The 1,153,433-nt window shown below is 41.1% G+C and overlaps 7 protein-coding genes and 2 long non-coding RNA genes across 12 annotated transcripts in view; 4 read left to right on the top strand and 5 right to left on the bottom strand.

The window, feature by feature from the left end:
• Positions 1-282,673: 282,673 nt before the first annotated feature.
• On the top strand, positions 282,674-599,954 carry LOC136872576 (uncharacterized). Of its 2 annotated transcripts, XR_010859955.2 has the most exons (6): positions 282,674-282,810; positions 284,629-284,707; positions 285,302-285,389; positions 289,270-289,370; positions 566,181-566,351; positions 598,833-599,954. It is a non-coding gene; the product is annotated as an uncharacterized lncRNA (long non-coding RNA). The 2 variants fall into 2 exon arrangements; XR_010859954.2 differs by lacking the exon at positions 289,270-289,370.
• LOC136871773 (tRNA (uracil-5-)-methyltransferase homolog B) lies at positions 501,981-560,118 on the bottom strand. Of its 2 annotated transcripts, XM_067145348.2 has the most exons (11): positions 559,969-560,118; positions 559,369-559,678; positions 542,575-542,745; positions 533,252-533,398; positions 532,837-533,029; positions 531,993-532,120; positions 530,861-531,111; positions 518,800-519,031; positions 505,930-506,122; positions 502,730-503,357; positions 501,981-502,618 (listed from the first exon to the last, which is right to left on the bottom strand). In XM_067145348.2, exons 2-11 carry the CDS (start codon positions 559,633-559,635, stop codon positions 502,318-502,320), a joined length of 2,511 nt encoding a protein of 836 aa, XP_067001449.2. In that variant the 5' UTR covers positions 559,636-559,678; positions 559,969-560,118; the 3' UTR covers positions 501,981-502,317. The 2 variants fall into 2 exon arrangements, with proteins under 2 accessions (XP_067001449.2, XP_067001448.2); XM_067145347.2 differs by having other exon boundaries at positions 501,981-503,357.
• Positions 599,955-600,241: 287 nt separating the features above from the next.
• Positions 600,242-735,411, bottom strand: LOC136872577 (ATPase WRNIP1). 2 transcript variants are annotated; one of them, XR_010859956.2, is made up of 10 exons: positions 735,187-735,411; positions 734,921-735,103; positions 734,416-734,613; positions 729,365-729,600; positions 692,659-692,821; positions 665,428-665,611; positions 664,735-664,849; positions 663,815-663,945; positions 633,642-633,902; positions 600,242-600,550 (listed from the first exon to the last, which is right to left on the bottom strand). XR_010859956.2 is itself a non-coding variant. In XM_067146379.2 (9 exons), the coding sequence occupies exons 1-9, from the start codon at positions 735,409-735,411 to the stop codon at positions 633,805-633,807; spliced, it is 1,533 nt and encodes a 510-aa protein (XP_067002480.2). In that variant the 3' UTR covers positions 625,338-633,804. The 2 variants fall into 2 exon arrangements, 1 of the variants encoding a protein (XP_067002480.2); XM_067146379.2 differs by lacking the exon at positions 600,242-600,550 and having other exon boundaries at positions 625,338-633,902.
• A 369-nt stretch (positions 735,412-735,780) lies between these two features.
• rt (Protein O-mannosyltransferase rt) lies at positions 735,781-856,478 on the top strand. The gene is made up of 13 exons (XM_067146380.2): positions 735,781-736,219; positions 767,778-767,971; positions 784,382-784,506; positions 784,595-784,771; positions 794,542-794,716; positions 800,670-800,919; positions 814,046-814,396; positions 817,571-817,684; positions 843,207-843,360; positions 848,208-848,425; positions 850,156-850,282; positions 850,366-850,540; positions 856,123-856,478. Exons 1-13 carry the CDS (start codon positions 736,058-736,060, stop codon positions 856,307-856,309), a joined length of 2,409 nt encoding a protein of 802 aa, XP_067002481.2. The 5' UTR covers positions 735,781-736,057; the 3' UTR covers positions 856,310-856,478.
• LOC137500439 (uncharacterized) lies at positions 802,063-807,394 on the top strand. Its single transcript, XM_068227334.1, has 3 exons — positions 802,063-802,625; positions 803,024-803,318; positions 807,135-807,394. The coding sequence occupies exons 1-3, from the start codon at positions 802,395-802,397 to the stop codon at positions 807,392-807,394; spliced, it is 786 nt and encodes a 261-aa protein (XP_068083435.1). The 5' UTR covers positions 802,063-802,394.
• Positions 856,479-903,625: 47,147 nt separating the features above from the next.
• Positions 903,626-983,360, bottom strand: Prosbeta2 (Proteasome beta2 subunit). Its single transcript, XM_067146381.2, has 5 exons — positions 983,216-983,360; positions 982,740-983,067; positions 950,132-950,299; positions 931,557-931,708; positions 903,626-903,977 (listed from the first exon to the last, which is right to left on the bottom strand). The coding sequence occupies exons 1-5, from the start codon at positions 983,275-983,277 to the stop codon at positions 903,851-903,853; spliced, it is 837 nt and encodes a 278-aa protein (XP_067002482.1). The 5' UTR covers positions 983,278-983,360; the 3' UTR covers positions 903,626-903,850.
• Positions 983,361-1,048,800: 65,440 nt separating this feature from the next.
• On the bottom strand, positions 1,048,801-1,056,044 carry LOC136872581 (NPC intracellular cholesterol transporter 1). The gene is made up of 2 exons (XM_067146382.2): positions 1,053,524-1,056,044; positions 1,048,801-1,052,812 (listed from the first exon to the last, which is right to left on the bottom strand). The coding sequence occupies exons 1-2, from the start codon at positions 1,055,934-1,055,936 to the stop codon at positions 1,051,956-1,051,958; spliced, it is 3,270 nt and encodes a 1,089-aa protein (XP_067002483.2). The 5' UTR covers positions 1,055,937-1,056,044; the 3' UTR covers positions 1,048,801-1,051,955.
• A 31,295-nt stretch (positions 1,056,045-1,087,339) lies between these two features.
• On the bottom strand, positions 1,087,340-1,088,185 carry LOC136872582 (uncharacterized). Its single transcript, XR_010859957.2, has 2 exons — positions 1,088,071-1,088,185; positions 1,087,340-1,087,560 (listed from the first exon to the last, which is right to left on the bottom strand). It is a non-coding gene; the product is annotated as an uncharacterized lncRNA (long non-coding RNA).
• Positions 1,088,186-1,126,114: 37,929 nt separating this feature from the next.
• The window catches only part of Golgin97 (Golgin 97), a 201,340-nt gene continuing 174,021 nt past the window's right edge, over positions 1,126,115-1,153,433 (top strand). The window contains exons 1-3 of the mRNA XM_067145349.2: positions 1,126,115-1,126,298; positions 1,126,383-1,126,628; positions 1,139,617-1,139,875. Of these exons, the coding sequence (XP_067001450.1) occupies positions 1,126,401-1,126,628; positions 1,139,617-1,139,875 (487 nt within the window). The 5' untranslated portion in view covers positions 1,126,115-1,126,298; positions 1,126,383-1,126,400. The remainder of the gene's footprint in view (positions 1,126,299-1,126,382; positions 1,126,629-1,139,616; positions 1,139,876-1,153,433) is intronic.

A 1,153,433-nucleotide genomic window follows, 5' to 3' on the forward strand; every position in this document is an offset into this window, starting at 1 on the left:
GAGCCAAAGGATCAGCACAATGTCATTCTCCTGTGTATCACAGCTTAAATAACATGAATTTCGAAGGCTCCTCCACCCTCCGTATATTAGCGGATGGATGATGATGATGATGATGCTTGTTGTTTAAAAGGGCCTAACATCGAGGTCATCGGCCCCTAATGCTACGAAATGAAATAACAAAAAATTCAGATTCATCCACTGACCAAAATGTAATAAAAAATGTCAGAGGTTGAAATAGCTAAGAGGGTGTTCAAGTACTGGATTAGATTGGAGGAAGGGAAGGGTGGCGCGTTAGTACAAGAAACGTTTAATTTTCAGAAAAGTATGACGAATGAAGGTTACTGGGTGAATAAGTGCAAAAAATGGTTACAAAAGATTGGATTGGGGGTATATGGAGAGGTCTGGGGGGATGGTAGGAATAAATGGGTATGGGAAAGGATAAAGGGAAGACTACTAGATATGGAAAGACAGAGCTTAATAGGGGAATGTAGAGAGAGAGTCTCTTTATCAGTTTTAAATAAATTGGTGGAAGTAATAAACCCGAAAACGGAGTTTGAGGGTAGAAGGGATAAGAGAGGTTTGTATTGGTGGTTATTGGGTGTTCCGAGGAATAGGGGTTGGGTAGGTAGTGAGAATAGGGATAGATGTGTGTTATGTGGAGAGAAGTGGGAGGACCTGCATATTTTTAATCAATGCCGACCTTTGGCGGAGATAAAGATCAAACTACTAAGTAAGAAGGAGCTGCATATGGTAGGGGAAAGCTATAAGATAACATCTTGGTTATGTAGAGAGTGGGAGAAAGGAACGAATATAACGAAATTCTTAAATGTGGCCAGAGCTATATTTATAAAGAAATTGAGGGAGTAACAGGGGTTGTGCAGATAATGTGGTTTGTGCTGAGGGAGAAAGGGGGAAGGCATTCTGCTCAGAGGAATGGATATCCGCCCTGAGCAAATGCGGGAAGGGTATCATGGTAATCATGATATCAGAAGAGGGGGCTTTAGTGTTAGGGGAAAGGGGGAGAGCACCTTGCCCTGTGGAAAGGTGATACGCCCGGGGCAAAGGGAAAGCCTGAGAAAATTAGGTAAGCGTTGAGAAAAGGGGAGGTTGAGTAGGTTTGAGGGTAGTGTAAAGCTTAGTAAAAAAAAAAAAAAAAAAAAAAAAAAAGCGAGTTGACTGAGTGAACTAATGGACTTGGAATGGAGTACTGTCTGTTGGTGTGTAAATGAGGAGTGAAAAAAAAAGGGATTGTTTGTGAGGAAGAAGTATAAAGAAGGTATATGTGATAGAATTGAGATAGATTTAGTGGGAATGTAGTTAAGGAGAAAATGTTGGCAGTATGGAAATTATGAAAGTAGGTAAAAAAATAAATAAAAATTAAATGGTGTAGATGCCTTGATGAAGGGTGTAAAATTGAGGGATTCTTGACGTTTATGTATTAAGTTTAATGTGTAATAGTAATTTAGATAGATGAAGGGGGACTGTAGTTAAGGAGAAAAGGTTGGAAGTATAAAAATTAAGTCCAACGGTTTGAGGCAAGTGTGGTGTTGTAGATTGTGAAGACTGAGTGAACTGATGGACTTGGAATGGAAACTGTCTGTTTGTGTGTAAGTGAAAAAAAAAAAATTGTTGATGTTTAAGTCTTAAGTTCAAGAAGGTGAGATGTAGTGGGCGGGAATAGTGCGAGAGAGGAGAAGGTGGCGTATCAAGGGAAGAGGGACGGGTTGGGGCTTGACCCAACTCAAAGAAGCTAGGCTTTAGCATGTCTGCACGGCAAGAAAAGAAAAAGAAGAGGGAAGGTAGTGAGCTGACAATGAACAGAGAAGGTGTGACGTATATAGCGGAAGTGTGTGACAAGCCATGTGATGGGTCCGGTTTCCGCCAAGCTGGCTTGGCACACATGGTAGGTAAGGAATACATTGTCAGCAGGTGTAGGTGAGAAATAAGATCAGTTCTCACGTGGCGAGGCTGGTCCCTGCGATCAACGGGTTGGTGGGCATGTATTCCATACCAGGGCTGACGCAGAGACCGGTCTACTATATATATTTTTTTTCTAGGTGGTTGGTAGGAATAGGGGAATAGGGAAATAGGGTAATTTGTAGTGCGGTGCTTCCTGCACGTTTGCCGGCTATCCGCGTGCGTGTGGGAGGACACTGAGTAGATTTAGAGGTAAATAATTTTGCTAAATAGTTTTAGGAGAGATGTAGTGCCTAGTGTTTGTTTGTTTGTTCTTTTTGTTTCTGGGTTTCGCTCTGTCTGTCTTTATTACCTGTAAAGCCGATGGTGTATTCTAGGGTGGGTAATAAAGATATGTATGTATGTATGTATGTATGTAATAAAAAATGTCATGAAGAATGAATGGATGGACATGTACTCTACAAAAAAACAAACAAACAAACAAACAAACAAACAAACAAAAAGAGTGGATCAGACACAAAAAAGATTGTGAATAATAGTATTACTGACCAAGGAACCACTTATAAAGCACAATGATGCTTGATGTCAATAGGGGTACAAAATCCACGACTAAGGCCCTACAGAATGGTACATGTCGCGAGTAAAGTAGAACCATGGTATTTGTCATTTTGGGGTACTAATCAAAAGTAGCGAAGACTCACGGTGTTCCACACAAGATGGTACTACTCACAAGTATTGTACTTCGTACAGGTAACGCAGACCTATGGTGTTTCGCACACAACGGCGCCACTTACAGCCAACGCAAACCGATGAGTTTCCTCACCTAAGTGTACTAGTCACTGGTGCCGGTCCCAAGGGCCCCGTGGTGTTCCTCACATAGTGAGTACTAATCACAGGCAACGCAGACCCACGGTGTCGCTCATATAGTGGTACAACTCATAGGCTACGCCCAGACCCGCGGTGTTGCCAATATGGGTACAACGCACGGGTACTGGAATCCAACAGGCCAGGCTATTTACTGCAACTAATCACAAACCTATTTCGTACCAAGTTAGTGATACTACTCGCAAGTACATGCAATCCATGGTGTTCCCCGCATGATGGTACGAATCAAGAGTAGTTTCATGGTTCTAATTCAATCATCCCTTGGTCGCCCCTTACAACAGGCAGGGGATACCGCGGGTGTATTCTACATGTGCGTCCCCCACCCGCAGGGGGTAGTGTGTTTGGTCCGCGAGAAGTATTTTATTTCCCTCAAGTCCGCCGGCAAGCCGGTTAGGACCCCCTATCCGCCACCTGGTTGATGATGATGCTTGTTGTTTTAAGGGGCCTAACATCGAAGGTCATCGGCCCCTAATGGAACGAAATGAAGGACATGAGATATGAAGTTAATATTTTAAAAAGTATCCACTGACTAGAGATAAAAAAGAATGGTGATGAAGAAAAATGAGGGTGAGATTAAAACAGTCAGTGGATCTAATACGCAATGCCTTATGATCTATTAAAATAAGAGAAAGTACAGGAAATCGAAGGAATAAGGCATCGCCCAGTAATAAAGATATTAACACATAATGTACGTTAGACGGTAAAATAACACATTAAAATGCGCAACACAAACTAAAATGGAGTCAATGAGATAAAAGCGCAACTGACATAAACAACACTAGGACAAAGGACATCATCACACACGATAAAACAGACCGCTATCCCTCATAAAGCGGATGACGAGGTCTGCTGACTGCTCGTCATCGCGCAAGATAAGGGAGATAGTACTCGGAAGGTTAATACTACGGCGCAGATCGACCAGGTCCACGCACTCCGTAAGGATGTGTACCACGGTAAGATGGTCGCCGCAGGTACACACCGGAGGGGGTTCTCCTTTCAGTAGATGGGAGTGCGTCAAGATACCGTGGCCGATCCGAAGGCGACATAATACCACGGCTTCCCTCCGCGAAGCCCGAAGGGAAGTCCTCCATACCTTCGTTGTTCCTTTTATCGCCCGCAGCTTATTGGGAAGTGGGATGGCCTGCCACTCCATCTCCCAATGAGACATAACCAGATGTCTCAGCTGAGAGCGAATATCACTTGCTGGAACCTTGAAAGGCAACGGGGGCAGTGTAACTGCCTCCTTGGCAGCCCGATCTACTAACTCGTTTCCTTCTACGCCCATGTGGCTGGGAAGCCACACGAACGTAATTCTGGTGCCGGCATCCGAACACCCGGCCAGCAGGTCCTGGATCCGCTGCACCAGAGGGTGTAGAGGGAAACAGGTATCAATAGACTGAAGCGAACTCAAGGAGTCAGTACACACGAGAAAGTGTCGGCGCACATTGTCTAGTGCGTACCGCAGAGCCTCACAGATAGCATAGAGCTCTGCCGTGTACACACTACAGGTGTCCGGGAGAGCAAAAAGAAACCGATCATTGTCGACAACGAACGCACAGCCCACCTTCGTATCTGTCCTTGAACCATCCGTGTAAACGACGACCGAACCTGGATAGCGGCCAAGAACGGACAGGTAGATCCTCCGATAAATCGAAGGGTCCGTGTCTCCTTTCGGGCCAGTGTGCAAATCCAGGATGATTTCAGGTCGTCGTACAACCCACGGAGGTACCCCACTTGGTTGTCTGACAAGGCAAGGAATCGAAGGTACGTCAAACAATTCATAACTGCTATCCAAGCGTATCCCAACCGGCCGCGTCGCACGAGGATGAGCAGCGTACAACAAACGGTTGCCATTGTTGAACACGCAGGGATAGCTCGGATGAAGTGGCATCTGTCGCAAATTCGCAGCATACAAAAGAAGCATTTGCTGGCGCCTCAGGTGTAAAGGCGGCACACCAGACTCAGCGAGCAGGCTAGCGATGGGGCTAGTGCGAAAAGCTCCCGTCGCCAACCTAACCCCGGCGTGGTGGATGCTGTTCAGCTTCGCAAGAACGCTTGGCCTTGCGGAGTCATATGCTGCACTGCCGTAGTCTAACCGAGATAAAATGTGTGCCCGATAGAATCGCAGGAGCACCACGCGGTCAGCTCCCCAATTAGTGCTGCTAAGAAACTTCAAGAGGTTAAGCCTCTTGGTGCATTGCACTTTTAGCTCCCGCACGTGTGGCACCCACGATAATTTACTGTCAAAAAGGAGCCCAAGAAATCGGTAGGTGTCAACAACTGGAAGAACGACATTACCTAGATAAAGCTCAGGATGAGGGTGAAGTGTACGTTGACGACAAAAGTGGACAACGGAGGTCTTTGCGGCAGAAAACCGAAAGCCATGTTCTAAGGTCCACTTCTCCACCCTCCTAATAGCTTGCTGTAACTGTCGCTCTGCGACTGCCATACTGCACGAGCTATAGTGCAGAGCAAAATCATCCACATATAGGGACGGTATTACGGCTGGACCAGCAGCAGCGACAATACCGTTTATGGCAATCGCGAACAGAGTGACACTAAGAACCGATCCCTGTGGTACTCCATTTTCTTGAACGTGGTATTGCGAATATGCCCTCCCTACTCGGACACGGAATAGACGGAGGGACAAAAAATTCGCAATAAATACCGGCAAGTTACCTCGGAATCTCCATTGATGCAGGACTGAAAGGATGCCATATCGCCAGGTGGTGTCGTAGGCCTTCTCCAAGTCAAAGAAGACAGCTACCAAGTGCTGTTTTCGGAGAAACGCATCCTGGATAGAGCTCTCCAGGCGTACCAAGTGGTCTGTGGTGGATCGAGCGGCTCGAAATCCACATTGGTACTCGGACAAGAGTCCTTGTTTCTCCAGACACCACACGAGTCTGCGATTTACCATCCTCTCAAATAGCTTACACAGGCAATTTGTAAGACAAATCGGTCTGTAACTTCCTGCATACTTAGGATCTTTGTCAGGCTTGAGGACAGGGATGACTATGCCCTCTCGCCACTGAGACGGAAAATCACCCTCTGTCCAGATTCGGTTGAACACACGAAGGAGATATAGTAAACTATCATCACTAAGGTGTTTCAACATCTGGTTCTGGATGTTGTCCGGTCCAGGAGACGTGTCCTTGCAAAGCGCTAAGGCGCTGCGGAATTCCCACTCCGTAAAGGGCACGTTGTAGTCCTCTGAAGCTTGGGTGGCAAAACTCAGGTGATGACGTTCGGCCTCCCGCTTCAGAGGGAGGAAATCAGGATGGTAATTCCCGGAGCCAGAGACATCCGCGAAATGACTAGCGAGATGGTTAGCAATCGCGAGGGGATCAGTGGCGACACTGCCTGCAATGGAAATTCCCGGTACAGCAGATGATCCTTGAATACCCGAAATTCGTCGAAGTTTCGTCCACACTTGAGATGATGGAGTATGTGACGTCATGGACGACACATATCTCTCCCATGAAGCCTTTTTACTTTGTCGAATAAGAACTCGCGCCTTAGCGCGGAATTTCTTAAATATTACCAAGTTGGCCACAGTAGGCTGTCTACGGTAACGCTTATGAGCGCGACGGCGTTCTTTGATGGCTGCTGCTATTTCATCGTTCCACCAAGGAACGAGTTTTCGGCGAGGAGTCCCCGAGAAAAACGGAATGGACTCCTCACCAGCAGCAAGAATAACTTGGGTGATGTAAGTTATTTCCTCGCCGACGGTCCGCCTAACATCTTCGCTAAAGACAGCTAGTGATGTGTACTTTGGCCAATCAGCATGTTGAAGAATCCATCGAGGGGGAGCCTCGACGGGTTTATGATTCAACAAAGTAAGAACGATGGGAAAATTGTCACTGTCGCAGAGGTCATCGTGTGCATTCCACCGAAACAGTGGAACCAACGTTCGGCTGCATAGACTAACGTCTATGCGAGAATATGTGCCGTAACGTACACTAAAGTGAGTTGGTTCCCCTGTGTTCAAAATACATAAATCCAGATCTGATAGGAGTGTTTCCAGCTCTCTTCCTCGGGGGCAAGACGTCTCAGAGCCCCATATGGGGTGATGGGCGTTAAAATCGCCCAATAAGAGGAAGGGTGGTGGAAGCTGATCTATAAGATCAGCGACATCAGTGATGTTCAGATGCTCGCCTGGTGGAAGATAAACATTACACACTGTGGCTATGATAGGCAGCGAGACGCGAACAGCTACAGCCTCAAGAGGGGTTCTTAAAGGAACCTCTTCGCTGTAGCTATCAGAACGTACAAAAATGCCAACGCCTCCGGAAGCCCGGTGAGCATAGTATCGTTCTGTCGAGTATAGTTTGAAATTCCTCAAGACCGTGTGATGACCAGGTCGGAAATTGGTCTCCTGAATACAGACTATACTCGCTGCGTACTCACTAATAAGCTGACGTAACTCAGAAAGATGCCTGTCATAACCGTTACAATTCCACTGTAACAGTGCCATAGTGTGGACTATAAAAGGAGTGTTAGGTTATGAGCAACAAAATGCTCGTTAGCCTAAACACTATCTAGTTCTGCATCCGTAGATGTAGAGGACAACGCGACATCCATCCCGTCATCAAAAGATGGCAGGGGTGCCGCCCAGAACTTCGACGCTTTTCGGGCGCGAGGGGGTCCCCTACGAGGAGAGCGCGCAGGTTTGGGAGCAGGAGTGCCTCCCGGCGCAGACTCATATCCCCCAGATGGAGGGCATGATTTCTCCTTCGCAGGGGAAGTCCGAGAGCGCTCAGGACGGGCGCCCTTCTTCCCCTTTTTCTTTTCAAGTTTAGACGGGCTGGGAGATGGTTTCCCAGCCCTGGTCAACGAAGCCGCCTCCGCCGGCTGGGGCACGACTTTCGTCGACCTCCTAGGGGGGGGAGACTTAGTCTTCCCCCCTTGCTGTGCCGGCTGGCAGTTCCCGGCAACAGTCGCCTTGGGCGCAGCGGTCTGGACAGGTGTCTTGGTCGTAAATGACGAACCTGGAAGACTCTGAGCTATCAAGCTATAGTCGAGTGTACGGGCAGGTGTATTCATAGAATGAAACTTACGGCGCGCTTCCTGGTAGGAAAGACCATCCAGGGTCTTGATCTCCTGGATCTTCTTCTCACTCAGGTATGTCGGACAATTCCGATCCCGAGGAGAATGAAAACCGGAGCAGTTAGTGCACTTGTATGGAGTTGTGCACTCCTCCGCGCCGTGAGCTACTCGTCCACATGTACCACATACAGCCTGATTCGAACAGCGAGATACCACATGTCCGAATCGCTGGCATTGATAGCATCGCATAGGGGGCGGGATGTACGGCCTCACATCGCAACGATAAGTTGTTACCTTGACTTTCTCTGGTAACACTGACAACTTGAAAGAGACAATGAAGGCACCAGTGGCAACGTCTTCACCGTTGACCTTGCGCGTAATGCGCCGGACGTGTGTCACGCCACGGTTCTTCATGTCTTCCATCAACTCGTCGTCAGTGTTCAAAATAAGGTCGCGGTGAAAGATGACTCCGCGAACCAGGTTCAAGGACTTATGCTCCTCCACTTTGACGGGGATTTCGCCGAAGTGCTCGCACTTAAGCAACTGATCAGCTTGCAGTGCTGTACGAGTCTTTAGAAGCAAACTACCGTTGCGCATTTTCTTAAGTTCCTCCAGTTCGCCATAGACGCCTTCGATGTGTCTACTAAACAGGATCGACTTCACCAGCTTAAAATCCTGCCCATCGGTTCTGGTAGCGACCAGAAACCTAGGGAAGCTGGATCCCATTCCTTCACGCTGCGCATGTTCCCAGGGAGCTGAACCTCTCAGGGAAGCAAAAGTTAAAGACTTAGGTGGGCGACCACCTTGTGAGAGCCGACTTCGTTTGGAAGCCATGCCCGATAGCATCCTCCCCGAATGCCACCCACTCCGATCAGGGGTCTCTGTAGCCGAACCAAGCAGCCAAGGCAATACCCACCTGGTCGTAGCAGGTATTGCCCGGGGTCCGATGTTGAACGATGCCTAATACGGGATGACTGAGGCAATGAGCACTAGGACTCCCTTCCTCCGGTCACCCGCAATAGCATGTACCCCATAGCGTGTACAGAGCACTAACAATAGAAAAAATAAATAAAAATAATTAATAATAATATGTCCTTCTGGCATTCGGCTGTGCGGGGACCTGCGTTGTCAGGCGGATACCACTGCCCGGGTACATGATACTCCCACCCGCCGCGTCCTGGGTGGTTGCTGGCACGGGCTTTCGAGCGTAGTCGCACACATAGGAGCTCCATCGCCGGGCAGCACGCGCATCAAATTTTGAATGGTCTACATCAGACCCTCAGATAAATAATAAAAAATAAAGAGGGGACCATGGCCACATGACCCTTTCAGTCGCCTTCTACGACAGGCAGGGATTACCTATGGATGTATTCAGCCTCTCCCATCCACAGGAGGTCCATCACATTATACCAACCGCAATCCATGTCCGCGCCAAGGTCGCCCCTTTTGGTCGCCTCTTACGACAGGCAGGGGATACCGCGGGTGTATTCTGCATGTGTGTCCCCCACCCGCAGGGGGTCCCGCCACCTGGGACGCGCCACGTGGGAGTATCATCTCTCCCCCTGCTACGGCAGCGTAGTAGGTTCGTGGTGTGGGGGGCGAAACAAAAATTATTTAATTATAAGTATGATCATGTACTGGCTTAAAAACTGTGCTCCACGCCACATGAGGGAAGTGCATGTGCTTTTTTCTGTGCCAGGACACTCCTACATACCGCCAGATAGGGTTTTTGGACGGATAGAACATGAACTCCGTGATATTGACACAATTATCAAGCCTGAAAGATACTGGGATGTCTTTGGTAACCATGGAACAGTTTTCGGAATGGGAAATGGTCGGCCTGTATATGACTGGAAGCTTGTGTCACAACAAAGCATGAAGAAACCTGGGCAATGGCATTTCAAATTTGCAACAGCAAAGAAATTCATCATTACCCAAGGGGTGACACCATCTGTTCCTATTCTAGTTATGATGATGATGATGCTTGTTGTTTAAAGGGGCCTAGCATCGAGGTCATCGGTCCCTAATGGTACGAAATGAGACGAAATGGAATGACAAATTAAAGGCCCAAAATTCTCCACTGACCAGAATTCAAAATATGAGGACGAAGAATGAATGGATGGATATGAATTTAAAACTATCAGTGGATGCGACCCGCAATACCTTACATTCATAGAAACTGGCGGAAAAACAATAGAATTACTGACCAAGGGACTGCTGCTAGAGGGGGTGATTATTGTTTTAAGAGGAAGTACAACTAGGCAACCATCCTCTATATAACACTAATCAGAGGGAAAAGTGGAATGGATCCGACACTTCGAAAAATGAAGATATCGGTCAAAGAAAGACAAGGCCCACGAAGGGCGTGAACGTGAAAGACTCCCTAGCCCTCGCAAACCTAATAGCGTCGGGGTCGGAAAAGAACAAGAATTGACCAAGACAGGTCGAATAGGATAGATGAAAGTGAGGAGCCTGGCAAAGTAAGTGGAAGCAATGCCAGGACTCAGCTAAGGGCCCCGTGGTCGCCGACCCATGCTCCAAAGTTCAGAGTCCCTGGGGCCCCTTTTAGTCGCCTCTTACGACAGGCAGAAGATACCGTGGGTGTTATTCTACCGCCCCCACACACAGGGGGACTGCAGCTAGAGCATAATACTGAATCGAGGATGCTTGCAGTCTAAAGTGGGTCCAAAATCCAAGTTATCGGCCCCTCATAACGGTAATTATCGCTAGGAAAGTGGAACCATGGTATTTGTCATGTTGCGGTACTAATCAAAAGTAGCAGAGACTCGCGGTATTCCACACATTATGGTACTACTCACAGGTTATGAAATTTGACATATAATACAGACCTATGGCTTTTCTCAATTTGCGGCGCCATTTACAGGCAACGCAACACTATGGTGTTCGTCACATAAGAGTACTAACCACGGGGACCTTCCCCTATCCTGTGGTGTTCCTCATATAGTGGGTACTAATCATAGGCAAGGCAGAACAATGGTAGCTATCATCCCATGGTCCTGCTCATATGGTGTACTAATCACACGTACTGCAAAAGCCGACCGAACGGTGCTCCTGTGTGCTACTAATCATAAAACCTATTTCGTACCTAATACAGTGGTACTAGGCGCAAGTAAAAGGCGACCCTTGGTGTTCTCCGCGTGGTGGTACTAATCATAAGTAGTTTCATAGTTCTAATACAATCACTCCTTAGTCGCCCCTTTCAGTCGCCTCTCACGACAGGAAGGGGATACCGTGATGATGATGATGATGCTTGTTGTTTAAAGGGGCCTAACATCGAGGTCATCGGCCCCTAATGGTACGAAATGAAACGACAAAGTAAAAGATCAAAATTATCCACTGACCAAAATAAAAAATTTCATGAAGAATGAATGAACGAATGAATGAATGAACATGAATTTAAAACAATCAGTGGATCCGACTCAAAAAAACTATCATAGTTAATAGTATTAGTGTCCAAGGGACCACTTCCAAAGCAAATCGAGGATGCTTGGTGTCTAAATGAGTCCAAAATACAAGTCAAAGGCCCCTCAGAATGATACTTATCGCTAGTAATGTAGAACCATGGTATCTGTCCTGTTGCGGTACTAATCAATGGTAGCAGAGACTTGCGGTATTCCACACACTATTGTACTACTGAGAGCTTATGAAATCCGACATAGAATACAGACCTATGTTTTTCTCACTCTGCGGCGCCATTCACAGGCAACGCAAACCTATGATGTTCATCACATAAGAGTACAAACCACAGGGACCTCTCCCTATACCGTGGTGTTCCTCATATAGTGGGTACTAATCACAGGTAAGGCAGGTCCATGGTAGCTATCATCCCATGGTCCCGCTCATATGGTGGTACTAATCACAGGTACTGCAAAAGCCGACCGCGCGGTGCTCCTGTGTGCTACTAATCACAAACCTATTTCGTACCTAATATATTGTTACAACGCACAAGTAAAAGCGACCCTTGGTGTTCTCCGCGTGGTGGTACTAGTCACATGTAGTTGCATGGTTCGAATACAACCATCCCTTGGTCGCCCCTTTTAGTCGGCTCTCACGACAGGCAGGGGATACCGTGGGTGTATTATTCGTCTGCCTCCCCCACCCACAGGGGGTGTGTGTTTGGTCCGCGAGAGGTATTTTATTTCCCTCAAGTCCGCCGGCAAGCCGGTTATAACCCCCCCCCCCCCTATCCGCCACCTGGGAGTATCACCTCTCACCCTGCTACGCCTGCGTAGCAGGTTCGTGGAGGGGATACCGTGGGTGTATTATTCGTCTGCCTCCCTCACCCACAGGGGGTAGTGTGTTTGGTCCGCGACAGGTATTTTATTTCCCTCAAATCCGCCGGCAAGCCGGTTAGGAACCCCTATCCGCCACTTGGGACGCGCTACGTGGGAGTATCACCTCTCCCCCTGCTACGCAGGCGTAGCAGGTTCGTGGCTATTCTTGTTAGAGGTGAACCCTGGTATAATACTGACAGGAATATCAATGTTATTTAATTTAGACAACTTCATTCTGAGAGTAACATAGAAACATAAATATTTGACTTTTGTATGCTTATTCATTAATAAAAGTTGTTTTCAGTACTATATCCTTCAATTTAATTTTAAACTCAATTATTACTTTTATTGCAATCATATTACTTACTAACCATGCTTAATATTGTGCAATTGCGTTTCTGTCCTCATTTTAGAATCACAGTCTCTTTTCCAATTTATTTGTTTTCAAATTTTCTCTTGTCCATACTTTAGTTTCAAAATGACCTTTGTCCAAATTAATTTCTAGCATTATAGCAGAACTGATGAGTCTGTACAGACAATATTGAGAAAAAATATAACTAATGATACAAAGAATATCAAGAAAGTATTTCCAAGGGGTCTGGTAGAGATTTTAGGTCTGAAAATGTGTTTCGTTATTTACCACAAATTAAGGAAAGTGGACAAGAGTCATTTTGAAAATAAGCTACGCATATGGTACTATCGATTTGAAAAAACAGAAAAGCAAAGACGATCGAAGAGCTCTATTACCAATATGACAAATCAATATTCCAAGTGTAGACATAGTATTATAAAGTGATAGTGATTGTAAAGTTTAGTGCAGCGAGTGAATCGATGATGATGCTTGTTGTTTAAAGGGGCCTAACTTCAAGGTCATCGGCCCCTAATGGTACGAAATGAAATGACAACAAAAAGTTCAAAAATCCACTGACCAAAATAAAAAATTCATGAAAAATGAATGGACATGAACCCCAAAAAAACAAAAACAAACAAAAATCAGTGCATCCGACTAAAAAAAAAGTCATAAGTAACACTATTACTGACCAAGGGACCACTTATAAAGCACAGTCGTGAATTGAGGGTGCTTGATGTCTAAAGGGGTCCAAAAACCAGGTCTAAGGCCCCTCAGAATGGTACATGTCGCGAATAAAGTAGAACCATGGTATTTGGCATGTTGGGGTACTAATCAAAAGTAGCGAAGACTCACGGTGTTCCACACAAGATGGTATTACTCACAAGTATTGTACTTCGTATAGGTAACCAAAACCTATGGTGTTTCACACACAATGGCGCCACTCACAGCAAAAGCAAACCGATAAGGCTCCTCACCAAGGTGTACCAGATGATGATGATGATGTTTGTTGTTTAAAGGGGCCTAACATCGAAGGTCATCGGCCCCTAATGGAACGAGATGGACGAAATGACATATGATAGTTAAAATTTAAAACGTAGCCACTGATTAGAGTTTTTAAAAAATGCGATGAAAAATGAGTATGAAATTAAAACAATCAGTGGATCTAATTCGCAATGCCTTATTTTGGAACAAAAGAAGAAAAATTACAGGAGATAATGGAATAAGGCATTGCCTGCTAGTACAGATAAATATACATACTTTACATTGGACGTTAAAAGAACACATTAAAATACGCAACACAAACTAAAATGAAGTCAATAGGATAAGAGCGTAATTGACACAAAGATACAAGCACAAAGGACATCATTACACACGATAAAACAGACCGCTATCCCTCATAAAGCGGATGACGAGGTCTGCTGACTGCTCGTCATCGTGCAAGATAAGGGAGATAGTACTCGGAAGGTTAAGACTACGGCGCAGATCGACCAGGTCCACGCACTCCGTAAGGATGTGTACCACGGTAAGATGGTCGCCGCAGGTACACACCGGAGGGGGTTCTCCTTTCAGTAGATGGGAGTGCGTCAAGATACCGTGGCCGATCCGAAGGCGACATAATACCACGGCTTCCCTCCGCGAAGCCCGAAGGGAAGTCCTCCATACCTTCGTTGTTCCTTTTATCGCTCTCAGCTTATTGGGAAGTGGGATGGCCTGCCACTCCATCTCCCAATGAGACATAACCAGATGTCTCAGCTGAGAGCGAATATCACTTGCTGGAACCTTGAAAGGCAACGGGGGCAGTGTAACTGCCTCCTTGGCAGCCTGATCTGCTAACTCGTTTCCCTCTATGCCCATGTGGCTGGGGAGCCACACAAACGTAATTCTGGTGCCGGCATCCGAACACCCGGCCAGCAGGTCCTGGATCCGCTGCACCAGAGGGTGTCGAGGGAAACAGGTATCAATAGCCTGAAGCGAACTCAAGGAGTCAGTACACACGAGAAAGTGTCGGCGCTCATTGTCTAGTGCGTACCGCAGAGCCTCACAGATAGCATAGAGTTCTGCCGTGTACACACTACAGGTGTCCGGGAGAGCAAAAAGAAACCGATCATTGTCGACAACGAACGCACAGCCCACCTTCGTATCTGTCCTTGAACCATCCGTGTAAACGACGACTGAACCTGGATAGCGGCCAAGAACGGACAGATAGATCCTCCGATAAATCGAAGGGTCCGTGTCTCCTTTCGGGCCAGTGTGCAAATCCAGGATGATTTCAGGTCGTCGTACAACCCACGGAGGTACCCCACTTGGTTGTCTGACAAGGCAAGGAATCGAAGGTACGTCAAACAATTCATAACTGCTATCCAAGCGTATCCCAACCGGCCGCGTCGCACGAGGATGAGCAACGTACAACAAACGGTTGCCATTGCTGAATACGCAGGGATAGCTCGGATGAAGTGGCATCTGTCGCAAATTTGCAGCATACATAAGTAGTAGTTGCTGGCGCCTCAGGTGTAAAGGCGGCACACCAGACTCAGCGAGCAGGCTAGCGATGGGGCTAGTACGAAAAGCTCCCGTCGCCAACCTAACCCCGCTGTGGTGGATACTGTTCAGCTTCGCAAGAACGCTTGGTCTTGCGGAGCCATATGCTGCACTGCCGTAGTCTAACCGAGATAAAATGTGTGCCCGATAGAATCGCAGGAGCACCACGCGGTCAGCTCCCCAATTAGTGCTGCTAAGAAACTTCAAGAGGTTAAGCCTCTTGGTGCATTGCACTTTTAGCTCCCGCACGTGTGGCTCCCACGATAATTTACTGTCAAAAAGGAGCCCAAGAAATCGGTAGGTGTCAACAACTGGAAGAACGACATTACCTAGATAAAGCTCAGGATGAGGGTGAAGTGTACGTTGACGACAAAAGTGGACAACGGAGGTCTTTACGGCAGAAAACCGAAAGCCATGTTCTAAGGTCCACTTCTCCACCCTCCTAATAGCTTGCTGTAACTGTCGCTCTGCGACTGCCATACTGCACGAGCTATAGTGCAGAGCAAAATCATCCACATATAGGGACGGTATTACGGCTGGACCAGCAGCAGCGACAATACCGTTTATGGCAATCGCGAACAGAGTGACACTAAGAACCGATCCCTGTGGGACTCCATTTTCTTGAACGTGGTATTGCGAATATGTCCTCCCTACTCGGACACGGAATAGACGGAGGGACAAAAAATTCGCAATAAATACCGGCAAGTTACCTCGGAATCTCCATTGATGCAGGACTGAAAGGATGCCATATCGCCAGGTGGTGTCGTAGGCCTTCTCCAAGTCAAAGAAGACAGCTACCAAGTGCTGTTTGCGGAGAAACGCATCCTGGATAGAGCTCTCCAGGCGTACCAAGTGGTCTGTGGTGGATCGAGCGGCTCGAAATCCACATTGGTACTCGGACAAGAGTCCTTGTTTCTCCAGACACCACACGAGTCTGCGATTTACCATCCTCTCAAATAGCTTACACAGGCAGTTGGTAAGACAAATCGGCCTGTAACTTCCTCCATACTTAGGATCTTTGTCAGGCTTGAGGACAGGAATGACTATGCCCTCTCGCCACTGAGACGGAAAAGCACCCTCCATCCAGATACGGTTGAACACACGAAGGAGATAGAGTAGACTTTCATCACTAAGGTGCTTCAACATCTGGTTGTGGATGTTGTCCGGTCCAGGAGACGTGTCCTTGCAAAGCGCTAGGGCGCTGCGGAGTTCCCACTCCGTAAAGGGCACGTTGTAGTCCTCTGAAGCTTGAGAGGCAAAACTAAGGTGATGACGTTCTGCCTCTCGCTTCACAGCGAGGAAATCAGGATGGTAATTCCCGGAGCCGGATACATCCGCGAAATGACTGGCTAGATGGTCAGCAATCAGGAGGGATTCAGTGACGATATTACCTGCAATGGAAATTCCCGGTACAGAAGATGATCCATGGATACCCGAAATACGTCGAAGCTTAGTCCACACTTGAGATGATGGAGTATGTGACGTCATAGACGACACATATCTCTCCCATGAAGCCTTCTTACTTTGGCGAATAAGAACTCGCGCCTTAGCGCGGAGTTTCTTGAATGTTATCAAGTTGGCCGCAGTAGGCTGTCGACGGTAACGTTTGTGAGCGCGACGGCGTTCTTTAATAGCTGAGGCTATTTCTTCGTTCCACCAAGGAACGAGCTTTCGGCGAGGAGTCCCCGAGTAGAACGGAATGGACTCCGCAGCAGCAGCAAGAATAACTCGGGTTATATAAGTTATTTCCTCGCCGACGGTCTGCCTGATATCATCGTTAAAGACAGCTAACGATGTGTACTTTGGCCAATCAGCATGTTTCAAAATCCATCGAGGGGGAGCCTCGACGGATTTTTGGTTCATCAAAGTAAGAATGATGGGAAAATGGTCACTGTCACAGAGATCATCGTGTGTATGCCACCGAAACAGTGGAACCAACGTTCGGCTGCATAGACTTACGTCTATGCGAGAATATGTGCCGTAACGTACACTAAAGTGAGTTGGTTCCCCCGTGTTCAAAATACATAAATCCAGCTCTGTTACTAATGTTTCCAGCTCTCTCCCCCTGGGGCAAGGCGTCTCAGAGCCCCAGATGGGGTGATGGGCGTTAAAATCGCCCAATAAGAGGAAGGGAGGTGGAAGCTGATCTATAAGATCAGTGACATCAGTTATGTTAAGAGCGTGACCTGGTGGAAAATAAACATTACACACTGTTGTTATGACAGGCAGCGGAACGCGAACAGCTACAGCCTCAAGAGGGGTTCTTAATGGGACCTCTTCGCTGTAGCTATCAGAACGTACAAAAAAGCCAACGCCTCCGGAAGCCCGGTGAGCATAGTATCGTTCTGTCGAGTATAGTTTGAAATTCCTCAAGACCGTGTGATGACCAGGTCGAAAATTGGTCTCCTGAATACAGACTATACTCGCTGCGTACTCACTAATAAGCTGACGTAACTCAGCAAGATGCCTGTCATAACCGTTACAATTCCACTGTAACAGTGCCATAGTGTGGACTATAAAAGGAGTGTTAGGTTATGAGCGACAAAATGCTCGTAAGCCTAAACACTATCTAGTTCTACATCCGTAGATGTAGAGGACAGCGCGACATCCATCCCGTCATCAAAAGATGGCAGGGGTGCCGCCCAGAACTTTGACGCTTTTCGGGCGCGAGGGGGTCCCCTACGAGGAGAGCGCGCAGGTTTGGGAGCAGGAGTGCCTCCCGGCGCAGATTCATATCCCCCAGGAGGAGGGCATGACTTCTCCTTCGCAGGGGAAGTCCGAGAGCGCTCAGGACGGGCGCTCTTCTTCCCCTTTTTCTTTTCAAGTTTAGACGGGCTGGGAGATGGTTTCCCAGCCCTGGTCAACGAAGCCGCCTCCGCCGGCTGGGGCACGACTTTCGTCGACCTCCTAGGGGGGGGAGACTTAGTCTTCCCCCCTTGCTGTGCCGGCTGGCAGTTCCCAGCCGGCACAGACTTCTGGTTGGTCGAAGTTGGGGTGGTCCCCCCCTTCGAGCTTTGACTATTTGCGACGTTGCTGGGAGCAGCAACAGTCGCCTTGGGCGCAGCGGTCTGGACAGGTGTCTTGGTCGTAAATGACGAACCTGGAAGACTCTGAGCTATCAAGCTATAGTCGAGTGTACGGGCAGGTATATTGGTAGAATTAAACTTACGGCGCGCTTCCTGGTAGGAAAGACCATCCAGGGTCTTGATCTCCTGGATCTTCTTCTCACTCAGGTATGTCGGACAGTTCCGATCCCGAGGAGAATGAAAACCGGAGCAGTTAGTGCACTTGTATGGAGTTGTGCACTCCTCCGCGCCGTGAGCTACTCGTCCACATGTACCACATACAGCCTGATTCGAACAGCGAGAGACCATATGTCCGAATCGCTGGCATTGATAGCATCGCATAGGAGGCGGGATGTACGGCCTCACATCGCAACGATAAGTTGTTACCTTGACTTTCTCTGGTAACACTGACAACTTGAAAGAGACAATGAAGGCACCAGTGGCAACGTCTTCACCGTTGACCTTGCGCGTAATGCGCCGGACGTGTGTCACGCCACGGTTCTTCATGTCTTCCATCAACTCGTCGTCAGTGTTCAAAATAAGGTCGCGGTGAAAGATTACTCCGCGAACCAGGTTCAAGGACTTATGCTCCTCCACTTTGACGGGGATGTCGCCAAAGTGCTCGCACTTAAGCAACTGATCAGCTTGCAGTGCTGTACGAGTTTTTAGAAGCAAACTACCGTTGCGCATTTTCTTTAGTTCCTCCAGTTCGCCATAGACGCCTTCGATGTGTCTACTAAACAGGATCGACTTCACCAGCTTAAAATCGTGCCCATCGGTTCTGGTAGCGACCAGAAACCTAGGGAAGCTGGATCCCATTCCTTCACGCTGCGCATGTTCCCAGGGAGTTGAACCTCTCAGGGAAGCAAAAGTTAAAGACTTAGGTGGGCGACCACCTTGGGAGAGCCGACTTCGTTTGGAAGCCATGCCCGATAGCATCCTCCCCGAATGCCACCCACTCCGATCAGGGGTCTCTGTAGCCGAACCAAGCAGCCAAGGCAATACCCACCTGGTCGTAGCAGGTATTGCCCGGGGTCCGATGTTGAACGATGCCTAATACGGGATGACTGAGGCAATGAGCACTAGGACTCCCTTCCTCCAGTCACCCGCAATAGCATGTACCCCATAGCGTGTACAGAGCACTAACAATAGGAAAAATAAATAAAAATAATTAATAATAATATGTCCTTCTGGCATTCGGCTGTGCGGGGACCTGCGTTGTCAGGCGGATACCACCGCCCGGGTACATGATACTCCCACCCGCCGCGTCCTGGGTGGTTGCTGGCACGGGCTTTCGAGCGTAGTCGCACACATAGGAGCTCCATCGCCGGGCAGCACGCACATCAAATTTTGAATGGTCTACATCTGACCCTCGGAAAAATAATAAAAAATAAAGAGGGGACCATGGCCACATGACCCTTTAAGTCGCCTTCTACGACAGGCAGGGATTACCTATGGATGTATTCAGCCTCTCCCATCCACAGGAGGTCCATCACATTATACCAAACCGCAATCCATGTCCACGCCAAGGTCGCCCCTTTTTGTCGCCTCTTACGACAGGCAGGGGATACCGCGGGTGTATTCTGCATGTGTGTCCCCCACCCGCAGGGGGTAGTGTGTTTGGTCCGCGAGAGGTATTTTATTTCCCTCAAGTCCGCCGGCAAGCCGGTTAGGACCCCCCTATCCGCCACCTGGGACGCGCCACGTGGGAGTATCACCTCTCCCCCTGCTACGCCACCGTAGCAGGTTCGTGGAAGGTGTACCAGTCACGGGTGCCAGTATTCCCGTGGTGTTCCTCACATAGTGGGTACTAATCACAGGCAACGCAGATCCACGGTGTCGCTCATATAGTGGTACAACTCACAGGCAACGCCCAGACCCGCGGTGTTGCTCACATGGGTACGACGCACGGGTACTGGAAACTCACAGAAGATTGATGATTGATTGATGATTGTTGTTTAAAGAGGCCTAACATCTAGGTCATCGGCCCCTAATGGTACGAAATGAGACGAAATGGAATGACATATTAAAAGTCTAAAATTCTCCACTGACCAGAATTCAAAAGCGTGAGAACGAAGAATGAATGGATGGACATGAATTAAAAACAATCAGTGGATGCGACCCACAAGCTCTCACATTCACAGAAACTGACGTGACAAAATAGTATTACTGACCAAGGGACTACTGTTATAGCATAACACAATCGATTATGCGTGCAGTCAACAGGGCGTCCTAAATCGAAGTTATCGGCCCCTCATAACGGTACTGATCGCTAGAAAAGTAGAACCATGGCATTTGCTCTGTTCCGGTACTAATCAAATGTAGCAGAGACTTGCGGTATTCCACACACTATTGTACTACTGAGAGCTTATGAAATCCGACATAGAATACAGACCTATGTTTTTCTCACTCTGCGGCGCCATTCACAGGCAACGCAAACCTATGATGTTCATGACATAAGAATACTAACCACAGGGACCTCTCCCTATCCCGTGGTGTTCCTCATATAGTGGGTACTAACCACAGGTAAGGCAGGTCCATGGTAGCTATCATCCCATGGTCCCGCTCATATGGTGGTACTAATCACAGGTACTGCAAAAGCCGACCGCGCGGTGCTCCTGTGTGCTACTAATCACAAACCTATTTCGTACCTAATATATTGTTACAACGCACAAGTAAAAGCGACCCTTGGTGTTCTCCGCGTGGTGGTACTAGTCACATGTAGTTGCATGGTTCGAATACAACCATCCCTTGGTCGCCCCTTTTAGTCGGCTCTCACGACAGGCAGGGTATACCGTGGGTGTATTATTCGTCTGCCTCCCCCACCCACAGGGCGTGTGTGTTTGGTCCGCGAGAGGTATTTTATTTCCCTCAAGTCCGCCGGCAAGCCGGTTATAACCCCCCCCCCCTATCCGCCACCTGGGAGTATCACCTCTCACCCTGCTACGCCTGCGTAGCAGGTTCGTGGAGGGGATACCGTGGGCGTATTATTCGTCTGCCTCCCCCACCCACAGGGGGTAGTGTGTTTGGTCCGCGACAGGTATTTTTTTTCCCTCAAATCCGCCGGCAAGCCGGTTAGGACCCCCCTATCCGCCACTTGGGACGCGCTACGTGGGAGTATCACCTCTCCCCCTGCTACGCCTGCGTAGCAGGTTCGTGGCTATTCTTGTTAGAGGTGAACCCTGGTATAATACTGACAGGAATATCAATGTTATTTAATTTAGACAACTTCATTCTGAGAGTAACATAGAAACATAAATATTTGACTTTTGTATGCTTATTCATTAATAAAAGTTGTTTTCAGTACTATATCCTTCAATTTAATTTTAAACTCAATTATTACTTTTATTGCAATCATATTACTTACTAACCATGCTTAATATTGTGCAATTGCGTTTCTATCCTCATTTTAGAATCACAGTCTCTTTTCCAATTTATTTATTTTCAAATTTTCTCTTGTCCATACTTTAGTTTCAAAATGACCTTTGTCCATATTAATTTCTAGCATTATAGCAGAACTAATGAGTCTGTACAGACAATATTGAGAAAAAATATAACTAAAGACACAAAGAATATCAAGAAAGTATTTCCAAGGGGTCTGTTAGAGATTTTAGGTCTGAAAATGTGTTTCGTTATTTACCACAAATTAAGGAAAGTGGACAAGAGTCATTTTGAAAATAAGCTACGCATATGGTACTATCGATTTGAAAAAACAGAAAAGCAAAGACGACCGAAGAGCTCTATTACCAATATGACAAATCAATATTCCAAGTGTAGACATAGTATTATAAAGTGATAGTGATTGTAAAGTTTAGTGCAGCGAGTGAATCGATGATGATGCTTGTTGTTTAAAGGGGCCTAACATCGAGGTCATCGGCCCCTAATGGTACGAAATGAAATGACAACAAAAAGTTCAAAAATCCACTGACCAAAATAAAAAAAATTCATGAAAAATGAATGGACATGAACCAAAAAAAAAAAAAATCAGTGCATCCGACTCAAAAAAAAGTCATAAGTAACACTATTACTGACCAAGGGACCACTTATAAAGCACAGTCGTGAATTGAGGGTGCTTGATGTCTAAAGGGGTCCAAAAACCAGGTCTAAGGCCCCTCAGAATGGTACATGTCGCGAATAAAGTAGAACCATGGTATTTGTCATGTTGGGGTACTAATCAAAAGTAGCGAAGACTCACGGTGTTCCACACAAGATGGTACTACTCACAAGTATTGTACTTCGTATAGGTAACCAAAACCTATGGTGTTTCACACACAATGGCGCCACTCATAGCAAAAGCAAACCGATAAGGCTCCTCACCAAGGTGTACCAGTCACGGGTGCCAGTATTCCCGTGGTGTTCCTCACATAGTGGGTACTAATCACAGGCAACGCAGATCCACGGTGTCGCTCATATAGTGGTACAACTCACAGGCAACGCCCAGACCCGCGGTGTTGCTCACATGGGTACGACGCACGGGTACTGGAAACTCACAGGAGATTGATGATTGATTGATGATTGTTGTTTAAAGAGGCCTAACATCTAGGTCATCGGCCTCTAATGGTACGAAATGAGACGAAATGGAATGACATATTAAAAGTCTAAAATTCTTCACTGACCAGAATTCAAAAGCGTGAGAACGAAGAATGAATGGATGGACATGAATTTAAAACAATCAGTGGATGCGACCCACAAGCTCTCACATTCACAGAAACTGACGTGACAAAATAGTATTACTGACCAAGGGACTACTGCTATAGCATAACACAATCGATTATGCGTGCAGTCAACAGGGCGTCCTAAATCGAAGTTATCGGTCCCTCATAACGGTACTGATCGCTAGAAAAGTAGAACCATGGCATTTGCTCTGTTCCGGTACTAATCAAATGTAGCAGAGACTTGCGGTATTCCACACACTATTGTACTACTGAGAGCTTATGAAATCCGACATAGAATACAGACCTATGTTTTTCTCACTTTGCGGCGCCATTTACAGGCAACGCAAAACTATGTTGTTCATCACATAAGAGTACTAACCACAGGGACCTCTCCCTATCCCGTGGTGTTCCTCATATAGTGGCTACTAATCATAGGCAAGGCAGAACCATGGTAGCTATCATCCCATGGTCTTGCTCATATGGTGGTACTAATCACAGGTACTGCAAAAGCCGACCGCACGGTGCTCGTGTGTGCTACTAATCACAAACCAATTTCGTACCCAATGTAGTGGTACTACGCACAAGTAAAAGCAACCCTTGGTGTTCTCCGCGTGGTGGTACTAGTCACAAGTAGTTTCATGGTTCTAATACAATCAACCCTTGGTCGCCCCTTTTAGTCGCCTCTCATGACAGGCAGGGGATACCGTGGGTGTATTATTCGTCAGCCTCCCCCACCCAGAGGGGGTGTGTGTTTGGTCCGCGAGAGGTATTTTATTTCCCTCAAGTCCGCCGGCAAGCCGGTTAGGACCCCCCTATCCACCACCTGGGACGCGCCACGTGGGAGTATCACCTCTCCCCCTGCTACGCCTGCGTAGCAGGTTCGTGGACTCACAGGAGAACCCCCTCTTGCTGCTACTAATCACAAACCTATTTCGTACCTAATGTAGTGGTACTACGCGCAAGTACAGGCAACCCATAGTGCTCCCCGCATGATGGTACGAATCAAAAGTATTCTCGTGGTCCTAATTCAATCATCCCTTGGTCGCCCCTTTTAGTCGCCTCTTACGACGGGCAGGGGATACCGTGGGTGTATTATTCGTCTGCCTCCCCCACCCATAGGGGGTGTGTGTTTGGTCCGCGAGAGGTATTTTATTTCCCTCAAGTCCGCCGGCAAGCCGGTTAGGACCCCCCTATCCGCCACCTGGGACGCGCCATGTGGGAGTATCACCCCTCCCCCTACTACGCCAGCGTAGTAGGTTCGTGGGCGAGTGAAATGCAACGTAGAAGTATCTTAAGACTCAAAACAATCATTCACTGAACATACGAAAATATCCGCCGTTTTGAGATCCAGGGTACATAGATATACCAGGCGACCAGGCAAATGACCAAAGTGTCGCCATGGAGAACGTGCTACACTGCACCACCTGTGCGAAGGAAGTTCACTCTAATGAAGAATCAATAGAATGCGAAGAATGCGATAGATGGCAACACAATCTAGCGGACTATCGAGAGCGGAACACAACATCAGCAGAGGGCGCATCGCAAGCTCACATGGATTTGTGTGGATTGCAAACCATGCACCATAAAAAGGAAAGATATAGAACAATCAATAATGATGAAACTCACGCAAAAAGTCCAAGATGTAATGAACAACATGATCGCAAATATTGGAATAATAATGAGAAAAGGGATCCAAATAGCCATAAAGCCAGAATTTGACCAATGCCTCCCAAGAGTAACTGCAAGACGAAAAGCACCAGACATACGATGATGATGATGCTTGTTGTTTTAAGGGGCCTAACATCGAAGGTCATCGGCCCCTAATGGAACGTAATGGACGACATGATACATGATATTTGAATTTTTTAAATGTATCCACTGACAAGAGTTAAAAAATATGGTGATGAAAAAATGAGTATGAGATTAAAACAGCAGTGGATCTAATTCGCAATGCCTTATTTTCTAATAAAATAAGAGAAAATACAGGGAGAAAAGGAATAAGGCATTGCCTGGTAGTGCAGATATGTAATTTACATTAGACGTTAAAATAACACATTAAAATACGCAACACAAACTAAAAAAAAGTCAATGGGATAAAAGCGCAACTGACACAAACAACACCAGGACAAAGGATATCATCACACACGATAAAACAGACCGCTATCCCTCATAAAGCGGATGACGAGGTCTGCTGACTGCTCGTCATCTCGCAAGATAAGGGGGATTGTACTCGGAAGGTTAAGACTACGGCGCAGATCGACCAGGTCCACACACTTCGTAAGGATGTGTACCACGGTAAGATGGTCGCCGCAGGTACACACCGGAGAGGGTTCTCCTTTCAAAAGATGCGAGTGAGTTACGATCCGAAGACGACATAATACCACGGCTTCCCTCCGCGAAGCCCAAATGGAAGTCCTCCTCACCTTCGTTGTTCCTTTTATCGCTCTCAGCTTATTGGGAAGTGGAATGGCCTGCCACTCCATCTCCCAATGAGACATAACCAGATGTCTCAGCCGAGAGCGAATATCACTTGCTGGAACCTTGAAAGGCAACGGGGGCAGTGTAACTGGCTCCTTGGCAGCCTGATCTGCTAACTCGTTTCCTTCGATGCCCATTTGGCTTGAGAGCCACAGAAACGTAATTCTGGTGCCGGCATCCAAACACCCGGCCAGCAGGTCCTGGATACGCTGCACCAGAGGGTTCCGAGGGAAACAGGTATCAATAGACTGGAGTGAACTCAAGGAGTCAGTACACACTAGAAAGTGTCGGCGTTCATTGTACAGTGCGTACCGCAAAGCTCTACAGATAGCATAGAGCTCTGCTGTGTACACACTACAGGTTTCCGGGAGAGCGAAAAGAACCTATCATTGTCGACAACGAACGCACAGCCCATTTTGTATCTGTCCTTGAACCATCCGTGTAGACTACGACTGAATCTGGATAGCGGCCAACAACGGACAGGAAGAGCCTCCGATAAATCAAGGGGTCCGTGTTTTATTTCAGGCCAGTGTGTAGGTCCAGGATTATTTCAGGTCGCCGTACGATGATTGATGATTGTTGTTTAAAGGGGCCTAACATCTAGGTCATCGGCCCCTAATGGTACGAAATGAGACGAAATGGGAGGACATATTAAAATTCTAAAATTCTCCACTGACCAGAATTCAAAAACGTGAGAACGAAGAATGAATGGATGGACATGAATTTAAAACAATCAGTGGTTGCGACCCGCAATGTCTCACATTCACATAAACAGACGTGACAATATCGTATTACTGACCAAGGGACTACTGCTAGAGCATAACACGGAATCGATTATGCGTGCAGTCAAAAGGGGGTCCTAAATCGCAGTTATCCGCCCCTCATAACGGTACTGATCGCTATCAGAATAGAACCATGGTATTTCTTCTGTTGCGGTACTAATCAAAAGTAGCAGACACTTGCGGCATTCCACACATTATTGTACTACTCAGAGCTTATGAAATTCGACATAATACAGACCTATGCTTTTCTCACTTTGCGGAGCCATTTACAGGCAACGCAAACCTATGGTGTTCATCACATAAGAGTACTAACCACAGGGACCTCTCCCTATCCCGTGGTGTTCCTCATATAGTGGCTACTAATCATAGGCAAGGCAGAACCATGGTAGCTATCATCCCATGGTTCCGCTCATATGGTGGTACTAACCACAGGTACTGCAAAAGCCGACCGCGCGGTGCTCCTGTGTGCTACTGATCACAAACCAATTTCGTACCTAATGTAGTGGTACTACGCACAAGTAAAAGCAACCCTTGGTGTTCTCCGCGTGGTGGTACTAATCACAAGTAGTTTCATGGTTCCAATTTAAACATCCCTTGGTCGCCCCTTTTAGTCGCCTCTCACGACAGGCAGGGGATACCGTGGGTGTATTATTCGTCTGCCTCCCCCACCCTCAGGGGTTGTGTGTTTGGTCCGCGAGAGGTATTTTATTTCCCTCAAGTCCGCCGGCAAGCCGGTTAGGACCCCCCTATCCGCAACCTGGGACGCGCCACGCGGGAGTATCACCTCTCCCCCTGCTACGCCTGCGTAGCAGGTTCGTGGGGTCGCCGTACGACCCACGGAGGTACCGGCCGCGTTGCTCGGGGACGAGCGGCGTACAGCAAACGGTTGCCATTATTGAAAACGCAAGGGTAGCTTGGATGAAGTGGCTTCTGTCGCAATTAGCAGCATAGGTAAGAAGCATTTGCTGGCACCTCAGGTGTAAAGGCGGCACACCAGACTCAGCGAGCAGGCTAGCTACGGGGCTTGTTCGAAAGGCTCCCGTCGCCAACCGAACCCCGCCTTGGTGGATGTTGTTTAGCTTCGCAAGAACGCTTTGCCTTGCTGAGCCATATGCTGCACTGCCGTAGTCTAAGCGAGATAAAATATGTGCCCTATAGAATCGTAGGAGCACCGTGCGGTCAGCCCCCCAAGAAGTGCTGCTGAGAAACGTCATCAGATTAAGCCTCTTAGTGCATTGCACTTTTAACTGCCGAGGGTGTGGCTCCCACGACAATTTACTGTCAAAAAGGAGCCCAAGAAATCGGTAAGTGTCAACAACTGGAAGAACGACAATACCTAAATAAAGCTCAGGATGCGGGTGAAGAGTGCGTTGACGACAAAAGTGGACAACACAGGTCGTTCCAGCAGAAAACCGAAAGCCATGTTGTAAGGTCCACTGCTCCACCCTCCGAATAGCTTGTTGTAATTGTCGCTATGTGACTGCCATGCTGCACGAGCTATAGTGCAGAGCAAAATCGTCCACATATAGCGACGGTATAACTGCTGGACCAGCAGCAGCAACAATACCGTTTATGGCAATCGCGAACAGAGTGACACTAAGGACCGATCCCTGTGGGACTCCATTTTCTTGAACGTGGTATTGCGAATAGGTCCTCCCTACTCGGACACGGAATAGACGGAGGGACAAAAAATTCGCAATAAAGACCGGCAAGTTACCTCGGAATCTCCATCGATACAGGACTGAAAGGGTACCATATCGCCATGTGGTGTCGTAAACCTTCTCTAAGCCAAAGAAAACAGCAACCAAATGCTGTTTGCGAAGAAACGCATCCTGGATAGAGCTCTCCAGATGTACCAAGCGGTCGGTGGTGGACGAGCGACTCAAAAACCACACTGGTACTCGGACAAGAGTCCTTGTTTCTCCAGACACCACACAAGTCGGCAATTTATCATCCTCTCAAATAGCTTACACAGGCAGCTTGTAAGACAAATAGATCTGTAACTTCCTGCATACTTAGGATCTTTGTCAGGCTTGAGGACAGGAACGACGATGCCCTCTCGCCATTGAGACGGAAAATCACCCTCCATCTAGATTCGGTTGATGATGCGTGTTATTTAAAGGGGCCTAACATCGAGGTCATCGGCCCCTAATGGTACGAAATTAAATAAAAAGTTAAAATGTATCCACTGACCAAAATAAAATATGATGATGATGATGATGCTTGTTGTTTTAAGGGGCCTAACAGCGAAGGTCATCGGCCCCTAATGGTACGAAATGAAAGAACAAAAATTACAACGGCATCCACTGACCAAAATAAAAATAAAAAATGTCATGAAGAATGAATGGATGGACAGGAACCCAACAAAACACAAAACAAACAAAATAAAAACCAGTGGATCGGATTCAATAGAGAACGAAAATAACAGTTTTACCGACCAAGGTACCACTTATAAAGCACAATGATGCTTGGTGTCTAAAGGGGGTGCAAAATCCACGTCTAAGGCCCCACAGAATGGTACATGTCGCGAGTAAAATAGAACCATGGTATGTGTCATGTTGGGGTATTAATCAGAAGTAGCGAAGACGCACGGTGTTCCACAAAAGATGGTACTACTCACAAGTATTGTACTTCGTACAGGTAACGCAGACCTATGGTGTTTCGCACACAATGGCGTCACTTACAGCCAACGCAAACCGATGAGTTTCCTCACCTAGGGTACTAGTCACGGGTGCCGGTCCCAAGGGCCCCGTGGTGTTCCGCACATAGTGAGTACTAATCACAGGCAACGCAGACCCACGGTGTCGCTCATATAGTGGTACAACTCACAGGGTAAGCCCAGACCCGCGGTGTTGCCCACATGGGTACAACGCACGGGTACTGAAATCCACCAGTCCAGGCTTTTTACTGCAACGAATCACAAACATATTTCGTACCATATTAGTGATACTACTCGCAAGTACATGCAACCCATGGTGTTCCCCGCATGATGGTACGAATCAAAAGTAGTTGCATGGTTCTAATTCATTCATCCCTTGGTCGCCCCTTTTAGTCGCCTCGCACGACAGGCAGGGGATACCGTGGGTGTATTATTCGTCAGCCTCCCCCACCCACAGGGGGTGTGTGTTTGGTCCGCGAGAGGTATTTTATTTCCCTCAAGTCCGCCGGCAAGCCGGTTAGGACCCCCCTATCCGCCACCTGGGACGCGCCACGTGGGAGTATCACCTCTCCCCCTGCTACGCCAGCGTAGTAGGTTCGTGGCAAAATGAAATAAAAATGTCATCAAGAATGAATGGATGGACATGAACCCAAAAAAAACCAGTGGATCAGACTCAAAAGAGATCGTAAATAATAATATTAGTGACCAAGGGACCACTTATAAAGCACAATGATGCTAATGGCACTTATCGGTAGTAAAGGAGAACCATGATATTTCTCAAGCTGCGGTACTATTCAAAGGTAGCGTAAACTCACGGTGTTCCAAGCATTAAGGTACTACTCACAAGTATTGTACGTCGTAAAGGTAACGCAGACCTATGGTGTTTCTAACACAATGACGCCATCATAGCCAACGCAAACCGATGAGGTTCCTCACCTAGGTGTACTAGTCACGGGCGCCGGCATACTCGTGGTGTTCCTCACATAGTGGGTACTAATCACTGGCAACGCAGACCCACGGTGTCTCTCATATAAAGGTACAACACACAGCTAACGCCCAGACCCGTGGTGTTGCTCACATGGGTACGACTCACGGGTACTGGAAGCCCACACTGAACCCCGCTTGAGTGCTACGAATCACAAAACTATTCAGTACCTAACAGAGTAGTACTACTCGCAAGTAAAAGCGACCCATGGTGTTCCGCGCGTGGTGGTACTACCAAAACGTAGTTTCATAGTTCTAATACAATCAGCCCTTGGTCGCCCCTTTTAGTCGCCTCTCACGATAGGCAGGGGATACCGTGGGTGTATTATTCGTCTGCTTCCCCCACCCACAGAGGGTGTGTGTTTGGTCTGCGAGAGGTATTTTATTTCCCTCAAGTCCGCCGGCAAGCCGGTTAGGACCCCGCAATCCGCCACCTGGGACGCGCCACATGGGAGTATCACCTCTCGCCCTGCTGCGCCTGCGTAGCAGGTTCGTGGCAGATTCGGTTGAATATACGAGGGAGATATAGAAGTCTGTCCTTACTAAGGTGCTTCAACATCGGGTTATGGATGTTGTCTGGTCCAGGAGAAGTGTCCTTGCAAAGCGCTAATGCGCTGCGGAGTTCCCACTCCGTAATGGAGCACGTTATAGTCCTCTGAAGCATGAGTGGCAAAACTGAGGTGATGACGTTTTGCCTCCCGTTTCAGAGCGAGGAAATCACGATGGTAATTGCTAGCTAGATGGTTAGCAATCGAGAGTGGTCCAGTGACGATGTTGCCTTCAATGGAAATTCCCGGTACAGAAGATGATCCTTGGATACCCGAAATACGTCGAAGTTTAGTCCACACTTGAGATGATGGAGTATGCGACGTCAAAGACGACACATATCGCTCCCGAGAAGCTTTCTTACTTTGGCGAATAAGAACTCGCGCCTTAGCGCGGAGTTGTTTAAATGTTACCAGGTAGGCCACAGTAGGCAGTCTACGGTAACGTTTAAGAGCTCGACGGCGTTCTCCGAAAGCTGCTGCTATTGCTTCGTTCCACCAAGCAACGAGATTTCAACGAGGAGGACCCTGGAAGGATGGAATGGCCTCCTCATAAGCAGCAAGAATAACTTGGTTGACGTAAGTTACTTCCTCGCCGAGAGTCCGAATGATACCATCATCAAAGACAGCTAGCGATGTCTACTTTGGCCAATCTGCATTTTTTAGGAATCCATCGAGGGGGAGCCTCAACGGATTTTTGTGTCAACGAAGTAATGATGATAAGAATGATGGAAAAACGGTCAATGTCACAGAGATCATCGTGTGTATTCCACCGAAACAGCGGAACCAACGTTCGGTTGCGTAGACTTATGTCTATGCGAGAATAGGCTATGTGCCGTAACATTCACTGATGTATGTTGGTTCCCCCGTGTTCAAAATACATAAATCCAGCTCTGTTACTAATGTTTCCAGCTCTCTTCCCCGAGGGCAAGGCGCCTCAGAGCCCCAGATGGGGCGATGGGCATTAAAATCATCCAACAAGAGGAAGGGGGTTGGAAGTTGATCTAGAAGATCAGTAACATCATTTATGTTGATGCTGGCCTGGTGGAAAATAAACGTTACACACTGTTGCTATGACAGGCAGAGGAACCCAGACCACAATTGCTTCCTGTGGGGGCCTTAGAGGAACCTCTTCGCTGTAAGTATCAGAACGAACAAAAATGCCCACGCCACCAGACGCTCAGTGGGCATAATATCGTTCTGTCGAGTATAGTCTGACATTTTTCAATACCGTATGATGACCAGGTCTGAAGTTGGTCTCCTGAATACAGACTATACTCGCTGAGTACTCAGTAATGGTCTGACGTAACTGAGCACGTTGCCTGTCATAACCGTTATAATTCCACTGTAATAGTGCCATAGTGTGGACTACAAAAGGAGTGTTAGGTTATGAGCGACAAAATGCTCACTAGCCTAAACACAATCAACATCTACATCCGTAGATATACAGGACAGCGCGATATCCATCCCGTCATAAACAGACGGCGGGGATGCCGCCCAGAACTTCGACGCTTTTCGGGAGCGAGCAGGTCCCCTACGAAGAGAGCGCGCAGATTTCGGAGCAGGAGTACCTCCTGGCGCAGACTCATACCCCCCAGATGGGGGCATGACTTCTACTTCGCAGGGAAAGTGCGAGAGCGCTCAGCAAGGGCGCTCTTCTTCCTTTCTGGTTTAGACGGGCTGGGAGATGGTTTCCCAGCCCTGGTCGACGATGCCGCCTCCGCCGGCTGGGGCACGGCTTTCGCCGACCTCCTGGGGAGGGGAGACAGCCTTCCCCTCCTGCTGTGCCGGGTGTCAGTTCCCAGCCGGCACAGACTTTTGGTTGGTCGAAGGTGGGGTGGTCCCCCCCCTTCTAGATTTTACTCTTTGCGACGCTGCTGGGAGCAGCAACAGTCGCCTTGGGCGCAGCGATCAGCACAGGTGACGATGTTGAAAATGACGAACCTGGAAGACTCTGAGCTATCATGATGTAATCGAGTGGACGGGTAGGTGTATTCGTGGAATTAAACTTACGGCGCGCTTTGCTGGTAGGAAAGACCATCCAGGGTCTTGATCTGCTGGATCTTCCTCTCACTCAGATATGTCGATCAATTCCGATCCCGAGGAGAATGAAAACCGGAGCAGTTAGTGCACTTGTATGGAGTTGTGCACTCCTCCGCGCCGTGAGCTACTCGTCCAACATGTACCACATACAGCCTGATTCGAACAGCGAGATACCATATGTCCGAATCGCTGGCATTGATAGCATCGCATAGGAGGCGGGATGTACGGCCTCACATCGCAACGATACGTTGTTACCTTGATTTTCTCTGGTAACACTGACAACTTGAAAGAGACAATGAAGGCACCAGTGGCAACGTCTTCACCGTTGACCTTGCGCGTAATGCGCCGGACGTGTGTCACGCCACGGTTCTGCATGTCTTCCATCAACTCGTCGTCAGTGTTCAAAATAAGGTCGCGGTGAAAGATGACTCCACGAACCAGGTTCAAGGACTTATGCTCCTCTACTTTGACGGGGATTTCGCCCAAGTGGTCGCACTTAAGCAACTGATCAGCTGTACGAGTCTTCATAAGCATACTACCGTTGCACATTTTCTTGTGGTCCTCAAGTTCGACGCAGACGCCTTCGATGTGTCTACTAAAAAGGATAGACTTCACCAGCTTAAAATCATGCCCATCGGTTCTGGTAGCGACCAGAAACCTAGGGTAGCTGGATCCCATTCCTTCAACCTGCGCATGTTCGCAGAGACTTGGACCTCTCACGGAAGCAAAAGTTAAAAGCTTAGGTGGGGGACCACCTTGAGAGAGCACACTTCGTTTGGAAGCCATGCCCGAGAGCGACCTCCCCGAATGCCACCCACTCGGATCAGGGGTCTCTGTAGCCGGATCAAGCAGCCAAGGCAATACCCACCTGGTCATAGCAGGTACTGCCCGGGGTCCGATGTTGGACGATGCCTTATACGGGATGACTGAGGCAATGAGCACTAGGGCTCCCTTCCTCTAGTCACCCGCAATTGCATGTACCCCATAGCGTGTATAGAGCACTAAATATAGAGAAATAATAATAAATACTTTATAATAATATGTCCTTCTGGCATTCGGCTGTGCGGGGACCTGTGTTGTCAGGCGGATACTAGTGCCAAGGTACATGGCGCTCCCACCCGCAGGAGTCCTGAGTGGCTAATTGCAGGCTTTTGGGCGTAATCGCATACGTAAGAGGCCCATCTCCGGGCAACACGCACATCAAAATTTTGAAATGGTCTACATCTGACACTCGGAAAAATAAGAAAAAATAAAGAGGGTACCATGGCCACATTATCCTTTAAGTCGCCTTCTACGACAGGCAGGGATTACCTGTGAATGTATTCAACCCCTCCCATCCACGGGAGGTCCAACACACTATACCAAACCACAATCCATGTCCGCGCCTAGGTCGCCCCTTTTAGTCGACTCATACGACAGGTGTATTCTACATGTGCGGTCCCCACCCGCAGGGGGTAGTGTGTTTGGTCCGCGAGAGGTATTTTATTTCTATCAAGTCCGCCGGCAAGCCGGTTAGGACCCCCCTATCCGCCACCTGGGACGCGCCACGTGGGAGTATCACCTCTCCCCCTGCTACGCCAGCGTAGTAGGTTCGTGGTGTGAAGAAATAAGTACGGAAAATAATTTGCCGTGTCTTGTCAAAAATAGGCCTAAATTTAAACGCGTTTACAACAAATTGCCAATGTTGATTTACTTTGGTATATTGTGTCGTGTGGTGGTGATTATTGTTTTAAGAGGAAGTACAACCAGGCAACCATCCTGTATATAACACTAATCAGAGGGAAAAATGGAAGGGGTCCGACACTTCGAAAAATGAAGATATCGGCCAAAGGAAGACAAGGGCCACGAAGGGCGTGAAAATGAAAGACTCCCTAGCCCTCGCAAACCTAATAGCGTCGGGGTCGGAAAAGAACAAGAGTTGACCAAGAGAGGTCGGATAGGATAGATGAAAGTGAGGAGTCTGGCACAAGTAATTGGAAGCAATGCCAGGGCTCAGCTGAGGGCCCCGTGGTCGCCAACCCACGCTCCGAAGTTCAGAGCCCCTGGGGCCCCTTTTAGTCGCCTCTTACGACAGGCAGGGGATACCATGGGTGTTATTCTACCACCCCCACCCACAGGGGGACCTGCTCTATGGCCAACTGCTTCTCAATGAGCGCCCAGCCTAAAAGTAGCCAGGGTGCTACGAGGTGAGGTAGATGAAGCATTTGAACTAAAACCAGATGAAGTGGCTTCATTGAAGTGTTGTCCAATCATTTTCTGTGATGCTCAGATATCCTTTTCTCAGTACAAAACATTCTGCCTGACAGGAGAACAAGACTGTTACCCGAAAACGTTGAAAAGTTGCTTGTTGTAAATTCCCTTTATAGTAATTGAGTGTGTTATTAAATTATAAGCATTTTTTCATAGCTATCTTGTTGCCTATTTTAACTGTTTTTAGTGTCTATACTTCTCATCTCTACTGATCACCTAGAAATGCAGAATACTGCTTCTACGGCTGGTGACACTGCAGCACCTCAAGAAAAAAAAGAAAGAAAATAAATATGTTATTCCTGAAAAAGCCAACTCATCGAATGTTGATTTGCTCATTTGAAAAAAAAAAAAAGTGGTGATACAGAGGCTACTAGAGAAGGAGCTTAGTTGAACTGTTCAAAATATTATTTGATGACACAGTTTTGGAAATGTCTTGAGACTACACAAATCTGTATACTTTCCAAAAGGGCTTAACAAATCTGAATGTTACATGTAAAGAATTTTTTTTTAAATACTGTTGGTTTCTGGTTAGTCTTAGGTCTCCAGGCTTAGAATTTACTGGGAACAGAGTCCAGACTGTCATAACAAAGCCACTGCCAATGCTACGCCCAGAAACAGACTCATACTAATTAGAACTCATGTGCATATTCGTGACAATAACAAATTAGAAGCAGGTGATAAATTTACCAAGGTCACACCTCTGTGGAATGCAGTGAACAAAAGGTGGCTTTGGTTTCACCATAAGGACATAAATACTGCAATGAAACTTTACTATTGTAGGCATGACTCCAAGCAACATTTACAAAGTAACTCACAAGTTTGATGTATGTGTAGACACTAAGAATACCTCATCCAAGGTACACCATACCAAAGAGCAAGGGGGCCTTCAGGTAGATGGGTCACGGATTGTTTTCCATACTTACACTATAGTACATGAAGGTGTACGCTCGAATATGAATATCCCAAAGCCATCCAGGCATTCTTGAGAAAATTGCCTTCAATACATTTCAATTGCCTTATATCAACTAAACATTAATGAAGTACATTTCCAGGGGTTAAACAATGCACTCTCTCTAAAATACATTTCACATGTTTTTCCTACATTGCAAGCAAGTCACCATTTTGTGTCCTGATCATACAAATTTCTTACATTTGAAAGAGTTAAGAGGAACAGAGTTGAAAAGACACCTTTGTCAGACCAAAAACAGCTTTCAAACAGGCCATGTGGTACCTCTGAACAAGTAACCCACAGCCATTCTGGCATCACTCTTGTACAGCACGACAATCGCGTGTTAACTATTGCATTCACGCAAGCTTGGGTGTGTCTTCTAGTGAAAACAAAGAAATTGAGCCATGTTGGGAAAAGGACCACTGAAATGGAACAGCTTTAAAGTGTGTCGCTCTACAACCATTATATAAAAGCGGAGACCATATGGATGATAAGTGTTTCTAAGCTGAGAGTGAATATATGGCAGCCCATTACATTTCCTATCAATGCATCAGTAAATAACGCCTGGCTTTTATAACGTTGGAAGCCTTCTTACAAATCAGAGCATTCAGATGATTTACCTGCAGAAATACAAGCAAAGATCAACTACTGGCAGACCACTCTTAAATCAGCAAGTACAGGCTGTAGAAAAAAGGATCACTAGCGAAGTGCATTATGACAACCACAGATATCTCATCATAAAGTCTGAGAAGCAATCTTGATGCAGCCAGTGCAAGAACTACTCCACCATGAAATTTAAAAGTGCAACATCTCTTTACATGCAAACTGCTTTGTTCGGTTCCATCATAAGTAGACTGTATGTGATACAATGCGATATTGATTTTTCTGGAAAGCTGATTAGTGTTTACGTTTTTGTCTTAGAGACCACAGGAGAATGTAACTTACCAGTATCTATTAACTTTTCTGTTTGAATTGCATAAAATATGGTTTCTTAACTAGTTTTCCTTTATAGAATAGGAAACCCTGACACTATTTTCCACAAGAAGTGCACATCGGTAATAGAGTGAACAAGTGCAATCATGTCACCCTCCTGGGTCTGCTGTTCCATTAATGAAGCATGCTACAAGAAAAAGTCACAGACTTCATAATGCACTAATATCACAAACGCCTGTTTTTTTTACATTGTGATTAATTATTTCAATAAGAAATGTTTTAAAGATTCTCAAATTAAATAAGTCGGGTACAAATGGTTTAACTTTATTAAAACTGGATCCAGTATGGGGATGCTGACTCTTATATGAATGTCACAATTTTTGATTTGTTGCTTGATCTTTTAGGGATTTTAACCAGTTTCCTAGAAAGAGAAAATACCTTGTAGAGAATGACTGCATATCTCTTCTGAATTATTTAGCGAATTGTACACCTATGTAATATTATTCTTGCAGTCTCAGTAATTGATCCTTTGCCCAACTTATTTCTAACTATGTAATCATGAACATTAAGTACAAGTATCTGGAAGCATTTGTTCAGTTTCCTATGTTTGGGGATGTGGCATTGTTTTTAGAGCTCAATAAATTTTCCTCTTCCGTAACACTAGTGTTGTCTTTGTGCACAGGATTGTTCATCTGTGGAGCAGCAACAGGCTGCTGTCCTTCCCCAGGTCTCTACATGTTTACTACAGGCAAAGTAAACTAACTGAATAACGCATTAACTGGTCTGGAGTTAATATGGGAGTTTCTCTCGAAGAAACAACTACAAGAATTGGAAAGTGTGAAAGCGAGGTTCCTCAAGCGAGTTCTAAGCACCTCGATATACACTCCATCTCGACTATTCTATGTACTGGCGAGGGAAACGTTTTTAGTGGAGGATGTAAGACTTCACCTACTGCTACCATCCACAAGTTATCAGGAACTCTTACAAGAACAGAAAGAAAAAAGAGTAGATATTGGGATGGATTTGTACGGGACAGACGCCATGATCAAAAGTGAATGGACACTCACAGGATACGACTTACGGCATAGAGTTACAAGGTTTGCCGTATATGGGTTTCACCATAAAGTAAGACCAGACCTTGAATTACCATGAACCAGGCTCGGATTGCGTGTGCAGACTTTATGACCAACACTGCGAGAAATATCATGCTTTACAGTGCAAGCGTAGGCAACAAATTATCACCCAGCTTGCCAATGAATAATGGACATGACAATTATCAAAAGTGCATACAAACTTGGTGACAATAAGTGGAAATATATTGTATTTACTTCTTATATGGCCACTGGCTGCAATAAAATTCTCATTATTAATTAACTCATTAACAAATTTTAAATAACGATTTATACCACCACCTCTCCTAACCTATCAGCCAACATTCTGATGGCGACATTTTTTTCCATCAACAGGACTCGAGCCAGCTAACGACGGTTTCAGATTTAATAGATTTTTTGCCTTGATGATAACAGCCACCAGAAGGGCTTTACATAACTAATAAATATATACAATACCTCTACGTGCATCGTGAAAACAAATATGACAGTACACTAGCACCATCTCTCACAAGGTACTCAGCTCAAGGAAAACCTGCACACACTAATAACTTTCTCTGAATGGCAGAAATATGACAAGAGATACCTACACTGTTAAACCTCTTAGACGAATTTGAGACTTGAGATGGAATGGAGTGGGGAATTGTTAATAACTTACATCACGACTCAGAGCAACATCACTTTGTTAGCAACTGGAAAGGTTATTGCTGAGGCCATAATACTGTGGATGTGATTGACTTTGTGTAGACCAGGATAATAATTATGTGGCTATGAAGAGTATTGGATCTGGTTGGTACAGCAAATTAGTCCAAGAAATTTGCTGATCCAATAACAGGCACACACATATGAATTTTGTCAACAAACAAACATGCTGCATAGGAAGTGCACGTCAGGAGGTGGTGGTGGTGGTGGTGATTATTGTTTTAAGAGGAAGTACAACTGGGCAACCATCCTCTATATAATGCTAATCAGAGAGAAAAAATGGAAGGGATCTGACACTTCAAAAAATGAAGGTATTGGCCAAAGAAAGACAAGGGCCACGAAGAGTGTGAAAATAAAAGACTCCCTAGGCCTCCATACGTAATACCGTCGGGGTCGGAAAAGAACAAGAGTTGACCAAGTGAGGTCGGATAGGATACATGAAAGTGAGGAGCCTGGCAGAAGTGGAGGCAATGCCAGGACTCAGCTAAGGGCCCTGTGGTCGCCAACCCACGCCCCCAAGTTCAGAGCCCCTGGGGCCCCTTTTAGTCGCCTCTTACGACAGGCAGGGGATACCGTGGGTGTTATTCTACCGCGCCCACCCACAGGGGGAAAGTGCACGTCAATTAATTCTTAAGGCGTGATTAGTACTCCTGCAATGACAAAATTTGAGTTGCATAATAAAGAAAACACTCAGTGGGTACGAACCCTGGCAAGCTGCTTTACAGTGTGAACTGCTTCAGTCACCGTAAGTCCTGAAAGCAGTGAATATCAGGTATAGAAAAATGATCTTGAATGCCAATACTTGCAGTTCATTTCTCACATTCCTTGCACCACAAGTTCATAGCAAACAGTTAACTAACCATGGCGCATGTTTAGAAAGGCGAAAAACCCTGCAAAAGTGAAGTGAAACAATACATGAAGTAGTAGAGGAGAGATCCTCCTTTTATGCTTGTCCAGGACCTGTGAACCCACCCCTAGAAGTGTTCTTATATTCAAAAATTAAAACCAGGTCATCAATCAATTAAATGCAACGTTTTCTGTGTTCCTATTGGCTGGAGAGAAATTAGCTATTGTCTCTGATAGAGCACACATCATGTGTGGTCCACAGTGGTCACATTCTGAGAAAATAATAAAACAGCAAAGTTTGAAAGTGACACGTCATGATGTGCCAGATAAAATGCTGTTTCTGCTACGTTGATATATTAAGCACACGAGTAAAATTCACCTATTAGTCACGAGTTAATTAAGCAAGTGTATTATTGTGGAGTTGTAACAGAGATCTGGAAGAAAGTGTAGGGAAGTAAATTTTTTGTGTCAGAAACGTACCAGCCAGTTCAAGCACTTGCCCAAGAGAGGTGGACTTTTTGAAAGGGACCTATCCGCAGTAGGCTTAATGGTAAGCTATAATTAGTAACCTACTGGTTCCTGGGCAACAACCCCCAGATGAATCTCTGGTAGCAGCAAGCATATTGTATCATTCACCCTGTCTGTCTGTTAGATCATCAGCCCAGAGGCTGGTTGGATCCTCAAATAGCACCACCAAAGGTTATGTGGTTATAAGGAAACCCCAAAAACCAATGGCAGCACCAAAATGAGGCGTACTAGGCAAGATGAGGAGTGACGTAGTTTGCCATTGCTTTCCTCACTGGGTCAGAAAGTACTATTGCAGCACGACTGACCCTGTGAGCAGCACCTTTCATAACACTCAGATGCAATAGTCGTGCTCTGAATGTCATAACTCAGCACTACCCATACCCCGGCAGCTTCCATATTGTCACAGCCATGGATGTTGACTGGGACTTCGGTGTAAGATACACTTTCTTATGACATCATAATCCCTTAATAACCCTGTAAACATGCTTGACACATGTTTCTACAAGTCCTATGTAGTGCCCGTGCAAAAACATAGTCATTTTTCAACATAATTTGTTCCTCAAACCTAATGAATACGTCTAATGGCATTTAAAAACACCTATAAATAAAATCTTTCATGACAGAGTTCTTTACGTACACTGTGAATATAGGCCTAATGCCATTGCTGTGTATGTATCCGAGACTGCTGCAAACATTTCCTAAGCACATGAGCACCTGGTTGGAGATGACAGACTTTACCAGTTTCATATTTCTACACCTCAGTTACTGCAGTAGTCCTATCACCTTGATATACGTTATGCAGGTTTCCTTCATAAGCGATGGGTCAACAATACAGGATATACATGTTTACCTTATGGCTGAAAGTCCATATTAATAACATAGTCAATTATAATTTTACCTTCCGCAGCCCAGCACTCGCTACATTCACCTGTGCGCAGAATGACTGTCGTTTGTTTATACGCTCGGGAAGGATATTGTCAAGAGGCGCTCAGTGCTGCCAACCCCTGTACTTAGGAACTAATGAGTGGTAGTTTAATAGCTAGTGCTGGTGACTACTGTTACATTGGTTAGACCTTTGGTCAGGATTGGTTCTTGCCGTGCGGACAGTTAGGACAGGATCTGGGCAAGCCCAACGATCTGGGCGGTTAGAAGCTGCAAAATGGCCCTAGGCCGCTAGTTTTGTGAGGCAACACGATTGGTCTGGACAGTTAGGATTCTTGTCATGGACAAGACGATTGGTCTGGACAGTTAGGATTCTTGCTGTGGACAAGACGATTGGTCTGGACGGTTAGGATTCTTGCCCTGGACAAGACCATTAGTCCGGAAGGTTAGGAGCTGTGAAGCGGCTCTAGGCCTCTATTTTAGTGTGGAAACACGATTGGTCTGGGCTGGTTCTTGCCGTGCGGACTTGGACAGTTAGAAGCTACAAAGCGGCCCTAGGCCTCTAGTTTCGTGAGGAAACACTTTGTGCTTTTATTCAGCCAGGTTTGGTAACGCAATGTATTTATCAGCATTGATGGCAATGACGTCACATTCTGTTCACAGTGACCAATGGGAATGCAAATAGTTTAGCCATGGCCGATGGCAGGTGCTGCTCTTATTAAGTTATAAAAGTAAATGTACTTCCGGGTTCCTAGACATCGCAATGAACACATCTCTCCTCTAAAAGAAATTCCAAGTAAGATTTGCATTATTTTCGCTTCCTTATAATGTTATAAACTCTGGGCTGCAGAAGGAAAAATTATACCTCATAGTCAATAATATATGAATCAGTGTTGTGGTTTAAGTAGTATTTAGAGATATTGCAAAGCTAACAGTAGTAGAGAGATCACAACTAATTATGTCACATGCCTAACACCATGACCATTAGAATTATAGTCAACAACATTTAAAGCTGAATACAAAGAGCAATTATGCTCTCAACAAAGCTGTTATAGACAGGCCTATGCATTATCTGCCATCAGGTTCATCAGAACCTACAGTTCCGGATTTGGAAACTGCCTCCACCGTCAAAGCTTCTACTGAAGAATGATCTACAATCACAGTTCTCTTCACAATTTCACCCTTTGCGGCCAAGATTTCTTCAATATTCTTCTTCCCTTCAAGTTCAGGAAACCAGTTTAAATTGTCAGCAATGACATGATCACTTTTACATCCATCACATGAGGCTATGACTATTCCTTTTTCATATGCAATTTTCGAAATTGTTTTTGCATTACGAGTGCCACATTTCTTACAAGTAAATTCCAATGACAGTCTCCCTTCTAGTTTGCCAAGCTGTACTTTTCGTAAAGATTGTGTGAAAAGAACATTTCTCACGCTATCACCCACTGGCCAATGACACTTCCTAACCGCGAAACTACTAAAAGTACGAAAAGGTGCAGTTGTTCTTTCAATCACCGGTGGACGTATTGGATTGGGACAGGTCGCCCAAGACGAATATCTACGAAATAAGCCATTTGAAAACTTGCCGAATTTATCCACATTTTTTAACAAAGCCATTTTGCGTTAAACTTCTACTTCAGTGATAATCCACATTCTTCATCCATAATAACTCACTTCTGCATTCCCAACAGCTGAAATTCTACACCGGGCAACACCACCTAGAAACGAGATAAAACGAACATTAGTTCAAAACTAACCTTCGGTCACAGCATTATGAGCTTCATACGTCACATCACTTAATATTTAATATAGGAAGTGGACTCAACTTTAACCTTGAACATAGACCACCGGTTTAGCGAACTAAAGAATTAACAGCTCTGTATCCATCTCTGAAACACGTACCTATGAATCTTCTGAATTAATACACTACAATGAATTTAGTTATTGTGTAAACCACACCAGATCATTAAAATGACGAAATACTTTTAAGATAATCAAGGGGTTTACTCCAAAGGCAATTGAACAAATGAAAATGCCTTCTTCTTCCTCTTCTCGGTTACTTGTTGGACTTCTTCGTGTTTTTTTCTTCTTCTTCTTCTTCTTCTTCTTCTCCTTCTGCTTCGAATTCTCTTGGGCGCTGCTGAAAAGCTATTACCCAATCACAACACTGACTGACTGACTGACTGAGAAAGTTTTCATTCCCCGTCCATAGGGCGGAGTGGGCCCCCTAGATACGCTCTCTCTCGGGCCGTGAGATGTGAAGAGAGAGAGAGAGGTGTGATGAAGGAGAAAGATGGGTAAAAGAAGGAGTGTGAAATGATAACGGATGGGGCCTCGTGGCTACGTAGATGGGATTAAAGGAATGATGTGTGCGAGGTGTGTAGGTTAGAAGAAAGTTCCAGGGTGGAGATGCAATGTGAAGAGATGAAGGGTAGCTGCGATGTTAGATAGGGAAGGGGCGAGAAAGCGAAGGATGTCTAATGTCAGAAGTGGTGGGAGGAAGAAGCTAGTTGGGGGAGGGGGTGGACGAACGGGTTGAGGGGGAGTGACAGGTGGAGGGTTTGGCCGGGGGCGACGGTAGGAAGTGTTGCGTTGAGAGCGAACAGTTGGGGGTGGACAACGAGAAGGCTCCACTCGGTAGTGATGACTGTAGATACGGGCGCCGGTGCTAATCAGGTGTTGGACATCTTCTTCAGTAGGAAGGTGTAGCCACACCATATATGTAGGTCCGTGGGTATTGTGAATTCGAAACGCGCAACGGGCGGGGACGCCTGCTGCTTGAAGTTCGCGTATTATGTCCCTTTCGGAGATGGCAGGTTCGATGCCACGGAGAACACAACTTGACATGGCATGGAATGACGGTGGAGGCTGCTGGGGCGATGAAGGTGTGGCGGCGGCTGCTACGGTGTCTTCTTGTGAAGATGGTGATGGCGATGGCGGTGCTGCGGCGGTCGAATCCAAGGAGGTGGTAGGGAGTTGCTGGGGACTAAGTTGTGCGGAAGTCGAGGAAGTTATGAGGGATGATGACATGATGGACGAAGGGTGGCAAGTTGTGGTAGTAGTGACGGGAATACGGGATGAGGTATAGGCGGACGTGGTAATGGTCGTGGTGGTGGTCGAAGTAGTTGTGGGGTAAGTGGAGAGGGAAGTCGATGGCGGCTTAGATTCGTTGACGGTTGGAAGAGAAGATGGGTGTGCGAAGAGCTGATCGAGGATGTACGAATGAGTATGCACTACTTCGTAGAATCTGTGGTGAAGAGTCGCGCCGACGGCTTGGAGGCTTAGCATTTCGTCCGCGCTGCGTAGATAGACCAGAATCTGCGTTGACGGTAAGGAAGTAGAGTCATCCAAGAGCCTGAAAACATCATGTGCTGGGACACCGGCTGTGTGAAGATCGCTGAGAATGTCTTCTTCAGAAAGGGCGGGATCCACACCGGGAATAAGGCAGGTATACCTTGTCATTTGGGGGGCCGGCTTCCAACTTGGTGCCAGCCGTTATGCTGAATTGGCTCGGCGAGGAGCGGAGTTATAGTTGTAGCGTCACCCCGGCCGATCAAAAATAGGGGATATCCTGCCACAGAGCTTCTAATTTCAACCTCTTCCGAGGTTACCGGTCAGTCGCGCCCCGACAACAAGGGGGAGGGGCCGCGGCGGACGGGGCGGAAGAGGACGAGGGGCAGCAGCAGCGGCAGCACCAGCAGCACCTCAACAGTAGACAAGGCGACCATTACTCCACCACCGGGCTATTTCCCCCGGGCCCAACGGAGTCCAATCCCATCACCAACCTCCAGCGATCGAGCTTCACCTCTTCAGCGGCCTCCCAAACGCCGACCTCGCCCAGCGCGGGGACGACCTCCGAGTCGGCGCAGTCCCCGGAAGCTGGCAGGACAACGCAAGGTGCCTTAAGTGAAGCAGTGTGTATCAGTGCATTTATTGTTTTATTCATTGTTGCTTTTACTTTATGGGTAATATTTATGTATAATCTTTGTCGTTTTTCTACTGTACCAATTAAATAAAACAGCATAGGTGGAACCACCCTTCAGGGGTTCTACGGCTCTATAGCCTCTTGCCCCATAAAACATAAAACACGGTCAATAATAAAGATATCCTGGAAAAGCAGTAAGTATGAGGTAAATAGACCTATTTATTATAGAATTGTTGAGCTAAGTAAATCATATCAAAAATAGAAAAATGTCTTTACATTAGTACACTTGATGAAATTAATGAATTCATCTCAAGGATTATTTTGTAATGTAATGAAATATACAACTATATAGCTATATGGACTTCAAGTGAGATAAAATAAGGTACATACAACACCCATCAATACTACACTTTCAATGACTTTCACATCATATGAAATAATGTACACATGACTAGGCCTAATATTTTACTAGTCAGAACACACAAAATACATTCTAATTAAATATGTTACAGTATGTGTGTCGCATACCAGTAGATAAAGAATTCATTTTCCCTATTGTCCAGAAAACAATACCAGTTTGGTAAAATGTTGACGAATTTGAGAGGAATACATTTGATCATTGTAGTTTCCACAAAAGTGGTGAAAACTTATGGTCAAATATCCGTTGGCAATTGCTTCAATTACCAATGGGAAATGATTAGTTTCAAGTTCCTGCTCAAGAAAATGGCTTTTAATATCCTCAAAAATGTCAGTTCCTATAACACTTTACAAACCAGATGCTTGACATTAAATGAACTCTGAGCAGAAGAAACTTTAACATCCCTAATACTCATACTTTGCCTGAATGCAATTTCACAAAATTTACAGATTTTGCAAACATCTCTTGATGGTTTCACTAAACCACCCCTATCTTTGACTGAAATAAGGACATTTAACTTATCACTAGTGTCTATAAGAATGCTGAGACATTATGGACATAGAATCTTACATTCTAAACTCCTGACTACAAATGCTGCAGTGTACTCAGGGATGCCCCATGTCATGTCGATGTAGTTTGTCTTTCCAGGTAATCCAATTTAGTCATGATCCAGAAGGCAATGTTGAAGAGATGTTTGGGACAATACCTTAAATGAATACTCTAGCATTCTTGCTTTAGGGAATGATGCATTTACCACATCCTCACGAGACTTGTTCGGAGCAGTCAAAATACTGATTTTGTCAAGTGGGAGAGCGTTGCCACTTCTGGATTCATGTAACTCAGAACTAATTAATATTTTCTTCAATGCAGCAGTGAATTGCCTAAGAGTGGGGTTATTAGTATGTCCACTCTGAGATCTAATATAACTAAACAGTCTCTCAAGATGGTCTTGACTTACTTTATACAGAGAAAAATACTTCAGTAAAACGTTTTCTGATAAGTCCCCAACAAAGAAATGGTACATTGAAATTGTGCTCTCAATATCAATTAGAAACCCCAAAAAACCTGTACCGGTATTTCTTGTGGATAAGTACATGGGATTATCACTGAATCCATCCTGTAACTGCATAATGTACTGTTTGGCCCTCACAACAAAATCATTGATTTCAGAAATATTCTGTAAATTCACGGCTTAAAGTATTTACCCCTTATACTCCTAGAATTTAGAACATGAAAGAGAATGTTAAATATCTGTATAAATTCTGCTGTAGCCTCACAACCCTGGAAACCTTCAATGTGTTTACTTAAACAATACAGGAGAACATCACAAACAGAATGACTTAAAACTTGTGCAGCTAATTTGACCTTCATTTTCATTTTTCTATAATGTATGTGTGAATTCCTGACTTTGTTCCCTAGATGCATACCTACCTTTTGTTGCAACTCGTTCAACATCTCAATAAAATTCCACTGTATTACCTGACCTGACCCATTACGTCAGTATTTCTTGTCACCTACAGTATTCCTAACCAATTTCAATAGGTATGTGGCAAGCATCCAGAAAAAAAATAAACTGGCTGTTTGGTAACTGGGTGAAGGAAATGAATAACCATGGTATTCACATCTACATAACAACTCAGGTTTTCAGCTGAAGCAATATTTGTTGCAGCAGCATCACAAGTCAATGAAGTCACTGTCACACCAGAATCATGCAGCAATGTCAAACACTGTTCTGTAAGAGCATTTATTTGTGCAGCTGTTATGCCATTCACAAAAAATTATCCTAAAGGAATTTTTCAGGAATTATTCACAAATACTAAATGAAAAACTAAGGCTTCTGAAGCTAATGGTGCTGAGTCATCTATGTTATTAATCCCAACATTTACAGACCTATGAATTTTTTTTCCATCCCATTCCAAATGTTTCCTTATAGCCATGGAATCAAATAAAAGTGCACAAATCTTAGTGCCTGTGTATGATTTAACTACCTGAAAAGCTTCAGTACAGAACCCAGGATTAGCATCTACACTTTGATACCATCAAGATAATGTTCTTGGGTGTGGAAGACAAGTGTCAAAAGTGTTCCTCACAAATGAATATGCCTTTGGAGAAAGAAAATGAAGAGTAATGGCAAATGCTTTTAACTCATCATACAGCTTTTGCACTTTGTTACATGAAGCCGTATCTTGTTGTCATTTATACAGATACAATGAGGTATCTGACAAACCACTTAACATTTCACAGTACTCATTATCTATCAGAGCCTTCTTCTTAAGACTATCTACAGCAGTACATAGTTCAGCCACCTTTTTTCCATTCGCCACTTTTTCTGGTGCAATAATTTTATTTTCTTTCTGTACGCAATTTCTTTGGTTTTCAAATGATCTATTTAGGCACTAAAACACGTTTCTGCACTTTTATTACAGATATATTTTCCAAAATAGGTACTTCCTGGCTGCTGTAGAGGAGTATAATGAAGGCATTTTCACAGTCCTTGCGATTTTAAGGACCCTCATCTCCTTAAAATAAATTTAAAATATAGCAGGCTTACTCTATACATGTATCCAATGACTCATATAAATACACTCGCACACTTATATTGTACAAAGAAACTAACATTTATCGTCAACTTTCATAAAACTACACCGACTAATGCTATAACAAGAAACCAAAAAGCCACATTTCCAACAATTCCGGCTACTCGATTCGCCATCTTTGAACGATCGAGAGTAGCATTAAGGTCTGAGGATTGGAGTCGGTCTTGTTTAAACAATGCCCTTTTCCCGTTTGGTCAGTGTTTGAACTAAGCCAAAAGTGTCAGGTTCCAAGTTACCCTCAATTTACAACAGTTTACCCGTTTCAAATCGGATGGTAAAATTATATTCTGTGACGTTTGCAGCAAAGAGATGATTGAAACTTGTTTTATATTTCCCCATAACGAATTATAATCAATTTAGCAAAATCAACATGTTACTTTCAATAATGCATATTAAGATAAGTAAAACTGCAACTGCCTAAAAATATTGTAGAGCCTATTTGACAGTCTGTTTTAGGCAGCTGAAATAACATTTCAGCACCTAAAAATCAGATGTCTAGTAATCACTATATCAAGTTCCTGTGATGGTTGGAAGTGTAGTGTGTTGTCTGAATATGAAAGGAACAGTGTTGGAACAAGCACAAAACCAGTCTCCGAGACGGAAGGATCAATTAGACGAGATTATAATCACCCATTCGGCCGGCAATCGAATCCGGGACCTTCTGAACAGAAGGCCTCAACGCTAACCATTCAGCCAAGGATTCGGACAAAACAAAATCATTATTGAGTTTCATTATTTCTATCAGTATTAACATTCAACTTTCGTAGTAGACGTCACCAGTAAGCATACAACGTGTAGAAATACCGCCAACGGAGGTGTTCACATGAGGTTGAATTGCAGCGCCTCTAGCCGCAAATTTAGCACACACAGGGCGGACAGCTATGAGTGGCTATTGGGTAGGCTTTGTATTCCTTGTAGGCTAAGCTCTAACAGCTACAAGGAAGGAGACGTTCCGCAAGGCACGTGATATATTTGGATTGCGTAACACCTATGCGCAAAATGGCACGGTTATCGTCCTCAGAGCCGATGGAAAGAAGATGCACTTAAACACTCCTGCAGAATTAAAATCTTTGATTAGACGGTTAGGCGAAAGTAGCACTAGGAAATAATTATGATTGTGTTCTTGTTACTGCTGTGGTACAGTAAGCCTATTCTACGTTTTAGATTAGTTATGATTAGTAAGTGTGTGTTTGTGTGAATCAGCTGGAAGTTATAATCAATCAATCAATCAATCAATCAATCAATCAATCAATCAATCAATCAATCAATCAATCAATCAATCAATCAATCAATCAATCAATCAATCAATCAATCAATCACTACTGATCTGCATTGAGGGCAGTCGCCCAGGTGGCAGATTCCCTATCTGTTGTTTTCCTGGCCTTTTCTTAAATGATTGCAAAGAAATTGCCGCAACCGGCTTGCCGTCGGACTTGAGGAAATAAAATACATCTCGCGGAGCAGACACACAGCCCCTTGTGGCTGGGGGACGCAGATGAATAATACACCCACGGTATCCCTCGCCTGTCATAAGAGGCGACTACAAGGGGCCACAGGGGCTCTCAACTTGAGAGCGTGGTTTGGCTAGTCCCGGCATTGCTTCTGCTTACTTGTGCCAGGCTTCTCACTTTCATCTATCCTGTCCGACCTCCCTTGGTCAACTCTATTTCTTTTCGGACCCCGACGCTGTTAGGTTTCCGAAGGCTAGGGTGTTTTTCATTTTCATGCCCTTCGTGGCCCTTGCCTTTCTTCGTCCGTTACTTCATTTTCGAGGTGACTGCTCCCTATATTTTTCCTTTTTTCTCTCTCTCTACCCCCCGTGGCTGGGGGACGCAGACGAAGAATACACCCACGGTATCCCCTGCCTGCCGTAAGAGGCGACTAAAAGGGGCGACCAAGGGATGATCGAATTTGAACCATGACACTACTTGTAATTAGTACCAGCACGCGGGGAACCCCATGGGTCCCTTTTACTTGCGCGTAGTTCCACTATGTTAGTTACAAGATAGGTTTGTGATTAGTAGCAACAGAGTGCGCTTCTGGCTTTTACAGTACCTGTGATTAGTAGCAATATATGAGCGACACCATGGGTGGGCAACACCATGGTTCTGGCTTGCCTATGATTAGTAACCACTCTATGAGGAACGCCACGGGATAGTACGAGTTCCTGTGGTTAGTACACTTCTGTGATGAGCACCATAGGTTTGCGTTGTCTGCAAATGGCGCCGCAATGTGCGAAACACCATAGGTCTGTAATACATGTGCGAATTTCATTATCTGTGAGTAGTACCATAATGCCACGAACCTACTACGCTGGCGTAGCAGGGGGAGAGGTGATACTCGCACGTGACGCGCCCCAGGTGGCGGATAGCGGGGTCCTAACCGGCTTGCAGGCGGACTTGAGGAAAATAAAATATCTTTCGCGGACCAAACACACTACCCCTGCGGATGGGGGACACACATGTATAATATACCCGCGGTATCGCCTGCCTGTCGTACGAGGCGACTAAAAGGGGCCCAAGGGGCTCTCAACCTGGGAGTGTGGATTGGCGACCACGGGGCCTTTACCTGAGTCCTGGCATTGCTTCCACTTACTTGTACCAGGCTCCTCACTTTCGTCTATTCTGTCCGACCTCCCCTGGTCAACTCTTGTTCTTTTCCGACCCCGACGATATTAGAGCATTCGAGGCCTAGGGAGTCTTTCATTTTCACGCCCTTCGGGGCCCTTGCCTTTCTTCGTCCGTTACTTCATTTTTCGAAGTGACGGATCCCTTCGTTTTTCTTTTTCTCTCTCTCTCTACCCCCTGTGGGTGGGGCGCGCAGACGAATAATACACCCACGGTGTCCCCTGCCTGTCGTGAGAGGCTACTAAAAGGGGCGAACAAGGGATGATTGTATTAGATCCATGAAACTACTTTTGATTATTACCATCACGCGGGGATCCCCATGGGTCTTTTTACTTGCGAGTAGTACCACTCTGTTAGGTACTCAATGGTTTTGTGATTCGTAGCAGTCAAGCGGGTTTCACTGTGGGTTTCCAGTATCCATGAGTCGTACCCATGTGAGCAACAGGGCGGGTCTGGGCGTTGCCTGTGAGTTGTACCACTATATGAGCGACAAAGTGGGTCTGCATTGCCTGTGATTAGTACCCACTATGTGAAGAACACCACGGGAATACCGGCGCCCATAATTAGTACACCTAGGTTAGGAACCTCATCGGTTTGCGTTGACTATGAGTGGCGCCATTGTGTGAGAAACACCATAGGTCTGCGTTACCTGTACGACGTACAATACTTGTGAGTAGTACATTAATGTTTGGAACACCGTGAGTTTACGCTACCTTCGATTAGTACCGCAGCTTGAGAAATATCATGGTTCTCCTTCACTAGCTATAAGTGCCATTATGCGGGGTCGTTGACATAGATATTGACCCATTCAGACAAGAATGATCGATTCAGGATTGGGCTTTGGAAGCAGTCCCTTGGTCAGTAATATTGTTTCTGGGAATGTGAGGCATTTTGCGTCTTATCCACTGATTGTTTTAAATTCATATTCATCAATTCATTCCTCATCATCACGTTTTGAATTCGGGTCAGTGGATGAATTTTGTACTTGTCTCATTTCGTACCATAGGGGCCGATGACATAGATGTTAGACCTCTCTAAACAACAACAACAATCATCATCATCATCACCAGTACCAAAATGTGTGGAATACCGCAAGTCTACGCCACTTTTGATTAGTACCGCAACATGACAAATGCCATGGTTCTACTTTCCTAGCGATAAGTACCATGATGAGGGGAGGATGACTTGGATTTTGGACCCCTTTAGACTGCAAGCGTTATCGATTCAGTAATATGTTATAGAATCAGTCCCTTGGTCAGTAATACTCTTGTTTTACGTCAGTTTCTGTGAATGTGGGGCATTGCGGGTTGGATCCACTGATTGTTTTAAATTCATTTCCATCCATTCATTCTTCGTCCTCATGTTTTTAATTCTGACCAGTAGAGGATTTTGGACTTTTAATTTTTCATTACCTTTCATCTCATGTCGTGCCATTAGGGGCCAATGACCTAGATGTTAGGCCCCTTTAAACACCAAGCATCATCATCGATATACACGCGTGCCAGAAAGAAATGTGCATGCTATGTTGAGAAGGTCGCATAGGAACACGTGATGCTGGATATGGTGGTGATTTCATCCATTTAAAACATATTGTAAAGGAGAAAGAGGAATAGGCCTTGATATCGTGTGATGAAAGTACACGAATATGGACTGTAAGGATTTAAGACTCCCTGGCGTCGTCAACGCAGACGGAAATAAACGAGAGATAACCAGAATTATTTGAAGGCTTTTGTGTTAACGCAATAACAAAAGTCATGAGGGAAGGAATTGGAAAATAACATACAACGAAACTTTCTTCTTAGCGAGAGAGAAACAGCAACCTAGGGTGATGAATAGTAATCAGTAAATATGCTACTAGTAATGTATAACAGTTATGAGGACCAACATATTTTATTGTACTCCAGCATTTGAACAACACTAGAATGCTTGTTCTCTAAACGAAGTTGAATGTGCTACTCCACTTTTTCCTCACCCGATGGACAGTCGTTACTTGGGTGGCTGTTCCATAGCCCCTTTAAGAACATCACCAGTGCTAACACAGATTCATCAACCGTGGGTCCGAAAATGTTACCCATATTTCTCAGTGTCGTCCTTACATCAAAATCGTCGTCGTGACCAGGTGGAGGACGTTCCTGCTCGCCGCTAACATCTTCAACAATTCCGCGTTGATCAACACGTTCAGTCGAGATTTTAACTGCTTTTCTTCCATCCTCTGCTGTTGAAACTCGATCCTCTAGTGTTCCTCTCGCAGACTCTTCAACGTCTCCTTTCCTTTTATCACGCGTGGTACTTGATTCTTTACTATCATCTATAGGTGAAAGGTCACTGCTTTTAACTCCTCCTGCACCTTCAGTTGAATCTGTAACGGCTGGTTTTGAAGCTTCATCTGTAGTTAAACTTCCTGCAACGGCTGTGCCTCCTTCATGACGAGGTGACTCTGCAACGACTGGTGTAGGATCTTCATATACCGCAGAACCTCTCACTTCTGTTTCTTCTCTTTCAGCTGTTGTTGGTCTTTCCACAGCTAATGTTCCTTCATCCTTCGTAGATGCAACTTTATCACCCTTTGTTCTTTCTCCATCAGTTTGAACACTTGAATCAGCTGTAATTCGTACATCTGGCGGACTCTTTTCAACTTCAGTAGAACGTTCATCAGGTTCTGGTTCGCCCAAATAACTTGTTATCAATTTTCTGATCTCTTTCCTTAGAGGGTGCATTTCATCTTTTTTATTTCCTCTTCCCATTGATACCAACTGTCCTTCAAGAACATTCTCATAGATGTCGTAGGAACTTCGACGTTTGGGGGAAACTGTAGACCATTCTTGACTACTTCCTGCTTCTTTAATATCTGATACTACACCTGCACCTCCTTCATGTTTAAGTGACTCTTCAACAACTAGGGTACCATATGCAGTACAACCTTTCATTTCTGTTTCTTCCCTTTCAACTGCTGTTGCTTCTTCCACAGCTGATGTTCTTCCATCCTGCATAGATTCAATTTGATCACCCTGTGTTCTTTCGTCATCAGTTGGAGTAGTTGGTGCAGCTGTACGTTGTACATCTGGCAGACACTTTTCATCCTCAGTAGAAACTTTATCAGGTACTGGTTCGCCCAAATGTCCTGTTACCACTTCTCCGCTGGTTTCAATCACAGGAGTCATTTCTTCTTCATTACTTCCTTCCACTGATTCAAGTTCTTGAACAACATGCTCATAAATGTCGTCCGAACTTTGACGTCTGGGGGCAGCTGTAGACCATTCCTGACTGCTTCGTATTTCTTTAATATATGATGCAACACCTGCTCCTATATCATGTCTACGTGACTCTGCAACAAACGGTGTAGTTTCATTGTCTGCAGTAGAACCTCTTAATGATGTTTCTTCCCTTTCAACTATTGTTGCTCCGTCCATAGCTGGTGTTCTTCCATCCACCGTGGATGAAACTTGATCAGCCTGTTTTCTTTCGTCATCAATTGGAGTAGTTGATTCAGCTGTACTTTGTGTGTCTGGTGGACTCGTTTCATCTTCAGTGAAACGTTTTTCAGGTTCTGGATCGCTGAAATATCGTGTTACCATTTCTGCGCTAGCTTCAATCAGAGGGTTAATTATTGTGTCTTCACTTAGTCTTTCAGTTGAATGAACTCGTTCTTCAACAGCATGCTCATAAACTTCGTCGGAATTTTGTCGTCCGGCGACAACTGCAGACCATTCTCTTTCAACTGCAGTTGCTCCTTCCACAGCTGACGTTCCTCCATTCTCCGTAGATGCGACTTGATCACCCTGAGTATTTTCGCCACCAGTTGGAGTAGTTGATTCAGCTGCAGTTTGCTTATCTGGCAAACTCTTTTCATCCTCAGTAGATCCTTTTTCAGGTTCTGGATAGACGAAGTATCTTATTACAACTTCTGCGGTGAGTTCAATCTTAGGAGTCATTTCATCTCCTACATTTGTTCTTTCAAGTTTTTCTTCAACAACATGCTCATAAATTTCGTCCGAACTATGAGGTCTGGGGATAACTGTAGACCATTCTCTTTCAACTGTTGCTGCTCCTCCTACAGCCGATGTTCCTCCATCCTCCGTAGATGCAACTTGATCATCCTCTGTTTTTTCGCCATCAGTTGGAGCAGTTGATTCAGCTGCATTTTCTACATAGGATGGACTCATTTCATCTTCAGTAGAACCTTTTTTATATTCTGGTTTGCCCGAATATCTCGTTACAACGTCTCTGGTGGCTTCAGTCACAGGATTTATTTCATTTTCATTTCTTTCCATTGATTTCAGTTGGTCTTCAACTACATTCTTATAATTGCGGTCGCAACATATACATTTGGGGACAACTCTAGACCATTTTTGACAATTTCCTACTTCTTTAATATGTGATGCCCAGTGTTGATCCGTTTGAGCATTTTCAAGATTTATTTTAGAATGTTCAGGTATTTGAACATCTGCAGTCGGCTTTTCGGTATCTGTTCTTCGTTCAACATCTGTTGCGCAGCTTTGCTCATCATCTGCATCTTTGAAATTAACATTAGAACGTTCACGCCTTTTATCCTCAACGGGTGATTCTTCTGCATCTTGTGTTACCACATCATCTTCGGTCAGCTGCGCAACTTCAGCATCTTCAAATGTTTTTTCAAAATTTACTTGTCTTTCAACTCCTTGTCTTCCTTGATTCTCATTTTGGCCTGCGATTGGTCCCGTACCTCTCCGTATCATCGAATGCTTTTCTTCAACTTTCTCGTCACTGCCATTAGCTTCTTTTCGCGTTTCTAATCGTGAAAACAGTGTTTCAGTTTTAAACGGCATAGTTGGCCGTTCGGTGGAAAATGGGCGATCGATATCCATATGCTTGTCTGCACTCCTCGTCTGTTCCTGTGTCATTGATGAGGTCCTGTCTTCATTTTCGGCTGGTCCAACATCGAACTTGGCACTGATGATATATCGTGTGTCCAATGCAGCAGTTGTATTAGTCTCTGGATGAATTTGTTTATCAGAAGACCCTGAAACATTGTCTTCTGTAAGTTCAGAAGTCTTCTGTTGCTTAGCAAGATCGTTATTCGATGGGAGATTCACGAGCACAAAACGTGGAGAATAGAAGGTAGTATCCTCACCATCTAATGCAGAATGTTGTTTTTGTTCTGTATGAGAAACAAACAGTTGAGATGGATGTTGGCCCTCTTCATTCCCTGTAAATGGTAATAAACATTGGATATTGAAAGCTTACCACAACTCGGACTGCATTTCTTATAGTAATAATAATAATAATAATAATAATAATAATAATAATAATAATAATAATAATAATAATAATTGTACCGGGAGGTACACCTCATCCCCGTGCATTTGAAGGAAGCGCCTTGAAGAACGCTATTTAATATACAAAACTTGAAACAACTAGTCCAAGAATGTGTTATTTTATGGTTTCCTAGACTCACTGGATTTCTTTTTGTTTGTTTGTTTGTTTGTTTGTTTGTTTGTGTGTATCACAGGATGTAACAAATATTTCAAGAAGTTTGGACTTTTCTCCATAGATGTCTCGATTAAAGAACTGATGTCATGCACTCTGGTGCAAGGTGAAGTAACTAGAAATTTAAAGAAATTTTGTGTTTATAGGTTTTATGAACTGCATTTTATTTCCTTATTTTTGATACTTCAAGGGTTGCAACACTTCTTACTCATCCCGCCAGCTTTGGAGTCTGGCCAATCGTAAATTTTGTGTATTTATTTTTCAGCCAATCAAACGTTTCTTGTACCTATTTTATCGTCCAATAAAAAGGAGAAGGTGTGTCCGGATTTAGTCCAGAGCCTTCTTGAACCTTCCTCTCGGGTATAAAAGCTGACGCCTTTTCGTGTTAATTTGTGTTATTGATCGTCGTATTACGGAGTGTGTGTGTTAAAAGAGAAGGTGAGGGTCCTCATTCTTCGGCAGGCAGAACACCAGCCCAGGTAATGGCCACCATATTTCTATCTCAATAGTTGTCTCCGCAAGCGAACCGAGGGGATGGTTCCCCGTCTTTCGTAATGTGACTGCAAATTTTCTAAAATGTAAACCTTTCTTTTTGCTCATGTAAAAGTTCAGTTAGTCAAAGGTACTTAATCGAAAACCAGGGATAGAGAGTACAGCGGTTGGATGAAAACATGGCAGACTTCATCCAAGATATTAAGTTCTATACTAGGGTGTTTGCTCTTCATTTTCCTGAAGACCAGATTGTACAGGCCATTGTGGAAGGCATTTCCCCATCGTACAGGTCATATTTGTGCTTTGCGTCGCGTCCGCAAACCTTTGCCGAGTTGGAAACTATGGCTGTTTCAGCCGAAGGGGTTAGATACGCCGACACCTTACGCGCCGCGAAAGAACTCCCTCCATCCTCTAGTTATTTTTGGTCTCAACCTCGCCGACCCGTCACACCCAGTAAATGTTATGCTTGCGGATCGTCTGACTATCTTCGGAACATGTGTCCATTAACTAAATCTAGCGGGACAAGGAATGGAGCAGTGTCATCTCAAGGCTGTTTTAAATGCGGCGCTTTCTCCCATATTGCCAAAAATTGCCCGAATTCGAATAGCACTCCCTCCTGCTCAACTTCGGGTGCAACTTCCACCTAGAATCATAAGTGACTAGTGGCTTCGGCTGAGTCGGATAACTCTTCTTTCCGAGGCTCAGCCCCAAGTAAACCTGCCGAAATCTCAGGGAAAACTTAGTCCTCTAATTTATCTTTCGAGGGTCCCAAAGAATGTCTTAGGATTGAGGCGGATACTCCCGCACCGGTCCCATTTCTCAAAATTGAATTGAATAATGAGCCCGTAACTGCTCTTTTAGATTCAGGCACTGTTTGTTCCATTATTTCGGCTGAATGGTATTCCAAATTAAAATCTGTTTGTAAACTTCCTGATTTTTGTTCGTCTTCGGTTCAATATGTTTCGGCTAACTCATCTGCATTAGAAATTTTAGGTTCTCTGTATGCCAAAATCCGCATTTTGAAATTCACTTGGAAAATAAAACTGTTGGTGGCTAAGCACTTGTCTTGCCCCATTATATTGGGAGCGGACTTCATGTCTCACACTGGTCTAGTGCTCGACCTTCAGAGCAAGTCGTGCACTTTCAAATTTGCTAGTGAATTCAAAATCCCTCTATTAAAATGTAGTTCTGTGTCATGTTCATCTATTTCGCCTACCCAGGATGAGATGTTTTTAGATCTTACACATCTACCGGAGGACCAGGCTGAGAGTATTCGCAAGTTGTGTCAGTCGTTTCCAGAGGTTTTTCTGATACTCTTGGTGTCACTGACCTTATCGAATACAAGATTGAGGTCACGGATTCGATTCCTGTCCGTTTTCCACCTTATAGGCTATCTCCACCTAAAATGAAGGCGTTGAAGGAAATCATAGGTCAGATGCTAAAAGATGGTATTATTCGCCCCTCTAAGTCAGCATACTCTTCGCCTATCTTTCTAGTCCCGAAACCCCAAGGTGGCTTCAGGCCTGTGATTGATTATAGGGCTCTCAATCGGAAGGTGATGTTACAATTTGTGCCCCTTCCAGACTTTCACTCTTGTTTTTCATGGTTTCGAAAGGCTAAATTCTTCACCTTCTTAGACCTCAATCAGGCTTATAACCAGATACCTCTGGCGTAAGAATCTAAACATCTTACAGCGTTTGCCACTGATTGGAACTTGTATGAATACAATCGCGTGCCTTTCGTGCTCCCCACGGGAGCAGCTGTGCTTACGAGACTGCTAGACAGGGTCTTCTCCGACATCAAATTTGAGTATCTATACCATTACCTTGATGATGTCATCGTATTTTCTGAGACCTTTGAAGAACATCTAGATCATCTGAAAGAGGTCCTGAGTCGCCTGCGTAAGGCAGGGTTAACGGTGAAGTTGTCCAAGGTTGCCTTCGCTAAGCCTTCCATGTCAATTCTAGGGCATATTTTATCGCCCGATGGTGTCGCTGTAGATCATTGTAGAACACAGGCCATCCGTGTTTTCAAACCTCCCAAGGACATCAAAGGTATCGCCAGGTTCATAGGCATGGTGAATTTCTTCAGGAAATTTATTCCTAACTTCGCTAATAGAGCGGCGCCCTTGAACCTTCTTCGTAGGAAAGGCATCAAATTTGAGTGGGGGCCTTCTCAACAAGCCGCTTTCGAAGACCTCAAATTAGCCCTTTGTAATGCCCCTGTCCTCGCTATGCCCGATTTCTCTAAGAAATTCATCGTCAAACCGACGCGTCGTCGTCGGCAGTGGCTGCAGTCCTTCTTCAAGAGACTGAACTAGGGAGGTAGATAGATAGATAGATAACTCTTTATTGCCACCCTAGTTTGCACCATCGGTTACAGACAATAAAGAGCATAAAATACACTTGAACCCAAAAAAAACAATATAAACCAAACAAAACAATATAAACTAACATACTATTATATATAATGTAAAACTCTAACTATCTACACTAAAACTATTAACTATGAACCCAAAAATACCACACAAAATAATATATTGAGATGCCTCTGGTATACGAGGAACACCTCCGCATGTTAGGGCATCCCCTACCTTAATTATAATATACTAACCCATATCTACTCTCTACAGCTAACTAAACATAAAGAAAAAGAAACTTTGGCTGCACGCGGCATTCCCTGTGAGGAGAGAGCCATCCCTCCCAGAGCACCGCTATCAGCCACTCCTCCCGGGTTAGATATTACCCCCACCTATAACTCGTACTTCTCTCCTCATTTTACGTGGCGAATCGTAGAGGCGGATGTCGGTCCATCATACGATCCGTCACGCATTTATATACTGCTCCGCCTATAATCGTGTCGTCTTAGTTCAATTCCTGCCACCATCTTGATTCACTTGTTTCACTTGTTATTCTGTGAGCGGACATGTTTCCTCTTTCACCTAGGGATGGGACTGTACCATCCCACCCGTCTGTCTCTTATACCCCTCCCCCCTTCCATCCCCAATCTTCCCCTCTTACTCTTCCTTGCCTCTGTCCATCTCTCTTATAATACTTATTCGCTAACTTTTACAGATAATCATCCACTATACCGTATAGTTAATATTTATACACTATATACAAACGTACTTGTTGACAATTTCCAGTTCCTAGTTCATCGCTTTTCTTTCTTATTCTTGCGTCTCTTAGACTAAAGTTACTTCCTAATTGCATTTTTTTAATAGTTTAACTTACATATTAAACCACCGAATTGCCACAAGTCAAATCTGTCTTTTCCTTGTTTCCTCACATCACTTATCAATCCTTTCCATGAACTAGGGAGGCGACCCATCGCCTATGCATCTAAGTCTCTTTCGGCTCAAGAAGCCAAGTATTCCATCTATGAACTTGAAGGTTTAGCAGTCTTATTTGCTCTAGAAAAGTTCCGCCTCTATCTGGAACATGTCAAGGTCGACTTGGAAACGGATAACCAAACCTTAAGTTGGGTCTTAGCTAGGCCGCGTCGTACTGGTCGTATAGCCCGGTGGGCCATCCGAATTTCTGCCTTCCAATTTGACGTTAGGCATATTAGAGGTACTGAAAATGTTGTGGCTGACGGATTAAACCGTATGTTTTCTAATGATGTAGAGCCCCTGGAACAGGAAGACTGTTCTTCACTTCCCGAGTCCATACCTGCTGGCGTAAATGCCATACTAACGGATGCTCCCATGTTGTTTAGGGATCTTGAAAAATATCAACGTGAAGATCCGACGCTGACCCCTATCATGGAAACCCTTTCTTCTGGGGAACATGTCGTCCCTTATGTATTGAGGAATGGTGTTTTGTGTTGCCAGTCGGGGCATGATAAGAAGACGAAAGTTGTGGTTCCAGCTGTTCTTGTGCCTATGATCTTCAAGTACTATCATGAGACCCCATTACGGGGGCATTTAGGCATCTTTAAAACTCGAGAAAAGATCCGAGAAATGTTCATCTGGAAAGGTATGGGCGGCGAAATTCGTGAATTAGTAAAAGCTTGTAAATCTTGTTGGCTTAGTAAACCCACCATGTCCACTAAGCAAGGGCTCTTGTCTTCTCATCAAGCGTCGCGCCCCATGGAACGTCTTTACATCGACTACGTAGGACCCTTCCCCCAGTCAAAGGGGAATGCCAACAAGTTCATCCTTGTGTGTGTAGATGGCTTCACTAGATTCTCATGGTTATTTCCGACTAAGCTGGCTACCGCTCAGTCCACCATTTCTTGTTTAAATTCTATCTTTGCTTCTTTTGGTCCGTGTCAATATAGTGTGTCTGATAATGCTAAAGCCATTACCTCTAATCTCTTTCGTAAATTCTGTTTTGATCTATCTATCTCACATGTAACAACTTCTGCATACTATCCTCAACCATCTCTGGCTGAACGGGTCAATCGTAATCTGAGGTCGGCTCTTATTGCCTATCATCACGACGATCATTCTAGGTGGGACATGTCCCTGCATTGGTTAGCTTTCGCTTTGAATTCGGCGGTTCATGAATCCCATAAGTTCACTCCAGCTTCTTTGATGTTTAAGTTTGTACCCAACACGCCGCTCTCTAACCTTTGGTCCCTTAGTGATATTCTACCCGAGACAATAGATCCAGATAATATTAAAGATCTTTGGAAGAAAGCTAAGGCCAACCTTAAAATTTCTCATGTAAAGGTTAGGGAAAGAAAGATATGATCGTGGACGGAGGCCCACCAATTTAAAAGTAGGAGACCAAGTTATTGTCAAGAATTTTGTTCCCGCGGGCAAGCTTGCCCCCAGATTTCATGGGCCGTGCACCGTCTTGGATTTTCTTACGCCGGTCACATTGTTAGTGAGCAATCCAGCCACCGAGAGAATCCTTAGGGTTCACCTGTCTCAGGTGTAAATTACTTGCTCATTGGATCTTTAAAATTTTGTAAGAATCCCAAAGGTTATATTTGGGGGGGGGGGTATTTTTAAGGCCTTCTTCTCTGTGTTTGTTCATTTACCTTGTAAAACCTTCCCCATAGTTACTCTGCTGTCCTGTCAATTCGGCCATTACCACGCTCCCGTCTCCTGCTAAACCACACCAGTGGGAAATTAAATAAAGTTTCCACGTCGCTGGCCCCTCAGCCTCACAACAAAGACTGTACCCTAAAACCATTATGGTCCAACACAAATTCTGCCGCCGAGATCTTACTGTTTCAGTGCCCCCGCAGCCGTGCGGCGCCATACCGCCACTGAGGTGGGGTACGGGCCCACTCCACTCCAGTGAGGTCAACCAGTGTACGGCGAGCCGGAGCCCTCCTTCCGGCCAAGGCTGATGTGCGGCGCACCACCCGCAAGCTACTCGAGGACTGTAAACAAACTTCGCATCTGCGGCGTGCTTCACCACGACTACCCCTCTCATAGCAGCGGGAGAGAGGTATCTCAGGGTACTTGAGGGGCCCGAGCGGCCTTCACTGGGCACAAGCAGCGGCGGCAGGTCTTGCCGTCAAAATTAATCGGCAGCTAAAGTATTTCAACAGTTTCATGGACACTTTATTTCTGCAATTAATAATTGCTTCAAATCAACCTTTGGTGGACTTAGAAAAATTTTACTTCCATGAATTAATGTTTTGTTTCGCTATTCTACAACAACAAAGAAATTCTAAAATTGGATTGAAACTAGTCCCACCCATCAATAACAAACAAATTAAGAGACCTCCGACTATGCTAAATTCTTCTTCAACCAATCAGCAACAAACTTGGACTTTGTTTTGGAAAAAAAAATTCTCTTCTGTGTCACCCCTTGGAAGTACTTGCGGGAGGAGGGGAGGTCTGTACCGGGCGGTACACCTCTACGACGCAAGTTCAAATCTTGCGCCAATTGAAACTCCTCTACAGGAGAAGCTCTGAACTTTAAAAACTGAACTAACTCTACTGGTTATCAGAAGATGTCACTGTGTGTTTTTGATTTGCTTTTGTTTTTCATTGATCAAGAAGTGTGGACATTCTCTAACAGATGTCTCGACCAAAAACTATGATAATGCGCTCTGGTGTGAAGGAATGAACCTTCTTGGAGGAATTTTGTATTCATAAGTTTTCTCTTTACTAAATTTTGTTCTGTCATTTGTGGATTGGCAATATTAATCCTTTCTTTCCGCCTGTTTTGAATGTAGCCAATCAGGAATTTCTGTAATTAATTTTCGGCCAATCAGGGGGTGTCTACTCATTCCTGAAAGGTCTCGAATTTTCCACGAGGGTATAAAAACTGCTGATTTTCTTGTCTCAGGGCCACTTCAGTAACATCTAGCTTAGTGTGTGGATATGTAGTAGGGGGCGGGAAGTGCCTCTTTCTTCGGGCAACTGATCTCCAACAAGGTAAATGGCCTTTTAACATCTTTATTTCGTGCTAGCTCAGCAGTTTAACTCTCGGGGAGGGTTCAAAACGTTTCATATGTAAACTATTAAACATGTAAACCCTTTTCCTGGTAAACTTCAGTTTCTTGAACTTTAATTCGGGGATAGAGAGTGCTTTACCCTCTCGAGCTCCCCTTCATTTGAAATTGAGGTGACTACGTTTTCGTAACCGTTTCTTCTCTTCCTTAATGTATTAAAGTCTTCTCATACGAGTCACCTCCCTAGCTTGGGATTAGCCCCTGTGTATCGGCCTAGAGCCACTTAGGTTTAAAAAGGTAGATTTAGGAGTGCAATTCACGCCTCCATCCTTTTTGTTTTGGGCCATTTAAATTAACCTGATGTTTTGTTTTCTTCATGCAAGGGCCCTGTAGGTTCGGTATTAAATACCCCTGTTTCTTTGTGTGCCGTGAGGGCAGATAGAAGTGAAGTTTGTTGCGGCCTTTGATAGGCTTGTAAAATTGAGAGCAGGTCCACTCTTTCTGGTATTATTAAGCGGGAGCAAGAGCTCCAGGTAATTAAGGGTTTTCTGCCCTTTGGTATTTTGTGATTGTGAGCTGAGAGCTCAAGAATTGATGAATTTGGGCCCGTAGCCCAGAATTTGTAAAGACCACTTAACTGGTGCTTTTCTTGTAAAGCGGCATTGTACCTGATTTTCTTTGTTATTTCCCCTAGTGGAAACTGGTTAAATTTTTCTCTAATCTTGGACTTCTTGATTGTGTACCTGATTTATCTTGTTGTTATTTGTTGTACGCTCAAAATTCTATGTTACCATTGTTAAGTTTTGAAAATATAACCTTTATTGAAATTTTAATTCATCTTTCGGAGTTGTAGTTAGACCCATTCCAGCCCGCACCTTCTTTCACCTCTGACTTCCACGGATAACTCCGTAACAATAATAATTGTACCGGAAGGTACACCGCAACGCCGCGCATTCGAAACTAGCGCCTAAATGAACTCCTCTATTGGTAAAACAGTTAAACTGAAACTACACCAACTTGGAACATTAATCAGAAGATGTCACCACTAAAATATTGAGTAATTTTGTTATTGTGCAGTTGCCTAACGTGAGTGAATTTCTACTTGTTTTGTTTGACATTCATCAAGAAGTTTGGACATTTTTTCACAGAGGACACCACTAAAAACTATGATCATGCACTCTGGTGCGAGTTCTAAGATGTTATAATTTAAAGAAGTTTTGTATTTCTAGGTTTTTGTAACTGAATAATGTTCATGAATATTGAATTTTCACGACCACATTGTAATCGAAAGCGACTTTCAACCTATTAGGTCGTGTTACGTACATTTAGTACGTGTTGAAGAGATGTTAAGTACAGAACAAAAATAGCCAACAAATCGGGAGGTTGTGGGTTCGGATCCCACTGGTGTCTGGTTGGCCATTTTTGTTCTGTACTTAACATCTCTTCAACACGTACTAAATGTACGTAACACGACCTAATAGGTTGAAAGTCTCTTTCGATTGAATGATGTTCATTTATTTTGGGGTTGGCAATATTTCCTGTTTCTTTCCGCCACTTTTGAATCTAGCCAATCCCAATTTCTGTATTTAATTTTCAACCTATCACAGGCTTCTTGTTCGATTCTAAGCGTAACTTTTAAATTTATCCAATAAAATTGAGAGGGTGTGGCTAGTTTAATCTTGAATGAACTCGAACCTTCCCTGTGGGTTTATAAACTGCGGCTTTTCTCGTTTCTTGGCCAGTTGATCGTCATCTCACTGAGTGTGTGTGTGTCAAAGCAGGAGGCGGCTGCCTCTTTCATAGGTCAACAGAACATCTACAAGGTAATGGCCACATAACTTCTTTCTTGCTACCTCCGCAGTTTAACCCAAGGGAAAGGTCCGACTCTTTAGTGATGTAACAAGCTTTTCTAAAATGTAAATTTCTTCCGGCTAATGTAAAAACCTTCATAAAATCTTTAACTATAAACTGGGGATAGCGAGTGATGTACCCTCTCGAGCTCCCCTTTCATCTTGGTTTGAGGTGGCTACGTTTTCACAACCTTTCGTTTCTGTAATGTATTAAAGTTATTTCCGTCCGTGCCACCTCAAGTAGTTTGGGAATAGCCCCTGCTTCATCGGCCGAGAGCCCTATAGATTTTAATGTTTCATTATCTGGGAGTGCAGTGTACGCCTCCACTCAGTTTGTGTTCGGGCCGTTTATATAACCTGTTCTTTTTCGTCAAGGCCCTTTAGGTTGGGTACTCGATACCCCTGTATAACATTATTTTTCAATTTGTAAGTTGTGCGAGTGATTGTAATTTTCTGATATTGCCTTGAATAGGCTAGAAGATACAGAGAGCCTCTTTGCTCTTTTTCAATGTTTTTGTAAGATTAAAGAGTGCCTTTGGAAGGCTAGATATTGTAATTTTGGGGGATTTCTGCCCTTGTCTTAATGGTTCCCAATTTTTTTGTAAACTGAATCCGGTATTTCCGGAATCGTAAAACTGATGGCTTAAGGCCCAAAGTATTACGGTTCTGAATCTTGGAATTTTCCCAATCTTGTTTAATGATTGCTGCTTGTCCCTGTAATATTGTCATGAAAAAATTGTTAAGTTTGAAGTTCTGAAAATATAACCTTCAGTTTAAGTTTCTATTTCGATATTGGAGTTGGACCCATTCACCCCGGCACCTTCTTTAACCTCTTTCTGCTCCATGGGTATCCCCGTATCAATAATGATAATAATAATAATAATAATAATAATAATAATAATAATAATAATAATAATAATAATAATAATAATAATCGTAGGTACTCCCTCGGTTATCGTGCATAAGCATTCTGATTTGAAGCCATCTCGGCTGCTCACGTGTCAATTTCGAAGTCTGCTTTACACTGCCAAATGGCAATATTCATGACCAAAGGAATCTATATAAATAAAAATGAATCGCTAAATGTGTTGCTAAGCGCAAAACTCGGGAACGGCTGGACCAATTCGGATAATTCTTTGTTTTAAATATTCGTCGAAGTCCGAGTAAGGTTTTTACGAAGAGAAAAATTAGAAAAAATGCCAGGAAAAACATAAAAACCCCATTTCTCTTTTTCCATTCAAACTGTTCGTCTCTCTTTCCTTCTCTCACGTTTGCGCTTAGCGCTGTCCTCCTCTAATCCAGCGCGTTTGCCAAATGTTCGTAAATCTCAATGATATCGGTTAAAATTGGTGAATATCGGATTATGTACAAAATTTCAAGCCGCATTTGATTCCGTTAACAAAAACAAGGTTTAGGAAATAATTGAGTGTGAAAATGTTAATATAATGGAATGTTACCTCAAATGCAAAATCTTCATTGCATAGAACTTATCATGTCATAACTCCTATTTTATATTCACTATATTTGTAATTTTTTTACTGCTGGTAAAGGAACATTTCAGCTCGACGTAGATAAGTTTGTTTTTAAATTTAAATTATAAGAACATGCACTATTTGTGTTTCTTTTCAGTCATGTTCAGAGAATTTTATGTGCAGGCACGAAAATGTCAGTCGCTGTCCAACTTCTTTGCTATTGAATTTGCATGGGGGGGTCAAAGCGAGGCAAATGGTCCTCAGATACGGAAGCAATTTTTCAAAACAAACCCCAAGTTCTTATCTCGCTTAGTTCTCAGTTTGTGACAGGAAGAATGTCTCCTTGGGTTTTGGTTTCGTGCGTACGCTCTCCAGACAGTCGCATGCAGTGTCGTGTTCTGTTATAGTTGGAGACCTTTGTCTTCCCTGACTTTTTAAATCTTCGCTTTTCAACGAACAAGTTCATCGATTTCTTTATTTTGTGTGTGCTTCCATATACAGTATACCCATTTCAAAACTCATGCCGCCTATAAGACGCGGGTGGAGCAATTTCGGTCGAAGAACTCGAAATGCTACAAGACAGGCTAATTTTCAGTCTAATCGGACTGCACAACAACGTGAAGAGCGAAATGAAACTGAAAGGATTCGGAATCACAAACCCGTGCAGCGCGTCGTTCAGATAAATAATAATCTTCCAAGTTTGAATCGAGCTGCTTTCAGTTACGATGTTTCAATTGACTACAGTTCCTACCAGTGCGTTGCTATTGGATCTATGAACTCTGCCAAAATTGTAAGGCATTGAAATACAAAAATGAAGCCGCTGGATTGTGTTGCCCAAATGGCAAAGTGAAATTAGTGCCATTGATTCCACCACCAGATCCATTAAATGGTACTCATTGGCTTCAGGAACAGGAACAGATTCCATACATTTCCTTACAAATATCAAAATTATAACAACTGCTTTCAAATGACTTCATTTGGGGCAACAAATGTACTTCGGGAAAATTTCATGCCAACATTCAAGGTAACATACAACAGACAGATTTATCCCCCATATTGCTTTCTTTTAACATATAACAAACAGACCTATCCCCCATATTGCTTTGTTTATTTTATTTTATAGTTTTTGTGACAAGAATAATTTGCAGATACAAAGCCAAATATATCACAGAGCAGGTTCACTGTTGCCGGTGTTAAATGGCGACTACAAATTCCTGCAAATATATTTCATCAGCAATTCAATACAAGAAATTGATCTGCGTTGTGCACATAACGGTTCAGTGAAGAGGTCTACTGTAGAACAATTACAAACTTTCTTTCATCAACACAATCAGTTGATTACATTGTTCAAAACTGTACTGGATCTCATGCCATCTGATAATCACAAAATTGTAATCAGAGCTGATAAAACTCATGTGGGCCAACATGCAAGACGTTTCAATGCACCAACAATTGATGAAGTTGCCATTGTTATAGTTGGAGAAAATTCGGAAGCCCGTGATATTGTTTTACATCGCCGGAATGTTCAGTTACAGCGAGAAAACAACGTGATCGAAGCAACCATTCTAACGGGGAAGTATAAAGGAGAAGACGTTTTGATACCACGCATTCCTATGATTCCGACTGACATATCATTTGAATTTAAACGAGTGCAGTTTCCAGTGCGGCTCGCTTTTGCTATGACCATAAATAAATCCATGGGCAGTCATTGAGTGTTTGCGGCATTAATCTTGAAAACCCACGTTTCTCCCATGCCCAATTGTATGTTGCCTATTCCCGTGTTGGAAAACCATCAACTTTGTTTGTTTATGCGCCAGGTTATCAAACAAAAAATATCGTATACCTTAACGTTTTACAATGAAAAATATCTTCATAGTGTTGATTGGAATCAGTGTTTTCTATGATAGTTATTTCCTACGAAGAAAGAGGAGTAAGTTTTGCCACATTATCTTCACGCCATCAACTATCAAATTACTTGATTTGCAACGGGTGATAATTCTGGCTCTGTGAAGGATTTGAAGACCTGCTGAACAGTTCAAATCTACGTTTCAGTCAATCAGGGTTATTTCTGGGTAGTGATATGTTGTGACCTATTTGAGAATTTCCTTATTCACAATCAATATATTAATATTGCAGGTAATGAAAACACGTGTTTCCAGTAGTTTGTTAGTTTGTTAGTAACTTTTGGTAGAAGTAGAAAATTAACTCATTTGATGTTGATAATGTAGTCATTTGCATTATTCTGATTTTTGCGTGCAGTCCAGATTGAATTTGAGTTCGTTCCATTGTCATTTATTTTTGACAGAACGACGTCTGTCGGGTCAGCTAGTGTTTAATGAATGTCAATATGGACATATTGTTGTGTGTCCCTTATATATGCATGAACTTTTGACTCAACGAAACTCTTGGAAACAAATACATTGGCGAGAACACCCCAGTATGACTGGAGAAGAACAAAAATGCCTCCAAAATATACAGCATCAGTGATCGAAAGACCGCTTTCGTAGTATCTTAACGTACGAACGGTCTATGAATTTCTTAGCCAGTGAATATTTTAAAAAACTTCTTGACATTAATATTCAGCCCAATGTCGTGTTGAGTACGTATAGTGACGTTCCAAACACCAGTGTGGAAACCAAACCCACAAACTTCAATAAGCACACGGCTCGCTGCAGGCGATAACCATGCACTCGACATAGCGCCCGAACCACCTGTGTGCGTCAACTGCACAGGTGCGCATCCTCCAATCTCCAAGAAGTGTCCCACATTCAGGGAGGAGTAGATAATCCGGGAGATCAAAACTCTAGATAAGCTATTTCGAGAGGCGCGGAGAAAGTTCTGCGGAGTTCTCCGTCTCCGTCGCTGAAAAGGTCACACAAGTGCGAGTAACAGCCGTAAGTTTTGTACCTCACACCAGTATACAACAAGCAGCGATAAGTCTCAGCCACAAACAAGACTGGGGTACCGTCAAACGGGGTGATTTCGGACGGTTTTGAGCTTATTTTCACCTTAACTCGCGAAGGGAATCTTAAATCGTATTGCTTATCATTCTAATAATGAGGAATATATCCAATTAATACGATACCCTACAATCGAAAAATATACGCCATCATTTATGTGTTCCGGAGAAAACAAAAAGTAGTGTTCGAATTCGGACACATCGGGGTGATTTCGGACTCACATACTTTTTAAACCGCTGTCAGGAAGTTTCAAAGGGTATTAGGTGATTTCGGGCACAACTAGTCCTTTATTTTAATTCTATGTTCTTTCTGCTTTAGTATTGTGATATCTAAAGTGTTCTGAAATGTGCCAAATAGGACTTATGGTTAAAACCAATGTAATGTTAAATTTAATGTTGTGCTGATCGATCCTTATTTTCTCACAAGGAAAATGTAAAATTTTCCGGTCTAATTTGAAATATTAATAGTTATAAACTGCACATAAATTCTACTGAAAAATATTAATAATTGTTCTTACAAACGTTACTAATCGTAATGCAAAAAAAAAAAAAAAAGTCGATACAATGAACATGTAGCCACCATGGCGTATAAATCTAAAATACATTTTCTCTGAAAATAAACATTCCTCTCTTCTCCCGCGAACCTGCAGGGGGAGAGGTGATACTCCCACGTGGCGCGTCCCAGATGGTGGATAGGGAGGTCCTCACCGGCTTGCCGGCGGACTTGAGGGAAATAAAATACCTCTCGCGGACCAAACACACAACCCCCTGAGGGTGGGGGTCGCAGACGAAGAATACACCCACGGTATACCCTGCCTGTCGTAAGAGGCGACTAAAAGGGGCGACCAAGGGATGATTATATTAGAACTATGAAACTACTTGTGATTAGTACCGCCACGCGGGGAACATCATGGGTCGCTTTTACTTTCGCGTAGTACCACTATATTAGTTACCAAATAGGTATATGATTAGTAGCAAACGAGGACGCGACAGGGTTTACAGTACCTGTCATTAGTAGCACTATATGAGCGACACCGTGGGATGATGGAACCCTTGGCTCTGGCTTGCCTATGATTAGTACCCACTATATGAGGAACACCATGGGATAGTACGAGTACCTGTGGTTAGTTGATGAATACCATAGGTTTGCGTAGCCTGTAAATGGCGCCGCATTGTGCAGAAACGTAGTTCTGTAATACATTTGCCAATTTCCTTACCTGTGATTAGTACCAAAATGTGTGGAATACCGCGAGTATCCGCTACTTTTGATTAGTACCTCTACATGACAAATACCATGGTTGTACTTTTCTAGCGATACGTACCATTATGAGGGGTTGCTGACTTGGATTTTGGACTCCTTCCGACTACAACCATCATCGATTCAATATTGTGCTATAGAAGCAGTCCCTTGGTCAGTGATACTATTATTTTACGCCAGCTTCTGTGCATGAGGGGCACTGTGGGTCGGTTCCACCGATCGTTTTAATTCATATCCATCCATCCATCCATCCATCCATCCATCCATCCATCCATCCATCCATCCATCCATCCATCCATCCATCCATCCATCCATCCATCCATCCATCCATCCATCCATTCAATCTTCGTTCTGGCGTTTCGAATTCTGATCAGTGGAGGATTTTGTACTTTTAAGTTGTCATTCCATTTTGTTTCATTTCTTACCATTAGGGGCCGATGACCTCGATGTTAGGCCCCTTTAAACAACAAGCATCATCATAATTGATTAGTACCGCAACATGACAATTATCATGGTTCTACTTTCCTAGAGATAAGTACCATTATGAGGGGCCGCTGACTTGGATTTTGGATCCCTTTCAACTACAAGTATCATCGATTCAGTATTGTGCTATAGAAGCAGTCCCTTGGTAACACTATTGTTCTACGCCAGCTTCTGTGCACTGTGGGTCGGTTCCACTGATCGTTTTAAATTCATATCCATCCGGTCATTCTTCGTCCTCACGTTTTGAATTGTGGTCAGTGGATGATTTTTGGGCTTTTAATTTGTCATTTCATTTCGTCTCATTTCGTACCGTTAGGGGCCGATGACCTAGATGTTACGCCCCTTTAAAAAACAAGCATCATCATCATCACTAATAACCATAGTTACAATGTATTTCTTCCGGTCGCGACAATCGAAAGTAACCACTTAATGATAATGCATGAAGTTTCAACCGTGCCAGTGCACACTGGAAATTTTCCAAAGTATGAAGTTTTACTCGTAACAAACAAACGTGGAATGCGAGAAACATAACGTCAATGTCAAACTAAAATGCGCGCGGAAGTGCAAAGCAGCGGCGACTCGTTGTTATGCAACAAAAAAAGGCAAATCCACCATACTGTCCGAAACCACCTCTGTGTCCGAAATCAACCCATTTGACGGTACCCAAGAAGACATGCGTATCTCTTGGGTAGCCAACAAGTGCGTCATTGCCGACGATGCCTGGGAAGGGCCTTTCCCAGGAATGTTCAGCTGGGAAGTCTTCCCCTACCAGGGTGGGGAAAAATACTTCCCCAACCCGGACTTCCAGCCCTCCAACCAAAGCCCAGGACAAACAGTGGGAGAAGGGGAAGCCCCAGCGCTCTCCTAAAAAAGACGCAGACGAGGCTTTCTACAATCCGATCGTGTTCACCGCATCCCCTAAGAAATCCGGCCACCCTCTTGCTGGATCTTGAATATATGCACATTAAAATCTTGAATCAATTAATCAATACTGATCTGCATTTAGGGCAGTCGCCCAGATGGCAGATTCCCTATCTGTTGCTTTCCTAGCCTTTTCCTAAATGATTTCAGAGAAATTGGAAATTTATTGAACGTCTCCCTTGGTAAGTTATTCCAATCCCTAACTCCCCTTCCCATAAATGAATATTTGCCCCAGTTTGTTCTCTTGAATTCCAACTTCATCTTCATATTGTGATCTTTCCTACCTTTATAAACGCCACTCAAACTTATTCGTCCACTAATGTCACTCCACGCTATCTCTCCGGTGACAGCTCGAAACATACCACTTAGTCGAGCAGCTCTTCTTCTTTCTCTCAATTCTTCCCAACCCAAACTTGGCAACATTTTTGTAACGCTACTCTTTTGTCGGAAATCACCCAGAACAAATCGAGCTGCTTTTCTTTGGATTTTTTCCAGTTCTTGAATCAGGTAATCCTGGTGAGGGTCCCATACACTGGAACCATACTCTAGTTGGGGTCTTACCAGAGACTTATATGCTCTCTCCTTTACATCCTTACTACAACCCCTAAACACCCTCATAACCATGTGCAGAGATCTGTACCCTTTATTTACAATCCCATTTATGTGATTACCCCAATGAAGCTCTTTCCTTATATTAGCACCTAGATACTTACAATGATCCCCAAAAGGAACCTTCACCCCATCAACGCAGTAATTAAAACTGAGAGGACTCTTCCTATTTGTGAATCTCACAACCTGACTTTTAACCCAGTTTATCAACATACCATTGCTTGCTGTCCATCTCACAACATTTTCGAGGTCACGTTGCAGTTGCTCACAATCTTGTAACTTATTTATCACTCTATCGAGAATAACATCATCCGCAAAAAGCCTTACCTCCGATTCCACTCCTTCACTCATATTATTTATATATATAAGAAAATATAAAGGTCCGATAATACTGCCTTGAGGAATTCCCCTCTTAATTATTATAGGGTCAGATAAAGCTTCACCTACTCTAATTATCTGAGATCTATTTTCTAGAAATATAGCAACCCATTCAGTCACTCTTTTGTCTAGTCCAATTGCACTCATTTTTGCCAGTAGTCTCCCATGATCCACCCTATCAAATGCTTTAGACAGGTCAATCGCGATACAGTCCATTTGACCTCCAGAATCCAAGATATCTGCTATATCTTGCTGGAATCCTACAAGTTGAGCTTCAGTGGAATAACTTTTCCTAAAACCGAACTGCCTTCTATCGAACCAATTATTAATTTTACAAACATATCTAATATAATCAGAAAGAATGCCTTCCCAAAGCTTACATACAATGCATGTCAAACTTACTGGCCTGTAATTTTCAGCTTTATGTCTATCACCCTTTCCTTTATACACAGGGGCTACAATAGCAACTATCCATTCATCTGGTATGGCTCCTCCGACCAAACAATAATCAAGTAAGTACTTCAGATATGGTACTATATCCCAACCCATTGTCTTTAGTATATTCCCAGAAATCTGATCAATTCCAGCTGCTTTTCTAGTTTACAACTTTTGTATCTTATTTTAAATGTCATTGTTATCATATGTAACTTTTATTACTTCTTTGGCCTTAGTCTCCTCCTCTATCTCGACATTATCCTTGTAACCAACAATCTTTACATACTGCCGACTGAATACTTCTGCCTTTTGAAGATCCTCACATACACACTCCCCTTGTTCATTAATTATTACTGGAATGTCCTTCTTGGAACCTGTTTCTGCCTTAAAATACCTAAACATACCCTTCCATTTTTCACTAAAATTTGTATGACTGCCAATTGTGCTTGCCATCATCTTATCCTTTTTTTTTTTTTTTTTTAATAGTTGCTTTACGTCGCACCGACACAGATAGGTCTTAAGGCGACGATGGGACAGGGAAGGGCTAGGAGTGGGAAGGAAGCGACCGTGGCCTTAATTAAGGTACATCCCCAGCATTTGCCTGGTGTTAAAATGGGAAACCACGCAAAACCATTTTCAGGGCTGCCGACAGTGGGGTTCGAACCTACTATCTCCCGAATACTGGATACTGGCCGCACTTAAGCGACTGCAGCTATCGAGCTCGGTCATCTTATCCTCAGCTGCCTTCTTTGCTAGATTCAATTTTCTAGTAAGTTCCTTCAGTTTCTCCTTACTTCCACAGCCATTTCTAACTCTCTTTCTTTCCAGTCTGCACCTCCTTCTTAGACTCTTTATTTCTCTATTATAATAAGGTGGGTCTTTACCATTCCTTACCACCCTTAAAGGTACAAACCTGTTTTCGCATTCCTCAACAATTTCTTTAAACCCATCCCAGAGTCTGTTTACATTTTTATTTACCGTTTTCCACCGATCATAGTTACTATATAGAAACTGCCTCATGCCTGTTTTATCAGCCGTATGGCACTGCCTAATAGTCCTACTTTTAAGACCTTCCTTTCTATCATATTTATTTTTAACTACCACAAAAACAACTTTATGATCACTAATACCATCTATTACTTCAGTTTCCCTATAGAGCTCATCTGGTTTTATCAGCACCACATCCAGGATATTTTTCCCTCTGGTTGGTTCCATCACTTTCTGAATCAGCTGTCCTTCCCATGTTAACTTATTTGTCATTTGTTGGTCATGCTTCCTGTCGTTCGCATTTCCTTCCCAATTGACATCTGGCAAATTCAGATCTACCGCTACAATCACATTTCTTTCCATGTCGTTTCCCACATAGCTGACTAACCTATCAAATAATTCCGAATCCGCGTCAGTGCTACCCTTTCCTGATCTGTACACTCCAAATATATCAAGTTGCCTATTATCTTTAGAAATGAGCCTTACACCTAGAATTTCATGTGTCTCATCTTTAACTTTTTCGTAGCTTACAAATTCTTCTTTCACCAGAATGAAAACTCCCCCTCCCACCTTTCCTATCCTATCTCTACGATTCACACTCCAGTGCCGTGAGAACATTTCTGCATCCATTATATCATTTCTCAGCCATGATTCAACTCCTATTACAATATCTGGTAAATATATATCTATTAAATTACTTAATTCTATTCCTTTCTTTACAATACTTCTACAGTTCAACACTAACAATTTTATGTCATCCCTACTTGATTTCCAGTTCCCTGTTCCCTTATCACCGCTCTCTCGTAAAGAGTAAGCAAACGGTGAGTAATAAGCCTAGGTCACACTTGGCGATATTCTCGCTGCTAGTTCTAGCTGCGAGTTCTCTCTGATAGTAAAATCGCTACGATAATTTATGTCACATTACAAAGACTCAAGCGAAGTAGTATATAGAGGTACAAGCAGCGATAATATTGTGTTTCTGCGTTTCAGTAGACTAGTTTGCTGAGTTTTGTGTAATTTTCGTGGTGTTTTATAATAATGTCGTCTGTTGGATTGCGGTGTAATGTTAAAAGACGTTTGTTGAGACTTACAGTGCATGAGGTCAGTCGCGAATTATTGACAGTGTTGACGAAATAATCAAGAGAATGTAAATGGGTGAGAGACTGGATAGAAAGGAGGGGTCAGATTGGAGCCTCCAACAGACTAATGCAAGAGCTTTCTGCAGAAGATCCGAAAGCGTACCGCAATGTTCTAGGAATGAGCCCTCGCAAATTCGACGACTTGCTTGAAATGATTACACCACTTATTTTAAAGCAAAATACGAAATTGCGTATAGCGATCTCATGCAGGACAAAATTGGAAATAACACTACGAATCTTGGCAAGTGGTGACAGCCTAACATCTGCTCTGTATGCGTCTTTTAGGTTTTTTATCTTCTTCTTGACCTCACCTAGCGTAACCGTAAATCCCAACTCGTTTAATTCACTGATGATTTTAGAATAAGCACTGTCTCTACGATCTCCTTTCATGTAATCACAGGTCGAAACGTCCCACAGGGCCTCATACTTCCGAAAATCCTCTAGAAATGGTATTATCTGATCACCTGACCACTTTATACTACTCATTTAAAATGATAACACTGGAAAGTATATAAGGTGTTTTAAGCCAAAACTTCTCGCTACTATGCGCTTCTGTATCAGTGATTACGCTGTCACACAAGGCGATGAGTCGCTGCGGGATGATCACGTGACTAGCTAGGATCGAGAAAAGTTAAACATGTGCTACTCTTCTCTCTGCCATTTTCCTTCTCGCTGGGCTTACGGCGAGTAGCGACTTTTTTAATCACACTGAGCGATTAAAACAGCGAGTACTCGTTGCTAGCTGACTCGCTGCTATAAAATCGCCAAGTGTGACCTAGTCTTTAAGAGGAGGCCTCGACGCTCTGCTTCTTGACCGCATTCTAGGGAAGCCGCTGAGGGTGCGGGACGCAAACCAAGAATACACTCTCTGTATCCCCTGTCTGTCGTAAGAGGCAACGAAAAGTGGGAGCCCTAGGCGCGGATATGGCTTTTGGTACCACGTGTTGGGTGGGATGGCTGAATACATTCACAAGTAATCTCTGCCTATCGTAGAAGGCGACCATAAGGGTTATGTGATCATTGGTCCTTTGGTTCTTCAAATTTTTTCCCCACGAACCTACTACGCTGGTGTAGCAGGGGGAGAGAAGATACTCCCACGTGGCGCGTCCCAGGTGGCGGATAGGGGGTTCCTAACCGGCTTGCCGGCGGACTTGAGGAGAATGAAATATCTTTCGCGGACCAAACACACTACCCCTGCGGGTGGAGGACGCACATGTAGAATACACCCGCGGTATCCCCTGCCAGTCGTAAGAAGCGACTAAAAGGGGCCCAAGGGGCTCTCAACTTGGGAGTGTGGATTGGCGACCACGGGGCCTTTACCTGAGTCCTGGCATTGCTTCCACTTACTTGTGCCAGGCTCCTCACTTTCGTCTATTCTGTCCGACCTCCCTTGGTCAACTCTTGTTCTTTTCCGACCCTGACGGTATTAGAGCATTCGAGGCCTAGGGAGTCTTTCATTTTCACGCCCTTCGTGGCCCTTGCCTTTCTTCGTCCGTTACTTCATTTTTCGAAGTGACGGATCCCTTCGCTTTTCTTCTTTTTTTCTTTCTCTCTACCCCCTGTGGGTGGGGCACGCAGATGAATAATACACCCACGGTGTCCCCTGCCTGTCGTGAGAGGCGACTAAAAGGGGCGAACAAGGGATGATTGTATTAGATCCATTAAACTACTTTTGATTATTACCATCACGCGGGTAATGAGTTATGTACCAAGAACTAGTAAGCACGTAGGATCTCATACGGCCATGAAAATGACGGCTGACAATTACGTGTTAGAAGGCGGTGATAAACTAACATCATAGTCTAACGGCAGCTACCAGGTGTATGCATAAGTCTTTTTCCGTTCCAATAAGAGATGGCCCAGCGAACAGTACGCAGCGTTTGAATTTGACACGTACGTCTGACATTAACCTACCAATACACACCACGAACCTGCTACGCAGGCGTAGCATGGGAAGAGGTGATACTCCCACGTGGCGCGTCCCAGGTGGCGGATAGGGGGGCCTAACCGGCTTGCCGGCGGACTTGTGGCAAATAAAATACTCTCGCGGACCAAGCACACACCCCCTTTGGGTGGCAGACGAAGAATTTACCCATGGTATACCCTGCCTATCGTAAGAGGCGACTAAAAGGGGCGACTAAGGGATGATTGTCTTGGAACCACGAAACTACTTGTGATTAGTACCACCAAGCGGAGAACACCATGGGTCGCTTTTACTTGCGCGTAGTACCACTATATTAGGTACCAAATAGTTTTGTGATGTGTAGCACACAGGAGCACCGTGCGGTCGACTTTTGCAGTACCTGTGACGAATAGCACCATATGAGCAGGACCATGGGATGATAGCTACCATGGTTCTCCCTTGCCTATGATTAGTACCCACTATATGAGGAACACCACGGGATAGTGCAGGTCCCTGTGGTTAGTACTCTTATGTGATGAACACCATGGGGTTGTGTTGTCTGTAAATGGCGCCGCAATGTGAGAAAAACCATAGGTCTGTATTATATGTCGAATTTCATAATCTGTGAATAGTACCATAATTTGTGGAATACAGCGAGTCTCTACTACTTTTTTATTAGTACCGCAACATGACAAATACCATGGTTCTACTTTCCTAGGGATAAGTACCGTTATGAGGGGCCGATAACTTGGATTTTGGACCCCCTTTAGACTGCAAGCATCATTGATTCAGTGTTATGCTATAGCAGCAGTTCCTTGGTCAGTAATCCTAATTTTTACGTTAGTTTCTGTGAATGTAAAGCATTGCAGGTCGCATCCACTGATGGTTTTAAATTCATCTCCATCCAATCATTCTTCGTCCTCACGTTTTGAATTCTGGTCAGTGGAGAATTTTGGACTTTTAATTTGTCATTCCATTTCGTATCATTTCCTACCATAGGGCCGATGACCTCGATGTTAGGCCCATTCAAACAACAAGCACCGTCATCATCATCATCATCATCATCATCTACCAACACATACAAATTGAGTCCGTCTAACCCTAGCGTCTGTGTTGTACTGTTCAGTGATCATGTCGACGTTTTTACCTGAAAAATAACATTTGCGGCATGTATTACTTTTCTTATTTAATCAAAAGGAAAAGGCTGTGGAAAGTCATCGTTTGCTGGTGGATACATATGGTGATCACGCTCCAACGAACAGAACTTGTGAGATATGGTTTCGACAATCGCTTCGGCAAGAAGACCATGCTTTGTGCCTGATGATGATGCTTGTTGTTTAAAGGCGCCTAACATCGAAGGTCATCGGCCCCTAATGATACGAGATGGACGACATGATATGTGACAGTTAAAATTTTAAAACATATCCACTGACAAGAGTTTAAAAAAAGGTGATGAAAAATGAGTATGAGATTAAAAGAATCAGTGGATCTAATTCGCAATGCCTTATTTTGGGATAAAATAACAGAAAATATAGGAGACAAAGGAGTAAGGCATTGCCTGGTAGTACAAATGTACATACATAATTTACGTCAGACGGTAAAATAACACAATAAAATGCGCAACACAAACTAAAATCAAGTCAATAGGATAAAAGCGCAATTGATACAAATACACTAGCACAAAACACAACATTACACACGATAAAACACACCACTATCCCTCATAAAGCGGATGACGAGGTCTGCTGACTGCTCGTCATCTCGCAAGATAAGGGGGATTGTTCTCGGGAATGTTAAGACTACGGCGCAGATCGACCAGGTCCACACACACCGTAAGGTTGTGTACCACGGTAAGATGGTCCCCGCAGGTACACACCGGAGGGGGTTCTCCTTTCAGTAGATGTGAGTGCGCCAAGATACCGTGGCCGATCCGAAGGCGACATAATACCATGGCTTCCCACAGCGAAGCCCGAAGGGAAGTCCTCCATACCTTCGTTGTCCCTTTTATCGCTCTCAGCTTATTGGGAAGTGGAATGGCCTACCACTCCATCTCCCAATGGGACAAGACCAGATGTCTCAGCTGAGAGCGAATATCACTTGCTGAAACCTTGAAAGGCAACGGAGGCAGTTCTGACTCCTTGGCAGCCTGATCCGCTAACTCGTTTCCCTCTATGCACATGTGGCTGGGGAGCCACACAAACGTGATTCTGGTGCCGGCATCCGAACACCCGGCCAGCAGGTCCTGGATCCGCTGCACCAGAGGGTGCCGAGGGAAACAGGTATCAATAGACTGGAGCGAGCTCAAGGAGTCAGTACACACAAGAAAGTGTCGGCGCTCATTGTACAGTGCGTACCGCAGAGCTCCACAGATAGCATAAAGCTCTGCTGTGTACACACTACAGGTTTCCGGGAGAGCAAAAAGAAACCGATCATTGCCGACAACGAACGCACAGCCCACCTTCGTATCTGTCCTTGAACCATCCATGTAAACGACGCCTGAACCTGGACAGCAGCCAACAGCGGACAGGTAGAGCCTCCGATAAATAGAAGGGTCCGTGTCTCCTTTCGGGCAAGTGTGCAAATCCAGGATGATTTCAGGTCGTCGTACAACCCACGGAGGTACCCCACTTGGTTGTCTGACAAGGCAAGGAATCGAAGGTACGTCAAACAATTCATAAATGCTATCCAAGCGTATCCCAACGGGCCGCGTCGCACGAGGACAAGCAGCGTACAACAAATTGTTGCCATTGTTGAACACGCAGGGATAACTTGGATGAAGTGGCATCTGTCGCAAATTTGCAGCATACGTAAGTAGAAGTTACTGGCGCCTCAGGTGTAAAGGCGGCACACCAGACTCAGCGAGCAGGCTAGCGATGGGACTTGTTCGAAAAGCTCCCGTCGCCAACCTAACCCCGCTGTGGTGGATACTGTTCAGCTTCGCAAGAACGCTTGGTCTTGCTGAGCCATATGCTGCACTGCCGTTGTCTACCCGGGATAAAATGTTTCCACGATAGAATCGCAGGAGCACCGTGCGATTCGCTCCCCAATTAGTGCTGCTAAGAAACTTCAAGAGATTAAGCTTCTTGGTGCATTGCACTTTCAGCTGCCGCTCGTGTGGCTCCCACGATAATTTACTATTGAAAAGGAGCCCAAGAAATCGGTAAGTGTCAACACCGGGAAGAACGACATTTCCTAAATAAAGCTCCGGATGAGGGTGAAGAGTACTTTGACGACAAAAGTGGACAACAGAGGTCTTTGCGGCAGAAAACCGAAAGCCATTCTCGAAGGTCCACTGCTCCACCCTCCTAATAGCTTGTTGTAATTGTCGCTCTGCGACTGTCATATTACGCGAGCTATAGTGCAGAGCAAAATCATCCACATATAGCGACGGTATAACTGCTGGACCAGCAGCAGGAACAATACCGTTTATGGCAATCGCGAACAGAGTGACACTAAGAACCCATCCCTGTGGTACTCCATTTTCTTGAACATGGTATTGCTAATATGTCCTCCCTACTCGGACACGGAATAGACGGAGGGACAAGAAATTCGCAATAAACGCCGGCAAGTTACCTCGGAATCTCCATTGATGCAGGATTGAAAGGATACCATATCGCCATGTGGTGTCATAGGCTTTCTCTAAGTCAAAGAAAACAGCTACCAAATGCTGTTTGCGGAGAAACGCATCCTGGATAGAAATCTCCAGGCGTACCAAGTGGTCAGTGGTGGATCGAGCGGCTCGAAATCCACATTGGTACTCGGACAAGAGTCCTTGTTTCTCCAGACACCACACGAGTCGGCGATTTACCATCCTCTCAAACAGCTTACACAGGCAGTTTGTAAGGCAAATCGGTCTGTAACTTCCTGCATACTTAGGATCTTTGTCAGGCTTGAGGACTGGAATGACTATGCCCTCTCGCCACTGAGACGGGAAAGCACACTCTGTCCATATTCGGTTGAACACACGAAGGAGATATAGTAGACTATCATCACTAAGGTGTTTCAACATCTCGTTATGGATGTTGTCCGGTCCAGGAGACGTGTCCTTGCAAAGCGCTAGGGCGCTGCGGAGTTCCCACTCCGTGAAGGGCACGTTGAAGTCCTCTGAAGCTTGAGAGGCAAAACTAAGGTGATGACGTTCCGCCTCCCGCTTCAGAGCGAGGAAATCAGGATGGTAATTCCCGGAGCCAGATACATCCGCGAAATGACTAGCGAGATGGTCGGCAATCAGGAGGGGTTCAGTGACGATATTGCCTGCAATGGAAATTTCCGGTACAGAAGATGATCCTTGGATACCCGAAATCCGCCGAAAATAGTCCACACTTGGGATGATGGAGTATGTGACGTCATAGACGACTCATATATCTCCCATGAAGCCTTCTTACTTTGTCGAATAAGAACTCGCGCTTTAACGCGTAGTTTCTTAAATGTTACCAAGTTGGCCACAGTAGGCTGTCTACGGTAACGCTTATGAGCGCGACGGCGTTCTTTGATGACTGCTGCTATTTCATCGTTCCACCAAGGAACCAGTTTTCGGCGAGGAGTCCCCGAGAAAAACGGAATGGACTCCTCAGCAGCAGCAAGAATAACTCGTGCGACGTAAGTTATTTCCTCGCCGACAGTTCGCCTGATATCATCGTTAAAGACAGCTAGTGATGTGTACTTTGGCCAAACAGCGTGTTTAAGAATCCATCGAGGGGGAGCCTCGACGGATTTATGTTTCAACAAAGTAAGGATGATGGTAAAATGGTCACTGTCACAGAGATCATCGTGTGCATTCCACCGAAACAGTGGAACCAACGTTCGGCTGCATAGACTTACGTCTATGCGAGAATATGTGCCGTACCGTACACTAAAGTGAGTTGGTTCCCCTGCGTTCAAAATACATAACTCCAGATCTGTTAATAGTGCTTCCAGATCTCTTCCTCGGGGGCAAGGCGTCTCAGAGCCCCATATGGGGTGATGGGCGTTAAAATCTCCCAATAAGAGGAAGGGTTGTGGAAGCTGAGCTATAAAATCAGTGACATCATTTTTTTTCAGATGCTGGCCGGGTGGAAGGTAAACATTACACACTGTTGCTATGACAGGCAGCGGAACGCGAACAGCGACAGCCTCAAGTAGGGTACTTAATGGAACCTCTTAGCTGTAGATGTCAGAACGGACAAAAATGCCAACACCACCGGAAGCCCGGTGAGCATAGTACCGTTCTGTCGAGTATAGTCTGAAATTTCTCAAGACCGTATGATGATCAGGTCTGAAGTTGGTCTCCTGAATACAGACTATACTCGCTGCGTACTCACTAATGAGCTGTAGTAACTCAGCAAGATGCCTGTCATAACCGTTACAACTCCACTGTAACAGTGCCATAGTGTGGACTATAAAAGGAGTGTTATGTTATGAGCGACAAAATGCTCGTAAGCCTAAACACTATCTACTTCTACATCCGTAGATGTAGAGGACAGCGCGACATCCTTCCCGTCATCAAAAGATGGCAGGTGTGCCGCCCAGAACTTCGACGCTTTTCGGGCGCGAGGGGGTCCCCTACGAGGAGAGCGCGCGGGTTTGGGAGCAGGAGTGCCTCCTGGCGCAGACTCATAACTCCCAGATGGGGGAATGGCTTCTCCTTCGCAGGGGAAGTCCGAGAGCGCTCAGGACGGGCGCTCATCTTCCCCTTCTTTTTTCAGGTTTAGACGGGCTGGGAGATGGTTTCTCAGCCCTGGTCGACGATGCCGTCTCCGCCGGCTGGGGCACGACTTTCGTCGACCTCCTAGGGGGGGGGGACTTAGTCTTCCCCCCTTGCTGTGCAGGCTTCTGGTTGGTCGAAGGTGGGGTGGTCCCCCCCTTCGAGCTTTGACTATTTGCGACGTTGCTGGGAGCAGCAACAGTCGCCTTGGGCGCAGCGGTCTGGACAGGTGTCGAGGTTGAAAATGACGAACCTGGAAGACTCTGAGCTATCAAGCTATAGTCGAGTGTACGGGCAGGGGTTTTCGTGGAATTAAACTTACGGCGTGCTTCCTGGTAGGAAAGACCATCCAGGGTCTTGATCTCCTGGATCTTCTTCTCACTCAGGTATGTCGGACAATTCCGATCTCAAGAGCTAATGAAAACCGGAGCAGTTAGTGCACTTGTATGGAGTTGTGCACTCCTCCGCGCCGTGAGCTACTCGTCCACATGTACCACATACAGCCTGATTCGAGCAGCGAGATACCATATGTCCGAATCGCTGGCATTGATAGCATCGCATAGGAGGCGGGATGTACGGCCTCACATCGCAACGATAGGTTGTTACCTTGACTTTCTCTGGTAACACTGACAACTTGAAAGAGACAATGAAGGCACCAGTGGCAACGTCTTCACCGTTGACCTTGCGCGTAATGCGCCGGACGTGTGTCACGCCACGGTTCTTCATGTCTTCCATCAACTCGTCGTCAGTGTTCAAAATAAGGTCGCAGTGAAAGATGACTCCGCGAACCAGGTTCAAGGACTTATGCTCCTCCACTTTGACTGGGATTTCGCCAAAGTGCTCACACTTAAGCACCTGATCAGCTTGCAGTGCTGTACGAATCTTTAGAAGCAAACTACCGTTGCGCATTTTCTTAAGTTCCTCCAGTTCGCCATAGACGCCTTCGATGTGCCTACTAAACAGGATCGACTTCACCAGCTTAAAATCGTGCCCATCGGTTCTGGTAGCGACCAGAAACCTCGGGAAGCTGGATCCCATTCCTTCACGCTGCGCATGTTCGCAGGGAGTTGAACCTCTCAGGGAAGCAAATGTTAAAGACTTAGGTGGTGGACCACCTTGAGAGAGTCGACTTCGTTTGGAAGCCATGCCCGATAGCTTCCTCCCCGAATGCCACCCACTCCGATCAGGGGTCTCTGTAGCCGAACCAAGCAGCCAAGGCAATACCCACCTAGTCATAACAGGTACTGCCCGGGGTCCGATGTTGGACGATGCCTAATACGGGATGACTGAGGCAATGAGCACTAAGCCACCCTTCCTCCAGTCACCCGCAATAGCATGTACCCCATAGCGTGTACAGAACACTAAATATAGAGAAAAAATAAAAATTAATTAATAATAATAATATGTTCTTCTGGCATTCGTCTGTGCGGGGACCTGTGTTGTCAGGCGGATACTACTGCCAAGGTACATGGCGCTCCCACCACACAATGGTCCTGGGTGGACAGTTGCGGGATTTTGGGCGTAATCGCACACGTAAGAGGCCCATCTCCGGGCAGCACGCACATCAAAATTTTCAAATGGTCTACATCTGACCCTCGGAAAAATAATAAAAAATATAGATGGGACCAAGGCCACATGACCCCTTAAGTCGCCTTCTACGACAGGCAGGGATTACCTGTGAACGTACTCGACCCCTCCCATCCACAGGAGGTCCAACACATTATACCAAACCGCAATCCATGTCCGCGCCTAGGTCACCCCTTTTAGTCGACTCGTACGACAGGCAGGGGGTACCACACTATGACACAGTCACAGTGGAATTGTAATGGTTATGATAGGCATATTGCTGAGCTTTGTCAGCTCATTAGTGAGTACGCAGCAAGTATAGTCTGTATTCAAGAGACCAATTTCAGTCTTGGGCATCATACGGTCTTGAGGAATTTGAGTCTATACTCGGAAGAATGATATTATGCTCACCGGGCTTCCGGGGGCGTTGGGATTTTGGTACGTTCTGATACAGCGAAAAGTTTCCATTAAGAACCCCGCTTGAGGCTGTAGCTGTTCGCGTTCCGCTGCCTGTCATAGCAACAGTGCGTAATGTTTATTTTCCACCAGGCCAGCCTCTAGACATAAATATCACTGACCTTATAGATCAGCTTCCAAATCCCTTCCTCTTGTTGAGTATTTTAACGCCCATCACCCTATATGGGCTCTGAGATGCCTTGCCCCCGAGGACGAGAGCTGGAAATATTAGTAGCAGAGCCGGATTTATCTATTTTGAACACAGGGGAACCAACTCACTTCAGTGTACGTTACGGCACATATTCTCGCATAGACGTAAGTCTATGCAGCCGAACTTTGGTTCCACCGTTTCGGTGGAATACACATATCATCTATGTGACAATGACCATTTTCCCGTCATCCTTACGTTGTGGAAACATAAATACGTCGAGGCTCCTCCTCGATGAATTCTTAAGATGATGATTGGTTAAAGTACACGTCACTAGCTGTCTTTAACGACGATATCAGTCGGACCGTCGGCGAGGAAATAACTTACATCACCCAAGTTATTCTTGCTGTTGCTAAGGAGTCCATTCCGTCCTTTTGGTGGACTCCTCGCCGAAAACACGTTCCTCGGTGGAACGACGAAATTGCAGCAGCTATCAAAGACCGCACTCGCGCTCATAAATGTTACCGTAGACAACCTACTGTGGCCAACTTGGTAACATTTTAGAATCTCTACGCTAAAGCGCGAGTCCTTATGCGCCAAAGTAAGAAAGCCTCGTGGGAGAGATGTGTGCCGTCTATGACGTCACATACTCCTTCATCCCAAGTGTGGACTGAACTTCGAAGAATTTTGAGTATCCAAGGGTCATCTTCTGTGCCGGGGATTTCCATTGCAGGCAGTGTCGTCACTGAACCACTCTCGATTGCTAACCATCTGGCTCCGGGAATTACGATCGTGATTTCCTCGCCCTGAAGCGGGAACTTAGTTGTGCCACTCAAGTTTCAGAGGAATGCAACGTGCCCTTTACGGAGTGGAAACTCTCCAGCGCCTTGGAGCTTTGCAAGTACACGTCTCCTGGACCAGACAACATCCATAACCAGATGTTGAAACACCTTAGTGAAGACAGTCTTCTATATCTCCTTCGTGTGTTCAACTGAATCTGGATGGAGGGTGATTTTCCGTCTCAGTGGCGAGAGGGCATAGTCATTTCTGACCTCAAGCCTGACAAAGATCCTAAGTATGCAGGAAGTTACAGACCGATTTGTCTTACAAACTGCCTGTGAAAGCTATTTGAGAGGATGGTAACTCGCCGACATTTGTGGTGTCTGGATAAACAAGTACTCTTGTCCGAGTACCAGTGTGATTTTCGAGCCGCTCGATTGACCACTGACCACTTGGTACGACTGAAGAGCTCCTTCCAGGATGCGTTTCTCCGCAAACAGTACTTGGTTGCTGTTTTCTTTTACTTAGATAAGGCTTACGACACCGCATGGCGATGTGGTTTCCTTTCAGTCCTGCATCAATGGAGATTCTGAGGTAACTTGCCGGTATTTATTGCAAATGTTTTGTCTCTCCGTCTATTCCGTGTCCGAGTAGAAAGGGCATATTCACAATACCACATTAAACAAAATAGAGTCCCACAGGGATCGATTCTTAGTGTCACTCTCTTCGCGATTTCCATGAACGGTATTGTCGCTGCTGCTGGTTCAGCAGTAATACCGTCGCTACATGTGGACGATTACGCTCTGCACTATAGCTCGCGTATTATGGCAATCACAGAGCGACAATTACAGCAAGCTATTAGGAGAGTGGAGCAGTAGATCTTGAAACATGGCTTCCGGATTTCTACCGCAAAGACTTCTGTTGTCCACTTCTGTCGTCAACGCACTCTTCATCCACATCCTGAACTTTATCTAGGAAATATCACTCTTCAAGTAGTTGACACTTACCTATTTATTGGGCTACTTTTTGATAGTAAATTATCGTGGGAACCACACGTGCGGGAGCTAAGAGCGCAATCCAGCAAGAGGCTTAATTTCTTGAAGTTTCTTAGCAGCACTAACTGGGGAGCAGACCGCGCGGTGCTCCTGCGCTTCTGTAGGGCATACATTTTATCCCGGTTAGACTACGGCAATGCAGCACATGACTCAGCAAGACCAAGTGGGCTTGCGAAGCTGAATAGCATCCACCACAGCGGGGTTAGTTTGGCGACGAGGCCTTCCGTACAAGCCCCATAGCTAGCCTGCTCGCTGAGTCCGGTGTACCGCCTTTACACCTGAGGCGCCAACAAATGCTTCTTTCCTATGCTGCTAATTTGCGACAGATGCCACTTCATCCAAGCTATCCTTACGTTTTCAACAATTGCAACTGTTAGCTGTACGCTGCTTGTCCTCGAGTAACGCAACCGGTTGGAAAACTCTTGGATAGCAGTCACCGTTTCTTTCACGTACATTCGGTTCCTTGCCTTGTCAGACAACCATGTGGGGTACCTCCGTTGTTAGTACGACGACCTGAAATAATCCTGGATCTGCACACTGGCCCGAAAGGAAACACGGACCCTTCGATTTATAGGAGGCTCTTCCTGTCCGTTGTTGGCCGCTATCCAGGTCCAGTCGTCGTCTACACGGGTGGTTCAAGGACAGAAACGACGGTGGGCCGTGCTTTCGTTGTCGACAATTATATGTATCCTTTTGCTCTCCCGGATGCCTGTAGTGTGTACACTGCAGATATCTATACTATCTGTGAAGCTCTGCGGTACGCACTGTACAATGAGCGCCGACTTTTTCTTCTGTGCACTGACTCCTTGAGCTCGCTCCAGTCTATTGATACTTGTTTCCCTCGACACCCTCTGGTGCAGCGGATCCAGGACCTGCTGGCCGGGTGTTCGGATGCCAGCACCAGAATCACGTTTGTGTGGCTCCCCAGCCACATGTGCATAGAGGGAAACGAGTTAGCAGATCAGGCTGCCAAGGAGTCAGAACTGCCTCCGTTGCCTTTCAAGGTTCCAGCAAGTGATATTCGCTCTCAGCTGAGACATCTGGTTATGTCCCATTGGGTGATGGATTGGCAGGCCATTCCACCTCTCAATAAGCCGAGGGCGATAAAAGGGACAACGAAGGTATGGAGGACTCCCCTTCGTGTTTCGCGGAGGGAAGCCGTGGTGTTATGTCGTCTTCGGGTCGGCCATGGTATCCTGACTCACTTGCATCTTTTGAAAGGTGAACCTCCTTCGGTGTGCTTACCGTGGTACACATCCTTTCGTATTGTTTGGACCTGGTCGATCCTCGCGTAGTCTTAACCTCCCGAGTACAATCTCCCATATCTTGCGAGATGACGAGCAGTCAGCAGACCTCGTCATCCGCTTTATGAGGGATAGTGGTCTCTTTTATCGTATGTAATGGTGTCCTTTGTGCTAGTGTCTTTGTGTCAGTTGCGCTTTTATCCTATTAACTTCATTTTAGTTTGTGTTGCGTATTTTTATGTGTTATTTTAACACTTAACATAAATTATGTATATATATATATATATATCTGTACAAGCAGGCAATGCCTTGTTCCTTTGTCTCCTGTATTTCTCTTATCTTATTAGAAATAAGACATTGTGAATTAGATCCACTGATTGTTTTAATCTCATACTCATTTTTATCACCATTTTTTAATTCTAGTCAGTGGATACGTTTTGAAATTTTAACTGTCCTATACCATGTCGTCCATCTTGTTCCATTAGGGGCCGATGACCTTCGATGTTAGACCCCTTAAAACAACAAGCATCATGATCATCATTATCATCATGTGTTACGCTGGAGGACAGAGCTAAGGATATATGTTGTGTACACAGTGAAGGACTCAGTCACTTACTTGCTACCTGCCAGTTCATTTGCTCACTTGCTGTAGGATTAAGCTGACCTGGCGTCGTTCAGTACGCGGAGAGTGATGTCATGTAGACCTGGACAGAGGTACTCGTCGCCACGAGGAGAGCATTCTCGATTCTCAATCGTACAAAGACCATCTACATTCACAAAGCAGACGTCAATAGTGTTCATGAAGGAAGTACGTACCATTACGTGTCAGTTGTGAAGCTATGAGTTGAGAATCATACTAATATTTTCGTGTAAGTTTCAGTGAACATCAAGAGGTACCAGTTCATTACCGGACGAGACGATGAAGACCAGCGTTAGGGAATATATTTACCCCGGAGACATCACCCATCTCATCATGCAGCACTAAGAAGAGGGACCGATGCCGACAACATCCTAATGTGGGGAATCCAGCCTAGAAGGAAACCAGGGTTATGAAGACATCAAGGTTAAGTCGACAATTCATTTTACTGGGTATTATCTGTTCTACGTAGCTGTAATAAGTAGTTAACTTTCTTCTTGAAGGGATTATTGATTGAACAGTAGTTTGGTTGAATTTTACCATGTCATTTTCTTGCGTTATACGACGCTGAATCTGCATTTTCTTCAATTATACGATTTTAATGTGCGAGGTGACTGAATATCAAGATTATTGACTGTGCGGTTTGGAATAATTCTTGTCATCGGGCTAACTTTAGTAAATATTTCTTTTCCATTCGATTACTATGATATTGAAGAATGTGTACGTGTAATAGTTTTATTCTTCGGAGTTTATTTCTCCTATATTTCCCCTAAAGTGTTTGCTACATTTTCATAAGGGATTAAGCTCATCTGACGTGCGAATGGTACGGTAGTGATATGGACAGATTTCTTTTCAATCTGATTTCTATGTTTTAAGGGAGGGCATTGTTATATTATTGCACTTGTGTGGTTCAAGTCACTTACGTGATTTAACCGTTATATTTGGACGGATGTTGCTCATTGTATTGATATCTTCCTCTCACATTGTACCATGTGGAGAGATGTTGTATCGGATTATGATAATTTTATGTGCTACTTGGGGACGAATCTTCACGTCATATGATCCTAAGCACATGTATTCTATTTTCTGCGATGTGGTGTATAATGATGAATTAATATTTAGAGATAATTTAGAGTCATTTAATATATCTGCAATTGGTTGTTTTCCATGAGAGAACCATAGACGGTAGCGTCTTCACAAAATATTATCGAACCACGAGGTATACCACATGTCTTCTTATGAAATGAAATAAAGCGTATGTGATTGTTAGAGCCTCTTGTCATACCTGGTGAGCACCGTCGCAATGACTTTAAATCGTAGCTGCATGGTACTGCCAAATTCCTCAATATTCGATAGATTTCGGTAACGACTTGCGTTCGATGTAGGTATTGACAAACTTATCACTCATCCTTACCCAGACTCTTTCAATCGGATTAACTATTGTTTTTCAAGTTAATATTTATCAGATTATTTCATCTCCATTAAATTGGATGAAACACGCGTGTCAAATGCTGGGGTTGTACCTTTATTAAGGCCACGGCCGCTTCCTTTCCATTCCTAAGCCTTTCTTGTCCCATCGTCGCCATAAGACCTATCTGTGTCGGTGCGACGTAAAGCAAATAGCAAAAAACAACACGCGTGTACACGTATTTTGCATTTGTAAGATAGTATTTTCTAGGCGTAGTTGGTTGGATTTATTTCCTTGGTAGATGATGGTAACGGGAGATTTATTACTTGAATTTTTTTAATTTCCACAAGTTGAGTGATTTTTATTTTATTGTAATTTATTGATGTGTATATCACCATCGTAGCCCTAAGTTTTGGCGTTGTTTTAAGGTCATTACACGTGGTTAAATATTAATTTTTATTTTCCTACTTTGGTCCCGTGAAGTTTCGTGTATTTTGAAATTACGCTGAACAGATAATAATTGAAATGTCGAGTTAAATTTGAAGGATGTATAATCAAGCATTAACAAGTGGAATTAAAAATTTAAACTGTTGTAGTTTCTTTTCTATATATTTTGACCATTCATGTAACTTAACATTTTAAATTTTGTCCCAGATTTTTCCGGCATTATTTGATATGCGCACGAGCATCATTCTATTAACAAATAAAAATTAACAGTCATACAATTCGAATTTGACGTTTACTGTAAAATTTGTCAGAATTAGCAGGTATTTATTACCACGTACCATCCCATTTTTTGGATGTACATCAAGATTGAGCAAAAAATTTAAAAATTTAGTGATCATATTTCATGATCATAGTTCTCAGGATGACGTAATTTTGTAATAAATCATCTACTATTGACTTTTATTTGAAGATTTGTTATTTGCCGTCATCTGTCCATTTCCTTTGACTCACACCAGTTTTGGAACATGTCAAATCCCTTACTGAGCACCCCTGAGTGTGTCTTGTGTTTCTCATGTAACTAGTCGTGCCCTAAACGGGCAGAATCTATATGTATGTATCTGTACTTCCAGGCAATGCCTTATTCCTTTGCCACCTATATTTTCTATTATTTTATTAGAAAATAAGGAATTGTGATTTAGATCCACTGATTGTTTTATTCTCGTAATCATTTTTCATCACTATCTCCAGTCAGTGGATACATTTTAAAATTTTAATTATCATATCATATCATATCATATCATATCATATCATATCATATCATATCATATCATATCATATCATATCATATCATATCATATATCATATCATATCATATCATATCGTCCATCTCGTTCCATTAGGGCCGATGACCTTAGATGTTAGGCCCCTTTAAACAACAAGCTCATCATCATCATCATCATCAGTACCATACTGTGTGGTATGCCGCGAGTCTACGCTACTTTTCATTAGTACCGCAACATGACAAATACCATGGTTCTATTTTCCTAGTGATAAGTACCATTATGAGTGTCCGATGACTTGGATTTTGGATCCCTTTAACTAAAAGTATCATCGACTCAGTATTATGGTATAGATGCAGTCCCTTGGTCAGTAATACTATTGTTTCACGTCATTTTCTGTAAATGTGAGGCACTGCGGGTCGGATCCACGGATTGTTTTAAATTCAAATCCATCCATTCATTCTTCGTCCTCACGTTTTGATTTCTGGTCAGTGGAGGACTTCGGACTTTTAATTTGTCATAATATTTCGTCTCATTTCTTATCATTAGGGGCCGATTACCTAGATGTTAGGGCCCTTTAAACAAAAAGCACATCATCATCAACAAACGAAAACTAGAAGCAGCCAAAAGGTACAAATAGAATTCCACCACTTACGTTTACCATTAACATGAAAATTGAAGAGCTGAGAACCATTGTGGGCCAAGTGCCATTTTTTAAATGGATAAAATTAGGATTAAAATTTAGTCACTGCTATAATTCACAGACAAGTACAGTATTACAGAGACTACAACAGTTGAATATTACAGTTAATAGATCCATTAATCACTATAAAACCAAATACAAAGTTTATCTGTCATTTGAATACAAATAAAAAGTAAATGAATACCATCATTTTTCACTGGAGTTGTTTTGGCTATAAACGGAAAGTATGAGTTTTAACAATACGCTAGTGGACCAAATCCACATGGCACTGTAAGATTCTAGGAACTTAAGATCAATAATTTTAAACTGGTAATAATAAACTAATATGGACCACAAAGATGCAATATATTGATTACTATTCTGACCACCACAAGTGTCTGAATAGGCTATTAATTGATTTGCTGTTGTGCTGACGTTCCTCAGGTAATGCAGAATACATTAACCTACTTTTATTGGGCTTTTTGTGCTGTATCATCACCCCACATGTGCATGTACCCTTTATCATTCTCACAGTTATATATTCCGATAAAATACACCCAAAACCTCCTTTTATAAACATAAACAGACATTCTTTTCTTCGAATTTGTATCACTGTTTATATTCTCCTCATGGCCGATGTCTGTCATGATACTGCGCGTATCACGTGACTCAGAGAAAGTGAGCGATTGGTCATGAGGATTCGGCCCGCTATGGTACGACATCCAGCGGCTAGTTCTATTTGGTTGATATTTTGTGACCCTGTAGCACATAAATGGGAAGACGTGGAGATAGCCCTGTTGAAGAGATAATTCCTGACTCAGAAATGAATCTCTAGATGACATTAATTCAATTTGGACGGTTGTTGGATTTGACTCCCTCTATGGTTCTCAGCCCTTCAAATCAAAGGGTATATAGCTGAAAACCACAGCCTTCTAGCTTGAAAACTTCCAAAGAAAGAGGTAATAAAGTAATTCAATGCAGAACGACTGGATTTTATTACATTTGTGGTAATAACTTTGAAATAATGAAAAGTAGGACATGAAATTTTTCTGGACATATCAAGTATCCAATCGATGTGCCTTAGCTACCGGTGAATTTTGAAAACTTTCTATGCGATCGTCATTTTAATGGGTGACGCAGTGCCTTCGGTCCAATGCTCACCACCTATGAAAACCTCTCGATGGACTTGAAAAGTAAACATATAACAGAACTTCCTGCTCAATTCCTTTATTGTGCTATTGGGTGAAATGAATATATTCTGATTTAAAAAAATTCAAGTTGCTATTGGTTTTTTAAAAGGAAAGTACGTCCCAGAAATGAAATGAGAAGTGTTTTATGTATTTGAAAACAGAACATAGGTGTGTTTAATGGGTCAGCCTGTATCTCTGTTGGCCATCTTTGCTGAATAACCCTACATACGCGTGAGCCAAAATAAACTACGCGTGCTAGACCATGAAGGTCGCTCAGAAAACCGTGATGATGGATCCCTTTGAAACATATTTTAAAGGAGAAAGCGAAATAGGTCTCGGTATAAAGTGAGTATAGGACAAAGATGTGTACTGTAAGGTGTGGAAGACTCCCTGATGTCGCCAGAGGAGACGGAAATGAACAAGAGTTCAGCAGCCGAGTCGGAGTAGAATCATCCACAAGTACTTGAAGGCTACTACGTGGTTGTAACTCAGTAGCAAATGATGGTAGTTCACGAATGAATGAGTGAAATGGAAAATGACATACAAAGTAACTTCCTTCTGAGCGAGAGAGAAAAACTTAGAGCAATGCATATTTTAAGAACTGTAAATATGCCACCAGCAATTTATAATAGTCATGAGAACCAATGTATTTTATTGTTCTCCAGCATTTGAACAATTCTAGAATGCATGTTCTCTAGAAGTTGAATGTGCTGCTACAGTTTCCCCTCCTCCGGCGGATAGGTGTTACGAGGGCGGTTGTTCCATAGCCGCTTTAAGGTTATCACCAGTTGTAACACAGATTCATCGACCGTGGGTCCAAAAATACGTCCTATATTTATTAATATCGTCCTTAGTTCAAAATCATCTTCGTGTCCAGGTGGAGGACTTTCCTGCTCTCCGTTAGTAGTTTCGACACCTCCTTGTTGATCAACACTTTCGTCCGAGGCTTTAAGCCTATTTTTTTCACCCTCTGCTGTTGAAACTCGATCCTTTAGTGTTCGTCTCGCAGAATCTTCAACGCCTGTTTCCCCTTGATCATCTGCGGTATCAATTTCTTTATCATCATCTGTAGCTGAAACCTCACTGCTTTCAAATGCCACAATATAGTCAGTTGAATCTGATGTAGTATATTCATCTTCCGTAGAACTTCCTACTTCTATTTCTTCTCTTTTAAGTTTTGTTGCTCCTTCCATAGCTGATGTTCCTCCATCCGCCGTGGATGCAACTTGATCGCCCTGTGTTCTTTCCCCATCAGTTGGAGTAGTTAGTGCAGCTGTACTTTGTATACCTGGCGGACTCTTTTCATCTGCCGTATAACCTTTACCAGGTACTGGTTGGCCGTAATAACTTGCTATCACTTCCCCGAACTCTTCGCTCGCAGTGAACAAGTCTTCTTCTTCATTTCCTGTTTCCATTGATTCCAATTCTTTAATATCATTCTCGTACTTGTCGTCGGAACTTTGACGTCTGTGGTCAACTTTAGTCCATTCTTGACTACTTGGCTTTTCTCTAATATCTGATGCCCAGTATTTACCCTTTTGAGTATTTTCTAGATTTTCTTTGTAACTTCCACGTATTTGAACTTCTGCAGTCGATTCTTCAGTGCCCGGTCTTCCTGCAACAACTGTTGCCCGGTCTTGCTTAGGTTTAGCATCTTCGAAATGTTCATTAGAATTTTGACGGCTTTGATGCTCCACGGGCGATTCTTGAATTTGAACTTCTGCAGTCGGCTGTTCAGTACGTGATCTTCGTGCAGCATCTATTATCCAGTCTTGCTCAAATTTAGCATCTTTGAAATTATCATAAGAATTTCCACGCCTTTGGTCTTCCATCGGCGATTCTTGAACATGTGTATCTGATCTTCTTGCAGCATCTGTTACCCAGTTTTGCTTAGGTTTAGCATCTTCGAAATTTCCGTTAGAATTTTCACGCCTTTGATGCTCCACGCGCGATTCTTGAATTTGAACTTCTGCAGTCGGCTGTTCAGTACGTGATCTTCGTGCAGCATCTATTATCCAGTCTTGCTCAAATTTAGCATCTTTGAAATTCTCTTTAGAGCTTCCACGACTTCTATCCTCCACTGGTGATTCTTGACCTTGAACTTCTGCAGTCGACTCTTCACTACCTGTTCTTCCTCCAGCATATTTTGCCCAGCTTTGCTCAGCTTTAGCTTCTTTAAAATTATCATTAGAACTTCCACGCCTTTCATCATCAACGGGTGATTCTTCTGCACTTTGCATTACCTCATCTTCGGACTGCTGTCCAACTTCAGCATCTTCAAATATTTCTTGAGAACTTGCTTGTCTTTGGACTGCTGGTCTTCCCTGATTCTCATTTTGGCCTGCGTTTGTCTGCATATGTCTCCATATCTCTGAAGTTCTACCTTGAACTTTCTCGTCACTGGCATTAGTTTCTTTTTTCTTTTGAAATTGTGACACAATAATTGTTTCAATCTTGAAGGGCATAGTTGACTGTTCGGTGGTAAATGGACGATCAGTATCTACATGTTTCTCTGCACTCCTCGTCTGTTCCTGCGTCACTGATGATGTCCTGTTTTCTTTTCCGACTGGTTCAACGTCGAACTTGGAACTATTAATATATTGTGCGTCAAATGCAGCAGTTGTATTGTTCTCTGGATGAGTTTGTTCATCGGAAGACGCTGAAATAATTTCTCTAAGTTCAGAAGCCTTCCCTCGCTCACAAAGATCGTTGTTCGATGGAAGATTCATGAGCATAGAACGTGGAGTATAGAAGGTATTGTCCTCACCATCCAATGTAGAATGTTGCTCTTGTTCTGTATGAGAAACCAGCAATCGAGGTGGATGTTGGCCCTCTTCATTTCCTGTAAATGGTAATAAACATTGGGTATTGAAAACTTACCACAACTCGCATGGCATTTCTTATCAAAATAATAATAATAATGATAATAATAATAATAATAATAATAATAATAATAATAATAATAATAATAATAATAATAATAATAATAATAGTTGTACCGGGCGGTACACCTCCACTCCGCTAATTTAAAATGTGCGCCAGTTGAAACTCCTCTGCTGGAGGAAGTCTGAACTTTATCTACGCTATTAATTCTCTACTTTCTCAGAAGATGTCACCACGTGGAAAATTTTGAGTTTTTGAACTGTGTCATTTTTGATGTGTTTTTGTTTCGCTTGAAGTAAGAAGTGTGAACTTTCTCTTCTAGAGGACACTACTGAAGATCAACAATAGTGCACCCTAGTGCGGAGTCAAAGAACTATTTTGTTGGAGAAATTTTTATTTCAAATGTTTGTTTCTTGCTAAATTTCTTTCTGTTATTGTTTAAGTTGGCTGTATACCCCTCTTTTCCCCCTTGTTTTAGATTTATCCAATCCCGAATTTCTTTTAGTAATTTCCGACCAATCCGATGTATCTTCCCTCATCTTGGATATGTTTCTGTACCCTAGCCAATAAAGTAATTGTGGGCGGGTGTTTTCATTCCCCTAACGCCTAGAAACTTCCGCGAGAGGATTTAAACTGCTGATTTTAGGGTCTCCGGGCCACTTCTGTTCCATCTTTCAGTGTATAAAGTACATAGCAGGAGGCGGGAAGCGCCTCTTTCCTCGGCAGCGGTCATCAATAAGGTAATGGCCGATTAATAAATTCTTTCTTTGCTAGCTCAGCAGTTTAACTCTCGGGGCGGGTGCGAAGCGTTCCACCATGTAACCTTTTCCTAAAATGTAACAATCTTTCTTCTATTCTCTTTTAAGCTACCTTCTGGGATAGAGAGTGCTAACCCTCTCGAGCTCCCACTCTTATTGTTTTGAGGTGAACTTATTTTCTCAACCTATTCTTCGTTAATGTAAAACAAATTGCTCTTTTCTAAAGTCACCTCGGTAGTATGGGATTAGCCCTTGCATTAGTGGCCTAGAGCCAGATTAGGTTTTTTTAAAAACAAGTGTATTAGGAGTGCAGATTGCCTCCTCTCAAATTGTTATTTTAGAGGTCATGTAATTGCCCCTTTTCATTTAATAGACCTCAGTAGGTTGGGTATTGTACCCCTGTGTCTATGTCCAGTGAGGACAACTTGAAGGTGGAGTTTGGTGTGGCCTGGGAGAGGCTTAAATTTTGAGAGCGAGTGGCTCTTTTGAAAATTAAGTGTTGTATGCCTCGTGGAGGCTTTTCTGTGTAATTTGGAGCAAGGGCTCCTAGGTATGAATGGGGTTTTCTGCCCCTCTGTTAAAACTCGTGTTTGGGGTAAAACTGAGCTGATTGCCCAAGCTGTGTAAAATCAGGGCGCGAAGCCCAATTCCTGTAAATATTGTAACTACCCTTTTTGACTTGCTACTTTGTACCTGCCATGCTTGTTATTTCTTGTTTTTGAAAAGAAAATATAACCTTGTTAAATTTTAAATTAATTTTGCTTTCGTAGTTGGAGACCTATTCACACCCGCACCTTCTTTCACCTCTACCTACCACGGAAAACCTCCGTAACAAGTGGTAGCAGAGCGTGGTTGAATGGGTCTCAATTTAGCCCCTTTTGACGGCTAAACATTGTTTGTTCCGAACTCTAACTATCTTCCCAGTTGCTGGAATTTTTTTGAGTTTTTCAAAATTGTTCTGTCACCATGCCCGGCCCTCGCGATGTTCTCCATCTTAACTATTTGCGCAAGGAGGAGTTGATCTATGAATTGACTATTAGAAATGTACAATCTGGAGGCACGGTTGCAGTAGACACAAACAAGCTTAGAGAGTCCCTAGATTTGCCCATTTCCATCCCCAATTTGGGAGAGAAAGAAATTGACGACTCTCTTTCCACGATCACGGAGAATATTACTGGGCTAGCTTCTGTAGTTAGTTTTTTTGATGAAAATGATCCTTCTCCTAATCAAATTAAGCGTGTGCAAGCTAGGCTATATCATTTTTCAAATAGGGTTAACGATCTGTTGTCTCTAAAGTTGAATGACGTTCAGAAGAAGGAAGCTAGTACGCTGCTTGAAAATATGTCTGAATTATCTAGCAAGGTCACTCAATTGTTAACAGGGGAGGTTCCTCCCAAAAGCGATCTACCCACCACAGTGAATGCAGGTAGTGAGGAAGCGCCTCCCAAGGGAGAAGTTAATAGGATAACCGTTGCTGCTCAAACTATCCCTGCCCCATTGGACAACGAATCTGAACGTCGTGCATCATTGAGTAACATCCGTTCTGAATTAACTTCCTTGCCATTGAAACCTTTACCTACTATGTCACCCGGGTTTAGCAGCTTGCCTCATCCATTGGCAATGTTGCTCAGAGGTATCTCTAAGTTTTCCGTTAATACCACCAGTGACGTAATTTCTTTTTTAAGATTTCTAGTTGAATTTCAGGATCATGCCCTTGTGTTTTCTCTTTCTCCATGTCAAATTTTGCAAATTATCTATCCGTATGCTATTGGTATTCTCTCAGATAAAATCGTAAGAGCCATTGCCGAGCAATCATCTATTGAGGATTTCCATGCCCATTTGCTAGCTAACTTCATCCCGGCTAGGGCCAGGTCCTCCCTTATTCAGAAGTACTATTACCGTGTACAACGCTTGGATGAAAACTTGGCTGATTTCATACAGGACATTAAGTTTTATACTAGGGTGTTTGCTCTTCATTTCCCTGAGGATCAGATTGTACAAGCTATTGTGGAAGGGATTTCACCACCCTACAGGTCATATTTGTGTTTCGCGGCGTGCCCGCAAACTTTCTCTGAACTTGAAGCATTGGCCGTCTCAGCGGAAGGAGTTAGAGACGCCGATTCTTTGCGTGTCGCGAAAGAACCCCCGCCTTCCTTTAGTAATACTCGGCCTCCACCTCGCCGACCAGTCAATCCCCGTAAATGTTATGCTTGCGGGTCGCCTGACCATCTGCGCAACAAGTGTCCACTGATCAAGTCAAGTGGGACAAGGAATGGAGCCGGGTCATCACAAGGCTGTTTTAAATGTGGGGCTTTCTCACATATCGCCAAGAATTGTCCCAATTCGAATAGCACCCCCTCCTGCTCAACTTCTGGCGCAAATTCCAACTATGCCAGTAATAAAAAGTGACTAGTGGCTTCGGCTGAGTCGTCTAATCCACCTTCCCGAGACTCAGCCCCGGGTAAACAGGTTGTAAATTCAGGGAACGAGCAATTTTCAAATTCATCTTTTGAAGGTCCCAAAGAGTGTCTTAGGATTGCGGCGGATTCCCCCGCACCGGTCCCCTTTCTCAAAATTGAGTTAAATAACGAGCCTATAACAGCTCTCTTAGATTCAGGTAGTGTTTGTTCTATTATTTCGGCTGATTGGTATTCAAAATTGAAATCTGTTTGTAAGCTTCCTAACTATTGTTTGTCGGCGATCCAATACGTTTCGGCTAATTCCTCTCCATTAGAAATTCTCGGTTCCTTATATGTCAAAATTCGTATTTTTCAATTCACATGGAAAGTTAAATTGTTGTTCACCGAGCTCGATAGCTGCAGTCGCTTAAGTGCGGCCAGTATCCAGTATTCGGGAGATAGTAGGTTCGAACCCCACTGTCGGCAGCCCTGAAAATGGTTTTCCGTGGTTTCCCATTTTCACACCAGGCAAATGCTGGGGCTGTACCTTAATTAAGGCCACGGCCGCTTCCTTCCCACTCTCAGCCCTTTCCTGTTCCATTGTCGCCGTAAGACCTATCTGTGTCGGTGCGACGTAAAACAACTAGCAAAAAAAAAGTTAAATTGTTTGTGGCCAAGCATTTGTCTTGCCCCATTATATTGGGAGCGGACTTTATTTCTCACACTGGTCTTGTGCTCGATCTTCAGAGTAGGTCTTGCACTTTCAAATTTGCCTCTAATTGTAATATCCCTCTATTAAAGTGTAATTCTGCATCATGTTCTTCTATTTCGCCTACCCAGGATGAGATGTTGTTAGACCTTAGGCATCTACCTGAGGAGCAGGCTGATAGTATTCGCAAATTGTGTCAGTCGTTTCCCGAGGTGTTCTCTGATACTCTTGGTGTTACTGACCTTATTGAATACAAAATTGAGGTCACGGATTCGATTCCTGTCCGTTTTCCACCTTATAGGCTATCTCCACCTAAAATGAAGGCTCTAAAAGAAATCATCGATCAGATGTTGAAGGTCGGTATTATTAGGCCCTCTAAGTCAGCGTATTCTTCGCCTATTTTTTTAGTCCCGAAACCCCAAGGGGGCTTCAGGCCTGTCATTGATTACAGGGCTCTCAATCGGAAGGTGGTGTTACAATCTGTGCCCCTTCCCGACCTTCATTCTTGTTTTTCATGGTTTCGTAAGGCCAAGTTCTTTACTATCTTGGACTTGAATCAGGCCTATAATCAAATTCCCCTTGCCGAAGAGTCTAAACATCTTACAGCGTTTGCCACGGACTGGAATTTATACGAATACAACCGCGTGCCTTTCGGGCTCTCCACGGGAGCAGCTGTACTCACTAGGCTACTAGATAGGGTCTTCTCCGACATCAAATTTGAGTACTTATATCACTACTTGGATGATGTCGTCGTATTTTCAGAGACTTTTGAAGAACATCTAGATCATCTGCGAGAAGTTCTCGATCGCCTTCGTAAGGCTGGGTTAACTGTTAAGTTGTCCAAGGTTGCCTTTGCTAAGCCCTCTATGTCTTTCCTAGGGCATATTGTGTCACCGGATGGTGTAGCAGTCGATCATTCTAGAACACAGGCCATCCGTGATTTTAAACCTCCCAAGGACATTAAAGGTATCGCCAGGTTCATTGGTATGGTGAATTTCTTCAGGAAGTTTATTCCTAACTTCGCTAATAGAGCGGCGCCCTTAAACCTTCTTCGTAGGAAAGGCATCAAATTCGAGTGGGGACCTTCTCAACAAGCCGCTTTTGAAGACCTTAAATTAGCTCTTTGTAATGCCCCTGTACTTGCTATGCCTGATTTCTCGAAGAAATTCATTGTCCAAACCGACGCATCGTCGTCAGCGGTAGCTGCAGTCCTTCTTCAAGAGACTGAACTAGGGAGGCGCCCCATCGCCTATGCGTCTAGGACATTGTCGGCTCAAGAAGCCAAGTATTCCATCTATGAGCTCGAAGGTTTGGCAGTCTTATTCGCCTTAGAGAAGTTCCGTCTCTATCTGGAACATGTCAAATTCGACCTGGAGACAGATAATCAAGCCTTAAGCTGGGTCTTAGGTAGGCCGCGTCGTACTGGTCGTATAGCCCGCTGGGCCATCCGTATTTCTGCCTTCCAGTTTGATCTTAGACATATCAGAGGTACCGAAAATGTTGTTGCTGATGGACTCAGCCGTATGTTTTCTAACGACGTCGAGACCCACGAACCGGTCGACAATTCATCACCTTCCGAGTCCATACTATCTAAGGTTAATGCCATCCTAACAGATGCTCCCATGCTCTTTAGGGATATCGAGAAATACCAACGTGAAGATCCGACGCTGGCTCCGATAATGGAAACCCTTTCTTCTGGGGAACATGTTGTCCCTTATGTTCTGAGGAATGGTGTTCTATGTTGCCCTTCGAGGCATGATAAGATGATGAAAGTTGTCGTTCCAGCTGTTCTTGTACCTATGATCTTCAAGTATTATCATGAGACCCCATTAGGAGGGCATCTTGGAATCTTTAAAACTCGTGAAAAGATTCGTGAAATGTTCATCTGGAAAGGTATGGACGGTGAAATCCGTGAACTAGTAAAGGCTTGTAAATCCTGTTTGCTTAGTAAACCGACCATGTCCACCAAGGTAGGCCTCTTGTCTTCTCAGCAAGCGTCGCGCCCCATGGAACGCCTGTATATTGATTATGTAGGACCATTCCCCCAGTCAAAGGGTAATGCCAACAAGTTCATCCTTGTGTGTGTAGATGGTTTTACCAGATTTTCTTGGTTATTTCCGACTAAGCTGGCTACCGCTCAGTCTACCATTACTGGCTTAAATTCTATTTTTGCTTCTTTTGGTCCGTGCCAATATATTGTATCTGATAATGCGAAGGCTTTTACATCTAACTTATTTCGTAAATTCTGTTTTGACTTATCCATCTCTCATGTAACTACTTCTGCTTATTACCCTCAACCATCTCTGGCTGAACGGGTTAATCGTAATCTCAGGTCCGCACTTATTGCCTATCATCATGAAGATCATTCCAGGTGGGACACGTCCCTGCATTGGTTAGCTTTTGCTTTGAATTCGGCGGTTCATGAATCTCATAAGTTCACTCCAGCTTCCTTGATGTTCAAGTTTGTTCCCAACACGCCGCTCTCTAACCTTTGGTCTCTGAGTGACATTCTACCCGAGACAATAGATCCGGATAATATTAAAGATCTTTGGAAGAAGGCTAAAGCCAATCTTAAGGTATCTCATGAAAAGGTTAGGGAAAAGTATGATCGTGGACGGAGACCCACCACTTTGAAGGTAGGTGACCAGGTGATGGTCAAGAATTTTGTTCCCGCGGGCAAGCTTGCCCCCAGATTTCATGGGCCATGCATCATTCTCGATTTTCTTACTCCGGTTACATTGTTAGTAAGCAATCCAGCCACCGAGAGGATATTTAGGGTTCACCTGTCCCAGGTGAAACCGGTGTAAATTTTGTGTCAACTTGCTTCATATAATTTGATAGGAATATGAAGGTTATATATTTTTTTTTTTTGAGTTCCACTCTTAAGGCATTCTGCTCCTTCTATTTTATTTTATATGTAAGCATTTCTGTAAAACCTCCCCCGATTTGTTAAACTGCCATCCTGTCCTTGCCACGGCCATTACCACGCTCCCGTCTCCTGCTCCACTACACACAGTGGCTGGCTTAGATGAAATGCCATGGATATCTGCACGCCGCTGGCCCCTCAATCTCTCTACATGCCTGTGCCCTCAAAAGAAACATGATGGTCCAACACAATTCTGCCGCCTAGCTTTATGTTTCAGTGCCCCCGCAGCCGCGCGGCGCTGTGCCGCGGCTGGGTTCGAGGACGGGCCCCCTCGGCCCCAGCGAGGACGACATGTGCACGGCGAGCCGGAGCTCTCCTCCCGGCCTAGGCTGATGTGCGGCGCACGACCTGCTACTTGCCCGCAGCCTGTATATGTTCACCGCGGGCGCGGCGTGTTTCAACACCTCTGCTCCCCTCATAGTGCGGGCGAGCGGTATCTCAGGGTACTTGAGGGGTCCGAGCGGCCTCCTTTGGACGCAAGCTGCAACGGCCGGTCTGGCCACCCAACTTCATCAACCTCAACTACATGGACTGTTACTATAAGCAATGACTACACTCGGGAATTCAACAGCAATATTTGGTGGACATTGCAAAATTTTTCATCACTTTTAAGTATTAAAAGTTTATCCTCAGAATTCCACTTCTACAAACTTAAAAACTATTCTTCATCTGCAACAACAAAATTTTGAAACTAAATCAAACCAAATTAAGAAAATCTTATAATTTTTTTTTGGCAATTAATCTCCATATCTACATCAAAACTTGGACCTTGTTTTCAAACAATTTCATGTGTCACCCCGGGAGGAACTTTTGGGGGGGGAGGTCTGTACCGGGCGGTACACCTCCACTCCGCTAATTTAAAATGTGCGCCAGTTGAAACTCCTCTGCTGGAGGAAGTCTGAACTTTATCTACGCTATTAATTCTCTACTTTCTCAGAAGATGTCACCACGTGGAAAATTTTGAGTTTTTGAACTGTGTCATTTTTGATGTGTTTTTGTTTCGCTTGAAGTAAGAAGTGTGAACTTTCTCTTCTAGAGGACACTACTGAAGATCAACAATAGTGCACCCTAGTGCGGAGTCAAAGAACTATTTTGTTGGAGAAATTTTTATTTCAAATGTTTGTTTCTTGCTAAATTTCTTTCTGTTATTGTTTAAGTTGGCTGTATACCCCTTTTTCCCCCTTGTTTTAGATTTATCCAATCCCGAATTTCTTTTAGTAATTTCCGACCAATCCGATGTATCTTCCCCCATCTTGGATATGTTTCTGTACCCTAGCCAATAAAGTAATTGTGGGCGGGTGTTTTCATTTCCCTAACGCCTAGAAACTTCCGCGAGAGGATTTAAACTGCTGATTTTAGGGTCTCCGGGCCACTTCTGTTCCATCTTTCAGTGTATAAAGTACATAGCAGGAGGCGGGAAGCGCCTCTTTCCTCGGCAGCGGTCATCAATAAGGTAATGGCCGATTAATAAATTCTTTCTTTGCTAGCTCAGCAGTTTAACTCTCGGGGCGGGTGCGAAGCGTTCCACCATGTAACCTTTTCCTAAAATGTAACAATCTTTCTTCTATTCTCTTTTAAGCTACCTTCTGGGATAGAGAGTGCTAACCCTCTCGAGCTCCCACTCTTATTGTTTTGAGGTGAACTTATTTTCTCAACCTATTCTTCGTTAATGTAAAACAAATTGCTCTTTTCTAAAGTCACCTCGGTAGTATGGGATTAGCCCTTGCATTAGTGGCCTAGAGCCAGATTAGGTTTTTTTAAAAACAAGTGTATTAGGAGTGCAGATTGCCTCCTCTCAAATTGTTATTTTAGAGGTCATGTAATTGCCCCTTTTCATTTAATAGACCTCAGTAGGTTGGGTATTGTACCCCTGTGTCTATGTCCAGTGAGGACAACTTGAAGGTGGAGTTTGGTGTGGCCTGGGAGAGGCTTAAATTTTGAGAGCGAGTGGCTCTTTTGAAAATTAAGTGTTGTATGCCTCGTGGAGGCTTTTCTGTGTAATTTGGAGCAAGGGCTCCTAGGTATGAATGGGGTTTTCTGCCCCTCTGTTAAAACTCGTGTTTGGGGTAAAACTGAGCTGATTGCCCAAGCTGTGTAAAATCAGGGCGCGAAGCCCAATTCCTGTAAATATTGTAACTACCCTTTTTGACTTGCTACTTTGTACCTGCCATGCTTGTTATTTCTTGTTTTTGAAAAGAAAATATAACCTTGTTAAATTTTAAATTAATTTTGCTTTCGTAGCTGGAGACCTATTCACACCCGCACCTTCTTTCACCTCTACCTACCACGGAAAAACTCCGTAACAATAATAATAATAATAATAATAATAATAATAATAATAATAATAATAATAATAATAATTGTACCGGGCGGTACACCTCCACGCCGCTAGTTCAAATATTGCGCCATTTGAAACTCCTCTACAGGAGAAAGCCTGAACTTTAACAAACTGTATTAACTCAACGGTTTCTCGGAAGATGTCACTACAGTAAATTTGGTAATTTTGAAGTGTTCTGAACTGTGTCTGTTTCGATTTGTGTTTGTTTGCTCCGTATCAAGAAGTTTGGACATTCTCTAACAGATGCCCCTACCAAAACTATGATAATGCACTCTGGTGTAAAGGAATGTACTCTCCTGAAGAAATTTTGTATTCCTAAGTTTGGTTTTTACTAAATTTTGTTCTGTGGTTTGTGGGTTGGCAATATAAATCCTTTCTTTCCACCTGTTTTGAATGTAGCCAATCAAGAATTTCTGTAATTAATTTTCCACCAATAAGGTGTTTCTTCCTTGTCTTGTGTATTAGTTTTTGCTGTTATCCAATAAAAGTTTGTGGGCGGGTTGTTATCATTCATGAAAGGTCTCGAACTTTCCACGAGGGTATAAAAACTGCTGATTTTCTGGTCTCGGGCCACTTCAGTAACATCTCTCTTAGTGTGTGAATATGTAGCAGGGGGCGGGAAGCGCCTCTTTTTTCAAGCAGAAGTTCTTCAACAAGGTAATGGCCTGTTAACATCTTTATTTCTTGCTAGCTCAGCAGTTTAACTCTCGGAGAAGATTCGAAACCTTTAAAATGTAATCCATCTTCCTTAAAATGTAATTCCTTTTTGCTATCTATGTAAAAACTACTATTTCTTGAAGTGTAAAGCGGGGATAGAGAGTGCTTCACCCTCTCGAACTCCCCGTCATTTTGAAAAGGAGGTGACTACGTTTTCATAACCGTTCTTCTCTTCTTTAATGTAGTAAGTTTTCTCATACGTGTCACCTCCCTAGCTTGGGAGTAGCCCCTGTGTGATCGGCCTAGCGCCACATAGGTTTTAGACAAAACCTTGTGTAGGAGTGCAAGTTATCGCTTCCATTCAATTTTGTATTTTGGGCCATTTACTTAACCCGTTTTGTTTTCCTTCCTGCGAAGGCCCCGTAGATTGGGCATTAGATACCCCTGTTTCACTGTATGTGTGCCTTGAGGGCAGTTAGTGTAAGGTCAGTTTATGGCCTCTTAAATAGGCTTGAAGACTTTGAGAGCGCATCTGCTCTTTTTTGTGTGTGAAACGTGCCTCTAGGAGGCTTAACATGGTAATTGGGAGCTAGTACTCCTTGGCATGATTGGGGTTTTCTGCCCCTTTGTATGAACTGGGTACATTGGTTAAGTTGGGCTCATTGCTCAAGGATTGTAATTGTGGGGCTCGAAGCCCAAAACTTGTAACGAACTGTAATCTGTAATTTTTTAATTTGTTGATTTGCTACTTGGTACCTGTTATACTTTGTTATTTGTTGATTTTGAAAAGAAAATATAACCTTTGTTAAAGTTTTAAATTAACTTTAATTTGGTAGTTGAGACCTATTCCAGCCCGGACCTTCTTTCACCTCTGCTGTTCCACAGATACCTCGGAACAATAATAATAATAATAATAATAATTGTACCGGGGTACACCTCCGTTCGGTTGAACTGCGCGCCTTCTAGAAGGCCATCTGTGCTATGAATCCCGAACTAATATAACTCAAGATACTTGGAACTTTAACCATTAGATGTCTCTACCATCCGCCTATGTGCCCCCTCTTGCGAGATTAAGGATAATTAATTCTTGAAGAAATTTATATTTTCAAAGTTTGCTAACCTCACTCTTGGTAGTTTTTTGATGTGTTAAAGTTGTCAAAACTGCTACTCCTTAGTTATTAACTAATCAGGAAATGTCTGTATATTTCTTTAGCCAATTAAAATTGAGGGTGTGCAAAGGCATCCAGCCTATCTATAAAGAGTTCTGTACATTTCCCCTCTGAGATGCTATAAAAGCTGGGCGCTGTTTGGGCCGTATTGTCATCTTCATCGATCTGGTCTAGTTAGTGGCGTGATTAGGGGGCAGGGGCTGCAGCCCGGCATTCGCAAGGCCTTACAACTGAAGGTAATGGCAGACATCTCTTAACATGTGATAGATCCAGGCAGATAACTTGAGGACAAGGTCTTCCTTTTCTCAAGCTCCTTAGTTTAATTGTAAGATTTCAGCAATCTCAGGATTCTGTTCAAATCCCTATTCGGAAATATGTAAATCAAGGGAACAAAGCGCGTTCATCCACTGTTGATTCACACTCAACTTGGTATGGGGTGACTAAAACTTTCTAAACATCTAAATTCTTCACACTGCTTTGGTACTTAATATTTCGCATTTAGTCATCCCCCCCCCCCCCCTGTAGTAAAGCTTAGCCACTGCAACCTAGGGCCATAAGCCCATTTAGGGCTTCAAGTGTTTTTCTCAAAGGAGTGCAAGTAATTCGCCTCGTAGCCTTTTGTCCATGGCCGTAAATGTTAAACCATTTATTTTAATTTGTGGCCATTTAGAATGCGCACTCATTTCCCTTGTTTATTTGGTAATTGTTTATAGACGAGTGTTCAACAGACTGTCGAGCAGAAGTGATTGTTACCCCCTGCGGGTGGGGGACGCACATGTAGAATACACCCGAGGTATCACCTGCCTGTCATAAGAGGCAACTACAAGGGGCCCAAGGGGCTCTCAACTTGGGAGCGTGGATTGGCGACCATGGGGCCCTTAGCTGATTCTTGGCATTGCCTCCACTTACTTGTGTCAGGCTCCCCACTTTCGTCTATCCTCTTCGACCTCCCTTGGTCAAATCTTGTTCTTTTCCGACCCCGACGGTATTAGAGCGTTCGAAGCCTGGGGAGTCTTTCATTTTCACGCCCTTCGTGGCCCTTGCCTTTCTTGGTCCGTTACTTAATTTTTCGAAGTGGCAGATCCATTCTTTCTTCTTTTTTCTCTCTCTCTACCCCTGTGGGTGGGGGACGCAGACGAAAAATACACCCACGGTATCCTCTGACTGTCGTGAGAGGTGACTAAATGGGGCGACCAAGGGATGTTTGTCATAGAACCATGAAACTACTTGTGGTTAGTATCATCACGCGGGGAACACCATGGGTCGCCTTTACTTGCGAGTAGTACCACTATATTAGGTACGAAATAGGTTTGTGATTAGTATCAGCAGAGAGTGGTTCCCCTGTGGGTTTCCAGTACCCGTGTGTAGTACCCATGTGAGCAACACCGCGGGTCTGGGCGTTGCCTGTGTGTAGTACCACTATATGAGCGACACCGTGGGTCTGCGTTGCCTGTGATTAGTACCCACTATGTGAGGAACACCACGGGAATACTGGCGCCGTGACTAGTATACCTAGGTGAGGAACCTCATCGGTTTGCGTTGGCTATGAGTGGTGCCATTGTGTGAGAAACACCATAGGTCTGCGTTACCTGTACGACGTACAATACTTGTGAGTAGTGCCATCATGTGTGGAACACCGTGAGTCTTCGCTACTTTTGATTAGTCCCCCAACATGACAAATCCGATGGTTCTACTTTACTAGCGATAAGTGCCATTCTGAGGGGCCTTTGACCTGGATTTTGGGACCCCTTTAGTCATCAAACATACTCGATTCAGGATTGTGCTTTATAAGTGGCCCTTGGTCAGTAATACTATTATTTATGATCCTTTTTTGGAGTCGGATCCACTGTTTTTTTGTTCATGTCCATCCATTCATTCTTTATGACATTTTTTATTTTGGTCAGTGGATGATTTTGACCTTTTTGTTTGTCATTTCATTTCGGACCATTAGGGGCCGACGACCTCGATGTTAGGCCCCTTTTAACAACAAGCATCATCATCATCATCACCATCATCATCAGAAGTGACTGTTAATACAGTATATTGAAATTTGTACGCCACCATTTTGTAAGAAGCTTGTGCCTCTTGGAGGTTGGACTACATTAAGATTTTGGAGCTGTCTCCTAGAATTTAAATTAGTGGAGCAAACATGCTCTTCGAAAAGTGTACCTATTTAGACCTATCCCACGTATATAGCACACTGATAATTCTCTCTAATTTTGTACCTGATTTTTGACTTTAAGTCATTGTTGTTGAGGGAGCTGACGAGCTCATCATTATATTGTTGAAGCTCATCAAGATTATATATGAAACTTTTAAAATCAGAAAAGAAAAGAAGGAAACAAACAAAATTTCACAATTTAGTGCTTTAACTTATACTCTGGACATATACCTGTCCACCCATTCACCCTGGCACCTTCTTAGACCTCTGCGTGAATAATAATAATAATAATAATAATAATAATAATAATAATAATAATAATAATAATAATAATCGTGCGGCCTCAGCTACCGTGTGCAGACAATTTGTTTCGACGCCATCTCGGATGCACGAATGTCAGTTCTGAAGCCCGCTTTACTTTGATAAATGATAATATTTATGACCAAAGAAATGAACCATGAATATTACTGTCGATACACTGTTGTCCTTCACTTAGAGATATATGGACTTCGGTCCAATGCCACGCTTGGAAACACCCGCTGTGGGTTGGGGAAGCAGACGCAGAATACAAACACGGTATCCCCTGCCTGTCGTAAGGGGGGACTACAAGGAGCGACCTAGGCTCGGATATGGATTGCAGTTTGGTATAATATGTTGGACCTCCTGTGGATGGGAGGGGCTGAATACCTTCACAGATAAACCCCGCCTGTCGTAGAAGGCGACTAAAAGGGTCATGTGGCCATGGTCCCCTCTTGATTTTTTACTAGCTGATGTACACGTGCTCGCTACGGGATTCTCAGAAAGACTGACTTTGTGGTTTTCCTAACTGAAGTCAATATAGGTCATTACAAAAACGTCAGTAGGAATGTAGCGATTAAAAGCAATGTTTTCATATGAAATACTGAATCAAGTGAAAAACTGCACATTTTTCTCACTTATAACGAACAGTACTACGGTGCCAATCTAACAGATCGAAGTTACGAAGCTGGAATGACCAGGCCGTAGACAGCCATGAATACTTCTCTGCCATTATTCCGTTAAATATGCACACTTCTCATTCCAATCAGTGCCTCAGAGTAAGGATTGAATTGCTCGAATATTATGATGAAGCAGTGTGTTACGTGCCAGTAGTATCTGAAAATGTATGAAACAGAGGAATGACATGCTAAAGAAGAAACTTATGTATCTAACTCCCCAGCTACTTCCCGCCAATATTCAGGCAAGCTATTACACTCGTACGACTGGGCGAGTTGGCCGTGTAGTTAGGGGCGCGCAGTTGTGAGCTTTCCTCCGGGAGATAGTGGATTCGAACCCCACTGTCGGCAGCCTTGAAGATGTTATTCCGTGGATTCCCATGTTCACACCAGGAAAATGCTGGGTCTATACCTTAATTAAGGCCAAGGCCGCTTCCTTCACACTCATAGCCCTTTCGTATTCCATCGTCGCCATAAGACCTATCTGTGTCGGTGCGACGCTGTGTTAGTACATATGTCACACCCTCGCACTAAATGTAGAAGTGAGAGATATTGTCAGTATTCAATTTATTAATATTATCTGCATTTCAATTGTATATTTTGTCATTAATATTTGTAAGCTGGGAGGACTCCATACATGGTAGATATGAGTAATTTGTTTTGTACAACGGCTCGGAAAACATTGCTAAATTGAACTTGGAAACTTTGCATGAGTCATGTCTATATCCCAGTCTGATGAGATGAGCTTGTTGTTGTACTCAGAAAGTTCTATGACTCATGTGAAACACCCCAGAGTTTGTTATTGTCTTGGGAGCAAGAAGAAGTCGAGGGCGTGGTCTTGACAAGAAGATCTACCATGATTGGCTAACCAGGATCAATCTCGGCGTATCATGTGAGAGCTGAGGTCTTTATATACTTCAACATCACAGCGGAAGTCAAATACACACACTGTATGGGAAGGAAGTAGTGCGGACACGCTTTACGGGAATGAAGTAGTGCGGACACACGATACGGGAGTGAAACTGGATATACGGTACTGGAGTGATACTGCTGCACTATACTGTACTGGACTTCAAACGCTCGTGGAACGTTGTCTGTGCTTTCGCATTGAGTATTGTATCACTTTGTGGTGGCCTGGTATTACATGTTGCTGAAAGCCGAGAGGTGCTGTATCTCAGACTTTCCATAATTTATGTTCAGGAACGACAAGCGTGTGTTGCTCAAATGTATGTATCTTTACAACAAGTGTTAAAGTCAGTGAACACAGGATTCTGAAGTACAGTATCTGTGTGATATTATACGTGCCGATTATGAGAATCGGCAAGTCGTTTTGATACAGAGACAGTGAAAGGTTCTTGATCTACATATATGTACATTGTTCAACGGACTAACCGCAAAAATGGAAGCTTAGGTCTCGCTTTCGTTTTCCCACTGTTTTCTTTGTTATTGTTGTAAATCTGAAGTCTTCCCGTAATATTTTGTTTGTGTAATATAAGTGTATTGTGGTGTGTGGATGAGGTGCTCATGCACGGATTTTATTGAGAATATAGTTATGTATATGTATGGAACACCGCGAGTCTTCGCTGCTTTTGATTAGTACCCTAACATGACAAATACCATGGTTCTACTTTACTAGCGGCATGTACCATTATGCGGGGCCCTTGACCTTGATTTTGGTCCCCTTTAGAAAACAAGCGTCATCATCATCATCAGGATTGTATTTTAGAATGTTCTCTTGGTCGGTAACGCTGTTTCTTTCTGGTAGATTTTGGATAGGATCCATTGAATGTTTTGGGTTCATGTCCATCCATTCCTTTCAAATTTCAAATTTCCGAATTCTCGTGATTTTCCGCTGTAAACGACATGTCAATTGGCGCCAAGTGTGATGCAGGGCAGGGCCTTTTGTTTGTAACGCTTTACTACTTTTGTTCTGTGACATTTTCCTCATATCGATTTGAAATAATAATCTTTGCTTCACGGAGAATTTATTTTACATCTATAATAATCTTTGAAATACAATGGAACGACGATACGTAAATATAATGATTTACTAAAATGAAATTATTGATAATAAAACTTGAGGAAATGAAATAATATTTCTTAATTCACGTCATGGTTTATGACACAATCGCCACATGGATAATTAAAGAAACTGAGTATGGAAACTCGATATTCAAATTATGACACGACTGAAGTTGTACAAACGCAGCAGGCTTATCCTACCCATTGATGATACAACACACTCTTGCCTTGGACGTGGAAAGGAACAGACGCAAGCGCTGAGCTTTGATACATTTTGTATTTTTATCGCCGTGTTCCACATTGAGATATCGTCGCCGTTGTATACGACAGAAGCGGCCGGTGACTGTCGTACGATCGGATTGATGGAATTTAACATTTAAGATGAATTATTAGCTGTGAAAATTTCTTGAAGGCTGTCATACTATTTCTCGACCGCGTGTATGTTTCATTCAAGTAACTCTTAATTTACATGTGCTTAGCTGAAGATAATGTGTACTACTCTGTTGCAGTGCGCAATTTACTCGAACTTGTATTTGTATAGTGCGTGCTACGTGAAGATGGGTTAAACATGTGAGGCACCAGGACAACGCCAGGATGGACTATAATACATCACCCGATCCTGCTGATGGTCGGCTCATCATAAGATATGTCCTTACTTCATTATTTTGTAGCTAGAACTCTTCTTCAGGTTTTATTTCAATTTAGTGTACGTATTTTTCTATTGCAATCAGCAGAACAGAAAGAATATTCGAAATATGAAATTGACATCGTGTCATCAAACATAAACCAAGACACTTATGGACGCATATCTTCAATTAGTAATCTAAAGCCACGCGCAATGTTGATAATTTAATTAGGTCTCATTCATTATTTTGAATCTCTGGATGTTAGTCGTCAGTAAATATTAACTTCGGTGAAGTTAAATGCGTCAGGCAAATAAAGATCTTCTTAATAAGTATGCATCGCTATATTAAGTGATGTTCGTACTAGTATTGCTGTGTAGAGTAGCAATTCAATATCAGAGTTATGCAGCAGATTTATAGGAGGATTGTACGGTAACTTTATTTACAGGAAAATCGACGACAGTGTAAGCTACCGTGCATATTATTGAGAGTGTATGTATCATTGAGGATCTACATGTTACTGAATGCATGTGTAATTGAGTCTACATGTTACTGAATCTACGTGTTTTACAAGTTACGGGTTATTATGAGTTGATATTTTATGAGAGGGTCATTTCTTGAATAGAGTCTTCGAATATAGAAATGAAGAGATCGCTTATAGTAATGAAATAATTTAAAGGTGATAGAATGAAGCAACCTTCGATATGAATCTATGGAATATTAGAAGCATTTATGTCAAGTTCTGCTCTCCACGAACCTGCTAGGCTGGCGTAGCAGGGGGAGAGGTAATACTGCTACGTGGCGCGTCCCAGGTGGCGGATAGGGGGATCCTAACCGGTCTGCCCGCGGAATTCAGGGAAATAAAATATCTCTCGCGGACCAAATACACTCAACCCTGCAAGTGCGGGACGCACATGCAGAATACACCTGCGATATCCCCTGTCTGTCGTAAGAGGCGACTAAAAGGGGCGACCTAGGCGTGGATATGGATTGCGGGTGGTATAATGTGTTCGACCTCCTGTGGATGGCAGGGACTGAATACATTCACAGGTAATCCCTGCCTGTCGTAGAAGGCGACTTAAAGGGCCATGCGGCCATGGTACCCTCTTTAACTTTTTATTACTTTTCCGAGTGTCAGTTGGAGACCATTTCAAAATTTTGATGAGCGTGCTGCTCGGAGATGGGCCTCTTACGTGTGCGGTTACGCCCAAAAGCCCGCAATTGCCCACCCAGGAATCTTGCGGGTGGGAGCGCCATATACCTTGGCAGTAGTATTCGAAGGGCAACACAGGTCCCCGCACAGCCGAACGCCAGAAGGACATATTATTATTAATTTTTTTATCTATATTTAGTGCCCTGTAGACGGTATGGGGTACACGCTATTGCGGGTGACTGGAGGAAGGGAGTCCTAGTGCTCATTGCCTCAGTCATCCCGTATTAGGCATCGTCCAACATCGGACCCCGGGCAGTACCTGCTATGATCGCATGGGTGGCATTAGGGGAGGAAGATTTCGGGTATGGCTTCCAACCTAAGTCGCCCCTCTCAAGGTGGTCCTCCCACAAAAGCCTTTAACTTTTGTTTCCCTGATAGGTTCAACTCCCTCGAAACATGCGCAGCGTGAAGGAATGGGATCCAGCTTCCCTAGGTTTCTGGTCGCTACCAGAACCATTGGGCATGATTTTAAGTTGGTGAAATCGATCCTTCTTAGTAGACACATTGAAGACGTCTACGGCGAACTTGCGGACCTCAAGAAAATGCACAACGGTAGTTTGCTTTTGAAGACTCCTACCGCACTGCAAGCTGATCAGCTGCTTAAGTGCGACCACTTTGGCGACATCCCCGTTAATGTGGAGGAGCACAAGTCCTTGAATCTGGTTCGCGGAGTCATCATTCACCGCGACCTTATTTTGAACACTGACGACGAGTTGTTGGAAGACATGAAGAAGCGTGGCGTGACACACGTAAGCGCATTATGCGCAAGGTACGGTGAAGACGTTGCCACTAGTGCCTTCATTGTCTCTTTTAAGTTGTCAGTGATACCAGAGAAAGTCAAGGTAACAACTTATCCTTGCGATGTGAGGCCGTACATACCGCCTCCTATGCGATGCAATCAATGCCAGCGATTCGGATATAAGGTATCCATTTGTTCGAATCAGTCTGTATGTGTTACATGTGGACGAGCAGTACACGGCGCGGAGGAGTTCACAACTCAGTACATGTGCACTAACTGCTCCGGTTTTCATTCTCCTCGGCATCGGAACTGTCCGACATATCTGAGTGAGAAGAAGATCCAGGAGATCAAGACTCTGGATGGTCTTTTCTATCAAGAAGCGCGCCGTAAGTTTAATTCCACGAATACACCTGGCCGTACTCTCGACTATAGCATGATAGCTCAGAGTCTTCCAGGTTCATCATTTACAACACCGTCGCCTGTGCTGATCGCTGCGCCCAAGCCGACTGTTGCTCCTCCGAGCAACGTCGGAAAGAGTAAAAGATCGAAGCGGGGGGGGGGGGGAACCCCACCTCCTACCAACCAGAAGTCTGTATCGGCTGGCAGTTCCCAGCCGGCACAGCTAGGGGGGGTATGACAGGCATCTTGCTGAGTTACGTCAGCTCATTAGTGAGTATGCAGGGAGTTTAGTCTGTATTCAGGAGACCAATTTCACACCTGGTCATCTTGAGAAAATTCAGACTATACTCGAGAGAACGATATTATTCCCAGCGGCATTCTGGTGGCGTGCCCATTGTTGTCCGTTCTGATACTTATAGCGAAGAGGTTCCTCTAAGGACCCCACTGGAAGCAATTGCGGCGCGGGTACCCCTGCCTGTCATAGCACCAGTGTGTAACGTTTATTTTCCACCAGGCCAGCTCCTTAACATACATGATGTCACTGATTTTATAAATCGGCTTCCACCTCCCTTAAAATTGTTGGGCGACTTTAACGCCCTTCACCTGATAAGGGGCTCCAAGACGCCTTGCCCCGGGGTAGAGAGCTATAAAGATTAGTAGCAGAGCTGGATTTATGTATTTTGAATACAGGGGAACCAACTCACTTCAGTGTACGTTACGGCACATATTCTCGCATAGACCTAAGTATATGCAGCCGAACGTTGGTTCCGCTATTTCGGTGGAATACACACGATGATCTCAGTGACAGTGACCATTTTCCCATCATCCTTACATTGCTGAAACATAAATCCGTCGAGACTCCCCCTCGATGGATTCTTAAACATGCTGATTGGCCAAAGTACACATCACTAGCTGTCTTCAACGACGATATCCGGCGGACCGCCGGCGAGGAAATAATTTACATCACCCAAGTTATTCTTGCTGCTACTGAGGAGTCCATTCCGTCCTTTTCGGGGACTCATCGCCGAAAACACTTTCCTTGGTGGAACGACAAAATAGCAGCAGCTAGCAAAGACCGCAGTCGCGTTCATAAACGTTACCGTAGACAACCTACTGTGGCGAACTTGGTAACATTTAAGAAACTCCGCGCTAAAGCGCGAGATCTTATTCGCCAAAGTAAGAAAGCTTCGTGGGAGAGATATGTGTCGTCTATGACGTTACATACTCCATCATCTCAAGTGTGGACTAAACTTCGACGCATTTCGGTTATCCAGGGGTCATCTTCTGTACCGGGAATTTCCATTGCAGGCAGTGTCGGCACTGAACCACTCTCGTTTGCTAATCATCTAGCTAGTCATTTCGCAGATGTATCTGGCTCCGGGTATTACTATCGTGACTTCCTCGCCCTGAAGCGCGAAGCAGAACGTCATCAACTTAGTTTTGGCACTCAAGCTTCGGAGGAACACAACGTGCCCTTCACGGAGTGGAAACTCCGCAGCGCCTTGGCGCTGTACAAGGACACATCTCCTGGACCAGACAACATCCATAGCCAGTTGTTGAAACACCTTAGTGAGAACAGACTTCTATACCTCCTTCGTGTGTTCAACCGAATCTGGATGGAGGTTATTTTCCGTCTCAGTGGCGAGAGGGCAGAGTAATTCCTGTCCTCAAACCTGACCATGATCCTAAGTATGCAGGAAGTTACAGACCGATTTGTCTTACAAACTGCCTGTGTAAGCTATTTGAGAGGATGGTAAATCGTCGACTTGTGTGGTGTCTGCAGAAACAAGGACTCTTGTCCGAATACCAGTGTGGTTTTCGAGCCGCTCGGTCAACCACTAACCACTTGGTACGCCTGGAGAGCTCTCTCCAGGATATGTTTCTCCGCAAACAGCATTTGGTAGCTGTTTTCTTTGACTTAGAGAATGCCTACGGCACCACATGGCGATACGATATCCCGTCAATCCTGTATCAATGCAGATTCCGAGATAACTTACCAGGATTTATTGCGAATTTTTCGTCCCTCCGTCTATTCCGTGTCCGAGTAGGGAGGACATATTTGCAATACCACATTCAAGAAAATGGAGTCCCACAGAGATTGGTTTTTATTCTCACTCTGTTCGCGATTGCCATAAACGGTATTGTCGCTGCTGCTGATTCAGCAGTAATACCGTCGCTATATGTGGACGATTACGCTCTGCACTATAGTTCGCGTAGTATGGCAGTCGCAGAGTGACAATTACAGCAAGCTATTAGGAGAGTGGAGCAGTGGACCTTAGAATATGCCTTTCGGTTTTCTACCGCAAAGACCTCTGTTGTCCACTTCTGTCATCAACGTACTTTTCAACCACATCCTGATCTTTATCTAGGAAATGTCGCTCTTCCCGTAGTTGGCACTTGCCGATTTCTTGGGCCCCTTTTTTGAAGTAAATTATAGTGGGAGCCACACTTGCGGGAGTTAAAAGTGCAATGCACCAAGAGGCTTAATATCTGGAGGTTTCTTAGCAGCACTAATTGAGGAGCAGGCCACTCGGTGTTCCTACGATTCTATAGGGTACACTTTTTATCCAGGTCAGACTACGCCAGTGCAGCATATGGCTCAGCAAAACCAAGCGTGCTTGCGAAGCTGAATAGCATCCACCACAGCGGGGTTAGATTGGCGATGGGAGACTTCCGTACAAGCCACATAGCTAGTCTAATCGCTGAGTGTGGTGTGCCGCCTTATTCACCTGAGGCGCCAGGAAATGCTTCTTTCCTATGCTGCTAATTTGCGAGAGATGCCACTTCATCCAAGCTATCTTTGCGTATTCAATAATGGTAACCGTTTGCTGTGCGCTACTTGTCCTCGAGCAACTCGGCCGATTGGAATATGTTTGGATAGCAGTTACAGATTGTTTCGCGTATTTTTGGTTCGTTGCCCTGTCAGACAACCAAGTGGGGTACCTCCGTGGTTAGTACGACGACCTGAAATAATCCTCAATCTGCACATTGGCCCGAAAGAAAACACGGACCCTTCGATTTATCGGAGGCTCTTCCTGTCCGTTGTTGGCCGCTATCCAGGTTCAGTCGTCGTTTACACGGTTGGTTCAAGGACAGATACGAAGGTGGGCTGTGCGTTCGTTGTCAGTAATAACAGGTTTTTTTGCTCTCCCGGAAACCTGTAGTGTGTACACAGCAGAGCTCTATGCTATCTCTGAAGCTCTGTGGTACGCACTGTCCGATTGACGCCGACACTTTCTTCTGTGTGCTGACTCCTTGAGCTCGCTACAGTCTATTGATCCTTGTTTCCCTCGACACCCTCTGGTGCAGCGGGTCCAGGAACTGCTGGCCGGGTGTTCGGATGCTGGCACCAGAATCCCTTTTATGTGTCTCTCAAGCCACATGGGTGTAGAGGGAAACGAATTAGCAGATCAGGCTGACAAGGAGGCATTTACACTGCACCCCGTTGCCTTTCAAGGTTCTAGCAAGTGATATTCTCACTCAACTGAGACATCTGGTTATGTCCCATTGGGAGATGGAATGGCAGGCCATTCCACTTCCAAATAAGCTGAGAGCGATAAAAGGAACAAGGAAGGTATGGAGGGCTTCCTTTCGGGCTTCGCAGGGGGAAGCCGTGGTATTATGTCGTCTTCGGATCGGCCACGGCATCCTGACTCACTCGCATCTTTTGAAAGGAGAACCCCCTCCGTTGTGTACCTGCGACGATCATCTTACCGTGGTACACAGCCTTACGGAATGTATGGACCTAGTCGATCTTCGCCGTAGTCTTAACCTCTCGAGTACAATCTTCCATATCTTGCAAGATGACGAGCAGTCAGCAGACCTCGTCTTCCTCTTTATGAGGGATAGTGGTCTGTTTTATGGTAAGTAATGATGTCCTTTGGGTTAGTGTCTTTGTGTAAATTGCGCTTTTATCCTATTGACCTCATTTTAGTTTATGTTGCGTATTTTAATGTGTTATTTTGACGTCTAACGTAAATTATATATATCTGTACTAGCAGGCAATGCCTTATTCCTTTGTCTCCTGTATTTTCTCTTATTTTATTAGAAAAAAGGCATTGCGAATTAGATCCACTGATTGTTTTAATCTCATATTCATTTTCATCACCATTTTTTTTTTAACTCTAGTCAGTGGATACGTTTTAAAATTTTGATTGTCCTATATCATGTCGTCCATCTCGTTCTATTAGGGGCCGGTGACCTTCGATGTTAGGCCTCTTAAAACAACAAGAATCATCATCATCAGTTCTGCTCTCGTTATTTATTACAGGTACATTTTTGCGAGAACCTGACCAGACCCAGTGACCACCGGCAGTATTATTGTAATAAGTACGTATGTGCATGATAATTTAATTAAGCTTTTCATCGTGGAGTGATCCAGAATCATTGATCCAGTGTGGCTATACATAATGCATATTTGGGATATGCTTTGTCCATTCTAGGAACGAGCTAATGACCCGTTCTTGTCATTTTATTTCCATGTTGGGGTGATTCATTCTTTACTTTGAGATGGTACCACATTTTCGTATTATCTTTGAAATCAATCCTTTTAAATTTCAAGATATCCACATATGCATTGATCACCTGCGGGTGGGGGACGCAGATGAAGAATACATCCACGGTATCCCCTGCCTGTCGTAAGAGGCGACTAAAAGGGCCCCCAGGGGCTCTCGACTTCGAAGCGTGGGTTGGCGACCATGGGGCCCTTAGCTGAGTCCTGGCATTGCTTCACTTATGCCAGGCTCCTCACTTTCACCTATCCAGTCCGACCTCCCTTGGTCAACTCTTGTTATTTTCCGACCCCGAGTATTAGAGCATCCGAGGCCTAGGGAGTCTTTCATTTTCATGCCCTTCGAGGCCTTTGACTTCGTCCGTTGCTTCATTCTTCGAAGTGACGAACTCCTACTTCTTTCTTCCTTTTTCTATTTGTCTACCCCTGTGGATGGGGGACGCAGGCGAAGAATTCACCCATGGTATCCTCTGCCTGTCGTAAGAGACGACTATAAGGGACGACCAAGGGATGATCAAATTAGAATCATGAAACTACTTGTGATTAGTACCACCACGCAGGGAACACCATGGGTCGCTTATACTTGCGCGTAGTGCCACTATGTTGGGTACCAAATAGGTTTGTGATTAGTAGCAAACGAGGGCTCGATAGCTTTTACAGTACCTGTGATTAGTAGCACTATATGAGCGACACCATCGGATGGAGGAACCCAGGGTTCTAGCTTGCCTGTAATTAGTTCCTACTATATGAGGAACACCGCGGGATAGTACGAGTCCCTGTGGTTAGAACACTTAGGTGATGAACAGCACAGGTTTGCGTTGCCTGTCAATGGCGCCGCAGTGTGCGAAACACATTAGGTCTGTAATACATGTGCGAAAATTATTACCCGTGGGTAGTACCATAAGGTGTGGAATACCCGCGAGTCTACGCTACTCTTGATTAGTACCGCAATATGACAAATGGCATGGTTCTACTTTTCTAGCGATAAGTACCATTACGAGGGGCCTATGACTTGGATTTTGGACTCTTTTCGTATATAAGCATTATCATTTCAGTATCGTGCTGGAGAGGCAGTTATACTATTCTCCGCCAGCTTCCGTGCATGTGAGGCACTGTGGGTCGGATCCATCCATCCATCCATCCATCCATCCATCCATCCATCCATCCATCCATCCATCCATCCATCCATCCATCCATCCATCCATCCATCCAGCCATCCGTCCGTCCGTCCATCCATCCATCCATCCATCCATCCATCCATCCATCCATCCATCCATCCATCCATCCATCCATCCATCCATCCATCCATCCAATCTTCGTTCTCACGTTTTGAATTGTGGTCAGTGGAGGTTTTTGGGTTTTTGATTTGTCGTTTCGTTTCGTATCATTAGGGGACGATGACCTAGATATTAGGCCCTTTAAACAACAAGCATAAATAAATCAATCAATCTACATATGCATTGAACTGAGTGTGTTATTTTTATAAAGGGAAAAATCTCTTTCATATTTTATGAGTGCCTTGATGTTGCTGCCATTGAAATATTGCTAACTTATATTTGCTTAAATGAAATAACGTGAGGATTTTTCTTAGAACCCGATTTCACCAACCCAGACCAACTCAAACCGACTCAAACCAACTCAAAGTAACTCAAACCTAAATTTCAAATGAAATTAAATTCAGTTATTGCCAAGATTGATGTAAACACTTAAGCCACGATTTTATGGCAAATTGTATATAATTTCCTTATGATATTTTTAAATATTCATTGGATCTTACTATTATTCAGTGATTGAATCAATGTACAGATTATCCGAATTTTCAAATGAACTACCATTAGAAATATTTACAAATTGTATTGTATATCACGGACGTATTGTTATATCCTTTAAAGAAGTCATTGTTTAAATACGCTATTGTTATAATCGAAGACCCAGCATTAGAGTCATCTTATCTTTCAACAATGCGCCTCCACAACAACACAACATGAAATGTAAATAAACCAGCCATCCTACATTTTAATTTATTATTTATAGTTAGGAAATCCTTCCCCATTCCTTCATTATGATCGTTAATCACTACCATTGCACGAGACACCTGTCTGTCTCAGGAATTCTTATTCTTGTTATTACGACGAATCTGATTTAGTGATGAAACTGTCGTGCGAACCTACCCCATGAGATATGAATCTTATGTTTTGCCGTAGATAACCTATAATAATATTATAATATGAGGAGATATGTTACGAACATGAGTATGCGTCAAACCCACTTATGATAGATTTATTTATGACATTCTATCTTAATAATGACGCTGATTTGATTACAATTAAATGATGTACATATTTGTTATTATCATATTACGTTTAATATGATTGCTGTATGATGAATGATATTGATTGTGCATATGAATAATTAATGGAACATTTAGGCCCCAATTTCACAGCTGAATGTGTCACATAATTTGACGCCCAACTTTGGGGCAGTTTATGACCATCTATGGACCAGTTTTTTCACAGTACTATTAGGAGGCAGGTAATTGAGCAGATAGAATGAAATATCGATTCACACACGTTCGGGACTTGGCGAGAAAATAAAATATCGTCGCCTTGTTAACATTTCCAATACTTTCGATAACGTTCAGTACTTCTCCCAAATCCGTGCCGGCAAATCATATTCATTCTCTTACTGTATTTTCTGGTTTTCACTGACGTATTTACTGTACTCTCTTCCACCTTCCCGCTTCTATATTTTCTTCGCGTGATGTATGTTTGAACTGCTCCTTACCGGTACCTCCTGAGATGAAGGACGAACTGCTGATTGAATTAATGAAAGCACACTGCTTTCTCTGTAATTTATCTGATCCTAAGTCGATGGAAAGTGGTTTTAAGAAGCGTGTATGGGACGAAATAGGAGAGAAAATGTAGGTTCAATATAGTGTACCATTACACTATTCCAGAAAAGAAAGTTCAATCAAGTCAGGGTAAACGCGATTACCCGTAGCGAAATTAAGTAGAACGAATAACATAGTATGTCACAAAAGTTCAGACTGACGAAATATCGAAGTATATAATCATGATGACAGTATAAAAAAGACATAAAACAGGGGATTTGGATTATGGAGAAGACCCAACGCTGTGAAAAGAATGTGACACAAAACGACTGACAATCTTAGCACATAGACCTATCGCGGATAAGAGTCGGAATTAATCAGATAAAACTTCAAAAACGGAAGAGAAATGGATAAAAAGGGTATACCAGCTGGAATAATACATTGTGTTATCGTGAAACAAAGCGAAGCATAATTATAAAACGCGTTATTTTCATCCCAAATACTTGATAAGAGTTGTAAACTGGCCATCTATTAAACGCTAATAGAATTTTAACGACCAAAGAAACAAGAAGCCACAATAACGCAATAACTTCGCCAGAACCTATAAAAGCAAACCAACTTAACATAGATTTCGGAGAGTATTGCGGACATTTTAACGTCTGGTAAAAAAAAATAGAGACCAAACCAAGGAGTTATAAAAGAAAGATAATTGTTCTATTAGAAGACTTGATAATACGTATTAACAAGCATCAGCTAATCTTATATATGTCTATTTCCATAAAGGAGCATCTCAAGATATCATCTCTTTAAGAAGATGGGCGACAGGCTACCTGGGGTTACCTGACCTGAACGTGATGAACTGACATCGCAGATGACGACCACATAGCCAGCCATAAACCACGAGGATCGCTCTCAGCGGCAGAAAATGGACGAGACCTAAACCATTCCAGAAGCGAAGGAAAGGAGAGAAGTTTGTTGAAATAAAGTACGTAGTTTGGTAGATAGTATTTGAGTACAATCTATCAATCAATACTGATCTGCATTTAGGGCAGTCGCCCAGGTGGCAGATTCCCTATCTGTAGTTTTCCTAAATGATTTCAAAGAAATTGGAAATTTATTGAACATCTCCCTTGGTAAGTTATTCCAATCCCTAACTCCCCTTCCTATAAATGAATATTTGCCCCAATTTGTCCTCTTCAATTCCAACTTTATCTTCATATTGTGACCATTCCTACTTTTATAAACGCCACTGAAACTTATTCGTCCACTAATGTCATTCCACGCCATCCCTCCGCTGACAGCTCGGAACATACCACTTAGTCGAGCAGCTCTTCTTCTTTCTCTCAATTCTTCCCAGCCCAAACTTTGCAGCAATTCTGTAACGCTACCCTTTTGTCGGAAATCGCTCAGAACAAATCGAGCGGCTTTTCTTTGGATTTTTTCCAGTTCTTGAATCAGGTAATCCTGGTGAGGGTCCCATACACTGGAACCATACTCTAGTTGGGGTCTTACCAGAGACTTATATGCTGTCTCCTTTACATCCTTACTACAACCCCTAAACACCCTCATAACCATGTACAGAGATCTGTACCCTTTATTTACAATCCCATTTATGTGATTAACCCAATGAAGATCGTTCCTTACATTAACACCTAGATACTTAATCTACAATGATCCCCAAAAGGAACTTTCACCCCATCAACGCAGTAATTAAAACTGAGAGGAATTGTCCCATTTGTGAAATTCACAACCTGACTTTTAACTCCGTTTATCAACATACCATTGCCTGCTGTCCATCTCACAACATTTTCGAGGTCACGTTGCAGTTGCTCACAATCTTGTAACTTATTTATTATTCTATAGAGAATAACATCATCCGCAAAAAGCCTTTCCTCTGATTCCACTCTTTTACTCATATCATTTATATATATATAAGAAAACATAAAGGTCCGATAATACTGCCTTGAGGAATTCCCCTCTTAATTATTACAGGGTCAGATAAAGCTTCACCTACTCTAATTCTCTAAGATCTATTTTCTAGAAATATAGCAACCCATTCAGTCACTCTTTTGTCTAGTCCAATTGCACTCATTTTTGCCAGTAGTCTCCCATGATCGACCCTATCAAATGCTTTAGACAGGTCAATCTTAATACAGTCCATTTGACCTCCTGAATCCAAGATATCTGCTATATCTTGCTGGAATCCTACAAGTTGAGCTTCAGTGGAATAATCTTTCCTAAAACCGAACTGCCTTCTATCGAACCAGTTATTAATTTCACAAACATGTCGTATATAATCAGAAAGAATGCCTTCCCAAAGCTTACATACAATGCATGTCAAACTTACTGGCCTGTAATTTTCAGCTTTATGTATATCACCCTTTCCTTTATACACAGGGGCTAATATAGCAACTCTCCATTCATCTAGTATAGCTTCTCCAACCAAACAATAATCAAATAAGTACTTCAAATATGATACTATATCCCAACCCATTGTCTTTATTATATGCCAAGATGAATGTGTAGTCAAATTGTTGTTATTGTGCCGTTACAATCATCAAAATTAACCTATATTAGGATAGATTCTCGCGAGTGATTTCTGTATATATCGATTTAAAGGGAGTAGGTAGTCATCTATACAAGGGAGCAAATCTCAGTTAAATATAAAGAGAAACATGTGATCCAACTAATGTTATGCCATAGCTGAAGACGAAATTCTTATAAGAAGATGTTATGAGATTATATAGACTCCATGTAATAGTTTGATACGAATGTAGGGGTTATATTCATACGTTGTTATTATGAGATAGGTTATGAAATATTAAAATGTCGCCAGACTGGAGAAAGGTTATTACGAATGAAGAAGCAGTTGAACCGATATTGAGAGTATATGATAATTAAACTACTAGTCCGTCATGGAAGGTTATTATCATTATGAAGAGATGAGGATAAGAAGAAGAAATATGAGTCGAAATGCATAATTTAAGAAAGTATATTCTTATAGGAAGGAACTGATAGATGGATTAAATGGAAGTATATTCTACGACGAAATGAAAGAAGACATGGAATGTTTAAAGTAATGAATGTAATGATTGACGCAAACTAGGATCACATGTGTTAGTAATTGAGTTACGAAATTTGTTTGGAAGGGTAATAGGGAGGTACGTTCAGGGAAATAGGGTGGCCTAGAGAGCGGTGATAAGTGTACAGAAATCTGGAAGTCAAGTGGGGATTACATAAAAATGTTAGTGTTGAACTGTAGAAGTATTATAAAGAAAGGAATGGAATTAATTTAATAGATATATATTTACCAGATATTGTAATAGGAGTTGAATCATGGCTGAGAAATGATATAATGGATGCAGAAATTTTCTCACGGAACTGGAGTGTGTATCGTAGAGATAGGATAGCAATGGTGGGAGGGGAGTATTCTTTCTGGTGAAAGAATAATTTGTAACCTACGAAAAAGTTAAAGATGACAAACATGAAATTCTAGGTGTAAGGCGCATTTCTAAAGATAATAGGCAACTTGGTATTTTTGGAGTGTACAGACCGGAAAAGGGTAGCGCTGACACGGATGCAGAATTATTTGATAAGATAATCAGCTATGTGGGAAACGACATGGAAAGGAATGTGATTGTAACGGGAGATCTGAATTTACCAGATATCAATTGGGAAGGAAATGTGAACGACAGAAAGCATGACCACCAAATGCCAAATAAGTGAATATGGGAAGGACAGCTGATTCAGAAAATGATGGAACCAATTTGAGGGAAAAATATCCTGTATGATGTGCTGGTAAAACCAGATGAGCTCTATAGAGAAACCAAAGAAATAGATGGTATTAGTGATCATGAAGCTTTTTGTCATAGTTAAAAATAAATGTGACAGAAAGGAAAGTCTTAAAAGTAGGATTATGGCTGATTAAGCAAGCATGAGGCAGCTTTTAAAAATTAACTATGATCGGTGGAAAATGGTAAATAAGTATGTAACAGATTCTGGGAGGAATGTGAAAACATGTTTGTACCTTTAAAGGTGGTAAGGACTGGTAAATCCCCACCTTATTATAACAGAGAAATAAAGAGACTAAGAAGGAGGTGCAGATTGGAAAGAGTTACAAATGGCTGTGGAAGTAAGGAGAAATTGAAGGGACTTACTAGGAAATTGAATCTATCAAAGAAGTCAGCTAAGGACAACATGATGGCAAGCATAATTGGCAGTCATACAAATTTTAGTGAAAATGTATAGGTACTTTAAGGCAGAAACAGGTTCCAAGAAGGACATTCCAGGAATAATTAATGAACAAGGTGAACAAGGGGAGTGTGTATGTGAGGATCTTAAAAAGGCAAGAGTATTCAGTCAGTAGTATGTAAAGATTGCTGGTTAGAAGGATAATGTCCAGATATAGGTGGAGACTAATGCTAAAAAAGTATTGAAATTTACATAAATGATAACAATGGCATTTATAATAAGATACAAAATGTGAAAACTAGAAAAGCAGCTGGAATTGATAAGATTTCTGAGGATATACTAAACACAATGGGTTGGGATACAGTACCGTATCTGAAGTACTTATTTGATTACTGTTTGGTTGAAGGATCTATACCAAATGAATGGAGAGTTGCTATAGTAGCCCCTGTGAATAAAGGATAGGGTGATAGACATAAAGCTGAGAATTACAGGCCAGTAAGATTGACGTGCGTTTCATGTAAGCTTTGGGAAGGCATTCTTTCTGATAATATTAGACATGTTTGCAAAATTAAAAACAGGTTCGATAGAAAGCAGTTCGGTTTTGGGAAAGGTTATTCCACTGAAGCTCAACTTGTAGGATTCCAGAAAGGTATAACAGATATATTGGATTAAGGAGGTCAAATGGACTGTATCGCGACTGACTTGTCTAAAGCATTTGATAAGGTAGATAATGGGGTTTTACTGGCAAAAAATGAGTTAACTGGACTAGACAAAAGAGTGACTGAATGGGTTGCTATATTTCTAGAAAACAGATCTCAGAGAATTAGACCAGGTGAAGCTTTATCTGATCCTGTAATAATTAAGGGGGAATTCCCCAAGGCAGTATTATCGGACCTTTAAGTTTTCTTATATGTATCATATATCATATATGAGTAAAGAAGTGGAATCAGAGGTAAGGCTTTTTGCGGATGATGTTATTCTCTATAGAGCAATAAATATGTTACAAGATTGTGAGCAACTGTAACGTGACCTCGATAGTGTTGTGAGATGGTCAGCAGGCAATGATATGTTGATAAACGGGGTTAAAAGTCAAGTTGTGAGTTTCACAAATAGGAAAAGTCCTCTCAGTTTTAATTACTGCGTTGATGGGGTGAAAGTTTCTTTTTGGGGATCATTATAAGTATCTAGGTGTTAATATAAGGAAAGATCTTCATTGGGGTAATCACATAAATGGGATTGTAAATAAAGGGTACAGATCTCTGTACATGGTTATGAGGGTATTTGGGGGTTGAAGTAAGGATGTAAAGGAGAGGGCATATAAGTCTCTAGTAAGACCCCAACTAGAGTATGGTTCCAGTGTATGGGACCCTCACCAGGATTACTTGATTCAAGAACTGGAAAAATCCAGAGAAAAACAGCTCGATTTGTTCTGGGTGATTTCCGACAAAAGGGTAGCGTTACAAAAATGTTGCAATGTTTGGGCTGGGTATGTTCCGAGCTGTCAGCGGAGAGATGGCGTGGAATGACATTAGTAGACGAATGAGTTTGAGTAGCGTCTTTATAAGTAGGAAATGTCACAATATGAAAGTAAAGTTAGAATTCAAGAGGACATATTTGGACAAATATTCGTTTACGGGAAGCGGAGTTATGGATTGGAATAACTTACCAAGGGAGATGTTCAATTAATTCCCAATTCCTCTGAAATCATTTGAGAAAAGGCTAGGAAAACAACAGATAGGGAATCTGCCACCTGGGCGACTGCCCCAAATGCAGATGAGTATTTATTGTTTGATTGATACCAGAAGGAGGAGGAAGAAGAACTACAGAAGAGGGACGAAGCAATAAAGAGTAACCAGGAAGAGATAGAAAAGACGAAGAGAAAGCAAAGAGGGATGTTAGAATTCTGAAGGAATAAGGAACCAGGAGGAGAGACAGCAGGAAATGATCGAAGAAATGAGGAAAGAAAGATGAGAAGATCAAGAAAAAGAAGATAACATGATGGAAGAAAACGGAAACATGAAAGGACAGCAGCGGCAGGAATAAACGTACAAGGAGGAAGTTGGAAACATGAAAGAAGGACAACAGAAGCAAGAATAATTACAGCAAGGGCAAGAGGAACTACAACAGAAGCAGATGGAAAAAATGAGAAGCACGGAGGAAAGGCAAAAGAAAATTGGAAAATAGAGATTGGGAAAATCAGATCATAAGTCACAGATATTAAGACCGATATAATAAACCTACGCAATGAAATAATGGAAAATAAAAATTAAGAGGTCTATGAAGATTCAACAAAATCAAAGAAGAACGGTCAGAAAACCGAAATTATATCCAAAGCTTGACAGGAGAAGAAATAAGGAAACGTAAAGAAGACATCGAGGGGTTGAAAATCAATTCGCAAGAAAAATGGAAACAATGTCAAGAGAGAATAAGCAAATTAAATGAAGGGATCGAGATCACAAACAAGTCCATGGAGGTCAATTTCATTTTAGTTCATGATCAGATCTGAGACAAGTCAGACATCATGGAAGAAGAAATGGAACGCAACAAAAATGAAGCCAACGAAAGGACTGAAGAGCCACGAGAAGGTTTAAGACAGATTCGGAAGGCCACGAACCTACTACGCTGGAGTAACAGAGGGAGAAGTAATACTCCCACGTAGCGCGTCCCGGGTGGTGGATAGGGTGGTCTTAACTGGCTTGCCGGCGGACTTGAGGGAAATAAAGTACCTCCCGCGGACCAAACACACTACCCCTGTGGGTAGGGGACTCAGACGAAGAATACACCCACGGTAACCCCTGCCTGTCGTAAGAGGCGTCCAAAAGGGGCGACTAAGGGATGATCAAATTAGAACCATGCGACTACTTGTGATTACTACCACCACGCGGGGGACACCATGGATCGCTTTTACTTGTGCGTAGTACCACTATATTGGGTACCACATAGAGTGCGTTGCCCACGAACCTACTACGCTGGCGTGGCAGGGGGAGAGGTGATACTCCCACGTGGCGCGTCCCAGGTGGCGGATAAGGGGGGGGGGGGCTAACCGGCATGCCGGCGGGCTTGAGGGAAATAAAATATCTCTCGCGGACCAAATACACTACCCCCTGCGGGTGGGGGACGCACATGTAGAATACACCCGCGGTATCCCCTGCCTCTCGTATGAGTCGACTAAAAGGGGCGACCTAGGCGCGGACATGGATTGCGGTTTGGTGTAATGTGTTGGACCTCCTGAGGATGGGAGGGGTTGAATACATTCACAGGTAATCCCTGCCTGTAATAGAAGGCGAATTAAAGGGTCATGTTGCCATGGTCCCCTGTTTATTTTTATTACACTGAAGAAAATGGAAATTGCATCACGCAGAAGGAGTGGTGCTACATTGCTGCAATTGAACATGCAGGACGAGTGTTCGGTTGTGATTCTATGATTACACTTTCAGGTCCCTCTGACCGCAAGTTTTGACAACAATCAGTACAGGATGTGCCCACCACGAGCTGCAATACATTGATGAATTCGTCGAGGCATGGAGTCAATAAGGCCCTGGATCGCTTCCTGAGGAATTGTGGCCTATGCTTGCTGCACTGCACGGGTCAGTTGTTCCAGAGTTGTGGGTGGCTGAGGACGGGTGGCCAGCAGTGGATACATTATAAATTTTTAACTATCGTATATCATGTCGTTCATCTCGTCTCATTAGGGGCCGATGACATGCGATGTTAGGCCCCTTAAAACAACACGCATCATCATCATCATCATCAGAGTGCGTTGCTGGCCTCTAAAATACCTGTGATTCGTACCCCTATATGAGCAACACCATGGTTTTGCCTTGCCTATGCTTAGTACCCACTATGTCAGGAACACCACTGGATAGTGTGGGTCCTTGTGGTTTGTTCACTTATGTGGGGAACGTCATAGGTTTGCGTTGCCTGTAAATAGCGCCGCAGTGTACGAAGCACCATAGGTCAGTGTTACATGTGCGAATTTCATCACCTGTGAGTAGTACCATAATGTGTGGAATACCGCGAGTCTACGCTACATTGATTAGTACCGCAACATGACAAATAACATGCTTCTATTTTCCTAGCCCTAAGTACCATTTTGAGGGGCCGATGACCTAGATTTTGGACCCGTTTCGCCACGAACCTACTACGCTGGCGTAGCAGGGGGTGAGGTGATATCTCACGTGGCGCTTAACAGGTGGCGGATAGGGGGGTCTTAACCGGCTTGCCGGCGGACTTGAGGGAAATAAAATACCTCTCGCGGACCGAATCCACTACCGCCTGCAGGTGGGAGACGCATATATAGAATGCATCCGCGGTATCCCCTGCCTGTCGTAAGAGGCGACTAAAACGGGCCCTAGGGAATCTCAACTTGGGAGTGTGGAATGGCGACCACGGGCCCTTAGCTGAGTCCTGGCATTGCTTCCACTTACTTGTGCCAGGCTCCTCACCTTCGTCCTTCCTGTCCGACCTCCCTTGGCCAACTCTTGTTTTTTGACCCCGACGGTATTAGAGCATTCGAGGCCTAGGGAGTCTTTCATATTCACGCCCTTCGTGGCCCTTGCCTTTCTCCGTCCGTTACTTCATTTTTCGAAGTGACGGATCCCTTATTTTTCTTTTTTCTCTCTCTCTAACCCCTGTGGGTGGAGGACGCAGAAGGAAAGTACTCCCACGGTATGCCCTGCCTTTCGTGAGAGGCGACTAAAAGGGGCGACCAAGGGATGATTGTCTTAGAACCATGAAACTACTGTTGATTAGTACCATCACGCGGGGAACACCATGGGTCGCCTTTACGTGCGAGTAGTACCACTATATTAGGTACGAAATAGGTTTGTGATTAGTAGTAGCAGAGAGTGGTTCCCCTGTGGGTTTCCAGTATCCGTGAGTCGTACCGATGTGAGCAACACCGCGTGTCTGGGGGTTGCCTGTGAGTTGTACTATTATATGAGCGACACCGTGGGTCAGCGTTGCCTGTGATTTGTACCCACTATGTAAGGAACACCGCGGGAATATCCCCGCCCGTGACTAGTACACCTAGGTGAGGAACCTCATCGGTTTGCGTTGGCTATGAGTGGCGCCATTGTGTGAGAAACAGCATAGGTCTGCGTTACCTGTACGACGTACAATACTTATGATTAGTACCATAATGTTTGGAACACCGTGAGTTTACGCTACATTTGATTAGTGTCGCAACTTGAGAAGTACCATGGTTCTCCTTAACTATAGTTACGTTTTTATGAGTTTCGACTTGACAGTTAGCCGGAAGTCAGCCGCTGGTGCCAAACTGCTACGAATACAAACAGCTGATTGATGATACACAACACGAACAGAAATGTAAATACTGGAATATAAGTCCATAATCAGTTATTCTTTGTAGCAGCATACATGATTCACACAAGATGAACAATAATACACAACACATTTAGGATGAGGCTACAAGATAAAAATATGTCAATGCTCGAACAGATAAAACGTGAGAAAATTAAATTAAATTTCTACTCACCATGTAGAAGATCTCGCGTTGCTGTTAGATTCAGTTTCCCATAACGAAGGAAATAATCCTACAAAGCGAATATACCCCTCATGTCTGAGTCACTATCGGCATATTCACTGTCTGTTGACGTTTCACTCTCGCTTGGCCCTAAAGAGATAATAAAGTCTTCAGCATAATCGTCTGTGAGACTTTCTTTCTCCCAAGCTTTAATCATCTCGCATTTCGTATGTCTCAGAACGTTGCTCCAGTCCTGCGCAATTATACGGCCTACGGCTTCGAAAATAAGCCTTTCAACTACCGAAACTGTGAAGAGTCGGTTATTCTCGGCTACATAATCCTTCACTTGGGCCCAAATCATTTCTATGGTGTTAAAATGGCAATGGTATAGTGGAAGGTGAACTACCTACTTTATGCCCGTTCCTTCTGGCTATTTCATCCACCACATAAACTGGGCACTGGGGCTTGTTTTGTTTGAAAAGGTGCATAAGATCCCCCTTCCCCATGTCATCGCGAACCGAAATATTGTGCTCCTTCAACCACTTAAACAACTCATTCTTTCTAGCCGCCATTGTTGGTGCTTTGTCAAGAATGACTCTCTAACATTACAAACAATTTCCCGGAACTGGCTCCTTAGTGGAGTACCGCGCCCGAAGGGCTTTCGTCTCTTGGGAGCTTCATCCTTAGACGTAGGCGTCAACATGACAGAATATCAAATTCATACACGGGTCTAAAATTAACCCACTATATAATTACCGAACGAAATATTAAACTAAGGTAATATATAAACTAGATAACCTGTTACACACTATTCACTACAATATAATGCGCTACACTATTAAAAATACTAAGCAATTCATTTATAATACACTACGAAATATAAACGAACAACAACCTAGCACAAAGACACACAAAGACCGCGAAAAGAACTGAGCACAATACAACACACAGCTGATAGCACGTGGTTACAGTAAACAACAGATCGACAACACCGATAACCGGAACTGGAGTCTAACGCGCTCTATCGAAGCGATCGGCTGCCTATGATTGGCTGTTGATTAATTCACTTACCCTCCGCCAAAAGGCAGCGCTCAAACGTCAAGTCGAAACTCATAATAATTGAACTATAGCGATAAGTGCCATTATGCGGGATCGTTGACATAGATATTGACCCATTTAGACAAGCTTCATCGATTCAGGATTGGGTTTTGGAATCAGTCCCTTGGTCAGTAATATTGTTTCTGGGAATGCGAGGCATTGCGCGTCTTATCCACTGATGGTTTTAAATTCATATTCATCAAATCATTCCTCATCATCACGTTTTTATTTCTGGTCAGTGGATGAATTTTATACTTTTAAATTGTAATTGCATTTCGTCTCATTTCGTACCATAGGGACCAGTGACCTAGATGTTAGGCCCTTATAAACAACAAGCATCACCATCATCATCATCATCAACGGGCCCTTTTCGACTACAAGCATCATCGATTCAGTATTGTGCTTTAGAACCAATCCCTTGGTCAGTAATACTATTATTTAACGGTAGTTTCTGGTAATATGGGGTATTGCGGGTCGGATCCACGGATTGTTTTAACTTCATGTCCAGCCATTCTATCTTCGTCGTCACATTTTCGAATCTGGTCAGTGGAGAATTCTTGATTTTTAAACTGTGATAATATTTCGTCTCATTTCGTACCATTAGGGGCCGATGGCCTACATATTAGACACCTTTAATTAACAAGCATCATCATCATGATTCGGAAGGAAATCCAAGAAATAAGAACGGAAAACCAGACGACGAAATCTGCCATATGAAATTATAATGAAAGACAAAGGGCGATTGAAGTCCAAATCAATGAGAGAGAAACCACGAACCTGCTACGTTGGCGTAGCAGGGGGAGACGTGTGTTGGGTTAGACACTCGCGCACTACCCGTGTCACAGATCCTTGCACCAACATTAAAAATCTACAGAACGTCATTTATACATGTAAACACAGTTCAAAACACAGAACATACTTTCACACGAGATTTAATTCTCCAGACATCTACAAACCACAAACAATCACACCATTTTCTTTTTACACACTCCCAGAGTTCTCCATTTCTAAAGAGTACATAACCAAGTTCAAGGAAGTAAACAACACAAAGAACACATATTACTGGTTTCTCACATCCTCGCCCTCGATTGTTGCACGAAGCAACAATCAACTATGCTCAAAGGTTCAGCTTCTCAGGAAATTTTATTCTCCTTCCGCTTCTCGTCACCTGTACCTCCCTCAGTGGAGACATTGAAGGTTGTCGGTCTCTGTCATCAACATCAATGACATGACTAACATCTGAAGGTGAGGATCCCTCCAACAAGTAGAGTCTCTGTAAAGGGCGGGTAAGTTCACCAGAAGAAGTCTTCAACCGTACCACTCGTACCACACCATCTCTTCCAGGATATACCTTTCATTTGTTTGTTTTGCACTATTCTTCACAAATCTGAATATCCATGCCACCATCCTCACTATCTTGGTATACTTTGAAAAGTACTCCAGAAACCATGAGGCAGTACTACCAACTGTCATCACTACCCCTCTCTCCTCTTCCTGACAAGAGGACTCTATGTCCACAGCCATATTACTATGCCATTCCTCCTCAGGTAACCTTAGCCATGCTGGTCCCTCCCACCAGGCAGATTCTAAGAGTTCTTTAGCCGAACATCCTCGCGACGGGAAGTCAGCAGGATTTTGCTTCCCAGGAACGTGGTTCCACTCATCCATTTGCGTGAAGTTTAGTATCTCCTTTATTCTGTTCTCTACGAAGGTTCCCCATCTTCCATCCCTCCTAATCCAACTCAATACAATAGTCGAATCAGTCCAACAAGATTGAGGAGTCTCCATGAGACCTAAACTGTTCTTGACAGTGACTAGCAGTCGGACACCAATGCAGCAAGATAACAATTCTAGTCTAGGCATAGTTACTTTCTTCACCGGTGCAACTCGTGACTTCGCTAGTAACAACTGCACTGTTATCCCACAGTTACTTTCACTTCTTAAAAATACAACAGCAGCATAGGCTGAAGCACTAGCATCACATAAGACAGGTAAAGTGTATGATGTTCGGTCGCTGCTTGAAGTAAATCGTCTAGGAATTTCAACATCAGCCAAACAATGCAATTCTTCTAACCACCTCTCGAAGTTTCTTTGCAGATCTTCCGAGACCTCAGCATCCCAGCTTGTCTTCTCTTTCCAACTTTCCTGCAATAGTTTTTTCGGTACAACAGTGACGGGACATGTATATCCTACAGGATCAAATACTGCCTGACAGACAGACAAAATCTTTCTTCTTGTTACAGGTGGCTCTATATTTTGTATTTTCCCTACACAAGACAGGCTATCAGTTGTTCTGTTCCACAGTAATCCGAGTACGGGTATGGTTACTTGGATCGCATCGCTTTCATTTAGTGCAGTACTGGCCCAACCTCTTAACTCAAACTTTGCCGTGGCCATCAAACGAGAAGCCTCTTGTATGAAAGAGTTTAATTCTTCGTCCGAACTGGCTGAAGCAACACAGTTGTCCACATAAAATGAATGCTTGAGTTTTTCTGCAGTTTCACGGTACCCAGCAGGACAGTTATCAAGATGATGCTCTATAACAGCTCCTAGAAAGAACGGGCTGCAATTTACACCAAATACCACGCGACAGTGGCGAAAAATCTTAATCTTCCTGGTCGCATAATCATCCCACCAAAGGAATTTCAGATAATTACGGTCCACTTCGTTCACAGAGATTTGCAGAAATGCCTTCTTTATATCTGACACTACTCCTATTTCCCTTTCTCGAAATCGCAGCAGGATGGATGGTAGAAGTTCCAGCAAGTTGGGGCCTTTCTCCAAACAGTCATTCAGGGACAGCTTTCCTCCTTGTTTACTGGAAGCATCAAACACGGGTCGGCACGTTGTAGTTGAATCACTCTTGAAAACTCCACGATGAGGCATAAAGTATCCCTGCTTGTTTCCAATGTCATCATCAACTTCTTCAATTATACTTTCTTTTAGTCAGTCTTGTAGTACTGAATGATATTCTTCGTATCTGTTCTCGGAGACAAGTTTTGAAGTCATCGATGCAAGTCTTTTCTCTGCCACCATTCTGTTATTCTCAAGATCCTCTCTTCTTTCACACCAGGGTAAGCAGACTTCATATCTACCATCTTTGTTAACAGCGACTGTTCTCTTGAAATGATTCAGAACTGCTAACTCCACCTCCTCTCTGTTTTTCCTGTCTGCTGGATCTGTAATCCCGAGCACATCTAACCTCCAGAGTCTTGCCAGATCTTCACTATGTGTTAGTAAGGATGTTACCAGGTTAGCCGTATTACCATGCCCTGCATTTTGGGTTGTTCCCATTATCACCCAGCCAAGACGAGTTTCTTGTGCCACTAAGCCACACTGTAGTCCTACCATATTTCCCGTGAATAAGCTTCCTGCATAATCAGCTCCAATTAAAATTTCAATAGTAGGATGACCAGCTCCAGTGTCAGATACTACAATGCCCTTCTCTTTTAATTCTTGCAGGCAAGCACTTTGATTAATGCGAGGAATTGAACCACATATAGAAACTTGATCTAAGGCTTCAATCTCACATGAATAATTTCCTATCATGCTCTGAAGTGATACCCGATATCTCTTGTGTACTTGTCTTTGCGACGAGATTCCCCCAAACAGAACTTGTATGAGATTCTCAGATCCAACACAAGAACAAGCCATTTCCAGAGCAGTCTTCTTTAGAATATAGGAACGCTGGGATCCAGTATCTATTATCGCCCTTACCACACGTTGACCACCCTTAGCTGTGATAACTACCATTAGAGTCTGCAACAGGACGTTTGGAGAACAACAGTGGTTTGCACCAACGACACTCGTGTTTTCCCTCCTATTTTCTTCTGACAATATTGGTTTCTCTTTATTTCTAGGCAGGTCAGAACACATTATCGGATAATGTTTTTTCCCACAGATCAACATTTTAGTGAGGATTTACACCTTACAGACCTGTGTCCGGGTTTTAAACATGTGAAACAAGCCCGTTTAGATTTTAACATGTCTGTCTTTTCCCTAAGAGACATCCTTTGGGCTTTAAAACACTCCTTACTCTCATGAAACTTCTCACAAAATACACAAACATTTGATCGTGTATTCTGTTTTTCACTAGTCAACAGATCATATGCAGTAGGTACACTTTCATCCTCTGAATCTTTTCTTTCATTGGAGGTTTTACCTGATCTATGAGTCAATTTAAACCCAGTTTTAGCTAACATTATCCTCTCCTCTCCTTCCACCTCAGCCTTTAGAAATTCTAGAAACATCTTCAATTTTTCACTGTAATCACTTGTCTGAGTCACACTTGAACTACTCCTCATCCAGATCCTCAAAAGCTCCTCTGGAATGCTTGATTCAACAAGTGGAAACAAAATTGCCGCATGCTTGTCAAAAGTCACTTCAATGGATTCCAGCGCTCTTAAGTAACACTCAAGTTTATCGTACAGTTGTAAAGTATGTTCCTTACCCTTCACACTGGTGGCATTTTTTATGACCAAACCTAGGAGCTCTCTGATGTAGAACTCTGTCAGCAACTCCTTCTTACCAAATCTTTCAGTCAGTCCGTCCACTGCCTTCTGATAGTTTTCTGCAGTCGGTGGATAGCTGTCGATGATCTCTCGTGCTCTTGTTCCTGGAACTGTCGCCTGGATCAGGTACTGGAATTTGTCTTCTGCTGCTACGTCTTCATCTTCATGAATTCTGCGAAACTGACACCAAAAGGAAAGCCAGTCCTTTATGTCACCACTAAATTTAACCAACTCTATTTTTGGTAATTTCATCTTCTTTTTATGTGACTCAACAGAACATGCCATCTCAAACCTATCATTTTCTTGGGTTACACGTAACCTCTGAGTGTGTGCTTCTATTTTGAATCTTACAGCGTCCATTTTATCCCTATATTCTTCAATATTGGCATACTCATCATCATATTTCTTATCACTGCCTTCTTCTTGCAAAACCAAGTCCAGTATTTGCTCATCTAACATCGAAAGTTCTTGAAATAACCGTTCCAATTTTACGGACATTAACCTAACATCTTCGTCATTTATCGCGTCTTTATTTAGCTCATCTAGTAAAAGTCGGGAGGTTTTCGTGAATGATATCCTCACAGGTTTCCGTTTCTTACACAAATTCTCCATTGTGGCACGTACAGTTATACTTATTACGTCGGGGTCACCAATTTAAATGTTGGGTTAGACACTCGCGCACTACCCGTGTCACAGATCCTTGCACCAACATTAAAAAACTACAGAACGTCATCTATACATGTAAACACAGTTCAAAACACAGAACATACTTTCACACGAAATTTAATTCTCCAGACATCTACAAACCACAAACAATCACACCATTTTCTTTTTACACACTCCCAGAGTTCTCCATTTCCAAAGAGTACATAACCAAGTTCAAGGAAGTAAACAACACAAAGAACACATATTACTGGTTTCTCACAACGTGATACTCCCAAGCGGCGCGTCCCAGGTGGCGGATAGGGTGTTCCTAACCGGCTTGCCGGCGGACTTGAGGGAAATAGAATACCTCTCGCGGACCAAACATACTACCCCATGCGGGTGGGGGACGCACATGCAGAATACATCCGTGGTACGCCCTGCCTGTCGTAAGAGGCAACAAACAGGGGCCCAAGGGGCTCCCAACTTAGGAGTGTGGATTGGCGATCACGGGGCCCTTAGCTGAATCTTGGCATTGCTTCCACTTACTTGTGCCAGGCTCCTCACTTTCGTCTATCCTGTCCGACCTCCCTTGGTCAACTCTTGTTCTTTTCCGACACCGACGGCATTAGAGCATTCGAGGCCCAGGGAGTCTTTCATTTTCACGCCCTTCGTGGCCCTTGCCTTTCTTCATCCGTTACTTCATTTTTCGAAGTGACGGATCCCTTCTTGTTTCTTCATTTTTCTCTCTATCTACCCCCTGTGGGTGGGGGCGCAGAAGGAAATTACACCCACGGTATCCCCTTCCTGTCGTGAGAGGCGACTAAAAGGGCAAGCAAGGGATGAATGAACCAGAACCATGAAGCTACTTGTGGTTATTACAATCACGCGGGGAACACCATGGGTCGCCTTTACTTGCGAGTAGTGCCACTATATTAGGTACAAAATAGGTTTGTGAATCGGAGCAGCAGTAGGTGTGGACTGTCGGTTTCCAGTACCCGTGAGTCGTACCCATGTGAGCAACAACGCGGGTCTGGGCATAGCCTGTGAGTTGTACCACTATATGAGCGACACCGTGGGTCTGCGTTGGCTGTGTTTAGTACCCACTATGAGAGGAACATTACGGAAATACCGGCGCCCGTGATTAGTACACCTAGGTGAGGAGCCTCATCGGTTTGCGTTAGCTGTGAGTGGCGCCATTGTGTGAGAAACACCATAGGTCTGCGTTACCTGTACGAGGTACAATACTTGTGAGTAGTACCATAATGTTTGGAACGCCGTGAGTTTACGCTACCTTTGATTAGTACCGCAACTTGAGAAATACCATGGTTCTCCTTTACTAGCGAAAAGTGCCATTATGCGGGATCGTTGACATAGATATTGGCCCATTTAGACAAGCATCACCGATTCAGGATTGGGCTTAGGAAGCAGTTCCTTGGTCAGTAGTATTGTTTCTGGGAATGTGAGGCATTGCGCGTCTTATCCACTGATTGTTTCAAATTCGTATTCGTCAGTTCATTCCTTACGTTTTGAATTCTGGTCAATGGATGAATTTTTTATTATTTTTTAAATTAAAATCGCATTTCGTCTCATTTCGTACCAAAAGGGCCGATGACCTAGATGTTAGGCCCCTCTAAACAACAAGCATCATCATCATCAATCAGAGGGAAACAATGCCTACAGTTACAGCAGAATCGAACCTGAATAGGAACGACGTAACAGTGGGGAACAACATCTACGGCAATCCCGCAATTATAAACATCATGAAAACATGTGACAGACCTAAACATTTCAATAACACTGCGAGCATATCACCAAAATAATTCCTAAGTGAGATGGAGGAATATTTGTGGGAAAATAGGATTCCTGAAGATAAGAAATTGTGCATAATTGGAAACCTTTTAGACTCGGATCCTAACGTATAATACCAAGCATTTAAATGCAGTTTCCCTGACTATGACGAATTCAAGATTGCATTCCTGAGAAGGGTTTGAAATTCCGAAGTACAGCTGAATCTGAGATTGGAGTTGTATTCCAGAAAATACGCATCCACTGGAAAAACAAGATTTAGTGACTACTTTGCATACCAGTTTTATCGATTTCAAGACTTGGATGTAACACCTAGTGAACTAGAGGCAATCAAGACGATCGAGATACAATTTCCACCAGATGTGCAAAGACTGTTAGCAGCTGCGAATGTGGAATCAGCAGTGGACATGGAAAATAAATGAATAATGAATCGGCTCTTGTCACGAAAAGTAAACTGTTGGGAAATTAAAAACTGTTTATTTTCCTTGGTATTAATAACTACGACATATTTTTATTCTAGTTATTTTGAGTCTACTAACCGCTAATAATGACGATGATTAAAAACAGTTATGTTGTTTATGTTGCATGATAGTGCATATCAAAGTTGTCTGACAAGGGTCCTTTCATAAACAAAGGGTTGAAAAGAAAAAGCTCATTCTTGGAGACAAAAGTAAAAAAATGCAATGATTGATAGAGACGTTATGAAGGCTATTTATTTTACATTAAACATTGTTTACACAAATGAGATTGGCCATAACAGATACATGAGAATGGGTTTTTAGCAAACACACAATTTACATTAATGTCTCATACCATTACATTTCACAGGTCTTTTTCAACTGTAGGCCACTGAATCACTTAATCATAAAAGAAACCATGTTCCACAGGGACGAACTTAACAAGGTTATTTATATCATCCATTTTCTTTTTAGGAATATGTATTTTATCTGTGTATGCTTTGTGTATGGGTAGAGAAATGCATGATTGTGTCGGGATAGCTAGTTTGAATGTTTTGTAGAGGATTGCACTAATAAAAGCTGATACTGTTACTTTTCCTTCACTTGATTTCTGGAACGAGAATTCATAGTAGTTAGAAATAGTAAAATATTCTCTTTTTCCCTTCTTTTCAGATTTGGTTTCTTCTGAAACAGTGCATGTTTTATACAACTGAGGCCACCATTTTTGAAAATCCAGAATATTTCCTGTTTCTATTTGTAACAGGAGGTACACCTCAACGCCGCGCATTCAAAATTAGCGCCTAAAGGAACTCCTCTATCGAACAAAAGTGGAACTTTGAACTTTAAGCAGAAGATGTCACCACCGAAATATTATGTAATTTTGTTATGTTCCAGTTTCCTAACCTGAGTGAATTTCTCCTTGTTTCGTTTGCCATTCATCAAGAAGTTTGGACTTTTTCTACAGATGACACCAGTAAAAAAAATTATGATCATGCCCTCTGGTGCAAAGTGAAAGAACTTGTAATTTAAAGAAATTTTGTATTTCTAGGTTTTTGTAACTGATGTACATTTATTTTTCGGTTGGCAATATTTCCTTTTTATTTCCGCCAGTTTTGAATCTAGCCAATCACTAATTTCTGTAATTAATTTTCCACCTATCATAGGCTTCTTGTTCGATTCTGAGTGTTACTTTTGAACTCTACCAATAAAATTGAGAGGGTGTGGCTAGTTTAGTCTTAACTGATCTCGAACCTTCCCTGGAGGTTTATAAACTGCGGCTTTTCAAGTTTCTTGGTCAATTGATCGTCGTCTATCTGAGTGTGTGCTTAAGCAGGAGGCGGGTGGCCCTTTTCTTCGGCAGCTAAAACATGTACAAGGTAATGGCCACATAACTTTTATTCTTTCTTGCTACCTCCGCAGTTTAATCCGAGGGAAAGGTCCGAATATTGAACTATGTAACCTAATTTTATAAAATGTAAACCATCTTTCGGCTAATGTTAAAACTTCGTAAAATCTTTAATTGTAAATCGGGGATAGAGAGTGAATTACCCTCTCGAACTCCCCTTCATCTTGGTTTGAGGTGACTTACGTTTTATAACTGTTTTTCATTCTGTAATGTGGTAAAGGAATTTCTATACGAGTCACCTCAGTAGTTTGGGAATAGCCCCTGTTTCATCGGCCTAGAGCCCTTCAGGTTTTTAAGTTTTCATTGTCTTGGAGCGCAGTGTAGGCCTCCATTCCTTTTGTGTTTGGGCCAGTCATTTAACCTGTTCTTGTCCATGAAGGCCCCGTAGGTTGGCTATTAAATACCCCTGTATTACATTATCTTTCAATTTGTAAGTTGTGCCTTGAGGGGCCAGTGATTGTACTTTTCTGATATTGCCTTGAAGAGGCCTGTTCGCTCTTTTCTAAGTTTTTGTAAGATTAATGAATGCCTCTGGGAGGCTTGAGATTGTGATTGAGGGAGCAAGTGCTCTTGAATTGGGGTATTTCTGCTTTTAACTAAGTAATATCACATCCATTTTTAAAATTGTAAAGCTAGGGGCTTGAACCCAAAAATTGTTAAGGTTCTGAATCTTGGATTTTTCCTAATCTGGCTTCAAGTTTGGCATTGTACCTGATGTTTCATTGTTATGAATAATTGTTAAGTTTGAAGTTCTAAAAAGAAATATAACCTTTGTTAAAGTTTTACATCAATCCTTGATATCGTAGTTAGACCCATTCACCCCGGAACCTTCTTTAATCATTTTCTGCTCCACGGGTAACCCCGTAACACTATTAAATCAATAGTAAACATTTCCTGTACTGAAGACGTTTATATAATTTCACATACGTCTTTTATTGTGTAATATCGGTCACATTTCCTTAATTTTCTTTTGACAATGCCAAAGACTCTGTCACAGGGCAGATACGAGTGGCCCCTTATGGGCAGTCTGTACACAATCTGTTTGAATCTCCACTGTCTGTAAGAGAAAGTATGAACCTAATCATTGTGTGATTTTTGCGTTGACCTGTACAGTTATCACTGTATATGTACAATTCACCAACATTTTCTGGTATATTTTCATTGATATACTTCATTATAAACGAGCAAACTTCATTGCTGCCCTTTCCTGCAACCCCTTAGTGGTACAAGTAAAAGGATGTTGTGTCAATACTGCTGTTGTGGATACAAAATAGATAAACTGACAGCTGCCTAAGGTAATAAACATCCTGAACTGGAATTGTGGGCAAAGAAATGTTTGCCATGTAGTCAAAACACAAAAGCACAGCATTATCATGTTCTGCACAGTATTGCTTTGTTTCACGTAACGAACTATAAAATTTGTTACTCTGCCTTTTGTGCACGAGTAACTGTGCAACAGCTATTCGTTTTGCTGTATCATTAAGCTGAGGGTTTTAGATTCGCGTATTAAGCATCTCACTCACAGCAAGTTGTCAATTCGGGGCCTTCAAAACCGGTAGTTAAAATGTTCTTTGAAAACCTTATAATAAAAACTGAATTTTACATCACTACCATGATATTTTTCTAAAAACATATAGTACAGTTTTTTATGTCAAGCCTTGTGTCCAAATATTGTATATATTTTGACGAGTAGTGACTAGTTTTTAGGGGGATAACTTAATGTGGTCTTCGATTTGGTCAGTATGATCTTGTGGAAAAGTCTTACGGTTCGTCTGTTTTCCTCTCAAATCTCTAGGTAACTCACCTTTTAAAAGTAGCTCCTTCAGTCTAACTTTTTTATCCCCTATGCCATACAAACTCAGAAACGCTTTTTTGCAAACCTTAAATCGTTGTTCACCAGCCATAACATGATACGTGAATGAGCTCACATGTTCAACAGAATGCGTAGGCTTAGCAAACTCCTCTTCTTTGTCATCTGTGAGGTTAGGTTTCAACCTAGACCTTCTACTTTTCACTGGATGGGCTTCTATTAATGACTGATAGAATAAGTCTTGTTGATCTTTGCTTGCAAAGCGGCCGTCTCTGCTAAGAATGTCAATTTGGTCCTCACCAGAAAACTTGTTAAAACATTCCATTCTGCACCTAAAAAATGCAGAATAAGTTAGTCACATTTCTTTTAAAATCAGTTTAAACACGTAAGACTTGAAGAAATAGGCTAATTTAGGGCTCATGTAGAACAACACAACGCAATAAATTGACGCCTAACCTACAATACTAACCTACAGAACTGTCTAGATCTAAGGTATTTCAAAATAAATAAATAAATAAATAAATCAACTTACAAGCATGGTGTCCCTGTTTTTCGTGCTTCAGAAACATTCCGTTTCTAAATAATATACTCATCATCACGGATTCTTGCTTTTTAAACGATTGACTTTGTAGTTCTCGATTTTGCGAAATCTCCTTTTACGTTTATTACCTTCCACGACTCCATTATCACTCTCTGACATCTTTAGGAGCACACCAAATCTTCTTAACAACTCTTAAATTAATATTAGGTTAAGGATATCACTTGAAACTAACCTACAACAATAACAGTCACAATGAATAGAAAGGAATACAACTGTACACTACACAGACAAGTGAACAGAAACAGCTGGTTACCAGACCACTGCTCCCAACCATGCTTTATCAGAAAGGGCTCTTGTCATTGAGATGAGCCGTTTCGTAACTAAACACAGATTTGCAATGGCTGTATCTTGGAAAGTATTGGTGCGACAAGAGGCCTTTCATAAGTAAACGATGCGTGGATGTTGGCACAATCCATCTTCATGATAAACCCGTTTTTGTACAAAAAGTGACATGAGCCCTTTCATAAATAACCGATTCAAACTTGGTAACACAAGAGAATATTGGTAAAAACGTACCAAGGGATCATGAGGCATTTCCAGGAGCTACGAACGAGAAAAATAGATGCCAATATAAAAGAGACAACTGATCTCATGAGAGGCATAATTCGAATAATGGATACATACCATATTATAGACCGAACAACCGACTCAAGGGGAACAGAAATCGATTCAACTACAGGAGAAAACCGATGTACGACGACAGGCAAGAACGAAATTTTAAAGAAAGAGAATATACGAATAAAAAGTATAAAGAGGATCTTCGAGAGGCTACCCAAAACAGAGAGGGATGGCAACATACCGTCAGAGACCAAGATGTTAACGGAGATATACAGGGCGCAGAGAGTCTTGAGCTCCAGAGACACAAGCGCAGGAAAAGAGAAGAGCGTAGATTGAACTCCAGTGCTCCAGTCTTTTTGCGAACTCAGAAAAGTCTGAGAGGAAAAACGCCAATTATAGAACAGGCAAGACCATAGAAAATTATAAGGAAGAAAAAAATGACAAAATTTCAAGTTGGATCATTGCACGAGACGACTCATGGGGAAAAGGACAAGACGAATTGATGGATGATATCAGAGCTAGTACAAGGAACAGCAGTTCAATTTATTAATAGTTATAGTCAAAGTAAACGGAATGAGGATACATTGTTTAATGTATTCCGCAGCAAGCACCCCGTGCGGGTGGAAGACGCACATGTAGAATACACCCACGATATCCCCTGCATGTCCTAAGAGGCAACTAAAAGGGGCAACCTCGGCGCGGACATCGATTGCGGTTTGATATCATGTGATGGACCTCCTGTGGATGGGAGAGGCAGAATACATTCACAGGCAATACCTGCCTGTTGTAGAAGGCGACTAAAAGGGCCATGTGGCCATGGTCCCCTCTTTATTTTTATTGTTTTTTGAGGGTTAGTTGTAGATCGATTTCAAATAATTGATTTGCGTGCTGCTGGGATGTGGGCCTCTTACGTGTGCGTTTACGCCTGAAAGCCCGTAGAGTAATCACCCAGGAAGCGGTGGGTGGGAGCTTCATGTACCCTTGCAGTAGTATCCGCATGACAACACAGGTATCGGCAGTGCTCATTGTCTCAGTCATCCTGTATTAGGCATCGTCCAAAATCGGACCTCGGGCAGCACCGGCTATGACCTGGTGGGTATTACCTTGGCTGCTTGGTTCGGCTACAGAGACCCCTAATCGGAGTGGGTGGCATTCGGGGAGGATGGCTTCGAAACCTCATGCACAAGCCAAAGGTGGTCCCCCAAAGACGACTTTCACTTTTGCTTCCCTGAGAGGATCTCAAGAAAGTGCGGAACGGTAGTTTGCTTTTGAAGACTCGTATAGCACTGCAGGTCGACCAGTTGCGAAAGCGCGACCACTTTGGCGGAATCAGCGTCAAAGTGGAGGAGTACAAATCCTTGAATCTGGTTCGTGGCGTCATCTTCCACCGCCACCTTATTTTGAACACTGAAGAAGAGTTAATGGAAGGCATGAAGAACCAAGGCGTGACACACGTCCGTCGCATCTCGCTCAAGGTCAACGGTGAAGACGTTGCCACTGGAGCCTTCATTGTCTCTTTCAAGTTGTCAGTGTTACCAGTGAAAGTCGAGGTAACAACTTATCGTTGCGATGTGAGGCCATACATCCCGCCTCCTATATGACGCTATCAATGCCAGAGATTCGGACATACGGTATCTTGTTCGAAAGTCTGTGTGTGGTACACGTGGAAGAGTAGCTCACGGCGCGAAGGAGTGCACAACTCCGTATAGGTGCATAAACTGCTCTGGTCTTCATTCTCCTCGAGATGGAACTGACCGACATATCTGAGTGAGAAGAAGATTTAGGAGATCTAGACACTGGATGGTCTTTCCAACCAGGAAGTTTAATTCCACGAATAAACCTGCCCGGACACTCGACTACAGCATGATAGCTCAGAGTCTCCCAGTTTCGTCTTTCACGACATCGTTACCCAAGATGATCGCTGTCCCAAGGTGGCTGTTGCTCCTGTGAGCAAAGTCGCAAAGGATATAAGCTTGAAGTGCGGATCGTTCCTTCGACCACCAAGAAGTTTGTGCCGGCTGGCAGTTCTAAGCCGGCACAGCAAGGCGGGAATGCTAAGTCTCCCCCTTAGGAGGTCGACGAAAGCCGTGCCCACGCCCGCGGAGGCGCCATCGTCGACCAGGGCTGGGAAATTAACTCCCAGCTCGTCTAAATTTGAAAAGAAGGCGGAGAAGAGGAGCGCCCTTACCGGATTCTCCCGCAATTCTCCTACGAAGGGTTAATCATGCCCTCCATCCGGAGGGTATGAGCCTGCGCTAGCAGATAATTGTATACCAAAACCTGCGCACTCCCCTTGTAGGGGGATTCCCGCCCCCAAAAAGCGTCGAAGTTCAGGGCGTCAGCCCCACCGTCCGTCAACGACGGGATGGACGTAGAGCTGTCATCCACATCTTCAGATGTAGATACTGATAGTGTTTAGGTTTAATAGCATCCTCTCTCTCATAACCTAACACTCTTATTATAGTCAACAGTATGGCTCTGTTACAGTGGAATTGTAATGGTTATAACGGGCATCTTGCTAAGCTGCGTCAGCTCATTAGTGAGTTCGCGGCGAGTATAGTCTGTATTCAGGAGACAACCTTCAACCCAAAGTCATCATATGGTCTTGAGAAATTTCAGACTTTACTCAACAGAACGATATTATGGCGTTGATATCTTTGTTCGTTTTGATACCTTCAACGAAGAGGTCCTCTATAAACCCCATTGGAAGCAGTTGCGGTGCGCAAACCACTGCCTGTCATATTAACAGTGTGTAACGTTTATATTCCACCAGGTCACCCCTTAACATAAATGATGTCACCGGCGTTAAAGACCAGCCTCCACCTCCCTCCCTCTTATTGGGATATTTTAATGCCCATCACCCTATGGGGCTCTGAAGAGCCTTGCCCCAGGGGAAGGGATATGGAAACATTAGTAACAGAGGTGGATTTATGTATTTTGAACACAGGTGAGCCAACTCATTTCAGAGTACGTTACGGCACATACTCTCGCATAGACGTCAGTCTATGAAGCCGAACGTTGGTTCTGCTGTTTCAGTGGAGTACCCACGATGATCTCCGTGACTGTGACCATTTTCCCATAATTTTTACTTTATTGAAACAAAAATCCGTCGAAGCTCCTCCTCGATGGATTCTTAAACATGCCGATTGGCCAAAGTTCACATCACTCGTTATCTTTAAGACGAGACCCTGCGGACTGTAGACGGCGATATAAGTTACATAACACAAGTTATACTTGCTGCTGCTGAGGAATCCATTCCTCGTTCTCAGAGACTCCTCGCCGAAACCTCGTTCCTTCGTGGATCCAAAAAATTGCAGCAGCTATCAAAAAAGCCATCGCGCTCCTGAACGTTATCGTAAGGAGGTACTGTGACCAACATGGTAACATTAAAAGAACTCTGCACTAAGTCTCGATTTCTTATTCGCCAAAGTAAGAAAGCTTCGAGGGAAGGATATGGTTCGTCTATGACCTCACATACTCCATCGTCTCAAGTGTGGACTAAACTTCTACGTATTTCGGGTATCCAAGGATCATGTTCTGTACCGGGAAATTCCATCGCAGGCAGTATCGTCACTGAATCACACTCGATTGCTCACCATCTAGCTAGCCATTTCGCGGATGTGTCTGGCTCCGGGAATTAATATCGTGACTTCCTCGCTTTGAAGGGCGAGGCAGAATGTCATTACCTTCCTTTTGTCACTCAAGCTTCAGAGGACTATAACGTACTCTTTACGGAGTGGGAACTCCGCAGCACCTTGGCGCTTCGCAAGGACACAACCCCTGGGCCAGACAATGTCCATAACCAGATGCTGAAACACCTTAGTGAAGATAGTCTATTATATCTCCTTCGTGTGTTCATCCGAATCTGGATAGAGGGTGAGTTTCCCTCTCAGTGGCGAGGGGCATAGTAATTCCTGTCCTCAGGCCTGACCAAATTCCTAAGCATGCAAGAAGCTACAGACTAATTTGTCTCACTAACAGCTTGTGTAAGCCATTTGGGAGGATGGTGAATCGCCGGCTTGTGTGGTGTCTGGAGAAGCATGGATATTTGTCCGACTACCTCTGTTGTTTTCGAGCCGCTCGCTCGACCACTGACCACGTGGTAGGTCTGGAGATATCTATCCAGAATGCGTTTCTCCGCAAACAGCATTTGGCGACTCTATTCTTCGACTTAGAAAAGGCCTATGACACCATATGGCGATATGGTATCCTTTCACCAATGGAGATTCGGAGGTGACTTGCCGGTATTTATTGCGAATTTTTTGTCTCTCCGTCTATTCAGTGTTCGAGTTGCGAGGGCATATTCACAATACCACGTTCAAGAAAATGGAGTCCCACAGGGATCCGTTCTTAGTGTCGCTCTGTTTGCGAATGTCATGAACGGTATTTTTGCTGCTGCTGGTTCAGCAAAAATACCGTCGCTATATATGGGGATTTTGCTCTGCACTATAACTCACGTAACATGGCAGTCGCAGAGCGACAATTACAGCAAGCTATTAGGAGAGTGGAACAGTGGACCTTAGAAATTGGCGTTCGGTTTTCCACCGCATAGACCTCTGTTGTCCACTTTGTCGACAACGCAGTCTTCACCCGCATCCTCAGCTTTATTTAGGAAATGTTGCTCCGCCTGTAGTTGACACTTACCGATCCTTTTGACTCCTTTTCGATAGCAAATTATCGTGGGTGTCACACGTGTGGCATTTCAGGGTGCAATGCATTAAGAAACTGAATATCTTTAAGTTCCTCAGCGGCACTAATTGGAGAGCTGACCGCATGGTGCTCCCACGATTCGATAGGGCACGTATTTTATGCAGGTGAGACTGCGGCAGTGGAGCATATGGCTCAGCAAAACCATGCTTCCTTGCGAAACTGAATAGCTTCCGCCACAGCGGGGTTAGGTTGGCGACGGGAGCTTTTCGAACCCGCCCCATTACTAGCCTGCTCGCTGAGTCTGGTGTGCCGCCTTTACATCGGAGGCGCCAGAAAAAGCTTCTATCATGTGCTTCAAATTTGTGAGAGATGCCACTTCACCCAAGCTATCCTTACGTATTCCATAATAGAGACCGTCGGCTACCCTGTTTGTCCTCGAGCTACACGGTCAGTTGAAATAAGCTTGGATAGCAGTCACAGATATTTTCACGCGACTTCGGTTCCTTGCCTTGTCAAACAACCAAGTGGGTAACTTCGTGGGTGATACGATGACCTGTAATTATGCTGGACCTGTATACTGGCCCGAAGGAAATCACGGACCTTTCGATTTGTCGGAAGCTCTTCCTGTCCGTTGTTGGCCGTGATCCAGTTTCAGGCGTCGTTTACACGAATGGCTCGAGAACAGGCACAAAATTGGGCTGTGCGGTCGTTATCGACACTGATAGGATTTTTGCTCTCCCGGAAAACTGTAATGTGTACACAGCAGAGCTCTATGCGGTCTGTGAAGCTGTGCGGTACGCACTGTCCGATGAGGGCCAACACTTTCTTCTGTGTACTGACTCCTTGAGCGGGCTACGGTCTTTTCATACCTGTTTCCCTCAGCACCCTCTGCTGCAGCGGAGGATCTGCTGGCCGGGTGCACAGATGCTAGCATCAGAATCACGTTTCATGTGCTCCCAAGCCACATGGGTGTAGAGGGAACGAGTTAGCAGATAAGGCTGCCAAGGAGACAGTAACACTGTACCCGTTGCCTTAAAAGCTTCCAGCAAGTGATATTCGCACTCAGCTGAGATATATGGTTATGTCCCATTGGGAGGTGGAGTGGCTGGGCACTCCACTTCCAAATAAGCTGAGCGCGATTAAAGGTACAATGTAGGTTTGGAGGACTTTCTTTCGGGCTTTTCGGAGGGAAGTTGTTGTATTATGTAGTCTCCGGATTGGCCGCGGTAACCTAACGCACTCCCATCTATTGAAAGGAGAACCCCCTCCGGTGTGTACTTGCAGTGATCATCTTACCGTGGTACACATCCTTACGGAGTGCGTGGACCTGGTCGATCTGCGCCTTAGGCTAACATTCCCGAGTAGCTTCTCCATCCTGCGAGATGACGTGCAGTCAGCAGACCTCGATATCTCTTTTATGAGGGATAGTGGCCTTTTTATCGCGTGTAGTTGTCCTTTGTCTTAGTGTATTTGAGTTAACTGCGTTTTTATCCATTTGCCCCTATTGTAGTTCGTGTTTGCGTATTTTATGTGTCATTTTAATTTCTGACATTATATATATATATATACTTCCAGGCAATGCCTTATTCCAATATCAGCTCTATTTTCTATACTTTTATTAGAGAATATGGCATTGCGAATTAGTTCCACTGATTGTTTCAATCTCATAATTTTTCATCGTCATTTATTTTTAACTCTAGTCAGTGGATGCATTTTAACATTTTAATTATCATTGCATGTCGTGCATTTCGTACCGTTAGGGGCCGATGACTTTAGATGTTAGGCCCCTTTAAACAAGAAGCATCCTTATCATCCGGAATCGAGAGGAAAATTAAATTACCGACACTACCAGTTTCAGGAATAAAAATCAGAGGAATTATTTCAGATAAACTGCGGATTGCAAGATGCGAACATATCTGAGGATCGGAACAGGAAACAGAAATTTCGAACATCCATTCATGATAATGAATATAATTAAATATAACTTTATTTTATTCATTGATTTCGCGATGGTGACAAGAATGACGATTGACATGGAAAAACTAGAAATCAGATTTCCAACTAGTGAGGATGACGGTAAAGAAATAGTCGAAGGAATTAGACTGAATAACAACGTGAATGGTAACGAACCTATGAGAATAGAATGACAAGTTATAGATAACATCTTGGTAGAACAGTTGAACCTAGATAAAATGCAGGATGATATCAATGATGTGGAGACAGAGATGTTCAAAACTATTGAGAAGATCATGAGCACCGAAGAAGAAGGAACGGAAAATGAATATTCGGACATACGGAAGAGTATTGCAGAAACTGGGATCGCGTTAGTGGAAAAAATGAAGCTATACTAAATGTTGAGGCAATATTCAGAAAATTTTAATAATAAACCAGGGAAAATTCCAAACTTTAAATATAAATTACTAGTAAATGACTGGAAAATATATGACATTCCGGAAAAAATGTCCATGAATTTAACTAAACAACTAGTCCGTATCTCAATCCTTTGGTGGTAGTAAGAAAAAGTAATGGAAGGTTAAGAATATGCCTAGATGACAGAACACTAAACGAAAACCTGAATCCAGAATACGACCCTGTGCCGAAAATAACACAGCGTAAAAAAATGAGGAACATGCGATATTATACTAGCATGGATTTCACATCATCATTCCATGTTGCTTACTAAATTCATGTTTAACAACGAAACATATGCGTACTGAAGGATACCGTTTGGTCTTAAGAACAGCTGTGCCGTGCTGATAAGGGCCTTGGAGAGAAACTTAATATCGAAGGTGAAGGATTACGTAACATGCTATGTAGACGAACTGCTATTCTCAACGCAAATAGCTGTGCCGTGCTGATAAGGGCCTTGGAGAGAAACTTAATATCGAAGGTGAAGGATTACGTAACATGCTATGTAGACGAACTGCTCTTCTCAACGCAAATATTTGAAGAGCGCTGTCACTTGTTAGCAAATCTTCCAGAAAATCTAAAGGACACATGTTTTAAAATAAACGTAGCAAAGCCAAAAAATTTCAAGCATAGATATTAATCGTAGGACACGTAATTGTTGGCTGCAAGGCAGACCCTCCGGTGAAGGTGGGCGGCATCTGCCATTTGTAGGTAACTGCGTGTTATTGGAGTGGAGAGTAATGTTATGAGTGGAGTGTGAGTTGCAGTGATGTTGGGGACAGTACAAACACCAAGCCCCCGGGCCAATGGAATTAACCAATGAAGGTTAAACTCTCCGTCCCTTCCGGAAATCGATTCGGGACCCTCTGAACCGAAGGCCAGTACCCTGACCATTCAGCCAACGAGTCGGTCGTAATTGATGGAGAAGAGGTGCGACCTACTCCGATCAAAATTAAAGCGATATGTGATTTCCCTCGTCCAATGAAAATTAAGCAATTAAGGCGATTTCTAGGGACGACGCATTTTTTCTCGGGCCATTGGGAAGGATACACTAAAGTAGCAGTACCGTTGCGAGAGCTCTTAAAAATAAACAACAGATGGAAATGGAGTGAGGAAACTGAATAGGCATTTTTGGAAATGAAAAAGTTAATCTGTTTAACAGTATAAAGCTAGGCTAACCAGATTACGAAAAAGAATTTATTATACAATCGGATTCATCGAATATTGGAATAGGAGCATGACTGTACCAAGAGGAAAAGAACGATTCTAAAAGACGTACATATTTGGCATTCAACAGTAGGAAATTAAGACATCATCAACAGCCCTATACGACAACAGGACAGGAACTGTTAGCAATAGTTCATACACTGCAAGAATGGAGAAAATTCATAAATAAAGATCATAAAGTGTTGATTTTTTGTTTGAAGGCTGCCATGACAAGCGAGAGAGTAACGAGATGGATGTTATTCACGCAGCAATTTGAACTAAAAATTGAACACTGAAGCGGCGAGGATATAATACTGGCAGATGCGTTAAGTAGGGACCCAGTGGAACATGAATAAATAATCCAAGAGATAGAACTAGAACAACAAGATGAATACTTGCTAAATAAATTGCGAGATATAAAGATAATACAAAGGTCAGATGAGAATCTTGTTCGTATCATCAGAAAAGTAGAAGCCAACTTCAGAGAATGGGGAGTGTCACGCATATATGTAATGAGGAACGTGATTCCTGACCATTTATGTAGATAAGAACTGGAAAAAAACGCAAATTGTTGTACCGAAGGAGCTACAGAAAGATATCATCTGGCATATCCATATAATTTCTTAACAAGACACCATCCTATTGCCATACTACCAAGCAAGCCCAGAGAAATGTACGCAATCGATATATTTGGTCAACTACCGACAGCAAGAAAAGGGGGAAAGCTCATTGTGGTCATCATGCATGTGTTCTCAAAAGATATATCATTGCAGCCAATCCAAAGGGCTAAGTATAAACAGGTCTTGCGATGTCTATCCAAAAATGTCCTTTCAAAAACGGGGAAACCAAGTAAAGTACTAACTGACCGAGATACACAATTTTCATGTATACAATTCCGCGAAGCCATGAGAGAATTAGGTATTAGGCATATACTATGCTTGGTTGGGCACCCATCTTCAACTCCAGCGGAAAGATGTATGAAAGAAACATCCAAATTCTGCAGGATTTACTGTGGAAACTGCCACTGAAAATGGATAGACGTTATTAAGTTAATTGAATAGAGAATTAACTCCACAATCCACGAATCTACAAACAAATTCCCAGCGTAATTCACAACAACGAATATCCAAGTAGACCATGAAATAGATGAAACAAGACGTAGTATCGAATAAATAAATTAAATGGTCAGAGAAAGAATGGAAGAGCAGTCCAAAAGAAGAATGAAGAGGATGCAGAATAAAAGATTCCATCCACCTTTAAAAGAAAATGACATTGTAAAGATAAGGAAATCACCAAATTCAAACGTAACAGCCAAGATATTTTCTAAGTTCGTACATTTATACCTTCGGACCGTACTTAATTAAAAGAGCACTTGGAAACAACGCTTACGAAGTCGAAAACATGAACGGTACTAATAGGCACATTCACAATGCAGCGAACCAGAAACTGTATTATAAATAAGACCAGGAACAGAAATAAAATAACATGTTGGATGTATCTGATGAAAAGAATTATTCTGATCTGGACTATGAAACAGACGACAGTAATGAGTAAGGGGAAGCGAAGAAACGCAGGCCATATGACAGCATAACCATTGCGACGTGAGCGTAATAAGAATATGCGTACGAAATAACATTATAAATCACTGTATATTCAAGCCTCATGATATGCCAGAGAGTTAAGATAACAACTTGGGAACAGTTCAAAGTTACGTTGTAATGGATATATATATCGCAAGCAATATATTTAGTCAAAGCAGGGGGAGAAATGTACCAGTACACTATTCCAGAAATGAAATTTCAATCAAATCAGAGTAAACGCGATTACCCGTAGCGAAATTAAGTAGAACAAACAACTTCATAGTATGTCACAGAAGTTCAGATTGACGATATATCGAAATATATAATCATGATGGCAGTGTAAAACAGTACAAAAAGCTGGGGATTTGGATTTTTGAGAAGACCCAACACTGTGAAAAGAAAATGACACAAAATGACTGACAATCTTAGCATATAAACGTATCGCGGATAAAGGTAGAAATTAAATCTGATAAAAACTTCAAAAAGGAAATAATTGGATAAAAAGGATATACAAGCTAAAATAAAGACTTTATCGCGGAACAAAGGCAAACATAATTATAAATCGCGTTATTTCCATCCCAAATACTTGACAAGAGTAGGAAACTATCCATATATAAGACGCTAATAAAATTGTACCGACCAAATAAGCAAGAAACCACAATAACACAATAACATCGCTAAAACCTATAAAAGCAAACCAACTTAACGTAGACTTTGGAGAGTATTGCGGACGTTTTGGATGTCTGATAATGAAAATTAGAGACCAAACCAAAAAGTTAGAAAAGAAAGATAATTGTTCAGTTAGAAGGCTTTGGTAATATTAACATGTATCAGCTGGTCTCATGTATGTCTTCAGTTTCCATAAAGGAGCATCTCAAGATGATATTTCTTCAAGAAGATGGGTAACAGGCTAAATGTGGTTACCTAAGCTGAACGTGATGAACTGACATCGCAGAAGACGACCACATAGCCAGTCATGAACCACGAGGATCGCTCCCAGCAGCAGAGAATGGGCGAGACCTAAACCATTCCAGAAGCGAAGGAAAGGTGATAAGTTTCTTGAAATGATACACGTAGTTTGGTAGAGTCGGTATCCTTTGTTACTAAAAATCATATAGGCCTATATAATATAATGATGACGATGATGATGATGCTTGTTGTTTAAAGGGGCCTAACATCGAAGGTCATCGGCCCCTAATGGAACGAGACAAACGACATGAGAGATGATGTTAAAATTTTAAAAACATATCCACTGACTAGAGTTTAAAAAAATTATGATGGAGAAAAATGAGGATAAGATTAAAACAATCAGTGGATCTAATACGCAATGCCTTATTTTCTAATAAAAAAGAGAATATACAGGAAACTAAAGAATAAGACATTGCCTGGTAGTACATAATTTACGTGAGACGTTAAAATAACACATTAAAATACGCAACAAAAACTAAAATGAAGTCAATGGAATAAAAGCGCAAGTCACACAAAGCACACTAGGACAAAGGACAGCATCACACACGATAAAACAGTCCACTATCCCTCGTAAAGCGGACGACGAGGTCTGCTGACTGCTCGTCATCACGCAAGATAAGGGAGATAGTACTCGGAAGGTTAAGACTACGGCGCAGATCGACCAAGTCCACACACTCCGTAAGGAGGTGCACCGCGGTAAGATGGTCGCCGTACGTACACACCGGAGGAGGTTCTCCTTTCAAAAGATGCGAGTGAGTCAAGATACCGTGGCCGATCCGAAGACGATATAATACCACGGCTTCCTCCGCGAAGCCCGAAGGGAAGTCCTCCATACCTTCGTTGTTCCTTTTATCGCTCTCAGCTTATTGGGAAGTGGAACGGCCTGCCACTCCATCTCCCAATGGGACATAACAAGATGTCGCAGCTGGAAGCGAATATCACTTGCTGGAACCTTGAAAGGCAACGGGGGCAGTGTAACTGCCTCCTTGGCAGCCTGATCTATTAACTCGTTTCCCTCTATGCCCATGTGGCTTGGGAGCCACAGAAGCGTGATTCTGGTGCCAGCATCCCAACAGCCGGCCAGCAGGTCCTGGATCCGCTGCACCAGAGGGTGCCGAGGGAAACAGGTATCGATAGACTGGAGCGAAGTCAAGGAGTCAGTACACAGAAGAAAGTGTCGGCGCTCATTGTACAGTGCATACCGCAGAGCCTCACAGATAGCATAGAGCTCTGCTGTGTACACACTACAGGTTGCCGGAAGAGCAAAAAGGAACCTATCATTGTCAACAACGAAAGCACAGCCCACCTTGTATCTGTCCTTGAACCATCCGTGTAGACGACGACTGAACCTGGATAGCGGCCAACAACGGACCGAAAGAGCCTCCGATAAATCGAAGGGTCCGGGTTTTCCTTTGGGCCAGTGTACAGATCCAGGATTATTTCAGGTCGTCGTACGACCCACGGAGGTACCCCACTTGGTTGTCCGACAAGGCAAGGAACCGAAGGTACGTCAAACAATTCGGAAATGCTATCCAAGCGAACCCAAACGGCCGCGTCACTCGAGGACGGGCAGCGTACAGCAAACGGTTGCCATTGTTGCACACGCAGGGATAGCTTGGATATAGTGGCATCTGTCGCAAATTTGCGGCATACGTATGTAGAAGTTGCTGGCGCCTCAGGTGTAAAGGCGGCACACTAGACTCAGCAAGTAGGCTAGCGATGGGCTTGTTCGAAAAGCTCCCGTCGCCAACCTAACCCCGCTGTGGTGGATACTGTCCGGCTTCGCAAGAACGCTTGGTCTTGCGGAGCCATATGCTGCACTCCCGTAGTCTAACCGGGATAAAATGTGTGCCCGATAGAATCGCAGGAGCACCGTGCGGTCAGCCCCCCAAGAAGTGCTGCTAAGAAACTTAATGATATTAAGCTTCCTAGTGCATTGCACTTTTAACTGCCGCACGTGTGGCTCCCACGATAATTTACTGTCAAAAAGGAGCCCAAGAAATCGGTAAGTGTCAACAACTGGAAGAACGACGTTGGCTAAATGAAGCTCCGGATGGGGGTGAAGAGTACGTTGACGACAAAAGTGGACAACAGAGGTCTTTGCGGCAGAAAACCGAAAGCCATGTTCTAAGGTCCACTGCTCCACCCTCCAAATAGCTTGTTGTAATTGTCGCTCTGCGACTGCCATATTACGCGAGCTATAGTGCAGAGCAAAATCGTCCACATATAGCGACGGTATAACTGCTGGACCAGCAGCAGCAACAATACCGTTGATGGCAATCGCGAACAGAGTGACTCTAAGGACCGATCCCTGTGGTACTCCATTTTCTTGAACGTGGTATTGCGAATATGTCCCCCCTACTCGGACACGGAATAGACGGAGAGACAAGAAATTCGCAATAAACGCCGGCAAGTTACCTCGGAATCTTGATGCAGGGCTGAGAGGATACCATATCGCCATGTGGTGTCATAAGCCTTCTCTAAGTCAAAGAAAACAGCTACCAAGTGCTGTTTGCGGAGAAACGCATCCTGGATAGAGCTCTCCAGGCGTACCAAGTGGTCATTGGTGGATCGAGCTGCTCGAAATCCACATTGGTACTCGGACAAGAGTCCTTGTTTCTCCAGACACCACACGAGTTGGCGATTAACCATCCTTTCAAACAGCTCACACAGGCAGTTTGTAAGGCAAATCGGTCTGTAACTTCCTGCATACTTAGGATCTTTGTCAGGCTTGAGGACAGGAATGACTATGCCCTCTCGCCACTGAGACGGAAAACCACCCTCTATCCAGATTCGGTTGAACACACGAAGGAGATATAGTAAACTATCATCACTAAGGTGTTTCAACATCTGGTTATGGATGTTATCCGGTCCAGGAGACGTGTCCTTGCAAAGCGCATAGGCGCTGCGGAGTTCCCACTCCGTAAAGGGCACGTATTAGTCCTCTGAAGCTTGAGAGGTAAAACTAAGGTGAGAACGTTCCGCCTCCCGCTTCAGAGCGAGGAAATCAGGATGGTAATTCCCGAAGCCAGGTACATCCGCGAAATGACTAGCGAGATGGACAGCGATCAGGAGGGGTTCAGTGACGATGTTGTCTGCAATGGAAATTCCCGGTACAGAAGATGATCCTTGGATACCCGAAATACGTCGAAGCTTAGTCCACACTTGAGATGATGGAGTATGTGACGTCATAGACGACTCATATCTCTCCCATGAAGCCTTCTTACTTTGGCGAATAAGAACTCGCGCCTTAGCGCGGAGTTTCTTAAATGTTACCAAGTTGGCCGCAGTGGGCTGTCTACGGTAATGTTTGTGAGCGCGACGGCGTTCTTTGATAGCTGCTGCTATGTCTTCGTTCCACCAAGGAACGAGCTTTCGGCGAGGAGTCCCCGAGTAGAACGGAATGGACTCCTCAGCAGCAGCAAGAATAACCTGGATGATGTAAATTATTTCCTCGCCGACGGTCCGCCTGATTTTGTCGTTAAAGACAGCTAGTGATGTGTACTTTGGCCAATCAGCATGTTTAAAAATCCATCGAGGGGGAGCCTCGACGGATTTGTGGTTCAGCAAAGTAAGAATTATGGGAAAATGGTCACTGTCACAAAGATCGTCGTGTGTGTTCCACCGAAAGAGCGGAACCAACGTTCGGCTGCATAGACTTACGTCTATGCGAGAATATGTGCCGTAACATACACTGAAGTGTGTTGGTTCCCCTGTGTTCAAAATACATAAATCCACCTCTGTTACTAATGTTTCCAGCTCTCTTCCCCGGGGGCAAGGCGACTCAGAGCCCAAGATGGCGTCATGGGCGTTGAAATCTTCCAACAAGAGGAAGGGAGGTGGAAGCTGATCTAGAAGATCAGTGACATCATTGATGTTAAGAGCCTCACCTGGTGGAAAATAAACATTACACAGTGTAGTTATGACAGGCAGCGGTACGCGAACAGCTACAGCCTCCAGCGGGGTTCGTATTGGAACCTCCTCGCTGTAGGTATCAGAACGGACAAAAATGCCAGCGCCACCGGAAGCCCGGTGAGCATAATGTCGTTCTGTCGAGTATAGTCGAAAATTTTTCAGTACCGTATGATGACCAGTTCGGAAATTTGTTTCCTGAATACAGACTATACTCGCCGAATACTCGCTAATGAGCTGGCGCATCTCGGCAAGATGCCTATCATAACAGTTACAATTCCATTGTAACAGTGCCATAATGTAAGTGTGGACTATTGTGGTTTAGGTTAGGAGCAGCGTAATGCCACCTAACCTAACCTACACTCACATCCCCATCCGAAGATGGAGATTCATGCTCCACGTGCATCTCCCCGTCACTAGACGAGGTGAAGCATGCCTTCAATTTCTTCGACGTTGTTTTGGGGTGGGGTTTCCTCTTACGAGGGGAGCGCGCAGGTCTTCTAGAAGGAAGACCCGCTGGCGTGGAATCAGGCCCTCCGTGTGGAGGGCGTGAAGCCCCATTCGTAGGAGAAGTGGAAGAACGCCTGCTAAGGTCGCTCTTCTTCCCCACCGTCGATTCTTGTTGAGACGGGCTGGGAGTTAGTTTCCCAGCCCTGGTCGACGATGCCGCCTCCGCCGGCTTAGGCGCGGCTTTCGCCGACCTCGTGGGGGAAGGAGACGTTGTCTTCTTCCCCTTCTGTGCCGGCGTAGGTTTCCTAGCCGGCACAGGTATATTGGTGGTCGAAGGCCGGGATGCACCCGCCCTCGAGCTCGTTCGTTTTCCAGCGTTGCTCCCAGGAGCAACTGCTGTCTTGGGCACAGCGATCTTCTGAGAAGGTGTTCCTGTTGAAAATGAGGAACCTGGCAGGGACTGTGCTATCAAGCGGAAGTCAAGTGTCATGGCCGGTGCATTCAGAGAATTAAACTTACGGCGCGCTTCCTGGTAGGAAAGACCATCCAGGGTCTTATATATACAATATAATAATGAACGAATAATAGCATTAAAAATTCATATTCTGAGAACATGACATCGGCCAATCACGAACTGACGTCATCGACAATTTGCCGGTTTATGGAAACAGCTTCTGAGCAGAATCACTCTTTTAACCATCCCTTACGCAACCGGCTCCTCTGGTGGAATTAAATCCGCAAGGGGCCAATTTCTGGAGCCGTGGATTGATAAACACCTTTTTCTGGAATCAGTTGTTTCATTTACAAGCGTGAAAGCCTTGTCATATTCTAATGAAATTGTATAGCACACAAGCCGCTAGTATTATGTTATCGACGATTTTCGGCTTTGATTGGATTCTTCTGTTGTAAATTCGGAATTTGTGAGTTAAGTACCGAAAGTGTTTTCAACTAACCGCCGAGCACGAGTGAGTCGATATTTGGTTACACCTTTTTTTTTATCCAATTGCTGACCTTGATAAGGCGTCATAATATATATAACTTCAAAAGGAATAGCTCGCAACTCACAATTACTTGTGGTACATCAACAGACCAACCTGGCAGTTGTTTAAATCCAGGAATTGATAAGGCAACTTGTTCAAACACTTTTCCAATATTGGAATCAGTCCAGACACCTCTATCGTTGTTCTTACCGTAGGAAGCGATGTCTACAGCAATGCAGTTGCAGTTGGCGTCTACAAGTGCTAATAAAACAGCTGAATATTTTTAAATAATTGATTTATGGCAGATTGTGCCGAAAGCCTGCAGTCTAGTATCTTGGAACCTGAAAATAGGTGCAATGAGTATGGTACGAAAATTAGCCTCTCGAAGACTAATTTGATGTCAGTTGGTAAGAAATTCAACGGAACTGAATATCAGATTGGTGATACAAAGCTTGAACAAGTCGATAATTTCAAGTATTTAGGTCGTATGTTCTACCAGGATGGTAATATAGTGAGATTGAATCAAGATGTCGTAAAGCTAATGCAGTGAACTCGCAGTTGCGATGGACAGTATTCTGTAAGAAGGAAGTCAGCTCCCAGACGAGACTATCTTTACATCGGTCTGTTTTCAGACCAACTTTGTTTTACGGGAGCGAAAGCTGGGTGGACGCAGGATATCTTATTCATAAGTTAGAAGTAACAGACATGAAAGTAGCAAGAATGATTGCTGGTACAAACAGGTGGTAACAATGGCAGGAGGGTACTCGGAATGAGGTTATAAAGGCTAATTTAGGAATGAACTCGATAGGTTACCTAGGAGAATAATGGACTAGTAGAAGTGGACCAAGAGGACGATGTTTAGACTCAGTTTCTAACAATTTAAAGATAAATGAGGCCACAACACTAGTTGCAAATCGAGGATTGTGGCGACGTTTAGTAAATTCACAGAGGCTTGCAGACTGAACGCGAAAGGCATAACAGTCTATAATGATAATGTATGTATGTATGTATGTATGTATGTATGTATGTATGTATGTATGTATGTATGTATGTATGTATGTATGTATGTATGTAAATACTGCGAGCCATTTTTCGGAGGATCCTGAATGACGACGTGTTTATCATCAACTGATTCCAGTCTGTTCGTAAAATTCCAGCGTTCTTGGAAGTTTTTCGGCGTATCTTTCCACAGTTCTTCTGCTGGATGAGGCTTACTTCGTGAATAAGTGCTTCAGTTATAGCTTCACACGTTTCTTTCACAGTCTTGTGTACAGTCGCATGCCCAAGATGGTAACTGAAATATGTTATTTTAATGAGTCCCCTGTTGCAATGAATCTCAAACAAATACAGAAATACCTAATTAGAGATGTTACGTACGGTGGAATTTAGAAGGTAAATTTAAGTTCAAACAAATACAGAAATACCTAATTAGAGATGTTACGTACGGTGGAATTTAGAAGGTAAATTTAAGTTCAGAAGATCATCTGAGATTGTATTTTCAAACATGCAAGTTGAAGACCCATGAGCGTGCCATACTCTTGTCATTCAAAGAGCCGATCTAGTATTCAACAGCAAAGTGTCCGAAAAATTCTCGAAACCCAGAGGGGTACGTGGTAGGTACAGAACTCTGTGAATATAAAGGAAATAAAAATATACACGAATCTCAACAGCAAAATATAGCATGTATTTAAAAGACAACAGGGAGTAACAGAATCAATAGCATTGAAATTGAAAGAACAACCTATATTAAAGATAGATTACGCAACTAACTAAATCGTCCACAGAGAATTACAATCGAATTAAACGGAAACGTGTTAAATAAAGCTTTTCCTACCAGCGGAGATGCCTACAATAGAATCATCTAAAACAACAAGTAGAAAAAAAGAAGAGGGAGGTCGAATCCTGCATCAATGTTTTTTTTTTTTTTAATTAATGCAAAAAAGAAATAATGTAGCACAGTTCACTGTTTAGGATTTGCTGTTGTGATATAGAAAACAAGTCCTTGTCCACATGTTTCCGCACTATGTGTTCCACAAAATGGATTTTAAATGATTGAAGAATAAGTTCTCGCAACTTAAGAACGAAAAGATAAAGAAAGGAAAAAGATTTCAAGTTAAAGCCTGAAGGGCCAAACGGGAGACAAGTTCCCAATGTTCAATGCTTCAAATAAACTTGACTCACTCAGCGTCACACGATGGAGAATTCCAGTTGTACGGAATTAAAAGGTACGTGCTCAAGACACGCACGTCTGCTAAAGGCCCTCTGCACCAGACCGCTATCGAAGCCGGGCTGATTTTAGAGGGAAACAATTAGCATATTTATAGGAGGACAGATGGAATATCCTCGCACAATGGAAGCATGGAGCCGCTTCAAGAATATTCGATAGCGTCACCAGTCACATGCGAGAAAAGCCGATGGAAGCTCAACATGCTTAGTAGGTAGCTGAAAGGCGAAGATGGCGGCAATACGAGAGTGTTGAGCAGGTAAAGAATATTTTTTCTTGCGATTCTTAGGGAACACACACATTACAGAAAAGAGAGAAATCCTTAACAAGGGGTACCGTACGTTAACAATATCAAATTACCGAGCTCGATAGCTGCAGTCGCTTAAGTGCGCCAGTATCCAGTAATCGGGAGATAGTGGGTTCGAACCCCACTGTAGGCAGCCCTGAAGATGGATTTCCGTGGTTTCCCATTTTCACACCAGGCAAATGCCGGGGCTGTACCTTAATTGAGGCGACGGCCGCTTCCTTCTACTTCCTAGCCCTTTCCTATCACATCGTCGCCATAAGACCTATCTGTGTCGGTGCGACGTAAAACAAATAGCAAAAAAAATATCAAATTGATAGGAATGTACTTAATGCCATTCCAATGTTCACACTATTTTATGATTATGAGCAAATACCGCAACATCTCTAATACAACCATTACTTATTTAATTATTAATTACGTTCGTACTTTATTTCAACAGTTTTTAGGCCTAAATAACTTAGCCTATGTTTGCTGGTGAAAAGTGCAAGGCAAGAAATAATAAGGAATAATTAGAAGAAGTCGATAAGAATGAAAACTAAAAGTGGGGAGGCAGCAAAAAATGTACATCGCTGCAGATTTGCGAAACCGCTTAAGTTTCTTGAACAAATATTTCAATGAAAGAGAAACTAAGGGAAATATTAATCTGTCAGCAGGTGACGATTGTGAAAGTGAAGACGATGAAGAACATTCATCAAATACGACAGAACAACCGCAACCCAAGAATTAGCGTATACCTTAGGAGGTAAACAACACGGGTATACCTGCAGAAAACGTGAGTGATAAAATTGACTCCTCGGCGTTTTCAACTCCTCGAAGGTATTCTAAAAAAAAAAGGAAGCTACAGGATGAACCAACAGCATCGTCATATTGATGAAGAACATCATCAAAAGAACTATGCCCAAGGCTCAACTACATCTAACCAGGCCAATGAACAACTGCAATACCCTTTTATTTGGTATTTCCCTTGTATTGAAGTCATTGTCTGCATGCTATTTGAGTTTAGCTAAAATTTTGCAACCACACATAAATATGAAATGCCCACCCTCTGTGGATGGGGGTTGCATATGAAGAGTACACCCACGGTATCCCCTGCCTGTCGAAAGATGCGACTAAAACGGGCCTCAGGGACTCTCAACTCGGGAGCGCGGGTTGGCGACCACGGGGCCCGCGGCCGAGTCCTAGCATTGCCTCCACTTACTTGTGGCAGGCTCCTCACTGCCATCTATCCTTCCGACCTCCCTTGATCAACTCATGTTCTTTTCCGACCCGGACGGTATTAGAGCATTCGAGGACTAGTGAGTCTTTCATTTTCACGCCCTTCGTGGCCTTTGCCTTTCTTCGTCCATTACTTCATTTTTCGAAGTGAAAAAAAATGAAATGAAATGAAAGGGCGTATGGCTTGGTAATCTTTGAGTACCTACCAGTAGTTCTTGCGAATATCTAAATTTAGGCCTAATTGGAATTTTCATTTCTATTTGTGCTTAGTAAGAAGCTAGGATACGTCTGAACATAGTTTTAACATTATTGTAGTGTAGTACCGGTATACTAACTTATTAGAAATTAGAGTGCCTATTCTATAATTTTGAGTAGTTTTGCGAATTTCGAACTTTAATGGTAATTTTCTTTTCTGTTTGTGCTTGGTAATAACCTGTTGTAATTAGAATACGTCTGAACGTACTTTAAAATTATTGTAGTGTATTATAGCATCTTATTAGAAAGTAGTGTGTTTATTCTATTACTGTGAAATATTTGTATTGTAACAGGAACGCCCGTACTTCAGTTTATCGGAGAGCATGAGGAACGACAAGGCGTGTACGGCCCATGCTAAGAGAGTGAGAGAGAAGGGTAGTGAAAAAAAAATTCATGTTTAAGTGGATCCTTCAGTTTATTCAATAGGTATGCAAAGAATTATGTCACCTTTTACAGCTGAATCGTGGAGTTATCCCTGAAGGCGTGGAGAGGACGTCGTCCTGCGGCGGCTGCGTCGTCTTGCGGTCGGCGTCGGCGTTGTCTTCCGTTGTTGGGGTTTTCTCTGTATTAGTGTTGATGACTCGAACCTGAGGCAGGAACGGGGAAATGTGGAGCTTCCACATTGGACGTCATGGGACACTGGTGTGACACTTCTCTAAGGCGAAGCACGCCGAAATAGTTCCCACAGTCAATGATGTTGAACGCACTTTAGCAGCAAGGATAAAGTTAGAGTCACAGTTCCACGAGGATAAGATGGAAGGAATTATCGTATTTGGAATAATAAACAAACGAAAACAATCTAGGACCTTCCGAGGTGCAGTGATTAAGCACTTCATAAAGAAAATTAAATTTACCGGGTACAGTCTCTGCACTGTACTCCACCAGCACAATACACTTGTTGAAATAAATGACAGTCCAAGTTTCATTACGTCGTAAATTTTAGAAGATTATCACTGGCACTTAAGGTCATACGTGATTCTGAACAGGTTATGGTGGGAATTGACATGGTTCCTCGGAAAGAAATCACGATACTGCATTCCACTGTCTTTAAGAGGGAATGTTGGCACAGTTTATGCGAGAACACAGTCTTTAAATGAAATCAAGGCTGGCTAGAAACACTACCGCTGTTTTCACACAGTCTTTAAATGAAATCAAGGCTGGCACAGTTTATGCGAGAACACAGTCTTTAAATGAAGTCAAGGCTAGCTAGAAACACTATCGCTGTTTTCACTCAGTCTTTAAATGAAATCAAGGCTGGCACAGTTTATGCGAGAACACAGTCTTTAAATGAAATCAAGGCTGGCTAGAAACACTATCGCTGTTTTCACACAGCCTTTAAATGAAATCAAGGCTGGCACAGTTTATGCGAGAACACAGTCTTTAAATGAAATCAAGGCTGGCTAGAAACACTACCGCTGTTTTCACACAGTCTTTAAATGAAATCAAGGCTGGCACAGTTTATGCGAGAACACAGTCTTTAAATGAAATCAAGGCTGGCTAGAAACACTACCGCTGTTTTAACAGTCTTTAAATGAAATCAAGCCCACGGAGAAAGCTCTTAACATGAACGTTCTGAACTCAAGTATACAGCCGGACCGAGTGACGAATTATGTCGCGACGTGCTTGCTTGCACACACTCACTGAACTCACGGCTTACTGCCGACTCCCTTCACTCTCTGCCTACAGCACATTGCCGCTGCGTATCGCACACTCTCTCTGCTTTACCCCAGGCTGGCGACTCGCTTATATTGCCGAAGGCCGGTGGGCGTGGCTACACATGTGGGCCCCAAGAAATTTTTTTTATCTTGGCCATCTTCACACCGATTGACACGAAATTTCGGCTAGCAGCGTTCATTATTCCTGCCTGCAAGGTGACGTTATTGAAATATTGATATTATATTTCGTTCATGCAGCAATGCTATGGAACACGAAGGAACCTTCTGCGTGACGTCGCTTGTCCTTGGCCGGTGTTCTAGAACATCGCGAGCTTGTTTGCAGCTCCCACTATGCCTATGCGCTCGGCGCAAGTTTTAAATGCTTACGGCCGGGTGTTAGCGAGCTCCTCATAATAAAAGAATGAAACGTGAATGCTCGTAGGGCGTTCCCGTTTCAGTATAGTATAGTACCGTTTTTGTGGTATCTGTAGTAACTCTCTTACTAAAACTTATGTTGTTGTAATTAGGGTAGACGTAACTGCAGTTAAGAATTGTGTAATTCTTGTGTATTATTCTCTGTTTCCAGTAATTAACAAAAATTTTCATCGTGTTAGCGTGTTGTAGGAATAAAATAGTACAATTAAGTAGTATTGTAGTGTAGTAGTAGCCTACATTAAATAACTTACTGTCGTGTGATCTTTGTGAACTAACCTAGACAATATTTCTTTCCTTTCATTTTTATTTAGCACAGAATAAGTTATCTTATTTTTCCTCTTATTTTCATTATTTAGTAAAAAATGACTAAGCAGTGCGAGTGTAGGAACTGTGGGTGTGGCCAGGGATTAAGGAGTATAAGGGAGGAGTTGGAGAGCTTGAGGGAGATAATTAGGATTCTCTCAGAGGACAGGAAGGAAAGTAGGCCTCCAAACAATGTACAGGATACAGTAGGTGTAATAGAGGGATTGGAAGGAAAGGGGGGAATTGTGGAAGACAGGTGGTCTAATGTTTTAAGGGGAAGGATATTTCAGGCTAAGGGCTTCATTCAGGATCAAAATTCAGGACAGGTGTCGGTGAGAAATCGGTACGAGTCACCCCAGGTAGAACAACCGAGGGAAGATAAAGAACAGGGAATTGTTGCCGAGAAGTTTGGAAGTAGGAGCAAGGAAAGAGAAATGTGGAGTAGTGGATAGGAAAACACAAGTGGAACAGGGTCATGGGATGGATAAAAGGGAGGAGGAAGTAGCTTCTGCAGCTGTCAGGAAAGGTAGGACTGACCAGGAGGGGAGGGATCAAATGAGGTGGGTAGGGTTGAGGCTCTGGTCGTTAGACATGTCGGGAAAGTGTGTGGAGGAAAGGGTAACAGAGTAGAGTGTTATCCAGGAATTAGGTTAAGGCAGATGTTGAGGAAAGTAGAAGAGAAGGAGGAGGGAAAGGAGAAGGTGGTAGTGTTTCACGTTGGTACTAACAACGTTAGACAAGCAGGTATAAGTACCAATATAGTTGGGGATGTGTGGGATCTGGTAAATGCAGCACGGGTGAAGTTTAAGGAAGCGGAGATTGTTATCAGTGGAATACTGTGTAGGAGGAATACTGACTGGAAGGTGATTGGGGATTTAAATGAGACTATGGAGTGGGTATGTGGGAAACTGGGAGTGAAATTTCTAGATCCTAATGGGTGGGTAGGAGATAGGGATCTGCGCTCAGATGGCCTTCACTTAAACCGCAGTGGTACACATCAGTTAGGAAATTTGTTTAGAAGGGTTATAGGGAGGTACATTCAGGGAAACAGGGTGGCCTAGGGAGCGGTGTTAAGGGAACAGGGAACTGGAAATCAAGTAGGGATGACATAAAACTGTTAGTGCTCAACTATAGAAGTATTGTAAAGAAAGGAATAGAATTAATTTAATAGATATATATTTACCAGATATTGTAATAGGAGTTGAATCATGGCTGAGAAATGATATAATGGATGCAGAAATTTTCTCATGGAACTGGAGTGTGTATCGTAGAGATAGAATAGGAATGGTAGGAGGGGGAGTATTCATTCTCGTGAAAGAAGAATTAGTAAGCTACGAAACAGTTCAAAATGACAAGCACGAAATTCTAGGGGTAAGGCTCATTTCTAAAGATAATAGGCAACTTGATGTCTTTGGAGTGTACAGACCAGGAATGGGTGGCGCAGATGCTGATTCAGAATTATTTGATAAGATAATCAGCTATGTGGGAAACGATAAGGAAAGGAACGTGATCGTAGCACGTGATCTCAATTTACCAAATGTCAATTGGGAAGGTAATGAAAATGACAGGAAGCATGACCAACAAATGGCAAATAAGTTAATATGGGAAGGGCACCTGATTCAGAAAGTGATGGAACCAACTAGAGGGAAGAAAATTCTGGATGTGGTGCTGGTAAAACCAGATGAGCTCTATAGAGAAACCGAAGTAATAGATGGTATTAGTGATCACGAAGCTGTTTTTGTGGTAATTAAAAATAAATGTGAAAGAAAGGAAGATATTAAAATTAGGACTATTAGGCAGTACCATATGGCTGATAAAACAGGCACGGGGGAGTTTTTAATAAGTAACTATGATCGGTGAAAAACGGTAAATAAAAATGTAAACAGCTTCTCTGGGATGGGTTTAAAGCAATTGTTGAGGAATGTGAAAATAGGTTTGTACCTTTAAAGGTGGTAAGGAATGGTAAGGATCCACTATATTATAACAGAGAAGTAAAGAGACTAAGAAGGAGGTGCAGGTTGGAAAGAAATAGAGTTAGAAATGGCTGTGGAAGTAAGGAGAAATTGAAGGAACTTACTAGGAAACTGAATCTAGCAAAGAAGTCAGCTAAGGATAACATGATGGCAAGCATAATTGGTGGCCACGCTAATTTTAGTGAAAAATGGAAGAGTATGTATAGGTATTTTAAGGCAGAAACAGGTTCCAAGAAGGACATTTCAAGAATCATTAATGAACAAGGGGAGTGTATATGTGAGGATCTTCAAAAGGCAGAAGTATTCAGTCAGCAGTATGTAAAGATTGTTGGTTACAAGGATAATGTCCAGATAGAGGAGGTGACTAAAACTAAAGAAGTATTAAAATTTACCTATGACAGCAATGACATTTACAGTAAGATACAAAATTTGAAAACTAGAAAAGCAGCTGGAATTGATAAGATTTCTGGGGATATACTAAAGACAATGAGTTGGGATATAGTACCATATCTGAAGTACTTGTTTGATTATTGTTTGCATGAAGGAATTTTACCAAATGAATGAAGAGTTGCTATAGTAGCCCCTATATATAAAGGAAAGGGTGATTGGCTTAAAGCTGAAAATTACAGGCCAGTCAGTTTGGGCATTGGGAAAGCATTCTTTCTGATTATATAAGACATGTTTGCAAAATTAATAACTGGTTTGAGAGAAGGCAGTTTGTGTTTAGGAAAGGTTATTTCACTGAAGCCCAACTTGTAGGATTCCAGCAAGATATAGCAGATATCCTGGATTCAGGAGCTCAATTGGACTGTATCGCGATTGACCTGTCTAAGGCATTTGATAGGGGTGGATCATGGGAGACTACTGGCAAAAATGAGTGCAATTGGACTTGGCAAAAAAGTGACTGAATGGGTGGCTCTGTTTCTAAAAAATAGAACTCAGAGAATTAGAGTAGGTGAAGCTTTATCTGCCCCAGTAAAAATTAAGATGGGAATTCCTAAAGGCAGTATTATCGGACCTTTATGTTTTCTTATATATATCAATGATATGTGTAAAGAAGTGGAATCAGAGATAAGGCTTTTCGCAGATGATGTTATTCTGTACAGAGTAATAAATAAGTTACAAGATTGTGAGCAACTGCAAAATGACCTCGATAATGTTGTGAGATGGACAGTAAGCAATGGTATGACGATAAACGGGGATAAAAGTCAGGTTGTGAGTTTCACAAATAGGAAAAGTCCTCACAGATTTAATTACTGCGTTGATGGGGTGAAAGTTCCCTTTGGGGATCGTTGTAAATACCTAGGTATTAATATAAGGAAAGATCTTCATTGGAGTAATCACATATATATGATTGTAAATAAAGGGTACAGATCTCTGCACATGGTTATGAGAGTATTTAGGGGTTGTAGTAAGGATGTAAAGGAGAGAGCATATTTGTCTCTGGTGAGACCCCAACTAGGGGTCCAGTGTATGGGACCCTTACCAGAATTACTTGATTCAGGAACTAAAAAAATCCAAAGAAAAGCAGCTCAATTTGTTCTGGGCGATTTCCGACAAAAGAGTAGCGTTACAAAAAAGTTGCAAAGTTTGGGCTGGGAAGACTTGGGAGAAAGGAGACGAGCTGCTCGATTAAGTGGTATGGTCCGAGCTGTCAGTGGAGATATGGCGTGGGAGGACATCAGTAGACGAATAAGTTTGGATGGTGTCTTTAAAAGTAGGAAAGATCACAATATGAAGATAAAGTTGGAATTCAAGGGGACAAATTGGGGCAAATATTCGTTTATAGGAAGGGGAGTTAGGGACTGGAATAACTTACCAACGGAGATGTTCAATAAATTTCCAATTTCTTTGCAATCATTTAAGAAAAGGCTAGGAAAACAACAGATAGGGAATCTGCCACGTGGGCGACTGCCCTAAATGCAGATCAGTAGTGATTGATTAATTGATTGATTGATTGATTGATTGATTGATTGATTGATTGATTGATTGATTGATTGATTGATTGATTGATTGATTGATTGATTGATTCCGGGAGTGCCCGAGGACAAGTTCGACTCGCCTGAAGCAGGTCTTTTGATTTGACTCCCATAGGCGACCTGCGCGTCATGGTGAGGATGAAATGATGATGAAGACGACACATACTCCCAACCCCCGTGTGGGCGAAATCAACCAATTATGGTTAAAATTCCCGATCCTGCAGGGAATAGAACCCGGGACCCCTGTGACCAAAGGCCAGCACGCTAACCATTTAGCCATGGAGCCGGACATTTTTCGAAGTGACGGATCCCTATTTTTCTTCTTTTTCTCTTTGTCTACCCACTGTGGACGCAGACGTAGACTACAACCACGGTATCCCCTGCCTGTCGTAGGAGACGAGTACAAGGGGCAACCAAGGGATGATGACTTTAGAACCATGAGATTACTTGGGATTAGTATCATTACGGACGGAACACCATGCGTCAACGATACTTGCGACTAGTACCAACTTGCGAGGGTCTATGTTATATAACTTAGCAGCAGTACCATTCAGTGCGGAACATTACGGATCTGAGTGTCGCTTGTGTAAGAGATCATCATGTGTGTTCCACTGTGTGCAGTATGGTCTACGTTACATATGAAACGTACCAATTTATGCACAACGGCATGGATCTACGTTTCCTGCGTTTAGTACTACTATGTGAGAAACACCACGGGAATAGTGGCGCCCGTGATTAGTACCACTATTTGAGGAAAGCGACTGGTCTGCATTCCCCGAGGGTATTATTATTATTATTATTATTATTATTATTATTATTATTATTATTATTATTATGTGAGGAACACCATGGGCTTGTGTTGCCTGTGGGCGTTACCGTAATGTGTGATGCACCGTAGGTGTGCATTGCCTATGATTATTACCACTATGTGAGCGACCCCATGAGTATACGTGACCTGTGATTGGTTCCATCAAGTGAGGAAATCCGCGGGAATACCTGCGCCCGTAATTAGTACACCTGGGTGAGGAGCAACATGGGTCTGCGTTGCTTGTGGGTGGCGCCCTTATGTGCGAAACGCCATGGGTTTGTGCTGCCTGCGATTGGTGCCATTTTGTGTGACATGCCATGGGTTTACATTACCTGTGATCATTACCACCATACGAGAAACACCATGAGACTACGTTACCTGTGATTGGTACCACTGTAGAATTAACACCGTGATTCTGTTTTACTAGTGGTTAGTACCATTGTGAGGGGCCGGTGACCTGGATTTTGGACCCCTTTAGATAATAAGCATCATCACAGTAATTAAGACATTCTGAATTGGATCCACTGACAGTTTTTGTCTCACGATCATTTTCTCATCACCATTCATTTTAGATAGTCAATGGATACATTTCGAAGTTTCATTTTCATTTTGTTAAACCTCGTACCATTTGAGGCCGATGACCTAGCTCTTAGGCCCCTTTAAACAACAAACATCATCATCTTCTAAATATGAAATGCTGATGCTAACTAAGCAAAGTACCAGCCCGACAACAGCCTCTGGCCAGAGGGCAATTGAGCCCTTAGAGACATTACCAGAAAATGCGAAAACAACCCTTTTCTGTTCTACAAACAACAACAATGAAGATAACCTACAGGCCTTTTATGGACATTCATCTCCGTAACATTACAGCTATTTCAGCATCCAAGAACATTCATGATTCCAATTAATTCCTTCCTGTTGTTTCTATTTTCCTCTTTAAGTTTACTTTTACATGTTATTTGGTAAAATATTGTATTTTGTACATCTACATTGCAATAAAAGTTTTGTCATGAACGTGAATATACCGACTTTACTTTTAATATCACTTAAGTCTACTTACCGTTGGCATACCGACAGTATTTCCCTCGGTATAATAGCAGTTCTCGAAAGTAAGTGCCGTTTTGTAATTAAAGGTTCCACCTTCTTCAAATAGCACACTGACTGTATTTATGCTCACTCCGAAATATCCGAGAAATCTAATTTCGTCGTTCATTAAGTTCTTATACAGAGTAGAAAACTCCCCTTCTAAACCCCTTCGTTTCCATGTAGGATGAACCCACCGTTTCTTCCTCCTCTTCAACGAATATTACATCATTGACAGCTCATCATCACTAATATTAATCATGGATCATTCGCTAACTGACGTTACTGCACGAAACTGAAGTGTGAGAACGCACGTGAAAAATGCATATCAGAAAGGATGGATACGAAAGGGAGAGCACCATCACGCCCTGGAGTTGTGTGAATCGACCTTAATTCTCTCTACATCACCGTCCACAATGGGGGACTCAGGTTTAAATTAAATAAGTCGTACCTGCAGATACATCGTCGTGTACCCTTGGTGCCTCCTTCATCAACTCTTTCCCGTCAAATTTGCCGATGTTGGGAGGATCTTCAGGTGCCGAAGACAAACTATGAAACGTTAAGTCTGATGCCAAGCTCTGGAATTCGGACTCTGGTATGCTGTGTGCTGATTTCTTTATAGTTGTAGAGATATCTGGAAAGGTATCTGACACTGGTTTCAATGCAGATTCGGCGGATGTAATGTGCTGCAGCGAATGTCCAGATTCAGTTGTAGCATCGGCTTTAGACATTTGCGGCACATTATCCGACCTCAGTATCTTCGCACAATGTCTCGGCTGTACTGAAAGGCTACCACCAATGGGAACAGTTTGTGTATCGTCTTTACTGCAAGAAGTGTTTAGGATAGTTTGTTCGTTCTGCAAAATCACGTTCGGTAAACTCGATATATTGGACAATAAATTCTGCTCCTTTAACTCTTGATTTTCACTTATGACAACAGAGCGATCCGGTACTGTTTCCTTCCCAGTAATCTTTTCGACTGATGCTGGGTTTGTAAGACCCTGTGCTTTACCCTCGTCTCTTCGCGGAGTTTCCAAACTGCTTTCTTGCTGATCCCTGTCCTGAGATAGCAACTGCGTCCTGTTATTCTCAGGGAGACCAACACCTTCCGGTAACTTTTGTACTTCAACCTGAGATGCATCAACATGCTGCTGTTCTGGAATATCAACTGCTGGGCCTACACTATGTGGATCATTCATACGATCAGATTTCTCATCCGCCCCATCGCTCATTTCCTCTGTCGATGAAGCACTATCACTTCCCTGTCTGTAAATTGCACCAAGTGTACTATGGAAACTATGAACCACTCCAGCGCTCTCCTGGGATGATATCGATGATTCCCGCTCTTCAGGAGTCTTTTCTGGCTCAGATTCAGGAGGTAGTAGTATTTCTGGTCGAGTCTCTGTTTTAAAAGATACGGATGGTGGTATTATAATAGCATAAGCTGTCACTTCCTGAACACTGTACGGAAGAGTTTCACTCTCGGGTGAATGTGAAGTATTTTCCTGTGCACCTGTCTCTTGCGATCTCTCATCATCACTTGATTGCGAAAATGACTTTCCTTCTGGAGCATTCACCTCCTCACGAGCAGATTCGTTTTCTCGGTCTGAAGTATCTTGAAAAACATTATGGGAACTGCTTGTGGTCTTGTGCATAACGACTGTTGGCGACCTCTTTATGTTCGATGTATCAACAATAAAAGGCCGTTTCCTTTTCCCATTCTCTTCTCGAGACTGAGAAGCGGAAGGGATTTTTACAACAGGTTTTGGAACAAATGCTACCTTCCGACACTCCTTCAGATTGTACTCGGGCATTGTTTTTGTAACATCTTTTTGTTTTTTTATTATTGGGGATACTTGTTGTGCATCATCTCTCAGTGGTTGACTAAGATATTTTTTTATCTCACTGCCAGACAAAGAAAGCGGCATATTTACTTTTATCACATTACCAGATTCGGACAGGAAAAAGTCAAACAATTCATCAATATATGATTCTGGTCCTTGCTCCGTAGATGGTCCATGTGTTACTGTAGGCCCATTCTCTTGACTATCACTCAATTGTCCTCTCGTCGCTGGAATGAAGCCTTCGCCATCAAAGGAGGATCCTATAGTTATGCGACTACCAACGCTTACAGTAGTGTAAATACTTTTGTCAATTAAGCCCTGTTCTTTTTGCATGACGAGGCTCTCCTCTTTTAACAGATCCACTCTACTACTGGTCTTTTCAACGTTCACATTCGGCAAAACTGAAGTATCTGCCATAGGAGCAGTATTGATTTCCAAGGCATCTGATTGAGGAGCTCCTACAATGAGCACTCCAGGAACTGTAGTCACTTCATTAACCTCTCGTTGTACTCTCAATTCCCTTTTAGATGTAGATTTCTGAGGAGCCTCAAAAATTTTCATCCGAAGAAGCGAGTCTGCAGAAGGTGGTACATCATCGCATTTTGTGTTTAATCGTTGATAAGATAGATCTCTTTCAGAACATTCTGCTGATACAAAAATGATGTTAGAGTCTGTGTCATATATATCCTTCAATGTAGAAGTTTTGTGAATGAAGGAAGCATCATCTACAAATCTCTTCTTTTCGAAATCTGTGCTTGTGTTAGAGAGTGTGCTTGACAGATTTGACAATACTGCAGGAACTGAGAACACCGTAGTTACTGGAAGTCCTCCAGTTCTGCCTTTTTCAGAAGGAACCAGGTGCACTTCTTTGTTGTCTGACTTCTCCGACAAAGAACGGGAAAGCGAGACAGCAGCGTTTGGCGAAAGAAACTGGATGACAGGTTTTCTCTTAGTTTCGGATTTGAGCTTAGGCTGTGAAACATGGTCCTTCGTTGCAGCACTGCCCTGTCTTGTCATGGTAGCTGGTTCTGATTGTTTTAAAACATGTGACCCAGAAGAAGTAGCGTTCTTTCGATCAGGATGTTGGCGTTTGACCCGGGCTTCGGTAACATCTGAATCATTCTCGCTTATAAGAGTAGCCATCGAATTAAGTAAGTTGTCCTCCTCAGCACTCGGGGAAATGTCTTCCTTAGATATAGAACTACGGGCAGACTCTGAGACATCTGGTTTAATGTCCCTGACTTCAGATTCATACGACAGAGTTGATGACGTACCTGCTGTTGATACTGCAGAGGAAGCATTTGAACGAGTGTCTCGACTTGTTAGATCATCTGTATCCATTTCTATCTCCTCCTCTTCGGATCTAGTTGAACGAATGGCATGAGAATGTTTAGAGTCAAGCTCTCCGAAAATTGACCCTACCAAAGGATCGGTTTCTACATCTATAGTTACTCGTGATTGAGTACGTAAACATTCTCGTGTTAGACTGGCCGCTGGTTTCTCGTTACCTGGAGATGCTTGAAGTAAATTTGCGTCCGGTTTACGGCTTTCTGAACATTCTTGGGAGAGGCTGTCCACAGACATCCCCGAACCCGAGCCTTCTTCTGAATTGTCTGTATCTGTTTCTCCTGAGCCACTTTCAATAGACCCTTCACCTTTCCAATGCTTGTGTGACCGTCCGACTTTACGTAATCCTTCGTGTGATAGAGAAGGCGCACTGGGTGCGTACTTGTTCACATGAGGGTACTCCTGCGATACCGACAACATCCGAAATGATTTCTTCTCATTCACACGTTCCTGCGGTACAGCATTTTTCGATTTTTCCTTGCTCTTCACAGATTCCCTCGTTATACCTTGCACTGTCTCAGTATATTCCGGACTACTGGCTACAGAAACATACGTATCTTCGCTTTTTGCGTGTGGGTCAGATTTATCTGGACGACATGCCGTTGCATCAGAGAATGACGATGTATTTGATGTTCTGCGATGGGGTTCTTGACGTGCCCATGAAACGGTTTTGAGGCCATCGGAGGTGGAGGAATTCTTCACTGCCTTCACATCTTTACGTAACATGTGGGGTCCCTCAGCAGCATCTGTGGGTATTCCAGACTTCAGATGATTTTCCTTATGAGTAACTTCACGCATACTTGGCATCCGAAATAGCGACGCACCAACCTGAAACAAAACGAATAAAATAAATCAATTTTTACTAGATCAAGGGAGGGAACATGTTTTTAACGGAGAAGCTACTTGGTCACCATCGAAAAGCGCAGGCAGCTGCGGTCATAGTTGCAATAAATAAGTCATTTATGTAGTAGAAGTTTCGATTATCATGTCCTGTATTTTAAACACTGTGAGAGCAAACAGTAAGTAGTAATAATAAAGGTAATTAAATCGCTCATTTGTAAAAAGGGATATCTCTTAGTTCGCAAACATTTCAGGAGAGGGAAACAAATATTCTTCAATCTGTTTGTATGAAAGCAATAACAATATTTCTTGGGTTGCTGACCCATGTTGAGACCCTTCAAACAGCAAGCATCATCATCTTATCGGACGCTTGTTTGATAAAGATATATGGTATCTACCGTAATTTATATGATGTGGAAATGTTCCGTTGTGCCAATAAAATTATATAAACAAGAAATATTGTAAGTTTATTGTAACCCGATGAGAACAAGGAGTTTATTAAAAACAGAAAACAGCATTTTAAGCGTACTAGGTAAACTCACCGGATAAAACGTTAGTCACCCCTGAAGAAATCATTACATGCATCATTTAATACCGTGTAACTCCGCCTCTGGACTTGATAACCGCCTGGATTCGGTTAGCAAGGGAATCCACAAGGTTGTGCACTTACATCGCATCCAGGTTAAGCCACTCGCTGAGGATTTGATCGTGTAATTCCATCAAATTGGGGAGATACTGATGTCTGCGTTTCACTCGCTGTTCCAACATGTCCCACGGATTTTCAGTGGGAAAGTCAGGTAATATTGCGGGCCAATAGAGATGTAATAGGATGGTGGAGTGTTCAACAAAACCAGTCACATATGCGTACAGTCCGACAAACTTCGCTGTTGTCATCTTGAAAAATCGAGGTGTCAATAGCATACTCATCATGCACCTCCCAAGGTATCAAAAGTTAAAGAATTCGGTGTGGGACAACCTTGGATACGCTGAAGAAGTTTCGAAGCCATGTCCGAAAGAATTTCCCCGAATGCCACCCACTCCGATCAGGGGCCTCGGTAGCTGAATCAAGTAGCCAAGACAATATCCACCCGGTCGTAGAAGGCATTGCCTAGAGTCCGAAAGTAGACAATGTTGAAAACGAGATTACTGAGGCAGTGAGCACTAGGGCTCCCGTCCCCCAATCACCCGCAACAGCACGTACCACATAGCGTGTGCAGAGTAATAAATATAGGTAAAATTCATTTTTAAAAATTATAATAATATGTCCTTCTGGCATTCGGCTGTGCGGTGACCTGTGTTAATCGGATTCTACTGCGCGGTACATGGTGCTCCCACCGGACGTGAGTTTCGGAATACCATCGGACTTTCGGGCGTACTCGCACACGTAAGACGCCCATCCCTCTCGGAACATGCGCAGGGTGAAGGTATGGGGATCAGCTTTCGCAAGTTTCTGGTTGTTACAAGAACTGACGGGAGTGACTTCAAGCTGGTGAAGACAATTTTATTTAGTAGATTCATAGAAGGTGTCTACGGCGAACTGGAAGATCTGAAGAAAATGGCAACGGTAGTTTGTTGTTAAAGACGCGCACTGTCGTGCAAGCTGATCGGTTGCGCAAGTGCAATCACTTTGGCGATATTCCCGTCAAAGTGAAAGAGTACAAAACCTTGAATCTGGCTCGCGGAGTTATATTTCACCGCGATTTCATCTTCAACACTGTCGATGCGTTGATGGTAGTCATAAAGCACCGTGGAGTGACACACGTTCGGCGCATTACCCGCAGAGTGGACGGGGGAGACGTTGCCATGGATGCGTTCATTGACTTCTTCAAATTCTCAGAGTTACCAGAAAACGTCAAGGTAACAACCTATCGCTGTGAAGGTGAGGCCGTCCATACCCGCCTCTCATGCGCTGCTATCAGTGCCAGAGGTTCAGGCTTATTGTATCTCATTGCACGAGTCCGTATGCGTGTGGTATATATGGCAGAGGAGCTCACGGCGTGGAAACGTGCATAACTCGCCACAGGTGCAATAAATGCCCTGGTCTCGTTCACCCCGAGATCGGAACTGTCCGGTATATCTGGGCAAGAAAAAAGATCCAGGAGATCAAGACCTCGGATGGCCTTTTACCAGGAAGCGCGCCGTAAGCTCAATTCAGTTATTGCACCTGCCAAGAGACTAGACTGCAGTAAGATAACACGGAGTCTTCCAGGTTCGTAGTTTACATCATCCACACCTCTTATGATCGCTGCGACATAGACGGCAGTTGCTCCTGTGAACAAAGCCGGAAGGAGTAAAAACTCAAAGGGGTGATCGCCCCACCTTCGATGACGAAGGAATCTCCGCACACGCTACAGTATGTGGTACATCAGGGGCCTCGGTAGCTGAATCAAGCAGCCAAGACAATACCCACCCGATCGTAGCAGGCATGGCCTAGAGTCCCATATTAGACGATACGTAATACGAGATGACTGAAGCAGTGAGCACTAGGACTCCCTTCCCCCATTCACCCGCAATAGCATGGGGAAGCAAAATCTCCCTCTATTTAAGAGGTCTGCCAAAGCTGTGTCCACGCCGCCAGAAGCGGTACAGTCGGCCAGGTGTGGTAAAATATCTCCCAGTCCCTGTAAACAGGAAAAGAAGGCGGAGACGAGCAGCGCCCTTACCAGGCGCTCTTGCAATTCTCCTGCGAAAGGGAAATAATATCCTCGGCCTGGAAGGTAAAAACCAGCGCCAGGAGGTCCGTCTGCTCCTAAACGTGAGCGCTCCCCTCGTAGGAGGAAATACAGCTCCCAAAATACATCGCAGTCCCACAGGAATCAGTTCTCAATTTCACTCTGCTTGCGAGTTGCTGCTGGTGGTTCAGCAGTAATGCCGTCGCCATAGGCAGACGATTATGCTCTGCATTATAGCTCAAAAATATGGCCGTCGCTGAGCGTCAATTACAGGAAGCAATTAGAAGAGAGACACAGTGGACCTTCGAACATGGCTTTCAGTTTTCAACCGCAAAGACCTCTGCTGTAAACTTCTGCTGTACACTACTCGGATACTGCGCTCTTCCTGTAGCTGACAGCGATTTTTTGGTCTTCTTTTCGATGGCAAATTATCGTTGAAGCCGAACATGCAGCAGTTAAAAGCGAAATGCTCTAAGTAGCAGGGATAAAAGGGGGACTCTGGGCCAGGGACTAATGCGCAAGATGGCCGCAGCGCAATACACTTCTAGGGCTAACGCGCAAGATGGCCGCCACGCGCAATCCACCTCTAGCTACGCGCTACGTCCTCGGATAACTTCAGACAATAGGATGTCGTCATCTTATAGAATACTGTGGTAAGAGGCTACTAAAAGTTCTACCTGACTTGTGAGAGCACGGGTTAGCGAACTAGGGGTCCTTAGCTGAGTCTAGGCATGATGTATGCTAAGTTGTTGTCCATCTAAACTCCCTTGGCCAACTCTTGTAGGACACTTTCTTTCAGGGTGGTTGGGGGTCGAGCAGAGTAAAGCTCCTCCAGGGGCACCTATGCCTTACGTAGGAACCGAGCAACCTGTGCTCTTGTTATGTCTGCATTGGCGAAATTACGGGGTCTTTACCTGAGTCTAGACATGTGCGCTAAGCTGTCATCGTCTATCTAACCTACTTGACCAACTCTTGTAGGGGACACTTCAGGCCTAGGGGAGCGGAGTAAATGTTACTTCTAAGGATTTGAAAGTGTGAAAATCAGAAAACTACGGAAACATATTTTTTATTAAACAATGTTTTAAAGAAAATTTACAATAAAAATAACAAAAAGCAATGCAATTTCATGATATAAAAACTGGCATTAAAATGTCCAGAACTATTCTTTTATAACATGAACACTACACTACACTACACTTCACTACACAAACACTAAGAACTCACTACATCGCTGTAGTCCGTCAAAATCGGGAAAGCAGTCTCTTTCTGCTTCACAGTCACAACCACGGCCTCAAGTGACCTTACTACCCCGGTGTTCACCTTGAGAGGCTGGGGGAAACCGTGGGAAAACCCCAGTCAGGGTACTTAGTCACCTCTGTCGGACACCGGTGATATGCTCCACATAGATGTCGCGCGTGAAGCTAATTGTGTCCGACACACACTACACATACCGCGTAGCCAAGTCGCTCGGTAATAGCTAATTTACAAAATATGAATACAAGTAACATACAACTTCTATAATTTGCTACGTGCGAAAATCAGAATCCACGGAAACACATATTACACATACCGCGTAACCAACTCTCACGGTAAACGATAATTTACAAAATATGAATATAGATTACGTACATCTTCTATCATTTGCTATGTGCGAAAATCAGGAACCACAGAAACACATAGTGCACATAATGCGTTGCCAAGTAGCTCGGTAGTCGATAATTTACAAAATATGAATACAGGTAACATACAACTTCTATGATTTGCTAAGTGCGAAAACCAGAAACCACGGAAAAATGTATTGCACATACCGCTTAGTCAACTCTCACGGTAAACGATAATTTACAAAATATGTATACAGCAAAAGTACAATTTCAATGGTTTGCCTAGTGTGAAAATCAGAAACTACGGAACACATTGCGCACATATCGCGTAGCTATCTCGCTCAGTAAACGATAATTTACAAAATATGTATACAGCAAAAGTACAACTACAATGATTTGCTTAGTGTGAAAATCAAAAACTACGGAAAAAATAGTGCACATACCGCGTAGCCAAGTCGCGCGGTAAACGATAATTTACAAAATATCAATACAAGTAACGTACAATTTCTATGATTTGCTAAATGCGAAAATCAGAAACCACGAAAACACATTGTGCAAATATCGCGTAGCTAATTCGCTCAAATATGAATACAGGTAACGTACAACTTCTATGACTTGTTAAATGCGAAAATCAGAAAACACGGAAATATACTGTGCAAATATCGCGTAGCTAACTCGCTCAAATATGAATACAGGTAACGTACAACTTCTATGACTTGTTAAATGCGAAAATCAGAAAACACGGAAACACACTGTGCAAATATCGCGTACCTAACTCACTCAGTAAACGATAATTTACAAAATATGTATACAGCAAAAATACAACTTCAATGATTTGCCTAGTACGAAAATCAGAAACTACGGAAACACACTGAGCACATATCGCGTAGCTATCTCGCTCCGTAAACGATAATTTTAAAAATATGTATACAGTAAAAGTACTACTTCAATGATTTGCCTAGTGCGAAAATCAGAAACTACGGAAAAACACATATTACACATACCACACAGCTAACACTCTCAGTAAACGATAATTTACAAATGATTTGCTAAGTGTGAAAATCAGGAACTACGGGAAAACACATATTACACATACCGCACAGCTAACACGCTCAGTGATTGCAACTTTAAAAAAATATAAATACATCACCACACGGGTTATCGACCAGAAGACTGATATACGCATACACGTCACTCTTTTTCTCGAAAAAACGGAACACAGGACAAGCATATTGCGAGATACCACTTACACACATATGTATGAATTACCTAAGATACTTACATGTAAAAAGGGTGGAGGAAAAAGAATGAATCATAATTGTTTGTATGCATGTTGTCTCCTCCACGTTATAAGACCAAATGGGAAGAGTACTGTGAGTTTCTACTACTGCTTGCGAAAACGTGAACGGAACTGGCATGTCATCTCAGCAAAAATACTCATTACCTTGTTCCTGCATACATAAGTCAGACACTTACATTTAGTTTGAAATAAAATGATGGATACTGCGATTCAAATCCCGGTAACTTAACGTCCTGTTACTTGTTACACCTTTGGCATCCGGCCGTAAAACAGATCCATATGTTTCTAGTAATTTCAACTTAGCGTTGTTGTCAGGAAGACCGACGATCGGGCAGGAAAGAGCTAGGAGCGGGAAGGAAGCGGCCGTCGTGTTAATTAAGGTATAGTCGCCCAGCATTTGCCTGGTGTGAAATTGGGAAACTATCTTCAGGGCTGACGATAGTGTAGTTCGAACTCGCTATCTCCCGAATACTGGCCGCACTTAAATGTAATGCATGCAGGCATGACGCTGTTGATGGTGATTCATCTGTCGGATGGGGACGTTAACGGTCTGACACCGAGGTTAGCCGGTTCGAGTCCCGTTGGTCGAAACTTCAGAATATTAACTGGCAGGGTGGGGGAGGTGGTGGTATACAATTTCTAATGACTAGATTGTGTGCCAAAAGCCTGCATTAAATCCCAAAATAGTGAAGGCATATGACGCTGTTGATGTTGATTTGTCTGTCGGATGGGGACGTTAAGCCTTGAGCAGGCCCCCTTGGTGCTATTCGACAGGAGTAGGCTATGTGCCGACACCGGGTTTTGCCCTCTCCCTACTGTCATATATTACGTCATTTATTTTATCTATTTGAACTTACACCAGCTAAATGATAGAGGGCTATACTGAGCGAATTTTCTACACGGTTAAGAAAATGCCATTGCACTATTAATTAAGCTACTTAGAGCTAGAATCGAACTTAGAGTTACAGGTGTGCAAACTGTCTGCCTTCTTTTTAATCATACACCGTGTCCTCGCTGCTTGCCCAAGGATACTACAGCCGGAGGAGCAGTGTACAATTACTATCGAACAGAAACAAACCTAAGTTCCTGAGCGAGAATAATTGTCTTTACGTCCTACTATCAAATCATAGAAGATGTACATAATCCGTATTCATATTTTGTAAATTATCGCTTACCGAGCGAGTAGGCTACTCGGTATGTGTAATATACGCAATGCCTTATTTTCTAATAAAGTAAGAGAAAATACAGGAAAACAAAGGAATAAGGCATTGCCTGGTAGTACAGATATATATACACATAATTTACGTTAGACGTTAAAATAACACATTAAAGTACGCAACACAAACTAAAATGAAGTCAATGAGATAAAAGCGCAACTGACATAAACAACACTAGGACAAAGGACATCATCACACACGATAAAACAGACCACTATCCCTCATAAAGCGGATGACGAGGTCTGCTGACTGCTCGTCATCTCGCAAGATAAGGGAGATTGTACTCGAAAGGTTAAGACTACGGTGCAGATCGACCAGGTCCACACACTCTGTAAGGATGTGTACCACGGTAAGATGGTCGCCGCAGGTATACACCGGAGGGGTTCTCCTTTCAAAAGGTGCGAGTGAGTCAAGATACCGTGGCCGATCCGAAGACGACATAATACCACGGCTTCCCTCCGCGAAGCCCGAAGGGAAGTCCTCCATACCTTCGTTGTTCCTTTTATCGGTCTCAGCTTATTGGGAAGTGGAATGGCCTGCCACTCCATCTCCCAATGGGACATAACCAGATGTCTCAGCTGAGTGCGAATATCACTTGCTTGAACCTTGAAAGGCAACGGGGGCAGTGTAACTGCCTCCTTGGCAGCCTGATCTGCTAACTCGTTTCCCTCTATGCCCATGTGGCTTGGGAGTCACAGAAACGTTATTTTGGTGCCGGCATCCGAACACCGATCCGAATAATTATGGAGGGATACCGTTGTTACGTGGCTTGTCTAAGGTGTATATAGGGATCTTGGCTAAGAGGATAAAGAAATGGGTGGAGCAGTATGGGAGGATATCGGATTTTCAGAACGGATTTAGGAAAGGGAGAAATAGGTCGATAATATGTGGATAATAGATGCGTTGATCACGAAACATGTGAAGAAAGCAAGGGCCAAATTGTATGTTGCGGCGGTGAATTCGGAAAGATCTTTTGATATATTGAGCAGGGAGGCGTTATTTACGAGATTAAGGGAGGGAGAAATGTTAGGAAGGAAGAAAAGATCAACCGCTATAGTGGTAGGAGAAATCTCATGAGAATTATATTTCACTGTCTATTCCTGGATAACTCAGGAGATACTAGAACTCACTGAAGAACGACGAAAATACAAGAATGCTAGAAAAGAACCGAGCAGAAAGGAATTCTGGCGATTAGAGAATGAAGTGCAAAGGAAGTGCAAGGTAGCTAAAGAAGAATGGCTGAAGGAGAAGTGCAAGGATGTCGAAGGTTGTATGGTCCTAGAAAAGGTAAATGCTGCATACAGGAACATCAAGGAGATCTTTGGAGAAAGTAAATCTAGGTGTATGCATATTAAGAGCTCAGATGGAAGGCCACTTCTAGGGAAAGAAGACAGAGCAGAAATATGGCAGGAACATATCCAACAGTCGTATCAAGGTAAAGATGTATACGATTTGGTTCTGGAACAAGAAGAGGCTGTTGATGTTGAAGAAATTGGAGACCCAGTTTTGAGCTCAGAGTTTGAAAGAGCTGTGCGAGACCTAAATAGGAACAAGGCACCTGGAATTGATGACAGTCCCCCTGAATTACTGAATGTCTTAGGAGAAACCAGCATGGCAAGGTTATTCCATTTAGTGCGTAAGATGTATGAGACAGAAGAAGTGCCATCCGATTTTCGGCAGAATGCTGTTATACCTATTTCCAAGAAAGCCGGTGCTGACAAGTGTGAAAACTACCGCACCATTAGTTTAATATATCATGCCTGTAAAATTCGAACACGTATTATTTACAGAAGAATGGAAAGACAAAGTGAAGCTGAGTTGGGAGAAGATCAGTTTGGCTTCAGAAGAAATGTAGGGACACGTGAAACAATCCTGACTTTACGTCTGATCTTAGAGGATCGAATTAAGAAGGATAAGCCCACGTACATGGCGTTCGTAGATCTAGAAAAGGCATTCGATAATGTTGATTGGACTAAGCTAGTTAAGATTCTGAAGGTGATTGGGACCAGCTACCGAGAACGACGAATTATCTACAATCTGTATGAAAATCAGGCTGCTATGATAAGAATCGAGGGCTTTAAAAAGAAGCAGCAATCCAGAAAGGAGTGAGGCAAGGCTGCAGTTTGTCCCCCTCCTTTTCATTGTTTACATAGAACAGGCGAGAGGGGAAATCAAAAAGGAATTTAGACATGAAATCACAATCCGAGGAGAGGAAATAAAAACCTTGAGATTTGCTGATGATTATGTTATTTTATCTGAGACTGCAGAAGATCTCGAGAAGTTGCTGAATGGTATGGACGAAAACTTGGGTAAAGAGTACAAGATGAAAATAAATAAGTCCAAAACAAAAGTAAAGGAGTGGAGTCGAACGAAGGCGGGCGATGCAGGACATATTAGATTAGGAAATGAAGTCTTAAAGGAAGTAGATGAATATTGTTACTTGGGTAGTAAAATAACTAACGATGGCAGAAGTAAGGAGGCATAAAATGCAGACTGGCACAACCAAGGAAGAGCCTTCTTAAAAAAGTTTTGCTCTCTTCAAACATTGATATAGGTATTAGAAAGATGTTTCTGAAGACTTTCATCAGGAGTGTGGCATTGTATGGAAGTGAAACATGGACGATAGCTAGCTCAGAAAGAAAGAGAATAGAAACTTTTTAAATATGGTTTTACAGACGAATGTTGAAGGTGAGATGGATAGATCGGATTACGAATGAAGAGATACTGAATCGAATTGGTGAGAGGAGATCGATTTGGCTAAATTTGACGAGAGGAAGAGATGAAATGAAATGGCGTATGGCTTTTAGTGCCGGGAGTGTCCGAGGACATGTTTGCTATTCCCAGACGATTTATTGATCCTAGCACTGACAGCAAGGGGTTTGCAAGGAGGATTAGATGAGGTGGTAGATTATACCAGGAGATGGTCTCTTAGAGTAAACGTGAGAAAGACCCACATAATAGTATGTAGGGAAAGGAGAGATAGGAAGGGAAAGGAAGTGTGGAAGGTAAATCAAGAGGAAATTATACCAGTAGAAAAGTAGAGTATTTGGGAGTAACAATAATTAACAGGGATCGTGGAAAGAACAGTGAAGGAGGGCCAAACTGAAAGGAACAGGAACGCTTGCAGCGTAAGGGTATATTAAAAAAATCCCAGATATTAAATACAAACTCCAGAAATTGGTATTTTAATCACTGGTCAAGAGTAAAATATTATTTGGGGTGGAGGTATGGGGATTGGAAGAGTAAAAGGTGAAATTAAACCAAGTAGTGACGAAATTCAGGAACATTATGATGGGACTATCTATGCACGGCGAATGTGGGGGCTAGATTACTTTGCAAAGAGTCTATGGAGGTAGAAATTTTAAAGAGTATTGGATAAGAATGGAGGAAGGGAAAGGAGTGGAATTAATACAGGAGGCTTATAGATTTCAAGAAAAAAGTGGAGGATGGAGGTTATTGGGTGAATAAGTGTAAGGAAAGGATGAAAAAGCTAGGGTTGGGGGAGTATGGGAGTGTTACGTGGGGGGGGGGGGGGAATCGGGGTGAGAGGAAAGAAAGGATATGGAAAAAGATACAGGGAAGAATATTAGATATAGATAGCCAGAGTTTAATAATGGAATGTAGGAATAGAGAATCTCGATCAGTTTTAAACAGATTAATTGGAAGTAACTAGTCCGAAAACGGATAAACAGCACCGCATGTTTGTATTTTGCCTTATTACAAAAGGCTCTACCATTCGTAGTAATTTCGCAAAAGTACTCTCACGCATTCGGAGATAGTTCTGATAATCTTCTGCTTCGGTATATTGTGTTTCCCTCAACACTTCACATGAGAATACTCTTCTCTTTTCCTAAGCCGATCTTTAACCCATCGTTTACGTTTAAAACTGCGTTTCGTACAGTACTAATATGATAGCTACAAAATGCCCGTCTTTTACGATCCATTTTGATAGAATATCGCAATTGCATGTTATAAATCTCATTCCGTAGTGACGGTTATTGAATTTATTTGTAAAGTGAGAATGCCGCAATGGTAAGCTAACGCACTGGTACTGACCAAAATATTGACAGTAATAATGATCGTGTAAGGTAGCTACAATATTGATGCGTACTGTCAGTATTATTGACTCAGTAATACTGATCAGTATTACTGACCGTGTAGGGTCTGCTTAAGATGACATCATGGTTATGTAGGAGTGGGAGAGAGGAACGAATATTTCTAAATCTTTAAACGTGGTGAGAGCAAAATTTATAAAGAAATTGTGTTAATAAAAGGAGATAGGGGAGATGAAATATGAAAGATATGAACATAAATGATATAATTATAAAAAATTATAGAAATGATGTGAAATGTAAGGATAGAAGTGTAAGAAATAGTAATAATTTAAAGACAATAGTGTGAAGAAGAAGAAGAGAGGCAGTGTGGAAGGAGCTATAAAAAGAAAGAGTGAACAGATTATGAGAAATGAAGAATGGATTGTTTTTATATGTGTAGTGTAAAGTCTATGTATAATATATTGCTGAGAGGATGGGTTGTGGCTTAGGTAGTAAAAGGTAAGGTGCAGATAAATAGGAAGAAGGAAGGAGTATTAAGGAGAGGTGTATGGACGTAATTTGGATGGTATGTACATAAAGAATAGAATGTTTATGTGTGTAGTATATGTTTATACAGTACATTGTTACGTGTATGTGTACGTAGAAATTGAAATTTTATGAATGTTAAGAGACAAGTATGAGGGCGGTTGTGAGGGGCTAAGTGTAAGGAGGGTCTGGAAATGTGCCTGTAATGTAAGTGAGAAAGGAACTGTTGATCGATTAGTTAGAAAAAAAGGAAGGAACGAGATGGTGGAGTTGTGTAACGTAGTGCTGAGAGAGGGAGAGACAGGCCTGACCTATCTCACGCTAAAGTGATGAATCAGAACGACTGCACGTGTAGAGTAGAATAAGGTAGAGAATAGTATTAGGTTAGAGGGAGTACGCTGTCAATGAGAGACAGAGAAAGAAGAGCCGAGTTATGGCATCCGTCTCGGCAAGAGAATGCAGGTATGGCAGGCTTCATGCAGAGCTGGCAATCCGCTGTTACACACGAGAATGGTGAGGAAGATAGCACTGACAGCTTAAAGGGTCTATGAGGGGTCAATTTCCGGCCTCATGAGACACGGCTGGTCGCGGCATCGCAGGGAAGGGAGGTAGCAGTTCCTCACCAGTGGGTGATGTCGCGACCAGACATATTCGTAGTATAGAATTAGTATAGGTTTAGTGTAATTAAGTAGTTAGTTTAGTTAGGTACTAAGAAAATGTAGAGGTAGCGTGTTGCATGTTGAGCTGGCTATCCTCCCATGTGTGAGCTGCTACAGTAGTGGATTTAATATGTATTTCGCTATAGATTTAGTTGTAGTTAAGTACAAAGTCCAGGCAAGTACTATTTTCTTTATTTCCTTACACCGATCCACGAACCTACTACGCTGGCGTAGCAGGGGGAGAGGTGATACTCCCACGTGGCGCGTCCAGGTGGCGGATAGGGAGGGTCCTAACCGGCTTGCCGGGGGACTTGAGGGAAATAAAATACCTCTCGCGGACCGAACCCACTACCCCCTGCAGGTGGGGGACGCACATGTAAAATACACCCACGGTATCCCCTGCCTGACGTAAGAGGCGACTACAAGGGGCCCAAGGGGCTCTCAACTTGGGAGTGTGGATTGGCGACCACGGGGCCCATAGCTGAGTCTTGGCATTGCTTCCACTTACTTGTGCCAGGCTCCTCACTTTCGTCTATCCTGTCCGACCTCCCTGGTCAACTCTTGTTCTTTTCCGACCCCGACGGTATTAGAGCATTCGAGGCCTAGGGAGTCTTTCAGTTTCATGCCCTTCGTGGCCCTTGCCTTTCTTCATTCGTTACGATACTTCATTTTTCGAAGTGACGGATCCCTTCTCTCTTCTTCTTTTTTCTCTACCTTTACCCCCTGTGGGTGGGGGACGCAGCCGAATAATACACCCATGGTATCCCCTGCCTGTCGTGAGAGGCGACTAAAAGGGGCGACCAAGGGATGATTGAATTAGAACCATTAAACTACTTTTGATTCGTACCATCACGCGGGGAACACCATGGGTTTCCTGTACTTGCGAGTAGTACCACTATATTCAGTACGAAATAGGTTTGTGATTAGTAGCAGCAAAGAGTAGGTTCTCCTGTGGGTTTCCAGTACCCGTGCGTCGTACCCACGTGAGCAACACCGCGGGTCTGGGCGTTGCCTGTGAGTTGTACCACTATATGAGCGACACCGTGGGTCTGCGTTGCCTGTGATAAGTACCCACTATGTGAGGAACACCACGGGAATACCGGCACCCGTGACTAGTACACATAGGTGAGGCACCTCATCGGTTTGCGTTGGCTGCAAGTGGCGCCACTGTGTGAGAAACACCATAGGTCTGCGTTACCTGTACGAAATACAATACTTGTGAATAGTACCATCTTGTGTGGAACACCGTGAGTTTTCGCTACTTTTGATTAGTACCCCAACATGACAAATAGCATGGTTCTACTTTACTAGCGACTTGTACCATTCTGAGGGTCCTTAGACGTGGATTTTGGACCCCTTTAGATATCAAGCATCCTCGATTCAGGATTGTGCTTTATAAGTGGTCCCTTGGTCAGTAATACTATTATTTATGATCTTTTTTGAGTCGGATCCACTGTTTCTTGATTTTTTGTTTTTTGGGCTCATGTCCATCCATTCATTCTTCATGACAATTTTTTATTTTGGTCAGTGGATGATTTTGTACTTTTTGTTGTCATTTCATTTCGTACCATTACTGGCCGATGACCTCGATGTTAGGCCCCTTTAAACAACAAGGATCATCATCATCCTTACACCGATAGTTTGTACTAAGGTGGGGTATTAAAGATGTAATGTAATCTATTTTCAGTAATTTTTACAAAATGTTTTTCGTACTTTACTTCCGGAAATAAAAATTGTAAAATAAGGCATTGCGAATTAGATCCACTGAATATTTTAATTTCATAATCATTTTTCATCATTATTTGTTTTAAATCTTAGTCACAGGATCTATTTTAAAATATTAATTATCATGTCTTTTCGTTCCATTGCGTACCATTAGGGGCCTATGACCTAGCTGTTGGCCCATTCTGAACAGCAAGCATCATCATCATCATCATCACCATCATCATTATCAAAACACATCGAAGTCCCGGGCGTGAGTGTCATTTTCCGCTGATGACGGGATGGAAGTCGAGGTTTCATCCACATCTACGTATGTAGATGTTAGTGTTTAGGTTTTAAAGCATTTCGCCACTTATAATCTGCAAAGTTCATGTACCGGAGGTTCATCCGCGCGCATTTAAAACGAGCGCTTTTTAAAAGGCCATCTGTGATATGAACTGTGAAAATTCTTGTGGAAGAAGTTTGGACGTTTATCATCAGATGTGCATACTGTCGACTTGTGCACCCTCTGGCGCGAGGATGAGCAATCAGTTTCCAAAGTAATTTTTGTATGTCAAGGTTTCCTAAACTGAATTCTTTGTAGATTGCTTTTGGTTTTCTAAGGTTCCTGATTTAAAGATTTACAGAGTTACATTAAGAAAAAATTCTGAAACCTTCCCCTCAAACTAGCATTCTGAGACCATTACATGATTAAAAGGTGTCTGCCATTATCTTGAGCTGGTGGGCATTGGGAACAAACGCAGCGTATTAGTCTGAGTTCCAGTTTCCCTAGGTTCCTGGTTGTTACCAGAACCGATGGGCAAGATTTCAAACTGGTCAAATCTATTCTTTCCAGTCGATACATGAAAGGTGTATAGGGTGAACTTGAGGACGTTACGAAAATGCGCAATGGCGGTTCGCTTTTGAAGACGAGCACTGCGCTCCAAGCAGATCGGTTGCTTAAGTGTGACCACTTTGACGACATCCCCGTCAAAGTGGAAGAGAACAAAACCTTGAATCAGGTTCGTCGAGTTATTTTCCACCGTGATCTCGCTCGGAACACTGACGATGAATTGATGGAAGACATGAAGCACCGTCGCGTGACACACGTCCGGCGCATCACGCGCAAAGTCAACGGTGAAGACGTTGCCACGGCTGCGTTCATTGTTTGCTTCAAACTGTCAGGTGTTGCCAGACAAAGTCAAGGTAACAACCTATCGTCGCGATGCGAGGCCGTACATCCCGCCTCCTATGCGATGCCGTCGATGCAGGAAATTCGGACACATGGTATCTCGTTGTTCGAATCCATCCATGTGTTGTACGTATGGAAGAGAAGCTCATGGCGCTTAAGAGTTCACAACTCCATATAGGTGCGCTAACTGCACAGGTCTTCATTCTCCTCGAGATCGTAACTGTCCGGTATACCTGAGTGAGAAGAAAATCAAGGAGACCAAGACCCTGGATGGTCTTTCCTACCAGGAAGCGCGCCGTAAGTCTAATTCTCTGAATGCACCGGGAAAGACAATAGACTTCAAGCATGATAGCACAGTCTCTCCCAGGTTCGTCACTTTCGACTGAAACACATTCCCAGAAGATCGCTGCGCCCAAGGCGGCAGTTGCTCCTGAGAGCAACGCCGCAAAGAGAAAGAGCTCAAAGGCGGGTCCATCCCGGCCTTCGACCACCAACTAGGCTGTGCCAGCTAAGAAACCTACGCCGACATAGCAGGGGAAGAAGACAACGTCTCCTCCCCTCACGAGGTCGGCAAAAGCCGCGCCTAAGCCGGCGAAGGCAGCATCGTCGACCAGGGCTGGGAGGTAATTTCCCAGCCCTGATTCTTGTTTAGACGGGCTGGGAAATTACCTCCCAGCCGGTCTAAACAAGAATCGGCGGCGGGAAAGAAGAGCACCCTTACACTACTCCTACGAATGAGGTCTCATGCCCTCCACCCTGAGGGTCTGAGTCTGCGTCAGCGGATTTTCCTCCTGGGAAACCTGCCCACTCCCCTCGTAGGAAGAAATCCCTCCCCGGACTACGTGGACGAGGTGATGCACATGGAGCTTTATCTCATAATAATTTTTATCACCATTTATTTTAAACTCCATCTCATGTCGTCCATTTCGTACTATTATGGGCCGATGACCTTAGATGTTAGTCCCCCCGTTTAAGCAACAAGAATCACCGAACGGCCAGTATCCAGTAATCGGGAAATAGTGGGTTCGAACCCCACTGTCGGCAGCCCTGAAGATGGTTTTCCGTTTTTTCCAATTTGCACACCAGGCAAATGCTGGGGCTGTACCTTAATTAAGGCCACGGCCGCTTCCTTCCCATTTCTAGGCCTTTCCTATCCCATCGTCGCCATAAGGCATATCTGTGTAGGTGCGACGTAAAGCAAATAGCAAAGAAAGCAAGCATCATCACCGTCATCATAACCTAACACTCTCTCTTTTAGTCCACACTGTGGCACGGTTGCAGTGGAATTGTAACGGTTATGACAGGCATCTTACTGAGCTGCGCCAGCTCATTGGTGAGTTCGCGGCGAGTATATTGTGTATTCAGTAAACTAATCTCAGTCGGGTCATCATACGGTCTTGTGAAATTTCAGACTGTACTCGACAGAACGATGTTATGCTCACCGAGCGTCCGTTGGCGTTGGTATATTTGTTGGTTCTTATACCTATAGCGAAGAATTTCGCCATAGAAACCCGCCGGAAGCAGTTGCGGTTTGGGTACCGCAGCCGGTCATAGCAACAGTGTGTAATGTTTCTTTTCCACCATGCCAGCCTCTTAATATAAATGATTAAAGTGACCTTATCGAACAGCTTCCACCTTCACTGGGCGATTTTTATGCCCATCGCCCTACATGGGGCTCTGAAACGCCTTGCCCTAGGGTAAGTTTTTGGAATTTTTGCCAAAAGAGCTGGATTTATTTATTTGGAATACAGATGAAGCTACCCATTTTAGCGTACGTTGCGGCATATACTCTCGCATATACCTTAGTGTATGCAGCCCAGCGCTGGTTCCTCTGCTTCGGTGGAATACGCACGTTGATCACTGTGACAGTGACCACTTCCCTACCTTCTTACTTTGTTGAAACAATAATCTATCGAGACTCCTCCTCGATGGATTGCTAAACGTGCTGATTGGCAAAAGTGCACAGCACTAGCTACATTTACCGCCGCAACTGACGGGAGCGTAGACTTATATCACACAAGTTATCCTTGCTGCTGCTGAAGAGTACATTCCGTCCTTTACAGGGACTCCTCGCCGGAAAACTCGTTCCTTGGTGGAATGAAGCCATTGCAGCAAAGGAACGCCGTCGCGCTCATAAACACTATCGTAGGCAGCCTACTGTGGCCAACTTGATGACATTTAAAAAACTCCGCGCTAATGCGCTTGTTCTTATTCGACATAGTAAGAAAGCTCCTTTGGAGAGATATGTGTCATCTATGACGTCGCATACACGGTCATCAAAAGTGTGGACTAAACTTCGACATATTTCGGATATAAAAGGAACATCTTTAGTACCGGGAATTCCCATTGTGGACAGTATCGTCACAGACTCATCCTCTATTGCTAATCATCTAGCCAGTCATTTCGTGGATGTGTCTGGTTCCGAGAAATACTACAGTGACTTCTTACCACTGAAGCGCGAGGTAGAACGTCATCAACTCAGTTTTGCCACTTGAGCCTCAGAACACTATAACGTGCCTTTACGGTGTGAGAAATCCGCAGTGTCTTGGCGCTTTGCAAGGACACGTCTCGCGAACTAGATAATGTCTATAACCAGGTGTTGAAAAACCTTAATGAGGATAGTCTTCTTATATCTCGTTCGTGTGTTCAACCGAATCTGTGTAGAGGGTGAGTTTCCATCACAGTAACTCCTGTCCTCAAGCCTGACAAAAATCCTAAGTGTGCAGGAAGTTACAAACTGCTTGTGTAAGCTTTCTGAGAGGATGGCGAATCGTCGACTTGTGTGGTGCCGGAGAAAAGGTGCCTTTGTCCGAACACCAAGACGTTTTTCGAGGCGCTCGCTCGGCCACTGACCACTTGGTAAGCCTGGAGAGTTCTATCCTGGGCGCTTTTCTCCGAAAACATAATTTGGTGGCTGTTTTCTTTGACTTAGAAAAGGCATATGACGCCACATGGCGATACGGCATCCTTTCAATTCTGCATTCGAGGTAACTTGCCTGTATTTATTGCGTTCCGTGTTTGAGTGGGAAGGGGATATTCGGAATACCACGTTCCGGATTCCCACAGGGATCGTTTCTTAGTGTCACTCTGCTCGCAATTGCCATAAGTGGTATGGTCGCGGCTGCTGGTTCAGCAGTAATACCGTCGCTATATGTTGACGATTTTGCTCTGTATTATAGCTCACAATATACGGCCGTCGCTGAGTGGCTATTACAGCAAGCTATTAGAAGAGGGGAGCGGTGGACCTTACAATATGGCTTTCGGTTTTCAACACATCTGTTGTGTACTTTTGCCGGAAGGGTACACTTCACGCGGATCCTGAACATTTCTCAGGGAATGTCGCTCTTGCTGTATTTGACACCGATTTCTTGGTTGTTTTTTTTTTTTCGATAGCAAATGGGATAACTGTCACAGATTAATTATTTGATATACCTTCGGTTTCTTGTCTTTTCATGATCGAGTAGGGTATCTGCATGGAAAATACGACGGTGGTGGTGGTGATTTTTGTTTTAAGAGGAAGTACAACGAGGTAATCATCCTCTCTGAACAAATTAGTGGAAAAGAAATTTAAAATATAAAACAAAATTATTTATTCAACGAAGGAATTTTGAAACTCAGTACAAAATAAAACAAAATACAATTATATAATTAGGCCGAAAAGGTTACTAGCGTATCAAAAGGGAACGTACATTCCCTGAGTAAAAGTAAACTTGTAATTTATATACCCTTGATAAGTCCACTGTCGCACATAAAGCGAATGACGAGATCAGCAGTAGTCGCGTCATCGGCTAGTATGCGTTCGAGGGTTTCCTGCAGACCGAGGCTCCGTCTTAGGCCAGAGAGATCGGCGCACTCTGTGAGGATGTGGGCCACGGTGAAGTCGGGGCCACAAGAACACACTAGGGGTTCTTCCCTCTTCAGGAGATAAGAGTGCGTGGATCGTAAATGACCTATCCTCAGCCTGCACAGTACTATGGCCTCTCTCCGCGAAGGTCGGAAAGAGGACCACCACACGGTAGTTGTCTTCTTAATTGCTCTCAGCTTGTTGGGAGTTCGGATATCTAGCCACTCCGATTCCCAGGACGCCAAGATGGTTCGACCTAGTTGAGAACAAATAGCCTTAGCAGGTACATTGACTGGTCTTGGAGGTAAAAGTACAGCTTCCTTTGCAGCTTCATCCGCAAGTTCGTTTCCCGCAATCCCAACGTGGCTTGGTAGCCACGCGAAAGTGATTCTGGTTCCAGCATCCATTAACCTGGCTAGAAGGTCATGTATCTACTGTACCAGTGGGTGTTGCGAGAAACAGGTTTCAATAGACTGCAGAGAGCTTAACGAATCGGTACACATAAGAAAGTGGCTTCTTTCGTCACGCAGTGCAAACTGCAGAGCCTCTAAGATGGCGTAAAGCTCTGCAGTATACACGCTACATACGTTAGGAAGCGAGATCTTCGTGCTCATATCATCAATGACGAAAGAGCAACCAACATTATCTCCGATTTTAGAACCATCCGTGAAGATCAGTATAGCAGCCGGATATTGGTGAACGAAGTCCTGGAAATACCTCCGATAAACGGAGGAATCCGTGTTCACCTTGGGTCCACGGAGCAGATCTAGACGTATATCCTGTCGCGGAACCAACCACGGAGGTACCTCGCTAAGCGTTTGTTCAAGACAACCACCGATATTGATATTCAAATCATAACACAAGCTATCAATCCGAAACCCAACCGGCCGTGTGGCATTCGGCCGGTCTTGGCACCTCTGGTGGTATTGGGTACGATAGATGCATTGATAGCTTGGATGTAGCGGCATTTCATGAATTTTGGCAGCGTACGTGAGAAGTAACAGCTGCCTCCTTATCCGTAAAGGTGGAACTCCCGCTTCAGCGAGTAAGCTGGGAATGGGGCTAGTACGGAAAGCTCCCGTTGCCAGCCTTACTCCAGTATGGTAAATACTGTCTAAAAGGCTCAGCGTAGATTTTGATGCCGAGCCATAAGCCTAGTCTATTCCATAGTCTATTCGGGAGAGGACCGTCGCTGTGTAAAATCGTAGCAGTACCGCACGGTCAGCTCCCCACGAGGTGCCGCTGAGAAACTTAAGCATGTTCAGTCTCTTCATGCAGGCAACCTTCAACTGACGGATGTGGGGCTGCCACGTTAGCCTCTTATCAAAATGGAGACCCAGAAATTTGCAGGTGTCAACCGCTGGTAAGACACTGTTTCGCAAGCGGAGCTCTGATTCGGGATGCACAGGCCGACGTCGACAGAAGTGTACAACTGAGGTTTTCGCTGCTGAAAATCGAAAACCATGTTGCAGGGCCCAACTGTCGACTCGCTTAATAGGTTGCTCTAGCTGTCTCTCAGCAAAGGCCACCCTTCCGGAGCTGTAATGTAGAGCTAAGTCGTCTACATACAGCGATGGAACGACTGCGGGCTCAGCAGCGGCAACTATGCCGTTGATGGCGATTGCGAACAGCGTGACACTTAGTACACATCCCTGAGGTACTGCATTTTCCTGAACGTAATATTGAGAAAATGCATTCCCTACTCGGACTGGAAAGAGACAGAGGGACATGAAGTACTCAATAAACGTTGGCAAATTTCCCCTAAATCCCCACTGGTGTAGTGTGGAGAGAATCCCATACCGCCAGGTAGTGTCGTAAGCTTTCTCCAGGTCAAAAAACACGGCGACTAGGTGTTCCTTCCAGAGAAAGGCCTCCTGAATGGCGCTCTCTAGTCTCATCAGATGATCACTGGCAGACCGATGAGAGCGAAATCCACACTGGTAGTTAGACAAGAGACCTTCCTTTTCCATGGCCCACACAAGACGCCGGTTAACCATCCTTTCAAATAGCTTACAGAGGCCATTTGTAAGGCATATTGGCCTATAACTCTCCAGGAGTTTTGGATCTTTACCTCACGCCATTGAGATGGAAATACTCCCTCATTCCATATCCTGTTGAACAGGGTGAGGATATCCTTGAGACATCTGCCACTCAAATGCTGAAGCATTTGATTATGGATTTTGTCCGGTCCAGGAGTCATATCCCTGCATAGCGCGAGAGCACTTCGCAACTCCCACTCCGTGAAGGGCACGTTGTAGGGATGCGAAGCACTGGAGGCGAAAGAGAGATGGTGTGCCTCTGCTTCGCGCTTAATTTGTAGAAATGCAGGGTCGTATCTTGCAGAGCTGGACGTATCTGCAAAATTTGACACGATGTGGTCGGCAATGACAGAAGGAATCGTAACTATATCTCCATTAATGGAGATTCCGGGTACTGAGGGCACATTCTGTACACCGACAATACGGCGGAGTTTCGTCCACACTTGTGATGACGGAGTATGTGCCGTCATAGAAGACACATACTTTTCCCACGTAGCTTTCTTACTTTCTCGAATCAAAAATCGGCCTTCGCGCGCAGAAGCTTAAATGTGATATGATTGGCCATCGTAGGATTCCGACGATAATGCTTAAAAGCCCGTCGGTGATCACGTATTGCTGCTGCAATTTCGTCCGTCCACCATGGGACCTGTTTCCGGCGACGAATATCGGACGAGGAAGGAATTGTTTCCTCTGCAGCAGCCAAAATTCCCGTAGTAATGGAAGAGACGTGGTCGTCAACAGACTCCAGCATATCATCGGCCATCACTGCGCGTTTTGAAAATTCTGGCCAGTTTGCCCGCCGAAGAAACCAGCGCTTGGGTACTTCGGACTGTCTTTGATTCAAGATAGATAGAATTATCGGGAAGTGGTCACTGTCACAGAGGTCCTCGTGTACTTGCCATCGTAGCAGGGGAACTAGCGCACGGCTGCACAACGTGGCATCCAGGTGTGAGAATGTGCCATGTGCGCTGCTGAAGTGTGTCGGTTCCCCTGTATTAAGCACGCAAAGATCAAACAGATTGATCAGTCGCTCGAGCATCCTCTCCCTAGCACAGGAAGGCGGAGAACCCCATAGTGTGTTACGGGCGTTCACATCTCCCAGCATGAGGAAAGGAGGAGGCAACTGAGCGATCAAATCTTGTAGTGCATGCGTTTCAAGATCGTAGTCCGGTGGAAAGTACACGTTGCACACCGTTGTCATTACTGGCAACGGAGTGCGAACTGTAACTGCATCTAGCTGAGTACGGAGCGGTACTTCTTCGCTGAAGATGTCGGAGCGAATTAGGGTACAAACGCCCTCAGTTGCCGCGCCATCCACAGCCAATCTGTCTTTGGAATAAAGACGATATCCTCTTATAGTCGCATCGTGTCCAGGTCTCAAACGAGATTCCTGTAGGCAGACTAGGGAGGCCGCATAGACGGATATCAATTGACGTAACTCAGCTAGGCGACAGTGATAACTACTGCAGTTCCACTGCAATAGTGCCATTGTGTGGATAGGTAGCGTTAGGAAACTAGGACAATTGCTTGCCCTTCTTTCTATCAGCTACCTGCCAATTTCCGCCGTCTCTGTCGGTGTCCGTTATGTCATCGTCACCATCTACAATAATAATGGCTTCAGTCTCCATTGTGTCCCCAGCAGGGGGTGACTTGGAGGTTGAGCCCTCCGTAGATGGCGTGTTCTCTGATTTTCAACGGTGGGCATACTTCCTGGGAGAACTGAGTTCCCCAGAAAGGGATCGAACATGAGACCGTCGGGGCCTCACGTTTTTACCCGCCGTTTCCTTATTATTTGAAGGAGAACCGGCAGATTGGTTGCCGGTCTTCTTCGGGGATCCTGTGATCCCCGATGGGGTTGGAGAAGACTTCTTCTCCAACTTCTTAGGGGAGCGCTGTGGCTTCCCTTTCTCCTCGTTCTTGACCTGTGCGTTGGTAGGAAGGCTGGAAGAAGGTTTTCCAGCCATATTTGGGGAAGTCGTTCCCCCCGCACTTGAACTAGAGGACTTTATAGCCGAAGGTGTCCGAGAAATGCTTTTTCCAGAATTTTTTGGCAATAACTTGCTTACCGATGCTTTTGTTGAGATTTGTTCTCTCTTTTCTTGGTTACTGGTGCTGTGAGGAACTGTCTGCTTGCTAGTTGATGGTTTCTCCGGAGCAGTTGCTACAAAACTTGTTGGAGTTATTGGTACTTTCGCTGCCTTCTCAGCAAAGGAGACGGAGAATTCCAGAGGGGCCATTGATTTAAATTTCCTCCGGGCATCTGGATAAGATAGTTTATCCAGTGTCTTAATCTCCTGGATCTTCTTTTCTTCGTTGAATATAGGACAATTCTCGGATCGCGGGGCATGCTCACCTGTGCAGTTTACACACACGGGTGGTGGTGTGCATTCTACACCGGTATGTGCCCCTTTTCCACATTACCCACAAGTTGCTGAGCCTTGGCAGCGCGGTGATGTGTGACCGACCGTTGGCAGTTGTAACAACGCATAGGTGCTGGAATATACGGTCGAACTGTCAGCGTATACATTGAAACTTTAATTAGTTTGGGCAGTGTCTGTTTGTCAAAGGTGAGTATGAAAGCACCTGTGTCGTGAAGATTAGCTCCGACACGCCTCTTGAGCCTCTTGACGTCGGAAACTCCCCGACGTGCAAGGCTTCGGATGAGATCATCATCAAAGGCTTTGACTAAGTCCCTGTGAAAGATGACTCCTTTAATGGAGTTCAGGGACTTGTGCTTTTCCACCTTAACAGGTACTGGTCCGAACATTGTAGCTTCCAGTAACCTCTTACTCTGTACAACCGTAGTAGTCTTGATAAGTACGGAGCCGTCTCGTAGCTTCCGCATCTTATCAACCTCTCCACCAACAATAACCTCCACAGCATTACTGATTGGAAACAGATTTTCTGGAAGGAAGCTCTGTCCATCGAGTCTGGAGGCAACCAGGAACCGAGGCAGATTTTCCTCAGACGTTTCCCTATTGAACAAATCATTGGCTCTGTTGAAGCGTTTGCGTTTCCTTGCGGTACAATTTAAAGACGCAGTTTTAAGGCCTGCAGCCTTCGAAGAATTAAAACCAAAATCAAACTCAAAAACCATACATGTCCCACGAGTACCCGGGATATAAAAGGTCGACCTTCGGCAGAGCCCTGACGTACCGAAGGCAAGGCTATATAATCCAGAGGGCGCCCGGTATCTGGAGGGGGGTCGCTAGGAACTACTCTCCCAGTAGCCATTCATCACCTCGCCACGACCCGAAACTTGTGATTGGGTTGGGCCGTTAAGAACTACTCTCCCAGTAGCCATGCATCACCTCGCCACGACCCGAAACTTGCGATTGGGGGAGGATAAAACCTCCATACTATCCTATTCTACCCGAGGCAGAGAGGTTGGCTGGACAGGAAGAGGAAAGAAATTTAAGAATGTGAGTATGGAAGGGTAGAAATAGTTATGAAATCTAAAGAGCACAGACACCTCTCAGGCAAGTCGGGGGACACCTTGTTAGTCTGGCCCTACACCGAGGCCAATCCAGCATGGGTAACCCTGAGCTGGCATAGCCCTCGGGATCAACAAGCACTCAAGCCCCCACACCGACGTCAAGGTCATGGTGTCCCTAGAGGGGGAAAATACGACGACCCGAAATCTTTCTTGATTTGCACACCGGCCTGAAGGCGAACACGGTCCCCTGCATTTATCGGAGGCTCTTCCTGTCCTTTTTTGGCCGGTATCCAGTTTCAGTCGTCGTCTTTAGGGATGGTTCGAGGGCAGAAACGAAAGTGGACTATGCGTACGTCGTCGACAATGATATGTTTCTTTTTGCTACTTTTTGTCTAATTTCGTACCATGCGCGGCCGATGACCTAGATGTTAGACCCATTTAAACAACGAGCATCATCATCACGATTTCACGACGAATCTTGTAAATGGAATCCTCATATAGCAAGGAGAAAAGAACGGTATGATAACATGGGCCCGGGAGTGCATAATAACAGAGTTATCGAATTTTTTATTTATTTATATTCAATAGCAGGCGGATATACGAGGGACTTTACACAGTAGTTCAAAGGGTTTAGTCAGAAGATTGTGGCGGCCACCTTAGGTATGCAGCGCTCAGGATAATATGCACTATGGTGTTTGCGGCCAATAAAGACTGAAATGTGTGGGAACACCAAAATTCATGAAGTACAGGTGTGGACGGGATGTTAGTGGCGTGTCTTCCAAATTGTCAGGCAATGTTGTTCTGTCCTGTAAGCCTGTCTTGAAAATCACAGGGTCGCAAAAAGCAATCACCGCGAACTGGAGCGGACAGAATAGGATATCAGGCCCGGGGAGTAGAGACATCACATTTAGTCGCGGTGTAATTATTTGTGTAACAATTACCAGTGTCTGGCGTTTTATTCAGGCAATCAGGACCTGTCGCCATGCATTCTGCAAGTACTTGCTCGGAAAAGTCTGTAATTACCCATTTCCGGACCACCCCCTATGGGTGGGGGACGCAGATGAAGAATACACCCACGGTATCCCTTGCCTGTCGTAAGAGGCGCCTAAAGGGGCCCCAGGGGCTCTCAACTTGGAAGCGTGGGTTGGGGACCGCGGGGCCCTTAGCTGAGACCTGGCATTTCTTCCACTTACTTCTGCCAGGCTCTTCACTTTCATCTGCCCTGGCCGACCTCCCTTGGTAAACTCTTATTCCTTTCCGACCCCGACGGTAGCAGAGCATTCGAGGCCTAGAGAGTCTTTCATTTTCACGCCCTTCGTGGCCCTTGCCTTTCTTCATCCGTTACTTCATTTTTCAAAGTGACGGGTCCCGTCTTTTTCTTATTTCTTCTCTTTGTCTACCCCTGTAGGTCGGGGACACAGACGAAGAATACACCCACGGTATCCCCTGCCTGTCGTAAGAGGAGACTAAAAGGTGCGACCAAGGGATGATTGAAACAGAACCATGAAACTACTTGTGATTAGTACCATCACGCGGTGAACAGCATGGGTCGCCTTTACTTGCAAGCAGTACTACTCTGTTAGGTACTTAATAGTTTTGTGATTCGTAGCAGTCCAGTGGGGTTCGCTGTGGGTTTCCAGTACCTGTTATTAGTACCACTTCTTCCGTTGCCCGTGACTAGTACCATTCAGTGAGAAACACCACGGGTCTGGGCGTTGCCTGTGGTTAGTAACACACTATGAGCGACACCATGGGCCTTTGTTACCTATGTTTGGTACCCACAATATGAGGAACACCACGGGAATATCGGCGCCCGTGATTAGTATAGCTAGGTGAGGAACACTATGGGTTTGCGTTGCCTATTAGTGGCGCCATTATGTGAGAAACGCCACAGGTCTGCGTTACCTGTACGATGTACAATACTTGTGAGTAGTACCATAATGTTTGGAACACCGTGAGTTTACGCTACCTTTGATTAGTACCGCAATTTGAGAAATACCATGGTTCTTCTTTACTAGAGATAAGTGCCATTATGAGGGACCGTTGACATGGATAATGAACTCCTTTAGACAACAAGCATCATCAATTCAGGATTGTGCTTTGGAAGCAGTCTCTTGGTCAGTAATATTGTCTCTGGGAAGGTGAGACATTGCGCTTCGGACCCACTGATTGTTTTAAATTCATATTCATCCATTCATTCTTCATCACGTTTTGAATTCTGGTCAATGGATGAATTTTCTACTTTGAAATTTTCATTGCGTTTCGTCTCATTTTGTCCCATTAGGGGCCGATGACCTACATGTTAGGCCCTCTAAACAACAAACATCATCATCATCATCATCATCATCATCATCATCATCACCATTTCCGGACCTATTTTGTCACACGCTTATCTCTCCATGTGAGGAATCCCTTCCTGAAATCTTGCCGTCGAGTTTTTTGTTTTGAGAGAAGGCATAGTGAGTTATCTCACTGTGTTTAAAGCCATACCACAGATAAAGATTTAGAGATTACCTGTACTTCTGAAGATACACGAGGCCGTATGCCATGCATGGATACAGCCTGATCTTTCCGCAGTGGAGTCTTCTCTGCACTGGACCCGGTACCGGCTTGTAGTTCAACCAACTGTTCCTTTTTTACTGTACTGGTCACCAGATTCGTCAGTCTTGGAAGAAGTCCGTGATGATCCTTTTCATTTTCTGCAGATGGTGTCGCTGAATGTTTGCTCTGAAAAGAAACAACGGTACAAAGTAAATTTCAAAACCTTTCGACAATCTTATTGTTGAAGTCTGTAAAGATGATGGCAGTTGTTGACTGATATAACACGAACCACTTTCTGCGTCTCACGAGATGTAGGTACGGCACGAGTAGCAGATACTACACTAAGCTATAAACATTAGTCGTGATAAACAGCGTGAGCTCTCTGAAACAGATGCATATTCATTATGCTTACCTTCCGCACCCTTCACCCCGCATGCACGCGACTTCTCGTGAGACGACCATAGTAAGTGCGAGTGAATCATCCCTCCGCTGGCTGAGTGTTTTCCTTGCTTGGCAACGTTTTCGTTTGTAGCAAAGTATGTGTAAAGTGGACCCCCTATGGTCGGCAACCCTCTGGTCCCTCTGAATCTACATTCATGTGCCTGCTGCGATTACGCGCAAAAGTCCCGTCTGTATCCACATCCCATCGGCTGGGAGCGTCATGAATACAGACAGTAGTATCCGCCTGTAAACACAGGCCTACCCAAAAACCCTTTGTATTCGCAATGCAAAATATGCCCGGGCGATGCTCCCACGCCTGGCGGCTACACAGACAGCCCGTAATCGAGGGAGATATTTTCGGACATAGCCAAACAAAACCATACCTGTCCAGGATTGTACGCCACCAAAGTCTTCACCTTGCGATTCGATGGGCTGCATTCCCTTGGTAGCAAGCGCAGCGTAGAACAATAGGATCCATCTTCTCCAGGTTATTGGTTTCTGTTAGAACCGATGAAAATGACTTCAGACTTGTTAAGTGGACACGTGGCGGGGGAGGGGGGGCGTGTGGTGGTTATTACCGTACCGCGAGGTACACCTCGACTCCGCTCATTCAAAATAAGCGCCTTAATAAACTTCTTTATCGATCAAAAAGGTGAAACTGATACTACATGATCTTGGAACTTTAAACAGAAGATGTCACTACTGAAATATTAAGTAATTGTGTTATTGTGAAGTTTCCTCAACTGAATGAATTTCTCCTTGTTTTGTTTTGCTGTACAACAAGAAGTTTGAACATTTTTTCACAGATGTCACTACCAAAAACTATGATCATGCACTTAAAGAAAGTTCGTAATTCTAGGTTTTCCATAACTGAATCCATGTTCATTTACTTTTTGGGTTGGCATTACATCTTTTTTCTTTCCGCCAGTTTTGAATCTGGCTAATCGTAACTTTTTGTAATTAATTTTCAACCAATCTCGCATTTATTGTTCACTTTGAATTTGCCAATAAAAAATGAGAGGGTGTATCCGGATTAGTCCTGAATTCTCTCGAACCGTCCCTGAGGGTATATAAACTGCGGCTTTTCATGTTTCCTTGTCAATTGATCGCCGTATTTCTAAGTGTGAGTGTTAAGGCAGGAGGCGGGGCGCCTATTTCTTCGACCGGCAGAACACCTACAAGGTAATGGCCACGTAAATTCTATCTTTCTTGCTGTCTCCGCAAATTTATCCGAGGGGAAGTTCCGAATCTTTAACTATGTAACAAACTATTCTAAAATGTAAATCTTCTTTCGGTTAATGTAAATTTCATAAAGTTTTTAACTGTAAATCGGGGATAGGGAGTGAGTTACCCTCTAGAGCTCCCCTTCATCTTGGTTTGAGGTGACTACGTTTTCGTAACTGCATTCTTCCTGTAATGTATTAAAGTTATTTCCAAGCGAGCCACCTCAGTAGTGTGGGATTAGCCCCAGTTTAATCGGCCGAGAGCCCTGTAGGTTTTAATAATTAATTATCTGGGAGCGCTGTGTACGCCTCCATTCACTTTGTGTTCGGGTCGTTAATTTAACCTGTTCCTTTTTCGCAAAGGCCCTGTAGGATGGGTACTAGATACCCCTATGTAAAACTATTTCAATTTGTAAGTTGTGCCTTGAGAGGCCAGAGATTGTAAGATTTTGATGTTTTCTTGAGTAGGCTGGAAGAAACTGAGAGCCTGTTAACTCTTTTCACAGTTTTGCAATAGCGAAGGGTGCCTCTGGAAGGCCAGACATTGTCATTTAGGGAGCAAGTGCTCTTGAATTAGAGGATTTCTGCCTTGACTATATTATTCCACATTTTGAATTGTAAACTTGAGCTACAGCTCAGAAATTGTAAAACTAGGGGCTTGAAGCCCAAAATTGTTAAAGGTCTGAATCTTGGATTTTTCCAAGCCTCGTTTCAAGATGGGAAGTGTACCTGATTTTACATTGTGATTTCACCTCGTGAAAATTTGTTAAGTTTATTTTTTTTATGTCGAAAGAAACATAACCTTTGTTAAAATTTCAATTCAATTCTTGATATTGTAGTTAGACCCATTCAAGCCCGCACCTTCTTTCACCTCCCTGCGTTCCACAGATACCCCGGAACAATTATTATTGTTTTAAGGGAAAGTACGGCTGGGCAACCATCCTCTATATAACACTAATCAGAGAGCTAAAATGCCAGGGATCCGTCAATTCGATACATGAATGCATCGGCTAAGTAAGACAAGGGCCGCGAAGGGTGTGGGAATGAGACTCCCTAGTCCGCGGAACCTTTTAGCGTCAGGTTAGGAAAAGAACAAGAGTTGACCAAGGGAGGTCGGAGAGGACAGATGAAAGTGAGGAGCTTGGCACAAGTAAGTGGAAGTAAAGCCAGGACTCAGCTAAAGAGCTCCGTGATCGTCAACCCACGCTCCTAAGTCCAGATATTCCGGGGTCCCTTATAGTCACATCTTACGACAGGCAGGGGGTACCGTGGGTGCTATTCTACCGCCCGCAACCCCGGGGATCACGTGGGAGGGGAGGGTCAAATTCGACGATCTTACAAAAATATACAATTTTAATTTTTAATTATCGTGCGCCTTTGAGTGCCGGGAGTGTCCGAGGACATGTTCGGCTCGCCTGGTGCAGGTCTTGCTATATGACGCCCATAGGTGACCCTAATGTGGCATGAACATGACAGTGAGGTACAGGAAGGGTGAAATACTGGACACATAGCCTACTCCAGTCGATTATCACCAAGTGTCCTGCTAACGGACGAATCATTATCAACAGCTTATTACGCCCGCACTCCATATGACCACTGCGGAAATGTTTGGAACTGAATCCAAGTTTTTGGCACGCACTCCAGTGATTGGAAACAGTATACTACCACCTCTTCTACCTTGCCGACTGACATGCGGTGAAATGATTTTCCACCAGCAGGACTCAAACTGATTAACACACTAAATTGTAATGTAGTCCAAGGCTAGGCTAATTATGCTACTCCAAATTATTCTTTACCCCCTGCGCGGACAAGGATTGCGGTTTGGTATAATGTGTTGGACCTCCTGTGGATGGGAGGGGCTGAATACATTCACAGGTAATCCTTGCCTGTCGTAGAAGGCGACTAAAAGGGTCATGTGTCCATGGTACCCTCCTTATTTTTTATTGTTTTTTCAGGGTTAGTTGTCGACCTATTCCAAAGTTTTTATGTGCGCGCTGCTCGGAGATGGACCTCCTACGTGTGCGACTACGCTCGAAAGCCCGTGCCAGCAACCACCCAGGAAGCAGCGGGTAGGAGTACCATGTACGCGGGCAGTAGTATCCGCCTGACAACACAGGTCCCCGCACAGCCAAATGCCAGTATGGCATATACTTATTAATTATTTTTATTTATTTTTACCTATTGTTACGGAGTTTTAGTGGACCAGCAGAGGTGAAAGAAGGTGCTGGGATGAATAGGTCTCAACTTACGAAATTAAAGTTAATTTAAAACTTTAACAAAGGTTATATTTTCTTTTCAAGGTAAAGAAATAACAAGTATGACAGGTACTAAGTAGCATATCAACAAATTAAGAATGTACAATTACAATTTGTTAATGGTTTTGGGCTTCGAGCCCCCAGACACACAATCCTTGAGCAATGAGCCCAACTTTACTTATGTATAAGGTTCAACAAAGGGGCAGAAAACCCCAATCATGCCAAGGAGCACTAGCTCCCAATTACCAGTTAAGCCTGCTCGAGGCACACAAAAACCAAATTTAAGAAAGAGCAGCCCGCTCTCAAAGTTCAAGCCTATTCAAAGGTCACACCAAACTCCACCTTTAAGCTGCCCTCCAGGCACATAAGAACAGGGGTAATAATACCCAATCTACTGAGGCCTATTAAGTAAAGAAACAGGTCAATTACATGGCCCCAAAATACCAACTTGAGTGGAGGCGTAACTTGCACTCCTAATACACCTTTTTAAAACCTATTTGGCACTAGGCCGCTTATGCAAGGGCTAATCCCATACTACGGAGGTGACACGATAGGAAAACTTTATTACATTATGAAGCGAAGAAAAACGGTTATGAAAACGTAGTCACCTCAAAAACAATATGAGAGGGAGCTCGAGAGGGTTAGGCACTCTCTATCCCGATTTGTAGTTAAAGAGACGGAATTTATACCAAGTGTCTCTTACATTTTAAAGGAAGGTTACATGATAAAAGTTTCGAACCTGCCCCGAGGGTTAAACTGCTGAGCTAGCAAGCAAAGAAGTTATTAAAAGGCCATTACCTGATGGATGAACTGCCGCCTGAAGAAAGAGGCGCTTCCCGCCCCCTGCTATATAATCACACTAGGAAAGATGTTACTGAAGTGGCGAGGAGACCAGAAAATCAGCAGTTTATATACCCTCGCGGAAAATTCGAGACGTTTCATGAATGATTACAACCCGCCCACAAAATTTTATTGGATAACAGCAAAAACTAATACACCAGACGAAGAAGAAACACCTTATTGGTGGAAAATTATTTACAGACATTCCTCATTGGCTACATTCAAAACAGGCGGAAAGAAAGGATTATATTGCCAACCTACAACTGACAGAACAAAATTTAGTTAAGACAAAACTTATGAATGTTAAATTTCTTCAGGACAGTTCATTCCTTTACCCCAGAGTGCGTTATTATAGTTTTGGTAGAGACATCTATTAGAGAATGTTCAAATTTCTTACTGCAGAGCAAACAAATACACATCGAAACAGGCATAGTTCAGAACACTTCTTAATTTACAGTAGAGACATCTTCTGAGAAACCTTAGAATTAATAAGGTTGTTAAAGTTCAGGCTTTCCCCAGCAGAGGAGTATCAACTGGCGCAATGTTTGAATTAGCGGCGTGGAGGTGTACCGCCCGGTACACCTATATTTAGTGCTCTGTACACGTTATGGGGTACATGCTATTGCGGGTGACTGAAGGAAGGGAGTCCTAGTGCTCATTGCCTCAGTCTTCCCGTATTAGGCATCGTCCAACATCGGACCCCGGGCAGTACCGGCTATGACCAGGTGGGTATTGCCTTGGCTGCTTGGTTCGGCTACAGAGACCCCTGATCGGAGTGGGTGGCATTCGGGGAGGACGATTTCGGGCGTGGCGTCGAAACAACTTCCGCCTGCCACCTCGGGTGGTTCGCTACCCAAGTCTTTAACTTTCTATTCTCTAAGGGGGCAAACCCGTGGGAACAAGCGCAGCGTATTAGTCTGGGTTCCAGCTTCCCTAGGTTCCTGGTTGCTACCAGAACCGATGGGCACGATTTCAAGCTGGCCAAATCGATTCTCTTCAGTCGACACATTGAAGGTACATACGGTGAACTTAAGGATCTGAGGAAAATGCACAATGGTGGTTCGCTTCTGAAGACGAGCACTGCGCTCCAGGCATATCGGTTGTTTAAGTGCGACCACTTTGGCGAAATCCTCGTCAGAGTTGAAGAGCACAAAACCTTGAATCTGGTTCGTGGAGTTATTTTCAACCGTGATCTCGTTCTGAACACTGACGATGAAATGATGGAAGTTACGAAGCACCGTGGCGTGGCACACGTCCGGCGTGTCACATTCAAAGTCAACGCTGAAGACGTTACCACAGGTGCGTTCATAGACTCCTTCAAATTGTCAGTGTTGCCAGAGATATTCATGGTCACAACCTATCGTTGCGATGTGAGGCCGTACATCCCACCTCCCATGCGATGCTATCAATGCCAATGCTTCGGACATTCTGTATCTCGTTGCTCGAATCAGTCTGTGTGTGGGGCATGTAAAAGAGTTGCTCACAGCACAGAGGATTGCGCAACTCCGTACAAGTGCACTAACTGCTCTAGTCTTCATTCTCCTCGAGATCGGACCTGTCCGATCTATCTGAGCGAGAAGAAGATCCGGGAGATCAAGACCCTGGATGGTCCTTCCTACCAGGAAGCGCGCCGTTAGTTTAATACTCTGAATGCACCGGCCAAGACACTAGACTTCAGCTTGATAGAACAGTCTCTGTCAGGTTCCTCATTTTCAACTGGAACACCTATCCAGAAAATCGTTGCGCCCAAGGCGGCAGTTGCTACTCTGAGCAACGCCGCAAAGAGAACGAGCTGGAAGGTGGGCCCATCCCGGCCTTCGACACCAATAAACCTCTGCTGGCTAAGAAACGTACGCCGGCACAGAATCGGAAGAAGTTATCGTCTCCTTCCCTCACGAGGTCGGCGAAAGCCGCGCCTAAGCCGGCGGAGGGGACATCGTCGACCAGGGCTAGGAAATCACCTCCCAGCCCGTCTAAACAAGAATCAACGGCGGAGAAGGATGCGCCCTTACCAAGCATTCTTCAACATCTCCTACAAATGGGGCCTCACGCCCTCCACCCGGAGGGTCTGATTCTGGGCCAGCGGGTTTCCCTCTTGGAAAACCGTCGTGCTGCCCTCGTAGGAAGAAACCCCGCCCCCAGACTACGTCCAATAAATGCAAGGAGCATTTATCTCAATCTTCGGATGGGGATGTGAGTGTAGGTTAGGTAGCATTACGCTGCTTCTAACCTAAACCTCAGAAGTTCATACCCACACTATGGCACTGTTACAGAGGAATTGTAACGGTTATGACAGGCATCTTGCTGAGCTACGTCACCTCATTAGTGAGTACGCAGCGAGTATAGTTTGTATTCAGGAGACAAACTTCAGACCAGGTCATCATACGATCTTGAGAAATTTCAGACAATACTCGACAGAACGATATTATGCCCACCGGGTGTCTGGAGGCGTGTGAATTTTTGTCCGTTCTGATACTTATAGCGAAGAGGTTCCCCTAAGCGCCCTACTGGGAGCAATTGCGGTGCGGGTACCGCTGCCTGTCATAGCAACAGTGTGTAAGGTTCATATTCCACCAGGCCAACCTCTTAACATAAATGATGTCACTGATATTATCAATCAGCTTCCACCTACCTTCCTCTTATTGGGAAATTTTAATGCCCATCACCCCATATTGGGCTCTGAGATCCCTTGCCCCGGGGAAGAGAGCTGGAAAGGTTAGTAACAGAGCTGGATTGATGTACTTCGAACGCAGGAGAACGAACTTACTTTAGTGTACGTTACGGCACATATTCTCGCATAGACGTAAGTCTATGAAGCCGAACGTTGGTTTCGCTGTTTCGGTGGAATACACACGATGATCTCTGTGACACTGACCATTTTCCCATCATCATTACTTCGTTGACACAAAAATCCGTCGAGACTCCCCCTCGATGGATTCTTCAGCATGCTGATTGGCCAAAGTACACATCACAAGCTGCCTTTAACAACGATATCAGGCGGGCCGTCAGCGAGGATATACTTACATCACACAAGTTATTCTTGCTGCTGCTGAGGAGTCCATTCCATCCTTCTCAGGGACTCCTCGCCGAAAACACGTTCCTTGGTGGAACGAAGAAATGGCAGCAGCTATCAAAGAACGCCGTCACGCTTATAAACGTTATCGTAGACAGCCCACTGTGGCAAATTTGGTAACATTTTACAAATCCGCGCTAAGGCTTCGTGGGAGAATTATGTGTCGTCTATGACGTTACAAACTCAATCACCTCAAGGGTGGACTAAACTTCGACGTATTTTGTGTATCCAGAGTTCATCACCTGTACCGGGAATTTCCATTGCAGGCAATATCGTCACTGACCCACTCTCGATTGCTAACCAGTTTCGCGGATGTGTCCGGCTCCGGAAATTACCATCGTGACATCCTCGCTAGAAAGCGGGAGGCAGAACGTCATCACCTCAGTTTTGCCACTCAAGCTTCAGAGGACTATAACGTGCCATTTACGAAGTGGGAACTCCGCAGCGCCTTAGCGCTTTGAAAGGACACGTCTCCTGGACTAGACAATATCCATAACCAGATGTTCAAACGTCTTTATGAGGACAGACTTCTATATCTCCTTCGTGCGTTCAACCGAATCTGGTTGGAGGGTGATTTTCCGTCTCAGTGGCGAGAGGGCATCGTCATTCCTGTTCTCAAGCCTGATAAAGATCCTAAGCATGCAGGATGTTACAGACCTATTTGCCTTACAAATTGCCTGTGTATGCTATTTGAGACAATGATAAATCGCCGACTTGTGTGGTGTCTGCTTTCGTGGCTTTCGGTTTTCCACCGCAAAGACCTCTGTGGTCCACTTTCGTCGGCAACGCACTCTTCACCCACATCCTGAGCCTTATTTAAGGAAAATTCGCTCTCCATGGAGTTGACACCGATTTCTTGGACTCCTCTTCGATAGCAAATTATCGTGGGGGTCACACGTAGGCAGTTAAAAGCGCAATGCACCAGGAAATTGAAATCTTGAAGTTTCTTCGCAGCACTAATTGGGAAGCTGACAGCACGGTGCTCCTACGATTGTATGGGGCACATATTTTATCCAGGTTCGACTACGGAAGTGCTGCATATAGCAAGACCAAGCGTCCTTGCGAATCTGAACAGCATCCACCACAGTGGGGTTAGGTTTGGTGACGGGAGCTTTACTATCGAGCCCCATTAGTAGCCTGCTCGCTGAATCTGGTGTGCCGCCTTTACACCTGAGGCTCCAGCAAATGCTTCTGTCGTATGCTGCAAATTTGCAACATATACCACTTCACCTAAGCTATCCTTGCGTATTCATCAATGGACACCGTCGGCTGTATGCTGCTTGTCCTCGAGCAACGCGGTTTTTTTAAATACGCTTGGATTGCAGACACTGTAACCGTACAACAGGGTTACAGATTCCATTCATTATTTCTTCTTCTTCTTCTTCTTCTTCTTCTTCTTATTATTATTATTATTATTATTATTATTATTATTATTATTATTATTATTATTATTATTATTATTATTAACCCGATTCATTAGATTTTATATTCTGTTTCTCATCACTTAGACTGTAATAATTAGGTATCACGTATTTTATTGTATTTAATCATAGGTTAAGTGAAATTTGTTTGTAATTATTCTGTATTGCTGTAAGTGAGATTTGTTGGTTTCATATAGTCAGGCTGTGGCTTGTGACTCTGGCTAGATGAGCTGGCATAGTATTTTGCAATCGAGGCTATGTTTAACTAAGAATGTTATGTGCAAGTAGATTTCCCGGTGACGCATGAAACTTAGTCATCTGCAATCCGCTTGGGCACGCTTAGACAACACTTGACTGATGACATCAGTGCGTGGGCACGTGATTGCGACCAAGTGTCAGTATTCGCCAACTACTGTATGTTGAAGTCGAAGGGATGAACAGAGAGTAGGGAGATGAGTTGTCATAGCGAGGTTATAAAAATCGATGCGACGGTGGTGAGAGGTATCATATCTATCAGACCATATCGTTCAGATCATATCGTGCAGATCATATGTAACAGTCAGATGTATCAAATGGAAGAAGTGGATTTAGTGTGATGGTCAGAGCTAAGAGTTGTGTTTTCAAGAGGTCTTGTAATAATTGAGGAGGTCTACATGTGGTGGTTGTATCCGAGCAGAGACGGGTGCTATGCTGATAAAGAAACATCATCTTCTTGTGAGGATGGACTTCACAAGATGTTTCAATAATATTTTCAAATTTCTTATAATATATTGAGTGGACGTAATTACATTGGAGCTCCCTACACGCGTACATGGTATGTAGGCCAACTCCTTGTTATATAAGAAGATAACAGCAGACGGCTCCCGACTTCAGCTCATAGGTTTTCCCAAGAATTTCAAGTTCAACAGCGGTGTATGCAGACATCAGGTAATTAAAGCATCAGACATGTTATGCATTCATAACATGAAGAAGAATGTAATCAGCGGCGATATCACATCTCACTTCAAGTTCATGCCAATAGCTTTTTTTGTTTATGTACCGGGTGGTACACCTCCACGCCGCTAATTCAAACTTTGCGCCAGTTAAAACTCCTCTACTGGAGGAAGCCTGAACTTTAACTTCCATATTAATTCAACGATTTCTCAGAAGATGTCATTACTATAAATTTTGAAGTGTTCTGAACTATGTCAGTTTCGATTCATTTTTGTTTTATTTGTAGCAAGAAGTGTGAACATTCTCTTCTAGAGGACACTACTTAAGAACTACAATTGTGCACCCTAGTGCGAAATGAAGGAACTTTTTTGTGAAGAAATTTAGTACTTATAAGTTTGTTCTTTATTAAATTTCTTTCTGCCATTGTTTAAGTTGGCAATATTAACCCTTTCTTTCCGCCAGTTTTGAATTTGACCAATAAGGAATTTCTGTAATTAATTTTTCACCAATAAGGTGTTTCTTCTTCATCTGGTGTAGTAGTTTTTGCCATTATCCAATAAAATGCGTGTGGGCGGGTGTTATCATTCACGAAACACCTCGAACTTTCCACGAGGGTATATAAACTGCTGAGTTTCGGGTCTCCGCGCCACTTCAGTAACACCTATCATTGTGTAAATTATGTAGCAGGGGGCGGGAAGCGCCTCTTTCTTCGAGCAGCAGTTCAACCACCAGGTAATGGCCGTTTTATAACTTATTTTCTTGCCAGCTCAGCAGTTTAACCCTCGGGGCGGGTTCGAAATCTTTACCACGTAACTTTCCTCTAAAATGTAAAAGACTTTTGATTTAAATTCTGCCTCTGTAACTACATATTGGGATAGAGAGTGCTTCACCCTCTCGAGCTCCCACTCCTATTGCTTTGAGGTGAACTTATTTTCACAACCGTTTCTTCCCTTCTTAATGTAATATAAATAATTTTCTTATATAAGTCACCTCTTTAGTATGGGATTAGCCCTTGCATTAGCGGCCTAGTGCCAAGTAGGTTTTAATAAGGTGTATTTGGAGTGCAGTTTCGCCTCCCCTCAAGTTGGTATTTTTGGAGGCCATGTAATTGTCCTGTTTCTTCACTGAATAGGCCTCAGTAGGTTGGGTATTTTTTTACCCCTGTGTGTATGTCCTTGGAGGACAGCTTGAATGTGGAGTTTGGTGTGGCCTTTGATAGGCTTGAACTTTGAGAGCGGATTGCTCTTTCTTAAAGTTGATTTCGTGTGCCTCGAGGAGGCTTTATTAGGTAATTGGGAGCAAGTGCTCCTGGGCATGATTGGGGTCTTCTGCCCCTTTGTCGAATCTCGTATTTGGGTAAAGTTGGGCTAATTGCTCAAGAATTGTGAGTCCGGGGCTCGAAGCCCAAATCCTGTAAAAACTGTAATTGTACTTTCTTAACTTGTTGATTTTCATCTGTGTTCCTGTTATTCTTGTTATTTCTTGATTTTGAAAAGAAAATATAACCTTTGTTAAATTTTATCTTAACTTTAATTTCGTAAGTTGAGACCTGTTCATCCCAGCACCTTCTTTCACCTCTAACTACCACGGAAACCTCCGTAACAAGTGGTAGCAGAGCATGGTTGAATGGGTCTCAAATTAGCCCCTTTTGACGGCTAAACATTACTTTGCTCTCGAACTCTAACAATTTTCTCTGTTGCTGGACTTTTCCTTTTCATTTTTCAAAATTGTTTAATTTTTTGTCAGCATGTCTGGCCCTCGCGAGGTTCTTCATCCTTTCTATTTGCGTAAAGAGGAATTAATTTATGAACTATCTCTCAGAAACGTTCAATCTGGAGGCACGGTTGCAGTCAACTCCAATAAGCTAAAAGATTCCCTTGATTTGCCTATTACCATCCCGACTTTGGGAGAGAAAGAGATTGACGACGCTCTCTCCACGATCAATGATAATACTACTGAGCTAGCATCTGTAGTTCGTTTTTTTGAAGAAAATAATCCATCACCTAATCAACTCAAACGAGTACAGGCTAGGTTGTACCACTTTTATAATAGGGTGTGTGATCTATTGTCTCTGAAGTTAAATGACCTTCAGGGTAAGGAAGCTAGTGCCCTTGCTGAAAACTTGTCCAAAATGTCTAGTAAGGTTAGTCAGTTGTTATCTGGATCTGCGACTCCCAAAATCGACCAGCCTATGGTCGTAAATATAGCAAATGTGGAGGATTCCTCTAAAGAGGAAGGAAGGGATACTGAGGCGACCACTCAACGAACATCTGTCCCATTAGGAACCGAGTCCGATCGTCGCACGTCCATTCCACCCTTTGTGTTAAATAGGGCAACTTCGGAATCTGCTTCTCCGCCACTTAGGCCCCTTCCTACTATGTCACGTGGTTTCAGCAGTTTGCCCCATCCTCTAGCAATGTTACTTAGGGGTATTTCCAAGTTTTCGGTTAACTCTATTAGTGAGGTAATTTCTTTTTTGAGATTTTTGGTCGAGTTCCAAGACCATGCCCTAGTATTTTCCCTCTCTGCTTCCCAAACTCTTCAAATTATTTATCCATATGCCATAGGTGTCCTCTTAGACAAAATAGTCAGGGCAATTGCTGAACAATCATCTCTTGAAGACTTTCATGCACACCTTCTCGCAAACTTCATTCCGGCTCGAGCTAGGTCATCCCTTATTCAAAAGCACTACTATCGGGTACAGCGGAAGGAGTTAGATACGCCGATACCTTGCGTGTCGCGAAAGAACCCCCTCCATCCTCTAGTACTCTTCGGCCTCCACCTCGCCGACCATTCTCACCCCGTAAATGTTACGCTTGGTGGTCGCCTGACCATCTTCGGTACAAGTGCCCATCAATCAAGTCTAGTGGGACAAGGAATGGAGCAGGGTCATCTCGAGGCTGTTTTAAATGTGGCGCTTTCTCACATATCGCCAAGAATTGCCCAAATTTGAATAGGACCCCCTCCTGCTCAACTTCTGGTGCAACTTCCACCGATGCCAATAATAATAAGTGACTAGTGGCTTCGGCTGAGTCGACTACTCCATCTTCCCGAGGCTCAGCCCCTTGTAAACATATCGAAATTTCAGGGAAAACTCAGTCTTCAAATTTATCTTTTGAATGCTCCAGAGAATGTCTTAGGATTGCGGCGGATACCCCCGCACCTGTTCCTTTCCTCAAAATTGAATTAAATAATGAACCTGTAACAGCTCTGTTAGATTTAGGCAGTGTTTGTTCTGTTATTTCGGCTGAATGGTATTCGAAATTGAAATCCGTTTGTAAGCTTCCTAACTATTGTTCATCTTCTGTTCAGTATATTTCGGCTAATTCTTCTCCATTAGAAATTTTAGGCTCCTTAAATGTCAAAATTCGTATTTCTCAATTCACTTGGAAGGTTAAACTGTTTGTGGCCAAGCACTTGTCTTGCCCCATTATATTGAGAGCCGACTTCATGTCCAATACGGGTCTAGTGCTCGATCTTCAAAGTAGGTCGTGCACTTTCAAATTTGCTTCTAATTGTAAAATTCCCTTATTGAAATGTAATTCTGTATCATGTTCATCTGTTTCGCCTACCCAGGATGAGATGTTGTTAGATCTTAGACATCTACCTGAGGAGCAGGCTGATAGTATTCGTAAGTTGTGTCAGTCGTTTCCAGAGGTGTTCTCTGATACTCTTGGTGTTACTGACCTTATTGAATACAAGATTGAGGTTACGGATTCGATTCCTGTCCGTTTTCCGCCTTATAGGCTATCTCCACCTAAAATGAAGGCTCTGAAAGAAATCATTGATCAAATGTTAAAGGACGGTATTATTCGGCCCTCTAAGTCGGCGTATTCATCGCCTATTTTTCTAGTCCCGAAACCCCAAGGTGGCTTCAGGCCTGTCATTGATTATAGGGCTCTCAATCGGAAGGTGGTGTTACAATCTGTGCCCCTTCCTGGCCTTCATTCTTGTTTTTCATGGTTTCGTAAAGCTAAGTTCTTTACCATCTTGGATTTGAATCAGGCCTATAATCAAATTCCCCTGGCTGAAGAATCCAAATATCTTACAGCGTTTGCCACGGATTGGAATTTGTATGAATACAACCGCGTTCCTTTCGGGCTCCCCACGGGAGCAGCTGTACTCACTAGACTGCTAGATAGGGTCTTCTCCGACATCTAATTTGAGTACTTGTACCACTATCTGGATGATGTCGTCGTATTTTCGGAGACTTTCGGAGAACATCTAGTTCATTTGCGAGAAGTTCTCAATCGCCTTCGTAAGGCTGGGCTAACTGTGAAGTTGTCCAAGGTACCTTCGCTAAGCCTTCTATGTCATTCCTAGGGCATATTGTCTCGCCCGAAGGTGTTGCTGTCGATCACTCTAGAACACAGGCCATCCGTGATTTCAAGCCTCCCAAGGACATCAAAGGTATTGCCAGATTCATTGGTATGGTGAATTTCTTCAGGAAATGTATTCCTAATTTCGCCAATAGAGCGGCGCCCTTGAACCTTCTTCGTAGGAAAAGCATAAAATTCGAGTGGGGACCTTCTCAACAAGCCGCTTTCGAAGACCTGAAATTAGCTCTCTGTAATGCCCCTGTCCTTGCTATGCCAGATTTCTCAAAGAAATTCATCGTCCAAACCGATGCGTCGTCGTCGGCGGTAGCTGCAGTCCTTCTTCAAGAGACTGAACTAGGGAGGCGACCCATCGCCTATGCCTCTAGGACTCTATCGGCTCAAGAAGCCAAGTATTCCATCTATGAGCTTGAAGGTTTAGCAGTTTTATTTGCCTTAGAAAAGTTCCGTCTCTATCTGGAACATGTCAAATTCGACCTGGAGACTGATAATCAAGCCTTAAGCTGGGTCTTAGGTAGGCTGCGTCGAACTGGTCGTATAGCCCGGTGGGCCATCCGAATTTCTGCCTTCTAATTTGACGTTAGGCATATCAGAGGTACTGAAAACGTTGTCGCAGACGGACTCAGCCGTATGTTTTCCAACGACGTCGAGACCCACGAACTGGTCGTTAGTTCATCACCTCCCGAGTCCATGCTATCTGAGGTTAATGTCATCTTAACAGATGCTCCCATGCTCTTTAGGGATATTGAGAAATATCAACGTGAAGATCCGACGCTGGCTCCGATAATGGAAACCCTTTCTTCTGGGGAACATGTTGTCCCTTACGTACTGAGGAATAGTGTTTTATGTTGCCCTTCGAGGCATGATAAGATGATGAAAGTTGTAGTTCCAGCTGTTCTTGTACCTATGATCTTCAAGTACTATCATGAGACCCCATTAGGGGGGCATTTAGGCATCTTCAAAACCCGGGAAAAGATCCGTGAAATGTTTATTTGGAAAGGCATGGACGGTGAAATTCGTGAACTAGTAAAGGCTTGTAAATCTTGTTTGCTTAGTAAACCAACCATGTCCACCATGGTAGGCCTTTTGTCTTCTCATCAAGCGTCGCGCCCTATGGAACGCCTGTATATTGATTATGTAGGACCCTTCCCCCAGTCAAAGGGAAATGCCAACAAGTTCATCTTTGTATGTGTAGATGGTTTTACAAGATTTTCCTGGTTATTTCCGACTAAGCTGGCTACCGCCCAGTCCACCATCACTTGTTTAAATTCCATTTTCGCTTCTTTTGGTCCGTGTCAATATATTGTATCTGACAATGCCAAGGCTTTCACATCTAATCTATTTCGTAAATTTTGTTTTGATCTATCCATATCTCATGTGACTACTTCTGCGTATTATCCTCAACCATCCCTAGCAGAAAGGGTCAACCGTAATCTGCGATCGGCGCTGATTGCCTATCATCACGACGATCATTCTAGGTGGGACACATCCCTGCATTGGTTAGCTTTTGCCTTGAATTCGGCGGTTCATGAATCTCATAAGTTTACTCCAGCTTCTTTGATGTTTAAGTTTGTTCCCAACTCGCCGCTCTCTAACCTGGTCTCTGAGTGATATTCTACCTGAGACAATAGATCCAGATAACATTAAAGATCTTTGGAAGAAGGCTAAAGCCAATCTTAAAGTGTATCATGAAAAGGTTAGGGAAAGATATGATCGTGGACGGAGACCCACCCATTTGAAGGTAGGTGACCAGGTGATGGTCAAGAATTTTGTTCCCGCGGCAAGCTTGCCCCCAGATTTCATCGGCCGTGCATAATTCTAGATTTTCTTACGCCGGTCACGTTGTTATTAAGCAGTCCAGCCACCGAGAGGATATCTAGGGTTCACCTGTCACAGGTGAAACCGGTGTAATTTCCATGTTAACTTGTTATGTATAATCTTGAAAGAATTAGGAAGGTTATATTTTTGGGGGGTTTCTTTTAAGGCCTTCTGCCCTTGGAATCTGGTTCCTTGTATGTAAGCATTTATTGTAAAACCTTCCCCGAACCGTTAAACTGCCATCCTGTCCTTGCCATGGCCATTACCATGCTCCCGTTTCCTGCTAACATAAAACTGTGGCTTATTGGAATGAAATAAATATCTCCACGCCGCTGGCCCCTCAACCTCGCCACAAAGACTGTATCCTAAAATAATTATGGTCCAACAAAATTCTGCCGCCGTGCTTTTATGTTTCAGTGCCCCCGCAGCAGCGCGGTGCCGTACCGCCACTGAGGTGGGTTATGGGCCCGCCCCTCTCCAGTGAGGCCAACCAGGGTACGGCGAGCCGGAGTCCTCCTCCCGGCCAAGGCTGATGTGCGGCGCACAACCTGCAACTTGCCCGCGACCTGTATGTTCGCCGCGGGCGCGGCGTGCTTCAACTTCACTACTCCTCTCATAGTGCGGGCGAGCGGTATCTCAGGGTACTTGAGGGGTCCGAGCGGCCTCCTCTGGACACAAGCAGCGGCGGCTGTGCTGGCCGTCAAACTTAATCAACATTGAATGTACTTAATCAGCTACATGGACATTACCTACATTTTTGGATTCAACTGCAATATCTGGTGGACTTAGAAAATTTTTCCTCACTTTTAAAAACTAAAAGTTTCCTTCTGAATTCAACCTCTACAAGCATAAAGACTTTACATCTAAAGTAACTACAAAGAATTTTGAAACTGGATCCAATCATTTAAGAAAATTTGGTTGTAAAGACTTCTGCAATTAACTTCTATATCAACATCATCATTTGGACCTTGTTTTAAAACAAAATTTGATATGTGTCTCCCCATGGAAGGACTTTTGGGGGGGAGGTCTGTACCGGGTGGTACACCTCCATACCGTTAATTCAAACTTTGCGCCAGTTAAAACTCCTCTACTGGAGGAAGCCTGAACTTTAACTTCCATATTAATTCAACGATTTCTCAGAAGATGTCATTACTATAAATTTTGAAGTGTTCTGAACTATGTCAGTTTCGATTAATTTTTGTTTTATCTATAGCAAGAAGTGTGAACATTCTCTTCTAGAGGACACTACTTAAGAACTACTGTGAACATTCTCTTCTAGAGGACACTACTTAAGAACTACAATTGTGCACCCTAGTGCGAAATGAAGGAACTTTTTTTTTTGATGAAATTTAGTACTTATAAGTTAGTTCTTTATTAAATTTCTTTCTGCCATTGTTTAAGTTGGCAATGTTAACCCTTTATTTCCGCCAGTTTTGAATTTGACCAATAAGGAATTTCTGTAATAAATTTTCCACCAATAAGGTGTTTCTTCTTCATCTGGTGTAGTAGTTTTTGCCATTATCCAATAAAATGCTTGTGGGCGGGTGTTATCATTCACGAAACGCCTCGAACTTTCCACGAGGGTATATAAACTGCTGAGTTTCTGGTCTCCGCGCCACTTCAGTAACACCTATCATTGTGTAAATTATGTAGCAGGGGGGCGGGAAGCGCCTCTTTCTTCGAGCAGCAGTTCAACCACCAGGTAATGGCCGTTTTATAACTTATTTTCTTGCCAGCTCAGCAGTTTAACCCTCGGGGCGGGTTCGAAATCTTTACCATGTAACTTTCCTCTAAAATGTAAAAGACTTTTGATTTAAATTCTGCCTCTGTAACTACATATTGGGATAGAGAGTGCTTCACCCTCTCGAGCTCCCACTCCTATTGCTTTGAGGTGAACTTATTTTCACAACCGTTTCTTCCCTTCTTAATGTAATATAAATAATTTTCTTATATAAGTCACCTCTTTAGTATGGGATTAGCCCTTGCATTAGCGGCCTAGTGCCAAGTAGGTTTTAATAAGGTGTATTTGGAGTGCAGTTTCGCCTCCCCTCAAGTTGGTATTTTTGGAGGCCATGTAATTGTCCTGTTTCTTCACTGAATAGGCCTCAGTAGGTTGGGTATTTTTTTACCCCTGTGTGTATGTCCTTGGAGGACAGCTTGAATGTGGAGTTTGGTGTGGCCTTTGATAGGCTTGAACTTTGAGAGCGGATTGCTCTTTCTTAAAGTTGATTTCGTGTGCCTCGAGGAGGCTTTATTAGGTAATTGGGAGCAAGTGCTCCTGGGCATGATTGGGGTCTTCTGCCCCTTTGTCGAATCTCGTATTTGGGTAAAGTTGGGCTAATTGCTCAAGAATTGTGAGTCCGGGGCTCGAAGCCCAAATCCTGTAAAAACTGTAATTGTACTTTCTTAACTTGTTGATTTTCATCTGTGTTCCTGTTATTCTTGTTATTTCTTGATTTTGAAAAGAAAATATAACCTTTGTTAAATTTTATCTTAACTTTAATTTCGTAAGTTGAGACCTGTTCATCCCAGCACCTTCTTTCACCTCTAACTACCACGGAAACCTCCGTAACAGTTTAGATTAAATTTTCTTTTATTTTTTACCGCAAATCTCACTATATATACGTTTTTGTTAAATTAAAAGACGTCAATGCTTGTTCATTGTGACGTAAATTATAGTCATAAACGCAGTTTTATTTTAATTAGAATAAGTGATTCCAGTTCCATGTACAATCCTCAATTGTGGAAATGCAGCAGTAAGTTAATATTGTCCTGATCCATATCCCTGTATATTGCCAAATATGTGAGTTTATCACCTCACGCCTTGAGATAATTGATATAAGAGGTATGCTCTACCAAATTTTGTTGTGTTTATTTAAAAAGCAACTGGCGCTCAAACAAATGTTATGTATATTGTGTGAAGGAGATGAAGGTATAAGAGTAGTGGTCGGTGTAGCCACAACACAGATAGTTTGAAGTACCTTCGGTTGCTTGCCTTGTTAGACAACCAAGTGGGATACATCCGTGGGTTGTACGACGACCTGAAATAAGCCTGGAACTGCACACTGGCCCGAAGGAAAATACGGAACCTTGAATTTATCGGAAGTTCTTCCTGTCCGTTATTGGCCGGTATCCAGGTTCAGTCGTTTACACGGATGGCTCGAGATCAGACACGAAAGTGGGCTGTGCGTCCGTTGTCGACATTGGTAGGTTTCTTTTTGCTCTCCCAGAAACCTATCCGCGAACCTAATACGCTGGCGTAGCAGGGGGAGATGTGATACTCCCACGTGGCGCGTCCTAGGTGGCGAATAGCGGGGTCCCAATCGGCTTACCGGCGAACTTGAGGGAAATAAAATACCTCTCGCGGATCAAACACACAACCCCCTGAAGGTGGGGAACGCAGACGAAGAATCCACCTATGGTATCCCTTGCCTGTCGTAAGAGGCGACTAAAAGGGGACCAAGGGATGGTCGAATTAGAACCATGAGACTACTTGTTAATAGTACCACTATGTTAGGTACGCAATAGTTTTGTGATTAGTAGCGACAATGTGCGAATCAGGATGAGGGTCTTAAGTACCTGTGATTCGTAATCCTATATGAGCGACACCGTGGATCTGCCTTGCCTATGCCTAGTTCCCACAATGTGAGGAAAACCACGGGATAGTCCGAGTCCCTGTGGTTAGTCGACTTATGTAAGGAACACCATAGGTTTGCGTTGCCTTTATAGGTTTGAGTTGCCTGTAAATAGCGCCGCAATGTGCGAAACACCATAGGTCTGTGTTACATGTGCGCATTACGCTAACTGTGAATAGTACCATTTTGTGTGGAATCCCGCCAGTGCACGCTACTTTGGATTAATACCGCAACATGATAAATAGCATGGTTCTACTTTCCTAGCGATAAATACCATTATGAGGGGCCAATGTCCTGGATTTTGGACCCGTTTCGACTACAAGCGTTGTCGACTCATTATTCTGCTTTAGAAGCGGTCCCTTGGTCAGTAATACTATTGTTTAACGCTAGTTTCTGGGAGTGCGGGGCATTGCGGGTCGGATCCACTGCTTGTTTTAACTTCATATCCATCCAATCATTCTTCGTCCACACAGTTTCGAATTCTGGTCAGTGGTGGATTATTAATTTTAAAATTTCATAACATGCCGTCTCATTTCGTACCATTAGGAGCCGCTGACCTACACGTTAGGCCCCTTTAACAACAAACATCATCATCATCGGAAACCTGTAATGTGCTACAGTAGAGCTCTATGCACTCTGTGAAGCTCTGCGGTACGCAGTGTCCGATGAGCACCGACACTTTCTTCTGTGTACTGACTCCTTGAGCTCGCTACAGTCTCTTGATACCTGTTTCCCTCGGGATCCCTCTGGTGCAGCGGATCCAGTACCTGCTTGCCGGGTGTTGGGATGCCGGCTCCAGAATCATGTTTATGTGGCTCCCAAACCACATGGGTGTAGAGGGAAATGAGATAGCAGATAAGGCTGCCATGGAGGCAATTACTCTGCTCCCGTTACCTTGCAAGGTTCAGCAAGTGAAATTCGCTCTCGTCTGAGACATTTTGTTATGTCCCACTGGGAGATGGAGTGGCAGGCCACTCCACTTCCAAATAAGCTGAGAGCGATAAAGGGTGCAACAAATGTATGGAGGACTTCCCTTCGGGCATCTCGGATGGATGCAGCGGTATTATGTCGTCTTCGGATCGGCCATGGTGTACTAACGCACTCCTATTTATTGAAAGGAAAACCCCCTCCGGTGTGTACTTGCGGCGATCATCTTACCGTGGTACACATCCTGACGGAATGCGTGGGCCTGGTCAGTCTGCGCCGGAGTCTAAAACTTCCGAGTACCATCTCCCTCATCCTGCGCGATGACGAGCAGTCAGCAGACCTCGTCATCCATTTTATGAGGGATAGTGGCCTTTTGTATCGTGTGTAATTTTTTCGTTTGTCTTAGTATATTTGTCAATTGCGGGTTTACCCCTCTGACTCAATTTTAGTTCGTGTTTGCGTATTTTAATATGTTGATGATGATGATGCTTGTTGTTTAAAGGGGCCTAACATCGAAGGTCATCGGCCCCTAATGGAACGATATAAACGATATGAGACATGCTGTTAAAATTTTAAAAACATATCCAGTGACTAGAGTTTTTTAAAAATGGTGATGGAGAAATACGAGGGTGAGATTAAAACAATCAGTGGATCTAATACGCAATGCCTCATTTTCTAATAAAATAAGAGAATATACAGGAAAACTGAAGAATAAGGCATTGCCTGGTAGTACATAATTTACGTGAGACGTTAAAATAACACATTAAAATACGCAACACAAACTAAAAGGAGGTCAATGGGATAAAAGCGCAAGTGACACAAAACACACTAGGACAAAGGACAGCATTACACACGATAAAACAGTCCACTATCCCTCATAAAGCGGACGACGAGGTCTGCGGACTGCACGTCATCACGCAAGATAAGGGAGATAGTACTCGGAAGGTTAAGACTACGACGCAGATCGACCAGGTCCACACACTCCGTAGGAGGTGCACCACGGTAAGATGGTCGCCGCAGGTACACACCGGAGGGGGTCTCCTTTCAAAAGATGCGAGTGAGTCAAGATACCGTGGCCGATCCGAAGACGACATAATACCACGGCTTCCCTCCGGGAAGCCCGAAGGGAAGTCCTCCATACCTTCGTTGTTCCTTTTATCGCTTTCAGCTTATTGGGAAGTGGAATGGCCTGCCACTCCATCTCCCAATGGGACATAACAAGATGTCGCAGCTGGGAGCGAATATCACTTGCTGGAACCTCGAAAGGCAACGGGGGCAGTGTAACTGCCTCCTTGGCAGCCTGATCTACTAACTCGTTTCCCTCTACGCCCAGGTGGCTTGGGAGCCACAGAAACGTGATTCTGGTGCCAGCATCTCAACACCCGGCCAGCAGGTCCTGGATCCGATGCACCAGAGGGTGCCGAGGGAAACAGGTATCTATAGACTGGAGCGAACTCAAGGAGTCAGTACACAGAAGAAAATGGCGGCGCTCATTGTACAGTGCGTACCGCAGAGCCTCACAGATAGTATAGCGCTCTGCTGTGTACACACTACAAGTTGCCGGAAGAGCAAAAAGGAACCTATCATTGTCAACAACGAACGCACAGCCCACCTTCGTATCTGTCCTTGAACCATCAGTGAAGACGACGACTGAACCTGGATAGCGGCCAACAACGGACCGAAAGAGCCTCCGATAAATCGAAGGGTCCGTGTTTTCCTTAGGGACAGTGGGCAGATCCAGGATTATTTCAGGTCGTCGTACGACCCACGGAGGTACCCCACTCGGTTGTCTGACAAGGCAAGGAACCGAAGGTACGTCAAACAATTCGGAACTGCTATTCAAGCGTATCCCAACAGGCCGCGTGGCTCGAGGACGAGCAGCGTACAGCAAACGGTTGCCATTGTAGAACACGCAAGGATAGCTTGGATGAAGTGGCATCTGTCGCAAATTTGCAGCATACGTAAGTAGAAGTTGCTGGCGCCTCAGCGAGCAGGCTAGCGATGGGGCTTGTTAGAAAAGCTCCCGTCGCCAACCTAACCCAGCTGTGGTGGATACTGTTCAGCTTCGCAAGAACGCTTGGTCTTGCGGAGCCATATGCTGCACTGCCGTAGTCTAACCGGGATAAAATGTGTGCCCGATAGAATCGCAAGAGCACCGTGCGGTCAACCCCCAAGATGTGTTGCTAAGAAACTTAAGGATATTAAGCTTCCTAGTGCATTGCACGTGTGGTTCCCACGATAATTTATTGTCAAAAAGGAGCGCAAGAAATCGGTAAGTGTCAACAACGGGAAGAACGACATTTCCTAAATAAAGCTCCGGATGAGGGTGAAGAGTACGTTGACGACAAAAGTGGACAACAGAGGTCTTTGCGGCAGAAAACCGAAAGCCATGTTCGAAGGTCCACTGCTCCACCCTAGTAATAGCTTGTTGTAATTGTCGCTCTGCGACTGCCATATTACGCGAGCTATAGTGCAGAGCAAAATCGTCCACATATAGCGACGGTATTACTGCTAGACCAGCAGCAGCGACAATACCGTTTATGGCAATCGCGAACAGAGTGACACTATGGACCGATCCCTGTAGGACTCCATTTTCCTGAACGTGATACTGCGAATATGTCCTCCCTACTCGGACACGGAATAAACGGAGGGACAAGAAATTCGCAATAAACGCCGGCAAGTTACCTCGGAATCTCCATTGATGCAGGACCTAAAGGATACCATATCGCTATGTGGTATCATAGGCTTTCTCTAAGTCAAAGAAAACAGCTACCAAGTGCTGTTTGCGGAGAAACGCATCCTGGATAGAACTCTCCAGGCGTACCAAGTGGTCAGTGGTGGATCGAGCGGCTCGAAATCCACATTGGTACTCGGACAAGAGTCCTTGTTTCTCCAGACACCATACGAGTCGGCGATTTACCATCCTCTCAAACAGCTTACACAGGCAGTTTGTAAGGCAAATCGGTCTGTAACTTCCTGCATACTTAGGATCTTTATCAGGCTTGAGGACAGGAATGACTATGCCCTCTCGCCACTGAGACGGAAAAGAACCCTCTGTCCAGATTCGGTTGAACACACGAAGGAGATATAGTAGACTATCATCACTAAGGTGTTTCAACATCTGGTTATGGATGTTGTCCGGTCCAGGAGACGTGTCCTTGCAAAGCGCTAGGGCGCTGCGGAGTTCCCACTCCGTAAAGGGCACGTTGTAGTCCTCTGAAGCTTGAGAGGCAAAACTAAGGTGATGACGTTCCGCCTCCCGCTTCAGAGCGAGGAAATCAGGATGGTAAATCCCTGAGCCAGATACATCCGCGAAATGACTAGCGAGATGGTCAGCAATCAGGAGGTGTTCAGTGACGATATTGCCTGCAATGGAAATTCCCGGTACAGAAGATGATCGTAGGATACCCGAAATCCGCCGAAGCTTAGTCCACACTTGGGAGGATGGAGTATGTGACGTCATAGACGACACATATCTCTCCCATGAAGCCTTCTTACTTTGTCGAATAAGAACTCGCGCCTTAGCGCGGAGTTTCTTAAATGTTACCAAGTTGTCCACAATAGGCCGTCTACGGTAACGCTTATGAGCGCGACGGCGTTCTTTCATGGCTGCTGCTATTGCATCGTTCTACCAGGCAACGAGTGTTCGGCGAGGAGTAACCGAAAAAAACGGAATGGACTCCTCAGCAGCAGCAAGAATAACTTGGGTGACGTAAGTTATTTCCTCGCCGACAGTTTGGCTGATATCATCGTTAAAGACAGCTAGGGATGTGTACTTTTGCCAATCAGCATGTTTAAGAATCCATCGAGGGGGAGCCTCGACGGATTTATGTTTCAACAAAGTAAGGATGATGGGAAAATGGTCACTGTCACAGAGATCATCGTGTGCATTCCACCGAAACAGTGGAACCAACGTTCGGCTGCATAGACTTACGTCTATGCGAGAATATGTGCCGTAGCGTACACTAAAGTGAGTTGGTTCCCCTGTGTTCAAAATACATAAATCCAGATCTGTTAGTAGTGCTTCCAACTCTCTTCCTCGGGGGCAAGGCGTCTCAGAGCCCCATATGGGGTGATGGGCATTAAAATTTCCCAATGAGAGGAAGGGTGGTGGAAGCTGAGCTATAAGATCAGCGACATCATTTATGTTCAGATGCTGGCCGGGTTGAAGGTAAACATTACACACTGTTGCTATGACAGACAGCGGAACTTGAACAGCGACAGCCTCAAGTGGGGTTCTTAATGGAACCTCTTCGCTGTAGGTGTCAGAACGGACAAAAATGCCAACACCACCCGAAGCCCGGTGAGCATAATACCGTTCTGTCGAGTATAGTCTGAAATTTCTCAAGACCGTATGATGATCAGGTCTGAAGTTGGTCTCCTGAATACAGACTATAGTCGCTGCGTACTTACTAATGAGCTGACGAGACTCAGCAAGATGCCTGTCATAACCGTTACAATTCCACTGTAACAGTGCCATAGTGTGGACTATAAAAGGAGTGTTAGGTTATGAGCAAAAAAATGCTCGTTAGCCTAAACACTATCTAATTTTACATCCGTAGATGTAGAGGACAGCGCGACATCCATCCCGTCATCAAAAGATGGCAGGGGTGCCGCCCAGAACTTCGACACTTTTCGGGCGCGTGGGGGTCCCCTACGAGGAGAGCGCGCAGGTTTGGGAGCAGGGGTGCCTCCTGGCGCAGACTCATACCCCCGGATGGGGTGCATGACTTCTCCTTCGCAGGGGAAGTCCGAGAGCGCTCAGAACGGGCACTCTTCTTCCCCTTCTTTTTTTTCAGGTTTAGACGGGCTGGGAGACGGTTTCCCAGCCCTGGTCGACGATGCTGCCTCCGTCGGCTGGGGCACGACTTTCGTCGACCTCCTAGGGGGGGGAGACTTAGTCTTCCTCCCTTACTGTGCCGGCTGGGAACTGCCAGCCTGCACGGACTTCTGGTTGGTCGAAGGTGGGGTGGTCCCCTCCTTCGAGCTTTGACTATTTGCGACGTTGCTGGGAGCAGCAACAGTCGCCTTGGGCGCAGCGGTCTGGACAGGTGTCGAGGTTGTAAATGACGAACCTGGAAGACTCTGAGCTATCAAGCTATAGTCGAGTGTACGGGCAGGTCTATTCGTAGAATTCAACTTACGGCGAGCTTCCTGGTAGGAAAGACCATCCAGGGTCTTGATCTCCTGGATGTTCTTCTCATTCAGGTATGTCGGACAATTCCGATCCAGAGGAGAATGAAAACCGGAGCAGTTAGTGCACTTGTATGGAGTTGTGCACTCCTCCGCGCCGAGAGCTACTCGTCCACATGTACCACATACAGCCCGATTCGAACAGCGAGATACCATATGTCCGAATCGCTGGCATTGATAGCATCGCATAGGAGGCGGGATGTACGGCCTCACATCGCAACGATAAGTTGTTACCTTGACTTTCTCTGGTAACACTGACAACTTGAAAGAGACAGTGAAGGCACCAGTGGCAACGTCTTCACCGTTGACCTTGCGCGTAATGCGCCGGACGTGTGTCACGCCACGGTTCTTCATGTCTTCCATCAACTCGTCGTCAGTGTTCAAAATAAGGTCGCGGTGAAAGATGACTCAGCGAACCAGGTTCAAGGACTTATGCTGATCCACTTCGACGGGGATTTCGCCAAAGTGCTCGCACTTAAGCAACTGATCAGCTTGCAGTGAGGTACGAGTATTTAGAAGCAAACTACCATTGCGCATTTTCTTAAGATCCTCCAGTTCGCCACAGACGCCTTCGATGTGCCGACTAAACAGGATCGACTTCACCAGCTTAAAATCGTGCCCATCGGTTCTGGTAGCGACCAGAAACCTAGGGAAGCTCGATCCCATTCCTTCACGCTGCGCATGTTCCCAGGGAGTTGAACCTCTCAGGGAAGCAAAAGTTAAAGACTTAGGTGGGGGACCACCTTGAGAAAGCCGACTTCTTTTTGAAGCCATGCCCGATAGCTTCCTCCCCGAATGCCACCCACTCCGATCAGGGGTCTCTGTAGCCGAACCAAGCAGCCAAGGCAATACCCACCTGGTCGTAGCAGGTACTGCCCGGGGTCCGATGTTGGTCGATGCCTAATACGGGATGACTGAGGCAATGAGCACTAGGACTCCCTTCCTCCAGTCACCCGCAATAGCATGTACCCCATAGCGTGTACAGAGCACTAAAAATAAGAAAAATAAATAAAAATAATTAATAACAATAGGTCCTTCTGGCATTCGGCTGTGCGGGGACCTGCGTTGTCAGGCGGATACTACTGCCCGGGTACATGACACTCCCACCTGCCGCGTCCTGTGTGGTTGCTGGCACGGGCTTTCGAGCGTAGTCGCACACATAGGAGTTCCATCGCCGAGCAGCACGCACATCAAAATTTTGTATGGTCTACATCTGACCCTCAGAAAAATAATAAAAAATAAAGAGAGAACCATGGCCACATGACCCTTTAAGTCGCCTACTACGACAGGCAGGGATTACCTATGGATGTATTCTGCCTCTCCCATCCACAGGAGGTCCATCACATTATACCAAACCGCAATCCATGTCCGCGCCTAGGTCGCCCCTTTTTGTCGCCTCTTACGACAGGCAGGGTATACCGCGGGTGTATTCTGCATGTGCGTCCCCCACCCGCAGGGGGTAGTGTGTTTGGTCCGCGAGAGGTATTTTATTTCCCTCAAGTCCGCCGGCAAGCCGGTTAGGACCCCCCTATCCGCCACCTGGGACACGCCACGTGGGAGTATCACCTCTCCCCCTGCTACGCCATCGTAGTAGGTTCGTGGTTTTAATATGTTATTATAACATCTGATATATATATATATATATATATATATATATATATATATATATATATATATATATATATATATATATATATATATATTTACAGGCAATTCCATTTTCACCTGTATTTTTCTATCAATTCAACAGAAAATAAGGCATTGCGAATTAGATCCACTGATTGTTTTAATCTCATAATCATTTTTCATGACCATTTGTTTCAAACTGTAGTCAGAGGATACATTTTAATCATTTCATCTATTTCGTACCATTAGGGGCCGATGACCTTAAATGTTAGGCCCCTTCAAACAACAAGCATCATCATCATCATCATCATCACTCGGGAAACTCATGTCGGCTGTCGAAGTCATCCTCGTTAAGAACTTGAATAAGCCGTGGATGGTATGTCTTCGGTTTCATGTCACGCAAAACTCCCCACACACTTGTCCTCGAAATACTTAGTACGGCCGATAAAAGGCGTGTAAACTTGGATTTCTGAGTCGATGATGGTAGTTGAGCAGCAACACGTTCTCGTGAATCAGCAGTTCGGACAGTTCTCGGCTGACCAGAATACTTGGGACTCAAAGCACTGGCAGTTTCATCAAACGGTTTTTTCGAGCGTTTGTGTTTCTGTGGACTTAAGTCATCCTGCGCTGGATCTGGTACATTATTACTAACTGAGAAAAGGCACAAACTTTTTCACGCTGTTCGATAATGAATCGTCTTCCGGCGATGATACTGATGTGATTATCTCATTCGCAGCATAACATATGATGCTGCCATCTATCGACAACAAAATATAGTTTTCCATTTTCCCCTGTGTTGGGATTGATTGGTTATTAATGATCAAAAACTGCTTAATTTAGTCTGTCCCACCCTGTATATAGATTTTATCGTTATTATTTTAAACTTTTCTTATATGTAAATTAATTTTACCTTGGGGAACTCTCTTAACTTGAAATACGCTTTTAGTCTTTTTATTGTGTTTTTATCTAATTATTCTAGTGTTTTAATAGTTTTAGCTTTTGAACTAGTAATAAATTATGTGATCTCGCTTTTTAAACAATGCAGTGTGGGATTTTATTACATATTCACTTCGTATTTATATCATTTTATAAAAGATAAGACATGAATCTGACCAAATGATTATTTTAATTTCATAACTTTCTTTTCATCCTAGTCAGTGGATAAATGATCATTCATCTCGTATCATCATGGGCCGATGACCTAATGGTTAGGCCCCTTAACGGAACAATCATCACCATAATCGTCATCGGAGTCTGTGGATGTCTTCTGACTCCAAACAGCAATCAATGTAATACACTTACCGCAACATATACTTGTTTGCTCAGTTGTTCATTCTGCGTCTGGTGTTCTTCATTCTCCGTCTGGTTTTCATTGTCTTCTGGAATCCCTTCCTTCATCTTGGAAGTTTTATCTTTCTGCCTCATGGACTCTGCTGCCTTTCTCTGTTAACAGGTAAAAATAAACATCACACTCTGCAAGTTTGAGCACATGAGATGATGGAGGTTTGAATGACGACATCTTCCAGCTAAATAGAACAATAGCAAAAATTACTCGCGTATTAAAGATATACAATCATGTTTAAGAAAATGTCAGTACTGAAGAGGAGATGGTTTAAATACATAAGAAAATTACAGCAAATGCAAAGCAGAGTATGATGTTGATGTGATGATCTCATTCGCAGCATAACATATGATGCTGCCATCTATCGACAACAAAATATAGTTTCCCAGTTTCCCCTGTGTTGGGAGTGATTGGTTATTAATGATCAAAAACTGCTTAGTGCAGAGGAGTTTTGTATTCTTGGGCGTAGCCATGAACACTGGACTGTCATGTTAGGTGTATAAATAGAAGGCTCTCGAGTTGCCAAATAATTAGTGCACCGAAGTCAACCTACCGCCGAGAGTCGAGCTAAAAGTGCGCAGTATGAACAAACTGAAGAATTTGAACGGGGAAGAATAATCGGTCTGTACAAAGGTGGGCATACGTTGCCTGTGATTAGTGCCATTATGTGAGAAACGCCAAGGGCCTGGGCGTTGCCCGTGATCAGTATCGCTATACGAGCGACACCGTGGATCTGCGTTACCTTTGCATAGCAATCTGTGAGTACTACAATGTGTGGAACACCGTGAATCTTACGTTACTGGTGATTAGAATCGCTACATGAGAAATACCATGGTCTAGTTTACTAACTATAAGTACCATTGTGAGGGGCCGCTGACCCGGATTATGTACCCCTTTAGACAACAAATATCATAGATTGAGGACTGTGTTCTGGAAGCAGCCCATTGCTCAGTATATACTATTGTTTTAAGGTACTTTCTGGCAAGGTGGGGCATAGCGGGTCGAATCCACTGATTGTTTTAAGTTCATAATCATTGTTCATCGTCCTCTTCTTGAATTCTAATCACTGGGTTGATTTTGGAATTACGTTTTAACTTTCAATATTGTGAGTTGAATCTGTTGATTATTATAAATTCATATTCATACCTTCATTCTTTATTACCCCTGCAGTTGAGGGACGCACATGTAGAATACACTATCGGTATCCCTTGCCTATCGCAAGAGGCGACTAAAAGAGGCGACTTAGGCGCGGGTATGGATTGCGGTTTGGTACAATGCGTTGGGCCTCTTGTGGATGGGAGGGGCTGAATACATTCACAGGTAATGCCTGCCTGTCGTCGAAGGCGACTAAAAGGGTTATGTGGCCATGGTCCCCTCTTTGTTTTTTATTGACTTTTGAGGGTTAGTTGTATTTCAAATGTTTGATGTGCGTGATGTGCTAGTTTGCTTTTGAAGACTCGTACAGCACTCCAAGGCGATCAGTTGCTAAAGTATGACCACATTGGCGAAATCTCCGTCAAAGTGGAGGAGAACAAATCATTGAATCTCGTTCGCGGCGTCATCCTCCACCGCGACCTAATTCTGAACACTGACGAAGAGTTTGTGGAAGACATGAAGAAGCGTGGCGAGACACACATCCGACGCATTACGCGCAAGGTAAACGGTGAAGACGTCGCCTCTGGTGCCTTCATTGTCCCTTTCAAGTTGTCAGTGTTACCAAAGAAAGTCAACCACGAACCTACTTCGCTGGCGTAACAGGGGGTAGGTGATAATCCCACGTGGCGCGTCCCAGGTGGCGGATAGGGGGTCCTAACCGGCTTGCCGGCGGACTTGAGGGAAATAAAATACCTCTCGCGGACCAAACACACTACCCCCTGCAGATGGGGGACGCACATGTAGACAACACCCGCGGTATCCCTTGCCTATAGCAAGAGGCGACTAAAAGGGGCGACTTAGACGCGGGTATGGATTGCGGTTTGGTACAATGAGTTGGACCTCTTGTGGATGGCAGGGGCTGAATACATTCACAGGTAATGCCTGCCTGTCGTTGAAGGCGACTAAAAGGGTTATGTGAACATGGTCCCCTCTGTGCTTTTTTATTGATTTTTGAGGGTTAGTTGCCGACCTAACCAAATTTTTGATGTGCGTGCTGCTCGGAGATGGGTTTCTTACGTGTGCGGTTACGCCCGAAAACCCGCATTTGTGACCACCCAGGGATCTTGCGGGTGGGAGCGTCATGTACCCTTGCAGTAGTATCCGCCTGACAACTCAGGTCCCCGCACAGCCGAATGCCATAAGGACATATTATTATTATTATTTATTATTTTTTCTCGATATTTAGTGCTCTGTACACGCTATAGGGTACATGCTATTGCGGGTGACAGGAGGAAGGGAGTCCTAGTGCTCATTGCCTCAGTCATCAAGTATTAGGCATCGTCCAACTTCGGACCCCGGGCAGTACCGGCTATGACCAGGTGGTTATCGCCTTGGCAGCTAGGTTCGCCTACAGAGACCCCTGATCGGAGTGGGTGGCATTCCGGAGGATTTTTTTTCGGGCATGGCTTCGAAACGTCATCGACATGCCCAAGTTAGTCCCCCACCGAAGTCTTTAACTTTTGCTTCCCTGAGAGTTTCAACTCCCTGGGAACATGCGAAGCGTGAAAGAATGGGATCCAGCTTCCCTAGGTTTCTGGTTGCATTTGAAATGTGGTGCTGGCGTCGAATGTAACGAATTCCCTGGACTCACAAGCTAACAAATGAAGAAGTTCTCGAGAGAGCTGAAGACACCGTCAGTCTAGTGAAAATAATCGCGGAAAGAATATGTAGTGGATAGGTCATTTACTCCGGCATTCATCATGGTGCACCACGCTGATTGAAGGGAAACTCGAAGGAAAGACTAGAAGAGGACGACCAAGAGCAGGGTTACTCAATGACATTAAAGGGCGACGTCCATATCAACTAATCAAGCAGTTGGCTCAAGATAGAAGGTCGTTCGACGAGGACAGTCATGCCACCCACCAACCATCAGTTTGAGGAGAATGAGAGAGGGACCAGAACCAATGGGCACGATTTTAAGCTGGTAAAAATCTACGTAGGTGCTTTGAAAAGTTCACGGAATGTACTAGAATTAAGTATCTTACTTCGGTGGAACTGCTTTTATTTTTCAACATGATCTCCCTGTAGACTAATGCATTTGGTCCAGCGATGTTCCAATGCCTTGATCCCATCTCGAAAATGAGATTCCTCCAGGCCTGCAAAATACCTCTCCAATTCGGCTGTCAGTTCTTCCCTTGTAGAAAATCTCCGTCTATCGAGGAAAATTTTCAGCTTGGGGAATAGATGAAAGTCTGATGGTGCTAAATCAGGTGAATAAGGTGGATGTGGCAACAATTCGTATCCCAGTTCATGAAGTTTTGGCATGGCAATAACACTTGTGTGCGGCGGAGCGTTGTCCTGATGAAAGATTACTTTTTCCTTGCCAAACCAGGCCTTGTTTCGCGTATCTTTTCCTGTAGTTGGTCTACGAGGTTTGCATAGTATTGCCCCGTAATTGTTTGGCCGGTAGGAAGATAATCTATCAGCAGAATGCCTTTTGCATCCCAGAAAACTGAGGCCATGACCTTTCCGGCTGAACGCACTGCCTTTGCTTTCTTTGGTGGTGGTGAATCAGCATGTTTCCACAGCTTTGACTGCTGTTTTGTCTCTGGGGTATAGTAGTGGATCCAAGTTTCAACTGTAGTCACAAACCGCGCAAAAATCTTGTTGGTTGCACTGAAAACGGGCCTGACTTTGTTCGCACATTTCCAATCCGGTGCGTTTATTGTCCAATGTCAAGAGTCGCGGCACGCATCTTGCGGATAATTTTTTCATACCCAATTCTTCGGTTATAATATACCCGTTCAGAAGACATCCCTACAGCTTCAGTAATCTCCCGCACTTTCAGTCGACGATCCTCCATGACCATTTTACGCACTTTTACAATACATTCTGGGGTCGTAACACTTTTCGGCCATCCACTACGCGGATCATCATCCAAGCTCTCCCGACCAAATTTAAACTCGCTGGTCCACTTGGCAACAGTTGAAAATGAAAGAGCAGAGTCCCCCAATGTGTATGAACGTCGGCATGAATTTCCTTTGCTTTCATACCTTTCTTTACAAAGTATTTAATCACTGCTCGATCTCAGATTTTTCCATTGTCACAAATCAATACGCGGGAACAACAACAAAGAGTCGTCACTACCACACTCCTGCAGCCAGAGCACTGACGCGCCACGTGTTCACTCATAAAGGATGTGTGATTATTGCGCCAGAACCTCGTTGCTCTAGCACTGACATCTAGCGGTGAACTCAGCCATCCCGTATTAGGCGACGTCCAACATCTGACCCCGGGCATTACCTGCTATGACCAGGTGGGTATTGCCTTGGCTTCTTGGTTCGGCTACAGAGACCTCTGATCGGAGTGGGTGGCATTCGGGGAGGGTGATTTCGGGTATAGCTTCGAAACTAGGTCGCCCCTCTCAAGGTGGTCCCCCACCGAATACTTTAACTTTTTCTACCCTGAGAGGTTCAACTCCCTGGGAACATGCGCAGCGTGAAGGAATGGGATCCAGCTTCCCTAGATTTCTGGTCGCTACCAGAATCGACGGGCATGATTTTAAGCTGGTAAAGTCGATCTTTTTAGTAGACACATTGAAGGCGTCTACGGCGAACTTGAGGCCACAAGAAAATGCGCAACGGTAGTTTGCTTATGAAGACTCGTACAGCACTGCAAGCTGATAAGTTGCTTAAGTGCGACCGCTTTGGCGAAATCCCCGTCAAAGTAGAAGAGCATAAGTCCTTGAATCTGGTTCGCGGAGTCATATTTCACCGCGACCTTATTTTGAACACTGACGACGAGTTGATGGAAGACATGAAGAACCGTGGCGTGACACACGCACGGCGCATTACGCGCAAGGTCAACGGTGAAGACGTTGCTATTGGTGCCTTCATTGTCAGTTGTCAGTGTTACCAGCGACTCTATCAGTGCCAGCGATTCAGACATATGGTATCTCGTTGTTCGAATCAGTCTGTATGTGGTACATGTGGACGAGTAGCTCACGACGCGGAGGAGTGCACAACTCCGTACAAATGCACTAACTGCTACGGTTTTCATTCTAATCGGGATCGGAGCTGTCCGACATATCTGACTGAGAAGAAGATCCAGGATATCAAAACCCTGGATGGTCTTTCATACCAGGAAGCGCGCAGTAAATTTAATCAACGTATACACCTGCCCGTACACTCGACTATAGCATGATAGCTCAGAAACATCCAGGTTCGTCATTTACAACAATATCACCTGTGTTGATCGTTGTGCCCACGGTGACTGTTGCTCCTCCGAGCAACGTCGCAAAGAGTAAAAGCTCGAAGGGGAGGACCAACCAGAAGTGGGGAAGGCTAAGTCTCCCCCCGCTCCCTAAGAGGTCGGCGAAAGCCGTGCCCCAGCCGGCGGAGGCGGCATTGTCGACCAGGGCTTGGAAACCATCTCCCAGCCCGTCTAACCAGAAAATAAGGCGGCGAAGAATAGCGTCCTTGCTGAGCACTCTCGCACTTCTCCTGCGAAGAGAAATCATGCCCACATCTGGAGGGAGTGATATGTGCCAGGAGGTACTCCTGCTCCTAAACCTACGCGCTCTCCTCGTAGGGGAACTGCTTGCCCTCAGAAGACCACACCCACACTATGGCACTGTTACATTGGAATTGTAACAGTTATGACTGGCATATTGCTGAGTTACGTCTGCTCATTAGTGAGTGCGGAGCGAGTATAGTCTGCATTCAAGATACCAACTTCAGACCTGGTCATCATACGGTTTTGAGAAATTTCAGACTATACCCGGCAAAACGACATTACGCTCACCGCGCTTCCGGTGGAGTTGACATTTTTGTACGTCCGACACCTACAGCGAAGATGTTCCATTAAGAACCGCGCTTGAGGAAGTAGCTGTTCGCGTTCCGCTGCCTGCCATAGCAACAGTGTGTAATGTTTATTTCCCACCAGGTCAACTTCTTAACACAAATGATGTCACTTATCTTATAGATCAGCTTCCACCTCCCTTCCTCTTCTTGGGAGATTTTAACGCCCATCACCTTATATGGGGCCCTGAGACGCCTTGCCCCCGGGGAAGAGAGCTGGAAACATTAGTGACAGAGTTGAACACAGGGGAACCAACTAACTTTAGTGTACGTTACGCCACATATTCTCGTATATGCAGCCGAAAATTGGTTCCGCTGTTTCGGTGGAATATACACGACGATTTTTGTGACAGTGACCATTTTCCCATCATTCTTACTTTGATGAAACAAAAATCCATCGAGGCTCCCCCTCGATGGATTTTTAACATGCTGATTGGACAAAGTACACATCACTAGCTGTCTTTAACGACGATATCAGGCGGACTGTCGGCGAGGAAATAACTTACATCACCCAAGTTATTCTTGCTGCTGCTGAGGAGTCCATTCCGTTCTTCTCGGGGACTCCTCGCCGAAAACTCGTTCCTTGGTGGAACGAAGAACTAGCAGCAGCGGTCAGAGAACGCCATCGCGCTCACAAACGTTACCGTAGAGAGCTTACAGCGGCCAACTTGGTAACATTTAAAAAACTCCGTGCTAAGGCGCGAGTTCTTATTAGCCAAAGTATGAAGGCTTCATCGGAGAGATATGTGTCGTCTATGACGTCAAATACCCCATCATCTCAAGTGTGGACTAAGCTTCGATGGATTTTGGGTATCCAAGGATCATTTCCTGTAACGGGAATGTCCATTGCAGGCAGTGTCGCCACTGACCCTCTCGCGATTGCTAACCATCTAGCTAGTCATTTCGCGGATGTACTTTGGCTCCGGGATTTACCATCCTGATTTCCTCCCTCTGAAGCGGGAGGTAGAACGTCATCACCTTAGTTTTGCCACTCAGGCTTCAGAGGTGTACAACGTGCCCTTTACGGAGTGGGAATTCCGCAGCGCCTTAGCGCTTTGCAAGTACACGTCCCCTGCACCCGACAACATCCATAACCAGATGTTGAAACACCTTAGTGTTGATAGTCTACTATATCTCCTTCGTGTGTTCAACCGAATCTGGAAAGAGGGTGATTTTCCAACTCAGTGGCGAGAGGGCATATTCATAACTGTCCTAAAGCCTGACAAAGATCCTAATTATGCAGGAAGTTACAGACCGATTTGTCTTACAAACTGCCTGTGTAAGCTATTTGAGAGGATGGTAAATCGCCGTCTCGTGTGGTGTCTGGAGAAACAAGGACTCTTGTTCGAGTACCATTGTGGTTTTCGAGCCCTCGCTCGACCACTGGCCACTCGGTACGCCTGGAGAGCTCTATCCAGGGTGCGTTTCTCCGCAAACAGCATTTGGTAGCTGTTTTCTTTGACTTAGAAAAGGACTACGACACAACATGGCGATATGGTATCCTTTCAGTCCTGCATCAATGGATATTCCGAGGTTACTTGCCGGTATTTATTGCGAATTTTTTGTCCCTCCGTCTATTCCGTATCCGAGTAGGGAGGTCATATTCGCAATACCACGTTCAGGAAAATGGAGTCCCACAGGGTGCGGTCCTTAGTGTCACTCTGTCTGCGACTGCCACAAACGGTATTGTTGCTGCTGCTGGTACAGAAGTCACACCGTCCCTATATGTGGATGACTTTGCTCTTCACTATAGCTCGCGTAATATGGAAGTCGCAGAGCGGCAATTACAGCAAGCTACAGTATTAGGAGAGTGGAGCAGTGGACCTTCGACCATGGTTTTCGGTTTTCCACCACAAATACCTGTGTTGTCTACTTTTGTCGCCAACGTTCCCTTCACCCTCCTATTGAACTTTATTCAGAAAATGTTGCTATTGCTGTAGTTGACACCTACCGATTTCTTGAGCTCCTTTTCGATAGCAAAGTATCGTGGGAGCCACATGTGCGGCAGTTTAAAGTGCAATGCATTAAGAAGATGAATATCATGAAGTTTCTTAGCAGCACTAATTGGGGTGCTGACCGCACGGTGCTCCTACGAATGTATAGGGCACATATTTGATCACGGCTAGACTATGGCAGTGTAGCATAAGGAGTTTCCACGAATTTATAAATGTCTGACTGAAATATTTCTTATACAGTGCAAAGGCGATGCGTTGATAGATCCTGTGGTATTGTGTGAAAATGCCTCATATTTGGTATTCATCAGTCGAAATTATATTTGAAACAGTTTGAAAGTGTTCCCCTCTAAATTTCAAGATGATATCCGTTGTGTTTTCTGATGGCCTTAAAACCAAAACAAAATTGTGGTCTCTGTAATTAAGTGTTCTTTCAGTGTTACATTTAAAGACTATTCTAGGCTTAGCTAATGCCTTATAGCATATTATTATCATTGTTAATATTTAAATTTGACGTTCTCAGGTGTGTTCTACTTAAATTAATTTTCTTCGTTTATTATTATTTCTAATAGGTTTTCTTGATAGCTAACTTATGTATTTTCCATATAATATTGAAGTTGCTATTATACTTTAGGATCTTAATTTGCTTTAAGGTTACGGATTTATTTCTGTTTCTTGTAACCTTAATTCTTGCTACTGTTGTTCTTGCTCCATCTTACAACGGTTATGTCAAGATGATGTGTATTCATAAGATATAATATAATTTGATATGCACTGCATCACCGCTACGAGTTGTAATTCCAGAAACGTTGTGGATCAGACGCTTGTGTGTTGTAGAGGTCATGACCTGAGTGATGATGACTGTGGTTTATTGTACGTCATATTAAGGGACTTTGCGATGTGATTTAAGGAGTGTGATCTCTGCGATATTCCTTCGGTTTCATTTGGGATGTGGATTTTTGAAATTAATTATTTTTGGTGTGAATACGTCGTGTTTCGACATGTCGCTGACTTATAAACTTTCTAGTTTCCTACTTCGCCTTCTACTAATTGTGGTATTTTGAATTTGTTCCTTGGAATGTCTCTTCCCTTCTAGTTTATTTTCTTAATTCTATTCGTTGTGTGACCTTTAGATTGTGTTGTTACTGTCAATGTTCTTCAATATTCAAGTAGAAAAATTTTGTCTACTAAAATGGGTACCCCGTTCTTTTAAAAACTTTGAGAGCTCTCAACCCAGTGTAGTCATATGACCATTGATTTAACGATTTTCATCTTACCAAAAAGGAACTGCAGTTCGCGTGAAAACTATTTTTAAAAATGTAAATGGTTTGTGATTTAAGATAGTCCCAGTGAACGAATTGATTTCTTCTTATACTTTATTTAATTTATTTCTTTAAATTTAGTTGTATTTTAAATTTTATTACTTATCTATAAGTGTTACTCTCGTTTTTAGATATTCTTATTTATTCCATTTTTACGTGGAGAGAACAATTTAGCGTTTCATGGTGTTTTGCATGAGGCACTGTGGGTCGGTTCCACTGATCGTTTTAAATTCATATCCATCCATCTATTAATTCTTCGTCCTCACGTTTTGAATTGTGGTCAGTGGATGTTTTGAGGGCTTTTAATTTGTCATTTCATTTCGTTTCATTTCGTACCATTAGGGGCTGATGACCTCGATGTTAGGCCCCTTTAAACAATAAGCATCATCATCATCATCATCATCATCAACATCATGGTGTCAATCTACTGGATCTACGTGGTTGACTAAGAACCCAAGAAAATGCCATATTGTCGATTTCAATCTCAAAGTGGACATGCTTGACATACATGCGAAAATTGTCGAGGGAGAAAAGGACTGCTAATCCCTCCAATTCATAGATGGAATGTTTACTTTCCAACGGTGACAAGCATCGTGAAGCAGAGGCGATTACTCTACGTCCAAGATCGGAGCCTTGCAATAGTACAGCGGCAACGGCTTTAGCTGAAGCATCAATTTGAATAATAAAGGATTTGGAAAAGTCAGGAACAGCCAAACCTGTTTTCAACTGATCAAAAGCATTTTGTTGGGATTCCTCCCAGATGAATTTTTGGTTCTTCTTACGAAGTTAATTTAAGGGTGCAGCAATATCTACAAATTTAGGGATGAACTTCCGGAAAAATCCAGCCATGCAAATAAATCTGCTTACACATTTTGCATCTTTAGGAGGCTTGAAATCCAGAATAGCCGTGGTTCTGGAATGATCGATTGAGACACCGTATTGTCATACAATATGGCCTAGAAATGAGATTAGGCTACTACCGGCGTTAACCTTGGAGAGTTTGACAGTTAATCCAGCCTTCCTGAATCGCTCTAACACTTCCTTGATATGTACGAGATGATCTTCAAAGGTCTCACTGTACGCAATGACATAATTCAAATAGTAGTATACGTAGTTAAATTTAATGTCCCCCAAGATATAATCCAAGAGTCTGGTAAGAACAGAAGCACCCGTGGAAAAACCGAACGGCAAACGATTGAATTCATACAAGTTACAACCCGTACAGAAGGCTGTGACATGCTTGCTTTCCTCATCGAGGAGAATCTGAGGATAGGCCTTATTCAAATCAACCGCGCTAAAAATTTAGCACCATGAAACCATGCGAAACATGAGTGTAGGTCGAGAAATGGTACAGATTGAAATATTACCTTACTGTTCAACTGTCTCTAATCAATGATCGGACGGAAACCGCCAGAGGGTTTTGGTACCAAGAATATTCGGGAAGCATTTGGTGAAGTGGAGGGTCGAATAATGCCATCGCGGAGCATGTCATCAGTGATACCTTTTAGATCTTACATTTGGGAAAGCCAAACGATATGGTCCTGATCTAACCGGGATATTATCAGAAACATCAATTTTGTAAGTAACTACGTTGGTACAACCTAAGAGATCAGTGAATACATCTTTAAATTGGTCACACATTTCACGAATTATACTAGCCTGGTTATCATTCAGATGACTAAAAATCTAGATCCACCTTATCGAGATCATCAACATCCGTGATAGACATAGCGGTACATGAAGTGCTGGCACGCATCGGAAAGCTAAGAGATGGGCAAAATTTGAAGCTGGGACACTTGTAAATTCAACAACATCCCTACATTAGATATAAAGTCAGCACCAATGATAAATGGTCAAAATATATTCCGAACCACATAACTTTTAATTTTCCAAGAGAAATTGAAGAAGCGAATTTTAATTAAAATAGATCCCAGCACTTCTGTCTAGCATCAGCACCGACACAATTGAGGACCTCGGGTTTAATGGAAGGAAGTTTACACGGACTAGGCATTCTTTCATACCATTCAGCATTCATCAGACATACAATGCTACCCATGTCAATAAGAGCACCAACAGGTCCGTTATTCATTTCTATGTCTACCATGGGCGCACACATAGAGATACCAGCAGAGATGCGATTACACTTCGGGGAAATTTGGGTTTCGTAAGTTTACGACAATCATTGGCAATTCTCGAACCCTTATTCGGAGTTACAGGGTTAGAGTATTCCTGCTCTAGTCAACTTTTTCCTGCATGATCAAGAGGTTTACTATAGTTGACCCATTTGGAAGGACAATACCTTTGGATATGTTATAACGAACCACAAACATAACAACCCGGATAAGATTGGTAAATAATGACACGCTATTACGCCGAATATTAGGGCAATCATTGCGCAAGTGATCCCGCGCACAAGGAGCATAACACTTCCTAACGGGTTTAGGTTTGGATGAAATCAGATGACGGTCATGACTGGTTTTAACAAGGGTTATAGTTGGGTGTAGAGGGAAACGAAATAACTGTTAAGGCCGCCAAGGGGCTGTTACACTGCCCCCACTGCCTTAGAAAGATCCAGCAAGTGATGTACGCTCTCAGCTGAGAAATTTGGTTATGTCCCGTTGAAAAATGGAGTGGCAGTCCATTCCACTTCCAAAAAAGCGGAGAGCGATAAATCGTACAACGAAGGTATGGAGTTCTCACCTTCGAGCTTCTCGGAGGGAAGCAGTCTTATTATGTCGTGTTAGGATCGGCCACGGTAGAGTAACGTAGTCCTTTTTACTGAATGGAGAACCCCCTCCGGTGTGTACTTGTGGCGTTCATCTTACCGTAGTACACGTCCTTACGGAGTGCGTGGACCTGGTCGATTTGCACCGTAGGCTAACACTCCCGAGTACCATCTCCCTCATCCTGCGAGATGACGATCAGTCTCCAGACCTCGTCATCCGTTTTATGAGGGATAATGGCCTTTTTATTGCGTGTAATAATGCCCTCTGCATAGTGTATTTGTGTTAACTGCGTTATCCCCTTGACTCTGTTTTAGTTCGTGTTCGCGTATTGTAATGTGTTATTTTAACTTCTAACATGAATTATCTATATATAAAAAATAAGAGTTTTGTCTGTACATTGCTCAGAATTTGAAAAGAATGGTCTGTATCGACCGTGTCCACAGTAACGGAAATGCACTTTTTACTTTTCCGTAATGTCTGTCTGTCTGTCTGTCTGTCTGTCTGTCTGTCTGTCTGTCTGTCTGTCTGTCTGTCTGTCTGTCTGTCTGTCTGTCTGTCTGTCTGTCTGTCTGTCTGTCTGTCTGTCTGTCTGTCTGTCTGTCTGTCTGTCTGTCTGTACACGCATCACAAGAAAACGGCTAAAGAGAATTTAATCAAAATCGGTATGCAAAGTTGGGGAATATCTCGCTACAATCTAGGCTATAAACAATTTTTTCACGCTGATTGAAATGGTAGTTTAGGGGAAGGCCTAAAATTTAATTTTCATATATTTACGTTATTAGTGGCCCTATTTCAATAAAAATTGGTATACAAAGTCGCGGAATAAGACGCCACAATCTATGCTATAAATAATTTTATTCGCGCTGTGTTAAATAGTAGTTTAGGGGAAGGACTAAAATTTGATTCTCAAATATTTATATTATTAATGCTCGTATCGATAAATACTACGTAACCAAAGTTATATAGAATTAAATTTCCGATCATTTATATCTTATACATTTTTACCGTACCGGCTATGGTAACACAGATATTCATGAATTTGTATTTTTGTTGCTAAGTCCTATCAACGCCGAGCCACGAGAAAATGGGTCAACAGAATTTAATGAAAATCGGGATTTAGAGTCGGGGAATAAGAAACTACAATCTAAGCTATAAACAATTTTGCTCGCCGTGGATGAAATTGTAGTTTAGGGGAAGGCGCCTAAAATGTAATTTTTAAATACATATGTTATTGATCCTATCGAAAAGTACTACATAACGAAAGTTGTAGAGAATACAATTTTCGGTCATTTATGTTTTATTCAGTTTTGACGTACCGACTATAATAAGAGTGGTATTTCAAAGTCGGAAGAAAACTAAATGTGAAGGCCTACAATATCGAAAGCGCATGACATTGATCAACAATAACATTACATTGATCATTGTTTGTTGCGATGTTCTTTGTCTCTTACGCTTCCTCTCAACTCCGATAGATGGGATTATTGCTGCGTACGAAGTACAATCGCCTGACCGAATAATGGCGGGAAATAGCCGGGGAGTTAGAAAACTTTCTTCTTTAGCATACCATTCCTCTGGTTTATACATTTTCTGATACAGCTGGTACATAACATACTGGTTCATCATAGTATTCCAGCTATCCGATCTCTACTCTGATGCGCTGTTTTGAATGAGCAGTGGGCATACTTAAGGCAGAGGCTGACTTAGTAGAGTAGCCATTGTAATGTACGTTCATTTCAGTTGGGAAAATCACTTAGACAGTTTTTTTAGGATGTAAAAAGGCAGGTGGAGAGTGAATGTCTACCATTATAATAAAAGCTCCCCAACCTGATTGTGACTGATGGTATGCAAGCGGGTCTACCGTTACAGTGAAAATTCCCTCAGTCTTCGTATGAGAAAAGATGTTTGGTGACTTCCCCGTCGCATTTGTAGGGTAACGTTAAAAGCTATGCAATTTCATACAGTCTTGCTCACAACGTGTACACTACCTAGCCTAGAATTCTGTATACAATGTAGAATTCCGTAGCGAAGCACGGGTACATCATCTAGTATATATACTTCCAGGCAATGCCTTATTCTATTATCGCCTCTATTTTCTGTACTTCTAGTAGAAAACAAGGCACTGCGAATTAGAACCACTCATTGTTTTAACCTCATAATCATTTTTCATCACCATGCATTTTAAACTCTAGTCAGCGGATACATTTTAATAATTTAATTATCATCTCATGTCGTCCATCTCGTACCATTAGGGGCCGATGATTTTAGATGTTAGGCCCCATCAAACACCAAGCATCATCATCATCATCAAACAACAAGCATCATCAACCCTTCGATTCCTTGTCTTGTCAGCCGACCAAGTAGGGTGCCTTGGAGGATAGTACAACGACCTGAAATCATTCTAGATTTGTACACCAGCCCGAAGGAAAACACAGACCCTTCCATTTATCGAAGACACTTCCTGTCCGTTGTGGCCGGTGCCCGGTTTCGTCGTTGTTTTCACGGGTGGTTCGACGACAGAAGCGAGAGTAAGCTGTTTGTTTGTTACTGGCAACAACAGGTTTATTTTTCCCATTACCGAAAATCTGTACTGTGTACACAGCAGAGCTCTATGCCATCTGTGAAGCACTACGGTACACACTGTCCGATCAACGCCGGCAATTTCTGCTGTGTAGCGACTCCTCGGGCGCGCTACAATCTCTAGGTACATATTTCCTTCGGCACGCTCTGGTTCAGCGGATGCAGGACCTACCAGCCGGGTGTTCGAATGCTGGCACCGGAATTAGTTTTACGTGGCTCGCAAACCACATGGGTGTGGAGGGAAACGAGTTAGCTGATAAGGCTGCCAAGGAGACTGTTACCTTCCTCTCGTTGCCTTACAGGGTTCCAGCCAGTGACATTCGCTCTCAGCAGAGACATCTGGTTATGTCCTACTGGGAGTTCGAATGGCAGGACACCCATCCTCCAAATAAGCTGAGAGCTTTAAAATGAAGTACAAAGGTATGGAAGACTTCGCTTCGGGCTTCTCAGAGAGAAGCAGTGGTATTATGTCGTCTTCGGATTGGTCATGGCATAGTAGCGCACTCCTACCTACTGAAGAGTGAACGTCCCCCGGTGTGTACTGCGGCTTTCATCTAACCGTGCTACACGTCTTAAGGACTGCGTGGACCTGGCCGATCTACGCCGTAGTCTATAACTCCCGAGTGCCATTTCCCTCATCCTACGGGATGACGAGCAGTCAGAAGACCTCGTCATCCGTTTAATGAGGGATAGTTGTATTTTTTATCGTGTGCAATAATGTCTTGCTATTAATGTATTTCTGTTCACTGCGCTTTTATCCCATTGTATGAATTGTAGTTTGTTGCGTATTATAATGTGTTAACTTGACTTATATGTTGTTGTTGTTTGAGTCATCAGTCCATAGACTGGTTTGATGCAGCTCTCCATGCCACCCTATCCTGTGCTAACCTTTTCATTTCTACGTAACTATTGCATCCTACATCTGCTCCTATCTGCTTGTCATATTCATACCTTGGTCTACCCCTACCGTTCTTACCACCTACACTTCCTTCAAAAACTAAATGAACAAGTCCTGGGTATCTTAAGATGTGTCCTATCATTCTATCTCTTCTTCTCGTCAAATTTAGCCAAATCGATCTCCTCTCACCAATTCGACTCAGTATCTCTTCATTTGTGATTCGATCTATCCATCTCACCTTCAGCATTCTTCTGTAACACCACATTTAAAAAGCTTCTATTCTCATTCTTTCGGAGCTAGTTATCGTCCACGTTTCACTTCCATACAATGCCACGCTCCACACTAAAATCTTCTAAAACATCTTTCTAATTCCGATATCAAGGTTTGAAGTGAGCAAATGTCATTTCTTAAGAAAGCTCTTCCTTGCTTGTGCTAGTCTGCATTTTATGTCCTCCTTACTTCGGCCATCGTTAGTTATTTTACTACCCAAGTAACAATATTCACCTACTTCCTTTAACACTTCATTTCCTAATATAATATTTCCTACATCACCTGCATTCGTTTGGCTGCACTACATTACTTTTGTTTTTGACTTATTTTCATCTTGTACTCCTTACCCAAGACTTCATCCATACCATTCAGCAACTTCTCGAGATCTTCTGCAGTCTCAGATAAAATAACAATATCATCGGCAAATCTCAAGGTTTTGATTTCCTCTCCTTGGACTGTGATTCCCTTTACAAATTTCTCTTTGATTTCCTTTACTGCCTATTCTATGTAAACATTGAAAAGGAGAGGGGACAAAATGCAGCCTTGCCTCACTCATTTCTGGATTGCTGCTTCGTTTTCAAAGCCCTCGATCCTTATCACTGCAGACTGATTTTTATACAGATTGTAGATAATTCTTCGTTCTCGGTATCTGATCCCTATCATCTTCAGAATCATAAATAGCTTGGTCCAATCAACATTATCGAATGCCTTTTCTAGATCTACGAATGCCATGTACGTGGGCTTGTCCTTCTTGATTCGATCCTCTAAGATCATACGTAAAGTCAGGATTGCTTCACGTGTCCTACATTTCTTCTGAAGCCAAACTGATCTTCTCCCAACTCAGCTTCCACTTGTTTTTCCATTCTTCTGTAAATAATACGTGTTAAAATTTTGCAGGCATGAGATACTAAACTAATGGTGCGGTGGTTTTCACACCTGTCAGCATCGGCTTTCTTGGGAATAGGTATAACAACATTCTGCCAAAAATCAGATGGGACTTCTCCTGTCTCATACATCTTGCACACTAAATGAAATAGCCTTGCCATGCTGGTTTCTCCTAAGGCAGTCAATAATTCAGAGGGAATGTCATCAATTCCAGGTGCCTTGTTCCTATTGAGGTCACTCACAGCTCTGTCAAACTCTGACCTCAAAATTGGGTCTCCTATTTCATCAGCATCAACAGCCTCTTCTTGTTTCACAACCAAATTATCTACATCTTTACCTCGATACAACTGTTGGATATGTTCCTGTCATCTTTCTGCTTTGTCTTCTTTCCCTAGAAGTGGCTTTCCATCTGAGCTCTTAATATTCATACACCTAGATTTCCTTTCTCCAAAGGTTTCCTTGATTTTCCTGTATGCAGCATCTACCTTTCCCAGGACCATACAGCCTTCGACATCCTTGCACTTCTCCTTCAGCCATTCTTCCTTAGCTACCTTGCACTTTCTATCCACTTGATTCTTTAATCTCCTGTATTCTTTTCTGCCCTCTTCATTTCTAGCATTTTTGTATTTTCGTCGTTCATCAATCAGGTCTAGTATCTCCTGAGTTATCCACTGATTCTTAGTTGATCTTTTCTTCCTTCCTAACATTTCTTCAGCAGCCCTACTGACTTCATTTTTCAGGACTCTCCACTCTTCCTCTATAGTGTTTCCTTCAGCCTTTTCGTTTAGTCTTTGTGCAACATGTTCCTTGAAACAATCCCTCACACTCTTTTCCTTCAACTTGTCTAGATCCCATCTTTTTGCATTCTTTCCTTTCTTCAATTTCTTCAACTTCAGATGGCATTTCATGACCAACAAGTTGTGGTCACAGTCCACGTCTGATCCTGGGAAAGTTTTGCAATCCAACACCTGGTTTCTGAATCTCTGCCTAATCATAATGAAGTCTATTTGATACCTTCCAGTGGCTCCAGGTCTCGTCCACGTATACAGCCGTCGTTTGTGGTGTTTGAACCATGTATTGGCAAGGAATAAATTATGATTAGTGCAGAATTCAAACAGCCGACTTCCTCTTTCGTTCCTTTGTCCCAATCCAAATTCTCCTACTGTACTACCTTCCCTTCCTTGGCCTACCACTGCATTCCAGTCTCACATCACAATTAGATTTTCGTCACCTTTTACATATTGTATTATATCTTCTATCTCCTCATATATTCTTTCGATTTCTTCATCACCCGCTGAACTAGTAAGCATATATATATGTATATCTGTACTTCCACGCAATGCCTTATTCTATTGTTACCCATATTTTCTATAATTCTATTAGAAAATAACGCATTGCGAATTAGATGCACTGATTGTTTTAATCTCATAATCATTTTATCACCATTTATTTTAAATTCTAGTCAGTAGATACATTTTAAAATTTGAATTATCATGTCGTTTTGTTCCATCTGGGGCCATTAGGGGCTGATGACCTAGCCGTTAGGCCCCTTTAAACAATAAATATCATCATCAACAACATCATCACAACAATCATAATCATCATCTCATTTTGCCTTGAAGGATCTCTTCTCAGTAGAATCTAAGTTTAAATTGATCATTCTCTTAAGCAGCTATATTCGGAATTTGTGGAAGGATATGAAGCATAGATCATATGGAAGTCATTCCGAAAACTGAGGATATAGATTTACCTGCAAATCATAATCCCGTTTATCTCAATCGTCATCCGATTCGGAAGGATGAGCTTGCTCGAGATCAAGTAAGAGTTGCCGATTCTCAAGGCATTTCTTTAAATGGTACATTGCTGTCTCGTCCTGCCATTCAAACGGATTTTTTCAAAGTTTCCAATTTTCTTTTGTTTACGGTCGCTGTCCTTGCTGACATTAATATGATGTTCGCCAGATTCTTATTGATCCCAGACAGAAAGATTTACAGCGAATCCTATGACGTTATGATGGCAAAAGGGCTGTAAAGGTCTTTCGCTTAAGGGAGGAGGTACTCATTTGATGGTTACAAAATAACTTTTTGGTCCTAAAATTGTTAATAGCCTTCGCTCTTTCTAGTGGTAAAAGACTTTTTAATATATCTGTAATAGTCTTCGAGATACAACAAAATATATATTTATATTTATAGGTGTCAGTTAATCTGAAGTATGCCACGCCCACGTGTCAGTGCCGCATCTGTTTGAATTATTTCGCTCCTTTTAAAATTTGGCGCTACGAAATCTCTCTCAAACATGCTCCGAATTACTTTTTCCTTTGTATATGAGGAACAGGAAGTCACGTGATGCTTTTGTTTAGAAATATATCTTGGTATCTTAAGAGAAAAAATTATAATAATTCGCCTGTGTTATGTACAGTTTTTGCAATTGGTTGTTTCAGAACATTGAAATGGGTAAGCACAAAGAAGTACATAGGCCTAAGAAAGAAAATTCCATGGAAATAGGCATACAATTTCAAAAACTAACATTCGTAATTCACACTTAAATAGTGCCTCAGATAAGAAGCTTCTGAAAGACTGGCAATAGCAGTAGTGGTTTAGTATGTAAATATTATTTTTAATGTAAATATTATGTTCGATTAGTTGGAAGATGTCTTCGGTGTGTACGTGGGGAAAATGTGAAACTCAGTATTCATAAAATAATAGGTTGAGGTTGTAATGTAACCATAGTGTGCAAGAAATGTGGTGTAATTGGTTCCTGTGACAGTTGCCATAAATTAGGGAAAAACAACCAGGTCAATTCCATAAACAGCCGTATAATACATGCTATGAGGTATTTAGGGCAACGTTTAGCAGGATTAGGTATGTTTTGTGGTCTAATGAATATACCACCACCTGTAAAGAAGTCTACTTACACACTGGTGTACCAGAGAATTCTTACTGCCACCAACCAAGTAAGGCAGCTGAAGAGAAAGCAAGTCTTACAGGCAGTAGGGACATATCTATAAGCTGAGATGGCACATGGTTAACGTGGGCTCACAGTTCATTACATGGTGTGTGCAATGCTATAGAAGCCAAACTGGAAAAGTGATAGATATTCAGGTTCTGTCACCCCCTGCGGGTGGGGGACGCACATGTAGAATACACACGCGGTATCCCCTGCCTGTCGTAAGAGGCGACTAAATGGGGCGACTTAGCCACGGACATGGATTGCGGTTTGGTATAATGAGTTGACATCGTGTGGATGGGAAGGGCTGAATACATCCACAGGTAATCCCAGCCTATAGATCCTTTTTAGTAGTCACATTGAAGGCGTCTACGGCAAACTTGAGGATCTCAAGAAAATGCGCAACGGTAGTTTGCTCTTGAAGACTCTTACAGTACTGCAAGCCGATCAGTTGCTTAAGTGCGACCACTTTGGCGAAATCCCCATCAAAGTGGAGGAGCACAAATCCTTGAATCTGGTTCCGGAGTCATCTTTCACCGCGACCTTACTTTAAACACTGACGAAGAGTTGATGGGAGACATGAAGAACAGTGGCGTGACACACATCCAGCGCATTAGGCGCGAGGTCAACGGCGAAGACGTTCCCACTGGTGCCTTCATTGTCTCTTTCAAGTTGTCAGTGTTATCAGAGAATGTTAAGGAAACAACTAACGTTGCGATGTGAGGCGGTACATCCCGCCTCATATGCGATGCAATCAATACCAGAGATTCGGACATATGGTATCTCGTTGTTCGAATCAGTCTGTGTTTGGTACATGTGGAAGAATAGCTCACGGAGCGGAGGAGTGCACAACTCCGTACAAGTGCACTAACTGCTCTGGTCTTCATTCCCCTCGGGATCGGAAATGTCCGGCAAAACTGAGTGAGCAGAAGATCCAGGAGATCAAGACCCTGGATGGTCTTTCGTACCAGAAAGCGCGCCGTAGGTTTCATTTCACGAATACACCTGCCCGTACACTCGACTACAGCATAATAGCTCAGAAACTTCCCGGTTCTTCATTCACGACAGAGTTATCTGTGTTGATCGCTACGCGCAAGGCGACTGTTGACCTCAGAGCAAAGTCGCAAATAGTAAAATTTCGAAAGGGGACCACCCCACCATCGACCAACCAGAAGTTTTGTGCCGGCTGGCAGTACTAAGCCAGCACAGAAACGGGGGAAGGCTAAGTATCCCCCTTCCCCTAAGACCTCGGCGAAAGCTGTGCCCCAGCCGACGGAGGCGGCATCGTCGACCAGGGCTGGGAAATCTTCTCCCAGCCCGTCTAAACTCGAAAAGAAGGTGGCGAAGAAGAACGACCCTACCAGGACATCCCGCACTCCACCTGCGAAAGGGAAATCATGCCCTCCATTTGAAGGGCTTGAGTCTGTGCTAGCAGGTACTCCTGTTCCAAAACCTGCGCGCTCCCCTAGTAGGGGAACTTCCCGTCCCCGGAAAGCGTCGAAGTTCTGGGCGTCTATCCAGCTGTCTGTCTGTCTGTCTGTCTGTCTGTCTGTCTGTCTGTCTGTCTGTCTGTCTGTCTGTCTGTCTGTCTGTCTGTCTGTCTGTCTGTCTGTCTGTCTGTCTGTCTGTCTGTCTGTCTGTCTGTCTGTCTGTCTGTCTGTCTGTCTGTCTGTCTCTCTGTCTGTCGATGACGGAATGGACGTCGACCTGTCATCTACATCTACGGCTGTAGACGTTAATAGTGTTTAGGTGAACGAGCATCTTGTCTCTTATAACCTAACACTCCTTTTATAGTCCACAATATTACACCGGTTACGACCTGTACATGCCGTATTTTTTGACTATTAATTGTACGTCTTCGTCACGCAAGACGTTCCGAGCGAAGTTGGTTTGTTTTCGTTCGGAGAAGCGAGCATGCGAGCCAGCGACTGTTGTGTGTGTGACGTAGCTGCAGGGACAGGATAGACTACCAACCTGACGCCACGTGCAGCCTGCATGGCCTGGTATATTCTGGATATGAATGTCACGCCTACGCGAACATTCGATTGAAAAAAATTCAAAACTTCTATAATAATAATCGCAGCGACTTGAGCGATACGTCATTTGAAGAGGATGACATAAACGTCTCAAATTGTGAATCTCAAGTAAATCCGTCGAGGGACTCACGAGATAATCCGCTTCAAAGGGATCACGTTATCTGATGAAGTAGGAGCCCCAAACTGAATATAAGCTGAGCACATTTGACCCTGATCAGACAGTCATAGCTGGGTGAACAGCCTGACTCTCCACGCTGTAGTGTTCGTAGAAGTGCTGACAAAGACTATCTTTGAATATTCAAAATCTTCATTTGGGACTTAAACTCTGACAGTCGTATTGAAATTATAAATTGTGCGCGTATGAACTCTAATGTATAACAAAGTCTTTATGATGGATTGAGTCTATTAGTCGAAAATGAACATAGAATTTTTGCGCGTGTTGAAGATCAAATTATTCAAAGTCTGTAGTAGACTTGGATTATATCCGTCAAGTTGAACTTATCATCTGTGCGCGTGTTTGAACTCTGATTATGACAAGTCATGTATTGGACTTAGGTGACAACAGTAAAGTATAACTTGTATTCTGTGCGCATGTAGAAACTTTTCGATATAACTTACTTTTGTTCTTGTGGAACTGAGTTCATTACCACGTTGTCTGTGTGAAACAATCTCCGAACAAACTTCTCATTAATTTAATAATAATAATAATAATAATAATAATAATAATAATAATAATAATAATAATAATAATAATAATAATAATGTTATTTGTTTTACGTCCCACTAACTACTCTCTTACGGTTTTCGAACACGCCGAGGTGCCGGAATTTAGTCCCGCAGGAGTTCTTTTACGTGCCAGTAAATCTACCGACACGAGGCTGACGTATTTGAGCACCTTCAAATACCACCGGACTGAGCCTGGATCGAACATGCCAAGTTGGGGTCAGAAGGCCAGCGCCTTAACCGTCTGAGCAACTCAGCCCGGCTATTAATTTCAGTGAGACACTACTACGTTACACTATTCTGTGACATTTTTCTTTAAATCCCAGTCAGCGTAAATTCCTTAATAGACACGAGTATTTATGAAAGTGTTGGAACTTTCCCATGGATGTTAATGCAAATGATTATCATGATAAAAGTATAATCGTGTGCTAGGACACAAGTGATTCACTCCGAACTCAAACGGTTTTCTTTACCCAATTCAAACAAAATTATGTATTATTTCTTCTGAACTGTGTGTAAATTATTTGCGTGTGACTGACAGCAGTATCTTTGATAAACTCTAGGGCAGTCATACATTTCTTTCAATGTCAAGTGCTACTTTATTTAGAGGAAAATCACCACGAACTGTGCCAAGTGCGTGAACAATTTTCAGTTTCATTATTTCTATTCATGAACTGTGCTTTATTTTCTTTCAATTTCGATGCTACCCACATCTTCATATTTAGTGAACTTATAAATTATATCTACAAGATTAAGAATGAATTCACCGGGCGAGTTGGCCGTGCGCGTAGAGGCGCGCGGCTGTGAGCTTGCATCCGGGAGATAGTAGGTTCGAATCCCACTATCGGCAGCCCTGAAGATGGTTTTCCGTGGTTTCCCATTTTCACACCAGGCAAATGCTGGGGCTGTACCTTAATTAAGGCCACGGCCGCTTCCTTCCAACTCCTAGGCCTTTCCTATCCCATCGTCGCCATAAGACCTATCTGTGTCGGTGCGACGTAAAGCCCCTAGCAAAAAAAGAAAAGAATGAATTCGACTGCATATCCCAACCATATTAAATGTAACAGTGCTGTTAAACCAAAGTGTCGGGGGACCGTGTAAATTTGGACACTCGTGTAAGTTATGAATACCCCGCAACATTGTCGGATAACGTCGGAGATCGTCCAGAACGTCGAAAGTTCGAGACTCAACCCATATCAAACTGACCTGGGTGTTCCGGCCTTAACTCAACGTAATATTGGCAACTTGCAGAACTTGTTCCAGTCCCGTTCAGCCTGGTGAACTGGGAGCACGGGTCATCAAAAGGCTATGTTGAAAACAGCGAATATCAACAGTAAGGTGATGTGCACTTTGAAATGCATTTTCTGAATAAAAACTGTTATTCAATCTATTTAAAAAATTTATTGTAGATAAGACCCTGCCTCCTGTACCAAGCTCTAGCTAGAAACCACCCAGAATTGCCCTGAGACCTACTTCGTGCTAACTTTAATATTAATCCATAAAGTCGGGCTATTTTATTGGTTCAGAGAGGAGGGTAATATACGTGGCACCCTACACAGGTTAATAGTGCTATGAAATTAATAGACAATCACAACACCCTGGACGTGGTGGTTTTTTTTACAGAGTGAAATGTATGCCCTGGACGTGGCAAATAATTATGTGTTTTATGTGTTCTTGATATATGGTTGATTTTCTATGTGTTAATATATGCTGAACTGAGTGCTTTTGAACTTTCAAAGCCACTGATATTTCCATTCATAATTGTAATATTGTAAGTGTCACATTTTGAGGTATTAAGCTTGCCATAAATATGGAAAATATACTAGCAGCAATTGAAACTCTTAGGCTTAATATGAGTGAGACTAACGCCAATTTAGGGACTAGGCTTACTGCAACATGTGCTAACTTAGAGCTACGTATTACAGAGTCCAACACTAATCTAGAGCGACGTATTACAGGGACTAATAGTAATCTCTCTAGCATAGCTGAGGCAAATGTTAACTTAGAGCGACGTCTCGCTGAAAATAATGTTCAAACTTACGCTATCCTTGCTAATGTCGACCAACGTTTAAATAACTTAGCCCAAGCGAATATTGAGTCTAATGCTAAGCTAGATAAGCGATTGGCGGAATCTAATGCTAAGTTAGAACAGCGTTTAAACAATTTAGCTGAATCAAGTACCAAATTAGAACAGCGGTTACATGATGTAGTTCAATCCCAATTTACTGAAATGAATGCGAACTTAGAATCACGCTTCAATCAAGCAAGTGTTAGGATATAAGAAAGATTCAGAGAGTCCAATAGGAAAATTGATGACCGATTCACTGAAATCAATTCTCAACTAACTCGTAATGTCGAGGAGATGAAATACACTGTTAAAGACCAAGTCATAGAAATTGTTAAGTAAGATTTGAAGTAAGTTCTTCCTTCAGTCCAACAGCTTTCGCATGACATTGAGGATTTCAAGGCTGAATTTCAGGAGTCACATGGTCAGCTTTCGCAAATGACGGCTAAAATTGTTTTTGTCCAAGATACTCTTAGGGACACGGTTAAGAATGACATTTCCAGAGTTGGAAACGAAGTTGCTTTATTCAAAGCTAAACAGGGCGAGTTTGACAAACGGTTCACTCAGCAAGCCGATAATACGACCACACAAATTAGTCGTATTTGCAAAGATGTTGGTGAACTAAAAACTGAATTAAAGAATGATGTCAAACAAGTTGAAGGAATAGTCCGACTCCACTTGGGGGATGTCAAGAATAATCTCGATCAACTAGCCACTAAAGTTGTTAATCTTGAATCTCGAGATACGTCCAGACCGATTCATAGTTCGATAGAGGGAGTCGGAGGAACGTCATACCAGACGACTATTGTTAAAGACCAAGAGAACCTCTTAAATTCTCCGGTAAAGAAGATTACACGGCTAAAGAGTTTCTGATCAATGTAGAGGAATATTTTCAAGAACACAAAATTAGTGAAGATAAAAAACTAAGAACAGACGCCCGATTGTTAGAAGGCAATGCTCTTTCCTTGTACGCCGTCTTCAAATTTAATTTTAAGACATCCTCTGACTTTAAGAAGGCTTTAATTTAATGTTTTTGGAATGCAGAAACTCAGCACCTTATAAAACTTCAACTGTATTCGAGATTGTATAACAGCTCCATCAACACCTCTCGATATGCAGATTTTTTATTATCTCAGTTGAAGACGATGCATTATTTATACCCTCCTTTGCCTGACAAGGAACTCATACAGGTCATTACGTTACAATATCCTTCTCACGTTCAAGAGATCTTAGTAGCAGCGAACATTCAGAACTTGGATCAATTACATGCTGTATTACGACGTCTTGATACTGTTCATGCGCAGGGTACTTTGAAACCAAGCAAGAGCAAGGACGTAGCCGCCCATCCGGTTCAGGTTAATGCTTCTGAACAACCACGACAAAATCCTGAACGAGCGGATAGAAGGGAAGAGAGAGATACTCAATGTTCACCTACGCGGTATAGATGGTATAAGAAACGCCCCTACCGTAGCCAGGCGCCGTACCAAACCAAACCTACCTGGTTAAAACAAGAAAAAAGACAAGAACAGAGTAGAGTCTCAAGCATTCTGACTTGCACAAACGGTGGAAGGAAACGCAGGACTATATCCATCAGAAGAAACAGGAGGGTCATCAACCTGGAGCGACTTCTCTTGAATACCAAGAATACCATAAGAAAAACAACATATTTGGTCAAAATCCAGAGTCCGCAGGTGCTGTTGCCAAAAAGTTTTTTTTCGGAAATAAGATTGCCTGAAAATGAGGAGGTCGGGTCATTCCATGTGGACATAGTTAATTATTGGCACATTGATGATGATAATTTAGTATTTGAAGACGAGTTATCCATTCTTCAACATGTCCAACGAAGTTTACCGATAATCAATATTACCATTGGGGAATTTCAAGTCTCATCACTAGTGGACTCGGGAGCGCAAGTTTCCCTAATATCTGACAAGTTGATAACATTAATCAATGACAGATACAACATTCTCATTTTGCCGGTAGCGCAAGTTAAGATCCAGGGCATTATTCCTGACAGGAATATCAAATGTAAGCATCAAGTCTTCCTTGAGTTTGCTATCAATGAAGAAATGTGTGAGCATATTTTTCTGATAGTCTCGCCTGTGAAGTTTAACATTATCTTGGGTTCAGTCTTTCTGTCTAAATATAAGGCTACCATTGACTACTCTGCCAACCCTATTCATCTATATAGGATTGGATCTGTAGAGTTACAGCTCGTAGATGGTGAAAATCGTAGACTTCAAGGGATTGATTTACCCCGTACACAAGTCGATGGTGTGATTGGCGATGCCGCTCCAGTCGACCACGTACAGAAAGAAGAGGGTGATCCCGAAGAAGAAGAAGAAGAAGAAGAAGAAGAAGAGGGACCCGTGTCGAAGGAAGAGGGTGATTCCGATGAGGAGCGACCCATCTATGAAATTTTGAATGACAAAGGACCTGATTTTCTCACCTACATCTCCAGTGTAACTGAAGCCCCAGATTGCCACCCAACATAGCAGCGGCGGAAGAAGAGATTTATCAGGCATATCCGGACGTCTTCGATGAGAATCCTGGAGAGATTAAGAATTTTAGACACCACTTCAACGTCAAGCATACTTCGTCCTATAAACGCAAGACATGCCCGGTGCCTGAGAAGTATAAGGATGAAACCAGGACACTGATTCGTCAGATGGGGGCTGACGGAATTATCTCCAAGTGCGTTACGCCCTATATTAATCCGCTCACCATAGTAAGGAAACCCAATGGTAACCTGCGATTATGCTTGGACGTTCGTATCTTGAATGATCGACTGGTACTTGTGTACGACCACCCTCCTTCGCTTAAAGGTGCCATTAAGCAATTTTATGGAAAACAATATTTTTCAGGCATGGACATGGCATCATCTTACTTCCATATTCTATTGGACGAGCACAGCCGGCTCTTTACTGGGTTTATCTTTGATAATATCATATATGTCTTCAACCGTTGCCCTTTGACATCAAGAACTCAGGAGCCGTCTTGATAAGAGTGTTGGAAAGCCAATTATCTGAAGAGGTAAAGGCCAACGCCAGTATTTATGTAGACGATATATTGGTAGCATCCGATACCTAGGAGCAACACTTAGAAGATGTGCATACAGTGCTCAAAGAATTGAGAGAAAATAACTTCAAAATTAATTTGAAGAAAAGCCAATTATTCAAGACGGAAGTTATTTTCCTTGGTCATGTCATCAGCGGTGAGGGCATCAGCCCAAATCCTGCTAAAATTCAGTGCATTGTGGATTTTCCTAGGCCGTGGAGGATTAAGCAAGTTCGGCAATTCCTTGGACTTTGCCAATTCTTTTCGCAACATTGTCCTCAGTACACAGAGACTGTAGCGCGCCCCCCCAAGGAATTACTGAAGAATAATAACCGCTGGAAATGGACTACTGAATGTGAGCAATCCTTTATTGCCACTAAAAGGATGCTCAGAAATAATGTGCAGTCCTGCTATCCTAATTATGAATGGCCTTTCCATATTGAATGTGATGCCAGCAGGAAAGAGATCGGAGCAGTTCTCTACCTGGTCGACCCTAGTGAGCCCAATGTCGAGCTGTTCATTTCGTTCCTAAGGCGGAAGCTAAGGGCGCATGAGAAAGTGTACACCGTTACAGAGCTAGAAGCCCTAACTATTGTATATTCGCTCCTATATTGGAAGAAAGTTGTCTTTGGGGTCCCGATCACTATCTATACGGACCACAAGGCACTAACTTTCACTCTATCTACCGACCTCACAAATGAACGTGTCACTAGGTGGGCGCTATTTATAAAGCAATTTAATGTCTTCATTGTGCATCGGCCTGGAAAGAAAAACGTTCTAGCCGACGCCCTTAGTCGGAATCTCGCAGATGCTGCCATAGCCTGCCCGATTTCAGTCACTGATAGTGATGATGAGTTTTGAGAAGAATTTGGTATCTATCCCAAGCCCAGCGGAGAGTCCACAGGCTAAGATAAATTATTCGTTTCTGTGAATGATCGATTCCACAGCACGATCCAGACCACGCCAGGATTAGGCAGGCAGCCCAATCTTTCTCTTGGGACAACAACCTACTGTATAAGTACGTTGACGCAACCAGGACCACTAAACGGATTTATGCCCCAGCCAAATTTCGAGAAGGCATCATCTGGCATTGCTGCTTCATCACAGGACATGCTGGAGTGGATAAAGTGGCCAATGTAATAAAGGAAAGGTTCATCTGGGAGTACCTCCGGAATGATATTAGAAGGACTATAAGAACTTGAGACTTATGCCAACGGATTAAACCGAATAATTATATTATGAGGGTATATCCAAGGCCCATCATCCCAGAGAAGTCACGGGAAGTGATGGAGCTCGACCTGTACGGACCACTTCCGAAGGCGACCAGAGGTAACAAGTACGTCTTAGTCATCGTCGACTTCTTCTCGAAATTCACCATATTGTTGCCTATCCAGAAGGCGAACACCGGGAATATTTTACGGAGACGCCGCAGAAATGTTTTCCTGAGATGGGAAAACCTGTATTCCTGCTGACAGATCATAGAAGCCAGTTCACATCCGCAGAATTTCACGCGTCTTTAGAAGAGCTAGAAATTCATCATATAATGAATTCCATTCGTCATCCAGAAGTCAACCCTGCTGAACGACTGATGAGGGACATCGCCAGATTCTGTCGGGTGTACTGCCAGGAAGAACACTGGAAATGGATATATGTGCTTCCAGTTATGCAGAAGATAGTCAACTCCACTATCCACGAATCTACTTGAGATATTCCAATGTTGGTGCATACGGGCATACTCCTGATCGTCCATGAGATGCTATTCTCCCTGCTTCGCCAGATGCAGCAATTGATCAAGAAGCGAACATCGCTAAAGCCTTAGGGAAATTGAGGCATGCTGCCGACATCAGACAGCGAAGGAATAGGAACCGTAAGTTTAGTCAGCCCTTGCAAGTGGGAGACAAGGTGTTAATTCGGAAAACTGCGATGTCGCGTCCAGAATTAAGGGTCTATGCAAAATTTTGTCCTTTGTATTTTGGTCCTTACAGGATTGCTGAATCCTTGGAAAACGGTACCTATAAGATCACCAGACTAGATGGCAGCCTTAAAGGAATCTACAATGCCTCAAATCTCTAAAAATACTTTGAGTGAGATGAAATCAAAAGAAAATCCCCATAGTATTCTCTTTTCCATGAGAGGGAGGGATATGTACCGGTTACGACCTGTACATGCCGTATTTTTTGACTATTGTACGTCTTCGTCACGCAAGACGTTCCGAGGGAAGTTGGTTTGTTTACGTTCGGAGAAGCGAGCAGGCGAGCCAGCGACTGCTGTGCGTGTGACGTAGCTGCAGGGACAGGATAGACTACCAACCTGACGCCACGTGCAGCCTGCATGGCCTGGTATGTTCTGGATATGAACGTCACGCCTACGCGAACATTCGATTGAAAAAATGTCAAAACTTCTATAATAATAATCGCAGCGACTTGAGCGACAGGTCATTTGAAGAGGATAACATAAACGTCTCAAATTGTGAATCTCAAGTAAATCCGTCGAGGGACTCACGAGATAATCCGCTTCAAAGGGATCACGTTATCTGATGAAGTAGGAGCTCCAAACTGAATATAAGCTGAGAACATTTGACCCTGATCAGACAGTCATAGCTGGGTGAACAGCCTGACTCTCCACGCTGTAGTGTTCGTAGAAGTGCTGACAAAGACTGTCTTTGAATATTCAAAGTCTTCATGTGGGACTTAAACTCTGACAGTCGTATTGAAATTATAAATTGTGCGCGTGTGAACTCTAATGTATAACAAAGTCTTTATGATGGATTGAGTCTATTAGTCGAAGTTGAACATAGAATTTTTGCGCGTGTTGAAGATCAAATTATTCAAAGTCTGTAGTAGACTTGGATTATATCCGTCAAGTTGAACTTATTATCTGTGCGCATGTTTGAACTCTGATTATGACAAGTCATGTATTGGACTTAGGTGACAACAGTAAAGTATAACTTATATTTTGTGCGCGTGTAGAGACTTCTCGATATAACTTATTTTCGTTCTTGTGGAACTGAGTTCATTACCACGTTGTCTGTGTAAAACTTAATCTCCGAACCAATATTAAATTAAATGTGACATTACTGCAATATTCTAGGAAATGTGATATTTATTTTTTAAATATCTGCCAGCAGAACATAATCTCTGAACAAGCATATCATTAATTTCAGTGTGACACTATTACGTTATACTATTCTGTGACATTTTTCTTTAAATCCCAGTAAGCATAATTTCCTTAATAGACACGAGTATTTATGAAAGTGTTCGAACTTTCCCATGGATGTTAATGCAAATGATTATCATGATAAACGTACAATCGTATGCTAGGACACAAGTGATTCACTCCGAACTCAAACGGTTTTCTTTACCCAATTCGAACAAAATTATGTATTATTTCTTCTGAACTGTGTGTAAATTATTTGCGTGTGACTGACAGCAGTGTCTTTGATAAACTCTGGAGCAATCATACATTTCTTTCAATGTCAAGTGCTACTTTATTTAGTGGAAAATCATCACGAACTGTGCCAAGTGCGTGAACAATTTTCAGTTTCATTATTTCTATTCATGAACTGTGCTTTATTTTCTTCCAATTTCGATGCTACCCGCATCTTCATCTTTAGTGAACTTATAAATTCTATCTACAAGATTAAAAGTGAATTCGACTGCATATCCCAACTATATTAAATGAACCAGTGCTGTTAAACCAAAGTGTCGGGGGACTGTGTAAATTTGGACACTCGTGTAAGTTATGTGACGAGTGATTACCCCGCAACGTCGGAGATCGTCCAGAACGTCGAACGTTCGAGACTCAACCCATATCAAACTGACCTGGGTGTTCCGGCTTTAACTCAACGTAATATTGGCAACTTGCAGAACTTGTTCCAGTCCCGTTCAGCCTGGTGAACTGGGAGCACGGGTCATCAAAAGGCGATGTTGAAGAAAGTGAATATCAACAGTAAGGCGATGTGCACTTTGAAATGCATTTTCTGAATAAAAATTATTATTCAATCTATTTAAATGTTTTTCATGTAGATAGGACACTGCCTCCTGTACCAAGCCCTAGCTAGAAACCACCCAGAATTGCCCTGAGACCTACTTCATGCTAACTTTAATATTAATCCATAAAGTCGGGCTATTTTACTGGTACAATATGGAGCTGTTTCAGTGGAACTGTAGCGGTTTTGACAGGCATCTTGCTGAGCTGCATCAGCTCATTAGTCAGTTCGCAGCGAGTATAGTCTGTGTTCAGGAGACATACTTCAGACCAGGTCATTTTACGGTCTTGAGAAATTTCAGACCATACTCAACAGAACGATATTATGCTCACCGGGCGTCTGGTGGCGTGGGTATTTTTGTTCGTTCTAAAACCTAAAGCAAAGAGGTTCCTCTAAGAACCCCACTGGAAGCAGTTGCGTTGCGGGTACCGCAATCGTGTGTAACGTTTATTTTCCACCAGGCCAGCCTATTAACGTAAATGATGTCACTGATCGTAGAGATCAACTTCCTCCTCCGTTCCTTTTTGTTGGGTATTTTAACGCTCATCACCGCATATGGGGATCTGAAACGCCTTGCAATTGGAAACATTAGTAACAAAGCTGGATGTATGTATTTTGAACACAGGGGAAACAACTTATTTCACTGTACGGTACGGCACATACTCACGCATAGACTTAAGTCTATGCAGCCAAAGATTGGTCCCGGTGTTTCGGTAGAATACACACGATGATCTCTGTGACAGTCACCTTTTTCCCATTACCTTTACTTTGTTGAAACAGAAATGCATCGAGGCTCTTACTCGGTGGATTTTTAAGCTTGCTGATTGGCCAAAGTTCCGATCACTCGCTATCTTTAACGACGAAACCAGGCTGACTGTAGACGCGATATAATTCATATAACACAAGTTATCCTTACTGCTGCCGAGGAGCCCATTCCCTCCTTCCCAGGGACTCCTCGCTGAAAACTCATTCCTTGGAAGAACGAAGAAATTGCAGCAGCTATCAAAGAACGCTGTCGCGCGCATAAACGTTATCGTAGGCAGCTTACTATTGCCAACTTGGTAACATTTAAAAACTCCGCGCAAAGGCGCGAGTACTTATCCACCAAAGAAAGAAAGCTTCGTGGGAGATATATGTGTCGTCCTTGACCGTCACATACTCCATCACCTCAAGTGTGGATTAAACTTCAACGTATTTCGTGTATCCAAAGATCATATTCTCTGCCGGGAATTTCCATTGCAGGCAGTATCGTCAGTAAACCACTCCCGACTGCTAATCATCTAGCTAGCCATTTCGCGGCAGTGTCTGGCTCCGGGAATTACCATCGTGACTTCCTCGCTCAGTTTTGCAACTCAAGCTTTAGAGAACTATAATGTGAGCTTTACGGAGTCGGAACTCCGCGGCGCCTTGGCACTTTGCAAGGACACGTCCCCCGGGCCAGACAATGTATATAACACCTTAGTGAGGATAGTCTATTATATCTCTTTCGAGTGTTCAACCGAATCTGGATAGAGGGTGAGTTTCCGTCTCAGTGGCTAGAGGGCATAGTCATTCCTGTCCACAAGCCTGACAAATATCCCAAGTATGCTCGAAGCTATAGACCTATTTGTCTCACAAACTATTTGTGTAATCTATTTGATTGGGTGGTAAATCGCCTACTTGTGTGGCGTCTGGAGAAAAACGGAATTTTGTCCGAGTACCAATGTGGTTTCCGAGCCGCTCGCTCGACTACTGACCACCAGGTGCGCCTGGAGAGTTCTATACGGGACGCATTCTCCGCAAACAGCATTTGGTGGCTGTTTTCTTTGACTTAGAAAAGGCCTATGACACCACATTGGATCCGGTATCCTTTCAGTCCTGCATCAATGGAGATTCCGAGGTAAATTGCCGGTATTTATTGCGAAATTTTTCCCTCCGCCTATTCCATGTCCTAGTTGGTAGGGCATATCCGCAATGTCACGTTCAAGAAAATGGGTCCTACAGGGATCAGTCCTTAGTGTCACTCTGTTGCGATTGCCACAAACGGTACTGTCGCTGCTGCTGGTTCAGCAGTAACACCGTCGCTATATGTGGATGATTTTGCTCTCCACTATAGCTGGCGTATTATGGCAAAACTTTCCCAGAGCAGACGTGGACTCTGACCACAACTTGTTGGTCATGAAATGCCATCTGAAGTTGAAGAAATTAAAGAAAGGAAAGAATGCAAAAAGGTGGGATCTAGACAAGTTGAAAGAAAAGAGTGTGAGGGATTGTTTCAAGGAACATGCTGCACAAAGACTAAACGAAAAGGCTGAAGGAAACACTATAGAGGAAGAGTGGAGAGTCCTGAAAAATGAAGTCAGTAGGGCTGCTGAAGAAATGTTAGGAAGGAAGAAAAGATCAACTAAGTATCATTGGATAACTCAGGAGATACTAGACCTGATTGATGAACGACGAAAATACAAGAATGCTAGAAATGAAGAGGGCAGAAAAGAATACATGCAATTAAAGAATCAAGTGGATAGAAAGTGCAAGGTAGCTAAGGAAGAATGGCTGAAGGAGAAAAGTAAGGATGTCGGAGGTTGTATGGTCCTAGGAAAGGTAGATGCTGCATACAGGAAAATCAAGGAAACCTTTGGAGAAAGGAAATCTAGGTGTATGAATATTAAGAGCTCAGATGGAAAGCCACTTCTAGGGAAAGAAGACAAAGCAGAAAGATGACAGGAACATATCCAACAGTTGTATCGAGGTAAAGATGTAGATAATTTTGTTGTGAAACAAGAAGAGGCTGTTGATGCTGATGAAATAGGAGACCCAATTTTGAGGTCAGAGTTTGACAGAGCTGTGAGTGACCTCAATAGGAACAAGGCACCTGGAATTGATGACATTCCCTCTGAATTACTGACTGCCTTAGGAGAAACCAGCATGGCAAGGTTATTTCATTTAGTGTGCAAGATGTATGAGACAGGAGAAGTCCCATCCGATTTTTGGCAGAATGTTGTTATACCTATTCCCAAGAAAGCCGATGCTGACAGGTGTGAAAACCACCGCACCATTAGTTTAGTATCTCATGCCTGCAAAATTTTAACACGTATTATTTACAGAATAATGGAAAAACAAGTGGAAGCTGAGTTGGGAGAAGATCACTTTGGCTTCAGAAGAAGCAATCCTGACTTTACGTATGATCTGAGAGGATCGAAACAAGAAGGACAAGCCCACGTACATGGCATTCGTAGATCTAGAAAAGGCATTCGATAATGTTGATTGGACCAAGCTATTTATGATTCTGAGGATGATAGGGATCAGATACCGAGAACGAAGAATTATCTACAATCTGTATAAAAATCAGTCTGCAGTAATAAGAATCGAGGGCTTTGAAAAAGAAGCAACAATCCAGAAAGAAGTGAGGCAAGGCTGCAGTTTGTCCCCTCTCTTTTTCAATGTTTACATAGAACAGGCAGTAAAGGAAACCAAAGAGAAATTTGGAAAGGGAATCACAGTCCAAGGAGAGGAAATCAAAACCTTGAGATTTGCCGATGATATTGTTATTTTATCTGAGACTGCAGAAGATCTCGAGAAGTTGCTGAATGGTATGGATGAAGTCTTGGGTAAGGAGTAGAAGATGAAAATAAATAAGTCCAAAACAAAAGTAATGGAGTGCAGTCGAACGAAGGCAGGTGATGCCGGAAATATTAGATTAGGAAATGAAGTGTTAAAGGAAGTAGGTGAATATTGTTACTTGGGTAGTAAAATAACTAACGATGGCCGAAGTAAGGAGGACATAAAATGCAGACTAGCACAATCAAGGAAGAGCTTTCTTAAGAAAAGAAATTTGCTCACTTCAAACATTGATATCGGAATTATAAAGATGTTTTTGAAGACTTTCGTGTGGAGCGTGGCATTGTATGGAAGTGAAACATGGACGATAACTAGCTCAGAAAGAAAGAGAATAGAAGCTTTTGAAATGTGGTGTTACAGAAGAATGCTGAAGGTGAAATGGATAGATCAAATCACGGATGAAGAGATACTGAATCGAATTGGTGAGAGGAGATCGATTTGGCTAAATTTGACGAGAAGAAGAGATAGAATGATAGGACACATCTTAAGACACCCAGGACTTGTTCAGTTGGTTTTTGAAGGAAGTGTAGGTGGTAAGAACGGTAGGGGTAGACCAAGGTATGAATATGACAAACAGATTAGAGCAGATGTAGGATGCAATAGTTACGTAGAAATAAAAAGGTTAGCACAGGATAGGGTGGCATGGAGGGCTGCATCAAACCAGTCTATGGACTGATGACTCAAACAACATTATGGCAGTCACAGAGCGACAATTATAACAGGCTTTTGGGAGAGTTGAACAGTGGACCTTAGAACATGGCTTTAGGTTTTCCACCGCAAAGTCCTCTGTTGTCTACTTTCGTCGGCTCCGTACTCTTCAACCACAACCTGACCTGTATGTGGGAAATGTCGTTCTTCCCGTTGTTGATACCGATTTCTTGGGCTCCTTTTCGATATAAATTTATCGTGGGAGCCACTAAGAAGAGTACAAAGAAACTGAATATCTTGAAGTTTCTTAGCAGCACTAATTGGGGTGCTGACCGTACAGTGCTCCTACGATCCTATAGGACACATATTTTATCCCAGCTAGACTACGGAAGTGCAGTGTATGGCTCAGCAAGACCAAGCGTCTTTGCTTCGCTGAACAACATCCATGATAGCGGTGTTAGGGTGGCGACGGGAGCTATTCGTACAATCTCCATAGCTAGCCTGCTCGCTGAGTCTCGTGTGCTGCCTCTACACCTGAGGCGCCATCAAATGCTTCTACCGTATGCTGCAAATTTGCGACGGATGCCACTTCATCCAAGCTATCCTTGCGTATTTAACAATGGAAACCGTTGGCTGTACTCTGTTGTCCTCGATCAACGTGGCCCTTTGGAATATGCTTGGATAGCATTCACAGATTGTTTCACGTACCTTCAGTTCCTTGCCTTGTCAGTCAACCAAGTGGGGTACCACCGTTGGTAGTACGACGACATGAAATAATCCAGGATCTGCACACTGGCCCGAAGGAAAACACGGACCCTTCGATTATCCGAGGCTTTTCCTGTCCGTTGTTGGCCGGTACCCAGATATAGTCGTCCTTTACACGATGGCTCAAGAACAGACAGGAAATTGGGATGTGCGTTCGTTGTCAACAGTGATAGATTTCTTTTTGCTCTCCCGGAGAAACATGTAGTGTGTACACAGTGGGGGTCTACGCCATCTGTGATGCTCTGCGGTACGCACTGTCTGATGTCCGCCGACACTTTCTTCTGTGTATTGACTCCTTGAGCTCGCTCCACTCATTGATATCGGAATTTGGTGCAGCAGATCCAGGACCTGTTGGCCGGGTGTTCGGATACCGGCTCCAGAATCACATTTATGTGGCTCCCAAGCCACATGGGTGTAGAGGAATACAAAGCAGATAAGGCTACCAAGGAGGCAGTAACACTGCCCCCCGTTGCCTTACAAGATTCCAGGCAGTGATATGCGCTCTCAACTGAGACATCTGGTTATGTCCCATTGGGAGAAAGAGTGGCAGGCCACTCCACTTCCAAATAAGCTGAAAGCGATAATAGGTACAGCGAAGGTATGGAGGACTTCCTTTCGGGCTTCTCGGAGGGAAGCAGTGGTATTATGTCGTCTTCGGATCGGCCATGGTATCCTGACGCATTCCCATTTATTGAAAGGAGAGCCCCATCCGGTGTGTACTTGCGGCGATCATCTTACCGTGGTACACATCCTTACGGAGTGCGTGGACCTGGTCGGTCTGCGCCGTTGCCTAAATCTCCTGAGTACCATCTCCCTCATCCTGCGCGATGACGAGCAGTCAGCAGACTTCGTCATCCGTTTTATGAGGGATAGTGGTCTTTTTATCGCGTGTAATGATGTATTTTTTCCTAGTGTATTTGTGTTACTGCGCTTTTATCCCATTGACTTTATTTTAGTTCGTGTTTCCGTGGTTTAATGTTTTATTTGAACTTTAACTTGAATTTATATATATCTGTACTTCCAGGCAATGCCTTATTCCTTTGTCACCCGTTTTTCTATTGTTTTCTTAGAAAATAAGGCATTGTGAATTTGATCCACTGATAGTTTTAATCTCATAATCATTTTTCATCACCATTTCTTTTTTTAAACTCCATTCAGTGGATACATTTTTAAATGTTAATTATCATCTCATGTTGTCCATCCCGTTCCATTATGGGCCGAATGTCTTCGATGTTAGGCCCCTTTAAACAACAAGCATCTTCATCACCATCACCATCGGGTTCTGTCATCTTCTTGCAGAGGATGTGATCAGGCTGTTTCTGATGACTAGCCATATTGGCCAGATATTCATATAGTGAAAAAGGAATGTGTTGGCCATATCCGAAAAACGATGGGGTCTCAGTTGAGGAAAGCGAAGGAGAATATGCGAGGACAAATCCGGAGCGATGGGAAGCCACTCGGTGGCAAGAACCGGCTGACTGATGCTGTGATAAATACTCTCACTGGCTATTATAGGAATGCCATTAGAGCTAATAGTTTATCTGTAGATAATATGAGAACAGCCATGAACTAGGATAATCTCTGTGACAGTCACCTTTTTCCCATTATCTTTACTTTGTTGAAACAGAAATCCAACCACTCTTGATAAGCTAGGGTGCTAGTCTTGCCTTTCCACTGATGGGGATGGAGATACCAAGAACATGAAGGGGTCTGTGACATCAACCACAAAGGAAGTGCATGAAGCATGGAGGTGTAGGGAATGAACAGGATTTTCAATCGAAGTGTAGCCAATCACAATTTTGGCATGAAATTTGAATTTGTAAACAAAGCAACGTGCTTCTTTTGATAGCCACGTGGTTTTCTTGACAGCCACGTGCTTTTCTTGACAGCCATGGCTTTTTGACAGCTGTCATCCGCCATCTTTAAACAACAACGCATCGCTAACCTCACTACTGCCATCTTGACGGCACTAAACCTCATGGTTACTGTCTTAGGCACGTGGGCCCTTGAATTTAGAAATTCCACGTGCTCTTCAAAGCTACGTTCTCTTTTGACAGCGACATCTTTAAACAAGAGAGCATCATTCTGCCATCATAACGGGGCTAAATCCTCATGGCTGCCACCTTAGTCACGTGGTAGCGGGCAATTTGAAATTCCACGTGCTTTTGTTTGTAAACAAAGCCACGTCCTTTTTGACAGCGGCCATCTTTAATCAACAGAGCACCGTTCTGCCATCTTTACGGCACTAAACCTTGCGGCTACTACCTTAGGCACGTGGTGGTGGGCAAATTGAAATTCCATGTGCTTTTTTGACAGCTGTCAGCGACCATCTTTAAACAACAACATCATTAAACAACAAAACATCAGTGCATCCTTGACGCCTAAGAGAGCGCGCTTAACCTCAGATCAACTATCTTGAAGAAGGCTATCTTTAGTTTTACGTCAAGATGACCATCTCGACGCCAATTGCGCAAGATGGAGGCTGCCCTTTTGAGACGGCTTAGGGGCGCTTGCGCAAGATAGCGGCTGCCCTTATGAGACGGCCATGGGTGATTGCACAAGATGGACTCGGCTCTTATGCACCGCCGTCTCGATCCTCTTATACTGCCTGCTCTATGCCACTAGTTTAACACAGGAAGGCGCGACTACCAATATTTCTCCATGTCGCCGTAAGAGTGCAGCAGTAGACGCACAATCTTCGCTGTCAGTGTGGGTGTAGTAGCACTGTGTTATTGGTGCATGAATGTGTGCGAAAACCTGAGTTATTTCGTACAATGAGTCAACGTGTCTGGTCACTTCTGTTCGTACAAGAGCTATTTTGTGTAGAACTGTGAAATGAATTAATCATGTTACGTTTATATATATTTCCAAAGTGATTTTAAGGTGTTAATACTTGTTTCTTTCCGTTTGTGCAAGGTATTTTTTTTTCGTAGAACGGAAACTTCAGATTCTTTCCCCAAAATATTCAACTGTTGTGTACCATTTTGCAAATCTCGGCATGGTGGTTCGCAGCCAGAAAAAATACGACTCCATGAAATACCGTCTAGAAGGGAATTAAGAGAAAAGCGCCTGTCGGCTTTATCTAGGCAAGGGCCTAATAAAGGAAGTAATTGGATATCCTCAGATTACTCTCGCATCTGTGCCTTTACACCTTATTACAGAAGGTGATGGAGCCTACGCGGCTCAGGTGGCAGCGCGCCGGCATCTAACCGCTGGGTTCTGTGGTTCAAATCCTGGTCACTCCATGTGAGATTTGTGCTGGACAAAGCGGAGGCGGGACAGGTTTCTCTCCGGATACTCCGATTTTCTCTGTCATATTTCATTCCAGCAACACTCTAGAATATCATTTCATTTCATCTGTCATTCATTAATGGGCCGATGACCTTCGATGTTAGGCCCCTTAAAGCAACAAGCATCATTCATTAATCATTGCCCCAGAGGTGTGCGACAGGCTTCGGCAGCCGGCACAATTCCTATCCTCCCTGCTAGATGGGGCTTCATTCATTCCATTCCTGACCCGGTCGAAGACTGGAAACAGGCTGCGTATTTTTTCAGAAGGTGATTAAAGCCGTAGAGGATAGTGGATTCCTTGTGATAAGAATTGTGACGGACAATCACAAAACAAACGTCTTCATGTTTAGACATTTTGGACAACTTCAGATATCCAGACGATAATAATCCAATCAAACTAGAAACAGGAAATCAAATCCTAATTTGCGGGTACTAGGTTCGTGTTGTTGAAGAGAGGATGGAGTGTGACATTTGTGTCAGCAACATCCCACTGCCTAGAGCTTCGACACCGCTAAATGGAACTGTTTATGCATCAGGACAGAGGAGGAGTTCAATACCCAAAACCTTGTTTTGATGCTTTGGTGAAACATCTGCAGGAGTTCGTTTAAGCTGTTGTGCCCTATTGTCGAAGTTCTTCAAACGTACGAGCGTAATACGAGGACTTGCGACGTCTTCCCTTTCAGGATACCGGGCGAGTTGGCCGTGCGGTTAGGAGCGCGCAGCTGTGAGCTTGCATCCGGGAGACAGTGGGTTCGAACCCCACTGTCGGCAGCCCTGAAGATGGTTTTCCGTGGTTTCGCATTTTCACACCAGGCATATGCTGAGGCTGTACGTCAATTAAGGCCACGGCCACTTCCTTCCCCTTCCTAGTCCTTTCCTATCCCATCGTCGCCATAAGACCTATTTGTGTCGGTGCGACGTAAAACAAATAGCAAGAAAAATCCTTTCAGAATGTGTTTTGTTACAGTGTGAGGTCAAAGAATATCAGCAAACTGTTAGGGATATTATCCTAACCAAGTTCGTAAGACCTCTATTATTTGATATTGCGTTGACAAGAACACAAAACGTACGGTAGCACCCCAATCCTTTGTCCAGAAAAATCTTTAAATTGTGCATGAAGAAGCCAACTGCGACTTCATACAGGTAATATTGCCGATATTTAATATTACTGATGTAATTTACGAGCTTCAGTGAACATATGACCATACTGCATAGTGTTTTGTAGGCTGTCGTCATTAGTATAAATTTAGAACATTATGCGTCTATGTCTGCCATCTAGTGGAGAAATTTTGTCGCAGCGTAGTCGCAAAACGGCTCGCATAGAGCAGGCAGTATAGGAGGATCGAGACGGCGGTGCTCTTATGAGACGGCTATGGGCGCTTGCACAAGATAGCGGCAATACACAGGCTCTTAAGAAGAAAAGATTAAATCATAAGTTTTTGCATGTAGTCTGCTGCAAGATATACGGACAAACGCGAACAGTACTGCTACTGCTTGCAAAATCGTGAACGGAAGTGACACAGCAAAAATACACATTACCTTGATCGCCTTCTGCTACTGCTTGCAAAAGAAACGTAAACGGAAGTGACTCAGCAAAAATACACATTTCTTCGATCGCCTACACATGATGGATACTGCGATTCAAAATCCCGGTAACTTAATGTTCTGTTACTTGATAGATCTTAGGAAGGGCATCCAGCTGTAAAACCGATCCTTGCGTCGTCGTCAAGAAGCCTATCTTTGATTATAGCTAAAAGCTGGCCTTGGTAGGGGATGTGAAGATTCGAAAGGTTAAACAAGGAAGCGGCCGTGGCCTTAAAATAGGTACCATCCCGGCATTTTCCTGGGAAAAACTACTTCCAGGATAGCTGAGGAGAGAATCGAACCTACCTCTACTTAGTTGACCTCCCGAGGCTGAGTGGACCCCGTTCTAGCCCTCAAATTTCGTGGCAGAGCCGGGAATCGAACCCGGCTTCCGGGTAGCAGCTAATTACACTAACCACAGAGGCGGAAGTAGGGGAGCTGTGAGAGTTCTGAACCCGCCTCCGCCTCAGGCTCTCCCCAGAGGGCTCCTCCGCCTCCTCCTGGGGGCCTCCCGAGGGGCCCCTTCCTCCACTTCCTCCGGGGGCCCTCCTCAGGGGCCTCTTCCTCCTTCCGCGAGAAATTTGAATTTTGGTACGAGATTTGAATTTGTAAACAAAGCCACGTGCTTTTTTGACAGATGTCATCGACAACAACGCATCGCTAACCTCACTGCTGCCATCTTGACGGGCCTAAACCTCAGTGCTGCCAACTTAACTTCACTATCGCGAGATTTGAATTGGTAAAAAAAGCCACGTGCTTTTTTGACAGTCACGTGCTTTTTGACGGCTATCATCGACAACAACGCATCGCTAACCTCAGTGCTGCCATCTTGACGGGCCTAAACCTCAGTGCTACAAACTAAACCTTACTAGCGCGAGATTTGAATCAGTAAACAAAGCCACGTGCTTTTTTGACAGCTGCCATCCGCCATATTTCATCGCTAACCTCAGTGCTGCTATAAACGACACACAAAACCTCAACAACAACGCATCACTAACCTCAGTGCTGCCCTCTTTATAGTACTAAACCTTATCGTGGTGGTGGTGGTGGTGGTGGTGGTGGTGGTGGTGGGAAATTTAAAATCCACGTGCTTTTTGACAGCTGTCATCCGCCATCTTGCATCGCAAACCTCAGTGCTGCACCCTTGAGCTACTTACCTTTGAAATGTGGTTGTGGCAATTTCCACGTGCTTTACAAACCCACGTGCTTTTTTGACAGCTGACAGCAGCCATCTTTTAATCAACAGAGCATCGTGCTGCCCTCTTTAGCTACTTACCTTTGAGGCGGGCAATTTGAAAAATTCTATTTGACAAGCTGCCATCTTTAATCAACAGAGCACCGTGCTGCTATCTTTAGCTACATACCTTTGAAATGTAGTGGGCGGTAATTGTTATCCGCCATCTTGCATCGCTTACTTTAGTGCTGCTATCTTTACGGTACTGCGGGTAATTTAAAATCCACGTGCTTTTTTGACAGCTGTCATCCTCCATCTTGCATCGCTAACCTCAGTGCTGCACTCTTTAGCTACTACCTTTGAAATGTAGTAGCGGATAATTTGATAAATTCCGTCAGCTGTCATCCACCATCTTGCATCGCTAACCTCAGTGCTGCCTTCTTTACGAGGCTAAACCTTATAAGCACATAGTGGTGGGCAAATCAAAATCCACATGTTTTTGACAGCTGTTATCCGCCATCATGCATCGCTAACCTCAGAGCTGCCCTCTATACGACACTAAACATCATCGTGGTAGCGGGCAATTTAAAAAATTCCTCGTGCTTGCGGCCATCCTTAATCAAGAGAGTACCGTGCTGCTATCTTTACGGCAGTAATCTTTATCGTAGTAGCGGTTAATTAAAAAATCCACGCGCTTGTGGCCATCTTTAATCATCAAAGCTTGGTGCTGCCATCCTTATACCACTCGTAGTAGCAGGCAATGTAAAATTCTACGTGCTTGCGGCCATCTTTAACCAACAGAGCACCGTGCTGCTATCTTTCCATCTTGAATCAACAAAGCCCCGTGCTACTATCTTTACGGCAGTAATCTTTATCGTAGTAGCGGATAATTTAAAAAATTCCACGTGATTGCGGCCATCTTTAATCAACAATGCATCGTGCTGCTATTTTTATGGCACTGGTAGTAGCGGGCAATGTAAACAATTTTACGTGCTTGCGGCCATCTTTAATCAACAGAGCACCGTGCTGTTATCTTTACGGCACTACCTTTGTCATGTAGTGGCGACAATATCAAGCTGCCATCTTTAATAAACAGAGCATCGTACTGCTATCTTTACAACACTAAACATTATCCTTACACATGTAGTAGCGGCAATTTAAAAAAAACTCTACATGTTTTTTTGACATCAGTCACCTGCTATCTTTAACTACATGCCCATAGCTTACACCTATCTTGACAGAAGTAAACTTTATAGTGCGGGACTTAGCCACGCCGCAAGCAAGCAAGCTGCCCTTCTTACGATCATAGTTATAAAGCAAGCTGCCCTTCTCAACATACTTACCGAACTGCCCTTCCTAAGTGGGGTAGGCGAGAATGCTTAGATTAACATGTGCACTCGCACCTCTTGCTATCTATCTACTGAGGGGGGCAGTAGAGTTCTCACTCCCAGAAATGAGTTACCATTTTTTTGTAGAATCAGCACCCAAACATCGTGAGTGAGTACGTGCTGCAGCGATGATGTTATTGTGCATGTTTAGACTTGTATAGCCAACTGCTATTTTGTATGGAATTTAACAGGACAAGCAAGCAAGCTGCTACTTGTTGGCACACTGCTGGCAAGGTGTCCTTATCAACATACTATTATCTTAGAGAACGACCGGATGCCCCTTCTTGGCGGTTGCAGAAAAACTACAGCCTTAGGCGACTGCTGCTCTTGCATGCTTTTGTGCAACGACGCATTTTTTAAGACCTGAAAGTAGACATCGGCAATCTTTAATCAACAGAGCATCGTGCTGCCCTCTTTACGGCACTCGTAGTAGCGGGTAATTTAAAATTCTACGTAATTTTTGGTAGCTGCCATATGTAATCAACAAAACATTGTGCTGCCCTCTTTACTACACTAAAGCTCACGGGCGGGAAATTTAGTAAGATGCTTTTTGACAGCGGTCAGCGGCCATCTTTAATCAACAGAGCATCGTGCTGCTATCTTTACTGCACTAAACCTTATGACTACTATAGCGTTAGCGAGACGATACAGAAGACAGCACAGTCTTTCCTCCTACAGTTCTGTATCTGACAGCGTAAAACAGTGCAATTCCCTCCTCCTCAAGGCTATCTTTAATAAGTCTATCCTTGCTGGGCTACCCTCCTCATGATCAGCTCAGTCCCTGCTCCTCCGTCGAGACTTAGCTGCATTCCTCTTCCTAACAGCGAGACGATACAGAAGACAGCACAGGCCCTCCTCCTCCTACAGTTCAGCGAGGGGTCTAACCTCGCTCGGCTATGATCAGAACATTAATTGATGTGTTCAAAACACTAAGTGATGAAGACTAGAATCGAACACTGTACTCCATACAACATGTGTTTAGAACATGTCAGGGGATACCTTTGTTCTAAGAAGATCAGATTGAAACATAGCAAGACTAGAATCGAACACTGTACTCAATACAACATATGAACAGAACATCGATTGATGTGTTTAGAACATGATACAACATGTCTGGGATATACCTTTGTTCTAAGAGAAAAAATAATAAGACTAGAATTCTGAACAGCTTGCGTAGTATAGGCGATTGTTATAACCTCCTTTTCCTCTTCCTGCTCTGTCAAGGCATAGCTTTATCGAACATAAAACGCGATCTTATGCATATCACGTAGCTAACTCGCTCAGTAAACGATATATAACTTCAATAATGTGCCTAGTGCGAAAATAAAAAAAACATTGTGCACATACTACGTAGCTAACTCGCTCAGTAAACGATATAGCAACACTTCAATGATTTGCCTAGTACGACAATCAAAAACACACTGTGCACATATCGCGTAGCTAACTCGCTCAGTAAACGGTATAGCAACACTTCAATGATTTGCCTTGTCTTGTGCGAAAATCAGATAAACCATACTGCCTAGCTAACTTGCTCAGTAAACGATATAGCAACACTTCAAATGATTTGCCTTGTCTTGTTCCAAAATTAAAAATAACCATACTGCGTAGCTAACTCGCTCAGTAAACGATGTAGCAACACTTCAAATGATCTGCCTTGTCTTGTGTTAAAATAAAAAACCATACTGCGTAGCTAACTCGCTCAGTAAACGATATAGCAACACTAAATGATTTGCCTTGTCTTGTGCGAAAATCAAAAAACCATATTGCGTAGCTAACTTGCTCATTAAACGATATAGCAACACTTTAAATGATTTGCCTTGTCTTGTGCGAAAATTAAAAAAGCATACTGCGTAGCTAACTCGCCCACCGCACTGCTAAGAAGCTTAGTAATTGCAAATACACTACAACACTAATATACGTTATTTAAAAATATAAAACCATACTGCGTAGCCAACTCGCTCGGTCACTTGCTTAATACATCACAACATGACTAGAACACTGATATTCACATGCACGTTACTCGAAACACACACACGGACAAGAATGTTGCGAGATACTACATACTTATATGTTTAAAAAAAGGGAGAATGAAAAATCATAAATTATTTGTACACATGTTGTCTCCTCCAAGTTGTAAGAGCAAATGGAAGAAGTACTGTGATTTTCTGCTTCGGCTGGCGAACGGAAGTGGCATGTTATCTCAGCAAAAGAATACGCATAACCTACACGCAAGTCAGACACAGTGATAGATACCGCGATTCAAATCCGGGCAACTTGTGCCGTCAGGAAGGGCATCCGGTCAGATCCTTATACACGTTGTCAGGAAGACTGACGATCGCGCAGGAAAGGGCTAGCAGCAGCTTGCCGCCCCCTAGCATTTGCTATTTTTAGGGCTGCCGACAGTAGGGGTTCGAAACCGCTATCTCTATCTTTTATTCACAGAAGTAGTGAGAATGATTGCGGGTACAAGATGTTGATGGTGATTCATCTGTCGGATGGGGACGTTAAGCCGTGTGCAGGCTAAAGCTCAGCGCACACTACATGCCTCTTACTCGAAAGCGTCGAGTACACAACTAGCTCAGGGCCTCGTGTTATTTTACTTACAGGGAATGTGTTGGCGTTGACACCGAGGTTAGCCGGTTCGAGTCCCGTTGGTCAAAACATTACAATGTTAGCTTGAGTCTAGCTAGGACACAGCTCAGGGGCCTGAAGGTTGCTTACTTACACTCTCGTAGTCCCCTGAGGTAAACCCCTCTTAGTTATAGCAGACAGGGAATACCATGGGTGTTATTCTACCGCCCTTACCGATGAAAGTAAGGAGTCTAGCCAGGTCTCAGCTCAGGGCCTGCTGGTGTTATATTGAGGTACAGCAACAACTTGTAAGAATTTCTACTTACTAAATTGTGCGAAAAGCCTGCATTAAATTCCAGCGACGTTAAGCGTTGAGCAGAACCCTTGATACTGGAGTAGGCTATGTGCCGGCACCGGGCTGTGGTTTCACACGAGCTAAATGCTGGGAAGCTTTAAGGGCATATTACGCTGTTAAGTCGTCGGATGGTGGGAGGGGGGCGTTAAGCTTTGTGCAGACGCCTTGTGCTGGAGTAGGCTATGTGTTGGCACCGAGTTTTACTCTCTCCGAGATGCATATTACTCTGTTGAGGACGTTAAGCTTTAAGCAGACCTCCTTGATGCTTCTCTGAGATGCGTATGTTTCGGGCAAGAAATACCGTGGGTGTTATTTTTTTTACCTCCTACAGGGCATGCGTTTGTAATCTGTTACCTAGTTCTACAAAAACGTTGTTGTTCGATGTCGTATTTGCTGTGAGAAGAAGTTAGAGATGTGAGTTTTTCAAGCAAAGACAAACTGCTGCTGGACTCGGCCAGTGCACATTCGCTTACCTCTGGAATGTCACGCACACAGCACTTTTCGCTGAGCTCGAAGTCCATCGCTCGCTCGCAACTGTATCATAAGAAATTACTCAACAGTAGCTCAGTCATTTGTAAAAAGTTCAGTCTAGTAATTCGTCAGTCGCTAACACAAAACCCTAGAGACTTATACTAAGCGCCTAGCTCAGAGCCTGAGGGGCTCTCCCAAGTTAACAGGCAGGAGATACCGTCGGCCGCGTCCAGCTCAAGGCTCCGAGGGTCGCACCCTAAGTTAACAGGCAGGGGATACCATCGGCCGCGCCCAGCTCAGGACTCGAGGGTCGCACCCTAAGTTAACAGGCAGGGGATACCGTCGGCCGCGCCCAGCTCAAGGCTCCGAGGGTCGCACCCTAAGTTAACAGGCAGGAGATACCGTCGGCCGCGTCCAGCTCAAGGCTCCGAGGGTCGCACCCTAAGTTAACAGGCAGGAGATACCGTCGGCCGCGTCCAGCTCAGGACTCGAGGGTCGCACCCTAAGTTAACAGGCAGGAGATACCGTCGGCCGCGTCCAGCTCAAAGCTCCGAGGGTCGCACCCTAAGTTAACAGGCAGGGGATACCGTCGGCCGCGTCCAGCTCAGGACCCGAGGGTCGCTCCCTAAGTTAACAGGCAGGGGATACCGTCGGCCGCGCCCAGTTCAAGGCTCCGAGGGTCGCACCCTAAGTTAACAGGCAGGGGATACCGTCGGCCGCGTCCAGTTCAAGACCCGAGGGTCGCTCCCTAAGTTAACAGGCAGGAGATACCGTCGGCCGCGTCCAGCTCAGGACCCGAGGGTCGCTCCCTAAGTTAACAGGCAGGGGATACCGTCGGCCGCATCCAGCTCAAGACCCGAGGGTCGCTCCCTAAGTTAACAGGCAGGAGATACCGTCGGCCGCGTCCAGCTCAGGACCCGAGGGTCGCACCCTAAGTTAACAGGCAGGGGATACCGTCGGCCGCGCCCAACTCAAGGCTCCGAGGGTCGCACCCTAAGTTAACAGGCAGGAGATACCGTCGCCCGCGCCCAACTCAGAGCCCGAGGGTCACTCCCAAGTTAACAGGTAGGGAATATCGTAGGTGTTGTTAAGAGCCCAGTTCAGAAGAGACCTCGGGGCACTAGGTAGGGAATACCGTCAGCCTCGTCCAGCTCAGAGCCCGAGGGTCGCTCCCCAAGTTAACAGGCAGGGAATACCGTCAGCCTCGTCCAGCTCAAGGCTTCGAAGGTCGCTCCCCAGTTAACAGGCAGGGAATAACGTAGGTGTTAAGAGCCAGTTCAGAAGAGACCTCGGGGCACTAGGTAGGGAATACCGTTGGCCGCGCCCAGCTCAGAGCCCGAGGGTCGCTCCCCAAGTTAACAGGCAGGGGGATACCGTCAGCCGCGCCCAGCTCATGCCCCCAAGGTTCGCTCCCAAGTTAACAGGCAGGGAATATCGTAGGTGTTGTTAAGAGCCCAGTTCAGAAGAGACTTCGGGCCACTAGGCAGGGAATACCGTCCGCCGCGCCCAGCTCAGATCCCGAGGGTCGCTTCCCAAGTTAACCGACAGGGAATGCCGTCAGCCGCACCCAGCTCAAGGCCTCGAGGGTCGCTCTTAAGTTAACAGGCAGGGAATATCGTAGGTGTTGTTAAGAGCCCAGTTCAGAAGAGACCTCGGGAAAATAGGCAGGGAATACCGTCAACCGCGCCCAGCTCAAGGCCTCGAGGGTCGCTCCCAAGTTAAAAGGAAGAGGATACCGTCGGCCGCGCCCAGATCAACACCCGAGGGTCACTCCCAAGTTGACAGGCAGGGGATACCGTCGGCCGCGCCCTGTTCAAGGCCCGAGGGTCGCTGCCAAGTTAACAGGCAGGGGATACCGTCGGCCGCGCCCAGCTCAAGACCCGAGGGTCGCTCCCAAGTTGACAGACATGGGATACCGTCGGCCGCGCCCAGCTCAAGACCCGAGGGTCGCTCCCAAGTTGACAGGCAGGGGATACCGTCGGCCGCGCCCTGTTCAAGGCCCGAGGGTCGCTCCCAAGTTAACAGGCAGGGGATACCGTCGGCCGCGCCCAACTCAAGGCCCGAGGGTCGCTCCCAAGTTAACAGGCAAGGGATACCGTCGGCCGCGCCCAGCTCAGGGCCCGAGGATCGCTCCACAACTTACACACTACAGCTCGACACAAGCAATGCGTATACTCAACTCACGGCCCCGAGGGTTCGCTTCCCAAGTTAACAGGCAGGTGTAGGCGTTGTTAACTGCCCTTCTCTTAGACCAGCCAGGGGATACCGACACGGGAAGGAAGAACTTTTACTGCTTACCCTGAAGGCCTGTGCTTTTGTAGTTTTTAACTATACCGACCGCTTCTTGTAAGCTGAAGGAAGTCAGTGTGTAAACTTTTGTTACAGCTGTACTGCAAACGTACGCACTTTTTCTGCTTTGTTCTCTAGCAGCAAGTCGCAGTCCACCGGATGTAGTCTGTGTGTAAGATGCATAACAGTTGCAATTTGTATGTGTTAAGTGCTGATGATATAAAATCGCGTGTGTATATAAACGAATAACCAATTTACTCAAATCTCTTACTTTGATTGAAGCTCATCATCGTGAACGATATCTGCCGTCTAGTGCTATCTGCAAAAAAGGTTAGCTTAATTCTTTGATGATGATGATGATTATTATTATTATTATTATTATTATTATTATTATTATTATTATTATTATTATTGTTGTTGTTGTTGTTGTTGTTGTACCGGGAGGTGCACCTCTAAGCCGCACATTTAAATGTGGCGCCTAATAGAACTCCTCTGAACAGTGAACTTGAAACTAGACCTACTCAAACCTTTACTCAGAAGATATCACTACAGTAATTTGACGTAATTTTCTTATTGTGAAGTTTCATGTACTGTGTGAAATTCTACGTGTTTTGTTTACCAGTTATCAAGAAGTTTGGACTTTCTTCAACAGAGTTCACTGCTAAAAAGCTATGATCATGCACCCTGTTGCGAAGTGGATGAACTTTGATTCCAAGAAGTTTTGTATTCATAAGTTATTTTTTTACTAAATTATGTTCATTCATTTATGGGTTGGCAACATTGATCTTTTCTTTCCGCCAGTTTTGAATCCAACCAATCAAGAATTTCTGTAATTAATTTTCTACAATCACCATTTTCTTCTTCGATTTTGAGTGTAACTTTTAAATTTTCCAATAAAATTGAGAGGGTGGGGCTAGTTTAATCATGAAATGTCTCTAACTTTCCCCGAGGGTTTATAAACTGCGGATTTTCACGTCTCTTGGCTATTTGATCAACATCTAACTAAATGTGTGTGTGTGTGTGTGTGTGTGTGTGTGTGTGTGTGTGTGTGTGTGTATGTGTCAAGCAGGAGGCGGGAGGCGCCTCTTTCATCATGCAGCAGTTCTTCAGCAAGGTAATGGCCTATTAACATCTTTATTTCTTGCTAGCTCTGCGGTTTAACCCGAGGGGGAGGTCCGAAACCTTAACTATGTAACCTACTTTTCTGAAAATGTAATTTCTGCCAGCTTATGCAATTTCTTCATAAAATCTTTAACTGTAAATCGGGGATAGAGAGTGATTGACCCTCTCGAGCTCCCCTTCATATTGGTTTGAAGTGACTACGTTTTGTAACTGGTTTTCTTCCTTTCCGTAAAGTCTTAATTTATACGAGTCACCTCCATTGTTTGGGAATAGCTCCTGTTTCATCGGCCTAGTGCCCTCTAGGTTTTAAGAATGCATATTTAGGAGTGCAAGTACACGCCTCCATTCATTTTGTGTTCGGGCCATTTATTCAACTGTTATTTCTTTTACACGAAGGCCCTATAGGTTGGGTACGAGATACCCCTGTACCAGTTTGTAAGCTGGGCCATGGAAGGCCAAAAGGTGTAAGATATTTTTGGTGTTGCCTTGAATAGGCGTGAAAACTGAGAGCCTGTTAGGTCTTTTTCAAAGTAAGATTGCAGAATGCCTTTTGAAGGCTTGATATTGTGAGTGGGGAGCCAGCGCTCCATGTATTGAGGGATTTCTGCCCTGATATAAATGTGTACTCTTTTGTAATTTTGAGCTGGGAACTCAAAAATTGTAAAACTAGGGGCTTGTAGCCCAAGAACGTGAAAATGCTGTAATCTTGGAGGCTAAGTCTTGTTTTTAAATTGCTATGTCATTGTTATCTTACTAAGTGAGAATTTGTTAACTTGTTGCTTTTTGAAAATATAACCTTCCATTTCAGTTTAAATTCTTTCTTGACATAGTAGTTAGACCCATTCACCCCGGCACCTTCTTTCTACTCTGCTGGTCCACGGGTAACCCCGTAACAATTATTATTATTATTATTATTATTATTATTATTATTATTATTATTATTATTATTATTATTATTATTATTATTATTATTATTATTATTATTATTTTTCGATTTTTTTAATTTACGATTTCTTTGTTTTTTAGAAAATCATCGTCTGCTGTCAACATTATTCCAGTGAGATCTGCTAAAGCACTCTTCAGTGTTGCACGTGCACATCTTAAGGTAAGCCTAGTGTAAAACTGTTGGTTAGTGCTTGCATTTTTTTTCTTTTGGAAAGCAACTTCTACGCTAGCTACTGAAGATCTAACTAACCTTCAAGCTGCATGTATTTTAGCTCAGTAAAGAAGGCTAGGCTAGCTGTTGACGATCCGAATAACTTTCGAACCCTACTCGTAGCCCTTTCCTGTCCTATCATCACAATGTGCGACACAAGTGCTTCTACGCCAGCAGTTGAAGATCTGACTAACCTTCGTGTTGCATGTATTTTAGCTCAGTAAAGAAGGCTAGGCTAGCTGTTGCCCTACTCGTAGCCCTTTCCTATCCTATCATCACAATGTGTGACACAACTGCTTCTACACTAGCTGATGATAATCTGACTAACCTTCGTGTTGCATGTATTTTAGCTCAGTGAAGAAACTTAGGCTCCCTGTTAACAAACCGACTAACCTTCGAGCCCTACTCGTAGCCCTTTCCTATCCTATCATCATTATGTGCGACGCAAGTGCTTCAAAAAGCAACTTTTACTTGGCTGCTTCACCTTTCTTTGTATGCCTACGCTATTCTTCAAGCTACAGATATACATTTTTTTTTTTCTAGGTACATCAAGAATTATTAACGTCGTCATCGTCATTCATCCGAGTCGCAGTTTGCAGTCTTCATTTACATTGAACATGCACATCTTAAGGTATGTTACGATCTTTTTATCGATCTCATATGTTTAAATTTTTTTAAATTCTAAAAAATTAGTATTTCGCTTTTTTGTATAAAAATCAAACGGATTAACCAGACGGCTCAGCAATCTTCTACTAAATCAGCGATTTAAAGTGATTGAAAAATTGGTGACGACTTCCAAGTATTTCTACCCAGTGTGCTAACCGAGTTGGTGTATAATTATGACAACGAATTGGAGAGCTATACATACATGTTTTTCATCGCGTATTCTAAGCGGCATTATTCGAATTTCATCAAATGTGTTAGATCCAAATTCTTTCTTATTCTCTTGCTATAATGTTTTCGAAGAAAAAGTCACTTCCTTGCTGTCTATGCATACGGCGCTTAAACTAAACGCTAGTCTTGCTTGTTCAAGTATTTTCAAAGATAATCAGAAAATTCAGGAAACATTTTACATTTCTTCTAAAATGACGAAACTCTTATGTTCAGACAATATTTCGGTATGGTTTCGCAAACACATCGTCGATACATTGCTGGCTAAATTTCAAAAGTAATCAAGCACTTGAAAGTATTTTGCATCTTCAAATTAATATGTGCAAATTCGACCCCTTCAATTCAGGTAGGGAACACATTAAACTTCCTCAAGCAATTATAAATAAGAAAGCAGTGATTCGTACTGAGAATAACGATGACTATTGCTTTCTATGGTGCATCGCAATGGCGTTGAAACCAGCAACAAATAATACACCATCAAGAAGATTTCAGTATAAGGATATGTTTATTCAGTTTGCAAGAGTCATTAAATTTTGAAGGTGTTTCTTTTCCTATAGATTTAACAAACATTTCTACGTTTGAAAAAACATCCCCAATTTTTTTCTTTTCTGTATACGGTGTTGACGGAGACCGTATTGTATGGCTACTTTACACTGCTTCTTCTCCAAAACACCACCACATTCATCTTTTATATGTTTGCAATGAAGACACACGCCACTACTGCTACATATCCAAACGTGCGCGTTTGTTAAAGTCACAACTTTCAATACACAATGGGAAAAAGTATATATGCGACCGATGTTTGCAGTATTTTTTACAGAAAGCATGTTAGCTACACACTTAGTTGATTGTGCAACACATCCTTCCGTAAAACTTGTTCTGCCAACCAAGGAAATGCAGAAATGAAGTTTGAGAATTATTATCGACAGCAACCTGTTCCCTTCACGATTTATGCGGATTTTGAATGTTTTACTGTACCTTTTGATCGTTGCCAACCCGACTTGAGCGAACCCTACACGGATTACGTGCAAAAGCACACTCCGTTTTCAGTAGCTTAAAAAGTCGTTTTTCGTACGACTTTTTAGGATGTATCGAGGCGAAAACTGTGCAGCATGGCTAATAAATGAATTAGAACAGTTGGCACAACGCGTTCATACGCTTATTTCACAACCAGTGCCCATTCAAATGACATTGGATGAGATGATTTTGCATGATGAAACTGATGAACTGTAAACAGCCGATTATTTTCCCACAGATTAAGGTTAGAGATCACTGTCACTTTTGGGGCCGATAACCTTCAATGTTAGGCCCCTTAAAAACAACAAGCATCATCATCAAGCAGCATTGTCACTTTACCAGGAAATATTGCAGACCTGCACATGATTCGTGCAATCTTTCACATCGTGTACCTAAATTTATTCCATGCTTTTTCCATAACTTGTCAGGCTACGACAGTCACTTCAATTTTCGAGAATTTGCACAGTTAAATTGTACAAAGTTCACTGTGATTGCGCAAAATCACGAACGCTTTATTTCATTCAGTTATCGTGTAGGCTATATTAGCACTCGCTTTCTAGATTCTTATAAATTTGTGAACTTTTCACTTGATACACTTGTAAATGGGCTTTCCAGCGACGACTTGAAAAACATTCGAGAGTATTTTTCAGATCCTGAACAATTTAAACATTGTATAAGGAAAGGTGTTCTGCCCTATGACTATATTCAGAGCTTTCAAACATTAGAAGAAACAAAATTACCTCCTCAGTCTGCATTTACAAGTGTGTTAAGTGAATGTAGCACGCCGCCACTCAGCTCATCGTTATACGATAAGCATACGGTATCTATTTCTGATGAAGACTATTTGAATGCCTACCAGGTGTGCTCAACGTTTCAGCTACAGACCTTAGGTGAATATGCAGACTTGTATTTGAAGATACACTTTTACTCTGTGATGTGATAGAAAAATTTCGTAAAGTGTGTTTATCTATTTACGGATTAGACCCTTGCTGTTTCTACACAACACCTGATCTGTCATGGGATGCGATGCTCAAGTGTACCGGTGTTCAACTTGATCTTCTAACGGATGTTGACATGCTTTTGTTTTTTGAACGCGGCATTCGCGGCGGACTAGTTTCGCTTGTCAACAGGCATGCCATCGACAACTATAATTCAGAGAAAGAAGATTCTCATCTGATGTATTTCGACGTCAATAATCTATATGGGTGGGCCATGTCACAGCCATTACCGTGTAAAGATATTGTATCGCTAACAGAAACTGAAATTCAACATTTTGATGCTTGAGGCTGCTAAAGATCCTCATCGCGGCTACGTGCTGGAAGCTTCTCATGCATACCCTTCTCATCTGCACGATTCACATTCCGACCTTCCTTTTGTGTTGAAAAAATTATTCCACCTAATGATACATCAAAACACACTAAACTGCTAGCCACCCTTTTTCCGAAAAAGCGCTATGTTATCCACATACAATGTCTTGTTCAATATCTCGAATACGGCTTACAGTTAGAGTGTATTCATCGTATCGTTGCGTTTAAGCAGTAAGCATGACTTAAACCGTACATGGATTAAAATACTAAACATCGACAACGTGCTACAACATTTGAGAGTACGTTTTTCAAACTCATGAATAACTTGATCTATGGCAAAAGCATGGAAAATGTACGCAAACATCGTGATATTCATTTAATTAGTCATTGGGATGGGCGGTATGGCGCGCAAGTACATCACAAAAACAAATTTCAAAACGTATCATGTTATTGATAGTGACCTTATTTCTGTTGAAATGAAAAACAGAGATCGTCTATGCGAAGCCAATTTATTTGGGAATGGCTATACTTGATTTTTCAAAATTAAAAATCTATGATTTTCGTTATGGATTTGCAAAGCAACAGTTTTCTGATCTTACACATTTATATATGGATACAGATATTCGGAAGACGGACGTCTACGATGTGATGTACTTTGACACTTCTTCCTTTTTACCTAGTAATCCATTCAACATTCGGCCATAGAACAAGAAAGTCATAGGGCTCATGAAAGATGAAAACGGCATGAATATCATGACTGAGTTTATTGGTTTACCACCAAAAATGTATGCCTATGATATTCAAAATTCACAGTCTGTTAAAAAAAGCAAACGGCGTACGTTCAAGCGTCGTTAGTCGTTTACACCTTAAACACTATCGCGATGTACTCACCTCTAGAAATGCCGCTTTCTGTACGCAAAAAAAGGATTCAATTACGTAAACATCATGTGTATACGATTAAATTAAATAAATGTTCATTGCTTCCTTTCGATGACAAACGTGTATGGGATAGTGATTCCCTTACCAGTGTTCCATGGGGAACAGCATCAAATAAAACTTGTACATACAAGAATTGAATTGTTAATTAAGAAGGGGAAAGGTACACGAACATTGAAAGATAAAATTCTACATACAAGAATTACATTATCAATTAAGAAGGGGAGAAGTACACGAACATCAAGCCGAAATTAGTACGGCAAACGATTCAAGATAAAACTTGTATATACAAGATGTAATAAATAATGTAGAATTGACATATTCTTTTATTTTGATGTGTATTACCTTCTCCTCCTCCAGTTCCCTTTCTTCTTTGCAAGATAAAGTTTGGTTAAATACTACATCACTCGAGGAAGAAGAGTGAGTATGTCAAGAAAGAAGGTGTTCAAAACAGCAGATTCGTAAGTATGTCATCGTCTCAGCTTGCTATAAAAACTAAGGGAAGAGCAGCTCAGTAAGAATGTTGAGAAGTGAATTGTTTTTTATCCATCTACAAAAGGTATCTCTCTGAACAGTGTTCTGTTGTTCGATTCTAGCCTTGTTTCTTCTACAAAAGTGTTTCTTGCAATGCAGTAAACATGTTCTGAACACTTGTTTTAGGTAACGACATGCGATTCTAGTCATGATATGTTCTAAACACAGCAATAGATGTTCCTAACAGCAGCTTCGTTAATATGTGATCAAGTCTAAACATGCACAACTGATAATGTAATCGCTGCGGTTTAAAAACAGAATAATAACACGTGCACACTCTTGCCTTCGCGATGCATGTTTAAACTTGTTCGATAGAGATATGCCTTGACAGAGGAGGCGGAGGGAGAGGGGGAGGAGGAGGTCTATGTATAGCCTATGTATAGCCGCCATCTTGTGTAGTAGCCTCTAATCTAGCAGCTGCTATCTTGTGTAATTAGCGTCGGGAAAGGGCATCATGTCGTAAAACTAAGGATATCCCCCTTCAAGATGGCGGATGTGAGGTTAGGCTCTCTTAAGCGTCCAGAATGCACTCAAGTTGTGATGTTTAAAGATAGCCGCTGACAGCTAACGGAATATTTCAAATTGCCCACTACCATGTGCCTAAGGTAGTAGCCATGAGGATTTTCCCCTGCCAGCACTGAAGTTTGCGATCGTCTGTTGTTTAAAGATGGCCGCTGACAGCTGTCAAACACACGTAGCTTTGTTTGCAAACAAGACCACGTAGAATTTCAAATTTCGTGCGCGCACGTGTCTAAGGTAGCACCCATGAGGATTTAGCCCCGTCATAATAGCAGCATGATGCTCTCTTGTTTAAAGATGGCCGCTGTCAAAAGAGCACGTGTCTTTGTTTACAAACAAGAGCACGTGGCTTGGTTTAAAGATGGCCGCTGACAGCTGTCAAAAAAGCACGCAGAATTTCTAATTGCCCGCCACCACATGCCTAAGGATAAGGTTTAGTGCCGTAAAAATGGCAGCACGGTGCTCTGTTGATTAAAGATGGCAGCTGTCAGCTTGTCAGCTGTCAAAAAGCACGTGGCTTTGTTTACAAACAAGAGCACGTGGAATTCCAAATTGCCCGCCACTACGTAGCTAAGGTGGCAACTATGAGGTTTAGTGTCCTAAAGATGCCAGCACGATGCTCCGTTGTTTAAGGATGTCAGATTAACAGCTGTCAAAAAGCACGTGGAATTTCAAATTGCCAGCCACCACGTGCCCAAGGTGGCAACTATAAGGTTTAGTACCGTCGAGATGGCAGCACTGAGGTTAGCGATGCGTTGCTGTTTAAAGATGGCGGATGACAGCTGTCAAAAAGCACCTGGTTTTGAAGAGCACGTGGAATTTTTCAAATCTCCCCCACCACGTGCCAATGGTAGCACCCATGATGTTTAGTACCGATAAGATGGCAGCGCTCAGGTTAGCGATCGTCTGTTGTTTAAAGATGGTGGATGACAGCTGTCAAAAAGCACGTGAAATTTCAAATTGCCCGCCACAACGTGCCAAAAGGTATTAGCCATGAGGTTTATGCCATCAAGATGGCAGCAGTGAGGTTAGCGATGCGTTGTTGTTTAAAGATGGCCGCTGTCAAAAAGCACGTGATTTCAAATCGCCCGCCACCACGTACCAAAAAGTGGTAGCCATGAGGTTTAGTACCGTCAAGATGGCAGCAGTGAGGTTAGCGATGCGTTATTTAAAGATGGCGGATGACAGCTGTCAAAATGCATGTGGCTGTCAAAAAAGCACGTGGCTTTGTTTACAAATTCAAATTTCGCGCCAAAATTCAAATTTACCGCGCTATGATGTCAGCATCACGTGGCCCTTTCCGCGGCCTCTGATAGGCTCGCTGTAGGACGCACATAGCCTCTCTACTGTCATCATCGGAGGCCTCAATCAAGTCCTTATGGAAAATAACTCCTTTGCAGGAGTTGAGGGACTTGTGGCTCCCAATCTTAACTGGCACTGGACCAAACATTGTGGCTTCCAATAACTTTTAACTCTGCACGAGCGTACTAGTCTTAATGAGTACGCTACCATCCCGCAATATCCTCATTTTATCTACTTCACCAACAAGACCTTCCACAGCATTGCTAATCAGGAACGGGTTCTCTTGAAGAAAACTCTGTCCATCGATTCTGGTCGTAACCAGAAATCGTGGCAGACGCTCTTCAGAAACTTCCTTACTAGACAGATTAACACTTTTACTTTTCAAAACTGAACAATTAAAGGACGCAGTTTCAAGGCTTGTAGCCTTCGATGAATCAAAACGAAACTAAAAAACCATGCATAGTCCCACGAGTAACCGGGATATAATAGATCGACCTTCGGCAGAGCCCTGATGTACCGAACGCAAGGCTATATACTCCGGAGGGCGCCCGGTATCTGGAGGGGGGTCGCTAAGAACTATTCTCCCAGTAGCCATGTATCACCTAGCCACGACCCGAAACTTGTGATTGGGGGAGGGTTAAACCTCCGTAGAACTTTACTACCCGAGGCAGAGAGGTTGGCTAGACAGGAAGATGAATGAAATTTAAGAAGGTGAGAATAGAAGGTTAGAAATAGTACTGAAGAATAAAGAGCACTGACACCTCTCAGAAAACTCGGGAGGGCACCATGATAGTCTGGCCCTACACGGAGGACAATCCAGCATGGGTAACCCTGATCTGCCACAGCCGTCGGGATCAACAAGCACACAAGACACACAAGACACACGCCGGCGTCAAGGTCATGGTGTCCCTAGATAGGCCGTAGACCTTGATTTTGGACCCCTTCAGACAAGGATCGTCGATTCAGGATTGTGCTTAGAAACATTCCCTTGGTCAGTAATACTGTTGTTTAGGACAGTTTCTAGAAACGTGGGACACTGCTGGTCGGATCCGCTGATTGTTTTAAATTCATATCCATCCATCCATTCTTTATCACGTTGTTTATTCTGGTCAGTGGATAATTTTTAACTTTTAAATTGTCATTACATTCCGTCTCATTTCTTACCCACCGGGCGAGTTGGCCGTGCGTTTAGGGGAGCGCAGCTGTGAGCTTGCATCCGGCAGATAGTGGGTTCGAACCCCACTGTCGGCAGCCCTGAAGATGATTTTCCGTGGCTTTCCATTTTCACGCCAGGCAAATGCTGGGACTGTACCTTAATTAAGGCCACGGACGCCTCCTTCCAACTCCTAGCCCTTCCCTATCCCATCATCGCCATAAGACCTATCTGTGTCGGTGCGACGTAAAGCAAATAGCAAAGAAAAGAGGATTTCTTACCATTAGGGGCCGATGACTTAGAGGGTATACCCCTTTAAACAGCAAGCATCACCAAATCTTATACCTAAGGAGCCACCAAATGCTTCTCTCCAGTGCTGCCAATTAGCAACAGATGCCACTTCACCCAAGCCATCCTTGCGTGTTCCACAATGAAAACAGTTGACTGTACTCTGGCTATCCTCGAGCAACACGGCGCTGGAATATGCAGTTACAGATTGTTTGGTGTACCTTCGGTTTCTATTCTTGTCGAACTCTTCCGGGTTGGGGACGCACATGTAGAATACACCCGCAGTATCCCCTGCCTGTCGTAAGAGGCGACTAAAAGGGGTGACCTACGCGCGGGCATGGATTACGGTTTTATATCATATATTGGACCTCCTGATACTCAAGAGAATGATATAGGACATTCGAATAGTTCAAAAAGCAGCCATGGATGACGGAAAATATTCTACACCTTATGGACCAAAGACGGAAAGTGAAACATGTAAGTAAAGTCCAATACCAAGAACTAAACAGGTCAGTGAGGAGGAAGTGTAGGGAAGCAAAAGAGCAATGGCTAGTGGAGAGATGTAGAGAAATAGAACTTCTCCAAAAGAAACATGACTTGTTTAATCTCCACAAGAAGATCAATGAACTTTTAGGGAAATATCACAGGCGATGTAAGGCTATACTGAGGGATGCCAATGATACCATTTTGGTAGGAGTTGAAATGTTGGAAAGAATATGTTGAAAACCTATTTACCGATGTAAGGCCAGACAAACCACCTTTTACTGGCGAAGGCAACGAAACAAGTTCAAATATAACCCAAAAGGAAGTACTGTGTGCAATCAAAATCCAGAAACATGTAAAAGCTGTAGGTCCGGACAAGATTCATGCAGAAACTCTCAAACTCATTGCTGAAGGTCATGGTAGAGGACTAGAGCTGCTAACTACATTATTCAACGCAATATATAAATCTGACAGAATTCCATCTGACTGGCTAAGATCTACTTTTGTCACCATACCTAAAAAGGCTAGTGCATCACATTGTGATGATTATCGTATGATAAGCGTAATGTCCCACGTGTTAAAGGTATTTCTGCGTATCATCCATATTCTAATCTACCTCAAATGCGAACGCCAAGTTGGACATACTCAGTTTGGCTTTAGGAATGGACTGGATACTCGTGAGGCTCTTTCCTCCTTGAATGTTTTGACCCATAGATGCCTAGATATGAATGTAGATGTGCACGCTTGCTCCATTGACTACCGAAAAGCTTTCGATTGCGTATCTCATGCAAAACTTGTTGAGATTTTAAAATCGACTGGTGTAGATGTTGGTGATCGTATCTTTACCCATCTGTACTGGAATCAAACGGCAGAGGTCAAAATAGAATGAACTACTATTGAGGACATAGCTATACGAAGAGGTGTCCGCCAGGGATGTGTCCTTTCCCCACTCCTTTTCAGCATGTACTCTGAAGCTGTGTTCAGAGAGGCTATGGAAGATGTTAATCTAAGGTATCGAGATCAATGGCTATGCCATTAATAACATCCGATTTGCTGATGACACGATTGTGTTAGCCAGCAATCCTAGTGATCTCCAAATAATTATAAACAACATCGTGAATACCAGTGAAAGCTACGGTTTATCCTTTAATATTAACAAGACAAAGCGGATTGTATTCTCGAAAACACCAAAACAACCCCCCCCCCTTTACATGAACAACAACATCGTCCAGAAGGTATCTTCCATCAAATATCTTGGAACTCTAGTGAACCAGCATTGTAATTCAAAATTTGAAGTCTTATCCAGGATTGGGCAAGCAAAAAAATATGTTCAATACCATGAGGACCTTATTGACCAACCGAGAACTCAACCTCCAGCTCAGAGTTCGAACTCTACGTTGTTATGTATTTCCTGTCCTTCTGCATGGTTTCGAAGGGTGGACGCTCGGCCCCCTATTGGAGAAGTTGATTGAATCTTTTGAAATGTACTTATACAAGAAAAAAGAGCTTCTCATAACCATCAAGGAGCGTAAGTTCAGCTACCTCGGGCACATCATGAGAGGTGAACGATATGATCGTCTCCGACTGATCATTCAAGGGAAGATTGATGGGAAAAGATCTGTGGGAAGACGGAGAAATTCCTGGTTGAAAGACTTGCGGCGGTGGTAGGGACATACGTCGATAGATATCTTCCGTGGTGCCGTTTCGCGTGTAATCGTAATCAGTTGGATCGCCAACCTTCGGAGGGAGACGGCGTCATAAGAAGAATTGGACTTCCAGTGGATGAGAGGGGTTGAATACATTCACATGTAAGCCCTACCTGTCGTAGAAGGCGACTAAAAGGGTCATGTGGCCATGGTCCCCTCTTTATTTTTTTGTTTTTTGAGGGTTAGTTGTAGACCGATTCCAAATGTTTTATGTGCTTACTGCTCGGAGTTGGACCTCTTACATGTGCGATTACGCCCGAAAGCCCGTTTGTGAACACCCAGGGATCTTGCGGGTGGGAGCGTTTTGTACTTGCGGTGGTAATCTTACCGTGGTACACATCCTTACTGAGTGCGCGGACCTGGCCAATCTGCGTCGTAGTCTACAACTCCCGAATGCTCATCCTACGAGGGGACGAGAAGTCCGATGACATCATCATCCGTTTTATGAGGGATAGTGGGCTGTTTTATTGTATACGAACGTAGAATTTCCTACTGGTCGTTATATTATTATTTTCTACGTTTTATTCTATTGACTCTGCTTTAGTGATTTTAATGTGATTTGAATATTAATTTTAACAATATGCGTTACTTCCTTCCAAGACAATGCCTTATTCCACCGTAATTTATATATTTTATCAGAAAAGAAGGCATTGCGAATTGGATCCACTGATTATTTTAAGCTCATAATCATGTTCCATCATCGTTTGATTTAAATTCTAGTCACTGGATATATTTAAAAATTTTAGTTATCAGGTAATTTCGTTTCACCTCGTACCATTAGGGACCAATGAGGTAGATGTTAGGCCCCTTTAAACAACATGTATAATCACGGACATCGCATCAAACTCTTCCATTCTACAATCCTTCACTTATTTTATGATGGAATTCAATTTTTTACCGTAGGGCTTTTGGACCCAACGTTTTCCAAAATCTCTCCAGCCAGCGACTCCTAAGGCGGATTTGGTGGACCAGTTGCATCTACTGAGGCAGGATCTTTCCCAGGAAGATATCAAAATGTCGGTATGCCTCCACGCCCAACCGTCTCCGTGCTAGGCGTGGTCCAGGATTGCACTGTCATTACTCTGCAACAAACGCTCGAAGTGGTACAATATGTTGACATTTTCTTTACCCCTACCTTTATATGTGTGCGTACCCTGTTACAAGCCCCAGCAACGGATTCTTCGTGGTGTGTTTTTTTTTTTTTAAATGGGTGGATATTGTGTGTTCGTTGATGATGAAGGAACTTTCTCAGATAACAGGTGATGAAAGTAACTAACTTCATCCAGCCCGAACCTGAAGACCCAGATTCTAGTACCATTGTGAGGGGCCTGTGACCTGGGTTTCGGACACCTTTAGATAATAACCATCATACAATTATTAAGATATTGTGAATTGGATCCACTGATTGTTTTTGTTTCACGATCATTTTCTCATCACCGTTCGCTTTAGATTAGTCAGTGGATATATTTTAAAGTTTTAATTTGCATTTCGTTACACCTCGTACCATTTGGGGCCGATGGCCTCGCTGTTAGGCCCCTCTAAACAACAATCATCATCATCATCACCATAATCTCTGTTGGGATACAGTGCGAAATAACTACATAGAAGTAATTCTACTGTGTATGTCTTAATGTGGAATACATACTCGGTGCGATTCTTTCAAAACTTAAAAAGTTACCAAATTTTGAATTTCTCCCTTTAAAAGCACGTAATATGAGTACCTGGCGTTAATACTTACTTTTTCCAAGCCGATGCTCCTCTTGGACGAAGGGATATCGTCGAAAGGATCAATCGGAAATGTACCAGTGAACGTTGTAGACTCTGAATCTTCTATCATTTCCACTGACAAACTGCAACATCACAGAAATGTTATTAATTGTACGATTATTGGTAGGAGAAAAGTTGTGGAAATTCCGAGGATATATATACAATGTAGAACAAGCATAGCGAGTAGAAGGGAAAAGTGTGATCTCTCCACTAGTTCATCGGTTCCTCCGCTTGGCCGCTCTTTCAGCAGTAAGTGAGCTTGAACTTACAAATCAGCAGGCAAATAAAATATAATTATTGCATGCAAAATATTATGCTTTGGCTTACCATTCCAGAAGTCAGTTGTCAGATAGTTCAGATAGCTTCCGGGTATACTTCGTAGATTTCAGTTCCTTTCTCATCTGTCTTGTTACAAAATACAATCGACACTTCATATAATGTACCACAAGTTTAGGGATAATGTCTGCAACATGGTCGTCGCAGTATACTGATTCTTTCAAAAAAGTAGTGATATCGTGCAAACTGTCCAAACACTCGTAAAATACATCGCCACCATAGGCTATGTTAAATACATTATAAACTGCTCTTGAAGGATAAGTGAGGAATGTTTTGTCAAAACTATATTTATTGCTATAGTCCCTAATAAATGTGAGGGCTGCGGCAAGTTTTTATGCTGTAGGCTTTCCGTGAAGCAAGCAGACACACTTATGACATTTTGTGACCTTGGCAACGTTGCGTATTATATATCCTCCTAGGTAATAAATCAAACATTCCTTTGAAATACCGCGGCTATCACTGTTAATTAGACCTAAATTGTTTCCCCAGGCAGGTAAGATTATTTATTTATTTATTTATTTATTTATTTATGTATTTATTTATTTATTTATTTATTTATTTATTTATTTATATGACGACGATGATGATGATGATGATGATGATGATGCTTGTTGTTTAAGGGGCCTAACATCGAAGGTCATCGGCCCCTAATGAAACGAGATGGACGACATGATATGTGACAGTTAAAATTTTAAAACATATCCACTGACAAGAGTTTAAAAAAAGGTGATGAAAAATGAGTATGAGATTAAAACAATCAGTGGATCTAATTCGCAATGCCTTATTTTGGGATAAAATAACAGAAAATATAGGAGACAAAGGAGTAAGGCATTGCCTGGTAGTGCAAATGTATGTACATAATTTACGTTAGACGGTAAAATAACACATTAAAATGCGCAACACAAACTAAAATTAAGTCAATAGGATAAAAGCGCAATTGACACAAATACACTAGCACAAAACACAACATTACACACGATAAAACAGACCACTATCCCTCATAAAGCGGATGACGAGGTCTGCTGACTGCTCGTCATCTCGCAAGATAAGGGGGATTGTACTCGGAAGGTTAAGACTACGGCGCAGATCGACCAGGTCCACACACTCCGTAAGGATGTGTACTACGGTAAGATGGTCGCCGCAGGTACACACCGGAGGGGGTTCTCCTTTCAGTAGATGTGAGTGCGTCAAGAAACCGTGGCCGATCCGAAGGCGACATAATACCACGGCTTCCCTCCGCGAAGCCCGAAGGGAAGTCTCCATACCTTCGTTGTTCCTTTTATCGCTCTCAGCTTATTGGGAAGTGGAATGGCCTGCCACTCCATCTCCTAATGAGACATGACCAGATGTCTCAGCTGAGAGTGAATATCACTTGCTGGAACCTTGAAAGGCAACGGGGGCAGTGTAACTGCCTCCTTGGCAGCCCGATCTGCTAACTCGTTTCCCTCTATGCCCATGTGGCTGGGGAGCCACACAAACGTGATTCTGGTGCCGGCATCCGAACACCCGGCCAGCAGGTCCTGGATCCGCTGCATCAGAGGGTGCCGAGGGAAACAGGTATCAATAGACTGGAGCGAGCTCAAGGAGTCAGTACACACGAGAAAGTGTCGGCGTTCATTGTACAGTGCGTACCGCAGAGCTCCACAGATAGCATAAAGCTCCGCTGTGTACACACTACAGGTTTCCGGGAGAGCAAAAAGAAACCGATCATTTCCGACAACGAACGCACAGCCCACCTTCGTATCTGTCCTTGAACCATCCGTGTAAACGACGACTGAACCTGGATAGTGGCCAACAACGGACAGGTAGAGCCTCCGATAAATCGAAGGGTCCGTGTCTCCTTTCGGGCCAGTGTGCAAATCCAGGATGATTTCAGGTCGTCGTCCAACCCACGGAGGTGCCCCACTTGGTTGTCTGACAAGGCAAGGAATCGAAGGTACGTCAAACAATTCATAAATGCTATCCAAGCGTATCCCAACGGGCCGCGTCGCACGAGGACAAGCAGCGTACAACACACGGTTGCCATTGTTGAAGACGCAGGGATAACTTGGATGAAGTGGCATCTGTCGCAAATTTGTAGCATACGTAAGTAGAAGTTGCTGGCGCCTCAGGTGTAAAGGCGGCACACCAGACTCAGCGAGCAGGCTAGCGATGGGGCTTGTACGAAAAGCTCCCGTCGCCAACCTAACCCAGCTGTGGTGGATACTGTTCAGCTTCGCAAGAACGCTTGGTCTTGCGGAGCCATATGCTGCACTGCCATAGTCTAACCGGGATAAAATGTGTGCCCGATAGAATCGCAGAAACACCGTGCGATCCCCTCCCCAATTAGTGCTGCTAAGAAACTTCAAGAGGTTAAGCCTCTTGGTGCATTGCGCTTTTAGCTGCCGCACGTGTGGCTCCCACGATAATTTACTATCGAAAAGGAGCCCAAGAAATCGGTAAGTGTCAACAACGGGAAGAACGACATTTCCTAAATAAAGCTCCGGATGAGGGTGAAGAGTACGTTGACGACAAAAGTGGACAACAGAGGTCTTTGCGGCAGACAACCGAAAGCCATGTTCGAAGGTCCACTGCTCCACCCTCCTAATAGCTTGTTGTAATTGTACGCGAGCCATAGTGCAGAGCAAAATCATCCACATATAGCGACGGTATAACTGCTGGACCAGCAGCAGCAACAATACGGTTTATGGCAATCGCGAACAGAGTAACACTAAGGACCGATCCCTGTGGTACTCCATTTTCTTGAACATGGTATTGCGAATATGTCCTCCCTACTCGGACACGGAATAGACGGAGGGACAAGAAATTCGCAATAAACGCCGGCAAGTTACCTCGGAATCTCCATTGATGCAGGACTTTAAGGATTCCATATCACCATGTGGTGTCATAGGCTTTCTCTAAGTCAAAGAAAACAGATACCAAGTGCTGTTTGCGGAGAAACGCATCCTGGATAGAATTCTCCAGGCGTACCAAGTGGTCAGTGGTGGATCGAGCGGCTCGAAATCCACATTGGTACTCGGACAAGAATCCTTGTTTCCCCAGACACCACACGAGTCGGTGATTTATCATCCTCTCAAACAGCTTACACAGGCAGTTTGTAAGGCAAATCGGTCTGTAATTTCCTGCATACTTAGGATCTTTATCAGGCTTGAGGACAGGAATGACTATGCCCTCTCGCCAATGAGACGGAAAAGCACCCTCTGTCCAGATTCGGTTGAACACACGAAGGAGATACAGTAGACTATCATCACTAAGGTGTTTCAACATCTGGTTATGGATGTTGTCCGGTCCAGGAGACGTGTCCTTGCAAAGCGCTAGGGCGCTGCGGAGTTCCCACTCCGTAAAGGGCACGTTGTAGTCCTCTGAAGCTTGATAGGCAAAACTAAGGTGATGACGTTCCGCCTCCCGCTTCAGGGCGAGGAAATCAGGATGGTAATTCCCGGAGCCAGATACATCCGCGAAATGACTAGCGAGATGGTCAGCAATCAGGAGGGGTTCAGTGACGATATTCCTGCAATGGAAATTCCCAGTACAGAAGATGATCGTTGGATACCCGAAATCCGTCGAAGCTTAGTCCACACTTGAGATGATGGAGTATGTGACGTCATAGACGACACATAGCTCTCCCATGAAGCCTTCTTACTTTGTCGAATAAGAACTCGCGCCTTAGCGCGAAGTTTCTTAAATGTTACCAGGTTGGCCACAGTAGGCTGTCTACGGTAACGCTTATGAGCGCGACGGCGGTCTTTGATGGCTGCTGCTATTTCATCGTACCACCAAGGAACCATTTATCGGCGTGGAGTCCCCGAGAAAAACGGAATGGACTCCTCAGCAGCAGCAAGAATAACTCGGGTGACGTAAGTTATTTCCTCGCCGACAGTTCGCCTGATATCATCGTTACAGACAGCTAGTGACGTGTACATTGGCCAATCAGCATGTTTAAGAATCCATCGAGGGAGAGCCTCGACGGATTTATGTTTCAACAAAGTAAGGATGATGGGAAAATGGTCACTGTCACAGAGATCATCGTGTGTATTCCACCAAAACAGTGGAACCAACGTTCGGCTGCATAGACTTACGTCTATGCGAGAATATGTGCCGTAGCGTACACTAAAGTGAGTTGGTTCCCCTGTGTTCAAAATACATAAATCCAGATCTGTTAGTAGTGCTTCCAACTCTCTTCCTCGGGGGCAAGGCGTCTCAGAGCCCCATATGGAGTGATGGGCGTTAAAATCTCCCAACAAGAGGAAGGGAGGTGGAAGCTGATCTATAAGATCAGTGACATCATTTATGTTCAGATGCTGGCCGGGTGGAAGATAAACATTACACACTGTTGCTATGACAGGCAGCGGAACGCGAACAGCGACAGCCTCAAGTGGGGTTCTTAATGGAACCTATTCGCTGTAGGTGTCAGAACGGACAAAAACGCCAACACCACCGGAAACCCGGTGAGCATAGTACCGTTCTGTCGAGTATAGTCTGAAATTTCTCAACACCGTATGATGATCAGGTCTGAAGTTGGTCTCCTGAATACAGAATATACTCGCTGCGTACTCACTAATGAGCTGACGTAACTCAGCAAGATGCCTGTCATAACCGTTACAATTCCCCTGTAACAGTGCCATGGTGTGGACTATAAAAGGAGTGTTAGGTTATGAGCGACAAAATGCTCGTAAACCTAAACACTATCTACTTCTACATCCGTAGATATAGAGGACAGCGCGACATCCATCCCGTCATCAAAAGATGGCAGGGGTGCCGCCCAGATCATCGACGCTTTTAGGGGGCGAGTAGGTCCCCTACGAGGAGAGCGCGCAGGTTTGGGTGTAGGAGTGCCTCCCGGCGCAGACTCATACCCCCCAGATGGGGGGCATGACTTCTCATTCGCAGGGGAAGTCCGAGAGCGCTCAGGACCGGCGCTCTTCTTTCCTTTCTTTTTTCAGGTTTAGACGGGCTGGGAGATGGTTTCCCAGCCCTGGTCGACGATGCCGCCTCCGCCGGCAGGGGCACGACTTTCGTCGACCTCCTAGGGGGAGGAGACTTAGTCTTCCCCCCGTGCTGTGCCGGCTGGGAACTGCCAGCCTGCACAGACTTCTGGTTGGTCGAAGGTGGGGTGGTCCCCTCCTTCGAGCTTTGACTATTTGCGACGTTGCTGGGAGCAGCAACAGTCGCCTTGGGCGCAGCGGTCTGGACAGGTGTCGAGGTTGTAAATGACGAACCTGGAAGACTCTGAGCTATCAAGCTATAGTCGAGTGTACGGGCAGGTGTATTCGTAGAATTCAACTTACGGTGCGCTTCCTGGTAGGAAAGACCATCCAAGGTCTTGATCTCCTGGGTCTTCTTCTCACTCAGATATGTCGGACAATTCCGATCCCGAGGAGAATGAAAACCGGAGCAGTTAGTGCACTTGTATGGAGTTGTGCACACCTCCACGCCGTGAGCTACTCGTCCACATGTACCACATACAGCCTGATTCGAACAGCGAGAGGCCATATGTCCGAATCGCTGGCATTGATAGCATCGCATAGGAGGCGGGATCTACGGCCTCACATCGCAACGATAAGTTGTTACCTTGACTTTCTCTGGTAACTCTGACAACTTGAAAGAGACAATGAAGGCACCAGTGACAACGTCTTCACCGTTGACCTTGCGCGTAATGCGCCGGACGTGTGTCACGCCACGGTTCATCATGTCTTTCATCAACTCGTCGTCAGTGTTCAAAATAAGGTCGCGGTGAAAGATGACTCCGCGAACTAGATTCAAGGACTTATGCTCCTCCACTTTGACGTGGAATTCGCCAAAAAGGTCGCACTTAAGGAACTGATCAGCTTGCAGTGCTGTGCGAGTCTTCATATGCAGACTACCATTGCGCATTTTCTTGAGGTCCCCAAGTTCGCCGTAGACGCCTTCAATGTGTCTACTAATCATAATCGACTTTACCAGCTTAAAATTATTCCCATCGGTTCTGGTAGCGACCAGAAACCTAGGGAAGATGGATCCCATTCCTTCACGCTGCGCATGTTCCCAGGGAGTTGAACCTCTCAGGGAAGCAAAAGTTAAAGACTTAGGTGGGGGAGCACCTTGAGAGAGCGGACTTCGTTTGGAAGCCATGCCCGATAACTTCCTCCCCGAATGCCACCCACTCCGATCAGGGGTCTCTGTAGCCGAACCAAGCAGCCAAGGCAATACCCACCTGGTCATAGCAGGTACTGCTCGGGGTCCGATGTTGGACGATGCCTAATACGGGATGACTGAGGCAATGAGCACTCAGACTCCCTTCCTCCAGTCACCCGCAATAGCATGTACCCCATAGCGTGTACAGAGCACTAAATATAGAGAAAAAATTAAAAAATAATTAATAATAATATGTTCTTCTGGCATTCGGCTGTGCGGGGACCTGTGTTGTCAGGCGGATACTACTGCCAAGGTACATGGCGCTCCCACCACGCAATGGTCCTGGGTGGACAGTTGCGGGCTTTTGGGCGTAATCGCACACGTAAGAGGCCCATCTCCGGGCAGCACGCACATCAAAATTTTGAAGTGGTCTACATCTGACCCTCGGAAAATAATAAAAAAAATAAAGAGGGGACCATGGCCACATGACCCTTTAAGTCGCCTTCTACGACAGGCAGGGATTACCTGTGAATGTACTCGACCCCTCCCATCCACAAGAGGTCCAACACATTATGCCAAACCGCAATCCATGTCCGCGCCTAGGTCACACCTTTTAGTCGACTCATACGACAGGCAGGGGGTACCGCGGGTGTATTCTACATGTGCGTCCCCCACCCGCATGGAGTTAGTTAGTTAGTTAGTTAGTTAGTTAGTTAGTTAGTTAGTTAGTTAGTTAGTTAGTTAGTTAGTTAGTTAGTTAGTTAGTTAGTTAGTTAGTTAGTTAGTTAGTTAGTTAGTTAGTTAGTTAGTTAGTTAGTTAGTTAGTTAGTTAGTTAGTTAGTTAGTTAGTTAGTTAGTTAGTTAGTTAGTTAGTTAGTTAGTTAGTTAGTTAGTTAGTTAGTTAGTTAGTTAGTTAGTTAGTTAGTTAGTTAGTTAGTTAGTTAGTTAGTTAGTTAGTTAGTTAGTTAGTTAGTTAGTTAGTTAGTTAGTTAGTTAGTTAGTTAGTTAGTTAGTTAGTTAGTTAGTTAGTTAGTTAGTTAGTTAGTTAGTTAGTTAGTTAGTTAGTTAGTTAGTTAGTTAGTTAGTTAGTTAGTTAGTTAGTTAGTTAGTTAGTTAGTTAGTTAGTTAGTTAGTTAGTTAGTTAGTTAGTTAGTTAGTTAGTTAGTTAGTTAGTTAGTTAGTTAGTTAGTTAGTTAGTTAGTTAGTTAGTTAGTTAGTTAGTTAGTTAGTTAGTTAGTTAGTTAGTTAGTTAGTTAGTTAGTTAGTTAGTTAGTTAGTTAGTTAGTTAGTTAGTTAGTTAGTTAGTTAGTTAGTTAGTTAGTTAGTTAGTTAGTTAGTTAGTTAGTTAGTTAGTTAGTTAGTTAGTTAGTTAGTTAGTTAGTTAGTTAGTTAGTTAGTTAGTTAGTTAGTTAGTTAGTTAGTTAGTTAGTTAGTTAGTTAGTTAGTTAGTTAGTTAGTTAGTTAGTTAGTTAGTTAGTTAGTTAGTTAGTTAGTTAGTTAGTTAGTTAGTTAGTTAGTTAGTTAGTTAGTTAGTTAGTTAGTTAGTTAGTTAGTTAGTTAGTTAGTTAGTTAGTTAGTTAGTTAGTTAGTTAGTTAGTTAGTTAGTTAGTTAGTTAGTTAGTTAGTTAGTTAGTTAGTTAGTTAGTTAGTTAGTTAGTTAGTTAGTTAGTTAGTTAGTTAGTTAGTTAGTTAGTTAGTTAGTTAGTTAGTTAGTTAGTTAGTTAGTTAGTTAGTTAGTTAGTTAGTTAGTTAGTTAGTTAGTTAGTTAGTTAGTTAGTTAGTTAGTTAGTTAGTTAGTTAGTTAGTTAGTTAGTTAGTTAGTTAGTTAGTTAGTTAGTTAGTTAGTTAGTTAGTTAGTTAGTTAGTTAGTTAGTTAGTTAGTTAGTTAGTTAGTTAGTTAGTTAGTTAGTTAGTTAGTTAGTTAGTTAGTTAGTTAGTTAGTTAGTTAGTTAGTTAGTTAGTTAGTTAGTTAGTTAGTTAGTTAGTTAGTTAGTTAGTTAGTTAGTTAGTTAGTTAGTTAGTTAGTTAGTTAGTTAGTTAGTTAGTTAGTTAGTTAGTTAGTTAGTTAGTTAGTTAGTTAGTTAGTTAGTTAGTTAGTTAGTTAGTTAGTTAGTTAGTTAGTTAGTTAGTTAGTTAGTTAGTTAGTTAGTTAGTTAGTTAGTTAGTTAGTTAGTTAGTTAGTTAGTTAGTTAGTTAGTTAGTTAGTTAGTTAGTTAGTTAGTTAGTTAGTTAGTTAGTTAGTTAGTTAGTTAGTTAGTTAGTTAGTTAGTTAGTTAGTTAGTTAGTTAGTTAGTTAGTTAGTTAGTTAGTTAGTTAGTTAGTTAGTTAGTTAGTTAGTTAGTTAGTTAGTTAGTTAGTTAGTTAGTTAGTTAGTTAGTTAGTTAGTTAGTTAGTTAGTTAGTTAGTTAGTTAGTTAGTTAGTTAGTTAGTTAGTTAGTTAGTTAGTTAGTTAGTTAGTTAGTTAGTTAGTTAGTTAGTTAGTTAGTTAGTTAGTTAGTTAGTTAGTTAGTTAGTTAGTTAGTTAGTTAGTTAGTTAGTTAGTTAGTTAGTTAGTTAGTTAGTTAGTTAGTTAGTTAGTTAGTTAGTTAGTTAGTTAGTTAGTTAGTTAGTTAGTTAGTTAGTTAGTTAGTTAGTTAGTTAGTTAGTTAGTTAGTTAGTTAGTTAGTTAGTTAGTTAGTTAGTTAGTTAGTTAGTTAGTTAGTTAGTTAGTTAGTTAGTTAGTTAGTTAGTTAGTTAGTTAGTTAGTTAGTTAGTTAGTTAGTTAGTTAGTTAGTTAGTTAGTTAGTTAGTTAGTTAGTTAGTTAGTTAGTTAGTTAGTTAGTTAGTTAGTTAGTTAGTTAGTTAGTTAGTTAGTTAGTTAGTTAGTTAGTTAGTTAGTTAGTTAGTTAGTTAGTTAGTTAGTTAGTTAGTTAGTTAGTTAGTTAGTTAGTTAGTTAGTTAGTTAGTTAGTTAGTTAGTTAGTTAGTTAGTTAGTTAGTTAGTTAGTTAGTTAGTTAGTTAGTTAGTTAGTTAGTTAGTTAGTTAGTTAGTTAGTTAGTTAGTTAGTTAGTTAGTTAGTTAGTTAGTTAGTTAGTTAGTTAGTTAGTTAGTTAGTTAGTTAGTTAGTTAGTTAGTTAGTTAGTTAGTTAGTTAGTTAGTTAGTTAGTTAGTTAGTTAGTTAGTTAGTTAGTTAGTTAGTTAGTTAGTTAGTTAGTTAGTTAGTTAGTTAGTTAGTTAGTTAGTTAGTTAGTTAGTTAGTTAGTTAGTTAGTTAGTTAGTTAGTTAGTTAGTTAGTTAGTTAGTTAGTTAGTTAGTTAGTTAGTTAGTTAGTTAGTTAGTTAGTTAGTTAGTTAGTTAGTTAGTTAGTTAGTTAGTTAGTTAGTTAGTTAGTTAGTTAGTTAGTTAGTTAGTTAGTTAGTTAGTTAGTTAGTTAGTTAGTTAGTTAGTTAGTTAGTTAGTTAGTTAGTTAGTTAGTTAGTTAGTTAGTTAGTTAGTTAGTTAGTTAGTTAGTTAGTTAGTTAGTTAGTTAGTTAGTTAGTTAGTTAGTTAGTTAGTTAGTTAGTTAGTTAGTTAGTTAGTTAGTTAGTTAGTTAGTTAGTTAGTTAGTTAGTTAGTTAGTTAGTTAGTTAGTTAGTTAGTTAGTTAGTTAGTTAGTTAGTTAGTTAGTTAGTTAGTTAGTTAGTTAGTTAGTTAGTTAGTTAGTTAGTTAGTTAGTTAGTTAGTTAGTTAGTTAGTTAGTTAGTTATCTTATGGCATATATACACATATGTACAGAAACAAGAAAGCAAGTACGTTATATTTCAATGTCCAAAGTTGTTATCCATTCTAGAGCCTCTGTATTGGCCTCTAGATAATCAAACCAATCTCCAGGGTAGGCTCTTCTGCTACACTCCTTTACAATGTGTTCGATGGTTTGAAAAGGAGCATCACAGTCACACTCGGGGGACTGTATCTTTCCCCATTTATACAGGGACGCAGCACAGACACTATGACCACATCGAATCCTATTAAGGATGGTCCAAGTTCTTCTTGGGAGATCAGACCTCGAATTAGGTGGGAAGAAAGGCCAGAGATGTTCACCTGTTTTTGAGATCCAATCTTCCTTCCTTTGGGCATAGGGGTTGAAATTGTCTTCTGTGAGCTTCTGAGAGAACTTAACTGGCGGATGTCTAGATTTCAACCGCTTCCTCTTAAGGTCAGGAATATTGGAGTGGATGGTTAGGTCAGGGTTCTCATTTATCTTGGAGTATTCTCTCAACAGTGCTTGTGCTCTACGGAATGAAGGAGGCATGAAGTTGCTCAAGACAGAAAACCAGTGGGTAGGAGTTTATCTTATTACGCCTGAAATAATCCTCATTGTGTTGTTGAGTTAAGTGTCCACAAGTTCACATGGCAGCTGTTGATCCACACAGGAGCACAATATTCTGCCGCAGAGAAAACTAAACTAAGGGCAGAACATCTCAAGGTAGTTGCAGAAGCACCCCAGGTTGTACCACACAGCTTTTGCAGAATGTTGTTACGACTCCTAATCTTGCTGCTGTCTTTACTAGATGTTGCCTGAAGGAGAGTGTCCGATCTAATGTTATACCTAAGTACTTTGGGTAATTATTGTGTCTGAGGACATAACCGCTAAAAGACACTTGGAGAGTACAGTTTGCCATTTTGTTATTTCGATGAAAGCAGGACACCTCAGTTTTGCCGGTGTTTGGTTGGAGTCCCCATTTCCGAAAATAGTCACTAAGATTGGAAAGGTCATCAGTTAAAATGTTCTCCGTTTCTTTCAGGTTACCATGACTTGTAGCTAAAGCTATATCATCAGCATAGCATAATTTTCTAGATTTCGTTGGTAGCAAATCTGATACATACAGATTGAACAGGAGACGAGCCAAGACTGATCCTTGAGGGAGACCATTGGTCAATCTTCTCAGCTTGCTAGTCCTATTCTAGAGAACAACCTTAAAGAGTATATTATTAAGCATGTTTCCAATTAATTGTACCGTGGTTTTGCATGGTAATACCTGAAGAGGTTTATACAGCAGCCAGTCTCTCCAAACCGTGTCATAAGCAGCAGAAAGATCCAGAAAAACAGCAGAGGACCCCCTGCGGGTAGGGGACGCACATGTAGAATACACCCGCGGTATCCCCTGCCTGTCGTAAGAGGCGACTAAAAGGGGCGACATGGGGATGATTGTCTTAGAACCATTAAACTACTTTTGACTAGTACCATCACGCGGGTCGCCTTTAATTGCGAGTAGTACCACAAGATTAGGTACACAATAGTTTTGTGATTAGTAGCAGCAGAGTGTGGGTTCCCCTGTGGGTTTCCAGTACCCGTGAGTCGTACCCATGTGAGCAACAACGCGGGTCTGGGCGTTGCCTGTGAGTTGTACCACTATATGTGCGACACCGTGGGTCTGCATTGCCAGTGATTAGTACCCACGATGTGAGGAACACCACGCGAAAACCGGCACCCATGATTAGTACACCTAGGTGAGGAATTTCATCGGTTTGCGTTGGCGTTTGCTATGAGTGGCGCCATTATGTGAGGAACAATATAGGTCTGCGTTACATGTACGACGTACAATACTCGTGAGTAGTACCATAATGTGTGGAACACCGTGGGTCTTCGCTACTTTTGATTAGTACCCCAACATGACAAATACCATGGTTCTACTTTACTAGCGATAAGTACCATTCTGAGGGGCATTTGACATGGATTTTGGACCCCTTTTGACATCAAGCATCCTCGATTCAGGATTGCGCTTTATAAGTGGTCCCTTAGTCAGTAATACTATTATTCGTGATCTTTTTTTGAGTTGGATTCACTGTTTTTTGTTTTTGTTTTTGTATTCATGTCCATCCAGCCATTAATTCTTCATGATATTTTTTATTTTGGTCAGTGGATGCTTTTTGTTTGTAATTTCATTTCGTACCATTAGGTGCCGATGATCTCGACGTTAGGCCCCTTTAAACAACAAACATCATCATCATCAAACAGCAGAGGTTTTCAACTGTTACGGAAAACATGCTTCAATGCATGTTGTGAGTGCAAGGACTTGGTCACAACAGCTACGATTCTGCCTAAAACCAGATTGGTCAACAGGAATATCTTGATTAATTACAATGCTAGTTCTGTTGTATAGTAGTCTTTCAAGGAGTTTATAGCAACAACTGAGGAGAGCGATTGGTCTGTAGCTTTGTGGTATATATTTTGGTTTCCCAGGTTTCAATATGGCAAGGATTTTAGTCTTCTTAAACTCCTTAAGAATAATACCTTTCTGAAGTATGTGGGTAAAGAAGCATGTCAACCACCCTCTCGCATCCCGTCCCATATTTACGGAAAATTCAGGATGTATTCCGTCAAAACCTGATGCCTTACCAACATTCATGTCCCTTAATGCTGTATCAACCTCAGTAGTATAAGTGGCGGGTTCGGCGGTCTTCACCTCCACAGGCCCTCCTCAGAGGCCTCCTCCGCACGCTCTCGGGAGAGCCCTCCTCCGCCACCACCGCCACACGCTCCCGCGAGAGGCCTCCTCCTCACGCTGGCTAAGAGCGCGACCCTAACCTTACTTCCGCCATCTTGGAGGGGCTTAACCTAACTTTTTATGCGTAAGAGAGCTAGCCTAACCTCACGGAAGGGCCTAATCCCAGTTTTAAAGCCGGATGCCCTTCCTGACGCCTAAGAGCGCGACCCTAACCTCACATGCACTATCTTGGAGGGCTTAACCTAACAAAGAGAGCTAGCCAAACCTTACGGAGGGGCTTAACCTCAGTTTTACGGCCGGCTGCCCTTCCTGACGCCTATGAGAGTGAGCTTAACCTTATATCTGCTATCTTGGAGGGGCTTAACCTAACAAAGACAGCAAGCCTAACCTCATGGAAGGGCCTAACCTCAGTTTTACGGCTGGATGCCCTTCCCGACATCAATTACACAAGATGGAGGCTATACATGGCTCCTTATCAGACACCGCCTAACCTCACATCCGCTATCTTAAAGGGGCTTAATCTAACACAAGACAGAAAGCCTAACCTCATGGAGGGGGCTTAACCTCAGTTTTACGGCCGGATGCCCTTCCCGACGCCAATTGCACAAGATGGTGGCTATACATAACTCCTTATGAGACACCTCAATGGTGCTTGCGCAAGATGGTGGCTGCAAGATGGCTGCTATACATAGGCTCTTATGAGACGTCCTTGGGATGCTTGCGCAAGATGGCGACTATAAGATGGTGGCTATACATGGCTCCTTATGAGACGCCTTAACGGTGCTTACGCAAGATGGTGGCCGCAAGATGGCTGCTGCTCTTATGATATGCCCTTGGGATGCTTGCGCAAGATGGTGTACACAAGATGGCGGCTATACATGGCTCCTTATGAGACGCCTTAAGGGTGCTTGCGCAAGACGGTAGCGACAAGATGGCGGCTATACATAAGCTCTTATGAGACGCCCTTTGAGTTGCTTGCGCAAGATGGTGGACACAAGATGGTGGCTATACAGGCTCCTTATAACACACCTCAAGGGTGCCTGCGCAAGATGACGGCTACAAGATTGTGGCTATAGATAGCTTTTTATGGGACTGCTTAAGGGTGCTTGCACAATCGTGTTGCTATCTTTAGCTATATACTTTTGAAATGTGGTGGCGGCACTTTGAAAAATTCCACGTGCTTTTTTGACAGCTGTTATCCGCCATCTTGCATCGCGAAACTTTGTGCTGCACTCTTTAGCTACTTATCTTTGAAATGTGGTGGCGGCAATTAAAAAAATTCTATTTGACAGCAGCCATTTTTAATCAACAGAGCATCGTGTTGCTATACCTTTGAAATGTGGTGACGGGCAAATTCCACGTGACAGCTGTCATCCGCCATCTTGAATCGCTAACCTTAGTGCTGCCCTCTTTATGGCACTGCTGGTAATTTAAAAATCCACGTGCTTTTTTTGACAGCTGTCATCCGCCATCTTGTATCGCAAACCTCAGTGCTGCCCTCTTTAGCTACTTACATTTGAAATGCGGTGGCGGATAATTTGAAAAATTCTTTTTGACAGCAGCCATCTTTAATCAACTGAGCACCGTGCTGTCATCTTTAGCTACCGCCATCTTATATCGCTTACTTCGGCGCTGCTATCTTTAGCTACTTACCTTTGAAATGTGGTGGTGGGCAAATTCCATGTGACAGCAGTCATCCGCCATCTTGCATCGCTAACCTTAGTGCTGCCCTCTTTACGGCACTGCTGGTAATTTCAACAATTCCGTCAGCTGTCATCCACCATCTTGCATCGCAAACCTCAGTGCTGCACTCTTTAGCTACTTACCTTTGAAATGTGGTGGCGGATTTGAAAAAAAAGCTTTTTGACAGCAGCCATCTTTAATTCACAGAGCATCGTGCTGCCATACCTCTGAAATGTGGTGGCGGCAATGTGAAATGCTATCCACCTGCCATCTTTAGCTACATACCTTCGACATGTGGTAGTGGGCAATTTTACAGCGACCATCAACAAAGTGCTAGCTAAATCCACATGCTTGCTACTTTACGCAGGCAATTTTTATGCGCTATTTTCTTTGTTGACGGTCCCTATGGTGGCTATACATAACTCCTTATGAGACACCTCAATGGTGCTTGCGCAAGATGGTGGCTGCAAGATGGCTGCTGCTCTTATGATATGCCATTGGGATGCTTGCGCAAGATGGCGGACTCAAGATAGCGGCTATACATGGCTCCTTATGAGACGTCTTAAGGGTGCTTGCGCAAGATGGTAGCGACAAGACGGCGGCTATACATAGGCTCTTGTGATACTCCCTTGGGATGCTTGCGCAAGATGGTGGACACAAGATGGAGGCTATATGGGCTCCTTATGTGACACTTTATGGGTGCTTGCGCAAGATGACGGCTACAAGATGGTGGCTATACAGCCTATTATGGGACTGCTTAAGGGTGCTTGCACAATCGTGCTGCTATCTTTAGCTACATACCTTTGAAATGTGGTGGCGGCAATTTGAAAATTCCACGTGCTTAACAAACCCACGTGCTTTTTTTGACAGCTGTTATTCGCCATCTTGCTTCGCAAACCTTAGTGCTACACTCTTTAGCTACTTACCTTTGAAATGTGGTGGCGTTAATTAAAAAATTCTATTTGACAGCAGCCATCTTTAATCAACAGAGCATCGTGCTGCTATACCTTTGAAATGTGGTGGCGGGCAAATTCCACGTGACAGCTGTCATCCGCCATCTTGAATCGCTAACCTTAGTGCTGCCCTCTTTATGGCACTGCTGGTAATTTAAAAAAATCCACGTGCTTTTTTTGACAGCTGTCATCCGCCATCTTGCATCGCAAACCTCAGTGCTGCCCTCTTTAGCTACTTACATTTGAAATGTGGTGGCGGATAATTTGAAAAATTCTTTTTGACAGCAGCCATCTTTAATCAACAGAGCACCGTGCTGTCATCTTTAGCTACCGCCATCTTATATCGCTTACCTCGGCGCTGCTATCTTTAGCTACTTACCTTTGAAATGTGGTGGTGGGCAAATTCCATGTGACAGCAGTCATCCGCCATCTTGCATCGCTAACCTTAGTGCTGCCCTCTTTACGGCACTGCTGGTAATTTCAACAATTCCGTCAGCTGTCATCCACCATCTTGCATCGCAAACCTCAGTGCTGCACTCTTTAGCTACTTACCTTTGAAATGTGGTGGCGGATTTGAAAAAAAAGCTTTTTGACAGCAGCCATCTTTAATTCACAGAGCATCGTGCTGCCATACCTCTGAAATGTGGTGGCGGCAATGTGAAATGCTATCCACCTGCCATCTTTAGCTACATACCTTCGACATGTGGTAGTGGGCAATTTTACAGCGACCATCAACAAAGTGCTAGCTAAATCCACATGCTTGCTACTTTACGCAGGCAATTTTTATGCGCTATTTTCTTTGTTGACGGTCCCTATCTAACGGATCTGTCTTAGGATTCGAGTTAAAGCATGTTGAAGCAACTACAGCCTTAGGCGAATGCTGCTTAGCATGACTTGCATCTGACATGCCCTTGTGCAAGCAAAACGGTAGTGACTTAGCAAAAATAAATCCAGGTTTTGTTACGTCAGGAAGGGCAACCGGTCGAATCCCGGTCCTGCGGTGTCAGGAAGGGCATTCGGCTGTTAAACAAGATTAGGAGTGGGGGAAGCAGCTAGGCGCTCCCTAGTGTAGTTCGGGCGTTATGCCTTGCGAGTAGGTATGTACCAGCACCGGGTATCCAATAAGCAGACTCTAGAGTTCTAGCACCGATGTGTAAGTCCCTCTCGAACAAGAAAAAATATCAGGGATGTGTTTTACTAAAACGTTGTATTAGAGTGAGCTTGAAAGCAAACCCACACACAAGCTACATCAAGTCAGCCAGCGCATGGACACTGCTGAAATGTGATGCTTCAGCGAGTTTCGCCCAGTACTACCCACTGCTCGCCTACAGCCTGCGTGAAAAGTAACAGCAGCGGCCTGCTCTCTCTCTCTCTCGCCGGGCTGAGTAGCTTAGAAGCGCTAGCATTATAACATAACAGGTTCGATTCTGGCTTAGTCTGGTATACGTCGTTACGGTAGAACTTTTGAGGGACTAAAGTCTTACACTTTGGCGTCTCCGGGTTCGATCCTAGCTTAGTCTGAAAGTGCTCGAAATAACTTCTGAGGGACAACATTCTAGCACTTCGGCGTCTCTAGGCTTAATCCTAGCTCAGTCTGAAGGTTCTCGGAAGAACTTTTAAAGGACTAAATTTTGGCACCTCGGCGTCTCCAAGTTCGATCGTGGCTCAGCCTGAAGGTGCTTAGTAGAACTTCTGAGGGACAACATTCTAGCACCTCAGCGTCTCCAGATTCGATCTTGGCTCAGTCTGAAGGTGCTTAGTAGAACTTTTGAAGGACAAAATTCTAACACTCGGCGTCTCCAGGTTCGATCTTGGCTTAGTCTGAAGGTGCTTAGTAGAACTTCTGAGGGACAAGATTCTAGCACCTCGGCGTCGCTAGGTTCAATCCTAGTTCAGTCTGGTCGTGCACGGCATAACTCCTGAGGGGCTAATTTCCGGCACTTTGGCGTTTCCGGGTTCGATCCTGGCTCAGTCTAGTCGTAAGAGGTCGCTAACAGACAGGAGATAATCCCGTAGATGTTAACTCAGCTCAACGCCCGATGACTAATTCCTCAATTCAGCTCAACGCCCCGTTTACGCTCTCCAAGATAACAGGTAGGGGATACCGTAGATGTTGACTCAGCTCAGTGCCCGAGGATCGCATCTAATGCTGTATATCTTCGACTATACACCCAGTAAGCTTACAATCCATGTATAGTAGAACCTCAATTTTCCACACTAAACAGGACCGAACGTGATGTGGACAAAAAATCTGAATTATGGAAAGATAATGAGAAAAACGCTATTATACAATATATATTCCTTTTCAGGAAAAATAACTGAGCCACTTCAAACAGCCAAGTTGTAAGACCAAAGGGACGCAGTACTGTGCACGTGGTCGTGACGTCACGGTCACGTAGTAGTCTACGTCAGCATGCGCGGACTTTGAACTTCGCGGACTTTGCTTTGACGTCACGGTCACGACCACGTGCACTTGTTGGTAAACAACGTCACGTGCTTTCTTGACAGCTGTCATCTTGACGGACCCTAACCTCACTTCGAATGACAATAGAGCATCGCTAACCTCACTGCTGCCATCTTTACGGTGCTAAACCTCAAGGCTGCCACCTTATGCATGTTGTAGCGCGGAATTTAAAATCCAACTAATGAACATCGCTAACCTCACTGCTGCCATCTTCAAACGTTCAGTGTTCCAAGCACTTAAAACTATCAAGTAGATACTGATTTCTCTTAGGTAAACGCAACTCATTGCACCTCGGGGATTTTATTAGGTAATTCTGATAAAACGTGACCCCTAGGTTCCATTCCTTGTTATGTGTAGCTTTTCTTCGGTTCTGAACACAAAACAATTTACCAAAAAAGATTAATTTGCTACACTTAACAAAATAGAAGCGTTCTTGCTGATAACAATCGATGAGGGTGTTGCTGCTATTAAAAATGTACCTACTTCAGCGAACTCCTTCCGGGAAGATGAGGGCGTGGTGAGGCGGTAGAGGAGCCCATTTTCCCTTTAGCCCATTAGCACTTTAGCCCATTAGCCCTTTAGCCCTTTAGCCCTAGGAGAAGGAGGAGGAGGACACAGTCAGGAGCAGGAGGTGGAGGAAGAGTCCTTTCATCCATTTGCCCTTATAATAAACCCTGATGCCCTTCCTGACACAAACTTTACAATGTAAGTTCCTCAGCGAGAATCATTGTCTTTACAACTACTTACACGGTTTTTAGAGGATAAAACCCGGTGCCGGCACATAGCCTACTCCTGTCCAAGGAGCCTGCACAAGGCTTAACGCCCCCATCCGACAGATGAATCACCATCAACATCTTGTATCCGCAATCATTCCCGCTACTTCTGTTACTTTTGAGGAGATAGCGGGTTCGAACCCCTACTGTCGGCAGCCCGGAAGATAGCAAATGCTAGGGCGTGGCTAGCCGCTGCTAGCCTTTTCCTGCACGATCATCAGTCTTCCTGACAACGTGTAATTAAATGAAGCATAAGGATCTGGCCGGATGCCCTTCCTGACGGCATAATTTGCCAGGATTTGAATCGCGGTATCCATCATTTTATTTTTGCAAGTGTCTGACTTGCGTGTATGCAGGAACAAGGTCATGCGTATGTTTTGCAAAGATAACATGCCACTTCCGTTTACGTTCTAAGCAAGCCGAAACTCACAGTACTGTGTCCATTTGGTCTTACAACTTGGCTGTTTGAAGTGGCTCATTATTTTTCCTGAAAAGGAATATATATTGTATAATAGCGTTTACCTCATTATCTTCCCACAATCCAGATTTTTTCAGTCCACATCACCTTCGGTCCTGTTTAGTGTGGAGAATTGAGGTTCTACTATACATGGATTGTAAACTTACTGAGTGTACGGTCGAAGATATACAGCATTAGCTGCGGTCCTCGGGCACTGAGCTGAGTCAACATCTACGGTATCCCCTACCTGTTACCTTGGAGAGCGTAAACGGGGCGTTGAGCTGAGTTGAAGAATTAGTCATCGGGCATTGAGCTGAGCTAACATCTGCGGGATTATCTCCTGCCTGTTAGCGACCTCTTACGACTAGACTGAGCCAGGATCGAACCCGGAAACGCCAAAGTGCCGGAAATTAGCCCCTCAGGAGTTATGCCGTGCACGACCAGACTGAACTAGGATTGAACCTAGCGACGCCGAGGTGCTAGAATTTTGTCCCTCAGAAGTTCTCCTAAGCACCTTCAGACTAAGCCAAGATCGAACCTGGAGACGCCGAGTGTTAGAACTTTGTCCTTCAAAAGTTCTACTAAGCACCTTCAGACTGAGCCAAGATCGAATCTGGAGACGCTGAGGTGCTAGAATTTTGTCCCTCAGACGTTCTACTAAGCACCTTCAGACTGAGCCACGATCGAACTTGGGGACGCCGAGGTGCCAAAATTTAGTCCTTTAAAAGTTCTTCCGAGAACCTTCAGACTGAGCTAGGATTAAGCCTAGAGACGCCGAAGTGCTAGAATGTTGTCCCTCAGAAGTTATTTCGAGCACTTTCAGACTAAGCTAGGATCGAACCCGGAGACGCCAAAGAGTAAGACTTTAGTCCCTCAAAAGTTCTACCGGAACGACGTATACCAGACTAAGCCAGAATCGAACCTGTTATGTTATAATGCTAGCGCTTCTAAGCTACTCAGCCCGGCGAGAGAGAGAGAGCAGGCCGCTGCTGTTACTTTTCACGCAGGCTGTAGGCGAGCAGTGAACTTTGTACTGGGCGAAACTCGCTGAAGCATCACATTTCAGCAGTGTCCGTGCGCTGGCTGACTTGATGTAGCTTTTGTGTGGGTTTGCTTTCAATCTCACTCTAATACAACGTTTTAGTAAAACACAACCCTGATACTTTTTCTTGTTCGAGAGGGACTTACACATCGGTGCTAGAACTCTAGTCTGCTTATTGGATACCCGGTGCTGGTACATACCTACTCGCAAGGCATAACGCCCGAACTACACTAGGGAGCGCCTAGCTGCTTCCCTCACTCCTAGTCCTGTTTAACAGCCGGATGCCCTTCCTGACACCGCAGGACCGGGATTCGACAGGTTGCCCTTCCTGACATAACAAAACCTGGATTTATTTTTGCTAAGTCACTACCGTTTTGCTTGCACAAGGGCATGTCAGATGCAAGTCATGCTAAGCAGCATTCGCCTAAGGCTGTAGTTGCTTCAACATGCTTTAACTCGAATCCTAAAACAGATCCGTTAGATAGGGACCGTCAACAAAGAAAATAGCGCATAAAAATTGCCTGCGTAAAGTAGCAAGCATGTGGATTTAGCTAGCACTTTGTTGATGGTCGCTGTAAAATTGCCCACTAGCACATGTCGAAGGTATGTAGCTAAAGATGGCAGGTGGATAGAATTTCACATTGCCGCCACCACATTTCAGAGGTATGGCAGCACGATGCTCTGTGAATTAAAGATGGCTGCTGTCAAAAAGCTTTTTTTCAAATCCGCCACCACATTTCAAAGGTAAGTAGCTAAAGAGTGCAGCACTGAGGTTTGCGATGCAAGATGGTGGATGACAGCTGACGGAATTGTTGAAATTACCAGCAGTGCCGTAAAGAGGGCAGCACTAAGGTTAGCGATGCAAGATGGCGGATGACTGCTGTCACATGGAATTTGCCCACCACCACATTTCAAAGGTAAGTAGCTAAAGATAGCAGCGCCGAGGTAAGCGATATAAGATGGCGGTAGCTAAAGATGACAGCACGGTGCTCTGTTGATTAAAGATGGCTGCTGTCAAAAAGAATTTTTCAAATTATCCGCCACCACATTTCAAATGTAAGTAGCTAAAGAGGGCAGCACTGAGGTTTGCGATGCAAGATGGCGGATGACAGCTGTCAAAAAAAGCACGTGGATTTTTTTAAATTACCAGCAGTGCCATAAAGAGGGCAGCACTAAGGTTAGCGATTCAAGATGGCGGATGACAGCTGTCACGTGGAATTTGCCCGCCACCACATTTCAAAGGTATAGCAGCACGATGCTCTGTTGATTAAAGATGGCTGCTGTCAAATAGAATTTTTTAATTAACGCCACCACATTTCAAAGGTAAGTAGCTAAAGAGTGTAGCACTAAGGTTTGCGAAGCAAGATGGCGAATAACAGCTGTCAAAAAAAGCACGTGGGTTTGTTAAGCACGTGGAATTTTCAAATTGCCGCCACCACATTTCAAAGGTATGTAGCTAAAGATAGCAGCACGATTGTGCAAGCACCCTTAAGCAGTCCCATAATAGGCTGTATAGCCACCATCTTGTAGCCGTCATCTTGCGCAAGCACCCATAAAGTGTCACATAAGGAGCCCATATAGCCTCCATCTTGTGTCCACCATCTTGCGCAAGCATCCCAAGGGAGTATCACAAGAGCCTATGTATAGCCGCCGTCTTGTCGCTACCATCTTGCGCAAGCACCCTTAAGACGTCTCATAAGGAGCCATGTATAGCCGCTATCTTGAGTCCGCCATCTTGCGCAAGCATCCCAATGGCATATCATAAGAGCAGCAGCCATCTTGCGGCCACCATCTTGCGTAAGCACCGTTAAGGCGTCTCATAAGGAGCTATGTATAGCCGCCATCTTGTAGTCGCCACCTTGCCCAAGCATCCCAAGGACGCCTCATAAGAGCCTATGTATAGAAGCCATCTTGCAGCCACCATCTTGTGCAAGTACCCTTAAGGCGTCTCATAAGGAGTCATGTATAGCCACCATCTTGTGTAATTGGCGTCGGGAAGGACATCCGGCCGTAAAACTGAGGTTAAGCCCCCTCCATGAGGTTAGGCTTGCTGTCTTGTGTTAGGTTAAGCCCCTTTAAGATAGCGGATGTGAGGTTAGGCGGTGTCTGATAAGGAGCCATGTATAGCCGCCATCTTGTGTAATTGGCGTCAGGAATGGCATCCAGCCGTAAAACTGAGGTTAGGCCCTTCCACGAGGTTAGGCTTGCTGTCTTTGTTAGGTTAAGCCCCTCCAAGATAGCAGATATAAGGTTAAGCTCACTCTCTTAGGCGTCAGGAGTGGCAACCGGCCGTAAAACTAAGGTTAAGCCCCTCCGTAAGGTTTGGCTAGCTCTCTTTTCTAGGTTAAGTCCTCCAAGATAGTGCATGTGAGGTTAGGGTCACGCTCTTAGGCGTCAGGAAGGGCATCCGGCTTTAAAACTGAGGTTAGGCCCTTCCGTGAGGTTAGGCTAGCTCTCTTACGCATAAAACGTTAGGTTAAGCCCCTCCAAGATGGCGGAAGTGAGGTTAGGGTCGCGCTCTTAGCCAGCGTGAGGAGGAGGCCTCTCCCGAGAGCGTGTGGCGGTGGTGGCGGAGGAGGGCTCTCACGAGAGCGTGAGGAGGAGGTGGCGGAGGAGGCCTCTGCGGTGGCCTGTCGAGGTGGAGGCCGCCGAACCCGCCACTTATGCTACTAATCTCATCAATCGTGGAGGCTTCAGAGTACTCTGAAGAGGTAGGAGAGGTACATTTAAGCATCCTTAGGTTTTTTTTCACCGTTTTTGTATAACCCTTGAAGTTAAAACAATATGGGAGGCTTGTTTGTTTGATGAGATAGTTGACTTCTCTCTAACTCCTGTTGAGCTTCCTCCAAGTTTTCTCAGTAAGCTCCAGGCGTCTCTACTGGAATGAGAGAAATCCAAGTTACTAACTGTTTCTGTCCATTTCTGTCTACGATTTTCATCCAGACTCCGTAATAGCTCCTCACCAGTCGTATGGGCACGTGTTTCAAGAAAATCTTTGTATAGGGCATCGCTCTGTTCACTCCATCCAGGAACGTATTCGTTCCTGTAGCCTCTTGGGATGTGCTTTTTGGCTACAGATTTCACAAGCCCTACAAATCTCTGATAATTATCGATGGTTGCCAGAATCCATCTGATGCATTTGTCCAGCTCTTCAGAGAATTTCGTCCAGTTTGCCTTTTTAAACTTCCAGCGTGGGCGTGGGAAAGTTCTAATTAAGATAACAGAGATGCCCATCTCAAAGAAGATTGGTCTGTATTGACTATTTGGGAAGTCCCCCAAAACTTCTCTCATCATGAGTAGAGGGTTGCCAACAGAGTCACATGTGACGAAACAGAGGTCTGGGGTTGGACTCTCGCTTCCAAGAAGCAGATCTAAACGTGCCTTTGTCTTTTGCATCAAATATAAGATGTATATTTTGGTCTTCTGACCATTCTACTAAAGCTATGCAGCAATCATCGTTTCTTGCATATTTCCAAGTTTCATGATGGCTGTTGAATTCGCCAGCATAGATAGTTGAATGACTTGCATCTGGAAGAGCTGGGGTTGGCCAGCAGATGGCTGGAGGTTTGTAGATATTTACGATGGTTACATCTTGCAGTTTTATTTTTACAGTATGAATATTATTGATTGTACTAGATGAGATGAATTACACCTGCTTCAAGTTGCTACGGGCATATGTAACAATACCATATACATTGTCAAAGGTACCACCAATAATACTATAATAGCATAACCATAAATCTTCCCTCGCTTGCTTAGCTCATCTTCTGTAGCAGGATGTGTTACTTCAATGAGTATCAGATCAATGTCATTATTACTTAGCAATATTGACAAAATGTCACACTTAGATCTACTGATACCTTCAATATTCAGTTGGCAAATTTTAATAACATGTCCAAGCTTTCGAGTCAATTGGCTCTTAAAAGAGCCGTTGAGTGGATTACCCCGTACAGTTTGCATATTTGCTGGGAGATCTTTAGAAGATAGGTCCAGCAGCCAATGTTGTTGCTTCCTTAGCACCACCCAGGGGTCACGTGTAGGGCTTTTTAAGGTTTAACCTACGGACGTGAAGCAACAGTACCCCCAGGCCGGTAAGAGGCCACCCATGTCCTCAGTGAAGTCTAGTGCTTGCCTTATTTTATTTTGTGCATTTTATACTACAGTCTCATTTGTCTCTTCTGTCTTCTTAGCCAGTGTCCTCATTTGATTGATGAATGAAGTCAATATCAGTTCAAATTTCGGCTCACAATTTCTACCCGATGACAGAACAAGTTTGGTTGGGATATAAATAGACTGCAACATGTGTAAATTCAGAAAATCTATTGTTGAAGGGTAGTCGTCACAACTTAATGAGCGTAGTGAACCAAAGTGCCGTCCTAGTGGATCTTGATTAAATTTGGCCTAGAGCACATATCGGAATCCATTATTCCATAAATATAAATATTGTTACTCTTAGGGTTTCAAGAGTTCTTTCTGAAGCAACGGAATTACTCTCCCCCAGTGTGGTTATCTCCATTTTATTAACGTTCGATGCCCTATTAAATCTTAAAAAGAGCCCCTGCTGGTGCACAAGTATTTAATACTATTACAATATTTAATTCCCTATTGAACGTTTATGTCGGTTCACTGTCTCCAAATCACTCTGAGTTTATCTGTTTTCGTTCGTTTAATTGTTTCGTGAAATACTGTGGCAAATTGGAGTATATATGACGGACAGCGCCAGATTTCAGTTTCCGTTTATCTCTAGGAATTTCTACCTGTTCGCCTTGCCTTACAAATGAATCTGCTTTGACAATAAATTCATCAGAAAAATGATGATGATGATGATGATGATGCTTGTTGTTTAAAGGGGCCTAACAGCGAAGGTCATCGGCCCCTAATGGAACGAGATAAACGACATGAGAGATGATGTTAAAATATTAAAAAACATATCCACTGACTAGAGTTTTAAAAAAAATGATGGGGAAAAATGAGGGTGAGATTAAAGCAATCAGTGGATCTAATACGCAATGCCTTATTTTCTAATAAAATAAGAGAATCTACAGGAAAGCAAAAGAATAAGGCATTGCCTGGTAGTACATAATTTACGAGAGACGTTAAAATAACACATTAAAATACGGAACACAAACTAAAATTAAGTCAATAGGATAAAAGCGAAAGTGACACAAAACACACTAGGACAAAGGACAGCATCACACACGAGAAAACAGTCCACAATCCCTCATAAAGCGCACGACGAGGTCTGCTGACTGCTCGTCATCACGCAAGATAAGGGAGATAGTACTCGGAAGGTTAAGACTACGGCGCAGATCGACCAGGTCCACACACTCCGTAAGGATGTGCACCACGGTAAGAGGGTCGCCGCAGGTACACACGGGAGGGGGTTCCCTTTCAAAAGATGCGAGTGAGTCAAGATACCGTGGCCGATCCGAAGACGACATAATACCACGGCTTCCCTCCGCGAAGCCCGAAGGGAAGTCCTCCATACCTTCGTTGTTCCTTTTATCGCTCTCAGCTTATTGGGAAGTGGAATGGCCTGCCACTCCATCTCCCAATGGGACATAACAAGATGTCGCAGCTGGGAGCGAATATCACTTACTGGAACCTTGAAAGGCAACGGGGGCAGTGTAACTGCCTCCTTGGCAGCCTGATCTACTAACTCGTTTCCCTCTATGCCCATGTGGCTTGGGAGCCACAGAAACGTGATTCTGGTGCCAGCATCCCAACACCCGGCCAGCAGGTCCTGGATTAGCTGCACCAGAGGGTGCCGAGGGAAACAGGTATCTATAGACTGGAGCGAACTCAAGGAGTCGGTACACAGAAGAAAGTGTCGGCGCTCATTGTACAGTGCGTACCGCAGAGCCTCATAGATAGCATAGATCTCTGCTGTGTACACACTACAGGTTGCCGGAAGAGCAAAAAGGAACCGATCATTGTTAACAACGAACGCACAGCCCACCTTCGTATCTGTCCTTGAACCATACGTGTAGACGACGACTGAACCTGGATAGCGGCCAACAACGGACAGGAAGAGCCTCCGATAAATCGAAGGGTCCGTGTTTTCCTTTGGGCCAGTGTGCAGATCCAGGATTACTTCAGGTCGTCGTACGACCCACGGAGGTACCCCACTTGGTTGTCTGACAAGGCAAGGAACCGAAGGTACGTCAAACAATTCGGAAATGCTATCCAAGCGTATCCCAACCGGCCGCGTCGCTCGAGGACGAGCAGCGTACAGCAAACGGTTGCCATTGTTGAACACGCAAGGATAGCTTGGATGAAGTGGCATCTGTCGCAAATTGGCAGCATATGTAAGGAGAAGTTGCTGGCGCCTCAGGTGTAAAGGCGGCACACTAGACTCAGCGAGCAGGCTAGCGATGGGGCTTGTTGGAAAAGCTCCCGTCGCCAACCTAACCCCGATGTGGTGGATACTGTTCAGCTTCGCAAGAACGCTTGGTATTGCGGAGCCATATGCTGCACTGCCGTAGTCTAACCGGGATAAAATGTGTGCCCGATAGAATCGCAGGAGCACCGTGCGGTCAGCCCCCCAAGAAGTGCTGCTAAGAAACTTAAGGATATTAAGCTTCCTAGTGCATTGCACTTTTAACTGCCGCACGTGTGGCTCCCACGATAATTTACTGTCAAAAAGGAGCCCAAGAAATCGGTAAGTGTCAACTACTGGAAGAACGACGTTGTCTAAATAAAGCTCAGGATGGGGGTGAAGAGTACGTTGACGACAAAAGTGGACAACGGAGGTCTTTGCGGCAGAAAACCGAAAGCCATGTTCTAAGGTCCACTTCTCCACCCTCCTAACAGCTTGCTGTAACTGTCGCTCTGCGACTGCCATACTGCACGAGCTATAGTGCAGAGCAAAATCATCCACATATAGGGACGGTATTACGGCTGGACCAGCAGCAGCGACAATACCGTTTATGGCAATCGCGAACAGAGTGACACTAAGAACCGATCCCTGTGGTACTCCATTTTCTTGAACGTGGTATTGCGAATATGCCCTCCCTACTCGGACACGGAATAGACGGAGGGACAAAAAATTCGCAATAAATACCGGCAAGTTACCTCGGAATCTCCATTGATGCAGGACTGAAAGGATGCCATATCGCCAGGTGGTGTCGTAAGCCTTCTCCAAGTCAAAGAAGACAGCTACCAAGTGCTGTTTGCGGAGAAACGCATCCTGGATAGAGCTCTCCAGGCGTACCAAGTGGTCTGTGGTGGATCGAGCGGCTCGAAATCCACATTGGTACTCGGACAAGAGTCCTTGTTTCTCCAGACACCACACGAGTCTGCGATTTACCATCCTCTCAAATACCTTACACAGGCAATTTGTAAGACAAATCGGTCTGTAACTTCCTGCATACTTAGGATCCTTGTCAGGCTTGAGGACAGGAATGACTATGCCCTCTCGCCACTGAGACGGAAAATCACCCTCTGTCCAGATTCGGTTGAACACACGAAGGAGATATAGTAAACTATCATCACTAAGGTGTTTCAACATCTGGTTATGGATGTTGTCCGGTCCAGGAGACGTGTCCTTGCAAAGCGCTAAGGCGCTGCGGAGTTCCCACTCCGTAAAGGGCACGTTATAGTCCTCTGAAGCTTGGGTGGCAAAACTAAGGTGATGACGTTCTGCCTCCCGCTTCAGAGGGAGGAAAACAGGATGGTAATTCCCGGAGCCAGAGACATCCGCGAAATGACTAGCTAGATGGTCAGCAATCGCGAGGGGATCAGTGGCGACACTGCCTGCAATGGAAATTCCCGGTACAGCAGATGATCCTTGAATACGCGAAATTCGTCGAAGTTTCGTCCACACTTGAGATGATGGAGTATGTGACGTCATAGACGAAACATATCTCTCCCATGAACCCTTCTTACTTTGTCGAATAAGGACTCGCGCCTTAGCGCGGAGTTTCTTAAATGTTACCAAGTTGGCCACAGTAGGCTGTCGACGGTAACGTTTATGAGCGCGACGGCGTTCTTTGATGGCTGCTGCTATTTCATCGTTCCACCAAGGAACGAGTTTTCGGCGAGGAGCCCCCAAGAAAAACGGAATGGACTCCTCAGCAGCAGCAAGAATAACTTGGGTGACGTAAGTTATTTCCTCGCCGACGGTCCGCCTGATATCGTCATTAAAGACAGCTAGGGATGAGAACTTTGCCCAATCAGCACGTTTAAGAATCCATCGAGGGGGAGCCTCGACGGATTTATGCTTCAACAAAGTAAGGATAATAGGAAAATGGCCACTGTCACAGAGATCATCGTGTGTATTCCACCGAAACAGTGGAACCAACGTTCGGCTGCATAGACTTAGGTCGATCCGAGAATACGTGCCATAACGTACACTAAAGTGAGTTGGTTCCCCTGTGTTCAAAATACATAAATCCAGCTCAGTTGCTAATATTTCCAGCTCTCTTCCCCGGGGGCAAGGCGCCTCAGAGCCCCACATGGGGTGATGGGCGTTAAAATCTCCCAATAAAAGGAAGGGAGGTGGAAGCTGATCTATGAGATCAACGACATCAGTTATATTAAGATGCTGGCCGGGTGGAAAATAAACATTACACACTGTTGCTATGACAGGCAGTGAAACGCGAACAGCTACAGCCTCGAGCGGGGTTCTTAATGGCACCTCTTCGCTGTAGGTATCAGAACGTACAAAAATGCCAACGCCACCGGAAGCCCGGTGTGCATAGTATCGTTCTGTAGAGTATAGCTTAAAATTTCTCAAGACCGTACGATGACCAGGTCTGAAGTTGGTCTCCTGAATACAGATTATACTCGCTGCGTACTCACTAATGAGCTGACGTAACTCAGCAAGATGCCTGTCATAACCATTACAATTCCACTGTAACAGTGCCATAGTGTGGACGATATAAGTAGTGTTAGGTTATGAGCAATAAAATACTCACAAACCTAAAGACTATCAACATCTACATCCGTAGATGTAGTGGACAGCGAGACATCCATCTCGTCGTCAACAGACGGCGGGGATGCCGCCCAGAACTTCGACGTTTTTCGGGGGCGAAGGGGTCCCCTACGAGGAGAGCGCGCAGGTTTCGGAGCAGGTGTACCGCCCGGCGCAGACTCATACCCCCCAGACGGGGGACATGACTTCTCCTTCGCAGGGGAAGTCCGAGAGCGCTCAGGACGGGCGCTCTTCTTCCCCTTTTTCTTTTCTAGTTTAGACGGGCTGGGAGATGGTTTCCCAGCCCTGGTCGACAAAGCCGCCTCCGCCGGCTGGGGCACGACTTTCGTCGACCTCCTAGGGGGGGGGAGACTTAGTCTTCCCCCCCATGCTGTGCCGGCTGGGGACTGCCAGCCTGCACAGACTTCTGGTTGGTCGAAGGTGGGGTGGTCCCCCCCTTCGAGCTTTTACTCTTTGCGACGTCGCTGGGAGCAGCAACAGTCGCCTTGGGCGCAGCGATCAGCACAGGTGACGATGTTGAAAATGACGAACCTGGAAGACTCTGAGCTATCATGCTGTAGTCGAGTGTACGGGCAGGTGTATTCGTGGAATTAAACTTACGGCGCGCTTCCTGGTAGGAAAGACCATCCAGGGTCTTGATCTCCTGGATCTTCTTCTCACTCAGGTATGTCGGACAGTTCCGATCCCGAGGAGAATGAAAACCGGAGCAGTTAGTGCACTTGTACGGAGTAACCGGAGCAGTTAGTGCACTTGTACGGAGTTGTGCACTCCTCCGCGCCGTGAGCTACTCGTCCACATGTACCACATACAGCCTGATTCGAACATCGAGAGACCATATGTCCGAATCGCTGGCATTGATAGCATCGCATAGGAGGCGGGATGTACGGCCTCACATCGCAACGATAAGTTGTTACCTTGACTTTCTCTGGTAACACTGACAACTTGAAAGAGACAATGAAGGCACCAGTGGCAACGTCTTCACCGTTGACCTTGCGCGTAATGCGCCGGACGTGTGTCACGCCACGGTTCTTCATGTCTTCCATCAACTCGTCGTCAGTGTTCAAAATAAGGTCGCGGTGAAAGATGACTCCGCGAACCAGGTTCAAGGACTTATGCTCCTCCACTTTGACGGAGATTTCGCCAAAGTGGTCACACTTAAGCAGCTGATCAGCTTGCAGTGCTGTACGAGTCTTCATAAGCAAACTACCGTTGCGCATTTTCTTAAGGTCCTCAAGTTCGCCGTAAACGCCTTCGATGTGTCGACTAAAAAGGATCGACTTCACCAGCTTAAAATCATGCCCATCGGTTCTGGTAGCGACCAGAAACCTAGGGAAGCTGGGTCCCATTCCTTCACGCTGCGCATGTTCCCAGGGAGTTGAACCTCTCAGGGAAGCAAAAGTTAAAGACTTAGGTGGAGGACCACCTTGAGAAGGACGACTTCGTTTGGAAGCCATTCCCGATAGCATCCTCCCCGAATGCCACCCACTCCGATCAGGGGTCTCTGTAGCCGAACCAAGCAGCCAAGGCAATACCCACCTGGTCGTAGCAGGTACTGCCCGGGGTCCGATGTTGGACGATGCCTAATACGGGATGACTGAGGCAATGAGCACTAAGACTCCCTTCCTCCAGTCACCCGCAATAGCATGTACCCCATAGCGTGTACAGAGCACTAAATATAGAGAAAAAATTAAAAATAATTAATAATAATATGTCCTACTGGCATTCGGCTGTGCGGGGACCTGTGTTGTCAGGCGGATACCACTGCCAAGGTACATGGCGCTCCCACCACGCAATGGTCCTGGGTGGACAGTTGCGGGCTTTTGGGCGTAATCGCAAACGTAAGAGGCCCATCTCCGGGCAGCACGCACATCAAAATTTCGAATGGTCTACATCTGACCCTCGGAAAAATAATAAAAAAATAAAGAGGGGACCATGGCCACATGACCCTTTAAGTCGCCTTCTACGACAGGCAGGGATTACCTGTGAACGTACTCGACCCCTCCCATCCACAGGAGGTCCAAAACATTATACCAAACCGCAATCCATGTCCGCGCCTAGGTCGCCCCTTTTAGTCGACTTATACGACAGGCAGGGGGTACCGCGGGTGTATTCTACATGTGCGTCCCCCACCCGCAGGGGGTAGTGTGTTTGGTCCGCGAGAGGTATTTTATTTCCCTCAAGTCCGCCGGCAAGCCGGTTAGGACCCCGCTATCCGCCACCTGGGACGCGCCACGTGGGAGTATCACCTCTACCCCTGCTACGCCTGCGTAGCAGGTTCGTGGATCAGAAAAATGTGAATCGCACACATAACACTTATCAGAAAGCTTTTTGTCTTTTCTGATAGTCGCCTTTTCCAATTTTTAAAATTCTGTTTCATTTGTAGGTGTTTTCAAGAAGTGTTTACCTTTTGTAGTTTTATAGCCAGACTTACATCCTGGAACGAAGCAAGTAGGCATTTTTCCTCCTCTTTATGTTTGTAAGTTTTATAAACTCACCATTATATTTACTGATACGAGGTTACCCGTGGAACGCAGGGGTGAAAAAAAGGTGCTGGGATGAATGGGTCTAACTACAATGTCAAGAAAAGAATTTGAAAACTTAACGGAAGGTTATATTTTTGAAAAACAACAAATTTAACAACTTTTCACTTAGTGAGATTACAATGACATAGCAATTTAGAAACAAAACTTAGGAAAATCCGAGACTTCAGAACTTCAATTCACTTGCGTGTCTGACTCGGCTGAATGGTCAGCGTACTGGCCTTCGGTTCAGAGGGTCCCGGGTTCGATTCCCGGCCGGATCGGGGATTTTAACCTTCATTGGTTAATTCCAATGGCCCGGGGGCTGGGTGTTTGTGCTGTCCCCAACATCCCTGCAACTCACAAACCACACATAACACAACCCTCCACCACAATAACACGCAGTTAACTACACATGGAAGATGTCGCCCACCCTCATCGGAGGGTCTGCCTTACAAGGGCTGCACTCGGCTAGTAATAGCCACACGAAATTAATTAACTCTCTTGGGCCACAAACACCTAGTTTAACATTTTTTGAGTTCCCACCTCAAATTTACAAAAGAGCACAAATTTGTTCAAAGGGCAGAAATCCCCTAATACATGGAGCACTAGCTCCTTACGCTACAATATAAGGCCTCCCAGACGCACTTTTACGACACTTGAAAAAGAGCAAATGTACTCTAAGGTTTCCAAGCCTACAACATGAAAATCTAACAATCACTGGCCTTACAAGGCACTATTTACAAAAGGAAATCTTATTACACAGAGGTATCTAGTACCCAACCTACGGGGCCTTCGTAAAAAAAGAACAGGTTAAATAAACGGCCCGAGTACAACTTGAATGGAGTCGAAGATTGAGCTTCAAAAAAAATGTAAAAACCTATAGGGCATTTGGCCAACAAAACAGGGACTAATCCCAAACTACTGAGGTTGCACGCATGGAAATAACTTTAACACATTGCAGAAACGAAAGCGTTGCACCTCAAACCAAGATGAAGGGGAGCTCGAGAGGGTCAATCACCCTCTATCCCCGATTTCTAGTTAAAGATTTTATGAATTAATTACATAAGCCGGTAGAGAATTACATAGTTACATAGTTAATGATTCGGACCTTTCCCTCGGGTTAAACTGCGGAGCTAGCAAGAAATAAAGATGTTATGTGGCCATTACCTGGTCGAAGAACTGCTGCCTGGTGAAAGAGGCCTCCCGCCTCCTGCTTGACACACACACACACTTGGTAAGCTGACGATGAATTGGTCAAGAGTCGTGAAAATCCGCAGTTTATAAACCCTCGGGGAAGGTTCGAGATCATTCATGAATAATCAAGACACACCCACAGAATTTTATTGGTTGAGTTCAAAAGTGACACTTAGAATCAGAGAAGAAGCCTGTGATAGGTGGAAAATTAATTACAGAAATTATTTATTGATTGGATTCAAAACTGGCGGAAAGAAAAGATAAATATTGCCAACCCAACAATAAATGAACATAAATTAGTAAAAAAAAAAAAAAATATGAATACAAAACTTCTTCTAATTAAAAGTTATTTCACTTCGCACCAGGGTGCATGATCATAGTTCTTTAGCAGTGACATCTGTTGAAGAAAGTCCAAACTTCTTGATGAAGGGCAAACAAAACAAATAGAATTACAGTCAGTTCAGGAAACTTCAAAATAACAAAATTTCATCAGATTTCTGTAGTGACATCTTCTGAGTAAAGGTTTAAGTAGGTCTAGTTTCAAGTTCACGGTTCCTCCAGCAGAGGAGTTCTTTTAGGCGCAAGATATAAATGTGCGGCGTAGAGGTGTACCTCCCGGTACATTTACACTAAATAAATGAATACCATCACCAAATCACACACTCTTCACTTTCACTTAACAATAATGCCTTCACAGCACTACCGAACATAACCGTTTTACAACTACAGATACCAAACCTCAGATAGTAACGGTGCACCTAGCGGACGATTCATCGCAGTCTCAACAGGGAACAACTTAAGAGCTCACACTTTCTCTTCCACTCGTTATGGAACAAGTATTAACATTATAATTAGGGTGGTTAATTTTGTTTTAAAATGGAACTACTCGGTAACCATTCTCTTTTAACACTAATCTTTAGAGAAATAATTCTCGGCCAGATAAAAGATGGGCCATGAAGGGTATGAAAATGAGACCTCCCTAAGCCGCGATAAATTGTTAATGTCTACCCCTGTGCGTGGGGGACGCACAAGAAGATTACACCCACAGTATCCCCTGCCTGCCGTAAGAGGCGACCAAGGGATGATTGTATTAGAACCATGAAACTACTTGTGGCGGATAGGGGGTCCGGCGGACTTCAGCGAAATACGAGGGTGGGCCAGAAACTAATGCACCATGTTTTTCGTACAACAATTGTTTATTAAACACAATGAAACTTATACACAAGAAAGAATGAAGTTTCATCTACACTCCCTATTTATCCACATTATCACCTTCCCGTTGTACGGTCTTCCTTCAGCGAGTCACAAGGGCGTTTATGGCCTGTCGGCACTACTCCTTGTTCAGTTGACTAAGCCATTTCTTCAATGTGCAAATCACCTTTTCGTCATCTTCAAAATGTCTCCCACAAATTGCATTCTTCAATGTCCCAAACAAGTGAAAGTCTGATGGAGCTAGATCAGGGCTATAGGGTGGATGCGGGTAACACATTCCAACCCTGTTTCGTGACGTGTTCCCACGTCCTCAGACTTGTATGAGGGCGTGCATTATCATGTTGAAGCAAACAATCGCCTGGGTGGTTATGCTGTCCAAGTCACTGGAAGCGCTCATTGAGTTTGATTAATATTTACACTTCTTCTATTTCTTCTTCTTCGTCTTCCCTTTGTGTATTCAATCCATGGATGGCCCCACGAACCTACTACACTGGTGAAGAAGAGGGAGAGGTGATACTTCCACGTGGCGCGTCCCAGGCGGCGGTTAGGGGGTCTAACCGGCTTACCGGTGGACTTGAGCGAATTAAAATAGCTCTCGCGGACCAAACACACTACCCCTTGTGGGTGGGGGACGCAGGCGAAGAATGCACCCACGGTACCCCTGCCTGTCTCAGGAGGCTACTGAAAGGGGTGACCGAAGGATGATGGAATTATAAACATGAGACTACCTGTAATTTGTACCATCACGCAGGGAATACCATAGTTCGCCTTTATTTTCAAGTAGTACCACTATGTTACGTACACAGTAGGTTTGCGATTGGTAGCAACAGAGTGTGAATCGGGGTTGGAGTTACAATATCCGTGATTAGTACCACTACATGCGGAAAACCACGGGCTTATGTTGCCTGTAATTAGTACCATTATGTAAGAAACACCACGGGTCTGGGCGTTGCCTGTGATTAGTACCATTATATGAGTGACACCGTGGGTCTGCGTTGCCTATGATTAGTACCCACTATGTGAGGAACATCCACGGGGTAGTACGAGTCCCGGTGATTAGTACACATATATGATGAACACCATAGGTTTGCGTTGCCTCTAATGGCGCCGCAATGTGAGAAACGCCTTAGGTATGCATTACATTCGCGTATTACATTACCTGGGAGTAGTACCATAATGTGTGGAATACCGCGAGTCTACGCTACTTTTGATTAGTTCCTCAACATGAAAAAAATCGATGGTTCTACCTTACTAACGATAAATACCATTATGAGGGGCCGATGACGTGGATTTTGGACCCTTTTAGACAACAGGCATCCTCGATTAAGGATTGGGTTTTAGAAGCAGTACCTTGGTTAGTAATAGTATTGTTTTACGATATTTTCTGGGAATATGGAGCATTGCGGGTCGGATCCACTGATTGTTTTAAATTCATATTCAACCATCCATTCTTCGTCATAACGTTTTTAATTGTGATCTGTGGATGATTATTGACTTTAAATTGTCATTACATTTCATCTCATTTTATACCACTAGGGGTCGATAACCTTTAATTAACAACCATCAGCATCATCATCACCATAGATTGGTCTGAGGTAGGTCTCAGTCGGCTCTATTCATAGCTTCAATGTTCATCTCCTCAAAGCATCTTCATCCTACATCAGGCATGGTTTGCTCTACATATTGTACGCGTGGTCTTCCTCGAAATCGTTTGCATTTAACCATTCCCTCCAATACCGTCTTCAGCAGGCTATCGTGGCTCAAAATATATCCTATCGGTTTAGACCTCCCCTCTATTCTTTTATAGGAGATCAAGACCCGGGATGGTCTTTCCTACCAGAAAGGGCACCGTAAGTTTGATTCCACATACATATTGATGCCAATACACTAGACTACAGCATGATAGCTCAGAATCTCCCAGGTACGTAATTCACGACATCGTTACCCGTGAAGATCGCTGAGCCCAAGGCGGCTGTTGCTCCTGAGAGCAGAGTCGCAGTGAGCAAAAGATCGAAGGGAATCTCACCCAAACTTTGACTCCACGAACCTGCTACGCTGGCGTAGCAGGGGGAGAGATGATACTCCCAAGTGGCGCGTACAAGGTGGCGGATAGGGGAGTACTAACCGGCTTGCCGGCGGACTTGAGGGAAATAAAATACCTCACGCGGACCAAACACAACCCCCTGTGGGTGGGGGACGCACATGTAGAATACACCCGCTGTACCCCCTGCCTGTCGTAAGAGGCGACTAAAAGGGGTGACCTAGGCGCGGATATGGATTGCGGTTTGGTATAATGTGTTTGACCTCCTGTGGATGCGAGGGGTTGAATACATTCACAGGTAATCCCTGCCTGTCGTAGAAGGCGACTTAAAGGGTCATGTGGCCATGGTGCCCTCTTTACTTTTTATTTTTCCGAGGGTCAGATGTAGACCATTTTAAAATTTTGATGTGCGTGCTGCTCGGACATAGGCCGCTTACATGTGCAATTACGCCCAATAGCCCGCAACTGCCCACCCAGGAACATTGCGGGTGGGAGCGCCATGCTCCTTGGCAGTAGTATCCACCTGACAACACAGGTCCCCGCACAGCCGAATGCCAGAGGACATATTATTATTATTACTTTCTTTTCTCTATATTTAGTACTCTGTACAGGGTATGGGGTACATGCTATTGCGGGTGACTGGAGGAAGGGAATCCTAGTGCTCATTGCCTCAGTCATCCCGTTATAGGCATCGTCCAACATCGGACCCCGGGCAGTACCTGCTATGACCAGGTGGGTATTGCCTTGGTTGCTTGGTTCGGCTACAGAGACCCCTGATCGGAGTGGGTGGCATTCGGGGAGGAAGTTTTCGGGCATGGCTTCCAAACGAAGTCGGCTCTCTCAAAGTGGTCCCCCACCACAGTCTTTAACTTGTGCTTCCCTGAGAGGTTCAACTCCCTGGGAACATGCGCAGCGTGAAGGAATGGGATCCATCTTCCCTAGGTTTCTGGTCGCTACCAGAACCGATGGGAATAATTTTAAGCTGGTAAAGTCGATTATGATTAGTAGACACATTGAAGGCGTCTACGGCGAACTTGGGGACCTCAAGAAAATGCGCAATGGTAGTCTGCATATGAAGACTCGCACAGCACTGCAAGCTGATCAGTTCCTTAAGTGCGACCTTTTTGGCGAATTCCCCGTCAAAGTGGAGGAGCATAAGTCCTTGAATCTAGTTCGCGGAGTCATCTTTCACCGCGACCTTATTTTGAACACTGACGAGTTGACGGAAGACATAAGGAACCGTGGCGTGACACACGACCGAGGCATTACGCGCAAGGTCAACGGTGAAGACGTTGCCTCTGGTGCCTTCATTGTCTCTTTCAAGTTGTCAGTATTACCAGAGAAAGACAACGTAACAATTTATCATTGCGATATGAGGCCGAACATAACGCCTTCTATGCGATGCTATCAATGATAGTGATTCGGACATATGGTATCTCGCTGTTCGAATCTGTATGTGGTACAGGTGGACGAGTAGCTCACGGCGCACAGGAGTGCACTTCTCCGTACAAGTGCACTAACTGCTCCTGTTTTCATTCTCCTCGGGATCGGAACTGTCCGACATATCTGAGTGAGAAGAAGATCCAGGAGATCAAGACCCTGGATGGTCTTTCCTACCAGGAAGCGCGCCGTAAGTTTAATTCCACGAATACACCTGCCCGTACACTCGGCTATAGCATGATAGCTCAGAGTCTTCCAGGTTCATCATTTACAACATCGTCACTTGTGCTGATCCTCCGAGCAACGTCGCAAAGAGTAAAAGCTTGAAGGGGTCCACCCCACATTCGACCAACTAGAAGTCTGTGCCGGCTCGCAGTTCCCAGCCGGCACTGCAAGGGGGGAGGCTAAGTCTCCCCTCCTTAAGAGTTTGGCGAAAGTCGTGCCCCAGCCGGCGGAGGCGTCATCGTCCACCAGGGCTGGGAAACCATTTCCCAGCCCGTCTATACCAGAAAAGAAGGCGGCAAGAACAGCGCGCCTGCTGAGCGCTCTCGCTCTTCCCCTGCGAAGGAGAAATCATGAACCCCATCTGGAGGGTATGAGTCTGCGCCAGGAGATACCCCTGCTCAAAAAACTGCGCGCTCTCCTCGTAGGGAAACTGTCCGTCCCCGAAAAGCGTCGAAGGTCTGGGCGGCATCCTCGCTGTCTCTTGATGACGGGATGGATATCGCACTATCATCTACATCTACGGATGTAGATGTTGATAGTGTTTAGGCTTGCGAGCATTTTGTCGCTCATAACCAAACACTCCTTTTATAGTCCACACTATGGCACTGTTACCGCTGCCTGTCATAGCAACAGTGAGAAACTTTTATTTTCCACCAGGCAAGCCTCTTAATATAAATTATGTCACTGATCTTATAGATCAGCTTCCACCTTCTTTCATCTTGTTGGAAGAATTTAACGCCCATCACCCCATATGGGGCTCTGAGACGCCTTGCCCCAGAAGACAAGAGCTGGAAAGATTTATAACAGAGCTGGATTTATGTATTTTCAACACAGAGGAACCAACTCACTTTAGTGTACGTTACGGCACATATTCTCGCATAGACGTTAGTCTATGCAGCCGAACGTTGGTTCCGCTGTTTCGGTGGAATACACACGATGATCTCTCTGACAGTGACCATTTTCCACCATCCTTACTTTGTTGAAACATAAATCCGTCGAGGCTCCCCCACGATGGATTCTTAAACTAGCTGATTGGCCAAGGTACACATCATTCGCTGTCTTTAACGACGATATCAGTCGGACAGTCGGCGAGGAAATAACTTCCATCACTCAAGTTATTCTTGCTGCTGCTGAGGAGCCATTCCGACCTTCTCGGGAACTCCTCGTCTAAAATTCGTTCCTTGGTGGAACGAAGCAATAACAGCAGCTATCAAAGGACGCCGTCGAGCTCGTAAACGTTACCGTAGATGGCCTGCTGTGGCCAACCTGATAACATTCAAACAACTGCGCGCTAAGGCGTGAGTCTTTATTCGCCAAAATAAGAAACCTTCTTGGGAGAGATATGTATCATATATGACGTCCCAAACTCCATCATCTCAAGTGTGCACTAAACTTCGACGTATTTCGGGTATCCATAGATCATCTTCGTTACCGGAAATTTCCATTGCAGGAAATATCGTCACTGAAACACTCTCGATTGCTAACCATCTAGCTAGCCATTTCGCGGATGTGTCCGGCTCTGGGAATTACCATCGTGACTCCTCACTCTGAAGCGGGAGGCAGAATGTCATCACTTCAGTTTTACTACTTAGGCTTCAGAGGACTATAACGTGCCCTTTACGGAGTGGGAACTCCGCAGCGCATTAGCGCTTTGCAAGGACACGTCTCCTCGACCGGTCAACTTCCACAACCAGATGTTGAAACACATTAGTGAGGACAGTCTTCTATATCTCCTGGTGTTCAACCGAATCGGGATGGCGGGTGATTTTCCGTCCCAGTGGCGAGAGGCATCGTCATTCCTGTCCTCAAGCCTGACAAAGATCCTAAATATGCAGGAAGTTACAAACCTATTTGTCTTACAAGCTGCCAGTGTAAGCTATTTGAGAGGATGGTAAATCGCCTACTTGTGTGGTGTCTGGAGAAACAAGGACTCTTCTCCGAGTACCGAGGTGGTTTTCGAGCCGCTCGCTCGACCACTGACCACTTGGTACGCCTGGAGAGCTCTATCTAGGATGCGTTTCTCCGCAAACAGCATTTGGTAGCTGTTTTCTTTGACATAGAGAAGGCCTACGACACCACATGGCGGTAAGGTATCCTTTCAGTCCTACATCAATGCATATTCCGAGGTAACTTGCCGGTATTTCTTGCGAATTTTTTGTCCCTCCGTCTATTCCGTGTCCGAGTAGGGAGGACATATTCGCAATACCACGTTCAAGAAAATGGATTCCCACAGGGATCGGTTCTTAGTGTCACTCTGTTCGCGACTGCCTAAACGGTATTGTCGCTGCTGATGGTTCAGCAGACATACCGTCGCTAAATTTGGACGACTTTGCTCTGCACTATAGCTCGCGCAGTATGGCAGTCGCAGAGCGACGTTTACAGGAAACTATTAGGAGGGTGGAGCAGTGGACCTTAGAACATGGCTTTCGGTTTACTACCGCAAAGACCTCTGTTGTCCACTCTTGTCGTCAACGTACTCTTCACGCCCATCCTGAACTTTCACTAGGAAATGTCGCTCCTCCCGTGGTTGACACATACTGATTTCTTGGGCTCATTTTGACAGTAAATTATCGTGGGAGCCACATGTGCGGGAGCTAAAAGTTCAATGCACCAAGAGGCTTAATCTCTTGAAGTTTCTTAGCAGCTCTAATTGGGGAGCTGACCGCGCGGTGCTCCTACAATTCTACAGGGCACACATTTTATCCAGGTTAGACTATGGCAGTGCAGCATATGACTCAGCAAGACCAAGTGCTCTTGCGAAGCTGAACAGCATCCACCACAGCGGGGTTAGGTTGGCGACGGGAGCTTTTCGTACAGGCTCAATTGCCAGCACCCTCGCTGAGTCTGGTGTGCCGCCTTTACACCTGAGGCGCCAGCAGCTCCTACTTTTGTATGCTGCAAATTTGCGACAGATGCCACTTCATCCAAGCTATCCTTGCGTGTTCAACAATGGCAACCGTTTGCTGTACGCTGCTTGTCCACGAGCAGCGCGGTCGACTGGAATACGCTTGGATAGCAATTACAGGTTGTTTCACGTACCTTCGGTTCCTTGCCTTGTCAGACAACCAAGTGGGGTACCTCCGTGTGTAGTACGGCGTCCTGAAATCATCCCGGACCTGCACAGTGGCCCGAAAGAAAACACGGCTCCTCCGATTTATCGGAGTCTCTTCCCGTCCGTTGTTGGCCGATATCCAGGTTCAGTCGTCATCTACACGGATGGTTCAAGGACAGAAACGAAAGTGGTATGTGTCGACAATGATAGGTTTCTTTTTGCTCTTACGGAAACCTGTAATGTGTACACAGCAGCGCTCTCTGCTATCTGTGAAGCTCTGCGATACGCACTGTCCAATGAGCGCCGACACTTACTTGAGTGTACTGACAGACTCCTTGAGTTCGCTTCAGTCTATTGATACTTGTTTCCCTCAGCACCGTCTGGTGCAACGGGTCCAGAACCTGCTGGCCAGGTGTTCGGATGCCGGCACCAGAATCACATTTATGTGGCTCCCAAGCCACATGGGTGTAGAGGGAAATGAATTAGCAGATCAGACTGCCAAGAAGGCAGTTACACTGCCCCCGTTGCCTTTCAAGGTTCCAGCAAGTGATATTTGCACTCAGCTGAGATATCTGGCTATGTCCCATTGAAAGATGGAGTGGCAGGTCCTCCAATTCATTATGAGCTGAGAGCGATAAAAGGAACAACGAAGGTATGTAGGACTTCCCTTTGGGCTTCGCGGAGGGAAGCCGTGGTATTATGTCTTCTTCGGATCGGCCATGACATCCTGACTCACTCGCATCTTTTGAAAGGAGAACCCCCTCCGGTGTGTACCTGCGGCCACCATATTAGCGTGGTACACCTCCTTACGGAGTGTATTGACCTGGTCGATGTTCGCCGTAGTCTTAACCTTCCGAGTACAATCTCCCTTATCTTGCGAGATGACGAGCAGTCAGCAGACCTCGTCATCCGCTTCATGAGGGATAGTGGTCTGTTTTATCGTGTCAAATGATGTCCTTTGTCCTAGTGTATTTGTGTCAATTGCGCTTTTATCCCATTGACTTCATTTTAGTTTGTGTTACATATTTGAATGTGTTATTTTAACTCTAATGTAAATTATGTATATATATATCTGCACTACCAGGCAATGCCTTATTCCCTTTTTCCTGTATTTTCTCTTATCTGACTAGAAAATAAGGCATTGCGAATTAGATCCACTGATTGCTTTAATCTCTTACTCATTTTCTCTTCATTTTTTAAACTCTTGTCAGTGGATACATTTTCACATTTTAAATATCTTATATCATGTCGTCCATCTCGTTCCATTAGGAGCTCGTGACCTTCGATGTTAGGCCCCTTAAAACAACAAGCATCATCATCATCATCATCATCATCATCATCATCGTACCATTAGGGACCGAAGACCTAGATGTTAGGCTCCTCTAAACAACAAGCATCATCATCAACAAACAAACAAACAAACAAACAAACAAACAAACAAACAAACAAACAAACAGCAAGAGTACGACAAGCAATTCCATGGAAGAAAATATTATAAGAAATACTACTAGTTTGACATTCTAAATCCAGCATAATCATATACAAATTCACACACAACTTAAGCATTTCCAGTGCTTAACACTACAGCGTACAATACTATAGGTTGAGCTTACTACTACCTTAACATTATACGTGTTAATAAAGTGAAGTTAAACCATAATTGGTCTGCTCGATGGGGCCTGTTAGGTTATGATGTAAGGATGAGGTGAGATGTCATTGCCCCCGGAGGTGACCTGATACCCGTTGGAAAACGCGACTCAGCATTTACTGTGTTTGAAATGTTATTATCCTACTACTCCTAGGTGTTCATATGCCATGCCATTAAAATACGTTCTGAATCATTCCTCATATAATTATACAACTGGAGGAATTAATTTTTCTGTCAAATAATTTCCGAAAGCGATTGAGTTGTTGCTGAGATTACCATCCACATACAACTATCAAACTTTCTTACTTTATATTATATTCGTATAGATTAAACAATTAAAAACCAAAAGTGAAATATTTCAAAAATATACCGCCACGAACCTACTACGCTGGCGTAGCAGGGGTAGAGGTGATACTCCCAAGTGGCGCGTCCCAGGTGGCGGATAGGGGGATCCTAACCGGCTTGCCGGCGGACTTGAGGGAAATAAAACACCTCTCGCGGACCAAACACACTGCCCCTTGCGGGTGGGGACGCACATGTAGAATACATCCGCGGTATCCCCTGCCTGTCGTAAGAGGCGACTAAAAGGGACCCAAGGGGCTCTCAAATAGGGAGTGTGGATTGGCGACCACGGGACCCTTACCTGAGTCTTGGATTTGCTTCCACTTACCTGTGCCAGGCTCCTCACTTTCGTCTATCCTGTCCGACCTAACTCTTGTTCTTTCCCGACCCCGACGGTATTAGAGCATTCGAGGCCTAGGGAGTCTTTCATTTTCACGCCCTTCGTGACCGTTGCTTTTCTTCGTTCGTGTACCGGGAGATACACCCCAACGCCGCGCATTTAAATCTAGCGCCTAAAAGAACTCCTCTACTGGTGAAACAGTGAAATTGAAACTAGACCAACTTATAAATTTACTCAGAAGATGTCACCGCTAAAATATGATATAATTTTGTTATTGTGAAGTTTCGGGAACTGACTGTATTTCTACTTGTTTTGTTTGCCATTCATCAAGAAGTTTGGACATTCTTCCATAGATGTCACTGCTAAAAACTATGATCATGCACCCTGGTGCGATATGAAAGAACTTTTGATTTAAAGAAGTTTGGTATTCATAAGTTTTTCTAAGTACGTTCGTTTATTTTTGGGTTGGCAATATTTATCTTTTCTTTCCGCCAATTTTGAATCCAGCCAATCCCTAATTTCTGTAATTAATTTTCTATCAATCACAGTCGTCTTCTTTTTCTTCTTCTTCGATTTTGAGTGTAACCTTTAAATTACCCAATAAAATGAGAGGGTTTGGCTAGTTTAATCTTGAATGGTCTCGAACTTTCCCCGAGGGTTTATAAACTGCGGATTTTCACGTCTCTTGGCCAATTGATCGTCATCTTACTGAGTGTCTGTGTGTCAAGCAGGAGGCGGGATGCCTCTTCTTCAGCTGCTAGAACTTCTATAAGGTAATGGCCACTTAACATCTTTATTTCTTAATAGCTCCGCAGTTTAACCCGAGGGAAAGGTCCGAAATCGTTAACCATGTAACCTTCTTTTCTAAATATGTAACCTTCTGCCGGCTAATGTAATTGATACAATAATTTACGATACGCTCATTTGTTGGACATATGTATTTGTGTGGGGCGATCTTATCTACCATTCTCGGCCATTGTTTGAATTGCCGTTAATTTATGTACCTGAACTATCCTATTTAAAATGCATTTTAAATCCATTGTTACGTCGGTAGTTTCGAAATTTCTGATTCGCCCAATAAACCAGTTGAAGTGCGTGGGCATCCGGTCTACTGCTTGAAACTGAGCGCTGTGTTTTTCACTGGCCTGCACGCCAGTCTGTTCCCGGCAGATTGCCAAGATGGATGCGTTTGGGGGAGTTGTGTACAAAATGCGATTTAAAGTTGTTGGAGTGGAGTCCGATAAACCAGACTAATAGCCTCGTTAATTAAGGCATTTGCCTTAGTTGTAGTGCAATAATGTCAAAGTATGTCTCTGATTTACTGTTCTTTAATATATTTGTTTGACCGAACTATCTGAAGGAGGGTTTTTCATTACAAAATGGGCTAGAACGTAAGCTATTGGATTACCGTATATTAAATTGGACACCCAAGGATGTAAGTACAAGTATCTTCTTAATTGTTTCGAAACTGTCTACTGCCGGATAATGTGGAGAAGAATGTGGGTAACAAGCAATTTGTGACATCTATTATACAAAAATTTCGGTAACGCTGCTAGTATAATTTCATGTCTACTCCGCAACTGTAATTTAAATTAGGCCTATAGTTATGGATGTGTCGACCACCGTTTATTAAATTAAGCTGGAATTTCTTCTGCATCGGACATTTTAATGATATAAATTGTATCTTCTAAATATTAAAATGTAACTTAACGTGATTTTGGTAAGGTTCTATATCCAAATTATTATAATGGAGTAATTCTGGAACATGGTATATGCGCGGGTGAGAGGCCTATTATTCTATTACTTTAATTTACTGAGATTATCGTTGTGCTGCCTTTTTCTGTTTCTTAAAGTTGTTATTATTAATTTCGTTGGTGGATTTCTTTCTACTTTTCTTGGTTCATATTTGTGGTTCCCGTTGGACTGTTGTCAATGTTTTGAAAGACGTTATGTGCTAGTTTTGTGTTCGTTATGGATCATTGTTTAATTACTTATGGGATGGTTTATTTCCGGTATTATTCGGGCATTACCGTTTTCCAGGGCCTCCTAATATTAAAATTTTATAACCGGCATTTAAATCCTCTGTTAATAGGTGGTTGGAGGAAATGTTAAGTTCAAAATATTATAATTATATTATTGTAATATCGTGGTTAACGAAGCTGAAATTTTCTAGCATTTCTTAAAGATACTTATGGTTACCATCCTCTGATTATTCGCGTCCGTGTTTTCTTTCTTTCATTATTGCGTGTCTTATTTTTATCTTATCTCCGGTACGGTACGCTGATTTTGTGTGGGCCTTGCCTATTGTCTTAAGTGGGATGTTTGCTTGGTTCTTGGGAAGCTGCATGCTTCGTGTGTACCATTGTTTGTTTTATGTGGAATTTTAAGTGTTTCCCTTCGTAATTTGTAAATTATTTGCGACATATTTTATTAGGTTCGTGCGATTTTCTCTTGTGTTCTCTTAATTATTTACGTGTGGAATATTTGGTTGGCTATCGTTGCCTTTAATATTCTGTGTGATTCCGTGTTTCTGGGATGATTGAAATCCTTGTGTACAGGTTCTAGAAACAGATTTCAGTTTAATGAGATTAATTGTAGTATACCTACTTACTAGGAAAAGTTGGCCAGTTGTGTAATTAATATTTAAAGCACGGATCCGTTTTAACATTTGTCATTGAGTGATTCTGATGCGAGCTGCAGACTCCGCTTATTTCTTGGTACTGTAAGAGTTACTTTAGTGTGTAATCTGAAGGTGTTTTCACGTTTTATTATCTTAAAAATAGACATTTGTCTCCTATTTTAATGAATTGAATTATTTTTTTTCTTCTTCTATTTACTTATTTATTACTACATATAAATTATTTTACGTTGTTATCCGAGTGCGCACTCATAATATATTTTGCTTTAAAAATTGATTTTTATCCATAATTCATAGAGGTTATTTACAAATTTATTATTTGTTCTTCAGTTTTCATTCATCAATTCTGTTTAAATTTTTCTAATTTTAAGTAAAGTTCAAGTTATTTAAACATTTATCTTACTTTCATTTAGTATTTAGTAATGTTGACCTGGCAACACCTCAAGAAGTTAGTTTGATCCTGCCCTTTTCCTTTATGTTCTGTGCCCTCCACGCTCGTTTTGTTAATGCTGCTGCTGCTCGATGGTAAGTATTTTGCTTCTTGTGCTAATTTGGTGATATTTTTGGGTTTTTATTATCATTCCTGTTTTTATCATTGTCGGGTTGCAGTAATAACTTCATAAATCTTCAACTGTAAATCGGGGATAGAGAGTGATGTTCCCTCTCGAGCTCCCCTTCATCTTGGTTTGAGGTGCCACGTTTTGTTTCTGCAATGTATTAAAGTTATTTCCATTCGTGCTACCTCAGTAGTTTGGGAATAGCCCCTATTTCGTCGGCCCAGCGCCCTACAAGTTTTTTTTTTTTTTTTTTTGAGCTCAGTCTTCGACTCCATTCAAATTGTACTTGGGCCGTTTATTTAACGTGTTCTTTTTCACTAAGGCCCTGTAGGTTGAGTACTAGCTACCTCTGTGTAACGCGATTTCTATTCGTAAAGAGTGCCTTGTAAGGCCAGAGACTTTTTATATTTTCATGCAATGTTGCCTTGAGTAGGCTTGGAAAACTGAGAGCCTGTTACCTCTTTTTCTATTTTGTGATTGTAACGAGTGCCTCGGGAAGGCTAGATATTGTATTATGGGAGCAAGTGCTCCATGAATTAGGGGGGGGGGGGTTGTCTGCCCTTGAGTAAAATTTGTGCTCTTTGTAATTTTGAGCTTGGAGCTCAGGAAAGGGGCTTATGGCCCAAGGTGTTAAGGTTCTGATTCTTGATTTTTTTTAAATATTGTTCAATGATTGCAACTTGTACCTGCAATATTGTCATAAAATCTTGTCATGTGTGGAGTTCTGAAAATATAACCTTCACTTTAAGTTTTAAATTCTATTCTTGACATTGTAGTTAGTCCCATTCATCCCGGCACCTTCTTTCACCTCTGCGATCCACAAATACCCTGGAACAGTCAGTTACTTCATTTTTCGAAGTGACGGATCCCTTCTTTCTTCTTCTTTTTCTCTCTCTCTACCCCCTGTGGGTGGGGGACGAGGACGAAAAATACTCCCACGATATCCCCTGCCTATCGTGAGAGGCGACTAAAAGGGGCGACCAAGGGATGATTATCTCAGAACAATGAAACTATTTTTAATTAGTACCATCACGCGGGGAACACCATAGGTCGCCTTTACTTGCGAGTAGTACCACTATATTAGCTACACAATAGGTTTGTGATTAATAGCAGCAGAGATTTGGTTCCCCTGTGGGTTTCCAGTACCCGTGAGTCGTACCCATGTGAGCAACACCGCGGGTCTGGGCGTTGCCTGTGAGTTGTACCACTTTATGAGCGACACCGTAGTCTGCGTTGCCTGGGATTAGTACCCACTATGTGAGGATTACCACGGAAATACCGGCACCCGTGTTTAGTACACCTAGGTGCGGAACCTCATCGGTTTGCGTTGGCTATGAGTGGCGCCATTGTGTGAGAAACACCATAGGTCTGCGTTACCTGTACGACGTACAATACTTGTGAGTAGTACCATCATGTGTGGAACACCGTGAGTCTTCGCTACTTTTGATTAGTACCCCAAAATGACAAATACCATGGTTCTACTTTGCTAGCGATAAGTACCATTCTAAGGGGCCTTTGACCTGGAATTTGGATACGTTTAGACATCAAGCATCCTCGATTTCGGATTGTGCTTTATCAGTGGTCCCTTGGTCAGTAATACTATTATTTATGATCTTTTTTAGTCGGATCCACTTTTTTTGGCTCATCTCCCTCCATTTATTCTTCATGTCATTTTTATTTTGGTCAGTGGATGATTTTGAACTTTTTGTCATTACATTTCGTACCATTAGAGGTCGATGACCTCGCTGTTAGGCCCCTTTAAACAACAAGCATCATCATCATCATCAAAATATTACCGTGCTGTTTCAAAATTGGCCTTACCTTCTCCGTCGGGGGTAATGACTGGTGTCCTTGTCCAGGGCGTTCCCGGACATGGAAGGTTCAGGATCCAGCCGAAGGGTAATGGTAACTGATTGGGGCTTCGTTCTGTCCTTTATTTTGAAGTCCATCTCCAAGGATCGGCCTCCAGGAAAACTACTGCGAGAAGGATTTCCTGCCGACGTTCCCGCCTGAAACAAGGGTACATTGAAGAGGGGGTGGTGTTGGTGATTAATGTTTTAAAAGGAAGTACAACTAGACAACCACCCTCTATATAGCAGTAACCAGAGGGGGGAAATGGAAGGGATCCCTCACTTCGAAAAATGAAGGTATCAGTCAAAGGAATACAAGGGCCAGGTAGGATATGAAAATGTAAGACTCCCTAGGCCTCGAGTGCTCTAATACCGTCGGGGTCAGAAAAGAACAAGAGTTGCCAAAGGACGTCGGATATGATAGATGAAAGCGAGCAGTCTGGCACAAATAAGTGGAAGCAATATCAGGAATCAGCTCAGGACCCTATGGTCAACAACCCACACTCCCAAGTTGAGGGCCCCTGGGATCCTTTTTTGTTGCCTCTTACGACAGGCACGATTGAATAATGGATAAGTAATACATAGTTTAGGAATGTTTTCAGTAGAATATTTGTCGTATGTGTTTCGGGGTTACCCGTGGAGCAGAAAGAGGTGAAAGAAGGTGTGGGCTTGAATGGGTCTAACTACGACATCAAAATTGAATTAAAACTTTAAAAGGTTATACTTCTTTCCCGAAAACAAACTTAATCTTTTTCACTGAGTGAACGTAACAACATCACAGGTACAAATAGCAATCTTCGAACATATTTTGGGCTTCAGCCTCTAGTTTACAAATTTAGAATTTCCAAGTGGTATAACTTAGGCAAGGGCATAAATCCCCCAATTCAAGAGCACTTTGCTCCAAAACACAATATCTAGCCTTCCAGAGGCACTCGTTACTATTACATAATTTGAAAAAGAGCTAACAAGTTCTCAGTTTCTTACTGCCCACTCAAGGCAACTTTACATCAAAATTTACAATCTCTGGCCTCTCAAGCCACCATTTACAAATTGAACTTATTTTTACAGGGGTGTTTAATACTCACCCTACTGGGCCTTCATGGAAAAAGAATAGGTTAAATAACTGGCCCAAACACAAAATGAATGGAGGCGTACAATGCGCTCCAAGATAATGAAAACTTAAAAACCTACAGGGCTCTAGGCCGACGAAACAGGGGCTATTCCCCAAACTACTGAGGTGGCTCGCATAGAATTTACTGTAATCCATTTCAATGGGTTGCAAAATCGCAGACACCTCAAACTAAGATGAAGGGGAGCTCGAGAGTGTAACTCACTCTCTATCCCCAATATACAATTAAAGATTTATGAAGTTTTTACATTAGCCAAAAGAAAAGTTACATTTTAGAAAATTAGGTTACATAGAAAACCCCTCTGAATAATTTGCAGAGGTAGCAAGAAAGAATGAAGTTATGTGGCCATTACCTTATAGGTGTTCTGCTGACCGAAGAAAGAGGCCGCCTGCCTCCTGCTTAAACACACACACTCAGAAACACGACGATCAATTGGCAAGGAAACGTGAAAAGCCGCAGTTTATAAACCCTCAGGGAAGGTTCGAGAGAATTCAAGACTAATCAGGACACACCCTCTTAATTTTTATTGGTTAACACAATGTGAACAAGAAATGCAAGGTGGTTGAAAATTAATTACAAAAATTAGTGATTGGCTAGATTCAAAACTGGCGGAAAGAAAAGGAAGTATTGCCAACCCAAAAATAAATGAACATAGATCAGTTATGGAAAACCTCGGAATATGAAACTTCTTTAAGTTATAAGTTCTTTCACATTGCACCAGGGTGCGTGACCATAGTTTTTAGTAGTGTCATCTGTAGAAAACTGTTCAAACTTCTTGATGTATAGCAAACAAAAGAAGGAGAAATTCAGTCAGTTTAGGAAACTGCACAATAACAAAATTACTTAATATTTCAGTGGAGACATCTACTGATGAAAGTTCCAAATTGTTGTGTTATTAGTTTCACTTTTTGATCGGTAGAGGAGTTCATTGAGGCGCTTATTTTGAATGCGCGGCGTTGAGGTATACCTCCCGGTACAGACCTCCCCACCACCAAAATGTCTTTCCTTGGGATGACACCGAAGAATATTGAGAAAACATTTCCAGTTGAAAAATATATGGTTTTTGAAAGAAAATTTGTATAAAATTTTAACCAACATAACTTTGGAATTCTTCTTGTGACAGCAGAAGTTAATTGCATGATGATTAGGTATGACGGTAAATCTTGCCGCCGCTGCCAATACCCGCGTACGGTCGCCCGGACCCCTCAAGTGCCCTCAGATACACCCCTCCCGCTATAAATAGAGGGATAGTCGTGGTGATGGTCGCCGCAGATGAGATGTTTATTTGCAGTCCCCAGATGAGTTAGCGGTAGGGTCACCGCACTTCAGCCTTTGCCGAGAAGATGGACTCCGGCGCGCCGTTCAGGAGGCCTTACTAGAGCGAAGTGGGCCCTTTCTCCTCTCCCGTGTTCCTCACAAGATGTTACAGTACGGCGGTAGACAGCTGAGGGGGCACTGATACAGTAAGATCTAGGCGACAGAGAAGTGTTGTTCCTTGAGATTGGAGAGTACGATCTTTATTTGAGGGGCAGTGGTGCGGGCGGCGTTGGTGGTGAATAGTTTGTAAACAATGCGTGGATGCAGGAGACGGGGGCTAGGTAATGGCTACCAAGGAATTGACAGCAGGAAAACCAGAGGGGAAGATCGTACATAACAGGTCATATACATAGTTAAATAAAACCCTTGGGGAAGAATCCCTCAAATAAAAAAAATATAACCTTCACACTCCTGCTAAATTTTAGTGGCAAAAAAAGTACTGCAATTATACAGGTTTCACCAGGGAGAGGTGCACTCTAAAGATCCTCTCTGTGGCTGGATTGCTTTCCAATAATGTAACAGGAGTCAAAAAATCTAAAATGACGCACGGCCCATGAAATCTGGAGGCAAGCTTGCCTGCAGGAAGAAAATTTCTAACCACGACTTGATCTCCGACTTTTAAATTGGTGGGCCTCCGTCCACGACCATATCTTTCCCTAACCTTATCGTGGGAAACCTTCAAGTTGTGCTTAGCCTTCTTTCATAGATCCCTAATATTATCGGGATATACTGTCTCTGGTAAAATGTCATTAATTGACCAAAGTCTAGAGAGCGGCGTATTAGGAAAAAACTTAAACATAAGAGAAGCTGGAGTAAACTTATGGGACTCATGAACCGCCGAATTTAAAGCATAGGCCAACCAATGCAGGGACGTATCCCACCTGGAATGATCTTCATGATGAAATGCGATGAGAGCCGATCTAAGATTACGATTGACCCGCTCAGCCAGAGATGGTTGAGGATAATACGTCGCAGTAGGTGCATGTGATATAGACAGGTCAAAACAGAATTTACGGAAGAGGAAAATCTCGTGAAACCATCTACACACACTACAATGAATTTGTTGGCGTTCCCTTTTGATTGGGAGAAGGGTCCGACGTAGTATATATAGAGGCGTTACATGGGCGCGACGCCTGGTGAGATGATAATAGACCTAGCATAGTGGACAATGTGGGTTTACTAAGCAAACAAAATTTACAAGCTTTTACCAATTCACGTATTTCTCCGTCCAAACCTTTCCAAATGAACATCTCTCGGATCTTTTCCCGAGTTTTGAAGATCCCTAAATGCCCTCCCAGTTGGGTCTCATGATATTACTTGAAGATCATAGGCACAAGAACAGCAGGAATCACTACTTTCATGTCTTGGTCATGCCTCGACGGGCAACACAAAACCCCGTTCCTCAATACATAAGGGATGACATGTTCCCCAGGAGAAACGGCTTCCATGATGGGAGCCAGCACATGATCTTCACGTTGATATTTTTCAATATTCCTAAACAACATGGGGGCATCAGATAGAATGGTATTAACACCCGAAGGTATGGGCGCGGGAAGAGAAGAACTATCTTCCTGTTCGGTGGTCTCTACATCATGAGAAAACATGCGGCTTAGTCCATCAGCAACAACATTTTCAGATCCTCTGACATGCTTCACATCAAACTGGAATGCAGAAATCCTGATGGCCCAACGGGCTATACGACCAGTACGACGCGGCCTAGCTAAGACCCAACTTAAGGCTTGGTTATCTGTTTCTAGGTTGAACTTGACATGTTCCAGATAGAGTCGGAACGTCTCTAGTGCAAATAAAACATCCAAATCCTCAAGTTCGGAACATTTGGCCTCTTGAGCCGATAATGTCCTAGACGCATAAGCTATGGGTCGTCTTCCGAGTTCAGTTTCCCGAAGAAGGACAGCAGGCACCGCCGATGATGAGGCGTCGGTTTGGACAATGAATTTCTTTGAAAAATCAGGCATAGCAAGGACAGGGGGCGTTGCAGAGAGCTAATTTCAGGTCTTGAAAAGCGGTTTGTTGAGAATGCCCCCATTCGAATTTGACGCCTTTCCTACGGACTAAGTTCAAGGGCGCCGCTCTGTTAGCGAAGTTAGGAATAAATTTTCTGAAGAAATTCACCATGCCGATGAACCTGGCAATACCTTTGATGTCCTTAGGAGGTTTGAAATCACGGATGGCATATATTCTAGAATGATCAATAGAAACCCCATCGGGCGAGACAATATGCCCTAGGAATGACATACAAGGTTTAGCAAAGGCTACATTGGATAATTTGACAGTCAACCCAGCTTTACGAGGGCGATTGAGTACTCCCTTTACATTATCTGGGTGTTGTTCAAAGGTCTCAGAAAACACGACGACATCATCCAGATAGTGATACAACTATTCAAATTTGATGTCGGAAAAGACACTGTCTAGCAGTCTAGTGAGCACAGCTGCCCCCGTGGGGAGCCCGAAAGGCACGCGGTGGTACTCATACAAGTTCCAATCCGTGGCAAAAGCTGTTAGATGTTCCGATTTTTCAGCTAGAGGGATCTGGTTGTACGCCTCATTCAGGTCTAAGATGGTAAAGAACTTGACTTTCCGAAACCATGAAAAACAAGAATGAAGGCCGGGAAGAGGCACAGATTGTAACACCACCTTACGATTTAAAGCCCTATAATTAATCACAGGTTTGAAGCCACCTTGGGGTTCCGGCACCAGGAAAATGCGCGAAGAATGCGCCGACTTAGAAGGTCGAATAATACCATCTTTTAGCATATGGTCGATGATCTCTAGAGCCTTCATTTTAGGGGGAGACAGCCTGTAAGGTGTAAACCTAACTGGCATGGAATCCGTGATGATGATGATGATGATGATGATGATGATGATGATGATGATGATGATGATGATGATGCTTGTTGTTTTAAGGGGCCTAACATCGAAGGTCATCGGCCCCTAATGGTACGAAATGAAAGAACAAAAATTACAAAGGCATCCACTGACCAAAATAGAAATTTAAAATTTCATGAAGAATGAATGGATGGACAGGAACCCAACAAAACACAAAACAAACAAACAAAAACAAAAACCAGTGGATCGGATTCAATAGAGAACGAAAATAACATTATTACCGACCAAGGAACCACTTATAAAGCACAATGATGCTTGGTGTCTAAAGGGGGTGCAAAATCAAAGTCTAAGGCCCCACAGAATGGTACATGTCGCGAGTAAAATAGAACCATGGTATGTGTCATGTTGGGGTATTAATCAGAAGTAGCGAAGACTCACGGTGTTCCACAAAAGATGGTACTACTCACAAGTATTGTACTGCGTACAGGTAACGCAGACCTATGGTGTTTCGCACACAATGGCGCCACTTACAGCCAACGCAAACCGATGAGTTTCCTCACCTAGGGTACTAGTCACGGGTGCCGGTCCCAAGGGCCCCGTGGTGTTCCGCACATAGTGAGTACTAATCACAGGCAACGCAGACCCACGGTGTCGCTCATATAGTGGTACAACTCACAGGCTACGCCCAGACCCGCGGTGTTGGCCGCATGGGTACAACGCACGGGTACTGGAATCCACCCGGCCAGGCTTTTTACTGCAACGAATCACAAACATATTTCGTACCATGTTAGTGATACTACTCGCAAGTACATGCAACCCATGGTGTTCCCCGCATGATGGTACGAATCAAGAGTAGTTTCATGGTTCTAATTCATTCATCGCTTGGTCGCCCCTTTTAGTCGCCTCGCACGACAGGCAGGGGATACCGTGGGTGTATTATTCGTCTGCCTACCCCACCCACAGGGGGTGTGTGTTTGGTCCGCGAGAGGTATTTTATTTCCCTCAAGTCCGCCGGCAAGCCGGTTAGGACCCCCCTATCCGCCACCTGGGACGCGCCACGTGGGAGTATCACCTCTCCCCCTGCTACGCCTGCGTAGCAGGTTCGTGGGATGGAATCCGTAACCTCAATCTTGTATTCTATAAGGTCAGTAACACCAAGAGTATCGGAAAATACATCCGGAAACGACTGAAACAATTTACGAATACTTTCAGGCTGCTCCTCAGGTAGATGTCTAAGGTCTAACAACATCTCATCCTGGGTAGGCGAAACAGATGAACATGGCACAAAATTACATTTTAGCAAAGGAATTTTACAATCATTAGCAAATTTGAAGGTGCACGAATTGCTCTGGATGTCGAGCACCAGACCAGTAGAAGTCATGAAATCAGCTCCCAATATTATACGGGGCAAGATAAGTGCTTAGCCACAAAAAGAAATTTCCAATTGAATTTAGAAATACGAATTATGGCAAAGATGAAACGTAAAATTTCTAATGGAGAGGAATTAGCCGAAACGCATTGGACTTAAGATGCACAATAATCAGGAAACTTACAAACAGCCTTTAACTTAGAATACCATTCAGCCGAAATAATAGAACAAACACTCCCAGAGTCTAATAGAGCAGTGAGAGGTTCACTATTCAATTCAATCTTAAGGAATGGTACAAGTGCGGGGGACTCCACCGCAATTCTGAGGCATTTTTTAGGGCATTCAAATGATAGATTAGAAGAATTTTTACACTTACCCAAGCTTTCGCTGGGTTTAACAGGGGCTGAACCTTGGGAAGACGGACCTGCCGACTCAGCAGTTGGCCCTAGTCACTTTATATTACTGGAGTTCGTGGAGGTTGCACCATAAGTTGAGCAGGCATTAGGGCAATTCTTGGCTATATGAGTAAAATAGCCCAATTTGAAACATCCTTGTGACGACCCTGCTCCATTATTTGTCCCACTCGATTTTATCACTGGGCACTTGTTACGTAGATATTCCATAGACCCACAAGCGTAGCATTTACGGGTGGTGAATGTTCGGCGAGGTGAAGGCCGAAAACTATTAGAAGATGGAGGGGTTTCCTTAGCGAATCTTTAGGTGTCGGCATACCTAATTCCTTCAGCTGAGGCCGCTATAGCCTCAATATCTACAAAATTTTGAGGACGCGACGCGAAATACAGATATGATCTATAGGGCAGGGAAATGCTTTCAACAATCGTCTGCACAATTTGATCTTCAGGGAAATGAAGAGCGAATACCCTGGTGTATAACTTAACATCTTGGATGAAGTCTGCAAGATTTTCATCCAGTCGCTGTACTCTTAAATACTACCTTTGGATTAATGATGACATGGCTCGAGCCGGAATGAAGTTAGCCAGCAGATGGGCGTGGAAGTCTTCTATGGACGATCCCTCACCTATTGCTTTAACTATTTTGTCCGAGAGAGACCTATGGAGTAAGGGTAAATAATTTGAAGAATTTGGGAATGAGACAGAGAAAATACTAGAGTGTGATCTTGAAATTCAACTAAAAACCTCAGAAATGAAATGACCTCGTTAGTAGAATTAACAAAAATCTTTGAAATTCCCCTAAGCAACATAGCCAATGGATGAGGCAAACTACTAAACCCAGGTGACATAATAGGTAACGGCCTAGAAGGTTGAGAAGTATCTACACAGCATTATTTAAAATGAAATGTGGAATTTGTGTGCGATGATCAGGCTCATTTTCTAATGGGCTGATGTTTGTTTCGTTGCCACAGATTTTCTACTTTCTACACCTTTGGAAGAATCTTCCTCAGCAGGCAAGTTGATTAAAGGGACTTGATCGGATTTGGGAGCAGCTACCCCAGTCAACAATTGACTAACTTTATTTGACATTTCTGAAAGGTGTTCAACAAGGGGATGATCTAGGCGCGGACATGGATTGCGGTTTGATGTCATGTGTTGATCTCGTGTGGATGGGAGGGGCTGAATACATTCGCAGGTAACCCCTGCCTGTCGTAGAAGACGACTAAAAGGGTCAGATGGCCATGCTCCCCTCTTGATTTTATATTGCTTTTTGAGGGTAACTTGTAGACCGATTCAAAATTTTGATGTTCTTGCTGCTCGGATATGGGCCCCTTATGTGTGCGATTACGCCCGAAAGTCCGTGAGCGGCTGTGAGCTTGCATCCGGGAGATAGGGGGTTCGAATCCCACTATCGGCAGCCCTGAAGATGGTTTTCCCTGGTTTCCCATTTTCACACCAGACAAATGCTTGGGCTGTACCTTAATTAAGGCCACGGCCGCTTCCTTCCAACTCCTAGGCCTTTCCTATCCCATCGTCGCCATAAGACCTATCTGTGTCGGTGCGACGTAAAGCCCCTAACAAAAAAAAGTCCGTGCAGTAACCACCCATGCAGCGCTGGGTGGGAGCGTCATATACCCTTGCAGTAGTATCCGCCTGACAACACAAGACACGCACAACCGAATGCCAGAAAGCCATATTATTATTATATGTCTTTTTTATTTTTTACATATATTTAGTGCTCTGTATACGTTATGGAGTATGCTATTGCGGGTGATTGGAGGAAGGGAGTCCAAGTGCTCAATGCCACAGCCATCCCGTCTATGATCGGGTCCCGGGCAATGCCGGCTACGACCAAGTGGGTATTGCCTCGGCTGCTTCGTTCGGCAACAGAGACCCCTGATCGGAGCGGGTGGCATTCGGGGAGGATGGTTTCGGGCATGGCTTCGAAACGAAGTCGCCCCTCCCAAGGTGGTCCCCCACCGAAGTCTTTTAACTTTTGCTTCCCTGAGAGGTTCAACTCCCTGGGAACATGCGCAGCGTGAAGGAATGGGTTGCTACCAGAACCGATGGGAATGATTTTGAGCTTGTGATATCGATCCTTTTTAGTAGGCACATTGAAGGCGTCTACAGCGAACTTGAGGATCTAAAGAAAATGCACAACGGTAGTTTACATTTGAAGACTCGCACTGCACTGCAAGCCGATCAGTTGCTTAAGTGCGACCACTTTGGCGAATTCCCCGTCAAAGTGGAGGAGCACAAATCTTTGAATCTGGTTTGCGGAGTCATCTTTCACCGCGACCTTATTTTGAACACTGACGACGAGTTGATGGAAGACAGGAAGAACCGTGGCGTGACACACGTCCGGCCCATTACGCGCAAGGTCAACGGTGAAGACTTTGCCACTGGTGCCTTCATTGTCTTTTTCAAGTTGTCAGTGTTACCAGAGAAAGTCAAGGTAACAACTTGCCGTTGCGATGTGAGGCCGTACATCCCGCCTCTTGTGCGATTCTATCAATGCCAGAGAATCGGACATATGGTATCTCGTTGTTCGAATCAGTCTGTATGTGGCACATGTGGACGAGTAGCTCACGGCGCGGAGGAGTGCACAACTCCGTACAAGTGCACTAACTGCTCTTGTTTTCATTCTCCTCGGGATCGGAACTGTCCGACGTACCTGAGTGAGAAGATAGACGAGACCAAGACCCTGGATGGTTTTTCCTACCAGGAAGCGCGTCGTAAGTTTAATTCCACGAACACACCTGCCCGTAGACTCGACTATAGCATGATAGCCTAGAGTCTCGCAGGTTCGTCCTTCACGACATCGTTACAAGTAACGATCGCTGCGCGCAAGATGACTGTTGCTCGGCAGAGCAACGTCGCAAAGAGTAAAAGCTCGACTAATTCTCCCCCCCCCCCCAAAGAGGTCGGCGAAAGCTGTGCCCCAGCCGGCGGAGGCGGCAGCGTCTACCAGGGCTGGGAAACCAACTCCCAGCCCGTCTAAACCAGAATAGAAGGCGACGAAGAAGAGTGCCCTTGCCGGGCGCTCTCGCATTTCCCCTGCAAAAGGGAAATCGTGCCCTCCATGTGGAGGGTATGAGTCTGCGCCAGCAGGTACTCCTGCACCAAAACTTGCGCGCTCTCCTCGTAGGGGAACTATCCGCCCCCCAAAAGCGTCGAAGTTCTGGGCGCCATCCCCGCCGTCTGTCGATGACGGGACGGACGTCGCGCTGTCATCTACATCTACGGATGTATATACTGATAGTGCTTAGCTCAATTCTTAGCATAGGAATATTTACTGGGAATTGAGTTATAAAGGGACATTCTGTCCTGTTTCTCGTACAACTCCATTCGACACTTACTGGCTGTAGCTGATGCTTAAAATAAGGTGCTGAAGTGTTTGAAATAAAAAAATACCTTATTAAATAGTATGCTTTAAAGGAGCGTTTATCTGGACAACCGAAATGTTCTGTAAGTGGTTCAGGACAAGTATGTTTTTGAAGAGAAGTCTGTAGATATGAAACAGGTACTCCTCTTCCGAAACTAACTATTCATGCAATTCACGATGAAAGCAAGAATCCAGAACATTGTCGTCGATCCCGTCGATACATATTTATTTTATCGGCAGTGGAATGGAAGTCGATTTCACGTTGAAATCGACGCTGATGATGTATTGGTTTATGATAAGGACATAGAGATACACAAAATTTTAGGCGTACTGCAGTTGGAGATTCATACAAAGAAAAGTTATCTTGCTCAATTTCTTGGCACGACGATACAACAAAATGCAGGTGGATCAAATATGGAGAACCAGTCTAGAGACGTCCAGACTAGAGCAGTGCTCCACAGTTCACTGTAGGAGAGGTGTACTTGTAAGATAGGGTGCAATTTCCTCCATATCCATTCCAGTTATCTCCATCTTCGGGGGGATGTGATTGTACGTTAGGTAGCATTACGCTGCTTCTAACCTAAACCAAAGAAGTCCACACCCACACTATGGCATTGTTACAATGGAATTGTAACGGTTATGATAGGCATCTTGCTCAGCTGCACCAGCTCATTAGCGAGTATTCGGCGAGCATAGTCTGTATTGGAAAACATTTTTCAGACCAGGTCATCATACGGTCTTGAGAAATTTTCGACTATACTCGACAGAACGACATTATGCTGACCGGGCTTCCGGTGGCGATGGCGTTTTTGTCCGTTCTGATACCTACAGAGAAGAGATTCCACTAAGAACCACGCTGGAGGCCGTAGCAGGTCGAGTTCCGCTGCTTGTCATAGTAACAGTGTGTAATGTTCATTTTCCACCAGACCAGCCTCTTTACATAAATGATGTAACTGACCTTATAGATCAGCTTTCCCCTCCCTTCCTCTTATTGGGACATTTTAATGCCCATCACCCCATATGGGGCTCTGAAGCGCCTTGGCCCAGGGGAAGGGAGTTGGAAATATTAGTAACAGAGCTGGATTGATGTCTTTTGAACACAGGTGAAACAACTAATTTCAGTGTACGTTACGGCACGTACTCCCGCATAGACTTAAGTCTATGCAGCCGAACGCTGGTTTCGCTGTTTCGGTGGAATGCACACGATGATCTCTGTGACAGTGACCATTTTCCCGTTACTCTTACTTTGTTAAAACAAAAACCCGTCGAGGCTCCTCCTCGATGGATTCTTCAACATGAGGATTGGTTAAAGTTCACTTCCCCAGCTGTCTTAAACGACGAGAAAGGGCGGACCGTAGACGGCGAAATAACTTACATAACACAAGTTACCGTTGCTGCTGCTGAGGATCCCATCCCTCCTTCTCATGGACCCATCGCCGTAAAATTGTTCCTTGGTCGAACAAAGAAGTTGCAGCTCTTGTTCTCCAAAGTAAGAAAACTTCGTGGGAGTGATGTGTATCGTCTATGACGTCACATACTCCATCATCTCAAGTGTGGACTAAGCTTCGGCGTATTTCGCTTATCCAAGGATCATCTTCTGTACCGGGAATTACCATTGCAGGCAGTATAGACCACTGAACCACTCTCGGTTGCTAACCATCTTGCAAGTCATTTCGCGGATGTGTCTCGCTCCGTTAATTACCATCGTGATTTCCTCGCTCTGAAGCGGAAGGGAGAACGTCATCACAATTTTGCCACTGAAGCTTCAAAGGAAAATATCGTGCCCTTTACGGGGTGGGAACTCCGCAGCGCCTTGGCGCTTGGCAAGGACACGTCTCCTGGGCCAGACAACGTCCCTAACCAGATGTTGAAACACCTTAGTGAGGATAGTCTTCTATATCTCCTTCGAGTGTTCAACCGAATCTGGAAAGAGGGTGAATTTCCGTCTCAGAGGCGAGAGGGCATAGTTATTCATGTCCTCTAGCCTGCCAAAAAGCCTAAGTATGCAGGAAGTTATAGACCTATTTGTCTCACTAACTGTTTTTGTAAGCTATCTGAGAGGATGGTAAATCGCAGACTTGTATGGTGTCTGGAGAAACAAGGACTTTTGTCCGAGTACCAATGTGGTTTTCGAGCCGCTCGCTCGACTACTGACCACTTGGTACGCCTGGAGAGTTCAATCCAGGATAGATTTCTCCGCAAACAGCATTTGGTGGCTGTTTTCTTCGACTTAGGAAAGGCCTATGACATCACATGGCGATATGGTATCCCTTCAGTCCGGCATCAATGGAGATTCCGAGATAACTTGCCGGTATTTATTGCGAATTTTTTGTCGCTCCGTCTATTTCGTGTCTGAGTTGAGACGGCATATTCGCAATACCACGTTCAAGAAAATTGAGTCTCGCAGGGATCGTTTCTTAGTGCCACTCTGCTTGCGATTGCCGTAAACGGTATTGTCGCTGCTGCTGGTTCAACAGTAATACCGTCGCTCTATGTGGACGATTTTGCTCTTCATTATAGCTCGCATAATACTGTGCCCGTCCTAGTCAGTCATCGAACACGAGACACCCAGGGGTGCTCAGTTCGGTGGCTGTAGGCTTATAAAATAAATGAATGTGGCAGGATTATCATAGGGTTCATCAAATGAGTGCGTTCCAAGTAGAAAACAAATATGACACTTTTATTCAATTAAAGCAGTGTTGGCCATCCTGAAAGCTATGATTATGATTATGATCGTTACGTTATGGAATTTTATCTGGCTCTTGATGTAACAAACCTAGGCACACACAAATGGGATGGTACACGGCAGTTGTTTCCCTGACATTCTAACAGAGTATTTACATTGTAAAATTTTTTTTTATCGTCTTCAAAGTTATTAAGTTATTTGTTTAAAGTTGAATTTAAAAATTTTCATTCAGAAAAATGAGGTCTGGGCCAAGCCTTCATCGATAATCTGGAAAAAATGCAATAATTGTAAGAACGAATTTAATAAAGAAATAACCAAGATTTAAAAAGTTAACACTTATGACAAAATAATAAAATTTACAGTCGTTATCTTAACGATAAAATGAAAAGTTGAATTTGCCTTGGTTTTCTCTAAGTTAATCCGAGACGTCGGATATACCTGTTCACGTCATCTCACATCTCCTTTCGTGAGAATTTGTATTGAACGTTAAGTATTTGACCACTGATTAAACTAAATAAAACGCCTCTCGGGCTTGCAAACGTAAATAAATGGGGATAATACCATCCATGTGGATATCCTGTCCACTATCAATCGATAATATCGGTGTCACATGTTTCAGAATAGAACACATAAAAAAATAACCCTCTAAATACTAATAAATCACTACTTCTACAGCTAACTACGGAAATTGGTAAGAAGACTGTGAGTACTAAGAAGAAAATATCTACATTATGTACATGTCGACGAGTGTCGATCAACCGTTTTACTCTCCTATTGACAAATTTATTGAGTTACAGCAAGATTGAGTTATCACATGAGAGTAAAAATTACATCAACGAATGAGCTGGTATAATCATGAATCAGACATTGTTTAGATGTTTCGTCGAAGACTTGTTCTTTAGACCTAAGGCCTTCTCGAACATTCATCTGTACCTTGAGATTGAAATTACTGGATTACTTGAGAAAATTTGGGATATTCCCACGAATTAAAAGTACATCGATAAACATGGACTTTCATTTTCTTCATCTGAAGACACTAATATTAGGCTACACTGCATTTATCGCGAATAATCAATAAACATGTGAAAAGCTCAGTATCGCGAAGATTCATGCCAATTATTCCATATACTCTATACGTACAATGTACCACAATGACTACTTTAACTTGTCGCATCTTAATCTCAAATATGTAGCCGTGAAATATCAGGACCTACCATCGTCCTACAAATACATAATATCCGCTTAAAAGTGTCTCGATGATTAATTACATCCAATTAATTATCACATGCTTCCAATGCACATGTCCACATTAAATTCGCACATAGAATTCGGACTCAATATCCCGATGACACGTTGTCTCAGACACGAGGTACAAGTAGAAGTTCAAAATACAAGGAAAATATAGAAAATACGGACGAAATATTCTACCATTAAATCCATCAAACATAAACTAATTCATATTCGTGATGAAATTTACTCAATAAGCAAAGATGGTGTCGATAACACATGGATAACCCTATCAGAACCCTCACTGTCAAATTCATGGCCACATGGTCATTAAATAATCACATGTGTCAGTTTTATGACGTATTCGAGCAAATAAACTGCCATAAAAAAGTGTCAAAATAGCTTACTAAGGAAAAGAAAGAATAGAACAAAACTACATAGAACAGATATAAATGAGACGTAATCGACTTAACTTATAGATGAATCTTCATGTCTGGAAGTCTGGGTTCTCAATCAGCCATGCCAGGAAGAAAGAATCTGCATCCCGGCGCCGCCAACGATGGTCAAAGGTTTAGAACCTCATGGTGAAGCACTGGTAATCCATGAAGTGAGATTCCGTCCTCTTCTGGAATTTATTCACGTCCACGTCTTCCGAGTCCACTCGTAAGAAAGCTGAAACTTACACAAAATGTTTTAGAGTAGGCTCCAAGCACACACGTAACAGTATTTTAGAAATGACACGTACTTTAAGGGATTAATGTCTGCACATTCAACGTCTGATCACAGCACTGTTCTAAATTATATCCAATTTTCAGACGTGTAGAGCACAGGAGTGAAGCGACGTTCCACGCTGAGCGACTGAAGGTGATAATCCAAGACACGCCAGAGGGTATGTGAGAGCGAGTATTCGTATCACATGACTTAAATGTCATGTCTGGTGCACGTACACGGAAGTAAAGTCAATTGAGGGGCTAAATTCTTCTACTGTACGAATCTACAACTTCATCACCATCTTAGCCACAAGGTCGTGCAAATTATTCCAAAATTTCAGTTTTTAATTTATATCCTCCAAATGTGCTATTCTTTTATCCAGTTTATTTTACTTTAGTCCTTGAGCCTTCCGTAATTACGCACGTCGCCACCAAAGATATTACAAATATTTCATTCATATCATTCCTCGCAATTACAAGTGACACGCGCTGGCCTCCTTCTTCCAGTCACCAACCTTCATTTTTTTATTTTTATCCCGTTAGCCGGTCGGCCGCTCTCTGCACAAAAAAACTCGTTCTCGCCCCTGTCCAAGGTCGCGCGCACCCCATCTCGCCGACAAGCAGACACAAGCCGCACCAACACCTGTTCACTCATTTGTGGCCTGACGGTCACATCCACCTCTTACTGGGACAAAAATTTTTAAGCAAGGTTAAAAATTTTTAAAATCGTGTTCATTCCTTAAAATGTGGTCCGTATGCTGTCTACTTCACTGTTTAATTTTCCATGGTATTTATAATTTCAGGCATCTGTCAGTTGTCTGAACGGTAATCATTCTGCACGGCACAAACTGGTATTTCTTCGATAGCCGACCTGGGTCTTTTCTTTTTTTTCTTTCTTCACTCTTCTGCTTTACGGTAGAGTCTTAGGTTCGAGGCATTGAATATAAATTCCTGTCGTCCATCGAGACTTTGGACTCGGTAGGCGTTGTTGTTATACGACCTTATAACCTTAAATGGTCCAGTATACAAGTCAGCAAACTTGCCGTAAAATCGTTCTGTAGGGCTGGAGACCATCGGTTTTCTCACTAAGACCAGTTCGTTCACTTGTAAAGGTCTGTGAAATCTTTTCCTCGCAACTCTGCGTAACCTGCGGTCAGCCTGTTTACGCAGGTGCTCTGCTGTTATTTCAATGCGCCTTGCTGGAGTCGGTTGTACGTCAGGCGGACATTGTACGATGTTTTCCCAAGGTCGAGAGGGAAACTGCCCGTGTTGAATAAGAACGGGTATCTGGCCTGTAGATTCATGAATGGTATTGTTATGGCAGTCCATAAGAATAGGCAGTACTTTTATCCAGTTCCAGTGACATTGTCCAGAGTATATTCTGCAAAACTTAGCGATTTCGGGCATGACCCGCTCGGCTGGATTACCGGCTGGATATCTGATTGAATTTAAGACGTGTTTGATATCAAGCTGTCTCATGGCTTGTTGGAACTCCTGAGATGTAAACTGAGGACCATGGTCCGATAATAAGAACTCTGGTTTGCCCATCGTAGGTATCACGTTACGTGTAATGCGTCTCAAAATTGACTTGGTATTACTCTTCTGTATGGCGAAAAGTGACAAGAATTTAGAAAAGACATCTATGGTCACTACTACATGTTTGTTTCCATGGGTAGACCTGGGAAGTGGTCCGAATAGGTCGATTGCGAATACCTTTCTGGGCTGTTCAGGCAATAACGGAATGGGATATTGTTTTAGCAGGCGATTGTTCGGCTTTACACGTTGGCACGTGTCGCAGGTTCCGATTGTTATTCGTACCATCTCTCTCATCTTTGCCCATGTGAATGTTTCTTGTATAGCAGCCACCACCTTATCTGTCCCAGCATGACCTGTAGTTCGGTGTGTTAACCAAATAATTCCCTTCTGCAATTTTGCAGGAACCACAATTCTTAATTTCGTGTGGTCCGCGTCCACATATTTATGTAACAGTTTATTGAACATCAGGTAGTGAGATGCCAACTTGTGGATAGCTTCATAGTCTAGATCACCAGCTACCAGCTTCCTTTCAAAGTAATCAATTAGTTTACGAGTAAAGGTGCCTCGTCTCTGCGCCTGTCGAAGATATCCGAGTCTTCTTAGTATTTCTTGATCCTCGTTTATTAGGTCTACATATTGTACAGAAGCGCTATTTTCTTCCGGATTCCGGCTCAGGGCGTCAGCTATGACATTATTTCGTCCATGACAGTGTTCGAATTCAATGTCGAATTGTTGAACAAAGAGAGACCACCGTGAAACACGTTCGTTTGCAATTGTGGTTTTCAACATGAACGTTAAAGCCTTATGGTCAGTTCTCAATATCACAGGGTATCCGAAAACAATTTTCTGCCAATGTCGCAGAGCACAAACTATGGACAGCATCTCTAGCTCAGTAGTGTTATAGTGCAGTTCATGGCTCCGTAGTTTTCTACTATAAAAAGCTAAGTACACTTTATTCGTAGGATTAGTAACATCTTCTTGGAAAAGAACAGCTCCTATTCCTATTGTGGATGCATCCGTCTGGATTATGAATTTAGAATTAAAATCTGGGTAACCCAACTTTATGCTTTCATTGAGTAAAGATTTTATTTTTCTAAAGGCCTCTTCACATTCGTGGTTCCAGCACCACCTGTTGTTTTTATGTAGCAGTTTTTGTAATGGCGCTACTGTATCAGTATAGTTAGGACAATGTTCCGAAAAAAATCCACATAAGCCCAGGAATTGCCTTACATGTTTGACCCGTCGCGGCCGCGGAAAATTACTAATGGCCTGAATCTTCGCAGGATTAGGTCTTATCCCTGTACCGTCCACAACGTGACCTAAAAATAAGATCTCAGGTTGGCAAAAGTTAGACTTTTCCAAGTTGATTTTAAAACCAGCGTCTTGCAAGTTGACCAACAGTTTCTCCAACTGTTCCAGATGTTCTTCAATACTTTTACTTGGGAGAATGATATCATCCATGTACCTCACGGTCTGTTCTTTCACCTCATCTGTGAGATTTCTATCTAAGGCCCTCAGCAAAACACATCCTGATGTCTTGATTCCGAATGGAAGTCTGACGAAGACGTAGGTTTGCTGGTCAAAGAGGAAACCTGTTAATAGTTGTGATTTATCGTCCAACACTATGTGATGGTATGAAGAAACTATATCAACTCCGGTCAGGTACGAACTACCCTTAAATCGTCGGATCAGGTCTTTCAGGGGCGTAACTTGATTGTGTTCCGGTATGATACGCCCATTTAATAGACGCGCGTCGAGGCACAATCTCAAGGACCCGTTCGGTTTACGAACCACGGCCAGTGGATTAACGAATGGAGTGGTAGCCTTTCGAATAATTCCATTAGCTTCCATTTCTTGAATAATTTTCTTCACTTCCGTGAAGTACTTCTCAGCGATAGGATAAGGTTTACGTTTGTACGGTGTCCAGTCATTGACTAGGAGTGAGTACTTGAAATTTGGGATCTTTCCCGGCTTGTCACTGAAAACACTCTCATATTTTGTCAATAATTCAAGTAATTTTCCCTGATTCTCCTTGGAACATTTGGCTTCGCTGACCTTTCTCCTTACCAGGCTAACGAAATCCTCCTTCGTTTCATCCTCTGCCATTTTCTCCGGTGAGGTAAAAAACCCTTGTTCTATTTCAGTGTTTTCCTCCTGAATTACCTCAGCAACTGAGCTAGCCGGGCTATCTTCGTCTTGATCCGCCTCTATCTCCCTGGCTTTCAGTACCTCATGATGATCAGACAGAAGTGACGTTCGTTCCACTGTATTTGCGTTATATAGATAAATTTCATTTTTTTGCATGTTGATAACGGCATTGTACTCTTTCATAAAGTCAGCTCCCAATATAAGATTAAAATTAATTTTGTTCATGACAACAAATATGTGTGGAAATACAGTGTCACCTAGCTGGAGATCAATGTACACCTGTTCTTTGCATGTAGTGGTTTTGTCCGGAATTATTCCCTTTACTTTAACATTTGAGACCGGTATAGTGTGTATGGCATGTTTGTTTTTCAGTTCCTCACACAAAGCTTTAGAAATGATACTAATGGACGCGCCTGTGTCTACAAGAGAGTACACCCTAAGACCGTATAATCGGGTGACTATAATTGGTAGCCCCTTAGACTTATCAAGTTGACATGGTTGTTTTTCTTCGATTAGGTCTTCCGGTTTCACGAACCATGAATCTATTTGAGCAACTGTCCATTCCTTCATATAAAATAAATCGTTAAAGGAGAGTGAAAAAGTCGGTCTTAAATTGACGTTTTTTTTTTTCTTTGATCCTCCGGCGCGTATTGTGGCGCGGAAGGATTTAGCTCCCTAGCCTCCAGCTGTTGATTCCTATGTCGTTGTAACTCTAAGCTTTCGGCTCCTGTCACATCTGGATCGGTGTCTTGATTATGAATGGCGTCCTTCCATTTTGAGCCTTTTTCAGTTTCCTTCCGTAATTCTTCAATGTACCTCATGCTTTCTCGATGACGGTTCTCCATTTCATCTCTGAAATTCCGGTAGTTACGATCTGAATAATATCTAGGTCTATCATAAGGCCTATTCCGTCTATAGTCCTGTGGTCGATCCCGTGTCCTGTAATTTCCCCTTCTTCGGACGTTCTTCGGATCTTCCATCCTGTCCTCTCTGGGTCTCATTCTTCTCTCTTCCCATCGACGATCGTACGCTCTGGGATAGTTTTTGTACTCTTTAGGTCCACTCTGATTTCCGTTTTCAGGTATTGGAGGCGAATTCCGGTTTTTCGGAATGTCTATTACGTTGACCTGATAAGTATTGCTCCTTTGAGTTTTCGGTACTGTTGAGACATTCATGGTGTGGTCGAGCTGTCTGAGAATAACCTCAGCCTGCACGGCGGTCTGAACATTAGCAGCAATGAGTAAGCGCTGTACTTCCACAGGAAACTGCTTTGTTATCGCCTGGACCAACTCATTTTCAGATGGTGGAGTGTCGAGGTCTTTCATTCGTCGTACTTGATTACAGAAGTAATTAGCGTACTGCGTTTGCCCATCTGTGGAATATTTTCGTGAATACAAATCCAACCGTAGTGCTTGTTGCAGATCCGCTCCCCAGTATCTCTGTAGGAATAAGCGCTTGAAACCTTCATAGTCTTCAAACGTATAACGGAAAGCATGATACCAGTTGAGCACGTCTCCCTCTAAAAATTTCTCCGCTGTTCGCAGATGTTTTTCAGTAGGGATCTTCTGTTCACGAATATATTCATCAAGGTCCCTAATGAAATTTTTAGGCGTGACCCCGTTTAAGTTGTTGAATTTTCTAGGCCTGTCCTCGCTCATTCGGATAAAATTAATGATTTGAGGTACGCTTTGTGCCGGTGTAGTACTGAGATTTACTGTGGGTTGTTCAATGTGGGTAATATTCTGAGACGATTCAGCTATGGGCGATATTCCTTCTGTTACAGTAGATTTAGCCTGTACGACCTCTTCGACATTACTCTGTCGGTCCATTAATGATGTCACTAAGACCCTAGTGCTCCTATCCTGCAACTTCAAGAATCCTACGTCTTTTTCTAATTTTTGGAGGGCGTCCATATTTTCCTCCATCTTCTGTTTCCCGGACTTGACATCTCCGGCAAGATTAATAATTTGTTCGAGTATTTCCGACTTGTCTTTATCAATCATGCTCTTGATATCATCGAACTGGAGTGAAATATCTTGTATCTCCATTTGGTTGACTGAGATACTGTCCTTTACAGAACGGAGATCATCGTCGACCTTCTCTTTTATTTTCTTCAAGTCTTCTGCGACCTCTCCTCTAAGATTTTTCACTTGTTCTGACATCTCTTCTTGTGCCGTAGAAATCTCTACCTTTATAACATCTATCTCTTTCCTCACTGATTCAATGTTATTTCTGACTAGGACTACGTCACTCTGAAGAGCGGTGACCTTCCCGGTGATAACCTTATTATCCTCTTTAATCTGGCTCGTCAAAGTAACAACTTGTTCCAGGGTTTTTTTCTGATTTTCCCTGCACTCTAACACGATATTGTCAATCCGACAACTAGTTTCCTCCAGTTTTGCATATAGTTCGTCACGACCTTTTTTCGCCTCTTCCTGTATCGCAGCACCCATAATGTTCATTTTCTGACTCAACCGTTCATTACTATCTTCCTGAATTTTCCTACTCTCTTCCTGCATCTTCCTAAATTCCTCTTTATTCTCGTCCTGTGCTCTCCTATTCTCTTCCTGTGCTCTCCTACTCTCTTCCTGTATTTTTCTGAATTCCTCCTTATTCTCGTCTTGTGCTCTCCTACTCTCTTCCTGTATTTTTCTGAATTCCTCTTTATTCTCCTCCTGTGCTCTCCTACTCTCTTCCTGTGCTCCCCTACTCTCTACTGTCAGAGTCTCTAATAACCTCCTAATCTCCTCGAGATCCATTCTATTATTCAGAAAGTGACCTGTGTCAGCAAACGCCGAAATGCAGAAACTTTCCCCCCAGACATGTTGATTGTGATAAGGCAAATTCAAGTTTCACGAAGAAAATTCCTAACCCTCATTTTTCCATGCGAAACACATAATCTTACGTAAAATACTCTGAAAATTCCGCGTACTCTGTTAGAATTCTACCTAACTGGGATGGCATTAAATCTGAAATGAACCTGCCGAACCGTGAATAATTCATAATTTGAGCAAGTCAATTTAAACCACGTGGAGAAGCAATTAATCAAGTTCCACGATGGATTAAGCCACATTTTTAAGCCACAACTCGAGCCCCACGGATGGGAAAAGCCACTAAGATGTGCCCGTCCTAGTCAGTCATCGAACACGAGACACCCAGGGGTGCTCAGTTCGGTGGCTGTAGGCTTATAAAATAAATGAATGTGGCAGGATTATCATAGGGTTCATCAAATGAGTGCGTTCCAAGTAGAAAACAAATATGACACTTTTATTCAATTAAAGCAGTGTTGGCCATCCTGAAAGCTATGATTATGATTATGATCGTTACGTTATGGAATTTTATCTGGCTCTTGATGTAACAAACCTAGGCACACACAAATGGGATGGTACACGGCAGTTGTTTCCCTGACATTCTAACAGAGTATTTACATTGTAAAATTTTTTTTTATCGTCTTCAAAGTTATTAAGTTATTTGTTTAAAGTTGAATTTAAAAATTTTCATTCAGAAAAATGAGGTCTGGGCCAAGCCTTCATCGATAATCTGGAAAAAATGCAATAATTGTAAGAACGAATTTAATAAAGAAATAACCAAGATTTAAAAAGTTAACACTTATGACAAAATAATAAAATTTACAGTCGTTATCTTAACGATAAAATGAAAAGTTGAATTTGCCTTGGTTTTCTCTAAGTTAATCCGAGACGTCGGATATACCTGTTCACGTCATCTCACATCTCCTTTCGTGAGAATTTGTATTGAACGTTAAGTATTTGACCACTGATTAAACTAAATAAAACGCCTCTCGGGCTTGCAAACGTAAATAAATGGGGATAATACCATCCATGTGGATATCCTGTCCACTATCAATCGATAATATCGGTGTCACATGTTTCAGAATAGAACACATAAAAAAATAACCCTCTAAATACTAATAAATCACTACTTCTACAGCTAACTACGGAAATTGGTAAGAAGACTGTGAGTACTAAGAAGAAAATATCTACATTATGTACATGTCGACGAGTGTCGATCAACCGTTTTACTCTCCTATTGACAAATTTATTGAGTTACAGCAAGATTGAGTTATCACATGAGAGTAAAAATTACATCAACGAATGAGCTGGTATAATCATGAATCAGACATTGTTTAGATGTTTCGTCGAAGACTTGTTCTTTAGACCTAAGGCCTTCTCGAACATTCATCTGTACCTTGAGATTGAAATTACTGGATTACTTGAGAAAATTTGGGATATTCCCACGAATTAAAAGTACATCGATAAACATGGACTTTCATTTTCTTCATCTGAAGACACTAATATTAGGCTACACTGCATTTATCGCGAATAATCAATAAACATGTGAAAAGCTCAGTATCGCGAAGATTCATGCCAATTATTCCATATACTCTATACGTACAATGTACCACAATGACTACTTTAACTTGTCGCATCTTAATCTCAAATATGTAGCCGTGAAATATCAGGACCTACCATCGTCCTACAAATACATAATATCCGCTTAAAAGTGTCTCGATGATTAATTACATCCAATTAATTATCACATGCTTCCAATGCACATGTCCACATTAAATTCGCACATAGAATTCGGACTCAATATCCCGATGACACGTTGTCTCAGACACGAGGTACAAGTAGAAGTTCAAAATACAAGGAAAATATAGAAAATACGGACGAAATATTCTACCATTAAATCCATCAAACATAAACTAATTCATATTCGTGATGAAATTTACTCAATAAGCAAAGATGGTGTCGATAACACATGGATAACCCTATCAGAACCCTCACTGTCAAATTCATGGCCACATGGTCATTAAATAATCACATGTGTCAGTTTTATGACGTATTCGAGCAAATAAACTGCCATAAAAAAGTGTCAAAATAGCTTACTAAGGAAAAGAAAGAATAGAACAAAACTACATAGAACAGATATAAATGAGACGTAATCGACTTAACTTATAGATGAATCTTCATGTCTGGAAGTCTGGGTTCTCAATCAGCCATGCCAGGAAGAAAGAATCTGCATCCCGGCGCCGCCAACGATGGTCAAAGGTTTAGAACCTCATGGTGAAGCACTGGTAATCCATGAAGTGAGATTCCGTCCTCTTCTGGAATTTATTCACGTCCACGTCTTCCGAGTCCACTCGTAAGAAAGCTGAAACTTACACAAAATGTTTTAGAGTAGGCTCCAAGCACACACGTAACAGTATTTTAGAAATGACACGTACTTTAAGGGATTAATGTCTGCACATTCAACGTCTGATCACAGCACTGTTCTAAATTATATCCAATTTTCAGACGTGTAGAGCACAGGAGTGAAGCGACGTTCCACGCTGAGCGACTGAAGGTGATAATCCAAGACACGCCAGAGGGTATGTGAGAGCGAGTATTCGTATCACATGACTTAAATGTCATGTCTGGTGCACGTACACGGAAGTAAAGTCAATTGAGGGGCTAAATTCTTCTACTGTACGAATCTACAACTTCATCACCATCTTAGCCACAAGGTCGTGCAAATTATTCCAAAATTTCAGTTTTTAATTTATATCCTCCAAATGTGCTATTCTTTTATCCAGTTTATTTTACTTTAGTCCTTGAGCCTTCCGTAATTACGCACGTCGCCACCAAAGATATTACAAATATTTCATTCATATCATTCCTCGCAATTACAAGTGACACGCGCTGGCCTCCTTCTTCCAGTCACCAACCTTCATTTTTTTATTTTTATCCCGTTAGCCGGTCGGCCGCTCTCTGCACAAAAAAACTCGTTCTCGCCCCTGTCCAAGGTCGCGCGCACCCCATCTCGCCGACAAGCAGACACAAGCCGCACCAACACCTGTTCACTCATTTGTGGCCTGACGGTCACAATACGGCAGTCGCAGAACGGCAATTATGGCAAACTACTAGGAGAGTTGAATGGTGGACTTCAGAACATGGCTTTCGGTTTTCAAACAAGAAGACTACTGTAGTCTACTTTTGCCGGAAGCGCACTCTTCATACGGATCTTGAGCTTTTCTTAGGGAATGTTGCTCTTCCTGTAGTTGACACTTACCTATTTCTTGGGCCCCGTTTTGATGTCAAATTATCGTGGGAGCCACATGTGCGGCAGTTGAAGTTGCAATGCACCAAGAAGCTGAATATCTTGAAGTTCCTTAGCAGCACGAATTGGGGTGCAGATCGCACGGTGCTCCTACGATTTTATAGGGCACATATTATCCAGGTTAGACTACGGCAGTGCAGCATATGGATCAGCAAGTAAAAGCGTCCTTGTGAAACTGAATAGCATCCACCACAGCGGGGTTCGGTTGGCGACAGGAGCTTTTCGTACAAGCACCATTGCTAGCCTGCTCGCTGAAGCTAGTGTGCCGCCTTTACGCCTGAGGCGCCAGCAAATTCTTCTGTCGTATGCTGCAAATTTGCGACATATGCTACTTCACCCAAGCAATCCTTGCGTTTTCAACCAAGGACAATGTCGGCTGTACGCTGCTTGTCCTCGAGCAACGCGACCGGTTGTAATACGCTTGGATAACAGGCACAGATTGTTTGGTGTACCTTCGTTTCCTTGCCTTGTCAGACAACCAAGTGGGGTACCTCCGTGGATAATACAACGCCCTGAAATAATCCTGCATCTGCACACTGGCCCGAAGGAAAACACGGACCCTTGGATTTATCGGAGGCTCTTCCTGTCCGTAGTTGACCGGTATCCAGGTTCAGTCGTTGTTTACACGGATGGTTCGAGAACAGACACTAAAGTGGGCAGTGGGTTCGTTGTCGACTATGATAGGTTTCTTTTTGCTCTCCCGGAAACCTCTAGCGTGTATGCAGCAGAGCTCTATGCTACTGTATATGTGAAGCTCTGCGGTACGCATTGTCCGATGAGCGCCGACACTTTCTTCTGTGCACTGACTCCTTGAGTTCGCTACAGTCTATTGATACTTGTTTCTCTCGTCACCCTCTGGTGCAGCGGATCCAGGACCTGCTGGGCGGGTGTTGAATGCCGGCACCAGAATCATGTTTATGTGGCTCCCAAGCCACATGGGTATACAGGGAAGCGAGTTAGCAAAGAAGGCAGTTACACTGCCCCCGTTGTGTTACAAGGTTCCAGCAAGTGATATTTGCTCTCAGCTGAGACGTTTTGGTTATGTACCATTGGGATATGAAGTGGCAGGCCACTCCACTTCCAAATAACGTGAGAGCGATAAAAGGTACAACGAAGGTAAGGAGGACTTCCCTTCGAGCTTCTCGGAGGAAAGTAGTGGTATTATGTCGTCTTCGGATCGGCCACGGTATACCAACGCATTCCTATTTTCTGTAGGGAGAACCCCCTCCACCCCCCTCGGTGTGTACTTGCGGCAATCATCTTAACGTGGTACACATCCTTACGGAGTTTGTGGACCTGGTCGATCTGCGCCGTAGGCTAACACTCCCGAGTACCATCTCCCTCATCCTGCGAGATGACGAGAAGTCAGCAGACTTCGTCATCCGTTTTATGTGGGATAGTGGTCTTTTCTATCGCTTGTAATAGTGTCCTTTATCTTAGTTTATTTGTGTTAACTGCACTTTTATCCCTTTGACTGTATTGTAGTTCGAGTTTGCGTATTTTAATGTGTTATTTTATCTCTAACATGCACCATTTAATTTAAACTTTAATCAGTGGACACATTTTAATATTTTTATTATCTCATGTCGTCCATCTCGTACCATTAGGGGCCGATGACCTTCGATGTTAGTCCCCTTTAAACAACGAGCGTCATCATTATCATCATCAGGATCTTGTCAAGAAAATATCTGACGTCTATATGCCTCCACCTCCATGCTGCGGTTGGTCCAACAGTACTATGTGAATGCTTCATACGTTTCTTACCCAGCAATACATGTTTGATGTGGTACAATTTTTTGATATTTTCTGTATGTCTTGTGTCTTCCCTCACAACCCCTCCCCCCCCCCCCCCGCCGCTCTCTAGGAACACCATCACCTTGACGTTGGCTTGGGGATTAGTGAGGTCATTGATCGGTTTACCCATGTTGATTGGCCTCTGTGTAGAGCCAGACTAACAAGCTGTCTCCCGAGCTACGTGAGTGGCGTGTGCTCTTTCTCTTCATTTCTGTTCCTAATTTTACCATCCTAACCTTCTTGATTTTCATTTCTTTCACTGTTTAACCAGTCTCTCTAACTTGTGTAATAACTCTGTATGGACGTTTTATCCTTCCATAATCACAAGTTTCGGGTCGTGGCGAAGTGATGTGTGGTTATTGGGAGAGTAGTCGCTAGTGCCCGACCGTCAGATACCAACCCCCTCCGGGTGAGGGCGATAAAATAACACCCATCGTAAGAGGTGAGTAAAAGGGGTCCCATGGGCTCATAACTCGGGTACGTCTTTAACATCCACAAAATATTTCCTTAAACCCCATGGTGGTGATAGGAATTACAACAGGGAAACCATCAGGGGCGTATTCTCCTTGAATGCAAGGCATTCATTGCTTGCGTTATGATAACACAAAGAACCGTCTGATTTACGATTTTAGGTTGTTTCAGGTCAAATATTAACGATTTCATCTCTCAGAAGTTCAAAAGGTCCGCGCAACTGTACTAGTTCCGTTGCTTGATTACGTGTGGTGCTGGTGTAGTCTCGCCGTCTACTCCACTCTCGGAAGAAAGAGACAGCAAATGGAGGAGTTAAGGATGTAAGGCATTCAATCTTAAAATTGCATTCAGTGGCAGACGTAGTTCTGAAACCCTCCGAATGATGTCGCTGCAATTAAAACTTGGTCAGAATTTGTCACCCCATACCCGTGCTACCCTCTGCCATCTGTTAGCAACTTGGAGAAAGTCGACATGTTTATAGCGAACGGGACACACAGATTACCCCCCAGCGACAACCCAACGTGACGAAACTGACCAATGCCACTGGGGTGACTTACCTCCCGTGCTTGAGTCGTGGTTAACTAGTGAGTTAATTCATAGTGTGTTTTGCTGATTAGTGAGTTCATTCTGTGTGTGCTGTTCCTGTGCTATTCGTCGTTTTCGGTGTTTTATTATATTTTGCGCACATGTGGTATTAACGATGGATGAGTCTAAAATGGATATAATTGTAAATCAGTTTGAAAAGCCATTTACTGGCCGTTCGTTTGATGAAAAGATTCAAATAGTTAAAGCCGCGAGACCTCTACCTTCCCTCGTAAATTTATTCTTCTTCTTAATCTGCTTACCCTCCAGGGTTGGCTTTTCCCTCGGACTCAGCGAGGTATCCCTTCTCTACCGCCTCAAGCGCAGTGTCCTGGAGCTTCAGACTCTGAGTCGGGGATACAACTGGGGAGGATGACCAGTACCTCGCCCAGGCTGCCTCACCTGCTATGCTGAACAGGGGCCTTGCGGGGGATGGGAAGATTGGAAGGGATAGACAAGGAAGAGGGAAGGAAGCGGCCGTGGCCTGAAGTTAGGTACCATCCCGGCACTTGCCTGGAGGAGAAGTGGGAAACCACGGAAAACCACTTCGAGGATAGCTGAGGTGAGAATCGAACCCACCTCTACTCAGTTGACCTCCCGAGGCTGAGTGGATCCCGTTCCAGCCCCCGTACCACTTTTCAAATTTCGTGGGAGAGCCGGGAAGCGAACCCGGGCCTCCGTGGGTGGCAGCTAATTACACTAACTACTACACCACAGAGGCGGACCCTCGTAAATTTAAAAACAGAAAACAAGAATTGTGTACGCACGTTCAATCCAAAAACTTACAGTAAAACTGTTTGGCTCGAGTTCACCTACATGTAATTAGGGTGAGTAGAATTGAAATTTACTTAATACATTGTGTTAACTGCATGGTTACTAGTTGCATGCCTCAGTGGAGATTCCAGGATACGCCACTGGAAATCATCCTCTTTTAACACCAATCACTGGGAAATAATGGAAGGGATCCAACACTATCAAATGAAAGTATCGCGAAAGAAAGGGAAGGGCAACAAAAGGCGTGACAATAATCGGACTCAGGTAGGGGAAACGTGGTCGACAACCCGTTTTAGTTGCCTTTTATGACGGACAGGAATACCCTGGGTGTACTCTACCGCCCCACGAACAGGAGGGTTCCTTGAGATCCATGGCATACAATGAACTCCGTGGCCGGCGTATGTACTGTGTAGAACATGCGTGGCATGAACTGAATCGTGTAGTTCCTCCTCACCCTAACATCCTGCAAATGATTGAAGCAACTTTCCAAGAGTGGGATAATCTGCCCCAAAAATAGTTGGATCATGCGCTGCTGAGTATGCCTCGTCGTATTCAAGCATGCCTCAGGGCCGGTAGTGGTTGTACACGGCACTGATCTGCTACACACTTTTTGTTCGAAATCCCACATAATCAATTGTGTGCGTTTGTTAGTTTTCTGTTGCTTACGCATAAATGGCTACATAATGTTTTTCTTTATTCACGAATATACCCTTCGTAGTGTATATCGCACGTATAGTCGCTCAAAAGAAGAATGGAGCCTTATCATATTCTGTTGCTGAATACGGCTGCCCCTCCTCGATAAATAGTGTTCACACTAAGAAGATTGATGTACAACTGAATCAGGCAATGTGCATAATCACCAGATGCATTCAGAGCACGAACACGCTATGGCTCCTGTTCTCAACAACATTCCACCTCCAGCCCTATGACGATCAGAAGCTCTCGTACAGGTATGGAAAAACATTCATCAGAACCCCCTACTACCCACCCATCAAGGTATTACAAACACTGAACATCAACGACTGAAATCAAGGAAACCACCCTGGCGTACAGCAATGGATCTTGAAAGAACCTCTTTTCATGTTAACAGTTTATGGAAAGCCCAGTGGAATCAGTCATCAGTAGTCAACAAACATCTAGTTGAGAACCCTTCTAAACGTGTACAAGGATTTGATCTTCCAAGGCGACAGTGGAGAATCATCAATCGGACGGATGAGGCAGACGTGGTTATCTATTGTGAAAATGGGGTTGGACTAGCTCTGCATTTTGTGATTGTGGTGCTTCATCTCAGTCAATCCACTACATTGTTGCTGACTGCCCAGTTCGAGCTTTCAAAGGAAATCTAATGAATATTCACCGCACATCGGATGAAACAGTTGATTGGGACAAAAAACTAGACCTAGAGTTGTAGTATTGTACGGACTTGTGACTACGCACATTTATCGTGAAACTATATATATGTGCATACATTCATCATACGATAAATAAATCATTAGTTTTAGATTCTAGTCAGTGGATACCTTTAGAAGTTTTGTTTTTCATTTCGTTGCACCTTGTACCATTAGGGGCCGATGACCTAGCTGTTAGGCCTCTTTAAACAACAAACATCATCATAATCGGGTCTACCTGCCGAGCGTGAACGCTTCCACCTCTCTAGGATGGAGACATGCGGCGATAAGGCACTGTCACTTGGAAATCGGTGTTTCCCGTTCATAAGTGGTGAAAACTATAGAAGGAAATACCATTAGAAGGAATAGAAGAGTCCTAGAGCAAGTGCGGCATGATCAGACGTCTTTTAAGGGGACACATAGAGATCAAACCTGTCTAAAATAGGTAACATTCAATTTCAATTTTCACAGCTGCCACAAGGCCTTCTTAGCTAAACTTTTGCTTGCATGAATAAAAAGTCATTGTAAATCTAAATATTTATCAATATTTAGAAAATTAAAATTGTTAAGGATGTTTTTGGACATTGCAAATTTTGCACTTATTTCCACACAAGAGTACCGTTTTCCTCATACCATCCACGATTTGGACAGATATTAATATTTTTTTTTGATTTTGTATACTACCAAATAATTGAGGAACAACATGAATTAAGTCATCTAAAACATTTTATTGTTAAGTAATATTTTTAAAGTACTACTTACGGTCATTCATTTTTAGATAACTTTTTTCAAGAAATATTAAAAAAAGATCTGTCTCTGATATCACTACAAAAGTAATTCACTTTTTTAGAACACTAGAAAGTGGTGTAAAATTCAAACTTTCATGCTGATATCTTGAAAACTGTTTATGTTACAAGGGAATCCATTTTGAAAAATGCAAGTTGCGGTAAATAAGCATTAAACTTTCAACTGAAGTGAATGAACACTAGAACAACCCTGATGCATACATGGTTCCCTCTTGTGAGTTTCTTTGGGATGATTCTTCCATTCTTAGTCTTCTCCATACTTTCCTTGCCTCTTTTGTGGATTGTTGAGCTCTTTTAAGGCTGTAAACGATTCACTGAGCAGTGATATGGCTAAAAGCCTGGAGGCAGGACTCTCTAGGATCAAGTTGTGGCTTTTCAAGAACTTCCAGTCTACTCTGAATACCATCATTGAAGGTCAAAACAGTATCATTTACTACTATAACAACCATTTTATGCCCCGCAAAGCCGTTTCTTGGGCAAATTATCTAAATTTTGGAGTTTAAGAATTCATTATTGTTCTGGGTGTGACTCCTACACACGCTTTCAGGAGTTCTGTTGTAACTAAATCTTTAAACACAGGTTTGACAACCTCCATTATAGAAAGGGGTATGTTATGTTAGTGTTTGTGTTTGTAAGCCTAAACTTGCCCTTCCACTATGGCATTTTGGTAAGATCACCAAGAACTAGGTCCCTTTGGGCAGAAATAATGGTATGGCTTGCCATCTGAGATGATTTGTGATACTATACAGCCCAAATAGCCTTCCTCATCTCATTTACAGAATTGCAATTTTCCCTGATAGCATTCCTATATGAAACAGTCCAGGTATTTATTCTAGCATCTGTCAGACGATTCATTCCTGAAAGGGGCTACCTGCCATTCAAAATTTTCCCCTTCCAATCCTGCTTTAATTTTCTGAAGCGAGTGCCCATTCTCTTCTGTACATTATCAACACATTCTAGTTTTTTGAAAACAACATCAGGTCCATATGGTTGATGGTCAGATACAGACTTAAAACATTTTGTGTCGCCATCACCAATAGAATCTACATAACGCAGAAGATGTTTGGCCACGGAGCGACTGAAAATGTTCTTCATCCCAGCTACTTCCATGTCCCCAGCAGTTCCCTTATGGCTCCTACCACACTCTTTCTCGTTTCCCTCCATCCACTCAGAATATTCTTACAGTACCGGTATATTCTTTCCCAGTTTTCACTCGAGAACACAACTCGCTAGACAATAGATTTTTACGTTATATAAACAGAAGTCACATAATGCATACAGGTAAAGAGTTGATCTTTCGTAAGCACCGATAAAAACAATAACAAAAGGAAGTAGACGGCGCTACCAGCGCCATGGACGTGTGAGAAAGTGAGGAGGTCATATGACAATCAGTTCCCGCGACATATTGAATTTGCCTGTAGTAATAGCTCGGAAACAAGGCATGGGCGCGTTCCGATCTATGCGACAGCAGAATGGGACGTGTTTCCAGCAGATTTTTAAATTCCATTTTAGGCCATAATAACTTTTCCACGAACCTACTACGATGGCGTAGCAGGGAGAGAGGTGATACTCCCACGTGATGCGTGCCAGGTGTCGGATAGGGTGGTCCTAACCGGCTTGCCGGCGGACTTGAGCGAAATAAAATAGCTCTTGCGGACCAAACACACAACCTCCTGTGGGTGGGAGTGCAGACGAAGGATACACCCACGGTATCCCCTGCCTGTCGTGAGAGGTGACTAAAAGGGGCGATCAAGGGATGATCGAATTAGAACCATGAGACTATTAGTAAATCACGCGGGGAACACCATGGGTCGTATTTACTTGCGAGCAGTATCGCTATGTTAGGTACACAATACGTTTGTGATTAGTAGCAACAGAGTGTGAATCAGGATGGGGTTTAGAGTACCCGTGATTAGTACCACTACATGCGGAACACCACGGGCTTACGTTACCTGTAATTGGTTCCATTATGTGAGAAACACCACGTGTCTGGGCGTTGCCTGTGATTAGTACCACTATATGAGCACTTTCCTGGGTCTGCATTGCCTGTGATTATTACCCACTATGTGAGGAACATCACGGGGTAGTATGAGACCCTGTGATTAGTACACCTATGTTCCGAGCTGTCAGCGGAGAGATGGCGTGGAATGACATTAGTAGACGAATAGGTTTGAATGGCGTTTATAAAAGTAGGAAAGATCACGATATGAAGATAAAGTTGGAATTCAAGAGGACAAACTGGGGCAAATATTCATTTATAGGAAGGGGAGTTAGGGATTGGAATAACTTACCAAGGGAGATGTTCAATAAATTTCCAATTTCTTTGAAATCATTTCGGAAAAGGCTAGGAAAGCAACAGATAGGGAATCTGCCACCTGGGCGACTGCCCTAAATGCAGATCAGTATTGATTGATTGATTGGAACACCATAGGTCTGCGTTACAAGTGCGTATTACATTACCTGTGAGTAGAATGAAATACCGCGAGCCTACGCTAATTTTGATTAGTACCGCAACATGACAAATTTCATAGTTCTTCTTTACTAGTGATAAGTACCATTATGAGGGGCCGATGGCCTGGGTTTTGCACCCCTTTAGACAACAAGCATCATCGATTCAGTATTGTGCTTTAGAAGCAGACCATTGGCCAATAATACTATTGTTTTACGATAGTTTCTGGGAATGTAGAGCATTGCGGGTAGGATCCACTGATTGTTTTAAATTCATATTCATCCATTCATTCTTCATCACATTTTGATTTCCGGTCACTGGATGGTTTTGAACTTTTGCATTGTCATTACATTTCGTCTCATTTCGTACCATTAGAGGCCGATGACCTAGATGATAGGCCCCTTTAAACAACAATCATCATCATCATCATCATCATCAATAACTATTGCAGACATTGACGTAATTATTTCAACGAATTACACAGAAATCTAAAATCACATACCGGTACCAAAATAGAAAAAATACATTTTTGACCCCCTTACAGTATTCTACCATAATCTATCAATTATCTATAATTTTACCGAAAATAAGGTATTGCGAATTAGATCTACTGATTATTTTAAACTCACAATCATTGTTCATCATAATTTGTTTTAAATTCTAGTCAGGGGATACATTTTAAAATGTTAATTATCATATCATGTCGTCCATCTCGTACCATTAGGGGCCGATGACCTTGATGTTAGGCCCATTTAAACAACAATCATCATCATCAGACGTCATCAACAACATTAAGTCACAGGGCAGCTATAGATACATTACAGGAAGAGGAGCTTCCGCCCTCGGTTTTTGAAAACTAACAGGGGACACAAGAACATCGGAATCAGGAAGCGTCGAACCCAAGGACGAGGACGAGCGCTAAAGTTCGGGACTCCCGGTATATACAGAACGGGCAGTCAAGTTCAAACAGTAGGCTATCAGTGAAAGTTAGCAGAAACTGTAGCACTGAAAATATGTAAGAAAGATATTCGCTGCCACATGAATTTTGAAGGTGAAACATTCAATGTTAGGCAGCATAATTTCCAGCAGGAGTCCTGCAGATAAAGAAATAGTAAAGAGAGTGGCTAGCAGTACCAACTTCTACAACCTCATAAGGGATAACAAAGTGCCCATCAGAAGTAAGATGTCTCTGTATAAGTCATACCTCGTGCCCATTCTCACTTGTCCACAACCCCTTCACTGAAAGAGAGAGAAGTTAGTAAAGGTGCAATCATGTTAATGAAGTTTCTACGAATTACCCTCCAAAAAGCACGGAAGGTCCATGTAAGTTTTGATGACATCAGAATGAAACTGGAAGTGGACTCGATAGAAGAGAAGCTAAGGACTTGGAGACTAACATGTTATGAACATGTGAAGTAAATGCCTGGCACAAGAACACCATTTGCATGCCTAGAAAGAAGGGTTGAAGGAAGAAGGCCAGTGGGAAGATCTAGGAAGAGATGTCTACACCAGCTGAGAGAAGAGGAGGGAAAGTGGAGTCAGTGGTGAGAGAGAAGGCATTTCTGAACAGACAACGATGGCAAAGACTCGTTCAGCACCACACTACCGTACACAATTGGGCGGGGTCCTTGGTGATGAAGATGATGATATATTGTTCTCATTCTTATTCGTCCATGAGAGCCCGTATGATGGCCATTTGGGGTCAGAAGAGCAGCTCCTCAACCATCTGAGCGAGTTAGCCTGGCAAAGAAATAAGTAAGTTCCTAAGAAGACAGTTTGTGGTGTGTGACCTCTATGTGAGGCGAGCTCTTTGTATCGATTACGGAAAATTGCTAGTATTGTTGATGCTGGGCTACGTGCAGTACTGCATAAACTACTTACGTTAAAGACTACGGTTTACTAAACTATTATATCCATAACTACATATTCTAATTTGTAAATGTAATATATTCACTAAATAGTTTCTCAGATGATGGTATCAACCATGTTCTAACGAATTGACTTTAAAGTAAATATACATTCAGAAATTTAGCACGGCTGATATCGGCTTATGAGAACTTAAAATCCTGCTTGGAATCAGGAGTGAACGTGGCATTTCTACGTAGAAGTGGCACTGAACATGCAAATTTTCGGCATTTGGAATGAGATTTAGATAAAACAAAGTCGCATTTTATTAAACTTGTATAAAAATATGAAGCACTTAAAACTACGGCCAGAAACTGAGTTAAAAGTAATAAAAGACCTATTTATGCAATACGTTTCTGAAACCTGCAGTTTTACTCATTTCCAGACAGATTTCTATGAATGCATGAACCTAGTCACCCCAGTTGACGATACCTTCCCCTCATTTGAATGGAAAGGGGCTAGAGATCCATAAAGAGATACACTCCGTTGTTAAAAATTCCGTTAATCGCAGAATAGACATTATCTATCTCAATTAATCGTAAGAAATTAGAAGCAAGGTTATGGTACACATTAGTGTTAGTAAAATTTCATACTTATTTGTCTCTTAAATAGAAAATCATAATGGTTGTAAGCTAAAACAAAGTCATTTGAGTGATCGGTTGTAAATATTATAATTATAAAAACCGCTTCTGCTTTTATTGTAGGAGATGCAAGTTGGAGAAGAATCTAAGGACAATATCTTCATCACTATTATAAAGCACTCTGTTACAGTTCTTACACACCACTTCTATGGCATAGCATTTTAATTAAATTTGAAACCACATTTTGTTAATTGAAGTCCTACCTAATTCGCAAAACTCTATATGGTACAAATTGTAAAATAAAATTGCATTGAATAGATAAAACAAGGCAGGAGAATACTTTACTTCAAATCGTGAAATATCCCCACATAAAATGGGAAAAGTGTAAACAGTGCAACAACCTAAAATACCATACGTATGTAATTTCTATTCACTTACGGTACACTGCAACAGGAGGCCTCTTAAAACAACGATCAAACGATCACATTCACTCTCATCTAAATAGAAGTGGTCCGACTAGAAATCTCACCTCATAATTCATAGTCGGTGTTTCCTCCGGAGTACCACTGGAAGGGTCCACTTGTTCAGGAAGTGTAGCTGAACTAGATGTATCAGCAGGAACGTCGATCATATCACTCTCAGTCGTGGCCGGCTCAGCCACCGGTCCTAGCCGATACCAGTCCGCATTTTCTTCTTGTTCACCACCTCTACGGCCTAACTTATGCTCTTGCCTGTGTAAATGAAGAAGATAACCTTAGTGATTCTGATGGTCACGATAATGAAGCATGCTTCTGCTAAAAAGTTAAATGATTTGGTTAGTTACCCACGATCCATCCTGATGGTCGATGGTCGGACAAGGCTTCACTAACTCTCTAATTCTCACATTACGAACACATACCAACAACCAAGTGTTCCAGATCAAAGATCTACATCAAAATAGACAAGAAAACAACGAGATAAATTTCAACGACTCTACGCATACCAGTTTGCCAAGAAGTTATCACCATGACAACAAGAGGATAAATGTGTCACTTGTATATGTCATAGAGTAAACAACGATATATATATATATTTGCTAGTGGCTTTATGTCGCACCGACACAGATATGTCTTATGGCGACGATAGGATAGGAAACGCCTAGGAGTTGGCAGGAAACGGCCGTGGCCCTAATAAAGGCACAGCCCAGCATTTACCTGGTGTGAAAATGAGGAACCACAGAAAACTATCTTCAGGGCTCGCCGAGAGTGAGATTTGAACTCACTATCTCCCGGATGCAAGCTCATAGCCGCGCGTCCCTAACCGCGCGGCCAAATCGCCCGGTGAAACCACAATTTAGGATAATTCCTGCGTACAGAAGGCCTGCGCCAGATACGATAGTCCTCCGAGATAACAGCATGTGATAAACTCTTAACTCTGCTGTCGTGTACAAAAAAGACTAAAGCACAACACAAACAATACTTATTTGTTGGATCCAAATTAAAATTCTATAATTTTACAAGTTGGACACAAATTATTTTACCGGGTGAGTTGGCCCTACAGTTAGAGGCGCGTAGCTGTGAGCTTGCATCCGGGAGATAGAGGGTTCGTATCCCACTGTCGGCAGCCCTGAAGATGCTTTTCCGTGGTTTCCCATTTTCATACCAGGCAAATGCTGGGGCTGTACCTTAATTAAGGCTACGGTCGCTTTCTTCCAACTCCTAGGCTTTTCCTATTCCATCATCACCGTAAGACCTATATGTGTCGGTGCGACGTAAAGCCACTAGCACAAATTACTGTCTTAAAATAGTTTTATTGGATAATACACAAACTATTTACAAAATTCTGCGTTGCCAGGACACAAAATTAAAGGCAAGAGTCTATTTTGTAATATCAGTACAGAAAATGAAATGAAATGTCGTATGGCTTTTAGTTCCGGGAGTGTCCGAGGAAATGTTCGGCTCGCCAAGTGCAGGTCTTTTGATTTGACTCCCGTAGGCGACCTGCGCGTCGTGATGAGGATGAAATGATGATGAAGACGACACATACACCCAGCCCCCGTGTCAGCGAAATTAACCAATTATGGTTAAAATTTCCGACCCTGCCGGGAATCGAACCCGGGACCCTTGTGACCAAAGGCCAGTACGCTAACTATTTAGCCATGGAGCAGGACACCAGTACAGAGTCTCTGAAGAAAAGTATAGCGCCTTGTAGGTGGGGGACGCAAACGACGAATACACCCACGGTATCCCCGGCCTGTCGAAAGCGGCGATTAAAAGGGTAACATCCCCTGTAGTTGGCGGACGAAGGTGAAAAGTACGCCTCCGGTATCCCCTGCCTATCTTAAGAGGTGACTAAAAGGGGCGACCAGGGCTCGAACACGTATTGTGGACCCCTGTGTGTGTGGGGAATGCAGATGAACAATACACCCACGCTATCCCCTGCCTGCCATAAGAGGCGACTAAAAAGGGCCCCAGGGGCTCTCAACTTGCGAGCGTGGGTTGGCGACCACAGGGCCTGTTATTGTGTATCAATAGTTGCTCATCAGAGTGCAACACCTTCCAGGCAGCACTCACCTCCAGCAATGTGTTCCTGGGGCGCTGGGGATGACTTCCGGTTAGAGAGAGTCTCAGAGACTTGTAGATAACATGGTGTGATACAATTATTCTCTTTGGATACACGCATGATCGGAGTAATGCTAAGATGCCTCACGAACATCATGTAATTCAATTGTTAATTTTTCCAGAGTACCGGTACATAATCAATGTTAATAAACCAATATGAATTATATTTCATGCATTATTAAGATCCGAGTGATTATTTGTGCCAGCTCAACTTCATGGAAACCATTATACAGTCCACTCAGTAACTTGTACCAGACCACAAACATTTTGGTACCGAACTCGATAGCTGCAGTCGCTTAAGTGCGGCCAGTATCCAGTAATCGGGAGATAGTGGGTTCGAGCCCCACTATCGGCAGCCCTGAAGATGGTTTTCCGTGGTTTCCCATTTTCATACCAGGCAAATGCTGGGGCTGTACCTTAATTAAGGCCACGGCCGCTTCCTTCCAGTTCCTAGGCCTTTCCCATCCCATCGTCGCCGTAAGACATATCTGTCGGTGCGACGTAAAGCAAATAGCAAAAAAAAAAAAAAAAACATTTCGGTCATCACCGGACTCGGATCTTTAATAATCGTGCGTAATTTGTGAAAATGCGAAGTAAATTAACGACAGTTACTCGCGCTTCCTTCAATGTAAAAGTTTAGCACAAGGCTGCGTGTATGTTGTTACTGAAATCACATCAAATTAATGCAAGTGGTCCAAAACTGGCATGGCTCACGAGCACGTTAGTGCCTGAAAGCTTCAATTTGACTACCCAACAAGACAACGCAGTGTGTGGAGTCCAGGGTTTATCTTATCAATACGACTACAAGACGAAGGAGAGTGCATATAAGTCTCTGGTAAGACCCCAACTAGAGTATGGTTCCAGTGTATGGGACCCTCACCAGGATTACCTGATTCAAGAACTGGAAAAAATCCAAAGAAAAGCAGCTCGATTTGTTCTCGGTGATTTCCGACAAAGTAGCGTTACAAAAATGTTGCAATGTTTGGGTTGGGAAGAATTGAGAGAAAGAAGAAGAGCTGCTCGACTAAGTGGTATGTTCCGAGCTGTCAGCGGAGAGATGGCGTGGAATGACATTAGTAGACGAATAGGTTTGAATGGCGTTTATAAAAGTAGGAAAGATCACGATATGAAGATAAAGTTGGAATTCAAGAGGACAAACTGTGGCAAATATTAATTTATAGGAAGGGGAGTTAGGGATTGGATAACTTACCAAGGGAGATGTGCAATAAATTTCCAATTTCTTTGAAATCATTTCGGAAAAGGCTAGGAAAGCAACAGATAGGGAATCTGCCACCTGGGCGACTGCCCTAAATGCAGATCAGTATTGATTGATTGATTGATTGAAGGATGCAGGGATAAGTATTATACAGGTCAGATTTTCCTTTTCTTATTTGTTATCCTTTCCATTCCGAGATGGATGAGCAGCAACTACAAAGGTTAGTGAAGCAAAGGACCAGTATTTAGGCTCGAATAACAAGAATAAGCACATTCGCTGACTCATTCAGCAGTGAACACAACTTGCATGAAATCAGAGTGCGTTATGATACACTGATTTAGACAGTAAATATGACGCCATTCAGTCTCAGCTAGAGGTGGAAGATGTAGCCACTGACCAGACTAAGGATAGGGAGAATACGGAAACGATCATATATAGTTTGAAGGCTAGGATGCAATATTCCCATCACAAGCTCACAATGCAAGTAGTCCCAGTTCAGATCACAGTGCCTCAAATAATAGCTCAAATTTGAGGTTACCTGCGGTCAAGTTGCCGACATTCAGTGGGAACTACGAAGACTGGTTATCTTTTTCAGATAACTTCAAGGCCATAGTTCATAATAATGCAAGTTTGGGAACAATTGAAAAATATCATTATTTGTTAGGAGCACGCCAAGGCATTAATTCAAAACTTACCTGCTACTGAAACCAATTACAGTGTTGCATGGGACTTGCTATGCAGTAGATTTCAGAATAAAAGGTTAATTGCATCAACACACATCAGAGAGATTTTGAATATTAAGCCTATAAAAAGAGAAGCAGCTGTTGAACTTAGGCAATTCATAAACACATTTTCCAGTAATTTGCAAGCCTTGAAAGCCCTTCAGTTAGACAATCCATTGGAAGATATTATCTTAGTACAGCATGCAGTAGACCAGTTAGATCATGAAACAAGGAGAGGATGGGAATTTGAGTTAGATTCTATGGAACATCCAACACTTCAGCACCTTTTCAAACATTTAGAGCATAAATGTCAAGCATTAGAAAGCATAGACTACAATCCAGCTCCAGTCAAGGTCAATCAGGACCTGCTGTTTCTAAGACTCACATGTCTAAGGGGAAATCTCATACCTTCACACATATGACTCGCACTGAAGGTCACTGCCCTTGTTGTAATCACAAGCATAAGTTGTTTTCATGTGAAATATTTCAGAAACTAGACACTAATCAAAGGATACAGTGTGTACGTGATAATAAACTATGTTTTAATTGCCTAAAATCAGATAATGCTGTTAAAGAGTGCACTTCTAGTCATTGTCGCAAGTGTAATAAACCTCATAATACATTGTTGCACATAGACACTAACACCTCCCGTGGTAGCAGCATTACAAGTAGAGAGGTTACTCATCCTAGATCTAATGATGTACTCATTGCCAGCGTGCACACAGCAAGAAAAGTACCCAGGTCAAGTCATAATGATACACCACATGTATTATTGTCAACTGTTGTTGTCAACATTAGAGACCACAATCGAAAATTCCACAAGGTACGAGGACTTCTAGACAGTGGCAGTCAAACCCGTCTAATATCTGAATACATCGTCAACAGACTTCAGTTAAGAACCAAGAGAAATAACACGATTGTGCTAGGGATTAATCAGGCCTCTTCGTCAATTACACACAGCGTTGACGTTGAGATACATTCCATTGCAACCTCATTCAAGGCTAGGATTAATTGTTTAGTAGTTCCAGTCATAACAGGACAGATGCCCACAATGCCACTGGATTACAAGTTTTGGAACATTCCTGATCACATTACATTAGCAGATCCTAAGTTTTACCACCCGGCTACCATTGATATAGTTATTGGGGCGGAACTATTTCATGATATTTTGATAATGGAAAGAAAGACTCGCACAGGTGATTTTCCTGTACTTCAAAACACTGAGTTAGGTTGGATAGTTTCTGGCAAGTTTCAACACCATACTGTAAATGACAACCCTGTGACATGTTTCATAAGAAGTAAGGAAAACCTCGATCATCAGCTACGTCAGTTTTGGGAAATCGAAGAATTGAACACACAACCCAGAACAGTGGAAGAACAACAATGCGAGCAACATTTTAAGAACAACACAGTAAGAGACAGTAAGGGGAGGTTCATAGTCAGGCTACCTCTAAAGGAGAATCATTAAGAGTTGGGAAAGTCATACGACCAAGCAGTCCGGAGATTCCACCAACTAGAGTACAAACTTAACAAGCATCCTGATTTACACAAATGTTATGTACAGTTCATGACCGAATATGAGGAACTAGCTCACATGAAACAAGCACAAATCGCTAACGATGAGGACACACTTCAGTTCTATTTGCCACATCATGCAGTATTCAAAGAAGACAGCTCCACCACCGCAACTAGAGTTGTATTTGATGGATCGGCAAAATCCAGCACAGGTGTTTCACTCAATGATACCTTACTGGTAGGACCAACTGTACAACATGATTTGTACTCAATTGTCCTGCGATTTAGAACACACAACATTGTATTCACAGCAGACATTACAAAGATGTATAGACAAATCAGAATTCACAGAGATGACTCAAAATTACAGCGAATATTATGGAGAAAATCCCCACAAGAGCCACTGAAAACTTATGAGCTATTAACGGTGATATATGGCACAGGTATCTCAGATTTTGCAGAGGGATTTTTATGTAGATGATGCATTGTGTGGAGCATCCGACATCACAGAAGCACTGCAGCTACAGAAAGAACTAATAGCATTACTGAGCAAGGGAGGTTTTCCCATCAGAAAATGGTGTGCTAATCGTCCTGCCATTCTCGAAGGCAGGGAAATGAATTTGCCATTTCACTTTGATAATGATAGCACTGTGAAGGCTTTAGGATTGTCATGGCAACCAACATCAGACACCTTTTTAATAGCCAACAAGGTTAAACACATCTCACAACAAGAGGAAGTAACTAAACGCACAGCAACCTCAGTTGTAGCATCTATATTTGACCCATTAGGATTGATCAGCCCATTAGTCACACTATACAAGATATTTTTGCAGGACTTATGGTTACATCAAGTTCACTGGGATGACCCACTGCCAGATCCATTAGCATCAGACTGGGCAAAATTACAAATGCAGCTAGCACACATTGACAATATACAAGTAGAACGCCACGTATTAATTGAGGGTGACTTAGCAAATATTCAAGTTCATGGATTTTCAGACGCTTCCGATTGAGCTTATGGCGCATGCATCTACCTTCGGTCAGTGAACCAGGAGGGTTAAGTATCAGTCAAACTGTTATGCTCTAAATCGTGCGTAGCTCCGGTTAAACGAGTCACTCTTCCTCGTCTAGAACTTCTCGGTGCAGCATTATTAGCTAGTTGGTACACAAAACCATGCCAGTCTTAAACTTGGCCATTAATGAAACACATTTGTGGACAGACTCCACTATCGTACTGTCATGGTTAGCATCACCAGCATCACGTTGGAAGACCTTTGTAGCAAATAGGGTAGCTCACATTCAACAGTCAACGAACACTAGTGACTGGCATCATGTACCATCACAAGATAATCCAGCGGACTTGATTTCTCGAGGCGTCAGACCAGCAGATCTGCAAAACTCAACCATTTGGTGGTCAGGACCCGTCTGGTTGTCCACTTCTGAATTAAATTGGCCGCAGAACAACAATGTTGAGGATTCGCTCGCCATAGCAGAGCAGGCGACAATCATCTACACTATTAGTAGTGACACAAGCTGGAACTATTATTGAAAAATGCTCATCATTAATAAGACTGCAACGAGTAATAGCTTATTGTTACAGATTTTTGCATAACATTAAGCATGCCAGGGACAAGAAAATTGGACCTTTAAATGTTGAAGAATTGGAACATTCATTAGAAGTCTCCATTCGTATTGCACAAAATGCAACTTTCTCAGAAGAGATCGGAGACCTGAAAAACAGAGGCGTAGTCTCTAAGAAGAGCAAGATAAGGAACCTATGTCCCTTCTTACACAACAATATTCTAAGGGTCGGAGGCAGGTTGAAGAATGCATCGATTCCGTTTTTATCCAAACATCCAATACTGTTGCCATCAAAACATTATCTTACAGAAGTGATCATAAGACATGAACATCTTCAACAGTCCCACGCAGGACCTGGATTGTTATTAGATTGTCTTCGGGAAAGATATTGGATCCTGAATGGTAGGAATGTGATAAGACATCAGATACACAAATGCATGAGATGTCAACAGATTAAGAGCAGTAACTGCGCAGCAAATCATGGCCGACCTACCCAAGCATCGTGTGCAACCAACTCGACCATTCAGCACTTGTGGTATTGATTATGGTGGCCCTATTCTTTTACGCCCCATCAACAAAAGGAGCAAGGTGCGAATAAGGGCATATATAGCATTGTTCGTTTGTTTTTCTACTAAGCCAATTCACCTTGAGGTAGTAAATAGCCTCAGCAGCGAAGCATTTCTAGCTGCCCTGCGGCGATTCATAGCGAGAAGGGGGAACCTGTTGACATATACAACGATAATGCGACAACATTTACTGGAGCTGACAACGAACTGCAAGATCTTCATCAGCTCATGTCATCAAACCAATTCCAGGAGGAAGTTACAGATAGCATGAGTAATAAAGGTATTAAGTGGCATTTCATACCTCCACGAACCCCGCATATCGGTGGAATTTTGGAAGTAGGCATTAAATCAGTAAAATATCATTTGCGCAGAGTTGTAGGTAATGCAGCTCTTACATATGAATAAATGTGTACTGTGCTTACACAAATTGAAAGTTGCTTAAATTCAAGACCACTCACATCTCTGTCCTCTGATCCCACAGATCCTAAGGCTTTAAAACCAGGACAGTTTTTGATCGGAACCAATCAATTCTCAATCCCTGAACCCAGTCTGACACTTGTTCGCAGCAATCAATTAACATATTGGATACGTCTTCAGCAGATAGTGCAGCATTTCTGGTCCAGATGGTACAAGGAGTACCTTACTCAGTTGCAGCAGAGGCCCAAGTGGGTCAGTCAGCAACCCAACCTTAGGGTTGGAACTGTGGTCGCAGTCAAGGACGATAACCTGCCACCATTGCAGTGGAAGCTTGCAGTAGTCCAAGAACTTCATCCTGGGAAATATGGACTTGTCAGAGTAGCGACTGTAAGAATGACAAATGGTCAATTCAAGCGACCCATTGTGAAACTCAGTCCTTTACCTATTGAATGAACTATCTGCGTAACTGTCAGTGACAGTCTTTATTTGAGTGTTTTGTGATTTTTGTGTGTATGTGTTTTCTTGTGACATTATTTCAGTGTGTAAAAACTTGTAGTGTTTCTCCTTGTTTTGATTGTAAACAATCAACAGGGGGGAGAATGTTATTGTGTATTAATAGTTGCTCATCAGAGTGCAACACTTTCCAGGCAGCACTCGCCTCCAGCAATGTGTTCCTGGGGCGCTGGGGGTGACTTCCGGTATAGAGAGTCTCAGAGACTTGTAGATAACAGGGTGTGATACAATTATTCTCTTTGGATACACACATGATCCGAGTAATGCTAAGATGCCTCAAGAACATCATGTAATTCAATTGTTAATTTTTTTAGAGTACATAATCAATGTTAATAAACCAATATGAATTATATTTCATGCATTATTAAGATCCGAGGGATTATTTGTGCATGCTCAACTTCATGGAAACCATCCAAACAGTCCACTCAGTAACTTGTGCCAGACCACTAACAGGGCCCTTAGCTTAGTCCTGGCATTGCTTCCACTTACTTGTGCCAGGCTCCTCACTTTCATCTATCCTGTCTAACCTCCCTTGGTCAACTGTTGTTCTTTTCCGACCCCGACGGTATTAGAGCATTCGAGGCCTAGGGAGTCCTTCATTTCCACGCCCCTCGTGGCCCTTGCCTTCCTTTGTCCGTTACTTCATTTTTCGAAGTGACGGATCCCTTCTTTTTGCTTCTTTTTTTCTCTGTCAACCCCTGTGGGTGGGGGACGCAAAGAATACACCCACGGCATCCCCTGCCTGTCGTGAGAGATGACTAAAAGGGGCGACAAGGGGATGATTGTATTGATGATGATGATGATGATAATGATGATGATGATGCTTGGTGTTTTAAGGTGCCTAACATCGAAGGTCATCGGCCCCTAATGGAACGAAATGAATGACATGAAACATGAAGTTAAAATTTTAAAAAGTATCCACTGACTAGAGTTAAAAAAGAATGGTGATGAAGAAAAATGAGGGTGAGATTAAAACATTCAGTGGATCTAATACGCAATGCCTTATGTTCTATTAAAATAAGAGAAAATACAGGAAAACGCTGACTAGAGTTAAAAAAGAATGGTGATGAAGAAAAATGAGGGTGAGATTAAAACATTCAGTGGATCTAATACGCAATGCCTTATGTTCTATTACAATAAGAGAAAACACAGGAAAACGAAGGAATAAGGCATTGCCCAGTAGTACGGATATTAACAGATAATTTACGTTAGACGTTAAAATAACACATTAAAATGCGCAACACAAACTAAAATGAAGTCAATGAGATAAAAGCGCAACTGACGTAAATAACACTAGGACAAAGGACATCACACACGATAAAACAGACCGCTATCACTCATAAAGTGGATGACGAGGTCTGCTGACTGCTCGTCATCTCGCAAGATAAGGGAGATTGTACTCGGAAGGTTAAGACTACGGCGCAGATCGACCAGGTCCATACACTCCGTAAGGATGTGTACCACGGTAAGATGGTCGCCGCAGGTACACACCGGAGGGGGTTCTCCTTTCAGTAGATGGGAGTGCGTCAAGATACCGTGGCCGATCCGAAGGCGACATTATACCACGGCTTCCCTCCGCGAAGCCCGAAAAGAAGTCCTCCATACCTTCGTTGTTCCTTTTATCGCTCCCAGCTTATTGGGAAGTGGGTTGGCCTGCCACTCCATCTCCCAATGAGACATAACCAGATGTCTCAGCTGAGAGCGAATATCACTTGCTGGAACCTTGAAAGGCAATGGGGGCAGTGTAACTGCCTCCTTGGCAGCCTGATCTGCTAACTCGTTTCCCTCTATGCCCATGTGGCTGGGGAGCCACACAAACGTAATTCTGGTGCCGGCATCCGAACACACGGCCAGCAGGTCCTGGATCCGCTGCACCAGAGGGTGCCGAGGGAAACAGGTATCAATAGACTGGAGCGAGCTCAAGGAGTCAGTACACACGAGAAAGTGTCGGCGTTCATTGTACAGTGCGTACCGCAGAGCTCCACAGATAGCATAAAGCTCCGCTGTGTACACACTACAGGTTTCCGGGAGAGCAAAAAGAAACCGATCATTTCCGACAACGAACGCACAGCCCACCTTCGTATCTGTCCTTGAACCATCCGTGTAAACGACGACTGAACCTGGATAGCGGCCAACAACGGACAGGTAGAGCCTCCGATAAATCGAAGGGTCCGTGTCTCCTTTCGGGCCAGTGTGCAAATCCAGGATGATTTCAGGTCGTCGTACAACCCACAGAGGTACCCCACTTGGTTGTCTGACAAGGCAAGGAACCGAAGGTACGTTAAACAACCTGTAACAGCTCTCCAAGCGTATGCCAACCGGCGCGTTGCTCGAGAACAAGCAGCGTATAGAAAATGGTTGCCATTGTTGAATTCGCAAGGATAGCTGGGATGAAGTGGCATCTGTCGCAAATTAGCAGCATACAAAATAAGCATTTGCTGGCGCCGTAGGTGTAAAGGCGGCACACCAGACTCAGCGAGCAGGCTAGCTATGGGGCTTGTACGAAAAGCTCCCGTCGCCAACCTAACCCCGCTGTGGTGGATGCTGTTGAGCGTCGCAAGAACGCTTGGTCTTGCTGAGCCATATACTGCACTGCCGTAGTCTAGTCGAGATAAAATATGTGCCCTATAGAATCGCAGGAGCACCCTGCGGTCAGCCCCCCAAGAAGTGCTGCTAAGAAACTTCAGGATATTAAGCTTCCTAGTGCATTGCACTTTTAACTGCCGCACGTGTGGCTCCCACGATAATGTCCTGTCAAAAAGGAGCCCAAGAAATCGGTAAGTGTCAACAACTGGCAGAAAGACATTGCCTAAATAAAGCTCAGGATGGGGGTGAAGAGTACGTTGACGACAAAAGTGGACAATAGAGGTCTTTGCGGCAGAAAACCGAAAGCCATGTTCTAAGGTCCACTGCTCCACCCTTGCTGTAACTGTTGCTCTGCGACTGCCATACTGCACGAGCTATAGTGCAGAGCAAAATCGTCCACATATAGGGACGGTATTACTGCTGGACCAGCAGCAGCAACAATACCGTTTATGGCAATCGCGAACAGAGTGACACTAAGAACCGATCCCTCTGGGATTCCATTTTCTTGAACGTAGTATTGCGAATATGTCCTGCCTACTCCGACACGGAATAGACGGAGGGACAAAAAATTCGCAATAAATAACGGCAAGTTACCTCGGAATCTCCATTGATGCAGGACTGAAAGGATGCCATATCGCCAGGTGGTGTCGTAGGCCTTCTCCAAGTCAAAGAAAACAGCTACCAAGTGCTGTTTGGGGAGAAACGCATCCTGGATAGGACTCTCCAGGCGTACCAAGTGGTCAGTTGTCGAGCGAGTGGCTCGAAAACCACATTGGTACTCGGACAAGAGTCCTTGTTTCTCCAGACACCACACGAGTCGGCGATTTACCATCCTCTCAAATAGCTTACACAGGCAGTTTGTAAGACAAATCGGTCTGTAACTTCCTGCATACTTAGGATCCTTGTCAGGTTTGAGGACAGGAATGACTATGCCCTCTCGCCACTGAGACGGAAAATCACCCTCTATCCAGATTCGGTTGAACACACGAAGGAGATATAGGAGACTATTATCACTAAGGTGTTTCAACATCTGGTTATGGATGTTGTCCGGTTCAGGAGACGTGTCCTTGCAAAGCGCTAAGGCGCTACGGAGTTCCCACTCCGTAAAGGGCACGTTGTAGTCCTCTGAAGCTTGATAGGCAAAACTAAGGTGATGACGTTCTGCCTCCCGCTTCAGAGGTAGGAAATCAGGATGGTAATTCTCGGAGCCGGAGACATCCGCGAAATGACTAGCGAGATGGTTAGCAATCGCAAGAGGATCAGTGCCGACACTGCCTGCAATGGAAATTCCCGGTACAGCAGATGATCCGTGAATACCCGAAATCCGTCGAAGCTTCGTCCATACTTGGGATGATGGAGTATGTGAAGTCATGGGCGACACATATCTCTCCCATGAAGCCTTCTTACTTTGTCGAATAAGAACTCGCGCCTTAGCGCGGAGTTTCTTAAATGTTACCAAGTTGGCCACAGTAGGCTGTCTACGGTAACGTTTATGAGCGCGACGGCGTTCTGTGATGGCTGCTGCTATTTCATCGTTCCACCGGGGAACGAGTTTTCGGCGAGGAGTCCCCGAGAAGAACGGAATGGACTCCACAGCAGCAGCAAGAATAACTTGGGTGACATAAGTTATTTCCTCACCGACAGTCCGCCTGATATCGTCATTAAAGACAGCTAGTGATGAGTACTTTGCCCAATCAGCACGTTTAAGAATCCATCGAGGGGGAGCCTCGACGGATTTATGCTTCATCAAAGTAAGGATAATGGGAAAATGGTCACTGTCACAGAGATCATCGTGTGTATTCCACCGAAACAGTGGAACCAACGTTCGGCTTCAAAGACTTAGGTCGATGCGAGAATACGTGCCATAACGTACACCAAAGTGAGTTGGTTCCCCTGTGTTCAAAATACATAAATCCAACTCTGTTGCTAATGTTTCCAGCTCTCTTCCCCGGGGGCAAGGCGCCTCAGAGCCCCACATGGGGTGATGGGCGTAAAAATCGCCCAATAAAAGGAAGGGAGGTGGAAGCTGATCTATGAGATCAACGACATCAGTTATATTAAGATGCTGGCCTGGTGGAAAATAAACATTACACACTGTTGCTATGACAGGCAGTGAAACGCGAACAGCTACACCCTCGAGCGGGGTTCTTAATGGAACCTCTTCGCTGTAGGTATCAGAACGTACAAAAATGCCAACGCCACCGGAAGCCCGGTGAGCATAGTATCGTTCTGTAGAGTATAGCTTAAAATTTCTCAAGACCGTACGATGACCAGGTCTGAAGTTGGTCTCCTGAATACAGACTATACTCGCTGCGTACTCACTAATGAGCTGACGTAACTCAGCAAGATGCCTGTCATAACCGTTACAATTCCACTGTAACAGTGCCATATTGTGGACTATAAAAGGAGTGTTAGGTTATGAGCGACAAAATGCTCGTAAGCCTAAACACTATCTACTTCTACATCCGTAGATGCAGAGGACAGCGCGACATACATCCCGTCATCAATAGATGGCAGGGGCGCCGCCCAGAACTTCGACGTTTTTCAGGGGCGAGCGGATCCCCTACGAGGAGAGCGCGCAGGTTTGGGAGCAGGAGTACCTCCCGGCGCAGACTCATACCCCTCAGGTGCGGGGCATGACATCTCCTTCGCAGGGGAAGTCCGAGAGCGCTCAGGACGGGCACTCTTCTTCCCCTTCTTTTTTTCTAGTTTAGACGGGCTGGGAGATGGTTTCCCAGCCCTGGTCGACGATGCTGCCTCCGCCGGCTGGGGCACGACTTTCGTCGACCTCCTAGGGGGGGAGACTTAGTCTTCACCCCTTGCTGTGCCGGCTGGGAACTGCCAGCCTGCACAGACTTCTGGTTGGTCGAAGGTGGGGTGGTCCCCCCCTTCGAGCTTTTACTCTTTGCGACGTCGCTGGGAGCAGCAACAGTCGCCTTGGGCGCAGCGATCAGCACAGGTGACGATGTTGAAAATGACGAACCTGGAAGATTAGAGCTATCATGCTGTAGTCGAGTGTACGGGCAGGTGTATTCGTGGAATTAAACTTACGGTGCGCTTACTGGTAGGAAAGACCATCCAGGATCTTCTTCTCACTCAGGTATGTCGGACAGTTCCGATCCCGAGGAGAATGAAAACCGGAGCAGTTAGTGCACTTGTATGGAGTTGTGCACTCCTCCGCGCCGTGAGCTACTCGTCCACATGTACCACATACAGCCTGATTCGAACAGCGAGAGACCATATGTCCGAATCGCTGCCATTGATAGCATCGCATAAGAGGCGGGATGTACGGCCTCACATCGCAACGATAAGTTGTTACCTTGACTTTCTCTGGTAACACTGACAACTTGAAAGAGACAATGAAGGCACCAGTGGCAACGTCTTCACCGTTGACCTTGCGCGTAATGCGCCGGACGTGTGTCACGCCACGGTTCTTCATGTCTTCCATCAACTCGTCGTCAGTGTTCAAAATAAGGTCGCGGTGAAAGATGACTCCGCAAACCAGGTTCAAGGACTTATGCTCCTCCACTTTGAAGGGGATTTCGCCAAAGTGGCCGCACTTAAGCAGCTGATCAGCTTGCAGTGCTGTACGAGTCTTCATAAGCAAACTACCGTTGCGCATTTTCTTAAGGTCCTCAAGTTCGCCGTAAACGCCTTCGATGTGTCGACTAAAAGGGATCGACTTCACCAGCTTAAAATCATGCCCATCGGTTCTGGTAGCGACAAGAAACCTAGGGAAGCTGAATACCATTCCTTCACGCTGCGCATGTTCCCAGGGAGTTGAACCTCTGAGGGAAGCTAAAGTTAAAGACTTAGGTGGGGGACCACCTTGAGAAGGACGACTTCGTTTGGAAGCCATTCCCGAAAGCTTTCTCCCCGAATGCCACCCACTCCGATCAGGGGTCTCTGTAGCCGAACCAAGCAGCCAAGGCAATACCCACCTGGTCGTAGCAGGTACTGCCCGGGGTCCGATGTTGGACGATGCCTAATACGGGATGACTGAGGCAATGAGCACTTGGGCTCCCTTCCTCCAGTCACCCGCAATAACATGTACCCTATAGCGTGTACAGAGCACTAAATATAGAGAAAAAATAAAACTAATTAATAACAATATGTCCTTCTGGCATTCGGCTGTGCGGGGACCTGTGTTGTCAGGCGGATACCACTGCCAAGGTACATTGCGCTCCCACCACGCAATGGTCCTGGGTGGACAGTTGCGGGCTTTTGGGCGTAATCGTACACGTAGGAGGCCCATCTCCGGGCAGCACGCACATCAAAATTTTGAAATGGTCTACATCTATCCCTCGGAAAAATAATAAAATAAAGAGGGGACCATGGCCACATGACCCTTTAAGCCGCCTTCTACGACAGGCAGAAATTACCTGTGAATGTACTCGACCCCTCCCATCCACAGGTGGTCCAACACATTATACCAAACCGCAATCCATGTCCGCGCCTAGGTCGCCCCTTTTAGTCGACTCATACGACAGGCAGGGGGTACCGCGGGTGTATTCTACATGTGCGTCCCCCACCCGCAGAGCGTAGTGTGTTTGGTCCGCGAGAGGTATTTTATTTCCCTCAAGTCCGCCGGCAAGCCGGTTAGGACCCCCCTATCCGCCACCTGGGACGCGCCACGTGGGAGTATCACCTCTCCCCCTGCTACGCCTTCGTAGGAGGTTCGTGGATGATTGTATTAGAACCACGGAACTACTTGTGATTAGTACCATCACGCGGCGAATACCATGGGTCGCCTATACTTGCCAGTAGTACCACTATGTTAGGTACACAATAGGTTTGTGATTATTAGCAACAGAAGGGGTGTCTGTATGGGTTTTTCAGTACCCATGATTAGTACCATTCTGAGAAACACATTGGGTATGGGCGTTGCCTGTAATCAGTACCACTCTATCAGCGACATCATGGGTCTGCGTTACCTGTGATTAGTACCCACTATATGAGGAACTCCACGGAAATACCGGCGCCCGTGATTAGTACACCTAGGTGAGGAACACCATAGATATGCGCTGCCTGTGAGTGGCGCCATTATGTGAGAAACACCATAGGTCTGCGTTACCTTTGCGAGTTCAATACAGTACTTGTGAGTAGTACCATAATGTGCGGAACACCGTGAGTATACGCTACTTTTGATTAATACCGCAACATGATAAATACCATGGTTCTACTTTCCTAGAGATAAGTATCATTATGAGGGGCCGTTGACCTAGACTATGGACCCCTTTAGACAACAAGCATCCTCGATTTAGGATTGTGATAGTATTTTTTATGATAGTTTCTGTGTCGGATCCACTGATGGTTTTTAATTTGTATGCATCCATTCGTTCTTCAAAATAACGTTTTTTGTTCTGGACAATGGATGATTTTGAACTTTTATTTATGCCTTTGCTGGCGAGATGTAGTGTTTGCAGTGCACTACGTCTTCTGGTATGGGCTATATCAAATTTGTTACTTTCATTGACCTGTCTCAGTCTCATCCTTGGCTTTGACAATATGAAAGTGACTGAGGTATGAGTGATGCTAGTAATACCATTGTTTATGCAGCCAGTCCCTGTTATGAATGGTGTGAAAACATCGCTCATAGGGTCGGTTGGTGCATGCATTTCAGTGGGCTTGGCAGACTGATATGTAATAGCAACGGCTGGCCTCGGTGAGGAAAGCAACGAGAAACTACCTCACTCCTCATTTCCCTAGTACGCCTCTTCAGTGACGCCTAGGCTGTTTATGACAGCTGTTGGCGGAGCTGCAGAGGATCAAACCAGCCTTCGGGCTGAATACCCAACATACATACATACATACATACATACATACATACATACATACATACATACATACATACATACATACAACTTATCATTATAATTCGTCTCAATTCGTACCATTACGGGACGATGACCTAGCAGTTAGGTATCTTTAAAGAACAAGCATCATCATCATCACGGATTGTGGTTTGGTACAATGTATTGGACCCCGTGTGCATGGGCGGGGCTAAATACTTCACAGGTAATCCCTGATTGTCGTAGAACACGACTAAAAGGGTCATGTTGCCATCTGTCACTTCTTTACCTTTATTTATTATTCTTTTTTTTTAGGGTTGGTTGTAGACCGATTGAAAAATCTTGATTTGCGTGCATCTCGGAGATGGGCCTCTTACGTGTGCGACTACGCCCCAAAGCCCGACGGTATTCCCAAAACTCAGTGGCGAAGCGTAAACTAAGTAAGGGGGTAGACAGAGATTTCTTTCATTTAAACTGTTTTAATCATATTATTATACGGAATTTCGTTTTCGACGCATACATCTGTATTCAACATTATATTAATGACTCTGAAAATAAGACAAACCCTATAACAACCTATAACCCTACGTGCACTAGCTTTATTTTTAAATATAGACGAAATAGGCCGCGGGAGTTGTCAAATAACAACATCCTTTCAGAATAAAAATAGCAATATATTTCTTTGTTATGTAGATTTAATAAGAGAAATAAGAAATAAATAGTTGTTCGTACAAGTCACCTTAAACAATATTCTTGAAAATGAGTTTAATCCGCCTGTCCTTCATTTCGGCAAATATATCTATTACTCTCGTCTTGAAGTCAGCGTCTTGCCAAGATTCCACAGAAATATCTTCTCTATAGCTAGAGTTCCCAACTTAGACAGTCTCTGGTTGGTCATCCAATTCCTTAAATACGTTTTAATTCATTTGAATGCACTCATAGCGCGTTCACTTAACGGAATATACAGCATCAAGTTTAGCAATTTTTTCTGTATGCGTACTCTGGAGTACCTTATTAAGACTGGAAGCCAATAGTTGTTGGGGTTATAATACCGCAACTAATATTGGCGGGCAAGAAAATGCGTGTACTTGAAGGGTTTTGATGCTGTCATTCATTTATTAGGTGTAAGTTTACTATACTTCGTATTTAAATATTATTAATTTATTTTTAGACGTGTCTTATAATAAAGTAAATTCAAATTAATAACATTAAAAGCATGTCTAAGATGGTAGCCAATAAGAGCACCTTCATAAGAAAGATCCAAATACTAGCCAATAAGAGCAAGAAGAGACGCTGGTAAGTTGTCTACTGGGCGGAGACATCTCGCTATAGGGAGCGTGCACGGTACTAGTAACAGAGCGCTCTGGCGGAGTTCCGAGAATTAATACGGTGAGAGTGCGTTCCGCTAGAAGACCTGCTTCATAGTTACGGCAAAATATATCGTTGCATCTTGTCGTCAAGATAAATATGAAGTAATAGGCTACTATGGAAGTTGTAATGCCGTACATATAAAAGTACATTTAAACCTGATATAGTTGTCACAGGGCGAAGTTAATAAGAATATTGTAACTACCTCATATCTATGAATCTGTGAAAACTCAAATTTCGCGAGTGAGATTTACGGTGAAATTGACTGTGCTTTTGACAAGCTATTGACAGGCAGCATCCGGTAAGCGAATAAACAGGAATTCAGTTGGAATAAGTAGATAACACGTCAAGTTCTGATAAGATAGATTTATACCAGTGGGTTATGTTCTTTATTATTGGTGGCAAGAAATTTGCTAGCACACAAGCTACGTAAACAATGTCGCTGATATACGGAATCTTTTTCAAGATTTTGAAAAATTTCACCCTCTGTATGCATCTTTCAACATGAATTCGCACACTTGCTACAGTCTGAGTTTGTAAAACTTCATCTTCTGTAAACCTCCCATTGTGAAGAAAAGGCGGCATAACAAGTAAAGAATGAGCTGACTGTGTTTTAAAACCTGGGAATCCTTTGTCGGCTAATATAACGTCCTCTTCACTCAAAAGATTTAGGAAGCCTGAATTGTTAACAATAAAAGTATCACTAGTTCTTCCACCATAACAAGGAGAAACAAAAACAATAGTTCCGTTTGGGGCCACAGCTAATAAAAATTTAAATGTAAAACATGACTTGTACGAAGACTACATGTAACATCTCTCATCTATTCTTGCTGGCGTTTCTGATTTCATTTCTGTGCAATCTATTATAACTCGTGCGTCAGGATAACATGTTTTAAAAGCGCGAGGCAAAGTATTTTGCACAGATAGTTTGCTAGGCCAGAAAATAAAATTAGAAGTGAGTTTCTTGAGTACTGCGAGAGCAGTAAAAAATATTCGCGCAGCAGTAGTCCGATGTATACCAAATATGACTACCAAGGAAGCAAAGGTCCAATTTCATTTTCATTAAAAAGAGTAAACAAACATCGTTATTACTTATATTTATATACACTTTAGAAACAAATAAAGTAAAAAAACAGAATGTTACAAATGAAACACTTGTTAAATCCTTCAACTGTGCCTCACTTTTTATGCTCTGGTATCCATGAAAACCTCTGCATATGTCCAGGGGATGTTGGGACCACAACTTTTATCCACCTTTCCCGAAATACTTGAAGGTACTGTGCTTGAGTAGCACTGTGTGCCTACATCATTCCCTCTAAAAACACAAGTGAATTCGAAAGTCGTTGCTTCAATATCAAATGCTGCTTGCACCGACTTGTGTAGTTTTTCACACACTCATTTTCAACAATAAATTCATGAGTTTCCTGATTAGAAGACGTATGTATATTTGAGCATTTCATTCCTTTACTCGCTCTTAAAACCGGAATATATCACATTCTCTTTTCGGTTTCTTCTTATAGCTCTCATGAAACACAGATGGTATATATGATGGATGATTTTCAATATTACTTGGCTTTCCTCCAACAAAATGTCCACTGCAAATAACGGAGCATTTGGTGGGTTCCGATGGAGTTCCAGAGTTCCATCCGCACATAAAAGCAGGAAAACATTTATTATTATTATTATTATTATTATTATTATTATTATTATTATTATTATTATTATTATTATTATTACTGTTACGGAGTTTTGGTGGACCAACAGAGGTGAAAGAAGGTGCGGGCGGGAATAGGTTTCAACTTACGAAATTAAAGTTAATTTAAAACTTTAACAAAGGTTATATTTTCTTTTCAAGATAAACAAATAACAGAATATAACAGGTACCAAGAAGCAGATCAACAAATTAAGAAAGTACAATTTTAGTTCGTTACAATATTTGGGCTTCGAGCCCGACACTCACGAACCTTGAACTATAAGCCCAACTTTACCTATATACCAAGTTCAAACAAAGGGGCAGAAAACCCCAATAATGCCAAGGAGCACTGGCTCCTGATTACCATATTAAGCCTCCTCGAGGCACACAGAAACCAAATTTAAGAAAGAGCAAACCCGCTCTCAAGGTTCAAGCCCATCAAAGGCCACAACAAACTATACTTCAAACTGCCCTCAAGGCATACCAAGAACAGGGGTAATAAATACCCAACCTACTGGGCCTATTCAGTAAAGAAGCAGGTTAATTACATGGCCCAAAATACCAAATTGACTGGAGGCGTAACTTGCACTCCTAATACACTGTTAAAACCTACTTGGCACTAGGCCGCATACACAAGGGCTAATCCCATACTAAGGAGGTGACTTGTATAAGGAGACTTTATTACATTAAGAAAGAAGGAAACGGTTGTGAAAACAAAGTCACCTCAAAACAATAGGAGTGGGAGCTCGAGAGGTTTAGCACTCTCTATCCCAATTTATAGTTAAAGAGACGAAGTTTTACCAAGTGTCTATTACATTTTAAAGATAGGTTACATGAGAAAAGTTTCGAACCTGCCCCGAGGGTTAAACTGCTGAGCTAGCAAGAAATGAAGTTATAAAATGGCCATTACCTTATAGATGAACTGCTGCCCAAAGAAAGAGGCGCTTCCCGCCCCCTGCTACATAATCACACAAGGAGAGATGTTACTGAAGTGGCGACGAGCCATGAACCTCAGCAGTTTTATACTCCCAAGGAAGCTTCGAGACATTTCATGAAATAAAAGAGCCACACCCCTTCCCTTTATTGGCTAACACCAAACGTTACACACAGCATGAACAAGAAACCCAGCATTGGAGGAAAATTAATTAAGAAAATTCGGGATTGGCTGCATTCAAAACTGGCGGAAACAGAGATTAATATTGCCAACCCAAAAGATGAAAGAAAGAAATTTAACAAAGAACAAACTTAGGGATATAGAATTTCTTCAAAAACAGTTCGTTCACTTCGCACCAAGGTGCACAGTTATAGTTTTTATGTAGTGACATCTAGAAGAGAATGTCCACACTTCTTGCTACAGGGCAAACAAAAATAAATCGAAATAGACACAGTTCAGAACACTTCAAAATTTACAATAGCGACATCTTCTGAGAAACCTTAGAATTAATATGGTTATTAAAGTTCAGGCTTTCTCCAGTAGAGGAGTTTCAACTGGCGCAATGTTTGAATTAGCGGCGTGGAGGTGTACCGCCCGGTACAATTATTATTATTATTATTATTATTATTATTCGGCGCAGTCAAGACACGTGCACATGTAAGGACATGAATGTAAACATACGAACCTGCTGCAATGCATAATTGAAATGAAATGTACTATTTCAAAGTGTACTTAAATGAACGTGTTCTTGACTTGGCATACCTGGTATGTTTGAAATGTGTGATATACGTCACAAATGAAATAAGGTAGCCTACTGTACTTACTTTATCTTTCCCACAGCCGAAATCCACTTCCTGCATCTGCCCGATTCATATGGACGACCAGGAAATTTGTGAAATGTAATTCCTTTTCCATGCGTGTTTCTTTGTGTGTTGTGGCAGTTCACTACACAACAGTTTCTATTTGATTTAGGCATTTTTATACACTACTACTACCACAATTTCACACCCATAGTTACACAGCCTGGACTCACTGCTCAAGACAGGATCACCATAATGTTACCGATTTCCTCCGCTAGAGGCGCTAAGAGCGGCCGTGCACGCTCCCTATATGAAAGTCATAGTTCCACAGTTAGCCCCTACAGATACCGTTAGTGTTGCTCTATCTGAAAGCTTTGAAAATCAAAGGGAACATACACAGAATGGACAGCGTCTACTTTCGCCTACGTGCTTCGTGTAACTGACGCGAGCCTTAGCATTGCTGAAGTGAGACGAAAATAAGTAAAGCAGGGAATACAATAATGCCACGAATCTGGCAATAATTAATGTTCTAAAAAGTAATTGAATTAACTAGACAATATTTCTTTCACAAAATGTTAAGGGTACACGCTGTCTACCCTGTCTCCCCTGACGCTTCGCCCCTGCCAAAACTCACGGTGGGTGAGAGCGACATGTACCCGCGCAGTACTGTCCGCCTGACAACACAGGTCTCCGCATAGCTGAATGCCAGGACATATTATTATGAATGGTTTTGTATTTTTAATCTATATTTATTGTATTTATTAGTTTGTACACGCTATGGGATACATCATATTGCGGGTGATTGGAAGAAGCGAGTCCTAGTGCTCATTGTCTCAGTCATCCCGTATTAGGCATACTAACATCGCACCCCGGACAATGCCTGCTTCGACCAGGTTGGTATTGCCTTGGCTGCTTGGTTGGGCTACATAGGCTCCTGATCGGAGTGGGTGGCATTCGGTGAGGATGATTTCGGGCATGGATTCGGAACGCCTTCAGCCTGCCCAAGCTGGTTCCCCACCGAAGACTTTAACTTGTGATTCCTTGAGGGATTCATCTCCTTGGGAACAAGCGCAGCGTGAAGGAATGGGATCCATCATCTCTAGGTTTCTGGTTGCTACCAGAACTGATGGGAGTGACTTCGAGGTAGTCAACTCTATTGTGTTTAGCAGGCACATAGAAGGTGTATATGGCGAACTGGAAGACCTGCAAAAAATGCGCAACGGTAGTTTGTTCCTAAAGACGCGCATTGCCGCTCAAGTGATGGGTTACTCAAGTGCGACAACTTTGGCGATATTCCCGTCAAAGTGGAGGAGCAAAAAAACCTTGAATCTGGTTCGTGGAGTTATCTTCCACCGCAATCACATCTTGAACACTGACGATGAGTTGATGGAAGACATAAAGCACCGTGGCGTACGCACGTTCGGCGCAACGCGTGCGAAGTCAACGGCGAAGACGCTGCCACGGGTGCGTTCATTGTCTTTTTCAAATTGTCAGTTTTACCAGAAATAATAAAGGTAACCACCTACCTCTGCGATATGAGGCCGTACATCCCACGTCCCATGCGCTGCTATCAATGCCAGAGGTTGGCACATATGGTATCTCGTCGTTCGAATCGGTCTGGTTGTGGTACATCTGGCAGAGAAGCCCACAGCGCGGCGCGGAAGAGTGATCGACTCGTTACTTGTGCAATAACTGCCCCGATCTTCATCCCCCCCCCCCAGCCCGAGAACGGAACTGTCCGCTACATCTCGGTGAGAAGTAGATCCATGAGATCGAGACCCTGGACGGTCGTACTTACCGGGAAGCATGCCGTAATTTCAATTCTATGAATCCACCTGCAAGGACACTAGAATACAGTAAGGTAGCACAGAATCTTCCAGGATGGTCGTTTACATTATTTACACATGTTATGATCGCTGCGAACGGGCCGAGTGGCTCTAACAGTCGAGGCGCTGGCCTTCCAACTTGATAGTTTCGACCCTGGCTGAGTTCGGTGGTATCTGAAGGTGCTCAAATACGACAGCCTCGTGTTGGTAATTTACTGGCACTTAAGAAAACTCGAGCGTGAGAAAATGCCGGTCTCTCGTTGTCTCCGGAAACCATACATGTAGTTAGTGGGACGTAAAGCAAATATTATTATTTTTACTACGATCAGTGCGCCCAAGGCGGCTGTTGCTCTTGTGAGCAATGCCGCAAAGTGTAAAAGCTTGAAGTGAGAACCATCCCACCTTCGACCACGAAGCAGTCTCCACCGGCTGGCAATCCCAATCCTGTACAGCAAGGGTGGGAAAGCCGTGATCACGTCGGCGGAGGCGGCATCGTAGACCAGGACTGGGAAAATATCTCCCAACCCGTCTAAACAAGAAAATAAGTCGTAGAGGACGAGAGCCCTTGCCAGGCGTTCCCGCACTTCTCTTGCGAAGGGGAAATCATGTCCTCCATCTGGAGAGTATGAATCACCGCCAGCAGGTACGCTTGCACCTAAACCTAAGCGCTCCCCTCCTAGGAGGAAATCCCGCCCCCAAAATACGTCGGAAATTCTGGGCTTCAGTCCCCTCACCTGTTGATGACCGGATGGACGCCGAGCCTTCATATACACCTACGGATGTAGATGTTGATGTTAATGGTAGATTTAAAGCATCTCGCCACTAATAACGTAACAGTCTTCCTTTTTAGTCCATACTATGGCACTGTTACCGTGGAAGTGTAACGGTTATGACAGGCATCTTGGTGAACTCCGCCAGCTAATTAGTGAGTTTGCGACGATTATAGTATTGACGTCCCGTACACTGTCATCTCAATTTTGCACTAAACTTCGACGTATTTCGGGTATACAAGGATCATATTTAGTACCGTAATTTCCATTGCAGGCATTATCGTCACTGACCAACCCATCATTGCTAATCATCTAGCCAGTCATTTCGCGGATGTGTCTGGTTCCGGGAATTACCACGGTGATTCCTTAGCTCTGAAGTGGGAGGCACAACGTCATCAACTCAGTTTTACTACTCAAGCTTAAGAGGATGACAACGTGCCCTTTACGGAGTGGGAACTACGCAGCGCCTTGGCGCTTTGCAGGGACACGGCTCGGGGACCAGATAATGTCCATAACCAGATGTTGAAACACCTTAGTGAGGATAGTTTTTTATATATCCTTCGTGTGTTCAACGGAATCTAGGTTGAGGGTGAGTTTCCATCGCAGTGGCGAGAGGTCATAGTAATTCTTGCCCTCAGGCCTGACAAAAATCCTATATGCAGGACGTTACAGACCTATTTGTCTTACAAACTTCGAGTGTAAGTTTTTAAAGCGGATGGTGAATCGCCGACTTGAGTGGTACATGGAGAAAAGAGGACTTTTGTCCGAATACCAGTGTAGTTTTCGAGCCGCTCGCTCGACCACTTGGTACGGCTGGAGAGTTTTAACCGGGGCGCTTTTTCTCCAAAAACAGCATTTGGTGGCTGTTTTGTTTAACTTAGAAAAGACGAATGACACCACATCGCGATAAGGCATTCTTTTATTCCTGCATGGACGGAATTTCCGAGGTAACTTAGCGGTATTTATTGCAAATTTTTTGTCCCTCCGTCTATTCCGTGTCACGGTAGGAAGGGCATATTCGCAATGCCACGTTCAGGAAAATGGTTTCCCAAAGGGATCGGTTCTTGGTGTCACTCTGTTAGCGATTGCCATAAACGGTATTGTCGCTGCTGCTGGTTCAGCAGTAATACCATCGCTGTATCTCCACAATTTTGCTCTGCATTATAGCTCGCAAAATATGGCCGTCGCTTAGCGACAATTACAGCAAGTATTAGAAGAGTGGAACAGTGGAGCTTAGAACATGGCTTTCGGTTTTCAATTGCAAAGTCCTCTGTTGTACATTTCTGCCGGAAGCGCACTCTTCACTCTCACTCTGAGCTTTATTTAGGGAATGTCGCTCTTCCGGTAGTTGATATTTACTGTTTTCTTTGGCTCCTTTTTGATTGCAAATTAGCGTGGGTGCCACAAATGCGGCAGTTAAAAGCGAAATGCGCTAAGAATATATCTTGAAGTTTCTCAGCGGCACTACTTGGGGGGTAGACCGCCACCACAGCGGAGTTAGGTTGGCAACGGGAACTTTCCGTACAAGCTCTCTCAATCTAGCGTGCCACCTTTACACCTGAGGAACCAGAAAATGCTTCTGTCCAACGCTTCAAATTTTGCGATAGATGCCACTTCACCCGAGGTATCCTTGCGTATTCCACAGTAGAAACCGTCGGCTCTATGCTGCATACCCTCGAGCAACGCGGTCGGTTGGAATACGCTTGGATACTAGTCACAAATTATTTGATGTGCATTCGGTTATTTCTCTTGTCAGAATACCAAGTATCGTACCTCCTTGGATAATACGACGACGTTAAGTCATTCTAGATTTGCACACCGCCCTAATGGATAACACGAACCTCTCCATTTATCGGAGACTTATCCCGTCCGTTGTTGGCCGGTATCCCGATTCCGACGTTGTTTTCACGGATGGTTCGAGGGCAGAAGCGGGGGTAGGCTGTGCGTTCATTGTTGACAATATCAGGTTATTATTCTTCTATTGGATATCTGTAGTGCGTAAACAGCGGAGCTGTACACCATCTGTGAAGCTCTGCGGTACACACTGTCCGAAGAGCGCCGGCATTTTCTGCTGTGTACCGACACCTTCAGTGCGCTGTAATGTATAGATACATGTTTCTCTCGGCACCCTTGGGTGCAGCGCATCCAGGACCTGCTGGCCGGGTTTTCGGATGCCGGCACCAGAATTAACATTATGTGGCTCCCAAGTCACATGGATGTAGAGGGAAACGAGTTAGCTGACGAGGCTGCCAAGGAGGCTGTCAGCTTTCTCTCGTTGCATTACATGGTTCCTGCCAGTGACAATGGCTCTCAGCAGAGACATCTGGTTATGTCCCATTTGGAGACGGAGTGGTAGGCCACCTCTCTCTCAAATAAGCTGAGAGCAATAAAATGAACTACGAATGTATGGAAGACATCGCTTCGGCCTTCTTGGAGAGAAACTGTGGTATTATGTCTTCTTCGGATCGGTTATGGCATAGTAACGCACTTCTACCTGCTGAAGGGTGAACGCCCCCGGTGCGTACTTGCGGCGGTCATTTAACCGTGGTACACATCCGTACGGAATGCGTGGACCCTGCCGATCTTCGCCGTAGTCTAAAACCCCCGAGTGCTATTTCCCTCATCCTACGAAATGACGAGCCGAGTGTTCGTTTCATAAGGGATAGTGGCCGTTTCTTACGTGTGTAATAATGTATTTTGTATTAGGATACTTTTGTTAAGTATGCTTATATCCCACTGATTATTTTATTTCGTGTTTGCGTATCTTAATGTGTTATTTTAACTTTTAACTTGATTTATATATATACTTCAGGGAAATGCCTTATTCAATTGTAATCACAAGTTTCTATAATTCTATCAGAAAATAAGGCATTGCGAATTAGATCCACTGATTATTTTAATCTCCTACTCATTTTTCATCATCATTTGTTTTAAATCCTAGTCAGTGGATATAATTATTTTAAAATTTTAATTGTCATATCTTGGCATTTCATCTCTTACCATTAGGGACCGCTAACTTAAGATGTTAGGCCCCTTCAAACAACAAGTATCATCATCATCATGATCACCATCATCAGCATTATAGTCCGTATTCAGGAAACCAATCTCTGACAAGACCATCTTACAGTCTTGTTCGACTATACTCGACAGAACGACATTATGCGAACCTGGACTCCGGTGGCGTTGGTATTTTTATTCGTTCTAATACCTATAGTGAGGGGTTCCACTGCGATCCCCGCTGGAATCAGTTACGGAATGGGGACCGCTGCCTGTGATAGCAACAGTATGTAACATTTATCTTCAACCAGGCCAGCCTCTTAATATAACTGTGGATCTTACACATCAGCTACCCCTGTGGGTGTGGGACGCAGACGAAGAATACACCCACGGGGTCCCCTGTTTTAAGAGGCGACTAAAAGGGTAACGACCCCTGCGAGTGGGGGACGCAGATGTAGAATATACCCCCGGTATCCCCTGCCTGTCGTCAGATGCAACAAGGAGGGGCGACATAGGCGCGAAAATTGATTTCGGTTTGGTATCATGTTTTGGACCCCCGGTGGATGGAAGGGGCTGAATACATTCACAGGTAAGCCCTGCCTGTCGTAGAGGGCGATTAAATGGGTCATGTAGCCATCGGTCCCCTCTTTATTTTTTTAACTTTTTAGGGTTAGTTGTAGACTGATTCAAAATTCTTGATGTGCGTGCTGCTCGGAGATGGGCCCCTTACGTGTGCGCTTACGCTCGAAAGCCCGCTCGTGATCCCGGCAAGCTTGCAGGTGGGAGGGCCTTGTCTCGTGTAGTAGTTTCCGCCTGACAACACAGATCTCCGCACAGCCGAATGCCAGAAGGACATATTATTATTAATAATAATTGTTGTTTATTAATTTTTCTCTATATTTATTGGATTATTACTCTTTACCACGCAATGACGTACATGCTAATGCAGGTGATTGGAGGAAAGGAGACCCAGTGCTCATTGCCTCAGTCATTCCGAATTAGGCATGGTCTAACATCGGACCCCGGACAATACCTGGTACGACCAGCTGGTTATTGCCTTGGCTGCTTGGTTCGGCTACAAAGGCCCCTGATCGTAGTGGGTGGCATTCGGAGAGGATGATTTCGGGCATGGCGTCGAAACCACTTCCGCCTACCTTGGGTCGTTCGCTATCGAAGACTCTAACATTTGATTTCATAAAGCCACGAACCTACTACGCTGGCGTAGCAGGGGGAGAGGTGATACTCTCACGTGGCGCGTCCCAGGTGGCAGATAGGGGGGGGGGGGGGAGTACTAACCGGCTTGCCGGCGGACTTGAGGGAAATAAAATATCTCTCGCGGACCAAACACACACCCCCTGCGGGTGGGGAACGCACATCTAGAATACACCCGCGGTAACCCCTGCCCATCGTACGAGGCGACTAAAAGAGACGACCTAGGCGCGGACATGGATTGCGGTTTAGTATATTGTATTGGACCTCCTGTGGATGGGAGGGGTTGAATACATTCACAGATAATCCCCGCCTGTCGTAGAAGGAGACTTAAGGGGTCATGTGGCCATGGTCCCATCTTTAATTTTATTGTATTTTGAGGGTTAGTTGTAGACCATTTCAAAAATTTTGATGTGCGTGCTGCTCGGCGATGGAGCTCCTATGTGTGCGACTACGCTCGAAAGCCCGTGTCAGTAGCCACTCACGGAGCGGCGGGTAGGAATGTCATGTACCCGGGCGTTAGTATCCGCCTGACAACACAGGTCCCCGCACAGCTGAATGCCAGAAGGACATATTCTTTGCTATTGCGGGTGACTGGAGGAAGGGAGTCTTAGTACTCATTGCCTCAGTCCTCCCGTATTAGACATCGTCCAACATCGGACCCCGGGTAGTACCTGCATTGAACAGGTCAGTATTGCCTTGGCTGCTTGGTTCGGATACAGACACACATGATCGGAGTGGGTGGCATGCGGGGAGGATGATTTCGGGCATGGTGTCGAAATAACTTCCGCCTGCCACCTGGGGTATTTCGCTACCCAAGTCTAACTTTTGATTCCCTAAGAGGGGCAACCCCTTGGGAAAAAGCGCAGCGAATTAGTCTGGGTTCCAGCTTCCCAAGGTTCCTGGTTGCTACCAGAACCGATGGGCACGATTTCAAGCTGCTGAAATCGATACTTTTCTGTCGACACATCGAAGGTGTATACGGTGAACTTGAGGATCTAAAGAAAATGCGCAATGGTGGTTTGCTTCTGAAGATGAGCACTGCACTCCAAGCCGATCAGTTGCTTAAGTGCGACCACTTTGGCGAAATCCCCGTCAAATTGGAGGAGCATAAGTCCATGAATCTGGTTCGCGGAATCATGTTACACCGCGAACTTATTTTGAACTGTGACGATGAATTGATAGAAGACGTGAAGCACCGTGGCGTCACACACGTCCGGCGCATTGCGCGCAAAATCAAAGGTGAAGACTTTGCCACGGGTGCGTTCATAGCCTCCTTCAAATTGTCAGTGTTGCCAGAGAAAGTCAACGTAACAACTTATCGTTGCGATGTGAGGCCGTACATCCCGCCTCCTATGCGGTGCTATCAATGCCAGAGATTCGGACAAATGGCATCTCGTTGTTCGAATCACTCTGTGTGTGGTACATGTGGGAAAGTAGGTCAAGGCGCGGAGGAGTGCACACCTCCGTACAAGTGCACTAACTGCTCTGGTCTTCATTCTCCTCGGGATCGGAACTGTCCGACCTATCCGAGTGAGAAGATCCATGAGATCATGATCCTGGATGGTCTTTCCTACCAGAAAGAGCGCTGTAAGTGTAATTCTCTGAATGCACCGGCCAAGACACTAGACTCCAGCGTTATAGCACAGTCTCTCCCATGTTCCTCATTTTCAACTGGAACACCCTTCCAGAAGATCGCTGCGCCCAAGGCGGCAGTTGCTCCTGTGAGAAACACCGCAAGGAGAACGAGTTCGAAGGAGGGTCCATCCCAGCCTTCGACCACCAATAATCCTGTGCCGGCTAAGAAACCTAAGCCCGCGGAGGCGGCATCGTCAACCAGGGCTGGGAAATTCCCTCCCAACCCGTCGAAACAAGAATCGATGGCGGGGAAGAAGAGCGCCCTTACCAGGCGTTCTTCCACATCTCCTACAAATGGTGACGAGGTGATGCACATGGTGCATTTATCTCCACCTTCGGATGGGGATGTGAGTGTAGGTTAGGTTAGGTAGCACTACACTGTTAATATCCTAAACCCCAGAAGTCCACACCAACAATATGGCACAGTTACAATGGAATTGTAACGGTTATGACAGGTATCTTGTTGATCTGCGCCAGCTCATTAGCGAATATTCGGCGAGTATAGTCTGTATTCAGGAAACAAATTTCAGACCAGGTCATCAAACGGTCTTGAGAAATTTTCGAGTATACTCGACAGAACGACATTATGCTCACCGGGCTTCCGATGGCGTTGGCATTTTTGTACTTTCTGATACCTACAGCGAAGAGGTTCCATTAAGAACCCCGCTTGAGGCTGTAGCTGTTCGCGTTCCGCTGCCTGTCATAGCAACAGTGTGTAATGTTTATTTTCCACCAGGCCAGCCTCTTAACATAAATGATGACACTGATCTTATAGATCAACTTCCACCTCCCTCTTATTGAGAGATTTTAACGCCCATCACCCCATATGGGGCTCCGAGACGCCTTGCGCCCGGGGAAAAGAGTTAGAAACATTAGTGACAAAGCTGAATTTATGTATTTTGAACACTGGGGAAACAGCTCACTTTAGTGTACGTTACGGGACATATTCTCGTATAGACGTCAGTCTATGCAGCCGAACATTGGTTCCGCTGTTTTGGTTGAATACACACGACGATCTTTGTGACAGTGACCATTTTCCCATTCTTCTTACTATGATGAAACAGAAATCCGTCGAGGCTCCCCCTCGATGGATAATTAACATTCTGATTGACCAAAGTACACATCCTTAGCTGCCTTTAACGACGCCACGAACCTACTACGCTGGCGTAGCAGGGGAAGAGGTGATACTCCCACGTGGCGCATCCCAGGTGGCGGATACGGGGGTCCTAACCGGCTTGCCGGCGGACTTGAGGGAAATAAAATACCTCTCGTGGACCAAACACACTACCCCCTGCGGGTGGAGGACGAACATGTAGAATACACCTACGGTATCCCCTGTCTGTCGTAAGAGGCGACTAAAAGGGGCCCAAGGGACTAACTTGGGAGTGTGGATTGGCGACCACGGGACCCCTTAGCTGAGTCTTGGCATTCCTTCCACTTACTTGTGCCAGGCTCCTCACTTTCGTCTATCCTGTCCGACCTCCCTTGGTCAACTCTTGTTCTTTTCCGACCCGACGGTATTAGAGGATTCGAGACCTAGGGAATCTTTCATTTTCGCGCCCTTCGTGGTCCTTGCCTTTCTTCGTCCGGTACTTCATTTTTCGAAGTGACGGATCCCTTCTTTCTTCTTCTATTTCTCTCTCTCTCTCTCTCTCTCTAACCCCTGTGGGTGGGGGACGCAGACGAAAAATACACCCACGGTATCCCCTGCCTGTCGTGAGAGGCGGCTAAAAGGGATGATTGTCTTAGAACCATCAAACTACTTTTGATTAGTAACATCACGCGTGGAACACCATGGGTCGCCTTTACTTGCGAGTAGTGCCACTATATTAGGTACGAAATAGGTTTGTGATTAGTAGCAGCAAGAGTTGGTTCCCCTGTGGGTTTCCAGTACCCGTGAGTCGTACCCATGCGAGCAACACCGCGGGTCTGGGCGTTGCCTGTGAGTTGTACTACTATATGAGCGACACCGTAGTCTGCGTTGCCTGTGCTTAGTACCCACTATGTGAGGAACACCACGGGAGTACCGGCGCCCGTGATTAGTACACCTAGGTGAGGAACACCATAGGTCTGCGTTACCTGTACGACGCCCAATACTTGTGAGTAGTACCATCATGCGTGTAACACCGTGAGTCTATGCTACTTTTGATGAGTACCCCCAACAAGACAAATGCCATGGTTCTCCTTTACTATCGATAAGTACCATTATGCGGGGCCGTTGACCTGTATTTTGGACCCTTTTAGACAACAAGCATCCTCGATTCATGACTGTGCTTTAGAAGTGGTCTCTTGGTCAGCAATACCATTTTTATGGTAGTTTTTGTGTAGGATCTACTGATTGTTTTAAATTAATATCCATCCATTCATTCATTCTGCATGCCATGTTTTATTTTGGTCAGTGGGTGATTTAAAAGTTTTATTTTGTAATTTCATTTCGTACCATTAGGAGTCGATGATCCACATATTAGGCCACTTAAAACAAGAAGCAAGCATTTTTGCCAGTAGTCTCCCATGGTCTACCAAACACCTTAGATAGGTAAATTGTGACAGTCCATTTGACCTCCTGAATCTTACCAAATCTTGCTGGAATCGTATAAGTTGAGCTTCAGGGGAATAACTTTTTCCAAGTCCAAACTGCCATCTATAAAGCTAGTTACTAGTTTTGACAATCATGAACAAAGAAATGGAGCAGGCCATCAAGACAGTAGTGCCCTACAATTACTGGATAATCATAGTCCAAGTCAGCACCATGCCGGTATACGGAGACCAAGACAATGATTTAAAGAAAGTGGAATGGAATTAAAAATGGTAAAAAAATTGTGGATACATTACGTACCATACTTACTCTTGTATAAGACCCCCATGGATTTTCAAGACGAAGAAAATGAAAAGAAAAAATCTCTCATACAAGACTCCCGATTCAGCTTCGAAGCGGGTACAAGCCTTACTGCAGCTCTGATGACATCACACAAAATTGTGAGTAGTTTCGTCCGTACGACCCACATAATGAAAACGCGAAGTCATGCGGTACAAGTGTTTCGTAGTTAAGAAATGGCTGCCTCCGTAGCGTAGGCTTACTGCAGCTCTGACGACGTCAAACAAATAGGTGAATAGTGTCGTGTCCGACCCGCGCATTGCAAACACGCATCAGTTTCGTAGTTAAGAATGTCCAGCATAATGGTTAGCAGAATTAGCTACCGTTCGATCCCAGGTACCATTATTGCCAAGGACTTACGAATGGCAGGAAGGTTGATAAGCGGTAAAAATAGTACCTGCAACTCCCTGCCACTGGGGGCCTGTTTAAAGAGAACTACACCACCTCGGGATAAAGAAACAAGTTTACTTTAGTTAAGAAATATTCACGGTTGTTGCTATTAATATAGCAGGCGAGATCATTAACAAAGTAATCATTTTATATCTTGTAACTCGGGCCAATATAGGTTTTTTTGGAGAAAAGTTTTACAGTTTTACTCACCAACATACCTTACAAATGATTTTACGTCCCCACTTAACGATTTTCAGAGATGCCAAACAAAACCTACTATGAGTTAATAAAAACATGGAGAAAAGATCGCACAAAATTAAATATTATGATAATAAAACACATTACCGCCACACTTGTAGATATCCATAAATGCGGCAAACTTTCCTCTTGTTTATTTTTAATCTTCCTGTCGTGGAAATTCTGACACTATGCAGGCACTTGATAGTCTGGCAGTATTGAGACAGCAGTGGGAATTGATTGAAATTCCTTAATTGATTGTTTAAAAAAATGTTGTATAAGATTTAATTTTGTTTGGACCTTTGAACTTCAAAGAATTCTGTTTTAGAAACTCGTATTAATAGGTTGTGCGTTTCCTGTTGCGTAAACGAATACTTTTCTCGAACATTTGTCAGCAAGAACGAAGATACTTTTGATTGGAGAATGTAAGAGTTAATGTAATTAGTGAATGTGAAAGTTGAGGTAAATGCTATACTCTGATTGGTTCTCTTTGGTGGTTACACAATTTCCTGTTTCCGGATCTTACCCGGTTCCTTCAGCAGGAGCGATGTAGAATCTGGGTCTTTGATAATCTGACCATCATAGCGAGCAGTCGTGTTCCTCCTTTAGTTCCCTAGTGGGAAAACCTGGTCTCAGAGTAAGCACTGTTCTGCATTTATTTCGGTTTACAACTTCACCTAAATGTAATAAATTATTTTTCTTACGCAGGAGGTTTCACGTTCACCGCTAAATTTGTCAAAATGACAGCTTTCCTGCTAAGATATTGTACCTTTGTTTTGGAGGCAATACCTTTTACTTTGTAACCTATAATGTAATTATCCTTCCGGTTTGTCTCCCCGTAATTCTGTGTCGTCTTACATAAGTAAGGATAAACTGACAAGAGGGTCTACCTTTTCAATACAATATATCAAGTAAATGATATTACATAGCCTGCATAGTGTCATTTACCTGATATACTGTATTGAAAAGGTGGCCTGCACTTCAATACAGAACAAAAATGAAATGTATAGCTTATAATTACGTAAGTGATGAAAATCTATGCAAAGTACCTGAAGAGTTTTAGGTAATGATGCAAGTTTTCTGTACCTCTGCGTTTGACCTCATTTCTACTGTTATGTAGATTGGGATTACCCCACATTTTAATTGACACATCATTGAATCGTGTTTCTAGATTCAAATTCTTCTGGGATTTTATTTCTTTTCGTGCACTGCACATGTCTGCAAGCGCAGTTAAATCCTAAATTTCCTTGTAAAAATCTTTCTATTTTGAGTTTTAATTTGTTCCTTTCTGTTATGAATTATCATCTGTTTCCTTTTTCTTAAAATAAATGTGTGTACGTTCTATTACTGAACCGTATCGTTCATGGTTTAAAAGACTGATATTTTACGGAGTGATAGTATTGCATCATATGACTCAACTCACAATTGGCGCAAAACCGTGCTGAAAGCTGTAGCTGGAGTGTAGTCCACCGAGACGAACGTGGCACCAAGAGTGAGCGAGAGGGAATCTGTCAGAATAGGACAGAGATACTTTAATTTTGTTTGGGGAAACACCATGCCATCTTGCTCAAAATTAAAGCGGCAAGCAGGAGGCTTGCCTCGTCGAAGAAATCACGCTATATCTACTCTCCCAGAGGGTTATTAGAGAAAATAAAACCACAGCAATAATCCTCGTAATTTTCCAAACGCCATGCTGTGTCTTCAGACATCAAAAAATAATTCAATAATACAGCATTCGCTCGTGCACCGTGGGAACGAGAAGACTAGCCACATACTAATCTCAAGTGTGTATCCTAGTGAACCCCCTGGCGTGGTGTGCCCTGCTGCTCGCTATAAGAGTGAGATGTGAAGGGAAGCACTTAATTCTGTTTCAAGATTTGCTTCAGTGTGGTCGTATGTCTGTCTGATCGATAAATTGCGCCATAAACTCTGTACAGAACAAAGACGTAACTTTCTACAGTGCGGTCGTGAATGTACCAGTTCGGCCGATAGCTGCGCGATGAACAGTTTTTGATAAAACTATTCCGTTCTAACTTTTCTCAGTGCGGTCGTGAGTAACCGTATGACCGATGATAGCGCCGTATACAAAGACTTCGTCATAGGAGGTGTATGGGCAAACAATGTAAATATGCAAATTAGGAATGTAGCTATAGAGATATAGACTCAACCAGCTTGTAATACCATTGCCAGATTAATATGCGTGTGTAATAGAGCACGAGACAATTTATGTTTCAACTAACAACGCTATCATTTCTGGCTTCAATTGACGCTTCATAAATGAGTTCGCGTGCGATTGAGCAGTAGACAGATTTCAATTACATTTAGCTGTACAAACCGCCAGTTTCTGCTTTAATGTCAATGAATGTGAGTAGGAACATCCAATGTGCATCGCAGTCAACTAATTAGCCGTTTGATTATAGTTAGGACCTGGTATCGATATCAAGAGCTGACACAGCACGAGACCTTCCTACATTTACCTCAAGTAGACGGCGTCGCCATGAAGCCAACCAAGTAGCTGAAACCAGGACTGTCAACCCAGGAATGGCGGCAGCCTGATGATGAGCTAAATAGAATAGCCGTGTCCGCAATGATTGATGTATTGGTGTTTGTTGTTTAAAGGGGCGTAACATCGAGGAAATCGGCACCTAATGGTACGAAATGAAATGACAACTTAAAAGTCCAAAATCCTCCACTGACCAGAATTCAAAGCATGAGGACGAAGAATGAATGGATGGACGGATATGAATTTAAAACGATCAATGGATCCGACCCCACAGTGCCTCACATGCACATAAGCTGGCACAAAACAATAGTATTACTGACCAAGGGACTGCTTCTATAGCACGATGCTGAATCGATTATGCTTATAGTCGAAACGGGTCCAAAATCCAGGTCATCAGCCCCTCATAATGATATTTATCGCTAGGAAAGTAGAACGATGCTATGTGTAATGTTGCGGTACTAATCAAAAGTAGTGGAGACTCGCGGTATTCCACACACTATGGTACTATTCACAGGTACTGTAACGCGCAATGTAACACAGACCTATGGTGTTTCGCACATTACGGCGCTATTTGCAGGCAACACAAACCTATGGCGTACCTCGCATAAGTGGACTAACCACAGCGACCCGCACTATCCTGTGGTGTTCCTCAGATAGTGGGTACTAATCATAGGCAAGCCAGAACCATGGTGTCGCTCATATAGTGGTACTAATCACAGGTACTGTAAAAGCCGGCAACGCATTCTGTTGCTACTACTCACAAACCTATTTTCTAACTAACAGAGTGGCACTACGCGCAAGTAAATGCAACCCATGGTATCCCCTTCGTGATGGTACTAATGACAAGTAGTTTCATGGTTCTAATTGGATCATCCCTTGGTCGCCCCTTACGACATGCAGGGGATACCATTGGTGAATTCTTCGTCTGCCTCCCCTACCCACAGGGGGGTGTCCACAATGGAGGCGCCATGAGGTCACCAGCAATAAGATGAGTTTAACAGGTGTTATGGCATGAGTTAGGGACAGTAATCTATCGCAGATAGTTTTCTTTCAATGTAAATAAGATGTTGGTCAAGCCCTTCTGGCAACTAGATTTTATTCACAGATTATTGCATGTTTAGACAATGTTTTTAGTTTTGCTTTATGGGTTATAAGGGAGATAGGTATAACTTAGATTTGTTACCATGTAAATACTTTTATTTTATTCTTTGTGCATGTTTGTGTAGTTAGTCGTACAGTCAGTGTCTAATATGGAAAGTTATGCCACATTAAAAATGTCGAATGGGAATTACGAAGTGTTAGATAACTTAAAAATAGGATCGGCGTGATTACGTGTGTGTGCATGAATTTCAGAGAAAGTGGCTAAGCAGTGTGCATGCATTTGCAACGTCAAATAAGAAAGGATTTCCGGCAGAGTTTTTCCACAACTGTGCACTCGATCTGAACCGGGGACTTGGGGACCAAGAGTTACATTGTACGGATGATACTCAGTAGATATTGTGAAGAATTCATATATGAAAGTGTTTTCATTTGATGAAGCAGATACGAGAAGAGGTCAGGTACATAGACCTTAATGTGAATGCGGAAAGAATATTCCAATGTGAATTATGGAGACGCCCAGAAAGCCAAAAGCATACCTGCTTTTAGAGGAGCTGAAGATTAAATGTCCCATTTTGTTGAGACAGTATCAGCTGTGTGGACCTAGACCGTGCAGAAGGGTCTGTTTACCTTTCTTCTGTTTCGGTCGAGACGACCTTGCCCATTCCACTCTGCCTGCGGTCGATGACACAGCACAGCAATCCCTGGAGAGGGGTGATCCTTTCTTTAAGAAGACTGCGAGTGTAATGTATATCTTTCCATTTCGCTTGTTTTAATTTACAGGTGCCGCAGAATGTGTCTGTTTTACTGTGCATTCTCTTATTGTGTTCTGATTTGTGTTGTTTGTAGTCCATTGAATTGTCGAGTCTAGCTTGAGCAACCGAGGAGTGAAGTCGCGTGGTGCAGTGCGTGCCGTGAACATGGTCGGTATTGACCAGTACCGGGCCGCGATTGGGAAATGGCAGGTGAAGCAGAGGAAGGAGGCCAAGAATGAGCTGGTGATAGAAAAGAAGAAGTAAAAATGGGTGAAGCGGTGCTGGTAGCAACAGTGATAGCTGTGCTGCTGGTTATTGGGGGGAGGTGGCCAGGCAGGCATCAATTTTTGAAAATGAGACATAGCTCTCATAGTGCATTGGCACTGCTGGTGGCTTCAAGTAGCCTATGCAGTGGCCTCCACGGTATGCACTAGCCTTGCGTCTTGGGTGGTGTGCTAAGTCCCAACTGACGAGCCTAACTTAGCACACGAGGGCGAAACGCAGGCAACCAAGAATGAGTTAGCTGGAAAATTTATAATGTCCAATAACGGACCATTTAAATTGGTATTACAGTACGATATACCATATTTTATAGAGTATATGAAATTTACTTCGAGTTCATTTGAACACTATCAGCAAGTGAAATCTATAAGTAAACGTATTAAAAACACTTTTCTCCGTATGTTAATACAGCACATAAAAACTATAGTACGATGTCGAGACATCTGGCGGCGGTACTACGAACCTGGTTGGGGACAGTTTTTATGCTCAGAACTAGCGCACACTTCCCGGCCTTGTATATCTCGTAGGCAACGACATTGTTCATAATACTGTACATAAATTAGCGACCAATTCCTTGGACGTAGATCTTAATAGGTTGAGCTATCCTGTGACGTGGCATGGGATTGTTTTGTGCTGGATCACGTGCCATATTGTACGTAGATCCTGATGCTACATATTTCTTTCAATTTATTGGAACTCCTCCGCTGCTGATGGACTGAAAGGAAGCATTATTTGTACTTCCTGCATGTTGTAAGAGGGGGAACAATCACAGAATCTGTAATCGCTTTCTTGTCTTTTAAGCCTATAAACATAATCATGATTCTATCTTTTTCCGTGTAGCAGAGAAATTTAGATATATCTTACCGTCACATGAAATAGAACAATTTTAAGTACTGTAAATACAAGGAATGCATACAATTTTGTAGCTTGACATTGTTTACCATCTAAATGCAGATGATTGATTGAATGATAATGTTGTGTTTTGGTGCAATTTGTGCAAACAGAGTATGTGCTATCATGTCTCGGTTTCTTCAAACACTACTCTGCCAGAGACTTGCCATCGTTTAGCAGATACAAAAGAAGTACAAATCTCAATATGTCCCAGTGTGTGGCCCTAGATGCCTCACTTGACAGACTGAAAGATGCATCATATAGTAAGTTCCTTGAGAAAATACGAATGGTGTTGCCAAAAGTAACCTTAGACTGCAAAGAGAGAGAAAAGTATTATGTTGTAACTTGTCAGTTCCAGTCGAATGATTTTGTGTTTTATTGTTTTCTGGCTGATGAATATTAATTGATGATTAACACTACTGAATGTACCGGTAACTTAATGAAATTACAATATACTATGATCACAAAATATTTGATATTGCTACACAATTTTTATACCTGTAATACTGTAGATAGTAGGTAGAATATAGCTCCATAAATCAAAAGATCATGTTTAATTTCAATTTACCTTTGAATCCTACAAATTCCCTCAAATCATTTTGATTCCTGTGTATGGCTTTCTTACACTGTATTTATATTTCATTTCCTGCATAAGTGGCATATATTTATACTGTTTACTGTTGAGGTTGGCTTAGATACTGTTGAAGGGGACTGAGGTACGAGGTGATGTTAAGTGTATTTCTGTCGTAGTTCTAAATCGGAAATAAGGATTGCCAATCCCACTCACCTTCTGGTTAATCCCTTCCTTTCTTCCTTCCTTCCTGGCTTTGTGAATTTGTAAAAATAAACTTAATAAGCAGCAAAAGCTGGTTAGCTTCTTTTCTCCACCAAGAAATAAATAAAATAAAAAATAATATAATAAAAGCACAGGCCAACCTCCAGGTGTATCATTGTTCGGAATGAAGTATTTTGGAAAAAGGTAAGAGAAAGAAAAAATAAATTAATATTTTTAAGAGTGGAGGGAGTGAGAACATGGGCACCCTACTCGCTAAACGATTTAAATAGCCCGCCCGGTAATTTCAGTTTACCCTACGACCGCCAGAGGTGCTAACATGCGGCAGCCGTTGTGTACAGAAGTCTTGTTGGAGCTTTAAGTTTTTCTTTTACTGTGTTTAAAATATCATTATTATTAATATTATTATTATTTTATTTGTGTAATCCGTCGTGGTTACATTGTGCAATTCCTAGAAAAACCAATCAGAGATATACTGGCGCCATGCAAGTCCGGCAATTTATCCTTAATCACGGCCGAAGACTCGCCCAATTCATCTGCGGTTAGCTCGGAAACGGTCACCGGTATGGTAAGAGAAGAAGCAAATAAACTCTTATCGTCCCTAAGAGTCCCTGCAGGATTTACGTTACGAATCCGGAGTTTTAGCATAATTCCTTTCTCAAATGAGGAGTAGGAACGACTCGAGACATCATGAAAGGGAGGAAGAAAAAAAACAAGATGAGAATGTCGTAAGGTGCATTCAAATCTTACCTAATTTTAAGGTTAGTTTGGGTCAATTACCATCTACTAATCCTTAGTTCACAAAATCACACTACTGGCTACCAATGTAACGGTGACGGACTGATTACCCAAATAAAATAATAATGAACGATGTTCACACTAGCGTCGACGTATACATTTGCTTTTTTTCGTGGTAAACTGCTGAAATGCGATATACATTTTTCAGGTTGTTGTCGGCTACGGATGTTCGTAATTTCATTCGTAGATGATAATCAAAGACATAATTCATGTTCAAAGTTACTATTTTTGTGTCCCCCCATCGGGGTGACATGGTTATCAGGTTGACTATCCAACAGAGAAAGCGCACGTCACCCCTACAGGGGTGACAGCCTTTTTACCTTTGTTGTTGTGGAACACTGTGTCTGTGTTGTGAGCTGTTGATTTACGCGCGTTTCAACGAGTTCCTTGTAATTTACAGTTTTGCGACGAGAATTTAATTCATGTTACGTGTTTCTGTATAGAGTAAGCCATGATTACCGATAGATAGAAGAACAACTTGAAAATGGTTCGAATGTTGAATCAAGAGATGTTGACATTTAGAATTTGCAATGTGATGCCACCTTTTCCGAGTCGGAATTAGACAGTAGTTGGTGTAGTGAGGACACTAGCCAAGATTCCGGTGCTGCACCGGGCAATGATTCAACCAAATCACCAGCCAGTGACAATTACTGGGGAACATTCTCAGGTTTACAGAAACATTGTATTTATTTACACGTAGCTCCGGTTTACAATTTCATCTGAGTGCTAAATCTCAACCAGTATGTAATAATAAAGCAATAATAAACTCCAATCCACATTTTCCTTGCCATTAATAATTGAATTCTGATGGTTGCGGGGGTGACAAATGTCAGAAATTCCACTGTCTGTTGCGCAATGCACAGCAAGCTGAGAAAGGAACGGGCACTGCGCTGCACTCTATGGACACCTTAAGTGAACTAGCAATGCAATACAACAGCGAATGGTAGCGCTAGTTTCGTGCGACAGCCTGAAGTTGAGAGGCCTGGACACACTACCGTGTCACCCCATGAGGGGCAACATACTATATTTTGTATGAGGGTCCGTCACCCCACGTGTGGTGACAGCGTCTTCAAAGTGTTAAATTTAAGCTCCAACAAAACATCGCAGCACAAAACTTAAACAGGTTAGAAAACTCTCCTAATCTACACTGAATCCTTTGTTTGAAACAGAACTGGTATGATCCGAATCCTCCACAAAGTCAGTTTCATGTTAGTTTTCACTAACAATTTCGCTGATCCAACTGTCCCTCGAACAATCTGTGCTAACAAGAAGTCATCAAGAACCAAAGAAGTGATGATACCAGAACATTCCAAACGAGAAAGGAAGAGCTTATTAAGAAAGTGCTTCATTTGCCCACCAATAAAGACAGTTAAACCTCAAAATGTTATAAAAAGAGTGAAAAGTGGGTTTGTGTCATCTTTCAACTATTGTGAGTGTACGGGGAGGTACACCCCAACGCCCGCATTTAAATCCAGCGCCCAAAAGAACTACTCTACTGGTGAAACTGAGAGCAAGTGCTCTTTGAATTAGGGGATTTCTGCCCTTGTATAAATTTGTCCGTGTACTCACCATGTGAGGGTGCAGATCAGAATGAAGTTGACAAGTTTTATGAAACATTGAGTGACATCGTGGTCAGGGTCAACAGCAAGGATAGAATAGTGTTAATGTGCGAGTTCAATGCGAGAGCTGGGAATAGAACTGAAGGATACGAAAGGGTAATTGGTAAACGTGGGGAAGATAATGGGAATGGGAAGTGCTTGCTGGACTTCTGTGCTATTATGGGTTTAGCTGTTACGAATACATTCTTCAAGCATAAGGCTATTCACCGCTACACATGGGAGGCTAGGGGTACCAGATCCATAATAGACTGTATCTTAACAGAATTCGAATTCAGGAAATCTGTTAGGAATGTACGAGTTTTTTGCGGATTTTTCGATGATACAGACCACTATCTGATCTGTAGTGAACTAAGTATCTCTAGGCCTAGGGTAGAGAAAGTGAAATCTGTCTGCAAACGAATAAGGGTAGAGAATCTCCAGGACGAGGAAATTAGACAGAAGTACATGGATATGATTAGTGAGAAGTTTCAAACATTAGAGAGTAAGCAGGTTCAGGATATAGAAAGTGAATGGGTGGCATACAGGGATGCTGTAGTAGAAACAGCAAGGGAATGCCGAGAAACAACTGTGTGTAAAGATGGGAAAAGGCAAACATCTTGGTGGAATGAAGAAGTGAGAGCAGCTTGTAAACGTAAAAAGAAGGCTTATCACAAGTGGCTCCAAACAAGGGCCGAGGCAGACAGGGATTTGTACGTAGATGAAAGAAACAGAGGGAAACAAATAGTTGTTGAATCCAAGAAGTCATGGGAAGATTTGGTAATAACCTGGAAAGGCTAGGTCAAGCAGCAGGGAAACCTTTCTCGACAGTAATAAAGAATCTTAGGAAGGGAGGGAAAAAGGAAATGAAGTGTTTTGAGTAAGTCAGGTGAACTCATAATAGTTCCCAGGGAATCACTGGAGAGGTGGAGGGAATATTTTTAACATCTTCTCAATGTAAAAGGAAATCATCCTGGTGGTGTTGCGAACAGCCAAGCTCATGGGGAGGAGGAAAATGATGTTGGTGAAATTATGCTTGAGGAAGTGGAAAGGATGGTAAATAAACTCCATTGTCATAAGTCAGCAGGAATGAATGAAATTAGACCTGAAATGGTGAAGTATAGTGGGAAGGCACCTTTAGATTGGACAAATGCAGTAATTGCACCTATCTATAAGCAAGGGAACAGAAAGGATTGCAACAACTATCGAGGTATCTCATGGATTAGTATACCAGGCAAAGTAATCACTGGCATCTTGGAAGGGAGGGTGCGATCAGTCGTTCAGAGGAAGTTGGATGAAAACCAGTGTGGTTTCAGACCACAGAGAGGCTGTCAGGATCAGATTTTCAGTATGCGCCAGGTAATTGAAAAATGCAATGAGAGGAATAGGCAGTTGCGTTTATGTTTCGTAGATCTAGAGAAAGCATATGACAGGGTACCGAGGGAAAAGATGTTCAACATACCAGGGGACTATGGAATTAAAGGTAGATTATTAAAAGCAATCAAAGGCATTTATGTTGACAATTGGGCTTCAGTGAGAATTGATGGTAGAATGAGTTCTTGGTTCAGGGTACTTACAGGGGTTAGACAATGCTGTAATCTTTCACCTTTGCTGTTCATAGTTTACATGGATCTTTTGCTGAAAGGTATAAAATGGCGGGGAGGGATTCAGTTAGGTGGAAATGTAGTAAGCAGTCTGGCCTATGCTGATGACTTGGTCTTAATGGCAGATTGTGCCGAAAGCCTGCAGTGTAATATCTTGGAACTTGAAAATAGGTGCATTGAGTATGGTATGAAAATTAGCCTCTCAAAGACTAAATTGATGTCAGTAGGTAAGAAATTCAACAGAATTGAATGTCAGATTGGTGATACAAAACTAGAACAGGTCGATAATTTCAAGTATTTAGGTTGTGTGTTCTCCCAGAATGGTAATATAGTAAGTGAGATTGAATCAAGGTGTCGTAAAGCAGTGAGCTCGCAGTTGTGATCAACAGTATTCTGTAAGAAGGAAGTCAGCTCCCAGACGAAACTATCTTTACATCGGTCTGTTTTCAGACCAACTTTGCTTTACGGGAGCGAAAGCTGGGTGGACTCAGGATATCTTATTCCTAAGTTAGAAGTAACAGACATGAAAGTAGCTAGAATAATTGCTGGTACAAACAGGTGGGAACAATGGCAGGAGGGTACTCGGAACGAGGCGATAAAAGCTAATTTAGGAATGAACTCGATGGATGAAGCTGCACGCATAAGCCGGCTTCAGTGGTGGGGTCATGCGAGGCGAATGGAGGAGGACAGATTACCTAGGAGAATAATGAACTCTGCTATGGAGGGTAAGAGAAGTAGAGGTAGACCAAGACTACGATGGTTAGACTCGGTTTCTAACGATTTAAAGACAAGAGGTATAGAACTAAATGAGGCCGCAACACTAGTTGTAAATCGAGGATTGTGGCAACGTTTAGTAAATTCACAGAGGATTGTAGACTGAACGCTGGAAGGCATAACAGTCTATAATGATAATGTAAGTATGTATGTACGTATAAATTTGTGCTCTTTTGTAAATTTGAGCTAGTAGCTCAGGATATGTAAAGCTAGGGGCTTAAAGCCCCAAGAGTTAAGATTCCGAACCTTGGATTTTTCCCCATCTGTTTAATGATTGCTACTTACTTGTACCTGTAAAATTGTTAATTTTTTTTTTTTGTTTTTAAAATATAACCTTCAGTTTACGTTTTAAATTCAATTCTCGACATTGTACTTAGACCCATTCACCCCATCACATCCTTCCACCTCTGCGATCCACAAAAATCCCCGTATCAGTGAGCAAGGAGATTTTTGAAATAACCCAGGATAAGTCTGTTACATAGTTTGAGGTATCCTTTTTCAAGGTGCAAATGATCTTATTCCTGCAAGGACTTAGTTTCAACTTCTATTTTAGTGATAAATTCTTGGATACAAACATCTCTTTCAAATTTTTAATAAATTTTCTTCAAAGATAATGCCGTTATCAAAACTTGTAGGCAAAGAAGATATCCTGTATCTATTCTATGATTATATTAATTTTAGTTTTAATTTACATTTTATCTACTTGTTTCGTAGTATATCTGAAATCTACAATAATAAAAGGGTTTATCTCTGTGTGCGCTATGCCCAGCCTAATGTATGGCATGCAGACATCCAAAATATTTAACGCAGGCGTATTCCGAGATGAATCTTTACACAGGTAAACACTTTCTTTCATTAATTATATCATTTTTAAATTGTTCTATTCGTTTAGTTATTTCATATCTACCCGATATTAATTTAACTTAAAATTTTAGGGAATACAAGAATTTTTATATATATGAACCAGAAAAGTATTTTCTTTCAATTAACTCAATCCTACATTTTATTTAGAGGAAATATACAGCACATAAGACAGATGATAAACAAGGAATGGTAATACATTATCAGTCAAGGTGCCATTTTCTTTAAGTCCACGCTATCCGGAAGTGTTAGTCCGTATGCGTATGATGCCCAGCCTCCTCGAAACGATTGTGGCACTAATTTTCCTTCTGAACAATACGAATCCTTCCCTCTGCACCAGAAAACTCCTCTCAATCAAGAAACTGGTACCAAATATTATTGAAACTATCACGACTGGACATGGCACGAGCGTAGTAGTAGTAGTACTCAGACGTCTGTAGTTCCCCAAATGAGTTTCACTATACGCATCAAGAAGGCACAGGGACAATCTCCTTTTCTTGTCATTTTTTTTTCCCCAAATTATTTCCCAACTCTTGTATAAATACAGTAAAACCTCGTTAATTCAAAGTTGTTGGGACAAAAAAATTGGACTTCGAATTACGCGCTTTCCAATTAACCGCCAATTCGTACTTCAGAAGTGTCAACCCTTGCCCCGTCACAAAATAGTCTGAGGTCCGCTTTTACTGCATGCAATTAACCTTGATTCACAGTTCAAACCTTTCAAATGCCATGAAAAAAATTCCAAAATGTATCCAACAAGGTGCATTTACAGTATTCAAATAATGCACTTGGATAACTCAAACACAACCTCACACGATAGAAAAAAAAAAAGAAGCATGATTCGAAGACTAGGAGGAATACTGGCTCCCCTGTGCAAGTGCTTTATTCATTGGATTATTGTACTTTATGCATTTTATATGCCCGTACTTGCAATGAAAGTACCCGACGCCCTTAAAACATTGTGGTTAATTCTATGTCCAGGGGAGAAAGTCTCTCGCTTCCATCTACATTACAACACAATACAGTCTCTCTGTCCTTGTACGATTTCCCACCATGGCATATCTCTCTTAATTCAGAAATGCCAAACCCTTGCCGTGTCACTAAGACCCATTAACACATGCACTCACATTGATTCACAGTTTAAACATTTCAAAAGCCATGGAAAAAAAAAAACTATTTCCAAAATGTAACCAACAAGGTGCATTTACAATGGACTTGGATAAGTCAGTGACAGACATAACCTCACGCAACAAAAGAAAAACACACACGATTCAAACACGAGGACGAATTATGCTGGCTTCCCTGCTTTATTTTTTTGTTTGGATTGCTGTACCGTTTAATTTTTTAGATGCCTTGCACTTGCACAGAAAGTGCCGATGCCCTTACAACATTGTGGCTATCGACCTTTCCTATGACATGGGGACAAAGTTTCTCGCTTCTGTGTGCATTGCAACAGTACAAAGACACTAACTTTGTACAATTTCCCGGCTCTACTTCTCTCCTTTAACATACTAAATCCGTTTGAGCTTGGCCTTAAAAGAATGCAGTTTCTTCGGCACTGACAATATTGTTCGGTGCGTACGAATTGATTATATGAGCCACGATTTTTTGTCAACTGTCGGCATCACCAGCGTTCGCGTATTCTGCTTCTCCACTCACTGCCAGCTACTTGATATTGTGGCGTTCCTGAAAATGCTGAATACAAAAGACATACTATTTCACTCGAACCTAGCAAATACAAAGCACACTGTAGACACACCAAAGTGAGTGAAAGTGCAGAAAGTTACCCCTGCACTTTTCGGATGACGCGTTCTATCACGACGTGGATAAGTTTTGATTTTAAATTACTCCAACATGTTTTTGTTTTAAAATGTAAAGGCAGTTTGGAATTAAAAGTCTGAATTATGTAATGGGACCGACATTGTACTTCGAATTACGAATTATCCATATTTTTAATTAAACACTTTAAATAGCATGCAAAACAATACCTCATGTTTCCGGGAATGAGGGCTTCTTCGCATTAGGTGGGATTTTAAATTAACCGATTTCAAATTATCGAGGTTATTATCTGGGTGATTTCCGACAAAAGAGTAGCGTTACAAAAATGTTGCAATGTTTGGGTTGGGAAGAATTGAGAGAAAGAAGAGCTGCTCGACTAAGTGGTATGTTCCGAGCTGTCAGCGGAGAGATGGCGTGGAATGACATTAGTAGACGAATAGGTTTGAATGGCGTTTATAAAAGTAGGAAAGATCACGATATGAAGATAAAGTTGGAATTCAAGAGGACAAACTGGGGCAAATATTCATTTATAGGAAGGGGAGTTAGGGATTGGAATAACTTACCAAGGGAGATGTTCAATAAATTTCCAATTTCTTTGAAATCATTTAGGAAAAGGCTAGGAAAGCAACAGATAGGGAATCTGCCACCTGGGCGACTGCCCTAAATGCAGATCAGTATTGATTGATTGAGGTTCTACTGTAGTTCACGAACAACTTTCATACGTTCACGATTGAACAACGATCCAGAAACTATAACCAGCGAGGGAACTTGTTCCGTGTGAACACAGCAAGAACGCGCTGAATCAAGACTTTCCTAGCACATGCTCAAAGCATGAAGCGCTCTCAACGCCTAGTTCACGAATCCCACGACCAATGTTCCTTCCATGGCATAATGCTTCATTCCTTGCATCCTTCATTCTTTAGTGTACTCGAAAGGCAGCCTGGAGAATAGACTGGCAAGAAAAGCAGAACATTACCTATTTCAGATCAAGTTTAAAGCTAGCCCATTTGAAACCGTGTGAAATTCAAATATAAATGGCATTAAAATATAGTGCATTTGTTTCCCTTTTACACACTATAGAGTCGGGTATGAAGCGAGATAGATTTTTGGAGCGAATTTTCACAACTTATTAACCTTCCAGGTGTCAACCTCAGAGGATTAAGAGATAAGAATTTCATATTGTTCCGTACTGAAGCGAGTTCACTAGTAAGTTAAAAGAAAGTATAAAATGGTTCAACATTTCAATACTATTAAAATAATGAATGTAAGTTTATATTCCTATTTAATATAAATAGGTACTGGTTTCGACCAGTATTTTTTATCATCATCTGCCAATCACAAATAAGTGTAAAACATTGCACAGATAAATAAATTGCAAAGTATAAAGAATTTTGTAGGTTGCTGACAGTGAAGCACTAAAATCTTTAGTGAGTATTGTCTGTTGAAATATAGTCAATCACAAGTAAGATGCACAGGTAAAAATGTGAAGTTTAGATGATACTGACAGATGCAGTTTACGAAGCACTATAACACAATGTTAAGAAAAAAGTCTAAAATCAGATACGTGTTTATCAGCTGCAGTTTATAAGGCACTATATAATTTTAAGGATCAGCACTGCGTGTCAATCATGAAGAAGTCATGGATCGTGAACGTCAGTAGGACATAAGCATTAGAGAGCACTGTATGGGAAGAAGTCCAGAATCAAATACGTATCCAAATATAGTACTGAGCGAATTCTTGAAGAGTTAACTGCAGTTAATGAGGCACTGTATAATTTTAGGGAATAGCACAGCCCGTTGATAGATCCAAAAATTATGAAGAAGTCGCCGATCAAATACGCAAATGTACAATGGAACAAGTTCCTGAGGAGTAGATTGGCACTGTGCTTCTAAAAGTCTCTTAAGTTAGAAGTGTTCGAAAGCAGTGTGTGTGAAGAAGTCCAGAATCAAATACATATCTATATGTACTACAGAGTAAATTCTGGAAGCACAGTGCCGATCTACTCCTCGAGTCCACGTCGAATGAGACTTTCCTAGCACATGCTCACAGCATGTCTCCTATTGCCAAAACTGGTCCCAAATAAAATGAATATGTGATGACTTTATAATAAACACTATCTCTTGTACTGAATAGTTGGATCCCCATACCTAACAATTTTGAATGTACACATACCCAAACCGGGAATAACAGACACCATCTCCAGAAACCATTTGCAAACAGATTCCCACTTTTTAGACTCTGTAGATGAGAACATTTTTTTTTTAAGTTACAAAAAGACGGGATCATGAACGCTCTCGATAACAGTGCATAGCTGATGAGATGGCAATGAAGATAGTCATTTTGAATGATGACACACCAGTAGACGGGAAGCTGGCAGCACAAGACAATGATAAAGTAAAAGCAATGATTAGGTTTGATGTGTGGTAGACCTACTGCTGAATTGAAAGAGAGAAATGACATGGCATCAAATTATTTTGATTAATACTGCATAATACAATAAGATACCCCTATCCCTTTTCTCTTTGAGTTCAAGTATGAAGTGAGAAGAATCTTTGTAGCAAGCTTTTCCAACACAATGCCATCAGAAGAGTTAAAAATGATATGAAACGAATGAAGTGATAGAAGAGTAACAAATTCACTACCATATTTACTTATATCCAAGCTTAAAAGTCATGTGTACACCATTTATTGTCTTTTTAAATTTAGAAACACTGCCTTCCAACAGAAAATATCCAGTAAAACTCAGAATACAGTAATAAGTTTGTTAAAGAATGGTGTAGAATGTTTACATGTACAATTTTTTATAGCCTAGTAGTAGTGCATTCACTGCACAAAATTGGTATCGCATATTGGAGAGAGACACACACACACACACACACACACACACACACACACACACACACACACACACACACACACACACACACACACACACACACACACACACACACACACACACACACACACACACACACACACACACACCCTACTTTTTTGGCTGTTGGTGAAAAGTCTAATATGCAAGTAACTTTTGGTATGTTAAAACTCCTATTAGGACTGGCATCGGTCTTTTTTGGACCATCTTCAGCTAAACAATGCGGTAACCCCTTAAAGTCCACTCAAGTTAAACATGAAAAGGACCGGGCGAGTTGGCCGAGCACGTAGAAGCGCGCGGCTGTGAGCTTGCATCCGGGAGATAGGGGGTTTGAATCCCACTGTCGGCAGCCCTGAAGATGGTTTTCCATTTTCACACCAGGCAAATGCTGGGGCTGTACCTTAATTAAGGCCACGGCCGCTTCCTTCCAACTCCTAGGCCTATCCTATCCCATCGTCGCCATAAGACCTATCTGTGTCAGTGCGACGTAAAGCCCCTAGCAGAAAGAGAAACATGAAAAGGGGTTTGTGCTTAATTAGCTTTCGTTTGAGTCCAGACTGGTACCTGTAGGCCCAGCGGTTCTCTCAAAAAGTCGTAAGTGGGATTTTATGGTTTTATTCCAACAGTTAAAATTTATTTATTTTTTGTTTTTGTTAAAAAATTCATTTGAGACCTGACGGGTAGACTGTACAATCCATGTAACTAATAACTTCAGAATTTTATATGTGCCCCTCCCGCTGCTTAGAATACTTCACTCGTGGAAGCCAGCAACCGGAGTAAAGCTCATTGCCAGAAAATCACGTTCGTCACTTTTGACCAGCCATTATTCATAAAAGCAAGAGATATTGTCGAACGCAATAGAACAGTGTAGTTGTATGGCTTGGTGGATTTCACCTCTTCCTGTCCTTTATGGGGTGCATTGGCTACAAAAAGAAAAGAAAAAAAACCAAAACACCGGAACGACTCCAGCACTAAGCAGCTCATTCCAGCTACGATTGGACGTTTGATGAATCCACAAGAATTCAAATTCCTCAAGAGCATGTATTGCGCAATGAAAACAAAAGACGCCTAATAACTCTTCATTGTGACGCCTTTCAGAAGGAGGGAGTAGAAGTGGCTGTTGCCGAAGAAAATGCGGTTCGCGAGATCGTCATGACAGTGCTTTCAAAAAGAGCAGTAGCCGATCGAGTCGTCATAGTGGGAGAAGACGTCGACCTGCTCGTTCTTCTCAATGGTTTAGGCGCTGAAGAGACAAACTCCTACCTTCAGAAGAGCACGAAGGGCGAAGCTGGTTCCTGTCACTACTCTATGAAGTCCTACAACCACCAGGACTCCCAGTGATCACGAGGGACAGTACTATTCACCCACGCGTTTACCGGGTGCGGTACCACCTCAGCACCGTTTGGCACACTCCTGAGCAAGAGTGAACCACTTGCTGAGCAAGTGGAGGTCTTTCTTTGGCCAGACTCCACCCCACAAGCCGTGAGAGAAGCAGGCATCAAGTGCGTTGTGGCTCTATATGGAGGTGGCATCGCAAGGGATACTTTGGATTTCCTGACGTATAAAATATGTGTCACTTCAACGAGCATAAACCTCAACCGTTTGCCACCGACGGAAGATCCCGCAGGTCACCATGCAGGAAGGTGCTACCTCCAAGTGCAGAAGTGGCGGGGAGTCAACTTGAATCCCACTGATTGGGGGTGGAAACTGTCTTTTCAGAGACTCACCCCATCCCCACCACCATGCTAAGTCCCAACTGATGAGCCTAACTTAGCACACGAGGGCGAAACGCAGGCAACCAAGAATGAGTTAGCTGGAAAATTTATAATGTCCAATAATGGACCATTATATTGGTATTACCTTCTGCCCTTCTTCGAAAAATTTCATGTAAATGCAAGAAAGGGTGCTCTGGGGGCTGCTCATGCAGAAAGGCTGAGCTCCACTGCTCAGTTCTCTGCCAGCAGTGGCATATTGTGCATTAACGTCCCGGATGTGGAGCTGAAATGCCTCTCCCAAAGTGCATCACAGCCATCGAGAGACCATCTTCGTGCGAGCCCAAGCCCAGGCCATCCAAGATAAAAAGAAAGGCATGATTTGGCAACCAAAACACAATACCTACATGATTTATATTAGTTTTCTTTTTTGTGTAAATGTAATTTGTCGTTATAGTAGGTATCATGATGTTTGTACAGGCATTTTAGTATGTAGGTATATAAAACAAGGTTTGATGATGACATAATTTCTGATAGGTATATTATCTTTTCTCTTTTCGTGAATTTTTTGAACAATAACAAAAATAAAATAAAAAGGCGTGAGAACAGTTCAATTGCATTTCGCCCCCAAAACCCACTTATGACTGGTTTTTGTCATCTGCCATTTTTGAGAGAACTGCCGAGCCTACAGGTACCACTGGTCTCAAATTAAAGTTAATTAAATTTACTACAACTTCATTTCATATAATATTTGATGTGGGATGTGTATTTTAGATTTTGAAAAAATGTCACTTTTTGGAAAAAATGGCCTATTTTCAAATAACTATCTTGGGAACCAATCACTGTATAGAGCTCGCCCTGGTCTCAAATTGTAGCAAATTTAGTCTACTTTAAAAGCATGTGGAGTGATTATACTGGTCAGACCCTTCTTTCACTGAGATATTGAGCAAAACCTGAAAAAAGTCTGAAAATTTCATGGTCTTTTGGGTACACCGCAGCTCGCACAGCACTGTGGAAATTGCAAATTTGTTTTTTTAATATTGGTTTAAGTCCTAACAACATATAAAAAATTCAGAATGACTGGAACTTTTGCAAGCACGGATGTACATCTTGACTGGACTATTAAGCAGGGAGCTCTGTACACATCAGCTCACTCCCAGATTGGGAGCCATTTTCCTGATTGAAGAAAATATTTAATTACTTGCTTGAAAACAATTTTAGACTAAAATGAGATATAGAAGGGCATTAAGAGATATATTCACATGAATATAGCATATTGTTGAAAACGTACATACAACATTAAAGACCATTAGGCCTTTCAGCCTTCAGTCATCAAGCCTCTGTGAATTTAGTAAATGATGCCACAATAATCTATTTGCAACTAGTGCTGTGGTCTCATTTAGTTCTATACCTCCCATCTCCAAATCGTTAGAAACCGAGTCTAACAATCCTAGTCTTTGTCTCGCTCTACTTCTCTTACCCTCCATAAGAGTCCATTATTCTCCTAGGTAACCTATCCTCAATTCACCTCACATGACCCCACCACCAAAGCCGGTTTATGCATACAGCTTCATCCATCGAGTTCGTTCCTAACTTGGCCTTTATCCCCTCATTCCGAGTACCCTTCTGCCATTATTCCCAACTGTTTCTACCAGCAAACATTATTGCTATTTTCATGTCTTACTTCTAACCTGTGAAAAAGCAAAGTTGGTCAGAAAACGGACCAATGTAAAGATAGTTTTGTCTGGGAGCTGACCTCCTTACACAATACTGTTGATCGCAAGTGCAAGCTCACTGCATTAGCTTAACTGCACCTTGATTCAATCTCACCATATTACCATCCTGGAGAACACACGTCCTAAATACTTGAAATTATCTACCTGTTCCAGCTTTGCATAACCAATCTGACCTTCAATTCTGTCAAATTTCTTACGTATTGACATCAATTTAGCATACCTGCCAACTTTACAAAACAAAAATCAGGAGATTTAGGTATGAAAAACAGGAAAAATCAGGAGGAATAAGGAGATACAATTGGCAAAAACTGTTTACAAGTCTTGAGCATTACTGGAGTTCTATGGTATATTATAACTCTTATTGTCTCAAAACCCGACAGTTGCTATACAAGGCTAAAAATTACACACACTATTCTCTCACAGGAAGTATATGAGAGAGATGATTGCTCTCCGATAGCCTTCCGAAAATAGTATGAACTTATGCTCCACACGTGTGAATCAGTCGTGCACTTAAGATGGCATTACTTAGCAAATTCATGGATTAATATATTGCATCACGCGCCCTCGTGATTATGCAAAGCACAATGTTATTTTAATCGAGTAATAAATTAAAATTTGCCAGAAATGTCTCCTAAAATCTCTAGAAAAGTCACTAGTCACTATCTTTGACATTGTCACTAAATTCCTAAAAAAAAGACTGCAAATCTGGTGACTAGTCTGATGTGAATGATCATACAGCACGCGAAACGAGAGATTCACAATCGATATACGCGTCCCGATATGCAGGTTTCAATAAACCTCGGACGTTCACGTGTATTTCTTGTTAATAAATGTCGATATTTCATTTCAAAGCGGCCAATGAGTGAAGGACTTGCAGTCATTTGCATACAAAGCTGAAATGGCTGGATTTGGAAACAAATGTTTGAAGTTCTCAAAAAAATAAGCTAAAATCGGGAGAAATAATAATCAGGAGGCAGGAAAGAATGTCGAAACTCTGGAGTCTACTGCCTAAATTGAGAAAGTTGGCAGGTATGATTTAGTCTTCGAAAGGCTTATTTTCATACAATACTCAATGTACCTATTTTCAAGTTGCAAGATATTAGACTGAAGGCTTTCGGCACAATCTGTCATTAAGACCAAGTCGTCGACATAGGCCAGACTGCTTACTAACTTAATCCCTCCCTGCCACTTTATACCTTTCAGCAGATGAACCATGTGAACTACAAAGGTGAAAGATTACATCCTTGTTTAACCCCTGTAAGTACACTTAACCACCGAATTGTCAACATAAATGCCTTTGAACAAGTTTAATCTACCCTTGATCCCATAGTCCCCCAGTATGGTTAACGTTTTTCCCCCCCCTCGGTACCGTGTCATATGCTTTCTCAATAACTACAAAACAAACATCTATTCCCCTCGTACCAGTTTTCAATCACCTGGCGCATACTGAAAATCTGATCCTGACAGCCCTCTCTGTGGTCTGAAACCACACTTCGTTTTCATCCAAGTTCTTCTCAACCTCTGATCGCACCCTCCTTTCCAAGATGCCAGTGAATACATTGCCGGGTATACTAATCAATGAGATATTTCGATAATTGTTGCAATCCTTCCTGTTCCCTTGCTTGCAGACACATGCAATTACTGCTTTTGTCCAATATGATGGTACCTTACCAACACTCCGTGCTAATCTCATTCTATGAAGCCATTTCATCCCTGCCTTCCCATTATACTTCACCATTTCAGGTCTAATTTCATCTATTCCTGCTGCTTTATGGCAATGAGTTTATTTACTATCCTTTCCACTCCCTGAAGTGTAATTTCACCTTTTCCTCCTCCCACAAAGCTCCATTGTTCACGACACCACGATGAAGATTTCCTTTTACGTTGAGAACATTTTCAAAATATTCCCTCCACCTGTCCAGTGATTACCTGGGTTCTACGAGTTCACTTGAATTACCCAAAAACCCTGTTAATTTCCTTTCCCACCCCCTTTCCTAAGATTCTTTATCACTGTCCAGAAAGGTTTCCCTGCTGCTTCACCTAGCCTTTCCACGTGAATACCAAAATCTTCCCACTTTTTTTGGATTTAACAACTATTTGTTTTGCTCTGTTTCATCTACATACAATTCCCTGCTGCATCAACCTGCGTTTGAAGCCATATCAAATACACCTTTTTACATCTACAAGCTGCTCTCATTTCCCGATTCCACCAAGATGTTCGCTTTTTCCCATCTTTACATACAGTTCTTCCTAGGCATCCCCTTGCTGTTGCTACTACAGCATCCCTGTATGCCACCCAATCTCTTTCTATACCCTGAACCCGCTTACTGTCCACTGTTGTGAACTTATCACTAATTATATCCATGAGACTGGAACGCAGTGGTAGGCCAAGGAAGAGAAGGTAGCACAGTAGGAGAATTTGGATTGGGACAAAGGAACGAAAGAGGAAGTCGGCTGGTTGAATTCTGCACTGACCATAATTTAGTCCTCGCCAATACTTGGTTCAAACACCACAAACGACGGCTGTATACGTGGACGAGACCTGGAGACACTGGAAGGTATCAAATAGACTTCATTATGATTAGGCAGAGATTCAGAAACCAGGTGTTGGATTGCAAAACTTTCCCAGGAGCAGACGTGGACTCTGACCACAACTTGTTGGTCATGAAATGCCATCTGAAGTTGAAGAAATTGAAGAAAGGAAAGAATGCAAAAAGATGGGATCTAGACAAGTTGAAAGAAAAGAGTGTGATGGATCGTTTCAAGGAACATGTTGCACAAGGACTAAATGAAAAGGCCGAAAGAAACACAGTAGAGGAAGAGTGGAGAGTCATGAAAAATGAAGTCAGTAGGGCTGCTGAGGAAATGTTAGGAAGGAAGAAAAGATCAACTAAGAATCAGTGGATAACTCAGGAGATACTAGACCTGATTGATGAACGACGAAAATACAAGAATGCTAGAAATGAAGAGGGAAGAAAAGGATACAGGCGATTAAAGAATCAAGTGGATAGAAAGTGCAAGGTAGCTAAGGAAGAATGGCTGAAGGAGAAGTGCAAGGATGTCGAAGGCTGTATGGTCCTGGGAAAGGTAGATGCTGCATACAGGAAAATCAAGGAAACCTTTGGAGAAAGGAAATCTAGGTGCATGAATATTAAGAGCTCAGATGGAAAGCCACTTCTAGGGAAAGAAGACAAAGCAGAAAGATGGCAGGAGCATATCCAACGGTTGTATCAAGGTAACGATGTAGATAATTTCGTTCTGGAACATGAAGAGGCTGTTGATGCTGATGAAATGGGAGACCCAATTTTGAGGTCAGAGTTTGACAGAGCTGTGAGTGACCTAAATAGGAACAAGGCACCTGGAATTGATGATATTCCCTCTGAATTACTGACTGCCTTAGGAGAAACCAGCATGGTAAGGTTATTTCATTTAGTGTGCAAGATGTATGAGACAGGAGAAGTCCCATCCGATTTTCGGCAGAATGTTGTTATACCTATTCCCAAGAAAGCCGGTGCTGACAGGTGTGAAAACTACCGCAATATTAGTTTAGTATCTCATGCCTGCAAAATTTTAACACGTATTATTTACAGAAGAATGGAAAAACAAGTTGAAGCTGAGTTGGGGGAAGATCAATTTGGCTTCAGAAGAAATGTAGGAACACGTGAAGCAATCCTGACTTTACGTCTGATCTTAGAGGATCGAATCAAGAAGGACAAGCCCACGTACATGGCATTCGTAGATCTAGAAAAGGCATTCGATAATGTTGATTGGACCAGGCTATTTATGATTCTGAAGATGATAGGGATCAGATACCGAGAACGAAGAATTATCTACAACCTGTATAAAAATCAGTCTGCAGTGATAAGAATCGAGGGCTTTGAAAAAGAAGCAGCAATCCAGAAAGGAGTGAGGCAAGGCTGCAGTTTGTCCCCTCTCCTTTTTCAATGTTTACATAGAACAGGCAGTAAAGGAAATCAAAGAGAAATTTGGAAAGGGAATCACAGTCCAAGGAGAGGAAATCAAAACCTTGAGATTTGCCGATGATATTGTTATTTTATCTGAGACTGCAGAAGATCTCGAGAAGTTGCTGAATGGTATGGATGAAGTCTTAGGTAAGGAGTACAAGATGAAAATAAATAAGTCCAAAACAAAAGTAATGGAGTGCAGTCGAACGAAGGCAGGTGATATAGGAAATATTAGATTAGGAAACGAAGTCTTAAAGGAAGTAGATGAATATTGTTACTTGGGTAGTAAAATAACCAACGATGGCAGAAGTAAGGAGGACATAAAATGCAGACTAGCACAAGCAAGGAAGAGCTTTCTTAAGAAAAGAAATTTGCTCACTTCAAACATTGATATCGGAATTAGAAAGATGTTTTTGAAGACTTTTGTGTGGAGCGTGGCATTGTATGGAAGTGAAACATGGACGATAACTAGCTCAGAAAGAAAGAGAATAGAAGCTTTTGAAATGTGGTGTTATAGAAGAATGCTGAAGGTGAGATGGATAGATCGAATCACGAATGAAGAGATACTGAATCGAATTGGTGAGAGGAGATCGATTTGGCTAAATTTGACGAGAAGAAGAGATAGAATGATAGGACACATCTTAAGACACCCAGGACTTGTTCAGTTGGTTTTTGAAGGAAGTGTAGGTGGCAAGAACGGTAGGGGTAGACCAAATGGAAATTCTAAGTTCCCATGGAGGGAATTAGATTCTTTTCCACCAATAGAGCATATCAAAAATCAGATCAAAAATTAGATGGATGGCTTTTCCGGCATTTGCTCTATTAACCAGCGTTTCGTCTTAGGTCTGACACTAGACTCTTCAGAGTGGGATGCGTTAGACCCTACCCACTGACGCTGGGGTGTATGCAGGTGAACTTATCAGAAGCTTATTTATGAAGCACAGTCTGATAACTGCATACGGGAGATAAAACTCCACAATGGAATTAATGCCCGCCTAGCAATTCCAAATGGAAATTCTAAGTTCCCATGGACCACCGGTGGATTGTATAGCCCTAGCCATCCGAGCACAAGGAAAGCCATGACTCAGAATATGTCCGGGATGCCCACTCCCATTCCGTAGCAACTGGTATCCCGACTCTTAGGACCACCCACTAGGCCAGTCAGCCGTTGCCCATCATTCACAAACTAGGACGCGACTACAGTAACCCACACCACGAAACATCCTATTATGTTATCCTTTATAGTTGTTGTAATCTGTATTTTTTTTCTTTTTGTCCGAAACACGGACAAATATTGAAAGTAACGGATGTGCACACCATCAAGTGACAACGTTTATTTGTCAATTCTTAGTGTATTATGATACCTAAGACCAGTGAAGTGAATTTGTGATGAATTTTAAATGTGTGCTGTTCATAAGTTACGCTTAACCTGTTTGGTGGTCAATGCAGCGAGATCCGCGGCTACAAGTCGGGGAACGCAGATATATCTGCCAATTTAAATTATGTTTCTTTTCTCAGTTCACTGCCTGCAGAGGTTTATTTCTTTTTCAGCAGCGTATTCTGAATGAGTCTGCCCGCTGATGTGAATTTTTTCAACTATGTTCTCCCAATACCAATGTAATCCACGAGTTGCATCATAAGGAACACAGCGTATGTCCGAGCAAGAACGGCCGAATAGCCTAGTTTTGAAGCTTTAGCTCGTCGCCTAATCGCCCTTTTGCTGTACAAGGGATTTCTAGAGATTATAGTACTGAACAGTCCTCTCTGATGACATATTATATCTGTGACCTGATTTATTATCCCCGGTCTCGAGTTCTTCCTTTACGACTGGAGTGTGTTTACAGCAAGTTACACAACATTTATTATTGTACGCATTCGTAATACAGGAACAATTCATGATTTCCTTCCAAACTGCAGAGACCAGGGTTGTATTTGATTTTTACATTTTTTCTGTTAAAGTATCTAAAACGAATTACCGGACCCCACCGTTAGAGGAAGAGGATTTGCGGGTCATGATGAATTAAATGTTGGAATTTAGTGCAGAGAATAGTGATCTTAGTGAAGTTCTGCTGGAGGAGAATTTATGACAGGAATTTACCTGGAATAAGTACTGCAGGCTCGAATATACAGGGTTCGGGTCCAGCTGATGTGAATGTTTAGTAGTTGCGAAGAGACATTCTCGATTCCAGTTCAAGTAGCGACAGTGACAGTGGTGACGATAATGCAGATATTCCAACCAGTGCAACTTCTTCCTCAACTTAGACTGAAAATGGACAAAGAGGGTGAATGTCCCGCTTTGATCCAAAGGGAGAGTTTTTAGGGAAAACAAAACCAAGCAAAATATTTTAATTATTTTTTGATTAGGAAGCTGCGGCCAGTCAATCCTGGCGGTAGCTCTCTAGGTACGAGAACATCTAGCTACAACTTCCTCTTGAAATAAACAACCAATAACTTCTGCCAATTTCTGTTTGAAAACATTAAATGTTCTGTCCTGTTTCCAATTGACAATTCGGTGCAGAATGTGGGAATTCAGGAGGATCATACCGAAAATATTTTTTAAAATATTTTTTTAATGCCTCGTGTGTTTTACGCATAACGTGAAATCGACTAAGAAGTTGGTCTCCTAAACCTACACCTCCCATGTTAGCATTATAGGATATGCTGCGGGTTTGAATAGGATAAGTTAATCTTGCCAGTACATGCAAAGTCCAGTCCATGCATTGTTGAAGGCACCAGAATATTTTTCTTGTCTTTCCATTTGATCGCACACATATTGTTGCAAGAATATTTAATTGCCTCCCCCTTCTGGAGCTGTACCTTACCTATTTCTTCGGGCATATTTTTCCTATTAGCGCTGACTGTTCCACAAAATAAAGATACATATCCAGTGATGAATACCAATTATCTCCATATAAACAACAGCCCTTCTTGCGAGCAAGCGACTTCTTTCTCGGCCATCTTGTCAACAACAGAATACAGAATTCTCCAATTATTCACAACTTTTCTGGAGCACGTGGAGTGAATCCCGGTAGTGGTATATGTAGAAATTGAAGGTAAGTAGAGATTTCATTTACTGGAAGTACTTAGATGACAACATTGTACAGTTCATAGACTAAACTAATAGGTATGCCAGTGCGGATCCCAACTTTTCTCAGACAAACTCAAATGAAATCCGTGCATATATTGCCCTTTGTATTCTAATGGGACTGGTACAAAAACCAACAATTCATAGTTACTGATGCAAAGATATGTGTTGATACACCCTATTTTAGAACCGTCATGCCTCGCAGCAGATTTCTCGAACTGAGCAAATGTTTACATCTGGCTAACAATGAGGTAGCTGATACTTCCTATCGTCTTGGAAACCAAATTTAGAATATTGTACACATCCGGTATGAACATTTTATTAGATGAATCACTGATGAAATGCAGAGGTCCCCTCCATTTCATTCAGTGCAACAAATCTTAGCAAGAACGGATTGGTGTGAAGTTTTATCAACTGTCGGACTCAAAGAATGGTTACATACATTCCTTCAAAATTTATGTAGGTTGAGATAAAGTTGATATGCCAGCTATCAGCAAGATGGTGGTATGTTCACATTGTAATTTACAGTCTAGGATTCGGAGAAATACGGTATCACTCCAGAGGCTTCTGCGGCAAACATTTCAGTTTTCTTCTTCAAACGGCATGAAATAACCTAACCGTATAGAATATGCGTCATAAAAACATTTCAAATGCATGTAGAGAAATGATAACCTCCTCGCTAAAAATTTATATGACAATAGTCTTTCCGAAATTTAACTAGACGTGCGAAAATATAAACTATCCTCTGGAATCAGGGATGTACTCTGCCATATCTTCAGGTGTATGACATTCTCAGTTCATTTCGGTATAGATCGTTTACTTCAGCCTTTATTTTTAACGAGTTAACAACCGTTATCGGACACGTTATTTATGCATTTATTACGAAAACATCTCTTTCATTTTCATTTTTCTTTACGGAACAGCAGTTGACGGGTATTACTAATCGACTCCGATATTGCCTTCGAATGTCTTAGAGAGAGCTCGCTAGTGGACATAGCGAGAAAACGATACCGAAGATGATCTATCACATGCAGTTTAATGACTGGGTGCATAAATATCCGTAACTGACTAATTCGTACGCGCTTAATCGCTCGTAATAATGGATGCATCAGTGGTAGGGCTCTCGCTGTAACCAAAGGATAATGCACAGTCTAATATAGGAATTTTGAAGGGACGGACAAAAACTATTGCTATAACAGGGTTCTCGTTAAATACCGTACCTGCTATAGCGGACTTCTACTGTACTAGTAATTTATAAATTCATTACTAATTTTTGGAGCCTCCGTGGCGCAGACGGCAGCCTCTCACCGCTGGATACCGTGGTTCAAATCCCGGTCACTCCATGTGAGATTTGTGCTGGACAAAGCAGAGGTGGGACAGGTTTTTCTCCGGGTACTCCGGTTTTCCCTGTCATCTTTCATTCCACCAACACTCTCCATTCTCATTTCATAGCATCTATCACTCATTAATAAATCACTTTGGGAGTGGCGACCCCATCGTACTAATAGCCTATATCTGCTTCATTCATTACATCCCTGACCCGGTCATTGACTGGAAAACAGGTTGTAGGTTTTCATTTCATTTACTAATTTTTGTAATTTGTTCTCTTGTACTGTAAGTAATAAGCTAAATAAAACAAATCTGGGTCACATACATTTTTAAACAGCTTTAACAATTTCAAAATTCTTACTTACGAGGGCTGGTTTTCTCAACCCCCGTGTCAGTATAAGTAAACAAGAGATAGTTAGGAGCCAAGTTTGTGTGCCATGTTATTGTGCAACATCCCCTCAATCTCTGACATTCTCTCTTCTATTTTGCCAGTCGAGGCCAACTACAGGCAATTGAAAATTGCTGCCGAGATAGACACTCCCACGAAGTGAGGATTCTATATATATATTGCTTTACTCAAAGATATAAGCTTCACTGTTGTTTCCGTATTGAACTGAGATCACAGAAGAGTTATTTATAAGGTTCAACCTATTCAATACTAATTACGTCTTGTATAGATGTTATTTACAACATTTAACATGGGACCTGTTTTGACATTTAAGTGTCATCATCAGCCATAATGAGCAAGGACATAATAATTAAAACTGGTGTAGTGACAAATTGAAATATGTACATTCCAAGATTAAGAGGGGTTTTTGAAATGTTATCAATCACAAGTCTTTACACACCCATTCATACCTAACGTTAATACTGGCAGACTGACACACTGAGATATGTACGTTTTCTTATGAATCAAAGATTAATATAAGGTTCCGACATATTATCAGAGTATAAAAGTCTTTACCGGCCTATTTCACCATGCGTCAAACCGTCAGACAAATGAGCAATGGCATAATAATCAAAACTGGAGTAATGACACATTGAAGTATGTACAGTTTTTTACTATTCAAATATCAGAAGGTTTTTTGATATGTTATCAAAGCATAAGTCTTTATACACCCATTAACATCTTGTGTTAATAAAATAATAATAATTAGAACCGGCGTAGTGACTACCGAGACGTGTACGTGGTTTTCTTACCAATCAAAGTTAATAGAAAGTTCTGACATTTTCAAAGCCAAAAGTCATTAAAACACCTATATATACCTTGTGTCAAATAAAACGTCAAGGACTTGTTAGAATCGCTTGGTATACAGCTCTGGCTGGTCCGTCCTGGTGCCAATGCACGACGAGACATTAACAGTTGCATTTGAAATCCCTGAACAATCTGGCAGTCCGCTAAGACACTATTGATTCGAATGTTGTCAAAGTGAGAATGTAAATTAATACACACACTTTGATCGTGTGATGAACTTGTAGACTTCTGATCGCACATTGCTTCGAAAGGCTTGACTGTTAAAATTTACACTGATGTATATGAAATTATAAGGAACAGTCAGTGGTAATAGGTTGTCCTTCAGTATTCTTTTTCTTGCAGTAAAGTAGGTCTAAAAATTCTCAGTTCAATTGGAAGAATTTTTATCAGGCTGAAGAGAGAATAAAAATAAAGGTACGTAAATATTAAAAGATAATAGGCTTGGGCAAGTTGAAATGTGTTGGTATATGTTAAATGTGGCTCACCTTGGAACAGCGTGTTGAGACTTTAGTGAGGAGAGACAGATTTATGTGCTGGAGGGGAGAAGGCGGGATGAGAATCGTGTTGGGGGAGTAATGGGTTGGCGGGTCTTGTGAACAGTGTGGTGGGGGTCTGTAATGTGATAGGGTATTGTGTATCGCTCTAAATATTGACCGCGTACTTGGAAGATCAACACACCTAAAGACTTAATTCAAAAAATCAAAAAGAATGTTAGTTTTTTTCTGAGATTTCAATTGGAGTTAAAGAACTGGTCTAAGTGAATGAAGCAATTTTCTGCGACGTCAAGAATAGGGCCGTTGTCCACATTCATGATCACCTCAATATCCTTTTGTATGTTACTGAAGCTATGCTTTGAATCTTGAATGTGCTGGCCAACTGCCGAGTATCTATTATATTTATATTATTTACATGCTCCATGCATCTGATTTTGAAGTTCCTCCCCGTTTGTCCACCCTATTTTTGGTAAATGTTAGTCTTCTTAACCCATAGAGTGGGGCTCGCTTCAGGTGACGCGGCCGAAGCAAGTCCACTGGTGGGCGCGCGTCATGTGAAGCGCGGATAGTTTTTATTTTTTATCTCCGTTACGAAACAAGCTGTAGGTTAGAAACTTTCTCCATATGTTCCGAGAGGTACCGCCATCTGACAAATTTTTTCACCTTCGCGTATCTAAGCAGTTCTCGTCTGGGAATCCCCTTGTTATCTGCTACATAGCTGCGTAGTGCAAGAACAACCTATGTGGCGCTTGGCGAGAAGCTCAGTCAGTGTGCCCCATGGAGCATAGTATTGCGTCTCGGCGTGAATGTTGTTCGCTCTCATAAGTTGTTTTGTTGGTATATAAATTTATCTTGTGATTTATTGTTTTAATTCTGCATGTAGCATTTGCTACTTGTTGTGAACATGTCCAAAAGAATTATAGATCTTCCGAGTGACGATATACGGGATATTCTCGATCTCAGTGAGGAAAATAGTTGCAGTGATTTTAGTTTAGATAGTAATGGTGAAACTATCCCGCTATTAGATGCTCCAAGCACGAGTGCTTCCGTCTGAGTAGGTCTGCTGCCTAGAGGCCGTGGACAGGTGTCGAGTTCGAGCTCTGATGAAAGTAGCGAGTCAGAAAGTGAGAGCGATTTGCCTCCTACTCCACCTAGTGACTGGGATGTAAGGGGATGTAGGAGATCCCGATTTCCAGCTACATACCCAAGGGGAATCCAGGGCGAACTTTTAAATTTAAAAGAACCGGACGAAATATGATTATTTCATTGACGATGAACTGTGCGAACTTAATTCAGCAAACTAATCTGTACACTCAGTCAATACAAGCTAGTATAAGAACAGCTAAAATGAAAAGCAGGGAGAGGGATTGGGTTCCTACTACCAAGGAAGAAATAAAACTTTTATTTGGGATACTTTTTCTTCAGGGTATAATTCAAAAGCCGAAGCTATCTCAATATTTTTCAAGTAACAGATTGTTTGCTACGCCCGTATTTTATGAGACCATGTCCGAGAAACTTTTTTCCCCTCTCCTGAAATTTTTACATTTCTCAGATAATGAGGCTTACGATCGGCAAGTATCCCCAAAACTCTACAAAGTGAAGCCGAACGACGAAAGTTTACTCCTTTGGAAAGGTCGCTTGGGGTGGAAAATGTACATTCCGAAGAAGAACGCTCGCTTCGGGATGGAATCAAAGTATGCGAGGCTAAAACAGGATATGTGTGGAATATCCTGTAGTACACAGGCAAGGAAACTGAGCTAGTAAATGAGGTTTGTGGGGTAGATATTTCTCAGTATACGAAGCCCTCGAAAATTGTGTTTGCTCTAGCCGAACCTCTTCTAAACAAAGGATACCTCATAGCTCTAGATAATTATACTAACCCGGAACTCTTCAATCAGCTCAATGAGTTTCAGACTGACACTGTCGGTACTGTAAAATATAACAGAAAAAATCTTCCGAAGGACATCGTGGGGAAAAAAGCTGAAAAAAGGGGAGGTGGCTTTTGCCTATAAAAACAAACTCATGGCCTTGAAGTGGAAAGACGAGAGGGACGTCTGCATGCTGAGTAGTATTCATGACGCCGAAATGCGCACTGTTCTAAACAAGAAAGGAGAAACCAAAGAAGCCGGTCGTATGTATGGAGTACAACGACTTGACGGGAGGGGTGGACTTATCGAACCAATGTATCGTACTGTACCGGGCGGTACACCCCTACAACGCAGTTTTCAATCTTGCGCCAATAAAACATCCTCTACAGGAGAAAATCTGAACTTTAAAAACTGGATCAACTCATAAGTTTCTCAGAAGATGTCACTACCGAAAATTTTGTGATTATGAAGTTGTCAATACTGTGTGGATTTCAACTTGTTTTGTTTTCCATTGATCAAGAAGTGTGGACATTCTCTTATAGATGTCTCTACTAAAAAAACTATGATCATGCACCCTGGTGCGAAGTGAAGGAACTTTTCTTGAATATATTTTGTACTCGTAAGTTTTCCTATCACTAAATTTCATTCTATCATTTGTGGGTTGGCAATATTAATCTTTTCTTTCCGCCAGTTTTTAAGTTAGCCAATCAATTATTTCTATAATTAATTTTTGACCAATCGTGTCTTCTTCAATTTTGATGTGTAACTTTTAGCCAGCCAATAAAAGCCTGTGGGTGTGGCTGTTTTATTCATGAAAGGTCTCGAATTTGACTTGAGGGTATAAAAACTGCCGATTTCCTTGTCTCTCGGCCACATCATCAACAGTTAACTTAAGTGTCTGGACGTGTAGCAGGAGGCGGAAAGCGCCTCTTTCTTAAGGCAGCAGTTCTTCAATAAGGTAATGGCCACTTAACATCTTTATTTCTTGCTACCTCAGCAGTTTAACCCGCGGGGAAGGTCTGAAAGCCTAGTGCCTCGTAGGTTATACAAAGTTTCATGTAGGAGTGCAAATTCTCGCCTCCATTCATTTTGCATTTTGGGCCATTAACTTAACCTGTTATTTTTCTACTAAGGCCCAGTAGGTAGGGTACAAGATACCCCTGTTTCTTTGTAAGTGTACCTTGAGGGCAGTTAATGGTAAAGTCTGTTGTGGCCTTTAATAGGCTCAGAGCGGGTCAGCTCTTATTTGTGGTAAGTGCGCCCCAGAGGCGCTTGATATTCAAAGGTTCGAGCAAGTGCTCGTTATTAGGGGTGTTCTGCCCTTTGGTAAATGTGGTTGTGAGCTGAGAGCTCAGAAATTGTAAATTAAGGGCTTGAGGCCTAGATTGTTAAATTGTCTCTAAATGTTGGCTTTCCTGGTCTTGTACCTGATTTGACTTATTTGTTGAAATTTTATGTGAAAATTGTTAAGATTTGATATTTTCTAAAATATAACCTTTATTGCAATTTTAATTCATATCTCGGCTTTGTGGATTGACCCATTCCAGCCCGCACCTTCTTTCACCTCTGCATTCCAGGGGTAACCCCGTAACACGTACCGTACAGTGCGGCGAGAAAAAGAATGAAGAAATATTACCACAAGATTTTTAGACACTTGCTGGACATAAGTGTTCAATGCTTTCGTGGTAAACACGGCGGTAAATTAACTCAGCTGGAGTTTCGTATTCAAATCGTGCAGAAACTCTTTCAGAAGCATGTAAACGCTACCCCTAACGCAGCCTTGCCAATTCGATCAGTGAGACCCGCACCCACTGACTTGTCAACTCTATTCTCGGGAAGGCCCAAAATCAAAGACTGCCCGTAAATAAGAGATGCGTTGTTTGCGTGGCGCAAGGCCAGCGACGGGATACTCAGTATTGTGTAGTATGCAATGTCGCTTTGTGTCCCTCTCCTTGCTTCAGGCTATACCATACAGCTGAAGTATGATCATTGTAAATATGCCAGCGAGTCTCAGGTTCCATGCTCGGGGAATTTGACAAGCTCGTAGTCTACACTCTGACCGCTGTACAATCTGTGTGCCGGCGACTATCAGTAACCATTCTGAAATAGTTTTTTCAATTTTTTCCTTCAGTAATTTCTTATAGTTAATGAGTGTAAATAATTAGTGTAAATAGTGTTAAATAGTGTAGTATAATTTTATGTACTGTGGTGACAAAATTGTGACGAATAAACTCATGGATTACTCGCTCCCCTCTACAATGGCAAATTATAGGCCTACGTGGGGAGTACAATTTATTTTATTTCAGGAAAACATGATATTTGAGTGAAAGTGTGTATTATTTGGAGTATTTGATCATTTATCACTTGTGTTACGCATTTTAAAGATTAATACAAGCAACACAAATAATACCCCGAATTGGAGTAAATATGAAATGGCACATGCAATTTACACTGCAATGTATAATTTTATGCTAAGTTTAACATAATATAATATTTAAGCGTTATAGGTTGGCAAAAACTATTTCTTTTTTAAATAAAAATTTTATTAAAAATGATTCCCCACTATGCAGGAATTACTAATGTATGACCTCCCCACTTAACGGGTTAATTGAGCTGGTATTTATATGATGTCCATATTTCTATTGTTAGTTCGATATGCGATTTTGATGTTAAAAGTAAAGGTTTAATAATAATCAGGTTTAGTTTTCTCTCTAGTTAAGAGTTGATTTAGGCGATATTTTCGTTTGTAGATGATGCGTTCTATAAATGCATTGTCATAACAGTTTTTGGCTATGAAGCAGATTGTATTCAATTCTTTATTTAGATTTACTGTACTAAGTGATACACTGAATGCCCCGTCTACCATACTGTTGTAGGTAGCATACTTGTGTGCTTTGGGATGGAAATAATTTTTCTTGATAGTAGCGGCTGTCTTGTCGGTTTTGTGTAAATTTTGTATTCTATAGATGAACGAAGTCTGTTTAACGTGAGATCTAGAAAATTTATGCTTCTATTTGTCTCAGATTCCAGAGTGAACTTTATCTGAGGATCAATAGTGTGAATTGTTAAGAGTTGTGGCTGCATCAGCAATTCTTTCGTCGGGGATAACTAGTGCGTCATCTACCAACCTGGCCCAAAATTTTATGTTCACGAAGTCCTATTATTGTTAATTGCTGTATGCTCTAAATAGTCTATATATATCTCAGCTAATATCCCTGGAGCCGATGACCCCATAGCTAAATCATCCTGCTGGTATATGCAATTACTGAAACTGAAGTAATAATTCTTTACTAGTTGAAACATGCTAATTTAGCATGGTTTCTAATGTGATTATACCGATGTCTCCAAGAGTAGATATCTGGCTGTTCCTATAGTTATTGTATTTCATCCTTCTGTCGACAGAGGCAGCGAGCGTGAAGGATCTTTTCTCGGCGAGACCTTTTGAATATCTTCTCCTTGATGTAATGTTGGGCTGTTTATGCTGAGGAAAGAAGAGATGTGTCACACACACACACAGGAGCGGCGTTTTTGCTTTCCTTATGGTGGTTTTATAAGTTTAAAACTATGCAAAACTGCTGCATCATTTGCATGCTTCGATGAATGATATTGACGGTAATGTAACGTTTTAAATTTATTTGATGTATTACCTTTCTTTTTATTATGGCCGACCGAAGTCCATCTCGGTACTTGAAGCGAGAATGGCATGTGTATGAGTTGTGTAAGTGATTGTGGTGGTCAAAATCTGGTCTCTGATTATTTTAAACGAATTTCTCGATGAAACATTTTGCCATTATTTGGAGGTATGGTCTGTGTGTCGGCCAGGTCTATTCTAGCCGCGTGACCGCGGGGTCACAAACGTCCTACTGTCATTTGCCCTAGGTGGGCTATATATCTACTACTGACGTGAGACCTTATTGATGAAATGTTGAACTGCACTCCACGAGTTGCCTTGATTTTATTTACTCGCACCAATCTGCCGGAATTATTTGCCTTTGGGGGCAAAAGGATCGCGTGATTGAATGAATGTGTAGATGAATGAGCTGAGTGCCAAGATGACGTATCGGTCTGTTGAATTTATGCCTATTTGTTCCCTATCGTGCCTCTTTTCTCCTGGGTGCGAAGTCCTTATTTTGTATGGTGTGCATCCTTGTTGTTTACGACCTGGAGCTCGCCATGTTGGTTTATTTATTTCATGGCCGTGTGCAGGTCCATGTTTTCTGTTATTGTTTTGCTTTGCGTTCATTGCTCCATGGAGCATTGTCTTTGCCCCTCGTGGATTATTTCCTTGGTCCGGCAGTTTTCTGATTTAATCACTTTATTATTTTATCTGCTCCTTGGTGTGTGGAATCGATATGAGAGGGGTATTGTTAAAATAAGTGTGGATATTGAAAATGACTCCCACGCCTGGAATTGCATTTCTATTCCTCGCCGAAGGAAAGATTGAATAAAGATTGAGTTAATGATATTCAGTTCGCAGTTTTTAGTAGCGAGGTCAGTGGTGGAATAAATGCTATCATCTCAAGAGTAACTGTGCCCTATGCATGTAAGAAAAGATGAGGTCACGAGACCTTGGTACGATTATCTTTTAGGCTGACGCCGAATATGTATGTATGTATGTATTACCTTGTTATTATTACTGGTTATTTCATCTAATTAATCCCTTTGATTTACGTTACATTACAATAAATTCTCATCTATCATTTATAACGATTTTTACTCGTAGTAGTGTTAGTTGTTAGCTTTAATTGTTTGAGGAGAATAACGTTTTCAGCTCAGGGCTATGTATTTCATCCTTCCTGATCGGGGATCCACGGCAAATTTGTTTCCCTACGATGGTCGTGATTCACTATGTGTGTCCTTTAGTTAGGGAGGGTGTGGCTCATAGTTTACATCGCACCGACATGTCTTATGGCAACGATGGGATAGGAAAGGCCTAGGAATGGGAAGGAAGCGGCCATGTCCTTAATTAAGGTACAGCCCCAGCATTTTCCTGGTGTGAAAATGGGAAACCGCGGAAAACCATCTTTAGAGGTGCTGACAGTGGGGTTCGAACCCACTGTCTCCCGATTACTGGATACTGGCCACACTTAAGTGACTACAGCTATCGAGCTCGGTGTGAGTTTCAAAATGTGAAAAGTTTTCTGCACACAGGTGGACGTATCGCTGCTCAAATCCATCGCAGAATGAGTTCAGTATATGGTAAAAACTAAATGAATGATTGTAGTGTACGGGAATGGTATGTGAAACTTAAAGGGCAAACAAACGCCCATCCATTATGAAGGTGGGCAAGGACGCATGTCTGTCGCTACCGTACCAATGGTTGAGCATATCGACTAGGTTGTCTGACACCAACTTAGGTTATTACAAGTTAAATACTTCATAATCATGATACTTAAAATACTTTGTTTCCACCTTTTCAATACATACTTAAATCACACTTGCTTTTACATTTCTATCAAAAAACAGTCAAGACATCAGCTGCTTATTTATAGCACAGATTAAATTAGACATTTGGGCAATGAAGAGTACCTCACAGCAGTACCTCACAGCAGAAGTCCAATTAGTCGTCTAACTGCGGCCCTAGCTTCACCACAGCCTATTCCATTTGTCCAACACAATTGCACCTTTTCTACTTCTGGCTCCATGGCTAAATGGTTAGCGTGCTGACCTTTGGTCCAAGAGTTCCCGGGTTGGTTTTCTGTCCAGGCTGAGGATTTCAAGTGCAATTGATTAATTTGGACGACTCAGGGGCTGCGTGTGTGTGCCATCTTCTGCATTAGAAGAATCGTAGGGCCCCATCCTGACAGGACGCGCATGTAGCCTACGAGTCAACTTGAGACTTGCACCAAGCCGCTCCAGAGGCCACACAGTATCTTTCAATGACACATCATACACCTAGTAGTCTAAAAAATATGATTTTCATAATGCAATTCAGTTTCATTCTATGTTAATAATAATAATAATAATAATAATAATAATAATAATAATAATAATAATAATCGTATATCTATGTTGAGGAACCATCTCTATGGATATGGCTGAAGTAATCTTAACCTTTTGGATGCCAAGCTGTAATGTAGTTGTGCTAGGAATGCCAAGATAACTTTAATGAAAATACACACAAAGGAAAAATATTCTCCTACACATTTTTGGACGGTAAATACTTGTTCTTTTAGTAGCACACAGGTGAAGGGAACATGTTTATCACTAATGGCAATAAGCATTTATCTTCATGGAAAACTGCACAAATTATTTTTTTGAAAAGACTTCAAAATGTGGCCTAATTTTTACATTTTAGAATTTTTTAAATAATGGGTATGAGACCTTCGTGAGAATATTCAGCTAATTTTGAATTTTTGAAAACCAAAGTTTTAAGCATTTCTTGATGGTACTTTTCGAGAATCTCATTTTTACTTAATTATTGACACTCGGGTTAAACACACCAACTTCTTTACTTCGAACACTTATCACTAAATAAATTATTCTAAAATGAATCATTTAATGTTAAAACATTCTGGATCTTAATCATTTTTCGTACACTTATCCATCTTTACACTATTAGAAGTAAACGAGATAACAAGCAAATGACACGAAGAGACAGAGTGCAGGGCTATCACACGCAAAATTTACAATACATCGAAAGACCACGCACTTCTTTCCTATAAACTCTCCGAACATTTTAATATCCATGGTCGCTTCGTAACTCTCCTGCAGAGCTTCCTCAAAACCAGAACTCAGCGTGTGATTCTTGATGGGTTCAGTTTGAATCTTGCTATGGTACATTCTGGCATCCCACAGGGCAGTGTCCTAGGTCTGCTTCTTTTTGTCTTATTTATTGACGATCTCATTAATACTATATGCTCCGTTTCTTGTAAAATTGTACTATTTGCAGATGACTAAGATATTCAAACAAATCGATTCATTATCAGACGTAAACTCCTTACAGAGTGGGCTTAACTCTCACTCTGAATGGTGCTCCACATGGAGTCTTAAGCCTAATCCTACCAAGTGCTCCCCTATTTCGATCACGCTTCGTAAATCCCGTTCTCAGTAAATACTCCCTCCGCGGTAACCCGTTCCCAACTCTAACAGAACAAAATTACTTAGAAGTGTTGTTTGACAACAATTGTTATTTGTCCCCCATATACAAAAGATAACCTCACGAGCAATGTCACTTCTCGGTTTGTTGTATAGATTTTCTAACATCACCGATATGCACGCCCTCCGAGCCTACTATGTATCCTGCATCCTATTGATTATTGAATTTGAGTCTCCTATTTGGTCTACTTCTTCACCCACTAATCTGAATCACATTGACCGCGTGCAGTCATTCTTCTGTGCCATTGTTAGAGCCAGAGTATGTGATTTGTCGAAACTTGAGCAGTAATCAGATACTGGATAAGTTAAACCTTCGCCCATTATCTAGTCTGAGGAAAGTAGCCGACCTTAGACTCCTATATAACGCTGTCAACGGTTTATTTTGTTCTCCCGAACTTGCATCCTTTTCCTTACGTGTTCCAACTCTCAAAACCAGGACTAATCCACCCCTTCATATTCTGTACTCCCGCCTCTCTCCCGTTCAAAGAAGTTTATTTATCTGAATACCAACCCTCCTTGACTCTATCTTCTGACAGGAACTTCGACGTTTTTTCTTCGTATGCCTCCTTTAATTGATTCTTCCTTAACCTAACCTAGTTCATTTTCTTTATATTCCTTTTTTTCTCTTCTGTACATAACGTAATATTCATTTATTTATTTATTTTTTACTGTACTATACCATTACTTACGTGTTATATCTATACTTATCTTACTGTGCCTAGCTATAAGTTCTCTGTTTTATGTTCAATCTTCAATTTTCCTCGTTTCTTTTGCCTTTATGTTTTGTTCTTAATTGTTGTGTCTCCACTGTTATTTTGTTAGTTTTTAAATTTTTCCTTTTTTTTATCAGATGTTTTTCCTCATTGTTCTTCCACTTATTTTTTTAAGTTTGCCTTGTGCTACTTCACTGTAAATATATTTTTCCTTCACGGAACTCTGTAATTCGGCTTCTCGCTGTTTTGGTTTCCCAAATATATAATATAAAAACTTCACTGATATTGATATTTTCAGAGAGTAAAAGCTTCAATCTTTCCAGCAGCATTACTTATGCTGCCATCGTGCAGCAGGAATTGAAGATGAAAGCGAAAGCAGCAGCTTGCATCTTGGCACTATACGAGTTAAGGAAACCTTCGAAATTCAACAATTAAAAAAAGAAGGGTTCCGTATACCTTGTCTTGTGACAGCCCTGTTTCTGGGAAGCCATTTTGAATTTATTACATACAAAAAAGAATACAGAGCCATTCGCAATGTTTCACATAATGTACATTAAGGAATTCAGCGGGTGCTTGCAAAAACTGGCTACCATCATGTTTACAGAAACTGAGTGGTGTTGTGCTATCTATAGAGGAAGGTGTGAACTATCTTGTTTGAAATGGGCTTACATCAGAGAGGCTTATGTAATTGAGGGGAATTATTTAATTAAGGAGAGGACTTTGAAGTTTATGCCATTTTGAAATCTTGAATAACCACAAAAACGGGCTAAGAGAAATATACGTAAGAACATTGATAGACAGCGCAGTTACACCAACAGTGTAGCAAACTATGTGTTGACAGGAAACTCGTACTTAATATGATCAAGAACTACTATAAGTAATTATTTTAAGAAATGACTGACATTGTGATTAATAATGATCCTACTTTATTTCTCAAGATGTTCATGGTTACAAGACAAATATTACCAACACATTCTCTAGGTTTATGCCATTCCGCTGGCAAACGAATTTAAATCACATGCAAAGATGGCTGCGATTGGTGAAGAAGAGTGTCCAGTGTATATAAATATTCATATTTCCAATGGAAGTTACAGAAAACAAAACCATGGGAGAGAACCATACAGAAAAGCAAACTGAACTCGGGCGAGTCTTACAAAATGTACAAAGGTGAAATAAAGCCACGAAAACACATGGAACATGATTGCAAATGCCCGCAAAAATGTTTTCAGATGGTTTCTCACGGAGCAAGATACAATACATTCCTTAAACTTTTGGAACTTGAACATAATTTACAGAAGTCATTTCTGGTTGTATACACATGCAGGAAGTGAACACTTTGCAAATTATCCAGACAAGAATAGGTGAAAATGTTCAGGTGTGAATAGTGTAGCAGTGAATGGAGAAAACAAGTACAAGTCTGTAAGAATGCATTTGTCAATCCATGCAATTAGCAATAGAAGGATTTCCATGATTTTGGCTCATAAGACACTGTCAGGAACAATTTATACCTAAAACTAGCTGATGTACCCGTACTTCACTATGGAATTCTATACTGTATTAAATTGCATAGCTCTTAACATTACCCTAGAAACGCGATGGGGAAATCAAACATCTTTTCTCATATGTAGACTGGGTTAGCGAAATTTTCATTGTAATGGTAGGCAAGCAGGCCTACCATTAGTCACAATCAGGTTGGGGAGTTTTCATTATACAAGGTGTCCGAGAAGTCCCCGTACCCCTAGCTTCATGTTTTGTTATGTTATGGCATGGACAATTGAGTTTGTATAATTGGGAAATTCAATAGTTGTTTTATTGGTATTGCATACCTGCCAACTTTCAAAAAGAGAAATCCGGAAGATCCTACACCAGAAAATTTTGAACAACACTCACATGCGTCGCAAAGTCTTAAAACATAATGAAAAAGGACGGCAACGGGGTAGATTTTAAACAATACTAATACAAGTCAAATATATGTTATGATCACCCCTGAAATTAAATACACAAAGTTACATCTTGATGACTGCTCATCTGTTTCCACTGAACACTGGGAACACTTTCCGTGATCGTATAAAACAAGGAAATTAAACAGAATATGCCTCCCTAAAAGACTGATAATACCGTTTCTTAGTTGAATTCATTACGAACACCACTAAAAATACTTAATCGCCAATAAATTTGTCACACAATTCCACAAGTTTCATAACTACCGCCAATATTACTCACACCCACACACAAAGCCTTTCACAGCTGCTACGAAGCATGACGCAGTTACTAAAGTAGTTACATATAAATTCACAGGCTGCTACTTTTCATGGATTTCTATTCTTCAAAATCACAGCCTGCTACTTGTTTGGGAACATCTTGGTGAATGAAGTAGCAGTTGAGCTTGAACAGGTGACAAAAGTACAGTGATAATTGATAATGTGATTAACGATACATTTACTAGTCGAATTTCAAACACTGCGTCTCTTATTACCAGCTACTATCGAAAGTCAAACAAATCCAATTTGACTTCAGAAAGCGAAACCAAGCGCGGATATTCAAAATCCGTACAATAACGTTCATCCGTACAACCGTAAACACACTGAAACTCCGTACATTTTATGGAAAAACCGGAATACTTGGCAGGTATGGTATTGGTATCCCTGCTGCTAGCGTTGCCGGTCTCATTTCAGTTAAGTTATGGCGGACATGAGTGGACACAGCTACACTGTTGAGGAGTGATTAGTGGCGTGTGTGCACGAACGAGCACATACGGGGCAAACAATGACAGTAATAATGAGTGCATTTAGAGATCGCTTCGGCAAACCCCCACCTCGTAAAGCTACTCTGCTTGATTGGGAGAAATGTGCGTTTTCATCAGGCCGCGTAGTGGACAAGAGAAGATGTGGGAGGAAACCTGTACCGCCGTCGCTCGATCGATTGAGCAGTCTCCATTGAAATCCATTCACAAAAGAGCAGTCAACAATGCATGACCACATTAAAGAGATTTGAAAATGAAAGGATTTAGGCCGATGCATGTGAATGAATTATCTGACGATATCCGGCAACGAGTTGCAATCTGCCGTGCTTTGTTGGCACAATTCCCAACTGCCGTGTCTCGCTCACGAGTGTTATTTTCTTATGACTGTGCGACATATCCCAGTTCACATAGGAGGAATGTGGTTTTCTGGTGTAAGGAAAATCCTCATTATGTGCAACAGTTGGAAAGGAATCCCCCCCTCATGTTATGGTATGGGCCAGGATACCATCACGTCACTTGTGCGGACCGTATTTTTTTCATGGGTATGTGAATGGAAAATATTTGCATATGTTACAAACTTGGTTAATACCTAAGCTTCAAGACAAGGGAATCATGGGTCATGTGAGGTTACAGCAAGAAGGGGCTCCAGCACATTTTGCTATTCAGGTGCGCAAGTTCCTTGATGAACAGTTTCAAGGCCGCTGGATTGGCCGTGGCTCACAGACATCTCCAGCCCCGTTGAAATGGCCACCACGAAATCCGGACCTTACCACACCAGACAACTCATTATGGGGAATAATCAAGTCCCATGTGGCCCAACGTCGGTACACGACTAATGAAGAATTGCGCCAAAGTGTGGAGGAAGCCTTTCGTTCCATAACTCCTGAGATGCTCCGCAAGATGTCAATGAGGACTTGGAAACTGATGGAACTCTGTGCAAGGCATGATGGTGTACATGCAGATTCCCTGGATTCATAGTTTTTATATGTAAGTACTCCACTATAATATGAAACATACTAGGGGTACGGGGACTTTTTTCGGCAAGGGGGGTCTCGGGTCAAATAGTGGAGACTACCAAAGCAAAAACTATGCTACTTAATTTTCCTCCAAGCCAGAGGAGAAACCCCCCCCTCTTCACTGCTAATTTGGAATGAAATGAATGTAGAAATTAATAGGAGTGAAGAGGAACCTCTTCTTAAGAAACGGCTCTTTTCGGTGTTGAATTTTGAGTTATTTAGTGAATTGCGGTGCTGTAATTTGGAATAGGCGTAAATTGTAATTCTAGACCAGGTCGTACTACTTAGTGAGCCTCTGGCTTAAGTGTGCACACCGCTCGTTCAGAACAGCGCGTCAGAATAGGGACCGAATAGCTGGAATACTATGATGAACCAGTGTGTTGCGTACCAGCAGTATTAGAAAATGTATGAACCACAGGAATTGCATGCTAAAGAAGGAAGTTTTTCTAACTCCCCAGCTATTTCCCGCCAGTATTCAGTCAAGCTGTTATACTCGGTACGCAAAAGTAATCCCATCTATCAGAGTTGAGCTGCAGCATAAAAGTATTCCTAAAAGTCTTGCATGCGAGAATTTATCACAAATGTGAGGAGAATATCGGAACCTCGCAGTTTGGCTTCAGGCATGGTTTTGGTACTAGAGAGGCATTATTCAGTCTGCAGATATTAGTCCAACGGTGCCGAGATGTCAATGTCGATGTTTTTGCTTGTTTCATCGATTACGAGAAGGCTTTCGATACAGTCCGCCATGATGAACTTATGAACATTCTTCGGGAATTAGGACTTGATGGACGGGACATTCGTATTATTGGTAATCTCTACTGGAACCAGTGTGCTGGCATAAGAGTTGATGGTCGTGTCTCGGAAGAAGTCTCAATTATGAAAGGAGTTCGCCAAGGCTGTATTCTTTCCCCCATGCTTTTCAACATCTATTCAGAAAAGATTTTTCGAGATGCTCTTTACGGAAAGACTCAAGGAATTGTGGTTAATGGTTTCATCATAAATAACATCAGGTACGCCGATGACACTGTGCTACTTGCAACCAATCTCCAGGATCTACAGGAACTACTTAATGCTGTCACTGAAGCCAGCAGCGCAATGGGCTTGAAGCTTAATGTAAAGAAGACCAAGTGGATGGTTATAAGTAGGAATGAAGATGGCATTCGAGGTAATCTCACAACAGCGAAGGAACAGATCGCGAGAGTGGCAACATTTAAATACCTGGGATGTCACATCAATGATGACTGGGACCTTACTCACGAGATCCGATGCAGAATTGAGCAGGCCAGAACTTCTTTTCAGAGACTTAGGAAACTTTTGACAAGCCGTGACCTTTCCATTTCACTACGGACACGACTACTCCGGTGCTACGTTTTCAGCATTCTGTTGTACGGCGTTGAGGCATGGACACTAACTGAGACCATGTGCAAGAGATTGCAAGCATTTGAAATGTGGACGTACCGAAGGATGCTTAAGATACCTTGGACAGCTAAAATGACCAATATAGACGTTTTGCACCGTATGAACAAAGAACCAGAAATTCTCACTACCATCAAGAGAAGGAAACTAGAATACTTTGGTCATATGATGCGGAACTCTAAATACCACCTTCTGCAAGTAATACTCCAAGGGAAAATTAATGGAAAACGTGGTCCGGGGAGAAGTAGGACATCATGGCTCGGCAACTTGAGCCAGTGGTTTGGGGTGACAAAGCTTACTCTGTTCAGAACAGCTATGAACAAACAACAGATCATGCTACTGATCGCCAACGTTCTGCGAGGACATGGCACATGAAGAAGAAGAAGATAAGAGACAAAGAACATCACAAACAACGGTCAATGTTACGCGCCTTCGATAACGTAGGCCTTCACATTGAGTTTGAAATACCACTCTTACCATAGCCGGTACGGTACGGTAAAAGTGAATAAAACATAAATGACCGGAAATTTTATCCTCTATAACTTTTGTTATGTAATACTATTCAATAGGACCAATAACATATGCAATTAAAAATTAATTTTAGGCGCCTTCCCCGAAACTACAATATTTCATCCAGGGTGAATAAATTTGTTCATAAGTTAGACTGTACTTTCTTGTTCCCCGACTCTATATTGATTTTCATTCAATTCTGTTAATCCATTTTCTCGAGGCTCGGCGTTGATATGGACTTAGCAACAAAAATTCAAATTCATGAAGATCTATGTTATCATAGACAGTGCGGTAACAATGTATGACCAATGATCGGAAATTTAATTCTATTTAACTTTAGTAATGTAGTATTTATCAATAGGACTGCTAATGATATAAATATTTAAGAAGGCCTAAAATTTTATTCTCAAACTACCATTTCACTCACCGTGATTAAAATGATTTATAGCCTAGACTGTAGTGGCTCATTCCCCGACTTCACATACCGATTTTCATTAAATTCTCTTCAGCCGTTTTCTCGTGTTGCATGTACATACAAATTACGGAAAAGTAAAAAGTGCATTTCCTTGTTACTGTGGACATGACCGATACAGAAATACCATTCTTTTCAAATTCTGAGCAATGTACAGACAAAACTTATTATATATATATATATATATAACTAGCTTAATTTTTAAACATACGGTATGTTTTAACGTGATCACACTTTAGGGAACATAAAAACGTTAACTGTATGTTCGAGGTGGACAACAGGAGCAAACACGGGAACAGGCTGAACAAAAACAATTGACAATGACATCCAGCTTATCCGGGAACACATCAGTAGTTTCCCTACACAAAATGAAATTCTGTATGGCTTTTAGTGCCGGGAGTGTCCGAGGACATGTTCGGCTCACCACGGTGCAAGTCTGACACCCATAGGCAACCTGCGTGTCATGATGAGAATGAAATTATGAAGACGACACATACACCCAGCCCCCGTGCCAGCGAAAGTAACCAGTTATGGTTAAAATTCCCGACCCTGCCAGGAATCGAACCCGGGATCAGTGACCAGAAGCCAGCACGCTAACCACTTAGCCATGGAGCCGGACTTCCCTACAGTCTAGTCATTACAGCAGGAGGCATAAACCTAATCTGAAATATTTGTCTGGTGATCCTTATATAGGTCCACTTTCCACAAATATTTTTATTTAAGTTGCCATTTAGTAAACCTCAGAGCAAAACTTTTAGATTTTGTGATGGCTTAAATGTAAAAATTGCAGCTGAGGATGATCCCATTCAAATACAGGCCTTGAAAAAGGAGTTAAATACCCACACTAAGAAAGCACAGATAAGCATATGAATTTCTTTTTTAAACACAGCTTGCAAAAAATATGCAGTGATGTTCATGTTATAGCTATGGACCTCTTAACGATGTTTACCTACTCCCAATCTCACTGTCGTGGTTACATTTTATAAACAATAGCTGTGGCCCTATAACTTCGGGGTCCATGATGTTGCCACAAATGATGCTTGCGTGTAGATACAATCGAAAGATGTAGCAGGGTTGGGACTGATATTTCTAGTAGTAATCACTACTTGAAGCATGTGCCTGACAATGTTTATTCATATTCATGTTTTGCTTAAAATCTTCTGAGTTCTACTTCATATCTAGTACAGTGCAGAAAGTTTGACATAATAGAGCAGAAGTATTTAGTTTCTGGCCATACCTACCTCCCTTATGACCAATACTTAGGTCTAATAGAAAAAAGAAAAAGTGCCTTTTTTTACATATATTTTGATGGACTTGGTTAAAATGACGAGAGATAAAAAGCCATTCCATGTAACAAAAATGACAGATATTTACAAGTAGTGATCCAATGTTAAAAAACTCGCAAAGTACAGTACCCAACAAAATCAAAATGCTTTACTGTGTTAAGTATCTATGGTAACAATTTTTAAAAAAGGATGAATCCTAAGTTTTTCTTTAAATATGATGCAGTGGATATTTCAAGAAAAACAGAAGTTGGCAACATCATCCGCCAACACCGTTGACAAGTATAAAGGCAAAAGACCCGTAACAGCAGTCAGGATTTGTCAGAACTCTTAGAATATACTCCTCCCAGATACCACCAGTTTTATATGGAACTGACCCAAAATAATTCCCCTGCAAAAAGTTCAGAGGAACCATTGTTCAATGCTTTAGATTATGAGTAATGTAGACCCTTATGTTTCAATTGGATATGTTCCATGTAATATTTGCAAGTTAGTGATCAAAATTATGTTAAATTGAGAGACAGGTTCTATGGAGTAAGTATAGAATCATTTTATTCTTTTAATATTTCTTTTTACCCATACACAAACGTCCTTTTTTCCACCTCAGCTGTACCTAAATGATTAACCCATTCTTGCAAGCACCCACTCAATTTCAATCTGCAATGTTCCCACAAGGTGATCTTTTAAAATCTAATCTGTTATTGCAACAGTCTGTACAACACCACAGTGCATTATCCTGTAAAAAGATAAGGCGTCTTACACAAACACCCCCTTCACTTCTTCCCCTATTCATCTCAACTGCAGGAAGACATCTCTATCCTGTCCATTCATCCAAAATTAATTCAACATCCATCGTAGAACTCTCAAGAGTTCAGGAAAACAACAAAACACCACGCTTAACCCTTAATCATATAGAACTTCCCTTCTCTCATCTATGTTTATATCTTTCCCTCTATTGATGTCTCAAACTGTGCTAATAAGGAGTTTTGATTCAGAAGTGGTCCGTATGACTGCATGTCCACTTTTTTTCAATCAGTCACTTGAGTGAGTGTGTAACATGAGATAGCAAGCAGGTGTATTTCACTGTTGAAAAAGTTATTTAAATTATGAAACCAGTTTCAGAGTGAACTGTGAAAGGTCTTGATAACGGAGAGATAATACTGGCGTAGGGACAAAAGGTGAAGAGGATACAGAAAGTGAACCTTCATCACAAGGTACTGAAAACTCTTATTGTAAATATTTTTAATGGGTGGAACAGATACAAATAGTGCAGCATGTATGAGGCCAGTATGTTTAGAGAGTGCAAGGAAAATCATCTGAACTGTGAAAGTGACTTATCTAAGGAGAAAAGGTGCCATTAGGCAGTTTAAGGTAAAGCCATTTTAATAAAAATTTATCACAATTACTTAGCTTTCACAAGCACTATTCAAAGTGATCTATCCAACCTGTCCAGGTGTGTTGATATCACTGAAAATTGTCATTAATCCTCGGATATAAATGCTATTGTGATGCAAGCTATTAGAAAAGCCAAACTGGCTATTGGTCAGCAGAAAATAACTTGCATAGAGATGGGAATTCTCCATCATGAGGCTGACTGCAAATATCTCTACAATTAAAACATTTCTTGCTCCCTAGATGCACTATTTTAATCTCATCTAAATTCTATGCGTTAAGATTGCCAGATATTTTCTTCATTGATATTCAACTGCTCATTTGCAAAGAGAATGAATTGCAACAAAGTAAAAAATTAGAGCAAGTAGGGCAAGCAGTTCTAAAATGTGGCAATGCGCGTTCGAGATGTAGGTTTGAATCCCACCATCGGCAGTCCTGAATGTGGTTATGCTCTTCATACTAGGCTAATCTTGGGAGCTGTACCTTAATTAGGACATTGGCCACTAACCTCTCAAACATTGTCTCACCCAAGTCTTGTGTTGCTGAAGACCTGTTCATTATTGCAACGTTAAAGCACCTGCATAATGTACTTGAAGCTACAAACGCAACCTGAAAGGAGCTAGAGGTAAGCCACAAATTGAGGTGGGCCAGGAAGACAAGAGGGATTTGAAGAGGATTGAAAGGTTGAATACCTAAAAGTGGTCAAAGTCTTCCTGATTCAATACTAGGTGAAAGGCTTCTATGAAAAAAAAAGCCCAGAATGAGATAAAGAAAAATACTTCAGAAATAATGAATAAAAATATACCTCATCAAGTGGTGGATGCACCAGAGTACTGACGAGAGCGAGACAAAACACTGCATTCTAGACTGCCTTTTAATTCGATATTCAAATGCCGAAATGCTCTTGAAATGGTGGACATGCCAACCCTTTTGAAATTTAAAAACCAGGAGAAATTTGGCAGCGAATCAAGACTTATTACATCACATATGGCAGAACATGAACTAATTCATTATAATTTAATAAATTAATTTTATTTGGCCTACATACACACACACGTGAATACTAACTACTGGGCATAACTGAACTATAGGAACATGTGACTCATCCCTCCCTAATTGTTGTTCAACACACATGCAGCTCACTTAGCCCTCTTCAGAAACTCGGACCTAAATTTTTTCGTCAAAGCACTTGCCTTGCTGAACTGATTTCAAGGTTAAAAGTTTCTCCAAATTTCGTTCAGACAGCAAGTATCTGAAATGGGTTTTTGTCTGTGATTCTGCTAAAACTCCTTTCATATTCTGCATTATGTGGAATTGATAAAATAGCAAGCATCACCTTAGAGAGTCTGTCATATTTAAATACACCATCAGCTGATTTCATCTGACCTACCAATGCCCACTGAACATTAATGCTTGCTTTTGTCAGGCCTGTTCCGAGCTGAAAGTTACCGAACTAGGAATGCAGAATATCAGTTTCTTTACCTAAATGTTCCATTTCCCTAGTCAGAATGTTCGGAAACTTGTTAATGAAAAATGCAAGGCTGCCTAACTTACAGCAAAAATTTTTACAACTTCTACATTAATTAAAACTTCACCTCTGAATGGAAATATGTGTACCACGTAGTCACATGATGAAGAGGAACACTTTCTAATAGACTTCAAGAATATGCACTTTTTCCTCAGACGTGTTCATTAAAACACGGAGTTCATTATCATCAGAAATCATCCTTTTGATTTGCTGGAGTGTGATAATCTACATCAAAGAGGGAGGACCTTTTAATAACGTGCTGTTTCACAAACCTTGCCATCACATTCAGTAGGTCGACCAAAACTGACCCAGATAAGTAAATGCGCGACATACTTGACCTAAGAGCTAAGTTTGGATTCTCAAAAGATATCCATAGAACTCGAGGGAGAAAGATTTACGTAAATCTGATGAAAGGGACATGAACAATCGTTCTTTATAAAATATATCAATTATACTTCCATCTAAATTTACAGGCAAACATGCCGTAACCTCCTCTGCAGCAAGATTAATTAGGTGACAAGATTAACCTACGATGATTATGTTACCGGCACTGTTTTCCCGCTTCAAACATCCTGCCACACCATTCTTTAATCCTACCCTTACTGGAGCATTATCAGCGCCAAGAGTTTAGGCAGTTTAATGGAATGAAGAATTCCCAAAAAGTTGAGAGCAAAAGATTGGCAATGTTAGCTCCAGTGTAAAATCCCCATCTAAATTAGGCAGAGTAGACAACTCTGAATTTCATTGAGTTCAGGCCTGAAAAAAGTTACAACAATGGGATATATTTTCAAGCTGCTTTTATTGCTACTATCAGTAGCTACAGAAAATGCATCCACCAGCAAATGTGTTAAAATTTTTGCCCTTTCTTCCATGGACATTTCTGTAATGATAGCTGCTGTTTTCATTCTAGCACACCCATATCGCTTAACTATTTACGAATCAGGAAACATTTTGTGAAACAAAAGGTCCTGCGTGATCGGCACAATTTACAAGCAGGTTACATTCTACGATAAATGACTTAACGCCCTGGCATCAAACACAGGATTCACATCTTGGCTTTTCATTAAAAGTTCAGTTTCAGGTTTCTTTCCACACGCTGGACACTTTGTTTTTTCGTTTGCATATCGCAAGTCCCACCATGCGCAACTGAAAAATCACACCCACATATATAGTACAGACTGAATGTTGGTTCCCCTGTAGGTGGGGGCGGTAGAGTAACACCCACGGTATCCCCTGCCTGTCGTAAGACGAACTTAAAAGGGCTCCATGGGCCCAGACTTTGGAGCGTGGGTTGGCGACCACGGGGCCCATAGCCGAGACCTGGCAATTTTTTTCCACTTGTGCCTGGCTCCTCACTTTCATCTATCCTTATCGACCTCCCTTGGTCAACTCTTGTTCTTTTCCGACCCCGACGGTATTACGTACGGAGGCCTAGGGAGTCTCATTTTAACGCCCTACGAAGGCCCTTGTCTTTCTTTGGCCGATACCTTCATTTTTCGAAGTGTCAGACCCCTTCCACTTTTTCTCTCTGATTAAGTGTTATATAGAGGATGGTTTCCCAGTTGTACTTCCTCTTAAAACAATCACCACCAGCACCTGTGAATGCTGGTCCCTTCCTGGATTCACTCACTCTGAAAGTCCTCCCTATAAGCACTACATCATATTTCTTTTTTGACATTTTGGCCAAAACAAATATTAAGACAACCCTAGCACTTCCGCAGGTCCTGGCCTGGGTAGACTTTGGCGTGCTACTTCCAAGGTGAAGTTACTCGCTTGCATACAGAATGACTGTATTATAGACCAGAGGAGCACATGACTGGCCACGGTGGCTCGTGCTGCCATTTAGTTAATTATTAGAACTATCGACCGCGATGCAGATGTTTATTCCCGTAGAGAACTGTTGAGCATTGTTGGATGCGCTGGAGAACGGTTGGCTGTTGAGAGAGCTCTTGCATTATTGTAGTGATAAAGTAGTGAAAACCTATTGAATAGCAAAATTTTGTGTATATCTGATTCATTTAGTGCTGTTTATATAGTGGCGTTTAGTGCTTGTTGGTAGAAATTGGGAGTAGTGACGTTTATTTAAATTTTGTAACAAGTAATTCAGTTGGTCTTCAGTAAATTACGTTTTCTAGGTTAAGTAGGCTAGCTAGGTATAACTTGTTTCGATTTTAGGTTTAGGAAATACGTTAGGTAATAATATTAACTTTAAAAATATTTGTAAATATCTGTAGGTTCGTTTGTTACACTTACAAAGGTAGGTTATCATAAGGAATAGTACCGTAACTTCTGCAGCAACTTCTCCGGTATTTTGTATAGATATCCGTTCAAACTATCGCGAAGGTAATAATTTACTACGGTACATAAAAAAAAACACGATACGCCTGTAAACCTCCATTTAAAAAGAAGTTAAAGAGATTACACGGTAATAGTTAACAGTCATATTGTTATTGATTATTGTCGGTCCTCATATTCAAATATTGCACTGTTGGCTAAGTTGTGAACAAAGGGTGTAGTGTAGTCAAGTAAATATAAATAAAAATCAGCTGATCTTGTATTCCATTCATTGGTACTTCTAAGTAGGTAGTTAAAGTATCCGTAATTTATATTTCGCTCCCTCGATCTTTCAGTATTCATGAGCGGTTAGCTAATAATAATAAAGTTCATATATCCCAGTAATTGCAGTTCAAGTCCCTGGAGTAGTAGTAGTAGTTTTGATAGAAATATTTGAGAAATTACTGTAGACAACCTCGTATTTTTCAGGAGGCCTAATTAAGGACACTTATTCTCCGTCCCGTGGAGTAGGGAAAATAATAGTAATCCACCAGCTGTAATAATCACATAACATTTCAGTAGAATTGTAGTGAAGATAAGGTATAATATATTAGATAGTATCTTGCTAGTTACATTCGTGTTCTTCTTCGTGTACGGCAATCCTTTCGATACTTAAGCATTTAACCAAACGCAGGGTAGTGTAGTGTAGATACATTGTAGTATAGATACAGTACATTTAGATAGTGCCGTATCTTGCCAATATATTCGTGTGTATCTATTAGACCGTAATACTAATAATGTTTTGTCTAAGCATTTAGCTTCGTTGGTAATCTTTGAGTACAGTAGTTCTTGCAAATTTCATTTCTGTTGTGCTTAGTTTAGGGACATACGGTAGAGTTCCGTAATTAGGATACGTCTGAAAGTAGTTTAACATTACTGTAGTGTACTGTACAGTAGTATACGAGTAATATCCTATTAGAATTTAGTGTGATTATTTTATTATTGTTAAATATTTGTGTAGTACTGGTGTAGTGAGAGGTATCCGTAGAAACTCTTACTAAAATATTGTTGTAATTAGAATAGGCTTAATTGCAGTTTGGAATTGTGTAGTTCTTATGTAGGCTATTACTTTCGATATTCAGTAATTAACAGCAGTTTTTATCCTGTCAGGGGTTGTAGGATAAAAAAAAAAAATAGAGCACGACTAAGTATTGTAGTGTAGTCATATATTAATTACCTTATTGTTGTGTACTATCCCAGACAATATATCCCTCCGTTCATTTATTTTTTGCAAATAACGTAAAGAATGGCTACAGAGCGCGAGTGTAGTTTCTGTGGGTGTGGCGAGGCATTGAGGGGTGAGGGAGGAGTTGGAAAGTTTGAAGGAGATAATTAGGATTCTCACAGAAGACAGGAAGGAAGATAGGACCACCACAAACAACGTACAGGTTACAGTAGGTGTACAAGAGTGAGGGGAAGGAAAGGGAGGAGTTGTAGAAGACAGGTGTCTGTGCAAAATCAGTACGAGTCACTCCAGGTAGAACAGAGGGAAGATGAGGGACAGGGAACTGTTGCTGAGATGTGTGAAAGTAGGAGGAAGGGAAAAGGTAGGAAAGGAAAATGTAGAGTAGATGATAGGAAAAGACAGGTGGAACAGGGTCATGGGAAGGAGAAAAGGGAGGAGGAAGTAGCTTCTGCAGTTATCAGGAAAGATAGGGCTGACCAGGAGGGGAGGGGATCAAATGAGGTGGGTAGGGTTGAGGCTCTGGTCATGGGAGAGTCCATTGTTAGACACGTGGGGAAAGTGTGTGGAGGAAAGGGTACCAGGGTAGTGTTATCCAGGAATTAGGTTGAGGCAGATGTTGAGGAAAGTAGAAGAGAGGGAGGAGGGGAAGGAGAAGGTGGTAGTGTTTCACGTTGGTACCAACAACGTAAGGCAAGCTGATATAAGTACCAACATAGTTGGAGATGTGTGGGATCTGGTAAATGCAGCACGGGTGAAGTTTAAGAAAGTGGAGATTGTTATTAGTGGAATACTGTGTAGAAGGGATACTGACTGGAGGGTGATTGGGGATTTAAATGAGACTATGGAGTGGGTATGTGGGAAACTGGGAGTGAAATTTCTAGATCCTAATGGGTGGGTAGGAGATAGGGATCTGCGCTCAGATGGCCTTCATTTAAACCGCAGTGGTACGCATAAGTTAGGAAATTTGTTTGGAAGGGTAATAGGGAGGTACATTCAGGGAAACGGGATGGCCTAGGGAGAGGTGATAAGGGAACAGGGAACTGGAAATCAAGTAGGGATGACAAAAAATTGTTAGTGTGGAACTGTAGAAGTATTGTAAGGAAAGGAATAGAATTAAGTAATTTAATAGATATATATTCACCAGATATTGTAATAGGAGTTGAATCATGGCTGAGAAATGATATAATGGATGCAGAAATTCTCTCACGGCACTGGAGTGTGTATCGTAGAGATAGGATAGGAAAGGTGGGAGGGGGAGTTTTCATTCTGGTGAAAGAAGAATTTGTAAGCTACGAAAAAGCTAAAGATGAGACACATGAAATTCTAGGTGTAAGGCTCATTTCTGAAGATAATAGGCAGCTTGATATATTTGGAGTGTACAGATCGGGAAAGGGTAGCACTGACGCGGATTCGGAATTATTTGATAGGATAGTCAGCTATGTGGGAAACGACATGGAAAGAAATGCGATTGTAGCGGGAGATCTGAATTTGCCAGATGTCAATTGGGAAGGAAATGCGAACGACAGGAAGCATGACCAACAAATGGCAAATAAGTTAATATGGGAAGGACAGCTGATTCAGAAAGTGATGGAACCAACCAGAGGAAAAAATTTCCTGGATGTCGTGCTGATAAAACCAGATGAGCTCTATAGGTAAACTGAAGTAATAGATGGTATTAGTGATCATGAAGCTGTTTTTGTGGTAGTTAAAAATAAATGTGATAGAAAGGAAGGTCTTAAAAGTAGGACTGTTAGGCCCATACGGCTGATAAAGCAGGCATGAGGCAGTTTCTAAAAAGTAACTGATCGGTGGAAAATGGTAAATATAAATGTAAACAGACTCTGGGATGGGTTTAAAGAAATTGTTGAGGAATGCGAAAACAGGTTTGTACCATTAAGGGTGGTAAGGAATGGTAAAGACCCACCTTATTATAATAGAGAAATAAAGAGACTAAGGAGGAGGTGCAGACTGGAAAGAAATAGTTAGAAATGGCTGTGGAAGTAAGGAGAAATTGAAGGAACTTACTAGAAAATTGAATCTAGCAAAGAAGGCAGCTAAGGATAATATGATGGCAAGCAGAATTGGCAGTCATACGAATTTTAGTGAAAAATGGAAGGGTATGTATAGGTATTTTAAGGCAGAAACAGGTTCCAAGAAGGACATTCCAGGAATAATTAATGAACAAGGGGAGTGTGTATGTGAGGATCTTCAAAAGGCAGAAGTATTCAGTCAGCAGCATGTAAAGATTGTTGGTTACTAGGATAATGTCGAGATAGAGGAGGAGACTAAGGCCAAAGAAGTAATAAAATTTACATATGATAATGACATTTACAATAAGATAGAAAAGTTAAAAACTAGAAAAGCGAATGGAATTGATCAGATTTCTGGGGATATACTAAAGACAATGGGTTGGGATATAGTACCATATCTGAAGTACTTATTTGATTATTGTTTGGTCGGAGGAGCTATACCAGATGAATGGAGAGTTGCTATAGTTGCCCCTGTGTATAAAGGAAAGGGTGATAGACATAAAGCTGAAAATTACAGGCCAGTAAGTTTGACATGCATTGTATGTAAGCTTTGGGAAGGCATTCTTTCTGATTATATTAGACATGTTTGTGAAATTAATAACTGGTTCGATAGAAGGCAATTCGGTTTTAGGAAAGGTTATTCCACTGAAGCTCAACTTGTAGGATTCCAGCAAGATATAGCAGATATCTTGGATTCTGGAGGTCAAATGGACTCGCGACTGACCTGTCTAAAGCATTTGATAGGGTGGATCATGGGAGACTATTGGCAAAAATGAGTGCAACTGGTCTAGACAAAAGAGTGACTGAATGGGTTGCTATATTTCTAGAAAATAGATCTCAGAGAGTTAGAGTAGGTGAAGCTTTATCTGACCCTGTAATAATTAAGAGGGGAATTCCTCAGGGCAGTATTATCGGACCTTTATGTTTTCTTATATATATAAATGATATGAGTAAAGGAGTGGAATCAGAGGTAAGGCTTTTTGCGGATGATGTTATTCCCTATAGAGTGATAAATAAGTTACAAGATTGTGAGCAACTGCAACGTGACCTCGAAAATGTTGTGAGAGGGACAGCAGGCAATGGTATGTTGATAAACGGGGTTAAAAGTCAGGTTGTGAGTTTTACAAGTAGGAAAAGTCCTCTCAGTTTTAATTACTGCGTTGATGGGGTGAAAGTTCCTTTTGGGGATCATTGTAAGTATCTAGGTGTTAATATAAGGAAAGATCTCCATTGGGGTAATCACATAAATGGGATTGTAAATAAAGGGTACAGATCTCTGCACATGGTTATGAGAGTGTTTAGGGGTTGTAGTAAGGATGTAAAGGAGAGGGCATATAAGTCTCTGGTAAGACCCCAACTAGAGTATGGTTCCAGTGTATGGGACCCTCACCAGGATTACCTGATTCAAGAACTGGAAAAAATCCAAAGAAAAGGAGCTCGATTTGTTCTGGGCGATTTCCGACAAAAGAGTAGCGTTACAAAAATGTGTCAATGTTTGGGTTGGGAAGAATTGAGAGAAAGAAGAAGAGCTGCTCGATTAAGTGGTATGTTCCGGGCTGTCAGAGGAGAGATGGCGTGGAATGACATTAGTAGACGAATAAGTTTGAATGGCGTTTATGAAAGAAGGAAAGATCACAATATGAAGATAAAGTTGGAATTCAAGAGGACAAACTGGGGCAAATATTCATTTATAGGAAGGGGAGTTAGGGATTGGAATAACTTACGAAGAGAGATGTTCAATAAATTTCCCATTTCTTTGAAATCATTTAGGAAAAGGCTAGGAAAACAACAAATAGGGAATCTGCCACCTGGGCGAATGCCCTAAATGCAGATCAGTATTGATTGATTGATTGAGAACCCGAAATACTTGTCTGAATGAGTAAATTTATAATACCAACATAAATGGTCTGTTATTGGACAGTATAAATTTTCCAGCTTACTCAAATCTGGTTGCCTGCTTGGCAGGCATCAATTTTTTGGTAATGAAAGTGTCCCATAGTGCACTGGCACTGCCAGTGGCTCCAAGTAGCGTACACAGTGACCTCCACAGCATGCACTAGCCATGCATCTTGGTGGTGCGCTAGGTACCAACTGATGGGCCCCAATATGGCACACAGGGGGAGAAACTCTCGCAACCAGGAATGAGTTAGCTGGAAAATGTATAATGTCCAATAACGGACCATTTATGTTGGTATTGCTACCAACCAGCCATACTCAGCCCGCTTAAATCGCGAGACTTGAAAAGCATGGGTAGTAGATCATACCCAAGGTATTTCTGCTTTCGAAACTAATATATCGAGAACAAATATTACAGTGCACTTTATTTCCTGGGACTTTTGTGAAATACTACCAGGATCATAAGTTTCCGCCGATAGTCAAAAGTAGACTACAAGACTTGCATCTAATTATGAACAGTAGGATGCAGATCTTTCCCATCTATCATAAATCAAACGCTCAGGCTGAAATGAAATCACAAATGCAATCTTCATGAGGTACTGGTTGACAATTTATAAATTTCATTCTGCGGTTAAACACAACTTTGGTTTTAGGAGTGATTTTCACTTTCCAATACTTCTTAATGGCTAATCTATGATTACATAAAATTAGGTAATAGTCTAATTCAGGGGAGGCCAACACATGGCCCGCGAAGGTATTTTATGTGGCCCCCTGGCAGAGTTTTAAACGTGCTTCCGTTTAGGTTTTACAAAGATACCGAAAAATATAGTTGTAAGAACTTTGTTGTAATTTACAGAAAAAGGAGATAAGGAACATCGGAATTATTCGTAGTTTTCTTCTTGACGTGACGTTTCTCTCACTTCTAAGGTGCATAACACTGACCAGCGAGTTCAAACTTTTCGATCATTGCATGAAGTTTACATAGTGATCTTTTATATTTCGGGCATGCTGATTCTAGAACTTAAGTTGGTTTTCCCCTATCACATCAGGTTTTTGTGCAAACTGAAAATGAAAATTTTATAAATATGCAGCACGCGCACAAGCAAGATTACTATTATCACATTTAAAGACCGCTTCTTATTTTCACCCATCGAAACACTCCTATCTTACACTGGTATACATATGAACCTGATAAAGATATGTAGTGTATTGTGTTAACAGATCTGTAGAAAAACAGCCAAATGGACCAAAATTTACCAAGCATTAAGCCTCATAACATACTGAGAATGGCAAGTCTAAGGTTTCAATTTTATAATGTCCTACTGAAGTATAAGAAACATCTTCACCTTGCTTTTCATGTGTGAGTAGTTGGACCTTCTCCCTTCAGTAACCAGCAGTAATCTGCCAGCTTGTTTTTTGTTCAATATCCCTTGATACCTGCATTCCAATTCCTGTGGATTCTGATAGAATCTCTCTCTTTGCTCTTCACTTAGCATTCTAAGGTTCTCAGGGAAATAGTCTAGATGTGAATGTAACGTGCACTTTTAAGCTCATTTTGCAGCCTAAATCTTGGAAAGAAACCAGTAATCTATCCACCATTTGTTTGTAGGCTGAATCGTGTTTCCAAGGAAGTTTTTGACCACACTCCGGAATGCTGTCCATGCAGATCGCTCTGCAACGCACATAACGTATTGAAAATTAGCATCAGAAAGAAGTTTTCAGAAATGTGGACCTGTGAAAATACCCGCCTTGATTTTGGAATTACTGATGTCTGGGAATCTATGATAGAGGTACTGAAAGCATTCACCTTCATTGTTTAGGGCCTTAACGAATTGCTTCACAACCCCTAGTTTGATATGAAGCGGAGGTAACTATTTTGCTCTTGTGAATAAGTGTGTTTTAAGTTTTTCAACCCTACTATCCATTGTCTACATGGCCATTCTTTTTTTGAGTCCAGTGATGTAACCTTGCTGGACTGTCCCACTCACACAAAGCAGGGGTGCTTTGTGTAACCTCCTTGTAAACCTAACAGAATACCAATCACTTTGAAATCACCATACACTTGCCACTTCAGTTTAAACAACAGCATTTTGAGATTTCCATATGTTTCTCGCATAATAACTGAATAAGCAACGGGAATGAACGCAAGTTTGTTTTCATTGTGAAGAAGGAAGCATTTCAAACTACGCTTTGAGGTGTCTGAAAAGTTTCCAGTCAATATGGTCATACTGTGTCATACTTTTGAGATAACCTCCGGAATGTTGTTAACGAAGTCTAGACCCGAATAACTTTGTAGATTCCTTTGTAAGGCCAAGATCTCGAGCAGTCATCTAATGCACTTTGCTCGAACAGTCTTGGTTTATTTTCAAAACATTCAGGGGAGAAAATGTAAATGTTCTGGATGCTGTGCTACCGGCGTATCAAGGCCATGAGGAACGGGTAAAATTGCAGATCAAATATTGCTTGGACACACAAGGTTACCTTTGTTGCTGCTGTTATATCCCTTCACATTCACACAACAGAAATAGCAGGGAGTACTGTGGTCTGGGGGTTCTCCCCACACCACTGGAATACCGAATGGAAACTCCGCTTATCGTTCACCCATTGCCGTAACTGCTCTATTCAGGTTCTACAAGCCTTGCGTGGTGCCCACGGATTGTCTTGGTCTCCAAGTTTCAAGGCAAAGTAGGCATACGAACTCTGTAATTTTGCGCTGCTGTCTCATCAGCACGAAACTTCCACATTCGTAGAATGTAACTGGATTGTTCCTGCAGCCACATCGTGGCATATTGATGTAAAGTTCAATAAAAATATTAACACAGTATGTCACACATACAGAACGCTTATGAAGACAAATATCTCTTTTCACTAGCAAGCGAAACAAATCAAGACTCGCGGACAAAGCATGAGAAAAAGACTCCAAGCAGCCAAAACTGCACATTGCCGGCTCTACACCGAGCGTGATAATACAGGACTACAAAGATGGCCAGAGGACGTTGTATTAATGAAATAAATTAATAAAAGAATATGGAAACCTAAATCAAAGCAACAGTGCATGTGATGAAATAAACGTAACATAGGATTTGAGAATATTTGATGTGGTGGGGAAAAATTAACATCAGATCCAGAAGTCATCCTAAAAAGCAATAAATGATGGCGACAATGAAACCATCGCAGGACAGTGCCCAACTAGAAATTAGGTAAGGATTAGACTTAGTTCGGTTTTTGGCATTATACCTGCATACTTCCCCGGAGAGTGAAAGACCTGCTGCCTTGGGACATCCACAGGAAATTGCCAGTTTACAGCCGGAAAGTGATTGAGATGTTCTTTGTGGTTTACTCCTTTAGTGTGAACTGAAGTTCTTACGAACTACCGATACTTAAAGTAGTTTTCTTTGGCATCACGTATCGGGTTATTGCTTCTGCTGTCGAATAGCCATGTGAGAAGTTGGTTAATTAGTTGGCGATTGATGAAGGGGCTAGCTGGGTGTGTGGAAGTGTGTGCGAGGGAAGGACGGGGATGGGGTGTTGGAGAATAATGTGGCCCGCGATTCATTTCGGAATCTGCTATTCGGCCCACCAGCAAATTATGTTCAGCACCCTTGGTCTAATTAGTACAGCTTTCATCCCAATTAATGGGACGTCCTCAACTAAAAAAAAAAAGCACACAGTACAAAAACTGCATCAGGTGACTCAACGCTGGTAAAATGTTTGGCAACACTTAAAGAAGGTATTCCGAACTATGAAGAATAATGTGGAGGAATGGAAAAGTTTTGCAGAGTTTTCTTCTTCCTCTTCTAGTAGCTACTTATTGTCATTAACACATTCGCTCCCGTAGACGCCTCAAGGCGTTTAAAAGCTGCCTATGTGAGGGAGAGTATCCGAGTTAAGACTCTTAACCCCTCAGCGTCGCAGCCGTTTAAAGAGCTTCCTACCTCGCGGCCGGATGAGATTTCAACTACGCGCGACTGAAATGCATTGATTCACTTAAAGCATTACTACTAGTATAAGAGTAGCCCGATATTCACGAAATTTGGAATACCTTATGGTAGAACTATGTACATGAAGATAATTATATCATTGTTTCACATTTCCTTAGTAATTTAGTTCCGTGTGATAGAGTTCGAAGCACTCTTCGAGACAGAGACCCAAGGCACACTCCTGGCAGCAGTACACCGATGTCTTCTTTTCACCGTGTTTTGAACACTCGATACGTCTGAGGTTTGGATTTCTCACTCTTGGGTGCTAATTTCCTGATAAAACGTATTTCCTGCAACCTTGGAACTGTATTATCTGATGCGCGCCGGCCTTGAATATTTCGTTTCCCGCCCGAGAAGTGTGTTTTGTACTACGTAAACAAACCTTCCATCAGCTGAAACTAGTAAGATAACTGCTCAATGTTTGTCCCTGTAACTTGTCTAAATATTATTGGAGAATCTAGGAATCATAATTCACTCTTGAAAACTTCCCTTTGACCGGTATGCATATCTATAGTCTCCTACACGAAATTTCCAAGTACTGGTTCCTCCTCATCATCACTCCATTTACCACTGCAGCCGCCACAGCCACATCATTTATTTCATTATCACTACTGCTAATACTGCCACTACTAGTTCCGACTAAACTTTCATTTGAATTATACAATATTTCAAGCACGTTACTCTCAGCAGGAGCTAGCCATTGAGCGGGGTGCGTCACACAAGCTGATGAAGCTGCAGCGGGACCGAAAGCGGCAGGACGAAACTGAATGAGGGGAATAACATTTATGACGAATCAAACCAACTCGATACATATTTCAGATTAAAAGGTCGATACATCGTCTTTCAAACGAGATATATATACCATGCACAACTGCTTCTCGTATCGTATGACAGAAAGCAGCACTAACTGATGCCTACACAGAGCACTCGTGGAGAGTTACGAAAAGACTACAAGCTGAGAAATAAAGACAAATATAATAAATAAACCGCACTCTTAATACAAAATTAGAGCAAAGAACATCACAAGAAAATACAAACTTCTCAGATCATTATTTCTTTATTTTATTCTGTGGGAACGAATGAAGCAAATGGACTATTAAAAAAAGCAGGGATTGGTGCTCAGACATAATTGACAAACACTTATCCTTAAAAAAGCAACTACACTTTAACGATTTTCAATTCTTATTTAGAACACTGATAAACCCGAAAATGTCTTCTTGGAAACAGAACAATTTGCATATCCATAACACCAAAACTCGTTGCGCTATAGCCGTAAATGCGAAACCATGTATGGGTCTATACCACGTATAGAGGTCGGCGGCTATGGAAGAAGAGGGAGTCTATACCACGTATAGAGGTCGGCGCTGAGGGGTTAAGGCCGCGTGATGTAAACGTAGTTTGAATTTAGCGCAAAATTCGCACAAAGTCGTATTTCGTGCTGAAAACCATAGATGGCATATAAATTACCAGTCCCTCGCCCTGACTACCTGACCAGAGGGTACATTCCAATGCTTTCTTTCTTTCTTTGAGTAAAAACAGGCCCAAGCCGGTCGTGATATTCTTGTGAGGGTTTGTAGTGAAGCGAGTTTTTGTCGCAACAAGATGACAAGTTACAAAGACCGTATTCGAAGTGAGGAAAGTGAAGACATACTACTGAACAATGATTCGTGATGGACTCATCCCTGATTTAAGTTATAGCAATTCCAATAACGACATGCCGGACTATGGGCAAAGTGAAATTCTGCACATTCAAATAACTGATACACATCGGTCTTAACACCCGCCTGCAATTAATTTCACTGGCCGGGTAGGATTAAATGTTGTGATCGAAGATAGCAACGTAATTATGTCTCATCAATTTGTAAATGACGATTTCCTTGAATATATATGCGATCAGACAAACCTTTACACGGAATAAGTTATTAGTGCAGTGCCGCGTTCTTTCACTAAACATTCTATATTTTTTCAGAAGTGGAAACTGGTCGACGTAAATGAGATGAAAAAGTTTTTAGGACTAATGTTTTTAACGGGAATAATTCAAAAACAAGATTTGAAAATGTACTGGACAGGACACTATTTTCGAGTCGCCGATTTTTCGTAAACGTCACGAACCCGGTTCGAAAACATTTTGTCGTTCTTGCACTTAAGCGACAGCAGTCATTATGAGGGGAATCCTGATAGGCCATACAAAATTAAGCCGTTTCTTGAAAGGCTCAGCGACCAGTTTTCAGTTGTGTACACTCCGTATGGGAAAATCTCCCTTGATGAAGGAATGTTAGCTTGGAGGGGCCGTTTGCATTTCAGAGTTTATAATCCAGGAAAAATAACCAAGTATTGGATTTTAGTAAGAATGATGTGTGAATCTCCTGCAGGGTACATATGCAAGTTAAAGATATATAATGCAAGTGGCATGAACATCCGAGACACTATATTTGACTTTTTAGATCCCTACCTTGGCCAGCGGTATACAGTTACATGGACAATTTTTACAAAAGTTTAGGCTTAGCCAAGGAACTGCGTGAACGAGAAACGGGTGTATGTGGGACAATAAGGCAGAATAGGGGACTTCCTAAGGAATTTAGTGCAAGGCAGAAGTTGAAAACAGGGGAAATTACTTGATAGGGACAATAGTATTCCTATGTTATGGAAAGACAAAAAAAGTAATTACCATTCTTTCAACAGTACATTCTGCAGAAATGGCTGAAGTTCCGAACAATGAAACCTGTTGTAAGAATCATTGATTATAACCAGGAGTGGATACCGTCGACCAGTATTTGGCAATGTATCCGTTCATGCATATAACGGTGAAGTGGCTGGGGGAAAAAAAAAGAAAGAAAAAAAACCCAGTTTTTCTACGTTTTGCAATGTACATTTTTTAATGCAATCCGGCTTTTCCAAAAATCGAATCCAAACTCAAAAATAACATTCATGCAGACTATAATATGTAGAAACTTCTTACAAGACAGTGAACATGAACTATAAAAAGCCGCGAATATTTCTGTCACCGGTACTATCTCAGTCTTCAGTAGGCTCGTCAGCATCTAAGTGTAGCCAAACGGTGCAGCCTCCTAAGCAAACTCTGGCTAATGATCCACCATGCCAATATAATGGTCCGTTATTGGACATTTCGACTTGATGGGAAAATAAAGAAGATGTACTTCAATTCCCAGGCATGAAATCAGATAATTTCCTAACTAGACGGTGCAGAGTGTGTGCAAAAAGCAACATCCGGCGCAAAACCAGATGGTTCTGTGGAAGGTGTGGTGTGCCTCTCCATCCAAGAAAATGTCAAACTCGGTACCACAGCCTGAAGCCCTATTAGTTATCATCCAAAAGATATGTTGAAAATTTCAATATTGTACTAACGATAGTTTCCTTACAGTAACATTTAATGTAACAGTGCGCTATAGAGCTGAGTGGATTTTAAAAGGCTGGGCTGGAGGTTTAAAGCACTCGCTGAGGAGCCGGTAGCAAACGTGTTAAGGTATGTTCATGTTGAAAAAAAAAATTTTTTTTGTTAAACTTTTCAAAAAAAATTCTTTTGCATTTTATGGAACCTTGATCTTTCTACTTCAAGAATATGAATGTGTGGATCAGGCATATGGTTCAGGGAGTATTATGAAATGAAGAAAAACATTAAGGAAATTACGATTTACGCTCCGTGATGACTGATTACAACGGGAGTCATGAAAATCCGAGACAAGTCTTACATTTGGCACTCAGAATAAAATGAAAATACTGAAGGAAAAACTATATCATGTTTAATAAATCAATGTACTTTAGAACTTTACAAGAGAATGACAAGCTGCACGACAAGAACTGTATTTATACAGCAAGTTGTTCACATTACATACGGACTTCATGACATTCACAAGTTTTCGTGTTTAACAGCCGACTAAACGGCTGTTATGCTTCACTATATCGGCAAAAGCGCAGTCGCAGGCTTCTCTCTCATACCGTCACTCCAGCTGATTCACGTCATTTGTATTCCTGGGTCTTATTTCAACTAGTCATTCTATAGTTTATATACTTTGAGCAAAAGCAAATGGCCTTCAGAGGCATTTAAAACCATGTGTGCTTTTTCTCTGAAATGAGAAGAGGCATGACATTTTGGCGGGTAACATTTTAATTAAATTTCTTGTGGACAGTCAGTATGAATTTAGTGATTTAGCGCCCATGGTATTATGTCAGTGGCCTAAATTGAAATTTAGTTTCGAGTTTTTATCCCTCCAAAAGGAAGTACACAAAATGTAAACAATCGTGTTCTGTGGTTTCTAACCTCACGTCAAGCCACACTATGTGCTTAACCCAATCGCATCATTTGACGACCCTAGCTCGTCATCGTTATTCGAGGCACGTGAATCAAATAACGAGCTCTGCTCGCGGCGATGCAGAGCTGTACATTAATCCATGTAGTTCAGTCACTAACCCACAGACGCCACTTGTATGCATTCTGAGGTGAAGTTTACACATGTGGCTTAGGTTTTTTCTCTTTCCCCAGGTTCTCACACACTTCCGGAACAAGAGAGAAGAGAATCTTTTTTCATATAATTTCGCTCTTGTCAGTTGCCATCATGGCGTCAAGCAGATTTCCTGATGATGAAGGAATACAGAAGCTAATAGCGTTTTAGGGAGCGATATTGAAGGCAGTGATATTTGTGACGACGAAATAGACCGAAGTCCTTAGTTCGAGTACTAGCGATGCGTATAATAGTTCTGATGACATGGAAAGTGATGCAAATAACGACGGTGTGCTGAGTCTTTTGAAACGAGCTCGTACCTCGGCACACACTAACTTGACTCTGGAACTGGACAAAAAGTGACAAACCTGTTGTACATAAGTTTAGTGAATACAGTGGGGTTAGTGAAAACTTTTGAAAAAGTTTGATATGCAGCCACTATCTGAACTCTCAGTTTTTTGTGAATACACGAATCCTTTGTTTGACAAAATATCTGTCGAGACAAATTCATATGCAGCAAAACAGTTGAGCAATCCTGACAGAAAAAAATTGAAAGACGATGACAAACGGTTTGAGACTACACCCGACGAAATTAGGGAATATTTTGCATTAGTTATACTAATGTCAAGTGCGAAAATCAAGAATACAATTATATTGGAGTAAAAACAGGTGTATAAACACTCCTTTCGTGAAACCATGAGCAGGGGAAGATTTATTATAATTTCACGATTTTTACGTTTTGTTGACGATGAACAAGTCGATAGTGACAAACTAAGAAAGATTAGGCCTGTAATACAACATTTCTGCTCCAAATTTTCAGAATTATATTTACCTTCACGAGACATTGTTCTAGATGAAAGTCTAATGAAATTCAGAGGCCGCCTTTCATATGTCCAGTGTAATAGGTCTAAACGTTCTAGGTTTGAAATAAAAATATACAAAATTTGCGAATCAAGTTCTGGCTACTGTCTGTCTCAAAATTTATGTAGGCGATGATGAAACGGATCGAAGTCTGCCAGCAAATACCAACGTTGTGCTCAACATGTGTGAACCCTCGTTAGGCCGAGGACATTGTTTTTAGACAACTGATAATCTTCCCCAGATTTATTCAAAAGGCTACACGACAGATTAATGTAACTGGAACTGTTAAGACAGAACCGAAAAGACATGCCTTGCGATAATTTTTTATCTGTTTTTGATATGCTCTATTGGTGGAAAAGAATCTAATTCCCTCCATGGGAACTTAGAATTTCCATTTGAATTTCAAATTCAGTGGACGGTACCGACTGAATTATGAATAACCTGAGTATTGGACCGATTTTATTTAAGATTTGTGTTTTTATTTAATGTAAGCTGTTTGAATGTACATTTTTGGTATATTTTCCGTATTTTGCCGTCTCAAATTTAAGGTCCGGCTCTTATTCGGTGGTATTCGGGATTATACGGTAAATGATTTTCTTAGAGAAGAATGTACCAACCAGTACATTTCAAGGCGAGTACAAACTAGACAGCAGTGATTTAACATTTAAATATGCACCAATAACGTCTTCTAACATAGAAAGGAGTTTCCCTTACAAGAATGTGTTAAGTGATCAACCTTTCACGCCTGATGCTATGAAGATGGATACACGTCAATACCACCCGCAGAAAGGAATGAAAAAGTTATGAGAGTTTGGATTATTTGCCCTGACGCCCTACCATAATGTATTGAGAGACATCTACTTAATTCGTTTTTTTGCACTCAATTAAAACTAAGGCATTTGAGTTATCTTTCTGGACTTAAAACGTTCCCAGGTAATTTAACAAATAGATTAATTTCAAGGTCTCATTCATGTTTGTGGGTTAGTGTAGTCACGTCCTAGCGTGTGAACCATGGGCAATGGCTGAGTGGCCTCGTAAGTGGTCCCAAGAGTCGGGATACCAGTTGCTATGGAATGGGAGTGGGCATCTTGGACATATTCTCAGTCATGGCCCTCCTTGTACTCAGGCTGCTAGGACTATACTATTCAAAGGTGGTCCATAACCCGTTAGAGGAGAGATCCTCACTTGGATTATGTGCAAGCAGGGTAGCATCCTGCTTCATAAATTTACCGAGCTCAGAACATTTTAAGCAAGCCTCGGACCTATGGGAGTAATGGAGTCCCACTCCCATTTGACAGGCGAGGGACTTCTTGGAAACAACTTAGCGAACGAAATTGAATTCGACTGGGAGCTATCAATATTAATGGGGCTTATGGAAGAAAGAAAGAACTGGCTGAGTCAGCAAAGGGAATGCATCTGGATGTGCTAGGAGTAAGTGATATTCGGGGAAGGGGAGATAATGAGGAGTGTACTTGACGGGTGTTAGAAAGGGAAGGGCAGTCTGGGGTAAGGTTCTTTATCATGAATACCATTGCACGCAACAGAGTTTCTGTTAGGCACGTAAATGAGCGAATGATGTGGGTAGATTTGTCAGTTGGAAGAATTACGACAAGAATTGTGTCCGTGTATTCACCATGTGAGGGTGCAGATGAGGATGAAGTGGACAAGTTTTATGAAGCATTGAGTGACATCGTGGTCAGGGTCAACAGCAAGGATAGAATAGTGCCAATGGGCGATTTCAATGCGGGAGTTGGGAATAGAACTGAAGGATATGAAAGGGTGATTGGTAAATGTGGGGAAGATATGGCAGCTAATGCAAATGGGGAACATGTGCTGGACTTCTGTGCTAGTATGGGTTTAGCTGTAAAGAATACATTCTTCAAGCATAAGGCTATTCACCGCTACACATGGGAGGGTAGGGGCACCAGATCCATAATAGACTATATCTTAACCGACTTCAAATTCAGGAAATCTGTTAGGAATGTACAAGTTTTTCGCGGATTTTTCGATGATACAGACCACTATCTGATCTGTAGTATCTGTATCTCTAGGCCTAGGGTAGAGAAAGTGAAATCTGTCTGCAAACGAATACGGGTAGAAAATCTCCAGGACGAGGAAATTAGAAGTACATGGATATGGTGAGAAGTTCAGGATATAGAAAGTGAATGGGTGGCATAAAGGGATGCCGTAGTAAAAACAGCAAAGGCATTCCTAGGAACAACTGTGTGTAAAGATGGGAAAAGACGAACATCTTGGTGGAATTATGAAGTGACAGCAGCCTGAAAACGTAAAAGTAAGGCTTATCAGAAATGGCTCCAAACAAGGGCCGAGGCAGACAGGGATTTCTAGGTAGATGAAAGAAACAGAGCGAAACAAATAGTTGTTGAATCCAAAAAGAAGATTTGGTAATAACATGGAAAGGCTAGGTCAAGCAGCAGGGAAACCTTTCTGGACAGTAATAAAGAATCTTAGGAAGGGAGGGAAAAAGGAAATGAACAGTGTTTTGAGTAATTCAGGTGAACTCATGATAGATCCCAGGGAATCACTGGAGAGGTGGAGGGAATATTTTGAACATCTCAATGTAAAAGGAAATCATCCTGGTGATGCTGCAAACAGCCAAGCTCGTGGGGAAGAGGAAAATGTTGGTGAAATTATGCTTGAGGAAGTGGAAAGTATGGTAAAAAAAACTCCATTGTCACAGGGCAGCAGGAATAGATGAAATTAGACCTGAAATGGTGAAGTATAGTGGGAAGGCAGGGATGAAATGGATTCATAGAGTAGTAATATTGGCTGGGTGTTGGTAAGGTACCTTCAGATTGGACAAAAGCAGTAATTGCACCTATCTATAAAGCAAGGGAACAGGAAGGATTGCAACTACTATCGAGTTCTCATTGTTTAGTATACCAAGCAAAGTATTCACTGGCATCTTGGAAGGGAGGGTACGATCAGTCGTTGAGAGGAAGTTGGAAGAAAACCAGTGTGGCTTCAGACCACAGAGAGACTGTCAGGATCAGATTTTCAGTATGCGCCAGGTAATTGAAAAATGCTACGAGAGGAACAGGCAGTTGTGTATATGTTTCGTAGATCTAGAGAAAGCATATGACAGGGTACCGAGGGAAAAGATGACACTATAATGGGAGACTATGGAATTCAAGGCAGATTACTAAAATCAAAGGCATGTATGCTGACAACTGGGCTTCAGTGAGAATTGACGGCAGAACGAGTTCACGGTACTTACAGGGGTTAGACAAGGCTGTAATCTTTCACCTTTGCTGTTCATAGTTTACAAGGATTATCTGCTGAAAGGTACAAAATGGCAGGGAGGGATTCAGTTAGGTGGAAATGTAGTAAGCAGTTTGGCCTATGCTGACGACTTTGTCTTAATGACCGACTGTGCCGAAAGCCTGCAGTGTAATATCTTGGAACTTGAAAATAGGTGCAATGAGTACGGTATGAAAATTAGCCTCTCGAAGACTAAATTGATGTTAGTAGGTAAGAAATTCCACAGAATTGAATGTCAGATTAGTGATACAAAGCTAGAACAGGTTGATAATTTCAAGTACAGTAAAACCTCAAAGTCGTTGGGACTCAGAAATCGGACGTGATTTCGAATTAACCGCCAATTCGCAATTCAGAAGTACCAACCCTTGCTGCGGTACGAAATATTCTATGGCTCTTTACTGCATGCAGTTAACCTTGATTCACAGTTTATACCCTTCAAATGCCACGAAAAAAGAACTATTTCCAAAATGTATCCAAGAAGGTGCATTACAGTATTCAAGTAATGCACTCTTAAGGTGCGTCCACACCAAGATGTTTTCGTTAACTTTTAATAAACATTGTTAATGAACAATGTTCATGAACATTTCTGTCTGTTAATAAACAAAATAGCGTGTTCATTAACTTTTCGAGCATGTTGATAAACAAAATTCCTTTAACTTTTGTGAATGAAACTTTTCATTAACATTTCGTGTTTTCGTTAACATTTCGGTTCGCACAGGCGCAAGGACGCAATTAGAACACGCAAATTCGTAGCGAGGAATACAATACTTTTATTTATTTTTCGAAGTCGACTGTCGAGTCGCAAGCAACTCATATACACCATACAAATACATAAGTGAAGTGTAGGAGTATTTCTCTTACACTCTTACATGATCCTTGGTAGGAGTCACCAGGCGCTAGGAATCTTCAAGTTATACTTAGTCTAACATTAATGCAGATGACTTTCCGATTAATTTGTATCATTTCTTGCAATTTCAGACTGAATTACTGTCAATAAGAACTGAAAGTCTTGTGGGACATTCTCAGAACGTTTTGAAAGCCCGCTGCATCATGAATTGAAAGTTCTGACATAGGCCTAAGTGTCCTCTCCAATCTTAATTCTAAACGCTTTTCCAATATTTTTCTTTGCCACACTTTGCGTCTGCATTTTTCTCTAATTCCACTCATTAAAATAATGAAAGCTGCAGCTGTATTTTCTTCTTTCTGACCCTATCCATTGTAAGCTCACGAACAGATATTTTGGTGTGGACACAATGTTAGAGAAGTTTGTTAACAAAAGTTTATTAACATCTTGAGAAATGTTTTCGTTAACATTGTTTATTAACTGTTTCGTTAACATTGTTTATTAACTTTGGTGTGGACTAGCCATTAGATCTCACTAGCAACATAACCTCACGCAACGAAAGAAAAAAAAAGCATGATTCAAAGAAGAGAAATCTAAGCCGGCTCCCATGTGCATGTGCTTTATTAATTGAATTATTATACCGTATGCATTTTAGATGCCTTGCATTTGCAAAGGCCCGATGCCCTTAAAATCGAACTTTTCTATGACTATCCTTTTACGATTTCCCGCCATGGCACTTCTCCCGTACTTGAGAAATGTAAACACTTGCCACGTCACAAAGTATACTAAGACCCATTAATACATGCAATCACCTTGATTCACAGTTTGAACCTTTCAAATCCCATGGAAAAAACTATTTCCGAAATGTATCCAACAAGGTGCATTTAACTTACAATGTTCAAATAATGCACTTGGATAAATCCCTGACAAACATAACCTCACCTACGAAAGAAAAGAAAAAATCAAACAATTCAAAGACGAGGATAAATTATGCCGGTCCCCCTTTGTAAATGCATTATTTTTCGGATTTCTGTACCGTTTGCATTTTTAGGTGCTTCGTACTGGCATGGTAAGTGCCCGACGCCCTTAAAATGTTGCGGTTTATCGAACTTTCTAATGACAAGGGGATAAAGTTTCTCTCTTCCATCCCATGTGCATTGCAACGCACTACTATGACCCATTTAAAACCATAAGACCGTTTGGGCTTGCATTAAAATAAAGCAATACAGTTTCACCGGCAATGACAATATTGTTCGGTGCCTACGAATTTATTATATGAGCTACGTTTTTCGTCAACTGCCTGTATCGCCAGTGTTCGCGGATTCTGTTTTTCTGCACACTGCCTGTTGCGTGATATTACGGCGTTCCTGGAAAGGTTCAATACAAAAGAATTCCGATTTCATTCAACTAGCAATCAGGAAGCGCACTGTAGACCCACCAAAGTGAGTAAATGCGGAAAGCTACCCTTCCACGTTCCGGAACGCGCGTTCCATTATGATGCAGAGCGGATAAATTTAGAGTTGAAATTACTCTGTAACATACTATTGTTTTAAAATGTAAAGGCAGTTTCGAATTAAAAGTCTGAATTTCGGTAATGGGGCCGACATTGTACTTCGAATTACGAATTACCCGTATTTCGAATTAAACACTTTAAATAACATGCAAAACTATATCTCATGTTTCGGGGAAAGAGCTTCTTCGAATTAGGCGGGATTTTGAATTAACCGATTTCGAATTATCGAGGTTCTACTGTATTTAGGTTGAGTGGTCTCCCAGGATGGTAATATAGAGGTTTTAGAGGAGAAAGTGCCAGCTGGAGAATCGTACAAGGGTCGGGGATGGGGGTCATTGTAGTGCGTTGCAATTGCAATGCACATCTGATGCACATGGAAGCGAGAAACTTTATCCCCTCGTCATAGAAAAGTTCGATAAGGTACGTTTTAAGGGCGCCTGGCACTTTCCATCCCAGTACAAAGCATCTAAAAATGCAAACAGTGCAGATATCCAAAAAATAATGCATTTGCACAGGGGAACCAGCATAATTTATCCTCGTCTTTGAATTGGGTGTTTTATTTTCTTTCGTTGAGTGAGATTATGTTCGTCAGTGATTTATCCAAGTGCATTATTTGAACATTGTAGATGCACCTTGTTGGATACATTTCAGAAATAGTTTTTCTATGGCATTGGAAAGGTTTAAACTGTGAATCGAGATGATTGCATGTATTAATGGGTCTTAGAATACTTTGTGACGCGGCAAGTGTTTACATTTCTGAAGTACGAGAAAAGTGCCATGGCAGGAAATCGTATAAGGACAGAGTCATAGGAAAGTTTGATTTTAAGGGTATCGAGTACTTTGTGTAAATACAAGGCATCTAAAATGCATACAGTATAGTACTCCAATGAACAAAGCACTTGCACATGGGAGCCAGCATAGTTTCTTTCTTTCGTTGCGTGAGATTATATTTGCCAGTGAGATATGCAAGTGCATTATTTGAATACTGTAAATACACCTTTTTGGATACATTTTGGAAACAGTTCGTTTTTCATGGCATTTGAAAGGTATAAACTGTGAATCAAGGTTAACTGCATGCAGTAACGGGCCTTAGAATATTTCGTAACGCGGCAAGGGTTGGTACTTCTGAATTGCAAATTGGCGGTTAATTCGAAATCACGTAACTCGAAGTCCGATTTTGAGTCCCAACGACTTCGAATTAACGAGGATTTACTGTAGTGAGATTGAATCAATGTGTACTAAAGCTAATGCAGCGAGTTCGCAGTGGTGATCAGCAGTATTCTGAAAGAAGGAAGTCAGCTCCCAGGCGAAACTATCTTTACATCGGTCTGTTTTGAGATCAACTTTGCTTTACGGGAGCAAAAGCTGGGTGGACTCAAGATATCTTATATGTTAGAAGTAACAGACATGAAAGTAGCAAGAAGGATTGCTGGTACAAACAGGTGGGAACAACGGCAGGAGGGTACTCGGAATGAGGAGATTAAGGCTAATTTAGGAATAAACTCTATGGATGAAGCTGTATGCATAAACCTGCTTCGGTGGTGGGGTCATGTGAGGCGAATGGAGGAGGATAGGTTACCTAGGAGAATATTGGACTGCTATGGTGGGTAAGAGAAGTAGAGGGAGACCAAGACAGTGATGGTTAGACTGTTTCTAATGATTAAAAGGTAAGAGTTATAGATCTAAATGAGGCCACAACACTAGTTGCAAATAGAGGATTGTGGCGACGTTTAGTGAATTCCCAGGGGCATGCAGACTGAACGCTGAAAGGTATAACAGTCTATAATAATTATGTATGTATGTATGTATATTTCAAACCTCCAATGAAGGGTGCATAGATGTTTTGGCTTTTAAAATGTCCTGATCTGATCTTAGCTAACTTAGTACTTTATGGGTATGTACTCACAAATGTTTGAGAAGTCAATCCAGGACAATAAACTAACTGCTAAACATGCATATTCGGAAAATTGATATGAAAGAAAGAATAAAGAATTTAGTTAAATATATATCAAAGGAATTGCCATTTTTATTTATAACTTATTTTAAAATAGACATATTTAGATTAATCATTTTCGTATCATATTCCGTAAATTTTATGTCTTATTTAGTCAATTTTGAGGTCGTATTTGCTTGCTTATTTGGGCTATTTTTAGATCTTAAACATCCGAGCTCCAGTATTAGCATAGGCTTGTGGCAACCATTTCCATTTTCATAGTTCGAACAGAGTTAGGTGACCTAGGTTTAGCGCGCATGTATTATCAAAACATGTTTCAAGCACCCTGTAGAATAAGGATTAACATTTTCACTATAAATTTACACGAGAACAGCCTTTCTGAAATTTATCAAGACGTGAATGTACATAACCTAACCTCTGAAATTAGTCATGCACACTGCTGTATTTTGAGAAGTATCACATTTTATTTCTATTTCAGTACATAGTATTATTAAAATTAAGCATCGTTCATTTCAGCTTTGAATTCTAAGGAGTTTACAACTGATGGAATTGCACTTATTGCTAAAACATAGTACCTCCATGTTTGTTTACACCAGTTGGCATTGTGAGCAGCCTCACTCAAGATCAACTGACTGGCTCGCGCGCAGTGAGGAATCAATACGGAAGATGATCGATTGCATTCACTATAAACGCTTGAGTAGAGTGAAGTACTGTACCAGGTAGTGTACGAGTAGTGAAAACAGACAACGCGCCCGAATTTGCCCATTATGAAGGATGAATCACTAAAACGGTCCACACTGTAACCGAAGGATATTGCATAAATTTAATATAGGAAAGAAAGATTTTTAGGAAGAAAGTCTTACAAATTGAAGGATTCCAAGGGAGGAAGGAAAAGAAAACAGGCACAAAGTGGACTGAAGACAGGAAAAAGCACAGTGAAACAATGAAAGAATACTGGAAGAAAAGGAAAGAACTGAGGAAGAATTTAAATTGTAACGTGGTCCTTAGAACGCCGGAACGCAAGAAGAAGGTTATAATAATATTGCCATTAAAACGGGGGTTCCCTTCTGCCACAGCGGCCGTGGTCAGATGCGCATGCAAGTCCAACATCTCACTTTAGCCCTAAGTGCCAAGAAATTTCTACCATTAAATGTGGGTTAGAAAATCTGTAATCATACTCTCTTCTTATCAGGCTCTTCTCAGTTTTAGATTTTTTGGAGAAACCTGCCTGTCAGATTTTCTGTGCCACATGCAGAGGTCTTTTTATAGTTTCTGCCACTCTAGAAGTCTAATGTAGGTAAAATAATTGTGAAAGAATCTAGGTCATGCTAAATCGGGGTTATACTGTATTTCAAACAATTTTAAATCACCTAAAGTTTGGTCCGTGTCAGTTTCAGCACTGCAGTCGTTTTGAGCTGAAGATGTCCGACATGCACTAATTGGACGTTAAGCTAAGTTTAGGTAATGATAGATCAGCCATAACCCTTTCTGTCCTGCCAGTACCCTCAAGAACCAGCTCCTATTTAGTCCAATATAAAGCTACAGTAGGGACAATCGTGTTGCATTCTTTGGCTACTCTTCAATACCTACAAAAGACAGTCTTTGGTGGTTTGATTCGTAATAACGACACCAGAGAGAAGCACTAAATTAGCTTGGGTTACTCACTTTCAGATGGTATCCAAGCACTGACAATTTTGTTTTCCTTTAGTTGAAGGAAGCCAGAAATATGTAAGAATTTTCATATTGTGTGACATTGTAAAGTATAAAATCAAAAAGTTAGTGTGCTGTACTTCTACAGTAAGTACCGACGGAACTATAGGCGTTCTATGCTACTTGTTCTCTTTGGTAACCACGGTTTGTTTATGTTGATCAGATGTGATTGTTGCAGGCTGTGTTTTTGTGTTGTGTTAAATATACTTTAACTGTGTGACAGGACATCAGAAAACATAAGATCAGTGGATGATATTAGGAATTTAGTGGCTGGTATTACAGATAATGCAATGATTGCAATAATGATGAAAGGCTGTGTAAAACAAGGGGTTTAAGAAGAAATGAGGACAGAACTCTTAGAGTTTATTGGTCTTAATTTAATGGTGGTTTACAACAGCTTACCATCTTACAAAAAATTATGGTCATCTGCTAGAGACCTGGGTACGGATTTAGTTGCAGATACAGTGACGAGGGAAAGCTTTCAAAAGATCATACCGTATATTCATGCGAATGATAGCAGAGCAGTGTCGATAGGGAAGCCAGACAGTTACACTAAGCAAGACCTTTCATGGTAATAAGTCTATATGTATATGAATGGACTTGGGATGTAAATGTGGACGATTCTGTTGTGCTATTTAAAGGTCACAGTTCTCTAAAAGAGTACAATACTATCAAGCCCATCAAGCGGGGTTACAAACTCTGATGTTTGGCTGACCAGAAGGAATTCATTCTCGCGTTTCGAATGTATCAGGGGAAGAACGACAATCTTGAAGAGTTCGGAGAGCACAGGTTAGGTGAGAGAGTGGTTTTGTCTCCGACAAAACATCTGTGGGGCAAGAACAAAATTGTATTCTTTCACAATTATTTTACCTACATTCGACTTCTAGAAAGGCAGAAACTATAAAAAGACATCGGCATGTGGCACAGAAAATCTGACTGGCTGGTTTCTCAAAAAAAAATCTAAAACTGAGAAAAGCCTGATAAGAGAGTAAGATTACAGATTTTCTAACACTGGTATGGACTTCAAGCAGCAATCTACATTTTGCATCCAAATACCATGGGCCAGAACAAATTTATGTGCAACAAACTACGAAAGATGGATCCAAACAGAGTGCAGCATGCTCTGCAGTTGTATATGACTACTGTCTTAACGGACAGGGCTAACCTTGCCAACCATTTTAGAGCCCTTTAAGATGTTCACAGGAAGTCAAAGAAATGGTGGCTGAGGCTCTTCTGGGATTTTCTTGACATGTGTAAATGCCTATGTAATTTACTGTGAAATGTTCAGTAAGACAACTGTCATTCAGTTTCGAAGGATGGTGGCAAAAGGACTTGTCAATGAAAAAACCCCGAAAACAAGAGGAACTCCTGTTTGATCTTCAGCAGTTTGGATGTACTTATATGGAAGGGATGACTAGAAGGCCGGCGGTACCTAAAAGTTCAACTGCTATATTGTGCTTTGAGTCACTAATGGACTGGGGGTAATTCACAGTACCATGAAAAAAATGTTATTGTTGCATTTCGAAAATATTCCGTCTCTCTCATTTGAATGGTATTTAAAGCCTTTAAGGACATAAATTGCATTTTGTTTTCATTTTCTGTACCTTTGGGACTCAAAGGGTTGAAGTATTAGAAGTGGAAATAATTTCTTAAAATAAAAGCTGACTGGTTGAGTCAAGCCAAACAAGACAGGCTCCTAACACTTTAACATTCTATCACGCTACAGATTGTCACAACACTCGAGGCAGTAACTGCTGGAAATTGCCCAATATTCATAAATCTATTGAAAACAGTAGCACACATTCCATAGTCAAATCTTAGTGAATGTAGTTACAAAATAATACTTAACACACAAAGGCCTTGTTTAATTGTTGCACATAAATGTAAATATATAGAAAAAACATGCTAACTGAAAACATGAGCATAATGTAATAGTGTGTGTAATATCCAAAGTATGTAAAAGATAGCAAGAAGCAGAAGAAGTAGACAAAGTAATTGAAATGAAACAAAAGTACATAATAACAAATGCAAGATCATGAAATGGGTAACAGTGGGACAAACAACAGCAATATTTGACACATTTTACCCAAAACTACTGTCCTTACCAAAAGTTGGAAACTGCTGTGTGTTTCAGGAAGTAATTTCAATTTGTTAACACTGGTAATCTGATTGCTAACAATTCAATTTTAGGAATTTTGAAAACAATTTCAGGGTTCATCAAACCAAAAATCAACATGCTGAATTCAGAGGCAGTTCTGTTCATAAAGAAATACACGCAGGGTTTTAGCATTTCTGAAATGTTAAAACCAAAATTTTGATAAGTAACTCCATTCTATGAAACCACAAGGCTTCCAACACCAAATAAAGTAAACAAGAAATTAGTACAGAAATACGTTACCATTAAGATAGTGAAAATATTAATTAGGCGACTTCCATTTTACGTAAAACTAAAAACACGCCCTTGTCCATTGAGTAGTGAACAGCGAAACCATGCACTCTTGTAATCTACATTAGAGCTAAAGGAGAAGCAAGAAAACTGCCTCCCAATTTTTGGGAAATTTACAAAGAAACATGTTTTTACAAACTTTCCCCCACTCAACATAAAAAGCCAATGAACAGAAAATCCAGGATCAATGCATATGTTGTGAGACTGGTCTACACAATCTTGCCTAATTTCAAGATTTCATGAACTGGGTATTATTGTATTTCATTTTGAAAATAAGCAGATGGGCACAACACTTTTCATATTTACCTGTGAACGGTCGAGATTAGAGATTTAGCCTGCCCACCTTCAGCGAGAACAACGTGCATCCCAACCTATACAGAGCTATAGGGTTGACTCATTCAATGTCCTTCCAAGCAGATCAGCCATCTCACTTAACCCAAATTTAATGATGAATTTAATTGCACCACTACAAAACCTAGCGGTTGAGGCTTCTCCCCAATTGTTCCCACAAAGCCCTGCAAGATCTTAAGTGTACAAGAATTTGACTAGTAAAATACAGCAGATAATTCAAAATCGGTTAATCCTAAATGCCACCTAATTCAAAGAACCTCTCATTCCCAGAAACATGAGATTCGGTTTTGCATGTTATTTAAATTGTTTACTTCGAAATACGGATAATTCGTAATTCCAAGTACTATGTTGGCCCCATTACAAAAATTCAGACTTTTAATCCGAAACTGCCTTCATATTTTAAAACAATAGTATGTACAGAGTCATTTAAATTCAGAATTTATCCGCGTCATGATAGAACGCGTTGCAGAACATGGAGGGGTAGCTTTCCACACTTGCACTCATTTCGGTGCCTAGTGTGCTTCATAATTGCCAAGATGAATGAAATCCGAATTCTTCTGTATTCAACCTATTAAGGAACACTGCAATATCGCACAGCAGGCAGTGTGCGGGAAAAACAATCCGCAAACACTGGCGATGCCAACAGTTGACGAAAAAGCGTGGCCCATATAATCAATTCGTAGGCAATGACAATATTGTACACCTTTTGAATGCCATGGAAAACAAAAACAAAAAAACCTACTTCCAAAATGTATCCATCCAACAAGGTGCATTTACAGTATTCAAATACAGTAGAACTTACGATTATACGTTCCAGTTTAATTACATGCAGTAACTGGTCTTAGCCGCGAGGGTTGACATTTCCGAATTACAATTTGGTGGTTAATTTAAAGTTCGATTTTTGCATCCCAATGACTTCGAATTAAGGTGGTCTCTTTACTGTATAAATTTACTCACTCAGAACAAATATGTGAGGTTCCCTATGGGAATTAACATCTTTATCGAATCTATTAGAAGTGTCTTGTGATTGGAGATATCGAAATTCATTCCTTTGCTATCTAGTGGTTTCTGTACGTACATACTACATATCTGAATTATTTAAGTACTTCTTCCAGAAGAATGAAGTTGCCCAAAGGGAACGACAATATACAGTAGAAGACCGCTATAGCAAGAACTCCGTTATAACTACTTTTTTCTGTCCCTTGAAAATTCCTAGATTAAACTGTATTATCCTTCGGTTACAGTGAACCCTATCACTGATAAGTTGATTATTACGAGCGATTAAGTGTGCATAATTTTTTCCATTATAAACATGTATGCATTCCAGAAGTTATATTGAATGTGATCGATCATCTTTGGTATAGATTTTTCGCTATGTGCACTAGCGAACACACTCGACACTAAACATCCAAAGGCGGAAATCTGAGTTTATTAGTACTACTCGTGGATTGGTGTTCTATAAGAACAATTTGCAATGAAAGAACATATTTCCGTAATAAACAAGTAAATAACGCGGCTGACAGTAGTTAACTCGTTAGAAATAAAGTCTGGAGGAAACGATGGCTGAATTTTAAAACTATGTACTGAAATTAAGCAAGAATGTGATGCACACCAAAATGTGGCAGAGAGGACTGATTTCGGAGGCTAATTTATTCAGTAAAACCTCATTAGGCGTTACTGCAGGGGATAAGGAAAGTTGGGTTAAGCGAGAAAACGTACTATTTAATACATGAATAAACCAGCACAAGTATGTACACACTTCTTCGACATGCATGCATTTCAAGTACACTGAAAGATATAGGTTTATCTACCAATTCTAAAAATGCTATGCGAGTGGTTTTTTATGCTAGTGGCTTCACGTCGCACCGACATAGATAGGTCTTATGGCGACGGTGGGATAGCAAAGGCCTAGGAGTTGTAAGAAAGCAGCCGTGGCCGTAAGCTACAGCCCCAGCATTTACCTTTTGTGAAAATGGGAAACCACGCAAAACCATCTTCAGGGCTACCAATAGTGGGATTCGAACCCACTATCTTCCGGATGCAAGCTCTCAGCCACGCGCCCCTGGTCGCACGACCAACTCTCTCGGTGCTGCGCGTTAAAAGGCATGAGAAAGACTAAGAGAAAAAGAAAATCCTTTCTACTGAGGCTTATAAATAAAAATGTATTAATAGTGTATAGAACACCTGACAACACATACAAAACTGTATGCAGTGGGCCCCAGTAATGTATCAGTAAGGTAAAAGCACCAGAGCATTATTACATATCACGCACATTCTAAAACAAATCTCAGCTTGACATCAACCATGAATTTAGAGGTTAAACTCGGCCATGCGCGAGAGAATGACAGACTCGTCTTGAATGAGACTCTTCGATTGAATCTAAACTCGAAGTTGCAAGTTTCAACACGCGCCACAGTTGAAACTTGCGGATGCGTGTCCACTCCCTGGAGTTGGTCTTCATTAGTAAGCGATTTAACGACTTTCAGAATCTATAACGGGCTACAAGACATATGCACCACCTTATTCAACTTCACACTATTATGTTCCTAATCCTTATGTAGTCTATGATGCATGAAATATTTGCTACCCTCCACTGTGTCACTCAACACAAATTTCTAACTTCAGAACTGAATGAGAAATACTGGGTTATTCAGCAATATCAATGAAAACCGGCAAGCAAAATTTTCCTGAAGCTATTTGCTTTCTTCCCGAAGCTATAATTTGCTCTCTAGATTTCCGGGATTGAAGACTATTTTGTGTAAAATTCCCCGATGTGGCTCTTGTGGCGAGGGTTCTAATCTGAGTTGGAAATCACGTTCCTTTCACAAGGAATGACAACAATTTCAGGGATGAGGAAATTGTGATCGTACTGAGCAGAAATAACGAAATATTCGTAATTAGGAATGTACTACAAAATTTCACTGCATTTTCACACATCTGGTTAAATTTCGGAAAGGCTATTCCCGAGAAATTAATAGCAAAAAGGTTATTACACAACAGGTGCTTGAAATATGGTTCCATGATGCAGATCAGGTTGAGTTAGGCGACAGTTTGAATTAAAAAAACTGTGCCACAGAAACCACTGGAGTGATACCACTAGAATTTTTTCAGAATGAAATTCAAAAAACGCGTTCACGTTGCCTCGGAGTTAGAAAAATAACGAGTAAGCCTTAGCATGGATGTCTGCGAAAACAAATTCCAAAAGACAGATTGCAGTTCCGTATCTATTTAAATGTGTGGGGGCTTTTTACCCAACTTTTAGAAAAAATCTTGTAACGACAATCCGCTACAGCGAGGACATTTTTCGCAGTTATGAATTCTCACTATAATGGACTTCTACTGTATTTCAGAGATTGCAAATATGACAGTAGAACCTCGATAATTCTAAATCTGTTAATTCAAAAACCTGCCTAATTCGAAGAAGCTCTCGTTCCCGGAAACATGACATACAGTTTTGAATGTTATTTAAATTGTTAAATTCGAAATACGGATAATTCGTCATTCGAAGTACGTCGGCCCCATTACCAAAATTCAGACTTAATTTGAAACTGCCTTTGCATTATAAAACAATAGTATGTTAGAGTAATTTCAACTCAAAATTTATCCGCGTCATAATAGAGCGCGTGTTCCGGACCATGGAGGGGTAGCTTTCCGCACTTCGGTGGGTCTACACTGCGCTTCATGCCTGCTAAGTTGAATGAAATCTGAATTATTTTTTATTCAACCTTTTAAGGAACGCCGTAATCACGCAACATGCAGTGTGCGGAAAAACAGAATCCGCGAACACTGGCGATGCCGACAGTTGACGAAGAAACGTGGCTCAGAATAAATTCGTAGGCATCAAACACGCATCATAGCCAATAAAACTGCACTACTTTATTTTAATGCGAGCCCAAACGGTCTTATGGTTTTAAAGAAGAAAGTGCCAGCCGGTGAATCGTACAAGGGTGAGGGATGGGGGTCATAGTAGTGCGTTGCAATGCACATGGAAGCAAGAAACTTTATCCTCATCATAGCAAAGTTCAATAAGCCACAATCTTTTAAGGGCGTTTGGCACTTTCCATGCCAGTATGAAGCATCTAAAAATGCAAACAGTACAGAAATCCAAGAAATAATGCATTTGCACAGCGGAACCACCATAATTTATCCTTGTCTTTGTATTGTGTATTTTTTCTTTTGTTGCGACGTTATGTTTGTTCAGTGATTTAACCAAGTTCATTATCTGAACACTGTAAATGCATCTTGGATACATTTCGGAAATAGGTTTCTCCATGGCATTTGAAAGGTTTAAACTGTGAATCGAAGTGATTGCATGTATTAATGGGTCTTAAAATACTTTGTGATGTGGTACATGTTCACATTTCTGACGTACGAGATAAGTGCAATGGCGGGAAATCGTACAAGGATAGTCATAGAAAAGTTCTATTTTAAGGGCATCGGGTACTTTGTGTAAATAAAAGGCATATAAAATCCATACAGTATAGTAATCCAATGAATAAAGCACTTGCACACGGGAGCCAGCATAGATATCTTGTCCTTGAATAGTGCTTTTTTTCTTTCGTTGCGCAAGGTTGTTTGCCAGCGAGATATCCAAGTGCATTATTTGAATAATGTAAATGCACCTTCTAGGATACATTTTGGAAATAGTTCTTTCTTTCATGGCATTTGAAAGGTATAAACTGTGAATCAAGATTAACTGCATGCAGTAACAGGCCTTACAATATTTTGCAACGCGACAAGGGTTGGTACTTATGAATTGCAAATTGGCTGTTAATTTGAAATAACGTCATTCAAAGTCTGATTTCTGAGTCCCAACAACTTCGAATGAACGACGTTTTACTGTATATTGAAGACCTATAGGCCTTTTCACTCTACCAGGACTCTGCCCCACTGTGCGAGTCTTATTTTTGTGCGATATTTAACAAATGTGTTAAAATCTTGTGAATCCTTGCACCAGCTTTTGCATACATGTTTAAGAGCAGAACAGTATCCTTTACTCTTCATGACGTATTTAATCAAAAAAATGAAAGCACTTAGTGTATTTCTATATGCTCTACCAACCCAAATCTAACTACAGTGAGCATTACAAGTTTAACTTTTAGACAGACAATTTATCAAATGATGAAAGTGTATTGAACAGGTGGACTTTATATAATTACTATCTTAATGTGCAGACTACCATGTCTCATGGTTCAAGCCAGATCAAGTTCGATACAGTCATCAGCCAGTTGGCTTAGATTTGAAAATAACGTGTACGAGTTATTCTAATGGAGCCAGACCCTGTGAAGAATGGTGGTGTGCATAGGGTTAGTTGGGTGTATGCAAGTGGAAGTCTATTTTCTAGAATTCATGGGCATACCTATTATTACCGTCATTACACCTGAATTAGGTAAAATTTGCTTCATGATGGATTAAAAATTCACTATGTTGTGATAGGTACCGAGCTTGGATTTTTGATAAGTGTTATTAGAGCAAAGCCTCCAGACTGATGACTTGATCGGCATTAAAGACTGTTCCGCAAGGGCCATAGTCTACTCCCAAGATTTAGCTAATCAATATCACTGCCACTTCCGAACAAACATGGTAGCGTGTATGAACGAAATGTTCCCAAATTGCTCAAACTATATTTGGCACACCAACTCCACAAATCAGCTGTCTGGTATTTATCAGAATATTCCATATTTTTTCCATAGTCGTGGTGTGATGTCCCATACTAGTGATGTGTTTTAATTGGAAGAGAAGCAAGTACATGCAGTTGTTGGTCAGCAAGAAGAAGTATGTCCAGTAATTTAAGAGAATAGCGAAATGTAGGTCAAAATCAGCCTAAATGAAAGGCGAGTATGAATGTTTAATGCAATCTGTGGACATTCGACACAAGAACAACCGTATTACACAGGTTTTCCATTCTATAAGGTACAACCAGTCTACTGAAAATGCATGAAGTCAAGAAGCCATTCAAAAATCAAACATTTCACCAAAATATTGTACACAGAGATCCATTCGCTTGCACATAGAAAGACCACTTAAGGTGCAATAGAAAGAATGTACCTTAAACATTTTCTCAGAACCTGATGTCTTGAGTCAGTATAACCAAATTCGAAATGTTTCAACTAAAAACAATGGCTGCCACTTTATTGAAGCATATAAATAAGTAAACAATTACCTTCTTGAATTTTTAGGAGTCATTTCAGTTGCAAGTAGTATGGTACCTGAATATACACCTTGGTCAAAATTATTTGGTGTTTATTTGCCCAATTCACTACTACCATTTACTATTACACAAAATCATAATTTATGTCAGCATTGTTGCTTCGATCTGTCACTCGTACAACAGTTAAAATGACCATTACCAAGTATAATTCCAGATTTGGAGACTTAAAATATTGTGTAATTCTAGAATGGACCACAAATCAGAGCAATATTATGATTAAACTATTCCCCTTTGATCATCAGCATGACTATTGAAATTCAATTCAAAGCTGCTAAAACAAGTACAGTAGAACCTCGATAATTCGAAATCTGTTAATCAAAATCCCATCTAATTCAAAGAAGTTCTCGTTCCCGGAAGCGTGAGATGTTATTTAAATTGTTTAATTCGAAATACGGATAATCCGTAAGTCGGCCCCATTGCAGAAATTCAGACTTAATTCAAAACTGCCTTTAGAGTTTAAAATAATGGTATGTTAGAGTATTTTCACTCTAAATTTATCCGCGTCATAATAGAACGCGTTCCAGAACGTGAAGCGGTAGCTTTCCGCACTTACACTCAGTTCGGTGGGTCAACAGTTCGTTTCATGATTGCTAATTTGAATGAAATCTGAATTCTTTTTTATTCAACCTTTTAAGGAATGCCATATCACGCAAGAGGCAGTGTGCGGAGAAACAGAATCCGCGAACACTGGCGATGCTGACAGTTGACGAAAAAACGTGGCTCATAAATTTGTAGGAACCGAACAATATTGTCATTGCTGATGAAAATGCACGGCTTTATTTTAATGTGAGCCCAAACGGTCTAATGGATTTAAATGAGAAAGTGCCAGCCGGGAATCGTACAAGGGTGGGGGATGGGGGTCGTAGTGCATTGCAATGCACATGGAAGCGAGAAACTATCCCCTCGTCATAGGAATGTTCGATAAACCACACTGTTTTAAGGGTGTCTGGCACTTGCCAAGCCAGTACAAAGCATCTAAAAATACAAACAGTACAGAAATCCAAAATATAATGCATCTGCACAGGGGAACCGGCATAATTTATCATCTTTGAATTGTGTGAATTTTTTTCTTTCATTGCGTGAGGGTATGTTTGTCAGTGATTTATCCAAGTGCATTATTTGAACATTATAAATGCACCTTATTCGATACATTTCGGAAATATTTTTTTCCATGGCATTTGAAAGGTTTAGGCTGTGAATTGAGGCGATTGCCTGTATTAATGGGTCTTTGAATACTTTGTGATGCGGCAAGTGGTTACATTTCTGAAGTACGAGATACGTGCCATGGCGGGATAGTCTTAGGAAAGTTCGATTTTAAGGGCATCGGGTACTTTCTGTGTAAATACAAGGTATCTAAAATGCATACAGTATAGTAATCCAATGAATAAAGCATTTGCACACGGGAGCCAGCATAGATTTCTCCTCGTATTTGAATCCTGCTTTTTTTTCTTTGTGTGAGCTTATGTTTGCCAGTGAGATATCCAAGTGCATTAATTGAATACTGTAAATGCACCTTCTTGGATACATTTTGGAAATAGTTCTTTTTTTTCATGGCATTTGAAAGGTATAAACCGTGAATCAAGGTTAACTTCATGCAGTAACAGGCCTTAGAACATTTTGTAAAGCGGCAAGTGTTAGTACTTCTGAATTGCGAATTGGCAGTTAATTCTAAATCACTTAATTCAAAGCCCGATTTTTGAGTCCCAAAGACCTTGAATTAACGAGGTTTTACTGTAAATAGGACACTCCGACTATGTAAAAGTACGAATCTGGCAGAATTAAACTAATATCTGCCCATAAAACTTGACTTTCCTATAGCAGTTTTAGGAGATGCAAAAAATATACAAGGAAATAATCTCTCATAACAAAGACTTATAAATCTTAATATATATTTTATTCATAAATCAGAATCATTATCTACATCTAAGAACGATAGCTAAGTCATTCTTAAAAAATTGTCAATGAAAAATGCAATTCACCTAACACACTTTTTTTAAGAACTGAACAGCTGACTCAGTCACTTCCTACCATATACTTCAAATGCGGGGAGAGGAAAATGGACACAAACATGAATCGCAAACTTACTAAAAGACAGACGGCAACATGGTAAAAAAAATTCCACCAAAGCTAAGTTCTGAACTAGCAAGACAGGTAGAACATACAAATGACAAGAGATTAAACTTATTTGTAAGATCTCAGCAATATGAAATTATCTTCTCCCTCCACGACCCCTACGGCCACGGGAATCTCGGCTGACATTCCCCTGCTTTTTTCCACCTCCCCTGCTGCTGCTCCCTGAAGATCCCTTGTATCTTCCACCACCAACTCCACCTCCCATGTTTCCATACTGGGGGTAGAGATCCGGAGGAGGACCGAAGGTAGCAGCACCAACAAGACCCCGGGTCAGGCCAGCACGGTACGCCATCTCTTCCCTTTCCAGCATGGCAGCCGCAGTAGCCGCAGGATTACCGACCAGAAGGTTATCTCCAAATCCCAATGAACCAGCGGACCTACACATGGCAAGTGAACGAGGTGAGAATGAGGAATCAATTGCATCTTCAACATCACGCCGAAAATCTGAGTATCGGCTTAAGGTTAACTCATCTGATGAGAAATCCAACCTCCTTGATGGCCGGGATCCATATGGTGACATCAGTGGGGGTAGGTAGTCTCTTTCCATCAGCGGCGAAGGTCCGTAGCCATCCATGTAAACATCTCTAGAATTACGGGAACGCATCTGTGGTCTCGAAGAACCATATTCTCGTACTGGAGGTCCCATGGGCATACCCATGTATCCCATACGCTGCTGCTGTGATTGCATCAGAGGCAAGTTCCTCATGTTTCCTCCCATGCCCATTCCTCTGCCACGAACATTCCCTCGTATGCCTCTGCCAGTTGATCCAACACTTCCTCTGCCTCGGCCACCTCTGCCACGTCCTCTACCCTTTCCTCTGAGAAGTCCTTTGCCACGCATGGACTTCTTCACGAGTGGAGGAGGATTTTTAGCTTTTGGGAGCTTGGTGGGATCTACTCTTTCTAATAAAATGACCATCTGGGCATGCATAGTATGAGGTACCACATCAACAGGAATGGTCTTAACTGGAACAAATGGATTGCCGGTCATGCTATTCTTTCCAGCTGGACAACACAAATCAAGAAAGTTTCTGATTGGAGCTTTGTGATTTGAACACACATATATTATCTTTTGGACATTCTCAAGCTTGCGCAGCTGGGAAAGCACCTTCTGATCTGAAAAAAAAACAAAGGAACAAATCCTCAGTACTTTTTTCAAAGAACAAATATTAGTCCATACTATATTTTAAGAAGGAAATCATACTTTCCAGGTGAACATGACTTAAAAAGCATTTCAGTCTGTTGAAAAGACAAGTTCAATATAAATACTATATTACACTAAAAATAGCTGTAAAAAAAGATTGTTTACTTCTTGTTTAACCCTTTGGCCTACCATTACTTGTGAAAGGAATATTCCCTTACAAACCATTAATTTTTAGTCACTTTAACATAAATTTGACTGATCACATACATAATACAGAGAACAAAGCGAGATTTTAGCTCATCTACAGTAACAGGAAACCAATGTTTTTCTTCGTAAGTAGTACTGGTTTCAAGGGAAGCAGATAAATTAGCAAGAAATGTACAGGAATAGGCATTGGTTTCTTTAATAACATGATCCCAGAACTGTAGGGTTAGATATTCATTCACCGCGTCCATTTTTTCGGATTATTTCCCTACTCCCTCCTCACAATAGTGAATTTCAGAAACTGGTTTGCATGTTACAGAAACAGGCTTATTGTCAGCAAGATCACAATTCCAAGTACCACTTTACTAGACTTCTCACCCGCTCTTGTTGCATTCTGGTTTTGTCACGTAGTTTCAATTGGCACTATCACCTCGGAACCGAAATCTGAATCGCTCTCATCAGTCACTTGATGCAAGTATTTTCACTCTGCAGAGAATCATTTCCACTTCACTATTTTCAAGCCAGTTACCAATAACCTTATCCATGCCGCAGTTGGATGCCGCCATGATTGTTTACAATGAGCGGCAAACTGAGGTGGTATTTATTTTACGTATTTCAGCTCAGAGTTACTATTTACACAGAGAAAAATGTTTCAGGTATCATCCGACATCATTCGAGTAGGCTGCAAAACAAATCTCTCTGACCAGCTAACTGCGATAATGACCTTATAAATGTTCAGTGCACCAGGACGGAAGTGTCTGTCAAAGTATGTTACCCGCCTTGCAATTGCAGGACAGAAGGTTCCGTCAAAGTATGGCAATGGGTTAATAGTGGTTGCTTACAGGTACGTTATAGTGTAGTATTTGTACTGAACTTGCATGTCTGAAAGAATGAAAAGCTTTCAAGTTACGTTCAATATATTAAGACATCACAAATAGCACTAGAACAATATCAAAGAATACAAAATCGTACCCATAAAATGGAACAATGCAATTATTTTGAGTCCGCACCATGGGCCACGTAATGCATCTAGGAAAGGATTATAGAAAAAAGGGAAGGTAGAAATAGTGTAAATCCTTTGGGTTATTCTAAAAAATACAGGTGGAATTCTGCCCCAGTTGATTTTCTGGTGTTAAGTATATTTTTATAAATTTTATAAATTATAAATAATACCTGTTAACTTCAAATAGGATCCAATATTCTTTGCCTATTTTTTAAGTTTAAAATTATGACAAACATTGCAATATAGGGAAGCAAATATGGTAGTCATAAACATTCGTTTCAATTTCTTATAATGACCACAAAGAAAAATTGCAGATGACACTTTAAAAACCTCTCCTTCCTAGGACCATCCTTACAGTATTCGAAGATTCAGAACTTCTCGAATTTGGTCCTACAGGAATTCCTTTGTGTAAAGCCATGACAGTGTATATATATGTCACCTTTAAATACGGTCATACTGAGCAAAACCGAACCAGTCAGCATTGGCTCATACCATGTGAGCCGCTCAAGCCTGGCGAAAGGCACATTTCAAAGGATAAACCAATATGTAATTCCATGATATTCTTCGGCATTCAAACCAAACCTACACCTACACGGCCAAATTTGAAGGATATCCCCAGATGATTACTATCCAAGGGAGCTAAATTGATGTTATTGACCCCTGTAAGTAGGGTCTGTATAATATGTTCAGGATATCCTCTGCTGTGGAAGTCAACTAAAAAGGAAGCCAGAGACCTTCATTACAGGAGTGTGGGTTGGCAACCATGGATCCCCAGCGAAGCTTGACTTTGCCAATGTGGAATGTCCGACTTCGCATTTTCCTCGCTGATCACTGTTAACAGAATGGTTACCTAGTTTTATACCTGCCTCTGTGGACCAGTGGTAGTGCCAGCCTCCGGATCCCAAGATTGTGGGTTCAAACCCGACAGATAGTCGGATTTTTTAAGGGTAGGGAAAAGTCCATTCGACACTCCATGTCATACAATGTCGGCATGTAAAAGATCTCTGGAGACATTTCGTGTTTACCCGACAAAATTAATTAAATCTCAGCCAAAGACGCCCAAGATAGTTTCGGTGTACTAAGTCTGCCGAATAGGGGTCCTAGCGTAAAGCGGAACGTCAAAATTGACGAGCAGGCAGCCAGATGGCGCCTAATCAAAATGTCTGCACACTGTAGCTGAGGCCAAAAGATTATTATCATTTTCATCTAGTATTATTCCCTCTTTAAAATAGCCACCACCACCAGACTCCTAGATAACATTTTTACATTCCTTGAAATGAATCATATGAGGAAGGGGAAAAGTACTCTTATAAAGCCATATATATTATGATACTCACTCAAGCCAGTTCTAGGAGGATCCAAAATAGGCACAATGCTTTTGCCAGTCATTTTTCCATCCAATGTTGGTAGAATATCTTCTACACGTCCAGCAATAAATTCACAGTTAGTGATTTCATTCTTCTTGGCATTAAATATAGCATCTTCAACATTTTGAGCCAGATATTCAATTCCAAACACTTGCCCACATTTCTGAAAAGAAAGTTAAAACAATAAATTGTGAGATTAGAAAGTCAATGTAAAAAATTATTAAATGGAACTCAAAATATTCAAACAATTGTACAAAGCCCTAGAAAAACTTATTTTATGCTAGTGGTTTAACATCCCATCAACACAGTCTTAGCGCAAGGATGGGGTAAAGGTAAGGATGGGGAAGGAAGCAGTGGTGGACTTAACATACAACCCCAGCATCTGCAAGGTGTGAAAATGAAAAACCCTAGTCAGAGCTGCCAATTGTGGTATTCAAGCCAACCATCTCCTGATGCAAGCTCACAGCTATCTGACCCAAACCATGTAATCAACTGTCTCAGTCCACTAAATCATTGATTTTCAAATAACAATTGAGGCGTCTAGTATCAAAACCGGCCAAGTCACAAAATTTACGAAAATGAGTTAAGGTTAACAATTTGAAGTAGAAGTATAGCACTATCAGGTGAAACAAGAATATGCTTTAAAATCGTCCATGTCTTCATGTTATAGAGCACTGAATTCTCGGTCGTGCAACAGAATCGGCCAAGTCATGCAGCCAGTGAATTCAAAACCGGCCAAGTCAAGGAACAAGCGACAATCTTTATGATGCAGCATTATTGTCTGGAATCTTGTGTTGTTACATTAAGCCACAATGTGATAATATCAGTAGGCAAAATCGCTCCTTGTAATGTATATTCTTTGAAGTCATAATATTTTGTTTTTTGTTCGTTTGCAACACTGATTTACGTATTCGCGGGCTTCTTACCGTCGCTGGCGCCAAAGCAATCCTATTTCCGGTGTGCTCGTATTTGGTCATTATTGTGTGCTGCAACGTTGAAATTGTTCCGAGTGGTGAACTGAAAGATTTGCTTTCATACCTTGTAAAATTGTACAAAATTGCAACAAAAACGGCCAAGTCAAAATTTAAATTAACAAAAAAAGATGGGTTAATTATGAGTTAGATTTCTCAAAACAGCGGAACTTAAATATTTAACCATTAAGGATATAACTGTGGAAAAAAAATCTTTTCTGACCATCATTGCTTTGTCTCTACAGGTTTTTCGTCCATAATGAAAAATATGCCTTGAGTGACTTGGCCGGTTTTGATATTAGACGCCTCAATTGTAGCTCCCACCTTAAAAGTGACCAATAACTGGTAATGAAAAGAAAGAAAAATAGACTTTTTTCGTGTGGCTAATACTAGCCGAGTGCAGCCCTTGTAAGGCAGACCCTCCGATGAGGGTGGGCGGCATCTGCCATGTGTAGGTAACTGCGCATTATTGTGGAAGATAGGATTATGTGTGGTGTGTTAGTAGCAGGGATGATGGCGACAGCACAAGCACCCAGCCCACAGGCCACTGGAATTAACCAATGGAGGTTAAAATCCCGACCCGGCCGAGAATCGATCCCGGGACCCCCTGAACCGAAGGCCAGTACGATGACCAATCAACCAAGTCGGACTCCTTATCCAATAGTGCAGGTTAAAAGAACCTTGACACCTGCCATGCTCAACTAGTATAATGGCGTCAAATATTGAAGAGGACAGGAACACAGGAAGTAGCTGCATTTTTCCATAATTTAACAGACGCGAGACAATATGAACTAACCTCTAATCAATTACACACTCTGCCATACCTTGAGGTGTATCCCATTCTTAGTTAATTGCAGTACTTGGTATTAAAATTAAGCAATCGTTTATTCAGTCTTTATCTTAAACGAGTTAACTGTTATAGGACACATTTACGCATTATTACGATTACATGTTCTCTTTCATTTTCATTCTTCTTTAAGGAACATCAGTCGACGTGAGAGCTCGCTAGGACATAGCGAGAAAACGATACCGAAGATGATAGATCACATACAGTATAATGACTGCGTGCATAAATATCGGTAACAGAAAAAGTAGTGCGCACTTAATCGCTCGTAATAACGGATGTGTCGGTGACAGGGCTCTCTCTGTAACCGAAGAATAATACACAGTTTAATACAGGAATTTTGAAGGGACGGAGCAAAGTTGGCATTGTAACGGGGTGTTCCTTGTTGTCAAATTGTTCGTGAAAATTATAAAAAAACTAGCTGATGTACCCGTGCTTCGCTACGGGATTCTCAGAAAGACTGACTTTGTGGTTTTCCTAACCTAAAATCAACATAGGTCATTACAAAAACGTAAGTATGTATGTAGCGATTAAAAGCAATGCTATCATGTAAAATACTCGATCAAATGGAAAGCCGCACGTTTTATCACTTTTAACGAACAGTGCTGCGGTTAGATTGCGGTGCCAATCTAATAGTCCAAAGGTCCAGAGCTGGGATGACCAGGCCGCAGATTACCATGAACACTCATCTGCCATTATTCCGCTAAATATGCACACTGTTCATTCCAATCAATGCCTCAGAGTAGGGATTGAATAGCCCGAATGCTATGATGATCCAGTGTGTTACGTACCAGTAGTATCAGAAAATTTATAAACCAGGGGAATGGCATGCTAAAGAAGAAAGTTATCCTCCCCAGCTACTTCCCATCAATATTCAGACAGGCTGTTACACTCTGTACGACTGGGCGAGTTGACCGTGTGGTTAGCGGTGCGCAGCTGTGAGTTTGCATCCGAGAGATAGTGGATTCGAACCCCATTGTCGGCAGCGCTGAAGATGGTATTCCGTGGTTTCCCACTTTCACACGAATCAAATGCTGGGCCTGTACCTTAATTAAGGCCTAAGGCACTCCTAGCCCTTTCCTATCCCATCGTCGCCATAAAACCTATCTATGTCGGTGCGACGTAAATCAAATAAAGAATACTCTGTACGCAGCAGAAATCCTATCTACCCGAGATGAGGGGCAACAGAAGACACAAAGCACATCACGACAAACAATGGTCAATGTAATGTTATTGTTGATCAATGTTATGAGCTTTCTATATTGTAGACCTTCACATTTAGTTTTCTTTCGACTCTGTGATTTGTAAAGTATTTTATACCATAAACTGTAGTTTCTTATTCTCCGACTTTACATACCGATTTTCATTATATACTGTTTACCCATTTTCTCGTTACTCGGCGCTGATATGGACTTAGTAACAAAAATCCAAATTCATGAATATCTTTGTGATCATAGCCAGTACGGTAACAATGTATAAGACATGAATAATAGGAAATTTAATACTATATAACCTTAGTTATGTAGCATTCATCGATTACACCTCTAATAAGAAATATTTGAGTATTGCATTTTAGGCCTTCCCCTAAACTACCATTTTACTCAGCGTGATTAAAATGACATAGCCTAGATTGTAGAGGCTCATCCCCCGACTTCACATACCGATTTTCATTAGACCACTAATAACATAAATAGTTGAGAATTCAATTTTAGGCCTTCCCCTAAACTACCATTTCACTCAGCATGAGTAAAATGATTTATAGCCTAGATTGTAGAGGCCCATCCCCTGACTTCACATACCGATTTTCATTAAATTCTCTTCAACCGTTTTCTCGTGATGCGTGTACATACATACAGACAGACAGAAATTATGGAAAAGTAAAAAGTGCATTTTCCTGTTACTATGGACATGACCGATACAGAAATACCATTATTTTCAAATTCTGAGCAATGTACAGACAAAACTCTTATATATATAGATTTTGTTGTAACACCAAATTTTAGATAAAATTCCCGCATTAAGTATATCTTATTCAGCTTTTAAGGACGTACAATTAGCCTTGAAGAAGTATAAAAACATAATTTAAAAAACTTGTTTTTGTCTTAGATGCTCTTTGAAATAATGAACTAATAGCTGGTTTCATTCTAGATTGTTGTACAATTTAAGTAACTAGATGAGCATTTTCAGTAACCAATTTTGATAGAAAACAGTTTCTCATAGAATGTAATTGATGAACCATATACAGTGCTGATATTTTTCCTTAGACCAACAAATTTAATGTCAAGTCTTGCATAGATACACTGATTCAGCTCAACTTAATATGTCCTTAGTATTAGTATTAAAATATAGGAGCAAATACTGACATTAGGTTAAGCCGTTTCAGGCCCGGTTTCTTCAACGAATGTTAAGTGTTAACACTGCTGTTAAGGAGACTTAACACATAATTTAACAAAATGGTCATCTCATCAAGAATTGTTAACTCTAACAATTGTTAAATCTTGTGTTAAATTAACCTAGCAGCACCCTGTGTTAAACCTCTAACAGTTGCTAAAATTTCAAAATGGAGACATGTAGAAGACGTAAGTTTGAAGCTTTACTGCTGTATGTGGACTATTTATAAACTGAAGAAGGCAAAGGACGACCCATACTAAGAAATAACGACCTCTTAGAGTTGTCAGAAGAAAGATTTCTAATTACCGCAGCCATAACGAACAAGGTACCTACTAGACGATATAGGTTATAGTTTCCAACAGATTGCAACTTACCAACCTCTCCAGTGCAGCAGTTGCTTATAGATTTCACAAGGATGGGTCAGACCCTGCGTCCAAATGATTTCAACTAGCTTAATGTACCTGCTGGGGGATACTCAACAGTAACTCGTGTAGAAGGGTTTGGGTCAATACCGTACAGTTTTGTTTTAGAAATAAATGAGGACGAATGTCATGAGGCAGGATCCGCTTCGGACCACGTGGAGGGGATAGAACACAAAAATGCGAACACATTTAACTTGAACTTATTAGGTCCGCAACCTAATAATTTCCGAAAAAATTACGAATTCCCGATTGTAAAGCACCGCGTATATACTTGAAGAGTTGCACACTAGTCAAGTGTAGCAGTGACCGAGTGGTCATCGTACTTGTCTACAAACCACAACGATGGGAGTTCGAGTCCCACGTTAGATTACTAGGGAATGTGAAGGTAAAAATGCGAATAAAAGTAATAATCAAATTGCAGTGGAACTTTATTTCCTACCTCAAATTAATATAGTCTGCCTGTGTGGTGTAGTAGTTAGCGTGATTAGCTGCCACCCCCGGAGGTCTGGGTTCGATTCCTGGCTCTGCTACGAAATTTGAAAAGTAGTATGAGGGCTGGAACGGGGTCCACTTAGCCTCGGGAGGTCAACTGGGTAGAGGAGGGTTCGATTCCCACCTCAGCCATCCTCGAAGTGGTTTTCCGTGGGTTCCCACTTCTCCTCGAGGCAAATGCCGGGATGGTACCTAACTTAAGGCCACGGCCGCTTCCTTCCCTGTCCCATCCTATCTTCTTTCCATCCCTTCACAAGGCCCCTGTTCAGCATAGCAGGTGAGGCCGCCTGGGAGGTACTGATCATTCTCCCCAATTGTATCCCCGGCCCAAAGTCTGAAGCTCCAGGGCACTGCCCTTGAGGCGGTAGAGGTGGGATCCCTCGCTGAGTCCGAGGGATAAACTGACCCTGGAGGATAAACAGATTAAGAAGAGATCCAGCAGTAACTGTGAGAACGTTTAGACCTATATTAATTTCAGCTAGAACACAAACTGTACCGGTACCGCAATTTGCGTAATATTTTTGTTCCAATTTTTAAATAACGTTCCCTGAAACGAGACTCGAACTCACGTCTACAACGCTCGCAAACAAGTACGATGACCACTATGCCACAACTCCTAAATATATAAGCCATGCATTGGAATCGGGGTTTCAGCAATATTTCATAAGTTATTAGGTTGCGGACCTGACATGTTTAAGTAAAATTTGTTCGCCTTTAGTGTTATATCACCTCCACTTCGTCCGAAGCGGAGGTTTGTAATGACATCTGACCTCGAGACACTTTCCATGTAGGCCTTAATTGTAGGGGCAAGAGATCATAGGTCGACGTCCCGAACAAATAGTATTTTTTTAAAGAAAAAAAGGCCTAATTGTAGGCGACTATGTTCACGAGGGCAAGAAAAGAGTGTGTAGAATTCTATAAAGAATTCTTGCTGCCATTGCAGCATTAACAAGGCACTACATTATTTTCCCCGCAATAAAAGAATGCCCGAAAATCATTCAAAACATATCAATTATCACATTTTCCCGGTGATGTAGGAACCTTGGATTGCACTCCTACAAGAATAGGCTATATAGAATGTTGTGATATAACAGTCCTTTATTTCATTTTTTAACCACTCTCGCATAATTTTAAATTAAAACTATAACAACATTTGTCTCGCATTCATCATAACGGTGTTGTTGCCTCTTACTTGACATGTTTACTTCTTAGCGGTCTCCGCTAACAATAACCTATAATAATGTCAACCCTGTGTCTGTGTGACACAATACTATTTCAACACGTCGCCAGGAGCGCTACATGTAAAGAAACAAAAGACGCTCACTGCCAAACGCGTTCAGAAATCTTACGAAAATGTGTTAAATTGTCTTTAACAATTGTTTTGTAACAAATGTTGGAAATAAACAAAGTGTTAAATTAATAACAATTGTTAGTTAACATTTGTTAAGCAAAATTTAACAGAGTTGAAGAAACCGGCCCTCAGTGTATCCATACAAGATGTGTCATTAAATCTGATGGCAAAGCAAGTTGCCAAAACTGGTACAAAAGACATTTTTTGTAGTATTGAACAGGTGGAAAACCCTACCCTTATCTTTGATCAAACATTCAAATCGATCTTGGTCTGTCAAAGTTTAGTTTGATTCATAATGACGACCAAAGTCAGTGTTGCAGTAGCACATGGCCGTGTATAACCTCCAATTCATTGTGCAAGTTTTTGACCAGAAAAATGTGTAATAAAGCACTGGTCGGAAATAAAAGGCTTTCTCTATCATTTGCTTTAAAAAGAGTGTAATGAAATGGTGTATGGCTTTTAATGACGGGAGTGTCCGAGGACAAGTTCAGCTCGTCAGGTAGAGGGTTTTTGCTTTGACAGCCACAGGCGACCTGCCTATCATGAGGATGAAATGAAGGAAACACACACACAGCCCCCGTGCCAGCAAAATTAACCAATGATGGTCAAAATTCCCAACCCTGCCAGGAATCGAACCCGGGACCCCCGTGACCAAAGGCCAGCACACTAACCATTTAGCCATGGAGCCAGGCAGAAGTGATCTGCACCAATACTTCAATATCTTTATGGGCCCCGTTCAAATGTTTTCATATTTGTATTTTGATGTTTTTAATACTTTTCAGTGCACTATTGTTATAAGCCCCAGTGGAATAAGTTCTCATATTTGTTCTCGTAGTTTTTTTCACTTTTAATACTCTCTTCTCATAGTGTCGCTGTACCCGTGTATATAAGACGTAAAATCCCCTCATATTACATGTTATAAATCTCATTTTTGGTCCGTATTGAAAATTCATAGTTCAAAAACAAAGGCGATCTTTAATCCACCTATTCAATGCATTAATATCAATTTATAGTGGTTACATAAACATACTATTAACAAAGGCGATCTTTAATCCACCTATTCAATACATAAATTTCATTTTATAGTGGTTACATAAACATACTATCAGTTAAATGGGACATGTTTCGCCCTCAATTCAGGGCACCTTCAGCCTAAAAACTATCTTCAAGAGTACACCTTATATTAATATCAAAGCTAAAAGTTTAACCAGTTACTAAAATTCAGTATATAAAAATGTGAGGAATGATACATTATACAAACAATTTGATGGAAACAGTCAATGATTTTATCCGAACCTAGTTCAACAAGTCGATGTAGGCCTAATATACACGGAACAAGATTTCTAGAAACTGCCTACGAACAATATACCGGAGACCAAATTACAATGAAAGATCAAGATAAGAAGGGATTTCGCCATTTTGTATCTAATGGGCTTTATTTTATTAGATTAGAGAATAAAAAACTACTTGTCGATTGTCGTTTGGCTTAGCGTTAGATTTTCGAAAAGTCTGGCTAATCAAAGTTCCTGAACTGAAAGAAGTTTTCACGGGAAACTGACGAAGATTCCTCTGCAAAATTTTATATAAAATTTCGAGATTTTCAACTTGCATACCGGTAATTAATGCGGTTTCACGGTCTAACGTGCCTGCCTCTCATCCAGAGGGCCCACGTTCGATTCCGACCAGGTGAGGCAGTTTTACCAGAATATAACTCTGGTCCCAGGTTCACTCAGTGTACATGATTATCTTTAATTTAGTAGCTATCTAATGGTGAGATGGCAACCCCGATCTAGAGAGCCAGAATATCGGCCGAGAGGATTCGTCACACTCTAAGGTCCCTCGAAAAATGGAGAATCGAGGTTTCACTGTAGTTTAAAGTACTTATAATTCATAGTTTCAATAACTACATGTTGAAAATTGAGTTTTTTTATTACACATCTTAAAATACCTGAAATTAAAATGGAAAACTATTTTTTCTGGAATAATCCGCATTTTCACAACATAATTTCAAAACTAAACCTTTTATTAAAATTCTGGGGGACAGGATTGTGTACAGTATCCTTCTAAAGAAGACTATGACGTTTCACTGTTTTACACGAAGTAGTTTCTGAGAAATTGCACCAAATATGTAAGAAAAGTATGGTATGGGAATCTAGGTTTTAAGTTAAATTTGAGATTGCACTGTAATACCTGGTGCTGGCCATACCCATACTCCTACCTTCTGCATCTACCATTTCCTTTTTTCTTGTTTGTTCTGACAGGCACATCTTCAAAACATAAACTGCAGTCTGCTTTGACTATCCTCGCCTCGTCGATGCCTTTCAAAATATTTGTAGTATATGCACCTGGTATGCCTTTGCTGGCGGGACCTAGTGTTTACAGTGCACTAAGTCCTCTGGTATGGGCTGAGCAATTTTTTTAGTTTCATTGATCTGTCTCTCTTATCCTTGGCTTTGACAAAATGAAAGTGACTGAGGTATGAGCGATGCTAGTAATGCCATTCATTACGCAGGTAGTCCCTGCTATGAATGGTGTGAAAATATTGCTCATAGAGTCGATTGGGGCATGCAGTTCAGTGGGCTTGGCAGACTGATATGTAATAGCAAATTCTGGCTTGGTGAGGAAAGCAACGGGAAACTACTTCACTCATGTCCCTAGTATGCCTCCGCAGTGATGCCTAGGCCATCTACGACAGCTCATGGCGGAACTGTTGAGGATCCAACCAGCCTTCGGGCTGATGACAAAACATACATACATGCACCTGGTGTAACCCCAATGTCCTCTAATACTTGATTCCTGCCAATATTCCCATTACTGAATATAAGACAGGCATCATTAGCCCCAATTTTCAGTACATTTGATGAAATGATGTTTTTAGGGAACGTAACCAGATCGATCGACTGAAACTCTACAGGATTTTGTGTCTCATGTACACATTTCTCTAAAAGGCTGGACGTACCAAGAACTGGTAAGTTGGTTTCACATATCAAACTGCTTGTGACAGGCTCTTGTGGTGAAAATTTGACCCATCAGCCTGTCCTTTTTATAGCCACACCATGAAATGTCAGAAAATGCTGAAGGTTGTCATCAGTTGACAGCTTGTGAAAGTACGTGGCTCGGAAAGTATGCTGCATTTTCTTCACATCCCGTGTTATAAGAACTAACACTCCCATAGTAGATCTGAAGTTTATGAATTTCTTTGGCAGTTAGTCTGCCATAGTCTTCTCTTGCCCATTTCCTTTTTCTCTTTTTAAGAGTCTGCCCCCCATTCTCTTCTGTACGTGCCCTACACATTGAAGTTCGTTAATACTGTAGCTTGGGCCATAGGGCTGGCTCTCTAGAACACTTAAATGCACTAGAATCCCCATCGCCAAGGTATTCTGTGAACCTTGCACCCTATTTACTTGCAGAACAGTGAAATATTAGTTTCATGCCTGCTGGCTCCATTCCTCTACTTGATCCTGAATAATTACTGCACTCAACCTATGTTGTTCCTGCCACTGTAGTTCTTTAATAGGATCTGCAATTTTTTTTTCTTGTGGAACAAGCAGCACACTATTTGCTCATAACCTGGAAATCCAAGATCTTCCCTGTCACAATGCCAATAACTGTTGAAACCCCATGAAGTGATGTAGGACCTCGTTTCATCATCTTCCATCACAGGAAACCGACAGATCTGTTGCTGGGGTTTCTGAATTAGGTTGTCTTTTTTCAGCTACAGCCTCAACTGCAGATACTAAATTTGTCTTAGCTACGTTTCCAGAGAAGTAAGCAATACTGTATTAAGATCTGCGAACCTATTGACCAGAGATGGCATATTCGTCAGGCCACAAAATATATTTGTTCCCTCTCTTCGAACACCTATACACCTCATCTTTTAACAAAATCTAATATTGGCATCAAAGAGTACTGACAATCCCAATCCTTTCTGTACAATCTTCAAATATCATCATAGAATGTGAACTACAATTAGCACATGCAGAACTGCTATGAATTGCATCACTCGGTAGTTTGATGTCGATCACCTGAAGCCACGTGTTTTCTTCGAAGTATTGTCTGGTAAAATATCCTCACTGATTTTTTAAGATGGACTAATATCTAAAATCTGTGCGACGACTTTCACTGTATTTACACGTTGAATCCTATTCCTTTTCACTCCCTTAAACAACACCAGTAATTCTACCCATTTTTTCATAAGAAAAACCACAAAGGCACAAAACCACGACTTGAAAAAAATATATTTGGTAGAAGCAATTCTCACAAGTAAACAATTTGTACCAAACACACAATATCGATGCTTTGTTTACATTGAAAGGGAACCAGAAGTGCAGCCATATTGTCCACAGCCTTCTGAATGATTATAGAGTACTGTATTTCCTACAAATGACTGTCAGAGTAACAAGATTTTTTCAAATTTATGTTAAGCTGCACAGGTGGCAGCAAAATAAGGGCTTGGCACCATATTGGTTTTTCTCATTTTTTATGCACTTGGAACTTGAATACAGAAACAAAACTTTGGGATTAAAAAGTTTATACTATTTTTAGAGCCAAAGAATAACGTCATTTTGAGAAAATTTCAGCTACTAACACAAAAAAAATCCAGTCTCGCATCACAATTAGATTCTGGTCTCATTTCACACCTTTTATTACAAATCCCTCTTCATATATTTTCATTTCTTCACCTGCTGAAAAAGTTAGGCATACAGACTTGCACTCTTGTAGAGGGCATTGGTATCCATCTTTACCATAATTGGTTCACATGCTTTTAGTTACAGCTTACATGCTGCCCTATTTTCTTATTTTAAAAGTTTGATTTTGTGTTGATAGTTCTGTAGTTGCCTGACCAAAAATCCTGTTCTTCCTGCTACCATACTTCACTTCTACGAACTGCATTCAATTTTAGTCTATCCATTTCCCTTTCAGAATTCTCTAAGGTACCACAAGGACTCAAACTACCAACATTCCACACTCCAACTTGCAGAATTTCTGAATTTATCTTCCTGATAATCGCCCACTGCCGTGCAGTCCCCACCCACACATCCGAATAGGGGACAATTTTACTTCCAGAATAGTTTACCTGGCAGAAACAAGTCATTCATTCAGAGAAAACACTCCCTGGGAGTTTTGTTACAGCTGTAGGTTCTTGTAACTTTCAGCCGTGTAGCAGTATCAACACAGCTAAGCTATATTATTACAAGGCCATATCAGTCAATCATCCAAACAGCCGCCCTTGCAATTTCCAAAAGGCTGCTATACCCCTTTCGATGACAATTCGTTAGTCTGGTCTCAAAGACACCCTTCCAATAAGGTTGCACATACGGTTTGGCTATCTGCTTCATTGGGACCACAAGCCTCACCACTGCAGCAAAAACAGATGGTTCACAGGGGATGAAATTTTTATTTACTTAACTGCAAGTCAATACGGAATTAATACATCAAATGTAGTACGTGTAACACCCAAGCGTGCCAGATAATGGTTACCATGCCCAGCCCTATGCATGCTCAATAGTCTCCATTTCAGTACACTCTGGGTGCGTTTTCCGGCCGGGTCGGATTTTTCAACCTTGAACGGTTATTACCTCTTACTCTCGGTAGTTTTACTATCCCCAACATTCCTCCACACAACACTATCCTCAACTACAAAAAAACATGAAGTTGGCATACATGGCAGATGCCGCCCAAACTCGTGAGGGCCTGCTTTACAAAAGCTGCATCAGACGAGCCAAGCATGTCCTTGTACACTCCCAGCAATACGATAAGTTGGTTGTCATGACAGGACCCTGCGCTGTACATCGCACGACCATCTCTACACCAACGCAAGATTCTGCCCTGTATTTGGTGGAGTAGCAACCAACAGGCACACTTAGTACCAATGACCAGGCCAAACCATCTCTGTGGGCCTATATTCATACCAGTTGGAACGTGTTCATGAGGTACTGACACATCAAACAACAGTTAATAGGAAGGGTGCACTGGTACATAATTTAAAAAAACCAGCCACATGTAGTGCAGGCAACCAGGAAGGCCAAACTGACTCGACTATGCAACCCCTGTGCCACCATCCTACTACTGCCCAGACCAAGCACCATGCCCTTGGCAACTATCTTTGTGGGAAATCAGTCCCCCAAGGAGGCAGGTGAGCAGGAGGCACCTGCGGAAATCTTCACATCCAAGACCCCCAAATTATTACCAGGCATTGGACAGCTGGACAAATTCTGGCAAGAGACGCTGTATGCCGATAGGGATTACTTGGAAAAGGGAAGGTATGTAACATTTGCTGTGTAGCGGACACTTTCTTAGTTTCCTTGTAGAACAAAACGTGAAAATACAGAACAGCAATTAATAATTACACATGCAATGCAGTCTCACCTTTGCAATGCACAGCCCAATGCCACCCGTTCCACAACACAGATCTAACACTGTTGTGTCTTCATTTGGTTCCACTAATTCAATAATAGCGGAGTACAGAACTTCTGCTCCCTTTGTGTTCACTTGGAAATATGAAGATGGAGATAAGTGGAATGTCAAATCTAGCATCACTTCTTCTAGATGCGTCTTGCCATACAGATGTTCCATTTCTGGTAGCGGCTGACCAACAAGCCTAGAAAACAAACACTTTTAATGCTTAAGGAGAGAGATGTAATAGCACATTACATTATGAATAACATAGCAGCCCATTTTCATCTACAGATATAATTTGGCCAAGGATAGATAAGTCGTTTACCCAGTCCTAACACAGTATTACCATAGCAAACATTGAAAAATTTTAGTACGGGATTGGAAGTACGTAGGGATGATCTTTAGGTATTAGAAGAAGGCACCTAACCATCCATATGCACGTTCCATAACACATTAGATTGCCACTAATATGCACGTCATGAAAAATCATATTGGAAAAGAGACACCAAATCAGCAGGCATATCAATATGAAATAAATACTGAATAAATGGTGCTGAGATGTGGACAGTAAACAAGAATGGCCAGCAACGGAAAAATTCAGTTGAGATGTGCTACATATTCCATGGACAGCCCATCCCATTAATGACTATACTGAACTCAATTTCAGCCAGATTGCCCAGTAGAATCCAATATGCACAGACATCTCCAGCTACATGTTTAGACATCTCTTTAAGGAGGCAAGTTGTTGTGGGCCTTTCATATCATGGTATAACTGATTGTTCTGAATGCATATCTTACACGGTATGTACATTTAAGACCAGTGTGTCTGTACATTGTTTAATATCTTTGAAGCATTTGTTGTTTGAATTGCTTTAGGCTGACGACCTGTTACGTCTAAACTAGTCCCAAGTATACGTAATTTAAAACATTGCACAATTTGTATTGAAAAGGTGGACCTTAATAATATATTATTTAAATACTATTGTAATCACAAATCAATACGGACCTATCGTAATGAAATATATTTCTTTTCATCATAATACCAACCGATAAGTCACTAAGACTAAAGAGGCAGCAGACATGGTATCAGAAGCTGGACAATTCCGCTCAGTATGTCACGATCACAGGACCCTCCAATACCTACAGATCATCGGATGGCAGAGTGTCTTTGCAGGGAAACTACCAGAATGCTTCGCAGTTTCAGGTATACCGATTTTTTTTAGTAATAGCGATACGCACAATTTTTTTCATATTTTCTCTCTTGCCTATATAAGACCTCTCTTGCCTCTATATGACCTATGTACTTAAAAGTACCGTATTTTAGTTAAATAAACTCTCCAATTATCGCGAAATCTGACTTATTGCGCAAATTGTGCAAGTAATCATGACATACCCCACTTGATATGAAAAATGCAAAATAGTATCGGAAAAGCTCTCCAATAAACGTTTAAATGCTTCTGAGAAAGTAGCTATTATAGTTTCCTTCTCATTTGCTTGTTAGCCCTACAGACACACAAAGCGATGCGCACCCTGTGTCGGAAATGTGTATTCAGTTCCACGGTCTGTAAGGCAATTGATAAAAAAAAAAAAATGTTACCAATTACAGCACACGGCTTCGTGGTCGTGGTGCGCATTATACTTTCATGCCGAAAATTAATCAGTTTTTTTTTCTCGAGGGATGAGGAATGCAACACGTGCGACAAACACTGCAGGGAATCGAACACAATGAACATAATTCTCAGCAGCAAATAACAATTGGCAGTACTCAACACATCGCAAAGAAGTTGAAGGGTGATAAGACAGCAATTTGTAATAGACACATTCATTCATGCATGCTAACATTCCTCTTGAGAAATTGAATAATCCTGACAGGAGGAAGCAGATGAACATAAAAGGAAAGAAACAACACGGTCTCTATTGTGAAATATGATTGTATTAGTAGGCCTATTGGAAATTAATCGCTGGTTGAGTAGTAAAAATGTTACTGTTCTTACATCCCTCTTTCTACTTGAACGGTTTTCGGAGTCGCTGAGATGCCGGAATGTTGTCCCGCAGTAATTCTTTCACGTGTTGGTAAAACTAGTGACATGGGCTGAGCCAGGATTGAATCTGCCAACTTGGGCTCAGAAAGCCAGCATCCAGGGCTATGTTGCTCTGAAAAATGTAGTGTAAGCACGTCTGGTTGAAGAGAAGAGAAATTGTTAGGGAAGTTTCAGGAGGTTTGATAGAAGACCACAGAGAATTTGCATCCAAATGTTCGCAAACAGTATGGTTTCCAACGTCTAATATGCGCAGCAAGAGGGGCTTCTCTGCTCGCACAAAGATACTTTCTTACTATCGCACAACTTTGCATTCAGATAATGTTGAAAACATTATTAGTTTATAATATGGAGACAAGTGGAACGGGTAAACAAAAAAATGTAGGCAATGCATAAATTAACATTACAGGCCAGAATCGGAAATTTATACTTTTATTTCAGTAACAATTTGAATATTTGGTTGTTACAAGATCTAATAACAAGGATACATTGTAAGGGTTCACTTTAAAACCCCTCATCACAAAATTAGTTAATTTACCCGATACTCTAAGGAAGACTTAACAAAAAAAACCATCAGTATGACTATTTCACGAAATACCTACCAAAATAGTCTCAGTTTTAACACCAAAATCAACCGATTTATTTCACAAAAAAATAAGGCCCTTAACTATGAGGAAGTCCCATTGAAAAATTACAATGTACTGTCAGAACAGCAATGAAGGACAAATGAAATGAGGAAACTAAGAGACAATGCCCGAAAGGTGTGGAAAGGAATGACCAAGTTAGAAGAACTTAATCAGCTGTACAGAGACCTGAAGCTTCAATTGAAAAGAATCACTTCTAACGAGAAAGAGTGAGACAGTATTACTGATTTAAAACCCCTTTCCCAAGGAAGGTTTTGGAACAGGCTATTCAGCTGCAGAAATGAGTGTCTTCTAACTCTGTAACACTAGTGGTTTCTTACGTACTATCAGTAATTGTGGAATTACTCGTTTCTCATATATTTTTCCAGCCTGTGCATAGGAAATGAAACATTTCAAAACTCCATACATATATTTGTTAATTAACGTGAATACTTTTACAGGCCCTGATGAAAGCCGCACTCTTGCAGCAGCGAGCTAAACTGGACTCTCCTTCCACCATTTTCTAATCGAATCAGTGTGCGGCTAGCTAGCTACACGAGAAGCCATCAGGCATACCAGTTTGTGGAGCTAATGGCAAGAGGACACGCTTGGATATCAACCAACACGTTGGCATCTGGGTGGAATTTTGATCCCGGATAAAGCCTACTGCAGTGGGTTTTAGAATCTTAAACTACTTTTGGTGACATCGTCCTGTTAAAATTTCTTTATTTTACTTATTGTGACCTGCGAGATAACTGCTGTGCATATCCTCGACCTGAATGATTATTGCTAAGCCTTTGGAGGTACACAAGTACTGGAAGCAACATAAACAAGTGCCACAAAGGGTGAGAAAATTAAAGACTCCCAACGTCCCAGAAACCTAAAACAGTGAAACCTTGTTAGTGCGTTCATCAACAAGTTTTCCCACTTAGCACGTCGCAAATTCGAAGTCCCGTTCCTCATTGTATTCAATCTATCTTAATAAACCCTCACTTACCGAGTAAATTTTTTGCCATTAACGCTTAATACGATCTTGTAAAATTGACTTGTGTGGTGCATATTTCTCTTGTGATAGCCCACGTATGGATACAGAAAGAGTGAAATTCCTTTCTATTGAAAAGTAAATAAAATCTTTCAGAAAGTGGACTGGCATCCGTATCGTTAAGCGTACAGAGGTTGCGAATGTTGAATTCACACCTTAAGAGTTTCGACTTGATCCATTCGACGTAGTCAAGTTTAATAATAATAATATAAAAGAATTTATTGGACTCCAACCTATTCAATACATTACTGGATGTTAACATTTTTAGTTAAACATCGTTAAAATGGAGACATGTTTCGCCCTCCATGTGGGGCATCATCAGTCATATCAAAGCACCTCAAAATTAAACCAGACGTCTGGTTGGAAATTATGAGCAATATTTATAAGAAAGAATACATTAAAAACACGTACAAAGTCCTATCCAAAACGAAATAACAACAGACTAGTTAGGTACACATAGTAAAATACGCTAGTGGTTTCTTAATATTAAAATGCACAGTATAAAAATGGAAGTAATCAAAGTCCGTATGATATTGAGTTCGATGGTGGTTCTGCGTTAGTATATACAAATGTTGGCAAAATAAAACACAATTTATAATTACTGTACACTTATTTCTAATTGTTAAAAATGATAAGGTAAAACATTCCAATTTGACTATTTATAATTTGGCTACAACCAAAATAATTCGCCCTAGAATTCATGAGGTAGTCAAACTCCGTTGGTCACTCTCTATTTGAATGGAGTGCACAGTGCGAGTGAACAGCTTTTGTTGATTATAACTGAGGCTGTGCTAAGACAGAGTTAAAACAACACCAGCTTCAAATGAAGATAGTTGAAAACATCATTAGGTTCTTCCTAGTTGACTAAAAATTTGCGTATATTTTGTTGTTGAAGTGTGGGAAAGTCAGTTATTGGTTAAATGGGCAACGGTCGAAAATGTTGTGCAGTGCAATCGGTGTTTGAGCTGTCCTACATGTGAGGGAAATCTGAAAATGGAGGATTTGTCTTAATTAGTTAAGTGAAATGACTGAAAAAGAAAAGAAACGGGAAATCATTGAGAGATGAAAAATGTGAAAATTAAAAATTTACCTTGAAAGCTGTTGAGCTGTTGCCTAATTGTTAGGAGGTTTGTGGAGCACTGGCTGTCGCTAATGTCCTGCTCCTCGTGTTGTACGTGTGACGTCTTAGAGGAGGGGAGTGGATTTGAGAAGGCGGCGCCGTGGGTATGTGATTGGCGCTTGGGGAGGAGTTGTGTGTATTGGAGGGAGAATAGGGGCGTAATGAGTTGAGCGGCTTAGTGGGGGTGCTTGGAGAGCTTGTTTTGAGGATGTTAACAAGTCTTTTGTCTTTCAGATTTAAACTATTAAGCGAAAATATTAATTGTTCGTAAAGAGGGCTTCGGTTGTCTATTGGATCATTTAAATTCTTATTCTTATTATATTTTTGGTCCAAAAAAAATGTATAAATTTTCGAACTCGGTCATGAGCCTGCCTTTATCTAGTCTTTTTAAAATTTGGAGATCCTGTTCGATTGTGGTAAAGCTATGTCCGGTGTCTTTCATATGGATGCTCATGGCTGAGTGTTTGTGCTTTTGGGCATTGAAATGTTCTGCATATCTAATTGCAAAGCTCCTACCAGTTTGACCGATATATGAACTGTTACATTCAGCACATTTCAGTCTATAAATGCCAGAGCCCGAAAATTTATTGTTGTCCGAGTTTATCTTATTGTGGTTGAAAAATAGCTTTTGATTAGAATTATGGGTCTTATAGGCTACCCTAATATCATGTTTTTTTAAAGGGGTAGCGATTTGATGTATAATGGGGTTAATGTAGGTGAATGATGCATATTTAGGCTTATTAATTTTAATTGGGGAGAGGTTTGTGGCCAATTTCAATTTCACTTTATTGATTATTTTCTGTATGATTGAGGGATTGTATCCATTGAAAACAGCTATTTCTTTTATGGTACTTATTTCTTTTTTTAAATTGACGGTTGACATGGGAATTTTTAACGCTCTGTACACTAAACTGTAAAATGAGGCTTGTTTGTGCGATTGTGGGTGAAGAGAATTTTGTTTTATGGTTGTGGGAGTGAATGAAGGTTTTCTGTGAATCTGGAAATCGAAATTGTTTAAGGTCCTGGTGATTGTAATGTCTAAAAAATTGATGATATTATTGTCCTCATCTTCTTTAGTAAACTTGATGCAATTGTCAAGGCTGTTTAAGTAAGTTAGTATGTCTTCACTATTATTGCAGCTTTTGTCTATTATTGCTAGTGTGTCATCGACATAGCGTAGCCAAAGACACAAACCGTTAATGCTGTTTGTTATTTTACTATTTTCGAGGTTGTCCATATAAATTTCGGCGAGTATTCCCGAAATGGGATCACCCATGGCTAGACCTTCTTGTTTGTATATCTTATTATTGAACGTAAAATAATTGTTATGAAGGACGAAAGTTAGTAACTGTAAGCATTCTTCTATTTCTAACTGACTTAAGGTGCTGTGTTTAGAAAGATTAGTTCGTATGATTTCGATAGTTTTTTTAGCGGGAATGTTCGAGAACATATTGGTAATGTCAAATGAGCACATTATGTGGTTAGGCTGCAAATTAAATTTATTTAAAGTTTCGCATAATTCTATTGAGTTTTTAATAGGGTGTTTATTGTGAAATGTGAAGTGTTTCTTAAGGAATTTTTGGAGGAACTGAGAAGTTTTGTACGTTGGGCTATTTCGGCTATTTATGATGGGTCGAATGGGAACATCATTTTTATGTATTTTTGGCAGTGATCTGACGGTGGGTAATTTGGGATTCATATTGATGAGTTTTTGATGTTCGTGTTCATTAAATAAGAAAGGTGAATTTTTTAGGATTGTTTTTAAATTACGCTGAGTTTTTAAGATAGGATCTTTTGAAATTATTGAGTAAGAATTATCGGAAAAGAAATCCTCCGTTTTTTTGACGTAGTCGTGTTTATTCATTAGGACTACGGCATTGCCTTTGTCGGCTTTCGTTACTATAACATTATTGGTGTCTACCTTTTTTCTTAATTCGTGGGTTTGTTTGAGAACGGTGAAATTATTGATGTCGGAAACTTCTTTTATAAGGGTGGGTAATTTCTTTTTTACCCACCCTTATAAAAGAAGTTTCCGACATCAATAATTTCACCGTTCTCAAACAAACCCACGAATTAAGAAAAAAGGTAGACACCAATAATGTTATAGTAACGAAAGCCGACAAAGGCAATGCCGTAGTCCTAATGAATAAACACGACTACGTCAAAAAAACGGAGGATTTCTTTTCCGATAATTCTTACTCAATAATTTCAAAAGATCCTATCTTAAAAACTCAGCGTAATTTAAAAACAATCCTAAAAAATTCACCTTTCTTATTTAATGAACACAAACATCAAAAACTCATCAATATGAATCCCAAATTACCCACCGTCAGATCACTGCCAAAAATACATAAAAATGATGTTCCCATTCGACCCATCATAAATAGCCGAAATAGCCCAACGTACAAAACTTCTCAGTTCCTCCAAAAATTCCTTAAGAAACACTTCACATTTCACAATAAACACCCTATTAAAAACTCAATAGAATTATGCGAAACTTTAAATAAATTTAATTTGCAGCCTAACCACATAATGTGCTCATTTGACATTACCAATATGTTCTCGAACATTCCCGCTAAAAAAACTATCGAAATCATACGAACTAATCTTTCTAAACACAGCACCTTAAGTCAGTTAGAAATAGAAGAATGCTTACAGTTACTAACTTTCGTCCTTCATAACAATTATTTTACGTTCAATAATAAGATATACAAACAAGAAGGTCTAGCCATGGGTGATCCCATTTCGGGAATACTCGCCGAAATTTATATGGACAACCTCGAAAATAGTAAAATAACAAACAGCATTAACGGTTTGTGTCTTTGGCTACGCTATGTCGATGACACACTAGCAATAATAGACAAAAGCTGCAATAATAGTGAAGACATACTAACTTACTTAAACAGCCTTGACAATTGCATCAAGTTTACTAAAGAAGATGAGGACAATAATATCATCAATTTTTTAGACATTACAATCACCAGGACCTTAAACAATTTCGATTTCCAGATTCACAGAAAACCTTCATTCACTCCCACAACCATAAAACAAAATTCTCTTCACCCACAATCGCACAAACAAGCCTCATTTTACAGTTTAGTGTACAGAGCGTTAAAAATTCCCATGTCAACCGTCAATTTAAAAAAAGAAATAAGTACCATAAAAGAAATAGCTGTTTTCAATGGATACAATCCCTCAATCATACAGAAAATAATCAATAAAGTGAAATTGAAATTGGCCACAAACCTCTCCCCAATTAAAATTAATAAGCCTAAATATGCATCATTCACCTACATTAACCCCATTATACATCAAATCGCTACCCCTTTAAAAAAACATGATATTAGGGTAGCCTATAAGACCCATAATTCTAATCAAAAGCTATTTTTCAACCACAATAAGATAAACTCGGACAACAATAAATTTTCGGGCTCTGGCATTTATAGACTGAAATGTGCTGAATGTAACAGTTCATATATCGGTCAAACTGGTAGGAGCTTTGCAATTAGATATGCAGAACATTTCAATGCCCAAAAGCACAATAAACACTCAGCCATGAGCATCCATATGAAAGACACCGGACATAGCTTTACCACAATCGAACAGGATCTCCAAATTTTAAAAAGACTAGATAAAGGCAGGCTCATGACCGAGTTCGAAAATTTATACATTTTTTTTGGACCAAAAATATAATAAGAATAAGAATTTAAATGATCCAATAGACAACCGAAGCCCTCTTTACGAACAATTAATATTTTCGCTTAATAGTTTAAATCTGAAAGACAAAAGACTTGTTAACATCCTCAAAACAAGCTCTCCAAGCACCCCCACTAAGCCGCTCAACTCATCACGCCCCTATTCTCCCTCCAATACACACAACTCCTCCCCAAGCGCCAATCACATACCCACGGCGCCGCCTTCTCAAATCCACTCCCCTCCTCTAAGACGTCACACGTACAACACGAGGAGCAGGACATTAGCGACAGCCAGTGCTCCACAAACCTCCTAACAATTAGGCAACAGCTCAACAGCTTTCAAGGTAAATTTTTAATTTTCACATTTTTCATCTCTCAATGATTTCCCGTTTCTTTTCTTTTTCAATCATTTCACTTAACTAATTAAGACAAATCCTCCATTTTCAGATTTCCCTCACATGTAGGACAGCTCAAACACCGATTGCACTGCACAACATTTTCGACCGTTGCCCATTTAACCAATAACTGACTTTCCCACACTTCAACAACAAAATATACGCAAATTTTTAGTCAACTAGGAAGAACCTAATGATGTTTTCAACTATCTTCATTTGAAGCTGGTGTTGTTTTAACTCTGTCTTAGCACAGCCTCAGTTATAATCAACAAAAGCTGTTCACTCGCACTGTGCACTCCATTCAAATAGAGAGTGACCAACGGAGTTTGACTACCTCATGAATTCTAGGGCGAATTATTTTGGTTGTAGCCAAATTATAAATAGTCAAATTGGAATGTTTTACCTTATCATTTTTAACAATTAGAAATAAGTGTACAGTAATTATAAATTGTGTTTTATTTTGCCAACATTTGTATATACTAACGCAGAACCACCATCGAACTCAATATCATACGGACTTTGATTACTTCCATTTTTATACTGTGCATTTTAATATTAAGAAACCACTAGCGTATTTTACTATGTGTACCTAACTAGTCTGTTGTTATTTCGTTTTGGATAGGACTTTGTACGTGTTTTTAATGTATTCTTTCTTATAAATATTGCTCATAATTTCCAACCAGACGTCTGGTTTAATTTTGAGGTGCTTTGATATGACTGATGATGCCCCACATGGAGGGCGAAACATGTCTCCATTTTAACGATGTTTAACTAAAAATGTTAACATCCAGTAATGTATTGAATAGGTTGGAGTCCAATAAATTCTTTTATATTATTATTATTGAGAATCTTTCAATACGGAAAATAAAATGATTTTCATTACTTGCAATGTAGTCAAGTTTTTTAAAAATTGCGGCCGAAACCCTTTGTTGCAGTCGTACATGGCCGAGTATAACCTCCAATTCATTGCTAAGTGTGACAGTGAAAAAGGACGGCAAGGGTGGAGATTACTAACAATATTAATACAAGTCAAATACATGTTATGATCGCCTCCGAAATGAAATACACCAAGTTACATCTACAGCTCGCACAGTACACAAATGTTTTTCTGCACTTTAAACTTGTAGATCACAATCTAATGTCACCGCCAAAATTAAACTAAAAGTGTCCTATCATATTTGGGAACATCAGCTCAACGAATGTTCATCAAGCAAGCCCATTTGGTGTCGCCTGTCAGATTCCCACTCTCAACAGTAGCATAGTCAATCTGAAGAGCTAAATTGGTTCTGAAGCACATTCATTGTATCCTCAACCGACTGTCTCTCCTACCACGGCAGCAATTATGGATATCTTTCTATAAAGAATTGTACAGAAGAAAACTGGGAATTTTCAATTTTCAAAACATCAGCAACCTTTGCATGTTTCAGTACATCACAGAGAGAGAACTTGTAAATAATATAAATCATATGCAGTGCAGAAGTAACCCCTGGCAGATGAAACAATGCCGATTTATCTCTATCATTGAGTTTCTACACCAAGTGCATTGTCTCAATGACTAACTTATAGTCTCCGATTCTCAATAGAATGGTGGTGGTTGTGAGTCATCAGTCCATAGACTAGTTTGATGCAGCTTCCATGCAACCCTATCATGTGCTAACCTTTTCATTTCTGCATAATAGAATGGTATGGAACTTTTAATAAAAGGGATTTTTTAATCATGTTTGGAACATATCTGGAAAAGCTGCTTTAACAGGTTCGTCATTAGTTCTAGCAGCGAAGGGAAGCACTCTGAAGTGTAGAATTGAGATTCTCAAATAAAGGAATGACAGCACAAAGGAAGGCACAACATGCCTTAAACTGGATGACAGAAACATTAAAAATACAATGTTTAAAAACACTTCTGTAACAAATTTCAAGGTCACAAGCAACGTTTTTCGAAAATATAGGCGTTCTTTAAGTATTTCGACCTGAATTCGATACTGAAAACATCTTATCATCCACAGTTTTTGCACAAATTGCATAAATTTGTAATTAATTTATATAAGCTTCATATGGGGTTTTAGAGTTCATTATAAGACATGAAAACACCATATGAAGCTCAGAAGCAGTACATTGCTTTGAACTGTTTAACATTTGCGCTCCTAGTGGCACGTAACGAACTGTCACGTTGCAAATGACGCTGCCTTTCCATCACTGTGTTGTGTTTGTAGACGGAAATGCTTGTTGGTCTTAGTGCAGTATGTCTATCCAAGGTTGTATAAACTCTCCAAACAGTTTATGTTATACATGTGGTGAACTTGTGGTGAAAAAAAGACTGAAGAAACATTATTACTTTCGTGAAAAAGTTCTACCACGCCCAATTTGGAGTGAAACTCGGCGACGTCGATAAACCATGCATTCCACGTCGTGTGCATTGTGTGTGTAGATTTACGACGGTGGGTGACAGGAAAGAAGTAATGGCGATTTGGCATCCCTATGGTCTGACAAGAGCAACAGAATCATACGGACGACTGCTACTTCTGCATCGGTATCTAATGTCTGCGTAGGCTGTGGTATAGGTAAATCGGGGCCATGTGGAATAGGACGAATTGCTGAGCGAATGTTGTTCGGATACTCAATAGTCTTGTTTTTCTTGTTGAAACCAGTTACCTTAAAAGAGCAGAGGACAATACTGTGCCAGCAGCTACCATCAGATTATACTGACAAAGTGTTTGAATTTCACTTCATTGAGCGGCCTTGAAACTTAAAGCAGCAATTGGTCATAGATCAGTCAGCTGTGGGGGTGGACACAAAACTGTTGAATCGAGTTGATACCACATCTTACGTAAATATAGATCTAAATCATCATTTTGCTTATTGATTTAAAGACATTAGATGTCCCCTATTTCTATGTTTAAAATCAGGAAAAAAAGGTGAGAGAATAAATGCAGTACTCCATTCTCAGCATAAACATAGGGCAAAGTCGTCTGCACTACATAATATGAACGAAAACTCATAACAAACTTAAGGCCAGCAATCACAATACAAAATGACCTAGCAATTGAAACTCAATTGAAAATTTTTTTACAAACAGTGAATAATCAATATACTGAATAAAAGTAGAGGAAATATACTTACTTTTCAGTGAATTTCTGGAAATACAGAGAGGTAACATTACATGCACTTCCTTCACCAGTCACAAAATAATTCTTCAGATCCTCTTTCAGTTTATCAAGTTCCTCATCTGTAAGACTCTGAGGATGTGCTACTATGACAAGCATCATTTCACCAGTCGTGGTGACACGCACCACAAGGTGCCGCCAATATCCTTGGCGTGATTCCATCCAATAAGGTTCCTTGTCAGATTTACGGACATATTCTTGAAACAGCTGGCCAAGCCACCACACAAAAGTCAAATTAGCAACAGGAACAAAAAAATACGAAATATATATCTCAAGACTTAAAACTGACTTACACGCTAAATCTCACGAGACTGGAAAAAATCACTACGAAAAGTCAAAGTTAAGTATTATAACAAATTGCCATGATCGAGTACAACCATGGCACAAATGAGATTATTGATGCTTCTTCACTTTAAACATCCTAACACGCACTTTAAATTATATAATTAACACACACTGAAAATTATTGCTCTTAAATAGGGTTGCTCATTTTCAATGCTTGGAAGAAGTTACTGTAGTCTGAATAGCCCGAACACTACTGCTCCCTGAATACCAGGTACATTCCAAGAAATATGAAGCATGTTACTGTCCTAACTTGCGAACTAGTAATTCTACTCTATATTATCATTGAGAATAAGTCAAATTTCTGCTGGAAAATACCCTTGTTTCCAAAAGCTGCTGAACCTTTTTTTCCAGTCTAGTGGATGTGATAATACATCAAGATTTTTATTCTATGAAAGTTAATTCATTCTCTGTACAGGCTCTACTACAGCTGTCCTTTGCAATAAAAAAGAGAACAGGAGATAGAACTAAGAATCAGTAGCAGAACCAAATAAATTGGGCTTATTGCATGCACTTAAGATTATACCACAAATGGAGCATACTACATGCTTCATTCCAAAATGTGGACGTTTAAGACAGCAATGTGCAACATAGAAAATACTGGGATCATCTTTAGTTCCCAGAAATTAAAAGAGGTTCTTTTGCATGATTATATAGAAAACAAGTACAGACACAGAATAAGTCGAGACTGACCGTGACCATTTGGATCAAACGTCCGGTCATGGTTCTCAGTAATGATTGCCTACCTTCACAGCTTCTCTCATTTGATCGGGCAAATGTTTTAGTGAATCTGCAGGCCCGACTCCCATAGAACCGTCCTTGTAGTTCTCCAGGCGGCATCCCACTGTGCGTTCTTGCGTGTCGGGATTTAACCCTAGACCGTGACAGTGTAAGCAAGCACGTAGTGTTTTATCACTCACTCACCAACATGCCCAGGAGCCTAATTACAATGGCAAGGCTGGATTGTAAACCAACCATAATCCTGGACATTCAACTTCTACAACAAGGTAATATTCACAAAGCACGCCCACTGGGCTCAGAAGAGAGAAGCAACATCATTTCAAGAATTGTTTTTAACAACACAATCTCCTTTAATGAAAGGAACATCCAATAAAAACAGGATTTCAATCTCTGTGCAAGATGAAAAATAACAATCATTTATACACATCTTGAAATAATTTCTACAAATATATGCGGCTCTGTCATTACTAGACAAGGCCACAATATTGTGAAATATCTAAGTGTGCTGGCCTTCTATATATAAAAGCCATTTCCTCAATAGAAATGCTCTTCTTTTGCAATGCATGCGCAGAATTAAAAAAGAAAGTGAAAAACCCATTATAAAAACAGGTTAATGTGTAAGTTGCAAATTTAGTTAATTTACTTTTAAATTTACCATACACACATTTAAAAACAAGCAATGGCATTCTCCAAGGAAAAGACTGCCAGCTTTGCACTTTTAAGTTAAATATCATTTCTTAAATTGAAATGAAATCTCCCACCATTCAAATTACAATATATAATAATAATATATTACCAAATGATGAAATACTGCGTTGTTAGCATTCCATGGGATAATCTAGGGCTTACCAATTCTAAATTCGCATTTATTACGATATGCATCAATAACAGGTGAAGGTCGTATATCCTCAAGTTGAAAACAAAGACCATCATGTTTCTCTTTCTGTTGTTCCGCCCAACCTGCAAGTTCTGGGTTGCGACGGACAACCAAGTCCCCAAGTCGCATTACCATTGTTTTTAATTCATCAGTCTTCTTTTTCAACTGTAAAGAGAACATGACAGTGAGATGAAATAGTTGGATGTACTTTTACACTACACAACAAATCCTGATAATGTAGATTTAGACGAAATTGACAGAATGAACTTACTGTTGAAGCAGAACTAAAACCTACAAAGCCAACATTTTTCTCCCACAGCAGTGCATTAATGAAAACACCCTGTACATACATAAATACAACCTTAAAGATGGCAATAAATTTTATACCTGTTCTTCATAAGGAATGTTGTGATAGGGAATATTCATCGTTAGCACTCTCTCATCCACAGTCTGATCAAGTTTTGCTTTCTTAGCATCACTATCTTCCCCAGCACTGTCTTCAGGTTTACGCTTCTGAGCATCAGTGGTCACAATCTGCAGGAAAAAATTTAATCATTAGTGCAGACAGTGGGTTCACAATTATTAACACTAGTATACACTATCCGTCTTACTAATAAACGGTGTATAACTTTTATACAAGGCTTATACACGTTTATGTGAAATTAGTTACTAATAAACCATGTATAAGTCTCCTAAGTATACATCTTGTTATAATTATTCATTGAATTGCTTACACCGACTAGGATCCTCGTATAAGCATTGTATAGCAGCGAGTAGCGCAAAAAGAAATGAGTGAGCAGTTTATTCTCGTGGTAATACTGTGACATTTTGGTCTATTGTGATCGGCCGTGAATTTTATAAGACCAGACTGTACCCCAGGTGTCTCGCGCGGTGTGCCGACAGGGAAATACAAAGGGATGATTTTTTTTTGGTTTATCTTTGGTGTAACCTGCTGAGGAGTGAAAGACCATGTTATTACCACGAGAGAAGACGAGAAAATTTTTAATACAGCCGAACCTTTCACCCACGACAAGTACATTTAAAATCTTTCGTCAGATTAACACGTCAGATCCGACATCCTAATAGTCACTCTCCAACAAGTATGCATAAAACCGTGATACCATACTTCAGGAAGGCACGAATAGTAATAATTGAAAATTAAGTTAATTAGGAAATTAATTATATAATTATTTAACAAGAAATTAACGGACATCTCAATTACAACGCCGAGGAATTCAGGATGTCAATTGAACCACGAGGTGTGACGTCAGAGCTCGGAACATCGGTGGCAAGCTAGTACTGGAATATTCGCAGTCATTCTCTCAAGTCTGTTTCGCTGCTGTTCTCTGCGGACTGCGCGATTGCTCGGGAAGCTACTACAGAAGATCTCGTACAAGCCTGGACAGCTGTCGTTCGCTCTACGAGGGGAGCAGTGTTATTTCAGGGCGGCTTTAACAGTTCATTTCAACATCCTCACAGACGTCAATAGTGTTAGGAAAGAAGGCACGTATCATCCTTTGCTAATTGTGAAACCACGAGTTCGATGAATTTGTGTTAATATTTTTGTGAAAGTTTCAGCGTACTACAAGTAATACGAGTTCGATACCGGCCAAGGACATGGAAGCCTGCAGTGTGAAGTTCGTGTGCCTTGGAGACATCACTTGGATCATGATGCAGCACTAAAAACCCAGAACCGACGCCAACGACGTCCTAATGCCTTGAATCCTGCCTAGAAGAACACCATGGTCATCAAGACATCCAAGTTAAGTCGACATTTCATTTATACTGGGTATTATCTGTTCTATGTAGCTGTAGTATGTAGTTAACTTTCTTCTTGAAGGGAGTATTAATTGTACAGTAGTTTGAGTAGCTTTTTGATATCTTTACCATGTTAGTGTCTGGCGTTATTCGATGTTGGAGTTGCGGTTTCACTTACTACGTGATTGTAAGGTGGATGATGACAGGGTGTCAACATCATCGGCCATGCGGGTTTCAAATAGTAATGTCATCGGACATGTATCTGATTTAAATATCAGCCATCTACTAATCTTTAAGGAATTTTACATTTCTATTCGGTTCCTATGATATTGAGGATTGTGTAAGCGTGATATTTTTATTCTTCGAAATGTATTTCTCTTATATTTTTGCCCTAAAGTGTTTGCTATATTTCACACGAGGCAGCCGGCTCATCTGACATATTAATGCTGTGCTAACGAGACGGATAGCTTTCTTTGAATCCAATTTCATACTTTTTAAGGAAGGATAGTATCTTATTATTATATTTATATGTGGTTCAAGTCATTTATGTAAATTTTCCCGTAATATTTTGAACGGATGTTGAGAGTTATTTTCGCTATATTACTTCTCACCTTGTGCCATGTGGTGAATTATGGCATGAATTATGCTGATTTTATGTGCTATTTGAAGGTGAATCTTCACGTTTTTATGGATAGAGGCACATTTAATATATTTTTGCGATGTTGAATGCATTGATGAACTGAGATTTTGGAATAATTTATCGTCATTTGACGTATGTGCGAGTTGTTATTTGTGAGCGGTAGGCGATAGCGTCTTCATTCAATAATGAATCACGAAGTAAACCACATGTCTTCCTTTCAAATAAAATTGAGTGTATGAGATAATTATTTGTCATACTGGATGAGCGTCATCACCAATAGCATTAAATCGAAGTTGTATAATATTATTCACTTCCTCAATATACGCTAAATGTTGGTAACGTAGATTGGCGATATTATTTTATTTTTTTTTTCAGTCATCATTACCTAGATTGTTTGTACCAGGTGGATTTCGTACAGGTGCAGATCATTATTTACAGGAGGCTGCTATTCCCAGGAGATGATTGGTCAACGTGCGGACAGATGTATACTTGTAAATATATTCTTAGTTGTAGTGGGTTGTAATTGTTTTTCTTTGGTGGATGATGGTAATGGGAGATCATTGCGTGTATTTTGTGTTGTTATTCCACAGGTTGTGTGACTTAATTTTGTTGTGCAATATCGATTTACATGTGTAACCATCGTTGTTCCGAATTTTGGCGTTGTCAGGATTATGACACATGGTTAAGGATTTAATTTAATTTTTTTTTCTTTCTCTCATTTGCTGGCCTACTTTGCCACGTAATATCACGTGTTATGTTACAACGAGCAGATAATTATTGAAAAGTCGATTTAAATTGGAAAGTGATTAAATTAAAAGTGAAATTAAGCGATAGAAGTAAATCGTTAAAATTCTTTTGTATTTTTTTTTTTTAATTTTGCTCAGTCATAACTTCAATATTTAAAATTTTGTTCCAGATTTTCCGGCATGAATTGACATGCGTGCAAGCATCATTCTCTAGAAAATCAAAGATAATATTCAAAGCAATATTCACAAAACAATGTGACATGGACGAAACAATTTTGTCAGAATTAAATAGAATTCATTAACTTGTACCATCTCATTTGTTTTAATTTTTGGATGTACAGCAAGAGTTGATATAAAATTAAATTTTAGCGATCATTTCACATAATCATCATTTTTGAGGAAGGTATTATTTTCTTTTGGAATAAATCATCCACCATTTATTTGGATTTGATGGTTCATTATTTACGAATATCTGCCCATCTCCTTGATCCACACCATTTTATCATGGAACATGTCAATCCCTTACTGAGCACCCCTGAGAGGGTCGCGTGCCTCCAAATGCTAGTCGTGGCTTAAACGGGCAGAATACAATAGTGAAATATTAGACTTATCCATTTAACACTGAACACATATTGAACAAATGGACAATAACGATCTTCACAATATTTTAAACATAGAAGACATACACCATTTAGAGGTTATGGTTAAAGTCTAATGGGGCTTATGGTTCCAATCTGTAGCTAGCTTCAGGTAGTTTTAGTCTCCCATTTTAGATGGCGCTGGAGGTCATTCATAACGTGTAGATAGTTATATACAGATTCTGTAGATGGCACGCAAGTAAGCATGAAATGAGCGATGTTAGTAATTAAAGGAAGTTTGTCTCAAAGTTAAGAAGTATTTCAAATCTAACCTCAATCAGTGGGCCCTTCTAACAAATTAGTCATATAACGTCAAGCACTGTGGAGACGACATTGCTGGATGGCATCGAATTCGACTTTACCCAATCGATTTTAAGCGATAGTTCCCATGATGCTACAGTATTTGTGGTTTGAATTCCAAGTGCTCATGTGCTTGTGCTGTAAATCTTTGTTCTTTGAGCTTGTTTATTTGAAATATATCTTTGCCAGTCCTCCTGAAATCCTGTTTCCTGTTTGAGTACACATCAGGGGCTGAAAGCTGAATAGTTCAATTAATGTAGTTCTATATATTTCCTGTCTCAGTGCATTTAATTGTTTTTTTTTTTATTTTCATGTGGTACTTGGATATTGATGTGATACCCCATTCTCTTGCATATGGTGTGCTCTGCTCTCTTGCTTTTGAAGGGATTTCATATTTGTTATATCAGCTTTGTGTTAATGTGTCAATCAATCATTTGAAGTTAGAGCTGCTTTGAGGTGTGTGGTTACGAAGGTGGTTAGAAAAGTCCTCGGAATGCACTAGAATTAAGTATCTTACCTCGGTGGAACTGATTTTGTTTTTCAACATAGTCCCCTGTAGACTAATGCATTTGGTCCAGCTATGTTCCAATGCCTTGATCCCATCTCGAAAATGAGATTCCTCCAGGCCTGAAAAATACCTCTCCAATTCGGCTGTCAGTTCTTCCCTTGTAGAAAATCTCCGTCCACCGAGGAAAATTTTCAGCTTGGGGAATAGATGAAAGTGCCAAATCAGGTGAATAAGGTGGATGTGGGAACAATTCGTACCCCAGTTCATGAAGTTCTGCCATGGCAGTAACACTTGTGTGCAGCGGAGCGTTGTCCAGATGAAAGATGATTTTTTCCCTTGCCAAACCAGGCCTTATTTTGCGTATCTTTTCCTGTAGTAGCTCTAGGAGGTTTGTATAATATTGCCCCGTAATTGTTTGGCCAGTAGGAAGACTATCAGCAGAATGCCTTTTGCATCCCAGAAAACTGAAGCCATATGTCCGTTCCGGCCGAACGCACTGCCTTTGCTTTCTTTGGTGGTGGTGGTGGTGAATCAGCCTGTTTCCACGGCTTTGACTGCTGTTTTGTCTCTGGGGTATAGTAGGACCCAAGTTTCATCTGTAGTCGCAAACCGGTGCAAAAATCTTGTTGGTTGCACTCAAAACGGGCCAGACTTTGTTCGGACATTTCCAATCTGGTGCGTTTATTGTCCAATATCAATATCTTGCGGATAATATTTTCATACCCAATTCTTCGGTTAAAATATAATATACCCGTTCAGAAGACATACCTACAGCTTCAGCAATCTCCCGCACTTTCAGTCGATGATCCTCCATGACCATTTTATGCACTTTTGCGATAAATTCTGGGGTCGTAACACTTTTTGGTCGTCCACTATGCGGATCATCATCCAAGCTCTCCTGACCAAATTTAAACTCGCTGGTCCACTTGGCAACAGTTGAAAATGAAGGAGCAGAGTCCCCCAGTGTGTCCTGAAAGTCGGCATGAATTTCCTTTGGTTCCATACCTTTCTTTACAAAGTAATCACTGCTCGAATCTCAGTTTTTTCATTGTCCCAAATCACTACGCGGGAACAGCAACAAAGAGTCGTCACTACCACACTCCTACAGCTAGAGCACTGACGCGCCACGTGTTCACTCACAAAGGATGTGAGATTATGCGCGGGAACCTCGTTGCTCTAGCACCGACATCTAGCGGTGATTCCGAGAACTTTTTAAACCGTCCTCGTATGTTCTCATAACATAGTATGCCATACAAACTAGGGGTATCAGATCGTTATTTACAACATAGTAAGTGCTTGGAAATAAAAATATATGAATTAAAATGTGTTGGGAATGGAAGTAGTAGAATGCATTATTATCGACGGGCGGGGGAGGGGAGCCAATGGCAGGGGAACCATGGGAGGAGGGGCAGGGGAAAGAAGAGGGGAGGAACTGTAAGCATATCCGGATGTGCGTCACTGCGCCGGATGTCGCTTCTCTGCGCTATCTGTTGAAAATAGCAGTAAGATAGTGCACAAAATGCGCACACTGGCGCTATCTCTGATGGGAGACAAACTACTAGCACCGAGTGACTTGGTACCGAAATTTATCATTGAGTTTCATATCTATTCTATTCTCTTTGGGTTAGACATCTTTGTACAGTAAAACACTTTAAAGAGACAATGACAGTGAAAATCTATAAAAGAAATTATGGTTGGGCGTATTTTTGTGCAATGTGTTACTGCTTAATGGACTTTTGAAATTGTGAGTTTATTATACATTATCTGGCTCTACACAAAGATCTTTCTCAAATTTGAGTATAAAAAGGAACATATTCCTTGACATAAAAAAATGGTATAACTTAAAAACCGTAAGTAATATGATTTCCATACTTTGTAATTGAATAGGCAGATATATGATGTATATGCCTAATAGAAACTTTTTTATAAAACCTCTTTCTAGCTACAAAACAGTTTTTCCTTTCTCCTGGAAAGGAAGGATTTTGGAATGTGTACCCTTTTCAACTCACTGATTCAATTACAATTGCCTACATTTTCAGTACTTTCCCAGTTAGAAGCTCTTGATCTTTTCTTAAGCTTTTCCATTTCTTTTGTGGCGTTCATTACACAAGCAAACTGGAATTCAAGAGGACAAATTGGGGCAAAATTTGTTTATATGTAGGGGAGTTAGGGATTAGAATAACTCACCAAGGGAAATGATCAATAAATTTCCAATTTTTTTGCGATCATTTAAGAAAAAGTTAGGAAAACAACAGATAGGGAAACTGCTATCTGGGCAACTGCCCTAAATGCAGATCAGTAGTGACTGCTTTAATGAATAATTGAAATGTTGATATCAATATAAGGCAATTCCCAGCTGTCTTACTGTGTGCTGCCACCGCCTTTTCGATATGCCGTGCTACTGCCGGACTTTTCAAAACGTTTTGCTCGTAGATAACCAGCAGAGCTATCATAAGGCGGTGAACATGCAAAATACGTCAGTGAACTGCAGGAAGAGACTCCTACAACTTGGAACGAGTGCATTCGTGCTGTATAATACAATGCGCATACCACATTTATTAGCAAGAAAAATATACGCTTATACATGGTTTATACACTGTATAACCATACAAATGCTAAACAACTGTATAAGGACTTTTTATTAGCAAGACGGTATGGGTATATACCTGGCGAAGAGACTGAACAACTACACTAGCAAGTACCACATCTGCTCGCATTTAACTCGCTACCAAGTATATCTCGCTCCCCATACTTAACACTTCAGATTGCAGGGGGAAAAAATTCACACACAACTCACAATTTCCAACATCAAAAGACATACAGTACATACACGAAGTAAAGCTTGGGTATTCCATGGACGTGCCTACATTAAATAAATATCGGAACTGTACCAATTGCTGTTGCAGTACTTTGGATGCGAGAGTAACAAAAAGCTGCATTTCCTTCTACCTGTAGAACGGTTGAGGCTAGCTGTTGTAACAAAAACACGTAACTCAAAACCCCACCCCAAGGCCGCATTACTTAGCCACTCACACTCAACTATCCCTCTCACTCTTTGTCAATATGCTTATCGCTACCCATCCGACAGAGCAGATCATGCGAACTGGGAGTGTTTCCCTGTCCAGGCAGTCAGGTTATCACGGTATTAGGCATCATCGTCCTGGAGTATTGTCAGCCAGTACAAGTACTCTGCCTTCACGGTTCGTGGTTTCTCAGTAAGGTTTTCTCGTGTAGGTCGATCTTTAAGCTGTGGAGAAACGAGGAGTTATACGGCTGGGTTTTAACTCAGAAAAGTGATAAAACATGCTGAACATGGTAACAGAGCTGCTGGTCGAGAATTCAGAGTGACCGAGTTTAATGTTCGCTACTGGCATAAATAGAAAGCTGTGCTAGAAACCACCAACCGAACACGCTGAAACATTCACAGGGCTGAACACTAGTAAGTTTCCTGAGCTTGAAGAGTTGCTTCATTACATTAGAGGTGCGAAATGATTGCTTCAGTATCTCGCACGAGATGCTAAATTTCAAAGCACGCAAATTAGCGATTTAAGGAAGAATCAGCTGTTTGGATATGAAAGTGAGCCGGAGTTGGATCTGTAGATTCAGGACACGAAAGGGAAACAAAACATCTGTAAGAATGCCAAGTGTTTTCAGCAACAAAATCATACAATTTTATCTCAATGTGATAGCAATGCAGAAGAAAACAATGACCTCATATCAAATTCGGAATTCAGATCAAACCCGATAAAACTTCAACAAGCCATGCAACACCAAGGGAAAATCTAGCATGCTCGTACAAACAAGTTGGTGTGAAAAACAGTGTTGCACTGTCATGCTAGCAATAACTGCAGGCAGAAGAAAATTGCCACAAAGCAAGTTATTTTCAAAAGAAAAACCGCCTAAAGTGAAGTTTCCCAAAGGCATTCATGTACGGGTTCCAGAGAAAGGACGGATGGATGCAGCTCGTTCAGGACTGGGTCCGTATAGTGTGTATTGACAGTGATGTTTTAATGTACTGATTACAATGGAGATGTGCATTAACTAAGAATCAAACAAGCGCTTTAATATATACTCCGTACGGCTCTACTTCTAAATTGACGTTTTGGCAGATTTTGGCTCTGTCTGGTGGTTATGCGCTGAAGCATAGACATCCAACCAATCCCAAGCTGTCATTCATATCGATTTATATCGGCAGAGCACGATCTCTAAACTTGGTTGCCAACTCTAATATTTACACTCACCACGTGGTTAACCTATCTCGCTCAGCGTGTATGGTATTCGGTATAGTTCGCGATCTTTTGCATTTTCCTTCAGTAATTAGTGTGTTTTTCATATTGTTGGAGGTTTCCAGTGCCCTTTGTAAGCCATAACCTCCTTTCTGTGCCAGCCATTAGCCGTTAGTGTTGTGTTATTTCCTCATTCTCTTTTATTCTTAATAATACATTATCTTTTTGTGTAGTTTTTTGTGAATTTGTTTTCAATCCATATTCATTGGTTTTTCTGAGTACGATATTACTTTTACAAGGGTGTTTTACCGTGGTCGTATTGCATCAGCTGTTCTAGCGGGTGTAGCGCGTTGGCAACAGAGTAAAAGCGATGCTCATTTGTTTTGCAAAACTTCAATTTAGAAGTAAGGCCATACAGAGTAATGACTTAAGTCTCCAAAGATAGAAACCTAGGCTCATATATACTTTTGAGTTTTGGTTTCCTTTAATTTGTGCTTAAAGGTAACAATTACAGATACTGGAGGTTTCATTTGCGTAGTCCAACAGATGAATGGTTAGTGATGACTTGTGGAGAAGGTTAATGATTAAGGGTTAATACTCATCTTCAGAAATGGTAGATGTAGTTTTCAACAGTACCAACTGATACAAAATGTAAAATGCCCTCATATCTGAAAAAATCTAATCTGGTGTTCCCATATCACTGTTGGATAGTTTTTATTTCTGTGTTCGGTAGTACGTTTTCTTGCCCAACACGTTCTTTTACCTTGTCGCCAGCAGAAAATTCGTAAGGCTTAAACGGTATACAAATATTAACAATTTGAAAAATCAAACATGGCATACATCAGAAACTTAATTCAATTCTATGAAGAAACAGCCTTCATAGTTTTTACTCACATCACAGCTGAGAAGCTTTCCTCTCCACATATACTGGTCAAGAGCCTTAACAGCTCGCTGCTGTTCCTCAGCTGTAGAAAAAGTCAAATGAAGCCAAGGATTTCCTCTCTTGGGAATTTTAACATAATTCAGAGCAAGTCCAAGGTGTTCTTTCACTAACTTCTTGAATGCCTGCAAACACAAGAAAATACATGGTTAATCACCAACAGACCTCAATCTTAACTGCAGATAAGGTAACTGCTTATACTTACATTTAAACTAGTCTAAATGAAAACATACATAAAATGTTTATACTGTAGTCTCTTGAATAAACAAAAGGTAGCTGCATGAGTCGCACATAGAAATAAGAGCTTTACACTGAACCCTAACTAGGGCTCATTTCGTAATACAGTAGAATATTCATTGGCAAGAACTGAAGCCACAGCTGCCCTGATGAGAAAGATTTGTGAGCAAATTTTGTCCATATCCACTGGCAGTGCAGAACCATAAATGCAGGAGGTAACAGTTCAGTTCAATATTTGTATTTATTTGGCTTATTTAAAGGGGCGAAGTTGGAGCGCTTGCCACCCCTCTTACACGTAAACACATGCAGCAAGCTTGGTCATCTCAAACTAATAAGTTTTACTTTGATTACAAAGCACAAAAATTCAGATTTTGCTTAATAAAGAATTGCCTTAAGCTATGGCCAGGATTCAAATCACGTCTGATGTTACTTGTTTTTTACGTAACTCCTTTTAGTGGTTTTCAGAGACGCCAAGTTCCGGAATTTTGTCCTCCAGTTATTTTATGTGCCAATAAATCTACCGACACAAGGCTGACATATTTGAGCACCTTCAAATACCACCGGACTGAGCCAGGGTCGAACCTGCCAAGTAGGGGTTGGAAGGCCAGCTCCTCAACCGACTGAGCCACTCAGCCCGGCAATTATCTAAAATATAAAATATGTAAGAGGCAACAATTTCCCTTATATCCTCGTTTTGTGCATCTTTGAACCATTTTCCTACCCCTTGGAAAATTGCCACAGTCAAGGAAACACCTTAAAGTTTACAGCTAAGTCTTCCAGACCTATCTGCCTCTTGTCAGTTCTTGAAAAGATTCTGGAGAAACTAATCAGAATTATGTACCACATGCATCATCACAGCTTATTATCTCAATTTCAGTGCAGCTTTACCTCACGATGCAATTCTCCATGCAACTGAATGGATTCAGAACACCCTCTCAAAGCAAAAAATAGGCTTAATCTCTTTGGCCATATCTGGTGCATTTGATAATGCCCGGAGACCAAAAATTTTTATCAACTAAAGAAAAAATGCCCACGTAATCTGTACAAAATCACTCAAGCATACTTCAGCAAAAGAAAAGTGAAACTTCAAATCGGAACAACAATTTCAACTAAATATATCAAAGGATGCCTGGAGCCCAGGATTTTGAAATCTCTTGTATGATATCATTCCCACGGACTGCAAGAATGTTGCTCATGCTGAAGCACTTTTTTTAACTGAAGCTGACAATGACACAAGGACTTGAATGAACACAGCACTACATATGTTCAACTGGGGTTCCATAAACAAGCTCCAATTTAATCCACTAAAAACTAAGGCTATAGTTGTCACGAGAAGAAGAAACCTGATAAAGCCACAACTCTCCTTTCCTTCAAGACTTCTTTTGGCTTCTTGTTTCTGCCTTCTTTGCTTTACCGGGGGCCTGTTCCACGAACGAACTTTTCAACTTTGCACTTTTCACTTTTCAATTCTTGCAAAGTGCAAAGTCTTTCTGTTCCATCATGAACAGGTTGTACTTTTCAATTTCTTCGCAAAGTGAAAAGTCTTTGCGAATGAGTGATCCGATCGAGTTTATCCCATGAGCAAGCTGTATTAGGCCTAATACTCTATGATTTTAATGCTTTATTTTCGTGGTGAACTTGGCGGTATAATTGTCGTACCGTGAAAGTGTTTATCATGGGAAAGAAAGGTTATTACAAGAAGCTGGCTGTGCTGGAAGTTGTCAAAGAGAAACGTGACATCCTTTTTCAACAACTTTAAAGATAACCTCTCAAATGATGACATCAATGTTGAGAGTAGGCTACCGTCAACACATCCACACACAGAACGAAATTCGCCCTTTATAAGAAATCCCGTCGCTTTATTGAGTGGATTATCAGGCCAACGTACTGTTAGGTAACTGTTCGCAAAAAAATGATTTTGATGTCCCATGCACTACTGCTACACCGTGCTGCTGGGCACCATTTACTAACCAATGTAAGCATATATGAATGTTCTTTTTCAGAAAGGAATTGACTTCTTTTTGTTGCATGTTTCAATAAACGATCGATCATTTCAAGAATATATAGTCAGCCTGTGTTGGGTTAATACGAAATCTCTCGCGATATTACGTCTAAGTGAGGTTATGAAAATGAATCCTGTCTTTGTACGTTCTATTATTGTATTCTTCATCACCGTCCTCACTTAATGCTAACAAAAGCTCACGTCGTAACATGTTTATATCACTAAACCAAATTCTACGCCGAGAAACAAATGTACACACTTTTTAATTCATATATGAAAAGGGAATCATCTCTTTGCAAGATTTATGAAAACTTTTCACTTCATTTCCTTGCACTTTGCATTTCTGTACCAATGGAGGAACATAACAGGCTTGAAAAGTGGAAAGATTCCTAACTTTTCACTTTTCAAGCTGAATCTGAAAAGTGATGGTGGAACAAAATCTGAACTGAAAAGTGCAAAGCTGCAAAGTTCGTTCGTGGAACAGGCCCCAGGTCTTCAACTGACTTTTCAGTTCCAGAGGCGCTGTAAATCTATTTTTCTCAGGATGTCTTGAGCAAAAATTCCTAACTTGAAGGTAATTCTCTTTAATACCTTCATCCTGGCTAAGTTCCCGCCATTAAATATAAGAACTGTATCATACGTTGCAATTCTGACAATGTGGTTTTAGAGCATCGTTTCCTCAATTTAGAGATTCATTTGGATTTGGGTTTTGCCAAGAACACACTTTTTGAGAAGTTCAGGATCGGCCAGAAACCTGTAAGTGGGCTTGACAAATTCTCGGATACATTTTGTAAGCCTCTGCTAGTGGATGTAGGGGTTATTATCCCTCTGAGCCCGTAGATATTTACAGCAGCTAATGTGGCACAGATTACAAATGGGTTGTTCATCTGTTTACACCATGTGAAAATATGTATCCGATACAGTTCTTACTTCGGACCTAACCTCATTCCTGGTTTCTTTCTAATGTCTTACGTACATTAACTTCCGCAAAATCAGTTTATCCAGTCTTCTATACACTCTTTGTGCCCATAGCACTATTGAATGATGAAAGAATCCAACACTTGCGTAAGTCTCCGTCAGTAGCAGAAGGCAAAAAAAGAATTCACATAAACAAAGCAGCTGGTCTGGTATTGTTTGTAAGATGCAGAACACAGATTATTTATAAAACCAGAGTATGTATCCCGTGCAAGTTTGCTTGAAAGAAATCCACGTAATCATTCTTCACCGAGCTAGTATTGAAGTAATGCTTCAAAAGTGGGCGTGGCAGTAAGGTTGCATCACACATTTAATTATTTTTCAGGCAGTTCGGATGCAATTTCATCCTTGAAACTTTGGGAACATATTGTCAATGAGTTCTAGTATTAAATAAAAGATAAATTGAAAATTGACATTTTGGGCCCATTTCATGAATTATTAATAATTGATACTCTTACATTAAAATGCTTTTTGAGAGAGGTGATGTGTCGACAGCGGAACGGCCATTGCAGTATTCAGTAGTAGCTCATGAAGCTAACCATACAACCCATGTTTAGAGTTCGTGGTTTATAGCATTTAAAAATCAGTGATTTAGCGTTTTGATTTTCAAATTTAGCGTTTTGTAGCATCTAAACTTCTCAAATTTAGCATTTTGTAGCAAATTGGTTAAAAATAGGCATAATTTGCTAAATTGCACACACAACAGTTGGAGTAAAATCATACTGTTTAATCACACATTGCTCATCATGCAGTTTTGAATTCACTATGGAAAATAAGACAAACATCAACATTAGACTGCAAGAAGTATTAACGAACACACAGGAATATGCTTATTTTCAAATTCACAAACACAATTTCAAAGTGAAAAATACTATTCTGAACGTATTTATCACAGTACAACACACCTACAAGGAAGAGGAATTTCAATGATGATTTAAGTACAACATACTAATTATTTAAAAGGTATCCTTCATTTGAGACCGCCTATCAGTTACAATTATGTTGTACTTGCTAAAAAAAACTCTACATCGACACTGTCCGTAGAGGCCCAAATGCACAGAAGTGCTGCCAAGGCAAAGGAAAGCTTGCAAAACATTTTTTTCTTCTTCAAGTTTTTGATTGCAGAGTCGGCACATCAATATAGGCCGTCTGTATCCTTACATAAAAATGTCCCGATTTCTGACTTTCGGCATGCTGTTTGATCGTCACTTCGCTTCTACCCATGGCCAACAGACAATAAAATAAATCGCTACCGTACTTTTAAACAGAACTACTACTCAACACCAATGTCAAGAATAACCGACTAAGATCAAGGGTCAACACACAAAGAGAATGAACGTGGTGCTTGAAAGTGTATTTGCTGTTTGATTGACTGGTCTTTGCAGTGCTCTTTAGCCAGTGAAAGAAATTCCACACATTGAATGGTTTAACCCTTTGGCCTGCCATTACTTGTGAAAGGAAATATTCCCTTACATACTATTTATTTTTCGTCACTTTAACATAAATTTGATTAATCACATAGGCTACATAAGAATACACAAAGCAAAGTGAGCTTTTAGCACGTCTATAGTAACAGGAAACCAATGTTTTTGTTCGTAAGTATTACTGGTTTCAAGGGAAGCAGATAAATTAGCAAGAAATGTATTGGCTTCCTAAGTAACGTGATCCCAGAACTGTGGGGTTAGAAATTCATTCCCTAAGTCCATTTCTTTCGGATTATTACCCAACCCCCTCCTCACTATAGAGTGAATTTCAAAAACTGGTTTACACAATCAATCACGTTACAGAAAGAGGCTTATTGTCAATAAGATCATAATTCCAAGTATCATTTTACTAGACTTCTCAACGGGCGAGTTGGCCGTGCGGTTAGGAGTGCGCAGCTGTAAGCTCGCATCCACGAGATAGTGGGTTCGAACCCCACTGTCGGCAGCCCTGAAGATGATTTTCCGTGGTTTCCCATTTTCACACCAGGCAAGTGCTGGGACTGTATCGTAATTAAGGCCACGGCCGCTTCCTTCCCATTCCTAGGCCTTTCCTGTCCCATCGTCGCCGTAAGACCTATCTGTGTCGGTGCGACGTAAAGCGACTAGCAAAAAAAAAAAAACTAGACTTCTCACTCGCTCTTGTTGCATTCTGGTTTTGTCACGTAGTTTCAATTGGTACTATCATCTCGGAACTGAAATCGGAATCACTTTCATCACTGTCATTTGAAGAAGTATTTTCACTCTCCAGAGAATCTTTTCCACTTTCAACATCACTATTTTCAAGCCAGTTACGAATAAACTCATCCATGCCGCGCTTGGATGCCGCCATGATTGTTTACAACGAGCGGCAAAATGAGGTGCTTTTTATTTTCCGTACTTCAGCTCAGAGTTACTATTTACACAGAGAAAATAGCTTCAGGTATCATCTGACATCAATCGGTTAGGCTGCAAAACAAAGAGAATAAATCTCTCCGACCAGCTAACTGCGATAATGAACTTATAGATGTTCCGTGCACCAAGACGGAAGTGACCGGTAAAGCATATTACCGCTTTACGATAGCAATGGGCGCCGTAATAATTATTTCTCCTGAAATAAGTAACATTTATATCTTATTTTTAAGAAAAATGCATAGTTTTTAAAAATATGTTTATTTTGTATAAAACTGAGAGTTTTACATCTATTTCGCATAAATTGTATAATTTCGCATTTTGAACCAATTTCGCATTTTATCGCGAATTCGAAATCGCTAAAAACCACCCGTACGGGTCATATGAGATGAAGGCACATACACTGACAAAGTTTCGGCATATTTCGCATTTATCGTAAATGCTAAAAATCACAAACTCTACCCACGTTCTATCTGTTTACTGCTCTGTTTCGGGTATTATTAACGCTGTAGTGGCTTTGCGTTTCTTTTGTGCTAATATATAGTAACATATCAAGTTGGTATTCTTTGTCTTGAACACCAAGATTTAGTTAACCATTTTAACTTACGTTATAAACTATTTTACCTACTGATGCTGAGTGAAATGGTAGTTTGGGGAAGGTCTAAAATTGAATCCTGAAGTACTGTATATATTGGTCCTATCCATAAATGCAACACAAAAGTTATAGAGAATACAATTTCTGGGCATTTGTCACATATTTACACCTCTGTAACCTGTTGGAGAAAATTTCTGGGCATTTACAGCAGAACTCTTATGTTCGGGACCGGCGCGGTGCCGGATTACCAGAAATGCCGGACTATCGGACGGTACCTCTTACGATATAGGTTGAGTTGTACAGCGAAAACAGCTGTAACATGGCGTTTAGCAGGAAAATGTTGATCAGCAAAATCATTACTTCAATAACTTTAGGGCAGCACCAAATTTTCATTCAACACATTCAGTTTACATATGTACTGTAAAATATTTTAGTGTGACTTAGAAAATCTTGAATGCCTGTTTTCTAGATCGTTGTCGCTTGGCATAAAATTATTTCCGTTGATATGTAAATCAATAAGTTCAGTGGCATTACAATGATTACACTCCGCAAAAGTGATGAATTTATCCAGACACTCTGCGGCTTCTGCCCAGCTGATTCTCTCCTTTTCTTCGGTTTCCTAATCTGAGTCACTCCCTTCAAGATTGTGTATAGGTTGAGGGTTTAATACACTTAGGATAATGTCCTCATTGGTTAGCTCCCGCTCAGTAGATTCATTGTAATCCACTTGAATCCGCTCTGCGAGTTCCTGTTCAAATACGTTATCCAAAGACTTGTTGTAGGTTACACTTCTTACAACATCCAAAACTTCAGGCACTGATTCGGGATGTTCCTCAACAGTCTATGGTGTTGAATCAAATGTAGGATCCGCAGTTTGCCAAAGTTTTCCCCAACGCCGTTGTAAAGAACTACTTTTACTTAAGCCGCATAGACAGCATCTGGTACATTAAAATTTTTTGAAATTCAGTTACATCGCACTGAACGTTTAACAGGCTGCGAACTAAAGAACTCCTGTGCAAACATTGAAAGTTCTGGATTACCCCTTGATCCATTGGCCGAATAGGTGACGTAACATCAGGGGGCAGAAGAGTAGCAAATATTTTAAAGAAACTAACTCTGCTACTTGTGGATGTGCTTTACAGTTGTCCAAACAAAGGATGGCTTTTCTGTCTTCTGGTAGACCAAGATTTTTCAAGCTATCTTTAACTTGAGGCACAAAATGATGAGAACCAGTCGTTTAATAGAGTGATGGTCATCCACACATTTGACCGAGTCTTAATGAACAGGCAAGTTTGTAACATTTAAAATTCCTGAGGTTTTCAAGATTTACCAATTACAAAACTAGTTATTCGGTGGCTTCCAGACGCATTACCACTTAGTAAATGTGTCAATCTGTCTTTTTTTTTTACCCTTTAGCCGCCTTTTCACCTCCCGCAGTTAAGAGTAGACGTTGGTAAGCACAGCTATCGTAGGCCTGTTTCATCAGCATTGTAAATCTGATCAGCTGTTACATTAACTGCGATTTCTTGAAACTCATCTTTGTATTTTTTCTGCTGAATATTTGTTTGCTGCAAGGTCTCTGGTTACATCAAGTCTTCAAATTCCATGCCGAAACTTAAAGTATCTGAGCCAACCATCAGAAAAATTGCATTCACTTTCTGCAACACCTAAGTCTTGTCCAAATGTCTTTGCCGTTTCAATAACCACTGGCCCTGTTATCGGCTTTCCTTCACAGCGTACTGTACTAAACCGTTTGCACAAGCTAATTTTTCCAGTTTTGGTGTTTTAATGTTTGTCTGGGAGCCAATTTTTCAGTTGTTACCGAGTGAGAAGCAAATTTCATTAGTTAATCTTTTTGTTTATGTCATAAATGGTTGAAGAGCCAATATAAAATTCATTGAACAAAATATTTCTATTCTCACCTTTCTCCGGGCATTTTATGATTTCCAGTTTCTGGTTGATGGTAAGTTGCATGCTAACGTTTCTCTCCTGATTTGGAACTTGAAGGTTTTGGCTTCGAGAACATTGTCACTGTTCAAATACTAAGAGAACTTCCACCGGGCACTTTCATATGTATGTACATTACTGCACTACTGTAATACGGATCCTAGATCGCAAGAAAAAATACTGTAGCGAAAAGTACTCTCAATCAAAACAATTAACTGAACCTGTGTGTGGTGACAGCCAACAATGCCGATTGTGTCTAACAATTGCAGACACGTAGTGGACACTTCCAGGTGGTTTCAAACTGCGCTGTGTGCTTAAACTGTCACAAACGTTAAAAAACCTAAAAAGATCCTGGAATGGTGCCGGACAATCGCCGTTCCAGGCTGTTTAGATGCCGAACTAAGGGAATTATACTGTATGTCAGTTTCACCATACAAGTTATAACATTCATGAAGGTTAATTTTTGTTTAGTTCACAGCAATGTTGAGTCACAAGCAAATGGCTGAACAGAACTTGATGAGAATCTGGTAACTACAATTTTTCAGCGCAGACATCTAGGCGCAATTGCACTGTCATTTGTTTGCCTCGAGCTGGCTTCTCGTGATTGTTGTGATCGTGCGGTGGACAGGGCTGCCAACTGTTGACCTTAAGAACTAGTCTTGCATTGTTAGGTGCAGTGGCGCGACTTATGAATTTACGGATCTTGTACGGTGACAAAGCCATTGGTCCGGATTGGAGAGGTCCGGCTAATGACAAAGATTGGTCTGGATTGGTTAGGTCCGGCTAGTGACAAAGCCATGGGACTACGACCAAGGAAAGGGCGGTCCAGGGCGTCAGCCCCTAGATTAGGGCCGCGAAGCGGCTGTTAGGCCTCTAGCATTTAGTATGGCGATAGAATCAGTTGTGCATTTATTGATCGCGTGTTGGTAAAGATTCATTTTACTCGATTGTTGGGAGTGACATATTTGTCTCAACCACTGGAAATGCTGCTGCATAGTTAAGCTTTGAGCAATGGCGTTGGATAAATTGCATTCAGTTATAATAGTAAAAGTGCTTCTGGGGGACGGCGGGTGGGTCCCCCTGGCTATCGCAGTGAACACATCCACCTCTACAAGGTATTCCACGTAAAATTTGCAACATATCAAATCCTTAAGATGCTATAAAACTGATGTGCATGATGAATTTCTATGGAGAATCTGTATGTAGTCAGGCAAAAAGGCACTTCAATCTAGTCAAAAATAGTTATTCACCCTGGGTGAAATTGTAGTTTAGGAGAAGGCCTAAAGTGTGATACTGAAATACAGCATTTTTATCGCAAAGAACGAGACTGATTTTAGCGAAGTTGGTGTTGAATTAAAAAATTAAATTGTTTTGCCTTCTGGGCTGAACTGCAAAGTCATTTCTTTTAACACCTACCCTCTATTGAAAACACGGCATATCAGTTATTCTATTGTAACTTAATTTATTCTCCAGATTTAGTTGTTGAATAAATGCGATACTTTTGTTGCCAGCTGCACATCAGCAATGGAACTTCTGACGTGGGAAGTAGCTGCTGGTTCTAGGTTTGTGAAGGTTAGTAAAACAAATCCAGAAGAAGAAATGCCTTGTACATGCATAAATAGCCCAAATTATTTGTTGTATCTGTGGAGTGTTAACTCAAATCGCGAAGAATCCTCTTAAGAAGCACTCAACTATTTGGGGTGCAAGGTTGGCGACCAGGATGAGAAATTGACCTCCTACATAGGCTGTATTTCACTCCCGACAGGCTGGTTAAAAGGATGTCACATGCCCTTTACATTTCCCATGATTTGGAAGGAACCCTCAGATCACACAAGAGACATTACTCCAATAAAAATACCGTAACTGGAATACCTTCGAAAAGAAAAGAGGTGCACAATAACCTAATTTACAATCCATAAGGCTTGTATGTCATAGTGAATACCCTGTACTAGTGTCTCCAGAGAATATGACAAGCTGAATGGTGACCAACACGAAAGAGGATATATGCATGCCAATCAACATTTCAAGCCCCCTGTGAATCTCGAGCCATAATTTTGTCTCACTGTGTGTAGAGTGTCGTAAACAGAATTAAACGGCGATCTCAATCTTCTTCGCAATTCAAATTTCCCAGAGCTTTTACAGTTTCCCGTTGCCTCTCGTTTGACAGGCACACAACACAATGTTTCGAGTGATACCTACCTCCGGTCGGTGTGGATGTCAGTCCATACAGTGTCACTTTCCACCACTGCTTCCTCTTCCTCAGGATCGTCGTTTTCTGTGTCACTTTTCCCATCAGTGGACGTATCAGTATCTCAAATGTTCCACTATTTCGTCACCGATATAATTAAACGTCTTTCCTAACCAAGCCATGTTCACGTCCCATGGAACAGTTTACCACCATACAAAGACCAATTTACAAAACGTTATCAGAACATGGACAATGGAATTCACAGAACACCTGTATCGTAACGACAACTCTCAAATTTAGTAATTTCAATATACATATGCACAAACAAAATCCTTACGAAGAATTTGGCGCGGACCGCAATGAAGCAACACGAGACAGCTGTCGGACTGCTGCCTAGGCACGAACTACCCGACTGGCATAAGACCGGATAAAAATGAATAGGACAGCAATAATCGCATCTAATATGAATGGAATTGGTTTTAAATTACGATAGTATATGGCAGAAGTAATTAAGGATAGCCAGACACCTATAGGCAGCTAACCCAATGTAGGAATACGTTTAGAATTACAAGAACGCCTAAAGGTGTCAAACCCAATAAAGGGGTTAAACCCTTACCCCTCGAATTAAAGCTCTGTGTGCTGTCTACTACTCTTATTTAAAACTTAAATTTTTATCCTATATGACCTGTATTCATCTTTCACGATTTTGGAGATAGCACTTGCTTTTAAATGATGTTAGGCTATACACGTTTACAGCAAGCAAATAAAAGCAGTATGTGGAATTTAAGAAAATTATTTTGCATTATCATCATAGTTATCGCATACCGATTGGTTTCGTTAATAATTTCAGGGTACAAATTATCGCTAAAAAGCAATTGAAGAACTCTATTCTGTCTCTGGTCTCATACCTCTCGGTAGTTTGTAGACTGAAACCACTGTAAACGGCGATTTCTTGAAATCTGGATATGTGGATTTATAATTGTGCAAGCCGTCAGCATCTGGTAGAGCCAGCGCAGTTAAACAACAGCTCTGCTTTTCTTCTGCCTGCTAACCAGCGATCCTTCATCTCCAGCGCATCTCCCACGGCACACCTTACCTGGATCAGAGGTGCGCGCGGCTGGGTACGCAGTAGTTCATAAAGCAAGCTTGGCGATAACACGTCTCCCTAACAGTGCACTTTGAGTTGCGACTTGACCTGGGCGAAATAGTGATAATATGCCTCCCGTCCTTTCAAAACTATCAGGGTCGAGAAATAGTGTCCAACGTGTTACAGTTCATGCAGAAAAGCCGATTAAAACAAATTTATTATTCCAGCCAAAAAAGTGCACGAGCGTGTGAGCTGCAACTCGTGTGTGTGCACCGTGAAGTCCGTGAGGAAACGACTGCTACAGGTCCAGGCAGGAACATTGGCATCGTTCAATACACCTCGCAAAACAAGAAAAAAGTGTCCACGCGCCAGATTAGATGATCGAGATGTGCGTTGTTCGAAGGACAATCAATGAATTTTATATAACTGAGAAAGAAATTCCGACTGAAATCCGTGTTGGCAAAACTAAAAAAGGGGCCAATGCAGTAGTTTGCGAAAAATTTTCAAAGAAAAGGGTAGAAACTAACAGGTGTTTGCTGACTGAGCGTAATGCTATTTGAAGTGCTCGAATCACATTTTTGCGTTCTGTTACTAGTTATCGTCAGGAGGGTCGCCCAATAGTTTACAGTGATAAAACCTACATTAACAGCTCCCACACAACACCGAAGGCTTGGTGTGACACATCTCCTACAGAGGGTCTTAAATCGCCGATATCGAAAGGAAAGCGCCTTATTGTTCATGCAGGCTATGAGCTGGGTTTTATTCCGAATGCCCTCTTAATATTTAAACCAAATCAGACATCTGGCGATTACCATTGAGAAATGAATGCCACGAACTACATGAAATGGGTGAAAGAAATGCTTCTGCCAAACTTTCCACCAAAATCTGTTCTTGTTATAGACAATGCATCCTATCACAACATTTAGTATGATAAATGCCCTACTTCTAACGCTCGCAAACAGGAAATTCAGAACTGGCTAACAGAGCACAACATACCTTACGGAAATGATATGCTGACGACTGAACTTTATGAACTTATAAACATCAATAAGCCTCGAACTAAGAGCTATATTCTGAACAGTCTTTTACATGAATACAGGCACACTGTTCTTCGCATGCAGGCTTATCCAGATTTGAACAGCAACAAAAAAATCTGGGGTGATGTGAAACAATGGGTGGCACAGAAAAACAACCTTCAAGCTGGATGATAGAAATCTCAGTAAAAATATAGAAAGGGAAACTCAAAGATTATTACATAGAATGTTACTTGAAATGCTTCCCATTTTACCTTGTAATGATCGAGGAAGAGAGAGGTGTTCAATACGCTTGCCAGGGACCAACCTGCCAGTCCCTAGCAGTACATTTACTTTTATAATAAGAAATACTGTTTTAGATGCCATACTCCATTGCTTATAACGGTGATTGGTTCATGGTAGAGCCTTAGTTCACGGAACGAAGAGGATGACGTCACTGACACCTAGGATGAGGCCGAGAATTTGCTACCAACCACTGCCACATACTGTCCGCACGGCAAGAAAAAAGTATAGCCATATCAAACCAACAGTTGGCAGCATTGTCGTTCCTCTCGGTGCTCCCTCTCAGGGTTACCAGTGCGACAGTGAACTGACTTGCGCCACCTAGCGGTCGCTCGTGTTACTAAACCGTGAGTGCTCCTTTCTGTAGGCTCGCCAAAATCTTTGCGTTCAGAGATTTTCTGAAATTGGTGCGGAAGAGCGGGGTTCAGTATGCCGTCATGTCAGAGAGATTGAGGAAATATATACAGTCGGACAGCCTTTTGAAAACAAACTGAGCGCCTAACAATTAATGTGACTAACAGCAGCAGTGAGGATGAATTTAACTCCGGCCTTAGCTCTTTACATTATGAGCTCTATAAACATGATATCTTTTGTGACGTGTTTTTGCGAGGCAACAGAATTCTTGTGATAAGTTCTTGTTATTCAGGATTTGAATAAAGTACCATAACTGGTATACGAGTGCCGCGTTTCTATGACATTAAGCAATGGATTATTATTTATAAGTTTCATTTTCCGTATTGTTTGGATTCAATGTATAGACAAGAAAAGTGTTCCACCCATCAATGCTTATTTACTGTGAATGTAATAATCCATTCAGAGCACAACTTACGGAAAAAAATGTTGAAGACTGAACTTTATGAACTTATAAAGATCAATAAGCCTCGAATAATGAATTCACAATAAATAAGTATTGATCGGTGGAACACTTTTCTTGTCTATACATTAAGCAATGGACTCGCGAAGTGAGAAAATTTACCATTCCAGCTAAAATATAAATTGAAAATTAAAAAGTCTGTTACAGGAGGGTTCATACTGGCTATAATTCACCATTTATCTTTTGTATGAAGTTTTTTTTGTAAAATGTAAGAAATAAACGTATTCTTTTAACAAATATTTCCATATGATCATTTCATTAGAGACCTTTATCTCAAATTACTAGGGTATCATCATATTTGCATGAAATAACATTACTACTGCTATAATATGAACTTTAGTTGGAAAGTTTTCTTAATGTTAATATAGACGTCGCTAACATTCCAAAATTATGTTGCGTATAGATGTTCACGATTTTGTAGCTGCGTTACCAATTGTGCTATACGAGAACTGAATCACACCAGGTTAAAGCTCTAGGCAATTTGTCGCTCTTAAGTGCAATATGAAATGGAAAAGCGACTATATGCAACTGTCTGCTCAAGCGAGGGAATATACGGGAGATGTGGGGATATTCTTTGCATTATACGGTATATAGTATGTGAACATAGCGCTCTTTACAGGCGTTAACGCTACTCGATTCCCTTTTGTGATCAAAATAGGAAAACTTCGGCCAACCTCAACAACAGCTCACATAATCTGGCAGCAGCTGCTTGGCGCTCTGGCTCTGGAGATTGGTAGGTGTGGCCTGTGAACTACGTTGAGACACTCGCACTCAAGTTTCTCACTAATTGCACCGAAAAGCTGTTTGACTGCGCGGGCTACACATGTTCGGTTACAGTTCACAAACCAACCCTCGTTAGTTCACTTTTAGGCATCGTGAAATGCTGTTAGATATATTCATTAGGAGCAGAGGTGCAGAAATACTGTGGTTTCGTGTGTTGTCTGACATACGACATGACTAGAAGAGCACATGGCGACCATGTTTGTTTACTATCGCTTGAGCTTTCGTGTGCATGAGTGGACAGCTGACAGCTACACTGTCATCTAAATAATAGATTTTTGATTGACTGTCAAACAGTATCTCGAATCAACAAAGTTCCACGCGGAACCAAATGATGGCAGTACAGTATATCATCATGTATTTTGTCAGCTAAGGGAGGCAGACAAGCAGTGGGCAATGAAATGTCATGTCGGGTCTCCCCCGACATGCGGCTGGAACTCTAATGTTGTGATGTCGAGCCTCGCTCGACAGACGAGTGGTAAGGATTAATAATGCATATAAAAAGTGCATTGACAATAGACCAAAAATTAATTTGTTCAAAAGTACAGTTACACAACACATTTGTTCAGTGTCGGATATTCACCCTTTACATAATACCGTAACTGAGGAGAGTTGTTAATACATCTTTATGGAATCCATAGACTGCCTGTGTTTCACAGTTCCTTTTGATTTGTTTGTGCAGTGATTGAAATGAGATGGAACCAGATGACTGGGTAGGTAATGTCATTACCTTCCTTTACTTATACGCTGAACAGTTCACGTACTAACCTGACAAGCTTCTGACACACACACACACACACACACACACACACACACACTGGTGCACTTTATACACACTCGTGATTTTCTGCTTCCTTTTGAAAATATTCATGAACATTGCTGATCCTTTTTCTACCCGGGCTCCTTTTATCCTTCCTCTTTGCCATTATAATATATATAGTGCAGTTACATACAACAGAGCAATGCAAATAGAAACAAACTAACATCACATCACACACCAATTGAAGAATGCAGGAAAGGACGCGGCAAGAATTACTCATAAAACAAGAATTATTCTTAAACTTATCAGGCAAGCTCTTTGTAATACCCACACGCACACTGCAAGGCTGCTCTGCAACAGCAGTCTGGAGAGCGAAGCGAGCGCGGCAAACTCCCCGGGAGACCAAGTAGTTCTCAGCGTCACCGCCGGGCGATCTGGCAGCGACATACTACCCGCACCCCACTTCCCCTGACAGCATGTAGGCTGCCCGCCATCAGAACAGAAAATCCTATATGTGTGGTGCGGGAATTGCAAGGATATTGGAGACAGCACAAACACCCAGCCTCCGGGCTAATGGAATTAACCAATGAACGTTAAAATCCCCAACCCGGCCGGGAATCAAACCCGGGACCCTCCGAACCGAAGGCCAGTACGCTCACCATTCAGCCGAGTCGTACAAGCAACGAACAAACAAAAAAAAAAAAAAACAATTGGGGAATTTATGGCTAAGAAGCTACTACAAATTAGGCCTACGCCAGCACGATTTAGTGTACTGATGGGTATTACCAGTGGCCAAGAACTTCAGAGAAACCTCAACTCTGTTATTGCATCTCTCTTTGCTGTGCCGTGTCTTTGAATTTGCGGTGTTATAGCATCTAGCAATGTCTGATAAAGTTATCAGGCATCAACCTCATACACTTTCTGTATTCTTCTGTATACTCTGTCGCAAATTATCTCAGAATTAATGTTGATGCCCCGTATCTCTCCTAAGAAGCTAGCCTGTTACCCATTCCCTTCTTTCCTCATTTGCTTCTTATAACGCTTCACTAACCTCTTGCATTAATATGCTTGCAAATGTCTAAACACTTCCTTACGATGTGCATACATCTTGGCACGGTGCTACTACTCTACTGTATGAGTACTCCCGAATGAACAATACGAGTGCCAACTCTACCAGACAGTGGTAAACGTAGCTACTCTACTCGCTACTCCACCCACATAAACCAGCCTTTATAAACACAACAAATGCATCTACTTGAATTAGTTATAAGAATATTGCATCATTCTTGCACATTAATTCATGTACATTATACAACTAGCTTGTTTCAAATAAAACCGCCAAGAGCAAAATATTCAGTGAATCTTTTTCTTAAAACTACGATGTAGATTCAGAAGCTGAAAAACAGTAAAATTAGTCATCTTAGCAAGGCTTTTACAAGGCCAACACATGAGGAAAAACAATAGTGATATCCCATGATACAATAGAAATAATAAAGAGCATACACATATTTAAACTTCTGAATACCATTCAAACATTGCCCACTATCTCATAACAAGGTATAGAAAATCATACCCAACAAATAAACAAAATATATGAAATGGCATGAAAACTTACCCCCAATGGATAAAATCTCGGCAGGTTATTAACTTTAACTTTGAACAAGCCTGTCGCCTTGGAAGTGGCTTTTTCCTCTCCATTTACTTTCGGTTCTTCCGATTTTTCATCCTCTTTAGTACTTTCATCCATTTTTGAATCCATTGATTCATTTTTGGAATCGTCAGCTTCAGAGGGTTTCTCCTCTTTCACTACTACTTTCTCAGTAGCATCGCCATCAACTTCCATAGCTTCGGGTTTAATCTCCGTTTGAGCTTCTGTAGCCATCTTGGATTAATGCTCTTCAATACACGTTAACCAAGTGAAATTCCTAACAAAAGATTAATATAAATTAATAAAAATTGACTGCAAAGGAAGTAAGACCTCCAATTCAGTAAAACTAACAAACACAAGAAGACTGGAATACTTCAACGATTATCTGACAGCGATCATTTACTTAGCCGGAGCAACGCCGGCAACAAAATATTGACCATCTATTCAAAATACGACTATCTACCACATTACAGAATATTAAACAAAGTTAATAATACAATCAAGAGAAAAATACGTCACAATACATTTCTTCAAATAACAGAACAGGATTAAAAGCAGTTGACTTACCAAATCAATGATAATCGCTTGTTCCCAAATCCTGGCAACACCAATGGCGGAATGGCGGGATGAGTGAACGAGAGATGGCTGCAAGCTTGGAAAACCGGACGGAACTCTGGGAGAAGAACAACTTCCAGCAAGGCTACCAACGTTGTCATATATTGTGTACTATAATTCCTTTCATTTGCAAAATATAAAATAACACCAAGTTCACAAAATTGGCATATTCGTGCCTCTAATTGCACAACATTTAATTTTATATTTTAATCCGTTATACGTAACTGCTATTATTTGCACTTTGATGTACCATAGTTGGCAATCTAAAACACTTCTATCATTTGTAACGTTATTGATTTCCTTGGAATAAAAATTATTAATTTTAAACTAAAAATAAATGGTAAAGTTACCATGAAATTAAAATAATTATGAAAAATATGACGTTTATCGGGAAACTAGAATCAACAAGCCAACATACCTTGGTTAACTAATTTTCCGCCTTATTTTGTATCGTCACTGAATAGAGCCCCACCTTGGATCCTTGAACGATGTCGTCGGCCCTTTCCTCTTTGCGTAGGAACTAGCATCGCGGGGAGGAGACGGGGTAATGGCGAATAAATTGCCCAGTGAGCTCGCAGTCTGAGCAGGACTTGCATGTAGTTTTATTTTTCAAAAAAACTCTTCGTTAAGGCATAACTCGTTTTACTTTTTAAAACATCAACCTGGTTTGTGGTTGAGTCATGGCCACAAGTTTTGACTTACGCTAAAACACGTAGCCTACTGCGTGGTAGATATTTTCTGAATAAAGTAGGCCTGTATAGTCGTTATGGGTTTGAAAAGTCATTATTGACTTCTATCTCTTCATTCTAAACGAATTTGGGGCAGTAGATGTATTCGACTGGGGTGGAGCTCTCCTTACGACTATTTTACAGTCGCTGCCGATAAGTCTTGAGACGCCGCTCCACATTGGTGGTTTTGGAATACTGACAAGCCGCTATCCTTTCAAATGCTCTTTCGATAATCCTGAAACTATTTTATCGTTCATATGCCACAATATTTTGCGAAAGAAAGAACAAATTCACACAGTAACTCTTTCATATGTTCTCTATTTGATTCTTTTCATCGTGTACTTGAAGAAATCACTAAGCCGAATCAAATGAAATGACACCTCACACAACGTGCCATTAGGCCGGAGTTGAGAGCCGGGTACGGCGATTATAGCACCTAAAAATGGTAGCTCTATTCACCGCAGATTTTTTATGTATACGATACTTTTTATCATAATGCGACACAGGAAATGCAATAACAAGTCTATAAACACATAAAATTGAAGAAACACTATCAAAAGAAAATACATACGAACACGCAACAAATGCACTGAATGTAGTAGGCCCTGTATTACATACTGTAAAATGTTTGAAGGCTACTCACCTGGACTGTACAGTTGTCATTAGTTTATGCTTGTTTGAGAACATGATGTTAATTATTTATGAATAACTGTCAAAAAACTATTTCCCTAAATATGACCTATCGTGGACACAACACTCATTAACTCAGCAGCACACACCCACATTTGTCACAGGTTCAATCAATCACTACTGATCTCTGTTTAGGGCAGTCACCCTGGTGGCAGATTCCCTATCTGTTGTTTTCCTAGCCTTTTCTTAAATGATTGCAAAGAAATTGGAAATTTATTGAACATCTCCCTTGGAAAGTTATTACAATCCCTAACTCCTCTTCATATAAACAAATATTTACCCCAATTTGTCCTCTTGAATTCCAACTTTATCTTCATATTGTGTTCTTTCCTACATTTAAAGACACCACTCAAAATTATTTATCTACTGATGTCATTCCATGCTATCTCTCCACTGACAGCTTGGAACATACCACATAGTATAATTTACGAACTTCATCATTCATTGTCCCTTGATACATACCACTTATAATAACAATATAAATGGTCCGTTATTGGACATTATAAATTTTCCAGCTAACTCATTCCTGGTTGCCAGCGTTTCACCCTCGTGTGCTAGGTTGGGCTCATCAATTGGTACCTAGCACACCTACCAAGACGCTGGCTAGTGCATACCGTGGAGACCACTGCGTACGCTACTTGGAACCACCAGCAGTGCCAATTCACTATGAGAGACTTTGTCTCTTTACCAAAAATTGATGCCTACTTGGCTATCACATGATATGGTCTAATAACGGACCATTTATATTGGTATTATAAATTTACTCATTCGGGATAAATATTTCAGATTCCCTATGGGATTCAACATCTATATCATATATACCACTTAGTCGAGCAGCTCGTCTCCTTTCTTCCAAATCTTCCACGCCCAAACTTTGCAACATTTTTGTAACACTACTCTTTTGTCAGAAATCGCCCAGAACAAATTGAGCTGCTTTTCTTTGGATTTTTTCCAGTTCTTGAATCAAGTAATCCTGGTGAGGGTCCCACACACTGGAACAATACTCTAGTTGGGGTCTTACTGGAGACTTGTATGCCCTCTCCCTTTCATCCTTACTACAACCCCTAAATACCCTCATAACCATGTGCAGAGATCTTTACCCTTTATTTCCAATCATATTTACATTATTACCCCAGTGAAGATCTTTCCTTATATTAACACCTAGGTACTTACAATAATCCACAAAAGGAACTTTCACCCCACCAACTAAGTAATTAAAACTGAGAGGACTTGCCCTATTTGTGAAAGTCACAACCTGACTTTTAACCCCGTTTATCATCATACCATTGCCTAGTGTCCATCTAGCAACATTATCAAGTTCATTTTGCAATTGCTCACAATCTTGTAACTTATTTATTACTCTGTATAGAATAACATCATCTGAAAAAAGCCTTATCTCTGATTCCACTTCTGTACACATATCGTTGAAAACATAAAGGTCCAACAATACTGCCTTGAGGAATTCCCCTCTTAATTATTACAGGGACAGATAAAGCTTTGCCTACTCTAATTCTCTCAGTTCTGTTTTCTAGATACATAGCCACCCATTCAGTCGCTCTTTTGTCAAGTCCAATTGCACTCATTTTTGCCAGTAGTCTCCCATGATCTACCCTATCAAAAACTTTAGATAGGTCAATCGTGATACAGTCCGTTTGACCACCTGAATCCAGGATATCTGCTATATTTTGCTGGAATCCTACAAGTTGAGCTTCAGTGGAATAATCTTTCCTAAACCCAAACTGCCTTCTATCGAACTAGTTATGAATTTTGCAAACATGTCTAATATCGTAGGAGAGAATGCTTTCCCAAAGGTTACATGCAATGCATGTCAAACTGACTGGCCTGTAATTTTCAGCTTTATGTTTATCACCCTTTCCTTTATACTCAGGGGCTACTATAGCAACTCTCCATTCATTTGGTTTTTCAAGTTCAGGTTTTTCAAGTTTTATTTTCATCATCATCATCATCATCTTCCTTCCAAGTATTGGACCATGTGACCCGTTACGGTCTTACATTTTACCTTTTGCAAGACTTGAAAGCAATCAAATGTCCTTCCGACGGGTTGCTAGCCTGAAGGAAGAAGTTTCATTTTCAAAACATTAAAATAAACATCCCTACAATTTCCACTATATGAAAATACATCTTTGAATCAAATATCAAGGTAGGAGTTAATGTGTAGCTTTCAATAACAATTTGAAAAATAGTATGATGGTCACTAAGTGAACTGTTGTCATTATTTTACATTTATTTGAGCACATAGCATTGATATTTATGAATAACAGTTAGAAAAAATATTTCCCATAATATGACAGATCTTGGAGACAGCACTCATTAACTCTGCAGAATACACGCACACTTGTCACAGAAATGACCAGATTCTTCAACTTTCATTATCAAAACATTCCTACAATTAGATATCTTGACAGTTAGAATGTCTTTGGTTTGAAGTTTGTAAAACAAAATCTTATCAACATCAATTTTGGTTGAAAATTCAAGTACATTTAGGTTTGTTAACTTACCCAATTTGATATCTTGTCTCCTTCACCCTATGTCTTGAAGGTTGTTCATCATTCTGCAATATATCCTCTCTCCTTTTTTCTGGCGATTTTTTGGCGGGTGTTGGTTACGACATATATAACGGCGGCTCAGGAAATATAGTTGGCACAGCATCACCAGTTATTATTGGCTTTACCCTAAGCACAGTTAAAACGGAACCGTCCGGTCTTTTTGCAGTGTCTACTCGAATTGTGTGATTTTCAGAAAAATGTCTAATACAAGCCCGCCTGGTGGCCATCATCATTAAGGCGTTGAAGTCTAAAAGGTCTGACACCGTGGTAACCAGTTTGAATCCTGTTGGTCGAAAAAAAATTTACAATCAGAATGTTGGCCAACAGGATAGGGGAGGTAGTGGTATACAATTCCTAATCACTAGATCGCATGCCAAAAGCCTGGATTAAATTCCAAACCTCTCCGTAGTGCTCATATGGAGTGAGGGCATATGACTCTGTTTAGTGTGATTCGTCCGTCGAATGGAGACGTTAAGCCTTGAGCAGACCCCTTGGTGCTATTCAGCAAGAGTAGATTATGTGCCAGCACCAGCTTTCACCCTCTCCCTTCCTACCATTCTATATCACATCATTAATTTTATCTCATTAACTCCTCTGATGAGGTTGACATCAGAAAGGCCATCCAGCCATAAAAACCTGCCGTGACAGATTCATCTCACCTCATAACTGGCCCCATAGAGAAATGGGACAAGGGTTGGACAAACAAACAAAACAAACATTCGGAAAGTTGTCCAACACAGACATAGGCATACCAGGTTAAAAATGAGCTTGGTGTATAGCATGAATCCATTTAGCTTGCTTCTCCTTATTGGTAAGAAACGCAAATGTTGAGATAGCAACTTCCTTATTTGAATGGTGATTGAACATACATTCAAGCACACTACACGTTCTAGGTGATTTCCAACTAAAGAGTAGCGTTACAAAAATGTTGCAAAGTTTGGGCTGGGAAGACTTGGGAGAAAGGAGACAAGTTGCTTAAATGGGTGATATGTTCCAAGTTGCCAGTGGAGATATGGCGTGGAATGACATCAGTAGATGAATAAGTTTGAGTGGTGTGTTTAAAAGTAGGAAAGATCACAATATGAAGATAAAGCTGGAATTCAAGAGGACAAATTGGGGCAAATATTCATTTATAGGAAGGGGAGTTAGGAATTGGAATAACTTACCAAGGGAGATGTTCAATAAATTTCCAATTTCTTTACAATCATTTAGGAAAAGGCTAGGAAAACAACAGATAGGGAATTTGCCATCTGGGTGACTGCCCTAAATGCAGATCAGTAGTGATTGATTGATTGATTGATTGATTGATTGATTGATTGATTGATTGATTGATTGATTGATTGAGGATGGTTGCCTAGTTGTACTTCCTCTTAAAACAATACCACCACTCCCACAGATAATATTGAGTTGTTTTTTGTTTTGTTTTCTACAAGTCGTTTTATGTCGCACTCACACAGATAGGTCTTATGGTGGCGATGGGATAAGGAAGGGCTAGGAGTGGGAAAGAAGCGACCGTGGCCTTAATTAAGGTACAGCCCTAGCATTTGCCTGGTATGCAAATGGGAAACCACAAAAAACCACCTTCAGGTCTGTGGACAGTAGGGTTTGAACCCACTATCTCCTGAATGGAAGCTCATGGCTATGGGCCCCTAACTGCGTGGCCAACTTGCTTGGTAATATTCAGTTTCTGATATGGATTAGATTGTCTAATTTGTTAACATTAAATACAAAAAAAAAAGTCTGGGTCTGGAGTAAAATACAAAATAAATAATAATCATATGAACTCCGCTCTTGTTCAGCAGCTGTATAAACTACCAAGCATTCCTATACAGCTGTTGAAGAAAAGAACAAATAAGTTCTTGAAACATGTATGCACTTAGCTAACAAAAAAAGATTGTACCGTAATAAGTATTGGACTAGGTGGACTACTTTTAAGCTATCGCTGATAGATGAAAATGGTAATATGAACTTATGTACTTATCCTTTTCTGGTACTTCAATTCATCATCAAAATTGGTTTACAGTTCTAAGACTGATCAGTTGCCATAAAAGATTTCCATATCTTCTTGTTATTTGCAGTTTACTTCATTGACAATCAATTTTGCACCTGGATGTCTTTTAAAATTTGTTTGAGGAAGGTATTTCTATGTCTTCCCCATGAATGTTTTCTTTCATTGAAGCATTCTTCCATGGATCTCATTAAATTGGAGTGGCATATCGTGGCGGAGGGAAAGACTCAGGTGACTGGAAGAGAGTACTCTCCTCTTGTACATAAAAGCTGTTCTGGCCTTAGCAATACAACATTCAACTTCTGTGGTGCTCCTTCTGTCATCTGTTATCTTCTGACCTAGGTAAGTGTTTAAAAAAAGAGGATTTGGGAATTTCATGTACGTCATGCATTTTGTTTTTGAGGTATTTATTTTCATACCATATTTCTGCACCATTGGTGCAATGCTTGATAGTATTGCCTCTGCAAAATAGATGGGCTGCCAGCTCATTATCTGCAAACTTAATTACTTGTATGATAATTCAAATGTATTTTTCTCCAAGTCTTATGTCTTCTAGAGCTTTCACCATCATCAGCTCACCAAAAGTATTAAACAGAATTGGGGAAAGAGGACATCCTTGTCTTACCCTTTTTCTGATAGCGACTAGTTTAGTAAGACCTTCTCTCAAATATACAACTGCATTTTGACCATTGTAGAAGTCCCATATCACTGAGATGAATTGAGATGGACAGTAGTCATTGTAAGAGATGCTTCAACATGGTGGAAACACTTACACACGTCCTTGGTTCCTGCCAGCACGGTGAAACTGTGCACATCATCAAATAAGAACCACTATCGCCCAAGCCTTTAGAAGAACTGGATTTACCGTCCATGAAGAAATCCATGGTTTGGCAGAGAATAGAAGCACTGATGATAGACAGATAGATAAGGAATGGGTAAGCCCTGCCTTTGCAGGGCTCCACACGTAGGTCTATGAAGACCCTTTGTGTCCCTTAAACGGATTTGCCTAGTCCAGCCCTAGTGCTACTATAAAGGATACCAGTGTCCGAATGTTGAAATTCCTGATGTCTTCCAGGTTCACAAAATGTGAGCCAAGATATCGATGTCTAGTGCTTGCAAGAGCCTCGCACTGACACAACACATGCGCAGAGGTCTCTTCCTCCCTATCGCATCTTCTACACATCAGATCCTGACTAATTTTCATGATGTGCAAGTGTCTCTGTAATGTATTGTGGCCTGTCAACAGTCCAACTACCATTCGTATTCTGGTCCTATTCAAATTTATTAGGACCTTTTTATATCTTTGGCTGGGCCCTTCGATAAGTTCACGTGCTTGCCTTGCTGTGGTTAACCTCTTCCAAATGTCTAAGTGAGACTGTTTTGTCCACTGGGATATTACCAGTTTCACACATCGGAATGATACCCCCAGGAAGGGCTCTGGTCCTATGAAAGGACTTTTTGAGCCTTGTTTCGCTAGTTTGTCAGCTTCTTCATTTCCACTGATTCCTGTGTGCCCAGGAACCCATAACAGGGTAACTGGGCTAAGCTCACACAGCTTATATAACATCCTCTTCTTCTTGCGTTACGGCCTCTGTAGGACCAAGGACAGCTCCTTCATGGATTGCATTTTCTTCTTCTCCTCCCAGAACCTCTTCATCCTTTCTCTTCTTCTCTCCCGCTCTTCTTCCGAGATATTCAGTATCCTCTTCTCTTGTCTACTCCACTGGTGACTCTCAATCCTTTTCCTGTATCCATCCCTATCGTTGATCTCTGGCATATTAGTCGGTATGTACTTCCTTTTCCAATTTTCCTTTTCTTCCACCTTGATCCCCAATTCTGACCAATCTTTCCGGAGTTCAACTACCCACTTGGTTCCTGTCTTTCCTCATGTCCTCGCTGTTGTTTCCCATACTCTTTTCGTCATTCTATCCATATTCATCCTGATTACATGTCCCGCAAACCGTGCTCTTTTCAGTCTGATTTCTTCTGAGATTGTCCTCATGTTCCGGTATAGTTCTTCCCTGGGTCTCCTCATCCATCTCTCACCTCCTCTCTTAGAGCCTAGTATTTTCCTCAATATTTTTCTCTCTTCTTTCTCTAGTTGTTCCGCACCATTTCTTCCTAGTGCTATAGTCTCAGCAGCATATAATACAGCATTTCTCACCGTTGCCTTGTAATGTCTGATCTTTGCGTCCGTAGATATATTCTTTTTATTGTATATATCTCTGGTCATACAGAAGGCTGATCGCATCTTTTTTATCCTCTCTGTTATTCCTTCATTGCTCCTATTCCTTCCTGTTATAAATTCTCCTAGGTACTTGAATTTGTCCACGTTCTGCACGGTGCCTTCCGGTGTTGTCCAATCCTCAGTGGTATTCAATGTCTTTGTCTTGTTGTAGGCGATCCTCAGTCCTACCCTTCCGGCTATATTGCTTAAGTTGTTGAGTTGTGTCTTTGCATCTTCTTCTGTCTCACTTACTATAACTATGTCGTCCGCAAAGGCTAGACAATCTACTTGGGCCCTATTGTCCTTTTTGTCCCCAACATGCGTCTTTGGTATTCCCATTGTCTCATTCATTGTTCTCCACTGTCTGATGACTTCATCCAGAGCTATGTTGAACAACATTGGTGATAATCCATCTCCTTGTTTTACACCAGTGTTGATATCAAATTCTTCAGAGAGTACTCCTCTGAATCTCACCCTTGCCTTTGTGTCTGATAGAATTTCCATTATGAGTTCATGTGTAGTGCCATCTAATCCTCTGTTCTTCAGGATTCTTCCAAGAGTTTGTCTGTCGATGGAGTCATATGCCTTAGTGAAATCTACAAAGGTTACCACCGTTTTTTTGTTCTTTAAGGCCCTATGTTCTATCAGTTGTTTCAGTATAAATATCTGTTCTATGCATCCTCTTCCCTTCCTAAATCCTGCTTGGTAGTCTCCAATTGTACTTTCTAACTGTTCTTCCAGTCTATTGAGCAGGACTTTCGACAACACCTTATAGCCAATCTCTAGTAGCGAAATTCCTCTATAGTTGTTTGCATCCCTCTTGTCTCCCTTCTTATGTATTGGTATTATGATCGCATTCTTCCATCCTTCTGGTAACTTCTTTGTTCTCCAAATCTGGCCGATGATGTTGGTCATGTTGTCTACTGCCTTGTCACCTCCCCACTTAATCATCTCAGCTGATATTCCATCTTCTCCGGTTGCTTTGTTATTCTTTAGATCGCTTATGGCCTGCGCGACCTCATCTCTAGTTGGAGGACATGACTCTCTCTCTTCTGTGTTTGTCCCCAGCTCCAGCTCTTCTTCAGGTGGTTCACAGTTTAACAGGTCATGAAAGTATTCTGCAAGTATCCTACAGTTCTCCTTCGCACTAACTGCCAGATCCCCATTCTTTTCTCTTATAAAGAGTTCTCTGCCTTTATATCCACTCAGGCTCTTTTTGAATTTCCCAAAAAAGTCTCTACTATTGTTTTTCCTGAAGTTGTTTTCAATTTCATCCAATTCCTGCTTCATCCTCTGTCTTTTGGTCCATCTTATGGTTCTGGCTGTTTCCTTCCTTACTCATAGGAAAACTTCCCATTTTTCCAGGTTCTTCTTAATGCTCCAGTCTCTCCAGGCTTTCCTGCGATTCTCAACCGCTTCCTCACAGTCCGTATTCCACCACCAGTGTTTCTTTTTCTTTTCTTCCTTTCCCCATATTTCAGCCTGTTTCCTCATATTCAGCTTCATGTCATCCCATCCATTGCCAGTTTCTATTCCTTCCTCGTATTTGGATCGATTGTGCCGTAATTTGTCTCTGTCTATATTTATTTTTCCAGTTGGTCTACTTGTCTGTGGCAGTCTACCCCTGTGCGGAATCCAAAGGCACTTGATTTCTGTAAGATAGTGATCTGATTCTATTCTTGTGTTCTTTCTGACCTTTGTGTTCATAATCTCTTTAGTGTTTGTCCGATTGATTGCCACATGGTCAATCTGGAATTCCCCAATGTGGGTGCATGGGCTTGCCCATGTCTTTTTCTTATTCGGTTTGGCCCTGAAGTGAGTTGTCATAAGTCTCATTCTGTGTTCTCGACATAGTTCAGTTAACCTTTCTCCGTTTTTGTTCGTCCTCTTGTGTGCTGGGTACTTGCCTACTATCCCCTTATGTTGCTTCTCCCTCCCTACCTGTGCATTATAATCACCTACAAGTATCTTTACTTGTCTGTGTGGTATGCTTTTCAGTGTATCATCCAGTTCTTCCCAGAAACTGTCTACAGCTTTCTTGTCTTTTCTGTTCTTGTCATTGGTAGGCGCATGTCCATTTACTATGGTATATTTTTTGTTCCCTGCTCGAATTGATAACGTGGAAATCCTTTCAGACCTACTCTTCATTTCAATTATGCCATCCTCATACCTCTTGTCTATTATGAATCCTGTACCAAAGCATGTAGGTGTGTGTCTTCCTTTTCCCACTCTGATTCCTGGTTTTCCTTTCAGCACTATGAAGCCTTCTGACTCCACTGTGTCTTCATCACTATATCTTGTTTCTTGCATGGCTAGTATTCCAATGTTTCTTTCTCTCATCTCATCTATTACCTGTTTAAGTTTACCAGTCTTTGTCATTGTCTGTACATTTATGGTCCCCATCCTGAAAATCTTTTTCGTTTTGATCCTTTTGGAGGTTCTTGGGAGCTCCGACTCTTCCCATTCGCACATTCTGGCAGGTCCCCCAGAATCCGAATGCCTGCTTGCGTCAACTTTGGTTGACGGGAGATTGTCCCCCTGGGGTAATCTCAATTCTACAGTGCGATCCATTCCATGAGCTAAAAGGAATGTTTGTTGGGACAGCTCGGGACTGTCCAATTATACGACTGAGGTTGTTAGCCCCAGAAGATGAAATAACATCCTCTGGCACTCCCATACCATTTTGAATGTTGTTCTAACTGCACATAGTGCTTTTAACACTATCTGGCTGTCGCTGCAAATGGTGATGCTTCTTCTACATCCAGGCATGTTCCATAAATGTTCAGCACAGGCCAGTATTGCATATACTTTGGCCTGGAAAACAGTAGTATATTTACCCATGAGAAGGAAGAGCCTTGTCTTAGGCCCCCAGACCCCTGCGCCCGTGCCCATCTCCGCCCGCGAGCCATCTGTGTACCATGTACAGCCCATAGACCTAAGACAGGCCCCAGCATCCTTGACCCACTCCTCCCTTGTGGGTATCACAACTGCGAACTTATAGTTCAGATTAAAACTGGGCTTCATTAGGTCCCCGATCATCATTGTCGTAGGCCAAGTCTGGTGAAGCTTTGTAAGAATAGAAGCATGACCTCTATTTGGATTCTTGAAAAACCATCCTCTGAGTGACCAGAGGCGGTAAGCACTCATTCCCACTATCTCCTTAACATATAAATGTAAGGGGGGAAGGCATAGGATGGCCTCCATTCCACATAATGGTGTAGTATCCAGTACCCCTGTTATTCCTAGACACGCAAGTCTTTGGACACTGTTTAACTTGGCGGTCACAGTTTTACTCTCAGAACCTGGCCACCAGACTAAAGATGCGTAGGTGATCGTGGGCCGTACAATAGAAATATAAAGCCATTGGACCACCCTAGGTTCTAGGCCCCAAGTCTTCCCGACGGCCCTGCGACAGGCCCACATAATCTTGCGAGCCTTATCCACCTCATGATCTATATGGTTTTTCCAGCTCAGTCTTGCCTCGAGGATTACCCCTAGGTACTTAACTGAGGTTGTCTTAACTAATTTTTTTCCCAAATAGGAATGGCTCTGACAGTCCGTCTAGCCTCCTCCTCCTGGTAAACACGGCGAGCTCCGTCTTGTCGGGATTGACCGACAAGTCTGTATTGTGGCACCATCTTTCCACCCTGTGTAGGGAGCTCTGTACGAGCTCCGAAACCGTACTGGGGAAATTTCCTACCGCCATCAGGCTAATGTCGTCTGCATAGCCTTGGGTATAAATTCCTCCAACATTTAACCTGTTAAGTAGTTCATCCACTACCAGGCACCATAATGTTGGTGATAATACTCCTTCCTATGGACACCCCTTGTCTATATTAGCTCTCAATATAACTGTGTTGAGGGTAAACAGAACTTGACGGCCCTGCAGTGAGGCCATAATCCATCTTATGAGCATCCTACTCACGCCTCTTCTCTCTGGACTAAGTTCTATGGAGCCCAAAGATGTGTAGTTAAAGGCCCCTTCTATGTCTAAGAATATGACCATAGCAAGTTGTTGCTGATCCAAGGTGCTCTCCAGCCTGGAAACAAGCTGGTGTAGTGCTGTTTCAACCGAATTCCCTGGTTGGCATGTTTGTTGATGAAAATGCAGGGGACAATCTCTTAATACTTTCTCCCTGATATGTCTATCCACCAGTCTTTCCAAAAGAAGAAAAGACATTAGACTAATGGGTCTATAATCCTTAGGTCTAGTATATGATGACCTTCCAGGTTTAGGTATATACACTACCTTCGCCTGATGCCACAAGGAGTACATGTACCCCATGTTAAGACAGGCTCTAAAAATTCTGAAGAGGTATGGTTCCATGGGAACCACTTCTGCTTTCTGAAGAAGCGCTGGAGAGATCCCATCCATTCCTAGACTTTTATAAGGGGCAAAAGATTCTAATGCCCACTTCACCCTTCTTGGGGTAACAATCTCTGCGGCTTCCTTCCAACCACTTCTATCGGATTGGAAGGATCCGCTCGATTCTACTTCACTATTTGTGACTACTGAATCTGGAAAGTGGGCATCAAGCAATAAGCTCAGGGTCTCCCTCTCTGTGGATGTATATCCACCCGAGGGAGACTCCAATGAGTCCAGCCTTGCCCTTCCATCCAAGGTTAGAATTTTATGAAGCCTTGCCACTTCATATTGACTCTCGCAAAACTGTCTCCAGGATTTCCTAGAAGCCTTTTTGACTTCTGACTTGTACTTTCTTTGTGATTCTTTGTAAGAATCTAGACTTTCTTGATCTTGAAGGTCCCTGTATTTGTTCCAGAGCCTTTGTGTGTTTCTCCTCAGGTGTTCCAGATAACTGTTCCACTGGAAGCTTCCTATTGTTCTTTTTGCCTTAACAACTGGCAGTTTAATTCATAAGAGGTAACTAGTGTCTGTGTGAGAAAACTCACACTGAGCTCCAGCTCCTCGTTATTCTTGATTATATTTGAAGGTCCTCCTTCCAGTCCCCTCCTCACATCCTCCCTAAAAGAATCGGTTTGTCTAGGATTCCTACAAGATGGGATTTCGAAGGAGCCCTCTATATGAAACACAATGTGTCTGTGGTCTGACAACAAAGGCTCCAAAGAAACTTTCCAGTCTTTAAATTCCTGTATGATTCCCATGGAACCCAGGGTAAGGTCTATGATCCCCTCACTCCTATTATTGATGACGGTTGGGGTATCACCTATGTTCATGATCTCAAGATCGGTTGTACATAGAAATTCTATGAAATTCTCTCCCCTTTGGTTTGTATATTTGCTTCCCCAAATACTGTGGTGAGCATTGGCGTCACATCCTACTATGAGGTTAAGTCCTTGTTTCCTACAGTATGTCACCAGTCTATTGAACTCCTCCGGCGGGAGTGGAGATTCAGAGTCTCCTGGGAAATATGCAGAGCAGACAACCAAATCTCTTGGCTGTCCACCCTCTTCATATCTCACTAGGACTGCTACTAGGTCTCTAGTAATGCAGCCCTGTATAGCCCATGCATTATGATCCTTAACTAGTATTTATGTTCTAGGCTTATCCTCCGCTACTCCACTGAATAGAGTGAAGCCTACACATTTTAGTCCCATGATATGTTCCTGTCCAAGCCAGGGTTCTTGTATTATGGCGACCGAAAACCCATCTTTCTGGATACTTCTTATAAGCACCCTAGAGGCCACTATGCAATGTTGTATGCTTGATTGTATGAAAGTAATCATTCCTTACCTTCATGCAATGCTTTACCTTATGCAGTCTCCAGAACATGCAGCTCCGGCTCCCGTGATGAATCTTGAGACTTGGCTGGCCCCGGCTCCTTCCCAGGCTCCTGCTCCTTGCCTCTGTTGGTCCCGGTATTGTCTGTGGTGGGGTTGGTCCTCTGCTTGTCGCGTTTACCCTCCACCAGGGTGAAAGTGGCAACACTTTTTCCACATCCCTGGAGTCCATGCTGAACACAAGGCGGGCACCCTTCTTCTCCTCCTTGCGGTCGTAGATTCTTCAGCTACTGGGGTTTAGACCATGGTTCTGGCATGCCATTCTTCTCAAAAGAACAACATTGTCCTGGTATCCAGACCATGACTATCTTGTAGGAGAGGAGTTTATCCATGCCCACAGTTGTGAGCCTGGCTCCTTCCCACAGCTGCATATCTGTAACAAGACTAGATAGCCATGCTACAGTCTCGTCGTTCTCTGCAATAATGATGGCTGCACCTCTCGACAGAACTGAGGCTTAATGGGCCCCAGCTCCGGAAGCTCATCTATCAGATTGGTGATAGCCTCCTCTACAGACTCCACCTGTTTTTCAGTTTGCTGCTGGTCAGGATATCCTTCAGGCACTATGGCCCTCCTGATCCCAGCTTTAGCTATTCTGGCATACTCCACCTTAGGTCTTTTGTGGGCTTGCCGATCTTCTTCTGGGGTTGCCCTCGACAGGAGTGGTTTTGCCACTGGTGTCTTGGTGGGAGGAGTCCTCTGTGCCCTGGAAGCAGAACCCGTATCAGGGGCCTGCCTCTTGTGCCCATTGGATCCCCCCAGTCGACGTTGCCATGGCAGTAGAACGCCTCTCAGCTCCAGGAGTTAGGCCTCCTTTGGCCTGCTCTCGGGCCTTTAAAGCCTTCTTGTACCTTCTCTTCTCAGCGCTGGAGCACTGTTTCTTCTTCTTCCTCTGAACTAGAAGGTTGCCCACCTCTAGAGTGTGCTCTTTTACGGTCGAGGATGTGCTGTCTGAGGGTATCTCCGAAGAGTCCCCATCGGTTGTCGTCGAGCTAGTGTTTCTCTCAGAGTCCCCAGAGGAGCTCTCCAGTTTTTGGGTTGCTACAGTACGCATGTAGGTCCCACGAGTAGCTAGGAAAATATGATGTCCGCCCAGGCAGAACCCCGCATACCCAAGTAAGGCTGCTTACTTGGAGAGGGCGCCAGGTATCTCGAAGGCTCCGTTCAGAACACATCTCCCATGTGCCATGCACCCCATTGGCATGGGTCGCATTACACCTTAGGGTTGGGTGGTGCTTTTGCTTCCTTGTATACCAAATGGTTACCCAACAGGGCTCCATTCGGCATCTCAAGAAAGGAGCTACTAGTCCCCCTCACCACACAGAGGATGTTCAATTGAATAGGGTAACCAGTGTTAGGCCCCTACAATAATTGTAGAAGTACTCACTAGGGGGTAGAAGCACTGAAAGGATTGATATAATTGCCTAAAATGTGGATATATAATCGATCAAACCGTCCGCTTCGAATCCTCCGCTAGTCAACCCGATGATTTTGATCGTGAGAAGAAGGAAATATCGAGTCCACAGTCGGTTCTACAAGGAAACATACAACCCAAAAGGGTCAAAGTCATAGGCTTGCTGATTGGGTGTAGGGGCATGATACCTCGAATATTCATTGAGTTCTGCAAGATATTCCACCTACCGGTACCAAAATCTTTGATTAGTGACACTGCACTTTCTGCCTTGATATCATCAATAAGTATTATAAGAAACAACCTTCGGTGATTTTCTTTAAAATTCAATAAACTGGTATTTTTTTTCTTCCCATTACACACTACTAGTTGGCATTAAGTATACTTTGTCTTTTAGGCAACCTCAAAATTAAGGAAGTGTTACTATGTAATAAATAAGTAAATATATATATACTGTATCCCTTTCAGACCTGAAAGAAAACTGGCAGTGTGAATTTTTGTTTGTATGTCAAAAACCGACTAAAATGCTCTTAAATACATATATTTTTAGTTTATTCTACAAAACAAAAATTAACATCTGAAAAAAAAGCACCCACACAATTGTGCGTGTCAGGACTTAATTCACTACTTACAAAAAAAAAAAATTACCTCAGTGCATGTGAATATACATATGTACATGATCAAATGTTCTATTTTACAGTGGGGAATAACTTAAAACAATTAAATCTTTGTTCAAACACAAGTAAACATTACATTTTCTACGTTGAGGAAGAGTTTTGCTTTTACTGCCCTTTTGGCAGCAGCAACTTGTCGTCAGACCTGAAAGAAATCTGGAGGTGTCAAAATGTCAAAAACTTACTAAAATGCTCTCAATTACATGTTTTTACAGTTTATTTTACAAAATAAGAACTATCGGCTGAAAAACAGAACCCACACAATTGTGCGGGTCAGGACTTCATTCACTACTTGCAAAAAATAAAAAAAATAAAAAATTTAACTCAGTACTTGTGAATATGCACATGTACATGATCAAATGTTCTATTTTACAGTGTGGAACGATTTTAAACAATTAAAATCTTATACATTACATTTCTCACGTAGAGTACGAGTTTTACTTTCACAGTCCTTTTTGTGACAGCACCCAGCATTCCTGCATGCATTGCGTATCAACATTCAAAACCTCATGGTATTACGTACGATGTTGTAAGTTCACAATTTACGTTTACTACACAATTTACACACCTCATTGATTATATTCTGATATTCAGTAAAGCTTCTAGATTAATTTGAATGCAATAAATAAATAAATACTTACATTAGGCATTACTGCTTCCCACCATCTTGCTAATGAACTGTATTTTTAAACTCTTCTTCCTGCCCCCTGGTGGTCAAGTACTTAATAAAAACAGCTGAAGTACATGCTACGTGTCCTGCACAAGCACTGCAGTCTGGTCTAACGCCAAGAAAACGTCAAATAAGCTCAGACATAAATAAAATACGAACCCGCACAATTGTGCGTACACGGTCTAAAAGGGTTAAACATTCCTTAATAATGGGAATAAATTATGCCAGGAAATTCTATCCAATCAATCAATCAATCAATCAATCAATCAATCAATCAATCAATCAATCAATCAATCAATCAATCAATACTGATCTGCATTTAGGGCAGTCGCCCAGGTGGCAGATTCCCTATCTGTTGCTTTCGTAGCCTTTTCCTAAATGATTTCAAAGAAATTGGAAATTTATTGAACATCTCCCTTGGTAAGTTATTCCAATCCCTAACTCCCCTTCCTATAAATGAATATTTGCCCCAGTTTGTCCTCTTGAATTCCAACTTTATCTTCATATTGTGATCTTTCCTACTTTTATAAACGCCATTCAAACTTATTCGTCTACTAATGTCATTCCACGCCATCTCTCCGCTGACAGCTCGGAACATACCACTTAGTCGAGCAGCTCTTCTTCTTTCTCTCAATTCTTCCCAACCCAAACAATGCAACATTTTTGTAACGCTACTCTTTTGTCGGAAATCACCCAGAACAAATCGAGCTGCTTTTCTTTGGATTTTTTCCAGTTCTTGAATCAGGTAATCTTGGTGAGGGTCCCATACACTGGAAGCATACTCTAGTTGGGGTCTTACCAGAGACTTATATGCACTCTCCTTTACATCCTTACTACAACCCCTAAACACCCTCATAACCATGTGCAGAGATCTGTACCCTTTATTTACAATCTCATTTATGTGATTACCCCAATGAAGATCTTTCCTTATATTAACACCTAGATACTTACAATGATCCCCAAAAGGAACTTTCACCCCATCAACGCAGTAATTAAAACTGAGAGGACTTTTCCTATTTGTGAAACTCACAACCTGACTTTTAATCCCGTTTATCATCATACCATTGCCTGCTGTCCATCTCACAACATTTTCGAGGTCACGTTGCAGTTGCTATCACTCTATAGAGAATAACATCATCCGCAAAAAGCCTTACCTCCGATTCCACTCCTTTACTCATATCATTTATATATATAAGAAAACATAAAGGTCCAATAATACTGCCTTGAGGAATTCCCCTCTTAATTATTACAGGGTCAGATAAAGCTTTGCCTACTCTAATTCTCTGAGATCTATTTTCTAGAAATATAGCAATCCATTCAGTCACTCTTTTGTCTAGTCCAATTGCACTCATTTTTGCCAGTAGTCTCCCATGATCCACCCTATCAAATGCTTTAGACAGGTCAATCACGATACAGTCCATTTGACCTCCAGAATCCAAGATATCTGCTATATCTTGCTGGAATCCTACAAGTTGAGCTTCAGTGGAATAACCCTTCCTAAAACCGAATTGCCTTCTATCGAACCAGTTATTAATTTCACAAACATGTCTAATATAATCAGAAAGAATGCCTTCCCAAAGCTTACATACAATGCATGTCAAACTGACTGGCCTGTAATTTTCAGCTTTATGTCTATCACCCTTTCCTTTATACACCAGGGCTACAATAGCAACTCTCCATTCATCTGGTATAGCTCCTCCGACCAAACAATAATCAAATAAGTACTTCAGATATGGTACTATATCCCAACCCATTGTCTTTAGTATATCCCCAGAAATCTGATCAATTCCAGCCGCTTTTCTAGTTTTCAACTTTTGTATCTTATTGTAAATGTCATTGTTATCATACGTAAATTTTATTACTTCTTTGGCCTTAGTCTCCTCCTCTATCTCGACATCATCCTTGTAACTAACAATCTTTACATACTGCTGACTGAATACTTCTGCCTTTTGAAGATCATCACATACACACTCCCCTTGTTCATTAATTATTCCTGGAATGTCCTTCTTGGAACCTGTTTCTGCCTTAAAATACCTATACATACCCTTCCATTTTTCACTAAAATTCGTATGACTGCCAATTATGCTTGCCATCATGTTATCCTTAGCTGCCTTCTTTGCTAGATTCAATTTTCTAGTAAGTTCCTTCAATTTCTCCTTACTTCCACAGCCATTTCTAACTCTATTTCTTTCCAGTCTGCACCTCCTTCTTAGTCTATTTCTCTATTATAATAAGGTGGGTCTTTACCATTCCTTACCACCCTTAAAGGTACAAACCTGTTTTCGCATTCCTCAACAATTTCTTTAAACCCATCCCAGAGTCTGTTTACATTTTTATTTACCGTTTTCCACCGATCATAGCTACTTTTTAGAAACTGCCTCATGCCTGCTTTATCAGCCATATGGTACTGCCTAACAGTCCTACTTTTAAGACCTTCCTTTCTATCACATTTATTTTTAACTACCACAAAAACAGCTTCATGATCACTAATACCATCTATTACTTCAGTTTTCCTATAGAGCTCATCTGGTTTTATCAGCACCACATCCAGGATATTTTTCCCTCTGGTTGGTTCCATCACTTTCTGAATCAGCTGTCCTTCCCATATTAACTTATTTGCCATTTGTTGGTCATGCTTCCTGTCGTTCGCATTTCCTTCCCAATTGACATCTGGCAAATTCAGATCTCCCGCTACAATCACATTTCTTTCCAATACGTTTCCCACATAGCTGACTATCCTATCAAATAATTCCGAATCTGCATCAGTGCTACCCTTTCCCGATCTGTACACTCCACATATATCAAGTTGCCTATTATCTTTAGAAATGAGCCTTACACCTAGAATTTCATGTGTCTCATCTTTAACTTTTTCGTAGCTTACAAATTCTTCTTTCACCAGAATGAATACTCCCCCTCCCACCCTTCCTATCCTATCTCTACGATACACACTCCAGTGCCGTGAGAAAATTTCTGCATCCATTATATCATTTCTCAGCCATGATTCAACTCCTATTACAATATCTGGTAAATATATATCTATTAAATTACTTAATTCTATTCCTTTCTTTACAATACTTCTACAGTTCAACACTAACAATTTTATGTCATCCCTACTTGATTTCCAGTTCCCTGTTCCCTTATCACCGCTCCCTAGGCCATCCCGTTTCCCTGAATGTACCTCCCTATTACCCTTCCAAACAAATTTCCTAACTTATACGTACCACTGCGGTTTAAATGAAGGCCATCTGAGTGCAGATCCCTATCTCCTACCCACCCATTAGGATCTAGAAATTTCACTCCCAGTTTCCCACATACCCACTCCATAGTCTCATTTAAATCCCCAATCACCCTCCAGTCAGTATCCCTTCTACACAGTATTCCACTAATAACAATCTCCGCTTTCTTAAACTTCACCCGTGCTGCATTTACCAGATCCCACACATCTCCAACTATGTTGGTACTTATATCAGCTTGCCTTACATTGTTGGTACCAACGTGAAACACTACCACCTTCTTCTTCCTCTCCTCCCTCTCTTCTACTTTCCTCAACATCTGCCTCAACCTAATTCCTGGATAACACTCTACCCTGGTACCCTTTCCTCCGCATACTTTCCCCACGTGTCTAACGATGGAATCCCCCATGACCAGAGCCTCAACCCTACCCACCTCATTTGATCCCCTCCCCTCCTGGTCAGCCCTATCTTTCCTGATAGCTGCAGAAGCTACTTCCTCCTCCCTTTTCTCCTTCCCATGACCCTGTTCCACCTGTCTTTTCCTATCCTCTACTCTACATTTTCCTTTCCTACCTTTTCCCTTCCTCCTACTTCCACACATCTCAGCAACAGTTCCATATCTAGACAGTACCAATGTCTTTTAATAATAAGTTGACGCAAGTGCGGTAACAGAAATGTGATAACATGTATAACTTGAAAACAATATTCTCTCACCCATGGGTAACTAATGCAGATATCAAGCTTGAATAATTATTGTTATTATTTTACAATTATTATTATTGTATGTATAGCTGTGAAGTGTTACATCCATTTATTATTATTATTATTATTATTACATCATGTGTATATATGATATGATCGCATTGTTTTTGAGGTTATGTCATGAAACGTGCACTGTGTATAGACATTTATATCTGTTCATTTAATGTAAATATCTGTAAATTATTATTATAATTTATTCTTACCTGTATATATAAATTGTAAATAACCTATGTATTAGACACTCTAGAATTTTCACAAAGATATATTTTGTAATGTAACTTTCTATAAGCCTGACCAGGCACACATATATAAGGGAATGATCTTGACGGTAAAAGTTATTTGTTGTTTAGTAGAGTTATGGTGTAGCAAGTATATATCCCGGGCTGACATGCAATATTTGCAGTCTCCACATTGAAATACGCAGTCATCTGTTTTCAGTTGTGGTTCAAAGTTATAACCTCCATATTGAAGTGTTGGCAGTTATTTTTAATAATGGCGGTTTTGTTGATATTCTCAAAGTGAAGTGTTTTGATACTGTGATTAAGATTATGTGTGTGTTAATTTGTGAATATATGTGAATAAAATGAATTGTACCAACTGACAGCATCTCGTGTGCATCTGTGTGGATACGTTAACTGGCGACCATGAAGAGGACGTAAAAATTTACGAGGAATACGAGTGTGGTAGTTCAAAATTCTAGTCATATTAGAGAATATGTCACTCAAACAGCTCAAAGACAAAGTTACCAAGAGGAATCTCCTGACAGACGGGAAGAAGAAATCACTACAGGTGCCACTATGGAAAGATCTCATGGAGAAGGGAGTAGATCCAGGAAAGTTTTGCATTGAAGTCAACAAAGATGCCGACGAAACATCGGAAGATGAGGTAAATATAACCGAAATGTGTTCTAACCTAATGACCTTGATGCAGGCACTAAATGACAAACTTTCAGGTGAAATTTCTCAAGCTAACTCAGTTTTAACTGGACAGATAGCACAAGTGTACACACAGGTTTATAATGTAGAACAGGGCCTAGAATCGAAAATTTCAACCTTAAATGACAAAATTTCATCACAAATTAGCGATGTCACTGATCAATTGACGCAGCAAATATCGGACATCACGTCAAAACTCGGACAGGTTGACCAGATCGAGAGTAGAGTAAGCCAGCTTGAAGGGGATATCTTGGAAATCCAGGTTTCCGGCATAAAACAACAGATTGAGGGGAAGATTTCTAACATCGAGAGAAATTTTGAAAGCCGTATCTCTGTCCTTGAGGGAAATCTTGGGAGTCATATTTCTGCTGTTGAAGGAAGGTTAGAAAACCGGTTTTTGACCATCAAGGGAGATATACAGAATATAAGGGAAAACATCCTTCACACAGTAGAAGATAGACTGCAAACAAGACATACCGCCACACCTCTAAACGCCTCAAAACTAACCGGTAATACAGGACAACTAGACCCAAAGGTGATTATAGAGAGCCTTCCAGAATTCCACAGACGACTAGAGGAGATTCTGACTAGCTTTGTAGAGGGATTGGTCAACCTATTAGGAAGGACTAATTTACCAGAGGACATCTTCGTGCAACTCGTCACACTGCGATTAAAGGGGCAAGCTGCTACTTGGTGGAACAACTTGAGGGGCTTAAATCTAAACTGGATGGACTTCAGGAGGGAATTCCTCGCTAGGTTTAATTCTGAAGGGGTGAAAAGCTCCGTGTAAAGGAAGCTACTGACTGAGGCACAACCCACTGGCATGAGAGCTAGCGCCTTCGTCCTGCAGAAGTACAAACTCTTCAAGTGTCTGCACCCGGAAGGAAGTGAAAATGAGATCTTACCAGATATCACAGAGCTACTCCACGATAAGATTCTGCCCCTAGTGAAAGTATCACAACCCAGATCCTTTGATGATCTACGCAGAATCATCGCCCAGCTGGAGAAGGAACACAGGAGCAAAGCTACAGAAGAGACCAGTGCAGTTAGGAAGTGCTACCGGTGTGGAAAAGAAGAACACGTGCCCAACCGTGACGTTGGAGAAACTAGGTCCGGCCCATTCTGGATTAAGGGGGGAAGGGACTGAGAATGGGAAGGTGCCCCAAGAACTGACAGATGAGCAACCATGGTCAAGTAGGAGAGGGATTGGTCAGATAGTGAGTAGAATAGGTCAACCCCGTCCAGCTATCATCTTAAGGATTGGCAACGAGAATTTTTCAGCCGTACTCGACAGCCAAGCAAGCCATTCGTTTGTCAACAGAATTGTCGCCAGATTACTACTGCCTATGAAGTCTCACCACCTCGGAATGGTAGTGGGAGCAGAGGACAGGGTAACCTATTCCATCCAATGATAGACTAACCTAACTGCTAAATTCATGAACTTGCTTATTGTAATTGATGTTGCAGTGATTCAGAACCTGATACCTAACATCATTTTATGTCATGACTTCCTGGTGGAATACAAGGTGATCCTAGACTATGCAGCTCATGAAGTCTTTTTGTGAAAAGACAGACATCTAAGGGTCGCCTGGTACGATGGAAATCTCCGGACTCACAAGGATACAGAATTTGACGTAAACCTGGGAGATATCCAGTTAACACATCTTCGACTAAGTGAAGAAGAGGAGCTGAGACACACCTTAAATGACTTTCCGGAAGTCATTACCAATAAAATAGGACGGACTGCCATGGTAATGCACACCATTGAATGCAGCGCTTCCTCACCCATCAAGCAACGTCCATATCCAATCAACCCGGATAAGCGCAACTTCGTCATCCAGAAGATTCAAGAGATGGAAGGGCAAGGTCTCATCGAGCCCTCCACATCCTGTTGGGCTTCACCTATCGTCCTACCGAAGAAGAAGAATGGGGAGTATTGACTATGTGTGGACTTCCACAGGTTGAACAAAAAGACCATTATTGATGCCTACCCCATGCCTGACCTGAAAGACTCACTCAAACAAGAAAGTGGGTCTAGGATTTTCAGCACACTGGATCTCAACTCCAGATACTGGCAAGTGAAGGTCGAGGAAAATTCTAGACATTGGACCACTTTCTCGACACAGAGAGGATTGTATCAGCTTGCAGTAATGCCCTTTGAATTGAAGAATGCTCCTGCCACCTTTATGCGACTGATGGATAAGGTATTACCAGGAAATGTTGGAAATTTTTGCCAAGTATATCTCAATGACATTTTAATTCACAGCAAGAATTTTCAAGAACACCTTGTACATCTGAGGAAAGTCCTGGAACGACTGAAGATTCATGGACTGACTTGCCAACTGGAGAAGTGCCACTTCGCCCAGTCCTGCGTAGAATATCTTGGCTACGTCCTAACCTCTGAAGGCTTAGAAAGGCAACCGGAGAAGAATCGAGCTATCGAAGAAGCTGAACACCCGCGGACCAAGCGACAAGTACGTCAGTTCCTTGGCTTGTGTGGATGGTATAGCAGCTTCGTGCCACACTTTAAAAAGAAGGCTATACCCCTCACCGATCTACTCCATAACAACCGCCCGTTTTGATGGACCAGCAAGGAAGAGGCAGCATTCCAAGGCATTAAGGCTGCGATATGCAATGCTCCCAGTCTAGCCCATCCCGACCCTCAAAGGAAGATGTGCCTGCAGACGGACGCCAGCAACTCTGGCTTAGGAGCAGTGTCATTCCAGGAGAGGAGTGACAGCGGAAGGGACATCATCGAGTATGCCAGCAGGAAGCTATCTCCCACCGAAAAATGCTACTGTACTGCCGAGAAGGAAGCCTTAGCCGTCGTGTGGGCCATGGGCAAATACAGAGGCTACTTGGAGGGAAGAAAGTTCCAGCTCTACACTGACAACGCTGCTCTCAAATGGTTGAATTCGGTCTCTGGCTCAATAAATTGATGCGATGGGCCCTGTTAATTGCAGAATTGATTTTGTTGTGTGTCACGTCCCAGGACCGACAGACATAGGAGCATACAGCTTATCTAGGCACCTGACGATGGAACCTGAAGCTGGGAACAGCGTTGTCGAAAGGGAGTTCCCACAAAAACTCAAGGGTGAGCCTAAGGAACCTGTCCTGATGACCATCAAGAAGGAACTTGATCTGGGAGTGATCAAACAGTGGCAGGAAAAAGACAAACCCTGTAGGACCATGACGCAGTGGATTAGGAGACAAAATATGGATGGTCGACTTATCCCGAGGGAATTCAAGATGTGCTATAAGTACTTCCGGGTCGACGGAGGACTCTTGATATACAGGTTGCACCTCTCTGACGCACCTGCAGTAGTGGTGATCCCCAGACAGCACACGATGGACATCCTCGAGAAGTTCCACGACAGCACGGAAGCCGGACATCCAGGGGGCGAAGAGACATATCAGTCTATCCAACGAAGATTCTTCTGGGTCAACATGCAGAAAGACATCCTGGACTACGTGAAGGGGTACTACATCTGTGCCTGCACCAAGGCGAGCAACAGGAAGGCGGATTCCAGCCAACGAGGAAGACGGCCACAACGCCTGTGGGAGGTCATAGTCCTGGACTTGATGGGTCCTTACCCTAGAACACCACAGGGTAAAACAGGACTCCTATTAATCACTGACCTCTTCACAAGATGGATTGAGGCCTTTCCGATACCTGAAGCCATGACGGGACGCATCACCAGCCTGCTACAAGATGAGCCACTACGGCTACCCATGGCGCATCTGTCAGACAACGGGAGTCAGTTCACGTTGAAGAAGTGGCAGCAAATGACGACGGAATGCGGTGTGGAGCACTCCATCACCCCTATCTACAACCCAAGGGCAAATCCAATGGAATAACAAAACCAGGAGCTGAAAAAGATGCTACGAGTCCACCTGATAGACAAAGAACATCGACTGTGGGACCATCAGATACCGCAGTCACTCTTTGCCCTGAGACGACACATCAACTGTATCACCGGCTATTCTCCAGCAGAGCTGATTTTTGGTCGACTGCTGTATGGCGCTGGGGATTGGGAGATTTGTCCACCATCCACTTCGGGTCAAAATGATGCAGCCGTTTCCCTGGCAGAGTGTCAGCAGCAGCATCAGCAGCAGAACATCAAGGAGAAGCAAGCTTTGGCTAAGAAGAGATCCCTTAACCAGGCCAAGGCTCAAATCTCGAAGAGATGCAGATCTTCCTACCAGGCCAACAAGTACTGTGACGTAACCACCCAGTCAGTAATAAGATTGGAGGGTTTCACGCAGGTCTCGCACCTAAGTGGGTTGGTCCCATCGAGGTGAATAAAAGGCTGGGCCATGAGGTCTCCTTACTGAAGACCAACCCTCCTGTCAAGGTCCACGCATCGGAGTTGCAGCGAGTCACCCAACCGCTACGCATACAGGGTAAGCCAGGAGGAGAGGCTACTAATGACACAGCATCCATCTGGTTATCGTGAGAACACATCGACTATCATCGAGGAAGATGCTGGCAGCGAGGCAACCCCAACCCCCGACACAGGACATGCTGGTCAAGAGGAGCAGAACACATCCAGCGCCATCGAGGAAGAAAGAAGATACGATCTACGTTCAAGGCAAAGTAGACGAGTGTGACAAAGTGTGGAAATTGTTTCAAGTTATAGAGGGGATATTGATGCAAGTGCGATAACAGGTATAACTTGAAAACAATATTCTCTCACCCATGGTGAAGCAAGTATATATCCCAGCCTGACATGCAATATTTACAGTCTCCATATTGAAATATGCAGTCATCTATTTTCAACTGTGGTTCAAAGTTGTAACCTCCATATTGAAGTGTTGGCAGTTGTTTTAATAATGGCAGCTTTGTTGATATTCTCGAAGTGGAGTGTTTTGATACTGTGATTAAGGCTATGTGTGTGTCAATTTGTGAATGTGTGGATATGTTACAGTGAAGCATATGAACAAATTTTGGTTATAGGGGGATATTGACGCAGGTGCGATAACAGGTATAACATGAAAACAATTTTCTCTCACCCATGGGTGTTCTCTAAGAATTCTTAGAGCGCCAATGGCACCTCGGTTACCAACTGCTTCACGGAAACCAAATTGTGTTTCTTGGATGTAGACATGGATTGCCCGTTCCAGTCTTTTCTTTTAAGTTCAAATCAAATGAATCACTACTGATCTGCATTTAGCGCAGTCACACGATGGCAGATTCCCTATTTGTTGTTTTCCTAGCCTTTTCTTAAATGATTGCAAAGAAATTAGAAAATATATTGGTAGGTTATTTCAATCTAACTCCCCTTCCTATAAACGAGTATTTGCCCCAATTTTTCCTCTTGAATTCCAACTTACATTCATATTGTGATCTTTCCTACTGTTAAAGACACCACTCAAACTTATTAGTCCACTAATGTCATTCCTCGCCATCTCTTCACCGACAGCTCGGAACATACCACTTAGTAGAGCAGTTTGTCTCCTTTCTCCCAAGTCTTCCCAGCCCAAACTTTGCAACATTTTTGTAACGCTACTCTTTTGTCGGAAATCACCCAGAACAAATCGAGCTGCTTTTCTTTGGATTTTTCCCATTCTTAAATCAAGTAATCCTGGTGAAGGTCCCATACACTGGAACCATACTCTAGTTGGGGTCTTACCAGAGACCTATATGCACTCTCCTTTACATCCTTCCTACAATCCCTATATATCCTGATAAGCACGTGGAGAGATCTGCACCCTTTATTTACAACCACTTTTATGTGATTACCCCAATGAAGATCTTTCCTTATATTAACACCTAGGTACTTACAATGATCTCTAAATGAACTTTCATCCCATCAATGCAGTAATTAAAACTGAGAGGACTTTTCCTATTAGTGAAACTCAAAACCTGACTTTTAACCCCGTTTATCATCATACCATCATTCTCACGACATTATCGAGGTCATTTTCCAGTTGTTCACAATCTTGTAACTTATTTTTTAATCTATACAGAAAAATAAAACATAAAGAAAACATAAAGGTCCAATAATACTGCCTTGAGGAATTCCCCTCTTAATTATTACAGGGTAAGATAAATCTTCTCCTCTTCTAATTCTCTGAGTTCTGTTTTCTAGAAATATAGCCACCCATTCAGTTACTCTTTTATCTAGTCCAATTGCACTCATTTTTTGCCAGTAGTCTCCCATGATCTACTCTATAAAATAACTTAGGTAGGTCAATTCAGTCCATTTGACCTCCTGAATCCAGGGTATCTGCTATATCTTGCTGAAATCCGACAAGTTGAGCATCAATGCAATAACCTTTCCTAAACCTGAACTGCCTTCTATCGAACCAGTTATGAATTTCGCAAACATATCTAATATAATGGGAGAGAATACTTTCCCAAAACTTACATGTAATGCATGTCAAACTGACTAGCCTATAATTTTCAGCTTTATGTCTGCCACCCTCTTCTTTATACACAGGGGCTACTAAAGCAACTCTCCATTCATTTGGTATAGCTCCTTTGGATCACGGTGCTGTTACCTGATGCATGCACTTGTGGATGCATAGTAGAAGCTGAACTATGGTGTTTAAGAAGGAGTCATTTGATATCAGCTTCTAGTGGAACAGCAGTAAAATGCTCCTTTAGTGATTCAAAGGTTGTGAGTTCAAGCCTTGTTCAACATATAATTTTGCTAGGCTGAGTGGCTCAGACGGTTGAGGCGCTTGTCTTCTGACCCTAACTTGTCAGTTTCGATCCTGGCTCAGTCCGCTGGTATTTGAAGGTGCTCAAACACGTCAGCCTTGGTTCGGTGGATTTACTGGCACATAAAATAACTCCTGCAGGACAAATTCCAGCACCTCAGCGTCTCCAAAAGCCATAAAAGTAGTTAGTGGGATGTAAAGCAAATAACATTATTATTAACTTATCATTTTTATTGTGTTATTCTTCTTTAACGATATAAATAATTACAGCTGCATAATTGTATAGTACTATCAATATGAAGGGGATCAATGTGTGTGTTATACAATCGATATGAAGAGGAATTGTTGTGTATGTTTTGGACGTAATGGCGACTGTCAACAAAAGGATTGCTTATTTCGTTTAAATCGCTATTTATTCAGTACATTGGTGCAGTCGGTAAAATCCGTTGGTTAAATCTATACACTAAATCTTCAGAAGACATTAAAATGGAAAGAAACAGTACTATACCAATTTTCAATGTAAATGGAGATGTCACCAGCCTTGCTTCTAGATGGAAAAAATGGAAACATTTGTTCAAATTGTATATTGCTGCAAGAGGAATAACAGATTCTGCTAGAAAACAGGCAATTTACCTACATTCGGGTGGAGAAGGCTTCCAAGACATATTTTATTCTATCCCTGAACACAACACTGTTCCTGCAGGTAAAGCTGTACATGATTATACTTTAGAATTGTTAGACAAACATTTTTTACCGAAAAGCAATCCGCTATTTGAGCGGCATATCATGAAGTCTATGAAACAGCATATTAATGAAACATCCGACATCTTTTTATCTATGCTGCGTCAACAAGTTGTCAAATGTGTTTTTGAAGATACCACAACAAAAAAAGAAATTAGAACACATGTTTATTTTTGACCAGTTCGTAGAGGGTTGCAAATCAGCTGAAGTTGGAAAGAGAATATTGGAAAAATCCTCCATCACACTAGATGATTTGGTTGACATTGGATAGGCTCACGAAATGATAAACAGGCACACATCACATTTTAATAAGGGCGATGGTTCTGAGCAAGAGGAAGAAATAGGAAGAAATATGGGACTTCACAAAGTATTTCCAACAGTGGTAAAAACACTGGTGCTCCGCCAAAAACTAGTTATAATAGTTATCAAAATAGAGGAGAACGGACCCCCAGTGTTGTAGAACAAAAAGGACATATCATCGTTGCTGGGATAAAACCTCCTATGTGATAATATTTTTGGATATATACTGACCCGCAGCATATACATTATGAAGAGCGAGAATGCCTTGGCAATTAACACACAATATTGCACCTTAGATGACAGAACATTACCGGCCAAAGTTCTAAGCTAAAATATTTCACATAGATAGGAGGTTTTGTCCTGGCAGTGACGATATACAGTATGTTAGAATCGGGGGAGTCAACTGTTGATGACGAAGCTTCTTACGTGGGTGACGTCAAATATGTAGTAGGCCCTGGATGTAGTAGTGATTTAGACTACACTTTTCTCACAAATGATGAGAAAACACGGGAGACAAGGGGGAAGACCACTTGTCTATTGTCAGGGGTACCCTTCGTTTTTATTATTGACTCGGGATCTACTTGCGATGTCACTGACCAAGAAACTTGGAAGGAATTTAAAAGGAAGCAGGTAACAGATAAAGTAAAATTACTAAATAGTTAAAAAAGAATTTTCACTTACGGTAGAACCGATCCGTTGGATATTTTAGGAGAGTTTGAGGTGGACATAACACATTCCAATAGAAAAATTAGTACAACTGTTCTAGTTATTAAAGGTAGGGGACAACCTGTTTTGGGATGTTCCTCGGCTACAAAACTAGGAACATTACAAATTTCTGAGCAGGTTAATCAGACGGTGGTTTCTGACACATTGAAGGTGTGCAAAATAAAGAATTTTCAGCTTAAATTACCAATCGACCTGAAAGTCCTGCCAGTTATTCAACCTCTGCGGAGGGTGCCATTGGCATTGAAACAAAAAGTATACACAACGTATGCGTGAGCTGGAGCAAAATGACATAATTGAAAAGGATGAAGGACCGTCAAGATGGGTTTCCCCTTTTGTACCAATTCCAAAGGGTGACAGCATTAGATTATGTTTCGATATGCGAATGGCAAATAAAGCGGTACTAAAGGCTAGCCATCCCTTACCAACCATGGAAGACCTACACCCTGAAATTAGTGAAAGGAAATACTTTTCAAAGTTGGATGTTAGGTCAGCTTTTCATCATGTAGAATTGCATCCAGACTCACGGGAGATTACCACATTTAGCACACATTTAGGCTTATATAGGTTCGAGCAGCTAATGTTTGGTTTGAATCGAGCAGCTCCTGAGTTCCAAAAGATAATGGAGCAACTGATAAGGAACAAGATTCCTACAGGAGTTTACGTATTTATTGATGACATTCTGGTGTATGGGGAAACTAAGGAAATACATGATTCAAGATTAAAAACAGTTCTTGAAGTTTTTCGCAAGCACGGTATTGAACTGAATGAGGAAAAATGTGAATATGGTAAAACTTCAATTAACTTGGGTCACATCATATCAGCAAATGGCATTAGGTCTACCGAAGACAGAGTGGCGGCTCTGAAGAATTGCAGAAGACCGCAAAATATGTCTGAGCTGAGAGGTTTTCTAGGCCTACTGAACTACGTAAGTAGATTTATTCCTAACATATCAACCATGAAAGAACCACTGCAACAGCTAACACATAAATCTGCACAGTTTTAAAATAAGGCAAACAAACCAGTCAACATTGTGAAACAATAATCGAGAACGGGACTGCTAGATTGAGAAGAAATTGAGTATGCTGCTCTTCTAAAGTTTTAAATTTCATCGGCATTTTTCCATCATTTGTCACATGCATTTCGCCTGCACGCTATCTCAGGCTTGGTTTCTCAAACTTTTTCGCTCCTGCTCTCCTCCTAGCCATTCGATGTGATGGTGTTTGTACAAAGGCAGACTTTCAGCCTGAATTTTTGACACAGTGATTTCATCCTGTTTTGAATTGTTATAAAACCAAAACTTTTTAGACTAAAAGGTCCGCAACATTGCTATGTGCACTTATTGTTTCTTTCCATCTGTATCATTTGTTTTCATTTCTTTTCTTCTTAAGTTAACACAGTTTTTAGATTCAATTATGTTTTGTATTAACCCCTGTTTTCACTGAATTTTATTACAGCAAGTTGTTTATTGCTCCATATGATGATGTAAATATTGTATATTGTGCTGTTTTTATTTCTGTCATGTGTCTCTTTTGTTTTCTTCATTTGTTCCTTCATTATGTTTCTTGGCACAGTTTTAGCTTGTATTATGTAAATATTATATTTATAAATACCTAAAAGTTAATAAACTTCCTCAACATCTTCAGTGTTTCACTGAAGATGGCTCAAATGAGTCAAAACATGGTTGAATTTGATCACTCCATCTAATGATGGAATTATATGATGTATTGAATTAGGACGATACACTTAATTTTTCCTTTGTAAGGTGAAAACAGTCAATACGGAATGATACTAATATCTTGTAATGAAAATTGAGGGACAAAAAAACATTAGAAGAGGTGGTGGAACGAGACCTTATTCAAAAGTTTAAAAAGGGAGAATAGGCGCACATTCTACGTGGGGCTCAAGAAAATAAATTATCAGAGGGCGACAAGGTTTTGATGCGTAACCCCAAAGTAAAGAAATTTTCAACTCCATTTGGACCCACACCTTTAAAAATCGTCAAGAAGAATGGCAATGCTGTGGCAGTAGAAACTTCGGATGGTAGACAAGTAACTTGCAACTCTACCTTCTTCCAGCCTTTTCATGAGCCATTGTCTGAGGACGAGTCGGAGAGTGTAGAAGAGCAACCAGAGGAACCAGAAGAAGAAGAAAATCAGAGAAGAAAGAAGAAAAGAGTAAAAAATCGGGACCGACACAAAGTCAACAGGAAAGGAAACACCCAGGATTTTTGTCAGACTACGACTATAAAAAAAAACAAAAAAAAAGTAACGTACTGTACTATCGATATGAAGGGGATCGATGTGTGTGTTGTACGATCGAGATGAAGAGGGATGGTTGTGTATGTTTTCGACGTAATGGCGACTGTCAATAAAAGGATTGTTTATTTAGTTTAAATCACTACTTATTCAGTACAATAATATTAGTGTTAGCTGCTTCTTCTCGTATTATTACAGTACATTATATAGAGTACTATCCTGTAATGAAATAAAATTGTATATGTGCTTGTAGAAGCACCATGAACTATGATGATTAAGGAGGAGAAGCTGTAGACGAAGATTACTACCAATCAATTGATCACTTGGAAAGAAGTGATTCAGATCACGGTGTAAACCCTATTGATCAGCTTGAAGGTGTTGTTTATTATTATTATTATTATTATTATTATTATTATTACAATACGAGGGCCATCCAGACATTAAGTATCCCTATTAAAAAAGAAAGGACACCATAGTTACATAAAAATCTTTATTGGCACCCGATACAGCAATGCTGAAGCTATTTTTTTACATAAGCACCACCAGAATCAAGACACTCGTTGTATTGTCCAATCAACTTTTCTATGCTGGTGTCATAGAAGTCTGCCACCTGGGAATGGAACCAGCGTGACATTCGTCTTCAGCTCTTCGTGCGTGTGAAAATGCTGACAGGAGACAGCAATTTCTTGAGGTGCAAGAAAAGTAATAAATCACTGGGAGCAAAATCAGGACTGTACAGGGAATGATCAAACACCTCCCAGCCGAACACCTGCAGAACATTTGCTGAGCACTGAGCCATATGTGGGCGACCATTGCCATGGATCAGCACAACACCTGCACTGAGCATTCCATGCTTCTTGTTTTGAATGGCCCATCACAATTTCCGTAGAAATTTTATCACAGACCGAACCTTGCAGGCAATGGGAGAAAGAATACGACCTGCAATTTATATAATGGTGTTTTTTTACTAGACTCTACAGTTTCCAATTCAAGAGGTATGTGCAATAATGTGATTATATTTAATGTGATAAATTTTGATGAGTGCACACAGTCAGGACCAGATACCAAGAATATCCACTGTCTTCCAACGTTTAAATATACACTGACTGACAGAGCAAATGCAACACCAAGGAGGAGTGGTTCGAAAGGGATGAAAGTTGGGGAAAAAACAGAGTCGGCACGGAAGAATAATTGATGTTTATTTCAAACCGATATGCAGGTTACACAATGCGCACGGCATCGACTCAGTAGGATGTAGGACCACCGCGAGCGGCGATGTACGCAGAAACACGTCGAGGTACAGAGTCAATAAGAGTGCGGATGGTGTCCTGAGGGATGGTTCTCCATTCTCTGTCAACCATTTGCCACAGTTGGTCGTCCGTACGAGGCTGGGGCAGAGTTTGCAAACGGCGTCCAATGAGATCCCACACGTGTTCGATTGGTGAGAGATCCGGAGAGTACGCTGGCCACGGAAGCATCTGTACACCTCGTAGAGCCTGTTGGGAGATGCGAGCAGTGTGTGGGCGGGCATCATCCTGCTGAAACAGAGCATTGGGCAGCCCCTGAAGGTACGGGAGTGCCACCGGCCGCAGCACATGCTGCACGTAGCGGTGGGCATTTAACGTGCCTTGAATACGCACTAGAGGTGACGTGGAATCATACGCAATAGCGCCCCAAACCATGATGCCGCGTTGTCTAGCGGTAGGGCGCTCCACAGTTACTGCCGGATTTGACCTTTCTCCACGCCGATGCCACACTCGTCTGCGGTGACTATCACTGACAGAACAGAAGCGTGACTCATCGGAGAACACGACGTTCCGCCATTCCCTCATCCAAGTCGCTCTAGCCCGGCACCATGCCAGGCGTGCACGTCTATGCTGTGGAGTCAATGGTAGTCTTCTGAGCGGACGCCGGGAGTGCAGGCCTCCTTCAACCAATCGATGGGAAATTGTTCTGGTCGATATTGGAACAGCCAGGGTGTCTTGCACATGCTGAAGAATTGCGGTTGACGTGGCGTACGGGGCTGCCACCGCTTGACGGCGGATGCGCCGATCGTCGCGTGCTGACGTCACTCGGGCTGCGCCTGGACCCCTCGCACGTGCCACATGTCCCTGCGCCAACCATCTTCGCCACAGGCGCTGCACCGTGGACACATCCCTATGGGTATTGGCTGCGATTTGACGAAGCGACCAACCTGCCCTTCTCAGCCCGATCACCATACACCTCGTAAAGTCGTCTGTCTGCTGGAAATGCCTCCGTTGACGGCGGCCTGGCATTCTTAGCTATACACGTGTCCTGTGGCACACGACAACACGTTCTACAATGACTGTCGGCTGAGAAATCACGGTACGAAGTGGGCCATTCGCCAACGCCGTGTCCCATTTATCGTTCGCTACGTGCGCAGCACAGCGGCGCATTTCACATCATGAGCATACCTCAGTGACGTCAGTCTACCCTGCAATTGGCATAAAGTTCTGACCACTCCTTCTTGGTGTTGCATTTGTTCTGTCAGTCAGTGTATATCCTTGTTCTCTTTTTGTTTTTTGATCTTTGTTGGCTGAAGATGTCCTCCAATGAGGATGAAACATGTATCATGATTTAAAGTTCTTCTGAAAGGAATCAATTAATTTGTAGGCCTACTGTAAAGGTAGAAGTCTCCTAAGAGTACCACAAACTTGGGATGAGCATTGTTGGTACCATGAGACCATCAAGGAGAGAAATTCCTAATGCTGCAAAAACTTTGAAAGCTCCTTTTTATTATAAGCTATATATTTCATTTTTGTTCTGTACTGAAGTGCAATTTTAAGAAATAAATTGACAATTTTCAATATAATATATCGTCAAGAAAATGATATTACATCAGTCTTGGAACTAGTTTCAGCCACTTAGTCTGATGTAGAACAAGCACTGACATGCTGGACGAAGCAGGCAGGCAATGTAAACAAAGGAGTGGATAGGGAACAAGCACTGACTTCTTGTAGGAAGCAGGCAATGTAAACAAAGGAGTATATAAGAAAGGAAGGGGGTATATAAGGGAGGGGAGAAAGAGAGAATGGGTGTATGTAGTGGGGCTGAAGGATGTAGAAAGAAAGACTGTAGCTGAAAGGGGAATTTAAAAAGATTATAAAAGAAAGAATTCTTTTTATCTGAGACATGATTACTCAAGTAGGAATTAAAAGGTCAAATAAAATGTTTGATTTCTCTGAAATTTTGTATAGATTGAAGTTAGGATTGAAAAACTGTTCCAGATGGATAAAACAATTTGCCATAATATTGAGCAGGGGGCCTTTTTATATAACTTTGAGAATTTTCATGTCTTGGTTGATATTAGTGAACTTATGTTTTAATATCATGCTGTGCAGTCCCATGGCTGAAAATCTGTTATATTTCAGGGCTTTAACATGCTCTAAGTATCTTGTATGGAAGCTCTACCTGTCTGACCGACATAAGATGAGTGACAGTTATTACAATTGAATCTATAAACACCTGACTTGGTGAACTTATTGCTATGATTAATAGAACTGGTATTGTGTAAAATATCTGTGTTTCTGTTACAAGTTTTGAAGACTATTTTGATACCATGTTTTTTAAATATGTTTGTGATTTGGTAGGCTTCTTTATTATTAAACATAAAAGTAGATAAAAAATTGTAGTGAGTTTTGCTTTTGTTAAGGTGGTTGAAGGTTGGTGTTTATGTTTATTAATGATTTTCTATATAAAGGAGCTGATGTAGCCATTAAATTTAGCTATACTGCAAATGGTGTTTAATTCATTTTTGTAATCTGTGGTGGGTCGGAGAAATAGAACTAAGCATTGTGTGTTGAGTTTAAGAAAGATCAAGAAAAGAGTTTGGACTCACAAACGTTTGAAAATCATTGATTATAATGTTTCTTAATATGTTGTTTTACCATTTTACTTTTTGGACCAAATGAACATTGCAAGATGCAATAATTATTTTTGAAGTGATTTTTGTATTCAAATTTTATGCAACTTGAAGAATTAATTGAAAATTATTTTTTTATTATTGTATGAAGAAGAAGAGAAATTGAAGGTATTATCATTGTATATTTTGTATGTCGAAAATTTTATATTGTGTTTTGAACGCATGCGGTACAAAGTTTTAGCATGGAATCTCTTTTGATTTTCTGAAATTCCTGTTTCCATAAATTTTCGGCAATAATTTTGAGGTTAATGTTCGTAAATTTTAGTCTATCTCTTCAAGTGCTTTTCTGTTTCTGTTTTTCGCCAAATTCTTTTCAAAGTTTTCTTCTTGTTCCCTGTTGTGTTCTATTTGTTATTAATCTTCACGTGTGATCTTCTAAAAAAAAAAAATGTTTAACATCGTATTTTAGCTTGGTATATATTTAAATTTCTGGTCATGTGGTGTTGTGTTTGGTCTTTGGCTGTATCTGGATTCATTTCCAAGTAAGTATGGGACTATTTGGAGTGATTCCCAGCCAGTTGCTAAATTTGCCAATAAGATTAGAGAGTTTGGGATCTCTGAATCTGAGTGAGGGTTTCCTGGTGTGTTTTATTGAGCGTTTCCATCATGTAAGTATCTTGTTTCCTTGTCAACGTTATTCTTATTTAGCCGTATGTTCCTATATTTGCTAGGAAGGGTACTACAAGGGCTGAGATTGTCTCGTAGGGTGAAACGTGTTCACCATATTAATAGTCCAGCATTCGCTGAGGCCATTTTGGCAAATTTTGATGGGTTACAGATCTGCTCTTGTGCTCATGACATGTTTGAAATCTGGTGTATCTGATATGAGATTCTTCTGTGATCTTTGGCCCAATATTAGGTGCCTAGATGGAAAATAATATCCCCTGTTATTGTAGAATGATTACTAGGAAGATTTTCTACAAATATTCATTTCGGTGTCATTAGGGTGAGCTAGTAATTTCGGTTAAATTCATAGTTGGTTTGCAGGTCATCAAGATTTTTGTTTCAGTTATTTTAAATTTGTCACTAATGAAATTTTGAAGGTGTTACGATTTAGCTAAGCCCAGTCAATTAATTTTCCTGTTTGTTTTGTTTTATTTGATTTCCTCGATGTTAAAATTTCTTTCATTACTGGTTTTGTGTCTCCTAAATTTATTTACACAGTTTGCGGGAGTATGGGATCCTGTCTGCTGAGTAAGCGTCTAAATTTTGTAGCCATGCTGTTTCTGTCCTACTTTTGTAAATAATTGTGTGTTTGTCTTGAGTGCCTTGGGTAGGCATTAGTGTGTGTACTGAGACGTAGGGCTTAAGGTGCTGAGAGGCCATTCCTCTCCTGGAAGTACAATATTGGCCCTAAGAGTCTCATTGTCGTGTGATATATTCAAGGGTACTGGAGGTCAAATTCTGCCATTTGTGGTCATGTTTCGTCCTTTTACTTTGTGGGTAATACTTGATGTGTCATCGCACGGGTGTTTGTGTGTGTGTGGGTACTGTGTTCTCGTGATGTCGTGTGATGAAGTCAGTATTGAGGTCGTTTGTGCCTTTTACCATTGCTTGGTAATGCTGATTCAGGGTCATCGCACTCATGTCTGGTGTGTTTTGGTTGTGTCATGTGTCAGAGGACAGATGGGCTCGTTAGTCTTGTGTGTCGTGCTGTTATCTGATAACCTCAGGTATGAAGGTGTTACTTGTGCCTTTTTTATTTCTTATATCAGTGAGTTCAATTTCTGTATGCACACTCTTGAATTATTTTGTTTTCATTTGGGATTTTTGTTCATGGGTAAAGTAATGTAATGTACTGTAATTTCAATTTTGTATTCCTGGCTTAATCGCATCTTAATTTGACTGGTGTGACACGTGATATAATGTGAGTTTTATCTGTGTTAAAATTTTAGTAATGAGTACATGACATGGTAAATGAATAGTGACTTACTAACCTCATTTATTGAATATTCCAGCTAACGTAATTAAGTAGTTATTTCTCTGTTTTGAGTTCCCTTGCAACGTCCTAAATTTTTCCTTTTATTTTTTTTTCTCTTAATGTTGGGTGATTAAGAATGCACACAGATATTTAACTTAGTAGTTATAAGCAAAATTTTCTTTTGAATAAAAGGCTGGCTGGCAATTTCCTGGATTTTATAGTTAAATTAGGAGTTTTAGTTATAATAAGTATGGTCGTTTGTGACCATATTAGGTATACTTTAATGTTATGCATTTTGGGGTAAGATTAGAATTTTATTAATGTGCATAGTAGGGATTTTTGGTAAAGTTTTGGTACTAGGGTAAACTCCGGCGGATTTCCGTTTAGTATTTGAATATTTTTCTAAATTCTGAAATAGCACTTGCCAATGGGGCTGGGATATCCCAGAAATATGGGAGGGGGCCTCCCTAAGAAGTGTTGTTATTTGTTACAAAAAAGCAATAAAAAACCCTTTAAACTCAACCTTTAGTTCTTCAATAGTTCAGGCCAGTGGCCTTATTTCTTCAGTTCGACATTTCTGCTGTGTCTGCTTATGTTCCAGTGACCACAAAACCATGGCTCCTTCTCAATATATGGTGTCTTTTTGGATCCTGCAATGCATCCATTGGCCACTAATATCCGATGGTGGAATGGGAAGGTGTTCCTTATGGCGGCAGTCTGCAGTGCTGCGCCAGCAACCTTCGCCTGTTATGGGCCAGTTCACTAAGCTGGTTGGCTGTGCTGAAGCTGCAAGAGAGCAAAGGTTGGACTGCAATATTGATGGAGATCACTGGCATCGGCCGCGGGCAGCACCATTTGACAGCGATACCGATGATCTACTTGTGATTATTTTTACCTGTATAAACGTTCTTGAAGAGAACAAAGATCAAAATTTATGTTATGTGGTGTAATTGTGGCATTGCTAGAGTCTTCAAATCTCCATAAAAACCTCAATTTATTTCACTGAAAACTGTGTTTATCGAACGGAGCTCGAGTTTGGGAGGAGGAGAATGTAATCTGTGGTGGGACAGAGAACTGGAACTAAGCATTGTGTGTTGAGTTCAAGAAACATTAAGAAAAGAGTTTGGACTCACAAACATTTGAAAATCATTTATTATAATGTTTCTTAATATGTTGTTTTACCATTTTATTTTTTTGGACCAAATGAACATTGCAAGATGCAATAATTATTTTTGAAGTGATTTTTGTATTAGAATTTTATGAAACTTGAATAATATATTGAATTTTTAAAAATTATTGCATGAAGAAGATAAATTGAAGGTATTATCATTGTATATTTTGTATGTCGAAAATTTTATATATTTTTTTTAACACGTGCAGTACTTGACTTTTGGATCAGTGGGTACTGCACGTGGAGAGTTTAGGTGATGCAATTCCTCTTGCTTCGTCTGGCTCCATGTCTAAATGGTTAGCGTGCTGGCCTTTGGTCACAGGTGTCCTGGGTTCGATTCCCGGTAGGATCGGGAATTTTAACCATCATTGGTTAATTTCGCTGGCATGGGGGCTGGGTGTATGTGTTGTCTTCATCATCATTTCATCCTCATCACGACGCGCTATATTCAGTTATTTCACTATTCAGTCCAGTCTTCTTATCTTGCACTGTGGAACAATGGTGAGCAGTGAAGGTGCAACAGGACTGGAATCTGTGCACTACAAGATGAACACATTTGACGGGCGTTCCTTTTGCATAATCAGCATCTTCCTTATTTCTTTGCTGGTACGAGATGGTGTGCTCCACCGGTTCTCTGTACAAAAGAAAGTGATCCTGAAGGTCCAGTTCTGGGAGATGGTGGAGTGGATGTAAACATACCACTAATTAGCATTCTGGTGAAAGCAATGTGGTCCAGCTTTGACTCTGGAGAGAGCAGTGTGTGGATCCGCCAAGCAGAGCATACTGATGCAGTTCATGAGTATAGGCCAGTACCTTTTTTTTTTGACGTTATTACCGGCCTATACTGCAAAGTGAAACGGTCAAGCAAATCCACTCCACCCATACACTTGTTGTAAGGTTTTATCAAAAGAGGCTGGGTAACTTGTATATGCTTTTTCTGACTTTGGCTATACCGTTTCACCTGCTGGGTAGGATGCACTTTGTCAAAATTTGTTGCAACACAAACAAATTTATTGTCTTTCCACTTTGCTGCGAGGACCCTTCCATCAGTTCTAAAGTCGTATGTTCCTCGAATGGACTTGTCTGTTGAGGTAATATTCTGGAGAGGGCAGTTCTTGAGTCTCACCTCGTGCACTGTTCCCGTAGCCCTGAATCCAAGAAGACGTAATTCAGCCAGGAGATCATATGACATGAAAAAGTTATCCATGAACACAGTATGACATAACATATGAGCAACAACACAATAAAGGTTTCCACCTATTCAATACAAAATATATTCACAATATTTTAAAATTACATGGAACTAGTTTCGACCCATCTAGGGGTCATCATCAGCCACATAGGCCTAGATATTGAAAGGCTTTCTGTTTTGCCTGGTATTGAATAGGTGGAAACCTTTATTGTGTTGTTACTCATATGTTATTCTCAGTTCAATACGGACCAACAACATGAAATTTATAACCCTTAACAGTATGACATGACGGGTTGGGTACACAGCTCAGCATATTTTTCACCACTTCAGTGCCCAAAGGAATACCAGATTTCTGATTATTGATGTCTCTACCACAATATGGATCAATGTTGAATGGATATCCACGAGCAGAACATAACATCCAAAGTTTGAATCCGAATCTGATCGGTTTACCACGCAGGAACATTTTGCAACTATGGCGCCCATAGTAAGGTACCATTTGTTCATCCACGCTCAATTCTCTTTCAAAAATCCAGAACTGTTGTAAAGATTCATTCACTGCCTGAATGAGAGGTCTCACTTTTGCCATTTTGTCTCCAGGTGTCAGCTCTTCATTGTTGGCAACATGAATGTTTCTTTTCATCACCTGAAATTTGTTACGACTCATTTGCCTTGAAACAAGAGGAACAAAAACATCTTCTGCCTTTGACCAATAGTTTTTCTCGTGATAAGGAATGATACCCTAACATAAATATTATTCCAAAAAATTTTGGCACATCTGTTTCATCACAGTAAAAATTAGAGTCATTTTTTTGATATGTGTATCTTTTCATTTCCCTTACAAACATGTCCAAAATACGATTATTGAAAAAATAACGGAATAGGGAAAACGGCTCCAGTCCTACAAGGAGAGGATGACTTTGTTCCAAACTGTCAATAGGAGTTTCTTGTAGATTGACTGTATATTCTTCCGACTTCTTCCATTGCGGTATAATTCTCTCTCTCTTGCCTTTACTACTTGCCGTGTTACTGGAAATGCGTGGATCATTTTCAGACGTAGCCCTCTTAGAATGCGATTCACCGCCATCATCAGCATCATTTTCAGTAGCATGGTGTAGTTCCACCTCTCCACACACTTCTGCAGGCAGATCTTGCTCATCGGTGCAGATTACGTCATCGTCACCAGCTTCATCATCTGTCAAGTTCCCGTCTCCTCCTTCAGGGGGCATTATAACAATATCTACTTCACCCTGTAGATTGTCATTTTCTAATTCTTCTAAAATCTCTTCAAGTTTCAGGAATTTCTTGAAAGACATCTGAAATAAGAGAGAAACGAACTTATATGCAAAACGTAAAGTGAAGCGGATGTTATATCCAACCGGTTATATGTACAAAAAAGTCATAGAAGTTTTACTGATTAAAACCGCAGAAAATGAGCATTGATAACGGTTGAATTCTCACTAATCTTACTAATACATATATTCAAATTCGATAAATGTTTAGGTTATCAGTGGAAATGTTACTGTGTCATATAGGAAATACACTATATGCAAGGTCCCATTGTTCCCATTTGGGAACAACAAAAATGAATCCTTTACCATCCCCCCATCTATCGTGTTTTTAATATTTATTTTGGTACATTGTAAACTCCAGAGATTAAAAAACATATATTTGTCACTGATTTAAAAAAAAAAATATTATAACTGACCTCAAACGTAAGTAAGAACGAAGTCTGAAGATATTCGGCTGCAGCATGAATATACAACAACAAAATGACTGATGTCGGTACTGTATAAAACCTGCAACGGAGTTGGAACTCGCAAACGGAATTCAACACTAGGCACGAGTAACAATAGAACAGCCTTAACTTAGTTTATTGTTTCCTGACAAGAATAAGAAATCATGTTCCCATTTGGGAGCAATGGGATCAAATAGGTTAAAAGATGTACAAACATAATTGTATACATATTCCCTAACTACAAATTCTTCTTATAATATTATTCTCTTACATCCTAATTTACCAAATTTATATGATTTTCACTAATTTATATAACAACATTTTATATGAAAATTTCCTAACCTAAAATTGGAAGATTGACATATACAAACATTTCCTGACCTGAAATCGGGGATCGTACTTTCTTACGGCTCCAGTATGAACAAGCCAACACGTCTCATAATAAATGGCATATAACGCTTCCCTGCAAAGGGAAAGGTAAGTATGACCGAGCATTGGGACAGTCACAACTGTATAAGTGCAACCCCATATGGGGTACTTGTACAATTCGTAATGACCAATATGACCCCATATAGGGTCGGAATATTTTACCTAATATACATAATAAGTTAACCTAATATATCATAAATATATCCTCATTTCTGCGATCATTTGCTTCGTTAAGCCTGTGAACGTCTTGGCACCAGGGAGTAACTGGATCTTATTATATCACGGCACTAGATGGCATTCCTATGAATTGCATAAAACCAATTTCATGTTTTTACAAATATTGAACTTGCTACTAGTATTTACATAAAATTTTATGTATTGAATTGAGTGGATAATAAAAAACGAGAATTGTAAATACTATTTCTATGAATTTCGGTCTGGCACTCAACGTGTTAAGCAAAATCTGTTTTTGTATAGTAGATAAAAATTTTTGTGAAAAATTGCATTTGTGTTTAGAAAAAACTAGGAAGAGTACAGTTCAGACTAAATTAACTTGTCCCCTCTTAAGTGTTACATTCCATAGTTAATGTATTCTAAACTTAGTAATACATATTTGAAATGACCTCCCCTGCGAACCATGTGACCTTGCCGCAGTGGGGAGGCTTTTGTGTCCCAATGAAGCAGATAGCCGAGCCGCAGGTGCAACCATATCGGATGGGTATCTGTTGAGAGACCAGACTAAGGAATGGTTCATTGAAAGGGGTGTAGCAGCCTTTCGGTAGTTGCAAGGGCGGCAGTCTAGATGATTGACTGGTACGGCCTTGTAATAATAGTCAGCATGGCTTAGCTGTGTTGATACTGCTACACGGCTGAAAGCAACAGGAAACTACAGCCGTAACTAACTCCTGAGGACATGCAGCTCTCTCTCGGTATGAATAATGTACTGATGATGGCTTCCTCCCCGGTAAAATATTCCAGAGGTAAACTAGTCCCCCATTCGGATCTCCGGGGGGGGGCGATCATCAGGAAGATGGATACTGACATTCTGCAAATCGGAGCATGGAATGTTAGAAGTTTGAATCATTGTGCTAGGTTAGAGAATCTGAAAAGGAAGGTGGATAAACTAAAGTTAGATGTAGTTGGTATAAGTGAAGTACGTTGGCAGGAAGAACAGGATTTTTGGTCAGGCAACTACCGAATTATCAACACAAAATCAAACAGGGGAAATGCAGGAGTCGGTTTAATAATCATTAGGTTTGTACCTGTCTGAAGCACAATAAATAAATAAATAAATAAATAAATAAATAAATAAATAAATAAATATGCCTACTAGTTCAGCGGATGATGAGGAAATCGAAAGAATATTATATGAAGAGATAGAAGATTTAATACAATATGTAAAAGGTGATGAGAATCTAATTGTGATGGGAGACTGGAATGCAGTGGTAGGCCAAGGAAGAGAAGGTAATACAGTAGGAGAATTTAGACTGGGACAAAGGAACGACAGAGGAAGTTGGCTGGTTGAATTCTGCACTGATTATAATTTAGTCCTTGCCAATACTTGGTTCAAACACCACAAACGACGGCAGTATACAGTGATGAGACCTGGAGACACTGGAAGGTATCAAATAGACTTCATTATGATTAGGCAGAGATTCAGAAACCAGGTGTTGGATTGCAAAACTTTCCCAGGAGCAGACGTGGACTCTGACCACAACTTGTTGGTCATGAAATGCCATCTGAAGTTGAAATTGAAGAAACAAAAGAATGCAAAAAGATGGAATCTAGACAAGTTGAAAGAAAAGAGTGTGAGGGATTGTTTCAAGGAACATGTTGCACAAGGGCTAAATGAAAAGGCTGAAGGAAACACAATAGAGGAAGAGTGGATAGTTATGAAAAATAAAGTCAGTAGGGCTGCTGAAAAAATGTTAGGAAGGAAGAAAAGATCAACAAAGAATCAGTGGATAACTCAGGAGATACTAGACCTGATTGATGAACGACGAAAATACAAGAATGCTAGAAATGAAGAGGGCAGAAAAGAATACAGGCGATTAAAGAATCAAGTGGATAGAAAGTGCAAGGTAGCTAAAGAAGAATGGCTGAAGGAGAAGTACAAGGATAAGTAAATTCTTTCTTGAATAAAATTACTGTGTCCACCTATTCAATACAATTATATTTTGCAGTGATTCAATTCTACATGAAATATGAACACTAGTTAGGGACATGTTTCGCCCTAGTTTTGGGCATCTTCAGCCTACTATTAATCTTAAGGTCAAGTCTTAAATCTATTGACATTGTAACTTAATACTAAACTTAAATTAATATCAAATACTAAATACAATGGTCTTATGCTTATTACATATTTACATAGTTTACAATATGTACATTAACTAAATGCCAGAATTTGTGGACAAGGAAGCACTAAAATAATTATTTTCAAACCGAGCTCGATAGCTGCAGTCGCTTAAATGCGGCCAGTATCCAGTATTCGGGAGATAGTAGGTTCGAACCCCACTGTCGGCACCCCTGAAGATGGTTTTCCGTGGTTTCCCATTTTCACACCAGGAAAATGCTGGGGCTGTACCTTAATTAAGGCCACGGCCGCTTCCTTCCCACTCCTAGCCCTTTCCTGTCCCATCGTCGCCATAAGACTTATCTGTGTCAGTGCGACGTAAAGCAACTAGCAAAAAAAAAAAAAATTATTATTTTCAATGACTAGAAGACGTTTGAGATGTCTGGATGAAAGTTTATGCAAATGTCTACGTATTGGCTAGAGATTGATCACAGCGTGAATATGTACATTAACTAAATGCCAGAATTTGTGAACAAGGAAGCAATAAAATATTTTAATTATACAATGACTAGAAAACGTTTGCGACATCTGGATGAAAGCTTATGCAAATGTGTACGTATTGGCTAGAGATTGATCACAGTGGGAATTGGAGTGTCTGCAACTGTTTGACTAGAGATTGATCACAGCGTGAATTGGGGCTTCTCAAACTTTATGGATGAACTTAGTTTGAAGGTTTTTTCAAAGGTGGTTATGGTTATTATCATAAGTATATTGTTACAAAACCGGAACCGTGGTTAAATTCGATCGTGTTGGATTTGAATATTCCTTTAGAAATAAGCATGGTTGGTCAATAATGTTTAATAGGCCAAAGCATCGTTCTTGGAAACATATTGTTGGTATTGTTCATTGGAGTTCATCTGATTAAATTTTGAATTTTGTGCCATCAAGCTTTCATCCAGACGTCGCAAACGTTTTCTAGTCATTGTATAATTAAAATATTTTATTGCTTCCTTGTTCACAAATTCTGGCATTTAGTTAATGTACATATTGTAAACTATGTAAATATGTAATAAGCATAAGACCATTGTATTTAGTATTTGATATTAATTTTAGTATTAAGTTCCAATGTCAATAGATTTAAGACTTGACCTTAAGATTAATAGTAGGCTGAAGATGCCCAAAACTAGGGCGAAACATGTCCCTAACTAGTGTTCATATTTCATGTAGAATTTAATCACTGCAAAATATAATTTTATTGAATAGGTGGACACAGTAATTTTATTCAAGAAAGAATTTACTTATTGTATCTTCAATACAGAACAAAATGAGATTAGTTGCTTGTTATTTGTAAAGTACAAGGATGTCGAAGGTTGTATGGTCCTGGGAAAGGTAGATGCTGCATACAGGAAAATCAAGGAAACCTTTGGAGAAAGGAAATCTAGGTGTATGAATATTAAGAGCTCAGATGGAAAGTCACTTCTAGGGAAAGAAGACAAAGCAGAAAGATGGCAGGAACATATCCAACAGTTGTATCAAGGTAAAGGTGTTGATAGTTTGGTTTTGAAACATGAAGAAGCTATTGATGCCGATGAAATAGGAGACCCAATTTTGAGGTCTGAGTTTGACAGAGCTGTGAGTGACGTAAATAGGAACAAGGCACCTGGAATTGATGGCTTTCCCTCTGATTTACTGACTGCCTTAGGGGAAACCAGCATGGCAAGGTTATTCCATTTAGTGTGTAAGATGTATGAGAGAGGAGAAATCCCATCCGATTTCACTAGCCTGCAAAATAAAACTTTTTTTGTGCGGTAAAAACAAAACTAGGTGGGTTTTATGAATTTCTAAACGCAGAATTTGAGAAAAAAGTTAGTTTTGGCGAATCACGTCTGGTTTGGTGGCAATTTTACAAAATATTATTTTGTTCTTACGTAAAATTGTTGATACTTAGTATTGATTAAATTTGCTGTATTAATGTAAATTTCAGCTTGCAAAATGTAATCATATTTTTCATGCACTGAATACACATAAATGCTGCTTTGTAAGCAAGTAGATAATATGTATTATATTTTTAATGTATATTGAAATTCGTGAAACTGAACATAAAGCGCCTATTTAGTTTCGACTGTACAGTTGTTTTAAAATTGATATAACCGTACCTTGAATAAAAATTACATGGTTAAACATACATACTTTTGTTACTTACATTATGTGCAGGTTAGATTCACACCTCCGTCTTTTCCCGTTTTCCGTGGAATTTCCGGGTTTTTGAAGTTCTTGAATGATCTCTAGAAGGGTCGTCTCGAGCAATCGACCAACAGTAATCGGCCATCACATTCACATCCCAATGTCCCTGATAGCGTCGTTCTGCATCTTTGAGATCCTGTTGAAACCTTTCACCTTGTTCTTCACTGACAGCTCCTAAATTTAGAGGGAAATAATCCAGATGCGAAGCTAAGAAATGAAGCTTAAGGCTCATATTACAACCGAGTTCCTTAAACTTTACCAACATTTTCCTTACAATTTCTTTGTATTGAGCGTTCTTAATGTTGCCAAGGAATTTAGTCACTACATCTTTTGAATGCGTTCCATGCCTCTTTCTCAATTTTGGTCATCGTGTCTGTGAAAATTTTATCCTTCATCTGTGAACGAATCTGTGGTCCATCAAATACGTCTTCTTTGATTTTTGCATCTAATAATGAGGGACATTTAGTGGATAAATATTGGAAGCATAGGCTACTTTTATCTAATGCCTCGACATACAGTTTCATCAATCCAAATTTGATGTGCAAGGGTGGAAGTAGAATTTTTTCACGGTCACTAAGACTTACATTCAAGACATTTTTGGATTCTGGTTGTAGTTGTTTCCTTTCTGTCCAATTCACTGTATCCCAATGTTTATCCCGTGCTCTGCTATCCCATTCACATAGGAAACAGGGAAATTTTGTATAGCCTTTTCGTTGTCCCAGCAACAATCCAATGATCTTCAAATCACCGCAAATTTGACACCCATCCTCATGATATTTAATTTTTCAAGCACCAACTTTAAGGTCTCGTATGTTTCAGACATTTTTGTGGAGTGTGCAAGTGGACGGATGCCAGAACATTTGTATTATGAAGCAAAAGAGCCTTTAAACTTATTTTGGAAGAGTCAATAAAAACATGTCAGTTATTAGGATCATCCTCTTTCTCTCCCAATCGACGTAGAAGATTTCAAACATCAGTACAAAATACAAGTTCATCTTCTTGAGTATAATACTTTCGGACTGTTATCTTTGAAAGGAAACTGCTTTATCAGTCCATCATAAACATTGCATATGGGCTGGGACTTTTAACACGTCTGATTATTCAAGTGGTCTAAGATGAAAGACAAACTCTCAACTGTCTTATCTTCAATCCTACATACCTCGCAGTCTATTGCGTATCTGGGGGAGTTTGTTATGAATTTACCAGGAAATTCCCAACTACAAAATGAAAATTTAGACAGCAATAAACCTATAATAAAATGCAAACAATAACAAATCAAATCACATAATTGTATTCTAAAAAAAGTTGCGCTAGAACATCTCTCAACATTATATCTTACGAATTCATGCAGATACTAAAAAACCGAATTGTGTCAAAACTAGAGATGATAGGAAAAAAATAGCATCATTTTCGGAATCAGGGCAGCGATTTCCATAAGAATTACACATTTTCTATTTTACCGCCAAATCATGTGGGCTAGTGTTTTCGGCAGAATATTGTTATACGTATTCCCAAGAAAGCCGGTGCTGACAAGTGTGAAAACTACTGCACCATTAGTTTAGTATCTCATGCCTGCAAAATTTTAACAATATTATTTACAGAAAAATGGAAAAACTAGTAGAAGCTGAGTTGGGAGATCAATTTGACTTCAGAAAAAATGTAGGAACACGTGAAGCAATCCTGACTTTACGTCTGATCTTAGAGGATCAGAATCAAGAAGGACAAGCCCACATACACGGCGTTCGTAGATCTAGAAAAAGCATTCGATAATGTTGATTGGACCAAGCTATTTACGATTCTGAAGATGATTGGCAATAGATACCGAGAACGAAGAATTATCTACAATCTGTATAAAAATCAGTCTGCAGTGATAAACATCGAGGGCTTTGAAAAAGCAGCAGCAATCCAGAAAGGAGTGAGGCAAGGCTGCAGTTTGTCCCCCCCCCCTTTTCAATGTTTACATAGAACAGGCAGTAAAGGAAATCAAAGAGGAATTTGGAAAGGGAATCACAATCCAAGGAGAGGAAATCAAAACCTTGAGATTTGCCGATGATATTGTTATTTTATCTGAGACTGCAGAAGATCTTGAGAAGCAGCTGAATGGTATGGACGAAGTCTTGGGTAAGGAGTACAAGATGAAAATAAATAAGTCCAAAACAAAAGTAATGGAGTGCAGTCGAACGAAGGCAGGAGATGCAGGAAATATTGGATTAGGAAATGAAGTCTTAAAGGAAGTAGATGAATATTGTTACTTGGGTAGTAAAATAACTAACGATGGCAGAAGTAAGGAGGACATAAAATGCGGGCTAGCACAAGCAAGGAAGAGCTTTCTTAAGAAAATAAATTTGCTCACTTCAAACATTGATATAGGAATTAAAAAGATGTTTTTGAAGACTTTCGTGTGGAGCGTGGCATTGTATGGAAGTGAAATATGGACAATAACTAGCTCAGAAAGAAAGAGAACAGAAGCTGTGGTGTTACAGAAGAATGTTGAAGGTGAGATGGATAGATCGAATCACAAATGAAGAGATACTGAATCAAATTGGGGAGAGGAGATTGATTTGGATAAATCAGACGAGAAGAAGAGATAGAATGATAGGATGTATCTTAAGACACCCAGGACTTGTTCAGTTGGTTTTTGAAGGAAGTGTAGGTGGTAAGAACGGTAGGGGTAGACCAAGGTATGAATATGACAAGCAGATTAGAGCAGATGTAGGATACAATAATTACGTAGAAATGAAATGGTTAACACAGGATAGGCTGCCATGGAGAGCTGCATCAAACCACTCTATGGACTGATGACTCAAACATCATCATTTGAAATGATGAGTAATTATGCATGCTGAGAATGAAAATATAACAAGGTATCTTGTCTATTCTAGCAGTTCTAGTGTTAATTCATTCACTGTAAATCCTGTATGTACTTTTCAGTTTTAAAAAAAGAAAATGCCTCTCCCAAAACCAGCTGCCCTGGATAGTGGCATAGCTCCACCTCCCACCTTGAGCTGCCCCTAAATAGTAGTTTCCCGAGCTGGATAGCTGCAGTCACGTAAGTGCGGCCAGTATGCAGTATTCGGGAGATAGGGAGTTCGAACCCCACTGTCGGCAGCCCTGAAGATGGTTTTCTGTGGTTTCCCATTTTCACACCAGGCAAATGCTGGGCTGTACCTTAATTAAGGCCACGGCCGGTTCCTTTACATTCCTAGCCCTTTCCTGTCCCATCGTCGCCATAAGGTATCTGTGTTGGTGCGACGTAAAGCTACTTGCAAAAAAAAAAAAAGTTTAAGTAGGTATAAAGCAAGGAGTTGAAGCTCGCCCATCAGTTTTAACACTGAACTTATGGTCAATTGGGCTGCCCCATCAATCTTTGTTTCCAGTAGTACTCATACAGGCGACAGACTCATTTTAGTCAGCTGAATTCTCCTTGCTTCAGAACGCTGCTGGATGCTAAAGAAGGCAACATATATGCACATCAGTTCCAGCTTGTTACTGCTTGTGCTCCTCCAGTTCAGTAAAATTTTCACCTGGAATGAAGAAGGATAGGAACAGGAAATGAATATTTCTAGGTAAAAATAAAGATAGCGTTCAATGCTTGAGGCATCTTTAATCATCATTAGCCTCAATTTTAATAATAATGTACCAGACAAATTGGCTGTGTGGTGATGAGCGCACAGCTGTGAGTTTGTATCTGGGAGATAGTGAGTTCGAACCCACTATCAGCAGTCCTGAAGATCGTTTTCCATGATTTCCCATTTTCACACCAGGTAAATACTGGGGCTGTACCTTAATTAAGGCCACGGTTGCTTCCTTTTGACTGCTAGGTGTTTCCTATTCCATTGTTGCCATAAGGCCTATCTGTGTTGGTGCGATGTAAAGCAAATTGTAAAAAGATAAAAAAAATTGTGTTATGACTGAGTGTGACTTTCACACCAGCACATGCTGCAGCCGTACCTTAAAGCCATGGTTGATTCCTTTCCACTCCTAGCCCTTTCTAGTACCGTCATCACCATAAGACCTATCTGTGTCGGTGCGATGCAAAAAGAGCAATCAAATCAATTGTGTTATGTGGGATTAGTTGTGGCAGATGCTCAAGTAATGTGGGGTTCCATTGCATTTAATATCGTTACTGAAACCTCTCTAACAACCATGCTGTAACCATAAAGGCATATGGTGATTTCTCAGACTTTTCAATGTGACAGATGGAGTAAGGCAAGGTTGTATTTTATCATCTCAACTCTACTACATCTATGCAACCTATGTCATCAAAAGTGCTCTCGACGAGTGGACTGGTGGAATCTCAATTGGTGACAGAAAATTAGCAACCTGCGCTTTCCAGACGACACTTCCCTCATCACTGGAAGTGAAGAGGAACTTGCTGACCTGTTTACAAGAGTCTTTATTATTCTCTAGAGATAAATATGGTATTATAATTATTGTTGTGATTATTTGTAAATGTTTTGTCATATATTCAAGAGCTGGTAAACTGTTATGTATGACAAGGTTATGAATTAGATTGTTATATAGGTAATATCTTTTACATCAGACTTCATTATTATTCTCCTTTTTGTACATTCTCCAAGTAGTGCTAGCCAAATAATTCTCAACAATAGCCAACTACACTGACAGCCAGGTGTTTTGTGCCACTTTGTGCGCATCTGTGCAACCTTTTTCGTGAAAAAAGGCCAGCTAGAATTTGCTTTACGTCACACTAACACAGATAGGTCTCATGGCAACGATGGGATAGGAAAGGGCTACGAGAGAAAGGAAGTGGCCGTGACCTTAATTAAGGAACAGGCCCAGCATTTGCCTGGCGTGAAAATGGAAACCACACAAAACCATCCTCAGGACTGCCAACAGTGGGGTTCAAACCCACTATCTCCCAAATGCAAGTTCACAGCTGCGCGACTCTAACCGCATGCCCAACTCGCTTGGTCTGAAAAAGGCCATTTCTTGTATACATTTCCTTGTCTGTATATACGTATATCCTGTTTCATTATTTATATTTTTAAATCATCACAATGCTAATTCAAATTTAAATATTTATTATTATTCATTAATTATTTAATTAATTAATGTTATTTGCTTTACGTCTCACAAACTACTTCTACGGTTTTCAGACACGCCGAGGTGCCAGAATTTAGTCCCGCAGGAGTTCTTTTACGTGTCAGTAGCTCTACCGACACGAGGCTGTCGTATTTGAGCACCTTCAAATACCACCGGACTGAGCCAGGATCGAACGTGCCAAGTTGGGGTCAGAAGGCCAGTGCCTGAACCGTTTGAGCCACTCAGCCTGGCAATTATTCAACTAAAATTAATGAATATTACATCACATATTTACATCACACTAACACAGATAGGTCTTATGGCAATGATGGGACAGGAAGGGCTACGAGGAAAAGGAAGTGGCCGTGGCCTGGCGTGAAATTGGTAACAACACAAACCCATCTTCAGGACTGCCGACAGTGTGTTTGGTGCTAGGAGTCTACCGGTATTCGCCTAGTCATGGAGTTAATAGTGATTTGTTGCATGGCAACATTAAGCCTTGAGCAGACAGGAGTAGGCTATGTGCTGACACTGGGTTTCACCCTTTCCCTGTCTGGCTCCATGGTTAAAGGCGTGTTGACCTTTGGCCCATGAGGTCCCAGGGTTGAGATTTTAACATTCATTGGTTAATTCCAACGGCTCGGGGGCTGGATGTGTGTGCTTTGTTTGGCATTATAATTCATCATAGGGAGGGCCCCATCCTCACAGATAAGCAGATCGCCTATACGGCGTCAACGCTAAAGACCTGCACCAGGCACACGCCATTACCCTTTTCCTACCTCATCATTATACATCCAAATGTGCAAGTCGCCTATGGGAGCCATATAGAAAGGCCTGCACCAACTCTGTCCAGAGGCCACACACAACCAAATCCTGGAGACTGGTTCGTTCCTCACGTAGCACCAGTACATATTATTGGGGAAATGCAAAAACTGTGTGAAAGGCAAACTATGCAATCTGAGGAGTGAGGTAATTTGTCACTGCTCTCCTCATAGAGTCAGAAAGTGCTATTGCAGCATAACTGAACCCATGAATATCATTTGTCATAGCATCTAGAACAGTGGTGGTCAAGACTTGCACCTCTCATGCTAGCATGACCACATACGGCTGAAGTTCCATATATCCCTCACTATTGTGATATTTGGTGTATGCTGCTGGTCGTGGCAGGCGCTTTTGTGATGAAATTGGACGGATGAGAGGCAGAACATGTGTTAGAAGGTGTTCTATGTTTGCAACAAGGGTTCGTGATACAGTGAACCACAAAATGTTTTACAAGTTAAAGTTCGTTAAACCTGCATGTTGCTGTGACTTGGTGAAATTCATAACAGAAAAAAAGTATCCTCATTTTAGCAGTCGCACACATTTCGTACACTAACCTGCATTTCACGGCCAGATATGATTTAATACTGAAGGCTATTAGAAGTGATGAGCAATGCTCTCGCTCAAGACTCGCAAAACCGATTCTCCTGTGCTGCGATCTGTGCACTGTCCCATTAACTATGAGCGTAAGCGTGATAGTATATCAGCAGCAGTTATTGCACAAAAAAACATTCTTGTATAGGAACGTGTGTGCCGATAAATTTTGTCGAAAGCCTGGAAAAGTACTGCATGTTCAATTGTGAGCCCCTTAATCCCATTAACAAAAGTGAAAACAGAATGTCAGTACCTTAACCAGTTCATGAGTTATTTGAGGTGAACATCGTAGCTGAATAACCCTGCATAATTTGTGTATAACTGTAGACAAGATGTACACCTATCTAGATACCTTGCAATTGTCAACTGGGTAGCTTCTTGTGATGCAGAACGGGCTGGAGGCGTTCTCTGAGACTATTCCCGTTCAGTGATATTATGCGTTTCTAGGTGCCAGATCATCGCAGAAGTATTTCTGCTGATGTATTTTATTCTTTTGAACAAACAACACAGCGGACTGTGCTATGTGACATTGCTTCAAAATAATCCCACGTTCATAACTTACATTGCATTTTGGACATAGTCTTAACGATGTCGTGTACATTCAGACACATTGCACAGTCATACAGAAGTACCCATTATGACGTAAATACTCTTATAACATTGTAAGGAATTATTTCCTCCGTCAGTATAATCAATACTTGACCCTCCCCTCAAACAGAGGAAACTTTGTATTGAATAGGAGGATCTAAGAAAGTCTTACTGTACTATGAATATGGATATGAAACTGATATTATGTAACCATAATGTCGGTAAACACAAGGACTGGTCAAATGAATATTGAATGTAGGGTTGGATAAATTATGAGTGATAATGTACACCTACAGTAGCCATCAGTTTCTGTACGTAGTCTACTCATTTGTGTACTTACCGGTGCATACAATGCCAGAATGTGTATCCTTTATAATTACAGTATGTTATACCATGTCACAAGGGACCTCAGAAGAAATGAAAGGAATGAACGCCCTAGTTGCTTGTTGACACACATTTACGGAAGGGAAAAGGCCCGTGGTTGGCTATTCACATACTCGGCACAAACAACATTTAGCTCCGTCTACCCGCAGGCCTAAGACAGGCTGCTCACTGCACGTTGCGGCATCAATGCTGTAGAGATCTCTCAAAATTTCTTGCGAGAAACCGTGCTTGCGCTAGTTTTGAGACCCCATCTCAGACTGCCTATCCCTAGCTATTAGGCACCATTCACTCCTTTACTCATCTCAGGATTATCACAGCTAATCAACTGAATTCATGGGTTAAAACTTTCACTTTTGTGGGAGTTTATGTTCCTCACATCTCTGCTCTGTCACCTACTAACAAACAAAGTTTTAAACTAAGGCAGCATTATTCTATTACATGGTATGGACAAAGCCAAAAGTCAGAAATGTACAATTCCTTCAGTTTGGTTTTAAGTGTGTACAGTCAATGAATCTGCTATTCAAGGGTAATTTTAATATTGAGGGAGAGAATGAAATGATTATCGAAAGTGAGAAAGGAATTTCTGAAAGAAAAAAAAAAAATTCAAGTATGGTAGAACTCAAATAAAAAAAAAATATATTTTATAAGAGTGGGAAGAAAAACATCAGGGAGTGAAAAGGAAAAGAGAATCAATGCATAGAGAAGCAGATTATTTTGTTTAAGAATGGTTTAAATGCGCACATGGATAGTAGACTTATGTTTTTGAATGAAGCACGGCAGAAAGCAAGAGAACTGAATACTAAAGACTTCATAGAAAGCAATGGTTGGATTCAGTGCTTCTGAGAAAAACACAGTAAAAACAACAGCTAACTTGCAACTACTTAAGGCAAGTTACACTGTAATGGACAGGACATATGAGAAATAAAGCCAAGACAAATGGCAAAGTCTTATTTTATTTAATCTTTACACAGGAACTTTGGCATATAACTAGTAAATGCAAGTAATAATTATAACACAAAGAGAAAGAGTAACAAATTAACAGATACAATAGTTACCTTTCCTTTTCAATACTCAAAGTTACTCTTCAGAAATATCTCGCTACCGTAAAAGAGATTCTTTTTTCACAAAATAACACTTGTCCAAATTCTAACAAGAATGAAAAAGTTTTAAAAATATTTGATTACATTTCTTTTCAAATATTTTTGCCCATTAATTTCTACAGAATAAATAAGAAATAATATATAAACACAGATGAACAAGAAACACCATGACAAACAACAAAAAGGAGAGAGAAGGGCAAAGAAAAACTTTTCTTTACACACTACCATCGTCAATAGCAGGACTGTGCCAACACCAGGGGCGAAGTCTGTGCTTGATACATCATCATTAGGAAAGCCTGGGGAGATAACCCACAAACCTCAGAACATCAACCCTGGCATTATGCATATCTGTCCCACCAGCAAAAACAACTTCCCACCCTACACACACACTGCGATCATCATCCATCTTAGTTCTGAGAGAGAGAGAGAGAGAGAGAGAGAGAGAGAGAGAGAGAGAGAGAGAGAGAGAGAGAGAGAGACACACGCACATTCCAAAATGGTTGGAATACAGTCATTTTAGGGAGATCATAAGGTGGAAAGTGCAACATACATAAAATGAAAATGAAATACCAGAAAAAGGAGAACCAATAAAAAAGAAAGGCAAGGAAAGCAGAGAAAGAGAACATACTAGTGTACAATGAAGTTTGGAAGAAGGAACAAGTCTGCCGATAGCTCACAAGAAATAGAACAAGAGGAGGGAAATCCATTCATAACAAGGGCAGTATGTGAAGATTCTTCTTGTCCTGTATTTTCATGCCTTCTGTTAGCTGTCACTGCATTTGTCCTTTGTGTGTGTTTCTATCTTATTTGCTAGCTACTTATTTTACAAACTAATGGTAACAATGTATATTTATTTACACACAACACATTACACTAATTTCATAAACATTTGTTATGATAACCAATTCAGAAATGTCATGTGGTTCTTAAAGCCTGTACAATTTATATTTTAAATCTGAAATACATATACTGTATTGTCCCCATTAAAATTGGCGATATTGTGAATATTTTCAACAAGTGGAAATTAAAAGTTTTATTGTCTGCTTGGAACTGCAGCATGTCATTTGGGGAGTAGTGGCGAGCTAAGAACGAGTTTTTTTCGTCGTTCAGAGGGGTGATACACGGCCAGGACTGTACCAAGGTCAAAGTAAACCACGTGACTACCGCCGCACGCGTGCAACTCACATTCTGGATCTGGAATAGTCTGAGCCAATTAAATGAGACCATCAGCCAATTATCGTTCTCATTGAAGATCACACCTCCCAGGCCGATCAGATAAAAAGGCCTTGTTACGAGTAAATCGCTCTCTCTGAATATCCTTCTCTCTGAATATATTCTTCGCTGTGCTGCTGTGTGCGACACTACGTTATCTGACCACGTGGAGAAATAATTTCCAGTTCAAGTCGACGCCCGTTCTGCCAGAATTTAGCGAGATAATTAGTGAATTTCTATGGAATAAAACACGCCTTAAGAACCAAGTTAAGTGTGACTGTGTAGACAAGCTATTAATATTCGACGTGTGCTTGTGCAAAATACTTAATCTTGTCATCTCAGTTACAGCTTGTGACCGGAATTCTACGGAAGTCGTCTTAGAAGTTGAACACCTCAAGATGGACAATTCCACAACCACCGACAACACAACTTCATCGAGGGACACCTGCTACAGAGCCTCCATGGAGCTGTAAAATGTGAGGCGTATCTGGTAATTGGAAGGAAACTGACCGGAGGAAGATGCTGGAATAATTGACTGTCGACGGGAATCGAACTCCAGCTAAAACTTGAGTACCTTTTAATTTAATTTATCTGTCTTACCTTTTGTACAACTAGAGGTCTTTCTTCTTTAAGTCGTAGATCTATTAGTTTGTGGTAGTTAGAAATATTTCATTTTTCCACTTCTTAAGGTGTCGTGGTAGACTAGGTACGTGTGAATGAAATTTTGGATCTATTAGAGTAGACATGTAGGTTGTCTTTGAATGATTTCCCATGCTTAGGAGCTTTATACTTAATAATCACTGTGCGCACGATAAACCTACTTCCCTTGTAATGTTGAAAGTTACTGGAAAGAAATTTACGTGTACATTTTGAGTGAATAGGGTCGAACCTAGTGTCTTTCAAGATCACTTGTTGTATTTATGATGAAGTCATCTAATTTTACGATATTCCACGAGGATCAGTAGATGTAATAATCACTTAAATAATAATAATACTGACTAAAGATCGGGTAAAACAGAATTAAACGCTCGTGAGCCATAAATTTACTGTAGAGTCCTTATACATGAGATTGAATGTGCTCTGTTCACGAAGGGTCTGGAATATGACCAATCCTGAGGGATATTTGTTGTATAATTGAGCAATTGATGATTTAATGATGATATTTGACTTATTCTTGTGTATTGGGAGCGCAAGATAGATTATAATTATTGGAGCACGTGTTGCGAGTGTATTTCACAGGTAGGGAATAAAAATAATACGATTAAGGCTCACGCTCGCGATAGTTTCAACCTGTAGCCCAAACGATGGTAGTGCTTATGGATTTTACTAGAATCTTCCATTATAATTTCAAGAGTTAGATGAACTTACATTGATATGTGAAATGTGTTTCTACCAAGCGATACCCATGACTTCGATCACTAGTCACCATTAATGAAGGATAATTTCAGTACACAGATTATTTCTGCTAGATATTTACGTGGCCTGACCACTCGTAAAAATCATGAATAAACTTGCCAAAACAGGATTCGATGTAAATAATGTACATAAAAGATGTGTTTCCTAGTGTGAATGTGTGTGTGTATGTAAATATATATATTTCTCTTGTATCATGTTTGTTCCATTTAATTTGATCTGGTCGTGCACTTGCTGCGACGCAGATTACACTCATCGTTGTGTGTTGCCTTAAGAAGTAATTTTCATGCCCTTAAGGGAAAGTTTGATCAACTTAAGTCGAGGAAGACTAGAAAAGGATTTATTTTCTTCATTAGCGAGATTTAAAAGGAAAGATCATCTCGTTATTTTACGAAGGCACTCGATTTGTAAATAAAATTTATTTAACTAGCTCACACGTGGGTAACGTAAATTTGTAAATAAAATTTATTTAACTAGCTCACACGTGGGTAACGTAAATTTCTGACACATTTATAGTTGAACTTTGAAATATTTTAAGATTAATTTCAATGGAAATGCAAAACAAAGATCAGAAGTAGAAGTTCGTTAGCCGCATGATTACTTTGAGTTATGGTGAAAATAAGTCATTAATAATTAATTGGAAAATAATTATTCTGGAATGCTAATGACGATCATTAGGTAAATAATGCAGTGGAAAATTAATGAGAACACGATCGTGTGACAGTGAAACATAGGTTAATTAAATGATGAGAAAATAATAATAATAATAATAATAATAATAATAATAATAATAATCAGAATAATAATTAATTAATTTTGAGAATTTTGAAATCAATTTTCATTTTCTACTGAAGCTCATGTTGGTGTCATTGACTAATATTAAATGCTGTAAATGATAAATTTAGTTGAGTACATCTTAAAACCACGTGTTGAGACTACTCTGAATTGGTAAAGCTCTGGACACATTTATTGTAAACCCTCGTTAGCAAGACAGTTGTTAATGATTTTATGAACTTCTATGTTAATTTTTTTAATTCTTTCAATCAAATATTTTGATTTGGAAAGGCAAGAGGCCTAATTTTTCTTTGGTTTTCATTACAGCACAGTAAGGCTGGAGATTAAGAACACGTGTCACTCTAAATCGAGGAAGAAATGAAATATTATGGAAGTTCTATGTAAAACAAAAAAATATCAGTAAGAATATTTTCATTTATTGTTCGCTTATGTGAATAAATGTCAGAGTGTTGTTTTAACATTTCTTTTTATCCTGCTTGGTCATCAATCCTTGACATCCCTTAAATGCCTCTAGAAAGTGATAGCCAACGATCGAACGGTCCACCTTGGGATCTCTCGCTCGCTGGCTGGGCTTAGCTCGGGAAAAATGGGGGCAGTATAGTGCTGAATAAATTCGGAAGTTGAAAGAATACATAATCAATGCACTATTTTTGAAAGTTGTCTTGTGATTATTAACACAGTGAATTTGTTCATTTGTAAACAGGGATGGGTGGCAATAACAATCATACTTTGTTTCTTGCTAGTATGGTATTAGATCTCATACTTTCTTCCCTTTCCTGTTAAAATATGAGCCGCAAAAGTGAAATAAAAAATGCAACATTTATTCTTTTCTTTACTGGGAGAAATGAGTGAAATCTGACGGCAAAATATTCTTGTTAGTAGCATGTTGATGAACTGTCCCGTACACTTGGTATTGTATTAATCCATTTTACTCAAATGTGTTAATGTAGAGCTAGTTTAGTTTAAAGGTAGGGAATAGGGAGTATATTTGAATATGGGGTAAATATAAACGACAGTAAAACTCTCATTTCCGACCACTAGCCCTGATAATGATGTAGCAGAAATAGGCCAAGATCTGCAGACTATTCAGCGAGGCATTCGACTAGCTGATGTTGAAGAGTAGCTAACTGAAGGAGATATATCTGAGGTCACCATCAAAAAACTTAACTTTGATCAAATCATTACTGCTGTTCTCTATTCTATGCTCATGTTAATGAAGACAATGTGGACGATGAATAAAAATGCAAATTTTGAACAAACTGATCGCAGTTTCATACAGATTTTAATGTGTGTGCGATTTCCCCCAACACAACTTTATTTTAACAAAAAAAAATTTGATATAATGACAATCCGCTGTAGCACGTACATTTTTATCCGTTATGAATTCTCGCTATAACAGACTTCTACTGTATTTGAAGTATTCTACTATTTCCAGTTTCTTGTCTCCTACTTTGATAGCTCTTTTTCATTTTTGTTTTGTGCATTTTATGCAAATGCCATGTTGAACACATTTAATTATGTCCTTATATGAAAGAATACATACATGTATTGCAAAGAGTACCGTAGTTATGAACATGTAATGTAAACCCCTCCATACTTGTGCTATCTGCTAAAGTCCTGGGCTAGCACTCGTAAGAGCTGTTTCTCATCTACGCAGAAATGTCAGTCAGCTCATGACCGTGACATGTATGGTGTAAACCTTCCTAAACTGTGCACACTTAAATATGACCAGGTGAACAAACATCCCTTTATTACATTTGATTCTTAAAGGTTAAACGTCTACCTCAGGAAATTGTTTAGGATGTAAGTTTTAGTGTGACTGAGGAGATAGGAAAGAGCGTAGAACAAGCAAATGGCATATGCCTGAGTGCAAGGGGTATACTGTAGAACCCAGAAATCCCAAGGAAATGCAAGGAAGTTCTGTATTCAACCTGTTATGTACTGATGTTGACATATGCAGCCGAGTTCAGGTGGCCAAGATGAAATTCCTTAGAGATATCAAAACCAAACAAGTTTGTAGTTGTATGCAACTGATGATATCATAATCACAGCCACAGGTCCTCTAGATTCACATGGAATCAGAATCACAGGGACCAGACTTTATATTTCAAAAATCCCATATGCTTGGAGGATATTCTTCTTTAAATTTTTTAAAAACTTACAATTTGCTATTCATCGCACTGACATAGGCAGGTCTTATAGCGATTATGGGATAGTTATTTATATCGTGTCAGAAGCATACATAAGTTTAAAATTAAAGATAAGGAAAAACATAAAACATAATATAAATACTCCAATGGCGAAGAGCCACATTAAACTATGTGAGCCCAAAACCTTGCAACACCAAGGCTAGGAATGGGAAGGAAGCGATCATGGTCCTAATTAAGGTACAGCCTGGCGTGAAAATGGGAAACCATGGAAAACCTCCTTCAGGGTTCCGACAGTGCGATGCAGACCCACTATCTTCCGAATGCAAGCTGATAGCTAAGTGACTCAAATCGTGCAGCCACTTGCTCGGTCTCACATCATCATAGGGAAGGCAAGAAAAGATAGAAATGAAGAGATCAGAAAGAGAATTGGAGTTTCAAAACTACAAGACAGGATAGAAAAAAGCAGCCTGAAATGGTATGGACATACATTTACAGAGAAACCAACAGGAAAGAGACCACAAGAAATGCCTCTGGAGAGGTGGATGGATACTGAGGAGGAGAATATAGAGAAGAGAGGAAAGACAGAAGAAATACAGTAGAACCTCGATTATACGTGCCCAAAAACTACGTTTTCCCATATTATTCGTTCAAATTACATGGTCCCGTGAGCATCCTAATTAAATCACGTTGTAAAAATCCTGCATTATCCGTTCCTCGAAGAAACGATTTCCCGTATCAATCGCCCAGAAATTTCAATCCCATCAACGCTAAATCCTCGTTCACACGTTTTTCAAGAAACTGTATCTCACAAAAGGATGGCTATGGCATACTTACAGATCTTGGTGTTAACGTGCTGTCATTGCGGTAATTTGAGGAAGTACTATACTGAAAAAAAAACGATCGGCAGTGAACTTGCATAAGGAACCATCTTAGCATCGCATTTGGGTGGTATTGTTTAGAGAATCGAAATCATAAAGCAGAGAGTGTTCACAACAATTGGAAGGAGACAGAGCGCTTTTCGGCAGCTCTAGGCCTACTTGCAGACGCAATGAGTTTCGTCAAATGTTTGTACTTACAAAACGTCTACATTATGCTCAGGGTTAGAATTTCGAGACCAGAACAGATGTTGCACCTTATATACATAAAGCCATGGGAGGTTTTAGGATTGCCTATTACTGTTTTCGTCCTAATATAAGACTGTGAATTTCACGGTTTTGTGTTAAAATGTTACAAAAACTGCAGTCGTTTTATTTGCGCACGTTACATTAAAAAACTTTGTATCATTTTGCACTCGTACCGACTTGTACAGCTAGCGCGCTTTCCAGCTGAGCTCAAGTTCACAAATAACCATAATTTCGGAAGTTTTGATGATATTTTTTTTCTTTCTTTTTGATTGTGATTAGTGATGGGCAGAATTGAATATAATGTATTCGAGAGAATCAATACTTACATTCAAAACCATATTCTCGAGTTCAACATAACGTTTAGAAGTCTATGCAGGCCTAATTTACACGGTACAAGATTTCCATAAACTGATTACGAACAGAATACTGGTGACCAAATTACAATGAAAGATTTAAAAAAAGGGATTTTGCCATCATGTTCGGCACTTTTGTATCGAATATGCTTTGTTTTATTAGATTAGCGAATTAAAAACTACTTGTGGTCGATTGTTGTTTGGCTTAGTGTTATTAGGTTTTTCGAACAGTTCGACTGATCAAAGTTGTTAAGAATGAAGCCATATTTTCCAGTGTCGCCTGTGAAATTTTACAGGTATGTTTATAGTGTTATAATTTATATTGTAACTGTTGTGTGTTTGACAGTCTGAAAAGTTTTTAATGCATTGATCAAAGTTGCTGAACTGAAAGAAGTTTTCAGAGGAAACTGACGCAGTTTCCCCGGTAAACTGAATGCAAATTTTCAAAATTTTTCAGTCGCGTACCAGTAATTAATGGTCGAACTTACCTGCCTCTCACCTGGAGGGCCCGGGTTTGATTCCTGGTAAGGTCAGGCATTTTTACCTGGATATGAGGGCTTGTTCCAGGTTCGCTCATTCTACGATTACCTTTAATTGAGGCGCTATTTAATGGTGAAATGGCGACCCCGGTCTAGAGAGCCAGGAATAACGTCCGAGAGGATTTGTCACACTGACCATGTGTCACCTCGTAATCTGCAGGCCTTCGAACCGACCAGCGGTCACTTGGTAAGCGGAAGACCCATTGGGGCTGTAGTTGGTTTGGTTTAGGGGTGTTTGTGAGATTAAAAGTATACATATTTCTTTTCTGTGATGTTAGCCAAATAGTTGATGGTTCATTTCTTCCCGGATTTTCTGTTTTCCCATGCTGTACGCTTTTATTTCATGGTCCTTCCAAAAATGGAGAATCGAGGTTCTACTGTATTCGAAGCAGGAAAAAGAGTGACAGAAAGACAGAGGACGATGGAGGTCACAGATTCATGACCCAACCAAGGAGATATCTGATAAATGGAAGAGAATATGAAAACGAAGAAGAAGAAGAAGTGCAGCCGAGTTCTCTGAATTTATTTAACAATCTCAATCTGAAGCCATCATTTTTTGACATGCTAGCCTACATAGCAGATCTCTCCCCTAGTACATCGGCACTGCAGTGTTAGTGCACTGAGCACATCACTATGGTGCAACTCTGCATTCGGGAGGCGAGTTGGTTCACACCCTACCGTCAGGTGTCCTGAGAATAGTTTTCTGTGTTTTCCCATTCTCACCTCAGAGAAATGCTGGGACAGTTCCTATTATAGGCCACAGCCGATCCCTTATAACCCTTGACCGTATCTCAAATCACCACCACACATCTCCTGGCCAGAGTAAGTATGTTACCCTTTAGGTAGCCTGCTCCCCTTCAGGGTGAGAAAGAAAGAAAAAACTAAAGGTATCACTATTGTGTGCTACCTGGCCAATGTCTTGGAAAGGTGCACTTTCCAACTGATGAGTCCAAGTCACACTGGGGCGAAACACAGGTGCTTTTATGATTGAGTTCCCTGAATTTATTTAACAATCTCAAAGCCAAACTTTTTGGTCATGCTAGCCTAAAAGGGCATATATAGCAAGTGGAGACACATCTCCCCTAGTATATCAGCACTGGCATTGTGCTTATCAAAAGATATCTTGCAGTGGTATCTGGTCAGCAGATGGAGAATGGATCTCGCCCACAAGTGGCCATAGCTGGTCTGTGGTCCGACAGCTCTGTACTCCGACAGACTAACTGAGCAGAGGAGTGGTGGCCACAGCTCTGCCATGACTCTACGCCTCTGCATTTGAGAGACTGAGAGGGGCTGGTCCCCACCATCGACTGTCCTAAGAATGGTTTTGCAGAGTTTTCCATTCTCCTGCACTAAGCTGAATGCCAGGACATTTCCTAGTATAGACCACGGCCGCCAATCCTCTCACCTTCTCTATCATCTTCACCGTATCACATCTGCCTGGCCTGGAAGATGGCGTTACCATCTAGGAGGCCCGCCATCCCCTTCAGGGGAGAAATGAAAAGTTTTTAGTAGTAGTAGTAGTAGTAGTAGTAGTAGTAGTAGTAGCAGTAGTAGTAGTAGTATCTCTCACTGAGTAGAGTAGGCTTTGGCACAGCAGCTAATTTTGGCTAGCCTTGAGGCTCTACATTCGGGAGGCAGAGGAGATGGTCCCAATCATCAGCTGTCCTGAGGATGCTTTTCCATGGATTTCCATTCTCCTGTAATAAGGCAAAAGCTGGGACAGTTCCTAGTATAGCCCACGGCCGGCAACCCTCTCACCTTCTCCATATATCACCTTCACATCTCCAAATTTCCTTGGCCTGAGTAGGTACTGTGACGATTTATAGCAACAACGTAATGGTTGATTAAGATTCTTTGACAAGACGTTCAAGGAGAAAAGAGCTGGGACCAATTGGAGGTTAGTGGATGTAATAAGAAGAAGAAAAAAAGGTTAATCAAAACAGTATATTGTTTCTACAAAGGAAATCAATTTTAAATTTTACAACTCAAAATTTTGTAACCTGACACACAAAAGAAAACACTCATCGTGAATGACGTACATTAGAATAGAATCCCTAGACCATTTACAAGTTATAATATGTGACTAATCAAATGAACATGGTAACCTATAAGCCTCGGAGAATATGGCCACAGATTTCCAAAAAGGTAAACAAAGGGAGAAGAAAGGCACGGGAAGGACCAAGGACGGGGATCACAATAATGGAAGTCGCCTGAGTATAAACATTGCCAAATGCAGGAACAGTTTTATGTGATAAGTTGTACCGTCCAGGCCACAAGTTCAATCACTCACCAACTCTTGAAATTGCATATTACTCGATGTTCATTTGTTAAGGAAAAATATCACTCATATCAGGCTTAAAAGAAAACCGGCCACAGCAATGAAGATAACTCCAAAATCCATAGGAGAAGAATAATAGTGGTAATTATAAAATAAATACTCTGTTGCTCACCCAATACAGCAAATAAAAGAAGTGGAGCTTCCCAGCAAATACTGGGAAGTCCTCAGACGACCCTCCAACCACACTCGGAATCAGTGCTGGACTGAAGACCGAGTATGTGGGGGAAGCCTTTATACCACTGCAGAAAGTTCCGGAAAAAAGTACACAAAACATCGAGAAATATCGGACACTGACGTAGCGGATGACGTAACCCAGAGGAGACTCAGTGTGTAGTCAGCAGTTCACCAGGACGGATGCACGGCGAGGCAGCACAGAAAGTCCAAGGCCGGTTAGATGAATGAAGTATCGCGAGTATATGAACATAGATGGAGTTCCAGATGACGGTAGCCGAAAATAGGTGAGTGATCGTTACAGTACGTAATGAAAACATTTTGAAATAGTAGTGGTGTCAATACGGCATGCTAGGCTGCCAGTGTCTTGGAAAGATGCAGTTTCTAACTGATGAACTCAAACCTCACAAGGGTGAAACACTGGTACTTTTATGATTGAATTTATTTAATTACCTCAATCGGAAGTCATAATTGGTAATTCTGGACAATGCACAACAGAGATGCTGTGTTGTTCAGAAGAGCCTCGCATGTGAATAGGGTTGCCACCTGTCCTGTTTTATAAGGGATTCCCATATTTTAGGCAAAATTGATATCCCTCATATATTTTAAAATTTGTTTAGGGCCATCAGAGTTTTCTTGTAGCCCACAATCGCTGCATTCTTTCCTCCAACCCTCCTCCATCTCATATTTCCCTTCATTTTTCAATAACAAAATTTAAGGAATAAATTATTAAAAAAAGAGAGAATTAGATGCAAGTTTCATGCAATTTTATGATGAACCTCTAAAATATCTCCTCCAGCTGTATGACTTCTCTGTAGACAATGTTCAGTTTGAAGAAAAGCCTTCAGGTTTCTTGTCTGGAAGACACAGTCAAATGTCTTACTTAGCCATGAGATCGATGTGGAAGAGCTCTAAGAAGAGTTTTGTAATTTTGGAAACATACCTTCAGACATCCTAGAACGTGATAAAGGTGCATCGTAAAAGTGGGTAGAAATGTTCACAAAGCATAATTTGAGGGCGTTCTTAGTTCAAATCATTTGTGAAATATATATTCTCCTTGATGGTAAACAAGTTAACTGATATGAGAAATAGATGCTCAGTGTCCCTAATAAAAAAAACTGATTTCAACAAATATGACACTGTCGGTCAAAACTTCCATACTGTCATAAAATGTGATACTAACATTTTGAAGGCAGCAAAGTTAGATAAGAAAGGGCTAAGAATGGGAAGGAAGCAACTACGGCCTTAATTAAGGTACAGCCCCAGCATTTTCCTTGTGTGAAAATGGGAAACCATGGAAAACCACCTTCAGGGCTGCTGACAGTGGGGTTCGAACCCATTATCTCCTGAATGCAAACTGACCCAAACTGCACAGCCACTTGCTCGGTAGACTGCAAATACACCTGGAAAAAATATTGTAATTTAATCCCGTTCACAAATCAGCAGTAGAATGCACGATATTTTAAGAAATACTGTACCGGAAACACCACTACGTGAGAAGAAGTTCGAAGTATGTGTGTTAAACTTTGCGCGAGGTGGAGGATAGGCAGCCCGCCGAACTCGCTGATGTGCACAGCCGTGACGTAGCCGCTTCGAGCTAGCTTCACGCAGCCAGGCGTGACCATATATGGTAATGTTTCGACCCATGTGTAAAAGTCTATTTGGAATTAAGATGTCGTTTTTACACTGCCAACGTGGAGGCCATCATTACAAATGCAATCTATCAAATTCTCGAGAAAATCCACCATGTACTTTGGGAGTTATAGAGGTGGATAATACCCACGTTTCTAGATGCTTCGTCGGCTCCTGGCATAGGAGGAGAGCGATCCAGGCTACAGGGTCAGTAATACTGCACCGTCTCTGCAATAAGGGTGAGGGGTGGAGCTCTACAAGTGAGGCAGACCGAACCTATGGTCGGACGTGACTTCGCATCTCGAGTGCTCGGTTCCAGAAGAGGTGGAACTTAATCATTTTCTTCAAGTGTCGTATTAGGACTTGTGTTTCAGTGACAAACTGAAGGAACATAGAATTTTTCTCGCGAGTGTTGTAACTCTTCCAAATGCTACATTTGAACTTGCGTTTGAACTTGTGTTTCGTAAACAAACTTTGGAACATAGAAATTTTCCGACTGTCATATTTGAACTTGTGTTTTGCGACAAGCTGTGGGAACATAGTACTTTTCTTGTGAGTGTTGTAATTTTCCAAGTACCACATTAAACTTGTGTTTCGTGACGAATTGTGGAAACTTAAGAGTATTTCCGAGTATTACGTTTGAACTTTTGTTTAGTAACAAATTGTGGGAACATAGAATATTTCTGGGTGCCACATTTGAACGTAATTTGAACTTGTGTCATCGTAACAGACTGTGGAAACAGAATACCCTTGCCATATCTGAATTTGTGTTTTCCTCTCGTAAAGTTCCGAGAGAACATAGGATTTTTCAGTGCCATATTTGAACTTATAAATTCTACTTCATAATCATTTTTCGTAGACAGTGTTAGACTCTTTTCCAGTGCAGTTTAATGATCATTTAAAGACATTACTGAACAGTCTAAAAGTGCACATAATTTTGACAATTATTCAGACGGAATAGAACATTTTCGAGTGCGATTAAGTTTGCTTAATTTATCATGAACATGCTAATATGTCTTGAACTTACACGGACTATGCGTATTGCGCTCAATATTGTGTTCCGATTATAAATTGACGAAGTCAGTAAATTAGGAACTGTGATGATAAAAGATTAGTGATCTAATAGAACATTCCAGTCTGTCATGCCAACATTGGCGGACTTATGTCGTGAACTTGTCGTTATAAATTGTACATAATTTTCCTAAGTATTAATTCGGCTGACATCCAACATGTGGTCAGATATTCAGTTCAATTGTCTTACTTTCAAGTGACTATTTATGAACCTTTGTGATTCAACAAGGTGTTTGAATCAGGACTCGAGTGTCAATTTCATTCACATTTGACATATCCCACTTGCAATGAATGAATGCAATATTTAAAGGTCAATGTTAATTTATTTAACAGTGCTACAAGTGAGTTGAATGCCATACGAGGGACTTGTGTGCGCGGCATGCCTCACCTCTTAGTGTTATCGTGTGAGATAGAACCCCGCAACGTGTGCACCTAGAAATTCAAGACTCCCAGATCCTCTAGAACTTGGAGAAATTCTAGAACGTCGAGAACTTCACATCCAGGACGGGCATGGTTCCTGTCTAGACGGTGCCCTGTGACCATCCCGGAGTCCGAAGATTCCAGCCTGCTATTACGCTTCAACTCAGCTTGTATGAAAGGGGGTATGAATTTGTTTCCAATGAACAATAAAACCACATTTTCAAAGAAATATAAGTTCAATGAACTAATATCCCTCTCTGTACAAACTCCAATGTTTACGTGCCACAACCTTAGAAATATTCCATGTTTTTCAAGTTAGTGTCAGCGGCCCCAAAGTCAGACATTCTTTTTCCCGGTACAGAGAGGTGGTTAACACGTGGCACCCAAAGCTTCAGGGCTCGATTCCATTGGTGTTTTAACATGAGAGACTAACATACAGCCCAAGATAAGGTGACCAGATTCAATTAGAATAGGAGTGTTAAGATCTTACAAGTTTTAGTGGACACCAACTTAATTAAAATATAAGTGTATAATACAACAAGTAAAAAGAGTTTAACTTAGGAGTGATTTGCATTGACTTCAAAAGACTTGGTTTAAATAATTTAAATAATAATTGGCACTAAGACTTAAGAACTTTTTGAACTTTTAACCGAGTGCAAGTTCTGAATATCTTTAATTTTGTGAAGTGTTTCAATCATCCTTATTTCTGAATTTGGTACTAGCATTATTTATCTTAATAAAATGGAGGAGATAATGGCAGCGATAGAAGCTCTTAGGCTCCGTATGAAAATGGCAAATGAAAACTCGGAACGTAGGATCGTTGAGACCAGTGCTCAACTTAATAAGTCTAGTTCTAATCTTGAACATCGACTTAATGAATCTAATTCTAATCTTGAACGGTCTTTGAGAGAACAACTTAATGAGTCTAGTTCTAATCTTGAATGTCAACTTAGGGAGTCCGTGGTTCAGATCAATGACGAAATCAGTAAGTTAAGAACTGTGACGATAAAGATTAGTGATCTGATAGAACCTTCCAGTCTGTCATGCCAATGCCAATATTAGCGATCTTACGTTGTGAACTTGTCGTTATAAATTGTACATAATTTTCCCAAGTATTAATTTGGTTGACATCCATCATGTGGTCAGATATTCAGTTAAATTGTCTTACTTTCAAGTGACTATTTATGAACCTTTGTGATTCAACAAGGTGTTTGAATCAAGATTCGAGTGTCAATTTCATTCACATTTGACATATCCCACTTGCAACGAATGAATGCAATATTCAAAGGACAATGTTAATTTATTTAACAGTGCTACAAGTGAGTTGAATGCCATATGGGGGACTTGTGTGCGTGTCACGTCTCACCTCTCACTGTTATCGTGCAAGATCAAACCCCGCAACATGCGCACCTAGAAATTTGAGACTCCCAGATCCTCCAGAACAGGGCCCCTCAGAGTGCATGCACCTGGTGCATGCATTGTGCACGGTGCAAAAGACGACTTCACTTGGTTGACCAGAGTGCAGACCCCCACTCCTCGAATTGGAACAATAGCCCTGTCTCTCTCTTTCCCCACGCCTGTCTCGCTCGCTCCCCCTGTCTCCCTACTTCCTCACTTGCTCCGTAGCGCTCCAAATCTGAGCTGAGTTGAGCCGAGCTTAGCCAAGTAGCTCAGAGACGAAGTGTTGGTCCGAGCCGAGCCAAATGGGACTGATGCACTGTGCACAGAAACTCTGCACCTCAATTTGCACACGTGAGATTTTGGGCGTTTGAGAGGCCCTGCTCTAGAACTTCGAGAAGTTCTAGAACGTCGAGAACTTCACATTCAGGACGGGCGTTATCCTGTCCAGACCGTGCCCTGTGACCATCCTGGAGTCCAGAGATTCCAGCCTGCTACAACGGTTCACAACTCTGCTTGTATGAAAGGCGATATGAATTTGTTTCCAATGAACAATAAAACCAAATTTTCAAAGAAATGTTTCAATGAACTAATACCCCTCTCTGTACCAACTCCAATGATTACATGCCACACCCTTAGAAATATTCCATGCTCTTCAAGCTAGTGTCAGTGGCCCCAAAGACAGACATTCTTTTTCCCGGTACAATACTTAATAGGACTCAGAAAGCTTCTCAAATTTATTTTCAACTGAGAAATGTACTATGGGATGATAAAATACCCCAGAAAGCAAAACTGATCATGTTTCATACCTACTTCATTCCAATTCTCACCTATAGACTTGAAACATGTACCCTACATAACAAGGCTAACAATAAAATCTAGTCAACAGAAACAAAATTCATCAGAACAATGAACCTTAAGACCAGGAAAGACAAAATTAGAAATGAAGCAAACGGGAAGGAGGCTGACATTAAAATACATGTTACTGACCTTTTAGGACAACACAGGCTACAATGGTTTGGACATATTATAAGGATTGAGAGAATGAGAACAGCAAGGAATTACTTTGACAGATAAGTGAAAGGGGAGAGGCCAGGGAGGAGGCCAAGGAATCGAAGGATAGACACAGTGAAATTGGAAGTCAGCAAGAAAGTGAGAGGACATAGATGAACAGAAACTACACTTTGACAGAAAGAAGTTGTGGGCGCTTGTACACCACACACACGGGCAACTGGAGCTGGAAAATTATGATGTCCCTTATCTTGTTTGGCAAAAGGGGGTTGCCGTATATGTGGAGTAGTTTCGAACATACAAGCTTATCAGTTACCGTAAATAACTGCCAGTTAATCACTTTATAAGCTCCATCACTTTCAAATATTGTACCTAATTTTGACCAATGTAAGACAATTATTAAACATTTTCTATACTATACTAAACTAAACAGCCCAGATGGGCAGACCTGGAATTAAAGGCAGTTGAGGAAACAAATAAAACAAATACAAAGCCTGTTCAAAAAGATAAGCAAACTTTGAAAATACTGCACAAATGCAAATTCTTACCAGTTTCTGTGAAGTGCTGCTGTATAGTGATATCCTTCCTAAATAACTAGCCATTTGCTGCACATTTCTGAAACAATTAGTTATCGCTCAGTAGCTGTTAGTTTGAGAGTTTGTTGAGTATGTGTAGTGTCTGTTGGGATGTTTCAATATTATGAGCATCATATCAACATTCGCTTCTCCTTCAAACTAGGGAAAACGTTTACAGAGATGTACCAAAAGACGAAGACAGCTTATGACGATCAGTCCACGAGTCATATGAACTGTTACGAGTGGTCCCAGCATTTCAAGAGCAGCTGAGTCTACAGACAATGACCCACATTCAGGACAGCAGAAGCCTGTTACATCTTGATAGAATTATCTCATGAAATTTTCATGGAAAAATGAGAAATGTGTCAGAATGCTTCAATGCTCGTTCCAAGACTCCTGATCAAGGACCAGAGATACTTATGAGTTTCCATCTGTCAGTAACTTTTGGATCACACTAATGAAAATGAGAACTTATTAAGGACAATCAAAACAGGTGATGATACACACATTTTTGTGGATACGACATTGAAACAAGGTGCAGAAAATATTCATCGAGATCAGGTCAAACACGAAAGTGTTGTTGATTGTGGTTCTTTTTTAAGATCAAGAGTGAATTCACATTGAGGGTGAAATAGGAACCGCTGATATTACAAAAAATTCTTAAGATGAAATGTGATGAGACAGAGACCAGACGTGTGGAGAAATAACTCGTGGATCCTCCACCATAACAATGCACCAGCTCTCGCATCACCTGGCAGACTTACTCCTTTTACAAACTGAAATTCTGCCTGAAAGGAAGACTATTTCATTCGTCTGAAGAGAGAAAACTGAAATCACAGGCGAAACTGTGGTATCTCATAAGTTTCCTCAACAAGTGTAAATAGTGCTGGGAGCACTGTGCTAATAGAAGAGAACAGTATTTCAAAGGAGATAAAACTAACCAGGCTGCAGGTTAGCCTCTTAGAGAGGTATTTTCAAAGTTCAGTTATTTTATGAACAGGCCTTGTAACAGAGAGTTTAGGTTATTCCACGAGGGCTTGTAGCATCCAACTGGATGCTACTTCTACTCTTTCAGATTATCACAAGGTAAAAAAGAAAGGTTTGAACATTACGCTCACAATGCAGCCATCGAATAAATTCCATTTACTTGAAATATGCTTGTATGTTGTTGCGATCTGTTGGCTATGTTTTCAAGTGCTTAGTTTCTTTGTTCATGTATAGACAGTTCATCTCCTGTTACATTAATGTAATGTAAACACACTGATCTGTTGTGCATCACAGCTTCCACGAGTGACCATTGTATGTGGCCCAAGGTAACTGTACCAATTTCTGGAAGAGATTAATTCGTATGAGGATCTCAATACCAGTGGCAGTAATGCAGGCGATGTTCAGGAAATTTTGGAAAAGGATAGTGGTGACAAAATGCCATAGGGTAGGGAGAGAAGTGGTTGAGATGTTGATGTCACTTTCATATCATTCTGATGGCAATTTTGTGTCAGGAGCTGAACTCAAGTTTGTCGAATACTAATTTGACTCCAGAATCCCCTGAAATAGAATAGTTTAAACTATTTGTGAATGAGAAAATGTTACCAAATGCTGCAGATGAAACTAACCCATTTTATAATCCAGCAGTGCAAATTTTAAGAGGTGTAAGTTTCACACTGAAGCCAGCACATAATTAACTCTGGAAACTTTCAAAAACACACAAAAATAATCTTGTTCATCAGCATCCCAGGAACTACACTTTTCCAGGCCTCACAACAGTTTGTAGTTTTTCTAACTTGATGCAAAAAAATTGATGTGCTCCATTCCCTCAGGCATGTACTGAAGATTGGATACATCTTTATGGGCAGTGTTGTAGCCCCTTGCGTAACCTGGAAATAGAGGAAATGATTGATATTTCAGTTTAAGGCTCAGCACCCATTACAGAATAACCAAAGCAGATCCCAATTAAATAATATACTGTGGTTCCACCTATTCACTACTATTTCTTGTTTATATTACTTATTTCTCTTCACACTGGTGCTTTACTTCAACTTTTCTGCATAAAAACCATAACAACCAGCTATTTGCTTATTAATCTATAAAACATGTGACTACAAGATCCAACATCGAGATCATTATTTATCTCCACATCAAGATTTAAAAGACTTTTGCATCCTTCTTATGTGATACTGAACTTTCTTCATGAGAAAAAGTTTATATTTTCTACATCTTTTATTTGCCAGTGAATTTTTACCTTGCACCTTTTGAACGATAGGCTGAAGATGACCCTGACTAAAGGTCGAAACGGTCCCAATTGTGATTGACTTTGATGTAACCTTGCATTAGTAAGTTTTCTTGTATTGAATAGGTGGAACCATAATATATTATTCATTTAATTGTAATCTCAGTTCAATACAGTCCAAATGAAATTCTTATCATTCAATTCAGATCCGTCGGGAATGAAAAGTGTCGGGCAAAGAAAGACATCATAACCATATTAGAAGAGAACAAGATTTAATAATGACAGGGTGGACAGGATAGTTTTTTAAAAACAAATTATTCATTTTCTTATATTTTGTATACAGCGTGTTTCAAAAATACAGAGTGTCCCAGGAAGAATGGATATTCAGCGACATGTCAGAACGATTATCTGAAGCAAAAAACATCATATGGACATATGCCTTATTCCGAATGCTTTCGAAGACAGAACACGATTAACACATTGGAGACTGTGTCTTAAGGTGGCATATGGGCAGGCAGACCGCCATATTTTGAAGGTTTTTAAAAAATTGTAGAAAATAGTAGGTAGGTTGCAATCGTAACATGTGTATATCACCAAAAAATTAAGAGAGTCTCTTCTACAGATTAAAAAGTTGCATTAAGATATACTGAATACTTTTCACATCACACATTTTCCAATGGTATGCCTTTTGCAACAACAACAAAAAAGTATGACAACAAAGTCTTACACTTAATGAGCTTTAGTGTGGAATAGTTTGAAGCATTCAGGGACACAAAGTGCTACAGAACACATTGGATACCACCAGCATGTCTCTTTTCTCATTACTTTCCCACGCTTTTCCCTTATCTGCACAGGCTTTGCAAGTGCATCCAAATCACCAAAAGTACCCGGCAAATGTGAATCAGTCCCTGCCTGTGAATTATCAATGCTTGCGTCACTTCATTCTAAATGAATCTCCAGTCATATGAAGATCATGAAACATTAGCTAAATAAACTACAAAGTGCAAAATCACACCTGGGTGGAATATGATACAATATAAATACCTTCATCACTAACATGAAGTTCAAAATCAGGGTCTATATCTGAATCATCTACCTTTCTTCTTAAGAACTGTTATCAAAAATCTCTACAACTCCACTTTCATTCAATGATCTAATCAAGATAGCAGAAACAAAACAGTCTAGACACTTCACACGACGTAAACAAAACTCTGAAAGCACGCGCCTTGAACAGCTGGAAGCAAGTCTGGAAGCATGGAGTGTACAAGCGAACTCGAGCAAAAATAAGCTGCTATAAGTTCGAGAAGACGACGACAGAGGACATGAACACATGGTATAGCTGTTATTGAAGTTCTTTAATGTGGTATGTATAGTTTCTGCTTGATTCTCGTCTTGGCTGTGTTGACAATTATAAGAAACACGCGGGCCCGAGTTAGCCTCGGGCGCGGACAGTCTGCGCTGTTACTCCCGATACACACTCGGGCTCGGTCTCCGATGTGTTAATATACCGTACATTTGTTTTTGGGCTAGTGGCGTGCACGTATGTGTCTTACCCACCTCTTTGACGTTTTATTCTAGTCCAACCAACCTCGTTGCTCGGGTTGTCTTTCTGCCATTAAATTAGCCCGGTGAACACTCAATTTTCCATGATATGTTGTGAGTGAAGAAGTGCGAGGTATTGAGAGTATATCAGAAAGAAGCATCGGTTCACTTGTGTTTGTACACGCGCTGGCTAAAATACCACACATATACACATGTATATACAATGGTGGTATCTCAATTGCTGGATGAAAAATCAACTACTTGCATTTTGCTGACGACACCACACTCACTGCCAGTAGTAAAGATGAGCTCGTATATTTACTTTCAAGAGTAAAGGATGCAAGTCTCATTTACGGATTAGAAATCGATTTGAAGAAGACCAAACTCATGAGCATTGATCGTGGAAATCAAGTGTACTACACAGGTCGATTAGAGAGACTGGAGTTGGTTAATGACCTTGTATACCTTGGGTCATGTATAAGTGACACAGGAAATTGCAAGAAAGAGATAGAGGCGTATTGTCCTGGGACATGCAGCCATGAGTAAACTAAGATCTTGCAGAACAGGGTAATATCCAAAATCACGAAGATTCGACTGGTTTCCGTGTCTTTTATGGTTGTGAGACATAGACCGCCAAGGCTTAAGAATACTTCAGTTCCTTGGACATATCTTAAGGAGGAATAGAAACAACCTGGAGAGGTCTATCATAGAAGGCAGAAGACCACATGGAAGGACAGCAAGCAGGTGGCTAGATCAGGCTAGGAAGATAACTGGTCTTCCTCTTCAGAACATCCTAAGAAAAGCTGAAGATCCAACTGGATGGAGACACTTTGTAAAGCATGTAACTCTCCAGAGATGACGCAATGGGGTCACGACACTCAGTAATGAGTAATACGACTGATGATGATACACTAATGAAGCATATGCAGATATAGGGCATGTTTATGGCTTCTGTGATGGTAGTGCTCCTGCTGCCGTCGAGGAATATCATCAGCGCTTTTTGACACGCCGGTTTCCTGATTGTAGTGTTTACCCATTTCAAAACATGCCGGGTGGGCAAGTCACATACGAGCACGCAACTAGAACAGAATCAACTGTACATTAAATGAGTTCTTTCTCGGAAACCATTCAGAATAGGGCATATGTCCATGTGAAGTTTTTTGTTTCAAATTATTGTTCCTCTCATATCCCTGAATATTTTCTATTCCTCCTGGATACCATGTAGAGGTACAACCTGTAGGGGAAGGTAGAGGAGAATGAAACAAGGGAACTAACCATTATTGAGATATGATGACATTTGTTGCGGCATTTAAGTCCACCTCTGTAGTGTAATGGTTAGCGATACTGGCTGCCATCCTTGGGGACCTGGGTTCAAATCCCAGTATTGCCAGAAATTTAAGATGGCACGAGGAGTGGTATGTGGTTAAAAAGGAACGTGCAGCTCACCTTTATTGTGGATGTGCCTGAAATGAGCCAAACCACCTCCTCAGGATTGAGGACACGGATTTGGCTCCTTGGCTGTATGGTCAGCATAGTAGCGTTCAATTGAAAGACCCCAGGTTCTGATTCCAAGGATTTTAATCTTCAATAGCTCAGTGAATGGATGTTTATGCTATCCCCAACATTCTGTAACTCACAAAAACACTATCCTCTACCACAATAACATGCTGTTTCCCATACTCAGCAAGTGATGCCCACCCTTGTCAGAGGGGGTCTACCTTACAAAGGATGTACCAGGTTGGCAATAGCCGAACAAAGTTTATTACACTAGTGTCCTGAAATTAAGCATAATCACTAAACGAGGCCATACCGCCTGATAGGAATGTCAAACGGATTGCTGAACAAACGGAAGCTGACTCACACACCATGTCACACAACTTGTCCAATAAAACAGTGTGAGAAAGGTTCTAGCTAAGGTACACCCTTGATAACAGCTAACAAAACTTGGCAATGTCTTCCACAAAAAAATATGCTGCTAATAGGGTGTATGGTTACCCCTAACATTTACTGTGGAGCCATCAACATCGAAACTGGACCATGAATGAATGGAGGCATGTGTTCTTCACAGATTAATCCCGCTTCAGTTTGCAGAACGGGAAAAACGAGGGCCAAATGGCGTCATCGTGCCATTATGTTGTCATGTTCACCACAAGGCTACACTCCACACATTATAACAGGGCAAACACGCCTAAATGCAAATCAGTATTGATTGATTGTATTGATTGTACGACTGAGGGAATATGGGGTGGAGGCACTGGTTGTGTTTACCTTACGGTTACGCCGCCAGTCAAAGCAGGGAACACTCCTTACCTATACAGAGCGAACATGTAAGGTTGGTAGGTGCATATGTCGTGCGATTTGTGGTCTATTTCCTGTTGCCCTGCTTACTTGTAACTTATGCTTAATTTTTGCGCACTAGTGTATATATTGTCTTCATTTTATGCAGCTGTCATGGTACCTCACATATTTTTTGAAGAAGAGACAGCCGACATCCAGTATAGAGCCTGGTAGCTGAAATATAATTCATGAACGTTTTAATGTTTATATGATATTACGCTACATCTCAGAAAAGATTGGTGTCTGGACCTATGTTTATTAAGACATTTTTCCTTGTTGGATTGCCCTGAACACACCCATGCTGTAGACTTTATATTTTGTTAAGATTTAACATGTTCACGGCCGCTCTGATATCGGTAACCGTTACTGCGGTATCATAATACTTTTCTTGCTTAACCCTTTCCCACGGAATATCTTTGACTCACTGTCGGGCGAAACCTAGAGTAATAATTTGCCTGTCAGGTATAGTTGTGGAGTACCTTCACTAAATAATTTATTCTGTAAAAACCACTTAAGATATCACTTTCAAATTTTGTAACAATATAGTTCTAAAATGATAAAATGAGATCACCTAATTACACGCAAGACCCCCCGCCCCCCGTGTTCAGAATGATACATCAGGAAGCATCCAATATGGTGCTTAATGTTAAATTGCTTGTTCTTGAAGTCAGTCTAAAGCCCGGTTCACACAAGATGTACCGAGCTGTTCTGAGCAAGTCATGAACCGGGCGTGGATCGATCCAGGCCGATTCACACTATACGTTCCACGGTCGAGCCGATCCACGCTCGGTCTCCCTGTTCTGTTCAGTCTATCCCAGTAGGTCCGCTAGTAAACAGCAGTGCCAAACATTAAAATGCCTTTTTCAATCGAATCATTAATTAAAATTGCCTTGATTTTGGACGAAGAAGAGGAGAATAGGCCCAGTCGGAGGTTCTAGGTGTATCAAATGCTGACAAAGCGAAAAGGAGAAGGAGAATTTTTCACCTTATTTCCAGAGTTAGTTGACGATGAATCAAAATTCTACTAGTACTTCCGTATGTCGCATTACGATTTTATGCGGTTGTTGGGGTTCATAGAAGCAGATATTCAACAGATGTATACTTCGTTCCGAGAATGCATCACGCCGGCTGAAAAACTTGCTGTATGCTTGAGGTAAGTTAACCAAATTTTTGTTTTTTGTATAAGGATGGTTAGGGATAAATTCAGGTAAATGCCATTGCAAAGTCTAAAAATTAACTTTATTGAAATATATTAATGAACACATTACAGAAAAAATACAGTAAAAGAAATTAAGTGCTTGTTGAAAAATGTAGCCTATTTTCACTCATTCTCTTGAAATGCTGCTATAAAACGGATAAGGTCCCCTTGGGCGGGCGGTTGCCCAACAGATGAATCACTGGGCGAGTTGGGCGTGCGTGTAGAGGCGCGCGGCTGTGAGCTTGCATCCGGGAGATAGTAGGTTCGAATCCCACTATCGGCAGCCCTGAAAATGGTTTTCCGTGGTTTCCCATTTTCACACCAGGCAAATGCTGGGGCTGTACCTTAATTAAGGTCACGGCCGCTTCCTTCCAACTCCTAGGCCTTTCCTATCCAATCGTCGCCATAAGACCTATCTGTGTCGGTGCGACGTAAAGCCCATAGCAAAAAAAACAAAAAAACAAATGAATCCGAATGGGCAGAAATTTGGTTTTGATTCTGTGGGTAGCTCGCTGGTATGAATTATGGATTGGGAGATGATGGCATCGATGGTGAAGTGAGCCTTTCCTGAGGTGAAATGGGTGATGGTGTAGAAAATGTGTGCTCCGAAGGAGTTCTTGAAGAGGGATGGTAATAAGGAGGACGCTGAGGTTGCTGTTCACTATACTGAGAGAAATGTTGTGACTGACATCTTTGCGCTTCAATATCTGTTATAATTTTGAAGATTTGCTGCTTAGCTACCAATTGATCGAATTTGGAAAATTTCCAGAAGGTACCCTTCATAGACGAAAAAAAGTGGTCTATCTCATCGTCTTCTCTTTCTTTTCTTTTTTCTGTTTCCAGAACATGTTTCATCAGCACACTAGTTGCAGTCTGCTGTGTTCGTTGTTTTTTATTACTTTGAGTGAACGTTAATGGAGTTTTACACTGTGAAGTAGATGGGCTGCTACTAGCTATAGATATTGATTTTGAAGAGTGATCAAGCTCCTCATTCACCTGTGATAACTGATTGGTACCCTCGTCCTCTTCAACTGGGTGAAATTCATTTTCACCATCGTCCCTTATGATGGATGTTAGTCTTTTTTTGTCCCTTAAATAAGGACGTAGAAACTCCATCAGTTCCCCGTATTTCCATTTGGATGGTGAGTTAGCTTCCTGTCCAGTTGTAGCTTTTGCGCTGCGTATATGTTTCCGGTATTGAGCCCTGAGGGATTCCCAGCATCCTTTACATTTGTGCGGTTCTGCAAATAAAAGACAATCACGTTTCAGACTGTTGACGATATTGACAAAAAATTATATTTTGTGATGTAAGTAACAAGAAAAGGTTGTCATATTGGACGAATGTCAGTGAGACTGACGAAATTTGACTAGTCTGTCTTTTTCTCATATTGGGGGCCACTTCAATGCATAAATCTGGAATTTTAGAGAAATGTATCTGTCTGTTTGTCTTTCTGTCTGTGACGCGGTACAGGTCGAAATTGGGCACGTGAAATTCGCTGTACAGTTTTGACGCGGAACTACTAGTATAGGCTTCTGTCGAAGATTGTTGATAGATTAGGTTCTTTTAATATATCATGCAATGGATGTATGTTATAAGAAAGAATAATTTAATAGGTACGCAATTATAATTTCGGGTTAAGACAAATACTGGGGCTGTACCTTAATTAAGGCCACGGCCGCTTCCTTCCCATTCCTAGGCCTTTCCTATCCCATCGTCGCCATAAGACCTATCTGTGCCGGTGCGACGTAAAACAAACTTACCTTGTCCAACTTTCTTGGAGATTTCGGACCACAGCTTCAACTTGTGGTTCATGTCGCTGTATTTTTTGTGCGATAAATCATACAGTTCTTGATAATCACGCACGCACTCAATTAATCTTTTGTCTTCTATGGTTATCGCACAAGTGAGGAGCGGCATCCTGTTGATTATTCGCCCTTGGCCTTTCACGCGTTCCCACTAGACGGTCATTGACGATCCCAGCCGAGCCGTTCCGGTCTCAGATCGGATGGAGACCGATGAGGTCAGTTGATCTTTCCTTGCACGGCTCAGAACATGAAGTGAGAATGATTCCATTAAATTACATATAAGCAATTTTTGATCAGTCTTGCTCAGAACGGCTTGGCACATCTAGTGTGAACCGGGCTTAAATTGCTGGACGTGATGGGGCTCTTATTTTCTTGGTAATGCAGAGAACGCAGGAATTCACCCTCAATCTCCCAATTTATTTAATTTTTGGGATCAGTCGGATTAAGATATTTGGATAGCAAATCGTGCTTCCTCTCGGACATAAAAACTATAAACAATTTTTGACTGAATGGGATGGGAAGATAAACTGACATTAGTTGGAATAGGCCATTATGTAATTAAGTAGAGGCTCATAGTCCGAAACTGAATTAATTGAAGAATTAAAACTGATAATTATGTTTTTTACAAGTAGGCCTAATATTTTGAAAGGAGACGGTACCTGAATGAACATTTCCTGTCCTGTGCCATATTTCAATTTCTCTCAGATTCATATCCTGTCCCAAATGCTTCCCATACCATTTTTATTATCATGCCTACAACTTCAAACTCACTACCATTGCATTTGTCAACATAATGATCTAATTTGTAACAAATATCCTCCGCATTCAGCTGGTTATGAGCAGCCATGTTGCTGCAATGTGTTTACCTTCAGTCAGCTGTCTGTTCTATCTAAGACAACGTATAAAAGAACACTTTATTTTTAGGATTCCGTGCGTGCCAGTAGTATCCAGGAAGCATAGGGAATTCACTGGTTCCAAAAAGTTATATGTTTAGCAGACAGATGGCAGAGGAAGTCGGTTTGAAAGTCGAGTACGCTTTACTACGCAACCCGTGGGAGACAATGTGCGAGTCCAGTACGCTTTACTACGCAATCCGCGGGAAAGAGTTAATAGAGTTTATTTCTGTGTCCTATGTATTTTACATTAACATCTGAATTACTTCAATAACATTTCTCTGCATGGGAGCCATGACACATACGGTGCATCAGCGGCACTACTGATGGGCTTTTCGCCTCAGGTGCTATTTGATGCAGCATGACAGATAAATATGTTTTTGAACATTTCTGACAAAAATTCTGCATGGTAAAATCTGTGTTATTGCTGTGTGAACAATTGCTGTATAATGTACCTACTCAATGCAGTAGCCTCCAATAGTGTGCAGCAACAAACACATGTAGATAGGGCATTTAGTTCTTCGTCTGGGTTGAACCACATGGTTTTCTGTATATTTCATACAGAAAACAGCAATATGGTTTAACTCAGAAGAATTACATAACTCTACATGCTGTGGAAACTTCACACCTTAGATATGGCATTGTTTGGAGTCAATTACTTCTAACTTTTGCATAATTCCATGAAGTATTGCTCAAGATACATGACTGGCTGTCCTAGACAATCTTTACAGAAGAGCATGCAGTCCTGTGCCACTGCCCCTCTTTGTAACACCGTCTGCACTGCTTCTGTAATCTATGCCTATTCTCCTTAGCCACACATTTATTGGCAAAATGTGATAGATTTTGGGAGCCCACAAGACGGCGTTTCTTCTGCTGAGAAGGCCCTGCAACCTCACTATTCTCTGTTGACATTGCAGAATATTATGCCAAACTGTAACAACTACAGAGATAGTAACTAACAATTAACCTGATGCCCAGTTGGAGCACGTTTAACAACATGTTAAGAATGCACAGATAGTACCTAGTTTACATAGGTACTAGCGGAAATATCAGCTTTAATATTTGGTGTGTAGTGTGACGCACGTGTGTTCATCGGCACTAAGTGAAAGTGGAGTCATGGCGCACGAGTCGTCAGCCGCAAACGTGTTAACAAACTGACTGCCTCGCGTAATATGATAAACTGCACTCATAAGCCACTCTTTCATTTTATTTCTTGTGATATTCCTGCCATCTAGTGGGGAAGAAGTCTAAACGCAAACTATGAAAAAAGACTGTTTGAGGTAATCTAACTTGACTCTGACTCAGCTCGGTGGTATCTGAAGGTGTTCAAATAAGTAAACTTTGTGCTGATAGATTTACTGGGAAGTAAAAGAACTCCTGCAGAACCAAATTCCAGCAAATCTCTGAAATCCATGAAAGCAGGTAGTGGAACATAAAACCAATAACATTATTAATGTTTTTTAAATCTCTTCTTTTTTCCTTTTATTTTATTGTTTCCAGTTAGTCACACTGGTATGTTAAGGTTTTCACTGATGATGGGAAAGTAGCAGCTGTGGCATGTATTAAGGTATTAAGGTATGAAAACAGTGATGAGAAGAGTACAAGAAAAGAGCAACTGGACTAAATTACAGTTACTTATTTTCCTCAATAATGATTACAAATTACTTTTTTTTTGTAAGTAATCAGTAAAATTACAATTTATTTTTACAATTTCAGTATTAAGGAAATCACCGATTTTTCTTTGCTTTGGGCTGGAATAATATAAAAGTCTGCAAGGAATAGGAATTCGTTACTTCATTTTGTGTTTTCTCTTTTTAGCTAAAATAATAATAATAATCGTATGGCCTCAGCTACCGTTTGCAGACATTTCGATTTGACGCCATCTGGCTGTCTGCTCGTCAATTTCGACGTTCCGGCTTACTCTGTCTGCCATCTAGCGGACCTAAACCGGATCTCTCTTGGGCGTCTATGGCTGAGATTTAATTAATTTTGTCGGGTAAATACCAAATGTATCACCAGAGATCTTTTACATGCCGACATCGTACGACATGGAGTGTCGAATGGACTTTTTTCCGCCCTTCAAAAATCCGACTACCTCTGCCGGGTTTGAACCCGCTATCTTGGGATCCGGAGGCCGACACTCTACCACGGATCCACAGAGGCAGCTCTCTTTTTAGCTTAGAGGCATTAAGTGGCTATCATCACTACGTGAGACTGAACATGATACCTTGAAATGATCTTTTCACATCAATTTTATTTTAGTTAACGACTTTCATGGTTTGAAATGATTTTTCATTCAATAATGTTATTGATTTTACATTCCACTATCTACTTCTATGGTTTTCGGAGGCGCAAAGGTGCTACAACTTTGTAGAGAGTGTGTTTTTTAACGTGCCAATAAATCTATCAACACGAAGATGACGTATTTAAGCACCTTCAAACACCACCGGACTGAGCCAGGATCGAACCCGCCAAGCTGGGCTCAGAAGACCAGCGCTCTACCATCTGAGTTACTCAGCCTGATGATTTTCCGATTACATTGCAAATAAATTAATTGGTTCTTAAAATTCTCATTGCAAATCTTGTGTGTGCGTGTGCGTGCGTGTGTGTGTGTGTGTGTGTGTGTGTGTGTGTAAAGGGGGTGTACGTACATATTTCCATTTACTAAAAAAAACGTCCTACAGGGGTACTTAAAAGGAATGCCTGTGTTTAATTTTAAGAACAACGTTGGAATGTTCTTGGAAGTACCGGAGAGATAAGAAAGTACTTCATTCAGAACTGGTGAAGTTACCGGTTCTGTAGAAGAACTGAAAAAGTTATCTTCATTGTACCGAGAGTACACCTTCTCCGGCCAGTTAAACTGCATGCCTTCTAATAAGTCAATAAGTAAGATTCTGTTAGAATAAAAGTCATCTAGATAATCTGCCTTGAACTGATATTATGCAAAATAGTTTGGTTTTCAACTGTGGGATGTCTCTACCATTGGTCTAAGTGCCCCCTCTGGCGGCTTAACGATAATTAATTCTTAAGGGAAAGTTGATTTTTACTACTGGCTAACCTTAGTTTTTGAAGATTGTTTTGTTCATGTATCAAAGTTGTCAACGCTTTAGCTGCTTTCTTCTTCAATAGCTATCAACCAATTGGTAAAGCTTTTGCTAGCCAATTAAAATTGGGGGTGAGTACTAAAATCCAGCCTATCTGTAAAGAGTTCTGGAAACTGCCCCTCAAGATACTATACAACCTGGGCGCTTTAGAGCCGTACTGAAATCTTCATCGCTCCGGTTTAGTGAGTGTGGCATGTTCTTAGGGGGCAGGGGTCACAGTTGGCATTCGGAAGGCCCAACAACTCTTCTTAACATGTGATAGCTCCGGCAGATAGCTTGAGGGGAAGGTTTCAAACCTCTTATTTTATGTAAATTTCTAAACCTGGTGGTTTAAATGTAAAATTTTTGGCCAGTCTAAGAACTCTGTTTTATTCCCTACTGGGAAATAAGTAATGTAAGGGAACAAAGAGTGATTACCTTCTTGAATCCCATTCAACTTGGTATGGGGTGACTAAAGTTTCTTATCCTTTAAAATTCTTAACACACTTTTGGTATTTAATGTTTCTCATTTAGTCACCCTGGCGTAGAATAGGATTAGCATCTGTATCTTTGGGGCTGCTTAGCCGAGGCAGTAAAGGCGTACTTGGCTCGCCCGGAAGGACGTGAGTTCTAAACCCCGTCAAGAAGTCGTAAAATTTAAGAAATGAGAATTCCACTTCCGGAGATGCATATGGCCCTGAGGTTCACTCAGCCTACACAAAAAATGAGTACCAGGTTAATTCCTGGGGGCAAAGGCGGCCGGGCATAGAGCTAACCACTCTACCCCATCAAGTGCCGAGGTTACGAATAGTGGAAGCCTTTACCTTCGACCACTCCCAGGGCCTTCATGGCCTGTACGAAGAGGACTTTGGTTTGCTTTGCTTTGCTTTGCTTTATCTGTATCTTTGGGCCATAAGCCAACTTAGGGTTTTAAAAAAACTTCTAGAAGGAGTGCAAATGTTTCACCTCCCAGCCTTTTGTTCATGGCCAATCATGTTGAACCTTTTTCCTTTTACGTTAAGGCCATTTAGTACGGGCACTCATTGACCCTGCGTATGTTTCTGGAAAAGAAAGTGAAAAACTGTTGAGCAGAAGATAAGCCCAAACCAGGGCTGCATGACTGTAAATATCTTATTTGATGATTGCCAGGTATAACCTGGTATAGCCTCTAAGGGGCTGGACTATATTAACTTTTGGAGCTCAGACTCCTAGGCTATGTAAATTAGTGGAGCAAACAGGCTCTTATATAATTGTGTACCTGTTCAGTGGAACAATATCCCCTTGACTATTGAATATTATCATGTTGATAATTCTCTCTAGTTTTGTACCTGATGTTTTGGACTTTTAAGTCATTATTGTTGGAGCTAACGAGTTCATTGTAAGTTTTTATTGTTCATTTAGATCCTATATCAAATTTAAAAAAAAGGAATTTGAATTTAGTTGTGTTAACTTATGCTCTAGTTAATTCCTTGTCCACCCCTTCACCCCGGCAGCTTCTTACTTCTCTGTGATCCACGACATTCCCATAAGTGGTAGCAGGGCGAGGCTGAATGGGCCTGGACAAAACCCCTTTTGACGGCTTTCTTTAAAATTTGGAATTGGACACTAGAAATTTTTTGGTTTTCCCATTTTGTGAAATTTTGTTCATTATGTCTAGTCCTAGAGAGGTTCTTGGTCCTTGCTACTTGCACAAAGAAGAACTTATTTATGAATTAGCTATTAGAAAGGTTCAGTTTGGTGGCACATTTGTGACAGATGCATCCAGTTTAGAGAACTATTTAGAATTAACTATTATTATTCCTGTTTATGGAGAGAAGGAAGATGGCGACGCTTTATCCACGGACACCACCAATTTTGCTGACCTCTCTACTGTTCTGAGTTTTTTTGAAGGTGGTGAACCCTCCGGTAACAACTTAAATGTGTTCAAGCCAGGCTATTTCACTTTTACAAGAGAGTGGGGGATCTATTGTCTCAAACTCAGTGACGAACATTCAAGTATGGCTAACTCCTTGGCTCAACATATTTCCGAGCTGTCTAATAAAGTTAATGAACTGTTGTCTGGGTCTGCGAGTGGAAAGAGTGACTATGCTGTAGAGATGGGTAGTTCGTGAACGAGTAGTTCAAATTGAACTAGTCGCTAAAGTGAACTATTGAACTAGGTCACAATTATATTTGGCAGCAGTTCGAAATGAACTAAAGTTCCTGCCGACTTCTCGTTCTCTCGAACGTAAATAATAAACGAACGAGATTCCACTTTGCGACTGCAGCGCCTAATAGCGGCTGAATGTCGGGACTTGGTCTACATAATCACGGTCGACTGGATCCCTCGCTTTGCTCAAGGAGCTAGCTAGAGCGACGCATCAAGTCGGCCGTGACATAATTCGTTCCTAAAAACAAGAGAATAACAGATGGTACAATTCTGTATTACATCTTATTTTGTATATGGCGTCTACAACTACAGCCTGACAAGAAGAAATAAAGCCAAAATCCACAAATTATGTTTGCTACATACACAGAAACTCATATATTTTCTAAAGACCTGCAATACATGTGGATGCTCTGCAGTCGGTACATTCCATGAGTTGAGACCTATACGAACTGTAAAGAAACAGTTCGTAAAGAACTATTTTGTCTGCAGTTTAGGTCGTTCATTCCGTGAGTTGAGACATAATCGAACTGTAAAGATACAGTTCGTAAAGAACTATTTTGTCTGCAGTTTAGGTCGTTCATTCCGTGATTTGAGATATAATCGAACTGTAAAGATACAGTTCGTAAAGAACTATTTTGTCTGCAGTTTAGGTCGTTCATTCCGTGAGTTGAGACGTAATCGAACTGTAAAGATACAGTTCGTAAAGAACTATTTTGTCTGCAGTTTAGATCATTCATTCCGTGAGTTGAGACGTAATCGAACTGTAAAGATACAGTTCGTAAAGAACGTGTTTGCAGTTCAGGTCTTTCAAGAAATATATGTGGATGCTTCTGTAGAGTAAACGAACTGTAATGAGAATTCGTAAAGAACTATTTTGTTTGCAGTTTAGGTCGTCCAACCTGTTTCCTAAATTATTTACTTTGGCTCATAAAATAAAATAATGTAGTGCAATTAACATGCGGATAGGTTTCCATAAAATAAAACAGTATGCTTTTTTAAATACTTGGAAAAGTATATTAAGCTCACTTTGTAAGAGTTTTTAAAAATTACATACCGTACAGAAAATATTTACAAAATTAAGCCTAAGTATTAAAAATATGACTAAATTTATGATAAACATGGTAAAGAAATATTAAAACACATACGTATAGTACCATTAATACGTTGGTATGTTTCTATAAGACAAAACAGCATGCTTACTTCAGTATATAGAACACAATATTATAAGACACTTTTTGTTATATTTTATATAACAAAAATTATAGTTTAAAAATAAATCAAACATATAAAGCCCAAGTTTGCAAAATATGAATAAACTTAAGAAAAATTGATAAAGAAATATACAATATACAGTAGAGTCTTGATTATCCGACCTAAACGGGACCTGGAGTATGTCGGATCAGCGAAAATGTCGGATAATACAGAATGACTTTGAAAATTAACTAAAACAAACAGGAAGGCCATACTGTATTACTAAAACAATAACATGTTTTACAGCACTCTATTTATTGTATTATCAGTTCAATTGTACAGTACATGCAGTATTGAATGAAAACGTTCCAAGTATCTTACGAAAAGAAACTTGCCAACAATCAAGGATGAAAGGAGTTTCCGCCGATATTTCCTCTTCAGTGTTTCCAGCACACCTTGGTCCACTGGCTGGCATAATGACGTCACGTTAGGGGGTAGGAACATGAATTTGATATCACCACTTCTAGGTTGCTGTTCATTTGGGTGTGATGGAGCGTTGTCTAGTTGAAGAAGAGGTTTTCTAGGGAGAGTGTTTGAAGCTAGAAATTTTTCTACATCTGGAACAAACTGTGTAACAAAACAGTCTTTAAAGATGTCAGCAGACATCCACGCAGCCTTCTGATTCGTGTAATGGACCGGAAGAGCATTAACAGAAATATTTTTAAATGCCCTAGGCTTCTTTGCTTCACTAATCATTTCCTTTTAAGTACCCAGTAACATTACTACAGGGAAGAACAGTAAATCTTTCCTTACTACGCTTGTAGCCAGGTGCAGACGTCTCGGCTTGGGCTGCGAGAGTTTTTGATGGCAACATCTTGAAATTTCGCCCAGTCTCATCACAATTAAAAATCTGATAACCGGTTAATCCTTCAGCAAGTATTATTACTTGACATTCCTTTTTAAATTTCACAACCTCGTCGGAATTAGCTGACAGTTTTTCTCCACAGATATTAAGCTGCCTAATGCCGTACCGTTTTTTCCACCGATGAAGCCACCCAGCAGTGGCAGTAAATTTAGGGTCCCCTTCATTGAACTTCTGGAAATTCACCGCGTTTTCTTGCAGAATGGGGCCAGATATTGGCAGGTCCTTTAGTCTCCACCAAAAGTTCAAAATTAAGTCTACCAGTGTCGGATAACACGGAATGTCGGATAAGCGAAGGTCGGTTGAGCGAGACTCTACTGTACACATTTATTTAAAGTTAAGCGATTAGAAACTTCAATTATTTAAAAATACTCATAAAAAGAATTGAAATTACCGGAACCATTAATTTGGAGAATATTGACTGCATTCTAAAAGTTACCAATTATGGTGCAAAAATACAATTTGGGATGCCTTTGCTGTAGTAAGTCTATTTCTTTTCTCCGTAATAATCTGCCCTATTTTGGAGAAGATCCTTTCACAGGGGACAGATGTTGCTACTACGCACAGTCTTCTTTTTACAAGCTCGTACAAGCGGGGATAGACGGCTCTCCTTTCCTTCCACCACTTCAACGGATCTTCCCTTCTGTCCAGTAGAGGTTCCTGCAAGTATTTATTTAATTCAACAATTCCTGGTGAAGTCGGGTTTTGAGGGGCGATCACTTCTTTTACCTCGCGGTCAAAATCTTCCCAAAGTTGACGACGTGAGGCTAGAAGATGCAGGTCCTGCCACAGATAACGTAATGGCTGGCTCTTGATCCAGCCGCAGATTTACTGCACTAACTTTCTTCTTCAACGAATCGTTAGCTGCGGTGAATTTAGACACATTGCTGAAGCCATACTTTTTTAATTTTTGATCCAGTAATGTCGAATGTGCAGTCAATTCGTTGTCTTCAACGTCTTTGAAACGCTTCAACAATCGTTCTTTTAAAGTCTTTACCAAAGAAACTACTTCAACAGGAAATCTCTTATCCTGTTCGTACGCAATAAGTCTTCGGTTCATTGCCCGAACAAACAGTATCACCTTAGCTCTGGATACAGACTTTTCCGAGCTTACCTCAACTGTTATTTCTTCAAATACCTGAAGTACTTCAGTTGCATATTCCACTCATGTTGGGTCAACACTTCCAGACTGTTTTGTAAAATAGCTAATGTGGAAACTACAGCATTTTTTGCTTGAACAATCCGCTTCAACATATCACGCGTAGACTTCCACCTCGTCACTACGTCTTGCTTCAATTTTAGTTCGGGTAGTCCCATTTGTTTTTGAACAGACTGCATTTTAGCGAGGGCATGCGAGCTCCTTTTGAAATATTCTACTATTGCCTTTACTTTTTGTATGACAATATTTATTTCACCGCTGCACAGTCCTGTCTGCACCACAAGGTTTACTGAGTGCGCGAAACATGACAAGTGCCGCAAGTTACATAATCTTATTGCAGCAACAATGTTACTGGCGTTGTCACTGACGACAGCAACAACTTTATTCTCTAACCCCCACTCACGCACTGTCTCTTTCAAGCGCCCTGACAAATTTTCAGCAGTGTGTCCGTCCCGAAATTCAACACATCCTAATAAAACGGTACTCAGCTGGCAATCAGCATTGATATAATGGGCTGTAACGGCCAAGAAACTGATTATTTATGGATGTTCAAGAATCGGTTGTAAGACAAACAGCTTGTACATCTTCTAGGAGTTTCTGCACCTTTTCAACAGTGTTGCGGTACTATTGTGGTAATAAACTGGAGGAAATAGTTTTTCTAGTTGGGAGATTATATCCTGGGCACAGTAAATTTACAAATCTTTAAATTCGGGCTCCTCCACCATACTGAAAGGATGGTAGCCTTTAACTACCAGCTTCATTAATTGTTCATCAATTACTTTTGATTTATGTACAGTAACCGATTTATTTACTCTAATATAGTCACCCATACTTGACCGAGTAGCATTTCCGCTTGAGGAAGGCTTATCAGGAGGTCGCATTTCGGTGATATTGTCTGTAAATACATCTGATGCTTCAGAACTAACTTGTTGTGGGTATGGTTCATATCTTGAGGTACAAACGGTCGGGTGCTTTACTTTTATGTGTCTCTGTAAATTACCTAAAGAACCACAGACAATGCTTATAATTTGTGAACAATACACACACTTCGCTCTTTTACCCCCTTCCACTTCACTGAAATGGTTCCACACTTGGCTTCTTCTCCGTGGCAGCATAATTATAAATGTTATAATATCACTTGAAACATATACTCGCACAAACTCGGAAATACACCAACTAGTTGAACTAAATGAACTGTAGGAACTTGTTTATGAAATGAACTATTATAAAATTGACAACTGTACAAGCGCAAGAATAGTCGACCTGTACATCAGTGTTGCCAACTCCAGCAACAGCGACAAGTCTCTTTGAAGTCATTTAGCGACAGGATTTCGAAGTTAGAGACAAACGACTTTTCTGGAGATTTTAGGAACATTTATTAGAGACAATTCTGACGAATTATGATTTATGGTTTGATAAATTTGGTGAGTGAAGTAGGTTAGTTAACACTATGAAAAATACAAGTGGTAAAGACGCATTCTGATTGACTGCCGGCATCTTTTAACTTAAATGCAATGAAGAATATTACCGTATATTTTTGTTGTAAACTTAATTATCATATTTTGTTATGAGAAATCGTTTCGTATGGCAATTATTGCACCCAACTCTAACTGAGCATAGTCATTTTTCTTTTATTACGAATAGCGCCTGGGGCAGTCAAAGTCGTACTTCTTCAAATAGCCAAATTACTGAAAAAGATGATAAATGTGTTATAGATGACTTAGCAGAGAAGACTAGACATTATGTCATAAGATTGCAGCCTTATCACTGCGAGTTGAATCCCATAGAACCAGTTTGGGGCCTTGTTAAAGTTAGGTAGGAAAACACACACAACTTTTAGGTTAAGGGACTTGCTTATGTACCAGCTGAAAAAAAGCACCGCAGGAGTATTTCAATCATGTGGTGAAGGGAAAGGAAAGCTATGGGAGTTAGACGGGATTACGGACTCTGTGATGACCGGTAAATGTAAATGAATCATCAAGTGAATGCGACGACTCTTACAGGGATATGGAGGGAATCGAGCCACTGCCAGAAGACGACTAATGAGACTGCGTAAGTTATGTACAAATTACTTTGATTGTATTGTTTATTTATGAGTCATATCTGTCTGTCTGTCTATTCTTGTAAGTTACGGTAGTAAAATTGGTACATATCAGCGTATACACGGCCCGGTGCAGATCTTATGCAACCTTTGTCGCCTGATTTGAGGGAGCTGTAAAAGTAAGATTGTTTTCTGCTAGGCACGTGAATATATATTTTTGAATGATTACATATCATACAAATAAACTGTAACTGGATTATGGAGGTTAATTCGACTTACCGACTTTTAATTTAGAATTTGCTGAAGTTTGTCTAACATTAGTTGGCAACCCTGTTGTGCAACTATCTGGCGAGAAAGCTAGGAAATAGAGAAATAAGGATATGCCGGCATGGTTGTTGGAAAAATCGTGATGGACATGTTCATCTTATTATGTGCATTGAAAGCCATCGATGTATATTGTGAAATAACAATTATGTATTTAGACCTAATCAGTGATTTCGTGTTAAATTTTAACTGCTGTATATATAAAGATGCACAGTCGAACAAAGAATATACATGACACGGCAAAAGCCCAAAAGCTTATAATTATCATGTCTATATATACATGCGCATGCGCGAAGTTGGAGGAAATGGAGGTGAACTAGTGAACTAAACGAACTAGTTTTTCGAACTGTTCCTGGCAGTGAACTAATTCACATTGAACTGATCGCAAGAAAGAACTATTTTTCCCATCACTACTATGCTGTCCCATTAAATGTCAATACATAAGAGGTCACTAATAAGTCTTCTGATAGTGGGGAATCGGTTGAGCAACAACAAGCTTCTGCCCCATCCGAACAAGTTGTAAACCCCGTTGATAATCCACGTCTTCCTCAATTTTTCATTAATAATGCCGCTTTCGAACTCCCTCAACCTCCGGCACCCCCTCCAGTCTTATCACCGGGCTTTAGCAGCCTTACTACATCCTTTAACCCTTTGAGAGTCAGGTTTCTTAGTCCACTGCACACCCCAAAATTTAGGTTATTGCACATGTTTGCAAAACAACCCTCAGGAGGCATTATATTTTAATGAAACAAATGAATTTAACATAGTATGTTAACAAGACATCAAACAACTAGTTTGAGCACAAAAATTGTGAAACATTTTTAGTAATGCTTTTTTAGTATGATAATCCTCAAAACAAGGTACAGGGAACAATTTTTTACTTGCTTATTTAATCTGCTTACCCTCCAGGGTTGGTTTTTCCCTCGGACTCAACGAGGGACCCCATCTCTACCACTTCAAGGGTAGTGTCCTGGAGCGTGAGACATTGGGTCGGGGGATACAACTGGGGAGAATGACCAGTACCTCGCCCAGGAAGCCTCGCCTGTTATGCTGAACAGGGGCCTTGGTGGGGGATGGGAAGATTGGAAAGGGTAGGCAAGGAAGAGGGAAGGAAGCGGCCATGGTCTTAAGTTAGGTACCATCCCAGTATTGGCCTAGAGGAGAAGTGGGAAACCATGGAAAACCACTTCCAGGATCGGAGGTGGGAATCGAACCCACCTCAGTTGACCTACCGAGGCTGAGTGGACCCCGTTCCAGCCCTCGTACCACTTTTCAAATTTCGTGGCAGAGCCGGGAATCGAACCCGGGCCTCTAGAGGTGGCAGCTAATCACACTAACCACTACACCACAGAGGCAGACAACAATTTTTTGAAAATGTCAATTTCTGAAGAATTTTTCGTCAGTGAAATATTCTGAATTCCTGACTTACTGCCATCGAAGCTAAAGCGGTTGGCGTGAAATGGTTAGTTATAGTCTCGACTTCCCAAACTCTGCGATTACTAGGCGCTTTATTTACGTTCGTTCGCTTAGGACGTGGCGGCTGTTAAGACCTCAACCTCACTTTCATTATTTCCAGATATACCTCCTACATCGTCTTCATCACTATCTTTAAATACTGAACAGTTACTTTCAGTATTCATAAGAATATCACGAATTGTATCGTCGCTTGTAAGCAAGTCAGCTCAACTTCGCGCAGCCATGTTCAACTGTTTGCAATTAACTCGCTAAAGCTGAAGACATCCACTTAAAAACATTTCATTTCCAGCGCTCCCCGTGGTGATAACAATAACCTAACGACTTCAAAATATAGCCAACAGATGTAGGGAGTTATCCATTTTTCAATCGTTGTCCAAAGACATACAGTTACGAAGATATATCACTTCAAACTCCGACATGCAATATATTGCGCCGTGACCTTCAAAGGGTTAAACATGTTGCTTAATGGATTTCAAAGTTTTCTGTGAATTCCATAAATGACGTCATAACCTTCCTAAAATTTCTCGTAGAATTCCAGGACAATGCTTTGGTGTTTGCCCTGTCGCACTCACAAATCTTGCAAATAATCTATCCTTACACAGTTGGTGTCCTCTCAGATAAGATCATCAAGGCCATATCGGAAAGGGGTTCAATTGAAACATTTTGTGTTCGCTTGTTGGCAAATTTAATTCCCACGAGAGCTCTATCGTCTCTGATTCTGAAATATTATTTCCGAGTCCAAAGGCTAGATGAAAATTAGCGGACTTCATACAAGACATTAAGTTTTACACTAGAGTTTTTGTCTTGCATTATTCCGAAGGTCAAATTGTACAGACTATCATTGAAGGGATTTCACCATCTTATAGATCATATTTATGTTTTGCTTCCCGTCTGCAAACTTTTATGGAACTTGAGGCCATGTCCAGGTCCACAGAAGGAGTAAGATATGCAGATACTCTGAGTCGCTCAAGAATCACCACCTTCTTCTAATATTTCTCGGCCACCACCTCGCCGAACTTTCACACCCCATAAATGTTATGCGTGTAGGTCGACTGACCATTTATGAAATAAGTGTCCTCTAATAAATACAAAGGACCTAAGAATGGATCATCGTCTTCTGCAGGCTATTTCAAATGTGGATCATTTACACACCTGGCTAAGAATTGTGAAGTACAGAGTAGTACTCCTGCTTGTTCTACCTCTAGGTCCAACAGCAACTCAATTTGACTGAAGTGCCCAGCTGAGTCCTCTCCCCTAGCTTGGTATCCAGACTCAGACCAGTTTAAACCTGAGGGTACTATGTCACATAATCAGGCAGGAAGACCATCTAAGACCATCTTTGAAGGTCCTAAAGAATGCCTCAAAACTGCCTCCGATTCTTCATGCATCATGCCCTTCCTCAAAATTGAAATAAATAGCGAACCAGTCATGGCCGTTTTAGATTCTAGAAGTATTGTGTCCATCATTTTAGTAGAATGCTATTCCAAGCTGAAGTACCGTTGTAAATTTCCTGAATATGTTTCTTCTTCGGTAAAATGTGTTTCGGCTTTCTCCCCTATAAACTTTAGGATTAATCCACGCCAAAATTCATATTTCAAAATTTACGTGAGAATTTAAGTTATTTGTTGCTAAAAATATGTCATACCCAGTAATATTAGGGGCAGATTTCATGTCACATTCCAGTATCATGCTCGATCTTCAAAGTAATTTTTTTTTTTTGCTATTTGTTTTACGTCGCACCGACACAGATATGTCTTATGGCGACGATAGGATAGGAAAGGCCTAGGAATGGGAAGGAAGTGGCCGTGGCCTTAATTAAGGTACAGCCCCAGCATTTGCCTGGTGTGAAAATGGGAAACCATGGAAAACCACCTTCAGGGCTGCCGACAGTGGGATTCGAACCCACTATCTCCTGATTACTGGATACTGGCCGCACTTAAACGACTGCAGCTATCGAGCTCGGTTCAAAGTAAATCCTGCACATTCAAATTTAGAATGAATTTCCATAAACCACTTTTGAAATGTAATTCTGAAATACAAGATTGAGGTTACGGATTCGATCTCCATAAGATTTCCTCCCTACAGGTCATCTCCGTCGAAAATGAAGGCCATCAAGGAAATTATACACCAAATGTTGAGGAATGGTATCGTTCGACCCTCCAAGTCGGCGTATTCTTCCCCATTTTTCTGGTACCTAAACCAGGCCAGTAGTTGATTACAGAGCACTGAATCGTAAGATCGTCCTACAGTCAGTACCCCTTCCTGACTTATACTCATGTTTTTCTTGGTTTTGTAAAGCTAAATTTTTCACCATCCTAGATTTAAACAAAGCATATAATCAGATACATCTTGCAGAAGAATCAAAACAAGAGACTTTTCGCTACTGACTGGAACCTGTATGAATATAACCGTGCGCCTTTCAGGCTCCCCATGGGCACAGCGGTTCTCCCTAGGCTGTTAGATAGAGTCTTCCCTGATATTAAATTTGAATATCTTTATCACTATTTAGAGGATATTTTCTCTGAGGCCTTTGAGAACATTTTGCTCATCTAGAGGAAGCTCTAAAACGCCTTCACAATGCAGGTTTGACAGTTAAGCTGTCGAAGGTATCTTTTGCTAAACCATCATCTATGTCTTTCTTGGGGCATATTGTTTCACCTGTTGGAGTTTCGGTCGATCATTCCAGAACTCGAGCCATCCATAATTTCAGACCGCTCCAAGGATGTTAAAGGGGTTACTAGATTCATTGGCGTAGTGATCCCTAATTTTGCTCATTAGGCGGCACCGCTGAATCTTCTTCGCAGGAAAGGTGTCAAATTCGAATGGGGCCTGTCTCAACAAGCTGCTTTCAAGAATCTGAAATTAGCTCTATGTAACTCCCCGGTCTTGCCTATGCCTGAATTTTCTAGCAAATTTATTGTACAGACCGACGCCTCTTCATCTGTGGTCGCTGTGTTTCTTCTTCTTATTCTTTTTCTTCAGGAATCAGAACTCTGAAGGCGGCCCATTGCCTATGCGTCCCACACCTTGTCACCTCAGGAGGCTAAATTCTATACGAGTTAGAGGGATTGGCCATGCTTTTGGCCTTAGAAAAATTTTGCCTTCACCTCGAGCATGTTAAATTTGAATTAGAGACTGACGATCAGACTGTGAGCTGGGTTTTGGCTAGGCCCTGTAGTATCGAGCATGGGCAATTTGGATTTCAGCGTTTCAGTTTGACATGCGAGACACATTTGGGGATCTGAGAATGTGGTCGCAGATGGATTAAGACGAATGTTATCCAGCGATTCAGATTCTGTTGATTCGAAGGAAAGCTCTTTTACCTTCTATTTCTATTTTCTACTATAAGTGCTATTCTGATGCCCCTATGCTAGATCACGATATAGCAAAACACCAACGTGAAGATCCGGTGCTGGTTACCTTTCTTCTGGGGAACATGTCGTCCCTTGTATTTTGAGGAATGGAGTCCTGTGTTGCCCTTCGAGGCATGATCAGAAGATGAAAATATCCATTCCAGCAGTGCTAGTACATATGATTTTCGAGTATTTTTAGGGTTCATTTGACTCAAGTAAAATCTGTGTGAAGGCCTTTGCTTTTTCATTATATGCCACCATGCAATGATGGTGCTGAATTAATTATATTTCTTTCATTAGCATCTCATTAGTTTATGCGTTATGTAAGCAAAGTAAGAATAAGGCCTTCTGCCCCTGTTGGTTGTCAGAAGCTGTTTTTATGTTTAAGTTACATCATAAGTTAACCTGGATTTCAGGAAAAAATTATTTTGTAAAAACCTTCCCTTCTATAATTTCTAAACCATTCTGCCATTACGGCCCCTGCCTCCAAACCTGAGTCAAAAACTCTATATGCTCCTCCTCCCAAGTCGCCAACCTTATCTACACCATAATGTAGCACTGTCTGAGAAACAGTTACTGTTGCCCCCAAAATTGAATGTTACAGTGCCCAACTTCATCTGAGGCCACATCATGTCAACCTGGGAGAGATGTCTGTGCGGGGTAGGGTCCCGCCTCGTCCTGGCCTAGACTCCATATTAAACTACTTCCTGTGGGACTGTCATCATTGGGAAATGATGACTCCATATTAAACTAACTGCTTTGGGACTGTCATCACTGGGAGATGCTGGGAGGCTGGTCTCAACCTTCTACTGTATTCTTGGACTGGACCGTGCTACTTGGTCCTAGGTGACCACTGCCTTAGCTGCTCCCCTCAATATATGGGAGGAAGATATCCCAGGGTACCTTGGGGTTGCGGCGACCCCTTCCTGACATCGGCAATGTCGGCCGCTATTGCCGTCAACTCTGGGCGCATCAGCCCGAACTTCTACTACTTCACAAACATCATCAGGATTACTTTACTTCAAAAACAAATTAGAACGGACTCTCTATCCAGATATACTCCAACTTATGTTTTTCTCAAAAGTTATGTATTGCAAGATTCGAGATTTCAAGGCTGTTCATACCGTGGTAAAACCTTAGGGGGTGGAGGTCTGTACCAAGGGTACACAAACTGTGCACCTTCTATAAGGTCATTTAGGTAATTGCCTTGAACTGATGTTATGCAAAATAGTTCGGTTTTCAACTGTGAGATGTCTCTACCATTGGTCTAAGTGCCCCCTCCGGCGAGATCAACGGTAATTAATTCTTACGGGAAAGCTGATTTTTACTATTGGCTAACCTTAGTTTTTGAAGATTGTTTTGTTCATGTATCAAAGCTGTCAACACTTTAGCTGCTTCCTTCTTCAATAGCTATCAACCAATCAGAAATTGGTTAATATTTTTGCTAGCCAATTAAAATTGGGGGTGTGCACTGAAATCCAGCTTATCTGTTAAGAGTTCTGGAAACTTCCCCTCGAGATACTATAAAAGCTGGGCGCTTTAGAGCTGTATTGTCATCTTCATCGCTCCAGTTTAGTGAGTGCGGCGTTCTTAGGAGGCAGGGGACACGATCGGCGTTTGGAAGGTCCAGCGACTCAAGGTAATGGCAGAATTTTCTTAACATGTGATAACTCTGGCAGATAGCTTGAGGGGAAGGTTTCAAACCTCTTATTTTATGTAAATTTCTAAACCTGGTGGTTTAAATGTAAACTTTTTGTCCAGTCTAAGGACTCTGTTTTATTCCCTATTGGGAAATGTGTAATGTAAGAACAACAAAGAGTGATTACCCTCTGCTGATTCCCATTCAACTTGGTATGGGGTGACTAAAGTTTCTTATCCTCTAAAATTCTTAACACTCTTTTGGTATTTAATGTAACTCATTTAGTCACCCCGATGTAGAATAGGCTTAGCATCTGTATCTTTGGCCCATAAGCCAACTTAGGTTTTTTTTTTAAACTTCAAGTGTTTTGCCTCCTAGCCTTTTTGTTTACGGCCAATCATGTTCAACCTTTTCCTTTTTACATTAAGGCCATTTAGTACGGGCATTCATTGTCCCTGTTTATGTTTCTGAAAAAGAAGTGAAAAACTGTTGAGCAGAAGATAAGCCCAAACCAGGGCTGCGTGACTTAAGTACCTTCTTTGAAGATTGTCAGGTATAACCTTGTGCACTGTAAGAAACTTATGCCTCTGAGAGGCTGGACTGTACTAACGTTTGGAGCTCAGACTCCTAGGCTATGTAACTTAGTGGAGCAAACATGCTCTTATAAAATAGTGTACCTATTCAGAGCTATAATGCTCATCCCCTTGTGTATTATATATAACATTGATAATCCTCTCAAGTTTTGTACCTGATGTTTTGGACTCTAAGTCATTGTTGCTGGAACTGATGAGCTCATTATAAGTTGTTATTGTTCATTCAGAACTTCTATTTATCAAATTTTAAATTAAAAAAAAAGAAAAAATTCAATTTTGTTGTGCTAACTTATGCTCCCAATTCCTTGTCCGCCCATTCACCCCCGCAGCTTCTTATTCCTCTGTGATCCACAACATTCCCGTAACATTCATAATAATTTCTTTTTCATATTTTTGCATCCGTGCAATTAGTATCAATTACTAGAATGTAACGATTACAACTGTATTTCAAGAAGTAAATAACAAGTAAAAATAACTACAAATGTAATTGTTACAAGTAATCTAATTACTTATACTCAATTACTTCCCAACTGTGTATGAAAATGAGTTTAATCCATGATTTCCCTCACCTCTGGTGGATTGTTGCTGCTCTTTTTCATCACTCTACTCTGATTAGTAGAGCCCAGAATTTTATGCAGTAATAGGTTAGAATGCAAACTTACTGAAGTGAGTAACGAGTATAGTCTAATCTGCACAACGGTTATGCTATGAGTTTTGCATAAATTTAGGGGTTCAGCCCATTACAACCCCTACAACTGATGTCACTCTCACTACATTACTGAAGAGCGGCCCAGACGACACCTGCTAATAACCAAATTAGTTTGCATTCTAACCAATTACTGCATAAAAATCTGGGCTCTACTGATTAGTTTTTCATCTAGACTAAAAATGACTCTTCGTTACCTGCACATAATTATCGGAGAATGGATTTATATGAACACAAGAACCTCGTTTATCTGGCCCTCATTAATTCGGATCTCTGGTTCATCCAGATGAAAAATATTAAAAAATTATTTTTACATGTATAGTTTTTTTTTAAGGGTTTCTTCTCAACTGTCTTTTCCGCCAAGGATAGTTAAGGACAGGAATTGGAAGTAATTCGGCCATGGTCTATCAATGATACCGTTTCGGTATTTGCCGGGAACTGAGAATGGGAAACTGAAAAACCATTCCCAGGATGGTTGAGGTGAGATTTGAACCCACGCTCTTCTGAATGTAATGCACTACTAATGTGCCTCAGCTCACAGAGCTACGCCACTTGATAAACACTGTTTAATCACTTCATCAATAATTTTTTTAATGACGGTCCTTCTGACATGGAGTCTATGACACTCACCCGCTACTGCAGACGTTATTTTGGGTTAACATCGTTGCTCAATAATGACTCGCTGTGTGATTGCTTAAGACGATGAAAGAGGAAGGGAATGAGTCATCATACCCAGTAGTCTGTGAGAGACCACATCAGTAGCTGAAGGTTAACACCACATTGTACAGTTACAGTATTTTCCTGTGCAGTATTATATTGTTTGGGCAAGCATGGTGATTGTTTCTATGGACAAAAATTTAGAAGCATTAAACAGGCTGGACAAAGGAGAACTTTTGAAAAATATTGCTGTAGACTACGGCGCACGGACTTCATCTGTGCCTGGTTGGAAGAAAAACCGAAAATATATTGAAGACTTCTGCTTTAAAATGATGATGATAGTTTACAGAACCGTGCAACAGTAAAGAAAGCTAGAAATAAATCTCTAGATGACATATTATTCATGTGGTTTAGTGAGAAAAGAGAGCATGGTGATCTGATTTCAGGGCCGATTTTACAAGAAAAGGCGCTTAGTTTAAACAGCAAGCTAGCAAATGGAGATCCTAACTTCACAGATAGTCAGGGTTGGTTGGAAAGTTTGAAAGCTCGTCATGGCATACACCAGCTTTCATTGACTGGTGAAAGTTTTTCAGGGGATAAAGTCGCTGCCGACAGTTTCATAAAGGAATTTCAGGACATTATTTGCTCTGATAACGCCAGAGCAGATATATAACGCTGATGAAACTGGGCTGCTTTATAGCATGCTACCAAATAAGATACTAGCATCTAAATTAGATGAATCGGCAAGGGGTTATAAAAGAAGTAAAGATCGAATTACAATTATGGCTTGTGCCAATGCATCTGAGGACATAAATTTCCTCTCCTTGTTAATAGGGAAATCAAAAAATCCCTGTGCTCTTAAAAATGTGAATCAATCTGCCTTGCCGGTTTCTTACATATCCCAAAATAATGCATGGATGGACAGTGGAACTTTCAAAAACTGGTTCCAAGAAGAGTTTGCGCCGAACGTAAAAAGGTTTTTAACAAAGCAAGGTTTGCCACTGAAGGCCATTTTGTTCATTGACAATGCGCTGTCACATCTGGGAGTAGAAGAGTTGATCAGTAGTAATATCCGAGTGAAATTTCTGCCACCTAATGTGACAGCTCTGTTGCAACCAATGGACCAGGATATATTGGAAAACATCAAGTGGTTATACAGGAGGCAGCTCCTCAGCAAACTGTTTGAAGAAAAGGGGGAATATGGTGTAATTTTGGTACTGAAATCAATAAATATGAAATACAATATTTATATGATCGCATCTGCATGGGATCAAGTGAGTGAAATGACAATTAAAAAGTCTTGGAAACATCTATGGCCTATCTGTGCATCTACCACTGAGGTTTGTGAAACTGTGTACTCTTCTGATTTCCTCGACACATTTGCTACAAAATGTTCTTGTAAGTGCTGGAAAGTGAATCTTCTGCTTTCTTTAAGGACAGATTTACAGTATCTTGACTGAAACTGCGTTCAACAGAAGAGGTAATGGGGGCATATTTGAACTTCACAATGTCTGCTGGGGTTAAGTACAACGTTAACGTCACTCTTAAGTTTCCACATAACAATGCACCAACTTCACCGGTTTCTTCATATCCAGGGTTCTTTGAAAGTACAGTGTCCATATTCATTATTCCTATATCTGCAGCTTTACCTCTACCATGATTCAGTTCTTCTACAGTATTATTCACATTTCCAAAACTTTCAGAAAATGACAGATGCATGTTTTGGAGCCTTTTTTTTAAATTGCTTTTGTGATGCATGAAATATGCTGAATGTACCATAAGTAATTTCCACAAATGTATCACAAAAACCTCTTTTTGCAGCTTTAGTTGAGGCTGAAACTTCAGTCCATGGCATGCAGAACATTAGTAAGAGTCCCATGAAGCAATGAAATGCCCAAATTACGAAATAATCGGGAAACCGCTAGTACACTATCGACTGCTTAACTGCACTCAAGTTAAAATATTAAATGTTTAAATATAAATTGTTAATTTGTATCTCCATTATTGCGAGGACTGTTAATTTATTATAATTTAATATTTTTTAGTCAAAATATGAACTATGTTGATTTTAATGACTAAGAATATGGAACATATGTGCTAAACTCCAAAATATGCAAAAGTATTGAAAATAAACACAGCATTTTTTAAGTCCTCACATCCTGTTTCGTAAAGATAATATGCAACAAAATTAATTTTATTTTCCTAAAACGATATATATTTATATAGAAGTAGGCTCCCTGATAACTGCAATCCTCTCAAGAATTTCAAAATGCTTAGTCCAGTCTGTGTTACCAAAAGCTTTTTCTGAATCTGCAAATGCCATAAGTGGTGAGATAGATCCTCAATTGTTCTCAAACAGGATGAGCGGACTTCCAAGCACACCTCAGGTCCAAGTAAAACAAATCCCTAACCTAGGCACGAACAGGGCTGGAGTAATAGATACAGACAGGTCTTTAGTTCTGTAAAATACTGAAACTGAAAGCAGCTTACCTAGTTCTTTCATCAGGCGAGTAGGAGCATTACGCAGATGCAAAGGAACAGATGGATGAGGGCCAGCATGTTCTGCAATCATCTTTTTTGCACGTCCCAATGCATGGTACACCTCCACCGACTTTGGTGCTCTGTGGAGGAAACAATTTTTACCAAATTGCTATCAGACATAATTAATTCACAAAAAGGAACTTAGATAGGAACATACATTGGGATGATAGGTCAGTGTGGGAAGAGGGAGAAATAGTAAGAAAACGAAAAGGACAAGGACAATCTCCACATCGTCCACATCCATTTCTTCTCAGTTCCCAATGAGCTTGTTTCTGCTTCTTATCTTTATCAGGAGGGTGGGCTTCGACACTCACTAGGGGGTCAACAAGACAGATCTCCAGTCTTGATGTGGGAAGTGTTCATCTTCATCTCTTTGCCTCTTACCTTTTTCTGTGTTCATCCTGCTTCTGTCTTATCGTACATTTTGCACAACAAAAATTAAGATTGTCAAGGCAGCCATTCAATGAGTGTTGATATCTGCCCTCCTGTTGAAGCTGGGAAGCAGAAATGAACTCGTCAGGGTGGGGGCTAAGAAGAAACGGATGTAGGATAACCGAGACTGATAAGGAGAAAACCTATCTACATTATATGAAGATGGCAATGAACAAAGTTGTAGAGATTGTTGTTCTTGTTCTGATCAGGTTACCAACAAATATATGGGTCAAAACGAACCGTATGTATAGTATGAGGTGCTTCAGTCACAACAGGTGAGAAGTTAATCTTGGGTGCTGTTTACAACCAAGGAATGTGGATGTGGAGATAGGATTATCAAGTCTCAGAAGACGGACCGAGAGAATCATAAACAAAGGAAGAAGAAAGAGGGGCAGTAGAATGAGATGTTAACAATGCACACAGCAAACACGAATTACCTTGCAAGATATACTGCACACTGGGCTAGAAGAACGTCACACTCTGGCATCCCCAACAGCTGACAGCCATGCATTGCCGAGACGGCCATGGAAAGTGCCATCGGATCTGCCAAACCTGGATACAGGAGCAAGAAATCCATTGACACTGTAAGAACCTGATTAGAAGTTACTGACGAACAGTACGCTATAACGCCCTAAGCATAATAAGAATACAATTTAAAACCAAAATAAATAAATGGAGGTTAGAGCATCATCATCTTTATCAATTTACCAACTCAAGTCACAGGGTCTGCTCTTGTTGAACACTGTCTCCACTTCCACTGGTCCATGGTGGACGTCAGACCCGATCCTGTGAAAACCAGCAGAGAAGGGGCAAACAGGAAAACAACCCTTCGTTTAGCTCACTGGGAATGCAGAGCTGCCAATTAGTACAAAGGAATTTACATTCCGAGTCCTATCTGAGCCACAGCTGCAATTATGGTACTGTATCTTTGATAAAGTTTCCTGTTTCTCCTCAAACTGGTGCTGAAGGAAAACTCTTCACCTTACTCTACAGTATGTGTTATGAAACAAACCAAAATCACTGTCATAGTGATGACGTTGCAGGTACAAATGAAATAGAGGAAACCTTAACCTTAGAGAACTGCTCTGCCACTCTGCCTCCCTTGGTCAAGAAATGTTGACAGTACTCACCTATATCTTCACTTGCAGCACGAACCAGTCGCCTTGCAATAAATATGGGGTCTTCGCCTCCAGCCAGCATTCGAGATAACCAGTACAGAGCAGCATTGTCGTCGGAAGCTCGGATAGATTTGTGCAGGGCCGAGATTATGTTATAATGTTCATCGCCTTTCTTGTCGTACAGGATATGAGAGCGCTGTTGAACACAAAATATACTGTATTATTTGCCGAGGATAGCAGGAGTAGGAAAGTCAGGGGTCTGGTGAACTTGCCACAATTTGTCTCGGTATGGCACAGAGTTAAAAATCGTAACAATTATGTTTCAGCACCCAAATACAACTTGTAAGAGTTGCAATTATTCACACAATTACAATTCATCAAAGTTATAGCGGGTATACGATAATTTATTTAAAATTTCGTTTATTTTTCTTTCACCTTTCATATTCCATCCTGGACAGACTTTCTTGAGATATCTGCATTGGAAGGTTTCGCAGTAATACATCAAGAAGAAGAAAAGGTGAATTTTCATATTAGTGATGGCCTTCTTGGACTTTGAGAAAGCATATGATCGTATGTGCAGAAACAAGATATGGGAAGCCTTACAGAAAAAAAAAAGTGTCAACAGAAAGAGTGTGTGAGATGTACCATGGGAGTGTCAGTTGTGTGAAAGGATGAGGGGAGAGAATAGATGGGTCTGAGCAAGCAAGTGAATTAGGACAAGAAAGTGCTCTGTAGCCTTTGCTCTTCATTGTAGTAATGGGTGAGTTAATGACAAAGGTGGCAAGGAAAATTGGGGAAGGAAAAATGAAAGTGATGATGTGTGTAGACGACTTGTTAATCTGGGGAGAAAAGGAAGAGGATATCCAGGAATAGTTTGATGCACGGAAAGACAGGTGGAACAATGTGAAATTAAATTTAATGCCAAAAAAAGTGAGGTGGTTATCACAATTAGAAGGGAGAGAACTATGGGAGAATTAAGGCTTGGAGGGGAACAACTTAGGAAGGTAGAGAGTTTCAAGTACCTGGGAGGTATCATGGAGGAAAATGGAAGAAATAATGATATAATCGAGGGTGGAAGACAAGCGTATCTGATCCTGTAATGATTAGGAGGGGGGTCCTGCAGGGCAGTATTATTGGACCTTTATGTTTTCTTATGTATATAAAAACGATATGAGTAAAAATCTGGAATCACAGATAAGGCTTTTGCGGATGATGTTATACCGGATAGAGCAGCAAATGAGTTGCAGGACTGTGAGTGACTGTAGGGGAACTTAAACAATGTTGTGAGATGGACAGGAGACAAAGGTATGAATGTAAATGAAATTAACAGACAAGCTGTAACTTTAACCAAGGCGAAAAGTCCTCTTAGTTTTTATTATTGTATTGATGAAGTGATGGTGCCTCATGGGGAATACTGTAGGTACCTAGATGTTAATATAAGGAATGATCTTCATTGGGGTATCATAACATGGTTGTTAAGAAAGGTTACAGATCTCTTCCCATGGTTATGAGAGTATTTAGGGGTTGTAGTAAGGATGTAAATAAGAGGGGGTACAAGTCGCTGGTAAGACAGGTTAGAGAATGGCTCCAGTATATGGGATCCTCACCAGGTCTACTTGATACAAGAACTAGAAAAAATTCAAAGAAAAGTAGCACACACTGTTCTGGGTGATTTCCAACAAAGGAGTATTGTTGAAAACTATCAACCTCATGGTCCGTACCAATGCATTATACAACTAAGTGAAGTAAACAAATGAATCCACCTAATCGATAAAATATATGTTTTGCCAGAGAAACTAAACTACAATATAAGAGATGTTACGGCCTCTCTACTACATCAAGATTTTTTTCTTCTTACCGTCTGCCATCCGTCGCATTCTACTGCTGCCATTTTCTCTCCATCTGCTTGCTCACCCAGCTGTTCACAAACTGGCCTGTTCCACTCCACTGCTGCTGCTCCACTGTGACGTCACGCTACGTATTTTTCTTCGAGTAATTTCTGGACTCACTTCTCCACCTATATAAGCGTGCTATTACTTTGTTTCTCGGGTCAGACATCGAGTGAAAACATCCGAGTGGAGAGAGCGGAATATTTCGCAGGCGGCAGGCCCGTTGCGATGTTTTACATTTTTATTCTGTGAAAAGCTGCATTGAAAATCTTCAGACTGGGTGAGCAAATGTTACAACTTTTTCATCTTTCGTGTTTCCCATCAAGACTTGAACACTGAATGATTGATTATTCTGTGCCTTTATGGCTTTCATTCTAACAGAGTCCTTCAGACTGATATCTTAATTAATCTTCTACTTTACATGATAAACTGTATCTGGACAAATGTTAGAAGTGTTGCCACTTCCTGAACTTTTCTTGAGGCCGGAGCGATCGCTCACACTGCCAACTTATAGGGTTTAAGTAGCCTGGAAAAATCCCCCTCCCTTTCCTTCCCTTCTCAGTCTGTCTCCTTTTTCCCTTTTCTTTCACGGTATTAAGTCGTATATTTCTGTCTTGTAACGTGCTCGAACTCTCTTACCCCCCTTTTGGGTTTGATATTTGATTGTAAGTGTGGCCTTTAATCACTATTGTCAAATTGTATTAATACCTCCCCCTTCTTTCTTAATCAGTGTCATTTTTTAAAGAAAAAAGTATTTAAATAAAATATATACCAATTGTGGTTTTCTGCCGAATACAGGTCTTGGGCTTTTGCAGGAACTTATTGGTGTTATTCACAAGAATTTTTTAAAAATCAAGATCTGTCTCAATTGTATTTTATTGTTAAAAGGGCCGAGCCCTTACTAAAATCGTTGTGATTCCTATTCTTGGATTGTTGCACTTTGCCTGTTCTAGTCATTTATGGTTGAAGTATAACTTGTTTAAATTGATTCCCTTTTCTTTAATATTGTTTGTTGTAAGCTCCCTCCCCTCTGTTCTCTCTTTTTTTTTCCTGACTCTGCACTTACCACGAAAGTTCCACTGACTCTGCTGATTGATAAATGTCATGTTTAACACATCAGTTTTTGTGTTGCCGTAACCTAACGAGATTTATGGTTTTGGGTATCTGACATATGCTCTTCCGTGGTCTGACAAGTTCCCACCAGTGAAACGATACCTGCCTGCCTTAGATGCTGAGTAGCTCGAAATGTATACTGTTTGATGATCCTTTGTGCCGTGGGTCGATCACTTTTCATTACCTGTGCTGTGATTTACATCGTTTTCGTCATTCCTATGAATACATCATTTATTGATACCACATACTATCACTTTTTGCCACAGAGAGCAGTAGCTAAATGAGAAGTTAGACGAAAACATAGAGAAAGTTGGAAAAATTTTGTATCTACATTGAAAACAGACTTAACACAGCCACAACCACAAACTTATAAAATTCTGAAGAAATTAAACAGGGAAGTTAAGGAAGAGGTAAAACTTGAAACAATACCACCAAATGACTGGCTTTATTACTTTCGAACACTCTGGACAAGTTCAAAAAATGAAGTGTTAACTTTGCCAATATCTAACAACAATACATTGGAATCTATAACAAGAGAAGAGCTAGACCAAACTTTGAAGACACTAAGGAATGGTAAAGCACCTGCAATACATGATGGACTGTTCAAATATTCAAGTAAAACTTGAAAACAACGATTCCTCAGCTTTTAAAATCAAATTTGGAATGGAGACAATCCACTAGAAAGTTGGCAGAAAGCAATAGTTATCCCTTTTCATAAAAAGGTGACATAAAAAACTGAAAATTACGGAGAAATTAGCATTGTTAACTTAGGTTATAAAATATATGCAAATATCATTAAATATAAGTTGTAGCAACATTATGAAGATAAATTGGGGCTCCTGCACTGATGCATATTTCACTATAAAGATATTAAGAGGAAAATGTAGAGAATTCAATTTGGAAACACACATTGCATTTGTGGACTTCCAAAAGCCTTTTGACCGAGTAAACAGAAACAAATTGCTTGAAATTCTAAAACAAGACAATGTCTCTATTAACAATATCTACAACTTCTACGAATCCAATCTCATTTCTGTAAAATTGAACAAGAACCAGACAGAGTGAAAATCAATAAATGGTGGTGTAAGACAAGGCTGCAGACTCTCCCCTCTACTTTTTAATATATATATGAATGCAGTAATGGAAACTTGGAAACAAGGACGCCATGGATCAATATCAATAAATAGACGCCTCGAACACCTAGACGCCATATTATATGCTGGTGATATTGCATTGCTGGCTACAACAGAAGATGACCTACAAATATCAGTTTTCAGTCTGAGAAATGTTTCCTCAGATTTTAATGTGATTATTTCAACAGAAAAGACAAAAATAATGGCCTTCAAGGGAAGAGAACCAATTCCTAGTAAAATGAGTTTAGATAATACAACACTGGAAAGAGTAAATGCGTTCAATTATCTCCGGTACAACTTATCATACCAAACAGAATTAGATATACCAGCAAAAATTAATAAATTCACAAAACTACAGGAATAACATAGAACATCATGAAACCATCACTTGTTCAGAAACACACACTATTGCACGTTTATAATACCCTAGCTACATCAATACTTTGCCATGGATGAGATGCATGGACATGTCTTGACTTGTCTTGAATTACAGCATGAGAAATGACATTCTTGGGTCATACAGCAGGGTATACAAAATAGTACCATAAAAAGAATGAAGAGGTGCTAAAAGAACTGAAAGTACAGCCAAAAACTGACTACATCTTCAGTTATCAGGAAAGCTGGAAACATCATATACAAAGGATGGAACCTGGTAGATTGCCAAAGAGATTCTTTGATACCAACCCAGAGGAAAAAGATCTGTAGGACGTCCAATGAAGAGACGGAGGGAAAATGCAAGATGATATGTTTTGTCTTAGGCAAATTTACATTTCAGTAGTATTGCACCCGTCCACCTCCCGAGTCCCAGACTAGCATTAATCTCAGGGGTGTCGGTTCATTGTTTAAGTCAACAAATATTTAAATATAGAGGCCTCGGTGAACACGGGAATGAACGGAGCAATTAAAAATAAAATGGGGAAAGCTCGATTGTAAACATGAATTTAAGGACTCCATGACAGGACTAGGAAGTGACATTTAAATTGAAAAAGGGCATAACATCTAACTACAATAAAAAGATTATGAGAATGGTTTCCTTTGAAATAATTGCCAGAAGGAGCAGTTTATTGCACCATCCAGCGCACAGAATTTTGGTACATTTGGCAACAACAAATAAATTTCTCATACGTTACATAAAACAAATCACTTGCTATACCGCAAGTGGTAACAATATGCTGCTGGGTTTATCCTGAAATAAAATGACATTTTGGGGTATAATTTACGGATCGATTACGTTTGAATCAAACCGTCGTTCCAGGAAGAGCCTTCCTTATATCGAGAGCCCGAGCATAATTATGTTTATGGTCGGCTTCTCGATTTAACCTAGATGTAGTGCCCCGGCTATCTACATTTTTCCAAGGCCGTTACTCAGACTGGGTAATGTTCTCGTGAACTATGAAAATGTATTACACGGACAGTTCCTATCTTACGATGTCCAGCTGATGCCATACCACTGAATTAACATTTATATTTTATTTACACATGATCTGAAATGTTACAAAGTAGCCTCAGTAGACTACTGCCACAGATGAGATAACGAGAAGCGGTGGGAAATACCGTGCCGAAGACCTCCCCTCGCATCGCAAGCGAAGTAAGCAAACACACTAAGTATTACCGTAACTTGTCTCGTGCGGAAACCGTACGATAACAAGGTAACAAATGACTAAAATATTTATTATTCTTATTATTCAAACTACTCGAATAGGGGGATGTTGTCACCAATTATTTAATTCACGATCGTCAGAATATTCATTCATCCACAAAATTATCATCATTGAAATTATTATTATTATTATTATTATTATACTCAACGGTTCCTGGCACTGTCACGTTTGATTAATATCGTCATTATTATGCGGGACGCAAACACGTAGGTTATTACTGTTATTATTATTATTATTATTATTATTATTATTATTATTATTATATCCCTCTTGTGATTATTATTATTATTATTATTATTATTATTAATGAATAGGTGACTCAAGATATTATCATTATTATTAATGTCACTCAAGATTTTATTATTATTATTATTATTATTATTATTATTATTATTATTATTATTATTATTATTATCATTACTGAACCGGTCACTTCCGCCAAAAATGCATTAAGATATCGGTCGCGATTACAATTATTTACTGATCAACCAACTACATCATTACTATTATCATTATGATAATTATTATTAATCTGACCGCGATGATTTATCATCGTCCTAACATTGTTACTGTTATTATCGGTTGCATATTATCATTTAGATTCCTGTTTAACATCTTTATCAACGCTCATTTAATTAAGGTGGTCCAATGTTTTATCTGCAATGTTTATTATCATCACGCCATCATGATTGTCATCACTCGTCATTACAATGATTACAATATACGATCATTTATGTGGAATCTGAACTCTCATTATCCTTAGATCCGTAGTATCTCGACGACTAGCAGTGCAGTCTATTTATTTCGTACATGCTGTCACGGGTTCGAATTCTACCCGCTACGTAACTCAGTATTTCTCTGTGACACTGCCCGTACATTTTACACTCATTTCAATATGCTAAGTGTTTCTCATATGGAATTTATATCCCTTTCTATCTCAATATTCCTTGATTCATTTATTTCTCACAGAATTATTAACTGACTTATTTATTCCACTTCTGACATCGTACGACCTTTTATTATCTGACTGCAGATTCTTTAACATTTTTCTATCTCATTTTGATCTACGCCTTAGTTCGTTCTCCATAAATAATTGTAACATTTTGAAATTATATATACCAAAATTTGACAATCATGGTTTCGTAATATTAGTCCTACGTGTTCCGGCTAATGAATTGCAAATTTAACCCTGTAACGCCAAAATTATTTTTTTCGTCTGTTTTCTTTGAAATTCGTCTAAATCACTTCAAGTGCATAGTATAACATAACTACAAAATATTAAGCTCATACTTTTCACGGTTTCGTCATTAGGTGGCGTGTTCATATGATCACGCTAGGCGGATGTGTTAGCATTTCATTCTGTATAGCATTTATTTAGTATTTATAGATTTTATGTATTGATATTGATAAATTATGAACAAAATACAGTAAAATAAATTAAAGATGATAATTTATGAAGAATATACATTAATTACAATATGTATATACATAAATAAAGCAACGAAAGTCTCAAGATATTCATAATATATTACATTCAAGTTATCTAATTCACAGAAATTACCGAACAGGAACAAATATAAGAATTGTATGCTTCACACTGTATGAAATAGGACAAAGCATGGAACACAGAGTCCAACATTACATTTTATGCACTCGGTGCGAACAGTACTGGAGCATTCCTTTCCAGCACAGCGTCGTCGATTGCAGGGCGCTACGAGGTGCCCAATCCCGTCAAGTCGTACATCGTCGGTGACACTACTCTGCTGGATACTGTATCTCGAGGTGATAGGGCGGCCTCTTCCTACTAGCGTTATTTTGAACTTATGTAGATATGTTTGCACAATGTGGCGATGAAATTCTAGATTTGACAAATCACATCCAGACCTCCTTAGCAATAACCAGGAATTGTGAATGAATACGCCCAGGAGCCATGTGAATAGCGACCACCACCATTTCTTTCCACATATGCCTACTGTGTAGTACGACACATTCTGGTCCATCCTATCTGTTCCACCCATTCCACTGTTGTAAGCTCCAAACACAGCCGGCCGGTTTATACGCACTTTCCTTTTCTCTGCCTGGGAGTATCGTGTTACCTTAGAAACTGGTTCAACACCATGGCATGTTGATGTTATGGTAACCACGAAGTTATCAACCCACCGAACAATACTTATACCCTCCGAGTTCGTTGCCATGTCGTATGTCCCACGAACCTGTCTCTTCATTTCATTTGAAGGTGTGATCGAGCAGTTTTTGGGAATTCTATTCTCTCGAATGGTTCCTGTAGCGCCATACCCGCAATGTTTTAGATGAGCCCAAAGTGCCATTCCAGTAAAAAGATTATCGAAATATAGTTGAAAGCGTAAGTGTGACGTATCATCAGGTACTGTAGTTCTTCCAGCATCAGTACCATTGGAGCAGCACACTTACCAAATCGTTGCTCATCCACCATCAAATACACGCACAGGGTGAATAGCTAACACAAGCGCCTAGCGTGATCATACGATCACGCAATATTTTAAGTGCCTACGGGAGTAATATTTACTGTTAAATGTAAATTAACTGCATCATAATGTGAACATAGATCACTCCCAAACTTGTTAGGCATATGAGTTGTGTCATCTAAACATAAATATATGTGAAATATCAAACTTACTTGAAGCGCGCCATCATGATTCAGCTGCTGTGACAATGACACGAAACGAAAGTGCGCCGAAACAACGAGTCGATATGTATCACGTAATAATATGCTCGCACACAGTTGCCACATGCTTCTTGAATTGATCTACACAGTCAGCAATCAATTCCAGCGCTATACAAAGCACTGAGAGCAATCTAAATGAAGGAATGCAGGCCGTGATCATATGGACACGCACGGCGTTAACGGGTTAAGACACAACATTTATTCGTAAAAAAAAAAAAAATATATATATATTGGACCGTAATTTAAACCACACGTTCATTAACATGTATGGATTATTAGTACCGATATTATTTTCAATATTATTAATTGATCAAATTAAAATACCATACACTTTAATTCCGAATTAAAAAAAACGACATCCTGTCCATAAATGATTCCCAATAAACTCAACATCTTATCACTTAAATTATATTATTACGCACTGCCCACGTAAAATTCCAATATCTCTTGAATTATTATTATTATTATTAATAATATCGCTTCTCACAAAGTTAACAACTTCACTTTGAAAATATGAACACACCGATCAACAACAAAACAAGGCTGAACTTTCCTTCAACGTCATTATATAACTCGTCAAACGACTGACAGAAAAGCACACATCGGGTCTTTTAGACTATTATAACCAGTTCAAATGTAAAAATATTCTTGACTACAAAGAAATATGAATGCATGCATGACTTAAAGTACTACCCTATATCTACAAAATTTACATCTACAACAAACTGAATACACAAGAAGACCCGATTATTTACTTTATTATTATTACTTACTCCTGTCCGTGCTACAAATTTAGGATGGGATCGTTAAGCGACCCATCTTGTTACAGAAGGTAACCAAGTCTAATCAAATTATTCCCATTTTCCCAATCACGCTAACATTTCCCAAATATTATTTACATGTAGGCACTCATCTTAGTTATGGGTTATCCACTGCAGCTTGGCAGATGAGGGACCATCACGGCCCCATTCTGCCGTTCTACTCGCCCATTCTTGCTGGCGTTATTCCATATATAATTTCCTGGCACATCACCATTTTTATACTAATACTTTAAATATCACACTACTTCACCATTGATGATGTTAACACTGAAAAGTTGACTTATACAAAACAAATTAACACCCTAGACCCAAGACTTATTATATTACACTGTTTTAAGCTTCGTCCATTTAACGCACAAAGGACATGGACCCGATTTACGTTGTCCGACGCGATACGCCCGATTCACGTTGCACTCTTGAAGTGTTCATGATGGCGGTTTGGTTTTCCTAAGCACAGGCTATTATTTCCCCAAGGTACTGTTCGTCACACAGTATTCTATTCTTGCACTTAGTGCTGTGCAGTTGAATTTTATATTACTCACTCTTACAATGCAATTAATTGACTTTACTACGATATTTGTAATTGGCACACACTGTCCTAAGTTAACTACTTTCAGTTCACGGTTTTCGAGCGTGGTCACATTTTGTAAGTACTGGCGGATGCTTGCACCAATACCTGTTGAATTATTGTCAGCACGACGGGTTTGAATTCAACTGCGGACGGTCGTTCAGCTTCGAAGTACAATTTCAAGTCGAGCGCAGAAGGTAGTTCCGCTCCGAAGTTTAGTTTCAAGACAAGTAAGACTAGTAAGACTGGTCGTGAGTGTCCCATGCGCTCGTATATATTGATGAAGCCTTCCCTAGCACATTAACTGACGTCATATCCATGATGGAGGGGGTGGATTTTTAATATCGGTACTTGCATTCCGAATTGGACGTTATAATTTATATCAAATTAATCCACTCCTCTAGCATATTCGCTGGATTAAATATGAACTCCCGACGTTCATAGATTTCGGAGATACGGGTGGATTTAGCTCCTCACATTTCGCGCCCTTGGAAGCGTCCATTACAACGTGGTTTTCGTCCAGCCAATGACATTCAAGCTGTCTGGTTTCCACGAAATCCAGCCTTCAATTTATTTAATTTGCCAATAATTATCAATTATTTTTCCATGCGTGACATCTAATAATTTCATTACATTGATCCGTGTACTCACAATAATTTATTACTGATTACTTTCGAAGTTACATTAGTGTCTCATCCACCATCTCTCAAGATGGTATCCCTGAGTCTCCCAATAACTTTTTGTGATTGGCCTACAAGTGGTCACGTGATTTAAGTTTCCACCTGCAAGAACCTAGGCTAGCGAATGTCGTCGAAACCACTGTACTTTTCCATTCAGCCTTTCCCGGAATTTGTGACGTCGCGGAAGTTTCCGTCCGCCCAAAATATCCCAGCGCACTGCTCGTGTTGCAAGCTTCCATTGTGTCAAGCTACCCCCTTCTCTTTCTGACCAAGACTTATTTGTGGACTTGTATTTTCCTGGTCGCCAAACTGTGAAGCAGCTAAATTCTGTTGTGACAGACTAAGCTCCATGGCTCCAGTCTGTCGTATGACCAAATTATATTTTAACACAGCTCGTATGGAATAAACTTTCTGTACTTCAATAAATGTACCACATATTATTTCGTAAATCAAATCATGACTGACTATGGACCTAAGTCACTCGGGTTCAGTATCTATCACTAAGTTTCTAAATATCATCAGCTACAGCATTTAGATGACATAAATGCAGGGTATATTCTTCTCATATTAGTCTTAAAACAATCACAACACCATAAAAACTTTGACTCTGTTAAGCCTTGAAGAGGATGAGGGGGGGCAGAAGTAAACAAAATTAACTATATCTATTCTTAGATTAAGAACTTATTACCTAAAACACTTGTGATAACATATCCAAATATTTTTAAAAATATAGTCCTCGTATTAACATGCAATCTCAGATCTTCTGAGAAAAAAATGTTCCAGTCTTCCTGTTGTAACGTGTTTTGTTTACGAGATTCTGAGTAATATACATATGAAGAAAACTGGTGATGTTTGCAGTGAAATTTGACACTTCATTAGAGAAAAGGAGTGTAAGGGGTAGGTTGTCCTACTCAAATGTCAACCTCAGCTGCACGTGGTGAACCCTGCTTTCGACTGACGAGGCTCTGGTAACCGAGCGACTCCCGGGATAAGGAGTCCCCCTATGCTACGCCAATGGCTCCCTATGAAGGCAGATGAGCTGGCAGGGGCTGAGGCAATCTCTTGCCCTTGAGGTGGGAAACCACCTCTAAAAGTGGAAGAACCATATATGGTCAATGGCATAGAAAGTCCTCAACGGCGGACCACGCGTAGGGACAACTAAAGCTTCCCTGGCGGCTGGGAAGACGGACGAAGGCAGCAGCAGTCGTGGAGCCTCCAGTCGTCATAACTCTTATGCCACTAGGGACAGGTTCTGAGTCTGTCAAGAAATGTGTGATTATTGATGTGCAGCAGCATTCCCACACTAAAAGATGTCACGCACAGGCGTCTTCTGAAGAACTCAGCACATACACTACAAGTCCTGCAGCGATCAGGGAGTTGTGACGGAAGCAGGATTGTGTAGTCTGGGAGCTCCTAGTGACAAACCAGCACGTAGGCGACGAATGTGTGATTGCCGTCTTGCTTGAGGAGAGGCTATAAAGCAACTCGTGTGCTGCATACGTGACTGAGCAGGCCTATTCAGAAACCACTCTGCTCACCCTGAATGGGGAGAGGGCTATAAAAGTTGCCCTAAACATGTCGGCCTCAATACAACCCGACTAGGAAACCGCGCCCAGAGGGTACACCATAAGCGGTCAAAAGAAAATAAAGATGAATTTTGCAACCTGGAACATCCATACTCTAATGGATAATGATACAGCTAATTAGCCAGAAAGGAGATCGGCTATCATGGCTCGTGAACTAAAAAGATTTAACATCGATACTGCAGCACTGAGTGAAACTAGAAGGCCCGATGAAGGACAAATTAAAGAAAAGGAGGTGGATACACTATCTTCTGGAAAGGTAAAAACATTCATGAGCCCCGCATTCATGGTGTTGGTTTTGCCATTGCAAACGAACTTGTCCCTCATCTTGATGAACTTCCTTCTAGCTTAAATGAAAGACTCATGAGCTTACACCTCAAGCTCACCAACAATCAACGAGTTACAGTAATTAGTGCCTATACGCTGACCCTCACTTGTGGAGAAGATGAAAAAGAAGAATTCTATTGCCAACTTGACATACTTCTAACAAGAATATCCCAAGCTGACAAAATCATTCTCTTGGGCGACTTCAATACATGAGTTGGTAGAGACCCAACACTATGGCCCAAAGTAATTGGAAAAGAGGGAGTAGGGAATTGCAACTCCAATGGAACCCTTCTGCTCACGAAGTGCTCAGAGCACAATCTAGTTATCACTAATACCCTCTTCAGACAGAAGGATAAATTTAAAACATCATGGCAACAGCCACGGACTTGCTGGCATCAAATTGATTACATAATTGTACGCGCCCGAACCCAACACGATGTATTAATCACAAAGGCTCTAACAAGTGCTGGCGACTGTTGGACGGACCACCGACTTATATGGTCTACAGTGACCCTTCATATCCACATGCAGCGAAGGCAACAGATAAAACTTACGAGACCTAAAATGAACACAGACCGTCTCAAGGATTATAGCACTAAGGCAAAATTTCAACAACTCCTAGGTGATAAACTACCAGAAGAATATCCTGAAAGCACTGAAGAACACTGGGTAACATTGAAGACTGCAATACTATCAGCTGGTGAAGAATTGGTAGGACACCTTAGGGTCAAACACCATGACTGGTTTGATTAAAATGACTAATAGACAAAAAGAGAGCAGCACACCAAGCTTGGAGGATCAATCCTAGTTCACTCTCTAAGAAACGAAAATATCAAGAAGCAAAAGCAGATGTTCAGGGAAAAATCCGTGTTCTGAAAAACAGTTGATGGACGATGAAGTCTCAAGAAATGCAACATCTAGCAGAAACTAACAACACTAGAGTTTTTTCAGCATGATAAAAACTGTATTTGACCCAACAGCTCAAGGACTAAACCCTCTTAAATCTAGGGATGGCTCTACTCTTCTAAAAGACAGCAATTCCATTAATGTACGATGGAAAGAACATTTCCATGAACTACTGAACAAGGATCCAGAGATCAACAGAGTAGAAATTTTGAAAATTCCACAAAAACCTACAAAATCTCATCTTGGTGAAGTTCCTTCATTACAAGAAGTTGAAAATGCTATTAAACAGCTCAAAAACAATAAAGCTGCCAGATCAGATGGAATTCCTGCTGAATTTTTCAAGGAAGGTGGACGAATTCTTGCTGAACATACATTAATGCTCATAGTCAAAATATGGAACACTGGAACAATACCTCCTGATCTCAGAGATGCTCTAATAGTTAAAATCTTCAAAAAAGGAGACAGAACTGACTGTGGTAACTACCGTAGAATTACCCTTCTGTCTACTGTTGGGAAAATACTTGCTTGAATTCTATCGAACCGCCTGATGCCTCTCGCTGAAGACTGCTTACCTGAAATTCAGTGTGGATTTCAACCCAATCGCAGCACAACAGATATGATTTGCAGGAGAAATGCAAAGAACAACATCTCCCTCTGTACATGGCATTCATAGGTCTTGCCAAAGCCTTTGATTCGATAAAAAGAGATGCCCTGTCGAAAATCCTAGCAAGAATAGGCTGTCCTCAAAAGTACATATATATTCTTAGATTGCTGCATGATAATATGAAGGACATGGTTCTTGTCAACAATAACACAGGAGAAAATTTTGAAATCACAGCAGGTGTGAAGCAAGGTTGTGTGATAGCTCCCACTCTGTTCTCAATATTTGTTGGGATTATGCTTCATCTTGTTGATGGGAAACTACCAAAAGGCACAGAAATTTAATACAGGTCTGATGGAGGTTTATTCAATCTCAGTAGACTATGAGCCAAGACCAAAAATTCCATTATCATTGAACTTCAGTATGCTGATGACAATGTTGTTCTTGCACACTCTGAACAAGATTTACAAGCAATTTTAAACACATTTGATGAAGCTTATACAAATATTGGCCTAATCCTGAACATCCAAAAGACGCAGATCCTTTACCAACCTGCACCCAACTCCACCTCCGTATGTCCTACAATCACAGTCCAAGGCAAAGTTCTGAAGAACGTAGAACATTTCCCATACCTTGGCAGCCATCTCTCAGCAAATGCAAATCTTGATGATGAGATTCAACACCACCTCAAATGTGCTAGTATGGCTTTTGGTAGTCTTCGGGTAAGGGTCTTTCATAATCATAATATCAGCACTCAGACCAAGCTTTATGTGTACAAAGCTACCGTTATACCATCTCTTACATATGGATGTGAAATGTGGACTACCTACAGAAGGCACATACGATGCTTGGAAAAATACCATCAACGTTGCCTGAGAAGGATACTGAGGGTGAAATGGCAAGATCGACGCTCTAACATCAGTGTTCTGGAAGAAGCTAACTCCACTAGCATTGAGGCCATGATCATCAAGCACCAACTTCGTTGGACAGGCCACATCATTCGCATGCCTGAATTCAGTCTCCCAAAACAAATTATGAACTCCCAGCTAAAGGAAGGTCACAGAAAACTTGGAAGAGCACAAAAGTACGACAAAGATGCGCTAAAAACCAACATGAAAAACTGTCAAATCAAAACTAACAACTGGGAAGCTACTGCACATAACCGCATAGTCTGGCGTCGTAATGTCTGCGAAGGCTATGTGCTTTACGTTGCACCGACACAGATAGGTCTTATGGTGACGATGGGATAGGGAAGGCCTAGGAGTGGGAAGGAAGCGGCCGTGGCCTTAATTAAGGTACAGCCCCAGCATTTGCCTGGTGTGAAAATAGGAAACCACAGAAAACCATCTTCAGAGCTGCCAACAGTGGGATTCAAACCCACTATCTCCTGGGATGCAAGCTCACAGCTGTGTCTGGGAAGGAACTCACAGCTTCGAGCAAGAAAGGCGAAGAACAGAAATTAACAAGCGCAGTGCAAGAAAACAACGTAAGCTCATGAAGAAGAACCAAACTACACAGCCAGTACCTAACAGAACAAATGATTGTCAAAAATGCAGAAAAATCTGCGGTTCTGGGAATGGCCTCTTCAGTCACTTAAGATCTCACAAAAACCAAGTTCTTCAGGAAGACAATCATACTCGTCTACGAGGGATAGCCCATCAGAGAAAAGAGTATGAATGTCTTGCATTTGACTGTGCTTTTTCAGCAGTTGGTGGTTTGCAACTCGATCTGTAACCGGAAAAGGGAGAATAGGAACGTAAGTGTATAATTTAGACCGTGATAGAAGTTTTTTAGAAACTGTTTGGATCTTTGTAGACTTACCCTAATATTGGAAGTGTTACTCTTTCCTCACATTTCTCGGGAGTAGTCTCCCAGCTGCTGTTACAGCTCTCCGTCTGGTTTTATACTGATGTGTGCAAGTTGGAACACGTCCGCTAGTACAGCGAGATGGGGAGAGAAGACGTTTTCTCAACCACCATGTTGCTTTCTGTTTCCTGAGGGCAGGGGATTTCAACTGAGTATCAGGGGATCCAAGTTCCTTTATGCTGATCTTTGAATTGTCGTGTTTCCTTCCTAATATCTTCAGGTAGATTAAAATGTGCTCATAAAGAGGATTCTTATTTGCGAGGGCGTCGTTCAGGTTTTTATCCTTCTTAACGAGCTGTTCTAAATAATATGGAGGTTTTCAAGACACTTCATTAGTTTACCTCACTCTACTCATGATTGTAAGGTCTTGTTAAAACTGTGGCCTGTCATGCCCACATGGGTCCCCCTGGCTGAGAATCTTCTGTGTCTTTCGGTGTTGACAAGCTCCTGGTACCTGATATTAAAACTCCGTCTGGATTGTCCTATATAGGATGCTGCACAGTGGAAGCAGGTCAACATGTATATCCCTGAATTAAGGTATTTTCATTTCTTGGGAAAGTTTACCATTTTTGGTTTTTAAAAAATCTGTGTTCTGTGTTGTTTGTTGAGAATGCAATTTTGTAGTAATATTTCTTGAACAGATTTGTCAGTATCTAATCAGAGATGCCAACATTCAAGAAAGGCAATTCATAATGCAGCCGGTCTCGGAGGGGAGGGAAAGGGGGGGGGGGGGGGGGTAGAATTTTTTTCTCTTTTCGAGATCTTACTAACTTACATATCATTGAAAATCAATTAACATACAATTCAACCAGATGTAACATATTCAAAGATTGGCATATAAAGAGTCTATGATTCTTAACTGTTAAAGTAACAGGTGATCTGCAGTTCACATCTGAGTGGAGGTTGAAGGATCATTTCTTTTGTTGAGTGCTGTAGTTGCTCCCTTAGCAGCTTGTAGTTCTTGTTTGGTAAACGTACACTGGTCACATGCCTTTTTTTTTTCATCATGTGCATCCTGTGCACTAACAGGGCACTTAACAGTTCGGAGTTCATATTAGCACGGAATACAGTCTTGTTCTTCCACATCATGCGCACCTGAAAAATCGCTGCTACACACACTACACAACACGTGTGAGTGAAATTTTGAGGAACGCAGTAAACAGGTCCATTCTTTCGAGTATTCCTCCCGAAATTTTTGAACTATTTTTGGTTTATTACTAGCACCACTAGTCAAGGCAACGTAATCACACGCATTTTCCTGCACAAGAAATAGCTTCATTGTTTCAAACCTTTCATAATTCGTAACACATGATTAGCATTTATCCTAGAAGAGCAATATATGTAAATTCGGCAACCAAAATCGCAATAAGTATAGTACGCGAACTTTATCTTGAGCCCTAGTTCCCATTCGGCACTATGGAGTTCAGGGCTTAAGAAAAGGTTCGCGTACTATACTTCTTCAACGGTCACGCACACAGTATTCACAATTAAATGGAGTTTGTCACCACTTTGCCACCAAAACAAAGACAAAAGAACTCTCATACTTGCATGGAAGTCTGATCATGTGACGAACAAAGACAACAACTCTGCAAGATATACCACTTCACAGGTGCCTATATTTCCGGTACTGGAAGAACACAAAACTCGAAATATTCTTAAACGAGGGACAGGAAAGGGGTATAAATGATTAGAGAGAAATCTGAAAATAATATTCTGAGAAATCAAGCTGTAAAGGCATTCCTTGTGTATCCTTTTGTACACTTCATACACTTAGATTTAAAAATCAACAAAGAATCTTAATTTGTGGTGTGTGATTCATAAAGGCATAATTATGATGGGTAATTCACAATTATTACGATTGAATCATAATAGTTGGCATCTCTGTATAAATGTTAGGGTTGTTGTAGGTAAACCTTTATTTCCTTACAATCATAAATAGATTGAACAAAGGTAAACTAATGAAGAATCTTGAAAACATCCATATTTATTTAGACCAGCTCATAAAGAAGGATAAAATTCTGAACGATGCCTTCGAACATAAGAATCCCCTTTACGAGCACATTTTAATTTACCTGAAGATATTAGGATGGAAACACGACATTACAAAGATCTGCATAAAGGAACTTGGATCCCCTGATTGTCAGTTGAAATCCCCCTGCCCTTAAGGCGGGTACTCACTAGGAGGCTGCAACATGCAACGCAACGGTTGCTGCAACCATATTTTTCTAATGAGTACGCCTTGAGCTTTGTTGCTGCAACCATTCACAGTGAGGCGCACTGTGATCCATCTGGTTGTCGGTATTCCGGCGAACACAAAGCAGCGCGCAGTGTGTTCGTTGACGTGTTCCAGGCATATTTTTTAGTCAGGGCGCGCAGAGGTCATGGAGTGGACTGAGGAATCCTGTCTAAATTTAATAGAATTATATCGCAATTCTACATTATTATGGGACCCTTCAGTGAAGTGCCAAATGATTTCAATATCAATGACGTCTCATACAAAAACAAAAAAAAACAAAAAAGTTTAATGAAATGAAATAAAATTAAACGAATCTTACCTCTCTGTGATCTTTTAATTTGCTGATGATAGCTAGACACACTTGTGGTACAAATTTACTTATGACTACCGGGCGAGTTGGCCGTACTTGTATCTGGGAGATAGTGGGTTCGAACCCCACTGTCAGCAGCCTTGAAGATGGTTTCCCGTGGTTTCTCATTTTCATGCCAGGCAAATGCTGGGGCTGTACCTCAATTAAGGCCACGGCCGCTTCCTTCCCAGTTCTAGCCATTTCCAATCCCATCGACTCCATAAGACCTATCTGTGTCGGTGCGACGTAAACCAAATAGAAAAAAAAAAAAAAAACTTGCTTGGATATTCTGAAGAGATACTGCAAGGTGGTGAAGCTGTCACCAGTGGCTAATAATCTCAAAGTACATACCAATTTATCTTGAACAGATATAGCTTTTCAAAATTTCCCTTGTTTTTATTTTCGGTTCAACCAAATTTAATAAATACTCAAAATCGGTCAGTGATATATGCGTGAAATTCTTAAAATATCCACTTATTTCTTGCGATTTCAAACCCAGAAGCAAATTGGAATTAGCTTTACCTTTGTAAAAGTCAACTTGCCACCAATGACGGGTATGCTTATAGGTAATGCAGCAAAATAAACACAGCACTTGTGACGAGTATACTGGACGACATTGTTGCATGTGTCACAACGAACGCTGCGGAACTACTGGTGTTCGCATTAAGGTTTGACGAACGTACACATTATACAAGTCTGCAGCAACCTTTGCGTTGCATGTTTCAGCCTCCTAGTGAGTACCCGCCTTTAGGAAACAGCAAGCAACATGGACGTTGAGGACACTCCTTCTACCCCTACCTCCCCACCTTGCTGCAATAGCGAACTTGTTCCAACTTACACACATCAGTATAACACCAGACGGAGAGCCAAAGCAAAGGCTGAGAGACTACTCCCGATAAATGTAAGGAAAGAGTGACACTTCCAATATTAGAGTAAGTCTACTGTACCGTTTTCATCGTCCTGATAACGGAATAAAGGTTGTCATGCGACATTAAAAGTTTGCCATGCACAGTAATGAGATCGCGAAGATTACGTAATTGGGCCATACATCTGAAAAGAACGCATATATTAAGCGAAATAGGCCGTGATTTCAGAATATATATATAATACGAACGTAAAAAATCAAGGAGGCCATGCACGTGACGGCGAAATAAGTATGCCTATATCACGGAGTGAGACGGAAAGTTATAAAGGATCCATGCGGCCGTGACAAAAATAATAGAAGGTTTTTAAAATTGTTAAAAAAGAAGAAGTAGGTGAACAATAAAAAAACGGTTATGCAAAAACTACGTAAATTTATCCACGAGAAAAAAATAATCCTCAGTAAAGAAGAAGGGAGATATTGCTGTTATTACGGGCTGAAGAACCTGCACAGCGAAGAAATATTTGAATTACACCTATATCTGAATAAATATCGTGATGGAAAATCAGAGCAAGTTGAAAAATATCCGGACAGTAGTCGGAGTATAGACCGAAGGCCGTTACAAATTAATCAAGTCGAGTTTAACGCATTATAGGTTGATAAGCTGGACAAAAGAAATTTTTAGAAAGCTAACTTGATCATTTTTACCTGTTAAACTGTCGCAAGGAGTTAATATTGAATTACTGTCTTAATAACCTGAATCAGAGATATAAACTAGATTCTCATTCTCAAGAGTATGGACGTGAAATTAATTGCCATTTTGGAAATGTTTCTTTCACATATGACTGACGACTACAACATAAGAGGCTAAATCGGAGGTGGAGCCGACTTTCCGACGTAGACCGCCCAGTTGTTTCTACTATCCCAGGTCCCAAAACCACAACATGATGGTGACGTAACGGATGTTGGAGACGATCTACGCAGTCCTAAGATGACAACATCGAAGCCAAAGCCAGTCATCTAACGTCAGCGATCGCAAGCTTAGTTCCAAAGAATTACTTTATTATCTTGAAATTAATGTGCAGTAGGTGTAGTATTCATATATTTGTAGTGAACATTGGTATGTTGTTTTTACGTAGTTCTTCGTCATAAAATCTAAGTCGTTGCCATCTTTGCAATGAGATTGTCCTTGTTGATTTATTATTATGGGAGTAGGTATTTCTTCCAGAGTTTACAATCAATGTCATAATATAGGAATGTTTATGATTGAACAAGGAGAGATTTAGAGTATGATTTTCAACCATTAAGGAATTGAAGCAACGTATACAAAGAGACGTATCCCAGATTTAATATTTTTAAAGAAGGTAGTTGATTTCTGAGTAACTAATATCTGATTGCTGTTATGACGCGATGACATGTGAGTAAACATTAACTTGTTTAGTTTATATATGTGTTTCATTTTCAGGTTAACATGTTTAAGTGTATTATATATGAAATCTAACCCAAAAGTGTACCGTTGCAGTACATTAATGAGATGTTAAGATGATTTGCCGTCTTGTTGGAAATGATAAATGTTTACGTAGGGAAGTTACGATTTGAGTGGCATGTTGATGTGGATTTACGAATAATTATTCGCTGAGATATGTTTGTGGGAATGAATAATGATATATTATGGTAATTAATATTGATAAATGGAGAGATAGATATGCTTATGGATAATTTTGGCGGTAAATACGGCGTATTACTGGCCAATGGTGATGTTTGACACATGCGGCAAGATATTAATATGGTAATGCGAGATATATTGGGTTAGTGGTACACGAATACAATGAAATACATCGTAGATCTCGTATATGGGTTACCGTAAACTGTCTTCAGATTAAATATCCAAATAAGAAATAAAAGAAGGGAAACTTGTTGTCTTCATAGAGAATATATCAACGTTGTATTGAATATTATTTGAAACTTTGGTGTTGAGAATGTATTTAATTCATAGAACAATTTCATAATTTAAATCTCTACCACAATTAGATAAAATAGGTTACCAAATGCATTCCTACGGAATTTTTGATATCTGATTGGATATTGGTAAAACCATAAATCATGTTAGGTATAATTTCTATTTGAACTACGATTAATAATTATTCTTTACACGATACCTACATTTAATTTTAAGATGTTATTTGAATATTTTAACCAAATGACATGGTCAAGGTGACCAATATTTCTCATTTAATGAACTATATATATTTGAAATAGCTAGTTTGAGCTGATATATATTTGGGACTTACTTGCGATTGCTAACGTTATAACATCGGAAGATACGCGTGCTATTGACAGGATATCAATTTGATAATGATGAAAATAAGAATTTTTTTTTTTTAAAGAAAGAAACAAGAACTGATGGACTTAGATTTAACATATTTATTATGAAGATTACTAAGGCTTAGGGACTTAGATTTATTTTTAACCCAAAAATGTTGTACTACGTTTTCAACAGATAGAATATGTACTTTCGATTTATGTAATTAAGAGAATTTATCCTTTATTTTTGTGATGCGCATAATTGATGCAAGAAGAATAGTTGAATCAGATCGAAGATAGATTAAATTTAATTTATTTTTTTTAGAGAGGAGGAAGATAATTGATGTTGATAAATATTATCAGATTTTCTTTTATGATTCTAGAATCATGAAATAAATTATAGATTATCCAATTTAGATGTTATTATTTTAGGAGATAGGCTAATATCATTAGGATATAAATTATTTTGAATTAATTCATTTAAAAAATATTTTATTTATTTTTTTCTTTTCTTTTCTTCGAATGATTGGACTTGGAAAACGTGATATTGATTCTGGAGGACGAATGGTATCGATGGTTATTTATTGAGAAGGAAACGTGGTGTCTCAGTTGATCTCACGTAAAAATAGTATGGTTCGCATAAGCAATTTAATTATCCCTGAGAGGTGTCGCGTGGCAATTAAAGGATTATCATATCAATAAATGTAATAAGAAAAATGAAGATCACGATATCGCTTAAATTCTATGATGCGGTAACTGTTTATACAATGAATATTAGAAGCGAGCATAGCTACCGACACATAGCATCATTTTTATTAAATGCACTGATCCGTTTAATGATCTTTAGAAGTGATTGATGGTTGAGGGGAAAATAGCCGGAGCAATTGATAGGTCGCCCAATATGGTGCAAGAAAGAAACCCCCTCAGGATGGTGCACTACAAAGATCTAAACAGTTTAAAAAAAACATCTATCATGGCCTAAATTATAAACTTGTGAGCAGCATGTGTTAAGGGTTGTACCCTTAGCATTTGCTGCATATTTTGGGAGACTGAATCTCCGCTTTTGAGTCATTCCGCCGTGTGGTAGGTGAGGAGCATGTGTGTTTCTACCGAGAAGAGTTTTATTTTAGCGGCCTCATTTGTGTTGATTTCATTGGAGTTTGTCCATGTCCCTACGGTTGATGCTGTAGACGAGACTTTTATATCGCAACACTCAGTTTTGACTTGTCTTTTATGATATGACCGCGCTGAGGATTCTTTTGTGTCATGTAATCTTTTTCAGAGACCAATGTTGAGTTATGTTTTGAAGGTAAAAGCCTATTCTATTATTTTCTTGAATTTTGTGTCATGTAATTTATTTCAGCTAACCATGCTGATTTATGCGTGACGTTGTAAGGTCCACCAGATGATTAGTTTTGTGTCATGTAATCTATTTTAAGAACCTATGTTGAATGGGAAGTGATTGCTCAAAGTGTAAAATTCATCTCATTAATATTTTCCATCGAGGCTGTGTGCGAGTGAGAATTGCATAAATGTTGAAGGTTTCTTTTGGTGATGCCTGGAAAATATGACATGTTTGTTTTTTGATGTGTGTATATTGTGCAAATTAAGTGGTTTTTATTGGGGTGTGATTCCAATCCACATTTTTTTGGTGTTCATGGTAAACTCATTATCGAGGGGTATATATCGGTAGGATGTTTTACCACTTAGTGTTGCTTTATTGTGTACAGTTAGATTAGTTATTTTCACCCCAAAGCGCATTAAAACATGTCTTTTCATTAAGGTTAGGGACTCCCACTGCAATGTTAAGTGTGCAGGAAAGGAAAAATACTCATCTAAAGTGGAAAGAATTAACAAACCAGCCAGAAGCATAATGTGAGCATGCAGGCCACAGTGTTAAAGTGCTAAAGTTTAGGGATTTTCTTGCTAAATGTTATGTATGTGTGTCGGGCATGCACTTGTTAAAATGTAATATATTTTTGATCCTCAGATGAACTCTATAAACAGTGAGAAAGATCAAAGTCATTTTTTTGTCACATTTGACGATTTTTGCTATCTTTCGTATTTTCTTGTTTATTTTAATAAACACGTTTTCCTCTAAACTGACGTCATGCCTTGCCTTGTATGATTTATAGCTATTAGTTGATCTCGTCTTGTCCATATCAGGTATATGTTCCCCATCAAATTCAGGATGAAATATTTAAGTTATTTTTCGTAGTTCGAACTGAACACGCCTGGGAGCGGCTGACTAGTCTAGGGCAGATTACCTTGATGATAGAAAACGGGGACAACGTTTAACAAACGCAGTCAGTTTTTGCTCGGTTGTGTCTAGGTGTTCAGTAATGAGAGAGTTTTCTGCATCTTTAGTAAAATGGTTTTTAGTATTCAATATTTTCCTTATGCGACTGCAAAGCCAAGAACTTCGATGACCACTGGTGTACTTAGTCTATTGATGTTCTGTTCTAGGCCTTCAATTCGTGATTTTGGCCAGTGCTGCCATGGTGGTTCTCTAGGTATTCGGTTCATTGATCTACTTGCAGATCTCTCTTTTCTCCCATTTGCTCCGATTGCTGCCAATGCAGCATAGTAGATTGAAGTGTGTACCTGGAGGAATGTCTTATGTTTCTAAGTATGTTAGTAGAACGTTTGTATTCAGTGTTTCAATTATTTGTGTGAATTACTTGGTTTGATTCTGGCTGGGTAGTATAAGCCTGAGTGTGGGATCTGTACCTTCAAACTCAATAAGTGCTCTTTGGAATTCATCTTCTGTTTCAGTTTGCTGTTCATTTTCTGCATTTTGTTGGTATTTGTAAACTTCAGTTTCTTGGAGATTTTGTGGGCCCATGGTGTTGGTGTAGGGTGTGTGTCTGTTCATTCCATTTGCAATTCTTTCATAATTGAAGGTTCCAAGGGATCCATTAGCTCAGTTTCAATTTCCTGTTGAATCTTACTAAGAACTGTTTCTGGTATGAAGTTCTTAATGACAATTGCACGTCTTTGATCTGTTATTCGTTGTTTTTAGACCTGTGTGTTTGGATACTATGATTTAAAAACTATGTATAGCCTCTGTTGATAATCTGTCATGTCCTTTTCCAACCTGGTAACTCTATAGTAAGCCCTCACAGAATTTTCCCATTTCATTTAAGTACAAACTTTTCGCACTTTGGTGGTTGCATCTTCTGCAAAAGCACCTTCAGTGGTTGTTGTCATGAGGTGTTGCGCAACACTGTGTTCCTTGGCTTCGGAGACTGTAATTTCTTCGAGATTCCTCCCGGTAGAAGCCCATCAGCTCACCATCCTACCACCACTGGCTTGCACACTGTCACTCCTTGAAGTGGTTCCAAAAGGAGCCTGGCGATCCTCAGGCAGCGATTTTTTTCCGAGGTTATCTTCCTTTATCATTATCTCCATAAAACTGTGTCATGTTTTATACCTACCGCCAGGTATAAGTGAAATGTAGATCACGCATCCTATGCAATGCAATGCGAAGAGTGCAGGTTGCCCTTTTTACGTATTTAATTATGTCAAAAATAGCAAACAAACAATGCATATTATTATTAACTTCACTGGCCACATTGGACCACTCTCTCTTTGAAGGTTGTACTGTTTGGTTCTTGTGATCTGCCCAGTACTTTTTCATTTGTTCTGATTGTAATTTCCTCAATTCGTCTGAAATCACTATGGTCCTTCTCTGCATCATTTCTGTTGAAAATTTGTGAGTCTTAAGAAGGTTGTTAATTTTATTTTTGTTCTCCGCATTTGCTATCTCAACTCCAACTGCTGTGAGATTTTGCTGAATTTCGTGGATCCATTGTCCTCCCTCCTCCTTTCCTAGATTTTTTATCTCTAGTTGTCAAAAAATCCAGTTTCCCGGCAGTCACAAGACGTGAAACAAATATAAGACTCTCTCCTACTTCATTGTGCTGGTGACTGGGTCAATCTCTTTATAGAAATTTCATTAGGAAGGATTCTCCACATTCCTTCAACCTGCTATTTTTTTATTTATGCAAGTTCTGATGATTCTTCTTTCAGTTTTAAACAGCTGATCAGTTCTTTTTTTTTCAATTTGGAGCAGGATTTAACAAGTGTAAGTGGCTTTCGGGAGAGTTATGGTTTTATAGTGTTGGATCTTAGTATCTACCGACAGGCATTTCTTATTACCAACACTTACTATTTAAATTAGCACTTTAGAGTATGGTTTATCATAAAAATAACATCTAATAGATACTCTCTATTTCAATTCCATACTTTACACAGTATTTAACCTAAAATCATTACATAAAATACAGTGATGAAAGGAGGTTCCACAACGCTCCACTGGCTCTGCCCCTTCTTACCCCTCCGCTCTCTGTGAACAGTATACTATGCCCAAAACTTTCCGTTTGCCTCTCGATGATCACAGTTTTGAAATAGTGTTTGGAGACAACAGATATAGCATCAGCAGTCTAGACAAGTACAGAAGTTTTTTCATTATATTAATACTTGTAAATCAATATTTGTCAATACTAGTTCATATTTGCACCTAACTCTCTATCAATGACAAGTTTACGTGTGTAAACAATACTGTACATATATACCCATGTTTTAAGTGATTTGATAGAATCTGAGGATGTTCTTGTAGAACGAAACATGTGATTCTTTGTATAATGTGTGTATTTTTTACAGGTATGTTTATAGTGTTATAATTTATATTTAAATTGTGTGTTTGACAGACTGGAAAGTTTTTACGTTACATTTTACTATGTCGACACTGGAAAGTATAACTTCCTTCTTTACAAAAACCATTTCTTATTATACGTTGCCCATGTTAGAAATTGAGCTCTTTTCATTTTGTTAGTTCTATTTATCCATGTTTCTTTCTCGTTTAAGTTTTGTGTGATGATATCTCCAAGATGAAAAAAAATGATAACCTACAACCTGTTTTCCAGTCATTGACCGGGTCAGGGATGTGACGAATGAAGCATATATAGGCTGTTAGTACGATGGGGTCGCCACTCCCAAAGTGATTTACTGATGACTGATAAATGCTATGAAATGAGAATGGAGACTGTTGCTGAAATGAAAGATGACAGGGAAAACCGAAGTACCCGGAGAAAAACCTGTCCCGCCTCCGCTTTGTCCAGCACAAACCTCACGTGGAGTGACCGGGATTTGAACCACGGTATCCAGCGGTGAGAGGCTGACGCGCTGCCGTCTGAGCCACGGAGGCCCCCTTCTCCAAGATATTTGTTGATAATTTCTTACTATAAAATCTTTTGACATTTCTCCCCTTGGTATTTGTGTTGGTTAAAGTTAGTTTGATGATTTTTATTAATTTGGGATAAAGACTGTTTAATTTGAGGATATTTAAAAGTGTGAATCTATGGATACTATCATATGCTTTTCTGAAATCTTTCAATGAGATAAAGAGATGTTTATTTCTGCACTTAAAATATTTCATTATTAGTTTCCTCATATATTGTATATGTCAAGAATATATTTCCCAAATATAGCTAAATGAGTAATTCACTAATCCACCGAATAGATGAAACGACATAGAATACCTTATCCTCGGGCAGCTAGCCTCAACTTTTAGGCTGACAATGATAGTACTTTCCCACTAAACCCCATCACCTGCAGCCCCAAATACAGTTTTTGTACCTTGACTCCATCTTGGATATCTTGCAGAGTAATGACTGTCCTTTCTGAACTGCAGCTATTAACTTTGGACTGGATCGCCAGCTGAAGACTGTTGAGAGCAACACGTGCATCTCCATCACACATCTCTGCCAGCCAATGAACAGTTGCCTCATCTATCAGTAATCTGAAACAGGAGAGCTTATGAGTAGTTACGGTCTCTGACAAGGAGGTAAGACCCTTAAGATTAAACAAAACTAACAGAGGCCAAGCAAAGTAGAGGTTTACTCCGAAGTCTTTGGAACAGACACAAAGACCGAGTTGAGAAACACAATTCGAGAAGTCACAGGGCTCCATAATTGCCACGCATTATCTGCAGTATGGGACTGAGGCTGATAAGAATGTTTGACTTCTTAGCCCTCTGGCATCCTAAGTCGGACTTGTAAATTTGTGGGAAAATGGTGGATAAGCTTTACCTTTTATCTAACATAACTATTCCTCTGTACTGTGGCAACATCTACAATTTACTTCTTTTGTTTTAATATACATTTAATTGCTTCCCATTTTATGATTTGCCATTATGACGAAGTGCTGGGTATACTTTCCCCAAGTCTTTGCATCCGTAATACTGTACATAAATTTAGGTACTCAAAAAAATGAATCGCTGCATCAAGATTGATCCAAAAATAATAAAAATTAAAGGGTATTGTATAAATAATTTCATAAAAGGAAAAGGAAGCCTTTCAGAGTTAACAAGACAGTCTCCTGCACTAACTATGAAACCTGCACATAAGTCAGAGAACATTTGTGGAATGGCCCCTCTACAACCTACCAGCAGCCCTGTAACTGTAACATTGTTGAGGGCATAAAAGATCTTAAAATAGTTCTATTGGCTCGCAGATCTACTTTTCTTGATTGACCGCCTAATCTTTATCAGGTTCAGAGCAAACGGTACAATCAATAAATCCTGATCTAGTTTTCTCAATCGCTACAATGTCACTTAAATGTACTCTGATTTGCCACAGGTACATCCTCATACAGCCTGACCTGAGGTTCTCTTGCTTCTCATTAGATTTGTTCAAAATGAAGCCATACTTTCCAGTGTTGACTCAGTTAATGTCTGCTTTTCAGTCTGTCCAACACCTACAATATTATAACTAGACCCCGGATTTCCATGCAAATGCATGTTTTTAAATAATCTAGTTACACTTCTCAAATTTTGCAAATATTCGTTTTATGACTTAACGATTCCAAACAACCACTCCTTTTCCGTGCATGTTTTCATGTTTTGGCCTTTTTAGCAAAAAATGCATGCATAATGCATATTTTGAATATTTTGGATTTAATAGCGAATATTTGGACGTTTATATTGCATAACATGACTTTTCTTCCGACTTTGGCGCATATGTAATGTTAAGTTGCATGATAGTGTCTTTTATGAATGTTGGTTTGCAGAAGTTGGGACCGTTTTACCGCGTTATATGTCTGTTATAGAGAGACGGATAGAATTAGAATGTATTCATGGCATCCTACCTGACAACCAATGTTAGTACATACTGTATGAATCCTATAATCCAATTAGCCAAGCACTTTCTTATCTGTTGCTTGAGAAACGTTCACGTAAGCAGGAAGGCCTGGTGCTGACCACTGTAATTCTTAGAAATAAGGTATCCCAGTATAAATTGCTATAAATTGAACCGTAAATTGTGCATTACTAAATGACGGCTCATGTTTTTCATCTATATTAGACGAACAAAACAAAACTTGTATCACATTTCTGTGACGCCGCGTTACTGAGATAGTGACTTACAAACCTTGATTTTGTACCGAACCCTCTTTTGTTGTTATCCTGGCATTCCCTACCTGGAACTCTCACTTGTCACACGTATCAGGCCAAAATGATTGAGAGGAAGAAGGCAGTTTGGGAAGTAGACTCATGCACGCTGCAAATTGCAGTTTTGTGTTGGACTGTGTGTGAAGTGGTGTTGTCATGCTGCCTGTTAAAAGTGCAAGAAGAGACCTCGTGTCAAATGGATTGAAGGAAAGGAATTCCTAAGAACGGATGGCGATGCATCTTTATTGTAACAATCACAATAAACTACAAGTACCCGTCTTTTCTTTTACTTATCTTTAATAGTTTATTGTCCGGCTTCATGGCTAAATGGTCAGCGTGCTGGCCTTTGGTCACAGGGGCCCCGGGGTGGATTCTCGGCAGGGTCGGGAATTTTAACCATGATTGGTTAATTTCGTTTGCACGGGGGCTGGGTGTATGTGTCGTCTTCGTCATCATTTCAACCTCATCACGACGCGCAGATCGCCTACAGGCGTCAAATCAAAAGACCTGCACCTGGCGAGCCGAACATGTCCTAGGACACACCTGGCACTAAAAGACATATGCCATTTCAATAGTTTATTTTCTTTCAAATATTTATACTAGGCAGTGACCCACTTTATTTAAATTTTACTATTTCTGGAAAATGCACACGTAAAAAGAAGGACACATGTTTCGTTTGCAGATTAAATGTTCAAAAAAGTTTTAAGTTTATCTACATATAAGTTCCGTTTCACACACTGCAAAAATGAAACAACGAAAGGAAACCAAAATGGAATGTGTCCCAACATTTATTACCACAACACCAGCTATGCCAGGCCCAAAGCATTTTTATGGATTTATATGATGCTCCACTGGGGACGAATATACCTCTTGAGAAACTGGCAAACCCCGTACTGAAATAGTTATTAGAGAAGTATACATTATATCCCAGATCGAACAACCTTCAGAAAAAAATAGCTTACAATTATATATGCACAGGCACAGAAAAACAGATTTTTATCAATTTACTTTTTAAAATGTTCCTCAATAATATTATTTGGAAACGTAAAATTAATTTTTGAAAAGAGGTAACCTCAAACTTAGTTTGTTTAACTTCGAATCTTTAGCTGTTATTGAAGACATTCAAACGTGTCTGCGTCGCCATAAGACCCATCTGTGTCGGTGCAGACGTAAAGCAAGTTGTAAAAAAAAAACAAAAAAAAAAAAAACGTGTCTGCGATCATCGCACGGAGAAGTAGCTGCAGCAGCTAGAGATATGCTGAACAAAGTCATCCGGTTCAACCCTGATTTTGAATTCATCAGGCTTATAAAAGATATACTGTATGGTGAAAATGCAAAATTTGTACAATTTGACCTCACTTTGTTCCAAATGTCTTCATTTAAGTATGTACCTGTCACTTCTTGTGACATAGAAATATTATTTTCTGTGTTTAAAAATGTACTGACAGATAAACAGATGAGCTTAAGTGAAGACAATTTGGAGAAAGTTGTCGTACAATGGTTCAAAAGGAATCGAAAATGTAACCATATGAACTGAATTTTGATAGTGCATATTTTCCACTTTATTGTGCATGTTTTGCTATATGATAGTGCATGAATGCATGCATATTTTAAGATTTGATAGTGCATGGAAATCCAGGCTCTAATTATAACATATGTAATAGTATGTAGTGAGAAATCTTCTCAGTGAGCTTTTATGACCGGATGCCCTTCCTGACGTCAACCTCATCAGGGGTGTTGAGGTGAAATTAATGACGTAGCATATGATAGTAGGAAAGGAGAGGGTGAAACCTGGTGCTGGCACATAGCCTACTCCTGTCGAATAGCATCAACAGCGTCATGTGCCCTGATTCCATATGAACACTGCGGAGAGGTTTGGAATTTAATCCAGGCTTTTGGCACGCAATCTAGTGATTACAAATTGTATACCACCAACTCTCCTACCCTGCCAGTCAACATTCTGATGGTGAAATATTTTTCGACCAACGGTACTGGAACTGGCTAACCATGGTGTAAGACCATACAGACTTGATGCCTTGATGATCAACGGCCACCAGGCAGGCACCAGTTATAATTTATTTCCTTTTATAAAAAAAAATACAATTGTATGTGCAATGTGTCCACTCTCCATTTTACCCTTTCATGATTTTCCAGCTCCCTCTGCAGATGTTCAAACCCAGCAAGGACAGTCCGATTTTTGAAGGTCATAAAAAAGTCCATTCAATACTCCATTTCATACAATGACAGCATGTATAAAATCTCTAGCGACACACTTGGTGTTTATAAGACAAAATTATCTAAACCTACACCACAGATTATCCAATGCATTTGATATGCAGTTGACACAGCAATTGTAGCAGACTCCGAGGAGGAGTTGTCCAAGATGCCGATTGTATTGTCATCAGTATTGTCAGACTCACACTTAATGTTAAGACGACCAAGGTATTAGTTGTGAGTAAACATCCTGACTAAATTCACACCAACATCAAGCTTACTGACATGGTAGTGGAACAAGTCATCTGTTCCCCTTATCTAGGCAGTCTGATCACCAATGATAACAGGAGCATCAAAGAGATCAGAAGGCGAATAGTGCTTGCCAAACAGGCATTTAGTAATAAGATAAATCTTCTAATTGGCACAAATTTAGATTTTGAAATTAGGATGAAATTTGTGATGTCTTTTGTATGGAGTGTGCTATTCTATGTCTGTTTCTGTGATTCCATATTTTTAAAAGATCATTATCGATCTCCACCAACCAAGGAGGAATAGTTTTGAGACTTGTGAAGTGTAGGATAACAAACGTTTACAGATTCTTTCTCCTGGCAATCTGAAGGGGTGAGTGTAAAAAGTTATCCTTTTCTGGATTATGGTCGGTATCTTTTCAGTGTGATTATTATTATTATTATTATTAATGTGACTATTTGGTTACTTTTAAGAGCCTACTTTATGTGCTTCAAACTGATCTTTTAGGGCTAGAAAATCTGAGGTCTGGCTATTACACATTTATTTTTATAAAAAGATGAATTTGTTATGTGTGTAATGTGTTTCCTATACCTCTTTCATCACTTTCCAGTTCACCAATCTGTACCTCTCATCTCTTTTCCTTCAAATTGTAATTTCATATTTTGTTCAGCCGTTCTTTCTAAATTCTGTCATCCTGCCTACCATAATGATTTATTTTAGCCTTCATCTTTTTCCTGAAGAGAACGATGACTACGTGAAATCTTCACCTGTTTCTCAACAAGGTGGCTGCAGTTTGAATGCCCCACCCCAATGCACATGGGATTTTTAAAATGAAAGCCATGCTCCTGTGTTTCAGTAGATCTCGTAGTTAATGAGCACAAGATTAACCCATTTGCCTTGTATAATGAGGCAGCACAACCACATCTTCCTGACCTCAACATGAATGAAATATCTTTGCCAGAGCACAGATACATTTCTGCTTGTAGTTTGGCTACTCCAGTACCTCCAGTATTTAAGGTACCATTACCCTTTGTTTAGAAAAATGAAAACCTACAACCTGTTATCCAGTCATTGACCGGGTCAGGGATGTAATGAATGAAGCACGATGTACGATGGGGTCGCCACTCCCAAAGTGATTTATTAATGAATGATAGATGCAATGAAATGAGAATGGAGAGTGTTGCTGGAATGAAAGATGACAGGGAAAACCGGAGTACCCGGAGAAAAACCTGTCCCACCTCCGCTTTGTCCAGCACAAATCTCACATGGAGTGACCGGGATTTGAACCACGGTATCCAGCGGTGAGAGGCCGACGCGCTGCCGTCTGAGCCACGGAGGCTCCCTTTGTTTAGAATTAGCAGCAATATGCAAATATGGTTTGAAAATCAGTATGGAGAAGAGCAAATAAGCGGTGATGACAAGAGGAGAAAGACAAGGAAAATGAATTGTTAGTATCAGGGGACAAAACCTTGAGGTTGTTGAATGCTTAAAATATATGGGAAGTCAAATAATGTAAGGTTTGATAAGATCAGCAGAAGGGTGCAAGTGGGAAATTAATAATAATAATAATAATAATAATAATAATAATAATAATAATAATAATAATAATAATAATAATAATAATAATGGGATTCAAACCCGGGTCCCATGTGACCAAAGGCCAGTATGCTAACCAATTAGCCATGGAGCCGGGCAAAGAGATAATATATGAGATGCACCATGCCCCTATAACTCATTAGAACCATGTGTTGCTGTCTGGCAATGATTTTCTCACTTTTTTCTTTTAGTACTGTCAGCAACAAGAAAGAATCAAGTAATCACATTTATTTAATTCTAAAATCTATTGTCGTGACACAAGGTGTGACCTATGTGTTGGTGCAACGTAAAGAAACTTGCAAAAAAAAAAAAAAAAAGTTTTGTTTTGTTCATCTAACAAAGGCAAAAAAAATTAGTGGTGAATCAGTAATGCACAATTTACGGTTCAATTTATAGCAATGTATAACTGGGACACCTTATCCCTAAGAATTACAGACCGGGTGGGTTGGCTGTGCAGTTAGCAGCGCACAGCTGTGAGCTTGCATTCGGGAAATAATGGGTTGAAATCCCACTGTCGGCAGCCCTGAAAATGGTTTTCCATGGTTTCCCCATTTTCACACCAGGCAAATGCTGGGGCTGTACCTTAATTAAGGCCACGGCCGCTTCCTTCCCAATCCTAGGCCTTTCCTATTCCATCGTCGCTATAAGGCCTATCTGTGTCGCTGCGACGTAAAGAAAATGGCAAAAAGAGAAAATAATTACAGAGATCGACGTGAGGCCTTCCGTCTTACGTCAATGTTTAATCATACAACAGATAAAGTGCTTGGTTAATTGGATTATAGGACCTTTACCATATGTACTAACTTTGGTTGTCACTATCATGCAAGTTAACATTATATACGCGCCATAGTCAGAAGAAAAGTCATATTATGCAATATTAAATGTTCATACGTTCTTATTAAATCCAATATCTTCAAAATATGCATTATGCATGAAATTTCTCCTTAAAAGGCCAAAACATGCAAGCATGCACATAAAAAAGAATGGTTATTTAGAACTGTTAAGCAATAAGAGGAATATTTGCAAAGTTTGAGAACTGTAACCAGGTTATTTAAAAACATGCATTTGCATGGCTTTGGTGATGAAGTTCCTGAGGAGGATGATGGGGAAGACAAGGAGAGACAGAGTAAGAAATGATGAAGTCAGAAAAGAGTTAGAGGTAGAAAAACTGAGTGACAGGATGGATAAGAATAAATTGAGATGGTCTGGACATGTTATGAGGATGGAGGAGGGAAGTATACCAAAATAAGTCTTGGAGGCTAAAGATACACGGAAAGAAGGCAAGAGGGAGACCCAGAGCAAGATGGCCAGACTCTGTCAAGAACGGTGTGAAAAAGAAGACTGGACTGGAATACAATAATCGTAATTATTACTGAAGAGGAGGCAGAAGGAGAGGCAATGGTGAAGAAATGTCATCAACACCCCCAACCTCGCAGAAATGGACAAGGGGAAATGAAAATGAAAAAATGATGATTCCCTTAAATATAATCATGTTTTAATGTAGGCCTTGTCTGTGAATGTGAATTAATTCATTATGAAACATTGTTTGAAAACTGTCTCCCATTGGAGATAGTTCAATTGGATTCAAAATATTTTTTACAGTGAATCATGCACATTTTTTTTCAATCATGTATGTGACTGCCTTCCCTGCGAACCATGTGTCCTTGCCGCGGTGGGGAGGCTTACGTGTCCCAATGAAGCAGATAACCGAGCTGCAGGTGCAACCATATCGGATGGGTATCTGTTGAGAGACCAGACTAAGGAATGGTTCATCGAAAGGGGGGTAACAGCCTTTCGGAAGTTGCAAGGGCGGCAGTCTGGATGACTGACTGATATGGCCTTGTAATAATACTCAACATGGCTTTGCAGCGTTGATACCGCTACACGGCTGAAAGCAACAGGAAACTACAGCCGTAACTAACTCCTGAGGACATGCAGTTCTCTCTGTATGAATAATGTACTGATGATGGCTTCCTACCAGGTAAAATATTCCAGAGGTAAACTAGTCCCCCATTCAGATCTCCAGGGAGCGATCATCAAAAATCAAACAGAGGAAATGCAGGAGTTGGTTTAATAATGAATAAGAAAATGGGGCAGTGGGTAAGCTACTATGACCAGCATAGTGAAAGAATTATTGTCGTCAAGATAGACACCAAACCAATGCCCACCACAATAGTGCAGGTCTATATGCCTACTAGCTCAGCGGATGATGAAGAAATCAAAAGAACATATGAAGAGATAGAAGATTTAACACAATATGTAAAAGGTGATGAGAATCTAATTGTGATGGGGGACTGGAATGCAGTGGCAAGTCAAGGGAGAGAGTGGAGAGTGAAATTTCTAGATCCTAATTGGTGGGTAGGAGATAGGGATCTGCGCTCAGATGGCCTTCACTTAAACCGCAGTGGTACATATAAGTTAGGAAATTTGTTTAGACGGGTTATAGGGAGGCACATTCAGGGAAACAGGGTGGCCTAGGGAGTGGTGTTAAGGGAACAGGGAACTGGAAATCAAGTAGGGATGACATAAAACTGTTAGTGCTCAACTGTAGAAGTATTGTAAAGAAAGGAATAGAATTAAGTAATTCAATAGATATATACTTACCAGATATTGTAATAGAAGTTGAATTATGGCTGAGAAATGATATAATGGATGCAGAAATTTTCTCACGGAACTGGAGGGTGTATGGCAGAGATAGGATAGGAATGGTAGGAGGGGGAGTATTCATTCTGGTGAAAGAAGAATTTGTAAGCTACGAAAAAGTTAAAGATGACAAAAAAGAAATTCTAGGGATAAGGCTCATCTCTAAAGATAATAGGCAACTTGATGTTTTTGGAGTTTACAGACCAGGAAAGGGAAGTGCAGATGCTGATTCAGAATTATTTGATAAGATAATCAGCTATGGGGGAAACGTTAAGGAAAGGAACGTGATTGTAGTGGGTGATCTCAATTTACCAAATGTCAATTGGAAAAGTAATGCGAACAATAGGAAGCATGACCTATAAATAGCAAATAAGTTAATATGGGAAGGGCACCTGATTCAGAAAGTGATGGAACCCACTAGAGGGAAGAATATTCTAGATGTGGTGCTAGTAAACCAGATGAGCTCTATAGAGAAACCGAAGTAATAGATGGTATTAGTGATCACGAAGCTGTTTTTGTGTTAATTAAAAATAAATGTGAAAGAAAGGAAGAGATTAAAATTACGACTATTAGGCAGTACCATATGACTGATAAAACAGGCATGAGGGAGTTTTTAATAAGTAAATATGATCGGTGGAAAACGGTAAATAAAAATGTAAACAGACTCTGGGATGGGTTTAAAGCAATTCTTGAGGAATGTGAAAATAGGTTTGTACTTTTAAAGGTGGTAAGGAATGGTAAAGATCCACTATATTATAACAGGGAAGTAAAGAGACTAAGAAGGAGGTGCAGGTTGGAAAGAAATAGAGTTAGAAATGTCTGTGGAAGTAAGGAGAAATTGAAGGAACTTACCAGAAAATTGAATCTAGCAAAGAAGGCAGCTAAGGATAAAATAATGCAAGCATAATTGGTGGCCATACAAATTTTAGTGAAAAATCTACGAGTATGTATAGGTCTTTTTTTTGCTATGGCCTTTACGTCGCACCGACACAGATAGGTCTTATGGCGACGATGGGATAGGAAAGGCCTAGGAGTTGGAAGGAAGCGGCCGTGGCCTTAAGGTACAGCCCCAGCATTTGCCTGGTGTGAAAATGGGAAACAACGGAAAACCATTTTCAGGGCTGCCGATAGTGGGAATCGAACCTACTATCTCCCGGATGCAAGCTCACAGCCGCGCGCCTCTACGCGCACGGCCAACTCGCCCGGTGTGTATAGGTCCTTTAAGGCAGAAACAGGGTCCAAGAAGGACATTCCAGGAATCATTAATGAACAAGGGGAGTGTGTATGCGACGATCTTCAAAAGGCAGAAGTATTCAGTCAGCAGTATGTACAGATTGTTGGTTACAAGGATAATGTTCAGATAGAGGAGGTGAGTAATACTAAAGAAGTATTATAATTTACCTATGGCAGCAATGACATTTACAGTAAGATACAAAAGTTGAAAAATAGAAAAGCAGCTGGAATTGATAAGGTTTTGGGGGATATACTAAAGATAATGGGTTGGGATATAGTAGCATATCTGAAGTATTTGTTTGATTATTGTTTGCATGAGGGAACTTTACCAAATGAATGAAGAGTTGCTATAGTAGCCCCTGTATATAAAGGAAAGGGTGATAGACATAAAGCTGCAAATTACAAGCCAGTCAGTTTGACATGCATTGTATGTAAGCTTTGGGAAAGCATTCTTTCTGATATAAGACGTGTTTGCAAAATTAATAACTGGTTTGATAGAAGCAGTTTGGGTTTAGGAAAGGTTATTCCACTGAAGCCCAACTTGCAGGATTCCAGCAAGATATAGCAGATATCCTGGATTCAGGAGGTCAATTGGACTGAATCACGATTGACCTGTCTAAGGCATTTGATAGCGTACATCATGCGAGACTACTGGCAAAAATTAGTGCAATTGGACTTGACAAAAGGGTGACTGAATGGGTGGCTCTGTTTCTAGAAAATAGAACTCAGAGAATTAGAGTAGGTGAAGCTTTATCTGTCCCTATAATAATTAAGAGAGGAATTCTGCAAGGCAGTATTATTGGACCTTTATATTTTCTTATATATATCAATGATATATGTAAAGTAGTGGAATCAGAGATAAGGCTTTTCGCAGATGATGTTATTCTGTACAGAGTAATAAATAAGTTACAAGATTGTAAGCAACTGCAAAATGACCTCGATAATGTTGTGAGATGGACAGTAGACAATGGTATGATGACAAACGCGGATAAAAGTCAGGTTGTGAGTTTCACAAATAGGAAAACTACTCTGAGTTTTAATTACTTTGGGAATCATTGTAAATACCTAGGCATTAATATAAGGAAAGATCTTCATTGGGGTAATCACATAAATATGATTGTAAATAAAGGGTATAGAACTCTGGACATAGTTATGAGGGTATTTAGGGGTTCTAGTAAGGATGTAAAGGAGAGAGCATATTTGTCTCTGGTGAGACCCCAACGAGAGTATGGTTCCAGTGTATGGGACCCTCGCCAGGATTACTTGATTCAGGAACCGGAAAATATCCAAAGGAAAGCAGCTTGATTTGTTCTGGGCGATTTCCGACAAAAGAGTAGCGTTACAAAAATGTTGCAAAGTTTGGACTGGGAAGACTTGGGAGAAAGGAGACGAGCTGCTCGACTAAGTGGTATGTTCAACAACAATAAAGGTGTTTTAATTTGTTCCACCTATTCAATACTTTTATTTTCACTTATAGTGGTTACATAAATAGACTCTTAGTTAAATGGGACATGTTTCGCCCTCAATTAAGGGCATCTTCAGCCTAAAAAAACAATCATCAAGAATACAACTAATATTGAAAGTGAAAGCTAAAAGTTTAGCCAGTTATTAAAATTCAGAACATAAAAATGTGAAAAATGATACAATATATAAAGATGCTAATGGAAAACTGTCTATGATTAAACTATAATCTTGTCGGAGACTAAAACTTCTTCCATTAAAATTCTAATTAAAAACAGTTCATTTAAAATATTAGTGGAAAACCAAAGTGGTAATAATATAAAGCCATCGACATGAGGGCGTGAACACAAGCATAAGCATGATTGTCATAAATACAATCTTTCCAAGGCCGCTGATGAAATTCGTCAGCATAAAGTGAGACAGAAGCATCCGTTGAAAAATTGTAAGTGGCCCTTAGCACCGGTAGGTAATACAATTGGCTAGAACCTTGCCAGGAAATGTCAGTAGATGCAGAAATAATGTTTTCTATAAGAGAAGGAAAAGAAGAAATAAGAAGTTGAACGTAAGGAGAGAATTCGGATTACATAAATTGAAACAGATGAGGACTTACATGTTAGTGGAAGTTGTTATTTGTTATCTACTGTTGTGTTGGTTGCTGCCCGTCTGTTGGCTCTGAGTCTGGTGTAGTAACTGTGCTGCAGAGGCGGCAGTGAACTCGGAGGGGAAGGAATAGGGGAGTGTGGAAGGGAGGAGAGGATGGGTGGAGTCAATTGTGACGAGGCTGACAAAGGGCCGGAGTCAACCGTATTGCTGGAAGTAGGCTTAATATCTGTAGGTATGGGGGAGTATTAGAGTTTGAAGAATTAAATATATTAGGTATCCTAAATTTATTCGAACTAACTGACTTTAATAATTTCGGCATTAATTCATGTAACATACTTTTATTGTCTGTGGTTTCATTAAGATTCTGTTGCTTATTGTACGTCTGGTCTAAATAGATGTACATACTTTCTAATTCGTTCAATATTCTCCCTTTTTGTATGTTTCTAATTATTGCTAAGTCTTTCTCTATGGATTCAAATCTGTGACCAGTCTCCCTCATATGCAAACTCATCGCTGAGTATTTCCTATGTTTATTCGCGTTAACATGTCCCATGTATCTTGTCATAAAACTTCTCCCAGTCTGTCCAACATATGAAAAATTACACTGAGTACATTTGAGTCTGTATACTCCCGATCCCAAATAACAATTTTTATCATAATTAACTTTTTTATGATTAAAGAATATGGACTGGTTAGTATTAGTAGTACTAAAAGCTATATTAAAATTATGTTTTTTGAAAACGTTAGTAATCTGGTGTATAGCTGGATTGTTAAAAGTGAATGTAGCATACTCAGTTTTTTTGGTTTTGTCTGGTATCAGATTCGTAGATAACTTGTTCTTAATTTTAATGATCAATTTGTTAATCATTCTATTTTGAAACCATTTTGTTTAGCGAGGTACCTAATATAATTTAATTCTTTCTTCAAATTCTTGGGAGATAGAGGGATTCTAAGTGCTCTATAAATCAGACTGTGAAAAGATGCTTGTTTATATGAATTTGGGTGTAAAGAAAAATTGTTTATAGTTGTCGATGATTGTATCGGTTTTCTAAATATTTGGAAATCAAAAGTGTTAACCTTACGCGTAACTGTTATATCTAGAAAATTCAATGAGTTATCGACTTCGTCCTCTTTCGTGAATTTCAAATTAGGTTCGATTTCATTTAATTTATTTAAGATTTCTTGACTATTAGTGACATCTTTGTTTATGATTACAAATGTATCATCTACATATCTCAACCATAAATCAATTCCTTTAATTTTTGCTATTATTTCATTGTGTTCAATTGAATCCATAAAGAACAAGAACAATTAAAACTTGTCAATATGAATCCTAGGCTCCCGGAAACTAGAGCTTTGCCCAAAATACATAAAAAAGATATTCTGATTCGTCCGATTATCAATTGCCGATATTCTCCCACGTATAAGGTCTCCAAATACATTCATAATTTTTTGAAAAGACATTACACTTTTAATAATAAACAACCATTAAGAAATTCCATTGACTTGTGTGACATTTTGCTTAAATTTGGCGTGCGTCCAAACCAGATGATGTGTTCGTATGAGGTAGTGAATATGTTCCCGAATATTCCGACAGATAAAACTGTTAATATCATTCATGATAATATTTGTAAACACAGTAATCTTAGTAAAATGGAAGTAGAAGAATTCACTAGATTGTTAAATTTCATATTAGACAATAATTACTTTTCTTTTAACAATAATATTTATAAAGAGAATGGATTACCAATGGGTGACCCAATATCGGGCATCCTTGCCGACATATTTATGGATTCAATTGAACACAATGAAATAATAGCAAAAATTAAAGGAATTGATTTATGGTTGAGATATGTAGATGATACATTTGTAATCAGAAACAAGGATGTCACTAATAGTCAAGAAATCTTAAATAAATTAAATGAAATCGAACCTAATTTGAAATTCACGAAAGAGGACGAAGTCGATAACTCATTGAATTTTCTAGATATAATAGTTACGCGTAAGGTTAACACTTTTGATTTCCAAATATTTAGAAAACCGATACAATCATTGACAACTATAAACAATTTTTCTTTACACCCGAATTCATATAAACAAGCATCTTTTCACAGTCTGATTTATAGAGCATTTAGAATCCCTCTATCTCCCAAGAATTTGAAGAAAGAATTAAATTATATTAGGTACCTCGCTAAACAAAATGGTTTCAAAATAGAATGATTAACAAACTGATCAATAAAATTAAGAACAAGTTATCTACGAATCTGATACCAGACAAAACCAGAAAAACTGGGTATGCTACATTCACTTTTAACAATCCAGCTATACACCAGATCACTAACGTTTTCAAAAAACATAATTTTAATATAGCTTTTAGAACTACTAATACTAACCAGTACATATTCTTTTAATCATAAAAAAGTTAATTATGATAAAAATCGTTATTTGGGATTGGGAGTATACAGACTCAAATGTACTCAGTGTAATTTTTCATATGTTGGACAGACTGGGGGAAGTTTTATGACAAGATACATGAGACATGTTAACGCGAATAAACATAGGAAATACTCAGCGATAAGTTTGCATATGAGGGAGACTGGTCACAGATTTGAATCCATAGAGAAAGACTTAGGGATAATTAGAAACATACAAAAAGGGAGAATGTTGAACGAATTAGAAAGTATATACATCTATTTAGACCAGACGTACAATAAGCAACAGAATCTTAATGAAACCACGGACAATAAAAGTATGTTACATGAATTAATGCCGAAATTATTAAAGTCAGTTAGTTCGAATAAATTTAGGATACCTAATATATTTAATTCTTCAAACTCTAATACTCCTCCCATACCTACAGATATTAAGCCTACTTCCAGCAATACGGTTGACTCCGGCCCTTTGTCAGCCTCGTCACAATTGTCTCCACCCATCCTCTCCTCCCTTCCACACTCCCCTATTCCTTCCCCTCCGAGTTCACTGCCGCCTCTGCAGCACAGTTACTACACCAGACTCAGAGCCAACAGACGGGCAGCAACCAACACAACAGTAGATAACAAATAACTTCCACTAACATGTAAGTCCTCATCTGTATCAATTTATGTAATCCGAATTCTCTCCTTACGTTCAACTTCTTATTTCTTCTTTTCCTTCTCTTATAGAAAACATTATTTCTGCATCTACTGACATTTCCTGGCAAGGTTCTAGCCAATTGTATTACCTACCGGTGCTAAGGGCCACTTACAATTTTTCAACGGATGCTTCTGTCTCACTTTATGCTGACGAATTTCATCAGCGGCCTTGGAAAGATTGTATTTATGACAATCATGCTTATGCTTGTGTTCACGCCCTCATGTCGATGGCTTTATATTATTACCACTTTGGTTTTCCACTAATATTTTAAATGAACTGTTTTTAATTAGAATTTTAATGGAAGAAGTTTTAGTCTCCGACAAGATTATAGTTTAATCATAGACAGTTTTCCATTAGCATCTTTATATATTGTATCATTTTTCACATTTTTATGTTCTGAATTTTAATAACTGGCTAAACTTTTAGCTTTCACTTTCAATATTAGTTGTATTTTTGATGATTGTTTTTAGGCTGAAGATGCCCTTAATTGAGGGCGAAACATGTCCCATTTAACTAAGAGTCTATTTATGTAACCACTATAAGTGAAAATAAAATTGAATAGGTGGAACAAATTAAAACACCTTTATTGTTGTTGAACTGTAAATTTTCAATACGGACCTAAAATGAGTTTTATAACATGTAATAAGTGGTATGTTCCGAGCTGTCAGTGGAGAGATGGCGTGGGGGGACATCAGTAGACGAATAAGTTTGGGTGGTGTCTTTAAAAGTAGGAAAGATCACAATAGGAAGATAAAGCTGGAATTCAAGAGGACAAATTGGTGCAAATATTCGTTTATAAGGGGAGTTACGGATTGGAATAACTTACCAAGGGAGATGTTCAATAAAGTTCCATTTTCTTTGCAATAATTTAAGAAAAGGCTAGGAAAACAACACACAGGGAATCTGCCACCTGGGCGACTGCCCTAAATGCAATCAGTAGTGATTGAGAAGGTAATACAGTAGGAGAATTCGGACTGGGACAAAAGAACGAAAGAGGAAGTCGGCTGGTTGAATTCTGCACTGATCATAATTTAGTCCTTGCCAGTACTTGGTTCAAACACCACAAATGACGGCTTTATACATGGACGAGACCTGGAGACGCTGGAAGGTATCAAATAGACTTCATTATGATTAGGCAGAGATTCTTAACCCTATCGTGCACGCATTTTCAGTTCAAAGTGAAATAAAATATTGTCTTGATTTTTTATTGATTGGAAGGTTACAAAATACAATTATGTTAAAGAAAAAGAAATAATAGTTCATTTTCTTTGAAAATTCCACGGACCTCATGAGGCTTATGTGCACGAAGGGAGTCCACACACACCACAACACAACTGAACTGAGGAATAATTTTCTTGGGAGATACTGTGTGCTGGATTTCACTTTTACATGGACGGTTTACCAAACTAAATTTTGCATAAGGAGTGGCTGTTGTTATTTCCTGCTATGGAATTCCTCAAAACACTGGACAAAGGGCATATTGGCAGCGAAGGCAGACATACCTGGTTTTCCTTGAACAACCGTGAAGGTGGCACTTTTATCCTTTCCCAGCTTATAGGTAGCCTTCACTTTCAACCATTTTTTGGTTGCTGGTGGCATCTGAAGCGGGTCTTCCTTTCTTGGGTTCATGTTTGCTTCCCATGTAAATGAGAGAAGTAGTTACTGAGGACTTGAATTCTAACAGATCCAGCTTCTCACAATCTGGGTTCATTCTCCAGAGGGTCCAACAATTTACAATGGTCACATTCAGTAGATAATGGAATACTCTGAAGTACTCCCTTTTGTGCCTTATGGTGTGCCGATAAAGACCTACGAGCGAGTCCATTAGATGTATGCCACCCATGTGGGAATTGTAAATGCTGATGAAATATTGTTGTGGAATTTCAATGATTGCGCGCAGTTTTTGACACCATCTCTTAGCAACACCCACAGGTTCTGCTCCATCAAATGTAGATGCTACGTGTAAAAATGAATTATCATGCCAGCAGGTTATTGGGATGTTGGACTGCGACGTAACAGAGTACAACCCTCTCGGTTCCTTCTTCAAGGTTTTCACAGACCGCAGCTTAAGATTAGCACCACAAAGCCTGTTAGCTCTGATAGTCCTGGAAGCATAAATGCCATCTTCAAGAAGTTCTAGAGAAGATTAATCGACGTAAACAGATTATCAAAAGCTTATGGCTTTTGAACTTCACGTCTTCACACAGCCTAAGAACATCATCACCAACTGCTCCAAATTCAGAATGACCTTCACCATTTTGCACTTTTCCTTGATAGATCTCAAAGTTATGGATGTATCCTGAGGAACTGGTTCAGACCCAAATTTTGAAGCCCCATTTTTAGGGTTTACTCTTCATACATCGTTTCAGCTTTGATCGGCCTTTGAAAGGGACCATCTCATTACCTGATGAAAATTCTTCTGGCTGGGAAGAACATCTAAAGATGTGCTTGAAATGGTCAATCATAGGACGTAAACGTATAAGCCGATCATTGATGTCTGCTGGAATGTTCTGATTGTCAATGAAGTGCAAATACTTCCGTATCTCGCAAAAGCGATTGTATATCATATTGTCAGGTATTACTGGCAGGGCGCAGAATATATTGTGACATTTGTTGTGAAGACTACATTTTCTACACACGGCCCTGGTTCTTCATCCATTTTGTTCTAAATGCATAGAAATGAGAATATATGACAAATGTGCCATGAAACATCAGCAGTCTGTCTTGGTTTGCATAAAAAATTCCACCAAAACACTACAATATGGTGTAGTTCTAATTGAGGTTATGACTGAACCATAACCTCTCGTACATTTAGATCTCATATGAGGCCCCTATATTATTACACAAAATAATGGTAATAAATTGCATGTATTGTAGGTGGCCATGACTAATGAGAAGCTCTGTATTAGTACTTTTATAATTCTCTTTTTTTCTGAATTGATATAGATTTGATGCTGTTGTTATGAAACTTAAAAGTCATCTTTGTAATATACACTTACTGGTGTCCTGAATTTTATAGTAGTTTTTTTGGAAAATAGGAAAATTATGGTGCTGTGAAGGATTAGTGACAGTTGATATGGTTATTATAAACAAGTCTTTTATATTATACGGTGAGTATTTTAAAATTATGATATTTTATACACTTTATATGTATTTTATCTATATCATGAAGAACTTGGCATATTAACCTATTTGTTATTGTTCTGTATATTATCTAAAATTAACTTTATGTGGAATACATAACCTCTCCTGGCACTGAAAAGGACAGTGAAATGGACAAAGATTGGAAGAAAAATACTTTTAGATGTGCTACCTGGAATGTACAAGGTATCTCACACAAAGATGACCCGCTGGACGACATTCTCGCAAAATGAGACATTTTAATTGCAGCAATTTCAGAAACAAAAAGAATGCTTCAGGGATCAAAAGAGACAGTAAATTATTTACAGTTTTACAGTGGGGTTGACAGAGATACTAGAGCACAGGCAGGTGTACTGCTCATGGTACACAAAAGATTAAGATCAACAATTGATAACTACACTTTTTGGAATGAAAGGATTATCCAATTTAAGACTAAAACTATTCAGGGGTTATCTTACAGTTATAGGGGTATACACTCCAGTGGAGGGCAATTCAAATGAAAGTGATGGGTTCTATAATGATCTGCAAAAGATAGTCAATAAAATTAACAAACAAGATATGCTACTATTACTGGGAGACTACAATGCCAGAGTTGGTAATGAGAAAATTCAGAATCACATTGGAATCCACGGAGAAACAACCCGTAATAACAATGGAACGAAATGAATAGATTTCACTGTCTTCAATCAGTTAAAGATTATGAACACAATGTTCCCACACAAGGACACCCACAAGTATACGTGGTCTGCACGAAATCAGAAATAGATTATAGATTATATAATTTGTAATGGTAAATTGGCAGATTTAGTCTTGGATACAAGAGTCTATCGAGGCCCTGAATTGGAAACTGATCACTATTTATTAGTAGCACCTATTTGTCTGAGGCCTAGATGGTATAAAAGAAACACACAAACAACACAAGAAATTAAAACTTCTTATAAGATTAACCTATTAAGACACCCCAGTATAAAATGGCTGTACCAGAACAGACTTAATGAACTTACACAGATGACACCAGTTAGTGACAATGTGGAAATGGAGTGGTCTAATTTGTGTTCAATTTTAAAGCAGTCTGCTTTTGAGAGTTTGGGAGTTAAGAAAAAATGGCAGAGGAAAAAGGGTTTAAGAATCTGGGATGAAGAGATTGAAAAGGTTATTTCAGACAAAAGAAATGCTTATAAAATTTTTTTGTCAACTGGCAAATTAGAAGATAAAATAGAGTATCACCGCACGAGAGCAATAGCAAAAATGGAAGTGCAGAAAAAAGCACAGAAAGAGTTGGGAAAACTTTGTTTCACAACTGGAGACTGATATAAAAAGACCACAACCACAGACCTATAAAATACTCAAGAAACTAAATAATGATGTAAAAGAAGACATACGCATTAATGCAATACCTCTAACGGAGTGGCTCATTTATTTTTGGAACCTTTGGAGAGGTTCAAATATTGAGCCATTTCTTCTGCCAACATCTCTTAACAAGTCTTCGGAAACCATTAAACACTCGAAGAACTGGAGCTAATACTCAGAAAACTTAGAAATGGTAAAGCATCTGGAGAAGATTCAATAAATTCAGAATTATTCAAGTATTCCAGTGACATCTTCAAGCAAAGATTTCTCAAATTCATCAATTTAATTTGGAATGGCAACAGACCACCAGAGAATTGGCAAAAAGCTATAGTTATTCCTCTTCATAAGAAGGGCAGTGTGAAAGATTGTGGAAATTACAGAGGGATAAGTATACTCAACTCAGGTTACAAAATTTTTCTCAAATATTGTCAGAGAAAAATTATTCAGGTATTATGAAAATGTGATTGGAAATGAACAACATGGATTTCGAAAGGGACGCTCATGTGCTGATGCTTACTTTACCTTGAAAATCTTAGTCGAAAAACGCAGGGAACTTAACTTGGAAACTCACATAGCATTTGTTGATTTTAAGAAAGCCTTTGACCTAGTTAATAGGAACAGACTTCTTAATATCTTAGCAGAAGATAATGTCCCACAATAGTTAATAGATAACATATACAACATGTACAGTGACAACCTTATTGCAATAAAGTTAGGTAATCATCAGACTGAATGGAAACCGATCAGCAGAGGTGTGAGACAAGGTTGTGGACTTTCTCCTTTGTTGTTCATAATCTATAAGAACAACATAATACAGGAATGGAGGCATGAAAGGCATGGATCAATCCCAGTCAGCAGATATCTCGCACATCTAGATGACATACTCTTTGCTGATGATGTTGCATTGGTAGCATCATCAGAAGACGATCTTCAGTGGTCAGTATTAAATCTCCAGAAAGTCTCTTCAAAATTCAACATGATCATTTCACCACAAAAGAGCAAAATAATGGCCTTTAGGGGAAGGACCCTATCCCAAATAAAATCTGTTTAGATAATAAAATTTTGGAAAGAGTCAACGAATTCAATTATCTGGGATACAATTTATCTTACTAAGGGGAAATTGATATCTCTGCAAAAATAACCAAATTTACCAGAACAACAGGAATCATAAATCATATCATGAAGCCATCTCTTGTCCAAAAACACACTCTCTTACGTCTTTATAACACTTTAGCCCGACCAACGTTTTGCTACGGCAGTGAGGCATGGACAATAAGAACTCAAGACATTTCCAGAATTACAGCACGTGAAATGACATTCATGCGCAGAACAGCAGGCTATACGAAATGGGATCGTATAAGAAATGAAGATGTGCTTAAGGGACTGAATGTGAAATCAGTAATCAATTACATCTATGATTACCAAGAAAACTGGAAACGTCATGTTCAAAGGATGGAATCTGTAAGATTACCAAAGGAGATCCTTCGCTATCAACCAAGAGGACAGAGATCTACAGGACGTCCAATGAAGCGATGGAAAGAAAATGCAAGACCGTAACAGGCCACATGGCCCAGTACTTGGAAGGATGATGATGAGGATTATGACATAACCTCTCCTGCCCAAAGGCCAACCTCACCTTCCCGAGATGAAAAAACCTGTTCCCAGCCCTGTTGACAGAGTCACGGCGGTATAACCGTTACATCCATTATGGAAGAAATGCTGTGATTTCAGCTAGTCCATTAGCTGAGAGGTGGCAGCCCCACCAATGGTCTTACTTCCTTCAGGCTAGCAACCCGTCAGAAGGACATCTGATTGCTTTCAAGTCTTGCAAAAAGTAAAATGCAAGACCGTAACGGGTCACATGGCCCAATACTTGGAAGGAAGATGATGATGATGATGATGATGATGATGATAAAAATACTAATACCACTGGAAAGAGCATGCTTTTCTGCTGTATAAAACATTTTTACTTAGCAGTTGCATATATTTGTAAAGGACGTATCAATTTCAATAATTTAGTCTCCATATGAAACACGCAAATAACAAGAAGGCCACAACTGCCTACAACTTCGCAGCAGCAAGGAAGTGCTGTCATCTCATAGATATAGTTGTAACTAATATCACACCTCACATGAGGTCTAAAGTGAAGAACAGAGTCATAATTTTCCACAAATTCATAACAATATTAAGTGAACGGCGCACTAAATGAAACATACTTTTGGGACCTCATATGAGGCTCGTGCGCATGAGAGGGATAAACCAAGTGTTGGATTGTAAAAGTTTCCCAGGAGCAGACGTGGACTGACCACAACTTGTTGGTCATGAAAAGCCATCTGAAGCTGAAGAAATTGAAGAAAGGAAAGAATGCAAAAAAAATAAAAGGGATGTAAACAAGTTTAAAGAAAAGAGTGCGAGGGATTGTTTCAAGGAACATGTTACAAAAAGACTAAATGAAAAGGCTGAAGGAAACACAATAGAGGAAGTCATGAAAAATGAAGTCAGCAGGGCTGCTGAAGAAATGTCAGGAAGGAAGAAAAGATCAACTAAGAATCAGTGGATAACTCAGGTGATACTAGACCTGATTGATGAACAACGAAAATACAAGAAGGCTAGAAATGAAGAGAGCGGAAAAGAATACAGGCGATTAAAGAATGAAGTGGATAGAAAGTGCAAGGTAGCTAAGGAAGAATGGCTGAAGGAGAAGTGCAAGGATGTTGAAGGTTGTATGGTCCTGCAAAAGGTAGATGCTGCATACAGGAAAATCAAGGAAACCTTTGGAGAAAGGAAATCTAGGTGTATGAATATCAAGAGCTCACATGGAAAGCCAATTCTAGGGAAAGAAGACAAAGCAGAAAGATGGCATGAACATATCCAACAGTCGTATCAAGGTGAAGATGTAGATAATTTGGTTGTGAAACATGAAGAGGCTGTTGATGCTGATGAAATGGGAGACCCAATTTTGAGGTCAGAGTTTGACAGAGCTGTGAGCATCCTAAATAGGAACAAGGCACCTGGAATTGATGACATTCCCTCGGAATTACTAACTGCCTTAGGAAAAACCACCATGGCAAGGTTATTCCACTTAGTGTGTAAGATGTATGAGAGAGGAGAAATCCCATCCGATTTTCGGCAGAATGTTGTTATACCTATTCCCAAGAAAGCCAGTGCTGACAGGTGTGAAAACAATCGCACAATTAGTTTAGTATCTCATGCCTGCAAAATTTAAACACGTATTGTTTACAGAAGAATGGAAAAACAAGTTGAAGCTGAGTTGGGAGAAGATCAATTTGGCTTCAGAAGAAATGTAGGAACACATGAAGCAATCTTGACTTTACGTCTCATCTTAGAGGTTTAAAGATAAAAATTCCATAATGTTCCGCACTGAAATGTATCACAATTAAATTGAAATAATAAATAAGGTAGTTCAACCCATTCAATACAAATAAATACGAAATGTAGTGTTACATTCCTATTTAATTATAAGTGGAATCGGTACCGGTTTCGACCCCAATCCGGATCATCATCAGCCGAATAAAACGCAAAGAACAATGCATAGGTAAGAAAGAAAGAAAATAAAAGATCAAGTCCCCACAAAAAACAGTTGAAAATGCAATGTAAAACAACGGGGATAGGCACTGTAAAATTCAGAAGAAGTAGAAGGTAAGTCACTTAAAAGAAGCAAGCTGCAATCTTCTGAGCAGCAGCATAGCACACGTAAAGTTCAACATCGTCTCATAATGTTTACGAGAAGCGGAGGACAGTTAGATGAGTCAGCTTGCATACACTATTAGGCGCGAAGTCATAACACAATCCAACAAATAAGAAGATCCAAAATCGTGCAGAAGCCGAAGACGAGTAGCTCAATTTAAGTAAATTGGCAGCTCCCGAAGATCAGCGCGACGTATTCAACGTCAACGTATGGAAGTGAAACATGGACGGTAACTAGCTCAGAAAGAAAGAAAGAAGCTTTTGAAATGTGGTGTTACAGAAGAATGGTGAAGGTGAGATGGATAGATCGAATCACAAATGAAGAGATACTGAATCGAATTGGTGGGGGGAGATCGATTTGGCTAAATTTGACGAGGAGAAGAGATAGAATGATAGGACACATTTTAAGACACCCAGGACTTGTTCAGTTGGTTTTTGAAGGAAATGTAGGTGGTAAGAACTGTAGGGGTAGACCAAGGTATGAATATGACAAGCAGATTAGAGCAGATGTAGGATGCAGTAGTTACGTAGAAACAAAAAGGTTAGCACAGGATAGGGTGGCATGGAGAGCTGCAACAAACCACTCTATGGACTGATGACTCAAATGTGACGGACTAAAATTTGGCACAATTTCTTCAGCACCACTGTTTCCAGTCACAAACTATTATTATTATTATGATTATTATTGGAAATTCGGGATATGGACAGTGCCACCACTATTTCCGATGTGGAGGACGGTGTAAGACAAGAATTAGATTATCTTAATCAAGAATTGAAGGTCTCAATCACAAATCCGAACAGCAGGGGACAAAAACTCGCCATTGTGGAGATAGAAGATAGTGAGGCACGAAAGCTGTTAGACATAGGCAAAATTAAAGTAGGCTGGCTGGACTGCAGAGTAAGACGGTGAGCCGTAGTTCCTCGGTGCTTTAGATGTCTGTCATATGGGCATCAAGCACGAAACTGTAAAGGATTGGACAGAAGTAAACTCTGCTCCACGTGCGGGGAAGCTGGTCACAAGGCAGTAGGATGCAAAACGACATCATGCTCTTGGCTCAGGCAAGTGTATTGTGTTTCGTGAAGCACTAGAAAAGGCCAAAAAGCAGTGGTGAATGGTACAGATCCTTCAAGCCAATATACACAGGAGTCTAACTGCCAGTGATCTATTGACACTGATGGCCTATGAGATAGGAGCAGACATCTTGATTCTTAGCGAACAATATCAAGATGGAGACTGGTTTTCAGACAATCTAGGGACAGCTGCGATATGGGTACCAGACCTTGGAAAATATTCAGTTATAAATCAAGGATGCGGAGATGGGTTCGTCTGGGTCCAAGTTGAGAAGGTAATTTTTGTCAGCTGTTATTTTACCCCGAATGAGGCTATTTCTGACTTCCAGACAAAACTAGATGGGCTTGAAGATACTCTGCAAGGGATGAACACTAACCTAGTTGTTGCTGGTGATTTTAACGCTCAAGCAGTTGAATGGAACATGCCTCAAACAGATTCTAGAGGGCGGCGTACAATGGAGATGGTCACCAGATTGGGATTAATGATTATCAACGTTGGTAATGTGACAACCTTTTGGCGACCAGGGTGTCAGGGAACTATACCAGATGTAACCTTTGCTTCTGAAGACATTACGTCTAGGATAACTGAATGGCGAGTAATTGAAGAATATACTGGAAGCGATCATCAGTATATAACTTTTCGTGTACTTCAAGAGACTCCGCATCTAAGGATTACCACGCGCAAGCTAGAAAGATGGAACATAGCCACTACGGATAGAGAAAAATTTCATGAAGTAATACAGAATGGAATGGACTGTATTTCGGATACATGTCACGGAGGCAAAAGAAGCATAATTGCTAATAAATGCGTGGAACACACCATGAGACTCCTTCAGCAAGCATGTGACGCATCAATGACAACAATCAAACAACGGAGAGGCAAGTGTCCAGCATATTGGTGGAATGAAGAAATTGCTGAGCTGAGGAAACAATGCCTGCGACTCAGACGAAGGACACAAAGAGCACGACATAACGTTGAAGCTCTCTCAGTAGAGTATAAGACTATGAAGAAAAGACTGCGAAATACAATTAAAAAGAGTAAAGCCAACAAGAGGTGGGAAATGTCTAAGGAAGTGGATGAAAATCCATGGGGATTAGGGTATAAAATTGTTATGAAGAAATTCGGGATGTTACCAAGCCCTATCATGGATCTACGCACCATGGAAGAAATAGTACACACACTATTCCCTGATCATGCAGAGGGGATTGATGTTGAGGCCGAGAAAGAACTCAACCATCTTTTACAACTGAAGAATTGACAACAGCAATTAATTCCCTTAGAAATAAGAAAGCCCCTGGACCAGATGGTATTCCAGCAGAAGTACTGAAGGTGTCAGTCGAATTATGTCCTCAACTGCTGTTGAGAATGTATAATCATTGTTTGGAAGCGGGAATTTTTAGCTTTCGTTGGAAGATAGCTAGATTGGTTCTGATCAGTAAAGGGAAAACTGGGGGTTACAGACCTCTATGTATGCTGGACACCGCCGGGAAAGGTTTAGAGAAGCTATTACAACCGAGAATACTAGCAGCAGTCCAATTAGCTGGCAACCTATCTGACGAACAACATGGATTTCGCAGAGGTCACTCAACGCTAGATGCTGTGAAGGAAGTGGTGAAGACAGCAGAACGAGCTCAAATGGGTAATCATTACTCTAGAAAGCCGACGCTTCTTGTGACTCTAGATGTTAAAAATGCTTTCAACTCGGCAAGATGGAGTGATTTTTTGGAAGCTCTACAAGAAACTTTCAAGCTACCGGAATATCTCATGTATATACTGCGAGACTATTTGAAAGACCGTACATTGTTATACAACACGAAAGATGGTCAGAGAAGAAAGCGGCTCACAGCTGGTGCAGCGCAAGGCTCAATTCTCAGACCACACCTTTGGAAAATCATGTATGATGGTTTGTTACGGCTGGAGATGCCAGAAGATGTAATACTTGTGGGTTATGCTGATGACGTGGCTGCTGTGATAGTAACCCGTAACCTAGAGCTGGCTCAATTTAAATTGAATCAGGTGATGCGACGTGTCAAAGAATGTATGATAAATCACAAGTTAGAACTCGCAGATCATAAAACGGAAATTGTCCTCCTGACGAGGAAAAGGATTAATACTGTTGTACCAATGCAGATCGGGCAGATAGCCATCGAAACAACTAGGAGCACAAAATATCTTGGTGTAACGCTTGATACTAAGCTTACATATTGGGACCACATCCAACGGGTAACAGATAAGGCAGCGAAAACCATGACTGCACTGAGTAGACTCATGGGAAATATCAAGGGGTCGAAATCTAGTTAAAGGCGGCTTCTCATGTCGACTGTTCAATCGATACTGCTATACGGTTTGGAAATTTGGGCTGAATCGTTAAAAATTGCGAAATATCGGACAAGAATTGCGGCTGTACAACGGAGAGCAGCTTTGCAAATTGCTTGCGCATATCGCACAGTATCAGAACCTGCGATTCTAGTAGTAGCAGCAGTAGCTCCTAATGACTTGTTGGCCTTCGAAAAAGAAGAAATTTGGCTCACACAAGAAGAGCTAGGAAGGAAAAGGGCAAAGGCTTTGGCTCTTAGTCGCAGACTGCAACGATGGCAAACAAGATGGGAAGATGACTCTAGAGGGAAATGGATGAAAAGACTGACACCTTCTCTGGGCGTATGGGTTGGCCGAAATCATGGTGAAGTGAACTACTATCTCACACAGTTCTTGACAGGTCATGGATACTTCCGAAAATTTCTTCATAGGCTAGGGCTAGCAACCAGTCTGGTGTGCATATACTGCGGTGATATCGATGACATATTACATACTTTCTTTGTGTGTGTTCATTGGCTGCCACAAAGAAGATGCTTAGAAGTTATGCAGGGAGAATTGACGCCAGGAGGGATCGTGTCAGTAATGCTACGAAGTCAAGAATCTTGGGACCAGGCGGCAGTCTACGTAGAAAATATTCTGCGTCAGAAGAAGAAGGACCTGGATGATTAAGACAGACAGTAAAGCAGAAGAAGGAAGATGAAGCACAAGATGCATTAAGCACGATATCCATCCTGAAGTAATGCAAGAGCGGTTTCCGAAGCAGAGATAAACGTCGTGTGAAAAGGGAGTGTGGTTTTTAGTGGGTAAGAATCTCCACACACTTGTTGAGTGCGGAGCCTCACAAGCGTCTTATGAAAGATTTTCCACACTCCCTCGCAAAAAAAATAATTAAATATCACCATTTCACCACGTGACAACAGAATATAAGCTCTGAAACACAATGTGGAATATAAATTACTAAAAATTGTGAATGGTAACAGTATTAATTATTTCATAACAAATATTCCCTTAGTTTGCATGTCTTTCAATTCACTATAGCTTGGAGTAGTGAATATGACCGCATTTATCATCTGAATATGTTTTACATGGTGGATATGAAGAAAGGAAATGTGGTAGTGAAGAGAACGTGTGTGTTTATAATCATTTAAGTGAGGTAGACAGCCCCTTTTACAAAAGTGATAGTGAGATTATAGTATATTTGGCACAGGCACAACGAAAATATGAAAGGATGAAAGTACAGTCTTTCACTGACTGGAAACTGAAGAGCTTGAAATATTTCACAATAAGTATTAACTCACTGGGCACGAGCCAAAGAACCGTTCCGTGCTTCGTCTTGGTGGACCAGGAACTGTTCCATTGTCCCACTTTACTACGTAATTAAACTTTTCCTCAAGAGATGGCAGAGTGAGTTGCATCTGAGATTTGTGTAGGGACTCTTCCTCTCCAATGTTATATGCTCTTTGCTAATATATATTGATAATGTGCTTGGTAATATTACTTTGAAGAGGGCTATCTCTAGACTTCGAGATTAGATTGTAAACAGGATGGTTGCCAGTAAACGACTATAACTTACCGATATATAACCCCTTTTAGAAAATGATGATGATAATACTTGTTGTTCAAAGGGGCCTAACATCCAAGTCATCGGCCCCTAATGATATGAAATGAGACGAAATATAATGACAATTTAAAAGTTCAAAATTATCCACTGAGCAGAATTCAAAACGCGATGACGAAGAATGAATGGATGGATATGAATTTAAAACAACCAGTGGATCCCACCCGCAATGCCCCACATTCCCAGACAATAGCGTTAAGCAATAGTATTACTGACCAAAGGACTGCTTGCTTCCAAAGCACAATCCTGAATCAAGGATGCTTGTAGTCTATAAGGGTCCAAAATCCAGGTCATCAGCCCCTCAAAATGGTATTTATCGCTAGGAAAGTAGAACCATGGTTTTTGTCATGTTGCGGTACTAATCAAAAGTAGTGTAGACTCAATGTATTACACACATTATGGTACTACTCACAGGTAATGTAATGCGCACATGTAACACAGAATTTCGGCCACGGTCTATCAAAGGTAGCGCCCTGGCATTCGCCTGAAAATGAGAATAGGAAACCGAGGAAAACCATTCCCAGGATGGCCAAGGTGGGATTCAAAACATGTTCTTTTGAATGCAAACGCATTACTGACGTACCTCAGCATGCAGAGCTATGCCGCTTGGTAAAAATTGTTTAGTCACTTCACCAATCACTTTTTTAATCACAGTCCTGCTGACATGGAGTCTACAACACTCATCTACTACTGCAGACGTTATCTTAGGTTCACATCATTGCTCAATAATGACCCACTGTGTGCGACTGCTTAAGACGCTGAAAGAGGACGGGAATGAGTCATCATATCCAGTAGTCTGTGAGAGACCACATCAGTGGCTGAAGGTTAAAACCACATTGTACAGTTACAGTAATTTCCTGTGCAGTATTATATTGTTTGAGTGAGTATGAAATGGCTTCAAACTGGAAGAAAGTGGTTGTTTCCATGGACAAGAAGTTAGAAGCACTAAACAGGCTGGACAAAGGGAACTTTTGAAAAATATTGCTGTTGACTGTGGCTTAGGGACTTCAATTATGTGTGACTGGAAGAAAAACCGAAAAGAAATTGAAGACTTCTGCTTTAAAATGATGACGAAAGATAGTTTAGAGAATCGTGCCACAGTAAAGAAGGATAGAAATGAATCTTCAGATGATTCATTATTCATGTAGTTTAATGAAAAAAAGAGAGCAAGGTGTTCCGATTTCAGGGCCGATTTTATAAGAAAAGGCGCTTAAGTTTAAACAGCAAGCTAGCAAATGGAGATCCTAACTTCACAGCTAGTCAGGGTTGGTTGGAAAGGTGGAAAGCTCGTCATGGTATACGCCAGCTTTCAGTGGTTGGTGAAAGTTTTTCAGGGGATAAAGTCACTGCTGACAGTTTCATAAAGGAATTTCAGGACATTATCTGCTCCGATAACTTAACGCCACATCAGATATACAACACCGATGAAACTGGGCTGTTTTTCTGCATGCTACCAAATAAGACGCTAGCGTCTAAATTAGATGAGTCTGCATAGGGTTATCATCACCACCACCACCACTGGTTGTCTGCCTATTGGCAGGTCTTCGCATGAATTCTCCACGCTGATCTGTCTTCAGCCATTCTTTTTGTCTTTCAATAGCTTCTATTCACCTTTACACTGTCCACTAACTGATACCTCTTCGTTCCTCTCTTCAGTTTCCCTTGTATCTTCCCTTTCAATGCTTCGGTTATTAAACAATTTCGTCGCAAGCAGTGGTAAGGGGTTATAAAAGAGGTAAAGATCGAATTACAATTATGGCATGCGCCAATGCATCTGGAGGTCATAAATTTCCTCTCCACATGCTCTTAAAAATGTGAATCGATCTGCCTTACCAGTTTGTTACAAATCCCCAAAAAAATGCATGGATGGATAGTGGAACTTTCCAAAACTGGTTCCAAGAAGACTTCGAGCCTAAAGTAACAAGGTTTAAACGAAACAAGGTTTGCCACTGAAGGCCATTTTGTTCACTGACAATGCGCCGTCACATCTGGGAGTAGAAGAGTTGGTCAGTGGTGGTAGAATGAAATTTCTGCCACCTAATGTAACAGCTCTGTTGGAACCAATGGACCAGGGTATATTGGAAAATATCAAGCGGTTATACAGGAGGCAGCTTGCTCAGCAAACTGACTGAAGAAGAGGGGGAATATGGTGTAATTTCGGTACTGAAATCAATAAATTTGAAAGACATTATTTATATGACCGCATCTGCATGGGACCAAGTTAGTGAAATGACAATAAGTCTTGGAAACATCTATGGCCTACTGTCTGTGCATCTACCACCCAGATTTGTGAAGTTGTGGACTCTTCCGAGTTCCTTGGCACATTTTCATGCACTCCAGGATGGTCGGACATAGATGAGAGTGACGTAAATGACTGGTTGATAACGGACTTTATTTCAGGCTACGGCATAATGACAGATGAAGAAATTATTGCCTTTTGTTCCTTGGCAGGTAATAACGAGAGTGATGGTGAATTTGAAATTGAAACCGGCACTCCATCAGAAGAAACAATGACTCATGGAGAGACAACAATGTAGCTGGACAAACTGATGGCCTATTTAGAATCCCAGACTGAAACCACACCGGCAGAACTGATGCTAGTAAAAAATCTTCGTGATTGCGCTGAGTGCAAACGCTATACAAACGTAAAACAGAAAAAACTCACACATTATTTTAGTGCATAAAACAGTCATCATCATCATCAGTTTTCCACTCCAATTGCCCAGGTGTGGTTTACGAGCACTCTCCACTTCTGTCTGTCCATGTACCACTCTTCTCTCAAGACGACATCCCAGCTGATTCCTCTTGTTCCTATGTCCTCTTTCACTTGGTCCAGCCACCTCTTCCTAGGTCTTTCTACCGGTCGTTTTCCGGCCACGACTGTGTGTAGCCATTGTTTTGCTGTCCTTCCATCGTCCATTCGTTTGACATGGCCAAACCATTTCAAACGGGCCCTTGTCACTTTTTCATTCAGGGATGGGTACACACCAGCTTGCTCCCTTATTCTTTCATTCCTTACCCTGTCCCTTTTTGTCTTCTGTACCATAGTTCGTAGGAACTTCATTTCTGCGGCTTGTAGTTTGCTGTCCACTTGTTGGGTTGTTGTGCAGGTTTCTAGGCCATATGTTATTATGGGGGTGAGGTATGATTGGAATAGAATCTGCTTTGATCTTAAGGGAACTTGTTCGTTCCAGAGGTGGTTCCGAACTTGATGGTAAAACTGAGCTGATTTTTGAATGCGGTTGTTAATCTCATGCTGTATTCTGTTATCACTTGAAATGATGCACCCAAGATATTTATATTGGTCTACTGTTTCCAGCTGTGTACCTTCCAGCATTATTTTTCCTTTCTTCTTCTGCCTGTTGACAGACATAGTAACAGTTTTCGATTTATTTATTGTTAATCCGTGTGCTTTCAAATGTTCATTCCAGGTGTTCAGCCTCTCTTGGACTTCCTTCTCTGTATTTCCCCAAATTACTACATCATCTGCAAATGCAAATGCATTGATGTCCATATTGTTCTTCTGCTTAATTTCTTTCATGACTTCATCCATGACAGTGATAAAAAGTAATGGTGAAAGGGTACTGCCTTGTTGCACTCCTTTAGTGGTTTGGAACCAATCAGAATTACCGTTTCCTACCTGTACGCAACTGCAGCAGTCTTCGTAAAGCATTTTAACTTTCTGGATAAGCCCTTTGGGTACATTCTTCTTTCTTAAACATTCCCATATAGTCTTCCTTAGAACACTATCAAATGCTTTTTCGAGATCCAAAAACACTAGAGTCATAAATGAAAGAAAAGTGTTCTTATACTTGTTTGTACAATTAAAAAACCGTATTACTACTGTACAACTTATATTAATAGATTATATAACATATACTGTATTTGTTTTTTACTTTTTTCCAGATTATCCAGATTTTCGATAATACGGATCAGTTCCGGTCCCACTTAATCCGGATAAACTAGGTTCTTGTGTACTAATCACAGGTAGTGGTAAAAACCACCCAGATTCACACACTTGTTACTAATCACCAACCTACTATGTATTTAACATAGTGGTACTACGTGCAAGTAAAAGCGACCCATGGTGTTCCCTGTGTGATGGTACTAATTACAAATAGTCTCATGGTTTAGTTGCCTCTTGCAACAGGCAGGGGATACCATGGGTGTATTCTTCGTCGGCGCACTAACTCCAATAGTCCTTACTCAATATAATGGAAGAATTCTATATCAACCTAGATCAATACGCCAATCCAAACTCCAATTTAAATGAAATTACGGACAAAGTTAACATTCTTTTCAATGCAGTCATCCCTTTCCTAAAAAACAATTACCTAAAAAGAATCAAAAAACAAGACCCAATACATATAAAAGAACCGCCAGAAGACGCCCCCCGCTCCGGTCCTACCTCCTCAACAGCCGCTCCTTTTACCCCTCTGAACTTCCCCTCCGCAGCCACAAGCAGCATCTTCAGACAAACATGGAACAGTGCTCGACGTACTGCTGAATAGCACTCATCAAGTGTCAACATCTACAGTAAGTACACGCACGCCCATTCCAACTTCAAAACAAACTTGGCAGACACAACATTTCTTACACTTTATTTCTACTTACAGATATAAAAATACGTGCTACAACACAAAGTGAAGAAAGAAGCTTTCACGCTAACCAAAAAACACAAGATATGTTGAAATCAAGTAATACATATTGACATTTGACAAAATCAAATGACGAAGGGAAGCACGTCGCTAAAACAACAATATATCTACATTTATATACCGTATTCTATCAAATTTTATGGTCAATTCAGTCTTAACATAAACTATATGCTTTGTGTATATATCGACGAAGTCCCGCACTAAACACCGGACAACTACCTGATTTCAACATAAGTGTTCATATTATCTCAAGAAACTCATACTATTATTCCACCAGCAGACGAACATGGCTGATCATATATCATAGCATAGTCGCATATATAACACGCCGCAAGAATTAACCTGTACTTCAAAATGTTTTATTCATCTAGTCATAAGTTTTAATGTGGAACAGTGGACACTTCACAATCCAAGAATACTGTACATTCAACATATATCACCTGCGCACATAATATTATTGCAAAGTTTTAACTTCCATACCGATAAGATGGAAAACATTTGCAAATTGATAACGTTTTTATCCATACTATGTGACACCTTTATAATTTTAAAAAATTGTATTTTAACATACATCATTCATGTACATATAGTATGTTAAGTTTTAATTATTATATCAGTTAATGTAGACAATTATTTAAACTAGAACATTTGTAATGACAATGTTTTTACCCATATCATGTGACATTCTTATTGTGATGTTTTAATTGTATGTTATGATTGTCAGCTGAAGATGACCTTCACAAGGTCGAAACCGGTCCTGTAGAACAATAATATATAAATATATGTATTGATTAGGTGGAAGCTTCAATACTTCATATTTGTTATTATGATCTTGGGCGAACACACATCCCAAAATAATTGAAATTATCTACCTGTTTCAGCTTTGTTTCACCAATCTGACATTCAATTCTGTTGAATTTCTTACTTATTGACATCGATTTAGTCTTCAAAAGGCTAATTTTCATACCATACTCACTGCACCCATTTTCAAGTTGCAAGATATTAGAATGCAGGTTTTTGGCACAATCTGCCATTAAGTCCAACTCATCAGCATAGGCCAGACTGTTTTTATTTCCACCTAACTGAATCCCTCCCTGTCACTTTAAACCTTTCAGCAGATGATCCGTAAACTACGATCAACAAAGGTGAAAGATTACAGCCTTGTGTGACCCCTGTTAGTACCTTGAACCAAGAACTCATTCTACCATCAATTCTCACTGCAGTCTAATTGTCAACATAAATGCCTTTGATTGATTTTAATAATCTACCATTAATCCCATAGTCTCCCAGTATGGTAAACATTTTTTCCCCCTCGGTACCCAGTCATATGCTTTCTCTAGATCTACGAAACAAACACAACTGCCTATTTCTCTCGTAGCATTTTTCATTACCTGGCACATACTGAAAATCTGATTCTGACAGCCCCTCTGTGGTCTGAAATCACACTGGTTTTCATCCAACTTCTTCTCAATCACTGATCACAAGCTTCCTTTCAAGATGCCAGTGAATACTTAGCCTGGTATAATAATCAATGAGATACCTCGATAGTTGTTGCAATCCTTCCTGTTCCCTTGTTTATAGATAAGTGCAGTTACTGCTTTCCTCCAATCTGAAGGTAAATTACTAACACTCCATACTAATTTTATTATTCTATGAAGCCATTCCATCCCTGCCTTCCCATTATACTTCACCATTTCGGGTCTAATTTAATATATTCCTGCTGCTTTATGGCAATGGAGTTTATTTACCATCCTTTCCACTTCCCGAAGCGCAATTTCACCAACATAATATTCTTCCTCCCCATGAGTTCCAATGTTTGCGACACCACCATGAAGATTTCCGTTTAAGTTGAAAAGATTTTCGAAATATTCCCTCCAGCTGTCCAGTGATTCCCTGGGATCCATTGAATTCACCTGAATTACCCAAAACACTGTTCATTTCCTTTTTCCCTCCCTTCCTAAGATTCTTTATTACTGTCCAGAGAGGATTCCCTGCTGCTTGGCCAAGCCTTTCCAGGTTATTACCAAAACCTTCCAACGACTTCTTTTTGGATTCAACAATTATTTGTTTCGCTCTGTTTCTTTCATCTATGTACAATTCCCTGTCTGCTTCAGCACTTGTTTGAAGCCAATTCTGATAAGCCTTCTTTTTACGTTTGCAAGCTGCTCTCACTTCATCATTCCACCAAGATGTACACTTTTTCCCATCTGTGCACACAGCCGTTCCTAGGCATTCCCTTGCTGTTGCTATTACAGCATCCCTATATGCCACCCATTCTCTTTCTAAATCCTGAACCTGCTTACTGTCCACTGTTCAGAACTTCCTACTAATTATACCCATGTACCTCTGTCTAATTTCCTCATCCTGGAGATTTTCTACCCTTATTTGTTTACAGACAGATTTCACTTTCTCTATCCTAAGCCTAGAGATACTTAGTTCATTACAGATCAGATAGTGGTCTGTTTCATCGAAAAATCCCCGAAAAACCTGTACATTCCAAACAGATTTCCTGAATTCGAAGTCGGTTAAGTTATAGTCTATCATGGATCTCTTATCCCTACCCTACCATGTGTAGCAGTGAATAGCCTTATGCTTGAAGAATGTATTCGTAACTGCTAAACCCATACTAGCAAAAAAGTCCAGCAAATGCTTCCCATTCCCATTAGCTTTCATATCTTCCCCACATTTACCTATCACCCTTTCTCATATCCTTCACTTCTATTTCTAACTCTCGCACTGAAATCGCCCATTATCACTATCCCATCCTTGCTGTTGACCCTAACTACCATGTCCCTCAATGCATCATAAAACTTGTCAATTTGATCCTCAACTGCACCCTCACATGGTGAATACAGAGACAATTCTCGTCCTAATTCCTCCAACTGACAAATCTACCCACATCATTCGCTCGTTTACGTGCCTAACAGAAACTACGTTGCGTGCCACCATAGTATTTCTGATGAAGAGCCCTACCCCAGACTCTGCCCTTCCCTTTTTAACACCCGTCAAGTACACTTTATGATCTCTCTCTTCCTCTTTATCTCCCCTTACCTGAATATCACTTACTCCTAGCACATCCAGATGCATCCTCTTTGCTGACTCAGCCAGTTCTACTATCTTTCTTCCATAAGCCCCATTAATATTGAAAGTTCTGCATCAAATTCAATTTTGTTCACCAAGTTGTTTCCAAGGAGTCCTCGCCTGTCAAATGGGAGTGGGACTCCGTTACTCCCATAAGTCCGAGGCTCGCTTAAAATGTTCTGAGCTTGGTAAATTCAAGAAGCAGGATGCTACCCTACTTACACATAGTCCAAGTGAGGATCTCTTTTCTAACAGGTTAGGGACCACGATGGATTGTATAGCCCTAGCCACATGAGTACAAGGAAGGCCACGACTCAGAAGAATATGTCCGAGACGCCCACTCCCATTCCGTAGCAACTGGTATCCCGACTCTCAGGACTGCTTACTAGGCCACTCAGCCGTTGCCCATGGTTCACGAACTAGTACGTGACTACAGTAACCCACACCATGAACCATAATTATTATCTATTATATCTCTACAAAAACGAAGAACTTTATAACAATATACACAATAATTTTGAATAATACACAATAACTTTTCCACAAAATAAGTTCCCAATGAGAGGACATAACTCTTAAAAGAAACTTTTCACACAAATGTCTATGTTTTAATTGTTTTATAACATTTTTATGTACTGGCGATGATCGAAAGGATCGAAACATGTCTATGCTTTAAAGTATTCTTGTATTAATTATAGAGTTAACAACATTGTGTATCGAATAAGGTGGATAAAAATCCTATATTTTAATTAAATATTTGATTGGCAAATAACTACTGCCAAGATTGTGAAATAAAAATTCCTAAGTGTTGTGTAACATACCGAGAAGATTTGCTGTTTTCCTCTTTTACTTTAGGGTGATGACTTGAAATAATTTCTGCTCTAATCTGCTTCAGAGCGCGTTCAAGGATTGTGATTAGATTTTCTTTCTGCAATTTCTCGAGGACAATCACTCGACAACGGCTTAGGAGAGCTGAATTGAGACTAAATGAAGGATTTTCTGTTGTAGCTCCAATTAATATGATGTTACCACTCTCTACATGAGGAAGAAAAATATCCTGTGAAGGAAAACATTATTCCTTTATTATACTGAAGAACTAATATTAACATCTAAAACAACAAGGAAATCAACATACTAACATTTAATTGTAAAAGATCATTCTTGTCTAAGACAACAAAGAAATTGGCATACCAAAACAAAGATCATTCTAATTTAAAACAAATAAATTAGTACACTAATCACTAAACAAAGATCATTCTAATTTAAAACAAGGAAATTAAACTAACATATCATTAAACTAAAATCACTCTTTAGATTGATGCTTTCATGTCCTGTATTTGTAGACATGATAATCTAAAACAACAAGGATATTAGCATACAAAAAACAAAGTTCATTCTCAATTAAACTTTTTTCTTTTTCCTTTTTTGCTATTTGTCTCACATCTCTCTTACACATGTCTTATAGTGATGATGGGATGAGAAAGGGTTAGAACTGGGATGAAGCGAATGTGGCCTTAATTAATGTGCAACCCAGCATTTTCCCAGAGTGAAATTGTGAAGCTACGAGAAACCATCTTCATAGCTGCCAACAAAGGGGTTCGAACCCACTATCGCTCAAATGCACGCTGACAGCTAGGTGACCCTAACTGCATAGCCACTCGCTCAGTAAAACAAGGAAATCAGCTAACTAGTAAGTGAAAATGAGTGCAATGACCAACTAAGTCATTTTCAGCAGGAGTAATCTAGACATGCTGATAAGCTTTTGGGCTTGTCAAAAAACAAGGTGAAATTCTTTAAGTTTCACAGAGAACTTTGATCCGCGTCTTCAGAAGAAAATTTCATCTGTTCACGAGCAAGACTTTTCTATAAAATTTTTGGATCTAAAAATCTATACTGCTTATATAAAGAAACAATTGGTGAGTTTGTAACATTTAACTAATTTTGGTTATTCTTTCAGCAATAGGAAACTTGTTTTTTCGTTTTAGGTTATATATAATAATACTAGCTAAATTCACATGTACCTTGAGTAGATATCATCCACCAAATCTGAACTTCAGAAACCAAGAAGGTAAATTATATGGAGAACAGTTGGATCCAAGCAGACCATTTTGTAAAACTTGTTAATTGTGAACCACCACCCAAGAAATTTGACTACAAAGAACCAAATACGGACTGGCAATGTCCAACTGTGGAAGAAGTCAGGAGCATTATCAAGACCTTGAAGAGCAATAAAGCACCTGGAGAAGATGGGATTATTGCGGACCTTTGGAAATATGCCGATGATAGAGCAATTGTTGAATTGACAAGAATCCTAAGATTTGGTAAGAGGAGAAGCTGCCAGATAGATGGACATCAGCGTTGATACACCCACTTCACAAGAAAGGAGATGAGACAGATGTTAATAATTACGGGGGAATATTGCTACTACCAGAGACATATAAGATATTTTCAAAGGCACTGCTACATACGACAGAAAAACAATTAAGTGCGGTCAGTATCCAGTATTCGGGAGATAGTAGGTTCGAACCCCACTGTCGGCAGCCCTGAAAATGGTTTTCCATGGTTTCCCATTTTCACACCAGGCAAATGCTGGGGCTGTACCTTAATTAAGGCCACGGCCGCTTCCTTCCCACTCCTAGCCCTTTCCTGTCCCATCACCACCGTAAGACCTATTTGTGTCGGTGCGACGTAAAACAACTAGCAAAAAAAAAAAAAAAAAAAAAAGAGAGCTCTGAAGGAACTTCGTAATGATTCTGAACTGACCATTCTCTCAGCTGATAAGGGTAATGTAACAGTGGTTATGGACACTGACGAGTATAAGAATAAGATCTTGGCTATATTGTCAGAGTCTGTTTACCGACTGAGCTCACGTGACCCCACCACTCGTGTGTCCAACACCGTGAAGCTCTTAAGGCAATATTCAATTCCAAAAGAGGAGGCTAAACATCTGCCTCCGGGGGATGCAGTGCCACCTAGATTATATGGACTGCCTAAGATCCATAAAAAAAAATGTTCCCCTCTGACCTATTGTTAGCGCGATAGGTTCTCCTACGTATGCTCTGGCTAAACACCTAAGCAAATTGCTTCAGCCACACATAGGATGTACTGAATCACACATCAGGAACTCTCGGTATTTCATCAACAAGCTGTCAACCATAACCCTTCAACCTAATACACTGTTGGTGAGTTTCAATGAGGAGTCCTTGTTCACTAAAAGGCCGATTGACTCAGTCATGTCTCTCATTGAACACCTGTTTCCTGAGGACATTACCAAGCTACTTTACCACTACATGACTTCCAGCTATTTCTTTTTATGAACAGACAGACAGAGTGGCTATGGGAAGTCCTTAGTGGCTAATTTCTTTATGGAGCATTCTGAGGAGGAGGCTATTGCTTCGGCGTCCGTCAAACCTCTGATATGGTGGAAGTATGCTGTTGATGCATTTGTGGTCTGGACAGAAGGTCTATTTCTAAACCACCCAAATCAGCAACATACTTCAATTAAATTCGCTATGGAGATGGAGTCAGATGGATGCCTTCCTTTCTTGGATGTTCTAGTAAGAATGAAACCGGACTGCTCTTTAGGACATACTGTCTATCGTAAGCCTACCCACACAAATCGCTATCTTCATGCAGATTCTCATCACCATCCAGCACAAAAACAAGGCATTCTCACGACACTTGCCAAAGGATTATAAATTTTCCAGCTAACTCATTCCTGGTTGCCAGCGTTTCGCCCCCGTGTGCTAGGCTGGGCTCGTCAGTTGGTACCTAGCACACCCACCAAGACGCATGGCTAGCGCATACTGTGGAGGCTACTGCATAAGCTAATTGTAGCCACCGGCAGTGCCAATGCCCTATGAGAGACCTTGTCTCGCTCCAAAAATTGATGCCTGCTTGGCCATCAGATGGTATAGATGTTGATTCCCATCTGGTGAAGAATGAACATACCACTTCCACTTCTATTATAATGTCTAAATTTGAAAAAGTCATTGTTTAAGAAGCCTTTCTCATGGACAGTTGAGATTTTCTTCTTATGACACAGAGCACAGTTCTCTGCGAAACAAAGAATTTCACCTTATTTTCTTGACACGGCATAAGCCCAAAAGCCTATTCAATAAAATTGTTTTTCATTATTTTATTGTTTGCACTATTTCTTCCAATTTTTCTGTAATTGTTACAACAATTGACTTGGATATTGAGTCCAATGATTTCCATGTTCCGAAAACATCATATAAAACAGACAAAGCAAATAATCGCATTCATATAATATCAACTGACTTAAAATCAACCATGGAGTCTAAATGACTCCCATAGGTCATTATAGGAAGGTTTTAAACCCCAGGCGTTCTATTGTTAAATATATGATAATTTTGGAGACACCAAGGTGCTGAAAATTTGGCCCACACTAGTCTATGCCAAGTGTTGGGAATCTTATTGTTGCTTGCGGTTCCTATTTACTGGCAGATCTGCTAGCATGAAGTTTTTGTAACAATTTCTGTGAAAAGAAACAGACAGAACTTTAATTAAATGCAGGCATAAATATCGTATCATTTTATAAGCGCTTCACTGATGCAAGGTCCACCCTCTTGTCTGTTGCTTTTCATTTCCAGCGATCCAGGACTTCATTAGGAAATGCTGAAGAGCTTTGTATAATTTTTAATGCACTCTAGCTACATTTGCTGTCTGCAAGGCCTGGCTCAATCGAGATTCAGGCATACGACTGTCTTGGCCACCGACCGCTTCTTGCTACGCATGACGTGGCCATACCATTTCAGACAACTCTGGCATAATTCCTCCCAACATTTCCAACATAACTTCCAGTCTGTTGAAATACAATATACAGGGTGTAACAATAGGTGGTAAAAAGAGCCTCCATGGCTCAAGCAGCAGCACGCCAGCCTCTCACCACTTGGTTCCGTGGTGAAATCCCAGTCACTCCATGTGAAATTTTATGCTGGACAAAGCAGAGGCGGAACAGGTTTTTCTCTGGCTACTCCAGTTTTCCCTGTCATCTTTCATTCCAGGAACACTCTCCAATATTATTTCATTTCATTTGTCAGTCGATCATTGCCCCAGAGGAGTACGACAGGCTTCGGCAGCTGGTACAAGGGGCTGCTAGATGGGTGCTTCATTCATTCCATTCCCGACCCGGACGAATGACTGGAAACAGGCTGAGTATTTTCAACAATAGGTAGGCCAAACTTTCAGAAAACATTCCTCACATGTAGGGGGGGAAAAAAGTTATATGGACCCTGCCGTCTCCTTCAATCCCAGATGTGCTGATGTATAGTTGGAGTATTGGGTATGATTTTGCAGCCTTCTACAAATATAGGCATGAAGACTCTCTGCATCTTATACTGGGGTTCAATACACAAGAGCTCTCAAATTCACCCACAAATAAAAGTCTAGTGGGTTTAGGTCCGGAAAGCATGGAGGCCATGCAAGTGTTTCCAGATACATCAGGTAACAGATAGTGACATGGCCAACTAGCAAACTTTACCATCACTGCCAGAACTTCTAACACTGACAGCAATGCCATGGAGCAGGGGCACACGTTCTTCAAGAGGCTGTATGTTGTGAACCCCTGACGTGTTCGTCACTAGCCAGGATGTGTGTAGTAATCTTCCCTGAAACTAGCAGTAATATGTATTAAAATCGCTGCACGATCTAACCAAACTCCTATCTAACCCCATCACTAGTGCTCTCCAGTCTACTATACATTTGTTACATTGGCAGCTGCAAAAAACTATCGGCCACCAGCACACCAAGAGCAGAACAGTGGAGCGAGGAGACAGTGAGAGAGAAAACCATATAAGATCAATGTTCTTATAACAACAACTACGTCAACAAAGTGTTCTTTGACACTTACCTGTTGTAACTTATTAAATCGATGAATTTCATCCATAAAGAGTATAGTACGTCGCTTGTAAGACACCAGCTCATTCCTTGCTACTTTGACAACCTCCTTGACATCATTCACTCCCGCCATGGTAGCTGAGAGTTTCTGAAATCTAATCAGCCTACTGTTGCTCTTGCACTTGTGGGCAATAATATGTGCAATAGTAGTCTGCAGGAATGAGACAATTAATGATAACTTTGTTAGATGAGCAATATTAAGAGGACAAAATACAAATGAGTGTTTAAATGGGATACTTCTACAAATGGTATCAGCATGAAAATAATGAAAAATTGCATGTAGTTAAAAGATGCTTAAACAAATGATTTCTACAATATAAATGTTATCTGAAAGCTGATCGGATTATGGACTTGTATAGTTAGATCAATAAAATCAACAGTTCAGAATGTTGGTCACATCTACACAGATAGCCTACATCTACATATATTTAAATCATTAAATAGGTCAAGTACTGTGCCTTTCCACATCCTGGTGGGCCCCACAAGATCATACTGGGAATGTCACTTTTTTCTAGTACCGATCGTAAAACCATATTTTGGCCAAGTACATGCTCTTGTCCAACAAAATCGGATAAATCTGTCGGTCGCATCTGCTCTGCCAGGGGCATAGAGTTGTTCCTCATAGAAGCTACATAATCCAGCTGAAAAATAAAAAAACAAATATTAAGTAATTTCCAGAACAAAGTAGTGCCTTGAGCTTGACAAAGTTTGATATGACACTTGCAGCTTTGTTATCTTCGTTATGAAAGTCGGAGGTAGTGGGAGCACTATCCTTAACACGTTTCATGGGTGGACTTTGCGAATGACTTCCCATTCTTTTAACAGAGACTGAATCTTCATCATTCGAATTTAGAAACAGACACTTATTGGCATGCTGCTGTATTTCACTAACAGCAAAATTCTTGCAACAAATGGGACAAGAAACCAATTCTTCTTGGCGCGCACTCATGCTGCTGTAAATGACGTCTGTCACCGGCGTATGTCACAGCAGTGCCATCACAACCCACCTGTGTTGGAAATGAGTTTCTTCCTTACGATTTCATGAATTGAAATAAATATTCACTAGATACTGCTCATGAAGAGTATTCATCATGTTTTAAGTGAGATAATTGAGAAACCTTCATTAATTAAAAAGCAGATTGTTTAATTCTATTCCTCAACCAACTCAAAACTACCGTATTTATTTTTGCAATATTGGTTATGACAATGGCTATTCACCTGAAGGATTCTTCATTTGTCATTTCATTTGTACAGTAAACATTTAGTAAACCTAACCTTTTGATGTGATGCAATGTAGTTTTCTATTAGAACAGATTAATTCACATTGAATAAAATGTATAAAGTTGATTTTATTACATAGTTGTTTTTTTGCTTGTTAACTTGTATCCATTTTAATATTCCTTTAGCCTTTCGATTATTTTTCAAGTTCAACCTGTCAGTACCGTGAAGTAGAAGTACCGTTATATTTACAGCATGCCATTGACCTAATTGGAAAATATGTTGTGTGTGGGTTATACGCAAGAAGAACATAAACGGATCAGCTCTTAATTACATCGTTATTTAAATAACTTATTAAAGGTATAAGTACAACAATAATGAAGACGGCGAAGAAAAACATCAAGAATCGTACGCGACCTGGTACATTACAAGAAGAAGGATTATTAGAAAAACTGCCGAAGGGGGTGGAGTCTTTGAAGGAGCGAATAGAGAATATTTCCAACCTACACAGTTCTCCAGTTTCTTCGGAAAGGGATGAGGTAATGTGCAAGTTTTGTGTGCAAAAATGCTTCTTTCCTCTTACTGCATCTGTGTAAGAAATTTAATTAAAACCTCCGTATCGGCAATTTAGAATACTGCAACAAGCTGTAAATTAATTGAGAAGTTTTCTTAGTTAATATCTATTAATACAACATATATACCAACATTATCATTATGAACCGTTATGCCTTTCAGCGTTCATTCCGCAAGCCTCTGTGAATTTACTAAACGTCGCCACAATCCTCGATTTGCAACTAGTGCTGTGGCCTCATTTAGTTCTATAGGCTTACCTCTTATCTTTAAATCGTTAGAAACTGAGTCTAACCATTGTCGTCTTGGTAGCTCCTCTTACCTTCCATAACAGAGTCCATTATTCTCCTAGGTAACCTGTCGTCCTCGATTCATCTCCCATGACCCCACCATCGAAGTTGGTTTATGTGTACAGCTTCATCCATCAAGTTCATTCCTAACTTAGCCTTTATCTCCTAGTTCCGAGTACCCTCCTGCCATTGTTCTCGCCTGTTTGTACCAGCAATCATTCTCGCTACCTTCATGTCTGTTACTTCTAACTTATGAATGAGATATCCTGAGTCCACCCAGCTTTCGCTCCTGTAAAGCAAAGTTGGTCTGAAAACAGACCGAAGTAAAGATAGTTTCTTCCGGGAGCTGACTTCCTTCTTACAGAACACTGTTGATCGCAACTATGAGCTCACTGCATTAGCTTTGCTACACCTTGATTCCATCTCACTTGCCTCGGTACCATCCTGGGAGAACACACAAGCTAAATATTAAAATTATCTACCTGTTCCAGCTTTGTATCACCAATCTGACATTCATTTCTGTTGAATTTCTTACCTACTGACATCAATTTAGTCTTCAAGAGGCTAATTTTCATACCATATTCATTGCACCTATATTCAAGCTCCAGGCTTTTGGCGTAATCTGCCATTAAGACGAAGTCATCAGCATAGGCCAGACTGCTTACTACATTTCCACCTAACTGAATCCCCCCCTGCCACTTTATACCTTTCAGCAGATGATCCATGTAAACAACAAACATCAAAGGTGAAAGATTACAGCCTTGTCTAATGCTGTAAGTACCCTGAACAATGAACTCATTCTACCATCAGTTCTCACTGCAGCCCAGTTTTCAACATAAATGTCTTTGATTGATTTTAATAATCTACCCTTAATTCCATAGTCCCCCAGTATGGCGAACATCTTTTCCCTCGGTACCTTGTCGTATGCTTTCGCTAGATCTACGGAACATAAACACAACTGTTTATTCCTCTCGTAACCTTTTTCAGTTAGCTGGCACATACTTAAAATCTGATCCTGACAGCTTCTCTGTGATCTGAAACCACACTGGTTTTCGTCCACCTTCCTCTAAACCACTGATCGCACCCTCTCTTCCAAGATGCCAGTGAATACTTTGCCTGGTATACTAATCAGTGAGATACTCTGATAGTTGTTGCATCCTTCCTGTTCCCTTGCTTATTGATAGGTGCAATTACTGCTTTTGTCCAATCTGAAGGTACCTTACCAACACTCCATGCTAATCTTACTAATCTTTGAAGCCATCTGCTTTCCCACTATACTTTGCCATTTCAGGTCTAATTTCATCTATTCCTGCTACTTTATGACAATAGAGTTATTTTTACCATTCTTTCCACTTCCTCAAGCATATTGTTACCAACATCACTTCCTTCCTCCCAATGAGCCCCAATGTTTGCAACACCACTAGGAAGATTTCCTTTTATGTTGAGATTTTCAAAATATTCCCTCCACCTGTCCAGTGATTACCTGGGATCTATTATGAGTTCACCCGAATCACCCAAAACGTTCTTCATTTCCTTTTTCACTCCCTTCCTAAGATTCTTTATTACTGTCCAGAAAGGTTTCCCTGCTGCTTGACCTAGCCTTTCCAGGTTAATACCAAAATCTTCCCATGACTTCTTTTTGGATTCAACAACTGTTTGTTTTGTTTTGTTTCTTTCATCTATGTATGATTCCCTGTCTGCATTGGCTCTTGTTTGGAGGCATTTCTGATAAGCTTTTTTTTTTTTTTTTTTTCACGTTTACAAGCTGCTCTCACTTCATCACTCCACCAAGATGTACGCTTTTTATCGTCGTTACACACGGTCATTCCTAGGCATTCCCTTGCTTTTTCTACTACAGCATCCCTGTATGCCACCCATTCTCTTTCTATATCCTGAACCTGCTTAGTATCCACTGTTCGAAACTTCTCAATAATCATATCCATGTACTTCTGTCTAATTTCCTCATCCTGGAGATTTTCTACCCTTATTCGTTTGCAGACAGATTTCGCTTTCTCTACCCTAGCCCTAGAGATGCTTAGTTCACTAAAGATCAGATAGTGGTCTGTATCATTGAAAAATCCCTGAAACACCTGTACATTCCTAACAAACTTCCTGAATTCAAAGTCGGTTAAGATATAGTCTATTATGGATCTGGTACCTATCTAAGACATTTGATTGGGTGGATCATGGAAGACTACTGGCAAAAATGAGTGCAATTGGACTTGACAAAAGAGTGACTGAATGGGTGTTTATGTTTCTAGAAAATAGAACTCTGTGAATTAGAGTAGACGAAGCTTTATCTGTCCCTGTAATAATTAAGAGGTGAATTCCTCAAGGCAGTATTATTGGACCTTTATGTTTTCTTATATATATCAATGAAATTTGTAAGGAATTGGATTAGGGGCCGATGACCTGCGATGTTAGGCCCCTTAAAACAATAAGCATCATCAAGAAGCAGCAAAGAAGTGGAATCAGAGATAATACTTTTTGCAGATGATGTTGTTCTGTACAGAGTAATAAATTAGTTACAAGATTGTGAGCAACTGCAAAATGACCTTGATAATGTTATAAGATAACAGTTAAAATTGAAATAATAAATAAAGAGGTTCAACCTATTCAATACAAAAGAATAAGAAATGCAGTGATTACATTGTTATTTAATAATAAGTAGAAGTGGTACCGGTTTCGACCCTAGTCCAGGTCATCATCAGCCGATTAAAACAAGAAAAACAATGCATGTTGTGAGAAGTACAGTAGACATTGGTATGATGATAAATGGGGTTAAAAGTCAGGTTGTGAGTTTCACAAATAGGAAAAGTCCTCTCAGTTTTAATTACTGCGTTAATGGGGTGAAGGTTCCTTTTGGGGATCATTGTAAGTACCTAGGTCTTAATATAAGGAAAGATCTTCATTGGGGTGATCATTTAAATATGATTGTAAATAAATGGTACAGATCTCTGCACATGGTTATGAGGGTATTTAGGGGTTGTAGTTGATTGTAAGACCCCAACTAGAGTATGGTTCCAGTGTATAGGGGACCCTCACCAGGATTATCTGACAATAAAGAAGAAACAGTCCAAAGTAAAGCAGCTTGATTTGTTCTAGGTGATTTCTGACAAAAGAGTAGCGTTACTGGTACAAAAATGTTGCAGAGTTTGGGCGGGAAGACTTGGGAGAAAGGAGACGAGCTGCTCGACTAAGTGGTATGTTATAGATGTTGATTCCCATAGGGAACCTCGGAAAATTTATAATGTCCAGTTACGGACCAACTATATTGGTAAATGAAATGAAATGGCGTATGGCTTTTAGTGCCAGGAGAGTCCGAGGGCATGTTCAGCTCGCCAGGTGCAGGTCTTTCGATTTGACTCCGGTAGGCGACCTGCGCGTCGTGATGAGGATGAAATGATGATGAAGACGATACATACACCCAGCCCCCATGCCAGCAAAATTACCCACATACACCCAGCCCCCATGCCAGCGAAATTACCCAATTAAGGTTAAAATTCCCGACCCTGCCGGGAATCGAATCCGGGACCCCTGTGGCCAGAGGCCAGCATGCTAACCATTTAGCCATAGAGCAGACACTATATTGGTATTATAAGTGGTCATTTCCAAGCTGTCAGTGGAGAGATGGCATGGAATGACATCAGTAGACGAATAAATTTGAGAGGTGTCTTTAAAAGTAGAAAAGATCACAATATGAAGATAATGTTGGAATTCAAGAGACAAATTGGGGCAAATATTCGTTTATAGGAAGGTGAGTTTCTTTGCAATTACATAAGAAAAGGCTAGGAAAACAACAGATAGGGAATGCTGCTACCTGGGCAACTGCCCTAAATGCAGATCAGTAGTGGTTGGTTGGTCGGTCGGTCGTGTGTAGCGGTGAATGGCCTTATGCTTTAAAGACTGTATTCGTAACTGATAAACCCATAGTAGCACAGAAGTCCAACAAACGGTTAACATTCCCATTAGCTTCCGTATCTTCCCCACATTTACCAATCACCCTTTCGTATCCTTTTCTATTTCAAACTCTTGCATCGAAATCGCCCATTAACACTATCCTATCCTTGCTGTTGACCTTGACTGTGATGTTACTCAATGCTTCATAAAACTTGTCAACTTCATCCTCATCTGCTTCCTCACATGGTGAATACACTGAGACAGTTCTCGTCCTAATTACTCCCAACTGCCAAATCTACCCACATCATTCGCTCGTTTACGTGCCTAACAAAACTATGTTGAGTGCAATACGAGGGTTGGGGCAAAAGTCATGGCAACTATTTTTCTTCTTGAAGATACCAGTCCAGTTGGAAAATGTGACATATACAGACGAAAGGGCAAGGTGTTAACTACATGTGTGGACAATGAATAGCACTGAAATATTGTAACACAGTACTTTATTATGGTAGTATACAGGGCATTATGGCCTTCCCGGTGCAAAAGAATGACAACACGATACACATAAAGTTGACATGACAAACCTGGGCCTAAAGACCCTCAAAGTAGTCCCCTACTACTAACACCATACGCTGCCAATGATGTGGGAGGCACTGAATACCATCTGCCTCAGCATTTGCCGCACCACGTGTGAATCAGGTCACCTGTTGGTGCACAACATTAGCAATGTCCTCTCGTGTTGCAAACCACCTACTCTGTAGTGGTTCCTTAATCTTTCGAATGAGATCAAAGTCACAGGGCGAAATGTCGGGAGAGTACGGTGGGTGCTCCTATTCTTTCCATACCCAACGTCGCAGTAGCTGCCCTACACTCTACTTAATGTGCATTGTCGTGCAGGATTATTGCACTGTCCACAAGATCCGGACGTTTCTCCCGAATGCCACGTCGTACCTGTTGCACCAGGAAGTCCCTGTAGTACTGTGCGGTCACTGTTCTGCCATGTGGAACAAAGTGGCAAACAGTGACACCCCTGACGTCATACGCGACGATCACCATCAATTTGACTGGGGAAGGATTCTGACGGACCTTCTGCCTCCTTGGTGATCCAGCATGTCGCCACTCCGCGGACTGACGTTTCAGTTCTGGTTCGTATGCTCTGGTCCAAAATCCATCGATGGCGATTATTCGTGACAAGAATTGATCGCCGTCCTGTTGCCAGCGTGCAAGGTGATCGGAGCATATTGCATAGCGCACCCACCTTTGAACTTCCGTCAGTGCATGCGTACCCACCGCGATGCGATTTTACGCAGTTGCAGCTCATTATGCAATATCCTGTGGACGGTGCGTTTCTCGATGCCACTTGCCCTCTCGAACTCCAGTAGCGTCCATCGTCTGTCTTCATCCAGGAGCTGCTCGATGACGGCGCGTGCCACACCGGTCCGCACACTGACAGGTCGTCCGGAACGTTGTTCATCACTGGTTGACACATGTCCTTGTTGAAACTTTCCTACCCACCGTGGTACTGTACGGTATGGTAGGGCATTATTCCCAAGGGCTTCCACTAATTCACTGTGACATTCCATCGCATTTCTCCCTCGGAGAATGGCTATTTTGATGTAAGCGCGCTGCCCAACACAGGTTACTTCCATCTTGAACGACACTCACAAACTGACTGATTTCACAGCCCTCGCTGCGCTACTACCACCTATCACAGAGCCATCTGTTGTTCTGCATACGCACTATGCCTGCAGAACTTCCACATGACACATATACGTTTGTAATCCGTTCGCATATCTACAAGAAAAGAAATAGTTGCCATGACTTTTGCCCCAATCCTCGTAGTATTCCTGATAAAGTCTTACCCCATACTCTGCCCTTCCTTTTTTAACACCCGTCAAGTACACTTTATAATCTCCTATCTCTTCCTCGTTATCCCCCCTTACCCGAATATCACTTACTCCTAGCACATCCAGATGCATCCTCTTTGCTAACTCAGCCAGTTCTACTTTCTTTCTTCCATAACACAGAATTAATTACATTATTGGAGTAATTAGGCTTGTAAGAATTTCAGAACCTAGTAACACCAGCAAGTGTCGTTACCCTTTTCAGTTCGGTATTTTGCAGTACTTTTAAAAATAAATCTTGTGGGTGAAAATGCTATACAGGCAAAATAACCTGGTATGATTATATGCTGTATTATTGTCTACAATAGCCATTGCAATAATCAAAATGTTAGGCCTATCATTTTGTCATAATACCCCACAAAATTGATTTTAAAAACAAATGGATGTCACAAGTTCATTATTTGGCTATTTTTTAATAATTACAATTATTATGTAGTTCATACGGGGCATGCATGTACATTGATCAATTAAGAGATGCAGGCAAGCAAATTTGTAGCTCCTTCTAAGATTCATATATAATAACGAGACCACTAGGGGTCATGATAAGACAAGAATTCAGTGGTGAAAGTCTGATCATTTTGAGTGGATTGTGTCCTGGTTGACGATGCAGTTGTTGTTTTTACATTATGATGGTGAGCCAGTCATTACTGTAGTAAAGCCAAATTATAGGTGGCTTATTTAAATGTAGCTGGGTGTAGGTTAGAGAATTAGTGACACTGATAATAGGTTTGTGGAACTTTGGAAGACCTGAAAGTATGCTAGTAGAACTTGAATCTTTTAATAATACAAGGATTTGCTGGAAAAAGCAATCCACTTCACTTTTGCCATAGGCATCCTACTCTTGAAACATCTGACAGCATGGATGGCCAACTTTACATTTAATTTTTTTTTAACCCGTGAGAGGTCGCATACATAGTTTACATCCGGGCTCAAAATAATTATAAATGTGTAATGTCATAGGATTGTGCTTATGGGCTGTTCCTCTCAATACCTTTTCCTCAAACTGTTATCTAGTAGAGGAGGAAGATTTAGCTTGGCAACAATCACATCGTCAGTGTGAGCGTCTTGCCATGAACGCACGGAGCATTCGTCCGCGTGCGGCCCCGCGCGTTTCACAGCGATCTGGAGTTTTCATCAGTGTGCGATTTCTTATCTTACGGATATTATGCAAACATTTATGCTCAGTCTGTAAAATATTTCAGTAGTCAAATACTTTCTGACATTCTATGTTGACACAGAAGAAGAAAACAAAAGAATTCAGAGACTGTTAGACAGTGATGGAACGTGAGGAGCAGCAGGAAATGCTAAATGCAAATAAGGAAGGTTCATTTCAAAGACAGTTATTCGCTGAAGAGACGCAAATTAATGGAGTAAATGATATTGATGATGCTGCCAGTGTGTTGGATGACGTCTCCTATTCCAAAATTTCTGTTTATGAATTACAGGAACTAGGTGAACTAGACAAGGAAGTAAATGCAATCAACTAACCCGTGTACACGAGTTTACTGGAAGAGATGGGACAACACTCAGGAATGTTCACACACGACCTAAAAATGTTAGGACTCTTATTCGCAATAAAATACGAACCTATTTACCTCAATTGCAGAGACGAGCTGTTGAAGCTTGCACTCCACTAGACTGTGGAAAATGTTTTTCACTGATGATATGGTGAGTGACATAATCAACTTTACAAACATATGGAAAGAGAAAAATCAAAGTAATTACTATTGGGAAAGAGACGCTGTGAACATAACTACTGCAGAAATTCAAGCCGTCTTTGGTCTTTTGTATTTGTCAGGATTTCTGAAAGCTTCCCCTCAAAATTTGGAAGATCTTTCAGCATTAGATGGCACTGGTGTGAAATTCTTTCAAAATTGTATGGCTCTCAAGCATTTCAAGTAGGCCTACTTACTGCAAGCTCTTAGATTTGATGATATAAATATCAGAGGAACGAAAATCGCTTGATAAACATGCGCCAGTCCCAGAAGTATTCAAGAAATTTGTGGAAAACTGCCAGTGTAATTATGTGATTAGTTATGCAATTATTGTGTTTTCTTAGTGTTTTAATTATGTCTTGCTACTTCTGTAATGTATGCATACCTTCATTAAAATTCTGTTGCTGTTAGAATAAATTTTAACAATTATAGGTTTAATTTTTGAAAAAGGTACGAAAACATCGGTTTAATGCAGACTTTTGATGCCTATGAGTATTTATTTATGTTAATGTAATACTCCAGCTATAAAGAAATATCAATTGTGACACAAATATATCATAAGTGAAGGCCAATTTGTCTTTTTCATTATCATGGAGGAAAATTCAGTGAGCGACCTCTGACATTCGAACGTTCTACGCGCCCTGTCTCAGGTTAAGCATACCAGGTATGGAGTAGAAAAATGTTCAGTTTGATTGTGGTTTCACATTTTTAAGGCTGTGAAATCTCATATTGAATGTATGGCATCCGTTCGTCCTCGCAGCACAGTGGTGTTGGAACAATAACAATAACAGTGGCATAGCAGTCTGGCTCAGTTTCAGCAGTGTTTTGATTGGCTGATGAGTCTCGCTCTAGAGTGACAGTCGTTTCAACAATTTGAGCAGTAAATCAAGGGGAGCTTTGGCAGAGATCGTTCTTGCCTCCCCTCTTGACAGTCAGTATATTGGGGCTCTTCTTGTCTGCTGCCTAATTCCCACTGCGCACAGCTTTCCACCAGGTATCTCGGTCATCAGTAGAACTATCCCAATGGACAGGATCAATGTCAGTCTCAACAATTCTCTCCTGCATACATTTTTGAAGCAAAGGCATAATCTTCCAATTGGCCTCAGATGCTTAAAAACCCTTAACAATATACAGAGGGGTCCAGAAAAAATGTAGACACTCTTTGATAGTAAATATTAATGGAACAAAATGACTTACCATTACAATTCTTGCAGGAGGGGAGGTTATTTAATGTGTTCAAAGTGTCCCCCCATTAGCAGCCAAACAACGTCTATGCCGCTGACTGAACTACTACTGTCATTGTTGCTGCTGAACTGCTGACTGAACTACGGCTGTCAGTGTTGCCGCTGTGATAGCCGCACAGGACGCCTTGATGGTTTCTCGTAGCTGGCCTCTGTCGATAAACTTCATTTTTCAAGGTCCCCCATAGGTAGAAGTCAAGAGGTGTAAGATCTGGAAACCGTGGTGGGTACTCAACAGCTCCGCTTCAACTTATCCATTGTCCAGGTAGATTTTCATCCAGGTAGGCTCCAACATCTCTGTGGTAGTGAGGTGGAGTGCCATCTTGTTGTAGGTAAAATCTTTCACTTCCAAACACCTCTCGGATGGCAGGTAAAATCGATGTTTGCAGCATATGAAGATACACCTCACCAGTTACAGTACCTTTAAAGAAGAATGGGCCTCTCAAACTGCATGATAATAGACCACACCACACATTAACACTGGGTAGATGAACATGTTTGTACAAGTGAACGAGAGGATTTTTAGGAGCCAGTACATGCAGTTGTGGCAGTTTACAGTACCGTTCAGTTTGAATTGTGCCTCGTCAGAACAGGTATCCATCCCTGCAAACTATTCATCCTAGCGAAGCATGCCTTCAAATCACTTGCAGTACTCCATCCTTTGATCTGGATCATCCTCGTTCATAGCGTGCAGCGATCGTGGAATGTACACTTTCCACTTTGCAGCCTTCAGAATTCGTCGTACGGTTGATCAGCTTACCCCGCTTTCACATGTACCCTGATTCACAGATTTTTTAGGTGACCTAGTAAAATGTTGCAACACAGTAGCGCTGGAAGCTGGACTTGTTGATGTTTTGGTCGGCCAGACCTTTCCTTATGCACATCCTGAAAAGTACCGTCAGCTTCAAATTTATCCCGAATACGATAAATTGTTGTACATGTTGATGGCCGAGTTCCATACACATTACACCATTGCCGTTGTACCTCCATCATGTTTTCGTACTTCCAGTACTACTTCAATATGACCTTGCGTTGCTCAAACTACAATCTTACTTCATTCATTGCTGCACTGTCATCTGCTGGAAAACGCACACCAAAATTGTCGTGCCATACACGTGACCTTCATCATTTGTTGAGAAAACAGTGGACTATGCTACCATGCATGAATTGCAACAATGTCATCTATCAAAGAGTGTCTTCATTTTTCTGGACCCCTCTGTACTTTATTAAAACAGAGTTACAGTAGAACCTCAGCAATTCTAAATAATAATAATAATAATAATAATAATAATAATAATAATAATAATAATAATAATAATATATTATTTAATCATTTACCTTGTCGATGTACAGCACTGTTGCCTGATGAAAGAGGCCGCCCGCTTCCTGCTTTGACACACACAGTTAGTAAGATGACGATCAATTGGCCAAGAAACGAGAAAAACCGCAGTTTATAAACCCTCGGGGAAAGTTCGAGATCATTCAAGATTAAACTAGCCACACCCTCTCACGTTTATTGGTCAATTTAAAAGTTACACTTAAAATCGAAGAAGAAGAAGAAGAAGAAGACTGTGATTGGTAGAAAATTAATTACAGAAATTAGGGATTGGCTAGATTCAAAACAGGCAGAAATAAAAAGGAAATATTGCCAACCAAAAAATAAATGAACATCAATCAGTAAAAAAACTTATGAATGAATACAAAACTTCTTTGAATTATAAGTCCTTATACCTCGCACCAGGGTGCATGATCATAGTTTTTAGTAGTGACATCTGCGGAAGAATGTCCAAACTTCTTGATGGATAGCAAACAAGATCGCTAAATTAGGAAAAGACATCGACTTCCTGAAACAATGCATATCCTACAATCTTACCCCCAAATTTCTTCAAAGTTGTACCAGAAAAAACATTTCTTCTCCTCACATGTTAAAAACCCAAAAAATAACCAACAAAATTTGGTTAAAAAAAGAAATTCGTTTCTTATACAAGAAAAAATCATTTTTAAACAACAGATTATACGAAACACATCTAGAAATTGCTAATCTTCTCCCGAGTGCACAATGGAACCTCTTCCTAACTCAAGTAGACGATAAATTATTTCATGTACTGTCAATCAAACAACAAACCCTAGAGAAAAAACTCAAAATTATTAAGAACAACTCTTCTTCACATAAATTCTAGTTTAAGAACCGTAACACATCCTCCAAAACTATTGAACAATTCCATCCTCCCATCGTAAATCTATCTAAAACAACTCTGAGTGATGATGAAAACTCAATCCTTTCGAAGGGCTTCAAACACAATTGGCCCAATCTCAACACTTTCAATGTAGCCACCAGTTTAATTATTGAATCTGAAATAGCCATTAACAAAATGCCAACAGATGAACAAGATGAAATCAGATATGAAGTAAAAAGGAAACTTGAAAAAATCTTCATTAACAAAAACAAAAACACTTCTCTTATTAATAATAATAATAATAATAATAATAATAATAATAATAATAATTTAATTAAAGATAATAAAACCATTTCAGATCTTAAAAAGAAAATCAATGACAATAATCTCATTATCACCAAATCTGATAAAGGCAACACTACTGTCATAATGGATAAAACTGACTACTTAGATAAAACCAAAAACTTTTTCAGTGACCCTTCTTTTTCTATAATAAAAAAAGACCCAACCACAAAAATCCAACGCCTACTCAAACATACTTTAAAAAACGTTTCCTTTCTCCTCACAGATCAAGAAAAAACTAAACTAATAAACATGAACCCTGGACTACCCACTGCCAAAGCCCTCCCTAAAATTCACAAAACTAACATTCCTATCCGTCCAATTATCAATTACAGACCCAGTCCCCTATACAACACTTCTAAATTCATCCAAACATTTTTACTAAAAAATTATCAATTTTTATCCAACAAATCTGTCAAAAACACTTTTGATCTAATCAACAAATTAAAAAATTTTGATATCCAACCAAATTTTTCTCTCCATTCTTTTGACATTGTCAACATGTACCCTAGTATTCCAATTCCAAAATTATTCCCCATTATAAACAACAACCTAAACAAATTCAGTAACCTAAGTAAACTTGAAATTCAAGACTTCATGTCTATTTTAAAATTAGTTCTCAACAATAATTATTTTACCTTTGACAACACCATTTATCAACAAGATGGCTTGGCTATGGGCTCACCTGCTTCTGGCATTCTTGCTGAAATTTACCTCGACTTCTTAGAAAACACAAGAATTAATAATAATAATAATAATTTCTCCAACATCCTCTTTTGGGCGAGATATGTCGACGACACATTGGTAATATTAAATGAGGAATCAACCAACGCAGCCTCTACACTTCTTCATCTCAACAACTTAGACTCTAACATTAAATTCACCCTCGAATCAGAACACAACCAAACTCTTAATTTTCTAGACCTAACTATTACTAGACATCCTACAAAATTTTCAGAAAACCAACCCAAACAGCAACTACAATAAGACAAGATTCTTCGCACCCCCAAGCTCATAAACGTGCTACTTATAACAGCTTAATTTTTCGTGCCTTCAACACCCCTATGTCCAAAAAAGATTTAAATAATGAATTAAACACCATCCGCAACATTGCTAAATTTAATGGCTTTAACAACTCCTTCATTAACCGCATCATCAACAAATTCAAACACCGTCCAAAAACCACTTTATCTAAAGACACAATAAAACCAACTGCTTTTCCCACCTTCACTTTTACTCAGGATGCTTATAAAATAACTAATATCTTTAAAAAACATAATATGAAAATTTCTTTTAGAACAAACAATAGAAGTCTTGATATCTTACACAACTCTAAATCTCTAAATAAGTCTAATGCTTTTTCTAAATCTGGTGTATACAGATTTAAATGCAACAACTGCAGTTCCTCCTACGTCGGACAAACTGGCCGCAACTTCAATATCAGGTACTCTGAACATGTCAACGCCATTAAATACAACAGATTCTCTGCCATAGGACAGCACATACAAGACTCCAAACATAGTTTCACCAGTATTGACAATGACATAAACATACTTAAAATCATTAACAAAGGCCCCCTCTTAAACATTACTGAAAATTGCTTTATCCACCTTGACCAGTACTTCAACCCTAATTTCAATTTAAACGACATTTCTGAAAAACCCAATATCCTTTTTGACTTCCTAATTCTTCTTCTCAAAAATTCCAAATTCCAAAACCCCAATTCTATTTTCCATGTCTTACATAGTTCCCACCCACATTTTCTACCTCCAATAACCCACCCTCCTAACCCACCTTAAACTACCCCTCCTTCATTTCCCTATCTTATCTTTCCTCATTACCATCTATCTTTCCTCATTACCATCTAACTTCAATTTCTTTTATTCTTTCTCTTATTTCACTATCACTCTTCCTCGTTTAATTTATTCTCCTCTTTCAAAAATTTTTGTCTTGCGCCAACTTCGACTACTTCAATCATAACCTAAAAATTTTTTCTTTTTAAAAATAGCGCACTGTGCATATAAGTTTTCATTTGTTTTCCGATATTGCGCTTTTTACTACATTTTTTTCTTCTCTCTACAATTGTTTTTTCAAGTCAACTCTTTACCAAGAACTTAACTGGAGTACGGGTGCTCATTCGGTTGTACTAATTGGCGTCGTATATTTTTATATACGTACTTGGCTTCCCGCAGCCGTGACAGGTTCTGGACCTTCGAAACGTTCTCCACTCTACTTTGGTGTTTGGCCGCAGCGCGTGACCTTGAGTGTGCCGCGCTGGTCACCGGGAGCTGGCGGCTTTCTACTACAGATCTGTTCGTCTGCGAATTCAAGCCTTTTTGATCTTCGCATGTTGATTGGTAGTGTTGTGACTTTGTGCAGGACAGAATATGTGGTGTCGTGTCTTTGTGCCTAACAGAGTGTGAAACTGACCTCCAACATTCATAAACATTTTACATTTTTTTTATGGCTGATGATGACCTAGACTAAGGTCGAAACCGGTCCCATTTAAATAGAAATGTGATTGCTACGTTTCTTTCTTTTGAGTATTGAATAGTTTGAACCTCCTTTCCAGTTATTTAATTTTTAACAAGGTAATGGCCACATAACATCTTTCTTTCTTGCTAGTTCCGCAGTTTAACCCAAGGGAAGGGTCCGAAACGTTAACTATGTAACCTTTTCTAAAATGTAACTTCTGCTGGCTAATGTAAAAAGGGTCATAAAATCTTCGACTGTAAATCGGGGATAGAGAGTGATGTACCCTCTCGAGCTCCCCTTCATCTTGGTTTGAGGTGACTACGTTTTTATAACTGTTTTCCATTCTGTAATGTGGTAACTTACTTTCCATACGAGTCACCTCAGTAGTTTGGGAATAGCCCCTGTTTCACCGGCCTAGTGCCCTTTAGGTTTTTAAATTTTCACTGTCTTGGAGCACTGTACGCCTCCATTCAGTTTGTGTTTCGGGCCATTTACTTAACCTGTTCTTTACGCAAAGGCCCTATAGGTTGGGTATGAGATACCCCTGTTTCAATTTGTAAGTTGGGCCATGGAAGGCCAAAGAGTGTAAGATTGTTTTGGTGTTGCCTTGAGTAGGCTTGAGAAACTGAGAGCACGTTAGCTCTTTTTCAAGTGTTGTAAAAGGTGCCTCTGGGAGGCTTGATATTGTAATTTTGGGAGCAAGTGCTATTTGAATTAGGGGATTTCTGCCCTTGTATAAATTTGTGCTCTTTTGTAAATTTGAGCTAGGAGCTCAGGAAAAGTAAAGTGAGGGCTTGAAGCCCACAATCTGTTAATACCACTAATCTTGTCCTTCCTAGACTTGTTTAATGTTTGCTACTTGTACCTCTAAAAATTGTTAAGTTTGAAGTTTTTGAAGATATAACCTTCAGTTTAAGTTTTAAATTCAATTCTTGACATTGTAGTTAGACCCATTCACCCCGGCACTTTCTTTCACCTCTGCGTTCCACGGGATACCCCGGAACAATTATTATTATTATTATTATTATTATTATTATTATCATTCCTTGGAAACAACTTGGTAAATGAAATGGAATTCGATGGGTAGTTATCAGTTTTAATGGGGCTTATGGAAGAAAGAGAGTAGAACTAGTTGAGTCAGCAAAGAGGATGCATCTGGATGTGTTAGGAGTTAATGATATTCAGGTAAGGGGGAAATAACTATAAGGTATATTTGATGGTGTTAAAAAGGAAAGGGCAGAGTGTGGGGTAGGGCTGTTCATCAGGAATAATATTGCATGCAACATAGTATGTAATTGAGTGAATGATGCGAGTAGATTTGGTAGTTGGAGAAAGTTTTATGAAGCTTTGAGTGACATCATAGTCAGGATCAACAGCAAGGATAGGATAGTGCTAATGGGCAATTTCAGTGCAAGAGTTAGAAATAGAACTGAAGGATTTGAGAAGTGATGGGTAGATTTGGGGAAGATATGGAGGCTAATATGAATGCTAAGTGTTTACTGGACTTCTGTGCTAGTATGGGATTAGCAATTACAAATACAGTCTTCAATAATAAGGCTATTCATTGCTACTCATGGGAAGGTAGGGGCACCAGATCCAAAATAGCCTGTATCATAACTGACTTTGAATTCAAGAAATGTGTTAGGAATGTGCAGGTATTCAGGAGATATTTTGATGATACAGACTACTATCTGATCTTTAGTGAACTAAATATCTCTAGGCCGAGGACAGAGAAAGTGAAATCTGTTTGCAGACAAATAAGGGTAGAAAATCTCCAGGACGAGGAAATTAGGCTGGAGTACATGGATATGATTAGTGAAAAATTCCAAACAATCAACAGTTAGCTGGTTCAGGATATAGAAAGATACTGGATAACATACAGGGATGCTGTAGTAGAATCAGGAAGGGAATGCCTAGTTACAGCTGATTATTATTATTATTTATTCTTCCTCAAATGAGTGAGGTTGCCGAGCCGACAAAGAATATCATACAATATAAATTTAGTACACAGTAAAAAACAATCAGTCTATTGATAATGTACTACTCCACCAGGGAATTGTTACCGCTAGAGATGGAGCGGGGCTGTTGTGTATATATTACGTCAGCTCGCCACGGTAAGGCTGCTGTGGACGGGAGAGGGGCAAGAGGGGGAACGCCCGTACAGTCATACAATGAGAACAGTACCACTAACCTGCTTGAAGTTACATTGTACTAGACGATGAAGGTCCTGCACACAAAGGATAGATACCAGGTTCTTCATCAGCTGTGTCGGTCTCACTGTTCTCACTATTGTCCGTGCCAGGTTCACTTGCAGTATCAGTATCCATATCACTTTGTTCAGTGTTGTCACGACACTCATTTTCATTTGTATTTTCATCATCACTATCATCACTGTCAAGATGATGATGATTATGCTTGTTGTTTAGAGGGGCCTAACATCGAGGTCATTGGGCCCTAATGGTACGAAATGAGATAACAACAAAAAATGCAAAGCATCCACTGACCAAAATTTAAAAAATGTCATGAAGAATGAATGGATGGACATGAACACAACAAAAAAAAAAAAAACAGTGGATCAGACTCAAAAAGGATTGTAAATAATAGTATTAGTGACCAAGGGCCTACTTATAAAGCACAATGATGCTAATGGCACTTATCGGTAGTAAAGGAGAACCATGATATTTCTCAAGCTGCGGTACTAATCAAAGGTAGCGTAAACTCACGGTGTTCCAAACATTAAGGTACTACTCACAAGTATTGTACGTCGTAAAGGTAATGCAGACCTATGGTGTTTCTCACACAATGGCGCCATTCATAGCCAACGCAAACCGATGAGGTTCCTCACCTAGGTGTACTAATCACGGGCGCCGGTATTCCCGTGGTGTTCCTACAGAGTGGGTACTAATCACTGGTAATGCAGACCTACGGTGTCGCTCGTATAGTGGTACAACTCACAGGCTACGCCCAGACGCGTGGTGTCGTTCACACGGGTACAACTCACAGGCAACGTCCAGACCTGCGGTGTTGCACACATGGGCTCGACTCACGGGTACTGGAAACCCACACTGAACCCCACTCGAGTGCTACGAATCACAAAACTATAGAGTACCTAACAGAGTGGTACTACTTGCAAGTAAATGCGACCGATGGTGTTCCGCGCGTGATGGTACTAATCAAAAGTAGTTTCATGGTTCTAATACAATCATTCGTTGGTCGCCCCTTTTAGTCGCCTCTCACGACAGGCAGGGGATACCGTGGGTGTATTATTCGTCAGCCTCCCCCACCCACAGGGGGTGTGTGTTTGGTCCGCGAGAGGTATTTTATTTCCCTCAAGTCCGCCGGCAAGCCGGTTAGGATGCCCCTATCCGCCACCTGAGATGCGCCACGTGGGAGTATCACGTCTCCCCTTGCTACGCCTGCGTAGCAGGTTCGTGGCGTCACTGTCAAGGCTAACATTTATGATGACATTTTCTATGGCTTCCTCCATTAACCCATCCCTGTACCAATAACTTTCCTCCATTGTTCGTACTTTTTCGCAAGCTTTTGCCCAATCCTGTTGAGTGATTTCACGTAAAGAAGTGTTGGTCAGTTCCTTTAGGGTTTTTAATCTAATAGCAGTGACATTTTTAGCAGCAATCTTTTGTTTTAACAAATTTCAAATAAGTTAAATCGGATTAAGGTCACAATGGTATGGAGGGAGCCTTAAGACAGTAAACCCCTTTTGTTCTAACATTGTATTGACTCTGTATGCCGGTTTTGGCTTATTACGTGTTATAAGTTTCAAAAGTTCATCTCGTCTCCAAGTGGGATCACAATATATGTTATGCTGAGTAAGCCAGTCTACCATTTCAGCCTTACGAGATGCATTAGTGGGGGCTTTATTGACCTGCACAGCATGATAGGATGCGTTATCGTTAACAACTATGCTCTCGGGTGGAATATTTGGAATAAGTTTATCTTCTACCCATTTCTGATAATTGCAGCTATTCATTTCATCATGGTAATCTTGTGATTTGGATTTTGAGTCATAAATTAAATCTGCTCCCTCTATGAGACCCATTTTCCCTCCCGCATGGACAACAATAGCTCGTTGTCCTGGATTGTGATTCGTCATAACCCCTGCGACATCTTCATGTTGCCAACAATTTTTTACAGTGTAGTGTGTATGAACCTACATTTCATCCGTGTACACTACTGGTTTATTTGGACCCTTCGCGTTATTTCTTATAGCTCGTAAGTAGTCCGCACGTCTAGCAACAATGTCTGACCTTTCTGCGAGGATAGTTCGTTTATTTTTATACTTCCGGAAATAAAACCCCATTTCTTTTACAATTTTCCGGAAAGTTTCCTTTCCTCCCTTAAACTGTATTTCATGTTTCGCAAATACAAGCTGTTTCCGCAGTGTTGGAATGTCTTTCTTTTGTTCATAATACTCTAGGAATTTTCTACGAATAGGACATTTATCAAAGTCATCTATAGAAATCACTTTTCTTTCAGACCGTTTTTTCGTGGTGTTGTAACCTTTTTGCCGGTTTTCTCCGCCTTTTCAATGTCTTTCAAAATATTTCTTACGGTTTTTTCGGACTTACCAACCGTATGTGCCACCCTTAAAATTGCTTTTTGAAGAGGTATAATTACTTTGTTCTCTTTTTTCTCTTGCTTACAAAAGTGCACGACATTGTATATCATTTTCTTCTCTGCGGAATGAGTCCATTTCCCCCCTTTTCTGTTTTGGCGTTTCCATTATTATCATTATTATTTTATTATTATTATTATTATTATTATTATTATTATTATTATTATTATTATTATTATTATTATTATTATTATTCGTCCTATGTACTGTGTACTATATGTTAAAGTACATCTACTCCACTTCTCCACGAACAATACAGTCTATTAACTGTTTTTACTTACATACTACTTAATTACGTACACGGGTTTACTAATCTACAACGCACGAATCATTCACTCACACGACATGCGATGAGGTTTCGCTGTCGACAACTGCACTTCTATCGGAGGCGTGTAGCTGGGCGGAGCGCATTAGTTCCGATTTCCGTCACCGGCAACAATTCGCTGGCTGGGTTATACAGAAAACAAAGAAGCAGCAGATAAATTACTTTAATTGATTTAATTGAATGGATGGAGCATAGAGGTGATGCCTCAAGATCGCTATCGAGGCTTTCAATGTTTGTATGCCCCAGCTCACAATGGTCTCATTTGGTACACCAAAGCTCAAATGTGCAAGTACAAATTATGAAATTCGATCTTTACTGTAATCGACTATCGATCTGACTCTCGTGCTACAAATAGTTATTTGATACTTGTCACAGTATTTTCAACATAATATATATAAACACATACACGAAAAAAAGATTTGGCTCATGAATGAACTTTCTTAGTAGTACCGTACTCAATTTATGATGAAAGCCATGAATTGCAAGTCTTGTCAAAACAAATCTTAATGGTTGATTTTCATTCATCCATCTCCTGTCAATCATTGCGTCAGTAGTGTAGAAGTCTTGAGGTATTTCTGCACATTTTTGTTTTCTTCTCTGGATCACTTTAGTTGTTGATTAGTAGCAGGTAATGGTAGATTCAGAATAGTAACAGTAATAAAGAATCTTAGAAGTGGAGGGAAAATGAAATTGAATAGTGTTTTGGGTAAAGCAGATGTTCGTGTAATATTTCCTGGACAAGTGGAAGGAATATTTTGAAAATCATCTCAGTGGAAAAGGAAATCTTTCTCAAGACATTGCAAACAACCAAGGTAATGAGGAGGAGGACAACCAAGGCATCGGTCGATTCATCAGTGGCAATCCATTTGCATGAATCGCCAAGTTCAGTTGTAATCGTTCCCATCGTGTCAATGTAGCAGGAGTCAAATAGTTTTTCCAGAATGTTGATTCATCCAGAATACTGAAGTTGCAATCTTTGCGTAGCAATCCTTGAACCTTCGGCATTCCAACTTTATACCATGGTATGTTTGCAGCTGCAATTGCCATGCACAAATCTTTATTAAATTCACTGGTAGAAGAAGGTTCCAGTGTCCATTGTGTAAGAAGAACTTGTATCTTCGATGGAGCACATTTTATATTTCTCACATGAAGATCAATTTTTAAATGCTGTTCTAATTGTAACTTCATGGGGCACTGAATACATTTGTCATTCACTCTGCATAGCACGATTTTACCATCACTTGTAAAGGTTCTATCAATCAAAATCCAATATTTTAACTTTGACGCTAGTTTGGATGTGACTGGTGCCATAGGGATTCGCTAACTGTGACTGAGAATAAGGTTTGAGCAATTGTTGTTTTTGCCAAGCGGTCATCGGAGCCGCAGGGTAACTTTCACTTTGTGTCTTTTTCCGTAGCAGCAGCGACATGTCATTGACCCACCCTTCACACTGTACCGTTACTTCTAAAGGGATGTACAAACCATCAACATAGCTAAGGGATGCAAATTTTGACAGAATACTTCACTTTATATTGTTAAATTATTTTTAGATGTTGGTGACGTACAGGCTTTTAAAATTACGTATTTTCAAGTGTTTAATTAAAAAACATAAATCAATGTAAAATTAGTGAAAAAAATCATGTTTTCTTTCAGATGTGAAGTATCCTTCAAAATATTTAAAATATGTAATATTTATCAAAATATTTATTGTGCATCAAAATTTGTAAAAATATGTAACTTTAAACTCCTGGAATAATGGTCCTTTTAGTGTGATTCGCTGACATTTTACCTTGTTCTTGTAGCTACTTATATGAGAACAGAATATGTAATTATATATAATCCGAGCTCTAGTGATTGTATTGCATGTAATATTATATTTTTTTCCATCTTGCGGTTAAGGCTGAAGATGACCCAAATAACAGGGTCAAAACTAGTCTCAACATTTAATAAAGATAATTAGACTTTATTTAACTGGTATTATAGGAGGACCTTCCTTCCCCGTTGTTAAGGAAGTCAGCTCCTGGACAAAACTGTTTTTACACTAGTCTGTTTTCAGACCAACCTTGCTTTATGGGACTGAAAGCTGGGTGAACTTGGGATATATTCATAAGTTAGAAGTAACAGACATGAAAGTAGTGAGAATGATTACTGGTACAAACAGGTGGGAACAATTGCAGGAGGGGACTCTGAATGAAGAGATAAAGGCCTAGCAATACATTGAATCCCTCACTGATGTCATAAAGAAAATGGCACCTGCAGTTCTACGGATGAGTAAAGTGTGTGGGTTCGATCAGACTGACCAGCAAGACATGGATGTACTACAAGAACCTCCATCCGAATCTTGGATACAGTGGATACATTGACAGAATAAGAGATGACCCTAAAACAATCTAGCAATAAAGAGGACCACGTACAGAAACTACATCCTTTAAAGGGTGATTGCTATTGTTACAAATAAAGCACCGTTTGTTTTATTGCTCTATTTTATTTCTTGATCACCCAATAAATGCACATAATGATGATGATGATGCTTGTTGTTTTAAGGGGCCTAACATCAAAGGTCATCGGCCCCTAATGGTACGAAATGAAAGAACAAAAATTGCAAAGGCATCCACTGACCAAAATAAAAAGAAAATATGGCATGAAGAATGAATGGATGGACAGGAAATCAACAAAACACAAAATAAACAAACAAAAATCAGTGGATCGGACGCAATACAGATCGAAAATAACATTATTACCGACCAAGGAACGACTTATAAAGCACAATGATGCTTGGTGTCTAAAGGGGGTGCAAAATCCACGTCTAAGGCCCCACAGAATGGTACATGTCGCGAGTAAAATAGAACCATGGTATGTGTCATGTTGGGGTATTAATCAGAAGTAGCGAAGACTCACGGTGTTCCACAAAAGATGGTACTACTCACAAGTATTGCAATACGTACAAGTAACGCAGACCTATGATGTGTCTCACACAGTGGCCCAACTCAGAGTCAACGCAAACCGAGAAGGTTCCCCACCTAGGTGTACTAAACACGGGCGCCGGTATTCCCGTGGTGTTCCTCACATAGTGGGTACTAATCACAGGCAACGCAGACCCACGGTGCTGCTCATATAGTGGTACAACTCACAGGCTACGCCCAGACCCGCGGTGTTGCACACATGGGTACGACGCACGGGTACTGGAATCCACCAGGCCAGGCTTTTACTGCTACTAATCACAAACCTATTTCGTACCGAATTTAGTGGTACTACTCGCAAGTACAGGCAACCTATGGTGTTCCCCGCGTGATGGGACGATTCAAAATTAGTTTCATGGTTCTAATTCAGTCAGCCCTTGGTCGCCCCTCTTAGTCGCCTCTTACGACAGGCAGGGGATACCGCAGGTGTATTCTACATGTGCGTCCCCCACCCGCAGGGGGTAGTGTGTTTGGTCCGCGAGAGGTATTTTATTTCCCTCAAGTCCGCCGGCAAGCCGGTTAGGACCCCCCTATCCGCCACCTGGGACGCGCCACGTCGGAGTATCACCTCTCCCCCTGCTACGCCTGCGTAGCAGATAAATGCACATAAACATACAATTCTCTTCAACCATGAATGACCACACTTAGTAATTGCGGCTATTTACAAGTCTCTGTTCCTTGACAGGCCTTTCACTTGTGGCCACAAGTCCAGTCACCCCACACAGCACCTGCATGCAGACTGATAGATTTGGGAACAGAGCTGGTCACACAACACACGATGAATGTTCCTTAGTTTGACTCCAGAGGCAGTCCAGTAATTCGTGCAGTGAACAACTAAACAGCTCAACAGTGTTAAACAGGAGGGCAATACTCCTCACAACAATGACCATTAACACTGTTCCAGTTACACTTACGGATAGCTGTTCCATTTGCTGACTCAGTCCACAGAAGACACACATACAGTACTCTAAGGCAGTACACACAGTATTCTGTTCCATACCCAAAGGTACGCTGACTCCAGTGGGACACTGTCAGCAGCTAACAGCTGTCCCAGTCCAGCAACTTACTCGACCCTCAGACACAGCAAAAAACAACTACTCCTCATGCAGACTCTGGTGGGACACTAGCGACAGTCAAAACCACTGTCACCCTCAGCCCAGCCACCAAACCCCAACACACTCAAGTCCAACTCCAACACCAACACTGACTGACTGTTTGCGGCTAGCGTCCTTTTTATAGCGGACTGATGACCTTAACTGTTAGGCCCCTTTAAACAACAAGCATCATCATCATCACCACCTTTTTATAGCATGGGTGATGCGTACCAGAATATTTACAATGTGGCCAAAGACGGAACATTCTCGTTGCACCTTGCGGAAATAGACAGGGGAACTGTATGAAGAAAACAATACACAGAAAGGTTGGCCACGCCCTCCAGGCCAGCTGGGAGATTCCCGGTCATGTGACTCACTAGTCCCTTCTAGGAAGGGACTACCACAGGGCTGGCACATAACACTAGAGCAAACACTCAAGAAAGAGAGAAGAAAGGAAGTTCTCTGCTGAACAAAGACAACAGATAAGCCAGTGCATGAAAATTTACTGGCGAAAATGAAAGAAAAGGAAGTCTATTTCTCAGTAGTACTTGATATGAGAAAATTATTGTACAGTTCTATAGTTGCATATACTAAAACAGATATAACCAACAAGTATAAAGAAAACAACAGATATACCATTAAAGAGTAATGTCCAGATTTGTGCCTTTGATATCACACAGTGAAGAGTCTCCAAACCATCTTCTTCGAAAGCTCTAAGTGGACAGTTCTCCATGATGTGTGTCATCACAGTTGCATGATCTACTATCTTTGAATTCCCACGTTTTATCATAAAACCATCTGAACTAGCTGGGACTGTGATCTGTTTGGATTACTTGTAAAATCTGTAATTTACTGTAATGAAATTTATTATTCATAATAATGCCGTTACAAATTCAGTATAAGCAGCCATGAGGCTACATAGCATAGTGGTTAGCAGGTTTAGTTCCTTACACCAAAAGAAGTTTCCCAATTTTTCTGGTGAACTGAAAGTTACCCACATTAAGAGAAAAATACAGTATTATAAAACAGTACATTACAAATTTTAGTAATGCATTTTTATTCTACAAATGTGTGCTATAAGTACAGTACAGAATAGGGTACAATACAAAATTACTTTCAGTATTTGTGAAATGAAAAAATTGAAGTACTCCAATGAACAACACTGTATGGCACATTTTCCATTTTTTACAGTAGAGGTAAAAAATCTAAATAAAAATAAATAATAATTTAGTCCTTATATCAGGGAAACAGGCATGTAACATCATCACAATACATATTAACTGTTAATCAGCTGTCTATAATAGAACGTTTCAACATCGAAGCTGTTTTAAAGCAAATATCAGTTGAATAATGATGTATGTTACTTAGTGGAACAATGCTGTATGTTATTTATTGATGAACTTAGTAACAAAACATGGATTTCTAATGTTAAAAACATAAAAAAAACAAAGAAAAGCCTAAAGAAAAACATAGCAGATGTAACACTTTAAGGTTATGTAGCATGTAAGTACCGTAATTACTTGTGGTAGCACACACTTCTTAATCAAAACAAAATTTTATAAGCATATCACTTCAGAACTAATGTAACAAGTTTTAACATATTTCAAAGAGTACACATTTTTTCTTCCAATGTCAGAAATTGGTAAATAAGTTGGCAGGTAAGGGCCAGTTCATATTACACATGCAGAGCAGTGCTGAGCAGCCATGATCCAGTCTTGGTCAAGATCGCCCCTGCATATTTTAACCCCTTGCAATGACGGATAATTCTGTCATTGTCCGCGGGTTCCCATAAATGCAATAACGGAAATTTCCATCCACTCTCTTTATTGCTTTTGTTGAGGTTTACTTGGATACATATCGATATTTCTTTGCAATCCCAACATGTCTGCGAGATGTTGGTAATTGTATTTCAGCTATTTTTCCCCTTCAGCTACGCATTTCGCCGCCAAAGAGTCTAAATATGATCGAGTAAATTACCGCGTATAGCTTTAGCAAATACAGTAGAGACAATACACGACACTTACGGATTTCGCCTTGCTAAAATGGGAGACAATTCGACGGTGGCGCTCCTAGTGACTTGACCTGAACAAATCGCGCTAAATTCAAATATCAATGGAAATGTATATACGGAAATGGATAAATAAATTACGTCTAGAAAGACAGTGGTATTGAGATATTAACTTCGAAGTTGCTAAAGCAATTCTGGATAAATGAATGAAGAATTATTTAAAAGGTTATTATTCAAAGATTGAAATTAGACATATACACAAGGTGTGAAATGGACTGCTGTGAAATGGCTTGATCTTTCATTTATGCATTACTTTTTTAGCTTTAGCATACCTGCTTGAAATCTTACGGTTGGATTTGTCTTTTTTCCTCATTTAAAAACAATGTATCATCACATTAAGCCATTTGTCAATAAAAATATCGGCACATTCCATACACATATGATGCAATGAATTAACATTTAATAGCTGGACAATTTTCCTCTTAACATGAAGCCTACTAACAGAAAGAAAATCTACAAAATCCCGGCTTTAATCTGAGAAGAGGGATAAAAGAAAGAAAAGTTTGAAAATGTTGTCGATAGTGATGCTTTGAGGAATATTTACGTACAATTAGAGTAAAAATGTAACATACCCTTGGCTGTATAGTCGAGGATTTTTAAAGTCGCTGGCCTGGAAATGATCTGAACAGATCTTATAATTCTTATACAAGTGTAACGTCCCTTCTTTCTTGTACAATTTATCCAAATCGCTTCTGTGACATTTCAAAACCCACAGATCACACCTACAACAACACATCGGTATTGAAGGTTAACTGCTGCACTATACAATAAAATATGCGTATTATATTTTAAGCCCGTTAAAACATGGTTCGAGCAGGTCAGAAGATTATGAAGTACTATAAAAATCTCTGTCACTGGAAGAATATATATGCAAACACAATATTACTTACATGTTCTTGTCACGAGGGAACCTGAAGAACGAGCGCGCATTTTTCTCTACTTCGTAATTACTGCAGCCAAACACAGCACATACCTTACCCCTCATGTTGAGAGGAGATATCAAGGAATGACACACGCTACTATTTAATTATGTCAACTCACTGAAAACGCATAAATAACACCAAAAACTTCACACAAAAATACACGTGCTCTTATGAGAGTATCAGTACTGTTCAGGTCTATCCGCTAGAGTGAGCTCCAATAGCTGTCCCTCGATATCTCTCTCAGTGTCGTGTATTGCCTCTACTGTATTTGGCTTTAGTGAAGGTAAAGTCAATTGTCATAGCCGAGTCGGATGAAGCTTGAATATTACGTTTTTCGGAGGAAAGCGATGTCAGTGACGGTTTTTACGATGAAAGTGATACTGAATTACCTTCCAGTGACGTTATTATTAGTAGTTCCGAAGAATTAGATGACATTATTGGACAAAATGAAGACGGGGACGCAGGTGAACGTGTGCATAAACTAGAAGACTGGAAGTGGACACAAGCAGACAATGTACCAAATAATATGTGGTGTATTATAGATGGAGAACTGAACTCTGTGGTAGCAAGAAGATTAGGCGAGAATCCAGGGAAGGCTGAAGTGCTAGCGTCGTTCATCACATGCTGAATCCTGGAAAAGGAGGCCCAGCTTTTCCAGTTTCAGGGTCGATGTTGCGGAAGGTGTTGTTCTGCCTAATTATCAAACCAGAGGCCGGCCCAGTGCAGGAAGTACACCAGCGAGGTTACAAGGAAAACGTTGTAGTCACTTTTTGTCAAAATTACAGTGACAGCAAGCAACGCATCTCCATCCAGAAGGTACAAGGTCTGTTATGACAGAGGAAAAAATCCCAAGGGAAAGAACAGGGGTGAATCCTGTTATGAATGTGATAAGTGTAAGGTAGCACTGCACGTAGAAGAGTGTTTTAAGATCTACCACACTGTGTTGAACTATTGTTAGAATGTGAACTGTGTTTCAGTGTGTTTAACTTGCTGTAGCAAAAGTGTTCTCTTTTAAGCTAGATTAAATCGCAATCATTGTATATTTATTTTCAAGAAAAATTGCAGTTCAGTGGGTTAAATGGAAGTGTTCTCACTAGACGCTCTGTGCCATGGAAATCAAGGTCTGTTGGCTGTCGAGCCGCCTTCAGCCCCTGAATATTAACATTTTTACCTCATTACTGTTAATTATTAGTATATAATGCACAATAAAGTAGGAAATAAGAAGAAACCCTCTTTCATTCAAATGTCGTCAAATATAGTGTGGCAGCTAATGTGTTGAAATTATAATCCATCTTTCACAATGGTGCCTAAATTCAATATCAGTCGAAACATTTGAAAAGAACAAAAAAATAGCACATACATTAATGTATAGGAACACGAATATCATGAGTGGCAATCTGGAGACTGGAAATTTTATGTACCGCAGTAGGAATAACACATACAGCGTTGTTCGGCTCATCTTATATGGAAGTGTCTTTCCAGCCACCTTTTTGCCCCTTCAGCTTTTGTATGGCATTCCGGAGTCCCTTAACTTCTTCCATTTCATACCATTCCACTGAGACGTAGGCCTATTAATTTTTCATTTCCTTGACCTATTAAGTCGTTTTATAGTGCTTGGTAAATCATGTATACTTCCAGCGTCCGCCATCTTGTTTGCTACACAGCATTATTCCATTGAAGTGCTTCGGATATCTGTCTTTTACTGCCACCTAGAGATGGATATTACTGGGCGAGTTGGCCGTGCGGTTAGGAGTGCACAGCTGTGAGCTTGCATCCGGAAGATATTGGGTTTGAACCCCACTGTCGACAGCCCTGAAGACGGTTTTCCATGGTTTCCCATTTTCACACCAGGCAAATGCTGGGACTGTACCTTAATTAAGGCCACGGCTGCTTCCTTCCAATTCTTAGGCCTTTCCTGTCCCATCGTCGCCATAAGACCTATCTGTGTCGGTGCGACGTAAAGCAACTAGCAAAAAAAAAAAGAGCGTTGTTTGGCGGCGTACTTCAATTCTTGCATCAGTGTCCAGAAACCTGTGGGGAGAAAATGAAAAAATGGCGTATGGCTTTTAGTGCCAGGAGTGTCCAAGGACAAGTTCGGTTCGCCAGATGCAGGTCTTTTGATTTGATGCCCATCGGCGACCTGCATGTCATGATGAGGGTGAAATGATGATGAAGACGACACATACACCCAGCGCCCGTGCCAGCGGAGTTAACCAATTACGGTTAAAATTCCCGACCCTGCCGGGAATCGAACCTGGGACCCCTGTGGCCAAAGGCCAGCATGCTAACCATTTAACCATGGAGCCACACTCTGTGGGGAGAACAGAGTGGTTTTGGAATGATATTGGACTATGACAAGGAAGTGTGCTGTCACCACTGTTATTCATAATGGTTATGGGCAAAATTGTAAAGGAGACAAAGGTAAAATATGGGGACAGGGAGCTGATGATATTGTGGTGTAGGCAGCAAACAGAGAGGAAATACAAGGGCAACTCGGAATGTTGAGTGAGATTATGGAAAAATATGGAATGAAAATCAATGTAGGAAAGAGCAAGACAGTGGTGTTTACTAGAGGAGAAAGGGAAAGGAATTGTAAAAGTAAAGAGACATAACCTTGAAATTGTGGAGAGCTTCAAGTACTTGGGAAGCAAACTGATACAGGATGCGGGGCTGGACATGGAGATTAGTAAAAGGATTCAACATGGAAATGCATACTACCAGAGTGTAGGCAACCTGGTGTGGAGGAAGGAAGTACCAATGAAGTGTAAAGAGGTGATGTACAGTATAAGATGTATTACTGCCCAATACTGAGATATGCAGCAGAGACCTGGACACTGACAAAGAGACAGAATAAAATTGAGGCAGTGAAATGAAATTTTGAAGTATGATAGGAAAGATAAGAAAGGACAGAGTAAGAAATGAGAACGTCAGGAATAAAATCAGAGTGGAAATGCTTTTCAACGTAATGGAGAGGGATAAACTTAGATGGTTTGGACATGTTAAAGAATGGAAGAGGGGAGGAGGATGCTGAAGGAGATGACGGAAACCCAGATAGGAGGAGGGAGGTCAAGAGGGAGACTCAGACTGAAGTGGCTGAAAACAATCAAGAATCGTATCATTAGAAGAAACCTGGATTGGAACAAAGTTAAGGAGGAACAGTGATGGTCGGTTAGAGGAAGATGGAAAGGTGCCATAAACATCCCAACTTGGCAGGAACTGAATGAGGGAAATGGATTAAGATGACAAAATTACTTGCAGAATTTACCATTTATGTTTTATAACTTAACTTCTGTTAGAGGTACATTATACTTGAATTTAATTATCAGTGTGCTATATTTGGATTCCATCCTCCTAAATGCTAACTTAAATGATGGGTTCAGAGCCAGTGTAGCCTATCAACAAACTGGAGAAACGTGAGGTAAAGTTCGGCTTTAAATAAGAAATTACTATTTGATATTTAGATTGATGCTTTCATAGCACATAATTGTAGACTTGATAATAAGCTTTTGGGCTGCTGCTGTGTCAGAAAACAAGGTGAAGTTCTTTACATTTTGCAGAGAACTTGCTTTGTGTCGTCAGAAGAAAATCTTGTCTGTTCGGAAGCAAGACAAGATTTTTTTCTGCAGACATGGAGCAAAGTCCTTTTCCTGCCTTTTCCTTTCCTTCTCTTGATCTTCCCTTCCATTATGAGCTGAGACAATTCATATCTTTCATACCTGAGGACCTGACCGAAATATACAATTTTTCTTAATTTAATGGTGTGAAGCAGCTCCCTTTTCGATCCTCTTTTGCATAGTATATTCTGGTTGTTCATCCATGCTGTTCAGAGTATTTTCAGCATACACTGCCTGTCAAAAATATTGGAGCAGTCAGAAGGGGAGGAGGAAACAAAATGAAACTTCACATGTTGAGAGGTTATCTAATGTTATTTCATTGATTACTTTACTAATTTACTAAGAACTTGGCAGTGCGAGCCCACTTATCAGTATGACCACCCTCTCTGGCGTGGATTCAAGCACTGATTTGGTTGAAAAGGGTGTCATAAAGCTGTTGTATCCTCTCCTGAGGCAAACTGGCCCACAACTGTTGTAACTGGTCCTTGATATCTTGGATACTGGCACTGGGACGGAGTGGACGTCCAAGCTGATCCCACACATGTTCTATCAGGGACAAATCTGGGGATCTTGCTGGCAACAGGAGTATCTCAACATCACACAGACAGTTCATATAGACACATGCCGTGGGTTGAAAACCACTGTTGAAAAGTGGTAGCACGATACTTTTGAGAATGCAGAATGTCCATGATGCACCGTTGTGCTGTCAGAGTTCTCTCAATCACTATCAGCTGTGACCATGATGCCAGAAGTAACACCTCTGTGCCTCTCCAAAACATTAGAAGAATGGGACCTCTCCCCAGGTTGCTGCTATACTCGCAGGTGATGATCATCCGGTATTGTGCAGGACTGCAGTTCATCGCTGAGCACACTGTGACACCATTCATCAGCAGTCCATGCTTCCCGGTCACGGCACCACTCCAAATGTAGCTATTTGTGTTGTGGTGTCAATGACAGCCTACGCATAGAAGGGTAATTCCCTAGTGCGGCTGCTGCTAGTCTGCAACCAATGTTGCGTGATGACACACAATGTTGCAGGGACTCAATTACTTATTCTTGGATGGTAGGCGCAGATGTGAAGGGGTTACGATATGCTTGGTGCACGATACTACGGCGATCCCCCCTTTTGGGGGTCAGACGCGGTTGACCGGAACCTTGGTGACGACGAGTATGCCTGTCCTCACATTCCCATGCAGTCCAACATCGGGCCACTTTCATATCTGAATGCTCCACAAATGTGGATATTTGCACGATTCGACCAGCCGGCCAAATGAAGACCCCACAATGAGGCCCCTTTCAAACTCGGTCGGTTGCTAATAACGCTGTCTCGCACTAGTACATGGCATCTCCGTGTCCTTCTCAATGATCACTCAACAACTGAAGCTGTTCATGCACCTTACATTCCTTACCGGGCCTGGTAGAATACTAATGCACTCTGGTGGCCATTCTACCTGTCACAGAGAATTGCAACTCCGAAAATTTACATACCCACCTATGGTGTGTACGTGTACTTAGTTACATTAACATATGATCATTCCTTCTGGGTGCTTCAATTTTGTTTATCAGGCAGTGTAACATCTCAAAATCTTCAAGTTCATGCTCCATAGCTGCTTGAGAGCCCCTGTTTCTACTCCAAGTAGGAGGACAGACCAAACATAGAAATTAACGCGTCGCAAAATCTCATTCGTAGATTTAAATTGAGTTGAGGTTGACAGAGAAATTGTTTCATTTGTATAACTGCTTCTTGCTAACTCAATCCTAGTCCTGATTTCTACATACAGATTTATTTTTACAGTTTGTAGTTGGTAGAGATTCTTGAGTAGCCTGATGTCTTTAGTGACGTAAGTGAACTGTTTTATGTTGCAGGGAGATGGAGAGTCAATTCCAGAAATTGTTAAGGAGAACACTGACCGCTCCAAAGTTCCTCCTGTTTCTAAAACACCAACAAGTGAACCTCGGCGGTTCTCTATTAGTGTTGAAGTGGATGTGTTGTCATCTGTGTTGTTTTTATTTGGCCTCGCTACTCGTATGTACAGATTGGAGGAGCCTCGAAGTATCGTGTAAGTAATTATCTGTAGGATACGTGTAGTATTATGTTTTTGTTGATATCATGCTCATAGCTATTGAAAATAAGAAATAACGCATACTACTCATTGAATATATTAGCCTTCATGACTCTGTTGTACTTCAAATAGACATGGAGTTATCCGTCCGTCATTTGCAGTGTGTCTGTGAGATGCCTTTCCCGTGCTTTTCAATGTGCTAATCTATTCATGCGAAATGGCCTCAACCTATTGTAGCATTTCTGGATTCATTATTGGGCAGATACCTGTTATTTTGGTTTCATTATAATGAAGACATGATATGATAAGTAAAATTTTAAAATGTATCCATTGACTAGAATTTAAAACAAATGATGATGAACAGTGATTGTGAGTTTAAAATAATCAGTGTATCTAATTCGCAATGCCTGATTTTCGGTAAATATAATAATAATGTTATTGGCTTTACGTCCCACTAACTTCTTTTTGCGGTTTTCGGAGATGCCGAGGTGCCGGAATTTAGTCCTGCAGGAGTTCTTTTACGTGCCAGTAAATCTACTGACATGAGGCTGACGTATTTGAACGCTCAAATACCACCGGACTGAGCCAGGATCAAACCTGCCAAATTGGGGTCAGAAAGCCAGCACCTCAATCGTCTGAGCCACTCAGCCCACCTTTTTTTTTTTTTTTTTTTTTTTTAAATGATAGATGATAGGTAGATTATGGTAGAATAAGACATTGCCTTAAAATGCAATAATATGTCATAAAAATTAATATTTAAAAAAATGCATTAAAATGTACAAACACAGACCGAAACAGAGTCAATAGAATAAAACGTAGTAAACAATAATATAGAGACTAAGAAGAAAGACTACATTTATAGACTATAAAACAATTACTCTCCCTCATAAAACAGATGACGTCTACTGACTGATCATCATCTCGTAGGATGAGGGAGATGGTACTCGGGAGTTTTAGACTACGGCGCAGATCAGCCAGGTCCACACACTCTGTAAGGATATGTACCACGGTAAGGTGATTGCCGCAAGTACACATCGGAGGGGAGGGGGTTCTTATTTCAGTAATTAGAAGTGCATTACTATGCCATGACCGATCTGAAGGCGACATAATACCATTGCATCCCTTCGAGAAGCACGAAGGGAAGTCTTCCATACCTTTGTAGTTCCTTTTATCGCCCTCAGCTTATTTGGGAAAGGGGTGGCCTGCCACTCGATCTCCCAATGGGACATAACCAAACGTCTCTGCTGAGAGCGAATATCACTGCCTGGAACCCTGTAAGGCAACAGAGGCAGTGTAACAGTCTCCTTAGCAGCCTTATCAGCTAACTCCTTTCCCTCTACACCATGTAGCTTGGGAGCCACAAAAACATGATTCTGGTGCCGGCATACAAACACCCAGCTAGCAGGTCCTAGATCTGCTGCACCAGAGGGTGCCGAGGGAAACATGTATAATGGATTGTAGCGAGCTCAAGGAGGCGGTACACAGCAGAAAGTGTCGGTGCGAATCGGACTGCGTGTACCACAGAGCTTCACAGATGGCATAGAGCTCTGCTGTGTACACACTACAGACTTCCGGTAAAGGAAAAAGAAACCTGTTATTGTCAACAATGAACGCACAGAGCATACTCCCGCTTCTGCCCTCGAACCATCCATGTAAACAATGACCGAATCAGGGTACCGACCAACAATGAACAGAAAGAGTCTCCTATAAATGGAAGGGTCCGTGTTCTCCTTTGAGCCGGTGTGCAAATCTAGAATTATTTCAGGTCGTCTTATTATCCATGCAGGTACCCTACTTGATCGTCTAACAAGACAAGGAACCAAAGGTACATCAAGCAGTCTGTGACTGCTATCACAGACTGCTATCCAAGCGTATTCCAACTGGCGGTGTTGCTCGAGGATAAACAGCGTACAGCCGACGGTTTCCATTGTTTTATATTTAAATTAATGAACTTCATTGTTTGTCCGTATTGAACTAAGATTACAATGTTTTTTTTATTTTTTTGGGTCCACATTATTCAATACATCACAATTTTGTTGCGTATATGTAATTACAACATATTATATTTCATTCAGTACTAGTTTCGACGCTATGCTGCATCATCATCAGCTGAAGAGAGTTTTTTTAGAAAATTGGCAATTATATAAATTTATCAACATCAACTTCATCACAATTCAAAATCCTATTAATAACAATGAAACTGTGTTTAAAAGTATACTGTCTATTTGTCCTTCCTTATTTTTCAACAAGCCGAAGACTTACGGATCTTATGCAACATACTAATTAAAACATATGCAAACCAGTTTGCTCAATTATAATAAAATGAATTCAAAATAGAACAACAAATTATAAAATAGTCTTGAAAACTCTTTGTGCTTAATTAATCGCACTTCATAAAACATCACGTAGAATCGTAGTAAAAATAAGTTCCATAAAATCTACAGTGTCCCTTTGACAGTGTTGTTCAATGAAGCAATCCTAATGAGGTGGAAATGAACACAAGTCCTTTAAGATAATATCAAGGACAATGTTTCCCAGTTCAATACGGACCTGTAAATAACAGGATATGTTATAAACTCTCACTTCACTGAAGAGGCAAGATATAAGGTTGTGTCCTATAGCGTAATTGCTTCTACATGGCTCACCTCAAAAGGTCGCTGACTATGCGAAGCACAATGAAGCACAGCAAGCAGTGATGTGATAGAGTTCAAGTGCCCAATGTGGGTTGGGATTGAAGAGGAGGAGTAGGGGCAAGTGGGAGGAGCAAATGAGGAGTGGCAATGTGGTGGGCCTCTGGAGGGCATGGACATAAGAAGCAACTAGCAAAGCTATTGCGCATAATACGAAACACCGAACTATTGACCGGGACCTGTACGTTTTTAAAAAACGCAATAAGGAAATCAAATAAAATTTTTGATTTTTCAGAAATCTCATTTAAATTAAGGTTTGGATTGAAGTACTGATTCAAGTGTTTATAGCAACACTCCGTAACATCAAGCAAACTTCCTTTTCCTAAGTTCCCCAGGATCTCAATATCATGCTCTATAGTTGTGAATTTATGCTTTAGATCGTGCATCTGCTGGCCTGCAGCAGAAAACTTCTTATATTTTATGGCATTGGTATGTTCTGTATATCTAATTTTAAAATTGCATCCTGTTTGACCTAGATATGTGCAGCCACAGTCGTTACATCTAAACTTATACACTCCGGATTTGGAATATGGGTTAGATCTATTGATTGAGGCTGAATTATGCAATACCTCAGTATTACTATTATTGATATGAAACGAAACCCTGACATTATGCTTCTTGAAAATATTAGTAAACCAATATATATTCTTGTTAAAAGTAAATATTGGAAAAGCCTTTTGACAAGGTTTGTCTTTGAGCAACGTGATTTCTGAACGATACCTAATCTTGTTAATTATACGTTCAATAAAGCCTTCACTAAAACCATTATCCTTAGCCATTGAACGGATGATGTTAAGTTCTTTATTCAAATTAGCCTTTGTCTTGGGAATCCTAAAAGCTCATTCTACTAAGCTATTGTATATAGAGTTTTTTTGATTCTGTGGATGCTCAGAATCTTGCCTAATAGTAACAGCTGTTTGTGTAGGCTTTCTAAAATACTGTATGTAAAAGAAGAATCAGATCTGTTGATTGTTAAGTCTAGAAAATTAATTGCTTTAATGTTTTCTGATTCCAAAGTAAATTTTACCTGTGGGTTAATGTTATTAAGCGCATAAGCTTGGGTGAAGTGGCATCTGTCTCAAATTTTCAGCATAGGACAGGAGCATTTGCTGGCACCTCAGGTGTAAAGGCGGCACTCCAGATTCAGCAAGCAGGCTATCAATGGGGCTTATACGAAAAGCTCCCGTTGCCAACCAAACTCCACTGTGATGAATGCTATTCAGTTTCGCAAGGACGCTTTGCCTTGCCGATCCATATGCTGTACTGCCGAGTCTAACCTGGATAAAATATGTGCCCTATAAAATTGTATGAGCACTGTGCAGTCTGCCCCCCAAGTAGTGCCACTAAGAAACTTCAAAATATTCAGCTTTTTAGCGCATTTCACTTTTAACTGCCGCATGTGCAGCTCCCACAATAATTTGCTATCGAAAAGGAGCCCAAGAAATTGGAAAGTGTCAACTACAGGAAAAGCGGCATTCCCTAAATAAAGCTCAGGATAGGAGTGAAGAGTGCACTTCCGGCAGAAGTGTACAACAGCTGTCTTCGTGATTGAAAACCGAAAGCCATTTTCAAAGGTTCACTGTTCCACCCTCCTAATTGCTTGTTGTAATTGTCGCTCAATGATGGCCATATTTTGGAAGCTATAATGCAGAGCAAAATCGTCTACATATAGCGATGGTATTACTGTTGAACCAGCAGCAGCGACAATACCGTTTATTGCAGTCGTGAACAGAGTGAGACTGACAAGGGAATATCAGCAATGGTTAAGTCTCTGATCGCGATGAAACTTGGAAAACACTTTGAGGTACACGTAAAAAAGATGTCAGCATCAATTTTGGGTGCCGATATTCATTAGGGCATTAACTAAGGGGTCTTAAAAAAATTTGACATTTCAAGTTCCGTGTGAAGAGAGGTGAATACCTGCTGGCCATTGCTAAGCCTGCCTCGTGCCACACCTCTGCACCTCCTCCTCTCACCCCTCCGTCTGGTTCCCACCGCAGGTTACCCTTCTCACCGCGCCTGCCTGTCTGCTTAGCTCTGTTGAAGGGGACCGGTGCTACACTTTGCATACACTATCAGCTTTGCTCATAGCTCTCCTTTGTAATTCCCACATTGTATTTGTCAGTTTACTTTTTCCGAAATGTTTATGAAAACGTTTGCAAATATTCCTTAAGCGTAATGTCCTTGAGCGTGTCAAAAATTATTTTTCATCTTCAAGTAAATCACTGAAGTCACGGTGAAAAAGGTCCGCTGAACTTTCGGGAGCTGCAGCTTTATGATGTGGTTGAGGGTGAGTGTTAAGCAGTCGGCTGTTTTCAGATAGGTTTTGACGCTCATGAGGTGATGTCATACTGCATAACATAGGCCGTAATAATGTAGATTGAAGTGTGTTCTTTAGCGCAGCATGTGGAATTTTAGTTTTTAATTTTCAGCGCAGGATAATTTTTGACACGCTCAACGACATTACGCTTAAGGAATCGTCGCAAACGTTTTCATAATCATTTCAGGAAAAGTAAACTGACAAATACAATGTGGGAATTACAAAGGAGAGCTTTGAAGAAGGCTGATAGCGTACGTAAAGTGCAGCACCGGTCCCGTTTAGCAGTTAAGCAGACGGGCTGGCGTGGAGTGAAGGGAAACCTGCAGCGGACAACCAGAAGGTTGGTGGATGGGAGGAGGTAAAGAGGTGTGGCACGAGGCAGGCTTAGCATTGGCCAGCAGGTATTCATCTCTGTTCACACGAAACTTGAAATGTAGCAACTTTTAGGCCCCTTTTTCGCCCTGATGAATGTCGGCACCCAAAGTTGATGCTGACATCTTTTTTACGTGTACCTCAATGTGTTTTCTAAGTTTCATCGTGATCTGAGATTTAACCATTGCCAATGTTTCCTCATGAGAACTGATCCCTGAGGGACAAAAAATTTGCAATAAATACCTGCAAGTTACATCGGAAATTCCATTGATACAGGACTGAAAGGATGCCGTATCTCCATGTGGTGTCATAGGCCTTTTATAAGTCAAAGAAAACAACCACCAAATGCTGTTTTTGGAGAAAAGCGTCCTGGATAGAACTCTCTAGGTGTACCAAGTGGTCAGTGGTAGAGCGAGTGGCTCAAAAACCACATTGGCACTCGGACATAAGTCGTCTTTTCTCCAGGCACCGCACAAGTCAGCGAATCACCATCCTCTCAGTTAGCTTACACAAACTGTTTGTAAGACAAATAGGTCTGTAACTTTCTGCATACTTAGGATTTTTGTCAGGCTTGAGGACAGGAATTACTATGCCCTCACCGAGCTCGATAGCTGCAGTCGCTTAAGACTGAAAGATCCACGATATTGTTTGACACACTCATTTCAGTAATTAACAATCTAAAAATCTTCTAGGTCCGTCTTGGATCGAGATATTTCTAGAACCTCAACTCCTTGAATGTAATGTTCCAAGAAATTCCGGTTCAACAGTCTACTTTCAAATCTATTTACATTTCAAGAATACTAGAATAAAATACGAAATATTACGTATATGAATATTGTTTAACGATACTATATTACAGAACAAGGAGTATCAGTCAATTCAAATTCCACCTAAAACAGAGTGAACCTGTAATCAATTCTAAGAGGAACTGTATTGCTCACTAAAAATCTTCACTGCAAGGGACCTTTATAATGGACAAATAATGATTAAGGTCTAAAATAATATTTAGGCGAACTTATATCAGTTTACTTGATCATTATTTAATAACCAAATTATATTAATGCAAGACATAGAGTTTATCAAAGACTTATACTGTAACATATCTCCACACCTAGTACAAATAGGTTACTGCTTCCAAGTTGACATTAGGTGAACTCATTTTAATGCATGTCAGCCTATGTATTTTTGACCAAAAATGCACAGTTGTCTTTAACACCTAGTAGTTATAAAAGCTTTTTAAAGATTGAAATTTTTTAACTGGATGCTCAATCAGCATTTTGTAATATTTATAAGAAACTGACAAAAGCTTTAACTTTAACCAAAAGATTGTATAGAGAAAACAAGTCATTATATGTTGCATAAAATATGCTATCAATTTTAATTTAAAGTTTTATGGTGTACACCAAATTTTAACAGTAATGTTTGAATATGGTCAATTTTTTCATATATATCTATGTTGTAAATATGTCTATGTATGTTAATATTGTACTGAAGCCTTGTTACAAAGTTTCCTATGGCTGATGATGGCAGACAAATAATGCCAAAACCGGTCCCAATTTTGAAAGGTAATAAATACGTGATGTGTTAATGATGTCACATTGTTTTTGTATTGAGAAGGTGGAAATAATTATCCTCAATCCATAGTGTAAATCTAGATTCAATACGGACCAAAAATGTTCTTAACTTTAAATAGGACAGCTTACCAAGCAAAGACTAAAGCTCAACAATATATGAGCTTAAGAATAAAAATAGGAAAGTTGGGCAAGGATATAAATTTTATTAAAAAGTGTATCGTAAATAACTTAATGCCAAATTTTCTGAAGAATAACAAACGACATATTTTACCACATCAGAAAAGAGTACACCTGAAAACTAACAAACTTTGGCTGCAGAACGAACTAAAGTTTTTATACAAGAAAAAATCCTTTTTAAACAATCATTTATATGAAACCCACCTTGAAGTCACTACGTTGTTGTCTAATACACAATGGAATATTTTTCAAGATAAAGTGTACAGCAAGCTAACCACTATACTTTCTCAGAAACAGTACACATTAGTCCATAAATTCAAAACCCTAACCAATAAATCAAATGCAGAAAACAGGCCGTCTAGGAATGCTACCTTTAATAACACGCATAACCTAATTTTAGCTCAATTTCAACCGCCCCTTATTAATCTCTCTAACACTGACTTTGACGAAGAAGAAATTGCTATCCTCTCCAAAGGCCCCAAGCATAATTGGCCTAACTATAACATAGCGAATATGGCTAAACAACTGGTAATAGAAACAGAAGCGGCCATCAATAAAATACCTATTGATACTCAGGATGAGGGTAGATATGAAGCGAAGAAACAACTAAACAGAATTCTAAATGCACCGGTTTATACTACCAATTCAACGCAACACGAGAACCGAAAAAAGATCCTACAGCTTAAGAATAAGATTAAAGACACAAAAACCATCATCACCAAAGCAGACAAAGGAAGCACCACTGTTATAAAACAGATTATATAACCAAAACAAAAAACTTTTTTACAGACAGTTCTTTTACAATAATAGAAAAAGACCCAACCAAATCCATTCAAAAACAACTAAAACAGATACTAAAAAAACAACCTTCCTGTTGAACGATAGTGAAAAAAAAAAAAAAAAGACTGATCAATATGAACCCTGGTCTCCCCACTGTCAAAGCCCAACCAAAAATCCATAAGCAAGGAGTACCTATACATCCCATAGTAAATTTTAGACTGAGCCCTCTTTACAAGACAGCGCAATTTATACAACAATTCCTGAGTAAGCACTATACTTTTCAAGCAAACAAATCCATGATCAACACTCTAGAATTAGTTAAAAAACTAGACAACTTTAAAATGCAACCCCATTATACAATGCATTCCTTTAACATCACCAACATGTATGCAAACATAAAACCAGAAAAAGTACTACCAATAATTTCAAAGAACCTACGTACTCACAGCAAGCTCAGTCAATTAGAAATAGCAGATTTTATGACCATCCTTAAACTGTTAGTTAATAGCAATTACTTTACATTTGACAAAGTAATCTACAAATAAGATGGACTGGCCATGGGGTCACCAGCGTCTGGCATTTCGGTGAATATATATTTAGATTTCCTTGAACATACTAAAATAGATGATGATAAGAAATTTAATAACATTCTTTTATGGGCCAGATGCGTAGATGATACGTTTATAGTTATGGACTAGCACATTTCTGACACACCCACCACCCTGGTACACCTTAATAATATAGATCCAGATATTAAGTTTACAATAGAATCCGAGGAGAATAAAGTCCTTAACTTCTTAGATTTAACCATCACTCGGCTCCCGCATTCTTTTAATTACAGGATCCATAGAAAACAAACACACACCGCTACAACCATTCATAATGAATCCATACACCCACCTAGCCAAAAGCAGGCAACCTATAATAGTATGATACACCGGGCTTTTAGCATTCCCATGTCAAAATCAGATTTAAATAGAGAACTAAAAACAATACGTAGCATTGCAGCCCATAACGGCTACAATCGTAGATTTATAGAGCGAATCATTTATAAGTTCAAGCATAGACCGAAATCTAACCTGCAAAAAGAAATAACTAGACCAAAATCTACTCAACATTCACATTTAATCACAAGAATATTCAAGAAAAATAACAACATTTCTTTTAAAACCAACAATAGAAACCTTGACATATTTCATAACTCTAAGCTAGTCAACGCTCCAAATCCATATGATAAATCGGGAGTATACAGATTTCACTGTAATAGCTGTGCTAGTACATATATTGGACAAACAGGGAGATCCTTTAAGGTTAGGTATAATGAGCACGTCAATGCCATTAAATATAGGAGATTTTCAGCTATAGGACAACACATAAATGACTATAAACATAGTTTTCAAGACATCAACCATGATATTGACGTCGTAGAAATAATGGGAAAAGGGCCCTTACTTGACTTAACGGAACAATGTTTCATATCATTGGATCAATATTATAACCCTAATTATAATCTGAATGAGGTATCTGAAAAATCCACGATATTGTTTGACACACTCATTTCAGTAATTAACAATCTAAAAAGACCATTAAATCAACCAGTACACAAAATGGTGCGCAATATGCTCATCTACCATCCCCTCCGTATTCCACGCCCTCCTGACCAATAACCTCGCATTACCGTGATCCCCCTTCCCCTACATAACATGCTCCGCCCCTCTAGTACTCGCGGTCTGTTATCTGCTTTTCCGGTAGACAGTTCCTCTCTGGCTTTACTCTTGACAACTTAGTGCTTGAGGTGAGTTTCTGTTTAAATAGAAATAGTGTCTTCTCAACTTAGTCATTCTTACGCTAATACGTAGTATATATACCTTTCTTCTAGGTCCGTCTTGGATCGAGATATTTCTAGAACCTCAACTCCTTGAATGTAATGTTCCAAGAAATTCCGGTTCAACGAGTCTACTTTCAAATCTATTTACATTTCAAGAATACTAGAATAAAATATGGAATATTACGTATATGAATATTGTTTAACGATACTATATTACAAAACAAGGAGTATCAGTCAATTCAAATTCCACCTAAAACAGAGTGAACCTGTAATCAATTCTAAGAGGAACTGTATTGCTCACTAAAAATCTTCACTGCAAGGGACCTTTATAATGGACAAATAATGATTAAGGTCTAAAATAATATTAGGCGAACTTATATCAGTTTACTTGATCGTTATTTAATAACCAAATTATATTAATGCAAGACATAGAGTTTATCAAAGACTCATACTGTAACATATCTCCACACCTAGTACAAATAGGTTACTGCTTCCAAGTTGACATTAGGTGAACTCATTTTAATGCATGTCAGCCTATGTATTTTTGACCAAAAATGCACAGTTGTCTTTAACGCCTAGTAGTTATAAAAGCTTTTTAAAGATTGAAATTTTTTAACTGGAAGCTCAATCAGCATTTTGTAATATTTATAAGAAACTGACAAAAGCTTTAACTTTAACCAAAAGATTGTATAGAGAAAACAAGTCATTATATGTTGCATAAAATATGCTATCAATTTTAATTTAAAGTTTCATGGTGTACACCAAATTTTAACAGTAATATAATATGGTCAATTTTTTTAATATATATCTATGTTGTAAATATGTCTATGTATGTTAATATTGTACTGAAGCCTTGTTACAAAGTTTCCTGTGGCTGATGATGGCAGACAAATAATGCCAAAACCGGTCCCAATTTTGAAAGGTAATAAATAGGTGATGTGTTAATGATGTCACATTGTTTTTGTATTGAAAAGGTGGAAATAATTATCCTGAATCCATAGTGTAAATCTAGATTCAATACGGACCAAAATGAAGTTCTTAACTTTAAACATCCACAAAATGAATGGCTGGATGATTAGCAACAGAAGGTGAATCTGTGACGATATTGCCTGCAATGGAAATTCCCGGTACTAAAGATGATCCTTGAATACCCAAAATACATCAAAGTTTAGTCCACACCTGAGATGGTGGCGTTTGTGACGTCATAGACGACACATATCTCTCCCATGAAGCTTTCTTACTCTGTCGAATAAGAAATCGCACAAAAGCTTGGAGCTTTTTAAGTGCTCCTAAGTTGGCCACAGTGGCTGCCTACGATAGCATTTATGAGCGCAATGACGCTCTTTTATATCTGCTGCAGTTTTTTTGTTCCACCGAGGAACGGGTTTTCGGCAAGGAGTTTCTGAAGAGGAGGGAATGGACTCCTCAGCAGCAAGAATAACTTGTGTTATGTATGTTATATCGTTGTCTATGCTCCGGCTGGTTGTGTCAGTAAAGACAGCTAGTGCTGTGAACTTTGGCCAATCAGCAATAGCATGTACAGAGTAATAAGTATAGATTAAAAAAATTATAATCAGTTAATAAAAATATGTCCTTCTGGCATTCGGCTGTGTGGGGACCTGTGTTGTCAGGCGGATACTACTGGGCGGGTACATGGCGCTCCCACCCAACTGGATTCTTGGGGTTACCAGCGGACTTTCGCGCATAGTCACACATGTAACCTCTCCGAGCAGCACGCACATCAAGAATTTTGAATCGGTCTACAAAAAGAATAAAAATGAAGAGGGACTGATGTCCACAAGACCCTTTTAGTTGCCTTCTATGACAGGCAGGGATTACCTGTGAATATATTCAGCCCCTCCCATTCACAGGGGTTCCAGCACATAATACCAAACCACAATTCGTGTCCGCGCCTATGTCGCCTCTTTTAGTCACCTCTTACGACTGGCAGGGGATACCGGGGGTGTATTCAATATCTGCGTTCCCCATCCACAGGGGCTGTGAGAAATTTTAGTCGCCTCTTATGACAGGCAGGGGATACCATGGGTGTATTCGATACCATGGGTATATTCTTCGTCTGTGCCCCCCCACCCACAGGGGGTATTCATGAATAGTTCAAAATACCTGATGATGTTTATTAAATGTCCATATATTGTGCAAATTAATGTTATTTTCCTTTTCCTTGTTGTTGTATGATGGCAATAATAATTTATTTTCTGAATTTTATTTTATATCTGCTGCAGTTTTTTTGTTCCACCGAGGAACGGGTTTTCGGCAAGGAGTTTCTGAAGAGGAGGCCACGATTGTTAAGGCATCAAGTCTCTCCGGCCTGACACCATGGTTAGCTGGTTCGAGTCCCGTTTGTCAAAAATAATGTTCACCATCAGAATATTGGCCTGTAGTGTAGGAGAGATGGTGGTATACAATTTCTAATCACTAAATTGCATGCTAAAAGCCGCCTGGATTTAATTCCAAACCTTCCCGCAGCTTTCATATGGATTAAGGGTATATGACGCTGTTGATGGTTATTTGTCCCTTGCATGGGGACATTAAGCCTTGAGCAGAAACGTTGGTGCCATTTGACAGGAGTAGGCTATGTGCCAAAACTGGGTTTCACTCTTCCTACTATCATATATCCCGTCATTCATTTCATCTCATTAACTCCTCTGATGAGGTTGACATCAGGAAGGGCATCAGGTCATAAAAACTCACTATGAAGATTCATCTCACTTCATACCCGACCCGTAGAGAAATGGGACAAGTGGTGGACATACAGTCATTCACTTTCTGAAACAATAATAATGGCGTGTGACCTCCGGAGAGGCCTTGTACAGGTCTTTCAAGTAGATGCCTATAAGTGACCTCATCTGTAAGGATGAGGCCCTAGCTGTGATGAATTGTACTGCTAAAAATGACACCCATATCTAGCCTCCTAGCCATGGGAATTAACCAGTTAAGATTAAAACCTCTGACCTGGCCTGAAATCGAACTCGGGACCCCTTAGACTAAATGCACTCTACAGCCATGGAGTTGGACATTTTCTGAAATATACTCGCTCATCTGTAGAATATGACGAGAGCTCCAGAATTTATCTAGAGAGAATCTGAAGCTCAGAATTTATTTATTTTGCCATTTAGTGTATAAATACATACTATATAGATACATCTTCATTATAAACTGTTATGGCTTTCAGTGTTCAGTGTGCAAGCCTATGTGAGTTTACTAATTGCTTCCACAAACATCTACTCGTAACTAGATCTGTGGCCTTGTTTAGTTGTATACCACTGTCGTCTTTGTCTCCCTTTACTTCCCTTACCCTCCATGACAGGGCCAATTTTAACCTATCCTCCTCCATTCGCGTCATGACCCCTACCACCAAAGCAGGTTTTTTGCATACAGCTTTATCAGTCGTGTTAATTACTAGCCTTTATCTCCTCTTTCTGACTACCCTTCTGCCATTGTTCCAACCTCTTTGTTCAAGCAATCATTCTTGCTATTTTCGTGTCTGTTAACTCTAACTTTTGAGTAAGATACCCTGAGTCCACCCAAACTCAGACAAACTGTTTTTTTGACACTTTAGAAGAGCTCAGGGTAGACAAGAAGACAAGAGAACTTACCGGCCAGACTCTCACACACTCAACATCTTAAGAACTTTGCCGATCTGAGTGGCTCAGACTAGCCTTCTGACGCCTACTTGGCAGGTTCGATCCTTGCTCAGTCCGGTGGTATTTGAAGGTGCTGAAATACATCAGCCTCATTTCAGTAAATTTACTGGCACATGAAGGAACTCCTGCGGGACAAAAATCTGGCATCTCGGCATCTCTGAAGACTGTAAAAGTAGTTAGTGGGATGTAAAGCCAATAACATTAATATTAATAAAGTGAAATTTCTTGGTGAAATATCTGAGCTTTCAAAGTACATACAGGTGTTCGACAAGGAGATGGCCTCACCCTGGTTCTGTTTAACTTACACAAAGTCGTCAGAGAATGGGGATAAGTAATCGAAGGTATAAACATAGGGACTTCGGGATTGAGAATCTAGGTGAACTGCCTAGCTTTTGCTGATGATCTAGCTATCATGACTAAGACTAGTGAAGAAACTAGGTATGCTATAGACATGAGCATAATTTTGATTCAGCTGATAGGAATTGCGACCACCAAATTATTCCTACTGTTCTATATTAATAACTTTAATTTAATAACTAAACCTCTGTAAAGCAAAGAACACTCATACGGAATTAAAAGTGTACCTAATTCAAATATATTTGTTGCTTGGCCTGTTTTTATCCATATAAGTACAATAATCAAACACAAAACATGTGCAAAACATATTTTTCTTTATTTTACATATTCTGATCACATCGTATTTTTAACCAAAATGAAGTCTTATCTTTCCACTTGAATTAAAGTAATTCATTTCTTTTGAAAAGGCAGCATCAATAGTCCTTTCGATAGCCAAAAAGCCAAAAGAGAATAACCTCACCTCGGCTATCATGTTCCTGAAGAATGTTTTTAAACGTCGTAAGCATGAAAAGTGCCTCACACGGATTGCTTAATTCATTGGAACTTAAAGAAAACAAATGAAAAATTTTAAAATGAGACCAAACACACTTTTCAAATACTCATCTACAAAAACTGCAGCTCTTTCTTAGATATATATATATTTTTTTTTATTCTTCCATTTGGTAAAACAAACACAGCACCTCAGATAGGAGTATCTTATCCAAAGTGTAAAATTTACTAACATTTTACTCTGCCCATGTCTACTTTGCTTCCATTTAAAACTTGACTTACATGGTTGAGAACATCAAAATTATTTTCTTGAAGCCTAGTTGAAGCCTGTCTTGTTGTTCACTGATTTTACTACTTTGTAGGGCACACTGCTGGACTGTACAGTCTTTCATAATGAGTCACATTGCATTAGAACTCTTCTGAGTACAAGCAAATCTAATACAAATTTGAAATCCTGCATGCATTTGTCTACTGTTGGCAGAGTCAGTCCGTGAAATTTCTTGTAGAGCCGACAAAGTGACTTCAAAAGTATCTAACAAATATTATATACATATTTATTTACAAGTAAAATTAACAGTGTTAGTCGAACCTAAAAAATGTTTCTACATAAAAATAAAATGTAATTAAAATAAAGCAAACTGGCACAAATTAAACCTAAGAAAGAAAATATTGAAGAATGTAGCAAATTAGAACAGCAGTTAAATGTATAACTACTGGAGATGCACGACTACACTACAACATAACCAAACAGCATCTGCACTGCTTGGAAAATACGCATATGGTAGGCAGTCTCAACGTCTGATCATCCAGACAGTCATATAGAGCCACAGCCCACATTTGGCACCTACCCATCAGAACTTTTTTGCAACTTATTAGCAACATTTTAATTAGAATTGAGGGGGAGGTAAAATTGAACAGTATTTAACATTATTTTTATCAACATTATGTAGGTAGCTCATACAATTTTTTTAATGATCATTTTGTGACATTGAACTAAATGAAACAGTGTAACAAAAAATGTAGGGTCTACTTATAAATTACATATTTCTATGTCTGTAATATTATGAAAATTTGTTTTCCTTCAAAATATTGTGGGGGGGGGGGGGGTGGCTGCCACCCCTTGCCACCTCCAAATTATGCCTATGGCCATAGAGAAGTTACATGAGATGGCATCAATGACAGGCCTCCAAATATTGTATGAGAAAACTCATTTTATGGAAAACATACTGTACATCAAAATCTCAGGAGATATCTACTACAGACAAAATAAGGGATAATTTCTTATGTGTCTTCCTTCAAAAATCTTGGAGAAATCATACTACCATCTGGACTAGACAGTAAAGCCAATTTAGAAAGAGCCGCCAAACTCCAGAAAGTGTATAGAGTAACATAGAATCACTACAATAAAAGAGTGATATCGTGTAATGCCGAACTTGTGCACTACAGGACAGTTGTTTTACTGGAAGCATTGTATGCCTCAGAAACTACATCTCTAGCAGGCCTCTTAGGAAAATATGTGGTCCCACTCATGTAAATTGCATATGGATTAAAAGAAAGACTACAGGCCTGTACACAGCAACAGTACTGATGCCGTACTTAGGAGATGCTTGAAATTCTATGGTCACATGTGTAGAATGGACAACAAAGGATTTATTAAAAACTATTTAATATAATCAATTCAAAGGAGGTCAAGATCAACTCGTTAAAAGAAATTAAGCAGGATTTACAAGAAGTAAATGCTACTGATGATACCATCAGAGATCATAAAGCCTTTGGAACTGTGGTTGCAAATCACACATTCGTGGAGAAAGATAGATCGAACACTGCAAATCATTGGACAGAAGAATGCACACAGTGAATTCATGATAAGATTTTGGAAGAAGAAGAAGAAGAAGAAAGGGAAGCTGTCAAACCAGGCTAACAAGTACAAATTTGCTGTTTAATTGTGAATGAATGGACCTTGTCTGGAAATGATTGGACGTCCTGACCTGTGATTGTGTCTAACCTATTGTGTGTTCTTTTTCGTGTCCCTGTTTCTCTGTATATGACTTAGTTCTGGAAAGTATGTGTATGTCTTTGCTGGTGTGTTGAAGGACTACTTTCTCCTTATATGTGGTTCCCAACATCTAACATCTCTGTGCTAATTATTTTCCAGGTTTGATGAGCTTCATTATGGGAAGTACGTTAGTTTATACATGAAGCAGACTTTTTTTTTCGACTCTCATCCTCCTCTTGGTAAGCAGTTAATCGCTGCTGTAGCATACCTGGCTGGGTTTGATGGTAAGTATATTCCCCAGAAAGCATACATACAGTAGTATGGTATGTTTTTTTCCTTCTCATAAATTTCTGGTTTCCATTTCTTTTCCAGGCCAGTTTAAGTTTGATCGCATTGGCAGCTCATATGCCGATACAGTTCCTCTATTCGCGCTGCGGCTGGTCCCAGCAGTCTGTGGCAGCCTGTTAATTCCTACAGCATACCACTTAATGTTGGAGATGGGATTATCTCAGTGGACAGCAGCTCTCGCAGGATTTCTCCTACTCTGTGGTTAGTTGATCTTTAACATTGCTGCACTTGAAGGGTTAGATTTGAGTGAGTAGAAGGGAGTGAAAGGTCAAGTAATCCAGCTGAGGAAGTTAAATAACATTTTGTCTTCATCCCTTCAAAAGATGCTGACAATCTTTGTTTTAATCCTCTCCCATCCTTAGCATTGTAAAGTGTTTCACTGAAGCTGGATGCTTCTCTTTCAAAGTACTCTTTAGTGTAGTAGATTTACATGCAATTTACGGGCTAACAAACATTTGTTTACTGTTATGTTTACTTTCTAGAGGCCATTACTGCTAGTTTCCTTCTTGCGGGAGTTATGCACTTATAATGAATCATACTTACATACATACATACATACATACATACATACATACATACATAGATCATTATCATCCTCCTCCTTTCTCCTTATCCAGCTCCTGTTGGGTTGGGGTGTTTATGACACTTCTCTATCTTCCTCTCTCCTTCCACCATTCCTCTTCCATAATTTTGTTCTAATCCAAGTTCCTTCTTCTTTATTGAATCGATCCACCTAGCTCTACATCTACCTCTCATTCTCTTTCCCTCAAACTTCATCTCTATCGTCTGTTTTGTTATTTTCTCCTCCATCCTCTTTGCATATCCAAACCATCCTAGTTTACTCCTCTCAGTTCTCTCATTTAGGTTTTCCATTCCGACCTCCTTTCTTACATCTTCATTTCTCAATCTGTCTTTCCTTGTCTTTCCTAACATACTTCGTAGGTATTTAATTTGGCTGGCTTGAATTCTACTATCCTTCCTCCTTGTCATTATCCAGGGCTCAGTCGCATAGGTCAGTATGAGTGCATAATACATTCTGTACATTATCTCTTTACGCTTTTTTGGTACTTCCTTATTCCAGACAAGATACACTCTGGTAGAATGCATTGCTCTGTTGTACCCTCTTGCTAATCTCCATGTCCAGCCTTGTATTCTGCATTAATTCACTCCCTGCAGATTTTAAAATGTCCACAATTTCAAGGCTTTGGCCATCAATTTTCACATTGCCTTTCCCTTGTCTTTCTCCCCTTGTAATCACCATGGTCTTGCTTTTCTCTGTGATGATTTTCATATCATAATTTCCAGTTGTTTTTTTTTTCCAGTGCATCAAGTTCTTGTATTTCTTTGCTGTTTCCCCAGACCTCAATATCATCTGCAAATAGTAATAACTTCATCTCCCTGTTCCCATATGCTTCCTTTGTCTCCTTTACAGTTTCGTTCATAACCATTAGAACCATCTCTCTCTTTCTCTCTCTCTCTCAAATACAAATGACATAAAATAATAATAATAATTAAGGAACACATATAATAGGATGAAGACAGTGGCAGGTTAGTGTGGGTAGAGGGAGCGACAGAAATAGGAGATGAGAACACACATGGAAACACAAAGGACACTCTCCACATGTTCATACACTGTTATAGGCTCTCATCTCATCAATCCCGGTTCTTCTACATTCATCTCTTCTCATCCCCCGACAACCTCGTTTCTGCTTCCGAGCTTCGTCGGGAGGCCGGGCTTCAACAGTCGTCGTGGGGTCACTTCTTGATGTCGGAAGTGTATGATGAAGAAGGCTGGAAATTTACTTGGATCTAAGGGATCCGAGAAAACGAGGTTATATACTCTTTGAAGAGCCATTAGATTCACTGTGGAAAGGAATATTAACTCATTGCGGACCGTGGACGGCGTAAGATGTTTAATGTTCCGCACGAAGCAATGCTGTTTATATTCGTCATCTATGCATTCTTACACCTTAGTCAGCATTACTGGTTGTAGCAGGAAGTTGGTTGACCTTTTTGAGATAACCCTCGCGTTGAATGGGCTCATGTTTATCTTAGCTGTTTTAGAGGGAATATTTCAGCACTTCTTTGCACGTCAAGACAGTACTTGAGATTCCAATGCAGTACGCGTTGTTCTTACCGAGTGTAGTGTAATGGGTTATAAAACAAAGTTTCTTACGGAAGATTATTAGATATTGTTCACAATGATTATTCTGGTGATGAACTTATTCCTGAAATAGACTCAGATAGTGAAAGTGAGAGTGACGAGGAAATTCCGTTAGGCCTATAGAGAAAAGTGAAGTGCCTGATACATATCATCCTAGTTATTGTCCACCCGTTCCATCATTTACAGAGAATTCAGGTATAAACGTTCAAATAGAAAATAAGTAGGATATTTTGAGTTATGTGAGTACAGTATTTTCATGAATGATGAATTTTATCAGTATGTATGTGAGCATACCAATCTATACGCGACTCAAGTGCGGTGCCCCAGCCTTTCACAAAGAATTCGATCATGCAATAGTGGAAACCGATTAGTCCAAAATCCTGATATAAAAATGTACTGGACCGAAGACCCTGTTTTTCATACTCAGATATTTTCTAATACAATGTTCCGAATACGCTTCCTTCGTATTCTTTCATTTCTTCACTTCGGTGACAGTAATCATTATGCCGAAAATACAGATAGGCTGTATAAAATTAGACGTATTTTGAAACCTGTGATACCAGATTCACACCCTAAATATTTACTAGAGGTAAGCACAAAGTATCATTTTTCTAACATATATAATTTAGGAGTAATTGTAAATTGTATTAAGTGATGCACGTCAAGAGGGCCGGGCATAGAAATGGCTGGTCCAGGCATTCAAGTGTCCCGCTCAGAAGCAGGTACTGAATGTCTTAAAAACCAGACTGTTGATGGGTTTATTTGCCTTCAAAATTTTCAGTCAATCAATCAGTCACTATTGATCTGCATTTAGGGCAGTCGCCCAGGTGGCATATTCCCTATCTGTTGTTTTCCTAGCCTTTTCTTGAACGATTTCAAAGAAATTGGAAATTTATTGAATATGTCCTTTGGTAAGTTTTTCCAGTCCCTAACCCCCCTTCGTATAAACAAATATTTTCCCCAATTTGTCCTCTTGAATTCCAACTTTATCTTCATATTGTCATCTTTCCTACTTTTAAAGACAGCACTCAAACTAATTCGCGTACTAATATCATTCTACGCCATCTCTCCACTGACAGCTCGGAACATACAACTTATACAAGAAAATAACAAAGGTATTTTATTGGTCTACATTTTATATAATATTTAAGTTCAACATTTTAGGATGGACTAAAGGCTGAAGATGCCCTCTACAAAGGGCAAAACATGTACAGTAAAACTCTATAGCTGTATATAAATGTAACCACATAAAAATGGATAGTATTGAATAGGTGGACCAATAAAATACCTTTGTTATTTTCTTGTATAAGAAATTTCAATATGGAAAAATCATGAGGATAATAACTTGTAATGTATAACTTAGTCGAGCAGCTTGTCTTCATTCTCCCAAGTCTTCCCAGCCCAAACTTTGCAACATTTTTGTAACGCTACTCTTTTGTCGGAAATCACCCAGAACAAATCGAGCAGTTCCCCCCCCCAGTTCTTGAATCAAGTAATCCTGGTGAGGGTCCCATACACTGGAACCATACTATAGTTGGGGTCATACCAGAGACTTATATGCCCTCTCCTTTACATCCTTACTACAACCCCTAAACACCCTCAGAACCATGTGCAGAGATCTGTACACTTTATTATACAATCCCCATTTATGTGATTACCCCAATGAAGATCCTTCCTTATATTAACACCGAGGTACTTACAGTGATCCCCATAAGGAACTTTCACCCCATCAACACAGTAATTAAAACTGAGAGGACTTTTCCTATTTGTGAAACTCACAACCTGACTTTTAACCCCTTTTATCACCATACCATTGCCTGTTGTCCATCTCACAACATTATCGAGGTCATTTTGCAGTTGCTCACAATCTTGTAACTTATTTATTACTCTGTACAGAATAACATCATCTGCAGAAAGCATTATCTCTGATTCCACTTCTTTACTCGTATCATTTATAAATAAGAAAACATATGGGTCCTAATGCCTTGAGGAATTCCCCTCTTAATTATTACAGGGTCAGATAAAGCTTCACCTACTCTAATAATCTGAGATCTGTTTTTCTAGAAATATAGCCACCCATTCAGTTACTCTTTTTTCTAGTCTAATTGCATTAATTTTTGCCAGTAGTCTCCCATCATCTACCCTATCAAATGCCTTAGACAGGTCAGTCACGATAACAGTCCATTCCACCTCCTGAATCCAAGAATTCTGCTATATCTTGCTGGAATCCTACAAGTTGAGCTTTAGTGGAATAACCTTTCCTAAACCCAAACTGCATTCTGTCGAACCAGTTATTAATTTTGCAAACATGTCTCATAAAAGAAAGAATGCTTTCCCAAAGCTTACATGCAATGCATGTCAAACTGACTGGCCTGTAATTTTCAGCTTTATGTCTTATCACCCTTTCCTTTGTACACAGGGCCTACTATAACAACTCTCCATTCATTTGGTATAGCTCCTTCATGCAAACAATAATCAAATAAGTACTTCATATATGGTACTATATCCCAACCCATTGTCTTTAATATAACCCCAGAAATCTTATCAATTCTAGCTGCTTTTCTAGTTTTCAACTATGTATCTTATTGTAAATGTCATTGTTATCATAGGTACATTTTAATACTTCTTTAGCATTAGTCACCTCCTCTATCTGGACATTATCTTTGTAACCAGCAATCTTTACATACTGCTGACTGAATACTTCTGCCTTTTGAAGATCCTCACATACATACTCCCCTTGTTCATTAATTATTCCTGGAATGTCCTTCTTGGAACCTGTTTCTGCCTTAAAGTACCTATACATAACCTTCCATTTTTCACTAAAATTTATGACTGCCAATTATGCTTGCCATCATCTTTGCTAGATTCAATTTCCTAGTAAGTTCCTTCAATTTCTCCTTACTTCCACAGCCATTTTTAACTCTATTTCTTTCCAATCTCTTTATTTCTCTGTTATAATAAAGTGGGTCTTTACCATTCCTTACTACCTTTAAAAGTACAAACCTGTTTTCACTTTCCTCAAAAATTGCTTTAAGCCCATCCCAGAGTCTGTTTACATTTTTATTTACCATTTTCCACCAATCATAGTTACTTTTAAAAACTTCCTCATGTCTGCTTTATCAGCCATATGGTACTGCCTAATAGTCGTACTTTATTTTGGTCTATAGATGGAACTTTTGGCTTTATTTGATCTTTCATATTTCAAGCAGTGTCTCATTTGGTTCACTATAACTGAGACTTAACTTTGTCTGAATTAATTACTTTGTATGAAAAGAACATGTTAATTATTATTTCTTTTTATAATTTGTTTTCTCCATTTCTTGGAAAAGTTGCATGTATTTTTTCGCTACACACTTCAGTTGAGGAGCTATCTGTTGGTGAGATAGTGACCCGAATCTTGAAAACCTAGAAAAATGACAAATAGGATTTGTTGGGCTGACTACATCATCATCATTGTCATTGTCATCATCATCATCATCATCATCATCACAGTCCACAGTCAGCTCGTGACGTGAGGAGAGGACAGGCAGAGTTTAAAAGTATTTTATTTTATTTGTAATGCATATTCGGTGAAATGCTTAATAATATATTTTTAGCACTTTTCATTTACCTCACACAGAAGGGTTATGAGTTATGATACTCGTGTTAAAAAATAGCTGAAAGAAACTTGGCATTCTGGCATTGTGTACTAAACTTTTCAATCCGGAATTAGCTGCGTCGAGCTTATGTTTCTTCGGATTCAGGTTCTACTTTTTCAAATTTATTTTTCTGCTCGGTGGTTCAGACACCTGATCTTCATCCTCACTATCTTCATCGTCAGTCGAATCATCGAAGTAGGCTGACCTTTTAGACGATGAAGTGAAAACTGGAGTAGAAAATATGCCTGAAGTTGAAGGTGTGATTGAAGTTGTTCCGTCACCAGAGTCAGATGACAAATCACTATCATCGTCATTTTCTTCAAAGTCACTACCCAATATGAGGGCAAGAGCTTCCTCCGCAGTATACCTTTCCTCTGTCATCACGCCTTTTACAATTTCAAAGCGATTGAAAGCTAAGTCAAGAAGCATAAGCACATTAGCACAGGGGTGCAACTAGGCGCGAAGTGAGTAGCATACCGGACACATTGCTTTCGTCTTCGAACTGGTTACTCCTGTCATCTGGTGATCATAGCCGTAAGTATAGACTCCCAAGACAGCCATGAGAGACCTCCAAGGCCGAACTTCCACAGCAGTCTATCGTAGTGAAATAGAAAACAGCCGAAAGACACACGACTTCTACAGCAGTCGACCAGCTGTGAGGCACGGCTCTAGCACGGCTGTTACAGCAGTCCACCAGGTGCGCGGCACTGCTCCCTCCCGACTGTTACAGCAGTCAACCGAGTGAAAGGGTTAAGGGAAAGGACACGGTGGTGGACAGACAAAATAAAAGAAGAAATAAAAGAAAGGAACAAGGTGAGGAACGAAATGGATAAGGAAAAGCAAAAAACTTACCAGAGGGATGAGAATAAGATAGAAAGATTACATGTGGAATACAAAAGATTGAAACTACAAGTAAAGAGGAGTATCAAGGAAGAAAAGGAGAAATGTTGGGGAAAGTTTACCAACAAAATGGAGCAAGATGTTCAAGGAAATAAAAAACTATTATACAGAGTAATAAAATTGAAAAGAATAAATCAATAAAAAATCAAAGCATTAGAGAGAGATGATGGATCCCTAGTACATGACGAAAAGGGTGTTCAGAAGGTGTTGGCAAAGTATTTTTAAAAACTTTATAATGAGGATGACTGCTCGGAGGAAGAAGCAGATAAAAAAATGGAATTAACAGATGGAGAAAAAGAAGAGAACCTAATAACATGGTTGGAACTTAAAAGGGCAGTGAAAGCAATGATCGAAGGTAAAACAAGTGGAAAAGACAAATTCAATGCTAATATGATTAAGGCAGCAGGAAGCATTGGACTATAGTGGCTATACCGAGCCCTCAATGCCATATACTGTAGAAAGATGAAAGGATACCTGAAGATTGTCAACAAGGAAGCATTGTACCATTGTCAAAAAAGGAAATAGGAAGAAATGTGAAAATTATAGAGGTATAACCCTATTATCGCATGGGCTAAAAATAATGAAGAAAGTCATAGAGAAAAGACTGAGGGATATAATAGATACACAGTTAGAGGAAGAACAGTATGGCTTTAGACCGAATAGATCAACTATAGACTTGATATTTATAGTGCAAACAATAATGGGAAAACATCTAGAAAGGAACAAGGAAATCATCTTCGTATTTTTGGATTTGGAAAAAGCTTATGGTACAGTTAAGAGAAAACATGTATGGGAATGCCTACTGAAAAGGAATGTACCAAAATAATTAATTAACAAGATAAAAATGTTGTATCCTGAGAGTAAAAGCAGTGTACAAGTGGGGAATGGTGACTCTGAAACATTTTATACAAAAAACGGTCTCAAGCAAGACTGTCGCCATTATTGTTTATTATATTGATGGATGAATTGAAATAATAAATAAGGTAGTTCAACCTATTCAATACAAATAAATACAAAATGTAGTGTTACATTCCTATTTAATTATAAGTGGAAGCGGTACCGGTTTCGACCCCAATCCGGATCATCATCAGCTGAATAAAGCGCAAAAAACAATGCATAGGTAAGAAGGAAATTAAAGAACAAGTCCCCACAAAAACAGTTAAATAGTCTCATTATGAGATAATGCCGAACTTTGCGCGTGCTATACTGCTGTTCAGAAGATTGAGCCTTGCTTCTTTTAAGTGACTTACCTTCTATTTCTTCTGAGTTTTACAGTGCCTATCTCCGTTGTTTTATATTGCCTCTTCAGCTGTTTTTGTGGGGACTTGATCTTTAATTTCTTTCTTACCTATGCATTGTTTTTTGCATTTTATTCGGCTGATGATGACTCGGATTGGGGTCGAAACCGGTACCGCTTCCACTTATAATTAAATAGGAATTTAACACTACATTTCGTATTTATTTGTATTGAATAGGTTGAACTACCTTATTTATTATTTCAATTTAATTGTGATACATTTCAATACGGAACATTATGAAATTTTTATCTTTGATGGATGCAATCATAAAAAGTGTAAAACAGAGTATCAGTAGTGATGAGGTGAATGCTTTGGTATTTGCAGATGATGTTGTGATTTCGGGAAAAGGGAGAAAAGGACGTACAAAGGAGACTGGACATTTGGAATGAAAATTTGAAGGAGTTTGGAATGGTAATTAGTAAAAAGAAAACTGTAGTCATGCACTGTGGAAAAGACAAAAAGAGAAGCCAAGTGAACTTAGACGGAGAACGGTGAGATAATGTAGAACAGTTTACATATCTGGGTAGTACTATTAATGGAAGAAATGAAATCAACCCTAAAATTAATAACAGACTACTGTAAGTAAAGGTACAACATTTTATCATCAAGTCAGAGAGCTTTTATGGGATAACAACGTACCCAAGAGAATGAAATTAACACTATATAAACATTATTTCATACCAGTTGTAACATACGAACTAGAAACACTGGTAACTAATAAGAGACAAGATAGTAAGATCCAAGCAGTAGAAATGAAATCTTTAAGAACATTGGTTAAAAAGACAAGAAGAGATAGAATTCAAAATATTAAAATCAGAGAAGGGCTAAATGTAGAACCGTTAGTACAGAAGATACAGAAAGCAAGACTGATATGGTTTGGATATGTAGAAAGAATGGGAAAGGAACGGGTAGCAAGAAGGGAATTGGAAAGAGAAGTTAAGGGAAATATACCAGTTGGAAGACCGAGAAGAAGGTGGATGGATCAGATTTAGAAGGACGTTAGAGAAGCTGGATTGGATGTGGCGGAAGTAATGGAGCAGAAAAAGTGGAAGGACAGAAAGGAGTGGAGGAGGCTTGTTAACCACACCTGGGCGACTGAAGTGGGATGATGATGATGATGATGATGATGATGATGATGATGATGATGATGATGATGTCCATCTTTAAATGGGGTAATTCTAATCAAACATGTTTTGGCTCAGTTTTGAGCCATGTTAAAAACTACATGATCAATGTTCAAAGAATGTTATTAAAAACATGATTGAAAGAATATATAAAAAACAAGTACAACATGATGAATTTTAATACAAAGTAAGGTTGTAGCAAGGTTGAGAACTGCTTAGTCTGAAAGTACAGTATGTCACAATAAAAACAAGGACGAAATCACACAAATGAAACTTGAGAAACAGTGTATCGTCATTGAGTCACATGCTTGAAAAATCTAGAGCTTCCCATATATACTCGTTCATTTTTTCCATTACAGATTTGTATTTTATTGACGGTTTCCACTACCAAGTCACACATGCGATACTTGGCATTTGCTTTCCTCTCAAAATATAATCTTAACTGCTGTTGCCCTCTAGACTTTTCGAGCATGTGTGTCAATGATGATAGACTGTTTCTCAAGTTTTATTTTTTTGATTTCGTCCTCGTTTTATTGTGACATACTGTACTTTCAGACTAAGAGGTTCTCAGCCTTGCTACAACCTCATATTGTATTAACTTCATCATGTTATACTTGTTTTTTTATATATTCTTTCTCATCGTGCTTTTTAACAACATTCGTTTAACATTAATCATGTAGATTTTAACAGTTTCACTGAAGATGGCTCAAAAATGAGCTGAAACATGCTTGATGATTTTAGTGCATGAAACTGGAGGGATTACAATTACTTTTAAACATCACTGTTGAGTGTTATAAGCCTTATATTGCTGTCATCATAATGTAGCTGTGGATTTTGTTGATTGCAGACAACGCCATGCTGACTCAGTCACGTTTCATCCTGATGGAGTCGATGCTGCTGCTGTTTGCCTTATTTGGACTGCTGTGCATCCTGAAGTTCCGCCATTACCATACCAAACCTCTCTGTCTTAGGTGGTGGCTCTGGTTGAGTCTTGGTGCCGCGTCGCTCACATGTGCTCTCTGGTAAATGCTTACTGTCATTCTTTCTGGATGAGATATGTAGTCTTGTTCGGTATATAGATAAGGAAATTCTTGACATAGGAATTTTTGACAACAAAACTTCTCTGGGTACTCCGATTTTTCTCTGTCATATTTCATTCCAGTAACACTTGCCAACATCATATCATCTGTCAGTCATTAATAGGGGGCGGATGTCACCTCTTTTTTCCTTTGCATTAGAACGTTACTCAGTGGTATTCATTCTGTAATGTAACTGAGGTTAATAACTCGTCTTTATTTTGTATTGTTTTGCATTTTTTGTCATTTTGTGATGATCAGTCATTATTTCATCTTTCAAGAAGATTTTAGGTCAATATATAGTATTTTGAAGAATTTTAGCTCATTCATAAAAGATTTAATTTATGAATGTATTCTTTATTGTCAGACTGATAAAAGTCCACAAGTGAGAACAATTTTTTTTCCTTACATATGGTTAAATTTGCTAAATATCTTTCATGATCAAGCAAACTGTCCATCAGTTGCTAGTGACTAAGAAAGGGTAAGGAAAGGATTTATACCTATGAGTCTTGTGTTTCCAAGATATGTACAGGAACACAATACAGAACTCTGATAATTAGGAGAAAGTATTTCCTACCATGTCTCAAGTACAAGGAATACACCAGCCTTCACACCCACCCCTACGGCCAGTCATTCACCCTCACATACATCAAGGCCAAGAACAAATGGAAAGGAGAAGGGATAGAAAACAACAATTAGCCCATTAAGGACCAAGCACTGAAAAAACATAGTTTTTTGGAATATTATTCTATATTTCTCTTGATTAGAAAGACCAGAAAATGTGAGAAAAAAGTATTGATGATGATGCTTGTTGTTTAGAGGGGCCTAACATCTAGGTCATCGGCCCCTATGGCACGAAATGAGACGAAATGGAATTATAATTTAAAAGTACAAAACCCATCCACTAACCCGATCTCAAAACATGATGATGAGGAATGAATTGATGAATATGAATTTAAAACAATCAGAGGATAAGACGTGCAATGCCTCACATTTCCAGTAACAATATTACTGACCAAGGGACTGCTTCCAAAGCCCAATCCTGAATCTATGATGCTTTTCTGATTGGGTCAATATATATGTCAACGATCCCGCATAATGGCACTTATCGCTAGTAAAGGAGAACCATGATATTTCTCAAGCTGCGGTACTAATCAAAGGTAGTGTAAACTCACGGTGTTCCAAACATTAAGGTACTACTCACAAGTATTGTACGTCGTAAAGGTAACGCAGACCTATGGTGTTTCTCACACAGTGGCGCCACTCAAAGCCATCGCAAACCGATTAGGTTCCTCACGTAGGTGTACTAATCACGGGCGCCGGTATTCCCGTGGTGTTCCTCACATAGTGGGTACTAATCACTGGCAACGCAGACCCACGGTGTCGCTCATATAGTGGTTCAACTTATAGGCAACACCCAGACCCGTGGTGTCGCTCACATGGGTACAACTCACAGGCAACGCCCAGACACGTGGTGTTGCACACATGGGTACGACTCACGGGTACTGAAAACCCACACTGAACCCCGCTTGAGTGCTACGAATCACAAAACTATTGAGTACCTAACAGAGTGGTACTACTCGCAAGTAAAAGCGACCCATGGTGTTCTGCGCGTGATGGTGCTAATCAAAAGTAGTGTTGGCCACATGACCCTTTAAGTCGCCTTCTACGACAGGCAGGGATGACCTATGGATGTATTCAGCCTCTCCCATCCACAGGAGATCCATCACATTATACCAAACCACAATCCATGTCCGCGCCAAGGTCGCCCCTTTTTGTCGCCTCTTACGACAGGCAGGGGATACCGCGGGTGTATTCTGCATGTGTGTCCCCCACCCGCAGGGGGTAGTGTGTTTGGTCCGCGAGAGGTATTTTATTTCCCTCAAGTCTGCCGGCAAGCCGGTTAGGACCCCCCTATCCGCCACCTGGGACGCGCCACGTGGGAGTATCACCTCTCCCCCTGCTACGCCTGCGTAGCAGGTTCGTGGAACAAAAGTATTTACAAATAGTTTAGATTCAGCATAAAGTTGCATTTACGCAACTTTGGGCCTAGTAGGCATCTTCATTTAGCAAGAGTGAAATTGTTGGAAACAGTTCGAATGAAGGTGAACATTGCATTTTTGACACTTGTAAATTGTTGCTGTGCTCTTGCACAGTCGGCATCTTCTTCTAGTTTTGTTTTCTCTTTGATTATGTAATGTCCTATTTGATCACAACGCACTTCTGCGTGTAAAGCTGCCTTTGACGACCGTCCATAATTACAATTGTCTCTCCCTTCTATGTCAGTTTCTTTGTTGCCTTTCTCGTCATCACCACATATTTCATCATCTTTAGTGTCATCACCTTCAGATTTCATCAGGGCCTCACATACTTAAAAAAAACCTTGAAGTTTCAACGTACAGAACAATTTATATGATGAAAAGAAATTGTCAAGGAAATGCAGTGATGAGATGGATTATTTATAACTGACAGCAAGTCTAAAACCACTCTTTCCCCCAGAGAAACTTCACTGTCTAGTCTTTTCCCACTATAAGGCATAAACTGATATATAGATAACTATCTGAACTGCACAAACACCATAGCTTGAAGCCAAAACGTACAGGTTTTCCTTTGATAAACATCTTATAGGAATATCTTCCAAAATACGGCACCATTTCCTCGTCGATGGAGATATATGATCTAAATTGCAGCTGAGAGATTTTTTCATTGTTTGCTAGTCAATGTATTTTCCAAGAATTGACGATGACACTGTCAACCAAATTTATAAACAGAGGCCACTACCACTTTTTATCCCTAACTCGAATCCTGTAATTGGCAATGCCATTGTCGTGCAAATTATCTCCACCCATGTGCGTATTGTACTCAGAAATAAATTTAGGCTGTGGTGCAGAGACACTTTTATTTCCTTTCCTACTGTACCTTTTAGCGGTTGCTAGTGGTTGTACAGTACCATTGTTGGTTGCCACTGTCACAATTGCATTGTCATTGCACCTGACCATCAAAACTTCAGCTTCATCTTCGAAAGAAAAATCGAACGAGCCCCGGACTTTCTTCTTCAGAGCTGAGGAGTGTTCTAAAGGACACTTAGCAGTACGGTTTTCACTAATGGTACCGGTTGCAAAAAAAAAAACCTTGAAGTTTCAACGTACGGAACAATTTGTATGATGAAAAGAAATTGTCAAAGAAAATGCAGTGATGAGGTGGATTATTTATAACTGACAGCAAGTCTAAAACCACTCTTTCTAGTCTTTTTCCACTATAAGGCATAAACTGATATAGATAACCATCTGAACTGCACAAACACCACAGCTTGAAGCCAAAACATACAGGTTTTCCTTTGATAAACATCTTACAGGAATGTCTTCCAAAATACGGCACCATTTCCTTGTCAATGGAGAGGTTATATGAAAAAATTCCAAATTGAAGGCTCTTCTTTTTCATTACTTCGAAAACAGGCCTCAGTTTTGAAAATTTGTCATTCTCATCCATTAGACTGTTATCTGACAAATGCATGTTTTGTTTGATTGTCATAAACTTTTACGGCTCATGCATTTTCTAACAGTTGTTAGTCCATTGTCTTCATCCTTTGACCAGTACAACTTCATAGCCGGTAATATGTGATATCCAGAAAGGATCTTATTCCCATAAATCGCTTTAGACTTACAGTGCTTAGCTGGAAGGAATGTCGGTTATTACCGTGAGCATATTTGTTTGTATAATGAACAATCATTTGCAGAACTTGTGAATCAAAGTACAGTGAAAATACTTCATAAGGTGACTTACCGCATACATTGATTTTTATTTCTTCAATTTTAGCCGATTCTTCTGAGATTGGTGAAGAAGTATAGACAGGAGCAACTTTACTCCAGTTTGGGAGCTGCTCCTTCTTTCTTTCTGCTTGCTTTTTAGGTTTCTTTACAGCTGACTCTCCAAGTTCATACTCCGTTTCTTGTTGAGTACTTATTTGTATTTCAAAGGTACCAGCCGCGTCATGTATTTTTTTCCTCTTCCACAAGAAGGTCTTCGCTTGTGTTTTCTTCATCTGTTACTTCATCGACATCAGATGGAATATAGACAGTGACAGTGTTATCTGCATTCACCAAGTCATCATCATTATCATAATTATCATCGTCTTCTTTTTCTTTTTCTTCTTCTTCTTCTTCTTCTTCTTCTTCTTCTTCTTCTTCTTCTTCTTCTAAGATAGCTACGAGTTCTGCCACAGTTAGTGTTTTCTGGTAGATGTGAGACATGTCTGAAAACAAACAAATCCTAATATAAATATGAAAGATGTTATACATAATTTCACTGCAAACAAAAATTTTGTCCTATTTATAAAATAATTCATTTTATAATACAGTTTAGCATACCTTTCTTGTGATATCGTTTCTTTATCAGCACACAATTACATTTGCATGCTTCCTCACTGCACTACAAACGCACACTTCAACAGTGAGGGAAGGAACAGAGGTTGCAAGTACAGTCAAGTGAGCAGTCTATGAATCAGGAATACATCCTTGTTAGTCCCAAAGTTGCATAAATGCAACATTATTATAAATTTCAAGGAAAAGCTTAATGTGATAGATTCATTATGTGAAAAAGACCTATTGTCTTACAAGTATGTCTATAAAATTTGAATATATAACAACAGACACAAAATATCTATCCTATTTCTGAAAAAACTCAGAACTCGACCTGATTACATGTTGTGATTTTTTCAATCTTAAAAAATTCAGAAAAATGCCATTACATTTATTTAGTGTGGACAACTGGATCAACGATATTTCTAGGATGTCCTTTCAATGTATCGATGCTTAAAATTAAAATTCACTGAAACTCTAAGTCGGAGCAAAGACAAAAATAAAATGTTGCATTAACGCAACATTGGGCCATAATGGGTTCAATTTCTGCTTATGTACAGAATTATCCTCTGAAGTGTGTACCATGGTTCTGTGCAAGTAAAATGCCAAAAGTGAAACCACCATGAAGTGGATTATTAAATCAGCAAATGAATGAATGAGCACAGCACAGGATGACCACCATCTTGTATCCATAGCAGATGCTGGAGCACTGCAACAGGTGTGAACCTGTCTTCATCAACGGTTTGATGCCATATGCTGTGGAATGGACTGGTTGAACATATGCCATTATGTCAGCTTCCATTGTCCAGAAATCACAAAAGCCTCAGACTGCAAGGGGCACATGAACGCTGTCACTGGCACACTGACTGGCAAAACGTAGTGTTTTCAGACAAGTTCTTCTTCAACCTGTCCTACAGTGACAGCTGCATTTATGTTTGACACTACCATGGCAGCCTGTATTGTTGTGCTGCATAGTGTGATGGTTTGGGGCACCATTAGTGCAACAGTTGATCTTGCCTTCTATGTATTGAGGGCAACCTGACCAGCAACTGATGCATGAGGGAGGTTTTAGAGCCTGGGGTATTCTCCCTCTTTCAGGCAACTCCACATGCTACATTTCAGCAGGACAATGCCCAGTTGCATGTGGCAAGGAATGTCTGGGATATGGTTGGTTGGCAACTTGTTCGTCGTGGTTCTCCAGTATCCACTAATTTGTGGACTTGCATAGGAATTGAATAGAGGTAGATTCCCCAGGAAAATACCCAGAACCTCTTTGATTCCATGCCACGATGGTTAGAGACTCTGATTCCAACATATAGAGGCCACACAAAATACTAAATACACAAGCTCAAAGCTCATCTACAGATCTGTAAAATAAATCATTTGTGTATTGTCATGTACCTAATCTGTGGTAAAGGACGTTTCAATCTCGGTGTTGTAATTTTCATAAACGTTAGTGTATATGTGAGTACACATACATGTACGTAGCCTGCAGTTCAAACATCAACTTCTTGTTGCTCATAACCCACTTGGTGTTACAGTGTGAAGTACGTTGGGTTTTTTTCCTGCTGCTTGGGTCTGACCATCATAGCCCACGACTACTGGAGGTTGGTGGGTAACAAAGAGCTATCAGATGGAACACTGCTGTGGCACTTGATAGCTCGCTCCACAGTGCTCGTTCTTGTTCCTGTGGCTATCTACCTGTCTGTGTTCTATGTCCACCTGGCTGTGTTGTACCGCGCGGGACCACACGACAGTGTCATGACCAGTGCCTTTCAAGCAAGCTTGGAGGTTAGTACATTGTCATTGTAAGTATTATGATTAACTTTGATTGTTTCTTTGATAGAATCTGTTGATGTTCTTTCAAGAATGACACTTTATGGCACTTCTTCATCTTCCTATTTCTTCTGAGGTTGATTTTTCTAGTACCATATCATATATAGGCTATTATTATGATGGGGTCGCCATTCTGTAAGGCAGGAATGAAACATTATTATTCAAATTTAATTAAGTTGTTTCTTTTTTTTTTTCAAGTATAATACTGTTACTATACGTTTTCATTTTCACATGGTTTATAAATTTAGTACTCAGAATTAGTTTTGGTAGACTGAAGAACTTAACAGTTATAAAAAAATATTTATTCTGTCTGTTACTGTAGTTAACACAGACAGTCCTTTGTAACATTCAAAGTGTGTACCTAGAAGTGTGGCACTCCATTCAGTTGCCCCTCATCTGGAATGAAAATACATTTTACAGACTGTAAACTGCTACTTTACTGGTGTAATACCATCCAAGAATTGCTAAAAGCTTAAATGATGCAGGTAACACGTGCTTTTCTTGAAATAAACTTGCCGGGACATATGTCTCTCCGCATATATAGAGGAGTTGGTCCTGTTATCGGGCAGTTCCTGTTATTTGGGTACTTGAGTTCTGCCTGTGTAACTGTGGAATGCAAAGGGTTAAACATCTGGGTTTCTGTTGTATCACTTTTTGGAAAGCTTTTCTGTCATGAAGTAGTATTTCTGGGATGTTAAAAAATTTCTGGATCTTCCCTAGGCCTAGGATAAAGTGAAATCTGTCTGCAAACGAATCAGGACGAGGAAATTAGACAGAAGTACATGGATATAATTAGTGAGAAGTTCCAAACAGTGGACAGTAAGCAGGTTCAGGATATAGAAAGAGAATGGGTGCCACACACGGATGCTGTAGTAGCAACAGCAAGGGAATGCATAAGAACAACTGTGTATAGAGATGGGAAAAGCGAACATCTGCCTGGAATGACGAAGTGAGAGCAGCTTGTAAACGTAAAAAAGAATGCTTATCAGAAATGACTCCAAACAAGAGCTGATACAGACAGGGAATTGTACGTAGATGAAAGAAACACAGCAGAACAAATAGTTGTTGAAGAATCCAAAAAGAAGTCGTGGGAAGATTTTGGTAATAACCTGGGGCCTGTTTCATAAAACTAACTAATAATATTAGCTAATAATATTAGAACTCATAAAACAAATTATTAGTTGTCAAAATTCTGTTTCATAAAGATGTATGCATGACTAATAAAATGGCTTCACTAATAATATTAGTTCATTAGTCAGCTGATACAGTTTGAGGTTAGAATCGATTTGTTGCATGTTCTTAGTTTGTTTTCGTTCCTTGAAGTAGGCTAGCGCTTGACCCGCTCATACTCTGTACTTTTTTTGTTTGACTACAACTGGAACCGGCTATTCAGTGCAGTTTCAGATTCTTGTCAGTTTATATAGGCTACAATGGGTAAAAGAAACGACAATAATGTCAGGAAAGAAAGTTTCCTTAGAAAAGTGCTGGAGTTGAAGGGGCAGTTGTTCGGAGCCTTTTCACTAACCGTGACAAAGGACTCGAAGAGGCAAGCATGGATGGAACTGCGGGATTATGCTGTGGCTATTGGGCTGGTCACAGCCAACAAAGATCACACTTATGTGCGGGATGCTACTTGGCCTAACATGAGGAGCAGAACAGTGGTAAGTTTTAGCTGTTGTTTTTCTCTTAGTTGGAGGTTATGTTAGTGTTTATTTACTAACTTCAAGCCACCCTTTTCTCAACTGGGTGTCGATATTTTTTAAAGGGGGAGAGGGGGAAATAAGGAGACTATTAGCTCCGCAGTATAGTTTACTGTGCTGTATACTACCCATAGTCATTTAACATTATGCATCATACAGCCATCCTTTGTGTTTTTATGACTGTGACTGAGCAGAACTTAACCTGAAATGAATTCCAGTGATATTTATAAATCTTTGTTATAATATGCAAAAAAGCATACAAAAATTATTGTATACAATAGATGTAGGTAGTACTTTAGTATAGACAGTTACAACAGGATGTCCTTCTTCTAGACTTACATGGTTTCTTTTATTTACAGGCAAAAGTTGATAATGCTTATCAGACTGGAAGTGGGGGAGGAAGTAGCAAAAAATTAGATGTCATAGACCACCTGGTTCTTGACATTATCGGAAGAGAATCTCCTGTTTTACAGGGATTCGGAACAGAAGATTCTCTTGGAGAAATCGTGCTTCCTACAATGGGACCAACTTCCGCTTCAACCAGTAACTATATAGTGGCGTTGGAAGAAAGTAGGCCTATATCTGCCACTGAAATTGATGGAAGCTGGCAAAATGGAGAGCTCCAGCATCAGCAGGAGACACCTAAGGCTAGAGGTAAGCTGGAAATGATTTAACTTAAGACTGTATTCTGGTATCTAATTCCACCTCTTGACTGCGACTTCTTTGTGTGACTTTAAACTTACAGGCTCAGGGTGCCCGCTAGTAACCAAGATCTGTTTTCCCTGGATTACATTTAGTGGAACACTGTACATAATAATGTGATGCTTGAGCATGTTTATCATACTTTGGTATAGTCATCTTGAAACATATTTTGCATGAACACTAATGGCATAAAGAAGTTGAAATAAATGTATCATATGTCAAAAAGCTACACTTCATCATAAAATATAAATCTGTGAAGTGGATCATCGGCAATCCCATTGTACACAGCCACTACAACCAACAAAAATTGACTACATTGCTCACAGCAAGCCATCAGTCATTCCTCTAATGCCTGTGCTCATCAGGGACCCTTTCTTGAAATTGGCACGAGTGAGCATGCCAGTTTTAAACATGCTCATAACAGAAATGTGTAGATTATTGTTCAGAAACTTGGGTACGTTCCCAGTTCTTGTCGCAAATGGAAGTGTTGTTAAATATGTAAGCTGGTCAACTAGTGTGTACAAAAGAAACACACCACTGACACAGTACTTTATTTGTAGAATTCTTTTCTGTGATAATTTCCTTTTTCTATAATATTTTCTCCTTAATAGCAAGGGAAAATCTGGGACAAATATTCGTTTATAGGAAGGGGAGTTAGGGATTGAAATAACTTACCAAGGGAGATGTTCAATAAATTTCCAATTTCTTTGCAATCATTTAAGAAAAGGCTAGGAAAATAACAGATAGGGAATCTGCCACCTGGGCAACTGCCCTAAGTGCAGATCAGTAGTGATTGATTGATTGACAATACTTGAGCACCTCTACGGTATGTAAATTATATGGGCAGATTTTAAAACATTGGGCGTTTGAAAAAAAAACATTAAGAAGATAAGAGTTATTGTCTTTTTAATCTGTAATATTATAATTTAAATTTTGGTTCAACAATTACAAGGCAATTAGGCCTACAAATTTATATTATTATTCCTAGCATTTACCCATTGGTGCAAGGTCCGCCATTTTGCACGATCTTGGGCATCGTGTGGTCTTAACATGAGAGTCTTCGTATCATTTACTGTGTCATGCCAGCTTTGCTCTGGACGTTTGTGTGGACGTTGCCCATTAATTTCAAAGGAGTGAGTTAAATTGGCTCCGGGCAAGTTGGCCATGCGGTTAGGGGCGCGCGGCTGTGAGGTTGCATCCGGGAGATAGTAGTTTCGAATCCCACTGCGAAAGCCCTGAAGATGGTTTTCTGTGATTTCCCATTTTCACATCAGGCAAATGCTGGGGCTGTACATTAATTAAGGCTACAACCGCTTTCTTCCAACTCCTAACCCTTTCCTATCCCCTCGTCGCCTTAAGACCTATCTGTGTTGGTGTGACATAAAGCCGCTAGCCAAAAAAAAAAAAAAAAAAAGGACAAACTGTTCCAGATGCGGCACACAGGACATGACCATACCATTTGAGATGCTTTTCCTGTGCTTTCTCAGTGATGGGTGCAATGCTCATTTGCTAGTGAATGGTGTCGTTTTTGACATAATACAGTGATGCCATTTCCATATTATACAATTTATTAACTTCATTATATATACCCGCATTGACTTTTGCTCACCTGTAATGGAGTGTGTTCCACCTTCCAATACCTATTTTATTGTAGGCCTTTATATGTTTAGGACTAACACATTACACACGGTATTGATAATAATTAGGACAAAAAAATAGCTGAAGATGTCTCTAATAGAGACTAAAACATAATAGCCGAATATGTGTCTATTACAGATTATTTATAAAGGCTGGTGTTTAACAATTTATTCCTGTCATTAGTCTTAGGGTACCCATTTTCTGGAAAAATAGGGAAAGCATGGAAAACACAGGGAAATGACTTGTCACATCAAAATTAATCTTTCAGTGTAATACTGTACCCAAACGTAATGATCGAGTGAGACTGATATTAGGCGCGACACGAGCCGAACGCAGTGAGTAGTATTTTGAGAGAGAGATAGAGACAGATAGTGAACACATGCGGTAATGATGAAGAGTGAATGAAAAAGAGAGACATACTTGCACGAACCGCTCAAATGTTCCATCAACCGTATTGTTCCAAATACAGTGTGTCCCACTCCCAGCATGGCCGGGAGACTACATGCATGTTCTGAGCGGTATATTCATAACCTTCTGCGTATTCTGTGTCCACTATTACTACATTTATTGCTTACTCATGCACCCAATAGCCTTCATCATGAGTACTAACCTCTTTAATTTCACTATGTACGGAGGATTTTGAGATACCGACTTCTTGTGCAACACATTGTACAGATGTAGTGGGAGATCGTACGAATGATGTGTTAATGTCGATATTTTTTTCTAATAGAATCCCTCGTTTCAGTTTAGGAATCACAACATTAAGTGATCCTGTTAATTTATTCACGAGATATCTGTTTCTTTACCTGGAAGAGGAACCCCGGGAAATCTCTTCTGAAATTGCCTACTCACCTCTTTATGAGTCGGTTTTTACATATGTGTCATACATAAGAATTCTTTGTTCTAGTATGAATTTAACTGGCATTTCAACATTGTAGTAATGTAATTAATCTAATTAATTCTACTGTAATTCAGCCCCACACGGTCTTGTAACAAATGTATCGCTTCACGGCTTCCCACGACACACAAACTCGAGTACTATATGCGAACTTTTACTTGAGCCCGATTTTTACGGGGTGAGGGGTAAGGAGGGAGCGTTGACGGTTCCGGTTATACTGCCAACTGGATGGAAATGAAATCTGAATTGAATCGATAATATGATCGATCGATATGAATTTTCTAAACATTGATTATCTTACGCCAACAACTCTGTTACACATACATTATTTAACATTATACAACATTTCTCGATGCAAATCTTGTTCCTAGCATGAATTATTATATAGTTTGGCTTTGCTGTGTAAACAACATCAGTACTAGTTCGTAAAGTGTACGCCAGATGTCGCACAGCAATGCATAGTTTGTGTTTCAAAGGTTGCCAATATGGATATCGAAGATAACCGAGGTCTACCGATTCAGCAATAGGGAGCTCAGGGCTCAAGAAAAGGTTTGCGTATAGTAACTGACTTCCTCATGGCAATGCAGTGAGTCAGCATGAGGTTATGAATACACCGCCCGGAGTGTGTATGTCGACTACCAGCTCCTCTGGGAGCGTGACACACTGTACCAGCTTCTCCACCGTAGCTACCATTGTGGACTTCACTCATAACCCTGGCTGGGGCCCTCCGTATTTATTTGGGGATGCAGCCTCTGAAGGTTGGCGGGCTCCCCCGAGGCAATCACAAATCAATGGGAAAAAGTTATTATCTATGAACATTTAATTTTTCTATCAAGGTCTGGAATTACGTTTCATTAAGAGTGAATTTTAAGCTACACCACATGTAATACTAGATACATCACACGTCTCTTGCACTGCCTCCTTTAAGCGGTTACCACAAGTACCGGTATGTCTTTTTCATTAAATGTCTTTCGCTACCACACGTGCACACTCTATCTGTCTCCATCTCTCTCTCTCAAACTACTACTCGCTGCGTATGACTCACGTCGCATCTAATATCAGTCTCTCTCGATCATTGCATCTGGGGTACAGTCTTAAATTGAAAGATTAAATTTGTCCATAAAATGGGTACCCTGAGATCAATAGTGGGAATAAATTATTAAACATTAGCCAATATAAATTAGCTTAACTGTAAGTCTTAACTTTCACCTAATTTTCTCCTTTTTTTATAGGTACTGTCAAGAAGAGGGTACTCGTCCAGCATCCCGAGGAAACTAAAGAAATAGAGTCCCTCAAAAAACGGAAGCTTCAACTTGAAGTCCGGAAGCTGGAGCTGGAGGTGTGGGAGAAGGAAAATTTACTCAATATTGAGCATTCACCCCTCACAAGTGGTGTTCAGGAACGTGGGAAAAAGGAACTTTCTGTACCAAACGAATATTTAATTGTAGAAAACAATGGTGGTAACTTTGTTGTAGTTCAGCCTCATATGTAAAAAGTGTAAATAAAAATCATAAAAAGCACAAAATTACTGTGTTGGGTGTTCATATGATTTGTCTTTTATGCATCACAATGTCTGTTCACACGAAGTGGTCATAAAGGAATTGCAGTTTTTCTGAGCCTGGACTGGAACCTCCTCACCCTCCTGAATATCCTCTTGCTCCAAATGATCCTCTTCCATTTCAGGAGCCATGTAGTTATCTAGATGTCTTGACAGGTTACAAAGTACTACACAAGCATTGATAACTTTACAAGCAAAGGTGGGATTTAATCGCATACCAATGCTAAGGACAGGAAATTTTTCTTTAAGGAGTCCTATTGCACACTCTATAACCCTCCTTGTTTTTTTATGTGCTCTTAAAAATCTTTGTTGAGACTGACTAGCAAAATCTCGGATTACTGGTGGTATGAGCCAAGATTTTAAAGGATAGATGGAGTCTCCAAGCAGAACTGCACCAGGGAAAGGTCTCCAGCCATTAGCCATCCTATTGTTCAAGCCACTTAATCTTAGAACCCTAGCATCACTGACACTGCCAGGCCAGTTTGCACATACATAGTAGAATTCTAAATTTGGCCCACATACTAGCAGAACATTCAAGGAATGTTTCCCATGTCGATCAACAAATGCCGGTTCATATGCACTTTGTGCATCAATTTTGATAAGTGTTCCATCAAGTACTCCACAAATTAAAGGAATACCACCAAGTTCAGTGAATCTGGCAACTACTTCACCACAGTCAGCTGGCCAACGTACAACATCCTGAAGAAGAGTGTTATTTATCGCAGTCACAACTCGGTGCACAACTCTGCAGACTGTTGCTTTTGAAACATTGTGCATATCAGAAATACAATGATACTGTGCACCACTACCTAACCAGTGTAGTGCAATCTGAAGCTGCTGTTTTGAGGTTAGTGCTTCATTCCTTACAGTGGGAGATTCTAAGATATTACCAATCCTATCAAGCACATATTCAAATGTTCTGTAATCTAACCTAAATCTCTCATTGTATTCATATGATTGTTCCATACCAGTATAGGCTGTTCTTGGTCTAAAAGTTCTTGGACGGCGAATATAAACTCTCTCCTCATCACTATTTGAATCAGAGTCAACCATTTCACTGATCTTCACAATTTTATGCCAATATATCAATATACCACACACTTTGGTTTCACTAATAATATAAAATATGAGTCAAAAAACACTAATAGAAATAATCCCAATAATATGAGTAAATTTTATTAGTTATGTTGTCTATGAAACAATTTACTAATATTATTAGGAACATCTACTAATAATTTAGACTCATAAACTAATAACTAATATTATTAACTAATAATTTTATGAAACACAATACTAATATTATTAGTTAATATTATTGGTTTTTACTAATAATATTAGTGAAATATGTTTTATGAAACAGGGCCCTGGAAAGGCTAGGTCAAGCAGCAGGGAAACCTTTCTGGACAGTAATAAAAAATCTTAGGAAGGGAGGGAAAAAGCAATGAATAGTGTTTTGGGTAATTCAGGGAATCACTGGACAGGTGGAGGGATTATCTTCTCAACGTAAAAGGAAATCTTCATGCTGATGTTGCGAACAATGGAGCTTACGGGGAGGAATAAAATGATGTTGGTGAAATTACGCTTGAGGAAGTGGAAAGGATGGTAAATAAATTCCATTGTCATAAAGCAGCAGGAATAGTTGAAATTAGACCTGAAATGGTGAAGTATAGTGGGAAGGCAGGGATGAAATGGCTTCTAGAATAATACACTGACTGACAGAGCAAATGCAACACCAAGGAGGAGTGGTTCGAAAGGGATGAAAGTTGGGGAAAAAACAGAGACGGCACGGACGAATAATTGATGTTTATTTCAAACCGATATGCAGGTTACACAATGCGCACGGCATCGACTCAGTAGGATGTAGGACCACCGCGAGCGGCGATGCACGCAGAAACACGTCGAGGTACAGAGTCAATAAGAGTGCGGATGGTGTCCTGAGGGATGGTTCTCCATTCTCTGTCAACCATTTGCCACAGTTGGTCGTCCGTACGAGGCTGGGGCAGAGTTTGCAAACGGCGTCCAATGAGATCCCACACGTGTTCGATTGGTGAGAGATCCGGAGAGTACGCTGGCCACGGAAGCATCTGCACACCTCGTAGAGCCTGTTGGGAGATGCGAGCAGTGTGTGGGCGGGCATTATCCTGCTGAAACAGAGCATTGGGCAGCCCCTGAAGGTACGGGAGTGCCACCGGCCGCAGCACATGCTGCACGTAGCGGTGGGCATTTAACGTGCCTTGAATACGCACTAGAGGTGACGTGGAATCATACGCAATAGCGCCCCAAACCATGATGCCGCGTTGTCTAGCGGTAGGGCGCTCCACAGTTACTGCCGGATTTGACTTTTCTCCACGCCGACGGCACACTCGTCTGCGGTGACTATCACTGACAGAACAGAAGCGTGACTCATCGGAGAACACGACGTTCCGCCATTCCCTCATCAAGTCGCTCTAGCCCGGCACCATGCCAGGCGTGCACGTCTATGCTGTGGAGTCAATGGTAGTCTTCTGAGCGGACGCTGGGAGTGCAGGCCTCCTTCAACCAATCGACGGGAAATTGTTCTGGTCGATATTGGAACAGCCAGGGTGTCTTGCACATGCTGAAGAATGGCGGTTGACGTGGCGTGCGGGGCTGCCACCGCTTGGCGGCAGATGCGCCGATCCTCGTGTGCTGACGTCACTCGGGCTGCGCCTGGACCCCTCGCACGTGCCACATGTCCCTGCGCCAACCATCTTCGCCACAGGCGCTGCACCGTGGACACATCCCTATGGGTATCGGCTGCGATTTGACGAAGCGACTAACCTGCCCTTCTCAGCCCGATCACCATACCCCTCGTAAAGTCGTCTGTCTGCTGGAAATGCCTCCGTTGACGGCGGCCTGGCATTCTTAGCTATACACGTGTCCTGTGGCACACGACAACACGTTCTACAATGACTGTCGGCTGAGAAATCACGGTACGAAGTGGGCCATTCGCCAACGCCGTGTCCCATTTATCGTTCGCTACGTGCGCAGCACAGCGGCGCATTTCACATCATGAGCATACCTCAGTGACGTCAGTCTACCCTGCAATTGGCATAAAGTTCTGACCACTCCTTCTTGGTGTTGCATTTGCTCTGTCAGTCAGTGTATATATATATATTTTTTTGCTATTGGCTTTACATCGCATCGACACAGATAGGTCTTATGGCGACGATGGGACAGGAAAGGGCTAGGATTGGGAAGGAAGCGGCCATGACCTGGTGTGAAAATGGAAAACCATGGAAAACCATCTTTAGGGCTGCCGACAGTGGGATTCGAACCCACTATGTCCCGAATACTGGATACTGGCCGCACTTAAGTGACTGCAGCTATCGAGTTTGGTAATAATAAGATTAGCATGGAGTGTTGGTAAGATACCTTCAGATTGGACAAAAGCGCTAATTGCACCTATCTATAAGCAAGGGAACAGGAAGGATTGCAACAACTATCGAGGTATCTCATTGATTAATATACCAGGCAAAGTATTCACTGGCATCTTGGAAGGGAGGGTGCGATCGGTGGTTGAGAAGAAGTTGGATGAAAACCAGACCAGACCACAGAGGGGCTGTCAGGATCAGATTTTCAGTATGCGCCAGGTAATTGAAAAGTACTACGAGAGGAATAGACAGTTGTGTTTATATTTTGTAGATCTAGAGAAAGCATTTGACAGGGTACTGAGGGAAAAGATGTTCACCATACAGGGAGACTATGGGATCAAGTGTAGATTATTAAAATCAATCAAAGGCATTTATATTGACAATTGGGCTGCAGTGAGAATTGATGATAGAATGAGTTCTTGGTTCAGGGTACTTACAGGGGTCAGACAAGGCTGTAATCTTTCACCTTTGTTGATCGTAGTTTACATGGATCCATCTGCTGAAAGGTATAAAGTGGCAGGGAGAGATTCAGTTAAGTGGAAATGTAGTAAGCAGTCTGGCCTATGCTGATGACTTGGTCTTAATGGCAGACTGTGCCGAAAGCCTGCAGGCTAATATCTTGCAACTTGAAAATAGGTGAAGTGAGTATGGTATGAAAATTAGCTTTTTGAAAATTAAATTGATGTCACAGGTAAGAAATTCAACGGAATTGAATGTCAGATTGGTGATACAGAGCTAGAACAGGTAGATAATTTCAAGTATTTAGGATGTGTGTTCTCCCAGGATGGTAATATAGTAAGTGAGATTGAATCAATGTGCAGTAAAGCTAATGCATTGATCTCACAGTTGCAATCAACAGTATTCTGTAAGAAGGAAGTCAGCTCCCGCATGAAACTATCTTTACATCGGTCTGTTTTAAGACCAGATTTGCTTTACGGGAGCAAAAGCTGGGTGGACTCAGGGTATCTTATTCATAAGTTAGAAGTAACAAACCAGAAAGTAGCGAGAATGATTGCTGGTACAAACAGGTGGGAATAATAGCAGTAGGGTGCTTGGAATGAGGAGATAAAGGCTAAGTTAGGAATGAAGTTGATGGATGAAGCTGTACGCATAAACCGGCTTCGATGGTGGGGTCATGTTAGGCGAATGGAGGAGGATAGGTTACCTAGGAGAATAATGGACTGTTATGGAGGGTAAGAGAAGTAGAGGGAGATGAAGACAATGATGGTTAGACGCAGTTTCTAATGATTTAGGGCCGGTTCTACCACCTACTGGTAAAGTAGCATGTAACTTGCCCTCCGCGTAAAAGGATGTTTCCGTTCGACCACTCCCAGGTAGCGCTATCGGCAGCATAAATCGTCATTACCCGGCGCGTAATTTATCGGCCACTTCGAGGGCCCGATAAGACTTTACATGCCGGGCAAGTTTTGAGAGCTGAATATTATTAGCTGTATTTCTGATGACATACAACTCAAATTAGCATAGTATACTGAAAAATGCATTATACTGTAACAGTGATCAATATTGTATTGCAGGATTTTGAACATTAATGCTTCCTTTGAGTTGCAACGGTCACACCAGCCTCTCGCATTGATAGCGTAGGGGGGAACACATAACACATTTTATTCTTCAAGTTTTCGCAAAGAAACACTTAAAAGGATATAAAATCAAAACCTGTGTGGAAATAATTTCAAATGGGATTTAATTTTCTACTTTTTCAGTTTTCAGACACCAAGTATAAGTTAGTGTATTTATCCCAAATTCCCCAAGCTCTCTTGTAGTGTAATGGCTAACGCGCTCACTTCATAATAGAGGGTATACAGGTTCGAGCCTTCATTATGACAATTTTTTTTATTTTCATTATTAGCGTTGTATTAATCTGTATGCCTCTTTTCATACGTTCCTTTGTTAATAATATATTTCATTGAAATGTTTAATCACAATATTATGTCTACTAGGAAAATGCTTTATAAGTGTGCTACTAACAGAAAGTGATGTTATGATTAATATAGCATATAGGACTGTCACCCAGGTAGCAGATTCCCTATCAGTTGTTTACATAGTCTTCTTGTAAACGATTTCGAAGAAATTGGAAATTATTCCATTCCCGAATTCCTCTTCCTATGAACGGATATTTACCCCGATTAGTTCATTAACAGTACCTTCCAACTTTATCTTCATAAAGTTAAACATTAGAATGAAATACATTATCAATAAATGTAAGCATGTGGAAATAAATGAGGTCAAAGTGCTAGCTGCAAATACAGCATCGTGGAGATACTTAATCAATTCACAGAAGCCTGTACATAGAATGCTCAAAAGGAATAAGTCTGTAAGGAAGATGTGGGTGTATATACGTATATGGAAGCTCGTAAAGAAGAGAGTTAAGAACAACAGCAGGGAACGAAAATAAATTATTAAATGTAAATTAGAAAGACGATGGAAACCTGCGTACCTTCTATTACGGAGCTAGCGGCTTGATCAGTCTACTACGAGAATACTTTCCAAAAAAGCTGCCTTACATGACAGGTTATAACTGGCGTAAGAAAATGTAATATCGAGATTTTAATCCCAATTAGGTATTGATTTTGAAGCTCATAGATTAAAATCACGAAAGCTTGACATAAATCATTGTCCATAACTCTTAAGACTCCCCTTATTAGGCTTTTTGATGATAATCAACAGATGCAAGCACAGGAAAATAAGACAATCGAAATGAGCTTCATACATCTCACGATAGATAGCAACGCACTCGAACGTGAGAAGTCGCTGAAAATTAGTCTAGGCAACTCCGTATATCGGTGTCTAGCTCCGGGTAGCTACCCAGCGCTTGCGCGGAGGTGGTTGGACGCAAGGCAAAATACCAGCTGATTTACACCCCCAGGTAGTTTACCTCCCGGGCAGCTGCCAGCCACTTTACCAGCAGATGGTAGAACCGGCCCTTAAACATAAGAGGTATAGAACTAAATGAGGCCACAGCACTAGTTGCAAATAGAGGATTGTGGCAACATTTAGTAAGTTCACAGAGGCTTGAAGACTGAACGCTGAAAGGCATAACGGTCTATAATGATGATGCATGTATGTATGTATATATATATGTTGTTTGACCTGCTTGTACTAAAGCAGTGTTGTTTCCTTGCATGACTTGCCTCTGTTGTTGTTATTGATTGTTTTTGCTTTTGTGTGTTTTCAGGGTGGTTTAGCATCGATCACAAAAGGGCAGCCTCTGGAAATAGCGCATGGCTCCCAGGTTACTCTGCGCCATTCTCACGGGAGAACCTGCTGGCTACACTCGCATCCACACGTATACCCCATCCGGTACCCCGACAAGCGCGGCAGTTCCCACCAACAGCAAGTGACGTGCTACTCCTTCAAGGACGTCAACAACTGGTGGATCGTGAAGCGACCTCTGAGAAACGACCTGGTGGTGTCCCAGCCGGTGGACGCCATTCGTCACGGAGATGTGATACAGCTAGTGCATGGCATGACAAGCAGGGCTCTCAACTCCCATGATGTTGCAGCTCCTGTCTCTCCTCAAAATCAGGTTTGTAGTCTCGTCGTCAGCTGTGACATACAGACACATATACAGAGTGTGACAATAAGGTACGGCCAAACTTTCAGGACACATTCCTGACACGTAAAAGAAGAAAATATGTTATATGGACGCGAGTCTGGAAATGCTGTATTTCCAACTTTGAACTCATTTTCTACAACACTACATAGTACATTAATCACGGGAAACACACAGGAACAGAACGTACCACCATACCAGATGAAACTCTTTCTTACATGAAGTGTTAAAAATGTCCTCCGCTAGCATTGATACATGTATCAACCTGCCGTTGTATGGAGTCCTAGATGCACTGATATATCCCTACAATCATCATCCCCCTCCTTTCCCCTTATCCAGCTCCTGCCGGGTCGGGAATTTATTGCACTTCTCCACCTTCCTCTCTTCTTTGACCATTCCTCTTCCATCATGTTGCACCAGTCCAGGTTTCTTCTTCTCCTCCTCCTCCTCCTGCTCCTCCTCTTTATCGAATCAATCCATCTTGTTCTAGGTCTCTCTCTTGCTCTCTTTCCCTCACACTTCATGTTCATCATCTGTTTTGGTATTCTTTCCTCCTCCAGCCTCTTTACATGTCCAAACCATCTTAGTTTACTCCTATATGAAAATCTACGGCTTGTTTCCAGTCATTTGATCGGGTGAGGAATGGAATAAATTAAGCCCCCATCTAGCGGCGAGGTTAGGAATTGTGTTGGCTGCCGAAGCTTGTCGCACTCCTCTGGGGCAATGATTAATGAATTGCAGATGAAATGATATTGGAGAGTGTTGCTGGAATGACAGATGGCAGGGAAAACTAGAGTACCTGGAGAAAAACCTGTCCCACCTCCACTTTTCCCAGCACAAATCTCACATGGAGTGACCGGGATTTGAACCACAGAACCCAGCAGTGAGAGGCCGGTGCCCTGCCACCTGAGCCACAGAGGCTCCGTTTTACTCCTGTCAGTTCTCTTATTTATGTTTTTCATTCTGACCTCCTTACTATAACTTTGTTTCTCATTCTGTCTTTCCTTGTCTTTCCTATCATATACTTCTTAGGTATTTCATTTCACTGGCTTGAATTCTACTCTCCCCCCTACCTGCCATTGTCCAGGTCTTGGCCGCATAAGTCATAATGGGTGCATTATCTCTTTACACTTCCTTGGTACTTCCATATTCCAGACATGGTTTCTTACACTCTTGTAATCTGCATTAATTCACTCCCTAGGTATTTGAAACTGTATCCCTGGAATATTGTCAGTTATTCCATGAGATTTCACTGAATTGGACGATCTGTGTTTCTCAATTTTTCATGCATGTACTCCCCTTCATTAGCTCGAATAACTAGACGTTTACTATAATGGAAAGGAACAAACAAGTGTAAATCAAGTAGAGTATAGAAAGAAGTGGAACTGATGAGGAGAAAGAGAGTCTGTTTAAGACGGCAGTGTATGAAGATGTAGAAATTGTACTTTCCTATTCTGCCTCTTTCTGTTTTTGCTATTACACGGGTGTTCAACAAAGACTGAGACTGATGTTCAAAAGTCTTGAACAGACGATTGCACTGTCATCTAGCGGACTGCTAAGTACCCTCCCCTGCCAGAACTCAACCGCTGTCTGTCAGTAACTTACTTCTTACTTTACAGCGGTAGAAAGTTAAGCGCAACATTACACAATCAAGTTTTGTGTTCTGATGAAGAAGACTGTTTCAGTACCACTTCAAGATTTTTGTAGAGCATATGGTGAGTCCACATTGTCTGATGCTGCATGTTTCCATTGGTATAAAGTTAGGTGATGATGATGATGATGATGATGATGATGCTTGTTGTTTTAAGGGGCCTAACATCGAAGGTCATCGGCCCCTAATGAAACGAGATGAACAACATGACATATGAAGTTAAAATTTTAAAAAGTATCCACTGACTAGAGTTTAAAAATAATGGTGATGAAGTAAAATGAGGGTGAGATTAAAACAATCAATGGATATAATATGCAATGCCTTATTTTCCAATAAAATAAGAGAAAATATAGGTAAACTAAGGAATAAGGCATTGCCTGGTAGTACAGATATGTACACATAAATTATGTTAGACGTTAAAATAACACATTAAAGTACGCAACACAAACTAAAATGAAGTCAATAGGATAAAAGCGCAAGTGACACAAAAAACACTAGGACAAAGGACATTATCACACACGATAAAACAGACCACTATCCCTCATAAAGCGGATGACGAGGTCTGCTGACTGCTCGTCATCTCGCAAGATAAGGCAGATTGTACTTGGAAGGTTAAGACTACGGCGCAGATCGACCAGGTCCACACACTCCGTAAGATATAAAGTTAGGAAGGGACTACTGTCAACACTGCGGCTGTACTCGTTACTGAGGACTCTCGTGTGATCATTACAGAACTCACAAAAATGCTGCACATGTGATTTGATTGATTTTTTTGGTAATAAATTTTTCACAGCATTAGTCTTCATCTTAACTGAACACCATTCGTATGTATTCCTTTCTCTCTATATATAACTTAAGTGTGGAAGTATTGTATGCATTTTGCTTCTCTATTAAAAACCCTCACGATTACATGCCTGGATGTTGTTTTTTTTCTTCTGAGGACACCAGGATAATTGTGCAAAGACTGGGACGTCTGGTCATTGAAGACATGATAAAGTCTATTTCATGAGATGTTTTTCTTTTTTTCCCTCTCCTTTTCTTTTACTGTAATTCATCCAAACTATATTTCGCATTGTAGAAGAAATAAAACACTGAAACGAGACATGACGTACTTTCCACCTGTCCCTTTCATCTTGGTAGCATGGATTGGCGACCACAGGTCCCCTAGCTGAGTTTGACATTGCTTCAACTTACTTGTGCCAAACTCCTCGCCTTCATATTTACTACCTAACCTCCCTTTGTCAACTCTTGTTCTCTTCCAACTCAAAAGTTATTAGGTTTCTGAGGCCTAGGGAATCTTTAATTTCCACGCCCTTTGCGGTCCTTCCCGTTCTCTTGCCACTTTATTCTTCGAAGTCTCACACCTCTGGTTAGTGTTAATAAGAGGATGATTGCCCAGTTGTACTTCCTCTTGAAGTAACCACCACTACCATTTATGCATTTATCACAAGTGGTTATTTTGCTATATTAGTAACTATATAATGTTGTCTTTGCAGGAAGTGAGTTGTTACATTGACTACAATGTCTCGATGCCTGCACAGAACTTGTGGAGAGTGGACATCATCAATCGCGACCAAGTGGGGGACATCTGGCATACCATTGAATCTCTCGTAAGTCTCTAGAAGTAATTGTTATTTATGACCTGCTGGTTTGGTTTTCTTTTCTTTGGAGAATTTTGAAATTGTATAGATTTATACTGTTTAAGTGGCATCAAGTGACATTGGGGATACTATACACTTGTGATTTCCAGACTGGGGGGGCACAGGCAACTTACTCAGAAGAAAGATGTGATTTGATAAATAGAGACATACGACATCAAATCAGGAAAGAAAAAAATAAATTAATAACAGTAAATGCCAATATAAAACACTACAGCATTGTGTTCAAAACAATGCCTGTGTGCCAGTGAATGCCTAACTACAGGTTGGAGAAGCTAGATATCTTGGAAAGAAGAATACTAAAAAAAATTATGGGTGCTGTCCAACCTGAAGGCAGATAGAAACTTAGGAGCAACAAAGAAGTTTACCAGAGGGTGGAGAGAATCTCAACAGACACTTGTACAGAATGAACAGAAATAGACTTACCAGACAGATACTTGATTACTTCTGGAGAAAAGAAGACCACTATAGCATCGATTAAGGTTACACAGAAAGATATTGGAGGTCCAAATGTTAGACAGAAATTTAGGAACACAGAGAAATTTTTTGAAGCGTTTCGTGCCGAAGAAAGAACTAAGAAGTCTGAAATAGCCTGGAGAGAACAACAGAAGCGAGCTAGCGAACACATGAAGGAGTGTTGGACACAGAGCAAACTTCACACAAAGAAAAAGAATTGAAGTTGTAGCGTAGGATTTTGGAAATTGTGTGTACAATAGGTGTCAAAACACCTCACTGAAGAACACAAGACCAAATGGATGGGCTGTGCATTAGCCTTTCTTACACAATATGCTGAGAAAGGTGATGGAGTGTTAAACCACAGGAAACAAGAGATAGGTAATTCTACATCAAAGCAGCAATCCTTGGAGTGGAGGCATTCAGCATTACCGGTGAAGAAGAAATTCATACAGACATCCACCTGGAAGATCATTCTGGAACAGAAAAGGCTTTTTGCTTATTGAATTCTTGCCTTGGAATGCAACAGTAAAACATAGATAGGTACTGTGCAATGCTACAAAATCTGCATCATGCAATTCAGAACAGAACACATGGAATGCTTTCCCGAGGTATCGTCTTGCTTCATTACATTGCCAGACTGCACACAGCCAATCAAACCCAGGACTTCATCACATCAGTTGGTTGGGAACAGTGGCAGCATCCCTACAGTTCTGATTTGGCGCCAAGTGATTTCCATCTTTTCCTTCACCTGAAGAAGTTTCCTGGTGGCAAGCATTTTGATGATGATGATGATCTCAGAGCAGGAGTACAGACATGGCTTTCGTCTTGTCTTACACTGACATGTCATTGTGTTCATCATCTTATATGCTCCCTTTCTTGTTCCTATCTTATGTGATTGGAAGGGGGAAATAATATCCCTGGAAACTGATCCATATAGCATTATTTATTAGTGAGATATAAGTGCTAATGTCAGTTTTTAAAATGACCTAACCTAACCCCAAGGCACTACCGCCCTACCAAGCGACCGCTGCTCAGCCCGAAGGCCGGCAGATTACGAGGTATCATGTGGTCAGCACGATGAATCTTCTCGGCCGTTATTCTTGGCTTTCTAAACCGGGGCCGCTATCTCACCATCAGATAGCTCCTCAATTCTAATCACGTAGGCTGAGTGGACCTCGTACCAGCCTTCAGATCCAGATAAAAATCCCTGACCTGGTTTTAAAATGACACTATGTATTTATTGGTCAAAAGTTCAGTGAATCTCGTCAAGACCTGCTTCATGGCTAAATGGTTAGCACGCTGGCCTTCGGTCGCAGTGGTCCCGGGTTCGATTCCCAGCAGGGTCGGGAATTTTAACCACCATTGGTTAATTCCGCTGGTACGGGGACTGGATTTATGTGTCGTCTTCAGTATCATTTCATCCTCATCACGATGCGCAGGTCGCCTACGGGTGTCAAATCAAAAGACCTGCACCTGACGAGCCAAACATCCTTGGACAATCCCAGTACTAAAAGCCATATGCCATTTAATTTAATTTCATTTCATTTCAAGACCTATCCAAAAATACATCACAATGTACCATTCTATTAAATAGATTGTAAAAAACCAATACAGAAATTGGGACTCAGAGAATGGTTAATGAAGACCAGTTATTTGATGCCTTGTGGCACAGTTGCGCTGCATGGTACAGTACAGTATAACTTTGATGCTCTACATTTTATGTGGAGGTGATGTAAACATTGCTGGTACCCAGAGTTGCGTACCCCATTCCACTGAGTTTGTGCTTAGAGGAAACAAAGGAAACACATGACATGACGACTACTCAGTCAGTCATCTGTGTGCAATTGAATACAGTTCACCACAAATTGAGAGTTGTAGTAATGAATATGTACGAGGGGGTATAAAATAAAAAGGAATTATTTTTTAAAGGCTATATATTTTCAAAATTTTTACAGAACAACCTTATCCCCTTCAAAATGCTCTCCGTTACAACTAATACATTTGTCCCACCGGTGCTTCCACTGTTCGAAACATTTTTTGTAGTCATCTTTAGAAATGACTGACAGCTCCCTCCTCTTTTTTTTTTTTCTTGACCTCTTCAGTGATGTCAAATCGGTGTCCTTTCACGCCTCTTTTCATTCCTGGAAATAAGAAAAAGTTGCACAGAGCCAGTTCAGGTGTGGGGCAGCGGATCCATGCCATTTTTAGCCAAAAACTGTCCAACAGAGATGGCTGTGTGTGCAGGTGCGTTGTCGTGGTGGACGAACCAGTCTCCTGTCTGCCACATATCAGGTCTTTTTTGATGAACACTGTTGCGCAATAATCTTAAAACTTCCCAATAAAAGGTTTGCACGTTGTTCATTTAAACTTGCCATCATAAAAAACGAAACAATAACAAAACAGCGCTAGCGTAAACAGATGAACAGAACAAGCCAAGTCGACAACACAGGCGGCACTGACCTGGCGATGAGTTGCGCTATACATGCCTAGCGGCAGAAATGCTTACTACACAAGCTTCACTCACAGCAATGTTATTCCGGTTATTTTTGGGTACCCCATCATACTCCAACAAAGAGAATGTAAAAATGTGTTTGTATTATTTTGCAGTACAATGTTGTACGTTCAAGTGAGTTGGACTAATAAATGCATGTGCAGACTTTATCTCTCTGTTGTGGTTTGCTCACTCATCTTTCATTCCGTTGAAGGTAGGCGTAATGCTAGTCGGGCAAAACAGCTCTTGACAAGACCTCACCGTCCAGACAGATGTTTTTTTGTCTTGTTATGAAGCTTTGTGAAATGAGCAATTTTAACCCACAGCACTGCAATTGGCAGGTGGGTGTGTAAAGTGTGTTAAGTCAAGAAATGGTGTGAACTGAGTTAATAGTGGCATCAAAGAGAGGAGAGCGAGCTGCTTGCACGTGTATAGTGTGTTATGTCATATTGTGGGCGGCTACGAAGTAATTGAGTTGTGTATTATGTGTTAAATTGACTTCAGTCTGACTTCGGGTGTGCAAAGTGCGTTATGCCCTGCCCTTCATGACTACCACGCTGAGCACTATTCAACACTTTATTCTGTGCGTGCGAAGTGCGTTATATCAGTTTGGTAGTGACTAAGCGCTTTTTATTCGTGTTGTTCATGAAGTTGCCCAACAGTATAGAATGACTTCTTACACTAAGCACCACTCATTGTCACTGAGTGAGTACTGAACTAAATTCCTGCCAACTGGATGGTCACATAATCCATTGTCAATCGTAATTTCCCAGCAGACTGCCTTTGGCTAGTCACAAGCCTTGTTGCTGTTCCTCTTGCTTTGCTCACAGGAGCTCAATTTTCACAGTCTATTTATGTGAGCTTAATTAATTTTTTTTCATTTTCATAAAGCAAGGCAACGATCAATCTACTGAAAGCAATGGAGGAGAATCCGGTAAGTAAAAGTGCTTCAGTTGTCATTCTTATTACTTAGGCCAGAATTATTACAAGTTGTGTTGTTATCACAGAATGCTCTCATGAGTTAGGTTACTGATTCATGATCACTTCTTATGAATCAATTCTGTCTTGGAACTAAAGACAAGAAGCACAAAATTAGAATGTGCTAACTTCATTATTTTAAAAATTAAAACTATCGAAAATTATAATTGGAGAATAGATGTAGTGATTCTTATAGCATGTTGTAAAACTGATGGTAATATAGTTCTCTCGGATTTATAGATTCAATTTCTGGACCTTCTATTCCTGAAGAACTTCAGTACATTTTGAACTTTGACAATTCCTAGGAGGACCCAGACTTCAGTATTATTGACTTCTCATCTGATTAATCTTGATCTGATGTTATTGAAGCTACACACCAGAAAAAAAAAAAAAAAAAAAAGAAAAAAAAATGAAGAGGATGTCACATAAGGAAGGTGCGAGTAGTTCTTTTTCAAATCCTTCAGAGAATGAACCTAGTACTGAGAAAAAAAAGTCAGTGACATTGCATTAATTGTAAAATTCCACACAGTTCAAGTGTCAGTGCATGAACCTTCTCATGATTTTGAAGAAACTGGATCTGTCCATAACACAAGCAGAAAAAGTGTCAGTGGGCAAAACAAAAAGAGTTACGTCTCAGCGATGTGTATGATGGCTTTGCAAGATTCTGAAATGCTGCAGGCCTTCGATCATAAATTCCTAGTCTCTGGCCGTACCCATAAGAAATGCGATTGTGATCACAGTCAGTCTGTTAGGTCATCAGCGCAGAGGCTGGTTGGATCCTCAAATAGCACCACCAAAGGCTATGCAAGTTATAGGAAAAACACAAAAATCAATGGTAGCACCAAAATGAGGCGAACTGGACAATAAGACAAGTGAGGTGGTTTGCCATTGCTTTCCTCACTGGGCCAGAAAGTGCTATTGTAGCATGACTAACCCTATGAGCAACACCTTTCATAACACTCAGGACACACTGGTTGTGCTCTAATGTCATTACTCAGCACCACCCATACCCCAGCAGCTTTCATATTGTCACACCTATGGACGAGACTGGGACTTGGGTGAAAGCTACACTTTGCTCTGGCCTGCGCCATGAGATGGATGCAAAAGTACTGTATCCATCAAGAAATGACAGCAGTATGATAGAAAAAGCAAAGAAGTGGTTCAGTGGAAACATTGATCACCCTCACGACTAGGCCCAACTGATTAGGCAGTCCACCAAGAATAAGCCTTTTATCGTAAAGGAAATGAACTGGGAAGAAATTTTGGATTTCTCAGTGGTTTTGCTAGGTCCTCTGCAACACAGAAAAGTAAACAAAAATGGAGGTCGTCTCCACTGGAGGGAAGTGAAATGGTTGCATTTTGACAAAAGTGACATGGGCACCATTCATTATAAAACAAAACTTAATGCCAGTGAATTTGAAGAGGTCTTAGTTTTGAGGTGGGTAAGCGTGCCACCCTAAACCCACCTGCAGCTTACATTGGCCCAGTTCCCATCTGTGACAAAAAGAAGAAAGATTTAATGGATCTCCTCCAATTTATCTCGCTAGTTTTCCACAACTTCTACAAGGAGATTCCCTCTGCAAACACAGTAAGAGACTTGCATCCCGACACCCTCAATGACTGCAAGAAATCAGCTTCATTTCCCGTATCAAATCTTATTTACATTGTATCAATAACAGTAAATTTCCACCGTTTTGATACTTATATTTGCTTTAAGCAAATCAATTTTAATCATTTAAAGTATATGTTTCGTTCCATTTGGATCATCTTCAGCTATATTACAACGCTTAGGTGAAATTACAAAGTATATTTATCTTCTTTAAAATCTTGTAACATGTTATGTTTAAAATCTATGTGAATTTAAAAGTTAAAATAATTAAAATCAATGTGGATGGTTGAATGGGGCAGTGGAATGGGAAGGGAAATGGATTTACTTATTTTAACCTATTTTAAAACTATATCTATTAATTTGAACAGATGTTAAAAAATGTTTTTGTTCCCAGCACTTTTCTCACTATGATGTATGATTTTCTAATTGTCTTCTAATAAAACGTTTTTGAAAAATAATTTTCCATTGTCAATGTTCTATTTTTTACAAGGATGTTCTCTTCATTTGCTCTTCCTAAGGCGAATGTTGTTTGTTTTAATTTTATGAAAGTGGCTCTTGAATTCAGTTAATGCAGGATCCCTGAAACTGATTGCTGTCATATTATTATTAAAAGAGCTTCCCCGAAATCTGAAATGAAATAAAATGGGGGATGTGTTTTAAATCTGCACAAGGAAACCTAGTATATAAAAGAGTGGTTTCATACCTTGTTGTTGACGACAAACCTACTGTGTCCTTGGAGGAGCGACGGCTGATGCAGCCTTCCGTCTTGTGAAGTAATGATGCGTGTGTTCTGAAGCTTGCTCCAACTTCAGGCGAGGCAAGGCTATGGAGTGGGGAGGAGGTGTGTCACTTATGGTCACAGTTTCAGCTTCAGAAGAGGGAGTAGGGGGAATAGACATACGGGAGGATAGAAGTTTGATCAGTTTCTTTCTTGTACTGTCTTTATTATTTTTATGCCTAGTGCTTCCAAATGTGATAATATCCCTTCGTATAAAGGGTTCCTATTGTCAGTTATATCATTCAGGTTATTATCCTGATTACTTTGTTGATCTAAATATATATATATATATATATATATATATATATATATATATATATATTCTAGTGTATTTAGTAGACTGCCTTTATTTGTTTTACATAATATTGTCAAATCTTGCTCTATAGTAGTGAACTGATGTCCAGTTGCACTCATATGTTGGCCCATTGAGGAAAACTTTTTGTGCCTCTCGGCGTTGACGTGTTCAAGATATCTTACCATAAAACTGTGTCCAGTTTGTCCTTATAAGATTTTTTGCACTGGTGACATTTTAATTTGTAAACCCCTGAATCTAAATGTTTGTCCTTCCCTAGGGAATTAACACTACTGTAGTTAAAAAACTTTTTGCTTATTATTATTACTAGTTGCGTATGCAATCTTATAGTGCTCTTATGTTTTCTGAACAGATTCGTTACTGCATATGTATTAGGATTGTTAAAAGTGAACCTGGCATATTTATCTTTCTTCTTTATCTCAGGTGTTAGATTAGTTTGAAACTTCTGTTTGAATTTTCTGATGATTTTATTTACCATATTAAGTTCAAAACCCTTATATTGGGCTCGTTTACAGATAAAGAACAGTTCTTTTTCTCATTTTACGTGGGAGAGAGGTATACTGAAAGCCCTGTATATGTGGCTATAGTAAGCTGACCTTATTTGTGATTCCGGATGTAATGAGTGGCTCTTTATCATAGTAGGAATAAAAGTGGGCTTTCTATGTATCTTAAAAGTTAACTCCTCCTTATCCTGTCTTTATTTATGTCTAAAAAATTTATGGAACCTTTTTTTCTTTTCCTACAGTAAACTTTACTCTGGAATCTAATGAATTTAAAATATTGAGGATGTTATCACTATTGTTCACTCTTTGATCTATGACTATAAAGGTATCGTCTACAAAGCGTATCTATTTTAATCTAAAGGTGAAAGTTGCTAAGTTAGCAAAGGATATAGTTTTCTTAAAGAACTGTCTCAAGCACAACCTAGTACCTAAATTTTTAAATAAAACCCAAAGGAAACACTTACCCTCCAGCTACCACTATGATACACAGAAAAGAATTAATTCAATTTGGCTGAAAAATGAAAAAAAATACCTTTATAGGAAGAAAGCATTTCTTAACGGTAAAATGTATTCAGCACATCTTCAAACCCCAATACTACTGTTGCCCTTGGAGGGGGATTTGTTCCAAAGATATACCCAAGAAAGAATGGATATCTTTCTAAGTAGGAAACAAGAAACCCTTAACAACAAATTATTACGGTTAAAAAATGCTAGGTCAATTTAAGAAAAAGGCAAAACTCAATCTTCAGATTTAGAAACAGATTTAAATGAATATCCCTTTCCCATCAAGAACATTTCTAAAGTCAGTCTTACTGAGGAGGAAAAGCACACGTTAAGTCAAGGCCCAAATTTCAATTGGAAAGGAACAAAGAAGGAAAAAGAGCTGATAACTACTATTGCGGAAGTCGAAACAGCTATACAAAAACTCCGTAACGAGGTTCAAAATGACTTCAGACATGAAGTAAAAAAGAAATTCCGTACCTTATAAAAGGTTTAAATGTTTCCCAAAGTAGTATTAAACCCACTATGAGTCTATAACGCAAAATAAAACGAGAAGAAATAGTAATTACTAAAGCGGATAAGAAGGGGGGCAACAATAGTAGTTTAAGACAAGGAGGAATATATCAGGAAACTGAAAACTTTTTCAACAGCTCTTTTTTAGAAATAGATTGAGACCCTACAGTACGTACTCAGAAAAAGTTTAAAACGATACTGAAAAGTGCAACCTTAATTTTAAATGAGCAAGACGTCCAGAAACTGATTAATATGAATCCAGGTCTTTCAACTGCAAGGGCCTTACCAAAGTTACACAAAAAGGAATACCCATAAGACCAGTTATAAACTTCTGTAACAGTCCTACTTACAAAACATCCCAAAACATGCATAAATTTTTAAGTAATCATTAACGTAGACTTCTGTAAAGTACTTAAGAATTTTAAGTTAACACCGCATCATATAACACGTTCTTTTGATATCAAAGACATGTATACAAATATTCCAGTAGATTAAAAAATAAAAAACCGTAGGAAGAATTTAATAGAACACAAACAACTTAGCGTACCAGATATAGAAGACTTCATTAACATACTTAAATTTGTTTTGGAACACAATTACTTCACATTTAATGAAAAGATATACAGACAGGAAGGCCTCCCTGTGGGAGCTCCCGCTTCTGGCATTTTACCCATTTTGAACAGATCATCTTGGATCATCTTGAACAGACCAAAATAAAAGGACAAATAGAAGGTCTTAACATATGGATTCGCTTTTAGATGATACCTTTATAGTCATAGATCAAAGAGTGAACATTAGTGATAATATCCTCAATATTTTGAATTCATTAGATTCCAGAGTAAAGTTTACTGTAGGAAAAGAAGGTTTCATAAATTTTTTAGGCATAAATATAAGACAGAATAATGAGGAGTTTACTTTTAAGATACATAGAAAGTCCACTTTTACTCTTAATATGATAAAGAATCACTCATTACATCTGGAATCACAAAAAGGTCAGGTTACTATAGTCACATATACAGATCATTCAATATACCTCTCTCCCACGTAGTATGAGAAAAAGAACTGCTCTTTGTCCACAAAACAAGCTCAATATAACGGTTTTGGACTTAATATGGTAAATAAAATCGTCAGAAAATTCAAACAGAAGTTTCAAACTAATCTAACACCTGAGATAAAGAAGAAAATAAATATGCCAGGTTCACTTTTAACAATCCCAATACATATGCAGTAACGAATCTGTTCAGAAAACATAAGAGCTAAGGTACTATAAGATTGCATACTCAACTAGTAATAATAATAAGCAAAAAGTATTTTAACTACAGTAGTGTTAATTCCCTAGGGAAGGACAAACATTTAGATTCAGGGGTTTACAAATTAAAATGTCATCAGTGCAAAAAATCTTATGTAGGACAAACTGGACACAGTTTTATGGTAAGATATCTTGAACACGTCAACACCGGAAAATGGAAAATTATTTTTCAAAAACATTTTATTAGAAGACTAACACCAAATCAAAAGTGAAGTTTAGGGGTGAAACATCAGAGACATTTGAAATTAAAACTGGACTACGGCAGGGAGATGGGCTCTCACCACTATTATTTAATTGTGCTCTAGAAATGGTAATGAGGGGTTGGTTTAGGTCACAGGGATGGCGAACCTATGCCACGCGTGTCACTAGGTGACATGCGAACACGATTTCGGTGGCACGCCACATGAATATATTAAAGATTTTATATACATCTTGTACTACAGAATATACTGTACATATCCCGTGCATCGTTTCAGTCATAGTGTTTCATGTGTAAGAAATAAATATCGACAACCTGGTCGTCAGTGAGTGAGTGTGTGTGTGTGTGGTAGCCAGTAGCGCGTAATTATTCGTTGTGTTTTACTGTTTATTGAATGTTGTTTGTATATGGACCTCACAACATGTTTTCAGTGCCGAGAAAATAGAAACCTCACAAAGGTAGTGATGGATTCTTCAAGAACAGTGGACAATGGAATTCAGAGTGATAGAAAGAAGCAATAAAGTTTTGAGTTGCTTGTGTTTGAAAACTGTCGTATCCCGAATATTTAATATAAAGCGCCATTTTGAGACGAATCATTTAAATGTTCGTTCCATGCCAAATGAAGAAAGAAGACAATACACAAAACAAACTAGTTGTTTTGTACCATCTTTCAGGCCAAGGAATAATATCAGTGCGGTTTTCTCCATCTGTCTCACTGCATATTAGAGCATGGGATTTCTGACGGTGAGTTCTTGAAAGAGACTTTCTTATTGACGTCCAATACATTAATTGAAGACTTTCCTAACAACGAACAAATAGTCTAATTAACAGTATTAAAGAAATGCCAGCAGCCGAAGTACTGTCAAGGGTGGAATAATAAGATTGAGTGAAGATGTTTTGGAGCGATTGAAAGGTGATTCGGATAACTCCCAGATGTATTCAGTACGTCTTGATGAAAGCATGGATGTGACCTTACAGAAAGGATTGCTGTTTTTGTCTGCTTCCCTTGTCGAAATGTGATGGGGGGGGATTTAGTTAAAATTTTGAGTTTACGAAATACATATCAGATGTAAGGCTTTCCAGGCGTTTGCTCTATTAACCAGCGTTTCGTCTTAGGTCTGACACTAGACTCGTCAGAGTGAGATGTGTCAGACCCTACCCACTGACGCTGGGTGTATGCAGGTGAGCTTATCAGAAGCCTATATATGAGGCACAGTCTGTTAACTGCATACGGGAGATAAATCTCCACAATGGAATTATTGCCCGCCTAGCAATTCCGAATGGAAAATTCTAAATTCCCATGGAGGGAATTAGATATTTTTCACCAATAGAGCATGTCAAAAACATATCAGATGTAAGGCTTTCCCGTATGCAGTTATCAGACTGTGCCTCATATATAGGCTTCTGAGAAGCTCACCTGCATACACCCAGCGTCAGTGGGTAGGGTCTGACACATCCCACTCTGACGAGTCTATTGTCAGACCTAAGACGAAACGCTGGTTAATAGAGCAAACGCCTGGAAAGCCTTACATCTGATATGTTTTTGACATGCTCTATTGGTGAAAAATATCTAATTCCCTCCATGGGAATTTAGAATTTTCCATTTATGAAATACGACAATAGGTAAAGATATAATGAAGGATGTGAAGCAAGAACTTGTATTAAAATGGGGTTTGCCTCCAGTATGGTGGGCATTCATAATGGTTTTGTGAAATTTCTTAAAGAAAAAGTTAAACACCCTATAGTACAGTTCCATCGTATGTTACAACAGGAAGCCCCATGTGTGAAAGAAGGTATGCCGTCATTTGAAAGAGTACTCTCGGTGGTAACTAAAATTGTGGACTTCATACCTGCACATGCTCTAAATAATCGCTAGTTCTTGAAAATGTTACACAAAGTGGAATCTCACTGTGATCTACTTTTAATGTACAATAACGTTCGCTGGCTGAGTCGTGGGTAAGTACTCCAGAGGCTTGTCGAACTCTTGGACGAAATTCGCTTCTTCATGATAGAAAAGTACGAAGAATTCCAGAACTCACGGAACCTATTTGGCTTTGCAAATGAATGTTTCTCCGTGATTTTATAGCAGTATACAATTATGAATGAGGAACTGCAAGGAAAGGGACATACTGCAAATAGATTGTTTGAGATCATAAAATCATTCCAGTGAAAACGTGTATTCGTCAGGGATGTTGAAACAAGGAATTTTAAGTAATTTCCTTCACTTAAAGTACAACTCGAATTGATGTCAAATTTTGCAAATCAATTAACTTTTGAAGGCACAAAAATGTAAGAAGTATGTGAACGTCTCACAAAATTCAAAACAAATCATTTCCAAGTGATTTTCCCAATTTCAAGATTTGGAGAACACATTGCACTTTATTACAAAACGTCATATTGCACAAATGAGTGACATTAAGGTAAATTTTTTACTAGTTATTTAGAAATGGAGTTGATTGAATGTGAAGAAAACAGTACACGGGTGAAACTTTGTGCAACTTGGTGAATTATGGGTCGAAATAGACTGTGCTGTTGATGGTGAATTCTCTCTCCAGAAACCACCAACTTAATACGTGAAAAATGGGACAGCCTTCCACAAATATTTTGGTGATGAAGAAACTTGCTACAGCATTACTTAATTGGTTTGGGTCATCATATGCGTATGAACAGCTATTTTCAATAATGAACGTTGTGAAGTCAACAGTTAGAAGCCGTCTAGGTTCAGACCTAAGTGCTTTTTGTGTGTTATTAAAGACAAAAAGTTATGAACCTAATATAAAGGACATGGGTACTAACTGTGAGAACGATATTTCACTTAAAGTCCGTTAGCAGTATTAGTATTTTTAATTGTTATATCTAATAATATTTGATGACGAAGTATGTTACAAAGGGAGCTTATATATATTTACAAGTAATGTTAGGTATTCTCCAAACTTACATACTTAAAAAGTATTTTTGATGTATTTGCAAAATACAACCACAAAACATGCAATAAAATGTATTTATAAGATACATATTAAATAAATAAAAATTAAATACGTAAATAAATCACTAAAAGAATAAATAACATATTATAAAACATAATTGGGAATTAAGAAAGGAAGTCGGTGGGGGGGTGGGGGGTGGAAGGGGTTGTATCCATTCCTTAAAAGAAAATAACAAGTGGCACAGTAAACAGTTAAGAACAATAAACCAGAGTTAAATTGGCACACTAGCTGGAAAAGATTCGCCATCCCTGGTTTAGGAAATGTCCCCCCAAAATTAAGATTGGCCGAAAAATCAAAACAAATTGCCTTGGTTTCGCTGACGATTTAGCATTACTAGCAGTGGACATTAAAAAAAAAAAAAAAAAACCCAGATATCGGAACTTCAAAACATTGCAAATAAAATTGGCCTCAAAATATCATTTGAAAAGAAACAGAAATTATGCCCCAAAAACCAACACAGCTAAAAGAAGTTATCATAAATGGTAATAAAATCAAAATAGTAACTCAATTTAAATATCTTGGAGAGATAATAACACATAACCTAAATGAAAAAGTCTCAATCCAAACAAGAACAAATAGATTAGCTAAAGCACAAAAATTAACATGGGATATCTACAAAAAGAAATGTCTATCAGTAAATGCAAAAATAAAACACTACAACACAGTTATAAAACTGGAAACTACATATGCAGCAGAAACACTTTTTCACCTGAATAAACAATCACAGACTGACAGACTTCAGAAAATTGAAAGGAGGATTGGAAGAACCTGCATCAACAAAAAACTACCAGAAAGATGGACAGTGGTGGTTAATACCTAACAAAGTCATGTACAAACAGCTAGAACCCATTACAGATACTATGCGTAAGAGGAGACTGGGATTCTTTGGACATATCATGAGGATGCAGGATTTGAGACTTCTGAAACAACTAGTACAACACAATCTCATCTCAAAAAATACCACAACAGGATGTAAATGTATCAGAGAAGTAAGAGAGGATCTGAAGGAAATAGGCCTTACAACAGAAGACACCACAAATAAGATAGAATTGAATACAAAACTCAAGAATACAAACCTTCACTTTACCCTTACACAAAATAAACCAACAACATGCATATTTTCAACTGAGGAAAGGCACGAAGATCGGAGGGTCTGAAGAAGTATTGGGAGGACCGCAAAGCCCGAACAATCCCTTCAAAAAGACCTGAGCGACGACTGACTAGCGATTCTATGTGGTCATAAAAGAAGATGATGATGATGATGCTTGTTGTTTAAAGGGGCCTAACATCGAAGGTCATCGACCCCTAATGGAACGAGATAAACGACATGAGACATGATGTTAAAATTTTAAAAACATATCCACTGACTAGAGTTTTAAAAAAATTATGGAGAAAAATGAGGGTGAGATTAAAACAATCAGTGGATCTAATACGCAATGCCTTATTTCTAATAAAATAAGAGAATCTACAGGAAAACAAAAGAATAAGGCATTGCCTGGTAGTATATAATTTACGAGAGATGTTAAAATAACACATTAAAATACGCAACACAAACTAAAATTAAGTCAATAGGATAAAAGCGAAAGTGACACAAAACACACTAGGACAAAGGACAGCATCACACACGATAAAACAGTCCACTATCCCTCATAAAGCGGACGACGAGGTCTGCTGACTGCTCGTCATCACGCAAGATAAGGGAGATAGTACTCGGAAGGTTAAGACTACGGCGCAGATCGACCAGGTCCACACACTCCGTAAGGATGTGCACCACGGTAAGATGGTCGCCACAGGTACACACCGGAGGGGGTTCTCCTTTCAAAAGATGCGAGTGAGTCAAGATACCGTGGCCGATCCGAGGACGACATAATACCACGGCTTCCCTCCGCGAAGCCCGAAGGGAAGTCCTCCATACCTTCGTTGTTCCTTTTATCGCTCTCAGCTTATTGGGAAGTGGAATGGCCTGCCACTCCATCTCCCAATGGGACATAACAAGATGTCGCAGCTGGGAGCAAATATCACTTACTGGAACCTTGAAAGGCAACGGGGGCAGTGTAACTGCCTCCTTGGCAGCCTGATCTACTAACTCGTTTCCCTCTATGCCCATGTGGCTTGGGAGCCACAGAAACGTGATTCTGGTGCCAGCATCCCAACACCCGGCCAGCAGGTCCTGGATTAGCTGCACCAGAGGGTGCCGAGGGAAACAGGTATCTATAGACTGGAGCGAACTCAAGGAGTCAGTACACAGAAGAAAGTGTCGGCGCTCATTGTACAGTGCGTACCGCAGAGCCTCACAGATAGCATAGAGCTCTGCTGTGTACACACTACAGGTTGCCAGAAGAGCAAAAAGGAACCTATCATTGTCAACAACGAACACACAGCCTACCTTCGTATCTGTCCTTGAACCATCCGTGTAGACGACGACTGAACCTGGATAACGGCCAACAACGGACAGGAAGAGCCTCCGATAAATTGAAGGGTCCGTGTTTTCCTTTGGGCCAGTGTGCAGATCCAGGATTATTTCAGGTCGTCGTACGACCCACGGAAGTACCCCACTTGGTTGTCTGACAAGGCAAGGAACCGAAGGTACGTCAAACAATTCGGAAATGCTATCCAAGCGTATCCCAACCGGCCGCGTCGCTCGAGGACGAGCAGCGTACAGCAAACGGTTGCCATTGTTGAACACGCAAGGATAGCTTGGATGAAGTGGCATCTGTCGCAAATTTGCAGCATATGTAAGTAGAGGTTGCTGGTGCCTCAGATATAAAGGCGGCACACCAGACTCAGCGAGCAGGCTAGCGTCCACTGGCTAAGGTCCACTGCTCCACCCTCCTAATAGCGTGTTGTAATTGTCGCTCTGCGACTGCCATATTACGCGAGCTATAGTGCAGAGCAAAATCGTCCACATATAGCGACGGTATAACTGCTGGACCAGCAGCAGCAACAATACCGTTGATGGCAATCGCGAACAGAGTGACACTAAGGACCGATCCCTGTGGGACTCCATTTTCTTGTACGTGGTATTGCGAATATGTCCTCCCTACTCGGACATGGAATAGACGGAGGGACAAGAAATTCGCAATAAACGCCGGCAAGTTACCTCGGAATCTCCATTGATGCAGGGCTGAAAGGATACCATATCGCCATGTGGTGTCATAAGCCTTCTCTAAGTCAAAGAAAACAGCTACCAAGTGCTGTTTGTGGAGAAACGCATCCTGGATAGAGCTCTCCAGGCGTACCAAGTGGTCAGTGGTGGATTGAGCAGCTCGAAATCCACATTGGTACTCGGACAAGAGTCCTTGTTTCTCCAGACACCACACGAGTCGCCGATTAACCACCCCTTCAAACAGCTTACACAGGCAGTTTGTAAGGCAAATAGGTCGGTAACTTCCTGCATACTTAGGATCTTTGTCAGGCTTGAGAACAGGAATAACTATGCCCTCTCGCCACTGAGACGGAAAATCACCCTCCATCCAGATTCGGTTGAACACACGAAGGAGATATAGTAAACTATCATCACTAAGGTGTTTCAACATCTGGTTATGGATGTTGTCCGGTCCAGGAGACGTGTCCTTGCAAAGCGCTAGGGCGCTGCGGAGTTCCCACTCCGTAAAGGGCACGTTGTAGTCCTCTGAAGCTTGAGAGGCAAAACTAAGGTGATGACGTTCCGCCTCCTGCTTCAGAGCGAGGAAATCAGGATGGTAATTCCCGGAGTCAGATACATCCGCGAAATGACTAGCGAGATGGTCAGCAATCAGGAGGGGTTCAGTGACGATGTTGCCTGCAATGGAAATTCCCGGTACAGAAGATGATCCTTGGATACCCGAAATACGTCGAAGCTTAGTCCACACTTGAGATGATGGAGTATGTGACGTCATAGACGACACATATCTCTCCCATGAAGCCTTCTTACTTTGGTGAATAAGAACTCGCGCCTTAGCGCGGAGTTTCTTAAATGTTACCAAGTTGGCCGCAGTGGGCTGTCTACGGTAATGTTTGTGAGCACGACGGCGTTCTTTGATAGCTGCTGCTATGTCTTCTTTCCACCAAGGAACGAGCTTTCGGCGAGGAGTCCCCGAGTAGAACGGAATGGACTCCTCAGCAGCAGCAAGAATAACCTGGGTGATGTAAGTTATTTCCTCGCCGACGGTCCGCCTGATTTTGTCGTTAAAGACAGCTAGTGATGTGTACTTTGGCCAATCAGCATGTTTAAAAATCCGTCGAGGGGGAGCCTCGACGGATTTGTGGTTCAACAAAGTAAGAATGATGGGAAAATGGTCACTGTCACAAAGATCGTCGTGTGTGTTCCACCGAAACAGCGGAGCCAACGTTCGGCTGCACAGACTTACGTCTATGCGAGAATAAGTGCCGTAACGTACACTGAAGTGTGTTGGTTCCCCTGTGTTCAAAATACATAAATCCAGCTCTGTTACTAATGTTTCCAGCTCCCTTCCCCGGGGGCAAGGCGACTCAGAGCCCCAGATGGGGTGATGGGCGTTGAAATCGCCCAACAAGAGGAAGGGGGGTGGAAGCTGATCTAGAAGATCAGTGACATCATTGATGTTAAGAGCCTCACCTGGTGGAAAATAAACATTACACACTGTAGTTATGACAGGCAGCGGTACGCGAACAGCTACTGCCTCCAGCGGGGTTCGTATTGGAACCTCCTCGCTGTAGGTATCAGAACGGACAAAAATGCCAACGCCACCGGAAGCCCGGTGAGCATAATGTCGTTCTGTCGAGTATAGTCGAAAATTTCTCAGTACCGTATGATGACCAGGTCAGAAATTTGTTTCCTGAATACAGACTATACTCGCCGAATACTCGCTAATGAGCTGGCGCAACTCGGCAAGATGCCTATCATAACCATTACAATTCCATTGTAACAGTGCCATAATGTAAGTGTGGACTATTGTGGTTTAGGTTAGGAGCAGCGTAATGCCACCTAACCTAACCTACACTCACCTCCCCATCCGAAGATGGAGATTCATGCTCCATGTGCATCTCCCCGTCACTAGATGAGGTGAAGCATGCCTTCAATTTCTTCAACGTTGTTTTGGGGTGGGGTTTCCTCTTACGAGGGGAGCGCGCAGGTCTTCTAGAAGGAAGACCCACTGGCGTGGAATCAGGCCCTCCGCGTGGAGGGCGTGAAGCCCCATTCGTAGGAAAAGTGGAAGAACGCCTGCTAAGGTCACTCTTCTTCCCCACCATTGATTCTTGTTGAGACGGGCTGGGAGGTGGTTTCCCAGCCCTGGTCGACAATGCCGCCTCCGCCGGCTTGGGCTCGGCTGTCGCCGACCTCGTGAGGGAAGGAGACATTGTCTTCTTCCCCTTTTGTGCCGGCGTAGGTTTCCTAGCCGGCACAGGTATTGCACCCTGGTGGGGGTGTGATAAGCGTCATGCAATTTTAATTATGATGAATTATTGAGGAATATATATTTCATGTTCAGAATAAATAGTATCTTGCTGTACATACAGTAAGAACAGGCCAGGCCGAGATGGCAGGTTTCACCATACCACAGAATGTTGTCTCCAGTGAGATTAACAAACACAATGAGGGACAGAATTAGGTTTCTCAGAACTTGGGACAACGAAGAAAGAGAGAGGATAACTTGTTGCCAAAGTTTTCCTAGCCCCGGGCAGTCTTGGTAGTAGCAACAGTGCAGGGAGCCGGGTGCAAATTTCTGAGAAATGATGGCGAGGTATCTCCATGTAACTCGCGGGAGTTGAGAGCGGGGTTGGTACTGGAAAAAAAAAATATGAGCCTTCCCGGTCACGTGGTTAAGGTGGACCAATGGAAAAATTCACTTGACCAAAGCAAGGTGACAACTTCGTATTGTAAGAAGCACTAGCGAGGCTAACTCCGTGGATTAAACTGATAGAAGGAAGTGGAGTATCGATTCAGAATAAAGTGGAATTTAGGAGCCTTACTATACCATAAAACTTATAAAAAGTTAATAATTACGGGAGATTGCATGGTGAAATTCTGAGAATTCATGGACGCTATTCGTTGATTGGCTGAAGGCAAAGGACGCCACAATAGAGCGCGAAACCCCGAGCCGGGATACGGCAGCTAAATTCGCGAATATATCCATTACCAGCGAACGATAATAGTTGAGAATTGGTATAGAGCATTTGAGAACATAATTACATCATTGGATCATATATTAAAGCCACGGGCCAAACCGCAAACTGTCATATGAAGATATCGGGACTGTGCGTACTTACTCGTGGAGTAGGATTCGATGTATCATATTGTTACATAGTACAGGGATTCATGACGTGATGTAGCTCATATTACAGTCCTGAGCAGTCTACTAATATGAAGTGTTTCAAATAGACAGGACTCAGTAAAGCCTAACTTACGGAGTGTGAGATTCTACCAACCGATTAGGAAGTGCGTTACATGAGAACGGTCACGAGTGTTTATGTCACCTAGTAAACAGTCCATTCTAAACTGATACCTGGTCAGCTACACGAGCGTGAGACGGGAAATTCAAGTGCACGCACGGGCCGTTGTAAAGGGAAACCCGAGGTATCCCATGTTCCTAGTGTCCGGGAAAGGAATGAAGAATGTATATCTACATTAAGTGGGCTAGATACAAGGCCGAGAGTGTAAAATTTGTGAATAGAATTTAGGGTGGAAATTATTCCAAAGTGCAACAGTTAATTTATTTGTTTTTATTCAAAATGTGTAAAGTTGAAAAGGGTCAAGGATTAATTCTTCAAGCTGGCATGGATACCAGTGGAATGCATTGCTAAAAACCGGAGGGGCTATGGCTTCTCGTCTGGTTTTAGCAGACTACAATGGCAGAGTTGAGTACCTTTTAATATATTTATAGATTGCTGTCGTTAGGGGGAGGAAATCATATTAATTTATCATGGTAACTTGATTGTGAAACGTATAAGTTCAAAGATAGATAGACAAAGGGACAAATTAATATGTAGATTAGATCGAGCACTCATCATAATTTTGATTATTAAATACAGTATAGTAGGGTTGAGTTGTTAATCCAAGTGCTTGAGTTGTTTGCTATGATATGGAGCACGTTTCACGTAAAGATAATGTTAATAATCATTTAGAAGTGCTTCCAAAGTGTTTTTCCGTTATCGGAACATTTATAGATATTAAGGCATGTTGTTAAGATAATCCAGAGGTAGGATTGCCAAGTGATTTAAATTGTTATGGGACGGAATGAAGTCCATTGATTTGTTTGTAAATATCGCGAAGTTCGCCAGTGGACAAAATAATAATAATATGTACAAGGGTCGAAGTAATACATTAAAATTTGGTAATGTGTAAAGGCGTGTTTAATAATAATCTTTGAGAATAAAGGCACGGGCTTAGTTGGATAGTCTGATTGCCAATTAAAGTAATTTAAATGTGGAGATCACATGTGCCGTGAAATATTATAATTTGTGCATTGAATCCGGTTTTAACACTAATTGTTGATTTAACGTTTTTGGACTCCATAATAATCATAAATAAATTTGGTAGAAACGAGATAGGCACTTTTATAATATGGTCACGCTATGTTTGAGGTCCAGAGGGATTTGAGCCAAAAGTTGAGATTTGGAGTTTTGTGGGACAGAAATCCGGCCCGAAATGAAAGTGAATTGTACTGATGTTGATGAAGAAATAGATGGATCTTAAGGCCCACATAGAGGTTGTATTTATATACCGGTGTATTGAGTGGCAGAATAGAGTCCACACACCGAGGGTTAATTTGTGAAAATGTTTTGAAGAGTTCCAATGGATAAATGGACTTCAAAATGGAAAAGGAAGGAATAATTTAACACTTGCAGAGATTGGAGGTATTTGCCCAACTGCGAGGTGTTATGGGATTTGAGAATTGTCTTAGGAGCATATGGTCTCCATGAATTAACGGCAGTACGAAAATAAGGTTGCGGGTTCGAAAACTATTATGTCCCGACCGATGTGAATTCGGATCTTGGTGATTTCTGTTTGGGAGAGAACGTATGTGACCAAATTATAAAGATGGGGAATAAAAATAAAGATTCTCGAAAGAAGTAATAATAATAATAATATTCCAAGTAAATCATATCTGGATTGATTAGTGCCAAAATAAATAGGAATTGTAAAAGGGGTTATGCGTTAAACATATTGAGAGTGGACTACCGTGTAACAGGCGAAATAAAATTTTTTAAAAAATTAATAATAATAATAAATATAAAAAAATACTTTTTTTTTTGAAGAAGAATTTACTTTTTTTAATTTTGGACATAATAATGATGTTGGGAGTTGAAATGAAAAATTTGAGATTTTTAACTAATAATAATAATAATAATAATAATAATAATAATAATAATAATATTTAATAAAATATTTTTTTTATTTTTCTTATTATTTCGGATGATGATGATGGATGATACTAGGGAAGTCAGCTGGCGAATTAATGTAATAATGTCAATTGGTTGTAAATAATAAGTTAAGTTAATATGTGTAAAATGAAGGCAAATCCCTACATCTGGACCATTAGGTTAGAGTCCCTTTGTCGTATTCCTTCAACTAACGATTAGCATATCTTGGTTAGGAACCCGGGGAGAGTTTGTAGTTTCCCGGGTTGGTCTCATCTCAATCAAAGTGGAGGCGATAACATGGCCCATGTGATCGCGCCTACTTAGCCAACAGGTATTTGGTCCATGATCAAATATGGTCATGGTGTTAACGAAGGTAAATCTGATACCTTCAGATATCAACGGTTCCACCACCCAAATGGAAGGGTGGTCAAAAGTAACAAATATTATGTAATCATTTTTCAGGAATAATTTGCCAAATTACCGGCAAATCAAGGGTCAACAGATTTTGATTGTGTGTAAAATTTCATTTGTTTACTTAAATAAAATGCTCCTTTAGCATTTGCAAGGAAACAGTTCCAGGTTCTTGTTCTTGTAGAATAGTATACCCTTGGTGACCGTTTAAATATCCGTCCCCATTCCTAGGACGGAGCCTTCATAATTTCCCTATGATCTGAATATATATATAATTTGTGTGTTTTATGATGAGCCTTAAAGTTAAAGATTAGAGTGTCCTGTTCAACCCTGTAGTATTGATTGGATGGCACCCTTACATTTAGTTTGAGATCTTATATCTCAAAATATTTTTTTATTGAGTATTAGTTGCGATGGATTCGGACCGTAACACTCCCTGAGATAAATGCTGGTTGGGACTCAGGCTTTGAGCGGGTACAGTATATTGGTGGTCGAAGGCCGGGACGGACCCACCTTCGAGCTAGTTCTCTTTGGCTTGGGCACAGCGATCTTCTGGGCAGGTGTTCCAGTTGAAAATGAGGAACTTGGCAGGGACTGTGCTATCAAGCTGAAGTCAAGTGTCTTGGCCGGTGCATTCAGAGAATTAAACTTACGGCGCGCTTCCTGGTAGGAAAGACCATCCAGGGTCTTGATCTCCTGGATCTTCTTCTCGCTCAGATAGGTCGGACAATTCCGATCCCGAAGAGAATGAAGACCAGAGCAGTTCGTGCACTTGAACGGAGGTGTACACTCCTCCGCGCCGTGAGCTACTTTCCCACATGTACCACACACTGACGGATTCGAACAACGAGATACCATGTGTCCGAATCTCTGGCATTGATAGCATCGCATAGGAGGCGGGATGTACGGCCTCACATCGCAACGATAGGTTGTTACCTTGACTTTCTCGGGCAACACTGACAATTTGAAGGAGACTATGAACGCACCCGTGGGAACGTCTTCACCGTTGACTTTGCGTGTGATACGCCGGATGTGGGTCATGCCACGGTGCTTCATGTCTTCCATCAATTCATCGTCGGTGTTCAGGACGAGATCACGGTGGAAAATAACTCCACGAACCAGATTCAATGTTTTGTGCTCTTCCACTTTTAAAGATAAAAATTTCATTGTTCCGTATTGAAATTATTGATGTTAAAAATTAAATAATTGAAAAGGAGGTTCAACCTATTCAATACTTAAAAGAAAGAAATGCAGTAATCACATTCCTATTTAAATGGGACCGGTTTCAACCTTAGTCCAGGTCATCATCAGCCGTAAAAACATGTACAATGTTTATGAATATTGGAGGTCAGTTTCACACTCTGATAGGCACAAAGACACGACACCACATTCTGTCATGCACAAAGTCACAACACTATCAACTAATATACGAAGATCAAAAATAACTTGAAGTCGCAGACGAATAGATTTGTAGTAGAAAGCCGCCAGCTCCTGGTGATCAGCGCGGCACATTCAAGGTCATGCGCTGCGGTCGAACGCCAAAGTAGAGTGGACAATGTTTTGAAGGTCCAGAATTTGTCACGGTTGCGGGAAGTTAAGTACGTATATAAAAATATACGACGCAAATCAGTATAATTGAATGAGTACTTGTACTCCTGCTAAGTTCTTGGAAAACAGTTGACTTGAAAAAACAATTGTAGAGAGAAGAAAAAAATGTAGTAAAAAGCGCAATATCGGAAAACAAATGAAAACTTATATGCACAGTGCGCTATTTTTTAAATGAAAAATTTTTAGGTTATGATTGAAGTAGTCGAAGTTGGCGCAAGACAAGAGTTAAAATTTGAAAGAAGAGAACCGAAATGAAGGTCGTGTTTTTTTTTTTTTTTTTTTTTTGAGAAGGAAGAATAAATTAAACAAGGAAGAGTGATAGTGAAATAAGAGAAAGAATAAAAGAAATTGAAGTTAGATGGTAATGAGGAAGGATAAGATAGGGAAATGAAGGAGGAACAGAATGATAATATAGTACCAGCACAATGAATGCCTAGTACATAACGCTGTGTCTGCACACTGTGTTCTGGACTGATAATATTCTGGTAGGTGGGTTGGTTGTGAAGGACCATTTAAGTGGCCTACTCAGGCTCCTGACCTTAAATCCCTGGCCTTCTTTCTTTGGGATACCTCAAAGCCGCTGTCTATCGAGATATTCGAGCAACTCCAGAGAATATCCAGGAACATATTGTGCATACTTGTAACGTTTTTCAGAAGATAACACTGGAAGAATTAGTCTTATCATTCAGTGACTGAACTTGTGTATCACTGCCAATGGTGACCAGTTTGAACATATTATGTGAATGTTCCACCCCTTGCAGTGCCCATATGGATAGTACTATAAACAGGCAGTGTGTTGTATTTAATGTTCATGTTATAGGTCTTGATGAGGTTTTGACTGATAAATACATAGTGACATTTAAAAAACTGATGTTATTACTCATATCTCACTAATAAACAATGCTATAAGGCTGACTTTTGTATGAAACACTTTTTCATTTGGTGTTCTGGTATGGAGTTATTATGTGTGGTAGAGGTAAATGGGGCCGGTCCCATGGTGTAGGGGTAGCATGCCTGCCTCTCACCCGGAGGCTCCGGGTTTGATTCCCGGCCAGGTCAGGGATTTTTACCTGGACCTGAGGGCTGGTTCGAGGTCCACTCAACCAACGTGATTAGAATTGAGGAGCTATCTGACGGTGAGATAGCGGCCCCGGTCTAGAAAGCCAAGAATAACGGCTGAGAGGATTTGTCGTGCTAACCACACGACACCTCGCAATCTGCAGGCCTTCGGGATGAGCAGCGGTCGCTTGGTAGGCCAAGGCCCTTCAAGGGCTGTAGTGCCATGGGGTTTGGTTTTTTAGAGGTAAATGGGACACATTGTATATTTCTGTGTATATTCTTGTTTCAGCCACACATCCTAGTTATTGTTAAAATAGTTATCACGCTGTACTAGAATCTTCTCGTTTACTCTACTTTATTCTCAAAATATCTTCCTGAGAAAAGAGTATTTATAACAACATTATGGGGGGGGAGTCAATCGGATGTTGCAGAGCTTAGAAGGCCTTCTGGAAGAATGTGGGAGAATCACTGCTGTAATAATCTCTCTTGAACCATGAAATCTATACTAAGGATATTTTCATATTCTTCATCTGTGTCCCCCACCCACACGAAGTCCTACTGCTGTTTAAATGGCATTCTTTGGAAGGAATATGGCCCCCCTCTAATATAAATTCCACTAAATGTACCCCCACACCATCACACTATTAGGATGTCTAACAATCTTAACAGTATTCCTTGGGTCATACTGCAAAATATTTGTGTGCGTTCTGTTGCCCGACTAACCTGAAAGTGTTTTCATCGGTAAACATTATCTTTCGCCAGTCCTCTGTATGTCTGCAGAACTGTATCTTTTTCTTCTTCATTGCCCCATTGAGAAGTGGTTTCTTGGAGCACAGTGAGCTGGAAGTTCTAAATCTTTCTTGAGTTGGTGCTTAATGGTTTAGATTGACACATCCTGGAGCAGATCTGGATACTTATTTTTTTGTTTTGTTTTTTAACTCTGCAGTTATAATCCTTGGATTGATCATCATTTCAGTTTTAAAAGGGTATCTGTCCTCATTGTAGTTTTTAAAATAGTTTTTAAATTGTTTTTCGTCCGAGACTACTCTTCACTTTGGTGTCATGTCAGGTGGCTGGGGTACTGCTGCCTTTCTTAAGGTCATAAATAACCTGCCTTGACACTCATATCTGTGGCTCCACAGATATGCCTTGCCGCACCAATGTCGAAGAATGAGGCTTCTCTTTGTTTAAGAGCTTCCTTTATCCCGTTATGTGGGCAGTACACAGAGATACAGAACAAGAAAGTGAAGTGAGCAACAGAGAACCTGACCTTGAACAATGCTAGAACCAACAGCCAAAGGTTGCTATAACAGTAGCATGCTGCAGCTATACAGTCAACAATCACATGAGTACATCATCTGTTTCAATTTCACTTTTCCTGAAATTTTAATCTAGCAAGTGGAGCTGAAGCTCACATGTAACTTATTTTGTTTTGAGGTTCATCTCGTCCATGTGAATTCCAGCCAAGCTCTGAAATTCAGTGGACGCCAACTCCCAGACTGGGGATTCCATCAGCACGAGGTGGTGACTGATCGTAATTTACATCAGGATGATACCGTCTGGAATGTCGAGGAGCATCGCTATACCAAGAGTGAGTTTATTTTCTCTTTGGATGGATAGTGAATGATACAAATGAGTGTTATAATATTTTGGTTGCAGAATGCTTTTGAAATTTTTGACTGGAGTTTTTCTTAACCCTCATATTACCAAGCTTTGCAATAACTCTTGTTTACCAATCAGTGTAACCAGATGATGATGATGATGATTGTTGTTTTAAGGGGCCTCATGAAATGATCAATATAATTAACTCACTTACTAAGATGAATATGATTCTTTTTTCTTGCTAGTGGCTTTACGTCACACCGACACAGATAGGTCTTATGGTGATGGAGTATGAATTTAAAATAACCAGTCAGTGTGATTCACAGTGCCTTATTTTCTCTAAATTCATTGTTTAAAATTAATCAGAAGTTCATAATATTCAAGAAGACATTGGTGTAAACTAAATATATTATAAAAAGTTAAAAAGCTAAAATAAAATATAATGCTAGTAAATAAAAAAAAAACATATTTAAAAGATTTCCACTGCAACAAGCACTACATAAAATTCAACACACACATAAGCTGATTTCATCCTAATATCTTTTTTTTTTTTTTGCTATGGGCTTTACGTCGCACCGACACAGATAGGTCTTATGGCGACGATGGGATAGGAAAGGCCTAGGAGTTGGAAGGAAGCGGCCGTGGCCTTAATTAAGGTACAGCCCCAGCATTTGCCTGGTGTGAAAATGGGAAACCACGGAAAACCATTTTCAGGGCTGCCGATAGTGGGATTCGAACCTACTATCTCCCGGATGCAAGCTCACAGCCGCGCGCCTCTACGCGCACGGCCAACTCGCCCGGTCATCCTAATATCTATCACAAAACAATAGTATAGAGACAGCTTATCGCAAACAATTCAGTCACTTCATAAGATGAGGAAGAATTTACCTCTCAAAATGAGAGCAGAAAACCGGTGGGACTAATTGATGAATATAAAAAGATCTTGTATCAGTAAGTTTTTTTCATGAAACGAGCACAGATCAGTTCGACAAGTTTGTCAATGAATTTGCTGGTCTTTTATGTGAAGCCATAGTTCTTCCACCAGCCCCTAAATGTCCAGCCAAAAAATATTTTGAAGCAAGAAAAATGAAACGAGATGCACAGCTACAAGAACTTACAAGCAGCACTCAAATACGCAGTGGGCAATAATTTGAGATAAAGAAAAGAGACATAATAAGTACCACTATCAAGAAATGCAGTATTTCTATTACAACCAGCGAATAAAAACTATCAGGAATGTTCTGAACAATCAAACGACTCATAGTAAGGCTGGTATTGAGGATTTTGAGAATTATGTTTTATCCATTTTTGCCGTACCTAACAAATGTGAATGCGAACATTACGACAACCTGATGACTGAAAGTGAACATGCTGTACAAGACAAAACCTTCGCCATAACAGTGCACAAAGACAAGGTAATCCTGGCTGTGGATACTTCAGATTGACCCAACAGAGTTCTAATCAGGGCTATCAAAGATAATATGGCATCAGATATCATAGCCGAAATTGCTACAGTAATGTTAAAGGCTGGGCATGTATGAATGATGTAGACATGAAGAGGCTAATGACAAACATGGAATCTCCGTCAAATTCAGCCCTACCCTCCCTCAGACATTCCATGTTATTTGTGTGGATGTATGTTTCGTGCCAAGATTGGGCTACTAAGTCATATAAAACATATTCTCAAAGCATTGCAAGTGTGAAACTAAAATGCTGAAGAATATGTATACTCGGATACGAGTTGCAGCCGCCACCTACAATATTTCATCATTGTTCACAAAGGCGTACGCCATTTTGTCACCTAAAAGCGGAGATCGTACAGAACTGTCAGACTGGACGTCAATCACTATATCTTCAGTCCTTCTTCGTGTCATCTAGAAGGTCTTTGGCGCAAGATTAAAGAATTACATCCAGTTTAGCAAACATCAAAGGGGATTCATCAATCACTGTCACCATCATAAACACTAACTTTATTCAGATCTGTATTAAACTCGGATTCCTTAATCCAACATCAAGGTCACTGTCTTTTTTGTCGATAAGAACACTTTTAAAGAAAAGTTATGCTGTTATCTCTGGGGAACTTTATCTTATAATCACTAATAATGGATCAAATATTCATAATTCATTGTTCCAGTTATAAACAGTTATTTTTATTTTCATGTCACCCGAACAGATTTTAAGATCAAGAAATTTCCACAAGGAAACTTTGTTTGAATCCACCTATTCAATACTGTATAACTATTCAGTTATAATAATAGTCACTACAACATGTTCCTTCCCATTCCTAGGCCTTTCCTGTCCCATCGTCGCTATAAGACCTATCTGTGTCGGTGCGACGTTAAATCAAGTAGCAAACGACCTGTTTCGATCCTTGTATCCTTGTATCTTCAGCTAACGTCAAAGATACAAGTTAAAATTACATAGTCCAAAGACATTTAAATTAAAAATAAAACACATGGACACATGAGAAACATCTTATAAAATACTTCAGTTTGCATCTGAAAAAGGGGATAAAATAACTGATTTCTTTGGTGTTCTCTAAAAAGCAAAATTAATATAGTACAAAGACGCGGAGGCAGATCCACAGAGTACTAGAGTCTCACTTCATCAATTAGTGAATGTACACTAGATTTCGCGCTCAGCCAATATGAATCGGTATGAATGGCAGCTTGGGATTGGCCAGATGTCTGTGTTTCCAGATAGAGCCAAAATCAGCCAAAACATCAATTTAGAAGCTATAATCTGGGCACATTATGAGAATGAAGAGTGAGAGATCTGCCAAACAATACTTCGACCTTACTGTCCAAGGAAACGCTGTATAGACACAGTGAAATCAGATGTGGAGGAGAGGTCGCAAATGGATAGATGTCCTGGAACAGAAGATATATACAGACAGGAAGAGATGGCAAATGCTTGTACACCACACCCAGGAAACTGGAGTTTGAAAAATGATGATAAATGTTCAGAGTACAACAGCTACATTGTCTGGGATCATCTGGGCCGCCAACTTCAGCAGCCTAGGAGTTGACACACTCTACCAAACTAGGTGCAGCAAATATGCACAGATATGTTGCAGGATATTATAAGAAACCTGTATGTCTTATTATATCCAAGGTGGAGGCAAATCCGCAGAGTACTAGAGTCTCGCTTCAACTGTTCAGTTTTCCGTAATAGATAATTATCTTTTTGCTTTGTTGTTGTAATTACTTTCTTATATCAACATTACAGTCACCCACATTAAGTTTCATGAGATTCCACCAACTCTTTGGTGCAGTTTTTTCCCCATAGAGTATATATATATATATGTATGTAAAATAGCTGACCGGCTGGAAAAAAGAGAGCGCAGGATACTAAGAAAAATCCTAGGTAATAGGTGGGTTGGTGGACAGTGGCAAATGAGACCAGATGAGGATTTGTACAGCAAGACAGAACCTCTCACAGCATCAATTAAGAAGAGGTGGCTATTATTTTACGGTCATTTCTTGAGGATGACTGATGATTGACTAACAAAAAGAATATAGAAGTTTATTCAATCTAAGGCAACAAGGCCGAGATGGTTCCAGGAATACGAAAAAGATCTGAGGGAGATTGGTATTTCAGACCAAGAAATTCATGACAGGAACGTATTCAGAAGATTGGTGAACAACTATCAAGGTTTCAAAATGGCATCAACTTCCAGAAGACGGAAAGGACTTTGAAGAGCATAAACAGGCACTCGTCGCTGGGCTCAGAAGATTCTGGCAGGAAGTCAAAGCCGAGACAAAAACAAGACCTAGACACTAAAATGAAGTTGGTTGTTACCACGCAGTCCATAGAGGCTCAACTCGATGTATACATTAAAAAAGTTTAAAAAGGCCTAAATGGAGATTGAAAATATTGCACATCCAGCATAGGTACATTGAAAGCATTTCAACACCACAAAAATTTTCTTGTTAAAATGCAATGTCCCATTTCTCTACAGGGTCGGGTATGAAGTGAAATGAATCCTCATAGCAAGATTTTATGACTGGATGCCCTTCCTGACATCATCATCATCAGAGGAGTTAATGGGATGAAATGAGTGGCGTGATATATGATGGAAGGAAGAGGGCACATAGCCTACTCCTGTCATATAGCGCCAAGAGGTCTGCTCATGTCTTAACCTCCCCATCCAGCAGACAGATCGACAACTACAGCATCATATACCCGTACTCAACAAGAACACTGCCGAGAAGTTTGGAGTTGAATCCAGGCTTTTAGCATGCAATTTTTTTTTTTTGCTAGTGGCTTTATGTTGCACCGACACAGATAGGTCTTATTTCAGCGAGGGGATAGGAAAGGCCTAGGAATTGGAAGGAAGCGGCCATGTCCTTAATTAAGGTACAGACCCAGCATTTGTCTGGTGTGAAAATGGGAAACCATGGAAAACCATCTTCAGGGCTGCCGACAGTGGGATTCGAACCCACTATCTCCCGGATGCAAGCTCGCAGCCACGTGCCCCTAACTGCACAGCCAACTCGCCCAGTGGCATGCAATCTCGTGACTAGAAAGTGTATACCACCACCTCTCCTACCCTGCCAGCCAACATCCTGATGGTGATTTCTTTTTTTTTTTTTTTTTTGACCAACAGGACTCAAACCAGATAACCACTGTGTCAGACCATATAGAATTGGTGCCTTAACGATCATAGCCACCAGACTGGCTTTCTTGTTAAAACACAATAATTTAATGAAAGAATGTGATAAATTTTTCCTCCAAGGTTCTACAACAGTGGTATGAAATGATGGCTTTCATTAATCTGTAGGTATTTCTTGATATCCTGCAAGTTTGTAATATCTAATACTTGATGCGTTACAGGTGAAGACCAGAAAGATCGTGAGCGTGACTTAGTGAACGCAGAGATGATTCCTCTGAGGGCAACAAGCCTCACCTTCTGGGAGAAGTTCATTGAACTCCAGTACAAGATGTTGTTTGCTAATCAGGAGAACGTTCAGAACCACATGTATAGCAGCGAGCCCTTCGAGTGGCCCCTCATGATGCGGGGCATAGCCTACTGGGTTAGCCCCCACAGCAATGTGAGTACACCCTTGTTAAATGAAAAGGAAAATTTCTTAAATCACTGCTGTTTATTTAGCATTTGATGCTTATTTGACAATCAAATATTTATATTAATTATTTATTTAGGTTGTGGCTAGTGCACAGTGTTACAAATACAGATATAAAACAAATAATAAAGTATTGAAAAGAAAACAGAACAAAAAACACTAAACAATCAACCAAGCTCATGGAGAGTTCATAAACTTAAATCTACTTTTATCCAACAGCTGAATTGTCTTACAGTAGAAGTCCGCTATTGCGAGTACGGCATATAGCAAGAACTCTGTTATAACGACAGCTTTTTTCTGCCCCTTGAAATTTTTTATATTAAACTGTGTATTATCCTTTGGTTAAAGCGAGAACCCTATCACTGATGCATCTATTCTTATGAACGACTAAGCGTGCATAATTTTTTCCATTATCAATATTTATGTGCTCCAGTGATTATATTGAATGTGATTAATCAGCTTTGGTATAGATTTTTCACTATGTGCAGTTCTGCAGAACATCGGTGACCACCAGTACTCACACATCAAGGTACATTCAAGTGGGCAAGAGAACTTATATACACCCGACAGCTGTCCCACAGCCTGTTCTCCTTTTTGATCAACAAGCTAACATTAGAATGCCACAACATCAATGCAGCACGCCAACACCATAATACTAGTGTATATAAAAGAAGATGTTAATGACACAATTACAATTTTAATGCACCACCAAATATAGTACCCAATAATAAACCTTCAGTTAAGAACACAGCAATAAAATAACTTCTACCTTTGAAAGTTGCAAACACCGAATTTTATCAACCTTTGAATGAGAACTAATCACTAGATCTGAGCATATAGTTAAATAATATGTTAAAACCTTATGTATTGGAATGTATTTCCTTTTTAAATATTGTTTTAAAATGTTTTAACTCACTTCAATTTTACCTATGTCTATTGCACCATGTAGGTTAATTAATCACTTTTTACTCTTGACCAAAGCATCAGACATTTAGCATATTAATGATTATCATGTCTAATTAAGTTCCTTAAATAATGACTATACATCATGTTAATGTTTTAATTATAAGAATTTTTAGATTATGTCATAGCTAAACAGGTACCTGTTTTGGTATTGAGGCAATGATAAGGCTGATGATGCCCTTTAAAAGGGGCAAAACATGTCCCATGTTCATAGTTTAGTGAGGAAAGAACATTAATCTTAAGATTGATTGTATTGAATAGGTGGAAAATAACACACAATAAAATTTTACACATTTATAAGAAGTGCTTTCAATACGGATTAAAAACAATGAATATTATAACTTGCAACATACCATTTAGTCGAGCATCTCGTCTCCTTACTCCCGAGTCTTTCCATCCCAAAGTTTGCAACATTTTCGTAACACTACTGGTTTGTCAGAAATCACTCAGAATAAATGATGCTGCTTTTCCTTTGGATCGTTACCAGTTCTTGTACCAAGTAGTCTTGGTGTGGGGTCCACACTCTGGAACCATTCTCTAATTGGGGTCTTACCACGGACTTATATGCCCTCTCATTTATACCCCAATGAAGATATCCCCCGACATTAACACCTTAGTCCTTACAGTGATCCCCATCAGTTCCTGTCGCTGCAAGAAATAGCAACAAATGGAAATCCATAAATAAGTAAAATCTATTTCATATCTAGTTTTCCTTGAGATTAGTTTTTCTTCTACAGGCTCAAGTTCACCTGCTGGGAAATGTTGTGATTTGGTACTCCGGTTCTGCATGCCTGCTGCTGTACTGTGGAATGTTGGTCATCTACCTGCTGCGGCGCAGAAGACTCTGTTATGACCTGTCTGATGGTAAGTGAGGCTTACTACCTTGTAAGTGCAAATTCTGATGGTAATTTTCAACTTTTCAAGTAAGTGCATTTCTTCATTTACAGAAGCATGGGAGAGTTTCTTAACCGTTGGCAAAGTCTTACTGGTAGGGTTCCTCTTCCACTACTTGCCGTACTTCTTTGTGGAAAGGACCTTGTTCTTGCACCACTACTTACCAGCGTTCACTTTCAAGGTGCTTCTTATGGCAGCTTTGTTGGAACATTTGCACCATTTCCTCAGGTAATTTATGTTACATATTACAGTATGTACCAGGTGTATGCATAAGTCTTTTCCGGTTTCACTAAGAGATGGTGCTAGCGAACAGTACGCAGCATATGAATTAATATATGTCAGTTTGTTCGTTTGACATTAACCTACCAACACACACAAGTTGAGTCCACCAAACACTAGTGTCTGTGTTGTATCATTCAGTGATCATGTCGACATTTGTGCCTGAAAAAGAACATTTGTGGCACGCATTGCTTTTCTTATTTAATCAAAAGGAAAAGGCTGTGGGAAGTCATCGTTTCCTGGTAGAAACATATGGTGAACACGCTCCATCGATTAGAACACGCGAGACATGGTTTCAACATTTTAACATAGTGATTTCAATGTCAAAGACTGGATGATAACCCAACTCAAACTCAACAGTAATTGACACAAGCATTAAATGTGTCACAAGAAACAATCAGCAGACATTTATGAGCAATGGGGAAGATCAATAAACTCGGTAAATGGGTCCCACACGATTTGAATGAACGGCAAATGAAAATCACAAAGTCACTTGTGAAATGCTTCTTCAACGCCACGAAAGAAAATAATTTCTGTACTGAATTGTGACGGATGACAAAAAATGGATTTATTTTGAATACCCGAAGTGGAGAAAATCATGGCTGTCACCTGGCCAAGCCAGTCCTTCAACATCAAGACCAAATCGCTTTGGCAAGAAGACCATGCTTTGTGTCTGGTGGGACCAGAGCGGTATTGTGTATTATGGATTCTGGAAGTCCAGCGAAACTGTTAATGCACAATGCTATCGCCAACAAATGATTAATTTAAATCACGCATTGATTGAAAGATGACCGGAATGGGCCAGAAGACATGGCAAAGTGATTTTGTTACACGACAGTGCGCAGTCTCACACAGCAAAACCAGTGAAAGTCACCTTGAAATCCCTTTGATGGGACATCCTTCTGCACCCACCGTACTGCCCCGACCTGGCGCTATTTGACTATCATCTTTTCGCATCAATGGGGCACGCACTCTCAGAGCAGCACTTCAGCAATTTCGAGGAAGTTAGAAAATGGCGCGACGAATGGTTTGCCGCAAAAAATAAGCAGTTTTTCTGGCATGGTATTCATAACTTACCTGAAAGATAGGCAAAGTGTGTAGCAGCTGATGGCTAATATTTTAAATAAATAAAAAATGAATTTTGCTTGAAAATTACATGTTTTCTTTACCACAAAAACTTATGCATACATCTGGTATAGTGAATGTCTGACTTCTTGGCTGAACGGCTAGCGTTTAGGCCTTCGGTTCAGAGGGTCTTGGATTCAATTCCTGGCCGGATCGGGGATTTTAATCATGTCTGATTAATTCTTCTGGATCAGGGACTGGGTGTTTTTTGTTTGTCCCAACACTCTCCTCTTCATATTCATACAAACCACACAATAGTGATTAAATCCCTCATTATAGGGTTGGCGTCACGAAGGGAGTCCGGCAATAAAAAGGGGCCAAGTCCACATGTGCGACACAGTCTGTGGGGAAAGCGACAGAAGAACAAGACAGTATGTATAGGGAGTGGTGAGGGCTGCTGGGTGGATGGGATGAAGTATCTACTAGAAGACAGTGGAAAGGGGTACTACTTGGAAATAAATGTATAAAGGGACAACAGGAGATTGTGTAAGAAGGTGGTCCAAATGGTGAAAGACATAGAAAGACAATAAATAGGACTGAATGTAACAGCAAGTGCACACAAGTAGAATTTTGTATATTATATCTACTTCTAGTACCGTTTACTGATATGGGGTTGGTAATGAGGTGAGGTTAATGAGGATGAAATGAATGATGGTAGGAGGAATCGTCTGTGGCCTATGAATAGGAACTGTCCCGGCATTTACCTGGAATTGAATACGGGAAACCACAGAAAACCATTCTCAAGAAATTCGACAGTGGGGTTGGAACCCATTCATCTCTCAAATGCAGAGCTTGGCTCTATAGCCGTAGCACATGCAGCCATTCTGCTCTGTAGAATTTTGTATAGTAAGTAACATTATGGCAACAAACACTGAATAAACAAAGAGAAACACTTATAGGAGTAAAGGGCGCAGCTGTGAGCTTGCATTTGGGAGATAGTGCGTTGGAACCCCACTGTCGGCAGCCCTGAAGATGGTTTTCTGTGATTTCCCATTTCCATACAAGGCAAAGCTGGGGCCTTAATTAAGGCCACGGCCACTTCCTTCCCACTTTTACCCCTTTATTATTCCATTACCGCCATAAAATCTATCTGTGTCGTCATGATGTAAAGCAAATTGCAGAAAAAATGTAGTAAAGCCGAAGGACAAGAAAATAAGGAAAATCAATACTGTGTATGCAATAAAGATATGGAAGTGACACACATACTAAAAGACTGTAAAGAAACAAGCAAAATTAAAGGAAGATGTATGTAAAATTGAGAATGAACTTTGTGAAGTTAGTTATTAAGCAGAGAATGAAAGAAACCAAGAAGAACAGCAAAACTGTATAATATTATCAGAGAAATATGGGATAAGAAATGTAAGGAAGTGAAAGCAGAGAACATGCTTGCAGCTAGTAATAGAGATATCCATGAGGAATAATCCTAGAATCTATAACTTGGTCTGGGGAATACCTGAAAAGTATTATTTTCTAAATACAGTAGAGTACATGGATCCGCTCTTTGTGAAATTATTTCAAATGAAACATATGTACCACAACCAGCAGTCGCTCATGGAATGACAAATGGGTAAGTCATAACTTTCAATGGCATGAATGCGAAATTTGAGTGAATTACACAACCCAGCATTTTCAAACTTTTTTTTTTTTTTGTGGCAAGAGGTGTGGTAGGTGATCTTAACTAATTTTGGGTCACTGAACACGAATCCGTTGTCTGTTTCTACGTATCATATCATGTTTTCTCGCAATAGGTATATCAAAATAAGAGATAGACCTGAATATTTCATATAAAAAGTAATGAAAAATGTTGATAACTTTGGAAATATTTATCATTTTTTGTATTATTATATATATTTTGAAATAGTGAATATTGTCTTGAATAATTTTATACAGTTAATAATTATTGAGTATAAAATTACAATGAAATATTTAGCATTTATTGTAATATAATACTGATTTACACAAAAAACACTGAAACAAACAACTCTGAGGCAATGAAAACGATTTCTTTTGACAATTAAATGTGATTTACAAGCAAATAATGTTTATGATTCGGTATCTTCATGAATTCATAAAGTGAACAAAATAAAATTTAACAGTCCTAGATGTCCCCTTGGAATGAACCTTTGGCTGCCCAGCGTCTGACTGCAGCAAGTTTGTCTTCTCTTTTCAAACACCAACAGTAGTCAGCCATCATTTGTTCATCCCACCTCCCCTGGTATCTTCTTTCTACCTCCTTGATGTCCTCGTGGAACCTCTCTCCCATCTCTTCACTAACAGCCCCAAGATTTTCCGGAAAGTGATCGAGATGAGAATGAAGGAAGTGCAGTTTCAGACTCATTCCACACCCAAACTCTTTCATATCATCCAAAACTGTTTGCATTGTAATGTAATTTTCTTTTAGTAAAACGCAATGTGCCACAGGAATCAAAGCTAGAATGTTTCCGTTATGAAGTAGTACAGCCTTTAAGCTCCTCTTAGAGGAATCCACAAACAATCTTCATTCTTCAGGATTGTAATCCCTCCCTAGCTGTTCTATCAATCCTGGAATGTCACAGCAGGTCAGATCATCTTCCTTCTTGAAATACTTCCTGAACTCCTTATCTCTATGTCTATACCAAGAAAAGGTAGTTCCAGGCGCAAGAAGGTTTTTTTCTTTCAATCGTGACCCTAGCAGTTCACTTTTTTCCTTCATGAGACCAAGGTCTTGTATCAGATCACTCAACTCTGACTGTTTAAACAATTGTGGACCTACTTCATCTGCAGCAGGTGAAAAATCCATATTAACTTGCTCGTTGTCAGAATTTGAGGAACCGTCAGTCAGGTAAACTGGTAGGAGGAGAAGGTATTGGAATTTCCGGCCCATGAGGAACAGGTCTCATCGCCGACTTTAAATTCGGGTACACAATACTGCCCTTGTTTCTCTTATTCAATTCCGCTACTTAACACAGGCAAAAGTAACAGTCCCTGGTTTGGTCCTGGGGCTCGCGCCAAACTATTTCTATCCCAAATGGAAGGGCCTTACATTTCCCAATGCTCCACTGTCGTAGGTTTTCAAAGCACGTTTTACAAATTACATGGGGAGCCCATGACTTGTCCAAGTCTCATAATTTTACCATAAAATATGCATAATATAAACGTTTCACTTATGCAGTTATTGGCCTACTCCGTCCCATCATAATATAACACCTACACACGTAACAGAATGAGTCTGACTTATTCACACATCTTCTTCTAATTCCTGACACACTTGCCAGTTTTGCAACACAACACAGTATAAAAAGGTCAGATTTCCACCACACTCACGATGCAACTGACTGACTTCACTGCATTGCCGTTACCACGACCTAAAAATAGACTCTTGTTATCTGACTACAGTAATTCACTGGAGGGGACATAGTCGGTGGAGGACGTTTGGATTAACAAAGCAAACCACGGCCACTCTAACAACAGCCGATTCACTGTTATCACAAAGCAGCACTGTGCCGCAGTAACACATTTTCAGGCAGTAAATGGGAAATAACACAAAAACTAGGTGTGATACAATAGAACCAATGACATTTATGAAATCAGGAGACCTTATTTAGTTAAAATCACGTATCAGATGCTTTGCCGCAAAAATCATACTAGATAGTGTTATCTGCATTAGTTTTTATTTTATGCATGTTTTTATGTGACAGGTACGCTCAAACTACGGGCGGGCGAATTAAATTTGATTCCACAGTCACCAATATGGTAGTTTATTGTGACTTGAATGGGTTAGTTGTAAAACACTGACTTACACTACATTGGCCTACTGCGCTACTTGTAGAGCTGGCTGATCTTTCGTATCCAGAATATTGTGTACTGTATATCTAGAGCAATTGACGTTTATTGTCATTTTAGGTCACTAGCCCTGCAAAAACAATTTATTGCAGGTACAACTCTAATACGTTTTTATTCCAACTGCACCTCAGAATGTGCTGATGACATAATCTAATGGGAGCACTGACATGAATCTGAAATTTATATTAGGACTAACAATTATGGAATCGCAAAACTTAGTACTGATGACTTATAGCTGTACACATTTTAACTTATTGTTTAAAAATGACTTGCAAATACAAAAAAGGAAATAATAAAATGAAACATTTGGAAATTACAGTACAAAACTTAATAATCTTGAGAACTTTCTATTACTATTTTAGTGCAGAAACATTGCATGTTATGGCAGTTGAGGAATTTCTAAGCAATGGAATGTGTATATAATGAAGGCGCACATATCAGATTCCTGTACTAAATTATGTGTACAGTTTATCTACAGAGAAGAAGAATGTACCAATAAGTCGATTTTGGTCGATACCAGGTTTCAGCAAGAAACGATTCAATTGAGATGCTTGTGGACTACATTCTTGTCCTTCTTCTTTCAGTGAAGTTCTTCGTTGGAGGTTACTGCCTGTACTCTTCCGCTTGGCAACCGCTTGCTGGCTGTTAGTGGTACTGATAGTGTTCCGGCGTTTCTCAGTCCTCAGTTATGGCACAACACCGCTCACAGCCATGGACGTCCTCCGTCTTCGCTGGCAGGACACTTGGGACTTCATCGTGCACAGAGAGTAGTGTGCTCTCTAGCCCACATGTAACTTAATATACTCGTGACAACCAAAGATTTCGGCAGAGCGACGATTCTGGAGTGGGCTGGGAAAATGGTATTTGTAACAAAAGTTTTACGAGATAAGAATGTAAACAAATGATGGTTTGTAAATATTTATTACAGCTAAAATTGAAATCCCCCCCATATAAAAATTACTTCAGAAGTTTAGACTTCTTTTGATTCTCGTCTTCTTTTTTTTCCCCCTAAATTTTACTTACATTTTGCACCATTCTCCCCATCCACTTTACAGTTCACCATCACACAAGTATTTTCAACCACTGCTACTTTGTAGTTTTACTCATCATAGTATTAAACTCTGAAAAAAGTGAATGTGGGCAAGGCCTTATGCATCGATTGGAGCCAACAGCACATAGAACTGCAGGATTTTATCTTTTTATGTTTTGCTTTGGGTATTACCTCCAAATTACTTAAGGCCATTTTGGCCCATAAATTCTTGGTCGCATCTCAGTTCTAGAATATATTTTACACTTCGCTTTACGTCGCACCGACACAGATTAGTCTTACAGCGATGATGGGATAGGAAAGGGCTAGGAGTGGGAAGGAAGTGCCTGTGACCTTAATTTGCCTGGTGTGAAAATGGGAAACCACAGAAAACCATCTTCAGGGCTGCCAACAGTGGGATTCAAACCCAGATAGACATATCCAATTCTCTATCACTGGACACCTATGATAACTAGTCTGCACATAATTAATCACAAATATTGGTATCTGTCAGCAACTGAATGCACCACACCATATTGATATCCACACTGGAGTTTCAGAGAGTAGCTCTACATATCTGATATTATTTTGTTAAATACATGAAGGTTTAAAGAAAGAAAGATGCAGCAATAGCGATTTTTACATTCCATGACTACACCGTTAAATTCATAGTCTGGCCAACAATTGTATCAGTGATCAAGGAAATATGAGGTTTATAAAAGCAAGAATTCTCGTAGCCCGTCACTTACTGTTAGCTGTCACCTATTGTCAGTTGAGAAACTATGAGAATTCTCAGGGCTTGTCTCCCATGTAGCACATCACGTAATGAATTTGCGTATAAATGTTGAAATACTTCGTCGACACACAAGGCACGTTGTGATAGGTGCACTATCTTGGCAATTGTCTCTAGGCACATGCAAGATTACCCATGCATATAGGTTGTTTTAATGGTTACAATGATCATGAAAGTAGAAACATCATTGATCCTACTACTCCATGACTTGATGGCAAATGGTTCAAATTCTAGCTAACAAGCTAAAAACTAAGCTAGTATGTAAAAACTGGAGATTTCTGGGGCCCTTCTACAAACGCTGGCCGTAGTAATATGGAGATCTCCGGGGCTGGTCTTCAATGTGTTAAAAATGGACTAAAATCATTAGTGTAGCCCTTTATTCATGAAAATAAGGGTTATAAAATATTTAACAATATTTATGAAAATTTGAATAGCTTTTTTTGAAATTTGTCTACAAAAAACTATTTTATGAAATATCATGATTGTAGTCTGCTTTGTAGCTACAGGATGTGGGAAGTAGCTATGAAAATATCATTCATGTCACATGAGTAGTTACAAGTTTCCGACAGTTTGAAGTGAATTTGCAGTTGTAAAAAACACAAGCAATAATCTGTCAAAAAAAATTAACCATGAAGTGTAACCAGTGACTAACTGCACTTTGTCCACCTACAATAAGTATCTGTTCAAATTATGATGACACCACTGTACTGTGGTCTTCACAGACATGTGCTCTTAACTGGGGTTTGTGGAGTGTGTTTTAGTCTCGATTGCATAGTGGATTACATCCAAGTAACTTAGGAAGAGAAGAAAACATTACGAGTATAGTCCGAGAGGAAAGCATATTAAGTTAATGATATAGTTTATGAACTTCACCCTGAATTAAGATCTAAGAATATCCTTGAAATAAAATATTGAGGGGAGTTCACTTTTTCAATACCAATGAGTGAATTGTCCTTTAGGAAATACAATTAAATTCTAATTAGTACACGTTTTGTCGTGGTCTTTGGGACATCTTCAGCTATTAGAAGATCAAGTACAAGATTTCAAAACATCATTTAGATACACACTTTATTTATTTACCTGTTTATTCTTTCCTGAACTGCAATTTGCCCCTGAGGACGAAGTATTTAAAAAAATCGAAAAACAAAATGAATATTAAAAGTAATTGCGAGTTGATTACATAATGGTTGTTCAGCACATTTTGACATATGTTGTTTTATGAAAAAGCTGGGGAGATATGGTTCTTGAGGATTTGGAAAGAATATTTGAAGGCAACTTCTCTTATTAATGCCTGATCAAGGTTAAATGATTTGCAGAAATTTACAAAAAAAGAGAGGAATGGTTCCTCGAGCACCAACCATTAATCCTATGACTTCGATATTATCCAGTTGGCAAGTACTGAAGACACATTGCACCAGGCGAGTAGTTTATACTCATGAACACTGGTTGTGAGAGGTGGTGTAGTGGCACTGATTCAAATGTTTCTTTCTTATATTTCATTTTGTTCCCAGTCCTGGTACACTTTAATTTCTTCAGTTAAAAACCCAAGATATTGTGAATCATTTTAATTTTTATGAAAAATTTAAAATGTATTTATTTCTTCGATATATTTTCATTAAACTGTATAACCCCTCTCCCCAGTAGCAATACAGCTCTAATGAGCCTTGGCCTACCAACGACTGCTGCTCATCCCTAAGAAATGCAGACGACGAGGTGACGTAGGGTCAGTGCAATGTATCATCTTGCCTGTTCGTTTTGGTTTTCTAGACCAGGGCCGCCATCCCACTATCAGATAGCTCCTCAGTTGTAATTACATAAGCTAAGTGGGACCTCAAACCAACTCTCAGGTCCAGATAAAAATCCCTAACTTGGCGGGGAATCGCACCCAGGTCTCGGGAAGGGGGACAGGCACGCTACCCCTACAGCATGGGGCCAGCTGCAATCATTTTTGTATGTTGCTTGCACATCTTCTTTTCCAAATCATCTCTGCTGCAGTACTTTCCATATCTCTGCTCAGGGTAATTGCAATATTTCAGTACAGTTTTTTTATTTGAATGTATTTTGTATCTATTTAGTTCTTCTTCCGGGTTGAACTGTGTGGTTGTTTTCTGTACTTTCTGTACAGTTTGCCAACATTTCAAATATATTGCAGTTTTCTTTGTCAAGGCAACTGAAATACCCCTACTCGATCTGAGGTAAGCAGTCTCCCAGGCACTATTGTCTTCCATTTTTGTGAATAATTACAAAAATTACAATTCTTCATCACCCTGCCCAGCAAGCTGGAAGGGTTACATGCTTATGATAATTCATGACCTATGTTTATAATAAATGTTAAAATTCAGCTATTTAAAAAATGAAAGGAATTTTATGAACCAATAAAGCCAAATGTTAGAGGTGATGGTATACCATTTCTAATCTCTAGATTGTGTGCCAAAAGCATGGACTGAATTCCAAACATCTCCACAGTGTTGATGTGGAGTGAGGACGTATGTCACTGTTGATGGCGGTTCGTCCGTTGGATGGAGACATTAAGCAATGAGCAGATCCTGTGGTGCCATTTGACAGGAGTAGGCTATGTGCAGGCATTGGGTTTCACCCTCTCCCTTCCTGCTGTCAGATACATGTGTCATACATTTCATCCCATTAACTCCTCTAACAAGGTTGATGTCAGGAAGGGCATCTGGTCATACAAACTTGTTACGAAGATTCATCTCATTTCATATCCCTTTCAGACCTGAAAGAAAACTGGCGGTGTGAACTTTTGTTTGTACGTCAAAAACTGACTAAAATGCTCTTAAATACATAAATATTTAGTTTATTTTACAAAATAAAAAGTAACATTCATAAGTTAGAAGTAACAGACATGAAAGTAGCAAGAATTATTGCTGGTACAAACGGGTGGGAACAATGGCAGGAGGGTACTCGGAATGAGGAGATAAAGGCTAATTTAGGAATGAACTCTATGGATGAAGCTGTACGCATAAACTGACTTCGGTGGTGGGGTCATGTGAGGCGAATGGAGGAGGATAGGTTACCTAGGAGAATAATGGACTCTGCTATGGAGGGTAAGAGAAGTAGAGGTAGACCAAGATGATGATGGTTAGACTCGGTTTCTAACGATTTAAAGATAAGAGGTATAAAACTAAATGAGGCCACAACACTAGTTGCAAATCGAGGATTGTGGCGACATTTAGTAAATTCACAGAGGCTTGCAGACTGAACGCTGAAAGGCATAACAGTCTATTATGTATGTATGTATGTATGTATGTATGTATGTATGTATGTATGTATGTATGAGAAAAAGCACCCACACAATTGTGCGTGTCAGGGCTTAATTCACTACTTACAGAAAAGAAAAATTACCTCATTGCATGTGAATATACATATGTACATGATCAAATGTTCTATTTTACAGTGGGGAATAATTTAAAACAATTAAATCTTCGTTCAAACACAAGTAAATATTACATTTTCTACACTGCTTTTACTGCCCTTTTGGCAGCAGCACCCTGTCGTCGGATCTGGAAGAAAACTGGAGGTGTGAATTTTCGTTTGTACGTCAAAAACTTACTAAAATGCTCTCAAATACATGTTTTTGTAGTTTATTTTACAAAATGAGAACTTTCAGCTAAAAAACAGAAACCACACAATTGTGCGTGTCAGGACTTGATTCACTACTAAAAAAAAAAAAAAAAAAAAAATTCAGCTCAGTACATGTGAATGAACACATGTACATGATCAAATGTTCTGTTTTACAGAATGGAACAATGTATTTTAAACAATTAAAATGTTATACATTACATTTCTTACGTAGAGTACGAGTTCTGCTTTCACAGTCCTTTTGGTGGCAGCACCCAGCACTCTTCCATGCATTGGCTGTAGGGAATCCTAGCCCACACACTTGTGCGTATCAACATTCAAAACCTCATGGTATCACGTATTATGTTGTAAGTTAACAATTTACATTCGCTAAACAATTTACACACTTCATTGATTATATTCTGATATTCAGTAGAGCTTCTAGATTAATATGAATGCAATAAATAAATACTTATAGGCATTACTGCTTCCTGCCATCTTGCCGATGAACTGTATTTTTAAGCTCTTCTTCCTGCCCCCTGGTGGTCAAGCGCTAAATAAAAACAACTGAAGTACATGCTACGTGTCCCGCACAAGCACTGCAGTCCAGTCTAGCGCCAAGAAAACGTCAAATAAGCTCAGACATAATAAAATACGAACCTGCACAATTGTGCATATACGGTCTGAAAGGGATATCCAACCGCCTAGACCAGGCATGTCAAGTCATGCGCACAGCAGGCGAGCTGCGTGCAGGATGTCTTTACTCCCATGCGGTCTCGACTGGCACACGCTAAACTCGAGCGGAGAAATTCGAAGGAGATGTGTTAGGGGTGCACAGTGTTCCTTCCTTCATTGCAACGAAGTGTGCTATCTCTAACTGCGAACTTCTCTTCCCCAATATCATTAATAAGGCACCATACCGTGTTAATTCTGACATGTTGAAGATAGATAAATGAATAAATTAAGAGTGTTCTAGTTGACAAGATAAAGGTGTGATGAAAAAGCTTAAAAACTTTATGGTGAGCTCTTGTCTACACCCGGCCACTGTAGTTTCATTTCCTCTGAAAAATAAATAAGAAGTTGCACACAAACGATCCATTTATGTTCATTGATTTCCTGGGCCCTGTTGACGTTTGCTGTCAATAATTTGGTCTTTGGTAGGCTTGATAGTGCTGGCAGACACTATTTTCATTACTGCATTGAGATGTGTCTCTGTTAGCCAAGATCAGAATCAGGATTTGTTGATCTTCATCCTGAAAAAGAACTATTCACATCTGTAAGTACTTCCAAAAATTGACAGGATTTCTCTCTCTCTTTTTTTTTTTAAAAGCCTATAGATTACTGTTTCATGTTCTAGCAACAAACTACTTTTTAAAAACACATCACTTAAGCATACTTACAGCTTGCAAAGTACTTTGTACTATTAATTTTGGCCTCACATCACCAGTATACAGCTGTACTGATGTGCACGATACAGCTCATAGTGACCCCTAATATTAAACTTTTGCAGACAACACACTAAGCATTGAGCTTGTCCTTCATGTTCATGACTTACGAAACAGTGCGACTATTCCGGGTCAAATGTGCCGTTAACTTTTCCTTTTACCAGTCTCGTCTTGCATCGTCCTTTTGTTTCACGAAGAGATCTGGTTTGCACATCCCTGCTGTCAGCAAAAGTAATATCAGTTCAATTGCCCTCCCTCTTCCCTAGAGAAGAGAAGTTTTACCCACATGCGTGCAAAGCCATTTCTAGGCCATGCGATGTCTCACTGCAGGCACTGTTTGACGTGCCTGCCCTAGACAAATGGAACAAACAAACAATACAATACAACCAAATGTTAAGGGGTTGATTATGGCAGCAGTCAATGCACCAGCTCTTCATTCTCCCACAATCTGCCCTCCATCAAAGTCCGTTTTCCTGTGATGTTCAGATGTTAACCACCTGTTAAAAATACATGGAGTGCTGAACAGGCCACATTCATTTTTCCAAGTGGAGGTCATACTTATGAGATCACTCGTACAACCTTTATATGACAGATTTACGATTATTTTTTAAGAATGTTTATTTTCAGTTATATTTTTGAGTGCATTTATTTGTTAGTTTTACTTAAATACCTGTAAATATTACAGAATGTATTTTCCTGATAATGTCAGGAAACAAGGCTGATATTTGTTATGAGTATATTTGGTAGAAGTATTTTACATGTAACTTGTATTTTACATATATTTCTTAAATTTTTTAAATTGTAAATAAAAGACCTATAAAAAACCATCACTAGATCCTTATTTTCTGTACCATGTACAGGGTTCCTCATTGAAACTAAGACTGTTAAGTGGCATTTTTACCCTCCGATACATAAGCTCAGTGTGGGAGGCGCACGCATTCCTGCTCGTGTTTGACCTGGCAAGCATCAGTCGCCAGTCTGAATCTCAGCTGTTAACATGGTGATACAGTTATCATTGCAACACCATATTTTCGTATGTAAAAGTTCTGGTTTCATCTTAATCATCGTGTGAACAGCCATAACTCTCGCTACTGGTGTGCAGAAAATCCTAATGGTGTTTATGAATTTCCTCATTATGATAGGAAGATTGGTGTTTGTTGTACTGTTAGTGCAAGATGAATAATTGGGCCTATTTTTTTCAAGACGCGTTACATTTTGATGCCGTTCTTCCATAACTTAACGGAAGAAGAAAAATCACGTAGGTGGTTTCATCAAGATTCAACCCCCGCTCATACAGCAGATTTCCTTCTTATGATCTCAGAAGTGTTTGCAGAGTGATAAGTGCTGGTCTATTTCCCTCTCATTGTCCAGATCTAACAGTGTGTGATTTTTACTTGTGGAGTAAACTAAAAGAAAAAGTGTATTGAACAAATCTTCACACATTGGAGGAATTGGAAGAAAACATTATGAATAAAATCAGAAACATTACAGTGGTATCAGCCACAATGTGGTTACCCGATAAAATGCCTGTATAACCCAGGAAGAACACCACTTCCAGGATCTTTTATAAGGTAATATTTCATGTAAGATTGTATGCACGCTTAAAGCAGGCCGGCCATGTGTGACAAGTTCGACTGAGGCAGCTGCCATAGCACTGTGCGTTCGGTCTTAGTTTATATGAGACACCCAGTGTAAGTGCTTAATAGGTGTTTTAATTTACACAATTTCTTCAATTATTTACGCAAATAATACCCACACTTTTTTTTTAAATTGAGGCACAAAATTGGGGTGCGGGCTTTATTTACGTCAATGTTGGCATTTTTTTTTTCTTTTCAAAATCAGCCTTTCTAAAGTTAGGGTGTGGGAATTATTCGCGTAAATATATTATTTATTTTTAAATCGAGTACTGCATTGCAAAGGTGATCGGCGAGATTCAGATCAGAGCTGCTAGTCCACTTCTCGCCTAGATTTGGGAGTTGATCTGAACTAGAAGGCAAGAGTCGTTTTTGGAACATTGTATGCAAGTATTTTTCAAAAATTAACCAAACATTGAAATAACTCTAGGGGAGTATGGTTAGCTCTGTCTCCTTTGAAGTACTCTCAACGTCTGTTTATACAATGCTCCCAATGCCGTTTCCACTTTTAGAAGTAGTCCTGGTTGGCAATTTGGAGGGGTCACACACTTTTCCACCTGCGACTTCAGTTTGATCCCTTCAGTTTTTCAATTTACTGAAATAATTGTCCTTTCCAGGTTAATTTCAGTTTGGGAAAAGTCACTAGAACAGGTGACTAAGGTGCATAAGAAAGCACAGTTGTCTTTGTGACCTGCCATGCTTTCTTATCTTACAAGGAAAGTATTTCAACTTGAACAAATGCATTTATGCAGTTCAATGTCATCAAGCAGCATGCACTTGTGAAGTCTGAGGAAGTGCGAGAATGTGGTTCTTCCGTTCATTATTGGCATTAACAACATTGGGCATTTCACGCAGCCCAAAATATTGGTGTACAAATTTTACGGCGTCACTGGAATAGCTGCAGTCACTTAAGTGCGGCCAGTATCCAGTAATCGGGAAATAGTGGGTTCGAACCCCACTGTCAGCAGCCCTGAAGATGGTTTTCCGTGGTTGCCCATTTTCACACCAGGCAAATGCTGGGGCTATACCTTAATTATGGCCACGGCCGCTTCCTTCCCATTCCTAGGCCTTTCCTATTCCATCGTCGCCATAAGACCTATCTGTGTCGGTGCGACGTAAAGCAAATGAGCAAAAACAAAATAAAAAAAGGATTTATTACCAATTTAAAAAAAGAGTTTAGGATAACATCACGCCGTATAACTATGCTCCAACGCATTTGTATCCTTCATGCACTGGCCCACTTTTATGCAAAACTCTGCAGTCGTCCACTAGAGGCCTCTGTGTGCCATGCCACATTCGATCTTTGTCTGCCGCTATGCCAGTCGAGACCAGTAGAGATGATGCAGTGTGTATGTGAAGCTGCAGTCTTTGACCTTATTTGTGTACGCTAGTGAAGTGCAAGATGGGTGAACGATTCGTAATCAACCCTGCTAAATGCATTGCGATTGGTTGAGATAACGTTACGACAATCTGTTCTTTGTGAAAATGGTATTGGTATAGAAGATGAATCATTTTCATGTTTTCTGATATCTATTGTGCAAAAATATAATCACCGGTTGGAAACAGATACTGTTGTAACACTAACAATAATTATGATGCTAGTGATGATAATGACGAACACCTCCCTGCAAGCGATAGTGATACGGCACGTTCAAGAAGAGGTGTTGGAGACAGTGAAAATGAATTCCAACCTTCTCCTGATAAGAAGCTGAAAGTATTATCCCAGTGTTTGCTGACAACACACTTAGAGAATTTATACAATGATTATCACGTCAGAGGTTTCAACATATACGACAAATTCATGAAGAGATGCCCTAAACTGAAGACTAAAAGCCATGTATTAAACATGTACTGGACTATGTGAGAAAGAAATGAGAAGGCAATACATTTTTCAAAGAAAATCATATGCTGCAGTTCAGTATCATCAAGCAGCGTGCAATTGTGAAGCCTTAGTAAATGCGAGAATGCGGTTCTTCCATCATCATTGGCATTTACAACATTGGGCATTGGACGAAGCCTGAAATATCGGGTGTACAAACTTTAGTGTCACTGGGATTTATTACTAATTAAAAAAAGGAGTGTAGGACAACATTGCGCCATATAACTATGCTCCAAGAATGAAAAGATAAGGACGACAAAGAAGAGATGATTCAAAGGGCTCAAACATTTCTTGCTGAAGTCAATGCGCATATCACGACAGAAAACATCCAAATGGGTTCTGTATAGAACTATGATCAGAGTCAGTTCAACTATGAGCTTTCTTCCAAAAGATGATGATTATGATGCTTGTTGTTTAAAGGGGCCTAACATCGAGGTCATCGGCCCCTAATGGTACGAAATGAAATAACAAAACGTTCAAATTCATCCACTGACCAAAACAAAATAAAAAATGTCATGAAGAATGAATGGATGGACATGAACCCAACAAAGAACAAAAAAAACAGTGGATCAGACAAAAAAAAGATCGTAAATAATAGTATTATTGACCAAGGGACCACTTACAAAGCACAATGATGCTTGATGTCTAAAGGGGTGCAAAATCCACATCTAAGGCCCCACAGAATGGTACATGTCGCAATTAAAGTAGAACCATGGTATTTGTCATGTTGGGGTACTAATCAAAAGTAGTGAAGACTCGCGGTGTTCCACACAAGATGGTACTACTAACAAGTATTGTACTTTGTACAAGGAACACAGACCTATGGTGTTTCTCACACAATGGCGCCACTCATAGCCAACGCAAACCGATGAGTTTCCTCACCTAGGTGTACTAGTCACGGGTGCCGGTATTCCCGTGGTGTTCCTCACATAGTGGGTACTAATCACAGGCAATGCAGACTCACGGTGTCGCTCATATAGTGGTAGAACTCACAGGCAACGCCCAGACCCGCGGTGTTCCTCACAAGGGTACGAAAAGAGAGAGGAAAAAGAAGAAAGAAGAGATCCGTCACTTCGAAAAATGAAGTAACGGACGAAGAAAGGCAAGGGCCACAAAGGGCATGAAAATGAAAGACTCCCTAGGTCTCGAATACTCTAATCCCGTCAGGGTCGGAAAAGAACAAGAGTTGACCAAGGGAGGTCGGATAGGATAGACGAAAGTGAGGAGGCTAGCACAAGTAAGTGGAAGCAATGCTAAGGCACAGCTAAGGACCCCGTGGTCGCCAATCCACACTCCCAAGTTGAGAGCCCCTCGGGCCACTTTTAGTCGCCTCTTTCGACAGGCAGGAGTTACCATGGGTGTATTCTACATGTGCGTCCCCCACCCGCAGGGGGTAGTGTGTTTGGTCCGCGAAAGGTATTTTATTTCCCTCAAGTCCGCCGGCAAGCCGGTTAGGACACCCCTATCCGCCACCTGGGAGTATCACCTCTTCCCCTGCTACACCAGCATAGTAGGTTCGTGGTCTTCCGAAAGAATGTTGTCCATGAAAGGGGAGAGAAACAGTCTCAGCATTGCAAACAGTGAACGGTGCAACACACAGCTACACGATAGATGTTGCTATATGAATGGACAGACGAATGGCAGACAAACTCTATATATTGTACCAGGAAATGATTATGCGGCCAGAGCATGGGAAGGATCTCAGGTAGTGTTCGGTTTCTTATTGGAGCAGGTACAGAGATGGATAGTATCGCAGGGCGAATAATAGATGGTAAAATCTTTTTTGACAATATTTATTAAAAATATTCATGAAAATCGCCCTGCAGTTGAAACTTGAAAATCAAATTTCCAGCCAATATTTTCAAAAATGCAGAAATAAAATATTGATGCTGTTGTATCACTCTTTTAGAGATTGTAAATACCCTACAGTTCATCTAATATGGATTTAAATTCCAAAATAACACTTTGCACCTTGAATTTCATTAAGTCCATCACTTATGATGCAGACTTACAGTTTTTCTAATATTTTTGAACATAATATTAACACACACTTTCATAAATAAGTTGATAGTTCAAATAAAAATATTTGATCACTTGTTGTATACTTCTACAGTTCATCTAAGTTGAAAAATAAAATAGTGCACTTGCAAACCCTAGAGTTCATCTACGTGAAATTACTTCAAGTTATAAATGATTTTAAAAAGGAATTTACAGTTCAAAAGCAAGAATGAAGCTTTCTTGAATTATTATAAATAACAAGCTGAAATTCATAAGAAGCGCTTTACTGTTGTTGGACCACTATGATTAACTGAGTGCTTTGTTAAAAGTCAGTCAGTGGGATTACTCACTCAAAATATGAGAAGATCACCTGGAATCTGCTTATAAGTGTTGGTGTTGTGCTGTCCAGCGGCTTGGTGCCTGGAACATTCTACAGCGTGCAGCCAAGTCTCGAACTCAGCACCAGCAGCGTGACAAGTCCATTCAGTGAAGATACCACATTAATATCCCTCGTCAATGTACCTCGATGGATACCATAGTCGAAGAAACTATGTTAATCCCACGTTGGAAACGACGTTCGATGCAGCAGAATCTCACACTTTGCCAAGATTTCCAATGTTCCTTTAGGGATAATGTCGGAACACGGAAAGTTCAATTGGCACTATAGAGCTTTCAATTATCACTAAGATTGATATTATACACCAACACAAGTCTCAATGCACGTACGTGCGAACACACACACACACACACACACACACACACACTCTCTCTCTCTCTCTCTCTCATTAGGATTTAACACTGTCACAGTTCATAATAGTCACTGATTATGTCTGAGGTTCGACCGTAGAATAATCATCTCAGTCCATAAAACACAATATACATTTAGTTTCTCGTAGTGGTGGTCGAAAGTTTCAGAGAATACACGAAAAAATATTCACATTCAGCCTTGTCATTTGGTGAATGTTTACGGTAGTGGAATAGTATCTCACACAGTCCACAATTGTACTAGTATAGGAGAAATGTGTCTCAGTATCATTAAAATGGTCACAAATTAGAAGTTTACCTTATCACTCGCAATGTCTCAGAATATTGTCACAGTCAATGATAAAGTTCAGAATTACGAGAAAATGACAAAGTCCACAATACCGTCAACTGGTAAATGAAATACTTGAATCTCCAATTATACTTCAATTCACAATTTCTATTGTAATTTCACTCGGTTAACACACTCCTTAATATTATATAACTACGATTTAGTCAGAGAAAATTTTAGAACATTTCCTTTGACGTGGCAGAATCTTTACTTGCGACGTCTTCGCACAATTTCAAAGTGATTGAGTGTGACTTCTACGTCCTCGCGGATCGCGACGGAGCATACTGTCCTTCTATCATAATCGCAGAACACACTGGCTATACCCTCGGTTCGTTGACCTATTTATACCTGGCTGCGAGCAGCGCTTGGAATCAGGTGATGAAGGGGTGATAATATTTCCCAAACTTTAACTTCTTATATCTTGGAAACCACTGGACAGATTGATCTCAAATTTGCAGGGATGTACTTTCAGAATACGGGCTACAATTTAGTGTTGGTCTCATGTTAATTGATCCAGACGTTTAAAAAAAATGGTTTCGAGAGAATTCTGAGGGGAGAGAAGCTACAGGCAGTGCTGACGTCACTTGACCTTGCTCCACTCATACGGTCTCCCTCACGCAGTGCAGTGAGAACGAGAACATTCTCTCACACAGCTGTTTGTGCATCAGAACTTAGCCGTTCGCTTATGAATAAAGATTTACGACTTGTATGTGCCAGGGCCTATGCCTTCCTGGTACAATATGCTTCCAAGAACCAAATGGAAAGTTTGGGCCCTGTGTGCCATGGGAAATGGAAAAACAGTGCCTTCCACATCTGCATTTTATTGAAGTCCTCACTTGCATTTATAGTTAGGATGTCGACATCTTCAGCATGTTTGCAAAGTCTTGCAGGAAAAAAAAAAGACACTCACCAGCACAATGAGTGGTATGTAATGATCCAGTAACCAAAATTTCATACAGATATGATTGTTCGAGACCAAATACTTTCCTTGTTAGTGAAATTTTTTCCACTCTATAGCAATGGTCGGATTTTTGTTTCGATGTTGTATCCATGAACCAATGTTTCATCACCGGTTGTGATTTGTCTGTATTAAGTTCTCCCCTTCGTTAGCGCAATCCAAAAGGTGTTGTCCGATGAAAACCCAAAGAGCTCTCTCGTCAGAAGTCTCGGAATTAATTTTGAAGGTTCTTAGCACATCTCTAATTTTTCTGTAAAAATTTCACATGCTACATTCTTCTGCCACTTCTCAAACGACAATTGAAATGCATGACTTCTTGAACTTGTGCAACGTAAGCATTGCCACACAACATTGAGGGTCGTTCTGAACATGATCATTGTCTATTGGCCATCCTTGAAATACTGGAACCACTTGGAGCACTGTATGACTCATGCACTTACCACCATAAACTGTCTTCATTATTCGGAACATCTTCCCCAGTTTGATGCAGATGCAAATGTTGATACACTGCAGACATGTTAACAATGGATGACTACAGAACGCACAGTGAAGAAAAACAAGTTGATCACATTTCATAAATGCACATTCCATAAAATCACTTCTGAACGCCACGTCAATAACACTTTTGAGTAGTCCACAGGTTCACCAATATCATAGACAGCATTCTGCCATGCATAATAAAGCATTACAGATCATTGTTCACTTACTGTCGGATTTTTTATTATGGACACTCGAGTTTAGGCTTTAATTACAAACGAACCAATAGGCCTATTGCAATGCGAGTTATACCAATATTTTCCTTGTTTAATTCTACATTAGCGTATATAACACACATTGTTTTCGACGTACATTAAATATTTTTTATTTGTGGTTGTAATAAATATTGCCCGGGTTTTTGGCTTCTCCTCTAGGAAGCGCCCACTTAGGAATATATACAAGGAAAACTACTTGTCTGATGGTAATGGAATTTTTATATGTTATAACCACAAGTATTGGTAGTGTAATACTCAAGTTACAATTTTTTCTCAACCACCCTGAAAAAAGTTCTTATCATTTTTCTAAAGCAGCTCTTCCTCAGCCCAGGATAAACATACAGCAGCAAACTTGGGCTTGTTTTGAAGCACTCAGTCGTGGTTATCATAAACTAAAACAACTGTAACCGTACAGTGTGGTACCGAATTTATGAAGAGTAATATTGCAAGGAGGTTTTGTGTACGCCGGACCATGCGATTAACAGCAGGCCGAGTGGTGAAATTGGGTGCAGTGTTGCTGTGTTCAGTAGTAATCACACGTGCAACGAACACAGTACACTCGCCCTGGGCAGTTGTGAAACGGAATGCCCGTGACCTTGGTTTGTCTGCAAGCTATTTCCAGTTGTCCTATGTTCTGTATATTGGCCACGTCACTTCAAGATGCCTCTGAGACCGCCGTTATCAGAGAGTGAACTTGCAATAATTTTGAGTGCTATTTTTTTCTTTCAATGTGAGGGGAAAAGTAGGTTACAAGAGGTTCCCTGTGTTCCAGAAGGTGGCAGATTGTCTTGGATTATCGCTGTCGTCAGTGAAGAGAGTAGGAGCCGCTTCAAAGGAGAATGATGGAAATACGTCATCCAGGTCAAGAAATAAGCAGAAAGATGATTTTACTTTGGGAACAATACGAAGAAATATGCACGATTTTTATATGAATAAGATATTTACCACAATTAACAGCCTCCGCATGAAACTGTTAGAAAATATGGCGGATTTTCCTGATATGTCAATTTCTACGCTTATTAAAGTAGTTCAAAGCTCGATATTCCAATTCAAAAAAGTAAACAGGAAACCAGTGCTAATGGAATCTGTGACAGTTGCTGCATCCCGACATACCTACCTTAGACGAATTAGAGACTTAAGAACAGAGGGCTACAAGATCTTCTTTACAGGCGAGACCTGGTGAGGACAGAACTATACTATGAAATATGGGTGGCAAGAAAACTTGGTTGAAGCTTTAGAAAACAACTTTGACAACTATAATCTTTACAGAGGGTACATTCAGTAAATTTATGGATGGCGTGGAGGGTTCAAATACCGTCTGGAGCTGGGAAACGCATCATCATTTTACACATCGAAAGTAAAGAAGGATTTCTTAATGGTGCAAAACTTTGTTTTATTGGCAAGAAAGGAAGTGGTGATTACCACAGTGAGATGAACTCGACTCTACCCCCCTACCCTGCTACCATAACACATCAACACAATATATACTCGCAGATACCTACCTCACTTACCTCTCTTCATAAATTATTGTGGATGGACTGGAACAAACTAAAACAGTTCGGAGCTGGACCCGTGCGTAGACAAAAGGGGAGCGAAAGGACAGCAATAACCCGTAACCCCCATGAATAAATGAATGGATCAAAAGAAAATGGAGTTTATTACCAACACACACAATATTAAAAATGAAAGCAAAAATGGGAAGCTGCATTAAAAATTACTTAGACAACTGCAGAAAAATAGAACATCAAGTAAGATCCTGTTCAATGACATAGTAAGTTTTGTGTTACACGGTGACAGTACATACGATCGCACTATTCACTTCCGTATGACCCCATAAAAATACAAACTCGTTTCAGAAAAATAATGTGACGTGGAACCACCAAAGGGATAATACTATAGTAGTACAAATGCGGCCCGCACACATATCAACAGTTAGCAGACCCGTGCTCCAAGCGAGCGTCCACTCGATGCTGGCGCATCACAACAACAAATACAACAATGTCAAAGCACAGCCTCCCAGTGGAGCAGAAGCAAAAGAAAAGAAGATGTTGCCACAGTTACAAAAGCTAATCGCTGACAATGGAATAGATAACGGCCTAGAAATATAAAACAGCATGCCACACATGACCCAAACCGGCCAACTAAAACGAACTGAAAAAGAAAGAAAAATTAAAATTATGAGATACGGAGAGTACTATAAACCGTACACAGGCACGCACACACACATATGAACAAGAAGAGACACCCAGTATAAATCGACCCAGACCAGGACGCAGTGTCAAGGAATGCGACGTATATCATCGACTCACGAGCTTGGTTCGAACACCACAGATACAATGCTGGACTGCCGCAAAAATAGGCAAGGCTGATCCAAATACAATCGTAGTAATCATAACTTTCGTCGACCCGCTCCCCGGGACATCCAAATTGCCTCACGTGGACAAACATGGATTAAACCCCACAGCGTCAAATCAAACAATATACCAATGCTCAGCCGTGATTCAAAACGATGAGGAAACAGAAGAGCATGGTCCCAAGACCCACAAACACACAAGTCCAAACAAACAGATAGGTAAATATACCACTCTCCGCTCTCGCGCGTGTGCACACAAACAAAGAAAGAAAAATTTAAAACACACACAAAATTAATTAACTAAGAGACTGCAAAGACACGTAATAAAAGGACTACGGAAATACAATCACATAGAACCATTCTTGTAACTATGGCACGTGAAATGAAATAAAATTAAATACCTGGGAGCAGCACATCTGGATCCTCAAAATATTTACGTCAATCAAAATAATGACTCCCGCAGAGAGCCGAGTGTTGAAACAAGTAAATACACGATAATAGCAATTTGTAGATCAAGAACCACATTTTGAATCCCAGTTTGTTCATCATTTTCGATCCCTCCATTGTTGGTATCACGAGCAGACCAACTTAACACTCGGAGAGCGAGAGACAGACCGTGTATCAACACAGATGGCTAGAGCGCCATCTTCAATGAGAAACTATAAATTTCACGTCACATTCGAATAATGTTATCGCTAATGGCAACAATGACAGTCAAGAAGAAATAGGAATAAAGGAAGTGCATCACCAAGGCAGGCTTGGTTCGGCACAGTTTATTGCCTCAAAGGGCGGCTGTCATTATAGATCAAGCTCCATATCACATGATGGTCAATCCTTCATCTAAAATCCCGAACATGTCTTGGCTGAAACCTGAAATTATATCTTGGATAACATCAAAGAGTATTTCACTACCACCTGGAGTTGACGATTATAACAAATTAACTAAATCAGAGCTGATTGTCCTTGCCAGGCCTTATTTTCAAACACCGGTAAAGAAGCAGGAACAACTGACTAAATGACTTTGACCAGATGTACAGCTTGTTTGGTTACCAGTGGCCCATTGTGAGCTTAATCCTATCGAGCTCATTTGGGCTTACGTAAAAGGGAAAATAGCAAAAACAAACATGGCAAACACATTAGAAAATGGTAGAGGTATGAAAGCAATTAACGCTTTCATGTTGAATACGGACCAACAACACGAAGTTCATAACCCTTGATGATGTAGCTTACCAGGAAAAACAGAAAGCCTTTAAGTATGGCTGATGTTGACCCCGAGTACGGTTGAAACTAGTCATACAAATTAGTATTGAATAGGTGGAAAACTCTCCTGTGTATAATTTATATATTATCTCAGTTCCATACGGAACAACAACATGAAGTTCATAACCCTATATGATGTAGCTTACCAGGCAAAACAGAAAGCCTTTCAATATGACTGATGCTGAACCGGAGCAGGGTTGAAACTAGTCATACAAATTAGTATTAAATAGATGGAAAACTCTCCTGTGTATAATTTATATGTTATCTCAGTTCAATTTAGACCAACAACATGAAGTTCATAACCCTTGATGATGTAGCTTACCAGGCAAAACAGAAAGCCTTTCAATATGGCTGATGATGACCCCGAGTAGGATTGAAACTAGTCATACAAATTAGTATTGAATAGGTGGAAAACTCTCCTGTGTATAATTTATATGTTAGCCCAAACTTGAGTGTCCATAACAAAACATACGACAGTGGTCACTAACATTCGTAGTAAATGGCTCCTTTGTATAGTGCAATTCATCACTCAAATTCACATGTTGCCCACTGACATTCTTTACACTACTAAAAATCTACAATCTGTTTTCCAGTCAGTGACCGGGTCAGGCATGGAATGAAGCCCCCATCTTGCGGCGAGGATAGGAATTGTGCCGGCTGCCCTAGCCTGTCGCACTCCTCTGGGGCAATGTTTAATGACTGACAGATGAAATGAAATGATACTGGAGTGTGTTGCTGGAATGAAAGATGACAGAGAAAACCGGAGTACCCGGAGAAAAACCTGTCCCACTCTGTTTAGTCCAGCACAAGTCTCACATGGAGTAACTGTGATTTGAACCATGGAACCCAGCGGTGAGAGGCCGACGCACTGCCGCCTGAGCCACGGAGGCTTCTCTTTACCTTACTACAGTATTAAAATGAATATGAATAGAAGTTATTTTATATTTAATACAATGCAATGTGAGAAATTGATCTTGGGCATGAACTGTTAATAGGGATGAGAAACAAGACTGCTTGCCTTGCGATGCCCAAGAATTTCCTACTGTCTTTCTGATAAGATACATCGTGAGACTTTTGAGGATAGAAAGCATACTTCAGATGTCTCATGATATGCTGACAGCAAAAACATGATGTAATGTTTCAATCAACTGGACTAATCAGGTCGTGGTTTGGTCTTCCTTTTGCAGTGCAGACGTATGTGTAAGCATAAGAAAGGTGATAGATGGTCTGAGTTACTTTAGTTCAACCCACTAGACAAGTAACACAAACTGTGTTTTTATTTAACTTCAGCATTCAATTTATGGTGGATGGGAAAGATATGCTCATAATTTATTGAACGTAACTGTACGGAAAGGTACACCTCAACGCCGCGCATTCAAATTCAGCGCCTAAAGAACTCCTCTATTGGTAAAACAGTGAAACTGAAACTACACCTACTTAGAAATTTAATCAGATGTCACCACTAAAATATCGAGTAATTCTGTTATTGGGCAGTTGCCTACACTGACTGAATTTATCAGTGTTTTGGTAGCCATTCATCAAGAAGATAGGATATTTTCCCCCAGATGACACTACAAAAACTATGATCATGAACCCTGGTGGGAAGTGAAAGAACTTTTGATTTAAAGAAGTTTTGTATTCATAAGTCTTTTTTCTAATTGATGTTCATTTATTTTTGGGTTGATAATATTTTCTTTTCCTTTCCGCCAGTTTTGAATCTAGCCAATCCCCAATTTCTGTAATTAATTTTCTACCAATCACTGGCTTCTTGCTCGATCCTGAAGTGTAACTTTGAATTGGACCAATTAAATTGAGAAGGTGTGGCTGGTTTATTCATGAATGATTTCGAACCTTCCCTGAGGTTTCATAAACTGCGGCTTTTCACATCTCTTGGCCAATTGATCGCCATCTTACTGAGTGTGTGTGTCGAAGCAGGAGGCGGGCGGCCTCTTTCATCGGTCAGCAGCCACGTGGGAGTAACATCTCTCCCCCTGCTACGCAAAAGGAGGTGAGTAATTTAGTTGATCATCTATCAAAAATGTCCAATGAAGTTAGTCAGTTGTTAACTGGGGCAGCTGGTCCCAAAACCGACCAAGCCACTGTGGTGATGATGATGATGATGATGCTTGTTGTTTAAAGGGGCCTAACACGAAGGTCATCGGCCCCTAATGGAACGAGATAAACGACATGAGAGATGATGTTAAAATTTTAAAACATATCCACTGACTAAAGTTCAAAAAATGATGATGGAGAAAAATGAGGGTGAGATTAAAACAATCAGTGGATCTAATATGCAATGCCTATTTTCTAATAAAATAAGAGAATATACAGGAAAGCAAAAGAATAAGGCATTGCCTGGTAGTACATAATTTACGAGAGACGTTAAAATAACACATTAAAATACGCAACACAAACTAAAATCTAGTCAATGGGATAAAAGCGAAAGTGACACAAAACACACTAGGACAAAGGACAGCATCACACAAGATAAAACAGTCCACTATCCCTCATAAAGCGGACGACGAGGTCTGCTGACTGCTCGTCATCACGCAAGATAAGGGAGATAGTACTCGGAAGGTTAAGACTACGGCGCAGATCAACCAGGTCCACACACTCCGTAAGGATGTGCACCACGGTAAGATGGTCGCCACAGGTACACACCGGAGGGGGTTCTCCTTTCAAAAGATGCGAGTGAGTCAAGATACCGTGGCCGATCCGAAGACGACATAATACCACGGCTTCCCTCCGCGAAGCCCGAAGGGAAGTCCTCCATACCTTCGTTGTTCCTTTTATCGCTCTCAGCTTATTGGGAAGTGGAATGGCCTGCCACTCCATCTCCCAATGGGACATAACAAGATGTCGCAGCTGGGAGCGAATATCACTTGCTGGAACCTTGAAAGGCAACGGGGGCAGTGTAACTGCCTCCTTGGCAGCCTGATCTACTAACTCGTTTCCCTCTATGCCCATGTGGCTTGGGAGCCACAGAAACGTGATTCTGGTGCCAGCATCCCAACACCAGGCCAGCAGGTCCTGGATCCGCTGCACCAGAGGGTGCCGAGGGAAACGGGTGTCTATAGACAGGAGCGAACTCAAGGAGTCAGTACACAGAAGGAAGTGGCGGCGCTTATTGTACAGTGCGTACCGCAGAGCCTCACAGATAGCATAGAGCTCTGCTGTGTACACACTACAGGCTGCCGGAAGAGCAAAAAGGAACCTATCATTACCAACAACGAACGCACAGCCCACCTTCGTATCTGTCCTTGAACCATCCGTGTAGACGACGACTGAACCTGGATAGCGGCCAACAACGGACAGGAAGAGGCTCCGATAAATCGAAGGGTCCGTGTTTTCCTTTGGGCCAGTGTGCAGATCCAGGATTATTTCAGGTCGTCGTACGACCCACGGAGGTACCCCACTTGGTTGTCTGACAAGGCAAGGAACCGAAGGTACGTCAAACAATTCGGAAATGCTGTCCAAGCGTATCCCAACCGGCCGCGTCGCTCGAGGACGAGCAGCGTACAGCAAACGGTTGCCATTGTTGAACACGCAAGGATAGCTTGGATGAAGTGGCATCTGTCGCAAATTTGCAGCATATGTAAGTAGAATTTGCTGGCGCCTCAGGTGTAAAGGCGGCACACCAGACTCAGCGAGCAGGCTAGCGATGGGGCTTGTACGAAAAGCTCCCGTCGCCAACCTAACCCCGCTGTGGTGGATACTGTTCAGCTTCGCAAGAACGCTTGGTCTTGCGGAGCCATATGCTGCACTGCCGTAGTCTAACCGGGATAAAATGTGTGCCCGATAGAATCGCAGGAGCACCGTGTGGTCAGCCCCCCAAGAAGTGCTGCTAAGAAACTTAAGGATATTAAGCCTCCTAGTGCATTGCACTTTTAACTGCCGCACGTGTGGCTCCCACGATAATTTACTGTCAAAAAGGAGCCCAAGAAATCGGTAAGTGTCAACAACTGGAAGAACGACGTTGTCTAAACAAAGCTCAGGATGGGGGTGAAGAGTACGTTGACGACAAAAGTGGACAACAGAGGTCTTTGCGGCAGAAAACCGAAAGCCATGTTCTAAGGTCCACTGCTCCACCCTCCTAATAGCGTGTTGTAATTGTCGCTCTGCGACTGCCATATTACGCGAGCTATAGTGCAGAGCAAAATCGTCCACATATAGCGACGGTATAACTGCTGGACCAGCAGCAGCAACAATGCAATTGATGGCAATCGCGAACAGAGTGACACTAAGGACCGATCCCTGTGGGACTCCATTTTCTTGTACGTAGTATTGCGAATATGTACTCCCTACTCGGACACGGAATAGACGGAGGGACAAGAAATTTGCAATAAACGCCGGCAAGTTACCTCGGAATCTCCATCGATGCAGGGCGGAAAGGATACCATATCGCCATGTGGTGTCATAAGCCTTCTCTAAGTCAAAGAAAACAGCTACAAAGTGCTGTTTGCGGAGAAACGCATCCTGGATAGAGCTCTCCAGGCGTACCAAGTGGTCAGTGGTGGATCGAGCGGCTCTAAATCCACATTGGTACTCGGACAAGAGTCCTTGTTTCTCCAGACACCACACGAGTCGCCGATTAACCATCCTCTCAAACAGCTTACACAGGCAGTTTGTAAGGCAAATCGGTCTGTAACTTCCTGCATACTTAGGATCTTTGTCAGGCTTGAGGACAGGAATGACTATGCCCTCTCGCCACTGAGATGGAAAATCACCCTCCATCCAGATTTGGTTGAACACACGAAGGAGATATAATAAACTATCATCACTAAGGTGTTGCAACATCTGGTTATGGATGTTGTCCGGTCCAGGAGATGTGTCCTTGCAAAGCGCTAGGGCGCTGCGGAGTTCCCACTCCGTAAAGGGCACGTTGTAGTCCTCTGAAGCTTGAGAGGCAAAACTAAGGTGAGAACGTTCCGCCTCCCGCTTCAGAGCGAGGAAATCAGGATGGTAATTCCCGGAACCAGATACATCCGCGAAATGACGAGCGAGATGGTCAGCAATCAGGAGGGGTTCAGTGACGATGTTGCCTGCAATGGAAATTCCCGGTACAGAAGATGATCCTTGGATACCCGAAATACGTCGAAGCTTAGTCCACACTTGAGATGATGGAGTATGTGACGTCATAGACGACACATATCTCTCCCATGAAGCCTTCTTACTTTGGCGAATAAGAACTCGCGCTTTAGCGCGGAGTTTCTTAAATGTTACCAAGTTGGCCGCAGTGGGCTGTCTACGGTAATGTTTGTGAGCACGACGGCGTTCTTTGATAGCTGCTGCTATGTCTGCGTTCCACCAAGGAACGAGCTTTCGGCGAGGAGTCCCCGAGAAGAACGGAATGGACTCCTCAGCAGCAGCAAGAATAACCTGGGTGATGTAAGTTATTTCCTCGCCGACGTTCCGCCTGATTTTGTCGTGAAAGACAGCTAGTGATGTGTACTTTGGCCAATCAGCATGTTTAAAAATCCATCGAGGGGGAGCCTCGACGGATTTGTGGTTCAGCAAAGTAAGAATTATGGGAAAATGGTCACTGTCACAAAGATCGTCGTGTGTGTTCCACCGAAACAGCGGAACCAACGTTCGGCTGCATAGACTTACGTCTATGCGAGAATATGTGCCGTAACGTACATTGAAGTGTGTTTGTTCCCCTGTGTTCAAAATACATAAATCCAGCTCTGTTACTAATGTTTCCAGCTCTCTTCCCCGGGGGCAAGGCGACTCAGAGCCCCAGATGGGGTGATGGGCGTTGAAATCGCCCAACAAGAGGAAGGGAGGTGGAAGCTGATCGAGAAGATCAGTGACAACATTGATGTTAAGAGCCTCACCTGGTGGAAAATAAACATTACACACTGTAGTTATGACAGGCAGCGGTACGCGAACAGCTACAGCCTCCAGCGGGGTTCGTATTGGAACCTCCTCGCTGTAGGTATCAGAACGGACAAAAATGCCAACGCCACCGGAAGTCCGGTGAGCATAATGTCGTTCTGTCGAGTATAGTCGAAAATTTCGCAAAACCGTATGATGATCTGGTCGGAAATTTGTTTCCTGAATACAGACTATACTCGCCGAATACTCGCTAATGAGCTGGCGCAACTCAGCAAGATGCCTATAATAACCGTTACAATTCCATTGTAACAGTGCCATATTGTAAATGTGGACTTCTGAGGATTAGGATAGGAGCAACGGAATGCTACCTAACCTAACCTACACTCACATCCCCATCCGAAGATAGAGATTCGTGTTCCATGTGCAGCTCCTCGTCATCAGACGAGGTGATGCAGGCCTTCAACTTCTTCGACGTAGTCCGGGTGCGGGGTTTCTGCCCACGAGGGGAGCGCGCAGGTTTCCCCGAAGGAAGACCTGCTGACGCAGAATCAGGCCCTCCAGGTGGAGGGCGTGACACCCGATTTGTAGGAGATTTGGAAGAGCGCCTATTAACGGCGTTCTTCTTCCCCGCTGTCGATTCTTGTTTAGACGGGCTGGGAGGGGAGGTCCCAGCCCTGGTCGACGATGCCGCCTCCGCCGGCTTAGGCGCGGCTTTCGCCGACCGTGGAGGGGAAGGAGACGTTGTCTTCTTCCCCTTCTGTGCCGGCGTAGGTTTCTTAGCCGGCACAGGCAGATTGGTGGTCGAAGGCCGGGATGGACCAGCCTTCGAGCTTGTTCTCTTTGCGGCGTTGCTCGCAGGAGCAACCGCCGCCTTGGGCGCAGCGATCTACTGGACAGGTGTTGCAGATGAAAATGAGGAACCTGGCAGGGACTGAGCTATCAAGCTGAAGTCTAGTGTCTTGGCCGGTGCATTCAGGGAATTAAACTTACGGCGCGCTTCCTGGTAGGAAAGACCATCCAGGGTCTTGATCTCCTGGATCTTCTTCTCACTCAGATAGGTCGGACAGTTCCGATCCCGAGGAGAATGAAGACCAGAGCAGTTAGTGCACTTGTACGGAGGTGTGCATTCCTCCGCGCCGTGAGCTACTTTCCCACATGTACCACACACTGACTGATTCGAACAACGAGATACCATGTGTCCGAATCTCTGGCATTGATAGCACCGCATAGGAGGCGGGATGTACGGCCTCACATCGCAACGATAGGTTGTCACCTGGACTTTCTCTGGCAACACTGACAATTTGAAGGAGACTATAAACGCACCCGTGGCAACGTGTTCACCGTTGACTTTGCGTGTGATACGCCGGACGTGGGTCACGCCGCGGTGCTTCATGTCTTCCATCAATTCATCGTCAGTGTTCAGGACGAGATCGCGGTGGAAAATCACTCCACGAACCAGATTCAAGGTTTTGTGCTCTTCCACTTCGACGGGGATGTCGCCAAAGTGGTCGCACTTAAGCAACCGATCTGCTTGGAGCGCAGTGCTCGTCTTTAAAAGCAAACCACCATTGAGCATTTTCTTCAGGTCCTCCAGTTCACCGTAGACACCTTCAATGTGGCGACTAAAGAGAATCGATTTCACCAGCTTGAAGTCTTGCCCATCGGTCCTGGTAGCAACCAGGAACCTAGGGAAGCTGGAACCCAGACTAAGTCGCTGCGCTTGTTCCCAAGGGGTTGCCCCCCTTAGGGAATCAAAAGTTAAAGACTTGGGTAGCGAACTACCCGAGGTGGCAGGCGGAAGTTGTTTCGACGCCATGCCCGAAATCATCCTCCCCGAATGCCACCCACTCCGATCAGGGGTCTCTGTAGCCGAACCAAGCAGCCAAGGCAATACCCACCTGGTTGTAGCAGGTATTGCCCGGGGTCCGATGTTGAACGATGCCTAATACAGGATGACTGAGGCAATGAGCACTAGGACTCCCTTCCTCCAGTCACCCGCAATAGCATGTACCCCATAGCGTGTACAGAGCACTAACAATAGGAAAAATAAATAAAAATAATTAATAATAATATGTCCTTCTGGCATTTGGCTGTGCGGGGACCTGCGTTGTCAGGCGGATACCACTGTCCGGGTACATGACACTCCCAACCGCCGCGTCCTGGGTGGTTGCTGGCAGGGGCTTTCGAGCGTAGTCGCACACATAGGAGCTCCATCGCCGGGCAGCACGCACATCAAATTTTGAATGGTCTACATCTGACCCTCGGAAAAATAATAAAAAGTAAAGAGGGGACCATGGCCACATGACCCTTTAAGTCGCCTTCTACGACAGGCAGGGATGACCTATGGATGTATTCAGCCTCTCCCATCCACAGGAGATCCATCACATTATACCAAACCGCAATCCATGTCCGCGCCAAGGTCGCCCCTTTTTGTCGCCTCTTACGACAGGCAGGGGATACCGCGGGTGTATTCTGCATGTGTGTCCCCCACCCGCAGGGGGTAGTGTGTTTGGTCCGCGAGAGGTATTTTATTTCCCTCAAGTCCGCCGGCAAGCCGGTTAGGACCCCCCTATCCGCCACCTGGGACGCGCCACGTGGGAGTATCACCTCTCCCCCTGCTACGCCATCGTAGTAGGATCGTGGAAGCCACTGTGGTAAACATTGTAAGTGATGAGGATTCTTCCAAGAATGTAGAAAGCAGGAAATCTGTGGCAGCGCAACAAACATCTGCCCCATTGGAAACCGAATCTGATCGTCGTACCTCAATTCCACCTTTCTTTTTAAATAATGCTGTGTCTGAGAATTCTCAACCTTCTAGGCCGTTACCAGTTATGTCACCGGGGTTCAGTAGTATGCCTCATCCTTTGGCTATGTTGCTTAGGGGAATTTCTAAGTTTTCTATAAATTATACATTTTTCTTTTCTATTTGCTTTACGTCGCACCGACACATATGTCTAATGGCGACGATGGGATAGGAAAGTCCCAGGAAGTGGAAGGAAGCGACCGTGGCCTTAATTAAGGTACAGCCCCGCATTTGCCTGGTGTAAAAATGGGAAACCACGGAAAACCATCTTCAGGGCTGCTGACAGTGGGGCTCGAACCCACTATCTCCCGATTACTGGATACTATTACATGTAATAAATATCATTTTTGGTCCGTATTGATGATATTAGATTGAAATAATAACATTAAGTTATTTATTAGACCACCTAATCAATACAAAATCGTCTTGGATGATTTACATAAATTTGTTAGCTAAGAGTGGGACATGTTTCGCCTTCTCTGAAGGCATCATCAGCCATAGTCTTAACCTTAAATTAAAAATAAGCGTCTAAATAACATGTAGTGATGAAATGAATTTTAAAATCTTGAAGAGATTTGAAGTAAAATAACATTAAAAATAACAATGATGGTTTGAAAATACAATGTGATGAGATACAATAGTGGAAGTATTAACAAAATTAACCTTAGAAGGCTGCTAAAATAAGTACAATGGAATAAAACAGATTGTTAAACAACAAGTAGTAAGATTGCATAAAAGTAAAGTTGATAGTAATGGCGGTTATAATTAGACGATGGCGAAAAATCTTATATAATCAAAGTAAAGAGGAGAGAGTAAAAGTCAAAGTTAGTCGGGAGATCCGAAGTTCATCATGATCTTGAAGATAAAAGACGAAAGTCAGATGCATATGGTGAAGTTGTAGAACATGTTGAGGATATGAAGTTGGTGAATAGAAGTTGAAGAACAGTTTCAAATAGGATCACTAAGGACCATCTCAAAATTTGAAGTGATGTTCAAATGTTGTAAATTGTGAGTTTGTAGATATTCTAGTTGAAAAAGCATATACAAGTGGAATCTGTAAATGGAAGCAAGAAACGTAGAGTTAATTGTGTGAAAAGATATTTGAAAAATATTGAAGTAGAATCTTATGCACTTACCATTTGACGGTGACAAAGATAGCTTGTAATATTATGAGTTAGAAGTATTTGCAACAGTAGACTTCTTGCTACGTGTGTTATAACTGAAGTTTTGTGCTGGAGGGGGATCTGTTTGCGTTGACGTAACTATTAGAGGGGGGCTGCTATTGGTGGGAGGGAAGGAAGAGAGTGTATTACTGCGCGTGTTGTAACGGTGTAAGGCTATTGGAGGGAGCGATGTTCCGGTGGGTGTGGCTAAGGGTTTATTGGTTGTATTTGAATTAGAGGTACTAGCGGCGGGGGGAAGGGAGGGGGGTATATTAGCTGTAGGGGAGGTGGGAACTCTAATTGATGTGAGGTTGAAGATTTTTAAGAATTTGTTGGTGAGGGAAGTTGATTCTCGTAATAAAATAAGAATCTGTTCATACAAGGGGCTTTTTTTATCAATAGTGTCATTTAGATTTTTATCTTTATTAAAATGTTGGTCGAGGAAAATAAATAAGTTTTCATATTCTGTCATGAGTTTGCTTTTATCAACTCTTTTTAGGATATGGAGGTCTTGTTCTATTGTGGTGAATTTATGCCCGGTGTCCCTCATATGGTTGGCCATTGCGGAGAATTTGTTGTGTCTTTGGGCATTGTAATGTTCGGCGTATCTGGTAGAGAAGCTGCGGCCAGTTTGGCCAACATAAGAAAAATTACATGTAGAGCATTTCAATCTGTATATTCCTGATCCAGAGTAACTATTGTCTGTGATGTTGATAGAGTTGTGATTGAAGAATAAATTGCGATTAGTGTTTTTTGTTGTGTAGGCTATTTTTATTTCGTGCTTCATTAATGAATTGGTTATCGGGTAAATGCTATGGTTAGTGAACGTGAATTTAGCGTATTTTGGTTTGACGGGTTTTAATGGAGTTAAATTGGTAGCTAGTTTCAGTTTGGTTTTATTGATGATTTTATCAATCATATTCGTGTTAAATCCATTGAATTTAGCTATTTCCTTGATGAATAGTAATTCTTTCTTTAAATTAGTAGAGGACATAGGGATCTTTAATGCTCTATATATTAAACTGTGATAAGTGGCTTTTTTATGTGAGTTGGGATGTAAAGAATCATTTTTTATGGTTGTTGGAGAAAGGGTGGGTTTTCTGTATATTTGGAAGTCGAATTTGTTCAATGCTCGTGTGATTTTGATATCTAAGAAGTTCAAAGAGTTATTGATCTCATCTTCTTTAGTGAATTTAATATTATTATCTAAGTTGTTGAGGAATGATAGTATGTTATTGCTGTTGTTGATTTGTTTATCAATGATAGCTATGGTATCATCAACATAGCGATGCCAAAGACAGAGTCCGTTGATGTTATTAATAATCTTACTATGTTCGAGATTATCTAAGTATATGTCGGCTAGTATTCCAGATAACGGGTCTCCCATCGCTAGACCTTCTTGTTTGTAAATTTTCTTATTGAAGGTAAAATAGTTGTTGTCTAAAACGAAATTAAGTAATTTTAACCATTCATCAATTTCGATTTTACTCAATGTGCTATGTTTCAACAGATTGTTTTTTATGATGTTAATAGTATTGTTGATAGGGATATTAGTATACATGTTGGTGATGTCAAAAGAACATAAAACGTGGTTTGGTTGTAGACTGAACTTATTTAGGGAATTACAGAGTTCGATCGAGTTCTTTATGGGGTTGGAGTTGTGAAATTTGAAGTGTTTTTTTAGGAATTTGTGTAGGAATTGAGAGGTTTTATAGGTAGGACTATTGATACTATTAATTATAGGCCGAATGGGGACATCATTTTTATGAATTTTGGGCAGTGATCTGACTGTAGGTAATTTTGGGTTCATTACAGTTAATTTCTGATAATCTTGATCATTTAAAATGAAGTTAGAATTTTTCAGAAGGTTCTTTAAGTTACGCTGTATTTTGTTTGTTGGATCTTCAGTTATAACACACGTAGCAAGAAGTCTACTGTTGCAAATACTTCTAACTCATAATATTACAAGCTATCTTTGTCACCGTCAAATGGTAAGTGCATAAGATTCTACTTCAATATTTTTCAAATATCTTTTCACACAATTAACTCTACGTTTCTTGCTTCCATTTACAGATTCCACTTGTATATGCTTTTTCAACTAGAATATCTACAAACTCACAATTTACAACATTTGAACATCACTTCAAATTTTGAGATGGTCCTTAGTGATCCTATTTGAAACTGTTCTTCAACTTCTATTCACCAACTTCATATCCTCAACATGTTCTACAACTTCACCATATGCATCTGACTTTCGTCTTTTATCTTCAAGATCATGATGAACTTCGGATCTCCCGACTAACTTTGACTTTTACTCTCTCCTCTTTACTTTGATTATATAAGATTTTTCGCCATCGTCTAATTATAACCGCCATTACTATCAACTTTACTTTTATGCAATCTTACTACTTGTTGTTTAACAATCTGTTTTATTCCATTGTACTTATTTTAGCAGCCTTCTAAGGTTAATTTTGTTAATACTTCCACTATTGTATCTCATCACATTGTATTTTCAAACCATCATTGTTATTTTTAATGTTATTTTACTTCAAATCTCTTCAAGATTTTAAAATTCATTTCATCACTACATGTTATTTAGACGCTTATTTTTAATTTAAGGTTAAGACTATGGCTGATGATGCCTTCAGAGAAGGCGAAACATGTCCCACTCTTAGCTAACAAATTTATGTAAATCATCCAAGACGATTTTGTATTGATTAGGTGGTCTAATAAATAACTTAATGTTATTATTTCAATCTAATATCATCAATACGGACCAAAAATGATATTTATTACATGTAATGTCAATGCCAACCAGGCAATAGTAAAACCTAACAAGTACTTGAACCTAAAAATTAAAATAGGCAAGATTTCTAGAGATATCAAGTTTCTTAAAGATTGCTTGAAATTAGAGTTGGTACCTAAATTTCTCAAATCTTTACAAAGAAAAAGTCATCCCTATTCAAAATCTAATGCCACTCAAAAGAAAGTAAACAACATATGGTTGAAAAATGAAATTAAACTATTATACAAAAAGAAATCTTTACTAAATTTACAATTATATACGACTCATTTGACCATCTCTCAGAAATTACCCCCACTTGAATGGAGCTCATTTTTAAGGTACACTGACCTCAAACTATCTTACATATTAGACAAGAAACAGAAAACCCTAAACCATAAATTACTTAGTCTTCAAGAAAACAAATGTAAAACTCCTGACCAAAATACAAACAACAAAGTGTCCCCTTCCCATTTGACTAACATTCCCACTACAATCAACCTATCTAATGCAACCTTCTCTAACCAAGAATTAAATCTATTAGATAAAGGCATCAAACATAATTGGCCTAATCACAAAAAGGCAGAAGACATCATCACTACCATCGCTGAAACCGAAACTAATATCGATAAACAAATCCCAATTGATAAACAGAATGACGTACGATATGAAGTAAAAAAGAAACTCCCAACTTTAATTAATGAGATAACATCTAATAATAACCACAATGTCTCGAAACAAATTCTAAACCTGAAATCCAAAATCCATAACAACAACGTAGTAATTACAAAAGCAGATAAGGGCAACACCATAGTAATAATGAACAAACAAGATTACATCAATAAAACTGAAACCTTTTTTTCAGACAATACCTATACCTTAATTAACAAAGATCCAACAAACAAAATACAGCGTAACTTAAAGAACCTTCTGAAAAATTCTAACTTCATTTTAAATGATCAAGATTATCAGAAATTAACTGTAATGAACCCAAAATTACCTACAGTCAGATCACTGCCCAAAATTCATAAAAATGATGTCCCCATTCGGCCTATAATTAATAGTATCAATAGTCCTACCTATAAAACCTCTCAATTCCTACACAAATTCCTAAAAAAACACTTCAAATTTCACAACTCCAACCCCATAAAGAACTCGATCGAACTCTGTAATTCCCTAAATAAGTTCAGTCTACAACCAAACCACGTTTTATGTTCTTTTGACATCACCAACATGTATACTAATATCCCTATCAACAATACTATTAACATCATAAAAAACAATCTGTTGAAACATAGCACATTGAGTAAAATCGAAATTGATGAATGGTTAAAATTACTTAATTTCGTTTTAGACAACAACTATTTTACCTTCAATAAGAAAATTTACAAACAAGAAGGTCTAGCGATGGGAGACCCGTTATCTGGAATACTAGCCGACATATACTTAGATAATCTCGAACATAGTAAGATTATTAATAACATCAACGGACTCTGTCTTTGGCATCGCTATGTTGATGATACCATAGCTATCATTGATAAACAAATCAACAACAGCAATAACATACTATCATTCCTCAACAACTTAGATAATAATATTAAATTCACTAAAGAAGATGAGATCAATAACTCTTTGAACTTCTTAGATATCAAAATCACACGAGCATTGAACAAATTCGACTTCCAAATATACAGAAAACCCACCTTTTCTCCAACAACCATAAAAAATGATTCTTTACATCCCAACTCACATAAAAAAGCCACTTATCACAGTTTAATATATAGAGCATTAAAGATCCCTATGTCCTCTACTAATTTAAAGAAAGAATTACTATTCATCAAGGAAATAGCTAAATTCAATGGATTTAACACGAATATGATTGATAAAATCATCAATAAAACCAAACTGAAACTAGCTACCAATTTAACTCCATTAAAACCCGTCAAACCAAAATACGCTAAATTCACGTTCACTAACCATAGCATTTACCCGATAACCAATTCATTAATGAAGCACGAAATAAAAATAGCCTACACAACAAAAAACACTAATCGCAATTTATTCTTCAATCACAACTCTATCAACATCACAGACAATAGTTACTCTGGATCAGGAATATACAGATTGAAATGCTCTACATGTAATTTTTCTTATGTTGGCCAAACTGGCCGCAGCTTCTCTACCAGATACGCCGAACATTACAATGCCCAAAGACACAACAAATTCTCCGCAATGGCCAACCATATGAGGGACACCGGGCATAAATTCACCACAATAGAACAAGACCTCCATATCCTAAAAAGAGTTGATAAAAGCAAACTCATGACAGAATATGAAAACTTATTTATTTTCCTCGACCAACATTTTAATAAAGATAAAAATCTAAATGACACTATTGATAAAAAAAGCCCCTTGTATGAACAGATTCTTATTTTATTACGAGAATCAACTTCCCTCACCAACAAATTCTTAAAAATCTTCAACCTCACATCAATTAGAGTTCCCACCTCCCCTACAGCTAATATACCCCCCTCCCTTCCCCCCGCCGCTAGTACCTCTAATTCAAATACAACCAATAAACCCTTAGCCACACCCACCGGAACATCGCTCCCTCCAATAGCCTTACACCGTTACAACACGCGCAGTAATACACTCTCTTCCTTCCCTCCCACCAATAGCAGCCCCCCTCTAATAGTTACGTCAACGCAAACAGATCCCCCTCCAGCACAAAACTTCAGTTATAACACACGTAGCAAGAAGTCTACTGTTGCAAATACTTCTAACTCATAATATTACAAGCTATCTTTGTCACCGTCAAATGGTAAGTGCATAAGATTCTACTTCAATATTTTTCAAATATCTTTTCACACAATTAACTCTACGTTTCTTGCTTCCATTTACAGATTCCACTTGTATATGCTTTTTCAACTAGAATATCTACAAACTCACAATTTACAACATTTGAACATCACTTCAAATTTTGAGATGGTCCTTAGTGATCCTATTTGAAACTGTTCTTCAACTTCTATTCACCAACTTCATATCCTCAACATGTTCTACAACTTCACCATATGCATCTGACTTTCGTCTTTTATCTTCAAGATCATGATGAACTTCGGATCTCCCGACTAACTTTGACTTTTACTCTCTCCTCTTTACTTTGATTATATAAGATTTTTCGCCATCGTCTAATTATAACCGCCATTACTATCAACTTTACTTTTATGCAATCTTACTACTTGTTGTTTAACAATCTGTTTTATTCCATTGTACTTATTTTAGCAGCCTTCTAAGGTTAATTTTGTTAATACTTCCACTATTGTATCTCATCACATTGTATTTTCAAACCATCATTGTTATTTTTAATGTTATTTTACTTCAAATCTCTTCAAGATTTTAAAATTCATTTCATCACTACATGTTATTTAGACGCTTATTTTTAATTTAAGGTTAAGACTATGGCTGATGATGCCTTCAGAGAAGGCGAAACATGTCCCACTCTTAGCTAACAAATTTATGTAAATCATCCAAGACGATTTTGTATTGATTAGGTGGTCTAATAAATAACTTAATGTTATTATTTCAATTTCAATACTGGATACTAGCCGCACTTAAGCGACTGCAGCTATCGAGCTCAGTATATATATAAATTCTACTAACGAGGTCATTTCATTTTTAAGATTCTTAGTTGAATTTCAAGATCACGCTCTAGTGTTTTCTCTCTCTCCTTCTCAAATTCTTCAAATTATTTACACTTACAAATTCGCTATTAACTGTAAAATTCCTTTGCTTAAGTGTAATTCTGTGTCATGTTCATCTGTTTCGCCTACCGAGGATGAGATGTTGTTAGACCTTAGACATCTACCTGAGGAGCAGGCTGATAGTATTTGTAAGTTGTGTCAGTCATTTCCGATGTATTTTCCGATAAACTCTTGGTGTTACTGACCTTATTGAATATAAGATTGAGGTTACGGATTCAATCCCAGTTAGATTTCCACGCTATAGGCTGTCTCCACCTAAAATGAAGACTCTCAAGGAGATCATTGATCAGATATTAAAGGAAAGGATTATTCGACCCTCCAAGTCAGCTTATTCATCGCCCACCCCAAGGTGGCTTCAGGCCTGTGATTGACTATAGGGCGTTAATACGGAAGGTGGTGTTACAATCTGTGCCTCTTCCCGACCTTCACTCTTGTTTTTCATGGTATCGGAAAGCTATGTTCTTTACCATCTTAAACCTTAACCAGGCGTACAACCAGATCCCTCTAGCCGAAGAATCGAACCATCTAACAGCTTTTGCCATGGATTGGAACTTGTATGAGTACAACCGGTTGCCTTTCGGGCTCCCCACGGGGGCAGCTGTGCTCACGAGACTGCTAGATAGGGTCTTCTCCGACATCAAATTTGAATACTTGTACTATTATCTTGATGATGTCGTATTTTCTGAGACCTTTGAAGAACACATTGGTCATCTAAAAGAGGTCCTTAATCGCCTGCGTAAGGCCGGGTTGACTGTGAAGTTATCTAAGGTAGCTTTCGCTAAACCTTCCATGTCATTCCTAGGGCATATTGTGTCGCCCGATGGTGTTTCGATCGATCATTCAAGAACACAGGCCATCCGTTATTTCAAACCTCCTAAGGACATCAAAGGTATTGCCAGGTTCATCGGCATGGTGAATTTCTTCAGGAAATTTATTCCCAACTTCGCTAACAGAGCGGCGCCCATGAACTTACTCCGTAGGAAAGGCGTCAAATTTGAGTGGGGGCCGTCTCAACAAGCCGCTTTTGTAGACCTGAAATTAGCTCTTTGCAACGCCCCTGTGCTTGCTATGCCTGATTTCTTGAAGAAATTCATCGTTCAAACTGACGCATCGGCGGCGGTGGCTGCTGTGCTTCTTCAGGAAACTGAACTCGGAAGACGACCCATCGCCTATGCATCTAGGACATTATCAGCCCAAGAGGCTAAATATTCTATTTATGAACCTGAGCGTTTGGCAGTCTTATTTGCATTAGAGAAGTTCCGCCTCTATCTGGAACATGTCAAGTTCGACCTGGAAACAGATAATCAAGCCTTAAGTTGGGTCTTAGCTAGGCCGCGACGTACTGGTCGTATAGCCCGTTGGGCCATCAGTTTTTCTGCTTTCCAATTTGATGTTAGGCATATCAGAGGATCTGAAAATGTTGTCGTGGATGGACTAAGCCGCATGTATTCTCATGAGGTGGAGAACGCCGAACAGGATGATAGTAGTTCTCTTCCCGCGCCCATACCTTAGGGTGTAAATGCCATTCTAACTGATGCCCCCATGTCGTTTATGGATATTGAAAAATATCAACGTGAAGATCCTGTGCTGGCCCCTATTATGGAAACCCTTTCTTCGGAGGAACACGTCGTCCCTTACGTATTGAGGAACGGGGTTTTGTGTTGCCCATCGAGGCATGATAAAAGATAAAGTAGTTGTTCCAGCTGTGTTTGTACGTATGATCTTCAAGTATTATCATGAGACCCCCATTAGGGGGGCATTTAGGCATCTTCAAAACTCGGGAAAAGATCCGAGAAATGTTCATTTGGAAAGGTATGGACGGTGAAATTCGTGAATTGGTAAAAGCTTGTAAATCTTGCTTGCTTAGCAAGCCCACCTTGTCCACTAAGCTAGGTCTATTATCTTCTCATCAAGCGTCACACCCCATGGAACGTCTCTATATAGACTACGTCGGACCCTTCCCCCAATCAAAGGGGAACGCCAACAAATTCATTCTCGTGTGTGTAGATGGTTTCACTAGGTTTTCATGGTTATTTCTGACTAAGCTGGCTGCCGCTCAGTCCACCATTTCTTGCTTAAATACCATCTTTGCTTCTTTTGGTCCTTGTCAATATATAGTTCCTGATAATGGTAAAGCTTTTACCTCCAACCTCTTCCGTAAATTCTGTTTTGATCTGTCCATTTCACATGTAACTACTTCGGCGTATTATCCTCAACCATCTCTGGCTGAGCGGGTCAATCGTAATCTTAGATCGGCTCTCATCGCATTTCATCATGATCATTCCAGGTGGGATACGTCCCTGCATTGGCTGGCCTTTGCTTTGAATTCGGCAGTTCATGAGTCCCATTAGTTCACTCCAGCTTCTCTGATGTTTAAATTTGTGCCTAACACGCTGCTCTCTAACCTTTGGTCAATTAATGATATCCTTCCAGAGACAATAGATCCCGATAATATTAGAGATCTATGGAAAAATGCTATGCACAACCTGAAGGTTTCTCATGAAATGGTTAGGAATGATATGATCGTGGACGAAGGCCCACCAATTTAAAAGTCTGAGATCAAGTCATGGTTAGGAATTTTGTTCCTGCGGGCAAGCTTGCCCCCAGATTTCATGAGCCGTGCATTATATTGGATCTTTTGACACCAGTTACATTATTAGTAACAATCCAGCCACAGAGAGGATCTTTAGATTCCACCTCTCTCAGGTGAAACCTGTATAATTAGTTTTTTTAATGTTCATAGCCGCTAAAATTTAGCAGGAGCTTTGAAGGTTATATTATTTTAAAATTTAAGGCCTTCTGCCCTATGATTTTATTTCCTTATGTGTATGATGTGAATGTACGATCTTCCCCTCTGGTTTTCCTGCTGTCAATTCCTTTGTGGCCATTACCAAGCCCCCGTCTCCTGCATATCCGCACTATTGGCAATAAACACCTTCCACACCGCCCGCCCCTCTGCATCACCAATAAAGACCGTACTCTCAAGTTTGCTACAACACTTCTCTGTCGCCGAGATCTTACTGTTTCAGTGCCCCTTCAGCTGCCTGCCGCCGTACTACAACTGAAGTGGGGTACAGGCCCACTCCTCCCCCGTGAAGATTCCTTGTGAACGACGCACCGGAGTCCAGCTCCCGGCAAAGGCGGAAGTGCGATGTCCCTACCGCCAACTCATCTGGGGACTGCACATATACTTCTAATATGCGGTAACCATAACGACTACCCCTCTCATAGTAGCGGGAGAGGGGTATCTGAGTGTACTTGAGGTGTCCGGGTGACCTCAACTGGATATCGGCAGCGGCGGCAGGACTTGCCGTTAAATTTACCAACATGTATTTAACCTTCTACTATAACAAGGACACACTAAAGCTGGAGTTAAACTGGTTTCTACCCAACAACTTCAAAAAAAAAAAAAAACACTTAGAAAAATGTTTCCTCCTCTTCAACTGAATATGTTTTCTCAAAATTCTTCTGTGTCACCCCAAGGTAGGACATTTGGAGGGGGGGAGGTCTGTACTGGGAGGATAGAGTGTGATGTACCCTCTCGAGCTCTGCTTCATCTTGGTTTGAGGCGACTACGTTTTGTAACCGTTTCTCTTCCTTTCTGTAATGCATTAATTTACCCTTATATGAGTCACCTCAGTAGTTTGGAAATAGTCCCTGTTTCATCGGCCTAGTGCCCTTTATGTTTTAAGAGTTCATATCTAGGAATGCAAGCATATGCCTCCATTCATTTTGTGTTCAGGCCATTTATTTAACCATAATTCCTTTTTACATGAAGGCCCAGTAGGTTGGGTATTAAATACCCCTGTATAATCATTTTCCAATTGTAAGTTGTGCCTTGAGAGGCCAGGAATTGTAAGTTGATGTTGCCTTGAGTAGGCTTGGAATACTGAGAGCCTGTTAGCTCTTTTTCAAAGCAAGGTTAATGAATGCCTCTTGAAGGCTAGATGTTGTAATTTTGGGAGCAAGTACTCTTTGAATTAGGGGATTTATGCCTTTGTATACATTTGTGCTCTTTTAAAAATTTCAGCTAGGAGCTCAGGAAAAGTAAAGCGAGGGATTGAAGCCCACGATCTGTTAAAACCACTAATCTTGTCTTTCCTAGACTTGTTTTATGATTGCTGCTTGTATGTGTAATTTTGTCATGAAAAATTTGTTAAGTTTGAAGTTCTAAAAGAAATATAACCTTTGTTAAAGTTTTAAATCTATTCTTGACATTGTAGTTAGACCCATTCACCCCAGCACCTTCTCCAACCTCTTTCTGCTCCACATGTAACCCCGTAACAGTAATAATTAATGTAACAAATATAATTTTAGTGCAACTTTATGGCTACCAAGAGAAAGTCATAGGTCTAATAAAATTTCACACTAGTCCTAGAAAATATAGTGCAATATTTGTTCCTATCATATTAGTTTTGAAAGCAGAAATACATTAAGCACAATTTACCATTTGAAGAGCCATGAGAAATTTTGAGCCAGTTAAGAATCAGCTAGATCTGCTACTTTTCCAAGTTGCATTTGTAGCTTAAAATTTCTTTCATTTTTGTTTATTACTATCTTGTGTATAAGTGATTACAATTTCACTGTTAAATACAAAATTTCTTTTTATGAAGAGCAAGAGATAAAATAACACTCAGTTTTTAATATAACAATATTTTGTCTGCTTTTGAACCTGAGTATTGTTCTATTTCTTTTTTTTTTTTTTTTTTGCAAATTAGCCGTTTTCTAATATAGACAAAGAAGTTACAATATACTCTACTGTGAAGGTGACATGTTCCCTTGTGAGAAGTGCTGAGTACTGTCGAGAGGTGTTATGAGATTGTAGAGATTTTGGCTGCCAGCCTCAAGAATCTCATCCTATCCCTACTTTACACCACCGTTTCGCTGCTCCAGCATGGAATTCAGGTTCTGTTAACTCTTGATTCATAGTCATGGTGCTTGTTGGAGTATTATCATAGAAACATTGCAGAATATTCCCCAAGCGGAGAGTCCATGGGTCCCCCTTAAAGTGGCCTCTAGAGGATACTAAGGATGTGTTTCTATGCCTCCACCTACAAGAAATCTCCAGTGTCTAGAGAGACTCTGTCCTCCATTGAGTGTGGAGGGAAAAAAGAAATTCCGTGTAAGATCCTGGATCCACTGTGTTAATGAATTATGGCTATGGCGCCAAGTTTTGCATTGTGGAGATGAATGGATTCAAACCCCATTGTCGGCTGTCCTAGGAATTGTTTTCACTTTCAGGCAAATGCTGGGACAGTTCCTGTTCATCGATTCCTTCCACCTCCGTATCCAATTTTATTCAGCATCATTCATATCATCTTCATTAGCTCATCTGAGGATGGTGTTGGGAACGGCATCTGACTGTAAAAACAGGCTCATCTGAGGATGGTGTTGGGAACGGCATCTGACTGTAAAAACAGGCTATATAAATTCATCTCCAACACCGTAAAAGAAGAAACGGGACAAAAAGGAAGACATACATAAGACACGCGAGTATAAGCACAGTTACAACAATTCTGAAAAATATTATATACATTTTTTGAACTTGGCCACATCCAGCACATTCTCAGAGGCCTGATGGTTGACTTCTGTGCACAAGGTTGGACACAGTCGACAGTGAATCCTGCGTCCGACAGACTGGTCTTCTTTAAAATTGCGTATGATGTATCATTCTTAACATAGCTCCATTTTGCCAAGTTCCCCTTGGACCTTCCCACTCCTGACCTCAACCTGTTCGAAGACTTCATCGTGGTCAGGTGGTGAATTTTCAGCAATAATTTTTCCAGTCAGAGGGTAGGAGGTTCTTTGCTGTCCACATCTGCAGCCTGGCCTTTTCAACTGGGATTACAAGTTCTTTTGATGTTATTCAAACTCTTCCTGGACTTAAGTTTTGTACAAGGGTTTCATGTCCAAACAAGGGGTGAGTCTTCCTTACTTATCCAATACTAGTCTATTCAGGACCTGGGCCTTGTTGATCACTTGTCTCCTCCAGTCATCTCTCAAAGAGGCCAGCCTTCTCCAGTTCCGTATTCCTTGTCTTCTCTAGTCTGCCTCTACATCGTCCAGCCATCGTAATCTTGGTCGTTCCACTGAACGACTTCCCTCGGGCTTGGTGACAAACACCTTCCTTGGTACTCAATGTTCCTCCATTAGCTGCACGCGTCCCAACCACTATAACTTCTAATCTTTATATCTGCAGTTATATGAGAAGGGTGGCTGGAAAAACTCTATAAGAATCCATCAACAGCTGGAAAATTTATTATGTCCAATAACAGACCGACTATATTGGTATTATAAATTTACTCATTTGGAACAAATATTTCAGGTTCCCAGGCCAGGGAGGCATCAATTTTTGAAAATAGAACAAAGTCTCTCATAGTGCATTGGTATTGCTGGTGGCTTCCAAGTAGCCTATGCAGTGGTCTCCATGGTATGCACTAGCCATGCGTCTTGGTAGGTGTGCTATTTACCAACTGATGAGCCCAACTTAGCACACTGGGGCGAAACACTGGCAACCACAAAGAGTTAGATGGAAAATTTATTATGTCCAATATCAGACCGATTATATTGGTATTATCAACAGCTACTTTTAAACAACGTGAAAATATGGTGTGCAGTTAGTACATTTTCTGCTTATGTTTGTAAAGCTTTTGTACGCAGCAACATTCCGGTACATAAATTGAACAATCCACATCTGCGCTTGTTTCTTGAAAAGTACTGTGCTTAGGAAGACCTATTTTTTATTTCACTGATCGCTTCTGTCATCGATTTTTCAATAGGAGGGAAGTGTCTAGATATCGGTAGATGAAATAACCAATTTGTGTGGTCAATACACTGCGAACTTCACAGAGGGTAAATTATGTCCGGAAGAACCCGTCAAACCTCATTTACTTTCGTGCAAAGTGATAGTAAAAACCAACCATGCTACAGTTGCGAGATTTGTCAATGATTCCCTACGACTTCTGTAGCCTTGTGAATCGGAGATTGATTGTTACAAAGTGTGCCTTTTAGTCATAGATGCAACTTCACATATATTGAAAGCTGGTCAGTCTTGAGTATTTTTTTCAAATCTCATCCATGTCACATGTTTGGCGCATGGATTGCACCGTACTGCAGAAGAAATACATACCCTCTTTCCATCTGTCAACAAAGTAATTTCAAGTGAGAAACAACTGTTCCTAAGAGCACTGGCTCGTGTACAGTTGTGCAACACTCGTGTGTCTCAGGTTTCCCTTCTTGTGAGAACAGGTTCCGAGCAGTCAGTGCCAGTGTACAAGTATTGCCCAGTTATGTCTGTCGATGTAGAATGATCATTTTCAGCGTACAAATTAATTACGCCTGACAAAAGAAAGTCATTGACCCCTGAGAAAATTGAAAAACTGTTGATAACCTACAGCCATGCATCATTTTTCAAGGAATGAAGCATGTTTGTCAATTTAACACTGAGTTAAAATTAAATAATGCATTTGGTAAGTGTATTTTGTTTTATTTTAGTGCACATTTTCATGCACCTTTTAAACATGTTTAATGCATATGTGCATACATATTTGTGGAGTTTTTAGTGCATATGAATCCGGGCTCTATTCACGGTACACAACCTCCGACTGTGATTCACTCCTAAAATTTGAGGTTAAACAGTGTTCTCGGCAGTGTTTAAAGAGGGCCAGTTGAACATCAGTTTTAGACAGTGTCTAAGTGATAAACAACGCCTTCGCAATGCGGCAGTCATACTTGGACATTGTTTAACCGTAAACATATTCTAAATACCGTTTCTGCAATCTATCTGCGGCAGAATACTTTGGGGGTACGACATACCTACCATTGGGGGTTGGGAGGGACTGACATGTACAAATCATTGAAATGACGAATATTAGTGTCAAATCCATACTTTTTGGGGTCACAGAGATGAATTGTGACACTGGATGTGTTTAAGGCCATGTGGGTCATAAGGGGTGAGAAGCAAAATCTCCAAAATTACGAATATCAGTACTGAATTCAAAGTTTTGGGGTTTTCTAGGCTGACTGGTGAAAGTTCCAATGACAGTAGGAATCATGTACGCCATCACCATAACGCGAAAAGTAAATACATAGAACTCCTTATTTTTATTATTTCCTTGAATGGATTAACTACTTCCACACAACATAGGCTGGGATTAGAATGAAGTTCCACCCAAAACAAAATCATCTCTAACTAAAACTTTAAACACATAACAATAACTTTAAAACTGCAAAATAGTCTTTAAAATATCAATGTCACAATAATGAAATCTACAAAAATTCACTTGACACACATTTAACAATACAAATCCTAAAAGTACCATATTTACTTGTGTGTCCCCCCCCTCCCCTAGATTTTAGAGACAAAAAAATGAAAAAAAATCGCATACAAGACCCCCCTAATGTAATTCGTCAGAGAACAACAACGATTCCACTTCCAAGCGGGTACAAGTCGTATTGCAGCTCTGATGACATCGCACAAATTTGTGAATAGTTTCGTCCGCACGACCCACCCAATGAAAACACGCGAAGTCATGCGGTACATCTGTTTTCATAGTTAAGAAATGTCCGCCTCTGTAGCGTAGGCCTACTGCAGCTCTGATGACGTCGCACAAATACAGGAATAGCTTCATGCCAGACTCGCGCATTGTATCAGTCATTTTGTATGTCTGTGTTTTGTAGTTAAGAACGTCCGCCAGTGTAGTAGTTAGCACAATTAGCTGACGTTCTCGAGAATCTGAGTTTGATTCCCAGTACCGTACTGCCAGAGATTTAGGAATGGCAGGAAGGTTGATATGCAGTAAAAATGGTACATGTGACTTCCCTCCACTGGGGGCGTCTAAAAGAGCTGCAACACCTCGGGATGAGGAAACGAGTTTAGTTGAGAAATATTCATGGTTGTTGCTACTAATATAGAAGGTGAGATCATCAACAAAGTGATCATTTAATATTTCATAACTCTGGCCAATATAGGTATTTCTTGGAGAGAAGCAAGTTTAAAACATAATAAAAACTGTCCAATCATAACGATTGTTTTAGTCGCCAACGTAACTAACAAATAATAATAATATTGATTTTATGTCCCCACTTTTAATGATTTTTGGAGATGCCAAACAAAACCTATATGTGTTAATAAAGGAATGGAGGCAACGAACGTACATTAAACATTATGATAATAAAACGCATTACCAGCACACCTGTATATATCCATAAATGAGGCAACCTTCGCTGTTATTTATTTTTGTTCTTTCCCCCATAGAACTTTTGGCACTATCCGGGCACTTGATAGCATACCTAACCTAAACAATGCAATCTCTCTTATTTACAGCTGTTTAGGTAAATCCTGATGTGATAAATGTAGGAACAAGCATGAAAATGTACTTAAAAATTAGGGTCTGGCTTTCCCGCAGTTATCGAAAAAATGCTTCCAGTCACGATGTATTACATTCAGAAGTACAACTCGTAACACGCTAATTATCAGCTGGTAGTTTGGCACACTTTCTACAGCATGACTTTATTTGGAAGGAGTGGCTTCTGCTACACATACACCAACTGGGAATATAAGAGACCATCTCCAGAAAGGAAACTGTTTTTAAACAGTTCAAAAAGATGGAACCTCAAATGCTCTCTATTGCAGTGCATGGCTGACGAGATGGCAGTGAAGATGACGTCACTTGGAATGACATGCTGGTAGCAGGGAAGTTGGCGGCGCAAGATGATGTGTTCACTGCACAAATTTGAGGTTATCATATATTTTGGCTGTAAAAATGGAAAAAGAAAGGGGTCTAATACGTGAGTAAATATGGTAAACATTCAATTAAGTACCTGGGCAGTGCATGGAGCAATTTTATATCAAGACATATAATAAATGCTACGGAGCAGCACAGGTTCTGTAGTTCTATTTTAATTAAGTTGTTACTTTCTCAGGTATAATTCTGTTACCATATGTTTTCTTCTTCAGGTAGTTTGTAAATTTATTTATTCAAAATTAGTTTTGACAGACTAAAGAACCCAACAGTTATAAATAGCTAAATGTGTCATAAGATTCTGGCATTGGTTTTATGGCATTTCAGAGTGCAGCAGCACTGCGACCTTCGACGAGCCTGCCTTTTTAAAAGTGCACTTTGTGGGATTTTCTTTGGCCTAACACCACGACATATTTGGAAACACATAGTTTTCATGCATTGTTGACTGATACTACTATTACTACTAGATATGAGGTCTGGATTGTAGCCTTGCCCCTGCTTACATTGATAAATGATGCAGGTAGTTTTGTGTAGTAAATTAGAGTAAGGTGATTGATTTCTGCCCATTCTTACATTGCAGTCCTGCTCTCATCTTCATATTCATAGGCCTACATGATCCACCTAGGAAGGATGATCATCAGCCGGAGACTATTAGTAGTGGGGCCAGTGTGAATTCCTATCCTGCAGTCTTAACAGTTGGTTCGTTTACTACTATAGTGACATGGCTTGGGAGACATACAAAACATAATATCAGCAGTGTGTAAGAAGTAACGTCGTGGATTCACAAGGATCTGTCCGAGGGCTACTTCTATTTTCTGCCTATACACCAGCAACTCTTAGTCATCGGTTAGCAGCTTCAGACACCACATGGATGCTGGTGATATACAATTATATTCACACTATGAACCAGATTAACTGACAAAACTAACAATTTCAATAGAGATTTACAGGAAAATTGTTACTGGACCAACACACTTGGACTAAGACTAAATAATGTGGAATCTCAAGCTATAATAATTTCTCACCCAAGATTTTGTTCAAGAATCATACATAACTTTACCTGCCAAATTCACCAATTGATTCCAGTGAATCAGCTGTAGATCTTGGTACTTTATTATCATAGATTAACATTTTTCATGGAAGCAGTAGTTAAATTATCAGTTTCCAGAAAAATATTTGCAACTCTTAACTCACTTAGTAGCAGAGCAGATTTTATATGCATGTTAACATGCTGAAGCTATGGAACTGAGCTATGCATTTGGGAGATGAGTTGGTTCAATCTCAACCATCGACTCCCCAGAGTAGTTTTCTGTAGTTTCCGTTTTCACTTCCAGGCAAATGCCAGGACAGCTCCTATTCATAGGCCAAAGCCGATTCCTTCCACCTCCTTACCCAATTTCATTCACCATCATTCATTTCACTTCCTCAAATGAGGGTTGGTGTCAGGAAGTGTATCTGGCTGTATATACATGCCATATAATTTCATCTCGCCTCATCCCTGACCCCATTTCAGGAAACGAGACGATGGAGAACTTACCTTCTCGAGTATTAAAGGACAGTATCATTTGTACTTCGTTATCACCTTGTTTCAACTACTGTGATGTCGTGTACAATAACCTGACTACTGCTAATGATAACAAGACTACTAAATGCCTGTATATGCTACATATGTGACCTACATTACTATATTGATGTTACACCTGCCTACAATGAACTTGGTTGGCTAAAACTCAAACAGCACCATAATCTTCATGCCTTATACCTGCTTCACTGAAAATTCTCCTCATGCTGACTAGACCGATGTCAATTTCACCATCCCTCATCCAATCATAATTTCAGAACATGGTCAAAAACAGAAACACACTTATCAAAATCACCTTACTGGATCACAACAGGCACAAACTCATTTGCTACTTTCTCAGCATGACAAAGGAATACACTAGCTGTCTCTGTCAGATCAGAGGGGTCTCACCTGCTATTTTCAGATATGTTGCCATCAATATCTATAAGGTAAGAATTGATGTTCAGACTCATTATTGAAACTATCTTACATTTTGTAGATTAGCCTGTCTTTAATCTATGTATATACCCAAACTGTTACTATTAGAGATCATAGAGTTAATTAAAGTTAATAATGTACTATGGTCATGTTATAATAGTCTGCATCGCCTTCATTGTTCTTCTTATTTGATGATGATGATGCTTGCTGTTTAAAGAGGCCTAACATCAAGGTCATCGGTCCCTAATGGTATGAAATGAGACTAAATGTAATGACAAATTAAAATTCCAAAATTCATTCAATATCCAGAATTCAAAACTTGATGATGAAGAATGAATGGATGAATATGAATTTAACATAATAAGCAGATCCAACTCACAATATTCAAAGTTTAAATTAATTCCAAAATCAATCCACTGATTAGAATTCAAAAAGACGAGATAAACAATGATTATGAACTTAAAACAATCAGTGTATTCCACCCGCAATGACCCACCTTCCCAGAAACCAACTTAAAACACTGGTATATACTGACCAAGGGGCTGCTTCCAAGCACAATCCTGAATCGATGATGCTTGATGTCTAAAGGAGTCCAAAATCCAGGTCAACAGCCCTTCATAATGGTACTTATCGCTAGTAAAGTAGAACCATGTCCAGCCCCGCGCTGTAGGGGGCAACGCGTCCGCCTGTCACCCGGCGGCCCTGGGTTCGATTCCCGGCTGGGTCAGGGTTTTTAAATTGTAATGATTAATATCCCTGGCCTGGGGACAAGGTGTTTGTGACATCCTTAATCTTCCTTTCCTCACACGTAACATTCCACAACTACTGCCATTCCAATTACATGCAGGTTCATACAATATGGTGCCACATGGGTCGACGGCCCGAAGAAATAGCATTTTTTTTAAAAATCACAAGTATCATACCATGGGTGTATTCTGTCCCTGCATCCACACATATGGGGGCTGATTATTATCATTAGGCCTATTATTTTAATGTTGTATTGTTAAGTAGTTGTAAGAAGTTTCATTTATATAATTTTTTAAATATTTTGTAAGCTGTAAACATTGTGAAATCTCATATTTGTTGTTTAAATGGAGGAACAGACCTACCTGAATGTTGCAAGGTGAAATAATATTAAAAAACAGTACTAATGGTATTAAATTAAATACTGTACAATACATGAAAAATAAATAAAAATAATGCCACTCAAAAGCAAGCACGACGATATGTCTTCCCAGATTTTAAGGATATATTTTCCTTGTTTACAATGTCTTTCAAAATAACCTCTATCAAACACTTGAACAGAACACCATAATTCAAGCGGAATAATAGATGTGCTGTTAGTAAGAACCACAAAGGTAATAATTTTATAGAACTGTTTACTTGTTCATATTAGAGAGAAAGAAATGATTATAAAAAACACAAGGCAATTCTGATAGAATTCTTCACTTTTCATGATGATGTATCCATTGACTCAGGACATTCAATTTGGCTCACAGAAACATCTTCAATAACAACTGGAAATGATTTTGTAGACAACAGAGCAGTTGTCCCAGACTTGTAACGATACTGTGCTTGCCTGCAACAAACAAATGAATTATACACGTTATTAAAATCCAGACCACATATTTCAACTTGCATTACTCTTCTGAAAAGAGAGATTAAGAAGGTGATTATCAAGTATGGACATTATAGGAATGATAGGAAATGTTTGGAAAGCAATAAAATTGTATTTATTAACCTTCTTAACGCCAGTCTCTAACTTGTGCTAAGAAAGCTATTCAAAAACAGTGCAATATGCAGATGTGGAAAGAAAAACACAAGTTACTCAATTTTGAAGTTATTTTCTTGAGAACTTTGCCAAACAGTCAGCAAATAAACATTTCTTTAATGTAACGAGTAAAGAAAGAAAAACTTAATCAGTCACACATTTTAAGGAAGTAATTCCATCATGTACTGAAAAAATAAACAAAAAATCAAATTCATTTTTGTAATACTGCTTTAGGTTAAATTAATTTTAAAACTTATAATACCAACTCTCCTAAATTTTATATTTCTTGATATCCCAGTTTGTTAGATTACTGTACGAATGTTCACGGTCCTATGGTACACAATACTTGAGAGATATAAATTTAAATAGACAACTCAGATATTATACCTAAATTAGACTGGCACTTTCATTACTTTCTACGATCATCATCATCATCGTTGACCAACTCCAGTTTCCCAAGTGTGGTAGACAAGCCCCTTCCATTTTGTTCTGTCCATGAATCATTCTTCGTTCACAATCCGCTCCCAATCCTGACCTCTCTCCTCTACATCCTTCTTCACTAAGTCTGTCCATTTTTCTCTATCTGCTCACTGGTCTCTTTCCCCTAATTTCTAATTCATACTCCTTTCTTGCAGACCTGCTGGCACTCATTCTTTTCGCTTTCTACGATAGCATCACAAACAACAGTATTATTAGAACTTCCTTCACCATCTGATACATACAGTCACCAAAACAACAAGGAGAATTAATTTAACTGGCCAAATCATCATAATTTACAAACACTCCATCACAGTTAGCTGCCATTACTCTTACCAATGAAGTTCAATGCTTACACTCTTACCAACATGTCAAGAGCACATGGGCACATGGACAGTACTGGAAACTAACAGCTGCGACAGTAAAACATTGCTATATCTTTAATTCTTGGTTGCTTGTGTTGAATAATGCAACACTCCAGTGATTTGAATGTTATCTAGAACAGTAAAATATTAACCCCATTTAACACAATATTTTAAAAACATAAACTCTCAATATTTAGGTTGCTCTGAGATCATGTTAACATGGTTTCACTGTATACTGCTGCTGATGTAGTCTGTTCAGTTGTGGACAAGTTATAGCAGCACTAATCACTCGCTTTATAGAACAGCACATATGCAGTTCCTAAATGTGACAAATTATATAACTTGCAGTGCAAATACCATGAAAACAAGCCAACAGAGAGAGAACGTTTCAATACATATGTATCGTTTATACTGGAAGCTAAAATAATATGTACTATGGAAAGTCAGTCAACTCTATAAACGTATGTATGTCGAGCACTCAGCCCGAAGGCCTGTTGGATCCTCAACAGCTCCATCATCAGCTAACATGGATAGCCTAGGCATCACTGAAGCAGCATATAAAGGAAATGAGTATAGTTTCCTGTTACTTTCCTCGACGAGTCAGGATTTGTTATTACGTATCAGTCTAACGAGTCCAATGAAATGTACACACCAACTGACAACATGAACACCATTTTCACACTATTCATAACAGGGACTCCGCATACTGATGTAAATATTGTATATTTGTGCTAATTTTGTTTCAGTCTAGGCTCTCTTTTGTTTGTTTTTTCATTTGCTCCTTCATTATGTTTTTTTTAGCATTTTTTCAACTTATATTATGTAAATTATTTCAAATCTCCCCTCATTTTTCACTGAAGATGGCTCAAACGAGCCGAAACATGTTTGAATTTGTTTACTCCGTCTAATGACGGAATATTTATTGTATTGAATTAGGAGGATACTCTCATTTTTCACCTTTGTAAACAGCAAAATTATCAATAACATCAACGGACTCTGTCTTTGGCATCGTTATGTCGATGATACCATAGCAATCATAGATAAACAAATCAATAACAGTGACAACATATTATCTTTCCTCAACAATTTGGATAATAACATTAGATTCACTAAAGAAGATGAAATCAATAGCTTAAATTTCTTAGACATCAAAATCACATGATTCAAACAAGTTCGACTTCCAAATATACAGAAAACCCACCTTACCTTTTCTCCAACAACCATAAAAAATGATTCTTTACATCCCAACTCACATAATAAAAGCCACTTATCACAGTCTAATATATAGGGCATTAAAAATCCCTATGTCCTCCAGTAATTTAAAGAAAGAATTACAATTCGTTAAAGAAATAGCTAAATTCAATGGATTTAATACAGATATAATTGATAAAATCATCAACAAAACCAAATTAAAATTAGCTACAAATTTAACCCCATTGAAACCCGTTAAACCAAAATATGCTAAATTCACGTTCAATAACCATGGTATTTAGCCGATAACCAATTCACTAATGAAGCACGATGCAAAAATAGCCTATACAACAAAAAAACACTAATCGTAATTTATTCTTTAATCATAACTCCATTAACAGCACAGACAATAGTTATTCTGGATCAGGGATATACAGACTAAAATGCTCCACATGTAATTTTTCTTATGTTGGCCAAACTGGCAGCAGCTTCTCCACCAGATACGCTGAGCATTATAATGCACAAGGCATAACAAATTTTCCGCAAAGGCCAACCACATGAGGGACACAGGACATAAATTTACTACAACAGAACAAGACCTTCATATCCTCAAAAAAGTCGATAAAAGTAAACTTATGACTGAGTATGAAAATTTATTCATTTTCCTCGACCAACATTTCAAAAAAGATCAGAACTTAAACGACATCATCGATAAAAAAAAGCCCCTTGTACGAACAGACTTTATGTCTATTACAAGAATCAATTCCTCTCACCAATATATTCTTAAAAGTTTTCTACCTCAAATCAATAAGCCCTCCTACCTCCTCTACAAGTAATACACTCCCCTCCCTTCCTCTCACCGCCTGTACATCTAATTCAAATGCAACCAATAGACCCTTAGCCACACCCACTGTAATATTGCTCCCTCCAACGGCATCTCACCGTTACAATACGTGCAGCAATACACTTCCCTCTTTCTCTCCCGCCAATAGTAGCTCCCCTCCAAGTACTACAAACAAGCCCATAGTCACGCCTTCGCAAACAGTTCCACCTTAAACTCAAACATACAGTTATAACACTCGGAGTAAGAAGCCGACAGTCGACAATAACGTTCAGTTAATAACGTAACAAATTACCCTTACCATTGTCTAATGGTAAGTGTACACAATTTCCACTTAAACATTCCATTACGATTTTTTCACTCAATTAACACCACGCTTTGGTTTCCTTTTACAGATTCAACTGTCACACTTCCGTTTCGACTAGAATGTCAATCAACCCACATTCTTAACATCATTGCAGTATTGCATCAAATTGAGATGGTCCATAAAGGTCCTATTTAAACATCGTTCTTCAACTTCGTATTTTTGATCAAACTGAACCACATCACCATATGCCTTTGACTTTCGACTTATCTCTTGTAAACAAATAATTGCTAGTCACTTGACCATATTTCATTATTATTTTATTCTACATTATTTATTAAATACTATTTTTATCGTCATTTTCGTTGTAACCGCTGGTCGGCAAACAAAAATTTTTTAGCAATCCTATCTCTTGTTCATAACAGACTGTTGTTTTGTTCATTTTAATTATAATAGAAGTCTTCTAATGTCAATATCACTACTACTTTCACCAATTGTATACTTCCTCACTCATTGTAATATCTTTAAAACCAACTTCATTACAAGTCTCTTACCATATGTTAATTTTAGTTCAAGTCTCTCCAAGGTTTTTTTTAAAAAATTGTTTTATTTCATGTATATGTAAATCAGGTGCCTGATTCTATTTTAAGGTTAAGATAATGACTGATAATGCCTAAATTTCAAGGCGAAACATGTACCATTTTAGTTAACATGCCAAAGTAAATCAACTAAGACAAGACTTATTGTATTGATTAGGTGGTGAATTCAATAAATTAACTTATTGTTCCAATCAAGTATCATCAATACGGATCAAGAATGATTTTTAATCACATGTAACAAACATAATACGCGAGAAAAAGAGATTGACAATCTATATGCGCATCGCGATATACAGGTTTCAATAAACATTGCACATTCGTGCGCATTTCTCATATTAATAATCGTCAATATTTCATCTGAAAGCGGCCAATGAGCGAAGGACTTCCGGCCACTGGCGTACAAATCTGAAATGGGGGAATTTGAAAACAATGTTTGAAGCTCACCAAAAAATAAGTTAAAATCGGAAGAAACAGAATAATTGGGAGGAGGAAAAACTGCCGAAAATCGGTAGTCTCGCCCCTAAATCGGGAAAGTTGGCAGGTATGCATATGGAGGTTTCTGGACACTTACTGTAATGATTTATCATCCAGATACATGTAGAAACATTAGGAATTTTGTAGACATGTCCACGTGTGTTTGTAAATGGTAATCGATCATTTGACTTTCATCTACTCAAATTGAGAGGCCAGTCAATCGATTGTTCCTTGTATGTTCGGACGCGTTCCATTTAGAGTGTTGCAAGAACATTTCCACAAATTGATATTTTTATACTGTTTGTCGAACAGTATATATATCAAGCTGACAGGCAGAGTGTCAGTCAGTCAGACAGTGAGAGACAGTGCTGTAAGAGAATGAAGAGTGTGGGTTAGAGTGAGTAACGGTGAGCTGAGGAGTTGGTTGATATCTCTACTTTTCAGGATCTTCATTAATGTTGCCGTGTGATGGCAAAGTGAATGATCAGTGTGTGGACTGTTGATATCTGTACTTTTCAGAATCGACTGTGTGATGAAGTGATTAACCAGCATGAGAACTTGCTGATATCTGTACTTGACAGAATCAATAGCAAATTACGTCAGTGCGTTTCCCTTAATAGTGTAGTGTTGCGTATAATACTGTATAACTGTGTGTTGTCAAGGAATAGATGTAGCGGCATTAAAGTGATTTTGATGATGATGTTTATTGTTTAAAGGGGCCTAACAGCTAGGTCATCGGTCCTTAATGGTACGAGGTGTAACGAAAGGCAAATTTAAACTCCGAAATGTATCCACTGACTCAAATCTAAAACGAATGGTGATGAGAACATGATCGTGAAACAAAAACAATTAGGGGATCCAATTCACAATGTCTTAATTGCTGCAATGATGCTTATTACCTAAGGGGGTTCAAAACCCAGGTCACCGGCCCCTCAGGATGGTACTAATCACAGGTAACATAGACTCATAGTGTTTCTCGCAAGGTGGTACTAATCACACAAGGGCACAACTCAGAAGCAATGCAGACCCAGGGTGTTCCTCACCTAGGTGTACTAATCACGAGTGCCGGTATTCCCGTGTTGTTCCTCACTTGGTGGAATGAATCACAGGTCACATATACTCATGGGGTCGCTCACATAGTGGGACTAATCATAGACAATGCAGACCACAGTGCATTACACATTATGGTAACGCCGACTGGCAACACAATCCCACGGTGTTCCTCACATAACACCATATTTTCTTGCATAATTCACGCCTCGCATAATTTACGCATTCCAAGATGTTTGGGTCCAAAGTGGAGAAAAAGAAATGTTCACGTATTTAACGCACCCACTTCTTCGAACATCCATCACGCAGCACTGGATAAGTTTTTTCGAAATAAAGATGTCAACAACTTGGGTAGCAGCTTTCCTATTGTGAAACCGGACATTCCAAATACTGGACAATGCGCTATTATCAGCTGGTAGGAAATACCACTGCACTAGTTCGGTGAGATAATCAGCGCTAACGTGACTAGCGACGCTCTATTCCAGTCGGGTACAAACGTATTTTATGAGTGCTTCGGGTATGGGACCTGTGTTTTCTGTGATCTGAAAATAGTTTGTTAGTCCACAGTGAGCAAGTATTCGAGTAATACTGTATTATATAAAATCGCAGTGATCAGTTACTTCAAAACATACAGGAATAGGGCAGTGAGCCACAAGTATATTCAGTGTCTGAATGCAACGTGCGCTACCGCGGTAACAGAGAAGTGCACTTCAAGCGAAAAACAAGTCTCGCAAAGCATTTCGTAGACTAAAGAGCGGCAAGTTTCCGAAAGTAGGGGAGGATCCGCTTAAATATATTATTTCATTACGCAACGTTGGATATGCCATTTCTCACGAAATGCTGTATTCTAAAGGACGAGAAAAAGCTGTTGCACATGGAATCAGGGTCCCGGATTTGAAGATTAGCCGAGACTTGATGAAGAGAAATGGTCTTTCTCTTCGGCGAAGAACAACATTATGACACAAAATGCCGAATGATTTCAACAAGAAGTAATTGATTTTCATTGCTTTGTGATAAGAAGTGTAAAGTAAAGGAATATTTGCTCTCCCAAATAGGAACCACAGGTCAGACGCCAATCAGTTTCTATAGGCCACAAAGACGAACAATTGATAAGAAAGGGACATCGAGTGTTATTGTACACGCTACTGGAAGCGAAAAACAATGATGTACTGCAATGCTTGCTGTAACAAGTGATGGCACAAAGCTTGCAATTTATGTTGTTCTAAAATGAAAAACAATACTTCGAAGAAAAATTTCCGCGAGAGAACCATGTTCATATACAAGAAAAGTTGGATGGATATGTCGCTCGTACAAGATTAGATACAAACAGTTTGGGGAAATATAGCAGGGGTCCCTCGTTTGATGCTCGGCGCTTCTCGTGTTGGACACATCTTTTTTTGCTGGAACGTCATTATGTACTTACATGAATTGTACTTTTATTAGCACATGTTTATTTCCCTTCAGATTGTACTGTCAGCTTGTAATGGGAAGAATCTTTTCCAGTGTTGGTACTCCAAACCCACATGTCCAACTTACCTGATGTACCCTAATTTACTTTTGAGAAAAATCTCACTCTGTAATTTTACACCAAATAACACGATTAACCACAAATGAGTTGAACCAATTGTGTGTATATTATCTCTGATGTATCTAATGAATTAAAAATAATTTTCTTAAAAATCCGAATTCCTAGAATACTTTACGCATCCAAAGTTTTCGCCTTTTTTTCCTCAAAAAAGTGTGTTAATTACACGAGAAACTACGGTAATACTACTCTTTGGCAACATAGACCAATGGTTTTCCTCAAATATAGGTACTAATCATGGGTGTCCGCCAAACCCGTGGTGTTTCTCACATAGTAGTACTAACTGTAGGCAACATAGATCCATGGTGTTGCACATAAAGTGGTATTACTCATAGCTAATGCAGACCATACTGAACATAGTGGAACCGACCACTGGAATACACATGACAACCTGTTTCAAAAGCAACACTCAGACCCATAATGTTCCACACAGAATGGTACTGCTCCTTGCAAGGTGGTGCCAGTCGCAAGTAACATTGACCCATGGTGTTCCGCACATAATGGTACTAATCACAAGTAATCTCATGATTATAATGTCATCATCCCTTGGTCGCCCCTTTCAGTCATCTCTTACGACAGGCAGGGGATACCATATATGTAGTCTAAGTCTGCACCCCCACCCACAGGGAGTAGAGAGAGATGGGAAAAAAGGAAATAGAAGGGATCCAACACTTCGAAAAATGAAGTACCAGACAAAGAAAGACAAGGGCCATGAAGGGCATGAAAATGAAAGACTCCCTAGGCCTACAATGCTCTAATACCGTAGCGGTCAGAAAAGAACAAGAGTTGGCCAAGGGACGTCGGACAGGATAGATGAAAGTAAAGAGCCTGGCACAAGTGGAAGCAATGCCAGGACTCAGCTAAGGGCTGTGTAGTCACCAACCCACGCTTCCAAGTTGAGAGCCCCTGGGGTCCCTCTTAGTCGCCTCTTACGACAGGCAGCAGATACCATGGTACCATGGGTGTTTCTTCCCCTCCCCATTGACATTTTTTGGACATATTTTCTGAATCTTATTATTCTTGAGTTTTTTGTGCCGCATAATTACCACTAGAAGCCGGCCCTGTGGTGTAGGGGTAGCAAGCCTGCCTCTCACCCGGAGGCCCTGGGTTCGATTCCCGGCCAGGTCAGGGATTTTTACCTGGACCTGAGGGCTGGTTCGAGGTCCACTCAGCCTACGTGATTAGAATTGAGGAGCTATCTGACGGTGAGATAGCGGCCCCGGTCTAGAAAACCAAGAATAACGGCCGAGAGGATTCGTCGTGCTGACCACACGACACCTCGTAATTTGCAGGCTTTGGGGCTGAGCAGTGGTCGCTTGGTAGGCCAAGGCCCTTCAAGGGCTGTAGTGCCATGGGGTTTGGTTTGGATCATTAGTAAGAAACTGGACACTCCTTGTAGCTAAGAAGCTTGTTTCCTAGGTTCCAAGCATCCACAAATGGAAAGTCCAAGGCCATTCACCATCCATTCCAATTACCTGCCATCCTGGTTTGCCACTGGGTGGAACCAGCAAGCAGCAAGACAAGTGAGCTGTAAAGTGACGTGCTACATGGGATGAAAGAATAGTTTTGGTATTCCTGTTTCGTTTTTAAAAGATATCTGTCTACATGTTTTACGTAATTCAATGTCAATAGTAAATCACCTTTTAAGAATAAACACAAAAGAAAAATAAAGTATTCCACATTGGGGATAGGTGTACAACAGGGGAATTTCAAAATTAAAAAATCTGTAAGATCATTTCATCCTAAGATAAATAGTGTGAAAATTGGAATGTCATAAAGTATGTTACTATCACTTTGATGCTGTTACCGTACAGTACCCTCGTTCTGTGGCAACTATCCCTTGTGGATTCTCTCTCCTACCACTCAGTTTAAATTTACAGTTGTTTGTTTTACAGAATATAATGGAATCAAGAGCACGAGAAGAGGGTTTGCTGTAGAACCAAAATTAATTTGCTATTGGCAGGTTCAGGAAGAAGAATTAAAGAAAGCTAAATCCAAGGGTCAATCGTTTCATGGCCCAAAGTGCAGAAAATTTCCCAAGATTGAAAAAGAATTCCTTGACTATATAGTGGATTTAAGAAATTATGGCATTACTGTATCATATGAAATTATGCATACGAAAGAAAAGGACGTAGCGAAAAAAACAACAACGTGGCATTAGAAGTACGCAATTTAAGGCAAGCATGGGATGGGCTGATAGTTTTATGCAGAGACGTACTACGCTGGTTCAGCATCTACCGCGTGATTACATGGATAACGTAATCAAATTTCATAAGTTTGTCATCAAACAGTTGAGAAAATGATGATCTTTCTCAAACTGGAAAAGCGGACCACACTCCCATTTATTTTGATATGCTGCGAAGAAAGACCATGCACACGAAGGATGCATCCAGCATATTAATTAAAACAACAAGTGGGGAGAAATTATGGTGTACCATCATGTTGGCAGTTATGGCAGACGGTAGAAACCTATCACCCTGTGCACTCTGGCAGAGTTTCTTCTTTGAAAACAACAATCTTCCAACTGGCACTGTCATGATCAGATTCCAAGCTCATCCAAGAGCACAACTGTTTGATGATGGGTCTCTTTTTGTCAGTTAGAAGGTGTGCCACACTGAGGTGCCCTTGTGTAGCACCATTCCTATCATCACCTTCATGGAATGTCATTTACACATCAATCTATGTTTATGTTTCCGACTGTGACGTAATATTCGCTTCTCTTAGACAGATGGCACTCTTTGACCATCAATAGCGACGAAGCATTTATGCCTTTCAATTTCTTATCTTTTACTCTCGGGTAGAGAGTCAACAGCAATGACTGCTGGTGAAAAGATGGACACAAATGGCGGCACGTATATGCTTCCTTTTAAATGGTATTATATATGGATTTTCTATCCGCCCTATGCAACTCCCTGCATTGGGGTAATGTTGATTATTATATAATCTGCAGATTTCATTTTACAAAAGCTTTAAGGTATTTATTTACATTTTTCTTTTGGATTTGTCATAGTTATTGTGATCTTGTGTTCTGAGATTCTATTCTGCAGACCCTCATCTTTTTGGTCGCTGCAGATCTCATAAGTTTCAATTTACATATTGCTTGTTGCGTGTGTATCTTTATTACTATACACAAGAGCGGAGAGTGACACCGATCTGTGTAAATTATGTGCGTACCTGTAACCTTGATTTGAGACCCTGTTTAATTTTCTTTGAGTCTACGACTGGCTGAGCTTGTACGGTATTGATATGGTACATTTTGACACTAAAATACGCATCTCATGTTCACCAAAAGAGAGGTGATATTAGTACGGAATGTAGCGTGCATTATATGTGTGGATCACGATTGTATCTGGGATGAGCCTAGGTTGCTGAAGGCCATCCAATGTTGTGGTATGGGTATCTTCTTCAAGCTCACAAGCCTCTGGTTTTATTTGTCATGCATTGCGAGCGCTCTCGTATCCAAGCTTAACCCCTATGCTTATTTGGATTTGCTCATATTGGTCTCTGGGTTGTGTGTGCATGTGTGTATTGATGGATGAGATTTGTGTTGGTTTCTGCATCTTGTGAATATTATTTTTGTGCCTTCCTTATTTTCTTTATTATATTTTATTTTCGGCTTTGTATGCCCAATTGGTTTTTTAAAATTCTTCTTTCAGTTAACATGTATCATTGTTTGAAACACTGAGTGATCTCTGTAACTATGGCAACCTATCATCTTCCTAGATTTTTTTTGGTGAGGGGTCGGGGTTTTGCTTCTCGGTGCTTTCTGATAGCTCTGGGGATGTGAGCTTCTATGGAGCTATTGTTGTAGTGGCCCGCGTCTTTTGAATGAACGTGGCTGTTGAGGCCTAACATTACTGTATACTCCATTACGCAACTTTCTGAGTTATACGTGTTCTTTCGTGCGTGTCCTACTTTTCACAGCGAGAAAAGGGATGCTTCATATTTTGACTTACTGTTCAGAAAAAAGGTTTGTTTTATTACTGATGTAATTCTCACTCACCGCAACGCTTCCAGTGTTTGTAAAAGATAAAGTTTTCTGAACTGAAAGGAAATTGACTACGCACATGGTATTCCTTGGACAGAACATGTAAATTATTTGTTATTTGTATCCCCAGCTTTTGTTCATTAACTCATTTAATTTTTATGGTAATAAACCCTTTTACAGGCTCCCTTTTCTTTTATTGGTGATTATACCTCTATTACTTCCTCCCCGTGATTTAAGAGGCATGGGTTCAGCTCCAGGCAATTTTCAGCCTGTTCCTACCGAGTCCACGAGGTAAGTATTTGTGTTGTGGTGAGTATATAACAACTGATCGGTGTGTGTTAGCGGAAAGGATTTAGAAGCCATCCTTTTCCCATAAAACCGACGGAGATGATTTTGATGATGATGCTTTGTGTTGAAAGGGGCCTAACACCTAGGTCATCGGCCCTAATGGAACAAAATGAGACTAAATAAAATGACAATTTAAAAGTCCAAAATAATCCACTGACCAGAATTCAAAACATGATGATGAAGAATGCATGGATGAATATGAATTTAAGACAATCAGTGGATCCGGCCTGCAATGCCTCACCTTCCCAGAAACTATCCTAAAACAATAGTTTTTCTGACCAAGGGACTGCTTCTAAAGCACATTCTTGAAACGATAATATCTGATGTCTAAAGGGGACCAAAATCAAGGTCAACGGCCCCTCATAAAGCTACCTATCGCTAGTAAAGTATGGCATTTGTCATGCTGCAGTACCAATCATAAGCAGCTTAGACTCACAGTGTTCCACACATTATCGTACTACTCATAAGTATCGTACGTCGTACAGGTAATGCAGACCTATGGTGTTTCTCACATAATGTCGCCACTCATAAGCAACGCAAACCAATGGTGTTCCTCACATAAGTGTACTACTCACGGGTGTCTGTTTTCCCTCGGTGTTCCTCAAATAGTGGGTTCTAATCACAGGCAACGCAGACCCATGGTATCACTCATATAGTGGTACTAGTCACAGGTATTGTAAACCCACAGTAAACCCACTCTCTGCTGCTACTGAAAACAAATTGTTGTGTACCTAACACAGGGGTACTCCTCGGAAGTAAAGGCGACCCATAGTGTTCCGCACGTGATGGTACTAATCACAAGTAGTTTCGTGGTTCTAATACATCGTCCCTTGGTCGCACCTTTTAGTCACCTCTTACGACAGGCAGGGGATACTGTGGGTGTATTCTTTGTCTGCATCCCCCACCCACAGGGGGGAGAGAGAGAGAGAGAAGGGAGGGGGGGGGGAAGAAAGAAAGGATCCGTCACTTCAAAATATGAAGTAACGGACGAAGAAAGGAAAGGGCCACGAAGGGCATAAAAATGAAAGAAATCCCTAGGCCACAAATGCTCTAATACCATCAGGGTTGGAAAAAGAACAAGAGTTGACCAAGAGAGAACTGACAGGATAGAGGAAAGTGAGGAGCCTGGCACAAGTAAGTGGAAGCAATGCCAGGACTTAGCTAAGGGCCACGTGGTCGCCAACCCACTCTCCCAAGTTGATGATGATGCTTGTTGTTTAAAGGGGTCTAACATCTAGGTCATCGGCCCCTAATGGTACGAAATGAGACAAAATGAAATAACAAATTAAAAGCCCCAAAACATCCACTGACCACAATTCAAAATGTGAAGACGAAGTAGGAATGGATGGATATGAATTTAAAACGATCAGTGGAACCGACCCAAAGTGCCTCACATGCACAGAAGCTGGCGCAGAACAACAGTATTACTGACCAAGGGACTGCTTCTATAGCACAATACTGAATCAATTATATTTGTTGTAGTCGAAAGGGGTCCAAAATCCAAGTCAGCAGCCCCTCACAATGGAACTTATCGCTAGGAAAGTAGACCTATGGTATTTGTCATGTTGCGGTACTAATCAACAATAGCGTAGACTCGCGGTATTCCACACATTATGGTACTACTCACAGGTATTGAAATTCACAAATGTATTACAGACCTACGCTGTTCTGCACATTATGGCACCATTTACAGGCCATTTACAAACCTATGGTGTTCATCGTGTACTAACCACAGGGACTCGGATTATCCCGCACTATATGAATAGTGGGTACTAATCACAGGCAGGCCAGAACCATGGCTTCCCCCATCCCATGGTGTCGCTCATTAGTGCTACTAATCATGTCTGTCTGTTAGATCATGAGCCCAGAGGCTGGTTGGATCCTCAGATAGCACTACCAAAGGCTATGCAGTTATAGGATAACCACAAAAACCGATGGCAGAGGCCAAATGAGGCGTACTAGGCAAGATGAGGAGTAAGGTAGTTTGCCATTGCTTTCCTCACTGGACCAGAAGGTGCCACTGCAGCACCACTGATCCTATGAGCAACACCTTTCATAACAGTTTAGGTACTGTAAAAGCCATCGCGTTCTCGTTTGCTACTAATCACAAACCTATTTGGTACCTAACATAGTGGTACTACGCGCAAGTAAAAGTACTAATCACAAGTAGTTTCATGGTTCTAATTTTATCATCCCTTGGTCGCCCCTTTTAGTTGCCTCATACGATAGGCAGGGGTTACCGCGGGTGAATTCTTCGTCTGCGTCCCCACCCACAGAGGGTTGTGTGTTTGGTCCGTGAGAGGTATTTTATTTCCCTCAAGTCCGTCGGCAAACCGGTTAGGACCTCCCGATCCGTCACCTGGGATGCGCCACATGGGAGTATACCCTCTCCCCCTCCTACACCAGCATAGTAGGTTCGTGGCTCCCAAGTTGAGAGCCCCTGGGGCCCCTTTTATTCACCTCTTACAACAGGCATAGGATACCGTGGGTGTATTCTTCATCTGCATCCCCCAACCAGAGGGGGTGGAGATGATCTCTGAATGGTTTATTCACAGAGACGTCTAGCAAATGTACAATTAATGTTAGCCTGTCTGGAATTGTGACGGGTATGGGGTTGAGACGGGACATGTCAATTTTAACAGGCTCCGTTAAATTGCCACAACAAATGTCCAGAACAAGCATTGATATTTTATGAAGTAAAACTCCAGCGTATCGATCTTGCACAACTTTGCCAGTCTTTCATTCATCAGCTGACATCCATCCGTGTTCATGCATACCCCTCCAAGACTCCGTTTAACAGTGGCAGACAGACTGTGTGGTCCGGTGAACTCTTAATTTTTTAATTTTCTTTCTAAAAAAAAAAAAAAAAAAAAACACCACGTGAAGGAGGGGTGGTCCTAATACTCAAAGAAATATGGCAATTCTAGTTCAGTTGTTATGAGTTTTGACTTGACGTTTGAGCGCTGCCTTTTGGTGGAGTTAAGTGAATTAACAGCCGATCATGGGCAGCTGATCGCTCCAATAGAGCGCGTTAGACTCCAGTTCCCGTTTCCAGTGTTGTCGGTCTGTTCTTTACTGTAACCACGTGCTATCAGCTATGTGTTGTATTGGGCTCAATTCTTTTCGCGGTCTTTATGTGTCTTTGTGCTAGGTTGTTTGTTTATATTTCATAGTGTAGAGTTTATAAATTTATTGTTTAGAACCATGTGCTAACAGCTGTGTGTTGTAATGTGCTCAATTCGTTGATGATGATGATGCTGCTTGTTGTTTTAAGGGGCCTAACATCGAAGGTCATCCTCCCCTAATGGAACGAAATGAATGACATGAGATATGAAGTTAAAATTTTAAAAAGTATCCACTGACTAGAGTTAAAAAAGAATGGTGATGAAGAAAAATGAGGGTGAGATTAAAACAGTCAGTGGATCTAATACGCAATGCCTTATGTTCTATTAAAATAAGAGAAAGTACAGGATATCGAAGGAATAAGGCATTGCCCAGTAGTACAGATATTAACACATAATTTACGTTAGACATTAAAATAACACATTAAAATGCGCAACACAAACTAAAATGAAGTCAATGAGATAAAAGCGCAACTGACATAAACAACACTAGGACAAAGGACATCATCACACACGATAAAACAGACCACTATCCCTCATAAAGCGGATGACGAGGTCTGCTGACTGCTCGGCATCGCGCAAGATAAGGGAGATTGTATTCAGAAGGTTAAGACTACGGCGCAGATCGACCAGGTCCACACACTCCGTAAGGATGTGTACCACGGTAAGATGGTCGCCGCAGGTACACACCGGAGGGGGTTCTCCTTTCAGCAGATGGGAGTGCGTCAAGATACCGTGGCCGATCCGAAGGCGACATAATACCACAGCTTCCCTCCGCGAAGCCTGAAGGGAAGTCCTCCATACCTTCGTTGTTCCTTTTATCGCTCTCAGCTTATTGGGAAGTGGGATGGCCTGCCACTCCATCTCCCAATGAGACATAACCAGATGTCTCAGCTGAGAGCGAATATCACTTGCTGGAACCTTGAAAGGCAACGGGGGCAGTGTAACTGGCTCCTTGGCAGCCTCATCTGCTAACTCGTTTCCCTCTATGCCCATGTGGCTGGGGAGCCACACAAACGTAATTCTGGTGCCGGCATCCGAACACCCGGCCAGCAGGTCCTGGATCTGCTGCACCAGAGGGTGCCGAGGGAAACAAGTATCAATAGACTGGAGCGAGCTCAAGGAGTCAGTACACACGAGAAAGTGTCGGCGTTCGTTGTACAGTGCGTACCGCAGAGCTCCACAGATAGCATAAAGCTCCGCTGTGTACACACTACAGGTTTCCGGAAGAGCAAAAAGAAACCGATCATTTCCGACAACGAACGCAAAGCCCACCTTCGTATCTGTCCTTGAACCATCCGTGTAAACGACGACTGAACCTGGATAGCGGCCAAGAACGGACAGGTAGATCCTCCGATAAATCGAAGGGTCCGTGTCTCCTTTCGGGCCAATGTGCAAATCCAGGATGATTTCAGGTCGTCGTACAACCCACGGAGGTACCCCACTTGGTTGTCTGACAAGGCAAGGAATCGAAGGTACATCAAACAATTCATAACTGCTATCCAAGCGTATCCCAACCGGCCGCGTCGCACGAGGATGAGCAGCGTAAAACAAACGGTTGCCATTGTTGAACACGCAGGGATAGCTCGGATGAAGTGGCATCTGTCGCAAATTTGCAGCATACGTAAGTAGGAGTTGCTAGCGCCTCAGGTGTAAAGGCGGCACACCAGATTCAGCGAGCAGGCTAGCGATGGGGCTAGTACGAAAAGCTCCCGTCGCCAACCTAACCCCGCTGTGGTGGATACTGTTCAGCTTCGCAAGAACGCTTGGTCTTGTGGAGCCATATGCTGCACTGCCGTAGTCTAACCGGGATAAAATGTGTGCCCGATAGAATCGCAGGAGCACCACGCGGTCAGCTCCCCAATTAGTGCTGCTAAGAAACTTCAAGAGGTTAAGCCTCTTGGTGCATTGCACTTTTAGCTCCCGCACGTGTGGCTCCCACGATAATTTACTGTCGAAAAGGAGCCCAAGAAATCGGTAGGTGTCAACAACTGGAAGAACGACATTTCCTAGATAAAGCTCAGGATGAGGGTGAAGAGTACGTTGACGACAAAAGTGGACAACGGAGGTCTTTGCGGCAGAAAAGCGAAAGCCATGTTCTAACGTCCACTTCTCCACCCTCCTAATAGCTTGGTGTAATTGTCGCTCTCCGGCTGCCATACTGCACGACCTATAGTGCAGAGCAAAAATCATCCACATATAGCGACGGTATTACTGCTGGACCAGCAGCAGCGACAATACCGTTTATGGCAATCGCGAACAGAGTAACACTAAGGACCGATCCCTGTGGGACTCCGTTTTCCTGAACGTGATATTGCGAATGTGTCCTCCCTACTCGGACACGGAATATACGGAGGGACAAAAAATTCGCAATAAATACCGGCAAGTTACCTCAGAATCTCCATTGACGCAGGACTGAAAGGATACCATATCGCCATGTGGTGTCGCAGGCCTTCTCTAAATCAAAGAAAACAGCTACCAAGTGCTGTTTACGGAGAAACGCATCCTGGATAGAGCTCTCCAGGCGGACCAAGTGGTCAGTGGTGGATCGAGCGGCTCGAAAACCACACTGGTATTCGGATAAGAGTCCTTGTTTCTCCAGACACCACACGAGTCGGCGATTTACCATCCTCTCAAATAGCTTACACAGGCAGTTGGTAAGACAAATCGGACAGGAATGACTATGCCCTCTCGCCACTGAGACAGAAAATCACCCTCCATTCAGATACGGTTGAACACACGAAGGAGATAGAGTAGACTATCATCACTAAGGTGCTTCAACATCTGGTTGTGGATGTTGTCCGGTCCAGAAGACGTGTCCTTGCAAAGCGCTAGGGCGCTGCGGAGTTCCCACTCCGTAAAGGGCACGTTGCAGTCCTCTGAAGCTTGAGAGGCAAAACTAAGGTGATGACGTTCTGCCTCTCGCTTCACAGCGAGGAAATCAGGATGATAATTCCCGGAGCCAGATACATCCGCGAAATGACTGGCTAGATGGTCAGCAATCAGGAGGGATTCAGTGACAATATTGCCTGCAATGGAAATTCCCGGTACAGAAGATAATCCATGGACACCCGAAAAACGTCGAAGCTTAGTCCACACTTGAGATGATGGAGTATGTGACGTCATAGACGACACATATCTCTCCCATGAAGCCTTCTTACTTTGACGAATAAGAACTCGCGCCTTAGCGCGGAGTTTCTTGAATGTTATCAAGTTGGCCGCAGTAGGCTGTCGACGGTAACGTTTGTGAGCGCGACGGCGTTCTTTGATAGCTGCTGCTATTTCTTCGATCCACCAAGGAACGAGCTTTCAGCGAGGAGTCCCCGAGTAGAACGGAATGGACTCCGCAGCAGCAGCAAGAATAACTCGGGTGATATAAGTTATTTCCTCGCCGATGGTCTGCCTGATATCATCGTTAAAGGCAGCTAACGATGTGTACTTTGGCCAATCAGCATGTTTCAAAATCCATCGAGGGGGAGCCTCAACGGATTTTTGGTTCATCAAAGTAAGAATGACGGGAAAATGGTCACTGTCACAGAGATCATCGTGTGTATGCCACCGAAACAGTGGAATCAACGTTCGGCTGCATAGACTTACGTCTATGCGAGAATATGTGCCGTAACGCACACTAAAGTGAGTTGGTTCCCCCGTGTTCAAAATACATAAATCCAGCTCTGTTACTAATGTTTCCAGCTCACTCCCTCTGGGGCAAGGCGTCTCAGAGCCCCAGATGGGGTGATGGTGGTGGTGGTGGTGATTAATGTTTTAAGAGGAAGTACAACTGGGCAACCATCCTCTATAAAACACTAATCAGAGGGAAAAATGGAAGGGATCCGACACTTCGAAAAATGAAGATATCGGCCAAAGTAAGACAAGGGCCACGAGGGCGTGAAAATTAAAGACTCCCTAGCCCTCGCAAACCTAATAGCGTCGGGGTCGGAAAAGAACAAGAGTTGACCAAGGGAGGTCGGATAGGATAGATGAAAGTGAGGAGCCTGGCACAAGTAAGTGGAAGCAATGCCAGGACTCAGCTGAGGGCCCCGTGGTCACCAACCCACGCTCCAAAGTTCAGAGCCCCTGGGGCAGATGGGGTGATGGGCGTTAAAATCGCCCAACAAGAGGAAGGGAGGTGGAAGCTGATCTATAAGATCAGTGACATCAGTTATGTTAAGAGCTTGACCTGGTGGAAAATAAACATTACACACTGTTGTTATGACAGGCAGCGGAACGCGAACAGCTACAGCCTCGAGGGGAGTTCTTAATGGAACCTCTTCGCTGTAGGTATCAGAACGTACAAAAATGCCAGCACCACCGGACGTCCGGTGAGCATAGTACCGTTCTGTCGAGTATAGTCTGAAATTTCTCAAGACCGTATGATGACCAGGTCTGAAGTTGGTCTCCTGAATACAGACTATACTCGCTGCGTACTCACTAATGAGCTGACGTAACTCAGCAAGATGCCTGGCATAACCATTACAATTCCACTGTAACAGTGCCATAGTGTGGACTATAAAAGGAGTGTTAGGTTATGAGCGAAAAAATGCTCGTTAGCCTAAACACCATCTAATTCTACATCCGTAGATGTAGAGGACAGCGCGACATCCATCCCGTCATCAAAAGATGGCAGGGGTGCCGCCCAGAACTTCGACACTTTTTGGGTGCGAGGGGGTCCCCTACGAGGAGAGCGCGCAGGTTTAGGAGCAGGAGTGCCTCCTAGCGCAGACTCATACCCTCCAGATGGGGGGCATGACTTCTCCTTCGCAGGGGAGGTCCGAGAGCGCTCAGAACGGGCGCTCTTCTTTTCCTTCTTTTTTTCAGGTTTAGACGGGTTGGGGGGTGGTTTCCCAGCCCTGGTCGACGATGCCGCCTCCGCCGGCTGGGGCACGACTTTCGTCGACCTCCTAGGGGGGGGAGACTTAGTCTTCGCCCCTTGCTGTGCAGGCTGGCAACTGCCAGCCTGCACAGACTTCTGGTTGGTCGAAGATGGGGTGGTCCCCCCCTTCGAGCTTTGACTATTTGCGACGTTGCTGGGAGCAGCAACAGTCGCCTTGGGCGCAGCGGTCTGGACAGGTGTCGAGGTCGTAAATTACGAACCTGGAAGACTCTGAGCTATCAAGCTATAGTCGAGTGTACGGGCAGGTGTATTCGTAGAATTAAACTTATGGCGCGCTTCCTGGTAGGAAAGACCATCCAGGGTCTTGATATCCTGGATCTTCTTCTCACTCAGGTATGTCGGACAATTCCGATCCCGAGGAGAATGAAAACCGGAGCAGTTAGTGCACTTGTATGGAGTTGTGCACTCCTCCGCACCGTGAGCTACTCGTCCACATGTACCACATACAACCTGATTCGAACAGCGAGATACCATATGTCCGAATCGCTGGCATTGATAGCATCGCATAGGAGGCGGGATGTACGGCCTCACATCGCAACGATAGGTTGTTACCTTAACTTTCTCTGGTAACACTGACAATTTGAAAGAGACAATGAAGGCACCAGTGGCAAGGTCTTCGGCGTTGACCTTGCGTGTAATGCGCCGGACGTGTGTCACGCCACGGTTCTTCATGTCTTCCATCAACTCGTCGTCAGTGTTCAAAATAAGGTCGCGGTGAAAGATGACTCCGCGAACCAGGTTCAAGGACTTATGCTCCTCCACTTTGACGGGGATTTCGCCAAAGTGCTCGCACTTAAGCAACTGATCAGCTTGCAGTGCTGTACGAGTCTTTAGAAGCAAACTACTGTTGCGCATTTTCTTAAGTTCCTCCAGTTCGCCATAGACGCCTTCGATGTGCCTGCTAAAAAGGATCGACTTCACCAGCTTAAAATCGTGCCTATCGGTTCTGGTAGCGACCAGAAACCTTGGGAAGCTGGATCCCATTCCTTCACGCTGCGCATGTTCCCAGGGAGTTGAACCTCTCAGGGAAGCAAAAGTTAAAGACTTAAGTGGGGGAGCACCTTGAGAGAGCCGACTTCGTTTGGAAGCCATGCCCGATAGCATCCTCCCCGAATGCCACCCACTCCGATCAGGGGTCTCTGTAGCCGAACCAAGCAGCCAAGGCAATACCCACCTGGTCATAGCAGGTACTGCCTGGGGTCCGATGTTGAACGATGCCTAATACGGGATGACTGAGGCAATGAGCACTAGGACTCCCTTCCTCCAGTCACCCGCAATAGCATGTACCCCATAGCGTGTACAGAGCACTAAATATAGAGAAAAAAATAAAAATAATTAATAATAATATGTCCTTCTGGCATTCGGCTGTGCGGGGACCTGTGTTGTCAGGCGGATACCACTCCCAAGGTACATGGCGCTCCCACCACGCAATGGTCCTGGGTGGACAGTTGCGGGCTTTTGGGCGTAATCACACACGTAAGAGGCCCATCTCCGGGCAGCACGCACATCAAAATTTAGAATGGTCTACATCTGACCCTCGGAAAAATAATAATAAAATAAAGAGGGGACCATGGCCACATGACTCTTTAAGTCGCCTTCTACGACAGGCAGGGATTACCTGTGAATGTACTCGACCCCTCCCATCCACAGGAGGTCCAACACATTATACCAAACCGCAATCCATGTCCGCGCCTAGGTCGCCCCTTTTAGTCGACTCATACGACAGGCAGGGGGTACCGCGTGTGTATTCTACATGTGCGTCCCCCACCCGCAGGGGGTAGTGTGTTTGGTCCGCGGGAGGTATTTTATTTCCCTCAAGTCCGCCGGCAAGCCGGTTAGGACCCCCCTATCCGCCACCTGGGACGCGCCACGTGGGAGTATCACCTCTCCCCCTGCTACGCCTTCGTAGCAGGTTCGTGGTGTGCTCAATTCTTTTCGCGATGTTTGTGTGTCTTTGTGCTAGGTTGTTTGGTTATATTTCATAGTGTAGAGTTTATACATTTATTGTTTAGTTTTTTTTAATAGTAGGCCTATAGTGTGTTATATTGTGGTGAACAGTGAGTAACAAGGTACAATAGTGATCTATTTTATATAACAGCTTAGTTTAATATTTCATTCGGTAGTTATATAGGAGGTTAATTTTAAGCCTGTGTGTGAATTTTATATTTTGTTATCGACGCTTACGTCTAAGGATGAAGCACCCAAGAGAAGAAAGCTCTTCGGACGAGATATTTCACCAAGGAGCCAAGCCCGGGGAATTGTTTGCAATGTTAGGAGTATTTCGAGAAGGAGAAGGATAATAGCGCGCCTCTCTTGCCTGTTGCAAAAGCAGTTCAGCGAACAGCTGATGCAACCAAACTTAACAGAAGCACAGTTATAAGCATAGGGAAGAAGTACTTTGCCGAGGACCAGACAGCGGGGCCGTCCAAACTTGAAACACCAGCGAAGAAGAGGAATAAGCCTAAATCAGTAACAGAATTAGACTCTTTTCAATCTTCTCTTAGAAAAGTAATTTAAAATCTGGGTTTTAGGTACAAGAAGTTTGACGAGCGAAGAGTGCTGATGGAGAGAAGCGATATCGTGATGTGGCGGTGCAGATTTCTGAGAGAGATTATTGACGAGAAGAACCTCCGTGACTCAGGTGAAAGCGCGTCGGTCTCTTACCTCTGGATCCCGTGGTTCAAATCCTGGTCACTCCATGTGAGATTTGTGCTGGACAAAGCAGAGGTGGGACAGGTTTTTCTCCGGGTTTTCTGGTTTTCCCTGTCATCTTTCATTCCAGCAACACTTTCCAATATCATTTCATTTGTCAGTCATTAATCATCGCCCCAGAGGAGTGCAACAGGCTTCGGCAGCCGGCACAATTCCTATCCTCGCCGCTAGATAGGGGCTTCATTCATTCCACTCCTGACCCGTTCAAATGACTGGAAACAGGCTGAGGATTTTCATTATTGACAAGAATTTTGATTCTATTGTATGGCTGGACGAAACTTGGGTTAATGCTTCTCATTTCCAGAGCAAAGGCTGTATAGATGTTTCAGTAGAAGACACTATGCCTGTATCTGTTGGGAAGGTGGGCAGAGTCATAGTGATTCACGCCAGTACTTCGGAAGGTTCTGTGTCAAATTACTTGTATGTGTTCTGATCTAAGAAAACTGGAGATTACCACAAGGAAATGAATAGTGGCACATTCCAAAAATGGTTTGAGGAAAGCCTGCAAAGGAACTTGCTTGAAAAGAGCATTATAATCAAGGACTATGGCCCTACCACTCAGTCATTCTTGACAAAGCACCAACAATGGCGGCTAGAAAGTATAAGTTGATTAAGTGGTTTAAGGAGCACAATATTTCGGTTCACGATGACATGAGGAAGGGGGATCTCATGCATCTTGTGAAACAAAACAAGCCCCAGTGCCCAGTTTATGTAGTGGATGAAATAGCAAGGCATGGACATAAAGTGGTTCGCCTTCCACTGTACCATTGCCATTTTAATGACACAGAATTGATTTGGACCCAAGTGGAGGATTGTGTAGCTGAGAATAACAGACTCTTCACACTTTCGGAAGTTGAAAGACTTATTTTCGAAGCCGTTGGCCGTGTAAGTGCGGAGGACTGGAGCTACATTGCGACACACACGAAATCAAAGATGATTAAATCTTGGCAGAAGGAAAGATTATGTTGAAGACTTTATTATCTCGTTAGGGTCAGGCGAGGGTGAAACCACAACAAACGATGACAATGCCGATAGATTTTCCTTTGTAGGATTATTTCCTTCCTTAGGGGAAACTGAATCTAACAGCAATGCGAGCTTTTCTACATGGTGAGTAGAAATATAATTTTATTTTCTCACGTTTTATCAGTTTGGGCATTGATATATTTTTATTTTGTAGCCTTATCCTAAATGTGTTGTGTGTTATTGTTCATCTTATATGAATTATGTATGTTGCTACAAAGAATAATTGATTATGCTCGTATATTCTAGTATATACATTTCCGTTCGTGTTGTGTATCGTAAAATCAGCTGTTCGTATTCATAACAATTTGGCACCGTCTTTCTTTTTTTTTTTCTATTCTATTTTGCTTTACGTCACACCGACACAGATAGGTCTTATGGTAACGATGGGACAGGGGAATGGGAAGGAAGCGGCTGTTGCCCTAATTAAGGTACAGCCCCAGCATTTGCCTGGTATGAAAATGGGAAACCGCGGAAAACCATCTTCAGGGCTGTCGACAGTGGGGTTCGACCCACTATCTCCCAGATGCGAGCTTAAAGAAACGCGCTCCTAACCGCATGGCCAACTCGCCCAGTGGCCACCATCGTCTAACTTCCGGTTAACTGTCAAGTCGAAACTCATAAAAATGGAACTATAAACCAGGTTTCAAAAACGCAACTGGTTTTTGGTTTTCTTAAAAGACAACTTTTTTTTTTCCAATCCTGATTTCAAAGATGAATAGGCCAGTCTGCCACTGCTAAGCAGAGTCTTAGAGGGGCTCATAAATCCAACTGATGTGCCCCAATGGCACAACTGCATGAAAATCGGCAAAACACATGCCCTAAACAACCAAAAGCTGCTTTTCTTCCTGTGATTTTTAAATCTGCAGCAGTGAAAGCCTTTTTTGGAATTGTATCTCCATGGGGAGATCACAATTTTTGGAAAGAAAGAATGTGCTACTCCTTTACCACGTTAGCAATACCTATTTGCTAACACGGCGGACCATGCAGTCGGTCTGCCATTGTTAAGCAGTCTTGGAGAGGCATTCCAATCCAACTACTAAGCCCAAATAGCACATCTAGGTGAAACTCTGTAAATGCACATGGCCACACCACCCAAAAGCCGGTTCTATTCTTGTGATTTTTTAGATCTGCGACTGGGGAAACCTTTTTGGAATTGTGATGTATACATTTACAGAAACTTATCACTTTTGCCACTAGCTTACAAGATCCTGTCAATCAAATTGACAATTTATTTTCAATGTGTATCAGAAAAGGTCATTGGAGAATGGGGCACACAACTAAGAGCACATGAAAAAAGAAAAGGTATGAGCCAGGCTGGGGACCAAACATAAAAGAATCTACATCAAGTGTCTTGCCTTTGCAGATTATATTCTTGAGAAAAACATCTGAGTCAGCAACAAGACAAATACAAATCCTTTTGAGATGAGGCTATGATGACTGGTCTCAATATCTCATTAGAGAAAACAAACCGACAAAAATCAGGTCAGCTCCAAGTTTCTTGAAGATCAAAGAAGGAAAGATCTCACAATATCTTGGGGAGATGGTCCAGCACACTGGTGAGAAAAGGAGGCAGTGGAGACGAAAGAGTCCAGAAAACAGGACTTGAATACCAATTAACAAAGGAAATGTCAGTAAAAAATCTATTTTGAGAACTAAACTCGGACATTATAACTTGGTTATCAAGCCACGAGCAATGTACGCTTGTTGAAACTTTGGACCTAACCAACATTTAATTCCTAGTGGTTTAACATCACACTAACACATGAAAGATTTTCAGTGACAAAAGTATGGGAAAGTAGTTCCAGGTAGTGGCTGAGGCCTCAATTGAGGGATAAAATACTTATTTGATTATTGTTTGCATGAAGGAGCTATACCAAATTAATGGAGAGTTGCTATAGTAGCTCCTGTGTATAAAGGAAATGGTGATAGACATAAAGCTGCAAATTACAGGCCAGTCAGTATGACATCCAGTGCATGTAAGCTTTGGAAAGCATTTTTTCTGTAGACATGTTTGCAAAATTAATAACTGGTTCGACAGAAGGCAGTTCAAGTTTAGGAACCGTCATTTTACTGAAGCTCAACCTGTAGGATTCCAGCAAGATATAGCAGATATCTTGGATTCAGGACGTCAAATGGACTGTATCGCAATTGACCTGTGTAAAGCATTTGATAGGGTGGATCATAGGAGACTACTGGCAAAAATGAGTGTAGTTGGACTAGACAAAAGAGTGACTGAATGGGTGGCTCTGTTTCTAGAATATAGAACTCAGAGAATTAGAGTAGGCAAAGCTTTATCTGACCTTGTAATAATTAAGGCAGTATTATTGGACCTTTATGTTTTCTTATATACATCAATCATATGAGTAAAGAAGTGGAATCAGAGGTAAGGCTTTTTAGAGATGATGTTATTCTGTACAGAGTAATAAATAAGTTACAAGATTGTGAGCAACTGCAAAATGACCTCGTTAATGTTGTGAGATGGACAGCAGGCAAAGGTATGATGATTAACGGGGTTAAAAGTCAGGTTCTGAGTTTCACAAATAGGAAAAATCCTCTCAGTTTTAATTACTGCATTGATGGGATGAAAGTTCCTTTTGGGGATCATTGTAAGTACCTAGGTGTTAATAAAAGGAAAGACCTTCATTGGGATGATCACATAAATATGATTGTAAATAAAGGGTACAGATTTCTGCACAGGGTTATGAGGGTACCTAGAGGTTGTAGTAAGAATGTAAAGGAGAGGGCATATAAGTCTCTGGTAAGACCCCAATATTGTATGGCTCCAGTGTATGGGACCCTCATCAGAATTACTTGATTCATGAACTGGAAAACATTCAAAGAAAAGCAGCTCGATTTGTTCTGGGTGATTTCCGACAAAATAGTGTTACAAAAATGTTACAAAGTTTGGGCTAGGAAGACTTGGGAGAAAGGAGACGAGCTGCTCGACTAAGTGGTATGTTTAGTAATGCGACAAAGTCTCTCATAGTACACTGGCACACCGGTGGCTCCAAGTAGCCTACGCAATGGCCTCTACGGTATCTATGCGTCTTGGTGGGTGTGCTATTTACCAACTGATGAGCCCAACTTGGCAAACTGGGACGAAACGCTGTCAACCAGGAATGAGTTAGCTGGGAAATTTATCATGTCCAATAATGGAACATTTATATTGGTATTAAGTGGTATGTTCCGAGCTGTCAGTGGAGAGATGGCGTGGAATGACATCAGGAGACGAATAAATTGGAGTGGTGTCTTTAAAAGTAGGAAAGATCACAATACGAAGATAAAGCTGGAATTCAAGAGGACAAATAGGGGCAAATATTTGTTTATAGGAAGGGGAGTTAGGGGTTGGAATAACTTACCAAGGGAAATGTTCATTAAATTTTCAATTTCTTTGCTATAATTTAAGAAAGGCTCGGAAAACAACAGATAAGGAATCTTGTCACCTGGGCAACTGCCCTAAATGCAGATTAGTAGTGATTGATTGATTGATTGCTGGAACTGGAAATGAAAAGGTTTCTGAGGAAGATTCCAGGAACTCGATATGTTGATGCACAATGGAGACAGAGACCAAATAACTTAACGAGTTATACAAGGAAATGGAAGGAATTGTGGAACTGATGAAAAAAAGACGAGCCCTATTTTATATGACACAATCTCAGGATGAATGAAGACCCACTGTAGGGGAAAAATGGCTGTTTCCAGATGGCTTACTGAAACCCATAACGGTATCGAGAAAATTGACACCAATATTCAAGGTTGAATTTTAAGGGTTTCCGAGAAGATGGACGAAGACATTTAGAGGGGGTCATAGTTGAAGAATGAAAAGAAATAACTAACCAGACAAAGGATAAATGGCAGAACAGACCTAATGGAGGTCGAAAATAAATGCACATACAATATACGGAAGTTGTTATAGCGCAGTCCATAATGGCCAAAATGAAAAGGACGAATAGTTGGTAAAAGGACTAGCTTGAAAAGTACTTTTAAACATTAATGTTCTGGGAATTCCGTGGTTTACAGAGGTGTAAGAAGCTGCTGGGGTGAATGGGTGGACAAGTAATTAACAAGATTAAACCTTAACACAACGAAATTCAAAATTTCATTTCTTTACTGTGGGTGGGGGATAAATAAGCCCACGTCAGGGCAACGATGTGTAAATACTTTAATTAAGAACAACCGACAGGTCAGAGGTATACCCCCGGTACAATCAATATTGTAAAATTTTGTCTGTTTTGGATGTCATACTTCCAAGCCTAAAATTTATTTCTAAGTACACATAATTAGCACATCTAGGTACTGGTAATTTCTATTCCTACTTATCAATTCTCATGGCTTAGATAAATTTGTTCTTATTGCTCATACCTAACTTCCCATTCAAATATCTAAAACACACATGGAGAAACATACACCCTACCTCTGGCCTTTGACATTAGCTTCATCATACGGGCGAATGTAGTCTACACTGCCCTTTCTGATGACACAGAGATCGACATTACTTCCAGATCCCAAGTCATTAAAAATTCCAGCAGCGATGGCATCACGAACCAACTTCCTGCCTTCTTCTTCCTGAAAAAAAAATGTGAATATGATATTGAAAGTTTAATACAGTACAAAGTTATCTCTATAAGTCTGCTGCTTTGGAGATTATAAATAAGTGTGAATGAAGGACAACATTATAGACCACTGAATGAAACTACAACTCTACTGTCACTAGAATTGGAAAATAACTGATAGGCAGGATTGGAACATCATAGAAGAAAGAGAAATAATGCAAATAATGAACAATACTAATGATTTATCTACATCAGATGTAACATCAAAATACTCTCAATAAAATACTGTACTTTCCCACATAATTAACGCATCCCAATATTTTTGGGTCCAAACTGAAAAAAAAAAGTTCATGTATTTCTTCAAACATCCATCACGCAACTCTGAACGTGTTTCAAAATGAAGATGTCAACTACTCAAGTAGCAGCCTTCCTATTGCAAAATTGGGCATTCCAAATACTGGGCAACGTGCTGTTATCGGTCAATAGGAAATACCACTGCACTACTTCAGTGAGAGAATCAGTGCAGAAGTGACCAGTGACGCTCTATTTCAGTCTGGTATAAACATATTTCACGAGTATTTTGGGTATACGGAACATGAGTTCTCTGTGATCTCAAAATTGTTTGTTAGCCCACAGTGAGCAAGCATTCGAGTAATACTGCATCATATAAACTCGCGGTGATCAGTTACGCTGAAACATACGGGAATACGGCAGCAGGCCACAAGTGTTCTATGTCCGAATGCAACGTGCGCTACCGTAGTAACAAAGAAATGCACTTCAAGCGATCAACAAGTCCCACAAAGCATTTCACGGAGAAAAAAACTTGAAAGTTCTGTAAGTAGAGGAGGATCTGTTCAAATATACGATTTCGTTACACAACATTGGATATGCCCTTTCTCGCGAAATGCTGTATTTTAAAGGACGAGAAATAGCTGCTGCACATGGAAGTGTCTCAGATTTGAAGGTTGGCTGCGGCTGGATGATTAATTTTATGAGGAGAGATGGACTGTCTCTTCGACGAAGAACAATATTATGCCAAAAACTGCCGAATGATTTCAACCAAAAAGTAATTGATTTCCATCGCTTTGTGACTGAGAAGCGTAAAGTAAAGGAATATTTCACCTTCCAAATAGGAACTGCAGGTCAGACGCCTATCAGTTTCCATATGCCACAAATTCGAACAATCGATAAGAAAGGAACATTGAGTGTTATCATATGCACTAACGGAAGCAAAAAATATCGATGTACTGCAATGCTTGCTGTAACAGCTAATGGCAGAAAGCTTCCACCTTACATTGTTCTAAAATGAAAAACAGTGCTTAAAAGTAAAATTTCCACATTCGTATAAAAAAAAAAAAAAAAAAGGGGGGGGGAATAGACAGGTCACTCGTACAAGATTGGATACGAATGGTTTGGGGAAATCTAGCAGGATGCCTCCTTCGATGCCCGGCCCTTCTCGTGTTGGACAGCTTTTTATTTTGCCGGTATGTCATTATTATTTACTGTACTTGCAAAAATTGTGCTGTTAGTATTTCAAGTTTGTTTCATTTCAGGTCGTATTGTCAGCTCGTAATGGGAAGAATATTTTCCAGTGTCTGTACTTCAAACCCACGTGCCCAACTTACGTGATGTACCTTATTCTACTTTTGAAAAAAATTCTCATGCCAGAATTTTATGCCAAATGACAATAACCGCAAATGAGTTGAACCAATTGTTTATATTTTATTTGATGTATCTTTTAAATGTCAATGAATTGTAAATAATTTTTAAATATCAGATTTCCTTGAATAATTTATGCATCCAAAGTTTTAGCCTGTATTTTTCGTCAGAAGAGTGCATTAATTACATGAGAAAATACGGTACTCTGCACCCACACAATGGTCAATTAATAAGACAAAGTATTAAAAAAAGAACTAAGCTGCAAACACATCTTCATTTAAAATACACATTCGCCAAATTTTAACCACTTAACATATGTTGCGCTGTGACGTTCATTTTAACATGGTGAGTACATTGAGATATACTGAAGAAATGATTGGCATTGCAGTGTACTTTGTCCATGTGTATTGGAGTCTAGAGCAATGTAACAAACCTACCACCACTTGTCAGCCTGATAGAAGAGCCGTGAATTACAGTGGAAAGGTCAGTTACAGTTAACAAGCTTTGATAATGTCACATGTTCGTCTAAGGCAGCCACATCCATGACCTTCATATGTCCCATTATCTACGTGGGAAACTGCAACATGTTCTACAGATATTACTTGATGTAAAGAGCCAATGTTCCGTCATAGTCAGAATCTCAAGGACGTGAAACAAAGAAGAGCAAAGCATATAAAGAGAAGGTTGTTATCCCAGAAAGATGGCAGCAATATCAACAGTGCCTCTACCCTGAGTGAAATGAGACAGTATGTCGCCGTTCAATACATTTTTAACTCCATGCATGTTAGCCCTTCACAGATTACCACTGTCACACCAGTGTGGTGAATGACACAATACTGTGCTTTCTGGACAAGGTGAATTTCTGAGTAAGCAAAAAAGATGGCAGAATCTGTGTCTATAGACAACAAGAAGAGAGGCATCTGGCCAAGTGCTATCACATCAGGCACATTACACCAACATGGGTCTCAGGTATCAGAACAGGACAATCAGTACCAAAGCCAGCTTGGGACAATGCCAGGTCTCACATCCCAGCAGCAGTGCCTGCCTTTTTCCATGAAAACAAGATCGCCAGATAAGCACGTTAAAATGATAGGTGCAGCAACACCACCAACCAGTTCGGATGAGGTTGAATAGAACCTGGTTGGTTAAATCACTCTACACTATTTCTTCATTTTGATCAGGCCAACTGCGGACCAAGTTCATTTGATTTCAGCTGCTTCTGGGCTTTGATCTGAACCCAGCACTCCTTCATTATTTCACTCTATATTCTTCCCTTTTCTTCCGTTTATGGTGGTCGAGTTTGGAATCTAATCTTTTCTTGGAAACCCTTGGTGTTCTTGAATCTAGACCCGCAGGCTTCCCGGTTTCCTATTTCCTTGTATTCCACTTCTTTTAAGTACTTTAACTCCTGATGCCAGCATACCGTAGTTCTCCTGACCTCAAGAACCTTACTATCTGTATGTTGGGTAATCAGCCCGAAGGCTGGTTTCATCCTCTACAGCTTCGCCAACAGCTGTCATAAATAGCCTAGGCGTCACTGAAGAGGCGTACTAGGGAAACGAGGAGTGAGGTAGTTTCCCGTTGCTTTCCTCACCGAGCCAGCAGTTGCTCTTACATATCAGTCTGCCAAGCCCACTGACTGGTTGTATTTAAAAGAAACAAACAAGTGTCAATTCAAGTCATATATACAGACAGGTAAATAGGGGGAACAAGAAAAATCAACACAAAACGGGACGAACATAAAGGCAGGTCAATGTGTGTGAAGAGGGAGCAACAGAAAGGAGACAAGGACAAACATAAAAAACAACAGTGCGTAGTTTGCTTTACAACCAAGATGTGTGGAACAATATGAGTGCAAAGTGTAAGTGCTAATGACTGTGATACATTTATTTCATCAAAACTGTACAAGAAACTGTAAAAGTGTATACTGCTATCCAGTGTGTATTGTTGTAGGTAACCATTGTTCCAGCTTGACTTAAAAATTAGGAAGTTCTAGCCGACCCTTCGGGCTGAGCAGCGGTCACTTGGTAGGCCATGGCCCTTCGGGGCTGTTGTGCCATGGGGGTTAGTTAACCCATGCTGTTCAGCAGCATTCCTTACAAATAGGGTCAGATAACTCGTCTTGATATGCCAGTCGCAATCATATTGTTTTGTCTGCCTTTTCAATCGTTTTACATACATACATACATACATACATACATACATATCCCATGCCGTTCCATCTTAAGCGATGGGTCAGCAAACGAGGCTTCTCCACCAGTTGCGGTCCCTGAACTTCTCTCCTTCTTCAATGCTTTCCAAAGTATGTCCTCGATGTTGGATTTCAATCTTCACCATGTCCTTGTACCTGAGTCTTGGTCGCCCTCTTGGTCTTTTGTTTTCAAGTTTTAGATCGTACATTTTTTTTGGTAATCTGTTATCACCCATGCGTCGCATATGTCCATACCATCTCAGTCGCTGCACTGTTATTTTGTCCTGCAGTCTTACAACTTGGGCCTGCTTGCGGATTTCCTCATTACGGACTCTGTCCCTCCGTGTTTTGCCGATCGTTTTATGAACATTTAATGTCGGTAATATAGTTTATAACACTTCTTTCCATACAATATTCTATGTGTTTCGACCATTCGGCCAAATCTGGATCTTAACATTTTCAAATGATCTTGCCCAAGATAGTGAGTGACACATACAATTGGCCATGGCTGAATACTGGTTTGGGTAAGTAAACTTTTTCAAGTGTCAGCTCCTGCGCTTTATTAATGGTCACACAGAAGGTTAGTCGACTTGATATCTTCCTGTCTGTACATACGTAGACTGTTTTCTCTTATCAGCATATAAGTTATTAGGAATGTTCTGACATCGGTTGAGTATATTCAGAAGCTGGGGAAGGTCAGAGAACTAAAGAGTATCTTCCATCATCAGAGGAAGTGTAGGTATATACTCTGTGTTCACAGGTAGTAATCAAACATGGCTGCATGCAATGACATTATTTATTTTTTTTTTTTTGTCCAACCCTTGTCCCGTTTCCCTACGGGGTCGGGTATGAGGTGAGATGAATTTGTCGTGGCGGTTTTTTATGACCGGATGCCCTTCCTGACGTCAACCTCATCAGAGGAGTTAATGAGATGAAATGAATGACGTGATATATGATAGTAGGGAGAGGGTGAAACCCGGTGCCGGCACATAGCCTACTCCTGTCGAATAGCACCAAGGGGTCTGCTCAAGGCTTAACGTCCCCATCCGACGGACGAATCACCATCAACAGCGTCATATGCCCTCACTCCATATGAGCACTGCGGAGAGGTTTGGAATTTAATCCAGGCTTTTGGCACGCAATCTAGTGATTAGAAATTGTATACCACCACCTCCCCTACCCTGCCGGCCAACATTCTGATGGTGAAAATTTTTTCGACCAACGGGACTCGAACCGGCTAACCTCGGTGTTAGACCGTTTTTAGACTTCAGCGCCTTAACGATCATGGATGAAAATAGCACATATCAGAATATTAATGAAAGTGTTAGTTGCTTAGCAACCTGCTAAGTACTGCGGGTAGGTTAAACCTTTGCCTGCAATTATTGCAGTGATCATTTAATGATTACTCATGATTCACTGGCAGGTAATTCTGGAAAGAATAAAACAGAAATGAAGCAAACAGGTCCAGTAGAACAGATGGACAGATTTGCTAAAGCTGTTTTAGTACTATTTTAATATATAGATTATAGACAAGGTGTAATTTTTCTTATCAGAGGAACATTGAGTTAGGAAATTCGTAGGCCCAAACCTTTGGAGGGGTTGTAATGATTTTTCAAAATTAAATGAGTAGGCCTATTCATTTCAATTACGTTCTTGTATTAATGGAATATGATTTCTACATTTCTTAGTTAATTTTCATTAAACAATTACATTTGAAATAAATACAAATTAAAAAATATTTAGTATTTTTTCCCTTAGAAAACATCAAATCGTCACCTCATTACAACAACTCGGTAACTCGATATTTTTCAGTTTTGAGTTATCTATATGACATTTTCCTATTTGATGTGTTCTATTCACTGCTACAACTGGATATCTCATAAGATGAGACAATAAGCATTTCAACAAATAGATAAGTATTAAACCAGGGAGTACAGTGAAACCTAATTTGTGCGTTCCTCATTAACACATTTTCCCACTTAACATGTAAATTCAAAGTCCCGATTCTCATGTATTAAATCTATATAAAAATACTTCAAGTCCCGATTCTCACGTATTAAATCTATATAAGAATACCTCACTTATTACATCACACGAATTTTCGCTATTACCGCTTAGAACGGTTCCATTTTTCCTCGCCCTGAAAATGTTGTCATCCCTTGTGAAAGAAACGTGACTTCTCGGTAAGAGCCGTCACCAGAGTTGCACGATTACGGAAAAAGGCCTTAAACTCCTGAACTTCACAAGAAAAGTTGCACCTTCGCAGAGCAAGCCGTTAGCCTCAGGAATGTTCAGTTTTGCTTGCCGGTTAGCAGCAAGATTGCTGAATAATACAGGGAGCCTAGAGTTTGTATTTCGTATTCCATTAAAAAGTTAGAAATTTATTTTGTGTTGAGTGGCACAGTGAAGTGCAGCGAATATTTGTCGCATGATACAGCAGCCTATATTGGGATTAGAAACATATAAACATACCTATCGCATCACGTATTTTTGCTATTACCGCTTGTACGAGTACGATCACATTTTTTCTAGCCCTAAAAATGTTATTTGTCATCCCTTGTGGAAGAAACTTGATTTGCAACTCGGGTAAGAGCCGTTGCCACAGTCGCGTGATTATGGAAAAACGGCTTAAATTTCTGAACTAAACAGATAAGCTGCACCTTTGGGGAGCAAGCCATTAGCCTCAGGAATGTTCAGTTTTGCTTGCTGGTTAGCGAGATTGCTGAATAACACAGTGAGCCTATTTGTGCTTGTATTTCGCATTCCAATGGGGAGTTAGAAATATATTTTGTGTTGAGTGGTACAGTGAAGTGTAGTAAATATTTGTCATGTGATACGGTAGCCTATATCTGGATTAGGAGCAAAATCGTGTGAAACTGACTAGCGTGGTGCAAATTTGTCTTGTGATAGCCTAGTTATGGATACGTAAGAAGTCATGAAATTCCTTACTAATGGAGACAATTTAAATTTGTCGAAGTGTACTGGCATTCACTTCTTAAAGCGCGCAGAGTTCGCGAATGCTGAAACTCGCACCTTCGAGTTTCGACTTAATTATTCGAGTTGGTTGAATTTTTCGTTGATTTTAATATGGCGGCCAAAGTCATTCCTTTCAGTTGCATATGAATGTAACCTCCAATTCATTGTCTGTTTATAAGAGCATGACCAGAAAATAATGTTTAATAATCACCCACTGCTCGAAATAAAAACTTTGATACTTTTATTGGCCCCTGTGCACATGTTTTCATTTTGTTGTCTGGAGGTTTTTTTTGTAAACCCCAGCGAAAAAGGTTTTCATATTCGTTCTCTCATGTTTTTTCACACCTTTTAATACTTTCCTCTCATCTTTAGAAATGGTAGATTTAGTTTACACTGTACCCGCAGATACACAATGTGTAAAATGTCGAAAAAATTGTATTTAGTATTTCCATATCCCTGTTGGATAGTTTTTATTTGTATATTCAGCAGTACGTTTTCTCGCTTAACACTGTTTTCTTGCTGTCCCCTGCAGAAACATCTTAATGAGGTTTTACTGTATTTTTATACCACAAATGAGTATCTTGAGTTGCCCAGTTGTGCCGCTAAACAAACTTCCAATGATGAAATAACTTTAATGTTAGAAGTAGATATCTTGAGTTACCTAGTTGTAATACTTAACTAGCTTACAATGATGAGATATCTATGTAATCTGCGTGCCAATTTTATTGTGTTCAATGTTATCAATTGTTGACAAATATTGTTTTTGCCCATTCTTTACATGAATGTCCAGTTCATGCTTTAAAGTGTAAACATTTTTTTTTTTTTTGATAGTTGCTTTATGTCGCACCGACACAGATAGGTCTTATGGCGACGATGGGACAGGGAAGGGCTAGGAGTGGGAAGGAAGCGGCCGTGGCCTTAATTAAGGTACAGCTCCAGCATTTGCCAGGTGTGAAAATGGGAAACCACGGAAAACCATTTTCAGGGCTGCTGACAGTGGGGTTCGAACCTACTATCTCCCGAATACTGGATACTGGCCGCACTTAAGCGACTGCAGCTATCGAGCTCGGTAAAGTGTAAACAAATCAGATGTCTATATGATTTTGTAGCTTTCTTAGAGTGTTTGTTAGTTATGGGTTCCAGAGAGATGAAAATGGTTGAAACTGCTCTTCAGAATTTACAATTTCATACTGGTAGGTCTTACAGTATTTTTCTGACTCAATTACCGTAGTTATACACTAAGTGGAAACATTCAATATTATCTTTTTAATTTCTTGTAATGTTTGTTAAACTGGATAGTGACCATTGTATTACATATTTTAAAGTAGACAATATGCTAACATGTTTCTTTTCTTGTGTAGGTTCAGTTGGTTCTTAAGTGTCCTGAGAGACAAATGTTCAGTATTTCTGCATCTGTAAAATTTTTTAAGACTTCCTTCCGTAGCTGTCTCTACATGGATCTTTCATACAGTTGTTAAATCACACTACTGTCGCTCTAAGACAGAAAGAAAGTTGCACCATTGCACCATATGTATATTTTTTGACATAATGTTGGCAACAGCACAGGTTTTTGAATGGAACTCCAATGAGTCTAAGCCCCATATTGTACCATATGTATATATCTTAAGTAATATTATATTAGAATAAGGCATTCTTGTTAAATTAGTTTTAGTAATGTTTTACGTACTATCGCTATTAAGCAGGTTCACCAACAGCTGATGATGACCTTTTTACAGGTCGAAACCGGTACTGTTTCAATGTAGATAACTTCAAACATTTGTAATAAAGTATTGATTAGGTGGAAATCTCATTCTTCATACTTGCATTCTTAATTCATCAATACGGACAATGAAGCTGATAGATTATAGTTCCTAAGTCTGTCGCTTAATATCATACTAATGTATACCCTATACACATTAGTGCACACAGAAAATGGTCTTGAAGTGGCTAATGCCTATGTTTACAGGAAGATATTTATAGAGGAGTACAATCTCAGTTTTCATCATACCAAAAAACAAGTGTCGTCAAGGCATGGCCTAGAGTACCCCTGGGATCAATATAAATGAAATTACAGCTGATTATGATCCTCACCTTTTAGGAAAAGGAGAGAAGAAACAAGATAAGGAGCGAGCATATAAGAGAAGGGACTTTTGTAAGCTGTAACTTTGATCTCCAGCAAGTTTGTTGGCTCCAGCTGACCCTATCAACAATGTTTTGTTTTATAAGCAATTACTGAAAACTTTTAAAGTTACAATGTATGGCATAAAATGAAAACAGGGAAGTTATTTCATGTGGTCAGAAGTGGAGAGATAAAAAGGAAGCTGTGAGGTAGCAGGCTGTCTGTACCACTATTTCAAATCTCTTCCTGCAATGGTGAATCACATTTCCTGTTTCACTGATTGTTGTGGACAGAATCTAAACAAATTTGTTGCTGCAATGAGCTTGACTGCTGCTCAGGAAATACCTAGTCTAGGAACTATTGATTTAAAATTGATACTTGTTGGTCATAGGGAAATAGAATACGACTCAATGCGTTCGGCCATCAATACACAGCAATAAACAGCCGGAAAAGTGAACTGGCCTACTGATTGGAAGACTTTTGCCAGAAGCGCAAGAACGAAGCTTGACGAATCTTTTGTTGTTCATGAAGTAACCCATGAGAAGGTTTATCAACTGGAAGTATGATCTGAATCGCCACATGACTACTATTAGGAATGCTTTTTTTTTACTAGTGGATTTACGTCGCACCAACACAGATAGGTCTTATGGCAAGGATGGGATAGGAAAGGCCTAGGAGTTGGAAGGAAGCAGCCATGGCCTTAATTAAGGTACAGCCCCAGCATTTGCGTGGTGTGAAAATGGGAAACCACGGAAAACCATCTTCAGGGCTGCCGACAGTGGGATTCGAACCCACTATTTCCCAGATGCAAGCTCACAGCCACGCGCCCCTAACCGCACGGCACACTCGCCCAGTATTAGGAATGAAGATGCGAACGGAAATCCAGTCGGGTTGCAGAGAAAGTGCTGACTAAACTTCACAAAACAGGATCCATTTGTTATGCAATTTAAAGAACGCTTTGGCGCGGAGTTTAGAGCTCTGGACTGTAAACAGAAAACAAGAAAAATACACAATATCTCACAGTCTGATGCCAAAACTTTGTACACATCAATCCTGCCTATGCCAAATTATAGATACAATGATCTGATGACCCTGTTCAGATCAGTGCCTCTGGCAATAGGACCAGGATACCGAAAATCTACCACACCAAGGAGATCCAAAAGGTTTTGCATCATCATTTGAAGATGCAAGTGAGTGAGTTCTGACAATGACAATAGTTTTATGGTAAAGATGTTTACAGGTGAAAAAGTGAATGATTAAAATATTTCTTGGATATTTCTGAAGATTCGGCATTATAGTGAATGACTGAAACAATTCTTGTATATTTATGAAGATTATATAATTATTTGTAAATAAATATGCTTATGGTAGTTAGCAGTTGACTTAACTCGCCATCTGGATCAGTGCAACAAGTAGATGTCTCTTTTTTTAGTAAAAAGAAAACAATTTTGAAAGGAAAATTTGAACAAACCTCAAAGTACTGACCTTTTCAAACTACATAAGCACATCACTTCAGAATTGTTTCAAAGCATTGTATGCAGTGAAGGATTAAAGTTCTAAGAAATTTCCAAACAGATTTCCTGCAATAATAGCTATTGTTAAGTTGTCTAGTTGTATTGAGGTGACAAAATTATAATCTTTGCCAAGAATGAGGTATTTATAAAAATGTGCATTTTGGTGATATTTATCAAATCTGCAAAACTGAAGAAAGGGGCTTCAACTATATGTTACCGCATTTACTCGTATTAGATCCTGTCGCATATTAGACCCCCCCCACCCCCCTCCGGCTTTTCAAGACAAAGAAAATGAAGAAAAAATTCTGCATACACGACCCTCCAAAGTAATTTGACAATAAAGAACAACGATTCTGCTTCAAAGCGGGTATTAGTCTTATTGCAGCTTTGATGACATAGCACAAATTTGTGAATAGTTTCGTCCGTATGACCCATGCAATGAAAGCACACGTTGAAGTCATGCAGTACATCTGTGTTTTGTATATAAGAAATGTCCGCCTCTATAGCGTAGGCCTACTGCAACTCTGATGACATCGCACAAATACGTGAATAATTTTGTGTCCGACTCGCACACTGCAAGCATGCATCAGTCATGCTACATGTCTGCGTTTTGTAGTTAGGAATGTCTGCCAGCGTAATGGTTAGCACAATTAGCTACCATTCTCGGGAGTACCGTATCGCCAGGGATTTACGAATGGCAGGAAGGTTGATACGCGGTAAAAATGGTACATGTACCTCCCCTTCACTGGGGGCGTGTCTAAAAATGAGCTGCACCACCTCGGGATGAGGAAACGAGTTTACTTTAGTTGAGAAATATTCATGGTTGTTGGTATTAATACAGGGTGGGTGGGAAGTAGCTCCCTAATTTTAAATGCCCATAAGTTTTATAATTGTTGAGATATATTAATGAAAGTTGTTTTGTTTTGTTACGGTATCCCTGAGAATACCCTGACCTGCAGTAGCATCTTCTTCCAGTGAACGAGATGGCAGGAAGGTTGACTTTAAAAGAGCGTGCCCAGGTTGCTTCGCGGTTTGAAGTGTAGCGATCTGTAGCCCTTGCTCAGCGATGGTGGCGGGGTGTTCATGGTCCTCATGCCACACTTGATGCTAAAACCATTAGGAATTGTCACACTAAGCTAATGACAACTGGGTCAGTTGTGGATAAAGCAAGAAGAGGACGATCTTCGGTAGTGATCGCCAGAAAATGTACCGACAGTGAGCAAGTTATTCACTCGCAGTCCTGGTAAATTAACACGCCAGGCAGCTCGTGAGAGTGGAATTAGCAAGCATATGGTGCGTGTTGTGTTAAAGAAGGACCGTGTCTGGAGACCATGGAAGCCCCATTATGTTCAGGAGTTATCATTGGGGACGATTGGCCGGATCTGTTCAAAAACATGACATTCCTGTACGTTTAAGTCGTTTGGTCGACAACGCAGGGGCATATGTGGAATTTTAGTGTGGTACACACATTCTCATGGTCCTGGGAACCGAACACAACTTGTTCCGTGTAAAAATATTTATTTACAATGTTATAAATTACATGGAACTAGTTTCGACCCGCCTAGGGGTCATCATCAGCCATATTAAAGCATACATAAGTATTTTGTCGAATCCTAAAAACATGCTATTTTTAACTGTAATAATCGTATGGATTTTATAATTTATAAAGTGAAGTTTGGTAATGAGATGAGAAATGTTAGTATGGTACAGGTGAGTAGTAAATAATAAAGTACTAGTGGGGTGCTCTTTACTCTCCAGACTTTGTACATACTTGTATATATGTTTATATGTGTTATTTTACATTGTTTCTTTAGTTCGAGGACTACTGACATCCACGAGGTTATATTTTACAACTCTAAGCACCCCACTAGTACTTTGTTCCAAACTTGTTTGTAAATATATATTTATAAACTACTCACCTGTACCATACTAACATTTCTCATCTCATTACCAAACTTCACTTTATAAATTATAAAATCCATACGATTATTACAGTTAAAAATAACGTTTTTAGGATTCGACAAAATACTTATGTATGCTTTAATATGGCTGATGATGACCCCTAGGCGGGTCGAAACTAGTTCCATGTAATTTATAACATTGTAAATACATATTAGTACTGAATAGGTGGAAACCTTACTGTGTTACTATTCATATGTTATTCTCAGTTCAGTACGGACCAACAACATGAAATTCATAACCCTTGATGAAAATATTTGTTAACAAAAAACTTAAGGACATTTAAAACTAGGGAGCTACTTCCCACCCACCCTGTATAGCAGGCCAGATCATTAACAAAGTGATAGTTTAATATCTCTTAACTCGGGCCAATATAGGTCATTTTTGGAAAGAAGTATAAAACGTGACAAAAACTAATCTATGATTTTTGGAGACGCCAAATAAAACCTACTAGGGTATTCGTTAATAACAAAATGGAGACAACGAATGTACAAAATTAAACATTATGATAATAAAACACATTACCACCACACCTGTAAAAATCCATATATGCAGCAACCCTTGTTGTTATTTATTTTTATTCTTTCCGTTGCGGAACTTTTGGCACTATCTGGGCACTTCATAGCATACCCAACCTAACCAATGCGATCTCTCTTATCTCATTTACATCTGTTTAGGTAAATAATGATGCGATAAATGTAGAGAACAAGCATGAAATATACTTAAAAATAATGGTCTGGCTTTCAACAACTGCAGTTATCAAAAGAATGCTTCCAGTCACTATGTATTACATTCGGAAGTACAACTCGTAACATATGCTAGTTATCAGCTGGTAGTTTGGCACGCTTTCTACAGCACGGCTTAATTAGGAAGGAGTGGCTTCTGCTACACATACACCAACTGCACACCTGCCAATTTTCAAAAAGAGAAATCCAGAAGATCCTAAAACGGAGAAATTTTAACAACACGTGCATGCGTCACAAAGTCTTGAGACATAGTGAAAATGGATGGCAAGGGGGGAGAATACAAACAATACTAATACCAAGTCAAATACATGTTATGATCACTCCTGAAATTAAATACTTACACAATGATCTTGATGAGTGCTCATCTGTTTTCACTTGACACTGGGAACAGTTCACACAGTACACAAACAGCGTTTTTCTGCACTTTAAAACTTGCGGCTCACAATATGAATGTCACCGTCAAAATTAAACTAAACATGCACACTTATTTACAAAATTCTGTCAAGTTCACAGTATGTAGGCCACCCATCACAGGTGGAGAGGACAGATGGAGATGAGTTGCTTTCTTTGCTTTCTTCAGAAATTCTGGTGGACAACTACTCGAGTAACATGGACCAGTATGTCTGGTTTTCAAAACAGAAATAGAATCCAGAATTTAATTTCACATTGAGGACCTAAACTGATTTTGGTTCTTTTTCACCAAGCTGAACACACTTTTACACTCAGCACTGCTGTGCGGTAGAGTCAGAACAGAAAGCATTAACCTGGATATCCTATCATACTCAGAACACCATCAGCTCCACGAATGTTCATCAAGCAAGCCTATTTGGTGTCATCTGTCAGATTCTCACTCTCAACAGTAGCACAGTCATCAATCTGAAGAGCTACAAATTGGTTCTGAAGCACATTCATGGCGTCCTCAACCAACTCACTGTTCTACCTCGGCAGTAATGATGGAAATCTTTCTATATAGAATTGTACAGAAGAAAACTGGGCATCTTCAATTTTTGAAACATCTGTAACCTTTGCATGTTTCAGAACTTCATCACTGAGAGGGAACTTGTTAACAATATAATCACATGCTGTGCAGAAGTAACCCCTGGCAGATTTTAAAAAAAAAGTTGATATATCTCTATCATTAAGTTTCTTCACCAAGTTCATTGTCTCAATGCCAATGACTAGCTCATCATTGTCTCTCTGATTCTCAATATGGAACTTTTAATAAAAGGAATTTTTGATCACTTTTGGTTTAACAAATCTGGAAAGCAGCTGCTTTAACAGGTTCAACATCAATTCTAGTAGGTTATGAATGTGAGGGGAAGTACTCTGAAGTGTAGAACTGATATTCTCAAATAAAGGAATGACAGCATACAGGAAGACACAGTACTTCGTTTCCTTGTTGTGAAACTCTTGAAATTTCTTAAGGCGTTTCTTCCTCTTACAACTCTTTTCTAAATAATAGAAGATGTCGACTAACAGTTCATCAACTTTAAAAGACCAACTGCTTGCACCTTTCTCAGCAGCCAAGTTAATCAAATGACATGAAGAACCCAGTATGAAGACAGATGACTGCGCTTCCCTTAAAATAGCAGCAACTCCATTCTTATTTCCAATCATGACTGGAGCACTGTCGGAACAGAACACTACACAATTTCGAATTGGTATTGTGTAACACTCTCACTGTGAAATTACCGATATTACGTCCCATTGAATCACCCACTAAGGCTGGGACAGAAAACACTGAGCTATCTTTTCCTGCTTTGCCATAAAACAGGCAACGACATTAAGGTAAAGCTTAGCATTACTATTATTGCTCCCATCGGCAGTTAAAGAAAATGGTTCACGTTGCATGTAACCAACGAGTTCACTTCTTGAATCCATAGCCATTTCTTTCAAACTGTGGGTGGTTTTCGTACGACCACAGCCATATTTTTTTTGCAATTTCTGAACCTGGAAACATTTTCCTAAACAGAGCACCAGCTAACAGGATATTATGTTCAATTAAAAATGAAGTGAACAAGCATTCTGCTCTTACTATATCAAGGTCAGATCCAGAAGAGGTAAAAAAAACAAATTAATTTTCTGACTTCCATCCTTAAATTTTGTACTGGAGACATGTTTAACAGATGTAATATGATTTACTAATTCTGTTCTTCCTCCGTGAGAAATGTTTATATCATACGAGCACATGGAAAAGAATGCGAATGTTTTGCCTTCCCGTGATCGTATAAAACGAGGAAATTCAGCAGAATGTGCCTCCCTAAAAAGATTTCTTAGTTGAACTCATTACGAACATCACTAAAAATACTAATTCGCTTACGAATTCGGCACACAATTCCAGAAGTCTCAGAACTACCGCCAATGTTACTCACAACCACACACAAACAAAGACTTTCAGCTGCTACAAAGCACAACGCAGTTACTAAAGTTGTTATATATAAATTCACAGCCCACTACTTTTCACTGACTTCTTTCCTTCAAAATCACAGCATGCTACTTGTTTGGGAACATCTCAGTGAATGAAGTAGCAGTCGAGGTCGAACAGGTGACAAAAGCACGGTGATAATCAATAATGTGTATCGATACATTTACCAGCCGAATTTCAAACACTGCATCTCGTATTACCAACTACTATCGAAGGTAAAACAAATCCGATTTAACCGCAGAAAGCGAAAACAAGCGCAGATATTCAAAATCCGTACAATAACGTTCATCTGTACAACCATGAAACACACTCAAAATCCGTACATATTTGGCATGTATGCAACTGGAAATATCAGAGACCATCTCCAGAAACCATTTGGAAATAGATTCGCACTGTTTGGACTCTATAGTCAGGAATGAAACTATTTTTAAAAGGTTCAAAGAGACAGGATCTCGAATTCTCTCGCATGCAGTGCACGGCTGACGAGACGGCAGTAAAGATGACGTCACTTGGCATGACAACACGCCGGTAGCAGGGAAGTTGGCGGTGCAAGACAATAATTCAAATGAAAGCAGTGATCAGGTTTACTGTGTGGTAGGCCTACTGCTCAACTGACAAGAGACAAATGATTGGCCATTAAATTATTTTGTATCAATATTGCATACTACAGTATGTCCCTTTTCTCTACAGGGTTGAGTATAAAGTGAGAAGAATATTTGCAGCGAGTTTTGACGACCGCATGCCCTTCCTGACGTCAACCTCATCAGAGGAATTAATGAGATGAAACGAATGACGTGGTATGAAACTAAAACTGATTATATTTACTTTGTATGTAGGCCTAAAAGTCGTGTTTATTTAAAAATTCTACCTTCCAACAAAAATAGCCAGTATAGCTCAAATACATTCATAAGTTTGTTAAAGAATAGTGTAGAATGTTAACATGCACAATTTATGGCTCTTTATAGCCTAGAAGTAATGTGTTCACTGCACAAAATTTGAGGTTATCACATACTGTACCGGTTACGACCTGTACATGCATATTTTTTTGAGAGTTAATCGTATTTTATCACCACGCGTATTACTCCGTGTAAGCCTGGTTTGTTTACATTCAGCAGGACGAGCAAGCAAGCTGAGAACAGCTGTATGCGTGACGTAGCCGCAGGGGCTAGTTAGATCACCCGCCTGTCATGCCACGTGCAGCTACCCTGAACTCGTATGTTCCAGATTCCAGCGTCACACCTTCCGAAACATTCGATGGAGAAAAAATTTAAAACTCGTATAATAATTGGGGTAGCGACTTGATCAACATGTCATTTTAAAGGGAATTACATAAATGTCGCAATGCTTGAATTTCAAGAAAATCCGTCGAGAGATTCAGGAGATAACCAGCTTCACGGCATATGTGACGTAATGTCCCCAAACCAAATATAAGGAGGGCTCAATATAGCCTGATATCTCAGTCAGTCAGTGACAGTCGAGTAGTCAAAGTGGCCCTACTCGCTGCCATTATCGTCGGAAGCTATCTTCGTGTGGTTATAGTATCACTGAGGAACTCTGAATTTTTCTAAGTCTTTATAAATGGGACTTGCAATATTTACGTGTGTTGAGGAACTCTGAATTTTTCTAAGTATTCACGAGTGTTGAGGAACTCTGAATTTTTCTATGTCTGTATAAATAAGACTTGTAATATTTACCAGTGTTGGACTTTAACTTTTCGCCAGTGATTATTCAAAGACTTGTCATATTTACCAGTGTTGGACTTTAACTTTTCGCCAGTGATTATTCAAAGACTTGTAATATTCACGAGTGATGAACTCTAAATTTATTCGAAGTTTCCATGAGCATAGACTTGTGATGTTTGGCAGTGATTACTTGAAGACTTGTAATTTTTTCATTGATGAACTATAACATTATTGAAAGTCTCCATGACCACGGACTTGTCACTTCCATGAGTGTTAAAAGGTGGATTCTTGAAAGTCTTTATGAACTTTGTCTTGTGATGTTACTAGTGGTGAGAAAACTCATTACTCAAGGATTTCATGAACTTTTATTTATTCTGCGAGTGACGAAGAGCACATTTTCGGAGTTTGCATTGATTCTATCAGCCTCACTGAACTTGGGTAATGTGACTACCCTCAACATCGTCAGGAACCAGCGGAGGTCATCACGAGCATAGGGAACTTGAGGCGTATTCCGTGCAGCCAAGCTGGATGGTCCGTCCGCATCTTGATGGAGTACTTGGGCATCTTCTGGAACGTGTTCCAGCTGGTGCGGCCTGGTGAGCTGGAGACCCGGGCCATTTAAAGGACAATGTGGAAGACAACCCCTATCTACCATGAGGTGATGTGCAATTTAACATGCATTATATGAATAAACTCTTATCAAATCAGATTCAAATTTTTCTTGTAGATAGGACCCTGCCTCCTGTACCAAGCCCTAGCTATTATTCATCCAGTTTAGCCCTGAGAACTATTCCATGCTTGCGTTGAAAATAAATCTTAAAGTCGGGCTCTTTTACTGGTACAATACTGGACCCCCCTTTACATTTTTTGGCTGTAGAAGTGGGAGAAAAGAGGGTCTAATAAGCAAGTAAATACAGTATTTGAAAAAAAATTGGGTCAAGGAACCTAACAAAGTAGGTATTAACCCCCAGGTGATGATAAAGAATTCTGTGGCATCACCACTCACATAATTCACCAACAAAAAATGAAAAAAAAAGAAATGTAGCTTTTATTATAGTTGTACAGTGCTAGTCCTTTCTAACTCATAGTTAATACAGTCTTCATCATGACAATGGAATCTAAATAGGAAGGCAAAAATTGAAGAACACTATATCACAAAACTTACACTCATGTTAGGTTTCCATCCAGCCTCGAACACTGCCATGGCAGCCAACGATCCAGAACCCATTGTAACAAATGGTAATTTGTCAGTAGAACCATGAGGATAAATACTGTATAGGTGAGGGCCTCTAGTGTCCACACCACCCAAAACCAAAGCTGCACCAATGAAACCCTGGAATGCACACACAAATTATTAAGCTAAAGGAGGGTACTGCAGAGAAAACAAAAATATTTATTTCCATAAAGGTGTCGCTAATCACTACAGATGTTCGTAACTTTTACGACTGTCATTTCTTCAATGTTGTGTGTGAAGTGCTGGAGGCACACAAGCGCTATCAACTACTCAGTACCTCACAGCCTTTGAGAGTCAATGTAGTACCAAGAGAAAAGTTAATTGACCGCTCAGAAAATAGCGGCAGCATCTTTTGAAAGTCATCACCTTTACGAACATTTGTAACTGTGACACATGTGATGAATGAAATTAGTTATGCTTATGCTATATAATTATTTTTAACTAGATCCAAGTTTTGTTGTCCAAAATAACACCAAGATTGAAAAATTCAGTCTATTAATTTATCGAGTTTTATTTAAAATGTGGCAGGCCAATAAGTTTACCTTGGTTGACGCAACATTAGTACCGTGGCTCACGCCTTGCATCGCAACCATCTAGATGCGGTATGACTGTCGTTTATTTCTCACGGACAACGCTGCCAACCTATCTACTTAGAATCTAGGGACAAGGAGATTGGTGTACGTTGTTAGGTGCAGCAAAGACAGGTTGCAGGTACTAAATGACCTTTTCTTGCTCTGCAGACAGTATGCAGGCATGAGAAAAGGCCTGTAGAAGGGAGTGGTGGTGGTGGTTTTTGTTTTAAGAGGGAGTAAAACTAGGTAATCATCCTTTCTCAACAAATTAAGTGGAAAAGAAATTTAAAATAAAACAAAATTTGTTGCATTAAAGAAAGTTCCATATAAAAATGATGTTATTTTTTATTCTACACTGTTTCATTTACTGGTTATATATACTTGTAGCTTTCATTCTGCGCGGGTTGGTAACAAAATGTAATTCTCATCACTGCTGGGAATATCATCATAACCAGTTATGTGTCAGTAAATGGTAATGCTAATAGCTATTCTAGCAATGAATTGCATGTGCTACTCTTTATTAGGTTATAAAAGTAAATGTACGCCTGGGGGCGGAATGGCAGGTCCCTGGACATCACACTGAACACATCTCTCCTCTGAACAGGATTTAATGTAAAATATGCACGATTTCTACTTCCATATATCCATATAATGTTATAAAGCCTGTGTGAACCATAGTACATTTTTACTTAAAATATATAATTTACTGAATGCAAATGTCCCAAAGCTTGACGCTTGTTGTTTAAAGGGGCCTAACACCTCAGGTCATTGGCCCTCCCAAAGCTTGGAGAAAATAATAATATCACTGCATGTCACAATACTAAACGTAGAAAAAAAATCACATACTGCAGTCATTCTAAGTATCTTAAAGATATAACTTCCTTCAATGCACAGGAGAAAGAAGCTCTGAAATACGAAGCTAAACCAATGGAAACAGCTTTTCACCTCTACAAACCCATTTATCAGTCCACATCGATCCCCTGACAGGCCACGTACCATCGCTACACCACAGCAGACCCGTGAAGCCTTATATGCTGCTGAATGCTTGGTCCTCACTCCCCATGGCGAGACAGAGAGGGTGCAAATGACACAGAGAGTAAATTTCTAAGGAAGATACTCAACCAACATAAAAATTCTGAGGGCGAATATCATCTGAGGTCAAATGCAGTGCTGTACTGTAAATTTCAAAGGCTCTCACTTGTTAAGGGAAATTGCAGTCTTATGTTTTACAGTCAACTGTCTTGAATGACTTAACACCAGAATATCTTGAAGAATTCTTGGTCTTCTCTCAACGTGGAAATGTACCACTGCACGGGTAACTGCAGTGAAGGTGAATCTCTCTGGTGTCTGAGACACTCGTTCAACAAAGGAGCAAGTTCAGGACGTGTGTACATCATCATCATCATCACCACCACATAACAAGAATAATAACAATAACAACAATAATAATAATAATAATAATAATAATAATAATAATAATGCTCTCTGGAGACACTGGGGGAGGTCTTTCAAGTTGACGCCAGTGGCCAACTTGTGTGTTGGTCTGTCAGAATGTGGCCCTACCAAAAGGTGGCATCTGATGTTGTAGACTACACAAACACTCAATCCCCAAGCCAGAGGAGATAACCTATGAGGTTTAAATTCTCTGATCCGGCCAGAAATCAAACCAGGACCCTTTGAGCCAAAGACCAACATGCTAACAAGTTAGCTTTGGAACCAGACAGCTTGGAGAAAAAGAACTAAAAGAAGAGAAATATGAGAACAATATTCACGTCTTGGCAACTGTCAAAGTTGGTGTTATGCCTACAGGCAGCAAGAGTGAAGAGGAAGAAATTACAATCATTTATCCCAACTCTCCAGATTCCAGAGAAGAAAAGAGATGATTGTTTCTTTGACATCATCATTGCCTGTTGAAATTCAGACAATTCATTCAATTTTGTGGAAGATAAGAACTATGTTCTTCAATTTCTTTTTCTAGTGTCATCAGTATTTCCAAGAAAGAAGATAGCTTTCACACCTCAGAGAAACATTCCATCTTATCCCGGTCAGGAAGGCCTCCATGCCATTTGAGACATTTTCCCTATTTGTCACAGCTAACATGTTGCAATCTATAGACTATAATTTTCCGTAATTTCTGTCTGTATGTATGTATACGAATCACAAGTAAACGGCTGAAGAGGATTTAATGAAAATCGATATGCAAAGTCGGGGAATAAGTCGCTACAATCTAGGCCATAAATAATTTTATCCACGCTGACTGAAATAGTGGTTTAGGGGAAGGCCTAAAATTTAATTCTCAAATATTTGTTATTAGTGGTTGTATCTTAATGAAAATCGGTATACAAAGTCAGAAAATAAGTCGCTAAAATCTAGGCCATAAATAATTGTATTAATAATACGTTTATTGCACCAAATGGCCAAAGCGAAACTTACATACTGTATATAAGTAGATGTTACAAATTACAATTTCAGTTGGATAATTGTCAGTCTGCACAGTATTAACTCTCTTCTGAGCAGATTTTCTTAAGTGGCATATGCCGGTTCTCACAAAATTGCACGTGGTATCGATCGCATAACTTGCCACACAAGGAACAACTACAGTCTTCTCATGGAATTGATTCGTGAAACAGACTTTGAAGTGAAAGCTGTGGATCGCGAACCTTGTCACAAGGTGCCTCAGCTCATAGTTCGCCTCTTTTCAGTCATCTGTAATCATCGCGTCTGTGCTGTAGAAGTCAATCCAGATGTCTTTCTTTTTCCCTTGGTGTTCAGAGACTTCGTAAGCTGGCGTGGATGGCAGTCCAAGCTGTAGGCGAAGATCTTCCAAAAGCATCATTTCGCTGCACAACTCGTAGATCAATCTGGATGGGGAAAATTTGGAGACGCCGAGGACTCTCTTCATACACATGGCCTTAACGTTTTCGATGTCCTTCAAGTTTGCTTTTGTGAGGCATTCCCAGATTAACTGTAACCCATACATAGCTACAGGTATGACCTTAAATTTAAATAATTGTATTCACGCTGAGTGAAATGGTATAGTTTAGGGGAAGGCCTAAATTTTAATTCTCAAATATTTATGTTATTAGTGGTCGTATCTTAATGAAAATCGGTAGATAGGGCCAGGGAGTAAGTCGCTACAATCTAGGCTATAAATAATTGTATTCACGCTGAAAAAATTTGTAGTTTAGGGGAAGGACAAAAATTTAATTCTGAAATATTTATGTTATTAGTGGCCGTATCTTAATTAAAATCGGTACGAACTGTCGGGAAATAAGTAGCTATAATCTAGGCCATAAATAATTGTATTAATGCTGAGTGAAATGGTAGTTTAGAGGAAGGCCTCAAATTTAATTCTCAAACATTTCTTATTAGTGGTCGTATCGACAAATACTACATAATTGAAGTTATGTTATTTTTGATCATTTATGTCTTATACATTGTTACTGTACCGGCTATGATCACAGAGATATTCATGAATTTGAATTTTCGTTACTAAGTCCATATCAGCGCCGAATCATGAGAAAATGGGTAAACAGAAATTAATGAAAATCGATACGAAAAAGTTGGAGGATAAAGAACTACAGCCTACGTTGTAAATAATTTTATAAGACGCCCTAATATCACAGAGTAGAAAAAAAACTAAATGTAAAGGCCTACAACATAGAAAGCTCATAAAACTGATCAACAATAACATTACATTTATCATTGTTTGTTGTGATGTGCTTTGTGTTGTAATGGTTTCGACTCACCTTCGCCGCATTCATCATGTTTGACATCCACACTCGGCTACTGCTACGCAACTCCTATCAGTTGTTTTCTCACCTGCAACTTGGATGACGTCATCGAGCCAACGATTCTACACTCCTCAAGCATATTCTCGGCGTTTCTAGTGCCGTGTGACACGCCTTCCCCTGTACCTCCCCTCTCCAACTCGCCCTACATAAACTGCACACCATAACTGCCTCGGAGAGACATTCTTCGGCTGTTGGAGAGAGGGCAATATATTTATGCTACGCTCATGTATATTGTCTCATCTCTATGGGACTTAATTTCTGACTATGAGGTACTGTATTCTGAACTCTGCTTTACTTTCTTTCAAGTGTTTTACTCGATTATGTATCGATTCTGGACATTAACTCCTTTATTCTGAAATAACTTTTTTTATTTATTTAAGTGGTTACAAACTTTCTGAGTGTCGATACTTTCTGGTGCTTCAAATTACTCTGTATCCTACTGCTGTTTAAATGGCCTGCCCCTGGACTTTGTTCAGTTCTTCTTACTGGGCAAATATGCACTGATCTTACACTCAGTGTATTTGGAACTATATTTGGAAATTGCATTCTACTTTCTAAGACAGGTCTATTATTTCTGAATGCCCGGATTTGTAATTTTGTGTTGCTCTCCTTTAATTCATTTCCCTACTTTATGGTCTTTCCTACCCTTCCTATTCTCTTTCGTATTTTGTTCAGTTGGTTGGGAATCACTTGTTCTGTTCGTAGTGGTTTTTGTGAAAATGCTGTTCTGATGTAATCAATAAATTGTGCCCTTTTTGTAAACTATGTTCTACTCATTGACTTTCTTGGTGCCATGCCATTTTCTACCCTTTGTGTTTTACGTTTTCAATACACTCATTGTTGTTTATATGACGTCAATTCTGATTTTTCTCCTAGCATCCTTGTAAACTTCCTCCCTGTATACACATTGCTATTTCCCCACTGGTACCATCCACGGATTACGTCTGAATTGCCCAGCTCTTGTACTGTGTTGCTTCCACGATCCCTTATTTATCTTTCGTAAATTGTGATGATGATGATGATGATGATAATAATAATAATAATATGGCTTCGCCGTAATGAAAAAGTTCCCGCCACAGTGTCTTCTATTGCCACTCATCTCCAATAGTTATAATTACCGCTGCATACAGAGTATTTTTTTTAAATTTGCTTTACGTCGCACAGATAGGTCTTATGGCGGCGATGGAATAGGAAAAGGCTAGGAGTGTGAAGGAAGCGGCCTTGCCCTTAATTAAGGTACAACCCCCAGTATTTGCCTGGTGTTGAAAATGAGAAACCACGGAATACCATCTCCAGGGCTGCCGATAGTGGGGTTTGATTCCACTATCTCCCGGATGCTGCGCAACCCTAACTACATGGCCAACTCGCTCGGTCGTACTGAGTGTAACAACCTGCCTAAATATTGGCGGGAAGTAACTGGGGAGTTAGGTAACTTTCTTCTTTAGCATGCCATTCCTCTGGTTCATAAATTTTCTGATACTACTGGTACGTAACACACTGACTCATCACAGCATTCCAGCTATTTAATCCCTACTCTGAGGCACTGATTGGAATAAGTAGTGAGCATATTTAACGGAATAATGGCAGAGGAGTGTTCATGGCTGTCTGCGGCCTGGTCATTCCAGTACCGTAGTATTGTATTACAAGTGATAAATCTCATTGTAGACCGTATTAGACATCACATTATGAACATTAAAATAAGAATAATAAATTACACCACCTTTCCAATACTTATCTTTCCTTATATTTAGGATATAAACATTACAACTGGTGTTGTAAGTTGGGACATGTTTTGCTTAACAGAATGAGATTTAATTAGTTAACCACTCTAATTACCTTCTCCATTCCAATGAATATAATAATCACTTTTATGTATGAACATTGTTATTGACTGACTGATAGCAATGATATCCTATAGGATTTTATTTACTTCACTACCAGCTCAATCAATCAATCAATCAATCAATCAATCAATCAATCAATCAATCAATACTGATCTGCATTAAGGGCAGTCGCCCAGATGGCAGATTCCCTATCTGTTGTTATCCTAGCCTTTTCTTGAATGATCGCAAAGAAATTGGAAAATTATTGAACATCTCCCTTGGTAAGTTATTCCAATCCGTAACTCCTCTTCCTATAAACGAATATTTGCCCCAATTTGTCCTCTTGAATTCCAACTTTATCTTCATATTGTGATCTTTCCTACTTTTTAAAGACACCACTCAAACTTATTTGTCTACTGATGTCCTCCCACGCCATCTCTCCACTGACAGCTTGGAACATACCACTTAAAGTCAAAGAAATATTAATGTTTATTTATTCCACCTATTCAATACATAAAAAGTGATTTTAAATTATAGGGACATGTTTTGCCCTTTATTTAAGGGCATCTTCAGCCTAAATCTCAATCTGAAAGATAAAAAATCAGGATCCTGATTGTTCTTAATTGTGGTTGATGTTTTTAAAAATAAATTATAAAAAAATGTGAGGATGATGTAGAAAATAGTTAAGATATTCTTAAAAATAAAGTCTGAGTTCTATTTTCTAGAATTATAGCCACCCATTCAGTCACTCTTTTTTCTAGTCCAATAGCACTCATTTTTGCCAGTAGTCTTCCCTAATCTACCCTCTATGTTGTACTCTATGTTTTTAACCTTTGTCAACACGATTGTGAATTTTTCTCTTAGCCATGACTAATATTGTTATATGTTTTTCACACTAGTTTTAAGCCTATTTGATTTTCTAGAATGTAAATGTTGAATCTTAGGGTACCATATATTTTAAGGACACTAGGTTCTAGGCCCTGACCTTACTTTAGAAGAAGACTACAGATTTATCTCTTCACACGAGATTTACAACAATCTAACCACTTTATATGTTATTATAAACCCCACTTAAAGTATCCAGCATTTCCCTCGCCCCTACAGCATAATTTGAGGGAGCGGCAGAAACGTCTCATTACTAGCTTTAAAATGTATTTAAACTCCACTTGGAGTAATCAGCAACATTCTTCATCATTATTCTGACGTTTGAACTGTTTAGGATCCAAACTTATCTCTAACGCCCTCAACTAACACAAGGCGCCGCTTTACAAGATTCAACGTAGTAATTTGCCTTCTTATAGAACTGCCCCTACAGCATAATTTAAGTGAGCAGCAGAAACGTCTCATTACTAGCTTGAAATTGTATTTAAACTCCACTTGGAGTAATCAGCGACATTCTTAATCATTATTCTGACGTTTGAACTGTTTAGGGTCCAAACTTTTCTCTAACACCCTCAACCAACACAGGGCGCCGCTTTACAAGATTCAACGTAGCAATTTGCGTTCTTATAGAACTACCAATATGCAACTTGTTACCACATTTTTAGACAAGGACATTCAATAAAGTGTATAAATTACGTCTATTTGATTGTAAGACTTTATTTTTAAGAATATCTGAACTATTTTCTACATTTATTTTTTAAAAATCAACCACAATTAAGAACAATCAGGATCCTGATTTTTTATCTTTCAGATTGAGATTAAGGCTGAAGATGCCCTTAAATAAAGGGCAAAACATGTCCCTATAATTTAAAATCACTTTTTATGTATTGAATAGGTGGAATAAATAAACATTAATATTTCTTTGACTTTATTGTACAATTCAATACGAACCAAAATGTGAGAATTATAACATGTAACATACCACTTAATTGAGCAGCTCGTCTCCTTTCTCCCAAGACTTCCCAGCCCAAGCTTTGCAACATTTTTGTAACGCTACTCTTTTGTTGGAAATCACCCAGAACAAATCAAGCTGCTTTTCTTTGGATTTTTACCAGTTCTTGGATCAAGTAATCCTGTTGAGGGTCCCACACACTGGAACCATACTCTAGTTGCGGTCTTACCAGAGACTAACATGCCCTCTCCTTTACATCCTTACTACAACCCCTAAATACCCTCATAACCATGTGCAGAGATACCGGTATGTACCCTTTATTAACAATCATATTTATGTGATTACCCCAATGAAGGTCTTTTCTTATATTAACACCTAGGTACTTACAATGATCCCCAAAAGGAACTTTCACCCCATCAATGCAGTAATTAAAACTGAGAGGACTTTTCCTATTTGTGAAAATGACAACCTGACTTTTAACCCCTTTTATCATCATACCATTGCCCACCGTCCATCTCACAACACTATCGAGGTCACCTTGCAGCCGCTCGCAATCTTGTAACTTATTACTCTGTACATAATAACATCACCTGCAAACAGCCTTTGATTCCACTTCTTTACACATATCATTGATATATATAAGAAAACAAAGGTCCAATAATACTGCCTTGAGGAATTCCCCTCTTAATTATTACAGGGTCAGATAAAGCTTTGCCTATTCTAATTCTCTGAGTTCTGTTTTCCAGAATTATAACCACCCATTCAATCACTCTTTTTTTCTAGTCCAATAGCACTCATTTTTGCCAGTAGTCTTCCATGATCTACCCTCTATGTCGTACTCTATGTTTTTAACCTTTGTCAACACGATTGTGAATTTTTCTCTTAGCCATAACTAATATTGTTATATGTTTTTCACACTAGTTTTAAGCCTATTTGATTTTCTAGAATGTTAATGTTGAATCTTAGGGTACCATATATTTTAAGGACACTAGGTTCTGGGCCCTGACCTAACTTTAGGCTAAGATTTCGGCTCAAGAGGCTTACGACAGTTAAGCAAAACATGTCCCAACTTACAACACCAGTTGTAGTGTTTATATCCTACATATAAGGAAAGATAAGTATTAGAAAGGTGGTGTAATTTATTATTCTTATTTTAATGTTCATAACCATAGTACTGTTCTTTAACAGCGAGAAAATGTGCGGTTTTTCATTTGATTGAGTATTTTATATGATAACACTGCTTTTAATCGCTGCATTTCTACTGACGTTTTTGTAATAACCTAGGTTGACTTCAGTTTGGCAAACCACAAAGTTAGTCTTTCTGAGAATCCTGTAGTGAAGCACGGGTACATCAGCTAGTAATCATATCAGTACCAAAAGGTAACTAATGATATTTCTGCATTCCCACACATTATAGTGTGTTAGTCAATTTATGCAAGAGTTTCTAATTACCTATCAATTTTGTATTTTATTTCCCTAAATGTGGTATTTATATGGTGAAGTTCTAATTACCCTGGGTTACCCTACAACTTACACTGAAGAATTAAAGGATTTTACAAAAGCCCTAATTCAGACAGCACAACTAAAAATTAATCAATTATTGACTTGTGAATTATTTTAATTTGTTGAGTCTGTGCCATGACTTCTGAACAATCTAAGTTCTTTACCTCATCTCGCAGGTTTGACAAGGTTACTCATCAGAAAAGGAAGCAATCTGATCATTTAGCAGCAAGCAGGTAATCATGCTACGATTTTATTTTACAGTTACCAGTAAATGTCAAAAGGCATATTCAATACACTGGACAGAACTCCTACCTTTCTGTGGTAGATGTCCATTCTGCCTAAAGTTTTTTTTCAAGTTCCTTTACGTCGCATCTGCCTAAAGTACAACTCGAGTATATGCTCATCAGCCACAACAGTTGAAGGTAACGTATGCTTCCATTTGCTAACAACACACACACTGCATGATCATCTAAGACTAATCCATGGCAGCTTAGCCCCCATGCTACAGTACAACGGACTCCATCAGATTTACACATTACCTGGGCATTTTTATTACACAATTCACAGTAAATGTTTCAACTTTCAAATGCAGTTGAAAAAAACAATAATGTATGATTCCATTTTTTAAAATGTTATTTTTTTAATTTTTCCACATATACAAGTGTTATAATAGGAGGGTGCATGATTAGCTCAGTTACTTGCTTAGCTGCTGGCTTCTTACACAGAAAGATGACGTTCAAAACCCGTTCAATCCTAGGTTGTGATTTTTATCTCAAAAATCATGTGGCATCAGGCCTTAAACCTCCAGCCAAAACAAAAATGTGTCTGGGCAACTCAAGCAACCCCAGAAATACCCGAGATAAGCTGAAGAAAGTAAGTAATTATGAAATTGTTATGAATAGCCTAGATTAGTAGCTTTACGGCAAATTACTCCCTCCGTAACATACTATCATTCAACAAAAACATCATTTTGATATCTCCAGAGTTAGATGACATGACAACCTTTGTACAGTATTTACCATAACACTGAACTGGCATCCAACATCCAAGAAGTTTGCCAAATTACCTGATGCAAATACAGGTAAAACTTACAGATGTCCTCCCCAGTGAAAACGGCTCACACTACTCCAGGAGGTGCTGCTGTGTGATGCTAGGGACGAACTTTTGTTGGAAATGCTACCAATGGAGGGCAAGGTACATTAAAATTTTCACAATTTGTTGCTTTACAACATGACGAGTTAGAAAACTTATCACTATTGGTTTATTTTCAACATATATGGTAAGCAAAGAAAGGGGTAGGGCCTAAGAAAAGAGACTGGATCATTTACAGGTTAGGTCCATACGTCAAGTGAAGCAGTATGCGAGTGTCAATTTTATCACCATGATTTAGCAGTTTTTTTACCAAGTTGCAGTTCATGATAATTATCAGTGCTGAATTCTAACAGCAATGTCATATTAAACAAATTTCAGTCAATGGCAGCACCTATTAACATCAGTGGTATGGAAAATATCCTACGATTCGTGATATTAGGATATAAAAGGCAATATATCTTTGGACATACATTCAGTTACTGCACCACTTTTGCAGTGGAGACATCTAGGCACAATTGCACTGTTCTTTGTTTCTTTCTTGCGGACTTCTCACATTTGACGTGACTGTGCGTTGGTCTGGATTGCTTAGTGACAAAACCATTGGACTGTGATCAAGCAAAGTGGGTCTGGGGGAGAAAGCCTCCAGATTAGGACTGCAAAGCAGCTGCTAGGCCTCTAGCATTCTGTAGGGTGATAGCAGCGTATGTGTGAGTCATCAGTCCATAGACTGGTTTGATGCAGCTGTCCATGCCACCCTATCCTGTGCTAACCTTTTCATTTCTACGTAACTATTGCATCCTACATCTGCTCTAATCTGCTTGTCATATTCATACCTTGGTCTACCCCTACCGTTCTTACCACCTACAATTCCTTCAAAAACCAACTGAACAAATCCTGGGTGTCTTAATATGTGTCCTATCATTCTATCTCTTCTTCTCATCAAATTTAGCCAAATCGATCTCCTCTCCCCAATTCGATTCAGTATCTCTTCATTCGTGATTCGATCTATCCATCTCACCTTCAACATTCTTCTGTAACACCACATTTCACAAGCTTCTATTCTCTTTCTTTCTGAGCTAGTTATCATCCATGTTTCACTTCCATACAATGCCACGCTCCACACGAAAGTCTTCAAAAACATCTTTCTGATTCCGATATCAATGTTTAAAGTGAGCAAATTTCTTTTCTTAAGAAAGCTCTTCCTTGCTTGTGCTAGTCTGCATTTTATGTCCTCCTGACTTCTGCCATCGTTAGTTATTTTACTACCCAAGTAACAATATTCATCTACTTCCTTTAAGACTTCATTTCCTAATCTAATGTTTCCTACATCACCTGCCTTCGTTCGACTGCACTCCATTACTTTTGTTTTGGACTTATTTATTTTCATCTGGTATTCCTTACCCAAGACTTCATCCATACCAATCAGCAACTTCGAGATCTTCTGCAGTCTCAGATAAAATAACAATATCATCGGCAAAAATCAAGGTTTTGATTTCCTCTCCTTGGACTGCGATTCCCTTTCCAAATTTCTCTTTGATTTCCTTTACTGCCTGTTCTATGTAAACATTGAAAAGGAGAGGGGACAGACTGCAGCGTTGCCTCACTCCTTTCTGGATTGCTGCTTCTTTTTCAAAGCCCTTGATTCTTATCACTGCAGACTGATTTTTATACAGATTGTAGATAATTCTTCGTTCTCGGTATCTGATCCCTATCATCTTCAGAATCAGAAATAGCTTGGTCCAATCAACATTATCGAATGCCTTTTCTAGATCTATGAATTCCATGTATGTGGGCTTGTCCTTCTTGATCCGATCCTCTAAGATCAGACGTACCGGGCGAGTTGGCCGTGCGCGTAGAGGCGCGCGGCTGTGAGCTTGCATCCGGGAGATAGTAGGTTCGAATCCCACTATCGGCAGCCCTGAAGATGGTTTTCCGTGGTTTCCCATTTTCACACCAGGCAAATGCTGGGGCTGTACCTTAATTAAGGCCACGGCCGCTTCCCTCCAACTCCTAGGCCTTTCCCATCCCATCGTCGCCATAAGACCTATCTGTGTCGGTGCGACGTAAAGCCCCTAGCAAAAAAAGATCAGACGTAAAGTCAGGATTGCTTCACGTGTTCCTACATTTCTTCTGAAGCCAAATTGATCTTCTCCCAACTCAGCTTCAACTTCTTTTTCCATTCTTCTGTAAATAATAGATGTTAAAATTTTGCAGGCATGAGATACTAAACTAATGGTGCGGTAGTTTTCACACGTGTCAGCACCGGCTTTCTTGGGATCAATATTTTAATGCCAACTACAACCTTAATGAAACTACCGAGAAACCCAATATTTTATTTGATCTTTTCATCTCCCACTATAGGAAAATTAAATAAGCTGTTCATAACCCTTTCTTTAAATCCATTAAAGGTCCCCCACCACCACAAATACCATTAAATTCCCTCTCCCCCAACCCGCCCTGAACCATTCCCTCTTCCCTCCCTTCCCGTCTCCTTCCACACTTACGTCATCCTTACCCCCCCCCCCCCCCCCCCTCTTCTCCACTGCTGATCTATTCTGCATGACACACACTCTGTCTGTTGCACTCATTCCTGCTGCAGCTTGTCCACAAATAGCGCTAGGTGAGTACCTGTTATTTTGCCCCCTTCCCTTTGTTTTTCTTCTATAAGATCCTTCGCGTTAATTCCGTTTTGTTCTTCAGGTTCATGGGTTCCGACTGAATTGAGACTACCTTAAAAATAGCAATTATTTATGCTACATACAAAACGAGTCCAGCCTTCTCAATTCGTCAATTCTATACTGGTCATTTTGGATTATTCCCTCTGCGCCACTGTGGAACTTGCTTCTAGAACCTTCCAGAAAAACAAGAATTCACATAAGATTTCACTCGATTTTAAGTGTGCAACCTAAGTTCAACCGTTAATCCAAGACTTTGTCATCAAGTGACTTTAAATGACATCACAATGCTTTTATACTTCTGTTAATTTTAATTTGTACTGGCCACATTTATTGTAACATTGTATAAGGTTTTTACTTTTATATGTCATTCCATTACCATCCCATCCCCCCTTTTCATCCACATAATTTTATTTTAGATTATGTCTTTGCTTGTATTCTTGGCTAGGCTGATGATGGTCCAAAAAACGGACCGAAACTAGTACCTATAATGTTTTAACAAACGTTAAATGATTTTAAGTATTGAGAAGGTGGAACAATAAAATTGTACTCATTTTTTTAAGTTATAACAATATTCTGCCGAAAATTGGATGGGTCTTCTCCTGTCTCATACATCTTGCAAACTAAATGAAATAACCTTGCCATGCTGGTTTCTCCTAAGGCAGTCAGTAATTCAGAGGGGATGTCATCAATTCGAGGTGCCTTGTTCCCATTTAAGTCACTCACAGCCCTGACAAACTCTGACCTCAAAATTGGGTCTCCCATTTCATCAGCATCAACAGCCTCTTCATGTTCCAGAACCAAATTATCTACATCTTTAATTTGATACAACTGTTGGATATGCTCCTGCCATCTTTCTGCTTTGTCTTCTTTCCCTAGAAGTGGCTTTCCATCTGAGCTCTTAATATTCATACACCTAGATTTTCTTTCTCCAAAGGTTTCCTTGATTTTCCTGTATGCAGCATCTACCTTTCCCAGGACCATACAGCCTTCGACATCCTTGCACTTCTCCTTCAGCCATTCTTCCTTAGCTACCTTGCACTTTCTATCCACTTGATTCTTTGAACGCCTGTATTCTTTTCTGCCCTCTTCATTTCTAGCATTCTTGTATTTTCGTCGTTCATCAATCAGGTCTAGTATCTCCTGAGTTATCCACTGATTCTTAGTCGATCTTTTCTTCCTTCCTAACATTCCTTCAGCAGCCCTACTAACTTCATTTTTCATGACTCTCCACTCTTCCTCTATAGTGTTTCCTTCAGCCTTTTCATTTAGTCCTTGTGCAACATGTTCCTTGAAACAATCCCTAAGGCTGATTCTCCACGAGCAGGTAAAACGCCGCTGTTCGCCCGCTACAAACCCACTTGCGGAACAGAACCATGGGGTATCTGTAGAGTTGTCTACACGGGCGGTTTGCACGCCGCGGGTGGACGCGTCCATGAGCGGACAGGCGGGTCTAACGCCAGCAGAGGCGTAATTCCCGCTAGCGGTAGAACAGCAAATCATACTCCACGAGGCGGCAGTGAGCAGTTCACCCGCCTCTGTCGCGCGATAGGAACTGCCTGAAATGTAGTATATTCTTTACTAGCTGATGTACCCGTGCTTCGCTTGGGAATTGTACATTGTATACAGAATTCTAGGTTAGGTACCGTACACGTTGTGAGCAAGACTGTATTAAATTCCACAGCTCCTAACGTTACCCTAGAAACGCGACGGGGAAGTCACCAAACGTCTTTTCTCATATGAAGACTGGGTTAGGGAATATTCATTGTAACGACAGGCCCGCTTGCCTACCATAGGTCACAATCAGGTTGGGGAGTTTAGATTATAATGGCAGACACTCAATCTACACCTGCCTTTTTACATCCTCAGAAAGACTGTCTTAGTCATTTTTCCAACTGAAATGAACATAGGTCATTACAATGATGTCAGCAGGAATGACACGATTAAAAGCAATGTTTTCATATGAAATACTCGATCAAATGAAAAACCACGCATTTTAACGAACAGTAATACATTTCCGATCAAACAATCCAAATTTTCAGAGCTGGAATGACCAACCCGCAGACAGCCGTGATCCGTGAACACTCTTCATCTTTTTTCGGTGGGAAGGAGGGGTCGAATAGTGGAGAGTCCCAGGGCAAAAACTATGCCCTTTTACTAGTCTGTTTCCTAGGAATACACGATGAATCGCAAAATCTCAACTCAATACACTGGTGGGGGAAGAAACTATCCGACTTGGAGGCAAATTCTTCCTCAAAACCAGAGGTGAAAGCCCCTCTTCACAGCTAATTTGGAATAAAATAAATATAGATTTAATAAAAGTGAAGCGGAAGAAGCTTTTCTTAAGAACGGCTCTTTTCAGGGTTGAATTTTGAATTATTTAGTGAATTGTGGTGCTATAATTTGGAGTAGGCCTGAATTGTAATTCTAGACCAGGCCCTACTACTACTACTACCACTACTATTATTACTACTTCTACAAAGTGAGCCTCTGCCTTAAATGTGAAGATTGCTAATTCAAAACAGCGCGTCAGAGTAGGGATCGAATAGCTGGAATACTATGATGCTATTTTGCTTTACGTCGCACCGACACAGATAGGTCTTATGGCGACGATGGGATAGGAAAGGCCTAGGAATGGGAAGGAAGCGGCCGTGGCCTCAGATAAGGTACAGCCCCAGCATTTGCCTGGTGTGAAAATGGGAAACCACGGAAAACCATCTTCAGGGCTGCCGACAGTGGGATTCGAACCCACTATCTCCCGGATGCATGCTCACAGCTGCACGCTCCTAACCGCACGGCCAACTCACCCGGTAATACTACGATGAACCGGTGTGTTACGTACTAGAAGTATCAGGAAATGTATGAACCAGAGGAATGGAATGCTAAAGAAGAACGTTTTCTAACTCCCCAGCTGTTTCCCGCCAATATTCAGTCAGGCTGTTATACTCTGTACGCAGCAGTAATCCCATCTATCGGAGTTGAGTGGCAGCATAAGAGACAAAGAACATCATAACAAACAATGGTCTATATAATATTATTGTTGATGAATGTTATGCGGTTTCGATATAGTAGGCCTTCACATTTAGTTTTCTTCCGACTCTGAAATACCACTCTTATCGCAGTCGGTGAGGTAAGGCTGAATAAAACATAAAAGTAAGGGTGTATTCTGCCCGAAGGCAGGTCCGAACCTCCGCAGAGGTGTGCCTCAGACGGAGTTTACGTGCGGTAGGGTGGCCAGTTCCTTTCTGCTTCTCCATTCCCTTACCCCCCCCACTAACAGCGCGTGGCAACTCATCCAAATTTTGATCACGCCCAATGTTGCTTACCTTCGGAGATCTCACGGGATCCCGTGTTTCAACATGGCTACGGCCGTTGGCAATAAAACATAAATGATCGGAAATTGTATTCTCTCTAACTTTTGTTATGCAGTACTTTTCGATAGGACCAATAACTTATTGTAGGTATTTAAAATAAATTTTAGGAGCCTTTCCTTAAACTGCAATTTCATCCAGGTTGAATAAAATTGTTTATAGCTTAGACTGTAGTTTCTTATTCCCCGACTCTATGTACCGATTTTCATTATATTCTGTTAACCCATTTTCTCCTGTGGTGCGGCGTTGATATGGACTAAGCAACAAAAATACAAATTCATGAATGTCTCTGTTATCATAGCCAATACGGTAAACATGTATGAGACATAAATGATAGGAAATTTAATTCTATATAATTTGAGTTTTGTAATATTTATCGATAAGACCACTAATAATATAAATATTTGAGAATTAGTTTTCAGGCCTTCCCCTAAACTAGCATTTCATTAGTTTAGTAATATGTTCCTTAATAAGTTCAAACAGCTCATCGAATGAAGCAATTGACATTCTATAATATTGAAAAAACATTTCCGGATAGCTCATGTGTTCGCAAAACTTTAAATGAAATTGTCCAGTGGTGAGCCGATTCGATAACGCAGAGGAGTCCACCAACGTCTTTTCTTACAAGGTTTCTTTTTCAATATTGCTAATAACTGTAGTTGAACAGCTCCGACAACAAGACCCATTTGCACGACGTCCATCATTATAGTATGGCAGGTTTATCGCTGGTGGAGAATGGCTGCGCGTGTCGCTGGCGTTTTTGGCGCTGTTTACAGGCGTCAATTCAACCGCTCGTGTAGAATAGGCTAAAAGTTTGGGCGGTCAGGAGGGCGAACAGCGGCGTTTTACCTGCTCGTGGAGAATCAGCCTAACACTCTTTTCTTTCAACTTGTCTAGATCCCATCTTTTTGCATTCTTTCCTTTCTTCAATTTCTTCAACTTCAGATGGTATTTCATGACCAACAAGTTGTGGTCAGAGTCCACGTCTGCTCCTGGGAAAGTTTTGCAATCCAACACCTGATTTCTGAATCTCTGCCTAATCATAATGAAGTCTATTTGATACCTTCCAGTGTCTCCAGGTCTCGTCCACGTATACAGCCGTCGTTTGTGGTGTTTGAAACAAGTATTGGTCAGGATTAAATTATGATCAGTGCAGAATTCAACCAGCCGACTTCCTCTTTCATTCCTTTGTCCCAATCCAAATTCTCCTACTGTACTACCTTCTCTTCCTTGGCCTACCACTGCATTCCAGTCTCCCATCACAATTAGATTTTCGTCACCTTTTACATATTGTATTAAATCTTCTATCTCCTCGTATATTATTTGGATTTCTTCATCATCCGCTGAACTAGTAGGCATATAGACCTGCACTATTGTGGTGGACATTGGTTTGGTGTCTATCTTGACGACAATTCTTTCACTATGCTGGTCGTAGTAGCTTAACTGCTGCCCTATTTTCTTATTCATTATTAAACCAACCCCTGCATTTCCCCTGTTTGATTTTGTGTTGATAATTCGGTAGTCGCCTGACCAAAAATCTTATTCTTCCTGCCAATGTATTTCACTTATACCAACTACATCTAACTTTACCCTATCCATCTCCCTTTTCAGATTCTCTAACCTACCACAACGATTCAAACTTCTAACATTCCACGCTGCAACTCGCAGAATGTCAGTATCCATCTTCCTGATGATCCCCCCCTCTCGTGTAGTCCCCACCCGGAGATCCGAATGGGGGACTGGTTTACCTCCGGAATATTTTACCCGGGAGGAAGCCATCATCAGTACACCATTCATACAGAGAGAGCTGCATGTCCTCGGGAGGTAGTTACGGCTGTAGTTTCCCCGTTGCTTTCAGCCGTGTAGCAGTATCAACACAGCTAAGCCATGTTGCGTATTATTACAAGGCCATATCAGTCAATCATCTAGACTGCCGCCCTTCCAACTACCGAAAGGCTGCTACCCCCCTTTCGATGAACCATTCGTTAGTCTGGTCTCTCAACAGATACCCATCCGATATGGTTGCACCTGCGGCTCGGCTATCTGCATCATTGGGACACGCAAGCCTCCCCACCGCGGCAAAGTCACATGGTTCGCAGAGGAGGAGCAGCGTATACTACGTTAGAAAAAGACGAAAAGGTGAATTAAATTATCATTCAGGCTGGTGACAAAGCCATTGGTCTTGGATTCATTAGGTCCAGCTATTGACATCACCATTAGTTTTGATTTTATAGTGCTTGGTTTGGTAATGAAATGCATTTAACTCGACTGCTGGGAATGGCATCATATCCGATTCTCTCAGGTAATGGAAATGCAACTGCGAGTTTCAGCAATAAAGATGATGATGCTTGTTGTTTTAAGGGGCCTAACATCTAGGTCATTGGCCCCTGATGGTACGAAATGAGACGACAAATGACAAAATAAAAATCCAAAATCCTCCACTGACCAGAATTCAAAGCGTGAGAACGAAAAATGAACGGATGGATATGAAGTTAAAACAATCAGTGGAGCCCAACCGCAATGCCACAGTCTCAGAAACTGATGGAGAACAATAGTAATACTGACCAAGGGACTGCTTCTAGAGCTCAGTACTGAATCGATGATGCTTGCAAGCTAAAGGGGTCCAAAATATAGGTTATAGGCCTCTCATAATGGTACATATCGCTTGAAAATAGAACCATGATATTTGACGTAGTGCGGTACTAATCAAAAGTACCGTAGACTCACGGTATTCCACACATTATGGTACTACTCACAGGTAATGAAATTCGCACAGTTAATACAGACCTATGTGGTTTCACACAGAGCGGCGCCATTTACAGGCAACGCAAACCTATGGTTTTCATCACGTGTGTACTAACCACAGGGACTCGTACTATCCCGTAGTGTTCCTTATACAGTGGGTACTAATCATAGGTAAGCCAGAACTCTGGTGTCGCTCATATAGTGCTACTAATCACAGGTACCGTAAAAGCCTGACCGCACGGTGCTCCTGATTGCTACTAATCACAAACCTTTTGGTACCTAACGTAGTAATACGCGCAAGTAATAGCGACCCATGGTGTTCCCTGCGTGGTGGTACAAATCACAAGTAGTTTCATGGTTCTAATCCAATCATCCCTTAGTCGCCTATTACGACAGGCAGGGGATACCGTGGGTGAATTCTTCGTCTGCCTCCCCCACCCACAGGGGGTGTGTGTTTGGTCCGCGAGAGGTATTTTATTTCCCTCAAGTCTGCCGGCAAGCCGGTTAGGACCCCCCTATCCGCCACCTGGGACGCGCCACGTGGGAGTATCACCTCTCCCCCTGCTACGCCTGCGTAGCAGGTTCGTGGTCAGCAATAAAGAATGGTGCTAAATTATTTTAGGTTATAAAAGTAAATGTACTTCTGGGGGCTGGCAGGTGGGTCCCTGGCTGTCGCAGTAAACACATCTCTCCTACACAAGGTATTCCACATAAGATTTGTATTACTTCAAATCTACTTTATTGTTTGAGTCATCAGCCCACAAACTGGTTTGATGCAGCTTTCCATGCCACCCTATCCTGTGCTCACCTTTTCATTTCTATACGTAACTATCGCATCCTACATCTGCACTAATCTGCTTGTCATATTCATACCTTGATCTAACCCTATATGTTCTTACCGCCTACACTTCCTTCAAAAACCAACTGAACAAGTCCTGGGTGCCTTAAGATGTGTCCTATCATTCTCTCTTCTCGTCAAATTTAGCCAAAAGATTCACAATTAAGTATTTATTTATTTTCCACCTAGTCGATACAATGATTGCTTAAGGCAATTTTTAATGGTCAAAAGTGGTACATGTTTCGTATATTATCAACATCTTCAGCTACATAACACTGTTTAGATGAAAAATATATAAAATTGACAAAGTAATGCTTTAGAGGAAGTGTCCTTAAAATTAACATAAGATTGACAAGATTAAAACAAACAAATAACTCAAGAGAAAATATATAAATTATTTCTACAATAGAAAGCAGTCGTCAAGGAAACACTTGTACAATATTCCATAGAGAAATTGTCCTAATAAATATTCTTTTCTTAATAATTCATGAAAAAAGATCAATTTATAAATTAAAAATTATACAATTTATAAGTAATTATCGAAATGAATTATTAAGAAAAGAATATTTATTAGGACAATTTCTCTATGGAATATTGTACAAGTGTTTCCTTGACGACTGCTTTCTATTGTAGAAATAATTTATATATTTTCTCTTGAGTTATTTGTTTGTTTTAATCTTGTCAATCTTATGTTAATTTTAAGGACACTTCCTCTAAAGCATTACTTTGTCAATTTTATATATTTTTCATCTAAACAGTGTTATGTGGCTGAAGATGTTGATAATATACGAAACATGTACCACTTTTGACCATTAAAAATTGCCTTAAGCAATCATTGTATCGACTAGGTGGAAAATAAATAAAGACTTAATTGTGAATCTATTGAAGTGCGATACGGACCATGAAGCTGATTTTATGTAAATTTAGCCAAATCAATCTCCTCTCACCAATTCAATTCAGTACCTCTTCATTTGTGATTCGCTCTATCCATCTCACCTTTGGCATTCCTCTGTAACACCACATTTCAAAAGCCGGTACAAACCTAGGGTGTAAAAGGCCAGGAAAACAACAGATAGGTAGTCTGCCGCCTGGGCGACTGCCCTAAATGCAATCAGTAGTGACTGATTGATTTTAAATTGACACTCTGCAGCCCAAAGTTTATAACATAAGGAAGTGAAAATAATGCAAATCTTACTTGGAATTCCTTTTAAAGGAGAGATGTGTTCATTGCAATGTCTAGGAAACCATCAACCCGCCCGCAGAAGTGCATTACTTTTATAACCTAAAAAAGAGCAGCACCCGCCATCATCCATGGCTGAAGTAGCTACTTGGATTCCTATTGGCCAACGTAAAGTGGCACGTGATCTCATCTCAATTTATGATAATCATAATCCATTACCAACACCAGCACAATAAAAGCACCCCTTTCCTTGCCCTATATTGCAGGTCTCATCCAGATCCTATCCTAACCATCTGCACGGCAAGAACCAGTCCAGACCAATCGGGTTTCCACATGAAACTAGAGGCTTAAGGCTGCTTCGCGGCTTCTAACCTGAAGCCCCCAGACGCCCTTTGCTTGTCCCTATATCACAGGTCTTGTCCAGGTCCTATGCTAACCGTCTGCATAGCAAGAATCAGTCCAAGACCAAAGGTGTAACTATAATCACCACCACCACCTATCGAAGCACCACTCGCTCATTAGATCCTAAGTAGAGAGGTTGGCAGCATTAAGCACCGCATCCTCCCGAGAAGGCCACGAGCGTGTACAAACGACAGTCGTTCCCCGCGCAGCTGAATGTAGCGAGTACTGGGCTATGAGGCGTCAACTATTGATCAAACCTAGTGTAGGCACTCCAGTTTATAACACACAACTTCTCAAAGAAATATATATGAATTTGGTGCTGCTTCCGTACCCAGTGTGCAGACTTAGGGATGATAAAAATCATATAAAATGATATGCAACGATAACTTAAGTAGCAGAAAGGAGAGATCCTTCCTTCATGCTTGTAGAAACCCTCCATCCTGCCCCAAAAAGTATTCTTACTTATATAGAAGAATTAAAACTGAGACTGTGTAAATGAGCTGATTGCGACCATGTGCTGTGTTCCTATTCGCCGGCCAATGTTCGCGATGAATTCCTATTCACCGGACAAGCTTTCTAAGGTCTCCGACAGAGCTCGCATTGTGTGCAAGTACAGGGCTGCCGTATTCGCTAAAAGTAAGAGAACCATGAATTTCAAACAAAGCAGATGGTAGAAATCTAGTGTATTCAATCGTCTGTAACACACAACTTCGCCAAGAGATATACATGAATTATACCTTAAAATGCTTGTAGAAGAGAGATGTGTTTGTGTGTTTATTACTGTACCGGGCGGTACACCTCCATGCCGCTAATTCAAATATTGCGCCAATTGAAACTTCTCTACTGGAGAAACTTGGAACTTTAACTACTGAACTAATTCAACGGTTATTCAGAAGATGTCACTGAGTGTTTTTTATTTACCTTTTGTTTTTCAACGATTAAGAGGTGCGGACAATCTCTAACAGATGTCTCTACCCAAAACTATGGTAACACACTCTGGTGCAATGGAATGAACTTTCTTGAAGAAATATTGTATTCCTAAGTTTTGTTTTTACTAAATTTTGTTCTGTGGTTTGTGGGTTGGCAATATAAATCCTTCCTTTCCACCCGTTTTGAATGTAACCATTCAGGAAATTATGTAATTAATTTTCCACCAATAAGGTGTTTCTTCCTCGTCTTGTGTATTAGTTTTTGCCGTTATCCAATAAAAGCGAAAGGGTGTGTCTGCTCATTCCTGAAAGGTCTCGAATGTTCCACAAGAGTATATAAACTGCTGATTTTCTTGTCTCGGTGCCACTTCAGTAACATCTCTCTTAGTGTGTGAATATGTAGCAGGGGGCGGGAAGCGCCTCTTTCTTCAAGCAGCAGTTTTTTTACAAGGTAATGGCCTGTTAACATCTTCATTCTTGCTAGCTCAGCAGTTTAACTCTCGGGGAGGGTTCGAAACTTTTAGTATGTAACCTACCTTTTTAAAATGTAAATTCTCTTCTGTCTATGTAAAATCTATTCTATAAAGTACTGTAAAGCGGGGATAGAGAGTGCTTCACCCTCTCGAACTCCCCTTCATTTTGAATAGGAGGTGACTGCGTTTTCATAACCGTTCTTCTTTAATGTAGTAAAGTTTTCTCATACGTGTCACCTCCATAGCTTGGGATTAGCCCCTGTATGATCGGCCTAGCGCCACGTAGGTTTTAGACAAAAACTTGGTGTAGGAGTGCAAGTTATCGCCTCCATTCAATTTTGTATTTTGGGCCATTTACTTAACCCGTTTTGTTTTCCTTCCTGCGAAGGCCCAGTAGATTGGGTATTAGATACCCTTGTTTCACTGTATGTGTGCCTTGAGGGCAGTTAATGTAAAGTCAGTTTATGGCCTCTTAAATAGGCTTGAAGACTTTGAGAGCGCATCTGCTCTTTCTTGTGTGTGAAACGTGCCTCTAGGAGGCTTAACATGGTAATTGGGAGCAAGTGCTCCTTGGCATGATTGGGGTTTTCTGCCCCTTTGTGTGAACTGGGTACATTAGTAAAGTTGGGCTCATAGCTCAAGGATTGTTATTGTGGGGCTAGAAGCCCAGATCTTGTATTATCCCCTAACACTTATAATTTCTTTGTACCTGATTTTGGCTTGTTATTGACTTGTTAAGTTTTCAAATTCTATGTCACCACTGTTAAGTTTTGAAAATATAATCTTTGTTAAAGTTTTAAATTAATTTTAATTTTGTAATTGAGACCTATTCCAGCCCGCACCTTCTTTCACCTCTAACTACCAAGGATATCTCCGTAACAATTACCAATGCTAGGGACCCACCTAGGCCGCCCAAAACGACACATTCACTTTTATAACCTAATGGAAGATTTCATTCGCCGACATGACGTCATTCCTAGAATTCCTAACTTGCTACTTCCATAACCAACCCGCGCAAAATAAAAACACGGTGTTATCTCGCACGCCAAGAAAAGAATGTAGCTGTAACCTATCTTTGCAAATCCAGACCAAGCTCTGTCATAAGAACAGTGGCCCCCTTTGGGGGCCACACTCCCTTCGAAAGGCTCTTAACTATCGCCGCGGCGCATACTGCTTGCACGGCAAGAAAAAATGTAATTTACTAGTATCGTATAATGTCATAAGAGTTGGTGACAGTTCGCAGATTGCTGATAGACGCTCCTATCGGCAATCTCATGAAAGAAAAAGAAAAGAGCATCACTCACCGCAGAGCCTCCGAGCCTAACGGTCTTGTCACTAAGAATGCGTAAGTTGGCAAGCCTCCCGAGTGTTACGCAACGTCGCCCGAGCCGCGCTATGTTGGATCTCCAACCTCACTTTCGCACGCTGGGTATGGAAGCTTTACCATGAATTTTACTTGAGCCTCCGTGTACAGCCATTGTCATGAATGCACACAATAATTATAATAATAAATAGCCATGAGTAATAACCATAAAGAACCATAGAGCTGCAGGTCTGGGTGGAATTTTTAATGAATATCTGAAAGCCTCAGCACCACACCTAGTGCTAGAATGGACAGAGCTGCTGAACAAATGTCTAGAGACAGGGAAGATTCCATCATCTTTGAGGAAGTCAACCATAAAGATGCTCTATAAAGGAAAAGGAGAGGTGAATAGACGTGAGTCCCACAGAGGAATTGCACTAGAACAAGCAGGTTTCAAATTGCTTACAAGATTGCTGACCCAACGCATAGGCAAAGCAGTAGATCTGCTTTTACCGGAAGAACAGTATGGCTTTAGATCAGGCAGATCAACTTTGTTGGCAGCTGGAAATCTACTTCAAGACATCCACCGAGTAATTGCCGAACGAGGGAAGATGTAGTTTTCATTGACTATACCAAGGCCTTTGACAGAGTAAACAGGACAAAGATGCTGAAGAAGCTGGAAGCTTTAATTGGCAGAACATGGCTAACAAGACTAGCATTAAATTCAATAACAGAAAATTTTGTACAAATAAATGACAACCTTTGCACATCCAAATGGATCAGCCAAGCTATTGGAGTGCTTCAGGACGACCCACTGTGCCACTGCGTCCTAATGATGTGATAGCCAAGATCAAGAGATGCACTCGGAGTGTAAACACATAAATATATGCCGATAACATAGCATTGGCCTCAGAGAAGAGAGATGAATTGCAGACTGCAATGGATCTCATCACAGACTGGGCGGATGAGAATGAGATGGCGCTAAACATAAACAAAACTGAGTTAGTAATATTCAGAAAAGGTGGTAAATTAGCAAAACAGGGCTTTATACAGTGCAAAGGACAGAGCCTCAGGAATAGCAACGCCTACAAATACCTCGGAATCACAATCCAAGTAAGTGGAATGTCTTTCTCGATACACCTGAGGGAAAGAAGAACTGTAGCAATTGGGAACATCAACAACAAGCAGCTACCACGCCTGTCTCTGGAGACAGCCATGCGACTTTTCGTAATAAAGGTTGTGGCTTACATCGCGCATTCCTATCTACGAAATTTCACTGTAAAGTTTGTCACAAATGGAACATAATAATTGCTTTTACACAGTTGGAGTCTAAAATCTGCAGTAAATTAAGAAATATTATATTTTTTGGGAATATTATGTATACCTACGTTACTACTTTACAAGGACTTTTGGTGCTACGCTCGTGTGTGATGTCTGTGATCACTGAAGTTCTTTCCTTTCGTTTCATTGCTTCAGTTGTCAATGACATTTCCTGAATTGTATCGCGATATGTAGGATTTAATAGGCGACAAAGAGCTATGGTCAATGTACATAAGAAGAATTCTGTGGACTATTGATTTATTGGTCCAGGGATCATGCTATTTACGTTCGAACAAAAATAAAAAATATTTATTGGTCCAGGGATCATCCTATTTTTCTTTCAACAAAAATCATTTTTGTGGTACTTAGGATATTTCTCTGTAATGTGCAGCACCAAATTGTTGAGTGTGTCCTTAGTTGTTTTTCCGTAGAATATCAGCCACATCACTACAACATGGTCATTTGCCTCACTGAAGAACAAAATAACATCGTGAATTCTATTGACCTCCATTTTGCTGTTTGAACTGGCCGCTCTAGTCATATGGACAAAGATAATGAGAATCCACAGATATAGTACTCCCATTCCTCAGTGCTAGCCCTGGACCTGAGGAAATTAAGACGGCACCAGCAGTGGAATACGACATAAAGGAGTCCACAGACCGTAGGTATGTATTCATTTTTCTCTAATAACGATGGTATTTCTTAATTTACCGCAGATTTTTCACTTTATTTAAGTAAAAGCAATTATTATGTTCCATTTGTGACAAATTTTATACTGTAGCGACATTTTGTAGGTAGGAATGCGCGATGTAACCAGGTTGTGTACCAGTACATATGGTATGGAGTTAATATGGGAGTTTCTCTCGAAGAAACAACTACAAGAATTGAAAAGTCTGAAAGCGAGGTTCCTCAAGCGAGTTCTAAACATCTCGAAATACACTCCATCTTGACTAGTATATGTATATCCTGATTTATAAATTTCATTTTTGTTCCATATTGATAGCAACCAAATATCATAAAAGAAAGAAAAGTTCCATCTGATCAATACTTATTTATTATCACATGTATGATAGAATTCACATGTATATTAGGACCGGTTTAGACCTCCTACAAGGTCATCCTCAGCTGCATTAGAATCTTATATTTGCATTTTTGTATTATGCCTCTTTCTTGAAAGCTTTATGACATACTCTGAAATTTAACAACATTATGTTGATTACTTTGTTGAATAGGCAAACGCCTATGGTAAACTATTGATGATGATGATGATGCTTGTTGTTTAAAGGGGCCTAACATCGAGGTCATCGGCCCCTAATGGTACGAAATGAAATAACAAAAGGTTCAAATTAATCCACTGACCAAAATAAAAAATAAATGTCATGAAGAATGAATGGATGGACATGAACCCTACAAAAAATAAACAAACAAAAACAGTGGATCAAACTCAAAAAAAGATCGTAAATAATAGTATTACTGACCAAGGGACCACTCATAAAGCACAATAATGCTTGATGTCTATAGGGGAGCAAAATCCACGACTAAGGCCCCACAGATTGGTACATGTCGCGAGTAAAGTAGAACCATGGTGTCTGTCATGTTGGGGTACTAATCAAAAGTAGCGAAGACTCACGGTGTTCCACACAAGATGGTACTACTCTGAAGTATTGTACTTTGTATAGGGAATGCAGACCTATGGTGTTTCACACACAATGGCGCCACTCATAGCCAACGCAAACCGATGAGTTTGCTTACCTAGGGTTACTAGTCACGGGTGCCGGTCCCACGGGCCCCGAGGTGTTCCTCACATAGGGAGTACTAATCACAGGCAATGCAGACCCACGGTGCCGCTCATATAGTGGTACAACTCACAGCCTACGCCCAGACCCACGGTGTTGCTAACATGGGTACGACGCATGGGTACTGGAAACCCACACGGCCAGTCTTTTTACTGCTACTAATCACAAACGTATTTCGTACCGAATTTAGTGGTACTACTCGCAAGTACAGGCAACCCATGGTGTTCCCCGCATGATGGTATGAATCAACAGTAGTTTCATGGTTCTAATTCAATCTTCCCTTGGTCGCCCCTTTTAGTCGCCTCTCACGAAAGGCAGGGGAAACCATGGGTGTATTATTAGTCTGCGTCCCCCACCCACAGGGGGTAAAGAGAGAGAACAAAGAAGAAAGAAGGGATCCGTCACTTCGAAAAATGAAGTAACGGACGAAGAAAGGCAAGGGCCATGACGGGCGTGAAAATGAAAGACTCCCTAGGCCTCGAATGCTCTAATACCGTCAGGGTCGGAAAAGAACAAGAGTTGACCAAGGGAGGTCGGATAGGATAGACGAAAGTGAGGAGCCTGGCACAAGTAAGTGGAAGCAATGCCAAGACGCAGCTAAGAGCCCCGTGGTCGCTAATCCACACTCCCAAATTGAGAGCCCCTTGGGCCCCTTTTAGTCGCCTCTTACGACAGGCAGGGGATACCACGGGTGTATTCTACATGTGCGTCCCCCACCCGCAAGGGGTGGGTAAACTATTCCTACATACTCATTACGCATTAGAAAACAAAGACGAACTCATTTTATTATATGTGTACATTGGGTCATTATATTATGTAATAAGAGTATTTAACATGTTATAATCTTAGCTATGTTGTAACATTAGAACTCTTAGCAAAAGTGTAATCAACATAATGTTGTTAAGTTTCAGAGTATGTCATAAAGCTTTCAAGAAAGAGGCATAATACAAAAATGCAAACATAAGATTCTAATGCAGCTGAGGATGACCTTGTAGGAGGTCGAAACCAGTCCTAATATAAATGTGAATTCTATCATACATGTGATAATAAATAAGTATTGATCAGGTGGAACTTTTCTTTCTTTTATGACATTTAGTCTATGTATAGGCGAAGGAAACGTTTTTAGGGGAGGATGTAAGACTTCACCTACGGCTACAATCCACAACAAGTTATCGGGAACTCTTCAAAGAACTGAAAGAGAAAAGAGCAGATATTGGGATGGATTTCTATGGGACAGACGCCATGATCAACCGTGAATGGACATGCACAGGATACAACTTACAGTATACAGTTATGAGGTTTGCCATCCAATGGTTTCACCATAAAGTATGCCAGACCTTGAATTACCATGAACCAGGCCTGGATTGCGTGTGCAGACTCTGTGACCAACACTGCGAGAAATATCATGCCTTACAGTGCAAGCGTAAGCAACAAACGATCACCCAGCTTGCCAATGAATAATAGACACGACAATTATCAAAAGTGCAAACAAACTTGGTGACAATAAGTGGAAAGATATTGTATTTACTTCTTATATGGCCATTAGCTGCAATAAAATTCTTATTTTTATAATCACCTGTGGTTCATGTTTGTGGGTTACTGTAGTCACGTCCTAGTTCGTGAACCATGGGCAACGGCTGAGTGGCCTAGTAAGTGGTCCTGAGAGTCGGGATACCAGTTGCTATGGAATGGGAGTGTGCATCTCGGACATATTCTGAATCGTGGCCCTCCTTGTGCTCAGGCAGCTAGGACTATATCATTCACCGGTGGTCCATAACCCGTTAGAGGAGAGATCCTCACTTGGACTATGTGCAAGTAGGGCAGCAACCTGCTTCATGAATTTACCGAGCTCAGAACACTTTAAGCAAGCCTCGGACCTATGGGAGTAATGGAGACCCACTCCCATTTGACAGGCGAGGGACTCCTTGGAAACAACTTGGCGAACGAAATGGAATTCAATGGGGAGCTATCAATATTAATGGGGCTTATGGAAGAAAGTAGAACTGGCTGAGTCAGCAAAGAGGATGCATCTGGATGTGCTAGGAGTAAGTGATATTCGGGTAAGGGGAGATAATGAGGAAGAGATAGGAGATTATAAAGTGTACTTGACGGGCGTTAGAAAGGGAAGGGCAGAGTCTGGGGTAGGGCTCTTTATCAGGAATACCACTGCACGCAACATAGTTTCTGTTAGGCACGTAAATGAGCGAATGATGTGGGTAGATTTGTCAGTGGGAGGAATTAGGACAAGAATTGTGTCCGTGTATTCACCATGTGAGGGTGCAGATGAGGATGAAGTTGACAAGTTTTATGAAGCACTGAGTGACATCGTGGTCAGGGTCAACAGCAAGGATAGAATAGTACTAATGGGCGATTTCAATGCGAGAGTTGGGAATAGAACTGAAGGATACGAAAGGGTGATTGGTAAATGTGGGGAAGATATGGAAGCTAATGGGAATGAGAAGCGTTTGCTGGACTTCTGTGCTAGTATGGGTTTAGCTGTTACGAATACATTCTTCAAGCATAAGGCTATTCACCGCTACACATGGGAGGGTAGGGGTACCAGATCCATAATAGACTATATCTTAACAGACTTTGAATTCAGGAAATCTGTTAGGAATGTACGAGTTTTTCGCGGTTTTTTCGATGATACAGACCACTATCTGATCTGTAGTGAACTAAGTATCTCTAGGCCTAGGGTAGAGAAAGTGAAATCTGTCTGCAAACGAATAAGGGTAGAAAGTCTCCAGGACGAGGAAATTAGACAGCAGTACATGGATATGATTAGTGAGAAGTTTCGAACAGTAGATAGTAAGCAGCTTCAGGATATAGAAAGTGAATGGGTGGCATACAGGGATGCTGTAATAGAAACAGCAAGGGAATGCCTAGGAACAACTGTGTGTAAAGATGGGAAAAGGCGAACATCTTGGTGGAATGATGAAGTGAGAGCAGCCTGTAAACGTAAAAAGAAGGCTTATCAGAAATGGCTCCAAACAAGGGCCAAGGCAGACAGGGACTGGTACGTAGATGAAACAGAGCGAAACAAATAGTTGTTGAATCCAAAAAGAAGTTATGGGAAGATTTTGATAATAACCTGGAAAGGCTAGGTCAAGCAGCAGGGAAACCTTTCTGGACAGTAATAAAGGTTAGGAAGGGAGGGAAAAAGGAAATGAACAGTGTTTTGAGTAATTCAGGTGAACTCATAATAAATCCCAGGGAATCACTGGAGAGGTGGAGGGAATATTTTGAACATCATCTCAATGTAAAAGGAAATCATCATGGTGGTGTTGCAAAAAGCCAAGCTCATAGGGAGAAGGAAAAGAATGTTGGTGAAATTATGCTTGAGGAAGTGGAAAGGATAGTAAATAAACTCCATTGTCAAAAGGCTGCAGGAATAGATGAAATTAGACCTGAAATGGTAAAGTACAGTGGGATGGCAGGGATGAAATGGCTTCATAGAGTAGTAAAATTAGCGTGGAGTGTTGGTAAGGTACCTTCAGTTTGGACAAAAGCAGTAATTGCACCTATCTATAAGCAAGGGAACAGGAAGGATTGCAACAACTATCGAGGTATCTCATTGATTAGTACACCAGGCAAAGTATTCACTGGCATCCTGGAATGGAGAGTGCGATCAGTCGATGAGAGGAAGATGGATGAAAACCAGTGTGGTTCCAGACCACAGAGAGGCTGTCAGGATCAGATTTTCAGGATGCGACAGGTAATTGAAAAATGCTACGAGAGGAATAGGCAGTTGTGTTTATGTTTCGTAGATCTAGAGAAAGCATATGACAGGGTACCGAGGGAAAAGATGTTCGCCATACTGGGGGACTATGGAATTAAAGGTAGATTATTAAAATCAATCAAAGGCATTTATGTTGACAATTGGGCTTCAGTGAGAATTGATGGTAGAATGAGTTCTTGGTTCAGGGTACTTACAGGAGTTAGACAAGGCTGTAATCTTTCACCTTTGCTATTTGTAGTTTACATAGATCATCTGCTGAAAGGTATAAAATGGCAGGGAGGGATTCAGTTAGGTGGAAATGTAGTAAGCAGTTTGGCCTATGCTGACGACTTAGTCTTAATGGCAGACTGTGCCGAAAGCCTGCAGTCTAATATCTTGGAACTTGAAAATAGGTGCAATGAGTATGGTATGAAAATTAGCCTCTCGAAGACTAAATTGATGTCAGTAGGTAAGAAATTCAACAGAATCGAATGTCAGATTGATGATACAAAGCTAGAACAGGTAGATAATTTCAAGTATTTAGGTTGTGTGTTCTCCCAGGATGGTAATATAGTAAGTGAGATTGAATCAAGGTGTAGTAAAGCTAATGCAGTGAGCTCGCAGTTGCGATCAGCAGTATTCTGTAAGAAGGAAGTCAGCTCCCAGACGAAACTCTCTTTACATCGGTCTGTTTTCAGACCAACTTTGCTTTACGGGAGCGAAAGCTGGCTGGACTCAGGATATCTTATTCATAAGTTAGAAGTAACAGACATGAAAGTAGTGAGAACGATTGCTGGTACAAACATGTGGGAACAATGGCAGGAGGGTACTTGGAATGAGGAGATAAAGGCTAATTTAGGAATGAACATGATGGATGAAGCTGTACACATAAACCGGCTTCGGTGGTGGGGTCATGTGAGGCGAATGGAGGAGGATAGGTTACCTAGGAGAATAATGGACTCTGTTATGGAGGGTAAGAGAAGTAGAGGGAGACCAAGACGACGATGGTTGGATTCGGTATAGAACTAAATGAGGCCACAACACTAGTTGCAAATCGAGGATTGTGGCGACGTTTAGTAAATTCTCAGAGGCTTGCAGACTGAACGCTGAAAGGCATAACAGTCTATAATGATAATGTATGTATGTATGTATGTATGTATGTTATAATCACCTGATATCTAAACAGCATCTGCTTCAACATTCTGTTGGCTGTAGCTACAGGAACTATTCGACCAGTGTTCAAGCGGTGCAATTCAAGTTGAGAAGCAATCATCTGAGTAGTCATTTCTGTATCGGCAGCAGTACCTGCGCCACAACAGTACATATTTTGTGCTAAGTAATGAATCTTGGAACAATTCTTATCGGACACAATAGTATCTTCCGTAGCTCTAGTATCAGCACCAAGAATAACCCCATCCTTAAAAACGATGCCAACGATGGTCGTGCCAGTCTTCGTAGCCTTTGGAGCTGGAAACCCTTTTTTGGCTAAAAAGGCATTCCTGCAAAACACAGATGACAGCGCAAATTACATACAGTAAAAATGTACGACTATTACCTAGTATACGTCACCCAATATTATGCATCACTCTAAAGCGTGGAAAATATATAAACTGCGTATGTTACTTACAACAGAAAAATTACAATTACCTTCGACAGTTTTCAAATGAAAAACCTGGAGCCGGGATTTCGGGAACCAGTACCGAAGCCATCTTTGAAACAATGAAACAACAAAACTTTCTTGTTACGCAAAGAATAACCAAAATCACAGTGAAAACAAGAGGGTTAAGTTTTGCAAAGAATACCCAACGCGCTTCTGGTGCTTCTTCTAGGTTATGATTAAGGGCTCTTAAAATTTTACCCAGTCCACAACCCCTAAACAACCTCATAACTCATTATCATGTGCATATTTATTTATTTATTTATTTATTTATTTATTTATTTTACGGGGGTCCCCCCGTCGCCCGCTCCCCGCCGTGACCTTCGACTCAATCGACATGGCCTCCGAAATGCTATTAATTTCTAACTAGAAAAGAGATAGCTGGGTAGAGTGGGAAGTGATACAAGGAGTATCTGCCTGTTTCCATGTCAGACACGTTACCAGGCGAGATTGTGTTAGGTATATGGTGTTGAAGTATGGTATTGAAGGGTCAGGGAAAAACCACATAGGCAGAAAGAAGAAAGAGCCTACATGTAAAACCTGACATCTTTTGATAGCACATGCAAGGATGTGGGCTGGATAAAGCCCAGAGTTTGTGTTAGTTAGGAATATGTGTCATGCAATCATAACCATTTACCTAGCTTTTGTCAATTATTATGGGGGATCAGTCCTACTTGTCACTGCCTGGTGCGGCTCGGGTCCGATGGCGTCTGGGCTTTGGGCCACAGGTTAGTCCCTTGGTCCAGCAGCCAGCAGTCCCTGGTGCCAAGTCTCCTTTTAAGGAGAAGGGGAGTAGTGCCAAGCCTTACTTGTTGTAAGGGGCATCTTCTTTCTCGCCTGATGACGTCACTTCTTTGCGGTGTTGGTGTCACTTGTCTCTGTAAATATATACACAAATCCTATTATACGGTATATACATTATTACTTTTCTTCTGTAGAGTGCGGGCCGCTTTTCCGCTCTCGTGTCCTGTAGAACAAGTACAAGTACAACAAGTAGATGGTATTAGCAGGGGTGGGTTTTTCGTCCACTCCTTTGTCGCTGGTGGGGGCGGGGTTGGATTGGATCGTCTCTTTCATGGCTGTGTTGCCTTCGTCGTATTGTATTTCTTCTCTCAATCCTCCCTCGCTTGGCTAAATCTGTAACATAGTGATAACATAATCTAGGACAAGGATGTAGATAGTAAACAAGCATGTACATATATACAGGTGTTGTGGTGTGTGTGCATAGTGTTAAGTGGTGCGGTGTAGTGAGTTGATGTCAGTTTAAGAGCGAGGGCGGTTTTGGGCCCCCGGCCTCCTAGCCCTGTGCCTGAACAGAATGTGTTTCGGTGTGGGTTATTTGGTGTATAGGTCGACGTCATAGCGTCCTATTCCACTGACTAGTGGGTTGACCTTACTACCCCATGACTTCTTGTACATTCGGAGTGTTTGCTTTCGTATGTGTTGCCTTATCGAGCTGACTTTCGCAATTGCGCGTAGGTGGCGTATTGGTGTGTCATACGGGAGTCTAGCCGCTGCTCGAATGCATTTGTTATGTATTAGTTCCAGCTTATCCAGGTTTGTCATAGCAGTGTAGCCCCAGGCGGGAGCTGCGTACGTTATTATCGGCCTAATTAGTGCCTTGTACATGTTTATTGCTACTCGCTTGTTAATACTGGATCTTTTATTCAGTATCGGATTGAGCTGTGACAGTCGTGCGTTTATTTTCCGCTGGATATCTTTAATGTGATATAGCATGGTTAGTTTTCTATCTAGGACTACTCCTAGATATTTGACCTTGTCGTGCCATGCTATATCTCGATTGAATAGTTTGAGCGGTTTTATATTGGCTGGCCTGTGTGTGCGTCTGTTCTTCCTAGTGAACATTGCAGCTTGGCATTTGTCTACATTGACCTTGATACGCCATTTGGTTAGCCAGGGCTCGAGGGTTCGCAGTGCTACTTGTAGTCTCTTTCGGGTGCATGCTAGTTGAAAGTGTTGTACTGTGATAGCATTGTCATCCGCGTAGAGGTGCGTGGTAGTGAGTTCCGCTGTCGGCATGTCATTCGTAAATAGAATGAACAGGATTGGCCCTATTAGTGACCCTTGGGCTACGCCCGCCCTGATCGGTCGCGTGCTTGACAGTGTGTTATGAACGTCTACTTGGATCTCTCGGCCTTCCAGGTATGATTTAATTAATCTTATGTACCCTGGGTGGAATTCGAGGTCTATTAATTTCGCTAATAGGCCTTCGTGCCAGACTTTATCGAATGCCTTCTGGATATCAAGGAATACCGTGCCTGTGTCCCTCCGTTTGTTTAGTCCGATGGTCGCTTGTTCTAAGACCCGGGTAAGCAGTTGCGGGGCGGAGTGGCCGTTCCTAAAACGGAATTGCTCGTGTCGAATGATTCCTCTTTCCTTGATATGTGCTATTAGCCTTTTCAGCAGTATTTTCTCGAATATTTTGCTGAGGGCGTCCAGGAGACTGATGGGCCTGTAGTTATTAGGGTTAGATTTGTCCTTGCCTGGTTTGACAAATACAAGGATTCTCGCCTTTTTAAACTGTTCTGGAGAATACTGCAATTGGAACATTGCGTTGTATATTTTAGTGAGTAGTGCGAAGGCTTTCGGGGTTAGCATTTTGAGTATTATGTTCTGAATCTCATCTGGGCCGGGTGCCTTCTTCGGGTTAAGGTGACCTATTATCCACTTAATTTCGTGGATATTAGTCTTCTTAACCTCGGGCTTAGGTGCGTTTGTTAGGAATTCCGCTACCTTGGCCTCTGTTTGCCTAATGAAGGCGGGGTCCGACGGTTCGTCATTGGGCTTAAAGGCCTCTTCGAGTGAGTCGGCTATCACCTCTGCTTTATCTTGGTTTTCATATACTGGTCCGTTAGGCCCCTTAATTGTTGGGATCACGTGTGGTTCTCGCGTGAAATATCTCGCTAAGTTCCACACCGGTCTGGTGTTTGTGTCAAACGTACTCAGTTTGTTATTCCAGATCAGAGACCTATACTCCATTATTTCTGTTTCGATTTCGACCCTGAGTTCGTTTTTACGTATCCGGTCTTCATCGCGGTGGTGTCGGGCCCAGTTGCGCTTGTGTCTGTTGCGCTGGCGTATTAGATCTTTAATGTGGGTCGGTATTTCAATGTTAGTGTTTTGTCTAGGTTTGTGTACCAGGATGCTCGCAGTTGTGGCTGCCTGGATCGCATTTACGAGTGTTTTTAGGGATTCATTCGTTTGGGCTGGGTTTACTATTTGTATGTCCTCAGTCCCCTGTAGGAGTGAATCGAGTTTTCTTTCAAATTTACCCCATTTGGCTGCTTTATTGTTGAGTCGGCGCTTGGGGTTATTCTCATATTCCTCCGGGTTCGCTTCTAGTGTAAATATTACTGGTTGATGCCTCGACCCTAGGTCGTTAATGACCTTTAGGGTGTGTCTTTGAGGAATATTTCGCAGTAGGGCGATGTCCAATATATCGTCGACCTGTTCGTTTGGTGCTAGGAACGTGGGTTCACTGTGGGCTGTTACCACATAGTCCTGGGATAGCATGTGGTTGTACAGCCTTTCGCCGTCTGCGTTGGGTTTCAGGCACCCCCAACTGGCGTGTTTCGAATTTAGGTCTCCTCCTAGGATCGTGTTTCGATTTTGCCTTAATACCGATTCTATATCTTGTGTGATAAGGTGTTTAGGTCTGGAGTATGCCGATATGACATTGACGAGTGTTCCTCGCACTGGTATGGCAATTCCGCACGCTTCGAGCTCGACCAGCTCTGGTAAGTCTATTTCCATATGTTTAATGTCCTTCCTTACCAGAACTGCCACTCCTCCGACTCTATTAGCCTTGTCGCTTCGGTGTATTTTATAGCCTCTAATGGTGAACTTCTTTCCCGGTGGGAGGAAGGTTTCTGTTAGTAGAGCTATGTGTATGGTGTTCGCGGCTAGGAAGGCTTCGAGCTCATATTTCCTGGATCTGACGCCTTGGCAGTTCCATATTAGAACTCTAAGCTCCTGCGTGTTATTGTTATTATTATTGTGGTCATCGTCGTGTTGTTCAGGCATCTTGGGATAGGAGGTCAGCGATCGCATTAACCAGATCCCTTAGCCAGGAAAATAGGAGCATGTTGGCTATCATTACCCCAGTGGTTATGGCTGCCGTGAGGTTCAGGTTCGGAAAGAAGGTTTTCAGGATTTCTTCTATCCATTCCCTGAGCGCCTTTACTGCCATGTTTCCCTCTGGCTGTTGAACCTGTGTTAGTGTTACTGGTGCAGGTAGTGAGATGGGTGTGCCTGTTGTTGTGCGGGGTTTGGGGGTTGGGGGGGTCGGATGCTGTTTTATTAGCGGCAGTATCCTTGCGGGGGGTGGAGCTGGCCTGGGGCGGGCCCTGGGGCTGCTCCGGGGAAGCGTGCGTGGACTTAACCTGCCTTAGGTTGGGTCTTTGGGGTAGGGCCTTCTTCCTGTTTTTATTTTCGGAGGTCTTACTTTGAACGCAGGTGGCGGGTGCTTGGGCTGAGGGCCCGGTTTTGTGTGTACCCTCCGTCCTTGGGGGTTGGAAGGTAACTTTGCCTCCACCTAAAGGGTCTAATTTGCTTGATTTGCCTTGCTTTCGGCCCTTGGTGCCTGAATGGCCTGTAGGTCCTGATGGGTCCTTTTTGCCTAAGGGGCCTATTTTTTGTCTACGTGAAGCGTCGATGCCTGATGGGCCTGCTTGCGCTTTAGGGTTGCCACGCTTGTTACCCTTAGGACCTTTGCCTTGAAAGGCGGCTTCGTATTCCCTGCGGCGGGGACATTCTCTATAATTAGCCACGTGTTTCCCCTCGCAGTTGGCGCACTTTGAGTACGCTGGATCATTGCCGTGGAGGCAGTCGCGGGACAGGTGGGAGGCGGCGCATCTGCGACATCTGGGATCCAGCTGACATGTCGCCCCTGAATGCCCACGCCTCTGACACACCCCACATTGTGGGCCAGTGGTTTGCGGGCGGTGCGGTTCGACCGTCACCAGCATGTTCTTCAGCATCCGCATTTTCTGCAGACTGTCCGCTCCCGGCGTATCCGCCACGCCAACTAGGAAGAGGCAGCCCTTGGCTGGCCTGTTTCCTGTTCGCATCCTGTGTACAGTAAGTGCCTTGATACCTTGGGCTTGCAGGGCAAACCCGATATCACCTGGCACATACGTGTTATTGGGCGTTCTCACCACAAATCGCTTTACTGTTGAGTTGGGCAATATCTGTACAAACTTGATATTAAGCCCTTTCAGCACTTTTATAGCGATTTCATAACTTTCAAAGCTGGACATATGTAGCCGGACCGCTTCATGTGCGTTTATTCTCGGCTTAGAGAAATAATAATTTCTCTGCTCATGTGTCAGCTTTTTGGGAAGCTCCATTTCGATAAGTTTAATGTTGTTACTGTACACCGTAAGGGGTGGGGGGTTCGACCCCTTACGGGTGGCTGGTTTACTTGTTTGTGTCTGCTGAGGTCTTATCTGTTGTGCCTGTCTCGTGTTAGTGTCTGGTGGTGGCATGATCGAGCTGTATGAGGTGTCTGTGGAGCATCGGCTCGGGTACTCGGTTTCTGACTCCCTCCCTGTTGGGCCTTGTGGCACATGGGCTTGGTGTCTTTCCCTTTTTCCTCGCCTTTTCTCCTTCTCCCCCTCTTGGCCTCCCTGAAACCGTCATCCTGGTTTCCCGGCTGGGTGACTGGGTCCAAGGTTTTAGTCACCCTGTGCCCACACGGCTGCTCTCCCTCCGTGCCTTCATTGTCGGCGTCCTGGGATGTACTTGATCATCTATCACCTGTCTTGCCTCATCTGAGTCTGAGTCCGATTCGCCGGCTTGGCCGGGGGGTGGGGATAGGAATTTACGTGGCGCCTTCCGCCGAGTCCGTCTTTTCTTACCCTCTTTCCTTCCCTTGGGCGCCGCCTCATCGCTCGGGTTGGCGGAACTGCGTCTCGCTTTCCCGGCGTCCAGTTGGCTTGCCACTAGATAACCATGTGCAGACATCTGTACCCTTTATATACTATCCCGTTTATGTGATTACCACAATGAAGATCCTTCCCTATATTAACACATAGATACTTACAATGATCCTCAAATGGAACTTTCACCCCAACAACGAGGTAATTAAAATTGAGAGGACTTTTCCTATTTGTGAAATTCGCAACCTGACTTTTAACCCCGTTTATCAACATACCATTGTCTGTTGTACATCTCACAATATTATTGAGGTCACGTTGCAGTTGCTCACAATCTATTACTCTATAGGGAATAACATCATCCGAAAAAGCCTTACCTCTGATTCCACTTCTTTACTCATATCATTTATACATATATATAAGAAAATATAAAGGTCCAATAAGCTTGCCTTGAGGAATTCCCCTCTTAATTATTACAGGGTCAGATAAAGCTTTGCCTACTCTAATTCTCTGAGATCTATTTTCTAGAAATATAGCAATGCATTCAGTAACCATTTTGTCTAGTCCAATTGCACTCATTTTTGCCAGTAGTCTCCCATCATCCACCCTATCAAATGCTTTGGACAGGTCAATCGCGGTACAGTCCATTTGACCTCCTGAATCAAGGAAATCTGCTATATCTTGCTGGAATCCCACAAGTTGAGCATCAGTGGAATAACCTTTCCTAAAAACCGAACTGCCTTCTATCGAACCAGTTATTAATTTCGCAAACATGTCTAATATAATCAGAAATAATGTTTTCATAAAACTTACATACAGTGCATGTCAAACAGACTGGCCTGTAATTTTCAGCTTTATGTTTGTCACCCTTTCCTTTATATACAGGGACTACTATAGCAACTCTCCATTAATTTGGTATAGCTCCTTCAAACAAACAATAGTCAAATAAGTACCTCAGATATGGTACTATATCCCCACCCACTGTCTTTAGTACATCCCCAGAAATCTTAACAATTCCAGTCGCTTTTCTAGTTTTCAAATTTTGTACCTTATTTTAAATGTGATTGTTATCATATGTAAATGTTATTACTTCTTTAGCATTAGTCTCCCCCTCTATCTGGACATTATCCCTGCAACCAATAATCTTTACATACTGCTGACTGAATACTTCTGCCTTTTGAAGATCCTTACATACACACTCGCCTTGTTCATTAATTATTCCTGGAATGTTCTTCTTGGAACCTGTTTCTGTTTTAAAGTATGTATACATATCTTTCCATTTTTCTCTAAAATTTGTATGACTGCCAATTATGCTTGCCATCATGTTATCCTTAGCTGCCTTCTTAGCTACATTAAATTTCCTAAGTAAGTTCCTTCAATTTCTCCTTACTTCCACAGCCATTTCTAACTCTATTTCTTACCAACCTGCACCTCCTTCTTAGTCTCTTTACTTCCCTGTTATAATATAGTGGATCTTTACCATTCCTTACCACCTTTAAAGGTACAAACCTGTTTTCGCAATCCTCAACAATTACTTTATACCCGTCCCAGAGTCTGTTTACATTTTTATTTACCGTTTTCCACCGATCAAATTTGCTTTTTAGAAACTGCCCCATGCAATCTTTATGAGCCATACGGTACTGCCTAATAGTCCTACTTATAAGACTTTCCTTTCTATAATATTTATTTTTAACTACGATAAAAACAGCTTCATGATCACTAATACCATCTATTACTTCGGTTTCTCTATAGAGCTCATCTGATTTTACTAGCACCACATCCAGGATATTTTTCCCTCTAGTTGGTTCCATCACTTTTTGAATCAGCTGTCCTTCGCATATTGGCTTATTTGCAGTTTGTTGGTCATGCTTCCTGTCGTTCGAATTTCCTTTCCAATTGACATTTGGTAAATTCAGATCTCATAGTTTTACCTAGACGGTCAGCAGGAGTAGACGAGCTGAGTTGGGTGTGCCGATAGAGCGGGAGTGGAGTGCGAGCGGTGCGTGGAAAAAGGAAGACGGGAGTAAAGAGGAAGATGATTGGCCTGGATCAATATCGGGCAGTTATCGGAAGTTGGCAGAAGCGAGGGAAGTAGGAAACAGCCAGGAGTGAAGGAGGTAAAATGGAATCAAGAATGAAGGGTGAGATGATATTTGTGGCAACGGTGATTATGGTGCTGCTAGTTATAGGGGGTGTGGAAGTAAACCCCGGACCGACTTCCAATGGCAACATGAGCTGGGAAGATGTGGAGGTAATAAGGAGGGTGGTTAGAGAGGTTGTGGAAGAAGTAGGCCAATTTGAGCAAATTAAAAATATGATGAAAGAACAAGTGAAAAATTTGAGGATATAAGGCGATGGATGCAGGGAAAAGTAGACGATACAAGGACCAAAGTAGGAATCAACGAGAGAGAAATTGCGTCATTCAAGGAGAAAATAAGGAGGAAGAGGTGGTGTAGTTGAAGGCTGAATTAGAAGGCAGTTGCCAAGAACGCAGGAAGAAATGCTTATTTATATATGGAGTCCCGGAAAAAAGAGGATGGGACAAAGTGTTGACAATCTACAAAGTTGTGGATCTCATCCATAAAAAGATGAAAATTAACTTTAGTGAAGTTGATATAGACAAAGGGGAAAGGATAGGTAAAGCACGGGGTAACAGAACGATAAAAGTGAAGTTGTTTTCCACCCTGATGGCGGAAATATTGATAATAGGCCCCAACAACCTACGGAGTACAAATTCTGGATTAAAAGAGGAATGGGAAGAGAAGGGATGAGGAATATAAGTACCCTAAAAACCACTTAGCCCGGGCCAGACTTCAAGGGTTAAGAGCTTACATTAAGGGTCAACAACTAGTGGGAACCAATGGCCATTGCCCAGGGTTTGGACAGTGACGAAACTACTGGATTTGGAAGAGAATGTGAAGAGAGAAGAAGAAATGGGGAAGAGAGCGGAAGAAAGGCAGGTGCAGTGTTACCGAAGACGGACATGGTCATAAAGATATAACCAAGGAAAAGAGGAAGTTAAGCGAGGAAAGGCAGGGAGATGAGCATATTGAAAGTGTGATCGTACATAGTGAAAAGGATAGTGCAGTGGACTACGGGGCGAGAATAGAAAGGCATAGGGATACAACTATGGACATAGACAGAGAAGAGGAATGTCGGAGAGGCGAATGCAGTGAAAGAATGGATGTGCGGAGTGAAGAGGAAAGAGCAGCGGAAACCAGGCAGAGAATTGAACTGTATATGAGCAAAGGGAGAAGCAGAATCGTAAGGGACATGTGGGGAATGAAGAAAAATGAAGAGGGTGGAGTCACAAGAAGTAAAAACTCTAATAAGTTAGTACACAGTCTAGCTCGAGCGGTCGAGGAGAGAGGTTGCGTAGTGAAGTGCGTGCTGTAAACATGGTCGGCATTGAACAGTACCGGGCCGCTATTGGGAAATGGCAGGCAAGGCAGAAGAAGGAGACCAGTAGTGGATTGGTGATAAGTACGGACGGATTGAAAATGAGTGAAGCGGTGCTGGTGGTGACAGTGATAGCAGTGCTACTGGTTATTGGGGGGGTGGAAGTAAACCCAGGCCCAAATACCAGTGGAAAATATAGTACGGAGGATTTGGCCGCACTCAGGGTGGTTGTAAGTGAAGTTATGCAGGAAAAGTGTCAATGGGATAAGGTGCAGGAAATAAAGGACATGATGGAGGAGCAGAGAAAGGAGATAGGGAACATGAAGAAATGGCTTGAAACGAAGACAGAGGAATCGAGCAGGAGAGTGGTCAATAACGAGAAAGAAATCGAGTTATTGAGAGGGGAAGTGAAACATCTGAAAGAGGAGGCGATGAAGATGAAGAAAGAAGCGGAGGGGTACAGGCAGGAGAGATTGAAAAAAGCCATATTTATATATGGAGTTGAGGAAGGGGCGAGAGAGAGCAAGATTGAGCTGATATATAAGGTGGTGGAAGTTATACGTGATGCAATGAAGATAAACTTTAGTGAGATAGACATAGATGATGCAGAGAGAGTTGGTAAAATCAAAGGTCGGAGGCCAATTATGGTTAAATTGTTCTCAACCTTAATGGCAGAAACTGTGTTAGGTAACAGCAAGAATTTACAAGGGCTGAAAATAGGGGTGAAAGGAGACATGGGAAGAGAAGGAAGTGAAAATATGAAGATCTTGAATAGGCACCGGGCGAGGAACCAGGGGCTAAAGGCCCGAATAAGAGGTCTGAGGTTGGAGGTGACAAACGGGCGATGGGTTAGAGTACATTCAGTGACGAAGCTAAAGGAAATGGACGAAAACGAGAGGGTTGAGGGTGGTGAGAGGACAAGGCAAGATGGGAAGAAGAAAGAAGAAAAGAAGAGGAGGAGGGACGTGGCAGGAGAGCAGAGCATCTCGGAAGAGAATGGGCAGTGCAGCCGGGAGACAGAAGATCAAGATAGTGAAGTGGACGGTGAGAGTGAGCAGCAAGAAACTGGGAGAGTAGAGTGTAGAGGTGCAGTGAGCAAGAAAGGACAAAGGAAGGTGGATTCAGAAGTCCAAAATAGTGAGGGGGTGAGTGGGGGTGAGCAGCAAGAAGGGGTGAGAACAGGGTGCAGTGGTGTAGTGAACAAGAAAGGTCAAGAGGAGACAGATCGACAAGAAGGTAAAAAAATTATGAGTAAAGTCAGAAGTAAGAGCTTAAAAGACATATGGGGAAAAGTACGTAAAGGGATGGAGGATACAGAGGAAGAGAGGTCGATAAATACTAGAAGTAAGAATAGAGGGGGAGACCTAGAAGGGAGGGAGGGAAAGTTATAACTATATTGGAAGATAGGATGTGTGAATATTGAGGGACTAAGGAACAAATTAGGAAACAAGAAAGTTCGGGAAGTAATTGAAAGTTTTGATGTTGTGGCACTCTTGGAGACGTGGTTGGAAACAGGGAGGGAGATTTCATGGAAGGGGTTTGAGATAAAATATAAATATAGAAGAAAAGAGAGGAATAAGGGACGAGCACCAGGAGGGATGATAGTTCTAATTAGGGAAGAAATTAGTGAAAGAGTAGAGGATATAGAGACCGATATGATGGAAACCATATGGCTGAGATTGAATTTGGGAGGGAGTGAGGGAAGGAGGAAGAAAATAAATCTAGCTTTTGTTTACTGCCATCCTAGTAATTCAGCATATGCAAATAAATATTTTTTTGAAGAGTTATTGGTGGATATTGGTAGGATAAGGGGAATGTATCCAGGTGAGGAGGATATGTTGTTATTTGGGGATTGGAACGCGAGAATAGGAGAACAGAGTCCAGTTTATAGTAGGGAGGATGGAATGTGTTTGTTGGAAAGTAGAAGGAGTGAGGACAAAATTACAAATAGTTATGGAGAGAAGCTCCTAGAGATGTGTGCTGTGGGAAATTTGTATATTCTGAATGGGTGGATAGAGGGTGACAGGATGGGGAAATTGACATATGTTACGGAGAAGGGGGGTAGTGTGATAGATATGGTTTTAAGTTCGGAAGGGATGATTGAGGAAGTTGTAAGTATGGAAATAGGAGATTGGATTGAGTCACACCATTTCCCGGTGAGGGTTATGCTGAAAAGGGAGGAAGAGAAGTGTACAATGAAGGAAGATGAGACAAAGGATAAACGAGGGAGTGGTTATAATAAGTATAAATGGACATAGAAGGTGGGCCGGGATTGGAATAGGGTAGTAAAGGAGGAGCTACATCTTCTGAAATATGGGTGGGAAGGGGCGTTAGAAGAGAATAATACTGATAAAGCCTTGGAATTGTTGCTACATCCAATAAAGATGATAGCGCAGAAGGTGAAAGCTAGAAAAGGAAATAAGAAAGAGGGAGAAGAATGGTTTAATAGGGAGTGTGAAGGATTGCGGAGGAAGGTGATGGACGCGTTAGGAGAATATAGAGGGAAAGGTGGGAGCCAAGAAAGGGAGTTTTTCTGTAGATTGAGGAAGGAGTATAAAAAGAAAATCTCTGAGACAAAAAAGACGTGGTTAGAGGAACAAATGGAAGCCATAAATAATGACTGCAAGACAAACAATTTTGAGAGAGTTTGGGATAAGATTAATAGAATTATTAAGGGTGGAAGGAATATAGAGAGAACGAGTATTGAGGAAGTGCAATGGGTCAGGCACTTTGATGAATTACTAGGAAAAAAGGGGGGTGATAGATGGAGAGGTTCGGGAGAAGAAGTAATTTGGAGGAATAGGGGAGTGGCAATTTATGACCTGGATAAAGAAATCACAAGAGAGGAAATCCGGAGAGTGATAAGCAGAGCCAGAGCGAAGTCGGCCGGGGGTGTAATGGTATAAATAACAAGTTTTGGAAGGAAATTAGTAAAAATGAGATAATGATAGAGGGCATGGTTAAACTATTCAATAGGATATTTGAGGGAGGAAATTACCCTAAGGAATGGGAAACAGGAATTATATGCCCTATATACAAGGGGAAGGGTAGTAGGAACAATGTGAACAGTTATAGAGGTATATCTCTGTTGGATTCTTTGAGTAAAATATATACTGGGGTGCTAGCGAACAGAATAAGCGGGTGGGCGGAAGAAAATGAAATTTTGACAGATTACCAAGGGGGATTTAGGAAAAAGAAAAGAACAGTGGATAATATAATGATAGTAAAGACTATTTTAGAAAAGTATAAGAATATGGCTAGAAGTACGGTTTATGTAGCAGCAATAGATTTTGAGAAAGCTTTTGACAAGGTGAATAGAGAGGCCCTACTAGAGAAATTAGGTAGGTTAGGGATTTCGGAGAAGATGTTGAGGGCAGTGGAAGGAATATATAGGGACGTCAGGTTTTGTGTAAAATTGGGAGAAGGGAGAATGAGTGGACCATTAGAGTCCAAGGTGGGTTTAAAACAAGGATGCAAGTTATCGCCAATACTGTTTATTTTATTTATCAACGATATTTTAGAGGGGTTTGGGGCAGAAAATTGGGCTGTACCAGTAATTAATGGTTTGGAAGTACCAGGACTGATATTTGCGGATGATGTGTTATTGATGACGCTAACTTCAGGGGCGATGAATAGGGCCTTAGAGTCAGTGATGCTATTTGCGAGGAAATGGGGATTGAAAATTAATGGAAATAAGTCTAAAATATTGGTAGTACAGGTGGACAAAAGAAGAAAGATAGAAGGGAATTGGGTAATTCAGGGAGAAAGATTGGAACAGGTAAGGAAGTTGGAATATCTAGGAGTTATTTTTAATGATAAAGGAACTTGGAGTGACCAGATCAAAAGAGTGAAATATAGAGGATTGGCAGCCTTAGCCTCAGTCAGAAATTTGCTACTCGAGTACCCGGGGATCAGTTATAAAACACTGAGACTCGTGTTCAGGTCGGTAATCGTTGGGAGGGTATTATACGGAGCAGAAGTTTGGGGGCTGGATGAGAAAAGAGAGGAACTAAGAAGGATTGTTAGTAGTTTTGCTAAGTTAGTGATGGGCTTACCGAGGTGTACAGCAAATGTAGGGGCGGAATTAATGTGTGGGGAGGATTTGGAATCAGAGGGTGTGAAAAGAATAGTTAGATACTGGATGAATTTAAAAAGACAGGAAGGTGGGAGAGTATTACAGGCAGCATATGTACAGCAATTTAAGAGCATGTATAAGGGTGGATGGTTAGAAAAAATAAAGGGATATTTGGAGAGGATAGGATTAGGACACCTGTGGGTGGAGGTTTGGTCAAAGACAGAAGTGAGAGGGATGAATATACTGGTAAGGAGAATTAGAGATATCCATAGGCAGAAATTATTGGGGGAAAGCAGACTAAGAAATTCGCTGACTGTTTTGACGAAAATAGAGGAGATAGCAGGGTTGAATATTAGATACGTCGATAGGTCAAAACGATATGGGATGATGTGGTGGCTTTTAGGTTTGCCAAGGAATACAGGCTGGTTACAGGAGAGGGATAAGACAAGGTGTGTACTTTGTGGAGATGTGAATGATGAGTTTCACTTGCTAAGAGACTGTGAGGTAACGAGGGGGTTAAGACATGGATTATTGAGTGCCGAGCATCGGGAAATATTGGGGAGAGGGGATGAGAACGCAATACTGAGATGGATTATTAAACAATGGGAAAAAGGGGGTGAATTGAACAGGTATTTTTGTGCGACAAAAAAGGCCTGCGAGAGTAAAATGAAGGAGAGTGAGTTAGAGGGTGGGCAGGGGAATAGGGGGGTGGAATAGTTATCTGTATAAGGGAAGGGGATAGTATGTTAAAATTCTAATGGATTAGGGAATATAGGGACTGAGTACTTAGTTAGGTGGAGTTGGGTAAGAGGACAGGATTGCATGGTCTGTTTGTTTTAAAGTTAGCTGGAATGCAAGTGCTGAAATGCTGAGTGTTGTTGTTTGATTATTGATCAGGTGTAGGTCAGTAACAAGAATGTGACGCAAGTACAGAGCATAATAAGGACACTGGATGAACACTGAGTGAGTGAACTGCTTCAGCTAATGACTGCTAATTATTCTTATTATTATTATCCTTATTATTATTATTATTATTATTATTATTATTATTATCCATTTTATTATTATTATTTATTATTCATTTTATCGTTATTATTATTATTATTACTATTATTATTATTATTATTATTATTATTATTATTATTATTATTATTATTATTATTATTATTATTATTGCATGTGAACATGTATAGGGGCGAAGTCGCCTGTTATGTTCAATAAATGTATGTATGTATGTAATAAGTTAGTATGTAAGGGAATAGTGGTTGAAGACATGGTGGTATTATAAGGAAAGATAGTAAAGTAGGTTTAGGTCGTATGTTTCTGTATTTTAGGGTTGGTTGGTGACGAATGATGAAATTATAGTGGAGGGAGATTTTGATATAGTCGAGATAAAAGTATGATATTTTAATGGTGTACTCATGTATATTTATATTTATTAAATAAGTGGAAGTGTTTGGTAAACAAGTATAAGTTGCAGGGTGTCGTAGAGAGGCAGTTTTTGGTATAAGAGGTTGATTTGTTGGTAGGTGTCGATATTTTGACCGATTTTTGCCATGAGTGAGAATGGCCAAAGATGGTTACATAACTTTAATGTATGTGTATAAAGTATTGGGTGGATGTAACTGGAGTGGTGCGAGGAAGTATTATGTGTTTATGAGGAAAAATGATGGTGAAAAAGTTGCGGAATAAGAGGTTTAATTGGTGGTATATAGTGAGTGAATTGAGGGGTTGAATTTAATAAGTGATTATGGTTTTATATGTTGAATGGCGAGATGTTTATTAGCAAGCAAATGGTATTTAAAGGGAATATGTTTGTAAATGTTTGAATGGCAAGATATTCATAGTAGAGGGAGGTTTTTGATAGAGTCGAGAGTAAAGTATGATATTTTAAGTGAATGTGTCTTTATGTTAATTGTAATTGTAAAGGGAATGAGGCCTGGAATCGAAGGGGTAACTGTGGAAAGTGGTTATGAGTTATGGTTAAGAGTAAGTATGGTATTTTAAGTGAATATACATTAGCAAAATGGTGGACTCAAGTGTATTTAATTTATAAGTGGAAGTGCTTGATAAACAAGTATAGATTGGAAGGTATCGTAGTGAGGTTGCTTATTTGGTATAAGAGGTTGATGTGTTGGTATGTGTTGGTATTTTTTCTGATTAGTGCCAAGAGTGAGAGGGGCAAGGATGGTTAAATAACTTTAATGTATGTGTAGAAAGTGGTGGGTGGATGTAACTGGAGTGGTGCGAGGAAGCTATGCATGTTTATGAAGAAAAATGACGATGATAAAGTTGTGGAATAAGAGGTTGAATTGGTGATATATAGTGAGTGAATTGAAGTGTTGAAATTATAAGTGATTATGGTTGTATATGTTTGAATGGCAAGAAGTTTATTACCAAGCAAATTGTAATTAAAGGGAATATACATTTATCAAGTTAATGGTGGATCGGTATGTAAAGGTGGTGGTTGTAGATATGAAATGTTGCTTAAAGGGGAAATATGGTAATTTGAGTGGAGTAGAATGTGATTATTTGGATATTGGAAAAGTATAGCGCAGTCTAACCTAGTCACTGATCGGCGACGGACGTGCTGAGTCGAGGTGCTGGTAGAGCCGTTGTGGAGTGTGACCGGTGAGTGAAAAAGTAAGACGGGAGGGAAGAAGAGGATTGTTAGCGTGGATTAATATCGGGTAGTTATTGGAAGATGGCAGGTGAGATTGAAAAAGGAAACATACAGGATGAAGGATGTAAAGCGGAAACAAGAATGATGGGCGAGATTATACTGGTGGCAGCAGTGATCATGGTACTGCTAGCTATAGGGGGTGTGGAGGTTAACCCCGGCCAGACCTCCAGTGGCAACATGAACTGGGAGGACGTGGAGGTCATAAGAAGAATGGTTAAAGAAGTTGTGGAAGAAGTATGTCCGTTTGAGCAGATCGAAAGTATGATGAAGGAACAAGTGAAAGAATTTGAACATATGAGGCGTTGGATACAGGGAAACAATGAACAAAGTGGAAATCAGCGAGAGAGACTCAATGTAAAAATAAGGGAGATGGACGAAGAGGTGGTGAAGCTGAAGGCAGAAATAGAAAACAGTAGCCAAGAACGCAGGAAAAATGCTTATTTATATATGGATTGCCTGAGGAAAAAATGAGGACAAAGTGCTGACAACCTACAAAGTTGTGGAAGACATCCAGAAAATGATCAAAACTAACTTCAGTGAAGTAGATATTGATGATGTGGAAAGGATAGGTAAAGAACGGGGTAATAGGCCGATAAAAGTTAAGCTGTTTTCCACCATGATGGCGGAAGTAGTGATGAGAGGCACAGACAATATACGGAACATAAAAATTTGGATTAAAAGAGATATGGGAAGAGAAGGGGTAAAGAATATGTACACACTGAAGAAACATTTGGCCAGGGCTAGAATGCAAGGGTTAAGAGCCTACATTAATGGTCAACAATTAGTGGTAACCAATGGACAATGGATTAGATTTTGGACAGTGATGAAATTACGAGAAATGGAAGAGAATATGAAAGACGAAGTGTTTCTGGGGAAGAGAGTGGAAGAAAGGTAAGTCAGAGACAGTAAATTTAGTGAAGATGGGCATGGGGACAAAGAAAATAGGGCATTGGGACAGAGCTTGTAGCAAGAAGAAATCAGCAGGACAGACGAAGGTGTGAATGCTCCCCGAATGCAACCACTCCTATCAGCAGCCAAGGCAATACCCACCTGGTCTTAGCAGGTACTGCCCGGGGTCCGATGTTGGACGATGCCTAATACGGGATGACTGAGGCAATGAGCACTAGGGCTCCCTTTCTCCAGTCACCCGCAATAGCATTTACCCCACAGCGTGTACAGAGCACTAAAAGTAAGAAAAAAGAAATAAAAATAATTAATAATAATATGTCCTTCTGGCGTTCGGCTGTGCGGGGCCCTGCGTTGTCAGGTAGATACTACTGCCCGGGTACATGACACTCCCACCCGCCGCGTCCTGGGCGGTTGCTGGCACGGGCTTTCGACCGTAGTCGCACACATAGGAGCTCCATCGCCGAGCAGCACGAACATCGATAATTTAGAATGGTCTACATCCAACCCTCAAAAAACAATAATAAAATAAAGAGGGGACCCTGGCCACATGACCCTTTAAGTCGCCTTTTACGACAGGCAGGGATTACCTATGGATGAATGCAGCCTCTCCCATCCACAGGAGGTTGAACACATTATACCAAACCTCAATCCATGTCCGCGCCAAGGTCGCCTCTTTTTGTCGCCTCTTACGACAGGCAGGGGATACCGCGGGTGTATTCTACATGTGCGTCGCCCACCCGCAGGGGTTAGAAGGAAACGAGGCCTAAGCCTACCTTCTATTGTTACATCAGATTCTTTCATTAGTTACCTTGAGAAGAAAGAACAAGAGAAAGTGGAAAAAGGAAGAGAAAAACTGAGGAGAAAGCAGGACAGAGAGGATAAGAAGGCAGAGAAAGCAAAGGTCAAGGAGAGAAAGATCATTGAAGTGAGTGATGAATATGCAAATTTTTCGGTGCATGATGAGTCTGATGCTTTCTAGCTTACGGTTACAGTAGTGAGGGTGCAGATGAGGTAGTATCTTCCTAACCTTTCAATGGAGTGGTAGAAAAAGGCAATTTCATTGTTGCAGTATTTGTTTATAATGAGAAGACTAAACGAGAAATAAAGAATGTCTTCATAGGAGAGGTGGTGGAAGTATGTGGAGGATTAGTAACTGCAAAATGTTTGAGAAAATCCACCAAGGTTGATGTTTATATTTGTTCCGAGGTATCTGTGGAACAGCAGAGGTGAAAGAAGGTGCGGGCTGGAATGGGTCTCAGCTACAGAATTAAAGTTAATTTAAAACTTTAACAAAGGTTATATTTTCTTTTCAAAATCAACAAATAACAGAACAATATACAACAATTTCCACTAGGTGAAATAACAGCGTAAGGCAGGCACAAAATAATATATTTTTTTTTTGGTTTCAGGGTTTTTTTTCCAGGTTTTGGGCTTCGAGCCCCACACTCACAATCATTGAGCGATTAGCTCAACTTTATCAAGTTACCAAATCTACAAGGAGGTAGAAAATCCCAAGGTGCAAATGAGCCGTAGCTCCTACTTACAATGTTAAGGAAAAGAGCATACCAGCTCTCAATTTTACAAGCCTCTCAAAGGCTACAACAAACTTCACACTCAACTGCCCTTAAGGCTTCCTTATAAATTAACAGGGGTAACTAGTACCCAACCTACCGGGGCCTTCGCAAAGAAAAAAACAACAGGTTAAGTTACTGGCCCAAGGCACAGAGAGAACTGGAGGCGTGAAACAGCACTCCTAAATACACTTTTTTTAAACCTAAGTTGCTCTAGGCCGATATACAGGGGCTAATCCCAAGCTAGGGAGGTGACACGTATGAGAAAACTTAATGCATAAGGAAGAGAAGAAACGGTTATGAAAACGTAGTCACCTCAATTTCAAAATGAAGGGGAGTTCGAGAGGGTGAGGCACTCTCTATCCCCGTTTTACAGTAAAAGAGATTTGAAGTTTTTAAATACACAGAAAAGTTAATTTACATTTTAAAGGAATTGGTTACATATTAAAGGTTTCGAACCCTCCCCGAGAGTAAACTGCTGAGCTAGCAAGAAATGAAGAAGTTAACAGGCCATTACCTTGTAGATGAACTGCTGCTTGAAGAAAGAGGCGATTCCCGCCCCCTGCTATATATTCGCACACTGAGAAAGATGTTACTGAAGTGGCCACGAGCCATAAACCTCAGCAGTTTTATACGCTCGGGGAAATTTCGAGACCTTTCGTGAATAAAACAGTCCCGCCCACTACCCTTTATTGGTCGGCTAAAGATTACATGTCAAAACTGAAGAAGAAATCTGGGATTGGTGGAAAATTAATTTTGAAAATTCAGGATTGGCTGAATTCAAAACTGGCGTAAAAAGTGATCAATATTGCCAACCCAAAAAATGAAAGAAAGAAATTTAAAAAAGAACAAACTTATGGATACAAACTTTCTTCACAAACAGTTCGTTTACTTCGCACCAGGGTGCACAGTTATAGTTTTTATGTAGTGACATCTAGAAGAGAATGTCCACACTTCTTGCTATAGAGCAAACAAACACAAATCGAAATAGACACAGTTCAGAACACTTCAAAATTTACAGTAGTGACATCTTCCAAGAAACCTTTGATTTAATACAAATTTTAAAGTTCAGAGTTTCTCCTGTAGGGGATACTATTTAGGAGCACAATTTAAATTTGCAGGGTCGGGGTGTACCACACGGTACAGACCTCCCCCCCCCAAAGTCCTTCCCAGGGGTGACACAGAAGAATGTTGAAGAACATCTTTTCCCAAAGCAAAGTCCAAGTTTGTTGTAGATAATTTGAAATTAATTGAATTGCAACTTCCTTTCAAATAGATTTGTAGGAGTATATGGAGGAGTTATTAAAAATTTTCAGAGTCTGTAGCAGCATTTAAACAGAAACCATTTAAAGCATCAAGACATGTTTCAACATAGTTAGGAGTTAGTTGAACTCCGGCTAGAGAGTGTCTTTGTTGTAGTTGGATATAGATGCGAAATTTTTTGAGTACGGTAGTAGTTGGATTCTGAAACAAAACTTTAATTCTTGAAGGAATATATTTTAAAGTTCAGCACGGTTGATGTTGGAGTCAAAATATATTAAATGTAGGTATAGAATGTCCATGTGACAGTTACATGCTGCTTGATCTTGGCGGCACGTCCTGCCGCCGCTGCCGATGTATCACTTAGGCCGCTCGGACCCCTCAAATTCGCAGAGATACGCCTCTCCCGCTACTATGAGTCGTGGCGAAGCACGCCGCACACGCGACGATTGTTTACAGTCCTCGAGCAGTTTGCAGGTGGTGCGCCGCACATCAGCCTTGGCCGGGAGGAGGACTCCGGCTCGCCGTACACAGGTTGACCTCACTGGAGTGGAGTGGGCCCGTACCCCACCTCAGTGATGGTACGGCGCCAAACGGCTGCGGGGGCACTGAAACATTAAGATCTCGGCGGCAGAATTTTTGTAGAAGTATATTGTTTTAGGGTACGGTATTGGAGTTGAGGCTGAGGGGCCAGCGGCGTGGAAGTTTTATTTCATTATGCCACTAGTGTGGTTTAGCAGGAGACGGGAGCGTGGTAATGGCCGGATGGAGAGGACAGCAGAGTACCCTTGGAGGGTGTTTTACAAAGTTGATACAAGGCAGATTCAACCATATGAAAAAAAATATAAGGGGCAGAAGGCCTTAAAATGAAACTAAAAATATAACCTTCAGGATTCTTACAAAGTTATAAAGACAAGGTTAGCACGGAAATTATACAGGTTTCACTTGCGACAGGTGAACCCTAAATATCCTCTCGGTGGCTGTGTTGCTTAGTAACAACGTCACCGGGGTAAGGAAATGCAAAATGATGCACGGCCCATGAAATCTGGGGACAAGCTTGCCCGCGGGAACAAAATTCTTGACCATAACCTGGTCGCCTACATTCAAATGGGTGGGTCTCCGTCCACGATCATATATTTCCCTAACCTTTTCATGAGAAACTTTAAGATTGGCCTTACCCTTCTTCCAAAGATCTCTAATATTATCTGGATCTATTGTCTCAGGCAGAATGTCACTAAGAGACCAAAGGTTAGAGAGCGGCGGGTTGGGTACAAACTTAAACATCAAGGAAGCTGGAGTAAACTTATGAGATTCATGAACCGCCGAATTCAAGGCAAAAGCTAACCAATGCAGGGACGTGTCCCACCTAGAATGATCTTCATGATGATAGGCAATAAGAGCCGACCTGAGATTACGATTGATCCGTTCAGCTAGAGATGGTTGAGGATAGTACGCAGAAGTAGTTACATGCGAGATGGCTAGATCAAAACAAAATTTACGGATAAAATTTGAAGTGAAAGCTTTAGCGTTGTCGGACCCGATATATTGACAAGGACCAAAAGAAGCAAAGATAGAATTTAAACAGGAAATGGTGGACTGAGCGGTAGCCGGCTTAGTCGGAAATAACCATGGGAATCTAGTGAAGCCATCCACACACACAAGGATGAACTTGTTGGCATTCCCCTTTGACTGGGGGAAGTGTCCGACGTAGTCGATATACAGACGTTCCATTGGGCGCGATGCTTGATGAGAAGACAATAAGCCTACCTTGGTGGACATGGTGGGTTTACTAAGCAAGCAAGATTTACAAGCCTTTACTAGTTCACGAATTTCACCGTCCATACCTTTCCAGATGGACATTTCACGGATCTTTTCACGAGTTTTGAAGATGCCTAAATGCCCCCCCCCCAATGGGGTCTCATGATAGTACTTGAAGATCATGGGCACGAGAACGGCTGGAACCACCAGTTTCATCTTATTATCATGCCGCGACGGGCAACATAAAACACCATTCCTCAGTGCATAAGGGACGACATGTTCCCCAGAAGAAAGGGGTTCCATTATTGGGGCCAGCGTTGGATCTTCACGTTGATATTTTTCAAGATCCCTAAACAACATGGGAGCATCTGTTAGAATGCAATTAACCACAGGTAGTATGGACTCGGGAGGTGAAGAACTATCAACCTGTTCGGAGTTCTCTACATCATTAGAAAACATACGGCTTAGTCCGTCAGCAACCACGTTTTCAGTTCCTCTAATATGCCTAACGTCAAACTGGAAGGCAGAAATTCGGATGGCCCACCGGGCTATACGACCAGTACGACGCGGCCTAGCTAGGACCCAGCTTAAGGCTTGGTTATCCGTTTCCAAGTCGAACTTGACATGTTCCAGATAGAGGCGGAACTTTTCTAGAGCAAACAAGACAGCCAAACCCTCAAGTTCATAGATGGAATACTTGGCTTCTTGAGTCGAAAGTGTCCTAGATGCGTAGGCGATGGGTCGCCTCCCTAGTTCAGTCTCTTGAAGAAGGACTGCTGCCACCGGCGACGACGACGCGTCGGTTTGGACGATGAATTTCTTAGAGAAATCGGGCATAGCGAGGACAGGGTCATTACAGAGAGCTAATTTGAGGTCTTCGAAGGCGGCTTGTTGAGAAGGCCCCCACTCAAATTTGACGCCTTTCCTACGAAGAAGGTTCAAGGGCGCTGCTCTGTTAGCGAAGTTAGGAATAAATTTCCTGAAGAAATTCACCATGCCAATGAATCTGGCAATACCTTTGATGTCCTTGGGAGGTTTGAAGTCACGGATAGCCTGTGTTCTAGAATGATTCACTGCGACGACATCGGGCGATACAATATGCCCTAGAAATGACATGGAAGGCTTAGCGAAGGCGACCTTGGACAACTTCACAGTTAACCCAGCCCTACGAAGGCGATTGAGAACTTCTTTCAGATGATCTAGGTGTTCTTCGAAGGTCTCCGAAAATACGACATCATCAAGATAGTGGTACAAGTACTCAAACTTAATGTCGGAGAAGACCCTGTCTAGTAGCCTCGTAAGCACAGCTGCTCCCGTAGGTAACCCGAAAGGCACGCGGTTGTACTCATACAAGTTCCAATCCGTGGCAAAAGCTGTCAGATGTTTGGATTCTTCAGCTAGAGGGATCTGATTATACGCATGATTGCGATCCAAGATGGTGAAGAACTTAGCTTTACGAAACCATGAAAAAAAAGAATGTAGGTCGGGAAGGGGCACAGATTGTAACACTACCTTCCGATTGATAGCCCTATAATCAATCACAGGCCTGAAGCCACCTTGGCGTTTCTGGACTAGAAAAATAGGACGCCGCCTTAGAGGGCCGAATAATAACATCCTTCAACATCTGATCTATAATTTCCTTCAAAGCATTCGTTTTAGGTGGAGACAGCCTATAAGGCGGAAACCGGACTGGAATCGAATCCGTAACCTCAATCTTGTATTCAATAAGGTCAGTAACAACAAGAGTATCAGAGAACACCTCTGGAAACGACTGACACAACTTACGAATACTATCGGCCTGGTCCTCAGGTAGATGTCTAAGATCTAACAACATCTCATCCTGCGTAGGCGAAATAGATGAACATGACACGGAACTATATTTCAATAAGGGGATTTTACAATTCGAAGCAAATTTGAACGTGCACGACTTGCTCTGAAGATCGAGCACTAGACCAGTGTGAGACATGAAGTCTGCTCCCAATATAATGGGGCAAGACAAGTGCTTAGCTACAAACAGTTTAAATTTCCATTTAGATATACGACGTTTGGCATACAGAAAACCTAAAATTTCTAATGGAGAGGAATTTGTCGAAACGTATTGAACCGAAGTCGAACAAAAATCAGGAAGTTTACAAATAGGTTTTAATTTGGAATACCATTCAGCCGAAATAATGGAACAAACACTGCCTGAATAATAGAGCTGTTACAGGTTCATTATTTAATTCAATTATGAGGAAGGGAACAGGTGCGGGTGAATCCGCAGCAATCCTAAGACGTTCTTTGGGACCTTCAAAAGATAAATTAGAAGACTGAGTTTTCCCTGAAATTTCGACAGGTTTACTTGGGGCTGAGCCTCGGGAAAATGGGTTAGCCGACTCAGCCGAAGCCACTAGTCACTTATGCAGTCTAGCTCGAGCAGTCGAGGAGAGAGGTTGCGTAGCGAAGTGCGTGCTGTAAACATGGTTGGCATTGAACAGTACCGGGCCGCGATTGGGAAATGGCAGGCAAGGCAGAAGAAGGAGGTCAGGAATGGATTGGTGACGGACGGATTGAAAATGAGTGAAGCGGTGCTGGTGGTGACAGTGATAGCAGTGTTACTGGTTATTGGGGGGGTGGAAGTAAACCCAGGCCCAAATACCAGTGGAAAATATAGCACGGAGGATTTGGCCGCACTCAGGGTGGTCGTAAGTGAAGGGATGCAGGAAAAGTGTCAATGGGATAAGGTGCAGGAAATAAAGGACATGATGGAGGAGCAGAGAAGGGAGATAGGGAACATGAAGAAATGGCTTGAAACGAAGACAGAGGAATCGAGCAGGAGAGTGGTCAATAACGAGAAAGAAATCGAGTTATTGAGAGGGGAAGTGAAGCATCTGAAAGACGAGGTGATGAAGATGAAGAAAGAAGCGGAGGGGTACAGGCAGGAGAGATTGAAAAAAGCCATATTTTTATATGGAATTGAGGAAGGGGCGAGAGAGAGCAAGATTGAGCTGATATTTAAGGTGGTGGAAGCTATACGTGATGTTATGAAGGTAAACTTTAGTGAGGTAGACATTGATGATGTAGAGAGAGTTGGTAGAATCAAAGGTCGGAGGCCAATTAGGGTTACATTGTTCTCAACCCTAATGGCAGATTCTGTGTTAAGAAACAGCAAGAATTTACAAGGGCGGAAAATAGGGGTGAAAGGAGACATGGGAAGAGAAGGAAGTGAAAACGCGAAGATCTTGAATAGGCACCTTTGGAGAGCGAGGAACCAGGGGCTAAAGGCCCGAATAAGAGGTCTGAGGTTGGAGGTGACGAACGGGCGATGGGTCAGAGTTCATTCAGTTTCTAAGCTAAAGGAAATGGACGAAAACGAGAGGGTTGAGAGTGGTGAGAGGTCAAGGCAAGATGGGAAGAAGAAAGAAGAAAAGAAGAGGAGGAGGGACGTGGCAGGAGAGCAGGGCATCTCGGAAGAGAATGGGCAGTGTAGCCGGGAGACAGAAGACCAAGATAGTGAAGTGGACGGTGAGAGTGGACCGCAAGAAACTGGGAGAGGAGAGTGTAGTGGTGCAGTGAGTAAGAAAGGACAAAGGGAGATGGATTCAGAAGTCCAAAATAGTGAGGGGGAGAGTGGGGGTGAGCAGCAAGAAGAGGTGAGTGCAGGGTGCAGTGGTGTAGCGAAAAAGAAAGGACAAGAGGAGACAGATCGACAAGAAGGTAAAAAACTTATGAGTAAAGTCAGGAGTAAGAGCTTAAAAGACATATGGGGAAAAGTACGTAAAGGGATGGAGGATACAGAGGGAGAGAGGTCGATAAATACTAGAAGTAAGAATAGAGTGGGAGACCTAGAAGGGAGGGAGGGAAAGTTATAACAATTTTGGAAGATAGGATGTGTGAATATTGAAGGAGTAAGGAGCAAATTAGGAAACAAGAAAGTTAGGGAAATAATTGAAAGTTTCGATGTTGTGGCACTCTTAGAGACGTGGTTGGAATCAGGGAGGGAGATTGCATGGAAGGGGTTTGAGATAAAATATAAATATAGAAGAAAAGAGAGGAATAAGGGACGAGCACCAGGAGGGATGATAGTTCTAATTAGGGAAGAAATTAGTGAAAGAGTAGAGGATATAGAGACCGATATGATGGAAACCATATGGCTGAGATTGAATTTGGGAGAGAGAGAGAGGGACGGAGGAAGAAAATAAATCTAGCTTTTGTTTACTGCCATCCTAGTAATTCAGAATATGCAAATAAATATTTTTTTGAAGAGTTATTGGTGGATATTGGTAGGATAAGGGGAATGTATCCAGGGGAGGAGGATATGTTGTTATTTGGGGATTGGAACGCGAGAATAGGAGAACAGAGCCCAATTTATAGTAGGGAGGATGGAATGTGTTTGTTAGAAAGCGGAAGGAGTGAGGACAAAATTACAAATAGTTATGGAGAGAAGCGACTAGAGATGTGTGCTGTGGGAAACTTGTATATTCTGAATGGGTGGATAGAGGGTGACAGGACGGGGAAATTGACATATGTTACGGAGAAAGGGGGTAGTGTGATAGATATGGTTCTGAGCTCGGAAGGGATGATTGAGGAAGTTGTAAGTATGGAAATAGGAGATTGGATTGAGTCACACCATTTCCCGGTGAGGGTTATGCTGAAAAGAGAGGTAGAGAAGCGTACAATGAAGGAAAATGAGACAAAGGATAAACGAGGGAGGGGTTATAATAAGTACAAATGGACAGAGAAGGTGGGCCGGGATTGGAATAGGGTAGTAAAGGAGGAGTTACATCTTCTGAAATATGGGTGGGAAGGGGCGTTAGAAGAGAATGATACTGATAAAGCCTTGGAATTGTTGCTACATCCAATAAAGATGATAGCGCAGAAGGTGAAAGCTAGAAAAGGAAATAAGAAAGAGGGAGAAGAATGGTTTAATAGGGAGTGTGAAGGATTGCGGAGGAGGGTGATGGACGCTTTAGGAGAATATAGAAGGAAAGGTGGAAGCCAAGAAAGGGAGTTTTTCTGTAGATTGAGGAAGGAGTATAAAAAGAAAATTTCTGAGACAAAAAAGACGTGGTTAGAGGAACAAATGGAAGCCATAAATAATGACTGCAAGACTAACAATTTTGAGAGAGTCTGGGATAAGATTAATAGAATTATTAAGGGTGGAAGGAATATGGAGAGAACGAGTATTGAGGAAGTGCAATGGGTCAGGCACTTCGAGGAATTACTAGGAAAAAAGGGGGGTGATAGATGGAGAGGTTCGGGAGAAGAAGTAATTTGGAGTAATAGGGGAGTGGCAATTTATGACTTGGATAAAGAAATCACAAGAGAGGAAATCCGGGGAGTGATAAGCAGAGCCAGAGCGAAGTCGGCCGGGGGGTGTAATGGTATAAATAATAAGTTTTGGAAGGAAATTAGTAAAAATGAGATAATGATAGAGGGCATGGTGAAACTATTCAATAGGATATTCGAGGGAGGAAATTACCCTAGGGAATGGGAAACAGGAATCATATGCCCTATATACAAGGGAAAGGGTAGTAGGAACGATGTGAACAGTTATAGGGGTATATCTCTGTTGGATTCTCTGAGTAAAATATATACTGGGGTGCTAGCGAACAGAATAAGTGGGTGGGCGGAAGAAAATGGAATTTTGACAGATTACCAAGGGGGATTTAGGAAAAAGAAAAGAACAGTGGATAATATAATGATAGTAAAGACTATTTTAGAAAAGTATAAGAATATGAATAGAAGTACGGTTTATGTAGCAGCAATAGATTTTGAGAAAGCTTTTGATAAGGTAAATAGAGAGGCCCTACGAGAGAAATTAGGTAGGCTAGGGATTTCGGAGAAGATGTTGAGGGCAGTGGAAGGAATATACAGGGACGTCAGGTTTTGTGTAAAATTGGGAGAAGGGAGAATGAGTGGACCATTAGAGTCCAAGGTGGGTTTAAAACAAGGTTGCAAGTTATCGCCCATACTGTTTATTTTATTTATAAACGATATTCTAGAGGGGTTTGGGGCAGGAAATTGGGCTGTACCGGTAATTAATGGTTTGGAAGTGCCAGGACTGATATTTGCGGATGATGTGTTATTGATGACGTTAACTTCAGGGGCGATGAATAGGGCCTTAGAGTCAGTGATGCTATTTGCGAGGAAATGGGGATTGAAAATTAATGTAAATAAGTCTAAAATATTGATAGTACAGGTGAACAAAAGAAGAAAGATGGAAGGGAATTGGGTAATACAGGGAGAAAGATTGGAACAGGTAAGGAAGCTGGAATATCTAGGAGTTATTTTTAATGATAAAGGAACTTGGAGTGACCAGATCAAAAGAATGAAATATAGAGGCTTGGCAGCCTTAGCCTCAGTCAGAAATTTGATACTCAAGTTCCCGGGGATCAGTTACAAAACACTGAGACTCGTGTTCAGGTCGGTAATAGTGGGGAGGGTATTATACGGGGCAGAAGTTTGGGGGCTGGATGAAAAAAGAGAGGAACTAAGAAAGATTGTTAGTAGTTTTGCTAAGTTAGTGATGGGCTTACCGAGGTGTACAGCAAATGTAGGGGCGGAATTAATGTGTGGGGAGGATTTGGAATCAGAGGGTGTGAAAAGAATAGTTAGATATTGGATGAATTTAAAAAGACAGGAAGGTGGGAGAGTTTTACAGGCTGCATATGTACAGCAATTTAAGAGCATGTATAAGGGTGTATGGTTAGAAAAAATAAAAGGATATTTAGAGAGGATAGGATTAGGGCACCTGTGGGGGGAGGTTTGGTCAAAGACAGAAGTGAGAGGGATGAAAATACTGGAAAGGAGAATTAGGGATATCCATAGGCAGAAATTATTGGGGGAAAGCAGACTAAGAAATTCGCTGATTGTTTTGACGAAAATAGAGGAGATAGCAGGGTTGAATATTAGATACGTCGATAGGTCAAATCGATATGGGATGATGTGGTGGCTTTTAGGTCTGCCAAGGAATAAGGGCTGGTTACAGGGCAGGGATAAGACAAGGTGTGTACTTTGTGGAGATGTGAATGATGAGTTTCACTTGCTAAGAGACTGTGAGGTAACGAGGGGGTTAAGACATGGATTATTGAGTGCCGAGCATCGGGAAATACTGGGGAGAGGGGATGAGAACGCAATACTGAGATGGATTCTTAAACAATGGGAAAAAGGGGGTGAATTGAACAGGTATTTTTGTGCGACAAAAAAGGCCTGCGAGAGTAAAATGAAGGAGAGTGAGTTAGAGGGTGGGCAGGGGAATAGGGGGGTAGAATAGTTATCTGTATAAGGGAAGGAGATAGTAGGTTAAAATTTTAATGGTTTAGTGTATATAGGGACTGAGTATTTAGTTAGGGGAGTTGGATAAGAGGACAGGATGGCATGGTCTGTTTGTTTTATGATATGTCAGTAATTGTTATTCATTGTAATTTTATTAGGTTATGATGGTAACTATTTGTGAAGACTGAAATAGGGTAAATAATTTGTGAAGGCTGAGACGTGGTAAGGGTGAAGTGATATATTTATTGTGATATTTGGAGTTGACGCTGATTGGTAAGTTTTATGATATGTCAGTAATTGTTATTCACTGTAAATTTATTAGGTGAATTATTTGTGAAGACTGAAATGTGGCAATGGGGAAGTGGTATATTTATTGTTGATGTATATAAGAGAGAGGATAGCATGATAGTGTGGTATGAGATTGAGAGGTGGTATATGAAGCGATGTGTTGGTATTGAAGGGTAGATGTATTAGCTTTTGGTTTGGTAGGAGGTTATTTAATGCTAACTAAGTGAGTGTTAAGAGGGACAAGAGTTTTGGATGGTAGAGATTGGAATGTGGTGTTGGTGAAGAGATGGTATATGAGTGTTTGGTATTTTAAGGTGAAGATGGCCTGGTATCTAGATACGATTAAGTTAAGATGTGTCATATTGCTGAAATGAGGTGTTGGAGAAGTGGTGGTATAAAATGGTCGCAGTTATTGAGGACTATGGTGGAAATATGGTGAGAAGCGGTGTTAAGCGGTGTTATTTGGTAAATCTGAGATGTTGTAAATTTAGATTCAGTGGTGTATTGTGGAAGGTATATGAGGTGGATCTGGAATGGAAATTGTGGGTAAGAGGTGGTATCTGAATCCGGGAGTTTGTAGGTAGATGGTTTATTTATTGCTGAATTATTTTAGATTTATCGATTGAAACAAAATGTGGTGTGGGAGAAGTGTTGGTATAGGCGAAGATGGTTTGGTAATGAGATGGTTTAATTTATTGCTGAAACTTTTGGAGTTGGAGAGATGATTGTATTAAGTGCGGGTTGGTAAATGTAGTGTATGATGGATTGAAGGGCAATTGAGGAATGTTGGTTGTTATGGTATGGACAGAGAGTAAGTTAGAGGACAATGAAGATGACGTATGTGCTGAATCCACAAGGACACGTAATGAGTGGTGGTTGCGATAGCAAATGTAATGCTGAGCATGGCTTGGGTTTTAAAATGAGATCAAGCATGGCTAAATAATGGACTAGTTGCAACATGAGAGGTAGTAATGCATTGAAATAAAAGTGGTATTTAAGGTAAGTGTGGAGGGAGACCAGTGTTGAAATTCGATTGTAAGTTATTATGATTTTCTGCTGGGTTAGGATTGTGTTATTTATTGTTGTGAACGTGGAGGACTTTTGTTTGTGTTATGGCTGGTTAGAATGTAAGTGCTGACTGTCGATGTTTTGGTATTGATCGGGAGTATGTCAGGGAAAATGAATGTGACGAAAGTTGCTGTAGGCATAAGGACAAGTGATGAGTCGGCTGGATCCTCGAGCCGAGGACTGCTACAGAATTGTTATCATTTTTGTTATTATTTATTCCTATTATCTCTATTATCATTATTATATTATTATGTATTTAGTTATTATTATTATTATTATTATTATTATATTATTATTATCATTATTTTATTATTATTTTTTTATTATTATTATTATTATTATTATTATTATATTATTATCATTATTTTATTATTATTTTTTATTATTTTTTTTATTTATTATAATTATTAATATTGTGTCTTATTGCTTTGTGAACATGTAATGGGGCGGAAAGCCTGTTTGTTCATAAATAAATACTACCACTAGTCACTTATGATTGTTGGTGGAAGTTGCACCCGAAGTTGAGCAGGAGGGGGTGCTGTTAGCATTAGGGCTGTTCTTGGCAATATGGGAAAACGCGCCGCATTTAAAGCAGCCTTGAGATGACCCTGCTCCATTCCTTGTCCCACTAGACTGGATCAATGGACATTTATTGCGAAGATGGTCAGGCGACCCGCAAGCATATCATTTACGGGGTGTGACGGGTCGGCGAGGTGGAGGCCGAAAACTACTAGAGGATGGAGGGGGTTCTTTCGCGAGACGCAAGGTATCGGCATCTCTAACTCCTTCGGCTGAGACAGCCATAGCCTCTAACTCGGCAAAAGTTTGCGGACGCGACGCAAAACACAAGTATGATCTATAAGATGGTGAAATTCCTTCCACAATGGCCTGACAAATTTGATCTTCAGGGAAGTGAAGAGCAAACACTCTAGTATAGAATTTGATGTCTTGTATGAAATCGGCAAGATTTTCATCTAAGCGCTGTACTCTGTAATAATACTTTTGAATTAGAGATGACCTAGCCCTAGCCGGAATGAAGTTTGCTAATAAATGGGCGTGGAAGTCTTCTATGGATGATTGTTAAGCAATTGCCCTAACTATCTTGTCTGAGAGAACACCAATTGCATAGGGATAATATATCTGCAAAATTTGACACGGAGAATGAGAAAAACCAGGGCATGATCCTGAAACTCAACTAAAAACCTTAAGAATGAAATTACGTCACTGGTAGAGTTAAGAGGAAACTTAGAAATACCTCTGAGCAACATTGCTAAAGGATGGGGCAAACTGCTGAAACCCGGTGACGTGGCGGAGAAGCAGATTCAGAAGGTGCATTATTTAACACGAAGGGTGGAATGGACGTGCGACGATCGGACTCAGTTTCAAATGAGGCAGATGTTCGTTGGGTAGCCTCCGCAGTAGTACTTCCTTCCTCTTTAGAGGAATCCTCCCCACTTGCAATATTTACTGCCATAGGCAGGTCGGTTCTTGGAATAGCAGATCCAGATAACAAGTGGCTAACTTTACTAGACATTTTAGACAAGTTTTCGGTAACAGCACTAGCTTCCTTACCCTGAAGGTCATTTAACTTCAGGGACAATAGATCACACACCCTATTATAAAAGTGGTACAATGTGGCCTGTACTCTTTTGAGTTGATTAGGAGATGGATCACTTACTTCAAAAAAATAACTACAAATGCTAGCTCAGTAGTATTGTCAGTGATCGTGGAGAGAGCATCGTCAATCTCTTTCTCTCCCAAAGTGGGGGTGGAAATAGGCAAATTAAGGGACACTCTAAGCTTATTGGAATCTACTGCAACCGTGCCTCCAGATTGCACATTTCTAATTGTCAATTCATAGATCAATTCCTCCTTGCGCAAATAGCCGGGATGGAGGACGTCGCGAGGGCCGGACACGACGACAGAAAAATTTTAGAAAAATAAAAAAATGCCAGCAACTGAGAAAATTGTTAGAGTTCGAATCGAAACCAATGTTTAGCCATCAAAAGGGGCTAAATTGAGACCCATTCAACCACGCTCTGCTACCACTTGTTCCGACGTATCTGTGGAACAGCAGAGGTCAAAGAAGGTGCGGGCTGGAATAGATCTCAACTACAGAATTAAAGTTAATTTAAAACTTTAACAAAGGTTACATTTACCTTTCAAAATCAAGAAATAACAGGTAACAATATACAACAATTTCCACTAGGTGAAATAACAACGTAAGGCAGGCACAAAATAATATTTTTTTTTGGTTTCAGGTTTTGGGCTTCGAGCCCCACACTCACAATCATTGAGCGATTAGCTCAACTTTATCAAGTCACCAAATGTACAAGGAGGTAGAAAATCCCAACGTGCAAAGGAGCCGTAGCTCCTACTTACAATGTTAAGGAAAAGAGCATACCAGCTCTCAATTTTACAAGCCTCTCAAAGGCTACAACAAACTTCACACTCAACTGCCCTTAAGGCATCCTTATAAATTAACAGGGGTAACTAGTACCCAACCTACCGGGGCCTTCGCAAAGAAAAAAAACAACAGGTTAAGTTACTGGCCCAAGGCACAGAGAGAACTGGAGGCGTGAAACAGCACTCCTAAATACACTTTTTTAAAACCTAAGTGGCTCTAGGCCGATATACAGGGGCTAATCCCAAGCTAGGGATGTGACACCTATGAGAAAACTTAATGCATAAGGAAGAGAAGAAACGGTTATGAAAACGTAGTCACCTCAATTTCAAAATGAAGGGGAGTTCGAGAGGGTGAGGCACTCTCTATCCCCGTTTTACAGTAAAAGAGATTTGAAGTTTTTAAATACACAGAAAAGTTAATTTACATTTTAAAGGAATTGGTTACATATTAAAGATTTCGAACCCTCCCCGAGAGTAAACTGCTGAGCTAGCAAGAAATGAAGAAGTTAACAGGCCATTACCTTGTAGATGAACTGCTGCTTGAAGAAAGAGGCGCTTCCCGCCCCCTGCTATATATTCGCACACTGAGAAAGATGTTACTGAAGTGGCCACGAGCCATGAACCCCAGCAGTTTTATACGCTCGGGGAAATTTCGAGACCTTTCGTGAATAAAACAGTCCCGCCACTACCCTTTATTGGTCGGCTAAAGATTACATGTCAAAACTGAAGAAGAAATCTGGGATTGGTGGAAAATTAATTTTGAAAATTCAGCATTGGCTGAATTCAAAACTGGCGAAAACAGGGATCAATATTGCCAACCCAAAAAATGAAAGAAAGAAATTTAACAAAGAACAAACTTATGGATACAAACTTTCTTCACAAACAGTTCGTTTACTTCGCACCAGGGTGCACAGTTATAGTTTTTATGTAGTGACATCTGGAAGAGAATGTCCACACTTCTTGCTACAGAGCAAACAAACACAAATCGAAATAGACACAGTTCAGAACACTTCAAAATTTACAGTAGTGACATCTTCCAAGAAACCTTTGATTTAATACAGATTTTAAAGTTCAGAGTTTCTCCTGTAGGGGATACTTTTTAGGCGCACAATTTAAATTTGCGGGGTCGGGGTGTATCTCACGGTACAATATTTTTCCTGATATTGAAGATATTCTTAGTGGCATTAGTACAGCCCGTAGACCGGCGTAATTTGTAATGTTACAAGTGAGTGGAATTAGTGAAATCTTACTTGGAGAGCGTCTCAGAGGAGAGATGTGTTCTTTGCGATGCCCAGGAACCCACAATCCCGCCCCAAGAAGCACATTTACTTTTATAACCTAATAAAGATTATTACACGCCATGTTCATTTCTGAGGTAGGTACTTGTATTCTTATTGGCCAATGTAAAGTGGAACGTGATCACCTTCCCGTCAAGTATGTTGATGATAATCCGTTACCAACCGCAGCACTGTAAAAGCGCAAGTCGTATACGAAACTAGGGGCCTAACGCCGCTTCTAACCGTCCTGACCAATGATCTTGTCCACGGCAAGAATCCTAACCGTCCAGACCAATGGTCTTGTCCACGGCAAGAATCCTAACCGTCCAGACCAATGGTCTTGCCTAGATCCTATCCTAACCGTATATGAAACTAGGGGCCTAACGCCGCTTCTAACCGCCCAGACCAATGGTTTTGTCCACGGCAAGAATCCTAACCGTCCAGACCAATGGTCTTTTCCACGGCAAGAGTCCTAACCGTCCAGACCAATGGTCTTGCCTAAATGCTATCCTAACCGTATACGAAACTAGGGGTCTAACGCGGCTTCTAGCCGTCCAGACCAATGGTTTTGTCCACGGCAAGAATCCTAACCGTCCAGACCAATGGTCTTGTCCACAGCAAGAATCCTAACCGTTCAGACCAATGGTCTTGCCTAGATCCTGTCCTAGCCGTAAACGAAACTATAGTCTATCTTCATAGTAAGCGTCTTTTTGGACGACCGGAGGTGTGGCCTGGCCTCGAGTGCGAGGAACTGTGGGAGCGTTCGCGCTGGTAGTGGGGTAAGGACTTGATCCTCTCCTCCAGCTGACCCAGTCGAGTTCAGGCAGCGGAAGTAGCTCAGGGAGCTGATTGAAGTAGTGTGGAAAGCTTGTCATGTGTTACTCTCCCCGCAACAAGCCCAAAATGTTCTCGGGTCGAGATGGTCATAATGCAATGGCACATCGGTGTACATACACCACACTAACTCAAAAGTGTAAGAATTATTTAATATGATAAACTAGTGAAAATAAAGTAATACTGTACATTTTACAAACCGCGTCTTACATTTCGATTGTGCGTTAAACCTTGTCAATTAACTACACAGGCCTTTGAGCACGGAAATACTTCGTATATTCCGTAGTATATGTTGGTGACATCAAGAAATCAGAGGGTAATACCTAAAATAATTCATATCGGATTATGCTTTCGATACAATGTCAAAAATATATCTCAGTGTATAGCAATGTAGCCTTTAATTTAATCTTGTGCTATTTATTATGACACATTGTTACAAATATGTCACCACTTATATAAAAATGAAAGGTTTGAACCATTTAGTAGAAGAGGAAGAAGCTTGCAACTGGTAATACTGCGAATAAAGGAAGGTTGTTTGACACTGTGCTGTATGCCCAGGAAAGGCGTATCATCGGTACGCGCTATCATCTCATCAATCGCCCAACGAAATGGAGGAAGTTGTTTCCACTGACAGCCCAAAGATATAATCTACAGTACTTAAGCTGATTTCCAGTGAAATACGTATAAAAGAGATTAATTAATGCGAATTTGTCAGGAAAATGCCGAGAAAAAACCTTATTAGAAAACTTCAGCTAGTTGCATAATAATAACATTAGCAATGTCTACCTTTCTTGTCCACCAAATAAATATAATAATACATAATACTCTAGAATAACCTGCTATTGTTATGATTGAGAGACAGGTTTCTTGCAACAACAACAACAACAAATAATACAGCTACAAAATGCTCCGGAACAATAGACAAAACAAATCTGTCGCATAAAATCAATGCAAAAATATTATCTGCCTGCTTACGTGTTCTGTTATCATGTTTGTTTGTTTAATATTCGGAGTTCAGGGATCTTACTTACAATTTATTCAGAACAATCTTCACTCTCGTCTGAATCAGTATTATCTGAACTTTCACCGAGGTTGATGATGAACTGGTCTAATTCTAATTCCTCATCCATTATGTGGTCACGCTCCCAGTATTCCTGCTCAATGCCTTTTACGTGGTCACAACATTTTGTCCATTTGTCTTGCGAATATTGTGCAAACAATATCCGGCAAAGAGCTTCCTTTTTGTCGAGCGTGTCTGCCGTCAAGTCATGAGCGATCTATAAGACAGAGCAACATTTTTTGTACATAATAACCACTTTTATTTATATTGGGAATAGGAGCGCCTCATTTATGGACAGTGAAAGCATTAGAGATGCTATGGCACACTTTTTTGAGCTTAGAAGTGAATGATGCATTATTAGGCCTATTATTTGAAATATATTCTTATTACGTACCTCTTTTTTTTTGATGTCCATAGCTTTTCAATAGGTTATCTATTTTGTATACCTTCTCCACGCTAGCTCTTTTCACGAGTCCCAACAATTCAGCCTTCGTCATACCTGGATCAAACTCATTTCCTTTCTTCTGCAGCCATTCCTGTACATCCTTCTTCAGATAGGTAGAATTAGGCTTTCTGTCTTCCTGAACACAATGATAGGCTGCATTGTCCATTATTACTACGCTCCGTGGGGTTAAATTTGGAGCAAATCGCTCATTTATCCACTTAGAAAAATTATTATAATTCATATCGTCATGATAGTCCCCGGTCTTTAAGTGAGACTTATAAATTAAAAGGGCATTGGGAACAAAACCATTCTCTCCTCCACCGTGCACTATAATTAATCTGTTACCCTTTCCTATGGAACAAAGGGAACAAAGTACCCCCAGTTCTTCAGATCCTTGTCAGCACCGAGAAACAACATGCGAAGCATGAAGATAGGTTTCGTCTATAAATATAATATTTCTGCCTTCATTTCGGAAAATCCGTAACTGTCGCAAGTATTTCACTCGCCATTCCACAATTTCTGGTCGCTCACCTAAAAGCTTACCCTTTGATTGGCATTTCCTCCAACGAAATCCCAAGTCACGCATTATTTTATGCAGATGTGAGCGACTGCACTGCACTATGTCATACTCTTACAAAGCTTCAGAAAGGTTTTTTAAAGTGGGCACTTGTTTTCTTTCAGCGTAAAATTCATGAACTTCCTCCTAATAGCTGCTTTTACAAAATCATCAACTGGAACTCTCTTTTTTCTTTCACCTTGTTTTCCTGTCGGAGTGCTAAACTTAAGCTCACCCCTAGCCTGACTCGACACTCACTCTTTCATTATCTTCTTCACCGGTGTTGTTCCCACTCCTGTCGCTTCTGAAATTGTTTGCACAACATTCAATTTCAAGTCGTATTCTCGCTTCATAACTTTCATATGTTCACTCACTTTATAAACAATTTCACGTGCCTGACCTCGCAGTGGTCTCCCAGATTTAGAAGAGGACTTAGAAGCCATGCTCGTCACTTCAGTAATTTCAACTTAGCCCGCGCGTAACATGCACCGCTTGAGAGATGTTTTCACTTCAGCGCTAGCCTGGCGACTGGACTTGCTGCAGTAGTGGGGGTACGATAGCTCCCACCACTTCATGCGCAACCATTTCTCATGCAGGATGCTTTCAACCAAAATGGACTTTAGGGGCCTATGTCCGCTTCGCGAATGGCAAGAACGGGGAACAATTCGAAGCATAGCTCCTAAGTACAGACGTTGGCAGCACTGAGCACTGCTGCAGAACATCCTTTCCAAGAAAGGCGCGAGCGAGAAAACACTAAACAAACGAGAGTCGTTACGCGTCTCTGTGTGAATAGCGGTCCACGGGCTGGACTAATAATAATACCCATTACTTATTCTCTTTGATAATACCTACTAGCTTCTCTCATCATTTCTGCTTATCCCTTTCCTCCTCTTTATTTAATGTTTTACTGAGTTTACATATCTGTAAAATAAATACAGAAATGCTAATAGTGGACACCTTGTAGGCCAGTAGTGGACACCCAATTTTGGACACTGGTTGGAAGTGGAGGAAAAATCAACTTTACGAACAATAAATACTTTGTTGTTAAAAATTAGAAAAGTGAATTTTTATTGACCTTCAAGCACAAGAAAAATGTCACCTTAACACTACCTAGGTATTATAATCAAGTATCAAATTATCTCTTAACAATGGCTGGGGACTGGGGAGTTGCAAAATATTATTAAAGTTAAAATTTTCTTAAGGGTGTCCATTACTGGGCAGGTTACCAAATTCAAAACTAATTTGTAAAGAATGATTAGTGTTTAAACAAACCTGGCGACTATGTTGAAAAATTAGAGTAAAGTATGTAGAATCTGCAAATAAATGTGATGTTTGGAAATAGTATTTCACAGTGTAGTTATTTTCAAACAGCCCTTACTTAAAATAAACACCTCCTATTTTGTGTGGTTATGTTAAATTATATACGGTATTTAAAGCATGTGGCTTCTGTTTAATAGTAGAATGCGAGAGAGGTTTTAAATCAGGCCATGGGGTGTCCTAAAAGGACAGTGGGAACATGCACCTACATTGTTATGTGCACACTGTTTAGCTTCAGTAGTAGTACCGGTTCTGTAATGAAATAGGATAATGTAATATTTACTTCTGACCGTGTTCTATGCTCTAGTAGTTCTTATTAATATTCTTTAACACTTTTCAAGTAAAGCTACTAGGATAAAGAAGCGAGTGGTTCCTTATTATTGTTTTAGAGGTCTAACATTTGATGAGCTATTAGAGCTGTATTAGAAGAGGATGACTAGGCGAGTTGGCCGTGCGGTTACACGCGCGCGGCTGTGAGCTTGCACCCGGGAGATAGTGGGTTCGAATCCCACTGTCGACAGCCCTGAAGATGGTTTTCCGTGGTTTCCCATTTTCACACCAGGCAAATGCTGGGGCTGTACCTTAAGGCCACGGCCACAAACTTCCAACTCCTAAGCCTTTCCTATCCCATCGTCGCCATAAGACCTATCTGCGTCAATGCAACTTAAAGCCACTAGTAAAATAGGATGAAGAGGGCAATATCTTTTCAGAGGCTCAGATTGACATTGCAGTAATGCCTCACACTACTACATTGTGTGATCTTACCGACGAACACTCGGCAGAGGAAGTTGACGTCACTCCCAGCAAAATCCCTCCATCACAACGGAGAGCCGAGGCGTATTTCTTTTCTCACTGCGTTCACGATGACCATGATACAGAATTTGTAGGTCCAGATTTTCCAGTTGCTATAACACTAACTCTTACTGAAGAAGAAACAGGGGGAATCTCTGAACGCTCTGTTCCTTCCGTAAGCTTGTCTTCGCCTAATATTACACACACACGCGCGTTTTGAAGGATGGTGACCTTTGTTTGAATGGCGTACTTTGGCCAGTGACATTTTATTATTTCTTTGATAAGGAGGTAGAACGTTTAGTAACCCACACCAATAGATATGCAGCCCAGAGAAACCGTTTAGGGGATATCAGCCATGAAGAAATTAAAGGTTTCATAGGAATTTTGCTACTTAGTGGATATTTGCAGGTGCCCAGGATGAGAATGTATTGGGATCTTGGCAAGGACACATTCAACGAAGCTGTGGTTACAGTTTTGTGAAGAAACAGATTCAATTCATTATGTCCAACTTGCATTGTTGTGACAATGATAAACTGGATCCACATGATCTTTTGTCAAAGATTATACCACTTTATGATCTTTTGAATAAAAGATTTTAAGACATGGCACCACATCACGAACTGCAGAGTGTTGATGAGGCCATGATCCCATATTATGGGCAACATGGCTGTAAGCAGTTCATAGGCGGCAAGCCTGTTAGGTACGGTTACAAACTATGGGTTGGTGCTACAAACTCTGGCTACGTTGTGTGGATGGATCCATACCAGGTATCAAAAACTGATCCCTGAGGCCTATGAAGTTCTAGGTACGGGCCCTTCAGTTGTTCTCCAGTATAGCGGCATCCTGATGGAACATGAGCCCCTTTCCCTACCACATATTTTTTGATTACCTATTCACAACCATGCCTCTTATTGAAGAGCTTGGAAATCTGAATCTAAAGGGAACAGGCACAATCTGAGACAACAGAATCTCGATATGTCCTCTTAAAGTCAAAACAGGAAATTAAAAAAGAAAAGTGTGGTTTCTTTGAATCCAAGGTGACCTCAGACATAAGATTGTTGTAACAAAGTGGAACGATAACAATTTGGTATCTGTAGCTTCAAACGGTGCTTCTGTTTTCCCTCTTCACAACACTTCAAGGTTTTTGTGTGCACAGAGAAAAGTTGTCACCATTCAGCAGCCTCTCTATGAGGGGTGACTGATGATAAAGAGAATAGTAAACCAAGAAGTAAGGACCAATACACTACCACTGTTTGTTAAATAATTAAAATTTGCAAACTCAATGACATATATTTTTTGCTTATCATGTACGTAGGCCCTTACCATACACGATTTTTGTAATGTAAATCAGCAAATCCATTATAAAACTGAAAATTTACAAATAGCTAACTGTAATGTATTATTAATTGGTAAACACTATATACTACATAACTATAATTATTCAATCCTTTTTGTTACATTTTTGTTTTCTTAGGGCACTAGGAATGTATGGGTATTCAATAAAACAGTGTAAAGTGTAAGAAGTTGCAGAAACAGTAATACAAAAATTTACCACCTTTTAAATGTCTATGTTCCCACTGTCCTTTACAAAGGACACCCTCCAGCGGTAAACCTGTGAAAAAAACTTTACAGATTTTCACTAAGATGTGGTATATGGTATATTTTCAACACTTTTTCTTACATAAAAGAGAACAAAAACTATAATAAAATATAAATAAATTCATGGGAACATCTGGGTTAACCCTGCTGTTCTGTTCGGGTCTATATGACCCTAAATTAATATGCACGTCACTTTTCCTATTTCAAATACCAATATATGTTCATGAAACTCTGCGACTTTGGCTGACAACAAGAGCAGCACGTGTTAAAAAAGGTTTTTAAATAGTTTAAGTAGTTTTTGCATAAACTGTAATAGTTACACATGTAACGTTCGGGTCGTTATGACCCGGCACAAATATGATTACTGTTCTTCGAATTAATTTTTTTTTAAATTATGGTAATGTTGAACTTTGTTTTTGTTACATTTTATGGGAATAGTGATTTTTTAATCATTCAAACTTCATCATCATCATCATCTGTTTACCCTCCAGGTTCGGTTTTTCCCTCGGACTTAGCGAGGGATCCCACCTCTACCGCCATCATTCAAACTTACTCTCCACAATGTTCCTTACTTTTCCCAGGAAATCATAATTAGCAGCTCTCAACAATCTGAATGCTTTGTTTATGCTCAGTTTGAATTGCGTCACTATGGCGATTAGACCATTGACTACCGGGCGAGTTGGCTGTGTGGTTACAGGCGCGCAGTTGTGAGCTTGCATCTGGGAGGTAGTGAGTTCGAACCCCACTGTCGGCAGCCCTGGATATGGTCTTCCGTGTTTTCCCATTTCCCACCTCAATTAAGGCCACGGATGCTTCCTTTCCACTCCTAGCCCTTTCCTATCCCATCTTCGGCATAAGACCTATCTATGTCGGTATGACGTAAAGCAAATTGAAAAAAAAAAGACCGTTGACTGTGACGAGTTGGAAGAATAGGCGAATGAAGAATCGCTTTCTGAGTTTGAAGATCATGTCAGTAAAGCATGTGAAAGAGTGTCTTCTGTTGACAATTACAACTGTCCACAGCCTGTACGAAATAGTGTAGAGACTTTTCTTTCTAAAAATGGAATGTAAAATGACAGTTGCATCCATCAGCACAACATGGTCACTTACCAGCTTCGGACATCATCAAGAGTACCCTTGGAGTTAGCAGGCAGTTGGAGTGGCACCAGAAAGAAATCTGGGAATGATGGCAGTATCTGATCTCACTTTTAAGTTACATGGCCAGAATATCGCAGGTAAAATTTTTTTTACTTCATACAATTTGGGACAGCTGCTTCTCAAAAGGAAATTGACTATGTTGCAAAACACAAGTCATCTACTTGTGACCAAAGACTTTAATATTACTTATCTAGACTCACAGAGCGCGCTGATGCTAGGCGGAATATTGAACACTTTCGCGCATCGCCATGTTGCGGGCGCTTCAGCTTCGAATGCATGAATAGCACGTTGTAATGTTTACAGACCCTTGCATTTTTTCGATTTCATTTGAATCATGGCTGTTAGTGGATCTGTTTTAGTATTATATGTGACGGAGTGTTAATATATTTTCAAATATTTTCAAGGAACGTGGGAGCTGATATATTACAGTAGTTTCGGCAATGTTAGGCCTAAAGTTAGGCCTTACCTGTAGAATGGAAAGATATTCACGAGGGTGAATTCGTGTGCAGCCTTCATTTGTACAGGTTGCTATCGGAAGGGATCTGGTATTTCTTTTCACATGTGAGTAGAAATAGAACTGTAATAAAATAACTTTAATTTACCATAATCGAGAACTAAACAGGTTATAGGGTGATCGATTCAAAGAACGCATGGACATGACAGTTAGAATATTTAGGCTCCTTCTCCTTTTTTGTTTGCCTTTTTCCAATTCATCGGAGATAATTGTTTAGAACTAAACAGCTGTTCTGAAAAAGGCAACATTTTTTCACATAAACTTTGTTGCGGTATTACAAATTTGACAAAGCTGGGCCTAGAATCCGTAAGATATGATTGATACAACTTGATAAAACCTGTTAATATTAGGGTAAGGTACCGGTATTGCTTCAAATTATCAGTTATCTGAAAAATGATTTATTAGTATCGTATGTCTTCATTTCTCCAATTTTTCCCATTTGCTTTATACTAAAGGAATAGAATTGTTAATACGCTATTCCAGAAAGATCTGACAATATAAAGTCTAAATAAAGCTCATTACAGTCTTGTCAGTCCTAGTCTGCAGTAGAAAACGCTAATCAAAATAACTGTTCGCTATGATACGGTATTAATCTTTTTGTTTGCAAGTGCTTTACTTTCAGTTTCACCTATTTTCATTCTGGTGTAAATCATGGTGCTCATATTAGAGAAAAATTAGAACGCACTTTCAATTTTTATGTGCTCAGATAATGTTAATTCAGAATGAGTTTGTAAAAGCAGTAATATACAAGAAGATAATATTATGAGGAAGGTTTTACATCTTAAATGATACCATTCTTACTTAAGCCTAATCGGGCAAGTTGGCCGTGCGGTTAGGACCGCGCAGCTGTGAGCTTGCATCTGGGATATAGTGGGTTCGAACCCCACTGTCGGCAGCCCTGAAGATGGTTTTCCGTGGTTTCCCATTTTCACACCAGGCAAATGCTGGGGCTGACTTTAATTAAGGCCACGGGCTCTTCCTACTCATTCCTAAGCCTTTCCTATCCCATCGTCGCCATAAAACCTACCTGTGTCGGTGCGACGTAAAGCAAATTGGTAAAAATAAAACTTAACCCTAAACCACGCAGAGAAACTCAAACTAACCCTAGACATTCATTTCATTTTAAGAAATACACAACAGAAGACTAGCACTAGTGTAAAAAATGTCAGGCAGCATTTACCTAAATCCAAATCACACAATAATGATACAGTAACTTAGCTTCTGCTCATCCAGTTACGTTATCTCATATCCAAACCAAATCCCATGGCACAAAAGGCCCGAAAGGCCATGGCCTACCAAGGGACCGCTGCTCAGCCTGAAGGCCTGCAGATTACGAGGTGTCATGTGATCAGCACGGCGAATCCTTTCGGCCGTTATCTCACCGTCAGATATCTCCGTAATTGTAATCACGTAGGCTGAGCGGACCTTGGACCAGCACTCAGATCCAGGTACAAATCTCTGACCTGGCCGGGGATTGAACCCGGAGCCTCCGGGTAAGAAGAAGACACGCTACCCCTACACCGCAGAGCCGGCATTTCATATTCAGAAAATGATTCAACATGTATCTGATTGATTTAGAATGATTTCTGCAGTAATAATAATAATAATAATAATAATAGGTAATAATAATAATCGTATGGCCTCAGCTACCGTGTGCAGACATTTCAATTTGACGCCATCTGGCTGTCTGCTCGTCAATTTCGACGTTCCGTTTTACTCTAGGCCCACTAGATGGCAGACCAAGTAAACCGAAACTCTCTTGGGCGTCTATGGCTGAGATTTAATTAATTTTGTCGGGTAAACACCAAATGTGTCACCAGAGATCTTTTACATGCCGATATCGTACGACATGGAGTGTCGAATGGACTTTTTTCCGCCCTTCAAAAATCCGACTACCTCTGTCGGGTTTGAACCCGCTATCTTGGGATCCGGAGGCCGACACCCTACCACTGATCCACAGAGGCAGCTATTTCTGCAGTCATGTACTTTTTAAACAACGTATTCAGAGAATTGAGTATAATTTGCTGTAGGCCTTGCTCCGGGAGATAGTAGGTTCGAATCCCACTATCGGCAGCCCTAAAAATGGTTTTCCGTGGTTTCCCATTTTCACACCAGGCAAATGCTGGGGCTGTACCTTAATTAAGGCCACGGCCGCTTCCTTCCAACTCCTAGGTCTTTCCTATCCCATCGTCGCCATAAGACCTATCTGTGTCGGTGCGACGTAAAGCCCATAGCAAAAAAAAAAAAACTTATCAGAGAGGAATCGTAAGCTATGTTTACCTTTCATATAAAGATTTTATTTTACAGGTTTCCTTTTTTGTTGATATTGAAGATTATTATTATCGGTACAGGAGTTTATAAATATTTGTGTGTTCTGCAGTCTGCTGAGTGACAGACAATTTTTATCTCACGATATGTAATCATACTTAAGTTGTAGACTGCTTTTGGAACATGTCTTCTTATTTTCAATAAAGCTAAATTGTGGATCCTAGGTTTCTCAAGAGACAGAATATTGTCACGAGATCCTCGTCCTCGTCGGTGTAGGCTGTCATTAATTTTGTAGGGTGGATGTTTTCATGTGTGCGAAATTTAAAAAGCACGTATTCCATACGTTCTCCGTGTCAAGCTGAGGAGCGCCCGCAACATGGCGGTACGCGCATGGACATGTCTTCCCCAGTCACACGCTACTGCGCAGCCAGCGGTGTGGGGCCTTGCTTGTGACAAAACGGCATTCAATAAGAAGAAATGTAAGAAAAGAACTGTAGTGTGATATAAGATAATTGTAATGAAAACTGTCTTATTTCGAATTTATGTGAATAAGTAGGAAATGGTCGTTAATAAAATTTTGTGTATTATCATTATTATTATTATTATTATTATTATGAGAGCCTCCGTGGCTCAGGCAGCAGCGCGCCGGCCTCTCACCGCTGGGCTCTGTGGTTCAAATCCTGGTCACTCCATGTGAGATTTGTGCTGGACAAAGTGGAAGTGGGACAGATTTTTCTCCGGGTACTCCAGTTTTCCCTGTCATATTTCATTCCAGCAACACTCTCCAATATCATTTAATTTCAACTGGCAGTCATTAATCATTGCCCCAGATGAGTGCGACAGGCATCGGCAGCCGGCGCAATTCCTGTCCTCGCCGCTAGATGGGGGCTTCATTCATTCCACTCCTGACCCGGTCGAATGACAGGAAACAGGCTGTGGATTTATATTATTATTATTATTACCAACAAAGTATTGGAATACAACAACAATGTCAATAACTAACAACTGTACAAAAATGTATGTATATACAAGATTTCTAGCATTTTGACATGTCGGGTCATATTGACCCTAACAGTATATTCGTTACGTAAACGTGAACACAAGAGCAGGGTTAAATTGACCACCAACAATGTCAGCAAGCTGTTCTAAACCCCACAGCAGGGGTTTCAGCACGCTCATAGCGTAACAGACTTACGACCCTATATGGGAACATTAAGTACAAAGACTAGAGTGTTTTTGTGTATCCATATAAGGTTTGTGTGGGCACTCAATGTGTTACAGAATGTATCATTAATATAAATTGCAATTTATTTAGGAACAATCTCCTGTATTTACAGGCTGCCACTAAGAAGGTAAAACATATACAATTTTTCTATACAAGTTCTATTAATTGAAGAAAACTCTAAATTATAAAAGCAACAGTATAATTTGTGCAGCATTTCAGAGCTGTAGAGGTGGTTTTTCAGGATCTTGATGGAGCCTCGAAGGATGAGAGTCACAATTTCGGGGATAAGCTTCATTGGAAGTGCTTCCATGTGGCGACAAAGTGATGAGGTACGGTACCACGAGCTCCGACCATTATCCCTATTATTTTAATTTTCTGAAGGTTGTATTTAGACTTGTAGTACCGGTAAGGGATAGTTTCGTATTGCTCAGCATATTGTTGATGTAGAAACAAGCAGATACCATCTTATTGAAGCTACAGTCTACTGATCCTCCAAGCACCAACAGCTTTCAAAGTAAACTCTAGTGATGTTTCACAAAATACAATAAGGAGAACCAGAAACTACATTGAATCATAACAAAATTATAATGAAATATATTTTATTTTCAACAGTATATAAAATTCAGTTTATTACATTTGGTACATATGCACATTACAATGGTAACTGAAATACAAGGCACAGTGATGGTCACTCTGCTATGTGAGGTAGGTAGCTTCAGATTTACACAACACCTAACAACACAATCTACAGTGTGTTTCTCTCCTCTATAAGAGGTGACTGATAATAAAGAGAATAGTAAGGCAAGGAGTAAGGACCAATACACCACTACTGTTAATTACAGTTTATAAAAGTTGGAGGAGAATATATTCATCATGCTGCATCACCTCTAACAAATGAAACAGGTCTACTAACATTAAGTGTTTTGAAGCTACCGCAACGCTGCTAAACCTGGTTTCTCGCCCTGCCGAGTGTAGAACCTGTTGCACGAGGTGCTTGTCCTCTTATTGCAGTATGGAAAGGTCTTTTACATACCCACTATTCATAATGTTACTAAGAAATAACAGTTTCCCTAGCATCATCAGATCCACAATTGCTATCTTAGCAGTGTACAGTACAGTTGTAGTGAACTGGACTATACACCTTAGCTTCGTTATCTTCCTTATCTCCTTGCTTCTTGTCAGAAAGGAAAGATTCACCCTGTATAAACAACAAACAGAAAGAAGAAAAACAAAGCCTTTCACAAGTAACAGGGCATAGGCATATCCAGACTAAAATATTATGACCATTGATTTTTTCCTTGATATCCACTATTTTTATTACATCATAGCATGAATTTACGAACATCAAAAGGAAAACAGTATCCAATTATTTCTCAAGCCTGGTAAGATCAAAACAAAAGACAAGAAGTATAAAGCTTAATAGATATAGAGGGTTTAACATAACCTCTTTACAGTGTTTTCATTGTCACCAATGCTACTAACACTTTATGAACTAATACACACTGCTGACAACTACCAGCTTTCAAATTTTCTAGGCATTGTTCACATTCACTGGCATCTCACCAAAACACAGGCCTCAAAAATAACTAATTTTTCTCATTGGCATCTGAATTACCATATCTTTCTATACCACGGGTGTACACAATTTCCTGCAATTAATTTAAAACCTGCACCTGAAATAGCCTTTAGCACTCTCAGATGAGTTTGTGTTTTTCCTAAAATACACCTCCGCAATATACACTGACGGGCACAGAAAATGCTATGCACAAGGTGCACGCATCAAGTTTGTCTTCAAAATGCAGTAGACAAAGGTCTCGTACACACCCACACAGAGTAACAGTGGTAAAATACAAATGACTAAAGTGAAGCTGCAGAAATGCTTCTGCAATACATGACAGAGGCCAGTAATTCTCTTTATCTAGCATTTAAAGGGCCACAGAACAGGCTGGAGAGTCAGAACCATAGGTGTTCCAAGTCACATGATAATCATACTTGAGTCATATATTCCCAATCAGTCCCATTTGATAGGGGTTATACTGTACAAATGCACTAAAGCAGATGCCCATGTCAGCAAACAGCCAGTCATACCGGTCGTGTATTTACCACTATGAGACACTGTGTGCAGATGTCACGTAGACCAGGTGCTGGGCCCATCAGACAGAGAACCTGTCAGAGCCATCAACCTGCAGAAGCAGTGTGTGGCACCTCATCCAGAGACATCTCACAGTTTGTGGTCCTCCACTGCACAAGCGGATTTCTACAAGAACTGTCCCTCACCATTTGAACGAGTCTGGACTACAGGCAATATTTGCTTTTTACCCCACTGCAAGGAACATCACAACTGGATGCATGAATAGCAACATGTAATTTTCTCTGAGGATACCATTTCAATCTTAACAGAGATGAAGGTCGCATCAGGGTTTGGCCCTGCACAGGACAATGTAACAACCCAGCACTGATTTGCCAACGTCATGCGTAAAAGACACCAGGTGTTAGAGTTTGAAGTCCTATCAGTTACAACTCCCTACCACCTCCTGTGTTTGTTGAAATATGGAGACAGCACAGAGATAAGCAGCACATTTTGCTACCAATTTTGCACAGTATACCAAATGCCACTATACACCAAGATAATGCATATGCCCATACATCACCTGAAACTTCCTTAGTCTTCAGTATCACCAGATTTGTCATCAATTGAACACATATGGGATGTGATGTGGAACTGTGTGCCATGTGGTCAACTATCTACACAATCAATGGATTATCTGTGTGTGCCACAGCAGGAAAAATTTGCTTAAGGACACTATTTTGAAGCAATACAACTCAATGCCATGTTGCATTGGTGCCTGTATAGCAGTAAGGAGCCTTATCCCATGGCACCTGATGAAATGTCCCTTGTCTCCACAACAGTGTTCATCTCTTGATCTGGTGCCTGCCAGCACCAACAACAAATGTTGCAACATTTTTATGTATGTTGTAACCGATACAAATAAAGAAAGTAGGGAAAGATGGTGTGATATTTTCCATGCCCAGCAGTGTATAATATTTTCAATTACAGCTTTAAGGGGCCTTGATTTTTATGTATGTTGTAACTGATACATGCCAAGTCACAACTGATCAGATTTACAATCCCACAGTCTGTAATGGGTTCATAATATTTCAAGTAGGGAAACCTTGGCACTTCAGTACGGTACTCCACTGGGTAATATGCCAGCCCTGTATGGTATAAATCTGTCCCTGCCAAGATTGTTGATGTCACCCTCAATGAAAAATATACTGACCAAGAACCTCTACGCCCTTGGACACAGTTCACCCAACACCCACTGTGAAGTAGTTGCAAGAGTCTCCGTCTCCTGAGCTCATCCTCTATGTGGAAAATATTTACCATCAACTCTGCTTAAGTCCAGGAGCAGTTCCCTGTTCCCTTCATCAAATGTAGTTGCAGACCCCAAGAACAACCAAGGTTGAACTAGGAAATGTAAATTCGCAGACCATGTGGAACATGTGAAACTTGAAGGAAAACTGTCCCCAGGCCATGAGGAATCCTAGATTACATAGAAAAAGTTAAATAGGCTTGCTGAAGAAATGGCACCTGATGAATTGCCCTTTGTCCTCACATCTCTTGATTTGGAGCCAGCCAACACCAACACAAATGTTGCAACGTTTTTGGCTCATGATTTTTAAAAATGTTTACTCTGTTTTCTTTGTCCTAATTTTTATGTATGTTGTAACAGATATAAATAAAGATAGCAGGGAAAGATGGCATATTTTTCATCCCCAGCGGTGTATAATATTTTCAATTAGAGTTTGAAAGGGCCTACTTGTATAATAATGGCTAAGGCTATGTCAACAGGGATAGTGAAAGGAAAGAGTCCTTCACTGCCAGGCTCAGTTTAAAGCAATATGTGCACCATTCAGACAAGAATGACGTATGGTCTTAAACATGTTCATGGAATCTGTTAAGTGGCAGCGAGAAACAAGCCTTCATAGCTGGCCAGACCAATCTGTAGGTAGTGTGTGACAGGGAACAAGACTGTTGGTCTTGAAGCAGAGAACATGTCAAAATGCAAGAATCAAATGTGTTTTTAAATACGGTAACTAAGAAAAGTCAAGTGCATCATGCCAGAGTTTTGGTATGTATTGTGCAGATCTGTGTTAGGCACAAAATGGTACGTGAGGGCTCTCAGAGTGATTGTTAACTTGCCTGCTTTCCTTCTTGAGACTAACAGGGAGTTACCCTCTCCCGAGCGATGATATACACAAGCATACTTCACAGATTCTCGTGTGCAAACTCTGTCATACCTTCAAAAATACAATGGTTGAGCTGCATAGTTGAGTACAAGAAAATCAGTCACCAACATGTACACCTTTCACACAGTTCAAGCGAAATCCCACAAAGGAAATGAGAGTAGATGAACAAAATATTAGAGCTGTATAAAATACACAAAATTCAGAATGGAAACTTGGGTTTAGGCTATATGCTGCACAGCACTGCACTTTAAACTTTGTAAACACAACACATATTGCAGTTTGAAAGAAGCTCATTCGATATTTATACCGAAACAACTTGTGTCTACTTTCTTTACAATACAAAGGCTTCAGGTATACAAGTAATAATAAAGAGTACCTAGGGTCAGTCAGTAATTGTGAGACAGACCAAAAAAAAAAAAGGAAAAAATGAGACCCTCAAATTTTTCTGCTCTGGTTAATGATCTCAACACTTTGCATGAATGATGTTATATATTAGTCTTATATCCATTATGATAAAATGATTGAAAAGTCTACAAACTATATATCTACCAGTAGACAAGGTTTTCCTGAGTGGTGTTTTTTCTAACCAAAAAAATTTCATGTGTTGCACTTTGTATTTTGTTACTCTGACTCAATCCAAAAATCCAGGGAAGTGTTTGTGGTTTTATTTCATAGTATAAGGGAGAACCTTCCTTTTCAGCTTGTAAACACAATTTTAAGTTTTTGATTTGAGAAGAAAATTCATTTTAAAAAACGGGGGTAAATATGAAACATCATGAGGGTAAAAGTGAGACACTTCTAGGGTAAAAGTGAGACACTTGGTACACTTGTTTCTATACCTAAATACTTATCCTACTTTCAAAAATCAAACGCACTGACAAAACCATAATCAAGCGAAAAAGAGTGGACCCAACAGCAAAGGTGATATCATCTGAAGAGTATTCTCAGCTTATGAGGGAAAAGCAGAAACCAGTTCATAAGAAGAATAGAAAGGGTACTGGTATTCAAAAGGGAACAGTTCCAGCAGTAAAACCTTCATCTAAGACAAGAGCGAAAGTTGCTTCGTCTGACTCAGCTTCAAGCTAAGGTGAAGATTGGCAAGGCAGCGGTGGAAGTCTTGATGAAGTTGATCTACTTGACACAGATGCTGAGGAAATGTCCACGGCAGATGAAGTAAATCTGGGTGACTTTGTACTTTTTGAAAATTGAAAGTTGTGGAAAGCGGCATTCTTTTCAATATAAACATGTTGCCACTGTTCATAAAGTACTGGAAGGTGGAGACATGCAAATTATGTGTCTCAATGGAGTGGACAATAACAAAACTGCGTTAGGCTTAACAAAAATGACATATCCGTTGTGGAAAAGTCAAAATTACTGGCAAAATTGCCTGTTCCAATAATAACAGGGAAAGACAGAGGCATTACATTTGCATTCCCAGGAACAGTTGATGTTTTTGAAAAAAAAAAAAAAAAAAAAAAAAAAAAAAACCTAGAACTACAGTTTCTGCTAACCCACTTTTAGCCAAGTGAAATGTCTCATTTTTTCACCATTCTGATTACAATGGGCATTATATATTTATTTAGTATCATTAAAATGTAACAAATTCAGACATAAAGCTCAGGTACCATTTAATTAGATGGTATAATGTCAACAATTTATACTACACAATTTTTGTCAGGAAAATGTATAAAGATGTATCTCAAGCCTAAATTTTGTGTTATCGAAACATGGCCATTTTGTTCCTATAATAAAACTGAGGAAAGTGTTGCAAACTATTACACCCAGATTTTTTCTGTCTTCCTTTGACCCTAAACTGTCTCACAATTACCGTATTAACTCTCCAACATGATTTTACTGTCTTCTACAATACTGTCTCACTTTCCCCTGGGTTGTCTCATAATTCACCCTTTTGTGGGTTAAAAATGAGACGCACATTTATATTTATTTTTCAAAAGTTAATGAATATATAGTAATCGGTAGTTTCCATTGCTTTTTGTAACACTAGTCACAACTTATGATTATATGCATAATTGTCACTGTTGTAGTTTGTAATTTATGAACAAAGTTGTAAAAAAAGGTTTCATTTACCCTGACTGACCCTACACGAACTATTTACTGAATCTGTGGTCTAAAAAGAGATTCTCCAATATGCTGATAAAGCTACTGAACTGGACCATGAAATAACTGACTCTGTTGATGTTCAGTGGCAACCACTTTGAGAATTGAAGGAGGGTGCTTAATCAGCAATTGGCAAGGAGTTATTTACCATACAAGAAAAGTAAAATCTCAAATGTTTCCAATGATAACACTTCAAAATGTACTCTGATAAGTCATAGGGTGGTCATCATTGGTACTCTCGGCAAAGAAACTGACTAAAACCGAAGGTGACCATACACACAATTTTATTCAAATTTCTCATTGTTTTATTGTATTTAGGTAACAGGAAATATCTTTAAGTTGCAAAGTGGAGTGAATCTGATCACTAATTTATTTAGCGTATACAAAAATAGAATGAGACTAACAATGTGTGAATACAATAACAATAAGTTAGTGTATTTACAACAATGTATCAAATTTTATTAGTCTTAATTCATAAAAAAAGGGTGTAATGCACTTAATTCTAATGGCAGTGGTACTATACAAATCCAAATTACATGCATTCCAAGTAGTATAAAAATATACTATCAGCATAAAGAATGATTTATTCAATAATGATGATGATGATAATAATAATAATAATAATAATAATAATTCATATCACTATAGATGTATATTTATTATTTCTTCTAACTCCCCCAATTGAACTGTGCTGTAGAGGAGCATAAGACAACTGAAAATGGAAGATCAGACAAGAGGGAAAAGAGTTCATAACTAAAAGAATATGATTGTCACAAAATTCCCTAAACAAATAAAAAAAGGAGATATTTTACTGGCAGAACTGACAATGTAGAACAAGATATATATCATATGGTATTTCTGAGAAAGAAAGTTGTGGATAGTAATGTTTGTACTCCTGGAAATTGAAGATGCAGTGGATGCACAACAACAACAATAATGGTTTTATGTCACACTAACTACTTTTATGGTTTTCAAAGATGGCAAGGTGCTCTTTTACGTGCTGGTAAATTTACAGACACAGGGCTGACATATTTGAAGGACCTTCAAATATCACCGGACTGGGCCAGGATTGAATCTGCCAACTTGGGTGCCTTAACTGTCTGAGCCACTTAGACCAGCAAACTAATGTACAAATAGTACAAATTGTTCAACAGGTTATGCCAAAACAGGGATTTATGAATTGATCAGAACCTTCTCACCCATTCACACTATTGGATTCACCCTACAAAACTGCAATATTATAATTAGATACAGATAGTATCAAACAATAGTATGGGCATGGAAATGAAGAGTAGTACACTAACCAAAAAAATTAATGGATCACTTGAATTTTCAAAGGAAAAAGCATGTTAAATTGTGAAGAATTTGTTTTATTATTTACACTGAATATTTTCAGTGGCCATGATCATTAAGGTGTTTAAGTCTGAATGGTCTGACACCATGGTTAGCCGGTTCAAGTTCTGTTGGTCGAAAACATTTTCACCATCCAACTGTTGGCAGGCAGGGAAGGAGAGGTGGTGGTATAAAATTTCTAATCACTAGATTGCGTGCCAAAAGCCTGGATTAAATTCTAAGCCTCTCTGCAGTGCTCATATGGAGTGAGGGCATATGATGATGTTGATGGTGATTTGTCCATTGGATTGGGACGTAAAGCTTTGAACAGACCCCTTGGTGTTATTAGACATGAGTAGACTATATGTTGACACTGGGTTTCACCTTCTCCCTACATCATCATCCCACACCCAGTTGTGCTGGTCATCTGTGGGCATCAAATAGAAAGACCTGCATCAGGCAAGCCAAACATGTCCTCAGACACTCCTGGCACTAAAAGCCATCTTAAATAATAAATAAATCTATCTTTCATTGCTACCCTTATTTCCTTAGATAATTTTTCATGAAAATAATATAAATAATAGAACATATATTTCACAATTTAACTCTTTTTTGCTTTGAAAATTCAAGTGATCCATTAATTTTGCCAGTCAGTGTATTTTAAGATGTTTGTATGAGAGTAAAAAAAGTATAACTTTCCTATTCCGCAAATCAGGTACTTGGTGGCAACAGACGTTATCTGATGGAGGTCCTTACGTCGCAAGTGTAGCACACGTGATGAACATCAGGTGACAATGCGATTTATTAGTACTGCATGCTACATATTACCATTACAGTACATCAATTCATTACGAATTCAAAACAACTATCAGCTATGGGATTCTTATAACAATGGTATGGGCATGTTTCCAATTGCTGAAAAATAAGTAAAAGATCAGAATCACTCAAATATTCTGTACTTCTTTTTCTGCTCCTTGCACTGAAATGGCTAATTTTGGTTTACAACTCATGGTAGTATGAACAGTACTTTAAAAGTGCTCAAGAATGACAGAGAGCTAAACGTATGATACCTAGTCTGATCACAACATCATACAGTACTTATGGCACACCACTGAGCAAATATGTCACACTTTATATTTTCTCTGCATAATGATCATCCACTGAATAGAACAAATATACAAATGGCTTTTTATAGTAAAACTGTAGCATTGAAAACCTACAATACAGTGAGATTACCTTTTGGCTAGAGCTGGCTGATGCAGTGATGGGCTCTCAGGGGTTTTGCTCAGTATGTATATTTAGTAAAACACGCAAGCAATTATAAATCACTGCATTATGAGAACTACCCTGTGCTATAACAGTTTGCGCAATTTTAAAAGTTAAGCTACCATATGACCTGATCCTGTTGACAGAGGATGTAGGGATTTTGTTGGAGTGTATTCAAATAATGCCCAATAACAACAGCCAGTTTTTCTTCTGTCAACAACATTCATTTTTGTCTACAAATTCCACCATTTAATGAACCAGTCTCTTTTAATCTAGGAAGTAAATGTCTATACATGTAATATAAGTCATAAATCCCCTACTTGACCGCTACTCCCAGCAAAGAGTAGTTAACACTCAGTACACAGCACAATTATTAATACTGTCATTAATAACCAAACTTTTTTTATAATACCAATATATATGGTCTGTTATTGGACATTATAAATTTTCCAGCTAAGTCGTTCCTGGTTGCCAGCGTTTCGCCCCCGTGTGCTAGGCTGGGCTCATCAGTTGGTACCTAGCACACCTACCAATACGCTGGCCAGTGCATACTTTTTTTAAGCAAATTTTAATTGTATGTCACCACTTTCTTGTTAAATGTTGCACAAAGACCTATAGATTTATGTTATTGAAGACATGTACTGTAATAATTTTAAAATGTTACTTTTACTATTTAATTTCAGCTCTGTACAAGGCTGAAGATGTCCCCAAGAGGAATGAAACATGTACCTGTAACTTTGTTTTTAAACTTTTTGGAACTTTTTACCAATAATATCATAAAACTAACCAAATGTCTAACAGTATCTCGTTAGGAACAAGAACGCCTGGACATTTTTTGAGAAATTGCCTACAGACCTCTCAACACTACTATTTTCACATGTGAAAAAATAAGAAACAATAGTAATATGCACTGTATGTACTCTTGTGAAACAAACCATGTCAGCAATACTCTGACTCAACTGATCGCACAAAGCAGTCAGTCAACCAGATGCCAGCAACATGACCAGCATGCTGTGTTCCAGCCAAAAGAGAATCTGACCTTACTGTACATAAAATACATCCAGAAAAATTGTGAAATTAAAAAAAAATGAGAACTGACAATAATAATATACATATATCACAAACCTCGCACTATTATCAATCCAAACAATACAAGGATGAATTGCAGAACACTAACTGTTGTCACGCTTTCTTCCCTGAATCTAACACATTTTATATTTCAACTGATTAAATTCTGCATAAAATAAATACTACTAAACTTTTTCTGTTTGGGTAACAGTATTAACAAATTTCCAGGCTGTTGAAAGTAATTTTTCTCAAGAACATGTTATATAGCTTACATCAGGTAAGCTGAGCTATGCATGCTTCAATATGACTTTCCCCGACAGTAATTTACTATCCATAAAAAAATGATCGTAACTACTAATGCCATTTCAATGAGCCTGAAACAGTAATTCATGTTTTTACTCTCTGCTCCAAAGAGATAACAGCAGTCATTTGCGAATGGCTACAAAAAGCACTGTAGTTCTGGTATCCAAGTTTCTGTAGGTTCAATTAAAATAGTTTAATTGTGCCTGATGTTTAATTGAAGTTCCTGATCAAGTACACAATTATTTTACATGAACTTCAGCTCTTGTCCGAGTACTTCACTCCATTGATTGGCTTACCAGAAGTCATTTTCTGGACTTTCGACATTTCACAACCTTCGTGATAATATCCCCTTTTCTTGCTATGATTTGCAACATTCTGTTTCTTCTATGAAAGGTTAAGTAACATAAGCCTAGTTATTTAATATTTTTCATTACCTGACAAACTTTTCCAGTGTAGGGGGCCTAATATAAAGATCCACTCTTTAAAACCATGTGCTTGCAAAGCAGAAAGAGAAAACTATATGTGTAATGTTGAGAAGTTCAAAAGTCTGAGAAAAACCATTGCCAAGAAAACGAAGGGGCCTCATTGAGAAATCAAGTTTGAGAAATGTCATGTAACATGCAGGAATACTTTCAGAGGGAGAAAGGCAGGAAAAGTGGCTTCACTTTAAGAAACTACCAGAGGCTCGCAAGCTCATTATTTCACACTGGAATAATATGTGTCGATACACAGGCCTTTATATTTTCTGGACAGTAGATGTCTTGAGCAAGTGTGACAATGTTGAGTTTGTCATTCAGTATTGAAGGTCATTCCTTGCTCATTTGTGGGAGCTTCCAAGTCCTCGCTGCAGCACTTATCTCATGCACGCGTATAACAATGCCTTACACTGCTGCTTGAACAAAGACTAAACAGAGTGAACGTAACTCAAGCCAGTGAGCTTCAGCTAGTGGTTACTAGAGTGTGTTGTGTTGAGGTGAATAGTTTTATGAGGGACTAGCATGAAAACTGCTTCATTTATTGTTAATTTCAAGACGTTATGTTGGATACCAGACAGTCGTTAGCAGTGTGTGTTAACTGACAATTTCTTAAGAAATTCTTTTTCCCAAAGGAGTGTTCAGGAGAAAATATACAATATCATTTGTGAATTAATTGTTATATTTATATGATTAAATGTAACAAATTTGTGAATATATAATTTTTTAAATGATTAATAATTTTGGTATTCAGATTTCAATCACACACCTCACTTCCTCAATGATACCAGGAGCATGCTTAACTTTGAAGTCCAGCATTCACCCCTGGAAACTAGCAACAGTATCACAGACCCATCATGCCATAGTTGGAATAGTGGGACTCACACATAGGTGACATCCTATATGCTACCTCCTATGACAATCTACAAATCAAAGCTCTAATCATAACTTAATACTTTGGCACATTAATATTTCACTAACTCAAATCATCTGCCACTGCAGGAATTTCACTGAAATAATTCAGGAGCAAATATCTTTTCACAACAATTGAAAGCCACCTTGGTAATTCTAAGAGAGTACAGAATATGAAATCCCTCCCAGTAGTCCAGAGTACCCACTCCTATGAGTTATGGTATAAGAATTGGCATAGAGAAGTACTGCACAACAAAAATCTTTATCTCACAGCCCAAAAAGAATTGAATTATAACTGAGAAAAACATAAAATAATACTTGATCTAAACTGTCCAATATATTGAAATCTCAAGATGCAAAAGACCCTCCCATATCAGACTGCTGTGCCCGAAGACCTGAACGATTACCACTGTTCTCCAGGCTAATGTTAATGAAGATGACATGGACGATAAAGATCAAGAAAGGAAACAAAGCAATTTGCCAAAACGCAGCCGTGTAAGAGTCCAAGATCACCGTGAAATACGTAGAACAGCATGCAGCATCTATGGACGTGTCGTGGGTAAAGAAATGGAGGGATGGATCCACAAAAATCAAGAATGTAATTTGAAACAAAAAACATTATATACTTTTTCAAGTTAATTTCTAAAGTAGTTTTTATACAGTGATGTATGTCTTTATACTTTATCAAACACACAGTACGCCTACAGAAATGTACTTTGTTTTCATGTTCCTGTGTTACAGTAAAGGTTAGCGTTATTCCTCAAATAATCTGATTTTTCTTTTATGAACTGAATATGCCCCGGTCCAATAAGTGATGGATATGAGAGGGAGTACTGCATTAAGTAAAGTGCATGATGCAAATGCAGCATTGTAATAGTTAGAACAACTAAAACATATCAGATGTTATGTGCATATTGACATGCAGGCTAACATCAGCTCTGATTCATAAAGCCGTGGCAGCAGTCAAGCTGAATTGTTTGAGTTATTTTCAAAGGGTGAGGTTGGACCTTCACAGAGCTAACAGCTATAGTTTCAGTGACTTATCAATAAGTAACGCTGTATCCCCATCTAGTGAATGTGCCCAGTAGTCAATCTATGTGTACTATGATTCATTCTTTGCTTACTTACCATCATTAAATCTATTGAACTTGACCCTCTACTGCACAAATTATTCGTTTTCATTTGGTGAAGAAAATTTCAAGCTTTAATGTTCAACTTACGTTCAGTGTTTTAGATATACCACCAATTCTTAACTGGGGCTAATAGCTTAACACTCTTATGTGATGTGGATTGCCACAATGTGGTGTATATACGATTTCTCACGATTTTACGCTAAGTTTATAACGATCAAAGACCGAATATTAATGCCTACTGGCTATGGGTACGTATAGCAAGGCACAAGTATACTTGCACGACCGTAGGTCGGTAATATCTTTGAGGTTGAGCCAGAGGTATTCTTAAAGCCTGTGGTAATGTGATGGGGAGGGCCCACGGAAAATAAACGGTGGTTGGCACACGTGGATGTTGATGGGGTGGAAGGAGTACCTTTGGTTATAGGGCTGTTTTGTCATATATGTAAAAAAAAAAAATCCAAGGCATCATTGTATGTGTGTTTAGTTGACCGTACAGTTGAGGGTGTACAAATTGTTCAACAAAATTTATAGAAAACCTACCCAATCCACAGTTACTATTCGTCATGATTCAACTCACCCCCAACTTCACAAAAGAGCAACACATAATAGCCTGGTTCACCGAACATTCAACATACCCATGACCAAGAAAGATCTTTCCATTGAATTGAATACTATTCGCGGTACAGCAAAATTCAACGGCTTTGGTAGCCACTTTATAGAAAGTATTTTCAATAAACATAAATTTTGTCTCAAAACAACACTTAAGAAAGAACTTCCTAAATACGAATCCTTTTCCACCTTCACTTTCAATAACGAAATTCATAAGATCACTAATATTTTCAAGGAAAAAAAAAAAAAGGAAAAAAAATAGCATTCAAAACCAATAATAACAGTACATGCATTCTGCATAACACATCACACATCAACAAGGTCAACAGGTACGCAAAATCAGATGTTTACAAGCTCAAATGTATTTCCTGCACTAATATTTCTTATGTAGGGCAAACCGGAAGAAGTTTTAATATAAGATATTCGGAACACATCAACGCAGTCAAATATAATAAATTTTCAGCTATTGGCCAGCATACGGTCGATCACAATCATAAAATCACGAATATGGAACTAGACATGGACATTCTGGAAATAGCTAACAAGGGCCTTCTGCTTAATATAACTGAGAAGTTTTATATACATCTGGACCAGCACTTCAGTGCTAAGTATAACCTTAATGAAATAACGGAAAAGTCTAATATTTTATTTGATTTATTCATAACCTATTTCAGAAAAAACAATTTAGCGGATCAAAAATCTTAAGTTAATTAAAGGTCCTCCGCCGATACAATCACCATCCTTCCCCCCACCTGGCCCCACCTTAAGCCACTTCCCATTTCCCCGCCCCTCTCTTCGCACGCCACCCGCTCCACTGGATTGCTCCTACCTTCACCAACTTTCTTCCCCTCCTATTCCATGCCATTCTCATTCCTCTAGTTGCACTCTACTGGTCAGGTCATTCACATTGCGCGCAAGGTGGGTATTCAGTTAAGTAGATAAATTTAATAAATTGTAGGTGAGTATTGATCGTTTTCTTTCGTTTTTCGCCATTCCCTTCCTTTAAAATATCTCGCATTAATTCTAACTTTTTCATTATCAGGTTCTATTGGTTCCAACTTGGATTGGGAATTTTCCTCACACCACAGCAAGAATCCATTATATTATAAGAATATCATATGGTTTTATCTACATTTAATTTCTGTATCAGAAATATTGGACCTCAGGCAAGACAGACACCCTCTGTGCCAATGTTTAACTGTCAATTCTCTACCTGAAGATACACTTGAAATTTAGAACTCAATAGAAATATCTGGACTTTGCATTCAACTGGTATTTTACACTTTTAAAGTGCAATTTTAGAGTACTCACTAACAACGGCATATTTTAATCATCATTGTAAAAAAAATTGTGCGATACTATTCTTACAGTCTAACTGTAATTGATGTAAAACCTGAAAATTTTATTTGTCATTGATCAGTACAACTTTATTTTATCTATAACATTTCATCACTCCACCATTTTATATGTACATTATCGCATCACATACACAGTTCATTCTTTTAAATTTTCATTTCCACAATGTAATTTTGTCTTAGGATTTCCGCAAATCGATAAGTGTATCTTAGTTAGGCTGATGATGACCCACATAGGGTCTACACTAATCCCCTGATAACATATTGTAATGTATTTATAGACATTGCAATTATTGTACGGTATGGAGTAGGTGGAATAAACCTTGTAAATTATATGTAATCTTAATTCAATGTGGAACCAATATTGAAATTTATAACCTTGAACAATGTCATGTCCGATGCTCATTCAAGATGCACGAGAAGCACCGATATAGAAACAAGCTTTGGTTTGGAACCTTAAACCTTATGACTCAAACAGGAAAATGCAACTAAATGATGGATTTAATGAACCGTAGACATATTCACATCCTAGAGCTAAGTGAAACCAAATGCAAAGGTTGCAACACAAGAATGTTAGAGGGTGGATCTACATTATACTGGAGTGGTAATCCTGCAATGGTGAGGAATGGAGTTGGTTTTATACTCCATAAAGACATTGATAATGTCACAGATGTCTAATTCATCAATGAGAGATTAATCAAAGCTAAAATATGCCTAAATGGAGAAACTCAAGCTGTGATCCAAGTTTATGCTCCCCAGCAGGGTTGTAGCGATGACCAAAACACAAGCTTCCTAGAAAAACTAGAGGACATCATTGATGAAGAGAACATAATAATTGGGGATATTAATGCCCAAGTCGGAAGTGATAGGTAAGGTTATGAAGGAATTATTGGTCCATATGGATTTGGTATTAGAAATAAGGAGGGTGAACTGCTTAATCTATGTACAAGAAACCAACTTCTGGTGAAGAACTTGCGGTTTCAGAAACAGGATAGCCACAAGATTAACGAGATACAGCTGGGATGGTCAGTATAGATCAGTGATAGACCTTATCATCACAGATAGGTCAAGTGGAGAAAAGGTGCATGATGTAAAAATGATACCTAGTGAGAGCCTTGATAGTGACCATAGACTCTTCATTGCAGACCTAAGAGTCACCAAACCTATTATTAAAGTAAACAAGAAAAAACCACAAATTAAAGACTGGAAATTAAAAGATCTGGAAGTCAAACAGCAGTTTCAAAAGGAAATCAGAGCTAAAATATAACAGACACAAAGAAAGGTAATGAAGAATGGAATGATTTTAAGGCAAGTCTGGTTGGTAGTGCAGATAAAATACGTGGAAGAACAAGCAGAAGAGTTAGAGAGAAAAGAACATCTTGGTGGAATGATAAAGTGAAAGAAGCCATAATTAACAGGAATAAAGCCACAAAAGTGGGGTGCACGGAAGAAGCCTCCCCGAAGATTGTATAAATTACGCTATGAAAAATCAGTACAATTGGGCGCACCCTGGGCAACGTTGCAAATTAGCAGCGGCGGATTCTTCCACTACCGGTCAACACAGAAGTAGTAATCCTCCTAAAGGGTCTTTTTTAAGACCACTTGTTATAGTCTCGATAAACATTGAGGGTTTTTCGTGTGCCAAAGAGACCTTATTGGCTGACTTGTGTAAGGACTGTAAATGTGACATTCTTCTAGTGCAAGAGACTCACCGGGACTACAACAGCCATTGACCCAAAATCACAGGCATGGAGCTGTTCAGGAAAGGCCCCATGATAAATACGGTAGTGCCATTTTCACCAGACCAAACCTAAATATCACATCAACCTCACTAACTGAAAGGGATGACATCGAGATTCTTTCTGTATGTATGCCACACTTTAGCATTACTTCTGTATACAAGCCTCCTAATGTTGACTTCACGTTTGAAGAACCTACCAACTTTAAGTACCAGGGCGTAAATTTCATCCTTGGCAATTACAACTGCCGAAGCAGATCTTGGGGATACCCAGATTCAGATACCAATGGAGAAACTGGAAACCTGGTCAGAACATCATGATCTTCATCTAATTCATGATCCAAAGCTACCAGCATCCTTCAATAGCGGTCGGTGGAAGAGAGGCTACAACCCTGACAATATTTTCGTGTCATCAAAAGTTGCTGGGAGTTGTGTGAAGATAATGGGTAAGCCCATCCCATCTACCCAACATAGACATGTAATCTGCAAAGTGAATGCCATGGTAGTGCAAGAAGAGGTACCTTTCAAGCGACGGTTTAATTTTCAGAAGGCCAATTGGGAAAGATTCACCAACGAGCTTGATATAGAAGTTGCCAAGATCCCACTGAAACCTGAGATGTACGAGGCATTTTTCAAATGCGTCCAGACAGCCTCTAGAAGGACCATTTCAAGAGGTTGTAGAACAAATTACATACCAGGAATGACTGATGACAGCAAATAGCTGATGAACCATTACAGAGATCTTTTTGAGGCTGACCCATTTGCTGATGAAACTATCCAGGTTGGTGAGGAATTGCTGCAAACTATCTCAGCAAATCGCAAAGTTAAGTGGACCTCACTGGTAGAGAATCTGGACATGAAGTTGAACAGTAGGCAAGCCTGGAATCTCCTGAAAAACCTCAGCGGTGACCCAACAAAACCTAGAAACTTCACAATTACAGCAGACCAGATTGCAACCCAATTACTCATGAACGGGAAGATTAAAGGTCGGAGTACACGGGAGAAACTGGAACGAACCCCAGGAAGTGAGAACCATAATCTCCATGAACCCTTCACCTTGAATGAACTAGAGTCTGTCATCTCCACCTTGAAATTAAATAAGGCTGCTGGCATCGATGATATCCGAGTATAACAGATCAAGAAATTCGGCAGGACTACTCTGCAATGGCTGCTTATAATGATTAATGAGTGTGTATCTAAGCTTTATATTCCCAAGCTCTGCAGGAAAGCTTGAGTGGTTGCACTACTTAAGCCTGGTAAGGAGCCAAACGATCCTAAAAACTTTCGCCCAGTATCATTGTTTCAAGATCTTCGAGCGCCTTATCCTTAACTGAATTAGTGGCATCCTCAAAGGAAAGTTCATTCCTCAACAAGCTGGTTTTCGACCTGGAAAGTCATGCTGCAGTCAAATCCTGAACCTTACTCAACACATCGAGGATAGTTTTGAACAGCGTAAGATAACTGGAGTTGCCTTTGTTGACTTAACAGCTGCCTATGACACCATCAACCACAGGAAGTTACTGAGGAAAATTTACCAGCTCACTAATGATTATTAACTAACATCTCTTATTGGCATTCTCCTGCAGAATAGAAGATTCCAAGTCTCTCTCCATGGTAAGAAGAGCAGATGGCGCGTACAAAAGAACGGTTTACCTCCAGGCAGTGTGCTAGCCCCTGTGCTCTTTAACATTTACACTAATGATCAGCCCATAATGGAACATACCAGGCTTTTCATCTATGCCGACGATATTGCAGTGGTTGCCCAAGGAAAGACAGTTGAAGAGGTGGAGGAAAAGTTGACTTCTGCACTAGATACTCTTGGCTCTTACTATGAAGGCAATCATCTAAAGCCAAATCCCAACAAGACTCAGGTGTGCGCATTTCACTTAAGGAATAGAGAAGCTCGGCGGGAACTGGACATTATATGGCAAGGCAAGCGACTAGAACATTGTCCAACACCTGTGTATCCAGGTGTTACTCTTGACCGAACACTGTCCTTCAAGAAACATTGCCACAACACCAGGCTGAAAGTTAGTTCACGGAACAATATTTTGAGAAAGCTCACAGCCACCACCTGGGGAGCAAGCCCTCATGTCCTGAGAACCTCTGCTCTTGCTTTGTGTGTGTCCGCTGCAGAGTACGCTTCACCTGTGTGAAGTGCATCCACTCACACCAAGGAGGTTGACATTGCAATCAACGAGACCGTACGTATCTTGTCGGGATGTCTGAAGCCAACCCCAGTTGACAAACTCTACCCGATTGTTGGAATAGCTCCCCCCACTATCAGAAGGGCTGTTGCTGCTGATGCAGAGAGGACAAAGCAGACTAACGATTCTCGCCACCCAATGCATGATCACCAGGCTGTAGTCTGTCGACTGAAGTCGAGAAAGAGCTTCATCACCAGGACTCAACCACTGGTAGGAACACCTGAGTAACCGCATCACCAGGTGGAAGAGCATGCTGCCGCCTGATACTCCTGCAAAGGAAGAGCTAGCTCCAGGAAATGACCTACCCTACCCTATTTGGAGATCACTTAATCGTCTTAGGGTGGGTGTACCTCTTTGCAAGACCAACATGCAAAAATGGGCCATACTTCCAGCTGATGGAGGACCTGATCGAGGCGAACAGCAAGGCCATCGGAGTTGCCATTTTTTGGAAATGCTGACTGGACACGGAATGATGATGAAGCCAAAAAAGTTCTTGATGTGGCCAAGTCTGACAGAAGAATTAACAGCGACCGAATAGAGCAATAAATTGGAAGAGATGGCAAAAGAATATAGATACAGGAAGTTGGAAGAGAATTGTATGAGAAGAAAAAAGAGAAAAGTTGGAAAGAATTTAGCCTACAACTAAACTGGAAGAAGACAGTAAAGGGAATATGAAAATGATATATGAAATAGTAAAAAGTAAAAGATCAGATAAAAAAAGCAATTACAGCTCTGGAGACAGCAGATGGGAACATAGTTAGCAGTATGAAAGATATCACGGATACAATGCGACAGTACTTTGACAAACTCCTAAATGGCCCTAATGAGATCTCTGTTGAGGATGTAGGACAGAAAACAATACAGGAAGATATCCCAATTACATGGACCGAAGTAGAACAAGCTCTCTGTAGGATGAGAAGTGGTAAGTCAGCACAGCTGATGAAGTTACAGCTGACATGATTAAAGCTGCTGGTCCGCCAGGAATACAGTGGCTGTATAGAGTTCTCGGAACAATATGGAAGGATAACAAAATACCTGAAGATTGGACAAAAGAGGTGATAGTCCCTATCTTTAAGAAAGCTAGGGGCTTTACGTCGCACCGACACAGATAGGTCTTATGGCGACGATGGGAGAGGAAAGGCCTAGGAGTTGGAAGGAAGCGGCCGTGGCCTTAATTAAGGTACAGCCCCAGCATTTGCCTGGTGTGAAAATGGGAAACCACGGAAAACCATCTTCAGGGCTGCCGATAGTGGGATTCGAACCTACTATCTCCCGGATGCAAGCTCACAGCCGCGCGCCTCTACGCGCACGGCCAACTCGCCCGGTCTTTAAGAAAGGAAGTAGAAGGAAAAGTGAAAATTACAGAGGCATTACCCTCTTATTACATGGCCTTAAAATTATGGAGAAGATCACTGAAGCCAGAGTAAGGGATGTATTAGAGCCTATCTCAGAAGAGGAACAACATGGCTTTAGGACTGGAAGAAGCACAACAGACCTGATATTTTCTTTGAGGATGTTGGCAGGGAAACACTGGGAAAGAGGGTAAGACCTAATTATATTAATGGACCTTGAAAAGGCATATTACAATGTTCCTAGATCAACTATTTGGAAAAGTCTTAGAAAACTTGGTGTACTGGAGTACCTTATTAGGAAAATCCAAATTCCATATACTAATTGCAAAAGCTGTGTCAGTATTGGAGATGTCATACTGAATTGTTCAATACAACCAAAGGAGTACAAGAGGGAAGTGCATTATCATCTCTTCTGTTCATAGCAGTTATGGATACCATTTTAAAGGAACTAAAAGGAAAAGGTAATAAAGATCTTCAGGCTCTGGTGTTTGCAGACGATGTAGCAATATGGGATGAAACAGAGGAGGGAATGCAAAATAATCTGAATGCATGGTGTAAGAAGTTTGATGATTATGGAATGAAATTGAACCCATCAAAAACAGTAGCATTGAAAATCAACAGACAGAATACAGAATGCAACATAAAAATACAGGACCACCAAGTTGAAGTAGTACACCAATTCAGATATTTAGGAAGCATAATGGCTAGTAATAATAGAGCTGAGATAGAAATAATGAACAGAGTAACCAAGGCTCTAATTTTTACAATATCATTAGACACCTACTATGGGATGAGAAGGTCCCACAAAAAACAAAAATGACCCTGTACAAGTCATATTTCATTCCCATCCTTACATATTCTCTGGAAACCTGCACACTAACATCAAAGGGTTGTAGTAGGATATTAGCCTGTAAAATGAAATTTCTTAGAACTGCCCTCCAAAAGACACGACTTGATCACGTGAAAACTGATGAGATCCGATCTAACCTAGGTCTAAATAAATCGATGGAGGAAAGACTTAGGACATCTAGACTTAAATGGTTTGGGCATGTTAAACGAATGAATAGCACAAGGTTACAATGTGCTTATTTGGGAAAGAGAATAACAGGTAGAAGACCAAGAAGATGGATGGACCAACTGAGGGTAGATGTGGAGAGAAGAGGATGGAATTGGGAATCTGTCATGGACAACAAAATCTTTTTGAATAGGCAACTTTGGAAGACGCTCGTTTTCAAACACCCTACCCGGCTCACTGGTAGGGCAAACCAATGATGATGAACTATGCAAAAGGCAAGGTGCACTTCCACGCATAGAGGAGAAATTCTCCTAGGAATTTCCTCTCTCCAAGTCTCCCTTTTGGTGAGTGCAAGTGGTTCTACACAAAAACAGTGAACATTTGAGAAAACTGGTGTGAAGAAATGTAAAATCCCTCCCCCTCACTGCAAAAATGCATTCCAGAAGATAGATCAGCTTGTCAGAATTCCAAAAATACCCAAAATAATCAATACCAAACTGAAAAGGCTTATCAGGAGCATCTCAAAGTTACGGTGACAGAACGTCGTGAGACGAGTTCCATGCTACTGGAGCCCCAGCCGGGGATACCTACTGCTTCAGTAGTGAAAAATTAAAGTTACAATCATTCCTTCAATGTTATCAAGAAGCAATCTATTCACAAATCCACATATTTGTATAGTCTAGTGAAGAAGAAAGTAACCCAAGCAGTGGTTAGTTATAAATCAATCGCTCTACAATATTGTGGTAGATTGGAGTCACACTGTGCTGCTACTTTAAAAAATAAACTCCACATTTCATTTCGACAATACCCATTATGCTGCATACATTCTACGTAAAAATTTGCGGCCACGACCCCTACACAGCCCCTTTGGGATTTTTTGACTGTTATGAGAGTTTGTTGCCTAAAGTTCTGGCAATTCTGACAGATGCAACATGTAATAGTGGACAGCTGCCAAAGTTATGAGATATTATTTCATGACCGTCCATTCATGACCATTTAACTGACTTCCCTCACAGAGTAAGCTCGTGTTTTCATAGCTAGTGAAGTGAAGTAAAGTGAACATGGGGCTGTTTTGTTACAAATGTTTTAAACAATAGACTTTTAAATGCAAAAGTGATTGTTACAAAGAAGACATGATTTTTATAAGGAATGGAAATATGAAAATGGGTTAACTGGTTAAGTGATACCACACAACTCTTCCATATTTTACTGCAGATACCAGGCGACCCTGTTCAGTGTACACTCAGCAGCACTATTTCCTTGAAGTCTACAATTCAATTGGTGTTCTTAAGCCACAAAAGGCGATTAATACAGTATCTCTTGCCAATTCAATTAACCAATAGTAGGTACAATACTAGCACTAAAATAATATTACATACTCATATTTCACACCTAGAAGTTATATCTGTTCCTTAAAGAACTAACAGAACACAGAATAATGTAAAGTATACAAGTTATCAAAATTTGAAAATTTTCACAGACAATTAGGCCTAAAAGATATCTTTGGAAAGCGAATAAGTATTGTCTTAAAAACAAACTCCAAATTAATTCATCTAAAACAAAACTCAATGATTCATGCATTAAAAAAAAAATCACAGAAAGTCCAAATAATGGCAAAAAATATGAACATTATTTTCTCACTCTGATAATTATGTAATCTGCAAATAGTAGCAATATTCCACACCTTAATTAGCTTAAAATAGGATGATTTAAATAGTTTATCATGTTTCACAGAAAGTACAGGTAACAAACTCTTAATATCTCTAAATTCACAGCCCTGCAATGCTAAGGTAATGTCAATACAGCCCTGGTTTTGTATACCAGTTTATTTTCAACAACTTCATCTCGCACTTTAACATTTTGCCATCCAACAACACTAAATGCTACAAATTTGTATGTTTCACTAGCAGTTAATTAACAAAAATGGACAGCAATAGTTATGTTGATGTTTCTTACATTAGGACTATCTGAGGGATAGTTTACTAGCCGGTATTAATATCTCTATGTAAAGGTTCGTTTGCTGCAACAATACTGCCTTCATTCCTTAAAGGTACATGTCCATTTGGAAATCTCAATTTCAGTGGACCAACATAACTCAACAAAACAGGCAGGAAAACTAGTCCATGAGCAGCTCCAAATAGAACAATGCCTAAATACATACGGAAATAAAATACCTGAAAAATCTGTGAATGAGCAAATGCTAGGACCACAATACCTCCAAATTTGGTTAATGTGATCCCTGAGAACACAGAACTGCCCATGTTAATGAGACAATCCTTAGCACGCCTTACCCGGGTCACTTCAGTTGACATGGCAAAAGAATGGGTAATATGGCTACAGAATTCAACTGAGATTCCAACAGCCATGACCAAATTTACAAGAGAAACAGCATTTAGTTGGATATGCCACAAGTACATAAGTCCTAAGATGTCTGTTATTATCATACTAATTGTAATGACTACAATCAATGAGAAACCAATGTTGAAGCCCATTAAGAAGAAGGTAACAGCAAAAATAGCCCCCACAGAAATTGCAAGATTTCTCCAAGTATCATGCCACATCCTCAAGTACTGTTCATAAAATACATAGAATACACTGTATGGAAATACTTCAATATTGGTAGTGTTTAGGTAGCTGTTTACCATGGTGGTTATATTTGATGACAACGATCGGGCCGCTCTCAGAGCTTCATAATAGTCTCTAGAAGTCTTCAGAATAGTGTGGTATGACATGAAGTAACTGGACGTCACATTGAGATTCCCTGTGTGACTGATCGTATAGTTGACAGCATGTGCATAAAGAGGATGTCCCCCTTTGGCACAATCCTCTGAAGGATTATCTTGAAGAAAAAAAGGTAAATATTTTTGAAAATCTATTGCATTAGGGCGATTTGTTTTTTCATCAATTGATATATTACAAGTTTTGCATAAACTAGATAGCATTTCATTTGGACAATAAGAGCCATTCCCAGGAAAATATTTGCAGCATCCATCAATCGATGACCAATCAAAGAAGTCATCCAGCCAAGATGATGCTGGGCGAGCAATATAAGAAATATTCTGGCGTTTTGAAGCACTGTATATCTGGGTGACCAGAGAATCGCTATTACAATTCTGACCTCCACAGATTACATTTTGCACAGACGTGTTAGAATAGTTTAAAGGGGAACTTACAACAAAGTAAATAGGGGGGCCAATGGATAAGTAATCCCTTAAAAACTTGAAATATTTCAGCACAAAAGAGTCCTCTGGCATTGATAACTCCTGATCAAGTCCCACTTCAACTTCAGGCACTACAGCAATGCTTAAGCATAACAAGCCAAAGAAAATCAAAATGACCAAAACTCTTACTTTACGTTTCATAAGAAAATGTACGTAATGGTCTTTAAACAGTCTGTACAGGACACCATCGTTCCCAGATTCTTCAGATTTAGAGCCTCTGATGAAACAACACACATCAAACCGATCTCCAGCTTGTCGAAGAGCATCAAGGGACATCAAACACACAAAACATGTAATTTGCAGCAAGAAATCAATCAATAATGCCATACCTGCATATAATGCAAATGTTTTTACAGCAGGCATTCCTGAAAGTCCAGCCAAAAAGAAGCAACAGCATTCAGAAACACTGGTGAGCAATATCGAGGGACCAACTTGACCTAATGTTCGCCCAACATGATCTGCGTGACTTTCATCTGGACGGCGACTTTCTCGTTGGTGTGTCTGTACCATAATAAAGATATTGTCTACACCAACAGCCAACACAAGAAAGGGAATGACTTCGATGATGATAAGTGTAGCAGGGATACCAAAATAACTAAACAGGCCCACAGAACAAATCACAGAGGCACACACAATAGCAACCCCAGCCAAACCAAGAGTAATCTTGCTGTCAATTAGTAAGCGTTTCCTGGACTGAATCTGACCAAGAGACACAGCAATATAAATGAACATCACAGCATAACTGATGGCAATAGTCCTGAGATCAGAGTGTGAGCCACGCTCTAGTTCATCTTCAACCGATCGCTCTGAAGTGAAAGCAACATCCATAAAAGGCGGTTTTGTTTCAGTCCAATTCTTCATGAAGTGTATGAATCTCTTCTCCCATTCTAGCGCAGGTTTAAGTTCAGTCTTGTTGAGATGATTATTTACAAGAAAAGTTAATATCACTGCCGTAGCCTTCTCGTAAGCAGGCTGTTCTGAAGTCTCATTTGGTTGTGGAAAGCCTCCTAGTGCAATAGCTGGGTCTACAGGTCCCTTATAACGGGCTATACAATCTGGATTATAAAAGTTCTGAGTACAGATCTTAAAATGATCTAGATAATTAACAACATTACCTTCAGGATCTATATCAGTCTCATTAAAGGTGTCAATATCATCTTGATAATAGCCCCATATGCTCTGAACAACACAATCAGACACAGTTACTGGCCCTGTGAATGGAGATGACAAGGGAGCAAGACAAATATTTTCTAAACCTTTACCTTCATCCTGTCCAAGCACTTCTATCTTCTGTTGAAGATCTAACACAGACTCAAGAAATTCACGGTTGAAAACAGGTCCAAATTCAATTTGACCATCAGATGTATTGTGAATTACTTTATCCAAACCAACAGCCTGTATAATAACCTGCTCTGTTCGGTAAAATGGTTCAAAATTAACATCAAAATATTGTCGCTCAATGCGACTTCTACTATGTGGTGATGCCCATAATTCAACAGGATCGGTAATGATTTTATGAAATCTAATACCATACCCAAGAAATACAATGACACACAATCCAACACACAATATAGGCCATGGATATGAAGCACAAATATATCCCCATGTCTGAAAAAAGCATGTAACTCTATTCTCAATGGACAGCCCAAGCCTTTCAAGGCATGTTGGTTGAACAACATAAATAGTCACTGAACTTTCCTTTCCAGATCTTGAACTGTGTAGAATAGGCCTACTCTCCTCTTCTCGGCTGATTGATGTACAAGTTGAACTTGTTCCTGAAAATACTTCACTTTCAGTTTGAGATTTAGGAATTCTTGTGGTCTCTTCACGTGCGGAAGAAGGGCAACAGGTCACTTTAAGGAACACCATAGACAAAATCAAAAATACAAAAAGCATCACTATTAACATACCAGGAACACCAAAAATCTCAAATGGCTTTGGCACAATTGGGAAAGGGGGTGGAACAGGACAGCTTTCATCACAATCTACACAGCTACAAGCTGGGAAGCGTTCACCTACTTGCTTATTACAAGGTGTCACCTCAGGATTCAATGGAATAAAACCTTTTGTAGGTTCATCAGTAGCAACATAATCTATTTCAAATGGAACAAATGAATTTTGTGTGGTGTTTCCCAAATATGTAAACCACTTCTGTGCAGTGCATTTACTTGCACCCCATTCTCCACACAATATATCCATGGCTAACTGTCCTGTCGAAGGCACTGAAACACCCTTGCAGGAATTGAAAGTTCCTGACATATAGGTATTGGTAATGTATACCTCAATAGCAGTTATATATTCATGATTTGGAAGGCCATCGTACTTGGTAACATTAATGAAACTGCTCTGTTTAGGGCTGCATGTATAGTCACAAATATGTTCCACAAAGTTCTTCATACAAGACGGGCATCGCTTCATTAACCCCGCTGCCATACCAATATTTCTATCAAGAGTAATCAGCTGAGCTGTATCGCAGCATGTTAATATATCAGAGTCGATCGAAGAATTGACAAAGAAATGAGGACACCACTTTTTTAACATTTTCTTCCCTGACTGATCAAGTGGTTTAGCTGGATCATGAGATAAACAGTTCTGAGTGTGTCCAGTGGAAGAATCGTTATGACATTGTCCATACCAAATGCAATGATATGTAGTTCCTTCTGACAAACCAATAAAACAAAACAGGAGAATTAACCATGTATTACTAAATCTCCACAAAGTTAGTTTCTCTGATGAAGCCATACTGATGATGTACGTGATATCACTACAATGAAACTCTATAATAGGATAACTAATCACCCAGCTACAACATACTTAGATGTACAATACCATAAACAGAGACTTCGAGCTTTGAACTTCCACATTTGACAATGACAGATAACCACAAATAACATTTGACAACAGAATGAATCACGCCTTCAACATCACGTGACCCACAAAAAGGTTTTATGAAACTACACCGAGATTAAATATATCTACTTACATTCCCGCGTACCATTATACAAGACGGTACAACTCCCGTTAAGCCTGACCAGCGCAAAACCGCTCTTTAATTATCATTTCTCATTGGGGATGTGAGTCAGAAAAACCCATTACAAATGTCAAAATTGATATTAAGTATTAACGGAATGGTAAAGATCCACTCGATCAGTAGCGGCGATTAAGGAAGACAACATTACATATAATAGGAATTGTGGGAATTACTTAAATAAAACCATTTGTACAAGCCCTATTGTCTTATCAGCTAATTATTACCTTAATTTTATTTAATTATTAACAGAATTGTCGCAGCTAACCGATTTGTATAGCGCTACAGCAAATAGTGGAGAGGTGTAGTCTTTGGATGTGCTGTGAGGAAGAGTGGCGGGTATATTGTATTCTTTACTCCCTGATATTTTTGCCAAGATCGTGGACACTGGATGGTATGAATAAACATGAGTATTTAGTATATACTCAACATATCTGAGTATATACTCCACTTCATAGGAATAAAGTTCATGAGAATGTACTCACTAACTGAGTATATTCTCAGCCCAGGTTCTCCTTTGATGTAGTAGGTACTCAAGGGCACCGCCATGTGGATAATTTGAAACCGAGTAGGTACTCATGCTGCGTAAGATTGTCATCATACATAAGCTCAACTACTGAGATTCGATTTCTGTACCGTCTGTATTCACTTCAAGTTGTATTTTACTCATAGCAATGGAAAATATTCCGCTAATATCTTGCGGGAGTACATACTACATCGAAGGATAACCTTCTTATTTTTACCAAATGGAGTACATACTACTTGGGCTGAGAATATACTCCTGCCAAGTGCTCATACTCATGAGTATATACTTTGAGTAATAACTCAGGGTTTATTCATACCACCCACTGAGGTATGAGTGAGTTACCCGCTTGCCGCGCGCATTCGTCAGTCTGCCAGTCTTTTAGTATACGAAGCGGTGTGGACAGGACGGCTGCGGTCGCCGTAACATCTCACGGTGAACTTTTCTGGCTTCTGCTGCGTAATGGCGAAAAGGGGAATGAATTGAATAAATGTTTCCTAACCGTGTACTTTTAAAACTCACCATGATAAAGACGTAACAACACATGTTTCCTTACTTTATACAGCAGAATTGGTCTAAATTATGTACGTTAATCAAATTTTATAAAACTCGTGTTCGGAAAATTTGATAGTACAAAATATGTGGTTTATATCTTCTTCTTTGCCTGCTGCCATTTCATGATGGATACAGTACTTTTCTATCCATCTCTTAGCACAGGCCAGAATAAAGTGTAGCTTCAACCGAAGTCCCAGTCTCATCCATGGCTGTGACAATATGGAAGCTGCTGGGGTATGGGTGGAGCTGAGTAATGACATTCAGAGCACGACTAGTGCATCTGAGTGTTATGAAAGGTGTTGCTCATAGGATCAGTCGTGCTGCAATAGCACTTTCTGACCCAGTGAGGAAAGCAATGGCAAAATACCTCACTCCTCGTCTTGCTTAGTACGCCTCATTTTGGTGCTGCCATTGGATTTTGCGGTTTCCTTATAACCGCATAACCTTTGGTGGTGTTATTTGAGGATCCACCCAGCCTCTGGGCTGATGACCTAACAGACATCTTCTTCTTAATTAGTACACATATTTTGTGTGAGAAGAGGAGATTAGGATCAATGGGACACAACCAGTGGCGGATTTAGTGGGTAGTCTGCAGGACTGCAGCCCCCAAACCCACAGGGTCTTCACACGTAATTTACACGAAGCAACATTACATATTCAAAAGGGAAATATTGCCAATCCGTTCTGCGAGTTCCTTTAACACTTGATTTTCAACTCCGGAATAGTGCAATAATTGAATGCTTCTCTTCACATGATAATGTCGTATGATTGCATTTCCCTCTCTTGTACCGGTAACTGCCAGGACATGGCTCTGTTATCTGGCCATACGGCTTTGAATCCGCTTCCCCTTCCATGTGCGATATAAGCCGCCCGCCAACCCCGCTCTAGCGGTCGGAATGCATTGCAGACCAGTGTGTCTTATTTGTTGTCCACCGAACGCGATAGTAGAAGTTCTAACAACAACATGAGAATTGTTAACTCAGTGCAGTTTAATTTAAAAAATATCAAACTTAATAGTTTAACCCTAAATGAAAGGTGCGATATTAAAGCTCGAAGAAGACCTACCACAGAGTTGAAAATCTCCCAGACTGGTAAGAGCCGTCTCAAAGAGTACACAAGAATTTTCAATCGAGATGTATATAGTAAACATGAATGGTTGTGTGGGTGCGAAGTTCAAAATGCACTCTTTTTCCGTGCCTTAGATTTTGGAAGTGCCAGTGAAGGAGAAAACAGTACGTGGGTTGATGCAGGAGTTCGTGATCTCAAGAGACTTAGTGATAAAATAAAGAAACATGAAAAATTAGAAAAACATGTGAACAGTGTGCTAACCTTAGCTCTTCTAGGTTCCGTAGATGTGCGCCAGGGTTTAAGTAAGGCCTATGAGGAATCTGTACAGCGTCATAACAATGAAGTAAGCAAAAATCGGCAAGTACTATCCAGAATATTAAACTGTATTAAGTTGTGTGGGTCAAACGAATTAGCGTTGAGGGGACATGGCGAGAGGCCAGACTCTAAGAATCCTGGTATATTTCTGAATTTAATTAAATACACGAGTGAACTAGACTCTATTTTTAAGTCACAACTAGAGAGTGCTTCGTGTTTCAAAGGAACATCGAAAATGATCCAGGAAGAATTGTTGCAATGTATGTTGGAGGTATGCAGAGAGGCTATTTTGGAAGAGTTATCCGAGTCTGAATTTTTAGCAATCAGGGCTGACGAGACGACGGATGTGTCGGGTGGATTTCAGTCTGTTCTTGTGCTAAGGTACTGTGATTCGCAAGGTAATGCAGCAGAACGGTTTCGGGGATATTTTAATCCTTCTGGTCAAAATGCAGAGGCTATTTAAGAATGTATTCTTTCCCAGCTTGGTGTTATTCTGAAAGATAAGAAGAATAAACTCATTGCCCAGACGTACGATGGTGCGTCTCTTATGAGTGGTGCCGTCAGTGGAGTGCAGGCGAGAGTTAAGGAAGTGTACCCGAACACCCATTTTATACATTGCTTTGCACACCAACTTAATTTCATAATGGAGATAGCTGCTAAGCAAAACACAAAAACAAGAATATTTTTTGTAAATTTGTCTTCAATACCGGCATTCTTTTCCCTATCATCCCAAAGAATGTCTGTTTTATATTCTTGTGTGGCTAAACGGATACATGCTGCTGGAGCCACAAGATGGAATTTTAAATCGAGAACAGCCAATACTGTATTCGAGAAAAAAAATATTTTAATAGATTGCTTTGAACTGCTGATGGATTCTGAGTCTTCAAATGACATCACAATCACGAGTAAACCAGAAAGGTGTTTCTTAGCATGAAGAGGATAAAAACGTACCTCCGCAGCATAATGGATGAAGAAAGAATGTCTGTATCTGGCAATGCTGTCAATGGAAACTACTTTGATGAGAAATATACCAAATTTCAGTGAGAAGGTTATCAACGTATTTTCAACCTACAAGTCTTGCCGAATACAGCTCATCTATAAATAAGGTGACATTCAGTAATCATACATGCAGCCCCCCCCCCCTTAGTGTTAAATGCACAAGCCGCCACCGGACACAACTAATGTTACATTATTTGTACCAATCATAACACAAATTTAAATTGGCATATTGTAAAGAAAAACGTCAATATAGGCTAGATGTAGAGTATCGGTATTTAATAACATTAATTAAAATAAGAACACTGCACAGAAACACGTCCATGTAAGCTAGATGTAGAGTATTTAATAATAGCATTCATAGAAATAAATCGACCGTACGTAAACTCCGGCTCAGGCACACCTCTGTGGAGGTTCGGACCTGCCTTCAGGCAGAATACACCCTTATCTTGCCTTACCCTTATTGAAATAAAAATAAATAAATGGCGTGCGGCTTCCGGAGAGGCCAGGGGTAGGCCTTTCGATTTTATGCATCATAGGCGACCTGAGCGTCCTGAATGCGAATGCTCAAGACTGCACACACACCTGGATTCCGAACCATTGGAATTAAGCAATGAACGTTAAAATCCCCAAGCCAACCGGGAATCGAACCCAGGACCCTTTGCACCAAAAGCCAGCACCCTAAACATTTAGCCATAGAGCCGGATATTAAATGAAATCAGCATACTGCAAAGAAAGATGACCATTTAAGCTAGATGTACAGAGTTTAATAACATTCGTTGAAATTATCACACTGTGCAGAAAAATACCCTATAGGGGTAGGGCGGTAGAATAACTCCCACGGTATCACTCACCTGTCGTAAAAGGACACTAAAAGGGGTGTAAGTGGCTCTTAACTTGGGAGCTTGGGTTTGGAACCGCGGGGCCTTAGCCGAATCCTGGCATTGCTTCCTCTTGTGATAGACTACATTGACAATTTCTTGTACAATGTGGTGATTTCAATTAATGTACTGATTTCAAAAATATTATTCAATACTGTACACATAGCCTACATTAGCATTTCTCTGCACAGGTGGTGGTTGTGATTATTGCTTAAGAGGAAGTACAACTAGGCAAATATCCTCTATTAACATTAATCGGAGGAAAAAATGGAAGGGATCTGACACTTCAAAAAATGAAGTTATCGCTCAAAGAAAGATAAAGGCCACGAAAAACGTGCCTATGCTTCGCGAAAATAATACAGTCTGGGTTGGAAAAGAACAAGAATTGACTAAGGGAGGTCAGATACAATAGAGATCGAGCTCGGTAGCTGCAGTCGCTTAAGTGCGGCCATTATCCAGTATTCGGGAGATAGTGGGTTCGAAACCCACTGTCGTCAGCCCTGAAGATGGTTTTCTGTGGTTTCTCATTTTCACACAAGGCAAATGCTGGGGCTATACTTTAATCAAGGCCGCAGCAGCTTCGTTCCCACTCCTAGCCCTTTCCTATCGCATCGTCACCATAAAACATATCTGTGTCGGTGCGCCGTAAAGCAATTAGTAAAAGAAAAAATACGATAGATCAAAGTGAGGAGTCTGGCACAAGTGGATGGAAGCAATCCCAGGATTCGGCAAAGGGGGCCGTGGTCGCAAACCAAAGCTCCCAATTTTAAGAGCCACCTTCAATGAATATCATTAAACACAATAGAGCTAGCATAAATTGACGTGTCTGTCCGTGAGGTGATTTCATTGAAAGTTCGGCTGCATGGTTAAATGTTTAGCGTGCTGCTCTTTGGTCCAAGGGGTCCCGAGTTCGATTCGTGGTCGAGTTGACTTTAACCTCCATTGGTTAATTCCTAAGGTTCTGGGTTCGGGTGTCTGTGCCGTCTTGAGCATTAGAACTCAGGGTAGGTAAGGCTCCATTCTTACAGACGCGCAAGTCACCTATCAGGCGTCGAATCGAAAGACCAACACCAGAATCCCCGGAGGCCACACGCTATTTATTTATTTATTTATTTATTTATTTATTTATTTATTTATTTATTTATTTATTTATTTATTTATTTATTTATTTAATTTCAATTAATGGTATTATTAAATACTGTACGTCTAGCTTTCATGGACGTGTTTCTGTACAGTGTTCTTGTTTTAATGAATGTTATTAAATACCAGTACTTTACATAATACTTTACATAAAAGTTGAAAACAAGAAAAGCAGCTGGAATTGATAAGGTTTAGAGGGATATACTAAAGACAATGGGTTGGGATATAGTACCATATCTGAAGTACACATTGGACATTGAAACTAAATAGGATGCATATAGATAGACCACCTTGCACAAGTGACTACTACAAGGAAAAGAAGGCGAGGAAAGAAGCCGAGATAGCGGCTGGGACTTGGGAGGAGAAGAAGCCAAGGAATAGGGATCGGCGAGACGCTATGCCAATGACTAGGCCCAAAAGATCAAGGTCGGGGGAAAGCACGCCCTCAAGTTCGGCTACAAAACCACCCCCCAAGAAACAGAATGAAGAAAAATTCATGTCCTTTTCGGAAAGACTACCCTCAGTTAAACCAAACCAAACCCCATGGCACTACAGCAATTGAAGGGCCTTGCCCTAACAACCAAGCGACCGCTGCTCAGTCCCAAAGCCTGCAGATTACGAAGTGTCGTGTGGCCAGCACGACGAATCCTCTCGGCCGTTATTCATGGCTTCCTAGAGCGTTCCTCAGTTAAGATCGCAATAATACCTAAGACCTTTCCGGATGGATATCTCAAGGAGGAAGACGTGATTGAATTGTCATCTGCTCTGATAGCAAAACTTAAGCCGCTGTCAGACGGATGTCTGCCAGGCTTCCTTGAGTCATCAAGGCTGGAAAGTGGAGCTATGCTACTGAATTGTGCAAATCCAGAAACGAAAATTTGGCTGGAAAAGACAGTATTAAATTTTAACTCATTGAAAGGGGAGAGCCTAGAGGTGGTGGACGCAAACAGGTACTGAATACGACCAAGGTCATCACCAAGTTCCCACCTCCTTTTGACAAGATGAAAGTGGAGGATGTTCTTGTCAGAATCAATCATCACGATACTAAACTTCTAACGCAAGGTTGGAGAGTGCTGAATGCCACTTCAATCGACAAGACAGGAAGGACAGTCGTTTTAGCCCTTGGTGAAAGAGACTTTGAAGAGCTCAAAAAGAGAAGAATCAGGGGAAAAACAAAACCCAATATTGATATAGATGGTGCCGAATGTCCTTCAGGCCAATCTTCAGTATATAAAAACAGCTGTGGCCAATTTCGCTATGAAGTTCATGTCCGAGGCTATTGACGTGGCCCTTATTCAAGAGCCTTGGATAGTCAAGGGCAGAGTTGCAGGACTGGCGGAATGTGGAGGCAGGCTGATGTACAATACAACATCGGAAATACCCAGAACATGTCTTCTTGTGAACAGGAAACTAAGATGCCTTATGTTGCGCGAACACTGTTCACGGGACTTAATCGTGGCCAAGATTAAACTTGGAAATCGGGAGGGACCCAGAGAAATAACCATAGGCTCTGCATACCTCCCAGATGACTCAACTAATATGCCACCACGCCACACGGCATGGGACAGCACGAACTGCAATGCACGAGGTGAGTCTTTACTAGAGTTTATTACTGGAACTGAGTTGACGATACTATACCTAGGAAACCAGCCTACATTTATGATTAAAAATCGTAGGGAGGTAGTAGACATTGCACTAAGCACTGGGCATATTGCAAATTTTATTAAAAACTGGAAAGTTTTGGAGGAACCATCATTGGCAGACCACAAGCACATCCGATTTTCAATAGATGAGAGATTATGTTGGATTGAGATGTACAGAGATCCAAAAATAACTAACTGGGATAGATACAGAGAAGTTCTAGGGAAGGCTGTACAAAAAATCCAACTAACTTGAGAGGACAGAACGAATTGAATGAGGCAGTGGAACTATTAGAAGAGGCCATTATAGACTCATTCCATGACAACTCTCCTCACAAAGTAAAGAATAACACCTAAAAAGTAAGGTGGTGGAACAATAAACTAGCCAAAATGAAAAAAAAGGGGTTAGGATGTTGTATAGAATGCCATCTGGAAATCGTATGTGGGACGTATATCATAGGAACCTCAGTGAGTATAACCTAGCGATACGTAAAGCAAAAAGAAAATCTTGGAGACTGTTCTGTGAGAAAGTGGAATCACACACTGAAACAGCAAGGCCCTAGAAGGTTCTGAAAGCAACCCATATAAATCAAGTGGGGATACTGGAGAAACCAGATGGGACATTCGCTCGGGCGGAGAGGGATACACTGGAGATACTAATGGCCTGTCACTTTCCTGAGGCTGAGTAGATGACAGAAGGAGAAACGGTTAGAACAGAGACCGGCCCTCGAAGAGCAGACTGGAACTGTGCCAACAGAATATTAAAACAACCATGTAATATGGGCAATCGACACGTTTCATCCTACAAAGTCTCCGGGGCCAGATGAGATACTTCCGATACTCGTACAGGAAGGACGGGAGATACTCGTCAATGCCCTGACGGACCTTTTCAGAGATTGTCTAACTTTAGGCTAAGTGCCAAAATCATGGTCTGAAACTAAAGCGGTATTCATACCTCAGCCTGGAAGGGCAAATTATGCCCAAGTCAAAGCATACAGACCATTATGTTTAACCTCCTTCATGCTCAAAGCAGTGGAGAAAATTCCGGATAAACATATCAGATGAACGGTGTAACTGAACTTAACGTTACATGAAAATCAATTTGCATATAGACTTGGCAGATACACTGAAGTAGCACTCCACCAGTAGGTTTGGTAACTCGGGGAAGCCTAGAATATAAAGAAATTGCACAGGCGGCATTTTTAGATATAGAAGGAGCCCTCAACAATACAACCTATGAATCTATAATCAAAGAATTGGAAAAGAGCAAGGTGAGTAAAACCAACGTCAAGTGGATTAAATCCATGTTAGACGGAAGGAGGAAAAAAGTAACCCTGTTTGAAGAAACGCTGACGGTTAGGGCCACCCGAGGTTGTGCTCAGGGAGGGGTTCTTTCGTCTCTGTTGTGGAACCTCGTGGTGAAAAAAATCATAGCTCTGCTCAACGAACAGGGTTTTTATACACAAGGGTAAGCAGATGACCTAGTGATTGCGGTACGAGGTAAGGTGTTGTGTGTTATCCAGAACCTCACGCAAAGATCACTTAACCTTGTGGAACTGGTGTCAGGAAGAACAACTATCAGTCAACCCGAACAAGATAACTCTGGTCCCTTTTAAAAGAAAGAGAAAATTAGAGGAAAGAGATCACTGAAGCTACTTGGACAAGTCATATATATGGAATAACAGACACTGCACCTAGATGTAGTGTTAAATAAAAACCTTACCTGGAATCCACATATAGAAAGGAACATAACCCGGGCAAGAACTTGCTGTATGCATGTAAAAGAGCCGTCGAGAAGACATGGGACCTAAGTCCATCATTGGTAATGTGGATATACACAATGATCATTAGACCGTTGATGGCCTATGCTGCAATAATCTGGTGGCAGAAAGTAAGTCAAGGAAAAGTCAGCAGTAGATTGGATAGCCTACAGAGAATGGCATGCTTAGCCATAACTGGGGCTATGAGAATTACGCCGACATAAGTCTTCAATACTTTACTAGACCTCTATTCACAATGCAATTTAATAAAAGGACAGGCTAGAATGTGTTCATACAGATTGGTACAATCAGAGTGCTAGAATGCACAAAGACCCAATCTAGGACACTGTACAATTAACAAATAACAGAATAAGTTCTATACATCCCTTCTGATCATATGATACCAAAGTACAAGATTTGAGAAACCGTTTGAGACCCAGATAATAAAAAAGAAGACTGGGATATCAACAAATGGAATACTGAAAAAGAAGATATAGTGTAGTGGACTGATGGTTCAAAGACTATGGATGGCACAGGAGGAGGGATCAACGGGGGAAGACCTGAGAGATCAATCCAGATGAGCCTGGGCAGACACACTACCGTCTTTCAAGCTGATGTGATAGCTATCACAACATGTCTTGAAGAAAATCTGAAAATTGGACTATGGGAATAACATTTTCGTTTTTACGGACAGCCAAGCGGTCTTGAAGGCACTACAAGCCGCCCCGACAATATCCAGAATTGTCTGGTATTGCCGTTCACTTCTTCTGAAGCTCTCAATGTACAACATTGTTAAAATAATATGAGTGACTGGGCATGCAGGTATAGAAGCAAATGAAAAGGCAGATAAACTCTCCAGGAAAGGGACAGAAACATACTTTGTAGGCCCAGAACATGTATGCGGAATTTCCTATGGACAAGCCGAACAATACATAGGAAAATGGGTACAAAAGAAACAAATGGAGAAATGGAAAAATAGTCCAGAATGCAGGCTTGCAAAGGAACGGATAAAAGGACCAAAAAAGAAGTATACTGAAGAACTGTTGAAACTCAGCAGAGAAAATATAAGATGGGTAGTAGGACTGTTGACAAGACACTGCCATCTGAAGAAACACCAACATAGAATTGGAGTAACAAGAGAAAAGTTATGTAGGAAATGCAATTAAGCAGAGGAATCAGCTGAATGAGAGGCAGTGGGAAGAATAAGACTCTCCACTCTAGGGCTACCAGGTGAAGAGAGAGAAAAGTCCAAGAAGACCCAATAAGGACAACCTGCAGCTTTGTGAAAGGAGCAGGTATATCTAGAGGGGAATGAAGGTAAAACATGGTAGCAAATGGTCTTAGAGGACGACGCTAATTAGGAACTTATATTTAGAGGCCCCATGAAGAAAAGAAGGAGAGTACTAAATAAGTATAAAAGTATAAAAATTTACCTATGATAACAATGACATTTACAGTAACATACAAAAGTTGAAAACTAGAGAAGCAGCTGGAATTGATAAGGTTTAGGGGATATACTAAAGGCAAGGCGTTGGGATATAGTACCATATCTGAAGTATATATTATATTATTGTTTACATGAAGGAGCTATACTAAACGAAGGGAGAGTTGCTATAGTACCCCCTGTGTATAAAGGAAAGGGTGATACATATTAAGCTGAAAATTACAGACCAGTCAGTTTGACATGCATTGCATGTAAGTTTTATGAAAGCATTCTTTCTGCTGATATTAGACACATTTGCGAAATTAAAAAACGGATTCGATAGAAGGCATTTCGGGTTCAGGAAATGTTATTCCACTGATGCTCAACTTGTAGGATTCCAGCAAGATATAGCAGACATCCTGGATTCAGGAAGTCAAATGGACTGTATCGGGATTGGACAGTCTAACCTAGTCAGCGATCGGGGGCAGGCGTGCTGAGTTGAGGTGCCGGTAGAACCGGTGTGGAGTTCGACCGGTGAGTGGAAAAGTAAGACGGGAAGGAAGAGGAAGTTGTTTGGAGTGGATCAACATCGGGTAGTTATTGGATGGTGGCAGGGAAGATTGAAGAAGGAAACAGCTAGGAATCAAGGAGGCAAAGTGGAAACAAGAATGATGGGCGAGATTATACTGGTGGCAGCGGTGATTATGGTTCTACAAGCTATAGGAGGTGTGGAGGTAAACCCCGGCCCCACTTCCAGTGGCAACATGAAGTGGGAAGACGTGGAGGTCATAAGAAGAGTAGTTAAAGAAGTTGTGAAGAAGTATGTCCGTTTGAGCAAATTAAAATATGATGAAGGAACAAGTGAAAGAATTCGAACATATGAGGCGTTGGATACAGGGAAAAACAGATGAAACAATGAACAGAGTGAAATCAACGAGAGAGAAATTATATCACTAAAGGTAAAAGAAGAGGTGGTGAAGTTGAAGGCAGAAATATAAGACAGTAGCCAAGAACTCAGGAAGAAATGCTTATTTATATAGGGAGTGCCGGAAGAAAAATGTGAGGACAAAGTGTTGACAACCTACAAAGTTGTGGAAGTTATCCAAAAAATGATGAAAATTAACTTTAGTGAAGTAGATATTGATGATGTGGAAAGGATAGGTAAAAACGGTGTAATAGGCCGATAAAAGTGAAGCTGTTTTCCACCCTGATGGCAGAAGTAGTGATCAGAGGCGCACACAATATACGGAACACAAACATTTGGATTAAAAGGGACATGGGAAGAGAAGGGATAAAGAATATAAACACCCTAAAGAAACATTTGGTCAGGGCAAGAATGCAAGGGTTAAGAGCCTACATTAAGGGTCAACAATTAGTAGTAACCTATGGACTATGGACCAGATTTTGGACAGCGATGAAATGACGGGAAATGGAATAAAATATGAAGAACGAAGAGGTAATGGGGAAGAGAGTGGAAGAACGGCAAGTTAGAGACAGCAACGTTGGTGAAGACGGGCATGGGGACAAAGAAAATAGGGCATTGGAACAGAGCTTGCAGCAAGAAGAAATTAGTAGGACAGAGGAAGGCGTGCGTGCTATCTTCGAATCGAAATGAGGAAGGAGACCAGGGCATTACTTAAGGAGCTGAGGACGGAGGTCAGTGTGAGATAAGAAAGGAAGATACAGGGAGTGATTGTGGGGGCGGAAGAACAAGATGTGACAAGTGCACATAAACGAAGTGAAAATACGGCTTGGAGGCAGGGAGAAGTAGGAAGAAATGCTTTGGTGAAAGGGAGAAGCTTGAGCCTAAGAGAGACATGGGGTAAGAAGAACAAATTTGACGAAGGCGTAGTGACAATAAGCAAAGCAAACAAACAGTAGTAAGTAAATTGTTTAAACACATGAGAATAGTGGAGTGTGTGTGTTATTCGGAACTGTGACAAGAGCGATTAAGTAGTTAAATTAGTAAGGGTAAAGTGTGTATATTAGGTTCTGCATTAGATAGTATTGGAAGGTTGTAATTAAGAAGAGGCGGGTATTTGGTTAGTGAATAAGGAAGAGAGTGATTGTAAAATGGATAGGTGATAAGGGTAAAAGCTAATGGTAAGAATACAAGGGGTTGCAGGATGATTGGGATTCAAACTTGCGATGGCATATGTGGTAACTTTCCAAATAAACGTGAGGTTTCGTGATAAAGTTAATATGTGGAGATGGATGGTATATGAGCTTATGGTGTAAGTTAACTGTGAGTGAATATGGTAATAGAGTGGATGTAAAACTTGTGTTGAGTTAAGTCTGCCGGATGAATAGAGAGATAGTGATGTTTGGTTGGTAATGTATGGAATGGCAAGAGAGATGGTTTCATATAATGTGGAGAGTTGTCTGGAATTTTAAAAGATAATAAGTGTCGCGAGATTATAGAGTTTAACCATTGTTTGTTGTGCTTTGTGTCTTCTGTTACCGCTCATCTCCAATAGATAGGATTACTGCTACGTACCGAGTACGTTTTTAAATTTGCCTTACGTCGTACCGACATAGATAGGTCTTATCGCGACGAAGGGATGGGAAAGGGCAAGGAGTGTGAAAATGGGAAACCACGGAATGCCATCTTCAGGGCTTCCGACAGTGGGGTTAGAATCAACTATCACCGGGATGCAAGCTTACAGTTGCGTGCCCCTAACCACACAAGTTGAAATCCACACAGTATTGGCAACTTCGTAATCACAAAATTTACGGTAGTGGTATCTTCTAAGAAACTTATGAGTTGATCCGGTTTTTAATGTTCAGAGTATCTCCTGTAGAGGAGGATTTATTGATGCAAGAATTAAAACTGCGGGGTAGGGGAGTACCGCCCGGTACTATTATTATTATTATTATTATTATTATTATTATTATTATTATTATTATTATTATTATTATTATTATTATTAATTATCAATTCTCGTCTTCAAACCGAAATTTTGAAGGCTGGTGCCCATGGAATATTCCTTCTGGAGAAGTTTATGAACAAGTATTTATTTATATTAAACTTAAGGTGACCTGGCAATCACATATTGACGCTTGTTCCGGGATTTCTGTGGAACAGCAGAGGTGAAAGAAGGTGCTGGGATGAATGGGTCTAACTACAGAATCAAAGTTAATTTAAAATTTAAAATAAAGTTTATATTTTTGAATTTTAACAATCAATCAACGACAAAACCTTAACAGCAAATAACAATTTGGAAACAAGACTCGAAAGATCCAAGATTCCAGAACTTAAGCACTCTCGGGCTACACACCCCTAGTTTGACAAAAGCACAGTTTGTTCAAAGGGACAGAAAACCCCTACCACATGGAGCACTTGCTCCCAAAAATTGCAATATCAGCCTCCCAAAGGCACCTTTACACACTGGAAAAGAGCTAACACGCTCTCAGTTTTTCACGCCTTTTCAAGGCAAAATCAAACTTTACCATTGATTGTCATCAAGGCACGACTTACAACAATGACACAGGGGTATCTTGTACCCAATCTACTGGGCCTTAGCAGGAGAAGAACAGGTTAAGTAAATGGCCCGCAGTACCTGTGGAGAACGCAATTATACCTTTGGCGACTAATCGATTTCAAGCATAAGAAAGACAGTCTTTTGTTCTATGTTGTTATGTAGTTTCCTTGCTTATAGTTTTGAAGATGGTGTTTAATTGTATGAATAAATTGTGTTAAAGTAAATGATTTGTTACTGTATAGAACATTTGGCGACCGTGACAGGACAACAGGCAATTTCAACATCAATATAAATTAGAAGAACGATGACCGAACGACGAGTATTACGCGGGGTGTTTACTCGCGAAGTGAATAAGATTGAAGAACTACTGAATCTTGCCGATTGTGACCAGATAGAAATTCGTAGCAGGTATGCTTCACTTGTGGAAAGATACGAGAAGTTAAAACGTATTGATGATGAAGTCTACAATGAACTGCTGCAAAGAGAAAACCTAGAGGACATCGTGCTTGAAACAGAGATCGACAATTGCAGTGAGTACGAACTGAAATTTTTTAAGGTTAGAGAGAAGGTGCAGGCATTACAAGTTGCAGATCAAGATGTTTCGGAAGTCAATAGTAACTGTTCACGTTCTTCCAATCAGAGATCATTAAGACTGCCGAAACTAGAGCTCAAAAGGTTTGATGGGAATGTGAAAGGTTGGATTGGGTTTTGGGCGCAATTTACTAAAATACATGAAGATGGCAGCCTTAAAGATGAAGACAAATTTGTTTATTTGATTCAATGTATGGAACCTGGTTCACCTGCTCAGAAACTGGTAGAAAACTTTCATCCTTCCAAGGAAAACTATAAAAAGGCTATAGATTTGTTGAAGTCTAGGTATGGGAAGGATGAGTTACTTATTGAATACTATGTTAGGGAACTTTTATCCTTGGTGTTAAAGAAAGACAGCTTAAGAACCATAGCACAACTGTATGACAGTCTGGAAGGACAGTTGAGGGCGCTTGATTCATTAGGAGTGACAAAGGAGAAATACGCAGCAATGTTATTTCCCCTTGTGGAGAGTGCCTTACCAGAGGTTATGTTTAAAACCTGGGACAGGTACCGTGTATCGAAAGAAACGTCTACCAAGGAACCTGACTGTTGCTTGACAGAACTGTTAGCCTTCTTAAAGACTGAGGTTGAAGGGGATGAACGACTTAAGCTAAGGCAAGGTTCTTTTGAAGCTAAGGAGAGGGTAGATCGTGTTAAGCAAGATGATAAAATCAAGATTAAGAAGAAGGAAATGCCTTCAGCAGCTGCTTTATTTTCAGTAGAGGATGTTTCGGTTAGTAAGGGAAACAAGAACAACAGAGAACTAGCCTGCGTGTTTTGTAGCAGAACCACACATCCTTCTCAAGACTGTGCTGTAGCTATTGATTGTTCACTAGAAGAACGCCAAGGGACGTTAAAGAAAAAGGGAGCTTGTTTTAGGTGTCTACGACAGGGACATGTCAGTGCTAAGTGTAAGATGTTTGTGAAGTGTCCATTTTGCAGAGGGAAACATTACGCTTTGATGTGTGCGAAGACAGCCTCAGATGAACCTAAAGATGATTCAGTTTCAAATACAGTTAGCATGATAGCAGGTAGTAATGAAAGACAAGTGACCTATCTGCAGACTTTAGTTGCTACGGTAGTTGTTGGTGGGTCAACTCACAGAGTGAGAGTTCTTTGCGACAGTGGATCGCAGAAAAGCTACAATAAGAAGTCTTGTGCTAAGAAATTAGAGTTGAAACAAACCGGAAAGGTAACCCTAAGTCAAGAATTATATGGAGGTAGGAAAACAGCACCTGTTAGCTTCGAGTCATATCAGATAACCCTGTTGGGTATGAACGAGGAAAGGAGATGTGAGGCTACTGTGTTAGGTTCTGATTGTATTTGTAGTAGTGCTCCCCTAGTTGACGCTGACTTGTTTAATTTACTGAAGGATAAGGGAGTTGAACTTACTGATGTTAGACAGCGTGATGATAACAATGCTAGTGAAATACAGGTATTGTTAGGAGCTGATGTCTGGGCTCAGATAATCACGCCAGACTTTGTGCACGTATACAAGAATCTGGTGGCTGTGAGAACTTGTTTGGGGTGGACACTTATGGGCCCTTCTGAGACCATCTCACCAACTGCCTCGTCTTACACTTTACTTACATTGACTCAATCAACAAGACTAGCGGATTTGTGGGAAATTGAAGCTATGGGTATAAAAGATCCTGGCGAGCAGATCAAAAAGGAAGAGAGGGAACAACAGGTCAAGATGTTCTTCGATAAGACTGTGAAGAGAGAAGAAGCATCTGGACGCTACATTGTTAAACTGCCTTGGATTGACGGTTGTGCTTCTCTGGAATCAAATCGTGAAGTTACTGAGAAACGATTGTTGAACACTTCAAGAAAGTTACGAGGAATGCAGAAATTTCAGGATTATAATGAAGTGTTTCAAGAATGGGAAAGTAAGGGGATCATTGAAGGCGTTGCAAACGAGGTTTCGGATGGAGCTACGCATTATCTGCCTCACCGAGTTGTGCTGAAAGACAGTGGTACTACAAAGATTAGGCCAGTGTTTGATGCTTCCAACAAGGACAGAAATGGTAATTCTTTAAATAAGTGCCTCGAACCTGGACCAAACCTCATTGACCTTGTTCCATCCGTACTCACCAATTTCCGATCCTACCCTATAGGTCTAATTGCTGATATAGAGAAGGCCTTCCTGCAGATTATAATTGATGCTGAAGATAGAGATATGCTTCGTTTTCTTTGGTGGGATAAGGGAAAGGTCGCCACTTTTAGACATTGTAGGGTGGTTTTTGGGGTCTGTTCCAGTCCCTTTTTATTGGTTTCAGTACTGAACCACCTTCTGGATGGTGCTCCAACTCATTTGAAGGAAGTAGCTAATAAATTGAAACATGCATTTTATGTGGACAACTGTCTTACTGGAATTGTTTCAAAAGAAGAGATTGGGCCATTTATTTTAAAGGCACAAGAGTTAATGTCCTCTGCAGGTTTCAATTTGAGGGGATGGGTGAATTCCTCAGATTGTAATGTTGGCACAACTGAAAATGTCTTAGGACTTCGATGGTATTGTGACGTAGATGAACTTGGATGCAACTTCAACCCAACTACAGGTTTGGTAACCCGAAGGTTGGTACTCTCCAGTGTACAGAAAATATTTGATCCGGTTGGATTTTCGGCCCCAGTAACCCTTATTCCCAAACTCATTCTACAGAAGACATGGCAAAAGAAGATAGGATGGGATGAGGTTTTACCAGAAGATATTTGTGAAGAATTCCATCAATGGAACCAGCAGTTACAATACCTACATGACTGCCGGATACCTAGAATGATTTTCCTGCATGACAACAGCTCATTGCATGTATTTGTTGACGCCAGCAAACGGGCGTTTGGTTGTTGTATATTTCTGAAGACAGAAGATGAAAATGAAATCAAACTGAGCCTTCTGATGGCTAAATCGAGAGTGGCACCTCTCAAGGAACTAACACTACCTCGTCTCGAACTGATGGGTGCGCTCCTTGGAGTTAGGATGTCTCGGTTGAGCCTACGATGCCTACATAGGGATAGTATACACACAGTGTTTTGGTCCGATTCAACAGTAGTCTTATCCTGGATAGAAAACAAAGGACATTGGTCTGTGTTTGTAGAGAATCGGGTAAAGGAGATTCACGAGTACAGTAAGGCTGATTCATGGAGGCACATTCCGGGCGGTCTCAATCCAGCAGACCTGCTGTCTAGAGGATGTTCACCTGCACAACTTTGGAGATCCCGATGGTGGGAGGGCCCCTCTTGGCTTAAAAGTAAAGAGGAAGAATGGGTCTCTAACCGTCCTGAACCAGTATGGGAAGAAGTCAACAGGGAAAGAAGAAAAACAGTTGTAACTGCCAAGATCACTGTTGTGAGAACGATCTTACTGCAACTAAGCTCACGATTCTCTGGATACACTAAAATCGTTAGAACTATTGCTTGGATTTTCAGATTCAGGCAGTGTAATCATAGGGATCATGCATCTAAAGAAATTGGTAGTGAAGAATTTCTCTATGCTGAGAAGAAGCTGTTCTTCCTTATCCAGAGTGAAACTCTTTATGAAGAAGAAAGAAAGGAGCAATTGAAGAATCTACAGGTGTTCACAGATAACGAAGGAATTCTTCGCATGAAATCAAGAGTTGTTGATTCTGACGACAATCCAGAATATACCTATCCAATTGTACTTCCATCAAGACATGTAATGGTTGAAAGGATGATTGAACAGTTTCATTATTTTCATAATCATGCTGGGACACATACGCTACTTGTTTTGTTGCGCCAAAGGTTTTGGATTCTTAGAGGAAGAAGAACGGTGGCAGCAGTTGTTCGGAGATGTGTGATCTGTCGTCGTAACTCTGCTAAAGCTTTGGAAGTACCTTTCCCTCCATTACCAGAGGATCGAATTAAAGCATCGAGTACTTTCCAGATCACTGGTACAGACCTAGCAGGCCCTGTATTTCTACGAGGTGCAGAAAAGGGATGGATTGTTATTTTCACTTGTGCGGTTTATCGGGCTGTGCATCTAGAGTTGATCACTTCACTTAGTACGGTAGCTTATGTCCAAGCTCTACGCAGATTTGTGGCAAGAAGAGGAAGAGTGAATACCATTTATTCTGACAATGGGACGAATTTCACAGGACTGCGTAAGGCGCTGGAACAATTGGACTGGACTGAAATAGAGAAGACATGTGGTCTTCTGAAAATTACCTGGAAGCTGAACCCTCCCACGGCAGCCTGGTGGGGAGGATTCTGGGAGAGACTTATTCGGATTTTAAAGGATTTGCTACGCCGTAATTTGGGCAAGGCTTGTCTAAATTATGAAGAAATGTGCACTCATTTGTGCGATTGTGAGAATTTGATGAACAACCGACCTCTAACTTATGTTTCTGAAGAAGATGAACTGAAGCCACTACGCCCTTCCATGTTCCTACAGAATATAGAGGGTAATGATGTAGCCGACTTGGACCAAGTTCAATCTTGCAGTTTGAATGACAGATGGCGTTATCTACAAGCTGTTCGAAAGAGCCTTAGAAAGCGCTTCAAAAAAGAATACTTGGGATTTCTTCAATCACGGAGCCAAAAGCAACGGGGATCCCTCCAACTTGGAGACATCGTGTTGGTGTAGAGCAACGACAAGAAGCGAATCAACTGGTCCTTAGGAAGAGTGGTGGAGCTGTTACCTGGAAGAGACAATGTGACTCGTCTGGGCAGGATTAAGACAGCAACTGGTGTCTTGCTTCGTCCAGTACAAAGACTTTATCCTCTAGAGATAAACTGTCTTGAGAAGAAAGATTTTACCAATGCTTCACAATACCGAACAGGAGAAACAGTAAACAACGAAGATGTTGCCAGTAGTGACTCCAGGAGTGAAAACAGGAGTGAATTCAAGACTTGCTGTGGTAGAGCTGTTCGACCACTCAAGAAACTAGACTTATAGTGGTTCACATCTATGAGTGAAGTGTAAGAGTATAAATTTTCAGTTGTCGATGTGTTGCAAAACTGCTTTTGCAAGGTGGGAGAATGTGGAGAACGCAAGTTATACCTTTGGCGACTAATCGATTTCAAGCATAAGAAAGACAGTCTTTTGTTCTATGTTGTTATGTAGTTTCCTTGCATATAGTTTTGAAGATGGTGTTGAATTGTATGAATAAATTGTGTTAAAGTAAATGATTTGTTACTGTATAGAACAGAAAGATTAATATTGCCAACCCACAAATGAATGAACGAAATTTAGTAAAAAGAAAACGTATGAAAACAAAATTTCTTGAAAAAAGTTCCTTCACTTCGCACCAGGGTGCATGATCATAGTTTTTTTAGTAGAGACATCTAAAAGAGAATGTCCACACTTCTTGATCAATGGAAAACAGAATCAAAGGGCTGATAGGAGATGCCATTAAAACATATACTGGAGATGAACTGGTGAAGGAATTGAGAAAGGAACAAGCCAAGGGTTTTGAAGATATGAAGATATAGATCAAAGAGCAGTGGGGAGATACGGAAAAAAGAATAGAGGAGAACGAGAGAGCAACGGGAATCATAAAAGAGCAGGTGAAAAAACTGGAGAAGGAAGTGGCCTCCCTGAAGCATGAGCTCGGACTTGTTAATCAAGAAAAGACGAAGAAGTGTATATATATATATATATATGGATTACAGGAAGAGCGAAATGAAGATAAAGTGAAGCTTATATAAAGTGGTGAACCTTGTCCAAAATAAGCTGAAAACTAACTTCAGTGAAGTAGATATGGACGACGTGGAAAGAGTAGGAAAAGTAAAAGGCAGGAGACCAGTGAAAGTGAAGCTGATATCAACCTTAATGGCGAATATAGTGATAAAAAGGCTAGGAATTTACAAGGTGAAAAATATGGATAAACAGAGGCTTGGGAAGAGGAGTTGAGAATTGGAAAATTTTACGAAAGCATTTAGGCCGAGCTAGACATCAAGGCCTTAAAGCATTTACTAAGGACCAAAGGCTGGTGGTAACGAACGGTATCTGGTGGCGTGTTTGGTCAGTAGCAAAGCTAAAATGTATGGAAGAAGAGATGAAATGGGAAGAGGAACGAACGGAGCGGCCAAAAGACAGACAGGAAGACGCCCAAGAGGAGGGTGGAAACGTGGTAACGATGGCTGAAGCGACGAGACAAGAGAACAGTGCAGTGCAAGGTAGTGTGAGTGGAAGATCAAATGTGCAGGTTCAGGAAGTATTAGCAGATAGTGTTCCGAAAGGAAAAGAGTTTTCATTGATTGCTGACCTGGGGTGTGACAAGAAAGAGAGAGACCTTATGACTAAGGGGAGGAGCAGCAGCTTGAAAGATCTGTGGGAGAAAAGGAATAAAGGGTTAGATGATAAAGAGAGGAAGGACGACGATAAAGTGTCCAAGAATGATGGAAGGGAGGTAGAAGCTGAGAACGAGAGAGTGACGAGGAGTAAGAATAAAGAGGGTGGTTCGAGGGTAAGGAAGAAAGCCGTAACCAGGCTGTAAGATAGGCTTTGTTAATATTGAGTAACATAGGCAATATAAAAGTGAAACATTTAATAGAAGGCCTAGATATGGTAGCGCTTTCGGAAACATGGCTAGGAATAGGCAGGGAGATAACTTGGGGAGGATTTACGGTGAGGTACAAGTCAGGGAAAAGATTGAGCAAAATGGGCCGTGTGCCAGGAGGAATTGAACGAACGTATAGAGTATATTGAGAGTGGCTTTGAAGGTGTGATATGGATAACATTTAACAAGGGGAGAGAGGCAGGGAGAGAGAAACATGTATGTTTGGCTTTTGCCTACTGTCACTCCAAGGAATCTCCATATGCAAATGATACTTTTTTCGAGGAATTGTTATTAGAAATTAACATAATTAGAGGGAGGCATGAGGAGGACGGAATATTGTTATTTGGAGACTGGAATGCCAGAATAGGCGAGCGACCCCCGAGGTATAGTAAGGAAGAAGAATCGATAGTAGGATCAGGAAGAAGTAGTAACGATAAGGTAATTAATAACTACGGTAGAAAACTTTTAGAATTGTGCGAAGTTGGGAATTTCTGCATTTTGAACGGTTATTGGGAGGGGGACAGAGAAGGAAAAATGACATATAATACTGAACGGGGGGGGGGGAGCTTTATAGATTTAGTAATGAGTTCAGAGGACTTGCTAGATAATATCCAAAGCATAATGGTGGAGGATTGGAACGAATCGAACCACGCCCCGGTATGGGTGAGTTTGGTAAGGAGAGACGAAACTAAAGAGGTAGAGAGGAATAGTACCATAGAGGGAGAGAATGGTTACATTATATATATATACACTGACTGACAGTGACAATGCAACACCAAGGAGGAGTGGTTCGAAAGGGATGAAAGTTGGGGAAAAAACAGAGACGGCACGGACGAATAATTGATGTTTATTTCAAACCGATATGCAGGTTACACAATGCGCACGGCATCGACTCAGTAGGATGTAGGACCACCGCGAGCGGCGATGCACGCAGAAACACGTCGAGGTACAGAGTCAATAAGAGTGCGGATGGTGTCCTGAGGGATGGTTCTCCATTCTCTGTCAACCATTTGCCACAGTTGGACGTCCGTACGAGGCTGGGGCAGAATTTGCAAACGGCGTCCAATGAGATCCCACACGTGTTCGATTGGTGAGAGATCCGGAGAGTACGCTGGCCACGGAAGCATCTGTACACCTCGTAGAGCCTGTTGGGAGATGCGAGCAGTGTGTGGACAGGCATTATCCTGCTGAAACAGAGCATTGGGCAGCCCCTGAAGGTACGGGAGTGCCACCGGCCGCAGAACATGCTGCACGTAGCGGTGGACATTTAACGTGCCTTGAATACGCACTAGAGGTGACTTGGAATCATACGCAATAGCGCCCCAAACCATGATGCCGCGTTGTCTAGCGGTAGGGCGCTCCAAAGTTACTGCCGGATTTGACCTTTCTCCACGCCGACGCCACACTCGTCTGCGGTGACTATCACTGACAGAACAGAAGCGTGACTCATCGGAGAACACGACGTTCCGCCATTCCCTCATCCAAGTCGCTCTAGCCCGGCACCATGCCAGGCGTGCACGTCTATGCTGTGGAGTCAATGGTAGTCTTCTGAGCGGACGCCGGGAGTGCAGGCCTCCTTCAACCAATCGACGGGAAATTGTTCTGGTCGATATTGGAACAGCCAGGGTGCCTTGCACATGCTGAAGAATGGCGGTTGACGTGGCGTCCAGGGCTGCCACCGCTTGGCGGTGGATGCGCCGATCCTCGCGTGCTGACGTCACTCGGGCTGTGCCTGGACCCCTCGCACGTGCCACATGTCCCTGCGCCAACCATCTTCGCCACAGGCGCTGCACCGTGGACACATCCCTATGGGTATCGGCTGCGATTTGACGAAGCGACCAACCTGCCCTTCTCAGCCCGATCACCATACCGCTCGTAAAGTCGTCTGTCTGCTGGAAATGCCTCCGTTGACGGCGGCCTGGCATTCTTAGCTATACACGTGTCCTGTGGCACACGACAACACGTTCTACAATGACTGTCGGCTGAGAAATCACGGTACGAAGTGGGCCATTCGCCAACGCCGTGTCCCATTTATCGTTCGCTACGTGCGCAGCACAGCGGCGCATTTCACATCATGAGCATACCTCAGTGACGTCAGTCTACCCTGCAATTGGCATAAAGTTCTGACCACTCCTTCTTGGTGTTGCATTTGCTCTGTCAGTCAGTGTGTTTGTGTATATATATATATATATATATATATATATATATATGGACAGAGAATTCAAAAGGAGAGCTAGATGCATTTATGGATAAGGAGATACAGTTAATTAGAATTGGCTGGGAAAGGGCGCTGATGGAAAATTACATAGACAGAGCGCTCGAGCTGTTAGAATACCCTATAAGGTGAGTGACAAGGGCAGTTGAGCACAGCAGAAGATAAAAAGCAGAAGGGGATGGCTGGTATGATAGAGAATGTGAGGTTTGTAGAAGAGCAGCGCTAGTAGCATTAAAAGAGTACAGAGCAAAAGGAAGGAACAAAGATCCTGAAGCTTTTTGTAAACTGAGGAAAGAGTATAAAAGGAAAATTGCGGAGAAGAAGAAGTGGTTGAAGGGCCAATCAGAGGTAATAAATAAGGAATGCAGTATGAATCGAACTGAAAATATTTGGGAGAGAATACATATGATAAATACAGGAGGGAAGGGTCCAAAAGAAATTAACTTTGATTATGTAAAATGGGTGACATATTTTAGCGAGCTATTAGGAGGAAGGGACGATTGGGAGTACAAGGAAAGAAAGCAGGCCGCGTGGTCTAACGTGGAAGTAAGCATCCACGAACTAGATAGGGATATCACGATAGAAGAAGTTAAGGAGGTGATTGGGAATCTGAAGATAACATCAGCGGGGGGGGGAGGGGGAGTGGTATTAGTAATGTATGCTGGAAACAAATAAGTAAATACGGTCAGATGGTTTAAGAAATTGTAAATCTATTCAACAGGATTTTCAACGGAGCAAAGGTACCGAAGGAATGGGAATATGCCCAATATACAAAGAGAAAGGAAATATAAATTTACCCAATAACTACCGAGGTATAACCCTGTTAGGCTCATTAGCAAAGTCTACAAAGGTGTCTTAGCCAATAGACTAAGAGACTGGGCTGAAAACAACGGCCTAATCTCTAAATACCAGGGAGGTTTCAGGAGGGAAAGGCAAACGATAGATAATATCATGATTGCGAACATGCTAGCGAAGACATACATTGTGCGTGAAAAAGGAAGCTTATTTCTAGCAGCAGTAGATTTTGAGAAAGCGTTCGACACGGTGAGCAGAAAGGGAGGCTGGGAGTCTCTAGGAAAATTGTACATGCGGTAGAGGCGCTGTATCAAAGAGTATATAGTAGAGAACAATTTAATAAGCAAACCGATAGAATGCTAGCAGGGCCTCAAACAAGGCTGTAAATTATCACCCATTTTATACTGTTTATAAATGATGTATTGGATGAACATGGAGAGGCTAGGTGGACTGTACCGGCAGGGGTAATATAGAGATCCCAGGACAGATCTTCGCTGATGATATTCTGTTAACGACGCTGACCAGGGGTGGACTGAAGAAAAGTCTGGATAAATTAGTAGATTATGCAAATAAGTGGTCGCTGAAAATTAACTATAATAAAACAAAGATGATGATTGTAAGTAGAAAAACAAGGGTAAAAATAAGGGGAATGGCGGATACAAGGACAAGAATAGAGGAAGTAGACAAATTAGCATATTTAGGAATGATACTGAATATAAAAATGAAGTTGGTATTACCACATAAAGAGATGAAAGGTGAGGGGGGTTGCACCCCTTGCAGCAATAAAAATTCTAGTCGCCAAATACCCAGGAGCAAATTATAAAATACTTAGGCTAATACTAAAATCTCTGGTCCTAAGCAGAGCCCTATATGGGGTTGAATTGTGGGGATTAGAAAAGAAAAGCGATAGCCTGAATCAAATAATATATACGTACAGCAGGACTGTTACGAGGCTACCGCAATGCACAGCTAATGTGGGGGCTCTAGTCTTATGTGGGGAATTTATAGAGTTGAACTGTGTCAAAAGGGTTTTAAACTATTGGACTAGACTAAGACGATGTAGCGGCGGCATTCTACTGCAGGAAATATATAGATATGAACTGGAAGGAATGTATGATGTCGGTTGGCTAGCAAAAATAAAAAGTTATGTTGAGGAACTGGGTATGGGATATACTTGGCGAGAGGGATGGAAGGGGAACAATAGCAGAATGCAGCGGGCCCTAACAATGAGAATTAAGGACATACAGATCCAGAAATGTTTTGAAGAATGTAGGGAAAGGCCTTCGGTTAGCCTATTCTACAAGGTATACCAGTTCTCCAAATTATGTATATGATTTGGGGTCGGAAGATGAAAGGGTGGGTTACTATGGTGACTGATGGGGATGCATAGAAATAAAGGGTGGAATAGGAGCAGAAAGAGCCCCCAGTGTATAATATGTGAGGCTGAACATGATGGCTTATATTTTCTTTGTGATTTTATTGGAACAGAGAAATTAAGGGCAAAATTCTTAAATGCTAAGCGGCAAAAAATGTGTATACAAAGAGAGATGAACAAAAAATACTGTATGGATAGCAAATCAGTGGAGGAATGACAGTGGCTTGAAAAAGTTTTTATGCGCAGTGAGAAAACTATGTCTCATAGAAATACGAGGTAGTATATGGTATAATGGCATGGAATGTAAATAGTGAAATAGCGAGCATAAATAGGTCAGAAAAAGATGGGCACTCAGTACTTTAGAGGCTAAGACAACGTCAGCATGTAGTAATAATTCCATTAGACATGCTGACAGGGTAGGAGGTAGAAGTAGGTCCACATAGTTGCGACATCCTGCTCTTTATTATTATATGCCTTAACCTTACGTTAACTATTTTACTCTATCATGCCATTTTAATTTGACAATTGCCATTGTTAGCTCATATGCTGTTTGCCAAAATGCCATGGCCACTGGACATCCGAGAAGGAGTTGTTCAAGGCTCATATACTGTAGATATAGAATTTAATTTAATTTAATTTACCGGTACTTATTTTATTTTAATTAATTTTAATTTATAACCTGATGTGAAAAAGGACGTGTATTGGGCGGAAGCCTGTTATGTTCAGCAATAAGTACTACTACTACTACTACTACTACTACTACTACTACTACTACTACTACTACTACTACTACTTACATACAGTTGTAATGAATCCTAAATCAATAGCAAAACCATCATGGGTTACGTTCATGGAGACCTTGTAGTCTTCCGTTTTACAGAATTGTAGCGTAACTAAATGCATAACAACACTTCTCCTGTCCTATACCAGTCAAAACCGGACTCCTTGACGTTAAATCTCGTCATTGACATAATCAGATCTCACTGAGAGTAATTTTGAGTTGTGCTCCACTCAGATGCGAAGTGCATTAAGTTAAAATGTTCAGCTTTAAGACCTTCTCCGATGTAAAGACGTTCTCCGTTGTAATGATAGAATAGATTAGAACTGAACGATAGAATTGCCCTCTCCAGATCTTGTCGTTGACATATATAGAGTCCGAAATCTCCACATCACATGGTCCAGTAAGATCCTATGTACTATCCCTTCTCCTATCCATCGTTGTATATCCATCATCTTGTTCCAAAACGTCCATTCACATATGTTGAACTTTCCCGGGCAATAAAAGCGTCATGTAGCGAACTTCGAAAAGTAGGCGTTAACAAGGCTTTAACTGTCTCTTCAGAGTATGGAAGGGGTAAGGATTCTTCCAAGCTTGATGACGTATTTTCCTGGTAATGGGCTAAAATTAGCAAGGTGCGTCCCGTCACCTGACCTCGGCTACTAGAAATTTACTGCAAGCTGTTAATACGATTGATGTTGTAATATCTTACTCAAGAAGTCCTTCGTTCAGAGTACGTTATAGCCGTGATACAAAGAAATGAGGTGATGATGTGACATGGATGACTAAAAACCCTATATATAAACGTAATAATTTTATATGACCTATCATCATCATCATCATCATCATCTGTTTACCCTCCAGGGTCGGCTTTTCCCTCGGACACAGCGAGGGATCCCACCTCTACCGCCTCAAGGGCAGTGTCCTGGAGCTTCAGACTCTTGGTCGGGGATACAACTGGGGAGAATGACCAATACCTCGCCCAGGCGGCCTCACTTGCTATGCTGAACAGGGGCCTTGTGGAAGGGATAGCGAAGGAAGAGGGAAGGAAGCGGCCGTGGCCTGATGTTATGTACCATCCCGGCATTCACCTGGAGGAGAAGTGGGAAACCACGGAAAACCACTTCCAGGATGGCTGAGGTGGGAATCGAACCCACCTCTACTCAGTTGACCTCCCGAGACTGAGTGGACCCCGTTCCAGCCCTCATACCACTTTTCAAATTTCGTGGCAGAGGCGGGAATCGAACCCGGGCCTCCGGGGGTGGCAGCTGATGACGCTAACCACTACACCACAGAGGCGGACATATGACCTATCACTAATTAAATATATACATCTTTCCAAATAATTACACATTTCGATCATTTTTTTGCTAATTGCTTTCCGTCGCACCGACACAGGTAGGTCTTATGGCGACGATGGGAAGGGCTAGGATTGGGAAGCAAGCGGCCGTGGCCTTAATTAAGATACAGCCCGAGCATTTGCCTGGTGTAAAATTGGAAACCACGGAAAACCATTTTCAGGGCTGTCGACAGTGGGGTTCGAACCTACTATCTCCCGAATACTGGATACTGGCCACACTTAAGCGACTGCAGCTATCGATCTCGGTGTTCGATAATTTAGTACATGCTGTGATGTTCCAAACATCACAACACATACCAGATATCTTTTGGAAGGGTACAAATTTGACAAGGTAAATTGAAAAATGCATACAGAACACCGGTGGACAAACGTGACCGTCATCACAATAGTCCACACGCAACACCAAGTTTGGACTACCGAGAAGCGACACATGCAGAGTATATGACGAACTTTTTGTTAAGTTTCAAGCAGCAGAAAATAAAAAATCGAGGCAGGAGATACTAATTAAAATTGATTCAACAATGCAAGGGCAGATAGTGCACATGCGTACCTCAATTCTGACATTAAAAATCAAAGACAAACCCCAGTTATGTTGTGAATGTAAGGATATGCAGCAAGTGTTGTTTTGTCCAGATCTTAGGCACAGCAGTATTTTCTATCAGCGGAAACTCTCTTGTTATATAACCTTGCTATTTTTGACATGGGAAGAAACCAAGCAACAATGCATCTTTGGCACGAGTGTATTGCCAAGAGGGATTCTGTAGAAGTCACCTCATATATGTATCATTTCAATACAAATATTTCTTTCAAAATTACCACTTTCTGAAGAAAGAAGTCTTATTGTATCTTATTGATCGGTGAGTTGGGCAAAATAATAATTTGAAATTAATAGGCCTATACCAGTTTTTTATTTATTCAGGATTCTCTTCTGGAATTGAACGAACGTTTCTATGTTCTGGCCATAGATTTCTTCCCTGTGATAGGGATTTCGCCGTAATTGAGAGGGCAATAAAAGCATCTAGTGTTATGTTTCCAGAGGGATGGAAATACGTTATTGCATATGCTGGTGTTACTAGATCTTTTGAAGTCGTAGAAATGGAACAGAATGGTTTTATAGATTTTTCGTCTATTGATAGAAACATAAAAGGTGATCCGAACCTTAAAATTACCCAGAATATGTGGCTTCAGTTCTCCAGTTTTAACCCACACATCATCATGGTTAGAAAGAGCCACAATGTTCTTCAACCATGATCACAGTATGTGATAACCAAGTTTGGAAAAGAAAAGATGTTACCACTTCTCGCAGAAATCTTCTCGCCAACATATATTGTTCCTCTTCCCATTACTTCTGACAAAAAGCATGACCTTGTGAACATGGGTTCCCTTTGGAACAAAAATAGGGCCTACAGGGACTTTTATTACTCCTTGTCTGCACAGACACACCAAAACGTAGCCAACCAAAGGATGGGATACGCGAATGAGAAGACTGAAACATCATTATTTTAACACATAAAACATTTGTTGCTAAATTCTGTACATTGTAAATGCTCCATTGTTAGATTTTGTTATGCTTTAATAAATTTAGTAAGACAGTGAGAAAATGAGTGGTTGAGGAATGGTTAGAGTGCATGTTATACTACATCCATCGTTCGTCCAATCTCAAATTTATATAGGCTATAAAAAGTTTATCACACCCAACTTTCTTCCTCCGTCAAGCTGGAAAAGTAACATTTGTTCAATACTTTAAATGAAAAAATGAAAACCTACAACCTGTTTTCCAGTCATTGACCGGGTCAGGGATGTAATGAATGAAGCAGATATAGGCTCTTAATACGATGGGGTCGCCACTCCCAAAGTGATGTATTAATGAATGATAGATGCTATGAAATGAGAATGGAGAGTGTTGCTGGAATGAAGGATGATAGGGAAAACCGGAGTACCCGGAATAAAACCTTTCCCGCCTCCGCTTTGTCCAGCACAAATCTCACATGGAGTGACCGGGATTTGAACCACGGTATCCAGCGGTGAGCCCCGACGCGCTACCGTTTGAGCCACGGAGGCTTCTCAATACTTTAAAATGGAGGAAATATAATGTGTGATGGAAGTATGTTGTCTGTCTTCTAATTAACATTGTCTTAATATTTTCATGAACAAATTTAAGGTTTTCGTACCCTAACATTGTTTTTTCGTCTCCTCAAAGATTGTCCAAGTGTTACATTCAACCTTATTCCACGGAGGTACTTAATTCTTGTCACATGCATTGTGTACAACGGAATGACCTCAGTAGACATAATGTTTTACGGAGGGAATTGTATTACACCACTATGACAAGAAGGAGTATGGAACTCGAACACAACACCGATAACAGCAAATCCCTAAAATAAAGACGTCAACCTCACTTTCAGTAACGGATCAATAAGAAGCAACGTCCAAAATGTCTACACAAAGATACGGGAACCTAGTATAAGTAGCCTAAAGCAAACAACACGAATATGATTTCCAGAAGTACAGGAGACTCCAAGCGAAGTTGAAGGTCTGGAACGGGCCTTGAGCTGAACAATAGTAGAATACATTATCGGCAGTAAACTACGGAAATCCCAAACATGGTTTTATCAGGAATGTCATGAAAAAAGAAAGAAACACTTAGCGCGTTAAATACAGCATGGATCACAAGAAGTCCAGAAAAATATGGAAGAAGTACAAGCGGATCTTAACAGGAAAACAAGCAAATTACACAGAAAAACAGGCAAGAAGGACAGTGGGAGAGGCGCAAAAGCCGAAGAAAAGAATCAATAACAAGAAAATACGAATTTATGCGTCAGAAACGCATTTACAAAGCATCTTGCTGGCATAGTGAAATATAGATGATGAAATACACTCAACCACAGAGATGCTGACAGGATGAAATCTGGAGAAGATTCAATCACAGAGGGGATATGGAAACCAATTGCGGAATAATGGGAAAAAGAGGCAATAAACTTCATAAAATCAAGAAAGGCAGCAGACAAACACGGGATATTTGGCGAACACACAAGTGTAATATGTATAAATTAAAGGAATATGGAAGGAACTAATAAACAAGTATATATAAAAAGAATGCTGGGCACATAAAAACGAATCTTTAGAGACTAAGGGTAGTACATATACTTGCGTAGGAACCTTTCTTAATAAAGCAGATAAGAATAACAGCGCAACAGCTAGACAAGTATAAGAGCTGTTGAGTAACAGGATGATGAAAACAGAAACATAGAAACTGATTTTTACACCCCGGATGCCATGTGTAACAGGAACTAGGGGAGGGGATCGAATAGTCAGATGAGAAGTGCAATCACAAAAGTGCATGCGAGCAGGATTTTATGAAGTCAGTGATCATTGTGTGTGTGTGAGTACCGGGCGAGTTGGCCGTATGGTTAAGGGCGCGCAGCTGTGAGCTTGCATCCGGGAAATAGTACGTTAGGACCCCATTGTAGGCAGCCCAAAAGATGGTTTTCCGTGATTTCCCATGTTCACGCCAGGTAAATTCTGGGGCTGTACCTTACTGAAGGCCACGACTGCTGTGACAATGACTTGTAAGGAAGGGGAGGCAGGCGACAGATGATATCATATACTTGGACGGACAACTTAACAAGTACATGGGAATCACATTGCAAGTACAAGGGACCAAATTTACAGCACACATTAAGGATAGAACAATAGCAGCAATAATCGCCATCAAATTATATTTTTCAAAAATATTTGTTTTACAACAGCACTGAATCTATTCACGGTTTGTGGGATTTCAGTCTACAGTAGGTGTTTCTAGTTGACTCGCGTCTTCATGTATTGGGAGTGCTTTGTTCTTGCGCATTCTTGACCACTGAAGAACATTATTCTTTTGGTCTTCTGATCGGATGAAGAAGGATGTTACTCAGCACTGGAAGCCACTGGAATGGAGTAGGAAACAATGTACCGTTTATGATTCGCAGATATTGCATCTGTCAGTACATAACAATAAGTAATTTTTTCTAACATCTGTCAAATCCTGAACACGTGCAATTGTTTTGCTGAGGAGTTTAAACAAGTGAACATGGCTAATTTCACTGCTGCCATTTTAACAGACCCAAACATCACTGCTGCCATATTATGCATGTAAGGGGGGGAGTGGAATTTAAAATTCATATGCTTTTTGACAGCTGTTAAGATGACAGCTGCCATCGTTAAACATGTGGGAGCGGAATTTAAACAAGCGAACTCATTGCTGCTATCTAATTATTTTGACGGGACTTAGCCACGCTGTGGATTTTTTGATGCTGTTACCTTATCTACGTTGTCCATGAAATTTTAAAATGTAACAGCTGACAAGATAATAGTTTCCTCCTCATCCTCCTCAGATGTGCAGACGTGAAATGTAAGGAAACGTTAATAATAAAATATACATTAAAAATCAAACTTACTGTTCAGATTTATGTAGAAAATCAAGCTGAAAGATTTTTTGCAGACAGCAGATTGTATAGACAGCAGATATTAAACACACAAATTGTTCAACTTCACACGAACGCTGCTTCGTTGAAAGTAAGAGAGGGAGAAGAATTGCTTGTCTGCTTATATACCGGCGTATCGATCAAAGTTCATTATCGGTCAGCATTTTTTCCAAGATTCTGCTTGCATGACGTTGACGTGACAACGCACGTGTCGATCAATGTTCAAATATCTAGTCAGCATTTTTTTGCTACACAGCAAGATTTTTGCAGGGTGTGACTTGCATAAATTATAAGTAATGGTTGTGATAATACTTTCATTTCATAGCATACACCTCGGAAACCACTGCTCAAACCCCGGGATGTAACAATTTCAGCGCGTCCTAAAGGCATGGAGTTGACGACTACGAGGCACATAGCTGAGTCTGTAGGTTAGCGACGTAGGTTTCGAACAGGCTAGAAGTTAATAGCTACGCGCAATCGAAGCGATCCTCATTACAGCTCCAGTATTTTGCCTAAAGGGAAGCAGTTGACGATTATAGGGCACATAGCTGAGTCTGTAGGTTACCGACGTAGGGTTCGAACTCGCTACAAGCTAAAGCTACACACAGTAGAAGTGACCGTGGTCTTAATTAAGATATAGCTCCATTCTTTGGCCTAAAGGCATGTAGTTGACGACTACAGGGCACATAGCTGAATCTATAGGTAGTGTTCGAAATAAGGTACAACTCCCTAGCATTTCCCTGGTGTGAATATAGCTATGCGCACTAGAAACACCGTGGTCATACAGCCGCAGCATTTTACCTGCTGTGAAAAAGTGGTAACGTGAAGGGCATCTGTCCGTGAAACATAGCCCTATGTAGTTGTTGTAGGTCTTCGGTAGGATAATATTTATTTACTGACGTTCTAAAGGCATGTAGTTGACGACTACAGGTCACATAGCCAAGTCTATAGGTTGACGACGTAGGGGCTCGAACCCGCTACAAGCTGATAGCTACACATACTAGAAGCGGTCGTGCTCATACAACTCCATAATTTTGTCTACTGTGAAACAAAATAAACTGATGTCCTAAAAGCATGCAGTTGTCGACTACTGGGCACATAGCTGAGTCTGTAGGTTGGCGACGTAGGGGTTCGAATCCCGCTGCAAACTAACAGCTACACACATGCCTTCAACGTTCTAAAAGACGTAGCGGACGACTACAGGGCACATAGCTGAGTCTGTAGGTTGGCTACGTAGGGGGTTCGAACCCGCTACAAGCTACGTGCACGCTCTCATGTTCTAAAGGCATGTAGTTCCCGACTACCGGGCATATAGCTGAGTCTATAGGTGGGGTTCGAACCCGCTATAATCTAATAGCTACACGCATGCCTTTAACGCTCTAAAGACACGTAGTTAACGACTACAGGGCACATAGCTGAGTCTGTAGGTTAGCAACGTGGAGTTCGAAACCGCTACAAGCTGATAGCTACACACAGTAGAAGCGGCCGTGCTCATACAGCTCCATTATTTTGCCTACTGTGAAACAAAATAAGCTGATGTACTAAAAGCATGTAGTTGACGACTACAGGGCGCATAGCTGAGTCTGTACGTTGGCGACGTAGGTTTTCGAACCCCGCTTCAAGCTAATAGCAAAACACATGCCTTTCCTAAAAGACATGCAGTTGACAACTACAAGGCACATAGCTGAGTCTGTAGGTTGGCGACGTAGGGGTTCGAACCCGCTACAAGCTAATAGCTACACACATGCCTTCATAGTTCTAAACGACAGATAGTTGACTACTACAGGGCGCATAGCTGAGGTTGGCGACATGGGGTTCGTAACTGCTACAATCTAATAGCTACACACATGCCTTCAGCGTTCTAAAAGACATGTAGTTAACGCTACAGAACACATAACTGAGTCTGTAGGTTGGCGACAACAACAGTGGGTTCGAACTAAGGTACAGCCTCCATAGCATTTGCCTGATGTGAATAAACTGTAAAACAATAATCACTGCCACTATTACTCTGCATCGTAAAACTACGCACGCATACAAACTAGTGCTTCTAAGATAATAGGTCATAGATTCACTCGGTTTTCGAAGGCGCTGACGTGTAAACCATTACCAATATCACACTGCACAGTGCAAACTTAAATTACACACATGTTTATTAGCTTACCTCTGATTAACAATACTTACAAATTGAAAGGGAAAATTATAATTTATTTGCGATGAGTAAATAAAAACAGCAAGAGATCTGCATTTAACACACAGTACATTCGAAGTGGTCATTTTGCTTGCAGCGAGCTAGCTGGCACGTGTCTCACGACAGGAAATAAGCGTTAAATTACTGAAGAAGCAGCAGTTGTTACTGTGTGCGCCGACTACTTGTCGTGGCTCACGGAGGAATATTGTAAAATTCTACAGAGTTACGATTATTATCTAGTATATTTGCATATCAGTATCTTGTTACCACAACCTTATGTCTACAACTTACCACATTCGATCGTAATATATTCATAAATGTATTTGACGGCCTAGGAGCGATTGCGCAAGATGGACGTCCTAGGGGCGATTGCACAAGATGGCCTGTCCTTGTGTTAGCGGGCTGAGACCGTTAAAAGGCAGACCCTCCGATAAGAGTGTGCTGACCCATCACCTTCGTAAATGAACAGCGATGTAGATATCAATCTTCCTTGTGCTACTAGGCTGAGACCGAAAAAGGCAAACTCTCCGATAAAAGTGTGCAAAACACGTATACTAAGCGAACTGGCTACACGATTAGGCACGTGTCGAGGTTGAGCAGCGGTCGCTTGGTAGGGCAAGGCAAGACCCCAGTCGGAACAATCTATGTTCTAAACACTAACACACCTACACTAAACGATTTGGCTACACGGTTAGGCATATGCTGGGGCTGAGCAGTGGTCGCTTGGTAGGGCAAGGCACTTCGTTAAGTCCCCAGTCGGGACATTCTGTGTTCTAAACAGCTGTGCATGTGTTACTCTACACACACCTTTACTAAACGAATTGGCTACGCGGTTAGGCATGTGTTGAGGGCTGAGCAGCGTTCACTTCGTTGGCCAAGGCACATCGTTAAGACTCCAGTCGAGACATTCTGTCTTCTAAACACAAACACACCTTTACTAAGCGAAATGGCTAGCAGTTAGGAATGTGTTGAGGGCTGAGCAGCGGTCGCTTGGTAGGGCAAGACACTTCGTTAAGACCCTAGTCCGGACATTCTGTGTTCTAATCACCAACACACCTTTACTAAGCGAATTGGATACGCGGTTTGGAATGTTTTGAGGGCTGAGCAGCGGTCGCTTGGTAGGCCGAGGCACTTCGTTGAAACATCAGTCGGTAAATTCTGTGTTCTAAACACCTGTGTGTGTATTACTGCAACACACCTTTACTAAGCGAAGTGGCTACGCGTTTAGGAATGTGTCGAGGGCTGAGCAGCGGTCGCTTGGTAGGGCTGTGTGATGTCGAGAACGGCAGCTCCACTGTAGTTAGACCACCTAGCCTCGTCCAAGAAAGTTCTACGGCGTGACTTAAGTCCCAAAATAGGGTCGGGAAGGGGCTTTCAAAAATTCCGCAGCGTGGCTAAGTCCCTGTCATGATCATTTAAATTCCACGCTCCGAAGTAAGGATAGGGTCTGTCAAAGTAATAGCAGTGAGGATAGCTTGTTTAAATACCACGCTCACGTGGTTAGCAGAAGTCAGCTGTGAAACGGATATGGATTTTAAATTCAGCGCCCCTAGGTGCAAGCAATGAAGTTAGGTCCTGTCTAGATGCCAGCAGTGAGGTTAGCAGTGCCTACATGGTTAGGAACTGACAGCTGTCAAAAAGGCAATTGGATTTCAAATTCCGCGCCCCTACGTACATGAGGTGGCAACAATGAGATTAGGCTCTGTCAACATAGCAGCAGTGAGTTTATCTGTTCAAATTCCGCGTCCACGTGTTTAAATATGGCAGCTATCACCTTAACAGCTGTTAAAAACCATATGGATTTTAAATTCGGCGCCCCTAGGTGGCAGCAGTGAAGTTAGCCATGTTCACTTGTTCAAACTCCTCAGCAAAACAAGTGAACGTTGTCAGGACCTGACAGCTGTTAAAAAGCGCGTGGATCTCAAATTCCGCACGCCTACGTGCATAAGGTGGCAACAATGAGGTTTGGCGCTGCTTGATGGAGCAGTGAGTTCAGTTGTTTAAAATTCCGCACCTACGTAGTTAGGACCACCGAGCACAGAATAACATAGAGATGGCAATGCCTACCGCAATGCATTGGCTGGCTGAAGCCGAGTTTGCATGCATCGCCATGTTGGCTTTACCAGCAGTGCTAGTTAATTCCTATCCGAGTCACGTTAATTCCTATTAGAGTCTGTCATTTTAAAAGATGTCTGTGATATTATTTCATTGGTTAACGTATCTAACGCAGTAGAAAAGTGCCTTAGTCATAATGATAAGCACGGGACAGTCCAGAACACTGTTTTAATCGCAGGACCGGTAGTTTAAATTCGGAAATATGAGCTCAAATAGCCTGTTATTATATCAGATTGTATTTTGCACAAACGAATTGCCGATTTCCAAGGTGCAACTAAAAATAATGGAACATTTTCATAAAGACATATCTTATGCCTGTTGCTCACGGAAAAATGTTCTGTCAAATTTATTGTACAATAGTTTAATTTTATAAAATTTCTGTTGCTCACGGTCAAATTCAAGTTTTATAAAAGCTTTGATAAAACTTTTCATAAAATAGGACATGTTCTATTCCGTAAAATTAATTTTACGAAACAAACCAATCAGCGAAGCTGACATCACGATGATGCTGGCGCTACGTCGTGAGGAGATTGTGAAGCTCGATTGTATAGGTGGGCCGGCGTAAGGTTGCACATGACAGCTGCGCACAATGTTGGTCACACTGCAATGGCGCGCGAAGCGATTTTGCCGCCGCAACAACAGCTGATTGCACGACATGTGAGTTTTTAAAAACATGGAAGAAATGTTTTTAATATCATCGCGATGATACACAAAACAAATGAAATCCGCCGACAAAAATCGAACTTTCAACTCACCGATTATTTATCACACAAAATGATACGAGATAAATATACTACGAAATTCTTATAATCGCGATGTTACTAAAGAAATCGGTCGACACGAATCTCACTTTGAATACACCTAAATGTTAGAATAATATATACCGGTACTAACACAAAAGATTTCAAGTAAAATCACTGATGATGCCATGTATTGCCATTGTCGAGTTAATGAATGTTGCGACATGGCTAACTTTCTTCATCCACAAAGCCGCATCCATTCGAGCAATACTCTCCCGAAACAGTCCTTCCACTTCAGTAATTGTGAAGGACTTGTTATTAGTGCGTACCGGTACGTAATGTTTTACTTCACCCCATACCGTACCAATTTATTGAGGTTGAAGTGACAGTGGTACGGCAACAACCTAATAACCTCGTGCCCTTGTTCCTTCGCTACCTCGTCGACTAATTTAGTCATACACATATGCGTTGGGATATTTCTTTACTGCAGCCATTCCACTAACAGTTCTTTACTGATGCTCGAAGGAGGGGTCTTGTTCATCATTACGGAGTGGTAAGGTACATTGTCCATAACAATGACAGAAGGGACTTTGAGCTGTAATCATCGTACGGTACCGTCTTTTCCTATTGCATCAGTCTGGAAATAATTAATTCCTGTTACAGGAGATAGCTCAATTCGTTTCTTCCCGAAGTGCTGTGAAATAAGTCCCTACTATCAGCCCCATTTCCGCTACTGCTATGTGTACCCCAGTCCCTTTTTTTTGCTAGTTGTTTTACGTCGCACCGACACAGACACAGTCCCTTTTTACTTCTATTTTTGGAGGCGGACACCTCTGTCAATAACAGTACGCTTTGAAAGCCCTAATGTTTGACGTATGCGTTCCACAATATGATCTGCAGGAACAGAGAGACGGCTGTACAAGCGTACGAATTTCCTCTCTCTCTCATAAAACTCGCGAGTTCTCCGCACTAATTCTAATGCCTGACTATTAAGGGACACACCGCCATGGCGCAAAGAATTATCACTTCGCGTTTCATGACTATGTTGTCGTTTCCGAGACATCGCACGGCATTCGTTAAAATGAAACTTCAGAATTATCTCACAATGAAAACAAAACTTTCATAAACGCGCGAATCACACCTGACCACGTGCCAGCGACGACAGACATAACGGCAACACTTCAATGCAGTAGTCAAGCTAGTTACAGATGGCACCACTATACTACCCATATTGCCAACAACAATCAACTGAAAATAGTTCGTATTTATTTTGTGGCTCGCTTAAGCCTTATAACATTTATTAAATGCTCATATCTGTGTAAGCAAATAAAAGATTATAAGCACTATACGGAATTAAATACGAATTAACATGAATAAAATGCGTAGCTGTATCTGACATATAAAAAGTAGTAGATTGGTGATTCTGATTGACGGGTGACGTTCTTCATTTCATTTTTGTAGAGGTGCCAACATGACGTACAACTGTCAAGTGCAACCTTGTGCCGGCCCACCTATAAACGAACACTTCTTTCTAAAATGGCAGGATCCGGGTGGACTAAGGAAGTAGTTAGCCTTTTACTGGACGAATGCCAGAAATATCCTTGTTTGCATGAAATTAAAACGCCACATTACCACAACAGAAATGCAAGAAGAGAGGCAGAAAACACAATCGCCTAATTCCTATATGAATGCTGGTCTTCTAACCTCAAGTACGTTTCGACCAAGGACAGCAATCCTCTACCTTCTTCTCTTCTTTTGATCCAATCCTGAGTCCAGCATTTCCTGGCATTTCTTTTCTTCCATTTTACCACTATACAACATATAATTGCAGCTAAAGCAGCAAGTTTTGCTTTGTTTGTTGGAGCCATACTCTCAAAAGCAATGTAAGTTGAACAGCTGATTCTTGATTTAAAAGTGTATCGATAGATGGCAGCACATGCACGTCTTAGTTCAGAAGTGAGTTCGTAGATGGCCATCCTGATGCTTCCACGGATTCTATAAAATAATTTTACCGTGAGCAACACAACTTGTTTTCACCAAATTTCTATAAAATTAATTGTACAACAAATTTTACGAAACATTTTACCGTGAGCAATAGGCATTAGAGAAAGGATAAGACAGGTTATGGACCATTAATATTTATATACATACCATATACAGTACACATCAACACAAAATATAATACACAATAAAATATACACAGTCTGTAGGCCTATAAATAAAATAAAACACGGTCAATAATAAAGATATCCTGGAAGACCAGCAAGTATGAGGTGAATAGGCCTAATTATTATAGAATTCTTGAGCCAAGTAAATCACATAAAAAAATAGAGACATACTTTTACATTAGTACACTTGATGAAATTAATTAATTCATCTCAAGGATTATTTTGTAATCTATACATACATACATACATACATACATACATACATACATACGTACATACATACATACATACATACATACATACATACATACATACATACACACATACATACATACATACATACATACATACATACATACATACATACATACATACATACATGCATTATCATTATAGACTTATGCCTTTCAGCGTTCAGTCTGCAAGCCTCTGTGAATTTAATAAAGGTCGCCACAATCCTCGATTTGCAACTAGCGTTGTGGCCTCATTTAGTTCTATATCTCTCATCTTTAAATCCAAACTGAGGCTAACCATCGTCGTCTTGGTCTCCCTCTACTTCTCCTACCCTCCATACCAGAGTCCATTAATCTCCTAGGTATAATATCCTCATCCATTCGCCTCACATGGCCCCACCACCGAAGTCGGTTTATGCGTACAGATTCATCCATCGAGTTCATTCCTAAATTAGCCTTTATCTCCTCGTCCCGAGTTCCCTCCTGCCATTGTTCCCACCTGCTTGTACCAGCAATCATTCTCGCTACCTTCATGTCTGTTACGTCTAACTTATGAATACGATGTCCTGAGTCCATCCAGTTTTCGCTCCCGTAAAGAAAAGTTGGTCTGAAAACAGACCGATGTAAAGATACTTTCGCCTGGGAGCTGACTTGCTTCTTACAGAATACTGTTGATCGCAACTGCGAGCTCCCTGCATTAGCTTTACTATACCTTGATTCAATCCCACTTACTATATTACCATCCTGGGAGAAAATACAGCCTAACGATTTGAAATTATCGACCTGTTCTAGTTTTGTATCACCAATCTGACATTTAATTCTGTTGAATTTCTTACCTACTGACATCAATTTAGTCTTCGAAAGGCTAATTTTCATACCATACTCATTGCACGTATTTTCAAGTTCCAAGATATTAGACTGCAGGCTTTCGGCACAATCTGCCATTAAGACTAAGTCGTCAGCATAGGCTAGACTGCTTACTAAATATCCACTTAACTGAATTCCTCCCTGCCACTTTATCCCTTTCAGCAAATGATCCATGTAAACTACGAACAGCAAAGGTGAAAGATTACAGCCTTGTCTAACCCCTGTATATAGCCTGAACCAAGAACTCATTCTACAATCAATTCTCACTGAAGGCCTATTGTCAAAATAAATGCCTTTGATTGAGTTTAATAATATACCTTTAATTCCATAGTCCTCCAGTATGGCAAACACCTTTTCCCTCAGTACCGTGTCATGTGCTTTCTCTACATCTACGAAACATATACACAACTGTCTATTCCCCTCCTAGCATATTTCAATTACCTGGCGCATTTTGAAAATCTTATTCTGACAGCCCCACTGTGGTCTGAAACCACACTGGTTTTCATCCAACTTCCTCTCAACTATTGATCACACCCTCCTTTTCAAGATGCCAGTGAATATTTTTGCCTGGTATACTAATCAGTGAGATACCTCGATAGTTGTTGTAATGCAATGAAATAAAATAGCCACACCTTAATTAACTATACGTACTTTAAGTGAGATAAAATAAGGTACATACAACACTCACAAATATTACACTTTCAATGATATTCACATCATATAAAATAATGTACACATGTATGTGCAGTCTTCAGCCCTAAGGCTGTTTGTATCCTCAACAGCTCTGCCATCAGCTGTCATAGATGGCCTAGGCATCACTGAAGAGTCGTACTAGGGAAATGAGGAGTGAGGTAGTTTCCCGTTGCTTTCCTCACAATGTACACATGACTAGGCCTAATATTTTACTAGTCAGAACACTCAAAATACATTCTAATTAAATATATTTCAGTATGTGTGTTGCGTACCAGTAGACAAAGAATTCATTTTTTCGCGATTGTCCGGAAAACAATACCAGTTTGGTAAAATGCTGGCGAATTTGCGAGGGATCCATTTGATCATTGTAGTTTCAACAAAAGTGGTGAAATCTTATGGTCAAATATATGTTGGCAATTGCTTCAATTAGCAATGGGAAATGATTAGTTTCATGTTCCTGGTCAAGAAAATGGCTTTTAATATCCTCAAAAATATCAGTTCCTATGCACTCTTGTACCACTTTACAAACCAGACGCTTGACATTAAATGAACTCTGAGCAGAAGGAACTCTAACATCCCTCATACTAATACTTTGCCTGAATGCAATTTTACAAAATTTACAAATTTTGCAAAAATCTTGATGGTTTAACTAAACCACTCCTATCTTTGACTGAAATAAAGCCAAAGGAAGCTGAGACATTCTGGACATAGAATCTTACTTTATAAACTCCTGACTGCAAACCCTGCAATGTACTCAGAGATGGCCCATGTCATGTCATTGTAGTTTGTCTTTCCATGTAATACAATATAGGCATGATCCAGAAGGCAATGTTGAAGAGATGTTTGGAATAATACCTCAGATGAATACTCTAACATTCTTATTTTAGGAAATGGTGAATTTATCACATCCTCAGGAGACTTGTCCTGAGCGGTCAAAATACTGATTTTGTCCAGTGGGAGAGCGTTGCCATTTCTGGATTCATGTAACTCAGAACTAATTAATATTTTCTTCAATGCAGCAGTGAATTGCCTAGCAGTGGGGTTATTATTATGTCCACCCTGAGATCTAATATAACTAAACAGTCTCTCAAGATGGTCACGACTTACTTTATATAAAGGAAAATACTTCAGTAGAAAGTTTTCTGATGAGTCCCCTACAAAGTTATCACACATTGAAATGGTGCTCTCAATATCAATTAGAAACCCCCAAAAAACTGTCTTGCTGGTGGATAAGTACACGAGCTTGTCACTGAATCCCTCCTGTAGCTGCATAATGTACTGTTTGGCCCTCAAAAGGAAATATTTGATTTCAGAAATAATCTGTAAATTCAGAGCTTTCTTAAATTATTTACCCCTTACACTCCTAGAATTTAGAAAATCAAAGAGAATGTTAAATATCTGTATAAATTCTGCCATAGCTTCACAACCCTGGAAACCTTCAATGTGTTTACTTGAACAATAAAGTAGAGCATCACTAACATACTTACTTAAAACCTGTGAAGCTAATTTGACCTTCATTTTCATTTTCCTATAATGTATGTGTGAATTCATGACTTTGTTCCCTAGATGCATACCTTCGTTTGGTTGCAACTCATTCAACATTCAATAAAATTCAGCTTTATTATCTCACCTGACCCATTACGTAAGTATTTCCTGTCACCTAAAATATTCCTAACCAATTTCAACATGTGGCAGCATCCAGAAAAAACTCGCTGTTTGGTAACTGGGTGGAGGAAATGAGTAACCATGTTACTCACATCTAAGTTACAACCCAACTTTTCAGCTGAATCAATATTTGTTGCAGCACCATCACAAGTCAATGAAGTCACTGTCACACCAGAATCATGCATCTATATCAAACACTGTTCTGCAAGAGCACTTATTTGTGCAGCTTTTATGCCATGCACAAAGGATCCTTTCGGTAAAGTAATGATTAGGTGGTTTTTAAATTAATTTGTTGATTTCAAGGTGCAGCTAAAATAATGGAACATATTCATTAAGACCCATTTTAGAGAAAGAATAAGACAGGTTATGGACCATCAATATTTAGCCTATATAGATACCATATAGGCATACAGTACACATCCACACACAATAAAAATATACAAAGACTGTACGCCTATAAGTAAAATAATACACGGTCAATAATAAAGATATCTTGGAAGAGCAGTAAGTATGAGGTAAATAGGCCTAATTATTATAGAATTGTTGAGCCAAGTAAATCATATCAAAAAATAGAGAAGTATTTTTACATTAGTACACTTGATGAAATTAATTAATTCATCTCAAGGATTATTTTGTAATGTAATGAAATAACCATACCTAAATAACTATATAGCTATGGACAACAAGTGAGATAAAATAAGGTACATACAACACTCACAAAAATTACACTTTCATTGACATTCACATTATATAAAAAATGTGCACATGACTAGGCCTAATATTTTACTAGTCAGAACACACAAAATACATTCTAATTATATATATTTCAGTATGTGTGTTGCGTACCAGTAGACAAAGAATACATTTTATCGCTATTGTCCAGAAAACAATACCAGTTTGGTAAAATGTTGGCGAATTTGCGAGGAATGCATTTGATTATTTTAGTTTCAACAAAAGTGGTGAAATCTTATGGTCAAATATATGTTGACAATTGCGTCAATTAGCAATGGGAAATGATTAGTTTCAAGTTCCTGGTCAAGGAAATGGCTTTTAATATCCTCAAAAATAACGGTTCCTATGCACTCTTGTAACGCTTTATAAACCAGATGCTTGACATTGAATGAACTTTGAGCAGAAGGAACTTTAACATCCCTAATACTCATACTTTGCCTGAATGCGATTTTACAAAATTTACAAATTTTGCAAAAATCTTGATGGTTTAACTAAACCACTCCTATCTTTGACTGAAATAAAGCCAAAGGAAGATGAGACATTCTGGACATAGAATCTTACTTTCTAAACTCCTGACTGCAAACCCTGCAATGTACTCAGAGATGTCCCATGTCATGTCATTGTAGTTTGTCTTTCCAGGTAATACAATATAGTCATGATCCACAAGGCAATGTTGAAGAGATGTTTGGAACAATACTTCAGATGAATACTCTAGCATTCTTGTTTTAGGAAATGATGCATTTATCACATCCTCAGGAGACTTGTTCTGAGTGGTCAAAATACTGATTTTGTCCAGTGGGAGAGCGTTGCCATTTCTGGATTCATGTAACTCAGAACTAATTAATATTTTCTTCAATGCAGCAGTGAATTGCCTAGCAGTGGGGTTATTATTATGTCCACCCTGAGATCTAATATAACTAAACAGTCTCTCAAGATGGTCTCGACTTACTTTATATAAAGGAAAATACTTCAGTGGAAAGTTTTCTGATGAGTCCCCTACAAAGTTACCATACATTGAAATGGTGCTCTCAATATCAATTAGAAACCCCAAAAATCCTGTCTTTCTTGCGGATAAGTACATGGGCTTCTCACTGAATCCCTCCTGTAGCTGCATAATGTACTGTTTGGCCCTCAAAAGGAAATCTTTGATTTCAGTAATATTCTGTAAATTCAGAGCTTTCTTAACCCCTTCGGTGGGCGATGAGGCGAGATCCGCGGCTATAAGTCACTTGTTCGGTGGGGAACGCGGATATATCCGCCGATTCGAATTATATATTTTTTTCTCAGTTGCCTGCCTACAGAGGTTTATTTCCTTTTTAGCATCGTATTCTGGATGAGTCTGCCCTCTGATGTGAATTTTTTCAATTATAGTCTCCCAATACCAATGTGTCATCCACGAGTTGCAACATAAAGAACGCAGCTGATACGGGCAAGAACGACCTAAGGCCTAATAGCTCCGCGCTGAAGCTTTAGCTTATCGCCTAATCGTCCCTTGGATGTAATAATATTGCTGTAGAAGGGATTTCTAGAGATTATGACACTAAACAGACTTCTCTGATCACATTATAGAACTGTGACCTGATTTATTATTCCCAGTCTTGAGTTCACCCTTCACGACTGGAGTGTGTGTTTATCGCGAGTTACACAGCATGTTATTATCGTACGCATACGCAATAAAGTCCTATTTCATGATTTCCGGCCAAACTGCTGAGACCAGGGTTCTATTCGATCCTTTTTCTTACATTATTTCCGCTAAAATATCTATAACGAATTACCGGCCCCCACTGTTAGAGGAAGACGATTTACGGGTCATGATAAATAAAATGTTGGAATTTAGTGGGGAGAATTGTGATATTAGTGAAGTAAGATCTGCCGAAGGGGAATTCGTAAGTGACAGGAATTTACCTGGAAAAAGTACTGCAAGCTCGAATATACAGGGTTTGGGCGTAGCTGATGCGAATGTTCAGCAGTCGCAAAAGAGATAACACGTGTTCGATTCCAGTTCACGTAGCGATCATGACAGTGACAGTTGTGACGATTGTACTGATTACAATTCAACCGTTGCAAGTTCTTCGTCAACTTATAATACTGAAAATGGACCAAAAAAATTCCCGCTTTGATCCAAATTTCCATCGTGATGTAAAAATAGTGTTTTAGGGAAAACAAAACTGAGCGAAATATTTTAATTACTTTCTTATGACGAGATATGCCAGAACATAGCTGAACAGACAAAAGATGCCGAGCAGGAAATCGCACATAAATCCCAGTTTAGTAAGACAAAAGGAAGGAATCGAGATCAAGACCGTGAGGTGATGACACAGAAGAGATTTTTTCTCGCCAGATTGAGTGGCCTGGCCAGCCTCCTGACCCCAACTTGGCAGGTTCGATTCTGGCTCAGACCGGTGGTATTTGAAAGTGCTCAAATACGTCAGCTCCTTGTCAGTAGATTTCCTGGCATGCAAAAAACTCCTGCGGGACTAAATTCTGGCACCTCAGTGTCTCCGAAAACCGTAAAAGTAGTTAGTGGGACGTGAAGCCAATAACGTTATTATTATTATTATTATTATTATTATTATTATTATTATTATTATTATTATTATTATTATTATTATTATTATTAGATTTTCTTCCACAGCTTTTTACATATCTCTGACACTGAGGTGAATAATGCACAACTTCCTCCCAAAATATACGAGATAAATCCAGTATTTGACCCCTTGTTAGCAACATTTGCGGAAGCTTATATCCCTGGTGGCAAAATGTCAATTGATGACAACCTTTTGATATGGAAAGTGTGGCAAGGGTGGAAAGTTTACATAACAAGAAAACGATCGCGTTTCGGAATGGAATTATATAAATTAAGCGAAGGCGAGACAGGTTATATAGCATGACCTGCTTCCATTTGTATCATAATGAACAGCTGTAAAAGACATAACACTGTGAAGACTGTAAATAATGTAAATATTGCCTGTATTGCAGTGTAATGCAGTCCATTTATGTTACTTATGAATTGTAGGGAGGCGATATAAACTTGATACCTCGAAAGCACTAATCAACATAACAGAAAAATTCGTGAGTATTATAATTTATTCCATTGTACATCTTTGTAAATCTACAATTTACACACGCAGAAACATTTATTTACAGGCAGAGATTGATAGTAAACTGCCTAAAATATTCAGGTGAAAGTTACTGTATAAACAAAAACCAGAGTTTTGCTGTTAGGAAGAAGCAATCTCGATTTCACTGTGTGAAAGCACTTAGTACGTTTTTGCACAAAGTATTAAAAAATTAAAATAATAGAATTTTTCAACAATTAAATACATTATATTCAAGTAAATATTTCTCTTTGGGCGCTTCAATAGTTCATTTTAGTCTAAGATTGTTTTTAATCTAGTAATTAAGTATTTTCTTCAATCAGAGAAATCCCTCCCCACCTGGGAGTGAGCTAGTGTGAACCGAGCTCCCCGCTTAAAGGGTTAAAGTATTTACCCGTTATACTCCTAGAATTTAGAACTCAAAGAGAATGTTAAATATCTGTATAAATTCTGCCTTAGCCTCACAACCCTGGAAACCTTCAGTGTGTTTACTTGAACAATAGAGTAGAGCACCACTAACAGATTTACTTAAAACCTGTGAAGCTAATTTGACCTTAATTTTCATTTTCCTATAATGTATGTGTGAATTCATGACTTTGCTCCCTAGGTTTATACCTTCCTTTTGTTGCAACTCGTTCAACATCTCAATAAAATTCCACTCTGTTACCTCACCTGGCCCATTACGTAAGTATTTCTTGTCACCTAAAGTATTCCTAACCAATTTCAACATGTGGCATGCATCCAGAAAAAATAAACTGGCTGTTTGGTAACTGGGTGGAGGAAATGAACAACCATGTTATTTACATCGAAGTTACAACCCAGGTTTTCAACTGAAGCAATATTTGTTGCAGCACAATCACAAGTCAGTGAAGTCACTGTCACACCAGAATCATGCAGCAATATCAAACACTGTTTTGTAAGAGTACTTATTTGTGCATCTTTTATGCCATGCACAAAAAGTACCGTAAAGAAATCTTCCAGGAATTATTCACAAATACTAAGTGAAAAACTAAGGCTTCTGAAGCCAATGGTGCTGTGTCATTTTCATTATTAATCCCAACATTTACAGACCCATGAAATTTATCGCCATCCCATTCTAAATGTTTCCTTACAGCCATGGAATCAAATAAACGTGCACAAATCTTAGTGCCTGTGTAAGATTTAAGTACCTGGGAAGCTTTAGCACAGAACCCAGAATTAGCATCTACACTTTGATACCATCCGGATAATATTCTAGGGTGTGGAAGACAAGTATCAAAAGTGTTTCTCACAAATTAATGTGCCTTTGGAGAAAGAAAATGAAGAGTAATTGCAAATGATTTTAACTTCTCATCATACAACTTTTTGCACTTTGTTATATGCAGCCTTATTTTGTTGTCGTTTATATAGACACAATGAGGTATCTGACAAACCACTTAACATTTCACAGTACTCATTTTCTATCAGAGCCTTCCATTTAAGACTATCTACAACAGTACTTAGTTCAGCCACCTTTTCTTCATTCGCCTCTTTTTCTGGCGCAATAATTTTATTTTCTTTCTGTACGCAATTTCTTTGGTTTTCATGTGATATATTTGAGCACTAAAACATGTTTCTGCACTTTTATTACAACAAGGAGGTTTGGCGCTGTCAAGATGGCAGCAGTGAGTTCACTTGTTTAAATTCCGCGCCTGCGTAGTTAGGATCTGTCATCCTGACAGCTGTTAAAAATCACGTGGATTTTAAATTCCGCGCCACCTATATCGTTAAGGTGGTAACAGTGAGGTTAGGGTCTGACCAGATGGCAGCACTGAGGTTAGCTACGTTCACTTGTTTAAAATTCCGCGCCCACGTAGTTTGGACCTGTCATCTTGACAGCTGTCAAAAGCACGCGGATTTTAAATCCCGCGCTCTCTACGAGGTTAAGGTGGTATCAATGAGGTTTCGCCCTGTTAACCCTCGAACTGTTTGTTGGAATAGCTCTAACCGGTGGGTGTGTACCACACATTTGCAGTACCTGATGTATGCCACTCTAACAGATGTATTATTCACAGAATATGCACATATAATACACCAAAACATTCAGCATGAACTGGACTATGTGAAAAATGGTTTGCATTTACCCTCACTGTAATATTTTTGTTATTTTACGCCCTTTCAAATCGCCCTCAAAAATTCAACATAACAATTTTAATTACACATCAATTATAAATGACAAATCACATTTTCATAAACTTTTTCAAATATACATTTTGTAGAGAAATTAATTCTGATGATACGCACGTAAATTTTAAGTGAATAGTGTTAATACTTCGGGGATTATTCAATAAAAAGTACGGTAGTTGATAGAGCTCTAACCGGTGGCCGTTCATAACCTATATCAGGTCGCACAACACATTCATTCTGCTGCAGTAGGCCTTGAATTTACAGATGCATTTAATTCTATTTCATTATCTTCATCACCTAAATCCGAAAATTTAGCCATCGTTTGTGCATAACACACACTAAACAATGATAACAAATCACAACAAAATCAACACCAGTTTCAAAGCTGTTGTACGATTTGTGACCTTCATTTGTTTTCAAATACATCACACATAAATGGATGAACTTAACAACGAATCATTCCACATTACAAGAATAAAGCATGCCTGGTGAATGCTGCAATCTAATGGAAATATCCACGACTTCTTCTAGCTGTATTTACTGTTAGACCTTACGATCTATTGTGAGCGGCGGCTGAGATAGGCGCACATCTGCCGATCTATCGCCAGCTATGGGTTCGAGGGTTAAGGTGGTAGCACTGAGGTTAGCCACGTTCCGTTGTTCAAAATGTGCGCCCCTACGTGGTTTGGAACTGTCATCTTGGCAGCTGTCAAAAGCACGTGGATTTTAAGTTCCGCGCCGCTACATGCATAAGTTGGCAGCAAAGGTGATTAGCACCGTCAAGATGGTAGAACTGAGGTTAGCGATATTCTGTTGTCCTTAAAAATGAGGTTAGGGTTCATCAAGATGGCAGCTGTCAAAAAAGCACTTGGATTTTAAATTGCCCGCCCCTACGTGCATAAGGTTGCAACAGTGAGGTTTAACCCCGTCAAGATGGAAGCAGTGAGGTTAGCGATGTTCTGTTGTCCACAAAAGTGAGGTTAGGATCCGTCAAGATGACAGCTTTCAAAAAAGCACGTGGCCAAGCATGTGTCTTTTTATAAAAATGTGACGTCATGGTCACGTGGACATGACGTCATTGGGTCAATAACGCCGAGGTCAATGAACTCAGGTGCTGAATCTGCAGAAAACTGCTGATGAGGTGGCTTAGAACAGGCCTAGCTCCTCTACTGACAATTGCTTGGTTTCAGGTCTGAACGTGGCACGTTATAATATGTTCCCTTCAACGAGTAGAATTGTCTCATGCGTGCTAACAAGATAACAAAATGGGTTTAGTAATTTTATTGAGTCCAAGACTGTAAATGTTAGATTTCTCCGTTAATATTCGTCGTATCGGAAACCTGTACATTCCGAAAGTTGTTTAGAATATATTTTCCGATCTTTTACGTTTTGTGCGATTTTACCGTGTAAGGGAAAATAACAGACCTTTTCACGATTACATTATTTTTCACTAATATCCAAATATCCCCGTAAATATCACCTATATATAACACCTTTACATAACAAAAGTTACGGGAAAGGTCACTCCCAATCATTCAGTCTAAGTCTGATTTATTTTTATCGTATATTATATTATGATGACATATTCTCGAATTCAATTTTTTTGGCTATTCATCTCTTAAAAGACGTGGTTATAAGTGCCACCTAGCGCCAAGTTGTGTTTACCCATACATTATAATGATAACAGTAACAGTCCAAGTATGTATGAAAAGGGGAGACTGGACCACGGGTATTCTAGACCACGGGGAGTCTGGCCCAGCGCTGCCTCTGCGCATGCGCTCCCCCCCCCCTGCGGGCGCCCCACACTTGCCATGGCGCGTGTGGAATGTACTCTCCTGTACAGAGGGCCTCTCGCTGTCAAGGCTACACACAAGTGTGGAATGTCGCTACTTGCGGCAGCTTTCTACTGCTATGCCTAGGTGGGTGGGTGTGATAGGTAGCAACACTTGTTATGGTGCGTGATTGAATATCCTTTACTGAAGGGTATTGCGAGAGCAAGCATGCTAACTATTAACCTTACTCTCCTAGTAGAGATTAAAAACCTCTATTGAGTGTAAATAACTGCTTAGTTCAATCACAAAACATTTTTCCACCCTACTTACCTATAATTATTTATGATCTTGATTAGCTCTCAAATTATACATGTTGGTGACAGGAAGGACATCCAGACATAAATTATCATGTAAGATAATCGCATTGTCTACTAAAGTTATATTTTTGGTGGAGACCTCTCACTTGCCAGGGCGCATGTGGGAAATGTTAAGTACACCTACCCGGAGGTCTTTATGTAAGAGGTAAATATTTCTGGAAAGGTGTGGGCAAGGTGCTGTGAGTGGGTTTGCTTCAAAAAGTCACTTGCTGGAGTGCCTCTCACTGGTCAAGCAGGCCAGCCACATGTGAAATAATAATACGCACTCAGAGGTCTTTACATAGGAGGCAATTATTTCTTGAAGGTTACTGTTGTGGGCGAGGTACAGTAACTATGCGGCAACTTAATTTGCTATAAAAAGTTACTTGCTGGTGAAAGGTGAACAGGATGTTAGTTTATGTAAAAAAAATCCCCCTCTCCTCCTCCTCTACTGTGAGTGAGGGGAAAAACACTAAGGAGTGTTTCAGTGCGGTTGTTACTAGGCAAGATTTGTTTTGCGGCCTGTTGAAGGTTATCTCTATCATGAAAGGTGAACAGGATGTTCATGGCAGGTTGTAATTTTGAGTGAAGGTAAACCACTAACGACTCCAGCCCACTGGTGAAGAGTGAAGGTAGAGTCATGAGTGCTTAGTTTAATGAATTAAATTATTTTTTCTAAACTATTTACCTATGATTATGTATGATCTTGATTAGCTCTCAAATCGTTCATGTTGGTGACAGGAAGCACATCTAGCCGTAAATCTTGGCGTTAGATACACGCATTCTTTAATAAATGTATATTTTTTTCTCTCTCGTACTAACCTTACATGAATAAATGACATCCATGAAATATCTCTGTACTAGTTAAAAACAAATAAATAAATAAATATTTTACTCAGATAAAGTCTGAAATCGGAGGTTGATTACGAAATTTCATCGTTACAAAATAGGTATACTATTACGGACTTTTACATACGGAATAAAAACACGTCGCCATTTTTGCTAGAGTTCGCTGGATACGTCGTCGACTGTTTGTACTCTTCGAGGTCAAACAGCCCATACATGGGAGTGTCATGTCTGTGATTTCTTATTATCTTTGTCCAAGATGACTAACACAAATATTTTGTTGAAAAAATGCATTAGGATCTCTGAACTAATAAATTATTTAGGCGGACACAAGATGTGCTATCTCATCAAGAATTATATCGAATATATATGTTTAGCACGGAAGACGAAATAATAAATCGTCTAATGAATCAGTTAGGGGCACGTGAATTGACCGCGAGTTAAATGACGTAGAATAAGAAACAATAAAAAAAGACGACACCAAAAAATTTCGGTGAACAAAGACATCAAACACGACAGTGTTCAACAAAACAAAAGAACGCTCACACGCACACAGGTAGGTCTTTTAATGATAGAAAAATTTCTGGGGAAGGTATCGAGGCTATAGCATTTGCTTGGTGAAAAACAAAAAATATGTGTCTGCATATATAAGTTAGGAAGAATTCAATCAACTCGAATAATAAGTGGAACATCACACTGTTTTATTTAGGTACCTGTTAGTTCAAAATACATGTTTAAATTCTTTCTTACATGCCTCACAGTCCTTAATCATTGGATTCGGGCCGTCAAAATCTTCAACTTCATCTTCTCCTCTAAGGCAAAAATGTATGACACAACGTCTGCAAACTGCTATTTCTAGTTTCGCTTTTGTATAAAAGGGAAGTTTCTCCCATGTCTCATCTAAATCTTAAGCAGCATATGTTGAGAGAAACCCAGATGGTAAATAGTTAATTAGATGTTGTGGCATTCGAAGTAAACTGCCGTGTGTATAGTATGATGTAATAGCCTTACTTACTAGTGAGAAATATATTGTACGTAACGCATCAGGTTTAATATTTGGTGTACAAATTTCACATTTACACGGGATGTTAGTGTTTGCTTCACGGTTTTTCTTTTCACCAAACTCATTCTTTACTTGTCGCTCCATGATTGTTGACACACACACTGTTGCCAACGCTGACAATACCTTACACTTTATTCACACACTTTTTTAAATAGTGTGCTACAATTGACATTACGTCACACTGACATGTCGTAATAGTCCAGTTAGCTTTAAGGTACACTTCCCTTAGCAGTTGCCTAGTGTGAAAATAGCGCATCTTGTTCCCCTTCAGGATCAGCTACACCCGATATTCTCTCGTTGTTCATGTTGAGGTTATTGTCAGTTAAAGGAAGGTGATCTTCCACAACATCACGTAAAAAGGAGTCAACATATTCTATGCGTGCAAAAACGTCGTTAACTCGTTTCTCTAAATTACTCTGCACGTGGATAGTGTGCGTACGCATTGCGTCAAGCGAAACTGCTTCGTTTCCATTCATCGCTGGAGCTAATCATTTCAGCTTTTTGTTCTTAAAATCAACTGCATCCTCTTCTAGTTCACATATGCCACGTATTTGAGTTTTAAGATCTAAAATGTCACGTTGTATTTCTTCTTTATTAATACTGTCCTTAACGGTTTTTAACACATAATTTTTATTACAAGCATCTCCCATGTTTATAGGATTGCCGACGTTCTTTAACCGTTTACCATGAATACTTAAGTTTCCGTCAGATGTTGATGTTACGTAATTTGTATTAACTAACATTTTTCATCCACATATGATTTAGTAGCAATATCATGTCGTGATGATGGTCGCGTTACATACACGTTACTAGTTCTGTTGTTTGATGCCATCGTGTTGTTCTTTCTCTACTCAACAATTCGAAAATGAGTTCTTTAATGCATACACTGTGGTATTTATATCTCATGAAATATATCGAATCCATTTCGATATCGACCTTTGCTTATTTCGCTATCCTTATCGATAACGAGAAAGCTGAATTTCGACTGTGACCAACAACGATAACATAAATCAGCGAACTCGTTGTAACTCATATCGGTGATCACGTGATCATCGTAAACATGACGAAGTTTTCTTGCATTTTGTTTAAACAGAATAATGAAATTAGCGTTGTCTCTAATAAGTTGTTTGGGAATGCAGGAATAGGTCTGACATAAGTAAAAACATCCACGATATGGTGTCGACCTCTACTAAAGTAGTCTTTCATGTGCTGCTGTTTGTCGCTTGCTACAACGTCAAAAATAAGAACGGAATTTCTTAGAGCTTTTTCTGGCGGTATTACTTGCTCACGATCAGAGTAAAACTCACATTTTATTTCTTAAATAGAATTTAAAAGCTTCTCTCGCTCAATATATTTCTTCTGCGACAATGATTTTGAGTAAACATACACATTCTCAAATCGTAACCCGTTCGGTTGCAATAACAAATTAATCATAACATTAGTCTTCCCTACATTCGATGGACCGCATATGATACCGCATATTGTGTCCGGCAACAGTTTACTATTTTTATTTTTATTTCTTACTGAACGTTTTGTGTCGTTCAGATTCGTCACAGGTAAAGATAACGATTGTTTTATTGCCTTTACCATCACTTTCTTTTGATGATAATAATTTTCAATGATCGAGTGCACAGGAGCAACATGTACACTGGATTTCTTTTTTTATCAAAGTTATTGTTGATTACTAAATAAGCACATTTTTTTACCTTCTGTTTTACTTATCTAGTTCCAAAATGGTTCGTGCATCACACTACACCTAGTATTAAGAAGTGCTGGAACAGCTGTCCTGTTAAAGAGATCTAATAATATGTTGCCAACTTCACAACCCCTCATATACCAACACGAAGATGACCATTATCTGTGTTCTGTTAACGGATCGTCATCTTTTTCCCACGAATATAATTCGATTCCGCAAAAAATACATTTAACTGCGTCTAGGTATTCCGTGTAGTAAAATCCAGCTTTAGCTAAACTTATGGGGTCTATCCATGGTACACGCCATCTAGCGAAAGTCCTTATCCGATCTACCTCAGATTTTAAATTTAACGGACGAGGAATGTACGCCATGTCGCTGTAAAATGAGGAGAGCAGAAAAATATCACTGTTATTTATATATCTTACATAACTTCTAAAAAAAGAAAAATTGAACTTACATACATTTTAGTATTCAACAATTGCACATCGTGTAAGAATGTAATTCCTATATAATAACACACTTGCTAGCAGGAGCCCTTATTTGAGTATGCTGCATCGAAGACGCAACGTTGTAGCAGTTCCATGTAAACGAGTAGGGAAAGGAGGAATAATAGGCAAAGTTCTTAATAAAGCTATAGATAATTTACCAGTAGAATTGCACATACCCGGTTTTGAATTCTGTGGACATAGGACAAGGTTAGAAAAACGACTTATTAAGCGTGGTGATTAAGGAATAAATCTATTAGATGAGGCATGTAAAGAACACGATATCGCTTATGCTACATTCAAAGACCAGAACAGAAGGAAAGAAGCAGATGAAATCTTAGCTTCTAAGGCTTGATCTCGTGTAAACTCTCAGGACGCATCTTTGGGAGAAAGAGCAGCTGCACTGGCAGTTACGGATATTATGAAAGCGAAATCTAAAGTAGGGGGGGGTAGACGAAGAAGAAAATCAAAACATCGAAGAGAACATATAAAACCGAAAAAAGACAACATGCTGTAAAAAAAGAAAGGTGGTTTTCTTCCACTCCTTCTGATATTTGCAGCCTTGTCTGGCTTGGGCCGCCTAGCAAGTGGAACTGCGGGCATAGCATCGGCTGTAAACAAGGCGAAAGCCGCACAGGAAGAATTAAAAGAAATGAAGCGACACAATCGAATGCTAGAAGCAATGCGTGGGAAAGGGCTTTCTACTCAAAACAAAGGAAAGGGCATTTACTTATATCCTCCAGCATACAAATGATAATGGAAGGCCTGCCGAATAGAGCACTGACTAACATTGATCTATATCGTTACGCATTTTGTTTAAAAATTCCCTACTTCAGAGGTGTGTTTATGCGAGATACGTTACCAAAAAGTCTCGTAAAAATGAGAGTTGTATTTTGAATTTAGATCCTATAAGTAAATCTGGTTTGCACTGGGTTGCGTTCAGTAAACTAGGTGCATATGTGTACTACTTCGATAGTTTTGGTCATTTACGTCCCCCTAAAGAGGTATTAGAATATTAAAAACTGTTACATTCGGTATAATTCTCATTCTTATCAAACTTTTAATTCATCAATTTGTGATCATCTGTCTTTACTATTTTTATACTGTATAAATAAAACACGACCTTAGTATTTGTGTTCAGTGTGCACGATACCATATGAAAGACGGATTACACTCGATGGTAGAGGCTCGAAGATTGATGTAGTATTAGAAACCCCGATTTATTTGAATAGAGCTTCTTTCTATGAAATAGGACTTGCCGCACTATTTACATCTAATAGTATTCGAAATGTCACTAGTAAAAATAATAAGTTTGCTATATATTTGAATGGTAAAAAAATATTTTGAGTGTAGCAGAAGGTATTTATGAATTCGAAGATCTCGTTGCAAAAATAGAAAGTTTGCTAACTATTAAAAATGTAATACTATTCCTGCAGGAGTACACTCCAAAACTTAGTTTTTTATCTCGACTATTAACAACAAACCTACTATGCATTCTCCGTTTGACATTGATTTCAACGTACCGAACAGTGTTGGTAGTAGCTTAGGTTATCTGTTAAATGTATATGAGAAATATGGAAACCATGAATCACAGCTGAATGAAATAGGTAACGTGAGCGTTAATAGTACAAATAATCAGATTGGTATTAAAATGAAGGGAGACAAAACAACTGTAATCGCATTACCTGAAAGTAGTTACACTTTTTCGGAAATAGGAGCTCTAGTTCAAGAAGCAATAATTACCAACTTTCCTATTCTCGAAGAGGAGAATGAACTACTAGAGAGAGATAGTAAACTTATTACTATTACTTATGAAAAGACCTATCTTCGCTGTAAAATGTCTTCAAACCTAGACGTAGACTTTTATGTTTCCGACTCAATTGCTGATTTGTTAGGATTTTCACGTCAAAAATATGAAGCTAATAAATTACATATTTCGGGTGAGATTATTAAAATTAAGAACGAAAACTCGATTCGCGTATGTTGTAACCTCGTGTTAGGTTGCGGTTCTTACCTCAACGGTAAACAAACAGATTTGTTATACAATTTTAAACCGCTTGTTCCAGCAGGTTATCCTATTGTAGTTCAACCGTCAACTATAAGCTTCTTACCGGTAAATACTAGTGTTATTCAACATACATCCGTCGTACTCGAAGATCATTTCGAAAACCCAATCGACTTACAAAATGAGGATGTAACAGTAGAGTTAATTATTCTTCCAGTGAAAATACAGTAATCGTATATAACATAAAGTGCACACTTATGTACTATCATTCGAGTAAGGAACAGTTGAAGAACAACATCATGGTAGTAATTTAGAACAACCAGTCAAACAACCGAGGATTAAAAGAGGAAGCAGCCAGAGTAGTAAAATGTGGAGTAAAGCTAAAAAACCATCTCATCATGTAAGCTACAAGAAAAAATTAACCGCAGACAATAAAGACTTTTTACAATCGCTAGGCTACCGGCTACTATAAGTCTTATTTCTCCCACGGAGACTACTTTAGTCTCTTTTCGTGTGTAGTCAAGGTAACATCAACAATAAATATGTTTAACGAAACAGACATTTGATAACGGAGTAGTCAGGCAGGATGTAAGAAGCTATCGTTCAAATGCAAGCACGAAATATAAAAACAACCATGAAATTCGAGTTCCTGCACCTTCTGAAGCCGATGCTTACATAGAAGGTAGTATTGTTAAAACAAACATAGATGAAGCACCTTCAATTTCAGCCGTTTCCGATCAAACTTTCGCAGCAAATATTTCCGATCAAATTCGTATTAAATTAAATGCGAAGGAAATTGAAAGAACGCGGAAAGATATTTTTACAATGATATCGACTACTATAAGATAAAGCATATAAATTATATTTCTCTACCAAAACTACTTTAGTCTCTTTTTGTGTACAATCACGGTAACATCAAGGAGAAATATGTTCAACGCAATGGACAAAGTTATATTTGACAACAGAGTTGCTAGGCGGGAAGTAAGGAGCTATCATCCATATGCGGGCACGAAATATGAAAACAACGATGAAATTCGAGTTCCTGTATACCACCAAGAACATATCTTTTTACCCTCTGAAGCCGATGTTCACATCGAAGGTGAAATAGTTAGATCAAGCGCAGATAATACACCTTCAGCTACAGCCGCTTCCGATCAATACTTTGCAGCAAATCTCTTCGATGAAATTCTTATTGAATTGAATGGGAAAAAGATTGAAAGAACTCGGCGTGTAGGTACGACTAGTGCTATAAAGAAACTTTCGCATCTTATTCTAAAAATGAAATGCTAGCGCTGAAAAATGCCGGTTATTTCCCTTCAATTTCCACACCACCAAACGAATTTAATATTGACCACGCAACTACAAAGCTGTCCCATACAATCATCCCACTGCGTGTTCTTTGCGGTTTATTTGAAGACTACAGGAAACCATCCATAAACTGTAAATTTGAATTTATCTTTATTCGTTCTAGAGATGACAAATGTGCACTATTTTCAGCCAACGCGGAAGATACAGCTAAGGTCAAAGTACGAAAAATGTATATAAAGCTACCACCTCTAAAACTGTCCGACGTGGAAGAAGTTAAACGCATAAAGTTAATCCAAAAATCCTTCTATTCCTGTAGCATTTCGATCGTGGAGTTACCACGAGTTACCTACTATTCCAAATTCACCGAAAATTAATTGGACTGTTATGACTAAGTCACAAATAGAAAAACCGAGAATTTTTTATGCTTGCTTTCCAAACCGATCGTAAGAAAATTAATGCTTCGTCTTCTCTGTTCGATCACTGTAATATTCGATCCGTTGCTGTATTCTTAAATTCAAACTTTTATCTCTATGAAAAGACTGTAACTAATTTTAACAATGGCGACTGCAGTGAATTTTATGATATGTTCATCAAGTTTCGTAATACATACTATCAGCTTGATGGTAATGGTTCCGAACCGAATATATCACGAAGTGAATATCAATCGCATTGTTCTATTGTTGTTATTAATTGCATGGAACAGCAAGAATCGATAAAATCTTCCTCTGTATGTTCGCGTTGAAATTGAAACAAATGAACCTATTCCAGCCAACACTACTCTGCATTGCATTATTATTCATGACCGCATAATAAATTAAAAACCACTAACGAATGAGGTATTTTTCTTCCAATAATCTTGCGCGAATTTTTCTTCCTTTTTTCCTAATGGTGTATATAAACGACAGAGAGAGGATACTCTGCTTCAGTTCTTCGATATCAAGCACACCATGAGTGCAAAACCCAGAGGAGTGATAGTTGACATTCAGAAGTTACCTACTGGAGGTTACGAGATAGTCTGTTGTAATAAAGATTCGTCTACAAATGTGTTATCTACTGCTCTATTATGTCGTTTTCAATCTTCTCCGTGATCAACAATACCAATATCTGGTTGTGAGCAACTGTGTTAATGAATTACGTCTATTGGCACTGCGAGAGTATCCGTGTACATGCATAATTGACTTGAACACTATAGAAGGTGTACACGATTTAAGAAAAATGCGTAACGAGTGTTTCCCTGTTGACTGTCTGCGTCATTTACCACATGTTGCAAGACATTCAGGCAGCTGTGCTATGTTCAACGTTCACGCAGTTCATAGTTGGTTAAATCGTCAGTTGGTGTGATGAGAATAGTATGTTCAGTAATAAACAAATCTAAGAAAGATGGTGTGAGCAGATTCAATAAATCTGAGTGGGATTTCTTCCCTGAAAACATATTATCTATTTACGAACAATATCAGTAAAGTGCGCTCTGGCAGTATCTACCAGATCATCTGAAGGCGAACTTACACCGTGCTTCTCAGGATTAAGGAGCTAACAACGACAACAATGTCCGAGGTTGATATCAGCTACTAATTCAACAATTATTAAGGTGAAGAAAAAAATAGATGTAATAGCTTCCTTTTCTTCTTGCTTGCTTTTTCTATTTTATTCTGCTACCAAATAAATTATTTATTTATTTTTTCTCCTCTTCAGGTGTCTCCTCATGGTGTCAACAACAACAACAAAAACAACAACAACGTCCGAGCTTGATATTAGTTACTATTTCAACAATTATTAAGGTAAATAAAAATAAATATTAATTTCCTTTTTCTTGCTTGCTTTTTCTGTTTTATTCTGCTATCAATTAATTTTTCTTTCTTTTGTTTCCCTCTGCAGGTCTCTCCTCGCTGTGGCAGTCAAAGATTCAGTCTCTGCAGATCTCTCCTCGTAGTGGCAGTCAAAGGTTCATTTGGAATTTTACATAAAAAAAGCTCTGTAGTTTCTTATTTAATAAATTAGATTGTAAAAATGCTTTTTTTCATTCTCCTACTCCTACTTTAGTAAGAGTACAAGGAGTAAAAGGAGAGACAGTGCAGGATAGTTGAAAGAAAAACTTTTTAAACAACTTGTTGATGACATTGTTGGGAAAGCATACAGATCGTTACATGTCATAATGAGGCTACTTAAAGGATGCAACAAAGAATTAAAAGAGAAAAGTTACTTAAGTATGGTTCGTCCATTATTGGAATATGCAAACAGTGTTTGGGATCCTCACCAAGAATACCTAATAAAAGAACTAGATGGTGTGCAGAGGAAAGCAGCAAGGTTTGTAACAGGGGATTTTAGGAGAAAGAGTAGTGTATCAGAAATGTTAAAGGAACTTGGTTGGGAACCCTTAAGTAAGAGAAGGGAGAAAACTAGACTTATAGGATTATATAGAGCCTATACAGGAGAAGAAGCATGGAGAGATATCCGTGAGAGGCTTCAGTTGGAAAATAATTATATTGGTAGAACTGACCACAAGTACAAAATTAGAAGGAATTTTAGCAGAAGCGATTGGGGTAAATTTTCATTCATTGGGAAGGGCGTGAAGGAGTGGAACAGTTTACCAGGGGTAGTGTTTGATCCTTTTCCAAAATCTGTACAGATATTCAAGAAGAGAATAAACAACAACAGAAAAAATAAATGAAATGTTAGAGGGCATTCGACCAGTGCAGGATATTGTAAATAAAAAATGTGTGTGATTAAATTAATTCCATCCCCTGGTCTATGGAGTTTGGACAGCCCAAGTAGGGGACTGCCTGTAGGGGTGAAGTACAGTGGGGACTTCGAGGGCCCTGGGACCGCTACGGTAGCTGTGAAGGCCCTTCAGGAACTCTGAAAAGTGGTAACAAAAGGGGCTCGAGTTAAGACGCAGCAGGTCGTTATGCTACTTATGTTCCAAAATGGGTAAAATATAAATATGTAAATAAATTCAATGTTAATTTTAATCTTATACCAGTTGTATATTATTATTAGAAGTAATTTCACATACTGTATATGAGTTGACTATGTTTGTAAGATATTATAAGTAGAATTTTGTAAACAATATAAATTTATTAAGGATGATGTATGTGTTTAATAGAACAAATTATTAGCGTAAATTGCATAATATTGTATTCTAGGAAAATTTTCTTTGTCTCTTGTTAATTTAAAATTTAGTGCTTGACAATAATGTATTTTAGTGTACCATTTGCCACCGAGGTAGACACCTCATTTGCAAATAAAGAGATTTTGATTTTGATTTGAACTTTTTGATCATCAATTTTTGATTTTATTTTTTCGATAAAGAAAAATATTAAATAAAGTTTTACATTGCACTTTAATATATATAGCAAGTTAACTTACAGTACAATAGTATACAGTGCATTTTAAAAGAGAAAGTATAAATACAGTACAATACATTGAATAAAGGAATCAGCGAGTGAAATGTTTATGTAGTTTGAAATTTTATAAGATCACCTTTTTTTCTTTCTTAATCAAATACAGAAGAAACAAAAGTTTCTAAAATAAAATGATTAAAGTAAACACAGAAGAAACAAGAGCTTCTCCTCCTATTACTTAATAATCACCTACAGAGTAAATTACATTATTTTTACATACGGAAGGGTAAACTGATGAAGAAGTGGAGGAGGTGCTCACAAAAAAGCAAACCTACTATGCAAGATAGCTATACATTGGTTAAAAAAAAGCAAACCTACTATGCAAGATAGCTATACATTGGTTATACTTCTTTTCTCTGCAAGACTGTAATGTCCAAATGGTAATTTATTAATTTTGTTTTCTGTGATGTACCTTTTTCATCATTAGCTGTGAGTGCTAGTTTGTATTGACGAACCGTGAACACAGAATGAGAAGTGGAAGTGATGCACATTTGTAGTTTGGTCACTCGCTCACCTTCATACAGACAACGTCTATACTGATCAATTGTAAAGTGATCAACAACATTTTTTGACACCCTTAGCTTTACATGTAGGTTTCACTTTTTCACACAACTTAATAGCATATATCTTTGGTCGCAAACCTACAAATTCTTCAACAATACTTACACCGTTTTCATCCTTCATTAAACCCATTTCACCTGAATTTTTTCTTTCAATTTGGAAAGGATTATTTTCATCATAATTTCGTGTGTCAAACAAAACTGAATTTTCCTTCACAAACTCGTATATATCAAATGAAAAATTGTATATCAAACTGTCGGTGTCAGTGTATAGTAGTTGTGAGTTTGAATCTGTGTTTCTCAAAATAACGTTGTAGTGAAAATCGTTCATTTTTATTTTTGACAAATCTAAAATTGTAGCACCGAGGTAAACCGGTTGATTGTGAAGAATTTGAAGTTTCTTTATTTCGATAATCATACACTGCTCGTCTACTATAATACGACGTTTGAAGTTTGCTCTTGAGATCAACGTACGTGCACCAGAACGACCCCCCCCCCCACTGTGTGACCCATCTGACGCCGCGCAGCTTCCTTACGTTCATTAATGAACGACCAAAAATTGCGTTATTCATTAATTTATAGAAACTTTTCTCGAACTCATTTTTTGCTAACTTTCGTTTCTCTGTGTTTCAATCAATGTAGCATTTTAACCATGCGCACTGATTAAACTGAATCGCTCTGTAAATGCGAGCTACATTCATGCCTAATTCTACACACTGTTTTAATAGCCTATAATGAAGAACTTACCGTTCCTTGTTGTAAAGAGTGCTCATTAGTTTCGTAGATATTTCAAGGCACAATGGATAATCGGCATGTTTATCATGAAGTTCTGGGGATAGATTAAATCAACCTCTACCATAAACCCAACATCTACTTCATCTCCTACATTAATAATGTCTAAATTCTCGACGTTCTCTACCCATTGAAAGCCGCCCGTTGGAAGAAACTGTTGCATAGCGAAACCATACAAATTGTTCACGTCAAATTACATTATGTATGATTCCGGTTTGGACTCACCGTATGTTAACATGTACTTGTTATTTGCTACTGCATGCCGCGTAACGCATTGCACATTACCACCGCGTATGGAGCGTTCGAAAAACTGCAGCATGTCGACATCTTGAAGTAATTCTAGCTGGACAGCTGTTATTTTTTTCATAGCACTCTATGCCATAGACGGTACCGTGGAGAAATGAGCGGCATCAATACCATATGTCTCTTTTGCACTCAATCTAAAGTTTTCAAATACATCGGCCAAGAGTAAAGTATCGATTTTCAAGTAAAGATCGGAATATTCACCCAACGATTTACAGTTAAACTTATTCCAAATAAGGTGAGCGAACGCGTAGTTTTCTTCCGACACAGTTTCACCCTTTAAAGAGCTAAAGAATGAACTTCATGGTGGTAAACTAGTGCCGTCTAACACCTTCATACTAGTGATATATTCGTATGTAAATATCCCTCTCCGAGAAGCGAGTTTAAACTGTAAATCATCGGTGAAATACCGTCTCGTTACAAGCTTCGACTCGTCACTAACTAATAGTGCCATTTTGTCCAGCGAAAAAGGAATGAAGTTGTAAGTGTCTATAAATCTTAGTTCAACACATTGTGTTTGGTTATAACGTATGAAGTTTGAAAATCCTTTGTATCGCTCCATGTTCACTGGTAATGGTTTAATGTTCGCTCTGAGATTTGTCGCAACATCCCCTCCCTTCCTATGCACTTCTCTAATTATAAAATGACCATCATAGGCTGTCAAATTATGGAATGCTACCGGCAAGATAGAAATTTTACGATACTGTAAGTTACACGATTGATATGCTGATCCCCTGCTGAACCCGTTAAATGACAATGATCGCGAACTTTCATTTCATTATCTGCGATTTCCTTCTCACATATGTGACATAATGTAGACGAGAGAAATTTAATTTCTTGCTCAACAGTCAATGGTAACATCGGTTTCGTTTCAAAATAATAGGGCGCAAGCTTGTCCACTAATTTATACATCTCATCTACGAACCATTTAACACAATCACTAGCTCGATAGAGTTTGAAAGAGCACAAATCTCTGTCAAAACTACAGTGTAAATAATATGCTAAGCTGTAAGGCAAATGTTGGTGAATTTGAGTTGAATGCGGCGTTGGAAAACAAGTAGACACAGGTTTCAGTATACATTCTGTGTCCGCATACACAATAAAAGGCACTGTCACTTGAACGTTATACTCTGCAAAGTACACTAGTCGTTCCCTCTCCGAAGGCATTATACTTTTGGCCACCGGAAATTGTATAGTCATTACGGTGCAATGCTAATTTTTCCTCATTTTGGAAGTAAGACAAACACCGTCTGCATATATAAATTCTATTCCGGCTCTTCGTAAGGGATGAGCGCACAAGACGTGGAAGATTCTTAATTAAACAGAAGTGATACTTCTCACTGTCCCCAATCTGAAGCATTAGAAGATCTACTTTCTTTTCACACGTTTTATGTGAAATGTACAAATGTACAAGAGTAAACTCTTTTTTGTCATCTTTCTGTCCTATGCACACCCAGTTGTTCTCGTCATACTGCCCTCCGAATACATTCACGGAGATTTCGTTTTGTTCTTCAAATTTTCTCATGTATCTCATTTCCATCGGGATTGGTATGACTTTTAAATTTAGAATTAAATTATAATGTGGATAAGAAGAAATGCGATCTACATGAAGTTTAGCTGGAACTAAGCCAGCAACTACACTCCACGTAAAGCAAGCATCCCGTGTGTTCTGCAGATTAATAACTGCTTTCTTGTTTCTAACTGCTGTAGGCAACGTTAGACTAGTGGGCGACTTGCCCACGTGAAAACCTACATTTTTATTAATGTTTATCCACAATTTGCGAATTCGCAGCAGAGACCTACCCGAATCACGATCCTCGAACTCTGTTAATTTTTTTCAGAATCGGTTTAGTTACATGCTCGTTGTACCATTCTCTTAAATTAGTACCTTCCGTAATTTCAGCGTTCCTTGAATGAAAATATTTGTTATCGATTTTATCGTGAAGAACATGTTGTGTGCAGAAAACGGTATTTACTTTTAATGCTTGTGTGTTAAGTGCTTTCTTCACATATTTATTAAACCACACGTAAGATTTATTTAGGAATTCTTCGGGAAGTAAGAAATCATTGTTAACATTTACCACCGCTACTGTGTACACTCTGCGCCGAAAAGCTTCCTCGATTTGTTTATACTGGAAAGCAGACAAATCTTCTATCTGAAAAGTTAGCCCATTAAGAGTGCGAGCGTGAAAATAATTTTCTAACATCCGATTACGCATTTCCTTAGCTCGTTAAGATTTTCAATCACCTCGAACTGAGTTTCTTCTTCTTCTCGCTCCTCGCTAGGTTCGAACTGATATGAAATTATTATTGATCCATTTACCTCCCTCATAAACTCACGAATGCGTTCAAACACTCTATCAAAATGAGCTTGCATTCTTCCCACATCTTCATCTGTCTGTAAATTAATGTCTAATTTTCTACGTTTGCTCGAAGGAAACTCCATAACTAAAAAAAAGTAGCCAAAAAATTTCGTTCTGGTGCTAAATTTTTCTGCGTTCTCAAGACATTGTCCAGCAGTTGCTGTAGCAACGACTTATCAAGAATGTACATTCCGTCATCACAGAGTATAACCATCTAGCTAGCTCACTCCCTATTACATCTAGTGAACAGTGAACAGCTTCGCTTGGAAACTCGTCCTGAAGCTTCCCTTACAATGTATTCTGGTAATAGGAAATTTTATTCGATTCTTGTGAAGAAAAGGAAAATTCAATCTTGTAAATTTCTTCGATGCCTTTGCTGGCGAGATGTAGTGTTTACAGTGCACTATGTCTTCTGGTATGGGCTCGAATAAATTTGTTATTTTCATTGCCCTGTCTCTGTCTCATCCTTGGCTTTGACAATATGAAAGTGACTGAGGTATGAGCGATGCTAGTAATACAGTTCCTTATGCAGCCAGTCCCTGCTATGAATGGTGTGAAAATATCGCTCATAGGGTCAGTTGGTGAATTCATTTCAGTAGGCTTGGCAGACTGATATGTAATAGCAACTTCTGGCTCGGTGAGGAAAGCAACGGGAAACTACCTCACTCCTCATTTCCCTAGTATGCCTCTTCAGTGACCCCTAGGCTGTTTATGACGGCTTTTGGCGGAGCTGTGGAGGATCAAACCAGCCTTCGGTCTGAATACCCAACATACATACACATTTCTTCGAATATGTTATACCTAACAGATAGTAAAAAATGTTCATTACTTGAAAATTCAGTCAAGAGAAATCGCACTACAGCGGCTGTCACCTCCTGCTGGCTTTCATATGCTTTACTCAGGTTCGTCACATATACTGTAAAATTAAAAAGTGCACACCCTCTGTTCCATAGTTCAATACAATTACCACTCAGTTCTTGTTGTTGTTGTGCGCTCAGTTGTCCCGCTTCATCTTGAACAGGCTGTGGCGACAACTTCCTCCTCTCGATGTACTTGCAGACGTTGACTCTGTATGCTTGGATATGCTTGATGTTCAGTTCCTGGCTTAATATCAACTTTCTTCCACTTCATCATAGCAACACCACGGACCTGAAAAGAAGCATCACATACTATTTTCAATTAACAAAACAATTATACAAATACGGTGAAAAGAAGTTACATATAAGAACGAAAATACTATCTGCATACTTACTTAGTTAAAATAAGTGTCGTAACTGTTGGCATTCTACTGTAGGAAGCACACTTGATGGTAGCCCCTCTCCATGCCTTTATACATCATTTTCAAGTTGTTTTTTAATTAATTTATTTCTTCTATTTCTTCTGCTGAATGTTTCGCAAATAGCGCCGGCCGGAAAACACTCACGGTCTGCTCATCTTCCCCTTCTATATCAACGATTATTTTCCTTCCGAAACGTGTTTCCACCGCTCTCAGCGGTTTAACCTTAAATGGATGGTTAATTTGCAACTCGCTTAGTTTTCTATTATGAAATTGTGGTGCCTTTGCAATTTTATTTAATTTCATTAGCATATCCATTCTGTTAAAGCTACTATGTCTTTTACAATTAACAAACCAACTAAACTTAAACTCACTTACTGAAGAGGGAAGAAAAGTAGTAGTAAAGAAGTTCTCTTCCAACTAGGTGATAGTTTTCATGTCGTGCTCTGCTCCTTAAATACTCCCTGCCACCACCTTCACTCCTCACCAGTGGGCTGGACTTGTCGCTGGTTCACCTTCACTCGAAATTACAACCTGCCATAAACATCCTGTTCACCTTTCGTGATAGAGATTACCTTCAACAAGCTGCAAAGCAGATCTTGCCTAGTAACAGCTGCACTGTACCACTCCTTAGTGCTTTCCCCTCGCCTACAGTAGGGGAGGAGGAGGAGGGAGGGTTCATTTTTACATAAACTATCATCCTGTTCTCCTTTCACTAGCAAGTGACCTTTTAAAGCAAATCCAGTTGCCACATAGTCACTGTACCTCGCCCTCAACAGTATCCTTTCAAGAAATAATTACCTCTTACATACAGGCCTCTGAGTGTGTTGTTCTCATTCCACATGTGGTTGAGCCCCTTAGCCAGTGAAAGGCACTCCAGCAAGTGACCTTTTAAAGCAAATCCAGTCACAGCACCGCGCCCACACCCAGTAACCTTTCAAGAGATAATTTCCTCTTAGATAAAGACCTCCGGGTGTGTGTAGTTAACATTCCACACGCACCTTGGCAAGTGAGAGGCGCCCGCAGGGGGAGAAGCGCATGCGCAGAGGCAGCGCTGGGCCAGACTCCCCGTGGTCTAGAATCCCCATGGTCCAGTCTCCCCTTTTCATATCTACTAGTCCAACTCCGTGGTTGAATGGTCAGCGTTCTGCCCTTCTGTTGAGATGTCCCGCGTTCGATTCCCGGCCGGGTGGGATATTTTAATAGCTCGGGCTTGGACTGGGTGCTTGTGTTTGTCCCAACACTCTCCTCTTCATATTCAGACAATTTACCAAACTATATACAAATCATCACAGAAACACGCAATAGTGATTACATCCTTCCATATAGTACTTGAGTCAGGAAGGGCAACCTGACCGTTAAACAGGATCAAATCCACAGGTGTGACGCAGTTCCTACCCTCGACCTCACAGTTGTTGGAAGAGTGGTAGAAAATAGAAGAATATAATATAACAGTAATAACATCGTATTAGCAAAACGGATAGTAGCAAATAGTAATTTTAAAACACAGCGGATATCTACCAGTACTAACCGAACCGGGGCACAGAATTTAGTCGCACATCACGGAGATTGAACCGTGGGTGGTCGATTGTTGAGTCCTGAATACAAGTATTCTGGGACCAGGATAACTGCTTGTTTTCACCGAGCTACAAGTGGTAGTTTCTCGAACTTTAGGCCTGTTGTATAGTGATACTAATATTGGATTCCTCATTGCGGGGATCAAACCGTAGCCACTATACTCTACCCGGGGACCATGGCAGTTGCTTGGTTTCGCTACTGAAGTGTAGCAGTTTTTCATTATTATTTATATTAGTACCACGAGTAAAATGGTACCGGTACAAATGGCCGAGGCGGGGTAAAGGCGTACTCGGTTCGCGGGGAAGGACGTGGTTTCGAATCCCCGCCAAGAAGTCGTAAAATTTAAGAAACGAGATTTTCACTTCCGTAGGTGCATATGGCCTGAGATTCACTCAGCCTATACCAAAAATGAGTAAGTATGAGGTTAATTCCTCGGGGCAAAGGCGGCCGGGCGTAAAGTTAAGCACTCTACCCCATCAAGTGCCGAGGTTACGGATTGTGGAAGCCTTTACCTTCCAACCCTCCAAGGGCCTTCATTCGCTGTACGGAGATGACTTTTCTTTGTTTTGCTTTTTTTTACAGTATATTATGTTAACATAAATATGGAGCTAGGTAATACAATTCTGTCTGCCCATCGGTTAACTAATCATATTATTTTCTATCTTTTGCGTGTGTTGAGATTGTATGCATACCGATAAGTCATATACAAAAAGGGCATTTCTATGTATAGTTTGATGATACTGCTTTGTGTATTCTGATATGTAAAACCATGTTACCTGGAATACGGTAATGTTAATTTTTTTAAATAAATAAATAAATAAATAAATAAATAAATAAATAAATAAATAAATAAATAAATAAATAAATAAATAAATAAATAAATAAATAAATAAATAAATAAATAAATAAATAAATAAATAAATAAATAAATAAATAAATAAATCCTGATCTGCATTTAGGGCAGTCGCCCAGGTGGCAGATTTCCTATCTGTTGCTTTCCTAGCCTTTTCCTAAATTATTTCAAAGAAATTGGAAATTTGTTGAACATCTCCCTTGGTAAGTTATTCCAATCCCTAACTCCCCTTCCTATAAATAAATATTTGCCCCACTCCAGTTTGGAGTGGATTTTAATGTAGGATAATTTTACAGCCATCAAATACATATAAAAGACAATGACTATACTATTTTATACCACACATGAATTATAATAATTGTAACTTCTAGGTCTATACCACGCAGAAATCTAAATTTTGAAGTCTTACGTCAGGTAGTTAGACTCTGAATATAACAAATACTGATAGGTCTATATACTCATAGGATGAGCAAAAGAAATAACATCTTAAAGAATTGACCTAGTCTATTCTTCATTGAAACAATATCACTCTCCTTCAAAGAGAATATGCTCTCCTTCATCAATCAGCTGATTGAGTACTTGGCTAAAACATGGCGGCTTGGCTGTACATCACAGAATATCAATATATACATATAAAGATACAGTGATTTTCTGCTGGGGGTGACGGTGACGTAACCGAAAACCAAGGAATTTGCACGAAACGAAGTGAAGTATGGCAGCTGCAGTGTGGGTTGGATTTGTTATGGTTTGGGCGAAGTATTTCGTTTAACTCTATGTATGCAGGCAGTATTGAGTGTTTCTGTTTGAAGTTTACATACTTTGTGGTTTCGAAGTACTACTTCTTTAAATAGAAGGACAGCGAATGGTGACGTTCGATCTATAGATTTAGAATAGGTCAAGGTGAGTGATAATTTTACCAGTGGAGTGATTGTGGAAAAAACTAGATGTGTTTCAAATAAACAGCTTCGTGTAATTCTTTTTTAGCTCTTGGAGATTACTATTATGTTTGCCAGTTTAAAAAATAAAATTAAAGAAGAAACTGGGAGTGACCTAACCAAACTTCCTATTTTGAATAGTCCTCCCCAAAAACTAACTTCAAGTGTTTCAAAGGGGAGACATTCTAGACAAGGCTCAGGTTCTAGTCTCGGTAGTCTTTCTTTTGATGGTATTGCGGAAGAACGTGCTTCTTCTCCACTTGGAGCTAGCAGGCAAGACAGCTCGGAAGGAAAGGTAAGATTTAAATATTTATGTATGAAAATTTACAGTTAACTTAAATCACCTACTGGATTAAGTTACATATAAACTGTTTTTCTCACTATTATCTTTGTGTACTAAGAAGTATACATTATTTTACAGTCTTAACTGTTAGTGTTGACTCTTTCTACTAATGACTCTTGCAGTCTAGAATATCCCCTCTATCAACAGATACACCCTTCCTTTTCTGGCTTATATGTTCTTTCTTTTACACACATATAGATACTAGATCTTTTAAACAAAGTAGATTGTCACTGATCCTATCATATAAAAGTGTGGTCACTGTAGGTAAAAATAAACAGTACTTCCTGTGGGCAGCGGACTTCATTAACTCATTACTTTTCTCTAACACAGATGAGCACATTTTCTCTTCTTCTCTTGTGTAATAGAGTCGTAGTGAGCTTCACTGCCGTAGCTCATTTTTTTTCCCGACACATTCCAAACTGCTTATCAGTTATGTCGGCAAACTGTTTTTAATTCTACACAATTATTTATTGGTACAGTTAGGTACTTTGTCTGCTAACGTAATGTACGTGTTCAGTATTATCACCTTTTCACTGCTGTTGAACAGTTTGCCTTAAACAGTGATTCATCTTGCTTCTATTTTACACTCTTCATCTCAGGTCTCAATGGAAGCAAAGATGGCGGTGTAACATGCTGTTGTAGAATGTGGTGGGTTCCGTAGACGACGGATTTCCTCTTGGCACGATCAACTGAGACCTACTCATCGCACAATGTCTTTGTAAGACGTAGTGCAGTCTGTCATGTCGGTAAAGTAACTTATAACAAAGTAGTTGAACCTGCAGAGGCTGTTTCATTCTCACTGTTTGTTTACCATCAGCTGATCTTCCCTCTGAGCCATGTGGTCCTTGTCACAGAATGACAGGTGGTGTTAGGACCTTTGCACCGTCCATTTGATCTTAACTCGGTGTACATGATGAACCACTCTGCAGGCCAATCATTTCTTCACTTTGATATAGCCTGATGTACACATTCTGTGAAAAAATATACTGGTTGAAGTTCAGTCGAGGATGTGTTTATAGCATCCTGACATTAATTCAGGTCAAGAAGAAAAGGCACTAGGTCTACTCATGTTTCACATTTAATTTATTTAAAATCATCATCATGATCATCATCATTTCACTTTCTTGATTAATATTATTAGGAATTATTATACTGCAACCATAAAGTTAATACTTTGCATATAGCTTATGTTACAAAATAAGAGATGAGTCTACATTTTGCCTTTGCCCTCTTGTTGACTTTATCTCAGAAAATGAGTATAGGAAACAAAATTTTAAATAGAATGTACTTTTGAATTGACATTAACTCATTAGAAACCTTCTGATCTGGCATGCTGCTGAGAATCTTTTTATTTTATTGGATAGTCTCCAGACTTTCTGCATTGCCTAGAGCTCTAAATAATAGCCAGACTCGTCCATCAGTTGCCCATAGAGTAGCTATAGTCCTCTTTCAAATTAAAATATTTTCTGTCATGATACTGTAGGCTATATGCCATGGACTTTATCTGAGAATATCTCTTGAAAGATGATATATCTGTGATGGAAAGGGTATGACGTTAAACTACATCAGCTAAGTGAACACAAGAATAAGTGGCTTCCCCTCCATCAAGTGCCAACATTTTCTTCTGACAGTAGATGAGCGGGTGAAGGTTGGGGGCTCCCTTCTGCCCTTAGGGGTTTTGGGTAGGGAGAAACTAAAATTGCAATAGTGATTAGTTTTACTGATTTACTTTTCTCTTATCTCTTCACTCTCCTGCCACCTTCATGCCGCATGTCTCCCCTTATCCTATCTTACATTTATTTACGCCTTATATATTTGCATCTTACACAAATTTCACTTACCTATTAATAAACTCTTGGCCATGGGTCGATTTAAACCACCAGTCTCAAAGTCCATAGTCTCTTAGCTTTATCATTTGGCTAACATGTCACTTGGCAGGTAGAGATTTAAAAGTCGTATATATGGGCTATACGGATATATACAGTAGTAGATTACCATTAAGATAGATGGCATTGCGAAGTAATTCATATTTACCCCGAAAGATGTCACTGTCATATCAATCAATACTGATCTGCATTTAGGGCAGTCGCCCAGGTGGCAGATTCCCTATCTGTTGCTTTCCTAGCCTTTTCCGAAATGATTTCAAAGAAATTGGAAATTTATTGAACATCTCCTTTGGTAAGTTATTCCAATCCCTAACTCCCCTTCCTATAAATGAATATTTGCCCCAGTTTGTCCTCTTGAATTCCAACTTTATCTTCATATTGTGATCTCAATGCAATCAACATAACTTTGAGAAACTGTAAAAAGTACACAAAATCCAAATCAGAAGTTTATTTACCACGACACATTCCTCTTATGAAAAGAGGAGAACATGTAGCGTATCCACCTTCATTTCAGCCACATATAAGTTATATTTATGAAAAATTGCAAAATCACAGTAGAGGACAAATTCATAAAAAAAAAAAAAAAATAGAAATAGTATGGGACATAGATTGGCGAGGTTAGACATCCTGCCCTTCATCGTCAATGGGGGTAATGAGTGGCTGTTTAATATTCTGTCTGTGTGGTGTGTGTGAATCATGTGTGACCTTATTGCGATGGGGAGGCTTGCGTGTCCCGATGAAGTAGATAGTTGAACTGTAGGTACAACCGTATGAAATGGGTATCTGTCAAGAGACCAGACTAATGAATGGTTAATCGAAAGAGGAGCAGCAGGCTTTTGGAAGTAGCAAGGGTGATAGTCTGGATGATTGATGTGGTCTTGTAATGATATTTAACATGGCATAGCTATGTTGATACTGCTACACAGCTGAAAGCAACGGGAAATTACAGCTGTAACTAACTCCCAAGAAAATGCAGCTCTCTCTGTGTGAATGAATGACGTGCTGATGACGCCTTTCTCCCGTGTAAAATACTCCAGGGGTAAAATAGGCCCCCATTCCAATCTCCGGGTGGGGACTACATGAGAGGGGGCAATCATCAGGAAGATGAATCCTGACATTCTGCGAGTTGGAGTGTGGAATGTGGGAAGTTTGAATTGTTGTGGTAGGTTAGAGAATCTGATGAGGGAAATGGATAGACTAAAATTAGGTGTGTGGGTATGAGTGAAGTAGGCCTACGTTGGTAGGAAGAGCAGGATTTTTGGTCAGGCAGCTACAGAATTATGAACACAAAATCAAACATGGGCAATCTAGGAGTTGGTTTACTAATGAATAAGAAAATAGGGCAGCGGGTAAGCTACTATGACCAGCATAGTGAATGATTTATTGTTGTCAGGATGGACGCCAAGCCATTGCCCACCACAATAGTGCAGGTCTGCAGGGTCTCTCATATAAATTAAGACCTTCAAAGCAGCGTTTTTACTCTGCGATGCATAAGCTGCAGCATGGGAGGCGAGCGCATAGTTCTTGACCTTGCAAGCATCAGTCGCCAGTCTGAATCTCAGCTGTTAACCTGATGAGACAGTTATCATTGTAACACCATATTTTCGTATGTAAAAGTTCTGGTTTCATCTTTATATTTGTGTGAACAGTCATAAATCTCAGTATTGGTGTGCAGAAATTCCTAATAATGTTTATGAAGTCCCTCATTATGATAGGAAGATTGGTGTTTGGTGTGCTGTTATTGCAAGATGAATAATAGGGCCTTTCTTCTTTGAGTCGGCAGTAAATGCAGAGAGGTACTAAGATGACATTTTGACGCTGTTCTTCCATCAGTTAACAGAAGAAGAAAAATCGCATGGGTGATTTCAACAAGATTCAGCCCCTGCTCTTACAGCAGAAGATTCCCATCTCACCATCTCGGAAGTGTTTGCAGACAGAGTGATCAGTGCTAGTCTATTTCCCCCTCATTCTCCAGATCTAACAGTGTGTGATATTTACTTGTGGGGTAAACTGAAAGAAAGTGTATCGAACAAATCCTCACACATTGGAGGAACTGAAAGAAAACATTACAAATGAAATCAGAAATATTACAGTGGCAGAACTCACTTGTGTCACCCAGAATGTGGTTACCAGAACAGTGCCTGTATAACCCAGGAAGGACAACACTTCCAGCATCTTTTATAAGGTAAAGATTTCATATAAGATTGTATAGGCCTACGCGCTTGAAAGCAGGGCGGCCGCGTGCAATGTAAGTTCGGCTGAGGCAGCTGCTGCAGCGCAGAGTACAAACACAGTGCGTTTGATCTTAGTTTATAAGAGAGACTCTGTATATGCCTACCACTACAGCAGATGAAGAAATTGAAAGAATATATGAAGAAATTAGAAGGTTTATTACAATATGTACAGTATAAAAAGAGACAAGAATCTAATTGTGATGGGAGACTGGAATGCAGTGATATGCCAAGGAAGAGAAGGTAATGCTGCAGGAGAATTTGGATTTAGACGAAGGAATGAAAGAGGAAGTCAGCTAGTTGAATTCTGCACTGATCATAATTTATTCCTTGTGAATACTTGGTTCAAACGTCACAAACAACGGCTGCATACATGGACGAGACCTGGAGTTATAGGAAGGTATCATATAGACTTTATTAAAATTAGGCAAAGATACAGAAACCAGGTGTTGGATTGCAAGACATTGAATTCTATTTCTTCATATTCTTTCAGTACAGGAAGATGGGATCTAGATAAGTTGAAAGAAGAGAATGTGAGGGATTGTTTCAAGGAACATGTTGCATAAGGACTAAATGATAAGGCTGAAGGAAACACAGTATGGTAGATGAAGAATGGATGGTCTTGAAGAATGAGATCAGTAGGGCTGCTGAAGAAGGGTTATGAAGAAAGATAAGATCAAGTAAGAATCAGTGGATAACTCAGGAGATACTAGACCTGATTGATGAACAAAGAAAATTTAAGAATGCAAGACATGAGGAGGGCAGGAAAGAATACAGGTGATTAAAGAATGAAGTAAATAGAAAGTGCAGGTCAGCTAAGGAAGAATGGCTGAAAGAGAAGTGGAAGGATGTTTAAGGTTGTATGTTTGTAGGAAAGGTAGATGCTGCATACAGGAAAATCAAGGAAATGTTTGGGCAAAAGAAAACTAGGTGTATGAATATTAAGAGCTCAGATGGAAAAATTACTTCTAAAGAAAGAAGACAGGACAGAAAAATGGCAAGAACATATTAAATAATTGTATCAAGGAAATGAAGTAGATGATAAAGTTCTGGAACAGGAGGAAACTGTTGTTGCTGTTGAAATGGGAGACCAATTTTGAGGTCAGAATTCTACAGAGCTCTGAGGGATCTAAATAGGAACAAAGCACCTGGAATTGATGACACCCTCAGAATTACTGACTGCCTTAGGAAAAACCAGGATGGGAAAGTTATTACATTTAGTGTGTAAGATGTATGATAAAGGAGAAGAGCCATTCAGGTTTAGATAGAATTTTTTATACCTATTTACAAGAAACCAGGCGCTGATAAGTGTAAAACCTACTGTATCATTAGTTAAGTAGATTATAATCTCATGCTTGCAAAATTTTAACACTTATTATTTAAAGAAGAATAGAATGGCAATTTGAAGCTGAGTTGGAAGAATATCAGTTTGACTTCAAAGGTATGTAGGTACACGTGAAGCTATCCTGACTTTACATCTAATCTTAGAACAGGGCTGGACAAATCAGAAAAAATTTTAGGTAACCAGTTTGACCTCTCAGTTCTTCTTAATCACTCTTAAATCACATTCACTGCTCCAGACACTTCACTTAATGGGCACAAACCGGCGATTTGGCAGTGAGGCTAAGGACCGGTAGTTGTCAGCTTGTGTTCGGGAGATTGTACATTCAAATCCCGCTGTCTGCAGCCCTGAAGATGGTTTTCCGTGGTTCCTCGTTTTCATACCAAGCAAATGCTGGGACTGTACTTTAAGGCCATGGCCACTACCTTCCTATCTGTGAGTTGCTGAAAACATTTGATGTGTTAATGTGACATTAAACCACTAGCATTATAAATAATGGGCTCAAATGTACTAAACCCCAAGCAGTGCTTACTACGTAGTAGTGCAGTATACAAAGAACATAACATAGAAAATCTGGTGCACAGGCTGGCCAAAACTGAATGTTGAGCTTGTCAATGTAATGGTTACGAGCGATCACAAGATACATTGAACGCTCGTATCGATTCAAGTAAACATTCAGGTGTAGCTGATGCTTATAACTGGTTTTAAACCTCATAATCTCCATCGTTAGATAGCTACACAGACAACACCGCGTACTGCCATTTCTTGATGGATGCAGTACTCCAGTATCTGTCTCTTGGCACAGGCCAGAACAAAATGTAGCTTCCACCGAAGTTCCAGTCTCATCCATGGCTGTTACAATATGGAAGCTGCTGCGATATTGGTAGTGCCGAGTAATGATATTCAGAGCATGACCAGTGCATCTGATTGTTATGAAAGGTGTTGCTCATCGATCAGTCGTGCTGCATTAACAATTCGTGGCCCAGTGAGGATAGCAATGCCACACTACCTCACTCCTCATCTTGCCTAGTACACCTCATTTTGGCGCTGTGACCAGCATAACCTTTGTTGGTGCTATTTGAGGATCCAACCAGCCTGTGGGATAATGACCTAACAGATCTTGCAGACAGATGGAGACAACAACAGCAGCAATCAAAACACCTTCGAAACAAATTTTATTGTAGAGTTTTTTAAAATGCCATCAAATTAATGTTTTATACATGTTATTTCCAGAGTGGAAATCAATTCTGAAAATATAGTTTTTCCTGAGACTGGAATTTAGCAGTTACAGTTTCAAAATTTTAGGCGCCAGCATATTTATTTTCCAACACCATGGCAACTTGGGCGTCTGGGTTTGTCCAGCTCTGTCTTAGAGGCTCAAATTAAGAAAGACAAGCCCACATACATAGCAGTTGTAGATCTAGAAAAGGCATTAGATAATGTTGATTGGACCAAGCTGTTTGAGATTCTGAAGGTGATTGGGATCAGATACCAAGAAAAAAGAATTATTTACTATATGTATACAAAAATTAGTCTGCAGGGATAAGAATTGAAGGCTGTGAAAAAAGAAGCAGCAATCCAGAAAGGAGTGAGGAAAGTCTGCAGTTTGTCCCCTCTTCTTTTCATTGTTTATACAGAACAGGCAGTAAAGGAAATCAAAGAGGAATTTGGAAAGGGAATCACAATCCAAGGAGAGGAAATCCAAAATCTGATATTTGCTGATTATATTGTTATTTTATGTGAGTCTGCAGAAGATCTGGAGATATTTCTGAATAGTATAGAGACAGTCTTGGAAAAGGAATACAAGATGTTGAAAAAAAGAATCCAAAACAAAAATAATGGAGTGTAGTTGAATGAAGTCAGCTGATGCAGGAAGTATTAGATTAGGATGGTCTTAAAGGAAGTATATGAATATTGTTACTTGGGTAGTAGAATAACTAATGATGGCAGAAGTAAAGAGGGCATGAAATGCAGACTAGCAAATGCAAGGAATGCCTTTCTTAAGAAAAGAAAATTTGCTCACTTCGAACACTGATATAGGATATAGAAACATATTTTTGAAGACTTTCGTCTGAAGCATGGCATTGTATGGAAGAAACATGGACGATAATTAGCTCAGAAAGAAAGGAAATAGAAGCTTAGAAATGTGGTGTTACAGAAGAACGCTGAAGGTGAGATGGATAGATAGCATCATGAATGAAGGGATACTGAATCAAATTGGTGAGAGGAAAACAATTTACGGTAGCTAAATTTGACGAGAAGAAGGGACAGAATTACAGGAGACATCTTAAGACACCCAAGACCTGTTCAGTTAGTTTTTGAGGGAAGTGTAGGCAGCAAAGACGTTGGGTAGACTAAGGTATGAATATGACTAACAGTTTAGAGTATACTGGGCTGAGTGGCTCAGACGATTGACTATTTAAGGGTACAGTCAAAGGTTCCACCTTTACAGTACTAATTTTTTTTGTTTAATTAGTAATTAACGTGGTTCATGTTTGTGGGTTACTGTAGTCACGTCCTAGTTCGTGAACCATGGGCAACGGCTGAGTGGCCTAGTAAGTGGTCCTGAGAGTCGGGATACCAGTTGCTATGGAATGGGAGTGGGCATCTCGGACATATTCTGAGTCGTGGCCCTCCTTGTGCTCAGGCGGCTAGGACTATACAATTCACCGGTGGTCCATAGCCCGTTAGAGGAGAGATCCTCACTTGGACTATGTGCAGGTAGGATAGCATCCTGCTTCATGAATTTACCGAGCTCAGAACATTTTAAGCAAGCCTCGGACCTATGGGAGTAATGGAGTCCCACTCCCATTTGACAGGCGAGGGACTCCTTGGAAACAACTTGGCGAACAAAATGGAATTTGATGGGGAGCTATCAGTATTAATGGGGCTTATGGAAGAAAGAAAGTAGAACTGGCTGAGTCAGCAAAGAGGATGCATCTGGATGTGCTAGGAGTAAATGATATTTGGGTAAGGGGAGATAATGAGGAAGAGATAGGAGATTATAAAGTGTACTTGACGGGTGTTAGAAAGGGAAGGGGAGAGTCTGGAGTAGGGCTCTTTATCAGGAATACCATTGCACGTAACATAGTTTCTGTTAGGCACTAAATGAGCGAATGATGTGGGTAGATGAGTCAGTTGGAGGAATTAGGACAAGAATTGTGTCCGTGTATTCACCATGTGAAGGTGCAGATGAGGATGAAGTTGACAAGTTTTATGAAGCATTGAGTGACATCGTGGTCAGAGTCAACAGCAAGGATAGAATAGTGCTAATGGGCGATTTCAATGCGAGAGTTGGGAATAGAACTGAAGGATAAATGTGGGGAAGATATGGAAGCTAATGGGAATGGGAAGTGTTTGCTGGACTTCTGTGCTGGTATGGGTTTAGCTGTTACGAATACATTCTTCAAGCATAAGGCTATTCGCCGTTACACATGGGAGGCTATGCGTACCAGATCCATAATAGGCTATAACTTAACAGACTTTGAATTCAGGAAATCTGTTAGGAATGTACGAGTTTTTTGCGGATTTTTTGATCATACAGACCACTATCTGATCTGTAGTGAATTTAGTATCTCTAGGCCTCGGGTAGAGAAAGTGAAATATGTCTGCAAACGAATAATGGTAGAAAATCTCCAGGACGAGGAAATTAGACAGAAGTACATGGATATGATTAGTGAGAAGTTTCAAACAGTAGTCAGAAAGTAGGTTCAGGATATAGAAAGTGAATGGGTGTCATACAGGGATGCTGTAGTAGAAACAGCAAGGGAATGCCTAGGAACAACTGTGTGTAAAGATGGGAAAAGGCGAACATCTTGGTGGAATGATGAAGTGAGAGCAGCCTGTAAACGTAAAAAGAAGGCTTATCAGAAATGGCTCCAAACAAGGGCCGAGGCAGACAGGGATTTGTATGTAGATGAAAGAAACAGAGCGAATCAAATAGTTGTTGAATCCAAAAAGAAGTCATGGGAAGATTTTGGTAATAACCTGGAAAGGCTAGGTCAAGCAGCAGGGAACCTTTCTGGACAGTAATAAATAATCTTAGGAAGGGTGAGAAAAAGGAAATGAACAGTGTTTTGAGTAATTCAGGTGAACTCATAATAGATCCCAGGGAATCACTGGAGAGGTGGAGGGAATATTTTGAACATCTTCTCGATGTAAAAGGAAATCATCCTGGCGGTGTTGCAAACAGCCAAGCTCATGGGGAGGAGGAAAATGATGTTGGTGAAATTATGTTTGAGGAAGTGGAAAGGATGGCAAAAAAAACTCCATTGTCATAAGGCAGCAGGGATAGATGAAATTAGACCTGAAATGGTGAAGTATAGTGGGAAGGCAGGGATGAAATGGCTTCATAGAGTAGTAAAATTAGTGTGGAGTGTTGGTAAGGTACCTTCAGATTGGACAAAAGCAGTAATTGCACCTATCTATAAGCAAGGGAACAGGAAGGATTGCAACAACTATCGAGGTATCTCATTGATTAGTATACCAGGCAAAGTATTCACTGGCATCTTGGAAGGGTGGGTGCGATCAGTCGTTGAAAGGAAGTTGGGTGAAAACCAGTGTGGTTTTAGACCACAGAGAGGCTGTCAGGATCAGAGTTTCAGTATGCACCAGGTAATAGAAAAATGCTACGAGAGGAATAGGCAGTTGTGTTTATGTTTTGTAGATCTAAGAGAATGCATATGACAGGGTACTGAGGGAAAAGATGTTCACTATACTGGGGGACTATGGAATTAAAGTTAGATTATTAAAATCAATCAAAGGCATTTATGTTGACAATTGGGCTTCAGTGAGAATTGATGGTAGAATGAGTTCTTGGTTCAGGGCACTTACAGGGGTTGGACAAGGCTGTAATCTTTCACCTTTGCTGTTCGTAGTTTACATGGATCATCTGCTGAGAGGTATAACATGGCAGGGAGGGATTCACTTAGGTGGAAATGTAGTAAGCTGCCTCTGTGGATCCGTGGTAGAGTGTCGGCCTCCGGATCCCAAGATAGTGGGTTCAAACCCGGCAGAGGTAGTCGGATTTTTGAAGGGCGGAAGAAAGTCCATTTGACACTCCATGTCATACGATGTCAGCATGTAAAAGATCTCTGGTGATACATTTGGTATTTACCCGACAAAATTCATTAAATCTCAGCCATAGATGCCCAAGAGAGATCCGGTTTACTCTGCCTGCCATCTAGTGGGTCTAGAGTAAAACGGAACGTCGAAATTGACGAGCAGACAGCCAGATGGCGTCAGATTGAAATGTCTGCACACAGTAGCTGAGGCCATACGAGTACTACTACTACTACTATTATTATTATTATTATTATTATTATTATTATTATTATTAATGTAGTAAGCAGTTTGGCGTATGCTGACGACTTAGTCTTAATGGCAGACTGTGCCGAAAGCCTGCAGTCGAATATCTTGGAACTTGAAAATAGGTGCAACGAGTATGGTATGAAAAAGAGCCTCTCGAAAACTAAATTGATGTCAGTAGGTAAGAAATTCAACAGAATTGAATGTCAGATAGGTGATACAAAGCTAGAACAGGTCGATAATTTCAAATATTTAGGTTGTGTGTTCTCCCAGGATGGTAATATAGTAAGGTGTAGTAAAGCTAATGCAGTGAGCTCGCAGTTGCGATCAGCAGTATTCTGTAAGAAGGAAGTCAGCTCCCAGATGAAACTATCTTTACATCGGTCTGTTTTCAGACCAACTTTGCTTTACGGGAGCGTAAGCTGGGTGGACTCAGGATATCTTATTCATAAGTTAGAAGTAACAGAAATAAAGTAGCAAGAATGATTGCTGGTACAAACAGGTGGGAACAATGGCAGGAGGGTACTCGGAACGAGGAGATAAATGCTAATTTAGGAATGAACTCGATGGATGAAGCTGTACACATAAATCAGCTTCGGTGGTGGGGTCATATGAGGCGAATGGAGGAGGATAGGTTACCTAGGAGAGTAATGGACTCTGCTATGGAGGGTAAGAGAAGTGGAGGGAGACCAAGACGACGATGGTTAGACTCAGTTTCTAACAATTTAAAGATAAGAGGTATAGAACTAAATGAGGCCACAACGCTAGTTGCAAATCGATGATTGTGGCGATGTTTAGTAAATACTCAGAGGCTTGCAGACTGAATGCTGAAAGGCATAACAGTCTATAATGATGATGTATGTATGTATGTATGTATGTAAGTATGTAATCAACAAATGTCGAGACATGTTTCGTCCTTCTTAGTCGACATCATCAGCCAAAAGATAAGTAAAATAGGCAAAGACAAATACACATTAAAATACGATTTGGGTTACCGAATACTTCAAGTTAAAATGGATGATAAAATTTGGAGAATGTTCTTAAAATGCTGGAGTACAATTGTTTCCTAGTTCTGTTAAAATGAAGATAAAATTACCTTGCCTACATTTAACGTTGCTAATAACCATTGTTTTTGTTCTAGGAATATTCAACTACGACACAATTTTTCTCCATGTGTACACCTACAGTCAAATATTCCGCCTGCCTCATAACTTAACCAAGAATTATTAACAACACATCATCACGCCAACAAGAAGAGCTCGATCATCGTATTCTGTTGGAACTATTACGTGTGTTAAACAATTTTATCTTCATTTTAACAGAACTAAAAACAATTGTGCTTCAACATTTTAAGAACATTCTCCAAATTTTATCATGCATTTTAACTTGACGTATTCGGTAACCCAAATCTTGTTTTAATGTGTATTTGTCTTTTGTCTATTTTACATATCTTACAAGTATTTCGGTTGATATCCACCAAGAAGGACAAAATATGCCCCAACATTTGTTAATTGCTAATTAAACAAAAAAATGTATTGTAAAGGTGGAACCTTTGACTGTACCTTTAAAACGTATACTAACAACAATACAGTCTTTGCAACGAAAGTCATTTTATGCAATCGGACAATTGAGGCGCTGGCCTTGTGACTTAACTTGGCAGGTGTGAAACCTGAGACTGAATATAGTTTTTCAATTGTTTTTTACCGATAATTTGTTCAGTGAAATTAACAAAACCAATCCGTATGCGATAACGATAATAATAATGCAGAATAAGAGTCTTAAATTGCACATATTATGTCTATTTGCTACAGTATAGCTTGCTGTAAATGTGTATAGCCTAAATACATCATTTAAAAGCAAGTACTATTTCCAAAATTGTGAAAGAGTAATACACGTCATATAGGATAAAAATTCACATTTAAAATACAAGTAGTAGAGACAACACAGAGAACTTTAATTCGAGGGGTAAGGGTTAAGTTACACTTCTCTGAAAATGAAAATTTTATTTCAGTTTCTTTCAAAGTTATTAACAAATAAAGAGTTACACATTTTATGTTCCTCTAAGTATTTTTATGTACTGGTATTTATCTATGTGTTTTGCTGTGTACATACTGATGTGTCGTTCCATACCATATGCTTGAGGTATTACTGAAATCTTGTTTGGTTTCTTGTAGGTCTTGACTCCTAAGGATATAAAACGGTTGGAAAAGCTGGAGGATGAGTGGAAGAAGAAGCTGCAAAGAAAAGATGATGAGTGGGCAAAGAAATTGGAAAAGAAAGAGGAAGAATGGAGAAAGCAGCTTGAAGAGAAGCAGCGGGAGTGGAATAGATCCCTTGAAATGCTGGAAAAGGAAAAGGGTGTTCTGGAAGAGGAGAAGAGGGGAGTAGTGAAGCAGAAACTGAGCTTAGAGGAGTCACTTAAGGTTGCTGAAGGTTGGTATACACACTTCATACTGTACTAGGTGCATATATGGCAGGGTTTCTCAAACTGTGCTACACATACCAGTCCTAATACGCACGTTGGTATTACCGGAACTTGGCCACAATCACAGCGAAGTCTGCTCGATGTTGTGACTATTCCTCATCAATCTACTCGAATCTAGTCCTGTCCAATCCCATGAGTTCCTCTGCAAAGATTCCTTCGACCATGACCTCTGCGTCCATCAATTTTACCCTGCATGATCAGTTTTAGTAGGTTGTACTTATCATTCCTCATAATAAGCCCAAGGTACTGTCTTTCTGTTCTTGATTGTACACACCAACATTCGTTCCCCCTCATGCACCTGATTATGACAGCATTGGAGACGTTAGTCAGTCCATAAGATCCGTAACGTCCTCTGGAAAACCCACATCTCAAAGGCGTTGTTCAATCAGCTGTATTTACAAAAACTATATTTCTGTATTTTTCTTTGCTACTTCAAAATTCATAGCCACTTTTAAATTTATATTATTATTCCTTCTTTTCCTGAAGATAGGAACTACATCTGAGCACTTCCAGTTGAGAGGAAGAGTCTCTCAATGGAGGAACAGGGATGGCGTCACTGCCTCAGCACATTCCAATGGTAATAGCGGCTGGGTGTTTCGTCGTGACTGCTCGTGGTATGGGGCTTCCTTTCCTTCAAGTCACCCACTCAGAAATCACCCAGAACAAATCATGTTGCTTTCCCTGTTATCTTTTCCATTGCTCGTACCATGTAATCCTGGTGTTGGTCCCATACACTAGAACCATACTCTAATTGAGGTCTTACGAGAGACCTATAAGCCCTTTCCTTTACAGTCTTACCACAACCCTTAAATACCATCATAAGATGTGTGCTACAAAAGAATTAAGAAGTGGAACAAGGTCATCCTTCCCATTCTTGCACAACTTATGTATGTGAGAGTGTGTTTTCTTCACTTGGGTACATTTAAAAAAAATAGGAATACATTTTGATTCTGACTTATGGCAAAAAGTAAAAAACATTTACCAGATGTAAGGACGTTTTAACTTGAATGGACTCGTGCAATAAAAACCACATTATTGCGAGGGCAAATCAACTATAAACAGGAATTATTTTTAAAAATTTTTGCATCAGCCAAAAAAGTGCACATATAGAGGTCACTTTTCTATATAGTGTCCTGCCTTTGATACCCATTTTCTCCATGGGAATGGTAAGTTTTTGATGCCGCTCTGATAGAAAGAAGAGGGACATGTGCAGAGTCAGTTGCACACAAACTCTTCTACACTTGCATCATCATCAAACCGCTGTCCTCCTAGGTCTTGAAACAAATGATAATCGCAGGGTAATAAATCTGGACTGTACGGAGGTTGTTCCAAAGGTGTGCAGTGGAATTTCCTCCAGTTTTTCTCGCGTTAAAGCAGCAGTATGCGACCTTGCATTGTCATGGAGAAGAATGGCGTTTTGGTTCAATTGCCGGTTTCGCTTTTTGCGATACACAGCTTTTGCTTCATCCGAAAGGTGGCAGTAATAGGCTGCATTAATGTCCTTTGGTTGTTAAAAAAATCCACCAGTAAAACGCCCACGGTGTCCCAGAAAACGGTTGCAAGCACCATTCCATCAAATGGGTTGGTTTTGGCCTTGACTGGACCTGCTCTGTCTCTTCGCCGCTACTCCATGCTTACTTGCTTTGACTCTGGGGTGTAATGATGCACCCAAGTTTCATCACAAGTCACAATACAGTGCAAGAAATCCTCTCCTTGCTCCTCGTAGCGATGCAGGAGTCTCTGGCAAACTTTGTGGCGTAAGTTTTTTGTTCCTGCATGAGGAGGCGAGGAACCCACCTGGCGGATATTTTCTCAAGTGGAGTTCATCTCAGATGATGGTTTGAACATTTCCGTAACTTATTCCTACAGCTAAAATAATTTGCAAAATTTTTATTCGCCGATAAAGTCACAAATGGCAACAACGTTGTCTACAGTGATGCTTGTCCGCAGTTTCCTTTCATGAGGTTCATTTTCCACATCTTCTCTTGCTGCCACAAATTTTTTAGCCCACTCTTACATTCGAGTCTGCATAAGTGTTTCTTCCGTAAACTGCGCGCGGAGCTGTCTCAAAATTTCGGAAGGTTTGGTGCCCTCTTTTGTGAGAAATTTGATAATGATGCGTTGCGCAGCAGACGTGTGCACCTCTTGCTCACTCATGGCGTACTGAAGCAGCCCAGGTCTCCACCGTCGGTCGTGCGCGCAAACCCCTTCTCCAGACCCCACCACAACCAACATCCTGGCAAAGCCCAGCCTCAGAACTATTACACTAGCCTGCAAAAAAAAAAAAAAAACTTTTTTGTACAGTGAAAGCGAAAATAGGTGGGTTTTATGAATTTCTTAACGCAGAATTCAAGAAAAAAATTAGTTTTGGAGTATCACGTCTGGTTTAGTGGTAATTTTACAAAATGTTATTTTGTTCTTACGTAAAATTGTTGATACTTAGTATTGATTAAATTTGATGTATTAATGTAAATTTCAGCTTGCAAAACGTAATCATATTTTGCATGCATTAAATACACATAAATGCTGCTTTGTAAGCAAGTAGATGGTTTGTATTATATTTTTAATGTATATTGAAATTCGTGAAACTGAAGCATAAAGCGCCTATTTAGTTTCGACTGTATAGTTGCTTTTAAATTAATATAATCGTACCTTGAATAAAAATTACATGGTTAAACATACATAGTTTTTTTACTTACATTATGTGCAGGTTAGATTCACACCTCCGTCTTTTCCCGTTTTCTGTGGAATTTCCAGGTTTTTGAAGTTCCCGAATGATCTCTAGAAGGGTCGTCTCGTGCAATAGACCAACAGTAATCAGCCATCATATTCATATCCCAACGTCCCTAATAGCGTCGTTCTGCATCTTTGAGATCCTGGTGAAACCTTTCAACTTTCTCTTCACTGACAACTCCTAAATTTGGAGGGAAATAGTCCAGGTGCGAAGCTAAGAAATGAAGCTTAAGGCTCATATTACAACTACCGAGCTCGATAACTACAGTCGCTTAAGTGCGGCCGGTATCCAGTATTCGGAAGATAGTAGGTTCAAACCCCACTATCAGCAGCCCTGAAGATGGTTTTCTGTGGTTTCCTATTTTCACACCAGGCACCTTAATTAAGGCCACGGCCGCTTCCCTCCCACTCCTAGCCCTTCCCTGTCCCATCGTCGCCATAAGACCTATCTGTGTCGGTGCGACGTAAAGCAACTAGCAAAAAAAAAAAAATTAAAAAAATAATAATAAATTACAACTGAGTTCCTTAAACTTTACCAACATTTTCCTTACAATTTCTTTGTACTGAGGGCCCTTAATGTTGCCAAGGAATTTAGTCACTACATCTTTGAATGCGTTTCTGCCTCTTTCTCAATTTTGGTCATCGTGTCCATGAAATTTTTTTCCTTCATCAGTTTACGAATCTGTGGTCCATCAAATACGCCTTCTTTGATTTTCGCATGTGATAATGAGGGAAATTTAGTGGATAACGATTGGAAGCATAGGCTACTTGTATCTAATGCCTTGACATGCTGTTTTATCAATCCTAATTTGATGTCCAAGGGTGGAAGTAGAATTTTTTCACGGTCAATAAGACTTACATTCAAGACATTTTTGGATCCTGGTTGTAGTTGTTTCCTTTCTGGCCAATTCACTGTATTCCAATGTTTATCCCATGTCCTGCTATCCCATTCGCATAGGAAACAGGGAAATTTTGTATAGCCTTTTTGTTGATCTTCAAATCACCACAAATTTGCCACCCATGCTTGTGATATTTAATTTTTTCAAGCACCAACGTTAAGGTCTCGTATGTTTCAGACATTTTTGTAGAGTGTGCAAGTAGTACGGATGCTAGAACATTTGTATTATGAAGCAAAACAGCCTTTAAACTTCTTTTGGAAGAGTCAACAAAAGCACGCCAGTTACTCTTTCTCTTTCTCTCCCAATTGACGTAGAAGATTTGAAACATCTGTACAAAATACAAGTTCATATTCGTGAGTATAATACTTTCGGACTGTTATCTTTGCAAGGAAACTGCTTTATCAGTCCATCATAAATATTGCATAAATATTGCATAAGGGCTGGGGCTTTTAACACGTCTGTTTATTCAAGTGGTGTAAGATGAAAGACAAACGCTCAACTGTCTTATCTTCAATCCTACATACCTCGTGGTCTATTGCGTATCTGGGGGAGTTTGTTATGAATTTACCAGGAAACTCCCAACTACAAAATAAAAATTTAGACAGCAATAAACCTATAATAAAATGCAAACAATAACAAATCAAATCACATAATTGTATTCAAGAAAGTTGTGCGAGAACATCTCTCAACATTACATCTTACGAATTCATGCAGATACTAAAACACTGAATTGCATCAAAACTAGATGTGATAGGAAAAAAATAGCATCATTTTCGGAATCAGGGCAGCTATTTCCATAAGAATTATATATTTTCTATTTTACCGCAAAATCATGTTGGCTAGTGTTATTAACAGCAGCAGTACATTCAAATTCCCTTTTATGTTTGATCCGCCTTCATAATACATAATTAGAATGCTATTTATTATTTTAGTGCCAATAAAAGAAGATATTTGTGGGGCTGAGTGGGCTCAGATGTTTAAGGTGCTGGCCTTCTGACCCCAACTTGACAGTTTCGATCCTGGCTCAGTCCGGTGGTATTTGAATGTGCTCAAATACGTCAACTTGGTGTTGGTAGATTTACTGGCATATAAAAGAACTCTTGCGGGACTAAATTCCGGCACTTTTGCGTCTCCGAAAACCATAAAGTAGTTAGTGGGATATAAAAACCAATAACATTAATATTAGAAGATAATCTAAATTTAGTAATTAGTAATTAATTGTATAATCACTAGTTACTAATATTAGATGATAAAATAATGGCATTTTACATTTTAATCATTGAAAATTCAGTAATATTATTCATGATACAGTAAAAATATGAATGTTGGATTAGTGGTACACCTGTCTAAATGTATGGGAACCCCTGATGTATAGCATACAACATGCAGTAGAAACTTGATTATCTGTCATATGGAAGGGTGGGTTGGGGACAGGAACAGATAATAATTTCAGCTTGTACTTACTGGTTTTTATGATGTTTTAAAGAAGTCTTTCTCCTCAACTGTACGACTGGAAATTTTCTGAGTTCTGGGCTAAATAACTGCAATGAAACAGTATCCAAGGTTGAAGTGACATTTTCTTGCTCTACAAACTGTGTGAGGGGTTCTGCTGATCGAGTATAATTTGTAGAGATGTGCTGTCTATTCTTCCTCTTCACTGTTGTTTTTGAAAATTTCAATTAGTCTGACTGTAGTTTCAGTATCTAACATGTAGCATGTTCTCGTATTCACTTGTGTTGCAGGAAATGTTTAAACTCAAAGTGAGAAATGAAGGTAGTTGAGATGCAACTTTACGATTGACTTTTTAAACAAAGTGAGTTGGCTACATGGATTGGGTCATGTAGTTCTGAGTTTGCATTTGGGAAATAGTGGGTTCAAACCCCATTGTTTGCAGTCCTGAAGATGGTTTTCTGTGGTTTCCCCATTTTCACACCAGGCAAATGCTGGGGCTGTACCTTAAGGCCACATTTGTTTCCTACACAGTCCTAGCCCTGTCTTATCCCATTGTTGCCTTAAGACCTGTAAAACAAATAGAACAAAAACACTGTTAAAAACTTTCATGAATGGCAGGTGATGTTCGGTAGGTAGTTAGGCTCCTGTTTACTCAACAAATGAGTAAGTATAAAATATTGTTATGAATGGCAACTGTATCCTCAACAAAGTCACTTTTAGGATGTTCTATAGCCTATCTTTATAAAAAAAAAAGATGTGACTTTATGCTTTATTGTATTCCAGCAGTCACATAGGGCCGATTGCAGAAACGATGACTAGTTTTAAGCCTTAGACAACGTCTATCTGAACAGCGTCTAGGGGCCGATGTCTAGTTAAACACTAGCTGAACATTGCTTATGCAATGGAAGATCATGCTTGATTTAGGGCCGGTTCTACCACCTACTGGTAAAGTAGTGCGTTACTTGCCCTCCGCGTAAAAGGATGTTTCCGTTCGACCACTCCCAGGTAATGCTATTGGCAGCATAAATCGTTGTTACCCGGTGCGTACTTTGTTGGCCACTTCAAGGGCCCGATAAGACTTTACCTTTGCAAGTAATCAGCTTCATTTTCCGTATCTAAATCTAATCACAGAGAGTTACAATAATTAAAAATCTTCCACCTTTTTGATACTTTTTTATTTGCCTTTTTATCAAAAAGGTGAACGATTTTTAATTATTGTAACTCTCTAAGACTTTACCTGGCAGGCAAGTTTTGAGAGCTGAACATTATTAGCTGTATTTCTGGTGACGTACAACTCAAATTAGCTTATTATACTGTGACAGTGATCGATATTGTATTCCAGGATTTTGAACATTAATACTTCCCTTGAGTTGCAATGGTCACACAGCCTCTCGCATTGATAGTGTAGGGAACACATTTTATACGTCAAGTTTTTGAAAGAAACTCTGAAAAGATATAAAATCAAATTGGAAATAATTTCAAATGGGATTTAATTTTCTACTTTTTTAGTTTTCAGACACCAGGTATAAGTTAGTCCTATGTATCCCAATTATCCCAAGCTCCCTCGTAGCCTAATGGCTAACACGTTCAGTGCTTAATACAAGGTTTGCAGGTTCGAGTCTTCATTGTGACGAATCTTTTTTTATTTTCATTATTAGCGTTGTATTAATCTTTATGCCTCTTTACATACGTTCTTTTGTTATGTTAATAATATATTTCATTGAAATGTTTAATCACAATATTATGTCTACCAGGAAAATTCTTTGTATGTGTGCTACTTATAGAAAGTGATGTTACGATTAATATAGCATATAGGACTGTCGCCCAGGTAACAGATTCCCAATCAGTTGTTTACATAGTCTTCTTGTAAATGATTTCGAAGAAATTGGGAACTATTCCATTCCCGAATTCCTCTTACTATGATGGATATTTACCACAATTAGTTCTTTACATTTACAGTACCGGTACCAAAAGTTAAACGTTAGAATGAAATGCATTATCAATAAATGGAAGCATGTGGAACTGAACGAGATCACAGAGCTAGTTGCAAGTAGAGCATCGTGGAAATACTTAATCAAGTCCCAGAAGCCTGCAGATAGAATGCTCAAAGGCAATAAGTCCATAAGGAAGATCTGGGTGTATATACGTATATGAAAGCGCTTGAAAAAAGATTTAAGAACAACGGCAGGGAACGAAAATAATTTTTTAAAATGTAAATTAGAAAGACGATGATAACCTGCGTACCTTCTATTACAGAGCAAGCGACTTGACCAATCTACTACGAGAATACTTTCCAAAAACGCTGCCTTACATGACAGGTTATAACTGGCGTAGGAAAATTTAATCTCGAGATTGTAATTCCAATTAGGTATTGATTTTGAAGCTCATTGATTAAAATCACGAAAGCTTGACATAAATCATTGTCCACAACTCTTAAGACTTCCCTTATTAAGGTTTTTGATGATAATCAACAGATGCAAGCACAGGAAAATAAGGCAATCAAAATGAGCTTGATACATCTGACAATTAGCACCACACTCAAAAGCGAGAATTCGCTGAAAATCAGTCTAGCCAACTCCGTATATCGGTGTCTAGTTCTGGGTAGCTACTCAGCGCTTGCACAGAGGTGGTTGCACGCAAGTCAAAGTACCAGCTGATTTACACCCCCAGGTAGTTTACCTCCTGGGCACCTGCCAGCCACTTTACCAGCAGATGGTAGAACCGGCCCTAAATCAAGCATGATCTTCCATTGCATAAACAATGTTCAGCTAGTGTTTAACTAGACATCATTTAAAGTTTCAATGTTGGTTTGAAAATGGAGATAGAAGTATCTTTCATGCAACTCTTTGCTTGTTGCAACCAATGAAATTCGTCGGCGCACACGCTGAATGCCAGTCAGATGTTTGTTTTCCTACACATCACTCAAATATGGCTAAGCATGAGCATGACTTGCCCGCAGATAAGAATATCACTTTCGGTGGAAATTAAATCTCATAATATTATCGGCACTAAAGCGACACGCCACCGTACGGGCGAAGTGTAGCTCTGCTTATAGCGTTGTTACAGTGAGCGTAATCTACTCGTAAATATGCTAGCTTCGATAAAGGGAAGATGAAGCAATAGTAATGTGTAACAGAGTGTGTTGTATGGGCCATACAGATGTAGCTTGCATTCTGGAGACTGTAGGTTCGAAACGTATCATCAGCAGTCCTGAAGATTGTTTTCCGTAGTTTCCCTATTTTTACACCAGGCAAATACTAGGGCTGTTATTATGGCCATGGCTCTTTCTCCCCAATCCTCCTCTTTAAACAATAATCACCTCATCACTTGCCTTTTCCTATCTGATAGTTAACTAAGGTTAAGTTATAAGTAGGTTCCCACCTTCCAATACTTATCAATTTCTATATAATGGTTTTATTAATTACATAATATAAACCAGCTTAATCTCTAGGACATGTTTAATTCCGATTATGGAACATCTTCAGCTAAAAGATTTGACAAATTGCAAGGCAATTAAAACACATTGATAGTTATGATGATACAATAGCTAAAAGATTTGACAAAATGGCATGAAAATTAAAACACACATGATAGTTATGATGATATAAAATGTTCGTTCATGTTGGTTAAAAATTTCTGCAAGTCAGTGTCCAAGTGACAAAGTAAAATCAGCGATAAGGTTCTTCTTTATGTTGGGGACGTGTATATTTGTTAATCTTGAAGATAAAATTAGAGATGTACAAGATTTTCTTAACGTATAGTTATCGGGGGAACTCTTGATAAAACAACTGTAGTTGAAGTTGAGTTGTGGTTGGACTATTAAAATGAATCTTATAGTCGTGTCGTATTTGACGTCCTCCCTTATGCCATGTCGTTAACTGACTGAGTTCTCTGTACGTATGTGAGGCACTTGCGGTGGGCAGGGAATATTCCCCGACACAATCGACTATAAGACTCATTTTAATAGTTCCAACCACAACTCAACTTCAACTACGGTTGTTTTATCAAGAGTTCCCCCGATAACTATACGTTAAGAAAATCTTGTATATCTCTAATTTTATCTTCAAGATTAACAAATACACTGACTGACAGAGCAAATGCAACACCAAGATGGAGTGGTCAGAACTTTATGCCAATTGCAGGGTAGACTGACGTCACTGAGGTATGCTCATGATGTGAAATGCGCCGCTGTGCTGCGCACGTAGCGAACGATAAATGGGACACGGCGTTGGCGAATGGCCCACTTAGTACCGTGATTTCTCAGCCGACAGTCATTGTAGAACATGTTGTCGTGTGCCACAGGACACGTGTATAGCTAAGAATGCCAGGCCGCCGTCAACGGAGGCATTTCCAGCAGACGGACGACTTTACGAGGGGTATGGTGATCGGGCTGAGAAGGGCAGGTTGGTCGCTTCGTCAAATCGCAGCCGATACCCATAGGGATGTGTCCATGGTGCAGCGCCTGTGGCGAAGATGGTTGGCACAGGGACATGTGGCACGTGCGAGGGGTCCAGGCGCAGCCCGAGTGACGTCAGCACGCGAGGATCGGCGCATCAGCCGCCAAGCGGTGACAGCCCCGCACGCCACGTCAACCGCCATTCTTCAGCATGTGCAAGACACCCTGGCTGTTCCAATATCGACCAGAACAATTTCCCGTCGATTGGTTGAAGGAGGCCTGCACTCCCGGCGTCCGCTCAGAAGACTACCATTGACTCCACAGCATAGACGTGCACGCCTGGCATGGTGCCGGGCTAGAGCGACTTGGATGAGGGAATGGCGGAACGTCGTGTTCTCCTTTGAGTCACGCTTCTGTTCTGTCAGTGATAGTCACCGCAGACGAGTGTGGCGTCGGCGTGGAGAAAGGTCAAATCCGGCAGTAACTGTGGAGCTCCCTACCGCTAGACAACGCGGCATCATGGTTTGGGGCGCTATTGCGTATGATTCCACGTCACCTCTAGTGTGTATTCAAGGCACGTTAAATGCCCACCGCTACGTGCAGCATGTGCTGCGGCCGGTGGCACTCCCGTACCTTCAGGGGCTGCCCAATGCTCTGTTTCAGCAGGATAATGCCCGCCCACACACTGCTCGCATCTCCCAACAGGCTCTACGAGGTGTACAGATGCTTCCGTGGCCAGCGTACTCTCCGGATCTCTCACCAATCGAACACGTGTGGGATCTCATTGGACGCCGTTTGCAAACTCTGCCCCTGCCTCGTACGGACGACCAACTGTGGCAAATGGTTGACAGAGAATGGAGAACCATCCCTCAGGACACCATCCGCACTCTCATTGACTCTGTACCTCGACGTGTTTCTGCGTGCATCGCCGCTCGCGGTGGTCCTACATCCTACTGAGTCGATGCCATGCGCATTGTGTAACCTGCATATCGGTTTGAAATAAACATCAATTATTCATCCGTGCCGTTTCTGTTTTTCCCCCAACTTTCATCCCTTTCGAACCACTCCTCCTTGGTGTTGCATTGTCACTGTCAGTCAGTATATATACGCCCCCAACATAAAGAAGAACCTTATCGCCGATTTTACTTCGTCACTTGGACACTGACTTGTTGAAATTTTTAACCAACATGAATGAACATTTTATTTTATCGTCATAACTATCATGTGTTTTAATTTGCGTGCCATTTTGTCAAATCTTTTAGCTGAAGATGTTCCATAATCGGAACAAAACATGTCCTTGAGATTAAGCTGGTTTATATTATGTAATTAATAAAACCATTATATAGAAATTGATAAGTATTGGAAGGTGGGAACCTACTTATAACTTAACCTTAGTTGTGTTGCGCCAATACGGGATAAAATAAGAGATTTATAAGCTATCTGATAGTTGCTGAAAACTTGCACAATTATATACATAAAAACCACATACAACCTAGTTTTTACTTTTCACTATTATGTGTGTTTTGGCAGTAAATACAAGTGAATCCATCCCATTTGATGTATGTGACAGTCCTCTGACGATTGGGACAAGTAATTCCGACATGTAGTCGAAGTGACCTATAATTCCGTGGAAAGTACCCCATGTATATAATAAAATATATCGGTTGCCAAGAATTGTATTCAGGTTGACATTTACCAGACTGTCACTTTGTCAATCTCAAGAAACAAGTCCCTTGAAAAGCAAAACCTTATTTTAAGATCTACCTCCCCATACATATACGAGGGCTGTTTTTTTTTTTCAACCTCCGGAGATTCATAAATGATAGACAAGTGTACGTATCGAAATGAATTTATTACCAAATGTTAGGTATAAATGTGGTTACTTTTCACCATAATCACCATGAAGGTTGAGGCATTTGTCATACCTGTGGACAAGCTTTTCGATCCCCTCTGCAGGCCGAAAGTCTACCTTTGTAGAAACACCATCACATCGAATGGCTAGGAGGGGAGCAGGAGCGAAAAAGTTTGAGAAACCAAGCCTGAGATAACATGCAGGCGAAATGCATGTGACAAGTGATGGAAAAACGCCAATGAAATTTAAAACTTTAGAACAGCAGCATTCTCAGTTTCTTCTCAATCTAGCAGTCCCATTCTCGATTATTGTTTCACAATGTTGGCTGGTTTGATTGCCTTATTTTAAAAGGTTGGGAAGGCCGCGATAAAAATTGAAAAGCTGTGTTAGAGAAGATGACAGAAGCACGGTAAACTATAAGTGACCATAGTGGAAACCGTCAATGAAGCTTCAATCTGTTTTTAGATTCAATTATGTTTTATATTAACCCCTGTTTTCACTGAATTTTATCGCAGCGAGTTGTTTATTGCTCCATATGATGATGTATTTATTATTATTGTACAATCTACCTGCAACAGCTGCAGGTTGCCCAAAGACAAAGAGTACCTTAACAACAATATATGGATATCGTATGATGTTACGTGTAGGCAATCGAGTGAGGCATGTCAAACATTTGTTTGAGGTCCGCAAGCATGGTTCTTGAAGATCATGATGGACTTCTTGAGTATGGTAATCGCGATGTTATATATGAAATCTCTATTCAGACCAAAGGTATTGCAGAAGTTTACAAAAAATGTAGGTATAGTTCCTCGAGCACCTAACATCAAGCCGATTACAGAGATGGATGGGAGCTTATACTTTCGCATATAGAAGTCCACCGTTTCTTCATAAATTTTCTGCATCAACCTCTTCCGGCTGGTTTTCGTTGGTCTCAAATCTAATTGTTGGATCAATGATGAAACCTTCTGAACAGGATGGCTTAAAAGCAATAATGTCAATGCGTCGGTTGCTTCCTCTGTTGGAGAGACCATGTACTTCTTCATATACATTATAACCTTGTCCTCTCAAAGCATTAGCTATCATTGATCTGGCTGCATTATGGCGTGAGGTGCGTAGTAATTCACCATGTGGACAGGCTCCCAGGACATGTGAGAGTTTCGAACTCTCTGTGGCAACGCTGACAGAGGCTGTTGCCCTGGGATCTGCTGGGTACAGTACACACAGCAGAAACATTGGTGTTCATTTTTATTGCATCATGCCATTCACTGCAAGAAAATCCTTTATTATCACGAATCTATGTATTCGCTGGAGTATACTGTTTAAACAGGACTACACCTTTGGCTTTATGCTCTTTCTTGCTCCAGTTGACAAAAGCTCTTCTTCTCAATTCGAGTCAAACTTTCTTTGTATCTACAAAACCATGTCTTTTGTCTCGAATAGAGTCTGTTTCTGCTACATTCAATGCGGTGAGGCTCATGCTGATTTCTTGACGTAAGTTTCTCGTTGTATATTGTGCTGTTTTTATTTCCGTCATGTCTCTCTTTTGTTTTTTCATTTGTTCCTTCATTATGTGTTTTGGCATATTTTTTAGCTTGTATTATGTAAATTACTTCAACGCGCCCCCCCCCCTCCCTTTTTTTTCACTGAAGATGGCTCAAACGAGTCAAAACATGTTTGAATTTGATTATTCCATCTAATGATGGAATTATATGATGTATTGAATTAGGAGGATACACTTAATTTTACCTTTGTAAAATGAATTGCTATGATTTAGCAACAGGCGACCCACAGAGAGGCCTTCGGACTAACCTTTCTTCCTGGAATCGTCTCAACATAATACAAATTATCTTATAATCCCGAATACCACCCGCACTTTTTTCCCCAAAATATTGGTTCTAAATCTTGGGCGCGGGTTGTATTCAAGCTGTTCATTCTCGTAAATATTTACTACGTTTACATGGAGTATTGAAATAGATTTGTATACAGTTACCGTTCTCAATATACCACATGTAAACGGGCATTCAGGTGTTATTGTGTAGTTGTCTTGTAGAAAACAAGATCAATTTTTTCTCAATCTGGTTACAGTGGACTGTAAACGGGAAATGTAAAGTAATGAAATAAGGTAAATCAAAGAATATGGGTAAATATGTGGTAAATATGAAAGCCGCTGCTGC

The sequence above is a fragment of the Anabrus simplex genome, chromosome 4 (genome assembly GCF_040414725.1).
Source record: "Anabrus simplex isolate iqAnaSimp1 chromosome 4, ASM4041472v1, whole genome shotgun sequence".
NCBI classification, from domain to species: domain Eukaryota; kingdom Metazoa; phylum Arthropoda; class Insecta; order Orthoptera; family Tettigoniidae; genus Anabrus; species Anabrus simplex.

Coding starts and splice junctions, on each gene's coding strand:
- LOC136871773 (XM_067145347.2), bottom strand. CDS start 559,635: ATGGCTACAGAAGCTCAAACGGAGATTAAACCCGAAGCTATGGAAGTT. Junction 533,030..533,251: donor ACATTCCTTATGAAGAACAG/GTATAAAATTTA, acceptor TTCTCTTTACAG/TTGAAAAAGAAGACTGATGA. Junction 531,112..531,992: donor AAATGAGAGAAGCTGTGAAG/GTAGGCAATCAT, acceptor TGGCTTGGCCAG/CTGTTTCAAGAATATGTCCG.
- LOC136872577 (XM_067146379.2), bottom strand. CDS start 735,411: ATGAGTGCGCGCCAAGAAGAATTGGTTTCTTGTCCCATTTGTTGCAAG. Junction 692,822..729,364: donor GAAAACAGCAAATCTTCTCG/GTATGTTACACA, acceptor CTCCTGTTTCAG/ATTACTGATAGATGAGGCAA. Junction 664,850..665,427: donor TGCTGCAAGTGAAGATATAG/GTGAGTACTGTC, acceptor TCCTGTATCCAG/GTTTGGCAGATCCGATGGCA.
- rt (XM_067146380.2), top strand. CDS start 736,058: ATGAAGACGGCGAAGAAAAACATCAAGAATCGTACGCGACCTGGTACA. Junction 800,920..814,045: donor CCTTTCAAGCAAGCTTGGAG/GTTAGTACATTG, acceptor GTGTGTTTTCAG/GGTGGTTTAGCATCGATCAC. Junction 850,283..850,365: donor CTGTTATGACCTGTCTGATG/GTAAGTGAGGCT, acceptor CTTCATTTACAG/AAGCATGGGAGAGTTTCTTA.
- LOC137500439 (XM_068227334.1), top strand. CDS start 802,395: ATGGGTAAAAGAAACGACAATAATGTCAGGAAAGAAAGTTTCCTTAGA. Junction 802,626..803,023: donor ACATGAGGAGCAGAACAGTG/GTAAGTTTTAGC, acceptor TTTTATTTACAG/GCAAAAGTTGATAATGCTTA. Junction 803,319..807,134: donor GGAGACACCTAAGGCTAGAG/GTAAGCTGGAAA, acceptor CTTTTTTTATAG/GTACTGTCAAGAAGAGGGTA.
- Prosbeta2 (XM_067146381.2), bottom strand. CDS start 983,277: ATGGCTTCGGTACTGGTTCCCGAAATCCCGGCTCCAGGTTTTTCATTT. Junction 983,068..983,215: donor TCATTTGAAAACTGTCGAAG/GTAATTGTAATT, acceptor TGTGTTTTGCAG/GAATGCCTTTTTAGCCAAAA. Junction 903,978..931,556: donor GCTAATGTCAAAGGCCAGAG/GTAGGGTGTATG, acceptor TGTTTGTTGCAG/GCAAGCACAGTATCGTTACA.
- LOC136872581 (XM_067146382.2), bottom strand. CDS start 1,055,936: ATGGCTTCATCAGAGAAACTAACTTTGTGGAGATTTAGTAATACATGG. Junction 1,052,813..1,053,523: donor AACATTTGCATTATATGCAG/GTATGGCATTAT, acceptor TTTTTCTTCAAG/ATAATCCTTCAGAGGATTGT.